At 47.6% G+C, this 858,965-nt stretch overlaps 307 protein-coding genes across 307 annotated transcripts; 154 read left to right on the top strand and 153 right to left on the bottom strand.

The window, feature by feature from the left end:
• Positions 1-17,357: 17,357 nt before the first annotated feature.
• Positions 17,358-17,790, top strand: N7457_003520 (uncharacterized protein). The gene is made up of 2 exons (XM_057174565.1): positions 17,358-17,527; positions 17,588-17,790. Exons 1-2 carry the CDS (start codon positions 17,373-17,375, stop codon positions 17,736-17,738), a joined length of 306 nt encoding a protein of 101 aa, XP_057034716.1. The 5' UTR covers positions 17,358-17,372; the 3' UTR covers positions 17,739-17,790.
• A 5,758-nt stretch (positions 17,791-23,548) lies between these two features.
• N7457_003519 (uncharacterized protein) lies at positions 23,549-25,228 on the top strand. The gene is made up of 5 exons (XM_057174564.1): positions 23,549-23,867; positions 23,915-24,264; positions 24,311-24,630; positions 24,693-24,861; positions 24,915-25,228. The coding sequence occupies exons 1-5, from the start codon at positions 23,614-23,616 to the stop codon at positions 25,106-25,108; spliced, it is 1,287 nt and encodes a 428-aa protein (XP_057034715.1). The 5' UTR covers positions 23,549-23,613; the 3' UTR covers positions 25,109-25,228.
• Positions 25,229-65,181: 39,953 nt separating this feature from the next.
• Positions 65,182-65,726, bottom strand: N7457_003518 (profilin; the record flags this gene model as incomplete). Its single annotated transcript, XM_057174563.1, has 3 exons — positions 65,182-65,316; positions 65,379-65,513; positions 65,616-65,726. The coding sequence occupies 3 exons, from the start codon at positions 65,724-65,726 to the stop codon at positions 65,182-65,184; spliced, it is 381 nt and encodes a 126-aa protein (XP_057034714.1).
• A 1,490-nt stretch (positions 65,727-67,216) lies between these two features.
• Positions 67,217-69,736, top strand: N7457_003517 (Multicopper oxidase type 2; the record flags this gene model as incomplete). Its single annotated transcript, XM_057174562.1, has 13 exons — positions 67,217-67,470; positions 67,519-67,629; positions 67,688-67,747; positions 67,810-67,980; positions 68,030-68,155; positions 68,213-68,400; positions 68,467-68,537; positions 68,605-69,126; positions 69,196-69,289; positions 69,346-69,405; positions 69,475-69,488; positions 69,543-69,592; positions 69,649-69,736. The coding sequence occupies 13 exons, from the start codon at positions 67,217-67,219 to the stop codon at positions 69,734-69,736; spliced, it is 1,809 nt and encodes a 602-aa protein (XP_057034713.1).
• A 994-nt stretch (positions 69,737-70,730) lies between these two features.
• On the top strand, positions 70,731-71,510 carry N7457_003516 (uncharacterized protein; the record flags this gene model as incomplete). The annotated part of the gene is made up of 1 exon (XM_057174561.1): positions 70,731-71,510. One exon carries the CDS (start codon positions 70,731-70,733, stop codon positions 71,508-71,510), a length of 780 nt encoding a protein of 259 aa, XP_057034712.1.
• Positions 71,511-71,865: 355 nt separating this feature from the next.
• Positions 71,866-72,894, bottom strand: N7457_003515 (nucleic acid/nucleotide deaminase domain-containing protein; the record flags this gene model as incomplete). The annotated part of the gene is made up of 1 exon (XM_057174560.1): positions 71,866-72,894. One exon carries the CDS (start codon positions 72,892-72,894, stop codon positions 71,866-71,868), a length of 1,029 nt encoding a protein of 342 aa, XP_057034711.1.
• Positions 72,895-73,541: 647 nt separating this feature from the next.
• Positions 73,542-75,599, top strand: N7457_003514 (uncharacterized protein; the record flags this gene model as incomplete). The annotated part of the gene is made up of 6 exons (XM_057174559.1): positions 73,542-73,716; positions 73,952-74,221; positions 74,276-74,391; positions 74,486-74,857; positions 74,923-75,066; positions 75,120-75,599. The coding sequence occupies 6 exons, from the start codon at positions 73,542-73,544 to the stop codon at positions 75,597-75,599; spliced, it is 1,557 nt and encodes a 518-aa protein (XP_057034710.1).
• An 842-nt stretch (positions 75,600-76,441) lies between these two features.
• On the bottom strand, positions 76,442-76,669 carry N7457_003513 (uncharacterized protein; the record flags this gene model as incomplete). The annotated part of the gene is made up of 1 exon (XM_057174558.1): positions 76,442-76,669. The coding sequence occupies one exon, from the start codon at positions 76,667-76,669 to the stop codon at positions 76,442-76,444; it is 228 nt and encodes a 75-aa protein (XP_057034709.1).
• An 870-nt stretch (positions 76,670-77,539) lies between these two features.
• Positions 77,540-78,799, bottom strand: N7457_003512 (Gfo/Idh/MocA family protein; the record flags this gene model as incomplete). The annotated part of the gene is made up of 3 exons (XM_057174557.1): positions 77,540-77,921; positions 77,975-78,700; positions 78,759-78,799. The coding sequence occupies 3 exons, from the start codon at positions 78,797-78,799 to the stop codon at positions 77,540-77,542; spliced, it is 1,149 nt and encodes a 382-aa protein (XP_057034708.1).
• A 625-nt stretch (positions 78,800-79,424) lies between these two features.
• Positions 79,425-80,544, bottom strand: N7457_003511 (nuclear transcription factor Y subunit beta; the record flags this gene model as incomplete). Its single annotated transcript, XM_057174556.1, has 3 exons — positions 79,425-79,915; positions 79,971-80,081; positions 80,391-80,544. The coding sequence occupies 3 exons, from the start codon at positions 80,542-80,544 to the stop codon at positions 79,425-79,427; spliced, it is 756 nt and encodes a 251-aa protein (XP_057034707.1).
• A 1,478-nt stretch (positions 80,545-82,022) lies between these two features.
• N7457_003510 (putative prefoldin subunit 2) lies at positions 82,023-82,665 on the bottom strand (the record flags this gene model as incomplete). The annotated part of the gene is made up of 4 exons (XM_057174555.1): positions 82,023-82,055; positions 82,148-82,340; positions 82,468-82,558; positions 82,626-82,665. 4 exons carry the CDS (start codon positions 82,663-82,665, stop codon positions 82,023-82,025), a joined length of 357 nt encoding a protein of 118 aa, XP_057034706.1.
• A 451-nt stretch (positions 82,666-83,116) lies between these two features.
• N7457_003509 (putative mRNA splicing factor RNA helicase (Prp16)) lies at positions 83,117-86,011 on the top strand (the record flags this gene model as incomplete). The annotated part of the gene is made up of 3 exons (XM_057174554.1): positions 83,117-83,972; positions 84,027-85,567; positions 85,622-86,011. The coding sequence occupies 3 exons, from the start codon at positions 83,117-83,119 to the stop codon at positions 86,009-86,011; spliced, it is 2,787 nt and encodes a 928-aa protein (XP_057034705.1).
• Positions 86,012-86,438: 427 nt separating this feature from the next.
• N7457_003508 (putative oligosaccharyl transferase subunit Dad1) lies at positions 86,439-87,181 on the bottom strand (the record flags this gene model as incomplete). The annotated part of the gene is made up of 3 exons (XM_057174553.1): positions 86,439-86,505; positions 86,587-86,771; positions 86,924-87,181. 3 exons carry the CDS (start codon positions 87,179-87,181, stop codon positions 86,439-86,441), a joined length of 510 nt encoding a protein of 169 aa, XP_057034704.1.
• Positions 87,182-87,711: 530 nt separating this feature from the next.
• Positions 87,712-90,236, bottom strand: N7457_003507 (putative C6 transcription factor; the record flags this gene model as incomplete). Its single annotated transcript, XM_057174552.1, has 2 exons — positions 87,712-89,574; positions 89,646-90,236. 2 exons carry the CDS (start codon positions 90,234-90,236, stop codon positions 87,712-87,714), a joined length of 2,454 nt encoding a protein of 817 aa, XP_057034703.1.
• Positions 90,237-90,990: 754 nt separating this feature from the next.
• On the bottom strand, positions 90,991-92,971 carry N7457_003506 (multicopper oxidase; the record flags this gene model as incomplete). The annotated part of the gene is made up of 5 exons (XM_057174551.1): positions 90,991-92,154; positions 92,311-92,387; positions 92,441-92,566; positions 92,614-92,716; positions 92,765-92,971. 5 exons carry the CDS (start codon positions 92,969-92,971, stop codon positions 90,991-90,993), a joined length of 1,677 nt encoding a protein of 558 aa, XP_057034702.1.
• Positions 92,972-94,502: 1,531 nt separating this feature from the next.
• On the bottom strand, positions 94,503-95,722 carry N7457_003505 (Copper-transporting ATPase; the record flags this gene model as incomplete). Its single annotated transcript, XM_057174550.1, has 2 exons — positions 94,503-94,509; positions 94,578-95,722. The coding sequence occupies 2 exons, from the start codon at positions 95,720-95,722 to the stop codon at positions 94,503-94,505; spliced, it is 1,152 nt and encodes a 383-aa protein (XP_057034701.1).
• Positions 95,723-97,572: 1,850 nt separating this feature from the next.
• On the bottom strand, positions 97,573-98,142 carry N7457_003504 (uncharacterized protein; the record flags this gene model as incomplete). The annotated part of the gene is made up of 1 exon (XM_057174549.1): positions 97,573-98,142. One exon carries the CDS (start codon positions 98,140-98,142, stop codon positions 97,573-97,575), a length of 570 nt encoding a protein of 189 aa, XP_057034700.1.
• A 758-nt stretch (positions 98,143-98,900) lies between these two features.
• Positions 98,901-100,114, bottom strand: N7457_003503 (uncharacterized protein; the record flags this gene model as incomplete). Its single annotated transcript, XM_057174548.1, has 6 exons — positions 98,901-98,946; positions 99,004-99,131; positions 99,185-99,496; positions 99,550-99,713; positions 99,743-99,766; positions 99,952-100,114. The coding sequence occupies 6 exons, from the start codon at positions 100,112-100,114 to the stop codon at positions 98,901-98,903; spliced, it is 837 nt and encodes a 278-aa protein (XP_057034699.1).
• Positions 100,115-100,802: 688 nt separating this feature from the next.
• N7457_003502 (uncharacterized protein) lies at positions 100,803-101,110 on the top strand (the record flags this gene model as incomplete). The annotated part of the gene is made up of 2 exons (XM_057174547.1): positions 100,803-100,863; positions 100,965-101,110. The coding sequence occupies 2 exons, from the start codon at positions 100,803-100,805 to the stop codon at positions 101,108-101,110; spliced, it is 207 nt and encodes a 68-aa protein (XP_057034698.1).
• Positions 101,111-102,806: 1,696 nt separating this feature from the next.
• Positions 102,807-105,220, top strand: N7457_003501 (uncharacterized protein; the record flags this gene model as incomplete). The annotated part of the gene is made up of 2 exons (XM_057174546.1): positions 102,807-104,157; positions 104,223-105,220. Coding segments are annotated over 2 exons (2,349 nt in total), but the record flags the coding sequence as incomplete, so codon positions are not given.
• A 1,043-nt stretch (positions 105,221-106,263) lies between these two features.
• On the bottom strand, positions 106,264-108,158 carry N7457_003500 (uncharacterized protein; the record flags this gene model as incomplete). The annotated part of the gene is made up of 2 exons (XM_057174545.1): positions 106,264-108,086; positions 108,149-108,158. The coding sequence occupies 2 exons, from the start codon at positions 108,156-108,158 to the stop codon at positions 106,264-106,266; spliced, it is 1,833 nt and encodes a 610-aa protein (XP_057034696.1).
• A 1,301-nt stretch (positions 108,159-109,459) lies between these two features.
• Positions 109,460-112,858, top strand: N7457_003499 (TMCO4 family protein; the record flags this gene model as incomplete). Its single annotated transcript, XM_057174544.1, has 2 exons — positions 109,460-111,526; positions 111,578-112,858. The coding sequence occupies 2 exons, from the start codon at positions 109,460-109,462 to the stop codon at positions 112,856-112,858; spliced, it is 3,348 nt and encodes a 1,115-aa protein (XP_057034695.1).
• Positions 112,859-113,635: 777 nt separating this feature from the next.
• N7457_003498 (RTC4 family protein) lies at positions 113,636-115,356 on the top strand (the record flags this gene model as incomplete). Its single annotated transcript, XM_057174543.1, has 2 exons — positions 113,636-114,996; positions 115,062-115,356. The coding sequence occupies 2 exons, from the start codon at positions 113,636-113,638 to the stop codon at positions 115,354-115,356; spliced, it is 1,656 nt and encodes a 551-aa protein (XP_057034694.1).
• Positions 115,357-115,771: 415 nt separating this feature from the next.
• N7457_003497 (M28 family metallopeptidase) lies at positions 115,772-118,213 on the top strand (the record flags this gene model as incomplete). Its single annotated transcript, XM_057174542.1, has 3 exons — positions 115,772-116,663; positions 116,714-118,089; positions 118,157-118,213. 3 exons carry the CDS (start codon positions 115,772-115,774, stop codon positions 118,211-118,213), a joined length of 2,325 nt encoding a protein of 774 aa, XP_057034693.1.
• Positions 118,214-118,543: 330 nt separating this feature from the next.
• Positions 118,544-119,000, top strand: N7457_003496 (TMEM14 family protein; the record flags this gene model as incomplete). Its single annotated transcript, XM_057174541.1, has 2 exons — positions 118,544-118,546; positions 118,683-119,000. The coding sequence occupies 2 exons, from the start codon at positions 118,544-118,546 to the stop codon at positions 118,998-119,000; spliced, it is 321 nt and encodes a 106-aa protein (XP_057034692.1).
• Positions 119,001-119,830: 830 nt separating this feature from the next.
• N7457_003495 (putative C2H2 finger domain protein) lies at positions 119,831-121,333 on the bottom strand (the record flags this gene model as incomplete). The annotated part of the gene is made up of 3 exons (XM_057174540.1): positions 119,831-120,562; positions 120,621-121,003; positions 121,063-121,333. 3 exons carry the CDS (start codon positions 121,331-121,333, stop codon positions 119,831-119,833), a joined length of 1,386 nt encoding a protein of 461 aa, XP_057034691.1.
• Positions 121,334-122,054: 721 nt separating this feature from the next.
• On the bottom strand, positions 122,055-124,385 carry N7457_003494 (uncharacterized protein; the record flags this gene model as incomplete). The annotated part of the gene is made up of 1 exon (XM_057174539.1): positions 122,055-124,385. The coding sequence occupies one exon, from the start codon at positions 124,383-124,385 to the stop codon at positions 122,055-122,057; it is 2,331 nt and encodes a 776-aa protein (XP_057034690.1).
• Positions 124,386-128,039: 3,654 nt separating this feature from the next.
• On the bottom strand, positions 128,040-128,603 carry N7457_003493 (carboxymuconolactone decarboxylase family protein; the record flags this gene model as incomplete). The annotated part of the gene is made up of 1 exon (XM_057174538.1): positions 128,040-128,603. One exon carries the CDS (start codon positions 128,601-128,603, stop codon positions 128,040-128,042), a length of 564 nt encoding a protein of 187 aa, XP_057034689.1.
• Positions 128,604-129,330: 727 nt separating this feature from the next.
• On the top strand, positions 129,331-130,911 carry N7457_003492 (DUF5427 domain-containing protein MTC1; the record flags this gene model as incomplete). The annotated part of the gene is made up of 2 exons (XM_057174537.1): positions 129,331-129,877; positions 129,938-130,911. 2 exons carry the CDS (start codon positions 129,331-129,333, stop codon positions 130,909-130,911), a joined length of 1,521 nt encoding a protein of 506 aa, XP_057034688.1.
• Positions 130,912-131,244: 333 nt separating this feature from the next.
• N7457_003491 (5'/3'-nucleotidase SurE) lies at positions 131,245-132,560 on the bottom strand (the record flags this gene model as incomplete). Its single annotated transcript, XM_057174536.1, has 3 exons — positions 131,245-131,314; positions 131,377-132,278; positions 132,549-132,560. 3 exons carry the CDS (start codon positions 132,558-132,560, stop codon positions 131,245-131,247), a joined length of 984 nt encoding a protein of 327 aa, XP_057034687.1.
• Positions 132,561-135,119: 2,559 nt separating this feature from the next.
• N7457_003490 (Zn(II)2Cys6 transcription factor domain-containing protein) lies at positions 135,120-137,735 on the top strand (the record flags this gene model as incomplete). The annotated part of the gene is made up of 5 exons (XM_057174535.1): positions 135,120-135,343; positions 135,414-136,542; positions 136,595-136,703; positions 136,761-137,086; positions 137,139-137,735. 5 exons carry the CDS (start codon positions 135,120-135,122, stop codon positions 137,733-137,735), a joined length of 2,385 nt encoding a protein of 794 aa, XP_057034686.1.
• Positions 137,736-138,196: 461 nt separating this feature from the next.
• N7457_003489 (DUF2462 domain-containing protein) lies at positions 138,197-138,671 on the bottom strand (the record flags this gene model as incomplete). Its single annotated transcript, XM_057174534.1, has 3 exons — positions 138,197-138,352; positions 138,445-138,526; positions 138,622-138,671. The coding sequence occupies 3 exons, from the start codon at positions 138,669-138,671 to the stop codon at positions 138,197-138,199; spliced, it is 288 nt and encodes a 95-aa protein (XP_057034685.1).
• Positions 138,672-139,625: 954 nt separating this feature from the next.
• Positions 139,626-141,389, bottom strand: N7457_003488 (uncharacterized protein; the record flags this gene model as incomplete). Its single annotated transcript, XM_057174533.1, has 6 exons — positions 139,626-139,893; positions 139,960-139,996; positions 140,050-140,560; positions 140,619-140,870; positions 140,932-141,103; positions 141,178-141,389. 6 exons carry the CDS (start codon positions 141,387-141,389, stop codon positions 139,626-139,628), a joined length of 1,452 nt encoding a protein of 483 aa, XP_057034684.1.
• An 846-nt stretch (positions 141,390-142,235) lies between these two features.
• Positions 142,236-143,099, bottom strand: N7457_003487 (uncharacterized protein; the record flags this gene model as incomplete). Its single annotated transcript, XM_057174532.1, has 1 exon — positions 142,236-143,099. One exon carries the CDS (start codon positions 143,097-143,099, stop codon positions 142,236-142,238), a length of 864 nt encoding a protein of 287 aa, XP_057034683.1.
• Positions 143,100-143,456: 357 nt separating this feature from the next.
• Positions 143,457-145,633, top strand: N7457_003486 (putative GTPase NOG2; the record flags this gene model as incomplete). Its single annotated transcript, XM_057174531.1, has 3 exons — positions 143,457-143,554; positions 143,619-144,366; positions 144,794-145,633. The coding sequence occupies 3 exons, from the start codon at positions 143,457-143,459 to the stop codon at positions 145,631-145,633; spliced, it is 1,686 nt and encodes a 561-aa protein (XP_057034682.1).
• A 618-nt stretch (positions 145,634-146,251) lies between these two features.
• On the bottom strand, positions 146,252-148,721 carry N7457_003485 (uncharacterized protein; the record flags this gene model as incomplete). Its single annotated transcript, XM_057174530.1, has 4 exons — positions 146,252-147,299; positions 147,356-147,922; positions 147,972-147,996; positions 148,049-148,721. The coding sequence occupies 4 exons, from the start codon at positions 148,719-148,721 to the stop codon at positions 146,252-146,254; spliced, it is 2,313 nt and encodes a 770-aa protein (XP_057034681.1).
• A 356-nt stretch (positions 148,722-149,077) lies between these two features.
• On the top strand, positions 149,078-151,187 carry N7457_003484 (protein kinase IKS1; the record flags this gene model as incomplete). The annotated part of the gene is made up of 2 exons (XM_057174529.1): positions 149,078-149,133; positions 149,180-151,187. 2 exons carry the CDS (start codon positions 149,078-149,080, stop codon positions 151,185-151,187), a joined length of 2,064 nt encoding a protein of 687 aa, XP_057034680.1.
• An 831-nt stretch (positions 151,188-152,018) lies between these two features.
• Positions 152,019-152,429, top strand: N7457_003483 (Short-chain dehydrogenase/reductase SDR; the record flags this gene model as incomplete). Its single annotated transcript, XM_057174528.1, has 2 exons — positions 152,019-152,159; positions 152,187-152,429. The coding sequence occupies 2 exons, from the start codon at positions 152,019-152,021 to the stop codon at positions 152,427-152,429; spliced, it is 384 nt and encodes a 127-aa protein (XP_057034679.1).
• An 816-nt stretch (positions 152,430-153,245) lies between these two features.
• On the bottom strand, positions 153,246-155,030 carry N7457_003482 (prefoldin-like protein; the record flags this gene model as incomplete). The annotated part of the gene is made up of 1 exon (XM_057174527.1): positions 153,246-155,030. The coding sequence occupies one exon, from the start codon at positions 155,028-155,030 to the stop codon at positions 153,246-153,248; it is 1,785 nt and encodes a 594-aa protein (XP_057034678.1).
• Positions 155,031-155,240: 210 nt separating this feature from the next.
• N7457_003481 (TFIIH/NER complex subunit TFB3) lies at positions 155,241-156,472 on the top strand (the record flags this gene model as incomplete). Its single annotated transcript, XM_057174526.1, has 3 exons — positions 155,241-155,277; positions 155,332-155,572; positions 155,635-156,472. The coding sequence occupies 3 exons, from the start codon at positions 155,241-155,243 to the stop codon at positions 156,470-156,472; spliced, it is 1,116 nt and encodes a 371-aa protein (XP_057034677.1).
• A 345-nt stretch (positions 156,473-156,817) lies between these two features.
• N7457_003480 (uncharacterized protein) lies at positions 156,818-159,715 on the bottom strand (the record flags this gene model as incomplete). Its single annotated transcript, XM_057174525.1, has 1 exon — positions 156,818-159,715. The coding sequence occupies one exon, from the start codon at positions 159,713-159,715 to the stop codon at positions 156,818-156,820; it is 2,898 nt and encodes a 965-aa protein (XP_057034676.1).
• A 1,396-nt stretch (positions 159,716-161,111) lies between these two features.
• N7457_003479 (histidine phosphatase family protein) lies at positions 161,112-162,710 on the top strand (the record flags this gene model as incomplete). The annotated part of the gene is made up of 1 exon (XM_057174524.1): positions 161,112-162,710. The coding sequence occupies one exon, from the start codon at positions 161,112-161,114 to the stop codon at positions 162,708-162,710; it is 1,599 nt and encodes a 532-aa protein (XP_057034675.1).
• A 330-nt stretch (positions 162,711-163,040) lies between these two features.
• On the bottom strand, positions 163,041-164,574 carry N7457_003478 (F-box domain protein; the record flags this gene model as incomplete). Its single annotated transcript, XM_057174523.1, has 2 exons — positions 163,041-164,185; positions 164,238-164,574. 2 exons carry the CDS (start codon positions 164,572-164,574, stop codon positions 163,041-163,043), a joined length of 1,482 nt encoding a protein of 493 aa, XP_057034674.1.
• A 652-nt stretch (positions 164,575-165,226) lies between these two features.
• Positions 165,227-166,441, bottom strand: N7457_003477 (putative pantetheine-phosphate adenylyltransferase; the record flags this gene model as incomplete). Its single annotated transcript, XM_057174522.1, has 1 exon — positions 165,227-166,441. One exon carries the CDS (start codon positions 166,439-166,441, stop codon positions 165,227-165,229), a length of 1,215 nt encoding a protein of 404 aa, XP_057034673.1.
• A 481-nt stretch (positions 166,442-166,922) lies between these two features.
• N7457_003476 (uncharacterized protein) lies at positions 166,923-168,934 on the top strand (the record flags this gene model as incomplete). Its single annotated transcript, XM_057174521.1, has 4 exons — positions 166,923-167,654; positions 167,706-168,309; positions 168,373-168,453; positions 168,510-168,934. 4 exons carry the CDS (start codon positions 166,923-166,925, stop codon positions 168,932-168,934), a joined length of 1,842 nt encoding a protein of 613 aa, XP_057034672.1.
• A 518-nt stretch (positions 168,935-169,452) lies between these two features.
• N7457_003475 (acyltransferase family protein) lies at positions 169,453-171,087 on the bottom strand (the record flags this gene model as incomplete). Its single annotated transcript, XM_057174520.1, has 1 exon — positions 169,453-171,087. The coding sequence occupies one exon, from the start codon at positions 171,085-171,087 to the stop codon at positions 169,453-169,455; it is 1,635 nt and encodes a 544-aa protein (XP_057034671.1).
• A 667-nt stretch (positions 171,088-171,754) lies between these two features.
• On the bottom strand, positions 171,755-171,973 carry N7457_003474 (uncharacterized protein; the record flags this gene model as incomplete). Its single annotated transcript, XM_057174519.1, has 1 exon — positions 171,755-171,973. One exon carries the CDS (start codon positions 171,971-171,973, stop codon positions 171,755-171,757), a length of 219 nt encoding a protein of 72 aa, XP_057034670.1.
• A 1,090-nt stretch (positions 171,974-173,063) lies between these two features.
• On the top strand, positions 173,064-175,532 carry triA (uncharacterized protein; the record flags this gene model as incomplete). The annotated part of the gene is made up of 3 exons (XM_057174518.1): positions 173,064-174,773; positions 174,843-175,298; positions 175,359-175,532. 3 exons carry the CDS (start codon positions 173,064-173,066, stop codon positions 175,530-175,532), a joined length of 2,340 nt encoding a protein of 779 aa, XP_057034669.1.
• A 2,671-nt stretch (positions 175,533-178,203) lies between these two features.
• N7457_003472 (putative MFS transporter) lies at positions 178,204-180,307 on the top strand (the record flags this gene model as incomplete). Its single annotated transcript, XM_057174517.1, has 8 exons — positions 178,204-178,279; positions 178,337-178,413; positions 178,468-178,538; positions 178,598-178,889; positions 178,941-179,012; positions 179,076-179,783; positions 179,859-179,963; positions 180,059-180,307. The coding sequence occupies 8 exons, from the start codon at positions 178,204-178,206 to the stop codon at positions 180,305-180,307; spliced, it is 1,650 nt and encodes a 549-aa protein (XP_057034668.1).
• A 660-nt stretch (positions 180,308-180,967) lies between these two features.
• Positions 180,968-182,560, bottom strand: N7457_003471 (NAD(P)/FAD-dependent oxidoreductase; the record flags this gene model as incomplete). Its single annotated transcript, XM_057174516.1, has 2 exons — positions 180,968-181,882; positions 181,937-182,560. The coding sequence occupies 2 exons, from the start codon at positions 182,558-182,560 to the stop codon at positions 180,968-180,970; spliced, it is 1,539 nt and encodes a 512-aa protein (XP_057034667.1).
• A 1,274-nt stretch (positions 182,561-183,834) lies between these two features.
• gmdB (general amidase GmdB) lies at positions 183,835-185,759 on the top strand (the record flags this gene model as incomplete). Its single annotated transcript, XM_057174515.1, has 5 exons — positions 183,835-184,137; positions 184,200-184,475; positions 184,534-185,415; positions 185,493-185,580; positions 185,632-185,759. 5 exons carry the CDS (start codon positions 183,835-183,837, stop codon positions 185,757-185,759), a joined length of 1,677 nt encoding a protein of 558 aa, XP_057034666.1.
• A 520-nt stretch (positions 185,760-186,279) lies between these two features.
• spt5 (transcription elongation factor spt5) lies at positions 186,280-189,595 on the bottom strand (the record flags this gene model as incomplete). The annotated part of the gene is made up of 6 exons (XM_057174514.1): positions 186,280-186,401; positions 186,457-186,855; positions 186,910-187,091; positions 187,144-189,194; positions 189,259-189,432; positions 189,494-189,595. The coding sequence occupies 6 exons, from the start codon at positions 189,593-189,595 to the stop codon at positions 186,280-186,282; spliced, it is 3,030 nt and encodes a 1,009-aa protein (XP_057034665.1).
• A 2,395-nt stretch (positions 189,596-191,990) lies between these two features.
• On the bottom strand, positions 191,991-193,816 carry N7457_003468 (putative acyl-CoA dehydrogenase; the record flags this gene model as incomplete). The annotated part of the gene is made up of 4 exons (XM_057174513.1): positions 191,991-193,226; positions 193,300-193,571; positions 193,627-193,638; positions 193,702-193,816. The coding sequence occupies 4 exons, from the start codon at positions 193,814-193,816 to the stop codon at positions 191,991-191,993; spliced, it is 1,635 nt and encodes a 544-aa protein (XP_057034664.1).
• Positions 193,817-194,689: 873 nt separating this feature from the next.
• N7457_003467 (proteasome regulatory particle base subunit RPN2) lies at positions 194,690-198,364 on the bottom strand (the record flags this gene model as incomplete). Its single annotated transcript, XM_057174512.1, has 5 exons — positions 194,690-195,007; positions 195,059-197,299; positions 197,365-197,888; positions 197,946-198,115; positions 198,225-198,364. 5 exons carry the CDS (start codon positions 198,362-198,364, stop codon positions 194,690-194,692), a joined length of 3,393 nt encoding a protein of 1,130 aa, XP_057034663.1.
• A 548-nt stretch (positions 198,365-198,912) lies between these two features.
• N7457_003466 (uncharacterized protein) lies at positions 198,913-200,298 on the top strand (the record flags this gene model as incomplete). The annotated part of the gene is made up of 1 exon (XM_057174511.1): positions 198,913-200,298. The coding sequence occupies one exon, from the start codon at positions 198,913-198,915 to the stop codon at positions 200,296-200,298; it is 1,386 nt and encodes a 461-aa protein (XP_057034662.1).
• Positions 200,299-200,612: 314 nt separating this feature from the next.
• On the top strand, positions 200,613-201,693 carry N7457_003465 (uncharacterized protein; the record flags this gene model as incomplete). The annotated part of the gene is made up of 2 exons (XM_057174510.1): positions 200,613-200,860; positions 200,931-201,693. The coding sequence occupies 2 exons, from the start codon at positions 200,613-200,615 to the stop codon at positions 201,691-201,693; spliced, it is 1,011 nt and encodes a 336-aa protein (XP_057034661.1).
• A 672-nt stretch (positions 201,694-202,365) lies between these two features.
• N7457_003464 (putative Patatin family phospholipase) lies at positions 202,366-204,834 on the top strand (the record flags this gene model as incomplete). Its single annotated transcript, XM_057174509.1, has 3 exons — positions 202,366-202,623; positions 202,696-203,540; positions 203,595-204,834. 3 exons carry the CDS (start codon positions 202,366-202,368, stop codon positions 204,832-204,834), a joined length of 2,343 nt encoding a protein of 780 aa, XP_057034660.1.
• Positions 204,835-206,995: 2,161 nt separating this feature from the next.
• Positions 206,996-207,700, top strand: N7457_003463 (uncharacterized protein; the record flags this gene model as incomplete). The annotated part of the gene is made up of 1 exon (XM_057174508.1): positions 206,996-207,700. One exon carries the CDS (start codon positions 206,996-206,998, stop codon positions 207,698-207,700), a length of 705 nt encoding a protein of 234 aa, XP_057034659.1.
• Positions 207,701-209,494: 1,794 nt separating this feature from the next.
• On the top strand, positions 209,495-209,972 carry N7457_003462 (uncharacterized protein; the record flags this gene model as incomplete). The annotated part of the gene is made up of 2 exons (XM_057174507.1): positions 209,495-209,635; positions 209,706-209,972. 2 exons carry the CDS (start codon positions 209,495-209,497, stop codon positions 209,970-209,972), a joined length of 408 nt encoding a protein of 135 aa, XP_057034658.1.
• A 738-nt stretch (positions 209,973-210,710) lies between these two features.
• N7457_003461 (uncharacterized protein) lies at positions 210,711-210,974 on the top strand (the record flags this gene model as incomplete). Its single annotated transcript, XM_057174506.1, has 2 exons — positions 210,711-210,775; positions 210,839-210,974. The coding sequence occupies 2 exons, from the start codon at positions 210,711-210,713 to the stop codon at positions 210,972-210,974; spliced, it is 201 nt and encodes a 66-aa protein (XP_057034657.1).
• A 475-nt stretch (positions 210,975-211,449) lies between these two features.
• On the top strand, positions 211,450-211,861 carry N7457_003460 (uncharacterized protein; the record flags this gene model as incomplete). The annotated part of the gene is made up of 2 exons (XM_057174505.1): positions 211,450-211,581; positions 211,652-211,861. 2 exons carry the CDS (start codon positions 211,450-211,452, stop codon positions 211,859-211,861), a joined length of 342 nt encoding a protein of 113 aa, XP_057034656.1.
• A 2,056-nt stretch (positions 211,862-213,917) lies between these two features.
• N7457_003459 (uncharacterized protein) lies at positions 213,918-214,766 on the top strand (the record flags this gene model as incomplete). Its single annotated transcript, XM_057174504.1, has 1 exon — positions 213,918-214,766. One exon carries the CDS (start codon positions 213,918-213,920, stop codon positions 214,764-214,766), a length of 849 nt encoding a protein of 282 aa, XP_057034655.1.
• A 579-nt stretch (positions 214,767-215,345) lies between these two features.
• On the top strand, positions 215,346-216,731 carry N7457_003458 (uncharacterized protein; the record flags this gene model as incomplete). The annotated part of the gene is made up of 4 exons (XM_057174503.1): positions 215,346-215,384; positions 215,444-215,545; positions 215,601-215,744; positions 215,805-216,731. 4 exons carry the CDS (start codon positions 215,346-215,348, stop codon positions 216,729-216,731), a joined length of 1,212 nt encoding a protein of 403 aa, XP_057034654.1.
• A 940-nt stretch (positions 216,732-217,671) lies between these two features.
• On the top strand, positions 217,672-218,449 carry N7457_003457 (uncharacterized protein; the record flags this gene model as incomplete). Its single annotated transcript, XM_057174502.1, has 2 exons — positions 217,672-217,777; positions 217,824-218,449. The coding sequence occupies 2 exons, from the start codon at positions 217,672-217,674 to the stop codon at positions 218,447-218,449; spliced, it is 732 nt and encodes a 243-aa protein (XP_057034653.1).
• A 1,661-nt stretch (positions 218,450-220,110) lies between these two features.
• On the top strand, positions 220,111-220,977 carry N7457_003456 (uncharacterized protein; the record flags this gene model as incomplete). Its single annotated transcript, XM_057174501.1, has 1 exon — positions 220,111-220,977. One exon carries the CDS (start codon positions 220,111-220,113, stop codon positions 220,975-220,977), a length of 867 nt encoding a protein of 288 aa, XP_057034652.1.
• Positions 220,978-222,006: 1,029 nt separating this feature from the next.
• N7457_003455 (uncharacterized protein) lies at positions 222,007-223,325 on the top strand (the record flags this gene model as incomplete). The annotated part of the gene is made up of 3 exons (XM_057174500.1): positions 222,007-222,304; positions 222,375-222,614; positions 222,721-223,325. 3 exons carry the CDS (start codon positions 222,007-222,009, stop codon positions 223,323-223,325), a joined length of 1,143 nt encoding a protein of 380 aa, XP_057034651.1.
• A 1,365-nt stretch (positions 223,326-224,690) lies between these two features.
• med8 (RNA polymerase II mediator complex subunit MED8) lies at positions 224,691-225,522 on the top strand (the record flags this gene model as incomplete). The annotated part of the gene is made up of 2 exons (XM_057174499.1): positions 224,691-224,815; positions 224,910-225,522. The coding sequence occupies 2 exons, from the start codon at positions 224,691-224,693 to the stop codon at positions 225,520-225,522; spliced, it is 738 nt and encodes a 245-aa protein (XP_057034650.1).
• A 197-nt stretch (positions 225,523-225,719) lies between these two features.
• N7457_003453 (putative monosaccharide-P-dolichol utilization protein) lies at positions 225,720-226,674 on the bottom strand (the record flags this gene model as incomplete). The annotated part of the gene is made up of 2 exons (XM_057174498.1): positions 225,720-225,986; positions 226,048-226,674. 2 exons carry the CDS (start codon positions 226,672-226,674, stop codon positions 225,720-225,722), a joined length of 894 nt encoding a protein of 297 aa, XP_057034649.1.
• Positions 226,675-226,845: 171 nt separating this feature from the next.
• On the top strand, positions 226,846-228,450 carry cox10 (protoheme IX farnesyltransferase; the record flags this gene model as incomplete). Its single annotated transcript, XM_057174497.1, has 1 exon — positions 226,846-228,450. The coding sequence occupies one exon, from the start codon at positions 226,846-226,848 to the stop codon at positions 228,448-228,450; it is 1,605 nt and encodes a 534-aa protein (XP_057034648.1).
• Positions 228,451-230,152: 1,702 nt separating this feature from the next.
• Positions 230,153-232,117, bottom strand: N7457_003451 (ESCRT-II subunit protein VPS36; the record flags this gene model as incomplete). The annotated part of the gene is made up of 3 exons (XM_057174496.1): positions 230,153-231,760; positions 231,829-231,964; positions 232,017-232,117. 3 exons carry the CDS (start codon positions 232,115-232,117, stop codon positions 230,153-230,155), a joined length of 1,845 nt encoding a protein of 614 aa, XP_057034647.1.
• A 444-nt stretch (positions 232,118-232,561) lies between these two features.
• N7457_003450 (uncharacterized protein) lies at positions 232,562-234,163 on the top strand (the record flags this gene model as incomplete). Its single annotated transcript, XM_057174495.1, has 3 exons — positions 232,562-232,586; positions 232,650-233,895; positions 233,950-234,163. 3 exons carry the CDS (start codon positions 232,562-232,564, stop codon positions 234,161-234,163), a joined length of 1,485 nt encoding a protein of 494 aa, XP_057034646.1.
• A 1,752-nt stretch (positions 234,164-235,915) lies between these two features.
• Positions 235,916-237,872, top strand: N7457_003449 (phosphatidylinositol-3-phosphate-binding protein BEM1; the record flags this gene model as incomplete). The annotated part of the gene is made up of 4 exons (XM_057174494.1): positions 235,916-235,921; positions 235,978-236,073; positions 236,172-236,906; positions 236,970-237,872. The coding sequence occupies 4 exons, from the start codon at positions 235,916-235,918 to the stop codon at positions 237,870-237,872; spliced, it is 1,740 nt and encodes a 579-aa protein (XP_057034645.1).
• An 896-nt stretch (positions 237,873-238,768) lies between these two features.
• Positions 238,769-240,624, top strand: N7457_003448 (AFG1/ZapE family ATPase; the record flags this gene model as incomplete). The annotated part of the gene is made up of 4 exons (XM_057174493.1): positions 238,769-239,111; positions 239,170-239,623; positions 239,693-240,209; positions 240,280-240,624. 4 exons carry the CDS (start codon positions 238,769-238,771, stop codon positions 240,622-240,624), a joined length of 1,659 nt encoding a protein of 552 aa, XP_057034644.1.
• Positions 240,625-241,485: 861 nt separating this feature from the next.
• catA (catalase catA) lies at positions 241,486-243,765 on the top strand (the record flags this gene model as incomplete). The annotated part of the gene is made up of 3 exons (XM_057174492.1): positions 241,486-241,683; positions 241,734-242,159; positions 242,212-243,765. 3 exons carry the CDS (start codon positions 241,486-241,488, stop codon positions 243,763-243,765), a joined length of 2,178 nt encoding a protein of 725 aa, XP_057034643.1.
• Positions 243,766-245,692: 1,927 nt separating this feature from the next.
• N7457_003446 (putative di-, tri-valent inorganic cation transporter) lies at positions 245,693-247,337 on the top strand (the record flags this gene model as incomplete). The annotated part of the gene is made up of 9 exons (XM_057174491.1): positions 245,693-245,774; positions 245,832-245,881; positions 245,936-245,980; positions 246,037-246,184; positions 246,249-246,329; positions 246,378-246,511; positions 246,569-246,836; positions 246,896-246,975; positions 247,053-247,337. The coding sequence occupies 9 exons, from the start codon at positions 245,693-245,695 to the stop codon at positions 247,335-247,337; spliced, it is 1,173 nt and encodes a 390-aa protein (XP_057034642.1).
• A 1,051-nt stretch (positions 247,338-248,388) lies between these two features.
• On the top strand, positions 248,389-250,359 carry N7457_003445 (putative glutamyl-tRNA(Gln) amidotransferase subunit A; the record flags this gene model as incomplete). The annotated part of the gene is made up of 7 exons (XM_057174490.1): positions 248,389-248,667; positions 248,718-248,816; positions 248,878-248,951; positions 249,007-249,106; positions 249,160-249,581; positions 249,639-249,762; positions 249,817-250,359. 7 exons carry the CDS (start codon positions 248,389-248,391, stop codon positions 250,357-250,359), a joined length of 1,641 nt encoding a protein of 546 aa, XP_057034641.1.
• An 82-nt stretch (positions 250,360-250,441) lies between these two features.
• Positions 250,442-251,389, bottom strand: tpcM (methyltransferase tpcM; the record flags this gene model as incomplete). Its single annotated transcript, XM_057174489.1, has 1 exon — positions 250,442-251,389. One exon carries the CDS (start codon positions 251,387-251,389, stop codon positions 250,442-250,444), a length of 948 nt encoding a protein of 315 aa, XP_057034640.1.
• Positions 251,390-252,090: 701 nt separating this feature from the next.
• Positions 252,091-252,813, bottom strand: N7457_003443 (GNAT family N-acetyltransferase; the record flags this gene model as incomplete). The annotated part of the gene is made up of 1 exon (XM_057174488.1): positions 252,091-252,813. The coding sequence occupies one exon, from the start codon at positions 252,811-252,813 to the stop codon at positions 252,091-252,093; it is 723 nt and encodes a 240-aa protein (XP_057034639.1).
• Positions 252,814-253,326: 513 nt separating this feature from the next.
• N7457_003442 (uncharacterized protein) lies at positions 253,327-254,676 on the bottom strand (the record flags this gene model as incomplete). Its single annotated transcript, XM_057174487.1, has 4 exons — positions 253,327-253,371; positions 253,460-253,509; positions 253,566-254,443; positions 254,501-254,676. 4 exons carry the CDS (start codon positions 254,674-254,676, stop codon positions 253,327-253,329), a joined length of 1,149 nt encoding a protein of 382 aa, XP_057034638.1.
• A 1,258-nt stretch (positions 254,677-255,934) lies between these two features.
• On the bottom strand, positions 255,935-256,823 carry N7457_003441 (ankyrin repeat domain-containing protein; the record flags this gene model as incomplete). The annotated part of the gene is made up of 2 exons (XM_057174486.1): positions 255,935-255,952; positions 256,005-256,823. The coding sequence occupies 2 exons, from the start codon at positions 256,821-256,823 to the stop codon at positions 255,935-255,937; spliced, it is 837 nt and encodes a 278-aa protein (XP_057034637.1).
• Positions 256,824-257,687: 864 nt separating this feature from the next.
• Positions 257,688-258,422, top strand: N7457_003440 (uncharacterized protein; the record flags this gene model as incomplete). Its single annotated transcript, XM_057174485.1, has 1 exon — positions 257,688-258,422. One exon carries the CDS (start codon positions 257,688-257,690, stop codon positions 258,420-258,422), a length of 735 nt encoding a protein of 244 aa, XP_057034636.1.
• Positions 258,423-259,240: 818 nt separating this feature from the next.
• N7457_003439 (uncharacterized protein) lies at positions 259,241-259,804 on the bottom strand (the record flags this gene model as incomplete). Its single annotated transcript, XM_057174484.1, has 1 exon — positions 259,241-259,804. One exon carries the CDS (start codon positions 259,802-259,804, stop codon positions 259,241-259,243), a length of 564 nt encoding a protein of 187 aa, XP_057034635.1.
• Positions 259,805-260,956: 1,152 nt separating this feature from the next.
• chsB (chitin synthase class II) lies at positions 260,957-264,627 on the bottom strand (the record flags this gene model as incomplete). Its single annotated transcript, XM_057174483.1, has 4 exons — positions 260,957-261,887; positions 261,942-262,108; positions 262,163-264,062; positions 264,404-264,627. 4 exons carry the CDS (start codon positions 264,625-264,627, stop codon positions 260,957-260,959), a joined length of 3,222 nt encoding a protein of 1,073 aa, XP_057034634.1.
• A 263-nt stretch (positions 264,628-264,890) lies between these two features.
• N7457_003437 (uncharacterized protein) lies at positions 264,891-265,085 on the top strand (the record flags this gene model as incomplete). Its single annotated transcript, XM_057174482.1, has 1 exon — positions 264,891-265,085. One exon carries the CDS (start codon positions 264,891-264,893, stop codon positions 265,083-265,085), a length of 195 nt encoding a protein of 64 aa, XP_057034633.1.
• A 405-nt stretch (positions 265,086-265,490) lies between these two features.
• Positions 265,491-266,530, bottom strand: N7457_003436 (DUF1774 domain-containing protein; the record flags this gene model as incomplete). The annotated part of the gene is made up of 3 exons (XM_057174481.1): positions 265,491-265,690; positions 265,781-266,220; positions 266,307-266,530. 3 exons carry the CDS (start codon positions 266,528-266,530, stop codon positions 265,491-265,493), a joined length of 864 nt encoding a protein of 287 aa, XP_057034632.1.
• Positions 266,531-267,527: 997 nt separating this feature from the next.
• Positions 267,528-268,589, bottom strand: N7457_003435 (inositol monophosphatase family protein; the record flags this gene model as incomplete). The annotated part of the gene is made up of 1 exon (XM_057174480.1): positions 267,528-268,589. The coding sequence occupies one exon, from the start codon at positions 268,587-268,589 to the stop codon at positions 267,528-267,530; it is 1,062 nt and encodes a 353-aa protein (XP_057034631.1).
• Positions 268,590-269,841: 1,252 nt separating this feature from the next.
• On the bottom strand, positions 269,842-271,055 carry lap1 (putative aminopeptidase; the record flags this gene model as incomplete). The annotated part of the gene is made up of 2 exons (XM_057174479.1): positions 269,842-270,822; positions 270,876-271,055. The coding sequence occupies 2 exons, from the start codon at positions 271,053-271,055 to the stop codon at positions 269,842-269,844; spliced, it is 1,161 nt and encodes a 386-aa protein (XP_057034630.1).
• A 2,072-nt stretch (positions 271,056-273,127) lies between these two features.
• On the bottom strand, positions 273,128-274,880 carry N7457_003433 (uncharacterized protein; the record flags this gene model as incomplete). The annotated part of the gene is made up of 2 exons (XM_057174478.1): positions 273,128-274,370; positions 274,420-274,880. 2 exons carry the CDS (start codon positions 274,878-274,880, stop codon positions 273,128-273,130), a joined length of 1,704 nt encoding a protein of 567 aa, XP_057034629.1.
• Positions 274,881-275,774: 894 nt separating this feature from the next.
• On the top strand, positions 275,775-277,010 carry N7457_003432 (uncharacterized protein; the record flags this gene model as incomplete). Its single annotated transcript, XM_057174477.1, has 3 exons — positions 275,775-276,138; positions 276,236-276,755; positions 276,806-277,010. The coding sequence occupies 3 exons, from the start codon at positions 275,775-275,777 to the stop codon at positions 277,008-277,010; spliced, it is 1,089 nt and encodes a 362-aa protein (XP_057034628.1).
• A 1,990-nt stretch (positions 277,011-279,000) lies between these two features.
• Positions 279,001-280,554, top strand: N7457_003431 (uncharacterized protein; the record flags this gene model as incomplete). The annotated part of the gene is made up of 3 exons (XM_057174476.1): positions 279,001-279,963; positions 279,999-280,135; positions 280,377-280,554. The coding sequence occupies 3 exons, from the start codon at positions 279,001-279,003 to the stop codon at positions 280,552-280,554; spliced, it is 1,278 nt and encodes a 425-aa protein (XP_057034627.1).
• A 2,779-nt stretch (positions 280,555-283,333) lies between these two features.
• On the top strand, positions 283,334-284,079 carry N7457_003430 (uncharacterized protein; the record flags this gene model as incomplete). Its single annotated transcript, XM_057174475.1, has 3 exons — positions 283,334-283,403; positions 283,487-283,626; positions 283,828-284,079. The coding sequence occupies 3 exons, from the start codon at positions 283,334-283,336 to the stop codon at positions 284,077-284,079; spliced, it is 462 nt and encodes a 153-aa protein (XP_057034626.1).
• Positions 284,080-287,349: 3,270 nt separating this feature from the next.
• Positions 287,350-289,227, bottom strand: N7457_003429 (uncharacterized protein; the record flags this gene model as incomplete). The annotated part of the gene is made up of 8 exons (XM_057174474.1): positions 287,350-287,676; positions 287,744-287,828; positions 287,883-288,052; positions 288,152-288,658; positions 288,725-288,806; positions 288,857-288,932; positions 288,982-289,114; positions 289,183-289,227. The coding sequence occupies 8 exons, from the start codon at positions 289,225-289,227 to the stop codon at positions 287,350-287,352; spliced, it is 1,425 nt and encodes a 474-aa protein (XP_057034625.1).
• A 670-nt stretch (positions 289,228-289,897) lies between these two features.
• On the top strand, positions 289,898-291,696 carry N7457_003428 (tRNA-ribosyltransferase family protein; the record flags this gene model as incomplete). Its single annotated transcript, XM_057174473.1, has 8 exons — positions 289,898-290,122; positions 290,193-290,443; positions 290,506-290,589; positions 290,652-290,972; positions 291,029-291,086; positions 291,137-291,214; positions 291,265-291,452; positions 291,504-291,696. 8 exons carry the CDS (start codon positions 289,898-289,900, stop codon positions 291,694-291,696), a joined length of 1,398 nt encoding a protein of 465 aa, XP_057034624.1.
• A 937-nt stretch (positions 291,697-292,633) lies between these two features.
• N7457_003427 (thymidylate synthase) lies at positions 292,634-293,644 on the top strand (the record flags this gene model as incomplete). The annotated part of the gene is made up of 1 exon (XM_057174472.1): positions 292,634-293,644. One exon carries the CDS (start codon positions 292,634-292,636, stop codon positions 293,642-293,644), a length of 1,011 nt encoding a protein of 336 aa, XP_057034623.1.
• A 277-nt stretch (positions 293,645-293,921) lies between these two features.
• On the bottom strand, positions 293,922-294,881 carry N7457_003426 (AN1-type zinc finger protein; the record flags this gene model as incomplete). The annotated part of the gene is made up of 1 exon (XM_057174471.1): positions 293,922-294,881. One exon carries the CDS (start codon positions 294,879-294,881, stop codon positions 293,922-293,924), a length of 960 nt encoding a protein of 319 aa, XP_057034622.1.
• Positions 294,882-297,717: 2,836 nt separating this feature from the next.
• N7457_003425 (uncharacterized protein) lies at positions 297,718-298,763 on the top strand (the record flags this gene model as incomplete). Its single annotated transcript, XM_057174470.1, has 2 exons — positions 297,718-297,860; positions 297,923-298,763. The coding sequence occupies 2 exons, from the start codon at positions 297,718-297,720 to the stop codon at positions 298,761-298,763; spliced, it is 984 nt and encodes a 327-aa protein (XP_057034621.1).
• A 2,572-nt stretch (positions 298,764-301,335) lies between these two features.
• On the bottom strand, positions 301,336-302,283 carry N7457_003424 (uncharacterized protein; the record flags this gene model as incomplete). Its single annotated transcript, XM_057174469.1, has 1 exon — positions 301,336-302,283. The coding sequence occupies one exon, from the start codon at positions 302,281-302,283 to the stop codon at positions 301,336-301,338; it is 948 nt and encodes a 315-aa protein (XP_057034620.1).
• Positions 302,284-302,848: 565 nt separating this feature from the next.
• N7457_003423 (Aldo/keto reductase) lies at positions 302,849-303,969 on the bottom strand (the record flags this gene model as incomplete). Its single annotated transcript, XM_057174468.1, has 3 exons — positions 302,849-302,888; positions 302,939-303,475; positions 303,530-303,969. 3 exons carry the CDS (start codon positions 303,967-303,969, stop codon positions 302,849-302,851), a joined length of 1,017 nt encoding a protein of 338 aa, XP_057034619.1.
• Positions 303,970-304,423: 454 nt separating this feature from the next.
• On the top strand, positions 304,424-306,253 carry N7457_003422 (Zn(II)2Cys6 transcription factor domain-containing protein; the record flags this gene model as incomplete). Its single annotated transcript, XM_057174467.1, has 2 exons — positions 304,424-304,488; positions 304,537-306,253. 2 exons carry the CDS (start codon positions 304,424-304,426, stop codon positions 306,251-306,253), a joined length of 1,782 nt encoding a protein of 593 aa, XP_057034618.1.
• A 321-nt stretch (positions 306,254-306,574) lies between these two features.
• N7457_003421 (TFIIH/NER complex subunit TFB2) lies at positions 306,575-308,128 on the bottom strand (the record flags this gene model as incomplete). Its single annotated transcript, XM_057174466.1, has 3 exons — positions 306,575-307,805; positions 307,864-307,951; positions 308,005-308,128. The coding sequence occupies 3 exons, from the start codon at positions 308,126-308,128 to the stop codon at positions 306,575-306,577; spliced, it is 1,443 nt and encodes a 480-aa protein (XP_057034617.1).
• A 197-nt stretch (positions 308,129-308,325) lies between these two features.
• N7457_003420 (PaaI family thioesterase) lies at positions 308,326-309,387 on the top strand (the record flags this gene model as incomplete). The annotated part of the gene is made up of 10 exons (XM_057174465.1): positions 308,326-308,352; positions 308,417-308,457; positions 308,533-308,545; positions 308,600-308,665; positions 308,770-308,812; positions 308,871-308,942; positions 309,004-309,050; positions 309,107-309,125; positions 309,191-309,269; positions 309,318-309,387. 10 exons carry the CDS (start codon positions 308,326-308,328, stop codon positions 309,385-309,387), a joined length of 477 nt encoding a protein of 158 aa, XP_057034616.1.
• Positions 309,388-310,092: 705 nt separating this feature from the next.
• On the bottom strand, positions 310,093-313,091 carry N7457_003419 (AP-2 complex subunit alpha; the record flags this gene model as incomplete). The annotated part of the gene is made up of 4 exons (XM_057174464.1): positions 310,093-310,206; positions 310,269-312,199; positions 312,252-312,586; positions 312,640-313,091. The coding sequence occupies 4 exons, from the start codon at positions 313,089-313,091 to the stop codon at positions 310,093-310,095; spliced, it is 2,832 nt and encodes a 943-aa protein (XP_057034615.1).
• Positions 313,092-314,110: 1,019 nt separating this feature from the next.
• Positions 314,111-314,561, bottom strand: N7457_003418 (putative copper resistance protein Crd2; the record flags this gene model as incomplete). The annotated part of the gene is made up of 3 exons (XM_057174463.1): positions 314,111-314,181; positions 314,247-314,342; positions 314,402-314,561. 3 exons carry the CDS (start codon positions 314,559-314,561, stop codon positions 314,111-314,113), a joined length of 327 nt encoding a protein of 108 aa, XP_057034614.1.
• A 1,195-nt stretch (positions 314,562-315,756) lies between these two features.
• On the bottom strand, positions 315,757-317,549 carry N7457_003417 (homeobox domain-containing protein; the record flags this gene model as incomplete). Its single annotated transcript, XM_057174462.1, has 4 exons — positions 315,757-315,995; positions 316,057-316,691; positions 316,750-316,887; positions 316,948-317,549. The coding sequence occupies 4 exons, from the start codon at positions 317,547-317,549 to the stop codon at positions 315,757-315,759; spliced, it is 1,614 nt and encodes a 537-aa protein (XP_057034613.1).
• A 5,401-nt stretch (positions 317,550-322,950) lies between these two features.
• Positions 322,951-325,242, bottom strand: N7457_003416 (THO complex subunit THO1/HPR1; the record flags this gene model as incomplete). Its single annotated transcript, XM_057174461.1, has 4 exons — positions 322,951-324,645; positions 324,699-324,817; positions 324,868-324,946; positions 325,003-325,242. 4 exons carry the CDS (start codon positions 325,240-325,242, stop codon positions 322,951-322,953), a joined length of 2,133 nt encoding a protein of 710 aa, XP_057034612.1.
• Positions 325,243-325,635: 393 nt separating this feature from the next.
• On the top strand, positions 325,636-329,983 carry N7457_003415 (RNA helicase aquarius; the record flags this gene model as incomplete). The annotated part of the gene is made up of 4 exons (XM_057174460.1): positions 325,636-325,844; positions 325,897-325,997; positions 326,047-329,502; positions 329,562-329,983. 4 exons carry the CDS (start codon positions 325,636-325,638, stop codon positions 329,981-329,983), a joined length of 4,188 nt encoding a protein of 1,395 aa, XP_057034611.1.
• Positions 329,984-333,165: 3,182 nt separating this feature from the next.
• On the bottom strand, positions 333,166-334,002 carry N7457_003414 (YggS family pyridoxal phosphate enzyme; the record flags this gene model as incomplete). The annotated part of the gene is made up of 1 exon (XM_057174459.1): positions 333,166-334,002. One exon carries the CDS (start codon positions 334,000-334,002, stop codon positions 333,166-333,168), a length of 837 nt encoding a protein of 278 aa, XP_057034610.1.
• Positions 334,003-336,600: 2,598 nt separating this feature from the next.
• On the top strand, positions 336,601-339,339 carry N7457_003413 (histone deacetylase hosB; the record flags this gene model as incomplete). Its single annotated transcript, XM_057174458.1, has 1 exon — positions 336,601-339,339. One exon carries the CDS (start codon positions 336,601-336,603, stop codon positions 339,337-339,339), a length of 2,739 nt encoding a protein of 912 aa, XP_057034609.1.
• Positions 339,340-341,260: 1,921 nt separating this feature from the next.
• Positions 341,261-342,819, bottom strand: N7457_003412 (tellurite-resistance/dicarboxylate transporter family protein; the record flags this gene model as incomplete). Its single annotated transcript, XM_057174457.1, has 3 exons — positions 341,261-341,618; positions 341,672-342,398; positions 342,447-342,819. 3 exons carry the CDS (start codon positions 342,817-342,819, stop codon positions 341,261-341,263), a joined length of 1,458 nt encoding a protein of 485 aa, XP_057034608.1.
• A 1,196-nt stretch (positions 342,820-344,015) lies between these two features.
• On the top strand, positions 344,016-345,191 carry N7457_003411 (SDR family oxidoreductase; the record flags this gene model as incomplete). The annotated part of the gene is made up of 6 exons (XM_057174456.1): positions 344,016-344,059; positions 344,114-344,338; positions 344,390-344,397; positions 344,459-344,610; positions 344,667-344,761; positions 344,822-345,191. The coding sequence occupies 6 exons, from the start codon at positions 344,016-344,018 to the stop codon at positions 345,189-345,191; spliced, it is 894 nt and encodes a 297-aa protein (XP_057034607.1).
• Positions 345,192-345,551: 360 nt separating this feature from the next.
• On the top strand, positions 345,552-347,337 carry N7457_003410 (succinate--CoA ligase (GDP-forming) subunit beta; the record flags this gene model as incomplete). The annotated part of the gene is made up of 8 exons (XM_057174455.1): positions 345,552-345,605; positions 345,683-345,766; positions 345,836-345,908; positions 345,968-346,067; positions 346,132-346,677; positions 346,734-346,780; positions 346,834-347,126; positions 347,203-347,337. The coding sequence occupies 8 exons, from the start codon at positions 345,552-345,554 to the stop codon at positions 347,335-347,337; spliced, it is 1,332 nt and encodes a 443-aa protein (XP_057034606.1).
• A 733-nt stretch (positions 347,338-348,070) lies between these two features.
• N7457_003409 (F-box domain protein) lies at positions 348,071-349,765 on the top strand (the record flags this gene model as incomplete). Its single annotated transcript, XM_057174454.1, has 4 exons — positions 348,071-348,141; positions 348,198-348,363; positions 348,417-348,811; positions 348,889-349,765. The coding sequence occupies 4 exons, from the start codon at positions 348,071-348,073 to the stop codon at positions 349,763-349,765; spliced, it is 1,509 nt and encodes a 502-aa protein (XP_057034605.1).
• Positions 349,766-351,102: 1,337 nt separating this feature from the next.
• N7457_003408 (heat shock factor family protein) lies at positions 351,103-353,067 on the top strand (the record flags this gene model as incomplete). Its single annotated transcript, XM_057174453.1, has 7 exons — positions 351,103-351,166; positions 351,208-351,406; positions 351,460-351,558; positions 351,606-351,694; positions 351,743-352,086; positions 352,142-352,211; positions 352,262-353,067. The coding sequence occupies 7 exons, from the start codon at positions 351,103-351,105 to the stop codon at positions 353,065-353,067; spliced, it is 1,671 nt and encodes a 556-aa protein (XP_057034604.1).
• An 842-nt stretch (positions 353,068-353,909) lies between these two features.
• On the bottom strand, positions 353,910-354,621 carry N7457_003407 (DUF3245 domain-containing protein; the record flags this gene model as incomplete). Its single annotated transcript, XM_057174452.1, has 2 exons — positions 353,910-354,342; positions 354,440-354,621. The coding sequence occupies 2 exons, from the start codon at positions 354,619-354,621 to the stop codon at positions 353,910-353,912; spliced, it is 615 nt and encodes a 204-aa protein (XP_057034603.1).
• Positions 354,622-355,142: 521 nt separating this feature from the next.
• Positions 355,143-356,876, bottom strand: N7457_003406 (cytochrome P450; the record flags this gene model as incomplete). The annotated part of the gene is made up of 4 exons (XM_057174451.1): positions 355,143-355,302; positions 355,383-355,549; positions 355,611-356,720; positions 356,787-356,876. 4 exons carry the CDS (start codon positions 356,874-356,876, stop codon positions 355,143-355,145), a joined length of 1,527 nt encoding a protein of 508 aa, XP_057034602.1.
• Positions 356,877-358,686: 1,810 nt separating this feature from the next.
• On the bottom strand, positions 358,687-359,502 carry N7457_003405 (oxidoreductase-like domain-containing protein; the record flags this gene model as incomplete). The annotated part of the gene is made up of 1 exon (XM_057174450.1): positions 358,687-359,502. One exon carries the CDS (start codon positions 359,500-359,502, stop codon positions 358,687-358,689), a length of 816 nt encoding a protein of 271 aa, XP_057034601.1.
• Positions 359,503-359,648: 146 nt separating this feature from the next.
• Positions 359,649-361,551, top strand: N7457_003404 (uncharacterized protein; the record flags this gene model as incomplete). The annotated part of the gene is made up of 2 exons (XM_057174449.1): positions 359,649-360,562; positions 360,612-361,551. 2 exons carry the CDS (start codon positions 359,649-359,651, stop codon positions 361,549-361,551), a joined length of 1,854 nt encoding a protein of 617 aa, XP_057034600.1.
• A 612-nt stretch (positions 361,552-362,163) lies between these two features.
• On the bottom strand, positions 362,164-363,368 carry N7457_003403 (60S ribosomal protein eL13; the record flags this gene model as incomplete). Its single annotated transcript, XM_057174448.1, has 4 exons — positions 362,164-362,598; positions 362,676-362,834; positions 362,962-363,008; positions 363,281-363,368. 4 exons carry the CDS (start codon positions 363,366-363,368, stop codon positions 362,164-362,166), a joined length of 729 nt encoding a protein of 242 aa, XP_057034599.1.
• Positions 363,369-364,016: 648 nt separating this feature from the next.
• Positions 364,017-365,261, bottom strand: N7457_003402 (uncharacterized protein; the record flags this gene model as incomplete). Its single annotated transcript, XM_057174447.1, has 1 exon — positions 364,017-365,261. One exon carries the CDS (start codon positions 365,259-365,261, stop codon positions 364,017-364,019), a length of 1,245 nt encoding a protein of 414 aa, XP_057034598.1.
• Positions 365,262-366,840: 1,579 nt separating this feature from the next.
• Positions 366,841-369,952, top strand: N7457_003401 (uncharacterized protein; the record flags this gene model as incomplete). The annotated part of the gene is made up of 2 exons (XM_057174446.1): positions 366,841-368,865; positions 368,933-369,952. 2 exons carry the CDS (start codon positions 366,841-366,843, stop codon positions 369,950-369,952), a joined length of 3,045 nt encoding a protein of 1,014 aa, XP_057034597.1.
• Positions 369,953-370,111: 159 nt separating this feature from the next.
• On the bottom strand, positions 370,112-371,215 carry N7457_003400 (uncharacterized protein; the record flags this gene model as incomplete). Its single annotated transcript, XM_057174445.1, has 1 exon — positions 370,112-371,215. The coding sequence occupies one exon, from the start codon at positions 371,213-371,215 to the stop codon at positions 370,112-370,114; it is 1,104 nt and encodes a 367-aa protein (XP_057034596.1).
• Positions 371,216-371,969: 754 nt separating this feature from the next.
• arp6 (actin family protein) lies at positions 371,970-373,559 on the top strand (the record flags this gene model as incomplete). Its single annotated transcript, XM_057174444.1, has 4 exons — positions 371,970-372,474; positions 372,537-373,236; positions 373,295-373,357; positions 373,421-373,559. The coding sequence occupies 4 exons, from the start codon at positions 371,970-371,972 to the stop codon at positions 373,557-373,559; spliced, it is 1,407 nt and encodes a 468-aa protein (XP_057034595.1).
• A 1,682-nt stretch (positions 373,560-375,241) lies between these two features.
• N7457_003398 (3-hydroxyacyl-CoA dehydrogenase family protein) lies at positions 375,242-376,318 on the bottom strand (the record flags this gene model as incomplete). Its single annotated transcript, XM_057174443.1, has 4 exons — positions 375,242-375,340; positions 375,423-375,973; positions 376,041-376,140; positions 376,190-376,318. The coding sequence occupies 4 exons, from the start codon at positions 376,316-376,318 to the stop codon at positions 375,242-375,244; spliced, it is 879 nt and encodes a 292-aa protein (XP_057034594.1).
• Positions 376,319-377,168: 850 nt separating this feature from the next.
• On the top strand, positions 377,169-380,800 carry tof1 (putative DNA repair protein (Tof1); the record flags this gene model as incomplete). Its single annotated transcript, XM_057174442.1, has 3 exons — positions 377,169-377,255; positions 377,324-379,694; positions 379,749-380,800. The coding sequence occupies 3 exons, from the start codon at positions 377,169-377,171 to the stop codon at positions 380,798-380,800; spliced, it is 3,510 nt and encodes a 1,169-aa protein (XP_057034593.1).
• A 1,742-nt stretch (positions 380,801-382,542) lies between these two features.
• On the top strand, positions 382,543-383,006 carry N7457_003396 (uncharacterized protein; the record flags this gene model as incomplete). The annotated part of the gene is made up of 2 exons (XM_057174441.1): positions 382,543-382,656; positions 382,695-383,006. 2 exons carry the CDS (start codon positions 382,543-382,545, stop codon positions 383,004-383,006), a joined length of 426 nt encoding a protein of 141 aa, XP_057034592.1.
• Positions 383,007-383,236: 230 nt separating this feature from the next.
• N7457_003395 (PhzF family phenazine biosynthesis protein) lies at positions 383,237-384,196 on the top strand (the record flags this gene model as incomplete). The annotated part of the gene is made up of 1 exon (XM_057174440.1): positions 383,237-384,196. The coding sequence occupies one exon, from the start codon at positions 383,237-383,239 to the stop codon at positions 384,194-384,196; it is 960 nt and encodes a 319-aa protein (XP_057034591.1).
• A 613-nt stretch (positions 384,197-384,809) lies between these two features.
• N7457_003394 (uncharacterized protein) lies at positions 384,810-385,673 on the top strand (the record flags this gene model as incomplete). Its single annotated transcript, XM_057174439.1, has 1 exon — positions 384,810-385,673. The coding sequence occupies one exon, from the start codon at positions 384,810-384,812 to the stop codon at positions 385,671-385,673; it is 864 nt and encodes a 287-aa protein (XP_057034590.1).
• A 27-nt stretch (positions 385,674-385,700) lies between these two features.
• N7457_003393 (SRPBCC family protein) lies at positions 385,701-386,186 on the bottom strand (the record flags this gene model as incomplete). Its single annotated transcript, XM_057174438.1, has 1 exon — positions 385,701-386,186. One exon carries the CDS (start codon positions 386,184-386,186, stop codon positions 385,701-385,703), a length of 486 nt encoding a protein of 161 aa, XP_057034589.1.
• A 608-nt stretch (positions 386,187-386,794) lies between these two features.
• On the bottom strand, positions 386,795-387,334 carry N7457_003392 (uncharacterized protein; the record flags this gene model as incomplete). The annotated part of the gene is made up of 1 exon (XM_057174437.1): positions 386,795-387,334. One exon carries the CDS (start codon positions 387,332-387,334, stop codon positions 386,795-386,797), a length of 540 nt encoding a protein of 179 aa, XP_057034588.1.
• A 1,244-nt stretch (positions 387,335-388,578) lies between these two features.
• N7457_003391 (PHD finger domain-containing protein) lies at positions 388,579-390,000 on the top strand (the record flags this gene model as incomplete). The annotated part of the gene is made up of 1 exon (XM_057174436.1): positions 388,579-390,000. The coding sequence occupies one exon, from the start codon at positions 388,579-388,581 to the stop codon at positions 389,998-390,000; it is 1,422 nt and encodes a 473-aa protein (XP_057034587.1).
• A 304-nt stretch (positions 390,001-390,304) lies between these two features.
• Positions 390,305-391,423, bottom strand: N7457_003390 (S-adenosyl-L-methionine-dependent methyltransferase; the record flags this gene model as incomplete). Its single annotated transcript, XM_057174435.1, has 2 exons — positions 390,305-391,070; positions 391,236-391,423. The coding sequence occupies 2 exons, from the start codon at positions 391,421-391,423 to the stop codon at positions 390,305-390,307; spliced, it is 954 nt and encodes a 317-aa protein (XP_057034586.1).
• Positions 391,424-392,127: 704 nt separating this feature from the next.
• On the bottom strand, positions 392,128-393,020 carry N7457_003389 (uncharacterized protein; the record flags this gene model as incomplete). Its single annotated transcript, XM_057174434.1, has 3 exons — positions 392,128-392,639; positions 392,692-392,940; positions 392,993-393,020. The coding sequence occupies 3 exons, from the start codon at positions 393,018-393,020 to the stop codon at positions 392,128-392,130; spliced, it is 789 nt and encodes a 262-aa protein (XP_057034585.1).
• A 221-nt stretch (positions 393,021-393,241) lies between these two features.
• Positions 393,242-394,260, top strand: N7457_003388 (SDR family oxidoreductase; the record flags this gene model as incomplete). The annotated part of the gene is made up of 2 exons (XM_057174433.1): positions 393,242-393,691; positions 393,745-394,260. 2 exons carry the CDS (start codon positions 393,242-393,244, stop codon positions 394,258-394,260), a joined length of 966 nt encoding a protein of 321 aa, XP_057034584.1.
• A 1,114-nt stretch (positions 394,261-395,374) lies between these two features.
• N7457_003387 (putative polyketide synthase) lies at positions 395,375-403,201 on the top strand (the record flags this gene model as incomplete). Its single annotated transcript, XM_057174432.1, has 3 exons — positions 395,375-396,010; positions 396,070-402,726; positions 402,782-403,201. The coding sequence occupies 3 exons, from the start codon at positions 395,375-395,377 to the stop codon at positions 403,199-403,201; spliced, it is 7,713 nt and encodes a 2,570-aa protein (XP_057034583.1).
• Positions 403,202-403,487: 286 nt separating this feature from the next.
• Positions 403,488-404,407, bottom strand: N7457_003386 (sucrase/ferredoxin-like domain-containing protein; the record flags this gene model as incomplete). Its single annotated transcript, XM_057174431.1, has 2 exons — positions 403,488-404,063; positions 404,120-404,407. The coding sequence occupies 2 exons, from the start codon at positions 404,405-404,407 to the stop codon at positions 403,488-403,490; spliced, it is 864 nt and encodes a 287-aa protein (XP_057034582.1).
• Positions 404,408-405,845: 1,438 nt separating this feature from the next.
• Positions 405,846-407,923, top strand: N7457_003385 (uncharacterized protein; the record flags this gene model as incomplete). The annotated part of the gene is made up of 5 exons (XM_057174430.1): positions 405,846-406,053; positions 406,106-406,553; positions 406,603-407,110; positions 407,176-407,658; positions 407,708-407,923. 5 exons carry the CDS (start codon positions 405,846-405,848, stop codon positions 407,921-407,923), a joined length of 1,863 nt encoding a protein of 620 aa, XP_057034581.1.
• Positions 407,924-408,533: 610 nt separating this feature from the next.
• Positions 408,534-409,021, top strand: N7457_003384 (uncharacterized protein; the record flags this gene model as incomplete). Its single annotated transcript, XM_057174429.1, has 2 exons — positions 408,534-408,628; positions 408,703-409,021. The coding sequence occupies 2 exons, from the start codon at positions 408,534-408,536 to the stop codon at positions 409,019-409,021; spliced, it is 414 nt and encodes a 137-aa protein (XP_057034580.1).
• Positions 409,022-410,419: 1,398 nt separating this feature from the next.
• On the top strand, positions 410,420-413,031 carry N7457_003383 (Mg2+ transporter protein CorA-like/Zinc transport protein ZntB; the record flags this gene model as incomplete). Its single annotated transcript, XM_057174428.1, has 2 exons — positions 410,420-411,317; positions 411,386-413,031. The coding sequence occupies 2 exons, from the start codon at positions 410,420-410,422 to the stop codon at positions 413,029-413,031; spliced, it is 2,544 nt and encodes an 847-aa protein (XP_057034579.1).
• A 1,069-nt stretch (positions 413,032-414,100) lies between these two features.
• N7457_003382 (Fig1 domain-containing protein) lies at positions 414,101-414,891 on the top strand (the record flags this gene model as incomplete). The annotated part of the gene is made up of 2 exons (XM_057174427.1): positions 414,101-414,447; positions 414,510-414,891. The coding sequence occupies 2 exons, from the start codon at positions 414,101-414,103 to the stop codon at positions 414,889-414,891; spliced, it is 729 nt and encodes a 242-aa protein (XP_057034578.1).
• A 1,215-nt stretch (positions 414,892-416,106) lies between these two features.
• N7457_003381 (FAD-dependent oxidoreductase) lies at positions 416,107-417,584 on the bottom strand (the record flags this gene model as incomplete). Its single annotated transcript, XM_057174426.1, has 2 exons — positions 416,107-417,011; positions 417,068-417,584. 2 exons carry the CDS (start codon positions 417,582-417,584, stop codon positions 416,107-416,109), a joined length of 1,422 nt encoding a protein of 473 aa, XP_057034577.1.
• A 694-nt stretch (positions 417,585-418,278) lies between these two features.
• Positions 418,279-418,915, bottom strand: N7457_003380 (uncharacterized protein; the record flags this gene model as incomplete). The annotated part of the gene is made up of 2 exons (XM_057174425.1): positions 418,279-418,304; positions 418,339-418,915. The coding sequence occupies 2 exons, from the start codon at positions 418,913-418,915 to the stop codon at positions 418,279-418,281; spliced, it is 603 nt and encodes a 200-aa protein (XP_057034576.1).
• Positions 418,916-420,088: 1,173 nt separating this feature from the next.
• N7457_003379 (uncharacterized protein) lies at positions 420,089-421,353 on the top strand (the record flags this gene model as incomplete). The annotated part of the gene is made up of 2 exons (XM_057174424.1): positions 420,089-420,160; positions 420,247-421,353. 2 exons carry the CDS (start codon positions 420,089-420,091, stop codon positions 421,351-421,353), a joined length of 1,179 nt encoding a protein of 392 aa, XP_057034575.1.
• Positions 421,354-421,633: 280 nt separating this feature from the next.
• Positions 421,634-421,963, bottom strand: N7457_003378 (uncharacterized protein; the record flags this gene model as incomplete). The annotated part of the gene is made up of 1 exon (XM_057174423.1): positions 421,634-421,963. One exon carries the CDS (start codon positions 421,961-421,963, stop codon positions 421,634-421,636), a length of 330 nt encoding a protein of 109 aa, XP_057034574.1.
• Positions 421,964-422,550: 587 nt separating this feature from the next.
• N7457_003377 (isopenicillin N synthase family dioxygenase) lies at positions 422,551-423,661 on the top strand (the record flags this gene model as incomplete). Its single annotated transcript, XM_057174422.1, has 3 exons — positions 422,551-422,860; positions 422,906-423,235; positions 423,294-423,661. The coding sequence occupies 3 exons, from the start codon at positions 422,551-422,553 to the stop codon at positions 423,659-423,661; spliced, it is 1,008 nt and encodes a 335-aa protein (XP_057034573.1).
• Positions 423,662-424,079: 418 nt separating this feature from the next.
• Positions 424,080-424,763, bottom strand: N7457_003376 (class I SAM-dependent methyltransferase; the record flags this gene model as incomplete). Its single annotated transcript, XM_057174421.1, has 1 exon — positions 424,080-424,763. The coding sequence occupies one exon, from the start codon at positions 424,761-424,763 to the stop codon at positions 424,080-424,082; it is 684 nt and encodes a 227-aa protein (XP_057034572.1).
• A 1,850-nt stretch (positions 424,764-426,613) lies between these two features.
• N7457_003375 (uncharacterized protein) lies at positions 426,614-428,674 on the bottom strand (the record flags this gene model as incomplete). Its single annotated transcript, XM_057174420.1, has 1 exon — positions 426,614-428,674. The coding sequence occupies one exon, from the start codon at positions 428,672-428,674 to the stop codon at positions 426,614-426,616; it is 2,061 nt and encodes a 686-aa protein (XP_057034571.1).
• Positions 428,675-429,302: 628 nt separating this feature from the next.
• N7457_003374 (choline dehydrogenase family protein) lies at positions 429,303-429,763 on the top strand (the record flags this gene model as incomplete). Its single annotated transcript, XM_057174419.1, has 2 exons — positions 429,303-429,438; positions 429,603-429,763. 2 exons carry the CDS (start codon positions 429,303-429,305, stop codon positions 429,761-429,763), a joined length of 297 nt encoding a protein of 98 aa, XP_057034570.1.
• Positions 429,764-430,734: 971 nt separating this feature from the next.
• On the bottom strand, positions 430,735-432,666 carry N7457_003373 (uncharacterized protein; the record flags this gene model as incomplete). Its single annotated transcript, XM_057174418.1, has 3 exons — positions 430,735-431,163; positions 431,216-431,676; positions 431,727-432,666. 3 exons carry the CDS (start codon positions 432,664-432,666, stop codon positions 430,735-430,737), a joined length of 1,830 nt encoding a protein of 609 aa, XP_057034569.1.
• A 1,460-nt stretch (positions 432,667-434,126) lies between these two features.
• On the top strand, positions 434,127-438,209 carry N7457_003372 (uncharacterized protein; the record flags this gene model as incomplete). The annotated part of the gene is made up of 1 exon (XM_057174417.1): positions 434,127-438,209. The coding sequence occupies one exon, from the start codon at positions 434,127-434,129 to the stop codon at positions 438,207-438,209; it is 4,083 nt and encodes a 1,360-aa protein (XP_057034568.1).
• Positions 438,210-438,314: 105 nt separating this feature from the next.
• N7457_003371 (uncharacterized protein) lies at positions 438,315-439,232 on the bottom strand (the record flags this gene model as incomplete). The annotated part of the gene is made up of 1 exon (XM_057174416.1): positions 438,315-439,232. One exon carries the CDS (start codon positions 439,230-439,232, stop codon positions 438,315-438,317), a length of 918 nt encoding a protein of 305 aa, XP_057034567.1.
• Positions 439,233-440,608: 1,376 nt separating this feature from the next.
• Positions 440,609-440,874, bottom strand: N7457_003370 (uncharacterized protein; the record flags this gene model as incomplete). Its single annotated transcript, XM_057174415.1, has 2 exons — positions 440,609-440,740; positions 440,791-440,874. 2 exons carry the CDS (start codon positions 440,872-440,874, stop codon positions 440,609-440,611), a joined length of 216 nt encoding a protein of 71 aa, XP_057034566.1.
• A 1,102-nt stretch (positions 440,875-441,976) lies between these two features.
• N7457_003369 (RNA polymerase II mediator complex subunit MED27 domain-containing protein) lies at positions 441,977-443,053 on the top strand (the record flags this gene model as incomplete). Its single annotated transcript, XM_057174414.1, has 3 exons — positions 441,977-442,117; positions 442,179-442,832; positions 442,883-443,053. The coding sequence occupies 3 exons, from the start codon at positions 441,977-441,979 to the stop codon at positions 443,051-443,053; spliced, it is 966 nt and encodes a 321-aa protein (XP_057034565.1).
• A 204-nt stretch (positions 443,054-443,257) lies between these two features.
• Positions 443,258-443,740, bottom strand: N7457_003368 (uncharacterized protein; the record flags this gene model as incomplete). Its single annotated transcript, XM_057174413.1, has 1 exon — positions 443,258-443,740. The coding sequence occupies one exon, from the start codon at positions 443,738-443,740 to the stop codon at positions 443,258-443,260; it is 483 nt and encodes a 160-aa protein (XP_057034564.1).
• Positions 443,741-444,570: 830 nt separating this feature from the next.
• N7457_003367 (uncharacterized protein) lies at positions 444,571-445,992 on the top strand (the record flags this gene model as incomplete). The annotated part of the gene is made up of 1 exon (XM_057174412.1): positions 444,571-445,992. One exon carries the CDS (start codon positions 444,571-444,573, stop codon positions 445,990-445,992), a length of 1,422 nt encoding a protein of 473 aa, XP_057034563.1.
• Positions 445,993-446,866: 874 nt separating this feature from the next.
• N7457_003366 (uncharacterized protein) lies at positions 446,867-447,943 on the bottom strand (the record flags this gene model as incomplete). Its single annotated transcript, XM_057174411.1, has 3 exons — positions 446,867-447,003; positions 447,057-447,755; positions 447,823-447,943. The coding sequence occupies 3 exons, from the start codon at positions 447,941-447,943 to the stop codon at positions 446,867-446,869; spliced, it is 957 nt and encodes a 318-aa protein (XP_057034562.1).
• Positions 447,944-449,615: 1,672 nt separating this feature from the next.
• Positions 449,616-450,292, bottom strand: N7457_003365 (uncharacterized protein; the record flags this gene model as incomplete). The annotated part of the gene is made up of 3 exons (XM_057174410.1): positions 449,616-449,749; positions 449,818-449,931; positions 450,004-450,292. The coding sequence occupies 3 exons, from the start codon at positions 450,290-450,292 to the stop codon at positions 449,616-449,618; spliced, it is 537 nt and encodes a 178-aa protein (XP_057034561.1).
• A 1,340-nt stretch (positions 450,293-451,632) lies between these two features.
• N7457_003364 (DNA-dependent ATPase RAD26) lies at positions 451,633-455,078 on the bottom strand (the record flags this gene model as incomplete). The annotated part of the gene is made up of 3 exons (XM_057174409.1): positions 451,633-454,804; positions 454,859-454,932; positions 454,989-455,078. The coding sequence occupies 3 exons, from the start codon at positions 455,076-455,078 to the stop codon at positions 451,633-451,635; spliced, it is 3,336 nt and encodes a 1,111-aa protein (XP_057034560.1).
• A 1,284-nt stretch (positions 455,079-456,362) lies between these two features.
• N7457_003363 (putative protein kinase Yak1) lies at positions 456,363-459,394 on the top strand (the record flags this gene model as incomplete). The annotated part of the gene is made up of 9 exons (XM_057174408.1): positions 456,363-456,912; positions 456,970-457,241; positions 457,297-457,496; positions 457,556-457,715; positions 457,769-458,028; positions 458,077-458,196; positions 458,246-458,604; positions 458,662-458,899; positions 458,956-459,394. 9 exons carry the CDS (start codon positions 456,363-456,365, stop codon positions 459,392-459,394), a joined length of 2,598 nt encoding a protein of 865 aa, XP_057034559.1.
• A 1,159-nt stretch (positions 459,395-460,553) lies between these two features.
• nip1 (translation initiation factor eIF3 core subunit c) lies at positions 460,554-463,221 on the top strand (the record flags this gene model as incomplete). The annotated part of the gene is made up of 2 exons (XM_057174407.1): positions 460,554-460,887; positions 460,976-463,221. The coding sequence occupies 2 exons, from the start codon at positions 460,554-460,556 to the stop codon at positions 463,219-463,221; spliced, it is 2,580 nt and encodes an 859-aa protein (XP_057034558.1).
• A 1,340-nt stretch (positions 463,222-464,561) lies between these two features.
• On the top strand, positions 464,562-466,116 carry N7457_003361 (uncharacterized protein; the record flags this gene model as incomplete). Its single annotated transcript, XM_057174406.1, has 3 exons — positions 464,562-465,299; positions 465,355-465,429; positions 465,496-466,116. 3 exons carry the CDS (start codon positions 464,562-464,564, stop codon positions 466,114-466,116), a joined length of 1,434 nt encoding a protein of 477 aa, XP_057034557.1.
• A 740-nt stretch (positions 466,117-466,856) lies between these two features.
• On the bottom strand, positions 466,857-467,081 carry N7457_003360 (uncharacterized protein; the record flags this gene model as incomplete). Its single annotated transcript, XM_057174405.1, has 2 exons — positions 466,857-466,996; positions 467,051-467,081. 2 exons carry the CDS (start codon positions 467,079-467,081, stop codon positions 466,857-466,859), a joined length of 171 nt encoding a protein of 56 aa, XP_057034556.1.
• A 6,929-nt stretch (positions 467,082-474,010) lies between these two features.
• On the top strand, positions 474,011-475,114 carry N7457_003359 (uncharacterized protein; the record flags this gene model as incomplete). Its single annotated transcript, XM_057174404.1, has 4 exons — positions 474,011-474,112; positions 474,173-474,405; positions 474,464-474,810; positions 474,876-475,114. The coding sequence occupies 4 exons, from the start codon at positions 474,011-474,013 to the stop codon at positions 475,112-475,114; spliced, it is 921 nt and encodes a 306-aa protein (XP_057034555.1).
• Positions 475,115-475,379: 265 nt separating this feature from the next.
• On the bottom strand, positions 475,380-475,723 carry N7457_003358 (LysM peptidoglycan-binding domain-containing protein; the record flags this gene model as incomplete). Its single annotated transcript, XM_057174403.1, has 2 exons — positions 475,380-475,582; positions 475,618-475,723. The coding sequence occupies 2 exons, from the start codon at positions 475,721-475,723 to the stop codon at positions 475,380-475,382; spliced, it is 309 nt and encodes a 102-aa protein (XP_057034554.1).
• Positions 475,724-478,702: 2,979 nt separating this feature from the next.
• N7457_003357 (CoA-transferase family III) lies at positions 478,703-480,518 on the bottom strand (the record flags this gene model as incomplete). The annotated part of the gene is made up of 2 exons (XM_057174402.1): positions 478,703-479,524; positions 479,583-480,518. 2 exons carry the CDS (start codon positions 480,516-480,518, stop codon positions 478,703-478,705), a joined length of 1,758 nt encoding a protein of 585 aa, XP_057034553.1.
• A 719-nt stretch (positions 480,519-481,237) lies between these two features.
• N7457_003356 (acyclic terpene utilization AtuA family protein) lies at positions 481,238-483,430 on the top strand (the record flags this gene model as incomplete). Its single annotated transcript, XM_057174401.1, has 7 exons — positions 481,238-481,304; positions 481,357-481,431; positions 481,480-481,658; positions 481,715-482,349; positions 482,407-482,610; positions 482,661-482,800; positions 482,856-483,430. 7 exons carry the CDS (start codon positions 481,238-481,240, stop codon positions 483,428-483,430), a joined length of 1,875 nt encoding a protein of 624 aa, XP_057034552.1.
• Positions 483,431-483,982: 552 nt separating this feature from the next.
• Positions 483,983-486,206, top strand: N7457_003355 (uncharacterized protein; the record flags this gene model as incomplete). The annotated part of the gene is made up of 5 exons (XM_057174400.1): positions 483,983-484,205; positions 484,320-484,455; positions 484,510-484,908; positions 484,965-485,049; positions 485,106-486,206. The coding sequence occupies 5 exons, from the start codon at positions 483,983-483,985 to the stop codon at positions 486,204-486,206; spliced, it is 1,944 nt and encodes a 647-aa protein (XP_057034551.1).
• Positions 486,207-486,518: 312 nt separating this feature from the next.
• On the top strand, positions 486,519-487,714 carry N7457_003354 (zinc-binding alcohol dehydrogenase family protein; the record flags this gene model as incomplete). Its single annotated transcript, XM_057174399.1, has 4 exons — positions 486,519-486,662; positions 486,721-486,834; positions 486,917-487,439; positions 487,503-487,714. 4 exons carry the CDS (start codon positions 486,519-486,521, stop codon positions 487,712-487,714), a joined length of 993 nt encoding a protein of 330 aa, XP_057034550.1.
• A 1,175-nt stretch (positions 487,715-488,889) lies between these two features.
• On the bottom strand, positions 488,890-490,487 carry erg12 (mevalonate kinase; the record flags this gene model as incomplete). The annotated part of the gene is made up of 2 exons (XM_057174398.1): positions 488,890-489,994; positions 490,030-490,487. 2 exons carry the CDS (start codon positions 490,485-490,487, stop codon positions 488,890-488,892), a joined length of 1,563 nt encoding a protein of 520 aa, XP_057034549.1.
• Positions 490,488-491,140: 653 nt separating this feature from the next.
• N7457_003352 (putative cation chloride cotransporter) lies at positions 491,141-495,129 on the bottom strand (the record flags this gene model as incomplete). Its single annotated transcript, XM_057174397.1, has 4 exons — positions 491,141-493,690; positions 493,742-493,907; positions 493,957-494,548; positions 494,601-495,129. 4 exons carry the CDS (start codon positions 495,127-495,129, stop codon positions 491,141-491,143), a joined length of 3,837 nt encoding a protein of 1,278 aa, XP_057034548.1.
• A 439-nt stretch (positions 495,130-495,568) lies between these two features.
• N7457_003351 (putative amino acid transporter) lies at positions 495,569-497,885 on the top strand (the record flags this gene model as incomplete). Its single annotated transcript, XM_057174396.1, has 2 exons — positions 495,569-497,650; positions 497,718-497,885. 2 exons carry the CDS (start codon positions 495,569-495,571, stop codon positions 497,883-497,885), a joined length of 2,250 nt encoding a protein of 749 aa, XP_057034547.1.
• A 701-nt stretch (positions 497,886-498,586) lies between these two features.
• Positions 498,587-499,362, bottom strand: N7457_003350 (pyruvate transporter MPC1; the record flags this gene model as incomplete). Its single annotated transcript, XM_057174395.1, has 4 exons — positions 498,587-498,662; positions 498,758-498,916; positions 499,022-499,094; positions 499,290-499,362. 4 exons carry the CDS (start codon positions 499,360-499,362, stop codon positions 498,587-498,589), a joined length of 381 nt encoding a protein of 126 aa, XP_057034546.1.
• A 778-nt stretch (positions 499,363-500,140) lies between these two features.
• Positions 500,141-501,143, bottom strand: N7457_003349 (small nuclear ribonucleoprotein-associated protein; the record flags this gene model as incomplete). The annotated part of the gene is made up of 6 exons (XM_057174394.1): positions 500,141-500,275; positions 500,336-500,380; positions 500,439-500,849; positions 500,914-500,985; positions 501,044-501,052; positions 501,126-501,143. 6 exons carry the CDS (start codon positions 501,141-501,143, stop codon positions 500,141-500,143), a joined length of 690 nt encoding a protein of 229 aa, XP_057034545.1.
• Positions 501,144-501,538: 395 nt separating this feature from the next.
• On the top strand, positions 501,539-502,326 carry N7457_003348 (60S ribosomal protein uL5; the record flags this gene model as incomplete). Its single annotated transcript, XM_057174393.1, has 3 exons — positions 501,539-501,541; positions 501,728-502,125; positions 502,200-502,326. The coding sequence occupies 3 exons, from the start codon at positions 501,539-501,541 to the stop codon at positions 502,324-502,326; spliced, it is 528 nt and encodes a 175-aa protein (XP_057034544.1).
• A 1,546-nt stretch (positions 502,327-503,872) lies between these two features.
• Positions 503,873-505,581, bottom strand: N7457_003347 (carboxylic acid transport protein; the record flags this gene model as incomplete). Its single annotated transcript, XM_057174392.1, has 5 exons — positions 503,873-504,544; positions 504,606-504,660; positions 504,733-504,784; positions 504,839-504,969; positions 505,025-505,581. The coding sequence occupies 5 exons, from the start codon at positions 505,579-505,581 to the stop codon at positions 503,873-503,875; spliced, it is 1,467 nt and encodes a 488-aa protein (XP_057034543.1).
• Positions 505,582-507,368: 1,787 nt separating this feature from the next.
• On the top strand, positions 507,369-512,780 carry N7457_003346 (uncharacterized protein; the record flags this gene model as incomplete). Its single annotated transcript, XM_057174391.1, has 6 exons — positions 507,369-507,407; positions 507,482-507,502; positions 507,632-507,658; positions 507,742-508,113; positions 508,179-512,399; positions 512,451-512,780. The coding sequence occupies 6 exons, from the start codon at positions 507,369-507,371 to the stop codon at positions 512,778-512,780; spliced, it is 5,010 nt and encodes a 1,669-aa protein (XP_057034542.1).
• A 3,334-nt stretch (positions 512,781-516,114) lies between these two features.
• On the top strand, positions 516,115-519,756 carry N7457_003345 (pyruvate carboxylase; the record flags this gene model as incomplete). The annotated part of the gene is made up of 2 exons (XM_057174390.1): positions 516,115-519,585; positions 519,649-519,756. 2 exons carry the CDS (start codon positions 516,115-516,117, stop codon positions 519,754-519,756), a joined length of 3,579 nt encoding a protein of 1,192 aa, XP_057034541.1.
• A 578-nt stretch (positions 519,757-520,334) lies between these two features.
• On the top strand, positions 520,335-522,059 carry N7457_003344 (putative carboxylesterase; the record flags this gene model as incomplete). Its single annotated transcript, XM_057174389.1, has 2 exons — positions 520,335-520,695; positions 520,792-522,059. The coding sequence occupies 2 exons, from the start codon at positions 520,335-520,337 to the stop codon at positions 522,057-522,059; spliced, it is 1,629 nt and encodes a 542-aa protein (XP_057034540.1).
• Positions 522,060-522,792: 733 nt separating this feature from the next.
• On the top strand, positions 522,793-523,377 carry N7457_003343 (uncharacterized protein; the record flags this gene model as incomplete). The annotated part of the gene is made up of 2 exons (XM_057174388.1): positions 522,793-522,939; positions 523,126-523,377. The coding sequence occupies 2 exons, from the start codon at positions 522,793-522,795 to the stop codon at positions 523,375-523,377; spliced, it is 399 nt and encodes a 132-aa protein (XP_057034539.1).
• Positions 523,378-523,973: 596 nt separating this feature from the next.
• Positions 523,974-524,881, bottom strand: N7457_003342 (uncharacterized protein; the record flags this gene model as incomplete). Its single annotated transcript, XM_057174387.1, has 2 exons — positions 523,974-524,678; positions 524,711-524,881. The coding sequence occupies 2 exons, from the start codon at positions 524,879-524,881 to the stop codon at positions 523,974-523,976; spliced, it is 876 nt and encodes a 291-aa protein (XP_057034538.1).
• A 576-nt stretch (positions 524,882-525,457) lies between these two features.
• Positions 525,458-527,732, bottom strand: N7457_003341 (Zn(II)2Cys6 transcription factor; the record flags this gene model as incomplete). Its single annotated transcript, XM_057174386.1, has 2 exons — positions 525,458-527,629; positions 527,679-527,732. The coding sequence occupies 2 exons, from the start codon at positions 527,730-527,732 to the stop codon at positions 525,458-525,460; spliced, it is 2,226 nt and encodes a 741-aa protein (XP_057034537.1).
• Positions 527,733-528,112: 380 nt separating this feature from the next.
• On the top strand, positions 528,113-529,189 carry N7457_003340 (DUF924 family protein; the record flags this gene model as incomplete). The annotated part of the gene is made up of 3 exons (XM_057174385.1): positions 528,113-528,136; positions 528,188-528,531; positions 528,592-529,189. 3 exons carry the CDS (start codon positions 528,113-528,115, stop codon positions 529,187-529,189), a joined length of 966 nt encoding a protein of 321 aa, XP_057034536.1.
• A 1,046-nt stretch (positions 529,190-530,235) lies between these two features.
• N7457_003339 (SGNH/GDSL hydrolase family protein) lies at positions 530,236-531,110 on the top strand (the record flags this gene model as incomplete). Its single annotated transcript, XM_057174384.1, has 2 exons — positions 530,236-530,383; positions 530,446-531,110. The coding sequence occupies 2 exons, from the start codon at positions 530,236-530,238 to the stop codon at positions 531,108-531,110; spliced, it is 813 nt and encodes a 270-aa protein (XP_057034535.1).
• A 1,661-nt stretch (positions 531,111-532,771) lies between these two features.
• On the top strand, positions 532,772-535,519 carry N7457_003338 (uncharacterized protein; the record flags this gene model as incomplete). The annotated part of the gene is made up of 4 exons (XM_057174383.1): positions 532,772-533,016; positions 533,089-534,534; positions 534,589-534,885; positions 534,952-535,519. 4 exons carry the CDS (start codon positions 532,772-532,774, stop codon positions 535,517-535,519), a joined length of 2,556 nt encoding a protein of 851 aa, XP_057034534.1.
• Positions 535,520-535,892: 373 nt separating this feature from the next.
• ramB (bifunctional protein farnesyltransferase/protein geranylgeranyltransferase) lies at positions 535,893-537,043 on the top strand (the record flags this gene model as incomplete). The annotated part of the gene is made up of 3 exons (XM_057174382.1): positions 535,893-536,122; positions 536,185-536,289; positions 536,374-537,043. The coding sequence occupies 3 exons, from the start codon at positions 535,893-535,895 to the stop codon at positions 537,041-537,043; spliced, it is 1,005 nt and encodes a 334-aa protein (XP_057034533.1).
• Positions 537,044-537,350: 307 nt separating this feature from the next.
• On the bottom strand, positions 537,351-538,661 carry N7457_003336 (putative L-serine dehydratase; the record flags this gene model as incomplete). The annotated part of the gene is made up of 1 exon (XM_057174381.1): positions 537,351-538,661. One exon carries the CDS (start codon positions 538,659-538,661, stop codon positions 537,351-537,353), a length of 1,311 nt encoding a protein of 436 aa, XP_057034532.1.
• A 613-nt stretch (positions 538,662-539,274) lies between these two features.
• On the bottom strand, positions 539,275-541,375 carry N7457_003335 (methionine--tRNA ligase MSM1; the record flags this gene model as incomplete). The annotated part of the gene is made up of 8 exons (XM_057174380.1): positions 539,275-539,544; positions 539,607-540,084; positions 540,139-540,506; positions 540,557-540,688; positions 540,738-540,824; positions 540,882-540,953; positions 541,010-541,128; positions 541,189-541,375. The coding sequence occupies 8 exons, from the start codon at positions 541,373-541,375 to the stop codon at positions 539,275-539,277; spliced, it is 1,713 nt and encodes a 570-aa protein (XP_057034531.1).
• A 268-nt stretch (positions 541,376-541,643) lies between these two features.
• N7457_003334 (putative nuclear transport factor 2 domain protein) lies at positions 541,644-542,226 on the top strand (the record flags this gene model as incomplete). The annotated part of the gene is made up of 2 exons (XM_057174379.1): positions 541,644-541,689; positions 541,787-542,226. 2 exons carry the CDS (start codon positions 541,644-541,646, stop codon positions 542,224-542,226), a joined length of 486 nt encoding a protein of 161 aa, XP_057034530.1.
• A 252-nt stretch (positions 542,227-542,478) lies between these two features.
• Positions 542,479-543,004, bottom strand: N7457_003333 (Ish1 domain-containing protein; the record flags this gene model as incomplete). Its single annotated transcript, XM_057174378.1, has 5 exons — positions 542,479-542,577; positions 542,659-542,705; positions 542,753-542,850; positions 542,895-542,914; positions 542,969-543,004. The coding sequence occupies 5 exons, from the start codon at positions 543,002-543,004 to the stop codon at positions 542,479-542,481; spliced, it is 300 nt and encodes a 99-aa protein (XP_057034529.1).
• Positions 543,005-543,696: 692 nt separating this feature from the next.
• N7457_003332 (uncharacterized protein) lies at positions 543,697-543,986 on the top strand (the record flags this gene model as incomplete). Its single annotated transcript, XM_057174377.1, has 2 exons — positions 543,697-543,733; positions 543,772-543,986. 2 exons carry the CDS (start codon positions 543,697-543,699, stop codon positions 543,984-543,986), a joined length of 252 nt encoding a protein of 83 aa, XP_057034528.1.
• An 85-nt stretch (positions 543,987-544,071) lies between these two features.
• N7457_003331 (60S ribosomal protein eL38) lies at positions 544,072-544,514 on the top strand (the record flags this gene model as incomplete). Its single annotated transcript, XM_057174376.1, has 3 exons — positions 544,072-544,135; positions 544,210-544,338; positions 544,468-544,514. 3 exons carry the CDS (start codon positions 544,072-544,074, stop codon positions 544,512-544,514), a joined length of 240 nt encoding a protein of 79 aa, XP_057034527.1.
• A 936-nt stretch (positions 544,515-545,450) lies between these two features.
• On the top strand, positions 545,451-546,293 carry N7457_003330 (uncharacterized protein; the record flags this gene model as incomplete). Its single annotated transcript, XM_057174375.1, has 1 exon — positions 545,451-546,293. One exon carries the CDS (start codon positions 545,451-545,453, stop codon positions 546,291-546,293), a length of 843 nt encoding a protein of 280 aa, XP_057034526.1.
• Positions 546,294-547,313: 1,020 nt separating this feature from the next.
• N7457_003329 (AA9 family lytic polysaccharide monooxygenase) lies at positions 547,314-548,113 on the top strand (the record flags this gene model as incomplete). The annotated part of the gene is made up of 2 exons (XM_057174374.1): positions 547,314-547,405; positions 547,468-548,113. 2 exons carry the CDS (start codon positions 547,314-547,316, stop codon positions 548,111-548,113), a joined length of 738 nt encoding a protein of 245 aa, XP_057034525.1.
• A 162-nt stretch (positions 548,114-548,275) lies between these two features.
• N7457_003328 (uncharacterized protein) lies at positions 548,276-548,890 on the bottom strand (the record flags this gene model as incomplete). Its single annotated transcript, XM_057174373.1, has 1 exon — positions 548,276-548,890. The coding sequence occupies one exon, from the start codon at positions 548,888-548,890 to the stop codon at positions 548,276-548,278; it is 615 nt and encodes a 204-aa protein (XP_057034524.1).
• Positions 548,891-549,514: 624 nt separating this feature from the next.
• On the bottom strand, positions 549,515-551,410 carry N7457_003327 (DNA-directed DNA polymerase delta subunit POL31; the record flags this gene model as incomplete). The annotated part of the gene is made up of 5 exons (XM_057174372.1): positions 549,515-549,810; positions 549,864-550,833; positions 550,884-551,015; positions 551,092-551,281; positions 551,367-551,410. 5 exons carry the CDS (start codon positions 551,408-551,410, stop codon positions 549,515-549,517), a joined length of 1,632 nt encoding a protein of 543 aa, XP_057034523.1.
• Positions 551,411-552,053: 643 nt separating this feature from the next.
• Positions 552,054-553,091, top strand: N7457_003326 (NAD(P)H-dependent flavin oxidoreductase; the record flags this gene model as incomplete). Its single annotated transcript, XM_057174371.1, has 1 exon — positions 552,054-553,091. One exon carries the CDS (start codon positions 552,054-552,056, stop codon positions 553,089-553,091), a length of 1,038 nt encoding a protein of 345 aa, XP_057034522.1.
• A 388-nt stretch (positions 553,092-553,479) lies between these two features.
• N7457_003325 (taxilin) lies at positions 553,480-555,098 on the bottom strand (the record flags this gene model as incomplete). Its single annotated transcript, XM_057174370.1, has 5 exons — positions 553,480-553,977; positions 554,038-554,281; positions 554,343-554,491; positions 554,568-554,842; positions 554,960-555,098. 5 exons carry the CDS (start codon positions 555,096-555,098, stop codon positions 553,480-553,482), a joined length of 1,305 nt encoding a protein of 434 aa, XP_057034521.1.
• A 576-nt stretch (positions 555,099-555,674) lies between these two features.
• Positions 555,675-558,866, top strand: cym1 (pitrilysin family metalloprotease cym1; the record flags this gene model as incomplete). The annotated part of the gene is made up of 2 exons (XM_057174369.1): positions 555,675-556,048; positions 556,112-558,866. The coding sequence occupies 2 exons, from the start codon at positions 555,675-555,677 to the stop codon at positions 558,864-558,866; spliced, it is 3,129 nt and encodes a 1,042-aa protein (XP_057034520.1).
• Positions 558,867-559,616: 750 nt separating this feature from the next.
• Positions 559,617-559,916, top strand: N7457_003323 (uncharacterized protein; the record flags this gene model as incomplete). The annotated part of the gene is made up of 2 exons (XM_057174368.1): positions 559,617-559,708; positions 559,736-559,916. The coding sequence occupies 2 exons, from the start codon at positions 559,617-559,619 to the stop codon at positions 559,914-559,916; spliced, it is 273 nt and encodes a 90-aa protein (XP_057034519.1).
• A 21-nt stretch (positions 559,917-559,937) lies between these two features.
• N7457_003322 (uncharacterized protein) lies at positions 559,938-561,871 on the top strand (the record flags this gene model as incomplete). Its single annotated transcript, XM_057174367.1, has 5 exons — positions 559,938-560,218; positions 560,271-560,709; positions 560,768-561,077; positions 561,128-561,342; positions 561,389-561,871. The coding sequence occupies 5 exons, from the start codon at positions 559,938-559,940 to the stop codon at positions 561,869-561,871; spliced, it is 1,728 nt and encodes a 575-aa protein (XP_057034518.1).
• A 102-nt stretch (positions 561,872-561,973) lies between these two features.
• Positions 561,974-563,109, bottom strand: N7457_003321 (uncharacterized protein; the record flags this gene model as incomplete). Its single annotated transcript, XM_057174366.1, has 3 exons — positions 561,974-562,492; positions 562,586-562,771; positions 562,939-563,109. 3 exons carry the CDS (start codon positions 563,107-563,109, stop codon positions 561,974-561,976), a joined length of 876 nt encoding a protein of 291 aa, XP_057034517.1.
• A 362-nt stretch (positions 563,110-563,471) lies between these two features.
• Positions 563,472-564,370, bottom strand: N7457_003320 (fungal specific transcription factor domain-containing protein; the record flags this gene model as incomplete). The annotated part of the gene is made up of 2 exons (XM_057174365.1): positions 563,472-563,703; positions 563,820-564,370. The coding sequence occupies 2 exons, from the start codon at positions 564,368-564,370 to the stop codon at positions 563,472-563,474; spliced, it is 783 nt and encodes a 260-aa protein (XP_057034516.1).
• Positions 564,371-567,124: 2,754 nt separating this feature from the next.
• N7457_003319 (uncharacterized protein) lies at positions 567,125-567,772 on the top strand (the record flags this gene model as incomplete). Its single annotated transcript, XM_057174364.1, has 2 exons — positions 567,125-567,154; positions 567,221-567,772. 2 exons carry the CDS (start codon positions 567,125-567,127, stop codon positions 567,770-567,772), a joined length of 582 nt encoding a protein of 193 aa, XP_057034515.1.
• A 431-nt stretch (positions 567,773-568,203) lies between these two features.
• Positions 568,204-569,578, bottom strand: N7457_003318 (uncharacterized protein; the record flags this gene model as incomplete). Its single annotated transcript, XM_057174363.1, has 2 exons — positions 568,204-568,443; positions 568,505-569,578. 2 exons carry the CDS (start codon positions 569,576-569,578, stop codon positions 568,204-568,206), a joined length of 1,314 nt encoding a protein of 437 aa, XP_057034514.1.
• A 281-nt stretch (positions 569,579-569,859) lies between these two features.
• On the top strand, positions 569,860-571,010 carry N7457_003317 (protein N-lysine methyltransferase family protein; the record flags this gene model as incomplete). Its single annotated transcript, XM_057174362.1, has 2 exons — positions 569,860-570,326; positions 570,389-571,010. 2 exons carry the CDS (start codon positions 569,860-569,862, stop codon positions 571,008-571,010), a joined length of 1,089 nt encoding a protein of 362 aa, XP_057034513.1.
• Positions 571,011-573,306: 2,296 nt separating this feature from the next.
• Positions 573,307-574,730, top strand: N7457_003316 (type III PLP-dependent enzyme; the record flags this gene model as incomplete). The annotated part of the gene is made up of 2 exons (XM_057174361.1): positions 573,307-573,610; positions 573,673-574,730. The coding sequence occupies 2 exons, from the start codon at positions 573,307-573,309 to the stop codon at positions 574,728-574,730; spliced, it is 1,362 nt and encodes a 453-aa protein (XP_057034512.1).
• A 407-nt stretch (positions 574,731-575,137) lies between these two features.
• On the bottom strand, positions 575,138-576,223 carry N7457_003315 (CobW-like GTP-binding protein; the record flags this gene model as incomplete). Its single annotated transcript, XM_057174360.1, has 1 exon — positions 575,138-576,223. One exon carries the CDS (start codon positions 576,221-576,223, stop codon positions 575,138-575,140), a length of 1,086 nt encoding a protein of 361 aa, XP_057034511.1.
• Positions 576,224-580,628: 4,405 nt separating this feature from the next.
• Positions 580,629-580,859, bottom strand: N7457_003314 (uncharacterized protein; the record flags this gene model as incomplete). The annotated part of the gene is made up of 1 exon (XM_057174359.1): positions 580,629-580,859. One exon carries the CDS (start codon positions 580,857-580,859, stop codon positions 580,629-580,631), a length of 231 nt encoding a protein of 76 aa, XP_057034510.1.
• A 639-nt stretch (positions 580,860-581,498) lies between these two features.
• Positions 581,499-582,386, top strand: N7457_003313 (putative 2-hydroxychromene-2-carboxylate isomerase; the record flags this gene model as incomplete). Its single annotated transcript, XM_057174358.1, has 4 exons — positions 581,499-581,573; positions 581,633-581,732; positions 581,803-582,086; positions 582,183-582,386. 4 exons carry the CDS (start codon positions 581,499-581,501, stop codon positions 582,384-582,386), a joined length of 663 nt encoding a protein of 220 aa, XP_057034509.1.
• A 249-nt stretch (positions 582,387-582,635) lies between these two features.
• On the bottom strand, positions 582,636-583,169 carry N7457_003312 (uncharacterized protein; the record flags this gene model as incomplete). The annotated part of the gene is made up of 1 exon (XM_057174357.1): positions 582,636-583,169. The coding sequence occupies one exon, from the start codon at positions 583,167-583,169 to the stop codon at positions 582,636-582,638; it is 534 nt and encodes a 177-aa protein (XP_057034508.1).
• A 669-nt stretch (positions 583,170-583,838) lies between these two features.
• N7457_003311 (uncharacterized protein) lies at positions 583,839-585,342 on the bottom strand (the record flags this gene model as incomplete). Its single annotated transcript, XM_057174356.1, is given in 7 exon segments — positions 583,839-584,082; positions 584,138-584,476; positions 584,490-584,581; positions 584,634-584,757; positions 584,814-584,982; positions 585,124-585,225; positions 585,288-585,342. The coding sequence occupies 7 exon segments, from the start codon at positions 585,340-585,342 to the stop codon at positions 583,839-583,841; spliced, it is 1,125 nt and encodes a 374-aa protein (XP_057034507.1).
• Positions 585,343-585,874: 532 nt separating this feature from the next.
• On the top strand, positions 585,875-587,874 carry N7457_003310 (uncharacterized protein; the record flags this gene model as incomplete). The annotated part of the gene is made up of 10 exons (XM_057174355.1): positions 585,875-585,999; positions 586,050-586,099; positions 586,156-586,173; positions 586,228-586,378; positions 586,436-586,587; positions 586,644-587,019; positions 587,074-587,316; positions 587,378-587,486; positions 587,555-587,724; positions 587,778-587,874. The coding sequence occupies 10 exons, from the start codon at positions 585,875-585,877 to the stop codon at positions 587,872-587,874; spliced, it is 1,491 nt and encodes a 496-aa protein (XP_057034506.1).
• Positions 587,875-588,192: 318 nt separating this feature from the next.
• On the bottom strand, positions 588,193-589,680 carry N7457_003309 (alpha/beta hydrolase; the record flags this gene model as incomplete). The annotated part of the gene is made up of 5 exons (XM_057174354.1): positions 588,193-588,257; positions 588,317-589,126; positions 589,188-589,388; positions 589,445-589,518; positions 589,571-589,680. The coding sequence occupies 5 exons, from the start codon at positions 589,678-589,680 to the stop codon at positions 588,193-588,195; spliced, it is 1,260 nt and encodes a 419-aa protein (XP_057034505.1).
• A 219-nt stretch (positions 589,681-589,899) lies between these two features.
• On the top strand, positions 589,900-592,212 carry N7457_003308 (uncharacterized protein; the record flags this gene model as incomplete). Its single annotated transcript, XM_057174353.1, has 2 exons — positions 589,900-590,138; positions 590,202-592,212. 2 exons carry the CDS (start codon positions 589,900-589,902, stop codon positions 592,210-592,212), a joined length of 2,250 nt encoding a protein of 749 aa, XP_057034504.1.
• Positions 592,213-592,712: 500 nt separating this feature from the next.
• N7457_003307 (uncharacterized protein) lies at positions 592,713-594,762 on the bottom strand (the record flags this gene model as incomplete). The annotated part of the gene is made up of 2 exons (XM_057174352.1): positions 592,713-594,568; positions 594,720-594,762. The coding sequence occupies 2 exons, from the start codon at positions 594,760-594,762 to the stop codon at positions 592,713-592,715; spliced, it is 1,899 nt and encodes a 632-aa protein (XP_057034503.1).
• A 426-nt stretch (positions 594,763-595,188) lies between these two features.
• Positions 595,189-596,911, bottom strand: N7457_003306 (glycylpeptide N-tetradecanoyltransferase swoF; the record flags this gene model as incomplete). Its single annotated transcript, XM_057174351.1, has 4 exons — positions 595,189-595,386; positions 595,464-596,247; positions 596,312-596,753; positions 596,830-596,911. The coding sequence occupies 4 exons, from the start codon at positions 596,909-596,911 to the stop codon at positions 595,189-595,191; spliced, it is 1,506 nt and encodes a 501-aa protein (XP_057034502.1).
• A 547-nt stretch (positions 596,912-597,458) lies between these two features.
• Positions 597,459-599,161, bottom strand: N7457_003305 (tetrahydrofolate synthase; the record flags this gene model as incomplete). The annotated part of the gene is made up of 3 exons (XM_057174350.1): positions 597,459-598,859; positions 598,928-599,065; positions 599,144-599,161. The coding sequence occupies 3 exons, from the start codon at positions 599,159-599,161 to the stop codon at positions 597,459-597,461; spliced, it is 1,557 nt and encodes a 518-aa protein (XP_057034501.1).
• Positions 599,162-600,349: 1,188 nt separating this feature from the next.
• On the top strand, positions 600,350-603,052 carry N7457_003304 (uncharacterized protein; the record flags this gene model as incomplete). Its single annotated transcript, XM_057174349.1, has 3 exons — positions 600,350-601,175; positions 601,366-601,598; positions 601,622-603,052. The coding sequence occupies 3 exons, from the start codon at positions 600,350-600,352 to the stop codon at positions 603,050-603,052; spliced, it is 2,490 nt and encodes an 829-aa protein (XP_057034500.1).
• Positions 603,053-615,551: 12,499 nt separating this feature from the next.
• On the top strand, positions 615,552-617,226 carry N7457_003303 (Aldehyde dehydrogenase N-terminal; the record flags this gene model as incomplete). Its single annotated transcript, XM_057174348.1, is given in 4 exon segments — positions 615,552-615,597; positions 615,615-616,122; positions 616,180-616,879; positions 616,933-617,226. 4 exon segments carry the CDS (start codon positions 615,552-615,554, stop codon positions 617,224-617,226), a joined length of 1,548 nt encoding a protein of 515 aa, XP_057034499.1.
• Positions 617,227-617,658: 432 nt separating this feature from the next.
• Positions 617,659-618,166, bottom strand: N7457_003302 (Ethanolamine utilization EutQ; the record flags this gene model as incomplete). The annotated part of the gene is made up of 3 exons (XM_057174347.1): positions 617,659-617,804; positions 617,883-618,014; positions 618,088-618,166. The coding sequence occupies 3 exons, from the start codon at positions 618,164-618,166 to the stop codon at positions 617,659-617,661; spliced, it is 357 nt and encodes a 118-aa protein (XP_057034498.1).
• Positions 618,167-619,683: 1,517 nt separating this feature from the next.
• On the top strand, positions 619,684-621,326 carry N7457_003301 (Amino acid/polyamine transporter I; the record flags this gene model as incomplete). The annotated part of the gene is made up of 3 exons (XM_057174346.1): positions 619,684-620,324; positions 620,400-620,485; positions 620,545-621,326. 3 exons carry the CDS (start codon positions 619,684-619,686, stop codon positions 621,324-621,326), a joined length of 1,509 nt encoding a protein of 502 aa, XP_057034497.1.
• A 669-nt stretch (positions 621,327-621,995) lies between these two features.
• Positions 621,996-623,472, top strand: N7457_003300 (FAD-dependent oxidoreductase; the record flags this gene model as incomplete). Its single annotated transcript, XM_057174345.1, has 2 exons — positions 621,996-622,702; positions 622,773-623,472. 2 exons carry the CDS (start codon positions 621,996-621,998, stop codon positions 623,470-623,472), a joined length of 1,407 nt encoding a protein of 468 aa, XP_057034496.1.
• Positions 623,473-624,264: 792 nt separating this feature from the next.
• Positions 624,265-625,912, bottom strand: N7457_003299 (cytochrome P450; the record flags this gene model as incomplete). The annotated part of the gene is made up of 3 exons (XM_057174344.1): positions 624,265-625,113; positions 625,171-625,533; positions 625,592-625,912. The coding sequence occupies 3 exons, from the start codon at positions 625,910-625,912 to the stop codon at positions 624,265-624,267; spliced, it is 1,533 nt and encodes a 510-aa protein (XP_057034495.1).
• Positions 625,913-628,761: 2,849 nt separating this feature from the next.
• Positions 628,762-629,987, top strand: N7457_003298 (uncharacterized protein; the record flags this gene model as incomplete). Its single annotated transcript, XM_057174343.1, has 2 exons — positions 628,762-628,863; positions 628,932-629,987. The coding sequence occupies 2 exons, from the start codon at positions 628,762-628,764 to the stop codon at positions 629,985-629,987; spliced, it is 1,158 nt and encodes a 385-aa protein (XP_057034494.1).
• Positions 629,988-630,888: 901 nt separating this feature from the next.
• On the top strand, positions 630,889-632,630 carry N7457_003297 (cytochrome P450; the record flags this gene model as incomplete). The annotated part of the gene is made up of 6 exons (XM_057174342.1): positions 630,889-630,986; positions 631,123-631,314; positions 631,370-631,521; positions 631,595-631,821; positions 631,880-632,151; positions 632,207-632,630. 6 exons carry the CDS (start codon positions 630,889-630,891, stop codon positions 632,628-632,630), a joined length of 1,365 nt encoding a protein of 454 aa, XP_057034493.1.
• Positions 632,631-633,525: 895 nt separating this feature from the next.
• On the bottom strand, positions 633,526-635,017 carry N7457_003296 (fungal specific transcription factor domain-containing protein; the record flags this gene model as incomplete). Its single annotated transcript, XM_057174341.1, has 4 exons — positions 633,526-634,125; positions 634,238-634,495; positions 634,587-634,855; positions 634,945-635,017. 4 exons carry the CDS (start codon positions 635,015-635,017, stop codon positions 633,526-633,528), a joined length of 1,200 nt encoding a protein of 399 aa, XP_057034492.1.
• Positions 635,018-635,803: 786 nt separating this feature from the next.
• Positions 635,804-637,797, bottom strand: N7457_003295 (transcription factor domain-containing protein; the record flags this gene model as incomplete). The annotated part of the gene is made up of 4 exons (XM_057174340.1): positions 635,804-636,550; positions 636,638-636,802; positions 636,874-637,493; positions 637,602-637,797. The coding sequence occupies 4 exons, from the start codon at positions 637,795-637,797 to the stop codon at positions 635,804-635,806; spliced, it is 1,728 nt and encodes a 575-aa protein (XP_057034491.1).
• Positions 637,798-638,666: 869 nt separating this feature from the next.
• On the top strand, positions 638,667-640,776 carry N7457_003294 (flavin monoamine oxidase family protein; the record flags this gene model as incomplete). The annotated part of the gene is made up of 5 exons (XM_057174339.1): positions 638,667-638,834; positions 638,971-639,172; positions 639,242-639,489; positions 639,564-640,394; positions 640,471-640,776. 5 exons carry the CDS (start codon positions 638,667-638,669, stop codon positions 640,774-640,776), a joined length of 1,755 nt encoding a protein of 584 aa, XP_057034490.1.
• A 609-nt stretch (positions 640,777-641,385) lies between these two features.
• On the bottom strand, positions 641,386-643,611 carry N7457_003293 (putative phosphoinositide phosphatase (Sac1); the record flags this gene model as incomplete). The annotated part of the gene is made up of 3 exons (XM_057174338.1): positions 641,386-641,562; positions 641,627-643,353; positions 643,404-643,611. 3 exons carry the CDS (start codon positions 643,609-643,611, stop codon positions 641,386-641,388), a joined length of 2,112 nt encoding a protein of 703 aa, XP_057034489.1.
• Positions 643,612-643,971: 360 nt separating this feature from the next.
• On the top strand, positions 643,972-644,906 carry N7457_003292 (Rab family GTPase; the record flags this gene model as incomplete). The annotated part of the gene is made up of 4 exons (XM_057174337.1): positions 643,972-644,041; positions 644,102-644,121; positions 644,290-644,481; positions 644,559-644,906. 4 exons carry the CDS (start codon positions 643,972-643,974, stop codon positions 644,904-644,906), a joined length of 630 nt encoding a protein of 209 aa, XP_057034488.1.
• A 1,031-nt stretch (positions 644,907-645,937) lies between these two features.
• N7457_003291 (MICOS complex subunit MIC60) lies at positions 645,938-647,991 on the top strand (the record flags this gene model as incomplete). The annotated part of the gene is made up of 4 exons (XM_057174336.1): positions 645,938-646,051; positions 646,112-646,220; positions 646,292-647,883; positions 647,947-647,991. 4 exons carry the CDS (start codon positions 645,938-645,940, stop codon positions 647,989-647,991), a joined length of 1,860 nt encoding a protein of 619 aa, XP_057034487.1.
• A 489-nt stretch (positions 647,992-648,480) lies between these two features.
• On the top strand, positions 648,481-652,110 carry N7457_003290 (uncharacterized protein; the record flags this gene model as incomplete). Its single annotated transcript, XM_057174335.1, has 1 exon — positions 648,481-652,110. The coding sequence occupies one exon, from the start codon at positions 648,481-648,483 to the stop codon at positions 652,108-652,110; it is 3,630 nt and encodes a 1,209-aa protein (XP_057034486.1).
• Positions 652,111-652,858: 748 nt separating this feature from the next.
• Positions 652,859-654,091, top strand: N7457_003289 (uncharacterized protein; the record flags this gene model as incomplete). The annotated part of the gene is made up of 1 exon (XM_057174334.1): positions 652,859-654,091. The coding sequence occupies one exon, from the start codon at positions 652,859-652,861 to the stop codon at positions 654,089-654,091; it is 1,233 nt and encodes a 410-aa protein (XP_057034485.1).
• A 668-nt stretch (positions 654,092-654,759) lies between these two features.
• On the bottom strand, positions 654,760-657,349 carry N7457_003288 (elongation factor G; the record flags this gene model as incomplete). Its single annotated transcript, XM_057174333.1, has 4 exons — positions 654,760-654,814; positions 654,876-656,905; positions 656,972-657,083; positions 657,147-657,349. 4 exons carry the CDS (start codon positions 657,347-657,349, stop codon positions 654,760-654,762), a joined length of 2,400 nt encoding a protein of 799 aa, XP_057034484.1.
• An 868-nt stretch (positions 657,350-658,217) lies between these two features.
• Positions 658,218-658,694, bottom strand: N7457_003287 (50S ribosomal protein L36; the record flags this gene model as incomplete). Its single annotated transcript, XM_057174332.1, has 3 exons — positions 658,218-658,257; positions 658,333-658,367; positions 658,446-658,694. 3 exons carry the CDS (start codon positions 658,692-658,694, stop codon positions 658,218-658,220), a joined length of 324 nt encoding a protein of 107 aa, XP_057034483.1.
• A 630-nt stretch (positions 658,695-659,324) lies between these two features.
• On the bottom strand, positions 659,325-661,149 carry N7457_003286 (threonine dehydratase, biosynthetic; the record flags this gene model as incomplete). Its single annotated transcript, XM_057174331.1, has 3 exons — positions 659,325-660,628; positions 660,687-660,903; positions 660,967-661,149. The coding sequence occupies 3 exons, from the start codon at positions 661,147-661,149 to the stop codon at positions 659,325-659,327; spliced, it is 1,704 nt and encodes a 567-aa protein (XP_057034482.1).
• Positions 661,150-661,929: 780 nt separating this feature from the next.
• Positions 661,930-662,647, top strand: rcf1 (respiratory supercomplex assembly factor RCF1; the record flags this gene model as incomplete). The annotated part of the gene is made up of 3 exons (XM_057174330.1): positions 661,930-661,970; positions 662,070-662,140; positions 662,220-662,647. The coding sequence occupies 3 exons, from the start codon at positions 661,930-661,932 to the stop codon at positions 662,645-662,647; spliced, it is 540 nt and encodes a 179-aa protein (XP_057034481.1).
• Positions 662,648-663,582: 935 nt separating this feature from the next.
• On the top strand, positions 663,583-664,210 carry N7457_003284 (MARVEL domain-containing protein; the record flags this gene model as incomplete). Its single annotated transcript, XM_057174329.1, has 3 exons — positions 663,583-663,658; positions 663,710-663,995; positions 664,048-664,210. 3 exons carry the CDS (start codon positions 663,583-663,585, stop codon positions 664,208-664,210), a joined length of 525 nt encoding a protein of 174 aa, XP_057034480.1.
• A 357-nt stretch (positions 664,211-664,567) lies between these two features.
• N7457_003283 (uncharacterized protein) lies at positions 664,568-666,181 on the bottom strand (the record flags this gene model as incomplete). The annotated part of the gene is made up of 8 exons (XM_057174328.1): positions 664,568-664,667; positions 664,722-664,905; positions 664,981-665,485; positions 665,539-665,638; positions 665,686-665,729; positions 665,780-665,909; positions 665,975-666,022; positions 666,081-666,181. The coding sequence occupies 8 exons, from the start codon at positions 666,179-666,181 to the stop codon at positions 664,568-664,570; spliced, it is 1,212 nt and encodes a 403-aa protein (XP_057034479.1).
• A 646-nt stretch (positions 666,182-666,827) lies between these two features.
• On the bottom strand, positions 666,828-667,340 carry N7457_003282 (bZIP transcription factor; the record flags this gene model as incomplete). Its single annotated transcript, XM_057174327.1, has 1 exon — positions 666,828-667,340. The coding sequence occupies one exon, from the start codon at positions 667,338-667,340 to the stop codon at positions 666,828-666,830; it is 513 nt and encodes a 170-aa protein (XP_057034478.1).
• A 795-nt stretch (positions 667,341-668,135) lies between these two features.
• On the bottom strand, positions 668,136-670,978 carry N7457_003281 (uncharacterized protein; the record flags this gene model as incomplete). Its single annotated transcript, XM_057174326.1, has 4 exons — positions 668,136-669,817; positions 669,883-670,453; positions 670,524-670,755; positions 670,818-670,978. 4 exons carry the CDS (start codon positions 670,976-670,978, stop codon positions 668,136-668,138), a joined length of 2,646 nt encoding a protein of 881 aa, XP_057034477.1.
• Positions 670,979-671,621: 643 nt separating this feature from the next.
• On the bottom strand, positions 671,622-672,165 carry N7457_003280 (LYR motif-containing protein 2; the record flags this gene model as incomplete). The annotated part of the gene is made up of 5 exons (XM_057174325.1): positions 671,622-671,681; positions 671,733-671,756; positions 671,822-671,904; positions 671,957-672,014; positions 672,082-672,165. 5 exons carry the CDS (start codon positions 672,163-672,165, stop codon positions 671,622-671,624), a joined length of 309 nt encoding a protein of 102 aa, XP_057034476.1.
• A 420-nt stretch (positions 672,166-672,585) lies between these two features.
• On the bottom strand, positions 672,586-674,347 carry N7457_003279 (NAD-dependent succinate-semialdehyde dehydrogenase; the record flags this gene model as incomplete). Its single annotated transcript, XM_057174324.1, has 4 exons — positions 672,586-672,703; positions 672,756-674,025; positions 674,085-674,172; positions 674,225-674,347. 4 exons carry the CDS (start codon positions 674,345-674,347, stop codon positions 672,586-672,588), a joined length of 1,599 nt encoding a protein of 532 aa, XP_057034475.1.
• Positions 674,348-676,044: 1,697 nt separating this feature from the next.
• N7457_003278 (uncharacterized protein) lies at positions 676,045-677,457 on the top strand (the record flags this gene model as incomplete). The annotated part of the gene is made up of 1 exon (XM_057174323.1): positions 676,045-677,457. One exon carries the CDS (start codon positions 676,045-676,047, stop codon positions 677,455-677,457), a length of 1,413 nt encoding a protein of 470 aa, XP_057034474.1.
• An 834-nt stretch (positions 677,458-678,291) lies between these two features.
• N7457_003277 (uncharacterized protein) lies at positions 678,292-680,256 on the bottom strand (the record flags this gene model as incomplete). Its single annotated transcript, XM_057174322.1, has 1 exon — positions 678,292-680,256. One exon carries the CDS (start codon positions 680,254-680,256, stop codon positions 678,292-678,294), a length of 1,965 nt encoding a protein of 654 aa, XP_057034473.1.
• A 777-nt stretch (positions 680,257-681,033) lies between these two features.
• On the bottom strand, positions 681,034-682,885 carry N7457_003276 (uncharacterized protein; the record flags this gene model as incomplete). Its single annotated transcript, XM_057174321.1, has 2 exons — positions 681,034-682,603; positions 682,662-682,885. 2 exons carry the CDS (start codon positions 682,883-682,885, stop codon positions 681,034-681,036), a joined length of 1,794 nt encoding a protein of 597 aa, XP_057034472.1.
• Positions 682,886-684,206: 1,321 nt separating this feature from the next.
• N7457_003275 (TolB family protein) lies at positions 684,207-686,243 on the bottom strand (the record flags this gene model as incomplete). The annotated part of the gene is made up of 1 exon (XM_057174320.1): positions 684,207-686,243. One exon carries the CDS (start codon positions 686,241-686,243, stop codon positions 684,207-684,209), a length of 2,037 nt encoding a protein of 678 aa, XP_057034471.1.
• Positions 686,244-687,995: 1,752 nt separating this feature from the next.
• On the bottom strand, positions 687,996-688,664 carry N7457_003274 (histidine phosphatase family protein; the record flags this gene model as incomplete). Its single annotated transcript, XM_057174319.1, has 1 exon — positions 687,996-688,664. The coding sequence occupies one exon, from the start codon at positions 688,662-688,664 to the stop codon at positions 687,996-687,998; it is 669 nt and encodes a 222-aa protein (XP_057034470.1).
• A 905-nt stretch (positions 688,665-689,569) lies between these two features.
• N7457_003273 (NAD(P)-dependent oxidoreductase) lies at positions 689,570-690,871 on the bottom strand (the record flags this gene model as incomplete). The annotated part of the gene is made up of 6 exons (XM_057174318.1): positions 689,570-689,832; positions 689,895-690,064; positions 690,120-690,288; positions 690,341-690,497; positions 690,597-690,781; positions 690,835-690,871. 6 exons carry the CDS (start codon positions 690,869-690,871, stop codon positions 689,570-689,572), a joined length of 981 nt encoding a protein of 326 aa, XP_057034469.1.
• Positions 690,872-691,172: 301 nt separating this feature from the next.
• Positions 691,173-691,415, bottom strand: N7457_003272 (uncharacterized protein; the record flags this gene model as incomplete). Its single annotated transcript, XM_057174317.1, has 1 exon — positions 691,173-691,415. The coding sequence occupies one exon, from the start codon at positions 691,413-691,415 to the stop codon at positions 691,173-691,175; it is 243 nt and encodes an 80-aa protein (XP_057034468.1).
• Positions 691,416-692,112: 697 nt separating this feature from the next.
• N7457_003271 (class I SAM-dependent methyltransferase) lies at positions 692,113-693,086 on the top strand (the record flags this gene model as incomplete). The annotated part of the gene is made up of 4 exons (XM_057174316.1): positions 692,113-692,185; positions 692,238-692,345; positions 692,417-692,848; positions 692,914-693,086. Coding segments are annotated over 4 exons (786 nt in total), but the record flags the coding sequence as incomplete, so codon positions are not given.
• Positions 693,087-693,703: 617 nt separating this feature from the next.
• Positions 693,704-695,841, bottom strand: nop7 (mRNA-binding ribosome synthesis protein NOP7; the record flags this gene model as incomplete). The annotated part of the gene is made up of 3 exons (XM_057174315.1): positions 693,704-695,604; positions 695,668-695,766; positions 695,820-695,841. 3 exons carry the CDS (start codon positions 695,839-695,841, stop codon positions 693,704-693,706), a joined length of 2,022 nt encoding a protein of 673 aa, XP_057034466.1.
• A 165-nt stretch (positions 695,842-696,006) lies between these two features.
• Positions 696,007-697,501, top strand: N7457_003269 (GPI-anchored transamidase subunit GAB1; the record flags this gene model as incomplete). The annotated part of the gene is made up of 5 exons (XM_057174314.1): positions 696,007-696,148; positions 696,204-696,268; positions 696,331-696,533; positions 696,585-697,204; positions 697,263-697,501. The coding sequence occupies 5 exons, from the start codon at positions 696,007-696,009 to the stop codon at positions 697,499-697,501; spliced, it is 1,269 nt and encodes a 422-aa protein (XP_057034465.1).
• Positions 697,502-697,596: 95 nt separating this feature from the next.
• On the bottom strand, positions 697,597-698,570 carry N7457_003268 (N-terminal L-serine N(alpha)-acetyltransferase NAT4; the record flags this gene model as incomplete). The annotated part of the gene is made up of 2 exons (XM_057174313.1): positions 697,597-698,372; positions 698,489-698,570. The coding sequence occupies 2 exons, from the start codon at positions 698,568-698,570 to the stop codon at positions 697,597-697,599; spliced, it is 858 nt and encodes a 285-aa protein (XP_057034464.1).
• Positions 698,571-699,641: 1,071 nt separating this feature from the next.
• On the bottom strand, positions 699,642-699,971 carry N7457_003267 (uncharacterized protein; the record flags this gene model as incomplete). Its single annotated transcript, XM_057174312.1, has 2 exons — positions 699,642-699,731; positions 699,795-699,971. The coding sequence occupies 2 exons, from the start codon at positions 699,969-699,971 to the stop codon at positions 699,642-699,644; spliced, it is 267 nt and encodes an 88-aa protein (XP_057034463.1).
• A 3,265-nt stretch (positions 699,972-703,236) lies between these two features.
• N7457_003266 (putative raffinose synthase protein Sip1) lies at positions 703,237-707,883 on the top strand (the record flags this gene model as incomplete). Its single annotated transcript, XM_057174311.1, has 5 exons — positions 703,237-703,398; positions 703,494-703,883; positions 703,946-704,392; positions 705,239-706,466; positions 706,538-707,883. The coding sequence occupies 5 exons, from the start codon at positions 703,237-703,239 to the stop codon at positions 707,881-707,883; spliced, it is 3,573 nt and encodes a 1,190-aa protein (XP_057034462.1).
• A 285-nt stretch (positions 707,884-708,168) lies between these two features.
• Positions 708,169-708,510, top strand: N7457_003265 (Tyrosyl-tRNA synthetase mitochondrial; the record flags this gene model as incomplete). Its single annotated transcript, XM_057174310.1, has 1 exon — positions 708,169-708,510. One exon carries the CDS (start codon positions 708,169-708,171, stop codon positions 708,508-708,510), a length of 342 nt encoding a protein of 113 aa, XP_057034461.1.
• Positions 708,511-708,652: 142 nt separating this feature from the next.
• Positions 708,653-710,207, top strand: N7457_003264 (uncharacterized protein; the record flags this gene model as incomplete). The annotated part of the gene is made up of 3 exons (XM_057174309.1): positions 708,653-708,727; positions 708,784-709,070; positions 709,130-710,207. 3 exons carry the CDS (start codon positions 708,653-708,655, stop codon positions 710,205-710,207), a joined length of 1,440 nt encoding a protein of 479 aa, XP_057034460.1.
• Positions 710,208-710,540: 333 nt separating this feature from the next.
• Positions 710,541-714,434, top strand: N7457_003263 (mismatch repair ATPase MSH6; the record flags this gene model as incomplete). The annotated part of the gene is made up of 5 exons (XM_057174308.1): positions 710,541-710,864; positions 710,930-710,977; positions 711,040-711,220; positions 711,276-713,686; positions 713,736-714,434. 5 exons carry the CDS (start codon positions 710,541-710,543, stop codon positions 714,432-714,434), a joined length of 3,663 nt encoding a protein of 1,220 aa, XP_057034459.1.
• Positions 714,435-714,881: 447 nt separating this feature from the next.
• On the bottom strand, positions 714,882-715,901 carry N7457_003262 (uncharacterized protein; the record flags this gene model as incomplete). The annotated part of the gene is made up of 1 exon (XM_057174307.1): positions 714,882-715,901. One exon carries the CDS (start codon positions 715,899-715,901, stop codon positions 714,882-714,884), a length of 1,020 nt encoding a protein of 339 aa, XP_057034458.1.
• A 601-nt stretch (positions 715,902-716,502) lies between these two features.
• Positions 716,503-717,092, bottom strand: N7457_003261 (uncharacterized protein; the record flags this gene model as incomplete). Its single annotated transcript, XM_057174306.1, has 2 exons — positions 716,503-716,931; positions 716,991-717,092. The coding sequence occupies 2 exons, from the start codon at positions 717,090-717,092 to the stop codon at positions 716,503-716,505; spliced, it is 531 nt and encodes a 176-aa protein (XP_057034457.1).
• Positions 717,093-718,886: 1,794 nt separating this feature from the next.
• N7457_003260 (putative histone h1.3.) lies at positions 718,887-719,716 on the bottom strand (the record flags this gene model as incomplete). Its single annotated transcript, XM_057174305.1, has 2 exons — positions 718,887-719,549; positions 719,612-719,716. 2 exons carry the CDS (start codon positions 719,714-719,716, stop codon positions 718,887-718,889), a joined length of 768 nt encoding a protein of 255 aa, XP_057034456.1.
• Positions 719,717-722,738: 3,022 nt separating this feature from the next.
• N7457_003259 (uncharacterized protein) lies at positions 722,739-723,640 on the bottom strand (the record flags this gene model as incomplete). Its single annotated transcript, XM_057174304.1, has 3 exons — positions 722,739-723,154; positions 723,210-723,368; positions 723,421-723,640. The coding sequence occupies 3 exons, from the start codon at positions 723,638-723,640 to the stop codon at positions 722,739-722,741; spliced, it is 795 nt and encodes a 264-aa protein (XP_057034455.1).
• Positions 723,641-723,911: 271 nt separating this feature from the next.
• On the top strand, positions 723,912-725,111 carry N7457_003258 (glutaminyl-peptide cyclotransferase family protein; the record flags this gene model as incomplete). Its single annotated transcript, XM_057174303.1, has 1 exon — positions 723,912-725,111. The coding sequence occupies one exon, from the start codon at positions 723,912-723,914 to the stop codon at positions 725,109-725,111; it is 1,200 nt and encodes a 399-aa protein (XP_057034454.1).
• A 290-nt stretch (positions 725,112-725,401) lies between these two features.
• Positions 725,402-726,452, bottom strand: N7457_003257 (YeeE/YedE family protein; the record flags this gene model as incomplete). Its single annotated transcript, XM_057174302.1, has 2 exons — positions 725,402-726,106; positions 726,165-726,452. The coding sequence occupies 2 exons, from the start codon at positions 726,450-726,452 to the stop codon at positions 725,402-725,404; spliced, it is 993 nt and encodes a 330-aa protein (XP_057034453.1).
• Positions 726,453-727,151: 699 nt separating this feature from the next.
• Positions 727,152-728,673, top strand: N7457_003256 (FAD-binding oxidoreductase; the record flags this gene model as incomplete). Its single annotated transcript, XM_057174301.1, has 2 exons — positions 727,152-727,410; positions 727,469-728,673. The coding sequence occupies 2 exons, from the start codon at positions 727,152-727,154 to the stop codon at positions 728,671-728,673; spliced, it is 1,464 nt and encodes a 487-aa protein (XP_057034452.1).
• Positions 728,674-729,278: 605 nt separating this feature from the next.
• N7457_003255 (uncharacterized protein) lies at positions 729,279-730,759 on the top strand (the record flags this gene model as incomplete). Its single annotated transcript, XM_057174300.1, has 3 exons — positions 729,279-729,836; positions 729,897-730,097; positions 730,160-730,759. 3 exons carry the CDS (start codon positions 729,279-729,281, stop codon positions 730,757-730,759), a joined length of 1,359 nt encoding a protein of 452 aa, XP_057034451.1.
• Positions 730,760-731,304: 545 nt separating this feature from the next.
• On the top strand, positions 731,305-736,207 carry N7457_003254 (putative ABC bile acid transporter; the record flags this gene model as incomplete). The annotated part of the gene is made up of 4 exons (XM_057174299.1): positions 731,305-731,634; positions 731,715-732,815; positions 732,838-734,337; positions 734,405-736,207. 4 exons carry the CDS (start codon positions 731,305-731,307, stop codon positions 736,205-736,207), a joined length of 4,734 nt encoding a protein of 1,577 aa, XP_057034450.1.
• Positions 736,208-736,927: 720 nt separating this feature from the next.
• N7457_003253 (aspartate--tRNA ligase MSD1) lies at positions 736,928-739,100 on the top strand (the record flags this gene model as incomplete). Its single annotated transcript, XM_057174298.1, has 3 exons — positions 736,928-737,138; positions 737,201-737,919; positions 737,982-739,100. 3 exons carry the CDS (start codon positions 736,928-736,930, stop codon positions 739,098-739,100), a joined length of 2,049 nt encoding a protein of 682 aa, XP_057034449.1.
• A 351-nt stretch (positions 739,101-739,451) lies between these two features.
• On the bottom strand, positions 739,452-747,749 carry N7457_003252 (uncharacterized protein; the record flags this gene model as incomplete). Its single annotated transcript, XM_057174297.1, has 3 exons — positions 739,452-744,484; positions 744,534-745,140; positions 745,197-747,749. The coding sequence occupies 3 exons, from the start codon at positions 747,747-747,749 to the stop codon at positions 739,452-739,454; spliced, it is 8,193 nt and encodes a 2,730-aa protein (XP_057034448.1).
• Positions 747,750-748,628: 879 nt separating this feature from the next.
• N7457_003251 (uncharacterized protein) lies at positions 748,629-748,808 on the bottom strand (the record flags this gene model as incomplete). The annotated part of the gene is made up of 1 exon (XM_057174296.1): positions 748,629-748,808. One exon carries the CDS (start codon positions 748,806-748,808, stop codon positions 748,629-748,631), a length of 180 nt encoding a protein of 59 aa, XP_057034447.1.
• A 1,084-nt stretch (positions 748,809-749,892) lies between these two features.
• N7457_003250 (40S ribosomal protein eS30) lies at positions 749,893-750,714 on the bottom strand. Its single transcript, XM_057174295.1, has 3 exons — positions 750,553-750,714; positions 750,353-750,457; positions 749,893-750,224 (listed from the first exon to the last, which is right to left on the bottom strand). The coding sequence occupies exons 1-3, from the start codon at positions 750,610-750,612 to the stop codon at positions 750,201-750,203; spliced, it is 189 nt and encodes a 62-aa protein (XP_057034446.1). The 5' UTR covers positions 750,613-750,714; the 3' UTR covers positions 749,893-750,200.
• Positions 750,715-751,142: 428 nt separating this feature from the next.
• N7457_003249 (splicing regulator NSRP1-like domain-containing protein) lies at positions 751,143-752,501 on the bottom strand (the record flags this gene model as incomplete). The annotated part of the gene is made up of 1 exon (XM_057174294.1): positions 751,143-752,501. One exon carries the CDS (start codon positions 752,499-752,501, stop codon positions 751,143-751,145), a length of 1,359 nt encoding a protein of 452 aa, XP_057034445.1.
• Positions 752,502-752,995: 494 nt separating this feature from the next.
• Positions 752,996-753,849, top strand: N7457_003248 (TRAPP subunit TRS20; the record flags this gene model as incomplete). Its single annotated transcript, XM_057174293.1, has 2 exons — positions 752,996-753,321; positions 753,483-753,849. Coding segments are annotated over 2 exons (693 nt in total), but the record flags the coding sequence as incomplete, so codon positions are not given.
• A 471-nt stretch (positions 753,850-754,320) lies between these two features.
• Positions 754,321-755,660, bottom strand: N7457_003247 (cysteine hydrolase family protein; the record flags this gene model as incomplete). Its single annotated transcript, XM_057174292.1, has 4 exons — positions 754,321-754,823; positions 754,877-755,008; positions 755,067-755,491; positions 755,551-755,660. The coding sequence occupies 4 exons, from the start codon at positions 755,658-755,660 to the stop codon at positions 754,321-754,323; spliced, it is 1,170 nt and encodes a 389-aa protein (XP_057034443.1).
• Positions 755,661-757,697: 2,037 nt separating this feature from the next.
• On the top strand, positions 757,698-759,526 carry nde1 (nuclear distribution protein NudE; the record flags this gene model as incomplete). The annotated part of the gene is made up of 2 exons (XM_057174291.1): positions 757,698-757,934; positions 757,994-759,526. The coding sequence occupies 2 exons, from the start codon at positions 757,698-757,700 to the stop codon at positions 759,524-759,526; spliced, it is 1,770 nt and encodes a 589-aa protein (XP_057034442.1).
• Positions 759,527-761,055: 1,529 nt separating this feature from the next.
• On the top strand, positions 761,056-768,012 carry N7457_003245 (acetyl-CoA carboxylase ACC1; the record flags this gene model as incomplete). Its single annotated transcript, XM_057174290.1, is given in 4 exon segments — positions 761,056-761,217; positions 761,294-761,559; positions 761,618-766,003; positions 766,020-768,012. 4 exon segments carry the CDS (start codon positions 761,056-761,058, stop codon positions 768,010-768,012), a joined length of 6,807 nt encoding a protein of 2,268 aa, XP_057034441.1.
• Positions 768,013-768,216: 204 nt separating this feature from the next.
• Positions 768,217-768,477, bottom strand: N7457_003244 (uncharacterized protein; the record flags this gene model as incomplete). Its single annotated transcript, XM_057174289.1, has 1 exon — positions 768,217-768,477. One exon carries the CDS (start codon positions 768,475-768,477, stop codon positions 768,217-768,219), a length of 261 nt encoding a protein of 86 aa, XP_057034440.1.
• Positions 768,478-768,893: 416 nt separating this feature from the next.
• N7457_003243 (uncharacterized protein) lies at positions 768,894-770,391 on the bottom strand (the record flags this gene model as incomplete). The annotated part of the gene is made up of 2 exons (XM_057174288.1): positions 768,894-770,126; positions 770,197-770,391. The coding sequence occupies 2 exons, from the start codon at positions 770,389-770,391 to the stop codon at positions 768,894-768,896; spliced, it is 1,428 nt and encodes a 475-aa protein (XP_057034439.1).
• A 1,257-nt stretch (positions 770,392-771,648) lies between these two features.
• Positions 771,649-773,296, top strand: N7457_003242 (uncharacterized protein; the record flags this gene model as incomplete). Its single annotated transcript, XM_057174287.1, has 7 exons — positions 771,649-771,822; positions 771,978-772,215; positions 772,406-772,438; positions 772,501-772,618; positions 772,674-772,742; positions 772,794-772,820; positions 772,882-773,296. 7 exons carry the CDS (start codon positions 771,649-771,651, stop codon positions 773,294-773,296), a joined length of 1,074 nt encoding a protein of 357 aa, XP_057034438.1.
• A 190-nt stretch (positions 773,297-773,486) lies between these two features.
• On the bottom strand, positions 773,487-775,395 carry mfs56 (uncharacterized protein; the record flags this gene model as incomplete). The annotated part of the gene is made up of 3 exons (XM_057174286.1): positions 773,487-774,076; positions 774,131-775,048; positions 775,104-775,395. 3 exons carry the CDS (start codon positions 775,393-775,395, stop codon positions 773,487-773,489), a joined length of 1,800 nt encoding a protein of 599 aa, XP_057034437.1.
• A 1,454-nt stretch (positions 775,396-776,849) lies between these two features.
• On the top strand, positions 776,850-777,325 carry N7457_003240 (uncharacterized protein; the record flags this gene model as incomplete). Its single annotated transcript, XM_057174285.1, has 2 exons — positions 776,850-776,930; positions 777,020-777,325. The coding sequence occupies 2 exons, from the start codon at positions 776,850-776,852 to the stop codon at positions 777,323-777,325; spliced, it is 387 nt and encodes a 128-aa protein (XP_057034436.1).
• A 1,040-nt stretch (positions 777,326-778,365) lies between these two features.
• Positions 778,366-779,379, bottom strand: N7457_003239 (uncharacterized protein; the record flags this gene model as incomplete). Its single annotated transcript, XM_057174284.1, has 1 exon — positions 778,366-779,379. The coding sequence occupies one exon, from the start codon at positions 779,377-779,379 to the stop codon at positions 778,366-778,368; it is 1,014 nt and encodes a 337-aa protein (XP_057034435.1).
• Positions 779,380-781,333: 1,954 nt separating this feature from the next.
• Positions 781,334-782,144, bottom strand: N7457_003238 (uncharacterized protein; the record flags this gene model as incomplete). The annotated part of the gene is made up of 2 exons (XM_057174283.1): positions 781,334-782,058; positions 782,117-782,144. The coding sequence occupies 2 exons, from the start codon at positions 782,142-782,144 to the stop codon at positions 781,334-781,336; spliced, it is 753 nt and encodes a 250-aa protein (XP_057034434.1).
• Positions 782,145-782,542: 398 nt separating this feature from the next.
• N7457_003237 (uncharacterized protein) lies at positions 782,543-783,169 on the top strand (the record flags this gene model as incomplete). Its single annotated transcript, XM_057174282.1, has 1 exon — positions 782,543-783,169. The coding sequence occupies one exon, from the start codon at positions 782,543-782,545 to the stop codon at positions 783,167-783,169; it is 627 nt and encodes a 208-aa protein (XP_057034433.1).
• A 137-nt stretch (positions 783,170-783,306) lies between these two features.
• On the top strand, positions 783,307-784,995 carry N7457_003236 (heterokaryon incompatibility protein; the record flags this gene model as incomplete). The annotated part of the gene is made up of 1 exon (XM_057174281.1): positions 783,307-784,995. The coding sequence occupies one exon, from the start codon at positions 783,307-783,309 to the stop codon at positions 784,993-784,995; it is 1,689 nt and encodes a 562-aa protein (XP_057034432.1).
• A 272-nt stretch (positions 784,996-785,267) lies between these two features.
• On the bottom strand, positions 785,268-787,304 carry N7457_003235 (GMC family oxidoreductase; the record flags this gene model as incomplete). Its single annotated transcript, XM_057174280.1, has 5 exons — positions 785,268-785,482; positions 785,537-786,202; positions 786,250-786,827; positions 786,908-787,184; positions 787,247-787,304. 5 exons carry the CDS (start codon positions 787,302-787,304, stop codon positions 785,268-785,270), a joined length of 1,794 nt encoding a protein of 597 aa, XP_057034431.1.
• A 369-nt stretch (positions 787,305-787,673) lies between these two features.
• Positions 787,674-789,056, top strand: N7457_003234 (uncharacterized protein; the record flags this gene model as incomplete). Its single annotated transcript, XM_057174279.1, has 1 exon — positions 787,674-789,056. One exon carries the CDS (start codon positions 787,674-787,676, stop codon positions 789,054-789,056), a length of 1,383 nt encoding a protein of 460 aa, XP_057034430.1.
• A 193-nt stretch (positions 789,057-789,249) lies between these two features.
• N7457_003233 (F-box protein) lies at positions 789,250-791,147 on the top strand (the record flags this gene model as incomplete). Its single annotated transcript, XM_057174278.1, has 2 exons — positions 789,250-790,713; positions 790,788-791,147. The coding sequence occupies 2 exons, from the start codon at positions 789,250-789,252 to the stop codon at positions 791,145-791,147; spliced, it is 1,824 nt and encodes a 607-aa protein (XP_057034429.1).
• Positions 791,148-791,920: 773 nt separating this feature from the next.
• On the top strand, positions 791,921-792,790 carry N7457_003232 (2EXR domain-containing protein; the record flags this gene model as incomplete). Its single annotated transcript, XM_057174277.1, has 1 exon — positions 791,921-792,790. One exon carries the CDS (start codon positions 791,921-791,923, stop codon positions 792,788-792,790), a length of 870 nt encoding a protein of 289 aa, XP_057034428.1.
• A 2,124-nt stretch (positions 792,791-794,914) lies between these two features.
• N7457_003231 (uncharacterized protein) lies at positions 794,915-798,974 on the bottom strand (the record flags this gene model as incomplete). The annotated part of the gene is made up of 2 exons (XM_057174276.1): positions 794,915-795,447; positions 795,641-798,974. The coding sequence occupies 2 exons, from the start codon at positions 798,972-798,974 to the stop codon at positions 794,915-794,917; spliced, it is 3,867 nt and encodes a 1,288-aa protein (XP_057034427.1).
• Positions 798,975-799,470: 496 nt separating this feature from the next.
• Positions 799,471-804,102, bottom strand: N7457_003230 (E3 ubiquitin-protein ligase SSM4; the record flags this gene model as incomplete). Its single annotated transcript, XM_057174275.1, has 2 exons — positions 799,471-801,032; positions 801,084-804,102. 2 exons carry the CDS (start codon positions 804,100-804,102, stop codon positions 799,471-799,473), a joined length of 4,581 nt encoding a protein of 1,526 aa, XP_057034426.1.
• Positions 804,103-804,811: 709 nt separating this feature from the next.
• Positions 804,812-808,937, top strand: N7457_003229 (uncharacterized protein; the record flags this gene model as incomplete). The annotated part of the gene is made up of 5 exons (XM_057174274.1): positions 804,812-804,819; positions 804,861-805,064; positions 805,130-805,846; positions 805,902-807,326; positions 807,404-808,937. The coding sequence occupies 5 exons, from the start codon at positions 804,812-804,814 to the stop codon at positions 808,935-808,937; spliced, it is 3,888 nt and encodes a 1,295-aa protein (XP_057034425.1).
• Positions 808,938-810,400: 1,463 nt separating this feature from the next.
• N7457_003228 (SND2/TMEM208 family protein) lies at positions 810,401-811,012 on the bottom strand (the record flags this gene model as incomplete). The annotated part of the gene is made up of 2 exons (XM_057174273.1): positions 810,401-810,907; positions 811,004-811,012. The coding sequence occupies 2 exons, from the start codon at positions 811,010-811,012 to the stop codon at positions 810,401-810,403; spliced, it is 516 nt and encodes a 171-aa protein (XP_057034424.1).
• A 745-nt stretch (positions 811,013-811,757) lies between these two features.
• Positions 811,758-814,345, top strand: N7457_003227 (anaphase promoting complex subunit bimA; the record flags this gene model as incomplete). The annotated part of the gene is given in 5 exon segments (XM_057174272.1): positions 811,758-812,094; positions 812,151-812,324; positions 812,374-813,650; positions 813,665-814,216; positions 814,274-814,345. The coding sequence occupies 5 exon segments, from the start codon at positions 811,758-811,760 to the stop codon at positions 814,343-814,345; spliced, it is 2,412 nt and encodes an 803-aa protein (XP_057034423.1).
• Positions 814,346-814,925: 580 nt separating this feature from the next.
• Positions 814,926-815,858, top strand: N7457_003226 (1-acylglycerol-3-phosphate O-acyltransferase SLC1; the record flags this gene model as incomplete). The annotated part of the gene is made up of 2 exons (XM_057174271.1): positions 814,926-815,637; positions 815,692-815,858. The coding sequence occupies 2 exons, from the start codon at positions 814,926-814,928 to the stop codon at positions 815,856-815,858; spliced, it is 879 nt and encodes a 292-aa protein (XP_057034422.1).
• Positions 815,859-816,992: 1,134 nt separating this feature from the next.
• On the top strand, positions 816,993-821,109 carry N7457_003225 (uncharacterized protein; the record flags this gene model as incomplete). Its single annotated transcript, XM_057174270.1, is given in 13 exon segments — positions 816,993-817,110; positions 817,323-817,415; positions 817,501-817,562; positions 817,840-817,891; positions 818,182-818,277; positions 818,655-818,713; positions 818,966-819,043; positions 819,578-819,598; positions 820,339-820,392; positions 820,507-820,596; positions 820,616-820,660; positions 820,713-820,737; positions 820,985-821,109. Coding segments are annotated over 13 exon segments (918 nt in total), but the record flags the coding sequence as incomplete, so codon positions are not given.
• Positions 821,110-823,271: 2,162 nt separating this feature from the next.
• Positions 823,272-824,653, bottom strand: N7457_003224 (4'-phosphopantetheinyl transferase family protein; the record flags this gene model as incomplete). The annotated part of the gene is made up of 2 exons (XM_057174269.1): positions 823,272-823,320; positions 823,416-824,653. The coding sequence occupies 2 exons, from the start codon at positions 824,651-824,653 to the stop codon at positions 823,272-823,274; spliced, it is 1,287 nt and encodes a 428-aa protein (XP_057034420.1).
• A 367-nt stretch (positions 824,654-825,020) lies between these two features.
• On the top strand, positions 825,021-825,880 carry N7457_003223 (pyridoxal 5'-phosphate synthase subunit PdxT; the record flags this gene model as incomplete). The annotated part of the gene is made up of 2 exons (XM_057174268.1): positions 825,021-825,253; positions 825,310-825,880. The coding sequence occupies 2 exons, from the start codon at positions 825,021-825,023 to the stop codon at positions 825,878-825,880; spliced, it is 804 nt and encodes a 267-aa protein (XP_057034419.1).
• Positions 825,881-826,032: 152 nt separating this feature from the next.
• N7457_003222 (nuclear cap-binding protein subunit CBC2) lies at positions 826,033-826,801 on the bottom strand (the record flags this gene model as incomplete). The annotated part of the gene is made up of 5 exons (XM_057174267.1): positions 826,033-826,162; positions 826,219-826,410; positions 826,463-826,507; positions 826,557-826,654; positions 826,736-826,801. The coding sequence occupies 5 exons, from the start codon at positions 826,799-826,801 to the stop codon at positions 826,033-826,035; spliced, it is 531 nt and encodes a 176-aa protein (XP_057034418.1).
• A 228-nt stretch (positions 826,802-827,029) lies between these two features.
• On the top strand, positions 827,030-829,850 carry N7457_003221 (uncharacterized protein; the record flags this gene model as incomplete). The annotated part of the gene is made up of 4 exons (XM_057174266.1): positions 827,030-827,335; positions 827,410-829,521; positions 829,575-829,738; positions 829,793-829,850. The coding sequence occupies 4 exons, from the start codon at positions 827,030-827,032 to the stop codon at positions 829,848-829,850; spliced, it is 2,640 nt and encodes an 879-aa protein (XP_057034417.1).
• A 432-nt stretch (positions 829,851-830,282) lies between these two features.
• On the bottom strand, positions 830,283-830,849 carry N7457_003220 (uncharacterized protein; the record flags this gene model as incomplete). The annotated part of the gene is made up of 1 exon (XM_057174265.1): positions 830,283-830,849. The coding sequence occupies one exon, from the start codon at positions 830,847-830,849 to the stop codon at positions 830,283-830,285; it is 567 nt and encodes a 188-aa protein (XP_057034416.1).
• Positions 830,850-831,733: 884 nt separating this feature from the next.
• Positions 831,734-832,468, bottom strand: N7457_003219 (uncharacterized protein; the record flags this gene model as incomplete). The annotated part of the gene is made up of 1 exon (XM_057174264.1): positions 831,734-832,468. One exon carries the CDS (start codon positions 832,466-832,468, stop codon positions 831,734-831,736), a length of 735 nt encoding a protein of 244 aa, XP_057034415.1.
• An 833-nt stretch (positions 832,469-833,301) lies between these two features.
• On the bottom strand, positions 833,302-834,003 carry pin1 (peptidylprolyl isomerase ESS1; the record flags this gene model as incomplete). Its single annotated transcript, XM_057174263.1, has 4 exons — positions 833,302-833,311; positions 833,372-833,488; positions 833,548-833,948; positions 834,001-834,003. The coding sequence occupies 4 exons, from the start codon at positions 834,001-834,003 to the stop codon at positions 833,302-833,304; spliced, it is 531 nt and encodes a 176-aa protein (XP_057034414.1).
• A 727-nt stretch (positions 834,004-834,730) lies between these two features.
• Positions 834,731-835,649, top strand: N7457_003217 (DNA-directed RNA polymerase II core subunit RPB9; the record flags this gene model as incomplete). Its single annotated transcript, XM_057174262.1, has 5 exons — positions 834,731-834,740; positions 834,827-834,971; positions 835,059-835,400; positions 835,468-835,528; positions 835,605-835,649. 5 exons carry the CDS (start codon positions 834,731-834,733, stop codon positions 835,647-835,649), a joined length of 603 nt encoding a protein of 200 aa, XP_057034413.1.
• A 236-nt stretch (positions 835,650-835,885) lies between these two features.
• Positions 835,886-836,482, bottom strand: N7457_003216 (mitochondrial 54S ribosomal protein uL14m; the record flags this gene model as incomplete). Its single annotated transcript, XM_057174261.1, has 4 exons — positions 835,886-835,956; positions 836,027-836,251; positions 836,330-836,414; positions 836,468-836,482. The coding sequence occupies 4 exons, from the start codon at positions 836,480-836,482 to the stop codon at positions 835,886-835,888; spliced, it is 396 nt and encodes a 131-aa protein (XP_057034412.1).
• Positions 836,483-837,754: 1,272 nt separating this feature from the next.
• Positions 837,755-839,788, top strand: N7457_003215 (SET domain-containing protein; the record flags this gene model as incomplete). Its single annotated transcript, XM_057174260.1, has 2 exons — positions 837,755-837,868; positions 837,929-839,788. The coding sequence occupies 2 exons, from the start codon at positions 837,755-837,757 to the stop codon at positions 839,786-839,788; spliced, it is 1,974 nt and encodes a 657-aa protein (XP_057034411.1).
• A 687-nt stretch (positions 839,789-840,475) lies between these two features.
• mrh4 (ATP-dependent RNA helicase MRH4) lies at positions 840,476-842,377 on the bottom strand (the record flags this gene model as incomplete). Its single annotated transcript, XM_057174259.1, has 1 exon — positions 840,476-842,377. One exon carries the CDS (start codon positions 842,375-842,377, stop codon positions 840,476-840,478), a length of 1,902 nt encoding a protein of 633 aa, XP_057034410.1.
• Between the last annotated feature and the right edge of the window lie 16,588 nt (positions 842,378-858,965).

Below are 858,965 nucleotides of genomic sequence, written 5' to 3'. Positions count from 1 at the left end.
TATAATTAATCGAGCCTATATTAGATTAGTACTATTTTACTATCTTACTTATAGCGGTAAATATCTCTTCCTTTATTAGGATAATAGATAAAGGGATTATAGGTCTTAAAGTTATAGTTTTTAAGAACCTTTTAATATATATCTTTTATAAAATTATTATTTTTCCTATCTTTCTATTATAGACTATTTTTATTAAAAGATAGTAAGATAACTCGCTAAAGTCTAATATAGACTATTTTATCGAGATAAGGTCCTTTATAGTTTTAATAAGATCCGCTATAGAGATTATAATTAAAAAGTCGTTAATATATATAAAAATATAGATAATTATATTAGCGCCCTTTTAATTATACTATATATAAAGATATAGGTTAGAAGTAGATCGTATAAAGTCTTTTATTAATAAATAGTCCCCTAGTATATTAAATTAGTTTACTACTAACTATTTTAGATTATAAAGACTTTTTTTTAAGAGGTAGACTTTATTTTAGATCTCTAAAAAATCGGTATTATCTTTAAAATCTTTAGGGTAGTATATTAAGAGTCTCTCTTTTAGCGTAGCGTTAAGATATATAACGTTTATATTAATATAGGTTATAAAAAGCTTCTTTTATATAATTATAGCGAGGAGGATCCGTAGCGTAATATAGCTATCTATACTAGTAAAGGTCTTAGTATAGTCTAGATCTTCCTATTATTAGAAGCTTCTCGCTATCTAGCGAGCCTTAAATCTTAGGGGGTTCCTATCTATATTAAGTTTTAGTTTATATACTTACTTACTAGTAAAGATACGTATATTCTTAGCGGGTATAGGGGTAGGGATTATCTCCTAAGCTTTAATTAAACTAAGCTATTTAAACTCGATTTTTATAGCGCGGTACTACTAAGGCTAAAGAGGTAAGTTATATACTTATCGGACTAATTTAGGGTCTTCTATCTATTTAGAGTCTATATTTTTTAGGGTTATTAATAGAGGTAAGGTTAGAAGATCCTTAAATAATAAGGCTAGTCTAGCTTATATATATAAGATAGTAGTATATTATACTAGATCCTATATATATTTTTTATCTACCTAAGATATAGTAGTATAAAAAACCTTATTTTAGATCTTATAAATTAAGTTAGCGAGTTCTTCGGTAGATAGTCTTAATAGGTTAGCTAATAGGACCGAGTCGTTACTAGAACTCTTATCGATAAGTCTAAGATCTCCTTTAGAGTCTAAAAAAAGAGTACTTTCTTTAGTAGAAGAAATTATAGGGTTTATATTATTTATATAGTCTATAGGGTTCTTAGGGTCTATAAGGTTCTTAGGGTCTAGGAATAGGAACCTAGACTATTTTACTAACTATAGGGTTTCTAGTAGGACTAGGAGATTAGGATTATTATATAGGGTCTAGTCGTCTCCTTTATCGAAAATAATATCTCTCCGAGTTATAATCTCTCTCTTATTTCTATCTACGTTTAGACGCTAGATACGGTATTATATACTATAGTAGCTACTATACCCGACGAGTCTACCTATCTAGGTATAAGGCTATAAATATCTACTTATTAATATACTAACTATAGCCCTAATCTCTTTAGGGCTTCTTATAACGTAAGCCTTATTACCGGGTATCCGTAGGAATAAGATATTAGGTTTTCTACTAAGTTATATTTTATATAGTATCTAGTTTAGGAGACTATCTCTTTTTCTACCGAAATAGATAGTAAGGTTACGTATTATTATTACTATTTTTATTAGCTTAGGCTATAGTATATTTAGGAGTCTAGTATTATCGAGAATAGCTTTAGTACGTTCTTATACTATTCGTATTATTCTTTCGACTTTACTATTTTACCTATATATATATAGTACTAAGAAATATAAGCGGGTATTAGTATCCTTAGCCTATTTTTATAGGCGGAAGTTATTAAACTCTTCTCTATAATCTAACTAGAAGGCTCTAATCTCTAGTCTACTAGGCGGTAGTATTTTACTTCCTAGTACTAGTAACGGGGGGAGATTAGGGGTTATAAAAGTCTTAATTATTATCTCCTTTTTAGTAGAATATAGTTTTACTATTTTAATTATAAGATCTAGAACGAAGTCTTTATAAGAGGTAAACTATATTTCTCCCTATCCGTTAAAGTCGTTAATACTAATTATCTAGTATTAGTAACTATATTAGGACCGGCGTACTAATAGGTCCTAGTAGGTAATATAGAACTAGAGTAAAGGAATAGTAGGGTACTAGTATATTTATAAACTAATCGCTAAAGAGCTAAGTTCCCCTAGTAGTCTCTATAGGGATAACCTCTAGCGGGTTACGGGACTAGGTCACCTAACCCGGTAGGACTTAGTCTTTATAATACGCTCTCTAGCGGGGGGTTATACTACCCCTACTAGATTACGGGTCCTAGGTCGTAGGACTAGGCGGGATCTAGCCTATAAAGCACTCTCCTAGTAGAGGGTCGTAATATTTTCCCCCTCCTTAAAGAGCTACGATCTCGTAGCTAAGGGTCGGGGGTCGAGGACCTCTTATAGTCGAGGTAGGGAGGGTTCGAAAATAGCACGTATATCTAGCTATCTAAAAGGGAGTAATTTGTCTTTATAGTAGAAGGTATAGATAGACTCGGAGCTTTAAGCATTATCTCTCTTCGTCGCGTATAGTATAAGTTCTTTATATATTTTTTATTTATCTCTCTTCGAGTTATAGCTTTCTTTTTTCTACACTTCTTCGTCCTTTCGCTTTTTCTTCTTATAGCTTTTCGTCGTTTCGCTTTTCTTACTATAAGTCCTCCCGAGTTATTATAGTAGCTCCCTTTCCTCCGGTCGCGAGTGCGATATATACCTCTATTAATAATTACGCCCCTCCGGCCGTTATCTCCCTTACTAACCCTACGAGTGTGTAGTATTAGCGTTATATAGACCGTCTTAGATATAACCCGGCGTATATATATATCCTTCTATCTAGCGGGATTAACGTTAATACTCCCTAGTATAACTATTATATAAGGAAGCGGTAGTCTTATATAATAATAAATATAGATCTCCGTTTATATTAGTAGTTATTAATATTCTTTAGGTCGATTCTAAGCTCGATACTTAAGCTAATACTTATATCTTAGCGCCCTATACTACCCCCGCGTAGAATATATTATTTCTTACGATTATATAGGGATTTTAAGGTACGCGGAATACTTTAACTCGGGATATCTATATAGGTATAGTTATACTTTTTAGTCCTCCTCGCGTTACGCCTTCTTTACCTCCCCTACCCCTTCCGCCCTCTTCGACGTAGGTTTTATTAATAAATTAGGTTATAGATTAGCTTTAGGCGCCTCCTTAGACTAAATTATATATATAGCGGTAAGGATATAGATATACCTTAGAGGTTTCTCGTCTAATATAGGTAGTTATTATATTATACCCTTAGAAAGTATTAGCTTCTTTTTTATAGATCTTCCTTAGTATATTATACACTCTAGCTATTCTTTTTTCTTATTATAGTAGTTCTCGAATACTAATATATCTTCTATATTTTCTCTTAGCTCTTAGGTATTTTCCTTATATCTATATCCTCTCTATTTAATAAGATATTTAGCGCTCTTATAGTTATCGGTAAAGATCTCCTTAATCTCTTATTTAGATTAGTTATCTACTAATATAGGATTAGGCTACTTCTAAGTTCTTAGCGGATCTCTATAGTATAGTTCTAATATTAAGGTATATTATATAAAATAGATCTTATAATATCTCGGTATAAGGATTAACTAGTATACCTATTATCCTACTATACCTACTATCGCGAAGAGTCTTATATAGCGGTTATCTAGCTTCTTATATAGTCGCCCCGAGTTAATATACTTATTTCTTAATATAACCTATTATCCGATTATAAAAGACTTCTCTATATATTTCCTATTATAGGCTCGCTTTATTATAACTTTTAACTCTTCTAAGCGCTTTCTTAGTATCTCTTATATCTTTAGTATCTTCTCTATACGGCTTTTAGCGTTATCGTAGGTTTCTATCTTCTTATCTAATACTAATATTCTTAGTTCTAGTCGGAATCCTAGTAATACTTTAGCTAGGAATATTTTTAATACGCTATAGATAGTAATATTATAGATAATCTATATAAGAGGGATCTATCTTATCTAGTTATTTTAGTACTAACTTATTATATTATATAGGTAATACTTAATATTTTAGTTTTATCTCTCTATCTACCTATTAGTTTATAGATAATAAGCTATTAATAGTCTATATCTCGTAGTAAAAAGATAGTAAAAGTACCTTTAGAATTTTAATATAAAGATAGTACCTCTATTACTAACGAGGTTTTCTAGTATTCCTTATAAGAGTATAACCTTTTTATAAAATAAGATTATAAATTCTAATAAATCTATATCCTTAGTATAGAAAATATAGAGGGAGTATTTTAAGAATAGATTAACTATAACTATAATTATATTATAAGCCTTCCTTTCCTATTTTAAAAGTAGTAGGCCTATAATAAAGTCTATACTTATCTACTAGTCTAGTCTCTCTAGAACTAATAGTAGTTCGAGTAGTCTATATAGCTTATAACGTTTAATAGTATTAGACTAGTATATTTAGTATATAAAGATATAGTCTTATATATCTTTAATAAGACTTTTCTACTAATATTTATATCTAATAGTATATAATATTCTTTTCCTTATATAATAGCCTACTTATAGATCGTTATAGTAGATTTTTATAATCTCCTAGTAGATTATAGATTCGCCTTTAGGAATATAGATATAGTTATTATATCTTAGTAGTCTATTCTAGCTTTTTATACTTTATTATATCTTTAGAGGTTATTTAAAATTATTAGTTTCCTATACCTTTTTAAATATATTCCTATAGAATTTATTCTTCACTTATATCTTAAGTATAAGTTCTACTATAGTTTCTAGCGGCTTATAGATATATATAGTTTCTCCTTTAGCTACTTTATATACCTCTTTTTAACTTAGTAGTCTATTTATTATAGATTTAATAGGGATCTCTATATATATTATAATTATTATAGCGCTTAAGTATATTATATTTTATAAGTTCTTTTAGTAAATAGCGCTTTTATTAATAGTCTTTTTAAGTCTCTATATAAAAATATTATAATTTATAGTATCCGGTAGCTTATCTACTATATAGTTAGGTTATCTACTAAGAGTATCTATAGGGTTTATTTTCCCTAAGCGGAATATAATAATAAAGTTAAAATCTATAAAATATTCTACTTAGCGTACTTAGCGTCTTATAAACTCTTTAGTTATTATAAATTAAATAAGATTAATATAATCCGTTATTATTACGATTAGGTACTTATTTTCTTTAAGGAAGTAGCGCTATTCCTTAAACCCTATAAAAATTATTAGTATTTCCTAGTTACTAATCTAATAATTTCTTTTTATTACTAATATCTTCTAAGAGTAGAAGATAATAGAGTACTAATATCTATTTTTATAGAGCTATAATATAATTATATAGATAGCGGCTCCTAATATATCTATTTCTATTATAGTTTTTAATATAATATCGAAGTATATAAGTATTAGTATAATCTAGAAAGTAATCTTAATCTTTTTAAAAGCTTCTCGCGCTTCTTCTATAAAGATAAACCCTTTTTAACGCTTATTTCTTCTCTTCTTTTATATATTTAGCCTTTTAATTAGATTATTAAGAGGGACGTTAATTATCGACTATTTCCTAATAAAATATTAGTAGAAGTTAGCGAAGTCTATAAACTATTATATATTAAAGATATAGATTAGCTTTAGCTACTAGCTTATTATCTCTACTTAGATAGAGTCTATAGTAACTCTATAGTAAGAGATAATAAAGCCTAAGAAATTAACCCTTTTTATATAAAACGCGTACTTACTTAGTTTAATAAATAATCTCTACTTAATTAAGCGTTCTAATATTTCTTAGATATAGTATATATAGGTCTCTTTATCCTTTAAGAAGATTAGTATATTATTAAGATATACTATTAAATAAATATTAATAAATCCTACTAAGGCTCTATTAATATATATCTAAAAAGTAATAGAAGTATTAGCGAGTCTAAATAATATTACTATATATTTAAAATATCTATAGTAGTATCTAAATACTATTTTCTACTTATCTTTTTATTTTATATAGATCCTATAATAGATATCTTATAAATTTAGTTTAGTATAGATCTAGGCTTCTAATAATCTTACTAAAGACTTATTAATTAGTAGTAAAGGATAACGGTTCTTAATAATAATTATATTTAACTCTCTATAGTCTATATAGAGTCTAAGCTTACTATCTTTCTTTAATATAAAAAGGATAGGTATACCCGATTAACTCTTTAAGTATTAGATCTAGCCTTTTTTAAGGTTCTTCTTAATATACTAATAAAGGACTTCTAACTTCTTAGTAGATAGCGCGTATATTAGCCTCTAAAAGAGTATCTTACCTAGTATTAGCTTAATTACGTAATTATACTTTATATAGGTTAGAAAGACTATAGTACTTTCTTTACTTATTATAATAGTTAGATCTTAGTATTCTAGTAGGAGTTTAGTTAAAGATTATACTAGATAAGAGATCTTATCTAAACTTTATATTACCCTTAGTATTACTATAAACTCCTTAATAATCTTATTAATATCTAAGTATAGTTCTTTAAATATATTTTATAGTCTTATTTCTTCTTTAAAGTCTTTTAATAGGAGGGTTTTAATCTTTAGTAGGGTTATATTTCTATATACCTACTTATTAGTTACTTAGTTAATATCTAGATTTATTAATCTAAGCTAATTTATTTCTAGAATTATATTATAGATTATTATATTTATAGCTTTATAGGTTATTTTAATAACTCTATAGATTCTATTTTAGTCTATTAGACTAAGCTATATTTCTTAGCTTCTATATAAAAGGATCTTACGTCTATTTACGGCTTCTACTAAATAAGTACTTATTATATATATCTCTTTTAGGTTCTCTTTTACCTATTTTTAGTTTATAAAGCTCTAGATTACGTTACTATCTATTAGCGTCTTAGCTACTCCTATTAAGGTTCTAATCTTAATATCTAATATTAATATATTATAGATAAGTATTTAATATACTCTCTTATATTCTCTAAAAAGAACTATCCTTAATACTATAGAAGTCTATAATATAGAGTTATCTATTTTTTTAACTCTTCTATAGCTATAGCGTTTATTATAGCTTTCTTATAGTAATCTTTTATATAATAGCCTAGCTTATTATAGAAGTTATAAAACTTACTATCTCTATTTTAGTCTTATTTAGACCCTATAATAGCTTTTCTATCCTCTATAGTAGTTATAGCTTACTATATAGGGAAAGCGCTATTTCCCTTAAAGGGTCTTCTACTAGATCTTTATAAGTCTATAGTATTTCTTAGTGTTATCTTCTTAGTCTTCCTAAGATATAATATTTTATCTAATATTACTTTCTTAATTTAGTTATAGAAAGCTACTTAGTCGTCCTATTAATCTATAGTAAGGGCTATAAACTTTCTTACTTTATTTTATATCTTTTTAATAATATCTATCTCTAAATAGTTAATTTTTATCTATCTAATTAGTATATCTTTTAGGCGGTTATAAAATTTAGTAAGCTTTAAAATATATTAGTATATATTTTAGTACTTAGCTTATATTATTTACTATTAGTTATATTTAGCTTCTTATTATATCTTAATAGAGTTAGTAATCTAAATAAGCGCCTATATTTTAAAGATTAACTAAATAAATATTATATTTAGATTATTTTTATAGTATTTTATTTATATTATATTAACCTTTAGTACTAAAAACTTAGTTATTTAGTCTACTTTATATACGTTATTAGTAAACTAATTAGGGTATCTATTCTAAAAGACTTCTTAGTTTAACTTAAAAAGATTATATTTACCTAAACTCTTAGCTTTATATATTATTATATTATAAGATTTATATAGTTCTCTTACTTTCTTCTAATAGGATAGGTAGCCTCTAGTACTTCCTTATAATATAATCGAGTTTATATAGATAATATTAGATAGTTAGTAAGTAGTTTAACTAATAGTATTACTTAGTAAACCTTAATAGATCTTAAATCCTTATATTCTCGCCTATAGGATTATTACGTTTTCTTCTTTATCTTATAGTTTCGCGCGGATCTTATTTTTCTCCTTTATCCTAGCTAGACGTCTTTTAAAAGTCTCTAACTCTTAGAGTTCCGCCTTCTTATCTACTTTAGTCGGGGTTATAGGATCTAGCGGGTTTCCTCCCTAAGGGTTATCGTCGACTCCTTATATCTCTACCTCTTCTAGTAGAGGTTATAGGGGTCCTAGGACGTCGTTCGTTTCCGCGATTAGGGCTAAGACTCCCCTTAGGCGGTCGCTTATATATCGAGTCGTCGATATTATATATTCTAATAGTCTAGTTTAATTAAGATTTAGCGATTAGAATATTAGGACCGGCGTACTAACGGGTCCTAGTAGGTAATATAGAACTAGAGTAAAGGAATAGTAGGGTGCTAGTATATTTATAAACTAATCGCTAAAGAGCTAAGTTCCCCTAGTAGTCTCTATAGGGATAACCTCTAGCGGGTTACGGGACTAGGTTACCTAACCCGGTAGGACTTAGTCTTTATAATACGCTCTCTAGCGGGGGGTTATACTACCCCTACTAGGTTACGGGTCCTAGGTTATAGGACTAGGCGGGATCTAGCCTATAAAGCACTCTCCTAGTAGAGGGTCGTAATAAACTATCTCCCTAATCTCTAGGTATTTTACCCCCGCCTTTTAGATCGAAGTATATAAGATCTCTTATTTTACTAGATCTATATAGAACTAGGGTTCTATAGGGTATAAGCTAAGTCTTTCCGATTTAGTAGTAACTATAGAGTCTTTTAGAGGTAGGTAGGCCTATAATATTAATACTTTCTATAATTTTTACTATTTCCTATAGAGGCTTAATCCCTATATAGTATAGTCTATAGTACTAGATATCTGTTATGGCAAGTGGGCCTGACACCACTGCAAAACGTAGGAAGTAATGGTAAGGTAGAGCGTTTACTAAAAGAGCCACTATGACGACCAACTAGTCGTCATATTAGGTTACTAACCTAAATACCCGATATATGCTATAAGATATACGCACCGTATTCGTACTCCGTACGTTAGGTTATAACATTATCTCCCCTCTTTCTAATGCCTTAACCCCGAGGCATAAGGAAAGCATAGAATATCTATAGGCAGCTTAAACGGTATGATTACTGTGCTAATAAGATATCGGTATGTGTATTTTAAGTTATAGACCCCTAAGTGTATATCTAGATCTAGCGCGGGGCTATTTCTATGATATTCCTTGCAAAGACCGTAGACTCGAATTTGATATTGATTTAACATCTATATATCTCGAACCTAGGGTCTCCGAAGTTAGTCGTTATATTGTTTTGGCAAGTGGGCCTAATACCACTATAAAACGTAGGAAGTAATAATAAGGTAGAGCGTTTACTAAAAGAGCCACTATGACGACTAACTGGTCGTCATGTTAGGTTACTAACCTAAATACCCGATATATGCTATAAGATATGCGTACCGTATTCGTACTCCGTACGTTAGGTTGTAACAATATCGATATTAACCCTATCCTTTTTAAGCTTAGTAGGTAGCTCGCTAGAAGGAGTCTTACTAAGAGAAGTTAAAGTAGTCTCTAAGGACTATTAATTTAAGCTACTAGATAAGCTTATCTTCTATATCTTTATTACTCTATAGGTAGCGAGTATTTCTACCTTTTCTATCTAAGAAAAGGGTCTCTTTTTCGGTAGAAAAGATATTATCTTTTTCGGCGGAATAGTGTCTTTTACTAGTTAGCTAGGTAAACTTACGGTATTTTCTAATTTTTATATACTTAGGCCCCCTAGCTAAGGATAGAGGTCTTTTAGGATAACCTCTATATTATTAGTCTAAGAAATTAGGTATCTATAGGTAGTTTTTTTAGTAGAAATAGGAGTATTAGCCTAAGTTCTTAGATATCTAACGCCCCCTATTTCCTATACTATCGTTAAAACTAACGTTTCTAGATCTAGAGTCTAGTATTAGTATACGTAGCGAACGTTTAGTATCTAACTTTTACCTTTTTATAGTCCTTTTATAAGAATATTACTATCTAGTTTCCGGAAGATAACCTTATCTCTATATATTACTATAATCCTATAGTTAGTAAGCCTAGGCTATAAGATAAGGTTACTACGGAGTTTAGGGAGATATATAGTCCTAATAAGAATAAGATCTCTCCCTTACTTAGTCCTATTATCGACTATAATTTTAATATCTCTAATTATACCTTAGACTAGCTAGTTTATTAAGGCTATTTTAATTATAGTAGTTAACGGTTTCGTAGTACTTAGTATAAAATAGTCTAGCGAGCTAATTATATATTTATTATAGGCTATATTATAGATCTAGTTATTAATCGAGATATTAGTTAAGAAGTTTTATATCTCGTAACTATATTCGACTTATATAATTAGGGTTTCTATAGTCCGTTTAGGTACTAAATTAGAGTTTTTTAACTAGTATTTCTTAGCGAAGTATCCCTTCTTTTTATAAAAGGTATATACTAATCCTAGGAGTCCTTATCGTATATAGGGTCCTCGCGATTTTAAAGGTTTATTAGTTTCTATAAATAAGGTCCTTATAGCTACCTTTTTACCGGCGGCGAGGTTATCTTCTTCTCTTTATAGTTCGCTATATAGGCGATTAAAGAGGTATTAGTCTAGCTAGTTAGTTAACCTACTAACTATTTTATCGTAGTTAAGCTTCTATAGGTACTATTCTAGGCTATTAAGGTATACTATAAGTTCTATATATTTTTCGAGTTTATCTATTTCTTATAGCTTAATTAGTAGACTCTCGATCGAGGGATATATAATAGTTTTATTAGTCTATATAGTCTTAAATACCTCGATTAGAGTTCCGATATTATAGATATAGGATATATATAGTACTTTTATTATAATAGCGCCTTATTTAGCGGTAAAAGTATCCTTTATATTATATTAATTTTATAATTCCTACTAGATACGCTCGGGTTTTAGAGGGCTTAGCGGTATAATATTTTTCGCTAAGTCTAGATATATAGTATTTAGGATAGTAAGCTAGGCTACTTCCTTCTATATATTTAGTATATAGTACTTCTCGTATAAAGAGGGTAATAATCCTATCTTACTATCGATAACTTATTCGAGAAGGCTTTAGTTTAGTACTTACTATATATTAGTAGCCTAGATATAGTAGTTATTTAATCCTATAAGTTTTAGTCTTTTATATTCTTCTTTTCTTTTAAATATTTTCCTAAGGTCCTTAGTAAAATTAAGGTATCGAAAGGCGTTTTCTTCCTCTTCTCGGGTATTATTCTTTAGGGTAGTGTAGCGGTTATATAGCGAGAACGTAGAGCTATCTCGATTAAATCGGTTTAGGTTATTAATCTATATTAATAAGACTTATATATTAGTCTCGATAGACTCGGAGACTTTAGCGGGGGGGTCTACCCGCTACGAGCTACCTAATTAATCCTTAGGGCTACTAGATATAGAGATACTTATTACGACCCTCTACTAAGAGAGCGCCTTATAGGCTAGATCCCGCCTAGTCCTATGACCTAGAACCCGTGACCTAGTAGGAGTAGTATAACCCCCCGCTAGAGACTACACTAGGAAGACTAAGTCCTACTAGGTTAGGTGACCTAGTCCTATAACCCGCTAAAGGTCGTCTATACAGAGACTACTAGGGGAACTTAGCTCTTTAGCGATTAGTTTATAAATATACTAGCACCCTACTATTTCTTCACTCTAGTTCTATATTGCCTGCTAGGACCCGCTAGTACGCCGGTCCTAATAATACTTAATTAACTCGAGTTCTCTAGCTAGTTAATCCGCGGGGTTTAGACGTTATAGACCCTAGCTAGGGTCTATATTTCTAGTGCTAGCGGGAGCTATAGGACTATTATTTCCTCCTTCGTTATTACTATCCTTATCTAAGGCGCTACTATAGTTATTATCGGACCCTAATTCGTCTAATCGGTCGGCGTCGGAATTAGAGGGTTCGTAGGGTATATAGGGTATACTAGGTACACTAGATACCCCCCTATCTCGCTAGGACCGTCGGATAATAGGGGTTATAATAAAATTAATAAAAAAATAGGTAGATCTACGAGAGATCGAGAGGTATAGGTATAAAAGGTAAGGTATAAAATAAGAGGTAAGATATATATAAGAAGGAGAGAGAGATCCTAGGGGTAAGGACCTATATATATAGGTCTAGGTAAAGATCAGATAAAAAGGTGTATAGGAGTAAGTAAATATTTACTAGTAAATATAGTAAATAGACTATACTACGCAATTTAGGTATTCCGGTTATTAGAGACAGCCGGGCCTATAACCTATTAAAGATATAGAGGTATAATATAGTATATAGGGTTCAACAATAGGTTTAAATGATACTAGGAATAGGATCTCTTATAGAAGTATTGAATTATCTAAAGATCTAGATAATATCTACCTTTTCCTACAATTTATGCCCTTTATATACCGAGGATCGGAGTCCTTAATTTGGCCCCTAAAGGTGGGCTTTTCGGCAGAAAAGACAAAAGAGGCATAGCGTTACTAATCCTACGGATAGGAGAATCCTGCCTTAGGCATGGTTCTTAATATATTTCACTTTATATTTAGATAAGGTTATATAATCTTATATATCTAATATATAACTAAAGATTTATTTATAATATAATATATTACTTAATTTGTTACAACCTAACGTACGGAGTACGAATACGGTGCGCATATCTTATAGCACATATCGGGTATTTAGGTTAGTAACCTGATATAACGACCAGTTAGTCGTTATAGTGGCTCTTTTAGTAAACGCTCTACCTTACCATTACTTCCTACGTTTTATATAGTGGTGTTAGGCCCACTTGCCTTAATAATATGACGACTAACTTCGGAGACCCTGGGTTCGAGACATATAGATGTTAAATCAATGTCAAATTCGAGTCTACGGTCTTTGTAAGGAATATCATAGAAATAGCCCCGCGCTAGATCTAGATATATACTTAGGGGTCTATAACTTAAAATACATACACCGATATCTTATTAGCACGGTAATCATACCGTTTAAGCTGCCTATAGATATTCTATGCTTTCCTTATGCCTCGGGGTTAAGGCATCAGAAAGAGGGGAGATAATGTTATAACCTAACGTACGGAGTACAAATACGGTGCGCATATCTTATAGCATATATCGGGTATTTAGGTTAGTAACCTGACATAACGACTAGTTGGTCGTCATAGTGGCTCTTTTGGTAAACGCTCTACCTTACCATTACTTCCTACGTTTTGTATAGTGGTGTTAGGCCCACTTACCTTAACATAATTAAAGTTCTTTTAGATATCTAATATATATTTTATATCCTATTATAGCCTTTATTATATCTTAGTACTATTACTATATACTATAATATACTACTATTTAATAAACTTTACTTTAGATATATTATTTATTATATTATAAAGGATAAACTACTTTCTCTAATTAACCGGCCCCTAAAATTTTATACTAAAATTACGGACCCTCATAAGCGAGGGTCCGCCACCTAAACCGTATATCCCACCTAAACCGTACATTTTTCCTACATTTTACCTTAACTACTATTTTCTATATAATAATATAGGAAATTAATAGTTTAAAAATCATAGATAAATTAATTCACTATTTAACTATTAGTATATAAGATTATATTAATTTCCCTTACGTTTTTATACTCGCCTATACTTCCTAATTTCGATTAATACCTTCTTCTACTTCCGCCTCGTTTTATCTTAATTAGCTTTCTTAGTTAATTTATACTCTTTTCGCTTTATCTCTTTAACTTAGGATAAGTTAATAATACTAGTTATCTAGGTATAGCGCCGAGAAGTATTATATCGGGCGTAGCGAGCACCTATAATAGTACTTATTAAGTTAAATTCCCGCCGTAGTTCGTAAGCTAGTATAGCTTATACTTTAGTATACTTTTAAAGCTTTTCTAGTGCCCTTTTAAACCTCTAACTCCCTAGATCTAACTAGTTAAGCTAGTCGCTTATCTTTCTTACTTTACTAGTAGCTTTTAGAGTACTAAACTTAGAGTTTTAGGAGGTAGTTAAGGGTATTCTCGACTAAAGGAGATTATTATTATATAGATTATAAGACTCTAACTTATCCGTAATAAACTTAGAATTAATAGGCTAAAAGCTAGTTAATTTAAACCTAAGCTTAATTATATTTAGCTAGAAGGTTTTTTATCTAATTTCTTTAATTAAGTATAAAAACTTATCCTTTAAGAATTTATAGTATCTAGTTATTATAGTAGCTTCTATAGCCTTACTATACTAATATTTATATATACTAAATACCTTAATATTAAGAGGCTATAGTATATAACTAGTATATAAGAGTAAGAAGAATAAAATAATATTATTCTTTTTATAAAATTTAATAAATTAGCGTATTAAATATAACCTAAAACGGTTATATAAAACGAGTCTTTTTCTTCTAATTATTTAACTAATTATCTATTTATAAAAGAGTTAGATCTATTAATATATTAGAGTATTATTAATATATCTAGTATTAGTTATAGAAATATACTTATTACCTTTAATAGTATTAAACTAGTATAATAAAGCCTACTAAGTATTTAGAATTATAAATAATAGATAGGTAAAACTATTAGTAGAAACTACCTCTAAAATAGTAATAGATTTACAATTAGTAATAGATCTATTAAATAGCTTCTTTTTTAGATACCTAGTAATAATAAATTAATTACGTCCGATACTAATTTAAAAGCTAGTTTCGTTAAAATTATAGATATCTTATTAGTATATACTATATTTAGATATAATACACTAATAATTATTAAACTATCTCTTAACTATAGTTTTATTAAGTATAGTAGCTCGCTTAATATTAAGAGCTCGCTATCGTCGTATATAGTACTTAGGATTACGTTTAAGGAAGCGTTATAGCTAGTAGTCACTAATTATTAGAGATACTATAGTTTTATTATAATAGTCTTCTTCGAGAATTAAATTAGCTACTATAGTAATTTAACAGCGGTTTATCGAGGCTCCGACCGTATTAAAGTAGTCGATATAGTCCTATAAAGCTTACTCCTATATAGGATTAAGCTTCCGACTATTAGGTTATCGTTAAAAAAGCGACTTTCCTCCTTTCTAGCGGTGTCGTAGTCGGTTTATAGGAATCGCGAATTCTCGCGTAGTTTTCGCGATATTAGGTTTGGACTACTTAGAGAGAGACTCGAGAGCTTTAAGAAGCTGATCCTCTATCTCCTTATTATTTTTAGGCATTTTTAGTAGTATAGTTTATGATCAAAGTGAGAGGGTAGGATATGGAAAGAATGTACGGTTTAGGTGGGATATACGGTTTAGGTGGCGGACCCTCGCTTGCGAGGGTCCGTAATTTTGGTATAAAATTTTAGGGGCCGGTTAGGGCTAATATATTTAAAGGAGTAATTAAGAATAGCCGGTTAAGTAAACTTAGACTCTATTAGTAAGATAGAAGTTTATTAGCTACTAAAGAGACTAGGATTAATATTTAGATTAAGATTAGGATTAAATATATCGATAATATAAAAGAGATCTAATTAGGAGCTTAGAGGAAGTAAAGAAAGTCTTATAATATAGATACTAGATTAGAATATAGTTAATATAATATAAGGAATAATATAATAACTATAGGAGAGTAAATAATCTAAATATATAATAAGTAACTTATAACTATATAAAATAGGGATTACTAGTAAAAAGGGTACTTTATATAGATCTAATAGATTATAAATTAAATATAGACTTACTATCTATTATAAGCTAATTAGCTATAAGTATCTTTATCTATAAATATACTTATAGGTACGCCTATAGGAATATATTTAAACGCCTATCTTAAGTTATAGTCGAAGGATTTAAAACTTCTAGAATAATAATATAAGTCTTTAAGTGATATAATTAATAGAATTTAGTAATATAAGCTTATAAAATAACAATTATACTAATAATCTTTTAATCTACCTATAAGAAATATAATAAAGTAAGAGATAAAGTAGAATCTATATATAGTATTTTACTTATAGAAAATACTAAGTATATACTACTAACTTAAATATATATCTTTAAGCTATTATAGTATAATTTAATAAGTTAATAAAAATACTATATAATATAATATATTTCGATTGAAATTTTATCCTAAGTCGTATTATATATATACTAGTTTCTTATATACTTAGATATTTTAGTAAAATTTATAGATATTATAGATTAAAACCGCTATTTTATATAGAGTTAGTAAAATAGGTATAAATAATAGTTATTTATTATATAAAGTCAGCGAGTTATACGTCTATTTTAGGTGACTTTACATAATAGTAGGTATCGTGGGCATACCCGGGATAGGTATGCCTATAGGCCTTAGGCGTTATAGACGGGCACTCGAAAATCCAAATAGCCCACCGCCCACCGTGGACGGGCCTTAGGCACCTCCTAGGTGCCTATGGACGGGCGATGTCGCAGTCTATAACCTATCAGAGAGATGATCCTATACGACTACTCATAATAAAGGAGTGGACTGGAAAATCTCGTATTGCGTGGAGAGAGAGAAAAGGAAGAAGAAGGAAAGCTAGCTAGACTACGACTAATATGCTAGGAGATCACGTGTCTTCGCAACACAGTGCTTCACTACCCTCAGCCAATCACGGAACCTATTGATAGGTGCCGCAGAGGCAGGAGCTATAAGGGACCGAGCCATTGTACAGCACTCGAACCCCTTTGGACGCGGTATTCACATCTCGTAGACAGGGTTCCCCACTCGACTTTCACATCGTTATTTTGGCCGGCGGCTATGTTGGTTGGCGACTCATCCCAAGTTGCAGCTCTGCTTGGTCCGGCTCTGGCCAGCCATATCAGCCTTTGTCCCCTAACGCAACTGAGAGCCAGTAGCCTAGCAGCGAGTAACTGCAGTGGCCCTTATCTAAAAATAACTGACGACTCAAAGTTGGAAGATCTTCATCTGTACTACGTAGATCAAACCAAATCATTGTTTAGTGCTTATGCTTAGTTGGCAACAAGCACTCCTCCAATTGTATTTCAGAGTTACGCGCTCAAATTACTTGGCTAGTCTATGGAAACACCGCAATACTTAAGGCTCAATGCAGCCCTGGAGACGACCAACTTATTTCTTATTATCCTTATATCTTGTCTCCATCTTACTCGCACGCTATCTTCGAGCTTCGCTAGCAATGTCATCGATACGTCGGAACTTCTCGACTACAGCTCGCGCTCTCCTTGAATTCATATGGAAGGGGACGGGCTCTAACTCCCAATACGAGGATCGTATTAAAGCGAAACTTGCCAAGAACCCGAAACTAGTCGATGCTGATAAGGTGGAAATTGCGTATGTCTCTCGGAGAGTGTCACAGCGTTACTAAATTCGCCGAGTACTAATGAATCTCAGTGGTGACGAACACACCTCGCCAGCAGACCCTAAGCCTCGCGTGTCGGGGCAAGTGTTCAACGACAACCGCCGACTTACATCTCTCCACGCATATCACGATGGAACGATCATATACTCCAAGGACAGTATCAACAAAGCCCAAGAGGACTAAGCTGCAAATACGAAGTGACAACAATCTGTATACCTCGGGATGATAGGGTGGTGATGCGGGCTTATATAGTGCTGCAGGGAATCAGGCCGACTGTGGACAGGGTCATTTGATGTATAATTTACCCAACCATAGAGTGAACATGGATCTCGAAGGAGGCAAAGAAGCCTTATCATAAACTGTGCTGTGACATCCTTATATAACAGATTGTTGATGTCCATAGATGTGGAAGAATGGATATGTAGCAGTTTCCCATTCGTCGTTGTCAATGGTAGTTCTCTTTCTGTGCAGAAATGTTGATGGTGAAATTAGGACCGAGTCAAAAAGAACACCGTACTATGCTGCTATCAGACATGCCCAACGGACTTTGTTCAAAGCATGGGCACTATGCCCCTATATGCTGAAGTGCTTCGTATTTTGACAGGGATGGTCATGGCGTTGTTTTTGTCTAGAGTTACTTGATGCTGGGACCTTTGCCGCGATTTTGACCTGAGCTCCCTAGAGATCGGAACCCGCATATTTTTTAGCGCTGCGCTAATGCACGAGACATAATGCGACATGTGACTAGCCAGCCAATCCTTAACCGTCCGCGTCCCACTGAGGTCGTAGGTCCCACCAACATCTGAATGGGTCCAGCGCTATACCTAATCTAGATATACGAATTTCGGCGATAATTATTAATAATGAATAAAGTATTATATTCTGTATAGCCTAGTTATATAATACTATACGATAATACCTACGCACGCACAGCCTTAGTAATAATCAATCCACATTGCTAACCTCTTATTCTATAATCTTACCTTCTAACTAAGGCACCACTATAATATGGCTGAGGGTATTCAGAAGTAAGGGGACGAGGTAAGTGGGAAAGCACTTAATAAGCGTATTTCAAGCGCTTAAGGACTATCTACTAAAGAGGATATCTATCTAGCTCCTACCGAGTACTACACTTCTCCCTACCCGACGAGCCCCTCTTTCTACCTAGTTTATCGAGTATCGGACTAAGCTCCTAGAGTACCTAAAGACCGATTTAAATAGGTATATATATATAGTTAAGCTTAAAGCGAAGGTAATAATATAGGTAGTTATAGATATATTATAAAGTGTACGATTTCGGGAAGTGCTTAGGAAGCGCTTACTAAGTGCTTAATAGGTTTAATATTTAAAGCGTAGTAAGAATACTCGACCCTATAAAGGAGAGTCGTTCTTTAGTCTAAATAGTTATATCCGTAACTCTATAAGATATAATAGTATAAAGATATATTAGTATATCTATCTAGAGCTTTAGGTAATATACTATTATTACGCTTCTAAGCTAATATAGAATCGGATATATATATATCGGTAGGAGATTCTAACGTCTCTAGAGGAAAATAGGAGTTATCGTATAGTATAGTAAGTGCTTCCTAAGCGCTTAGGAAGCGCTTCCTACTAATAGAAATTTAGGTTATTCTATACTATAGTAGATATCTTTAAATAGTAGAAAAGGTAGAAAGGTTCTATATATATAGAGTAAGATAGGTTATATAGGCCTTTACTCCGAAAAGCTAAGATTATAGTAAGTGCTTTAGGAGCGCTTAGTAAGCGCTTCCTAGTTTAACGATCTAATATATTTTAGGGTCCTACTAGTCACTAGCTATACTATATTTCGTATATTAATTAGGAATCTATAGGATATAGCTATTATAGTATAAGACTTCCGGAGCGATAAGGGGATATTAATATCCTACTACTATAAAGCCTTTTCGATAGTATAGTATACCTATAATTTATATATTATAGGATAATAGAGCCTATATAGTTAAGGCTCCCTTAGTATAGTAAGTACTTAATAAGTACCTCTTAAGTATTTATACCTACTAAAGAATAATAGGTATCTTATATCTATAAGGCTTTAGGAGCCTTAATATCCTTAATTATAGTATAAGGTTTAACTAGGTATTACCTCTAGACCTTAAGAAACTACCCTACTTCTCGTTTATATTAATTAGTATTTATATATACCCCCCTCTCTCGCTATCTAAGCTCCCTATTTAGATCCTCTAGAGCCTCCGAGATCTAGTAGCCTTTAGGATAGTTAATATACTTATATCGCCGGGTAAGTACTTATTAAGCGCTCCCTAAGCGCTTAACCTTTCTAACGATCTTTAGGAGCCTTTTTATAGAGTCCTAAGCTACGCGCTTTTTATTAAACGTAGGGAGCCCTTATAATTAAGGATATAGACGCTCGGTTTATACGTCTAAGCCCTATTTCGGTAATCCTTCTAAAGTAAAGGGCTCTTAACTATTCTAAGGGTTAATATATAAATAGGGTACTTTACGTATTAAAGGCGAAACCGGATCTTAAGGTAAGTACTTTCTAAGCGCTTTATAAGCGCTTAGATTAAGTTCGTTAAATACTAATATATATAGAACTATATCTAAAAGGTTTATATAATAGATAGTATATTTATTATATATTATTCTACCGAATAAGCTTAGCTCTTTTTAAAAAGTAAGAGCTTTAAGATTAATATAGTTTATAAGTATATCTATAATTCCGATATTAATAAGGTTATATTCGTACGTTTTATACCGGAGGCGTTAAAAGATAAGTAAAGTCTAAAGCGCTTTCTAAGCGTTTACTAAGCGCTTACGGCCTATCTAGTTATTACCCTTTATAGGGTTTATACCTTATTTAATATATAAGAAGGGTATTCCTTCCTCTTTTACTATATCTATTATACTATCTAATATCTTATAAATAGCGAATAGATCTTCTAGCTTTTTTATCTAAAGGGGATACTTAAGGCTATCGTAATAGATATAGATTCGAAGTAGTATAGAGATAAGTTTTTCCCCTAAGCGCTTAAGGAGCGCTTCCTAAGCGTTTATACCTCTTAGGTTTTACCGATTTCCTTACTACTATCGATCTAAGTCTAGTTAAGGTAGATCTAACTATCCTTATTTAATATATTATTACCTTTTATAAGATCTATTTTATAAGAGGTATCGATAGAGTACTAGATAAGATTAAGGATAGTAAGGATAGCTTATATATAAGAATAGAGGCTCTTCTCTATATAGACTCTTAATATTAGTCTATACTAATTTAGGATATAAAAGGTAAGTGCTTCCTAAGCACTCCTTAAGCGCTTACTAAGCGCCTACTAGTAAATAAGTACCCTACTATTAGCCGTTAGACTATATAAAAGGATTAACCTTAGATCTATATTAGACTTAATACCTCTTAGACGAAAATAGACCCCTTAGTATTTTAAGACCTACGAAAGTATATAAATACGGTCGAGTAGACCTATTATAAGTCTAATATCTAGGGTAGGCGGAGATTAATACTTTTATAAGTAGTTAAATCGTAAATAGTATAAGTACTTAGAAAGCACTTCCTAAGCGCTTAGTCTAATACTTTTCGGATAGAGTAACTTAATAAGCGTAATATACTTTAGCTTTATATCTTTAATTCTTTAGGGATTCGGCTATCTAACTATATAGTTAGTATCCTAGTAAATATCCGTAATTATATAGCGTAAGGTATATATAATCCTTTATATATATACCTATTTACTAATATATTTACTTTTTTAGCTACTATATATTAAAAGCTATACTATAAGGTAAGAAAGGCGCGAGAATAGAAATTTATTAAGGACACCCTTTTAAAGCTTTATCCTATAGATATATATAGAGTACCGAAACGGTAAAGGTATTTTTATTAAGCGCTTAATATACGCTTATAAAGTACTTACTAATAGAATTTACTATAGGACTAATATTAGTAAGCTTACCTCCTTAGAAAAGGAGATAGTAGCTAAAAGAGCGGAAATCGAAGTGCTTAATCTTCGTTTAAAAAAGCTAGAAATAAAGAGGAAGATAGATAAGCTAGAGAGAGAGTAAATAGAGAGTAAGAAGCGAAAGTTAAAGGCTATATAGGGTAGTATCGAGTGAAATATAAGTACTTAGTAAGCACTTAATAACTTCTAATTCTACTATATATTTATTATATATATATATTAATATTTTACTATTAGTAAGCGATATATTTACTATATCTTCTATTATATAACTATTATATTATTAATTATATATTATTATTAAGATAATACGACTAAATCTTATCTTCTAAAGCTCTTCTTAGTATCTATTTTATATATAGGTAATACTAGATATTAATAAATACTACTTAGGAACTCGAAGCGCTTAGGAAGCGCTTCCTAAGTACTTAGGGTATCTTATTATTTAGGATTATAATTTATTTTATATTACTAAGCTAGATAACTACTATAATAACTATTATAGGTTTACGTTAAAAAATAAAGACTTATACTAACCGATTAACCCTTTCCTAGTACTCTTAATACGCTAAAAGGTTAAGTATATAAAGGTAATAGTAAAAATACTAGTTTATAGGGTAATCTAGGAAAATATTAGTAAATAAGTAATAGGGAAGCGCTTAGGAAGTACTTACTCTAGGGGTTTAGGGCTACTTTATAACCGTCGTAGATTAGGAGATTATCTTTACCTTTATAGGGATCGATAACTAATACTATAATAAGGAGATAACGGGTGTTTATTTAAGAGACCTATTTACTATATTAGTAAAGAAGCGCTTAGGAAGTGCTTAGGAAGTACTTATATAGCTACGACGCGTTAGAGGAATAGGGGGGTTCGGCTCTATCTCTTCGTCTTCCTTAGAGGACTTAGCGGTAGCCGGCGTAAGAGTAGCGGGACCCGAGGTAGGGGGAGTAGGGGTAGTAGGGGGCGTAGTCTCGAAAAGAGAATTAAACTAGTCTATTCGATATTAGTATAAGTACTTTATAAGTAGTTAATAAGTACTTATCTATAGCTACCTCTTCCTCCGCCTTTATTAAGCGGCTAGTACGCTTAGTATAGATAGTAAATTACTAATTATCGTAACTACTTATATACTAGCGGAGATTACGAGTCTCTTAGGTACGCTAGAAATTATTAGTATAAGTAAGCACTTAATAAGTAGTTTAGAAGTACTTACTTTAACCTCCTTATATCTATACCTTAGATACCGGTAAAACGCCTCCCTAAGGTATATAATTATAGCTCTATTAGGGTCTATATTATAATTAGGTAAGGTTAACTAGCCCGACGTAGCCTTAGTAAGATACCTTTTATATATAGGATAGCTAGCTAAAAAACGATAAGGAGCTATAATAATAAGCGCTTAAAAAGTAGTTAAAAATTAAAAGAAACTAGGGAAAATAGGAAACTAAGTTCGATCTAAGGGGAAGAAGTACTTATAAATTACTTATCTATCTTATTAGTTCCTTTATTTCAATTTTCTTTATTTAAATAGAAGCAATTAGGCCAATTAGGAGCTAGCTAGCGATCAAATAAAGAAACTATTTCTTTGTCTATCTCTTTGTTTACCTGTTTGCCTACCTCTGATTGGTCTAGGTAGCGATCAAACAAAGAAACTGTTTCTTTGTCTGTTTCTTTATTTGATCGCTGCCTAGACGGAGCTAGACTAATTAGAGGTAGGCAAACAGGCAAACGCTTATTGAGGTGTGCGTGGAAACAATAGATCGTTTGTATTGATCAATACCATGAATGCAGAGTTTTCTCGCTACTAAGCCTAATTGGGAAAAGGCACTAACCCGATTAGGATAAAAACTATCCTTTTCATTTTCCAGACCCACTCAGATGTTGGTAGGACCTACGACCTCCGTCCCACTTGCGGCGCGAGCCTACGGGATCCCAACTAGCCAGATTCGAGGCTCGAAGTTCGGACTACACCGCCTACGGGATCCAAAACAAGCCATCTTCGCTCCAAGTTCATACTACACCCTTCTCTCTATAAAGGCCATATGAACCTGTGTCGGTCTTTTTGGCTTTGTGCAGAATAATGACGCGGAATCTTCCTAATATTCTCATACATCCCTTCAAGGCGTTTCGCCAGTCGCCCTGGGCATTTTCGTCCGCCCTTCCATCCCGAATTGACCCGTCCTTGCTGATTGAAGAGGAGAACTCTCCCTACTACGAACCGGCCTATTTTTATCCCGCGCGGATCGGTGAAATACTTAATGACCGGTATCAAATTGCGACCAAGCTTGGCCACGGAAGCAGATCGAGTGTGTGGCTTGCAAGGGACCTTCACCAGTTCGTATTGGCCTAATCACATTTTGAGGTACATACTGACAGTTTAGGTGGCGCTGGTCGAACGAGCGATATGTGGCTCTTAAAATTAACTCCAATAATTCCCACACACGGAAAACTGCTGGTGGCGTTGAGCTGGAGGTTCTGCGGCATATAACGAGAGCGAACCCTCAACATGAGGGTTGGCCTTTCGTTCGAAAATTACTCGACTCGTTTTCTGTCCAGGGAATCTCAGGGAATCATGTATGTCTCGTCTTCGAACCTTTACGTGAGTCACTGGGAAAATATTGCCAACGATGGCAAGATCGCGTGATGCCACCGGAGATTTTCAAAATAATCCTCCAAGAAATACTCCAAGCGCTTGATTATCTCCACACTGAATGTCATATCATTCATACCGGTAAGAATTCTTGTTTGTGATAGTTAACAATATGGTTCTCACTCAGAAGTAACAGACTTAAAGCCGGATAACATCATGGTACGACTGGAAGATCGTGAGCTCTTATCCCAGAATGCTCGAGATGAGTTTGAAAACCCACTACCTCAGAAGCATTGCAACGATGGACGCATTATCTATCTATCCCGTAAGGACTATGGACCGCTGAAGGACATCATCGGACTGATTGAAGTCGTCGACTTTGACCTAGCAGTCCAAGGTGATATTCTTCAGGATGGCTGTATCCAGGCGGAGGTATATCGTGCGCCAGAGGTCATCCTTGACAGAGGGTACACGTATAGTGCTGATATATGGAGTCTGGGAGTTATGGTACGCGGTGCTCCCCCCCCCCAAACACATACTAGCACAGACAAACTAACCATTGAATGAAGCTATGGGATTTTCTAGAAGGACGAACACTGTTTGAATCAGTTGATCCACGCACCGTTGAAGTCTATGATGATGAAACGCATATTTCGTATATAACGTCGCTTTTGGGTCCTGCCCCTAAAGACTTTGTTCGCCGCGGCAAGAGGACATCGATGTTCTATACGGCTGCTGGTAAGTGAGTCTTTCACTTAAATATCTTATATATAACTAACGCTACATTTCAGGAACACTCAAAAAGGAAGACCTTGTCCCTAGTAACTTTAGCTTTGAAAGCACTATTTCCAAGTTTGATGGGGAAGAAAAGAGGATGTTTATTAGCTTCGTCAACCGGATGATCAAATGGAAACCCGAAGAGCGAAGTACAGCGGCGGAGCTACTACAGGATCCATGGCTTCATAACGATTATCCGCAAATATGAGGCTGTCTTCCATCTTTGTTCAGCGATTATTACATCAAACCCGGCGATGGTAAGCTAATATCTGAGGGGCGTTGTTAGGGAATTGGCCGGGCGACGCATATATCTTATGTACATAGTTCCGAGTAATCAATCTACCATTCCTACACTTTCCAAATAGGGCTGGCACTCGTTATCATCTTGGGTGATTCTCACCCTGATTCTCACCCCGTTTATAGTGCACTCACCCTTGTCACCTCGGGTCGCGCGACCGTAAAGCGGCGCTCACCCATTTCTCACCTAGGCGACACCCACCTTGAAGGTACAAAGATAGCTCTGAAAGCATTTAGGCCAACGTGGAATTAGGGAAGGCATGCTGCACAGGATACTTAGGGGCCAATACAGTGTAAATAAGGATATAGTGGGCACACATTCTGAGCTTTACTTGGAAAGAGAAGAAAGCGGCCCGTTTCCAATTTGGGTGTCTCCAAAGTCTGATTTAAACACATCTTCTCCCTATACCACAACGTCTACTCTAATGTAGAGAAAGGAGTAACTGCGGGCCAATCACAAATAAGAAATGCTTAGATCCTAGAATTAAGAAACCGGCAATGTTCACCTATTTTATGCTTGAGCCGGTTCTAATTTACTCTTAAGCCACTCAATGGTTTTACTAACCAAGCGCAAAATTTCACATCCAAATATATAAAAGCGATCAAGGTGACCTTATACGGCCCGTCTATTGCAGTATTCAAGCTAGAAGATTTGCCTTCTCCAGGTCCTGATCTGTAATTAAAAATGGGGTCGGATAATATGAGCTCTGCAAAGTTTAGCCTTTAGTCATGTGAATCATGCCTGGCTGCATCCTAGTTGTGACCTAAGAAATCCCCCGGGTTCCAGCTCGGGTAGACTCCAAATTCTCTCGGGTAGACTCAAAAAAAAATATTATGTCACCACCTAGTTTGGAGTCTACTACAGATACCATATCTCAGGGGTGTGACGATCCACGTCATATGTCTTGTTTGCACCTTCCGATCTCCCAGATTGTTTGCTTGTTTCCTTTATCCAGATTGTTTGCTAGTTTTCCTTTGTTCTTCCAAATATTACTAAACCTATTTGGGATGTGCAGGTTTGATTGGTTTGCATGATGCAAGGGTTATAAAAGGCTCTCGTCGTCCTCTGCAGATCTCTCTCTCTTCTTTCCCTATCTTTGGTTTTCTCGTTTTTGTACTCGATTCTCTCGTAGGTCGACTAGCAGGTGACAAGGGGGACTCTAAACTAGGTCATTATATCAGCCATTTTAAACCAATCACATGGTATGAAACTCCTCTTAGCTAAAATCCGACCATATTAAACTATACCTACTATCTATACAATTCTCTATCACTATAAAAAAACCTTATATTTACCACTATATTTAAATATATACCTACTAGATAAATAATTTAAATGATTTAATATATATTCCCCTACTACTATAAATTAAATTTAAGTCGAAATATCTATTATATAGCTTTAAAATATATACTTAATATAATATATATTTACTCTTACCTAATATAGAATATTAGTGCTCCTTGCTTAATAATATTAGCTAAAATTTTATTTATTTATATTTTCTATATTAATATCTTCTTCTTCTTCTATTATTTCCCGTTACGTCTATTTCTTTTTTTATATATACTTAATATATAATTATTATATCTCTATTAATTAACTTAGACTAGGATTAACTTAATAGGACTTCGATAATCTAGAAGTTCTTTATACCCTAAATCTATACCCTATAACTAGCTAGGCCTATAGTACGTAAAAGCCTATATTCTAATTCTTACGTATATTATATATACTTAACTTATATAGGCCCTATATAAGATCCTAATCCTAGATAGAGACTTTATATCTAGTATAGAGCTATAGTAGTAGGTAATAAGCGATATAATATTAAAATAGGTAATATAGTTACTAATATATCCCTTAATATTATATATATTTTTAATAAAGAGAATATTAATATCTATAATATCGCTATTAATAGATAGTAGATATATAGGATAATCCTCTTAGAGGGTCCCGCGCTATACTATTACCTCTAATAAGAATATCCTAGGGCTAGTATATATCTATATAAGATATATATATAATATATACTAATAAACCTTTTATTATAGCTATTACGCTTACTCGTTACTAGAAGATAACGCTAGAAATTACCGCTAGAGAGAATATAACTAAGTGATAGATCCTAATAAAAGGATAATAATAAGCTAGGTATATATATAAGTCTAGCTATAGACCGGTAGATAGGAAAGTAGGCTATTAGTACGACGCCCTTAAGCGGATCGTATAAGTAAATATAATCTTAGATATATTAATTATATACTAATCTTATATAGGAGCTAAGATCCTAACTTTACCGTTAAATACGGTACCCGCTTCTATTATGACGATCGTGGACGATCGTGGACTAGAGACTGAGTCACGTGACTATAGCTGTCGTAGAGTGGGTCCGAGGTTTATAAGGTTTATAACTCGACGACTCTTCAAAACTCGGCGATAGCGAGTTTCCGTTCCTCTTTTCTTTTCTTTCTCTATCTTAGTATTCTAGTTAAATTGCACTCTTTCTTTAAAGACTTAGCTCGTAATATAATACTAAGACCACTCTTTAAACTTTATAAGACGGTATAGCTATATAGATTATTATTATAATTAATCCCGGCTCCGCCTTATCCCTACTTTTCGCCTCTTAGTACTAACCTTTAATCCTAATTAGATCCCGAAGCCCGACCGAAAACTAGATCTACCCGTTAAGATAGTAGGTACCTAACGATCCGAAGATCGCGGTAAGTAGCGAGCTACTATAAATAACTTTGATAAAGAACCTAAGGAAGAGAATATCCCTTAACTAACGACCCTAATTAACGATACAATTAGACTTAAAGACACTAAAGAAAAAGAGGGCGATATTAGAGAAGGTTCTTTTATATATATATATCTATAGAGGACTCCTACTAAGGATCGCTTTATAGAACTAGTAAGAGTATATGTTAAAGATATAGAGGTATGATATAGTATATAGGGTTTAATAATAGGTTCAAATGATACTAGGAATAGGATCTCTTATAGAAGTATTGAATTGTCTAAAGATCTAGATAATATCTGCCTTTTCCTACTATTTATGCCCCTTTGTGTGCCGAGGATCGGAGTCCTTAATTTGGCCCCTAAAGGTAAGCTTTTCGGCAGAAAAGACAAAAGAGGCGTAGCGTTACTAATCCTATAGATAAGAGAATCCTACCTTAGGTATAGTTCTTAACACGCCCCCTTAACGTGTAGCCGTTATATATCATAAGATTATATTATTAGGGACTAAGATAAATAAGGTTTCTTAGTCAAAAGGTGCGGTTTTAGACTATAGGAAGATATAGGGGTTTATTCTTCCGAAAGTCTATATATTTTAGGGTTAAGGTTTAAACCTACGATAAACTCTATAAATTTAGGAGCCCTAAGGGGCTTTATTAGTCTATCTATAATATTTTCGGTCCCTTTTATATATATAAGCTTGATTTTCCCCCTTTTAACTTACTCGCGGATCTAGTGCTAGTATATATCGATATATTTTAAACGTCCTAAAATAGTAGGATTCTTTATTATCGTAATCGTAGACTAGCTATCGCTATATAAAGGGATAGGGGGGAGGTCTATACTCCCTTAGTAAAAGTTAAGATCTTTTAGTAGTTTTTGTAGCTAAATTACCTCTCCACTAGTAATTAAGAGGGCTATATATTTAGCTTCGGCGCTTAATTTTACTATATTAGTCTACCTTTAAGATTTCTAGAATATTAGACCCCCTATAAGGAAGAAGATATATCTAGTCCTACTTTTACTTTCTAGGGCTAATCCGTATAAAGCGTTAATATACCTCTAGAGATCCTAATTAGGTCTAGATTAGTATATAATTACGTAATAGCTAGTAAGTCTTATATAAGTAATTACTCTTTATACTAGATCCTTATATTTAGCGTTTAGATTTATAGTAAACTATAAAAGTATACTTACTATAAGTAAGAAGTCTAGATATATAACTATATTAGTATAATTAATCGAGCCTATATTAGATTAGTACTATTTTACTACTTTACTTATAGTAGTAAGGGTCTCTTCCTTTATTAGGATAATAAATAAAGGGATTATAGGTCTCGAAGTTATAGTTTTTAAGAATCTTTTAATATATATTTTTTATAAAATTATTATTTTTCCTATTTTTCTATTATAGACTATTTTTATTAAAAGATAGTAGAGTAGCTTACTAAAGTCTAATATAGACTATTTTATTAAGATAAAGTTCTTTATAGTTTTAATAAGATCTACTATAAAAGCTATAATTAAAAGATTATTAATATATATAAAAATATAAATAATTATACTAACGCTTCTTTAATTATACTATATATAAAGATATAAATTAGAAGTAGATTATATAAAGTCTTTTATTAATAAGTAGTCCCCTAATATATTAAACTAGTTTACTACTAACTATTTTAGACTATAAAGGCTTTTTTTTAAAAGGTAGACTTTACCTTAGATCTCTAAAAAATTAGTATTATCTTTAAAATCTTCGGGGTAGTATATTAAGAGTCTCTCCTTTAGTATAGCGTTAAGGTATATAATATTTATATTAATATAGGCTATAAAAAGCTTCTTTTATATAATTATAGCGAGGAGGATCTATAGTATAACGTAGCTACCTATACTAATAAAGGTCTTAGTATAGTCTAAATCTTCCTATTATTAGAAACCTCTTACTATCTAGCGAGCTTTAAATTTAAGAGGGTTTCTATCTATATTAAGTTTTAGTTTATATACCTATTTATTAGTAAGGATATATATATTTTTAGCGGGTATAGGGGTAGGGATTATCTTCTAAGCTTTAATTAGACTAAGCTATTTAAACTCGATTTTTATAGCGCGGTACTACTAAGACTAAAGGGGTAAGTTACGTACTTATTAGACTAATTTAAGGTCTTCTATCTATTTAAGGTCTATATTTTTTAAGATTTTTAGTAAAGGTAAGGTTAGGAGATTCTTAGATAATAGGGTTAGTCTAGCTTATATATATAAGATAGTAGTATATTATATTAGATCCTATATATATTTTTTATCTACCTAAGATATAGTAGTATAGAAAACCTTATTTTAGATCTTATAGTTAAGGTTAGTGAGTTCTTTAGTAGATAGTCTTAGTAGGTTAGCTAATAAGACCGATTTATTACTAGAACTCTTATTAATAAGTCTAAGATCTCCCTTAGAGTCCGAAAAAGGGGTACTTTCCTCGGCGGAAGAAATTATAAGATTTATATTATTTATAGGGTCTATAGGGTTCTTAGGATCTATAAGATTCTTAGGGTCTAGAAATAGGAACTTAGACTATTTTATCGACTATAGGGTTTCTAGTAGGACTAAGAGATTAGGATTATTATATAAGGTCTAGTTATCTCCTTTATCGAAAATAATATCTCTCTAAGTTATAATCTCTCCCTTATTTCTATTTATATTTAGTCGCTAGATATAGTATTATATACTTTAGTAGCTACTATACCCGACGAGTCTACTTATCTAGACGCGGGGCTATAAATATCTACTTATTAATATACTAACTATAGCCCTAATCTCTTCGGGGCTTCTTATAATATAAGTCTTACTACCGGGTATCTATAGGAATAAGATATTAGATTTTCTACTAAATCGTATTTTATATAGTATCTAGTTTAGGAGACTATCTCTTTTTCTACCGAAATAGATAGTAAGGTTATAGGTTATTATCACTATTTTTATTAGCTTAGGCTATAGTATATCTAGAAGTCTAGTATCGTTAAGAATAGCTCTAATGCGTTCTTATACTATTTATATTATTCTTTTAACTTTACTATTTTACCTATATATATATAGTACTAAGAAATATAGATAGGTATTAGTATTCTTAGCCTATTTTTATAGGCGGAAGTTATTAAACTCTTCTCTATAATCTAACTAGAAGGCTCCGATCTCTAGTCTACTAGGCGGTAGTATTTTACTTCTTAGTACTAGTAGCGGGGGGAAATTAGGGGTTATAAAGGTCTTAATTATTATCTCCCTTTCGGTAGAATATAGTTTTACTATTTTAATTATAAGATCTAGGACGAAGTCTTTATAGGAGGTAAACTATATTTCCCTTATTCGTTAAAGTCGTTAATACTAATTATTTAGTATCGGTAGCTATCTCCCTAATCTTTAGGTATTTTACCCCCGCCCCTTAGATCGAGATATTTAAGATCCCCTATTTTACTAGATCTATATAGAACTAGGGTTCTATAGGGTACGAGCTAAGCCTTTCTAATTTAGTAATAGCTATAGAGTATTTTAGAGATAGATAGGCCTATAATATTAATACCTTTTATAATTTTTACCGTTTCCTATAGGAGCTTAATCCCTATATAATATAGTCTACGGTATTAGGTATTAATATTAACCCTATCCTTTTTAAGCTTAGTAGGTAGCTCGCTAAGAGAAGTTAAGGTAGTCTCTAAGGACTATTATTTTAAGCTACTAGATAAGTTTATCTTCTATATCTTTATTACTCTATAGGTAGCGAGTATTTCTATCTTTTCTATCTAAGAAAAGGGTTCTTTTTTCGGCGGAAGAGGTATTACTTTTTTTAGCGAGATAGCGTCTTTTATTAGTTAGCTACGTAAACTTATAGCGTTTTTCGTCTTTTACGTACTTAGGCCCTCTAGCTAGGGGTAGGGGTCTCTTAGGATAACCTTTATATTATTAGTCTAAGAAATTAGGTATCCGTAGGTAGTCTTTTTAGCGGAAATAGGAGTATCGGCCTAAGTTTTTAGGTATCCGATACCCCCTACTTCCTATACCGTTATTAAAACTAATATTTCTAGATCTAGAATCTAGTATTAGTATACGTAGCGAATATTTAGTATCTAATTTTTTACCCTTTCGTAGTCCTTTTATAAGAATACTACCGTTTAGTTTCCGGAGGATAACCTTATCTCTATATATTACTATAATCCTATAATTAGCGAGCCTAGGCTATAAGATAAGGTTACTATAGAGTTTAGGGAGATATATAGTCCTAATAAGAATAAGATCTCTCTCTTATCTAGTCCTATTATCGACTATAATTTTAATATCTCCGATTATACCTAGGACTAGCTAGTTTATTAGGGTTATCTTAATTATAGTAGCTAATAGTTTTATAGTACCTAGTATAAAATAGTCTAGCGAGCTAATTATATATTTATTATAAGCTATATTATAGATCTAGTTATTAATCGAGATACTAGTTAAGAAGTTTTATACCTTATAACTATATTTAATCTATATAATTAGGGTTTCTATAGTCTATTTAGGTACTAAATTAGGGCTTTTTAACTAGTATTTCTCGGTAGAGTATCCCTTTTTTTATAAAAGATATATACTAATCCTAAAAGTCCTTATTATATATAAGGTCCTTACGGTTTTATAGGTTTACTAGTTTCTATAGATAAAGTCCTTATAGCTATCTTTTTATTAGCGGTAAGATTATCTTCTTCTCTTTATAGTTTACTATATAGATAATCGAAGAGATATTAGTCTAGCTAGTTAGTTAACCTACTAACTATTTTATTATAGTTAAGCTTCTATAAGTATTATTCTAGACTATTAAGATACGCTATAAATTCTATATATTTTTTAAGTTTATCTATTTCTTATAGCTTAATTAGTAAACTCTTAATCGGGGGATATATAATATTCTTATTAGTCTATATAGTCTTAAATATCTCGATTAGAGTTCCGATATTACGGATATAGGATATATATAGTACTTTTATTATAATAGCGCCTTATTTAGTAGTAAAAGTATTCTTTATATTATATTAATTTTATAATTCCTACTAGATATACTTAGATTCTAAAGGGCTTAGCGATATAATATTTTTTATTAAGTCTAAATATATAGTATTTAGAATAGTAAGCTAGGCTACTCCTTTCTATATATTTAGTATATAGTACTTCTTATATAAAAAAGGTAATAATTCTATTTTACTATTAATAACTTAATTAAAAAGGTTTTAGTTTAATATTTACCGTATATTAGCGGCCTAAGTATAATAATTATTTAATCCTATAAGTTTTAGTCCTTTATATTCTTCTTTTCTTTTAAATATTTTTCTAAGGTCCTTAGTAAAATTAAGGTATTAAAGGGTATTTTCTTTCTCTTCTCGGGTATTATTCTTTAGGGTAGCGTAGCGGTTATATAGCGAGAACGTAGAGCTATCTCGATTAAATCGGTTTAGGTTATTAATCTATATTAATAAGACTTATATATTAGTCTCGATAGACTTAGAGACTTTAGCGGGGGGTCTACTTACTATAAGCTACCTAGTTAATCCTTAGGGCTACTAGATATAGAGATAGTTAGTTAACTTAAGTTCTTTAGCTAGTTAATCCGCGGGGTTTAGACGTTATAGATCCTAGCTAAGGTCTATATTACTAGTGCTAATAGGAGCTATAGGACTATTATTTCCTCCTTCGTTATCGCTACCCTCGCCTAAGGCGCTACTATAGTTATTATCGGACCCTAATTTGTTTAGTTAGTTAGCGTCGGAATCGGAGGGTTTATAGGGTATATAAGGTGCACTAGGTACACTAAATATCCCCCTATCTCGCTAGGACTATCGGGTAATAAGGGTTATAATAAAATTAATAAAAAAATAGGTAGATCTATAAAAGATTAAGAGATATAGGGATAAAAGATAAGGTATAAAATAAGAGGTAAGATATATATAAGAAGGAGAGAGGGATCCTAGGGGTAAAGACCTATATATATAGGTCTAGGCAAAGATTAGGTAAAAAGGTATATAGGGGTAAGTAAATAGACTATATTACGTAATTTAGGTATTCTAGCTATTAGAGATAGCCGGGCTTATAACCTATTAAAGATATAGAGGTATAATATAGTATATAGGGTTTAATAATAAGTTTAAATAATACTAGGAATAGGATCTCTTATAGAAGTATTAAATTATCTAAAGATCTAGATAATATCTACCTATTCCTACTCTTTATACCCCTTTATATACTAAGGATCGGAGTCCTTAATTTAGCCCCTAAAGGTAAGCTTTTTAGTAGAAAAGATAAAAGAGGCGTAGCGTTACTAATCCTACGGATAAGAGAATCCTACCTTAGGTATAGTTCTTAATAGTATATAAATAACTTAAAGAGAAAGTTTCTTTCCTCTAAGCTAATAAGATTAATCTAGAGCTCTACTTAGAATAAGTAGTATAAAAATAAGATAAAGCTATTATTTATAGAGATCTCGCTATCTATAAATAAGAAGATCTTATCTTCTATCTTATTAATATATAGTAGAGTGTACTAACTATAGAGGCTTCTACTTATAAGACTACTAAAATATCTAACGCTCTAATACTTAGTAATAGAAAAAAGGTCTAATTTTAGACTTAGAAAACTATTATCTATTAGAAACTAAAAGCTAACGCGGATTATTATCCCTTATTTATCTACTGTAAACTCTATATATAGAGTTATTATAAAGGAAAGGCTTAGCTATATATTACTCCGCGGATAAGCGCTAATTTTATAAACCCTTATATTAATATAAATAATATAATTAACTATCTATAAAGTATTTTTACGAACTTAAATTAATAAATAGAGGCGTATACTATATACTATAAGCTTAAGATAAAGCCTAAGAAGAGTTTTACTAATTTCCTTACGGAATTTATATAGTTAGTAGAGGAAGCTATTATTATAGTAGAGAATAGGAAATATAATTTATACTTAAAGCTTCCCTATCTTCTATAGAGATAAGTTATATAGATAGTTAACTTAGATAATATCTTATTTAAAACCTTTACTTAATATTATTAGAGTATATTATATAAGATTAATCTATAGTAAAAAGCTAAATTAAACTAAACTAGAATTTTAATTATTAAAAGTAGAAATACTATAGCTACTATAACTATTTAGTCTTAGGGAACCTATATTAAGTAAGAATTTAATATTATTATAACTAGATTATTATTTATTATTAAATAAGAGATATTAATAAAGGGAAAATAATATTTTTATTATAAAAAGTAGAGTTATATAACTTATAAATATCTAAAGAAAAAGATAAATCTAATTATAACTATTACTAAGATTATATCTATTACTAATAAAATTAAAACTCTTAAGTTAAATATTAATTAAGAAAAAGCTTATACTTAGAATAAATCTCTTTTTTAAGTAGTAATACTATATTACTTTATCTATTAAACTTATAGAAGTTAATTAGTAGCTTTAGGGATAGTTTAGTTTTTAATATATAATTAATATATAATAAACGATTTTTTTATATTTCTACTTTAAGTAATATAAAAGCTAATAATTATATATTTATAAATAAAGTAATAATCTTACTATTAGATAAGCGTTTTAGAATCTAAATTAAATAGTTATTAAAGGAATATCTAATAAAAGATTTTAATAGTAAACTTATAGCGCTTATTATATATATTATCTTTCTCTCTCTTATTATTAATAAAAAGGTTTTATATTAAGCCCTAATACTTATTACTAACTTTAGATAATATAATATAATTCTTAGAAGAATATAGTTTATTAAATATAATATCTTTCTAGATTATAAGTAATATTAGATAATCTAATCTAAAGAGAGATCTCTTTTTAATAAAATAGTAAATAAGATTATAATATTAATACTAAAAATTATCCTCTAATCTAATAAGAATCTTAACTAGGTTTATTAAATAGACGTAGATTAGAGAGATAGGTTATTTAATAAAGATATTAGAAAAAGAGCTATTTAGTAGTCTACTTTCTAATTAAAGAGAAGAAAGAAACTAGAACTATTAATATTAACTATTATTAATATTTATATAATTAGAAAGTCTATATTTAATAAATATAAAGTCTAATAATAAATAAATATAAAAGATATTAAAATCTTTCTAATCTCTTTTAATAATCTAGATTATACTCTTAATATAAGAAAGAAGCTTACTAAAATAAAAAAGAATAATAATCTTAAAATCTCTAAAATCCTCTAAAAACTCTTAAAGAAGTACTATAATCTAATATTTATATTTTTAAAAAAATAATCTAATAAGCTTTCTCTCTATTATTTAGATATAGATTATAATATAATCTTAAAAGAAAAAGCTAGATCTAAATACTATCTATTTTATAAACTTTTAATTAAAGAGTTATAAGTAGTAAAAAAGTATATTATAGAAAACTTTAATAAAGACTTTATTATATTTAGTTTATCTCTATATATATCTCTAATACTAATAGTAAAGAAGCCTAATAGAGATTTATATTTCTATATAGACTTTAGGAAACTAAATAGTATTATAAAAAAAGACTATTACTTATTATCTCTAATTGATAAGATATTATAGTAAACTAATAAGGCTAAGTTTTTTATAAAGCTTAATATCTAGTAGGGCTTTTATTAGATCTAACTAACTTAGACTATTAAGGAACTAACTACCTCCTAAACTTATTATAAATCTTTTAAATATAAGATAATACTATTTAGGTTAACTAATAGATTTATAACTTTTTAGAGCTTTATAAATAATATATTATATAAATATCTAGATAAGTATACTATAGTATTCGTTAATAATATTCTAATTTATAGTAAGAATCTTAAAGATTATTAGAAATATATATAGGAGGTATTAAACTACTTATAAAAAGTAGGACTTTAAATAGTACTATATAAATATAAGTTTAAAGTCTAGAAAACTAAGTTTTTAGACTTTATTATTAGTACTAAGAGGATTAAAGTAAACCTAGAAAAGATTAGTATTATAAAAGATTAGAAAATCCCTACTTTTATTAAAGAAGTTTAGTCTTTTCTTAGTTTCTTTAATTTTTACTAAAGATTTATTCTAAAATATAATAAGATTATAAAGTCTTTTTACTATCTAATAAAATAAGATATTTAGTTTAAATAGATACTATTATATAAAAAAGCTTTTAATAAGCTAAAAAAGCTATTAATAACTATTTTAATCTTATAATACTATAATCTAGTATTATCTACCTAAGTTAAGATTAATACTTTTAATAATATCTTTAGAGGTATCTTAATATAATATTATAAAAATAGTTTTTAGTATTCTATTACTTTCTTCTTAAAATTAATATAGTCCGCGGAATTTAACTATAAAATATATAATAAGAAGTTACTTATAATTATATAAACCTTATAGGATTAGTATATAAAGTTAGAAGGCCTTACTAAAGAAGATCGTTTTAGAATCCTTACTAACTATTAGTTCTTAGAGTATTTTATAATAGTAAGATATTTAAATTAATAATAGATTTAATAAAGTGAATTCTTTTTTTAATTCTATTTTATAATTAAATATTATCCTAAAAAGCGAAATATTATCGCTAACGCCCTTTTAAGAAAGGATATACTATATAAAAATATAAATAAGTTCGTTACTCTATTTCCTTATAATTATCTTAAGAAGGGTATCTACTCTACCTTATTAGTATTAATATAGATAGCTATAGAAGAGATTATTAACTATATAAAATAAATAAACTATATAGATATAGATCTCGAAAAGTTAAGTTAAAAGGTATAAAATAAAGAGGATCTTTATTAGTAGTTAAAAGAAGGACTCTTACTATTTAATAATAAGTTAGAGATACCTAATTAAAAGGATTTATATATTTAATTATTAGATAAAGTCTATTATTAGTCTTTAGTTATATATTTAGATATTAAAAAGATAAAGAAACTAATATCTATCTAATATTATTAGCTTATTTAAGCTAATAATATTATATATTATATAGATAACTATCTAATATATAAAAAGATAAAGTTATAAAAAGATAAGATATTTAGGCTTCTCTATCTTTTATCTATCCCTAATTAACCTTAGTAATATATTTTAATAGATTATAGATTATTTTTAAAGGATTAATATAACTTTAATATAGTATTCGTAATTATAGACTATCTAAATAAGTAATTAATCTTAATTTCTTTCTATAAAGATATAAATATATAGTAAATAGCCTAACTTTTTATAGATTATATTATTTATATTTTAGGAATACTAGAGACTATTATATTAAATTAAGGTAGATAGCTTATCTTTAAGTTCTAGATAAAGTTCTATTAAATATTAGGAATTAAGAAAACTCTATTAACTATATATTATCCTTAAACTAATAACTAAAGTAAGATTATAAATTAGTATATAAATTAGTATCTTTATCTATATATAGAACTAAATTAAGATAATTAGTTAGAGGTTTTACTTATAATTAATTTCGTAATATCTATTCTACTATAAGATACTATTAAGAAATCTCTTTTCTTTATAGAAAGAGAGTATAAGCTTATAATAATTTTAAACTAAAAAGATCCTAAGTATATATCTACTAATAAATAAGGTATAGTCGATATACTTTTATAACTATAAGATATATAGTCTAAGATAAAAGAGTAGATTAATAAATCTTAGAAACTCTAGATCTAATAAGTAAATAAATATTATTAGGAAGAGGATTTCGGAGTAAAAGATTAAGTCTTTATTATAATAAAGAATTAGTTACCTAATAGACTAACTTAGAAGTTATCTTACTCTATAAATAGACTATATATAATTATAAAGAAGGTTAGGAATTTATATAAGTTAGATCTTCTAGAATCGATAAAGATATACCTTATTTTCTATCCTAATAAACTACGTAAAGTATAGAAGACTAAGCTACTATAGGGGTAATATAAAGATCTAATACCGCCTATTATAATAAATAAAACTAATAAATAGGAAGTTAGTAAGATCCTAGATACTTATATATATTATAGGAAGCTTTAGTACTAGGTAGAGTAGGTAGGATATAATATAGACCTATAGTAGTATCCTATAGGTAATCTAAAAAATATACCGGAAAGGGTTAAGGAGTTCTATAAGAAGTATCTTATAAAGCCTAGACCCTTAGTATATATATAGTACTAGATTAACGCTATAAAAGGCGATAAGGTATTATAGGATTACGAAGATAACGATAAGCTAGCATTTAGGGACTAAATATAATTTAGATAGGGGAGTATATAACGATCGTAGACGATCGTAGACTAGAGACTAAGTCACGTGACTATAGCTATCGTAGAGTAGGTCTAAGGTTTATAAGGTTTATAACTCGACGACTCTTTAAAACTAGGCGATAGCGAGTTTCCTTTCCTCTTTTCTTTTCTTTCTCTATCTTAGTATTCTAGTTAAATTACATTCTTTCTTTAAAGACTTAGCTTGTAATATCTATCGCTATATATAGCCTAATACCCCTAGATCTAGCTATCGTAGCCGTCGAGTAAATTAATAACCCTAATATAACTATAATATATACTAAATATATATAGCGTAGCCCTAAACCCCCCTACAAATCCTATTCCTTCTATAGATTTAGTATAGTCGTCCTAACTACTAATAAGTTAAAGAGGCCTCTAAAGTTAGAGAGGAGGAATACGAGGAATATAAAGAATATAAGGGGTAGAAGGAAGATAAAGAATATAAGGAATATAAGGAAGAGTCCGAGGGAGAGGATAAGGAGTCTAAGCCCGAGTCTAATAGCGAGAACGACTTAGTCTAATCGATATATATATTACTATAGCCTTTACTTTAAGTCTTAAATATAATTTTAATATACTTAATATATAATAAAAAACGCCTAAAATACTAGAAAAAATCGAAATATATCTAATATCTAATATATTTAAACCTTATAGACCTAATAAATATAGTTTATATATATAATATACCGTAAATATATAGATTAAAGGCCTTTTATATATAAAGTTATAATAATACCCTTTTTTATATAGGTAATAATTGTTAAGAACCATGCCTAAGGCAGGATTCTCTTATCCGTAGGATTAGCAACGCTACGCCTCTTTTATCTTTTCTGCCGAAAAGCTCACCTTTAGGGGCCAAATTGAGGACTCCGATCCTTAGCACATAAAGGGGCATAAATAGTAGGAAAAGGCAGATATTATCTAGATCTTTAGACAATTCAATACTTCTATAAGAGATCCTATTCCTAGTATCATTTAAACCTATTATTAAACCCTATATACTATATTATACCTCTATAGCTTTAATAATAATAACACTCTTTTATATATAAAGTAATAGTAATACCCTTTTTTATATAGGTAATAATAATACCCTTTTATATATAAAGTAATAATAATACCCCTTTATATATAAAGTAAGAAGTATTAAGTATAATCCTAACTATAACTATATAAAAGGTCTATCCTATCCCTTTTAGATACTACTAAATACTATAGTTTAAATAACTATTCTATCTTACTATTATTACTATCCTACGATTATTATTAGAAAAATGGCTAATAACCCTAATATATATAGACTAACCTAAGGGTTATTTAATAATCCTTAAGTCGCTATAGCGGTAAACCCTTACCTAATATTTAGATATACTTATAGTAGGTTTATTCTATATTGAATATACTTTAAATATATACTAACTATATATAGGACTAATCCCCGATAATAATCTAGGCGAGAAGCTAGTAGTATATTATATTACAATAAGTGTATTATATTATAATAGCTATTAGTATCCTAAGATATAATATTAAAGTAGCGGATATCTAAGCTACCCCTCCCCTAAACTAAGCTATTATACTAAATAAAGAGAATATCGGTATATATAATATTACTTTAAATAGAAAGTAGATATATAGATTAATATTCCTAGATAGCCCGGCTATTATTACGGTATTTCTTTATTATACTATTTTGCCTTAGGCTCCCTTTCTCTTAGACGGAGGAGACCCCTCTAAATACCCTACGATGTCGGGATAGAACTAATATAATCTAGTTCCGAGAAGCGGGGAACCTAAATCATAAAAGGAAGACACCTAGAGGGATAGGGAAGGTAAGATTTAGTCTTATAACTAATATAGAATCGAATACCCCTTACTCTAACTACGTATCCCTCTCGTATTATTATTTATCTAGTTAATAAGTACTACTTTAATAAATAGTTACTTTAATAATTCTAAATCTTCTTCTTTAACTACCTAAAGAAATAATAACGAGATAGAGTTTACGATCCTAATAGGATAATAAGGAGATACCTTTATAAGAAAAACCTACTATCTATAAGATAAAAGAGGGAGAGACCTAATCTTTATTAGGACTCTTAGAAATACCTACTACTATTAGTAGAAATAACTAATAACCTTCCGAAACTACCCTAAATCCTTAGTGAAATAGGGATAATTCTTAAATAATCCTTAAGAAAGAAATCTTCTAAGCCCTTATAATAAGGATTAAATAGCTTAAAAGAGTAGCCGAAATACCTATATATTATAGCCGGATCCGTAGTAATTCCCTAAATCTATATAGTTAGGAAATCCGTTTTAAGAACTCTAACTTTATAGAAGAATTCTTAATCTAAGAAAGAGAAGACTAGTTACTTAGACTACGCCTAGAATTTAAAAGAGTAAATAAAAAATATAGTACTAAAAAATAAAAGATCTTTAATACCCTATCCTATATAAATAAGAATTACTAACGATTTTAGTATAACTACCTAGATAAAATATCTTTAACTTTAAGCTAAATTATATAAGATTTATAGGCTTACTTTAAAGAATAGATTTTATTCTTAATAAAAAATTCTATAAATATATAAACTACTATTACTAACTAAATATAGAGAATAATCTAGTAAAATAATTAAGACCTAAAAGACTTTTACTATAAGTTAAATCTTTTAAAAAAATATTTCCTAAAGTAAAGTAAGGAATAAAGAGCTTTTATTTTTTTCTTAAAATTTAATTATAAACTCTAGGCTTATATTTATAAATATAATCTAACCTTTCTAAAAACTTAAGAAGAGATAGTTTCTATTATATTAAAATTTTAAGAGCTTTAAAACTAAAAAACGAAATCTAAATAAAAAGCGACTAAATTAAAATAAGGAGATCTAAATATAAAGAAGAAAAAGAGAAAATTTAAAAAATATAATAAAAACGAAAACTTCTCTAAAAAAAGAAATCTAAAAGACTTAAGGTCGAAAAGATAAGGAAATCCTATTAATAAAAAGATAGAGAAGAAACTTACCTATTATACCTATTAAAGTAAAGATTACCTTTTAAATAAATATTTAAATAACTCCCTAATAAAGAAAATAAAAGTATAACTAATAAAAGTAAAAGGATCCTTAACGAAATAATAGGGAAATAAGAGCGGGTTAGAGTAGATTTCCCTATTCCGATCCTCTAGATCGGAATAACGATACGCTTCTATACTCCGATCTAAGTAGGAAAAATTAAAACCTATATAGACCTAGATAGTTATATAGAAGTCGACTTTATTAGTTACGAGTTTATAAAAACTTAAAAACTTTAAAAAGCGAAACTTATATCTCTTATTATTAAAGTAGTAGGACGTAAAGAAGTAACTATATATAGGGTATAGAATATCCTTATAACTATTATAGATAGTAAAGGAATTACTAGAATATTTATATAACCCTATATTACTATCGATAAAGATCTAAGAATTTTAGGTAGTTTAGTACTACTATTAATAATAACCTTAGTTAACTAAAAAATTAATCTCTCTTTACTAAACTAAAAATAGTAGTTTAATATCCTAAACTATAAAGTAATAACCCTATACCGGTTTATAAAAGAGTATAAGAACTATATATATATCTATATTATAGTAAAAATACCTAAAGAAGTATAGCTCCTATATAAAAAGAAAGGGGATATAGAAGAATCTCCTAATTTATCTTTAGAATTATAAAGATTCTATAATATCTTCTCTATAAAAAATATACGAACCCTTCTCTTAAATAAGGCTATAGACTATATTATCGATATATTACTAGAAGAAAATCCCTCTTACGGACTAATCTACTCTTTATTTTAGAAGAAACTAAAAGAACTTTAAGAATATATTAATAAAAATCTAGAAAATAGATAAATCTAACTATCTAAAAGTCCTATAAAAGTACTAATCCTCTTCGTTTTAAAAAAGGATAGCGGATTACGTCTCTATATAGACTACCGGGGGCTAAATAAAATCTTAGTTAAAAACCGGTATCTATTACTACTTATCTTAGAAATTCTAGACTAATTAGTAGAAGCTAAATAGTTTAGTAAAGTCGATATCTAAAATATATATTACTAAATTTATATTAAGAAAAGAGATAAATAGAAAACTATATTTTATACTTAATATAAGTATTATAAATATATAGTTATACTATTTAGACTAACTAATACCCCTACTATATTCTAAAGTTATATCTATAACGTACTAAAAGACTACTTTAATATAATCTATATAGTATATCTTAATAATATACTAATATTTTCTCCGATAAAGGAATCTTATATAAAATACCTCCGAAAAGTCTTTAAAAATCTTAGAAGAGCTAGTCTATATATAAAGGCTTTAAAGTATATATTCTATTAAGAAGAGATAGAGTTCTTAGAATTTATAGTAGATTTAAGGGGTATCTTTATAGACCCCCGAAGAGTAGAATCTATTAGGAACTAAGAACTCCCTAAAAACTATTATAATATCTAAGTATTTATTAGATTTTATAACTTTTACTATTAGTTTATACCGCGGTTTTCGTAGATTATACTCTTATTAACTTCCTTACTAAAAGGATTTAAAAATAAAAGAAAACCTAGATAAATCTAGCTTAACGTCTATAAAAGACTTATATTTTATTATCTAATTATAGTATTTTAGTTACTAATACTACTATACTATTTTAATCTAAAAAGGGATATATAATTAAAAACTAATATTTCTAATAAAGGTATAAAAGGGATTATATCTTAGAAGAATAAAGATAGAAAATAGTATTTTATAGTCTTTTAGTCCTAAAAGTTTAGTAGAGCTAAACTTAACTATTTTACCCTAGATTAAGAACTATTCGCTATCGTTTACTTATCTAAATATTAGTATTACTATTTAGAAGGAAGTATCCGATCTATAGAAGTTCTATCTAACTATATAAATTTATAGACTTTTATAAAGTAGCTAAAGCTAAATAGAAGATAAGTAAGATAGTATATATTCCTATCCTTATATAACTTTTTTATTAAATATAGACTAAAAAAAATAAATCCTATAGATATATTATTCTAAAAAGTAGATCTAAAACTAAGGGATATTTTAGTAGAAGATCTACTTAAACTATTATATAATAGAATTATTACTAGAATATTACTAAAATAGAGTATTACTATAGCTAAATTACTAAGTATTAGCGATTTATATACTAATAAATCCTAGTTTAATCTAAAATAAACTAGTATAAATAGTAATAAAGTTAATATAGAAGTAGCTAATTAGGCTATATAGGAAGAGTTAGATTATAACTAATAGATATCTTATAAAATAATTAAGTATATATACTAAAATTAATCTATATATATATAGGAAGTATAATTAGACCTATAAAATCTAATTAAAAAAATCTAAAATAACGATCCTAAGATACGCTATTAAAAACTTACTATTTCTTAGTCGAAACTAAATAATAAAAGTTAAGGTATCGATCTATATAGTATTATAAAGTATAAAGAAAGACTCTCTATCCTTATAGGGGAGAACTTAAGGAAAAAACTTCTTAGTCTTTATTATAATAATACTCTAGCGGGATATTTTAGTAAATATAAAATATTAATATTACTATAAAGATATTTCTATTAGTAAAATATATACTAAGATATCGTAGAATATATCTCTAAATATATAGTATATTAAAGGAATATAGCTCTAAGGTATTAGTCTTATTATTACGACCCTCTGCTAGGAGAGTGCCTTATAGGCTAGATCCCGCCTAGTCCTATAACCTAGAACCCGTGACCTAGTAGGGGTAGTATAACCCCCCGCTAGAGACCGTACTAAGGAGACTAAGTCCTACCGGGTTAGGTAACCTAGTCCCGTGACCCGCTAAAGGTTATCTATATAGAGACTACTAGGGGAACTTAGCTCTTTAGCGATTAGTTTATAAATATACTAGTACCCTACTATTCCTTTACTCTAGTTCTATACTACCTACTAGGACCCGCTAGTACGCCGGTCCTAATATTCTAATCGCTAAATCTTAATTAAACTAGACTATTAGAATATATAATATCGACGACTCGACGTACGAGTGACCGCCTAAGGGGAACCTTAGCCCTAATCGCGGAAACGAACGACGTCCTAGGACCCTTATAACCCCTACTAGAAGAGGTAGAGATATAGGGAGTCGATAATAACCCTTAGGGAGGAAACCCGCCGGATCCGATAACCCTAACCGAGGTAGATAAGAAGGCGGAACTCTAAGAGTTAGAAACCCTTAAAAGACGTCTAGCTCTAGTAAAGGAGAAAAATAGGATCCGCGCGGAGCTATAGGACGAAGAAGAAAACGTAGTAATCCTATAGGCGAGAATATAAGGATTTAGGATCTATCGGGGTTCGCTAGATAGTACTACTAACTAAACTATTTACTAATTACCTAATACTACTTATATAAACTTAATTATATCGTAAGGAAGTGCCGGAGGCTACCTATCTTATTAGAAGGAAGTAAGAGAACTATATATATCTTATAATATAATAACGTATAGAGCTAAGAGTTCGGGCGAATATAATCTTTTTAAGTCGAATTAGGAAGCCTTCTAGAATAGATACCCTAACTAGTTCGCTAGCGATATATATAAAGTAGACTAAGTAACTAAGTTCTTAGTACTAAAAGTTAATATAATATAGATAGAATACTATAGGAATAACCTAGGTACGACGTTTACTTAGTTAGTCTTTAAAATATAGGCGCTCGCTTAGGTTACTAACCCTATTAAGATATAGCGAGAAGCTAAATATAACTAATAGTAGATAACGTAAGCTAAGTATTAGGATATATACTAATATACTTTAAAGCTTACCGGACTCTATAACTACCTAAAAGATACGCTAACTAGATAGATAAGAATCGACTATTTAGAGATAGGTATTATTAAGAAGGTATAAGACGAAATAAGGAGATTTATAGCCCCCGCTATAGATTAATAGGATAACTAGGTAGCCTTCTATAACTAAATTAAGAAAGTAATACTAGATAGGATATTATATCTTAAGAAGGCTAGGAAGATAGCGCTAAGAAATACTATAGATTTATAAAGACCTAGTAGAAGACTCTTTAAGGGAAATAGCGCCTTCCCTATATAGTAAGCTATAACTACTATAGAGGATAGAAAAGCTACCGTAGGGTCTAAACGAGACTAGAGCGGAGATAGTAAATTCTATAACTTCTATAGTAAGCTAGGCTATTATATAAAGGACTACTATAAGAAAGCTATAGTAAATACTATAGCTACGGAAAAGTTAAAAAAATAGATAACCCTATACTATAGACTCCTATAGTATTAAGGATAGTCCTCTTCGGAGAACGTAAAAGAGTATACTAAGTACTTATCTATAACGTACTAATATTAGACGTTAAGACTAGAGCCCTAATAGGGATAGCTAAAATATTAATAGATAGTAATATAACCTAGAGCTTCGTAAGCTAGAAATAGGTAAAAAAGAACCTAAAAGAGATATATATAATAAGTACCTATTTAGTAGAAGCTATAGATAGACGTAAAATCCTTTTATATAGAAGCTAAGAAGTATAGCTTAGTCTAATAGACCGGAATAGAATCTATAAAGTTATTAAAATAACTTATAAAGCTATAGATATAACGATCTACGATATAATCCTAAGAATAGATTAGCTTAGGCTAGTAAATCCGGATATTAACTAAGTAACTAGTAAGTAGGCGTATAGAAATATAGCCCCGCTAGAGATTAAAACCCTCCCGTTAGAAGACTTTAAGGAAGAAGTAAGACTATAAGGTATACTTAGAGAGCTATACTTAGATATCGATAAGGTTACTAAGGAGTTTATAGTAATATTAAGGGTAATATAAAGCTCGGATAGGACCTCCTATCTAGTATAACCCCTAACTAAACTCCCGTTAAAATACTAAGATCTAGCTATTATAGCGAGTAAAGAAAGTACTATAGTCTTTCTAACCTATATAGAGTATAACTACGTAATCGAGCTAATACTAGGTAAAATACCCCTTTAGAGGCTAATATATATACTATCCGCTAAAGAGTTAGAAATCCTCTACTAGTATATTAAAGAGAACCTCGAAAAAGGCTAGATCCGATACTTAAAGAGTTAATTAGGTATACCTATTCTCTTTATACCGAAGAAAGATAGTAAGCTTAGACTCTACGTAGACTATAGAGGGTTAAACGCGATTACTATTAAGAATCGCTACCCTCTACTACTAATTAATAAGTCCCTAGTAAAATTATTAGAAGTATAGATCTATACTAAACTAAATCTATAAGATACCTACTATAGGATCTATATAAAATAGGGAGATAAGTAGAAAATAGTATTTAGATACTACTATAGATATTTTAAATATATAGTAATATCGTTTAGACTTACGAATACTCCCGCTACTTTCTAGGTATATATTAATAGAGCCTTAGTAAGACTTATTAACGTCTACTTAGTAGTATATCTTAATAATATACTAATCTTTTTAAAGGATAAGGAGACTTATATATATTATATCCGAGAAGTATTAGAACGCTTAATTAAGTAGAGGTTATTTATTAAACCTAGTAAGTATACGTTCTATATAGAGAGAGTTAACTTTTTAGGCTTTATTATCTCCTACTATAGAGTTACTATAGACTTTACCTAAGTAGAGATAATAAGCTAATAGCTAAAGCCGACCTATATCTTTAATATATAGTAGTTTATAAGCTTCGCTAACTTCTATCGATATTTTATTAGGAAATAATTAATAATTAGCGCCCCCCTTAACGATCTAATTAAGGGGCTAAACGTATAAAAGAAGGGAAGAAATAAATACTAAAAAGAGTTCGTCTTTATAGAAGAAGCGTAAGAAGCTTTTAAAAAGACTAAGACCGCTTTCTAGACTACGCTAATATTTATATATTTCGACGCTATATTAAAAACTATAATAGAAACGGATATATTAAGAGCCGCTATCTATATAATTATATTATAGCTCTATAAAGATAGATACTAATACCCTATTACCTTCTACTTCCGGAAGATACTAGTAATAGAGAGAAATTACTAAGTTAGTAACTAGAAAATACTAATAATCTTTATAGGGTTTAAAGAATAGCGTTACTTCCTTAAAGGAAATAAGTACCTAATCGTAGTAATAATAGATTATACTAATCTCGTCTAATTTATAATAACTAAGAAGTTTATAAGACGTTAGGTACGCTAGGTAGAATATCTTATAAGTTTTAACTTCGTTATTATATTCCGCCTAAGAAAAACGAACCCTATAGACGCTCCTAGTAGATAATCTAACTATATAGTAGATAAGTTACCGGATACTATAAGTTATAATATCTTTATATAGAGACTTAAGGAGACTATTAATAAAGGCGTTAGTTACTAAAGGGATCTACGAGATACGATATACTTAGACGCTATAATAACTATAGTACGCGTAGAGATCCCTATTAAGCCCGCGATAAATAGACTACCGAGTTAAAAGAAGATACGCGAAGTAGCTAAAGGAGAAACTATATATACCTACGAGCTGTTAGAAACTATAGTAGAATTTATACTTAAGATATAGGCGAAGAATAAGTTCTATAAGAATACGCTTAGAAAAGTATAGGAAACCGGCGACTTTAAATAACCCTTAAAGATATAATAGAGCGTAAGAAGCTAAGATAGACTACTAAGATATAATAACTACGTCTATATTCCTAAAGGCGAACCTATAATCTACTAGGAAATTATAAAGATTTACTACGACGATCTATAAGTAGGCTATTATATAAAGAAAAGAACGCTATAAGCTATTAGACGTAAATACTAATAGAAAACCTTTATTAAGGATATATAGAACTATATCCTTATATACTAGATTTACTAGTCTAATACTATTAAACACTATAAGCTATATAGACTACTTAAACTATTATTAGTACTAGAGAGACTAGGCTAGTAGATAAGTGTAGACTTTATTATAGGCTTACTACTTTTAAAATAGGAGGGGAAGGCTTACGATATAATTATAGTCGTAGTCGATCTATTCTTAAAATATTCTCTCTATATTTCCTATACTAAGGATATAGACTTACTAGAACTTATAACCTTATTTTACGAAAAGATTATACCCCTATAGGGAATACTAGAAAACCTTATTAGTAATAAAGGTACTATCTTTATATTAAAATTCTAAAGCTATTTCTACTACCTTCTCGTTATAAGACGTAGACTATTAATAGCCTATTATTTATAAACCGATAGGTAGATAGAGAAATAAAACTAGAGTATTAAATATTACCTATATAATATAGTAAGCTAGTACTAAGACGACTAAATAAGATAAATCCCCTTTATATAGATTGTCTATAATACTACTACCTATAGTATACTAAAAATATCCCCGGCCGAAATATTACTAGGATTCTAACCGGAACTAAGAACGTTAGTACTAAATAGAAAGATAGAAACCTATAACGATACTAAAAGCTATATAGAGAAAATACTAAAGATATAAGAAATACTAAAAAAGCGCCTAAAAGAGTTAAAAACTATAATAAAGCGAGCTTATAATAAGAAATATATAGAGAAGTCTTTTATAATTAGATAATAGGTTATACTAAGAAATAAATATATTAATTTAGGATAACTATATAAAAAGCTAGATAACTACTATATAGGACCTTTTATAATAGTAGGTATAGTAGGATAATAGATATACTAGCTAATCCTTATACCGAGATACCGTAAGATCTACTCTATATAATATACTTTAATACTAGAGCTATACTATAGAGATCCGCTAAAAGCTTAAAAGCGGCCCGATCCTATACTAATAGATAACTAACCTAAATAGGAGATTAAAGAGATCCTCGCCGATAACCGTAAAAGCGCCGAATATCTTATTAAATAGAGAGGATATAGGTATAAGGAAAATACTTAGGAGCCGAGAGAAAATATAGAAGATATACTAGTATTCGAGAGCTACTATAATAAGAAGAAAGAACGGCTAGAGTATATAATATACTAAGGAAGATCTATAAAGAAGAAGTTAATATAATCTAGGATCTACTACTAGATATATTCTAAGAAGATTAGAAAAACTAAAGTAGGCTTAAGAACGCCGAATCTAATAGCTAACTACTAAATAGACCCCTAGAAAATAATTAGCTATATTAGTATATACTATAGATAGGTTAAGGGAGGATCTAGAATACTAGTAAAGATAAGGAGCGGACGAAAAATATCCTAAAGAGATTATAGATATATAATAAGGATATATAGGAGTTTATCGTTAAAAAATAGGATAAAAAATAATATAGCTAATACTCTCTAAGAGTATAATATAATAACTACCTATATTAGATAAGTAACCTCTAAGATATATCTATATCCTTACCGCTATATACGTAATCTAATCTAAAAAGACGCCCGAAACTAACTTATAACCTAATTTATTAATAAAACCTATATTAAAAGGGGCGGAGGGGGTAAGAGAGATAAAGAGAGTATAACGTAAGGAAGACTAAAAGGCGTAACTATACCTATATAGATATCTTAAGTTAAAGTATTCTATATATCTCGAAACCCCTATATAATCGTAAGGAATAATATATTCTACGCGGGGGTAGTATAGGGCGCTAAAATATAAGTATTAGCTTAAGCGTCGAGCCTAGAATTAACCTAAGGAACGTTAATAACCGCTAATATAAGTAAAGGTCTATACTTACTATTATATAAGACTACCGCTTCCTCGTATAATAGTTATACTAAGGAGTATTAACGTTAATCCCGCTAAACGGAGGGATATATATATACCCTAGATTATATCTAAGACAGTCTATATAACGCCGATACTACGTACTTATAGGGTTAGTAGGGGAGACGATAGCCGGAGGGGCGTAATTATTAATAGAGGTATACGTCGCACTCGCGACCGGAGGAAAGGGAGCTACTATAATAAGTTAAAATAACCTATAGTAAGAAAAGCGAGACGACGAAAAGCTATAAGAAGAAAAGCGAAGCGACGAAAAGCTATAAGAAGAAAAAGCGAAAGGACGAGGAAGTATAGAAAGAAGAAAGCTATAACTCGAAGAGAGATAAGTAAAAAATATATAAAGAACTTAGATTATACGCGACGAAGAGAGATAACGCTTAAAGCTCCGAGTCTATCTACACCTTCTACTATAAAGACAAATTACCCTCTTTTAGATAGCTAGATATATATACTATTTTCGAACCCTCCCTATCTCGACTATAAGAGACCCTCGACCCCTAACCCTTAGCTATAAGGACGTAGCTCTTTAAGGAGGGGGAAAATATTACGACCCTCTACTAGGAGAGTGCCTTATAGGCTAGATCCCGCCTAGTCCTATAACCTAGAACCCGTGACCTAGTAGGGGTAGTATAACCCCCCGCTAGAGACCGCACTAGGGAGACTAAGTCCTACCGGGTTAGGTGACCTAGTCCCGTGACCCGCTAAAGGTTATCTATATAGAGACTACTAGGGGAACTTAGCTCTTTAGCGATTAGTTTATAAATATACTAGCATCCTACTATTCCTTCACTCTAGTTCTATACTACCTACTAGGACCCGCTAGCACGCCGGTCCTAACACTTATAGTATATTTAGAATACTACTAATTCCTACTTAACCCTTTACTAAATTATTAATAGATTTTATTATAAGACTACTTTTTATAATTTATAAAAATAATATAGTAGATAGTATTTTTATTATTATTAATAGGATAACGAAATAGGCTTTATTTTTTACTATTTCTATATTAATTAATACCCCTAAGCTTATAAAGCTTTTCTATATAGAAGTAGAACTTTACTATAAATCTCTATAAGATATTATATCCGATTAAGGCCCTATATTTATTAGTAAGTTTTAGTCTTAACTATATTATAAAAGTAAGATAAAACTATATTTTTCTACTATATTTTATCTTTAAATAGATAATTAAACTAAATATATAAATTAAATACTAGAATATTATTTTAGATATTATATTAATATAGAGTAACTTATATAGCCTAAACTATTACTAATAGTATAATATACTTATAATAATTTACTAAATATAACTATAAACTAATCTCTATTTATAGCTCTTATAAGCTATAAGCCTAATTTTCGTATATATTCTAAGAATAAAATATATAAAAAAAGGTCCTAGCTATAACTAAAAGAATTAAGATTCTAAAAAAGTTATAAGAAGATATAATAGAATAATAATAAAAAGCCTCTAAATTATTAGCGAAACGATTTAACTCTATTTATAAACCTATAGTATTTAAAAAAGACGATTTAGTAAAGTTATCGATAAGAAACCTAAAGTTTAAAGTCTATACTAAGAAATTAGCTTTAAAATATATTAAACCGTTAAAGATCCTAAACTCTATTAGATTATAAATATACTAATTAAGTCTCCTAAATTAATATAATAAGATATATAACGTATTCTATATCTCTCTCTTAGAACTATAAAAAGAAGAAAAATCCGAAATCTTATTAATATTAGAACTTAAAGAGTCTAACGAATAGGAAATTAAAAATATTAAAAATAAAAAGCTATTTAATAAGAAGAGATACTTCTTAGTAAAATAAAAAGGCTAGTCTACTAAATATAACTAGTAGATCCTAAAAGAAAATATAGGAAATATAAAAGAAGCTATTAAGTCCTTTAGAAAACTTAAAGAAAAGAAGAAGAAAACTTAAAATATATAGTTAAAATTAATACCCTATTAATAAAAAGAAAATAATAAATCTAGATTAAAATAAGTCTATTTTACTACTAAAATATTTTTAAGATATTATAGAAGAAATAACCTTTAAAAAGGAGAAAATAGAATAATCCTAGAAACTACGTTAAATATTTAATAAACTTATAGTATATCTAATATAATTAGAAAACTAGTCTAGATACTAAAGGAAAGTATAGGGCTTATATTAATATACTAACTACTTATAATAATTACTATTATTAAATCCTTAATAAATAAATATTTTATAGCGTTCTATAAAATATAACTTAAATCCCTATAGTAGATAAAGTAGTAAATAAAAATATTATAAATCTTCTACTTAGCTAATATAATTAGAAGACTAAAGTAAGATAAAAGGGTTAGACTATAAGAAAAGAGAAATCGTTTATAAGTATTAGTAATATTCTATTAATTCGTTAGAGAAATATACCTAAAAAAGAGAAAATAATACCTATAATAGAAGTCTTCTTTTAAGATAAAGGAAAACTATAAGTAGCTTAGTAACTATAGATTAATACTAAAGAGTTAGAGATTAATCTATAAATCTTATTTTTAATAGTAGTCTAAATAGTAGGCCTATAGAAAAATTAGGATCTATTAACTCTACCTTATTCTATATAGTTAGAATAATCCTTTAGCTTTTTAAAAAGTTAGGTAGACTATTTAATAATTAAGGTTAGATTTATAATATTACTAGTAATACTACTTAGAATCTATATAATTAGGGTCTAATATTAATAAGAAAGGTAAATAAATCTATACTAAGTTATATACTTATCGCTTCTCTATATAGTATTAGTAAGAGATAGATCTAATAGTCTTAGATTTATATTTAATCTTAAGGGGTTCGTTAGTAACCTACTTCTTCTTAACTATATATAAATAGATAACGTACTAATTTAGGCGATATCGGATAAGATAATTTCGTTTTAGGTATATAGAAGAACTAAAGTTTTAAATATAATAAATAGTCTTAATAGGACTTATATAAAGAGAAGTTAATAATAGATTAATATTAGAAAGGTTATAAATCTTAGATACTACTTTAGAAATAGTTAAAGAAGAAGAGAGTATAGACTAATCTATAAGTAGATCGTTAATAGGATTTATACTATAACCGCGACTATAACTATAACTATAACTATATCTATAATCTTATACTATAATAAAGAAAGGTTTATATAGAAATAAATAGAATTCGTAAAAGATAAAATAATAAGATAAAAAGAGATTATCTATAAAATATATAAGAAACTATATATAAATAATAATAAAATAATATAAAAAAAAAGAATTATAGTTAAAAAATTAAAATAACTCTTATTTTATTTTAAACTACTATTATTATAAAGAAAGAACTATATATATAATACCTTCCCCTTTATTAAGGAGAATAAGTTATAAACCTTATATACTTATTTATCCTAAAAGTATTAAGTAGGATCGTTCCTATAGCTTCCCTAAATATAGCTATAAAAGTATTAGAAACGGACTCTAAATATCTCTATTTTATAATAGTCTAATAAGTATATCCTATATCCTTAGGGAGTAGATTTAAAAGTCTACCCTAATCTAACTAAGTTAAACTATAACTATTAAATATAGTCTATATATCCGCCTAACGACTATTTATAAATTTATTATAACTTATCTTAAATAGCTAAACTATTATTAGAAAGCGAATCGTTAATAAAATAGCTATAAAATACTTATAGCTTATATTTTCTTCGTATCTACTAAATTCTAATATAAATAATAACTAATAACTATTATATTAAATATCTATACTAAATTATATAAACTTTTAGTAACTTCTATATATATCTACTTTAATAATTTTATATTATTATCTAAGAGAATCTTTAAAAATTTTAAAATAGTAAAAAAATCCTAAATATCCTTTATTATACTAATAGATATCTATATAGAATAAATATATATCTATTACGATTAAAGCCTAAAAATATATTATATTATAAGTCTTCTTATCTATATAATATTATTTATAAAGAATAGATATAATTGTATTATACTAATAGGAAATAGAGAAAACTTCTCCCTTAGTAGTATTAAAGGACTTTAAGTTAGAACGTAGATAGTCTAGATACTAGACTAGTTCTAGTTCTAGTACTTAATCGCTAATATCCCGCCTATTAGCTACTACTATAGCTATACTAATAAGGCTCTAAACGATAGAGAAAAGGATAAACTTAATAGGAACCCTTCTTACCTTATAACTTATACTTCCTTTTACTTAACCTAAAACCCTAGGACGGGTTTTATAGAGAAGGGGGATAGTTATTACGGTATTTCTTTATTATACTATTTTACCTTAGGCCCCTTTCTCTTAGACGGAGAAGACTCCTCCGAATACCCTATAATAACGGGATAGAACTAAGATAATCCGGTCCCGAGAAGCGGGGAAACTAAATTATAAAAGGAAGACGCCTATATAGATAGGGAAGGCAAGATTTAGTCTTATAATAAAGATAGAATCGAATACCCTTCGTTCTAACTACGTATCCCTCTTATATTATTATTTACCTAGTTAATAAGTACTACCTTAATAAATAGTTACCTTAATATTTAAACTAATAGCTAAAGTAAGATTATAAATTAGTATATAGCTTAGTGTCTTTATATTAGGACCGGCGTGCTAGCGGGTCCTAGTAGGTAGTATAGAACTAGAGTAAAGGAATAGTAGGGTGCTAGTATATTTATAAACTAATCGCTAAAGAGCTAAGTTCCCCTAGCAGTCTCTATATAGATGACCTTTAGCGGGTCACGGGACTAGGTTACCTAACCCGGTAGGACTTAGTCTCCCTAGTGCGGTCTCTAGCGGGGGGTTATACTACCCCTACTAGGTCACGGGTTCTAGGTTATAGGACTAGGCGGGATCTAGCCTATAAGGCACTCTCCTAGTAGAGGGTCGTAACATTTTCCCCCTCCTTAAAGAGCTACGTCCTCGTAGCTAAGGGTCGGGGGTCGAGGGTCTCTTATAGTCGAGATAGGGAGGGTTCGAAAATAGTATATATATCTAGCTATCTAAAAGAGGGTAATTTATCTTTATAGTGGAAGGTGTAGATAGACTCGGAGCTTTAAGCGTTATCTCTCTTCGTCGCGTATAATCTAAGTTCTTTATATATTTTTCACTTATCTCTCTTCGAGTTATAGCTTTCTTCTTTCTATATTTCCTCGTCCTTTCGCTTTTTCTTCTTATAGCTTTTCGTCGCTTCGCTTTTCTTACTATAGGTTATTTCGACTTATTATAGTAGCTCCCTTTCCTCCGGTCGCGAGTACGACGTATACCTCTATTAATAATTACGCCCCTCCGGCCGTTATCTCCCCTACTAACCCTACGAGTACGTGGTATCGGCGTTATATAGACCGTCTTAGATATAACCCGGGGTATATATATATCCCTCCGCCTAGCGGGATTAACGTTAATACTCCCTAGTATAACTATTATACGAGGAAGCGGTAGTCTTATATAATAGTAAGTATAGACCTCCGCTTATATTAGCGGTTATTAACGTTCCTTAGGTCGATTCTAGGCTCGACGCTTAAGCTAATACTTATATCCTAGCGCTCCGTACTACCCCCGCGTAGAATATATCGTTCCTTACGATTATATAAGGGTTTTAAGATACGCGGAATACTTTAACTTAAGATATCTATACGGGTATAGTTACGCCTTTTGGTCCTCCTCGCGCTATACCCCCTCTACCTCCTCTACCCCCTCCGCCCCCTTCGACGTAGGTTTTATTAATAAGTTAGGTTATAGGTTAGCTTTAGGCGCCTCCTTAGACTAGGTTACGTATATAGCGGTAAGAATATAGGCGTATCTTAGAGGTTACTCGTCTAGTATAGGTAGTTATTACGTTATACCCTTAGAGAGTATTAGCTATATTACTTTTCGTCTTATTTTTTAGCGATAAACTCCTATATATCCTTATTATACGTCTATAGTCTCTTTAGGATATTTTTCGTCCGCTCTTTATCTTTATTAGTATTCTAGATCCTCCCCCTAACCTATCTATAGTGTATACTAGCGTAGCTAGTTATTTTCTAAGGGTCCGTTTAGTAGTTAGCTATCGGGTTCGGCGTTCTTAAGCCTACTCCGGTCCTTCTAACCTTCCCGGAACGTATCTAGCGGTAGATCCTAGATTATATTAACTTCTTTTTTACGGATCTTCCTTAGCGTATTATACGCTTTAGCCGTTCTTTCTTCTTATTATAGTAGCTCTCGAATACTAGTATATCTTCTACGTTTTCTCTTAGCTCCTAAGTATTTTCCTTATACCTATATCCTCTCTATTTAATAAGGTATTCGGCGCTCTTACGGTTATCGGCGAGGATCTCCTCGATCTCCTATTTAGGTTAGTTATCTACTAGTATAGGATCGGGCCGCTCTTAAGCTTTTAGCGGATCTCCGTAGTATAGCTCTAGTATTAAAGTATATTATATAGGGTAGATCTTACAGTATCTCGGTATAAGGATTAGCTAGTATACCTATTATCCTACCGTACCTACTATCGCGAAGGGTCCTATATAGCGGTTATCTAGCTTTTTATACGGTCGTCCTAAGTTAATATACTTATTTCTTAGTATAACCTATTATCCGATTACGAAAGACTTCTCCGTATATTTCCTATCGTAGGCTCGCTTTATTATAGTTTTCGACTCTTCTAGGCGCTTTCTTAGTGTTTCTCGTATCTTTAGTATTTCCTCTATATAGCTTTCGGCGTCGTTATAGGTTTCTATCTTCCTATCTAGTACTAACGTTCTTAGTTTTAGTCGGAATCCTAGTAATACTTCGGCTAGGGATATTTTTAGTACGCTATAGGTAGTAGTATTATAGACGATCTATATAAGGGGGATCTATCTTATCTAGTCGTCTTAGTACTAGCTTACTATATTACGTAAGTAATACTTAATACTCTAGTTTTATCTCTCTATCTACCTATTAGTTTATAGGTAATAGGCTATTAATAGTCTACGTCTTATAGCGAGGAGGTAGTAGAAATAGCTCTAGAATTTTAATATAAAAACGGTACCTCTATTACTAACGAGGTTTTCTAGTATTCCCTATAGGGGTATAACCTTTTTATAAAATAAGATTACGAGTTCTAGCGAGTCTACGTCCTTAGTATAGGAAATATAGAGGGAATATTTTAAGAATAGATCGACTATAACTATAATTACGTCGTAGGCCTTCCCCTCCTATTTTAAAGGTAGTAGGCCTATAATAAAGTCTACGCTTATCCACTAGCCTAGTCTCTCTAGTACTAGTAGTAGTTTAAGTAGTCTATATAGCTTATAGCGTTTAATAGTATTAGACTAATAAATCTAAGATATAAGGACGTAGTCCTATATATCCTTAATAAGGGTTTTCTACTAGTATTTATATCTAATAGCCTATAGCGTTCTTTTCCTTATATAATAGCCTACCTATAGATTATTATAGTAGATCCTTATAATTTCCTAGTAGATTACGGGTTCGCCTTCGGGAATATAGATATAGTTATTATATCTTAGTAGTCTATCTTAGCTTCTTACGCTCTATCGTGTCTTTAGGGGTTATTTAAAGTCGCCGGTTTCCCGTACCTTTCTAAGTATATTCCTATAGAACTTATTCTTCGCCTATATCTTAAGTATAAGTTCTACTATAGTTTCTAGCGGCTTATAAGTATATACGGTTTCTTTTTTAGCTACTTCGTATACCTCCTTTTAACTCGGTAGTCTATTCGTCGCGGGCTTAGTAGGGATCTCTATACGTACTATAGTTATTATAGCGCCTAGGTATATTATATCCTATAGATCCCTTTAGTAATTAGCGCCTTTACCGATAGTCTCCTTAAGTCTCTATATAAAGATATTACGACTTATAGCGTCTAGTAGCTCGTCTACTATATAGTCGGGTCGTCTATTAGGAGCGTCTACGGGGTTCGTTTTCCCTAGGCGGAATATAATAACGAAGTTAAAACCTATAAGGTATTCTACTTAGCGTATCTAGCGTCTCGTAAGCTCCTTAGTCGTTATAAATTAGACGAGATTAGCGTAATCCGTTATTACTACGATCGGGTACTTATTTCCTTCGAGGAAGTAGCGCTATTCCTTAAACCTTATAAAGATTACTAATATTTCTTAGTCGCCGACCTAGTAATTTCTCTCTACTACTAGTATCTTCCGGGAGTAGAAGGCGATAAGGTACTAATATCTATCTTTATAGAGCTATAATATAATTACGTAGATAGCGGCTTCTAACGTATCCGTTTCTATTATAGTTTTTAATATAGCGTCGAAGTATACGAGTATCGGCGTAGTCTAGAAAGCGGTCTTAGTCCTTTTAAAAGCTTCTCGCGCTTCTTCCGTAAAGACGAACCCTTTTTAGCGCTTATTTCTTCCCTTCTTTTATACGTCTAGCCCCTTAATTAGATCGTTAAGGGGGGCGCTAATTATCGACTATTTCCTAATAAAACGTCGGTAGAAGTTAGCGAAGCCTATAAACTACTATACGTTAAAGATATAGGTCGGCTCTAGCTACTAGCTTATCGTCTCTACTTAGGTAGGGTCTATAATAACTCTATAGCGGGAGACGATAAAGCCTAAGAAGTTAACCCTCTCTACGTAGAACGTATACTTACTAGGTTTAATAAATAACCTCTATTTAATTAGACGTTCTAGTACTTCTCGGACGTAGTATATATAGGTCTCCTCGTCCTTCGAGAAGATTAGTATATTATTAAGATACACTACTAAGTAGACGTTAATAAGTCCTACTAAGGCTCTATTAACGTACGCCTAGAAAGTAGCGGGAGTATTCGCGAGTCTAAACGGTATTACTATATATTCGAAATATCCGTAGCGGTATCTAAACGCTATTTTCTACTTATCTCCCTATTTTATACGGATCCTATAGTAGGTATCTCGTAGATCTAATTTAGTATAGATCTATACTCCTAATAATCTTACTAAGGACTTATTAATTAGTAGTAGAGAGTAGCGGTTCTTAATAGTGATCGTATTTAACCCTCTATAGTCTACGTAGAGTCTAAACTTACCGTCTTTCTTTAGTATAAAGAGGATAGGTATACCTAATTAACTCTTTAAGTATTAGATCTAGCCTTTTTCGAGGTTCTCTTTAATATACTAGCGGAGGACTTCTAACTCCTTAGCGGATAGTACGTATACTAGCCTCTAAGGGGGTATCTTACCTAGTATTAGCTCGATTATATAGTTATACTCTACGTAGGTTAGAAGGGCTATAGTACCTTCTTTACTCGCTACGATAGCTAGATCTTAATATTCTAGCGGGAGTTTAGTTAGGGGTTATACCGGATAGGAGGTCCTATCCGAGCTTTATATTACCCCTAGTATTATTATAAACTCCCCGGTAACCTTATCGATATCTAAGCGTAGCTCTCCGAGTATACTTTATAGTTTTATTTCTTCCTTAAAGTCTTTTAGCGGGAGGGTTTTAACCTCTAGTAGGGTTATATTTCTATACGCCTACTTACTAGTTACCTAGTTAATATCCGGATTTACTAACCTAAGCTAATCTATTCCTAGGATTATATCGTAGATTATTATATCTATAGCTTCGTAGGTTATTTTAATAACTCTATAGGTTCTATTCCGGTCTATTAGACTAAGCTATACTTTATAGCTTCTATATAAAGGGATCTTACGCCCGTCTACGGCTTCTACTAGGCGGGTGCTTATTATATATATCTCTTCTAGGTTCTCTTTTATTTATTTCTAGCTTATAAAGCTCTAGGTTATATTACTATCTATTAGCGTCTTAGCTACCCCCGTCGGGGCTCTAGTCTTAACGTCTAATATTAGTACGTTATAGACGAGTGCTCGGTATACTCCCTTACGTTCTCCGAAGAGGACTATCCCTAATACTACGGGAGTCTATAGTATAGGGTTATCTATTTTTTTAACTCTTCCGCGGCTATAACGTTTACTATAGCTTTCTTATAGTAGTCCTTTATATAGTAGCCTAGCTTACTATAGAAGTTATAGAATTTACTATCTCCGCTTTAGTCTCGTTTAGACCCTACGGTAGCTTTTCTACCCTCTATAGTAGTTATAGCTTACTATACGGGGAAGGCGCTATTTCCCTTAAAAGGTCTTCTACTAGATCCTTATAAGTCTATAGTATTTCTTAGCGCTATCTTCCTAGCCTCCCTAAGATATAATATCCTACCTAGTATTACTTTCTTAATTTAGTTATAGAAGGCTACCTAGTTATCCTATTAATCTATAGTAGGGGCTATAAACCTCTTTATTTCGTCTCGTATCTCCTTAACGATACCCGTCTCTAAATAGTCGATTTTTATCTATCTAGTCGGCGTATCTTTTAGGCGGTTATAGAGTCCGGTAAGCTTTAAGGCGTATTAGTATATATCCTAATACTTAGCTTATATTATCTATTACTAGTTATATTTAGCTTCTTACTATATCTTAACGGGGTCGGTGACTTAAGCGAGCGCCTATATTTCGAAGACTAACTAGGTAAACGTTATACCTAGGTTATTCCTATAGTATTCTATCTATATTATATTAACCTTCGGCGCTAAGAACTTAGTTACTCGGTCTACCTTACGTACGTCGCTAGCGAACTAGTTAGGGTATCTATTCTAGAAGGCTTCCTAGTTTAACTTAAAGAGATTATATTCGCCCGAACTCTCGGCTCTATATATTATTATATTATAGGGTATATATAGTTCCCTCGCTTCCTTCTAATAGGATAGATAGTCTCCGGCACTTCCTTACGATATAATCGAGTTCGTATAGGTAGTATTAGGTAGTTAGTAGATAGTTTAGCTAGTAGTACTATCTAGCAAACCCCGATAGATCCTAGATCTTTATATTCTCGCCTATAGGATTACTACGTTTTCTTCTTCGTCCTATAGCTCCGCGCGGATCCTATTTTTCTCCTTTACTAGAGCTAGACGTCTTTTAAGGGTCTCTAACTCTCGGAGTTCCGCCTCCTTATCTACCTCGGTCGGGGTTATCGGATCCGGTAGGTTTCCTCCCTAAGGGTTATCGTCGACTCCTTATATCTCTACCTCTTCTAGTAGGGGTTATAGGGGTCCCGGGACGTCGTTCGTTTCCGCGATCGGGGCTAAGGTTCCCCTTAGGCGGTCGCTCGTATATTAAGTCGTCGACATTACGTATTCTAACGGTCTAGTTTAATTAAGATTTAGCGATTAGAATATTAGGACCGGCGTACTAGCGGGTCCTAGTAGGTAGTATAGAACTAGAGTAAAGGAATAGTAGGGTACTAGTATATTTATAAACTAATCGCTAAAGAGCTAAGTTCCCCTAGTAGTCTCTATATAGATAACCTTTAGCGGGTCACGGGACTAGGTCACCTAACCCGGTAGGACTCAGTCTCCCTAGTGCGGTCTCTAGCGGGGGGTCATGCTACCCCTGCTAGGTCATAGGTTCTGGGTCATAGGACCAGGCGGGATCCAGCCTATGAGGCACTCTCCTAGTAGAGGGTCGTAACACTTTATCTATATATAGAACTAAATTAAGATAATTAGTTAGAGGTTTTATCTATAATTAACTTTATAGTATCTATTTTACTATAAGATACTACTAAGAAATCTTTTTTTTATAGAAAAAAGATACGAGCCTATAATAATCTTAAACTAGAAAGATCCTAAGTATATCTCCGCTAATAAATATAATATAATAGATATACTTTTATAACTATAAGATATATAGTCTAAGACGAAGAAATAGATTAATAAATCCTAGAAACTCTAGATCTAATAAATAAATAAATATTATTAAGAAGAGGATTTTAGAGTAAAAGATCGAGTCTTTATTATAATAAAAGACTAATTACCTAATAGACTAAGTTAGAAGCTATCTTACTCTATAAGTAGACTATATATAATTATAGAGAAAGTTAAGAATTTATATAAGTTAGATCTCCTAGAGTCGATAAAGATATACCTTATTTTCTATCTTAGTAAACTACGTAAAGCGTCGAAGACTAAGCTATTATAGGGGTAATACGAAGATCTAATACCGCCTATTACGATAAATAAAACTAATAAATAGGAAGTTAGTAAGATCCTAGATACTCGTACGTATTATAAGAAGCTTTAGTACCGGGTAGAGTAGGTAGGATATAATATAGACCTATAATAGTATCCTATAGATAATCTAAAAAATATACTAGAAAAGGTTAAGAAGTTCTATAAGAGGTATCCTATAAAGCCTAGACCCCTAGTACGTCTATAATACTAGATTAAAGCTATAGAAGGCGATAAGGTATTATAGGATCACGAAGATAACGATAAGCTAGTATTTAGGGACTGAATATAATTTAGATAGGGGAGTATATAACGATCGTAGACTAGAGACCGAGTCACGTGACTATAGCTATCGCAGAGTAGGTCAGAGGTTTGTAAGGTTTGCAGCTCGCCGACTCTTCAAAACTCGACGATAGCGAGTTTCCTTTCCTCTTTTCTCTTCTTTCTCTGTCTTAGTATTTTAGTTGAATTGCACTCTTTTCTTTAAAAGACTTGGCTCGTAACAGCTAAGGGGGTGTGTCGGAGTAAGAGATCGGCATACCGGAAGTTTAGTTTATCCTATCTATGTAGTATTTTTAATATTAGTCAGAAAGTCATATTTCCTACTAGAATAGTGGATACAGAAATACAGAGATTTCAACCTCCTTGATTGGACCCCTATTATACTGAATACCATATCAGTTGACACCATCCGGGTGCCGGACCCCACAAACGGCCTCCGAGAGGCATTGATGAGACTTGAAGATATCCTGACCGATGAGTAAAAACGACAATACCAAGATAGTGCTACGAAACCAGATGCGGCAAGGGTCATCGAGTTCGTCGCAGAGATCGATGCTAATAGCACCAACACAACAAGGAGATATATGGCACCAAGATTGTGCACGTTTCTACATGCGACGTAGCAGTTCAGTGATGTCGTGGGTACATTTGCTAGCTCCAATCCTTAGATCCCCGCGCTAGTCAGGGGTGGTGTCAAGACGGCAATTTTAACGGCGAGCAATATCACTTCCTACTTCGCTAAGGTGAGCAATATAATTGCGACGATTAGGAAATCATGTCCAACCTATCAGCAATTTGGTCAACTATATCCCGGCTGTGTCGGTCTCCAGCGTAAACTATGCGATTACTATGCAATCATTGTCCAATTGTGTACCAAGATTACTAGGGTCTCAGGGCGTTCCCCCCTCGTACAAACCCTCTCTTCTGTTCTTAGCCCCTTTGAATATGAATTTCAAAGCTTTCTCGAAAGGCTTAGCCAAGCCACGAGTGATATAGACTGTCAGATCAGTCTTGCTTCCAAGCAGGCTGACGCGGAAGTAAAACAGTTGCTAGAGCACGACAGCAAAGATAAAGCAGCATGCCGAATGTTAGCTATGAGATTTCAGAAAGAGTCTAAAAAGGAAGATGCCGAGTCGCACCAGTGGAGAATTCGCAAGATGAAGAGGGAAGCTGCACGTTTGAGCTCCGATATTCGAAACAATCTTTTCACCATCGATCATAATAAACATTGGAAGCAAGCATTACGAGGACGGGTCTCCATAGCAGAGTGGCTACTGCAGGAATCCCTCTTTTATAAATGGCAATCTGATCCGTATACCGCAATCCTCTGGTGCCCCGGCATAATGGGAACAGCGCTCAGGGGACGGTTTCGATTAAACACGAATTTGCTGCTTAAACGTGCCCGAATTCAAGTTGGTAGAAAGCTAGAACACTAAAAATACGATGGCAGAGACCTTAATCAGTGCACACCTACGTAGATAATGTACCTAGTTCCAACCTTGAAAAGTAGCCAAGCAAAATGCAGCTTTTCATATAGTCCGCCACGTTTGCAGTGTATACATTATCGCCAACCCGTAGTGCGAAATTGGCTGCTCGCTGTTGGACAGGCAATTTTGCGTTCCAGTCGGATTGTTGCCTCCATCATTCTGGATAGTATCCATATTTACCTCTGCATCATACACGTAGCCGATATAGAAGCTCCTAATGTATCAAGGGAGCCTGCTGGTTTTGATTTTGCTAAGACTTAGAAACTGGATTATCAGAATAAAAAGAAGTATCCTAGTATTCTATGCTAACCAAATAGGCTGCCAGTTTCTCAACAATAGTTGCTGCATCATCTGAGTCTACCGTGTCTGGATAATGGGCAAGCACAATTGCAGTCTTCGTTTTAACTGCACAGTATCCTTCTCGGCCCTAGAGTTCTCATGTATCAGAAAAATAAACCCTCTGACGAGAAAACAAGAGGGGAGACGTACCTTCTTTGCGTAAATACTTCGTTCGTTTGCTTTGATCACTTGGAAGTTCTCTCCTCCGATGTGCAGCCCACCGGCATAAAGCGGGATAGTGTCGACATAGCCATGCATCAACCTTTGGACCTCCTCAAGAGTGACCTATACATCGCAGAATCTTTGTGAGTCATTCAAACCTCTACTGACAGATAGTTTCCCTAATATCATAATGAGGAAAGGGCAGCATAACCTCGGTATACATACCTTGAATCCTGGACTGGCTGCCCACACTGCGTCACTAGCTGCTGAGAATACAGCGGCTTTGTCGAACTTTCCAGACCCTACAAGGGTCTGATCGACGTATCCTAGGCGCATTTAATTAGTCTCAACCTCACAATAAATCGACGATTCACAAGATAGCGATACCTTTCCAGCTCATCTTCAGTCAAAAAGTGTTGATATGAATGTGGTACAGACAACTGTAAACAACTGAACGCCTTGAATCGACAATTCGAATGAAAGAAGTTCAAACTTGAAGAGAATATCTTGTATATAACTGCGCTGTAGGTAAGTAGCAGGTTCCTGAAACATCCACATCTTCGCTTAATGCCCCTTGCAGCAACGGTGACGGAAGATTATACGTTCCCCTTATAACCGCAGCTCGGTGGGCGAATGGGCACGTCTGCGACCCCTCCGTATTACTTTGAGGATTTTCTTTTTATGAGGGAATTATGAATCTCCATAAGCTTCAACCCAGATCAAGAAAGACCGTAGCGAAATTTAATTTCCGATAGTAAAGTTGCCTTTTAGAAATCTGACACACCGCCACACCTTTAACCGCCTATATCGGTCTATGTATGTGGCATTCTCCTACAGGTAATCTACTATACACTGTTATTTGGTAATATCCCATCGTTATCTTGACTGGTATATCTGAGCTAAATATGAGTTACCAAAATAACAAATGGCTGATTTTGTAGGACATCCAACTGGTCAGTTGTGTGTTGGACACCGATGAGGCAACATACATAACTCTGGAGAGACGAAAACTAGCAGTTTTGCGAGAAACATTAGAGACTGACACCGAGATGTCCTTATATTTATGGAAGAAAGATATAGTCACTTGGTAGTTAGATTGGCGGGTGAGAAGAATGTTCAAAAGATAACTTGAAAAAACAGTACAAATTACCTGTTGGACTTAGTACGATAACATGGGGTTGATAACAAGTCTTGAGACTATAGGAGAGAGGGAGAAGGAGAAGAAGCTATGATTCTCAAAAAATTGAGGAATTTATACCCCGAAGTTCAGGAAGAACTAGCAAACAAGCAGGGCGCATAAAGCTTTCGAGGTCCCAATGAAACTCCCTTGACTCAAGACGCCGGAACGCGGAATAAATCAATGAGTTTGTGGAGCATAAGCAGCAGATCAAAGCAAATCTACCGGGATCTACCTAGTATCTTGCTGTTTCGGACTATCGATTTGATATGAGCCCAAGCTATTCCCAAAAGGGGGGCCTTGAGGCTGACGGCCCCATCGGAGCTATTGACGTCTCGGAATCTGGGCGAATCACTGTTGGACAACACCCTAATGATCGGCGTCCGTGGATCCTTAAGAAAGCTGTAGACCCCCTATACGAGGTACTTCGAGGGCAATGTTGGGACTAAATTGTGCCCAGCTGGAGAAAAAGTGCGAATCATATCTCGCTGCGTTGTCCACCTCGCTACAATCCAAATACAAAATATAGCTGCCCCCGATCATTAAATGTATTCTCCCATACTCTATACCACTATAATACTACAAGGTTAGCTGAAACTAATTTTTGTACGTGTGCGCAGTTTCAAGGGTTCTCAATTCCCTCGCAGCCATGAAGCTGTCCATAATATTGTCTTTCATCGGACTCGGGGCCGCTTTAGATCTGGCCCAACCCTACCCAACGAAAAAGTTCGAGCTCAATTTGAGATGGAGCTCGAGCGCGCCTGACGGAGTTGAGCGCGAACATGCTCTGATCAATGGGCAATTTCCTGGACCTCCTCTCATCTTTGATCAAGGCGACAATATCGAGGTGACAGTGAACAATTACCTGCCATTCAACACAACGATGCATTGGCATGGCATTGAGTGAGTCACCGAGGAAGATAAGATGATCTAAAGCTAACACCAGAAAAGACAGCTAGGAACGTCGTGGTCAGATGGTGTGCCTGGAGTCTCCCAAAGGCTGATCCGCCCTGGTGGAAGATTTGTCGCGAAATTTACGGCGACACAATACGGGACATACTGGTTGGTTGATTGTTATTATCTGAGGCTCTACATACTTATATTGGCTAACACTGTGAAGGTATCATTCGCACGTCGCAGGACAGATAATGGATGGCCTGTTTGGACCTATCTATATCAGGTTCGTTCATACTGAGTCCTATTCTTCATGTTTATCCACGCAGAAAACTAAGTCTCCTCCAGACCGCGAGAGGTTCCTGCCAATCTGGCTAGTGTGATATCGGATGACACACAAGCACAATCTCAAATCAATCATGCCATTCAAAACCCCAAATTGCTCACGGTGTCCGACTGGTTTCACAACACCGCAGACGAGCTACGGGAAATCTCACACGCAGCAAATATTGATACACTGTAAGTTTGGTAAAGAAAGGATAAGAAAGAAAGCTCATAGTTTGTCTAGATGTGCAGACTCCGTCCTCCTCAATGGCAAAGGAAGAGTGCGCTGCGTCGACTCTGCCTATCTGACCAGCCAAGTTCCTCCTTCCTTGGCTTACCTCCTCCAGGGAATGAACTACACAGCAAAAGGGTATGAGATCAAGCTCAAGCTACTGGTCAAAAAGCTAATATCGAGTCTCATATGAAGATGTCTTCCACTTGAGAATACCTATGCTCAAACGACATTTGCTCATCACGATTACACCGCAGTTCCACCAACCTTGTTTGATCAATGCAAAGCCACCGAGTCATCAGAGGAAGTGATCAAGGTCAACCCTTCGAAAGGCTGGACAAGCCTCAATTTTATCAGCTCCTCATCCATTTCCACGCCAACGGGTATGTGTATCGTTGCACGTGTCTAGGCGGATTGCAAAGTTCAAGTTTATTAGCTGACGAACGCAGTTTCTATCAACAGTCATTCTCTTTGGATATATGAAGTTGACGGTCAATATATCGTACCACAAAAAGTCGATGTATGATAGCGTCAAGCGTTCTTTGCACAGCAACCCATGAAAATTGCACTAACCACCCTTTTCTTAGGCGCTGACATTGAGCAACGGTGCCCGCTACTCCGCTCTAGTCCAATTGAACAACAAGCCAGGTAAATACCAGATAACAGCAGCCAATGCAGGACTCAATCAAAAGATTGCCGGGTACGGCGTCTTCTCTTATGTGAATGGTGATCCTTCCGTCACGGGCGAGCCCTCAATCGACTACAGTGGCCAAAACACGAGTACTAATGTCATTGTGTTCGACGAAAATAAAATCAAGCCACTCATCCCGGATCAACCTAGTGAGGAGGTAGACAGAACCTACCTGCTCAGTATCGGCCGCATTCATAAAGCGTGGAAATGGTCTCTCAATGGAGATAACGCATACTCCCTGTCTCTAGAGTCGGAGAGACCTATACTGTGGGACCCTCAGGGACAGAAGAGTAGTGATTTAGTAATCGCCACAAAGAACAACACTTGGGTGGACCTCATCTTTGCGGTGTCTGGCGGCCCGGCTATCCTTCAACCTGGTCATCCGATTCACAAGCATTCAAATCTGGTCTATGTCATCGTGAGTTCCTCCAGGTCGTGGTTTTTGCATTCGCCGTCTATGAATTCAATGCTGACCTCCATAATCAAGGGCGCCGGGACCGGGCTGTTCAATTGGACTTCTGTTGCGGATGCCCAGAAAGAGATCCCAGAGATGTTCAACCTGGTCGATCCTCCAATGAGAGGTAGGAAACTCTGGAAATGGTTGCATCTTAGTTTTTCAATCTGATTGATGCGATAGATACGTTTACATCACCCGCTGCTCTCGATAATCCGAGCTGGATGGCAGTTCGCTATCATGGTAGGTTGTTCCACCATCTTTGCTTATTTCCCAAGAAGATTACAGCGCTAATACGTCTGAATTTGGCAGTGCAAAATCCCGGAGTAAGAGATAAATCGAAGTGAGAGACTTCAGAACAGTTTTCGCTAACCAGACAGGCATTCTTCCTCCACTGCCATATCGATCCGCACCTCACTGGTGGAATGGCGTAAGTTGCTTACATCCCCATACTGTTACCTGACTACATATTGACAAGGATTCCAGTCTTGCGATTCTAGACGGGGTCGATGCATGGCCTGAAATCCCTCCGCAGTATGGCCCGGGGGGTGATTGGGGAAGAGCCAAGCAGTAAACAATGTTACTGATTAGGGTTGGTAGTCTGTCCAGGCCAGTGTGGTACTTCAACTTATTCGCTATTCGCCGTTTAATTCTCACTCTAATTACACTCTTATACAAAGCCTCGGATCCATATAGGCATCAAACCTCTTCATTTAATCGAGTTCTTCAAGTCTGTTTTCCAACCCAGTGCGTGTGATGTTAGATTTAAGTATTAACAGCTACTGAGCCCTCGCCTCCGTCAATTATTAATGCAGCTGCCGAATTTCAATCTGATTTCCCAACCCAAATGATTCTCTCATATATTCCAGGGTATGTGGTCCTCCTATAGACTAGGAGCAAGAAAATCAATTGATCACGTCAAGGCCACAGCTGTTGAAAGGGCCCGCTATACTCCGTAGGGAGTTCCGAATTGACCCGATCAGCCCGATCACCGGTGTACCAAATAGTCAGTGGATTCAAGTCGGATATACTCACTCGATATACGAATTAACACCGACCGAAAAGAATGGAATGGTCACTAAGTTTTGCATGGGGTTCAGAGACAGAACCAATAGGGCTCGGGTCCTACCGGAGTTAAGCCTGAGATGCTGGATGCCGTCCGCGCTGGATGCCCGCGGAGCAGTTCTCCGCACTCCGTTGCATTCTATGTTGGACAGGGGTATATCACCCCTCGATCCTTCATGAGCTGAATCCCAGGAAATGGTGACAGGCTAGGTGATTTAGTTTGTTACTCGCACTTTATAACCTTGGGAGCCCCATTCTCCTGCTTCCCCATCCAGTTTTCAGCCATCTTGATATTCTGAACCTTCAACTCGCGTCTGAGAATTACAAAACTGGATGTGATTTTTCTTCGCCTATATTCTAAGCAATGATATAACAGAACCTGCTATCCCTTCACGAGTCAGAACAATCGAAAATTCATTATCCTACCTGGCGATCCCCGTGCCTTCGTGGGGAAAACACATCCTATACCGTCATTCTCATTTCAACCGTGCGATTTCTGCAAAATGGTCCGGGTCCTGATAACAGGCTCTACGGATGGCTTCGGCCTCGAAGCCGCCCGCCAGCTAGTCCAGCGCAACCACACCGTCTATCTTCATGCGCGCAGCCAAGAACGCGCAGACCACGCCAAGGCCAAATGCCCCGGAGCCGCTGGCGTGCTGATCGCAGACTTGACCAGCGCCGCAGAAACGCGCAGACTAGCCGAGGAAGCAAATGCGATTGGTGTCTTCGACGCTGTCATCCTAAATGCCGGATTGCTTTACGGCCCCTTCCGTAAGACACCCGATACTGGCGTGCCAGCCCTGGTCTTCGTCAACGTGATCGCGCCTTATATCCTGTCTTGTCTCCTTCAACAACCGAAGCGTCTTATATTTATCGCTTCTACCTTACACCGAGAAGCCAATCCCAGCGTGAAGGACATCTTCTGGATCGGGCGCGGGGAAAAGGAATTCCAGGATTTCCCGGCATACTGTGATTCGAAGTTGCACGTTATCCTTCTTGCTAATGCGGTGGCGAGGCGGTTTAAGGGTACTTCTGTGACTTCTGTGCATCCGGGATGGGTTGCTACTAAGCTTGGAGGTGATGGTGGTCCCGATAAACTGGAGGATGGCGTTCAGACATACGTTATGCTGGCTGAGGGTGATTACGATCAAAATCTCACTGGTGTTTATTTTGAACCCAAAAGGAAGCTCGGCATGCCTCTTGCGGTGACAGCGGATGAAGCCCTGCAGGAAGTTGTCGTTAAGGCTTGCGAGGATGTCACCGGTCTTAAGCTGGGAGCTTGAGCTTGGAATGCTGGCACCCATCCATCATTGGCGTATATCTTCTAGAACGCATATTTTAGTTTTCTAAAACCTGTTGAGTTTTCATAACCTATGTTCGAGTTAATCAGGCCATGGCCCGTAACTCATGGTAGAAAAGCTGCAATTGTATTTACATCGTGGGATTAGCGCATTACCATTGCGGCGACTTTTATCAGTAGGGCAAAGCTAACCTGTCTCACGACGCTCTAGACTTTGCTCACGGTTTTCACAATTTTCACAAACACAGTTTGAGTATTCAAACGTTCTCGGATATAAAGACTGTACAAAGAATAGAGCATATCATAAATCATCTCCACAAGAGGCTCTGCAAATCGAATCAAGGAAAAAGACACACGCCTCCATCTTCCGAATCAACATCCTGATCTACCCCCACCTCAGCCTCGCTTTCTGAAGTATTTAGGGAATTTGCCACGGATTTGCTGGATGAATCATCGCCGATATCCTGCTCTCCAAACGATTTGAAATGACCCAAAGAACGGGTCTCCGTAATGCAGGTTTTAGAATCTGGATGCCAGCGACTAGCTTGCGAGCGCCGCAAGACTTGATCAATTATCTGCCCACGAAGTTCTTGTATTATCTTGTTCATAATCTCTGTTTGCTCTCGAGCCACCATGTCATCCTTGGCAAATGTTTTCACCAGCGGAGGGCTCCATTTTGTCCAGACTTTACGGTGTGATGAAGGGACCACCATACGCGCTGGATGGTGCTTGAAGTATAGCTCGCAGCAAAGACAAGCGGGCTTACTGCAAGCAACGAATCGATCCCCATATGCAAAGGAAAGTTCTCCCTTGTGAAATAGCTCCAAGACTTGAACTTCAGCATGGACCAGAGGATGGGATTGCTCGTATTGATCCATGAAATGCTCGAAGATCATGAAATTAGAAGTTCTGTCCAGATACAGAAGACCGTCCTCGACAATTTTCCTTTCCTCTCCAGTTGTCCTGTACATACGATTCAGGATTCCGCGAAGGTTGGTTTGTGAGTCACGTACTGGTGCTGGTACACCGAGAAATGGATCAATGCCGCGAACTTCATATGTGTGTAATATATGTGCCAGATCGTAGGAGTCGACGACCAGCTCGGTTGGTGCCCGTATGTGATGGGCAAGTCTCAAAATATGATGTCTGACCAAGGCAAACGATGACCGCCGGCCTGCAGGGTCCAGTCCGTTCTCGTCCTGTGACGCAAGAGCCGCAAGTTGCTTAATATACACTGAATTGCGGTGGATATAAGCAAACTCGCAAAGCTCGATCTTGTCATTGTAGTTCACAGCTTCTTGCAGCCACTCGACCAATTCCTGGGCTAAAGGATATTCAGCTGGAGGCATTCTACATGGAACATCCATGCTCACCTGTTCTTGAGCTATCTTGTATGAGCTTTGCAATGCAAATGGCCGCCTCCTTTTGGACATTTTTGTGTTCTGCCTTGATGCGAGAATCTGCAAAATCTGCACAAGATCGAATGAATGCTGATACTGTTGCCGGTAGATCTGGAGTCGGTAGATCGCTTGCGCCGCGCAAGACCTCGAGAGCTTCGCTGAGAAACAGAACGATCTTTCTATTCCCCGCGTTTGAAGCAACCCAGAACTGGTAGCGTGTTGGACCATCTTCCAGGCCGATGGCGGTGCAAGAATCCCCGCCTTTCTTGAAATCACACACATAAGCCAGATTCTGTAAAAACCTTCGTCTCCTTTCCATAGAAGCATCAAAACTCGTGGGCTGGGGAGTATGTTCGCCTCGGGTCTGTCCCAGTGACTTCAGAAGAAATAAGGGCTCGTAAAATCGGGCAAGCAGTCGCCGGTATGGATCAAGTCTTGGGCGAACAACCCCGTTAGGGGTAATTTCCAAGGGGGCTTTGCCTCTCATATGGGCGGTTTGGTATTTTCAGTCAATTTAAGGAGACACGCTGTCGGAGGACAATGGGGGCGCAAGTTTTTCAAGTTGAAGGCAGGTGGTAGGGTCTGCGGGAGGCCCTCAATGCAGGAGGCCACCAATGCGGGAGGCCACTGATTTCTCTGCGTTGACTCAGAATTTCCGTGACGATCTGGCCACAGACGTGGTAGGAATGGAAACTGGCTCTGCAATATTGGGCAATCCCAGTAATATGATCCAGGAAGGAGATACAAGGGTTGTTGATACCCAACACCTTCGTACCATTTCTGGCCTGAGTAAGGTGTGCCCCACCGCTCTCTTTGATGCAACGAGACATACCAAACAATTCCAGGCAGTCAGGGTATATAAACAGTTAATCGTTTATCGAATTCTTCTAGACAAGAAGCCTCTTCAAAATGTCTAAGTCCATGTGTAAAACCCAAAGCGGTCCGTCCTTCTAACCCCTCGTACTTACTCTCTCCACGAACTGATCTTTACCTTTGACCTAACAAGTGCTAACCTCACATATAGATGCAAGATTGAAATACCATTTGAGCTTGCTGAAGCTCGACAGCCCGAACGATCAGAACGAGGATGCTAGTCTAGCACCCATCTTCACAGCACCGGTTCTTTACCAACCGGGACAGGGTCCATCACAATATGGCCTACTGGGAGGTGTCAAAAAGGTCAACGCATCCGGCTTCTCAAGCCCAGAGACTGAGATACTGGCAAAGGACCCCCGGCTGTTTTTCAACGTTGCTTCACCATCGAGCACGTTCATCTGTGGATCTCAGGGATCTGGTAAAAGTCATACTTTATCTTGCATACTCGAAGGCTGTTTGATTCCCTCTCAAGCAGGCAGGCTTCTTAGCCCCCTGACAGCTGTCGTCTTTCACTACGATACGTTTATCTGCGACAATGGTGGTTCGCCGTGTGAGGCGGCGTTCCTCGCGTCGCACTCTAACGTCAAAGTCAGAGTGCTTTGTGCGCCAACCAATCTTCGAACCATACAGGTGATCCAAGCATGTTCCTGAAGCTTTCCCTTATTCTAACGAGTCTTTTCAGGGGACGTACTCAAGATTCAACATCAAGGTAGAGCCGCTCCAAATAGACCAGGCCAACCTCAACACCAAGCGTATGATGGATCTCATGGCAGTGGGCCAAGATAAGGGCCCTGTGCCGCTGTACATGCACACTGTCCAGCGGATTCTACGAGAGATGCGGCTTTTACAACAAGCGTCGGGGTCACAATTCGACTATCGTGACTTCAAAAAAAGGATACTTGACTCTGGCCTTCTTCCAGGTCAGCTTGAGCCTCTGAAACAACGCCTCGATACCCTTGAAAGCTTTATGCCTCCCGGACAAGCAGATATCACCAAGAACAACAAGAAAAAGAAGAACAGTGCCCCAAGCCCAGGATCCAACTGGACTCCAAAGGTACGACGATCACCTCAGTTTGATAAATATAATAGTTACAACAAGAGACTGATCGCCCGGGCCAGCCATCGCAATTGACAATTGTTGATCTCTCCTGTCCTTGCATCTCTCCTGATACAGCCTGTTCCCTTTTCAATATTTGCTTCGGAATCTTCATGGAGCAGAACACAAAGGTTGGGAGGGTCGTGGCACTCGATGAAGCGCATAAGGTTAGTAGATCATGAGGATTCTGGCTCATTTACTGTTTTCTGATGATCACAAGTATATGAAAGACTCCGTCGAAGCACGAAGCTTTACGGACACCCTTCTTTCTACTGTTAGGTTGCAGCGACATCTCGGAGCTCGTATCCTGATTTCAACCCAAGAGCCGACAATCTCAAGTGACCTCTTGAGTCTGTGCTCGGTCACCATTGTTCACAGATTTTCCTCCCCGGCATGGTTGCGCGCGCTTCAAGGCCATGTTGCTGCTGCCGCGTTAGGTGCGCAATCAGATCAAAAAGCATCTGCCAACAACGAGGAGTACCCAGGGGATCTTGAGGTACCAGGTAAATTTGCATTGTTTCATCGGATCGTGAATCTTCGGGTAGGTGAGGCTTTGCTTCTTTCTCCTAGTGCGATGCTGGGCACTACGACAGAGACAACCCGCTCTCCGCAACTGAACAAGCTGGGCTCAGGTTACATGGTAATCAAGATAAGAGATAGGCTGACGGAGGATGGTGGCAAAAGCGTTGTGTCGTCTTGAACTTGGTATCGATGCGGAAAATAGGGGCTACTTGGTTTATTAGAATGACATGCGTGACTTGGTATCTTCGAGTGAAACTTATGACACACCTATGGGTATCGGCTTTGCATCATATCAGTTTAGCCCAAATATGACTCCGGTTTTGAGATGGTAAATGCCTCTAGCGCGGATATTGCTGGGATTCATATGGGTTGACCAAACTCGCAAGCCTTCCTAAAGCATATAGATCGAAAGATATGGGTTTACTAAGGACGGAATAGATATAGACAGTTTCCCTTTGACTCATGTCTAGCAGCTTGTACTAGACCAATGTTGCTTTTTCAGATGTTTCTGAACATTATCCTTGCGAGTAAACGACATCCCGCAGACTTCACATGTTGGCCGGTCCCTTTCCCCCCAAAGCTGCTTAGCAAATGTACTATGAGCAACCTCGACATGTCGACGGATATCCCTCTGCTCTGCTGCTCGATAAGAGCATTCAGAGCATTTGACAGGTTTGATATGCAATCGCATATGTTTCCTGATATCGATCAGTCGACTAACGGAAACGAGCATGGACGTGGAATTTACCTGAGCAAACAGATTTGAGAAAAGCCCATCCGACCTTGACATTTCTCGTCTCGGCAATGATACAGTCCCTCCGCTGGAGACGCGGTTATGGTTTCATCCAAAGGCATCTCAGCTTCTTCGAATCTCCAACCACACTTTGTAGTCCATTTTGGATGCGCTGAACCATGGGGGTCACTGGCCATCACTGAGCTGGTTCCGTCGGTAATACTCGGAGAGGATGTATTTTCAGAAACATCGTCAATGCTTGTCAAGAAATCTTCGCATATAGAACTCTATAGAGGCTGGTTTGCGTCGATGATTTCTTGAGGGACACTAAGCTGGGGGTCCGTCATATCCAAGTTTCCATTCATTTCGCCCGAGTATTCGTTGCCGAGCGCCGTAAAGATCGAATCGGTCGAAGGATACACTAAAGGTTCGTATGTCGATCTGATTATCGAATTGACGGCAGGATCCGCCATAGACGTTTCGTGTTCATGTTGGCCTGAGAACCGGGTTTCCATGGTTAGATGTCATTCGACACCAGATGAGAAGCTCAACGACCAGGGCGAGGCAGAGGATAAATAACTTGGGGAAGCTGCTAGGGCAGTTTTGGGGGGAGAAAACACAAACTAAGCAGCTAACTACATGAGATCATGGCGATTCCAAGATCGCACTACGCACTACTTGCCTAACTCCCTACTGCTATCAGATGTTAGGCAGCAGTGCATCTCTCCAGTTGGGGTTAACTGCGCCTTTCGCCAATCGCGTTGACCGCTTAGCCGCGGTGCATTATCTCAAGATATACGGAGTACTCCATATAAGTTCCAATGACGCATTCGCTTGCCAATTACTGGTAGAACCATCACTTTCGTTAGTCTATATAATTCTAAGTGAGGCCACGCACAATATTGCATACAAGATCTCATCTTTCGCTCAACTCACACTGACGCACCGCCGACAAGATACCAGATGCACCTGAATGAAAACGCGAGGGATCATATATATCACAATACCTACATACACACATGCATTACGGTGTACTAAGGGATCCATTTAAGCTTCACTCCGATCTTTCCAAGGCCAATAGTAAACATATCAGATCGTCCAAGCGTTCTACACAGGTTGAAAGGTCTCGGATATCTAACATCTCACCGCTCAGCTAGAAAATAAGGCACATAAAGGTGATTCCTAGCATAAATCGATTCAATTCTAACAGCTATATCTAGTCAGTCAGGTTAGAGTCCAACCTCTTCTCCCAATGCAGCCAGTCTATCAAAGTAACATCAGCCTTATTACTTTGAGCTTTTACGCGTAATAAGCGATTAGAAGCAAATTATATCCTCAACCCAAGTTATATGCACATCACAAATATTTCTAGTCTATATACGATACTAATTTGGTGTGATCTTGTTCAGTCTAGCTTGTCCTGCCAGACCCGCCTTCATAATCATACCAAAGATCTCAATATCTTTCCTAGCATCCTCCGCCGTGGTTTTAGCAGGCTTACCCTCAACGACGAAGGCATAAAGTTCCTTCATTTCCAGAGTATAAGCATCCTCATAGGTATTCCGAACCAGGGACTCCCGGAACGATCCATCCTCCAATTTCTCACGGATGTGCATGGTCGTAGGCAGCCCCTTAACATAAGGCGAGTCAAAGCAGACCTTGACCGTCTTATTCCCACCAAATACCTCAATGGACGCATCAAATCGGGGAACCTCATCAATACCAGACTCATAAGAGACAGCAAAAGACGGATATTGAAAGAGAGCACTAGAGCCATCAACACCAAACTCCCACAAACAGCAATCAAATCCACAACATACCTCCAAAATGGCGGACCCTGTGTACTGCACAAAGAAGCCCCAAGCACAGCACTCGGCATGCCCAAAGCCTCCCTCATCGCACTAAGATCATGCGACCCCAGACTGCCCAAATTCCTCCACTGACAAGCCGTCTCATCCGTAACCGGAATCCCCAACTCCATCGTCAAAGCCTGTTCCAAAAGCTCCCCAGTCCTCTGCCCCAACTCCGTCTTATCCTCCGCTCGGTAATCCGAGAACACCTTCGGAAATGTCCCCGACTGAGCCACGAAATCCGAATTCGGACCGACGATATCCCGCACGCGCGCATAGCGCACTTCATCAAGGCTACCTATTTCCTTGACTGCGTCGATGAAGCCGCTCGCGTACCGACGCATGTATCCGACCATCACCTTGCCGGAGGAGGTCTTCTCGAGCTCGATGATGCGATCTGCGTCTTGGAGGGAGAGGGCCATGGGCTTTTCGATGAAGACGACTTTATCGTGTTGGAGGGCTAACAGGGCGTGTGGGACGTGGAAGGCGTCGCTGTTGGCGATCATCACGATGTCGACATCTGGGGAGGCGCAGAGGTCTTCGGCCTTGCGGGTTGTCTTGGGGATGCCGCCGATGACCTTTTTGGCGCAGTGTGCCAGCGCATTGTTGGAGACATCGCAGAGATAGGTGATCTGGAAGTAGTCGGAGAGGAATCCGAGAGTTGGGATGTGGGCGACTTGGGTGATCTCGCCACATCTGGCTGGGTTGTTAGTATCGAGGTATGCTATATAGACTTTGAAAATGGGCTTTTTACCCGATCACTCCCACGCGGAGAATCTTGTTGCCCGCGGTCATCTTGGATGTTGCGGTCTCGGAGATAGCTTGTGCAATGACGTAGTTGGGGTATCTCCAAGGTTGGAAGTAGACTCTAGGAGGGTCTCGTATACAACTGATTTGTATAGAGGGAGAATAAGATGTGTCTTGACGACAATTATCTATTCTGTTAAATGATTGTCGAATGGATGGACGAAGGAGCGCTGATCTGACGCCCCGCGACGTGGCCCTGGAGCCCCGCGGCCCCAAGGTCTCCTATTAGTCCAGTATACAACAGACCTGCATGATATTTTGGCACTCAGCACCAATCACTCTTGAATCTGTAGTAGGGACAATGTTCCATTAACTCTAACATTGGAATGTACAGACGTAGATCCAGTCATCCTAACCTGCACCTCGCACTGTAGATACAGATATGTCCATATTCCGCCCATGAAACCCCACGAAACTCCGAATCATAAATAAAAACGCAAACAAGTAACCCAATGCAAAACACTATCTGACGGATCGAACATAATATCCGAGAGAGCGGTGTAGATGAGCATCGAAGCGCCAAAAAACTAGTTTCAAACCTCATACTCCTTCGGTTGGATCGACGATGGAATAGGTGAACGTTCCACCTTGTTCATTTCTCCCACAATATTTCCTAGTATGACTCGCCACCGGCGCCGTTGTGAGACTGGCCAACCATTGCGGGATAGCCGTAGGCGGATGCGTCTTGCTCGGATGGGTCAAGGTTGGGATTCATCATAGGGTTTGAAGCTTCGGTATCCGCGAATCCTGCCCGAGCGGGACCTGGTCCGCCAGGGCCACCGACAGGTCCTCCGGTTCCATAACCAGCGCTTGGGGGTCTCTGGTTCTCGCCACGGGCAGATTGGGTCTGGGGTCTAATCAGCATTCCGAAGCTAGACATCTCTGCGGCGCGTTCCTGGAATGGGTTGTGGGGTGCGGCGCGGGATGCGGTCTGAGGAAGATCATGGGCGCGGCGCTTGGATTGGGGGGAATTTACCTCGCGGTACTTGGAAAGGTAGATCTTGAGGGCTTCGGCGTAGTTCTCAAAACCAAGGGACGTCATAGCGAATAGGATATCTTCGCCATTAACGGTCTTGCGTTTCTCCTGTTGGCATTTCTCCGAGGCTGTCGGTGTGGACGATCAGTATGCATAGTAGGTTGAACCGAGAACTATACTCACCTTCACTGGTGATGAATGAGATGAACTCGCTCACACACTCCTGCATGCATTCCTTGGCTTCTTTGGCAATCTTTGCATTATCGGGCAGGGCCAGCTTCATGATACGAGCCACTACATAGGGTTAGTTGTGTGGACATTTTGCCAAAATCAGATGCTGGGTTGGATGCTATCGCCGAGGGGAAAGTTGCGGGCGAAAACGAGATGGGACGAATATATGAGACATGCGACGAAAAGGAGTTTCGTCCGAACCAGCACTCATGGGTGCAATAGACATAGGACGTAAAAAAGCAGAACGAGCTTCACCCCAACCATCAGACAGAAACAAAGGTTGCGACGAAAAGGAAATGCGGGGAAAACAAGGAGTGGCAGCAAGGGACGCGCAAATCGGAACAAAAGCACAACCTGCAAGACGCAACTTACCATTTGCAATCGGAAGCCACCGATCCTGCTCCTTCACCTCGAACTCGCCCTGATGCCCCTGCGCGTCGTGATGCTCCTTGTCCATATGCTCTTGTTCTTCACCCGATTGCGCCTCGGGGTCAAGTTCAGCGTCCTTAGAAGGAGAAGTCGCCATTATGAGTGGGCTGGATATGGCGGTGGATCCTCGGCTTGGGCGTCAATGCTTGTGTCTCGCGTGCTCTGTTGTCAGACCACGTCAGATCTCCAGGTGCGCGATCTCCGACAGCGCAGAATCGGCACCAAAAGGGGGGGCGCAGGGTTGTATTGGCTGGGTACGAACCAACTCTGCAGTAGCGTTGTGAAAATAGCGTCAGCCTCGGGGCAGATTGTCAATGCAGGAGCTCTGTACATGCGCACAATGGCACCCAATTAGCCTTCTCCCCCAAATAAAGACAGGCACGGAGTTCAGGGATTCGGTATACTCCATACCTTATCGCGCGCTGAATCAACAATAACGCGAGACGCGGGACTCCAAGCTGATGATGCAACGCGGCTGCAAAGGTGGGTCGATTGGGAGGAGCCCAACGGTCCAAGTTATTAAGCGTAAGCTCTTAAATGTTTGGTGCAATCAACCCGATTCGTCTGGACTTGGGATCAGAGCGCTAGAAACAGGGTGTTTTTTCAGGGAAAATCTGGGGAATTGGCGAACCAGAAACTCCCTGGGATCGACGCCTTCGGTTGGTCCGGCCACGTACCAATGTCAATACTTCGCATGGAGGTTGAGATCTGCTTACATGTAGGTACAGAGGGCATAGAACAGAGTGTAGATAGCATTTTTCTGCATCAAGGTCACTTATTACACGGATCCACAGTCCACAGTGTAAGGATTGCCCAGGTAGATGTCTAGATATGTTATTTACAAATATTGAGAACCTTGGTAGCTTTTGGCAATGTTTCTTTAATGAATCTGCAGTGTTCATTATACATGGATTCTGTACAGCCCAGCCAATTTAATAGCCATCGCAACAGCCTCGAAACACCTGTGGTATCACCTGGGCCACTAAATGACGTACGACTGCGCCTCGAATCCCCGATTGAGATCGTGTTCATCACCATCATAGGTCTAGCGAAGCTGAGATCAAAATACGTCCAAGATGAAACTTTGGTTGCGTCCTACATAGTCAATAAGTCGGGTCCTTCAGGGTCCTTTAGGGCCCAACGGTGTCGTGATCATTTGCCGTCCAGTCAGGCATCAAGGCTTGCATCTACACAGACCTAGGTCAACTGCACCAAACTCAAATTATTGACTACATACATCATGTATTGACAGGCGACTTCAGTCAGGCATGATTGCGGCTTCAAGTTAGCTTGGGCCGATCGATGTAAGCTCAAGCCTCGTCACCTCATGACGTCTGCTAAGGTCCGAGAGCCCAAAATCAACCCATCCATGATCCAACAGTTATGGGTATATTTGTTGTTATTATCAGTCAAGGAGCACGTTGTGCACATTCGACGTCAAAGCACAAATCAACGCTGCATTATGTCTAGCCTTTTGCCATTCCCAGTAACGCCGGTAGCCTCTTGCTCTCGCACTTGGATAGCATCCCCTGGGAACACGTAAATTGAAAGTATACAGAGGAAAAAGATGGTGACCTAAGGCTGCACAACTTGGATGTTGTTCTTTTTCTGCAAGGGGCAAACAGAGGTCAGCACTGCTTGTATCAAAAGCGTAGAAGGTGGTTCTAGGCCCGAAGCCATGGACCGGGAGACCATCTTACCTTCCAGTTATCCAACTCAGTCTGCTTTGCCTTGTATTGCTTCAGCATGTCGTCAATCACTTGCTTCAGCCCGTCCGAGTTGGTCTTGAGTGTGGGAAGCACATCCTGGACGGTGCGCTCAACGAGAACGCCATTCACCATGCGGAAACATTTTCGGTCTGCGGCCAGGGGTTCAAGGGTTTCGATCACAAGCCTGCAAAGAGACAGGTATTAGCTATGTATGTTCGTCATATCGTCGCCAGTTGGAGTGCTGAGATAGATGCCGGTTTGTCTCCACAGCAGGATTCCATAATAATGAGAATAGCATGGTAAGGACTCACTTGTGCTCTTCTGCTTCTTGTTCAATATCGCCAATCTTCTGTGCCAATTGCTGAAGGGTGTTCTTGAAGTTGGTGTATTGGCCCTGAAGCTCTGGATTGATGGTTCGTATTAGCTTGCGCGATTCTGGGGTTCCGGAGGAAAGGCGGGAAAGGCATACCCTGCTGCTTCTTCGGGTCAATCTGCTTCTGGCTAGACATGATGGCTGTTTGACACGGTGTGGTAATGCAGCACGGGGAAGCTCGAGAAATTGAGATGACGATGCGGGGCCGTTGCTTTTCGGTGTTGGGTGGAGGCCGCCACTATGCAACTTCATAAGGCGCTTGACAACATATATATATGTATATTGGGTCTATCAAATTGTCTCTATCTACTCTAGTATCTGAAACAGACCTCCAGGTTGCTAGTAAATCGTATGCTGACCCATTTTTCATGTGTCTTTCTGGAAACGAGAGACTGGACCCAAAGGGCGGTGGCTTTCCTCCGGCAATATGTAGGCGGTCAGCTACTGGCGCTAGTGATCAGATAGGAAACCCAGAGGTTCGAGGTCGGGGAATCGCTCGCATAAAGTCAACCTTCTGAACGCCAGACCGGGTCATATAACGCGACTAACTCAAGGCTTAATATTAGCTTCGGAGCCAGGCGAATGAAATGTCTCGCCCCGATATGGGCCCCCCGGCCAAAAGGCATAAAGGCACTGGACATCTCCCTCCAGGCCTACGCGACGCCAGACGGAAGGAAAGCGACACATGGGAGACCAATCGAATGCTCACCTCTGGTGTAGCTCAACGAAGAGACCATGAGGGCGATTTCATGCCCGACGACGAAGAGGCGACTCGAGTGCATTTGCTCGTTCACGACCTCCGGCCGCCTTTCCTCGATGGCCGCACGATCTTCACGAAGCAGCTGGAACCGATCTCCGCCGTTCGCGATCCCCAGAGTGACTTGGCAGTGTTCAGTCGGAAAGGAAGCAGAGTCGTTCGTGAGCGGCGACAGCAGCGTGAGCGAGAGAAGCAAGCGCAGCAGGCGACAAATATGGCCGGCACAGCCCTGGGGAACTTGATGGGTGTTAAAGAAGATGAGGGAGATAGCGCAGTTGCTATGCCTGTTGAGGAAACCTACAAAGCCGGAGGAAACAAGTTCGCCAAGCACATGAAGAAAGAGGGTGGTGGCGCTAGCGACTTCAGCAAAAGCAAGACCTTGCGCGAACAGAGAGAATACCTGCCCGCTTTCGCCGTGCGAGAAGATCTACTACGGGTCATCCGGGACAACCAGGTTGTGGTGGTTGTTGGAGAAACAGGATCTGGCAAAACCACCCAGTTGACTCAATTCTTGCACGAGGATGGCTACTCCAAATTTGGTATGATTGGATGCACGCAGCCTCGCCGTGTAGCTGCCATGAGTGTCGCAAAGCGTGTCAGCGAAGAGATGGATGTTGAACTTGGTGGAACCGTTGGATATGCTATCCGTTTCGAGGATTGCACGAGTGATGAAACAGTCATCAAATGTGAGTGTATATCTGTCTGTTTCCTGGTGGCTACATAGCTAACCTATCTACCAGACATGACGGATGGTGTTTTACTGCGAGAATCCCTGACCCAGACGGACCTTGATAAATACTCGTGCATCATCATGGACGAGGCGCACGAAAGAGCCCTCAACACCGACGTTTTGATGGGTCTTCTTAAGAAAGTCTTGGCCAGGCGCAGGGATCTGAAATTGATTGTGACCTCGGCAACTATGAACGCAGATCGGTTCTCGCGATTCTATGGCGGTGCGCCTGAATTTATCATTCCTGGCAGAACATTCCCCGTTGATCTTCACTTCTCACGGACACCCTGTGAGGATTATGTCGACAGCGCAGTCAAGCAGGTCTTGTCCATCCATGTTTCTCAGCCTGCTGGTGATATCCTTGTCTTCATGACTGGACAAGAAGATATTGAAGCGACTTGCGAGCTAGTCGAGGACCGGTTGAAGCTGCTGAATGACCCACCAAAACTTAGTATCTTACCTATCTACAGTCAAATGCCGGCTGAGCAACAAGCAAAGATCTTCGAGAAAGCCGCCCCGGGGGTGCGGAAAGTCATTGTTGCTACGAATATCGCTGAAACAAGTTTGACGGTCGACGGTATCATGTATGTCGTGGATGCAGGTTATTCGAAGCTGAAGGTGTATAACCCGCGTATGGGTATGGATACTCTCCAGATCACGCCAATTTCCCAGGCCAATGCAAATCAGCGATCTGGACGAGCTGGACGGACTGGGCCCGGTAAGGCCTATCGTCTATACACCGAAACAGCCTACAAAAACGAGCTGTATATTCAAACAATCCCCGAGATTCAGCGGACCAGTTTATCAAATACCGTGCTCTTGCTGAAATCCCTGGGAGTGAAGGATCTTCTGGACTTTGACTTTATGGACCCGCCCCCTCAGGAGACCATTTCCACCTCTCTTTTCGAGCTGTGGTCCCTAGGTGCTTTGGACAACCTGGGCGACCTCACATCCCTAGGACGTCGCATGACACCATTCCCCATGGATCCTCCACTAGCCAAGCTCGTGATCATGGCCTCCGAAGAATACGAGTGCAGCGAGGAGATGTTAACCATCGTCTCCATGCTTTCGGTACCAAATGTCTTCTATCGCCCCAAGGAACGAATGGAGGAATCCGACTCAGCTCGCGAGAAATTCTTCGTTCCCGAATCCGACCACCTCACACTTCTCCACGTTTACACCCAATGGAAGACCAATGGATTCTCGGATGCCTGGTGCAACAAGCATTTCTTGCATGCCAAAACTCTTCGCCGAGCCAAGGAAGTTCGCGACCAGCTCCAAGACATCATGACCCAGCAAAAAATGCCTCTCATCAGCTGCGGCACCGATTGGGACAACATCCGCAAATGCATCTGCTCAGGCTACTACCACCAAGCCGCCAAAGTGAAGGGCATCGGCGAGTTCATCAATCTCCGCACCGGCGTGACCATGTCACTCCACCCCACCAGTGCCCTCTACGGACTCGGATACGTGCCCGAATACGTCGTCTATCACGAGTTGATCCTAACGGCCAAGGAATACATGTCCACAGTCACAGCTGTTGACCCTCACGTAAGCCCCTCCCCTGCATACATTATCCCATAATCCAACTAACTTGTCCCCCAGTGGCTCGCCGAACTCGGCGGCGTATTCTACTCCGTCAAAGAAAAAGGCTACTCCAAACGCGACCGTCGCGTAACAGAAATCGAGTTCAACAAGCGCATGGAAATCGAGGCGCAAATGGCAGTTGATCGTGAACGTGCCGAAGCTGAAAAACAGCGCGAGGAGGAACGCAATGACCCCGCTCGCCGCAGGACGGAAATCGAAGTTGGCGGGAAGTCCGCTGTGCGTAGACCTGTTATCAAACCAGGACGGAAGATCGGTGGCTTGACTGCTTCTTCTTCCTCTTCGTCCCGGCCTGGTGCCAACGGTGGTGCGGCTCGTGGCGGCGGTGCTTCTGGAGGCAGTGTGGTCAAAAGGCCTTCTGTTCCTCGGAGACCAGGACGTGCTTTCTAGTCTGGGGATGAAGACTAACTTTACTGGGGTCTTGCCCTTGTACAACATCATGTCTTTAAAATTCATATTGTTAGATCTGCTCAAATCGATACCCGTTGTTGCGTTCACTTTTAGAGTATTCTCAACTCGAGGATTTTCTATACTTCCAAATTTAGGATCTCTCTAATCTCGGTCATATGCACAGTGGTTGCTCAACAAGTCATTGTTGTATAAGTGACTTAATCATATATGAACAGCCTCTCTCGTTTGAATCAAGATAAAACATAGAGTAGCAAGATAATGACCGGCTAAAAAAAAGGTCCCAACGAGGATGGATATCTAAACGGCATTTCCAATACATCTGGAGATCGAAACGAACCAACCCCAAGCAGAAGACAGAAATAGCCCAGTATGGTATTGAACAGAGGCATTGAGCGCCGAGCACAGCTCAGTTGATAAAGTTGATGCAGAAGAAGTGTAGAATCAAGCTTCCGAAGATGTAATCGGCGAAGGCCCTGTATGAGGTTAGCATGTTGTGTATCTTTATAGTAGCAACAGTCGTGATATTGATATGAGGCAGTGGACAGAAAACTCACCTCTCATGCGAATACCCCGTCCCCTGTTCTTCGGTATCATTATCATCTGCAAAGCGCGCATTCTTCCCCTTAGAGCTCGGCTTCGATCCAGAACTTCCGCTGTCACTAGTTTGCATGCGCAAACTTGCTGTCAAGACGAATTGGCCAACAGCAGCACCGAAGCCACTGAGGAAAGCATTGAAGGGCTATTACACGGAAATAAACCATTAGCTGATACATTCTAATTGGCGCAAATCGAACAGTATGGACAAAAATAACCCAATGCACCGGGACAAATGACAGAGGGAACAGAAGGCCAAACGCCAGAACAATGTTATTAAACAGAGCTTCGACTTACGTAGTTTCCAGCTAGAACACAGTACAAGAACTGCAATCCACCAACGAGAATCAGGAATACCATGAAGGCATCTAGGAGGAGAATCCGTTGCGGGGTTGAGGATGCATATTGCTGCCAGACATGCTGGGCGATTTCAAAGGCTGAAGCATTGGTCTTCAAAGTGGCCGGACCGGAGGACAGTTTTGGTGTTGTAGGAGCGGGCGTGGGTGTGGAGGGTTCCGCGGAGGTAGTTGAGGCCGCGTGGCGCTTGGGAGCCATGATTTCGGGGTTTTAGCGTGGGAGGATGGTAGGGGGATGTAAGTAAGATTTGGAGAATTGGAAACAGGACAGCTGTTAATCGCCTCGAAAGTAATGCGCGAGGACGGTGGGTTGGAGGACAATGGCGGAGTGGAGGGTGATGGTTGATGCCAGCTTGGAGCTTGAATCTCCGTTATCACATCGGTCACGTGGTGGATAATATCCCGATTTGGAAGTATACAAACGAGCGATAAGAGATATATTTTGGCTAACAGATTTTAATAAAAGAACATTGAAGTGATGTACTGAATTCAGAATAGAAAGTTGATTGATTTTATTCTTTCTATTAGCTGTGCAATATTGTCGCGACAAAAGTCGCCGACGTGGTGAATTCACAAGAGAGGAGAGGAGTATAGAAACAGTTGAGAGGAGAGGGATATCATCCAGTAATCAAACTCCGTGAATCGTTATATCATTAACAAACAAAGTCTGGGTCGGAACATCAATCGCTTTATATGGGACAAGGTGTTAGGTATTGCAATACCACCAGGTTAGGCAAACCATCCAGTGACATTGCTTCCATTGGCCGGCTGAGAACTGTCCTTAGCAACATCCGATTGGAAATCGCGCATCACTCGGTCCCATTCCTCCCAGCTGAGTTGTGTGAATTCAGGAAGGGGTAGCTGGTTCACAAAAGGATTGCTCGTAGGAGTATTGTAGGACGGGCCAGAGGAGAGCTCCGGCGCCAAGACACTATTCTGGGTTGGTGGAGCATCGAAAAGATTGTTAGTTGGTGCAAGGAAATTTGTACCTGGGAATAGTTCCTGGAGAGCACTCAAAGGCCCATTGCTGAGGTTGATATCGAAGTCTCCGTTAAATGTGACCGGTGCATTTGAGGTTGGTTCATTTGTCGAATGTGGGCTCGGGATCCCCATAGACATATGGATCCGGGGAAGGGTGTAGTTATTATTGGCAAGTAACGTGTTGATGGGATCTGGGGAAGGGGGCAATGGCCCAACTTTGGAAAGAGATTCCTGCTGTTGCTTGGACCGAATTGCAGTGGCTCTTCTCATCAGAGCAGCGAGGGGTCGCCACAACATCCCTCTTTTATGTGTATCATGAGCAGCAAATGCAGTGTAGATTGAATTGACGGCGTTCCAAGCTCTATCGGTGACAGCGCTCATTGGGCGAACGCATATTTCGGATAAAACAAATGCAACTCCGTGCCATTGCATGTTAGTTCGAAACATCCACCCCCAATGGGCGGTCTTGGGATCGACCTCGATCAAATGGACAAACTCGAGGACTTCAATTGCAGTTATGAACAAACTCTCTCTAGTTTCTTGTGTCACACTTCCGCGGTCTTTGCGGGTCATTGGATGATGCACGATCAACCATAACTTAGCAAGGATCAATCGCCCAATGGTGGCGGAACACCACTGAATGGGGATGCTCATATTGCAGTGTCTAATGTACCGCTGTTCGCATCGATCACTAATTATTTCAATCATCCGCTCAGCGTATTCCACCGGCGGTAAGTCATTAGGTGAACGAAACTGGGCCCCAGGGCACACGTAGTTTGCCCGCCGCAAGGCACTCGTGATCTCACAACGGATAAGACAGAAAGTGGCATCTGTGCAGCCCTCTTGCTCTTTTGGGGGCTCCTCCATATCGGGTGTTAGGTCGACATCGTTGATATTTAACGGCAGCCGCGTATCATACATCCTCTCATCAATGAGTGGATCTGTGCCATGGTCTTCGGACGAACGGACATCCAACAGCGAGATATGCCACCATACCCGGCGCCGCATCTCAGTTTCGAAGGGTTTCAGGCCAAAGTTTGTACCGTCCCGGTGCAAACCTAAGCTCTGAGCAAGGCGTAAGACAATCGAGGTCATAGACCACACAAACTTGCTGTCATCTTCTCGTCGCACGCAGACCAAAAATAAAACGGCGGCTTGTAGAAGGACTAAACTTTGTGTGTTCAAGAACCCAGCTTTCGCCAATGCTTGCTCTGTAGCAAATCGATATCGCTTGACAAGAGTGGCACGGTCTTCGCCTAAACGGAACATGCATTCATCTGGGTTCATGCTGATCACGCTGCAAAAATACATGGCAAACACCAGGGCTTCCGAATTTTTGTCCAGAGCATCTGGTTGCCGTGCTGCCTGAGTAAATAGCTCTTGGGCAGTAGGTCGGTGTACAACGGTGATCAAAGGAGCAACATTTTCGCGATATGCTTCCCAGAGTATTGAGATCTTAGACTCTGCGGGATGAAACTCTTGGAGAGAGTGTGAAATGGAGTAAAACCCAAAAAGGAACCCGTCTTGCGGGCCTGAATGGGCAGACTCTGGCGAAGCTGCATCATCTTCGTCAGACGATGAAAGATCAAGGATATCCTGTAGCTCCTCGATCTACAAGATATCAGTACAGGGTAGACCGGAGTAGCACAAGCAAAAAACAAAAGATAAAAGAAAGATAATACCTCGTCTCCAAGACTAGACCAAAGCCGATTGCTCACGTATCGACTCCGGCCTTCATCAATGACCAACCGCCCAAACTCATTTTCGAACTTATCGGGAGCATGCTTTTTGGGGTCTGACTGTTCAAAAGGGCAACTCTCTTGGGGCTGCAGCTCAGTCGGGATAGATGCGGGCGCAACAGTTTCGCCTTGAGCTCGTGAAGACCCAATTTTAGGAGACGGCGCCTTAGTCGATGTAGTCGTTGGAATTTCCACACCGGCACCCTTTCTGAGGTGGTCAATCACACCCTCCAAACGGCGCAATCGCGAAAGAAGTTCTGTATCAGGTGACGATTTTGATTTCCGCGGGGCACGACCAGGAGGAGGAAAGACGCAATCGGTTCCAGTCCTGGTACAATTGGAGCATGGAGCTCTTTTATTACATCGGACCTTCCTGCGGCGACATGTCATACAGCTGCGGGAGCTTGAACTTGGAGGCTCCGAAGATCTGTAGTGGGGGGCGGTGGCGGTGAAGTTGCCAGGCAGCGAGGTATTGGGGGAATCATTGTTGACAGCCGAGAGGGTTTGCTCTGGGGAAACTGAAGGGGGTGACATAGTGCTGATATGGTGTGCTCGGGGTTCATATCCCTCATTCTTCGACGCCCCCTTATAATCCTAGCAGGAAAGAGCTTCACAACGTCTAAAATAGAGGAATTAGGTAGTAACCAAACGCGTGTATCATCGCGGAACTTTGAGAATACGAACACGACTCTATGACTCAGCCCCGCTTGTCCCGTTCAGGCGAATGGCCGAGCTGATACTCCGAGGTGAACAGATCCTCTGGCATAGTCCCATGGCAGTTAGCAAAGCTTGGACGACTTCACCCCCTTAGTAGATCTTGCTTACGAGGTATCACCCCGTGGGACCAAATCATCTAGTTTGCGTCTAGAGTCTTTGTAGACCACGGAGTACTCGTATCTCTTCTTTATCTTATTTTTTTCCAGGTCATCTACCTATATCTCTTCAATCTGCTGCGTCCCCGGGCGCTATAGTTAATACGGGCTTGCAGACTGATGACGTACATTAGTACAACCTCACCTGGAACTATATAAGGTCCATAACGGTCTAACGCCAAGCCTTCTTCTTCGGAGCGATCTTTCATAAAACCTCTGAAACTACAAATGAAGCAAAGATTGACCAGGGACGAGTCAGCCGTATTATATTCGAAGTATTAATATCACACCAAAGCCATTATTAACATATAAAGCCCTCCAATATACAATCAAAATCCCGAAGTAGGGTTGTCAGATAATTTCCCAAAAAGCAGCTGAGGCAGCCTGTAGCCGACCTGATCTGTCGGCCATGTCCTCTAGAGGCCAGACTTGGAAACGTTCCAGGGTGCATGGGGGCTATATACATCGGTATACGGGTTATTACCTTCCGAGTAACGCCTCCAGTTCTTGCATGTTCGCTTCCATGCAGGACCGGGCGATGGTATCTTGTGCTTAGATTCGAGGAATTGTAAGCCCAGACCCTCGCTTACATGAACCGCAATGTGGCAGTGCAGAAGCCAAGCTCCTGGATTATCTTTCTTGAATGCAATGACCACCCAGCCTCCTGAAGGTAGCATGCCCACGTCACGACGAGGAGGATTCGTGAAATCCAGGATGTCGATGTCCTTGTTCTTGTCGAATATTGCGTTCTCCTTTTGGCCAAGGATATACATGTCATGGCCATGTAAATGAATGGGATGGGGAATGGGTGGGAAGGTGGCAGCGCCGTCGGCTTCTTGAATAACCCAGAAGCTCCAGTCACCCTCTCTGGGGAGTTCGATGAGGTTCTGTGCAGATGCGAAGTCGGTCTTTCCGTTCATGAGATCCATCAAGACCGGCTTCTCAAAGTCGACTCTCATGGATGACCCATTGACCCTCCAAAGGACAAGGCCTCCGTCATCTACATCTGTAGATGTCGTGTCACTGACTTCCAGATTGACGACAGATGACAGGAACTTCGACTTTGGGAGGGTTTCCGCATTCAGAGGCTGGAGTGGCCAAGGCTCCATACAGTCTGAAGGCATCGTATATGCTGTGGAATTTGGGGTGCTCAGCTCTACGCCTCCGTAGTTGAAAATAGAAAGTGCAGAATTGATGGAACTGCCGAAACAAGCAGTCTCAGCAAAAGCGCAGAACCAGTAGTTTCCGGGTTTCTGATTAGCGGTGAAAATAACATCATAACGCTGCCCAATGGCAAGGATGAGGTGATCGACAGCGAGAGGCTCAACAGGCACAAAATCATTCGCAATGATGGTCAGTGAGTGATTGTCCAGAGAAACGCGGAATGCTTGAACATCCGTTCCAGCACAGCGGCACAGGTCACAATGTCGATGCGCGTTGATCGGCCGCAACAGATACTTCTTGCCAGGAATGAGCCCAGGTGTTGTAGCCCAGGAGCCCGTCATGTTCTGTGCGTCCTTATTGGTGCCATTGATGAGAATTGTGTTGGTGATCAGATGCTCGGTCGGAACATCGATCCCCTGGTTGGCCATTACAGCGTACAAGTCCATATCATCCGCAGTATCATAGAACCAGTCACCAAGCATGTAAGTTCCCAGATCGTAGTCATAATTTGCCGATGCAGGGCCATTGATTTTAATGGCACCCAGCATACCATTGGCTTACTGCGCACCCACATGCGAATGGTACCAGGATGTGCCGTACTGAGTTGCCCGGAGCTTGTAGGTCATTGAATCACCAGGGGCAAGTGGGCCTGAATCTTGATTAGTCTCTGAATCATTCTTCGGCATATAGAAAATCACGTACATTCGGTGATACCGGGCACGCCGTCCTCCACGTTGGTCTGGTACTGACGAAGACCGTGCCAGTGAATGCCCGTACCATTCCACTGCAGAGAGTTCTTGAGATTGACAACAATGTTGTCGCCCCAATCTGCTTCCGTTAGACTAGATTCATCTTCTCGGGTGTAATCTACTTACTTGCTTCAATGGTAGGGCCTGGGAATTGGCCGTTGACAAGCATACAAGTCTGCACTTCAACGCCATCTGGGGCACAGGTGGTATTGGTGACTTCAAAGTTGTACTACCTTTGTCAGAACATTGATGAATTCAGAAAAGGCGAGCCACTTACTGTCACAGTCTTCCCAGTTTTCGGCCAGTCAACGTCCCAATTAGTATCGATGTCGTATCCGCGGGACCACCGACCCCTATGCTGAGCGTCATTTTTTACAGCCGGCTTACTGGGCCAGACAGGGCGAGGAACAGGTTTCTTGGGGTGCGCGGCGGAGAGCGAGGTGAGTGCCAAAAGGCATGCACCGATAGCGCGTGAGAGATGCATATCTGCCAAACCGTGATCTTCAATTTAGGAACACAGTGTCACCGAATTGAGTCTTTGGGCAAGCACCAGGAGAACCAAATGTGACTACACTTCATTTCGAACAGCAAGGGCATCGAGATATAAGTACTCAATAGATTTCTAGATGGATACGACGCCACGCTACTGCCTCAGATTATTCCAGCTCAAATGGGGCAATTTGATCATCTCCAAAGCATGACTTGGGCTATCTTTCCCGATTCTCATTTCCGGTGGCCCAGAGCGGTATGGTGTACCTCAAACGTTGCGTCTAATATTTTCGTGGCGTTCGAGAATATTGGGGTATACGGAGTATAGTGAGTGGAGCATAAGGCTCAAAAGCCTCGAGACAACGATCTTTAGGGTAAGTTGAAGCGATCGGTAACCTTCATACTCAATATAATCTCAACATGAAAAAAAATCATTCTGGTGGAAGTTCAAAGGTACAATGCTGGATTGGTAGAAAAGGATGACAGGCTTCTGGATCAAGAACCAGGTAACGACTATTCCCCTGGTAATAATTAGCGCAGCTAGTTCGGCTATTTGGGAGATTTTTTGATTGTTGTTTATAGCCCTAGATGATCAGAGAGGTGAAGATGGATGATATTCAGCTATCTGAGCTAACTGCTAAGAAGGAGAGGGAAGCCTGACTAACTAGGCACCCCATGGGTGTCGCAACACTAACTTACCCATAGGGAGCTCTCTAGCTAGATTCAGTAGAGTTTCCTATGGGTAATTTAATCTAACGCAACAACTGCCCCGTAATAAACTGGGTCTGCCTTGAATTCCGTGGCCATATATTCGAGCACCAAATTACCCTCAGCTTCTAAAACATACAATTGCATGCTAGATGCGTTCGCTTTGAGCTCAACACTTAGTAGTAAATACGCACTATCACCTTAAGCAGCTGCGATATCGATACACATAGTCCTCTGGATGGGAATGTCCGAACATTGTTATGCTCTGAACTTGCACTGGATAAACCATACAAGAACTCGCCGGAGTGCACGATGCGCGCGAGATAGCATAAAAGCGGGGTAACCCATTGGCCACTTGGCATTTCCTCCTTGAGGATTGAGATAGGGGGTTCTTTTTGGTTCACCTTCGGTCTCGCTTACTTTGGAAGGCGGGAGGACCTTCCAGTATACGTGATCCCCATGGGGAAGCGGGGAATCTAGACGAGGCATATGGCTCCCGGTACCCCAGACCCACCGGCTAGTGGAGCCGAACCGACTGGGCAGCGAGCGGGAAGCATATTAGCGTTTGGCATGTTTGCAAGCGTTAGGGCCTTTTCCCTGCGCGATATCACCTGGGAGTACGCTAGGGTGGCTGCGCCAAGTGCCGTACGAGTCTTGTGCAATATTCAATTTGCCTCGTACACATACGATGGGCCCTGGTTGATAGGTTCCTTTCTAGGGTCCGAGAACCATTGGCTGCCCAAAACGCCAAAATACACCAAGTAGTTTGAACGCCACAGAATATATTTGACGCAACAAATATGAAAAGGTATACCCCTCTAGGCTCTCGGAAAGGAGAATCGGGAAAGATTGCAAGAGCCATGCTTTTGAAAGGTCGGTATTGCCTAGTATACTGAATAAGTTCAACATTAGAGGCAGGCTCAACAACAGCAGAGATTCCCTTGCCGACGCATGTATCAAAATTTCCAATGCTGCCAGAAATCCCTTCCTCCCCAGAGTGAGCTGTTTCAGTCTTGGATTTAGACAGGATAGCACGGCCGATGGGATGCTCGCTACCCATTTCAGCAAGTCCAAATATCATCCACCATAACTGACGCCTCCAGCCATTTGTCGTCCAGTGCGGCTCAATCAAGACCTGATCCACGCTCATATGACCCGCCGTCAAAGTACCGGTCTTATCAAACACCACATGGTTGACCTTGGTGGCGGCTTCGAGGACGGCACCTCCCTTGATAAGAATCCCATGTTCTGCACCCACCCCGGTACCAACCATGACGGCAGTTGGTATACTGAGCCCCAGACCACAGGGACACGCGAAGACGATGACCGAAATACATAGTTTCAAACAGACCATGATACGACCACCGCTATCCTCGGACTGGAACACTAGGGGTGGATTGGACAAGACATGGCTCAGAATCATCCACCGAAGGAAGGTGGAGAGCCCAAGGCCAATAATGGTCTGAACAAAGTAGCCGGAGATTGTGTCAGCAGTACGCTGGATAGGGGCGGGACTAATCTGCGTATCCTGGACCAATCTCAAGATCTGGCTGAGCTGGGTATCTTTGCCGGCTCGAGTAACCTTGAAGTCAATTGCACCTGTACTATTGATAGTACCAGCAATGTTATGGCTACCCTCAGTCTTGAGAATTGGTAAAGCCTCCCCGGTGATCATGCTTTCATCGGCATAACTCTCGCCTCGGATCACTACTCCGTCCGCCGAGACCTTGTCGCCGGGACGGAGAATGATAATGTCACCGGCTTGTATCAATTCAGTGAGGATAATTTTCTGACTCATTGCAGTATTCTCCGACAATCCTGAGGTACCCTCAACTAATCTCTCGGCTGCGATAAGATCATCCCAAATAGTGGTCATAGATGGGGCTAGGGACATAAGGCGAGATAGAGCAGCAGACGTCTGTCCTTTGGCTCGATTTTCCAACCATCTTCCTAGCGTGACAAATGTGATGAGCATCGAACTGGTATCGAAAGCCGTACTGGGGCGCTTATGGTGATCTTCAAAGATAGCCACTATCATGGTAAAGCAACTGTAGAATAAAGCTGCAGATGTACCGTTAGATCAGTGCCAATGATTCCCTAGAACTTAGTGCTAGGATTAGGCTCATTAGACCACGAGCCCCCTACGGCATCTGTGGATGGCAATATATCATGATAATATGTACTCCGTACATAGACTGCGGAAAGGAAGAAGTTTCGTGAAAGCAAGAGACATGGAATAAACCGCAGTGACATGGTAGGTGCGGCCAACCGATGTGCGAAGTACGGCTCCTCACTCCGTACTCCCCAGACGAGTGTGGGTTAGCGAATCAGCCTCTGTCAAATGTAACTTTCTATATCACTCTCTCCACGCGGGTTTCGATGGAGAAGCGGGGAGGTTTGATTTACCTCAATTACCCCAGAGCCCAAGAGCCCCACCGGGGCTCTAGACTAAGTCGGCTTCGGCTTCGCTTTCGCATATTAAGACCGAAAGCAGGCCAGCCGTTTTTTATTTCATTTGCAGTGTTTGCTGTGGCTTTGGTTGACTTTGGGGGCTTGAAGCACCCTTTGTGATTGGTCGAGTCAGAAGTTTGCTTGACACGCAAAGACGATCTTAGTCAAGCTTATTCTTGCTTTGACTGCAGGGCTGCTAGTCCATAATTTCGATGATCCACAATCATTGTTGACGCCATTTTGGTATACAAGCTGGCTTTTGATATCACTAGGAAATTGAGTATAGCCTTCAGAATCATCAATGGGCGCACGCTCTTAACTTTTCTTAACTTTTCTCCTCAGTCTAGATCCTCTGGGAACATCCCGAAAAGATCGACTGACGCAGATACAATCCATCGATTTCACCTTCACCATAACAAGGGGTACTCAAAGTAAATTGCTGGGACAGAGCAGGATGGCAGTGGCGTATTGGTCCGCAATGAATCCCACGTGGGCAGAAAACAGAAGCACTTCCTTGTGATCAGCTCGATAGATTAAACGGGACGCGACTGGTCTAGAGTCTAGGGATTGCGAGCGTGTGATAGGCCAGCTCGTGATAGGCCGGATGGGGAAATTCCTTCTGATCGGGAGGTAGTTATGGACGACGAATCGCTTAACTGGAATGGGTTTGAAATCAATTTTCTTCCTTTTGACGGGTGGTAAATAACATCATTTCCGGGGCAGGCGATCACTAGTGCTCCTGGTGTGAGCTCAATCTCCGTGGATATCCTTGATAATAACCAAATTCAGTAAAGTATTCTCGTAGCAAATGTTCTTCTTTCTGGGGTCACAGAATGATTGGCTGCTGATGGAACTAGAGGACGCCACCGGCGACTGGATGACGCGTACGATGGCGGGGCCCCAGAAAGAAGCTTGGAACTGACAGTTACCAGGGGCTGGCCCATGCATACGAGGGGGCGTGTATCTTCTGTAGGGAACTGAATATCACGGAAAACATGTACGGCAGTTGAATCGAGAGCGGCTTTGGTATGGAGTATATGAAGCTAACATGGCGCACTATTTTGAACTGTGGAAGTCTATGAGATATTGGTTAGACATCGAGGTCAAGGGCCATCGCTGAATTGAACCATCAGTCAGCTTGAACTCTTCCACATCAATTATTGAGCATTGCTCCGTGCATTATACATCATGGATCAAAATCTCGATCCTGAGGCAGGATGCGCCCTTTCCATATATCGCCATACTCTATCCGCGTCGTTGCGGGCTAAGTAATTTGGCAAAAGGTATACTAACTTGAAACTGTTGCCTAGGCTGTTCGGGAGCTCGAGGCCGAGCTCCATACGGAGATTTACCCAGGAACGGAGATCATGACTGACACTGGAACCCATCATTTCGTCAAAGCATCAGGTGGAGGATATGCTGTGTTGGTGCCGCAGCCTAGCGATGATAAACATGATCCATGCGTGGCCCCGTGTCCTGGTGAAAAGATTGGTGTTTTTCACTAATTCTACCATCCAATTCCTCACTACCACACGAGCACCCAGGTAATTGAATGTCAAGTTCCCCAAGCCGCGGCGGCGGGTGTGAAGGAAACATGCGGCGCCAGGATGCATCTGGGCGCAAAATTGCCTCTCTTCTGTCCTCAAGCCAGTACCAGTCCTGCTGGAGCAAGTTTTCGATGCCGTTGGCGGAATGTGGAAGGCGCTGTACTAAACGTGTGCCGTGTTCATTGTCATCAACCTTGCCGTAGTCGAGAGTTATGAGGTTTCCCATGAACGGTGGGAATATCTCCAGCAGAAGCGGGTTGATCTCTACCGCTAGGTTCTCCTGTGACTGCGGACAGATGCGAGCTGGTGTGAAGAAGAGCTTGTTCTGTAAAGTCGGGGAGCTGAGAATGATGTCGTTCCATCGGCGACTGACTCTTTGGGCCAGGAGGAGTTCCCGCATGTCAAGATTTATAAGGATACGTTCCACCAGTTCTGGTAGGAAGAAAACGTAGCTGGTCATGATTGTTTTGATGAAACGAGATGGGCTTGAAATTTTTATTGCGTCTCTAGGGTGCGTTGATGCCTCCAATAATGCTGAATTATCTGAAGATTAAGAGGTCAGCCAGAGATATGGACGGAGGATGAATGCTGAAAAAGAAAAAAAAGAAAGGATTTCGTGCGCACGAAGGCTGGGGCTCGAGGTACAGCATCTGACGCTAAGCCTCAGGTACACACCCATCATATAGTCCGTCGCCCCCCAACCTCATATGAGTCATTATTTCAATGTTCGATTTGAGACACCACGGGCGCGTAGTATGGAAGATATAGAAGAAAGCAGTTTCAATATTTGCATATACCCGCCGAGCACAAAGACTGCAACGTGCTATGGACAAAGTCTCCATATCTGCGATCAACATTTCACACCCCGGATACACTATGATCAGCTTCAAAAGAGACTATCTAGTAGATCAACTGTGCCATTTCTTATTCAGTGATTTGAAGGAACTATTGTATAAGAGACCTGCCGCTCTATCTTATGGCTCTGTCGGGAATCTCCAGATCCCAATAGTAAACCGTGACACACACGCATGAGCCCAGTGGCCAATGCAACTATACGAACAGGAGGAATGTAATTAGACGTGTGACTAATGAATTCAGCGCTCTTTCGACTGAAGCACAGGACTTTGATCTATTTATATAAAGCACAGAGAATTGAATGACTCAAGTATAGTAAGCCCCCCATAATTCATAAGTATAACACTTATCCACGGATGGCTCTCACGTTTCAGGCTCCCAGATCTTGGTGTCTTCGTTGAAGTTATGACTAAAATCCAATTAGCTCACAGGTTTAACATGATGTAAGCCTATATGGGAGACTTACCCAGAAAAGTTCGTCTGAGAGAGTGCATTAGCCCCATACTCTTCTTCGAGAATGTATGTATAAGCGTATGGGACTTTGACTGGAACACCTTCAAACAGGCTATCACGCAGCGGGAAGAGGTCACTCTCCTATATTTGATCTGTTAGTGAGAATAAAAACACAGTCTTTGAAGATAACCTACCTCGTAACGATGCTTATCCTTACACATTAGAGCTCCAGGATGACCATTGCCCCGCATATTCTCATCCTTATAGACAGCAGTGATATCAATGAAAAAGCCCGATGACTTATCAATCCAGCGGGCATCAATCTTGTTCGCAGTATCTTTCTCCGATTTGACGACATAGTAGGGGTTGACCTCTAGCACATACGTGCGGCCGCCCTCAACGCCGGGAAGGTCAAAATGATGCTCAGTTACGTTATAGTAATCTGCCAAGAAATGGATCGTTGCTTCTGAGACCTGCACATCTAGATCGCTGTCCCATGGGAAAATCTAAACACCTGGTTAGTGGGGTGCTTTTCACCTGGGAGTTCGGCGTATTTCACCTTCTGGTTCCACCACCAAGCTAGGAGTGTTCCGTGCATGATCCACGTTTCTGCGCCGATGGCATTCATGGTCTTAAAGTAGGTCTGGACCAGAGGAGACAGATATTGGATGACTTCTGTGTTTGTGAGATTGGCATTGAAGTATCTAAGAAGGTTTAGTACATCTGGCTTGAATAATAGGGAAAGGACTTACCGGCTGTCGCGATGAGATTGAAATCTGATGTTGCGGGTTTGTGGTTAGCGTTGGACATCTCCGTTACCATTCAATTGATATTCGACATACTCTGACTCCTCTGTGGATATTCATGCTTGAATTAGTCAAGATTCCACAAAAAGCCTTAATAACCATACAGACAAAACTCTGAGATTGAACATCAACATTTGCGGAAGAATTTCACTCACGGAAATATTTGGTGGTTGGTATCTCGCGTACACTTTTATACTCTCTTGTTACATTTTTCCGCACGCTCATGAAATGGATGTCTGTGTGTCCGCAGACCCTAGAGATGGCCGTTGCCAACAGCAATCCATATAGCCATAGCATGGCCTGGGATGGAGAGCGCATCCTATGCCGAATATCCAAATTAAGCCTCAAGCCCCGAGTTATGAGAGGTACAACGTCAATGATCCGGGGATTGGTTCGACCGGTAATACACTTCCAAAAGAGAAAGAATTCCCGAATATCACGCAGAGGGTGGCAATCTACACTTCTTGAGAATGAATGGGGCCAGCTAAAGAGGAAGTGTGGGAAAAGCAATAGGAAAAGGACCCGGAGACTGGGGCAAAGACTGGGGAAGAATATGAAAAGCGGATGCTACCAGGAAACATTTATTACGGCTAGTGACCTATGTATATAGGCGAAAGGCTTGGTATTCGGAAGCCAACAAGCCCCGTCGAGCAGAGAGCAATGGCAGTTAGACCAGCCAAGGCCGGTGCATCCGTGAACCGGATCAGCAAAGTCTGCGCCGTTCCGCCACCAGTTTGCCCCACTTCACAAGCAGCTTGTCGAGACGCGTGGATCGGAGCTCATCAGGGAAGAAAGAGTTCGCGTCGGGACTCTGATTAACTCTTATATGACGCCTAACAGCATGGTGGCTGGTAGTGGCTGACCAGGCCGTGCACTCCTCGGATGCTAGATCTGTGGGCGTCCCTCACGAGACCACACTGAGATACTTAGCTTCTGTCACTATCAAGTGGCAGAGAGGATATCATCCGGTTATACGCGTCCTTCCCAATAATAGTATCCTTCTAGGATGGCTGGCCGCTGTTCAGCCCGCATCTTCAACCAGACGACCTTGGGAATTGAGGGAGCTGGTATGTACAAGGTTCGAGTGGACAGCCTGATGCTCCACCAAGGAACCGATATCACATTCGTCAGCCACAACATACATACCTCAGCCAACTAACAATTGAAGCTGTCTGGTCCGCCAGGGATTCTGAGGCTGAGCCCTTGTTCTGGAGCAAGCAGGTCTGGAGAAGCTCAGTTCAGACATCTCCCGACATCATTGACACTGTGGCTATGTCTCAGCGACATGCCAAAACTTCCCAATATGCATATTAACTAGAACAGCAAATACGGAGCAGAGAACAGGTAACAGAGAACAGAGAACGAAGCCTTCGGGAGTCAAACTGCATATCCGCAATAACCAGCACCGAGTACGGAGTAATCGTGGCTCATTCGGCAATAACCGGCGAGAGCCTGCACGGCATGATCCTCTGACGAATCAAGCCCGACTGCGCACCAAGTAAGCTTTTATAACAGTATGCAATGATTGCTCGATGCAGATTTCCCGAACCCGAGTTCCGATCCGAATCAGTACGTGGGACCACCACAGGACTTGGCAGAATGGTGTCTCGGAGTTCTTCACATCCTCACCCGAAGCCGCGAGTGGGTCGGATTTATTCTCCGAGAGTTGTGCGACCGGGAAGAACGCGAACTGGTCTTTTTCGCAACATCGAAAGATCATTCCCAAGGGCTCCTCCAGGATCGACGTCCTTTTGTTTCGAACGTTCCACCCGGCATACCGAGACGACCCAGCGCGTTCCAGTTCCAAGGGGCTAGCCGGCTCCTCTATCACATGCTGGGTTATCCACTTGCTGCCCAGTTGTGGGTATAGGTACGGAGTACGGAGGACGGAGTACCAGTTGTGCAGCTCGGTAATGCGCCATTGGGACGGACTCCGTGGTGGATCAGGAAAATTCGGATTGAGTTTTGCCAATATGTTTGAGAGACTTTGTGGCTCTTCTCTGTCCTGTCCATTGAAGTCAATGGTACATTAGGTATGAACTGGGATTTCTACTTGGGGGCTTATGCAGCATAAGTTTTCCGGCGTTCGGGGTATCCGGGCAATTGGCCGATGTGCCAGGGGTAGTTCACTTTGCCACACTCGACTTTCTATATCTTATATGCCAAAAGGACGATATTTGGATATTGGCTTCGGCCGATAGTCTTCTCGTATTATGGAGGCTCGTAGACTTACGGAGTAACAAGTACATAGTAACAAACACCATGAGCCGATTTGGGCAATCGGTCTTAAGTGTCCGAGAATAGGCCAAGTCCCCAATCTAGCAGTGGAGTGAGAGTTGGCGCAATGATTCGCTAGGTTTAGCTTTAGTCTTTCACTCTTCGTCCATCGCGGCCTCCTCATTCGATGTCGCAGTTGCTCGTGTAGTCCCCTCGGACACCCTCGTGCCTGGTTATCCCTAATCCAGCCACCGAGGCACACGGGGGAGTACAGAGGACGGAATACGGAGTACGGAGTACGGAGTACGGAGTACAAGACCCTTATATTAATTGTGCAGATACCTCATTAGATCTGCTGCCTAACTCCATGGAGGTTAGGAGTAATGTGGCACGGTGTCTAATAAGGGACCTAGGGGTGAGTCTACCCCATAGAATCACAAACCATCCTGACACTTGGCGTGGAGAGACAAGGATCTTGATCCCCTGGGCGATTTGGCTACAACACGTACCCAATATCTTTAAGCTTCGAATCATTTTCGTTTCTCACATGATTATGCCAAGCCAGTGCTGGATTTCTTGTTCATCTTAGGTTTGTGGTGTGCAGAGCAGCTGGGTGATTCTCCTGCCGGATATTTTTCGTCGTGATTGCTCTTTCATGTTGCCCCGGAGCCCATTGTCAAATTCCCATTCGAGACCATGAGTCCAGATACGCAATAATCTCTACTTCGGACATACCTTTTTATTAATCCTGGTCTCACCGCGCCTCAAGAGCGCCATTGCATAGTCTACAGGGAATAATTACCGTTCTCTGCGGGTTGGCATGTGTATGCATGTGAATATGACAGAGACTTCCTCCACACCTCAAGGGGATTCAGGCTCCCTACAGGCATCAGCGCAGCAGCTAAACCGGTCCTGCGAGTCGTGCCGAAGCCTTAAAGTCCGCTGTCTCCCGAGCCCAGCCACGCCGAATCAGTGCCAGCGATGCGCTAAGGGTAAACGGTCGTGTATCTTCGTGGCGCCGCAGAGACGTCGGCCCCGCAAGCGGACGGACTCGCGGGTCGCGCAGCTGGAGAAGGAGATGCGGGTGATGCGTTCGTTGTTGAAGAACCGCATCCCCGAAGAAGACGAGCCGGACTTTGACGATGAGAGCGAACGGGACGATCAGGATCATGATTCCACTGATGTGGACGTCAAGCCCAGCGTTGGCTTGCGGGAGCATTCGGCTCCCTCGTCTGATGATGTCCGCTATGTGGATTATTCCCCTGAACTGCTGAATACCACGAATTCCGGTGCGCCCGACGGCGGGACATTTCCAGCGCCGTCGGCATTCGCAGCTGAGAAGGAAAATCCCCCGGCGCCGGACGTGATTGATCGGGGGATTATCTCGCTCGAAGATGCAGAGCAGCTGGTCGCGTATTACATCCATGAATTGGTGTCTTTATTTCCGTTGGTTGTCCTGCCCTCAAACACCACGGCAGCGCAATTGCGACAGACAAAACCAGTACTCTTCCTCTCTGTGATCGCTGCCACAGCCATATGCGTCGATGCAGGAGTGGCAGCCGTGCTTAACCGAGAGATGGTCCGTCTGTACGCGGAACGGTTCTTCATCGAAGGCGAGAAGTCACTAGAGTTAGTACAAGCGTTGCTGCTCATGATCATATTTTATCTCCCTCCCGCTTCACCATTGAAGCTGCAACTTTATCAGTACACACATATCGCCTCGACAATGGCGCTGGAGATCGGGTTAGCCAACAAACGCCGTGTCTCGAATAAATCCGACCGGAAGGGCAACAAGCAAGATCCATACGATATGCTATTCGCCGAGCAGGCGAGAGCAGTTCTTGGTTGCTACCACCTTGGCTCGAGTGTGGCGATGAAAACCCGTCGACCAAATTTGCTGCAGTTCAATGACTGGACGGCAGAGTGTGTCAAACACCTAGAACGCTCGCCACACCGAACAGATCAGCGTCTGGCGATCTGGTTCGAGCTCCAGCGGATAACCGATGAAGCAATGTCTTCATTTGGTCTGGATGATATCAGCACCGGCTCACCTCTAACCGAGTCACGCGTGCAAGCCGTGTTGCGTTGGTTCGACAAGCGGATCGAGACATGGCGGAAGAACATCCCGTCAGAAATGCTGACCGGTAAGAACATGCAGTCCCGTTCGTTTTCGTTGTATCTCCAATACTAACCGTCCCTTTTCCACCAGTTTCCATGATTCTCGAATACCGCTTCACGACACTAGCCATGTACGAACTCGGCGTAGGAGAAGGCTATCGCGACCCCGACGCACTAAAACGCCGATTCTTCACGCTGCCTACTCTCGACGAAGAAAGCGGCAGCAAGCAAACTTCCCACGCCCCACTCAGCGCCCTCCGCATTGACATCAACGTAAAATGGATGAATGCCGCACATGAGCTCCTAGACGCCGTGCTGAACTGCAGCACAGACATGATGCGTAAACTCCCGAATCTCATATACACCCGATTCGGGACGGCAGTAACATCGCTGCTGAAGATACATTTCTCCGTGCGAACCAGTACGCTCGGGGAAGTAGTTACGCCGCAAACAGTGAACGTGGCGTACTACCTCGACGCCCTAGCAAACAAACTAGACGAGGCAAGCGGCGGGGGCAAATACAAGATCCCCGCGCGGTGGTACCTAGTCATTGCCGTTAAGGGCCGAGATTGGTATGACCGACTGGAAAGGCAACAGAGCGAGACAACCGACGCAAGCTCGCGCACAGGAGTCGGAGTTAAATCCGCAAGTTCGTCCACATGCACCGCAGAATCAATATCAGGAACAGCATCGGGCCCAGCATCCCTGCCCTCCCAGGGTCAAAGCCAGGACACACATATGGATCAAACGCCCACATCAACAATGGACTCATTCTCGGTCTCCATGGCCCCAATCCCACAGGGAATCGACAACATGCGTGACGGGTACGGAGCAATGAATGGAGCAAACATATGGCCCATGGATGGCGGCCACGGCCATGGTCATAGTCCGCATTTCTTCGCCATGGACGCAGCAAGGTATCAGTCTTCTCCGGTACATCCGTTGGCGACATTACCATCCCAATTTGCGTATGGGCCGCAGAGGATGCCAGCTGGTGGTGGACGACAGATGGCGGGTGCGGGCGTGGAGCTGGATGGGTGGCTCCCTAATGGGAGCATTTTTGGAATGCAGCAATTGCCTGAGTTCTGATATCAAGGCAGCGGTAATTAATGCTTGTTTATGTATAGCCACATATCATCTGTGTATAGTCTTAGCATGTTGACGTGTAACACGAAAGGATTCTAGCTGGAACAACGAGATCAGGATTCATACCCTCGGGCATTGTTGATCGTAATAGGAGAGATTGATAAGGTGAGCTAGAAGAAAATAAACCCCCTTAAGACGCCAAATTCAATAGACGCCAGTATGGAGCAAGGCTGTGACAAACTTGAGGAGGGAAGATGTATGCCAAACCCAGCACAAGTCGAACAAAAGGAAAGAATCAAGCAACAGAAGAAAAGAGAAACCAACCCCCAACAGTCGGAATAATATCTCAATCCAACGGAGATTATCGTATTTACCCCATTCAATCCAAAGGATCAAATGCCGACATTCACGCGGTCGGGGGCTCGGGAGAATCGGAAGTTCCGCGATTAAAGAGATCCGTGAGGCTTGGAGAGTAAGTCTTGGTAAATATTAGGGCTCGGACCGTTCATCCAGTCCGACTTGTTGGGGATGGGTCTGCTGTGGGCTCATTGGGGCTGTTTATTCCTGGGTCTTCGTATTGGCGTTGGGATGTTCGCCTTCTACCGTGCACCTGATCCGAACGCGAACCCGAACCCGAATTGAGTTATGAATTTCAACTTGAGCATCGCCTTGGGGGGCATGTACGTTACTGTAGAGAATCGGGAGGTTCAGTGCTCGGAGATAATATCTGCTATGGTATATATAGTGTACGGTCACCTCTATATCTCGCGACTTTAGCCTGTTTTATGCTCCTTTATTTGGACCGGATATCGGACTCGGGATTCAGATAGTCGCCAGTACTTAAGCAAATCATTATTCATTAAGGAAATAATCATAGTGGAAACATCAGATAAATCGGCCAGTAACATACATAGATCACCGGATATCAAAAGTCAGGAACCAGAACCAGAACCAAGGAAAATTGGCTTCTTCGACTCCAAGGGAACACCACAGGACCAATGTTCAGAACCCGACCCAAGGAGAAAGCGCAAAGAAAAGAAATGCCATCATAGAATTGAGAACGCCTCTAAGGCATCCATAAACCCAGCAATAGCCCCAATACCCGCCAGCCCCTTCCCGGCGTTGCGAGTCAATGTTTTATGTCTATCCCTGGTATCATCACGGGAGGAACGGTGTGAATACGACGACGGGGATCGTTGGCCCGAACGAGGCGGCGAGGCTCGGAAGCCCGACTCGGGGAATGAAGCAGAGATTGGGTAGGAGGATGGATGGGGGCGGGGTTGAAGCTTGTTGGGGTTTGTGTTATATGCTTGGGCTCGGGCCCAAGGATCCTCGAAGTGGACTTGGTTTGGCGACAGGCCTCTGGGAGAAGATCCGGTATGGGGGATCGGGATGGCTTGGTGCCTGGATTGATTCATGTTCATTGGAATGGATCGGGGAGCTGTGGGGTAGTCTTGATTTGGGTGGGATCTGTATGGTGGCTGGAGAGGACCATGAGTCGCACCCGTTTGAGGGTGTGATGGAAGCGGAGGACCGGGAAGAGTTTGTCCTGGGGGTGGAAAGCTGCCGCTAGGATATGTATAAGATCTGCTATCTGGATTGTTGTAGCTTGCAGAGCTCCTGGATGAGAGGCTGTTGGAGTGAACACGCCGGCCGTGCATTGAACTGCTATGAGAGGGCGGAAGAACATCAGATCTTTGCTCCTCCTCATCGCTAGAGTCTATGACCCTTGAGTCACTGCGGGGATTGCCCCGGTGCTTGATGTATTCATCGGACTCTGGTTCGCTTTCTACGTGAGCCTGGTAGCCGGAATATCTTCGGCGTAACTCTGCTGCATGCTGTCGGGCTGCTTGTGAATGAGGCTCTCTCCAATCCTTGGTCTTTCCTTCAAGGTAGTAGCCTCGAATTTCGTGACCGTCAAGGTCTAGCTCTTCGTTGTCATCTCCTTCGTTATCTGAGCAGATGTACACTCGGGCCTGGCCTAAATTGTTGGGTGTGTTCATGTCTTTGTTGGCGCGATGAAGTTTCAAAGTGTCTGCCAGAGGAACCCAAGCTGAAAGCAGCTGGTTCAGTGCACTCTCAGATAGCTGTACCATATCCTTCGGGGATCTCTCCATATCACTCAGCCCTAAGTCACTGTCACCCAAAGTAACGATGGGAAGCCTTGTCAGATCCGAGCCTCTAGTCGCAGTAACTAGTGGTTTGGATGCCGAGGCTGTGTTGAACGAGTAGTTGGAACTGATTTTCTGGTTTGTTAGGTCCTTGGCAGCATCGAGGTCTTCCTGTTCCACGAGATCCCACAGGCGATCGAGTCGCTTAACGGACCAGTACCTGACGATGATCATATTCTGAGACTCCGCTTTCTCCTGGGCAATGGTATCATCAATGGCAGATGACAGAGAGTCCGTATCAATCCCATCGTCCACGTTGGATTTGATGACGTTTCCAAGCTGCAGAATTCGCATCATCACAATCAGGCTGAGTTTGAGGGCTTCCAGCTGGGCTAAGAGATAAGTAACGTGCTGCTTCCGGAAACACCACTTGAGTCTTTCGTGGAGGGGTATTCTCATAAGATCAGGGTCTCTATCAGTTGCCTTGAGCTTGTCCAGCATGTGTTCGATTTCAATAAAGATCATTTGGCCCTGTCCAGCGATCTCCCAAGCCTTTTCTGTTGCCTCGGGGGACTGATCCACTTCGGTACCCTCGATAATCTGCCCGACAGTTTTGAGAATGAGAGCAAAGAGCGAGATTCCCTTGGCGATGCTATGGATTTCTATTCTGGACTGAGCCAGTTGACACGCAGCAGCGTTGAGAAGCAGTGACAGCCGGAACCCCGCGCCGGCAATCTTCACAATGGATGTCTGAGAACCTTTTGGAGACAACAAATGAACTCGTTAGTCTTGTCTCTTGACTTGTCTGGAGGAGGCATACCTTGTGCCATGATGAATGCTTTGGGAAGTTCAAGTCAAAGAGACATGAAACGAAAGACTTGGAACCCGCCCGTTGTCATTGATTAAAGCGTAGACTCGCACGCTAAAGGCCAGAGCCGCAACCTTCTCGGCAGATATCAAGTGACTCACGGTCTGACATGAACAAGTCTGAGCCACTCGTTTGTATCCCCGCGGCTCATGGCGTCATGGCTTCTACATTCTCCCTTCCTCGTTGGTTGATCGGGGCAGGCGGAGCTAATCTGCAGCTAGAAATAATCTAGCGTCTTGCCTTCCTTGATGCTATACAGCAAATGTGCGATCTTATACGCAGACCTGGGCAGAGGTGCCCGACCGCACTGCCCCGGGTCTTGCCACAATCGACGTTCCACGGCGTGTTCGGCCTCCTTTGTTTCGTTGTTTAAACAAGGACCAGCTTGCTCATGTCTTGTGATGGACTGTTGTTGCTCTACGAGAGGTCTTCGGATATGAGAGGCCCCGATGTTGTTCACCCGGGTTTTTCGGGCCATGCAGGGTGGCAAAGCGCTCGTATTCTGAAGGATTCAAGTACGTGACAGACACCCTTGAGAAACTAATATCAACAAGCTCCGATATATCCGGGTACTTTTGTCTTGAGGCTTTGGTGAGTCGGGAGGAAAAGCAAGTCACAAACCCGGGGACGTGCAGCTATTCCCAGGTGGATACCTCCAGCATTGACCTGTCGAATGTGAAACCGCTGCAGTGGCAGAAAGCACCCCGACTCTACGGGATATAGTACATAGAGAGTGTAGAGAGAGCGCATATGGTTTGGAGATAGTATTTAGAAGAATAGGTAGTATAGCTGTTTTCATTCAGACTGTGTTTATTTAAAAAATATCGGGTCTGACGCATTTCCGCTTTCGGGCCCTCAACAGTTCCTTGTTAACCTCCTGCCTACTTTATCTCTCCAGTCACCCGCACTCTAATTACATATTGCTTCAATTCGAACTATAGCGTTGTGTTCGTGTCGTCGCTGTGCCATCCAATTGACTTTCCCGCATTCTCGGCCCCTCCAGCTCCTTTTTCGCGTGGCCACTGATCGTCATCTGCGGAGATTGCCCCAGCCTGTCCGATGACCAGATAGTGGCCCACCATCGGGGTATCTCGCGATAAACCAAACGCACACAGATAATCGTGGAGAGAGCTCAACGCAATAATCGCGAGGCCGGATGGGTGAGCTCCCGAAGGTGTTGCGAAGGAACCCGAGGACGCAAGGGACAACTGGGATTCGATACACCACCCGTCTTGGGGCCAGGTGCCTCCAGTCCATGAGACCATGACCGCAACTCCAGGTGTCACCATAGACACCTCCGACCGTCCTATATCCTCCCCGCCGAAAGCCCGCAATTCCTCCGAACAGCCCCCCTCGACCAAGGGCGACTCCCCCACAAATCAGAATGCGCAAGAGACAGAGAGCTCAGCGTCGCAACCAGTCAAATCTGAACCAGCCGCAAACATTCCCGAACAAGAAACCCCGCACTTGGACGAACTAGATGACTTCGGATTGCCCATTCGACCACGCAGACCCCACCCCACCCCCAGCGAGTCTTCCGACAGGGCAGAGACCAGCCAAAATGCCCAGAAGAATGTGGCTGTGAGCCCAGCGGAATGTGTTGATACTGGGAAGCAGGCGAGGGAGCCAGAACTGCCACAGGAGGAGGCAGTGCCTGTGGCCTCTACCCCTGAGCCAGCTAATCTGAATAACAAAGAAGAGCAAGGCAAGATTCCAGAGGCGCAGGATGCTTCTCCTCCACCCCCACAATATTCACCAGCATCCGGTACTCTGGATAAGCCTCGGATTTCGACGTCGAAGCAACGACCTGCCCAAGTGTCAGAATGGTCGCACCAGCGCCTCGCGCAACCCGATGCACATCACCCCGACAGTGAAGAGTCGGAACAGGAGCCAGATGAATGGCAATCGATGCCTGCCCTTGGGGAGTTTGACTATTACGACGACTACGGGAGACTCATTGTTCGTGGCGCCAAAGTAGAAGACGACGAGGCTGTATATCAAGGATTAGGAGGCGCAGGGCGGGGCTATACTCGGGTGCAACTCGACGAAGATGCTCAGTCTGCTACAAGCATGGATGAGGATACAAGCTACCTCTTCCGAGATGCAACCGACAACTCTGCTGGCTTGGTTGGCGAGGAACTGCGAGACACCATCAGTCAGCTCCAGGCCACCAAGGACCTTCTCAATGAAACTCAAAAGATCGCGTATGTGGGAGTCGTCAGGTTGGCTATCCATAATATGAACCATGATCTGGCGTCAATTGCTACAACCAGGTCCACGCGTAAGACCATGCAGGATGCCTCGGATGCCATGAGAAAATGGGGACAGGCGATCATGGCGCGAATCTATGCCCATATGGATATCAATTCTGCGGAGCAGATTATGATCGAGCAGCTTGCCGAGCATGGGGTACAACCAGAAGATCTGGTGCGACCACTCATGCAGAATGCACGAGTCAAAAATCCTATGGCAGAGAGTGAGCCGAAGACTTCTATATCTAGTCGCAGAGTCAACTCTATATCTAGGCTCTCCACGGAGACGAATTTGTCTGAGCTGGACCCTCCTCCACCATATCAGGCTCATGAGAACGAGGACCCGCCTGAGGTTAAGACGCCTTCCCAGATGCCAACTTCTGATCGCATAGATATCGATCTCCGCTGGACTGTCCTCTGTGACTTGTTCCTCGTGCTCATCGCAAATTCAGCATACGATGCTCGGTCGCGAACCCTTTTGGAAAGAGTCGGCGCAGCCTTGGATGTAACATGGCTGCAGATCTCACGGTTTGAGAAGCGTGTTACAGACTCCCTTGAAATGCAAGAGCAAGCAGAGAAAGAGACTTGGGATGAGTCAGATCACATGGAAAAGCGCCGCAAAATGGCCCTGAAGAGAAAATATATGATTATGGGCTTAGCGACAGTCGGTGGCGGATTGGTTATTGGCCTTTCCGCTGGACTGTTGGCACCTGTCATTGGAGCTGGTCTTGCGGCTGGGTTTACCACAGTGGGTATCACTGGAACCAGTGCATTCCTGGGAGGCGCTGGCGGCACAGCTTTGATCGCTTCCGGTGCTACTCTTGGTGGCAGCACGATTGGATTGAGAGCCTCGCACCGGCGTACCGGTGCAGTCCAAACTTTTGAATATCGGCCTCTTCATAACAACAAGAAGGTCAATCTTATTGTGACTGTTTCCGGCTGGATGACTGGCAAGGTTGATGATGTCCGTCTTCCTTTTAGTACAGTCGATCCAATTATGGGCGATATCTATTCTGTACTTTGGGAACCCGAGATGCTTCGAAGCATGGGAGCTACTATCAATATCTTAGCAACAGAGGTGAGCTGCCAACATCCATGGCAACTGTTCATGAAACTGACTAGCTTTTAGGCGTTGACCCAAGGTCTTCAACAAGTGCTAGGTAGCACGGTGCTTATGGCACTGATGGCATCTTTGCAACTACCCCTTGTTCTCAGTAAACTCGCATACCTGATTGATAATCCCTGGACTGTTTCGCTAGCACGTGCTAACTCAGCCGGCCTCGTTCTGGCGGATTCCTTGCGAGATCGGAACCTTGGCAACCGACCCATCACGTTGCTCGGTTTCTCGCTCGGCGCGCGTGTCATCTTTTCTTGTTTGAAAGAGCTGGCAGAAAAGGGCGCCCATGGCCTTGTCCAAAATGTTTACCTATTTGGATCGCCCGTGGTTGCAAATAGAGACGAATATCTCAAGGCTCGGAGTGTGGTGGCTGGGCGATTTGTGAACGGTTACTCTACGAATGACTGGATTCTGGGCTATCTCTTCCGTGCCACGAGTGGTGGCATCATGAGAGTCGCCGGTCTAGCAGCTGTCGAGGATATACCGGGCATTGAGAACTTCGATGTCACCAGTCTTGTGAATGGTCATATGGATTACCGAACGGCCATGCCTCGGCTTTTGAGAGAAGTCGGGTGGGAGGTTCTTGACGACGAGTTTGCAGAAATCGAGGACCCAGACCCTGATAACCATGCTGAGCGACAGCGCGAGTTGATACGCGAGATTGATGAAGCTCGCCGGGAAGCAGAGGCCAAGCCAGAGAAGAGACGGTTCGGCCTGTTCAAGCGAGGCAAGATGGCTGAAAAGAAGAAATGGGAAACATATAACGTCGATCGAGACAACACTCCTCGGGATTCAAGCGAGACTGAGAGCAGCCCCGGCACTGTCCTTTTCGATATCGAGGCCATCCGAGCGGAGCTGCACTCAGAAGCGATTGAAATCAAAGAATTGGAGTCCACTATGCCTTTGATGAAGGTAGACCTGAACCCTCCTTCCGAACCACCACCCGCTCAGCCCTCTCCTCCTGCTTCTCGAAGGCCAAAGACGCCCGAGCTTCCACCATCTCGCACATCCTCGTTGCCTCCGCAACCATCGGGGCAGTATTCTCCCTATGGGTACAATGACTACTCTCCCCCGCCCAAGCACGAAGATATGGAAATGACTTTTGACACATCCTTCCATGAATCCCCACGATCAAAGGATGACGACCTTTACTCTCGTCCAGAGTTGCGAACTGCGTCTACAATGCCGACGATTGGTACCAGCGCTCTCGGAGCCATGGCCATGGAGCCCAATGCCTGGGCGGATCATGACCATGGCCACAAGGATAGCGAGATTTCAATGACCTTTGAGTAGTGTTGGTTCTGGCTTTATTGCTTTTGTTTTTCTTTTCTTCTTTCTATATACTTTTCTTCCATCGAGTTGGTTTTGAGAATTAATGAGGTGCATGGCTTGCAGAGGTGTGTTTGGCTTGATGATTTACTTGTGTATATGTCTTTCTGTCAATGTATAGAGGCAGTTCTAGCTTCTGCAAATTCTACGATACGATTTTCAGACCAACGAAAGCGGATTGGCCCTTCTCTGGGTTCTTTGTCTGCCTTCTCCTCGTACCTCGAATATGACTCCCGGAGAAAGAAATCCAAGAATCACACATCCACTGTACATAAATGTCCCACCGTAAGAGAGAGAGAGGGCGCAAGAGAGCGACGATAACAGCACTTGGATTAATTATTATTCTCATAAATGTATACAGCATTCTACAAATCGCAGTATCAAATCGCAGCCTGGGGCAGCGATCGCGTGTCACGCGTTTCCCCTCATTGTGGCGCCGGGGGTCCGCATGTCTCAGCTTCTCGAAACCCTAGCGTTCTTTGTCTCGAAGACCAAAAAGCCCCCCAGCCGATAAACAGTCGATATCTTGAAATTTCGTTTCGGACCGTATCTCAAATATCCTGCGCCCGCGACTTGAAATCGCGCAACGACGCGTCGCCCCATACCGAGTCCGAAATCCTCCCCGTCCTTATCAACGCGCTCCACATGAAGTCGGAGTAATTGTTTGTCTTTGACTCCAACCATTGAGACCCGCGATTGGCGCCAACAATTGGAAATCCACAACTCACGCCACCGCCTACCATGAGGGCTCGGCCTAAACGAGATTCCAGCTATGCGTCCAATCGCTTGACGAGAGACAATCCTCCGCCAGGGCATCTTTTGTCTACTTACAGAGACTCTGAGACCGGAGGGGCGAAAACCAGAGCTGCAAAATCGGTTGCAAAGGCCACGCAACTGGTTACCAAGACAAAGTGCGACGTTGATACGAATGATGAGCGTTTGAGCTCCGACAAGGCGGTAACCAAGGACACCAAAGCGAATATCGTTCAATCAAGCATTGAAACAGGACAGGATGTTGATATAGATGCTGAACCTCTAAGCTCTGACGAAGAGGAAACCGCAAACAAGGAAGCGGACATTGCTCAACCAAGCATTGAGAAAAAGACGGATGTTGATACAGATGCGGATCCTGTAAGCTCCGAGGAAGAAGATAGTGACGAGGATTCTTTGCCAGACCGTAAAGAGGTGAACTATACCACTAAGACATTGAAGGAAAAGCTGGCGGCAAAGAACAATGGGTCGCAAACTAGTCCTGAAGTTCGCAATGGGAATTTGCGCAAAAGCCATCCTGCGCGAAATTTCAGCAATATGATGGGTTCGGACGATGAGGACTCACTCGTCTTTTCGGGTTCCTCGCAGCCTTTCAAGCGGCGCAAGGAAAAAAAATATCCGTCGAGGTTCTCCAACAAATCATCTCTCCCTCCGCGGTCTCCTGCGACACGCAGAGAATCATCGCCAGCGGTTGAAGCCTCCAAAGAGCCCGATGCCGCCAAAGAACCAGAAGATTCTTTCATAGTCCCTAAGGACATTTGTTCATCGGGTTTGAGAGAGCCTCGTGGTGGGGAAGAGTCTAATTCTAGTTTCTCGCACGGTGCATTCTCCTTGGAGGATCTCAAAGCATTGGGTAGTGATGACTCACCTCTCTCATCCCCATCTTCATCTATATGTGGAAAACTATCACAGTCTGAGGAATTAGGAGACAAAGAGGACCGTCAACTAGCACCGGCCCCCAAAGCTTTATGTCCGCTGTGCCATAAGGAAGTAGATCCGATGCTACTCGAAATCTTCAGATCACAGAAAAAGCAACGCATTCGCGAACAGGTTCAGTTCTGTGAGTCGCACAAGATTCATAGCGCGGTTGAACAGTGGAATGAGAGAGGGTACCCTACAATGGACTGGGAGAACTTTGAAGAACGTGTTCAGAGCTATTTCCCCAAACTTGAGAAACTGCTCGTCCCCGGGACCTTCTCTTATTACCGAAACATTCTTGATGCCTCTTTCTCGTCTGGACAAGCGAAGAACTCCCGGCTGAGGGCGGAAGATGACAAGGGACTTGAGATGATGACCTGTGGATATTATGGTGCGCTGGGTGCAACGAAAATGTATGTGGTATACGGTATATATCTCCTGCGTTACTTGCCATTGCTAACGTCTGTCTTTGATCTAGGCTCGAGGTTGTCATTCGTCGCTTCTCTGTGCTAGTGCGTCGCCTGGCCATAACAGATTCCATGATCAAGGCCGTGGGCGTGGCTGGCTATACTCAGTCTGTCATTGTTCCTGAGCTGGCTGTGCTTATGGTCAAGGATGACATGGAAGTGAATGATGAAGATGCACGCCAGATCCTGAGGGAGAGTATGGATATTGGTGGACTACTCCACCCAGATCACAATGTCGTTCCGATACCAGAAGAAGAAGAGGGAGAAAAAGAACAGAGAGAAGACGAAGAAGAAGAGGAACTATGACCGACGGCTAACTTGTTTCCATTTTTGTTGTGGAGGGTATGTTTCTTTGCTTTTGTCGGACCCTGGCATCTGTTTTGTCTATTATTACCCCTTGGATCATGCAGCCTTATTGCCATGAGCGATTGTATATATGTAGGCATTATGATACCTCTCATGTTTCGTTTTATATTCACGAGAATACTACTTGCGTCTATCGTCATATGGTGATCGAATGCTAGACTTCCCTGTGATTGTTCTTATTCAATTGGAGAATTGGAGTAGATTCGTGTAAATATAAGGATTTTATAGATCGACAGTGCTATCGGCCGGTTTCGGACAAGCGGGGTAAGCTTTGTCAGCACCGATAAGGTGATCCCTTGCTCGATGATATAATGCGGAGAAGCTCGTCTCTTGACTCCTTCATCATTCACACAAGATGGGGGAGAAAGAAATGCCGTACTCAGAGACGACACCTCTCCTCGAGGTCAATGTCGCCCGTCGGCGGCATAGATATCCGCACCATGCTCTTCGTCGAGCGTGTACTATCTCCCTTGCAGCCTTGCTTTCCGTGGCGACCCTGCTATTCCTCTCTCCGGTCGCTATTCTACCTCGAGAACACGGCTCAGTTTGGTCGTATCTCCCATGGGCTCACCCAATCCCCCATGAAGCCTGGCCAGAGAGCTACGGCCTTCCTTACGATCAGCTCCAACAGATCCTCCTCGATGTGCCTTCTGCAGATAAGGCCCGAGAGTGGAGCAAATACTATACCGCCGGACCACACTTGGGAGGAAAGAATCTTTCCCAGGCACTTTGGACAATGGAAAAGTGGAAGGAATTCGGCGTCGAGGATACCGGCCTTGCAGCGTATGATATCTATATCAACTACCCGCTCGATCACCGCTTGGCTCTCCTAAAGACGACGGATGACAAGACGGAAGTGACCTTTGAGGCCACCTTGGAGGAGGATGTTCTTGAAGAGGATCCTACTTCCGGCTTGTCAGACCGTGTCCCGGTTTTCCATGGTTACTCCGCTACTGGTAATGTGACGGCCCAGTATGTGTATGTCAATTTCGGCACAGTTAAGGATTTCGAGGATCTTGTGAATGCCAACGTCACTTTGGAGGGCAAGATCGCGATTGCCAAGTACGGCAGGGTCTTCCGTGGATTGAAGGTGAAGCGTGCACAGGAACTCGGAATGGTCGGCGTGGTTATCTACAGTGATCCGCAGGAAGATGGTGAAATCACCGAGGAGAATGGTTATGAAGCTTATCCCAATGGACCGGCGCGAAACCCCAGTGCTATCCAGAGAGGAAGCACCCAATTCCTCAGTAAGTCTCTTCCTCAAAAGCAATGGCATGGTACAGCTAACACGAAGAAGGTATCCTTCCTGGTGACCCTACAACCCCGGGATACCCATCTAAGCCTGGATGTGAACGGCAAGATCCGCACAATTCTATCCCCTCGATTCCTTCTCTCCCAATTTCATACAAGGAAGTCCTGCCATTCCTGAAGGCGCTGAACGGCCACGGTCCCAAGGCGTCGGACTTCAATGAGTGGTGGCAGGGAGGCGGTCTCGGTTACAAGGGTGTGGAGTATAACATTGGACCTTCTCCTGAGGATGTGGTGATTAACCTCCACAATCACCAAGAGTACGTGATAACTCCTTTGTGGAACGTTATTGGTACTATCAAGGGACACATTCCCGATGAGGTTGTCATTCTCGGCAACCACCGTGATGCATGGATTGCTGGTGGCGCTGGAGATCCCAACAGCGGATCCGCTGCTATGAACGAAGTCGTCCGCAGCTTCGGTGAGGCTCTCAAGGCAGGATGGAAACCATTGCGCACGGTGGTCTTTGCCAGCTGGGATGGTGAAGAGTACGGCCTTCTTGGCTCTACTGAATGGGTGGAAGAATACCTCCCATGGCTTTCCAAGGCCAACATCGCCTATTTAAATGTCGATGTCGCTGCTGCGGGTACCAACTTCGAGCCCCGGGCCAGCCCTCTTCTGAACAAGGTCATCAACGATGTGACCGGTTTGGTGCAGTCCCCCAACCAGACTGTGCGCGGTCAGACCGTCCGCGACGTCTGGAACGGCAAAATCGCGACGATGGGAAGCGGCAGTGACTTCACTGCTTTCCAAGACTTTGCTGGCATCGCCAGTCTCGATTTCGGGTTTGGCCGTGGTAAGAATGATCCAGTCTACCACTACCACTCAAACTATGACAGCTTCGCATGGATGGAGAAGTACGGAGACAAAGACTTCCTCTACCACCTAGCCTGCACAAGGCTCTGGGCTCTGGCAGCCGCGCAGCTGGTGGAATCTCCCCTTCTAGCGCTCAATGCCACCGACTATGCCCGCGGACTCGGATCCTACCTGGACAACATCAAGCATTCAGCCGACAACCTTCCGAAGAAGACCCACTTCAACTTCGGATCTCTGGATAGGGCTATTCTCAACTTCCAGAAATCCGCAAAAGCCTTCGATGCCTATGCTGCGGACTTGAGCTCCAAGCTTGGTGATGATGTGCCTTGGTACCACTGGTGGAAGAAGGTGAGACTGTGGTTCCAGATCCGCGCCACCAATGCCAAATACAAGGGCATTGAACGGGCTTTCTTGTACCAACCTGGTCTGGATGGCCGTGACTGGTTCAAGCATGTTGTCTTCGCCCCTGGCATTTGGACTGGTTATGCGGGGGCCACCTACCCGGGACTCGTTGAGAGCCTTGAGGCTGGAGATGCGGAGAACGCCTGGGTACGTTTTTTTTCCCCTCGCACTTTTTATAATTTCTGCCTCGGTTGCTAACTCTTCATTCTACTAGAAATGGAGCACCATCATCGAGGAACGAATTTCTGCTGCGACCAAGTTACTGCTGTAAATGTCTGGCAAACTAGGACATCCCATGATCGAACATTGCATATACAGCACAATCGGCCTGACATACTCGTAAAAACTGGTGATATACAGAGAGAGATCAATACATACGATTCAAAATATTACGTGGCCCATTCACGTAGAACTACTCCCACTTAAGCTATGCGCCATGCCCAGATCTACCCCAGACTCCACCTGCACCTCGTCATCTGACTAATCAATTGCATGACCCGTTGGAGACCTCTAATCAACAAGCCGACAGCTCCCCTCACCTCCATTCTCTCGCTCATAACTCTCCATACCCCAAAAGCAAACCCACAACCAATTCTACAAGATGGTACGTCCACATCCTATACCCCTCACGAACCCCAACTCAACCCAACCGCAAACCCTCCAACCCCAAATCCGAATCACCATACATCTCCGATCCAATCGCATTCCCCCAATACCCAATACAGATCTAACAACCACAGGCCCCCACAACCTCCGCCCTAACCCTCTCCGTCCTCACCAGCCTGGGCGGAATAATCGGATACGCCCGAACAGGCTCCATCCCCTCCATCGCCGCCGGCGTCTCCGTCGGCCTCGTCTATCTTCTTTCCTTCCTCCGCCTGAACGCGGGCCAGCCCTACGGCGAGGAACTGGGTCTGCTGGCATCGGCAGTGCTCGGCGGCAGCTCTGTGCCGCGGGTGATCAAGACGGGTGGAAAGCCTGTGCCGGTGATGTTGTCTGTGTTGGCTACATACGGGCTTTTCGTGTTTGGGATTGCGTTTCGGGAGAAGAGGGCTTGAGAGATGATTGGGAGTAGGGAGTGATAGTGGTGCTGGGTATTGAGAGGAATGGATTTGAAGAAATATCAATACATGCATTCAATTGAGTACTGGGAATTACTTGAGTGTTCGTTCGATTGGTTTGGGGTGTTGTATAAGATTGCCGAGGATACGGTGAATGGCTATTAGTGCTTACATGTAGGATACTACGGGGACAGACACGATCATACAATCAAACATGTATTGGTAGATAAAGAAAAGCCTATCAGATTCCGGGCTCAGAGGCCCGGAACGGTTTTCCTACCTCCATTGAAATGCTAGACACTTACATCAACCGTACATGGCATCACTATGCCTGCTCGGCATCCACATGACACCGGCTCCTCCAGACCAGGGTTAAACCTCCAGGGGGATCAGGAGGGGAAAACAAAAGGGCAAGGCACGTACTGTACGTAGGCTCGTCAATGTGACTTCGCGAGCCATTAACTCAGGTCTGAGCCTCCCTTTCCCGAACGAGCGACCCAAAAATGGGCCTCTCGATTCGTGGTTTTTTGTTTTATCAACTTTTTTTTCGGGTTTTGCGATTTTCTCATGGGAGATTGTTCCGGTGTCTTGGGGATCTTGCAACAGGAACTCAAACAGCACCGACGTTTTCTGAGTTGTCGGGGAAAAGATTGTAGGATGGGGGAGGACTCGCCAAGACTAGTATCTCGAATCAGGGCCACTGATGACAACGAAGACCCGACCAGGAGAATGCTCATGTGTAACTAGAAGTTTTGATGTGTCGAACTTAGCTGAGGTCCGTAACTCCGTCACTTGCTAAATGCAATAGGAAAAAAACAAAGCAGAACTTAATGGGCCGGATCGATCACCGTGTCGGAATCCTGGATGCCGCCCACGATTGCGTTGCCGGGAACATCGGCAAGTGCGGTTTGGGCGCTCTTGTCTGGGACGAATGCATATCGGGGTAGCTGTGCCATCCGCTCCTCTGGGCTGAACGTGTCGTCGTTGTAAACAAGTCGGATCGCGGCCTTTGCCTTTTCTTTCTTTGGCTTGCTAGTACCCTCTGTCTTAGTGGCGGTGTCCTTGACTGCGCCTGAAATCTGATTGTCAACAGGTGTGGAGACGTTTTCGGTCGGTTGGGCGCTGTCTCCATTAGAGTAACCCGGAGCTGCGGGGGTAGGAGGAATGTGCCCGTGGTGCATCTGCTGCATCTGAAGAGCGTTGACGGGAGGCGCAGCAAAAGCAGGACGCTGTGGAAGGTTCGAAGCGGCCGGTAAGCCTGTGTATCTGTTTTCGGAAGGTGGGAGTTGTTGGGGGAAAGAAGGAGCTCCATAGGCGACTGGTAGCGGCGCAGGAAGACCGGCAGGAAGACCGGCGGGGAATTGTGGCGGATTGACGGTGGAGTATGACTGGGGATACATTGACTGGGTGTAAGGCGAGGCACCGGCAGCTGGTGAGTAATTTTGATAGACGGGGCTACCAGTTTGCGGGTAAGGAGACGCCACAGCGGCGGGGGGCCCACCATAAGGCTGAGGATAAGAAAACTGTTGAACGGGCGCAGTGGCGATCTGGGGCGACTGCTATTAAAGATTGTCAGCTATTGAATCGTTTCATGTTGAGAAAAAGGGAATGACTTACATATCCACCAGCTGTTGGGGTAGACTGGACAGCGCTAGACGGAGTCACGTCACCGCTACTGCCACCGGCGAGTGCCTCTGCACGCTTCGCCTTGTGTTCAGCCAATCGCTTCTTAAGATCTGAGATAGGCTCCAGCTTGGGCTTCTTTGCCGGTTGGCCGCCGTTGGAAGACACTCCGGAAGGAGGATTGCCTGTCGCTTGCTGGCGATCCAGCTCGGCTTGCTGGAACTGCGAAGCCACGCGTTGCTGATGGGATTTGATGATGTCTGCAGGGATACCCTCCATTCCGAAGATCTCAACATCGAGACCCATACGGTTTGGCAGCGCATTTTGGACCTGGGTGAGCTGTTCTTTGTGAACCTGACTCAAGTGCACCGAAAGACCTATGCGCAGAAGTTATAAATATGCATTCATCATATCTAGAGACAAAGACAAAACTCACCTCCAGCAGTATTCAGTCTGCGATTGCAGTTGTCACACTTGAAATGTTTTGCCTTCTGATGAGAGATGAGGATCTTCAAGTCGTCAAAGTCTCGCTCACAGTAGTAGCACCATGGGCGATCAAGGAGCTCCTCGAGGGAGGGGCCACGTCTTTTCTTGCCCATTGTGGCGTTGGGAGAGACAATACGCGATGGGGAAGACCGAGTAGGTGAGTGGGGTTGTGAGGGGGAAGTTTGCTCAGGAGGAGCCTCGCGGATGTAGAAGCTCGCCATGATAGAAGCAAGGCGCACGTGATCCCACGTGACCGGGAAGTTGAAGTATGAAAATTGGTTTAAAGAAAGTGGTGATAGAGAGGTTGAGGCGGTGACGTGGTTTGTGGGTTGTGATCTGGAGTCGGGTCTTCACAGCGCGTCAACTGTTTCCTATCGCGTCGCAGTACCTCCTGTTGGCACTCACACTACATGCACTTTCTCGTCTACACATTTCGACCTCACCTGAGACTCGAGAGGGTATGCCAAGTCACCTACCAACTAGGTACGAACTACCTACAACTACCAACTAGAGAATAAGAAACAGCTTTAATCATACAACAGTTAGATTTTGCCTAAAATACATGTGGTGCCCACGGCACCAGAATCTCCATAATGTACCTGATCATTCGCTATTCCCTAGACCACCCTCAGGGAACCGGGACTACAGGGAAACACCTCCACCCCGCTTGGACTGCAGGCAGTAGAAGACCGTGCACCAAGCAATCAAGATGAACCAGGGTGGAGATGAAAGCCCCGTAGTCCCCCTGCAACTCCCCTTTTTGATAGTATCTCAACCCCCGAGGAGGTCCAGGAAACAGCGAATGATCAGTTGGTGTCAAGGCAATCCTCGGCCCTCTCTCTCTCTCACCCGTTGGAAATGAAATGAAAACGACGTGAATATGACTGATAGCTCAGGTGAGAGGGAGAGAGCCAAGGATTGCCTCAACGGCCCGACCTACCCTCAATGGCGTCCCGCCGGGTTGTGACCCGGGAGGGGACCCATTCCGTACTGAACGTACGGGAATGGAGCGTACTGGGGAGGCATGGGTTGTCCCAGTTGCGCCATAGGCGCAACAGGCGCAGCAGTGGCATAAGGGTTCACTGGGCCAGGGCCGTAGTGAGTCACCACCCCCATAGGAGGGAGGGTGGGTGGCATGGGCTGCTGCTGCGCCTGTACGCTTGCCATTGAGGGCAGGCCGGGGGGCCCCTTGGGGGCGAGATTGCCAGCAATTGGCGCCAGCGAGGGCGATCGCTTGCGGCGGCCAGGGCCAGGGGGCTTGGGGACTTCGTCGCCGGCGCCATCTCCACCGACGGTACGGTCCTGCTCGATTTGGGCCTTGGATCGCTTTGGATTGCGGATCCGTCCTTCCCGGTTGAACCGGTCCCAGTGATCGAGCATCGCCTTGGTCCTCTTGGGGTTCTTCGAATTGGCGATCTTCTGCCTCCTGGCCTCCTCAATCGCCTCAGCAGAGAGCGCCTCCTTCTTGGCCACCGCCGGGCTGGGCTCAACGGGAGTGTCTGTGGCCACCGGTTCGATCACCGGGAAGGAGGACTCTGCTGCAGAGGGGATTGATGATGAGGAGGAGGAGGCCAGATTGCTAGCACCACGTCGACCCCGGCCCCGGGATGAGGATTGAATGGGGGCGGGGGTGACTTCGAAGGTAGCCCGAGAGGAGCCAAGGCGACCAAGCCCACGGCCACGGCCACGACCACGACCACGGCCAGAGCCTCTGCGAGAGTTTGCATCGGTAGGAATGGAGTCAGCAACAAAATTCTTGCCGCCACGGCCACGAGTGCGTCGCTTGGCGGGATGGTTGTCTTCTTCAGTTTCATCGCCATCTGCACTCTCATTCTGGGTCTCGTCCGTATCGATCGTTTTTGTTGGTGCCGCAACCTCTGCGGCCTTGCGCTTCCGAGTGACTTTGGGTGCAACTGGCTCGCGTCGAGGTTCGTACAGCTGTGGGTGATAGTCAAGCCCATGTTTCTTCATGGGTGTCCACCCATCAGGGTTGCGATCACCACTCTCAGTTTTCTTCGCAATCATCTTTCTGGCTTGCGCGGGAGTGGGAACAAATCCACCTTGAACAAATGGATCTTGCATTGAACGAATAGGCAAAGTTGGGAGATTGCTTGGGAAATAGTTGTGTTTGTAGCCATAAAGCATGGCCTCTTTCTTTTCCTCAAAATCAAGTTTGTCCTCGTTGACTTTAGCCAGAGGGCCTGCGCCCTTTTTCTTGTGACCTTGCATCTGATGTCGCTTCGTTTCATATGAGGGCTGATCCCGTTTGTGCCGATGTGCCCTGAGGTAAAGGTCATCCAGGGCCAAGTATTCGTCTTGGATTGTTTTCAAGGTAAACGCTCCGGTCTGGGTAAGCGCGTAGAGTTCTTCAGATGTGTATTTTTCGGGATTGCGGAGCATGTTCACAAGATTTTCGATTTCTTGCACTTGGATTTCAAGAAATTCACCCCTCTCAACTTTGGTTTTCTTGTACGGAAGCGGATGAGACGGTGGTTCAGGAGCATCACGTTTTCTGGGTTTGGAAAGGTCGTGGAAAGCATTGTCCCAAGTAGCTTCACACTTGGCAGCCTCATGGTCGTAGTCAGGCGAGAATTTGTTGGCATCATGTACATTCCAGAAGCGGGCAAGGCGCTGTTTGACGTCTGGTCGTTGCCACTCGCCAACTCGGAGGCGATATCCCTCTGGATATGAAGTACGTGGGTTAGAAAGCCATTCAAGTCGATCAAGTTTTGGTGGAGGAAGGTTGTTGATATTGACTGGGAGTACGGTTGGCTTGGTGCCATTGTTACCGTCAGCGGTCGCTTCCACTGCGATCTGTGCACTTCCTTCGAGCTGAGCTGAGCCATCTTCGGGCTTGACAGCTTGAGATGCGGGCTCATCTTGTTCAATAGCATCATCATCTTGGAGATCGCCGTTCTCATCATAAGCATCATCAGCGCCATATTCAGCGCCGTCTTCTGTGACATCATCGCCACCATCCTCAGTGCCGTCATATCCAGCAAATCTGATGGGTTTTGGATGAGCTTCATTAGTGTGATGCTTGAGGAGGTCTTCTTCCGAGATGCTGTTGTCATTTGGAAGCATCAAAAGCTTTCCGCACCAGTCACACTTGACTCGGCGGGGCATGGGCTCCGGGGACTGGGAGATCTGGGTTGAAGTAGATTGGGGACGGAAAGGTTCGGAAAACTGACGGCGCAGCGGAGAGTCCTGGCTACCACCAACATCCGAAGAAGGATTGTCCAGGTCCAAATCGGCCCTTGGGATGGGTGCCATTTTGGCGGAATTGGACGGGGAAAAACAACAACAAAAGGGGTATGAGATTTTTTCGAATAATTGCGAAATTTGCAAAAAGAGAAAACGCAATTAAAAAAAGAATGGACTTCAAATGGAGAATGAAGAATGTCCAGAAAGGATCTGTATAGATGGTCAGCGCGGTTCGCTTGCGGGTGCCAAGACGCCAGTAAATTGCAGCGTAATCCATGGTTCCCAAGGCCGAAGGCACAAGGGCATAGACCAGCGCAAACACAAACGAATCACCAAACATTGTACATCGAAGACACGCGACATGAGACAGATGACAAGGAAAGCATAAGATAGAAGACACGGTCGGGCAAAAATGAGTGGATCAAGATCCCGGAAGTACTGCAATGGGCATACAAGAAAAAAGCGGAAAAGACGCGACACTTACCATGAGATGTTTGGAGTCGAGTCGAATCCTTGTGGATAATAGACCCAAATCACAGCCAATGACTGTCAACTGTTAGTGATGAGTTCTGCAAAGAAGGGTGCAGGATGTGCGTGAGTGGCTGCCCAGGGATGTGTACTTACTTGGTATCCGACTGGAGAAGGTTGGATAGGTAACAGCCCACTTTTGAGACACAACACGAAGTGGGATGAGAGATGAAGAATGGAGGGGATAGGATAGAATGGAGAACACCTCAAGGGAAAATACACCGGAAACTCGTGGTGTTTGGCGCGCAGATCTTGCGTCGCCGGGTAGTATGAAGAAGAAAAAATGATCTTCGTCGACGCGACACCGCGCGATGAGGAAGATAGAAAAATGGATACAGTTGACGAAACCAGATTACAGTGGAGAATGAGTACAGGAGAAAAAAAGAAATGGGAAGGGCAGTGGGATAAAGATGATGAGGTTGCGAAGAGATTGAGGTTGAGAGAGAGATAGTTTTGTAGTTTCATAGGCAGTGGAAACCCCGTCCTGACCCGGCCAATCAGCGGCTGCCTATCTACTAGCCACATTGAACGACATTGAGGAAAGGGGGTTTTTATTCGATTGGATCTATTCATGGCGGATTCTATTGATGCTCTGCATTGTATTAATTGTCAATCTGCGATTGTTGAGATCCCTGATTTGGTCCTTATTGTCATCGGTATGGTCCTTTGACCGAAGACCTACTTTTTTCCTCCCGTGCAAGTTAGGACAGACGTCACATGATACGTACTTTGGAGTCGAATAATAAGCTGGCACCTCTGTATCCTGCCATTGAGATAGTCGATTGTCTGAAGAGGGACGCAGTTCCATGTAGATCTGTATACATGGATTCTAGGCGGTGGTTCCCTAGGGAACACAATCCCCTCAACTCGACCACATCGAGAATGACGAGAAAGTGACGGCCGACTAACGGGAATCTGGCGCCTAGCTATAATATGGTTCTGCAAATATTGTAATCATGTTGACTGTGGAGATAACGAATAGGTGTCGGCCATGTAACAGGAATTTCACACCTGCCAGAATGATTGTACTGGTATTAGGATGGTGTCTGGTGTGGAGATCACGGATGAGTGACGGACAAGTAGCGAGAGACTCATATGCCTTGTACATGCATCATCAAGATCCTATCGAGATGGTCTCCACTTGGTTATATACATGAAAATGAGCAAATGACGTCTAAGCAACGGGAACCCATCAGTGGGCATTATGGAATGCGTGCGTGTACATATAAAATATCTGTATGCCTGCATCTAGTGGCAAATAGAAACAGTAAATCGGCAAACCCGGCTATACATTCAAAATGAGCCATTGCACTTCAAACGGCATATTCAAGACAATATTACCCGCTATATCCCGGATGTGTGCGCGGGTATTGTCTTGTCCTCAGTAGAAAAGATATTCGAATATACCTTCACATCTGATATCATCTGAAATCCTCTTTTCGAACTCCTATCTTTGCTATCTACCTAATATGAGGAGAGTTAGTAATATACAGTTACATTGTCCTAGGCTCGCAGGCCATGAGGGGATTTCAGGGTACATTGTATAGTTTTGTATGTTTTTATCTAAGGGCTTATATTAGAGCTCTACACACTCATTATGCTATCTCGATATTGAAGTTCTTATTTTCCACAAACTTGGAAGCAAGATGACTGATATAAGATACGATGTATACTTGTGCAGTCCCACCTAGCGTTTATGTGGATCCCGAGCCCTGCCCGAGGCGGCCCCATTTGATGACTAAGGCGATTGAATTTTCTCCCAATTTTTAGAGAAGCTTCCTTAGATCCGTGAGATGCCGAGGTCGATTTTCTGGCTTTCGGTATCTGCGGGTTTGTGGAGTCACATAGAGGTGATCTTTATTGAGGACGATAAGACTATGACATATAAGAGCTTTACACCGTCAATCTTGCTCAAATAGAATGTTATATTCCGTACTTCTTTTTGAGATCATAGCTAACTTCCAGTTTACCTATGTAGGTAGGAAGCCTAATGTCTTTACGGAGTATATATGACCATTAAAATCGGAAATCTTAGGAAGCATTCAATATCCTATACAAAGGATGACAATAATCTCACTCTTGAAGATAGAAAGAGACAACCTGTCAAATACACACAAAAGCTCCTTGGTATCACCAGTGCCCAGGAATATACTGCAGGGACTATATCGTAGATGCACACGCTGTACACAAACAACTGCAACAAGGTCACACAAGAAAGAACATTTGACTGATCATTGATTTTTCAGTTTTAATTTCAACGTGACATTGTCCAATAGAATGCCTTGGGCGCCAATCGTATTTGACATGCATGATGTACGCGCTTAGCTGGCGCTTGCACATCACCTACATATACAAAGTACTTTTCATGCAGATCCACTATCTCTAATGATACATACAACCTTGGTGTTTGAAGCAAGGCTTTCTGTATTTCATCGATGATGCAGGTGTTTGGTCGGAAGTGGGAATGACATATTTGCTGTAGGGTATTCCGAGTGACTTCAGAATCTTTCCCATGGCTTCTACGTCCTAGCACCGGTATTATCATTTCCCCAGCGTACTAACAGAGCGACTTTCTGCACGTGAAATAGCTACAGAAGAGTGAAGTTATTGCAGAAGAGGGAAGAAAGAAACCATAGTCAGTTGGAGAAGAGAAAAGTAGTCACAGGAGAAGAAGAGAGGGCTTTGTATATAGAATGTTTTTAGTATAACGGTATAAGTCGTCGACGACGTTCATATCACCGGTGTTTAACCAAGGAGCACAGTAGGGTTCTAAGGTTCTTATTATGGGCAATAAGACTCATAAGTCTAGCTAGCCAAGTATCCTACTCTGCCTGAGGTGAAGTATAAATTAGAGTCTAGACCTACCTAGTAAAGAGGGAAATGCTCGAGGTACCACTGGCGTTAAACGGAAAGGGCGTAGAAAAAGTAACCAAGGAACTTTATATTCTTACACCATGGCTCGAAAATGATGAAGCTGGAGCAAAGGATCAAAGCCAATAGCTATATTTAGATGAAATACCTACATGTAGGTAGAGACAGACATGAAATGGTTCTGGATGGCACCAAGTCTCTTCGGGCAACTTTGTTATTCTACAATTATATTTAAGTTATAAACAAACATTGTTTTCTATAATCTATAACTGACGAAGTTCAAAGTCTATTTTCCCGGAGGGCTTCTAACATAAAATACATAACTCAGTGCAGGTGGTTCTTCTCACCAACATCCAAAGCCACCAAGAACCGACTAACGCAGTTATAAGCTGCAATAGTGGCCGTGATTTCCACAACCTCCCGTTCATCAAAGCAGCCCCTCACCTCCGCGAAGACCTCATCAGGCACCGTAACCGTCTTAGTCATAGCATCGGTATACTTCAGCACAGCTCTCTGATCAGCACTCAAGACCGATGACGCAGCCTCGCTCGAGAAGTCTGCCTGAGCATCTCCAATAAACTTCAATGCCTCCTCGCTCAATCCACCTTCTTTCAGAAGGGGGGCATGCTGTTCCCACTCGAACAAGGCGCCGTTGACCACCGCAACGCGGCAGATAGCCAGTTCGCGGACGACAGTTGAAAGAGTCGTCCGGGTGCGAATGGCTCCAATGAATGAGTTCCAACCCTCTGCCACGGGGAATGAGTGCAATAAGGCTAGGTCGAGAGGCAGAAGCGGGTTTGGGGCCCGGCGGGCTTGGACACTGGCGAGGATGCGGGCCTCGTCCGGTGTGCTGGTCGGTGTGGGGTCTGCAACGTACGGAAGACGCATGATGGATGATACAAAAGAATTTTCGGTGAATCCCGATGGATTGGGTGTTTTCAATTGCTGGATTGAGTGGAATCTGGGGGTTTGAAGTTAGTTGACGTGTGACTCATGACTCGATCCGCTGCGCATTTGAGTACGCAGCTGCCGAGTATGAAGACTGGGTAAGTACCTGATTCGAAGCTGCAAGATACTGAAGTTTAGTAAAGAGATCGAAACAAGTTATATACGGTGTAGCGGCGGGGGAGCAGCTATTTATTCTCGGTACATAACCCCGCGCGGGTCCGCTATATGGAGCGGGATGCCAAAGCCGCGGGAGTCGGGTTTGTGTTTCCGAACTGGAGCCGCAAAAAATCTGCTCGAAATTTGAGGCATTCTGAAACCAAGAAACTGTGGAAATGAGGATGTTATGGTAGTTGATATCTGGGGATTATATACTGGGATGTCATACTGCCTGTGCGGGGTGATTGGCACTTAGGCTTGGGTACAGTCCAGACTGGCCCAACGTCATGGATCTTCGTAAAGTTGGCTGACTTTTCTTTAAATGTCGAACTTGATGTGTGATTCAGAAAGCATTTGTCCTCAAGTTCCATCGAAGTTCAAAACTTGACCAACGCCCATTCCTCTCTATACGCATCTGCAGTGCTGTTTGTGGGTCTTGGCACATGATCTCCACAATTCAGAAGCTCCCAGGGTGTCGTCACTTCTCCTGAATACTGTTCCCTAAACAAACATGCCTCCCAAGGGCCCCAAACCTACCAGCGACGAGCTTTTAGCTCAGTTTGATGACCTCGGTCTCAATGAGTCGGGCAGCAAACCCTCCAAACCCATAGCTGCTTCTGAGGCTGCTCCGGGCGGACAGGAGGACATTCTGGCCGAGCTGGATCATCTAGCCACACAACGTCCAGCCAGTGGACCAGGTACTCCACGTCTATCTTCCGATAAGCCTAGAACATCCACACGGTCTCCCCGACCAAGCACCACCACCGATCGACCGACCGAGGACAAGGCGCCGGTCCGCCAGTCTGAGGAGACAACCCGGTCTTCGCGCGCAGAAGTCAAGCCCGAGCAGCCTAAGCCTGAGCCTCAAAGTGTCCCTGCACAGCAACCATCTGAGGAAGGCGGCGGCTGGTGGGGTGGATGGTCGGGAGGACTTTTTGCAACTGCCACTGCGGCTATGAAGCAGGCCGAGGCGGCAGTGAAGGAAATCCAGAACAATGAGGAGGCACAGAAATGGGCCCAGCAAGTCAAGGGCAATGTTGGAGCCCTCCGGGATCTTGGTATGAGTTTGCTACCAAAATATGCTCTCCGACATGCAGACAACTAACTGGCACGCGCAGGTGGCGAGCTTCGCGATAGGGCAATCCCGACATTTACCAACCTCATCCACACTCTTGCACCTCCTATTTCTTCGCATGAACGTCTTCAAATTCATGTGACTCACGATATGTCCGGCTACCCGGGCATCGACCCGCTGGTCTATGCGGTATTCTCGCGAGTGATGTCCCAGGTTGAGGGTGGTGACCTGCTAGTGATCCAGCGGGGCCAGGAATCATCACCAAAGCGTGGGATTGATGTCACCGGATATATGACTAGTGCCGGACGGAATGACGGGCCCTGGTGGCGGACAGTCACACCTGGACAACCGCGGAGCATCTCCGCCGTGCGGGGTACCGTGGAAGGCTCGAAGCTGGCTCGTGCTAGTGCGGAGTCTTATGCTACCGAGTACTTCTCATCTCGAGGAGGAGTCGAAGAAGCGGCGAAGCATGCTTCTGAGGTTCTGAATGAATCGAATCCAGTCCGCAGCAGCGATATCTTCTTGGCTATCCAAGCTATCAGCCAGACTACTTCTAAGGACCTTTTCCAGGCTGGTGCGACAGGCGAGAAGGCTGCTGATGGTGCAGTGGATCCTGATACCGAAGAAGAGGAGATCTCATTTGCTCTTTACCTTCACGACCCCATCCATGGCATTGCGTTCCATGCTATTTCCCAAAGCATCCCACAAACATGGATTGAATGGCTCGATGCCTCGGTTCCCGCTCCTGAGAACCCCGACGATGAGGATGCGCATGTCCAGCGCATTGTGGTTCCTGAAGCTATCGCCGAGATCATCGAGAGTGGCGGCGTTGATCCTCGCGAATGGGTTTCAGAGTGGATTGAGGAGACCCTTTCGCTCGCTGCTGGTGTCATTGCGCAGCGATATGTGGCCCGCCGAATGGGCGTCGGTGAGGGTGGTGTTGGCAAGGGCAAGATGCGAGCCGAGCAGGCCTCGACTGTGGATAGCGGCGCAGGAGAAGCTGCACGCGCTCTTTAAATCCACCGTTTCCTTCTCGGCAAGAACCGACGCTCTGTTTCCAGCATCTCCCATCTTTTATGTGATACACCCGCTCCGATTGCTTACACCCGAATCTTGCACTAGGTTTCCCTATTCTTATCTCTGTGTTATTCAGTGTCTACTGCAACCTTTCTGGTGGGAAAATGACAGTAAATGATCATTATTGGAAATCAGTTGCAACCAAAAGAGAGTCGTATGTGCAATTCCCGTATATGTACAAAACGGACCGGTCTTCATAAATAACTAAATTATGCATTCGGAAACCATTGTGGGTATCGTAGGATCATTCAAAACATTCAAAGTTCAAGAACTTCAAGAGTCAAGGACCAACGGCCCCTCAAGGCCAGGGACATGCCAGAAGTTGGCACGTAGAGCAGTCACACTAGACATACAATTAGCATTGTCCCTATCAAGCAGCGCAGCGCAAAGAAGACCATCTCTTACCTAGTCGATCCATTGAGCACAGTATGAGCATCCGTACCCTCCTCGCTCTCCTGCAACGTCTTCTTCATGTCCGACAAATCAGCAGACCACTTGAACTGGCGCTGTCTTGGCGCAGGTCCATGTCCATTGACAACGACTCCATTCGTCTCACCATTCATATCGCCATTGACATGAACACCGTTCACACCATTCATCTTGTGAACCCCATTAACTCCGTTAATCCCATTAATCTTCTTGCTCACCCCATCCTCAGCATACAAACAACCTCTAGACCAATAATACGGCAACGTGCGCGTATACAACACAGGCCGATCCTCCACATCCAGCCGCATCGGCACATTGATATTATAAAGCTCGACCCGCTCATCCCAATTCTCAAAAAGATGCCCGACAATCCTCACCGCCAGCCGCGCCGCAGCAGCAATAACATCCGCCGGCTGCGGATCCTTGCTACCGAAGGAGATGGCGATACCGCGTTGTCCGCAGAACACCGCCTCCAGCGCACCGCCTACCGTCCCCGAAGAGAGGTTGTAGATGGTAGAAGCATTGCGGCCGTGGTTCGGGCCCGAGATGACGAGGTCGATGGGCGGGCGATCTGTGAAGAGATTGTGGAGACCGAGTTGGGCACAGCTGGCTGGGGTGCCGTTGCGGACCACGACCCAGTCGTTTTCGGGGTCCTCGGATGCGTAGGACTCGTCCCAGGTGCCGTCTGGGTTGAAGGAGTCTGGGTGGACGTAGGTTGCTGTGAGAGAGGCTTCGATTATGTGCGCTTTGCCGATCCAGGAGCGTGAGGCTGCGGGGATGGCTACTGAGACTTGGTGACCGTTGGCTTGTAGGGTGTCGACCAGGGGTCTGAGGTATGGTGATAGGCGAGTGCTTGGTGGGCCATCATCGTTGACTACCTGTTGGAATTGGTTAGCTGCGTTTCGGTCTTGGTTTGTTTTTTTGTTTTTTTAAATTAAATTGCATGATCTTGCTTTGCACTGTGCTGTCAGGTGCGTAGAAATGAAACATAGAATGTAGATATCATATGATGGTTCATCCCGGAGGTAAAGGAACTAGGTATGATCTATAGAATCCCTGCAAGAATTGATTTTCTATGCTGTATACAACATAGGTATAGAAGAAAAAGGGAAAAAGGAAAAAAAAACCTCTCCGATGACCTCACTTACCAGGATGTGCATGACGAAACAAATTAACTAGCGCTAGGGCAATAGCTTCAAATGTTGATATTCGATCCGGATCGAGGTTCTCGGTCTTGACTTCCGTGTTCCGAGGCCGTGAATAGGTATCCTTCTCTTTTTTTTGGGTTCTTGTCTGAATTTTAAGGAAATAAGAAGCAAAAAAAAGGAAGGAATAAATATTCTGCACCCCGCGGAAATTATCGGGGTGCAGGACACTTATACCTGGGGAATATTAAGGGATTTGGCCACACCGAATCACACACTGGGGCAATGGGTTGAAGCCGTTCTGCGGGGACGGCCAGTGAAAGAGCCGAAAGCAGTGTGCGGTGAACCGATCCGTCGGTTTTCGCTCGGAGATATAGTTTCTATTATGTATTCAAGGGATCTATACGGAGTACGGAGTGTGGAGTGCGGAGTCACGAGTGTGGAGGGTCTATATCGAGGGGTTGTTGCATGAGGCGTTCTATCAGTCAGACATCTGATGTAGATCTCCCCGGGCCAAATTAAATTCATTTGTCAGTTAATATATGCATGTAGTGCCGGTACTTTCGGGAGGTTTGAGGTGATGAGTAGGCAGTTCAATATAGTGATCAGTTTAATCTAGTGTTCAGGCTAGCATGCAGTCCTATAACCTAACAATTCTGACGCCTTTAGATACTATCTAGGTTACTATATAGTTTTAATAGTGAAATGTAAGTTCAAATTCCAAGATCCCTGAACCTAAAAACGGTGGATGACTAATCTTCTGCTAGCCCCGGCCCGGGAGCCAAGCCAACCTCGGAGACCTGGAAAACTCTCCCGAGGTCCCTGGACCCTGGAGTGTCGTTGTGGTTCGATCCCCTTGATACCCTGCGCCACATCTTTCCATGATCGCTGAACTACTCCATATGTCGGGCCACCCATTTGCTAGCGCCGGTCCCTGGCATGAATACGGGGCCCTAGGGCAGAACCTCACTTTCTCGCCATACTAGACATGTTTTATCCAGCCTTGGAGATCTCGAAGTCGACAGGACGTTTATGGCTCAGAGGGGGCAACCATCCCCGTTCAGCGACACTACCATGACTGAGTTTGTGATCGGGATGGGTAAATTCAGGCAGAACACTGAGCTGCAACTTCAAGTGGGATTACAGGTTCGGCTTGGCCTACATAAGCAGTCTTGGACCCGTGGACCCTTAGTGAGACCAATGATCAAGAGAGGGCGATGCCTATACAAGATTGGGCCCTAATCTAGGAGGCAACCACCACTACAAACCCATCTAATGTGCTCTACGCAGTAAACCTTCACAACCAGGCTGGCATCTATCGGTTGGGTGCATACAGTGGTATATGTTACAGCGGGCAGCGGGTGCAGACCACGTTAGACTTGGGGGGGAACCGGGATATGTACGATGCATCGGGTACTTACTCTCAGCGAACAAGGTACTGTGGCTATAAACTTGGAGGAATGGGAGATTGAAAATAACCCTGTAGAATACTCATCGTTCTCTGTCCTGTTTCAACCAGTTCTTCAGACAACTAGTCGGCTCCGAAGTGACCAAATGTGCCCACTTTGAGTTCAAAGGCAAATCTCGTTGCGCGAATATAGCCAGAATAATGTAGAGCCTAGGACCCGTAGTTACCAGGAAATACTGAGATGAGAACTGTTTATGATATTGCCATCAGGTGACTCTATAGCTTGGAGATTGGACCCACGTGCCGTTGCGATGACTAAGATTTAACGTTGTAATGTACGGAGTACATGTAGTGGATATTGAATATTGGATAAAAGCATTCATCCGACAATCGACATTGTATAGACACGTGGTGTTATAGTTGTAGACATGCATTATCCCCCATATGCCTATATATACCTACCTAGTTATCCCGACCGTTCGAGTTAAGGCGAAAGAATCCAAGTGCTGCATCGTACACGGTATCTCGTAGAACGGGGTCTGGAACCGAGAAAAATTCTGTTGTTTAGCCGACTGTAATTTTGACTGGCCCCGTTCCTGGATGATAACTACTTGATGTGCTCTAAAATAGCGTACGGAGCACATAAATCTGACTAGGTACAGACCTAGTTTCTCTGACACCATACTCTCTCGTAAGGTCAGTCCACCCACGGAGATCATCACGCCGATATAGCTCGATTAAACCCCTATCTTTCTTTTTAGGTTGCATAGTTATTTCCAGAGCAGTCTCGTCTGTCGTAGTTCCTCTTACTCCGTACCTCGCTCGAACATCGTATTCTCAACTGGATCTATTTTTAAGTAAACATCAACGAAATCCTGAAGTGGTCTGTGCCAGCAACACGCTAGAGACGATCACAGAAAATCTTGAGGTGGGGAATCCCGTCAGCACTCAACATCTTTCAGCCCCTCAACTCTCATCGTCTCGAGCGACCACCATCGAATTCATCTCATCCTTTGAGATATATCGACTTGTTGACACCCGTGCACTATACAGCTCCAGTCTGTCCCGACCAAACCGTCCCTGCAAAGTCTCAAAAAGCTAGTCTTTTTGGGATCTTTGCTTAACTAGGTCGTCGCTGCCACCTCACCCTCGCCCTCCCACCCTGTATGGACCGTGGAAGTACTGGAACAGCTGCGGGGATCGACCCCAAAATCTTGGATAATTGGCAAACTGAGGCCGCCTTTTCTGTCGCATCGTGGGAACATCTGGGATATGACCAACCTCCCGAGTGGGACACCAGTCAGGAATCGAGCCAGTGCGATGCAGATATCGCGGACCTAGGCACGTTCCATGGCCCTATGAATGCCGAATACCGTCGTCTGGAGAACAGGTCCGGAAACTCCTCCCTGGCGCAACACGAGCTCTGATGGTGATGTGGCTAACGTTTGTTTTGGTTGCAGGAAGCACGATATAGCCCTCGAGAATCCGAGCTACTCCGAGGGCATTGTCGAGGGCACTGGTAGTGGCACTATCAGTCCCAAGACGATTCCATCGTCCGCTGACGAGAACTTCCAATCCGACGAGGGTTGGCCGCAATTCCAACTGTACAACTCCGTGGCCATGCCCTTGGATGCATCTCTTCTCTACCCCTATGCGAAGGGACCGAATCACTCGACTGGCGCTGTTATCGTTGACGATGTTGGAGAAATACCTCACGGCGGGTTTGCAGATGCCCCGGCGGATGGCATCATGTCGTTTCAGCAAATCCCACAGGTCTTCCCCATGATGCCCGAGCAGTGGGCCGAGATTCCACACGGTGTGCCCATGGATAACATGCCTCCGCCGCAAGAATCAATGTCGCTACCGGTCTCCGCACACCAGAGCCCCAAGGATCACTCTATGTGCGAGTTTCAGACTTCTATCAGATCGCTGGAATCGCGCTGGCTGAATAGTCTGGAATCTCAACTACCCACCCCACAGATAGCACAGGCCCCTCAGATTGTCGGCCAGAGAAGCACGCATGTGGGCCAGGAATTCCAATTCAAATCGGAGAATTCTTCGGTGTCGGGCGACTTGTCTGGTATATACGAATGCTCCTATTCGGCTACCAGCGACGACGCCCCAGCTTTTGCGGATCGCCAGCTGGAAGATGATGAAACCCAGTGGAAGACCTCACCGCATGGATCTGCTTCGCCAGAGGCTGCGCAATCTGTATTCAAGACCACTGCCTTCATGGTGAGTGAGAATCCTGCGGAGTCTCTGGTCTCTACCGTGCCTTCAAGGTCAAGGACCTCATCGACTGCTGGCCAACGTGCCGGTCGACCCGCACCACTTGCAATGCAATCCACGGCTACAATCCGAAAGCGCAAGACCAGAAACCCTGGCTCCTCAATCGACCATGGCATCCCGCGCCCATTGCAGATTGTCCAGGAGGATGGCCAAGGTGGCTCTATTGCGTCTGCAGATTTCGTCTCACCTCCACGAGGCGCTCGTCGCAAGGGCCCATTAAGCATGGTTGGAAGAGCCAATGCTGGCCTCCGTAGAAAGAACAAGGATACTTGTGTTCAGTGTCGACTGAACAAGCGCAAGGTCAGTATTTCCTTCTCTTTGCTGTATTCTCATGAGGCTAACGTATTTCCAGTGTGATGGAAGCTCACCTTGCGATGCTTGTCGTCCGACCCTTCACGAGCAACCCTGTGCTCGTGCTTGCTTCTCTAGTATCGTTGAGTTCGGAACCTGCAACTACATCTGTGAGTATAATCTGAAGCATCCTATATACCCTTCAACTGACTGACTGTTTGAATTAGCTCAACGAGCTGTCAATCACCCTACTATGGATGGTTCGAACCGAGTTCGAATGGAAATCCCATCTGAATTTGATCTCAGTCAACTGTTGTCTTTGCTTGCCGAGCGCCAGGGGCGGTTCAACATCCGCGCTAGCCAGGCATGGGGCTCTCTCTACGTTCTTGACCTTGGAGAAACCTACAAGTTCTTAAAGAACCTGAGCGAGTACAACGGCAACTCGAAGTCTACCTTCCTAGAGTTCATTGACCGACGAATCGTCGACTCGAAGGACAAGTCCAAGAACTGGCTGTCATGTGTCGCCGACTGCGACCCAATGAACCAAGCCTACGTAAGTTTCCACTTGTCTCGCCTCACGATTCATAAACGCTAACCATCCTCAGACCCTCCTCTCCCAGTGGAACAACATGCCCAGCCGCGCCAAATACAGCTTCGTCTCACTTGACCCAGCAGGCGAAGAACGAACAATGGACGTTAACAACCCAGAAGATCAACGCGAGATCCTCCTCGCAGCCCAACTCTCCCGAATCTTCTGCCGCATGCTCGAAGTCGAAGGCTTCCGCAAGCTCGAGCGCGACTTCTACAACATCAAATGGAAGCAAATCTCGCACGAGACCCACGTGCGCTTCCTTAGCGAACTCGGTCACATCCTGCTAACGCTACGCTGGCGTGTGAGCTGGTGGAAGCGCCTCGGCGACGGCGGCCAAACCCCCGATCCTACACAGCAGCACTACATCGACCGCGTCGAGCTGCTCTGCCGTATTCTTTACGTCTACTATACCTGCGTATTGGCGAAGCTGCCCTCCTGGTCAGCTGCCGATGTTCCCAAGGGAATCTGGTCGACGTATGCGGACTCGGAGAATGCCGTCTGGGATGACTTCCCTTCCGACTCGAGCGACGGCGGTTTCAATGGCTGGATGGAGCGCGGCCAGGATCTAATCGAGCAGGCCGGTGTTCCCAGCCGGATATCGAAGTTCTGAGCGAGCTCGTCTGCGCATATGCTTTGGATGGTTACGGCAATGGAGTTGGAACTATAGATACCCTTATTTCTTTTCTTGTTTCCTATGTTTTTCTCTTTTTTTTTCTCTTTTTTCTTTTGAAAATTTCGTTGTTCCTCTTGGAACCACATTATGATGTTTATATAACGGGGCTTTTTTATGATTTGATGATTTCGCGCATGTTCTATCAGGTTGATTTCTTTGTACATGAAATTATCCCTTGACATAACAGAACACACTCTACTTCACTATATCTCGGCATCTCATATTCCTAGACATCCCTAGATGTAGATTACATATTTCATCACATCCACTAGAAGAAAAAAACGACAAGAGAAAACTGGGTATCGATTTCATGCACTCATATAACGAGCTCTAGATAGACGAACTGCAAACACGATCGAAAAAAAAACAACAAAAAATAGTCCAATCCATCACATCCCTCACTTCTTAGCCGCAGGCTTGAGAGTGCCATCCTTGCGAGCAGCATTACGCTCCTTCTGCAGACGGTCCTTCTTACCGCCAGCCAACAGCTCAAGGTGACCCGCCTTTGTGGCGAGACTGCGTTCTGTCATTGAGACGAGGCCGGATGTGAGTTTCTAGGGAACCAGGTGTCAGCCTTTATTCTTGTCCACAGATTGTGTGGAATTGCATCAATGAAACAATGTCGTAAATTGTTATCCATACGTACCTTGGTGAGCTTCTTCTGCTTGATCAGACCGGCTTTCTTGGGTGCGACGGAACGCACACCGGGTCTTGTGGTCTTGGAGGGCCTGGAGTAGGACATAGGTTAGTCTCAAAATGATCTTAGATAGCTAGCACAGTCGACCACAAGTGGCTTTCGATGTCCATCTGGACTGGCACTTACTTTCTGCCAGGACCGCTGGGACCGGCCTTCTTCAATGATCCTTGCACCATGGTTGTGTCGGGGTTGGTTTTGTAGTATGGATTGGAGGTATTTAGATCGATAAGAAGGTCAAGAAGTCGAAAATTCCGTAAAAAAGCACCGCCAGCAGCACGAAAGTGGTTCTGGGCTTCTGTTTCTTTTTTTCTTGGGTGGGTTGCCGGAGGGAAATTTGCTTATCGCTCTTATCTGGTCATGTGATGTGTGGGCCTGGGGTGGGTTTTTCCGGATTCCGAAGTATAGCATGGGCCGGGAAATGAGGATGTGGATATTCTTTTTTTCTCATGAAAACCAGGTATTGAAAAGGCGAAAAAAATAAAAAAAGATAGGTATCCATTTCGAGATCGACCGGAGTCGAACCGGACAGCTGGGTGGTGGAAGATCTTCGGCACTTCCCTCGTGGTACACATACGGAGTATGTTACCACTAGGCCACCTGCTGTGAATTAACTGGTTGTTGTTATCTGTTTGTTTTAGCTCGCGCTTTCTAAGGATTTTGCTTTGTTTTGGTCTATGGGGCTATGATATTTGCCCTATTTACCTCACGGACTTGTGCTTATGCACTCGTAGACCAATGAAGCTAGTTTAAGCCATTTGATATGTCTCTAGTAGACCACTGAAGCTGCATGGTGGACAAATATGTAGTGGTTCTTGGTATAATATCGGATAGCCTCAGGCACTTTTCAAACCTGTTGCCTTTCTCAGTCACCTTGATCTCACATATCAGCATTAGACCTTGGAAGATTGGATCGTGGGTATCCATGGATGTGTATATATATAATTAAAGTCTAATTCGAAGCAGCAGGAGTTAAGCTCCAAAGTTTATCCCTGGTATCATGAGATATTCATGGATTGTCACGCGACTCGTCTAGATACAACCCAGATGCAGCCAATCTAACATGGCAAGATGTCTAAGTACCAACAGAAAACCCCTGGAGAGGACACACGTATAAAGCACCAAGTCATCTATCAGTATGTATACTTGAATCCAACCTGTCCCTCAATTGGCTTTCCACCGGCGTCGACCCGCTTGTTTGCTCGATAGAACTTCAGTGTCAGCAGGCCCACGATCACGACGATCAAAGCATTGGCCAGCATAGTACAGATCAGGCCCGGTCCATAATCTGGTGCATCCTGGGCACGGAATACCGTTGTTCCAATAATGCCACCGATGCTGCCTCCGCCGATCAGTGTCGCAGACGTGAAGGCTCGCTTCCATTGGCCACGAATGTTGTTGCTAAAACAAGGACATGTCAGAACCCATGATGGGATGGGAATAAATAAGGGAACGCTGGGTTCTTACCTTTGCCAAGATACCAGCGCTGGGCAGTTTGCGTTTGCTACAAGACACGTCAGTCGAGCCTTAGCCATGACAAGAGAACAGTTCACTCACCGGCAGCAGTAATTAAAAAGGCTCCGAAGTATCGGGGTGCTGGATTCTCAAGATACCCTAGTAGTGCTAGGCCAACAATGCCTACCAGTCCGTTTGCAGCAACGATGGGTCCCCGTATGCGCCATTTATCTGCGAAATATGCCTGAGTGAACATGACTATGGCTGCTGCAGCATATGGTGGCGCAACAAGACACTGCGCCTTTGCCACAGAAAAGCCCATGCTCTTCTCCAGAATGATTGGCAGGAAATATGCAATCGCATAGGTATTCGTGGTGCTAAGCATGAATAACACGGCGTATGCCCAGACCTTGCTATCTTTGCCGTTTGCGAGATAGCTCTTCAGGGAGAACGGCTCCACAGTGGCATCTGCTCTGTCATTTTCAATTCTGGCAATGACAAAAGAGGCCTCGGTTTGGTTGATGAATTTCCAGGATTTGGGGGCTTTTTCTGGGAAGTCGACTAGAAAGATGTAGGCAATGAGGCCCAGCACGCAGGTTAGGAGGCCTTCAATCTGGATTGCACATTTGATTAGCACACTTTCTCGTCACATGAGGGGTAGTTAGTCTTACAATGAAGATCCACTGCCAGCCCGCTTTCCCGGCTATTCCATCCATTTGCATTAAACCGTAGGCTAAGATACCGCCAAAGCCCGAAGCCATGCTTCCAATCAGATAGAAGGTAGCATTACGCTTCTGCAGCTCATAGCGCGGATACCAAGTACTGAGGAGGTAGACGCTACCGGGGAATAATCCAGCCTCTAGGGCGCCGAGGATTATTCGCAGGCCGGCCAAAGTTTCCCAGTTCGGGGCAAAACCAAATGCCTAAGGAATTGTTAGTGAAGGGCCTAAGTCTTGGCTTGTTTTGCTCGCCATGGAAGCTTACAATCATAACGCCTCCCCAGAGAACTCCGATACTCGAAAGGAAGAGTCGGGGTCCAATTTTGCGAATGACAACCGTGGCGGGGATCTGGAAGATTGTGTATGTGATGAAGAATACCAACGAGACAATGCTATAGCCATTGTTGGATTGGTTCATGTTCAAGTCTATTTGCATCCTGGGATAGATTCCAAGGTTAGCTGGACGAATGCGTGTACATGTCAATCGTCAGTCTCCTTCCATGTCACTTACCCTGCAACAGAAGCAGCCCCAAGATTCGTCCGATCTAACAGACTGATACAATACAGACATCCCAGTGTGAGAACCAGGCGAATATCAATCCGCCGGATGAGCTTCTTCTGCTCATCTGGACTGAAAGAGTCGATTATCTCCTGGTGATGGAGGGCCCCCTTTTCAGTGTTCTCGATCTGCTCGACATCGTCCTTATGGTGGGAGTCTTTCATGATCCTTGCTTTGTGAATTGGGCTCTCAAATGGCTCAATGAAACAATTGTCTTCTCCTCTGTGCCATGGTGAATATATACTTCTCCTCTTTGCGGGGTAAGTCTAGCTTCGGCACTAACGTCAAAATCCCACATTTCCCCCGCGAACTGGCGCATCTTGGCGATACATCCCAGCGTAGAATTATCCTGCGCTCATCCGAGGTTGTCTGATCCCGGCTGTTGATTGGGCTGCCAAGCTCCGGTGGGAGTTGTTTGGAGTCTATCACCATGGGTTGGATCTTCCACCGGGGCTTGTTGATCGGCAAACTACACAGCTTTTGACGGAGGCTTTTCGGTGGCAAAGACAGGTGCCGCCCTTGGGAAAGGTCCCAAGAGGCCTAGGCGTTATTCGGCATTCAAAGCTCCCGACGACAGCATAACGGCCCAAGGGCCAAGCTGGCTGCTGTGTTATGCATCACATGATATGACTCTCGTGCGATAGTTTAGCGAATGCCTCGTAGGGAGATACCTTAATATTGAGATTTTATGTGACAGGCTTATGGATATATGTTGGTTAGATCATTGTACGTCTCTGGGGAATCGATGTCATCAATGGGTTTCATAGACTTTGAATATTTATTGCAATTGGGTCTTGATATCAATATTTTCCGTGAGATTGCTACTTACTTTGATCTATTCTTGCTCCCTAGCTGTCTCCACACGAGCCTTGCGCGAGCTGATATTGTTTAAAGCATACTGGATACTAGCGAGAAGATGGAAGACGGAAGGGTCTCCAAAGGAACATTTGGTTTAAGTTGAAATATGACAGCTTAGAAGATATTGTACATGATGCCAAAAAAAATTACACTCAAAGCTTACCACCAGTGATTGCCTCGGCAAGCTTCTTAACACGTTCCTGACTAAGATCCCAGCGCATAGCCTCGTTGGCGCGAGTCTTGTTGGCAAGACTGTTGATAGTAGGGGGGTTACCCAGGTTCCAGATGTTCTCGCCGGGTTGGTGATCGTTGCGCCATGCCTCATTCTCGCCCTCGGGGAAGGCCCGGTCGATCTCAGCGGCGAGCTGCTCTTCCGTTGTAATGAAGGTGCGAGCATTCATATACAGAGCCTGGATGTGCTGCTTGCGCTCAGCTTCTTTTTGCGCCTGCTTGGATTCCAGGCGTGCCCGAGAGAGGGCAAGACGTGCCTCCCGGTTGGGGTCGGGCAAAACTGGCTGTTTCTGGGGCATCATCGCTTGGATGGTGGATGGCCGGGTGAGGCGTTCGTCCTCACGCTCAGCCTGCTGAAGAATGCGGTCCCGCCGATTCTGACTTTCAAGACTGCGGCTGACAATTAAACCATCTGCGGTCCTCTTGCGCGCGTACAGTTCCTTGAGACCCTCTCGCAGGTTCTGTCTCCGCAAATCCGCCATCTTGTATTTCCACGCCTGCTTTTCGGGATCCTTGCTGTCGGGGCTCACTGTGCGCTCTGACTGGGGGAGTGGTGTGGCTGCATCGATATATTGTTTCCGAGGCTTGTCCGCTCGACGGGCCGGGAAGAGTTCGCGAGGCACGGGTAGAGTACCTCTGACATGAGGTTTGCTGGGGTTGGTGGGCTGAACAATCTTTGGCACATTGATGAAATGAGGGGACTCAGGCCCGACTCGAAGCTTGGAGGAGGAAGCAAATCCACGGACCTGCACGGTGGCAGTCCGGCTGTTGCGGAGGGCAGACATGCGGCGCAATTCAATCCCGTCACTCCGTGGAGCGATCGAACTGACAAAGAATTATCGTAAAAGTAGGGGATGAGTGAAAGGCCAATGACACGACCCTCAATTAAACCGAGAGGTAGCCTGAGGTTGATAACCGTATAATAGGGAGGATACGCGGTCGAGCAAGTCGGAAGAAACAGAAGCGATTTTCCCTTGGCCCGTGCACCGAATGTCTTGGCGCCAAAAAAAAATAATTCCTTCGCCGCCTTTTCTTTTTCTTCTTCTTTTCTTTGCACTCTGCCACTCTCCGTGTTTGGTCTTGCCTTCGATTTATTTTTCATCCAGGCACATTTCTCCTTTGTCACTCCAACCTACTCTATCATGGGTACAGGAAAGAAGGAGGCCGCTCGTAAAGAGCGGCAGGGGAAGGTCGACGATGGCATGGCAAATGTCAAGTCCAAAGGTGAAAATTTCTACCGGTATGTAAACCTTCAGCCAACATTTCAGTCAACCTTGATCAGCCAATACTAACCTGTCTACCAGCGATGCCAAGAAGATCAAGACCTTGAACATGTTCAAGGATGGCAAGGCACGCCGCAACGCACGGGGTGAAATCACAGTCGCTGCGAGTTATCAATCCAGAGATGTGCCCACAGCCCGCATCGAGCCACACCGTAAATGGTTTGCCAACTCGCGAGTCATCTCGCAAGAGGCATTATCCTCGTTCCGTGATGCTGTTGCTGAGCGTGCTGCCGATCCCTACCAAGTTCTTCTGAAGACCAACAAGCTCCCCATGAGTTTGATTCGGGACAATGACACGGTCAACGGACTGAAGCAACATCAGGCTAAGATGGCTATTGAGACTTCTCCTTTCAATGATACCTTCGGCCCCAAAGCCCAGCGCAAGCGGGTCAAGCTTGGTGTCTCGTCTCTTGAAGACCTTGCTGGCGAGACTGCTAAGCTGCAAGACTCCTACATCGAAAAGAACGATGAGGGAACCTACGCAGATGGAAGTGCGATTGTCCGCGGCGATGACACTGCCGCCGTGGAAGACCTTGGTCTGCTCACTACATCTCGTGAATCTGTGTTCCTTAAGGGACAGAGTAAGCGTATCTGGAACGAGTTGTACAAGGTCATTGACTCTTCCGATGTCATTCTCCATGTCCTGGATTCTCGTGATCCTGAAGGTACCCGTTGCAGAAGTGTTGAAAAATACATTCGCGAGGAGGCTCCTCACAAACACTTGGTTTTCGTTCTGAACAAGTGTGATCTCGTCCCCACTGGCGTTGCTGTAAGTCTCACTATCCCCCCTTCACTTTGTTTACATCCTGCCCTACTCTTGCTTCTCTTGCTTTTCCTGTGTTTTTTTTTTTTTTTTTTGTTTCTCCCCCTGTTCCATCGCTAAGTCAAGGCTTCTTCCTGCGACTCATGTCGTGCATGACTTCGGTCGTGCTTTTTTTCAATGGAATTCCGTCTGTTACAGCTTTGGTATATTAACACTGGCCCGCACCGAATTTCGTTATGAACCTAGGTTGACTTGCTCTCGTCTTGAGAGCCTGTCGCAAGGGTCAGATGTGTTTTGTTTTTGAGTTGAACTCTTGCTTCTGCCTTTTTTTGGTGGCTTAGTGGCAGAGTTCTTAGTAACATCCCACACATTCCATTTTCACAATGTTCATTCATTGCTAGTGACTGATTGCTAACTTTGCATCTTTGACTAGGCCGCTTGGGTTCGCCATCTTTCTAAGGATTACCCTACTCTTGCATTCCATGCCAATATCAACAACTCTTTCGGCAAGGGTTCTCTGATCTCTCTGCTCCGTCAGTTCTCATCACTCCACTCGGACCGTAAACAGGTCTCGGTTGGTTTGATCGGCTACCCCAACTCGGGCAAGTCTTCCATCATCAACACTCTCCGCAACAAGAAGGTGTGCACAGTCGCTCCCATCCCGGGTGAAACCAAGGTGTGGCAGTACATCACTCTGATGAAGAGAATCTACCTCATCGATTGCCCCGGTGTCGTTCCTCCCAACCAAAATGATACCGCAGAGGATATTCTTCTCCGTGGTGTTTGCAGAGTTGAGAACGTTCACAACCCTGAACAATATATTCCTGCTGTCCTCAAGCGTGTCCTGCCCCGTCACCTTGAGCGTACCTATGGTATCAAGCACCAAGAGAACTACCTGGACTGGCTCGCCCTTCTTGCCCGCCAGGGTGGTCGTCTTCTCAAGGGAGGTGAAGCCGATCTGGACGGTGTCGCCAAGATGGTGATCAACGATTTCCTTCGAGGAAAGATCCCCTGGTACACACCCCCACCCAAGCCTCCGGGCAAGGACGAGAACAGCGAGAAGGGTGATGCGCCTGCCGAGGGCGTCGAGGGTCGTGAAGGCCGTCTTGGCGAGATGCCTCGCAAGCGCAAGTTGGATGAAAACAACGAGCCTGCTGCCAAGGAATCCAAGACTGAGTCCGCTCAGCAAGATGCCGCAGATCCCGATGACAGCGACAATGATTCCATCGCCAACATTGAGGTCAGCGATGTGGAGAGTGGCGAGGATGAGTGATTGATCCATCGATGTTTTCTCTAGCACTCGTGTTTCATCTCCATTCAGCCTTATGAAAACAGGCAATCTGCCCACATGAGATCAGCTAGGCATGCTCTTGAGATACCAGAGCTTCTGGCTGGCTCATTCCCCCAGTTCCGCAGCGAGCGGACTTGGCTCTCCACACAGCACCTCACGTATGCTTGTACGGCGCAGCAGTTTGAAGGTTGTCTTGCGACACGTCGCCCAGCCCTGAAGAGCGCCTGCTACCATATTGCTGCGTGATCTATCGTGAGCATCCCGGTACAAATCTTGTACAACACCTGGTGTTTTGGTGTCTCACCACCAGCTCCAACTCAGATACCCGATTCAATAGGAATCAAAATGAATGAAAATATTTCGCACCCTAATCTCTTCCTCGTTCTCAGTAGTCGTAAAATCACATCGTATTAGTCCCATGCACTGCTCCGTATAATCCAACCTCGCATGCTGAGATCCGTTCTGCGGTTCTCCACTCCAGAACCACGGGTTGAATCCGGGGAGAGAAGCGCGGCAGAAAATAGCGACTTCCCTGGTCAAATCCACCTGGCACTGGGTCATTTGCTTTCCATCAGAAAGCTACACCTGCTGGTCTGCATCTCATTTCTTCACTTGCTCTTTCCAAGGCGCCTGACGGGCCAAAATAGCTCGCAGACCATGATAATTCCGATGAGCGGTTGGTACCATTCTCAAAAGATCAAGCACATTAAACCCACTGCCCGGATCCCGAATGGAGGGATCGGCACCTGCATCCAACAGGATCTCCACAACCTCAAATTTGAAACGCAGACTGGCAATCCATACTGGTGTGGCTCCAATACGACCACCGGGAGCATTGACATCGATGTCTGGGTCCGACGCGAGAAGAGACTTTACGACAGGAACCATGCCAAAGGAGGCGGCGTAGTATAGAGGATGCGTTGTGTCAATGGCCATGATATCATTTTTGCATGTAGCGGTGGTCGTCTGAAACAATGTCTGTATCCAAGTGCCATAATTTCCTCGGCCAGCAAGGGTTCTCGTAGCAAAGAACTTGTGGACCATATACTGTTGTGGATCTCCAAACCCACAAGCAGCACCATGCTCTGGCCAAAAGTTTGCAGCGTAAACTATGAACGGATGATTATCTCTCAGCTTTGATGGATTGTCAGGATATGCTAAGTATCCCTGCGCGAAATTGTCGAGGGAGAGGTATGTGAGACAGCTGTGCATGGCTTTCAGGTCCGCACTTGCAGGATCCAGCGCAAAATATTGTACTCGAGATGAGCGGATCCAATCAGAGGTCAGGAAATCTTTGACAGATGAATGTGCCAGGCTGAGATAGCCGTCTTGGTCTTCAGTGATGAGCCCTTGGCATACTTGAAGAAGAATGTGGGGAGGAACAAGCATCATGTCCTCGTCAAGTGTCATGCATGTCTCATCTAGTACCACGATCTCGTTGAGACATTTCAAATTTAGCGGCTTCTTAGCGAAGCTTAGCCAGAAGAGGGCCTCGCGAGCAATCTTCCAATCGTCAGGGGCAATTCCTTCTAACATGCTTGCATAGGTCTCTCGCAAAGTCCCTGGGAGGTTCTTCAAGGCCTGTCGCATGGCCCTTACAGATCGCTGCGTGCTCAGGTTCTCCAAAGAGAGCTGAACCCAACGGAAACTAGAAGAGAGGAGTTAGGAATCAAAGAATAGGGCCTATTGATGGGTTCTACTAACGATCCATCGGCGCTGCGAAAGAGATTCCATTCAATCTCTGCTTTAAACTCCGACTCGAGGTTTCTGAGCGTATCATCGGTCTCAAGTCGATATTTGATGAAGGCATCAATGTCCCCCCGTGATTTCCAGCTTATATTCAGGATGGATGCACCTGGTTGCTTGGCGGAATTTGTGGTATTTGTAGTTGTTATAATCACACGAATATTCTTGCACAACCCGGCAAGCCTCAGAAGAGCTACCTCAAGAGGCTGCATATCATAGCTTTCGTTGATTGCATCAACTAAAAGGATAACCTGGATCTTTTCGGAAGCACACCTGGCAATGGCAGATTCAAGAACAGACATCTCAATAGGAAACCTAGTCGTTTGACTCCTCGGACCTTTGTTATAGATAGATCGGATTTCATCCAATATCGAAGGAACTGTACTCGAAAGCTGTGCTACCAGTGATCCTAGAACATTTCTTGCATTCTGAGATGCATTGTCTCCGATTGAGCAGTAAAAATAAGCAACGCACATAGTCTGGCTCTGAGAAGCCAGATACGTGAGTTCATTAGCAGTTTGCGCACTAAAGCATGTTAGATACAAAAGCAACCCTTTTCCCAAGGGAAACTTACAATAGTGTGCTTTTTCCAGTTCCAGCTTGATTTATTATGTCAGTGAGGAGGCTTTGAAGATAGCAGTAGCTACATACATTTTCCGAAAAGGAAGAGAGCTCGGTCTTCGTCTTGAATCAGGAACTTCTTCAGATGGCCGTCAATAAACCATCTACCAGTCCCAATATTGAGCCTTTTTGATGCCCGCAGGTGAGAATTTTCAGGGTTCATAGGAGCTATCCATTGAAATATCTTTCTGTTAGCAACTTGGTTTCGCTCTTGGGTTCGAATCTGCAAGTCCTCCTTAACTGCACTTGTCAGATCACGAATTTCATGTTGAATGTCCCGATCCGCTGAATTGTGGTCTGCCAGGAGGACCAATATCAACCACGATTTGACCCTTTCCAGACGAATCAGATGCTCATTGGCTTCCTTCTGGGTGAATGGCCATTTGAGGGTCTGCTTGAGACGCTTGAACTTGGTCTCAGAGGTTTCCAAGTCAGTGAGTAAGGATTGCAGGAATTCATTGGTTGTATGCAACACTCTTGCCAGAACCTCGCGATCAAATGGGCTTGTTTCCGAATGTTCCCATTCAAAAATAGCATCTGTCTGCACGGCAAGGTGTTCCAGGATTCCCTTGAGAGCAAATAGCTCTTCGCTAAGTTTGCGTACTTCAGACTTTGCAGTCTGTACCGTTTTGGCATATCGAATCAGACTCGATAGGACATGGCTGACCTCTATCACGAGGCCGGTGATTGAAATTGGGTCCATTGTGATTCCAATCAGGCTGAAATTGGGTTTCTGTGTATCCAAAGTCGAGAGCTGTGTGGGTTGTTGACTGGAGGTGGACCCCGCTTATAGATCATCCACGTTGGTCTGTTTCAGTTCTCACGCACACATTCAAATTCCATCCCCTTTTCAATTCAAGATCAGGCTGCATGGGAGTGCTGTGCAATCTAAATAAATATCCATCTCATCGTCAGTGAAGGAGGATAAACAAGCACGGGAAGAGAGATACATATTGCAGCAAAGATATTGACCAAAGTGTCGTTATCCGCTGCCGTCGCCTCACCGCCCCAACAATACATCGTCATCGATGAGCATTGTCATCCCATCACGTCTCCAAAATGCCCGCCGACATGTCTATGGTCCCCTACAATAGGGGGGATTCTGATGTGGTACTGTAAGTAATTTCAATTCCTGTGCTGGTGATTATCTAATTATCAAAGACGGCACAATGACTCGGTGGTTGTGTTCGACCATGACTCTCAGCAGCTCGTTCTCCGCAATACGTCAGACACGGACATTGGCGACATGGAGCTAGCCGACTGCCCATTCTGCCATCGCTCAATGCGCGAAAACAGCAGAGAAAGGAATTGTGTGAACGCCGAGGCCGAGGGAGAATTTATTAACCCGAATTACTTTCGCATGCTCAACAATAGCCTACCCGGCTCTGAAGCATCCTCGACTCCTCCGTCCCCACGCCATCGCTTTGTTCAGCCTGCACTCCCCGTTGGACCTACAAATGACACACGCGCTCAGTCTCCCTCGTCACCGCAAGGGATCTCCTCTGCGGCATTCAGCCCCGATTACTTCAAGAGATTCTTCGTGGAGGAACGAGTGCTGGGTAAAGGTGGAAAGGGAGTGGTGCTACTGGTGAAGCATGTCTTAGACAGCGTGTCACTTGGGCATTACGCATGCAAGCGTGTTCCTGTCGGTGATGATCATGAGTGGTTGGAAAAGGTACTGGGCGAAGTGCAGTTGTTACAGCATCTCTCCCACCAGAACCTTGTCTCATACCGTCATGTCTGGCTCGAAAATGCAAAGATAACCACCTTCGGCCCAAGTGTGCCTTGCGCATTTATATTGCAGCAATACTGCAATGCTGGCGATTTGCATGACTATATTTGCGGATCCATTGAAACCTCAACCACTGCACAGCAATTAAAGGACCGCCTCCGCCGCAAATCCAAGGGCGAACCCGAACCTCGAACTAAGCTGGCAGGGGCTCGCACCCTCCAGCTGGATGAGATCTACTCTTTCTTCCGTGATATAACCTCTGGGCTTCGCTATCTTCACGCCAGTGGATACATCCATCGTGATCTAAAGCCACACAATTGCCTGCTCCATGAGACCAGTGATGGCATTCGGGTTTTGGTCAGCGATTTCGGCGAGGTACAGTCCCAAGATGCAATGCGCAAATCAACCGGTGCGACTGGTACTCTTTCATACTGTGCTCCTGAAGTTCTTCGTCAGGAGTATCCTGACGGTCCATTTGGCAATTTCACCTTCAAATCCGATATTTTCTCCCTCGGCATGATCCTTTACTTTTTATGCTTCGCGGCACTTCCATACGCAAATGCCGATTTAATCAACGAGGAAAAAGAGGACTTGGATCAGCTCCGCGCCGAAATCACCAGTTGGGCTGGGTTTGACCATGCACGAGCTATCCGCTCCGATCTCCCAGAAAAGCTGTACAGGTTCCTAGAGCGCTTGCTCTCAGTCGATCCTGCTCGGAGACCCTCCGCCGAGGAGGTATTAAATGGCATCCAAGTTGGTGCCAACGCAAACGAAAACTTCCGCTTCAGAAAGGCTAGCTCGGGAAGTTCTGACCTGCCTACCGCTCGAATCCGCCCATTAGATAGCCCGCAGCCATCGTTGGAGCGGGCTCTATCCCCTACCAAAAAGCTACAACGAAACCCAACATCCTTCCGGCGTGACTCGATGTTTGACTCGAGCAAAGTTCGAAACGGTGCAGCACCAGTGGTTGACCGCAGTTCAGAGGAAAGCTCCTCTTATAGCCCGGATCGAGACATGGTGGTCCGGCGTCGCTATTCAACTACGCAACAAACGTCTCCCGCTCCACGCCCTCATGTACAATCGTCGCCCCTAAATTCTCAACCTCAATCAATGCCTCAACATCATCTTCTCCCACCCCCACCGAGCCGCTTTCCCGTCCTAAACTCCCTAGCATCTTTGGCCCCATCTTCACCCTCATCCATCTTACAACTCACACTCTTCCTCGCCAAAGTCACATCGCTCCTCCATCCATGCTCGCCATTAGCGGTCAATCCTTGGATTCTTTACCCCCTCCTTATCTCTGCAGCATTCACCTTGAGAACTCGCAATATTTGGGCTCAAGGCGTTGCCCTCTTTCTTCACATACTGGTTGTCGGGTTGGGTTTCCGTCTAGGTGCCCTGTGCATCTGGCACCAAAATTCAGAGATGCACTTGTAACTCCGTACTTTTCTCAGCATCCTCGGCATTCTGTTTGCAGCCTTTTGTTTCTTTGTGTACATCTACATGACCCGGCATGATAACCCCTGTTCAACGAATGAAAACGCGATGTTCTTTCCCAGGATGGAGATATGCAGCCACCCCATAAGATGTGTATTTCTATCGATTGTATTCTACATTGCTCAGAAGCAAAGTCAACGTCCACCCATCTACCCCCATCATCGCTGAGTAAGAAGGAACCAGAAGATTTTTCGCATCTCCTTGATATCCTCCGAAAGAAACATGTATTAATTAGCGTTTGCTTTGATCGTGTTGATCCGGTAGTCCACTAGGCATAGAATTTCCCGGGATGTTGTCGTCTGCATTCTGGTTCTCTTGGCCCGTTGGCTCGTAGGCTCGTAGCTAGCCCATTCTAGCGATCCAAGTTCGTGGGGACCGGGAAAACTCATACTTTCTTTGACAAAGTAGAGGCGCAACACATCAAGAATATAATGAACCCAAGCGCATCACATCCCTACTAGCAGGATTTGGCAGGATGATACCCTGATCAAAGAATAGCCTCGTCGGCAGTGGATCAGAGATTCTTGGACAGTGATCAGTGATCTTACAAACCAACCGAGCCCATAGCCAAGCTCTTGCATGCAGGAAGAGGTGATCCTTTCTTTCGAGTCTCTTTGTCGAGTTTGCTTATTTACTGACTCGTCGGTCTTTCTTCGAACCATCTCTTTTAACGTGGTGAACACATTCTTGCTCGATACCCTGCTAGTCCCCAAACTGCGAGAGTCAGCCTCCAAGTTCAATGTCACACCTCACATTGTCATCCGAAACACCATGTCTCAACATACAGCTCATGCGCCTCCTATCCACCGACTCGATACTCAGAACGAGGGTGGCATTTTCAAGTCGTTGGACAGCCATGATATGACCTCGGCGGATCGATATGTCCTGTCACAGATCTTGCTGACTTTTGGTGTAGGATTTGCAAAGTGACTCGCGCAGGGTGAAGTGCCGCTGGTTTTCATCAACTCGGTAGAACGCGCATTCGCTCCGATGGCGAGTTTGGAGAGGGTTGGTCCTTATAGCGGAGCAAATTTCGGGGATTTCGGGATGGCGTATGATAGTCGCGCTCTGGTTCATGCGATCATGGTCGATGAGAAGAGAAGCATGACCCAGGAAGCCTTCTTCGAGGAACTGGTAGCCGAGTTGGAGAAGATTGCACCTGGTGTAACCTCCTGGTGTTGAGTGTCCGTCTCTTTCAGTTTGCAGATTAAAATGGCTGTTGGCTCTGATGGATAGACTGGACCCTTCGACGTAATGCGAAAATCCACGCCAAGTGATCAAGGTCCATCAGGGTCAATAGTTAGGTGTGGGAGTGATGCAGGTTTAGGTAGAACCAAGTGGAGGACTCGACAGCCGAACTAGGACGCTACGGGACAGAAGGTGCTGGAGATGAGTGGGTGTAGATAGACAACTGAAGTCGAGATACAAGTTTATTCACACTGAGTCAAGCTACATATAAAGATATAGGATTGTAAGGGATGTCGAGAGAGATAAAATAAACCACATCTCCATTTATCGAAATCCCCAAGAAGCAGTCAATACTCGCGTAGTTGCTCTGAACCTTCCAAAGGAATGGAACGAGCATCATACACTTTCTTCCCTATGCTTAACAAGGGAACCCAAAGAAGTGCAGCCAGAGAAGCTCTCTTTTCGATCTTGGACTTCGGTTGGTGAGTGATACCACGGTTTCCTATCCCACGCAGAGCGAGGTCCACGAAGAGACAGGGGTATGCACCTTGTATGATCTTAAGGGTAGGTACCCGTTAAGAAATTTGAAGTCCTTTGGTCAGAGGGAAGAAGGAAAAAAAAAGGAAGAGAAGAAAGAGAGATTGAGGGGGACGGGACCTTTTATAGAAGGGACTAAGGGGTACTTCGTACAAACAAAGCAAACGTCACATGGTTGGCTAAGGAAAAAGCAAAGTTTACTTCCACACACGACTCTACTCATAGACACATGACATTGGATTTGGGTAGCAGTAGCCTGAATCTAATGCAAAACTACCCCATTCGGGAAGCTTTGAACTTACTCACCCGCTTAGGCGGCTCCTCTGGCTCGGGAGGGAGGACCTGCTGTTCCTCGTCTTGCGACACGCCATTCATGCGGTTTTGCATATGGAAGAACTCCGACGCAATCTGCTTTTGATGAAGCTCCTCGTCGTAGTGGTCCAATTCGGGGGCGACTGCAGCCCCTGGCTTGACCTGTCGCTCGAAGACTTTCTCGGCTAGAGTCCGGTCATGCGGGAACTGAGGCGGAGAGGGTTTCTCGGGCGTTTCGGTGATATCTGTGATCGGCATGGAAAAGGGTTTGGGTGCTTTTGGTGTTGCTGGGAACAGGGCAGGTGGTACTGCAGATGGAGCTACATTGGCTTGTTTGCGAAGACGAGCCTCGGTGGCTTGTGAGGGATTTGCGATTGTAGCCCCTGTAGTGACCTGCTCACTTGCAGTGGTACCGGAAGCAGCACTCCGGGCACTCTTGAACTTCGACGCCTTCTTGGGAACAGCTGGAACAGCGGGAGCGGTTGAGGGGGGTTCTGAGGACCGGCTAGTACGTTCAACAATGGAATCAGCGAGCACCTGAGGTTCAACTTGTGAAGCTGGAGCTTTCTCAATGGGGGCTGGAGGCGCAGGAGCTGGTGCGATGTCAAGATCATCGGCGAATGCGACCCGCTTCTTAGGCTTCTTCTCTTTACCGGAAGTCTCAACCACGGTAGGCTTCTCGATCTCTTTCTGCACTTCCTCGGGGAACGTCTCAGTATCCTTGCCCATGTTCATTAAGCCACGAGCATTGAGTTTGGCCTCCAGCTCCATCATCTGTTGATGATATTCCGGCGTGAGGCGAGTGTGAGAGCGGCCGTAATCGTCTTCATTCTCCTCTTCATCATAGTCATAGTCGTATTCCTCGTCGAAAGAAATATCGCTTGCGGACTCATCCATTTCCAGCTCTGCGACGATAGCACCGACCTCATTGATTCCGTAGTCGAGCATTTCACGGCGAAGCCTTGCTTCTTCCGCGGACTCATTGACATCGGTGACAGGGGGTTGCATGCGATCTTCGGCAGTCACGACAGACTGAGGTTGGGAGAAGTGCAGGGAGGGACCGCTTGGCTCCGCAGCTTCATTTTGGCCGCCGCTTGAGATATCATTATGCTGATCTGCGCTCTCTGAGACACTTGGCTCACCCAGCGCAGCTTCAGATGTAGCATCGGTGGGGTTGGCAGCAGTCTTCTCCGGCTGATTGGTCTCTGGAATATCCTTCACACCAGCCTTCTTCAGCACATCCAGCAATTCCGAAGCCTCATTCCCGGGAGTATTGATCTTGCTAGAGACAACGTTTCCATCTTCATCAAGCTCCTCCATGATCTCCTGCATCGGGAAGTCCGAGCCATCGCGGACTGGTGGTTGATCATCCAGGACCAGGGCGTGGAGTTCGTCCTCGGCTTTCTGCAGGCGCTTCTCCATGGTCGCGACATTCTGCTTCACATAATCGATTCGTCTTCCCAGAAGATCAATCACTTGCTCACGAGACCGTGCCACGCCTTGGGTACCAAGTATCGTATGCATTTCCTTCTGGTCCACCAGCGTGCCACCGAATTCCTCGGCGACGGCGATAAATTCGTCTGTGCTGGCATCATCTTCCAGATGAGTTATCTCCTCGCGGATTCCATCGTATTCAGCTTCCCAGGTTCGCCAGTGGTAAAGCGATTTCTGAAGTTGGAGGATGTTGTCTTCGAGCGCGAGACGCTGCTCCTCGAGAGCATCAAGATTAGGGTTCGGTACCCCCATGATAGATAATGTAGAAATTTGAGCAACAGCGTCGCACTGTTCCCGTCAAGTGGAAAAAAGAGAGGAAAGCGACGGTGTTCGGGGGCAACGGGGGAAAAAAAGAAAAGAAAAGTCCCAAAAAGTTGAGACGATATGGTCCGTGCGCCTGAATTGCTTATCGGCTTCAACTGAGTCCGCGGGCCATCCCTCACACGTCACTCCACTCTCACTATGGCTTCCGATGCGGCTTCCCGCCGCGATGAAGATGGTACGTTTGTATAGCTTTGTTGGTATGGGTTATTCTAACATCGGCTTGTTCCAGAGGTCTGCCCTGTCTGCAAATCGTCGCGGTACCTCAACCCGGACATGCGCTTTCTCATCAACCCTGAGTGTTACCACAAGATGTGCGAGTCATGTGTGGACCGCATCTTCTCATCTGGTCCTGCAAATTGTCCAGTAGCCGGATGTCGCAAGACGTTGCGCAAGGCCCGGTTCCGCAAGCAGACGTTTGAAGATATCGGGGTCGAACGAGAGGTAGATATTCGGCGGCGCGTGATGCATATGTAACGTCCCCTTTGCGAACCCTGCCCTACAATAGGAAGCTCTAACATTATCTTTTGATCAGCCTGAACCGCCGTGAAGAAGAATTCGACTCAAAACGTGCTTACGACGACTTCCTCGAACAAAGAGAAGACATAATCGCAAATCTAGTAAGCCGCATCGACGTGGCGAAAACAGAAGCTCAGTTGCAGAAATATGCAACAGAAAACATGCAATCGATCCGCGCAAACCAAGCTATTGAAGCCGAGGAAGCTTCCTCATTCCAGGCCCGCATAACCCTTGAACAAGAAGAAGCCCGACTCCGCCGCCAAGCAGCACGCCAGGAATACGAGACCGAGCGACGCGAGATGCAAGCAGGCCGCGAGGACTTCCTCTCCAGACTCGCCTCCGGCTCATCGACAGACGCCGCAGCCATCGCGCGCGAAGGCCACAGAGTGCTGCTTAAGAAGTCGTCCGCGCGTCGCAGTGAGGAAGAGCGTATTAGACAGAAACAAGCTGCGCTGCGTGGATCAGAGACCAAGCGCGGGACGACTCTGTCGACGGCGGAACTTGCTGGTGCGGGGGATACCGGGCTTGTCAAGGGTCTGCGTAAGATCAAGACGCCTGAGCCGGAGAAAGCGTACGATCCGTTTATGGGCTATGTGGCCGAAAAGCGCGACTACTACTCTCTCCAGTCCTATTATCCCTCTCAGTATCTTGATCCTATTCGCAATGATGCGCGAATGCTGGCTGGTGGGTATGACTTGCGTGAATACTACTCGCGCACACTGCTCGAGGCCTTTGCCGGGTTGAGCTGCTTCGTTGGGGAAGAAATCACTCAGCGAGATACCACTAATGTTACGAAGTCGACGGCTACCGAAGGTGCGGCTTTGGCTGCGGAGAGTGGCCATGGCTCTACCTAAATGATATTTCGACCTGACTTGCATGGTGATTGGGTTTTGTACAATGAGATATTGAGCATAGCGATGGCGTTTTTCTGTTGGCTTGGAATATCTATCTTATAAACTTTCAAGCGAAAGCGAGGTTGAAGGAAAGGTAATAGAATTTGTTTTGAAAGGCCACGCTACGGCCGCAATGACATTTGAGTATCAAGAACTACCTAACCAACAACCAATTACCCGATCCAGTAGACTTAAACATACAGATGGGACAGACTCCATAATTCAGCGCCAAAGTAGCAATCAGTGTACCAAGACAGCAGCGAGGCTGTCAGAATAATATCAACAAACGCAATGCAAGGAATATTTTCAGTGACCGGCCAAAGAAAGGTGGCCAGTCATCTCAGAAGAGCTTTCAATGCCTTCCCAAGGCAGGTCCTCCTCATCGTCCAGATCAGTTTGGTCGTGACGAGAAGACTTATCGGTAATACTGGTGATATCATGTGCTTGGGGCATGCCAACATCGATTCCAATAGACTCGAGGGTCATTTCCACCTCTTGTTCGGTGATTTCATGGCCGTCTTGCTTCTGGCCCTCCAGAACATCATATAGTGCATAAATTTGGTCAGACTTCATGTCAATATCTTTGAAAATTTTGTCGATCTTTTCCTGAAGCGCCTTGCGTGGGCGCTTGCCAAGTGATGCGTCAAGCTTGTTATAGGCACTTTGGTATGTAGCCAGTTGCATTTTCAAGTGAGAAAGCTCGTCCTCGAGGCCCTTCAGGACGGTAGCAAGAGCGACAGCCGGGGGTTGCGAGGGGCGCATAGTTGGTTCTTCGTTGTAGATGGATGGCTTGGGCATACGCTCCGAAACAGGAATGGGTTTGGTGACCTTCACGGACTCATGACTGCATGAACCGTCGGTGGAGCGGCCCTTGCAAACTGTGCAGTTCTGTCCATTGTGCCGAGAAATGCTATCCAATGCTTTTTGAGTAGCTTGGGGCAGCTTAGAGGGATCAGAGGCTACCAAATCCACGTGGTGAAGGGTGATGTCAGGAAGGATGAAAGCGGAGGTCATGTCAGCGGCAGGTCGCTGCTTCTTACGCTGGGATGTTGCAGGTAACGAATAGTCTGAGTGACGCCGAGGCCGCTCTGCAATCGGTGCTGTAAGACTGCGATCCTCATCAGTAGTTGCTTTTGAGGCGGCAGTAATGTCGCCAATAGCCGATGCTGGGCGAGGGATCTCTGCTCTTGGTTCGCGGAGTGATGACTTGCGAGGGGCGGAGGTCTTCAGAATGCTTTGTCTGGTTGAGTTGACAGTCTCTGTGGGAGAAGTTTCCTTAGGAGCATTCGAACGTCGTTTGCGCATCAATCTTTCTTCTTCCAAAGTCTTACGTAGACGAGAGATCTCATATTCATCGATAACACTCAACAAAGTGACATCTGTTTCAGATGCGGCCTTGATCTGCTCAGACACATCTGGCTCAGTGGTATCCTCAACTACAACACGCTTCACACGCTGTTTGCTCGTGCTGGACTGTTTCCGGGCGCTCTTCGAGTTAGAAGAGCGAGGGACAGGGGCCTTTGATGACTTGGAGCCAGATGTGCGTCTGGATGACGATGGCATCTCAATGGAAAAGAGAGCCTCATCGGCACGTTCCTTCTCGAGGCGAGAGATCTCCTTGTCTACTTGAGTCGACACCTTGGAGCGTGACTCATCCCGTCGTTTGGTCCTCGTGGTAGAGCGGTTGCTCTTCGATGTGACATCTCTTGTGCTTCGACTCAAATCTGCGCTGCGGTCACTGTAACTTTGGCTGTCATCAGCATCAGAGACATTCGAACTGACTTCGGACTCGGCTGTGTGCTGTTCGCGAGCCTTGCGGCTTGAAGATCGATTGAGCTGAGACTTGAGATCTGCGTTCTCCTGTCTCAATTCCTCATTCTCCGCCTTGAGTTCCCTGGTTTCGAGATAGGCAGCCCCGAGTTGCGAGATAGCCGACTCTCTATCATGATTCAAGCGCTTGATGGCGGATTCTTGAACCTGAGCCTTTCGATCTGCAATGTCCAACTGGTTTTGTAAAGCGAGATTGGCTGCATCCAACTTTTGGTTCTCATTTGCCAGGCGCTTGGATGCCTTTTTGTAGTCATTATCCTCCGAATCATACTTCGCTGATGACTGGCGGGATCTATTCGCCTTCAGAGATGAGTTCTCCTGGCGGTAGTTATCCAGCCTTCTTTCCGCCTCGGACTTGAACATCTCCAACTCTGCCACCTTATCCTGAAGCAGCCTCAGATGAACAAACAAGGCCTTCTCATCTTCAGGAACTGGCACCGCGTCCAGCGGCATGTGTTCATGGGGGAGAGACACATCTGTGATATCATGAAGCGGAGAAACAAATCGAGTAGATCGTACTTTGCCCTGTCGAGAGTAGACAGGTGTGCCATCCTCGTACACACCGGAAACGAGTTCAGAAATATTAGGGAGGTCGGGAAGAAGGAATGACTGGTGAGTCATAGTGTCACCAATGGTGTTAGTGTTGGCTGCATTGGCACTGCTTTTGCGAGGAGTGCCTGCTGTGTTGGAATTAGATTTGCGCAGTTCTTTCGCATAGGCATCGCGCGAAGCTCGCTCAATTGCGTCTGCAATTTCCTGCGAGGTGTTGGCGTTTCCAAAACGCGTCGAGCGCGTCTTCGCGGCAATAGGGGCAGGTCGTTCATCTCCCAAAAATGAACCTTCGTAGGTATCTCGTACTTTCGCGTGCATGTCGGATAATGTCCGACGCTGGTCACGTTGAGCCTTGGAAACTTGTGGGCTCATGTTCTCTTTCTGTGTCTGAGTTGCTCGTCGCACCTGAGCATTCTTTCGTAGATTTTCACTGGCGGCACGACGCGACGGGCGCGTGACAGGAGCGGGCTTTTGCGGCGTAGGATATTCAACGCGTATTGCCGGGGAGGATGAGCGGACACTGTTCTCGAAGCTCATGATCGAGCTTCGCGAATCGTCGCGTCCTGGTTTACCAGCACCGCGTCCCACCTCAACAGACATGTCGAGGTCGCTATGTGAAAGTTCGTCGTCCAATTCCTGTTCCTCTTCCTCGGAGGTCTGTATTTGCGAGAATTCGGGGAAAGCACGATCAAGGGTTGAAGTGTTGATATCATAGTCGAGCTCCTGGTCGACACGTCGTGTCGAGGTGCCCATGATTTCGTCGTCCAAATTGGTGAGCGAAAACGAATCGTCGTGTAGATCCGAATACTTCAATGGAGGCATTCTGAGGGTCAAATGGTATGGAGTGTAGATGGAGGGAGCTGGTTTGTTTTGGAGCAAAGTCGGAATGTTTGGGTCTGGCGCGTCTCGGCAACCCCGGGTGTCCTGATTGGCTGCTGTTCCCCACACTCGGACTAGTGGACTGATTGTTTATTCTACTTTAATGCTTTGATGCTTATTGTATGATAGTTCTTTGACGGTTATGTATGTCTTAGGATTTGTCTTTTATTATTGCCTAGGGACTACCATAGAGCTTGGACTATCGAGTACGGAGTAAGTGTTGATGAACTACTCTACCATGTCTGTACACACTGATCTTTGAAACGGATGATCGTGCCTTAATTTTATAGCTCCAACGAACGGAAATTTGGCCAAGGCTTCGATGATCGATGATGTCCTCTTGGTATACATATCTAGGCCTCTATCATGCCAGTTTCCTGGTTGTGTACCTGTATGTATCGTATGTATGAATCTGAAGGAGATCAAACGATCACCAGTTAAGATGGCTATATTGCTGGAACTATACTTAGGTTGTATGGAAATTTCAATAGGTCTATTCCATTAGGATTCTTATATACTTTCGAAGTGCCACGTATACCGAATATTGTCTTCTTCAACCTTGCGGCTTGCCGTGCAGGGTGATCCCTCTATAGATATATAATTTGTACAAGCATAGGTTGTCCTCACCGAAACATGTATGGAATGTACCGTGGTTATTAGTACGAGAACCTTCTTCCCCCTCCTAATGCTATTTATTCAAGACCACCAACTAGAGCTAGATAATATACCGGGATGTCAACGCTACCCTCGTTCTCGTATGGACAGGAATATACAAGGAGGGTCGAAAAAGCACACATCCTTGCTGCGTCTACGCCGAGTGAACGTAAGACCATCAAACCCAATGGTGTAAGAAATCAGCCGAGCAAAAGGTAAATCGGTCAATATGACCAATCTTACGTATACGGAGCATAAGCCAAGCAAATGCCCATGACTTGTCCAGAGGTTGATAATACCTCTCTGCCCGCAAAGGCAAGGAATCGGACGATCGCTGGACTTCAAACACACCGTTGTCTGAGGGATGCGAAATACCTCCAGTTACATCCATCTGCATACTAAGATGATACAAACCCTCGGTACTCGCAAGTACCTGGCCAAGTCACGGATCTTCCACGTGTCTTCGCTTCAGGCAAGAGCGACCAATCAACGTGACCCGAACACTCACGAGTCCAACGTCTGCAGGGTTAAGCCAAATGCCTTCAGATCGGGTCAACATTGAAGAATGGACTGATTTCCCCTTCTCTGCGACCTTTCTTATCCGTGCAGGGTTTCACGTACTTGTATTTGTACGGGCCGGTGACATTGTGACATCATTTCTACAAGCCCTAATGAGCCCGTCTCGATGGCAGGGTTCTACAATCAAATTCCTGGAGAAGAAGAGAGCCTGCTGGGAGGAAGAAGGAGCCCAAAGTGGAAGCAACAGAAGCAAAAATTACGATGTTGGACTACATTGACTATCATTGCTCTGCTGGGCATTTTGGTATTGACTGTGTACTTTGTGACGGGAACTGAGCACAAGATCTCGCATTCCACAACAGAGACGCCCGACACACAGCATGAACTACCTGCAACGTCATCTCAAGATTGGTCAAAGAGAACGTCTCAGCATGAACAGGCCTGCAATACCATCGAGGAAGGTTACCAATGCAATCCTGCGATCTCCCACCAGTGGGGCCAGTATTCGCCCTACTTCTCTCTTTCCGAGGAATCAGCCATCTCAGGTGATATACCTGGCAATTGTGACATTACCTTTGTCCAAGTAGTCTCCCGCCATGGCGCTCGATACCCGTCATCAACAAAAGGCAAGACTTATGCCGATCTCATCGAAGCGATTGAGGCGAATGCAACTGCATATAAGGGCAAACTGTCTTTTCTCCGTTCATACAGATACAAATTGGGCACTGATGATTTGACACCCTTTGGAGAGCACCAGATGGTGGCTTCTGGCATCAAGTTTTACCAGCGCTATGAGGCGTTGACCAGGCAAGCTGTGCCCTTCATTCGTTCATCTGACTCGGAGCGTGTTGTGGAATCAGGCAACAAATTCATCAAGGGCTTTCAGAAGGCAAAATCGCATGATAAAGATGCGAACCATGAGCAACCGCATCCCAAGATCAGCGTCATCATCTCCGAAGAAAGTGGTGCCAACAACACTCTGAATCATAACACCTGTACGAATTTTGAGACGAGTAGCCTGGGAGATGAAATCGCAGACAATTACACAGCCATTTTTGCACCGCCCATCCGAGCCCGGATTGAGGCTGATCTCCCAGGCGTTCAACTCGAAGACAATGATATCCCACGCTTGATGGACCTTTGTCCTTTCGAGACAGTTTCCCCAAGCTACAACGCAGCCGAACAATCCCCTTTCTGCGACTTGTTCACCGAAGCTGAATGGATTCAATATGATTATCTCCAATCACTGCATAAGTATTACGGCTATGGCGCAGGCAATCCACTCGGCCCAGCCCAAGGGATCGGTTTCGTCAATGAATTGATCGCTCGACTCACAAACACCCCAGTAAACGACCACACGACCACAAACTATACTCTTGACGCACCAGGTGCTGCAACATTCCCCCTCGATTACAATATATACGCAGACTTTACCCATGACAATGGAATGATTCCAATCTTCTTTGCCCTGGGGCTGTACAACGGCACCGCTCCACTGCCACTCACCCACACCCAGACTCCAGAGCAAGCGGATGGCTACTCAGCTGCGTGGACTGTACCTTTTGCCGGTCGCGCTTATATTGAGATGATGCAATGCCGTTCGGACCCAGATCCAGAGCCCTTCGTCCGGGTCCTTGTCAATGACCGTGTTGTTCCACTGCATGGTTGCCCGGTGGATTCACTTGGTCGATGCCGCCGGCGCGACTTCGTGAATGGACTCACTTTCGCACGCTCGGGAGGGAACTGGGACCAGTGCTATGATTAGATGATTCTGAAGAGATTGAATGGTTGGTAAAGAGATGGCTGTCTTCAACGCCCGCGTTGAGCGACTCGATACCCTTAAAACTTCATCATTACGTATTATTATGTGCTCTTTGGCGAATATTATTAGCAGGTGCAAATTATTCCTGAAAATGTCCGAGGAACAAAAATAACTGTAGCCAAATATATAATTGCAACGCTTTAAACAACGCACGCAGGCTATCAATAAGGTAATTCAAACAGCCCCCAACGCCAAAAGAAAAAAGCAACCCAAATCATTCACTAAGTTTTGAATCTCCCCACCAACCCCACAGCTTTCCGTCAACCTCACAGCTCAAATATTCCAATGTGACCGACCATTCCTCTTAGTCCGATGCGGAGCAGAAAGAACCCACGCCTCCCAAAAAGGCATTTGCTCGCGCGAGACATGCACACCGTCATCCCCCAATTCCTCACTGGACAATGTGCGCAACCTCTCAAGCGAGGTCCTCTTCAAGGGGAATTGCCTTCCTCCAATCCAGGCAGGTGGGCCATCTGGCACAAGCATGGTAACAGGAGACTGCACACCTGATGTACCAGCCGCAACAGTGAGCGAGGACGGCGCGGAGACAATAGGATAATCGTCGAAGACCTCGACACCATTCGAGACAGCGATGGAATCAAAATGAGCTGCATAGTCAATATCTCTCAAGACCAGCCGTTCTAGCTGCTCCATTTCATCATGCAGGACAGCAAGGACATCGCGCCACATTCCGCCTGGACGAAGGTAGACGCCGAGCAAGCGGAAATCGCGTAATTGGGAGCTATGGCGGCGGGCCAGGGCCATGATTTCGTCTGCGCTCAGACGCCAGCCTTGGATGCTGAGTTTGCGAAGTGTTTTCCAGCGGATGTGGTGGAAGAGCTGCTCGAGATCGAGGTCGAGAGGTGTTTTGCTGAGGAAGCCGATGTGGATCGCGATGAGGTTTTTGGCGGCTAAGAAGAAGTGATGGAAGACTTCCGTGAGGTCTCTCATTGTTGTGGTAATGTCTGCTGTTGAGTGGAAGTTGATGTCCAGGCTCGTGAGGCGCGCGCCCATGTCGGCGAGGGTTGCTGACGGGGCACGAAGGAGCTGCAGGGTTGCCTCGGGGCTGATTTGTGGCCCTGTGAAGCGGATTGAGCTGCATTTTGAGGCGAGCAGGGCGATACTCAGGTTTGTTATGGCTCGTGAGCAGGCGGTTTCCCAGTCGAAGCGCATGGTTGGTGCATTGCCGTTACCCAGGGAGTGGTCGCGGACGAGGTCAATCAGACGTTCGTCTGCTTCATCTTGGAGTCTGAGGAGCTTTATTTCTTGGAGGGCCGAGAAAGATGCGATTGCGCGTCGGAGGCGGGATTGATCGTTGTTCGTTTCGGTGAGATTTGTTTGCTCACGCAGTCGGCGGCTGTGTAGTTGGGATAGCTCATGATTCTCCGGTCCTAGGGTGCGCAGTATCCGAGCCCATCCTGTGTTGTTATTAGTTGGTTGGTTGCATATGAGAGACCGAAGAACTGGTACCGCTTCCTTGATAAAAGGGCCGCACCATGTATGTGATGGTCTTCACATAGCAAGCCAGATGCATGTCGACCAGTTCGTCTAGTCGACGGAACCCATGATCAGAGAATCGCAGCGTGAAGCGATTAAACCTGTGAGGGGTGCCGATGCGCATGAAACGCTTGCAAACGAGTCGAAAGCGATCGAGGTCAGACGTTTCGCCATGTCCGCGAGACCTGGATGTCTGTCCGTTTCCATTGACTTTACCGTTTAGGGCTCGGGGTGTGGGTTCGAGAAGGAAGGACAAGATCTCGCTCAATAGCTCATCAGCGAGATCATGAATATGACGGGGCTGATCCATGATCGTCGCGCGCAGCCGAACAATCGGCTGCTTGATGAAGTAGCAGCAACATGGAAAGAGGAATTGAGGGAAAGTCGATGTTCTTGACTTGTCCGCAAGACCGGAGAGACAAGTCACGGAGGGAATTGGGAGGGGAAAACGGGGTCAAAAAAATTAAAAAATTAATAAGATATCTACTCGACTCGTCGAGGCTGTCTGCTGCAATCACTACTAGGACAGTTGACTTGTCTCACCATGGCCGCATGGCGAAAGCTCTCGCCCTAACGATTGCTCTCGCGACCGGGGTGATCACCAACGCCCTAGTTTAGCGCCCTTTGCACTGACAAGCCGGGCTCTGTGACCCGATCCCCTTGGTTTCATTGGCGATGCTGCCACACAAGAATCACATGATTGATTGACTCTGCGGCCAGCCAGCAAGAACCTGCAGGAAAGACCATTCGAGGAGAGCGAGTGGTGTTGGAGGGGGCCAATGCAGACCCCGCCGGGAAGTCGTCACATCATGCAGAGTGACGGGACATACGTGCGGATTATGTGTCTGCCCAAGAGGATTGGGGGTTAATGGCCGAAATCAGAATGAGCTAATGTATGTACTGATGAGATTATCTACCGCTAGCTGCCGGATCTTCCATATGTATCTTTACGTCTGTGCCTATCAGACCTTTGCCAGATGCACTTGGCGACGTCTGATATCCGTGCTGCTGATCTTGGCCTCAAACCCTTGGACGTCAGTCCCCATAGCTTCTGCCTCTCCGGACTGGAGTACATCCACCTCGAATACGGCAAGGCCCTTCCAACCTTTCTTCACCCGCTCCTCGTTCACAGCTGCCCCTCCTGAGTGTGTCTCCTTGGAGACAACGATGGCGCCGAGGTTCTCCTCCGTGATTGTGGGCCCAAATGGATCAGAGATCTCCACAAATTCAAACGATAGGTTGGGTTGGATCTTGGTTAGAACAGTCTTGCCATTGGGACCTGGCGCAAAAGCGCGTTCAATGAGCGGTGGTTTCTCCTCCGGCGAGAAGTCCATGATAGCTGTCAGGAAACCTGCAGTATTCTGCCAACGCTCCTCCCAGCTTTCGAGGAATTCGGCATATTTCTTGTTGACCAATAGTGCATCCCCGGTCACCCCGATGGTCAGGCGGCCCTCCTGCTCCCGGCCGAGCGGTTCTAGGACCAGTGCAACTGCTGTGAGTAGAAGCTTGTGACCAACATGAAGGTGATCAAATGTGCCACCTACCACCACAGAAGAGTGTGGGATGGATGGTTCTTGATCATCAGGAATTAACAGGGGTTGCGGTATCGCCCAGTCAGCATTACTTGTGATGGCTTGCATGCTTGCCGCCGCGCCGTCCCGACCCTGGCTGCCAACACTGTTGGTGAAAGAATTGGCCAAATCCTTGCCGATGGTGTTGGACAAGTAGTAAATAGAATCCCAACGGCGTCCCGAATTTGCGAGTGACTGCAAGTGCAGGATGGGCCCAAACCGAGAGTTATCAGAGGTCTGAACGGCCGAGGTATTCTCGCCTGCATCGACAAATACCACCCGGGTATCAATGCCACCTGGAGAATCCAATTCAATGTTTTGTGTTGCACAGACAGCACCAACCAGGGTATAGACGCTTGTCAAGTAATGCTGGAGTTGTGCAAACACTCTGGCCCGAGGTTTGCAGCTTGGAGACAGTAGATCAGGAATGGCCAGGGCAATATCCAGCAGAGCTGTACGGTTGGATCCATCTAAGGCCTTTGAGAGCCTAGCATAGACATCCACTAAGGATGGCTCAAAGGCATCTTTGACTTGAGCAAACGAAAAGGCCGAAGGCGGGGGAAGAAGTAGTAAAGCCGAGGGTGAATTGGTATGATCGGAAGCCATGATGGAGAATATGAAAGCTACGAATTGAGTAACCGGAGTTACAGCTTATATCAACAAATCAATGCTCAACAACAGAACAGAAATCACAGAAACAAAAGCAAAATCAACCTCATCGCTGAAGAAGTGATCGGATCCAATCTCCATTGCAGGCTGGCCGGGGGTTACCCGGATGAGTCAGCCGCTCCCTGAGCCCCGGACGTGGGATGAGATGGCACCGCCCGCTTGTCCTCTCACTCTACTTCTCGACAGAGATGAGGATGCCATTGCGATCCAAGTGAGTTGTTAAGCTGGAACGATAACGGGTTGACACGGTCCTCTGATCGGAGCTCTCTTGAAGCCCACCGCACCCCCGATCTGCGACCCCTCCCCCAACCACCTTCACTGATCTCGATCGAGGGACAGTGGAGCTCAATTTCGAACTAAGAACCCTCGCATTTCCTCTGCATAGACGGCGCTTTTGATCTCCAGCACAGACCGCATTATGTCAAACCCTGCCTCTTACGACTCCCACCGGCGGTCAACTGTGTTCAGTCGCCAACCTGAGGAGCTCCATATTCCATCAACTGGGCTGATCAATCCAAACTTGTCCCGCCAATCATCCTCACAAGACTATCCCACCACACCGGACGCAGGTGCCCGGCTTCCCTCAATTAACGTGCAATCCAGCTCGCATTACGGCGGTGACGGGAACAGCAGCAGCAGCGCACTTCCCGGAGCCTTGCAGTCAGGGAACCAGAACCGCCCGGCAGCAGGATCAATAAGCACAGCTCCCTCGGTCGTCCCTACCATGCCTCAATCATCGTCGCAAACCAACCACCGTGCTAGCATGGTTAATTCACACGGACATTCCCGATCTAGCCCCGCCGGCTTTGACCAGTCGATGTACAAACAACACGGCGCGCCCGATGGCTCCAAATATCCCTCTTCTCCTGGGGCGTTTCCGCCTCACACCCCCCAAGGCTCCAAGTATTCTCCTCTTGGCCTAGCAGATATTAGGCCCTCTGGTGAACACTTGCTGAGCGAGGCGCTCCTAAACCCCGGGGTATCATCGTTGCCTTATAACAATGGAGACAATCAGGTCCCAACCAACAGCAATTACGTGGCGCCGTGGCCTATATATGCAGTGGATTGGTGCAAATGGCCCATTACAGGAAACTCAGGCTTTGGTGGGAAACTAGCAATAGGAAGCTATTTAGAAGACAGTCACAATTATGTATGTGCTTTCGTCACATGAACCCATGTGATTATGCTGACTATTTTTTAGATTCAAATCCTTGATGCACACTGGACACAGCCAGACCCCGACTCGCCAGATGCCGCTGCCGGAGAGATCAAACTGGATTATGTCAAGACAGCCGAGGCCACTCACTCCTACCCTGTCACCCGCATCCTCTGGGAACCTCCATCATCTCAGAAACAATCGACTGATTTGCTGGCCACATCAGGAGATCACCTTCGTCTATGGTCACTGCCAAATTCGCAGCCTCTACAAAGCTCGAACTCGATCACCCGTCCCATGAACCAAAGAGACACTGTTACCTCAAAGCTCTCTCCGTTGGCTTTGTTGTCCAACTCAAAATCACCCGAGCACACTGCTCCTATCACCTCTCTTGACTGGAACACCATTTCTCCAAGTCTGATCATCACTTCGAGCATTGATACGACTTGCACCATTTGGGATATTCCCACATTGACAGCGAAGACGCAACTGATTGCCCACGACAAAGAGGTGTATGATGTTCGATTCTGCGCCAATAGTGTCGATGTTTTCGTCAGCTGTGGCGCTGATGGTAGTGTGCGCATGTTTGACCTGAGAAGCCTCGAACACAGCACTATCATTTATGAGCCCACTGATAAGAACGATAAGCGTAAGTGTCCGTCAATTTACATGTCTACATAATCCGTGCTCTGAAAACTGACAACCGCTTCAGCAGTGATGAGTCCTGGGAGCTCCAGCCCACCTGGCCAATCGCAGACCGGTCTCTACCCTCCACCTTTGTTGAGAATCGCAGGTATGGATGGACTCACCACCGCAAAGAGTATATCAACGACTAACCCAAATACCCAGCCTCTCCCCATGATGCCCATCTCCTCGCAACATTCTCCCAGGACTCCAATGTTGTCCGCGTTCTCGACGTCCGGCAACCGGGACAAGCCCTCTTGGAGCTGAAGGGCCACTCCGCGGCCCTGAACTGCGTGGAATGGTCTCCAAGCCGCCGCGGTATCCTGGCATCCGGCGCTGACGACAGCATGGTCCTTCTCTGGGATCTGATCAACCAGCACAATGCCGCGCCGATCGCTTCTCCTCCTACTATCACACCGGGAGCAGCGCCATCCACTACCTCCGAGCGCGGTCCAGCCGCTGTCTGGCAGAGTGAATATGAAGTCTCCAACATCAGTTGGTCCCCGCAGGGCGGGCCCAACCACACAGGCCAGCCACGGGAATGGCTGGGAGTCTGTGGCGGACGAGGCTTGACTGGCGTCGCGTTATAAGGCAGGTAAAACGGAGATGATCTGGGGTACTTTGTTTGTATTGGTTGAGATCAATGGTGACTATACTTCTGACTTGTTTGGTACGAGTGAATGAATGAATGAATGACTATACGTTGGGTACTGACTCCTTTCTGCTGGGAATAGCCAATGTTGGCTATCACATTCTACGTAGACCATGGTATTCTGGTCAGCTTGGGCTTTTCAAGACCGTATTGAATTTGTAGTGGCCCTAGAGACGATACCTATTCTCGTTACATCCTGACTAAGAATCTCATGCAATATTGAGACGTGTTTGATTTCATTTTGTGAAAGAGAAGTGTATATGAGGTCTTTGAACGATGAGTCTATGTAACAGCAGCATGGAGAGAGACCGAATCTCCAATGCAGTAAAAATAACTAAAGCAGCTCGTCCAGCGAGGCAGGTATCATAGAGAATATAAAAGGTAGAGCAAAAGAGAGAAAGCACCCGCTAATCGAGCAAGTCTAATCGAGCCAAAACGATGCCAAACGAACACAATTCAATCGGCGTGGGTAGCCAGGCCGGAGGGACCGGACGTCGGGCCCTTGGAGATGAGACGGTCTTCGAGCGAGCGAGCAAACTTCACACTAGGAATGTCCACGGCACGCCAGAACACATCGCCTAGCCAGATGGCGACGGGGAGGCAGATCAGCCAGCCAATGAGAAAACCGAGGCAGTATTGGAAATCTGTCTCTTTGCCTGTGAGATTCCAGATGGTAGGCATGATAGAGTAGCCCAGGCAATGAAGGATGGGGCCGTGGACGACGTAGAATGCAAAAGAAATTTTGCCCAGGTATTGGGAAAAGGGGTTTGTGAAGAGTTTCTGGATGTCAGGGGAGTGATTGATGGCGAAAACGATGAGGACCGCGCCGATAGTTTGCGCGAAGCGATGTGGCTCTGGGTATGTCTTAGGAGTGATATGCCACATCCAACTGTAGAAAGGCGTCCATTTGAAGCCGATGTTGGGACATGAACCAAAGTAAAGACCGGCCACAAAGACTGAAATCCACAAACCGCGGCGGGAGACCTTGATGGTCGTTGTGCTGCTAGGACTGAGTCGAATAGTTGTTTTCTCGTTTTCTACTGCCGATCTTGCGGATGGCTCCCAGGTGCCGTTGATGAGATCCACTTCGGCCATTAGCATGCCAAATAGGAACAGGACGATCTCCCAGCGACCATAGCGCATGCAGAACCAGGTCAGACCAGAGACTACTGCCATACGCACTGGTGCCACCAAGCGTGATGTGCCCATGATGACAACGAACAGAATGAGCGAGGAGCGGAATTCGAGGGGAATTGTCCAGAGGTGCGGGTTGTAGTAATTGTAGTAGAGGGCATAGTCGAATGGATTCATCAAGGTGGCGAGCGTGAGCCACAAGTCACCGCTTTGCTTCGAGAAAGATTTATACACACGTGGATGTTGCTCATTAGTGCCCAGGATAGTATGTCCCTCCTTGATCACGCGGTGAGAATAATTATAGAGCCCGAGGCGAACAGCCACAAATACACAAAAAATCCCAGCAATCGCAGGAATATATAGACGAAATGCTCGACGGAAGGTCCCCGATGCGAGCGTGGTGAAAGTTTGATCGAAAGACCTGCTCCGGATCGTCTTTAGCGGTTTATATGACAGAACATAACCGGAAAGTACGAAGAAGATGGCCACCATGATATGGCCAGAAATCAACATATGCAATATGGGCAGCTGGTGAATCCCAAAGTTCTCTCCTCCGAATCCCCATCCTAGCGCGACCTTCCATGTGTATGTGAAAAGGAAGTGGAAGTTGAAGACCAGCAGACAGGCCCAGCCGCGCAGCCCGTCCAAAGCCGCGATGGCGTGCAGTTTTGCAGGCTGTGGTGGCGAGCTCCCCACCCAATGTTGTAAGAAACTGGGCGTGAGTGCGACTACCAGTCTATGCCATGTATCTTCAGAATATGCCAGCCAGTCTTCTTGGGACATCTTTGGCGCGAGTCCCCCGGGATGCGCGAGGATGTTCGACGGGTGAAATTGAGAAAAGCCATCCCAACGAGATGGTATGGACGAGCCGGGTTCAAAACCGGACGCAGATTCGAGATCTTTCAAAGGAATATCGGAGGCCGACGTCGTAGCCCGGTTTTCGAGATGGGGTGTCATTTCGTTATGAGCTGTAGGTCCCTCGGTCGCAGATGGGCATGTCCTGTGGGGCAAAAGCCTTCATTTACACGCGCTAACAGACAGAGAAAAGCATTGGAGCCAATATGGGGCGGGAAAAGACAGAAGAGAGCTGGACAATTCGAGATGCGATTCAGTTGGTGATACCGACTGAGGTCGGTGAATTCGGGCAAATACGTCAGCAGGCAGGGGCTTATCCACTTCACGCCACTTGCGAGGGAAAGAGGGTGGACTACGGAGAACAACTCGGAGATTAAGGGTCAAAAAGCGAAGATGAGCTTATCAGATGCATAATCATGGTCGATCGATTGCCGTTTTCGTTCGAATCGCATTCAGCAATTCCGCGTTGGTGCCTTATAAGTTATATTATATACAGTTCTATCTACGGGCTACGAATAAGGCTGCATTCTACCTACTCTGTAGGTATGAACGGTATGGATGTTTCATGACAAGTATCACAATCCTTGACAGATCCACAGATTAGTCTGCGGACGCGTCATGGTTGAACATTGAATGCTACTACTAGCCAAAACTTGGTCATCGGTCATCTACTGTTTTCTCAACCTAAGTATGCCGTCTTGGAACTTGAATGTGTCGTATCATTTCTAACTAATCCAAACCCGAAAGTCACCAGGAGAGAAAATCCCGTTTACTCGTCCATCTCTGCATCAACATCACCGGAATTAAGGTCAACAGAATCAACATTTAGAGAATCATCATCCTCAGAGTCAGGATCCTCAAATCTAGCCTCTGAAGCCAGATCTTTTGCTCCAACTTCTTCATTATCAGAATTGTAGAAAGCGTTAGGCTCATCATGCAGAACGGCCTCCTCAATTTCCTCATCCGAACCACCATCGCCAGCAAACATTAACAGCTTTTGGATGTCATATGCCACACGAGCACGAAGCTGACAAAGATCTTCACGAACAGCTAGAAGGGTCTTGAAGCTCTCCCCTAGATATCTATCATTCAAAGGAGATTCATACCATTCTGTGGGATACGTAGAACCGTGCTGTTTGGGTGAGTTTGAAGAAGACCTGCCGGTTTTGACAGGCTTAGAGATCTGCCTCTGATCTCCACCTCTGACAAACCAATAGCCTGTGTATATACAAACAAGATTATCGCAGTGACTGGACTATAATAGCTTGCTTAAGCCGGTGTGCCACCTCGGATGGCCCTAATATCAACATCTCAACCTGTTAGAGATGCTTTTGTAGATGTCGAAGCACTAGAAAGAGCACGTGTACTTGGATGGGTAAGACAATAATCAGCAAGACTATTCATTATCTTGAATAATCGAACTTGTTATCTTCTGCACCTGGGATCTGCAATTCCCCTGTCCACTGCACCGTCCTCCAGCATATAGTTCCCAAAACAGCATAGCTCCGGCTGCGTGGCCTCAGGTGTCCGTGCCAAGACATCGAGAGATCACAACCGTGGCCTTTTTGGCATTGCAGAGGACGATTGGAGACCATGGCTATATAGATTGAGACAAAGACAGTGTGATATCGGTTCTTGTCTGATTGGCGCATGTCATGGAGAGAATCAGACGGGTTTTATAGTTTGCGATGCTACCTAGCTCTTCTCCGAATGCATCATACTTCGAACAGCTCCAGTTTTCTAGGCCGTACTGGACGTTTTGGAGCTCCAAAACCTCCAACGTAGAAGTTAGACATATCTTTTCTTGATAGAAATCCACGCGCAATTCAGGACATTGGACCTTGATGTCGCCAGCTCCCTAAAGCGGCGACGATCCTCTCAGGACCCTGATTCGCGCGATTCCGCAGTTCGAGAACTTCTCCCTTCCTCTTTGTCCATCCACGCTCATTGTCCCGCCGCCTTCTTTCTGCTCCCCGACATTTCGCGATACGATCTGAATGTCGCGATCGCGTGTTGCGTGCATATTTCGATAAAAGTGCTCGCGTGGTTGAAGTGGTCCCGAAGTGGGTGCTGCCACGATGGATTTGCGCACGATCATGAACACCGACGGCGGCGCTTCCAATCCTCCTCCAAACTCGGCCAGTTCGCCCATATCCGACCAAACCCCCCAAAAGCGCGTGAAGAAGGCCGCTTCTTACTCTGAATCTTCTTCACGTCCCCCCCAAGCTCCCCCATTGCAATACCCACCGCACGCTTCCCTAGAGCAAAGCTCACCGTACGCCTCCCTTCAATCACCATACCAGCAGTTCAACTCCGGCACCGCGATTAATACTGCAGCTAGACCTCAGCGCAGTCAGACTCCTCCACAAGTCTCGACACCGTATGGTCCTGGCACGCGTGATACTTTTGGCGCGCCGGTATACGGGTCGCACCCTCAACACCCTGGCGGTCCTCTAGTCTCACCCTACACCCCACAACCCTTGAGTGCAGGACCACAGCATCCAGAACAGCAGTCCTACTTCGCTCAGCAGCGCTCTCAACAGCGTTCTCAATCACTTCAATCGTTGATGACAAACCCTCAAGCTCCAACCGAATCATTCCGCAGCCCTCCCGTCGCTCCACAACCTCTTCCATCACAGCAGTTCTCCCCCTCGGCCCATCGATCTGTTGCCGGTACTCCTTTAAGACCACCTCCCGCATTTGCATCCCGCCAGTCACCATCAACGGCCCGTCCGCCATCCTCCGGACACGACTCTCCGCGCAATCCCCTATCCAGCCCGAGGCCCACACAAGAAACTCAGATACGAGACCAGGTTCAAACGCAGTCGCCTGTAACTCAACGACCATTCTCTTCGCATAGTTCCCGACCCTCTGAGCCAACTCCTCATCCTTCTTCTGCGGGGTTGAAGCAAGAGTCAACGGATAGTGCTAGTCCCAAATCCGTCTCCCGTCACAATAGTATCGTCACAGCCTCCGAGTCAGCGACCGCTGGTCCATTCCGTTCCTCTGAAGACCGGATCTTGATTGAAAGTCCCACCACACAAAAGGCTTTCACCACGGGATCAGACTTTTTCACCTCTCCAATGGCGCCGGGCAGTCAAATGAACAGTTCACCCTCTGGCGCTCGTGGAGGCACTCACGCCCTAAAGATGGAGATTGACTACCAACCACGTACTGAGGCACAACAACCCAAGCAAAAGAGAAGGAGATATAACGAGCCTCCAATCTATGCTCGGCTGACACCTCGCAACACTAGCAAACGCCCCATTATTCCCAATCCCCGAGCCCCAATTCCTAAAGGCGCAAGACAGAGCCAGCAAGAGTTTTCTTGGGCTGCTCGTAGACGGTCCTCCTCGATCAAGACAGTGACCCCGGCGGCACGGGTCACCCGAGCACCCACTGTTCCTTCACCAAGAACTAGTGTACCTCCTGTAAAGGCTCCCCCAGCACCTCCCTCTTCCCTAATTCCCCCGTCGAGTAATTCGCAGGCGGTAGGCTCGTTGGGTCCTTGGGAGCCGTCGATTACTGGCTTCATTCCACATGAGGAGGTTACCAAAACTCTGTGCGATTTCTTATTCCAACATGTGGTCATGCGAAATGATGTCAATGCCGGACCGACAGGCTCTGCTGCAGCCGGCCAGGGGGCGATCATTGAGATTGAGGCGAAGCTGGGTCATATCATCGACTTGGACAGCAGAGACCGGATTAATCTCCCAATTTTGACGGAAAGCATCATCAATCGGGAACATACACGGCTTCGCACATCGTTCGAGAGCAAAATGACCGTGGTACGTAACCCTTTCTCTTTGCCTACTCCCTAGCTTCTTTGAATTTCACATACTGAGTTCGACATACAGGAACAACATCGAGCTATGAACAATTTCCTGAACGAGGCTGTCAAAGCCTCAATGCCGCAGCCCAATTCGACTCGGATCCCACTTGCATACGTGCACAAGAAAGAACGCGATACCTTCTACGAGATCCAAGCATCTGAACTACCCCCGGTGATCCGTCAGAATTTGAACCCGAGACACAAACCCAAAGTCCGAGTAACGACCGATGAACGAACCGGCGAGATCCTCGCCAAAATCGTCAAATGTCGAGTTGCTGATTTGGACGTGTGCAGTCCGCGGACCACCGTGGATTGGCGCGTCAGTATCAATCTGGAAATGGAGTACACAGGCGACGTCAGCACTCTGCCAATGATAGATACATCCGTCGCAAAAGGTGGACGAGGCGATCGCATCAAAGACCGCATGAGCTACAGCCACTTGGCCTACCAGGTGGACCTGACCCAGGTAGCTAAATCCGAAGTAAGTTCATATTCCGATGTCCTGGATCATCCTGAAAGCAGTCTTCTGACCATCTCACAGCAACAACCGGGCAAGCCTGAGTTCGAGCACGAGCTTGAAGTTGAAGTCTCGGGTGCTGAAGTCCGTCGCCAGGGCCAGCTTGCTATGTCAGGCGATCTGAAGAACCAGTACGAGGACCTTGTCAAAGGCTTCGTGGATAACATCCGTCTGCTGGCTCGAGCGGTGCCGCCTTGATGTTCTTCTGACACATTGTATTATTTATGTTCCTGATGTACCCTATGTTGGCTTTATTACTGGGGTTTCTTTTGTGGTTTTTTGTTGTTGATATGATTATATGCTTGTTTTGGGTTCAAAAGTACGCACAGCAATAGACAGCGTGCATGTGTTTCTTCGTCATTCCACAAGGGTGACATCGTTACCTAGACAAGGGCATGTCTCAAAATATCATTTTTCCTTCTTGGCCTCAGTCTGGCCGAACCTCTTTCACTATGATAGCCTTGCCACACAGATACATAATGCAATGCACATAAGAACAAGGAATCAACAACCACCCCGAGGCATTCGGCCGCCACAAGGGCGAGCTCCTCCAGTTCGTGGCGGTCTTGTTAACCAATCTTCGTACTCTTGCCAAGTGCTTCCTTTAGATAACATCTGTCAGGGTGTCCGGCCCACTGCATTCGGTTGGTCCATCAAGGCATTAGAGCTTCCAGCTGCCCCCCGGAGAACAGAAATCATTTCATCCCGTGCCTTTATCTGGTCGACTATAGAGACTCTCTCGATAGGAACTGGCGAGATGCCCGTGGCGCAAGGTCTTCATCTCCCATCGCTGGGTGGAAAATTGTATTGCCCTTAGCATTTAAGCGTTGATATCAGCATCATGGCGGAGTAGGGCCTTCACTGCCTCAACCTGTCGCAGGTGTCTAGCTATCAGGTGTAGAGCAGTCTCGCCGTCTTTGTCGGCGAGTTTGGGATTCGGATCGCGCGCTATCAAAAGCTCTAGGAGATTTGTATCGATAGGATCACCTCCCCAGCAACCAAAAGCCAACTTATGGAGAACGGTTTGACCATTGCGGGTCTTGCACGGCTGCATCAGCCCCTGCTCCTAGTAATAGCTTGAGTGTGGGCTCAAAGTGCCCGTGGTTGCTGTGAGAGGCAGACTAGCCAGTTTGTCGAGTCATAGTATTGAGAAATGCTTGATGTGTTTGCTGGGTTTAGTGCGGGTGACAGAGGGAATATAATCTTTACTATGCTATATGGATGGCTATCTAATGAATGACAAACAGTTCTTGCATGGAATGAATATTCAGAAACAAACATTATCAGCATCGAAAAAAAGAGCTAGGTAAGTATAAATAATTTGGGAATAGTCACAGTGATCTTTTGACAAGTACATAGAAGCACATAAGACAGAAGTGAAATCTCTAACTACTGGTGTACAGCAGACTTCATACAGAACAATTGACGGAGGATGATACATACAAAGCAATCCAACGTTCTATACCTACATAGAGGCAGGATGCATTATTAATTCTAGCTACAGACTTGCTTAGTTTCACCGTCAAGGTTACTTATCCCGAACACCACGTAAAGGTGCAAGTCTTGTTCAGGTATCAGAGGATTGTCTCTGACAAAGAGGGTTCAAAAAATTAGGTAGTATCTTGAACTGAAAGCCACACGGCTAGCTCGTGGATAGATCCCTGGAGAAAACAAGAACGGACAGTCTGTAAGCGCACGCCTTGTCAAACAAGACTGCTATCCGCAGCGGTCCCGTAGGCCAGTCGTGGAAACCTGGAACATGCTTCGTGCCCCAGCCGAACCTGAGCCGCAGCAAAGACCTATCCAATCCCCTCAGAAAATTCTTCACTGGGCAACAGAAACATGTTGGATGTGACCGGAGCTGGTGTTGAGGAGAGAAGAAAGGAAGAAGAGGAAAAGTGGGAAGAGGCAGATATTTATATCGCCGGGGGGTCGCTGAAGATCAATGGGGTCAATCAGGTAGTAGGGTGGGCGACGAGGACCTTCCTTAATGGGAAGGTACGTACTACCTTTCCAAACAGGGAGATATCCTATTACCCAGACACATATGACCTACTAGCCCATATATCATGTAGAACAGCATCTCTTCCTTGCCCCTCATGATCTCCCTATATGGATATATAACATGACCAGTAGGCCTCTAACTTGATGCTATAAAAAACCTATATATGCCGCAGAGCAAGGACGAAAGGAGGGTTTCATATCATGCAAAAGCTACCTCTGCCTTCCGAAATTCTATCAAAACAATGACGAGAGTCTTATTCAATTTTAAAGTCGCACTATTCCCATCCTGGAAGACTGTACCAGGGAAACATGAGAGAAGCCGACGTCGATCAAAGAGCCTATGTTGACTGCCGGAAACAAGACTTTCGATCTGAGGAGCGGTATCTCTCTTTACATCTTTGCGGTGCATACGAATCAGCTGTGCTCCATTCGGGATACAGAACACATGGCTTTTGTCGCTGTCTGGGCTCTCATACCAGTGGCATCGGTGGCAGCGGGGTAAGATATGGGTATCATGTGTAGCCTGTCGTCGACTTCCAAAGTAATCTCCGAGTTGGTTATATATTATCGGCTTGCGAACAGACTGCTCTGTGCTTTTTACCATCCTCTCGTTGGCCCGGAAGGTGGCCTTCAAGGTCTGGAAGTTCATGACACTTCTCCTTTTTACAATTATTCCAGTCCTACCTTGTTTCTCGTCTCTATTCACATTTCTAGTCTGAAGGTATTTCAGCTTCTCACCAATATCACATCTTCGCGGTCCACTCTGCTTCGGGTCATCTCTGACATAACTCCTCTGCCCTACGGCTCCTCAATCCTACAGCCCAGTGTCTTATGCCTTTGCTTCTATCCCTACGCAAAGTCAAAAATGCCTGAGTCTATTCCTAGGTTCTCTTTTGAGGCTGAGAACACTGATCCTCCGGGAACGTTTAAGTTAATTCGCGGCAAGTCTTCTCTTCCTGCCTAGTCTACGTTGTTTGATTGACGCCCTATCCTTCCAGACGACGAGACCGATATGCATGGGCAACGGACCGTTATGCTCGACCCGGTCCCTTCGTCTGATCCGAATGAACCACTGGTAGGATAGCCGTTAGGTTTTCCTTGGCTCAACTAAACGCTGAAACCTCAGCAGAATTGGAGCATGATTCGGAAATTGGTCAACTTTGGAATTGTCCTGGCTATGACAATCGTCATCTTCACAGCGTGAGTAAAGGATATCATGTCACATATACGAGCCATCGTCAAACCTTCATCTCATACAGACTGTCCATTCAAGCTATATTTTGGCAACAGATGGCTATTGATATGAAGTTGACTCTGAAAGATCTGAACAAAGCATGCTCAGTGAACTACGTTGGGCTTGCAATTGGCTGCATTCTATTTATCCCGATTTCAAAGAAATACGGCCGTCGCCCGGTCTATATTGTGTCAGCAGCGTTGATGTTAGCAACGTCATTCTGGATTTCGCGAATCGACTGTTTGGCAGAGCTTTATGTTGCCAACTTGGTACAGGGCTTGGCCGGTGCAACGAACGAATCAATTGCAGAGATAACAGTGAGCTATATCTTCTGAGTGATAGCGATATGTTCTGCTAATGTAGCACAGATTGCCGATTTGTTCTTCGTGCATCACAGAGGAAGTATGAATGGGCTATACATGACTTGTGTCATGATAGGTGTATGTCCTCCAACCCTATTGCATGGTCAGTTTATGCAGCACTGCTAATACAATCTTTGATAGAATTTCCTAACTCCCATGGCTGCAGGCGCCCAGGCTACTCGACATGGCTGGCGCTCGTCGTATCAAACTATGGGTATTTTCAATGCTTTTGTCTTCGTTGTCTTCCTTTTCTTCTACGAGGAAACGAAGTACATTCCGTTGTTCACTGGAAAAGCCGATACTGTCATCAAAGAGAATGATGTGGTGAACCAGGGCAAAAGCCATGAGCAGGTCAGGGTCGAGGCAGCATCTACTACCCCGGGCTCATCAATCACTGAACGGACTACATCGCACCATATGCTGGACCTAACCATTCCCCAGAGGCCATGGCACAAGCGATTTGCTTTTGTAACGCAGACTCCTGAGCCAATTTGGCCGCATTTCTATCGACCCTTCTGCGTCCTTGTCTTTCCTGCCGTCACATTTGCTGCTCTGCAGTATGCAGCTGGTATAGTATGGCTTACTGTCACCACAAGTGTTCTCTCGCTCAGATTTCCCGAAGCCCCGTATTTCTTCTCACCCGCACAGATTGGATATACAGGCACTGGACCCCTGATAGGAAACATAATCGGCGCTGTCTATGGCGGTCTGATCAGTGATTGGTCGATTCTGTACTATGCCAGACGTAATAGGGGGTATTACGAGCCAGAGATGCGGCTATACATCCTGCATTTACCGGCTGTCTTTATGGCCGGGGGCATTATCATGTTCGGTGTGACAGTCTCGCGGGTAAGGCAACAGCATTTATGTTCCATCTTTGCATTTATTTGGTATCTCGGTTGACTATGCTAACATGTCTCTCAGGGGATGCATTGGATTTGGCCCAACTTGGGGGGTGCTTTCTTCGCATTTGGTCTTGGAGCTATCAGCGATGCTGTTTTGGTGTTCGTCATGGACAGCTACAGAGAGGTAGGATGTGTTGCTTCCCAGTGAACCTCGTTTCGAGCGTCGAAATCTTTGGTCCTTTATACTTGCTTTTGTGGCTATCCTAACACTCATTCTAGATAACCGGTGAAGCCTTTACTGCTGTAACGTTTATGCGCAATGCTCTGAGTATCGGCATTCCGTTTGCAATTTCTCCATGGATTGAACGAAGTGGGATCCAAAATATGTTCATCGTGTGCGGGACAGTCAGTCTCGCCATTACCGCGTTGACCATTCCTATGATTCTCTGGGGCAAGTCTGCTAGGGTTGTGCTGGCATCCCAATACCATGATATTGAGGATGAGCACGGGCACGCCGGCGCCCAGTGAAATCCACAAGTTAGAGTGAGATGAAATCTATGTCCTTCATATTCTCTATTCACGTGTAGGCTGTGGTTACGGTCCTGCTTGCCTGTTTGGCCCTTGATTCCACGCTTCCCTTTGAATTTTGGTGTAATCTGGCTGCCTGGGATCAGATGCTAGTCTTGTACATGCGCCAGAGTGTTGACAACTCGGGTGATATTGAACTGTACACCGGCCGGGCTTCCTTCGAGATAAGGTATATTGGACACGAGAGCTTCCATTGAGCTGTAGATATGAGAAGTGGAACTGATAGCCATTTGCGATCAGGGAATTTTGTGATTGGATATCTCAGAGATTCTGCCTCAAGGTTGTACGAGATGATACAGTCGCTGTCATCCCTCGCTATGCAGGGGTACGTTTGAGGCCGTTATCATGTTTCACGCCCTTGGGCAAGCCTTGCGAAAAACATGGATGCCTGATGGGATGTATTTCCTGGGCGTTGCTCAGAATACCCTACTACTCCGTAGCCGGTCGAGCCTTGCCTATGATCCAAAGTTGAGATCCGTGTACAGCTAAGCATCCTGAGTTAATCATGAAGGATCTAGAGTAGTAAAAAAGTACACTTGATTAGACGCAACGGAGAAATCAGCAGAAAATACGTTTCCATGTCTTGTAAGCGCACGTAAATCAAGCAAAACCCAGAACATACGCCTTCTGTTCGTCATCCCAGACCTCTACCGGCAAAGAAGCCTCAGCCAGTCTCTCCTCAGATACAAGCAATTGCTCCGGAAACCAAGGAAGAGCCTCAGAGACCGTCTCACTCAGCGAGGCCTCCTGCGCAAGGAGCATAGTCGCCAGAGCCTTACCAGAAAGCCAAGCCTGGACCATTCCATCTCCACCAAACGCAGCACAGATCCATTCAGCCCCTTCAGAGCCATGATCGGGTCGACCAGTCGCAGCAGCAGGCAATCGTCCCACCCAGGGGAATCCATCCGTGCTAAATCCCATACTGCCGGTCCACATCGCCATCACCCGGTTGCGATTTTTGTAGCCCCAGTCTGGTCCGTAGATCTCACGCAGAGCCCCAGCTAGATGGATATCGATGGCCCGGCTGGTGTCGGCGTCTGACGGGACTCCCACGTCTCCTAGGCCGCCACCCTCGGATCGCGCGAAGCCGCCACCGAGCATCATCTCACCTGTCGGCAACTGGGTCATGTAGTCGAAGCCCCGAGCGTAGTTGAAGATCCAGGAATACTTGGCCGATTGATTGGGGAAGTTGTCGCCAGGGCATTGCGCGGACATCTGTCCCCGGACAGGGAAGACCCGGGCAATAAGACCAGGGACTAGGTGACTGACGTGGGCGTTGGTGCAGTGAATAACGTGCCGCGCGAGAATAGTGCCGTTCTCTGTCTCGACTTTATAGCGGGGACCGTCGGCAGAGGTATCATCGTAGACGGCAGTAACGGTGTTGTTTTTCTCGACACGGAAGTCATTTGGGAAGTCTGCAAGCAGACGAGTGAGGACACCAGTGACGAATTTGTACGGCCAAAGAGCCCCTGCTGGGCCGGTGATGACGCCTCGAGCGTAAATCAAACGAAATTCCTACAGAGGACATTAGTATAAGTCGTTCCCGGTGCCGATGAGATATAAACATACACTCGGGATCGTGTCTCCTTCGTAAGCAGTCCATTCGGCAGCTTCCTCCGGCATATCCGCCTTGAAACGGTGCATTCTCTCCAACGCCTTTTTCCAAGGCTCGTCGTTGAAGTAAACGCTCAAAAACTTGACCTTTCGTACTTGCGTCTCCTCGGTAATACCAAGTTCTTCGGCAACAGCGAGTATCTCATGCAGATGTGCCAGTCGGAAACGCATGAGCTTCCGCGCATCGTCCTTCCCATAGACATCGGCTAATTCGGCGTACCCATCACCGGTCTCTAGAATATGACCGCCATTACGGCCGGTTGCGCCGCTGCAAATTGCCCGGGCATCGATCATGACAACAGACGGATGGGAGGTAGAGAATTTCTCTGAGTTGCGGGTTTGAAGGAGGCTCCGTGCAATTGATGCACCAGTAATCCCAGAGCCAATGATTACCACGTCGGTCTCTTTGGGCAGAGGCTGTGCGGGTTCCTGGCTGAAGCTCTGTGGATCCAGGACCCAGAACGATGTGGTTGCGATGTCTGAGGGGTCTCCTGGGTCAGAGTAGATACGGTTCAGAGCATCAGCCCTAGCAGAGGCTGTGTATGAGGGATAATCCTCAATTTCAGTAGTAAAAGGCATGGTTGCTGAGGAGCTAGATCAGTGGTGCTGGATGAGATGGTGATTCGATAGAGAGGAAGAACCAGGAAGAGGGATCTCTTGTATGGAGCAAGCGAGAAAGATCAAGGGAAGAAGAACAAAGCATAAATGTTGACCTCTTCGTCAGATCAATAGTACCGGCAAGTGAGAGTCAAAAGCCGATAGCACAAATACCATGTTGCGGCTGGCATCACAGCTCTAACATCCTAAGTCTCGATCCGCCAACTGGACTCTTTTTATTCAAATCTTCTCTGATACCACACTACCCTATGACCTATCATTGATGTGCTGCATTGTTCGATACACTGCTCCATTGAATCCGTATGCGCCCTCCAGTTGCCTAGGAGGTAATAGGCCGGTCAGCCTTCCTGTTCGGGTCTTAGAGACAGCCGGGATGCTTGATGCTATTACCTCTGCTTAGATCTGCGCTGTGCATACACATATATGTACACATCATAAGCATTGGCCTTAGAGCCTTAAGTAACTCGTATTATGTACAGGATGGCCAGCATAGAGGCAATGCTAATCCCCCGGGGACCAAAGCAGTCTGCTCGGAGCGCAATGAGCGCAACAGCCGTGGACTCAACATACGCACAAACTTGTCGTTTTCTTCTTTTCTGACTCGATATTGAGTCCGCCTGATTAAACCGCCCCATATTCAGTGCAAGTAGATACATGCAGCACTATTCATCCGCAAATCACTACGTCCACGCCCCAGGGCCTGTACCACCAGGTTCCAGGAACAAGCCATGCAAAGTGCCTTGACAGTCTTCCTTGTCCGTGTCTGAATCAATGTCTTCCATACCAGTAACTGATCTATCCGGCTCGGGGATGTTGAAACCAGGAGGTCAAACATACGAGGTCGGAGAGGGGCTCTCCTCGGCGGCACTAGAAACCGATTTCCTTATATTGACAACGTCTAAATTCCCTCAAAAGCAAGAAGAGGACGAAAGTTGCAAGCGAATGTGTTCAGAATATGCAAGTACAACTGTTTGCAAACGTTTCAACAGTCCGACACACTGGATTACATCCTCAAAGTCCCCCCTCCCCCCAGGCCACCACCTGAGAGGCTGAGACACAACCTCGGGATGATCGTCGCCCGAAAGAGGATCGAGTAAGCAAAATGGAGGTCTGATCCATCTATATATAGCTATTGATAAGTGATAATCTCACCATAATCTCAGAATACTACACAGTGCAAGAGAAACCAAATACACACGAGGCCTCCCATATTTCTACTGTCTCTATATACCAAAATGGGATCCCTAACAGCACCAAGCAACTGGCAAGATATTGTTGCAGCCAAGCGACAGGAATGCCAGCAGAAGATCCCTCGCGAGTGGCTGCTGAGCGCTGACCAGTTGGCGCTCGCGCAGAACAACCCGCGCTTGTTAGAAGTTGATATCCCACGTCGCAGTGGTCTAATCTCCGAACTCGAACTAGAAATAACGGAGAAGTATTCTGCGGAGGAGCTGTTGGCGAAGTTGGCCTCTGGACAGCTCAGCTCGTTGGCGGTTACGACGGCGTTCTCTAAGAGGGCTGCTATTGCGCAGCAACTCGTGAGTGCAAAGTATCCCCTGTAAAGAGAAAGGAAGGCTCCGAGATTCTAATATCTGGGCAGACGTCGTGTCTCACAGAGACCCTCTTCCACCAGGCACTTGAGCGGGCTAAATATCTAGATGAGTATCTCGAACGAGAGGGAAAGCCGGTTGGACCTCTCCATGGTCTGCCCATCAGTATCAAAGACACCTTTTGTGTCGAAGGATTGCAGTCTACGATCGGCTATGTCGCTTTTCTTAAGAATCAACCGGCGAAGGCAAACTCGGCACTGGTGGAGATGCTACTGCACCTTGGAGCGGTGTTATACGTCAAGACCAACCTCCCACAAACCCTGATGGTAAAAAGCACTGCTGACTTTGTACATACCTCAAAGCCTCACACTGACAATCCCTCAGACAGGAGACTCCGATAACAACATTTTCGGCCGTACCCTAAACCCACACAACACGGCCCTAACAGCAGGCGGATCCAGCGGCGGCGAAGGCGCACTACTAGCATTCCGGGGATCGATTCTAGGAATAGGAACCGACATCGGCGGCTCGATTCGCATCCCCGCTCAATGCTGCGGAGTCTACGGCTTCAAGCCAACTGCCGACCGCATCCCCTTCGGCGGACAGGCCTCAGGCGCCGCGGAGGGAATCCCTGGACTCATTCCAGCCGCCGGTCCGATGGCACATAGCATTTCCGATCTCAGGCTGTTCATGAGTGCGGTTGTTGGCAATGGCCAGGCATGGCAGTATGACTCTGCTGCCATCGCAGCACCGTGGCGACAAATGGTCCCTGGGGTCACGCGTGCTGGGTCCTTGACCATTGGTGTTCTGGCTGCGGATGAGCATTATCCGCTGCATCCACCTGTGAAGAGGGCTCTGGATCGTGCTGTTGAGGCATTGACGCGGGATAAACATAACATCGTCCGAATCGATGGTGGTAGCGATGAAGCACACAGTGTGGCGTATGCGTCGCGTCTTGCGTTCCAGTATTTCATTTACGGTCCACGGGAAGACCATATTGCTGCCAGTGGGGAGCCTGCTGTGGCATCTGTTGCTAAGGGGGCGTCACCGTTGTTCTCTGGTCCTCTCCCCGTTGAGCAGGGACTGGAGCCGTTTCAGACAATCCAAGCATTACATGCAGCTCGGAAGCGAGTTCAGGATGTCTGGAGACAGACGTTCGTGGATCAAAAGCTTGATGTGATCCTGGCTCCGGCGGCTCAGGGTACAGCTGTAGCTCATGACACATATGGATGGCCTCCTTATACGCTTCTGTGGAACTTGTTGGATGTAAGTCGTTTCTGAGTAACGGCTCGTTGGCTTAATCTTGGCTGTTTGGTTGATACACACTGACTCTCAGCCTCCAGTATCCCGCATGTGTTATTCCATTCGGAAAAGCGTCGAAGGAGCTTGATCCTGATCCAATGACAACAGGTGATGCTGTGCAGCCGGACTGTATGTTAGCCCGTACCCCTTGTTGTCAAATGCGATGCTAACAAATCGTAGATCATCCTGATGAGGTGGACGGTGCCCCATGTTCTATTCAGATCATAACACCGCGCTTCCAAGATGAGAAATGTCTGTGGGCGACGGAGATCATTCAACGTGTATTGATGGACTATGTCAAAGAGTAACGTCGATGTCCCCTTCGGGTAAGTATTTCCTCACAGAACTGATAGTTCCTTCGCAAAGGCGCTTTCTGGATGTAATTAGTGCCTTACTGCGGTTTTTAAAGAACTAAACATTGGTTTTGTATCTGGCCTTTGTGTGATTACACGTTATGATACTTCATTGCATCTATCAAGTACAGCCCTAGTAGACGCCTGGCTCTTCGGTCAATGACTCATGGTATTTTCAATGCAAGAATTCAAATGGCAATATACCGGATTCCATGGTGGCCTAGCTGGAGTGAGCTACTTACGTTGACTATCATCATCATCAGGCCTAGGAGTATACAGTGACATTGGCCAATGAGCTATTCAAAAAAGTAGACACATGTTCATTAAAACATCAATTGACGCCGTCGGCTGTTCTGCAGGAAAATAGATTCAAAAAGTAGAATACATATGTGAAACCAGTCCTATCCCATTTGATATCTTAAGGGTGTGGGTGAGATGGACAAGCTTTTGGTGCTGGGAAACGAGAGAAAAAGGATTACGGGCTCGGACTATCGTCGTACCGGGGTCCGCCATCATTACCACCGTATCCAGCGCCAGGAGTAGCAGCTGTACCGCCCATTGCCGGAGTCGGCGCATCGAATGCTGCAGGAGTTGGGGCTTCATAGTCACGCTTTCCGGGGCCGCCGGGGTGTGGGCGCGCTGAAGGCCCCACCAGGTGTGGGCGCACTCTCGGGCCATCCGCCAGGGGTTGGTGCGCCAGGGGTTGGGGCAGTGTATGCGCCGGGAGTGGGAGCAGAGTAGTTTCCGCCAGGAGTGGGGGCGTCGTCGAAATCACGCTGGTCTCGGCTGCTGGACATGGCATTCCAGCCGGGAGTGCGGCTGCCTGTGTTAGCGGCACCTGCACCCCAGCCAGGGGTGCGGGACCCAGAGGCGAAGGCGTCAAAACCGGAGCTGGAGTCGTACGGGGTCTTGGAGCCCGAGGTCCAGGACGGTGTGCGGCTGCCAACTCCTCCATAGGCGGTGCGGTTGCCTTCATAGGGATTAGCGGTGCGAGAGCCGTCGGCCTTCCAGGCAGGAGTACGAGAACCACTCATGCCACCCCAAGCAGGAGCTGAATGATAATTAGCATCTTCGACAACAGATATTCTGAGAAGAGTGCACTTACTTCTTGCGGAGGCGCCACCCCAAGCAGGGGTCCTGGATGAATCAGCAGAGGCCATCGGTGTTCGACCACCCGACCAACCACCCTCTCTCCCAGGACCACTCGAAGAGCCGTAGGGAGTTCGCCCTCCAGGACCGCCTCCTCCTCTTCCACGGCCCATTGATAGGGGCTGTTTGGAAACAGGACTGCGAAAAGTTAGCGAATGGTCAAATTAAATATAAGCAAAGGAGAACATACTCTTTGGGTGTCAGGATGTCACGGGGAATGTGTACGGGTTTGTTAGATGTGTAAAGCTCAACCTGAGCAGAGCTGTCGTCTGCGTCGCGAACAATACCGACGAGACCCTTGTAACGACCCTTGCGGATGGTCACGGTTTTTCCGATGAGTTGATCACGGCCGCGGCGAGGAGGTGGCATCGCACCACCACCGCCAGGGTTTTGCATTGCCAAGGCAGGGTTCATCTTGGTGAGATCGGGCCCAGTCGTCCGACCACCTCGTGCGGATACAGTAACAACATTTGTTGTCCGCACCACGGAGATACCGGCGTTCTCGGCTTGCGCCTTATTATGCAAGAAGAGGAACGAACGGTGAATATGGCGGATTACTCCGCTACGCTGCTCCCCGTAAACCTCGCGAACGGTATCACCACCACGGATCTCAGCGCCGTTACGATCAGTAGCTACGGCATCGCGACGGGGGGTGATCTTGTTTGCGATCTGCGTAGGAAGGATGTTGCGGATAGAACCATTCTGGTCAACTACGCGGAGCGACTCTCGGTCCACTTTGATGACACAAGCAACGGTGGCAGCATCAAGTTGGACGAGGTCGTGAACATCGTAGATGCCGAGTTGGCCATCGGCGGCCATTTCAGCAGAGAGTCGAAGATCCTTGCTGAAAATTGTGATTTCTTGCATGCTCATATCACTGAGCAGAGTGACCGTGTCGTCCTTGACCTGGACAACCATACCAAGTTCATTTTGGTATCGGCTGCCACCGATGACCTTGACGTGATCACCTTCTCGGAATCGTTTGCGTAGAGTTCGAACAGGCGCGTCAATTGTCTGACCGGCCAGCTCGCCCTCGGTGACTTGCAATGAAACAATGTCACCTCGAGTTGACACTGTGCGACCGATAAGACCTTGCTGCTCACCCCGGTAAACCTCTACTGGGTCACCCGGTTGGTATGAGTCCTCAGCCGTGGAGTTCTTGAGGGTCTCGGCCAGTGACGCCAGATCCAAATTGGCAGTTCCGTCTTCTCCTCCACGGGCAAACATTGTAACCTCCTCTAGCCGGGGGTTAACGTTCTTGGCACTCAAGTGCTGGACACGCATGTCCTTGATGAGGAAACCATCCACGTAGTTGTCGTTCAGGTAATTCCATGACTTTCCACCTAAACCGGAAGTAGACGAAAGATACTTCGCATGCTTCTTCTTTGCCTCCGTCTCACTGAACAAGCGCTGAGGAGGACGGACCGTGTTCACCGCACCACGTTTGCGCTTGGCATCAGTAACAGGAGCACCGAAGGTATCATCATTCATGCCGTAGTCCAGTCGAGGAACAAGTCGTACGGTGACATTCAATCCATTAGTCTCTACCTCCTCGATCTGGGCCAGATCGCCCTGGTATTTGCCACGCTTGATGCGGATCCAGCCACCAGGCAAAAGCTCCTCTGACTTTTGGACACGAAGAAGATCTGGCATCTCCTTCACAGGGACCAGAGTCAACTTCTGAGATGGATAGTAGAAGTTAATGGCTTCCAAGCCTTCAGTAACATCCGCCTGTCTGCGAGCTTCACAATAGAACCAGCCTTGCATGATGTTTCCGCGCTCGAAAGCTGAGATAATCCGGATGGGGTTGCGGGAACCTGCTGGGCGCTCCTCGATTCGTTTCTGAATGGAATATACAACCTCCTTCTCTTTTCCAGGCTTGCAACGGCCACCCCAAATGCTAGGGTCTTCCACACTAGGGAGCAAGAGTCTTTTGGGGATCACGAGTGAATCTGTTGCGGCAGCACGGTTGCGCCCATAACGTTCCTTGAGCATCTGTGCCTGCTTCTCTGCATCCATGCTGGCGTCGATTTCGCGCTGCCGATCCAGCTGTCGATGCCGGCGGTCATCTGTCTCGGTGCCCTGAGGTAGCGCATCGAGATCATCAGGATGTGTTTCCATGCCATATTCGGCGAGCTCGTCCTCCTCATCCTCGGCTTCGTCCTCCTCTTCGTCGACGCCGGCCTCGTCTTCAATGAAGGGATTGGCCACGCGCTTCGCTCTTTTTTGTGGACGACTTGACTAAGTTAGAGACAAGGGGTTAGCAAATTTCCCTCACATCGCTAGATCTCTATGGGAAGCCTACCACTTCCTCTTCCTCATCTTCATCTTCGTCTTCGTCGTCGTCGTCATCGTCGACTTCATTCTCGAGCTCGTCGTCGTCATCTTCGACATGCTTGGCATCATCCTCTTCGTGCACATGGCGTTGGTACTTCAGATCATCATCCTCGTGGCCGCGTGATCTTTCTCTCTTAGTAGGCTGCATCCCACTCATTTGTTAGCGCCTTGTCCATGGAAAGTCGATATGTCTGTAGACCGACCTGGGCTCTCGAATCCTCGACATCGGACTCTTCTTGGGGAGCGGGGTTGAAATCATCCTCTTCGTCTTCGGAGCCGAAGTCGTGGTTAAGAAAGTTAGACATTTTGAGAGATGGTGTCCAGCGAGCTGTCGCAGGTAATCTAGTTGCACCGCTCTAGGGGATTCTTGAACGCGAGTCGAAAGATAGTGAGATTCCTAGCAATCCCAGGTATGGTCAGCATTGAAAAAGACGCGGTGAACATGTAAGAAGCAAGACGAACCCTATCCAAGGAAACCGCGCTCCAATGTAGACACCAGATCGCAACTTGTCCTGGTATTCTCCAATAGCTGGGAAATTCGAAGAACTACCAATTCAAAAGGATACTAGCCAAATCAGAGAGAAAGGCGAGTGCAGACAGGGAGCACGGCAGACAGTCGAGCTCTGCGGGCAATCACCGAGTTCCGTGACCGCCTACAAAGAACACGATCGGAATGGAGATGCCGGGTGTTGTGAAAAAGGGAAAATGCCACACCTGAAAGAAAGCGCCACCGATAGCCTTTCTCACGAGGGATGTTTAAAAAAGGGAAGTGAGAAATTGCAGCGTTGGAGCGAGGACATCGAGTTGCCCAGGTGAGGCATAATCTTTGCGCGGATGGTCGTTGTGGAGCGCCCTACCTCGCCTTCCTGGCGACTTTCACCTTCCCCCTTCTTCCTTCGCAAAGCACCTGGCAGTTGAAGGTTCGTTTTGAGCTCAAAGGGTACAGATGTACACATGAGGCTTATTGCAAATGGATTCCTGGACACACCCATCATATCATCTCTCAGTGGGGGTAACAATTATCTCCGATCAAGCCCTAGTAGAGTCGTCCCCGTAGTTCTCCAATCGGGGTGCTTGAACAATGATACTGATGCTTTTGAAATGAAATAACTCCTGTTTCCCCCATGGTTGTTCAATTTCTCCCTCTCGTACTTTCGATCTGGTTATCTCGCATCACTCTCAAGATGGCCGAATCATAAGAACCTTGGTAACTCGTGATCCGCAGAATGTAGCTATCTGGCCGAGCAGCTCATGGAAACCCTCAAAGAGCTCCGGCAAACGGGACCTAGAGCAGCTGGGACTCTACTTCTACTATCGATACGAGCAGTATGGTGTCGATGCTGTCTCGTATACGAAGTCCCCTTTTAAACCCCTCCATACTATGGCGTTCAGATTCTATTTGGCATCGCCATAAAAAGCCTTCTGGGACTTGCGTTGTTGCTGGGGGTTGTTGTGGCTATGGATGTAAATGCTGTGAGAAACGAGTTCTTACCTCGTAGCTAATTCTTCCACTGGCTATTGTACAATGAACTGTGGCTGCCGTGGTGCAGGAAACTATCACCGCACATGAAGTCAAGATGTATATGCTATTCTCCCAAGTCGATGTAATTTACACCTCAACAAAGGCTGGAGTCAATTCCAAGGTCATCTCCAGTGTGTTTTAAAGCAACCTGTTTCCAAAGTTGCAGGACCTCGTCGGTTTAAATGCTTTTGTGTCAATCTCAATATACCAGGTCGCCTTTGCCCTCCGAGCTTCGGACCCAACTATCACAAGGGGGCTCAGCCGTGATATAAAGAGAACAGCCTGTCTCTCTTTCTGGCCATTTGGCTAGAACATGAAATATCTGTGATTAGATTGATGTCATGAATATCTCGTTGTTTCGTTGCATCTCCTCGTTTTCGCCACGCATGCGAGCCTCGCCACCAGATGACTCCAACTGAACAATCAAACTCCACAACCATAAATATCAACGCTGGTGGTAGGGGAAATCCCATATTGCGCTTCTCCAGCCAGAGTACAGGAGATATCCAGGGGAAGTGGGCTGACACCACCAAACTCCACTCTCTTGACTTGGCCCCGTTTGCTTAGCGTCATCATCCGGTATCCCATCGCTGCTCTAAACTGATACTATCTAGATTGCATTCAGTGTCTCCGATTCTTCAAGGCGCTATATCTCGGTATAGCTGGTCAAGGTATACCCAAGCCATCGTCTATCTTCTGATATTTCTACTCAAGCAGCCTCCAATGAGATATTTAGGGCGAGAAATTGTTCATGGAAGCTGCAGCTGGGGGTGTGTAGAATCTCCATCTTCAGGCTGAAGTAAAAGTTCCACATGCTGCCGAACTTGAGAAATTGCCTGTTCCTGGAAGTGAGGCTTTCCATACCCACTATACTGTCATTATGCTGATCCTACATGTATAAAAGCCCCAGGGATGGTAGTTTAATCTGCAAAAATAGACTCTTAGATCATAAATCAAAACCATGGTATGTGCAACGAACATCACAAAAAGGTGGATTCATCCACCATAAGTTAGAAATGTACAAAAGAAGTCAATGTTATGGTACATAACAGATCATGGCCAAAAAGAAAAGAAATGCCGTCACAGACGCGAGGATATCTAGCCAAAAAAAATGAAGAATCAAAAGGAAGAATCAAAAATAGGCAACCTCTATCGCAGGTGCAACCAGAAAAATGCTTCTATAGCTTCATGCCGAACATGCCGTGAACACGCAAGCTCTGACGCATGCTCAAATCAAGCATGATTTCCTCGCTACCACCGGGAATAGCATAGGCACGCACATCACGGTACAATCTCTCGATCTTAGCACCCTGGCCACCGCGGCTGTAGCTCAGACCACCGAAGATCTGACTAGCCTCGCGAGCGCAGAACTCGAAGCATTGAGTGGACTGCGCCTTCAAGCCGGCGATAGCACCGCCCAGCTTGAGCATGGCCTCGGTGTCCTCCATGGACTGGCACTGGTAAATGATGTTCTCAAGCCAGTTGTAGGTAGCCTCGATCTGGCGGGCCATGTGGGCGAGTTTCATGCGGATGACTGGGTGGTCGATGAGGCGCTTGCCGAAGGTCTTGCGCTTGTGGGCGTACTTCATAGACTCCTCGTAGCAGACACGGGAGAAACGAACACACTGGATGACGATTCCAATACGCTCGTGGTTGAAGTTGGTCATGATGACCTTGAAGCCCTGGTTCTCCTTGCCGATGAGGTTCTCAACGGGGACCTTGACATCCTCGAAGGTGACGTAGGTAGTACCGCTAGACCACACACCTTGGCAGTCCATGCGACGGGTGCTGACACCACCAGCTTCGCGCTCGATGAGCAGCACGCTGAGACCGTTCATGCCGTCCTTTCCGGTGCGCACAGCGGTGGTGAAGTAATCAGAGTAAATACCGTTGGTGATCCACTTCTTCTCGCCGTTGACGATGTAGTGCTTTCCGTCCTCGGTGAGCTTAGCCTCGCAGCCCAAGTTTGCGACATCGCTGCCCGCATCGGGCTCGGTAATGGCGAGACAAATGCGCTTGTCGCCAGACAGGATACCAGGCAGAATTCGGTCGACGAGAGGCTTCTTGCCGAACTTCACCAGAGGTGGGCAGCCGATACCATAGCCACCGATCAGGTTCCAGACCAGACCACCGCTGCCAGCGCGCGACAGCTCGTCGGTCAGCAACATCTCGTGGAACAGATCCCATCGCTCTGGTGCCACGGACTTCACGCGGTGCTGGGTGTGGTTCACGGGATAGTGGACACCGAGGAGACCGGCCAGATAGCCGCGCTCGCCCATCTGCTTATAGATGGTTTCGGGGACTTGCTTGGTCTCCTCCCATTCATTCACATATGGCTCGATCTCGGACTCGACCCATTGGCGGACCTCATCTCGGAGAGCGGCATGAGTTTCGTTAAAGTAGGGGGAGGCATACTATACGCGCACAAACAAGTTAGCTTCTGCGGGTGGATCCATCTAATCTGCACATCCAGACGGCGGAACTTACACCTTGGTACCATGAAGGGTCGGCGAAGGGGATCAGGTCTCCGTAGGGATCCTGTGGTTCACCGGTGGCAGGCGCTGTCACGGAAGAGGGGGCAGGGGTCGGCTTGGGCGCAGCCTGTTTCGGTGTGGGCGCAGGTGCCGGGGGTGCGGGAGCGGCCTTCTTCGTATCCAACGAGCCGATCTGCAGCTGACCCTTGTACTTCTTCAAGATGCCCTCGTTGTGGTACTTCCAAAATTGTTTCGAGGCGTCCTTTCCGGCCACTCGCTGGAGAACTAGACAAAGTCAATAGGAAGTCATTCGAAAGAGCGGATGATCTCGGCAACGTACTCTTCTTTCCACCTAAGAAAAAAAAAAACTGTTAGCATGTGATTCCTATATCCGCGCATGACTTGGAATCCCTACCAGGGTGCTCGTCTTGGAACTTGGAAACATCATAGACATCCTCGTCAATGATAACCCAAGAGCTGCTGCCCTTGTTATGGGAGGCAACCTCCTCCTTGCTGAATGTCTTTGCCATCGTGGAGTGTGTAGAGAAGAGACACGAATAAATCGGGGGGGGGAAAGAGGGATAAAGACTTCAATTCGAGGTCTAAGAATAGGAGATAGGGAGAAGAAGAAAAACTCTAGTCCGGGGAATCTGGGGAGAAGTTATACGACTGATGGGGCAAGACACCATTCCAGGCTAATGTCGGGCGACGTTCCCATTCTGGACATCGAGATGCACCCAAAGGGGCCTCGGATTACAATAGCACCAGTTCACATGTTCACATGCGCCCAGCCAGAGCAGCAGACCCTAGGAATGTACATTGTAACGCTCGGTGCCTACTCTATTGGCTGATTACTTTCATTACTGTTGACCGTTGCTTCATTGGCGCGTGCGTCATAGTGAAAGTGCCGAGGCAGAGCAGACCCTTGCTGAGTCAGACTCGGGCATGTGAACGGGCAGAAATGCGTATTGGCCGTCTTGCCATTGGATTGTTCGGGCTTTTGCTGTTTCCATGTGCACATATAGGGGTTTCGATGCAGAGATGTATAACTATTTTTCAAAAAAAAATACCATGCACAATGCTTCCTGCGTGATAGCCCGGGCAGATCCCTTGAGACCCGGGGCCTACGAGTCTACACATCCAATATATGGGTTCATATCAGGTCACTCTGGGCTGTTTTGGCTGTTTTGACCGTTGAATTCAAGGCAATTTGCCAACCGTCCTGGTGACCGAGAATATACCATATTAGAATAATGCACGAAAATTTATAATATGCGAACAAAGGAACTCTCATATCAACCACACAGAAAGCTATACCAGCCCCCAACAGATAAGGTCGGCATAGACAGCCTGATTAGTCTAGTAATACATCCAGCATCAAGATTCTATGCCGTCTCGACACTCTACTCCTCCTCGCCATCAGACTCGTATGTGAAGTCGTTGGGAACAGGTGCGTCTTCGACGCCTTCCTCGTCCTCATCCACCGCCGTTAGAACACCGGCGCCAGCGGCAGCACCGCCTGTGGCAGCTGAAAGAGCAGCCCGCGCATCGGCCCGTTGAGGGGTCTGCAAAGCAGCGGTTCCAATGGCGGCTTGCAGGCGGTCCTGAAGGGTTTCGGTAGGAGGAGGCGCTTGGCGAACCTCCTTGCTGGCCTTCAGTTCGACCACCTCGCGAGGCTCGTCGGGCTGCTTATCGAGAACGACAACAACACCACCGGTGGGCTGTAGTCTAATTAGCATCGGGTGCATTGTAGGGAATGAGGATGGACTTACGCGCTTGACCGGCTCGTATCGTGGGTCGGGGAAAGTGAGATACTTGAGCTGAGCTGGAAGCACCCTTGATAAGTTGTCCAGCTCATATCCAACCTTCTCCCGCTCCGCCTTCTTCTTCAGTCCCTCTCCGGCACCCTTTTCGGTCTCCTTGCCTTCTTCTCCCTCCTCCTTGGGGCCCTCGTCTGTGTCCATTGCTTCCGGCAATTGATCGGTGGCCTTGGGTGTTGTGGGAGCTTGGTCAAGGTCCATGCTCTCGCGGCGTGCTTGCTTCTCCCGACGCTGCGCGCGACGCTTGGCCTGCGCAGTCGTAGAGAGGACAGCAGTCTTGACTTTCTCTGGAGCCTCCTCGGTCTTGACCTGTTGCTCAGGGGGGTAGTCGAAGAGACTAGGGCGGGTGTTGCTGTGGAACTTGAAGTGTGGTACTTCAAGCTTCTGGTCGACACCAATCACCGATGTGGGGGTGAAACTGAGTGACAAGAAGTGTGTGAGAGGGAACCAGTACCAGTACTGCACGAAGACAGCAGCACCAACGATACCGGGCATGTTGAGGTTACCCGTTTGTGTCTGCAAGCTGATGGTGCAGTTTCGGCCACCAGCATCGATGATTCCAAGGGCAATGGCACAACCAAACTTGGCCATAGCATCCTCGTGACGGTCACCAAGCATCTTCATCATAGCCTTCCGGAGGCTTGTGACACGAGGGTTCATGGCCTCGTTCTGCTGAACGAGAACCATGGCAAGGGAAATCAAAGCACCCTGGCGAACAAAGTCGGTGGAGTCTTTGAGCATGGGCTCGAGGAGGTCGATAGCCTCGTCCAACCCAGTGCCGGCACAGGAGATACCGAGCGCCATGGCAGCACCGTATCGCACGTGAGGGTTGTATGACTCGGAAAGCAACTCAACCATGCGAGGAACGCTCTGGTGCTTGCGGAACAAGATGAAGCCCAAGCTGAGCACAGCAACTCGGCGCACATCATCGTTCACATCACTAACCGCGACATGCAAAAGCTTGCGAACTGCCTTGTTGCTGCCAGTGCCACAGTAAGCCAGGGCAATGGTCATGATACCACCGTAGCGAAGAGTTGGATCGGGGTCGCCGAGGAGACCGTTGATTAGCTCGTCGGCAGCCTCCTGGCGTCCGAACATGATCAAAGCCATACCCATAGCCAGACCGCGAACGATCTTCTCGTGCTGCGTGTCGTGTGCGTACTGAATCATGTCCTCCAGAGCTTTCATGTTACCAGTGCCAAGCATGATAAGACCCATCGCAAGACCGACTGCCTCACCATTGAGGGCAGAATCAGTGTAAAGAACGGCGCGCAGGTCTTCGTAAATGCCCTCGTCGCCTGTTGCCATACCGGCAACACCGAGACCAAGAGCACCTCCATGCTGAACAACCTCTTCGGTCGCCTTCTTGAAGTGATCGCGAATGATATCAACTGCCATACCGCCGTGGTTGGCGTAAATGAGACCGAAGGCATAAAGAGAACCTCCCTGGCTGTAGACAGATCCAGAGCCTCCAACTCCAGCGATATGTTCCCGAGGCAGGTAAGGCTGGAGGAGCTTTTGACCCTGGCTAAGGTTTCCACGGTGAATACAGCCCAACGCAGCAGTGGCTGTAAACTTGGACCAGTTCACAGCCTTGCCAAGCCACTCGAGATTGTCGCGGAAGAACTTATCGTGGGTGGTTCCCGCATGCATGAAGGCATTTGAAAGTGTCACTGCGGTATGGAAGATAGAATTGCGTGCCTCGAGACTGTCACGAATCTTGTTCAGAATCGCAATGTCAGCCTTGTTGTTCCGGTATAAGAACTCCAAATTCAACTGGATCGTCTTGATTCCGTCTAGGATCGAAAGGATGTTCTTGAAAGCAGTGATCGCGTCTTCGGACAGATCTGAGTGTTTAGCCGAGCGATGAGAGCTGCCCTGGTCTTCCAGTAATGCGTCAGACTCTCTTGGCTCGATCTCGTTCTCCTTATTTTCCTTATCGTTTTCGTCCTCGGGAACCAGCTCGGCAATCTCTTGCCGAACCTTCTGAAGGAACTCTTGCGTGCTGTTATCGTATAGATCGAATGAAATTTGATAGGCAACTGCGAGAGATCGCGCATCACCTTTCTCGACCAGCTGGCGGAGGATATCAGAGGCCATCGAATGCTCATTAAGGTAGACAACGCATTTTGCGATTGAGAAGAAGTCAGGAGCCGGGATCTCATTCAGTAGTTCCAGAATGAGTTTGAGGATCTAAATATCCAAATCTTGGTTAGTCGTTTTAGGCAGGTGGTAGGAAAGCTGCTGGAGACACAAACCTCACTGCGGAAAGCCCGTTCTTGGACAATTCCCATGCAAATATCCAAGACATATTCCATCAGTTCCTCGCTACCGCGGGAATCGCCTTCCTGCTGTTTCTCGTCGCTGCTAGCCCGAAGGATGACCATGCGGAGGACATCCAAGCTCTTTGCTTCGATGGCAATTCCGATGACTTGACGATATCGCTTTTGTCGGAAGCATTCTTCAAAGAGGCGCTCAATGACGGTCTGCAATTGACGTTGTACACCACGTTTCAGTACAAGGTTTGTCTCCTCGTGCTGAACACTCGTGTCGTCGCCACCCGGGTGTGCTGCGTCCACGCCTGGAACTTCTGCGCGAGAAAGCAACGATTTCGAGGGCAATGCGGATTTGGAGAAAGGTGTGATGGGAGAGGTCAGGCTGGCGGATGTGCTGGTGGCGCCTTCGCCCGATGCTGGGAATGCAGTGTTCAGGTTGGCTGGCTGATCACCGGTGCTGGGCCGTTGGGCGGCAGATAGAGAAATGAAGGTATCGACGCACTTCGCTGCATTGAAAGACAAGTTAGCCTCCGACTAGAGGAAATCAATGCTGCTTATCATACCGATGATGGTCTCCTCGTATTCGCCGCCGTTCTCCAGCTTGAACAGCTTCCCAGCGCCCAGAGCAAGAACCATGCTCTCATTATATTCCTGCAGATGATAATATACCTTCGATGCGACTAGTGCTGCAAGGCCGCGTTCCGAAAAGGATTCATCTTCATAGAGAGCCTCGCTGGATGAATGGTCAGTAGGAATCCAGTAGCCGGTCGGACTGAGCAGGAATGACGCAACAATCGACATGAAGCTCATCCCCCCAAGTCTATCAAAACCTGAGGACTCACATTTCAGGGACAGCGTTAACAACCTCTGTCCACAGATGATCGATCTGAGAATCTAATGTCTTCAAAGCAAAGACCTTGAGCTCTGGGTCAGGCTCGGAGAGGAAGCCGACCAAGCCGGCGGCCGATACAAGTCCGACCATCTTTATTGAGTAATGACTTGCGTCACGGTCCGTTGGACGGATTTCGAAGAACGATAGGTATGTTGTTGCGGTTGTGATGGAGCAACGTCAATGAGAGGGAGCTTGAAACAACCTGAATCAGCCAAGCGTAGAGCAACCTGTCAAGGAGGAATTAGGTACCCAGATTATGAGAAGATCACAAGAAACACGGAATTTGATTAAATGAAAGAGACGAAATGGATAAACTGCACGTACAAATGGAAGCTGGAAGCAGTTGTCAGAAGCTTTGCTGGCGCGACCAACGTCAACGCCTGAGCGGAGCTGACTGTACATTGATGGTCACGTGAATGGCGCCCAGTCAGCTGCTAGCGGCCCCGGTCCGCGATAAACAGCTCGGTATCAGCTGGCGAATACTCCGTACACTATCTCGTTTTGGTCTGGTGATAATCTTGGGAGTCATTCGATTTTTGACCTAAAACTACTAAAGAGCCTGCTTAACCAACACGACCATCGTAAAGTTACAATCCACATCCGGTTCAAACCTAGCCGTCTACGCTCGTTTCTCCAGCATGTCAACACTGCTCCAACATTCCTTCCGTGATAAGAGGCTGCCACCGGTACCAGCTGGAGCTTCCATATACCATCACGATCCTCTTTTATATGTTGAACGTCAGACAAAGCACATACAGCGCAACCTCCAAGTCCTGATCGATGCCCAAAGCGAAGGCCTTCTCTCCGTTCTTGCTGAGCCTCCTGCGGATGATGCCTCGGCCGGAACCTTCACGCCGGCCCTATCTTCAAGGAGTGGATCGCATTCCCCTTCCATAGTGCCTGCTAGGCAGCCCGCGCCCAAAAAGATCGGGCTTCGAGCTGCCCGGGAGGGCATCTTTCAATCGATATACGACCTACTTAAGCTACGAGAAGAAGAACGAGAAATTCTCACGACACAGACCAACGAAAGAGAGAATGCGCTGCATGATATTCAAAGCTTCCTTTCGAGGAAAAGTGGCCTTCAAGAGACCATTGCCACTATACATGGAGATCAGGAAAGCCGACGGTCGAAACAACTAGAAGAAGAGGCCCGTAACCTCGAAACTGACATTCGTGAATTGGAGACCAGGTTGTATGAGATGAAAGCTAAACACCGACAACTTGTGAATGAGATATCACACATCGATAACTCGGTCGACGCCAAGCTTTCTTCTTACACCGAATCTCTGTCCTTGCTCGAGTCTGATATTCGAAACTACCTGCGTGACCCTCCCATCAAATCGTTAACACAATACTCAGGTGAACCTACGTTTCACGCCTTGAACCCTAAACGTCGGACACTTGAGATGGCCCAGGAGCACTGGAACAGCGAACAAAACACCTTGCACAATCGGCAACAGAGTGTGGATGCGGAAATATTGGCTTTGGAAGAAGGAGGTGGAGTGTGGAAACAAGCGGTGTCTGATATTACTGGCTTTGAAAAGCGTTTACAAGCCAATATGCGACATTATGTTGAGATGACCGACCCAGCAACAGACTTAGCAGGATCCGCCCCGACAGATCACAAAGACAGTCTGGTGAAGAGTATCTTGGATGACTTGGAGAGAACCACACAGCGGCTTGAATCACATCTGGAGCTCGCCGAGCGTAAGGATTGGAAGCTATTAGTTTGCTGCATTTCAGCCGAGCTAGAGGCCCTGCGAGAAGCGAGGGGGATGCTTCTTCCCGCGTTTGGTCTGCCGTCGCATCAAAAGGATACACTCCTGAATTCCCCAGGGCCCAAAGATTCTACTGCCATCAGGCATGTCGCGGAGGATGACCATGAGGACTTCCTCACGCATCCGCTAGAAAATGATGATCCAGAACCTCCAGCTGATCTTCTTAGAGATCCAGATACTCATCATTCGGATGCTGCATCCAGGTCGGATGAAGACGATGAGCCTGATCCGTCATGGCTGACCTGATCAGGATGGTTGATGGGTTAGCCAGCAGTAAATATCGCACGGCCTAAGTCAGTACATTCCGCACAAGTGATAATTTCATAGCATGATGATATATGTCGTGATATTGCTTCCACCTACATCTGCACTCAAATCGGTGTTGAAACCCTAGATAGCTTTGTAGGCGATGTCCAAATTGTGTCACGTAGTGGATTGTCCGAATTCGTGGGCGGACGGACCACCGAAACCTCGCCGCACCCTCGACCTCCTCTTACTAGCAGCGAACTCCGATCATTGCATTTCGAGGCGAATAAACTTGGGTTAAAATAGAAACAGCTATGGATCTTGCATTGGCGAGCTTCTCTTTCTCCATACCATCTATTTACGATGGCGGCAAGCTTGAGTGTCGCATATATCTCCCGCCCGCTTTCAAAAATATAGAATCAGCGACTAGCTGGCCTGTCCGCGGTGCGATAGTCGCACATCCTTATGCGACCTTAGGAGGATGCTACGATGATCCAGTCGTCAGTTTCATCGGCGATGAGTTATTACACGCCGACTACATTGTGGGAACATTCAATTTTCGGTATGATTACTCAGTCTTCGCGCTTTACCTTCCAAGGTTCGTAGCGAAGTTACTAACAGATGATACGTAGTGGAGCTGGGAGTTCCCAAGGACGCACAAGCTGGACTGCAAAGCCCGAGCTTGGAGATTATGTGTCGTTCTACGGGTTCATGTTGCAATACCTGCACTTATTGAAGCTTGCATTGGCCCGGAGAGATCAAACAGACTCTTCCAACCCTTGTATAGCCACCGACGGAGCAAAAACTCGCTCGGATGTGCACCTCATTCTTGGTGGCTATTCATATGGGTCTATGATCGCGTCGCATGTACCGGCCCTTGATACCATGCTTCACCTCTTCCAAACTGTGCCAACGGCAACTACAACCAATCAAACACCCATGACCAAGATCAAGGAGGCGGCAGAGCGGATAGCCGCATCTACCCTGGACAGACTCGAAATCCATTACACTTTGGCTCACACCTCAGACCTCACTGCATTGAATACATCCATTTCCTATCTCCTCGTGTCCCCCTTATTACCCCCGGTTAGCCAGCTGCTGACTATATTCTCGACCTTGTCGCTGAATGTGAAAACGGAGACCCCGCAAGGTCCCCTCATTCCCTGTCCGCGTCTGGCAGACCAGCAGAGCACACACCCCGTTTTAGCGCTCTTCGGGGACCAGGACACCTTTACCTCTGCTGGAAAGCTGCAGAGGTGGTCAGACGAGATGGCGCACATGCCGCGCAGTCAGTTCCGATTTCGGATGATTGATGGCGCGGGCCACTTCTGGCGTGAGCCTGGGGTTGAGATGCGAGCCAGACACGCTCTGAAGGAATGGCTCGGTCAGATCTGACCATTCATATAATTGCTCGACCGTCCGATTAGATTTGCCATGAACGCTTTATACATTGAGATATAATTTCCAATGATGACATATGACGAAGGCTTCGCCCTGGAAGGCCTATCTCCCTGCAGCTTGCATGTGAAGAATGACCGGGGCCAAGGGGTTGATGTGAGATTCGGGCGCCAAAGTAATCAATTCTTTGAGCCTAATATGATTAGTTCACCGAATGCCTGTACATATTAGGAAACGGGATGGAGGAAAATAAAAATCAAATCAAAAATAATAGCAAGATTGTTGAAGTATCTTTACGAAGTACCCCGTAGTCTTACTCCGCAAAATGGAGACATATCCCCAGAATATGTGTTCAGATGATCGTGGGGGCGAGATCATGGGGAAGCACAACATGACTTCTCGTGATCAACCTGAGAGTTGCAAGTCCATTGGAAGACACGAAGATGTAGATCGGAGGTGAAATCATCGGACAAAACCATGGGCCTTGGGAGGAAACAGGAATCGGGCGCATTACCATTGGCCCTCGTGACGTCTGTCTTCCTTACCGCCAAACTTGAACTTCTTCTTTTACAACATTAACCTATTCCCTCTTTATTTGTATACATTTCATCAGACTTTGTTGCATCTTAGAAGGCTGCATGGCTTGCTCCCCTGATGCACAGGCCTGCTATGTCGGTGTTGGGCGACCCCACAATAGTCCAGTGCCATGGGCGCAAACCCTCTGCAGAACACGTTTCATCACAATCACCCCCACGGTCCCTGCGCAAAGCAATCTCCATCCCTGCCGTCTCGACCCTCGTGAAAGACTCGTGGAATTGGGCCGGTGATACTCTTCACACCTACCGCGACGGCCTTTCCAAGGAGCAGCGCAAACAAAAGGCGGATACCGAGGATCGCAAACAGGTCCTGTATCTACGGATAAAGAATGTGAGTACATGCGGTGCACTTGAGACGGGAGATTGCATCTGCAGAGCAACCCTATCTAATATTTCGGTATAGGCTGTGTCGTACGAGGAATGGCGAAATTGCGCCAATGAACTAGATGAACTAGAAGGCAACAACGTCTGGAAGCAGACGTTTGAGTGCTCCGAATATGACCCTCAGTTGGTACAAGATCGCTTGCGACAGCTGGAAGAGGCTCGGATCAGCTGCGATGTAAGTCGCATGCTGTTTTTGGTGCGCACGGCGCTGAGTCGGGACCTGGCACACATGAGTAATGCCTCCCTTTATCGCCATTCGCATATTGGGACCAAGGACTTGATCGATAGATATATTACGACCGCATTGGACACCATCAATACCCTGGTGGATCTGTCGGTGCATGGTCGCTGCGATGGGCTGGAGCTGAAGTACATTCTGGACCAGCTGTTGGCGGCTCGACAGGCATTTGGCCGTAGTGCGCTTCTCTTCTCCGGCGGTGCCACTTTTGGAATGACTCATATTGGTGTCCTCAAGGCTCTTTATGAGGCGAATATGATTCCTCGGATCATCTCTGGAGCCTCTGCTGGCAGTATTGTGTGCGCGGTCTTCTGCACGCGTACAGATGAAGAGTTGCCGGAACTTTTGGAGACCTACGTTCATGGTGATTTTGCCGTATTCAACGGGAAGGGTCAAGAAGAGAACGTTTTGCAGAAGATGACTCGATTCTTAAAGTTTGGATCGTTTTATGACATAAACCACTTGGCGAATACGATCAGGGCCTGGCTCGGAGATATGACCTTTCAGGAAGCCTATAACCGCACTCGCAGAATTTTAAACATTTGTGTGTCAAGCGCCGGTATGTATGAGCTTCCAAGGTTGCTGAACTATATCTCGGCGCCTAATGTCTTGATTTGGTCTGCTGTGTGAGTCCCTCTTTCCCATCTTCGCGTTTTCATATCATTCCTAACATTACCAAGGGCTGTATCATGCTCTGTCCCCTTTGTCTTCAGGCCATACACGTTGATGGCCAAAGATCCCTTGACAGGCGAACCGGTCCCATGGAATGACCTCCACAAACAGTATATTGATGGCTCAGTCGATGGTGATTTGCCAATGACACGCTTATCAGAGATGTTCAACGTGAATCATTTCATTGTCTCTCAGGTGAACCCTCATGTGGTCCCATTTCTTCCAAAGGAAACAGGACCGCAGGGCGACTCAGACTATGGCCCATCCTTGATTCCTAGGTGGATGAACACGATGACACACCTGGCGAAAGATGAAGTTTTGCATCGTATGAATATACTCTCGGATCTTGGAGTCTTCCCGACGTCAATGACCAAGTTTGCGTCAATTGTGAACCAGAAATATCATGGAGACATCAACATATATCCGGAACTCATTTCTTCCAACTTTCCGCGGCTCCTGGAGAATCCGACAACGGAGTTTATGCTTTCATCATGTTTAAGCGGCGAGCGTGCGACATGGCCGAGACTCAGCCGAATTCGAAACCACTGCGCCATTGAGCTGGCACTCGATAGCGCCATTCAAAATATGCGAGCCCGAGTGGCCTTCAGTCCGAGCCAAGTTGACCTACGTATGCCGAACTTTAGTCGTTACTCGATTGACTCAGCAGACAGCAGCGGAAGGGGACGTTATCGCAACAGGCGAAGAGGATCCCACAGTCCCGAGCTGGAAAAGAGACAATCGAGTGGGAAAGGGCGACATCAAGCAGCTCGGGAACTGCGAAAGGCACGAAGCACTGTCTCCCTAGAGAACCCGTCCCCAAACGAGTCAAAACCCGTGTCGACCCAAACAAGATCTCACCGTCGCACATCCTCAGTATCTATTAGGAACGGACCAATATTCGATATTGGATCAAGTAGCGATGAGGAGATTGAACGGCTATACACTCTTCGTCCCAAACTTGCAGGTCATCGAACATCCTCAGACTTACCTGCATTTGGCGGAGCACCCGTGAGCCACGGACCCCGTAGCCCCGTCCGCTCCCGTCGATCCTCATTCTCTTCTGGCCCAACTTTCAACGATTCCTCTGTTACGGCACGTCGCAGCTCCCCGAAGAAGGCTCGTGCGTCTTCGGCTCGTGAGTTCTCAATGACCGTACCACCGTCGTCCCGTCATTTGCTCAGCATGACCCCAACGCCGACGGTCTATCCGGGTTCGCCTGACACCACCACGCGCAAACAGCGGCATTGACAAATACGCTGTATAAGGGCTTATCGAGACTTGTTTGCCTTTTTGGGAGTCGCACATCTAATTCCCTATCTCTTTGAAACATACAGGGTCACCCACCCACCAAATCAATTTAATCTTGACCCGCATGGTCCCGGCGTGGGCGCGATCCTTGTTCTTGTCGGAGCTGCCATTCTGCGAACTGTGGCATGAACTTCAGCATTTCCCATGATCAGTTATATTTTCCTAGTTTGTCTACAGATTGTCGGCATTCAGACAGGGGGCTTTGTCTATGCGATAGATTGTCCCTGTACTCCGTACTAGACTCCCCCCTTGGACATTCTGCAGTGGATTTCGGCTTTTGGCTCTTCGCCTATCGAATGCACTCGATTCGCGGGTCTCGCTTCTCTCATACTCGCATCAAGTTCGTTATTCACGACTTGCACATGGTGGACTTTTGCACATATACAGCAGGGAGATGTTATACACCCTAGACGCAATGGATTTAGACCATTTTTCGAGCTGATCAGTTGTTGTTTCAAGTTGAATATAAATTGATAGTTCCCGCTAATCTGAAGGCAGTTTTAAGTATAATCCTGAGGGCATGCCACTGAGCTTGAAAAGCCACCTGGGCATAAACAGATGCTTGGCAGCCTTGGCCTGCAGCCAACTCGGAAGAAGCTAGCGGGGGGTCCAGCAAATCAACATCAGGAACCCACCCGCAAGCTTCAACAACAGGCAAAGAACGACGGTAGGCCGGTAAATTATCGGGTACTGATGTCTCGGGCATTGATTCCAGAATCTTGTCCTTCAACACGAAACAGGTCCGGATTTTATGCCGTCTTTTCCGTGCGCGCGAGTCTTCAAAGGAACGTTGTAGAGTCCAACGTCGATCCTATGTCACGGGGATCCACTATGGGCCAAGAGGCGCCCCTTTTCTCCCCAGGGCTGACGACGACTCCAGGATGAGTATGATATGCGAGATCGAAGTCTGAATTCTAATATTCAAGGCTGGGGCTTAGATCTCGATGTTTTGCAGACTTCCTCAGGAGCAGGGAATATTCTCGACTGTGCCACAGCTTCGGAGACGACTATCATCGCTCAATATTTTCAACATAAGACCATTCTTGCGTCTTCAGTAGCCTATCACGCCGATCTCTGACGTTCCAACTCAGAAAACAATGGAGCCAGAGATTCCACCTCGCCGATCGGTCGGGGATTACTGGCCCCTACTTATCAATCAGTACTCCGTAGCTCTGCCAACCTTTCCCACTACCGCAAGTCCACTTGTTTCCGTGGACACTCTGACACAGGATGTGTCTCAGCCTTCTTGATAGACGTGGTGTGGCGAACACAATACATGTGAGACAAATTAACTGCACCTCTGAGACAGATAACTCCCGCTGGGGCTAGGAACAAGAGGGTTATTGTGTATATCTTCGAAAAAGGGGCTGATGGCGATATGCACCCTAATCACGCACGACTCAGCGGTTAACGATAAAGCTGACCGGAGTCCGGACTTCAGAACCGACAGCCCTGGTGCAACCCTGGAGAAAAATCTATATCAGGCAGGTATGAACAGCTCGTGGGAAAAGGATTGATACGGTCAGACCCTCACGGCTATCATCCAAGGATCCTATCCTATAGAAGGAAGATGATCGTCGTACTATTCTTTGGTACCTGGCTGTGGCGTCTGCAGCCTAACCGACCCGCCGATACCTGCCCCGTTGGACGAATTGAGAGCCACTTTTTACTTTTTTCTCGCGCGTTGGCTGGCCAGCAAAAGCGTCTCGGGAAAATACCTCAGCCCCAGGCCTTGTGCTTTTGCCCGTTCCTTGTGTCTAGTCCCTGACGACCCTAAGCTACTCCCTCAGGTCAAGATCGTCGAACCCACACCCAACATTCGAAGCATGGTGGTCCAGTCATTCCAACCATTCAGCACGTCTAGTCTCTAGGGACATTACAATATTGAATTTGGCCCGATCACGGCATCCACATCTAACTATGACCAAGCTTGCCGATCAAAAAGCCTGATAAACTGGCAGCTTTATAAAGACGTCCTTGGTTCTCCATGATATCCTTTTGCTTTTGACGCATCAATTCTACCTGTGATATATCACCCATATATCTCCACTCATTTGCATTTGCATTTGAATTATTGTCCAATAAATCTGAACCAGTCAAAATGAAATATACTGGTCTCGCCGTTATGGGCTTGATGGGCTGTGCCCTTGCCTTGCCCCAGGGTCCTCCTCCCCCGGGCCCCCCTCCCCCAGGCCCTCCCAGCGAGCTTCCGAGTGGTTTCCCAACTCCCAGTGGCTCTCCTTCGGGATTCCCGACACCAACCAGCACCCCCAGCGGCTTTGAGAAGCGCCAGGCCTTCGACCTGCCTTTCTCCATCCCCTCCGGGTTCCCTACTAGCTTCCCGTCTGGCTTCCCCACGCCTTCCTGCTCCGGCCTCCCTACTGGATTCCCCTCACCCACCGGCCTGCCTTTCGGCAAACGCCACTTCCCCCACGGGACCCCGCCTCAGGGTCCTCCTTTCCATGGTCCTCCTCCCTATGGCCCTCCTCCCCATGGTGTTCCCGAAGGCCCCATCCCCAGCGGGTTCCCGACCCCAACTGTCTCCCCTTCTAGCGGGTTCCCGACTCCAACCAGCACCCCCAGCAGTACCCCCAGCGGCTTCGTGAAGCGCCATGGGCTCCCCACTAGCTTCCCCATCCCCAGCGGCTTCCCTACCCCCACTGGATCCCCCACTGGATCCCCCACCCCATCCGGCACTCCTCCCCCCCTTCTTCCCTCTCCCCGCTTATTAGATACCGAGCGAGAGATAGAACGGATCTCTGATTCACTGCGTCGGGTACCATCTTGCAAGACTGCATCCATGTGATGCATGTACTGGTGTTGCATGCGGGATAGACGCCCACGCTTACATACATTACAGTGGAGACGGAGGTTTGACTTATTGGGATTGAGATACTCAAGTGCCCAGTACTGTATATTATACAGGATATATGGGGGTACTGGTATAGATATTTTGGACATGTCTTTCGTTTGTTAATCACGAGTCTGCGGAACGATTTTTACTATTTATGAATTATACGCAGGCTCCTTTGTTTGTGAATTTGAATATATCTTTCCAGATTGGAATGCACACACTCATTTGGCATATCAGTATCTTGGTGGTTTCTTTTAGAGGTAGATCTTTGGGCCTCTCATATTTGGGTACAGTTCCCGTTCTCAAGGATAGACGTCCATTGCGTGTTCTCCGGGTCTGTCGCGTCGTCTTTGGCGACATGGGAAGCCTGTTTAAGGGTTTTATAAAACATGGTTTCATCGGGATACCTGTGTGTTCGTATCTAGACCGGACTCGACATATATCACCTCAGCTGTCATGATTGTACCTCCTTTGGGGATCGTGTGAGATACTCCGGTCTCCATTATGGGTTGGAGGTCAGTAAATGGAAAATCCCTAGGAATTTAGTTGAATGCTGGCATCCTCAAAATGAGACAAAGCTGATGGAACAGGACCACAAAGTGTCTGAATCAATCGTGGTGCCTTCGTCTGTGAATCAAGTTTGATCTCGCCCCCAATTATATCATTGGACTGCGTATACATTTGCTATGCAGCAACCAGGAAATCCACAGCGTGTTTAATGGAAAATTTCCGATGATCGTTGCTATCAACAATGGTCATGTAAAACAAGGGTTGTGGTGTCTCCTAGGATGAATCTTTCGTTGAGAACCTGAGCAATGGGCAGAACCGGGGTCAGGATCCTGTATCGGGTCTTCTACCCCGTGAGTCAAGGAATAACGGCCATCAAGACGTGCAATTAATCACACAGAATGGGTGATAAGAGCGGTTGTAGTGGGTTGTTTGCATTTATGTTTTTATCACTGAATTGCAGTCGCGCAAATGATCTCATGTTATTGAAGAGATAACGCCACAGCAGGGTATATCTAAATCCAGCTGATCCAGCTGATCCAGCAGTTTTCAGGAACTGAAAGCTTTAAAATGCACAGTGCACTCACGGGCGAGATTAATTGTTTGACTCTTTGGAGGGGGGCAGACTACGTTCGGGATTTCAAGGGCATACTCTTGCGTTGTTCAGCTACATGCACGCTGCTGCAATAGCTTCCACAATATAGTCAGAGATCCTGGTTATTTGTTCTTCATGTTTAACATAGCGCTTGCAACTTACCTTTGGGGAAAATGACGAACGTTGATCAGCCAACACACGTTCTAAGGCTTGCAGGAATATAGAGGATCGATGGCGTGGTGATTCAACGGCTTTTCTATGTGAATGTTTCTCGCAGTTCAACACCCTAGCATTAAACATGCTCATTCTTTGTAGAGATTGTACTGTAGTAAGCGCAAGTAATCTGCGTAGTTCAATTTCTGAAAATCTAACTGATTAGGAGAAAATTCCCTTTTTGGTCAAGTATGCATCTTTGGCGACAGGAGATTACATCCTTCCGCATTGATCTTCCGCGTAACAAACTCAACAGATCTAGCTTAAGTAGCTCACTTTGCTTCTGAGCACCTTCTGTTTATTTGTTCCTCGATTCGATTCTTCACTTGTTTTCTTCTTCTCTCCACAAGTACCATCAGAGCCCCAATCCAACTCTTTTCCTCTACTGCACGACTCACAGCCACCATCCAAGAGCTTCATCAAATCTCGTAATGGCTCCAACTGAGAGAAAGGCGAAAGCCAAGGCTAGCGCTTCGGCGAAGGCCAAGGTTGACAAGAACCCTCAGCCAAACAATGGTCGCCCATCCACTGAGCAATACCTCATGGCTCTGATTCATACTGCAAAGCAGCCAGTAAGTCATCTATATGCTGACGCTGCCAATCCTAAATCCTTGATCATACTAATCAAATCTCACTGCATAGGTCCAGTTTGACTATGAGACTGCAGCCAACGTGCTCGGCATCCACAAAGTGACTTGTCAAACCCGATACCATCGGCTGAAGAAGACTTACTACCCGGAGGATGTGAAGCCCAGCCCTAAGAAAAGGGGAGAGGCCACTGTCACCCAGCGACCTGCCTCGGCCGAGCCCGATGTGACCGGTTCACCCGGTGAACACGACGAACACGAGGAGCACGAGGAGCACGAGGACCGCGATGAGGTTGTGAAGATGGAAGATACCTCTGACTAATCATTTGCCGCATTCTTTGCTGCCAAAGCCATATCAGATGGCACGTCTTCCACATTTGACCTTGCATGATGTCCATCTGGGGCCTGCAGTTGACCTACTGACTCGTCTTTTTCATTTCTTGCACTTTCACCCGTCAAAACCGTCTATCCGTTTTGAAACACCAGGGTTGAATATTCGCCGAGACCTAGCTAGCAAGATGCAACTTAATCTTGAACTTTGATAAATCGATTCTATCGTATGCTTGTCGCATCAAATAAACACAGTAGAATGTACGCCCTTCGAGTCACCATGGATGTCTCTCGCCATCGATGCCCAAATATCAGGCCGAGGACGGCTTTATATAGCAAGAAACCTTTGTTCCTGGGATATTGAATTCGTTTTCTTCCTGCGCTGTCTTTGAAATATCGACAGGGCCCCTAACAATTGGGAAAGATGGGCCGGCAGATGGCTCCTCGCGCTGTCTACGCTGCGTCCTCGGTTCTTTGATCAAGGACACAATCAAGAAGATTCCAGCAGGGCCAACATGTGTATTCTGAACAGGATCAAAAGAGCAAATCACACCATGCCCGCAGAGTCATATTTTGATGTACACCATGAGAAGCAACTGTATCGGATAATCCGCTGCTGATGTAGACAGGGATACCCAGGCCACGCCGATAAAAACAGTTGACTGGGTCGCTTTGGCCTTACAAAACTTGAGAGTCTGTAGACACATGACGATGGAGCAGATCCCCCGCTATGGTCGCAAATGATGGCTCGATTTGGAGGAGACCGACACGACATTTGACTACAAGGTCGTTCAGGTAAGGGGGATGTGTATATCAATCCCCTAATGATGGTGGTGATGATGACGGTGACCATGACAGTGGCCATGATGACCATGATGGGCATGACGGGGATCATCGCGGGGATCATGGCGGTGATGGTGATGGTGACGGTGACGGTGACGGTGATGGTGATGGTGACGGTGATGGTGATGGTGATGATGATACTGATAAATAATTCGATACATGTATGCAGCCATATAAGTACCCAATCCGGATAGGGCTGGCTTAGTGAAAGAATGCTAGTCAGTATAGACTTAGAGCTGCATAGATTCTGCAGGTCTATCGTTCAGTCTTTGTCTGATGAGGAAGGATCCTTGGATGATAGGTAGACGTGAGGCCGTCAATGCTCTTTTCGGTCAGGAATTGTCACATTTGTTCACGACGATGGGAGACTGGTGTGGGAGCCTGGCAATTCAGCGGAGATATGCCTCACGTGCCTAGTCGAATGAAGACGGCGAGAACGATTGCTTTGTGATGGCTCGACCGACATCGTTTGCTCGAAGCCTCTCACCTGCAGCGTCGACCATCCGTTCCGTTCCTCTCTCGTCTCGTTCCTCTCTTTTCTCCGTTCCATCATCCCATTTCAAGGCAGCATCCATCTTCCATCTCTATTTCATCGCCATAATACCTCACTATCTATCAACTTCATCATGGTTACTCCTACCAAGACCAAGAAGTCGACCGTCGACGGAGTCAAGAAGTCTCCGGCCAAGGTGACCGCAAAGACATTCACCAGAACTGAGATCTATCTTTACCATGCCATCAAGTACGGCGGTGCGACTGTTAGTACACTCCCACTTGATCTATGCTTGTCGCCTTGCTGAGTCTCGGCTGACATTCGATTGACTATAGTTCGATTATAAGGTCATCGCCAAGGAACTTGATGAGCGTCATGAGGCCACCCGCATGCGTATGTCTCGTTTCATGAAGGAAGTCGAGAAGTACCTGGCTGCCAAGAACGACCTGGCGCAGAGCACCTCTACCAACCCTGTCGACATGGCTGAAGAGGCCCCTGCCGACAAAGCTGAAGAGGCCCCCGCCACCAAAATGGACGAGGATTAGGTAAATGGTGAGGCAATAGCATGGTCTACACAAAGCGAGGACAGAGTCAATGAGAGAAACGGGGAGGAGTGACTTTCGTGTATCCTTGCTTTCCTGCTTTCCTACTTTCTTGCTTTCCTGCTTTCCTGCTTTCTTGATTTCTTGCTTTCTTGCGTTCTGCCTTTTTTCGTTCTGCCTTTTTTCGTTTCCGGGATATCAGTTCTCTCAAATCATACTCAAGCGTTAGTGATTCCGTGTGCATGTAGATGAGCTTCTTTCCCGAATGGCGTCACCGTAGAGTTACTGAGAATTTGTAAGCCCAGGGCAGCGCCAAGCGCAGATCACAGGGTAGAGTCCTACTAGTTCTTGCTTAGCACAGATTGAAAGACCACCTGGACACAGATCAGGATCTTACTGAGCTGCGGGTATTGCCTTAGCCAACAGCAGAGGCCCCCTCAAAGTGAAGGCACCCTCAAAGTGAAGGCATCACCACAATCTTAACACTTACGGACTAAGACTTGGTGTCCCCATCGGTCGAGCGCATGACTCCAATTCAATAGAACTTGTGTCTACAGCCATCTCATGTACAACAAGTTTGACTCAGGGAACTGTGAATGCGGAGTCATCGCGATTGCCATCAGTCCACTATACCAGTAGAATTCAGTAGATAGCCGAAAGCAGTAAGCATCAATTGATGATGGCCAGATGATACCCTGAGGCATTTTCCCAAAAGGCTTTCGAGTTCCTTGACAGCTTTGTTTCAAACCTTGCAAGTTCCTCTCGTTAGACAAGCGCACTAGACTTGACGGTGTATTTTCGGCGACACGCTTGTACTTGTGTGCTAGTGTGCGGATTACAATCGTTCTATGTTGTAGATAGCTCTGGAGATGTCGCGTCCCCGCATTAGCTTATACCAGCTTATACTAGCTCGGATTAACCTTTCTAAAAATATCATTAATTAGCTGCATTTGCCGATGGTGGGTTACATTCACTCTGTTCATGCAGCACGGAGTCTCGAGATTTGACTCCTCCGTGCCCCAACTGCAAACAGATGGCATATAAGTAGGTAGCCTTAGGGGAGTTCATTATGATATAATGGTCATTAGGAAAATGGCCATTGGGAACAATCTATTCTCTGACAATATGGGAATCGTACTTAGCAACATGCAAAGACCTTGTCCCATGCAATGTTTGAATAACATCTCAGCTGGAAATCAGAATAAGTTCTAGATTCACTAATGGATATGCACCATGTACCCTTGTACTCCGGAAGTTAAGACTGCAAATGGCAGCTAATTGACTTCTATTTTAAGACCCAAAGCGGCCGATATGCAAGCTAATTAAGGGAGATATGACCGTCTCGAGCGCAGACTGCAGATCTCCGCACATCTGCATCACCTCTCAGCGGTAACTGACCACCCCTATTGGCTGATGGAGTTAACAAGGTACAGCTCCTCCGTACAATGAGAACTCCAGGACAATGCACTGTTGACATCGAACGAAAGTGGCCCGGCGGTTCCAAAAACCAAGCTTTATATCCGGACGCCTTCCGCGGAGATGAGATGGGTCGTTTTTCTCTTTCGAAGAGGTCGACTTGATCGAAGTCCCCGGCGAAGTCGTATTTGTTCTGCTTGCTCTTATTGTTTTTCATTTTGCTGTTCATATTTCCAGCTTGACGGCCTCTTTGCAAGGGTATTTCAATTCGTTGGCGTGTGACCCCTCCATTGCCCCTCGAAACCCTTGTTCGTCGTGATCCTAGCCACCATCCAATCCGCAGTCTTTCCGACTGTTGGTTTCTGTATCATTGCAGAGAACGGGAGATTTGCATCCGTGAAGGGTTGCCAAAAAATCTTGTTGATCCCTCTATCGGCGTCCGGACCTAACGTCCAGTCGTCGTCATCGGCTGTTTGTTTGCTCTCGTTGAAACGTACCATTTAATATCAACCCTGGCCTGTCTTCCCCCGCTCGATCATTCTTCTCCTCCCCCCACCAGACGGATGTTACCTTTGGCTCCTATAAGAGGGAGAGCTCAGAGAAGTCCGAGTCGATATCACACACTCTCCTCCCCATAGACATCATGGCGGGAATTGTCAACGGACCTCTTTCCCTCTTCCGCAAGTCAGACTCTCCAAAGCCTCTCCATGCTCGATGGGGCGATGTTGCCATCTCCGTGCCAACAGACGGCTCATGGAACCAATACGACAACCCCCATCGACCCGTCAAGGGGAGATCCTCATACGGGCCAGGCTATGTACCCGACTGCTCCCCACAGGACCGAACCCCACGCCCAGTGAAGGAAGACGACCCCGACGAGGACGCCAGAAGCGTCTGCAGCGAGGCATCGACAGCCTCGCGACGCAGCTCATTATCCCTCGGAGGATTGCGACCGGGTCGGCTCTCGGTGCGCCTAGCGTCGCGCCCCAAACATCTGCGGGGCGAGTCGCAGGCAGAGAGAGAAGCCCGGCGCTCCGAGCAAAAGCGAACTGAATTCGCATACAGACCAATTCAACAAGACTACACCTCCGAAGTAGTGGAAAATTCAACCAACCCCCATAATCGCTTCAAGTACATCCCCACTGATGGGCGGTACCCCGAGGATTTGGGCCCGGAGACCCCGCGTAGCCAGTCCGTCCACTCGCCCCGCACTTCTCACTCGCGGGACTCGTTGCCTGAATCTATTGATCGCGGTCGCGATCGCGATTATCGAACTTCAGCTGTTCGAGTTAGTACATGCCATGAAGACGATCGTCAGAGTGTTTACTCGAGCATGGGTGATAGCTCGGATAGCTCCAGTTCGCGACGGAATTTTGGTTTGCCGCCTAGGCGGAGGACGTCGCCTTTTGTCGCGGCTGACCGTCGGAGGGCTTCTCTTTCAAGGCCGATGACCATGGCCATGGTCCCTGATCCTGATGAACTCTATGAGTGATAGATCTGTGAGGTTACGGGTTTGACGATCTGGTTTTATTGCTTATTTTTTTTTTTACTGAACCATTGCGTGGCGTTGGCGAGGCGTTTTTGGTGGTCGTCACCCTTCTAGCAATACCTCAGAATGAACCCATCCTATTTGCTTGTTTATCTGAGTAAATCATCCTTCACCAGTAACTTGAATATCAAAGTGATGTTGTTTAGAGTTTGGCTGAACGGCCTTAAGCGTATGATCGCCAAATACGAGCTACGTCATTGCCGGAGTATGCAACTCATAACATTGGCAAATACGCCAGTCTGAATCAGGGGTTTTCCTGAAGCCCCTCAGGAGACAAGAAACTTCTCGTTGCCATTCCAATTGGTCTACGGGTGGTCTGGCCGAGGCGCTGCCAGGTATTTTCATGCCTGGGGCGACAAGTTTGGAAGATATCACAATGACGGCATATCAACGTCGGTCGCCCCAGGGAATAGAGATCTGGGGCACCGAGCTAATCCAAGGATTTATATGTGAGTTGAATAAATGAACTTCCGTCACTAAACATACGGTATAGAAATTGCTCTTTGGATATTAATTTAGACGATGGCAGCCGCGGTAGTTCAACTCCGGTGTGGTGTCAAGGTCAGTCTATTCAAGCTTGGGACTGAATTGCATTAATACTAATTAACTTGGACTGATAGAATGACGATTGGGGAAAGAAAGGAAAAGACTCGGTTGTCGCTCAACTATGGTCTAAAACCCCAAATAATGCGCCGATTGACGACTCCAAACATTATTCTGAAGTAAGTTTCTGAGGATCAGTGACCCTATGGGTGCACCAATGCTAACTTCGAAAAGATGTGGATGGGTACATACCCGTCGAACCCTTCATATCTGCTTTCCACTGGTGAACATCTGGGGGAATATCTGAAAAAGAACCCCCAGCTAGTGGGCAAGTCCGTGCATGATCGTTGGGGTCCAGAGATCCCATTTCTGCCCAAGGCAAGTACAAAATCAAACATCTGATGGGATTTGGCAAATAGCTAACCGAGTTGGATGTAGATTCTCTCTTTTGAGAAAGCATTACCACTACAAATCCATCCAGACCTCAAGCTTGCCGAGCAGCTGCACAAAGAAGACCCAAAGAAATACGGCGACACAATGCACAAGCCAGAGATTGCAATCGCGCTTTCGAAATTCGAGCTCTTCGCAGGCTGGAAGCCCCTAAAAGACATCCAGGCTCTATTTGAGTTAAACCATCTGTCAAAATTCAGCCCTAAGCCAGGACAATGGAATGATGAAACCCTACGCCAAGTATGCAAGGCTTTGCTGAGCGCATCACCAAAAGAAGTCGAACAGACAGTCAAGGATCTACAGAGCATCCCGGAGTCCCAATTTGGTGCTCACTCCTACATCCCCACCCTGCTCGGCCGTCTGGCAAAACAATACGGCCAAGGCGACAATGGAAACCTCGTCGCCGCACTGTTGATGAACTTCATGACGCTGGGGCCCGGTGACTCAGTCTTCGTGCCAGCAGATAGCATCCATGCATACCTGGAAGGCGATATTGTGGAGTGCATGGCGCGGTCTGACAACGTCATCAACACCGGGTTCTGTCCGGCCGCTGATCGTGATAGCGTGGAGTTGTTCGGAGAGGCTCTGAGCTTCGTGCCACATAATTCACAGGATGCATTGCTCCCGCGCAAAAAGAGCGACAAGGGCATGCACGGTAAGACTGATGTCTATGCGCCCCCCATCAGTGAATTCTCGGTGTTATGCACCACCCTTGGCGCCGGAGAGAAGGAGACGCATAAGGCCATTCTAGGACCGAGTTTGATGATTGTCACCAAGGGATCTGGTCGTATGAACATTCCTGGTGACCAGGCCGTCGAGCTGAAGGAGGGATATGTATTCTTTGTTGGCCAGGGGGTTGCGCTCGACTTGGCCACTGACAAGGGCCTGGCTGTTTATCGGGCGTATGCGGAGTAGAGAGACTAAGGATTTTGCAGATCATATCAGAAGAAATGAAGGCAATGGCCCTATAGAATGTGTGATATTTCCCAACACTATTTATTCTGTTATTGTGACGATCAGAGTTTAGAACATTGAAGTAGATATCTGCATGGGGTCAGATTGGCCGGATGTCCATGCGGGCGTCGAAGCCCTAACTGCCAGCAGATCCGTTTCTAGCAGGAGACTCGTCAAACCACCTGCACCGAGTCGACAAATTGAAGAATCATACCCCGATACTTGACAACGCATATCCATCGACGTTATCATCATTCCGAACCAACAAGTGATGATCCTCTTTTCATTTATACGTGCTCTGGATACTCCGTACTCCGCACGCCGATGTTGGAACGGAGAATATTATTCGCTGATGGCGGGGCGCTTCCACCGAGCCAATGAATCAACAACAACACTGTTGGTGACGATTAACGCCCCAATGTGATTTGATCGCAGAGACAACAGGTTTTAATTTAGAAATTAAGGCGCATTTGCAATCGTCTGGCCCGCCCGATTAGCTCGGAGATGCAGGATAATCGAGCTAATGCTTGCTAATTGACTCGTTTATGGGTGAATCTATCTATAGCTAATTGATACTATCTTTATTTTTTTCCCGAGTCGCTCAAAATATCTCTGAAACAGGGACCGTGTGTCAGGATGCGACTAAGCTTCGTTGATCTGTTTCAGCGTCTTATATATCTATATCCTCGCAGTTTCATGGCATGGATTGTTCTTAGCATCAGGGTCGAAGCTCCAATTTAGAGACCTCCTGTTCGAGTTTGTGATACGAGTTCCATGAGGAGTTCAATGCTGGGTTGACTTTCTATTCTTTGTTTACTTTGGACATCTATACTCCATACCTCGGGTGCTTTGATTTCTCGCCTGGCCCTCATATCGCCATTGAATCAGTACATGTTGGGCTATGTCAAATAGTTCGTCGCTGGCCAATCGCTCTGACAAGAACTCCTCTTCTCGTACGCCCGTCATTGTCATTGGTGCTATAGCCGGCAGTCTCATCTTCTTAGCAAGTATGAAACCTGAGCCGCAATTGCCAATGCCAGACTAACAGACTAGTGGCTGGCCTACTATACCTCTTTTCCCGCAAAGAACGGGCCAGACGAAGGAACGCACACCAAACTGAGGACTTTTCTCCTCTCGAGCCACCACCAGCCTATAAAACCGATGAGCTCGGCACACCCAGAGGGCTCCACTCCCAACCCCGGCCATTGTCCTCCTTTGCTCCGGACTACTCTCGCCAGGCCCAGAATCAGTATCAATACCAGCAACATCTCGGTCGCACCTCGTGCGAACAACCCCCGGCATACCCCACACTGCCAACATATGACCCATCACGATATCAGCCTGTCCGGCCAACCTCCTTGGACATTAACGCCTTCCCCTATGCCCACCCCACCAACCCTGCCAATCCACACCCTCCTTCTTCCCGCCTCAGTGCAGTGCACTACAGTGATGCCAGACTAGCAAACCCCCAGCCGTCAATGGTCGACCACGGTCCTCCAATCGCACTGCCAGTTGCATCTAGACCACGGCGACAGACGGCTATGCCCCCTCCACCGCAACATAGCGCCAGGCAGCACAGGGAGACTAGAGAAAGGAGTGCATCGGAGCCAACGCCTTCGGCTCAGGCACCAAGACAACCTAAACCCGTTCTGTCGCGGCTGATCACCAATTTCCGTTGATTTTGTGATGGTGGCTTGGGCTTGTTTTTATGACTATCACGATGGCGTTTTGTCTTTCTTTTTTTCGGGGAAAGTTGGACTGGGATCTTTTCTCATTTGCTCTTTTTTTAATATTTTCGCCAAAATGCCGCTTAGCTCCAATTTCCCAGACTAGCACCTTTTCCCAATGGAGTTATGTGCTCGAACTATCCAAAATACCTGGCTCCTACAGTGCATGGCGTAGGTATACTCCGTACGTCAGTCGGAATTAACTCTTGTCCGATCGACTCGATCTCTTTTTCCCGGACAATCACCCGGTCCACCTTCACCAACTCCGTGCTCCATTCTGTGTACTTTGTTCTTGATTAAGTCTCAGTTCATGATCATCCCGATATTACCCTTTTGATTGCTCCAGCGCCTATCCAAGCTTCGGGATGGGGTACCTCAACGCCTCGCACCAGACCCAGTCAACAACCCTGGACTTTTCCAACAAATTCTTTGTTTTCAGAGCTTGGGATCACTCCTGATTTTGCGCACAATGGGAAGATTGATCCTTCAACTCCACTCCGTTGCAGGGGTTGAGGTGCTGCATCACAGTGAAACCGGGCTTTTCTCCTCTCGCGAGAGGGGGATACCCCCTCTTTTGATCCCTGTCGCTTTGCCTCATATTGACTTTTTTTTTCTTTTTCTATATTCGCTTTTCCGTGACTTTTTGTCTCGACAAAAAACGAGTCAGGTAGGAGCTCCTAACCCTGCATCTATCACGTCGTTGCATCGGGACCCCTGAAATTACGATAAACCTGCCAGTCATAATGGCCAACGCAGCGTCCAACGATCCATTTTATAACGGCTTGGTCATTATAAGTGTAGATCTCGAGACAACCGCCACGCCAAGATGACGAACGACGAGGGTGCATTGAGACACACTATGTACAACCCATGGCTGACCCGCGTCAACTCCATTAACGCAAGTTGACTGCGCCGCAGTTCATAGGTTAGTATCTAACAGCTGGAAATGAACAGGGGTCAGGAATTCCAAATCCATTTCGTCTACCCCTCCCACATGCACCTTCTACGCACGCACTATGGGAGCTTCTCGTTGAGAGCGACCCGTCTGGATTCCTGAGCCGGTCGACGGTTGCGTCTGCAGTCTACCCGTTGGTGCTTTTCACGAAGCGCTGTTGTGTTTTTTTTTTTTTTTTTTTTTTTTTCTCACGGGAAACACCGTCTGGATTCCCTGAATCCCGCCCCGGGGGCCACCAGCAGAGGGGTTGACCCAGACCATCGGACTCTGTCCCGGGTCTCTAATCGCTCGCTGGGTGATTTGCCTCCCAACACCGATCTGTCAAGCAATTTGTTCGGAAGATCTTCCCTCTTCTCGGTCAAACAAGCGGATATGCAGTGGGTGACTAGTGCGCCCTTCATGGACCTGTCGTTTTGATATAACTTCAACATAAGCGGGCGATCTGTCTGCCCTTGACACCTTCTCTCTGCCTTTCTTTGTTCACTTGCAGGCTTTGTGATTGACTTATCACCCTCAACAGAGACTTCGTGCTCTCTGTGGGGAGTTAGGCCGGCTCTGAGATGAGAAACGTATTAGGGAGTGATTTGTCCTCCCCTTTGTACATTTGAACCCCGAACGCGTCACGTCTCCAGTTCCGATGAGAAATCTATTGAAGGCCATGGCAACCTTCATGAAGAAGTTCAAACGAAAGCGCAGAGTCTCTACAGAGCTGCACTCTCGCTGGGGTGATGTGACCATCACCTATCCCACACAAGGATCCTGGAATCAGTGGAATCAAACCTCCGGGTGCGTCGCCACTACCCCAGCAAGAGCAAACAGTCAATCTGAGTCACCTCCACAATATACCCCGGCTGTCGCATTACGGCAGTCAAGCCCTAGCACCTCGAGCAGGCGATCCCACAGCACAGGCAGTCGAGAACACCAAGCAAGCCCCCCTCAATCCTTCCCCACGGGATATTTCGACCAAAACATTCGACGTCGCGTGGGGGAGAGGAGGAATAGCTTTACCGCGCCAACCAAAGGCATTGGAATCGGAGATCTTCGACGAGGAGCAAATCGGCGACCCTCAAGTTCGATCATCACCGACGAATGTTCTTCTGATGACACTTGCGACGAAGAAGAAGAACGCGATACCTTGGGCCCACGAGTTGATCTGAGCCCCCGCGACTTCGGCATGGGCGATATGTCACACACACCACGCGAAAATGCCGAAGATTTTGATGTCCCCGCCAAGTCCCCACCACTCTCGGTGACCTCGCGCATGCGCCGTTGCAGCGTTCAAAGTTGTACGACAGAGCCCACAGTGTCTGTCTCTGGTGGCACCAGTTCGAGACGAACAAGCTTTACCGCGGCCTCCTCTGTCTCTGCTCCATCAATGCCCCCTTCTACTCCTCAGTTTGGATATCATACACCGAAGCAGCCCCCCTTCCCTGAGAAGAGATATCCCTCCCGTACAAACCAACGGGAACCCGAGTCTACGCCTCGACATGAGATGGTACCGTCGTATGATGAGCTTTATGGTTGATATATCTTGAGCATACCGAGTACAATGTTCAATTCTAGGAGCTCTTCATATTGTAGTGGTTCTATTTGTTGAATTTTCCCTTTTGTGGCTGATCTCCCAAGCCAAGCAGTCCAGTTGGGAATCCCTGCAGTTGCCCGTTGGACTTCTCTTTTATTTAAGATTAATTTTTGCATTCGGCGGTTTTTGTCTGCAATTCAGTTATTTTCCTATACATTGAAGAGAATGTCAAGCGCTTTTACATCTATACGAGGGTACTAGAAGATCTTTTACTTCAAAACGTCGATAGTCCGCAATGTCCGCCTTCTCCCGGCCCTAACACGAGGGGTGCTTGCTTGGCAGACTCTTAGACCTCAGCTTTTTTTTTGTTTCCAATCCCCAGGGGTGATGATACCTATCTCAATCAAGTCCAGGATCTCGCTCGACTCAAATGAGGGGGCATAAGCCGGTCCGTGCATATCATGCAGACTGTATCACAGTCACAGCCGCTGATCACCAATCAAGCGTCAGACACCATCACACCGATCAGCCCTCCGACATGTTCACTGGGGGCAAATCGACGGGGCGATCACCCTATCCCCACCAGCCGTCTTCAACAATCTAGTCAGTGTGCAATCAACAACCAGCCTGTAGGCGGAGTTCTCTAAGCGCCGAGGACCAACACTGGGAGTGAGAGCGGTAGCTTGATTCGACCGGTGCATGGTTCATGTTTCTTCTCCCAAGCATTAGTAGCTCTGCAGGTGCATTGTTGGTGCAGCGTCTCCCTGTTCTGCGAGGGCCCGTCGACTCAATTACTCCACCTGGTCGTCACATCCATACAGAGCAGCCTCGGAGCTGCTGGCAATGAAAAAAAGAAGCTTTCCCGCCCCCGAACAGAATCCCACGAGATCCTGATTCACCATCTCCCGTCTCTCATGCGAACGTGAGATCGCTCTGTCCGGCACTCTGCCTACTCTCACCCCCCCACTCCCTTGGCGGTCGCTGTACGGAGTAAGAACAGAAGCTGTCAGGACTCTTTGTCCACATCGCATCATGCTCAGGCTGAGCGATAGCGGTGCAAGGTCCTTCAGGATGCTGGCTTTCTTCCTGGCTGCGATTTTGCTGAGTAGCCCAGCTCCACTGGTTTTTGGATTGAGAACCGCGCCGGGCTCGCCATGTGCAGATGTCTGCGGTACAACAGCCAACACGACATCCTCCGAGATCGAATGTGTGGACCATTCGTACAATGAAACATCCGTAGGCAAGGATTTCCAAAAATGCGTCTCCTGTCAGTTGGAGAGCGATTTCCACGATCCAAACACTGGAGACTCTGACGTCAACTGGGGACTCTGTATGTTGTACCACCTTTCAGAAAATCACAGGTTTTCAATTTCCCGCTCGGATCTAATTGATTGAATCAGATAATCTGCGCTACGCTTTTTCGACCTGTGTCTTCGGATATCCGGATTCGATCTCGCATGTCTCGTCGCCATGTCCAGTCACATGCGAAGGCGTGCGCTTAGCGGTCAAAACCAATATCGATGAGCCAGACACGTCCAATCTGGACTCATGGTGTAGGACTCCGTCATTTGCAGATAATGTGGTTGATGCCTGCGAGTTCTGCTACAACATGACAACCACTCAGGTCTACATGGCAAACTGTACGTATGCCTGGAGCCCCAATTCTGTATCTTCATGGAGATCAGCAAATCGCAATTCAAATGGTCAAAAAAAGAAATACCAACTGACCTTTTATCCCAATTCTAGTCCTCGAATCCATCCGGTACAACTGCCACTTCAAGACAGTAACGGGCCACACCTTCAAAATAGCCCCAACAAGAATTTTCAGCCAATCTCTTCTCCCATCAAGTCTTTCACTCGAAACATCGAAGCCAAAATCCTCAAACCTGAATCTAGGCGTGGTGATTGCCGTGCCAATTGTAGGATTCCTTGTTATTGTCTCAGCACTCACAGTATGCTGTTTCTTCTTCATCCGCCACCGACGCAAGAAGGTCCGTCGAAACCGCCATTCAAGCCATCTATATGGTGGCTGGAGCGATGGCTCCCCCATCAGCCCGCAGCAGCGGCAACAAGCCTGGGCCGAGCAGCAGATGTACAGCTCCGGTGCCTACGGGCACGGTGCAGGCTTCGGCTTTGTTGATAATGATGGTCGCGGGCAGGAGCTCGCCTATAGCCAAGGTCTAGACCAGCAGTATCAGAGTCAGCAGTACCAACAGCACTTCCAACAAGGAAAGGCAGGTTTCTCGCAGGATGTCAGTGAACAGCCTGCTCAGCCATATCAGCAGCAGCATGCTCAAGTTCCCGTTCACTCTCCCATCTTGGATCCGGATCAAAAGCAGCAGTGGCAGTGATGATGAACCAAAACTTTGTCTGACTTGTGTGTTTATCCTGTTGTAACGCAATGATGAAATGTCTGTGGAGAGGGTTAGTGGACTTAATGAGATCAGGAGTATCACCTTACATCATTCGGCGTTTGCGTTTTGGTTCTTTGCTTTAAGGAGTTCTTGTACTCCACGATCACGCCGATATATCCCCCGGACATCTGGTAATGTCTGCATGCTTTTTTGTCTGGAGTATAGTATAGTCACTGGTCCAATGAACCAAGGTGATAGTCAACCAAGTCCTCGTAAACCCACACTAGATCTAGTGCTTTGAAAAGTAGAGCGAAAGGCAGAACTGCTACCAACAGCAACATCCAACCCTCCTCCGTCTCCAGACGGCAAGAAAAAACCCCCCTTTATGTATCAATCCGCACCAACCCCCTCTACCAACCTATGTATAAACATACAACGCACACAGCGCACAAAACCCCGAAAATAGCATCAACAAGCCGCCGAGCCACGCCTTGAACGGGCCAAGCGAAACCTTCCCAAGCCCCAAATGCCAGAGAATACGAGGTGATCAGCTATCTAAATCTCTCGGCGATGTTTTCTCTGTGAGGGGAGGGCCGCAGATTGGCCAGCTGATCGGTCTACAAGCGTTTCAGCACGCACTGCCAAGAGCCCACGAGTCCAATTGCGGAGAGAGGGGTCGATCCGTCAGTTATTTTTGGATTTGGGGACTATGTTGTGCTTTGGGTTTTATGTGTTGGTTTTGGGACTTTGGGCGTTTCTTGCCTTGGTGCTTGGTGGGGAGATGGGTGGTTCATTTTGTCTTCTACAGAGTCGAGGTATGGTGGATTTTATGGGCTTTGAAATAAGGTCAAAATAGAATAGAATAAATACACAGATATGTCAACTGACGTGGTATTCAGTATAATAGGGGTCCAATCAATGATCCCGCTAGTACGCCGGTAACAAAAAGTAAGGGCCCCGATTCTATATCTCATAATAATACTCCGTAGTAGTTCCTCTTCGGATTCGAGTGACTCGGACTTGGATTCTTCCGCGATAGCTACTCATAAACCTCCGCTAGGCAAAGCAAGGAGGGGAAGTAGGCTACTAAGCGGAAGAAGTAATGTGTTATCTCGGAGGGAGAGAGTGCTATAATTAATAATATGGCGAACTAGAGGGTTTAGCTCTTGTACGTATTGTAATTGAATTTGATCAGTTTGACATTAAACACCAGCGCACAGTAGCGCGCGCCGGCAGTGTTCTTGTATATTGTAGTTAACGTAAACAACCAGATCCAGTGACAGCCTTTTATCTTATCCGCCCTCAAACCGCGCAATCCACACCCAGACCAGCTCTTCGACCTAACAATCCTCATTGGCCAACATGTCGAACCTCAATCAAGACCAAATCAAAGTCCTCGAGCAATCAAGGCAGCGTCTCGTCCAGCTGACCCGCTCCCTGGGCTCACTCATTGCAAGCCTAAACCAAAGCGACCCTCTTCCCCCGTGGTACGAGCTACCCCCTCAGTCCCCTCTAGTCAATCCCCCGAAAGAACCAGACGTAAAGCAATTAAACCGTAAAAGTACTAACCAATCAAACCAGGACCTCCCTCCAATCCCAAGCAAGCATCATCTCCAACAACCTCATCAGCGTCTCCGAACAACTCTCCGACCAACGCGACCTCCTCTCCACCCTAGTCGCCTACCCAGGCCCCGAATACCCAGGTCGCACACAAGCAAGCACGCTCGAACAACTCCTCCGCACAAAACTCGACCCCCGCGTCGAGGACTGGGTCGCGCGCGGCCGCACGGCAGGCACGGAATCCGCCGCCGCACCTACCTACCGCGCCGATGACGCGTACAAGCCGCTGAGCGAAGCGCAGCTGGCGCAGCTGTGGGAGTGGGCGCCGCTGGAAGCGAACCAGGAGGCGCGGCGGCGGAACTGGGGTGGGAATTATACGCTTGAGGAGCGCGAGGCTGGGATTGAGAATGTTGTTACGGGGTTGAAGAGGCAGTTGGAGGATGATGATGGGTCGGAGGAGGAGAGTGATGGGGAGGATGGGGATGGGGAGGAGATGGATGTTGTGGGTGTTCATCGGAGACCTGGGTCTGCGGGATTGGAGTTTGATATTGCGCCTCATGTTCAGCATCCGGTGCAGCCGTTTGTGCCGTTGGATCTTATTTTGAGGCATATGACTACTGGGCGCATGCCGTAGTTATGGTGCGTGGTGCTTGGGGTCTGTGGGGATTGGGATTGGTGGTTAGGGTTCTACTTCGTCTACGGTCTGGGATGAATACAAGTTCTCGTGGCTCGTGTCTGCAATTGCGTCGTTCTAAAAAAAGGGTGGCATTATTATCATTGTAACCGAATTGGAAAGAAAAAGAAGCAACAATTCGGCAGCTATCAAGCTATCTAGCCTCGGCGGCGGGTTGTGGGTGACTTCACGCCAGGCCGGGGAGAGGCTCCCGTGGCCTGGGCTGATGGCACCTCGACTGCCTTGGCTCGAGGGGCAGCAGCCTTCTGCTTGGGTGCAGGAGTGTTCCAGTACCAGAGCATCTGTGTTGCCAGGATAACGTTGAGGGAGAAGCCAGCGATGAATCCGTAGAGGATAAGCTTGTCATCGACTTCCTGGAGGGTGGTGAAGATTCGGGACAGCGACCCGGCAAGATAATTGAAGACCTATTGGAAGAGGATTATTAGTAATTAGATTTATGTGTGTAAACGATCGACGTCAACATACCGCGAATGCGCTGAGCTGTCCGGTTCCTCCTTCACGCCAGATGGTATAGATTTGAGGTGCCTTGCTAGCAACACCCAATGCACCAGCACCAGCCTGCAGGTAAGACATGGCCTGCGCATCGATAAGAGTCTGGTCGAACAGCAGCGCATAAACGCTGGCAGCTACAACGGCAACGAAAGCCGCGGCTGCGGCGGAGCGGCCGGCATAGTTCAGGACCAGAACACCAACAGCGATATCCTGGACAGCGATGAGAGCAGTCTCACCGTAGGTGCTGAAGGGGAACTGGTTGCGCACGCTGTACGAGAGGGTGATGAGCAGACTGGCAGTTTCAAGTGCGTAGGACACAAAAGAGACACCGGCCGACGAGCGGGAGTTGATCAGCTTCAGGATCTGGGGGATTTTGACAACGGCGCTGGCACCAACGATGGCAATGCCGAGGGCCTTCGAGATGGCCAGCGATGTGCAGGCAGGGTCCTTAGTGACATCGAGATCGAGCAATAATGCGCTGTGGCAGGACTTTCCGATCAAGGACACGACGGCATCGTGCACTGGCTCCGGGATGGCGGAGACAATAGGCGCCAGGTAGGGCTGGAGAGGTGTAATCACTGACTTCTGAAGAGTATCCATGGCGAATAGCGGATTGGTCTGCAGAAAAAAAAAAGGAACAGAGATGGATCAGGCAATGCCCAGAGAACAATTGTTGACATTCCACCAGAAGGAACGGATGTGGCCCGTGCGCCACCGGGGAAATTCAACTTCTCTCGTTCACTTTTCTTCTTTCTGCATGACCGACCCGCCATGATCCCTCTGCGGCCATCACTCCTACGGAGGCCTCGAGAGGCGCTTGTATGCTCACAATGCCTCATTGGGTCTCGTCCTGTGCGCCCCGACACCATTCGGGGGTTCCTATCGGCCTCAAAACGGAGGACCGGTATTGCGGATAACCAGTCCCCTTCGGTATTTCACAAGTCATACTTCTCGGCCAATCGATTATACGACGGATCAAACAGGAAGGGTGGCTTATTGTCTTCACTTGCACCCTCCGGGGCGAAAAGCAATTCCAAAGCTCCATCGTCCCCTAGTGATCCCGCCGCGGGTGAGCTCAATTCGTCTACAGCACCTCCCTCCGCGGCAGTTACGACAGAAGCGATCCCAGAGGAATTACCACATCGGCGGCGGAAACGCTTGAAGCAGGAAAGCAATGCAACCGGAGAACCAGATGGCAGCCTCCCGCTGGACGCCTCCGCGCAATTGTCGAACTTCTCCTCCGCCCTCCCCACCACCTCCATTCGCCGTAAATTGGCCGCGTATCTCGCCCTGACAAAACCTCGACTGTCCTTCCTGATTGTCCTCACCACTACATCTGCATACGGAATGTACCCAATCTCGTCCTTGCTCACCCTCGACCCGGCCATGACCCCACTCCCCACTCTTTCGACCTCGACCCTCACCTTTATATACCTGACGGCGGGCACATTCCTGTCCTGCTGCAGCGCCAATACACTGAACATGATGTTCGAACCGAAATTCGACGCGCTGATGTCGCGAACTCGCAATCGCCCTCTGGTCCGCGGTCTTGTCTCGCCTCGGGGAGCTCTGCTGTTCGCGATTGGTACTGCGGTTACGGGCCTCTCGCTCCTTTATATTGGAACCAACCCGACGACGACCGCCCTCTCTGCGACGAACATTTTCCTATATGCTTTTGTATACACACCCCTGAAGCGGATCTCCGTCATTAACACCTGGGTTGGGGCGGTGGTCGGCGGAATCCCACCCCTGATGGGCTGGATCGCTGCAGCAGGCCAGACCGCGACAATTGGTCACGACACTTGGCGCGATATGCTGTTCAGTGAGAATAGCATTGGCGGTTGGTTGCTAGGTGGAATCTTGTTCGCCTGGCAGTTCCCGCACTTCAACGCTCTATCCCACCTCATTCGCGACGAGTACAAAGCGGCCGGCTACAGAATGTTGTGCTGGGTTAACCCCGCTCGCAGTGCTCGGGTTGCTCTGCGGTACTCTATCCTGATGTTCCCCATCTCCATTGGACTGTGGTGGGTGGATGTTGTTGGAAGCGGTTTCCTCGTTGGCAGCACTGTCGCCAACGGCTGGCTGGTGCGGGAGGCGTATCGATTCTGGCAGCACCAGGGTGCAAACGGCACCGCACGTGGCCTCTTCTGGGCCAGTATCTGGCAGCTGCCTATCCTTCTGGTTGGCGGCCTCGTTACCAAGAAGGGTCTTTGGGATGGAGTTTGGAGGAACATCTTCGGACATCCTGACGAAGATGAGGATGAATTCTTGTACTATGATGATGAGGAAGAGCTTGAAGACGAGAAGTCTAAGGCCCAAGACCCTGCATCTACCCGTCCGTCGGCAAACCGGACAAGTGCTTTGTCCACTGTATGAGAGTATGGAACTCAACCATAGACTTTTTGTTGGATTTTATTCACTCTGATTGGCTCAGCGCATTGATTTGCCTCGGCCAGTCTGTTCCCACCCTTCTTTGTTCTTCGGAATTTGTCTTATACAGCGGTTTGGAGTGGCGTTTTCTGTCTTTGTATAACACCAGTCCTCTGTGGAACCTATACAGATCTATTTAGTCTTTCTTCCATTTCTTTCTTTGTAATTTGATTTCATATTATAATTCACCAGCGACTTCCCTTGGATACGAGTTTGTCACCATGTTCTCGAAACAATTGGGCAACGTTAATCCTAGAACATGATTCAACCTATTGATGTATCTATTGTGTCCTACCAATGCCTCACTGTAGGTCACAACTGTAAACCCGAAATTAATCCCTCAGATATGCGGACGGCATGACTCATAGATCCTTGATCTCGCCACATTAGCTGTCTAGTGATTCAGTACGACTTACAAGGTCCAAAGCAAAGCATAGATCTCACAGAGGAGAATAGCCTGGTGACCATGCACATAGGGTATAGCACTGCCTTGGATGGGAAAGGCCGAAGAAGTGAGAATCATTGAACAAGACACACACAAAGACGTAGAGTGTACGCGCGGTGAGTGAGATCGGTTGAAGTATGTTCAAGGAAGGGTTAAGTATAGGAGAACGAGTAGTTAATGAGATTTCAACTCCAAGTTGATAGGACAAGGTCTGTGGACGGATTGAGTAATGCAGTGTAGGATGAGCTGTCATGGTGAAGGGTAGGTTAAATATAAGAATCCAGATTGAAATCAGTAATCCTGGGAAGTTAGCCTAGTGTGTTTAGGTCCGGACGAATGTCTATGCAATGAAGACCATAAACCGAATGGCTTTAAATGCGACGATTGCCTGTGAGACGCGGCCATAAGGAGCATCCCAGTCAGGGGTGCGATTCCCCGACACTTTTTTTTTTTTAGCTTGTTTTCCTTGTTTGATTTTTCTCTTCCTAACTGACCCAACTAGCTAACTGGAGTTCTCACTGATCTGATATACATGGAGAGTCCGGAATCGGTAGCCGTCCATCCCAATAGCCCTGGGGAACACTCCAGGACATCCACTAGGCTCTTGGAGTCTGAGCTTGCTAGGGCTCCCTATAACCTAAATGAGAACTCTCTAATCCCAACAGCTCTGGCTTTAACTATTTCTTTTTTCATCTTTGCTTGGGTATAAAAAGAGAACTATCGATAGAGTTGAGATACTCTGTACCAAGACATGTGGTTGAAGCTAACCCTAAGGATACCAAATGAATCACAAGCCTTAAATTCGAGGCATTTACACTTCTTATGACCCGACTCAAGTGGTACGGTTGTAAGCAATGGCTAACGCGGTAATGAGCAAGGCCTATCAGCTGTTCATGTGAAGTCTAAGAAGCTCTTGGGAGTGGATCCGTTCGGCTCGGGAGGATCAGTGGGGTCACCCGCGCCGTTTATTCAACACGCGTAGATATCGTCATTGGAAGTAAAGCGTAGAGAGGAAGAGGGGAGCGAATGATGTGTTTTAGTTTTAGAAATTGACATAAAAGAGTTGTAAATTTATAGCTCTGTGGCTCGAGATATTTTCTATGCATCGTTCTATTATGCTTCATAGGTGCAAAGCCACTGCCTCTCGTGTTCATGGAGATTGCAGGTAACTTTGTCTGTACATTCATATAGTATCGCCTTACCTCAGATGACAAGGCGAGAGAGATCATCATACTCGGCGGGTGAGATATAATTGCGCCAGAAGCGTAGGCCTTCAATCCCTTCTTCTCGGCAAAGAATCCCCCGATCTTCGGCCATTTCCAGCTCTTCGGCAGCCACCCCGACGCTCCACTTGAACCGATGCGCAGCTTCCTGTGCAGTGACAGCCCGACCGAAAACAGACCAGTCCCATGGAACAGGATCATCAGGAGGAACTTGTCGGAGCTCTTCCATCCAGGCTTGGAGCTTACCGATTGTCTTCTCATCACTCCAGTCGTATCGTTGTACCACAAGAAGCCCGCTCTTGAATCGTCGTAGCCGCACTGGCAATTTGAGCTTTTCCCACAGCTCCGCTGCTTTTTGGAAATCCGACGGGCTGGCCAGCTCTACTCCATTACGGGAGCGGTTGAAGAGCGCCCAGAGATCGATGAGACTTATAATCCCACCTTCTCGCTGTAAGATGCCTTTCCTGTCATCTGTGAGGTATTCGGCCAGGTCGCGGGCGAGTTCTGATAGATAGAGGCTTTCAGATCCAGAAGTCAGCATATCTTTGGTCGTCACCATCCCCAATGCCGCGGCGGACTCGGATAGCACCGCGCTGGTATCTGAAGAGCCTTCCTTGGTGGTCATCCCCGACTCGTGCGCCAAGGTTTCAGCCAGAGCAACGATTTGCTTGGCAGAGGCCATCAAAGCCTCTAGGTCTTCAAAGGCGTTCCCTATGACAAATTCATTTTTCCTCCGTGCTTCTAATCCTCGGCGCTCTAATCCTGCAATGCCAACACCTGATGGTCGTGGTGCTGAGGGTAAAGGGCTTTCAATGATACCCGCAGCAGAAGACGAGCCCGGTGAGATACTCGCTTTGGACGGCGGAGGCACTGGAGGGGCATTTTGCAAAAGCCATTTTCTTTGAACTAAAGCCCCCTTGAGTCTTTCGTGGAACGTCTTATCTCCACCCGCACGAAAGGAAAACTTGATACACTCGCTGACCTCCGTGTTTGTGATATGTGATTGCTCAAATAAAGGCGCAGGTGAGTCCACTCGGTTTGTGTTGAGCGAATTAGCAGATAAGGGCGCTCCGCATATCTCACATTCGACGAGCGATGGATGGTTCACAAAGGTACATCGGGGACAAGAGACGGTTTTCCCTAAGCTAAGAGGAGCTGGAGGCGCATTGGCATTCGGTTGGCCGATACCCTGTGCAATGGCCGACGAGGCAACTGAGCTCGGCAAGGGTTCCCGGTTTGTAACAGCACTGATTGCTGCCTTTAGAACTGTTGTAAATGGAGGCTTGATTCCACAGGCTAGACAAGGAGGTAGATGTGTCGCTGCACTAGCCGTTGCAGGGTCGAAATTCGACGGAACGGGGTTGGAGAATGAGCATATAGGGCAGATCCAAGTGGCATTGATTGGTTTTGGAGATAATGGACTTTGAGGAAAGCTCGTTTGCGGAAGGTGAGAATGCGACTGCGTGGGATGAAGTGTCGGTTTCTGGGGTACAGCTGGGCTGGCCGTTGCGCTCCTTGACTTATCGGTCTTCTTCTTCTGCGGTTTAGGATAGATGGTAACCTTCGGAGAAGACTTCAGGAAGCCAGCCTGGATTCCAAGTTTGTTAGCGATGGTCCAAAACAAGATGATTGAATTGAAATGTACGCATGTCGCACCTGAGACTCTACTCGATCGAGTTCCTTCAGATCAATAGCAACTGAGTATTTTCGTGAATCCTCAGCTGCAACATAGCACACTCTGTGAGATGTGAGGTATGCGTGGCCATTTTGGTAGTTCTGGATTTTGTATTTCCTTTATTTCCCATTAGCACCCCGCATCAGGAGCATCATCATGAACTACTTACCCGTCATACAGACCCACTGCGTCTTGAACAAAAAGAAGGGTCTCGTCAGGCAATAGCAAGGGTCTGAGCGCAGTAGTCAGATCCAGCGCTTTGAAGAACATCTAGTAGGTTCAACCAGCTCCCAACATCTACGTTGTAGGGGGTCCCATGTGGAGAGTGATATAGAGGGTGCGCATCGTCATTTGCCCGACGCGATTGCGATAACGATAAGGCGGGATGTCCGGACTGGAACAACAAAGGCCCGGTGAGTAAGCGAGTATCTTCACCTGACCGTCACGAGTCCAAGTGTCTGTGCGGACTTCACCCTCATTCTCATCTTGCTTGCGACCATTCCATCTTGAAAATAAACGTCCATCATCTCTTGTCCCATCTGAAACGCATTCTAGCTGAGGTTTAGGCTTGACCCTTCATCACTCCAGCCCTTTCTCGAGTCTTGCCCTTCGTAGCTTTTTACTTCCTTTCATCCCGTTTCTTTGTTTTTTCCAATTTTTGCATCTACGATGAGTTCCAGCATACCACCTTGGCGTTCTACCGCCTCGGCCCCGATGCCTAGTGCGTTCCCTCCGGTTGGTAAGATAACAGATCCGACTCGAGTCAGGTTGGCCTCGTGTCATGAGGCTAACAGCCCGACAGCGGCTCCAGCATACACTCCAGTTCAAGCCCGTCGTAGCCTCGTCCACAATAGCAAGCCAACCAACGGGTCCATTCCCTCCCAGTCCACCCAGTCGGCATCGCCGGATACAGAAAATCGGGCAAGAGTGGAGTTCCCACCACCGGTCCGCTCCTACGTGCAACGCTGCTTTGCTCCCGAAAACCAGGTCCCCAGCGTGAGCATTCCTGAGATGCAAGAGAAGCTGAGACATGTTATCACGGATGCAGCCCAAAACCATAAGCTGGAGTTGATCGACTGGGAAAGACTACCTTTGCCACAGACTATGGTGCAAAATGAACGCAACAAGATCCTGGCAAACCCCAGTTCTTCCAACTGGGCATCCAGTCTGCCATCTTCTCCGGCAGACGCTACACGGAAGAGAAAGTCGACTGATGCCCATCAATCGGAAACTGGATCCCCTCCGTGGAGACAAGCTAACCGCAATCGTTTTGAAGACCGAGTTACTCACCCTACCACAGAGAAAAAACCACGCATAACACTGGACCAGTCTAGTAAGTCCAAAGCTAATTTGGAAATGAGGAAGAAGCGATTCGAGGGAGCAGGAGGCCACGCGACCTCTCCTTCCTCTCCTGCCAGATCGCCGACGGATACTCCCGATGCGGATCAAGGCCCTGTCATCGGTCGCTGCCAAACTTTGGAGAAGAACTATTTCCGATTGACCTCTGCCCCCAACCCGGACACTGTCCGTCCTTTGCCCGTCTTGCAAAAGGCCCTGGATTTATTGAAGAAAAAGTGGAAGAATGAGGGCAATTATGGTTACATCTGTGACCAGTTCAAATCGTTGCGTCAAGACCTAACGGTCCAGCACATCCGAACTGAATTCACCGTCGTCGTCTATGAGATTCATGCGCGCATCGCCTTGGAGAAAGGGGATCTTGGTGAGTACAACCAGTGCCAGACCCAGCTACGAGTGCTGTATGCGCAGCAGCTGGGAGGACATCCGACAGAATTCAAGGCCTATCGTATTCTCTATTTCATTTACACGCGGAATTGGACGGCCATGAACGACGCATTAGCCGACGTGACTGCAGAGGATAAAAAAGACCTGGCCGTGAAGCATGCCCTGGATGTTCGATCTGCCCTTGCGCTCGGGAACTACCATCGTTTCTTCCAGTTGTACCTTGATACGCCGAATATGGGAGCCTACCTCATGGACATGTTCGTCGATCGTGAGCGGTTGAGTGCTCTGGCGACAATGTGTAGAGCGTGAGTCCTTCTGGTCTATACTACGATACGGTTTTCGCTGACTTTTCCCCCTAGATACAAACCAGATGTCAATATCCGGTTCATCACTGAAGAGCTTGGGTTCGAGTCGGATGAACAGACCGCACGCTTCATTATTGACCACTCCTCTGCGGAGCTGCTGGAGGATAAGAGTGGGGCTGTGAGGCTGTTGACGGCCAAAGCAGGCTTGCTCTTTGACAAGGCCAAAGCCGACGCCAACCGTGTGGTTGACATTAAAGGCCAAATCTAACCAAGTTCACATATATCTTCCGCCAGGGGTCCACACCCCCTTGGATTTCTCGGTCAGGCCGGTCTTTTCTTTTTGCATCTTTTTTTTGGCGTATTCTCAAAAGCGGCAGGCGTTCACCCCCCAACGTCCACATTTGATTTAGCCTTTACCTTTGAGGCTTACCTTTTCGCGTCATTGCCTTTTCTCGTTTTCCCAGCTTCATCCCCCGGATTTCTCTCCACAGGATTCTCGCTACCGGAAATTCGATACTAATACCCCCGACGGCGTCTGGTTCTGGAGTTGGTTGGTTCTTTGGAGGGTCAGTGGGCAGCAGGCGTGCCTTTTCGATGAAGAGGAGAGAGGGTGTCCAGTAAATACCTACATTCAATTTACTTATCTATCTTGTACTTTTCTTTTTGTCGATGGCGTATTTGCCCTTCGCATCTTTAGAAACTCGCCACGTGGGGAACCCGAAGTCAGGGCTGGGTCACCCAAGCGAGGTGTCTCCAGCCATTCGCAGGAGCAGGTTCAACGGGGATCTGTGCGGGGGCTTGCCAAGCGTTCCCTTCATCGAGACCAAACGGCTTAACGGCTCTCTCATTTCACATGGTACAATCCTCCGTACAATATCCGTTATCTGTGATCGACATGGAATAGGCTTTCTTCAGGTTTACTTTTTTTTTTCTTTGGGGCAGCAAAGAATGGGTGGTCTAGATTGTGTTCCACCTCAGGTAATTTCCGGTGCATACGTCGAATCGGCAGATTGCAGCCGCGCGCATTCGCAGTCAGCCCCAGAATTTTAATTTGGGAAAAACCAGTAATTAAATTTCAAGCGCCCGATTTGGCCCCATTCTAGGCCCTATATTACATACATTGGTCTGTGTGTGGTCGAGGGCATCCAGGGCAATAGAATATCTAGTGTCTAGGGGGAAACGCCGATCGGAGCGTTGGGAAAGGGCCAACGTCACGATCCACGCATTGGGCGTTGCTAAACCAAGGTTCAAGGTGGAGAGGTGAGGGGGCAATTGTTCTTTTCTTCTTTTCTTCTTTCCTTTTCTTCTTCTGCCTTCGTTGAGAATCCTGACTGGTGACTGGGGACTGGGGAGTAGCTCCGAGGCCAAAAGTCGCCATTGGTGCTAGTCCCTATGTAGGGTGTGATCCCGTTGCACTAGCCGGTGGATTATCATTTGTCTGCCCAACGGGGCTCCATTGTATTACAAGCTGGTATATTTCGAGTCTGGGGTCGCCTGTCGCATGGGAGAGAATAGGAGAATGGAAGTTGGGGAGATAAGGGGAAATGGCGCAAGAATCCCCTTGTGTGGGCTTTGTTGTTCGCCTTTTACAACCCTTGTGTCCAAGCGAGGTGAGACATGGAGGTGTGTCGATGGAAGTATGTACACCTAGGGTTCGAAGGTTCACAACGAATACGGACTTTTCACATGACAATACAGTAGCAAGGTATACATAGTCGGTTCATTGTTGGCACGTACAGTAGGTAGGGGGCTTCTATATCTAGGTATGTATGGAGGGTCAAAGATAGCATACCAGCCTTGGAACGCCAGCCCTAGGGAGACCAGCCCTGGAGACACCAGCCTAGAAGAAAGAAACCCAACCTGAAAAAGCGGGCCCCCCTAGCCATCGCCATCTAAGCCGCGTGGTTGGAACCGCAATACGGATTACCTGGGCAAGGTATAGAGGACATTTGGCTCAAAAGAGCTGCTCCTCCTTTCTTTTCTCTCACCATTCTTGATCTTCTTCCTCAACGTACTAAGTATGAAGGTGAGACTCCCACGTGTCATGACATACCTGGTAGTTAAATTAACCCGGTTTCCCAGGCCTTTAGGCGATCCTTGAAGGGGGAGAAAGATCCCAAACATCATCACATCTCCATTACCCCCAAATCCGCCATCGCCATCTTACCCCCCAAGAAAGTGAGTGCTTCTGGCAGACTGAATTCGCCCTAAACCCCCTCGCCCCTCCTGGTGTCCCACTCCCGACACGTTCTTGGCAGTGGCTGACCGCATTCCAGGTAATTAAAGCCCTCTACGATTATCAACCTGAGGGAACCTCGCAGGAATTGGCCTTCAGCAAGGGTGATTTCTTTCACGTTATCAGCAGGGAGGACGATTTGGATTGGTACGAAGCGTGCAATCCGCTGATCCCTAGCGCCAGGGGGCTCGTGCCCGTCTCCTTTTTTGAGGTTATCGGCAAAAACGAGAGGGATAGTGGGGGCTCTGGAGACTTGTCTAAGAACCACCACGACTCAGGCTTCTCCGACCGCGGTCTTTCCCGATCAAATTCTTCCAACACGAAGAACGGCGCATTCAGGATGTCTGCACTCAAGGGCCAGGGCGCCATGGTTTATGGAATTGTCCAGTACGATTTTCAAGCGGAGCGACCCGATGAATTGGATGCGAAGGCGGGCGAGGCCATTATCGTCATCGCCCAATCCAACCCGGAATGGTTTGTCGCCAAACCCATCGGGCGTCTCGGCGGGCCAGGCCTGATTCCCGTTTCTTTTATCGAATTGCGTGATATGCAGAGCGGCCAGGCCGTCACCGACCCGTTGGATGCCGTGCGGCGCGCCGGCGTTCCCAAGGTCGAGGAGTGGAAGAAAATGACTGCCGAATATAAGAACAGCAGTATCACTCTGGGCAAAATTGACGCTGGCCAGGGCGGTGGCAACGTGACGGCGGTCACGTCCGGCATGGACAAGATGTCCATGGGCCAACAGACTCGGATGAGTCAAAATGGCAATGGCTATGTATGTCATCACTTGTGGACTTGCGATTCTCGATTTCATTTGACTGACCATGCGCTCGAACAGGATCACCAACGTACCGCTAGCAAGGGAACCTTGTCGCAAGTGTCCACGTCGCAACAGGCCTACCAAACCCTCATCCCTGTCTCCGCGTATATTCCCCGCTATTGTTTCGATAACGATAAATATTGGTACATCATCGAAGCGAAGATGGAGGACGGGCGCTGCTGGGAGCTGTCGCGTTATTACCACGATTTCTACGATTTCCAAATCGCCCTTCTGACTCAATTCGAAGAGGAAGCTGGCAACCGTGGCCGTTCGCGAATCCTCCCCTTCATGCCGGGTCCTGTCACCCATGTTACCGATGCCATTTCCAATGGCCGTCGTCAGAATTTGGATGAATACATCAAGAAGCTGCTGTCGATGCCCCCGCATATTTCGCGCTGTCAACTTGTGCGCGACCTCTTTGCGCCCCGCGAAGGAGATTTCGAAATCGATCCCAATGCGTTCGGCGAAGACGCCCGATACTCAGGTACATCTCAACATTCCGGCGGCATGGATCCCCAAGGAAGTGTCTCGCGCCAGTCTTCCCAGCAACAGATCAATGCAGCCTCGGATCGCACATCCCAGCAGCGTGCGTCCGCAGCGACGGCCTACACCAACGGTGGCCCACCACCCATGAACCGGCAAGCCAGCTCCATCACCCAAGCCTCTGCCGCCTCAGCCAATAGCGCGATGAAGGTGAAGGTGTTCTTCCAAGATGATTTGATTGCTATCCGTATCCCATCCGGTGTGAGCATGCAGCATCTCAAGGACAAGCTGTGTGACCGATTGAAGATCCAGGATGAAATACTTGTGCAGTACCGCGACGAATCCACCGGCTCCTACATCGATCTCCATACTGATCAGGATTTGGAGAACGCCATGCAGCGGAACACTAAGCTGACGCTCTTTGTCAGCGTCGGATAAAAAGCACTCATTTTCCTGGTGTTGTGGTCGATAGACTTGTCCTTGATTTGGTCGATGGGGTATTACTACCTACCTCATGTTAATGTTTGCAACGAGTATGGGTGCATTGGAGTTTTTGTCATAATGTGTGGCCATTTTTTTGGTCATTTTTTTCTTTTCTTTCTAACTGATCGTCAGTTGAGCGATTTCACATTGTCCATGAGGACGAGATCGCGATGTTACGAATCTGATGCGACATGTACGCCATGGTTTCTCTTTTTGTCTTTTTGCTCCCCTTCTTGATCTCCCTGTTTCTACGGTGTCGCCTTATGGGTCTGCCTTTTTTCTGCTTCTCTTTCGCCTCAGATCTACATCTTATCCTCTCCAGGATCATACCCCGGTCTGCCTGCTTTTCTGTACATATTTTCTTGTTCTCGTGCATATACCGGGCAGGCCTCTTGGCCTGCACTGATATACAACAATGGTATTTCACAGCTCTTATCAAATATCAAATTTACATGTAACTTGTTGAGCAAAAGCCGTTCCTGTGAGAAGACTATATAGAAACACCGACATATTACCAAGTCACATGACTCGGGTCCGAGATGGGTTCCGGGTGTTCTATTCTTAACAGGAACGGAACATAAGTGCCGAGATTCAGTTAGAGTTGTGACCTGAGTTTTGCGGACTCCAGTTGCTACATAGACATCCGCTGTGTCTTGTTGCAACACTTACAATCTATTTGCGTTGCCTCGTGAGCACCCACCCGCTGCCGCTCCCCGGAGAAAAACAAATCTTGCCTGAACAATACCTCGGTTAACGCCGTCGCATCGCAACGCTCTACAACGGTCAAACCTGACCTCGAGTCTACCGTTGCTGTTTCACCCACGAATTATTATTTTCAAAAGACAGTGCCAATGAGCCGCCCATCGGCAAAGCTATGCGCAGAGTGCTTCCCGAGCGCGCTTCGGGCGCCTCGGGGCCTTCGGCCAACAACGTTGCGGGGCACGACTCATAGATCCTATGCTACGGAGCGGAGAGCAGTCGATACTCTGCGGCGACCAACTCGGTCTCCGCTGGTATGTGTGTCTTCGAAGCGGATCCCTCAGCTGGCTGTGCGATCTCCGCAGAATGAGCGGGGACTGGCGACTGTTTCGGACAGCGAGAAAACCCCCGTCGCCGCTCCGCAGGATGGGCCTATGAGGGAATATGACTTGCGTGTGCAGTCTGGGCGGTTGAGAGATGATGAACACCAAAGGGGTAGGTTGCGGGCTCTAGCGATGCACAAGACCGAACTAACATGGGGATTCGTCAATAGGTATCATCCAGAGTCTACAGGACCTCTTCGAAGCGTTGAAAGATTACACCCCGCCTAAAGTCGTTCACCCCTCGCCCGAAACTCTAGATCTCAACCAACAAAAGACGTCCTTCTTCGGGTCTTTGTTCGGCGGCGCGAAGAAGCCTGCCACATCTGTTGTTCCGGATAACATGCCCAAGGGACTATATATGTATGGCGATGTGGGGTGCGGAAAGACCATGTTGATGGATTTGTTCTTTGATACACTGCCGCCGAATATTACACACAAGACGCGCATTCACTTCCACAACTTTATGCAGGACGTACATAAGCGCATGCACGTGGTGAAGATGAAGTATGGAAACGATTTCGATGCGCTTCCGATGGTTGCGGCGGATATCGCCGAGCTCTCGGGCGTGCTTTGCTTTGATGAGTTCCAGTGTACAGATGTAGCCGATGCGATGATTCTGCGACGGTATGTTTTCATCCCCAGCCCAAGGAATGGTTTCGGTGATCTGGATTCCAACTGACGGTTTCCAACCAGACTGCTCGAGATTCTCATGTCCCACGGCGTCGTTCTTGTCACCACCTCTAACCGTCACCCCGACGATCTGTACAAAAACGGCATTCAGCGCCAATCTTTCATCCCATGCATCAACCTCCTCAAGACCGATTTGAGCGTTATCAACCTTAATTCCCCAACTGACTATCGCAAAATTCCCCGACCCCCAGCTGCTGTCTATCACCACCCGCTGGGTGAAGAGGCACAACGCCACGCGGAGAAATGGTTCGAGTACCTGGGCGATCCTATCAATGATCCCCCTCACACAGCCACCCAGGTCGTCTGGGGCCGCGAAATCAATGTCCCCAGGGCCAGCGGCACGGCTGCATATTTCTCCTTCAACCAGCTTATCGGCGCGGCCACAGGTGCCGCCGACTACCTCGAACTCGTCCGGCATTACGACGCGTTCATTGTCACGGATGTGCCGAGCATGAACCACACCCAGCGTGACCTGGCTAGACGATTCATTACCTTTATCGATGCTGTGTATGAAGGCAGAGTAAGTGACTTTCTTCCGTATTATAGGAACCATGAGTCGTGTAAGCGTAGTCGACTAACATCCCACTCAGGCCAAACTTGTCCTCACAACCGCAGTCCCTCTCACAAACCTATTCATCTCCGAATCCGATATCAAGAGCACCCTCAAAGCTGGCGACCACTCCGATCTCTCCGATGCCATGCGCAACCTCATGGATGACCTCGGCATGTCCGTGCAAGCACTGAAGAACACTTCCATCTTCAGCGGTGATGAGGAGCGCTTCGCTTTCGCCCGTGCTCTTTCCCGTCTATCCGAGATGGGCAGCAAGGAGTGGGTCGAGCGCGGGTTGGGACATGGAACCGATGTTGCCCAGAACAAGGCGGAGCGCGAGGCTTGGCAAAAGACCAGGAGTCAATGGAGTGAAGATAAACTGTAGATTTGACTAACTTTTTTCCACCATCCGTTTGACTTTCCAGTTTCGTTGTTCACTACAACTGTGCTATAGAGAGATACCTGCTGCACATAGATCGACATGGGTGTATATAGCATGGCTTTTTCTTAGAATCAACATGGATTGAATCCATGAATCCATTTCAGCGACATCCTCAAACTGAATATATCCTAAGTTATTATACCTCGCAAATTGTTGCTTATGGAAATCAGCGGCCGTCATTTCCACCCTGATATCAGGTGACGTCACAACCCGAGAACAAGTTCTAGATAATCCAGACAGCAGAGACACGAATAAGAAGACCGAATCTAGGCATAATTTCACGTCATCGGAACTGAACTCGGCCTGGTCCACCTCCCAATTCCAATGCCGAAGCACAACTCTTAAGTAGTGGAACCTATGATCAACCACCCAGACAACGCAAAAGCTCCCTTCCCAAGCTCTCGTGGAGTCCAGGAAACCGCCCCACGAATGAAAAGCGCGGGATTCGCAATATTTCTTGTCTGCTTGAGTTTATTACAGGTTTTTGTTGGATCGCGGTATCGGGTTCGGGGGTCGGAGGATAGGTCATACTATGATCATTCTTGCAAAAGCTGAGCTTCGGTGTTTCCACCCTGCTCGCCGAGCTGTTCTGAGTAGTATCTGGATTTCATTTCATGGATTGCTGGTTGGGACAGTGTGTGTGTTAGAGAAATTACATCATTGACGCAATTGGGGGTTTTTCCTTGGTTGGACAGATTGAGAAGCTTGAATTTTATATATAAAGCGACTGGAGCCGAGCGGGCGAGAGCTCCTTTTTTCTGTTTCGATCTTCCCCAACTAGTATCAATCTACTGTCTATCAAATATGGCATCCAGTACAAACGCAAAGTCTGCAGACGGCAAGACCGCCGATCTACAGAAAGACATCGTCGACGTCCACACCCAACGGCATATGACAACCGACCATGGAGTCAAAATCTCCAACCCAGACCAATGGCTCCGCGTCATGGACGAAAAGAAAATCGGTCCATCACTGCTAGAAGACCAAATCGCCCGCGAGAAGGTATACACACACACGCCGCCGCAATCCCCTTCCGAACTAACGATCTATAGATCATGCGCTTCGACCACGAACGCATCCCCGAGCGAGTCGTGCACGCCCGCGGCACAGGCGCCTTCGGCACATTCAAACTCACCGAGAGCGCAGAGGACGTAACAACCGCCGGCGTCCTGACAGATACTAGTCGGGAGACGCCGCTATTTCTGCGCTTCTCGACTGTGCAGGGAAGCAAGGGCAGTGCGGATACAGTGCGAGACGTGCGCGGGTTCGCCATCAAGATGTACACGGCCGAAGGAAACTGGGATATTGTGGGGAATAATATTCCGGTTTTCTTTATTCAGGACGCGATTAAGTTTCCGGATGTGATTCATGCTGTCAAGCCCGAGCCGCATAATGAGGTGCCGCAGGGGCAGACGGCGCATAATAATTTTTGGGATTTTCAGTATTTGCATTCCGAGGTTACGCATATGAATCAGTGGGTGAGTATTTCTATTCTTTGGGGAAGTGGAATTGGGTTGCTGATGATGGTAGATTATGTCTGATCGAGCTATTCCGCGATCGTTCCGGATGATGCAAGGGTTTGGTGTCAATACTTATTCGCTGATTAACAAGGCTGGAAAGCGGCATTTTGTGAAATTCCATTTCACGCCGGAGCTGGGCGTGCATTCGCTAGTTTGGGATGAGGCGTTGAAGATCGCTGGACAGGATCCCGATTTCCATCGGAAGGATTTGATGGAAGCCATTGAGGCTGGCCAGTTCCCGCGCTGGAAATTCGGTATTCAGGTTATCCCTGAAGAGAAGGCTGATAACTTCGAGTTTGACCCCCTCGACGCCACCAAGGTCTGGCCCGAGGAGCTGGTGCCCATTCGTTACATCGGTCAATTGGAGCTCAACCGCAATATCGACGAGTTCTTCCCGCAGACCGAGCAGGTCGCGTTCTGTACCAGCCACATCGTGCCTGGTATCGACTTCTCTGACGATCCACTGCTGCAAGGCCGCAACTTCTCATACTTTGACACCCAGCTCTCGCGGCTCGGTCCGAACTGGCAGGAACTGCCTATCAACCGACCCGTGTGTCCGTACATGAGTCTGGTGAACCGTGATGGGCAGGGTAGACACCGCATTACCAAGGGTAAGGTGAACTACTGGCCGAACCGGTTCGATGCAAACCCCCCCGCGAAACAAGAGGAAGGCGGCTTCACCAGCTATCCCGAGAAGTCGCAGGGTGCCAAGAAGCGCGCGCTGTCTGATAAGTTCAAGGAACACTACAACCAAGCGCAGACATTCTACAACTCACTCTCACCAATCGAAAAGATGCATGTGGCGAAGGCATTCTCCTTCGAACTGGACCACTGCGACGACCCCGTCGTCTATAAGCGCATGAGCGAGCGTCTAGCCGCAATCGACCTAGACCTAGCCAAGACCGTTGCCAAAAACGTCGGCGGCGACACGCCCACCAAGGCCCTGAAGGAGAACAAGGGCAATAAGGCCAAAGGCCTGAGCCAAATGGACTTCATGCCCGAGAAACCCATCATCTCAACCCGCCGCATCGCCATCCTCCTCGCCGACGGCTTCGACTACAACCAGTACACCACAATGAAGGAAGTACTCACCTCGCACGACGCATTCGTCATCACAATCGGCTCCCAGCGCCAGGGCGTCACTGCCGAGTCCGGACAGAAGGTTATCCCCGACCATCACTTCCCCGGGGCGCGATCCACACTATTCGACGCTGTCTACGTGCCCGGCGGCAAACATATCGAGGCGCTGTCGAAGAACGGCGTTGCGAAGCATTGGATTGCTGAGGCATTCTCGCATCTCAAGGCTGTTGCTGGTACTAACGAGGCTGTGCCATTTATTCAGAGGCAGATTGGGCTTTCTGAGGTCGAGGTTGCGCAGAGTGGTTCGCCACTTAAGGAGTCGTATGGTGTTGTTACGGGTTATGGGGATGCGGTGTCGCTGTTGAAGGTTGGCACGGTGGGACCTGATTCGAAGGGTCTCGCGGAGCAGTTTATTTGGCATATCTCGAGACATAGGAACTGGGCTCGTGAGTTGGATGGACTTTCTGCTCAGATTGCTGCTTGATTTGTGGTTCTGCGGTAGTTCTGAGATTAAGTGGATATGTGACCATGAAATTGTATTTGGTTAATGAAAGTTGGGTCATTGTACACTCTCGTTACTCTATAATATTGTGTAGTTCATAGCGAGTTCTCAGACTTGAGGGCTTTGATTATCTGGAGCATGATGAATGCGTCCGGGCTTGAGTGGGGGTGGACTTGAAAAGACAGTTTGACTACAACTACCTGGCTGGTGCGGTGTTCCAAAGCCCGCACTAACATAACCATGCCAATTCTCATTCTAAACCGCTCAGGGCCGAATATCCCCGTGGACCTTAAGCCTCAGGGCCCGTAACTTGTAAGGCCGCGGTGTTCTAGCGATAGACCATGACCCGCTGGGGGAGAAGAAACCAGCTCTCTCTCTCTTTCGTTCTCTTTTTTCTTTTTTGTCGCTTCTCTTTCTGCATTTTAGATATTCCTGTTAGCTGATGCAGGCGAAGAAAAGTATGGTGTTGGACGTAGACAATCAACGAGGATCCGATTGTTGCCCTTGGTTTCGGGACGCTGATATTTCCCAACTTTGGAAGGTTTCCACCCCCAGGGCCGATCTTGAGCTTGGGTTAGCTCAGTCAGAGGTAATCGGCTCCTATGACCCTGATTAAATGGTCCCGCATAGTGGGAAAGGCTTATCGATCTTTGAATTTCGTGTTGAACTCGGCTGGTGCGGTAGTCCCCTGAACGTCAACGAAAAATCTCATGTCGCTCTCTAATTCACTAACAACAAACTCATTTCTCAATGCCTTGTCGAGTAAGAAACAAGTTGGGGTATATGGCTTGCTCGCAAGTCTTTGATTGATGCACAATCTAGGTTGTTCAAAAAGGAATTCGAATCACGCCAACGATGTTATGGCCGTTGCATTGGTGTCAAATCCCACGTTCCATGCCCAAACCAACATTGGCGCCCCGTGTCAAAAGCAGGGTAGAAAACTTAATGCGAGATAAATCCTGTTGATTCAGATTCCCACTGCACGGCTGTCGGAAGATGGTAAGCCTAAGCCCCTGGGAACGGTCTGGAGCTTATGTTCCAAAGCAGCATTGACCAGATAGTCTGACCGATCATCTTGGGCTGCATAATCATATGCAGTGGTTACCACCGCCTTTTCAATTTCATACTGTGTAATTCTAAAGGAGCTGGAGAGTTTAGCTGATGTTCTAGATATCATGGCTTTTTCAGGGGGTAGGGATATATATAATCGAGGAACAGGAAGAGGAAGACAACATATCAAACCGTATAAAAATGATCAACACCACAAATAGCCACTATATATTGCAATACTCCGTACTCCGTACTTGAATCCTAGTCCTTCCCACGGAGTACACCGCATGAAGGATTTAAAGTCATGGTGAGATCTCACATTCAGATGCTGTGATACACCGCATATGTGGCAAGTCAGCATTCTTCATCGACTGATCATCAAAATAATAAAACCTAATCCACAAGCTCCTGTAGGGCTGGGGGGAAATATGTTCCTGCGAAAATTCTCTCTCTCAAGGTCCCCGGAGTGGTATTCTTGGTCTCATGTACTCAGCCGTCAAGCGCTACACCAAGCCCTAAGTCTCTCTCACGAGACAACAACAACGTACTATTGGCAATTATGAGATAACACCGTTACAGAGAGAGCACCAACTCCGATGCTTCACTTATCAAGTTTTTTACAATACTCAGCCTTTCACATACCACGTCACCCCCACATATTTCTAAGCGGTCGGAGCTCTGCCACATTTCAAGGCGAATAGTTACACGGCGGGAATATCGGACCAGCCATTTCTTTCCCAACTGGGGACCGGAAGGCAGAAGTATTCACGATCTCGCACCGAAAACGGGGGTTCTTTTCTTTTTCCTAATCGGCAACCACGTTCCTATTCACTGGTCCTTCTCGATTCGATCTCCTACGATGGTCTTTCGCCTATCACGTTCGACACGCTTGAGCGTTGTGATTGGTATTTCGACATGTTTTTTTCTAGCTGAGATCTCGGGTAGGTGTTCTCTTCTTGGTGACGTTGGATGAATTGATGTGCTGATATTCGGGGTAGTGGGCTTTTATACCCATTCCATTGCTCTGATTGCGGACGCCTTCCACTATGTAGGCATTTTCTGAAGTGTAACTTGGCGATCTGTTGATTAACACATGTCACAGTTGAATGATTTGGTTGGGTTTATTATCGCTCTTGTGGCTTTGAAGGTATATCCTTGTTTCACTGTCCGGTTGTGTATAGCCCAAGCTGACATTTAGTTAAGAAATCAGAGCAAGCCGAGTCGCCTAAGGAACTTGCCTTTGGGTGGCAGCGCGCTCAGCTGCTCGGTGCATTCTTCAATGGTGTTCTCCTGCTTGGTTTGGGCATTAGTATATTCCTACAGTCCATTGAGCGGTTCATTGCTCTCGAATGTAAGTCTCGCATTGTACACTCCATGTTTGCAATTTGTCCGATCAGAACTAACATTGCCGTCAGATGTCAAAAATCCCAAGTTGATGTTTATCATTGGATGTATTGGATTGGCACTGAATATTATCAGCGTCCTTTTCCTTCATGGTAAGAATTCCAATGTTGGTGTCATTGTATCAAACTAACAATGATCAGAACATGGACATGATCATGGACATGATCACGGACATGGACACGGGCATGAGCATGATCACGAACATGGGCATGACCATGGCTCGCCTACATCGGTTTTACATATCGATGAACATTGCCACGATTCCGACACCAAGGTGAATATCGAGTGAATTCACAACTACATTGAAGGGAACTGACCAATCTTGGCTTAGCATGACGATCACAAGCATATTAACCTTGAAAAACATCACTGCGAAGACTTGGGTGGCCACAGCCATGGACATGGCGGCCACGACCACGGTGATCTGGGTATGATGGGTGTCATGATCCATGTCATTGGCGATGCAATCAATAATCTGGGTGTCATGGCTGCCGGTCTGGTCATCTGGCTGGCAGCACCCCACACTGGCCGATACTACGCCGATCCTGGTGTGAGCATGTTCATTGCTATCTTGATCATTTTATCATCGTTCCCTTTAAGTAAGTCAAGATCACTCCAAACGAGTGAGAGTGATAGCAAAGCTAATAATACGTTCCAGTGCGTCGAGCCGGGCTAATCCTGATGGAGAGCGTGCCTGCGGGTGTTGACATGGACGATGTCAAACACGACCTGGAAAAGGTAAGATCATATTGATTCACTTTTCATTTACCATTCTCTGGTTTTATCTCTCTCAGTTCAATACTGACAACCACCAGATCAAGGGCATTAACTCAATTCACGAGCTTCACATCTGGCGTCTGAACCAACGAAAAACCCTCGCTTCCGTGCATGTTGTTGTATCCGAGAACTCCGTCGAGAGCTTCATGAAGACAGCACGCGTGATCAAGGAATGTTTCCACGCCTATGGAATCCACTCGATTACCCTGCAGCCCGAACTCGCAGATGTGACGGACGGCGAACTGTCCCAGAGCTGTGACGAGCCTTCCCGGTGCCAGGTTATCTGCGGGACTCTTTGTGAGCCATTAACTTGCTGTGGGTGAATGACTTGGAGTCGGGGATTCCTATGTGGTGTTGTTAGACTTGGTGCGGGCAGAGAACACGACCACATCTACAGCTTCCATGTATCAATATTTTTATGGATATCGCATATACATATATAGATTTTGTTATCTGCCTATGAGGCTACAATTTGCATAATATTCCATCAACCAGCCAAGTGGCCGAGCAGTAACTCAGCCATCGCATCTTCCTTGGTCTAGTGGTGATGATTTCCGCTTGTCATTAACACCGATAAGCGCGGGAGACCGGGGTTCGATTCCCCGAGGGAGAGATTTCTTTTTGCTTTTGCATTTTACTTCTGATCTTATTCATTGCTTTGCAATACTTTTTTTTGTGGGAGGATCGCAAATTGCTGAGTTGGAAAGTTGGTGGTTGACAATAACCTCATGTATTGCAACTGCCAGACCAATAGGTATACCTGCAGCATCTACTAGTCGCGATAGATACCATCTTATATTCTTCTATTACTCGAGATATTTCGTCATGGTTCCTATGTGTATTTGTCTTTGCAGACTTGATACTCTATCTGCGAAATCGTTCGCTCTCTTTGATCGGTGTTTTTGTCGTCGATGACAAAAAATGGCTTCAGACATATACCAATGTCTAGTGGGAACACGAGCAAACGTGCCAGTCTATTAAAATCCAACAACATCATCAAACCATTACACATAGTGGGACCCAGACGGAACCCCTCCGCAGCGATGCATCTCTCAAGCAAGACCCCTCCGTCAGATACGAGCTGCAAGATGCTCCACCAAGACGCGGGGAGGCCGCCACAGCAGCCGTAGAGCGTATGGAGTGAACGTTGTGGACCACTGCCTACGTTATACGGTGCACATGTAGGTAGGAATGCGAGTTCCGATTCCGAGATAGCTGCAGATCGTAATAGATAGAGGCCGATCATGTGCGGGGAAGATTAGTAGTACGAGAAGGGCATAAAGTATCATTTCGGTCCTGCTACTTTCATCTTAATCTTCTCCAAGTATACCATTTTTGTATTGCACATCCCTCGTCAAATCACCCATATTGAAAATGGCCATCGAAGGCTGGGAAGCCCAAGCCCAAAGAGGTAAAGATATTCTTACCAACTCTATTCCGAAGCAATGGCTTCTTCCCGTTGAGAGACTACCTCCGGTCTCGCAGAAGAGCGTGGTGGATTTCCCCCGACAAAGCGGGCTGTTGAGTGAGCGCGAGCTCACTATCACTGATATGTCGGCCACGGCACTGGTAGCGGAAATGGGGAAAGGGAAGCTCAGCTCGGAAGAGGTTGTGGTGGCATTTTTGAAGAGAGCGGTCTTGGGCCATCAACTGGTAAGATGATGGGTCTGGTTGAAGATGTAGTTGCTAACCATAGTTCATAGCTCAATTTTGCTACCGAATTCATGGCTGAAGAGGCAGTTGCTCGTGCCAAAGAGCTTGATGAGTACTACCAACGCACGGGGAAACTGGTCGGGCCTCTGGTAGGTTCATCCATTTACTGCCCAATTTGATATCGGCGAGTTTCTAATCACGTACTTCCAGCATGGCGTTCCGATTAGTGTGAAAGAGCATATTTCCATGAAGAACCGAACATGCAATACTGGATATGTCGCATGGTAAGTACATATAGAAACTCACCGCAACAAGTCCTTCTCCTGATAATTGATGCAGGGTTGATAAGGTCACTACGGAGGATTCGCTCCTCCTACAATGCCTGTCCAAATCTGGCGCCATCTTTCATGTCCGGACTAACCAGCCGCAATCATTGATGGTAGGCTCACACATCTCCAATTGCTCTTTGGATTTTGACCAACGTTAATCTAGCACCTGTGCTGCAGCAACAACATCACCGGCACAACATTGAACCCATACAATCGCACTCTAACTCCAGGTGGATCCTCCGGTGGCGAGGGTGCTTCTATGGGCTTCCACTGTGCGCCGCTGGGCATTGGAACTGACATCGGCGGATCGATTCGCTGCCCAGCTGCCTTCTGCGGTGCATACGGTTTCCGACCTACAACTCTGCGGAACCCTCTAACGGGATTAAAGGCTGCTGCCTCGGGCCAAGACTCAATTCGTGGTGTGGTGGGTCCACTGGCCAGCTGCTCGATTGAGGATCTAGAACTGTTCCAGAAGGCTGTGTTGGAACAGGAACCTTGGGAGATTGAGACAGCGCTGGTGCCTGTGCCGTGGAGAACTGTTGCACCGACACGGGATATGACTGTGGCCATAATGTGGGATGACGGGTATGTTATGGCTTAGAGAAACATCGTTGTTTTTCAATGTGTTAATCATTGTTATAGTTGCGTTCGTCCTCATCCCCCCATAACTCGGGCCTTGAGACTCGCAAAGGAGAAATTGTCCGATGCGGGCATCAAAGTCGTGGACTGGGAGCCATATAAGCATCAGGATGCCTGGAATATTATCGTGAGTGCTGACCGTTTGATCCGATTATACTTAATCGACATTAACATCATCTAGGCCGCTCTATACTTCCCCGACGCCACTAGGAGGCAACGCGAAATTCTTGCCCAATCGGGCGAGCCAATGCGTCCGCTAACTGAATGGGCCTTTAGCTATAGCCAAAAAACGCCCATTTCCCATCCTGAGGCTTGGATTCTTCACGGCCAGCGCGATACCTACAGAGACGAGTACCACGCTCTCATGAAACAACGTGGTGTTGACTTTATCCTCTCTCCGGCTTATTCCGGGGTTGCTGCCGTGATGGGCGAGCCCCAGTATTGGAACTATACTGCGATTTGGAACATAGTTGATTTACCTTCTGCAGTGTTCCCATCTGGAATAGCCGTGGATTCCACGGCAGATGCGCTGACGGACGAGGATAAACAATACGTTCCGAGAGACGAAGTTGACGAGCGTGAGTGGCGTAAGTATCAGGGCCCAGAGAGGTATGAGGGTGCGCCGGTGGGACTGCAAATTGCCGGTAAACGATTCAAGGATGAAGAGACCCTAGCGGCGGCCAAGCTTGTTGAGCAGATCATCAAAGGCGAGAAGAAAGCATGAGGAATTAGGTGGAATATGAGTTGATTAACTTATTCTTAACATACTAGCAACAGAGAAATTAAGAAATCTGCTCATTCTACCCTCAGCCATTTCGCTTTGTAGCAAAGACCATAGCTAACGGTGTGGCTGTCTTCACCTTCTTCCCTCCAAAAGCCCGCTCCATCTCATCCCAAAGAGGATTGATCTCGGACTCCGCGACATCTGGCGTCGTCCAGGTAGAAGCATAGCCCTTGAACCATTCACAATCCTGTTCATCCATCCAATCCTCAACATCCTCCTCCCAGACAATCTCTTCCCCATCCTTAACTTGACTTTCCCCAACCCGATCATTAATCCTAAAAGCCTCAATCCTCCCCTGGGCATTGATATACAACCTCTTCACACCCTCCCAATCCCCCGTCGGGAACCCAAGAGCCTCCATCCCAGAATTCAAAATCCGCAACGCATGATCCAGCATCGGATCATTGACCTCCCCCGCATAGAACCCACAAACCGCCTCCCAAGCCCTCTGAGCCCGCTCATTCCCCTCAATGCGCGGGTAATTATAATGCGTAATAACCAGCGTCCCGCCGACGCGCAACTCCCTCGCAAATTCCTTAATTGCAATCTCCGGTCTCGTCCAGTGGATACATTCGCATGCCATGATGAGGTCGACGGAGCCGGACTCGACGGAGCTCTTCTCGGCACTTTCCTGCAGGAATCTGAACTTTGATTCTGGAAGTTGGGATTGCTCGACGAGGACTTTGCGCGCGAGCGCAGTGTAGCCTTCGTTAGGGTCTGAGACGATGACTTTGTTGAAGCGGGGGGCGAGGCTGGAGGAGACGATTCCGCACCCGGCGCCGATGTCTTGGGCGATGGACCAAGTGGCGTGGGACTTTTGGGCGTGGTAGGTGAAGACTTCTTCGAAGAATGAGGGTGGGTAGATGGGTCGGAAGGTGACGTAGTCAGACCAGTTCACGCCTTGTTTGGCGTTGAAGCCGTATTCTGGGGCGGGTGCGATCTCGCTGGTTGGCATGGTGGTTGTAGACATTTTGAGATATTTGGAGGGTGACTGATTTTTGATTTTGATATTTGAGAATTATGGGAAGTATTTATATAGCGCGTCCTCTTGCCCCAAGGGTCCTTGTGCAAGCAGAGACCCTGAATTTGTCATGATGGATCGGGTCATGGATGGACACAGGAACGATGCTTGTTGCGCTGGCTGTTTGGAATGGGGCCGAGGGAAAGTTCGGAGTATGAGATCCGACAATCAATCGGTATGGAGCGACTGAGTCCCGCTTATTGGTTGGTGATTCACTCGAATGCGAGTGCTTCTTCCAATCATCTTGCAATGGAGTCGACCGTATTTCGATTAGATTTCCGGGTTGATCGCGATCTCGGAGATCATCGGTCGTCTGGATCTCGCTAGATCTCGGGGCCTGGTCATATTCACTTAGCATATGATTACTTGACAGGCAGGTCGATAGTACGGAGTGCTGTGTATTGATCTTGTTGATCGCCTTCTTTCTGTTTTCGTCGGGGTTATACTCGAGTCCATCCTGACTTGAACTCCTTTGCTATGGATGGCGGGGCTAGTGGAGCCCTCTGCTGGTGATCATCAATAGCGTCAATGGTTATGCCCTGATTTTGGGAGAACCGAACATATGCAGAGCAAAAGATAAAGTCCCTTCATTATTCCGCCCTCTGCCCTCTTTCTCTATAATGGTCGCAATGATTCACGAACATCCCCTCTCAAGAACTCTGCTCAGCTCTGAAGCCCTGCAGGGTCTTAATTTGGCTACCATCCTCCCTAAAATTCTCAACATCGAGCCATTTCTCCATTGCGACCTTCAGATACGCATCCCACTCATCCTTCAAGATAGAATACCAGCTTGTATCCCTATTCCTCCCCTTAACAATCATATGCTGCCGAAAGATCCCCTCAAAGGTAAATCCCAAGCGCAGCGCAGCACGCCGCGAGGGCTCATTCAGTGAATGACATTTCCATTCGAATCGCCTGTACCCAAGGTCGTGGAATACATGTTGGGCGACAAGATAGATCGCCTCTGTCGCGCCAGTGGTGCGTTGCATGGCAGGCGAGTACATGATATTGCCGATCTCAATGCCCAAGTGATCAGGCGTCATGCGCATCAGAGATAAATAGCCAATTGCCTTTCCGAAAGTGGGTAGAGTGTCGCGCTGGTCGATAATGGCATAGAAGAATGGATCTGCTGACGTGGACTTTGTCGCGATGCTGGCCTTGAAGACTTCTGCATCCGAGTAAGGCCCGTCAAACATGTAGTCCCAGAGGGCTTCTCTGGATGGGTCAGCCCCACCAGTAAGGCTGAAAAGATCATTGGCGTGCTTTGGGTCGAGTTTCTCGAGCAGGATTGTTCGGCCTGGGATTGTTTTGCCTGACGGCAGGAGAGCCGCGGTGGCGGTGACAAGTGGGCCTTTTGGACGGAGCAATGCCATGTTTGAGAATCGATTGTGTGGATAGTGATGTTTGAGAGCTGAGAGCGATGGCAGATCTATATTGTTTTTTGTCTCTCCGAGTTCTGTTGATACCCCAGTACTATCAATGACTCAGGCGAATACCTATGGATGATTCGCTGCGAACCCCGAAATCCCGTGACATTAGGGCTTTCCCAGAGCGTGATAGGTCGCGTCTCCGAACTAATAATCCCTGTACGGACTTATGTAGTGGGTAACTAGATAGTAGAAAGCCATTTCTAAGCAATGTGCGTAACAGGAAGTCTAGACCCCCGAAACAGGGTATAACGAACCATTTATGGCGCTATTCACAACAGAAATCAGGAGTGATTCTAGACATGTATCATATTGACTATGAACAATTTTGTTTCTTCAAACGCTTTTAGAATAAACCCCTTTTGCCTCTTTTTGTATACAGCAAATACCATAGTAAAATGAGCTGCAACGCGCCAAAGCACATCACTATCCCACTGAACAACTGAATACCGAGATAGTTCAAGTCCGAGCTGCCCCCAGAGCCAATCGAGGCGAGTGCACCTGCTATAGGCGGACCTATAAGCGAGGCAAAGCTACTCAAGCTCTGCGCCATTCCTAGCCAAGTTCCCAAGCTTCTAGGATCGGGACATACATGGGCGAAAACGCTGGGTGGGAGCGGAATCAAAGCCCCGGAGATACCACCTATAGCGTAGGTCAGAATGAAGCACCGAAGATTAGGAGAAAGTGGGGTTACTTACCATAGAAGGCACCAAAAAGAATAAAACGCACAAGGCTGTCTGCACTGATCCAACAGATACACAGCATACCTGAGAGTACACCGCAAACAATCCACGAGATCATCGATCCATAGCGATTGGCGAACAGAGTCAAGACAACACGGCCAATAACCGAGGCAGCCTGTGAAATCATCAAGACATTTGACCCCATTGAGCGTGATGTCCCCAATTTTGTTTGCGCATAAGTTGGAATGTAATAAAACGGCGTGATGTAACCCAGGTAAAGGAAAAAGTTGCCAACAGCAAAACTCCAAAATGGCAAATCCTTGAAAGCACGCGTATCAATCAAGCTTCGGCGCTGGGTATTTTCAACCTTCGCCGTTCTTTTTCCAATCTCCGGTCCCAAAAGCAAGATAGCACCTGTAATAAAAAGTGCAAGCATCACGAATGCGATGACACGGGTTGTCCAGGGAAACCCAACTTTGGAGATGAGCTCATTGAATATAATTGTATAGATGATACCCCCAGCAGGTGCACCACTGGTTGCTGCACCTAGTGCAATAGCTCTTCGCTTGGTGAATGAACGACTGACTAATGCAATACCGGGTACATAAAGCAGTCCAAATCCGAGGCCCATGCAAACTCCTTGGCTGAGGAATATCGAGTAGTACTTATCTGCGAGACTGAGCATCATCATGCCGAGAACGCTCACCAAGCTACCAATAATGAGCATGCTTTGGTTATAGCCAAGATCGAAAAGTGGGCCGGATAGTAGGCCGCCGACGATTAGAAGCCAGGATTGAACTGTGCCAATCCAGGCGATGTCAGACGATGTTGATGATGGGATGTAAGTGAGTGCATAGTAACTTTGAAATGCCCCAAATGAGAAGTTCAATCCCCTTAGAGGAAGTTAGTTTCAATGTACAACTATTATTCAGAAGGCAGACTTGACTGACCAAACATTGAAGAATATAAAGAATGCACCGAGGACTTGCAGACAGCCACGCACGTTACTCTTCACGGCAAATTCAGAGGATGCTCCGCATGATTTTTCATTTTCTGCTGTGACAGGTGCTAGATCTATGACCTCCGGGTCATCAGGTATCGTCTTGGTGTCTTTTTCCGACAGCATCTTTAACACGGCCTCGAATAGACCCGAAAAGTGATTCAAGACTTAGATCAAAGCTGAAAAGAGTCAACAAAAAGAAAACGGAATCTTGGGGCCCCTTTAAGATATTAGTCAGTCACATATTAGCCCTGTTTTGTACGCGAGAAGCCGTGTTTGCCGATGCGGGGGTGGATGTCTCTGGAGTCTGGGGTAGTCCATCATACATGCTGAGGCATCACAAAATGGAGTCAACCTTCGCCAGATATATAATCATTACACTTGCAAAACACTGCCTATTCAGTAGAACGGTGGCATGTTATAATTTTCAGTATTGGCTTGCGCCAATGTGGGTGAAATTGGGTTATGAGGTTGCGGGATGGTTTGATAGTTACCTCGGCTAGAGCAATTTGCCATAGTAAGATGAGATGGCCGAATCACATCCCACTCCTACCAGATTTGGAGTTGGATAAATACTCCAATTGGGGTAGAGCCTAAAAGCTTCTAGACATTCAACAGAGCCATCGAGCACAAACTAGCAACCGGTTTTTCTGTGCTAGATCCCATCTGTAGCTGGTGACTGGCATACATAGCGGAAGGAATTCCGACCTTTAAGATGCCCAGCAATTGAACACGTTTAAAATACCAGTGAGCATACCTATGATACAATAACTTGTGGAGAATATAGCTCAAATTGGCAACCTGTGTTTAGTATTTCGCGCTTTTCAAGATCGTCACGACAATAACCCTTGCGCAGAAATGAGATATAAGGCAAAATACAGCCTATACTATTTGACCTTGGATTATCAATTAGAACAAATTAATACCGCACGGTGAATATAAAGCCTATAGACTAACTCTTACTGACATGGCCTTTAGTGTCGTTTCTCACCCGCTGACCGAAAGAATAGAATAGCACCTTCGGGCCTCAAGCAATCAAAGCAAAATTCCAAGAGTGACGATCCCAATGATGTCGCAGGCTTTCGCTATTTGTAATGATAGTATAGCCCCCCTTGTATGGAGTTAAAGAAGACACTCCGGATTTTGCTCAACCCCTGCCGAAGAAACAAATTTCAACTATCCAGAGTCCCTTGCACCCCGAGCCTTTCTCTTTGATTAAACTGCTCATGTAGTCATTAGACTCTTCCCCATAAAAGGGTTCTCACTCATCTGTAGTCCTTATCTTTCCTTTCCTTCTCCATGGGATATCACTATATCTATACAATTGAACTTGGTGCTTCATCTTTATGATTTTTAAGCTTCTTCTTCATCTAGTAAAAGCGCCTCAATACTGGTGCCCGATCTAACAGCGACAATATGATCTGCTTGTGTTGCCCATCTTCACAATAACGTACCCAATCTAATGGCGATTCCTCATCGCCATCGGTCAATGCCTCAGAATCAGCTCCATTCTCAAGTAATAATCGAACGGCGTCAGCAAAACCTAAGCGTACGGCATTGTGCAGAGGAGTTGCACCACAATAATCCTTCACAGTGACATCTGCCCCTCTCTCGATCAAAAGGACTCCTACTTCTCCACCTGAATGGCCCCAAATATTGATCGCTTGACATAGTAAGCTATCACCGTGGCAATCCTTAGACTCGATATCGGCTCCCTTGTCCAGCAAAAAGCGAACAATTTCGACTTGGTTCCTCGACACAGCCTCCGATATTGGACCAGAATAAGGAATGTCCTGCAGAGTTCCACAACGGCCAATCATTGTTTTGACCAAATAAGCCACAATTTCCAAGCGACCCCAGTATGCTGCAACTTCGAGTGGTGTCGTCTTGGGCGTGAAAAATTGGGTGTTGATGTTGGCACCGCTTTCTACCAAAAGCACGGTCACTGCGTAATGCCCGTGGAGTACAGCCATACCCAAAGGTGTCACATCCTCCATGAGCCTATCAAATGAGCTCCCCTTTCGGTTCTTTTTCGTCGTTTCAATATTGGCTCCGTTTGTAATCATGTTCCGGACTGTTTGTAGGTATCCTCCCGCCGCAACCCATGATAAAGCAGAGCTTTGTTCATGTTGGATATTATGCTCATAACGAAGAGGTCTGAAGAAGGCGTACAATAAGCGATTTGTTTTCATAAGGGCAGTCATTTCGCGAGGTGAATCCAGATAATTAGTTATTTGGTAGAGCAGTTCGCTTGGTAGGCGTGCAAAAGACATGTTGGGTAAAAGTACGCTTATCCATGCGAAAGTATCACCTATATTTGATGATGTACATGAGTGAATGCTGTTGGCTGTCAAAGGGAAGATCGTGTATGTTTGGGGTTTGTAGCGTTCAGTCTTGCGTCATGCTAGAAACCAGCGTCAGGCTAAATCAAACACGTTCGACATCAACTTTTGAAACTGAGGGAAGGGGCTCTTTGGGCTGGATTTAGAGCTAGCTTTATCTAGCAAACTGCTTACTTTGTGGTAAATAGCTCAAGATATATGAAGCTATCGCCTATTGTTGAGATGCCTCCTGATGCCTAAGGTATTCATGTCTTTTTTTGACAGACTCCGTTTCCACCCCAGGTAGTTTCTTACATGTAGTCTTCCAGGGGTTCTACCTTCTAAAATCAGAACTTCTTGTTGATGCATCATCATCCTGATGCCTGCCCTTTCAGGCAGTTTTGTTTGACAGACTGAGCTCTTTTGACAGATTGACTCTTTTAGTTTGCTAGTTTGCTAGTTTGCTAGTTTCTTAGTCTTCATGGACTATATAGTCCCCAGCTTTTGCTAGCTTCAGAGAATCATAGCTTCTTCTTTCTCCTTCTCTCCTTCTCTCAGTAGCCTCATTACTTCTTCTGCTATCCCTTCCAGTAATCATACCATCCGTGTATCTAGCAGATATCATCGGTTTCATCATCAGTTTTTCATCAAATACCACACGAACTGAGGCTTTCTAGCACACTATCTAGAGTTCTCATCGACTGAGGACCACATAGTTTCAGCACATCTCACTTGGCCCAGTGAAGTGAAGCTAAGATCTACCCTGAAAACACAGGCATTTTCTAGCTGAAAGATAGCCAAGGCTCTTCTTACATCATGGCTTCTGTTCTTGCAGACAGGCCGGATAACTCCGACTGGAAAGAGGTCATCCACGCACCAGTGGAGAACCAAGCAGTCAACCTGCCGGAGCTCGGTAGCTTCATCCTTGACAAAATCACACCACCTCTAAAAGAAAGGGAAGACGCCAACGAGTGGATCGACAAAGCGGAGAAGATACTAGACAGTCACAATTTACATCACCTCATCAACTGTGCGGTGCCTTGGCCAAAAAGGAACAACCCTGACGGAAAGAAATGGATGACACTATCGAAGCAAGTGAGGGCATGGTTATCTGCTAGCCTTGATAATGAGGTTATGCAGGAGATCCGGCTCAGAGGAAACGATATTCATTTTGCCGATGAGTTTATGGACGAGATCCATAAACATATGAAACGTGATAGTCACACAGCACAGAGGATGGCAGTCAAAGCCTTTCGAACCACCTCCCGCAGCCAGTTTTCGTCAAACTTGGAATTCATCAGGGCCGTCAAACGACGATACAGGGCTATTAATGATGCGAAGGGTGAGATCCCTGCATACTTTGCATTGGAAATCATACTTGAAGAGTTGGACAGTGTACCGGAAATGAAGACCTTTCTTGACATCAAGAGCAATGAACTCAATGCCCTCAAGAACCCAATGGTGGAGATCACCACTGTTGATCTTTACCAGTATGCAGCTTCGATTGAAGATTACATCAAGCTTAAAGGCATTGACTCCTACGGGGAGTAGCATGTGCAGTTACAAACCCCAGATCCCGCAGTTTTGGCAATTCGAACAGTGCTAGCTCCCCATACCAGTGGAGCCAGCAAAGGCAGTCAAGTTATCGGCACACCGATGGCCCTCCAAGGGGCATTCCAGCAGCTGTACACGCGGGAAAGTGGAGAGAGCATAAGCTAGAGAGAAATCATAGCTTCTCCTTCTCCCCATCTCTCTCCCTTCCAGTATTCAGATCATCTATTCCTAATATAAGCATTCTAAGTTTTGAAGATCGAAGGTCAAAACCAATGTCTGAAATTACTTCACCACATCCACATTGCGTTTCCTTTCTTTTCCATTGACTTCAGTATTCGATCTTCCTTTGCCCGTAAGTTTACTGCACTTAGCTGTACAGATTGTATTACCCCATTGGCACTAAGGCCTTCCGATGATTCTCATTGAGCATTATCAACGGGTTCATGTTCATGTTCACTTTTAATAATATAATTAGTTCTCCCTGGTATCAGCAATTCCTACAGCAACAGTAATAGTTTAGCTAACTTTTCACCAAGTGCTCTCTACAAATGTTAAAACTGGGACAAGGTTGCATGGAAGCGAAACAACCGACATGCAATGCAGTATTTCCCATGGTAATATTGCCAAATGAAACACTCAGCTAGTGCTCGATGAAAAGTCCAGTTGAGACTGCTTAGTCGAACGATATTCAGTAAAAAGGATGTTAATCCATGGTCGCCATATGTACAAAGTTCGTATAACACGCTAATATCCCAAGCAAAAATGCGCCGAAAAGTCCACCAAATAACCCTACTTATCTTATACAACGTATCCATTCATTTCTCATTGACTCGATTCCCCTCAACCTCATGAATCCGCGTATCTCGCGGCCCCAACTCGGCCGGAAACATCATCTTCTCCCGCTGCGGATAAACAGGATAAACCAAATGCTGCGTCGAGCTCGCAGCCGCAATCTCATCAATCATCGCCTCCTTTTGCCGCAGATTCTTCTTATAGATCCGTCGCTGCACAAGCATCGTAATCATTGCTATGAGAAGACACCCGCCCAGTCCAGCGCCCAGTCCAGCGCTGATCGCTGTCGTGTTCGATGCTGGGCAGGTAGAGCTATCGCCCGAGCCGGTGTTGCACAGCGACTTGTCGGTATCGGGTTGGGTATCTGTGGCGTTGGTCGATGAAGATGACGGGGAAGCTTTTGGAGAAGGAGAATTGGAGGACACGGATGAGGAGAGCGAGGATTCGGTCGAGCCTGATGAAGAGGATACCTCGGATGTGATTGAGGTCACGGATACGTTGATCATTTGGCCCATGTCCAGACGTACGGCGTCATCGCAGCAGTTTGTGCCGTTTACGCTGCAGCACCAGAAGCCACGGCCTTGCATTGGGCAGGGGATTACGTAGAGGGTTTTGTCGGAGGCTAGTACGGCGAAGACGATCGAATGTTAGTTATTGAGACCTTGCTGCAATGTGTGGATTAGAAAAGCTCTTACGTGTATCGCAAAGCTCAGGACACTGTCCGCTCTTCCATGTCTTGTCGGTGCAAGCGCCTTGTCGTAGCAAACCTCGGAAATTCGGATCCTGGATATAACATACGCCGCCCGAGAGACAGATGTCGTTCGGAGTCGTATTACTTTTTCCTAATGAGCAGCATGGGCTGTCCTCCTGGTCTGGAAAGCACGGTTGGAAAGTTGAGTCTGCTTTTTGTCCATTTGTGAGATAGCATTGGCGTGCTTGGACTGTAGTGGTTATAGCGAGGAATGCTATTTGGAAGATGAGGCGAAGCATTTTTCTTCCTTGTTAATTGAGAGCGTGAAGGAGAGGTGGAAAGGTTCAAACAAAGACCAAGAGAATCATATTTTAGACAGAACTTATTGCTACTCCGTACTGAGGCTCTCATTCTAGGTAATAATAGCAGTTGATCTCGGGGATTTCGAGGCGCTTAACTGATCGTTGAGATTGGTGGGGGAGAGTCCTCGGGGCCCCGTAGATCCCTGTGCCCTGGCCCCAAAGCCAAGTCCACTAAGCGCCAGGGTTTCACATTATGTTCTTTGAGCGCTAAAGGACTGAAAATATCCTTAAACAAAGATTTTGACGTTTAACCTACGCCGCACGGTGAGGGTCGGAGCCATATTGCCCCTTGCGAACACACACATTGTTTCTCGGTTGGTATAGAGACGTGGCTATTAAAGTACTTCTACTTCCTTCTATCGCTATAGAGCATACGCATGTTACAAAGAGCATACAATAAAGGCAATATTCCATGGATAGTCATCAAAAACATTGATTCAAATCCCCATAGGGAACGCATAAGTACATCCATCAATACACATATCAACGTAACTTCAACAAGCAACGAGCATTAAGACAAAACAAAAACTATCGTGACAATATTTCCATCATAGAAAGAAAAAAGAAACAACATAAGACACCTGATATCTCAAAGGAAAAAACTCCAAAGACGAACTCCGCGGGATAGACAAAAGAAACCCAATCCCATAAGAAAAGAAAAACGCAAAGAAATCATCTCATCATCTCTACTTACGCCAGAACATAGCTTTTCCAACGAGCCTTCCAGCAGACCAACGAGCCTCAGCAAACCTATCCTTCATGGTAGCACCGCCGCCGTAGCGGACAGGACGGGCGGATTTAGCGCCAGCCTCAGAGGGATTACCGGTGCTAGACCCACCGTGAGAACTAGGCGCGAAATTTGACATGTTACCGGCATCGAACTTCGTCTTTCCTTCGACGATCATTTGGACGACGTTCAGGATGGCGTAGGTAGTTGAGCCGATAGCACGGATACCAGCGAGAATGGCCACAGACCACAGGATGATGGCAAGGTACACGTTCGTGCCACCGGCATCGATGCCATAGACTTCTGATACGGCCATGCCGAGAATCACATTGGCGATCATCCAGATGCAAACCATGTAAGTACGGACAGCGCGGTAGTAATCCTCTTGCAACTGGGAGTCGGATGGTGGGGGCTCAGGAACCTCGAGGCGATCACGGAGATTGCGCAGCGCGGCGTCATAGCCAGAGTCAATGTCGAGTTGCTCGGAGGGCATCTCGATGACGACGGTTGAGCCGTTGATGGCCTTTGCGGCACCGAGATCAGTATGGATCACGTTGTCACCCTTGGTACCCCACGTAACGTCGTGGGTGTTGCAGAAGGCGTACACTTGCAGGATACAAATGTAGCTAGGCATGAGTAGGAAATATTGAACCGAAGAAGTGAACATGTGCCACGGGTCCAGGTAGAGGAACGAGGCGTAGAAGTAGAGACCCACGGTTGACAACATAGAAAGGACAATGTTCATCATGAGACCATCGCCAACTTCCATATCGTCGGTAACACCAGCACGTGCGAGTAACTCCTTGACCACCAAGTAGAGAGCACAGAAGACGGTGTAGAACATAATAATGGCATACACAATGATTCCAGTCAGGTACAAGTTTTTAGCACTAGAAAACCAGTTAGCCAAAACTTCAAGCATTGATAGCGTAATAGAGACTCACCCTTGCGGTCGATTACCCAACGAGATGATGAACTGCAAACACATAACCAGGATACAAGCATATTTCAAAACGATGAAAATGTATTTGCCCATGTTGTGACCAAAAGGATCAAGCTTTTTATCAGCCAAAGATCCAGCAATGAAGTAGAAAGCGAGATAGAAATTGGCCTGCTGAAAGTCAGTGATGTCCAGTCAACTAAAAAGACATTAGAAAAAACTCACAAGACCGAAGTAGGTAAACAGCAAGTTGAGGAATTGATAAAAGAACTCGATGTGAAGCAGGATCTTTCGAGCAAGAGTGTGATCCGTCTTCCAGATCTGCTTTGCGTTGAAAATCGAGTACACGGCGGCGAAGAAAGCACCGTTCAGCCATCTTCGACGCTGGGAGATGAATTCAGGGACAGTATCCGGCACATCAGTTTCTCCAACAGCGTTCTTGACAAACTTCAGCACCCATCGCTCTTCTCGTTTAGCAACCAACTCCCAGCAAAGAATACGATCTTCGGCCAGATACATGTTGGCAGTGAAAACGTCTGCATCCTGACCATGAAGTGTTTCACCCTTGAAATACTGGTTGAGTGGGCCATGGCCATCGGCATCGTTTTGCAGGGCAAAGAACCGGTAGGCACTGAGCGCACCGGGCAACACAGTAATGTAACCAAAGACTGATTCAAGCGGCTTGTCAAGAATGTTCGACATCTTGTATTCGAAGTTCTGACTGGCCACAAGGGGGTTGAGCAAACCGAGCATGTTCTTGCCCTTGGCAGCCTTAATCTCACCGGCAGCACCGGCAACATTTGAGTCCTGATCAAATGCCTTCCACAGGTGATATAGCGCTGTTGGCTCTGGGCGGGTTCCAACATCAAGCAAAATGCAAATGTTGGGTTGTAGAGCACGGCCGAAAGCATTGAAGAACCATCGGTGGGAGTTCAGTTTCTTCTTATTGTGTTCTTTCAAACAGAAGATGACCTGACATGGAACAATGCCCTTCTCGGCACCCTTGAACTTAAGGTCATCGTCGAGCGAAACTTGCGTGGTGTACTCGTACACGTGTGCTTGGACCTCTTTCTGGTTCACAATGTTCTTTGCGATACCCTCTTGGTAAACACCCAGGGCAGCCAATGCGTTGAGAGTACGCGGGTGAACTTTCTTACGACCATCAGAAACAATACAAACAACGATCTTCTTCCATCCATCACGGCCCCAAGTACGCGACTTGGTTCGCGAACAGAAGTGACTGATGTTGCGCATGACACCATGCATAGTACGGGTGAAGCCAATTTCATCTTCGTTGTACATGGTGATACAAATGAAGAGCTCTGTCTCGCGCGTAGTGGCACCAATTTGTTGTCGAAGCTTGTAACCGCGCTCCGCGTAATCATCTGGATCGGATGTGACAGCGGTATATCGCATGTGGGTAAACTCACGCTCGTCGCGGCGAGGCAAAAAGCTATGAAGAATGGTAGGGATCTTGCACTCCAAGATCAGCTCACCATTCACCAGCTGGACTTCTCTTTTGGCGACCTGCTTGGATCGGACACCCCGACGACCCTGCTTTTCAGGTGCGGGGCCGTAATGAAGGTTAGGATCCATCATATGTGATTCGTCGTCGTATTCCTCATCGAGGTCGATTTTCTCCAAGCCATCCTTCTCGTCTCCCAACATTGTTGATTCGCTCATGAATGATCGAACACTACCGCGCGAGGTGTGGTGAATTGTTCGTCCATCCCCGCCAAACGGATCTTCTCCGCCGTGGCCATCGCCAATGTCAATACTCGTATCCACTGTCGTTCTTGGCCCAGAGAACAAAGGAGCGGGAGGTAGTGGCCGACGAGGGCTACCCCCATACCTGGAGCTGGGTGTACCGGGTCGCGGACTGCCATTGATATCGGCGCGTTCATATCCAACACTTGAAAAGGATCCGGCTCGGATGTGCGATGGGCTCCACGGGCGAATTGGGGATCCTGTGCGTGGGGGAATAGACGGGTAGATAGACGAGTCTGCGAGGCTTGCTGTTGGAGGCGGGATATGGGGCCCACTGGCTAGGCTGGATGGCGGACGTGAGGGTGAAGACACACTGGGCACTTCGTAATAATGATCATAGCCTCTATGTTGTCCGTTCCTATAACTCCGCGATCTGAGGTTAGACCTTGGCCTTGGAGAATGATCCATTTTGCCTGAAATGCGGCGCAAAGAGGGCCGATTTGAGGTAAAACGACAAACAATGTGCTAGGGTAGAGAGTTTATGGGGAAGATGGTTGAGCCGCGATAGTAAGGAGTTGGCCCGCGCCCATCAGCAATGTCAATCAATAGACAATTCCTCAGAGCCTAGGTTACTCCCGACCTCTCCGTGATGTCAACGAAGGAGTCAGAGATGTGGGTGCACGTGGGCCCGTAGCAAGGGAAACCACTGGAATGTGGACACAAACAGGGCAGCATGGGGAACAATCAAGAAGTACATACGGAGTGTGGTCATAGTCCGGCTCATACTGAGAGGGCGAAGGAGCTCTATGGGTACTGGCTAAGTCACTGGCGCCATCACCGCTGGTTGGCAACAATCGTAGTGTGCCTCCATTGAGACGCGAGGCATTGATCGGCGACTCGGGGTCCGACAGAAAGGACGATGTTTCGTTATCGGGGTATGCGGGCGGCGCATCGCCGTAATTGGAGTGTGGATAGCGGTTCATGGTCGAACGTGGACTTGGGTATGTGTGTTTTTGTTTCTCGATTCACTCCCTCATAGTACGCTGTGTGGTACCTGCAGTGTGTACGGATGACACAACTTGCACACTGAGGAATTGAGCCACGTCACTCGGGGATATTGAGACCAAAAAAAGGTTGTGGTCCTGTCAGATTTGGCAGGTTAGTGAATAGTTCGGAGTTGAGGAATGCTCTCGAGGAATGTGAGTCGAACCTTAATGACGATGTTAATGCTCGACACACAATCAAGATGAATGAAGAGGAGAAACCTGACAGTGCGGAGACAACATTAAACGATAAAGTGGGCAAACAAAGTCCAGCCTTCGTCCGCAGCCTGCATCAACAGGGTGGAGAGGTGCAGGTGGTTGTCAGGGCAACGCTCAGGGCCAATTTAGAAGACGTGCCTCGCGCCGAATCAGCACGGGGGAAGTCTTGGAAACGGTGATCAGATCGCTCGTGAGATTGATTCCCTATGGATTCATAATAATTATCCGTTTTATTCCTTGCATCCTACAATATGAAGCCCGAAACTACTCGACCTAATTGGATATCGAGCATCAAGCCATCTCCAGTCCAAGTGGGTCGAAGCCTCTTCCCATTAGTGTGCAGCCCTGACTATATGTAAACAACGACAACGGTACTCCAGGTATCGCAATAAAACAGTGCATAACTATTCCAAAATCAGAATGGGGCTTGTGGATCCTCCCTATCCTCCACACATGATCTCGTTCCCATGGATTGGTTCTCGTTCTAGGCCTTCAGCCGGTCCAATCCCACAACTATGCCTTAACAACCCACAGGTACCACTGATTGTGGCAGTGGGTCCTTCGAGACTGCGTCACGACTAAGCTCACACCCCCTCGTTGAGCAACGGCTCACGTTCGCGTTCTGTCGATTCGGGATGCGCCACGCGACGGAAGAGGCTATCACGGCCAGTATACTTCACCGAGGAGATGTAGAGAGACACGACCAAAAAGACGCCAAAGACAACAAAGGCAAAGATCCACTGCAAAGCAATGATCTTGATGGCGATTTGTCGCAGGGCAAGTGCTGCAAGTATATGTATATATTAGCGATGCGCTCACAGAAAAAGAGAGTGAGAGTAATGATAAAAGGCGTAGAAAAAAAGGAATGACTTACACAACGTCAACCAACTCAAACAATATCCAAGAATATAATCCTCCCAGAGGACAATATCAAACAGTCCAACCACAAGGATGACCCAGATGAAGATATTAGCGACAATACGACCAGGCAGATTGTGGCTGTGGACGGCGACAGCGCCATTCCAGAACAGCGCCATCAGGGTCCAGGCATACGGGCCAGCGACAGCGGGCAGATGTACGAAAGCCGGAAGACCGCGGTGGCGCCAGTATGTAACTGATTGATTGATAAGGTGGGCGATCAGGATGATCTCTGCCCCCCAGAAGTGATTGCGGGTCCAGAGAAGGATCCAGGCGAAGAGGAAAAGGTTGTTCAGAATGAAGTGCGAAGCAACACTAGCAGCTGCTGCAACGAGGGCATCATTCTTGGAGAAGAGGTGCCAGACATAGCTGAGCTGGGACAGGAGCAGGAGAATCCTAGATGTCGGTTAGTTTGGGATATTCTTCCAGTGACCTGTTCGCGCATGGTTTAGACACAAAAGAAGAGCGCCGATTGAACTAACCAGAAAACGCCAGTCAAGGTAGTGTTCTGGCTGAATGGAGTGTTGTGCTTATCAGCTTGTCTCCAGAGCTTCTTGCCATTCTTAACATCGTCTGGCGAGTGGACGGAGTGGTAGATGCCGACCACCAGGACCAGCGCCCACGTGAGAGGTGCAAGAACGCGATAGGTATTCAGAGAGCCAGGGCTGTAGGTTTCGCGCCTAGCGAACGGGTTAAAGTTGGCCATGATTGTTAGACTCCTTTACTCAACCTGAAGCCGAGTACGTGTAACGGGATTCAAAAAGCGAAAGATTTTAGGAGAGGGGTCTGTCTTATAATAAGATTGACCAAAGGGACTTCCCGCATGGAGTCATCAGACTTGGACCCAATAGAATCAGACCATTCCAAGAACAGGTAATGATGCAGATGAGGTCAACTCCAGAACTGGTGATGACATCAACACCTTTATCTTATCGGGGTCTGCGGATATCTCCATCTACATCATTCTGGGTGTTAAGATAGCTCTATATTAAATTGCACGAGAATCTTTGATGAGATTCACTGAATAACAGTGATTCATGATCCAAAGCACCCTGTTGGAAGTACCTGTGTTCCTAACAACAGGGGACTGAGCGCCATCTCAAACTTTAGGTACTCATACTGAGACCGAACTATAACCTGGCGCAACCTTCTGCCAGACGTCGATCCCCGTGCACAATCCTAACACAAAGATCAGCCTGAGATGGCAAGAATACAAAGTCAATAATCGCCAAACTCAACTCAAAAATCCTGAAGTTATTTTCTAAGGCGTGGGGGTAAATGTTGGAAACGTCTTGAAAGGCATTGGAAACCAAAACAAAAGCCAAGACCCGCAATTGGGTCTAGGTTGGCGCCGGAGACTGTCCGAGCCTAAAAATAACGAGAAGAAGTATGAAATACACACAGTGCCTACTATTCCGCCAGCTTTGCTAGAATGCACGTCGTAAGACCGCTGAACGATGTGACCTCCCAAGGTTGCTTGGAAATGCGGGGCAAGGGGCCAGTGCTTTTCACGCCTCATGCCGGCACACGAGGACGATCAGTGCATCTGTGCCTTGACCGCCGATTCAAGAGTGTAGTAGAATATACGGAGTAGTAACCATGCCAATGATATGATTATGTAGGGTATCAAGAGTATCAAGACCAAGACCAAAATGCGAAAAGGACAAGACCGTATATGTAGAAAGTGCACCATATAGAGAACCTTACAACCCCCGTGCCTTCCTCACGGCCTCCAGAATCTTGCCATGAACGGAGACCGGCGCAACAACCATGCCATAACACCCGGCCAGAGTGCGGCCCTGCGCACAATCAACCGGCTTCCCCTCAAGGTCTGTAACGAGACATCCCAGCTCCTGCACAATAAGCATACCACCCGAATGATCCCAGATCTTCGAGCGATACTTATCGCTCAACGGCACCTTGATGAAGGCATTGCATCCGCCCTGCCTCGCAATAGCGACATAGCGCATCTGCGCAGACCACAAATCCACCGGATTCGGCCATGAGCAGCCGAGCTCAGCCGCAACACGACCATGGCACTCTAGATCTTGCGTCTTCGCTGCTCGCGTATCGATGAATTGCACGCCCGACTCTTCAACCTGCGGGATTTTTTCGAGTGGCCGTGCGGGCAGCAAAGCGCCAAGGCCCAGGGGTCTGATAATGGCGCCTTGCCCAGCTACTGCTGAGATCATCTGCCCGTGACCATCACGATCGACGCGATCTTCCGCAACAAGACCTGATTCCAGCAGGTTCGGGCAGCCTAGGACGCCGACTTTCTGGATTCCATTTTCGACTAGTGAGAGACAGACGACATATTGTTCGCCGCGAATGTATGTCGCTGTCCCATCTACGGGGTCCAGGGTCCATGTCCTGCTTGTTGGGGTGCATGCGCCCTTTGCGCCGAGATCAATTAGGTCGAGGAGTTCATCGCGAGTGCTCGGAGTGTGTAGAAGGGCTTCGCTTTCCGGATCGTTGAGATGAATGCTGGTCGCTAGCTCCCAGGTTCTTTCGAGGAGCTCCGGGTTGGAGCGGAGAGCTGTGGCATCTTCTTCGCCGACGATATCGTCGTCTGGGAAGACGTTGTGGATGGCTGCAATGATCGATGCTTGTGCTGCGAAATCGGCAATTGTGACGGGCGAGGCATCACTCTTGTCAAGGGCACCCTTGTCAACAGCCGAGAGGAGCTCTTTTGTCAGGAGAGCTGCTCGTTGCACAGCTAAGCTAGCGAGCTGCAGCTCTTTGGCGTAGGGAGTAGAGGAGCTCATGGCAGTTTTGGGGCTGGCGGATGGGGAGGGGTTGGGATGATATATCCCAGGGGGGAAGGTTTGCTCGAAACGAGCGTAGAAATAGCAATTAGTGGCAGTTGAGAGAAGGAAACGGTGAAGATTATTTTCGTAGAAGATCGAGGGGCATCACGTGCGGCGAATCGGTGAGCAACCCTACGTCATGGATGATCCATGGATGTGCCATGTTGTACCTGTTGAGGTTGTACCTCGATAGTATACATATATAAATGTAGAGTACCTGCAAGCTATCAGTATGTACCCGAGTACTATAAATTGCACAAGAACCTTGAGGAATTTGTTCAAAATTTACTGAACATCCTATTAAGAAGTTGCGGTTGTGTTGATGCTTAATTAAACTCTTGGCAGGGCTAGATGTATGTGAAGATCGACATTGAATTGCCTACAACTATTGCCCCTTTCATCCCCGTTCTTTGTGAAGAAGCTTGCTGGATGCTGTCTCTGAAATTAATTTGACTGAAGCAGTATCAGATCAACCCGCAGATAGTATGATAGTACTCCTTAAAATGAGGCGAGGATTGACTTCAGCCATAGCATCCGATGGTTATATACTAATGCCCCTACAAATCTGTTACAACACGCACAAGAAACGATGCACAAATACCAATATAACGAGTGTATACTAGAATATATATATATGAATGCAAGAATTAGTGCTTTTGATAATAATTCTCCCAGGCCACTCCATATTTGGACAGTTGTCTACTTGGCCTGTCCCTAATTATTCAAGTCGAATATCCAGGGATTCACGTGCAAAATAGGCTATTCTGATTATCCCGTGGTTGCATCTTAGGTGTGACATCTTATGCCTAGTAGATGGAGGTAGTCGTCTCATCCTCGGGCTGGAGAGATCGAAAATTGAAGAATATGAGTTCAATAGAACGAATGTTTATCTAAGTGAAGAACAAGGTAACTACAGTATCCCTTTGGCCATTCACGCATGAATTCAATTCTATAAGGATCAAATATGTAAAGGGAATAGCATTCTTTAATCATTGAGCCACAGAGGAAGAATCCTTTGCTATCATGATAGAAGAGAAATAACAAGTCATATCATTTGATTGAGGGAATTTAGGGTATAAGCCCTCGAAACCAACAAAAAATAGGGACATCAATGGATTGAACCTCAATGTATCTTAACGAGGGAACCCAGTTTGGTATATCGCACAAACGCCGAACTACAGTATCATGTAAACCAAGCACAGAGAGGAAATCAGAAGGGAGCAAAAGCCAGCTCGTAAGCGAAAGCTAAGCTCATCTTCGCGTGCTGCAGCATGTGATCGAAGCTCAAATATTCGATCTTGTCCTCTGTGGTGTGAATTTTCTTATCGGAGTTCTCGAACTTGGACTCGATGACGAATGCGGAAGGGTATCCGTACCGACTAGCGGAGGCGTGATCAGAGCATGCATAACCACACTTCGTCTCAACATATGGCACATCGCAATATGTAGTAATAACCTCCTTGATGAACGAAGTGAGGCCCTGGTCGACGTAGTCGATGATGACACCCACGGATTCCTGCTCACCAGCATCCAGAGTACCCTGGACATAGCCAGTCATGTCCTGCTGGAGCATAGCCTTGACATTTCGCGAATCCTTCTTATACTTGGAATAGACAGCCTGAGATCCGAGCAAACCACCCTCCTCGGCAGAATACCAGTGGAATTCGATGGTATTGCGGGCCTTGCCGTGGGCAATGGTCTCCGACCGCAGCAGAGCACGGAGAGCTTCAAGGATAGTAACGGTTCCACTGCCATCATCGTCTGCGCCCGGCGCAGCCAGGATAGAGGGCAGGAAAAGGTTGATGCTATCCTGGTGGGAGCCGAGAACAACGGTGTTGTCCGTCTGACCGGGGATGCGGGCGATGATGCTGAACTGACCCCAAGAATGCTCGAAGCGCTCGACGGTCGCGCCGTGGTCGCTCGCACCGGACTCGTGAATTGCGGCGGTCACTTGGTCGAACAACCAAGTTGCAGACTCAATGCCTGTTTGCGACTTGTAGTAGCGCGTGTAGAACGAGGTGAAGTGTTTGAGGTTGCTCCTCATGTTTTTCTTGTCGAGAGTTTCGGCCAAAGGCAAGATCTCATGCGAATGTTCCATCTCCTTCGGGTAGTGTACGACCCGTGATGCGTGAAGGGTGCCATAGGAGCCTGTTTGGTATTCCTCGGTGACATCGATAAAGTTTACTCCGTCCTGGTCCAGATTGTTAGCACTATGTCATGACCCAAGGAAAGATCGCCACTCACCAGCTTGAGGGACCATTTCTCTTCATCCGATACCCAGCGAGTTCGGTATGGGGCTAGCTCGATCAAAGACTTGGCCTGTGGGTTTTGCACAATTGACGGCGCTAGTGGTTGCTGCTCTGGGTTCACCATAGCCATGGCAGCTGCCGTTGCGCTCAACGCAAGAGGGGAGAGGAACTTCATGATGGATAGTATTAACAAGATGAAAATAAGGATAAATCAGTATGTAACACGAGGGTCCAGGATCTCTTTTAAACGCTGTCGGAAGGAGACACGGCTGAAGCACGGTATCACGCGCCCTGTGCCAAGCCATTTTCGGACCCCGCGCGCTAACCACCGAGGCTCTGTGTCATATTATTCTTAGCAATGGGCGTAGATCCGGTGTTTCCGGCTGATTCATTCAGCGATGCGAGATCTCTTCTTAGTTCTACTCCGTACTCCGAGCTGCCTCACAAATTCATGCTTAAAATCCAGCGTATACGCCGACCGGAGAGAATCCGAATGATTCAACCCCTTGGATCAATGGGTGCACGGTTTATTACCGAGAATGCTGATGAAGGAATACGCCTTATGCCAAGTGCAACTACTCCGTACTGGGGGCCAGCTAGGGATCGACGGAGCTATATCAGCCAATGTTCCCACACTCCAAGGCGAGGAGAACATGATGGGTCGTAAATTGGTGCGACCGAGCGCTTAAGGAACATATGGTCTAAAATAGGCTATCGGAGAGGTAGGTACGCCGTAGACCCAATATCTAATCCTTCTCCCTTTACGGAGTACTCCGTACGGAGTATTATAGCTACCTAGGCTTCTATTACGAAGGTCCTATTACGGAGGATAGATTCCATAAATGCGATTGGCCTACCATGACCACCTGCCTCTTAAGGACAAACGAAGGGGATACATTGAATCCACCTAATGCTTCTGACATGGAACATTGATGCGACATCTCCCGAACCCAAGAAAGTGTTACAGAAATTGTCACATTCATTACAGGGCTGGAACCGAAGGCCAAATGAAGGTTGTTTTGTTCCAGGAGGTCTCTAGCACAGCCTTGCAGCAAAGCCCCTTTGATAGGGTGGTACTATGCTGCGATACCTTTACTCCTTCGCCTAAAGAATTAGAGCTTTCTTCTGACACAACAATACGGCCTGTGAATGCTCATCTGGATTCCCTATCAATGAACCCTTTCTATCGACCGCGCCAAATTTCTATTGCCTCTTCTCTCCTTGGCACTATAGGTCGGGACTTGGGCGTAGTTGAGAAGATTGAGCAAGAGTTCAGAAGGAATCGTGATATAGATACTGACTCGAAACCAGGTAGGATGAAAGATATTGCAATCAACTGAACTGTATACAAAAAGTGTCTAAAGTCAAGGGAGCTGGAATGTGTCGGACGTTAGTGAACTTTCATGAGACATAGGGATCTACATTAGAGGGGGTCTGAGGGCAGCCTTGACTTGATTTAATACATAGTATCTCGAAAAGGCTTAACACTATATGTACGCTTTCAGTGGCGGAAGTAACCAGTGGGCGCTGTCCAATTAAAAGTTTCCCATGCAGAACACACATGCAAAAGTGCATGTTGTATAGCGCCCAGGGGTCAGTTTCAACCAAAAACCAATTAGCTGCCTGTATAGGTACCTAATGTATGCCTGTTTTAAAGCTGACAAAAAACCAGAATTCTCAAATTACTATGACGGAATTAATAACCCAGTCAAGATCCCAAGGTTTCACCTTGGGATGTCCCCTTTGCAAGCAGGCAGGCAAGATGACGCTTTTCATATGGTCAGAAAAGCGGCCTGGGGATGCCTTTTTAGTGGTTTTGTTGGTAGTCTTTTTAGCTGTGTTCTCAAAGGTCCCTTTAGATATCTATTGTAGAGATGTCGTTTTACTTCTCAAGATTTCTATGATAGGAATAGTTTAGATCAGGAATTTCGAGTTACAATAGAGCAATGAGTGGTGCCGAGGGCAGTCCCAAGCCAGGCATATTCAGACAGTTCGATTTTAATTGAAACCAACTCCTGAGCGCTATACACCTTCCCTTCCACGACCTGCACTCTATGTGCTTTCCCAGTTGGAACCATATCTACTGAGGAAATGGGCGCCCTCCGACCCGTAGCTTTGGACGTTCAGCCCCTTGAATAACCAGTGCCGTATAGCACCACGATTCTGCTCGCGTCCTGATGTTGACGCTCGAATTCAACAGTGGATAGTTGATTCTGAAACTCGGGGTGTTAAAAAAAAGCCGATGGATTAATCATATCTGTTCAAAATTCTTTCTAGCTGGAGTTCCTCTCGTTTGATGGTGGTCCACTGCAATACTAGACTTTCTAGCGTTACATCTGATGTCTCGTCATGGGATATGCACAAGGGTAGGCCTGGGAGCTCAGTATCAGGAGCCGATCGGGGACTGAAGCTTGCAAGCCGGATTGGACCAGATTCTCCGGACCAATCAAGGTCAATCTCATCTTTGTCTTGCGATAAATTAGACCGGACAGCAAAACCTGAGAGGCTCTCATTGGTATGAGTGTAAGAGCGACCTCGGACCACATCGTCATCAGAGGGGGATTTGGATCGCTTTCGTTTGAGTCCATGTTCTTTGTCTTTTTGTCTCTCATACAGGCCAGTGTCAGCAGCAGTAGCGAAGCCAGCACCCACGATTGGAACAATATGCCTGAGCCTGCTTGCGGACCTGCTTCGGGAGCGAGATCGAGTTTGACGGTCTTGATTGTTCATACAGCGCACAGCCGCAGCGCCAGCTAACATGGAACTAGCACTGGCACCACTCTTGAGCGGAGTGCTTACTGGCCAAGGAGAACAAGAGCGCATCCGGCCCCGGCTCAAAAGGTACTTATAGCTGTGAGGATGGGACTCGCCAGCCATTGCATCAAGAGCACTGAAATCAGCGGGTTTCCCGCTACGGCTCGAATCATGGTCGACTTCCCCATCAATCTTGCAGCCCCCAGGTTTGTCACTCTCTATTTTATGCTCAAATTTAAACCAATCAGAGGATTCTGCTCGAGTATCTCCACGTCTCGCAGCCTTATTTTTGCCAGAAGCGTGACAAAAATTGACTGGGCTAGTTACATATAGAGAAGGATCCCCAAATCTGAATAGAGGATCAGCAAAAATTTGGCTTGTCGCCTGACCATGAATGTGTTGAAAAAGAACAGCTTCGGCTGAATGCACATTCATGACACCATTTTGGATCCCGAGATAGCGACTATGCTCCAGGACATTTCGATATGTATTGATTTGACAGAGTAGGCCTCGAACCAGAGTGTAATATTCTCCCACTTCTTTCGAGAGAGTGGTTGGCTGTGGATCAATGCTCAAGGCATTCATTGACGGCTGAAACGAGCTATCATCTTTGGGCATAGAAACAGCTTGAATAGATTTGCTAAGATCACTGAATCTGGCATCATTTGTGATTTTCTCTTCTAAAAGCGTTTGGATGAGACCGCGTTGATCATTTAAAGTTGTTTTCATATTTGTCCTGCCAAAGTTAGAGCAAGAAACATGATAATAAATCTAAAAAATCTCACTTGCGAAGCTGTCCCGCATACATGATCACATGCAGCATCAACAGTGTCGTCGATTTCAGCCTCTCTAGGTTACCCTTAAGGACATCCAAGTTCGATCCAAGGAGTGCGATCGTGATTTTTCGGGCCTGTCGCATCAAGCGACTTTGCTCATTCTCTTGGCTATGCTTGTCGATTGCGCTTTCTATTTCTTCGAATACCGACTTGCATTCCTTTAAAACATCTTGTGCTGTCGAAAATGCCTGCTTGGAACAAAGCTTTGTCTGTTCATCGTTTCCGAGAGTCTTGCCGAGCTCTTTTAGAATGCTGCAGGTAAGTGACACATCGCTTGAAAGATCTTGCATGGACTTGTTTGCGACTTTGACTGTTTTGTAGAAAGCACAGAGCTTGACGGATAGTTTAGCGCCAATGTCTGCGATCTGGATGATGCTGGCGGCGATACCAACCACCTCGAAACCTGACATCACGATAAAATATACTTGAAGAGTGGAAGACAAATATTTGCTTGAATAGAAAGACAATTGGTGTGGGGGTAGGTGCTTCACCCGGGCTCAGCTCAGCTCCAGGCGGTGCATCCTTTTCAGGTGCATCTATTAGTCTGATGATCGACATAGTAATTTTTCGGTATAAGATAGAGCAACAGGAGGTTCCAGGTTCTTTCTAGCAACCATAGAAGACGGTATTATGAAACCCAGAGACAGGTCTGTACTAACAGACACGAAAGATAAATTAAGCCCGAGCTCAGATCGCCGTCTAGATGACCCCCAAGGGCGGCAAGTTATGCGCTGCTTTGTGGGCGTCTTTGGAAGGGGCTGATGATCTAAACTATGAGAGCATCGCCCGATGTATCTTGAGTCCCAAGAAACCCAAGGCACAAAGGCACTATAAGTATGACCCGACGAGTCTGGGGTCAAATCCGGTGGAGAATGCTCGAGTCAAGAAACTCCGGAGGTCCACTATAACTGCGTCGTGACTCACAGCTCTGCGGGGATAAGGCTTGCACCTACATATTCAGGGTGACAAAGGGTTGTAGATGCTATATTCGAGAGTTTTACGGAGTACTGCGTACAGCCTCTAAACTAGCCAGACAGCCTCGCGCTATAGCAACTGCGTCCACTCTCTTCACTCTGGTGTCAGCTGAGATCCTGTTCTTCTTCCCCAAATAGGAAACCAGGGCTAGGGCTATCCAGTGACCGTTTCCACCAATCAGCGACCAGCGAGTTATCCCGTGCAGCGACAACCCTGCGTATCATCTCCCCCAGTCCTTATCTCGTTCATTCTTATTCTTATCCTATCCTATCCTTATCCTTCTTTTCTATCTAGAACTACTGCGTTCATCAGATCGCATTGCGTATAATATGGCTATCCATCCGCGCATGCGCCCGGAGGGCTCACAAGGGCACTTATCACCTCAACAAGCCCTAGCAATCGCCGCATGGTCAGAGCAGCATGCAGCAATGGCTATGCAAGACTTGACCCTCTCAGATTCGTCCCCCGCAGCAAGGGCTCCATCCACACCGACCCCAACACGTTCAGGTCTGCGCGGAACCACCGTCTCGCTGTCGATCCCTCTTGATGACGAACCCACTCCTAAGGTCGAGTCGCGCCCCCCGACAGTCGCTTTTCGACGTCGAGCGCCACTGAGTCGCGATACTCTCAAGAGTAGGGAAGCTCTGCTGAAGGGCAAGGATGGGAGCCGTAGGAGACAGCGCTGGGAGAACGGTACGTTTGTCATTCACTAGATCAGTGGCGGTGAAGCCAACTCTATCCCTTTTGGCTTCGGCGCGGCTTGGGATGTAATTGCTGACCCAGCATTAAGATCGTCTGTTGCACAATCCCTGGGCGGAACCACCGTCGAAGCAGGACTGGGATGTCCAGCCGACCTATCCTCGGCATGACCCAATGCCGTATTACCTTGCGCCCCTATGGGACGTTCACTATTCTCATGTGGCAGATCAACAGTCGGCTCTGAAGGCAGCTGAGAGGGTTAATGAGAAGCACCATATTCCGAAGGAACTTCGGACGAAGCTTAAGCATGCGCGTGCTGCGCGGGGCATGCTTCAAGATCTGGAAGAGGAAGTCCGTTCCTTTATCCAGAAGTGGAATGAGAAGGAACTCCTGCTTGAAAAAGAGGGGCTAAAGGATGCACCAGAGCACTCAGGCAGTGATGATTCGGAAGATGAGATTGTCTTTGTTGGTCGTAATGGGCAGATGCATGATTCTCCCGAGCGGAAGGAGAGACTCCGCTTGCTCCGGGAGAATATCAGCTCGCACAGTGAGCGGGATGGGGAGAAGATGGTGCTCGAGACTTTGGTTAATGACCGCGCCGCTGGATTCGGGTATGTTCTGAGCTGGTTTCCTAATTGTTCAGCCCGCTAATATTCCTTAGTCGATGGCTGGTTCACTCCATCGCATCCTATTATGGACTACACACCTGGTCTGTCACAGTAGAAGACCGACGGGAAGCCTATGTGGGAGTCCGACCACCAGCCCCGGGAAGTCGTGCCGGTCTAGTTTCCCACCCGACCTGCCACTCAGAGACCTTGATCAAGCCTGGCGAGGAACTTCCTCGGCCTCTGTATGTGCAGATCTAACCTGCTGCCGTTCTGTCTTCATTCGTTCGCTTCTCTTTCAGATTGGACATATTTTCTTGTGGGTTCCATTCAGGGTAATGTTCACGGATATCCCGATCAACATCTCGGCATGAACCAGATTAGACGCAGTCTCTGGGCTATGGATGGTCATAGATAGATTTCATTGGACATATTCTCTCGGTTGCGGCCCACGCTGCCAAGGGATACTTTCTTGTACATCGTATGTTGATAAACTCCCTGATCTGTCGAATTGGCGGTCAGTTGGAGGATGCGTTCATTGTGCTTGCCTCTCACGATCGGATCGGAGTGAAGAATGTGAATGCGATCATAGAATCCCCCTTCCCTGGCTGTTGCGACGTTGACGATAGATCTAACCCCCACATGGTTCAGGCCACACCAGTCTGTGCACTGACTCTAGTCGATCCATGTCGTCATGTCAGGGCCCATACATAATGGCTCTGCATCAGACGAAAATCAGATAAGTGACGATCGGAGGAATGTCGCGAGCATGAAGTCTGAAGTTCCCGAACCCTCCGGGCAAGGATCATCCCAGTGACTGTTCAGGGACCGAGGATGAGGTCAGATGTCCTTCTCATAAAAGGCGTATTATAGCTATTGTATAGTCCTTTGTCATATAATCTCATGATCACTCCAGGAGTTCCTGTGTTCGCCCCCACCGCGAAAGAATGGATCGGATCGGACCGCGGGGGTCCCACGGTTTTCCCAAGTTTACCATGACGTCTATGCTGTTGATGCTCTACCTAGGTACGTGGTAAGGGATGCCTTTTACAATGCAACTAGAAGTTGTGTAGACGTACGGGGTACACGGAGGATTTTTAAGCGCTTGGGCCTTCAAGGGCCTGAACCCTGACATAATGGAAGAATCCCGTGCCAGTATCTGGAAGACAAGGTACGAGCAGGGAACATCGTGTCCAGGCCCTTTCGATGCAGGCCCTCCCGATCTGACTGGTTCTTCCTCGGAGAACCCAAAAGTCAAAGAGGGGGTCAAGCCACGAATGAACATGAGACACAGAGGCCATCGACTAGCTCGTCCTCAGTCTGGGGACACATCACACAGCACATAGCGCGCTAGAAGGGTGTTCTTCCCTCCCCCCATAGGTCGATTTACGCATAGCCCACGGTGCGAGGCTGGCTTGTTTCTGGTTTGGTCGTGGTGTAATTGGGCTATATCACAGCCTGAAATCTGAAATGGGACGCGACAGTGGCTGTGGCTCTCGTAAATAACTCTTGTGGATTTGGATCTACCTTTTTTTTTTATCTTGGAGGGGCTGTTTGGTGATAGTTAGGATGTAAAACAAAGGATGGGTACCCAAATATGACGAGTGGACATTCCCAATGATTCCAGGGTTTCTTCTGATGTTCTGGTTCTAAATACTTCGGATACTACACTGTGGCAGTCCGGTTTCCACATTCTCCTGGGTTACAGGTCTCTTTTTTTATTTTTCCTGCCTCCACTCTCACTTCCGAAACGAACTCTGCTCCTAATTTCCTTGAGTTTGTCTATGATTTCTTCTTAAACAGGCAATCCCCCACCCCTGCCTGTTCCCCGTCTTTTTGTCTTGGTGGCTCTCGGTCGTATGATTTTTGCCATCTACACTGTAGCAACACCGAGATCCTCCGACAGCAGTCCTCGTGGAGGTACATCGCTCGCATTTTCTCTGTCAGAGAGATTGCCATCGCTCTCAACCCCGCGTGGTGATTCGACCCACTCACCCCTCCTCGAACTGTTTGTGTAATTCGGAATCAACCGGACGATTCAAGTCATCCCCAAGCGCCGGGATAACTATTGTTCTGATATACCTTATTTTGTCACCACACCACCGGCTTGCTTACGGCCGATAAATTTTTTAAAAAAAATCTCACACCCCACATATACCCCGACCCAGTTCTTCCCTTCTTCGCCATTTCACCTTCACTGTAGATCAGTGGATCAACACATCTAAGCATCACACCCGAAAAGCTCATCATCATGAGCTCCTATAAATACTGCCAAGCCGGCAGCTGCAGTTCCACAGACAGCGCAACATCAAAAAGCACTGCAGCAACAATTCACAGCGAACGCCTCGCCCCTAAACCAAAAGACAGCGACTGGATCACAGAATCAAGTCAGAGGCATTCATATAGGACCGAGGTAGAGCCCGAGTACGAGTGCAGAGAGCCCCGACAGCCTCGACCCCGCTCCTCAACCTCAACCTATGCATCAACAACAAATTCCGCCGCAGACCTTGAAGCAGAGCAGCAAGCCGTGGCCGATGACCCCTACGATGGTCGCTACTGCGTTAACGAGCGGGAGGAATTCTTCCCAATGAACGCACTTCCCTCAACACCTTCTTCCTTCGCTCCTCTCTTCCCATCTTCACGCAGGCTGCTTATCCGCCACGACGACGCAACTATCGACGGCAATATGAATCTGCGCGTCGACACGCCCGTACATCTGCGCGACGGGTCCCAGCGCGATATCATCCTCTTCCATTTGCGCATGTATGATCTCCTCTCGCGGAAATTCTCGTTCCGTCGGTATTGCCGAGATTCCGGACGGGAGGTATGTCATTCTGCCCGCAAAGAACGTGTTCCCGCCCACGCGCGTAGGTCCTCAACGGGCAAGTCGTGGAGTAATGTGCTTGCTGGGTTAAGGCCCGGTTCTTCGAATGGGCATTGTGCGCATGCGGAGCTCCAGCGACAAAACTCCGGAACAGGGAGGATTGGACATTTGAGGACGGAGGGAGAGAATCAAAACCATGAAATTGACTCTGAAGAAGGGCAAAGTGCCTCCCCGATTCTGGGGGAGACAATTTTGCTGGAGTTTTCAAATTACGCGCATGTTGAGTTGCGTCGCAAGGGTCCGGGGACAACGAAGAAATACGAGTTCGAGTATTGGTCCACGAAGTATCAGTGGCGTCGTGAGATCCGCAAAGAGGGGGATCTGCAGGAAGTGTCTTATTTTTGGTTGACTCGCGCACGTCCAAGACCATTGCGCATTTGGTGCCAGATACGCTGGCGCCGTTGGAGGTTGTTGAGGAGGAAAGTAAGGGTGGTTGGGTGCCGCCTTGTTCGTTGTGGATTAGTGATCCTGACGTTTACAAGAACATGCATGATATTGCTGAGTAAGTTTTGAATCCCGGTGCTATCCCCGCGAACACCTGTCTAGTCTCGTTGGTTAGTTCTAGATCTGGACCGGCTCGCTTTGACTTTTTTACTTCCTACTTTTGTTTGTTACGCTCTGTTTTGATCCACGAGTTCGCATGAAGTGTGTGGTTCGTGTACAATGCACCACGCACGCACTGCATCCACTATGATACCCCTGCACAAGGCGATCATTAGACATGAGGCTGATTTGTTTTCTAGTGTGATTGTGGCAACGGGGCTAGTGGCGCTAGTTGACGACTGCATTCGTCGTCGCTGGCCTCATGAGCGGCGTCCGTCGTGGATCCTGCCTGCCCAGCATCAGCTGGCAAAGAGCCTGGAGCGCATGGGCCCTCGACGCCTGATCGGTCAGGTACTCCAGCGCAGAGGATCTGCTTAAGCTACCAGGGGTAAAAACCAGGGGACTGGCTCTCAGTTTCAAGGTTCCTGGCGCGAATGACAGTCTATGATGAGATGAATGCGTTGGTCCTGCATTAGTTTGGATATTTATGGTGCACATGGCTGAATGCACGTGGCCCTAATGATTTAATGATACGAATGACTCCGGATATGGTTATTTTTTTTTCTTGTTCTGGCTTAGTTTCTTCTCATTTGGGATGTTCTTGTGATGTTTTCTCTTCTGTTTCTCTTGTTGCTTTTTCTGACCTACCTTTTTTTGGATCATTTCCTTCTTTGTTGTTCATTGCCACGAATCATCTCGGCTGGACGGGAATCCCGGGACTTCTCGCAGCCCGGTTCTAGGCGATCCTTTAACGCGGATTCGACAGGGGACTCAGCAGGCTTGCAGATTGGGGCGTTTTCATTCTATATCACATTTGAAATGGGACAAGCTGTGGATAGCTTACAATTGCATATCGCACCGTTTCGTGTTTTGTGTGCTCATATCTTCTTGCATTGCTATGCTGGCAGTGCATATTAGGTCCTTGTATTGGAATATTGGAGTACATGTGAGGTTCTATTTTGAGCTGTAGCCCTCGATGCGAACCATGGTTCCAACCTAGCTAGTGCTTGAGTCAACTGCATGGACACCTTACAGGCTGCCTGAGGTTTCAGAACGGTCGATTAGACTAGTGATGTGAGTGAAGAATTGGCACTATTTAATGGGGCCATCAATCGATTGGCTCTGAATGAATCTTTTCCGTTTAGCGCGGGTCGCCCCGAAGAATCATCCCGGCCTTGCTGCCTTAAAAAATCAAGAATCAGCCAATGTGATGCCCAGCACTCATTATGCTATGATGGTCGACTACTGTAGGTACATTGTGTTCATGTAGTCTACTGCGCATCATACATGTAGCGATGTACTCCGTACTCCGTACTCCGTACCTCGATCCAGATTGGGTGCGGGGCAAAACCCCCTCTTCTACGTTTTAGACGCCATCCCATGTGCTGGCCTAGTGCCCGGTCGACCATCGGCTGTTTCTCTGCGGAGTACGTGTTGCTTGCATACTCGATGTAGCCGCATTGTTGAGAACCATGGTTGAGGATATTGTCGACTCTGCATGAATGCCCAACTCTCTCTGTCGAAGCGAAACCACCCCCTTCGCTCCGACTGGAACATTCAATTCCTTTGTAACGGACGATCTTCGAAATGATGGGCTGTCGATGCATTTCCTCATTCCCTTGTTCCATGGTTCTCTGCACCTCAGGCGGTTAAACCCAACGGAACTAGCCGACCTAAATGTCCAACCGGGTCTCTTGGCCGTATTTTTGTTTCTCTGCACACCCTGACGTTGACGTTTCCGGCGACAAGTGCCACATACCCGCCTCATTTCCTGACTCAAACTCACTTTCGTCTATGTTGATCCTGGGCCCGACAGCAGCTATTCATGCAGGGCGGCCCGGTCTGTGGCTCTGGAGATGCCCAGCAACACACATCCCCGAGTCAACAATGTGAAGGTCTTCATCACCAGAACATCATGATCTCATCCATCATGATGAGCTGGCAGCGCTCTTGTGTTCCAGCCCAACTTGGGGTTGAATCTACACTTCGGGCATCTTCCACATCCTTTACCTAAAGACCCGAAAAACATTTAGCCAAAAGCTATGACACTAACGCTGTGGCCACAGGCTCCGCTTTTTGGGCAGAGATCACCTACAGCTCTCTTCCCCTCATGCATTCTCTCTTGTTCCAGAAGGCCACCGTTCCGCCGATACGGTTCCAGTCCATGCGCAACTAATCTCTCTTGGGCGATTCTAAGGTCATACTGCTTCTTTCCTTTTTTTTTCTCCCTCCCTTCTGTCCAAAGTACGACTACCCTTGCAAGTGGATAAGAATGGGACAAAAAATAATATGAAAATGCAAATCGCATGCAAATTCCAGGCGAAAAAAAAGAAAGAAAAAAATCAACGTGGGGTTCTCTGAGTTGTTCGCTTTTCCATCCAATCCGCATCCCAACTCCGAAAAACGATGTCATTCTGCGAGAACTAGTCTCTTCCCTTGCCTCTTTGTGCCTGTCATATATGGGGCGGGAACTAACTTGGGAACTTCCGGTTTGCCCCTCTTCCTTCTATAACCCTTACGTGTTGTCTAGCGTTTCTTCAAGGGCTGTTTTTTGCTTAGTCGGCGTGCGCCGGGCCGTTCCAGGTTGCAGCCTCAAGATGATCCGCATGCTCTCTCCCACTACGGTCCTTGACTGGTGGATAAGGGAGGGGATTTGGCTGACGCTGATGTCCACATCGACATGCATGAGCCCCCCCTCCGTTAGGTTTGACAGTTAGGCCGCTGTTCGTTCCCAGGGGGGCGGATAAAATTGGAAAATAAAGTAATATTGCAATTAAAAAAATAAAAAAAAATAACACGGGAAACGAAAATTCCATATTTCCGAGAAGGGGATTTTCTCTGTTGAAGATATGGCCCACTGTTTATATGACTCCCCGCTCCCCATGTTGTCGTGGATATTGAAAAATATATTTATACGGACCTCTCGAGAGATTCCAAATAGGTCCAATTGAACTCATCGGATCTGAGCATTCTTTATATCTTCGGGTTCCTTGCAAGTTCTTGCCTTTTTTTTCCCCTCTTTCTTGATCTTCAACCCCCAATTGGGCTGCAAAAGACTATTGTGCACTGCTCCCCACCTTCTATCCCACTTCATACCACTTCAATTGCAAAGCTTAGCAGCAGCTTCCCCGCCATTCCCTTCTTCTACAGCGCAGCAATGTCATATTCTATTAGTGTACCCGGGAATGGTGTTGGCAACCGGCCCACCTGGCAAGATCAGCTTCTTGGTAAGCCATTGGAAAGCGTGGCCGAGGCTCAGCAGGCCTAAACTCCCCTCAGATGACAAGAGTATCTGGCTGACCATCGAAAGACCATTGCACACGCACCAAGCAGCCTCCTCCAGTCTTCAATATTGTCTCCGATCGGCGAGGTACTTACCCTGATTTCCGTCCTCTTCCTTCACCCCCTCCTCGATATCCATCATCCACAGTCTTTTCTTCCTACAGACCAGTTTGTTCTACATTTTGGTTTGATTCTGAGTGGGCAAGACATATACGGTCACCCGCACACTTTGTCCCTGCCTGCTGTGTGTCTCGTGTGTCTCGTGTGTCGGCAGTACAGGAAGGAGTGGAGTCTTGCAGAAAAAGAGAAATGAAAAATGCCCCCCTCTTTCAGTTGTACACCGACTTTTATTTCCTGACACTTTGACAGCGGATGGCTAATGATCCTTATCTCGGAATTGCAGGAGGTCGTACTGCCTGGTCCAGCACCGTTACCGTTCAAGGCCAAAGCATCGCCGCTCGCTACTGGTATGACGGCCAGTTTATCAACAATGCCAAGGAAGACGCCGCCGAGGTCGCCCTCAAGACACTAAATCAACAGCCTCGGGCTGCTACCGTCTATCCGGGCCAGCTGTTCCCGCAGGCGACGTCGAGCGGCTATGGTCGCGGAGGCGGGTATTGAGCGTATTCATTTCCCTCCCTCAAATATTTCTTACTAGTCTTGGGTGGCTTTCTCTTCCCTTCTTGTGTTTTTATCAAATTTCTTAGTTTGCTGTGACCTTGCTCTTCGTTTCCTGGTTGTGTGGTGCTTGTTTCTGGTTTGTGTCCAGTTGCTGTTGGAGGACAGTTGGGAATCCACTGTCTTGTCCACACAAAAGTCATACATTGGTGGCCTTGGCCTTGCTATCTCATCTGCGTCCTTGAACGCATGCAGGAAAAACAACTCCACATCCCCTTCACCGCATACCTCTCCCATCCTCTTTCCCGCGTCGACAACCCTTTGCTTCCCGAGGCCCGACGCTCCTGCATGCATTTGCCTTCGACAAACACAGTGTGTCCTGGACTTGGCAAGACCTATCCACCATGATCCTCTTGAATGTAAAATTCCTGTCATATACATATTGCGAAGATCACCAGCGGCTGGAAGACGGGACAAATGAAAAGGGGGAGGGAAGGACCATGCAGTATCCCTGGTCCGGATGGCCACTTCCAAATGCAGGTCACTACCTTGTTTCGCATTCGTGGAACCTCAGCTTCAGTCGTGACACACCACAACCTAATTCCCGACGGCTCAGGCGGGTACGGTGTCTGTACAGATATTGTCAAAATCGTTGTGTGATGCATCGCAAGTTGGGACATCTGTCTTGGCTCCTTTGAGACCCTCGCATACATCGCTTCTATGAACAGCAGATGTGTCCCTCTAGAAGCAGCTCACATATCCTTTTCACCGATAGACCCATGTTTCTGCCGGCCTGCGCTTGGGAATTCCACAGGTCGTCTTGGCTTTTGATTCGTTGCCGCTTGCTTTTGCGGTCTGCTTTGCAGCAAAGGGAACAATCGACAATTGAGACCGGATACATGCTGTGACTTAGACAAAGAGAGTTCTAGGCTCTTATGCATCGTGTCAAGTGACTGGTCTTGACCTTTGAGAACATATGACAAGTCATGCTTGAGCGGAAACAACCTCATCCTCGGATTGAATCCGAATCGCTGCTCCTGTTACAGCGGCTCGGGTAATAGCTTGACCTTGCGGCATCGTCTACATGTTTACATATTCGATGTGGGAGTGGGGCTCATGCGACTTGCCCCTCGAGTTATGAGTGTGCGAGTGTAAATGTCTGTACTACCACGGGTATGCAGCCACTCGCCCCAGTCTCAAGTGAAATGCAACATGCAGATTGGCAAAAAAAGCGATTTGGAACGAAAATCCACGAAGAGTCACAGAAATTATACGGGGCTAAAAGCTTTTCATTTTCCGGGAGTCTATTTTGCTTAGGACTTGGATTTGATTTACTTTCCCGGCTGGTTATTCGATATGTTTTGTTTTGTTTTGCTGTTTTTTCTTTGCTTCAGATCGGGTGTATATGCCTGTAAAGGGAGTTTTCTTTGGTCTGTTATCTGTGCTAGGTTTTGGTAATTTTGACATGGAACTGGACCGGGGTTATCTATTGTGTTGGCATCATGTATGGATGGTCCTGGACTTGGGACTGTAATTGTCGGGGGCTGGCATTTCAAATTGGTTTCTTTCTTTGTTTCTTATTATACTACAGAATCTCTATCGACAGGACCTTTTATCAGTTGTTTCTTCTTTCGGTCTTCTCTAACAATGTGGTATAAGACATGATACACAGCTGCTGACACCCAGAACAGAGCCAGACCAATCTAGAAGAGGGAGTTGTACATGCTACTCTTGTTTAAGGTACCGTTGATCATCGCGCGTTCTCGCCGCATTGGCCTCCTGTCCGAACTTACACATCCGCGGGTAGAACCCGGGCATCGTTGGCCATGTGTCTAGCCAAAATTAATTTCCGAGGCGTAGCGTCCAAGTTGGGCAGCATTTCACAGAGCTGGCATGGCTCCTGGTGAAAATAGATTAAATGTTAGATTCTGGATTCAACACAGATCATCAAATAACAGCCCTCACTTGGCGTTGGGAACTATATATTGTGCAAAAGTACATACGACGTCGGATATTGGTCGGTGAGTTTGGACTGAACCATGGAACGCTGAACTTTAATAACTAGCAACCCTAATTGTCTATTTCGACCAACTCATTCCTCTTGGACCTCGGGCTGAACCTGACTCGCGAAGCAAAACAACTAATAATAGGTCTTCTGAATCATGTAGTCCATTATTTTGTTCAGAATCTCGTTCCTAGAAAGATCCCAGGTTGCAAACCCTCGTCTGAAGAGTGATCGCCAAGACCCCGGCTTAATATGGCCCCGACCCAAATCAACTGCAGATCCCGCCCCCATATATTGTACAAATCCCGGCTGCTATGATGAAAATGATCATACTCAGCCCTGCTCGGGCGGGGGCTATGTGGTCCATTCTTTATACAAAACAGCGAGTGAGAACCAAGAAGCCCCCAAACTACTGATTTGAAAACCACCTGACAGAACCCAGGAGCTTATGTAGGATTGAGACTACATAAGTAACCGATTTGTTGCCTCCTTACAACGAGTGATCTTGATAGTATTGCCGTTTCTCTCAAGCCGATTATCTCAATCTTTGAATATCCAAGCGTTTCAAACACACAAAACTGCTACGTGCCCCACTTTCTAATCCAAGTCCCTTTCATCCGAAAATCTCCATAAACACCATGTGTTTGGGCTTGTCGAATAAAGAGAAAAACAATTCTCCTCCTCCACGGATGGTGTCCTTTGGCTTTGGTGGCTACAAACATGACCTCTATAGCCATTGCACATACAACACAGGCCGCGATGCAAACAAGAAAAACAAGCGTCGCAGGCCTGGGAATTCTGTAATGGCGGCGTGTGGAGGTGCCGGAGCGGCTAGCGGGTGTGGTGGCGGTGGGTGATAGATTCGGAGTGGAAGTATTGCTATTGAACGGAGGCGATAAGTATGAATCGCATAGATATAAACGGATCCGGAACGGGGGGTTTACCTTTGGGATGAATTTCGACAAGACATCAGAGATCCTAGATGACATGTACATTACAAATTCCACAACCTTGCATTTGCTTTGTATTTAGAATTCAGTTTAATTAATCGGTCTCCCGTACGGAGTTCTCCGAAGATTTTCTGAGAATGCATACTTTTCCATTAAAATTAAATTAAGTACTTCATATACCACATGTAGTCTATAGCTCAGATGCATGCAGGCTCGTCTTCGTACTCCGTGCGGAGTACATACATGGCATGCACATATTGCTGCTTGTAAACCGAGTGAAGCCGAGACTTGTCTCCACAAATCTCCCTTCTGGTTAATCTAATATGCGAAACTCTTTCCATCTCTTGCTCCATCTCCGCGGCGATTCCGCCATCCGTAGTAGAGTCTCAGTAGAATACAGCCGGCTGTCACGAATAGAAGCAATGCGGCATTTGTCCAATGGCCAGTGGGATATCCGGCCTTTGCCTCGTTGCTCTTGTAGATCCAGACGCCGACGATTTGGCCCGGTGCGCCGAATGATACGTTGAGAGCGATTGCGAGACCTGCGCCTGCTGTTGAGCGGATGTTGGAGGAGAGCCAGCCCAGTAGAGGGGGGATACAGGCGAAGGAGCCGCTGGCGGCAACTATAAGACATCCATAACGGCTCTGTGAGATTTGGTTAGTTTTGATAACATGCATCGACGTCGATTTTTGGAATGATTAGTTGACTTACTAAGTAGGCAGTAGGCGGGAGAACGGCGGATGCGAGGAAACCCATCGCTCCGATGAAAGAGAATATGGCGGAATGGAGACCGCGGCTGTGGATAGCTTGGTTAGTTATTGTTTATCCCTCCAGATACCAGATGTCTCACCTGTTGAAATGGTCTGCAGACCAGGCAGCGGCTACTGTTACTACATAGGCTACCGCGTATGGAGGCACAGTCATCAACTGGGCCTGCAGATTGGCGTATCCCAGACCAGCAGTGATGGCAGGCGTGAAAAGAGAAAGACTGGAGAATGGTGTCGAAATACCGAAATATACCTGTCATCCGATCAGAATGTCCAATCAAGCCAAGGAAATTTGCTCTCCCTTCCTTGTGCTTTGAGAAGAAAAAAGAAAGAAAAAAGAACAAAAACATACCGCGTAGTGAGCATACAATCTCCAATCCGTTAGTGTTTCCTTGGCATCTTTCCACGACATAGCGTTTGCAGAGCCCTTAGAGCCCTCCACGGCCAGTCTTTGCGCAGCGAGTTCTTTCTCCTCGGCAGTAAGCCACCTAGCAGTCTCTGGGTAATCCGGCAACAAGAACCAGACCAAGACAGCAGAGGCGCACGACGGAGCTCCCTCGATGATAAACAACCATCTCCAAGCGGAGAGACCGTTTGCGCCGTTCATGTGTCCTACAGCAAAGGCAATAGCACCACCAAATGCGCCAGCCAATGTTGCCGATGCAAGAATCAGGGCTACGCGAATCGATCGCTCCGAATTCCGGTACCAGAAGGTGAGGTAGTAGACGAAACCAGGGAACAGACCGGCTTCCATTACACCGAGAAGGAACCGAAGTCCTGTTACTTGGGCGTAGTTGTGGACACCTCCAAGGCCCATGGTTGTCGCGCCCCAGGAGATCATAAGGAAAGCGATCCAGCGCTGGTGTTGATATTAGTAAAATTGTAATATTCGGTCATGGGCGTGTTTGGTTCAGTATAGACGTACACTAGGGCGGAGCTTCTTCAAGAAGTAGTTTGATGGGACTTCGAATAGTGCATACGCAATCAGGAATACCATGAGTGCGATACTGGGGAATGTCAGCACTTTGGCTTTTCCTAATTAATGAATACGACTCACGTATATTGATATGAAGTCATATTGGTTTCCGTGAGAAGATCATTTTGCGTATCTGCATTCAAAATCTTGGCGTTTCCTAGAGAATTCAGCTTATGACTTATCCCATATGTGGGTTGGAAACATACCGATATTCGAGCGATCGAGGTAACAGAGCAAGTAAATGGCAGCGCACAAAGGAATGATGCGTAGATCTTGTTTCCAGATCAAGGCCTTTTCACGCGCATTCAAAGCCTCGTCGACGACATTAGGGCTTGCAAGCTGGACTATTGTCAGTGCGTTCTCCACAACATTAATTGACTTCATAGCAAAGGGAAGGAGAAACGTACCTCTGAGTCTTGTTCAACATCTTGCATGTACTTCTCGGTCGCCATATTGACCAGATACTGTCAAGCAAGCCCAATAAAGAGGTTTGCTACAAGGAAAGAAATTTTCAAAGGATTCAAGACTCCTTTTTTCGGGGCGAGTTCGCTTCCCCGGGGTATTGTCCCCCGCATGGAAGCGACTCGGGATAGTTCCGAGGCCGGCGTGGGGATATTATTGGGGCATTCACCTTCCGTATGGGTTAAATCCGAGTCTTGAATGTTTCTGTTTCAAAGAAATGCGCTATACCAATTACTTTGTATACATTTAATTGGCGTTTCGTTGGGTCCCTTGATTCCCCTGAATTGGGGTTTCCCCGGATCCCCACATCGAGATCTCAGGGTCCCTTGGGGTCCAAGCCAACCCCACGGCTTTTAATGGCTGTAATAAAGTCAACATCAAGCATCATATATCTTAATTTATATGGTAAATAGTCTGCCGAGGATGAGCTTGTCTCTTGGAGGGAAGCATAGTGTCTGCACGAATCTGTAAGAGGAACACTGGCTCCAGGGTAACCGAAGCAATCGGACAATCTACAGAGAAATTTGGAGATTGCTTATTCCAATCAGATAGCTTAACTGGAGCCCTCTAACATATCCAAACATCAAGACCCCAATTAGATTTACATTGACATTGACATTACTCCGTACAGACCGCGGAGATGAGCCCCAAAAGCCATCGATGCAAACACAACAAACAGCTTATCAGATAAACGTTCCTGATCGCATCGCAAACACTGCACAACCACCCCTCCTCATGCTATGCCACCGTGTTCTCGCCAGACGCCCTGCTAGAATTTTGTCTACGGCTCTGTCCGTATCAATTGCAACCATGTCGACCACCACCACCCCAGCCCACAAACCCATGCCCTCTGCATTAACTTTTGATCGACACGCCAAATGCTCGGTACGTCCTTGCGACACGGCCTTCAAGGCCCACCGTAACTTATATCTGACTTGCATCATAATATAAATAGACCACCAAGGCCCGTGCTAGTACCCTTCACCTGCCTCATGGCTCGGTCCCTTTGCCAATTTTCATGCCCGTCGCGACACAGGCATCTCTTAAGGGCTTGACGTACGACCAGTTGCGCGAAACAGGATGCATGCTCTGCTTGAATAATACATATCACCTGGGCCTGAAGCCTGGTCAGGCAGTACTAGATGCAGTGGGTGGAGCGCATAAGTTACAAGGCTGGGATCGCAATCTCTTGACCGATAGTGGGGGGTGAGATATACTACCCCCGCACATGTATAATCTTTGACTAACCGGGTATTGTGTCGCTAAAGTTTCCAAATGGTGTCACTTCTTCAGTTGGCCACTGTCACAGAGGAAGGAGTGCGATTCCTCAGCCCGCACGATGGTTCGCCAATGTGGGTGCATCCTCTCCAATTTAATGTGTCGCCGAACAGGTGAAAAAACTAACGTTTCCTAGGTTACTGACCCCCGAACATTCGATCTCCCTCCAAAACTCTATCGGATCTGATATTATCATGCAATTAGATGATGTGATTGCTACCACTTCGCCAGATCATGCTCGCATCAAGGAGGCTATGGAACGCTCTGTGCGATGGCTAGATCGCTGCATTGAAGAACACAAATATCCTGAGCGCCAAAATCTTTTTTGTATCATTCAAGGTGGTCTGGATCTAGAATTGCGAAAACAGTGCTGTGAGGAGATGGTAGCGCGTGATACCCCGGGAATCGCCATCGGAGGTTTATCCGGAGGTGAAGCGAAGGAAGAGTTCTGCAAAGTGTATGTGTCTATCATTTCTCGCAGAAGAGAAGCTGAATATACTGACCAAACTAAAGAGTGGATACGTGCACTGGAATCCTCCCGGAACACAAACCCCGATACGTCATGGGCGTGGTATGTCTCTTTGACTTCATTCCTCTGGCCTAGCTAATCACCTGGATTAGGGATATCCCGAAGATATCGTTGTCGCAGTGGCTCTCGGTGCAGATATGTTTGACTGTGTTTGGCCGACACGGACGGCGGTAAGGCTCAGTAGATCCTTGATCCCAGTTCTCGTGCTAACATCGACCAGCGATTCGGCGATGCCATCGTTTCTTCCGGTACTCTTAAGCTAAGCCACAAATCGTTTGTCGATGATTTCAGACCAGTTGAAGAAGGCTGCACATGTACTTGCTGCCGTCCAACTGACCAAGGTGGTCTTGGGCTCACACGAGCATACATGCACCATATCACAGCTAAAGAGACTGTTGGAGCTCACCTGTAAGTGTGAACTGGCCGCAACATCTTGGATCCCTGCTAACCCTTTTATAGACTGACCATTCATAATGTTCACTACATGTTGACCTTGATGGGGAGAATCCGACAGGCCATTCTCGATGATCAATATCCGGCTTTCATTCGCAAGTTCTTCTTTGATATCTACGGAGACGACAAATCGAAATTACCTAAGTGGGCAGTGGGTGCTCTGCGGGGAGTTGGAGTTGACTTGTTGGCAGATTCATGAGCACAGTATCACTGGTACTATGCAAGTGAGAAGCGCGTTGAAGAGAAAGTTGAAGAGATACTCATTTGATGCTATAGAAAAGCGCATGCATTGATTCCAGCGATTCTGAATGGACTGACCATAGATTGTATTGCATCAGCTATTTACGGGAAATGGTATTCTAGTCTCCGAGACCTAGGTGACTACTATGTAGCATCCTGTAATAACTCTCGCTCGATGTCTTTTCTTCGTTGATTCAAAGAACTCATTTCTAGTCAATTAGTCTTGCTTTTCGCAAAGCTACCAGTGAACAGGCCGATATGCTTTTCCCAGAGATATACTACTTGGAATTGAGACTATGGCTGCAGTGCCATGTAGCCGAAGCTTTTGGTCGAAATACTACCTGCGTTGGTTATTGTTATCATATCTTAGCTGAGTATTACGATCAATGTTGTTGTAGCTTTTGAGTAGTCCCTTCCAGCTCCCCCGGCCCAGTTCTACCCAACTTTCGCATACCCAGGCATTCAGATATGCTTAACTATGACGGGGATTTAAATAAATTGGCTTGGATGAGTTCTCTAAGTTTGTGGTCGACGCGGCCATCTTCAGAGAGATCGTAGCTTCTCCCCCAGGTGAATACATATCACCGGGTTCCCTCCCTCTCACGTCTCATCAGATTCGAGTTTATCCTCTGTTCTATCAAGCTGGATTCTATCAGGGACTTTTGTAGGGATTCATGCTACTTTGAATGCAGACTAGCAGTCTAGATCAGTTGATTGGAGTACCGATATTCCCACTATAAAACCAAGGGTATGCACGTGACCACGTGTCGCGTTGACGCGATCCACCGATTATCATCTTCCTCCCTCGAACGTGCATTTGACACTTTCAAGTGAAGTTGTATCCCTGATTTCTTTAGAACCTCCGACATTTAGTTTCTCGTTATCTGCTTTACATCATGACTCAAGATCAAGTAGCTGCCGCCCCCGTGGCATCCTCGCCACCACACGACCCCTCGCACGAAGAGCACCAATACCTCAATTTGATTCGCACAATCCTTTCCGAAGGTGAACACAGGCCTGACCGCACCGGCACTGGAACACGATCGATCTTCGCGCCACCTCAATTGCGCTTCTCTCTTTCAAAGCCCAACCCAGAAGGCGGCGAGCCAATTCCCGTCTTGCCCCTCCTCACCACGAAGCGAGTCTTCCTACGCGCCGTGCTCGCCGAACTACTCTGGTTTATCTCTGGTTGCACATCATCGCTACCTCTCTCCGAGGCTGGCATCAAGATCTGGGACGGAAATGGAAGTCGCGAATTCCTTGACAAATCCGGCCTCGGCCACCGCGAAGAAGGCGATCTCGGTCCCGTGTACGGATTCCAGTGGCGACACTTTGGCGCCGAGTATGTCGATGCCAAGACAGATTACACCGGCCAGGGTGTGGACCAGCTCAAGGACGTTGTGCACAAGCTGATCCACAATCCTTTTGATCGCCGTATTATCATGAGCGCGTGGAATCCCGCTGATCTGAAGAAGATGGCTTTGCCTCCATGCCATATGTTCGCCCAGTTTTATGTCTCATTCCCACCTAGCATGAAGCTTGATGAGAAGACTGGTCGCCCGTCGGAGAAGGGTACCTTGTCCTGCGTGCTCTACCAGCGCTCCTGTGATATGGGTCTTGGTGTGCCATTCAATATTGCGTCCTATGCTCTCCTCACTCATATTCTTGCGCACGCTGCGGATCTTCATCCTGGAACTCTTATTCACACTATGGGTGATGCTCATGTTTACCTTGACCATATCGATGCCCTCAATGAGCAGCTTGTTCGGGAGCCAACTGAGTTCCCTGAGTTACGCATCAAGCGGGATGATCGCGGCAGTGCGGTGATTGATGGCTGGAAGGAGGATGAGTTTGAGGTCATTGGATATAAGCCTCACAAGATCATCAAAATGAAGATGAGTGTCTGATTTATATAGATTTTTGATTTTCGGCTTGCAGCCACTATCTGAGTTACGACTTTTTTTGTATGATACCAATTGTTCTGCGGTATATGCTACAGGCTAGACTATTTTTTTTTGAGAAGAAAAAAGAATGGCAATGTATTGAAACGCCGAGTCTACATGTACAGCGACTCAAATCATGCTTTATTCAAGCAAAACATGCCTCCGGGTGTATCAGGCTGTATATAGTATGCTCCGAAATCAAGCAAAAAGAAATAACAGCAAAAAATGTAAAAGAAATGCCCTATGAATTCCCGAGAACAGCCCCAGCGCCGCGCAGCAACACAATTGTGTCGCCCTGCTTCACCTTCCCGGCACCAATAGCCTCCGAGAATTCAAGGAAAGCCCCAGACTCCACATGAAAGACCCGCAGCTTCGAATCTTCCCCATCAACCCGGTTATTCAGATTCTGAACGCGCAACTTCTTCGCCGCATCATCCAGCACCCGCCCAACCTTCCACCTCGAATCGAAAAAGAAATCCCCCGACGGCGGGTCGGCAGCCTGCGTCTCTGCCGTTCCAACAGTATGCAAATACAGCCTCTTATCCGCCGGAACCGACGCATCACCCTTAGCAGTGCGCTTAAGGCCATTAAGCGCAACAGCCCGCGCAGCGGGGCTATTCGGCTTAGGCTTCATCTTCGGCAGCGTCGGCAGCAGCGTCCCGCTAGTAGCAGCCTGGTGCTTATCGCGGCCCCAAGTGCGCACACGCGCAAACATAGATTTGATAGTATCATTCGGCGAAGCGGAATTACCCTGCCTCGCGCCCAGCGGGGTAATCTTGGCGCATTCGTGTTCCTCGCGCAAACGGTGTTTTAGACAATACTTCCTGTTGCACTGGGGGCATTGCACGGCTGGGTCTTTGAGCGTGTTGATTAGAGTTTTGCACTGGACGTGGGCGCATTGCTCGGAGTTGTAGATGGAGGGTTTTTCAGGTGCGCGACGGTTTTCTTGGTTGGTTGTGCCGTTGCGGCGACGGGCCCATTCGCCTTCGCGGGGACATTGGTGCGCGGTTTCGGTGCGGTGGTCGAGGCAGTATGTGCTGCGGCAGGATTCGCAGCGGAAGGGGAGGAAGTCGAGTTGGCCGCAGTATTCGTATTGACAGTGGCGGCCTAGTGATTCGAGGTCTGTGTCGGCCATCTGCGTGAAGGATTCGTTGGGTTCGTTTGAGGGGCTGCGGCCCTTGGACATGGTTATGGGAGGCATGGTTCTATGCTGTATTGTTTCGATTTAGGGGGTATCACAGGGGTTGGAAGAACGCAAGATTGACTAGAGGCTGAAGTGAACTACACCGCAGAACGCGCTGGCACAATCGCCATGTGACTAATGCGGAGAAGCTTCTGGGCTTATCTGAGGGCGGAGATATCGGAGTTAACTCTTTTGGGAAAATTGTTCACAATCCATAGATGTATCCATGGATTTGAGTACGAAAGGAGAAGTATGAGGTAAGAAATAGTCAAGGAATATTAAGAAAACAGAAGGATCTATCTATGGTGTAGGACTGCAGACCGAGGGAATTCAAGTTCACTACTATCGTGAGACATTGAGTACCTATCATGCATAAGAGAGGTCCGAGGTGGAAAGACTATTTCAACTTTGAGATAGAATACGAAAGAATCATTGGTTTAAATGGATCTAAAGGTATAATTAACCTCTAGAGCTAGGGATTTCAGGGTCAACTCTATCTCAAATGCATCAGATTTCACAATATGAGCTTAAAGCCGCCCACCAAACTGTTTTGACTCACAACTCACTGTATGCTAATCCGAATCTGCCAAAAGGACGTATTCTAGGTTCTCTGATAATGATCAGGTTGCAATGTTGGTGCAAATGATATTTCCATGCCAGGGGAACCTTCCATAGTGAGACTCCACTTCTCCTAGTCAATGAGATAATTGTAACAGACTTGACTACTGCTCTTTTTAATAGAGAACTCCAAGCAATCTTCCAACGAGCTTCATATCAGTGAAAGGTTTGATAGGAAATACAGTCTCTGAGGGTTTCTAACTCGAGTGTTGTATCTGAGCTTAGTGCCCTAATTGGGTCCGATGAACCCCATCTAACCCTATAGGGCTGAACAAAAACCAACCTTTTCATTTTACCTAGATCCTCAGCTACATTGTAGTCGCAAGAAGGGAATTACAACTTACGCTCCCGATACTTTGTACGTTGTGAATGAAGATATTCTTGCTCATGGCCAACCGAAACGGATCCACACGTACACAATTCCTCGCTAGTCTCGCCGTGCACCAATTTTATCGGTGAAACAGTACTCATTTTAGAGAGGTATATTTGGAAGAATACATTCTAAGATCTGACGGTCTCGTTGACTAACGCTGTTTTCCGTTGATTGACTTTGTCTGCGTCGTTGAACATGCTTATCAATACCACCTGATTGGCACTGAAGTCGTGTATTCTGGTATCCAGCAATATTACGAACAAAATAGATAAATTTTTATAGAGAGACGAATATAAAAGTTCTATTCAGTCGCTCACTATCTTCTATTCCAACACTCAAGTCCATCTTGACGTTATGCTTGGGTACACCGGTAGATCCATGACTAGCAACAGATGAATAATGCCGGAGCAACATCTTACTAACGGACGTCAATTTTGTGTGGTAAGCAGTATAACAAATCCAAATGTGTTGGTTATGACTCAGAGGCCAGTCCGGAATACAGCCTACGGAGTACACATCATCACCCCGACCCCCGCGGTGACGGTGTCCTAAAGTGGAACTGGCAAAGGATCCTCATTTGATCCACCTACCATTAGTGCCTAGCCATGACCATATGTACAACATACACAAATCTCACACTCGAGATGAACTGGCAATCCCCAAATATCCGGATTCCGGTCATGTGTGGGATTTGTACAGCATACAAGGCAGATACATTGACAATCTGAAACGAGTATACGGAGTCACCCGGGTAGGAATTGGGGACACTCGCTTGGATACTTATCAATCACAACCGGATGTGATAAATGGTGTCTAGAAAAAGGATCAGATAGGGAATGCATTTGATCTTGAAATTCCCCTAAATTCTCATCCCCGGGTCTTAAGCACGTCTATTGGAGAAAAAGGGGCGAAGCTTTTATTGAAACATAATACTCCGTATTAGGTACGGAGTAGTTAGCCCTACGTTTCTGCCTTGTAGATCAAGCGTTCGTGACGGCCCAGCGTAGTGTCCGTGCCTAATCTAGATAGTCATTCTCACTTGATTCAAAGTGAAACACCGATTGTTGTGTCTTAATTTTTTCATTCTGCTCATTGGATGCATTACTTTAGCGAAGGACAGATAGTAACGTGGAGGCAAATTCACTCGGCCTGATTGGGAAGACGAAGAACAACTCCGCACCAGGCGGTGAACAAGTAAATTACAACTCAACCGATAGATAAGGATGAACAAGTCACGGATCGGGGGAATGCGGGGGAAATGCTCTAAAGGTTCCCCTAGGGGAAATCGCAGCCGTCCCTAGATATCCTCGTATGCGCGTATACTCCCAAGTCAGACTTCTAGAATCGCGTCCCTGGATTTTAAGGTCAGATTGGTGCGGCGGTCGCACCAATCACCGGCCCGTCTGCAACACCGGCCGCCGGCCCGGTTGGCGCTGTGATTGGCTCGCTTGCCCGACGCGTTGTCGTTTTGAGCTGGCGATCTATAACTGTCGATGCTTGATTCTCGATAAGACGTTGGCATTACATTATTGAATGCACTCTAGGGTTATATCTACTGAGGGGGTTCCTTCTATCTTTCATTCATTTTCCCTCCCTTGGTTCATATCAAGTACACCCTAAAGTCTGGCAGCCCTAACTTGTCCCATCGATCAGCGTTGATCCACAGTAAGTTGTCTCACAATTCAATGGCCCCGCGTGCAATTTCTCTGATCTAACAGTAGCAGGTCTTCTATTCAACTTGCAACTGTGCCAACCTCATTCCTTCTATCTCCCGATACCCAAATCCAGACCTATTGCCAGGCGGTCACAAGCAGATGATGATAGCTTTACCCGCTTGAATCAGAACAATATACAGCATAAGACATGTCTCAGAGGGTCCAAGACCAGGCTCTGCCATTTGGTATTCACTATACCAAAAGCCGAATGGCAGAGCTTCTGGCAGCCGATGTAGTGATTGCTGCAGGTTCAGCAACACTGATTACGCCAGCCGTCATGATCTTTGACAGGTAAGGCAATCTTGCAAGTCCTTGTCCATCTCATAAACAGATACTAACCAAGCTATGTCCAGACTCGTCATCGAGAAATCTTTCTACAACCAGCCCCTCTTTCCAGCGTTTCGCAGACATCTTTGGTTCTCCATCACACAGCCCTCGACCTTTTTAACATCTCGACCAAGTCTCCTGGTCTGGTCCCTCTATACAGCGACATTCGCAACAGCCAATGCCTCAGAGACAATCCTGAGCAAGTGGTACCCCCAAATCGACCATGCCATTGCGGGCATGACCACCTTCGCTGCAACATTCATCGTCAACTCCTCCGTGGGAATCTGGAAGGATGTGAAGTTTGCCCAATTATTCGGCCACGGCAACACCTCCATGTCCTCTGCAACCACCCCAGCCACACCTACTCCTACACCTACTCCATCTCCATCTCCCGCATCCACTGCTAGTACCAGCGCCAATACCACAAACTCCAACCCAACCTCATCCTCCAAGACCGCCCGTTCAATCGGTCGTACCCGAATCCCAGTGGCAACCTACTCCGCGTTCCTGGTCCGGGACGCGCTCACAATCTTTGGCTCCTTCGGCCTTCCCGCAATGGTCTCAGCCTCCATCCCAGACTCCGTCACCTCCCAAGAATACCTCAAGATCCTGATCGCCCAGCTCGCCATCCCGGCCTCTATCCAACTGGTCAGCACACCCATCCACCTCCTCGGACTAGATCTCTACAACCGTCCCCAGGTGATGCCGACAAAAGACCGAATCAGCCGGGTTAGTCGGGACTGGATTGGCGCATCACTGCTACGCATGTGTCGCATTATCCCCGCTTTCGGAATCGGCGGGTTCGTGAACACTGAAGGCCGGCTTTACTTGCATGACCAGCTGGATGGCCGGCGCAAGGGTTCTTGAGAGTTTGCATTCCATAACTAAATTAAATATAGACTACACATAGAAGACATACATTATACCCATTTACCACTTTTCCGTTGTGTGCTTATCGTGCCCTATCGTTCCCCCCACTCCCGACACCACCGGCCCGGTTCTAGGCGCTTGGCCTCGGGATCGGCAGCCGGCAGCCACAGGCATGGAATTAGGAAGGGTTTTTCTCTGTCTTTTTTTCTCCCTTTTTGCCCCTCTTGGGGGTTTTCTCGCTCGCTTGACAATGACGCGACCCGGGCTGGGCGAATCTATCGCCGGGCTGGATCTCTCGTTACATATTACCTGTTTTGGAGGCGAAACAAGAGACCGACTAGCATCTCACTGGTGTTATAACATAGTTCGGCATCTCCGAGGGATAGATTATTCCCTGCAAGACTTTGAAATTCATGAAACTCATAGCATTATCCGATCGTATACCAGTGGACATCCCGAACCTAGAGCATCTGAGCAGGTCATACACCCAAATAGGCATATATTCAGAGTCCTATGCATCCCGATTTCCCGAACCTATTTCTTCCTGTTGAACTCACGGTTTTCGTGAGTATATCGCTGGATGCATGATTGTTGTAGCAAGGACGACTGCTCTTCCCCGCTCGAAAGCCACGCAGCAGCCATAGATTTCAAGTTGTACCGGTGACAATTCATGTAACAAGTGAAGATTTGGGGCTTGAAAACGCCCCAATGCGTCACGACTAATTGGGTAGAGCAGTAATCCTTGACAGCATGATCCTCATCCTGATCTTTCCGAAGGCACTTGTTCTGACTTTGTGATCGGTAGAGACACGCTCTGCTCTACCCTATAGAGCGTAACTATACATCCTAACGCTATGTCGAAGATATCATATAGAGAATCCGGACTTCCCCAGCGATTCACGGGTTTAAAGCTACAAGTATGTTCTAACTCCTTTTTGCTCCTTGGCCACACTCAACAGAGATGTATACATATAGGTACCCGATCCCCCTCCTCGCATATCCGATCTAGGAGACATGAGTACTCCCTACCTACCTACATGTAGGTAGTACGCCACTCATGACCCGATATGCCTAGGGAGAAAACACCACGCCCATCGAGAATTTACGGGATATCTTTCCGAATACGCAGAAGACTCATCAGATCCCTAGTCATGTCCAGCACACGAAGCGGTGCATCCCGATCCAATCAATAATCTCGTGTTAGGCGATGACGGGAGAAATTACTTAGAAACGTGAGACCAGTTATCAGAGTCTCAAAGCTGCCATTTACCTTATTGGGAAAGAGCTCGGTCTCGGCACATTCTCGGAAAACCGGTTCGTAGCCAAGTAGGTGGGGGACGAGACGAGATTAGCCTGAAATGTATATCCACCCGGGGCACAGCTCCTGGACCCTGGAAAATCGGCACTGAGACGGGCAAGCTACATACTATAAATAGTGTCCACCCCTTGTTCCAAGGGTGAAGTATAATGTAGATATTCAGCAGTAGAAGTATGGTCAGAGTTTATATCCAATAAATTGGAGTTGGGATCTAGAGGTCTTAGCATATCGGTATTGGATGAACAGATAGCTATAAAAATAAGTTAAGACTTCGAACAGTCTAGATTCAATGATCGCCAACATCAAAAACATGGCAAAAGAACGCCTACAGATATCCCAAAACTTGGATATGCCGGCTTGGTCACTATCTCCAGGTTGGAAACACAAAGCCTCAAAATTACCTCGGCGGGCTTGTTAGGCATGGATTTATGCCTCAAACATAGGCTGCAGCAAATGATCAAGCAGATACATGGCGGTTTCATTGTCAACGTGTCATCCGGAGGTGCTCGGAGACCTCAACCCATCGTGGAAATGAAGGCGTAGTTTTGCCATGCACCAATGGCATGGACAGATGGAATGACTACCATTGCAGCAAAGAAAATGTGTATGACAGAATGAGAACCATGGGTATTGTGATTTTGTAGCCTGGAGTTCCGCCACAACTAGGATGTTTATAGATTCCACAACCAGTCTGCTGGGAACCGACCAGAGATAGTATTATACTTATATCTCAGTCTGCAAGCGCAGAGGAACTCGTGGAGGTACTGTCGTAAGTTGGGTAGCTGGGGCTTCCGATGAAGCATCTATTGTCACGGGCACCGTGATGCCAATTGATGGTATATAAGCTATAGAAGAGAGAATATCTAATATGGATCTTTATCTCTATTTGATGAAGACAAATTTCGGTGTCTTCGAGGTTCGCTTTGGGAATAGGTCAGCATGCTCGAAGGCATACTTGCTTATTGCGGTCAAAGTACTCTCTTTCGATCCTTTGGAGCAATGTCTCAATGTAGGCTGAATCAACGAGAGACTGATCATAGCAATTGCGACCAGTGTATCTTCAGTTTGGGAGTCAAATCTTGAGTAACAGACATGGTGGGGACATGCGCTGTTCATCTTTGCGTATGGCGGATTGGCGGGATCATTTTTGTGATCGCTTCGCTCACAGAAGGCGCCATCGCGATACCAGAAGACAGTTCAGTGGTTTCTCTGACATGGAAAAGTTGAACGGAAATAGCGATATAGTGACGCTCATCGAATATCCATATCCATATCCATAGCTTCAGTGCCCGATGTATGACCCTTAGACGCCGAGCTCGTAGCCAAAGAGTCTGCGTGGTTGAAGTCATGCAAGGCAAGGCTCGGGTCAACAAAGGACGGGTAATGCCCGCCGGTAGTATTGAAAGATGAGGATCTCCACATATGCTGGTGCGCGATGTTGACCAGTTTTCCGAGGACAGCAATCTCGAGTTTCAGCTTGATACTGTACAACGTAGCCTTGAGGGTCGTTTGGTAGATATAGAAGTCCCTAAACTCGATAATCATCAACGCGATATCCATCAGGATACAAGAGACGTTGACGGCGAGCAACTGCAGAATCGTCTTGCGGCTCATATGGTCCTGATTCAAGCGCAGCATGCGGTTCGTTTCCCACATATACAAGCAGGAGATGATAACCTCCTGCACGCAGAATCCGGTCAACTGCAATTTTTCCATGACATCATAGCCTGAAATTGAGGCTTGCGTGTGGGAGAAATTGGCGACGTACGTGAGGACCGTTGTGGGTACGTGCAGGAAGAAAATGTTCATGATGATCATGGCTCGTACCATGCGCAGCACACGCTGGTTTTGGATCACCAGATGGAGACGCGAATATAGCACGAAGGACTGGCCGGTCACCATCGTCCACCAGCCAATTGTTATTAGCGTCACAGTTACCCAGGTTGGCGAGCTTTGCTCGAAGAACTTGAGCAGGTAGCCGACCGAGTAAGGCAGAACTCCCACACTGGCGATCAACATGCTCCAGAAATAAACGCCTTCATAGCGTTTGAAGGTCATGAAGATGAGCACAATTAGCTCTATCACATTGTACCACGCGACACCGATGAAGGTCGCGATCGTGATTCGAACGGCATCGCTGTCGCCCGTGTAGCTGCCGGTAATCCAGTTTCCTGGACTGGAGTCACTGACTGAGAACATGGCCTCATCGGGAGGACCTGCTATGTGGTGAAAAGAGAACACACGGACCGTGACGGTGTGTTATTTTTTTTCTTCCTTCTGGCGCGGGGTTGCTCTAATAACTGTAAGAGGCTGGTTCCGCCCTGTCCTGCCCCCCTTGGGGGGGGCCAAGTGGACCAGATGTAATAGTTGAATTGGTTTTACGCCTTTTGCACAAATGAGATCATCACATTGTACTTTGTTATGACCCACTTGCCGCGTTGTGTCGATGTTAGGGGTGACATATATGAGGGCTTCAGGGGTCAAACTTATATCGGGTACTCCCTATATCGCGGTCTTATCCAGTCTTTTGCGCTTAGTCAAGGTCGCGATCGACTCTTATATTTGATATTGAAGATTATGGGCTGTCAGATGGAACAGGCCCCTTGACTAGAGTTGGAATGTGCGGCCCCCATTAATATCTTGATTCTTACGTACTATTGGTTTTATTCTCGTATCCTGCATGCAGCTAGAGAATATGACATCAGACCATAGGATACTCTGAAAGATACTATGTATCAAGCTAAATTACAAGGTTCTGCAAGACCTACAATGGTGGAGTGTCACCGAAAATACTGTCCATCATCCTAAAATAGTATGAGTAACATATCAACCTGCCATAAGTGGAAGAACTTACATCGTGGGATACCGGGTGCCAGAGACTTCAGTCCGTGCGATCAATGCCCGAATCTCTTTCAGCTCCACATCGGGTAATTGCAGCGAGACAGAGCGGGTATTCTCATCAAGGTATTTGATCGACTTAGTTCCAGGAATAGGAATGATATCTGAACCTTGAGCAAGAAGCCATGCAATGGCGACTTGGGCAGCAGTGCTGCCATGATTATTGGCAATATCTTCGACTCCCCGAACCAATTCCTGAATCTTCGGGAAATTCTCATCTGCGTACTTGGGCAACGCACGGCGGAAATCAGTCTCGGGAATGTCGGAGAAGGATTTGATCTGTCCCGTTAGAATGCCTCGGCCGACGGGGCTGTATGCAATGATAGCGATGCCAAGTTCTCGGCAGGTAGCCAGAATATCAGTGGACGTTTCAACTTCCATAGCGAAGGCACTGTATTCCACCTGGTAGGCCGCGATGGGGTGGATGGCATGGGCACGGCGCAGGGTTGAAGCAGAGCATTCAGATAGTCCGAGATACTTGATCTTGCCTTGGCTAATCATGTATCAGCGACAAAGTCTCTTGATTACTCAAACGGGTATGACTTACTTCTTCAGCTCGACCATAGCTTCGATAGTCTTCTCAATAGGGGTCACACCATCGACGCGGTGACAGTAGTAAAGATCAATGGTCTCAACGGCGAGTTTCTTCAAACTCTTCTCACACGCAGCCTTGACATACTCGGGATCAGACCGGAGTGTTTGAACATGTCTAGCCGCGTCATATTGAATTCCAAATTTGCTAGCCAAGAAGATATCATTGCGGTTTCCGGATCTCTTGACCCATTCACCCACTGCATCTTCACTGTCAAAGTACAGGTCGGCAGTGTCCCAAAATCGGGCACCGATCGAATGGGCATGTTCGAGGAAGGCTACCTTATCTTCAAGGGAACCAGCATGTCCATAAATGCTGCCAAGGCTCATAAGTCCGAGGCCAACTGCGGGGACTTGCGGACCATTGCGGCCAAGGGATCGAGTTGGAAGAGACATCGTTATATAATGGTTTCGAGAGAATCCAAGAAGATATAAAAGTGTGATTGTGATTGAGATGAAGACAAAAATAAATGGGTTCCCACAGGATGTTATATATTTCTACGCGGATAGTCTCCTGGGTCTTAACTCCGACTGATCTGATAATATGGCAGTCCCAAGTCTCTCCAAGAACACGGCGCTATTCACATCAACTGCTCATCTTGGAAGTGGATATAACGGGTCCTCACAGGCTGTGATCAACCAATCAAAGCCCGTCAAATGCGAGCCCACCAATCAGCGCTCTTCGCAGTTAAACATTAACTCCGATGATCGTGTCCTGCACGTCTCCATCGTCATTCATAGATGTGCCTGGAAAGCAAAAGGCCTGGACTGTACTCTCCATGTCGATTTATCCAGGAGCTACGGATATTAGCGTTCCAAATATCCCTCAGCTATGCACGTAAGCAACAATATGCACATAGCACACGCCGCATCAGCTCGGAGAAAGAAAGTCAAAACAGGCTGCAAAACCTGCAAGTAGGTACGATAATCCATTGACATCAAGAGCCCACTAACTGAGCCAAGAATACGGCGGGTCAAATGTGACGAAGGCCGACCAGCTTGCCGAAAGTGTGTATCAACCAGTCGGGTCTGCGACGGCTATGGCATCTGGGGAGGAGGTGGAAGTCCCTATGATCAGCCGCAGTGCAACCGGGCTCTGTCCGTATATTGCACTCCAGTCCCTGTCGGTAACCTCAGCCAAGAGGAACAGGTCTGCTTCGACTGGTTAATCAAGCGGACTACGAAGAAGTTCTCTGGGTTGTTCCCCTCCGACTTCTGGCAGACTTTGGTTTTCCAAGCCAGTGCACAAGAACCTGCCGTGCGCCATGCTCTGATTGCAGTATCATCTGCACATAGATTCGATTACCAACATGGGCCAGATTCGCTCGCGGAGAACAAGCTTAAAGACGAGCGTTTCACTCTCCAACAATACAACAAAGCAATTCGACATCTACGTAGAAACACAACTGATAATAACCATTCTGTTCGAGTAGCGCTGATTACATGCCTGCTTTTTATTATCCTGGAATACATGCGCGGGCAGTACGAAGCAGGAAGTGAACATCTCCAATATGGCATCAAATTGCTCTGCAGCATATCCAAATCAAATCCTCCATCTCCCATGACCCCAACAATTCTGTGTCCTGGGAAAGACTTCGCCTACAACGCTCTGGTCGATGCATATGCACGATTAGGCACCCAATCAGCCATGTTCGGCCACTCGTCTTCACACATCTATCTCATAACCCAGGATCCGCAAGCTACCACGCTTCCAAATGTATTCTCCTCGCTCGAAGAAGCCAGACGCAGCTTAGACGACCTCCTGAACAGAGTACAATGTCTGACAAAACATTACTACGACTACCATACACCCAATCCACCAACCAGCAATCAAAAAACGATCCAAAATGAAATCCTTGCCGACCTATCCCTCTGGCGAAAGACATATACCCTATCAATTACACTCGAAGCCGACAAGACATTCGAGAAAGAAAGGTTCAGCTGTTCCCTGCTGCAAATGTACCACGAGATGGCCACAATAAAGGCCTCAGTCTGTCTACACCCAACAGGGGAAAACGAATCTGAAATGATTTTCGACGCCTACACCGAGAACTTCCTTGCAATAATGACCGATTTCCTGAACGGTTGGAAAAACTGGGCAGCGACAAGTCTCCGCGAAGAAGACATCCCGAAACTTATCTCGCAATCTGACGAGCTGAAAACCATCTTCCGAAACTTCAACACAATGTCCGACATGAATGAGATATTGGAAAATTCTCTCCTAGACATCCTCAAACAGCCATCTGCCTGCAGCTATCTTCTCCAGATGCCGGAGTGTGGCGGGAACGGTTTCACCGTTGAGGCCGGATATATTCCACCCATCTACTACACGGCGCTCAAGTGCCGTGTTCCGCGGATCCGGAGGCAGGCTGTGAAGGCGCTGAGGGCCGTGCCGCATCGGGAGGGGGCGTGGAACGGTCCAATTTTGGCAGATGTTTTGGAAGAGGTCATTGCTGTTGAAGAGGGGGAGTTCTATACTGGTGATGTCGGTGTTAATTCGTCCGTTGGATACGTTCTACCTAAGCCCGAGGAGTTGGTTGTGCCAAAAGTGCCGGCTGAGGCGAGAGTCTCGAATGTTAGGGTACTTCTACCGGATCATGTTGCCGGACATACTTATATCAGTTATCGGAAGAGGGTGCGAGGTGAATGGGTGGCTTTAAAGCGGAAGGTCGGTGGATAACCGCTGCGGTAGATCATGTCTACTTAGGTGCAATCAGGTACTGTGTGTATGCAGACATATGATTGCTTTTAGTCAACTTCAATATTGAAGGGATACCCAGGTCTTCGCTTTCCAGCGAAGTCAACTGGGTCCCTTCCTGACTTTTGATCGTAATCTTCTCTCATTGTATATTATTGTACAATTTTGTATCACAGCCTAAACGGCCATGGGTCGTGATTTCGTAACATGATTCCCGGGATCCAGAACGCCCCCAGAGATGTTTGCTCTGCTATTCCAAATTCATCATGGCCGATGCCTTAAGCCATACCTAGCCCCCATCACCTACTTACCTGCTGCCTTCTGACTCCGTAAAAAGGCAGCAACTTGCTCATGTCTTGTGACAAAGAACATTCGTTTCCGGTCCGATTTCCAGACAAGGACACCGATTTCCGCGGCATACTGGCAAGGAGCTTGGTATTCGGCCAAGCTGGTGAAATCCTTGAACAAAAAGCCTGCCGTGGCTCGGAGACGGTCTCGCTCCAGCTGCCACAGTCTGATTTGATCTGTCACGGTAGGTGGCAGTACAGATGCCGGGACACCCTTATTGCTGGGTTGGGCGGCACTGTGTTTCCGCAGCTGTGGATGCGCGTGTGATAATAGGTACGAGATGATTTGATCAGCCGTGATTCCCATCTCGATGGCACGGCGGACAGACTGTCTCGTAATTTTTCCGGTGACCAGATTCGGGAAGCGATATTTGAGATTTGTGAAGAGGGAGATGAGGGAAATTTGTAGCGGCGATGAAGTATATGCATAGAGCCGGTAGTTGGTTTCGATGATGATGAATCCGGAACCAGCACCACCAGACTGTCCGGCTGGCCCAGTAAGAGAGCCTGTGACAGGGTTACTCAAAGCGCTCGAGTCGGATGTGAGAGTTGTTGCGAGACGGGTGGGGTAGAAGCGCGTCGCGTCGGCATGTTCTTGGTAAACAATACCAAAGTCGGCCAGGTCCGTGAGAGTGCGAAGTTGGTTTGGCGTCATATGGCTTTTTTCATAAGACGACCCGAGCTCCAGACTGCTCAGAAGGAATAGGAATGAGAGAACCTCGACGCTGTCCATGCCGATGGCTTCGGCGCTCTCGACATAGAGAATCAAGATATGCCAGACCTGGGTGTTCACATCCTGCAGTACGAAGCCGAATCCGTCCTTGGTGATGTCGACGCGGTTGCCTCGGATCTCAACCAAATGTCCTGCTTGGAGAAGTTGTTTGACTCCCTTGCTCAAATTGACCGTATCGCGCTGGCCACTCAAAGCACTTGTTCCCACCATGTACCCCATAACACCTTCCCACTGTCGTCTGGCATATTCGTCTAAGTCGGCGATCGAGGTCATGCTATGTTCAGCAGCTTGTGAGAATACACCGAAGGACTGAGAGTCCTCGGCGCCCATCAGAGCTTGTCGGAGCGAAGCAGCGAATGGGTTGGTGACCATGTAGGCGCGAACATTGTCGCCTGTAAGCGTTGTAGATAATATATGTAGTCGACCCAATATTGAAAGCGCATTGTCTCGTTGTCTTGTGTGAACCCGGTCAGTTGTGTCTAGGGCAAGACCCGTCAGATAAAGCCACTCACTTCTTGCTGTCTGAGTTGACCCAGACTTCCAGATCAGCCGTTGGAAGAGGGTCTTTCAGGTAAAGCAATGCCATCACAAAGCATTTTGCTGTATTCACAGTTAGTGGAACGTTTCTATCCAGGTGAGTGAGCTCGATGTACCCAGATCGGGCAGCATGCGCCGGAAGATCGCAAGGGCCGTGGATGGCTGCTGGTATAGCTTATAAAAAGTCGTCCCGGGAAGACCTTCTAGGTATTCCAGGGGCCGGGATGTCGAGCTTGCCATATTGAGCTGTGAGAAGCCGAGTTCTCAAGCAACTGGAGAGAAAGATAAATTGCTCAAGTGGTTGGATGAATGACGATGGTACGGTGACCGGTGCGGCCAGAAAACGCAGTTCCGGGATATCGCCGAGCCCAGCAACGGTGTTGGACTTGTTAGCCCCCCATAGCATTGCGATTTCGATATTTTTGTCATTTGTAAAGATGGCTTCTCTCAAGTTTGTTCGCTCGGTAAGTACTAGAATCTACAGCATCCTAGATGTACTGCTTACTGACCTATAGCCACTATCTATAGGTATGGGAGTCCTTCCGAGCTACCTCGGGTCTGGAGCCTCGGTATGGAATGAATCCCAACTTGTGTCTACTGTTGAGATACAAGAGAAAAGCTGACAGTTACTGTTGTGAATGAAGGCTCTTGAACAATGCAAGTTTGGGTCAGTATCCAATCGAATGAACTTACCACTGACTTCTACTACAGCTCCGTATCACAGCCGCCAGGCCTGGCGTGGTCAACTTTGAGTTGGACATTGAGAAGCAACACACCGTATGTCTCTTTGTGCCGCAAAATCTCCAACAAGACATTCCTGGGAATCTATGCCAGGAGACCATCTTCCATACGGAAGATCGTGTCTAACATCTATCATGTAGAACCGCCTGAACATCCTCCACGGAGGCACCATTGCCAGCATGGGTAAGAGATCCTTCATTGTGAGGCAAATTCCATTATACTTTGCTAAACGATACAACAGTGGATCTCGGAGGCTCATTGGCTGTGGCATCCCGTGGCTTGTTCTCAACAGGTGTATCTACTGACTTGAATGGTTAGTCTATTGGATACTCACCAAACCTAGCTTCTCGGTTGCTAATGATCCCATGCTCCAGTCACATACCTGAACTCTGGTGGCAGAGTCGGTGATCGAATTCTAGCTGTATGTCTTTCTCCCTTCCTCGGGATTTCCAAACGTATACTAACTTTCCACATCAGGAGGTGACATGTGACAAGTGTATGCTTCAATCCATCACTTCTATCTCGATACCTGGGCAATAAAAGCTAACCATTGCCGCACAGTTGGCAAGACTCTTGCATTCACAAATATCGAATTCAAAAATCCCAACGGACACGTCGTTGCCCGCGGGAGCCACACCAAGTATATAACCCCGCCCATCACCGATATCTAGCAGCTAATGTTGTTTAGATACGTAACTCTGGCCTGGAAGGACCCCAACAACATCGTTGAGGAAATGAACAGGCTCAAGGACCTATAAATGCGGAATTGGAGCATTACAGTGGTTGCTTCGACACAATGAGAGCCAGCTGGGTAAGTTCCGCAGAAGCTTCAAACTAGTGACAGGAAGGCCCAGACATGATGAAGAATTATTAGAGGATTTCTGTCGTTTTTCAGGCTATTGATCCCTCCGGAGAACCCTATTGTCTGGTGAATGACCCATTGTTGCTGGAAATCCTTCTGTGGAGAGCCTTCCGAAAGCCATGTAGAAAAGCCATTTCACAAATATGACACGAGAGATTAGCTTAACCAGCTAGATAAAGACGTTATCTAGATAATGCATCAATCAATTGTTAGGCTATGCATTCGATGTACGGAATCATCTACATACACATATCTTAAACTTTTTCTCTGTCTTGCCCTGTTCCTTGTCTATAGAGCTTTCAAATCTCATGCAATAGGAAAATATGGATCTGGAAAAAGAAAATTTAGAACGACTACCACCTTTCATTCCATCTATGCCACTGTATAATGAGAAGGAAAAAGAATAAATCGCAAAAAGAATGGCGCCAACTGGGGCTAACACAGAACTGGAGCACAAATTACAATGCGTCGTATATCATGAACTACACCTATTGAAAGAATCACAAAGTATGGATCTATAAAATGCGAAAATGCTCGCTGGTATTTAATTTGGGAATACAATTAGAGATATACATGAATGCTTACAATCCAATGCAGTGGCCTACGAATCAAAGTCACTAACTGCTTTGATTCCCTGCGCCAGCCTCTGCTCCATCTGTCTGACCAATGACTGCGGGACCTCTTCCTGAGTGGCACGAATAGTGACGCGATACATCTGAGCGGAAGAATTAGCATAACAGAACCAGTATATGAACCAATGGGGACTTGAACACATACCTTCTTCTCGTAGTTGGGCTCCAGCCGCAGCAGACAGCCCGTCTTACCTCCCTCGAATTGGTACACGGCGCAACCGACAATGTTCTGTGAGTTCGGATCGACGCCTTCCAAAATCTTGAATGCGAAGCCCTCGACAATCCTCCGGGTAAAGCCGTCGTTGACGATCTTGTTCTTGCCCAGTAGGCCAAAGGTCTTCTGGGATTCCAGCGGTCCACCGCCGATCTGGCGCCAGCGCTTGAAGAATTCCTCGGCTGATAGCGAGGAGGATTCCATGTAGCGGTGCATCAACACAGGCAATTGAAGTGTATAGGCCTGGAGAGCACCGGCCAAGTATGAGATACGGATGGTAGGAGCGTCTGTGAATGGACCGTGGGCGGTACAGAACAGAGTCTGCTGTGTCTGACCGGCAGCTGGGATTGTTGGCTCGGGCAGGTTCTTGGTGTCGATCTTCAACTGGGGAGAGGCTGGGTTGTCGACGGTGGTGGTGAGAGACCCGATGGGGTATGTGGACTTGTTCGAGATGTAGATCTTCACGACACCCATAGGACCACGATATTCCGAGCGCAGTCCGACTTGGATTTGTGCGTCCTCGAAGAGCACACCCTCGCGGGTGAAGAATAGTCGGTTGTAGCCAATGTCCCAGTCGGGGGTCAGATGAGCGGCACTGGCCATGTTGGGAGCCGGTGCTGAAGGACCGCTGAGATCCAGCCCTGCCAAGTCGCCCGATGCGCTGACTGCATTAGCCGGACTAGCTGGGGTACCATTGGATCCGGTCCGTGTGTTCTGGACGATGGTCGTGAAGGTACGCTTGAGACCGGTGTTTTGTGCCAGAAGCATCTCCTGTTTGTCGGCATTCGCGTCCTTGCCACCAATAACCCAGGTCTTCTTTTCACTGGCACCGGCTGTTTTCTGGTGCAGTCGAGAAAGTAGAATGGAGGCTCGCTCCGAGAATGGTGGCATCTCATCACAGACCGTTCGCAGCAGATCGTCGGTCGGGAGAGTCGCCAGCGACAGGTACTCAAATGCTCGCTGCTGCAGTTCGGAATCGGGAGAATGGCTGTACAATCGGAATATTTGCAAGAGCTGAGGTTTGATTTCGGGGAACAGGTTCACGAACTTGACAAATGACGAGAGGATCATCGCTCGCGCATTGTCAGAGCTGGAGAACATCTTGCCCTGCAGGGCCAGGAATTGCTCAATAGGACTTGAGCCTGGGTTTTCGGCGATGAGGTGGCCGAATTCGCCCAGTACATAACAGCCGATTTTTACCAAGCTTTCATGACAATCATTCTTCATATAACCCAGAAGGGTATGTGCTGCATAGGCTTGTAACTCTTCGTTGTTTGTGACAATTTGAATGACACGTTGCCATACTTCGTCGTTAACATGTTCGCCTGCTAGCGAAAGCAACTTCAATGTCATATCAATGTACCACTGTGCATCAGCGGCATATTTCTCGGTCAGAATGGCGACTTTGAGCACCATTTCCTCTCGAATGGCATAGTCGGCCGTTTGGAGGTACCGCAGAAGCTCGTTAACAATGGGGCCGGCATTGCTGGTATCGCACATGCTGTATAACAGGTCCAATCCTTTGCGACGAACACTGATATCACGGTCCCGAAGCGAACCCAGAATGATGTTCTGGTGCTTTTTAATCGGATCAAGGGTTTCAGCTCGAGCGGCGAAATGGGTCAAGGCATCCAGACCAAGGTATCGAACGTTAGTTTCACGGGACTGGATGTATTTGCCTAGACGGGTGGAGATTTGCATCATGAGGTTGTGCTCAGAGTCGAGGTGAATAAGGAGGTTGATAGCTTCGAAGAGAATGGCGTTTTGAGCATTATTTTGCTGCACATTCTTGGGTGTTTCCATTGCTGCTTGCATCATCTGAGATAAAGACTCTCGAATGATCTCGCGAACGTGGCTATCCTCTGTAAATGTTGTGAGGAACTGAATCACAAATACCGACAACACTGGACATACCTGATGGGGGATAGTATTGCAACAAGCGCAGGAACTTGACTTGAATCCACGGACATGGCACGCGGTAGTAGAGGTAGTCCGGAGCAACATCGTTATCAACGACAATGCGCTTCAAGCGCTGCGCGGCCTTAACATAACAACCTTTGTATTCTTCAGGCAAGTCCTGAGCTAGCGCCATGACCAAAGAGGTGACAGAGAGAGTAACTCCCATGTCAGGATCATCCATGATCGATATAATTCGTTCAGCCCATTCATTTCGCACGATGCCGGGGTATTTGCGGTACAACCGAAGCAGCGTTAAGGCAGCCTTCTTCTTGACGAAAGCTTTAGACGTGCTATAATCTGTCAGAAACATATATATAAAGAAAAAGAAGCTCCCAAAACTCACGGTGAGATAAGCAACCTGTGAACCTCCGATCCCAGCGCTTCTCCAAGCTCTCTGCCACCAACATTAGCCACAGCATGCAAAGCCAAGCAGTTATTCAATTCTTGATGATCAAGCAGATCCTTCCGAATACTGTTAACAACCAAGTGAAGCAGCTCATGCTCTTCATGCAAGAACAACGTGACCGCCAAGTACCCAATCTGCTTCTCGGAGTACTTCGACGAAGAGATCAAGTTCACAGCCTCGAGATGGCCGAAATCCACATCATAGCCTTGAATATAGACGTAGAGCAATTTGCAAACATATTTCTTCTTCTGGTATCCGTTCAAACTACCAGACTTGAACTTCTGGCGAATATTGGCCAGCTCCTTGTTCACGCGCTTCTCCTCGAGTTCTCGGGCGCGAGCGTTCCGCAGATCCGCAATGAACTGCACAAGCCCTCGCATCGACGACATGGCGTGTGTTGGTTATCGCGAGGCCACGCGATAGTATCGGTTATGGTGTGGCGGGGTTCTCGATTCGAGGTGCGCCCTCGCATGCCACGCGGGATATCACCTCAGGGGGGTTCGCGATCGGACGCACAACGTCACACAATCATGTCCCGGTTATGCTATGGGGGCATTGGCCATGCAGTGTTTGGTGAGAAGCTTCAGGTGGATTCGTGAAAAGACCCTTGGAAAACAGGGGGTTAGGTGTAGAAGGGAATGAGGTAAATCCTGGGGAGCTTGTCAGCAGTTGGTGGGTGGGTGGGCCGGAGATATCCGATTGAACCGCGGGGATGCAACATACAATATAGCGCCCAGTTCAAAGATCCTAGGAGAAACAAGCCGAGCAACATGCGAAGTCGAGATGAGTCCATGCCCCGTAACTTGTCCGCTCCGTATTTCCTTTGGGTCACTTCCGCCGTCGATCAGCACGGGTTCCGCTGTGGCGGTGTGTGGCGGCGGAGAAATACTGATCCGATGTGGCTGGTTTCGGCAGAAGTATAGATGCGGCTTGATTTCCTAGCAAGGACAGAACTATATTCGGGTAGATCAATTCTGGTTGGGAAAGAGAAATACTGGACAAAAATCAATGCTTATTTTTAATTGCTTAACACCGCTATCTTCGGTCTGCATGCTCCCGTACCAAACAAGCTTTATGAGGCTCGAAATATTGTATGTACCAGGTCTATTTTAAGAAGTTTAAAAGCCACCCAGATCTATCTGAGAGCTTTCAATAGATTTTAAATAGATCTAGAATCTTATTTACGCATGTGACTCCGCCTCCTCTACTGTTCATTTTTATGCTCAGAGCAATTTGAATAAAATTAATTTCTCATTTCATCATAAAGTAGTATTAAACCACCGAAGCAAGCCCCAACCATAACCCTGGGGGAAATATGCCCAAGACCCTAACGCCACCGTCCCTCAAAAGCGGGGATTGGAAAAATGCAATTCAATAATAGAAAGCAAGCCATCAAAGTCAGAGACATCTAAGCACTGCCAGTGAAGTCAACCTCAAGGGCAGAATCGATAGCAGCGGCCTTCTCGCAGGTGCAGGAAGCTAAAATCAGAAAGTTAGCCAGATATCCTTATAGATCGCAAATGCTTAGTCGAAGAGAAACTCACCCTCAGGACGGCTGCCACAGGGACAGGTTGAACCAGAGACGGCCTGGTTCTCAGTAACAGCGCGCTCGCAGGTGCACTGGCCAGCGGGGCGGGAGCCTATTTCGAACACGTTAGTATACCATTCCTCTCAAACAGAGCAAAACGGAATCACTTACGGCATGAGCAGCGAGGACCCGAAGTGGTGTTCTCAGTGGAAGCCTTGTTGCAGCTGCAGTTGAGAGCACTCTGCTGGCCGCAGGAGCACTTGGCCTGGGCGGCGCAGACGCAGGAGCCATCCTGGGTGGTCTTGCAGCAAGTAGTAGTGGGGTGGACCATGTTGGCGGTTGATATGACGTAGATCTCGAGATGGAGAAGTTGGAAGTTGGAGAATGAGACGTTTGCGAGTTGCAAGGTTTTGAAGATTGGAGATGAGCTGGGATTGTCTTTTTGGAATCAAGATGAGATCTGATGAGAAAAGAAAATAATCTCTTGCTTCTATGAGTTGCTTTATACTCTTCTGCATGCGTCAGAAGGCGAGTGCTGATTATCAATTACTGAGCTCTGATTGGTTGTGGTGCGTTGTGTCACGTGATACATGTGTTCCTTTTGGGGGGCGCTGGTTGGCTCCTGGCGGCGAGGTGCAAATACATGCCACTTGAGTGGCCAGACAAGGTGGTCTGACTGTGGATGTGTTGAGACAAAGAGAATTGATTATTATTGTCTCGATCATGATTCGATGAGCATGATTTGGATGACCTATGTCGGGTGTACAATGGTGTCGGGAGCAGGGTTTACTAGGGCGAGCACGTGAGGGAACTATGATTTAGTTGCATCGGAAGCTCTGACCTTAATGAGTCGAAGTCCGATACCAGTAGCCGAGCCGACGACTGTAATGCGATGGTGCCATGAAAAGGGGGAGATGGAGGAATTCGAGCGTAATCTGGTTCATTTGGTCTATGTGGATTTTTGGACTTGATGATCTCTATGATCTATCCATAGGACAGCAGCATCTCTAGCTAGACTATGTTTTATCCTTTCACACCAATGTATCAAGGTCGAGAAACAAATTAATATTAGACAGATGTCTTCCAGGCAATGATCGCTAGATCCCAGACCAGACCAAAAGACAATTCGCAGCAAGGTGAATAACAGGGGTGGTATGAAATCAGAAATGAAATGAAGGGGGTGTAGAGTAGATGCAGGTAAGAAAAATTTTTAGAAAAAGATAGTGTAAAAGAGCACACAGAATAGAACAGTTGAACCCAAATGAAAGACCCAAACCAGTAACCAGAAACCAGGGATAGGAATAAAAAAACGCTATGAGGATGATTAATGATTAACAATCGCTGATATAGGTCGCGGACCCTTGGTTAACCCAGCTAACCAGTTAACCAAAAGGCGGGAGATATGAGATGAGATGGAGGGAGGTGAAGGTGAAGATGAGGAATTGAACAGAAAGCACGAGGGGCATCGTATAGCAATGAGGCTGATAGTCGTCTTTTTTTTTTCAGGCCCATTGCAGTGCTCTCCCTCACTGCTGGATATAGGTAGGGTAGTTGTAAGATGGCTCCGATGTTGGGAGGCTCATATTTGAGGGGTTGGCTTGTGTGTAGGGAATTGGTGCACCCATTGGGCCGGCGGTAGCGTCGTATGAATAGGCTCGATAATCCGGTGCTGCTGAGACTGGCAAGCTCTGCATGGGGTTCATGGCACGACTTTGATTTGGTAATTGAGATCCCATTCCAAGGCTATAGTTTTGTTGTTGTGGGCCTGTTTGAAATCACTAGTTAGAGGATGTGTTTGGTCGAGAAAAGAGTGTGTGAAAACCAACCTAGATTGTTCATGTCGTAGGTGATATGTGCGGCTTGGGTGTCTGTTGGTGACACGGAGCCTTCAAATGACTGACGTTGATCATATGGTCCCATGCTACCTGGATGCTGCGGAATAGCGTATTCCATGGGTCGTCTCATGTACGGAAGACCTGGCTGGTTCGGCTGGCCTGTGAAGCGATTGTGTATCGGATACCCCGCATACGCTGAAGGATGCGCCGATGCATCAGACAGGCTGCTGGACCGGGTGACTGGATAATCGTTGCGGATAGTTCTATGTAAATCGGACATAGAGGCGGATGCAGCAGGACGGAACATCATACTCGATTGGGGCAGGCTGTCATTTCGTCCTGTGGAAGACATGTAGGTTCCTGCCGTTGATGCAGAGCTGAGAGGAGAGACGAGATATTCGTCTTCACTTGATCGGGGATAGCAGTCGGTACGAAGTGTTCTCAAGGAGCTGTAATCTGGATTTGGGGCTGCGTAGCCTTGTGGAGATGCCACTGGCGTGATTCCTGATGCTTTGCCCTCAAAGGGTGTGCGAAGGACTTTTGTGGTATCGAAATCGTCAGGAAGGGCTCGAGATTTGAGCATTCTTTCCCGATCATTGGTAGTGAGACGCTTGAGCTTTGCCCGTCTGATGATTCATCCATGTCAGTCGCAGAACAGAAGATTCGAGCCATGAACACCCTTACCTGTTTTGGAACCAAACTTGAACTTGACGCGGGGTAAGTCCAGGGATTTCCCTTGACAGACGTTCGCGATGAGCAGCATCTGGGTGTGCCTGGCGAGTGAACTCGCTCATCAAAAAGCGAGTTTGGTTATGTGTTAAACTATACTCCCGTCAGCAACGATGCTCAACAACCCCCCACTTGACTTTGACAATCTCATACCGGAAGCGCTTCATCTTCTTCTTCTCCATCGAAGGCGATCTATTGTTGTCATCGCTTCCCATCATATCCTTATCGTCATCAGGACTGCTTGCGGAATCTCTGTCGTGATCGTCTCTGGGGTCATGCGGGGCTGAAAAGGATGAAACACCCGTCTCCTCATGATGACCACCGTGCCCGACCAGGGGCTGAATAGTTGAAAAGACGCGCTGGTTCAAACTCGGGATCTCCAACTTCACACGTGGGAGCATGTCTTGCTTCGCCGCCTCCAATCTGTGGTTGACTGTCTCCGGACCTGAAACATCTCTCCCCAAGTACGGTGCTGAGCCCATGCTGAGGGGCTGTGGCACCGGGTTATTCAAGGCGTTCTCAGCCTTAAAGCCAGCCGAGTGCATCTCCACAGGACGAGCAGGAACGTGCACAGGAACAGGAACGCCAGGCTCCTCTTTCTTCTGTGCAGATAGTCGTGGTGAAACAGTCCTGGGCCCTAACGAAAGTCTATCGCTGTTGCGGGCTGCGGAAAGATGAGATGAAACTGCAGATAGGGGCGAAGGAACTGGCGATGATAACGAAGGCAACCAAAGACAAGGGCCGCCGACTGACATGGTAAGGGTATAGTTTGGAGGTAGATGGTTGTGTGCAATGCCCTACCCCGTAATAGTTCTCAAAACCACCCAAGTCACGAGAAATTTTGGGTGAAAAGAAAAGAAGAAAATATAACCAAAAACGAAGGAACACACGACGAGACTCGACACTTAACGCGTCGAATTCAACAGAGCAAAAGGAGAACCCTCAAGCCAAAAAAGGAACTAAGCACGGTAGACTCCCCCGAGATGAGACGTTGGTGGGTCTGATCGAAGTGCCGGGGCGCTTGCGTAAAAGAATCAGGGTTTCTTCTGCAATTAAAGTAAAGGGTGAAGCTGCGTGTTCCAGACTTCCGAATTGTTCAGGGATATTTCAGAGAAATAGAAGGGAGAACTAGGCGCCGACTGGAATTGTGTCAGGTGAAGGGCCGGTGTGTGCTAGAAGAGGAGAAGGCGAGAGAAACGAAAACAAGGCCCAAACGAGGATAAGACGTCAAGCGGGACAACTGTCTCCAGTCCTTTTTTCTTTTTTTTTTCCTTTTTACTCCCTTTTTATTTCTTTTTTCTTTTTCCTGGATCTAAGATCGTTTCCGCTTGATGCTGATGATCCTTACGCAGGTGGGCAGTAGTTAGAAAGTATCAACCGACGAGAAGCATCCACCAAAGTGAAAGTGTGGTACCTGGGACACAATGCCGCTAGCCTAGGATCGACCGGAGATGTCCTAGACGTACGAGGGGGCAAATACTGCAAAAGGTCTCAATAGCCAAGCGAGGGAACAGGGCGGGAGTGGAAATAGGTCGCGGATATTAAACGGACGCCCGCGATGGCCCCAGGGTCCACAAGTATAGTCACAGGTTTGCCCACCCGAGAAATTCCATACGATACTCCATATGTTGTACGATGTATGGTGGATGGCTCTACGCTTCATTTTCGCAAGGGATGCCACTCTACAAGATACATAGGGGAACGATCAGTTCGGGGAAGATCGACTTCAACGGTCATAACGGTCAACGTGGATGAGAATGCTCAACTCAAAAAAAAAAAGGTTACCCCTCAAAATAAGGCAATAGCCCAGCCAACATACCGGGATACAGTGGGCAGTTCAAGCAATCACACATACTCCTCTCAGAGAAGGGGGTGGGCCTGAGAGGCGCACGACTGTACATGCGCAGTCCAAAGAAAAGACCACCGATCAGAGAGACTCAGTGCACGAGTCCACCGATCAACATCCGATCTATTTACTGACTGACGATCACCTACCGAACTGTCCATAGCGGCTGCCGTTGACCTCGTTGGTCAAACACCAGGTTACAGATGGTATAGGAGTGGTATAGATACCACCCTAGTATCAGTATCAGAAACTAAAAGGATCGTCTCGGAGAATAAACCATAGCCTCCGATCCAATGCCCATATCCGGTCTAAGGCGGGTTTTCTTTTTTTTTTCTCCCATGGAACATGACCCTGTGCACAATCCTTTAGGAAACAATAATCTAGAAGATTCGGATGGAATACGGGGTAGAGTCGACACTGAAACCGCTAGAGTTCTGCCGTGCTCAGAAGCGGTCCATCAAGTCCACCTAATGCCCACGACCGAGTCTTCGCCATGAAAGACGTATGGATCAGTGGCGAATGGTATGGTCTCTGCTTGTGCCGGAAGGACTTAGTGGGAACTTCCACGTCAACTCAGCTCAGAAGAGCTTGGACTGTCAAGGGGAGGGAGCGAAAGTATGGGTCCTGCGGGACTCGGGTCCGGAAGAGAAAGAACGGGAGAAGAACACGGAGGAAACTTCGAGAGGGTGAGAGAGCCCTACTTGTATGCCTTTCTCTTAAGGAGGGGTGGTTTCAGCTCTATATTGCCTTGAAGAATGTGGGATTTCCGTGGATCTCAGCCCAGATCTGTATGGGCCGCGAGATGAGAGGCAAAAAAAGCCATATGGTGATTTTTACCTGGACGCCCAGCCAACCGTTGCAAACGAAGAGTACCAGACCCTTGCTCACCGGAACGCGCATACCAGACCATGTGGGAAGGGCCAGTCGGCTGTGTGAGTGGCGTGCTGGGATCCATAAGCGGCACTCTAAGCCGCCGGACCCTCGGGGCTATCGATCAAGGACTAGACGAGCAGCCACTCAGCGGGCTGCCCGCCACACTCCATCGTGAATGGATGCTTCGGAAAGAAGCGAAGTGGTGTGTCGCGACCAGGTGGAGCGATCACCCACTGAAATCCGCTGGAAAAGCAAGAAAATGTAATGGAAAATAAAAAAATAGAAAATAGAAAAAGGAAAAAGGAAAAAGACCTCGCAATCTATTTTTTTTTTAATAAAGAAAATGCCGAATCGAATCCAATATCGAGGGCTCCATTGGCAAGGCCAGCTCTGAAACTTCGAATGGAGATAGCAGGGCTCCAGTTAACCGAAGCGATGGCCTTTGTAGAGCCTCGTCCTCCGACAGAAAATCGATAGTTCCATTGACCTGGAACGGGCGTTGCCTTCTTCAGGAAAGGCCACCAGGCGGGCCATGCGCTCGCAGCCAGACACACGAGCTCGGTAACGTTTCGGAAACCCAAAGGGGATAAGCGAAGAGAAGATGCCCATGGCTCGGTAGATGTCTGTAGCAAGCCTCCACCAGGACAGCTCCCCTGGAAATCTCCACAATCGATATGAAACAACTCGGGTCACAAGTGAAATGAGGCACCAACGCTACAAACAAGATCCGATGTGGGCCAATCGAAGGAGTCCAAGACTCTTGACGAAAACCATCGAGAACAGCCGTGTGGGAACAAGGAGGCGCAGGTTCCCGGATTGCGCAGTTCTACTCCGTACTCCGTACCCAGATCTCTCCTTTTTTTTCAATAGTACTATGAGATCCATCTATAGGATTTGGGAAGTGGACCTCATAGCCGGTATTGAATCGGGACTCATGGTTCCCCAAGGATGGAGTTTGAACGTGGGGCTTTTCGGAGGAGAAAACTCGGAGCCGTTGGTTTTCGATCCCGAATCACAACTCGCAGAGAGAGCCACCTCGCGGCCGAAAGCTGCGACGATCGCTACGTAGTTGGCCACGTTTTCTTTTGGTTTTTTTTTTTCTTTTCAGAGCCAAGACCCTGAAGAGACCATATTGTATGATGTATGGAGTCCTGGCCAAAAAGGAAAAATCACCGTAAAATTGCCACACGGCTGATCATTGCAACGTTGTATGTTGTATGTAAAGATCAGAGGTCCAATGTTGCAATCCTTTCTACGAAGTCATCGCTCACCAATATGTACTCCGTACCAATACACTAAATCTCATTCTGGAACGTGCTGTGCGGGGAAGAGATTCACGATCGCAGTCCTTAGCTTATTCTGCCCTACATGTACTCTACCAGGTACACTCCTATAGGTGCATGCAACATGGCTATATCTGTCAATAGCTAAATAGTTACGGACCCTAGAATATCTTCGTGATATATTACCTTCCAAAATACTCCGCACTCCCCAAAATACTCCCAATGATTATTACCTATCCCCGTTTACGATATACCCATACATCAGGAATATTAAGTGGGTGACGCAAGCCGATCTCTTGGCCCTCGAAATGGAGTGTCTCCCTTTAGTGCGAGAATTTTAGAACTAGAACCTCCCGGCAAAAAAAAACGCCATGCTGCAGGAGCAATCTACACGGAGCATAATTATAAGCCGGAGAGAACAGGTGTTCTCTTGGTGATTGACAGGTCCATTAAGGTGAACAAGAGCCGTCCGGAGTACGGAGTAGAGAGTACATACTCCGTCCAACATACCCAGATCTACACTCCGTAGTGTCCAACATACATCTACATTGCATCCAATGACTGCATCTTGATCCCGAGAACCGAAATACCAACTCCGAGGCGGGGCACAGAGATCCGGAATACCCTGGAATCGAAAAGCTCGCTTGGGATCTGACGTAAAGGGAACGGAATTTGACTACTCCGGACAATATAGTTCAGCTAGCACAGCAGACGATAAGTCCCACAGATGGCCAGTGCATTGCGAACAGATCGGACAAACCACATGGCTACCGTTATACCTCCTTCCATGTCTTGTATAGCGGGAGTCCACCAGTGGAGCCCCAGGCCGCTTGATAGGAGTTGCAGCTCCATGTGGTCTTTTTCGTCCTTTTTTTGCTTTTTGTTCCTTCTCTTTAGTGCGAGTGGATGTTTCCAGATTGAATAGTGTGCCTGATGCACCGAACCCCAGACGATCAGTGCGCGATTTATTTTTTTTCGTGACTGGCTTCGCTTGCCCTTCTCGAACCCTATTCTGGATATGGCACTATATCCTCACGAACTACTGAAAACGAATCAAAAGGATTCCCATCACTTACGCAAAAGGGGGGGCCGGAAGGGCCAAAAGGGCCAACACGGTTCCCACTTCTGCAACTACTGGTTCGAGAGAGAGGGGGTGGTTGGAGGGTTTTTTTTTTCCCTCTGGCCGTGATTCTCGTGTACACTCCCCTTTTTTTTAATTGAGTCGGACGCCAAAGCCACTTAATCTTACCCCTGGCTTCTAGAACTCGTGGTGATACACATAAAAAGGGAGATAGCGATAGGTGAAACATGGCTGTGACGGTTAGTCTCCAACCACGCCACTGGAGATAATTTAGCGAGATTTCTGGAGAACATCATGCAATGTTACTATGCAGGAACCCTTCCCAAGTCATTTGTATTAGAGTTGCCGATCAGCTAAAGAATCTTGGTCTCCACGTCGGTAGCTAATTCTCTACGAGGTTCCGCCTATTAGTCCGTGGCCCCAGGAAACAATTCATCGCTTCTACTAGTGGCCCGCTTCCCGTTAGCCGTAGAACTTTCGGATCGAAAGGAGAGTCTCAGGAGTCGTGCCGCCATGGGCCAATCGCTGAGGGGTTTTTTCTCTTTGTTTTTTCCTTTTTTTTTTCTGGTGCTTTCGGTTTGACCGGCATCTTTTTCCGAATTCTCGATCACCCCCTGGTTTGTTTAGGGAGGCGCTCCTGGGAGTCTTGGAAGAGGAGAACGAAAACAGAAAAATAAAAAAATAAAAAAAAGGGTCGTGAAATGACCCCGAATTGGGCCAAACAAAGGTTTCAGGTCCTGCCTGTGGGAATGATTCAGGACACAGTCTGATATTCGTATTCGAAGGAAAATATCGGCCATTGTTGATCGTTGCAACACGAACGAAACGGATGTCACAGATAATGCAGGTGCACAGATGTGGTAATCACCCTCTCCGACCATGATACCAAACGCCGTGGGTATCGTGAAATCGTGATATCGATGCATGGATACCTGCAAGTTGCCTGCGTACTCTGGGTGTGGCTAGTCGCGGCGTGACATCGCCAAACGAAACCCATTGGGGGATTTTCTCCGAACAAAGGGGTCAAAGCCATGATGTATCCAACAAAATATCTTCAAGCCACAATTCAGTCATTAGGTGGCAGAGTCGGTGGCCGGGTCCTCTTTCGAGGCGCTAGCCGCGGCATCTGTCTCTTCATTGTTGTCAACGGCGCTCGGGTCTTGTGTTTGTTCGCCGATGACGTCTTCATGTTCAACCTGCAGTTCCTGGTCACCACCTGTGTCCTGGGGTACATCGTGAGCGTGGAGGCCCTGGGCACTCTCGGATTGGTCAAAAGGAGCAGTCTTGTCGTTGTTCTCGACGGGCTCTTCGAGTTCAACGTGTTCGGTGGCTTCAGCGGACTCCTTGGTTCGAGCAGGCAGGTCGTGGGCTCCATCGAGGGACTGGGGAAGATCCTTGGCATCACCGGAGACGGTTTGCTCAGTATCCTCATTGGCTGTAGGGCTTTCGAACAAAACCTGTAGATTGTTTCCGTCGCCAATTTTATCGAACGCAGCGAGTTTTCCTTTCGCAGAAAGACGCAAGATCCGCCAAGACTTGCTGGCCTTCGCATTTTCGGCAATTGCCTTGTCCTCATCGGTCATCGCCATATCGATGTCCATTTCATCGTCCATAATGCCCTTCATGAATGTTTCTGCGGAAGGAACCCCGAATCGGTCGGATTCCTTGAGACGCTCGATATTGGCCAAAGCTTCACTGTCGGAGAGGAACTTCAAATCAAGAGAGCCCATTGGGGATGGACGCAGGCGTTTGTTGGCATAAGCCTTGGTGGCATGCTCGCGTGAAGTCGTATATTCTGCTGCAGAAATGGCCGGACGTTCGATCAATGGGCAGCCTTCAGCCTTCCATCGCACCCAGTTCTTGTCCCGGGACAAGACTGTATCCACCATGCGATAGTAGAACTTCCCCCCTGGCCCTTTTTGGAGATATTCCTCGATGCTTTTCCTCATGTCGAGCGCCCACGTAGTGTCCTCCTCGTTCAGGGTAAAGCCATAGAGAACGGACTTATTCGTCGTATTGACCAGGCGTGATTTGGACTTTGATGTGAGAGAAAGCACAAAGTCAAGGAGGATGAGAGCCTGTACAAGAACATGTCGCCTGAAAGCAGTGTCGCTGACTTCGAGATCAAACAGATCCCGGCTAGTCAAGTACTTCGGGTTGAAGCTGGTGGCGACTTCAGTGCCATCCGCGATGCGCCGGCGCTTGTTTGATTTCCGTGCATCTTCTGAGGCTCGAGCAGAGCCCTCGTTTTCCATCTCAGTGTTGATGTTTCTAAATGCAACAAGCGTAGCTTCCATTCCAGCCTTGAATGATGTAAACCGTTCAGCGTCGAACATCTTGCTCGGTGATGAGAAAAAGGCCTGGAGGCTCCAGAAGACCGGATAAAGCGCATTCAAGTCAACATCGTCTGGCTTCTTCTGATCACCCTTGGAAACAACAACTCGAGGCAATTTTGGTGTTTGGTTAGAAGGGGTCTCAGCCTGACCGGCCTCTGCTTCTCCAGGCGTCGCAGTTTCAGTCCCTTCGGTCATAGTTGTATCTTCCTCTTGCTTCTCAATAGTCTCCTTCGCGATCTCGTCGAAAGTGGTGACATTTTCCGAGTGAAACTCGCCCCGCAGGTTTACCGAACTCTTGTCTCCAAGGGGGAAGCTCTGGAAAAGGTAAATGAATACCCGGCCACAGAATACTGTATCTTCGGCGCGCGAGAGCCGCCGAAGGAGCTCGTTGCATGACCGTAGAATGACCAAGCTTTTCTGTTTGAAGTGTTTCTTTCGCGAAGTTAGTTTTGCGACAGATCAAAGAAATGAAGGCCCATACTAACCTTGGTGTTCCTCTCCCTTCGAGATTCCAAGTAGTCAAATACCTTGCGACAGCCATCAATGGTTTGGCTATCCAAGAGCTCTTCGATCAGCCAGAAAATTAGGCCGGGTTCGCATTGGTCTAATGGTTGTTAGAGCCATCTGGATTGAGGGTGCACCGTAGAGACTGACCATTATCGGAGAAGATCGAGACGATGTCAAGGAGATTCCAGATTTGGATAAAAGCGGGGTCGTCTATGGAAGTCGAGGCCTATTACGAGTGGGTTAACATTGGCCTGAAGAATTAGATCTCTCCGCGGGCCATACCAAGACGCGATAGAACTTCTCGCGAAACGCAATTTCCACAGCTGCAAGCCTGGTCTGCTGGCTCAGGTGTATCGTATCCTCCTTATTCTCTGGAGAGAGTTCCCAGATAGATTCGCCCAGGTGTGTTTCTGTCAAGGGGGGTTCGATCTGCTTGTCAGGCTTAGCCTGCGCGGCGCGATCCAGTAGGTTGTCCACTAGCTGTCTGTAGACTTGAACACCGGCAGCATCCTCGTTCGCCATTGTCCGAGACGTTCTCCCAGGCGCCTGCTTAGTTTCTTGTGGTTCGTCGTCCCAAAGTGTCGTCTCCAAGCGTCGTCTCAGGTGTGTTGGAGGGCGTTCCTTGAAAGTCTTTCGGTATTCGGTCTCGTTGGCCCTGTCTCGCGCTTTTATTTTCGTCGTTTTTTTCAGTCGTCTGCTCAACCCGGATTCAAGACGAAGAAAAGAGCTTGGTTGTTGCAGGAAAAAGAGAAACAGAGTGGTCGGGGTGATTGAGGCGGCTCGGCGGAACTCGAAGCCAAGACTTTTGAAAAAGCTCCCCCCAGCTTCACTAATTCAGATGTTCCCGACTCCGCCAATCAACCCCTCCTTGACCAACCCCAATTTATTAGGTTAAGGGACCTATTGACTCGTGCGATGGCACAGAGTCTTGAATCCAGGCCTACAGTGGTGGACTTTCGTGAAGAAAGCCCGTGGGTACAGCTAGCCAAGGCCCACTGGCTGAACGCGAAGGTCCGTAAGGCCAAACCAGATGTCATCAAAAAGCAATTGTGGGATCCTTTGGAAGCAGAGGCTTTCAATAGTCGCTCGCTCTTGATCCTCGAGAACCTGAATATTCTTGAGAAGTATGACCTCTTTACAACACATGCTACAGGGCAATGGCTAACTAGTCCTCAGGTTCCTTTGGCCAACCTACACCGAGGATGCATCGAATCACCATGTACTGCTGATCGCCTTGATTGTCAGCGTAAAGCATCGCGAGCACTTGCCGATATGGGGTGAGTGAATGCGACAGGATCTATAGGATAGCGAGACTAACAGATGCAGATATCTTCTCCGACCGTGCCGATGACTTCTCCAATCTCTTCCACCGCATTCTCTCAATGAGCATTGATCATTCACTCTCGACTCGTTCCCGGCTTTCTATCATATCGTTCATCATCAGCGCTTTCCAGTCACTCGAGAACGTACTGATTCGCAAAGAATGCGCGCCTCTCGTTTCTATCTCGGTCTGGCATAACCTCGCTAGCGAGGAGACAAGGGATCGCATCATCGCGAAGGTACCGACATTGAAGAAGGCATGGAGGGCCTCTGCGAAGCGCTATGATGCTGGAGATGATGCGTCCAAGGCAAAGATGCGCTTCGAACGTCTATGGCTGTATACAATGCTCCTGGATTTCCTTCAAAGATTGAATGGACCTGAAAAGGACCAGGCTGAAAACTTGCTATACTGTGAACGTTTCCTTGAGCTCTTGGTTGACCTCGAAAGTCAGCTTCCTACTAGGCGCTATGTGAACACACTGTTGAAAGACCTCAATCTTCTGTCAGTAATTCGCCTTTCGCAGCTGTATCGTGTGCCCGAGAATGCCCTCCTCCGTGATTTCCATGGCCTTCTCAAGCATTTTGTCGAATTTGCGATTGACGACTACACGGGCGAGGCTCTTTCGCCACAGGGAGTCTACGACCTGCATTGCCAAGAACTGGCCCAGTTGCAAAGAACATCGATGAAGCTCTTCAAGGAAAAGCTCATGATTCTTGCTTTATCTAATATGGGATCAATTGAGCAACGGGCAGATCTGGAGGGACAGTTGTCTTCTCTTGATGAGTCGGAACTTGAAAGCCTGTGCTCTCACCTAGGATTCCGCACAAGCTACCCAAAATCATCGCTCGTTACCCCAGACCGGCAGTTTTATTTGGAAGTTTTGGCATCTTTCTATGAACGCAAGATCCCTTTCCAAGAAGCAGTTGAGAAGTTGAGTCCCCTCCCGACGGAAGAAAGTCTCTACGATCCGGCCTTGTTGCGGAATGAGACATACGACGGATCGAGACCTCTGGCAATTCCAAAACTAAACCTCCAGTATCTGAGTCTTGGGGATTTCCTTTGGCGCTCGTTCCTCCTCTACCGCTCGGAGGCATTCTTCCAAATTCGCAAGGACATGGAATCCCTCGTGAAACGGATGCAGCCAAAGGCAACCCGCGATGGAAGCTTAAACTTCGAGGGATTCTCTCGAATGGCCATTCCAATTTCAAAGCCTGCTATCATTGACGTCGCACCGCCCAAGGTTGGGGCAACAAACCCAGCTTTTGTTCGGGCCGAGATTGCGATAGAAGTGGGAAGGCTTGCCGATAATGTCAGGAAAGAATGGGACTCACTTCGTCCTGATGACGTTGTTTATCTGTTAGCAGTCCAGTCCAACCCCTCACAGTTGGGCCAGAGTGCATCTGAGGCTCCTCGGATGACCCACCTCCGAACGGCCGAGATCGTACAGGTACTCGACGAGCAAGGTCGCGCACTGCGCCAATATCCCGGTCAAGCAAATGGCTCTCAGTCCAGAGCACGATTGAGGAGATTGATTGTCAACTTGGATGCAGCTGCCTTCAAGGCTGACAAGGACCGACAGGCCAATGGCAAACCGGACATTTACCCCATGATCAATGTGGTTGCACGGAGAAAGGGCAGGGAAAATAATTTCAAATCAATTTTGCAGACGATGCAAAAGCTTATTGTCTCTGATATGACACTTCCTTCATGGCTCCAGGATATTTTCCTGGGTTATGGAGATCCCGCGGGTGCTCAATACACACAACTGCCAAACAGACTTCGCACTGTTGACTTCCGAGACACGCTGTTAGATTGGTCTCATTTGATTGAAAGCTTCCCAGGAATCGAGCCTTCGGGGGCTGAAAACTCCAGCTTTGGACCACCATATGTCATTAATTACATTGATCAAGAACCTTTAGCAGAGCCTCCCACGTCGAAGAAGAGACGCCGGGAACAAGCTGCAGAGACAGTGTCTGCGCCTAGCAGTATGATGGTTTCCTCTTACAAGCCACCGAATCCCGGGCCATACCCTGTCGACACCCCTAAACTGAACAAAATTCGGTTTACTCCCGCTCAAATTGAAGCAATCGCATCTGGAACACAACCGGGACTCACCGTCATTGTGGGACCACCTGGTACTGGAAAAACAGATGTCACAACTCAAATCATTAACAACATCTACCACAATTTCCCCAATGAGCGAACACTGCTCATTGCACACAGCAATCAAGCCCTCAATCAACTCTTCCAGAAAATTATTGCTCTTGATATCGATGAACGGCACTTGCTGCGGCTAGGTCACGGCGAGGAAGAATTGGACACCGAGGCCAACTACAGCAAGTATGGGCGAGTTGAATCCTTCCTTGACAACCGCAATCACTATCTGTCAGAAGTGATGCGTTTGGCAGCGTCACTTGGAGTTGAGGGTGCCCATGGAAACTCATGCGAGACTGCAGGATACTTCAATACAGTTTACGTTCAGCCAACATGGGCCAAATTCTGGGATCATGCCAACTCCGAAGGAGCATCAAATGAAGATATTGTTGCGTCCTTCCCATTCCATACATACTTCGCAAATGCTCCCCAGCCCCTCTTCCAAGATGAAGCCGCGAAGGAAGCAATTATCGACGTTGCCACAGGTTGCCAACGTCATATTGCTCGAATCTTCTCTGAACTTGAAGACATCCGGCCTTTCGAGATCTTGAGACAACCTCGTGACAAAGCGAATTATCTTCTCGTGAAGGAGGCCCGAATTATCGCAATGACTTCGACTCATGCAGCTATGCGCCGGCAAGAAATTGCCGATCTGGGCTTCCACTACGACAACGTGGTCATGGAAGAAGCCGCGCAGATCACTGAAGTCGAGAGTTTCATCCCTAATGCTCTGCAAAATATGAAGAATGGCGAGCTCCCTCTCAAGCGCGTCGTTCTCTGTGGTGATCACTACCAGAACTCCCCCATCATCCAGAACATGGCTTTCCGTCAATATGCTCACTTCGAACAAAGTCTCTTCTTGCGACTGGCGCGATTGGGTGTCCCAGTGATCAATCTTGATAAGCAAGGTCGTGCACGTTCCAGCATTGCAGAGCTGTTCCGCTGGCGGTACAAGGAACTCGGAGACCTTCCAGTGGTTGAAACTGCCCCAGAGTACCAACAGGCCAATGCCGGCTTCCAGTTCGACTACCAGTTCATCAACGTTCCTGACTACCAAGGTTCCGGAGAGCGAGAGCCGACACCACATTTCATCCAGAACCTGGGTGAAGCGGAGTACGCAGTCGCCATGTATCAGTACATGCGACTTCTGGGTTACCCTGCTGCCAAAATCTCGATCTTAGCCACATATGCTGGGCAGACGGCCTTGATCCGGGATGTATTGAGTCACCGCTGTGGCAAGAATCCCATGTTCGGGATGCCCAAGATTGTGACTACGGTGGATCGTTACCAGGGAGAGCAGAATGATTGTGAGTCACATCCAGCACTTCCTTTCTCCAAAATATCGAATTTTCTAACCCTTCTCTAGATGTGATTCTTTCTCTCACCCGAACTCGCAGTGTCGGATACCTGCGCGACGTCCGCCGTCTTACTGTGGCTCTCTCTCGTGCTCGGCTGGGTCTATACATCCTCGGCCGTCGAGAAGTGTTCGAATCGTGCTATGAACTCAAGCCCGCATTTGACCTGCTCCTGCAGCGCCCCGATAAGCTCATGCTTGCGCCTGGCGAGATGTTCCCATCCTCGCGGGAAGCCAATGCAGCCATCGAGGGCACACCTATGGAGAGCGTTGAGCATCTTGGCCAGTATGTCTTTGAGATGACGCAGGCCAAGGTCAAAGCCATGGGCGATGGGGACATCACAATTGATGATGCGGCGCCGGCTGGTGAGGAGGGCTATGTGGATGAAGATGAAATCATGGGGGCTGATGATGAGGATGAAGATATTGTATGAATTTCTCTCCCACAATAAATGGTAAAAGCAGTACTCCATGCAAGAGTTTGATGGTACATGACTCCACGTTCTTCTTATAGAAATATAGTATCTGTGGCACAGTGTCCTCCGCCATATTCATTTGCCACCGCTAAGCTGTTCTTCGTCCTGATATACATATACGCACTTCAACAGTTATATGTGTAGAAGCTTAAGAGGCCAGGCCTTTAACTCCACTTGATATGACCACCAACAAAGCCATGGATTTATCCCACCATTTGTATGTGTTTATGATCTGTGCTGGGGCGTCTGGGCAGACGCAATTGCAAAGCGATTTGCGCAGCTCACCTATTCGATATGTAAGTAAACATAAACACCTAGGCGAAAATACGCCATTCATAGTAGGGGGCATACTGATGGCAGGGCACAGTGTGTTAATGCAAAAAGTTATCTGGCGTTCACTCAAATTGCTAGGATCATGTTCGGGGCTGGGAACGGGCAGAGCAGTTGCTATGTAGAATGTGTCGGCCTCATTTTCTTCTGTTGGGACAGAATCCCTGAGCCAAGGCCAAGGCTAGAGACATAGCTAGCTTCTCCTCGGCATTGGAGCAGCGTCCCACGAGTTGCAGTGGACAACTTACGACGAAAAACGAGCAAGTAGAAGCCAAAAATAGGAGATTCAACACCACTGGCAAACAATTGAGATGCATCATGATGTAGTGGGAGATTGTAAGATGAGCGAAGTTGTTGAAGTGTGTCAAGTTGCTACCTACATGGTTGAAACTGCATGTCTATACCCATTGGTCACTGTCACGTTACATGTTGACCCGCGCCTTCCTCAGTAGATATATCTCTTCCCTCCTTTACACCGCAGGCTGTAAACCCATAACTAGCGTTAATCTAGTTCTTAGAGAAGAAGACACTCTTATTGAACCATTCCCGCCAAATCAGCTCGATAGAATTGCTGCTCTACGGCTCAATCCTTAAAGTACAGAACGTTAGAGCCAAAACGACACAGCAGTTTGGACAAGTCCAAATTGCAAGAGGCTGGACGCGCTCCTCTGTATACTAATACAAATGAAACCGTATGTCTTCACACTAGCTCATGGGCTATAGACTCCAGACGGGCCAAGGGTGGGGGAGTCGCTTCATCACACTTTCATATGCTTTCTTTGTCAAAAGATGCAGGTTCTGAGTGGATGATTTCTCGAACGACATGTCGGAATAAGCTTCAAAGAGAAACCGAGGACTATGTTGCATGAGCTCACCACCCAGGAGTAGAGGAGCGTACTGTGATGCCAACGAATGAACCTTCCACTGAGGGTCGTTTGGGGTTAATCCAGGGCCAAGATTAATCCACCTGGTAATCATGAAAGCAAGATTATTGTTACCAAATTCACGGAGCTCGAGCTGATAGTCGGTGTTGCATTTGTCGCATGCCGTCCGTAGAAGTGGGAGCGTCCCCCTCGCTCTATAAGCCTTCATCCATTCCTGGTATGTACCTAACACTCTAGCGATGTCTGTGTGCATGCAAACTTGGAAAAGGTGATGAAAATCCGGTTCATCTCTGTCCGATAGTGGAGGTTCTGCTTTAAGGCCCAACGATATGATGTCTTGAATTCGCAAGCATAACACCGGCGAACCCGAGTAGTGGCATATCTCTGCTTCAAAAGAACATAGGAAAGTTAATCCCGTGTAGACACTCACTTTGGTGAAAGACAGGGCGGATGGACTGATGCCGTATCGAGGACCGTAGTAGTCCCGCCTCATTGCAAGTTGAAGATGAAGAAAGCAGAAGGTATGATGGGTGTCGTGATAGCCGTCCTTACTATTCATACACATCACCAAACTCCGATTGGGTCGCCAGAGTTCCAATTGCGCACAGGGGGGTTTGGACGGCGATATCTGTGGATTGGGCGGTTCTGATAATCCAAAGCTGTTTAACCCGCAATCATATTTGTGGAGAGCACAGCAAAGATAACACGTGAAATAGTCTCGATTGTCTCGCTCGAGTCGTCCTAAGAAGGATAGCCGGCTTTTGTTCTCAAGTTTCTCGCGTTTCCTCCAGCGCTCAAATATTATGAAAAATTGATGATTGCAAAGCGAAAGACAGTGGATATCTTCAGGTGGAAGAAAGTCCACTATTGATAGGAGTAACTCAACAATGAGTGCGCTAAGCGTATTCGGTCTCGGGACTTCAAGATGAGGAGATGTGGGACGAAGAGGAGATATGGGATGAAGAGTAGATGTGGGACGAAGAGGTTCAAAATGAGAGGTCTGGTCTCTCCCCCGGATACAGGAGAAATACTCAGTAACAAATTGCCGAAAACTTTTCATGATAACAGCATAAGTCAGCCAAGCTGAGATCAGGGTATAGTCGAGAAGGGTAAGTAAAAGTCCAGAAGAAATAGCCAGATGAATTCTGGCTCTAAATTGAAATTGGGAACAAAGATAGTGCAATGAACTAAAAATGCATCCAAATGTCTGTGGCCAAGGAAGGATGCCCTGTTAGATGTTAGACATAAGCAGCATTAGAATAGCCTTGAACTTGTGTCTTGAAGAGGCTTAACACTATACGCTTTCGGTGGCGGAAGTAACTGTCCAATTAAGGTTTCTGCGAAGGTGTACGGAGTATAGCATTTCAATTAAACTCAAATTTGCTACCTAGATGTGCCTAGATGTTAACAGAAAATACATGTACCTCGGTAGCGCCTAATTAAGGTACCTAGGTCTAACATTGGGAGACAAACCGAAGCTTTTCATATAGTCGGCCGCGGCCTTGCGAGGTCTTTTTAACTGTGTCCTTAAAGGTCTTTTTAACTGTCTTTTTAAAGGACTTTTTACAAGTCACTCTTACAAATATCTTCTTCCCTTCTCGGGATTTATATGGTAGAGATACCTAGGTAGCTTCAATCAAGGACTATGATTTACAATATAGTAATTAGCGGTATCGGAAGAGGTCCAAAACCAGGCATCTGCAGGTAGCGGATTCGATTTCACTCGAATCCGACCCCTGGGCGTTATAGACCTTATTACATATATGTAGTTGTCCCCTATTATTATGTGTTTATGACCTGTTTAGGAGTGGTTTCACAGCTCGAATTCAGTAAAACGGACAACAGGTCCAGAGAAGTCCTCTTGTCTACTATCCTAGTGTCTCATGTACGGATCCGCAGTTGAGATATACATCCCACTAGTCAAACTCAAACGACACTCGCCTCCGCCTTAGGCGGCCGATCACCAAAGATAGTAGTCCCAACCCTGACCTGATCACTACCGAGGGCGATAGCACCCTCGTAATCCGAGCTCATTCCCATACTAAGCTCCAGCTCAGCCTCATCTCCCGTCAATCCCAACTCCTTCACAACACGATCCCGCGTCTCACGCAAACAAATGAAATCCTCATTTTCATTCTCCGCTGTCGTCGCCCGCGACCTAGCGATGGCGCCAATAGTCATAACACCCTGCAACTTGAGCCGGGGGCACTGCTCCCGAACATAACGACAAAGCGCCGCTGCAGCGGCAGGCTCAACGCCAGCCTTGTTCTCCTCACCAGAGGTATTGACCTGGACATAGATGCGCAGCCTACCGTCCTCGGGATTCGTCGCCGCAGTATCGGCCTCTCGCTCCCCCCAGCCCTTGTCAAGCAGCTTCGCCTTCTTCTCTGAATCGACGCTCTCGACTGCCCACAGTCCGCGCACATCCCGCGCTAACGTCACACATTTGTTGCTCTGCAGTCCGCCGATGAAGTGCCATTTGATGGTTGGTGGGAGCAGACGTGATTTCTCGAGAAGCTCTTGTAGGTAGTTTTCGCCAAAGTGCATTTGCGACGCGGGTGCTTGGTGCAGCGCGAGGGCGTCCGATGCGGGCTTGAGTTTTGATACCGCCACTAGTCGGACCGGTTTGCTGGGGTTGGGCGCTTGCAGAACGGCTGTGCTGATCCGCGCGCTGACGGCTGTTATGTTGGCCAGTAGCGCGGAGGCACGGGCAGGTGTAGCGGCAGTCATTGAGGGAGGTTGAGTCGACGCGTTGCTTGTCATTGCAGATTAGGTGGGGTGGAGGTTGATGTGTTGATCGGTGGATTGATTGTTGAGGGAAGGTAGGGTGCCACTTTCGAGTATTTGGTTGAGTAAGCTGTGTGGTTTGATACGGTTCACACTTGGCTATAATGCATAAATTCCAATGACGTGCCCAAATCAATCGAATCAATTAAACCCAAGCTATAGAAGGCGGGCTTTCGATAGAGGCCTTAGGCGCCAATGCCTCGGGCAATTCCGATCCACGTGACTGTATTGCACCGCCACATATGTCCATGCGCCTCACCGTTCACCTCATGTTCCGTTTGCATCTTGGTCGACAATGAGATCATCCATTTCGATCTCCAGTTCCCATGCGACGCCCAAGTATGTCGAAGGACATGTGACCCCTTTTTTTTCCTATTTGGTGCAAGACCATGCAAATCACCCGGCATAGAATCCCGATGTAGGCTCCTGGCGGCAAGTCAGACTGGCCTCTCGTCCAATCACCGATCTGTGCACTCGGAAAAGGTACCCCTGCAGAGCGCCGGGTATGAGCGGATCCTCAGTTCGTCTCAACCCGTCAGGGCTAACTGGATTCCGGCTGGACTTGTCGATCAGATTGTCGCCGTTGAGTTTCAAACTACATCCTTTGATGCAAGATCTCTATTTTTAAGCAAGGCTGCAGTATTATCTCCGAGAACCCAAGACCGCAAGACCGCCTTTGTTGAACCTGTCGAAACAGAACAATAGCCGCCTTTCCCTTCTCACGGTCTTGGTTTCTGACAGCCAAGACTACTGTCATTTTCTTTCCCTGTCGCGGACCACCCCTGTCCCATCACGGCGCTTGCCAAGTATGGTACCCAAGTCTGTTTCATTTGAGCTACTACTAAATAGACCCACAACCCACTTGGCGAGAAGCAAAAATAGTGGCACCAAGTCAAAATCACGCCCTCGGCGAAAAGAAAAATACGACCTGGTTCGCTGTGTCAGATGTAACCTGCAGCCTCTCAAGCGACGGATGGGGTAAGATTCGGCTTCTGCAAGGTAATAGTCTACCCACTAGCACGATAATAGGATTAATTAGTAGTAAACCCATCAAAGGAGAAAAAAGAAAAGAGGGTTTCTTTGACGTCAGCACCAATCAATAGCCGTGGTTTCATTCACAGACCCAGTCAATGAGCAATTTTAACTCATCATTACACTAGGCCCCGGAGTAGTCTGGAAGAACTTAAAGAGCTTACGGCCTGTCATTGCGATTTGCATTTCCTTGTCGATCCCAACCTTTCTACCCCGTACTTTTCCAATATCTCGTCTTCGCCCTCGCGTTTCATCTCAGCTGGACTGAACACGAGGTTGTTGACACTCGGAGCATCTTAACATCGAAAAATCGACCTCCAAGATTTCCGGTCAAACTTGGTAGCTACACAGCTCTAGCATCGAGACAATCTGCACGCCACCTGCACACCATTTGGCATTTGGCATCTTCATTTCCATATCAGTCTACCATCAACTTTCATCTTTCAGTCTTCCCGGCATATTCCGGAACTTCCACAGTATCCACATCCTCAACCATCAACCATCAACCATCAAAAGGTTCAGTGCAAGAAACTGCAGAGCCTCTAGCGATAGTCGGAAAATCAGCCGCCATCTTTCTTCTTGTGATTTGAGAAATACGCATCAATCCACTGTTATCTAAACATCAACAATGTGCCGCCAATACTTCACACTCTACGAGTGGTGCCAATGCGAAGAAGATGCGGGCAACAGCGTCTGCGCCAGTCAGAGACGGAACAGCTGCCCTGGCGTCAGCGTCGAGACCGTGCATATGCATTGTTTCTGCAATTCCCATGCGACACGCGGCTTCAAGTCTGAGAAAAAACACGTAAGGAGGAAGATAAGGAGCGACGCCGATCTCAAGATTCTCTAGATGAGAAGAGCTCTATCGGGCGCCGTTGGTATCAATGGTATCAATGGCGGAATCTGCGTTCACGGTAGAGCCTCGACATTGTCTCTTTTTTCCTCTCTCTTTTGCACTTTCAGATTCTCTGTCTATCATTTTCAGCTTTGGTGTTTTGGGGAATTTCGGGTTGGGTCTGGGGGAGATGGAATTCTGCGGGTTTACAGCGTTTCATCACGGTGCAATGATCTAGATGATCTTTTTAAGATTCATTTCATGTCTTTATTGTTTTCTATTTTATATTCGAGGGGGTGTTACTGGTAGGGTGGATTTTGGATCTTGGGATCCTAATGGAGAGCACGAAGCATCGGTGTGGTATGTTTCAAAAGCTGTCGAAATCAATCCAGAGCTATGCAAGAACCAATATTATTGAACCTATTCAGGCAACAAAACACAAGACAAGCCAAACAAGCCAAATATCAGAAGGAAGAATGTGTCGTGTCGTTGTGCTATGGTATGGAGATCGGCCGAACTCCTGCCGCATAGGGCCTAACCCAAACATGTGAATGATCCCCACCTGTCTTTGTTTCTTTGTTGCTTTGTTCCCCTTCCCTATTCACCCCACGACCTATCATCGCTTTTCTTCTTTTCAGCAACAAATGAGAAGCAAGGATTCTTTCTGATTCAATAAAAGACTTTGTGGATGAGTCGGTATCTGCGAGATGGACCCACACAAGCTCCCCTCCACTCAGGAGGACCCGCCATTCGGGGACAATGAGGTCAACAACAATATTGATGAAGTGCATGATGGATTGACAGATGCCTTGGATCGCCTCAGTCTGGCAACAACAACTGTGTTGCCTCCATCGCCTCGTCTTTCTCCTCTTCCATCTGATCCTCCTCTCTCCAAACCTGGTCATGCCGTTCGACCTGTTTCTGCTATTCCTCAACCGCCCGGTCAAGCTGGTCGATCCGTTTCCTTGCAGTCAGGCCAAACTGCTCAGTTGCAAGCAAGCACCTCTGTTTCGGGTCGAGGCGAACGGCGCAAGTCAATTGTGCCCTTGCAAAAGCGCAAGTCTGCTGCATCTCTTCGTTCGGTCTCGCAACCTCAAAAGTCCCCTTCCCCAATCCCTGACTCTACACGCCGCGCATCTTTCACCGCCTCAGTGTCACCGATTACTGCGACTTCTCCTGCAATGCATCCTACACGCCTTGCGATCAGCCCGACCCCCGAAGCTCTGCTCCCGACTGCCTCGTTCGTTGCCGCCGAGCACTTTGTAAAGGAACTCGAGTTACACCAAACCAGTGATGTGGAGACGAAAATTGCTGTTATTCTTCATGATGACTGTTATGGACACCGGTACTCCCAGCTGGATGCAACAAAACGGGATCTAGAGAGAATTGTGGAAAGACCAGAGCGTATTCGTGCCTGCGCTGCGGGCATCTCTGCAGCTTATGTCCGTTTCAGTTCCCAATATGGAGATCTAACGCCACATCAGCTTCTGGCTTCGAAGAAAAACATTCCCTTCCGAGTTGTCAAGACTGATCGCAAGGTGAAACTGTCTGAAACTGCTGTTACAGATGTTCATGGAGCCCAATGGATGTCAGAATTGAAGTGGATGGGGGAATGTGCCGAGTCCCGCCTTATCATCGACGGAAACGAACTAGCCAGGCAGCGAATCCCAGCCAAAGATGGTCTTGGGGTGAGCGGGCCCCCTTTGGACAGTAACGATCTTTATCTGTGCTCCGAGTCAGTCAACGCCTTCCAGAGTGCCTTGGGTGGTGTCTGTGAGGGAGTTGACCTAGTTTTCAAGCCTGGTCCAATCCAACGCGCATTCGTTTGTATCCGCCCTCCGGGTCATCATTGTTCGGCAGACTTCCCCTCTGGTTTTTGCTGGATCAACAACGTTCATGTCGGAATCTCTCACGCTGCAACAACCCACGGACTGACCCACGCTGTGATCCTGGATTTTGATCTCCATCATGGTGATGGCTCTCAAGATATCACCTATAACCACAACTCCAAATTGTTGAACAAGATACAAAGGGCTGACTTAGCCAGAAATGATGCCAAGAAGTTTAAAGAGTATGAACACGCTTCTTCATACACCAAAGCAGCAATTGGATATTACAGTTTGCATGATGTGAACTCTTTCCCTTGCGAGAATGGTGAACGGGATAAGATCATGGGCGCCAGTCTCTGCCTCGAAGCGCATAACCAGTCCATCTGGAATGTTCACCTCGAAGACTGGGACTCCCTGGATACATTCTGGAGATTGTACGAGACAAAGTACAAGGCATTGCTCGTCAAAGCGCGTTCATTTTTACGCAAACGCACGATTGAGCTCCTCCAAGAGCGACAGCAGAATCCTAACTCTCCACCTCCCAATGCAGCAATTTTTATCTCTGCCGGGTTTGATGCCAGCGAGTGGGAAGGCAACGGGATGCAGCGCCACAGCGTGAAGGTGCCGACTGAATTCTACGCCAAGTTCACCGCGGATGTAGTCCGCATGTCGCAAGAAGAAGGGCTCGGCGTCAATGGACGCGTCATTAGCGTCCTTGAAGGCGGTTATAGTGACCGTGCTCTGACCTCTGGAGTTTTCAGTCATCTCTCGGGTCTGAACTCAGAGAGAGGGTACAGTGAAGAGTGGTGGTCTCAGAGCAATCTCGAAGAATTGGAAGCTGTGATGGCGCCTGTGCCCAGCAAAGGACGCAAAAAGGCTGCCTCCAGCTACCTGACGGCGACCAAGTCTTTCGCTGCGAAGGTTGTCTCTCCCGGGCGGGAACGTATCACTGAGGAGCCAAATGCCAACATTGCTGTCCCTCTTCCCGAGGTTAGCTGGGCGGTCGCTACCGGGGAGCTTACCAAGCTCATCATCCCCGGAGGGCGGCAGACAATGAGCTGTCGTCCTGCGGAGCTCAACCGTCAGCGTCGAGAGCAGGATGCTCAGAATGGTGGGCTCGAACTCAACATTCGAGGCGAGGAAAGACGCCAGCTACGCTCGCGCAAGCCAAAGGAGTCGACCACTGCACCCGCTACCCCTCGATCGTTCACACCCAGTCGCCAAACCCGACGAACTCCCAAGACAGTCATTGGGACCACTACCCTACCCGCTACCTCGCATGAGGCTTCGCCATCTGTGGGGGCCGCCCGCCGTACGAGCAGTTCGACTCGCGCTGTGACCCCACGCCGGGGCGCAAGCCCTCATGACCATCCGCCTGTCCCCCAACTCCCGGCATCCGCGGTTAACTATCCTCGCCTTATCTTGAGCATGCCTCGGGATCCTGCCCGCGGCCGCAAGTTATCTGGCGATGGTGCCGGCCGCGGTCGAGTTGCCAAGTCATCGACGTCACCAAAGAATGGGAAGAAGAAGACACGCGACTCTGGGGGAAGCTCCGGTACTTCTGTTGGTACTCCTCCGGCTGTGGAGGTGAAGGACAAGCCTATGGGGAGTTTCTAAGTTGCTTTTACTTCGCATGGTTCGGTGCTTTCTTTCTTTTTTGTCTACTTTTCTTCGATACCCATCGCTATACCCATTTCTCGTATTCTTATTTTGAATTAATTGGATTTTTTTCCAAGGGGCAATCACCTCAGTGCTCATTTGTATAGATAGATACTTTAGATTGATGGTGCTGCTTGCTACTAACAACTTTAGCAGCAAAAGCGACAAGTCAGTCTATATAATTCACCACATGCTACCATTTCTTGTGTAATGAGCAAAGGAGTTGGATTTCTGAGCTAGCTACTCCGTAACAAGGAGAATAAAAAGGGGGGCTAATCGGTCGGTTGTTTCACAACAATGCCCTTCTGAAAAAGCGGTCGTCGTCCTCGACGAGCATGAAATAACAAGCACGAGGCATTAAACTCGCATTCGTGTGTCTTTTTACGCGATTTCCGGCATTTGCACCTCCACTGCGTTGGCCGTTTGTTTTGCCCGTTTGCGAGTATCATCCGGGAGCATTTCTCAAGTTTCTCCACGTCATTGGTGGACAATCCACCTCTGTATGAGGTACAATGATTTCTGGTGTGTAGAAGGCAGAAACGACTTGTTTGAAAAGATTTCAGTGGGATGTTAGATCGAGAGATACAAAAGATATGTGGGAGGAAATTAAATATATAGAGAGTACTGGTGATATTTTCCTACTCGTGATGCCTTTGTGGATGAGAAAGACATCATGCTTAGTGTAGTATGCGAGAAATAGGCAAACAGAGCAGTCAAAGGGTAAGTTAAGCCTTGTGAAATAGGAGACGACTGGATGAACAGTAGGACTATGTATAAGGCGATCGACATCCATAGACACGTCTTCTCCCTATCCTATATGGGTTTAGATCTTGTTTGGCCTATATAACTTGGCAGGCCTATCATAGAAGCCAAGCTAGACTAGACTTTCAGATATAGTACTATCTTTCCGAGTCACTTTATCCTTATGGTTGTAACTCCAGCTATAGCCTATCACCATGAACGCTGTTGGCTTCGAGGTATGTACCTATGGAGTGAGTGGTTTGTTCTTTCACTTGTTTCATTTACCTCCTTCTGATTTACTAACGATAAATAGGTGGTTATTCTCATCAAGTCTATCATATAATTGAATATCATTTATTAAATTCATGAATGTTTTCCGACGTTTTTGGTTTGAATTGAATATCGGATGTAGCCTAGAAGCAGGCACATCATATTCCAAAGAACTAACACATCTTTCATCAAATGGGCCTGTGGTTTAGGGGTATAATACCCGCTTCGCACTACGGTGACTAGCTCACTAAGTGACTTGCGGGGGGTCCCGGGTTCAATTCCCGGCGGGTCCATTTCTTTTTGCTTTTTCTTTTTTCGGTCTTGGTTTCTGTCACTAGTTTTTTGGTCTTTGCGTCGACAATATATTATTCGTTTTTATTGTTAAAATATTTGCCGGTCATAAATTATCTATGTGTTGAATCGCAACAAGACTCTGGGGCTTAATACTGGTTGTTATATTCCATGCGAAATATATATATGCATGTCAGGCGCTTATAGCGTGAATACATAAGCCATATAGTCGCAAAAATGAAGTATCATGTCATGAAAATCGAGTGAAATCAATCTAAATTATAAGGATACAAAATATGTCATACCTAAGTAATTGCCATACTAATTAATCACATCCATTATGGTAGTCTCCACCCCAAGCGATCGATCATGACCACAAGTGGTGGAGTTGTTGATACATAGAGCAAGCTTGGAAGGCATATCAAGCCCTACCCGACCAATGAACACAATAAAACCAACTAGAGCCTATGAAAACCGGGAATATCAGACACCTTAGTACAAAGGCTGCAACGAAACAAACAGGGAGAAGAGTCGCCACAAAGAAATGCACTGCAGACACCGAAATGAGACCGTACAGCTATACAGGGCTAGGACTGTTGCGAGCCCCGGCCCCAGTGGGTTTTACCCGAATTATCTCAAATCCACCCTCGTCTCTGTCCTCACCCTTCTGAGGCCACAAGATCTGCCGAATCAGAATGGCCCGAACCATCATATAGCACACAAAAAAGTACATCAACAGCAGTGGCAAAATCGCCGCACACCCAACAATATTAATAGGCTTACAAGAGAACGCCTTACCAATAGCGAAAGTAGCAGTGATCAAGGCAGTGTTAGGAAAAATGAACGAAAACCAGGTCATCGAGAAGTCCATGCGCCCATGTCCAATCGCCGACCAGTGGGCAGCACTCGCGATAATAAAGAAGAAGATTGCCAACCTAGAGAAGAATTAGCAAAGTAGACAGAGAACACCAAGGAAATTTAAACATACCCCCATAGCCAAAGACACGAAAAATCAGCGACAATGTTCAACACCTCGGCAGCCAGCGGCCCATTGCCCATGAAATCCGCCGGAAATGACCTCTTCGCTCCGGCAGCCATGTTCACCAACCCCGCGACCGTGAAGCCGCTAGGTCCAACTGAGACGAACATACCGGGACGGAGATTTTCCTTCGGCAGTTTCTGCGTCATCAACCTGTAGATGAACGCCGAGTATACCATCAACGAAACCAAGAATCCAACTCCCTGGATAGTCATGCCGCCAATGATAACGGGCAGGGACTGTGACGGTTCTAGTTTTGCACTGAGAATACCAGCATAGGGACCAATAATGAGCATCGGATACGCAGGGAAGATCCAGATTGGAGTCATCTGCGCAATAGTGAATGTCTGCGTTGACCACAGAAGAAGGTAGATGCCCGCCGAGAACATCACAGCGAGAGCGGCATCGATCCAGAATAGAATGCAGACTGCCCGCATCAGCCACGGGCCGGTATTTTCAGGCCCATATTGCGATATGTTGATCAAGATTGTGCCGAAAGATACTATAGATGCGGGCACGAAGAGTGATTCCGTGGGATGCAAGAAAGATGCTTTGAATGTGTAAGGATAGTAATAGAATCGAACCAACAGAAGTGCCCAGATAATGAGGTATAGAGCAATATTTATCAGAAAAACGACGATTCCAATCGTATCCAAACCCCTGAACCGAAATGGAACTGTGTTCTGTTAACACCATTTACTTGTATAGATTTGACCACACATACCTTGATAGAAGACATTAGCCAATCCGCCCGTGGCCATCGTCAGCGTGAAATACGCCCAGGTAACATGTCGAATACGCTTTTTCCAGCTCAGCTCGCCAGACACCGTACGCTTGAGCCCAAACAGGCCCAGCCCGTTATGTCCTCGGCATGTACCGGCTTCCTTGTCCGGCTTCGTATTCTCGGTTGCCCGAGACGAGGCCCTCTGCAGTACGGCTTCCAGAGCAGATGAATGAGCCTCGAGCACCCCACCACTGGAACTCTCTTCTACACCGAGAACCGAGAGCGCCCGCTCGGCATCTTCGATGGTTGGCGTTCGATATCCATCTTCGCCGGGACTGCGCAAGTGCCGGGGTAACTCAAGTTCAGTGGCCATCGTCCGTCTCTGTGGGCCGACTCAAGCGCGGGCAAGACTTGATGTAATTGATATATACAAGCGTGGATAGCCCGGGCCTCCCCGTCTCATCCGGGTTTTGTTCAGCGCCTGCTTTCGGATGATGGCATGGGCGATAGTAGAGGCGATATCATGCAAAAGTTAGGATCCTAGCACAGAAATGATCAAGAATTTTCCCCTCTGGGATTTTGATCAAAGTCCTTCTATTGAATAGCAGCTGATGGAAATATCCTGCAGAGAATGATAGACGCGTCGTTGGGATCGAGGATCGACGGTCATTAGTGTGGAGACCGAAGGCGAGAGTCTACTTGCAGTGGCAGGCTCTTGGCCTGACGAGGGCAAATATAATGACCCACAATCCGATCTCTCATTAGATACAGATTTCGGGCTTCCATGCATGGATGGCGATAAAATCTCATCCGGGGCACGGAGACCCCGGGATTATGACTGTTCGGTACAGCGGGGGCGATGTCATTCGTCGAGTTTACTTTTCGGCAATCGGCACGCATCCGGCGCTTCCACTCGTCTCATTTTTATTTCAAGCTATCAATTTAGGATGACTGTTTGGATAGTGTTGTGCCCTTGGAATAGCTTCGTGGCTGGCGTTGTCTTTCGTCTTGTTCGGTTGTTATATCGGACCGGACCAACGGAACTTATATCATACGGCTACACGGGAGAAAAAGATTTTCACTGAGTATTACCGGGGAAAACAGCATATTATGGGTGATTAGGAAGATGAAGAGTCAATATTGAACGATCCAGAATTATATATATAGTGTTATGATGGTGATATCACGGAGCGGCATGGGTGTATACCGTGCAGCAGATGGACGACCTTCAACGTTGTTCCCACATTGCGAGCAGATCCACCAAGTGGATATGGGGGATATTAGATATCTCTTTATATTCTTGGCAGCCGTCAGTTCTGACTCTATCTTAAAGTCGATCCAAAGTTATATCACGTCTCCGAGCCACTATTGATACTATACGTCCCAAATAGGCAGTAGGGCTTAGGGCTAGGTACCTGTTCCTGTGAAACGGGAGAGCCGAGGCACGTATGTTTGGTGTCCACCTGATGTAGATGTACGTTATACATGACTACAATCTGACTACAACCCCTTATTCAATTAGAACGAAGTTCTTACTGACCCTGCAACTCGTTCATACTTACACTGGACATGTCGGGAGTGACAGACACTCGCAGATCGGTGCTCATCACGGGGTAAGTGTCGAGTAACTTGCGACAGATACAAACACGTGTTGACATGTCTTATAGATGCTCACCTGGTGGCATCGGCAACTCCCTCGCGCGCGAGTTCAACCGACAGGGACTACGGGTGCTGGCCACAGCTCGTGATGCAGCGACTATCTCTGATCTGGCCGAGCTCGGAATCGAAACACTGAGTTTGACTGTTGATGACCCGGAGAATGTGAAGCTGTGCTTTGCAGAGGTTGAAAAGAGACTTGGAGAGAGAGGTCTTGATTATCTCGTTAATAATGCGTGGGTACTCTCCAAGGCTTTATTTACCCACGTGTGGCTAATATAAAACAGTGGCCGCAGTACGTATCTTGATTCGCATGGCTTCGACAAAATATGGGAATCTGATACTGATCGTCGCAGATTACACTGTTCCTGCGATGGAAACAGAACTCGCCGAGGTTCGCCAAACGTTTGAAACCAATTTTTTCGCAGTTATCACCATGTGCCAGACTTTCCTTCCCTTGCTCATCAAGGCGAAGGGCACTATTGTGCAGATTGGTTCCATCGCCGGGGTAAGTTTGGGATAGCGGCATTTTTTGACATCCCGTCGAGAACTAATAACTATTAGATTATCCCATATGTGTTTGGTTCTGTCTACAATGCCTCCAAAGCAGCTCTGCACTCATTTAGTGATACGCTTCGGGTGGAGCTGGCTCCATTCGGGTATGTTTGACCCGCCCCGCACATTCCGAGTTTTTATATGTTTTTTCTGACGACGAGCAGCGTCCATGTCACGACTATTGTTACCGGGGGTGTTCAATCGCGCATTGCGCGTACCGATCGTACCCTGAAACCGGGTTCTCTGTATTCCCCGATTGAGGATGAGTATCTTCGCCGAGTGAAGCACAGCCAGCACAACGCGATGCCACATGCGACCTATGCCCGCAGTGTCGTTTCGCAGGTGCTGTACGGATCAGCTCCATGGCGCTGGTTGTGGCCATGGGCTCGTGGTCGCAAGGCTTGGATTTGGGAGGGCCATGCGAGCTGGTTGATTTGGGCCCTGTCGGGTGGCTGGGCATGGTCGGGGCTGTTTGGTCGGCTCATGACTAAAATGTTCAAACTATGGAAGATCAAAAATGCCTCGGCCAAATAAGGGGGGAAATCCCAGTCCTTTCAGCGCCTTTTGGAAGGCCAAATAATGTAGTCATAAATAGCAAAGAATCGGCAAAAAAGCCACACGAAATTAAGCCGAAAATCAAGAGCATAGCCCGGTGCTAAAACAAATGTCAAGTACCGACTTCAGCAGCCAGCTTCCGTGATATTTCGCGCTGGCCCCCGAAACCATGCTGAGTCAGGTCAGGGCCGGCAGCTGGTTGGCTACAGCACCCGATTCTACCTCCACGCAATGTTGTCCCCGAGAAAAAGAAAGCTGTTCTCCCCAAAACCATCCAAACGGGCTTCATACATCCGCCCTTCATACATCTCCTTCTTTCTTCCTACATCCTAATACATCATGTTCAAGCTTGCTCGCGGTAGACCCGTTGCGGCGGCTTTCAAGGCTGCGACAGTGTGTAATACCCGAAGTTCAATCGGGCCGCGGTTGATATGAATGGAATGAAGCTGACTTTGGATTTTGAAATATAGCAACCTGCTGTCCAGAGCCGACTCGCTGTGCAGAAGCGCAACCTTTCCATTCACGAATACCTCTCCGCAAGACTCCTCAAGTCGGTTCGTGCGCCCGGTTCCCCTTCAATGGCCCCCAAAACAGGGACTCAACATAGCTGATCAACAAAATAGTACGGTGTCGGTGTCCCCAAGGGCGAGGTCGCCAACAATGCCGAAGAGGCTGAGGCGATCGCCAAGTCCATCGGTAATTATATTCTACCAATTCTCCCCTTTTGAATGCGATTGCTGAACATTACATGCCAGGTGGTGGTGATCTTGTTATCAAGGCCCAGGTTCTCGCCGGTGGCCGTGGTAAGGGTCAGTTCGACAATGGTCTCAAGGGTGGTGTCCGCGTTATTTACTCGTGAGTTTCAACCACAAAATAGCTAAGCCATTGATGGCAGTGAAGCTAATTGGTATCTATACAGTCCTACCGAGGCCAAGATGTTCGCCGGCCAGATGATCGGCCACAAGCTCGTTACCAAGCAGACTGGCGCTGCCGGTCGTATCTGTAACTCAGTCTACATTTGCGAGCGCAAGTTCGCCCGTCGTGAATTCTATCTCGCTGTCCTTCTGGACCGTACCACTCGTGGCCCCGTCATTGTCTCATCCTCACAGGGTGGTATGGATATCGAGGCTGTTGCCAAGGAGAACCCCGAGGCCATCACCACCACCCCCATTGATATCCACGTCGGTGTGACTGACGAGATCGCCCGCACCATCGCCATTGACCTTGGCTTCTCCGAGCAGTGCATTGAGGAGGCCAAGTCCACCATCCAGAACCTCTACAAGTGCTTCATGGAGCGTGATGCTACCCAGCTCGAGATCAACCCCCTGTCTGAGACCTCCGACCACCAGGTCCTCGCCATGGATGCCAAGCTTGGCTTCGATGACAACGCCGAGTTCCGTCAGAAGGAGGCCTTCTCGTGGCGCGATGTTACCCAGGAGGATGCCGATGAGGTCAAGGCCGCTGAGTAAGTTGCCTTGCTGGAAACGAACAAAGGAAGGTGGTTACTGACTTATTTTCCAGGCACGGTCTTAACTTCATTAAGCTCGATGGTGACATTGGCTGCCTCGGTAAGAATATCTTTGATATTTCACCATACGACAATGCTAATCCCTGTTTTTAGTCAACGGTGCTGGTCTCGCCATGGCCACCATGGATATCATCAAGCTTAACGGCGGTTCCCCCGCTAACTTCCTCGATGTCGGCGGTGGTGCTACCCCCGCTGCCATCAAGAGCGCTTTCGAGCTCATCACCAGCGACCCCAAGGTTTCTGCCGTCTTCGTTAACATTTTCGGTGGTATCGTCCGCTGTGACGCCATCGCCCAGGGTTTGATCAACGTCGTCCAGGAGATGAACCTGCGCACTCCCATCATTGCCCGTCTCCAGGGTACCAACATGGAGCAGGCCCACAAGCTGGTATGATCTCATTCCCTCTTTCTTACATCCGATTCTTTTTTTTTTGGGTTGAAACTAATCCAACCCCGCTTTCTAGATCAACGATTCCGGTCTTAAGATCTTCTCCATTGAGGACCTCCAGACCGCCGCTGAGAAGTCCGTCCAGTTCTCCAAGGTCGTCAAGATGGCCCGCGAGATCGACGTCGGTGTCGAGTTCACCCTCGGTATCTAAAGGGTGTAATATGTAATAACCCTTGATTATAATGATAGAGAGAGAAGGGTGGGGAGCATTTTCATTTGCCTTTTTACGTGGGGCTAGCGAACCGAACTGAACCGCCGCAGTGACTTAGAGATAATCTCTGTAATGCTTTTGCGCCTGTTCCTGTGTCATTTATGTTTCTTTTGTCCCTGCATTCTTGCGTGTTTCTACGACCTAGATCAGTTTCCTAATCGGGGATGTGTGTGAGAGTGGACATATGAATTCTGAACTCTCGTTCTGTGTGTGGTTGTGGATATCTTCCATTTGTATGTAGTGTACTTGATTGCTTTCAAGCGGACATAATAGTGGGTTGGATCTGTGTGGTGTTTCTATATAGCCAGGAGGTATAGTACAACACAATTCACTGTGTATGAGTGGCTGTACGGAGTACGATAGTCCTGGTTGCGCATTTCAATTGACCTATTACCCCTCGGCGAAGAAGAATACAAGGAATTATTGCATGTTGAGACTAAGGAGTTGAGCCTCAAAAGTATTTGCCCCTCGTCTCATTCTCCCCCGCGCAGAAAGGGTCAAATACTTTTGCCCTCAACACTTGATTGACTACACTTAATTCTACGTGGACCTCGCTGCTCATCTCGCTGTTCGCCTCGTTTCGGAATTTCTCCATAACCCTTCACATCATCCAACGTTCTCCGACAACAATCGATTCCTCCATATCTCTTTCATCCAGATTGTCTGATCGAACATGGCCCTATCTCCGGAAGATCTCGTGAACGGCTTCCGGACGATCAACGACAATGGAAGCCGTCGAGCAGTGTATGTGTCCACGCCCCACAGTCAACACATATTGATTTAGGCCCTAATTTAGACAGTCTTCACGAAATTATGAGTAGTCTGAGTTTCGGCGAGAAAAGGGAAGTGAAAAGCTGGGCCAAATCGTTGAAATTCCAATGCGATGTGTTTGCCAAGTTGCCTGTCGAACTGGCAGCTCTGTTGGCGCAGTATTTTAACTTATCTGACATTTTTGTCCTTCGAAGAGTATGCTACCCTCTGTCTGCTCACTTATGATGTCTATTGATACGTCTGTAAAGGTCTCCAAACGGTGGCATGACTTGCTCACTTCCACAACTGTTCTGGGAGCTGCCATCAGAAATCGAGTTGGGAAGGATGTCGTCAAGTCCCCATCCTCCCTTGTCGTTCTTGAAGTGCTGATTAAAAAAATAATTCGAGCGGAAAGAGGGATGCCTGCCGTTGTGGCTCTGTTTCCTCAAGATTTGCCGCCGTACTTGTGGGAGGATATAAACAGAGATGCCATAAATTATTGCAAAGGAGTATGCGCATGGATTGAAGGATCCACCGAGAGAACGTCGATTTTTCTTGTGCATCTCAAAAACGGGAGCAGCTGCAAGTTCACAACAGAAAATCGAGAGAGATTGACCCATATCAACGTCTCGGACACCTTAGTCTCGGCGACTTCAATTCAAGGGTATGTATCCCGAAAAGAAAGGAAGAGAGAGAGAGAGAAAATCCCTTGTGTAATGCAATTCTAATTTGACACAAAAGGTACTGCCATGTCTGGAAAATTCTCACGGGGGAACACAAATGCTTCCGTATCCCGAGAGTGGATTTTCTCGAGTGTGTTTCCTGTGGACCTAAGGTTCTACTGAGCTATAGGGACACCATAGTGCACTTCAACTTTGACACCGGGATAACTCATTCGGTCAATACTGGGCCGACTATCATTTCCGTGTCAGCACATCCAGTGAAAGATGAATTTTCCGTTATTTGCATCCGCAGAAAACACCGGTCCGAGGGCTTTACCGATGGTCACTCGCTAGAGTGGGAGGAGCAAGACCTGCGAAGCAAAAGATATTCAATTCGCGACAACGAGTTTGTTTGTATCTGGGAGCAAACCCACGAGCTTCCTCTCAAGACCGACAACGGATGGTGGCTGGGCACAGGTCCATGGGGCGAGAGAGCGCACAGAGAGAGTCTGTATCCTGGCCAAAGTGCAGCTGTGATGAATGGTGGTGGCCCTGACAAACCTTCGCTTTCCCTCGTACTTGAGGACGATGGCCAGATCACTGTGCATTTCCTCCTCAGTGCGAAAGAACTCATGGGCCGTCTCACCAACTTGGATTATTCAGACCAGGGTTCGCGTTTGATCTATTGCGCCGCGACTGAAGACGCCAGCAGTGGATATAGATTATACATTGGCTCCGAACACTCGGATTCCTCACCTATCTGCCCCGATAACAAGGCGTTTCGTTTCCGAACCAATTTTGAGCTAGAGTTGCCGGACTGTCCCGACTGTATCGGAACTGTGGGGGATGAAGACTTTATCATATTTTACTCTGAGGTTGGCGAGACTGTGGTATGGAGTTTTGATGAGACATGGGTTCCTTCTGGGATCCCCGGTATCAGGGCTGTAAGTCGATGATCACATCTGGGTATACCAGGAGCTAAGCAGTCGAATTGGATCCATTGAGCATTGTGGAGACTGAGCGCGGTGTACTGCCCTTCTCATAGAACTCAATGAAAGCACATGCCCTCTCTGTCTTTGGATAAAGAGACTGACGACTGTAGTAAGACAACATCTCGAACAAGCCCTCTTATTTAGGAGGTGTGTAGTACTCGCATGTACATACCCGGGGGCTAGATCCTATATCGAACCTGCCATCTCCGGGCAGGATCTATAAAACAAGAGGGAAACGGCTAGGTACTTTCAAGCCCTCCCGATGTGTGGCCAACGGACTGTCACAATTCCCGAGTTGGAAAAATGGAGCGTTTCCGATGTTCCAGCAGGCGTGGATCAGGGATTTAGGCTCCGCAGTGGAAATCTCTTGCGCGAGATTAAATACTCGAAAGGTATGAGGTATTATTAGTTATTACCTAAGACTTCTGCAGCTGACGAGCGACATGGGTATAATGCATGCATGCGGCCAAGGGAGAATCAAGGTCAAAGGATCTCTCATCCATGTGGCTCCTCTGTATGGAGGACAGTATCCGGCGAAGCTACAAAGAACATACAGAACGTTCAGAACATACAGAGCATACAGAACATACAGAACATGTTGCAGTGGTTCGGGCTGTTTTTGGGCCGACTGTGAGCTAGTGGTTTTTTTGGAGTTAATGATCAGCTATTATTAGTGGTAATAGCCATTGTGCCATATCCATATACATGTAGCCCTCTAGAACACACATAGTGCGCCCTACTAAGTACACTAGCCTCATGTCCTGGTCCAGCACAATCTTCATAATTCTCGAATCCAAAGTAAAGGTCTCTACGATTTTGTTTTTTTTTGTTTTTTTCTGCTTTGGCGTCCATGGCTTTTAAATTGGCAGGATTCAGGCCAATAGGAAGCAGAAGTCCGATAGGCAATTAAAGGTGCTTTTATGGCCTATGCCCCCTATTCTCCACCAGATGATTTGATCTTTCATCCCTGTCGTGTATAACTTCAATGTTCCTCTTCTCACATTCTGCAGATCCGATTGTCACGCATTTCCGGCCCCCTTCCCCGCAGCCTCAACCTTCTTAACCTTCCAGGCACTTCGAGACTCTCATTTTTTTTCTTTCTTTTTTTCTCCCCCTTTGCTTCCAAAATAAACCTGAACCTCGCCCTTCGCGCGATGATAGAAGGATCAACTATTGGGTGTTGATCTCCGAACCCTTCCCACGTTCTTCGGCACGAGCGTCAACGGTCCATCGCGTCCACCCCTCACGATCCCGTCGCATCCACCCCATCGAATTTGCTGCCAATATACCCCTCCTGCGACATGAGCCGTCTCGCCGACCCTCCTTCTTCGAGAATCACTTTCGCCGGGGTCCCAGATGCCCCCGGTAGGACACGAAACATTCCTGTTCTTTCCTCGTCGGGTCAGCATTCGAGCGCGATGGATATCACCCTCCGCCCACGGGCGCACCCCGTGGAAGTCCTGACGGCGACCGAATGGCTGGAATCACCAATGGCGCTGAATCAGGAAACAATGCTTTGAATGCCCCCAACCCTGCTATTGGTGCCGCAGCCGCAGCCCAGCAGCCAAAAGTTGTTCAGACTGCTTTTATCCACAAACTTTACAAGTATGTGTGGCCCGCTGCCTTGCGTTTGCCTTAAGCTTACCCCGTTCGCACAGTATGCTCGAAGATCCCGGCATTCAGCACCTCATTTCTTGGTCTGGTACCAATGATAGCTTTGTTATGTCGCCTACATCAGAATTCTCCAAAGTCCTAGCGTGCGTGTCATTCTCTCTGCCAATGAGATCGCCTCTGACCTTCGCAGATCATATTTCAAGCACACAAATATTTCCTCGTTTGTCCGGCAGTTGAATATGTATGGGTTTCACAAAGGTAAGCGTTCTGTGTGCGAGTGTGAGTTTTTACTGTGCCATTTCTGACTTTTTTTTTTTTCGTGGCTAGTGAGCGACGTATTTCACACCGGATCCCCAGACTCTGCCCTGTGGGAGTTTAAACATGGCAATGGAAACTTCAAGAGAGGCGATCTAGCTGGTCTTAGAGAGATCAAGCGCCGTGCCTCACGACACGCTCTGATCCACCGCGACTCATTCCCTGGCCACAAGGCCCCTGTTTCGCAGCCTGGAACACCGGCCGAACCGGTACCCGATGCGACCGAAGCTAGGTTCATGAACATTGAGCACACCCTATTCGATATGCATGCTCGTCTATCTCGGGCGGAAGAGGGTAATATGGCATTGAGTTTGAGGTGCCAGGCCATGACCGAAGGCATGACAAAGTGCTACCAAGTATGTCCACCATCTAATACATGTGTGGGGTGTGCTGGTGCTAATTCTATTCCAGTGGACACATTCCATTTCGCGATTTCTTCAAGCTGTTGTACCCGATAGAGAGAGCCCTCTACATCGCGATGGTATGTCAATGCCTGCCGCTTCATCCATGGTCACACTGACAGCCCCCCAGTCTCGAACATGCAAAGAGAAGTTGAGAAACATATCGAAATGATTCGGACCCTTGAAACCCCCCAAGAGAGTCTCATGCCTCCACGGCAACCATACTTTGCCAACATGACTGAAGCCGGTCCACCTTTGTCTCCGCGCCAAATGCCACAGGACGATGGCCGTCGACAATCCATGATGGATCATACATCCAGACCTAACAGCATGATCCGGCCGCCCGTCCCTCCACACCTTTCAGTATCCCCTCGCCGTTACGGATCCATTGGTGGTGCCAATTCCGCCTCAGCATACGCTCGACCACAGCCTCCTGTTGCGCCGCCCCCACAGCAACCAATGCCGCACCCTCTCTCTATCTCCACCTCCCCGGGGCCTAGCCTAGCTCGCCGTCACACGTCTGCGGATATCCGACAACATGGCTGGTCCCCCTCGGCAGGCTCGCCTTACCCTCCTGGCAATCCCCCTAGTGGCCCTTGGCCTTCATCGCCAGGGCACCGAACTCCGGTTTCCAGTGACCAACAAGTGCGGGATGTCCTCGCCCAATACGAAATGGGTGCTCCCCGCCGCCTACAAGAACAATCCCGCCATGCCACTCCACCCACTGCCGAACCTTCACCATCCCTGCTTGGTGTCGATAACGGCTGGACGCTTGGGGGCTCAAGGTTCCCTCACGGATCTTCGTTGCCCGCCACTCGTCGCTCAAGCATGGCCAGCAATGTGCATTCACTACTCAATCCTGCTGATACCGCTGAAAGGCCCGATGAGGACCAGCAGGCGATGGTAGAAGATCGTAAGCGAAAACGATTGGAATAAATCACTTATATTGGAGATTTTGGGTGTGTATCTCTTTTATCTGTCACACTACATTTTTTTTTGTCTCATCATCATATCCTCATACCTCTGACAGGCAATACCCTTCTTCTTCTCGTTCCACTTCTTTCTTCCTCTCCTTCTATTTTGACCTGCATATGTACCATTGGCTAGGGCCAGTGGCATATCTTCAATGATCTGAAGAATGTCCACAGCCCTGATCACTTTTTAATCGCACCTGTAGATGTCCTCTCTCCCTTTTCCATCTTTTCCATCTTTGTTCCATCTCTTTTTTTTGGATATTTAATTCTGGCGAAGGGGCGCCAACACCGGTGTCTGGCCCGACAAGGCTCCGGATTTCATACTTCGTTCACACACAGCATATTATATATACCCTTGGGTTGGGCGGAGCAAAAAAAATCATTGAATCTTGTGGCACCTAGAGCAAGGGATTGGAATTGAATTGTATTTTATATTTGCAGTTTGATTATATCAATTGAAATGATGTTTTTCTCTGCAGACTGTTGGATCTTGGTCTCTTGAATGGAGTGAGACAGTATGGCAACCTGTCGGAGTTGCCTTTGGAGTGGTCTTCCCTGCTTGTGTCTGGCTATGGATTGCGCTGCTGTCTGCGAGATGACAGGAAGGGCGCAGCGGTCGAGCCCGCTCTGGCCGACAACGGGTTGATCCAACAGCCATTCGGATCGCATATGGCGCATCCAGAGCGACCAACCTCCAGACCACCATCCTTCCAAGAACACAGCCCAGAGCCTAGATCAAAGGCCCGCGCAAGGCTGGTATAGCGCACGAAGATTGAATCGAACCTAGCATATTCCCCAAGGGCTTCACCTCTTCTTTCTCTTCTTCGCACGCTCCGCCAGGAGTTCATCCAGATAGCTCGTCGCCTTCTTCCTCCCTTTAGATCGCGCCGCCGGAGCCGGCACATCCTCACTCTCCCCGCCCTTATCATCCCCAGCAGCGGCAGCAGCCGCCGCCGCCGCAGGATGCACAGCGCCACCCTTCCTCTTGTTCTTCTGTCGAGCAAGCATAGCCATCCGACCATCCTCTTCATCATCATCCTCGACATCCTTAGCATCATTCAAAGCAGGCGCAGCCCGAACAGCCGCCGCCGCCGCCTTCTCCTCAGCCTTAGCCTTCATAACGCGATCATAGTTCTTTCCAAGAAGCTGTTTGCGCAGTTTATCATTCGAGTCCAGCTCTGTGCGCTTCCAGCTTCCGTCGGGTTCTTTCTGGGGGAGGGGGGCTCCGATGCCGAGTCTGTGAGTATCCGGTTTAATTAGTGTAGTTCTTTTTGTTTCGTAGCAATATTTCCCCAAATAACGAGTATAGAGGGGTATAAAAACACCCGACTTACCTCTCTGGCACCGCGGTGAAAACCTCGTCTTCTTCTTTTTGGAGCTCTTCGTCGGTTTTGACGTTCGCTAGCTCATCGGCTGTCTGTTGCGGTAGCCATGAGGCTACGAGTCTTTGGCTGCGGGAGAGGGCGACGTTGGCTCGGTTGAGGATTACGTCGGACTCGGCTTTTGAGAGCGACATTTTGTTTTTCTGTCCTCGCGATTGAGGATTTGGGGGATCTGAGTCGATGGGTGAATGCTGATCTGCGGTGCCCTTTTTTTTCTGCCGATATGCTACAGGCGGTGAATGGGATCTATACAATGGGTTGGAGATTGATGTAAGGGTGTTCGTGTTGTTGTTGGGGATAGATGAGAAAGGATGTTGCTGTAAGTAGCTTGATTTAATATGAAATGGTGACTAGATACTTTTTAATCTTAATGGAATGGTTCAGATGTTAGGTTCACTTGTCCAATGCGCCAGATACTTGGAGGCATCAACACCGTTTATCGTGGGGGTTTTTTTCAGTAGTATTTTGCTAAGTCGACATGCTTCAATTGTTTCGTTTGTCCAATTTTGACAAAATAATGATAGACTTCAGGTTAAACAAAGCCGGTTCCCGATTTCTTGGTGGTTCGATGCGCTCGAAAGCCACTCGTATAGATTTCAATTTGATATCCTCAGTATAAAAATCCCATATCAACAAAGATAGTCACATCATGTCATTAAGAATGATTTCTCAACTCCAATCTCACCATCAATTCTGGTTTGTCCCATAGAACATAACAGTTGTGATCCATCCAGTCTAGTTCAGGCTGATCCAATTCCATGTCGAAGTTGTAGATCATGCGAGTGAGAATCATGCGCATCTCGACATATGCCAGGCTAGATTCATGATAGAGAGATATGTCAGTCATACTAACCTCGAATACATGATAGGAAATATAGACAGATTGAGAACTTACTTGCGTCCAATGCAGTTCCTAGGACCGAAGCTGAAAGGCTGCATTGCGGTCTTATTGTCATTCGCAAAGCGGGGATCATCCAGATGGCGCTCTGGGATAAACTGCTCTGGATCAGTGAAGTTGGTAGATGAGTGACTAGCAGCGTAGTGGGGGACGGAAACGACTGTCTAGAAAAAAAAGGATTAGTATATCGCTGGGCAGACCATTGAGAGTGAGCTCTACACATACTCCTCCCGGTACCCAGTGTCCAGCAATCATGTCACCTTGAGCATCTACAACGCGAGGAAGCCCTGCTGCAACGGGAGGGTACATCCGAAGGGTCTCTGTGAGAACGGCGAGACAATACTGCAGTTTATTGCAGGACTCCAAGTTGATCTCTTCTTCGCTTGTGAACATCGACCTGATCTCGTCCTGGAGTTTTCGCAGAACGCGCGGATTTCTCAGAAGATAATATGTTGCGCCAGAAAGCAGAGTGGCAGTCGTTTCCGAGCCGGCGATGATCAGTGTGCTACCGTTGGAATTCATCTCTGGGATGCTGAAGCCCTTCTCTGTATTTTGATGCTTCAAGATATTGCCAAAGAAATCCGGTCTTTCATTAGTCTTGCTAATTCGAGTTTCAACCTTTTGCCGAGTCAAGGCTAAGTGTCTGTTCACGCGGGCGGTGATATGCTTAGGCGTAATATATGGGAGGATGTATTCGGATCCTGGGAGGCGGCGAGACACATTTGCATAAACAGCCCATTTGAGAGCGCTGAAGATAATGGATACCCATTCATGGTAATCCGAGTTCTTGAGACAGTCGAATGGTTCACCGAAAGCCAAGTCACCGATGATATCAAAAGTCGTGAAGTTATACCAGGCGACCATGTTGAGGGCCTTTGAGCCATTTGCAATGTTTTCACGCAGCCGCTGCATTAGAAGATCAACATGCCTTTTGATGATGGGCTCTTGACCACGCAGTGAGTTATCGGAAAACGCGTGCGACAATAGACGTCGAAAACGGGAATGGTCGGCATCGTTGGAGAGAATGATACCGGGAGCTTGTCCAGGGAGTGGTGCGTAGAATATATTGTCTTTGGCCTTCTGGCCATGGCCGATACGAGTGCCATAGATTTTCTTCCAGGCTTCGCCGTCTATGAACGAGAGTTCATCGGGGGCAATGCGAACTACATCGCCGTACTGGTCATGCAGTAGTTTCGTCTTCTGTGGGAAGCGACCACCCAAGATCAGGCGCATATACGGTAGACGAGAAGCTGCCATGGATTTTGGGCCGGGGTATTTGGCAAGCGGATGGAAGTAAACATTATAGACTAGGTGGCCGATGAGGTAGAGAGGGATCTATATGAAGGCGTGACCTTAGTCGAAACCCTATTAACACAACCTGATGGAGAAGACTGTACTTACGAGCATTAAGCTCAGCTTCAACAAAGTAAGGGCTATATGAGCAAGGCCTTGCACGCTTTGAAGCGCTGTAAATACGGGAATAACGGCCATGATTGAGGCTATTCAGCATGAATACTGGGAAGGTTCGAAGCCCCAACTTCCCACATTTTGAGCTATATATACCTCTTTCCCCCGCCTGGTAGTCTCACAAGTGTGACATGAGAAATAATGCCTCGCAGACTGTTCATAAGAATGATTTATGAATCGAAATATCAACCTGCACGGCATCTTTCCGGGTCAAGGGGTCCTTGTGCTTGGTTCTTGTCCTACTGCCCAGTCTTGATCCGAATACAATATATATAGAAAGCGTTATTTGGCCTTTGACCGGGAGCAATTATCTTGCTTCCTATAGTGTAAGTACTGTATTCAAATCTAGATGTTTGTATAGACATGAACTGGACACTTTTCACGAGAACCAAGGCTCACAGATCAGGTACAAGACATGCTAGTGAACATTTGACATATAGATAATGGAGATGTAGATCCGCATGGAACTAGGAATAGAAATGGTTGGCTTCTGAGAAGTTACCCAACGTGTGGTATGGCATTGACTTGTAAAAAGTGTCCAATCTCTCTGATCACTGGGAACCAAGTCCAGAATTTCAGCTTTCAAAACTTACTGCTTTGAGTCCATAAATCCCTTGCGACTGTTAATGCCGTTCTCATACACCGTAAATGCAGCTTGAATTGGAATCTGGCGTCCAAAATGACCATACATAGTCCAGTTCTGCATACACAGCGTATACAGTGATCGTCCAATTTGCGGGAATCAGCGAGAACTACCAGCAAAGAGGAATTAATATTTCTATTGAATATACACACCTGTAGAACAAGGTCTTGTTCTCAATATGATCGGATGAGGATCAAGACTCGTGAGGATGCCCTAGTGATTTCCCTAGAAGCCGAAGGAGCCTTAACAGGGGATTTACAGCCAATGAACGGATTGATATGGAGTTGACGAGGGAACAATATACTCTCTGGCAAATAAGCGGCTTCCGTATCTGTGAATGAATAGGTACTCCTGCTTTCGAATTGAGATCAAAATCCGTCTGAGGACTCGCATATACTTTAGAGTATCAGCAACGGTTTACGAAGGTGTAACTCAGGGGCTAGTTTGAATTGAAATCGAATTGGTTGAATATGTCCAACCCTGGACGGCTCTTGACACTGCTCATTACTGCACTGTAGATCATGGTCTCGAATTGAAGCTATTCATACCATATACATCTCGAGAAGAGAAGAAGACATCTGTAAAATATGACTATTAAAAGGACATTGTAAGCCCGCAAACGCGGCCCACTATATGAAAGGCTTCATTTTGCCTCCTTTCCAAGGTTGGACCTAGGTACCTTGAATAGGCATTTATTAAGGTCTCAGTCATAGTAACTCAGGTATTCTAGTTTTTTGCCATCCCAAATTCTGGTATATTCAGCCAATAAATTCGATTTCAATTGTGACCGACTACGGAGCATTATACACCTTCGTAACGGTTGCTAGCTGATACATTTGGGGTTCCGAATAATTGCCAGCAATGACTGGACCCTGTTTTCATAACTTGGGATAGGATCCAAGGGGAACATGCATATGTTTCATCTTCGGATTACCTGCACGAGTGATCCATAGATAAGTCTACTTAGTGAATGCTTTCAGATAGACCACACCGATCGAAATTCCTTGAATGAGGAATTGGTCCTCTCTTAAACGATATGAAACATCGTCGTGGCATCGTTTGTAGTGCATATGTACAAGTCTATCTATATACCACATATGTCTGATGCTTTTTAGACACTACCTTCCCAATTTGTGCCAATGTAGTATAACACAGGGTATAAAAATCAACATGCGTGAGAAAATCCAAACCTCACGCTGTAGCCTCCTTCTGCTGCTTGACTCGCAACCTTTTCTCCGTTTTCATGAACTCGCGAATACCAACGGGAACATTGGCAAAGAGTTCATCGTCTTGGCTCGGCAGAGTCCAATTTGCCTCGCTGCCGCCGCCATCATCATCCATGCTTCCACTAGCCGAGCGGACTTCCGCTCGAGGCTCCGTGCGCATGTCCTTCGTTCCCTTCTCAGGACCACCCTTGGCTTTCGCCGTGGTGACCCGGGATGCCCATTCTTCCATCTCATCGCGGAAGTCATCCCAGACACAGTGTACACAGCCGCTCATGCAGCAATTGTCTGGTTCTTCGGGTTGCGGAGGGATGGGGACTCCGTTTATAGTCTTCCATGTTGACTCTGGAGGGGCTTCACCAGGGTTATACCTCGAAACTCGACCTGGGCCGGCAAGACGGGTGCCGAATACAATCGCCATTTTTTCTTGGGGTGATTGGGGTTCAACGGCAGATGCCGGCGTCACACTGGCCTCGGGCCGAACGGGTGTCGGTCGCGACGTCGGCGCACCATCTTGGTAGGGCGAGCTTGATTTCAGAATCAATGAATAGTATCCGGAGAGAGGGTGGGCTTGGAAATGGTCCGTAATTTCTTCCACAGAGACTGGGGCATCAGAGGCGTCGGATCGATCGGACTGGCTGTGTCCGTTCATGCGCCGGGGTGTCGGAACCAGTGCATATTGGCGATAAGAGGGAAATGAAGAATTTTTTGGAACGGTAAAAGTACGAAGTTGGGATCCAGACCTCCGCAGCGAGTGTCTTATACTCCCCGAGAGACACTCCATGATATGCGCTGGAGAAAGACGATCTTGGAAGCTCTGCAGAGGTTCTTCAATGACGAGGGGAGATTATGTCATAGTGCAAACTGAGCAAACGCGATTGTTTATCTTCATCATGTGCGCGCCAGATGCGATGAACAACCCACGCGACAATGGATTCCCCGGCAAAAAGACGAAAAACTAGCGAGGCTGCAGACCTCTCTGTGGTGCCAGAGCTTCCTCGAAATGACCAACATCGGCCAAGACGGCCCTCCTTCCAGTCTCCAACCAGGGCCAGTCTGGCACGATCACATCCCGACAAATTAGATCGCGCGCTCAGCCGATCTCCCGCCCGACGGCCAGCAAACAAAGGCAGTGAACAGCAAGATGCTCGAAAACTTGGACTTCGTGATCGCAAAGCGCTGCGACCATCGCTCAATGCCGCGGCCAGTCCTCTCATTCGACCTCGAGGCTCCGAGGGGCCAGGTAGTTCTCCCAACAGGCGCCCGAGTGGCATCCAAGCGTTCTCGAAACCACCGCGCAGGATTTCCAAAAGGATTCTCCCGGGAGACCTAGTCTTCGGGTCCCCAATGCCACAGCCACAGCAATCCGAATCGAATACCCCCGAGGGTCAATTGGCATTGGAATTGGGCAGCGCTACAAGAGAAACAGACATGGACATGGGACCTGACGCCAGTTTCATGGATGGGGATGTATTAGAGCCCGATCTTCCACCTACGCCGACACAATTGGGGTTAGAAAAGGCCCCAGATCGATCCAGAGCGATGCAGAGCAGTAGTCCGAGTATGCGACAGGAGAAACGAGCAAAACGACGAACTGCCAATGCATTGCTCGAAAGCCCACTGAAGGCAGTGAACTTCCAATCCCCGCCATCGGAAGATTTGGAGGTGCCTTCAAACCTGGGTGGACTTTCAGCGACCGTCCAACAGAAACGCCATGCGCGCGAGAAAAGTGCCGCGGATCTGCGACGGCTGAAAAAGGAAGTTGAAGAATTGGAAACATGGGCAAAGAAGATCGAGTCTAGCCCTGACTTGGAACCCGAAACCAAAGGACTCGATAAATTTTTGTAAGTCCAAGAATCCAATATTGGGTCGAACATGACTGACAGTCTCTAGATCTTTACTCACATCGGGAGAGGCAAATCGGACGAGTGTCTCAATCCCTCAAAAGGCAACTAAACCAATATCATCCCTCCTCGCCACTTTACTCCCATTCTCCGCCAATATTCCTCGTCCAAAGCGCCAGACATCATCGCTACCAACAAATCCATTCGCCCTGCAAGAATCGTCTCAGTCACTGCCATATCTGACAGCATTCGCACCATTGGCTCTCAAAACCCGTACAACACGATCCTCACGTAAAGAGGGACTATCAGAAACACATACGCTTACATTTTCCCCTCCATCCCCATTTCCAGCAAGTCTATATAATGTGACTGTTGTCTATGAGACAGACCCTGAAACCCAATCTTTGACCTCCCTATCAGTGCCCACTGGCATCGACAGCAAGAAAAGAAAAATCCCCGAGCCTCTCCGCCGATGGATCGATACTCGATTAGAGAACCCACTCCTCAAGCTCGACGTGGCTACACTTTGCTGGGGAATCAATCGATACTGGGAATCCGCGATCGCCCGCGCCCAATTGTGGGCTCACATCGACTACAAATACGGGCCTCGCGCTTCGCAGAGCGAAAAGGATCCCATGCCGGAAAGCAAGAACGGCACTATCACACTTTCTGAACTACGAAGCTTAGTCCCGCATCTGGATCGGAGCACGATGGTCATCAAACCCACGTCTTCAGGCTCCAGCCTTCGAGTGCTTTTGTCAAATACCCTGGTTATGGATGAATGGACTGGGGAGCCTCAATTGCGGCCTGAGGTTAGCGTGTCGATTCCTGGATCAGATAAGAAGGTTGATCAGGAGACGAAGAAGCTCTTCTATGCCTTGTTGCGTGAGGATGGCGCTTCGATCATGAGAGGCGTGGAGGGTGGGATTCATGTTGATGCGGTGGTAAGGGCGACTGAAGGTGCCCTTGGTGCCTTGTTTGGTGTTTGATGGTTGGATGCGAGTGTCAGCGTAGGTGGTGTAATTATTTTGCATTTGACGTAGATCTTTGAAGATACCCCAGCAGAGCCTCATACTGCAAGTTTAATGAATTTTCCCCTAAGGGGTGTTGCCCAGAGATATTGGTTTCCTGTGGTCCAGAACGACTTGGCTATCTATGAACCTTGCATGCTTATATGTGATTGAGAGAATTTCATTGTAAAGACTTTTTTGTCGATCCCATTTAACTAATACTCCTTGCGCAGAAATCTTCTTGCATCCAGATCCACAGCGGAGCTACAGAGTATTCAGTGAAATGAACTACTACGAAAAGGTTCCACCCAGCTTGTCTTGACTGGAAGCTTGGGACAGAGTATTCGGACTACCAGCTTGACAGCCGCAAGCACGGATTGTGCAGGCGTGAAGCCACGATTGAGAAGATTGAGCGGTTTTGAATTTCGAGAGATCTTCCGAGTTCTTTCTTTTAGAGACAAAAAGGAGTAAAAGTTTGGGAGGGAGAGAGGGAATCAAGGAAGAGGCGCAACGCCATGCCACAGTACACTAATCCCCGATTCGAAAACCGACCCGATCATCATCATCAGCACGAGCAGGGAATTAACACATTTATTTCTTGGCATTGGCCTCATCCTCAGCCTTGACACGGGCACGCTTCTCGCGCATGCCGCGGTAGCGGGCCTCAGCGCGGGCGTCACGGAGACGGCGGTAAGCAGCCTCCTCACCCTTGGGGAGGGAGTCGCGCTTGACCTCGGTAACGGCCTCGGCGGCGGTGGGGTTGGTGATGGGGAAGGTGGCCTCAACACGGGTGGCAATGCCGTCACGCTTGCCCTCAGCGACGGTGGCCTTGACGGCCTTGACTTCCTCAGCGGAGGAGTCGAGCTTCTTGAACTGACCGCTCTTGCGGGGGAAGAGGATCAGGCGGGCCTTGTAGTCCTGGAGACGGGCGACATTGGCAACCAGGGACTCCTTGGAGTAGTTGGTGCGACGGTGGTCAACGGAGATACCGACGGTAGGAGCAAGCTTCTTGGGGATACCAGCTTCCTGTAAGGCGAAAAGAAATCGAATCAGTACGTTGTTCTTCCACGGTGCCTCCACACTTCTTCTGCGGCTCAATTTACCTTCAGCTCAGCGAGGGTGAAACCACGACCGGCACGGACACGGCGGTTGTACTTGATGGTGGGGCATCGGACAACGGGACGCAGCTTGTCCACGGGACGAGGGGCAACAGCGGCCGCCTTGGCGATGCGGGCCTCACGACGACGGTGCTTCCGGCCGGGCTGTACAATTGATGTTAGTCGGCCAAATTCATATCCTGCGCAAAATTTTTCTCCCTCGATTTCAAGTCGGTTGCAATATCGTTCGGGATAAAACTTCGCTGGTCGGGGGGATGTTGGAAAGTCGTACCTGGTCGAAATGCACACGCACACGACGCTGCCAATCCTTGCGGAAGTCTAATCAAGAATTCGTCAATCACCAGTCCTTTAAATCTGATTCCCCAAATCTTCTGTCGTGTTGAGGCGATCACATAGAGGTGCAAAGCGACGGGTCACTCACGGTTCTTCTGAATCTGGTTGTTGTGCTTGATCGCCTATATATCCCACACACAATCGGTCAGTCAACCATTCTTTCGTTCTTTTCGAGGCGAATTTCGATCCGTCGATTTCTTTCAATCACACAAGTCGAATTCTCCATTGTATCTTCCTAGCAGGAATAGGGAACGCACCATGGTGACGGATGGGGATCGAGCCGGGTGGTGGTCGTCGAGGGTTGCTGGTCAGATCCTCCTTCACGGCAGAAAATGAAGTTCCCATTTTTCGTGTGGCCGCCCGCTGACTGGCACACCGCCTCGCTTAGCGAGCCCTAACTAAGCCGGATGCGGTAATCTGCCAGAGTTATTTTTTATTTTTTGTTCTTTTATTTTATGTTGGTCGGCTGTGATATCAAACATGGAAGTGCTTAATGAGTCCATATTAAAAATATCCGATGGATTCGATTGGTCCTACAAATACACTTCATATATTGCTTTCAATGTTGTATTTCGTTATTGGTCTGTGAAGACTCTATTCCTATTGTACATGATTGTACCCCCATCCCGATTTCATATCCCAGGCTGCCATCTATAGCTGCAAGATGGCCTGTTGGCTCCAAATCTGTGCTGATTTCAACCCAAGTCCAAAGGGACTGATAGGCGCAAAATAGACACTGAGCCATAATTCCCATATCGAGAAGTCAAGTCCGTAACGCCACATGTCAAAAGGCCATGGATCACTGTCGCATGGTCCCTTTATATCAAAACAAAAAAAGAGCAAAACAAAAACAAAAATCGCTAGGTTGAGAACACCACATTTGGCATGTATTCGTCATTCGTGAGGTTCCATAGTCGTAACAGCAAAGCAGCGCTTGGTCATGAATCAGATCAAAGCCTATGGCTCAAGTTCGTGAAGCTCCAGGAAGCGAACTTAAGCATTGATACCTAGGCCAATATCACCGGTAGTCCTGGACTTCTTTGTAGTGGTAGTCTCCACGTCACTGTCTGCCTTGCGCTTGTGAGAGCGGGGCCGCTCCACGCCGGGTTTCTGCACTTGGCCGAATAGCTTGGTCTGGAGCAATGTGCTGCTCTTGGGGACAACGGAGCGCATGTGGTGGGGAGTGCCAAACTGCTCTGCCGCGCCCTCAGAAGCTGAGAGGGATACGGTGCTGTCACTGTCATAATGTTCCTCTGTTGGGTGCCCAGTCGATGTGGGGTAATGGCTCTTGGAGTGGTTGGGTGTAACAGGGACGGAGGTTGAAGGGTGGGCGGCATAAGCATGTGTTTGGTTGGTGAGTTTGTCAGCATAGAGAAGAGCGGCGAGACCATCTGTGTGTTCGCCGTGGCAAATGTTATGGATCTCATGCTGAGTACCCGGCGACATGCTGCCGTATGTGAGAATCTGGGAAAAGTGCTTGCGGTTGTCCCCGATGCGCTGCTTGAGCATGAGATTCTGCTCCTCAAGATCCATGGACCGACTCATGGCTTCATCGATAGCGCGCTTCGCCCTCCTAAGTCTTCGATCTAGAACGGTGTTGAGCTCTTCCAGTTCTTGTGAACGCTGGACAGCCGATAGATAATCGGAATTCATGCCAGACTGGGACTGAATCGGCGAGATGGGGTCAGCAGGGCGCGAGCGACTGCGATACTCGGCGCTTTGGAGAATCTCAACTTCGCGCTTGGCGAGCTGGTGTTCCACTTCGGCGCGCTTGACGGCTTCATTGCTTGCGAAAGAGACCAGGCTATTTTGGAGTTTGAAGTGCAACGCAGACATACGCGACTCTCGGGCCACGGCTAGAAGATCCTTGGCAATAGTGCGCAGTTCAGCCTCACTGGCGTTATCGATTGCTTCAATAGTAGGCAGGTTCTCAGAGGCACCATAGGCATCACACAAGGTCTTTTCCAGATCAGACTGTTTGATCAATGGAGGGCTCAAGGACCGCGAGTGTGAGCGAGAACGAAGCGGGGCGCCTGGAATCTGAGTTGAGGGTGGAGGAGTCATCTCTGATGACAACGGCGGCGGTGAGAGGAACTTCTTATCCGACTGGAACGATGGGCGCTTGGTCATAGCGCTAAGCTCTGGTGATGGGGACAAAGTGGCTCTTCTAATTGGAGTTGAGGGCACTAGCTCTGTCGATGTTCCCAAAGAGCTTTGTGAGTTGATGTTTTGAGACATGATGGAGGTGTTGAGTGTGATGGTGTGATGTATACCAATTGGATCAGACCACGAGGGTACAATCAAGGTGGGGAACGGGTCCTCACGCTAATTCCATCTAATCAGTATTTTTGTTTCCATATTGGGGAATCCAAAAGCGCAAGGAATATACATACCGGAGACTGATAGTTGCTGGGGTTTAGACTAAGGCAATCGCACCGGTGCTCTCAGTATGTTGCCTTAGGAACCAAATCAGAAGATTGGAATGGATCAAGGGGAAGAGCTAGAGAAAACAAATGGCTTGGGGTAGGAGGCGGATGAAAGAAGGGAGAATAATGGTGTGCAGGGAGAGCTTAAGAGGAAGAGGTTACTCCAGCTTGCGTTATTGGGAGGGGCTGGGAGGCTGGGAACGGGGGAGTCTGAAGGTACCCGCTTTGGGTTAGCCCATATCCCAGCCCCGGTCAATTATCTAAGAATATGGGCCAATCAGCGGTCAGTATTCACTCTCGCTAAGCCTATCTGGGTTAGTCTGGCGATCACGGGACGCTCAGGGCAAGTAAACACCCGCGACCGGACAAGCGCTGGGGGGTTGGGCAGGCAACCGATAAGCGTGGTCACGATCTGGACGATCATAGCGTGGACGTGTTTGAATCCTGACGCTTTGTTGGGTCCCATTATTGACAAGAAACGTCGGGCTCCTGCATGACATGTCCGAAAATAATAATAAAGAAAACCTGTGGTCTTTAGACTGCAATTTCCATATATCGGCACATAGTAATGTTGCTTTACTGAATTGGCACCATGGATACCTAGACACTGACAATCTTGGAACCCACTACTCCATACAGCCAGAGCGTCAACCAGGAAGACTACACAAGGGAACATTGAGTGTTTACCACCTGAAAGACATATCTAGTTGGAGATAACTGGTTCCCCGGGTGATTCTAGCTAGCTCCAAGTGGCAACAAAAATCAAGTCCCTGAGATTCAACCGGTATTACACAATTTAATGTAGAATGTAAATTACCTCTTGAGAGAAAAACAAGAAAGGAAAGACAGACAGTTCGAATGAAAGAACATTGGAAGTTGCCCATGTACACATGTAAGGGATTCTCGGGATAATCGACTGCCACGTACGAGTGAGCCCATGTCCATGTATATATCCGACGGAAGAGACCATGGCTAACAAACCAACTAGCCACGAGCCTACGAGACTATTATCGCTATAAGAGAACCCAAGACATTTGGATTCATGTAGCAATAGATGACAAAAACACACAGCTCGGATGCGAGGTCTTTAGCCTATTTAGACGATATTTCAGGAATCGGAGCAAAACGAGTTGGTGCCTGAGGCTGCTATCGCGGGATTGTGAGACCTTCGAAATGTAAACATTCCGCTTCGTCCGGAACAGTTCTAGACCTCTGAGTCTTCATTCTTTTGCAAGGATAACCACAATTCTGACAGGAGGTCATCTGATACTGCGCCTATTCCCCGCCCTCCACATTCCTTGTCCCGCTCCCTATCGTTGGACATGCGCGTCCAGAGTCCTTGACGTGCGCCTCCCTAATCACACACCAACATCAATAATCGCAACGATAAGATGGAAGGAAAAACGAAGACATTGACTCGCCCTCCGAGTGGTATTCCACGACCCGCAAGCGGTATTCCGCGTCTTGCTTCAAGGTTGCCTTTACCCACGACGACCGCATCAAAATCGATCAAGCCTTCACCCTCTCGAGACAGACTGCGAGCCGATCCTGGTCTGGACGAAAAGAGGTTGCGAAGACCTTCCTACGACGCGCTTGTGAAGAAACCACTCTCACGTCATTTGTCTCCGCCCAAGCCACAAGATGATCCTATCCCGACACCCAAGCCAGACGAAGCCGAAGTCGTGGAAGATGACACACAAATTTCGGAGGAATTGAGCTCAATTGCTGGAGATGATGACACTGCATCTGTCATATCTACACAGGAAGCGCGTGGCCGTCCTGGAGTACGTCCATCTTTGTCCGAGCGTACACTTGAAACGTTAGCGCAAATCCCACCATCACCAGCTTCAATGAGCAGGAAATCTAGCTTTTTCAATAACGCCAGCCCCATACGATCCACATCTCGCGCCCCGTCCACTGTGTCAAGTGCGTCGAGACCGACATCAAGGGCATCCTCTTGCGCGCCAACTAGCAATGAGCTACATGTACAGCCTGTTTCCCAGTTGCGATTTCCTTCGAAGCCTCGCCAATCGACAGCTTCGTCTTTGTCTCTAGCTCGTGGCTCGGAGGAAAGCGTCAGTCCATCAAGACTGAAGCGGCCATCACCTAGATATAGTATCGTACCGGGAGATGGCGTCCATTCGGATACCAGCTCGCCGCCCAAGAAAATGATACCCGAAAGATCAATTGGGAACAAGGATACAGGAAAACCCTCGCTTGTCCGCCCATCACCTGGAAAGGCCCCTGCAAAGCTCGTGAAGTCAAACATGGGCCCCCCAGACAGGCCACTTCAGGTGAAAAAAACAAGAAAACCCCAAACGGGACAAGTTTCGACCCCACGCTCTCCCTCGACAGGATCAAGATATGTAACGGCTTCTTCCATGCCCGATGAGCTGTCTCCAGAGCAACAGGCAGAAAGTGAAGCTAGAAAAGTATCTAAATCCTCCAGTACGCTCCGCGAACAGATAGCAAAGGCAAAAGCTGCTCGCAAGGCGATGGTGTCTAAAGAGAACAAGGAAAGTCCGCAAGGGACAAATTTGCAAGCCCTGCCCGTCGATGCACCTCTTGAATCGTGGGCAGGTGGCGACGACGAGGACCCATTCAATCAACTGCCCAAGGGATCCAACTCTTTAGTCATGCGAAAGCGTGTGCAGACAGCACGTGCGACTGGTCAATTAAATATTGCGGCACTTTCTTTAGCAGAAATTCCTCAAGAAGTGCTGACAATGTACGACTACGATCCAGAAAACTGCGCAAACTGGTTCGAGAATGTCGATCTAGTCAAGTTCAATGCCGCCGACAATGAGCTGGAACAGATCTCAGATGCAACATTCCCCGATATCGACCCCGAGGAGTTTGATCCCGACAGCGATGACCGGGGGCTACAATTCGGGGGCATTGAAACCCTAGATCTTCATGGCAATGTCCTAAAGTCACTCCCTATGGGACTTCGACGTCTACAGAGCCTACGGACTCTTAACCTGTCCAATAATTCTTTGGATATGACCAAAATCGAAATTATCACAGAGATCAAATCTCTTACAGACCTGAAACTCGCGAATAATCAGTTGCAAGGGGAACTGACTTCTGTCATTGGTCGGCTTGGAAACTTGGAGGTTTTGGATCTTCGTGGGAATAATCTCACAAAGCTCCCAGATGAACTCGTTGAGTTAACTTCTCTGAGAACACTGGATGTCAGTGAAAACAAGTTCACTTCGTTATCATTCGAGGTACTCAGCAAATTGCCTCTAAAAACACTCAATGCACAGAAGAATAAACTGGAAGGTACTCTGATCCCGGCGTCAGTGAATGGCCTGGAGACATTGCAATCCCTGAATATTGCTAATAATGCCGTGGTGGTCTTCTCCGCAAATGACGCGCTCGAGCTTCCTAATTTACACACTCTGTTGATCGGCGTCAATCGCATCACGCATCTCCCATGTATGTCTTCTTGGCAATCATTATTAACGCTATCCGCGGAAGAAAACAAAAATTGCGGAGCTCCCGAAAGGATTTGTGGAGCTCCAGAGCATCAAGAACGCCGATTTCACTGGGAATGACCTCTCGTCTTTGGATGAAAAGATAGCATTCATGGAAAGCCTCACGTCTCTCCGTGTTGCCAACAACCCATTACGTGAGCGCAAGTTCCTGAGCATGGACACAGAAGACATCAAACGAGACTTGCGGAGCCGCTGTGACCCTGATCCGCAGGACACAGATGATGAGGGCTCGGTGGCCACCCAGTTCACTCTGGCACCCGAAAATCCCGCGCTCGATGGCAGCTGGCAGATCAAATCCGGTGGTACTCTTGACAAGTCGTATGCCGACTTGACCGACCTCAAAGTGGAGCAATTGGAGATGATTGCCTCGCAAGACATTCGATGCTTGTATTTGCAGCACAACGAGTTCACCTGCTTCCCAACCCCCGCGATTGAAATGCTTGCGCCGGGTCTGATTGAGCTTGATCTCTCACATAACCCTTTGAAGGGTGCTGAATTCCTGTCTTCTCGGCTTGAGCTGCCAAAGCTTCAGTCATTGACTTTGAATGCTGCCAGTTTGACATCATGGGAGCCTCTCTTGTCCAACTTGATAGCACCGTCTTTGACATTATTGGACGTATCGCATAATCGCTTAAAGGGACCGCTTCCCAATCTGAGACAGACCTACCCAGAGCTCAAGACGCTTGTAGCCTCCGACAACCAAATCGCTAGCCTGGACTTCGAAGCCGCGCAAGGCTTGCAAGTCTTGGAGCTAAGCAACAACGACCTTGATGCCCTTCCACCGAAGATTGGTCTCCTGGCAGCTGAACGCTCTCCTCAGAACTGGGGCACTGGATCAGCCTTGAGGCGCTTTGAGGTCGCTGGCAATCGATTCCGGGTACCTCGCTGGCAAGTAGTTGCCAAGGGAACTGATGCAATTTTGGAATTCTTGCGCGAGCGTATCCCCGATAGTGACCTGCCAGCGTGGGAGAAGGAACATGAAGTCTTGGAAGAGGAGTTCTAAGTCCGAGTAATCTAATTGAAGGCCATGATTTAAAGTGCCATGTATAATATCACCATCTTTGTTCTATGTACATATACATAATATCGCTGTCTATGCTTTTCTCGGGCTTTTGTCATCTCATCATCAGCTTCTTTATAGCTTTGTGACAGGGAATTCCGTTCAGTTTTTCTCAATTGGCTTGCTGACTTCGTCAATCACCTTGAGCCAAGTCTTCGACCACGTAGCAAACTTGTCTGCTGGTGCATCGTCCTTGGAATCCACAACCTCCCAGGGCGCCGCGACCAATTCCACCGCCTCTGTTGCGCTTTTCTTCGTCTTTCGCAGATACTGAGCGGATGTTTCAAAATTGGCCTCGTACAATGCGCCAGCTGCCTCATCGACATCATCCGGGATAGCTTGCAGGTTCAGCATCAACGACTCCAACCTCTTGACACCAGATGAAGAGGCCAAAGGCGCATTCCCAGCGTTCTTAAGTCGGCTGTTGATGATGGCCGGGTAGACTTGAGCGATGGGCTTGAGGAACCGAATGGCGGATTTCTTGTGTTCATGAAGAGCAGCAGTCTCTTCTTTGTCATCTTCGTCATCTTCCGAGTCATCATCGTTTGCAACCTTATCATCATCATCAAGAAGTTCATCGAAGAATTCATCGCCCTCTTCTTCAGGATCCCAATCCTCGATTTCCTCGACCGCATCACGAACCAGATCCCTCCACTGCTCAACGCGGCGCATAACGAATCCAACAACGCCCTTGTTCGCGACATCGGTGGCGCTATCACAAGCATCCCAGACACGGCCGGTAGCGAGCATAACAGCATCCTTCTCGGATTTCGTCACATTGCTCTCCTTGCCGGTATCCTTCTTCTCCTGATCTTTCTTGTCCCCAACACGCTTGACCTCCTGAATGAGCGCAGACAGTTCCGTCAGAGCGGTCTTGGCGAGGACTAAGACCTCGGAGTGAAACGCCTTCGTGTATTGCGCCGGTGTAACAAGTAGTGCGCCGGTGACGAGCGACGGCAGCACGGATTCATTGAGCTCGCGGAGCACGGTGCCGACTGCGGAATGCGTGAATGGCGAGCTAATAGCCAGCAGGGAGAGTTTCGTGGTATGGGCTTTGAGCGCGGTCGACGAGGCCGTCAGGAGGGGCAAAGCTTCGGCATCTTTTGCGGCTTCGGGTGCGGCGGGTGGGGGCGTGGTGAGAGCTGTTTGGAATTGGCCGATAAGGGTCAAGCTTGTGCCGAAGACGGCGGACAGCTCTTTCGACATTGTGAGGGTTGTCGGTTGGCCGGGGTTGGTATGGAGGGAAGAGCAGTAGAGAAAAAATTTGGACGGTTGGGCCTGATAATGATCGCGGGGCTGATTAGGGCTCTGCGGGGTCACCTGGAAATTTATCTTCAAGTCGAGGGCCGCTAAAGGAGGCTATTTTGATTAGCCTATTGTTTCAAGATGATTATGGTGATATAAATTGGTGATTTACAGGCTTATGTCAACTTTTAGTAAACCTGTCGCTTGTATCAATGCTTTTCCTGCCTGTTATACATACCACAGCTAATTGTTTTGATTATCATATGTAGAGAAAATGGAGCTAAAATGAAATTCTATACGCCAAACAACATACATACTGAGGTAAAAATCCTATATACATAGTAAGTTACTAACATAAATTTAGCTAATTGTGTATTCAAATCATCATATCATCAGAGACGCCATGTTGTATTCTTCCAACGCACCGAGTGCATAGGTATATCTTCATCTTGAATCCCGCCACAAAGAACCTATATCTAAGAGCCTTTATGCTCCAAAAAGTCCGATGCTATTGAACAAACCTGATTATAATCTGAATCATGAAAATCCTATGTAGCCCGGCATTATAAAGCCGCTCAGGTGCCAGGTCCAGGCCCGGGTGGTCCGTGCACCACCACCTTGCCCAAGTTTTCGATATCAAACAAGACAAACAGCTTCATCATTGCATCCCAGCTTCCTACAAGCTCTGAACTTTGGTTCATCAAAGCCAGTCACAATGGGAACAGCAAAGGCTCGTGCTACTCCAAGAACACCCGTGGCAACCACACAACCCTCGGAGACGTCGCGCTACCTGCCTGACACGACCTTCATCATCGACAATGGCGCGTATATGATCAAAGCTGGCTACGCCGGTCATGCTCCGGTTCCTGAAGATCCCATTTCTACCTGCTCCTCGATACCCAATGCTCTTGTCAGAACCCGCGACAACAAGATCGTCATCGGCGCTCAATTAGCGACTGTCACCGACTGGAATGAGGCGATGTTCCGGCGCCCGGTGGAGAAAGGATATGTTGTGAACTGGGAAGCTGAGAGGGAGATTTGGGATCAGTCTTTCTTTGATGGGAAGCCGACCCCTCGGAATAAACAACACCACATTGCGGATCCAGAGGATACTACTCTCGTGCTCACAGAGGCGCCGAATGCCTTGCCCATTCTACAACGGCACACGGATGAGATGGTCATGGAGGAATGGGGATTTGGAGGATATGCAAGATGCTTGGGTATGATGTTCTGATTCTTTGGCGCCGCATATGATATCGTACTGACTTGAATTCGTCTGCAGGTCCAACCCTAAATGCGTGGAACGAAATCCATTCTCTTTTCGGCGATCCTCTCTCCAATACATCCGATGCCTCTGTCCTGCCTGCAGATTGCTTGCTGGTCGTGGACTCTGGCTACTCTCATACCACAGTGACGCCGGTATACAAAGGCCAAGCTCTCCAACGTGGAGTCCGAAGACTCGATCTCGGAGGCAAGCATCTTACAAATTACTTGAAGGAGATCGTGTCAATGCGGCAATACAACATGGTGGATGAAAGCTACATCATGAACGAAGTCAAAGAGGCAGTCTGTTATGTCAGTAATGACTTCGCTAATGACTTGGAGAAAACGTGGAAAGTTGGTCGGAAGCGCCAGACTAGCCTTGAAGAGGGAGTTGTGGTGGATTATGTGCTCCCGAATGCCAACAATAAGGGCTTCACTCGACCTCACGACCCTCTTCTACACGCCAAAAAGAAGAAAGGAGCACTTTCAGGTCTCAGTGCTGAAGTGCTGTCAGAGGATGTCTTAGTACTGGGCAATGAGCGTTTTTCTGTCCCGGAGCTTCTGTTCACTCCGGGAGATATTGGTATGCAGTCTGCCGGGATACCTGATATGATACTTCAAAGTTTATCAGCTCTGCCTACAGGCCTGCATTCGGCGTTCTTGGCGAATGTTTTGGTCGTCGGAGGAAATGCGTTGATTTCGGGATTCATGGAAAGATTGTGGGTTCCTTGAAAGCCAGGTGATTTGAGTTTATACTGACCTACCATCTTCTCGCAGGGAAACCGAATTGCGGCAAATTGCCTCTTCCGAATGTGTCGTGAGAGTGCGTCGGGCTAAGGAGTAAGTGAACATCTGTGGATACGTTCCTTTAATCCGTCTTCAAAATGCTGATATCGATACTAGCCCTATTCATTCGACATGGCTAGGCGGTACTCGTCTTGCTAATAACAAAGAGGAACTCAGCAAGGTAGCCATCACGCGCCAAGAATATCAAGAATACGGGTCAGGATGGGCCGTTCGACGATTTGCTGGCCTTTCATAATGTTTCAGTCCCCTGGGCTATGTTCGTGGGACCAAGTATCGTGGGAGTTTACGGAGGCCAAAATCGACAGCATTTATAGCATTAGTGATACCCTTGTTTTCAGTGTCTGTGTTTGATTAATACAAGTGCGAAATGTTTCGAATATCCCGCTACATGCGTTTAGATACATGTATGAACATAATCGGGGCTAGAACACGACAGTCCTCATATGACGAGAGGATTATGCGCTCTCATTTTAGCTCACATGCGTTCTTCTTCAGGAAACTCTCAGAACCACGGATCTCCGTCTATGGTCTATTTTTATCTCTATATTCCACATCAGCTACGAGGTCCAAAGACTTGGAAGTCCACCATGGCATTGAAAATGCGAGACAATGAGAGAGAGCTCCTAGACTGCTCTATCTTTTGGAAGCCGGTTTGATACAGCGAAAACAAGAGACAACAGGATGTAGCCGTCATATCGAGATTAACCATGGGCCTTCTCAGGTACAAGAACGAGATAATGTTTGCTCACCCATGGCCAGACGACCAATCCATCTATGACCTGAACGGACATCTACTTAAGGGGGTCTTTCAGACCCTAGATCTTTGTTTTTGACGATGCATCTCCCCCCCCTCCTGAAGGGTCCAGTACTACCCCAGGCAAATCTGACCCAGATTGACGGCAACATGCCAGGCAGGCCTTCAACCATCCAGAAAATCCTAATCTATTTGGGGCGAGTGTTCAAGAAAGCCAACTCCGAACTAGGCGTGTCAGTATAGCCCAAATATAACCAACAGCCAGTGAACTACAGACATATTGACCGCAAACAGATGCACAGGATGTCTTGAAAAGATCCCGTCCAGCAAACTGCTGATTACTTCCTGCAACCATAAATACTGCTCCTCCTGCCTCCGCCGAATGGCGGCATCAGTATTGGACAACCCCGAATTCTTCCCAGCGAAATGTTGCAGCATAGAAATCCCCCGAAAAGCAATCGTGGCGGTGATAGATTCCCGCAGCAAAAAGCGCTATCTCGTTCAGTGGGAGGAGCAGAATCTCTCTCCGCTGGAGCGCTTGTATTGTCCCCGAGCATCATGTGGACGATGGATACCTCCACGCAGCTCTGGCTCACGGCTAGGATACGTTGTTTGTCCTCATTGCCGGACGAAGGTTTGCCCTACTTGTCGGGAGTTTTTCCATCTCGGTTGGTCGTGCTCGCATGATCCTGAGATGAAGACTGTTATGCAGATGGCGAAGGAGAATAATTGGCAGAGATGCTCCAATTGTCTTTATCTAGTTGAGAAGATCGATGGTTGTAACCATATGGTGTGCAGGTGTGGATATCAATTTTGGTATGTTGATGAGTGTGCTTGGCAAAGCTTCAATGCTAACCAGAAAACAAGTTACATTTGTGGCCAACGCGGACGATGTGTATGTGCCTCACGTGGGATGGGAGATGAGCTAGTTACAGATGAGGATATTGATGTCGACACACTGGTTGCTGTGATGGAGGAAGCGGAATTGGCGGGAGAACCATGTTTGTTGGTGGACAGGGCTGAGACTAATTGAACGTTTTATTGTTCTATGACAAGTAATCAACGTTTTTTTTTACTCAGAAATTCGCAATCTACAATAGTATGATGTAGGAAGGGTATCTTGATACAAATGCTTTTCCTTCATCATAGGGGAAGCATGGCGACTAGTAATCATAGAAGCCCTTGCCGCTCTTCTTACCAAGCCAGCCAGCATCGACCATGCGACGCAGAAGACCAGCAGGTCGGTACTTGCTGTCACCAGTCTCTTGGTGAAGAACGTTCATGATAGCAAGGCATGTGTCGAGACCAATGAAGTCAGCCAAGACAAGGGGGGCCCATAGGCACGTTGGTGCCAGTCTTCATAATGTTGTCAATGTCTTCACGACCACCAACGCCGGTCTCTAGGCAGATCACCGCCTCGTTGATGTAAGGCATCAAGATACGGTTGGCAAGGAAGCCGGGTGAATCAGCCGACACAGAGGCCACCTTACCCATTCGCTGGACGAAAGCAATGGCAGTGTCCATGGTTGCTTGGGATGTTTGAAGTCCCCGAATGATCTCCACACCCTTCTGAATTGGGACGGGGTTCATGAAGTGGGTCGAGATAACCCGGGAGGATGCCTGTAGGTCGGTGGGATCCGAGCTGGTGGCAGCGGCAATCTTGGTGATGGAGATGGAAGAGGTGTTGGTTGCGAGAATGGCATGCTTGGGAGCGATCTGGGCCAAGTCGGCGAAAATCTTTGTTTTCAAATCCGGGATCTCGGGGACAGCTTCGATGACGAAGTCTACTGATGAGAGGTCGTCCATCTTGACGCTTGTGGCCAGAAGGCTTCGGGCTTCATCAGCTGCCTCACGGGTGATACGCTGCTTGGTAACATCCTTTTCAAGGAGCTTCTCTATTATTCAATGGCATGTCAGATGTTTCGATGTGACCGGAATAGGCGGTCCGAGATCTCGGCGTACCGGCAAACTTGAGGCCCTTATCCAAAGAAGCCTGCGAGGTGTCGACAAGAGTAACAGGGACCTGAGCCTTCAGGGCAGCGACAAGGGCAATACCCAATCCCTAGAAAGTGTTAGACCTTCAGTGTGGCTGTCAATTCCACTTTACACACCATTTGTCCCGCACCGATAACGCCCAGCGACCTGACCTCGGCTGCGCGCATTGCCGAAGACGAGCAGAAGCTTCGGGCCACCGCAGGGCCCTTGCGAAGGGAAGCAAAGCGAAGAGAAGAGGCAAGCATGGCTGTGGTGAGTTTTAGAATGATGGAACACAAAGCGAAGGAAGTTGCGAAGGTGCGTGCGAGGAATCAGCTAGGTAGTATACTCCAACTTCACGTGCCCCCGGACGTCATTATCGTGCGGGTAGAACAGTGGCCACTCAGACATATACTTCACCGCCTTAGGCCTCGGCTTTAAGGAGGCCTCGGGATGCCTTTACTAATACCTAGGTTACTTTCATATTAGCTAGATATGATAGCTTCAAGACCGTATAACAGAGCAGAGGAAAATCAGGGATGAGTGGCTATTATATAGAGGAATATCAAGTATTGTATCTTGAAAAAACGATGAGCGGAATGTTGAAGTCTGCTCCTAGGGTATCTAAGAAAGCCTTTTATCAATAACTTTTGGGCAGAGCTTATCAGAATCCAAAGATTCTTGTCATGATTGATTGCCCAAGAAATGGATACCCTTCGTTGCGTTTCAAATTGGTAGTGAAAAGAGCTAGCATCATTTGAGCCAATGGGTACCGAGGATGAGATGCCGAGGATGACAAGCACGACTCGTTGATTCAATGATACAGCAATACATGTAAGTATAGTCAATGTTATTTGAAGTACTAGTTTAGTTGGAGAGAAGAGGTTGCGGAGTACGGAGTACAGACTTCGAAGTTGCTTTATTTGACTCCATAGATGTGATATTCTGCCAGATATTGCTGCAGCGGCCGCTGATCTGCGCTGTAAAGTCATCGGTTATCTTCGGCACTTTGGCGGCATCCAGTTTCTCCGAAACACCGAAGCCGAACACGCGTCGACGCGTCCCCATTCAACTCGATTCGGGAAGCAAATTGATGGGGTATCAAATCAGCACGTCATGGATGAAGAGGCTGTTCCTCTAGGACATGATGTCCAAGTTGTTGACCCAGACGTCCGCAACTATGTTTACGGTCTGGTCACCGCTGTGAGTTTATTGCTATTTCCACAAACTCTTTTTGGGTCTTTAATTTACTGACACACTTGTCTATCTAGCTCGGAGGCTTCAATGGCGAGAATGCCGACCAATACGTACTCGGAGACGATGCGCTGGCTTGTCTACGCGACATCAAGCGCTGGCTGAGGTTATATGATGAAAAGAACAACCGGATGGATGTTGCCCGATGTCTCGGAGAGGCCAACTTGATCAACGGCGACCTGCTTCCCATCCTTTCGCTGTGGTGGGCCACCGGACAGAACAGCAAACATATGACTAGGATCTCGCTGGCGTGTTTAGAACTCCTCGTCCCTTTGACATGGCCAGTCGAGTTCCACAGCCAGATGACAGTCAACCACCATCGCCATACCCCCTACATCCAACAAACACAAGTGCAGTACAAACGGGGCGTTCTCAGGTCCGGCGGATCGAATCTCCTTCGTGCAATAATCCGGATCGCCCTCCCGAGCATGGCAACCCCGCGGTCCGAGCGCGGAACCCGCGATGAAGGAATCCTCAAGCTGATGTTATACTTCCTGCGAAACATTGCGATAATATCCCCTAATGTTCGACTTGCGGCGGAAGGCGAAGAGGAGGAAACGTCTAGATCGGCAACGATCAACGCTTTCCACGACCAAGATGCATTTGCGCTTCTCTTGACCATGTGCTCCAATGTCGGCGATGACTTTAATCTCCAAGATATTCCTTTGATGGAGACAATTTTCCACATCGTCAAGGGTGTCAATGTCGAGAAGTTGTTTATGGACGATGACCAGAGGGCAGCGAAACGAAGCGATGAACTCAAAGATTTATTGCAAAAGGAAGCGCAAGTGCGAAGAGAATATGCGAAAACCGCGCCTTCACGCCATGGAAGATTTGGTACAATGATCTGGGTCAAGCGAGATGGCGCGAAGGTGTCCACCGTTTCTGGACAAAGTGTATTGCGCGACGATCAGACTACGTTTCAGAAGATGGACGAAAGCAAGAAATGGAATAAACCTCGTCCCCGCCGCAGGCAAGAGGATGTGGTCCAAAACAGCAACTTCAATATGCCCGCTCATTTGAACCCCGAGGCAACAAAGAACTTGAGAACCTTTGTGGAGGAGTTCCTCGATTCTGGCTTTAATCCTCTTTTCACTCATGTGCGGAAAGCAATCGAGCGCGAAGCCGAGCGGGTAGTGGGAATTAATATTCGCCAATTTTTCTACACAGTCAGTTGGTTCCTGGAAGCAGAGCGTGTACGACGCACTCGGCAGCTGCGCCAGCGCACTGCGCAGAATAAAGGAAGGACCAAGGAAATAGAACCCGATAGTTATGGTCTGGTTGCTGGAGTGCTGAACCAAGAGACATTCATTTCTCTCAATCGGGCTATGCAAAGTAGCCTGGACAATAAGGAATGGGATGATCTCAATGCTCAAATGCGCTGCTTCACGCAAATCCTGTTGACTGTCCAGGAAATGGCGGCCTCGCCGGTTGAGGAAGATCAAGAGATTGCGGAGAACATCCAGAACCGGATTTTCTACGAAGAGACAACGCATGATCGAATTCTCGCTATCTTCCGCGGATACAAAGACCAAGGATTTGGCTACCTGGATGCTTGCACGGAGTTAGCACATGTGTTCTTGCGGATGTTGGAACGCTATTCGAAAGAAAACGCCGATATGCAAATTCGCTCGCGCAGAAACGCCAGGCGAAAGCAGAAGAAGGCTACTCAAGTCGAGCAAGAAGGAGGAGATGACGAGGAGGAGCATGCCTCCGAAGACGAAGACATGGAGGAAGTCGCCCAGGTCACCAAAGAGCGCAGCTTTGACTTCAAACGATTTGCAGCTAAGTTCTGCACGCAGCAATGCGTGAACACCTTCGTTGCATTCACTGGATTCTATCGAGAGCTCAATCCTGACCAGCTCAAACGGGCCCACCGTTACTTCTACCGGATTGCTTTCAAGCAGGAGATGACTGTGTTGCTCTTCCGTGTTGATATTATTAGTCTTTTCTATCGAATGATCAAAGGACCAGGACCCATGGACTCAAGCAAGGCCGTGTTCAAAGAATGGGAAGAACTGGTTCGACAAATCATCCGGCGACTGATCAAGAAGCTCGAAAAGCGCCCTGCCTTGGTCACTGAATTGCTATTCAGCAAGATTAACTCCACTGCCCACTACCTTGAATACGGACACGAAAAGCAAACGATATCCTATAGTAATCGTCCCCCGGCTGATCTTATGATTACATCGACGGAAGCGGAGACAAGGGAAGCCAAGCTCAAAATCGTGATTGGTGCTCTTGTTCTCGACGGCAGAGCAGATCTAGTCAATTGGATCAAGGATATCATGAGCTCCGCAACTTCTGAAAGAGAAGCCTGGGAGGCCCAAGAGGAAGCCCGTCATGCCGAGGACCCGGAGACTGCCAGCATTCCCAGCCCACTAATAAGTATTGTTTCCCTGTCACACTTTGCCTTTTGATTGAAACTAACACAACAAACAGCCGTGAAAGGGAAGAATGAGTTCGTCCAGAACGCCATGTTCTCAAACGCAAAGCTGCGCCTGCTCATGGCCATCATCGGGTTTGAGCGACTCGGCGTCGAAGATGTGCGCGGTGCCGCCTGGGTTATTCCCGCATCACTGAAAGCCGACGACCTGCGTGAGATAGTTTCCGAGTTCCTGAAGATCCTCCAGAACCCAGTCTCTGGTATCACCGGCGATGACCCCCGCCAGCACCTCCAACCAAAGAACAAAGTATATGGTCGGGGTAGCACGGCCCAAGGCACGGTTGATGTTCTCTTCGGATCCGAGTCAGAAGGCGAGGACATCCCAGATGGACCTTTGTTCCCAGCGAACCCGCGGTCAAAGTCCAGCGCGTTAGATGAGCTCAAGAAGAAGCGTAAAAAGAAGAAGCATCCCGACACCGAGGCGGAACCGCTGGACGATGAAACCCTGGAAGCGCGGCGAAACGCTCGTCTATCAAATGCGCTGTCTCGACAGGCGAAGATTAAGAGCGACTTATTCATTCACGCTAGTGATGAAGAAACCGACGAAGAAGCCGACAAGGAGTTCTTCCGCCTTGAAGCAGAGAGGCGAGAGAAACAGGCCAAGGAAGTTAAGAAGGCCTTGCTCACTGGAACCGCCGAGAAATCAAGCAGGAGCAAAGGAAAGAAGCCTGCCGCCCGCAAGCGGGTTAGCGACGGAGGCACTTCTGCGGCAGCAAAATCAAAGCGACAGCGTCGTGATTCCGGGTCTCTTTCTAGCGATGCTGACAGTGATGACGACGGCGATATCCTCATGGGGGGACTTGACGCTCTGTCATCTCCGTCCCAGCAAGTTTCCACTAGCCACGACGCTGGAGAAGACGACATCCCTCTCATATCGGATCAGGAAAACCCTGATTCAGATGACGATTTCGCCTTCCTGCGTGAAAGCCCGAGGAAAGCTCCAGCCCTAGACCCCGAGTCTGGGAACGACGAAGAAGAGGATGCGCCTGTGGCTCCAGCCCGAAGACGTATGCGTGGTGGATTTGTGATCGAAAGTGACTCTGAATAGTGACTTCTGATCTCCGCGAGATGTTCAGATATGATGACCTGATGAGGCGTTTGATATTGGCATGGGATAGGAATTGTACAGCATAAGATACACCAGCTCAATGGAACATTTTAATGACAGCTTTTCTCTACTCAATCTACTCCGCAGCCAATACTGTTATAGCTGTGACAGTTCGTCGGGTTGAACAGTGTTTCTCTACCTAATCAGGACTAACCCCACGCAGATCACCCCCGCTTTACGAAGCTTGGCGGCCTTGAGAAACAGCTCATACTTTCAAGCTGCCCAGTTGTATCTTCGTCTATATGTCACTAGAGGTACCTGCTCGCAAGAATCATCATGACAATTCCTTCCAGACCGAGTGAGTTTGATGCCCGATTTCTCGGCCGCCTGGTAGGGACTAGGGTCACTACGTAGTCTACCTTTGATGACTTCGACCCCCTGCAACAGCTATCTGCTGTCTCTTCCTCCGCGTCTGCCGTCTCTCCCCCTCCGGCCTCGCTTGCTACGACCTCCCTTGCTACGGCATCCTCAACTACGGCCCCTAACCTTTCCTTCTCTGGTTCGCCCCCTCCTCCAGGGGCCGGCCGCTCGTGGATCATCACGACAAAGCTCTCGGAGAGGGCTGTTCATCTCACAAAGGAAGATGTGGATATGGGCGTTGGGTCTCCTATGACGGTTGGCAAATTTCTATGCCACCTAGAGGAGGACCCGGCCCAGATAGCGTTCATGCGAATATATTATCAGATTCCTATTACTGGGACGGAAGACGCTGATCTGACTATACTAGCCCAACAGATCCAATCTCCTGAGGTGTGTGGTGAACTGGAGGCGTCTAAGCTATTGATGAGCCAGGGCTGTAGCTCTGTTCCACGTTTCCTTGGTTACTGCGAAGAAACGCAAGGGGAACATGATCTCGTTCCTGGTGGCCATGTCAAATACCTCGTATGGGAAAAGGTGCCTGGGGAGCCTCTTACAGGGGAAATTTTCTGGAGCTTGGATCCCCTGGTACGAGAGGATATCCGTGCCAAGTTTCGTGTTGCCTTTGAGTCAGTTTATGCAAATGCAAAATGGCAGACAAAAAACGCTAGTATAATTAAATAGAGAGATGCTACGTTGCGGTGTCAAACCGCAGGAGTCTAGAATCTCGAAGATCATCTATGATCAGTCCACTGGCAATGTGTACGTGGAGGATTGTACATTGGGAATATTTACTAATGAGTCCAGTCGCATTTCGGGGTTCCGAAGGGGATGGCCAATCCGTGATCAACTTGAATGGTCAGACACCCGTTACATCGCGTACATGTTGGCTAAGGGACCCGACGAGAGGGACTGGCGTTCTCGCCTGGAGAAATGGCAGTTATGAAAGGTTCACAATGTTGCGGTTTGTGAGTATCAGATTAATTTTTAATTGCTGTTATGCAAGTCGAGGGTTTTATTTATTTTTGGGTGTTGTGGTTCCTACCTACAAATTGAGGGGGTCTCTACTGGATCTTTTGAGGTTTTATTGTACAGTTGGCTCACAACTTCAAGAGTAGCTAAATGTGACGATCTAGAAGTACATAGACTGATTCGACGATAGGAACAAACAGGGCCTGTTAGACGGGAAGTTGACCCACGACCCTTTGTGGCAAAGTGCCCTCTATAGACCTTACGGCTGGTCCCAGGGACTCCGTAGCACTGATCTGCTGAATTCTTGTAAAAACACTGATAGTAGACGAAGAAATTTCTTCATAAAAGAGACGATGTCAATGATTCCCGATGATATACAAATCCACCTGGAACCCTGTCCCACTAGGGCGGCCAACGCCGGTCAATCGACTCTGGCAGAGCCACGCGAGGGCCAGATGGAGCTTACAGTCAGCCCGCAAAAGTATTAAAATCCCTTCTTCTGCAGGGTGATCGGATCATTGGGTCTTCGAAAAGTTACAAGTCTAGTGAAGGTGTGCTACGTACATTCTGTGGGACGTGTGGTGCGACGGTGTTCTACACCTGTGCTGAGCGACCAGGGATAGTTGATGTGGCGGTTGGCATTTTGCGTGCGCCAGAGGGAGTAATGGCCGAGAATCGGGCGTTGTGGAGGACGGGCAGGATAGCTTCTGCCGATGATGGATTGAAGTATGAGCCTGGCTGTAGTCGAGCGTTGATCGAGGGAGTCAAGGCGCGGGGACGTCAGAGGGGTATGCCGGAAGATTTGGTCATTTCGTGAATGTAGAAGCTCATCACGGCGACGTCCGATGCATAACAAACCGTGACTCACCTCGTGTTCAGCCAAGTCGTCATGAACAACAAAAAATAGTCTAGGAATTGGTAATCATAAACTCACCCCAGTCCATAGGTCGGGACAAATCTGTGAGTCAAAGCGAAAAAGTGGGGAGAGTATATAAAGCCACTCGCTATCCTGTCGATATCTCCCCACCCAACTCAGAAGAAAACAGAATGTCTCAACTCAACTTCGTCACTCTCGATGTCTTCACATCAACACCCTATTCCGGCAACCCGCTAGCGGTGGTCTTCCTCCCGGAAGACGAGTCCAGCGCTCTAACCCAGAACCAGAAGCAAACCATCGCACTGGAATTCAACCTGTCCGAGACTATCTTCGTGCACCCAGTAGGCAGCGATAAAAGCAAGCGCACCATCGACATCTTCACCACAGACTGCGAGATCCCCTGGGCAGGCCACCCCACCATCGGTGCAGCCTCATGGTTCCTAAGCCTTTCAACCGACCCCGCAAGCGATACGAACGTCACCACCCTCACCACCAAGTCCGGGGATATCCCCATATCCTTGCAGGACCGCGCGACGAATCATGTTACCGCCCAGATTGCGCACAATACGCGTATCCATGCTGCCAAATTCAGCCTGAAGGAGCTGTTGCGACTGCACCCGACATTGGCTCCGTTCTTCCCGCAGCTGGATGTGACTTTCCCTCTCTTTTCGATTGTCAATGGAATGAGCCAGTTATTTGTTGAGCTTCCCTCGCTTGAGGCGTTGGCTGTTCTCACGCCCGCCACCGGCGGTGAGCTGATTTCTGCGGCGGAGACCGTTTACCTCGATGAGGGGTGGAGAGCGGGACTGGTCGTTGTGTATTTCATTGTCCGGGACATCGAGGACAGTGTCACGCAGCAGAAGGTGATTCGATCTAGGATGATGCTGGGGAATATCGAAGATGCCGCTACGGGCAGCGCAGCTAGTGGACTGGCGGCGTACCTGGCTCTTACGGAGGGAAAGCCTGGCCAGCATCTTCAGTATCATGTTGTGCAGGGTGTTGAGATGGGTCGTCGTAGTGATATTGGCGTTGGGGTGGAGTTGGATGGCGAGAAGAAGATCCAAAAGGTTGTGCTGACGGGCAGTGCTGTTAGCGTGTCGGAGGGTAAGGTGTTGGTCCCTCAAGCTTAGAGAACCGTTGTGATTGGAAGCTTGAAGAGTAATGAGTCAGGCTGGAATAAAATATGTGGAAATTAAATCTATATACAGCTGTACACTGTGGCGTGCGTCAGCCTCATCCTCTCGATCGAGTCCCCGCCAGGCTCCAGGGCTGACCCATTTCCTGAGTCATGAAGATCAAACCTACACTTCCAGCCTTGTTTTTGGCAATATATCAAACGATAAGTCTCATGTCTAATATTACAAATATTTTTGTTATCTTATTCTACAATCATGGCGAAAGCAACAGAACCTGGCCTAGAGCCTAAATGCTATCAGTATACTCGACGCCGCGAGTTACATCCTGTGCCAAAAGAGGTCCAACGTGCAAGATCAAAGGCACAGAAGAGACAACAACCAGAGCCAGGAGAATTCGGGGAGTCCAAAGCAACTCCCCTTTATAGAAGGTATGCGATCTTTCATCTCAGAGCTTCTAGTTCTAACCAAGACTAGATTCTTCTCCCTACCACAAGAAATAAGAAACATAATTTATCGCCAACTCCTGGTCCAGCCGTGCAAATTTGACATTATGCATTTAATCCCATGCAATATGCGACTCTGCCATATGAGACCAGGCCCAAGTCCAATGTATGACGGCCGCGATGGGCCCCAATGTGCAAATTGCCATCCATCCATGTGGAAGAAGCCACAAGTCACGATCTACACCTCCCCCGCACGAAGCCAGTGGGCAAGACCTCATTCTAACGCCTATCTCTGCGACAATTGCTACTGGGACCTAAACGGGGCCGCGGACGGAACTCCCTGCATGAGATATCTCCGGTGTCTATGCGCACGGCGCAAGAACCTAGCCATCCTGATGACCAGTAAGCGGTTTTGGAACGACGCCGCCCCGATCTTTTGGACAGAGAACTGGTTCGCTTTTGAGCTTCCTTGTCTGTTGATAGGGTTCCTGACTGCTCTTCGTCCACAAGTGAGATCGTGGCTGAGACGGATATCCTTCTTGCCCCTTCCTGCTTACGACCGCCTAGAATATTTCGATATCTTCCCTCAGCGGCGGGACCCGGTTTGGAATGGGTGGGATAGCATCGCCCGTTGCTGGAGTTTATTGCAACAATGCGAGGGACTGGTAGAGCTGGAGCTTGATGTGGTCGCTCTGACGCGAGTGAAATGGGCTCGGATTCTTCGACAAGTCCGTGTCAAGAAACGGGTTATTTTCAGTTATCAGCTGTCTGAAGAGGAGCAGGACTATGCTTTCTATGAGCGAGAAGATCCAGGGGCATGGGTATGGGGGCTTCATTCTCGTCGGAAACGATTCGATTCGTCTACTACTGCTTTGATTGCATCTAGCATGATGGACAAGGTTATCAGAACCAAAGACCTGGCAAGACATTATGCCCAGAGCACCCTATCCCAAAGGTGTGGTGTCTATGGGGCGCAGTTTGTCCAGGAAATAATCGAAGGCCGGGTACAGGTCCATGAGAACATGTGAAATACAGCTTTTCGGCTGCTATATGCATCACAGTTTCTTCTCCTCCACCAATTTTCTCAACGCCTTGATTGTCCCCTCAACGGCCATCTGGCTCATCTTCTTCTCTTTCTCGAACAGCGCTGCCAGCTCTTCCTTTGATGCATCGGGGTGCCGCCACTCAAAGATATATGTCATATAGAGCTCGCCGCCAGCTCCTTGGCTGATCACGTTACTGATCTTGCTCCCATCCACCTGCCCGAAGTCCACTCGGCAAGGCTCAAATGCCGTCACGGTTTCTCGTACTGTTTTCTGGGTTTCGCGGAATAGGACCTCGCGAACGGTGACAGGGTTCCCGGTCGATGGATCGACAGAGTCACTTATGACTTTGGTAGATTGGATTGCTCCAGCAACGAATGTCTCAGCAGAGCGGATCTTGAGGAGGAGACCGTTCCAAATTTGTTCGGGCGTGAGAACGGGTGTCGCGCCTGGTGGGTTGATCGGAGCGGTGAAGGCGATATTGTTGGTGGATGACATTTTGGGAAGTTTGTGTAAGGGAAAGGTATAAATATCTGAGGTCTTAGGTCTTGAGAGATGTTGCTTTATAACGGATTTCGTCTGCACTTCTCTTGTGTTCGGTCTGTTTGCAGCGAAGGGGAATGACGAAACTGATAAGCCGATAAGGCTCATCAGCTCTCGGCGCGCCCATGCCCCGGATTCCAAATATAGTATAGATGCCTTACACGGTAGGCCTTTCTAGGTAGATTTTCTCCTCTTATGAAGGGAAATGAAGCAAGAAAAACAAAGCAAGAAAAATAAAGCAGCGAATGCTGGGAAAGTATGTAATTTGTGGCAATTCAATGATGCACTTTCCTAGCTAGAGGGTTCGGGGACTGGATCAACCAGAGAAAATACTCTCAATAAGAATTACCACCAACTTTGAAAAATAAGGCAAAAGTAGGAGACAAATAACAGCGTAGAAACAAAGTCGGTCAAATGCAGCAGCAGCCTCTCCGATGAATCCCCGGATAAAAGCAGCCCGATTTCAAATCCATTGCTAGACATGATCTATTTCAACCACAACATCAATTCGCAAGCATGTAGCAAAACGTCTCACAATGATTCTCCCAGGGTGTCAGGCAGAATCAAAGAATTGCAGATTGCGCCGGGGGCTCATTGTGTTGTCTCATGTGGGTAAACACCCAGTCGATCATATTGTCATCGTACTCGATGTCGAAACTCGAGCGCTTGACGCCAGGTGGAGCCCAGAGTCGGAGCCTGTTCTCATTATCAAGGTAGTTGTGGTATTCATAGAACCGAAGTTGCATGTCCATAGCCAGAATTGCCCAGCACCGGCCCTTCTCAGGGCGGGATTTATCGAGTGCGGCCATGAGCTGCTCCAAGACTTGCTGTTGGGTATCCGTTGGGTTCTTGGCTAAGATCACTGTATGATCAACGAAACCACTCCAAACTCCCGGAGCGACAAACCGGAGACGAGAGATGGCAAATTGTGGATTGTTGTTCTCATTTTGCTTAGAAGAAACACCGAATCCTTGAGTGGCGGGAAAGCAATAAGTGAGAATGATAGACAGCATTGCTCCCATGTTGTCTAAATAGTTGGACCCGCCCTCCCTAAGGCGCATGACAAACTCCTCGATGATAGGGACGGACATGTAGTTGGCCATGGTTTTTTTTGGATTTGGAATCGTTAAAATTTCGATTCTTTCTACTCTTTGATCTCAATTGTTGGGAGACAAGGAGATGGAAGTTGGCGTTGGGAAGCGAGGTGGGGGTTGGGAGATGATGAGATGGTTAGAATTGAGAAAACCAGCACGTAGGCAAATCGGTTGGAGAAAACGCAGCAAGGAACCTCGGGAGTTAGGCATCATAATAGTCCCTTACATGGCCTTACCTACCTAGGTAGTATCCTAATGCTTTTTCGGAGGTTTACAATTCGAGGACTCACCAACCAGTGCGTTACGTGGAGGGGCCCATCTGTTCTAGGCCCCTAATGTCGCCTAGCACACACCTCTCGGGCTGAAAATAGTCAAAGTCCCCTGATCGCACCCAAACCTCAAGGATGGAATGCAGCCGATGAAGGTTGTAAATGCTGCTCCGCACAGGAAAATGCTCGGGCGCGTAACCTTAGCATACTGGGTCTGACATCGATGTATGTGATTCTCGCTTGGAAGGTTTATCGAGAGCTGAACGGTGGAGTCCAATGGAATAGCAACTGTGACTGACTCTCTTTGACATCCTCCAAGGATTACGAGAAGGAGAGAGGGTGTCGTGCTTGGAGTATGACCTATAAGGCGGTCCAGTGGATCCGTGATCTTCTTCTCACACTTTTGATACAAACTTGGCTGGGAGACAGATGGACCGTTGGGATTGTCAGGCTCAATATATGATAAAGGTATTATGACACAGCCAGAGTCACATCGAAATGCAAATGGGAATTGCGAAAAAGAGGAAGTATTGCGATGATTCTAGAGTCATGTGCCTCCGTTTGATATTGAGACTGAAGCTGTCTCCCCGTAAATAGTTTCTTCTTTCCTTTCCTCTCTTGCCCCCAACTCAAGATTTCCTCAGAGCCTCTCCTAGCGTCAAGCTCTGAGCCTTGCAACAAGATACTCTGTTCTCCAGTTTCTACTAGTGGCACGTCCTGCTCGCGAACCATCTCAACCAGATCTTGCCACATCTGCGAAATTTATCGCATCGTGTCATCGGTGTCCCATCGAAAATCATCTTCCCAGTTCCCTATCAGACAGTCTCCAAGATGGCCGTAGGATTTTGGCACGTGCGCGTGAACGGTAGGTGGAACGCATGAGGCTTCATTGCAAGGTACTAAAGAGGGCAACTAGGCTACTGGTACCGTTACTCTCCAGGACCAGATTTAGTTGACCCGCCCGAATCAGCCAAAACATTGGAGATGGTCAAACGAGTACGTGACATACGCTCTGATCTTGACAGGTGGAACCAAGTCCCTTTTCCAAACCCACTCTCTCAGTATCTGGAATACATCTATGCCGCTGATCAAGGCGCAGACACCTTCACTCTTGCAATGTGGTCAACCGTTGATGGCATCCGGACACCGGTCGTACTTGAAGCCAGCCTCTCCGAGATATGTGAATCTTGCCGCATTTCTGTTGAATCTTTGCGACAAAATGCTGCCCTCCGGATTCTTGATTCCACAGAAGATCCCAATCTAGAATTCGATTCGAAAACGCTGGAACCGTGGAATGAGCCGTCGAACTTGCCTACCGTCATGACGGAACTCCAACAACAGTTCTTCGTGGACTTTGTCCGTCAATGGCAGCCCTGGTTTGATGGGGTCAACACCTGGAGATGGGGAAGCTGTGCATTCAAGGCATTAACCATTGCGATCTTGCGTCTTGCCTCGTGGGACTTTGAGGTGTCCTCTTCCGTCATCGACATATTACTGTCGACGTCTCATTTCCCAGATCCTGTTTGGAAGTTCCCAAAAGAAGAACAGTATTGGTTTCATGGATTTTTTGTTATGCTGCAACCTGATCTTGAGTCCCCTCAAGCATTTCACGCGGCAGTCGCTGGAGTCAAAGTATTCATCGATAACTCTGGTGGCACACCTCGTGGAGTCAGGTCTATTCTCATCTCACCCCGTCATGTGGCTTTTGTACAGATTTCAGGGACCAATATTAAGTGCAGCGAGATCATGCCACTGCTAACAAACTCCTCGGGATCAGCAAGTTCCCCAGGGTTTCGCGTGTTAGCCCAAGTTCTGTCAACCGATTGCTGGAAACCGACATTGGCCCACAGAGAATCGTGGGGTTCCCCCTTGTCACTAGAAGCTCTGTCGCGTGTTTTCCATAGCGCGGAGCCGAGGGACAAAGTGGCACTAGCACAAGCTTCATTCCAAGCGGAACAAATCTACTATAACTCAATTCCCCAATTCGAGAAACTTTCCATGCAAAAACTGTTCCTTTCCATAACCTGCTGTGGGAAGCGTCCTGGGTTAGAGGAGTCGGGTGTACGCTGTATTAAATGTCGTGCATGGCAACATCGATACTGTGTTGGACTGGAATTTCCGCCGCCTGACAATTCGTTCATCTGTGCGATTTGCCGTGAGAACCCAGGTTTTACAGGCCTCGACCTCCTAGGGATTGACAGGCATTCTTTACATCACAGGAGGAAAGATTTCATTGTTCAGATTGACGGTTCTACCAAATGTCTTCGGAACCAGGCCTGGAAACCAGGCTATTTCCCTCGAAGGGCACGGAATGGCTTGAGTGAAGCTCTCAAGATTAATTTTTCTATTCGATTCAATGGGACTTTTACGGCACTAGCCTATGGCATTGAGGATGTTTCACATTGACTATGTCCCTTCTGATAAGATCATGAGTTCAATTGAAATGACAGATTTAGTATCAAACACAAGGACAGGAGCAAACTGTAGTCATGAAAGGTAGAGCTCTTAAATATGTGACAATTAGCAAGGCTAACTAGCTGAGCGATTCTGACACTCAAAAAAGGTATAGACATTCCTCGATACCTTCTGTATGGTATCGAACAACCAGAGTGTTTATCTTGAGACAGTTCGAACAAGATTCTGCCTACATGTTTTGCTATCATAACAAGAAATTAATTCCAATTAAGTAAATCGCACCTGTTTTCTGGAGCTAGATCCTTTGTAACTTCACGGAAAGATATCTGGACCCAATAGGACGAGTCCAGTCAATCCGAAGAAGCCGTCTGAACAAAGCTTCACTAAGTGTGTCCAAGAGCCGTTGATCTGTATCCTCTTCTTCTGTATTGTCGAGATTCCGGGCACGTCTTTCAAAGAGGCGGATTATATTGATAGTAGAGTTCGCCGCAATAGCGAGAGTCCAGTCACATAATGTCTTTGCGCAAGGAATAAGAACATCTTGATCAAAACTCGTACATGTATCTGAAATGAGTGACTGAGCTCGTGCCGAAGCGGGATGCACAACGTCTTGCTCAAATAGATCGACAATCTGCCAATCTGCCTCTAGCTCCTTGAGGATAGTATCTACATCCTCTCGCTTTCTGAAATATACCGGTTCCTGATATGCAGCAGCAGTGGGTCGACCGGCAACATCTTGTATAGCGCCACGGAGTGCTTGGATAGGAGAATCGAAGTTCAATTCCCCGTCGATAGGGAGGCACAAGAGTAGAGTTCCGCCGGGCCGCACTTCCACGTGCCGATGTTGAAGGAAGCACGTGAGATCTTTCATTGCCGCAGCGCAAACCTCTTCCGCGGGCAATGGGGTCTCGCGGGCGACTTGCAAGCATGGGAGCCAGTTTAGAGAGCTCGTAGAGACACCTATGTCTACCGAGCCCGCTGGAAGGACCTGCTCATAGTAGCTTTTTGGTGCCATCAGAGGTAAAACCCGGGGTCCCTCGAGAGTATTAGCTGTGAGCGAGCTAGAGGAGATAGCTGAACATAGACTGTTAAAGTCATTGGAACAGGTGTCATTGAAAATGATCGTTGCGGTTGAGTAGGATGACAAGCAAGCTACTAAACTTTCAAGGAAGATGATTCTAAATTCTCAGCAGATCGCAACAATCAATATCAATATTGAAACTTACGAATTGGAGCCCTCTGAACATCCGTAGTCGGCAATTGTGACATTGGAGCCAGTCTGGGATACCGTGACTGGTAGAAGTTTGAAACAAGTGCTCAAAGCACGACGTTGGAATTGTGAATTTTCATTGTAAACTCCGGCTCCTCTCATAGATACCGGAGTATTCATAGTCTTAAACGTTTCGTTTTCCATACTGCCTCTAGTGGGGGTGAAATGGGGTGAAATGGGTGGATCAGGCAAAATGCGCTTGTAATAGTCACTTTCTCAAGTCAATGAACAATGTGGCCTTTTATGGGAGTTTAGCCCTTCAAATACAGGACTTCTTCTCATTTGAGAAGTCCAAATGATTGGCCAGCGATGTGATTCCAAAATAAACACGAAGTACGACGCCCATGAATAACTATTTTAGGAAAGACAGCTGCCTATCGTGATATCATAAATGCCTCATGCAGGATTTTCATTTTCTATGAAGTTCCTCTGGTGATCGCCTCAAACCCTCAACCCCTCCACAACAAGTCGTAGCCATCCTGGTGTTAGACAGACTGAGCGTGTGTGCTAGTTCTTCCTGGACTATAAAGTCCCCAGTTTTTCTAGCTTCTGAGAATTATAGCTTCTGCTTCTTCTTCTTCTTCTTCTTCTTCTTCTTCTTCTTTCCCTCTCTCTCTTCCCCAATAGCCTCGAGAGAATGGCCTAGGATTAGAGTAGAAAATCGTCTCTTGAAAGGTACTCAAAGTGAAAAACTAGAATACTCCAGTTCGCTTCGATGCTGATTATACCAAAACTGATACTTGCTTTGCATCAACTTCTTCTCACTCTCCCGAATCCACTTCATACGTCGCTATTGAAAACATGCATCAAGAGCCGGACCATTTCAAAGCACTCTTTGAATCGCCCGATCACCATGGTTGGATTGGCGACAAATATTCTCGCACTACCTTCCCAACCTCTTCGTCCCGCTTGCCCTCCACAACTCGACGAATAGTCTCGCCCCCTATTTTGGGATCTTGCGCCCCCAACCTCTTCAATGTATCGGTGTTCCCCCCAAGAGAGGTCGCCATTAAGCCCGGAGAGACCGCCCACACTTTCACACCGTCGTTCTTTAACTTATTAGCCCACTCCACCATCAACATATTAAGCCCTGCTTTTGCTGATCGATAGGCAACAAACGGGAGCATCTTGGGTGATTCAGCTGACCGGGAGGGAATATTTGAATCATTGGGACCAGAAGCCTCATGCAGAGAGGACAGGCCACTCGTAATAAACAATAATCTCGGGTCTTGTGATTTGAGCAGGAGAGGAAGGAATCTGATTGTCATCATGTGTGCACCCGTGACATTAACATCCCAGGACCTGTTCCATGCCTGGCGGGTGGTCATGCCTCGATCAATACAGGAATCGAACAAAGCGCCTGCATCAGGTCAGTTTGGTTTGATTTAGTTGGGCAACTCCGTGGTACGAACCGACATTATTGATCAGACAGTCAATCCGATCGTACTTGCCTGCGATTTGTTTGAAAGCTGCATCGATGGATTCATCGCTCTCGACATCTACCACGAACGGCTCTACGGTATTCTGTAACGATAGGGTGGCAAGAGTCTGGCAGGCAAGCTGACCCTTTTCAGCATTGCGAGTGCCAAGCAGGATATGATATCTCCGATCAGAGTGGTAGAGCGCTTTGACAGTCTCCAGCCCAAGACCTGTGTTCGCGCCTAATAGACAGTCAGTGGTGCATTCGATATTGACTACATGAGCTGTATCTACCTGTGATAACGATGATTTTGCAGGGCATTTTTGAATCTGCTTGTGGGTTCAGTCTAGTTTGACAAGGAGAATTACTGCATACCGGCAGACTATATGACTGGTTGACGGATGCTGATGGGTAACTCGAACAGAAACGTATCTCCGAGAGCATGGAATTAATAACCCCGGATCAAATTATTTAAAGCCTCGTGATATATTACCCGAAGGGCTGTCACTGATTACCGTTTGAGTGATGCATACAGGGCCAATATGAGCGAAATTCTGGTCATCACTTGCCCCAGCGGCAAACAATCCAGTCGCTTGATTCCTCTCTTATACAAGCAAGGGAAATTTCGACTCCGACTCGCCGCACACTCTGCTACTTCGGCCAAGAAGCTGGAAATATCTTACCCCGAGGCGGAAATCGTGATAGCTGACCTCCAGTCGCTATCCGACTGTCGTGGGCTGCTACATGGTGCGGTGGCCGTCAATGCCATTCTGCCTAGCTTGCACTCTCGCGAAAAAGAGATTGGATTTAATCTCATCGATGCGGCTGTCGCAGAGTCGTGTCGCGAAGGAAATACCTTCAAGCACTTCGTTTTGTCCAGCGTTCTGGGAACTCAACATCGTGGTCTACTCCAGCATGACTCGAAGAGCTATGTCGAAGAGCGACTGTTGCTCAGTCCACTAGACTGTTGGACAATACTGAAGCCGGGAAATGTGAGAGTTCATGATGTTATTGATTCAATGTTTCTTACTAAGAAAACTGACAGTTTCTCGATGCCTACCCCGTTGCATCCCTCGCTTCGCAAGAGCAACCTATCCTGGAAAAATGGTGGAAGCCCGAGCAACCAAATAGCGTAATTGCTCTTGACGATCTTGCTGCTGCGTCGGCAAAGGTTCTCAATGAGCGTGAATCCCACTACCTAGCTGAGTATCCACTTGTATCGACTCTGCCCATCTCAGAGACAGATATCATCAAGATCATCGAGAAGCGAATTGGGAAGTCTATTGAATTGAAAACGCCTTCTTTTGATACAGGGGTCACTAAACTTATCAGCACCCTATATGGTGGACCTGAGAAGGGGGAAGGGGAAATTGGACTCGGTCGCTCAAGTCCTGGTGATCTACGTGGGGACCTCGTTCGAGATGCTGTTGAGCATTTGATTATGTTTTACAATCGGCGTGGGCTGAAGGGGAGCCCAAATGTGCTGAGATGGCTCTTGGGAAGAGAACCAATTACAGTAGAGACATGGGTGGACAATGTTGCGACGAAGGCTGGATGTTGAGATCCATTTCGTTCTTCTGCTTAAGTCTAGTATAGTTTGATTCAACAAACTTGTGGTCGTCAAATAGATAGCTCTATATCTGAGTACTTCTGATGTCATCCATCTTCAGTATAGGTGATCTCTCTGCTAAGAGCTAGGTATGAATGATGTTAGGTCCTACAATGGCAATTCCAACAACTTAACTTGAAGCAATTGCATATAGATGCTTATACGGGCGGTTATTTCCCGGGATTTCTCCATGTCAGCAATTAGGCCATAGAATGGGGGATATTGGAAGACCGTTTCTGGAGTATTAGAACTCCCCGACCCATGAAACTGCCGAAGCAAAGGTAAAGCTCCTCTCTCTCCCCGCATTGTTTAGGTCAGTTTCCCTCCGATATCATGTTTCATGCCCTAGCTAAAGCCTCGAAGATTGCAACCCCCCAGTAGACACTGCGGACCACTACCCGGGCCGAGGTATTGCCCACCTGTGCCCTACCTAAACAAAGCAAGCAACAGGCTCAACTTGCTTTTTACTAATACTAGTTTAGCTAATCGCCATTGATACATTCAACAATAGCACCTACCGTCAGTGAGAGCCGGAGTTTTGATTTCTCGCTTACACTCGTTTCTATGGCTGAACTCTCTCCAGTGCGTCACATCATTTGAGACAAACCCTTTGGGAGACTAATCATTAAATGATTAAACAGAAAGAATCAGCACCGGGAACACAAGAAGTATATATTTTGTACCATGACATTTATCGCGAAGACCATTGGTTAACATCATGGTCCGACCTAGGAGTGCGGCCGAGGAGCCAATCTTATGCGTCTGTCAGATCCTCCCTCACCAGTGAGTAAAATAGTATTTGGTGAGCGTCAGCCTAATCGGAGTTTTTAAAGCCCTTAGATGCGGATCGAGGAGGCACACACAGCTTCAAATCATTCTATTGTTCAGAGAGAAGTTGCCTAAAATGTTCATATATTTAGATGCTAGTCCCCAAATAGAGTACATGCAGAAGGTACAAAGAAAGGTACTACTTCAACATATTCCCGGACAGTATTCAACATTTCTCGTTTTGGATTCCTCCAGTTTTAACCAGTGATTTCATTCACCAAGCTATCAGTCCTCCAAAATGGCCGATCTGAAATCCACCACGCTTACCCTCATTTTTGGGCCCCAGGATCCAGATATCAGTGGCGAACAATTGGACGATCTTCGAACAGCCCTGCTCGAATCACCGCGTTTTCAATGGATGATAGATCTTCTGACAAACTTAAAACCAGAGTGGTCGACAATCGCTACTGCTCATCCTGAACTCCAGGCTTTCCAGGGTTCGAAGTACCTGCAGATACTGGGCGAATGGATGAGAAGGGGTGTATTGCCTCCGAACATATTTCCAATGCCCAATGTTTTGGTCACTCCGTTGGTCGTCATAACTCAATTGGTGCAATATACCAAGTTCGTCGAACAAATCAACCCAAAGATCATGCGAGAGGATGCTTTGAAGGGGGTATTGAAGATTCCCACCGAGACAGCGGGTTTGTGCACTGGGCTGTTGAGCAGTGCTGCTGTTGCTAGCTCGGGAAGTCTTGCAGAACTCGAAAAATATGGAGCGACTGCCATCCGAATGGCGATGGCGATCGGCGCCTTAGTCGATGCCGGAGACTCGGAAATTGAAGATGGCGATAAATGGCAGTCGCTTGCTGTTGGTTGGACGACCCAGACAGGGGAGATGGAGTTGACTAGTATTGTGGAGCATTTTCCCGGGGTATGTCGATTGCTAATGCCAAAAGCGAATGAATATTAATGGCTGACTTGATGATTCAGGCTTATATCTCTGTCATTTCCGAGGCCCGCCTGGCCACCCTCACTATTCTGAAGAAAGACACGGATAGAATTCAAGAGGCATTGAAGAATTCCGGTTTCATTTTCACAAAGACAACACTTCGTGGACCCTTCCACTGTGCGCGGCGCAAGGAACATGCGACAGCTCTTTTGAATTTATTTGACTCAGAGTCGACTTTCCATTTTCCGGCCAGCTCGCAGCTCGCCTTCAAGACACGAGAAGCCAATGGCTCTCGATTCTGCGACAACGATAGACTTCACCAGATGGCCACTTGTGCAATGCTGACAGAGCAGGCCAATTGGCACAAGCTATTCAACACACTGCATGATTCAACTTCCCTGGCTGTGACCTTTGGGAGCCAGCGTTTCGTACCGCAGTGGTTCCTCCGCAAGCTCGGTCCTAACTTGTCATCTGCAGCCGATCTCGACATACAGGCAAATATTTGCCCTGCCCCGATGTACGCTCTACTAGACCCTGTCCCAGACTACTCGATTGCTGTAGTCGGTATGGCTTGCCACTTCCCTGGCGGCAGAGATCTAGATGAGTTTTGGCAGACTATCTGCGCGGGAGAATCGCAGGCACGCGAGGTCTCCGTGGACAGAGTGAACTTCGAGCACGCGGCCTGGAGAGATAGCAAACCTGGGAAAAAGTGGTATGGAAACTTTGTCCAAGATTGTGATATGTTTGATCATAAATTCTTTCAAAATAGTCCGAGGGAGGTTGTATCGACAGACCCTCAACACCGGCTGATGCTGCAGGTTGCCTACCAGGCTGTGCAACAATCTGGATATTTCAACAAGCGGAGGGCAAGTCGAAATGTTGGATGCTACGTTGGAATTGGAGTCACAGACTATGAGAATAATGTCGCGTGCTATGAACCCACGGCATACACCGCGACAGGAAATCTCAAATCCTTCGCTGCCGGAAAAATCAGCCACTTCTTCGGTTGGAGTGGACCGGGCGTGACGATCGATACGGCCTGCTCTTCCTCCGCCCTGGCAGTCCACCACGCATGTACTGCAATTCTGAGCGGCGAGTGTGTTGCCTCCCTTGCCGGGGGCGTTAGTATCATGACGAGCCCCGAATGGTATCAGAACCTAGGCGGTGCATCCTTCCTCAGCCCCACCGGGCAATGCAAGCCATTTGATGCAGCCGCAGATGGCTATTGCAGAGGAGAAGGTGCGGGCGCCGTCTTCCTGAAAGAATTGTCAATTGCTCTTGAAGAGGGCGACCAGGTTTTGGGTGTTATCAGGGGATCTAGTGTGAACCAAAACGAAAATTGCTCTGCAATCACTGCTCCGAGTGTATTATCTCTCAGCAAAGTCTTCAGCAGTGTGCTCCGAAAGGCGAGGCTGGATCCAAAGCAAATCACAGTAGTCGAGGCGCATGGCACAGGGACACAAGTTGGCGATAAAGCGGAATATGATAGTATCCGCAAAACATTGGGTGGCCCTGGCCGAGCGCAACCGCTAAATTTGGGATCCGTTAAGGGTCTTATTGGCCACCTGGAGTGTGGCTCTGGCATCGCTGCACTGATAAAGGTGTTGTTGATGATTCAACACGGCTTTATTCCCCCACAACCTGGTTTCCGTACGCTGAATCCGAAATTGAAGGCTCTACCATCGGACAACATTGATATTTCCAAAAGTCTCAAGCCATGGCAAGTGGAATTTCGTGCAGCCCTTCTCAACAATTACGGCGCCTCAGGCTCAAATGCATCACTGATAATTACCCAGCCGAACCAAGCAACGTGCGAAGATGCAGATTTGGAAGCCTCTATCGCATACAAGCGGCCATTCTGGTTTTCAGGTTTCGACAATCAATCATTGCGATCATATGCAGGGAAGATGTCCCGATTCCTTCGATCCAGAAAGAAGAACGTCCCTTGCTTCTCGATCCCTAATGTATCCTTTCAACTATCTCGGCAGTCGAACCGCTCGCTGGGAGAGGCGCTTATATTTAGCTGTTCCTCAATTGATGACCTTGAAGCAAAACTTGGCGCTTTTGCAGACGGGCATGGTGAGTTGATATCGACGGCTAGGAGAATGGCATCAAGGCCAGTGATTCTCACATTTGGCGGCCAACGATCCAATTTTGTCGGTCTCGATCGAGAAGCATACGACTCTTTCCCACTGTTGCGCGGTCATCTTGACCGATGTCACCATATCTGCCTATCTTTAGGGCTGGGAGGAATGGTACCCGCAATCTTTGAACGGACCCCGAGAAAGAGTATTGTAGAACTGCAAACCATGAAATTTGCTCTACAGTACTCCTGCGCGAGAAGTTGGATTGATAGTGGCGTGCAGGTCTCAGCGCTAGTAGGTCACAGTCTCGGTGAGCTCACGGCAATGTGTGTCTCTGGCGTGCTTTCGCTCGAACATGCATTGAGGATAATCTCGGAGCGAGCGCGTGTCATTGAAGCGAAGTGGGGCACAGAGAAAGGACGCATGGTAGCCGTTGAAGGCAATTTGGAGGATGTGCAAGGGCTGTTGAAGTTGGCGAACGCTGCCTCGCCAGTCCCTGTCAATATCGCCTGCTACAACGGCCCTCGCAACTTCACCTTGTCTGGCACATCCTTTGCAATGGAGCGTATCAAACAGACAATAATTGCCACTCCCGCCTTTTCTAACATCAAGACAAAGGATCTTGAGACTACCCATGCTTTCCACTCCTCCCTAGTGGATGATCTGATTCCTGAACTTGAGAAGCTGGGAGAATATGTGATATTCCGGAAACCAGTTCTTCACCATGAGCGAGCAACTCAAGAGACTGCTAGCGGACCCCCAGTGTTCACAGCATTTGCTTCTCATATGCGAGACCCAGTCTACTTTGGAAACGCAGTAGAAAGGCTTGCTGAGAAATACCCTTCGAGCATCTGGCTCGAGGCAGGCTCGGGCTCAGGAGTAACAGCGCTTGCACACAAATCCATCAAGTCTAACGGCATGATCTTCCAGTCTATCAACATCACAAGCTCAGGGGCTGTTCAGAACATCACTGATGCGACAATCAACCTGTGGAAGGCGGGGCTCAATATCTCCTTCTGGGAGCATGTCGAACCTGCAGTCAACTACCCCATCCTTTTGCTTCCACCATATCAGTTTGTCAGGTCCAGACATTGGCTAGATCGTCGGAAACCGGAGGTAAAGCAAATCGAGTTGGTCATGCAGGCACCCGAGACACGCACCACTATGTGGTCGTTCATTGGCTTTCAAGACTCTGCCAAGATGCATGCGCGTTTCCAGATTTACACCGAATCAGAAGAATTCCAGACTCATGTTGGGGCCCATTTCATTGCACAAACAGCCGCAATTTGCCCCAGTATGGTTCAGCAGGTCATAGCCCGTGATGCGCTGGCAAGTCTGGTTGAGGACCTAAGTTTACTTCCTACTCTTGAAGGCATGGAGAGCGAGTCCCCCCTTTGTCTGGATGGGTCAAAACAGGTCTGGCTCGATGCAGAGAGGGGTGATAACAACCCGCTGACCTGGTATTTCCGTATTACCAGCACAGAGCGCGAGGCCCTGGAGACTATACAGCATGTCTCAGGCCGCATAACATTCCAGTCGTCTGAGGATATTAGTCGGATCTTTGATACCTATGAGCGGCTGGTTGATCACAAGCGGGCTCTCGGTTTGCTCGACGGGGAAGAGTCTGACCAAGTCATCAAGGGTAGTCGGAACATCTATAGGATGTTTGCCCCAGTGGTAGACTATAAAGCCAATAGCTACAAGGGGCTGCAGAAGCTTGTCTCCGCTGGAAACGAGTCTGCGGGACGCATACTGAAGCAAGATCCGCCACAAACCCTTCTCAGCGTTGGTCTGGGTGACAGCTTCTGTCAAGTGGCTGGAGTCTTCTTGAATTGCATGACGGACTGCGATGACGGCAAAATGTATCTGTCTAATCGGTCTGATATGTGGATGCGTTCACCCAGCTTCCCAATTGATGTAAGACCAGAGCGATGGGACGTATATGCGCGCCACCAGAGATCGCCAAAGGGGTATTTGAGCGATATATTTGCCTTCGATGCTGACAGCGGTAAACTAGTATGGGTAGTCTTGGGTCTTCAATTTGTTGAAGTATCGATTTCCGGCATGTCCCGACTCCTAACCAAATTGACTGAGGCTCAACCTGCGCAGCAGGCAGTCATCGCTGCAGCGGTCAGACCAGGCACGCCCTTAGCCGAACCCTTTGCCAAAAGGATCCCCCCAGCCCATGTTTTCATAACCACTCCGCCAACTAGCATCACTGAGCCCGACAGCCAGAAGGCCATCACAAAAAAAGAGGAAGACCCTGACATTCTCGGTGGTGTTCGGAGTTTGTTGATGAACTTGTTGGGGCTTGATGCGGATGAGATACAACTTCATTCCGACCTCGTCGAGCTGGGCATTGATTCTCTCCTAGCCATGGAGGTGGCTCGGGAAGTTGAGAAAAAGTTTGAAACCAAGTTTGAGCTCGAGGAGCTCATGGACATGACAGATGTTCGGAGTCTGGTTAATACTATTCGAACTAGCAAGGGAATAACAGCAAGCTCTGACTCCTCCCCGGGGATAGATGGAGACCGTAGTGATGAGCTTGTTATGACATCCTCGGTCAGTGACTCCATCGCTACCCCAGGAGGAGATGTTAATGGCGACATCCCTGGGATTTATAAGACAGGGGAAATTCAACTCTCGGCCCGCCGCATCACCGATATCTTCACAGAGACAAAATTACTCAGCGACCAATTCATCGAAGAGAATCAGCTCTCTGGATATTGCCACCACGTCCAGCCGAAACTAACGGAGTTGGTTGTTGTATATATCTTGGATGCCCTGGACCAAATGGGATGCTCGCTTCGCTCTGCGCTGCCCGGGGAGACAATCCCCCAAATCCCTCACCTCCCAAAACATGACAAGGTCATGGCTGTCTTTCGAGACTTGTTGGAAAAGGCCCGTCTTGTGAGTGTTCAATGCTCCACAATGACTCGGACAACTATTCCGGTCCCATCTAAACCCGCCTCCAAGTTGCTGCAAGAGCTCCTGCATGAATATCCCGAGCATTACTATGATCATATGCTCACCAGTCTGACGGGTACCAAGCTAGCAGATTGCTTGACCGGGAAGTTGGAGGGTATACATTTGCTGTTCGGCTCTCCTGAGGGACGAGAGCTGGCAGCGGGTATGTACGGGAAGTCCCCCATCAATATGGCTTGGCTGCGACAACTGCAGCTTTTCTGGGAGCAATTTATGGCTCAAGTCCCAGCGCACTGCGAGGAACCTCTCCATATCTTAGAATTGGGTGCAGGCACAGGCGGCACGACGGCGGCACTATTGCCGCTTCTTGCGCGGTCGGGTATCCCTGTGAGCTACACGGCCAGTGATATCTCACCTTCGCTAGTTGCTGGACTTCGGAAGCGCTTCAAAGAGTACCCATGGATGCGGTTTGAGGTGGTGGACATTGAAAAGGAAGCCCCTGGTAAACTTCTGGAAAGTCAGCATATTGTGCTAGCAACGAATTGTGTCCATGCCACGCACAATCTGGCAAAAACCACCAAAAATATTCATAAAATGCTTCGTCCAGACGGCTTCCTTACCCTACTGGAAATGACCGAGCCACTACCTTGGGTTGATTCGGTCTTTGGGCTGGTTGAAGGGTGGTGGCTATTCAATGATGGTCGTCATCACGCGCTTGTTCAGCCAGAGATTTGGGAAAAGACCCTACACGGCAGCGGATATGGGAAAGTTGAGTGGACCGATGGCGATTTGCCTGAAAATTCCATTCAACGGCTTATCATAGCCCTTGCCTCGCCTGAGAAACACAGCCGGGTATCCGAGTTTTCCCTTCCACCTTTGAAGACCCCGGCTGACTTCTCTGCCCGTCAAATAGTAATCGACTCGTTGGTTCACAAACACATCGATGGCTTTGTGGCCCCGAGTTTGCCTCCCATTGGTAAAAGTACGCGCCGTTGTGTACTAGTCACAGGTGCCACGGGGTGTTTGGGTTCTCACATCGTCGCCCACCTGGCCGAGCTGCCCGATGTGCGAAGAGTAATCTGCCTGAACAGGGGACGCGATTCAGACGCAGCCGCACGACAGCTTGAGGCTTTGGAATTGTGGGGTCTCCTCGATGAAAACATTTCGAAATTGGATGTCATAGAAACTGACTCGTCAGCGCCCACCCTTGGTCTCTGTCCCCAGAAATACCAGTATCTTGTCAAGAACGTAACTGATATTGTCCATAATGCGTGGGCTATGAGCATGACGCGTCCGGTGCGTGGATTTGAACCCAAATTTAAGGCCATGCGCAATCTGATTGATCTGTCTCGTGCCTGCGCGTCGGAGGGGCGAAAAGTCGGATTCCAGTTTATTTCCTCCGTCGCGGTCGTCGGATGTCACCCGTTCCTAAGTGGTCAGGCAAGAGTCCCGGAGCAAAGAGTCACCGTCGAGTCGGCGTTGCCGATGGGATATGCCGATGCCAAGCTTGTCTGTGAGCATATGCTCGACAAGTCTCTGCACCGGTATCCTGAGTCCTTTCGCACGAGTTCCGTGAGAGTAGGACAGATCTCGGGATCTAAAGTGAATGGCAACTGGAATCCCGTGGAGCACCTCGTGCATTTAATCAAGTCGTCTCACACGCTCGGGGTGTTCCCAGCTCTCGATGGAGTATGTCTATTCAACTCCTTCACTCCCCCTAAGCTTTAGTCTAACATTTCCTTAGGTTCTGTCCTGGTGTCCCGTTAATGATGTGGCTGCCACTTTACGAGATCTACTCCTAGGAGATCAGCCTGTGTACCCTATCTACCACATCGAGAATCCAGTGCGACAGCCGTGGCCCGAAATGGCCGTCATTATTTCAAAAGCACTGAATATCCCCCCGACTAGTATAATTCCATACGAAGAATGGCTTCATAGCGTGCGTCAATTCCCACCCAGCTTGATGGCCTCCGAAAATCCTGCGGCGAGGCTGGCGGACTTCTTCGAGATGGATTTTGTGCGCATGGCCTGCGGTGGCGTGATACTCGACACAGCCCATACCAAAGAGCATTCTGAGACATTTAGGGGATTGGGTTCGATTGATGAGTCCTTAGTTAGGAAGTATATTCAGGCGTGGAAGGAATCTGGGTTCTTGCATTCATAACTCTTCGAGGTAGCCTGTGTTCATTTACGTCGACGGCTAGTCTGATGTCATTTACACCAATACAAGAGACCTACGGAGTACCAGCTGCGCCAAGAAGAGCTTGATATTGAATGATCCCTGATAAGCTATGGCTGTGATGATAGCATCGCGACATAGGAGTAAAACGAGAAACTGAAAAAAAATGACCGCTCCGCATCAGGGGGTATTGTAAAGTACATTGAAACGCAAGCCATGAAACCCAGAGTCTAGAGACACCAGAGAAAGAAAGTCTCTGTTAGACTTGAAATCACCAGCTCGTCAATCGCTTAGCTCTGTCGAATCCACCTCGCAGCTGCCACTCCGGGTGAACAACCTTTCCTTCCAGGACGGTGTAGTTCACAATCCCTTCACAGTGCTCTGGCTTGACCCTCGCCAGCCAGATCATCTGCTGTTCTTTCTTGCGATAGACGAGCACGTTCGCAGAAAACTTGTGTCCTCCAACGTGAGAGACAAAGTAAATGCCCACGCCGCCAGGTCGGTCATCGTCCATATCCCGATAGAGGTTCCTCTTGCGCAAGTGACGCTCCATTTCCTTCTTGATCAAGGGAGCAGTGATTCCGCAGCGAGCATCGCGGCGCTTGTGGGAGCACAACAGAATGACATAGTCATGGGGACACGGGCGCGAAGTCAATCGCGAATCAGTAACGGGCTGGGATGGACTTCCCAGTGGCACATCAATGAATTTCTCGACGACATGCTTGACATCCGAGTAAGCAACCTCGTCCACGAAAGTGAAGGATGGCAGCAACAGAATTGTGGTCTTGGAGCCCCCAGGCACTTCTCCGTTGGGCCCATTGAGGTTTGAAGCCGAAATCATGATGCGCTTTTTACAAAATTAGCATGTTCTCACATCGCTGCTGCTAAGTCAAGTAAACAAACCCCGTGCTTGGACTTGCCCTCCGATTTAAAGGCTTCCATCAAGCTCCCTTCTTCCTGTTCGATCTTGGGAGCCCAATCCGTCTTTCCGGTTGCAACAAGGACGTGCGCGTGGAACTCCTTGATGAATCCATACATCGGAAGAGTAGTGTCGATTTTGACATTGTTAGGGCACTTCACAGTGCAGTCATTGCAGTCGTCTCGGCAGTTAGCCCCGTCAACTTTCGGATCGACTTCGGGAAAGATGTATTTCTTGCGCCCAGTAGCGATTGCTACCAGCGAGCGAAACATAGCGCAGTTGAGGATGGAAGAAGAGGTACGAAGAGAAGACACCTTTTGTAAGTAACCGGGGACTTGGGTGGGCCCTGAACTTATTTTGAGCCGCCGATCTACTCGGACTTAAGCCCCGTCGGACATCGGAGTTAAGGCCGAATGGGGTTAATTTCCCGAACCTCGTCCTCCCGACTTTGGGATCGACGAAGACGTCTGCTTAGCTCTTTCCCTGTGGGCGAACCGATACAGGATATCACGATCTTACATGTCTGTGCCTTTTATGAGAGGTGATCAAGACCCGAAATATGACAACGCAGACTATGTAGGTAACTTTCCCAAGTGGGTTCAATCATGCGTTTCTTTGTGGAGCCCGGTCATTGGATTATTGCACAGTCCTTCCGATGTGAATTGTGAAGCCAGGGCAATGACTAAACATATGTGTGCCTACCGGTAGCGCAAATTACATATGGTATATCTAGGGTGGCTGACAAAGGCTCTACCGGATGTGTCCCATTTGAATTCAGATGAATGAGCAGATGACCTCTCGAGAGCCCACCGGGTACAATTCCGTTCTCTCCTTTGGGTAACCTGAAAGTTGCTAAGACATTTGGATTTGACAGAAGGTTTGGGCTCCCAAATCTTCCTCCATGACCCATAAGCCTACCTACATATGGCGTTGTAAGGCCCTCGGCGCTTTGAACTGAAGATCTTCGCTATAGCATATCACAACTCGCCAAGAGTGTCTTTCTTAGCGAGGCGAACAAATCGAGAAGTATGCACCCGTGATAGGCCCTGAGCAAGTTCGTCCCAAGAGAACATTAAAAGGTTCGAGGGCTGAACACGAGTCTCTGGGAAAGTTCGAGACCGCGATACCCAAGAACTCATGTTAACCACTTTGGGACATTGATCGCCCAGAGGTACTTTGGTCGAGGTAAGCAGCGGTATTTCAATCCCCTAGGTGTGCCTAGAACTGGCGATATACGCCATTTGTCGTCGTTCCACGCACTATTCATAGTCCTATTTCAAGCTTACCAGCCAGTGACTGTGGGGGTCGGGCCAAGCGGTTGAATCAGATATCGTACCCGATTATTAGACTTTCAATCCATTATGAGGCCACAGAAATGCATTTTATAAGTATAGCAATATAGTAACAGATTTACGAGGTAGGGTACTACAGATGTAGTGAGCCTTAGTCAGTCTTACTCTGGCGAGGATGTGCCTCGTCTTCCGAACCTTAACGTGGTTAAGCGTCTGGACACCAATAGCTTATGTAGCTCAGGAGGTAGGGTATGAGACACTCCATAGGTTTCGATAAGTAGTGTGTACAAGGAAACATAGCTAGGTAAACTAGATATACTTCGAATTACCTGGCGCGGAAATTGATACAAACTCGAATTCGACAGGTGGCTAAGAACACTACCAGTGAGCAAACCTCTTGCGAGAATTACCACACTCAATGTCAGAAATTGAAATGGCAGCGAAGAGTCGTCGGCAACAGAATAGTCTCGCGTGCGAGGAATGCCGCTCACGGAAGCTCAAGTGTGATATGAGCGAACCCCAGTGTGGATCCTGTTGTAATCTCGGCCTTACGTGCATCGCCAATCCATTGCGACGGCCAAGAGGACCACGCAAAGGACACGTGAAGATCCTGAAATCCCGAATCGGTGGGATGCTTTCTCGCAGATTATCTAAACCCAGCCCTTGCTAACGAACCAGGGACAGCGACCCTTGAGCGGCAATTATACGGCAACGTCGAGGTCCACCCCGGCTCCCCTCCAGAGATTGGAGACAATCTGACATGCGATTCCTTGGAAGTGGATAGGGTTGTGGGAGCAAATATCGGGGATGCAGCCATCGACCATGTCGGAGTGACCTTACACGGTGGGTCAGATTGCATGGAGCGTCTGATGAGCGCACAACCGACGGAATTTCCTGAGTGGGCTGAAGCTATGCCCTTGTATTTCGAAAGCGAATCGAACCGGAAACAAGAAACCATTTCCAATCTTATGCTCCTGGCACCTTCATCGCCTTTAGCAATGACCCAGAGGCCCACATTGAAGCCAGCCCTGGATGCTAGTGTTGTCCTTTCAGACCTAGACTCTAGAATTGTGTCATTTACGCCTCCCGTTCCCGTCCAAATAACACAACTAGAGTGTGCAGATCTGTATGCTTCCCCCGCGCATTTAGATGTTACAACTACTTATTAGGACCAGGGATGACATGTTCTTCGATAGAGCTTACCTATTCGCCCCGATAATCAATCGGCAGCGCTACTTTGCCAGAGCCCCCGGAGATTTGGGGGAGAGCAAAGCGTTTTACTGTCTACAAAACGCCATGCGCTTGCTTGCAGGATCTCTGGGAAGCCAGTTCAAGCCCATGCTTCCCATATTGTACACACACACCAGTGCAATATTGGACTCTTGGCTTCAGGACGTATTGGACGAACCCATTCCAATAGAGATAATTCAGGCACAGCTGCTGCTAGCCTTGTATGAGATTCTGAAGGACAATCCGCAAAAAGGATGGACTAGTGCAGGAAAGTGTTTTCTCTTGATCCGTCGAGAAAAGTTGCATCAGATAGACAACCCCAGCATTAGTCGGTCATGTCGAATATCGTGGGTGGAAGATGAAGAGAGGCGACGCACTTTCTGGACAGCGTACGCGCTCGAGCGGTATGCCAACCTAGTGCACGGGCAACCTCTTGCATTGGATGATCAACTGGTAAGCTTCATGAGGTAGCGAAAAAAAGGAACTGTTCAATCGTACCTAATGGGTCTGCTCTCCAGATACTCACACGATTACCCGCCATCGAGACCGCATTTCTACGAAAGGAAGGAATCATGACCGAATTCCTACCCTCGGCGATGTCTCAAAATAGTAACCAGCCGCTCTCTGCATTTGCGAGATCAATGGTCGTAGTAACCATTCTTGCACGATGCCTGGCGCATCAAAACCAGTGCAATGTCGAACGCATCACGGATCCTACATCAAAGGAATATCTGGCACGGCACCGAGCGTTGGACAAGGCATTAACTCGGGAGATTGAAGGGACATCATGCCACGACTCGACTGATCTCGAGCTTCGTAATTCTACCAACTTGTTTATCGAGATGATCACAGAGGCCGCTGTCATAGTGCTATTTAATGCCCTTGGTCGCGTCTCTGAACGCCCTGGAGACCTGTATCGGGCATATGAGAAACGAGCCTGCAAGGCAGCAGAAGGTATCCGTAATCAGGCACAAAGCTTGAACCAACTGGGCTTTTTCAAAGTGAGTCCCGCTACCGTTTGAGGTATTGAAGTTGTTCTCACGCAGACAGATCCACCCGTTCACTCCAATTGCACTGTTCATCTGCGGCGGCTTCACTCGGTTGGGCGAGGCGTTGAATCCACAAGCCGACGAGCACTTAAAGGAGATTTTATGCTCGCTGCAGTACTTAGCAACTGCGAACAACCTTGCAGGGATACTGCATCTCGAGCTTAAGCACAAACCGAGGAAGGAGATCGATAATGAGGGGGTAGTAGGGTTTTGGTAACGTACATGACTGGTGGGAAACTTTGGAGCCGGCACGGCAAGCAGTGCATCTATATATTGTCTTCGGTCATATCTGCGGTGATAGCTCATCAAACACCAATAAATACCCAGAAGTGGGTCATTCTATAAGAGAGATCGTGCCTGGCAAAAAGTCGTTTTGGCTGAGCTCTAGACATACATTCTCAACCCTGATCTTCGACTAAGACTGGATCCGCAAGTTGACCTTGAAACATCATCGATTTTTAAAAAGATATCAATATGCAATGTGGCAAGCTATTGATTGGGAGATACCCCTGAAATAACACAATGGTCTTCGGTGTCAAGTCCATAGAAGGCAAGACGAAACCCCGAGGCCGATCGGATATTTCGCCCGTCGGAGATGCCAGATTGGGACATTTTCGGAGATATCGGATATACCCTTTTCGATCATTTCGCCGGTATACTCCATAGCTGGGGGATAAAGATATAAATAGTCATCTGATTCTAAGAACCCAAAGCTTGAACAACCAGCAATTCAAGACATACCTCCCCCAGAAACCACAAATTCCAATTTAAAACTCCGCTTTGCATCCACTCTCACATTACGTTGCAATCGTCCAAGCCCACACACAATGACCCAAATTAACACCGACGATGCTAAGGCCCCGGCCTACACCCCCCTCGACCCCGTCGAGTGCGACAAGCCTGAGAAGCAAGAGCCAGCACAGTAAGTTATAGCCCTTTTCGTTTCCCTTACAGCGCTATTCTAGACCTGGACCATGTCAACTAACATTCGCTTAGCACAAGCCCCAAGGCGGATTGCATCATCCACGGGCCCAGCCAAGTCCCTCTTGTGGACAACGAATTGCAGAAGTCGCAGGCAGCGGAGATCATCCGCACTGTGACAGCAGCACTGACTGACATCGCCGATGAGAACAAATGCACTAAGTGCACGGTGGAGAACATCTCGACTCTACTCACAGGCCTCGTCCGCGATCTCAGAACAGTGAAGCAGAGTGGTGCGTGGTCGAAGGAAGACAAGAAGGCTTTCAAGGCGGAGGTCAAGGCTTTGTTGAAGCCAGTCAAGAAGGATGTGAAGAGCCTTTGGAAAGCGAACTAATAGCTCCATTCGATGTTTTCTTTATGACCATGGCAAGCAGAGCAGTGTACACTAGGCTATGGTTTGCTTTCGGACGATTTTAGCGTTTATGTTTACAACAACAGCCAATTCTTAGAGAGAGATACGCGATGTCTCTTTCTAAGGATTGATGCTTAGGAATGGGAAATATTGTTATCTGAGAATCCATATGTTTATTTGAACTTCTGACTTTCTCCCATGCATAGATAGTGTTACATTATAAGTAAACCATACAGAAGCTGGCAATTGAGGACATCTGGTATCTAGAAAATCACATTGATGTACGTTCATGTAGTAGTAGAGGTACGTTGCCGGATCGAAAGCGGGAAGACGCAGAATTCAAGTGGGCTTCTCCACTATCGCAAATTGCACTGGATTATGGAAATTGCAAGACCACCGATAATATGGAATCTGACGTCAAATTAAGATTTCTGAGTCCCACGGTACTTGACACGCGCTAAGTCGGAAGCTTAAGTCAAGCATCACCTCCCGGCTCGAAAAGCACTGGGACCAATTAGCAAGATGCAACAACATGTCATCTTGCCCCTAAATTTGGCAAGTATCAATACGACTTTTATCATGTCCCTACGACTTCTCATCGAAAGTCGATGTCCGAGTTGTGACATCTAGACCTTCAAAACTGTGAAACTACTGTTGAAGCACAAACCACTAGATGCCTGACGTTATCGGTGATATTCAGGCTTTGAGTGGGTTTCCATAAATGATAACTGAGAGATCCAGGGCATAACATTATTATATCAGTAACCTTACATTTGGCGACTGATATCGGAAAATAATGAAGGTTCACACCTCGTAGGAATTTTCCCGGTGAGCATTCGTCAATATGTTGAGCTGTGATGGCAGATGGAAGCCATTCAAAGAGTATGAAGTACACGTAGTGCCAAGAAGAACTATACCTAGCCAGAGTTAGGAGAGACCCTGTTCACGCTAGAGTTAAAGCAGTATAGCAATGCTGACAGGCTTATCAGGTGACGAACCCCTCCCACTACACATTGGTTTGGTGTGTAACCAATGTCATTCCATTTCGGGTGCCAACTGCCTTGCTCGGTCTACATTTAAACTCAATTTTTGCTGAAATTCGGGTGCGCTTTGTTCATCTGGATTTCCATTTTGAATGTTTCATGGTTTCTAGGGGCAGTGCATCTAGTTCTCGAGGGCTCATAATATGGTGTCATGGCTGAAAAGCAACCAACTGATCGTCTTCTTGATTGGTTACAACAGCCAGATTATCCCGTTCCCCCTGACCCAGCCCCGGGCAGAGTTGACGCGGCTTCTATCCCTGGACAGCGCCGTGAAGGTTCAAGTGTAGCAAATCATCCACAAAACTCGTTGGAAGATATTTTGCAACATGATCCATCGATGCGCAATGGGCTTCCAGAGGCAATTAGCCTACCGGATTCCCATGCGTCTTCTTCCAATGCCGGCGAACATGGCCTCAATCAAAATTCGCCCAAAGATTCATTGGAAATCATTTTGAAATCAGGTCCGCCAGTGATACCATCTGCTATCCCATTGCCTGGTGTTCGAAGAAAGAAGAGAAAGTCTGGGTCTGCATATGACCAGACCCTTGAAAATGCCGGAAAGGTCTTGGAACATATCAGGGAAGGAAATGTTCGTAAACACTCTCGTCACCAGCGAACATCAATTGTCTGCTACGATTACTCGAACAGCGTCAGATCAGAACCAAAAACAATTCAAAAGGCTAAAGATATCGCATCTCTGGCATACACGGGACCAAATATACAACAGCGCCTGCTCATTGTCGAGGATTTGTCGAAACCGACAATAAATGCCCTGGGAGGAACTTTCGGCATCAATCCAGAATTCTTTGAAGAACATCTACTAAATTCTGGATATGCGGGTGCAGAATATGACATGTTGCCGGCTCGAATGTGGGCCACGGCATCACTGAAAAAGTCCTATGTGTCAATGCGGTGGATCCGGCCTGTTTACCGAGTCCCCATGTATTCTTCAAATCGTAGCATGAAGGATCTTGCTAAAATCAGCATATCTGGGAAGGAGAATCCAGTCGAAACTGTTGGTGACACGGGCAAGGTGCCCCCAAAGATGCAGGGCCACATTGAACACTTCACACGCCATGGGGTTGTTACAACGCGAGTTTCCACTAACATATTTCGATCGGAGTGGCGTCTGTGGACAGACCCCACAAAGGCATCGAGTACAAAAAGGGAATGTGGATTGGAAGAGAGGGTATCGGTCTGGAAAGGGCAGCTTACAGCCCGTGACTGCAAGATTGGTAAGTGCTCGAGCCTTTGAAGGTGAATAAAAAAGTATAACCATCGCTCGAGACTGATTGGTACGCAGTGATTATGCTATTGGATCCATTGCCAAAAGTGGAAGAAGAGCATCCAGCAACAGCTACTAAAACATATGACTGGGGTCTCTCCGAAGGAGATGAGGACTTGAATATCTCCGAGGCAGATACTGACTCGGCTGAAAAGGGAATTGCTCATATCTTATATGGGACAAGGTCTCCGTTCGCCAGAGATGGACCCCTCCCAATGAGATGGGTTCGAACTATCAAAAGACGGATGGATAGAGGACCTGTACGTTCCATGCAGTGGAAGAATAATTTGAAGCAGAACGAGCGATTATCGTCGATTAAAATCATCATCGAGCACATTGCTCCTCGTCACGAAGTCACTGTTGATCTAGACCATGTCTTTCAAACACAAGAATCTGCGGCTTATTTTGGAAAGAATCTGCAGTCCTCCACATCGACATCTGACGGGGTTTGTGGAGCGCTTGAGCGGCATGCTGGATCAGTTGGCTTGGGCGGGCCGTTATTCCAGATCATTAGACAAGACACCTTCACACTTCTTCGACAACTAGGCCATGTTCTTGATGAAGTGGAGCTCGGGGTTCTTGACGTCACTAAAATGGAAGATCGCTTATCTTCATGGCTCCAATTGATAGGTCGTGCACAACGAGAGCTTCCAGAGCTCGAAGCTTCCATAAAACCATTCATGGCCTGGCTTCATCTGAATGCAATCGAAGACAGCCCAGCTGGCGAATCGCAAGTTCTACAAGATATTTGCGATCTTTCGGAACACATTAAACAAATGTGCGATCGGCTCCAGCGGACTTCGGCCTTGTTGAACTCCAATATGGGCCTCCTGGGTAGCCGGCGTTCTATCGATGAGGTTCAAGCTGTGAACAGGTTGACTGAGCTCGCATTTGTTTTTATTCCCCTATCATTCACAACATCAGTCTTCGGTATGCAAGTGGAGCCCTTTGCTGATCCCGTTCCCCTACGATCATTCTTTATCCTTGCTGTGGGTATGGTGACATTTGCTTACTTGATGCGAATGACCATGCGGAGCCAGTGGGTCGCTTACCTCAAGATGGTTGTCAAATATGATATTCGAAGATACGCAGAAAACCACGGACTGCCTATTCCCACGCGATCAGTCCCAGTACTCCTAACCGTTCGTTGGATAGGGAGCTGGTTTGACCTCAGTGGTATAAAACGAACTTGGACGCGGGCAATGCGACCAATGAGGAGACTATGGGTGAGGATTTGGGACGTGTCTGGTTTTTTAATCCTCTCTGTCTTGTTGAATGGATCGATTTCAGGGATACCAATAGCTGTTCTCTGGACACGAGATCTGGATCCCAGTACTCAGGGGGCCGTCACTATCGCGATTGTCATTATGGTCATCGCCAGTGTGGGCATTCCATTTTGGCACTGGTGCGATCCAGACTTTCGGAATGCATTTCCAAAATTCCTGTCGGATAGGGTCCATCGCTGTCCATCTTGGGTTATGAAGCCACTCATCTTATTGATCCTCCCCGTGATCTTCATGATAGTCTCTCTGGCACTGATCTGGACTCGTCCACTCACTACAGGTATCAAGGCTGCCCTTACGGTTGGAATTCTCATGTTCGGGATTATTTTCATTGCGCCAGTCATTTTGAGACGAATCTTTTACCGATTGAGTTTCGTTTGAATGTGACGACGTTCTTAAAAAAAGTACGAAAATGAAAATGGAAAATTGCGATATGGAATTGCGCACAGCCAATGTCAGTATGCCAGCAGTAAAATAACCTAGCAGGTGTCTACGGAGGTGTACGCTCTTAGCCTACCTACCTATAACTATTGAGGAGGGGAGGAAATATATGTGAAGAGGACTGGTAGACGTACTATTAAGAATACAGCGAGGAACCTTGGGGTACTACTGAGAAGACATCATAAGCTTGCAAACGCAGCATGGAAACCTTCGCCTGACCTGGCTGCTTTGCACACTTATGACTCATGACGGTCTATTTCATAGGTAATTCAGGTATTCTAATTTTCTCCCTGCTTAAAAACAGCCACGTTCAGGCCGAAATTCAAGAAAGAAATTCCCGAGCGCCGTATGAAGTGAACCCTCACAGTTCTACACTACGACAGGTTGAGTAAGCGAGTCCAATCGGGGCCCAGAATCAGCTTGTCTAACTCGGAAGATCCAGAGGAGCTGAACCGGACCACAAACCCCGACTCGTGAGGCACATGGATATGAGGGTACAATCAAAGGTTGTGTGCCGCGATCGCTTGAACTAAGTCAAAAGCCAAAAAGATGTATCCCTATGTAGTAATTGTTAATATACCTTCATCAATCGAGGGTAGCACGTGATAGAGTCCATGGGGTTGGGCCTGGAGGACTTTTGTCAGCTGAGAGGGGCGTTCTGGAGATCAACTAACAAGGCCCCCACGTCGACTAAACAATTTCGCAGTCGGGCTTTGAAACCAAGGCAACAATGGGCGGATGTGCTTGTAAGTCTGTCCCTCAATCGTATGAAAATAGCGGATCTGTGAATATCAGTCGTGCTGACGCGAGGTCCGGGAACATAGCGACATGGTCGCGGTTCATACCGATGATTGGCTACCATCATGTTCTCATGATTATTCTGTTGATTCCAATTTCCTTCTTCTGTAAGAGTTTCAAGACCTTGCCAATACCTCCTCCTTTGGTTCTGCCGGAACTAATGTACCCCGTACATTCAGCCGTCTTGATAGCAAGCTGTACTTCTAGCAATATGAGCAATGTCTACTTGCTGTCGCTAGAGTATAAAACACCAAGCTCCCCAATAGCTACATCAACGGGACAGATAAACACAGCGATTGCACAGGCTATACACAATGTGTCGCAATTTGAAGTCGGAGGGGACTTCAAAGTACGCGCAGGGTACATGGGAATCTGCGTGGGCCAAAAGGATGAAGAGTTCATTTGTTCCAAAAACATCCGAATGCTGGCAAATATGGTCCGACTAGACAAGAAGACTGTCATTGACGGGAATACCACCATAGAAGTCATGCAAGACCCGCTCAATCTGATTATGATTGCGGAGACATTCAAGGAAAAGATCGTTTTTGATGGTTTGATGTAAGTGCAACTGAGGGCCCCTCTTTGTGACGTGGTGAAATATGCTCATGCAATGAACGAAGATATATTGCGATCCTGGCGTGCTTCATTTGTTTCATTATTTTGTCGACATTCCCAGGATGGCACGAGGAAATAGACGATGATGGCTCTGAACGTGAGGTCAAGCCATTTCCTTCGCGTCCATTATCCCATATTGTCATGTACCTTTCATTCCTTGGGGCTGGATTTGGGTTTATCTCTGTGTTGTGGCAGCATATCAATAGCAGCTCCACCGTATCGATGGCCGAGACTCTCACTTATGGCGGAGTCACGGGCCATGTTGGAGCCCTCGCGATGTCACTAGGTTGGATTGCAGTAGGCGCAACTGGTTTGGTTGGGATTGGGCTTCACGTGATGATCCTGAGTATCGAGCTTATTCGAGTACTGACCGACGACGAGGATTGAGGAGTAACGTGGGTATCGTGAACGGGTCCGTGAGAAAGCGTTTTTTGGTAAATCCGGCAGTTTCTTTTGCTTCTTTGCTATTTCTCCGGGCTTTTTCTTCCAGAGTTCTTCTAGTTCAACTCTTTGCCCCAAATATCATCTCCTTGGATGTATGTTGTCCCTGGGTTCCAGAGCTGTGATATTGGCAGCGGCGATTGCATTTTAGCCCGATTTGATAAATATTTGCTTAGGAGCGTTGCTCTTCTCCTCTGCCTGGCGCTCAATCTTTTCACAGCAGCACATGGTATTGGTTGATCTGTTCGGGTTGAATATGACCCGGGTGCCCTGGATCGACAATCCTTTGGCGTTGAGTTTTGCACGACTCCTTAGCACTGATCAGCCTTCAAATTGAACCAACCACAGTGGCTCTGACAGATCGTCCCGAAAGATCAAGAATGCACCATATATCCGCCTACCGCAGCATCAAATATACTCAGGGGGGACGGCCCATTGGTAGTCTTGTCGACGCAGGTGTTTCGGTAATACGACCTTCGCGCTGGATAAGGGAAGCGATTTGATTAGCAGAAGGTGAGGTGTGTATCGTGGAGTCTATCGCACATAGTAAAGGGATTTTCAGATCCAATGGAGAGGATAACTGTCGTGTCTGGAGTCCTTGTGTCAGGGCGATCAGACCCCCGAGCGGCCGATATGAAGTGCGCAAAGGGAAGGATGACCATTATCACAGGTAATGATAACAACATCGCTTCATGCAAGCTGTGACGTAGGCCCCGGCAAAATAGTGGTATCATCAAGCGAGGGAGGAAATATTGGATCTCTGGAAGCTGGGGAAGTGCCAAAGGAGGGAGCCGATGCCTGTGACTCGAAGGCGAAAACAAGCTTCCCGCGCCAGGACCCTGTTCAAAATAGCAACTCGGCCCAGTAGCCTTCTCAAACTAGTGACCATATGTGTCTCTGTGCATGTATCTAGGGATTCTTGTGATGCACTGAATGATTGCCAAAACCTTGCTCATATTCCTGCTTCATCAATACCGACCACCCCGCTCGTGAGAGAATTGCCAGTTGTCCATCGCCTTCATTTGGCTTTGTTTACCTTTGTCCTTCACTTTTCATGCTTAAAGGATTTAGATTTCTATGAGATCAAGAAAGTTACATGCAAAGTCCACAGAAGGATTCAAACTGGCGACAAAGGCATAGGAAATCACAAGGTTGTCCATCTCACGCCGAAAAGAGCCATTCAGGCTCCTGGGAAAGATTGATAGCCTTACCAGAGACTCCATTTGCCATCTTTGTCTTCCCAAGATATCCCATTCTTTGCTGGTAATCCCGAATAGTATCTTCCTGCATCTTCGTTGAGTCAAAATGCCAGATCTTAAATGACCGATCTTTAACTTCTTCCAAGCATGACTCGGCCTTCGCTATTTTGGCCGGATCCGCCCACTCAGGTTGTTGAAACAGATCGCAAACACGGCGGCTACTATTGACAAGCCACTGAGTACGGGTTCGTCGAATGTTATCATATGTCTCAAACGCGGCGCGCAAAGCATCGCCTGTAGACACGTTACGATCCCGGACTATCTGACTTGTTTGCTCGGGTATCATAGTGCACAGACAGAGCACATCCTCCACCCCGAACGATGCGCCGGCTCCATGGTGTGGGGTGGATGCGTGTGCTGCATCGCCGACAAGACAGACGCGACCTTTGTTATATTTTGGGAGCGGGTATTCAGCGAGGTCAAAGAGCGCCCATTGATCAAGCTCCTCAGGGAATAGCTCTACAAGATTCCGTACTGGCAGACTCCAGTCCGAGAGGGCGTGTGAGACAGCCTTTCTAGAGACCCAGGCGGTAGTGGGTTTGTCAAGTGGCCACTCGTCGGGGTCAGAGATGATCACCGTTGCACCGATGGTGTTTGTGTTGACTGGGTAGTGAATGAGGTGCGCCTTTGGCCCAAGGTGCATGTGTTGTCTGTGGGTCTTATATTCACCGATGGCAGTGCAGACTTTATCCATGGGAATAAGTGCCCGATACGCGACCTGGTGGCTATACTGCGGGTACGAAGCAGGATCGTCTGCACCAAGGAGAAGTCTTCGGACAGTGGATTTGATACCATCGGTCGCAATAACTTTTTCAAATTAGCAACAACCCGCAGGTAACATCGATGGAGAGGTCACAACATACCAGCATCGGCCTCAACGATGTTTCCATCAGTGAAGTACAGCACCACCTTATCTTTGTCCTCCTCGTCAACAATCATCTCCAGTCGCTTCTGGAGGTGAATCACACCCTCGGGGATTTCCTTGACCAAATCGTCCAGAAACTGATCTCGACGGACGGTCTCCCACCCGCCGATTCCCGCATCGAGCCTCAGCAACGGCTTCTGGTACATCGGATCGTCTTCACGCTGTACCCCATGCCCGTTGATATACCTCAGGTACGATTTCGGATCATTTTGATCCAGTGACACATTGACCGCACCGCCAGATCGAAGAGCGCGCACAATACCTGGGCAGATCTTCTCCATGCACTGGACGGTGTTACGTGTGAATCCGATGCCAGCACCAATCTCGCGAAAGTTGCGCGCCTGTTCAAAGAGTTTCACTTGCACTCCACGGCGAGTGAGACCGGCGGCTAGGACGAGTCCCACAATGCCACCTCCGATGATGGCAATTTCTGGGGTGTTTGGTAGACATGTCATCTTGGGTACCTGGTAGCTGCGGCGCGCGCAACCAGTTGGATTTGATTAGAGGTATTGGGTGAGAAATGAAGTTCCCTATGTGCCCTTTGTTTATATTGTACAAAACATCCAATTTTAAATTCTCCAGGTATTATGCTAGATGACGAGCTTTGTCTATGGTCCGACACAATCAGCATTATCAAAAGTTCCGAATCTTCTATACCCGGCGACTGAAAAGAAACTCCGAAAAGAATGCACTTCGATTTACAGGCAAGATTTTTTATCAAGGCCAAAGTACTCTACTTGAACGTATGCATGTATAGTGAGAATAATATTTCTCCAATAAAATGCAGCCCGTCCAGTGATAAGGTAACTCGTACTGATGGCCCGGGCGATCTCAAAATAACAGATCAAAGTCACAGATATATTCGTCTTGCAATTCCGTCTGATGCTCAGCTTATGCTCCAATTCGTTGAGGTCAAAGATTCGCCGATGTCATTGATTTATGAACAGCCACAAAATAAACAATACTCACATAAAGCACTAAGATTTCTAACAGGCAAGGACATTGTATCATATGTCCCGAGTCCACAATCTATCTCCGACCACGCCGGTGCGGTATGCCACGTTGAAGATCTCTCGTACCACAGGGATAACGTCTTTTGCTTTGATCGGCACGCGATGATCGCCCCCCATTCTACCAGCATTGTACTTCTCAAATCACAATGCTGATACAGTAATCTGCGGTGCAGCTCCAAATTCGGATCAAGCATACCGTGGACGTGAATTGTTGGAATCTTCACTCGGTATTCCATCGGGTCAACGCTGAATTCCTGGCCTGTAGTACACTGTGTCGCGTCGATGAATCCGGCAGGCCTAGAAACCTCTGGATTGAGCCAACGCAAAGGCCCTCGTCCAGCTAATAGGATAGCGAACCGGTAGACTGGGATTGTCTTGTTCTGGAATACTTGTTGGTTCGCCAGGATGCTAGCAGCCAAATGGGCACCTTGGCTGAATCCCAAGAGCCCGACCCATTCACCAGTCGCGCCGCGCTTGTCGTCAGCTTGTTGAGCGGCAAATAGAGAATCTTCAATCCCATTCACAATTTGATATTCATCAAGGATGGGATCCCTTGCATGTACACGAAACCACGCTTTGAAAGGCCCGTAGTCTTTGTAGGCGGCTGTCACATCAGATCCTGGCCGGGCGGGAAGAGGTGCCTCAGCGTACACAAGTCGAAAATGAGAGCTGAGCATTCGCTCTAGCACGCGGCATTGCATGCGGAAAATGCGAGCATTGGTGCCTCCGCCATGAAGACAAAGAATTCGTGGCAGAGCAAGGTTGGTCTGCATAGCAATGATATCTGGCTGGACGCGTTTTGGAACGGTTCCCTCGAGAAAGATGAACTTGTGATGACGGATTATCTTGATGTCACTCTCAAGCGCAGTAGAAGGAATTTATTACCGCCCAGTTTCCATCGGACAGAAGGAGTGATAAACAAATAATGCCCACGGAGTAAATATATTTGCTCTCAGATATGGATTAGGCAGTGGTCAGTAGATCAGGTCCGCCGAAGGTAAGTTATCAGGCTTTGTATCTGCGAGCCTGTAGATGACGCCATTTAGTATGACCATAAGACTTTCCACAGGAGGCAACATGCATTGTGAAAACAATTCGTATTCTGAATATGAAGCTATTGATGTAGACATAGAAGGTGTGATGATAGAGTTTAGAGCGTCAACTTACTTTCAAAATGTAGAGCAAAATCCGTGGCGTCAGAATTTCTATAGAAACATCGATTGGGGGATTTACCGCCTGTTTCTGCTGTGTTTGTATCAATATCACCCTTTGTTTAGCTTCTGTCTTCCTGCTATATTTCTGAGGCAATCTGTATCTGGTGGCCTCTTATCCGGTGAAACATATCCGGAATCCCCGTGGGCCTATTTATGGAATTGTATAGCCCTGATTTAAGTAACAGATGGCTGCGAGTTGGTCATGCGAGTTTGTAGCATCATTTTACATTAGTTGCGTGTAATAGGGATTCACGTTACTCGGTGACCTGCATGAAGGTATGTTATCTACTCCACTCATCTTCCCTTAGGGAGGGGCCGGATACCCGGCCAGTTAGTCCACGAGTTCATTCTGATGACTTTTGCGGAGTATTTTGGATCATTCCAAGGTTGGGGCTGAGAATGGTAAGCCCGAGCTGACATCCTAATATGGTTAATCTCCGATATCTAGGGATCGCGTCACTCGGCCCTTAACTCCGGTCATCTCCCAATGGTACCAAAGGCTTCGGACTTACCAAATGCAGCCAATCTCCGACAGTCCCAATCATTAAGCTTTGTGACCCCGTGAGTATAGCATTGTGAGGGTATGTTTTCTACGGTCAATAAAGCTCTTGGAGATTTCACTTTTGTTTATCTTCATCAATTTTCTCATCTCCTCTTCACCAACGTCTTCACGAATATCCACAATCAAATTTCAAAGATTATTATCCCAAGCATCTTCACCGGCTCGCCAGAATGGCAGACAAGACCGTCGAGCCGTCTGTGCCAGAGGAGAAGCCCCCGGCCCGGCACCTGCTCCAAACGGTGGTACATTGGCATGGCTGAATGTCCTGGGAAGCTTCATGCTTTACTTCAACACCTGGGGTATCCTGAACACTTTTGGGGCCTACCAGACATACTATGAGTCCGGCGCGCTGTTCCACGCCAATTCCTCCGAAATCTCGTGGGTCGGCTCCATTGCAGCATTCATGCTCCTGTTCGTTGGCATTTTCGTCGGCCCGATTTACGACCGCGGTTACCTACGCGCCCTTCTGATTGTTGGCTCGTTGATGGTAGTCATCGGACATATGATGTTGAGTCTGTGTCACGAGTTCTGGCAAGTTCTGCTAGCACAGGGCTTTGCCGTCGGCATCGGGACTGGCTGTCTCTTCGTTCCCTGCGTCGCAATCATTCCCCAATACTTCACAACCAAGATGGGAGCTGCAATGGGCGCCGCTGCTTCCGGTTCTGCACTTGGGGGTATCATCTATCCAATTGTTCTGTACCGACTGATCAATCAAATCGGCTTCCCCTGGGCTGTACGCGTGATCGGGTTCATCGCCCTGGGCACACTGCTTCTTCCGGTCGGTCTCATGCGCCTACGTGTCCAACCGCCCAAGGCGCGCGCTTTGGTTGATCCCACCGCTTTCAAAGACCTAGCCTATCTGGCTTTCATCTTTACTAGTCTTGTTGCGTACATGGGGCTATTCGTCATTCTGTTCTACTTGTCCTTCTATGCAGAGGCTAATCACCTCACGAGTAGCAGTTTGGCTTTCTACCTCGTTCCTATCTTCAATGCAGCGTCTGTCTTTGGCCGTACAATCCCGAATAAGCTGGCTGACCGGTTCGGACCGTTCAACCTTCTCATTCCTGCCACCATGTCCTCCGGTATCTTAATGCTTTGCATGATGGCGGTCCATTCAAAGGCCTCTGTGATTGTCATGGCTGCTCTGTCCGGTTTCATGAGCGGTGCATTGATCGGGCTGCCTCCAATGTGCCTGGCAATCTTGACCACGGACAAGTCAAAGCTCGGCACCCGCGTGGGCATGGGATATGCCATCATCGCACTCGGTGTGTTGGCCAGTGGTCCTAGCAGTGGGGCAATTCTCCGCAACAGTGGTGGGTCCCTGGATTGGCAAAGCCTGTGGATCTTCGGTGGCGTTCCAACCTGTGCTTCTGCTCTCGGATATGCCGCTATTCGGGTCGCCAAGTACGGCGTGAAGCTGAACATCAAGGCTTGAAGATCCGGCTTCTGATTTTTACGGTGATTAGGTTTGCTTTTTATGGACGTGAATAATGGTTTAATGGCTTTACTGGGAGTTGAGGCAGATGGCCCGGCGCTTTGAGCGAAAGTTCAGCACTTACGGGAGGATTGAGACTCTGCTCTGTGGCCCCGAATGGGGGCCCTTTGATACCTAGGCAGATAATTGAAATATTTTCAAAGCTTCAGATTTAAATGACACTTGTAATCGTATTTCCTAGTGTAATGATATTTCCCAGTTGAAAAGTCCAGGTGAACATTCACATGGCGGTCCTAACTCCACATTTGAACGGTGCGACAACAAGCTTCTCCATTTCCCACATGCCCGCATCGGCAAATGGATTGTTCCCTATAATTTCCCGAACTCGGGCCTCGGTGGTCGCATGGAACATCAATACGCTACTACGCGCCTCTATCGGATCATCGGCAGTTCTGGGATGCGCAGCGAGGGTTGGGCCGCCGAAAACGATGGTCCCATCGAGAATGTATGGCTTCAAGTGTGCCACGTGCGCATCATAATGCAAGGCCCAGTCTTTAAGCGCACCGGTCTTAATGGGGACTTGCACAAGGTAGTCGTGGTTATCGGACATTTTGCGGGACGAACTTGGACATGCGGTTGTGGACATTGCGGTACAGTCAGATCTCGGGTTGTCGCAGTGAAAGGCCTTCTCGATTAGGTATTCTCTTCGTCTTGGAATTATGCGGAGATTGAAAGTTCTCACTAGATTGCAACGGACTTCGCAAGCTGACTAGAGTCGGCAGAATGTTTGGAAGGTTATATCAATGGCATCTCGGAGTAAAGTATTTTCAGTTGCATTCCTACCGGCTTGCTAAAGGAAAGGCTAAATTTGATTTGTCCGAGACAGTCTCATTCTCTCGCCATGAAGGTTTCACTCCTTATTGTGAGATCCTCTTAGCTACCGACAGACTAGCCAGGAATGAGTCTGACCATAAGCCGGTGCTGCCGGCGTAAGGTTTGAAACGCTTGATTCGGAGTATCTATCCAGACTTGTGGCCCATATTGGATGCCTGCTAGATCCATAGGGCTATGATGCAAATGGACCGAGATATCTCGCGTGAAAATCAGATAAGTGTATTAGTAGAAACCAATTAAAATACTTAACCCAAGATACTCGGACTAACAAAGCCGAATCAATCTGGAGGAGAAACCACAATCATGGAAAATGCTGACAGCATCCCTCCAACTTCCATCCCCACTGTGGACATCAGCGCCTGGGTCGACGAACATGCCCCAGAGACCGCCAAAGACGAGGTCGTCAATGCTATGCGCGATGCATGTTCAACACTCGGCTTTTTCTATCTCGTCGGTCACGGGATTCCCGAGGAAGATCGCCACACCGTCCTCGAATGCACTCGTCGGTATTTCGCCCTTCCAACAGAAGAAAAGATGGATACTTGGATTGGCAAGGCCATGGGCAGGTCGTTCCGCGGCTATGAGCCATCTGCGCTGCAGGTACATCAGGAGGGTCTATTGCCAGATACCAAAGAGGCGAGATTCCAAAAATAACCAGTTCAAGCGTATTTGCTGACCTTGCGCAAAAAGGGGTTTATCATTGGGCGTGAGACACCGGCAGATGCCCCGGAGGCAGGGACCTTCCATACCGGTCCCAACCAGTGGCCTAGGACACTCCGCGAAGAGGACTTCCGTATCCCGCTGATGGAATACCATGGTAAGATGATCGAGATGGTGAAGGTTATTCTGAAGGTTCTGGCACGGGGGCTTCCTGCACAATGGAACTGTCCACCTGACGTATTTGATGGGTTGACGGTTGATCCCTCTGCGCCCTTGCGATTGCTGTATTATGCTCCTCAGCCGATCAAACGAGCGCATCAATTTGGAGGTGGGTACCTAGAAAGCCAAAAATGTCTGGATAGAGAGTGCTGACAATCTGTATTAAGTGGGTGAGCATACCGACTTTGGGAACGTTTCGGTCCTACTGCAAGAAGAAGGAACCGAGGGCCTGGAGGTTCTGTATCCCCCGACGCGGACTTGGGTGCCAGTGCCGGTAAAGGCTCACTCATATGTGATCAATATGGGCGACATGATGCAGAAGTGGACGGTGGGATATTATCGGAGTGCGACCCACCGGGTGGTCAATTCCAGTACCAAGGCACGGTACAGTGCTCCATTCTTTATGAATGGCAACCTGGATCTAAGATGCCATGCCTTAGATGGGTCTGGGGAAGTGACTGTCATTGGGGAACACATTCGGCGCAGGTTAATGGAGACGATTGAAGGTGAGGCGGGAAGGAAGTTGGCCCTTTGAGAACACATACGTTTTCCGGAGAACGTACTGAGGCAATGTTCAAACGAAAACAACAGCGCATTGTGATGGAATAGCTGGAAAATCTAAGGTCCTATAGGCATTCTTCTTCAACTCATTAGACCAGTAATTTGTAGGTCGGACCCTTTGTACCATGCTCAGCTGTCTCCCTCGTCTCTAGCACGAAAGCACTGCCGGACGCGACAATGACCACTATCATCTCAACTCTCACTATCAAATCCCTTGCGCATACTGAAAAGGTCATTTGGGTCTTCTTTCACCTTTATGGCAATAGGCTGAGCACCATTTGACCCTCAGAATGTTACTTGGGAATTTTGTCCATTGGAATCAGCCTCGTTCTGATATGCACCTCTCCTGCCTGGTTCAAATGAGTTGAGCAGCGACACTTCTTTCTAGATATTCATTTCTTGGCTAGGACCCAGTGAAAGGGCACATCGCGTGAGACTCCATTTTCTTCTTCAACATCCACAATAACCTCATCAATCTCTATCTCATAGCCAATCTCGATGAGAATTCTCATCAACTCTTCTCTGCCCCAGCTACTCCAATGCATCGTACCTTTGGTAGCGCCCAACCAAGATTCATTAGAAGCGCTCTCAAATGCAGCCTCGGAGAAATTTGCCAGAAACCGGCCCCCGGGTTTTAGCCAATTGAAAATGCCACTGAGGATAGTTGTTTGTTCGGTCCTTGGAAGGTGAATAATAGAATACATAGCCATCACAGCATCGAATTGCTCCGGGGCGAATTCCAACTGCATCATATCCCCTTGTATGAGCTGCACGGAGGGAGGAAGTCGTTTTCTGGCCAGGGCAATCTGGGTCTCGGATATGTCATTTGCAGTGACGCTAAGATGTTCACGCGATGCCAAGAGTTGGGTGCAGGGTACGCCGGCGCCACATCCTAATTCGAGAATGCGAGCTGGGTGGTTTGCCTTGACCGAATCAAGAGATTGAAGCATGCGATCGAGATAAGAAAGGCGCAGTTCATGCGTGGGTTGTGTCCAGCTTAGATAGACTTCAGCAGTTTCATCGTAGGCTTTCTTGATATCTTGCTTGATTTGATAGCTCTCGATGGCCTCGGGCATTATGGCGGAGTGCGCTTTGATTGAGCGTGGGGATGCCGTATAAGAATTCAGGTGGGAAATGCAGATGTGAAGGGGAGGAAGGCTATCAATATATATGCTCATGATATCCTTCGTTTTTGTACCATCATTCTGTGATCGGACCTCTTCTAATCTAATTACGAATGACTCATCTGAATATGGGTCTACTGTGCTTGTCTGTGATCCCGAATAGGACTAAAATGAGGAAGCCCGATACCTCATCTATATTCATAGGTATCATGCGATGGCCATAAGGGGAAACGGCGCTTCTCCACGGTTTTCCTCGGTAGTCATTTGCCATATCCAGAGTGTAAGGGGTACTAGATACGAGAGGGAGAAAAGGGTATACTGCGCCCACAGCGGATGTGGTGTCTAGACGCTTTATAGTTGACTTTCCATATTCTTTTGTCTTATTTGCTCATGGCCTTCCATTTCAGGTGGACGGTCCTTGATCCATCGAGCACATCGCGAGGACTCAGCTACCACTTTGAGAAATGGTTGGATGATTATATATCGCAGAATTATCAATCTTTTCTACGATAAATCAAGTACACATTCTGCATGTTGTTCCGATTGTAATTCTCATTGACCTCGTCATCCTACTGCTCGCAGCGCGACCTTGAAGGTCCTTGACCGGGTCACCAGGGCGCTTCCAGGGTTTTCAGGTCAAAATGGATCTCCAGCTATGGCCCGCTTTTGTGATCGTGTCTTCAACAGCCCGGCCGGGCTAGCTCAATCGGTAGAGCGTAAGACTCTTAATCTTAAGGCTGCGGTTTCGACCCCCGCGTTCGGCTATTCCTACAAACAAACCTCAAGATTTCTTTTTTGCCTTTCTTTTTTATTTCTTTTTCCATCGCTGAGCATGTCCCAACACCTCATAAGGAGCGTGGACGAAGTAATACGTGTACCCTACCGTTGAGACGTTCTTTTTGATACTTTCAGACTACTATTTTAGCTGGAAGAAGAAAAGAGTCCTGGGCTTGACTTGAGGGACTACAGTACCCCGTAATCGTTGCCTGAATAGACAGTGAAAAGGAAAATCGAATAACTACTGTTTCTGCTGCTCTCTATGATTTTGCAGTTGGAGCTCACTATACCTAAGTACACTTTGTGTTTGAGTAATCTAAGGAGGTCATAACTATATTTTCCTTTCTGAAGACGATAGCTTTCTAGGATAAAAGTTATTTTATCGATGGTTCCGAGTCCAATGGTCCACAGCATTGAGAATATATATCACCGGCATCAACGGCTCATCCGGTGGCGACAAAGCCCACAAACCGACAAAGACCAAAATCCAAAGACGAGAATTGTTCTTAACTTGGACATCCAAAGATTGACCAAAAAGAGAGTTGATACTGCTAAACATCGCTGTGAGTCTGACAGCATTCTTTCGCCAATCAGGAAGGGGTTTAAAGTCTCCGATATGTAACCTCCCTGGGCAGCTCACGCACGCGATACAGTTCTATTCGGGGGCCCAGACCAGGCTCTACGCTACTAAGAAGAGGGTGACTGGAAACCCCCTCCATTCGTCTGAGAGAGAGAAGTATTCCCACCGGGTTGTTTCTTCTGAGGCAATGTAGGTGTAGCGGAAAAGTGGGCATCGAAAATTGATAGAGGTCGAAGTCCTAGTTTATTTACGTGGATACGGGCAGGAAATTCTTCATACGTTGTCCTGCACAATTGAATCGCTAATCGAATAATTAAGCACAAATTTCATGTCATACGAAGACGTTTTGGATCTCCTGTCCCTGGCTGACGTAGCTGTCGTTTTACCGCTCGTGATCGCTGCAAAGTCGGTCGACATTTCAATGTGGAGCGGTGGAAATCGATGATCAACGCTCGGCCAAGTTCTTCATTCCAAAGAACATTGTCAGGCCGTAGATCTTCGTGAATGATTCCCAAGGCTTTGATTTCTTTGCTTGATCTGCGAATTTCCTGGCGGAGCCAAGGCGCCAGCTCCATCGATGCTGTACTTTCTCCCCCCAGCCCATCACGAGCATATGACGAATCTCCCCAGCTCCATGAAGAAAATAAATTTTCGCCAAGTCGATCGTACCCAGGAAAATAGGCACAGCAGACCCTTGGGCCTTGCGCAGGATTTGGTATACCTGCGCTTCGCGGGAGACTTCTTTCCATAGCCCCGACGTGGTTCCTTTTCCAACGACAGTGTAGCCATATACGAGACAAGTAAGTTTGAACGGCGCACCGTATGCCCCGCAATCTCCAAGGGGTGTGCATCGGTCAACGTTTTCGTCCAGTTGTCCTTTTAGTGAACGCACTAAATCTTCTGAGGTAATCGGATGTTGGAGATCGTCTTTGCTTCGACGATGGAGCATCACATTTGGACAGGAGTCGTCTAGAACACCGCCAGACTGCAATCCGAGTAAACATCGCTGCGTGCAAAATTGCGCATTGCGATATGGCGCCTGTTTGCCTTGGTTATCCCCTAGGTCCCGTTGACGACCTGCTCGTTGGGTAGATGGGGAGGATGTGACTTGGCTGAAGCCCCGTTTGCGACCTATTACTTCGTTCGAATCGGATCCCGATGAGTCTGGAGATTGCGAGCGACGCTGTAAGCCCGAAGGTGCACAGCTGGCTTGAGATCTTGTAGGCAATCGAGGAGCTGCTGTCGTTGGAGAATCCGGTGGAGATGACGAAGGCTCATAAGCCGAACCGGATTCCGGACTCGTATACTCTAGGGCTGTACTATCGGAGTGGGTAAGGGTCTGCTGCAGTTCTGCTTTGGGAATCTGAGAACGAGTGTGGTCAAAACCGGCCGTCCAAAGAGGGAGCTCTGATCGTGTGGAATTTCGCCATTCCTGGCCACGCGTAGGTGAGCGAAAAGCCATCAAACAAAGACATAGGATTCTTGCAACTGAAGTCTTCGTCTGTTGGAAACTATCCTCAGCATCTCCATCTATCTCGCTGTTAGGATCACATAAGAAATAATAAAGCGTGCTAGGATCATCATATGGAACACGGAGGAGGACACGAGCAATCCCGTTAGTCACGTAGGAGTACTCAAGCCCTTCCTGAATCATCACATGGTACTCCTGGACAAGAGCGGAGCAGACGAGGCGCTCTGCATTATACCTTAACTTCGCTTCCTTATTCGTAGGTATTTTATTCGATTTGACCATATCCTTCCATAAGTCCATTGGTCGAAGCCCTAGCCGAAGGGTAGCGACGGGAAGCTTATGAGGCGGCTTATACTCGACAGTCGCGAGGAGAGTTGTAGTGTTGCTGTCGACACGATGGATGCAGAACTGATCAGGTCTTGGGTTGGGTACAGTTGACGCTTGGCTTGTATCCGCTTTAGTGGTATCATTGTCATTTAGGGAATTAGTATGGTTGCTGAACTGGATACCATCCCCAAGGCAGAGCTCGTCGCGAGCAGCGGGTAGTTTGCATAACTCAGTGACTATATCGTGGACATGTTCTTCCACGGCCAATCGCTCATAGGCTTCGAGTTCTTGCTCACAGCTTACAGGCTTATGACAAAGTCGTCGGCCTAACTCTTGTAGCCCATGCAATGATAAGAACGAATGTGGCGGCCCCCCTGGTGCCAACTGAAGGTAGCTGTAGACGGACCTGTAGAGCTCCGACAGTTGTTCTGGGCAGTCGGTCCAGTGTTCTAACCGTGTTGGGCAATATTTCCCGGTGGGAATGGGTATTTTCCCTGTGGTCGAACGAGATGGTGTGTCGGCTCTCAATGGTCGAGAGAGCAGGTCGTGGGAATGGCACAAAAACTCCACGAAATTGGTCGGTCGGGTGCGCGCTTCAGCTTGTTCCCGTTTCTCTTTCTCCTGTCTGGCCTCATCTTCTGCCTGCTTCCGCCTCTCCTGTTCCTGTAGATAAAGAGATTTGTAATCTGGAGAGCTGTTGGCAGCCATCGACTTCGTTGGGAAAGGGAAACAATAGCTGGAGACAACCGCGGCAGGTCCCGACCGGACGATGCAGCAGGCTTTTGTCAGCTGACCATGGCTCACGGCAGAGGTATTTTCCCGGGAAATGGTATATGTCGACTCAATATCGTGCAATGAAATCACGGTACCTTTCGACTCAACTAATATCCGCGTCCCTCGTGGCTAAAATAAGGGCACGGTAGCCACTCGCTCCTGGACTGCGCGCAGAGATGTTTCCTGAATATCATTGGCTAAACAGTCTCCCCACACCAATCTTGCCCGTTCCTAATACCCCAGACACCCAGGTCTGCTGCAAGAATTATCCACCCTGCCCACCCAGATGATGGCCACTGTTAAATGAAAATTGAGCAATAGAAAATAAAACAATCAGTTTTTTTTCGACCAGACATCTTCGCCTAGAGGAACGAGATCTGAGGAATGGTCCTACAATTAAGCCAAGCGGTTAGGAGGGAAAGGAGGTACTTGGTTATCTCTTGACCATAACTTACCTTGACTTGCAAAGACAACGCCTTAACCTCACTTCGAGTTGGGATTCGCCGGCTTGTTCAGCACAGCATTCCAATGGCATTACCCTGTGCCCGAGAAGGGAAGCTACATGACTGTCATTGTGGATCTTCTGCGGCCTCTTTCCGAGGGCGAAGCGACTCTGAATAGCTCGGATGCACAGGTCCAGCCCAACATTAACCTCAACTTCTTTGGCAGTGACTTGGACATTGTCACTATGCGGAAAGGTATGCGCTGCGTTCAAGACATTGTTGTCGCGGAGTAGCCCTGGAAGGTGCCATTACATTCCAATGACGATGTGAACCGTGCTGTTCGGGATCGTAGCCAGACCGAACTCCGTGAGACAATCCCTACTAATGCCTTGAAAGGAGTCTAATAATTTGCTTTACAGATCCACGTGGCACGGCACGCTTCTCGAAGAGCATTCACCAGGGCGTCGTTGACTCGAAGTTGCGAGTCTATGGAATACGCAACCTCAGAATCGCAGATGCCTCTGCCATCCCTGCAACCCCCGATTGCCGTGTTCAAAACACGACCTACATGATTGGCTAAAAGGTAAGTAGGAAATCCGCGGCCTCTGAGCGATAATTTAACACATCATCTAGGGCGTGGACATCATCAAGCCTGAGCACAAAGATCTATATGAAGCCAAGAACATTCCCTACCTTGTCTCTAGCAAAGCTTGATCTGCTACAGATTTCTTAGGACTTGCGTGATGCTTTTTCTATATGCGAACATATATATTGCCTTGGTCAGCAATACTGCGTGTTCTTCCTTACTTGAAGATAGTTGGGTTGACTTTCTTTGACGATTTCTTTTGTCTTGTCTGCATTGCTGGTTTTGGCCTTATCGCTCGGGTGTAGAGTCCTCGAGGCTGCATGGAATTTTCATATGCACCGTGAGGACTGATATACATCCTGGATTTTTATACTTTGGATGCACCACCGTAAGTTGTTCGAGTTGGCGTTGGGACGATATTCTGCATTGTAGCACGTATGTAAAGCGAACAAAACTGAGCTAATGAATTGATCATCATAACTATCTGTATCATCATACCTCCCATATAAACTTTGAGAAACGAAGAACCTTGGAAGATATGTGTACCAAAAACTGCTAAAAAAAAGACTGCTAGAAAGACTGCTAGAAAGACTGCTAGAAAGACTGCTAGAAAGACTGCTAGAAAGACTGCTAGAAAGATTGCTGGAAAGAATACTGGAGGAACTACTGGAAAGACTATGGGAAAGACATCGCACGGCCATAAACGCGGCCGAGTATATGAGCCTCTTTACTTGGCCTACCTGCGGTCTAAGGTTGGACATGAGTATCTTGACTAAACATTTATTAAGGTCGCCGCCATAGTAACTTAGGTATCTACGTATGTTTTGCTGCCAGCTTGAAATCAGGCACTCCCAGTCAGGAAATTCTATTGTGATCTAATAGATTACTGCGCGCTACACAGCTTCGCATATGCGTGTATCACTGTATAAAGAACCCCCATTCCTTGAAGACAGACGGAACAAAGATCACGAAACTGGTACTGGGGCTATTCTGACTTCAACGGCACCGGTATTATCCTTAATATCCTCGAACACATCATTCATCCGACAGAAGTAGGTGGTACCTTGCCGCTCATCGCCTCCGGTCACTATACCGAAAACCTTGCCATCGACTCTGGTTATCCAAGCACCAGAGTCTCCAAGTCGTGCGAATGGAATGGAATCCTCAGGAGTCGCGGTCTTGGAGACCCAAGTGATGACGAGATCGTATCCAGGTCCCTTCTTGCTTTCAAGCCGATCAAGCCTGATAGATTCCAAGCCATGATGCACCGAACACGTCATGCCAGTAGATCGCCCGGACTTGTAAAGTCTTAGTCCATCGCAGACATCCAGGATTGAGCCACCATAATGCGTGAAGGTGATCGGCGTGTGGGTCAGTGGATTGCACTCGAACCCCTGAAAACTCATGAATTAGTCTGAAAAAAGAGACAGATAACATGCAACTCACATTTTTACCAGAGACGTAGTCTCTGTGCATTTGTCGGTGGATTCTATTCCTCGACATTTTAATCAGAGCCCAGTCAACGGCGACCCGATCATTGTTCTCATCAAGTCGGGTGCGGTTCATCCCACTTCCGGCAGCAACATGTCCGAGGTAATATGCTCCATTGTCCAGCATTTTTGCATATGCATCCCGCTCCTTCTCCAATTGTCGAATGCACCTCAGCGTAGCCTCATACCCAACCTTGGCAGAATCTGACAGTCTCCCATGTCTTCCCTTGTCGATCTCGACTTTTGAGTCATAGAAAGAAGCGTTCTTCAGCTTTCTAATGGACTCTTTCAGTGAGTCGATCGTGGTTCTCAGATCCTGGGGTGCTGGGTGGTCGATTCGGAGAATGCGCTTCGCGATATCAAGGAACAAAGCACTGTCGTGCATCGTCAGGGGGTGTCTTACCCATCTCTCAAGTCCTGAATGGCAATGTTAGCTAGGGCTCTGTACATGAAATATGGGTATTTACCCTGTTTAGCATCGGAAGTTCGAAGATAGCGATCTCGATGATACATTTCTGGCGGGTAGACGCAGTGAAAGCAGGTAAGAGCATATGTATCCCAACTCTCTTGGCCTTTGAATCGGAGTTGGACAAAGCCACCCAAGGTGGAAGAGCCTGCTGAGCTTCGATGTATTCCGATGCTAACCCCGGGGTACACCGATCCATTGGCAGCCTCAATTGGAACTATCTGGTTCCAGACAAAGGATTTGGTTGCATCTTTCATGAACAAAACATCTACTGCTGCTTCACCAAATGCCACAAGAATACCATGTACATATCGTGCAGCGGTAATGAATGGATTTTCGCACGTTTTGCGGACACGGATGATTACCGTCACTGGATTGGAGCTGCGAAGGGGGTTTGTTCCATACCGAAAACAGTCCAATCCAACCCAGTCATGGGTGTTAGGACAACGGGACACGATCTCCTGCGCGAGGTTCTTCCACTTAAGGAAGATTGAATGGCTTGACTCAACAGGCGAGCAATAGATGCCATTGAACAGGTCTGTTTCGATGATCTCAACCGAGATTCCATGATGACGGTGGTTTATTAGCGACTGGTCAATCTCCTTTGCAGCTCGGTACCATAATTCTGGCTGTGGTTGATTTGGCATTGTGACAAGCACGGTTGTGACTTGTTCAGGCTCCGGGTCAAACTTGGAGTATCTTCCCACGAGCCGAATGCCTTGATACTGCAGATGAAGGTCACCAAGGACTTCTGCCGCATATCCTTCGATCTCGTACACAGTGTCGGGGTCATAATGCGGACCAGTTATAATCGTACCAGCTGGCAGTGAGCATAAATAAGGGCCTCCCGCGCGGAATGCTGACTGTATAAAGCCCATTTTATCAATGATAACGGGGCCATCGAATGGCGAGGACGTGGATGATGCTGAGTAAAAGCCCATTGAATGAGCGCTCACTTGTGAGAAGGAAGATCTGGCGGCAGCTGATGAAGAGAACATGGCGAAATGTCAAATTTGAGGATAGAGAAATGGGCCCAGAGTAAAGAAGGGGAAATTGAGAGAGGATCGGATTAGCAGGTGGATAGCTGGGACAACAAATGCAGAGTTAAATGAGAAAATAGATGCAGGATGATAGTTGGCTCCGGGGATAGGTAAGGCTAAGTCCTGCGACTCAAAGGCTCCGATCCGAAACGAGGATGAATAAAGTATAATCCGTTTGGGAAGCGGTCCAAAGCTGCCTTATGTGGGAGTATAACGTAGGGCTATTTGGCTTCTCAAACCCATGGTTAAGACTCGGTGTGCCACCTACACAAGTGATGCTCGGTTTGAGATGGATTTAATAGAGTCTAGCATTGGCTGAGTTGTGTAAATCTCATCAGATCAATTTTAATTTATTCTATTAGATTGGGTTAACGTTATTCCCTCGACCCTATGGTTTAATGTACTCGAGATCCCCTTGTGGCCCATCTTCCTACACGCCTTATTCGTCCTCAAGTCAGCCAGATCCCCGATCGATGTCGCTTCAACGAAGTTCCCGGGATCTCCATGTTTGCTTTGATCTTTCCAGCAGCGCTCATAGCTGAATGAGCTGCTTCGCCTCGGGGGTGGGGAGATATCTATACCTTCGTCAGCTGCAGTCCCGTTATTACGTCTAGTATAAGATGCAGATTGTCGGCCATATTGAACTCGCTGCCGTTGAGTTTGCTTCCTTTTAGCTTCATGCAATCGAGCCTGAATCTGGCCTCTCTGCGCGGTTAGTATTTGCCACTTCTCCTCTTCCTTCGCGGCCTTAAAAGATTTGCCGATGAGAATGGGTAGTTGGAAGCAGTTAATGGAGGGAATATGCGAAGTGCAATTGCAGAGAGCGAGAGAAAAGCGAACTACTTCGATTGGGTTTGTCTTGTTTGCACTACCGGTTTGTGGCCTTATCTTTCAGGCGGAGAGTCCTCGAGATTGCATGGAAGCCTCATGGAAGCCTCATTTACACCGCGAGGACTGATCTACAGGGATAATGCTATCTACATGGATCGTCAGAATTAGCGCTCATCAAACCTCCACTATTACTGGGATCTTCCGGCCATTTACTCTTTTGTAGGTACTTCTGCGGAAGCGACTCAAGTTGATTCCCCCGTTGCAGCTGCGGCCTCTAACTACCTGCATATATCCACCTTGCCTAGATATCTTCATTGGCGATCGGCGCCACACAAGGCCGAAGAGGGAAAGGAATGACATCTTGAAACCAATTTCGTGACATTAGTAAGTTTCTGAGAAGAAATTGAGAGTTGTCCAGTTTGAGACTCCCTTGATGCAGCCTGCAATAATTTGACTTGCAAGGATAAACCTCCAGCGCCACACAACCAGCAGAGGATTGAATAAAAGGATACCTAGATATTCAGTTAAGAATGCAAGGCTCCCGCACAGATCAAGGCTTTCAGCTTGGTGTCGACGTTGGTGGCACATTCACAGACATTTACGTGTTTACCCCGCGTGGCAAAACAGTTCGTGCCAAAGTCCCAACCACCATCCCGGATCAAAGCATCGGCATCCAACGTGGTATTGCAAAAGCACGCCAATTGCTTAAAGACCAGTTTGGCTGGTCGGGCGCTTTCCAGTTTATCCATCATGGTACCACGACGGCCACCAATGCTGTGCTTGAAGGTAAAGGTGCCCGTACGGCGCTGGTCGTCACCTCTGGTCACAAGGATATACTAGCATTACGTCGCTCCCAAATCCCCGGGGGATTGGGAGCATGGCTGCATTGGACATCGCCAGATCCCATTGTGCCTCTCGAGCGCGTCGTGCAGTGTAAAGAACGGATGTCAGTGCATGGCGAGACAGTCAGGGCTGTCGATGTCGAGGATCTGCGACACAGCTTGCGGGAACTGTCCCGGCAAAAGCCAGAGGCAATTGCTATTTCGCTTCTGAACTCGCATAGCAATGATTCTCATGAGCGTGCAGTCGAGCAAGTAGTTCGCGAAGAGCTTGGTAATGATGTTGCCATCATTTGCTCGGCTGACGTGTTGCGTGAGGTTGGTGAGTACGAGCGGACAGTCACAACGTGCACAAACACACTGGTCAAACCGGTCGTCCAGAAATATCTACAGAATTTGTCTGAGGTTCTTGCTGCAGAAAGCGAGACCATTCGCGTTCTCAAGAGCGATGGTGGTCTGACCAGTCTAACACTCGCTTCTGAGTTGCCGGTCAACATTCTCATGTCTGGCCCTGCCGGTGGCGTCAAGGGGGTCGCTGATGTCGTGACTCGCAGCACCCCATACAAGAACCTGATCACGCTGGATATGGGAGGAACTTCGACAGATTGCGCGGTAATTTATAATGGGCAGCCCCAGTTACGGCGCGAAACTGTCGTGGGTAGCCTGTCTGTTCGCGCGCCGGCAATCGATATTAAGACCGTCGGAGCGGGAGGAGGTTCCATCACGACATATATGGAACTCACGGAGACCTTACGCGTAGGTCCTGAGAGCGCAGGTGCGACGCCCGGTCCAGCATGCTATGGAAAAGGCGGAAGGCAAGCGACGATCACCGATGCAAATTTAGTCCTCGGTTATCTACCCAAGACATTGCTAGGTGGTGAATTTGCACTCGATATTCAAGCTGCTGTGACGGCAGTTGAACATATTGCAAAGCAGATGAAGCTCCCTGTCATTCAGACAGCTGAAGATATAATCACAATGATCAATGAAACAATGTACGGAGCACTGCGTCTTGTCTCTGTGGAGCAGGGTTATGATCCTCGCGAATTTGCCTTGGTTGCCTTTGGCGGTGCCGGCCCTCTGCATGCTAACGCTGTGGGTGAGCTACTTGGAGCATGGCCTGTGATTATCCCACCTTCCCCTGGGATTCTGTGTGCACAGGGTGATGTGACTACCAAGCTCCGACATGAACAATCAGCTACCTTCATTCGTGTTGTCTCCACGACCACTGTCGCCGAGGCTCGAGAGCAGTACAATGTGCTGGAACGTGAATGTCATGAAACTTTGCAGAGAACATCGGGATCTTCATGGCCCGTGACTTGGAAGGCAACACACCATGCAGACCTGCGCTACAAGGGGCAAGCTTTGACGATCACGATTGAGCTTGGAGCAGAGCATCTATGTCTGAGTACGGAAGAATGGCATGGTATCTTGCGGCAAAGGTTCGAGAAACAGCACAAAAAAATGTTCACCTATTGCTTGCCAGACTTTGAACTCGAGTTGATGAGACTGGGAGTCGTGTTGGAAGACGCCTCCCCGAATATTCCTACCCCCAAAATCGAAAAAGTAACTTTCAATAGCAGTCCATCTTTGAATGCAAAGATTGGAGAACAGACAATCATCTTGCAAGGTAAAGAGCAGCGAGCAAGCTTGTGGGACCGTCAAAAGATTACCAAACAAGGAATCCAAGTGACAGGGCCCTGCATTATCTCTGAGATGGACAGCAATACACTCATTTTGCCAGGATATTATGGTGAGATTGACGACATCGGGAATATCTTGATCAATCCACTTGAAACAAAGCCTCAAGCTACTATCACCCACACTCGTGAATCAGCCAATGACCTTGTCAAAAACACGCCTTTGATCCCGACATTGATATCCTCGACTCTGGCTTCTATTCGTGGAGAGATGGATACAATGATGGTACGATGCAGCATGTCACCAGCTATCAGAGAGCAGCAGGACGAATTCAATGTAATTACGGATTCCAACGGGAAAATGCTAGTGGGTCAATTTGGAAGTTTCATCACCCAATTCCTCGATGTTTGGGATGGTACCATCGAAGAAGGCGATGTGTTTATTACCAACGATACCTATCAAGTGCAGGGTGCTATCAGCCATCTCAATGATATCATTGCATTCTTGCCCATATTTCACGACGGTCACATCATCGGCTACGCCTCCCAATTTGGTCACTTGACAGATGTGGGAGGCATCGTCCCTGGAAGCATGTCAATTAATGCCACCTCGGTCTTCGATGATGGCGTACAGATCCCCTGCATAAAACTGTACACGCGTGGCGTGATGAACTCTGATTTGGTAGACCTTCTATGTCGCAACTCTCGCCAGCCCGCATGGTATCGGTCTGATTTGACTGCCATTGTAGCATCATGCTCGATGGCGGCTACAAGAGTTCGCGAGTTGGCCACCCGCTTTGGCAGTGAGGTATACCTAGCCGCATGTTCGGAATTGCTATGTCGGAACCGCAATGGGTTTTCGAAGATTATCGAGCGCCAGTTCGATGACCTGGAAAGCAAATTTACAGACTTCGTCGATGACGATGGCCATGGCGTGGGGCCCTGGGCACTCACTTGTTCAATGAAAAAAGTGGACGAGAATCGACTCCGATTTGATTGGAGTGGCACTTCCCCTCAGAGCGAACATAGTATCAATTTCTATCTTTCGGAAACAATGTTCAGGATGTTCATCGGATACTATCTCATTGCAGCTGCTGCCCCGGGCACAGTTATCAACGACGGGTTCCATGATCTCATTGACGTCCATATCCCTGAAGGAACTGTGCTCAAACCAGTTCGCCCTGCACCTATCTCATGTCGAACCCATCTCATGGGACGGACATTGGACATCGTGCAGGCTCTGATCGGCCAGAAGAATGACTCCTATCAAGCTGCCGCTGGCTTCAGTGACTCCCCTCACTTCTTTTATTCCGGTTTCAAGCCTGACGGCGAGTGGTATCAGCTTTACCAGATTGGCTTCGGTGGTGTACCCGCACGTCAAGCCGGCGATGGTCCTGATTGTCACTGTCTTTTCCCTGCCATCAAATCCATTCCAACGGAAATTATCGAGCTAAACTACCCACTGCGCATTGAAGCTAACGAGAGTGTTGCCGACAGTGGTGGACCCGGGTTCTACCGTGGTGTCAATGCTCAACGTACTTTATATCGTTTCTTAGCTCGTGGAGAGTTCAGCCTTCATGATGACCGGTGGTTCACGAAGCCATGGGGACTGAAGGGTGGTAAGCCAGGCCAACGATCTCGGAAGATACTATACCGGTACTCGCAGTCTGAAGAGAGTCCCCCGACAAGGATTTTACCCTCCAAATGCGATCATATTCGTGTTGATCCGGGTGATCTTCTCGAGTGGATTACATGGGGTGGGGGTGGACTAGGTGATCCGTTGACCCGCCCAGCTGAGAAGGTTGCCCTAGAGGTACACAGAAAGCTTGTCACCATGGAGGGGGCTCGTTCGGGATATGGCGTTGTTGTCAACGCGGATTTCATGGTGAACGAGCCGGAGACTGAGGCTCTCCGGGCACAAATGCAGATGGAGCGTAGTCTGCTTAAGGAATCTTCGATATATGATCGCGGGGGAAGCATTGAAAGGTTGCAGGAAACATGTCTGCAGGAGACTGGACTCGAAGCCCCGCTTCCTCAATGGGAAACTGAGCTCTATGGCCCCCACGCCGGACTGCCTTACGTGAAAGACTGGTTCTCTAGCATGAAGGTACGCAAAGGATGGCAGCTGAGCTGAGCTCTGATAGCGGCGATAGAACTTGCTGTTAGGATGAGGGTTATATGTAGAGAAGGTTTAAGTACAGCAACTTTTATATCTCGACAGAAATGGGCGATTTCTCTTTTATTCTTTAGCAAACATCACATCCGTCCGTACAGTGTACTTAACACCTCGGAACACATCATCTCCGCCATGAAACAGATTTCTTTGCTGAAAGATAAGAATCGACCCCGTCTTCGGAAAGATGCGAACGGGATCTCTGGAGTCCATATCGGCCATGAATGAGGTTGCGCCTCCAAGTAGAGTCTCATCCTTCTCCGAAGGCTCTTTGGGAGAAACACGACGACTCTTCTCAGACCCCAGTTTACCAAAATCAACATCTCCCCACTTTGAAAACCACCAATTATCATTCTCAGCCTCTTGGATATGTGGCTCCAATTCCTCCATATTCTGCTCCCCATCTCCATTCAAGTACAAATGAACAGTATAAAGCGACTTCTCCTCCTGATCAGGGGTAACATAACACCCATCCCAATGAGGCCGGAAATAATCACCATTCTCATAACGCAAGAATCGCATGCGCTCATTCAACCGGCTGAGACGAAAGATCTCGCCTCGTTTTGCAGGCCCAAGACCCGTCACCAGAGGTTTATTCTGCATGCGGTCGATCCCACACTCGCGCATAAAAGGCATGAGTCGATCTAGTATTCTGCCCGCAATATCGGTCGAGTCCAATATAATCCGCCCGCTGTTTCGCGTGATAGTGGACATGACTTCTTTGCCGTTGCCGGCATTGACCTTCGCGCGCTCCCACGTTGGGGGCGAGAGCGTTGAGTCCGAGGACTGCGTTCTTGTTTGTTCTTCTGCTAAGCGGAGCAGTTCCTTGCATTCGGCTTCTGTCATGAAGTCGTCCACGACTGCAGCGAAGTATCCTTTGTAAGAGGGGATGGGTGGGGTTGTGTGCTCGAAGTCGAGCTTGTGCAGGGTTGCGTTTGGCGGTGGGCCCCGAAGGAACCCTTCTGGGATCTCTTGGGCTGTCATGGTGTCGCAGTTCTAGTGTCAAAAGGAGGAGGAAAGGTCGTAAATGTACGGTGTACTTTCCAGGGGGCGAGGCTTATGTATACCCCAGTCCCCACTTTTGGAGGCTCTGCGCGGGCCGCGCGGCTGCCTGTGTACAGCCCCCGTCAGGGATCGTAAGAGTCGTCCGCTTGGCAGCTGGGAACTGAACTGCAGATTTTATCTCTCCAAGCAACTCACGGTCCTATTGATCTGGTAATCTATTTTTGCACCCCAAGTTGTGGCTGACAATCATCTCTTAGCCGTCTAGTACCCGAATAGCCTCCCCCAGGTCTCAGTACCAACAATGCCACTAGAGACAACCTGACCATGCCGAGACATACAGCATCGATCAGACAACACGGTATGAAAGTGAGCCCAAAGAAATGACTCATCATGCCAAGCACACATATTGGTGAAGCTGAATAGGAGTGTAGTAAATATGTCCGGAGTAGTATGTAGGCACCATTGCATCGAAGAAGTGTGTACGAAGTAGGACCAGCCATATAGGCAAGTTTGAACCATAAAGTTTCTTTCAAGGATTACAACGGTCTCTATTGGCAATACATGTCTACTTCTCCAGTCATCCTGATGAACGGGTCGAAAAGATGTATCTTGTCATGTCGATGTATAAGAACCAATCTTGGAAGGGGCTAGACCTCCGCACCAGCCCACAAAGCCCAAAGCCCAAAGCCCAAGGCCCAAGGCCCAACCCGCCCCGAGCTAAAAATGGGCTGGGCTTTGGGCCCGGTCCCTAGGCCCATCGATAGGCTATGGGCCTAGGGTAGAAGCCCACTGGGCTTTTATGGGGGCCCAATGGGCCTCAAACAATACAAACATGCTAATTCTTGGCAGATACATAAGTAATGTATAATTTTTCTAGTATTTCTAGGTATTTAGATTACCCTCTAAGCCCTAAATTGACCAAGCTCTTCCGCGCTAAGCTCATAGACTTGAACATGTTACATGCGTGAAAAACAGACATTAATCAGCAGGTTTATGAGTGCTGAGACTGTGTTTATGCATACAAATGGGCTTTATGGGGGCCCATAAGGCCCCCAATAATGGGCCGTGGGCTTAGTTGGGCTTCGAAGCTAGGGCCCAACCAAGCCCATTGCGGAGGTCTAGAAGGGGCTAGCTATCCCAACTCTCCTTTTCGTTCATATCTATGGACTACCTAAGTACTATTGATATGCCTAGAGCAAAGGGCTAAATTCTCTAGATAGAATTGGGGGAATTCAAAAAGCTGCAAGCACGGCAGTTCTCTAAAATTAGCGATAATCAATTTCTGTCCAGAAAGCCACCCCTAGCACCATTCAAGATCTAGAACATCATTCGCGGTGTGTAGATGGCCCGTTAATTTAGTCATAGCCTCCCATTTCTATGATGAACATGTCACCAGTTTGAAAACGAATCCTACGAAGTGCTTCGTGAAGGTCCTCTCCCTCCAGCTCAAGTGCAGCTTCGACATCCGGCTTGAGCGCTTCCGGGATCTAAATCCAGTCAGCAGGTGCTCAAAACGCCTTCAACTAGTCTGTCATACCTTGAACCAAATCTCGTTGCTTTTGTTGCACTTTTCGCAGACAGACCCGGTGCTGCTCGTGTCCACAAGGTGGGTTGGACACATTTGTATGCATATGAAGGAGCTAAGGGGAATCTGGCCACACGTTCTTGTCACTTTGAGAGCGGCTGCTCTGATCATCTGTATCCTGATACGAGGAGAGCGCCTCAACTTTATAGGTGTTTCGATGGATGAGTCGGTCATGGTGAATTGACAATAGTGAAAATCACTTTGCTGGCTATTGCTGGTGGGATTTGCTGAACGCTGATGAGCTCCCGTGAATCTTTTACAGGGGGATTTGAGATTATCTCTGGTTCTCTTTATAAATTCAGGCAGATTAAGACATTGGCTCAGATGGTTCATTCTATACAGAAGCTTGCAAAAACGGAGGGCCTGTTACATCCAGTTTCTGAATCTCGGCAGTTCCATTGTATGAACAAAGTAATAAAACATGGACCTAGCAATATTCTGTCTTTTTATCATCAGAATAAGCCTCTAAGGATGACTATCCTTAGCCAAGGTCGGAATTGTATGAACAAAGACTTGTTCCGATTGCGACTCACCCAGAGCGACACTCTTTAACAATGGCCAGAGACAAAAGCAATAAGGTGAGACAGCGTAGCTATTGGGAATCAAAGACATAATATGCAGGATCTAAGTCATCAAAGATTTGAAGACATTAGGGTAAAGACATTAGGGTAAAGATCAAAAGCACCCACGAACATAGATCTATCTTCAGAGCCAAAATTCCTGATTATGTCAGCCTTTTCCAGCCACTGTGGCACACAGGAATGTGGCTGTGTGTTTCCTGATTGGCTCGCGGCTCATCTGGACTCTCTCATCCTCACCTCACATTGTTGGAGCATGATTGAGCAACAAAATATTATCGTCTATCGCTTCAGCCTGAAATAAAACTTTCTCATCTAGCTCTGCTATCTTTGGTCTGGATTTCTTTTCATATATAACATCCATCGCAGGGTAATCTGATCAAGAACAAAACGCAATCCCCGGGATCACCTCCTTGTCTAAGGCCTGGAAGTCCTGTCAATTTCAAAAACCAAGTGCAAATCTCTCCTTATATCCATCTCAATATTGTTGATTTGCCTCCAAATTCAGGCATTATTGGGTGTGAATCTGACCCCTTCAATCAATTCTCTTACCGCAAGCCATGTCAAATTTCCCATCAATGGCTGCCACCAATCAAACCCCCACCCAGGAGCCCGCAGCTAGCAACAGTGGGACCATAGGGTTGGACTCGGAAATTCAACTTGTCTCATCACTAGCAAAACTACAGGAACTTGAACGGAAGGTAGGTTGCGAATGAGCTATTACACCTCTATCGCAAAAAGCCAAGCTAACGCGATATTCAGATTCATGAATTGCGCGAGTTCATGCCCCAGCGCTTACTAGAGCCTCTAGTACCTATTTCAAATCCAGGCAAAGTGACGGCCGACAACCCAATCGCTGAAACACCGCAGATCCTCCGCACTCATCTTGACGAGGCTGCACGTGCACGCGTGGCGGATGTCCAGCAGTTCCAGGCTTTGTGGCGAGATCCAGAACTGCAATCTGTCTGGAGTCACGTTGAATCCCGCATCAATGAGTCTAATGGCCAACTCCTCCAGCCCAGTGGGAAGTGGGAGAGAGACTATGACGTTCTTCTGGAGGAGCTAGCGAGAAAGGAAAAATTAAAGGTTGATGAAAGCCAGCGAGAGGCGGAAGAAGCTGAACGAACCAAGGCGCAATCTACCGAAGGCGAATGGCAGAAAGTTCTGGAGCGATTTGTCGAGCGAAACGTGCCTAGTGTACGAGTTGTGAAGAGCCAGGATGAGTCTTCTTTGGCAGTGGCACTTGTTAGGGTGGGTATTGTCTTCCAGGTAAAGGGGGTATCTGAGCCTGGCTCCCCAGCCTTTGAATGGGAGGTCACAAGCAAAAGCACAAGTCGATCACCGACCAAACTTGAGAACGCTATTTTAGAGTGTTTGAGCTCGCGTCCCCGAAAATGGGACCTTGCTTTCTTGTTGGTATGTTTCAATATTCACTTTCAGGCAGGATTTCGCTAATTCCGGCATAGGATATGATATCTTCCTACGCAGATATTAAACAAACACCATGTGTGAAGTGCAACCGTCTGACCAACAACGGCGCCCAACTCCCGACTCTCCGCCACCCGCAGACGAACCAACAACCTGCCGAGGGGCCACCACGTATATACACTTTTGACGCATTGCATTCGGGCTGTTAACCGGGCAGCTATACACTTGTAATACAGGTGCGAAGTTAGAAAAACAGCATATTCGTTTTTGAATCAATGATTGGAATTATTTGAGCAATCTAGTCCAATCAACAGCATCAAAACAATGTATCCTTCCTTCGCAGTACACGATCTTCCCATTGCTCTTATCATAACCATTCAGAATGCACCTCATCCCATTCGCCCCCATTGTCTTCAATCCCTATGTCTACCATAGATACTGTCATGCCAAAACTCCGCCGGATATTCAACTCCATTCCGATCCCAATATCGCCGTGGTACACAGTGCACCTCCTCTTTCCCAAACCATTTCCCCTTCCGAGGCCTTCCCCCATTGCAATATTCAACACCGCTCCATGTGCCATGATCCGGGACATGGTACTTTCTCGTGCGGAAATCATAGCGCTCGCCAGCGGGTCGGCCCGCCCAGGGGAATGGACTGAAGTCCGAGTTCGGGTCGCGAGGGTCACTTTCCCACCGAGACCATTCTTCTTGTCTAGGGCCGGATGGGCGTGAGGGTTCGTCTGGGCTGTCGGACTTGGGCTGGTTGATTCGGCCCACGTAAATGTCAGGCCCCTTGTTTGTGAGGACGTCAAATAGACGCCAGCGCCGAGGCCAGTGTTGTGGATTCCCAGGCCGTGGATCTTTGGGCCAGATCCAACCGAGTTGAGATGGCATGGTTCTTTTTTTGCGAAGCTCGTCTTTGGTGAGGTAGTGTTTAGATCAGGATGAGGAATGTAAGATGGATCCAGTGGGTTCGAATGTATCTTCTAGGTCATAGCAGAAGTAAATGGGACAATAGACAAGATGGCCTTTTTTATATCCACCTGTGGACTGCTATACTTCCTTATCAATGAACGGCTTTCTGTTCAGAGACAATGAAGCCTTTGCGGCAGCTTCCCGCGAATTCTTTCGCTCTTTTTGAAACCATGTCTGACTTTTAGTACAAGGAGTGACATAGTGCTGCTTTGGCATGCTTCTGTTTTAAATTGCACAACAATTGCATAGGATATGAAACCAGGAGTCTAGGTCTTTGTAGGAAACTAACTGGAAAATGTAGTTTCTCGGGCCCTCCGCGCCAATCATTCTAGACCTCCTCGCCATGGGTAGTTCACAGAATGAGAGCATTACAATAGTGGTCTCATTGCCGCTGCTCATGGCAAGGGTACTCTCCGTAGACATACAGCACCTCGTGGAGATCGAGGGACCTCCGCGCCTGCGCAAATGACCTCGACGACATCATCGACCCGCCGGGGGGAGCGGCAAATCAGCTCGCTTGAGTATACAACGACTAAGCATCGTCGCGAACGACTAAGCGATCATTGTAGTCACGGCGACTGGAAGATAGAAAAGAACTCTCGGTCCCAGTAGACTTCGCTCTTCTTTCATTCCATCTGTATCCTCAATCTGCAAGATCATCCAAAGCTTCATCAAAGCATTCATCAAAGCATTCATCCAAGTAGCAGTTTTATCAAGTCACCAAGTCATCAGCCCAAATCGACACCAGAATGGATACTTCTGAGGGTGATACAGCCCTTCAAGGTGTTGTCGACCGTGTAGGCGATGTCCAGCAACCAACTGAGCTCGACCAGCAAGGTAATGTCTTCGCGCAAGGCCAATATTTCATCGAGGCTAACGCCCAGCAAGCCAACTTTCATCAGCCTGGCCAAGCTCTTCAGCGAGCCCAGGTGTTTCAGCAAGACCAGGTGCTTCAGCAAGACCAGGTGCTTCAGCAAGACCAGGTGCTCCAGCAAGACCAAGCTTCTCAGCAATATCTTCTAGCTCTTGAGCAATACCAAGCTCTTCAGCGATACCGAGCTATTCAACAAGCACCAGTTTCTCAGCAAGGCCAAGCATATCCCGAGACCAGCTTCGCCCAAGGCCATGGCAACCCAATGGCCTTCGGCAACCCCCAACATGATGACATCCTGCACATCAATACCACAAATCCCATGCATGGGGTAGTCGACAACGAGGATAACAATCTCGAACAGCAAGCTGCTGTTCCCAAAGAGCAAATTGATGCTCCCAAGCAGGGCAAGTCCAGTCCCACCATCGCAGCCACCAAGCGCAGGAAGACATCCAAGAAAGCGATGAAAGGATCCATGCCGCCCCGACGATCTACTCGAGTGGCCAAGGCCCAGCAATCGGCTCAACCCGAGACAACGAGCACAACCAAGAACAGCAACCAATCCGACATGACCAAAGCAGCAGAGGCTCCTGAGCAAGAGGATGATAATCAGCAAGGCAGCTCCAAGCAGGAAAATCCCTATCAGCAGCCTAGTTCATACCAACAAGCCAACGTTCCTCAGCCTCCCACTCTCCAGCAGACCAGTCCTCAACAGCAAACCTTTGTCTACCCCCAGACTGCTGGAGAGTCCGCGACGACGAACGTTGCAAGCTATCACCAAGTTGCTGACGGCGAGCAAAACACTGCTCAGGGTAATGCTTACCAGCTACCCATCTCCCTTCAACAGGGCATTGCTCCCTGGCCCAGCACCCCCCACACCGACAATCCCTTCCAGCCCCGTTCTCCTTGGCCCAATCCTGCGCAGACAAATGCATACCAGCAGGCTGCCACCCGGGCCAATTCCCCTCAGCACGGCACCCCCCAAGCTGACCCTGCTGCTGCAGATGCTGCCTCACGAGAGCAGCGCCGTGCTGAGCTACGGGAACTGGTCAACCTTGACCCTGTCAGGTTGATCAGGGCAAACGAGAGGCTGCTAGGGATTGCTGCCCGATACCAGGAGGCGGGACTGGCAACCCCCCTCTATGGGCAGAACTCGTTTCGGTGTTTGGAGGAGGACGGGATCCCAGATCCCGGATACGCTTGGGTCATGCGGACTCTGCATGCCAACCTGGCTTATCTCCAGACTCTGGATGAGGAGGAGATGGCCAGGTTGGCGGGGTTTTCAGGATGGCAATCCTGAATTTGGATTCTGGGAGCGGTTGTGGCGGCCGCCTGCCACCACGGGTGGGGCAGGCGGCCGTTAATAGTTCTTAATCAATGTGTTCTGTCTTGAGTTTCATTCAGTTTGTTCTTAGTAGGTTTCTTTGCGTAGTCTGATAGTCGGCGATATAGTGATCTCGAAGTGACTTACGATCAGTTGATATCCAAAGTAAGGTAGAATCACTTCCGAAAGCATACATAGGCGAAAGTCAGAGATATGGTCTCATATCTCAGAGGTAATTGAAGTTCAGTTAATAGTCATCTGATAGGGTTAGACCTTCAAAGTCTCTCACTTCTGAGGTTGATAACTTGACATCTCGTTTCTCTTCTTTTCTCCGTGCTGTGTAGCCTGTGAGCATCGCCATTAAGTCAGTATAGAGTCGATATATGAAAAGGCCTTTAAGACTTTGAACGTGCCGGCGATGATCTCGAGTCCACAAGATATCGAATATAGCAGTAGTTACCGTGCAGTGTTAACAAACTGTCGAAAGATAGTAGAACAACGGGCCACACATCGCTGCTCATAGTATGAATTCAAGAAGCACGACAGAAAAGACACGACCAGAATGAGAGAGCTTATGCCACAGGGGTTGTATTAATATAGAGCCGAAAATACAGATTTAAGAAATCAACAATTGTCCACCGCGGCTTCTTGAAGAATGAACAGTTTAAATAAAGATCAAGGATAAGATGCAAACAAGCCAGAATACATCTTCACCTATGTCAACACATCATGCAACGCCGTATTCTTGCTATTATCGTCAATCCAAATCGCTTCAAAATATGCAACGCCCCAAAATGGAAAAAGAAAATGTTCATGAGAAGTCAATGCAATGGCACTCAGCGAGTGCCTATCAGAGGGCGAAGAGACCAGCACTGCCTGCAAACCAGGTGAATGAAGCGAATGTGATCACGGCCATACCGAAGGTGAACTTAAGGGCTTGGCGACTCGTCTCGGACAAGGCGCTGTTGCAGGTGGCGCACATGAATTCTAGAAAATTTAGTATACTTTCTGAAAAAATAATAGTGGGCGTAGATACTTACCACCAAGTGGAGTGTAAGGCTGAGGAGTGTACATTCCGAAGGCGTAGCCGCCGTTCTGAGAGCTCAAGTGTCCTGCGGTGGCCGGGTCACCGATTTCCTTGCTGGCATCATAAATAATCAAAGTATACGACGCAGTAAGCAAGGGAATGGTGGCCGAGGATTGATACTTGTTGGTATCCCACACCACCCTTCCGGTTTGCTCCACGGTCATGTTGGAGGTAAGCGTGTATTTCATCGAATTGAGACTGCATGTAGCGATAACGTTCACCGCAGACGGTGTGACTGACAGCGAGGTATAGTTCCACACGAATGTCACATCCTGACCAATCTTATAGTAGGTGGTGGACGAGGAAGCGGGGGTGATCATGGACACACCTCCGGCAGCGGCAGCAGGGTCAATGGAAATCGAGGTGGTAGCAGTGGTCTTGGGTTTTCCCGTCTGTGTGCCAGTTGTCTTGCCGGTAGCCGTCTCGGAATCGGTCCCAGTGCCTGTTCTGGTGTCTGTGTTTGTGCCAGTCTCGGTTTCGGTAGCGGTTCCAGTAGCGGTTCCAGTAGCGGTTCCAGTGGCAGTCTCGGTGGCAGAGTCGGTGGCAGAGCCGGTATCAGTTTCGGAAGCAGTCTCGGAGCCAGTCTCGGAGGCAGTTTGGGCAGCTTTGGTAGCTTCCGATGTTTCGGCAGTCGCTGTCTCTTCGGCAGTTGCTGTATCAGTGGTGTCTGAAACACAAGTCAGCATTGCCCACAATGTTATGGAAACAGACCTGCCTACCTGCACGCTTATTCAAAGAGTCACCATCCAACAATGCCCCATAGGGCCGCCATGGCCAGGCCGATGATATCGTCCCCAGCAACAAGAGAGTGCAGAGCACACTCAGAAACACGAACCGCATATCGAGGGTTTGGTGAAAAGTTGATGAGATTCAAGGACCGGGCGACCGAGGTATCACTCCCTGGATCGAAAGATGGTCTGGACTGATCACACCCCTTACACGACCTGGAATGACTTGTCGAAAAACAGCGTTCTGAGACGAAAAGATGGCAGGCTTGCTGATTTGACGTCTGGACCCAGCAATTGCGGTTGCTATGGGATAACGATCCGAGGACGTGGAGCGCAGAAAATGTTATTAATCCCTTAGCCACTCTAGACCCTGAAACATGCAGATCACGGGGGGGGGTGTGGGTTATGGCGGAAGATTGACAGAGGATTGGCGAAGGGGAGAATTCTCGATCCAAATCAACGATCGTGAACAGCTTCAAGATGAAGAATAAACGAGTGTCTTCAGCCCGCAGGAAATTGAGGAACAACGAGAGGGAAACCCCCGTAGAGAAAGAGAGATGTTTGACCTGTATTGCGGAGCTAAACCCAAACGGGCCATAGTGGCTGTCAAGCATGTGAGACATCGGCTATTTATAGTGGCTGTCGACTATTTTGACCATCAACTGATCGATTGGCCTTGAAAGGCGTCAAGGTTTTCACCTGGGGAATCTCTCAGCTCCATGCCTGTACTTATTCGGGCTGGCTAACGCAAAATCTGGTCGTTTTACCTCAAAAACTGCCCTGGAGACAACATTGCCCCACAAACATACTTTAGTATTTACGATCGTTTTGATAACACTACAGAATCATCTTTCATTAAGCCCTAGGTCCTCCGTATATACGGAGTATAAACATCGTTAGTCGTATGTCCAATATTCTTGGTGGCTGGTTTGGCCGATATCAACACTTGTCGAGTCAAGATTTATGCCGTCAACGCCAACCCAGGACTGATATATATCCGTGTTTAAACCTCCACAGAACCTATCTAGACCTACATTTGATCATCTATAGAAACTACACAACGCAAGGTACCACGGCAAGCCTCAATACCACAGTTATGATTCCTCATACGGACAACACCCTAATGCCCTGGTACAGTACGTGTATACTTACAAAAGGAAAAGAATAGGCATATCAAAGCCATCAGCAATAGTGTGTTCAATTCTGACCGCCTATTGCTTCTATTACTTCAGGCCCTTTTCTCTCAAAGTTTGGCTGCAGGAACAAATATTGTTCATTTAGCAATGGCGTATATTGTTACACCCATGACCCCCGAAACCGATATATCTAAGCTACACTCGCCACTTCGACGTTTCAAGGATGGGCCTCTTTTGGTTCCGCTGGAGAAATTCTCCCGATGGTGGGGGTGGCGATCTAACGATGGCCAATGGGGAGCCGAGGGGGTTGGGGGATCGAAGGATGAAATGGAAAGTCGAAAGCTTATGGGGATCAATTGTGCTTTCTATCAATCTCGGTAGGAAGACGCTAGATTCATGAAACTGGATGTGGCGTTGTTGGTGACTCATGTCAGCCCGATTTGAGATCAGACTATCTACCTAAGCACTTGAGATGACCTAAAGTAAGATAGCCAAACAATCAAAACATCAGGGAGCAAATATCCTGGATACGTCAAATTGGGCTAAGTGGATTAAGGCAGAGGATTCGAAAGACAATAATAATACATTAATTAGAAGGTAATATCAAGATCCAACACTCGCTACAAGCTCAAAGATATCATAGCTCACTTAAGCAGACTTTGCGGGCACAGCGTGGAGCTCAATCTTATCACAGCCTTCAGGAACAGCAGGTTCCTGGACAGACTTGCTGAGGAAGTGGAGGTTGGGGAAGAACTGGCCAGCCTCGACGTTGGTAGGGCACCCTATACAAAAAACCGTCAGCTGGCTGCACATAATACAATTTTGTTATAAGGGGAAGATAAACACTTACACAACCAGCCATCCCAGGTCTCGCTCGGTCCCTTAATTCCCTCAGGGCTGTTAGAGAATCCCCTGGAGCCGTGAGTGGGCTTGATGCTGATCTGAGCGCGCTCCTTGCGGACACCTGTATGATGTCATTGTGGTTAGCAATCCGGCTTCAAGACAAGTACATTGACCAGATCAGGTCTAAGCTTACCCTCCACGTTGATTAGGTCCAATCTCCAGGGCTCGTTGGACCCCCGGGTCTTGACATCGAGAATGATGGAGCCGTTGGCGAAGGTAAAGACGGCGGCACGGTCAGCAGTAGCGCCAGCGAAGACGGCCTCATTGTTGAGGGGGTCATTGATGATGCCACGACCAACGGAGAGGTACAGATCGTTGTGAGAGCTGTTGCTGGCGCCAGAGGTCTTCAAGCTGAAGAGTCGCTCAGATGGGGCGGCGGCCACAGCGGTGGCGAGGAGGGCAATGGTAGCGAAGAACTTCATTTTGGGTGATGAATTGAACGAAGATTATAGTCTGAGGGGGTTTCGATTGAATTTATCAAAAAGAGGGGGTGTTATAGTGACGGGGATGTGGCGTACTTATATGCCATTGGATCCGTGGGACACAATTGATGAACTCATGGTCCACGGGGGTGGAGTATAGGGCCATCGGACTGTTTCGAGTAGCGCAGATCCAGCACTTCCTTGGGATCCAAATAGAAGTTCTGTCTTTGAGGGATCTGTCAACTTGGTCTCCAGCTTCGTTTGGATCTTTGATGCCGGTGCTCTTCTTTGTTTTTTTTGGCCCGTTGCATACATGTAGGCAAGGCACTTGCCTCAAACAGACACTATGCAAACTGCGCCTGCAGGATCTTGTTTTGATCCACGTCTTGTTCGAGGCTGTGTATGGGGTAAATGAAAGGGCTGATCCACCGGATCCTGAGACTGGTGATTACAATCGACATCCTGAAAAGGTCCTAAGTGGGTATCGACCTAGTTATACCATCCGAGCCAGTCATGATTGTGATCGAGTGCAGATCACATCCACAAGTGCCTCGTCTCTCTATTGATGGCACTGTCTACTCCGTACAACATACGACATCAATTCGTGATGTCAAAGACACATTTTACCTTTAGTATTGGCTTGTACAAGGAGATAACAGGATTCTTGTTTCACAGATGAGTTCATTAAGCAATCTGATCGGGATAAAGAGACTTGGGCTGAAGTAAACAAAGGAAAAGAAAATAAACGATGCCAAGATGCCGTGGAGCTGTTCCCCTGAATCCTGCCCGACTGACTCCATGAATATCCAGTCGTTGCGACACTGAAAATCTCTTGCCCCTTTGGCGCGCGCGAAACCCTCCCTTCTGATGTTGTCCGATTGCGAGATAATTTGTGGTCCTAACAGAAATAGAACATGGCCCACTGGGATTATTGAAGTTGAAGCCTGTTGGAAATATTAATAGCATTGCATTTCACCCCTTTCTTTTGCGAGGTATGGGGTACTATACAACACTCTTTGATACTTGGCGTACAGCAGTGGCTTGAGCAGTTTGTCGCTAAAGAATAACCGCGCTAAAGACCCTGGCTAGGGTTGGGGCGTTTTAAGCATGTGCCCTAGTGGATACATCCCCTGCACGCAGTACAAATAAGCAGCGTACGGAGTACGGAGAGTGACATTATGTATATTCATTGATGTCTGTTGTATGAAGATATTATGCAATTGGATAGAAGCAGGGTATCTGTATTGTTATTATCATTCCTCATCACATCGTGAAACCCACTATCTTACATAAATCTCCTATTATAGGAGAGACACACTCTGATCACATTTATGGTTCCCTCACTGTCCCCGAGTATTGGCATTTCGGGCAAATTCAGGCTTCAGAGTCCACCGGCCTCGACGATCGCGACCATGTTTCAATGTCGCAACCTTCTTCAATGACTCTTGAAACTCAGCAACTCGCTGGGGATTGGAGCAGTAAGGATTGAAATGTTCAACAATCGACTGCGAGAAAGTTGGCCCGCGCTGAGAGGCAAGGTAATTACAGATTAAAGGAACAAAGTCTTTGCCGCGTGGCATACGCGCTGATGAAGCGTTGGTGTCAGGAGTTCTCTGTCCGGCAGCAGCAGGGTTAAGCCTAGCTAACAGGTCTGAGGATGAAGGTCCTGCCCCAGCAGGTCGGGCGGAGCTGCCACCAGCCCGTGGATCTTCCCGACCCCCCATACCGAAACGACCCGTCCACGTAGGAAGTCCAATCGGGAGGGCTCGGGCAGTCTCTTCGGCTTTGCGAAGCTCTTCAGCGGCTTCGTTGGCGACGCGACGAGCTTCGGCTTCAATCATTTTGGGATCTGCACGAACGACCCGCTTGCCATTTACAATTTGGTCGTGTTCAAGTGCAGAGTGGACGCCAGAACGTGCAAAAATGCCGTGCATGATACGGTCTTCGGAGGTTTTGGCGTTTTTCTCCTCTTCTGTAATGTTTTGGAACTCTTCAACATTGGCAACACCATGGATATCATTGATACCATCTTCCTTCCTGGGAGTCGGGACAAGCTTATTCTTGCTGCCTCGGGGATCTTTGCCTTCTTCCTGATATGTGACTTCGGCGTTTTTGAACAATCTTGTCGTCTCTAGCTCGTTGTCATTTTCGTCTGTCAGAGTGAACAGATCATAAAGATCACTCAGCTCGAAACCTTCTCGCTGATGGGGATCACGGGTGATTTTATTTGTCATAAATTGTTTGAATATCTGACGGTGATAGATCTTCTCTTCGATAGTGCCTTTGGTCATAAGACGGAAGATAGTCACATCACGCTTTTGACCTAAACGCCATGCGCGCTCTCGCGCCTGCAGGTCGGTCGATGGATTCCAGTCGGGATCGTAAATAATGACACGGTCAGCACCTGTCAGATTGACACCGATCCCGCCCACACGCGTGGTGAGCAAGAAGACATGGATATCAGGGTCATTGTTGAATGTGTCAACCAGAGGCTGACGTTCCTTAATCGGGGTAGATCCGTCCATTCGGCGGTAGTTGAACCCGCCCAGAATGCCAAGGAATTTCTCGATGATGTCCAGCATCAGACGGCCCTGGGTGAAAAGCAGGGTTTTGTGGCCTGTGTCTCTCCAGACCTCAAGCAAGCCCTTCAGAACCTGCATCTTTCCAGACCGCTCTGCATCACCGTAGTCCGCGTCATGAGAGCGCAAAGTGTGGTCTGCTAGGTCTGGATGATTGCTGATTTTGCGCAAAATATCAATACCATACAGCGAATTCCTTTTCCCTCGTATGATGGACTTCATGTCATCCGAGCCGAGGAACCTCTGGTAGATGGTACGCTGCAATTGGGTCAGTTTGCAGAAAATCACCTGCTCGCTTTTCTGCGGCAGGTCAGATGTAACATCGGCTTTGAAGCGCTGGAGCAGATAGGGACTGATGGCATCTTTCAGAGTCTCTGCACATTTCGCAGCTGTCTGCACTTGAAGGTTTGATGCAGATGCGTAGCCACCCTGACGGATGGGAATCTCAAACTGATTTTTGAATGTAACGAGGTTTCCTAAGCGCATTGGAAACACGAAATCAAAAAGGGACCAAAGATCCACCAAGCTATTCTGCATTGGGGTTCCTGAGAGAATGATGCGATGAGGAGTGCGGAGTTCCTTGCAGCTGAACGTAATACCAGCATCTGGATTGCGAATTTTATGACCTTCATCAAGGATAGCGCAGCTCCATTCAACATCAACGAGGGCATCTGCATAGGACTGCAGTCCAGAGTAGGTGGTTACAAGGACATGTCCCTCCTCGGTGACTCGCTTGATGATTTTTTTAGCTGCTTTTTGACCGGCAGATAGGTGACGTGAACTACGACTGTCCATCATTTCTGACGAAAGCGCTTTTTCCCGGCTGCTTTCCTTCCCAAGATTGATCATACCACTACCCGATGAGTGTAGGATGGAAACACGAAAGGGCGGCCACCAGCGATGAAATTCATTGACCCATTGTTTCATAAGAGTTGCAGGGCAGACAATGATAGCAGGCTTGGTGAGCATGTTGCTATGATGCAGTGCCGCAAGATAGGAGATCGCCTGGATCGTTTTCCCCAGTCCCATCTCGTCTCCGATTATCCCACCAACGGTTTGCTGGTGTAATTCCCACAGCCATTGAACTCCCGTTTTCTGGTAGGGAAATAGAAAGCGGCTGATGTCTCCAGGGACTCGCAGGCCATTATCGAGTTCCATTGCTGGTTCAGTGGGATGTGGCTTGAGCCACTCTTCTTCATTCGGGTCATCTTCGATAGAAGGACTACCAGTTTGTCGTCGAGCAGAGCTTCTTCGACTGATCCATTCTCGGACACGTGTCTGATAGATTACCTCGTTTCCATCGTCGAGTCCACTCAGATCTTCGAGTTCATTTTTTGCTTTTCCTTGCTTTCGCTTGCGACTTGACTTGGTGTCAGGAAGGGTGTCGGGTATGAACTCCTCATCCTCAGATGTAACGTCAGCCTCTTCCGAGGCAACATAGCTTGCTGAGGATTCTGCCTCTGAAGAAACCTGCCGATCCGCCTTTCTACGTTTGGTCCTGCTAACTTCGTCAAAACCAAAGTCTGGGCGCGCAAGATCCCTGTGAGATGCGGCTGGCAGATGTTTGGCCTGTTCGCGCTCCTCCTCCTCCTTCTGTTGATCCTCAGTATCAACGAGTGCATCATGAAGATTGGCAAGTGGTCCATCTCTGGTACCCTCTTGCATTGATGCGAATGGAGTGATTTTGCCGGTTCGCAGGAGGTAGTCCCGGCGAGACTCATTCGCCAGCCGCCCTGAGCCATGCGCCACCGTCGCATTCCCTTGCGACTCGCGCCTTTCATCGATGCGCTGTTGTATATCTCTCAAGTCTTTCCCCAGATCTGTCTTACAGATCTGCAGCCTTTCCAGCTCATTCTCGAGCCGACGGCGAGTGGCGGCCCCGACAGGTTGTGTTAGGCGGTGGCGCGATTGGCGAATTTGAGAATCGACTCGTCTAGAAGGTTAATTAGCAATGCAGTAATAGCGCGGGAAGGTTGCTTGCTCTCACTCCCGGTCAACAAGGGCCTTCTCAAGCCGCTTGATGTCATTCTCCTCCGCCTTGTCGGCTAGAGCTTTATCGGCCTAAAAAGGGATAGTCGTGAGCCAAATTCCATGGCTAAATGAGAGTGTGATCATACTTGACGAGTGATATCTCTTTCGAGATCATCCTGGTTGCGGACATCCGCCTGGAGATCTCGCAGGCGGCTCGCCTCGTCGTTTGTGGTCATAGTGGCTGTTGTCCAAATAAAGATTGTATGAAGTGAGAAGAAGGAGTGAGAGACTAAAACAACCCACTCTAAGCAAGTGAAATCATGATGAATCCCCAAAGAGCAAAGATAATAGCACAATACCACAGGCAGCAATGAGTCCAGATGAATAGAATCCAATCCAATCTAGATCTTTATCGGAGGCAATGGCATAATTGCTCACCGCCTGGGACACCGCTCACGTGAATTGACAGGTGACTGGCGGGCGATTAAGTAATCTGTCTTACTCGCTCAGGCGCAGGTGAGAAGCTGGGCAGCTACCTGGAGATAGTTTTGTTATGATTATTGTATGATGGTGTTTACACTGTTGCTCCAAATTCACATGTGTACTACCCCTTATCTCATCACATAAAATCATGAATTTCACTCATTCGTTCTTCATGCTCTATGCTTCCCGACCTGCCCGCTGTGGAATCGATGACGTCGCAGCATCAGCCTCTATAAGACTCCATGACGATGCTGTTCGATTCTGATCAGGACATCGGGATAGATCTGTAGAGCCCTACGCAGTGGGAACTGACCAGTTAGCACCAGAGAGAGAGCCCTATTAGGCTCGGACAGTTGGGTATGCAATGAAGCGTCGATCATACGAAAGAGTCATGTCGCCAAGGAGACCACAATCCATTACGATGCCCAGGATGCGAAGAGGATCACCAGGTTGAATCGGTCTCTTGGTAGGGAATATATATTACAGTATGGCTCCTTAGTTGGAGATAGAATATCCCTTTATAGAGCCCACAATAAATGTTGAATTCCAAATTGGCGAGCAAGGTTTAACCTCCCCTTCTCTAGATGTCTTGTCTTTCCCCTCTTCCCGATCTCTTGTGTCTCCGTATATCTCTGTGCGCTGATGGACCGTTCATTCTAAGTTCTACTTGTTGATGCCATCCTTGTCCTCGTTGGTTCCCCGTTTTCACCGGGCCCCAACACAGTTCTCTTGACTTGGCTGAATACCCAGCCGCGCCTACGTCTACTGCGTCGCAACCAAATTGCGACCGCCCCCCTCTTCCCTTCGAACTTGTCTTCACCAACAATTCCTCAAATGATGAAGTATAGAACGATCTTATTTTAACGCCAATTCCCTACTGTTTATCTCCTGTTTCTCGAATTGCGTCCACACCCGCCACACACCTGCGGTCGCATTCCGAGTGCCGTCCCCGCTGGCATCCCACGGACCCTGATCGCAGTGCTTCTAACGACAGGGGCTTCGACTGTCGCCGGTCGTTTGCACAAGGAATTTGAAAAATGGATCCTGGGTGGCAGCCTTACCAAGATCCTTTGATGGGTCATCCTTCGCAGTTCAATACTGGGTTGGCGTCTCATCCTCAGCAACTGGGCTCGAAATACGGGCAGCCACCACAATCACAGCCGCCCGTCGGATATACGTACGAGACCTTCCAAACTCCTGGCACGACATCCAACCCCCCTTCAGCCGGCACAAACTCCAAAACCGTATCCATGGCTTCCTCCCCCACCGCCACGCCACGTACTCGGGATTATGTCACCGATGCGGATACCACCATGGAGGACGCCGACCCGTACAACCGGGCGAAGTACCCCTCGAGGCCAAACCACAATCGCGCATCGTCTCAATTCTTGAACCAAGCAGAGGAATCATCAGCTGCCCGAAGGTACTCCCCGGGGAATGTTCTTTCGCCGCCGATGTCGTACCCCACAAGTCCTGGCAAGTCCCAGGGCTCTTATGGATTCCCATCCGCACCCCAGAGTGCTTCCCGGCGGTCACCTGCGAAGCCTGAATATGCATCTCCACCACAAGCATATCAATCCCCTCCATGTGAGCTTGATTTCAGTCACTTACTGACTCTTTGAGTGTTTGCTAATAACTGGATAGCCAACCGTCCACCTAGACTACCTCCACTTCAATCCGGAGACCTTAGCCCAGACCAATACTACCCGCCATCAGCTTCCTCACACATGAGTCCAGGCTTTGGTCAAGGATCGCGATCACCGCGATCCGGTTCTTTGCCATCTCAAACCCCTCTAATACCCGGTCGAGGTCCTGTGCCCAAGTTCCAAAAGATCCAGTCTGTGCAAGAACTACATCCGCGCACGAATGTACAACCTGCATATCGGCGTGCCAACCCAGAGGGCGGATTCATCAGTGTAAGTGATCAGAAACCCCAACTGCCCTTGTAATCAAGCTAACCCATTCTGGCAGCCACTTCAATCATTGACAACCCACCTCCCGGCCACCTACCGCATATGCAACCCCGGATTCAACTATGAGTCTTCGAGAAACCCGCGGCGAGTATTAACCAAGCCCAGCAAAGGCGTCAAGAACGATGGATACGACAATGAGGATAGTGATTATATCCTCTATGTCAACGATATTCTTGGAAGCGAGGAAGCTGGCCACAAGTATGCCCTCATTCAATCCCGAATTGCTGACCATGGAACTGACAATCATTTCTGTTTAGGAACCGATACCTCATTCTTGATGTCCTAGGCCAAGGTACCTTCGGCCAAGTTGTGAAATGTCAAAATTTGAAGACCGGAGAAGTAGTAGCCGTCAAAGTGATCAAAAACAAGACTGCGTACTTCAATCAGAGCATGATGGAAGTTTCCGTGTTGGATCTGGTATGCTATATGCTTGCACCATCCACAATTAAACGCCTGCTAATTTCCCACAGCTCAACAGCAAATATGACAAGAATGACGACCATCACCTGCTTCGTCTCAAGGACACATTTATTCATCGCCAGCACTTGTGTCTTGCATTCGAATTGCTCAGTGTTAATCTATACGAATTGATCAAGCAAAATCAATTCCGTGGATTGAGCACTACTCTTGTCCGTGTGTTTGCCCAGCAATTGTTGAACGCCCTGAGCTTGCTAAACAAGGCGCACTTGATCCATTGTGATCTAAAGCCGGAAAACATCCTCCTTAAGAAGTCAGTATTTGTTACTTATCGTTAGGATCCACTTCTGACCATTCATAGCCTCGAGAGCCCGATCATCAAGGTCATTGATTTCGGCTCTGCCTGTGATGAACGCCAGACAGTCTACACTTACATTCAATCGCGGTTTTACCGTTCTCCTGAAGTATTGTTAGGTCTTCCGTATGTATATCAATCTCCTTCGTCCTGCACTTGCCTAATGTTTCCCTAGATATTCCTCTGCGATTGACATGTGGTCTCTTGGCTGTATCGTCGTGGAGCTCTTTTTAGGTCTCCCTCTGTTCCCTGGTTCATCGGAGTATAATCAAGTATGTCGGATTGTTGAGATGCTGGGTATCCCGCCAACGTGGATGCTGGAGATGGGCAAGCAGTCTGGAGAATTCTTTGAAAAGACACAAGATGAGTTCGGAAGAAAGACCTACCGCCTCAAAAGCTTAGAGCAGTATTCCCGGGAGCACAACACAAAGGAACAGCCAAGCAAGAAGTATTTCTCTGCGTCGACACTGGAAGAGATTATTCGCAGTTACCCGATGCCCCGGAAGAACATGAAGCAAGCAGAAATCGACCGAGGTGGGTTTTCTCCTTTGTTTTTCTTTGTCTTGCTCGAGACTTGACTAATAATCGCAGAACTGAACAATCGGATTGCTTTCATCGACTTCGTGCGGGGTCTCCTGTCAACCAACCCTCTCGAGCGGTGGTCTCCCCAACAAGCCAAGCTACATCCATTCATCACCCAGCAAAAGTTTACTGGTCCCTTTATGCCACCAATGAATCTCAAGTATTCAACGGCCACTAAGCCTGCTCCGGGTGTTCAGCAACAACAGCAGGCTGAGGCTGCTAGCAAACAGAGAGCAGCTCAGGCTGCGCATGCGCAAAATGCATATGCCGCGCAAATGAATCAATTCCACACGCCGCCTCAAGCCCCGCCTCCAGCCCCCCTATGTACAACGGGATGTACCAACAAGCGGCACCGCCTCCTCCATACCCTAGTCAGCAGCCACCAGGCTACGGTCATCAGATGGGAATGATGCCAAACAACCAGATGCCTCCCCAGAGTCTTTACGCACAAGCGACTACTCGAGCAGGCCGTCAACGAGCATCCACTATGGACCCTAATGGAGGAATCCCAACTACCATCCAACGAGTTGCTAGCCACCTGGATCCCAACGCGCCGATTCGATTGCAACCTAGCCCTGCATACTATCCACCTCCTCCTGATGGGTACGTCGATGCTAACGCCAATCAACGGCGCCGTGGGAGTCGAACAAGTGGTGGGAACCAACGCAATCGGGATTTCATCCGCACTCTCGAGGATGGTGTGCTGACCGAAGGATACATGGGTCAGAACCAATGGCACTAGGGCGGTAGGATAAAAGAGCCTCCGATGTGCACATTCTTCACTATCATTTGAGAGCTAGCAAACCCGATATATGATACTCTTTCTCCCCGGCCAAGTGTCAAATGAGCCCAGGGCGTTGTGTTTGGAAGGCTTGCTGCACTGACCCATTCCTCGCCAGCCAATCTGTTCTTATCTAGCCGACTCTTGTAAGTACGAGTCGCAAAAGACCCGTCAGCGGTTCCACGCGGTCTACGATGGTCTCGGACTGCTGATACACGATCTGCATTGCTAGCGGTAGATCGATCCGCACGCTCGCACACCGCGAGCTGTGCCCATCAGTGGCCAAATGCTTCGCTGCAAAGATCACTCCCCGCATTATGTCTGTTTCATTGCGTCTGATTACGTTTCTTGCTGTGTTACGATCCAAATTATGTTCTGCAATTTCTTTCTTCTTCTCTTAGGCAGGGCTTCGGCATATCTGGCTGCCTTTCTTGTGAAATTTTCTTTCTCAGCATAGCCTGGATGGAGCATGAACGAACGATCTCATCCATACTCTTTTCTCCACGTAACTCTGTCTTGATCAATTGACTTTTCCTGAGGATGTTGATTCCATTTCTTTTCTTTTCCTGGTCTTCGTCGGGCGTAAAACTTGCGGTCGTTTCTCGCGGTGTCTGCGGCATGTTGATTGTTTCACGGGATTCTCATCCTCGTTCTTCTTTGTACACATTCGAGACCGAGATGGGAATTGAACCACAAGCGCGTGGATCATCTGGGTCCATGAGTCGAGTCCTATGTCCTTGTCGCGCTTTCCATGGATGGACCTTGTTTGCCCCCTGGTTGCCTGATCGGTCAGGCCTTCGCTCTTCGTGGAGAGGAATCAGTCTCTCGTTTTTGTCCCATTCTCAGTCGCTCTGAATGTTTTCGTATCTGGCGTCAAATATCCGAGAGCTGATTCACAGTAGGAATAATAGTAACAAAGCCGATTGAGCAAAAGACGAAGTATAAAAACAGTGGTCGCTGTTTCTTTGTTCTGGGCTATGCCTGATTAGGTTTAGTCAGCCCCTCGCTTAAATTTCGTGTGTGGCTCTCAACTACGGGAACTTCAACTTTGTGTCGCCGACGACCTGATTTTTCAGCTTTCGGATCGCCATTTCAATCACAGAAACCGTAATCCGCAAACATGGCGTCGCGTTTCTTCTACGGCAGCGGCAGCGACAGCGACAGCTCGTCTGATGAGGAGGAGGAGGTCTACCAATCCGGCTCCGGCAGCGAAGATGAGTCTTCCGAGGAAGAGTCTGACTCCGGCTCTGGTACCGACAGCGATGAGGAGGAGGACACCCGCACCGGTGCCTCTAAGTTCTTGCACGATGATTCCGACAGCGAGGAGAGTGAGGAGGAGGAGAAGGTCACAATCGTCAAGTCAGCCAAGGACAAGCGTCTCGAGGGTCTCGAGAGCACCATCCGCCTGATTGACAACGCCGAGAAGATCAACGACTGGGCTGTTATCGCCACTGGTGAGTCTACATGCCACATACGGGGACTGAAGACTTAGGGGAAATGAGGAGTCTGGGAACGGCATCCACTGACATGATTCACACACAGAGTTCGATAACCTGAACCGCCAGATGCTGAAGATTACCGGTCCCACCCCCAAGGTCTACATTCAGGCCGTTGCCGAACTCGAAGATTTCACCAACGAGACCGCCACCAAGCAGAAGGCCTCTGGCAAGAAGATGAACGCTAGCAACAGCAAGGGTTTCAACGCCGTCAAGCAGAAGATCAAGAAGAACAACAAGGAGTACGCCACCCTGGTCGAGAAGTACCGTGCCAACAAGGATGCCTTCATGGCCGATGAAGTTGAGGAGAAGCCCGCCCCTGCTCCTGCCCCCAAGCCCACCAAGGTCGAGAAGATCGCGAACTTCGCCGCCGCCGCCGCCGCCGGTGCTGAGGATGATGGTTTCGCTACAGTTGGCCGTGGTGGCAAGACTCTTCAGTACACTCCCGAGAGCATCCTCAAGCACCTCCGTGTTATTGTTGAGTCCCGCGGAAAGAAGAACACCGACCGTGCCGACCAGATCCGCACCATGCAGAAGCTCCTCGAGGTTGCCACTACTCCCTACCAACGCATCCGCACCTACATGACCCTGATCTCCACCCGCTTCGATCTCACAGCCACATCCAACGCCACCTACATGTCAAGTGAGCAATGGCAGGCCGCCAACGAGGAATACTCCGCCCTCCTTTCAGTCCTGGAAGAGAACCGTCAATTCCTTGTCAGTGAGACCGCTGACGACTGGGAGGATGACGAGAAGCAACCCACTGTTGCTGAGGGTGAAACTTTCCTCATTCCGGGCTCTGTTGTATCACTCGTGGAGCACCTGGATGACAGCCTCACCAAGGGTCTCCGCGAGATCGATCCCCACACCTCAGAGTACATCGAGCGTCTTACCGACGAGCAGGCTCTCTACTCTTCGCTTGTTCGCTCGCAGCTTTACATCGAGAGCCTCAAGGGTGCCGATAAGAATGGTCAGGACAGCATGAACAGATTGGTCATCAGACGATTGGAGCACATCTACTTCAAGCCCTCTAATGTCATTGCCATTGTTGAGCAAGCCAAGGACAAGGCTGTTCCCACAACTATCGAGTCAGCCGTCACTGCCAGCTACAAGCCTGGAGATATTCAGAGTCTCGTTGCTTCCATCTGCAATTACATGTTCGCCAACAGCGACGGCATTCCCCGTGCCCGTGCTATGCTGTGCCAGATCTACTTCCTCGCCCTGCACGACCAATACTACAAGTCTCGCGACTTGATGCTCATGTCTCACCTGACTGAGAACATCTCCACTTTCGATGTCAGCACTCAGATCTTGTTCAACCGTACCCTTGTCCAGATCGGTCTTTGTGCCTTCCGCGGTGGTCTCATCTATGAGGCTCAGAACACTCTTGGTGAGATCTGCGGTACCGGCCGTCAAAAGGAGCTTCTTGCTCAGGGTATCATCATGCAACGATACTCCACCGTCTCCCCCGAGCAGGAGCGTCTGGAACGCCAGCGCCAGCTGCCCTTCCACATGCACATCAACCTCGAGTTGCTCGAGTGCGTTTACCTCACCAGCAGTGCTTTGCTTGAGGTGCCCTTGATGGCACAGACTTCTTCCACTCCCGAACTGCGCCGCCGCATGATCTCCAAGACCTTCCGCCGCATGTTGGACTACAACGAGCGCCAGATCTTCACCGGTCCCCCCGAGAACACTCGCGACGGTGTCATTGCTGGAGCCAAGGCTCTCGCCGCTGGTGACTGGAAGCTCTCCGCCGCCACCTTTGCCGCTATCAAGATCTGGGACCTCATGCCCCAGCCTGATAAGATCAAGGCTATGCTGTCCCGCCAGACCCAAGAGGAGGGTCTGCGCACTTACCTCTTCACCTACGCCCCCTACTACGACAGCCTCTCCATCTCTTCCCTGGCCACCATGTTCGAACTCGAGCCTAAGAAGATCGTCTCCATTATCTCCCGCATGATCTCGCACGAAGAGCTCGCCGCCGCTCTTGACCAGGTCAACGACGCCATCATCTTCCGCAAGGGCGTCGAGCTCTCCCGCCTCCAGTCCCAGATTGTCACCCTGGCCGACAAATCCACCAGCCTTCTCGAGTCCAACGAGAAGACCCTCGAGCAGCGCACCCAGGGTATGGCCAATGCCTTCCAGCGCGAACACGGTCCCGGTGCCCGTGGTGGCCGCGGTGGCCGCGGTCGTGGCGGTGGTCGTGGCGGTGCCCGCATTCCCCAGGGCGATCGCCGACCTGGTGGCCAGCAGTTCGGTGGTGGTGCATTGGGCGCAGCGATCAAGGCTTAGATTGTGATGTAATGGCATGTTCTTTTTTTTCTCACCCTTTCTTCATGGTTTCTTTTTTTACTCCTGTCATCCCCTCCCGTGTTAGTACGACCGTTCCTTGCTTTTTAGGTCGGAAAAATTGCCCCGTTCTTTCTGCGCTTTTTTTTTTGTGATTGATCAAGATGATATTCACGTATGGAAATGATCGAGAAAGAATAAAGGTGCATATGGTTAGAAATTGATGCCTTATGGAATAGTTCTTAATTCCTGTGTCTGTGTAGCTCCTAGAATTTGTGTATATAATGGTCATTTTGCAGCATCGAGGTCGTGGGATCCTAATTTACTCCGAGGCCATGACCAGATAGCCCAATGGAAACCTTCCCGGTGTCAAAGAAAACAACCACTTCCCACCTGGCCAGCATGGAGGTCCTCTTTCTTTCACCATCAGCACCGGCCTTATTACACTCCATCAACTAACTCAAAACTACAAGTGGGTTTTTGGCCGACTGAAATCAGAGGTCCAGCCTCTTTGTCGCCGGTTCTTTCACGGTCATCACCTTCCCATTTACTCCGTACAGCCTTACACCAAACAAAAGGTTGATCAACTGGATCCCTTGGCCCAAAGACATCTCGGCAGGCGCGAGTATGTGGATCTTTGCAAAGTTTTCGACTATGTACTTGCAGGTGCGTCATTGTCAGTGGATCAAATCTTCATTTTCCTCGTGTCATGACACTTCCTGCAGGAATACCCTTACTAGTCGAGCAGGCTTTGATACTAAAGTGGACTGCGCTTTGGCAGACAGACCATACCCGTCTCAGAGACTCCCCCCAGTCGACCATTGCGCTCTGTTTAAATGTACTCCCTGCTAGATTGACCTTGTCAAATACGCTCGGTTCATCTATATCTTCTTTGAACACAAGCCTTCCATCGGAGGAAGCATTTCCAGGGACCTAGAGATGAGACAAAGAACGTGAAAGCAACACAGGGCTGGATTCCAGACAGACCATATTCCAGCGCCGAGTCACTTCCATTCATGACTTGCGTACTCGAACCCCCAGATTTCCTTTGTTTTCGGGTTCATGAGCCTTTTGGAAATCCAAAAATAGCATCTCCCGAGATGGCTGTCTCGATGAGGTCTTTTTTCTCTACAGAAAAAAAGCCTGCCGCAAAATACATTCCTACCGGGTCATTCCAATTTGTTGTGTTTTCCTTTTCTTTGTCTCGATATAACTCAGTCTCCCAAGTTGCTTGACTACAAATATCTTCATATATGCCGCAATCTTAATGCATATTTCTCATTCTCAGCCGTCCGGCCTCACCCTTCCATACCACGCGCACAGTCACCTTCCTTTTTGAGAAAATGCCTACTACTCGCCGCCAAAGACGAGGGACCTCAGAGCCTGCGGAAGTTCAGGATCCTGAGGCTCCCGCGATTGAGAGTTCAGGTACGACGAGTCGCAGCACTGGACTCTTCTCTCATTCCGCTCAAATCCCAGCTCGCTGGCCTACCGACCCAGAGGAGCTCAAGAAATATGTGGATTACGCCATGTTCCATGAGTATTCAGCGCCGCCACCTCCCCCGCCTAAACTTCCTCCCAGACAAAAGCGTTGGAGACATGAGGGAGATGAGGCTATCACCGAAATGAAAGACGTGCCAGAAGGTTGGAATCCCAATGATCTTGATATCGATGAGGACGATGTCGACGGCCAGATTGAGAGATGCTTGGAGCGGATCGATGATGGAATCATGCCCCAAATCTTCGAAGTGAAATTGGAAATGTACCAGAAGAGAAAGAAAGCTTTCAAGGACATGATCAAATCCGAACCATCTGGGCTCAGCTGGGGCGTCGTTCAGCGCTTGGATACATTGAAAATTATCGAAGCTCATGTCGTTGAGGAAGGGGATCCGGATGATCAACTTCCCAATATCAGAGCCCTCATGGAATCTTACAGAAGTAAGAAATTGACGTTCAAGAGTGGCATGGTCAGCTATTGGTCGGAAGGCAGGCAGCTCAATTCGCCCGAGAAGTTCGACGAGAATGTCCACAAGAGAATGCTCAAAAGCCATGATACCACCAGATCTTGGTGGGTGGAAGGTGTAAGTCAACCATACTAGCCTACAAAAGATCCTTTCTGATTTATGTCTTGTTCAGCTTTCGGGTGTCAGTCCTGTCAACATGGGAATACTTTGGGCATTCCCACCACGGAACCTCCAACGCGGACATGAGGTACATCTGAATTAACCTCTGTACTCAATCCTTTGTTCTAACTTCGAACTTCTGTCTTTCTTATAGTATCTAGTTGATGTTTCACCTGATGTCCGGGGTGCCAATCCCCCAACGTTCTGCCTCAAGGTAGTTCATGATACCGGTGCTGACGTTATGGGAATGCCTAGACAATACATAGATTTGATCAGTTCAGGACATAAAAAGCTAGCATTACAGGGATATCAGGTCGCGCAAACTGCTGGTGGTCTGGTAACGTGCAGGATGTATGAGATTGATGTCACCATGGCTACTTGCCTAGGCGCACATCCACTCGCGGGAGGTCCCTGGATGAGGGTCCAGCTCATGGAAATTCAAAACCTCTCAAGCGGCCGTCCTGGGGCAATCCTTTCAGGGCCCTTCCTCCGGTTTATGTGCTATACTGCCACATGTCCAGATGACCAGGGCAATCTACATATCACTTGGAACAAGAGTGACCTGGGTTTTCTGACGGATTTAGCCCCGGGCTTTATGCCAGCACCACTACCTTTTGCACAGGTGATTCCTGCATCTCCCGGAGGTGGCCCGCCAGCAGTGTTAGGAACAGCGGCAGCATTGGCAACGCAACCGGCGCCATCACTAAAACGAGCCAAAACTCCCACTCCCACTCCGCCAGCACCACGAAAGAAGCAACGGCCCGCACGTCCTTGAACTTGAGATCGTGGTTTTGCATTCATTCTTTGATTTGATGCTCGCAGTTCCGGTCCCATTTTTGTTATATTGGGGGAAACCGTGGGTTCCATTTGCTTTCTCTCTTTCCACAAGCATGCTATATCACATCTCTCTGTGCATGTGGTCTGTCTTCCATTTGACTTACATATGGAATGTCTTGGCCTTCTGTTTTCTTATTTGTCTTGGATCGATCATTCGTTATACATCTGTTTCAATTGATAGTCATAGTACATACAGTAGACATAAGTATTTGCACCCCCGCCCCACACCCGTAGTATTACGTAATATTCTACCGGCATAAAAACAATCCCATATATCATAATTGTCTCTAATAACAAGATATAAATGCCGGGAATGGTGCCAGGAGGTAAAAAGATGATAATCTAGGCTATTTATCTCGAAAAAGCAGTTTTATCTACAGTTTGAGGGCTTTACTCATAAACACTATCCGTATCAAGAAGGCGGTGTAGGCGGTGAGCGATGTTGGGCCAAGGGGGGGGTGCAAATACTTATGTGCAGTCACTGTACATATCAACTCTCGATTACGCGTCCGAAATCCTTTCAAATGCCCAATTCGGTTATATAGTATATAGTTGAGATCCACCAGATTCTTCATAGCAATGAGCCCTTCATAATGTTTTCTTGATCTTTGGGGAAACATATAATGGCATTCAACCTTCCATTCCGCTTGGCTCTTAACAAATCACACAGCCATAGAGTCAATCGGCCTTGGCGGCCTTGGGAGGGTACTTCTTCCCATCCTTATCGACCTGAGGAGTGCAAGAGCACCACTCAGCCTCGGGGATCGAGTCCATCACCGAAGGGATGTGGCTTCCACAGCCCCACCAGGAGGCCTTGTCTATAGTAATCAGTCAGAGGTTGTCTACTCCCACGGAGAGATGGTACTACTCACTGCAGGTCGAGCAGGTAGCCTTCATACACATGATGAAAATGGATTCAGATATGGGACGTGAGAGGAGGATATGAGGAAGGTATGAGGAAGATCACTGAATCAGCTCTGGGGTAAAGAGGTGTCACTGTGGGAGATGTGCTTTTATAACCTCTTCCAATGGCTCCGGGATTAGTCATAGCCATGAGGAGTCGCCGATGTCTGGAGCCCGAATCCCCGATATACTGCCTATAGGGATTTAAATCGAGCCTGGGTATCGATCTGGCTGGATACTGGTTTACGTATTGAATCTTTGCATTGGATTATTCTGGTATGCAGAGGCATCGCGGCCTGTGTTATTTTCGGATGTAATGCAATGCATTGCGGCCTTAGTGCCTTAATTTGGCCTGATGTTGGCCGGATGTTGGCCTTAATTCTGACCGCTTATAGACCCTACCTACATAGGTATGTGTTGCGAAGACACGTGACCTCCTAGCACTTTAGTCTAGTCTAGCTAGCTTTCCTTCTTCTTCCTTTTCTCTTAGCACGCACAATAAAAAGATTTTCCAGTCCACTCCTTTTCATGAGTAGTCGTACAGGATTATCTCTCTATCAGGTTATGAGTCCTTTGCTGTCGAAGCCTCTATATAACTGCAAGCTTCGCATCTTCTGATTCCTCCGACGAGACCCTAGTGCTGCGTCGTACCGACCTACTGTGGGGTGTTTTTGCAGACTTTTCACTAGTCACCCCAACAACACCCTACCCCACCTACCCACCCAATATACCCTATATAGTCATCCCAATTTCTCTCTAGTATCCGAATACCTAGGTAGAAAACTAGATACTATTATCTGATTAGCCGTTCGACTTCTCTATTAACCGCTAAACAGACTTTATTAGCCGTTCGACTCTTCTATTAACCGCCGTATAACCTTATTAGCCGTTCGACTTCTATTAACCGCCGTATCTTATTAGCTATTCGACCTTCTTATTAACTACCGAACCCTATATAGACTACTAATATATCGGAGTCCTTTAATATTAGGGACTTCGCTATTAGTCGATATAAGATTAACTATATAGATTTAGTACCGAAACTAAAAGGATAGTCTAACTATAGAGATTAGAAGATAGCTATATATCTAGCCCTTCTTACTAATAATAGATACTATACTAGGATAATCTCTTATAGAATTCCCTCCCTAAACAAACCTAAGTACTTCGAAGTCTCTCGATAGGCTATAGAATAGGCTTTACTCGCGGAAGCACGGGAGGCGTAGGTATAACGCGACGATAATATTACGATTACTACTACGGATATCCGAGAAAGAATAAAGGAGATTAAGGAAATTAATAAGACACTTCGGAAAAAGTATAAAAATAAGCTTAACAATTAGTAATCTTATAATACCCGAACTCTTATTTATATCCGGAAAACTCTCGTACCCGAGCCCTTATTAGTTATTACTTAAATTGCGGATATACGTAAAGCTTTTAGTAAGCTTCGGAAGATATATACGATAAAGTCTTATTAATAAGCCTATACCTACTATTTAAAGTGGATTAACCTACGGTATAAGAATAGATCTCCCTCGGACTTTATAAGGAGGTTTTAAGAGGCCCTTCGTGACTTTATTACTATAGACGAAGAGCCCTCTTAAATAATTAAGCTATATTAGTTTAAAAAGGCTATTATAGAGAATCCTCGTTATCTTTCCTTTTTATAGAACCTACGAGTTAATAAAAAAGATAAGACTTTTATAGAAAGAGTATATATCGAGTTTATCGAGGTAGAGACTAATAATCGTTCCTTTAACGTTTCTTAATTAACCCTATCTACGAATACTATATTTACTAAAGATGCTTCTAATAAGGATAAGAAATCTAGTAGAAATAATAAAAAGGGTGTAAATACTACCTCTTCTTCTTCTTCTTCTAAAGATAAGTCTAAACCTAAGGGTAAGGATAAAAATAAGAAGAAAAAGAAGCCTTTTAAACGGGAGGAAAATATTATCTTTTATAAATATTATAACGTCCTAGGAAATCACTATTCTAGGAATTACCCTTTATAGAAAAATAGTATATCTTCTAATATAATCCTTTATTAATAACTATAGTAATAATATACTATTTAGTAAGTCCTAGTTCCCTAGCTAGGCTAAGTTATAGGTTAGGTAGATAGTTAGGGTCGTATTATCTCGCTAAACTACACTATTAATACTATTTTCCCTTAATAAGGAGCTTCTTCTAGAGATCTAGTTACGAAATATAATAATCTCTTTATAAATACTATTTTTAGTGTACTTATAGTATTAAAAGAAGGTCTATCTATAGGAGATAATAATATCTCTCGCTAGATAATTAATTTTAGTACTAGCACCTATATAACCCCTTATAGGTCTATCTTCGTTAATTTTAGGCCCTATATAGTCCTAGTTTCTACGGCTATAGGCGATACTTTTTATACTAAGGGCTATAGAGACGTTATTTTAAGAATATTAAATATATTAGACGAATATATTAGACCTTTTATCTTATATAAGGTCTAGCTTACCCTAGATCTTAAGGCTAGCCTAATCTCTATATCTACACTAGATAAGGAAGATATCGGTACCTTAGTTAAAAATAGTATTATAACCTTTAAAGCTTCTAGTTCTACTATTAAGTCTAGTTCTAATACTACTATTAGTTTTATAACTTATAAAGGAGAATACTACTAGCTTAACTACCTAGGAATTAATAAAATCGATACTATACTTTCTAATAATCTAAATATACTAACTAGATCTCTAAACTCTATTTTTACTACTAAAAATAGAAATAGGTCTTCTATAATTTCTATTAACCTAGCTTACTAACGTGCTTATTATACTAGAGAAAATAGAGTTCGTAAGATAGAAACCTATACCGAAGGTATTAAATTAAAAAAAGGTACTAGCGTTACTTTTCCCTATACTCTATATATTAAGGGTAAGGGTTATACTCTCCTATTTAGAAAGGAAAGGTCTATTAGGTCTAAACTAGGCGAATATTTATATATCAACGTCTAGGGTCTAATCTTAATTATATTATATAGTAGAGAAAAATACTTTATTACCTTTACTAACGACGCTACGCGCTTTTACTAGCTTTTTCTACTTAAATCTCGGTCTTAGGTAACCGAGACTTTTATTTAGCTAAAAAATTATCTTTAAACTTAATTTAGCTATTAAGTTAAAAGGGTTTATAGTAATAATACCTCGGAGTATCGGCCTTTAGGCGTATATCTTTCGTAAAATAGTATTATTTAGGACCCTACTCCTCCTTATACGAAGTAGCTAAATAGTGTTACCGAGATTAAAAATCGATACCTCGTTAAACCCCTTATTACTATTATATCTAAATACTAGCTTCCGAAATACCTTTAGGGTTATCTACTAGGGAGAATTAACTATACTATAAATCGACTCTTTACCTTAAAGATTAGTATATCCCTATATAAGGCCCTTTATAGGAAGAAGCCTAATCTTAGTAATTTACGTATACTTAGCTATTAATACTAGTTCTTAATTCTAAAGGAAAAACGCCTTATAAAGCTAGATCCGTATATATAGGAAGCGAGATTAATTATTTATAACGAAGGAGATAATTATATACTATATAATATACACACTAAGAAGATTAAACGCTCCCGAAATATTATTTTTAATAAAAATCCGATACTAGAGGCACTACCTATACTAGACTATAATCTATAGGTGCTATCTTAGGGTTAATCTTAATCTTAATCTAGATCTTAGTCTTAAAAGCGATACGTTCCGATCGACTTTATTTATAACGAATACGAAGATCTCTTAGATTTACTAGATACTAATCTTCCGGAAAATAAGTATAATACCCTATAATTTAATAATCCTTTTAAGATTCGCACTAGGTCTATACTACCCCCTCCGGTAGTTAAAGACTACCTAAAAGATATTATATATTCTCCGGCGAGTCCTCCGCTAGATACTACTAGTCCTATTATATTAGAGCCTAATATTTAATTTTACGATACCTCCCTTAATACCTCTCTCGACGATCTCCTTCTAAACCCTAATTCTTTCGAGTTACCTTTTAACGACGGAAATAATAAAATAGCGGGTAGTCTAGGTAGTAGTATAGAGGGATAATAGTAGGAAGATAGTCCCTACTTTAACGTAGGTAGGGTTAGGGCTCCCGTAAAGCTATAGACTACTTCCCGGTAGTTTATTATAGACTTCTCGTATTTAGGCATTCTTCTAGAACGTATAGATAATCCTAATTTCGTTATCCCGACTAGATCTCGATAGACTAAGTCTAGTTAAGATAGTATATAGCGTTTAACTAGACTTAGGAAGCCTAGTTAGGTATATATTAAAAGCTTAGCTAGTCGGTCATTCTTTAATATAAATATCCTATAATTTCTAGCTAATTCTCCCGATATCTTAATTAATCTTTTCACTACGGCGATAACTAAAGAATAATATACTCTATCTAAGCTAACGTCTAAGGACGTAGGTTTTAAACTAAATAGCTAGAAGGAAGCTATATCTTATATTAAAAAAGATAAATAGTTAGTAGTAGTATATAAAGAACTAGCTCGATAACTTAAAAACGGTATGTAGCGGCGTATTCCTCGATTATTAAAAAAAGGTCGACGACCCCTAATATTATAATAGGTATTTAAGATTAAATATAATAGAACCTATAAAGCTCGGCTAGTTACCCGTAGTTTTCGATAAATTAAGGATCTTAACTTCTATAAGGTCTATACTATTATTACGAAACCTATATCTTTTAAGATTTTTACTATAATTACTACTTCTAAGGGTTAGAAAATACACTATATTAATATTATAACCGCCTTCCTTTATACTAAACTAAAGGAGCCTATTAAGATAGAGCTACCTAAGGGACTAAAAGAATAGTATCCGGATAATATTAGTCTCCTAATAAAAATAATTTATAGACTAAAGTAGTCTCCTAGAGAGTAGTATAAATTACTCTATAACGTGCTTATATCTATAGGTTTCACTCGCACTTAGTTAGATCATTCTATCTTTATTAGGTATAGTAGTTCTTAATATAGTAGTTCTTAATATAGAAAGGCCCCCTTATACGTTATAATTTACGTCGACGATCTACTAGTTATATCCCCGTTAGATTAAAAGATTAAGGACTTTAAAGTTACTATTTCGAAACATTTTAACACTTCCGATAAAGGAGTCCTTAAAAGATATCTTATAATTAATATATACTATAATAATAGTTCTATCTATCTCTCTTAGAGTGACTATATTAATAAGATTCTTACCCGCTTTAGTCTTAAAAATTATAAAATAGTCGCTACCCTAATAGATAAAAAAATACCCTTTATTATTTTTAACGGTATTACGTTAAAAATTAAAATTAAGAAGTTTTAGATAAAAATTAGGACCCTAATCTAGCTAATAGTCTCTATAAGACTAGATATTACTTTCGTTATTATTAGGCTTACGAAATATACTAAAAACCTAGGTACTAGCCACTTTAAGGCGTTAAAACGAGTTTTTCGCTATCTTACTAGCACTAAGTATCTTATAATTTACTTTTATCCGGTTAAGAAATATAACTCTATTAATTATTATACTAGAATTAGAGACTATCTTCTTTTCGGTTTCTATAATATAGACTAGGTAGGTCTATATAGCGAAAAGGGTCTCTTAATATCTAGTTTTATATTTAAAATAGCGGGTAGAGCTATCTTATAGACTTCTAAAAAGTAAGCTTATATAGCATTATCTACTACTAAGTCTAAATATATTATAGAGGCTCTTACTACGTAGGAAGCTATCTAGCTAATTTAGTTATTAATAGAGATCGGTATTTTAGGACTTTTTTAGAAGCCTATTCCTATTTATACGGATAATAATAGTGCTATTGCACTAGCTTCTAACCCTAAATTTCATACCGCTACGAAATATATTACTATCAGATACTATCGACTTCGTAAGGAAGTTGCTATAGGAACTATAAACTTCATCAAGATTCCTACTACTAAGATAGCTGCTGATAGACTAACGAAACCCCTTAGGAAGATCATATTTAAAAGGTTTATTGCGCAGCTAGGATTGACTATCTACAACTGATTGAACGTTGATTTTCATACTGAAAATGGGGGGTTTAACTGAATACTGGTTTTTCAAAATGGAGAGAGATAGAAAGGATCAGACAGTTTACGACTATAGCACTAGTCGTGGGGGGTGTTGCGAAGACACGTGACCTCCTAGCACTTTAGTCTAGTCTAGCTAGCTTTCCTTCTTCTTCCTTTTCTCTTAGCACGCACAATAAAAAGATTTTCCAGTCCACTCCTTTTCATGAGTAGTCGTACAGGATTATCTCTCTATCAGTATGTAGGTACATGTAGGATATAGTGTATTGCAAAGCCGTCGGCACGGAATAACGAGTACGCCGCACTACTCCTTTGACTACATAGGTAACTCGACAACTTCTTTACTACCTCACTCCATCAAGATAAGCTTAATAGACTTGAGTTTTATTGTGTGAAATAGAGAATTAAGTTTGTATTAGTGGAGTAAAGTGATAAATTAGAGGTTCAAACCGCCTAAAAATTATGCTATGTATCGATTTGTATGGCAGAAATAGCTTTGCGTTAACAGGGCTGGATGTTGTGCAAGCCAGATACCTATTCAGGCACCTATAGGCCTCTGTAACTGTAATTCGGGTATCTTGGTTTTTCTGCCGATGCCAAATCAAGACATCAAGGCACTAATGTATGCATTAAATCCGAGAGTAACCGTGGCCGCTATGTCCCTGTGTATTCTCGATTGGTAGAAGTGGCGTAGAAGTACCTAGTGAAGCGTTTGGTGGAAATCCGCGTCGGTGGGGCTATCGCGGCAAACCCGACATCCACGTTGCCAAAATATCCTCCAGGGATATTTTGTTGCCACCACGCCGATATACCAATTATTCACGAGTAAATCATGACGGTCATTGCTGTGGCTGGGGGCTCTGGTGGAGTGGGGAAGACTATCGTGGAGAAATTACTTGAGTCTGAGTTCGATATCGTCATTTTATCCCGCAGTGTACGTAGAGAGACTCGAGAGATGCCTCTTCTCGAGAAGAAGTCCTAACAGCTCCTTAAGGCAAAACAGCACTATTCCTCGCAGAAAGTTCCAAATGTGCAGATTGACTATGATGACATCCCCTCAATGGCGCATGAGCTTGAGCGACACACCATTCACACGATCATATCTGCCATTGGTCTTGTTTCTGATGAGACCAGTCAGTCTCAGCTGAACTTGATCGAAGCTGCAGAGAGGTCAGCATCGACGAAACGGTTTATCCCCAGTGAATTCTCATTCGTCCAAACCACCGAGTAGGTCAGCTCCAGCTCCAGCTGTGTACTATTCGATCCTGATACTCAGCACCTAAAGGCTACTCCCGATTGACCCTAGCATTCAGTACTGGCTCGATGCCGCAGATCGTCTGAAGTCCAGTAGCTTGGAATACACCCGGGTAATTCCTGGTTTCTTTATGGACTATTGGGGAATGCCACACATCCAAACCCATCTCCAGCCGTTTACCTTCGGTATTGATATATCCAGTGGCACAGCTGCGATCCCAGGAGACGGTAACAACGTGATCTGTATGACATACACGTACGACATGGCCACCTACTTGGTCAAAGCACTTGACCTTGATGAATGGCCCGAGTTCAGTGTGATTGTTGGAGACGAAGTTACATACAACCAGGTTCTCAGCATGGCGGAAGAATTCACCGGTATGCATATATCGTACAACTTTGTCTGAAGTAGACTTACATACTAATACTCATTTCCCAAATAGGTAAAAAGTTCCAGGTTACCTACGACACCCTGGAGCAGATTGAGTCTGGTGATGTCACTGTCCCTCGTCAGCCAGATGGTATGAAATCTTCTGCAGAAGAACTCAAAGAGATGACTGCGTTGGTGAGCAGACTCACAGTCAATAACGTTTTCCGATTGCCGAATGATCGTCTCAATACTCGGTTCCCTGCCGTCAAGCCAATTGCCATGAGGGAATTCTTACAGAAGGCCTGGAATTGAAATAATGCAGAATCTCATTATTACTAGTCATTTTCTTATTGGCGAAGAATATCTCATTGCGATAGATTCATTGCCACGGCTTGGAATAAATGAATGGCTTTTCGCAACAACGGCACAAGGAAACTCAAACATCAAATATCAAGCAGCCTCTCATTACTTCCGCCTGACAGTCTCAATACTCAAAGACATAAGCAAAATATCGACAATATTAGGCGTTCCTTCTCTCAAAGTCAAATTTCTGCCGTTAGGTCATTAATGTGACCCTCTAGCAGATGGGTCCAGGGCGCTCAACTCCAATGCAGACCTGTCGGCCTGGGATCAAGTTGGAGCACCATGGGTTGATATCGGTGTTCCAGCATAAAAGCTGGGTCATTGTGAATCTATTCTGGTTATGGGCGATTATATCCCAACAGGTGTCTCCGTTATTGACAGTATAAAATTGGTTGCCTGCATTTGTGTTAGCCCAACCTGTGATTTTGGGGCATTATATCAGCCCAACTCACAATACTGGCTCAACTGCCATGCTTGGGTAGTATCAACGGCTGCAGCTGTGGCAAGGGAAGCAACTCCCAAGATGCACAGGAGAGATTGGACACAGAAGGCAACCATTTTGTGCTAGGAATGCAGGCTTGGGCTTTCTGGCTGTAGTGTAGGGGACTGGCGATAAATCTGAAAAGTCTTTGCTGGAAAAAGAAGAACTGCCGTGAGAAATTCATGTGGCCTCTTATATTCCACGCTCGCTAAAGCTTGAAGAGCTAAATTCTAAGTCATGGGGGGTGGTTTGACCCTATCAGACAAGTGCATATGACTTGGGAAACACCATACCTGAACATCACCCCGCTGGAGACATGTACCTCAGCCGCAGGTTGCATCTATGATATGTTATGGTAACCATGTCTACTACTTTACAATACGGCTTTTGAGACAATGTGGATGGCAACATCGCCGCGAGTTCGAGGTCAGCCAATCGTGCCAGCGAGCCCATGCTCACCACAACTTCATCTATGCCAATTGCTCAATATCTGTCTCGGCTTCACCGACAGAATTATTTTTTGTTTTACGGTTACATTGCTCTTGGATATAGTCCCTCGAGAGACAGTAACCTTGGTTAGGGAGGCCCAGTCTGTCATGCAGATAATAGTGCGACAATGGCCTGAACCACGACCATTCACCTGGGGTAAAGCAAAGGTAGTGCAAGCCGACATCCCAAGACATAGCTGGATCGTGTGACGAGGATGCATTGGATGTGGCGGTCAATGAGCTACAATTACTTTTCACTCTATAAGCGAGTGATTTGGGCTTTGTTATGGTTCGCGGCTATTTGCTACGACTAGATTGGGTTGTCATACAGAGTAACATCCGCAGTTGCATCGACGTGGCTCTAGATAAACAATGGTATAGGGTAGCTAGTTCGATGGAAGAGTTTAATGAGTGAGCCTTGAACTATGAAAATATCTCGCAGCTCGAACAGCCGCTGGTACTCCATTTTCACAGTACTTTGGCTGAACCAGTGTCACGCATGGGAGTACAATAATCGCCCAATTTGAATCCAATAGATCACGTCATGTAATTGATGAGCTGATGGGCAATCTGAGGCTATTACCAGGCTTGTCCGATCTAAGACGGTGATACCACGGGTTTTAGTTTATATATAGTGCATCTCTTGTTTATTTAGAACTGATATCCGAGACGTGGCAAAGGGTCTGCAAAGCGAGTGATCAGAAGAAGGTCTAGACTCATGTCCCAAAATTGGTATATGCCATATAGACTAATTGTTCCGAAAGTTCGAAAATAAGTCTTCCAGAATACCGAGATGATTATTCTGCGCCACTTCGGCAGGCCGTCGATCCTCCCCGATGGACTCTAACGGGGAGTACACATAATGAACATTCCTCATCACGCAATTTGAGAGATATCACAAGCCATGCTTTAGTGGATGCCCACCATCTATGTGAGTGATTTGAATCAGTTGATCGCCAACTGGGCAATATATAAAATTCACACCTGAGGCAGAAAATGATGAGACAGCATTTATGCCCGCCCGCGTCCAGGTGCATGCGGGATGAGCGTTTCTTCTCGGGAAGCCTCGTGTTGTTTGAGCCTGCAAGTCTTGATCAAACATCATCATTGAAATCACATATAGACTCACAACTCCGGACAAGCATCATAGCTCTAGTGAAACTCAACCATCCTTCTGCATGATGGGTGGGAACACCAACAGCGTTGTACGGCTTGCAAAGGTATCGAATGGTCGACCTTCTTGGTCCCCATACGCCGAGGATCTGACTACAATTGGACGCTGATATATACGCGCGCTACAAAGGTCTGCTGTGTCTGCGAGTGAAAGAAAGATCAAGTGTGATGGAAGGTGACTCCTTTGTGTCCCCTGTAGAAAATTCGACTTGCTCTACAAGTACTGATACAAAGACACCGTGCGACATAGCGGAAGGCCCAACCAGTATTTTCTGCTTTGTTTACTCAAACATTGGAAGGTGTGGATTTTTTGCAGTGAAATACATCAGCACAACCTGGGACAGCGCATCTAGTCTCTACAAGAAAGGTTGCGAATATTGAGGATCTGGGCGCAGGCCATGCCCGGCCATCTAGGGTATCCAATCCAAGGCTATTTTCTTCAAGCGATGCCATCGCTAAAGCGCCTTTGATAGTCGAAGCTGAGACCAGGTGAGGCGATGGTGACGGAGAGCCGTCTACTCTGAAGTCTCAAAGGGCGCTTGTTAGCGAGTATTGGCTCATCGACTAGCTTCTCAACGGTTGCACAAACGACCGTGCTGACTAGGCCTCGGTGCATCTACGCACTTTCGGTCGTTCTCCTGAGGGTTTGGGCTGGCGGGAAGCAAAATGGGTAATTATGTATGATGGCATGCTGCTCAGAGACGCGATATTCGAGGGTCGCTGGCTGATCGATAACCTCGGACTCTTCGAGAGGAACATCAAAGCAGATGCTCGCAGCCACCATCATTCTGGATCAATCTTGGGCTTGTACTTGAATGTTTTTGAAACGTTTAACGGGGCTCTGTCTCTTCTTAGGCCTGAAAGTTTCATGGTCAACAGGCGCTTTTCATGAAATCCAAACTTTCCCTCATAATATGCAATATTGCTGTCGTCTTTGCATATAAGAGACGGAAAGGGATCCCTGGCCCGAGCAGCTTCCCCTGGCAAAGATCCCTGGGTCATGTGAAAATCATAATCTCCTCGCTGTCCAGGCCCTCTCAGATCAGCAATCTTCTTCCGGCGCACGCCACCAAATCCCCAATGTCTATGAATGTCTACCGCCGCTGTACGTCTGTTGCAAAACATTGGGTTGCAGAAATCTAATTCATTTGGACGACCGGTAACCCAAGTCTACGAATAGAGAAGGGTGTTCTCGGTAAATATCAACAGAAGCAGCCAGAGGAGTGGTTCAGCTGATCAGTCAAGTCCTACAGGCGCGCCACTATTACCTACTCCTCTTTCTTGGAATTGTCAAAACATGTAAGCTGGTGGCCCCCGGCTTGTGTGCATGTGATGGGGCGGAAAGCACTGGAACTTTGTGGAATTGAACATCATCATGGAGCTCGTTATCGTATACTAATATGACAATTCGGGAACTCTGCCTACAAGATGGTCATGCCAGGTGATGCTTTGGTCATGATGGCAGTTCGGTACAGGAGCATTCTTCCAAGTGGGACTTGCTTCCTTGTCGTTCAGTCTGGCCACCGGCCTTAACATATCCATCCGGCCCCACGGGCTATTCTCAAATTTCATCATAAATGGCGAGCCTTGAGCAAGATATTGCGGGAACACCCTCTTCCATCCATCAATTACCTGGATCATAATCTCCGACACAAATTGGTCTGGAGACGGCCGCGCAAATTTGAACGTATTGAGTGTTTTCTGTACCACTTCAACTGGATAGAGGCCAACCTCAGCATCGACAAGAATGGCGTCTCCCGCCACAAGCGAGCTTACAACGTGATATGAGCCTCCTTTCTGGGCTCTATCCCGAATAGCTAACATTGTCGCCAGAGCACCGACAACCCCAGTAGTCATATCAGAGACCGGCAATGGTGGAAGGACGCTCATTCCTTCATCAAATCCCAATGAGCGACCCATCACATATGAAGCACCTGATGCAGCATCTCCAATCTGCTGCCAGCCAGGTCTCTCGGCAAAAGGTCCAGATGGACCATAGCAGTTCTCATCAACGTAGATTACCCCCTTGTTTCTTTTGGTTGCCATATTCAGCATGCTTTGTAGGCCGAGTCCCTTGCGATCTAGTGATCCATAGCGAAAACCCTGGACAAACACATCTGCCTCGCCAACAAGCTCCTTCAGTCGCGCCATATCCTCCTCTGTTCCAATATCGAGATCGATCGTGCGTTTTCCGGCGTTGAGTGTGAGTTGGAGAACCTATCAAGCAGGCATATCAGTATTTGGTGTGAAGGTAATAGTAATCTGATTTACTCACATTTAGATCTGCTAATCTACTACAGTTGACACGGATAACATCCGCACCGAAAGATGCAAGAATCACGCCGATAGTAGGACCAGCGATGATCCGCACCATTTCCACAACCTTGATCCCAGCCAAAGGCCGACGATCAGGCAGCTGAACCATAGGAACCGGAGGAGTCGGTTGCGCATATGACTCGCGCGTATAGTTGATGAGTGGATATTCAGCAAGTCGCTTTCCCATTTCGGTCTTCCTCCAGCCTTCAGGAGAGTAGCAGATACTTCCACACAGACCATGTCTCACATTATGCATCTCGAGCTCATCGGGACTCCATTTCTGCATATGTTCTCGAATATATTCATATCCCTCTGTGAGGGATTTCAATGGCACGTTCATATCGATGCCCATCGAACAAAGTGTCTTGCTTGCATCCAAAGATCCGTGAAGTTGATACCACACCCCAGAATTCTTTGTGGGATATAATGCAGTGGCTCGAGCAGCCAATGGCCCTACACCAAAACCTTGCTCGAAATCCCTGTCAAATATCTTGGAGAGTTCTTGGGCCCGTGCGAGAGTCGAAATATCTTTGCCATTCACATATGCGGTAAACGTCGATGCAAGCCATATCCCAGCATGGTCTGTGTCCACCGTCACGCTTGCTTCCTTGGCCAGGTTTCCATCCCGCAACTCCAGGAGTTCGTTTCCAACTACTCCACACATGGCATGCAGAGCGGCTGTCACGACGGGGGACTTCATCGGACCGGGAACCATGGGTTCCGGTCGGCCTTCAAACTTGACAGTGTTCCATAGAGCAGGATCCTTTGTGAAACCGGGTGTTCTCGACGCGAGGAGCTCGAAGATTCGACGGGCATCTTCCGGTACGGAAAGTACATACTTGTCGATATAGGTTCCGGGTCCGTAGACCTCATCTCCGGCAATCGTCTCGTGCATTTTGGGTCAATTGGGAGGAAGCAATGAAGAGAAACAAGGGTTTGAAACGGATGCCCATGGGTATTGACCCAGAAAACACCCCTATTGTCTCTTTACACTCGCACCAGAGGCAGTGTACTGGGAAATTTCTTTTGGAACAAGACCATTGTGTTCTTATCATCCATAGTCCAGCACGCCGTATTTTCGAAGCTCTCGGCATCATGCCAAGAACCCACACACACGAGCCCAAGATAATTGGTTCAAAGACTGTGACTATCACAGCCTTGCAGTCGGACATGTTCATTACGCGATCTGACCACACGCGGCGCTTTTAGAGAATACCAAGGAAGTAATGTGATCCCCAAACCAATTATTGACACGGCTGAGGCTGTGATTAAGGTCCATGCGCTCATACTATTGGCTCGATCAACACGGCGCCCATCGTGGCGATTGATACCTACTCCGCACAGATGGACCATTCCCCACAGCCGACGGGGTCTATGATTCGAAGGATCGGCAGTAATTGTTCGAGTGCTTAGGTAGGGGTTGGTGCTTTTGTGCCTCGGATGATCTTTCAATTGGGCCGAGCAATAGAGGGGTTACCACACAGAACACTTAGGCAAAGAAGATAAATACGAAGAGACCGGCGAATGTAAGTTGGTTTCATTTCAAGAATTTACTGCGCCAAGGGGCTGTTGCACTAATATTGACGTAAACTAACCGAACTAACTAGGTAGACCATGTCTGCAAGTCGAAGTGAAAATAGCCGACGGCCAGTCCGAGTCGCCAATTGCTCTGGCTATCATGGTATAGACGATGTTACCCTAATTTGGCTAACAATGCTAACGATACAATAAAGGCGATCCTGCATACGAGATGCATCGCCAAGCGACACTGGGGGATGTTGATTTCATTACAGGTGACTATCTGGCGGGTATGGTCCTTGGCATAATCACTAAGATGTGAGGCTAACTAAAAGAAGAGGTTAATATGGCGAATAACGCCCAGGCTTACCAACGCGGCGAGCACGCCGGATATGAGGAGACGGCCTGGGAGGGAATCCAGCAAACCATCGATGTCATTGCCAACAAGGGCATCAAAGTCGTGTTAAATGGAGGAGCTCTCAATCCGAAAGGGTTGGCTCTGAAAGTGCATGAATTGGTAAGTAGGGCAGTTGCCTCTATTAAAGAAGTTCAATTGCTAAATTTTATGAACAGATCCGCCAGAAAAGCCTTGCTTTGCGAGTGGCTTATCTCTCGGGGGACGACCTCTATGCAAGATTTGGCCCCAACATGCCGCAATCTGCGGAGGAGCTACAGCATTTCGATGCGGATAACAATTCAGTGAAACCTGGCCCCCTTACCTATGCATTCACCGTTGCTGACAAGCCCGTCCCCATGTTATCAGCGCACGCATACCTTGGCGCTCGAGGTATCGTGGACGGGCTCCGCCGCGGAGCTGATATTATCATATGCGGCCGTGTATCAGATGCTAGTCCCGTCATTGCGGCTGCCTGGTACTGGCATTCCTGGACGGAGACTGACTATGACCGTCTGGCTGGTTCGTTGGTAGCGGGACACCTTATTGAATGCTCGGCATATGTTACTGGAGGCAATTTCTCTGGGTTTGATCGGTACTCAATTGATACATTCGTCGAGCCGGGGTTTCCTATTGCGGAGATTGATAGTGATGGATCTTGTGTTGTTGCGAAACACCCTGGTACAGGTGGTATGGTAGATGTTGATACTGTTCGGTGTCAATTTCTATATGAGCTTCAGGGAAGTGTCTACTTGAATGGCGATGTCAGTGCTATTTTGGATGATATTGTTGTTGAACAAGCTGGAGAGGATAGGTAAGCGCTTTCGTTCAGTTGTCGTCATATTTTTCTATTCACTAATATTGCTTCCAGGGTTCGCGTTAGTGGAATACGAGGTTATGCGCCTCCTCCAACTACCAAGCTGGCTGTATTCTATCCCGGTGGCTTCGAGGCTCAACTTCTACTGAATGCTACTGGATATGGATCTAGTGAGAAATGGGACCTGATTGAAAAACAATTTCGTCATTTCCTGCCGCAGGAATCGGTTGCTAGCATCGATACGCTTGAATTTCAGAGGTAATTCAATACCTGCTATGGTTCAGAAGACCTCTAATCATTGAGAATAGAATCGGCGTCCCTGCTTCCAACCCTAAATCACAGCGACACAGCACAACATACCTCCGGGTTTTCGTTGCTGCAGTCGAGTTCAATGCCGTTCTTGCTGTCGCAAAAGCATTGAAAGAGATTTCTCTCAAGCATTTCTCCGGTACGACTGCTTTTTTTCTATAATGGTATACTCCCAGTTGACTATAAGAACCTAGGATTTCACACTTCTTTCGACATGCGCACAGCAATCCCTCGCCCATTCCTGGTCTATTATCCTGCTATAGTCAAACAAGAAGATCTCAACGAAGAAATCAACTTCATCGAGGGTCCCGATTTCATCACCTCGTTTCCAACAGGTCATCCACCAGCATATAGAGCTCTACAGCCACGCGCAAGCTACAACCACACTCCATCCAGCGAAGAAATTGCCCTGCTCCAATCTCCAACCCGGTCTATCCGACTGGGCGATATTGCTCTGGGCCGATCAGGCGATAAAGGAGCTAATCTTAACTTCGGCATCTTCGTTCCTGACATTAAGCACTGGCCTTGGTTGCGGTCTTACATGAGCATTGAGCGGATGCGAGAGATGCTCGTCGAAGATGACGATTGGGACGAGTCGTTCTTGGTTGAGAGGGTAGAATTCTCGCATATACATGCTGTGCATTTTGTGATTTATGGAATCCTTGGTCGAGGTGTCAGTAGTGCGAGTCGATTGGATGGGTTCGGTAAGGGATTTGCGGATTATGTGCGTGATAAGATTGTGGAGGTTCCGTTGCAGATTTTGGAATAAATTCTATTGGCCTATGTGAAAGTTTTATTGATTGATGAGAATGCAGAGGTCTGATGGCATATCAAGTGAAATACATATTGGATGTATTTAAACATCATCAGGTCGAGAAAGCAACGCATGATCAAGAACCTTATTCAAACGCTTCGATATGTACCGAGGCTGTTAGATGCTCGATATTATGAGTATATGGCCGCTGTGGTGGCAGTAGGTAGATACTATAATCTTGTTCAGGAGACTACTACAACAGTGACAGCTCCAGAATGCATGCTTATCGATCCATCGAATATCAAATGCCACTCGTTATCCTTGCGGTTTGTACGTGGTGTTGAATGAAGCCTTAGACTCCTGAATTTGGAATCCGTACTCTTGACGGTCAAGTTATGATATGATCGGCATATAGGAGTCGATACTACTGCGGATTTCGTCGATTGAATTTCTGCCTTGGATTCCAGGAGGGAAAACCCCCAAATTTACCTGATTTATATCAACATACGTAGACTGTCAGAATCTGTCGGCTTCCAGATTTCTGAAATTGAATCTCTCACTTCTGAGATGAATGCAATGATCAAAGAAGAGGAAGAAGAGACAATGTTTGACCAAGGCGGTAGTGAGAGCGGTGTCAGTTCTGCCCATCTCACATGTCAGATGTGCTTCCCAATCGGGATTAGCTTTCTTTTATATCTCCTGCCCATCACATGGTGCTTCGTCTTTGCTCATATTTCCCCTGGCTTTAGACCTCAAGGTACGAAGATGAAGTACATTGTGGTCACCGGAGGTGAGTTGAAGAGAGATCTACCCCAAGTCGCTCTCCCGTTGGTCTGTGGAGAAAAGCGGGGCAGTCTCCATATTTCCTATTTCGTGTCGCAAGTATGAACTGACCTATAGTTAGGCGTCATCTCTGGAGCGGGAAAGGGCATCGTCGCTTCCAGCACAGGTCTCTTGCTCCAGAGCAAGGGCTTCATCGTCACAACCATCAAGATAGATCCTTACATTAACATTGATGCGGGGACTTTGGGTCCACTTCAGTGAGTTCTGTCAATCAAATATAGCTCCTCTAGCCCCCATATTGATTGATCCAGGCATGGAGAAGTCTTTGTGACAGATGATGGAGGGGAGTTGAATTTCGATCTTGGGAATTATGAACGCTATCTTTCAATCACACTCCAATATGATCATAATCTCACAACGGGGAAGATCTATCGAAATATCATCACCGGGGAACGAGCCGGTGATTATTTAGGCAAAACTGTTCAGGTTGTGCCTCACGTCACAAATGCCATTCAGGAATATATCGAACGGACGGCAAAAATACCTGTTGACGAGTCCCAGGTCGAACCTGATGTGTGCATTGTTGAGCTTGGCGGTACCGTAGGGGATATCGAGAGCTCGCCCTTTATCTACGCACTGGCTCGCCTTCGAAAGAGAGTCGGCAAAGAAAATTTCGTCCAGATTCATGTAGCTTATGTCCCCATGGTACCGTAAGGGCTTCTCATCAATGCGCAGGGAAATAATATTCAAGCTAACCTTGGACTAGGCCGGGACCTTCTGGTGAGCAAAAGACAAAACCGACGCAGAGATCTATCTCTGACGTCCGTAGCGCCGGGTTAAGTCCACTTTTGGTATGCTATCTCTCTTGGTTCATATATATCATGCCGTTCAAACTAATCAATGTGAGATTGCCTGTCGTTGCGATGTGGCATTGGGTCCGGCTACCATTGAAAAGATTGCCACAATGTGCTCAATGGAGCCAGAACAGGTCATTTCCGTACACGACGGGCCAACAACATACTACGTACCTCTCCTGCTGGCGAAACAAAACCTTCTCAGCATCCTCAGCGAACATCTCGAACTCCCGTCAGATCGAACACCGACAAGGCGTATGGAACAAGGTAAGCGCATATGGACCGACTGGGTTAATCTTGTTCGAAGTCAAGAGACATTGACCGAAACGGTATCAATCGCCATCGTGGGCAAATACATCGCCAATAAAAACGCCTACCTGAGTGTCACCAAGGCGCTCGAACACGCAGCTATGTACTGCCGCAAAAAGGTCGATCTCATATGGATTGACGCCGCCCACCTCGAGGACCAGACCCGCGAAAATTGGCCAGCGAAATATCACAAGGCCTGGCATGATCTATGTGCCAGTCAAGGCGTTCTTGTGCCTGGCGGCTTTGGCAGTCGCGCTAACGAAGGAATAATGAAGGCAATCACCTGGGCAAGGATTAATAAAAAGCCATTCTTGGGCGTGTGTCTTGGCATGCAACTCGCAGTGGTCGAATATGCCCGCAATGTGATGCATATCGTGGGTGCTGGGAGCGAGGAATTCTGCCCAAAATCCGAGAGAAATGTGATCGTGCACATGCCTGAATCTAGTCAGAACAAACCGGATGGCTCTATGCGTCTGGGGAAGCACCCATGCATCTTCCAGAAGGGGACTGAGTGGTCGAAGCTGCGGTCCTTGTATGGGTCCGCAGTATCCCAAATTGAGGAGCGTCACCGGAACCAATATGAGATTAACCCGGAGAAGGGTGAGGATATTGAGAATGCCGGTCTTGCGTTCGTTGGCAAGGATTTTACTGGCAGACGCATCGAGGTCGTTGAGATTCGCGACCATCCCTTCTTCGTTGGTGTGCAGTTCCACCCTGAATATCTGAGTCGGGTGTTGCAGCCCAGCAGAGTGTTCGTTGGTTTATTTGCTGCCGCGGCTGGGTGTCTGACCGATGCCATAATGGCATTGCAAGGGGGCGAAAGAAGCGTTGTAGAAGGGTACTAGAGGACCTTGAAGCAATCCAAGGTGCTAATGTCTAGGGATCGTCCTCGCTGGACTATGCCATCCTTGTAATGACTTAGCACAAGCTTGCATAACTCTTGCTTATGACATCTCATCCAAAGCTTAGAAATCAATTCTCTCGAGTTGGAAATCAATTCATTCATTCTATCGATTTGCCGGTAGCGTCATATTCTATTATAAATCTATATGATCGCGCCTTCGTTGAAACTAAATAGATATATTTAATGCAATGCCGTCCCCCAACCTTATAGCTAATGCTCATACCGTTATCAATCAATCCGTCGAACCACCAAAATGGCATTTTCAAACGAGGCAGCATGGATCGTCACAGAAAAAGCAAGGCCCTTCAAAGTCGAAGCAGCTCCAGAACCACACCCCCTAGAAAACGAGGTTGTTATCAAAGTCGCCTACGCCGCCGTTAACCCTACAGATTGGAAGGTAATACCAGTCTCTAGTCAACGTCCCATCCATCCATTAAAAGCTCTCCATATTACAGATGCAAGAAGCTCCATACATGGAACTCCAATATCCCTACATTTTGGGAACAGACGTCAGCGGAACAATAGTCCAACTCGGGTCCAACGTCACCCGATTCCACCTCGGCCAGAGAGTGATAGGGCAAGTTGATCCTCTACGAAACGCGATACTACAAACTCCTCTAACCTCCCATCCACAGCCACTGTGACGGTCAGCTCACAATAGCCAGCCACTCGGGATACCAGCGGTACACGACCTGCAAGGAAATCCTTGTATCTGCAGTTCCCGATTCCCTGCCACTGGGGAACGCCGCTGTCCTCCCCTTGTCGATTTCCACGGCAGCCAGTGCGCTCTTCCATTATCTGGAGCTCCCATACCCAACGCTGAACCCCAAGCCCACCGGCAAGACACTTCTAGTGTGGGGCGGTAGCTCTTCCGTGGGCAGTTCGGCGATCCAGCTTGGTCTAGGAGCTGGTTTCGATGTGATCGCCACTGCTGGCAGCTCTAATCTTGAGTATGTCAAGAATCTGGGGGCCTCGGCCTTCGATCACCGAGATCCAGATGTCGAAGATAAGATCCTGCAGGTTCTGAAGCCCGGTGATGTTGTTTTCGATCCTATTAGCACGGAAAATACGCAGAGATCTTGCGGTAGGATTCTCGGCGCTATTGGGGGTGGGAAGCTTCCTTTGGTGCTGCCTTCTCAATCGGTTGTGCCTGCCAATGTTGATACGTTTTTTGGTATGTTTTTTTTTATCTACATGTACTTGCAGGGGTTTTATGGTTTCGCTAACGTGAGTACAGTTAATGGATTGGTGCCGGGTTTGACTAACTTGGACGTTGGGGATGCAGTGTGGCGTAACTATATCCCCCAGGCGTTGGCGAGTGGGAAGTTCCAGGCCAAGCCAGATCCCTTAGTCCTCGAGGGAGGTCTAGAGAGGGTTCAGGAGGGTGTTGATCTCCTGAAGAAAGGGGTTTCGGCGAAGAAGATTGTTATTGAGATAGAGAAAGAGTAGAGGGATATAGTATTGGATATGGGATGGAGGTTTGAAGCAAGTCTTTTTTTTAGTATAACTTCATTCCATACCAATTGAGCAGTGCTGGAAGCAGATTCCTCGATCTGGTTTATATACGTAGCTTTTACAGCGCCATGGAACCAAAATCCCACAACCAATCCGCGGCCAGACTAAGGCGCTAACTTGACGCATCAAGGTGAAGGTCAATGGCGCGAAGTCATCGAGTGAGTTGGATGCTGTCAATGAACGCATCAGTAGCTCAGTTGGTAGAGCGTGCGATTGCAATTACCAGCACTCATCGCAAGGTCACGCGTTCGAACCGCGTCTGGAGCTTAGCAACTTCTTTTTGATTTTTTTGCTCCATCTTTGTCGTCCCATTCCCTGTTTTTAACGTGATTTTCCTGTGATCACTTGGTTGTTCGTCATGTACGGAGTAGAATAGATGTGCTTGAGGATCAATGAAAGGACTGGGTTGGAGAAAGCGTGCCTACTTCTAAAACAGATTGACAGAGGCATTGTCATCCCTACGTGGGAAAACCGGCTGCTCAATGTGTCCTCAAAGGCTGCAACATTGGAAGGGTCATGGATACTGACAATCGGCAGACCAGGTCGAAGAATCTATACTCTTGGAAGTCTATAAGGAAAAGACAGAAGCAACTTTCGAGTGAAGCAACAGTATTATTTGATTGATGCAATTGAACCCCAACCCATTTAGAAGATAAGCAGTTCTTCCACAGTCATGCCGTCAACTGATTTCATGCAAAAAAAGGCCCCGAAAGCCCGACGATGCGGGGATTAAGTTGAAAAATCGAGATGCGAAGAAAAGGACATAATGAAAAGCAGAGAGGTATGGTGTGACGTTCACGACAAAACTCAACAAGATGGGTGATCAGCAATTGCCACCGAGAATGAAAATGAAGATGGAAAGAAGTGGGTGTATAATGCGTATGGTGGATAATGTGTACAGAGAATGGGAAATGAATGGGTAGAAGAACGGATAAGTGTCGCTCCAGGTCGAATCAAAAACCAGAATGGGAGAAAAAGTCTTGACCTGAATCGCTTGCGAGAAGAAGAGGCTTATGCAGAATCGAAATGGGTTGGCGAAGAGCCTGGAGAGGTAATGGCGGGATTGGTATCACATGTTTGTCAGGTGCACCGTGTCACGCTGAAACAGTTTAATCTGAATGCGTAGCACGCTTCCAGAACTTCCAGCCTTCTCTCTTTTCTTCCACTCCGACACCAACAAGGCGCTCGATGCCTTCGGGACCCTCAGCGTTCTCGAACTTCTGTTGATCGATTTCCTCGCCACCCTCTTCATCTGAGCCGTTACGGAGGACAGCTGGGTAGAGGACACCAATACCGTCACCGCCGAGTGTGACCTCGTATCTGGTGAAACCTTCTTCGTCGAACTTCTTTTCGAGCTCCTGCTTGACTTTCGGGTTCGCATTGGGCCGGAGGAGCGTGATGGCGCATCCACCGCCACCTGCGCCGGTCAGCTTTGTCCAACCAATGTCGGCGTAATCAACAAGTTCGCGGATACGCTCGAGACGGGGGTGGGAGACGCCCAAAGAGACGAGGAAGCCGTGGTTGATGCGAATCAGGGTGCCGAAGTGAGCAAGTGTGCTTTCGGACATTCCATCGAAGTCGGGGTCCTCGATCAAGCGTCGTGCGGAGCAGGTCACTTGATCGATGCCATTGAGAATGGACTCCGTCACAATAGAATGGGCCTCTCGCAAGGCTCCCACTTTGTCGACTTCCGTCTTTGTGGAACGCGCTTGTTGGGTGTTGACAAGGAGGAGGGGTAGTTCGGGGAAAGTAGGCAGTGACACGACGGTTGGAGGTTTGGAATAATCGTCGCGCCGGAAAATCACAGCCTTGCCGCCCGCGGCCACCGTGTTGTCCACCCCGCTGGGATTGCCATGGATACAGAGCTCTCCAACGAACGCCCAGCGGTTGATGCGCTCAATCTGTGTCTCTGCCTCCTCTGGCGGCTGGTCTGGGTGGGGTCCGGCGAGTGTTCGAATTTGAAGAAGGAGTGCAGCACTGAGACAGACGCAGACACTAGCACTGCTGCCCAGGCCGGCTCCAGTGGGGATGGTAGAACGGAGTGTGTAAATGGCACCTGCACTTTGCGGCGAACCCAGGGAGAGGAAGAGGTAGAGGAATGAGGAGGCGGAACGAATATGGATGTTGCGCTGCTCCTCCGGAAGGCCCGTGGAGACGCCCTGGAGGTGCGGTTCGATTGCTTCGACGAGTTCGGGGTCGAGCTCGGTGACTAGGCTGTAGTAAAACTTCTTTTTGAAGGTTCGTGGAACTTGTTCCAAGGTAGGGCATCAATGTCCCAAGTGTGACTGAGGCCCAAGTCGCGGAAGTTCAAGGTGATCGAGCGCTGTGATTTCGAGAGGGTGGTGACAAGGAGGTAAGAGCGAAGAGAGATGGCTGCGGCCATGGCAGCCTTACCGTGGACCACAGCATGCTCTCCAAATACAATGACCTTACCCGGCGCAGACACCATGAAGGTGGGCGCCATGGGTGACGAAGCCTTGCGAGCCATTATCGGCCGCTTGCGTTCTCTGGTACCGTTCGCCTCGTGTGATTCTGAGGAGACGGAGGCGCTGTCGGAGCTATCGTCGAGGACACCGTTTCCATTCACGCCCTGGGGATGCATCGGGAAGATTTTCACCGTATTTTCAGGAACGAAGTCGACTGTACGACGTGAAAGGGGAATCGCTCCCATATCGCCATTCAATGGGCGTGTGGCATTCTCGGTCATGACAGGCGGGTTTAGAATTCGAGGGGCGACAAAGGAGGCGGGTATGTATTAAAAGGGGTAACGGTGGTCAAAGAAGAAGACAATCAACCAACATAATCAAGCCAAGCAAAAGATGTAGTACTAGATCGGATAGGACCCTCTCTGAAGCAACTGGAGTAAATGTTGGGGGATTGACAGAGTGCTCGAGGCTACTGGGTATACCAGGGAACGAGGCGTTGTAGCCCAATCACAGCCACCACAATACCAATTGGTCATCGTGGTTTATATTACGGAGGACCGACTATATCGCGTGGTTCCTGCGATGCCCTCGATTTTCGTTCTTCTATCTTCTTTACCACATTGCCCGGTCTTCTTTTCGTCCTGCTATTGCGATTATCCTTGCCTTTTACCGAGCGCAGAGATTTTGTGGCGTGCAGTAGCGCCGGGATGATCATCTCTATGCCTTTGTTATGGTCGATTTACGCCGTACATCCACAGGTGGTTGGAGTCTAATAATAGATACTTGCTGAGAATCGCCAGGAATGTAACAAATATGTGCATGCGTACGCTGTCAAATAGGACGAATGCTGGGTCCAGTACAGAATCTAAGCCGAAAATGTCACAAAATTCTAGTGCTATGTACAACTTTGTATAAGCCGCGAATCATCAATTCGTCAGAGGTTCATCGTCACAGTCATGCTATTGCTGTGCACCAGCAGACACGGGGGCAGGTCTTGCCATAGGACTTCCAAGTCACTCAGGTAAGATGCACTGTCCTCCACGCTAAGCGATGTCCCCTCCACGGGAGACGGCAGAGTCGTGAAAATCACAGCCGTATCACCACTCTGCTGGGCCATCAACTCGTTCAGAATCAAATGCTGTGCACGGCTTGGAAGATCATTGAAAGACAGTGGAAGTGATGCAACACCAGGGTACCCTGTTGCATGTGGGCTGCCGTGGGCACCGGGAAAGGTGGAGGACACAGCGGATTGACGGCGAGCATAGATCGAATCGAGTTTACTTGCAAATCGCGGAGGTGAGCTGTGCGCTGCAAACATGATGGACGGTCCAATGCCCTCCTCGGCTTCAGTATTCACTCTGGCCTCGGGAATAGGCGCGGAGCTAAACCGATGACTGGAAGCGGACCGGCCCATTGGGGGCCGCGGGTCAGAAGATTTGCTTTTCGGCGACGCCTCGGGCTCAAGTATGGATGGAATTCTCTGGTTGGACAGGAGTTCCTCCAGTTGGCTCGGGGGCACGGGTGTGCATGGAGAGTCTGCACTAGGGCTGCAATCATCGGTCTTCGACCGGCCAAGGAGTCTTGAAGAGCCGGAAACAGGCATGGCCTCATTTCGAGCGCTGGCTATGTCCTCTCCGCCGTCTTCTGGGTCACTGTTATACAATTCCAGGTCACTATCTTCGCTCTCACTCGAGTTATCGAAACTGTCGTAGTCAACAAACGCATCTAGCAACCGATGCGTTTGCATGCCGAGGTTCACTCCTCCTAGAGCCCGGAAGCTAGAGACAGACCGTCTGCGACGAGTGGATTGAATCAGTTTCCTCAACCCAGTCACTCGTTGAGGCAAAGGCCGTGCTCCGCTATCTTGGCTTGATTGACTTTGGAAGCTAAATGCCTTGTCGAAATGTATACAGTCACTTGCTCTATCCGAGTCTTGGGGGTCTTGATCTTGGGCACGAGCTCTTAAAAGCCCTTGCCACCAGTCCTCGCCCTGTAAGGTGGAATGAACCTTCTCTCGGGCATCGGCTGTAACCGAAGTATCCCCATTGACAATGGTGCGATAAGCCTGGAGATCACCACAGGCAAGCCAGAAGACCAAAACTTCGGCCTCGATTCGTAATTTCTCAAGGAGAGCCTCAACCCTCCTTCTCTCGTCTTCTACATCCGTCTCGTACTCCACGAACACGGCAACTCGAACCTTATATGTCTTCTTCCACGATGGAACAGTATTGAGAATACAGCCCAGCTGAAGAATCAAAGTGTATGTGTCAAAGTTGGTGGTCAGCACATTTTGCTTGCTTGCACTATCCGCCCCAAGCTCGGCGGACATCTGAATAGGCCACAAATCGATGTATTTCTTAGTGTGGTGGCCATGAGGATCCGGTATCTCCAAATCCTCGAACCCCTTAGCCACGGCAACATTGATACGAAGCTTGAAAAGCAAGTCTTCGAGAATTGTTACATAGCTTTGTCCACTCATGGGAGGGTTTGCCGCCCTAGACTCGCTTGACTCATCGAGTCGCGGGCCCGAATTGATCGATTGACGCCTATTCTTGGAATCTCTGCGGCCGCTGTTGGTAGATAACGTTTCGACAAGGGACTGATCCGGTCGGAACTGGTCGATCACAACGATGTTGGGCCGCATGCCTCCTAGGCCAGAATTCAAGACAATATTCCGCATTCCCCACTCTGCAGCAGGCGAGACGGAAATATTGACAAAGGCTTTGATCTTAGAATTTTCCACAAACTTTGTCCATGCTGTATGTTTTCGGCGTGCTTCAGGGACAGCTGCTGAAAAGTCATCCGTCACAAGCACGTGGGCTAGTACAAACAAAGCGCCTTTCTTCAACGAGTTGCAGAAAGAAACCATTTTGTACTGCTTGTCAAGGTCGCTGACAAAGAGCAGGATCTGAGGACGCCAGAACTTGACGTGCTCTTGACGCAGGCGAAGCAAGTATTTCCGGACTTGATGATAGATCAAACTCTGACTAACATCACCCCAAGGTTTAGGCGGCGAGCTGTAATGAATCAAAAGGAAGAGAATCACCAATATGCCAACACAGCCTGTGGCGTAGAGACCATCCACGAAAAACATACTGACCCCACTGACTAGTGTCCCCGCCGCTGCGGTCTGCCAGTTGAAATAGTGGAATGATGGACGGAAGTTGGGAGCAGAGCCAATCTTCAACAGGAAACAGGCAAGATTGGTCACAAGGAAGGTCATCAAATAGGTCATTGTGACAAAAGATGCGATGCGATTGATGTCGAAGAGCATTGTGATCTGGGCGAATACATAGGTGACGATGATGGCATAGACTGGATCGTCAGTTTTCTGCGTTCCTTGGCCGAATATTCCTAGGCCAGGTAACAGGCAATCTCGCGCAATAGCTTGAAGAAGCTTCGCAGAGCCTATCACACCCATCAGAGCGGAGAAGAAACTAGTCGCGAATTCTCCAAGAAGAATCACGCTATCAGAGGCATTGACCTGGGATTAATTAGATCAAGCGTCGAGTGTTTCACCCAACTTGAAACTTACAATTTGTATAACATTGACGTTATTATAGAATGACTCGCGTGTTACTGAGGCTGCCATTGCAAGGATGACAAGACCGTAGGAGACAAAGGTCAAGGCTAATCCCGAGAGTGTACCCTTGGGAATAGCCTTACTCGGATGCTTCAAGTCGCCAGACATACTTGCACCCCTGATAACCAATCAGTAATTGATTCAAAAGAGTTGCATACTCTACTTACGCAAAAATGCCTCCCGTTGCAGGAAATAGAATGCCAAAGAGATCTTGGAAGTTCTCTCGTCCTTTGATTTGGCTTCCCGCAGCTCCTTTGGTTAGATGAGGTTTAAGATTCCCCATCAACGTCTTCAAACGAAGCCCCGTGAACTCCACGCCCTGACGAGGAACTGGGAAAGGCTTCATTAAAACCGCAGAGAGCGGAATACTGAAGGTGGCCACCAGTAGAATGACCAGCAGCCCATTGCTCGCCCTCGCAAAGATAGAGCTCCCTGCCAAGCAGATACTTGTGCAGAATAGCAGTATAATGGTTCCCCACAGATACTGCCACCAAAAACCTTCTGCGAGAAAGTTGGCCCAGTCGCCAGAGTGCATCCCAAAATTCTGGGTGAAACAGTCCACCAAGCCGACAGCATTCATGCCAGTATTGAACACAGAGCCAAGATAGAATACAATGCCAATGGAGCCACCGAATTCAGGGCCTAGAGATCTAGAAATCAGGTAGTATGCACCACCGCCTCGGACAGTCCCGTTTGTTGCAATTGCGGACAAAGACATCGTTGTCACAAGATTGATTGTATATGATACAAGTAGCAGCCCTTTCATGTATTAGATTTGTGGCAGCCAGGCCTTACGAGTAAATATGCTCACCTAAAATCCCCAATACACCAGCTTGTCCTAGAATGAACCCGAATCGAAGGAACATAAGAATGCTCAAGACATTCAACGTTGTTGGAACAAAAACACCGGAGAAGGTACCAAGCTTCTTCGGCTCATCAACCGATCGGGATCGATGCCCACTCTTCTCCTTCCTATCGGCGCGGGAGTCGCGGAGAGGACCCGCAGACAAGGCCGTATGGTGCGAAGCGGCATCTCCACTAGTATCCTGTTCTTGAACGTGATCTCCTCGTTTATGCCACCATCGAGAAAAGCCTCGGAAATAATCCGAGGCTGTTGACCGACGTCGCACATCTGCTAGCTCTGATGAATTCACAGGCTCATATGGACGGGCCCATGGAGTCGATGGCCAAGATAGCAAGCGAGTACGTTCGTCGGGAGCAGTTTGAGACGAGGCCCCTGGATCGAGGCGTGAGACATCTTCTTGGGCAGTTCGAGTCGCGAAGGTTGGGCGTCGGCGAGACAAGGAGTCGGAGGTTTCTCCGACTCGTTCGACCGCCATATCAGTTGCAAAATTTATGAAATGAACATGAGGAACTCAAGAGAAACTACAATGTCAGTACTGAGTACGGAGTAATGGTATCCAATAGTCCCACCCAGACTATTGAGTCTGCAGAGAGACAGCGCTAGTGAACACCACAACAAGAAAAACAAGCTCAATGGACATGTCCAATTCATGACGTTAGTGTGCAAACAATGCAAACCTCCCCAACCGCAACTGGAGCTGATCGGCCGTGGCCTCGCCGCTTGGCGCGCCATTAATCTGTGTCTCAAACACTCCTCTGTTACATCTGGGGCTTTTCACCCAAATATCCCTCCTCAAGCATTTAGATCACCCTTCCCTGTTGATTCAGCAACCCGGCGAATTTTCCATGCCCATTCATCAAGTCTAGATAAGGCATCCTGTCAGGAGCCAACTTGACCCCAAGGCCACTTTCGAAATGGCGGACAATGGAGAGGGCTCGTCTCTAAATCCCACCCGGTCTATGCCCATATCCTCGTCCTCGGTGCGCTCAAGGTCCCCCGCACCTGAATTTGGTAACAGGCAAGCTTCTATAGCAAGACTGGCATCACCTGTGCCCTCCCCTTCCTTGGGCACCTCTTTGTCGTCTCGACAGGGTATTCCATCCATCAGACCTATCACAACAACAGCCGCCGGCGAACAAGAGTTTTCCAAATCCTTCGCCAACCCTTCTTCACTTCCTGGTCCTGGTCATTCGATCATCGCCTCCCAACTCCAAGAAAGTCTCGGTCGTTCGCCGCCACGATTTGGAACTCCCCCACGACACAACGGGTCTCCTGCGCTGCAGGCAGCTCTGGATAATAGACCGTTAGCCTCTCAATATGGCTCTTTCGACACCAAGAATGGACTCGATTCTCCGGGAATGGCTCCGGTTGAGGACCCGGAGGTTGTCAAGCGGCATCTCGTCACGGAACACACAGACAATCAGTCGGAAATTGCGACCAGCTTTGGTGGCGAGGATAATTTCTCGAGTCTACAGCTTCAGGGCGGTGATATCACACGGCAAGTCTACCGTTGGGCGGAGGATGCCGAGGCCGAAGCTGCAGGGCGGTTCTTGCGCAGTAAGAGTTTCAGTGTGAGCAGACCAAGGCCAGAGGCTGAGACGGAAGACATCGACACAATCAGGGTCCCAGGAGGGTTCCGTAGAGACTATCTACGGAGAGCAGCTGGAAGTCCCCACCGTGGAAGCGTCCGGGGATCCACTTCAGGAGCGCCCCATGGAAATGGCGCGCCTCAACTACCAACTACTAGCTTTTTGGAATTCTTGACTCTCTATGGTCATTTCGCAGGAGAAGAACTGGAGGAGGATGATGAAGTTCTAGGACCGGATGAGTACTTCTCATCCGACACTTGGGATGAGCCAGAAGAGGGCAGAGAGTCTGGGGAAGACGCGGCGTTATTGCAGGGTGATACACCAGGTCGGAAGAAGAGAAAGCACAAGCAGCGCTCACCGGCAGGCACAACCACTACAACGGGTGCAGTACTTTTGCTGCTCAAGTCCTTCGTTGGTACTGGTATTTTGTTCTTGCCCCGGGCTTTTTTCAATGGTGGGATGCTCTTCAGTAGCTTGGTGCTACTGGGAGTCTCGATTCTGAGCTACTATGCCTTCATCCTTTTGGTGAATACACGCATGAAAATCGAAGGCTCTTTCGGTGACATCGGTGGGATTCTATACGGCAAGCACATGCGACGCATCATTCTCGGTTCAATTGTCCTGAGTCAATTAGGCTTTGTTTCAGCGTATATTGTCTTCGTTTCGCAAAATCTGCAGGCGTTTGTGCTGGCCGTGAGCAAGTGTGTGACACTTATCGACATCAAGTACTTGGTTTTGTTGCAGCTGATCATCTTCCTGCCTCTATCTTTGATTCGGGATATCAGCAAACTTGGATTCACAGCGCTGATTGCCGATGTCTTCATTCTCCTGGGTCTGCTATACATATATTACTACGACGTCAGCACTCTGGTTGACCAGGGCGGCATTTCCGACGTCATTTCCTTCAACCCAGCAACTTGGTCCATGTTCATTGGTACCGCCATCTTCACTTACGAAGGTATCGGTTTGATTATCCCGATTCAAGAATCAATGCAAAAGCCAAGCAGATTCCCTGGTGTTCTGGCTGGTGTCATGGTTGTGATCACCTTCATCTTCCTATCTGCCGGTGCCTTGAGTTACGCGGCTTACGGCTCGGCAACAAAGACGGTCATTCTTCTGAACCTGCCCCAGGATGATAAATTCGTCAATGTGGTCCAGTTCCTCTACTCGCTTGCCATTCTGCTGAGTACTCCGTTACAGCTCTTCCCCGCCATCCGCATCATGGAAAACGAGCTATTCACTCGCAGTGGCAAGTACAACCCATATATCAAATGGAAGAAGAATGGATTCCGCTTCTTCTTGGTCATGGTCTGCGCTGTTATCGCCTGGTATGGTGCGGCTGATCTAGACAAGTTTGTTTCGCTTGTCGGAAGCTTTGCTTGTGTTCCACTGATCTATGTATACCCGGTATGTCATTTTCCTTCATCCCCATAATCATCACAAACGGTATGACTGACTGATTATTTTGATATAGCCACTCTTGCACCTGCGCGCTTGTGCTCGGTCCAAACGCCAGGCGATTGCCGATGTAACGCTTGCTGTCTTTGGCGCTGTCTGTTGCGTCTACACGACATATTTAACTCTTGTGAGCTGGATGGGCCCCGAGGTTCCTCAAAGCCCAGGATACTGTGACTCTCATTGATGATTCCTTTCGTTTGCTTTCTTTTTCTTTTGCTTTCTTTCTTCTGGTTACTGTAGAGCGTGGCGAGTTGACCAGTTGGTCTTGTTGCATTTCTCGGTTTTATATCTACACTAAACTGGCATGTCTTTCATTGAGTTCTCACATGCTCCTTCAACACATGGCGGCCATCTGTGTGATGTTCAGTCACAATTTTGAGCAAATTGTCAGCATAGTTGGCGAATCTTGCGGGTCAAGCTATCCTTGTTGCACACATCTTTTCTTTGATTTGAAGGACTATCTACTTCAATCATTTAGCTGTGTAGCTTTCTATAGAACCTTGGAACTTTATCCAGGAATATATCAGCCAAGAAACCCAACTTTTTGATCGAGTCCTGAGGTTATTATGATAAAAACCAAGTCATTCCAACAAGGAATATTATTCATGTGTAATAAAGAGCCTATGTACAGTAACTATCAGGAGACTGAAACTGCCTAGGTGCATAGCAGCCAGCACTGATAACTAAGCGTCTTCCTCAAACCCGCGGGTGTCCCTCTATATACCTGCTTTTTATCATTGTCCAAGACTTATCTTCTAATCTTAAGGCAAAGACCAGTGGATCATATGGTGTTGGAGGTGCAATGCCGCGAAAACGAGATAAACATTTATATTAGCCCCAAATAAGAACGCAAAAGCAGAATCAGTTTCTTCTCGGAGACGAGATCTAAGCACCAGCCTCAGTGGCCGCACCGCCCTTGGCAGCAGCCTGCTCAGCGAGCTGCTTTTCCCGGCCGCCCCAGCTGTAAAGTAAAGACAGGTTAGAATCCAGCGGTTTGCGACAAGTATAGACCAAGACAAATTCGCTTGGGATTTGTCTAGAAGGGATGAAACGTACTTCCAGTAGTTCAGATAACGGTAGGCCTGGGTAGTCTGAGCGCCGAAGTTGGTCAAGTGGCACGCGAAGAGGAGGTAGTTCTTGGGGGTAACGGCGAGGGAGTAGCGCATGAAAGTGGCAGCGTAGATGACGAGGGCGCCAGTCATGGGGCCGGAGATACTGTGGAGACGGAACCATCAGTATAGCTGCTCAAACGTAATTGTAGATGGGAGAGCGCTTTCAACGGAAGCATCAGCGCTCAGCATTCATTAGATAACGACTCACATCTCAGCATCCTTCTGTGTGTCCATCACAGCGGCAATGGGGATACCGAAGTTGGAGACAGGGCCCCAGAAGTCTAGGAACCATCATTGACTGTTAGCAATCTGGTACTCTTTCGTGTGGTATTGCTTTGTATAGCTGTAGATTCAACCAAAGGCGCATTCCTCTCATCCTCGAGGTTACCTTCAATGCTTATTCTCCTCCGGTCTCATTCGCCGTTGGCCGATCTCGGGGCGGGAAGAGCTTCGGGAAACTTGGGGTTGATACGTACGAGTTGAGCAAACATAGTCCAGCACCGAGTTGGAGCGGATCTTAGCGTTGATAGCCTTAATAACAGCAGCCATTGCGAAATTGCTGGAAGGGATATCACACGGGATTGGGATTGGGGATGTGAGGTCGGTATCTGAAGGGTGCGGAACTGCTCGACTCACCGGCGTCGGCCGTGTCACGTGAAGTGCATTACTGCGGTATCATCTTGGCTGAAACTGATCTTTTATCATCCGCAATCATAATGCTGTATTATCTTGATCTGTAGAAGCCCGTAATGATCATTGGTCATGTTTCTTGCGGTGTTTGGAGGTGTGGTCCTTATGGATTGTATCTCTAAACCGCTATGATCTAAACAACTATGTATAAATATATCTTAGACTGATGCTCTTACGTATCACCCCAATTTTGAAAATCCATCCAATGCCATGGCCCGACAAGAGAATGATTAAAGCGAAGTAGTATCAATACTCTCTCTGGTGACATAAGGGTGAGGCTACTACATACCTATTAGCCTACCCAGACCTTTGTGGCATGGGAAGAAGGGTGGAAGGCCAGCAAGTGTATCGATCTAGCAAGGAAGCGCATATAGGATAAAGCATTGAGAAATTAAACGTTTTTGAATCAAAAGGCCGCGTTAAAAAGGTAGCATTATTTTTGACCTAATGCGAATTTCAAAAGGATTTTAGTCGTTTGGTCCCGTTCCTCGACACGACCTCTATCCATGCGCCGCAACGCCTTGCCCAGTAGAATATCGGGTAATCTAGCCTGTTCGCGTATCGTTGTCTCTTGCTGGAAGCGTGGACAGGGGTTCTTGTTATGTGTTTGAGCCGCCCTTTTCCTTTCCGGGTGAAATCAGATCGCCAATGACATGAAGCATAGAGTTTTCCGCTGTACACATTTGCAATTATCTGCCACCAAATCCAGGGGGCGGGTATCCGCGTCCCTGACCAGGAGGCTGGAAGCCGGGGGGAGGTTGGAAACCGGCAGCTATGAAAATGAGATATTAGTACAAAGGGATTGATTGGAAGGATCAAATTGCAAACTTACGGGGACCACCCTGGGGAGCGAATCCAGGAGGGGGCGCGAAACCAGCTAGAGCGAATCAGTCAACTTAAATCCCGGTCACTGTGAACAAATGGGAGTTACTTACGAGGACCACCACCGGGGGGCCTCCACGTCCAGCGAAGCCTGGAGGAGGGGCACCGGGGAAACCACCAGGAGGGAATCCGAAGCCACCAGGGGGTGGGGGTCCACCAACACCGGCTGCAGGGCCTCCGAGTCCGACAGGCAGGCCGCGACCAGCGGGCTTGCTGATACCAGGGCCCGCGGCAAGAGTAGCAGCGGCGCCGGGTCCTGCGGTGCCAAGTCGCGCAGAGGGTTCGGCAGAAGGAGGACCCTCAACAGAGCAAGAAACGACTTGAGCTCCACGAACAATAGTGAGGCCAAGGCTGCGCTTCTCTTCAGCTTCGACGAGCGGGGCGTTGGCGGGACCGCCTTGGGGCTTGGATTTGCGCTTGATGCGACGGAATTCTTCTGTGTCGGCGAGAACGAGGTTCATGTGCTATAAAACAGAAGTGTCAGTCCAGCGCATCATTCCCCTTTATATTTGAAAGACGGTGAAATACCTTATCGAACGCAAGCATGGAACCGGTCATTTGACGTCCATCGTTCAAGGTCACACGCATGCGGTAGTTAATCTGAGAAAGAGATTAGATACTTCAATCCAAAATGTCAGTTCATTTGAGTGGGACTCACAAGGTTTTGCTAGATTAAAGAGGTTAGCGACAGCCATTGACCGCAGGAGTTTCGGGGGTGCAAATGGGGACGAGAAACTTACCATCTTGTGGGAGGCCATGGTGGCTGAAGATTGCGCACGGATGCGACTTGGGAGATCAAAAAAATAGTGACCAGTAGATAGAGAAAGTCTCTCTACTGCGATGGATGAAGCAGAGATGCGAGATCCTATCGAAAGTGGGAAGCTTAAGCTCTGTCAAGGTGCTCCCAGTTCTTGATATCAGATTACCTAAGATATGAGTCAGCACTGGGTCCCAACCTTGATGCCTCAGGCGCAAAAGGGGAAATGCAGCCCAGGTCAGGTGACTGACATATCTGACTAATCAGGAATTAGGCTCATTACCTAATCTAGCATCAGGGCTTTCAAATCACGTGAAGTAACCCACAGTGCACACATTTCTTCCCGCGATCACTCCGTCTCTTCAGTCGACAACCACTTCACGCCCAACCGCCGTCATGGTATGTTTAGGTTCCTGCTATCCAAAATGCATATTCCCAATCGAATGCCCTCTTCCTTGTCACTGGATTTATTCTGGTCAACAACCTGAAGATCCCCATTCTGCGCGCATCCCATCTCCAATTTCCTCCAATATCTATATTTTTGACTAGATCCACCACCTGCAACTGGAAACTAACATGACACAGTCCGCCCAAGTCGCTAAGGCCGAGAACCCCAACCGCTCCCTTCGCTTGTCGAAGCTGGTTCTGAACATCTCCGTCGGAGAGTCCGGTGATAGACTCACTCGTGCCGCCAAGGTGCTCGAGCAGCTCTCCGGTCAGACCCCCGTCTACAGCAAGGCCCGTTACACCGTCCGTAGCTTCGGTATCCGTCGTAACGAGAAGATCTCCGTCCACGTCACCATCCGTGGCGCCAAGGCCGAGGAGATCCTCGAGCGTGGCCTCAAGGTCAAGGAGTACGAGCTCCGCAAGCGCAACTTCTCCGAGACCGGTAACTTCGGATTCGGTATCTCCGAGCACATCGATCTCGGCATCAAGTACGATCCCGGTATTGGTATCTACGGCATGGACTTCTTCGTCTGCATGTAAGTTTTGCACCGGCCCTTTTGATATCGAATCGCACGTTGTATGGACATTGGATATTAACAAACAATTACAGGGACCGCCCCGGTGCCCGTGTTGCCAAGCGCCGCCGTGCCCAGTCCAAGATCGGTGTCAACCACCGCATCACCACCACCGAGACCATGAAGTGGTACAAGACCAAGTACGATGGAATTATCCGTTAAGTTTGAGAAATCAGACATAATGGCTGGGTAGGGCCTGTGAAGTACGAGCTACTCGACAAGAACCAAAAAATGATCCCGAATACTCGAGGAAACAAAAATTGTGGACGGGCACCCCGTTGCCAGTCATCGGGCCCCAATGGTCTCTGCATCCAACATGGTCTTGATTTTGTACTTTGGCAACCAGGATAGGCGTGGGAGAGACATGAATTCATTATTACCCTTTTACTGCTGCTTTTCCCTTTTCACAATGAGGCTTCACGAGAGGTGATGTTTTCCGCATAACCATTGTTGAAAAGGATGGCGGACACTGGGTTTCAATCTGGTGTCCAGCCAAGACTCGCTTGAGAATGCCTCCAAGGCTTCGTCAAAGAGTCGGTCTCTTTCCACATGAGAATTTCCTCGTGATGGGCTGAGTACCTTGTTCTGGCCTATCTTGTCTGTCCTTCTTCCTATCCTCATAGGTGCCATTTGCCTGGCGTAGACCTAGACTGCTCGTAGTTGTAGAGCGATGGTATCGTCCTTCCCGAGGGCGCATGAGTTTATCAACCTGGGGAAAGCCGAATCCACTCTCCGTATGTCCCATTCAATTCCGCTTTGTCCTACAGGCGGACGACAGGGGGTGGGAGGCCTAGACGGCGGCCCAACCCTCCCCAACATGCAACCCCGAATCCTTCGTGCTTTTACCCGACAGTCTTCCCTCGGCGAAATTCGGTCACTCTCCACCCATCATGGAAAGTTACCGGTGCTTGGCAATCAAAACGAAATTATACCTGACACGCCTAGGTCACATAGTGCTCCATTTAGCCTGCGCAGAGCTTTCTGGAATCCGGTGGCAAGAGCCAATGCCGCACGAATTGACCCCGAGCACTTGAATCATCCCTCCGATTCCCCGCACGATCAATTAATCCACTGGTCTAGGCATTAGTTTTCATGCATATCGCTTGCCAGTGCGACCTCAATGGTACCCCTGTGATTTTTACTCGAACCCGAAGACATTCGCGTTGCATCCGTTGTTCTTTGCACTATAACCGGTGTGGCGTTCGAACATTCTCAAATGCCGTGAAGTCACTCCCCAAAGAGATGGTTCCAGATAACACAAAAACAATACTTGCGGAGTCTAGCACAACTTGCACAGAAAAGGCTTTTAGTCCAATTGAAATAATCCTTGGAGCTTGTAACGGTGTTGATCGAGTCGCTGGTTATGTTTCTCGGAGTCTGGATGTGAGCCTGCAAACTATACGCTGCAATGGCTCAAGGCGTGGAACACGGCGGCAAATCTACGCAGGTATGGGAAATATAGAAACCAGCATCTGAAAGCTGACATATCAGGATCAAAGGAGTGCGATACAAAATATTCGAATTGTCCAAAAATATATAACCATCGTCTCATATCCGCTCATTAACATATCCTTCACATGAATCATGATCCAACAAACTATAGAGAATTATGTTGAAGCCGCTATAATGCCCTTATTTGGATGGCAGAAGCAGAAGCATCAGAAATTACCCCCAATTCCAAAATCACCACCCTTCAGCAAACCCGAATTCACTTTTTCTCCTCCGCCATTTCGATAGTCTCTCCCTGTGACTTATCCTCCATAGTACCTGTTTCCAGATCCATGTTTTTGGCTTCGGCTGTCTCATCAACTGCAGCTACAACACTTTCGAAGCGGCGACCACGCTTCTCAGGGCCAATAGCAGTAGTGACCATGATACCGAGAGCAATGATGGCAGTGGCGATTCCCATCACAGGTCCGTAGGCATCCACACGATGGCCGGATTTGCTGGTGACGCTGTTGGATTCAGAGATCGCATTCACAATCTGCGCCGATGGCGAGGAGATCATGTTTCCAATTTGGTATGTCAGACCGGTGAAGGAAGAACGGAAGGCAGGGGGAGATAGCTCGTTCAGATGGACGGGAATCACACCCCATGCACCCTGAACGAAGAACTGCATGAAGAATCCTGATGCACTCAGAGATGCTTCGCCCTCGGGAAGAATCCATGCGGGGATGAGAATTCCGGAAACAAGGGCAGCGAAGATGATTGCTCGGCGACGACCGAAGAATTGGGACAAGTAACCGATAATGGTACCACCTACACAGGCTCCTGTCTTCATCAGAATGGAAGCCCGCGAGGCACCCGCGTTATCGAGCTCCTTCGCTGTGAGCATGAATGTGGTGTACGAGTCTTGGGATGTGTGGGAGTAGTAGTTGAACTATATCATGGAAGAGATTAGATAAATGTTGGAAAGGGATATAATATCAGGTGGAACATACCCAGGTCATGAGGATGATGCAGTAGATGCACATGCGCCACTCCTTACCCAACATGCTGATTGTTTCGCGCCAGAATTACCCAGCTTTCATTGTTCGCCTGCCAGCTTTCTTGGCTTCGACGAAAGACTTTGACTCGGGGAAGCAGATTCGAATTAGACCAACGCCAATTGAGAGACCGGCTGCGCAGCAAAAGTGTTAGTGGCAAGAAAATATTAGTCAATAAGGAGACATACCTGCGATCCAGAACACAGTCTTCCAACTCTCTGTCTCACCACCGATACCGAGATTGGCACACGCTGCAAACACGTATCCCATGGAATAACCTTGTTGAAGGATTCCAGACATGAGTCCTCTCGCATTGACCCTGATTTGAAACATTGTTAATGAGAGTCACCTAAGTATGTGAAGAGAATACTCACGGGCAATGTTCTAATGCCATCGCCATAGCATTTCCATAAACGCCACCCATGAAAAGACCAAACAGACTACGCACAGCCAGGAACTGCTGGAACGTCTGACTGTAAATGGTAGCGACTTGCAATAGACCTAAAACGATCATGTTGATCACCATGGGCCATTTACGACCGTACTTGTCACCGGCAAAACCGAAGAATGCAGCTCCGACACTCCTCAGCAGCAAGGTCAGAGTAATTGCTGTCGTAATGTCTGTTTTGCTTCTGTCATAGTATTTTGCCAGCTTGACTGTTTGGATGGAGAGGGCATGGAAATCGAAGGCATCGGCAGTCCACGCCAGGAGGCCCACCAGGAAGAATACCCAGTCTCGAGCTGAAAGTTGTGCCATCAAGCTGATAGGGTTCTTGATGGGCTCTGGAGTTTGCCACTCAGCGTAGGTCTCTCCATGCTCATTGGTGATCTCGACACGCTGTTTCCAGATGAAAAGATCCCCGAAGGCCTGGCGTGCTGTGGCAAGGGTGCCACTTGGAATAGAGTCTGCCCTCTCATTTGGAGTTTCCATAATGGGAGTATATGAAAGAGGAAGAGGAGGAGGAAGAGGAGGAGGAAGAGAGAGAAAGAAAGAGAGAGAGGAAAAGAGAATCAACGTTGGCCAACAAGGATATTTGCAGGATGGAGGAGCAGGCAAGCCAACTAAAAGAATGACCAGACTACTCTAAACAAAGCAGGCCAGAAAATTCAATAGCAGACACGTCGGGAACAGTCCGAGGAATCTTGTGTGAATTCCTCTCAAATCCGGCGTTTGCGCTCACCAATTTATAACCACCACCCCAGATTTATCCCCGCATCTCCATCCCGTCTTTTGCTCGTGGGGAAGGCCAAAAATATACCGCTGCACCCCAGGATATCCCGAGTTTTGCGGCGGTAGTATGCCACTCTGTCTATCAGCCAAGCACATGCCAAGGGCTTGGAAGCACCGTGCCTCCAATGCGAGGAGGTCAACCGAGCGACACCTCGAATCACATACTTTAAGGCTGGCTTGGCGTGGGGAGGGTCTTGTCCAGAGATCCTTCTTGGCTTGGCTCAGCCGACATAAACAAGCACCAACAAGCCGGATGGCGCTGTGCGCGTGGCCATTGATCCGTTACGCCGAAAACCTTTGCGCAAATATGGGCCGGTATGCACTCAGGTGGCTCCGGTTCGGTTTTGAAGGCGAGTTTACGGCTTAGACCGTCGGTTTAATTTCCTCCGGGGCATTAGCGGGCTCTCAGGAATCGGCTAGATTGACCTCGACCGGGGAAATGTCTTGGTTTGGGGTCGGGGAAGTTGGGGACGGCAAGTCTGTATTTAAAAACAAGTGTATGCCGAAAATCACCGAATGCGAGGTTTGGGCACCGCTGATCTGATGACGTCCAGAGGATTGAGGCGGATCTAGAAAAGCTCATGATGGTTGGGTGGTCTGATCCACTCCTAGAGTGGATCTGGGTAAGGGGCCAATTTCCAACTACGGAGTACCAATCTCCTGAATAGGGAGTCTTGGCTCTTTGAGCCACGAGGCATGCAGGGCTTACTTTTTATGCTGGCTTCCGTATGCTTACTCCGCACAACGCCCACAAACGCCTATGTACATGGCTATGGGCTGATATGCGGATTAGGTCTATACCCTACGACATTCTGATCTCACTTGCGAGGGTCAGCTTATATTCTTATCCGGGCGTCCAGGATTACGTCAAACATTAGCTCGGGTTGGCGGAGGAATCTCTTTTAAAGCATAGACCAAGTGAGATGTATCTTGAGAATCGTATTCACAATCCATTCGAAAAATCATGACCATGTCGAAAGAAAGACCGATACAAACTGGCCTAGGTGGATATGGGAAAGTTGGGAGCCAGTATAGTAAAGATCGGAGTATTTACTCTGAAGGCGGTCAGTTCCACCTGGGCCCAACTACACTGTTAGGTAGAGAGGTATGAGGATTGCGAGTTATCCCCGTTTTGTTCGAAAGTGATCTGACGATTGAATAGTTACTTGTTTGCTTCAATTCACTTTGAGCTCTTTCTCTTCCTCTTCTCTACAAACACATCTGAAAGAGACAATCTCAGAAGCCCCTGTATCACGTGACTGCCCATAAGCGACACCTCAGCAACGACAGCAGCGGCCTCCTGAGGTCACTTCCGCATCTACCAGATCTCAACCCCCCTCTTCTCTTCATACAGTTCCTTCTTTTCTTTTTCTTCCTCTTGACATTCGCTCCTCCCCCATCGCCCTTTTCATCATACTTCAATTCTTCTGCCTTCTTTGCGTGGCGTTTCATTCGGAGGACCAGGTCGTACTGCGGCCTACGTAAATATGGCACCTCTCCCTATCAAGTTCACAGAGCTGGTCAACGTACGTGGTTGCCCCTCATCTATCTCCCATCACAATCTAGAGCTTTGAAACTGACCTGCGCATCAATTCTACAGTTGACCTCTGTCGGCATTGCGGTATGTATAGTCCAACCGTGATTCTGGGCGATGCTTCGCGACCAGCTCCAGCTTCGAGGCGGATGCACCGGCCGAACGCCATAAGAAATTTAGATCACTTGGGCAGGTTACTAATGTTTTGAATCACAGCCGGTATCAATTGGCTTTACTTCATGTGTGAGTTGTTTCCTGTCGCCTTGCGACTACCCCTCAAAAATAGAACCTTGGACCCCGGCTGACTTGATAACTCTCATCCATAGACACTAGAATCTGATCACTACGTCTGTGTCCGCCAAAAGCTCGACGAAGATGGCAAGCCCGAAGTCATCATTATCGACCTCAAGAACAGCAATGACGTTCTACGACGCCCGATCAACGCGGACAGTGCAATCATGCACTGGAACAAGAACATTATCGCCCTGAAGGCCCAGGGACGCACCATTCAGATCTTCGATCTTAGCGCGAGGCAAAAGCTCAAGTCAGCGGTTATGAATGAAGATATTGTCTACTGGAAGTGGTTCAGCGATAAGTCTTTGGGACTGGTCACAGACTCCGCAGTTTACCACTGGGATGTCTACGATGCTACGCAGCAGAACCCCGTGAAGATGTTCGACCGACTGCCCAATCTTGCTGTATGTGATTTGAGATGCGGATGAAATGGTGTCAGGTTGGATGCTAATCTACGAGCGCTTTCTAGGGTTGCCAAATTATCAACTACCGCGTTAATACTGAGGAGAAGTGGATGGTGGTCGTTGGTATCAGCCAGCAGCAGGGCCGCGTTGTTGGATCAATGCAGCTCTACTCCAAGGAGCGCGGAATCTCCCAGTTCATCGAAGGCCATGCCGCCTCTTTCGCCACTATCAACGTTGAAGGCTCTCCCCTCCCTCACAGCCTCTTCACCTTCGCTGTCCGTACTCAAACCGGCGCCAAGCTTCAAATCGCCGAAATCGACCACCAAGAACCCAATCCCCGCTTCCAGAAGAAGGCCGTCGATGTGTACTTCCCTCAAGAGGCCGTCAACGATTTCCCCGTCGCGATGCAGGTGTCTAGCAAGTATGACATCGTGTATCTCGTTACGAAATATGGCTTCATCCACCTTTATGATCTCGAGACTGGCACTTGCATTTTCATGAACCGTATCTCCAGCGAGACAATCTTCACCACATCACCAGATTCCGAAGGTGCTGGTCTGGTCGGTGTCAACCGCAAGGGCCAGGTTCTGTCCGTCAGCGTGGACGAGACCACGATTATCCAGTACCTCATGGAGAACCCCGCCATGTCTGGTCTGGCTGTTAAACTTGCCTCGAAGGCCGGCCTTCCAGGTGCGGATCACTTGTACCAGCAGCAGTTTGACTCCCTTATGGCCTCTCAAGATTATACCGAAGCTGCCAAGATTGCCGCCAACTCTCCTCGCGGTTTCCTCCGCACTCTGGACACTATCAACCGTTTCAAGAGCGCTCCGCAGACTGGTCAGATGTCCGTTATCTTGCAATACTTTGGTATGCTGCTAGACAAGGGTTCGCTCAATAGATACGAAAGTGTCGAGCTTGTCCGACCTGTTTTGCAGCAGAACCGCAAGCACTTGCTTGAGAAGTGGATGCAGGAGAAGAAGCTGGAGGGCTCGGAGGAGCTGGGTGATATCATTCGGCCATACGACATGTCTCTTGCCCTGACCGTTTACCTCCAAGCTAATGTTCCCCACAAGGTTGTCGCTGGATTCGCCGAGACTGGTCAGTTCGACAAGATTCTTGCATACTCTAAGCAGGTTGGATACCAGCCCGACTACACTCAGCTGCTTCAGCACATCGTTCGCGTCAACCCCGAGAAGGGTGCCGAGTTCGCCACCCAGCTTGCTAATGAAGAGAGTGGCGCTTTGGTTGACCTTGACCGTGTTGTTGATGTGTTCCTCTCACAGAACATGATCCAGCAGGCCACTTCATTCCTCTTGGACGCTCTCAAGGACAACAAGCCTGAGCATGGCCACTTGCAAACTCGTCTTTTGGAGATGAACCTCGTCAACGCACCGCAGGTCGCTGATGCCATCCTCGGAAATGAGATCTTCACACACTTCGACCGTCCTCGTGTCGCTCAGCTTTGCGAGAACGCCGGCCTCATCCAGCGTGCCCTTGAGAACTCAGATGACCCTGCTGTGATCAAGCGCAACATTGTTCGCACTGACAAGCTGAGCCCCGAGTGGCTCATTAGCTACTTCGGCCGTCTGTCTGTGGAACAGTCTCTTGACTGCATGGACACTATGCTGGAATCGAACATCCGCCAGAACTTGCAATCTGTTGTTCAGATTGCCACCAAGTTCTCGGACCTTCTTGGTTCTAACCGTCTGATCGACCTTCTGGAGAAATACCGGACCGCTGAGGGTCTTTACTACTACTTGGGAAGCATTGTTAACCTCAGCGAGGACCCTGAAGTTCACTTCAAGTATATTGAGGCTGCCACTGCTATGAACCAGGTCACCGAGGTTGAGCGTATTTGCCGTGAGAGTAACTACTACAACCCCGAGAAGGTAAAGAACTTCCTGAAGGAAGCCCGCCTGACCGAGCAGCTGCCTTTGATCATCGTTTGTGATCGCTTCAATTTCATCCACGACCTGGTTCTGTACCTTTACCAGAACCAACAGTTCAAGTCCATCGAGGTCTATGTCCAGCGTGTCAACCCTAGTCGCGCTCCTTCTGTTGTTGGTGGCTTGCTCGACGTTGATTGTGAGGAGAGCATCATCAAGAACCTGCTTTCAACCGTTGACCCATCCGTCATCCCCATCGACGAGCTTGTTTCTGAGGTCGAGAGCCGAAACCGCCTTAAGTTGCTCCTGCCTTTCCTCGAGGCTACTCTTGCCACTGGCAACCAGCAGCAGGCTGTCTACAACGCACTCGCAAAGATCTACATCGACAGCAACAACGATCCCGAGAAGTTCCTCAAGGAGAACGACCAGTACGACACCCTCATTGTCGGAAAGTACTGCGAGAAGCGTGATCCCAACTTGGCCTACATTGCCTATAGCAAGGGTCAGAATGACTTGGAGCTCATCAGCATCACCAATGAAAACTCTATGTACCGTGCCCAGGCTCGTTACCTCGTTGAGCGTGCCGATCCCGAGATTTGGACCTTTGTCCTGAGCGAGAACAACGAGGGCCGCCGTTCCCTTGTTGACCAGGTCATCGCCACTGCGGTTCCCGAGTCCACGGAACCCGAGAAGGTGTCTGTTGCTGTCAAGTCGTTCCTCGAGGCTGATTTGCCCGGTGAGCTGATCGAGCTGCTTGAGAAGATCATTCTGGAGCCCTCGCCTTTCAGCGACAACACTAGCTTGCAGAACCTTCTGATGTTGACTGCCGCCAAGGCCGACAAGAGCCGCTTGATGGATTACATTCATCAGCTCAATGAATTCTCTGCCGATGAGATCGCTGAGATGTGTATTAACGTTGGTCTGTACGAGGAGGCCTTTGAGATCTACAAGAAGGTCAACAACCACTTGGCCGCCGTCAACGTGCTTGTGGAGAACATTGTCAGCATTGACCGTGCTCAAGAGTACGCCGAGCGCGTTGAGCTGTCTGAAGTTTGGAGCAAGGTTGCCAAGGCCCAGCTCGATGGTCTTCGCGTGACCGACTCAATTGAGTCTTACATTCGCGCAGAGGATCCCTCTAACTACCACGAGGTGATCGAGACCGCAACCCATGCTGGAAAGGACGAGGATCTCGTTAAATTCCTTCGCATGGCTCGCAAGACATTGCGTGAGCCTGCCATTGATACTGGTCTTGCTTTCTGCTTTGCCCGTTTGGATCAGCTCGCTGAACTCGAGGAGTTCCTCCGCAGCACCAACGTTGCTGACATCGAAGCTTCCGGTGACAAGGCTTACGCAGAAGGCTTCCACCACGCTGCTAAGATCTTCTTCACCAGCATCTCCAACTGGGCCAAGTTGGCCACTACCTTGGTTCACCTGGAAGACTACCAGGCTGCAGTTGAGTGTGCCCGCAAGGCCAACAGTGTGAAGGTCTGGAAACAGGTCAACGAGGCCTGTGTCAACAAGAAGGAATTCCGTCTTGCCCAGATTTGTGGTCTCAACCTCATTGTCCACGCAGAAGAACTGCAGAGCCTTGTTCGCCAGTACGAGCGTAATGGCTACTTCGATGAGCTGATTGCTGTCTTGGAGGCAGGCCTTGGTCTTGAGCGTGCTCACATGGGCATGTTCACTGAGCTTGGTATTGCTCTGTCCAAGTACCACCCCGATCAAGTTATGGAACACCTGAAGCTCTTCTGGTCCCGCATCAACATCCCCAAGATGATTCGGGCCTCTGAGGAGGCCAACCTCTGGCCTGAGCTGGTCTTCCTGTACTGCCACTATGATGAGTGGGACAACGCTGCTCTCGCCATGATGGAGCGCGCAGCCGATGCCTGGGAGCACCACTCGTTCAAGGATATTGTCGTCAAGGTTGCCAACTTGGAGATTTACTACCGGTCGCTGAACTTCTACCTCCAGGAGCAACCCCTCCTGCTCACTGACCTGCTCCAGGTCCTGACCCCTCGCATCGACGTCAACCGCGTTGTTCGCATTTTCCAGGGCTCTGATAACATCCCCTTGATCAAGCCTTTCCTGCTTAACGTTCAATCTCAAAACAAGCGTGCTGTCAATGACGCTATTAACGAGATTCTGATCGAGGAGGAGGACTACAAGCTGCTCAAGGACTCCGTTGATCAAAACGACAACTTCGATGCTGTGGCTCTCGCTCAGCGCCTCGAGAAGCACGACCTCATTTTCTTCCGCCAGATTGCGGCCAACATCTACCGCAACAACAAGCGCTGGGAGAAGTCCATTGCGCTCTCCAAGCAGGATAAGCTTTACAAGGATGCCATTGAAACCGCCGCCATCTCCGCCAAGCCTGAGGTTGTGGAGGAGCTTCTTCGTTACGTAAGTTTTCTACTTTCTGCTACCCATTGGATCGGTACTAATTGCAACTAGTTCGTCGATATTGGCAGCCGTGAGTGCTACGTCGGCATGCTCTACGCTTGCTACGATCTCATCCGCCCCGATGTCATTATGGAGATCTCATGGCGCAAGGGTCTTCACGACTTCACCATGCCATACATGATCAACTTCCTCTGCGAGCAGACTCGGTCGATTGAGATGCTCAAGAAGGACAACGAGGAGCGCAAGAAGCGCGAGCAGACGACCCGCACAGATGATGACAACACTCCCATCCTGCAGGGCTCGCGGCTCATGCTCACCCAGGGTCCCCAGTCTAACGGTGCCGGTCTCACTCCCCAGGCAACTGGATACCGCGGATTCTAGAACTGTGCACTGGTTGCGCTCTTGATTCTACGTTTCTAATTGCATTTGTAACATACAGCGGAGGTGATGGTTCGGGGTTGCAAAAGACACGATTTCATACGGGGGATAGGTACGCCGAGAGCGTACCACAGGAGGAACTCATGATAGCCCTTAATCTTGCTTTTTGATTTTTGTCCTTTTTCTTCGCCTGCATGTATTTGATAGGTTTGCGATTTTTTTTTATGCTTCTAACAGTCTGGCCATGGCCTGCTTTTCAGTAATAGCATTGCGATTTCCCCATTTTTCCACCTCGCAGTTACCTCGGCAATTCCTGTTTAAGAACCCTAGTGCCAAGGGTCCGCTTAGGGCCCAGGCAGATCCGCTTTGAGCATCCAAACATTTAAAGCCCTCGGTGAGGAAGGCAGCTTCGCCAAGCTGCCAAGGTAAATCATCTGCAACTATTTGTCTCCGTGGGATGGAGCATGACTCTTCCTGCAGATCGCTTATTGCCTCGCCAATTTTCATCTTTTCCCATGAGGTAGGATGGAAGGTTGGCATTGGACCGTGTCTTAGGCTATGACATGCTAGTGTAGCTCCCAGGGCCATCTCCCCCCACCTGCACTCACACAGAGCAAGTAAGCATAATTTACAGTTCTTTTTTTAGCCGTGTTACCTAACAGCTGACACCCATAGCTTGATTTTTTGATTTTTTTTTTGATTTTGGTCTTGCTTTATAGCGCCCACGAGCTCACGTTCCCGAAATCCCTTCTAGCCCGGCTAAGAAACAACGCTCAATCCGGGGGACACTTTAACCTGTGGAGATAGATCGAGCGCACGCAAGGGTTACTAGCGGGATGGTGGGGGCCTAGATATGTATTTCCGGGGGATTGTGATTGATGCAGAACGAAAACTAGACACACATCCACACATCCATGGACCAAAGGATGCAGAGCCTGACGCTGACGTGGTGATGTCAACGACCTCATGTTGGCAGATAAGCGCTCCGAGCGGTGATTGCCCAGTTTCACCTCTCTTGCATGGAGATACGGAGTACTCCGTAGACTCCCACCAAATAAAGCTTATCGGAGTAGAGCAAGGGAGTTCCAGGGTTGTCTCTGAGCACTGTAACACGTGTTGCATTCGCCAGTAGTCATGTCGCTCGTGTCAATCAGTGGAACAATACCGCTCGGAGTGTATAGATCAGCTTGGCATTTCCCCTGGGAATCCTAGTGGTCTCGGAATGCTGCACTCTTGGCTGCTTGGCTGCTTGTGCAAGGTTTTGCGACAAGACATTGAAGTTGTACCTGTCATACCGGGAGATTCGCTGGAGTACCATAGGGAGGAAAGGGTACAGAGTAGAGAATGGCAATTGGATTTTGCGGTGAGATCATGAGGGGCGCTTAACTGCTGAAGTGGGGGCAGAGATCATACTATGTTGTATGTGCTCTGTACGGAGTCCTCCGTACGGACACAAATGAGATAGCGTCATGGATTGCGACTATCGGCTAAGTATCGGAGTGAAGGCGAGATCAATTGCCAAGAGATGATCCTTTCCTCTAGAGAAATGGGACGCATGACCATCCTTTTCTAGTCTGCTTGCTGGACTACGGCAGCAGTCTGTGACCACCCCGCTAACCAGGATGTACCGCCTTCAGTTTCGGTTTCTGCCGTCAGAACCGAGGCAGAAAAATGGCAGAATATCTAAATCAGTTCAATGCACGAAACGATAGATCGTTAGGAAGCCTCTCTCGATGAATTAAATGCTGCTTTTTGATTGACCGAGCCATAATTGTGTAGCCAACCTATTCCCTAGGTGATTTCACTTTTAGATATCGTGGTATCTTCGAGACTTTACCTTTGTTATTGCTATACCCTACCTAACCCTACTCTGCTGAAGCACCTGCCTACTTTACGATTCACGCTCTTATTAAGGGAACATCTGTCGCTAGAGCTGATATCGTTACCGGATCTGGCCCCGTTACCACTACAGCTATTCTATCTCCTCCGCTTACCACTCCGGTTACCACTTACCTCTTGCCGCTTCCTTAGCGGAGGTAAGTAAAGCTCCGCGTGCTCTATCCTCATATCATTGAGAAGCCAAGCTCACATTCTCGTGATTCATCACTAAGAAGCATCAACTCTTGATACAGGCAGAGCATCTGGTCAAAGGCGGTGACCCAAAAAATAGGCGGTGAAAAAAAAAAGGCGGAACACGCTGGCGGGATGGTCGCAAATTACTGCCGTCGTTTTTGCCAATGAACTCGCAAGGCCAATTGATCATGTGAGTCAAATCGGGAATTTAGCCGCCTGGGTATCGGATAGGTGAGTGTTGCTCGGCCAAATCCTCTCCGAGGAAGTTCGAGCAGAGGGCTTGCATTTGTAGATGTCAATGGGAACTGACGATTGGCCCGATCCACTTCTTCCTGCACATGTCGAGAGTTCTCCGAGTCTCAGCCGTCGTGTTCCCTGCTTGTGCCCCTCAGGTTTCCCGTGAATATCCGCACAGTCGCGAATCAATTGTGGGTAGGCTGGATGTTGTTTTCTTCTGTTCACGTTTGTCCCGAGGGCCCGAGGTAGATCTCCGGAATGACTTACCTAAACTACCCGAGATTATCGTGGAGGATGAGGAGTTCTCGTGTCCGGGGAAAGGAAGAAAAGAGACTAAGTACCGTAGCGGTATGGAGTACGGAGGCCCTGAAGTCACCTGGGCATATCCGTGGGATGGGTATATGGCATCGCCAGGCCCCGCAGGTAAATACATGGATACCTGAAAACATGAATACATGATTCTTTAAATAATTCGATCACCAAATAATTGGATAATTGTATTAGTTGCTTATTCTGTTATTCCATTCGATTGGATCATTCTCGATTTTGGAAGACACTTTCCGGTGTACCGGTGAACCCGCTGTAAGTACCTGTTACCTCATTCCTGGAGTCAATCTGTGCCCCCGGAAATGTATCTGTGACAATGCAGATCACAGCTGGTGATTCCCCTCTTTATCTACCCCCCCTCCTCTCCCGTTCGACTTTTTTTTTTTCTTCTTTCTATTATGCTTGTCTTGTCTGTTTCTCTTTCTATTTAAACCTTTCACGATAACCTGCAATTTTGTGTTGCTGAGGTCCTTTTTATACAACTTTTACTTATACCTGCTCTATAGTGCAATTGCCCTGTGAAAACTGCCGAAACCGGACTGAAGTTGGAACCGGAGAGCTCCTCCAGCTTCCCTATAAGTGAGTCACCGCCCTCGCTTTCGATGATCCCGAGTAGGCTATTGAGGACTCCTACTGATCTCGTCCTCGCCAGAACACAAACTCCCTAACCCATCCCTCATTTCATATCACATCTATCATCATGGCTGCCCCGCACACCCAGCCGGAGAATGCCATTGATGAATCCGACTTCATCGAGGATCACAATGAGCACCACCAGGACTCAGTTCACCGTCGTCTGCGGGCCAACTCGACGATCATGCACTTCCAAAAGATTCTCGTTGCCAACCGTGGCGAAATCCCCATCCGTATCTTCCGTACCGCACACGAACTGTCCCTCCAGACGGTCGCAGTCTTCTCACACGAGGATCGCCTTTCAATGCATCGCCAGAAGGCTGATGAAGCCTACATGATCGGCCACCGCGGCCAATATACCCCCGTGGGTGCTTATCTGGCCGGTGATGAGATCATCAAGATTGCCCTGGAGCACGGTGTCCACCTAATCCACCCTGGTTACGGTTTCCTTTCGGAGAATGCCGAATTCGCACGCAATGTCGAGAAGGCTGGCATTGTCTTCGTTGGTCCTACTCCCGAAACTATCGATGCCCTCGGTGACAAGGTTTCCGCCCGTCGTGCTGCTATCAACTGCAATGTTCCCGTTGTCCCTGGTACCCCGGGTCCCGTTGAGCGCTACGAGGAGGTCAAGAGCTTCACTGATAAATATGGCTTCCCTATTATTATCAAGGCTGCCTTCGGTGGTGGTGGCCGTGGTATGCGTGTTGTGCGTAACCAGGCTGATCTGCGTGACTCCTTCGAGCGTGCTACCTCCGAGGCTCGCACCGCCTTCGGCAATGGTACCGTCTTCGTTGAGCGTTTCCTTGACCAACCTAAGCACATTGAAGTCCAGCTTCTGGGTGATAACCAGGGCAATGTCGTCCACCTCTTCGAGCGTGATTGCTCCGTCCAGCGTCGTCACCAGAAGGTCGTGGAGATTGCTCCTGCCAAGGATCTCCCCGTCGGAGTCCGTGATAAGATCTTGGCTGATGCCGTGAAATTGGCCAAGTCGGTTCGTTACCGCAACGCCGGTACTGCCGAGTTCCTGGTCTGTGGCAATGAGCACTACTTCATCGAGATCAACCCCAGAATCCAGGTCGAGCACACCATTACCGAGGAAATCACTGGTATCGATATCGTGGCTGCTCAGATCCAGATTGCTGCTGGTGCTACCCTTGAGCAGCTTGGCCTCACCCAGGACCGCATCTCTACTCGCGGTTTCGCCATTCAGTGCCGTATCACCACTGAGGACCCCGCCAAGGGCTTCTCCCCCGATACCGGCAAGATCGAGGTCTACCGTTCTGCTGGTGGCAATGGTGTTCGTCTGGACGGTGGTAACGGCTTTGCTGGTGCCATCATCACCCCTCACTACGACTCTATGCTGGTCAAGTGTACTTGCCGTGGCTCCACCTACGAGATCTCTCGTCGCAAGATGCTGCGTGCCCTTGTCGAGTTCCGTATTCGCGGTGTCAAGACCAACATTCCTTTCCTTGCCTCGCTGCTGAGCCACCCCACATTCATCGATGGCACTTGCTGGACTACTTTCATCGATGATACTCCCGAACTGTTCACCCTCGTCGGCAGCCAGAACCGTGCCCAGAAGCTTCTTGCCTACCTGGGTGACGTTGCTGTTAACGGCAGCAGCATTAAGGGACAGATTGGCGAGCCCAAGTTCAAGGGCGAGATCATTAAGCCCGTTCTTTACGATGCTGCAGGCAAGCCCCTTGATATCTCTTCTCCCTGCACTACTGGTTGGAAGCAGATCCTCGATAGCCAAGGTCCCGAAGCCTGGGCTCGCGCTGTGCGTGCTAACAAGGGCTGTTTGATTATGGACACCACCTGGCGTGATGCCCACCAGTCGCTGCTTGCCACCCGTGTGCGAACAATCGATATGCTGAACATCGCTGCCGAGACCAGCTACGCCTTGAGCAACGCTTACTCACTCGAGTGCTGGGGTGGAGCTACCTTCGATGTCGCTATGCGTTTCCTCTATGAGGATCCTTGGGACAGACTTCGTAAGATGCGCAAGGCTGTTCCTAACATTCCTTTCCAGATGCTGCTGCGTGGTGCCAACGGTGTTGCCTACTCTTCCCTCCCCGATAACGCTATCTACCACTTCTGTAAGCAGGCCAAGAAGTACGGTGTCGATATCTTCCGTGTTTTCGATGCTCTGAACGATCTTGACCAGCTCGAGGTTGGTATCAAGGCCGTCCACGAGGCCGGTGGTGTCGTTGAGGCCACCATGTGCTACAGTGGCGACATGTTGAACCCCAAGAAGAAGTACAGCTTGGAGTACTACATGGGCCTTGTGGACAAGATCGTGGAGATGCGTCCCCACGTTCTTGGAATCAAGGACATGGCTGGTGTTCTCAAGCCCCAGGCTGCTCGTCTGCTCGTCGGTTCCATCCGCAAGCGCTACCCCGACCTCCCCATCCACGTTCACACCCACGACTCCGCTGGAACCGGTGTTGCGTCCATGATTGCCTGTGCTGAGGCCGGTGCTGACGCTGTCGATGCCGCCACCGACAGTATGTCCGGTATGACCTCGCAGCCCAGCATTGGTGCTCTCCTTGCTTCGCTCCAGGGTACCGAGCTCGACCCCAAGCTGGACCTGGCACATGTTCGCGCCCTCGATAGCTACTGGGCTCAGCTTCGTCTGCTCTACTCTCCCTTCGAGGCTGGTCTGACCGGTCCCGATCCCGAGGTTTACGAGCACGAGATCCCCGGTGGCCAGCTGACCAACCTGATCTTCCAGGCCAGTCAACTGGGTCTCGGACAGCAGTGGGCCGAGACAAAGAAGGCATACGAGGTGGCCAACGAATTGCTGGGCGATATCGTCAAGGTCACTCCTTCCTCCAAGGTTTGTGGTGACTTCGCCTCCTGGATTGTCAGCAACAAGCTGTCCGCTCAGGATGTGCTCGACCGTGCCGATCAACTCGACTTCCCCGGATCAGTCTTGGAGTTCTTCGAAGGTTTGATGGGCCAGCCCTACGGTGGCTTCCCCGAGCCTTTGCGTACCAAGGCCCTGCGCGGTCGCCGCAAGCTCGATAAGCGCCCCGGTCTGTACCTCGAGCCCATGGACCTCATCAAGATCAAGAATGAGATCCGCGAGAAGTTCGGTGCTGCTACCGAGTGCGACGTTGCCAGTTACGCCATGTACCCCAAGGTGTTCGAGGATTACCGCAAGTTCGTGGCCAAGTTCGGTGATCTCTCCGTTCTGCCTACCCGCTACTTCCTGGCTAAGCCCGAGATCGGCGAGGAGTTCCACGTCGAGCTGGAGAAGGGTAAGGTCCTGATCCTGAAGTTGCTCGCCATCGGACCCCTCTCCGAGCAGACCGGCCAGCGTGAGGTCTTCTACGAGGTCAACGGTGAAGTCCGCCAGGTCAGCGTTGATGACCAGAATGCTTCCATCGATAACGTCGCCCGCCCCAAGGCCGATGCTGGGGACAGCAGCCAGGTCGGCGCTCCCATGAGCGGTGTCGTGGTTGAGATCCGCATCCACGACGGCCACGATGTCAAGAAGGGTGACCCCATTGCGGTGCTGAGCGCCATGAAGATGGTATGTTTTCTTTTTCTTTTGCTTTTTTCACCACCATGAATTGTCTTACTAACTTGATATTAGGAAATGGTGATCTCCGCCCCTCACAGTGGAAAGGTGTCCGGTCTCCAGGTCAAGGAGGGCGACTCCGTCGACGGTCAGGATCTGATCTGCAAGATCCACAAGGTGTAAAAGCATAGCAATTCTGTACTACTGAACCATGCACGACTCGTGATGCGTGATGTTGATTTGAACGTTTTTCTCAGCGTCTTTAGTTTCCTTCTCATGTTTTTCAATTCCATTTGAAATTTAGGGAATTCGCTATTCTAGCTTATTCGAGATGAATAAAAAGTGGTTCTTCTCAGCCAGGGTGTTCTATACTAACTAAAGTACCTAGCCCTAGAGGTAGAGTAGTGATCTGCTGTTCTTCGGCGCCCAGAAGTGGCCCCGATCGGACCCTTGCCGTCTTCCCCCGCAGAGCGTACTTTCTCTTCTCCAACTGCCCATGGAGAATTTGCCGATCTGCTGGATTTCTACCAATGAGACTCAATCGCCTCTTTATCTCGGCTACTTAGCGTCCGGAAATTGCGGAATGAAGCACCGAGACATACCATAAAGGGTGTGGCCATCCGATCTAGATTGAGTCTTGTTCGCCTTGAACACACGCACCGCCACCTAGCAATAGAAACCCCGTTTATCTTGGCCTACGACGTCAATCGGAAGTCATATCTCTAATACAAATACCTTGATTGAGAAAGAAACAAAGCAAGATGGAAACGATCCGCCGCAACCACATCAAATCCCTCGCCCATCGCGGCACAATTCAAGGCATAACGATATCAAATCCGTCTGAATCTAAAGACCTCTGCCATTACTTCGGCGGTGTCCGATACGGCCTCGCGCCTTCCCAGCGCTGGCGTCGCGCTCAGCCTCTGCCCGCGTCATTCACCTACGGCAGCGAGGAAGCACCTGGCCGCTGCGATGGCGGTGCGGGGCTATGTCCCCAGCCAGGGTTTCTGCATATCTCGCCTGAGAATCCGGATGCGTGGGATGAGGATTGTTTCCAGTGTAATATCTGGACGCCTGTTGGGGATGTGCCTGATGGGGGTTGGCCTGTTTTTGTTTTTATTCGTGAGTAACCTCTGATTTAGGTGGGATCTACAGATCCCACGGTCTGAACATGGGGGCATCTACTAATTAGTCGATGTGCTGATGTTGTCAGCGCAGATGGCGGATGGCTTCAATTCGGTACGCCCAATTCATTCAACGCCGCCGCGTTGATCGGCGAAGCCGATTTCAAGTGCGTGGTTGTGATGCCCGCGTACCGGGTCAACCTATTCGGATTTCTATATTCAGCAGAGCTGGAGCAGGATGCTGCGTCCGTTGGCGAGACTGTTGGGAACCACGGATTCTGGGACCAGAGACTGGCGCTGGAATGGACGAAGGAGAATATCCAGCTGTTTGGAGGTAATCCGAACCAAATTACCATCTCGGGGTACTCGGCAGGCGCAAACTCCGTCTTCCACCAACTAGCCTATGACCTCCGCCAACCAGACGAGAAATCTCTTATCCGCCAAGCTTGCATCTGGTCGAACAGTCCAGCTGTACAACCTAAACAACCTGCAGAAACCCAAGCCCAATTCAACCAACTACTAACGGCACTCCAAATCCCGCTCTCTCTCTCTGCAAGCGAGAAACTCGCCCATCTTCGCTCCCTACCGGCCAAGATCCTTCTCGACACAGCTAAGACTATCGAGATCCACCAATTCCGTCCAACGACAGATACATCTTTCATCTCCCCGTCGCTTTTCAAATCCCTTGACAGCGGCGCCTTCGCCCGCGCTCTGCTATCGCGCAATATCCGCCTCATCCTCGGCGAATGCAGCGACGAGCGTTTCCTCTACAGCACCTGGTTCCCGCCTGCAGCAGATAACCTCTCCGCATTGCGTACCCGGCTCATCGCCGATTATCCGGCGCACATAGTCGACGCTGTGATACAGTTGTACTACCCAGACGGCCGTCTCCCGGCGCATTGCAAGAACTGGATCGACGACGCGTGGGGTCGGGTGTATGCCGATATGCAGGTTCATCAAATGCAGCGGGGACTCTTGTATGCACTTACCGAGAATGAAGAGGGTGTTAATGCATCAGCGCTGCTGTATCGATATCGGATTGAGTGGCGGGCAAAGTGTGTGGATAATGCTTTGCCAGTTGAGTGGGGGGTTACGCATTCGTCGGATTATCCGGTTTGGTTCTTTGGGAATGGGGGGTCTTTGATTGGGAAGGAGAGGGAGGTTGTGAAAAGGGCTTTTGTTGAGCCTTTGGGGAGGTTCGTTAGTGGAGAAGGGGATTTTGGATGGGAGGTTTCTGGGTCTAAGGGTGTGAGGACGCTTAGAGGGGATGGGAGTGTTGAGATTTGTGAAGATGGGCAATTGGAGGAGGGAATTACGGTCTGGAAGAAGTTGCGGGAGGTGTATTTAGGAGGAAAGGAGTGAGACAGTGTATAGCGTCGAAGCTATCCCGTACGTACAAATATAGATGCCAAGCTTTCCCCGCATTTTCGACTACGTCAATGCCGATACTTCATATACATACGGACATCATATACATCATATTGGGATGAGATGGTGCAATAGAATGAGGCTACTCGAATGACAGTCTAGACTGACTTTAGTATAGCTATCTATAGCATGCACTCTGTCGATTTGGGCGTGATCTATTCGAAAGCACGGCGCTTCTATAAGAGATAGAGATACGATGTACGATATACACCAACGTACAGTATACAATATGCATGTAGCTGTAATCGCCAAATACGAGACGATGATTCACCAATTGAAGTGATCTGTAACCTAATGGCATCCCAATGCCACCAGACCCCGGTCATTTCTTCTGTTATAAGCCAGCTTCCCCTCTCTTCGTCTTCGCCATCTGAATCAATCTCCAACGTACTCCGTATTCCGGAGAAGCCCACGGTATGTATGCATCTATCTTCTAATTCCGTTTCCTTCTATCATCCCCCATCCCGTTTCCCTCCCAACAACCAACCCGAAACAATGACGTCGTCGACTCCCCCCTAGCATTATCTCATAACCATTCTCACCACTCTGCATCTGGACTCTTCTTTAATCCTCTCATCCTGATACCCACTGCACTAAAACCCCTTCCCAACGAACCCCCTTACTCACACCCACCACGGATTACTCCGCGTATCTAGACATCTCCAATATGTCTGACGACAACACCCGTCGCCACTGGCACGGAAGCCCCGGCGACCGTCACGAGCACTTGAACGTCTGGATGTCGGGCGGTGCCAAGGCGCCCACTTCTCGCGCTGCCTGGGCCATGATGCCAGGCATGGAGACTCCTCGGAGGGTATGTCATTTGCCTCTTTTCTTTTTCCTGTTTCTGTTTCTGTCTTCCCTTTATATACTCCACCCCTCTCCCTCCTCTCACTACCATCCTACTACAAACCATCTCAACCTACTACAAACCATCTATCAACTTGATCCCTGATCCCTGATCCCTGATCCCTCTACGTCCCACCTAACAACAATGAAGGACTCTACCAGCTCCACCTCCTCAAACGGCAAACAAGCCGAAGGCACATCCCCAACCCTCCCAACGGTGAGCGAACGCCGCCGATCCAGCACTACCTCTTCCACCGGCCTCTTCTCGAACCTGCATTCGCAGAAGCGCGACTCTACGGACCCGGATATGGCGACCCGTCGCGCGAGCTGGAACGAGCAGGCTGCGAAGGGCGGGTTCTTTTCGAAGTGGTGGGATGGTTACACGCGTGGTCCTAGCAAGTAAATTGTGATTTTGTGATTTGTGATTTTGGTTCTGGTTTCATGTTGGGAGGGCTTTGTATACGAGATTTTGGATATGGAGAGTGTGAATGTGGAAAGAAATAAAGAAAAGGGAATGCGGGTTGTGTTTGGACGCTGGGACTATGGGATTTTATGAGGTTAATGATATTCTCTCCAAAGTTCGTCTTCTCGAGATGTAGTATAGTCCTGGAAGGCTGGGGTTTCTGATAGAGGGCTTTAAGCTATAGTGCGAAGAGGGGGGGTTAGGCATGCTGACAAGGTACAGACCATAGGTCGATGGTTCCAGTTAATAGAGCTGAGCTAGAACTCGCCACTGCTTTTCAAATATAGAGCAATGTTCAATTAATTCACTTCCGGGGAGCGATTGCATCTTGCTATAGCTTGGTATGTGACATAGTCGGTACTGCGCATATACCGCTTTCTAAGAGAGGCGACAGAACATCGAATTCTCCCGGGGAAGGTGATCCTATTGATATTCTCTGGAAGACAGCCATTCTTTCCACTCCCCAATCTCCATTGACCCGGTCGAAACCCTTCAATTCCTCTCTTCAAAGTAATTGATCTCCTTAAGATCAGCAATCAAGAGAAATTGACTGCAGTGATGAAACGGAAGTCTTGTGCATCAAGCACAACATCTTGCATGTTAGGGGGTCGGACAGGAACATCGAATAGAGCACAATATGGGATTGTCAGTGGGGCACCATCAACTGTAGTTTCAGTCACATCCACTTCAGCACACATATATGGCTGCTGCATATTGAACGGCTGTTGGAGGAGGGGTGGCACGTTACCGGGATTCCGGCGGAGGCTGTCAATGTAGGCTCTGGTCAAGGGTCGAGGGGCATTGGGTGGAGCAAGCTGCCATTGTTCAAAATGTACAGCGGTCTTCTTGATAGATATGATAATCACCATGCGTACTTCTCCACCAGAGGCTCCGAACCACCATCTAGCATTTTGAAGTAGTCTTGGCAGGCTCTCAGATACACCAGTTTCAACAACCACGGTGGGCCATTGCAAGCTGGTGCGAGACGGCCAACGTGCAGAGGGGCTGAACACTTGGTCTCCCTCTTTGTCCCGCAATGGGGATTTATATCGCGTCGCTCCGCCCCAACGATATTGCTCATTTAGTCCCATCCTACCCAGTTGCAGAGTGACTGTCTGCGAGAGTCCCGTAGTGGTGTATTCATGGCGATACCCTGGTATCACGCGCAAAACACCTGTGCCACCTTCCAACTCATACCGGTAGTTCACGCCCTTCAGGCATCCATGGTCCTCGAAGAGTCGCTCGGAGATCGGGGGGTTATTTTGAGTAGTACAAGGAACTGGTTGCCGTTTTCTTCCTCGTCCTTTGCAAGTGTCTCTGCGATCTTCTCAGCTTCGAGTTGAACATATTTCAGGCCGCTGAATATGCGAGTTACGACACCAGATGGGAGCGCTGTCATAACGTCAGACATGCGGGCTACAGGCGAAAGAGCTTCGGGGGACATGGCATCAGGGGAAGAAATGAATTCAGGCGGAAAGAAAAACCAGGGTCAGTGTGAGGAAACAGTAAAGAATCGACAGCGGGTTGCCTATTTAAGAATCAGGATGACGTCAAATTTTGTACGATGGAGGTGTGGTAGAGAAGCTTGGAACTCTCTAGAGCTGACTTTTCCAACGGATCGATGCAATCTCCGAGAGACGAAAACACATCACTGAGATAATAGGTAGATCTGGGGGAAGTGGCCTGGGAAGGAACAGGGAAGGAATCGATGTCGACTGGAGAGAAATCGATGGGACATGATACAATAGCATCAGTTGCTGGAGACACGAAGGTGCGATGGACATATCATACTTCTGTCGACCCAAGATCCTGTTCGAGAACCACAAATTGGGACCCGGCTTAGAGCCATTGGGACTACCGGGGTGTACAGGAACGACCCCTTTGAACCGTCGGAATTCGGCTCAGATAGGATAATCGAATAGCTAGAAAATAAATATAGGAAATGACGGTACGGGGAAGTGTATTTCCAGCTGACAGACCAGTTATTAGGCTAGCCCTATTGCTACTAGGTACCATCACCTCACCCCATCGTCGTTTCCCACCCCTTCTCAATCATGACATCAACCCAGTACGCATCTTCCTCTCCGGCATCCAATCTCCTCCAGACTTCATTGACTAAGTTCAAACAGACATGAATCGGTTTCGGTGGTAGGACATGCAGAAAGGAAGTTAGACGACCGAGAATGAACTTGCGCGTGCGCGAGACTTCAATGGCCTCCATTGAGATCGTAGGAGTTGGATTTCGGTTGGCATTATTTGTATCATCGCCAGACATGTAGTCTTCCCCGTTCTGAGGTTGGCTGCCTGCATTCGTATTGGAGAGTCGCGGAAGACGGAGCTCCGAGCAGGATGCCACTAGGAGGAAAGGTTGGAGACAGCGGGTGCGTGATTCCAGGGGGATGGTCTTTAGACGAGAAAGGGTTGTTACGGCGAACTCGGTAAGCCAGTTGTTAGAGAGGGTTTCTAGGTCGGGGGTTGGTTGGGTGTCTGCTGGTGATTGTGGGGTTGGTTGATGCTGAGTAGAATGGCGGTAGAGATTGGGCGGAGAAGATGTTGTAGATGATGAATGAGCCGCGTTTTGAGTGGTATTTTGACCTGTCGCCGGGATGGGATCACCAAATCCAGTCGATAGGTTCATGCTATCGAGATCGATGGGGAAGAACGGATCGCGGGATACTGAGCCTGCGGTGGTAGAGTATTGAGGCGACGCGGAAGCTGGAGCAGGTAAACGGCTATGCAGTAGGTCTGGAAAAACACGATATAGCTGCATGAGACCAACACAACGGTACATTTCGGCCATCGTGAGAAGGTGCCAGACTGGGGTATCGTCGTCGCCAGGACTGACAATCTCGGCCTCGGAGGGATGGGCAAGACCCAAGAGGCGCTCTTCTAGCTGTCGAGCCTTCTCCATTGCCAATTGGGCACGGGTAATATCAGCCTGGGACGTGAACCTCCTCGAGTGGACGCGTTTCCGCTCATGACGGATGAGCTGCCCGACCTCATGTACGGTGAATTGTGTGTCGCGCGCGATGCCGGTCCACGGGTGTGGAACTCGCTGTAAAACTAGTGACTCGTCCATAGATGAAGTAGATCGACAATTGTCAGAGATGACCATGGTATCATTGTCTGCAACGAATGAGAGCAGCATCTCCCAGTAAATGAGAGCTTCTTCAAAGAAGCGATAGTTATTGCTGTCATTCTTAGAAAAGTCACCACCTGGGGGATGTGACGATGAAGAGATAGTGTTTAGCTGTTTGCGAAGCAGATTGAAAAATGATATACCTAGATCGGTTGGGTCGTGCCAACTAGCCGTCTGGCCAAGCATTAACAATGCCAGCAAAGACTTGTCATCTATTACTGCTTCACGCGTGATGATATTAACAGCCTCATCACGCATCTTCCGACCCATAGGCCCAAATTGAGGGAATTCACTGACAAGTGTTGCAGCTGCCATACTTTGCATTGTCCGGCACATCGCCAGTGAAGATCCCCAGAGACGGGATACCGTAGTCCGGAATGGGTTCATTTGACTGTCGTAGCTCGAGAACAGTGCAGCCACTTCCTTGAAATAGTACTCAATTAGAGTCCATGATGGATTATTCAGTGGACGGGAGATTGACATGAAGTTGTGCGATGCAGATCGCTGAGATGCGGGAGGATAACTGCGAACAATTGCCGAAGGTGAGAAGTCTCGGTACACATTGTCAACCGGTTCCTCAGTCGGCGTTGGTCCAATGAGTGACAGAAAATACGACAGGTCCATAGCCGCATCTCCATCATGGCCAAAATCATGGAAATTGTCTCTTTGGTGTGAGAAAGACGACGATGCCGCCACCGGGGATGGAGAGCATAGATCAGTCAGTTCAGGTAAAGATCCATGGCCCGGATGATCCCACAGGTTGTCACATAGAGCATTTGGCCCACTCAAGGGAAAGCTTGAAGGGCGAGATTCATGCGGCGGCTCAAAATTTGAGACATCCGGGACGACAGCATCGTCAATTGGGGGTTCCAATTGAACATTGGAGCCAGAAGCTGCCGGACTCGGGGTCCTCACTTCGGAGACCGACGCCGACACGGCAGGATTAGACTGCTCATACTTGGTGACCCAACGCAGGGATTGGGCATAGCCAGGGCACCGGACCCCCAAGCGGGTGCAACGACTACAGTCAGGTTTCTCTTCACCGCATTTGACCTGTGGGGATATGTTAGCGAGTATTCAAATTCTTCCGGAATCCACTCACCCGTTTACTCTTGCATCTTGCACAGCCATTTCTGGATTTCTTAACACGGCGCATTACTGACCAAGCATTGAAAAGATGATTCTTTCAAGATCCAGGGCATTGAAGATGCGGAGTACAGGCTGAGGGGAACATCGTGCGGGGGCGAATCGAGATAACGGGATTCTTTTGCCTCTTCGGGTCGAGAGGCTTGGCAGAGTCCAGTGACAGGCCAGTTTGCCTGCGTTATACGTTATACCTCACTGTGGTTGAGATCGAGCATACCAGCCTAGTGTCTACTATGAATTATCATCAACACAAATATCTACTTAGTAAATGAAAGGACTTCGATACAATCTGGATTGGAAATACACATGCTGACTCAGCCCCATGCCGGGCCTGGGCCCTGGAATGACTCGACTTCTAATTGACATCTACTCCAGAGCAAGGATCTAGTCATGCCGTACTTAGTGCGCAGCAAGGTGAGTAGCTACTCGGAAAAGCAATTACTCATCGTTCTAATATTTCCATAGCCAGTCTCCAAAGGGCTCTTTCGGACATTGAGAACCTCAATTATTAAGCCAGTGGTGATCCCGGCTAACGGACTGATATCAATTCCAACTCTCCGTACCAATTCTCTCGGGAGACCCTCATTGCGGAAACAGTCTGGTGGTGGTATCTCTTCTCATCGATTTTATTCAACTTCCACTGCAATGGCAAGCTCCGAACTCAAGCAGACTCTGACCCCAACCCTTCTCAATGACGTGCACAAGTTGTGGTTCGATCATCTAAGCAGCGAGGAGGCACTCATCCTGCCTGGATGGGGTGAGATGGGGAAGTGGTTTTCTCGTGACGACGATTTCGACAAGGCCTGCGGGTAAGAATGACTTATATCTGTGTTTCAACGGCAAGATGAAAGACTAATGAGCTCAAATAGCAAATTCTGCCCTGCCCTGGACAAAATCATTGAATCCGGGGCATCAGCTTCGGATATTCTATCAGCTGTCAACCCATCCTCCCCGTTGGACTGGCTCAATCTGATCATTCTACTTGACCAAATTTCCCGCAATTGCTACCGGGCAGCCGAGTCCAAGGTGGTGTTTGGGAAGTTCGACCCATTAGCCGAGGAAATTGCCCTCAAGGCGATTGAACAAGGGATACCGACCCAATCACCGTATTACAGGTATCGCATAGCTTACCGCACGTGGTTCCATATGCCTCTGATGCATTCGGAAAGTTTAGCTGTACATGAGCAAGCTATCAAGGTGCATGAGGATACGGCCAGGGATGTGAATGAGCTTCTAGCCAAGGACCCATTAACTCTAAGTGAAGAAGAAAAGATTTGTCACACTGTTTTATCCGGGAAAGCGGAGGCGCTCCAAGCACTCTTGAGCAGTACAATGGACTTTGAGAAGAGACACAAAGTCATCATTGAGCAGTTTGGACGATACCCGCATCGAAACCAGGCCTTGGGGAGAGTGTCTACTTCAGAGGAAATTGAGTACTTGGAAAATGGAGGGGAGACTTTTGGGTGAAGTCAACGCGAGCTTGTATCTACTCATCATGTTGTGTATAGCTACTAGACAGGTTGGTACCAAGTCATTTACAACGTGGAAATCAGGTCTATAGTTATAGGCAGCCGTCTTGCCCATTGCCTTTCGATTCCCTATGATATGATCGTTTTATGAGCCGACCGTTCATATGCTATATGAGGTGTACGCGACACTCTGCGGAGCTCCTAGCTCAATCCTGGATCGACGGTTTCTTCTTTGCGTTTGATTACTTTTTCGCTCACAGTTCATTTCCTAAGTTGGTTATGCTAGTGATATCGAGCACACTAAATGGACAGAACAACAAATCTGATTAGAACACCTTTGAAGAGGCATCATGTCGCTTGAGAGAGAGTTTAAAGTGACCGGGGATTGCATCGCTCAGGAATACTGCCGCCACATCGAAACAATGGAAGAGGCGTTGCTTATGCACACAAAATCGACAGCCGACCCCCTAGGGTTCCCTGAATATCCCACCATCTATCCAGCGGCGGTTCCTCAGCTTTCCCAAGGTATGGCACAAGGGGCGGTCTCAACGACAGGCGTTCTGGGGACCGATTTATCTCGGCGGCACCTCCTCCCCCAGCCTGCGCTTGATAGGGGATTTTTAGAGGATGCTGTTAGAGATACCTCGCAAGGATTCTATCGGCACGATCCTGGCTTCAGAAGTTGAATTCCGTGCCAGCATCTTATATCGGGCGCCTGTCAAGAATGGTCCCGTATGAAACTATCTGCGAGCGGACACGGACCCTCACTGTATAGCTTGATTTGTAGACCAATCCGCCACGTAGAATTCTCCCGCCATCAACTCATTCAGGCCCATGCACCTGTACTCTGTACTATTCAAAGAAACACCTTCACTTCATGATTCCGAGTCAACTGAGCGATATTACGGCGGGCTCGGCGTTTCGACATTCTGCCGAGCCCGGGATAGACGATGCCTCAACGTATTTCAACTTGCCTCTGCCACTTCTATTCTCTTGTTTGTAGTCTGTGAAATACGTATCCAGGTATTCCATCACCTTGATAACATGCGACGACCAATCCAGTTCGCTCCCTGGCCGAGAGTGACCGGCCGGTCACTCAGTTCCTACCTTTACTCCTTGCCGCTTCCCAGCACAAACCGTTACTTGTCTACCATTGAGCCGCCTCGATCGCCCTTTCAGTTTTCAGAAGATGGTCAGTCCGAATCAGCTGATGGCGGAGATCCCGAGCCGATGGCTAACTTCTGAATATCCCAGACCATTTCTCCGCATCCGCTTCCGAGGCTGCCTTGCGGTTAATGCCCCTAGGCGGATCAGCTACTCGCGGCGTTGGCTCCTCGGATGGGACCGGCTATAGGCAGCCGCTGTTGCAGATGCTCCGGCTCGATGGCATCAATGCTCGCATGGTGGGATCGCGAAAAGATGGATCCATGCCTAACAATAGCCACGAGGGCTGGCGCGGCTTCCGAATCGACCAAATCGAGCGCAAGGCTCGAAAATCCGCGGCCATGTTATCCCCAAATGTCTTCTTGGTTAACGCCGGCTCCAATGATTGCCTCCAGAAGTTCAATATTCCAGAGGCCGGTAACCGCGTGGGTGGTATGCTCGATTATCTGTGGCTGGCTTCCCCTCAGTGCACTATCCTCCTTTCTACTTTGATTCCTAGTGCGGATAAAGAGGTCGATTCGCTAGTGATGCGCGTTAACGACCAGTTCCGCGCTCTGGAGCAACAGAAGGCTACTGAGCAGAAAAAGATCGTTCTGGTGGATATGCATGCGTCGGATGGACCTGATGTTCAGGATTTTGCCGATGGTATACATCCCGATGACAAGGGTTATCATAGGATGGCGAGGTTATGGTTCCTTGGTGTACAGGAAGCCCTCCAGAAGGGGTTTATTGATGGGTCGAAATACATGTTGTGATAACAATATATGTCCATCAACGGACCTTTCTGTCCATGTACGCCCAACATTAGGAAACCAGAAATTATCCCATTAGTTTGTGATTGTGCCTATCTTAGTACTCATTAGTCATTTCGACGGCGAAGGCCACCATTGGCGGGAAGGATCGAGATTTGATTTCTAGGAGCTGCAAGCCTGCTTCTCGTGATCTTATGGTTCCTACAGACCCGCTCGCCCCAGAGAGAACTTTGAACGCCAGCAAAGCTGCGAATGTGGGTGATAGTGCACATGCAAGCGTGAAACATGTACGGAGTACGGAGTATACGCGGGAACGTCGGTGTCTCGTTATCGGCTTCGTTGCAAGATGCCGTGATTAGTCACATATTTTCCCTGGCCAATGAGACATATCCATATAGCCTTCTTAGCTTCTAACACTTCAAGCCGAATTTGGACGCTGCTTGTCTGGAAGATCATCAGTGATCAGGAACTGCTAAGCCTATCAGTGTCATCGGTGTGAAAAACACAGCAAATTACCAGGCCACAACAAAAACCAAGGTTCCTGTTTATAGCCTAGGCTTATACTGCGCTGACAAAGACAGTTTGCCTTGAATTTCAGGCCCCACTAGTGTGAACCGGGCTGGAGTGGCAGTGCTGGTTTCAGGATCAACCCACTTCCGGCAGGAATCAGCCAGCCCTCTTCGCTGTTGGGACTGATGACTGGGGAATGTCTCAGTCTGGCTGGATTTTCCTCGCAAAGGATAAGATTAGCCTGTACGATGGCTTCTCGACTCGACTTGGAGGGTGGGGACAGGCACCAAAAGGAGAACTCGGATACGAGGGCCAAGGGCTGAATTCTATGACAGGAGACGTGGAAATTGAGTATTTCATTTCAGTGTCTACAACATATTGAGCCAGCAGGTGCCAAGAAACCCTGAAAAAAGGGTCTGATGGAGCATCTTATTGCTAGGCTAGACGAGAAAGAAGGCCAGGTTTACAGACAGGGTGCCAGTTGGTCCTTTTGGTCAGTAGGAACGGGGAGGAACCACCGTCCAAGTCAATTGCAAGCACAGGACTCTATCCTATTCCGCATGTACTGCGTACTCCGTACTCGTCGTGAGTCGAGTGCAACATTCCGCATGGTGGAATGGCGCATCCCAAAGCGGTAAGTATGCACATGTCCCTTGGCCCCCTTACTCAAGCCCTGTTGCCCCCTTTTATTTTGGTTTGGCCAGCATTTTGGTCGAGATAGTTGACAATGTGTCTTGTACTGAAGGGCAAGTAGTAGTAAATCCAAGTGTAAAGAATAATGACAACCCGGTTCCAATCATATGACTTATCCTCAGACCTCATGCGTTGGACATGCACCCCGTACACGGGGGATCTGGACCAAGCGAATTAAGCCTTCCACTGGTTTCAGAAAATGCGCAACAATGAATAGGGGACACCGCATCTGCATCCAAGGAGTTTGCTAGCGACCGCGAACAAAGAATTTGATTGCTCCGATGTGGTCTCCAGTCGCGTGTCCAGTCTCCCTAAATCTGAGACACCCAACTCGATTTTGCAGTCGCACACTTACCAACATACACTGCCAATCTACTGTCCACGGCAGTTTTGGGATTCGAGAGAGTTGACCTCGAGGCAAACATGCGCATTCTGGCCTGGGCGGCCTTGTCTCGTTCATGATGATCGCCCCACGCCAATCCTCCATTCGCCCATTTATTGCTTCCCTACTGGCAGTCTCGGTGATATCATCCAAACTGCTCCATCTCTTCCAGCATGTCGCTTCTCTACCTCTCGGCCAGTTTCTCATTTACTTTCCGACATTTTTCATCCTCGAGACTCTCCTGTGCATAGGCGCGTGGGCTTTGCTGTTCAAGCTCACTGGCTTGAAATCCATTCTGGGCACTGTGGTGACAGTAACCATAACGTAAGTCCTTCTATCTACTAAGGCTGGGCTAAGTAAATTCCCCAAAATAGACCCTGGTTTTGACTGTTTTAGATCTCTGAGCTTCGTCTTGTCCGCGTCGCAGATTGGATTTTATTTCGTGACTGGCAGTGAGATCCGCTGGGATGCAGCCACCACTGTGGGCAATGACCCCGAAGGGAGAAAGTTAATGCTCAGCGGACTGAGATCATTTCTAGGAGCCGCAAGCTTGCTTCTTGTGCTCTCATGGTTCCTCAAATACTGGACGTACATTTTTATAAGCCATTGGATGTCTGCGCTATTTAGCTTACGATCGACCGGAACGGCAGACGAAGAAGTGCCTCTGGCGAAGATCCGAACAAAGTTGCGTGCAGAAAGACTCATTCGGTTTTGGACGGCGGGCGCTGTAGTAACTATTGGAGTTCTGCGTCTGGCTCGCCCTCAAGTCCCGTTCAATCATATGTCGGGAGCTATCCCGTTCAGCTTTTTCCAGGCGTTGGGGTCGCGGCCCGCTGAGCAGCATCAGACTGGAGACCAAGCATTTCCGCTCGCGAGCCTAGTTGACGAGCCATACTGGGAAGGCCCTCATGATCACTTCAAGGGCTGGGCCCCGGGAAACCCAGATCCGGACATCGAAGGCGATCGACCCGTATGGGCATCTGGAAATCTGCCAGCAGGGTTCGAGCGCTGGAATAAAACACATAATGGCAGAGAGAAGGACGGTAGCATTCCTCGGATTGGAAATGGAACTTCCCAAAAGACCTTTTACAGCCCGATCGACGACCCTCTGCGAATCACCAACCTCGAGCATGAAATGCTTGAGCCAGTGGCTCAGGCACTGAAGGACCACAAAGTCCCCATTACCCATGTCGTGCTTGTGTTGATGGAGAGTGCCCGGAAGGACATATTCCCTTTCAAGGCAGGTTCACATTTACACGAGGAGATCCTTTCGTCTTACAAGGCCCCACCCCCCGAAACACTTGAAAATGTCAACGCCAAGCTGTCACATTTGACACCAATTGCAGAGATGCTGACCGGTGAAGTGAGCGGATTTCCGACTGACATGAACAGTTCCGGCCTTCCCATTGCTGCATGGAACGATCTCACGGAACCAGGAATGGGTGGCATCAATGTGAACGGTATCCTGACTGGCAGCAGTCTATCTTTCAAAAGTGCGGTCATGAATTACTGTGGCGCAGGGCCACTACCAGTGAACTTCATGGATGAAGTCAATTCTCAATGCTATCAGCCATGTATCATGCAGATCTTCGAGTTATTCAATCAACTCAAGGAAAACTCGACTATAAAGAGTACTGGGGATTACAAGTCTGATGGGGGGCTTGAGCACATTCATGATCGGAACTGGACCTCTGTATTCATGCAGTCCATCACAGGACAGTATGATGACCAAGATAAGCTTAATGTGAAGATGGGCTTCCAAAATGCTATCTATCGCGAAGATATTAGCCCTGCAAGCTCTAAGCATCACCACGAGGGTATGGAGGAGATCAATTACTTTGGGTAAGATCAGTTCTCTCCAACATAAATGCTATGCAATGCTAATACTCTGTCTAGCTATCCGGAGAATGAGATTTACCCGTACCTACGAGATGTTGTCAACGATACAATCAAGAACAATGAACGACTGTTCCTGTCTCATTTCACCAGCACAACTCATCACCCATGGGGCACCCCTACCGCATACCAAAGAGAGCAATACTTTTCAAAAGACGGTATTGTGGCGAAGCACGAGGACATGAATAAATACCTCAACGCCGTCCGATACGTAGATACATGGCTTGGAGATATGATGAAGGTTCTCGACGAAGCCGGTATTGCAAACGAAACATTGGTTGTGTTCATAGGAGACCAGTAAGTTCCACCAGTTTCACAAACTCCGCAAAACAACCAGACGAACAGTGAACTAACTTCAACCAGTGGCCAGGCATTCTCCGAAGATACCCCAGTCTCCGGAACATATGAGAACGGACATATAAGCAATTTCCGCGTTCCACTCGTCTTCCGACACCCACTATTGCCCAGGCTTCAAGTGACAGCCAATGCAACATCGATGTCCGTTGTACCGACTATTCTCGACCTACTGGTGAACTCGGGCTCGTTGAACGAGATGGACTCCAGCGCAGCCCAAGACCTGATGAACGAATATGAAGGGCAGTCTTTGATACGCCCCTACCAAGCTACCCATAATGGCCGGCAAGCATGGAATTTTGGCATCATCAATCCCGGTGGCACAATGCTCAGCGTTGGCTCTGCAGCGGTCCCGTATAGACTCATATTGCCGCTCAGTCAGGACTTTGAATATGTGTTCTCCGATCTAGACACCGACCCAGACGAATTGAATCCATTACGGGGGTGGTCGCTCGAGGAGCTGACCGGGCGTGTTCAAACAAAGCATGGAGACAAAGCCGGAAAGTGGCTATCCGACGCCGAGAAGGTGGGGAAGTGGTGGATTAAAGAGCAAAAGAGGCTTTGGAATTACCAATAATAATACGAATGTCATTTTCCCTGTTCATTTCCAGACTCCCTCGTAAAAAAAGAAGAATACGAAGAAACACATTGCGTTGCTATTGTTCCGGTTTCTTTGTGTGTGCGCCTGAGGCCAACACGCGCCCCACCTCCACCTCATGTTTTATATCCGCCGCATCTCGCATTCGGTCTTTTGTTTTGGTCAATTCGCTTTTCAACTGGGATTTGATTGATTGTAACTGCCTAACTCCTCTCGACAGCGCAAATCCCAAGCGTGAGACGCAATCCCGAGTCATCCCGTGTATCTGACCCCTGTACCCCACCATTTGATTGCATCCCGACAATCATTCTTCCACTCTTAAGCTTCTCACTGCAATTTGCACCGCCCAATCATGGAGGGAACCTACTCTGCTGATCCCGAGTGGGCATCTGTCACTCCAATCGAGCTGGATGATGGCTCGGACTCGGGCGTCATGCCGCTGGCAACCATCGCCTATCCCCTCGAGTACCTTGAGGCGACCTCGTATCTTCGTGCCGTGATGGCCGCGAACGAGATGTCTGAACGAGCGTTGAAGTTGACTGAAGATGTTATCTCAATGAACCCAGCGCATTACACCGTATGGTAAGTTGGCTAGTAACAGCTTCCTCGCCGCATGCCACACCGATATCTAACATATTGTCCAGGATCTACCGTGCAAAGATTCTATTCGCATTGGAGAAGGATCTCAATGAAGAATTGGAGTGGCTGAACAACGTCTCATTGAAATACCTCAAAAACTATCAAATCTGGTACGTCTACAATGACCCGGCAAGCACCAACGAGTCATGAAAACAGAAAACACAAAACAAACCAAAACTAACAAAACCACCCAGGCACCATCGCCAAGTTCTGCTCTCATCAAAATCTCACTTCCCAACCTTCCCACCCAAAGAAGCAGATTTCTTAATGGAGATGTTCGCCCAAGACTCCAAGAACTACCACGTATGGACCTACCGCCACTGGCTCGTCCGCCACTTCCAACTCTGGGACCAACCGCGCGAGCTCGAGGACGTAGAATTCCTCCTGAAAGCCGACGTGCGTAACAACTCTGCCTGGAACCACCGGTACATGCTACGCTTCGGCCCGCGTGACACCTCCCTCCCAGACGCGGGGATGGTAAACGCCGGCAACCCTTCTACGGCGCCGACGGAGAAGGGCAAATTGCCTATTGTGGATGAGGACATGGTTGACGGTGAGCTGAAATTCGCGCAGGAGGCTATCTTGCGTGCGCCGGAGAACCGGAGTCCGTGGTGGTATGCGCGCGGTGTGCTGCGGGCTGCGGGGCGTGGGTTGGGTGAGTGGGAAGGGTTTGTTGGTGGATTTGTTGCGGAAGGTGCTGTTAAGAGTTCGCATGCTGTTGAGTGGTTGGCGGATGTTTTTGCGGAAGGTGGGAAGGAAGGGGAGGCTGTGAGGATGTTGACTATGCTTAAGGAGGAGTTTGATCCTATTCGAAAGAATTATTGGGATTATCGAATTCGGAAGCTGGATCAGGTTGTGGCTTGATTTCGGGTGGATTGGTACTGGGAATTGCGTGGTTGAGATGACTTCTAAGAGAATCAGATACATCTTTTTCTGCGGTATTGTGAATGAATGCGGATTTGTAAATAGAATTCTTTTTGCATTAAAGATTGTTGTATAGCTGTATGAACGACGTCGATGTCAAAGTCCAAGCCTCTATCTGTCCATCCCGAAAGCAAGGAAATATAAAAGAAACCAAAAAGACATAGTGCCGCAAATTAAACGTGAGAAGTTAAAAGAGAACAACAAAAAAAGGTATCAAAGTAGAGAGAAAACATAAGATCATCAATATTCATGCCCATCCCTCATCCAACATCTTGCGCCATTCAGAAGCCATATCAATAGTGACATAGCTACCACCACAGACAATAATCACAACCCTGCTCTGGGGAGTGAGACCAGAGACAAGCTGCTTAAGCTTAGAGCTTAGCTTATCGTCGACCTCCGGGTCAAGTTCTTGATCGGTGTCATTGTCCGTCGAACTCGACCGGTCATCCCCATAGCCCTCGTCACGGTATGAGATGATAGTCTCCTCAGACCCCCTCTTGCGCTTCTTGATACTCTGAGCGCTCGCGCCGGCAGTCGCCGATGCAGAGACTGCAGCAGCCGCATCACCAATGGCCGCCTCGATGCAAACACCACATGCGAGCTCGACGAGGAGTCGTTCGTCATTGGCAAGACGGAGCACGCCGCGGGCGGCGTCTGCATCTGAGAGGACGGTGCTGTGCACCTTAATACCCGGTGGCGGGGAAACAGCATACTGGAAGGTTGTTTCCGAGACACGGACAGCTCCGAGGGAGATAGCCTGGGATGTGATCTTTGGGAGGGAGACGAGGGAGTTCTTGGCGATAGCCGCGGCCAAGGAATCGGTACCGGCCGTTTCGATGGCGAGCAGGTGGATAGGGTTGAGTGTGGAAGTAGATTGTTTCTTCTGGCGACGTTTCTCGAGGCCCATGACGAGGCCGTTGAGGAGGCCTCCGCCGCCGACGCTGCAGAGGATGGCGTCTAGAGGGAGGGCTCGGTCATTGTAGGCGATTTTATCTTCGGGGGTGGTGATGGGGGGAAGCTGGGTTTCGAGTTCGTCGATGATTGTGCCGTTTCCTTCCCAGATGGGCTGGTTGTCGAAGGGATGGAGGGCGATCTTGATTATATCCCTGTCCTCATCGCCACTGTTCGTCTTCATGATGGTTTCCCGCATGTACTCTCCGGCCTCGGAGAATGTCTCGCCGTGGCGGATGACGTCTGCTGCTCCGGCTGCTCGGATCTTGTCAAGCATTAGAGGCTTGGTTCCCATGGGCACCACGACGGTGCATGGGTATCCCAGGCTTCGGGCTGCGCAGACGGCTGCCAGTCCGGCGTTTCCTCCGGACGAGGCGTAGAAGTGGACTCTGCGGCCTAGGTTTTCCGGGTTGCGAAGGTGGGAGAGGATCTGGTTGCCCATAGCACGGGACTTGAAGGAACCGCTGGGCTGGACGTTCTCCAGCTTCAGGAAGATTCTACATCCAGCTGCTCGGGAAAGACAGGCGGACTCGATCAGGGGTGTCTCGATCCATGGCGTTTTGAACTGCAATTTATCACAGGCAGAAACGTCGATGCTCCCCATTTCGGTATGTGTTGAACAAATGGAAGAGAAAGAAAAATGCTCTGTTGGTCACCGGAGGACTTTCAAGGTCAGAAGTATAAAGAGGCCGTTCCCAAAATAGTAATTTGTTTTCAGTCGAGTTGTTACACGGCGGTTGGGAGTGAAATCACTAAAATAGAGAGATATGAAGATGTCAGGAAGAAAGAGGAAAAAAGATAAATAGTAAAATATCCAAACTCCAGTATGCAGATATTAAGACATGTTTTGATATACAAAGTGAGCCTTCCAAGCTAGGGCAAATGTTTTCCGACGGGAAACTTGGTCGGTTTCCCGCCTCATCAAACTGGCCCGCGACATCCAACGATTCTGGCCCAGTCTTTCCCGTCGATAACCTTGTGGAAGACCGCTATCATAGTGGGTCGACCATGACATACTGCTGATGTTACAGTGGCCGGGCGTGCGAAATCTGGCGTCTCAGCTTTCGACTTGTGGAGGACCCGGGAAAAAAGCCTCATGGGATTTGGCGTGTCTGAGCGGAGATGATGCATATCTTTATTCAAGCGGATCTCTCGATCATTCATGATTGGCCATCGGCTGATTCCTCTTATCAAATCGAAAGCGCAAAACAGGGACATTACTCCTCAGTGAGCAAAGGAGGGAAAAGAATACCCTTCTTAACACCTTCGCCGTAATCTGAATCCGAACCGTACGCCGTGGCCGCAAAGGCCCGCTTGGAGGGGTCCGAGGTATCTACACGGAGCATTTCTAGAAGGTCATGAGACTTGCCGGGCATGAAGGGTTGCAGTAGAATGGCACTGATCCGCAGCGATTCCGCCACATTGTAGAGAACTCGTTGGGGGTTGGGAGTTTTCCACGGCTCCGCCGCGTGGAAGTATTTGTTAGTCTAGAAAAGGGAAAAATAGGTCAATACTCGCATCAAACCGTTCGGGAATGATCATCCCTTACCTTTTCGATGATGTTCATGGTTTCTTGCAGTGCGGCGCGGGGATTCAAGTTCTCCATATGCTCGGCAACCTTGGTCGGTGTCTGCTCCAAGATGTTTTGATGTTCAAGGTCCTCAGGGGTGGCTGCTGGAAGCTTATCCGAGACGGCATCCATAATGTATGAGCGCAAATTGCCACGCGCACATCCGATTGTGCGCTGGGCAAGGTTTCCGATGCCCCCCTGAAGCAATTTCTTGTAGTCTCGGATGATAAAGGAATTGTCGAAGTCCGCATCATCCGCAAGACCGCCACGGTAAGCTAGGAAAAATCTCATGCCATCAACTCCGAACCGCTCAATGGCGAAAAAGGGGTTCACAACATTGCCGGTGGATTTGGACATTTTTTCGCGATTCATCGTCCAGTGTCCGTGCACCAAGACGTTGCGAGGCAAAGGAAGATCAAGTGCCATGAGGAAAGCAGGCCAATAGACGCAGTGGAATCTGTGAAATGATTAACTTTCCACGGTTTTTTCCCGGGGAAACTAGCGAACTCACCGAACAATGTCTTTGCCAACGATGTGCAAATCCGCGGGCCATGCAGAATTATTCTCCTGTCCCGGGGGGAAAGGATATCCGGCTTTAGTCAAGTAGTTGACCAGAGCATCAAGCCACACGTAGATTGTCTGCGTATCATCACCGGGAACAGGGATGCCCCAGGTGAGACGTTCCGTGGGTCTAGAAATAGAGAGATCCTGCAGTCCCGTCTCAACAGAGTTGACCACAGCAGCTGTGTATGATGTAGGGGAAATGAATGGATCTTCTCTCTTGTACAATTCAAGTAGGCGATCCTTGAACGCTGAGAGACGGAAGTGATAATTGGTTTCTGATGACCACTCCACCTCTTTACCAGTTTCTATTGAGACCTAAATTCAATGAGTAGTTGCACTCATTGGAGAACTGCCATTTTACTTACCATGCGCTTCCTCCCTGTTGATGGGTCCAGGGAGTTTTGTACTTGCGTTTGCGGGTAGAATGTCTCATCACTGACCGAGTACCAACCCTCGTGTTTGGAGGTATAGATATACCCACGATGTTGCAACATTTCCTATTTCTGATCAGTCACGCACTGGCAGATATCAATTGTAGTCGCTTACCCAGAAATATTGGACAGCATCTCGATGCGCCGGGTCGGTAGTTCTGATGAAATGATCGTTGTCGAGGTTTGCAGCCTTTGCTAGTGCCTGTATCAACCGAATCCAGTCAGAAATGGGCCTAATTATGGCAAAAAGGGCTCATACCTCAAAAGTCCGGCAGTTCATGTCGCAAAATGCCTGGGTGTCCATGCCCGCTCGGTGCGCAGCCTGTTGAATCTGTGTTCATGTCAACTACCACTGTTCCCGAGTGTTACCAATTTGGGTATAGGTACCTTCATTCCATGCTCATCCGTTCCAGTCAATAGCTGAGCATCAGTGTTTCCGAGCAAGACCTGCCACCGTTTCATGATATCGGCGATGACCATTGTGTATAAATGACCGACATGAGGGGCTAAAGAGCGTATGTAATATTAGCAAAAAAGTTTGCATATGCATTCACTCCAATACTCACCAGCATTAACGTAGAAAATTGGCGTTGTCACATAATAAGGCTTGTCGGACTTTGGCGGCCCAGATGCAAGTCCGCGCCGGGGGATTGTCCATCCATGCCTGCGCGATGTACAGCTCCACGGCTGCCTCGGCCGCAAAAGCTGAGACGCTCTGAGTAACGAGCGAAGCGGCGTCCTTGCAGTAGCCATTGGATGAGTGATAAGGGTAAGGCAGGCTGCGGGCGTTGCATGTTATTCCGCGCGGCGATCTCGGGTGGTCCAAGCTTCTCCGCAACTCTCGGCCTTTTTTTGCGCCAGGCGCTTTGTCGCGATTACATCGTCCATTACATCGTCGACCAACCCAAGTCCTTATAAATACAGTTATTCCTCTCATTTGAACCTTCCCTTTCTTTCATCTCTCTTTGTATCAACCGCAGCCATCCTCTCAACTTCCCGGCCAATCTGCACATCTATCGCGATGGCTGCAGCAAGTGAGGATACGCTGACCAAAGTGTCAACCGAGGGTGAGTTTGATATGTTTAGAAGCTCTTTAATCTCATCTTCGAGTCAGAGTTTGGGGATATTGAGTATCAACTGACCTTTTGTCTCTGTCACTTTTAGCTGCGACAGAGTTCGTCAAGACCTTCTACCCGGCTCTGGGGCTGAATCGCCAGTCTCTCGGCTCCTATTACTCCCTGGAACCCACCACAATCATGTTCAACGGAAACGCCCTCGCAGATGGCGCTGCTGTTCAGGAAGTCTTTATGAACCAAATGTCGCCCGCACACTACGAGGTCCAGTCCTACGATTGCCAGATTATCAACAAAGCATACCCCACCGTTTTGCCGGGTGGTGGACTGAAGCCGCAGTCAGAGATGGGAGTCAAGGATATGTCGATACTTGTCGTGGTCAGTGGATTTGTGCGTTACGGAGAGGGTCGCGATCGCCCGCAGCGAGGGTTCAGTGAGACGTTTGTGCTGGTCCCCAATCCATCCGCGGAGCGGGCGAGAGGTCGCAAGGATTGGCTCATTCAAAGCCAAAATTTCCGCCTTGTCGTATGAGCAATCAACCACATGTCAGTTCGATCCTACGAATAATGAAAGATCTCTCACGACGATACGCCGCCATGAGACCTTATCTCATCTCACCACACGCAAGTGAAAGAGGCCCGGCCGAGGCCCCCATTTACGCATAATTGGCTACAGAATACGATGCAAATAAGAAATTTCAACCGTTGGAATTGCTTCGGAGGTGGAAAATCAGACGCCAAGAAGGGAAGGAAATTGTGGATGTCATGTCTCATGGATATGGGGTCAAGGCCCAGCCGATGTCTTGCGCGGTATGCGGAGATTTGCTTTGACCCTTTCCAGCAACTCCTCGCGTGTCGCCTTTTCGCTCGGTAAAAGGCCCCTCTGGTGAATTTGGTCAGTTTGTCATCAGAATAAGATTGTATGATTATCAATCATGTCCAAAACAAACCCATTCAGACGTACCGCACGAAGCCATCTTCTCGTCTCATCCATTGTCCAGTTTTCAGGGTCTAAGGTTCATCAGCCTGCGCTCTTCCATATGATGATCTCCTCTTACCTCCTGTAGGATCTGCTTGTGCGGGAAGAACATCGTTGCCCAAGATGGAATAGGCTGCCACCGCCGTCACCATTCCTGCGAATCCTATATGGGAATCCCTTGGTCAGAAACTTGCGGATCATCTTGACTGGGGTTCATCCACTCCGCACCAAGGAAGAGGTTCTAGCAAGCATTAGACATAGTTCATGAGGGTATAGATTAATATGTCAGTAGTACCTTGGAATTCAATGCCCGATCTAACGCGGTCGGCATGTTGAAGAACAATGTAATCAACTTTCTTGATGAGTTCCGTTCAAGGGGTACACAAAGGTCAAATATATAAAAAAAAGATCTGAAAGGACACGATGCAAAAGACAAGTCCCCAAGATCAGTAGACGTGAGCAGTTCGTCAAGACGGGCCCACCGCCACGCCAAGCCATCCCGTGCTGCTGCCTTCGAACTATACAACTGCAATTGCAACTTCCTCAACTCCATGGCACTTTCCATGGCACTTTCCATGGCACTTTCCATGAATTTGTATGTAAACACAAGTGACTATGTATGTAGGGATAAAATGCAATTCCTTGGAAGCCTGCAGTTAGATTTTTCACTCATTGATGCACCACTCTTTTGCATCGTACATCTATACTCAAGTCTATCATTACTGCCCTCTCCTCAAAGTACTTCAAACAGCCTGTCACAGTGGCAGATATGGAGGCAGTACTCGCTTTATCCGCAGTTACGTTCGTTGTTGCAATGGGGGTGGGCATCATACAAGGGTATACTTGCTCTTCATTGCAGCCTGGAACGGGTTACTCACCCTTTTTGCAGCGTGAACTTTTATAGGAGATATCGAGTCCGCCTGCAAATCCGATCAAAAGGCGTGTCTGAACAGAGTATGGATCTTGAGGCATTCAATCCTGAAGGAAACCCATCCACGCAGCCTCCGCCACGACTACATCGCCATGCACGGTTGGGAAGTAGAACTTCGCGATGGCCAGGGTATGCTGACCAGCGATGGCAATCGCGAACAATGCCAGACTATCATTTTTCGCCGTATCGCATCCCCGAGGAAGCAGAGACAGGATGCTCTATGCACCATGTTCCACGTCCACTGCAACCAAACATGGCAGCCACATTCCTGCCAGTTGCACCAGCCACACCCGCCCCACAAGCCACTGGGGCTGTTCATCCTGAGGCACCAATCCCGGCGCTGACTAAGCCAGGGCTTTCGCAGCTACAAGCCCTAACGTGATCCGCACACTCACCTGAGAGGCTCTAGTATCGACAGTGAGCCCTTCTCTTTTGCACCTTGCTTCAAAACACCCGCAACCGTCATTATGCCTGCCGAAGTCTCCGATATCAAGCAGTTCATTGAGATCTGCCGCCGGAAGGATGCCTCCTGTACGTTTCACCGAATTGAACGAACCCCGCGAGACTTCGAGATGATCATCGATGCTGACTGTTTACGCCTTTAGCCGCCCGGATCAAGAAGAACCGCAAGTCCCAGCAGACCAAGTTCAAGGTTCGCTGCCACACCAACCTCTACACCCTTGTCCTGAAGGACTCCGACAAGGCCGACAAGCTCAAGCAGAGCCTTCCCCCTGGTACGTTCCGATCGCTTCAACCCGCCATTTAAATTCCTGGGAACTTTTTTTTATGGAGGCTGTACACATTTTGGAAAATGGGAAATGAATGCGGCTTTGAACCTATGCTGACTGTTATTCTTTGAACAGCTCTCAAGGTTGTCGATGTCACCAAGGGCACCAAGAAGTCCAACTAAATCCGGTAACAATGGAATGAACGGATGATTGGAGTGCGGCGCGATTGGTTGTTATGCATGCAAGACCAACTGTTGGAGGGATACATGACATGGGCTTGGTCCCTCTGCGAGCTGACACGGGGAAACCTCCGTGGCGTGGAACATGACTTTTGCGTCGGGGGAGTTTCTTTGCGCTTTTCAAAACCGGCTGCTGTTATTCACCGGTCAGGCGACTCGCATTTTCTGGACGCACTCGAGGAACGCTTTTGTCGGAGCTTCCAGTCCCTACAACACAATGAAAAAAACAGTTGAAATACCATTACTAGGTTTCTCGTTCTCAGGTCGAGATCATCCTAATCTATTATCCTTATCATGGACGATTGTTCTTATGACTGGGTCTCCTCTGTGCAATCCATACGTAACCCCAGATAGACGCTAGTTGTGTCAGTCGATGATCCAATCGTCAAGTCTGCAACCATCCTATTTGTCTCGGTCGCCTTTCGCTTGACTCAAACTGGACTGTAGACTCGAGTCCGCTTGGATGAGAACCCTGATACAGTAGTAGACTAACACTTGTATATTGCGGTCATCTCGTTTCCTGATATAGCTTAATTGAACCCAAGAGAAAGGCTATTTTTACTTGGCGTTAATGTCTTTGATATCGACGTATCGGCATGCCGTGCCACACTCGATCTTTGTCTAGATCGAGTTCATACTTTGAATCGCGGCAATTGCATTGTCAGATATGGTTATTTTGAGAACAATAGCCTTCAAACGTCCTTGCCTTCGTTTCTTTCAATGAGAATCAAAGCAAAGAGGTCTCGATATCTTTCACCAAAGCTGTTTACATACATATATAATCTAGTGCGGAACCCGCCTAGATCTAGGAGAAACCACAACGCCGTGAACAATCGCAAAGTGATATCTTAACATTTACTCAAGAAAGAATAAAAAAATATGTCTCAAACAGCTTGCCCAGCCTCTGCCATGGGCAATTTTAGCCTACTTCCATCCGAAATTATATTCAAGATCCTGGACGACATTATGTGGAGTACCCCAACACTGGTACATGAAAACTTTTGCGCTATTAACCAGCTGATGAAAACTAACAAGCAATTCTATGCATTCATCAAAACAGGATGGTTGGGCAAAAAGTCATTTTCCTATCTCAAGGACAGTGTGAATGCGCTCGAATGGTACCAAGACGCCGAGCACGCATGGGAAACCCTACAAGCGCGTGGCATAGATTCCAGCAACGTGATGCCAATTGAAGGCCATCCCGACTGCGAGCTCGATCTCATCACCGGTATCATTTTCGACGACTGCCCAGAATGTTTCGAGTGGTTGGCCGAGAACCTTCCCCCAGCGTTGATGAGCTGCTGCAACGCAGGCGGTTGGTCCTTCCTTTCTCTAGCAATGCACGCCAAGTCCGAGAAGATACTTGATCGCTTGTTTCAGGCAGGCTACCCTCATGAGCCGAGTGACTTTATTTCCGGTAGAGCTAACGCTATGTTGGCGGACCCGTCGAATATTGGTGTTGCTGCCTCCTCCAAGGACCACCGGTCTTTCACTAAGCTTTTCTTGACATTGAGGGAATTATTGCATGGGCGTGGCTTTAACAGAACTATCAGGGATCGCCTCTCGAAATCAGAGAAAGTGGCTATTCGAAGTGTTGCTCCTCCAGAGCTCCAGAAGTTGCTTTACAATGCTGGAATGATGGTCCTGTACCCTTATCTTCGAAATGGCCCAAATTTCACTACCGAGGGCAACGAAACGACTGAATCTTCTCATGATTCGTAGAGTTATAGCTTTGTGCCTACGCTAAAGGTATAGTGTGTAAGATCTGCAGCATATTTCTGTGGGGGTAGCCTTTCTTTCCCAGCTTATTATACTAACTCATTCACTATATTAAATCACTTCGTCTTTGTTTTTGCATTCCCAGGAAACAATATCAATGTCATCACATAATCAATCATAATCTAACTTCCCTATTTAGAATGTAATCTCTACACCCCGCTACCAAGGCTCTGACAGAGTAGGCATCGTTCCGCGTGATGTTAACTACATACTCATAGTACGCTAGATGTCCCCCCGTAGATCATTACTCTTCAGGCCACGGCACTTCTTTCCTATACATCTTACCATTTACCCTGCTTGGCACGTCGCAGATTTCCTTGGCGTCAATCATCCTCCACAGATAGCCGAGGGTCTTATAGTGTCACAGAGCAATCCTATACTCCCGGCGGCCCGCTACCCCGGATCACCACGATCAATTACCGTTCTGAGCTGCAGAAATTATCCATGAAGGCAAGCGCCGGATGATTTTACTTCTGGCTTCTGCACTCCGCAAAGATGTGTACACTCGTGGAACTGATCTCCAAGCCCTTGGCTTGACTAGCTTTCTTCACAAGTATACAGCGGCCAATCCCATGACCCTAAGTGATATATCCTGGTAGAATTCTAGACGCCCAGGCCCTTTCCACTGATCCAATTAGCAATGCAAAGACTAGGCGCCGCTTTTCGTCTGTGATTTTCCACCAACAACTTCCCGCAAAAGGCTTCATATTTCACCCTCGATGTTACATTCCTGTGCGATTCTTGTTACCATTGGAGTAATTGTGTTTGACGCTATTCCAATATCAGAACGGACCTTTCTCAGAAGCATGATGCTCAAACAGATCAATAGTCCCGTAGACTTCTGGGAAACCAGAGCAGGAAGGACCCGGGACTACATATATAAAGACCAGGTGCCAGGGTCAAATTTATACACGACACAGACAGAATCATCCACCGCACTCTTCACCGAACTGTCAGACCAACATGACACTCTCAAAGCTATCTGCACTTCTAGCCTCCGCTTCCCTCGTTGCAGGCCATGCATATGTCTCTAGCATCGTAGCCGATGGCACAACGTGAGCCGGCCACACAACCAACCGTTTCATTCTCGTACTAAAGGCTAATCCCATTTCACCAGCTACACCGGCTACCTCGCCGACAGATACCCATACATGTCCGACCCCCCAGAGAGCGTCGGCTGGGCAACCACCGCAACCGACCTCGGTTTCGAAGACGGCACTGAATACCAACACCCGAACATCATCTGCCACCGGGACGGTGTCAATGCTGCTATAAGCGCTCCCGTCACCGCTGGTTCAGCCATTGACATCCAGTGGACAGACTGGCCGGAGTCGCATCACGGCCCTCTGATCACCTATCTTGCCTCGTGCAATGGAGACTGCAGCACGGTCGACAAGACCACCCTGGAGTTCTTCAAGATTGAAGAGGAGGGTCTAATTGATGGCTCGTCTCCTCCTGGTACATGGGCCAGCGATGACCTGATTGCTGCAGGGAATAAGTGGACCGTGAGGATTCCCTCGACCATCGCTTCGGGTAACTATGTTATGCGCCATGAGATTATTGGTCTTCACTCTGCCGGTCAGACCAATGGCGCTCAGAACTACCCGCAGTGCTTCAATTTGGAGATTACTGGCGGTGGAAGTGATACCCCTGCTGGCACACTGGGTGAGAAATTGTATACCAATACCGATCCGGGGATTTTGGTGGATATCTATTCTGGATTGACCGAATACATCATCCCCGGGCCTGCTTTGTATGCTTGATTCAACACCACAGAAAGGGAAAGGAGGGTGGGTTTGAGGATATGACGTCCCGAATGCTTGGTTCTAGTGCTTACTCAAGTTTTGCAATCCTATATACGTTTTCGATCTAAATACAACGAATTCCAAATAACAAATCCCAATGAAACCTCTATAACCCCAAACCTACTCCGTCCGCTCATAAGGCAAAGCAATAAACCCACACACCTTCGCCTCCTCAAGCTCCCGATCAACACCTGCAAGACTCAGATCCGACCTGCGCAACTCAAACTCCCCAAAGAAATTCGGCTCCTTCGAAACCTTCTCAAACCCAAGCCCCTCAAACAAAGCCAAACTCCTCACATTCGCCTGCCCAATCTTAACACTAAGACACTCAAACGCCAGCCCCTCCAGCGACCCCTCCGTCGCAACCCCCATCCTCAATTTCCGCACCGTCTCAACACCAACATCCCCACCCGCAACAAACTCATCCAGAATAGCCCCCTGGTTCTGGACGATATACCGCATGAACATAAGCAGCGCGGCACGGCCAAATCCACGGCGCTGGTTGACTTTCTCGGCAATCATGAGCTCGATCTCGCCGACTATCTGCGGCGGGCTGTCGCCTTCCTCGCCGTCATCGACGCGGAGGAAGAGATTGATATCGCCGACCATGGTGGAGGGGGAGTCACTTTCAGTTTGCAGTTGGGTTTGGGTGGGGATGTCGCCTTTGTCTGCTGTGATAGATCGGCAGACGATGAAGGTTAGTTTGTCGGCGTCTTGGCGCCAGCTGCGCTGCATTGAATATTCTTCTTCTAGAGTTAGGGGCTCTGAGGCTGTTGCTTCTTGGATTTCCTGTTTTCTTGGTAAGAATGGGGTCTGCTTGGGAGAGGGGTTGGTTATGGTTTGGATTGTAGTGGGCTTGGCTTACGGGGTCTTTCATCCATTCGTGATATCGGGGTACGTGCCATGATGAGTATGGGACTAGTAGAGCCTTTGAGGAGGAGAGGGCTGTTTGTTCCTCGGAGAGACGATTACATTAGGGTCTTCCATTTGGGTGATCGCTGGGCGACAGTATATATGTGGGTATGTGCATGGGAGTGGCGTACCGATGTTGGCATTGAGTAGCATGGTGATGTATGTTCAGGAAGCGATTCTTTTTTGTGCAGATGATCCAGAACGGGCAACGGGTGTATTTCTCCAGATCAAGACACGTTCGATGTCTATGAGGGCTCTTGATGGGAGCTATCGTCGAGGAAGTTGGTGGGATTGATTCTTCCCACTGTGGGTCTTGGCGCGTGGAGCCATTCGGGATGTATAGCTACGACGTGTCTTTGAGAATGGGTTTATACAACCACTAAAAGTAGTTGGGGAAGTTTGAGGTATTTCATTAGTGCCATATTTTGAATGGCATCTCTATTTGATTCATTTTTGTTCTTCCTGTCCCTTGAAAATCCCAAATCGGACAATCTCGACCTCTAGAGTCTCGGTATCAACCAAAATCAACTCTCCAGTCTCGTTAAATTTGGGAATAGCGAGTAGCCGAACACGAGCAGGTTCAGCACTATCGTCCGTATCCATCATTTCAGTGTCACCATCTAGGCGGAGAGGAACGTCGCCCTCGATGGTGGCAGTTTTGAATTGTGGTTGATTGCCGGCGAAGAAGATGTGAGGACAGGACTCAAGGATAAATGGATCTTCGGATTGGAATGGATACGACCCTGGAAGAAATTGTTAGCAAATATTCTTTGGGACAATTGGATGTCCAACATACAAATAGTATCCGGGGCGGTGGGAACGCCGCAGCGCCAGCGAAGCATGGCTTCCATGATTCGGATCCGGGCGTCGGAATCCACCTCGCTGTCTGGGCTACTATCGCCGCCTTCAATGGGGAGATATCGGAGAACATCGTCCACATTTTGGCCGCTGCATCCCCACAGTCTCCATCCCTCCACGTCCGCGTCCCACGGGTTTGTGACACTGTCGAACCAGCCCGCTTCGGGCTTCTCGTCCCCTTTAGGAGGCGGTGCGGAATATGCCCTTGCCTGGGGGAACATGGCACGGTGGATGCCCTGCTGAGGGAGGGAGAAGTTCGCTGGATCTTTCTCGCCCGACATGAGTGTGACCGGAATGCTAGGCAAGATCTCCGCTAGGAAGTTATCGAGTTGTGTGATAGGTGAGGCGTTGTATGCGGAGGCGTCATAGCCATACTTTTTCGGCTGGGCTTTTGCCGCAGTGTTGCCAGAGTTTGTTGATGCCACATCGGCAACTACACTGGCTCCAAGAGAGTTACCTGCGATGATCAAGCGGGTGATTTTGGAGGAGCTCGACGAAGGGCTGTTCTCGTCGTTGCCAGAGAATCCTGTGTACCCCAAAAGATAATCCGTCAATAGCTCCAAAGTGAGCGTGTCGCTTGAAGTTCCCGTGATTCCCAAACCACTGACGAAGGCGATCTTGCCGTGTTCCTTTCCGGCAAGTTCTACTCCGTTTTCCGGAGCTTTGCCCTCCCATCGTTGAGGTTGTGGCGCTAAATCCGGTAGTTTAATATCAATAACCTCAAAATCTCCGTCCGCATTTTCAGTTCCCAGAGCTGCGACAATGGCACCCGTCGCCAGTTGTGTAGATCGCAAGTAGTTTCCGGTGAGTCGTAAGCGGCCGGACTCATCTTCCATCATGATTTGTGTTGAAGAGGGATCGGACGGGTCGGTGTAGGTGCGGCGGGGAGGGGGCGCAGAAGTAAAGTTCTATGTATTGTTAATGAAAGTAAGAGCGAGAAAAAGACCACGACACTGACTTCTTTGCTAAGGTCGTCCAAAATATTGGGCTTCATTGGCAAGTCCATGTACACGGTGCCGGCGACCCAGCACAGCTCGCCTTGTCGGACGTCGAGGACTCGATCGACACGTCGCACTTTCTCTCCGGCAATCTAGATGTGAGAGCAGGTGTCAGGAGAGTCCATACGCTGGAATCCAAATCAATTCCCGTGTATCAATTGCCCTTACAATGAGTCCATCCCATGCATCTATGGCAACTTGTTCCACGGCTGGCTTCAATTTCGCGAGTCGCAAAAAGTACATGTCGCCATATTGCTGCTGGTAGTGCCGACCTGCGCCAGCCGGCAGATGGAATGTCAGGCGAGGATCATAATGAGAGGGTGTGCGGTAAACTGATTCCTGCTCTTGTTCCTCCTTGCTATCAAAACAGAGCACATTCAATGGTTAGCCAAAGCTCCGTGACAAGTGTCAGACTGGAACAAGGAAGAGTCTGAAGTTATTACCTAGGAGGACTCAAGAATGTGTAGTCTTCAGCATCCGGCGCCATGATTTCCGGAGCAATGCTGAGATATTGTGTTTGGGGATGGTTGGGGTGATGATGCAAAGAGATTTGACGCGCCCGCGCGTCAGTTAGCGCGTTCAATTACATTCCCGCTTTGGGATCTCGCACCAACTGGTTGACCGTTCAAGACATTTCGATGTTCAAGATATAACCGAATTGATTCGGCTATTTGTGGCATATGCATAAGATGGATACTGTGGACCTTTTTATAAATCCTAGCAAAGTTGTACAATATGCCCATAGAATCATGCCATATACAACATAGAAACGACCTTCGAGTCGACTCTACAGCTGATCACGTTCCGATCTATAGGAACGGTGGATCAAATTCAAGGGATTTATCTATATTTCATGCTGCAGTACTCCGTATATGAGGAATGTTTAGAGGATGCAGAAAGTACACAATATGCGGAGTACATAGTGTCCAAGTCGATTAGCCATCAGCTGCCTCGGTCCGCTTGAAGCTTCCCCGCATTCTTCATTCATCAAGACCGAAGCTCCAAATATATAATTCTCATAGCTCAGCTGGAGATACAGAGGACCATTGAGATACAGCCATCTATCAACTGCATTTGACTCTGAATTCTCATAAGCTACTATCCCCATCTGCACCAATAATCGAACAAACATGTCGCTACAAACACCGCTGACCTCCCTTCTCAAAATCCAGCACCCAGTGCTGCTAGCTGGCATGGCTCGAGCATCCAGCGCGCCGCTAGCAGCAGCAGTCTCCAACGCGGGAGGCCTGGGTACAATCGGAGGTCTTGGCTATTCACCAGAGCAATTATCAGAGATGCTCACAGAGCTCAAATCACTTCTCCGCGACCCCTCGCTCCCCTTTGGTGTGGACCTTGCACTACCCCAAGTCGGAGGTGGAGCGCGCGCAACAAATCACGACTACACCCACGGACATCTAGACGAGCTCATCGAAGTGACTATCTCCCACGGCGCAAAGCTCTTCGTCTCCGCTGTCGGTATTCCACCAGCGAAGACCATCAAGCGGCTCCATGAGGCCGGGATCCTGATTATGAATATGGTCGGTGCACCCAAGCACGCTGAGAAGGCTTTCAAGGCGGGCGTCGATATTGTCTGTGCGCAAGGCGGCGAGGGTGGCGGTCATACTGGTGATGTACCGTTCTCTGTGCTCGTGCCTGCTGTTGTGGATGTTGCGCGGAAGTATAAGAGCCCGTTGACAGGCCAGCCAGCGCTTGTTGTCGCGGCTGGTGGTGTCAATGATGGCCGCAGTTTGGCGGCGTCACTGATGTACGGTGCGGCGGGTGTTTGGGTGGGTACGCGGTTTGTCGCATCTGAAGAGAGTGGTGCCAGTCAGCTGCACAAGGAGGCGGTTGTTGGGGCGCAGTTTGGCGAGACCAAGCGCACCCTTGTTGTTAGTGGTCGACCTTTGCGCATGCTGCCCAATGACTATATCAAGGAGTGGGAGAAGCGGCCGATGGATATCGCCGATTTGACTTCCAAGGGTATTGTGCCTATGATGGATGATCTGGAGAAAGACAAGGATATTGATATGCCATTCCTCATGGGTGACGTCTCGGCCGGTATCAGTGAAATTAAACCGGCTGAGGTCATTGTGAAGGAGATGGTTCAGCAGGCCATTGATGTGCTCAGAGTCGGAGGTTCATACATCGGGCCTGCGAGTAAACTATAGATGTGATAGATTTTATACTTGCGATCGAAGGGTGGTAATTGACTGCTCCACTGGTATTTTCACATTTATCATATTCTTTCATTGTTGATAACACTTGACATGTACTTGTACAAAAACACATGGATACTCAGAAAGACTTGGAACCGACGAGGAAGATGTATTGCGCCTCAGTGACCACTGAGGACTATCGTGTGATAGACAAGTACAGATGGTGTGAACCCTCTACATTTTGTTATTCAACACGAACCCTCAAATTCACAGAAGCCACAAGAGACACCAAGGCAAATACTCCATTTACCGTGCGACTCAAACACAAACGTCATGATAAAGTCATCGAGGGTAGCCAAGTCATTTCAATCAAAATCGACATCAAATAAGTGGGAAGAATCTAGAAAACCAAGCCATTGACCCCTGCAGTGTTGCCATTGGCCCGAGCCTCCAAAAGATTTGGGGGCGGAGTTGGTCCGAAGACGGGCTTCTCTGAGGGTTGGTCAACCCGGGTTGGGGGTGGTTCGAGGTCTTCTTCGTCACTGATATCCTCCTCGTCATCTTCGTAGTCATCGTCGTACTCGCTTTCGGTACCTTCATCGTCACCCTCTAAATGATCATCGCCTTCAGCCAGGGCAAGGCCTTCGCCTCGGCCCTGAGCTTGCATGCGCCGGCAAAGGGCTTCTAGGTGGTGGCACTTTCGGCGCCACCTTTCAAGTTCTTCATGGTTCCGGGTCCGTTCCTCTGCCATTTCAAGGATATTGCGGTTAGTTTGCTCATGCTTTCGATTGAGAGTATGATTCTCCTTTTCTAGGCGTTTGGTCTTCTTGGACATTTCTTCCATCTCTTTGCGGAACGTAAGGAAAAGATCGTTGCTGTTGTTTAGAGTGTCCTCGACCTAAAGATCCTTGTCAGCGAGCGAGAATGGATGCGATGGGACCTGTAAGCCTTTCTGTACCTGCTTGAACTTTTCGACGTAGATGTTGAGCTGGCTGCGCAACTCGGCCTCGGTGTGGGAGAAAGTGGAAACTTGGGAAGTCAAAGCTCGGCTGCGGTTGGCCTCAACTTCACCTGCACGACGCTGGTCCTCAAACTTTGAGGCGAGACTTTGAATCTCGGAATCCTTGCCGCGCAGGAGGCCCCTATAATGCAGGTCGCGCGTGTCGAACTGCTCGCTGATGGTCTTGAGCTTGGCACGGAGCCTAAATCCCTCCAATCAGTATTTTAAAGGTCCCAAGAACGGAGAGAACATCGGAGTCGTACGCTTCATCCAAATCGAGATCCACCTTCTCGCTGCGAGGGTTTCCTTTCGCAGCCATGACATCTTGAATGTCATATAGGAGTGAGTCGAGACGTTCGTTGACAATCAAGCGCGCCCTCTTCTCCGTGTCCTCCAACTTCTTGTTCTCATCCTGCCAATTTGTTCAGTTTCCAGTTCCTCCCCGGTGTTTGGCGCACTCGTCTCGCGGCGCATGCTGAAGGACCCACCTTGACTTTCTTGTTCTCTTTCGTAAGTTCTCGACACAACTTTTCAAGTTTATCCTTCATCGTAATGGTTTTGCTGAGATCGGATTTGCCCTTGTCTTGGTCTTTCTGCAATTGATCGGCACGCTTCTTGCTCTTTGAATAATCACGATCCAACTTCTTCATATCCGCCAAGAGTTCGGTATACTTCTTATGGACGGTCTCGAGACGGGTCATAGGGGACTCAATGTTGTTCAAAAGCTGATTGAGGTCACGCGTTGCCTTTTTGACCTCGCGCTCTGTTCCAACATCCAAATTAGCGACCTTGAATTCCCAGGACTGACATCATGGTTCAGCGGCACCAAGCAAACAGGAATAATGCCATGACACCGCAAAAGACAGGGGGAGTCACGCACCAATTTCCGCCTCTTGGTCCTTCTCACCCGCGGCATCTTGCTCCAGCTGGGAGATTTTGGCGGCCAGCAGTTTAGATGTCTCGCTGGGGTCGGCCGCTTTCTTGCCCTTGTTCTTCTTTGCCATAGTGGTAGACGACATTTTAAAGGGTTGCTTTCGTAGACTATCGGAGTAACAACGTATTTGGCGATTCGATCCACGGGACGTTGGTAGACAGGTCGAAAGCCGAAAATTTGCGCAAAATAGGCGGGATACAGAGCAGGATGTAGACGGATCAATCACACGGAGGAAAGATCCCAGAGACAAGGCTCACGAGCGAGATCACTGACTCTGGGATGTAGGCGTCGTTCGTTTGTCGTAGCGTTCGGGAAAGAGCAAATGTTGGTCTCCGGAGCAGAACTTCGACGAGGGGACAATCTTAGTCATCGACCCAGAAGTGGAAGGCGCCTGGGAAACGGCGAGTACAAGAGCTGTTTCAGTAATCCAATCTGTATCGAGTAGGGTTTGACTGTCAATAAGGCGATTGGAAAAGTGACCAGAAGGGATGTCCACAAGTTCCTTCGGACATACTTCAACCCTATTGTGCCTCGGGGCCCGGGGCCATTCATGAGGCTTACGCTAGCAGAGATGATGTAAGCGGAATCTGGACTGTCGAGGTGGACATTTTCAACTCCGGGGTTGCGAGCTTGTTCTTGAAACCATCAATTCCCCAGAATCATGTTGCGCTCATCAATGCGCTTCGGTACGGCGCGGGTTGCCAACGCCCGCCCTTTTATCGGACGTTCATTAAAGCCGACCCAAACGATCCTTCCGCGCAATACCTCGAGAGCTGCATCGACAGTGACCAATTTGGATAACTTCCCCAAGGTCGGGGAAAAGCTCCATGGATTCACACTTAAAGAGAAGAAGCATGTTCCTGAGCTTCACTTGACTGCGGTCTGGCTGAAACACGACCAGACAGATGCAGACTACATGCATGTAGCAAGAGATGATAAGAATAATGTGTTTGGAATCGGGTTCAAGACAAACCCACCGGATGCTACTGGTGTGCCTCATATCTTGGAGCATACAACATTATGTGGCAGCGAGAAGTGAGCAAGAGTCCGATTATTCCCATCCCCTTGGTATCTCCGCTGACCTAGTAATCTCTCAAGATTTCCCATCCGAGACCCGTTCTTTAAGATGCTCCCTCGCTCCCTCTCAAATTTTATGAATGCTTTCACGGCTTCTGACCACACTACCTATCCATTTGCCACAACCAACAAGCAAGATTTCCAGAACCTCTTGTCCGTTTATCTCGATGCTACCCTGCATCCATTGCTCAAGGAATCCGACTTCAGACAAGAAGGTTGGCGCCTGGGTCCCGAGGATCCGCGTGCTGGAGAGTCAGTTCCCGGGCAAACCGAGACCAAGTTGTCATTGGAGGACATCGTGTTTAAGGGTGTTGTGTACAACGAGATGAAGGGCCAGATCTCCGATGCAAACTACCTCTACTACATTCGTTTTAAGGAGAGCATCTCCCCTTCGCTGAACAACTCGGGTGGAGACCCAGAGTATATCACAGATCTCACTCACAAACAGTTGACAGAATTCTCCAAACGCAACTACCACCCCAGCAACTCCAAGATCTTTACTTATGGTGATATGCCTCTGGCTGATCACTTGCAGCAGGTCGGTGCTGTCCTAGATGGTTTCCAAAAAGGACAAGCGGATACCGATATCAAGCTTCCTCTAGACCTCACCAAGGGACCTTTGAACGTAACGGTTCCTGGCCCCATCGACACATTTGCCGGCGAAGATAAGCAGCATAAGACGTCCACATCTTGGTATATGGGCGACACCACTGACATTGTGGAAACTTTCTCCGTTGGAATCGTTTCCTCGCTCCTCCTCGATGGCTACGGCTCACCAATGTACCGAGCTCTTGTTGAGAGCGGTCTTGGCTCTTCGTTCACGCCAAACACCGGTCTTGACTCGTCTGGCCGAACCCCCATTTTCTCGGTTGGACTTAACGGTGTGACAGAAGCAGATGCCCCAACTATCAAGGGCGTGATCCAGAATGTCTTCCGAGAATCGGTTGCGGCTGGTTTCAGCGAGGAGAAAGTTCGAGGTTTCCTCCATCAGCTGGAGCTCGCGCTACGCCACAAGACTGCGAACTTTGGAATTGGTGTGATGGAGAAAACCATCTCCACTTGGCTTAATGGCTCAAATCCCATGAAAGAGCTGGCATGGAATGATGTCATCAACGAGTTCAAGAGCCGATATGCGAAGCCTGGTTATCTGGAGTCCTTGGTGGAAAAATACCTCGTTAACGACCAGTGCATGACCTTTACCATGGTTGGTACTCCCACTTTTAACAAAGAATTGGACGAGAAGGAAGCGGTGCGCAAGGAGAAGAAACTTGCTCAGCTTATTGCCGAGCACGGATCGGTGGAGAAGGCTGTCACTAAGCTCGGAGAGGAGGAGTTGGAACTTCTCAAGATCCAAGAAGACGCCCATAATGCTGATCTGAGCTGCCTTCCATCTTTGAGAGTCAAGGATATCTCACGAGAGAAGGAACGCAAGCCTGTCCGTGAGTCCAAGGTCGAGGGCGCTGATGTTGTCTGGCGCGAGGCTCCCACCAATGGCTTGACTTACTTCCAGGCTTTGAACGACTTTGTGGATCTTCCCGATGATCTCAGGTTGCTCATGCCCTTGTTCAATGACTGCGTCATGCGTTTGGGAACTGCCAACCGGTCTATGGAACAGTGGGAAGATTTGATCAAACTGAAGACTGGAGGTATCTCGACATCGTCCTTCCTTGTATCGTCCCCAACGCACTTGGACCAATTTAAGGAGGGCATGCAGTTCTCCGGATTTGCAATTGACAAGAACATTCCCGAGATGCTGGAAATGCTCTCGGTTCTTGTTACAGAGACGGATTTCAATAGCCCTGCTGCGCCGGCGATGATCCAGGAACTCCTACGGATGACTACCAATGGAGCTTTGGATGCTATCGCAGGAACTGGTCACCGGTTCGCCGTCAACGCTGCGGCTGCTAGCCTGTCCCGAAGCTTTTGGGTCCAAGAGCAGCAGTCTGGTCTTGAGCAACTACAAGCCACTGCCAACCTGCTTCGGGACGCACAGTCCTCTCCCGAGCGCCTCCAGGAGCTGATTGAGAAGCTTCGCCTGATCCAGTCCTTCGCTATATCTTCTTCTAATCTCCGCGTTCGCATGGTCTGTGAAAAGGAGAGTGCCAGTGCCAACGAATCAATTCTGCAAAAGTGGATTTCCGGTCTGCCTCAAGCCCGTTCCCCAGCAGCTGACTTGGCCACCGCTTCCTTTAAGTCAGCTGACAAGGCATTCTATGATATGCCATACAAGGTCTATTACTCTGGCCAAGCTACTCAGACTGTGCCATTTGTCGACCCATCCAGCGCTCCTCTCAGCGTCTTGTCCCAGCTTCTTACTCACAACTACCTCCACCCTGAGATCCGCGAGAAGGGAGGTGCCTATGGTGCGGGTGCGAGCAACGGACCTATCAAGGGTATCTTCACCTTTATGAGCTACCGGGACCCGAACCCTCTGAACTCGCTCAAGGTCTTCAAGAACAGCGGTATCTTTGCTAGGGATCGTGCTTGGTCCGAACGCGAAATCGAGGAAGCCAAGCTTGGTATCTTCCAAGGCCTTGATGCCCCTATGAGCGTCGATGATGAAGGTTCCCGTTACTTCATGAGCGGTGTAACCCACGAAATGGATCAACGCTGGAGAGAGCAGGTCCTGGATGTCACCGCCAAGGACGTCAATGCAGCCGCCGAAAAATTCCTGGTGAATGGCACGCGGAAAACGACTTGCGTTCTCGGTGAGAAGAAGGACTGGGCTGATTCTGAATGGGAGCTGCGCAAGCTCTCCATGGATGCTACTGAGTAAGCAGCATCTTCAAAGAATCGCAAGTACTTGCTCTCATTGCCTTGCAAATATTCCCTTTAAACTCGGCATGATCCTTGTTTAGGGGAAGTGTACCACCACTTCATGTTCCCATGTTTTTCTATATGATTGCATTCCCCCGCATCACATCTTACGCTGTACATATATCCATGTATATCTAACCTGTATACATCTCCATTCTGCTCTTTCTTTGTTCTATCTCTCCTCCCTTTCCCTGACCATTTCCCAACCGCGCTGAAGATATTCACGTGCTTCGGCACAGAGCTCATCACATCTACAACCAGTCACTCCCTTTGGTTGCAAGGTGTCGCATTCATTTCCGTCATGGAGGATGCTCGCGCAAGAAAAAAGAGAATGTGAACCTCATGGTACACTTCTTTTCTCCGTTTTTCGGAACCGCCCTGGACCTATAAGTCTACACAGGACGGACTAAAAACGAGGGAACATTAATCTCACAAGATTCGTAGAAATTAGAAATATGCTCACAATCTACATCTTCGCACTTCCGAGGCAGTTGTCTGGTCTTTTTACGTTGCATAGATAGCACGTGAACCCCAAATGTAAACAAGGCAAACACTCGATCCCTTAGCTCTGATTGGAAGAACAGTAAAAAGCGGAGGAAGTGTAATCTCCCCGTGTTTGACGTTTGATAAGACACAACAGCTTCCGCTCACACCCCCTAACCTTTAATTTGCTACCCCAAAGTGTGATGAAGATCTACTCCGTGTAGCTATGAAACGTACTGCGGTGGGCCCTAGGCCGACCAAGGCTTGTGGTGAGTTGGGAGAGAGGGTATCCAATTGGCAAGAAGCTAACCCGGGAAAGTAAATTGCCGACGTCTGAAGGTATAGACATTGCACCTTCGCAATCTGCCTCTTGAAGCCAGGGGGAAATTTACATTATTTAGATGAAATGCGAAGTGTCCGGGCCACCTCCATGTCGCCGTTGTCGTCACACTCGAGCCGCTTGTATATTCAAACCGCGGGCCAATGTGAGCAGCATATCGAAATAATAACCCGAAAGAAGAGCTGATGTCCTAGCTAGGCTTCTGCAATGCATGACCTGCTGGAGATACAGCAAGATCATGTTGTTAATGCTGCCCCGGTGATCACAGATCACCAATCAATTCTGGATCGGCTGTCCAGGATCGAGGCTGCGCTAGGCATCGCCGAGGATCAAGTCACTTTGTCTCGTGAGGCAAGTCCCGAAGAAGATACAGAAGATGTCTCATTGCGGGGAGTATGGAAGGCACTTGCACATTTACGAGTCATTTCTCGTCCGCCCCCGGATGAAAGTGTCTGGTCCCGTCGCGTTGTGAAACAACTATGGACCTCGTATGTACTGTTCCAATAATGATGTTGCAATCGGTATCTGATGAGATGGCAGATTTATAAATGATCTTCCGCTTCTTCATTTTCTGAAGGATCATGGGGCGTTTACTTCCCCAACGCCTGTCCTCCTCGCTTCTGTGCTCTACATATCTGCTCTGCATCACCCACCAGCCGGGCTGAGTTCGTTAAACTCGGGCTATTTTACCGCTATCTGTTGTGCTATTGCGGAGCTTGCGACCCCACGTTTGCATCGACGCTCCCTGTATGCGGAAAAGAAGACAGATGAAGAGCAAAATGCTCCAACCCCACAATTAAAAAGAGAGGATGCATTTCACGACATCCTTGGCCTCATTATGGCTTGCCTGGGCTCTGAAGCTTATATTGAAACAACTGGATCGTGGATTGCAATGGCATATCGTATCTGGCTTGACTATCTTCCAACAGAAATGAATTCCACCACACTGGACTGGCGTGGGTTATTCTCTGGTCTCCAGGTAAGTGAGGTAATTGAGGCCCCAAGACAGAATATCTTGCTGAATCTGTTGATATAAGGTCATCGATATTGAACACGCCTCAATGCACATGTCATACCCACTACTTCCACGACACGCACCAGCCCCAGGTATACAAAGACTAGATAGTCACCAAGGACATGCCTTCCAGGGCCTCGCAGAAATGATGCATTTTGGATTGAGCCATTTTGTTGGCCGTGGACTTCCAAGCATCTGGTCTTCTATCAATGCTAGTGAGGCTGATACCGTGCCTGCGACTTGTTCTCCATTTACAGAGAATGATTCCCGTGTCATCCGACATTGGGCGCGTAAACTCGATGACTGGTTGGTACGATACAATGGCGCATCTCGTGAGTGTTTCTGATTCTCTAACGGAACTTCCAAATCTGACTGTAGCTAGAGCCAACACCGTCTGATCGAAAAGGTATCCTTATCCTACTACAGTATCATTTGCACAAACTATATGTCCTTTCAATTTATCACCCAGCTCGCGGGTTCGAGCTGAGTCCTGCGAACATCAGCACTTTTGAGCGACATGAGTTGCTAGTTTCAGCACGAGCGGTATTGAGACTCAGACAAGATGATGCGAGCATCTGGTCTAACTGGGACTTAGTAGTGAGTTCAATTCTACTTCCCATAGTATTTTTTCCTAACAAGATAGATGATCACCTGGGCGGCCGTGTTGCTACTGCAGGGCGTTGAAGACGGCATAACTCACCAACATGGTAAAGCAAATTCCAATCCCAAAGGGCAGCGCAATGAACTCCTTCTGATGTCAAATCTAGATCTGCATCTCATCCAAACCCATCTTCAGAGCCTAGAACGAAGAAGTCAATCTGCAACGAGCATTCACGCCGTTCTATCTCACCACCTCGAGTCCAACATGGAAGCCATGCACACTCCCCCAGATACAAGCCTGGCACTAGCCTTCCCAGGACCCCGCGCAGACGACTCATGGACTATATTCGACCAAGAAATTATGTCCCTTGCGAACCCGCCATGGCTATTCGAGGAATCGATGCAACTGCCACAGATCCAAAAATCATCCGCAGTGCACCAGTTACAGGCTGGACTCCCACCCGTCCAATACGATTCGGTCATGCTGGAACAGCCTTCGCAACACTTCGCAGCAAACACGCAGTAGGAATGTACACTCAGGATTGACAATTGATTGAACTAATTTGAGGACGAAAATAATATATAATCTAAACTCATGCTGTATTTAATCCACATCTAGGAACCTCCCCTATACTCTTCTCACACTAAATCTCAACTTGAAAGTATCCAATCCCTCATGATAATCCTTCATCACCTTATCATGTCCAGCCCACTTCTCCATCCAAGTCTCAACTTCCCACTGCGTCCCAGTTTCAGCACCTACTTGCTCCCAGAGCTTCTTCCACGTAGCGGGGTCATGGCGATAGTGCCCACCGGCAGCCTGTTCCTCTGGAGATGGAGGATCCACACGACCGACTTGCCGGCCGATAATAAGAGAATCAGGTTTGTCATGGAGAATCCCAACCAGCCGCTTGGCAACAAGAACCTGCTGGTCCCAGTTGAACAGATGGAAGAAGGAAGCGGCGTTGACAATATCGATTTTGTCCGTTAATTTCTTTACTAGATCAGAGTTATCGTCGAAGATATCTGCTACTATGAACTGGGCTTTGAGGGTGTCGTGATCATTGAAGAGATCGTAGCCAATATCGTAGAAGTCTTGACGTAGGTCCGAGGCATAGAGGTTCTCAGAGTGGACACCGTCAAAGACCTGGTATGATTTGTTAGTCTTTTTGTTCTATTAGTTAAGGCGATCCTAAGCCCAGGATTTGATGGCTTAGGTCGTGATGTATGTCTTGCTCACCAGTTGGCGCAGCTCTTGTCCGACTGCACACCCCACATCGAGCAGCTTTTGGCCGGACTTCAGTCTCTCCAGGATCTCCGGGTAGAGGGGAGATTGAGGGATGCTCAAGTCCAAGAATCGGAATGATCCAATGCATGGGTACGGGAACTGGAAGTTGGGGTTAGCAAAGGTACCGATTTCCCGACGCTGCGTCTTATATATTCGAAACCCTGAGTATTGAAAGCAAAGACATGGTTCTATCAATCCCGTTGCTGATATTGTACTTACTACGGCGAATGCACGGTCTCTCTGCGTGGTTCAATCATTATCAGTACTGTACTGTCTCACCACAGAACACGAGTAAGCAGACTCACCACTTTCTTCACATGTTCCACGACCTGATTAGGCGGTATTTTGCTATACTTCTCCAGCAGAGTCTTTGCCGGCTCAGGAGCCTCGGTCAATTCCGGCTCATACCAAGGGAACTGTTGGGGATCGAAGCCGCCATCGAGGATGGATTTGAGATCGGACTCGGCTTTGGCCATGATGACAGTTGCGGGTTGTTTGAACAGTACAATTGGACTATATTGGAGAGATTGCCACCGCTGCCTTTGAAATGAGTTGAATTCGCAAGACTCAGGGCAAGTCGGGAAATGAGGCGTGTGGGGCGTGTCCCCGCGATCGAGCACGCAATACGTCTTGTCTTCAGTGAAGACGGGTATTTAGCACAAGTTCAACGCTACCTAGCCAGGATCTGACATATAGTCTACAGTAGGTGTGTAAATACTTCTACCGTGCTCATATCTGAACTCGCCTTGATTTCCAGGCCACTGGTGGAGTGTGATGCTCCCTGAATTCATGGTGAGTGGAATAACGAATACTTTGGGAATACTATAAAGAAGAGAATCTAATTGCTATAAGGTGTATATGCTAACTGGGCAGGGCTTTCACGGCATGCCTTCTCAATCGCGCACTCCGCAAGTTGCTTCAGCTCCGACATCAATGCAGATGCCAATTTGAAGCGAATGACCTCACTCCTAGCAGTCCTGTGCGAAAGATTCTTCCCCATGATAGCCGTGATCACCTGTAGAAGATGTATATCGCTGCGCGTATGCAGGTCGAGGGGCGCTTGGAGGATACTGTAGAAAATAGCGAGCAGCGCAGACATAGGATAGAAAATGAGAGCCCTAAATGATTCTTGATTAACGGCCGACCTCGAAGCAGAGAAAAGAAACAAGAGACGAGGCACACATACCATAGGAAATCAGCTTTCAATACATGTTCTGCGGCTTCGAGATAGCAAAGTGTAGACCGACTTGCTTCAATGGATATCGCGAGACTGGAATTCACTCCGTCCACTAGCAAGCTCTCCCTGATCCATCTCTTGCAGCGAATGCTCGCCTGGTGAACGATGGACTTGCACAAGTAGTAATTTAGGCGTAGCATGACTGGGAACATGCAGACATTGGGATCCGAGGACTTATGTGTGAAGGAACTCGTCGGTCGCCATTCCAGTGGGATGGAAAGGCGCCACTCTTCTAGCTCGTCATCCAACTCTCGGATTGACTTGAGGATTTCCGCATCTGACTTTTTCCGAGAGGCCACTGAGTAAAGGGTGTCGTATGCTCGAGACTTAATGATGCTTAAACGGAGGTCAAATGGAAAGACCGGCCCTTTGAAAGTTAACTCCTTGCTCTCTGGATCAACGAATGCGCGATCTAAATAGCCGGGTGGAAGAGTCAGATCGCAATTGTCATCTGAAATCGTAGGTGGGAGGCCCGTCTGAAGAACAATGTCCTTATCCATCGAGTAGGTAAGCCAAAATAGATTGCGTAATGCCTGTTGTGTTTTTCGCGCACGACTGCCATGGGAGACTGTCTCATTATGATAAATGTTGGCACCGAGAAAGAACAATAAACGTGCGGCAATGGTACAAAAGTAATTGGCAGTCCATATGTTTCCGGATGCAAACTCATAAATAGTCTTTTCAGGGCGAGTTAGCTTTTCTAAATCCTCGAAAATCCTCATAGAATGCGAACGTCACTGACCAGCATGGTGACTGCCTGGGCACCCTCTATGTTGGCAAGTTGCGGCGATGTATGTGTAATAAGCAACTTGCATGTAAAGGCCAAGCCATGATAGTCCACAAACTCAGGTAGGGGATAGTTGTCAATGCCTTTGCTATGAAAGACGCATGACGAGAAGAGTAAAAATGCGATGACACATGCGCGAGAATTTAAATCTTCGAGACTGAACGTGGATCGTCCATGCCGATAGACTGATTTGATCGTATCTTCGAAGATTTATATGTCAATCACCGGAAATATTTGTTGTATAGCGAAATCGCTTTTGTAGGCTTCAAAGTAGCTGCGCACCACTTCAATTCCGGGTAAGGAAATCATGCTATGACTCGGTTCTGTATTCCAATCATCTTTCCCAGGACTTGACTGGTCCCATGAAATTACTCGTCCAGACCGAGCTTGGACCCATTGTCGACCCTCTGGTGAAAGGAACAGAGCAGACGTGAGTGAGTTGAACATGCCTAATTCCCGGCACGCAAACTGGCTATCCCCCATGGATAGAGCCGGAAGTAGATCCTCGCTGCTATTCCTTGCACCGGATGAGCCGCCTGTAGTTCTGCGACCATTCATAACGAATGGCTGAAGTGGCGATGCTACTTGAGTTTAGCTGCAACATTTCATTTCATGAGCCACTCGAAAGGAAGCTTACTGGAAGCGAGATGAGACGCGGGGATATTGGCAACCAAAGCCTGCTCAATATAGCTGATCCGTTCCGTTAAGCCTTGAACCCTTCGTTTGCTATTCTTATTGTCAGATACATACGGAATAGTAAACCTAAATTAATGATATGTAGATGTTACGTACCGGTAATCAACTCCACGTCTCTTTCTGCGCATCACACGCGTAAAGGTACAGGGCTGATCGTGATGATTGCACCAGTCACAACGAGGCTGTGCGGGGTCACATTTGATCTGAATTGTTAACTGGTGTCAGAAAAGCAGGGATGGGTACTGCGAACCTTGCGTTTGTGGCAGTTATCACAAGCGCGTGGGATGCCCTTGCGAGGGGCGTCGTTTGTAGCCATGGGAATCCGGAGAAATAGGGGGGATATGCTTCACCAGACCTCTGAGTGGCGTCTTAGCGGAGATCACCTGAAGAGCAATCATCTGGGCATGATGTCCAGGTGGCTTTACTCACTGAGCCCTCGAATACCCCCACAGAAGCTCACCCGACAGGAACAGAGCTTATATCACCCTAGGTCTTAAACAGGAACCGAGAGTTTTCGTTTTGTCGAGTGATACAGTACCTGTATCTTTCCCACATAGAATACTGCGCGAGCTGCTACGGGGCTGCTGAGCTACAGTGGTTTCTGCAGAATACTGAAAACTACCGCGATTGACTACGTCTCGGGTCACGGATCCAGCAATTTTCGAGAAGGTCTCGGTCATAGAACTTGAAAGCGACCTCGGAACTAAGAACGTTGGAAACTTCTTAGTACCTCACCTAGACCTGCCCAGGAGGGCACCGGCTTTAGGGCGCTAGGGCTAGCACATCCGCTTAGTCACGATTACTGGGCAGAGGTCAGGGGATCTTCAGCAGCCCTGGGCCCCTGGGGGGCAATCGTAGCTTGACTAAGCGGAGGTTCCAGCCCTGGAGTGGACCCGTCAAGCTCTAGAGATTGATTAAACTCATCTAATGACCTTCAAGCCAGGAGAGAGAAGTAGTGCACTGCCTCTTTTGATTTCATCACCCGGTCCTGGACATCAGCAACAGCGTCAGAAGGCAAACTCACAGTTCCAATAGGCAGTATTACATTCCCATCGGAGAGCCTTCTCTGGCGCTCTCTGCGGCTAGTTCCAACTATTAATGACTCGCTTGCTCTCCTTCTATTGCGGCAAATGCAGAAGGCTTATCCATCTGGAGTTCGACGATTAGTTTATGAGCATTACACTGACTCGCTAGAAAGAACCCTCTTGGCGGTCAAGAGCCAAATGCTCCAAGTGCTGTGAATCACTGTCTATAACGGTGGTAGGCCCAGGGAGCCCTGGTAATATTCCAGCTTTCTTAGGGAGGCAGTTAGGTGACGATTGGGGTGTCGTGGTAAATTGACCAAGGTTCGGTGTTCTATGAACGTATAGGCATGAGAAATATAGCCTGTAAACTCATCCGATTTGACATGTTCACCAGTTCCCTTCCTACCAGAGCAGCCCTTAATTACCTTTGTTTCACCGCGTTAAAGTATATACTTCGAGCCTCAATATCAAGGCTACCAGGTAGTTACGTTTGTCTTGATGCACAATAAATAAGATGTTAATATATTCATAGATGACTAGTGAACTATGTTCCAATTGTGATACCTGCATGTAGATACTATTGCCAGAGAACAAAGACATAGAAAGCACAGTTCTAAACAAGCACATATGAATCAAATTTTATAGGTTCATTCTATCTACAAAGCACATCTCCCTGTGTTGAATCCTCATCCAATAGGTAACTACATAAGTAGTGCATTGTGCATCAATAAAGATGAGCAGAAACCATGGCCACCAACTCTAGCAACAACAACGATGTCAGTGACATATAACGACATTCTCTTCCTTGCTCTGAGACACTCATCCAACACTTCGATATCTAGTACGCCCGAATCCCAACAATAATATGGCAAATCCGAACCCTCCGCAACAACCACGAGCTAGACGGCATCGCCATCTGGAACGCCATCCTCACCCTCCGATTCCCCCCAGCCCAAGGCTTCATCCACCCACAAATCCACAACATCTGGCACGGGGACCCTGACTCCTTCACTCTCGAACTCACCCACTTAAGATACGGCCAGCAGAACCCCGTTCTGGCACTGTACTACCGAAGCGTTAATCGGCGTGATGATAACCAATGGGACTACGCACAGCGCGCGCTGGAGATGTATCTTTCGGCTCGGTTTGGGGATCTCGCGGAATATGCGTTTCCGGTTTATGGGATCCTGGCGATTGGTGTGAAGGTGAAGGTTTTTACATACGATGGGCCGTCGAGGAGTATTGAGCCGTTTGTTCCGCCTTGGGATTTGGAGAGACATCACCAGCTGGTTTGGGATATGCTGGGCATGATTGCTGGGATTCATACCGGTGGTATTTCGGAGATGGGAGGTGGTGTGGATGTCTTGGGTGGGGAGGATAAGAAAGATGAGTGATGGAAATGGGGTTGGGATGGCTTGATGTTGGAAATCGATGGATCTGGATTGAGCTTCTGTTCATCAGGTGTATGCGGGTGCTACAGGTTCCGGGGTATGATGAGGATCATCATACTGTTCACGATTATGCTATGCCAGAAAAGAACACTACAATGAAGGGGTTAAATGACTACCAAGGCCAATTGGTGCATGGGGACCGAAAAAGCATAATAATTATTTTAAGGTCGTTGTGGGTGTTATCAAAATTTTCTTGTGCATTCAGATCTGATATGGGAATGCTTGGGGGATTGGTTACCTCGGAATTGTTGGATCAATGGGGGTATAGTGTAAGAAAGTCGCTCATGATATCATACAAAGTAGGCCAACGGGAAAGCTCCATAGTCATTGGCCCAAGGCAAATTACAGCAATATGCGTGGGGACCCTTCAGCGATCAATCGAGAGAGGTCGTATTGTCAGTCAGCTCATGGGGAGATACAGGCCTGGGCGAGGCTTTTGACAAGGCCTGAGAATCCATGGCGAATGACGAGGGTGACATGGAGAGAGGTGGGAAAGGCTCGGTTTGGTCGACGGAAAATCGGCGGCTTGATGACTCGCTGAGTGTCCTTTTAGGCGCATTGGGTTTATCCTCGTCCTTTATCATGACACTTGGATTAGTGGATGTTGTGGCAGCCTAAACCAGTACGGGTTAATTTTCTACTTTCAGTGTTCGCAGGAGGTGTCAAGTCACGTACCTTATCACTACCTCGCGGGTCAAGCCCTCGACTCAATGCCAGCTCGTGTGCAGCAAGCCTTTTTCTTGCAATCGCGGCCTCTTCAACCAATGCGGCCCGCTCCTCTTCTGTCTTCAAGTCTGCCATGGATGGAGTGCTAGCGCCCTGGGAGAATGCGGCGTTACTGTAAGAAGTGGATCGTCTTTGAGAGCGTTTCTTCTTCCGCTTTTTCTTGTCCACGGACGCGTCACCAACACTGGATGCAGATCCAGACTTGATAACCTCAGATTTGGCTCCGGATTGATCATCCGACTCTAAGCCCGTTCCACGGCGCCCGAAGGCAAGTGCGAATTCATCATCGAGAGGTACTGCATCTTCCTCTTCATCGCTAGGGAAAAGATCCCCGCGCGAGCTAAGAGAATTCTCCGTCGCACGAGATGACTGAGTCGCACTGCGATGCCTCCCGTTAATGTCGGGAGACAATCGGCCTGCGTCGTCATCCATAGCTTCCATTAGTGGTTCGTCTTCGTGCGCATAGCGCCGGGCTCCGGGATGTTCTTGAAGATCAGCAGCCGAAGGCCGGTACTTGACTCCTCTGGCACCAAATCTCCATGGAAAGCGCTCTAGAAAACCAAGCAATGAAGAGCTGGGGATCACAGTCGGGTCGGCGCGATTGTCCGGTATGTGTACGGTGCTTCTTCGCCTGGTATTGCGTGTCCCATAGCTCATCCTCCTAGGCCGGCGGGGTTGCTCTGCATTTCCGCGCGCCAGTCCGCTACCAGCGAGAAGACGGTCGAGTTCGCCGGACCCCCAACCTAGTAAGCCGTCGTCATCTTCTTCATTGTCCCAATCATCGTAGAAATCAAAGTTGGCCTCAGCTTGGCCGCGTCGTCGTCGCCTTAGGTGGTCTTCACGCCCTGGGAGGCAAGAGGCTGTACATGCAGCAATGCAGGTTCCAATGGATGTAAAACATGGTGAAATGTAATTGTGAGAGAAAGCGTAAATCCCTTCTTGCGCCGTCTCGTTGGCAGTCTCAAGGTTATACGAGATCTGGTTGATCCGCTGCCGGATGCGGGGGTCGCGCGATCGTATCATCTTGGGCAGCGACGAGAAGCGGCACGTCTGAATTTAGATCTTGGATGGTTCGCTCCACTGGCTGTCGCCGGCGACATTGGGAAAGTATTGGGGGAAATAGAGACAGGTGAAGTCGCAAGACGCATGCGATGATCCTAGATGCCTGCCCGAGCGCCCGTCATTGGTGGCTGAGTCAGCAGAACGGGTAGCCCTTTTGGGGGAAATTTGGTTGATGAAGATGCTGTGAAGACAAAGGCATAAAGGGAGTTGAGGCGAAAAGGGTATTCTCTTCGACCTTCAACATGGTCTACTATGTTCGGTTCTTGAAAACTCCCAGGACCCAGCAGCAGAAAGGCTCCCTCGTTATCTCAGCTCTTATCTGCATCACCACTGATTTGGGAGACTCTTTTCTCGCTGAAGATGCTGATTTGACGGTGACAGCCTATGGGCAATCTTCTGGGGCTACATTTGAAAAATCGACAAGATGGAATGCCAGTAATCGCGAGCTTGCCATCACCCTGGGTCCTCTCCCATCCCACCTGGCCCACCAGTCTATGGTGCTGACGGTGCAGGTACCACAGCTTCCAAGGCAAATTGAGCCTCGGTATCCGTCTATACCTTTAGTTGTTGGTGCGACAAGTGCACCGTTTGGGCCTCGTTCTACGCCAGCTGAGCAGTTGGTCCTACGCCGGATTAAGTACTCCAATACCGCGACCAGACCAATGGAGATTTGGGAAGAGACAGGAAATAGCATTGCTCGACACATATGGTAAGCCATTTTCTTTGTATCCGCGATAACCCTCTTGAGGTTCTAAACATAGACGTTTTCAGGGATGCTGGTCTCGCAACATGTACTTACATTCACATGACCCTCGAAAAATCAAGGACGGGGAGTAAACAGAGGAGCAAAACCACCGGATGCAAATTACCAGCTCTAGAACGGGCGCTATCCATCACCCGCGACCAGCCTCTCCAGGTGGTTGAGCTGGGGGCAGGATGTGGGATAGTGGGCATTGCCTTGGCACAGATGCTTCCCAACTGCTCGGTCTTGCTCACGGACCTCCCAGAGGTCGAGGAGATAATAACCCGAAATATTAATGCTGCCCAACCTGCCACCATGTCCACTCTTCACTATCAAAACCTCGATTGGGACGACCCGCCGGAGAACCTCTGCCCCCGGCCAATTGACCTAATTCTTGTCTCGGATTGCACCTACAATTCAGACAGTCTGCCAGCGCTAGTCGCTGCACTTGACCAATTGGTTCGGAGGTCCCCGGAGGCAATCATTTTGGTGGCCCTCAAAAGACGACATGACAGCGAAACCGTGTTCTTCGATTTGATGCGCTCTGCAGGCTTTACAGCGGTGCGGGATAGCATTCACATTCCCTCGCAATACGAGGAGGTGGATGAGATTGAGTTCTATTGCTACTGTCGATCAACTGAGCCAAATTAGCGTTAAAACCCGTGCAACATAGAAAAGAAAGGACAGAAGGAGACAAGCGGATTACGAGTCAACGGCCTTGAATGAAAGATGCACAGCAGCTTTGTTGCGACCACTCACTCTTACACCGAGGTAGGTAAATTCAGACCTAATACCTAGCAAAGTTCACATGCTCGACCGATCACTGATCTAGATCGGGAGCTTAACTCTAAACATACCGAGGATCCAGGTCAGCGAGCAAAATGTGAAGTTCGCTTTGTTTTTTTTTTTTTTTTTTTTTTTTTCTGCCGTCCAGCCCCTCGGTCTATTCTCTTTATACATATAAGCAGGTATTCCATAAGAGACAAGAAAGACAATCCTTGGACCCCACATCTAGTGTTCATGCCATCGATATCTTGTTAGAGGCTATGCATTGAGTCAGGTCGATCATTTTCGAGGATCAGGGTGTTGTAAGCCATATTCCCGCTGAGCATTCTGCTAATCCGCAGGCTGGGTTTCTAGTGCGCTGTCTTCCAGAATATTCATCGCAGATAAAATTTGCAGTTTGGGTCGACCCAGTGCATCCACTCTTCTTCGAGTGGAATCGTAGCCCCACCTGTAATTTGATTAATGAACATGTATAGAACAGAGCAAGTCAGAGTGCTAACACCAAGTGAAGATGAGACCGATAGGGCCTATATGAGGTATTTGCCGGAGTTGGCTGGAAGTATCGAGCGTAGCAATGGCACCGAACTGGAGAGTCTGCTCTGACGTTCATGACGAACGCATTTTTCTGACACTCATGGGGACCCACTATTTAAAGCTTTCGCCTAGATATTTTTGGCGAAGACCTTTTCTTTTCGTTTTGGTTCGAGGGCTCCTTGGTGCTTGTGGCTAGTGACTGGATCGAAAATGAGCTATTGCGAGCCGAGTGTTGGCCAGGACTAGGGCTCTGAAGCAGGAAAAACGAGTAAGCTGAGGTGGTCCGTGCGTGGGAGTGGACTCGGTGGGATCCCACGTCATATGCGTTCTCGGCCCAGGAGCTCAATGCCCCGACAACAGACACGGGCTCACGACTGCCGGTGAAAAACCTGCAAGGAAATCACTGCGATCTGGTTTATAGGTATGGAGTATACAGTTGTGCATGAAAAATACGCACAGGGGGCAGTATGTTGTACATCGACGATATGGCCACGTATCCACGCACTCAGAGGTACAGAGTACCTGGATTCTATTTAAATGTTGGATCGTCAAACAGGGATATACGCCCTCGCAGACAAATCAGAAGCAGCATATACCTATCGTACACCGCTGCAATCAAATCCAGCAATTCCGAGGGGCTGCACGGGATTTGACCTGCATCATGGAATACGTTGCAGAGATGCACCCTGGGCATGGACCTATGGTCCCCGAAATAAGAATGGATGCCTAAAAGCAAGCTCTAAGAAAAATAATCGCGCAAGCTTGTCTGGAATAGAACTAGACCTGATACAGAGTGAAAACACCGAAAGAAACAGACTTGGCCCGGTTGGGCGTCCAGGGCTCCCAGGGCTCCCAGGGCTTCCAGGAAGGTGAGTAAGCAACGCGGTTTTTTCCCCACGAAAGGGCCCCGTCATCTCCAGATTTCTCTCCCAACTCTCTCCCCTTTTTTTTTGGGTACAGCTGATTTACAAGGTGAGTCTTTTATTTCCAACCTGGTTTCGGATGTCCGTGTGTGACCTGTGCGGTGTTTGATGTCCCCAATCGTCGTGTGCCCTAAGCTCGCTCACTGCCCCCCTCCAAAAAATTTCTCAAATTTTCAAAATCTGGACTGTCCTCTCATCCGTCCTTTTTTTTCTCTCATAACTACCAGAGCACCTGGACCATCATAACCAGGCTTGCTAACTTTTTTTTCTTTTGGTTCTCAGACTTGTTGCTTCGGTCCTTTGGTCCACCTCTCACACTCCCAGCCTTTGGAATCCCCAAAGGCGATTCGGTCATCACGGCTCCAGTAGCCTCCCTTCTGGTTCTCAGCCAAATTGTCTCCACTCGACGTCTCCGCGACACTCTTAACAACATTCCACCTCCTGGTCTTCTCTGAATTCTCGTCCGGTGCGCCTCCTTTCGTCCCGTTGACGCCCCCGGAGATTATTCCCTCGTTCTCTGAGCTGCCGCATAGGACTTCTTCGAAGGTTCTTCCTCTTCAGGGGGAAGGGTCTAGGAGGCTTGGTCCAGTCAACTACGGTTGTGACACATTTCGTCCTCCCTAACGCGCAGTCGCCTGCCGATTTTTAAAAATCTTTTCTATTATCTCTCTCTTTCTGTGAAAATTGTGCTGAGTCGCAGCGGCATGGTTATGGCACCGACTGCGTGTGTATCGACTGCTGAAATATGCACTTTCAAAAAAAACTATATCAATAGTGCCGACCATCTCGGTCTGGTCAGCAGTCATGGCGGGGACAACAATTTGTTGCAATCGTCGTTGGCTGCCAAGGAATTGGTTCTGGATGTGTTGAGGAAGCGTGCGGCGGAGGTGGATGTGGAGCACTGTGGTGCTGGTGAGGAGGATGCTTTCTATGTGGCGGACATGGGGGAGGTCTACCGCCAGCATATGCGCTGGAAGATGAACTTGGGCCGTATCAAGCCCTTCTACGGTAGGTCTTTCACGATCACGGGATCTCACCCTCCAGAGCCTTGCTAACCAGTATCCGCACAGCTGTCAAGTGTAACCCTGACCCGGAAGTCCTCCGGCTCATGGCCCAGCTTGGCAACGGTTTCGACTGTGCCTCTAAGGCTGAGATTGAACTGGCTCTTCGGACTGGCATTGATCCCAGCCGCATTATTTATGCGCAGCCTTGCAAGACTAAGTCCTACTTGCGCTATGCCTCTGAGGTTGGCGTTAAGCAGATGACCTTTGACAATGCCGACGAGCTATACAAGATCAAGGCCACTTTCCCTGAGGCGGAGCTTTACCTCCGCATCCTGACCGATGATTCGACCAGTCTGTGCCGCCTGAGCATGAAGTTCGGTGCCTCCATGGACTTGGCTCGCCCATTGCTTGAATTGGCTTATAAATTGGACCTCAAGGTCGTCGGTGTGAGCTTCCACGTCGGATCTGGTGCTGAGGATCCCCGAGCTTTCCTGAAGGCTGTTCAAGATGCACGCTTGGTCTTCGATCATGCCGGAGAAATCGGCCACGAACTCCACACTCTGGATGTCGGCGGCGGTTTCTGCCAGGATACCTTCGAGAAGTTCGCGGGCATTCTAAGTGAAGCCGTGGATACTTACTTCCCACCGAACATCCGTGTCATCGCCGAGCCCGGTCGCTACTACGTAGCGACTGCCTACACTCTGGCCGCCAACGTCATTGCACGCCGTGACATCCCGGATCCCGTGGATCCCTCCCGTGACGCTTTCATGTTGTACCTCAACGATGGTGTCTATGGCAACTTCTCGAACATCATCTTCGATCACCAGCACCCGGTCGCTCAGGTTCTCACCTGCGCCTCGGACGACTCCCAGCCTGGTTCTCCGAACTCTGCGACTTCGGAAAACATTACTTATTCCATCTGGGGCCCGACTTGTGATGGCATCGATGTCATCACCCAGCGCATCGAGCTGCCTGCTCTGCTGAACACTGGTGACTGGCTCTTCTTCGAAGAGATGGGTGCCTACACCAAGTGCAGTGCTACTCGCTTCAACGGATTCTCCGACAATCACGAGGTGATCTACATCTCTAGCGAGAATGGTGCTTCTGCTTTGCTGAACTACTAGTTTAAAAAACTTTCTTCGTTCTATAACTGTCTGCTGTTTTGTGATTTTTTGGTTCGAAATACTTTCTGTTTGATGACCTCTGATTGTCTAATTGATTATATTTCTTGCGTTTTCGATGCATATTCCATTGCGTTTTTTCGCGCCCCTAGACGGTCAATTAGAATATAGAGCTCGCCTTGTGTTGCGTCGACATTTTTTTTTACATAGAAACCGCCTGTTAATTCTTGTGGTTGATATTCTGCGCCGTGGTTACGACTCATACTGCCTTCGAGCGCAACTAAAATGACTTGGTGTTTGAGTATCAGTTGTATCATGCTCTATCATCACATTTACAAGGTATCATCGTGAGAAATTAGTTACACCACAGCACAGCAACTATAAACAGATGGAGCCGGCTCCATCAAAATCTAGACCAAGCGCTCCACACTCAACTCCACACCGTCCCCTTCACTCGCCTGGACCAATCCTCCAGCCTCAAGCTTCTTCTTCCACTTAGCCGACTCATATCTGGCCAAGATCAACGTAATGCGTGCAATGACCGCCGGATCAGCAGATTCCGCAACCACCTCAGAAGGCGTACAAGTCCAGCGTCCAAACGCCCAATTCAGAATGTAATACTGAACTCCAGACGTCTCAATCTTCTTTCTCTCACCCAAATTGTCCGAGCTCTCAGCCGGAAGATCCTCGTTCGAGCACCGCACAATGCCCTTAATGCGATAAACCTCCTCACGAGGCGCGGACGCAAGCAACCGCTCCAAAGCGGCAACATCCACCGTCTTCCCCTGCCCCGCAGACTTCAACACAACAGAAAGAACCTCAACCTCGGACTGATGATCATGCTGATGATCATGCTGTTGACCATCATGACCATCCAAAGCCTCCTCAGACTTAAACAAAGCCCCATCAATCCCTAACAAAACATCCATATCCACCCTCCCCTTATTCGACTTCACCCAGGGCGTCTCAACCTCCAAATCACCCACCCGATCAAGACAAATATCAAACCGCTCCGGCAGATCCTCCCATTTATTGAAGACGATTAAATCCGTATACTTCGCCTGGATCTTCGCCGTGTACGACGTATCCTCATACCCCTCCCAATTCTCCACATCGATCACGCTGATGACGCCGTCGAGGACGAAATGCCCCTGTTCCCGCGCAAGCCGGTTTACCTCCATCGCGAGCGTTGCGGGGAATGCGCTGCCGCTGGTCTCGATGACGATGCGGTCGGGCTGCACTTCGGTGCGTAGCTGGTCCAGGGCATCGCTGAGTTGGCCGACAAGGTTGCAGCAGATGCAGCCGTTGAGGAGTTCGCGGACTCCGCTGATGGATTGCGTGGACGCGAGTTGGGAGTCGACTGCTACGTCGCCGAATTCGTTTTTGAGGAGCGCGAGCTTGTACGTTTTTGGGAGTTGCGGGATGAGGTTGAGGAGGATGGTTGTTTTGCCGGAGCCCAGGAAGCCGGTCACAATTGTTATAGGGATTGGTGCCATTTTTGAAACGGTTTGGGGCGTCTTTTGTATAGGTGTTTGTTGCGTTCCTGACGTTGGCGGGATGTCGATGGCCCGCCGATGACCCGCCGATGGAGGGGCTAGCCCTGGTTATGGAGCCCTAATTACCCGTTTGGGCTGGTATACTCACGATGACTCTTTTTTCAATGGATTTTTGTTTGTTGATGTAGGTATTTTGGATCGACCGATCCATTCATATTGTAGTCTTTTCTCCCATCTTCCGTGTATATGGATGAGATTTGCCTAGCTTCAGTCTGATCTGTTGGGATCAACGCTCCGCTATGATATCATCCAATATAGAGAGCTTGTCCATACCACAATCTAGGTGAAATTCCTGTTGAAAATAGCACGAAGTAACCATATCTATGGAGCTCCAAAGGGGCCGGTTGCAGTACAACCCCCATTGGAAACATAGAAGTACAGACTGAGGAGCACTGGCAGTCAAGCTCGCCAGAGATAGATTGTCAGTCTGTCTCACTTTACTACAGATATGTCGATATGATTCCAGGATATATAAACGTACGTTGGGATTGGGCCTCGTCTCTAATACCATACAAAAGGATGTGTTTTCTATCTAATCCAACATGAATGACAACTTGGTACTGAGTCCGTTGAAGTCGAGACCTCCTGAGAGACAGAGAACATCATTAATCGGCGAGAGCGTGCCCCCGATCAATGCCCAAAGACGAGAACGCCCGAATGATGGGGACACCGAGTCTAATTAGGCCACAAATGAATTCGCTTGTGTACACATGGCCAAGGATGATATCTCTTCCCTTCCCCGGGCCTCCATCGAGCGATGCCCCCGTCGCCTCGGGTGCTGTTAGCGATTGGGGGGATAGTAGGTGTGACTATTCCCACTGGCTGGTGATGAATTACTGACTGATTTCTCCATTGTTTCTAGCGTGAAGATGGACGCGATTTGTCAACCTTGGCTCTACCACGGTGACCTGTTTCGGAATCGGTCTCGCTTCCTGGTTGACTCCTTGCCGAAGATCGCCACACCCCCCATGCCCATCAAGTTATTGCCGTTTCTCCGGGGCACCATACCAGGTCCTGGATATACAGAAGAGGGTGATATGGCTCCAGATGCATGAAATAGTTCCCATGAATGACCACCGCGTCGGGGGTTCGCTCGACCAAGCTATCTGTGCCACTCTGTCCAATCGCAAAGGCTGCAATTGGGCCTTGTGTTATTTCCCGCGCGTTTAGGCCTTCCCGTGAATTTCGGTGGAGACTATAAACAGATTGTGGGCTGGATATGAGGGTTGGGTGTATATGAATGGCTATGCGCTGCATTGATGTCAACTGCAATATGATCGCATCGACAAGTCTGGTATGGGCCTCCACAACCGAATCGTGTTCGCCTGCTCATGCCCCTGTCATCGAATGCGTTCCGCCCGATATCCGTGTGCTGGAAAGAAGGGCCTATTGCCACATAAGTCCCGCGTCGACGAGCTGTTTTGTTGATGGATCGTTGCAGCTTCGTGTATGGTCGATATTTGAAGGGAATTTCTATGTCTGCGCTTGTAGATTCGTTGGAGAACATCCTTGCAAAGGTGACAGCTTACTTAGAGGTGCCTTTAGACGGATCGGAGAGATAGATTGAATGATGTATCTTACAGAATAGAGGAATTTGCAGTTACAGGTGTTGCATATGCTATATTCCAATTGCTTTCTCGTATCCTGTTCCGTCGCACATTTTATCATTTCCTGGAGACAGCCCGATCTGACTGGACAAAAGCTCCTTGAATCGTAGCGCTTAGCAGGAGACATCTAAAGTAGAGAATCAATCACAACCGGGAGACAGCGACAGCGCATCACTTATGGTGTATCTAGTCATAATGGCCGAAGCGCCAAATGCAAGATCATGCCGCTGCCAGAAGGCTTTGATTTGATCTCTAGAAACATGACATAGAAGGCCAAATCGGCCAGACCCACGGCCAGACCCACAACAATACTAGGATCATGTCTCGCCACCTCTACGTCAAGTCCTGGTGTGTGGACGACATACCTTTGAGCTTCGGGACGAAAGGCAGTGGCCTACTCGTCACGACGGGGATCAACGTAGGTGTCTACCAGTTCTATAGGGGCCGTAGGATACGTCTCCTGGACACACAAGGGTGCGACACCGGAGACAGGAAGCCTATATCCGTCCAAATGGGTCTGTTAGACGAGACAGATGGACTTATACTACAGTCATCTTCGGAGGAGTCACTTCTAACAAGTGATGAATGTCTATCTCAAGGGTGGAAGCTGTTTACCGAAGATCCCAAGTGGTCCTGTTCATTTCATGTCCTTGTTAGGTAGGCCCACACATACAAATGCAGGTCGTCTTCGGAACAAATACCATTGACTGTTGTATCATTTTCACCTCAATTGGAATGGTCTCTCTCATAGATTGTCCTCATGATCACCTAGGGCAATGTTTACTTTGCCCTCACTGTAGTAACTCTTTTCTTGAGGGTATAAATAGGGCCTCCTCCCCCATTCTTCTTTTTTTTTTCTTTCTCTCCTCCATCCTCTTCATCATTCCACTTCCATCCTTCCTGGATGACCTTCCTTCACTGGCCTCACGTGTCCACTCTACCAGTGTTTCATCTTTTATCCATCTCTCATCTTCAGTCAACACTGATCAGCCTCATCACTTGTTTACCTGATCACTTGTTTACCTCTTCACGTCTTCACGTCTTTACTTGATCATGTCCTTACTTGATCACTTGATCACTTGATCACTTGATCACTTCATCACTTGTTTACCTCTTCACGTCTTCACGTCTTTACTTGATCACTTCATTACTTGATCACTTCATTACTTGACCATGTCTTCATGTCTTTGCTTGATCATGTCCTTACTTGATCACTTGTTTACTTCTTCACTTTATGTTCACATGACTCCTCTATGCATACACACCCGAGTCACCTCACCTGACTTCCCTCAGCCCTAACATGACATGGGCTGTCACCATCCTACTTCATGCATGGTCTCTACCTACATCGACGTGAACACTCTACAGACGAGATGAGAACATGATGGGGAAAGGGATCTTGGTCTCGGTTTGTTTACAGTTTGGAACTCCACTCGCAACGCTGACTACCTACTAACAACCTTTGTATACAAAGGTCACGACGCGTCACCTCAACCATTTGTCGTGTCTGTTTATTCCGATGACCTCCTCCTCCCTTCCATCCCTTCCCTCCCTCAGCGAGCACCATGCACGCTTCGATCCTCCGGTCCTCCGAACTTTGGTGGTAAAAAAAGTGCTGGCGAGGGATGCAGGAAAGGGAAAACGGATTCTTCGAACTTTGGTGGTAAAAAAAGTGCTGGCGAGGGACGCAGGAAAGGGAAATTGGATTTTGTTCATCACAATATGGACCTGGCTACACATGCTGTAGCATCACAGTCTTTCTGGGCTCGGCAGCTGCTGCCATGGGACACACCTTGGCCCCCACACCAGCCCTTGTCTTGGACCATCGGTCACATCATCGAATGGAGTCATGGCCTCTGACCAACATTCCCCATCAAAGAAAAAAGAAAAAGAAAAAGAACAACAACAAAAGGAAAAGGAACATACTCGATCATTGGCACAAAGACTCAGCACACTGGTTTCAGCTGATGATACCACACACAAAAAAAAAAAAAAAGAAAGAAAGAAAAAAAAAGAAAGAAAAAGAGAAAAGGAAAAGGAGTTTGCTCTCTGGTTTCGGAAATCTTTGAAGCTTGGAACTTGGACAATCTTGTCTTATCATTGAGGAAAGAAAATGATCATATCACTGAATGGAAACATGAAATTGAAATGAAAGAAAGAAATGAAAGAAAGAAATGACTTGATACTTGGCTTTGATAAGGAAGAACAATACAAACATTGATGATACCTCATGATTCTAATTCGTTTCAAATCACTAAAATTGTGAACATTGTTGACTTTATCTATCCTGGTATTCTAAATCAAATGGCACATGTACCTAGAACCACAACCTTAGATCGAAGATACAGCCTCCCTGCCCTTGAAAGGCTCAATGCCTGTATATGACACTTTATGGTACCACGAAAGCTAGTGCGCATGTCCTTTGAGCTGCCAGTTCATTGGCCATGACGGTGTCAATTAACCAGTGAGACCAACTAGACTGGACAGAAAGACTCAACGTCCGAGAGCCAAGAGCTCTGATTAAACAACCATACACACACAGTCTTGTTTCAGGGCTCCACTTGTATATTGTAGTCTAAGATGTAATTTTGCCGGCACAGTGTTCCCTTCCACCAATATCTCGATAAGAGCTGGGCATAGAAAGCTGTAAAAACAAAATCCTTCACACAATCAGTCTCAGCATAAGAATCTCCATGGCCTAAAATGACTCACGTCTACAAACACCAGACTCATGACATTCAGTGCCTCGAAGTCGATCGATATTTCGACCCCGTCGTTCCCGTAGTCGGTCTATCGCTGGCTCTATTCCATGATCGATACTCGGATCGCTGGCGACGGGAGTGACGGGCTGGTGCACCGCGGTTCGTCACGACGGAGTGGTCTGTCGTATTCACGGACTGCTGGTTGTGGTCTCGGTTGGAACCGGCGTCGCTGCCTGAACGAGTAGAGCTTGTGGACCGGGAGCGCATTTTGATATTATGGATCTTGGAGAATACGAATTCTTAGAACGATAGTTATTGGATTCGGTGATATGTCAATGAACCCCAGAGGTATTGGCGCTCTCTTATACGAGGTGGCGGCGGTGGCACACTTGAGCCAGACCTTGGATATTTGACTTCATTGTGAACATATTTTGATGCAACCTGAGATCCAGACACTTAAGAACTGATTTTATCGAATCATAGGCGTTGGCCTATATTTTGCAGGTGGCTATGGAACCTGTAGACATTCAAGCATGTCCTATTGAGGCGGAGTATAACTAACTACCACCCTATGGAATGGGCGCGTCTCGTATCAATTTTGAGCCCTCCTATATATTCTACACCTCACAATATTTATCTAATCCATAAGACGGTAAACAATACTCTGTATGGGTGGTAGGCAACCAATACCCATTGACCTGAGCGCGGGCCCGGCAGAAGGAAACGTTGAGTTTAAAAATCCGATAAAAAGGCGGAGACGCCAAAAAGAATCCAACGTTGGGATTCTCGAAGATCTTTTGCTATACCACTCCGATCCTCTGAGACTTCATCAAAAGTCCCTTGGTACCCTCCGTCGGATCGGGTTAGTTGCCTACTTTAAATCCAACTACCTTCAGAGGTTCCACTATGCCGGGTCCCAAGATCACGTTCTATGTCGACCTCGTTAGCCCATTTTCATACCTTGGATACCACATCTTACGGGTATTATATGTCCTAAAAGCGCGGGAATCCTTTTTTTTATTAATGTGAGATGAATTTAGAACTCCTCGGCCTTCAAAAAATGCGAAATCACATACGTTCCAATTTTCTTAGGAGGGTTGATGCATGCATGTGGTAGCAGTCCGCCAATCACCATCAAGAGTAAGTAAAGCCCCTGTGCAGAAATCCCCGGACGGTGAGCACGTACTGACTATTTTTTCGCTATTATCAGACAAGAAGGAATATTTAGATATGCAGCGAGTCCGATGGGCCGGGTACTTCTCAGTCCCGATTGTTAAGGAATTCCCGAAAGGTTTCCCCTTCAGCACATTACCCGTGCAACGTGCGCTGTGTGCCGTCTCTCAGAAGACACCCGAGAAGCTCCCTGCCGTCCTTGACGCGCTGTTCCACGCTGTCTGGGTGCAAGGGAACACATCTGTCGGAGAGCCTGATGGCTTTGCGTCCCCCTTGGAGGGTGTACTTGGGAAGGAAGAGACGCAATGGGTTTTGTCTGCAGTAAGTCCATTATGATTGTGCTAGATATTCTATTACTCTTGTGCAGGAATGCGACCGCAAAGCCAAAAGCTAGCTCGGAGTTAACTCGTCCCGTAGATGAAACAACCGGACATCAAGGCCCTTCTGACCGCGAACACTGATCGTTCTTTTAGATCTGGGGCTTTTGGACTGCCATGGTTTGAGTGCACGAATTCCAAGGGCGAGACCGAAGGCTTCTGGGGTGTTGATCACTTGGGCCAGGTCGCTGACTTTTTGGGTTTGGATCGCGCCCTCGATAGGGGATTTAGAGCAGCTCTCTAAGAACCAGGCGAGATCGGGAATTGTAAAGTGAAGTGCTTGAGAATTTAACATTGAAGTAATATGCGTCTCTGCGAAATTTAATTTAATGTGTTGAGTGATGAACGAGGATCCTGTCCCCTACAGTGTAAAATGGAGAAGCGATCAGCACCATCTGCAATGCCCAACCAAACGCGCCGAAAAAGCAGACTGATTCCAATCTCCATTCAATAGAGATTGGACCCAAAAGCCCATAATTATATCCAAATCTATCTATTTCGGTAGTTGCAGATGCTTGTTGCTCATATGTTTGTCTCTCAGAAAGTCGCAAATTTGTTCGTCACTCATGTTGTCAATCCGTTCCTGTTCTTCGCGCGACGCAGCGGTAAGATCTAGAAGTACACCACCCTCGTCAATAACCATGACGAATAAACTCATCAAAAAGAACAAACCTTCGGATACTGTCTCTTCAGCCCCCTTGGCGCCACCTGAAAGAGCGCTTATCTGGTCTTGAACGGTATGTAATGCCCCCTGCGCAGCAGGGACCGCACTGTCCATAATAATCTCCTTCACGGCGCCAGCCTTTTCTTGAACGACGGACCCCACGGAATTCCCGATCTCCGAAAGTGAACTACCAGCAGTCATCGAGTCCAATTGGTGTTTTATGCCTGCAAGTACACCTTCCTGCCCCTCGTCATGGACGGGATTGTTCGCCTTCACCTCTGTCTCCGCCTGAGCTCGTTGTTCGCGCGCGACATCGGAATCCAAGTATAACGAGTCGGTGGAAGCGTTCGCGTTCGCGCTCATGATAATATGTTTCGGTGTTTTATAGAGGGGGTATTTTTCGCATTCTGGGAACGACACGGGCGCGTGAATCACGATTCGGAATGATAGGGATTATGCTGGGTCGTAGGGCTGAGGCCTGACGTAGGGCTGAATCCGGGTGTCTGGTCTTCTCCGATTGAATTCTGGGGTGGGGCGCTGGAGGGGCTATGACATTCGACAATGGAGTGATAGATGGTAATTCGTTCGCCGGAATAGGCAGCAGGCATTCAATTGGAGATTTGGCCTTGTTTCAGTGGTCTTTTGTACGTCGGCCAAGATGTCGGGGTCTGTCATTTGCCAATCGATCGTTCCTGGTAATGACGTCGTTGGGTTCCACCGTGGAGGGAGGTTGCAATTAATCTACGATACTGGGGATAGGCAGTTGTTCTGTTCTTGTTTGGAGAGGAGTTCCTTGTCTATTTGCATGGTCTTGGGGCTTTGACTCAGGGTTCGACAGATTTGAGTGCTTTGTGGGTGAGTCTCCTACGAGGAAGAATGTTGGCACCTAGGCTGAGATCGGGCCTAAGCTCCACTCTGATCGCCACGTCTTTATTGGAATTTGATATTAATTAAAGCAGTGGAGATTCCCTTCCGCTCTATCCTGGGCTATATTCTATACTAAGCCATGCGAGGTGACGCAAACGCAATACACTAGTTGTAGATCGCAGCCTGAAGACCAGGAATGATCTCGAGATCTTTTGGCTTGTATGTATACTTACCCTCAGTTGAAATCTTGACATCGCGATGTCTTCGTTGCTGTTGGGTTTGCCGCACTCTAACCCACTCTTCAGTTGTAAGGTGCTGCCCAAGTTCAGTGAACACATTAGTAGTCAAACCAAGTCGTTGAAGGACGGGGCTGTTCCGGATTGGGTCGAGGACAACATGGTTGTTGGGCCTTTATTCATCAGTCTCTTGATATACAGCCTTGTAGGATTATTGACAAGACTTACCGCGCGAAGTACAGCACACCCAAGCGGTCGATGTGGGCCTGGTCAGCAGGTGGTGCATGCACCCGATGAATGCTTGACTTGATTAATCCACCAGTAAGTGCTGTCAAAGCATCGCAGGTGTTGATAGTAATAGTACCGTCCTGCGGTTTCACCCATTTCCACTCGTTCTCTGAATTGAGAATTTGGAGTGCTGCCACTGGTTGCCGGAAAAGAAGGGTGACTGTTCCCAAGTCCGTGTGACCGGGGCTGTAAAGCTCGCCGACCTGTTTGTTGTCTTCGGTGCTGCGAGCTGCATAATGCATATAGTGCATAATGCATATAGCGCAGATGATCCTCGCCCTTCACATCGTACTGGTGATCGCGGACTAGTTGGTCCTCATCCGGCAGCTCGAGCAGGATTGCGAAGAGACGGAGCAGTTTCTCGACGACCTCGGTGTGACATTTCTACATTTCTCGTGAGTTGAAGGGTTCAATACGTCAAGAAAGTGGTATTTACCCGACTAAACTTTTCAATCTCCTTGATATTGTCTGCGAGAACCGAGGGCTGGGGTCGCTCGTGGTAACCATCGAACTTCGGAAGGTTGTACACCTGGACATTATCCTTGACACCATTTCCTAGGCTGAGATACCAGATGTCAGTTGATGTCCACGGCATCTTCAGGGACGGTCTTCTCACATTCGGTGTCCTGCAGGACGGTAAGAGTTGTACTCTCCTCTTTCAAGGTCACTGGCGCTGTGAAACTTGAGTTTCTCTTCAAGTGGCAAGGCATAAAATTCCCGCCCTAAAGCGAACTGGTTGTCAATCTCTTCTTGGCTGATGTTGAAGTTCTTCACATAGAAGAACCCTATTTTTAATAGCTAGTCAGCGCTAGAGCCAAGGAGTTTAGTTAAATTTTGATTTAGGGGAATTAGGTGGCGTTGGGACATGATAGTCTTGGTATCGATATCCGCCCTTGGCATGGAGATCACAGGGAGCTACGACTTACCAACATTTCTGACAGCATGATCGAGCTGCTTGACAAGGTCCTTCTTGCCACCTGGTTGTTCGTACTGGCTCAAGTCCAGTGTGATAAGCTCGGCCCAGTCAACTAGTTCACAGAGTCACATCAGCCTTATACACCCACTACTATATCAGGCGAACACTCCTCACGGTTTTCTTTGGTCACAGGGACTTGGTCATATTTCTCGATATACTGTGCCGGCATCTTACGAGATTTCTGATGTTCTGGTAGTGAATCCCAACGAGCTCGAAGGTCTCCTTGTCAGAATCAACACAACACCTCTGTGGGAGAACTACGACCTATATAATGCGCTTCGCACTTCATTCTGGCCATATACCCCGCATGACATACCCCAGCTGGCAAGAGCACGCAATCACATTGTGAGATGAGGCCTAAGATAACGGATAATATTCGGATGTTTTGCGGTAGGCCAAAATGTGCGCACGCCATCCTTTATCGGCATGTCGCCTCCACCGACGCATTAGAGTCAACCACACACAAGCTAATGCCAACTCGAGATGCATTCCCGTCTCCAAGACGGCTGGTATGGTGATCCAGATGTACTAGATCAGTGATTGTGCCAGCGGGCGGGGAAATTGATCAATATATCGCCGGGTCGGGTACACCTTCCAGGGTGCCGCGGAGCCATCATTAGCCTTGATACCTATAAATACCAATGACTATGGTCTTTTAGACGCTGAACTTTGCGTCTTACATTTTTGGTAGATAATATCGGATGTCTGAGAAGGCATTGACTCCCATGTCGGACCTGAAATCGAAAACTCGGAGATTGTCCTTGTTGGGACTTATCAAAGAGGTGTTCAATTGGTATCCGTCTTCCTATCCTAGCGAGGAAAGAAAGTAAGCAGAATTACGTATTTCTTTCACTGAGAAAACGCTGATGAAGTCAGACTATTGTTCAAATTGGACTTGTCAATTCTTATCTTCGCCTGTCTCTGTTGTAAGTATACGGGCCACACTAAGATTTGTACTTCAGCAACTAATGAAATTGTATAGACTTTGTCAAATACCTGGGTAAGCTTGCCACTGATATTCAATGCCTTTTCACTCGATACTAATATGCCACAGACCAGACAAACATCAGCAATGCATATGTCAGTGGTCTGAAAGAAGACTTTGGCCTATACGGCAATGAGCTTAACTACTTCAACATATGTTACTATACATCATATGTGCTATTTCAAATCCCGGGTTTACTACTTATGTCCCGTCCAAAATTGTGAGCTCAAGTGGTTGAAGATGCCCACATATAGCAACCATTGACCCGCATTACTAGGGCTCGTTGGCTATTACCTAGCCTCGAAATCCTCTGGGGTATCTGCACATTTGCCCAGAGCCGTGTGACAAATGTCAATCAGATCTATGCCCTTCGTTTCTTGGTTGGGATGCTGGAAGCACCTGTGTTCGCCGGAACCCATTTCATTCTTGGTGAGTCTGAGTTGCATGAGTATCTTCTTGGAACCATTTGACTAATGAGATATAAGGATCATGGTACACGGGCCCTGAACTATTCAAAAGAGCTGGTACATGGTTCATTTGTAACCCACTCGGTACTATGGTCAGTGGATACCTACAGGCGGCCGCTTATACCAACCTGTCGGGGGTTGGCGGTATGCCTGGTTGGAGGTGGTTATTTATTATTGACGGCATATTTACCATCCCCGTGGCATTGATTGGATACTTCATCTTTCCCGGTATTCCAGGCTCTCCGAAGCCATTCTTCCTGACGGACCATGATATTGCATTGGCCAAGGAGAGAACCAAGAGAGCTAAGATTCGCCAGCCTGGAAAACTGAATCTTGATGTGTTTAGGAGGGCCTTCAAGCGATGGCATATTTGGCTATTCGTTCCTCTTTACGTGTAAGCTCTATGTACTTCAAATCTGGAGTTGGATAATGCTAACAAATCTGTTAGATGCATGATCATCTGCTCTTATCCAAATAGCTATATGAGCCTGTGGCTCAAAGAAGAGGGATACTCCGTTACTCAAATCAATCAGCTCCCCACCGCCACTTATGCTATTAACATCGTTGTCTCCTGGCTTGGAACGACACTGGCTGAAATCTATCCCGAGTGGATCATTTATACCATCTCTTCGGCATGTTGTCTGTTTTCGACATTATGCATGATCATATGGGATATTCCTACGAGCCTGAAGTGAGTTCTCTTTTCAATCATCTTCCAAACACGGGTCCTAGGCTGATGATTATTTTCAAAGATTTGTTGCCTGGTACGTTTTTGGAGCAGCTGGGTGCTTGAGTCCAATCTTGTATTCCACCATCAATGTCATAGTCAGGGACGATGCCGAAGAGCGTGCTCTTATCATGGTAGGCCATCTTTCTACGATCTATAAATTGCGAAAGACTTACTGACTATCTTGTGTCTGGCGCTGCAGGGTTCCATGATGACATTTGGCTATTCGTTCAACATCTGGGTTCCTTTGCTGGCATACCCAACTGCCGGGCCCGACGGTGCACCGAGATGGCGAAAGGGATGGCCAATATCATTTGTCTTCTTCTTCCTTTTATGGGCAGGATTTATGGTCGCTATATTTATATGGAGAAGGTAAAAGTCGATTATCACATTTTGGTGGATATCCAGCTAACATATCATTCTAGGGAGCAAAAGAAGGAAGTCCTCCTGGCGTCCCAGGAGACTAGTGATGAGGAGAGGGACGCTATCTCAGTTGATGGAACCCCAGCGTTGAAAGAATGAATATAGATTCTAGCTACAATAACTAGAACTGTCGTCGATGGGAGGTGGCGAGCCCTGCTGTCATGCACTTTGAACGCTTTTGCGGTATATCCCCAGTGGATGTCTCTCTTGGCCCTACAAAATATATCTCATTTACAGTGATATCCTCTCCTTTGATTGCGCTAATCCCGAGGGCCTCGGGCTAAGTGAATAATAATCGCATGGCACAAATATATAACTTTCTCAGCTATCCAGTTTATTGGGGTATCTGCACCTGCTACAATATGAACATCCTCACCAAGCCTTTCTGGGCGGGAATATTATCTCAAAGCTAATCATTTAATTTCCAAAAGCTCTCATAACAGCAAGACCAGCCAGAGAGCCCGATGCAACCCGATTGTGACCTAAAAGATTGCTAGTCAGTTTGTCGAATCTATCACGCCGAAGGATGGGTTCAACATACCACCATATCGAATCCGTTCCCATCTGACCGTCTTCACAATCTCAGTGCCATCGCCGTTCTGGATATCATGCTTCCAGATCTTGATCTCACTTGGGCTGCCGTCCTCGGTCTTGTGATACGTCAAAGCCCCAGGGCCACCTTTAATGTTCTCGCCTGTGGCGGCCACCCAGACGCGGCGTCCCTCATACCAGGGAATTTCAGCATCATCAAAGGCGTGAACAATCGTCAGATCGAGGCTTTTGTCGGTATAATTCGTCTCCGAAACATCCACATCTGCTGGACTAACACCAGTGAGACGTGCCAGTCTCAGGCCAGTGTCCCAGCGGTCCACGATTTTACCGAGCAACCACTTCTGCACCCGAGGATATCCCATGAGAGGGGACAGCATGGGTGGTGTAATACCTTTCAGGCTGTATGATTGGATGAGGTTAGCCAAGCTGCTGAAGGATGCCAGCAGGATCACGCCGGCAAAAGGCTCAGCATTCTGGACAGCTGGCTGAATAGCTGTGGGGTCGGACGATCCGAATGCAAAACGCTCAGCGACTGCGGCTGTGACCGCAGTTCCAAGACTCTGGCCCATAATGACGATGCGAGAAGTGGGGATCTTGAACGCCCCTGCGGTCAGGAAGTTAACCAAGGATACACCATCTGTGATAAGTCCTTCTTCGGTGGGGGTTCCAGTGCTAACGCCGAAGCCACGGTAGTCAATTGCGAAGACGTGCACCGGGTTTGACGGCGTGGACAAACTGAGTAGCGTGTTGTAAGTCGCAGGGCGATTGGCAGAGCCCAGATGCGCCGCATTTCCATGGACTTGATTGCACCAATGTCAGCATATTTCAGTTTACAGAGATTCAGAAGATTCATCACCTACAGCTTACAACAACTCTTGCATTGGGGTCATTGGCGAGGAGCTTGTGGGCCACTGTTTTAGTGTAGTCCTCTGCTGGACCCGAAGCCGCATTGTCCATCAACTCTTGTTCATGTTCCAGGCAAAGATGTAAAGGCATCAAGTGCCAGCCATAGATTGTTTCATTGTCAGGGGTCACCAAATGGAAAGGTTGGACTTGGGTTCCTGCGAGGATCGGTTGAGCAAGATACATCGGCGTTCAACTGGGCAGATATACATACTTGAGAATCCAAATTGCTCGACCTGATTGACATCCTGCCACAGACTAGGATTGATTTTGTTGGCATAGAGGACACTGTGTTAAGTTAGCCTACTTTCGGCGCAATCCTGGGGTTCTAGATCCATACAAGCGTTGTACTTCAGGGAAGGTCAAAGAAAGGATAAAAAGCACATAGACCAGTCCACCAGCCGCGAGAGACCAGTAAGCCTTCCTGAAAATTGGCTTGAGTTCAACCATCTTTTACAGATTCAGGGGTGCTTGATGAGTGGGAATGGCCTCCTGCCCTCGAGAGCCCGACGGAGGTGAGCGGAGAAGCGACGGCGCTGATAAGCGGCGGTTTATCGCGTCTCTCATTTCTCCCTTCCACCCTCTCCACCCACCCCATCCACTCCGTCCGCTAGAGGATGGTTTCTATAATTTCATCGTGGATACCGTCGTTATCTCGTTGAATTCACCATGGCCGAAAAGCGCAAACTTCCAGCGCGTGAGCGACGCGAGCCCGCAGCCAAAAGACGTGTCTCCGAAGCCACGCCGCAGTCTCACAGGAAAAAGGCGCCAACGCCTCGCGCGCCGTCGCCCGAGCTAGTTGATTCCCCTTTACCAACCAAAGTTAAGGATGGGGATAGCTTGCCTGTTGTCCGTGTGCGACAGCCGGTCTCCTTATCAGACAAAGAGTACCAATCAATTGCCGAAAGGTTCGTCATTGCGCCCCCCATCGATATGACACACAACTGATTTTATCCGTGGCATCTTAATAGTGCTGTTCTTCTTGCCTCGTTGGAAAGATCGAAGAAAAAATGGCTAAGCGATGGAATCTTGGTTCGATACTATACCAAGCCGAAAAAGACGAAACGCGAACAAATCGAAAAGAACAACCCACCAAAGGATAGCATGGCGAAAGTTGGGCCTTGCGACGTCACAATCGGTCCTCATTTCTTCGATGCTATGATTTATATTGTTAAAGACCCCAGTGCGCCGCCGACACTTCAATACGCGCCCCCGCAACGACCGATGGTTCACTATGGCCACCCTAATAACTTCCAACAATACCGGCCGTACTCTACCCCGACCAACCAACAACGACCTGCGCAATATTCGCCCGCTCCTGGTCGTCCTGGGTACCCCGGAAGTCATGCGACGCCCCAGCAAGCTCGTGGCTCAAATCAAGGCAATGCGCCCTCTCCTCAAGGTGGATCAAGGCCAGCACAAGGGCAAAAGAGCCAGCCTGCCAAGCCCAGTCCGGATCCCGTCATTCAAATGCTGGCTACAAGGGCAGCGGCAGACCCTGAACTCAAGGCCTTGATGCGTGTTGTGGCCTCGAGTCAAGCATCGCAGGAACAGCTTCGCGCCTTCCAGGCACACATCGATGAGCTCAACGCCATCATAAAATCAAGAGAACAACAAGAACAACGTCAGCAAGCTTCTACTGGAACACCTGTACAACAACCAAGCACAACGCCACAATCTCAAACCCAGCAAAAGCAAGCTAACGACCCGAAGTCAACCCAAGCGCCACAGCAGTCCCAGACCCCATCAAAGCAGCCCCCCGCAAAGCCAGGAGTCCAGCCCCAGACCCCAGCGCAAGGATCATCAACTCAGCCTCAACCTCCCAAGAGCGCTAATGAGTCAGCTACCGTCAAGCCAGAGACATCATCCGCGGATACCAGCTCTCACCCGGTGGCACCTCCCTCGGTGCCAGCCCAACCTGCGACTCCTAGCTCTGTGAATACCCCAGGCCCAGCTACAACGGGCTCGCACCAGCAAACCCCCGTAGTGAATCCGACACCACCAGGTACTACTCAGCAGCTAGGAGCAAGACCAGGACCGCCGTTCACCCCTTATCAACAACCTTCGTATGGATCACAACCTCAACTGCAATCTCGTCCGCCGCAATACGGTTCTCCTGTTCCATTCCCCCGTCCACCTCCGATCCCATACGTATCCCCACTCATTCCTCCCCGGGTAAACTACAAGTCCGTGGTCTTCGAGTTCACGTCTCCTTTGACTCCATATGGAAGCAGCACATCAGGTCATGCTGGCTCAGGTGATCGTTATCTGTTCCCCGAATACACCATCTTGGAATGGCTCCCTGCCGAAAATACTGTGATTGCCTCCTTTTTGGTAGTACGGAAGGTTGCACCAAACACACCATTCCCCCTTGAAACCGCCACAGAGGCTGCCGGTTCGAAAGGCAAGGGCAAGGCGGCAGCCAAATCCAAGAAAGGTGATCCAAAGACTAAAATCGAGAACGGCAAAACTCCAACCGATACCCCTACCCCAAGCCAGCCAAGCACACCTGTCCCCGGAACACCACAAAAGCAAGAGCCATCAGACCAGAAGGGCGTCGTAACCCCGGGCCTCCCCGGTGCTACTCCCAACGAAGCCAATCTCAAGGAGTACTGGCAACCAGTCACGTTCCGAATCCACGCCCCTAATGCTAAAATCCTCGAGCCTCTAGCCCGCGTCGTCAAACCGGCTGACGAGGTCCGCAAATATATGAACGAGATTATGGACCGCGCCGAACGTGCGCCAGATGGCTACCTAGCCATGCGCCTCCCTCGCGAGGAGGCCCAGGAACCATTCGAAAAGGATGGAACGCCTGCCTCTTCTGGCAATGTTGGTTCTGGAACCCGTAGTCGCCTGTCCCGTGTTCAGCTCGCTGGCGATGAATCCGAGGTGGAAAATTCTGGGTTCGAGTTTGAGGAGGATGAAGATGATCTCAAGGATTTCTATGATGCTCCGAGTGGACTGCCGCCCTTGAAAGTGTAGGGTCTCGATATCCGGACAGAATGTATGAATAGAATCTGTCACTGGGAAGTCGGTTGTCAGTTCAATGCCGGTGAAAACAGCCCGGAGGTCGGTTGGGACTTCTGCAGTGAACACACATGTTTTAGATCGAACTTTGAATCCCGAACACGTCTCCATGTTGATACCTGTACAAGGAATCCGGATCTCCGTGTGCTAGTTGTCCAATGTAAGAAAATACAACAGTGAAGTTCTAAAGCTCTCGCATCTAGTAAACATGCATATCAACCAATTCTACAAGCAAGAACAAGCGGCTATACATCACTGAATCAATCATGACCAAGTAAAGCCAGCTTTCAGCAGCTAGCATTGTCTCAATTTGAGCAGGTATATGAGCCAGATGTACAATCTCGATCCAACTACCAAACACAAATAACATATGTAAGATTGACAGAGAACTCTTGATCCTCGAAACACCAAGCTTTTCCACCAAACCAGATCCCTCAAACATCTTCACATGCTTGCTACCTCCTGTCATTCCCAATAAGCCCCGCCGCCTCCAAAAGCCACCTCGCGCTCTCAGTCGCCGAATCACCAGCCCCAGCCTTGATGTTAATATTCCGACGACGTTCGGCCTCCGCGCCTTCGAACTCCCACTTCGCGCGCTGGATCTCCACCGCGCTCATGCTCGATTCTGTAGAGAGGGACTCATCACCCGGATCTGGGATGATACCCCAGATCTCAAGCGTGTATAGATCGAGTTTGATCTTTATGGGCGGGGCATCTAGTGAGGTATTCGCAGGGGGAAGGAAGACGCCGTCGTGGCCAACGGGGCAGGCGTGGAACTCGGCGGATTCGATGTTCGAGTCGATAATGAGACTGCCCGCTCCATGGGGTGTGGGGTGGGCTTGGTAAGTTCGGGACGGGGCAGGGATGTGGCAGCCGATTGCGATGCCGGTGTTTGTAGAGAAGTAGGCTGTTGGGGTGTTTGGTTTTCTAGCTGATATGGAAGGGTTGCCGGAGAGGAGGAGGTGTTTGGGGGATAGTTGGAAGAGGCAGGGAAGGAGGTCGGATGTTTTTGAGGTTCTTGGGGTTGATGTGGAGGTTTTCCAATTTTGGGGGATATAGGCGCCTAATGTTATTAGATCTTCGTTGGGGGAGTCTGCTAGAGATCCTTGGAGAAGGAGAAGGGTTGCTGATTGCCAGGTCAGGACGTGGTGGGAGAAGGAGGTCAGGGACGAGCCGTGGGCGCTTGTAGAAAAGACAGGGTGCAGTTTTACGCCACTGCGTAGGAAATTCAGATTCGGCGATGTGGAAGGAAGGAAAAACGAAAGATGAGCGTTCATTGTTGGGTTTAGTATGGCGGACTCAAAGCTCCCCGGGAGTGTTAGTCTAGCCGGTGATGGAAGAGGTTCTTCGCTCTCATCAGTATCCTCCGGTTCCGTCTCTGTGGCTGCGTCTTTTTGGCGATGCCGAGAAAGATCCAGATTCTTGCTAAACAGCATGTGCTCAAAAAGGGCAGTCAGCGGATCGAAAAGATACGGAAGTGACAATGATATCGTTCGAGCGAAAGCCTTATATGATATTCCCCCATCACTTTCTTCCGGTGAAAAAGCCGCAATGATACTGTCTGCTTCTGCTTGAACTTCTTCCATCCGCCGAGCATCCAGTCCAGATGTATATATCTTCAGAGTCTCCAAGGGCTTCAATGGTGCAATGACAAGTAGCAACATGAGCAGCCGGCGGAACGTGTCAATAGAAATCCGCGTCTGGTACATGGATTTATCAACTCGATGATCATGTTTGAACACCTCGATTGCATCGAGGGACTCGAGCGCTGCAAGTGCAAGATCATCGTCCTCATCCTCATCATAATCGTCGTTGGCGGGCTGATCTATTGAGAACCCAAGCGGATGTGAGTGCCCAGCCAAGGTTTCAGATTCGTCAGCCCCGGGTTCTCGGCTATCACCGGGGGTCCTTTTTCTCCCCACGTCTGCCAGACTGCCAAAGAGTAACTTGATTCGGTCCTTGCGCCCGCGCTTGAGCGCCTTCTCGTAGCGCTCAGTCAGGAGCACAACGACCTTAACCATGGCTTCGAAGGTCAATACACTTGGAGCCAGGGTGTTTTGGAATGGAAAAGCTCCTAAATAGGATACCATGCGGAATACCACAGGGCCTGCATCCAAGGGGTTCCCATGTGAAGCGGCGGTGTGGATGCCATCTGGGATACCGAGAAAGTCTGAGAGAGTCTTCTCATTCCAGTAGCGCAGGCCTCCCTGCTCCAAGGCCCGGGAGTAGAAGTTGTCTTTGAAATGCGTGAGCTCTAAAGGCGTAAAGCATTTTGTAGCGAAACGCTCGGCGAGTACCAAGCTCAACTCCTCTATTTATGGTCAGACATAGTTTCTTGATCAAATCGGACTTTCCTTGTTAAATCCAGGGCAATAGTTGGAGGTGGTTCATGGTAGATTAGAACTCGTAGATATCCATCGTCTTCATGTACTCGAACATAAACCTCAACTGGTAGGACTGACCTGCTGATGATGCAACACGCTCATTTGACTGGGCTGCACCCATTGTTCTGATGCGGGGACGACCCCACTGCTAGTTCACAGCTGCGTTCGGTCGAGGTGCTCGAGAGCTGAGTATTGAGCCAAAAGCTCAAAGAAGCAAGAGAAGCAAAAGAATAGGGGTGAATGTTCCAAAAAGGGGTCAAGTCGACATGGATCGCTACTATCAACAAACAGCATGCGGAGGTGGAGAGAGAAAATCAATGGGTCGACGTCAGATACTTGGATCTAGGCCTTGGAATTCTGCCTGAGGCCTCCAACGACCGGTATGATTGCGCGAATGCTATTAATAGCTGTTATTCGGACCAAAGTGTGTTTATATATCACACGAGTGTTTTTATTCTTTATTCTTCCGACCGCTAGCAAGATACAAGGCAAGGAAATTCGTTTTCGGGGTATCCGATCTTCAGATCTACTAGCCAAAACTTCAAGCTTAGAGCATGACAATACCAACGCCTCCCATTTTCGACTCATCGGGCAGGTTCTTTTCGTTAATTCCACCGGGAATAGGTGCAGCGCGGTAGTTGTACAAGTAGAAGTGGAGCTGACCATCACCAGCACCAAACTTGAGCTGCTCGAGGAAAAGGGGGTTATCGTGGGAGGTGAGAGCGTTGAAGACGTCGAAGCGGGCCTAAGCCAATGCAAGAAAAAGGCACAGTCAGCATATAGAACCTTATAAATCAAACGACAACAGTGTATGCAACATACCTGCTTGGCACAAATCAAAGCATCGTTCACCAGGACCTGCAAGCGTTCCTTGAAGGCCTGTTTGTCGTCAGAGAAAGCGGTCTCAGTCGCATAGTAGTACAGGTAGGCGGCGTGGACGGAGTCATGCTTAGGGTGATCGATCACTGTGGACTCGAGGTTGTAGAAGGAGACAAAGTCGGTGATCTTGTGTGTCTCTGGGTCCTCAGCAACATATGACCAGACGACCTGGTCCTTACCGGGCTGCTTCTTGTGCACCAGCCAGTGATCGATTTCCTCGCGGGTGAAGGCCTGGTTCATATCGAAGCGGCGCATGTAACGTTCCAACAGATCGAAGACGGCATCGATGTCCTTGGCTTCCATAGGCCGCAAACCGGGTGTGGATGTTTCGCTGGGGAGGTGGTTCTTCGTAATCATGCGAGCCTTGGTCGAGCCGTGGGGCAGGGGGGAGAATCCAACTTCGTAGAGCTTTAACCAATCCAGAGAACGGTGGTAGTAGCGGCAAGAGCTGACAGGTGTCGGTAGGATAACACCTCCAGTGTAAATGGCCTGGAAGATACCCTCGACATAGCAGCGACGGGTAATTTCCTTGATCAGAACGGGAGTCAAACGCTTAGAGCGGAGCTTCTTGTGAATGCACAGGAAGTTGATCTCGGTGACCTTGATGCGCTCGTCGCGAACGCGGAGCTCGGTGGGGACACCGCAGATAGAAGCGACCAGCTTACGCGACTTGGTGGCGCGTACGCCGACGTGCCATTCCTTCCTCCATCCGGGAGACATAAGGGCCCTATGTGCATATAGCATTAGCAAGATTATGATATAAGTACCAAAAGCTCCAAGGTCAACCGCACCAATGCAGGAAGGATTCCGAGTAACTGAAACGGAACATGGCGTTATCGTCCTCAACGTAGTGGTTATTAAGTAGCTCATAAAGCTCCTTCAGCTCCCCCTCGTTTGTAAGGTCAAGAGTGCACCACTCGAATCCATCAAGCAGCGCGTCGGGGGTCTTGGACACCCTCTCCGGGTCGATGACCTTGATAGGCCCCTGAACAATCTGCTTCTTGGCAGCATCATCAAAAGCAGGGACCGGCTGTGTCTGCCAAAACTTGTATGAGGCCATGTCCTTCTGGTTCTTTCCTCCCACTGCCAATCCAGTGAGCATCTGCGAAAGATCCATGTTGTGCAGTAGGGCGGCGGCCTGGTCCTTGTCCATTGCTGCGAGTTCTTTCTTCAGTGCGGGATTTTGGTCGAGGAGTAGAGAGGCAAAATTCGCGGGGAGCTTCTTTCCAGCTTCTGTTTGGATGTGAATAGCTGCGCATGAGATCGGGTGCCTGGTGCCTGGTGGGGGGAGGGGGACTTCAAGACCTACCTTTACCCGAGTCAGAGGGGGCCCCAGCCTCATCTTGGTTGCGGTTGGGGGCTTTGCCCTTCTTATCGCCTGAGTCGGACATAATGAGTGCAAGGTGTTGTGGAAGGAGGAATTGGATCGGGCCCCACGTTTCAGAGGCCGCGGATCACAGGTGGGGTCTGCGGGCAATTTGCCTTAATAATACATACTACGATGTCTAAACAGAGACATACCTGGATACTTATAACCCTCTACGGGTGCTGTAATTGTGTCAATGTTGATGGACTATTGCTTATGGATATGGTTCGGCTCAGGATATATTTGGCATTTGCAGCATAGTTGTGTGATGAAACCGGGACCCCTGTTCGCTGACGAAGTCTTAGTGGCCTCCAGGGCTGGCTGCAGCAGGAAGCTTGACAACACCTAGGTAGATAATAAAAATCCATGTAAAGGCGAGGCATCTACAGGAATTTGGAACAAAGTATTTCAAATGCATTGTATTTTGGGAATCTATTCTGGGAATCGAAGAATTGTTGAAATCCACACCAAAACACCTCTAGGTCCGCTCCATGCTAAGCCAAATCATATCTCGAGTGTTGATACAAGAATCAAAGAATCGTTGGAGCTCCAGGCTACCAGTTTTGGGGAAATTAGGCATCGCTAGGTGGCTTGGTTTCCACCACGTCAAGGAATCCACCAACCAGATGGATACTGCCTGTGACAAAAGTCATGACTGGGGCTTCATCCTTCTGCAGAGTCTTGCGTTCTTGGCCTGCGAGTTCCCGCGCGAAATCAACAGCCTCCTCAATGGTACCGAAGACATGTGTTTGAGCTTGGGGGTCAATAGCATTCCACTCGACGGCGAGGGACTTTTGCACTCGGAGAAGTTCAAGATCGTCAGCGTTGGTGTTCATGCTGACGAGATCGGGCCGGAAGCCTGCCTGTTTATATGTGATGTTGGTGCAGAATAGGGCATGTGTGAATGGGGTGTTATGTCCGAGGGCAGCGGCGAGGGTCTCGTGGAGAGCACGAGCAAGCGCTTTGCTATCACGAGTCTGCTGGTTGAAAATCAAGATTCGTGTCTTCTGAGCGGCAATATCTTCTGACGACGAATCGGCCAGAATGCGCGAGGCAAACCACTGGCCAGCCAAACGGATACTCTCCAAGGTATGTCCACCGTCGATGTACCATGAGACATTGTTCTCAAATCGGGTCTCGCACCGGCCCCCTAGGCGGGTTTCTTCAAGACCGGTCTTGAACTTCGCCGGGAGTGGTCCCTCCATGATATTCGCCGGAACATCAACACCAACTCGGTGCAAGAACTCTGCCGCGCTTGCTACTGCTACCGAGGCATTGGTGTACTGGAAATCTCCAGCCAGTCCAAGAGCAACCTTGCTGCTCTCGGGGTGAAGTTCAGAATGGCCACGCACAATGTCCAGCTGAGTTCCAGCCTCTTCAGCGCGTTTAAGCAAAACCTCCTCGGCGCTTGTAGGCTGCGGTGCCGCAAAGCCCTTCACGCCAGGCTTGATAATGCCACCCTTGTGCCAGGCAATCTGTTCAATCGTAGTTCCAAGCATTGCAGTGTGATCGATTCCAAGACTAGTGATCGCTGTCACCTTGGGCTGTGGGATGACGTTGGTACAATCATATTGACCACCGATTCCACATTCAATCACTGCGGCGTCCACAGCCTCGCTCAGGTAGGTGTGGAATGCCATCAGGGTCAAATAACGGAAATATTGTGGCTTAGTACCCGGTGCGGTGGGATCCTGGCCCGCCACCTTGGCGGACTGCTCAAGGCGATCCCATACTTCGAAGAAATAGCGCGCGAATTGTTCCTCGGACAATGGTTCGTTGTCAATCTTTATGCGCTCACGTGCGAATCGGAGATGGGGAGAGGTATAAAGGCCAATTTTGTGGAGTTTTGGTGCAGGTTGGTTGGGCTCTTCCTTGGTATATTGGGAGAGGATGGTGGAGATGAATGCGGAGGTTGAGCCTTTGCCTTTGCTGCCGGCAACGTGAACTGCATTCAAGCGATTGAGATCGGAAGGCTAGACGATTCAAAGATTTTGAGATTAGCTTGGATCATCATAATGCAAAAATCCTGCCATTGGCGCACCTTGTAACCAATGCGCTCTAACCACTCCACTGTCTCGGGGATGGAACGGGCGTTCATATCCTCCCTCGAGGTCGACTTCCGAAGCTCTTCCACGATCGCATAATTAGTTTGCAGTGAATTCAAAGAGGCAATTGCAGCCTGATGCAATCAATTGTCAGTAAATGCTCTATTTTGTGACGTTGTTGGCTCTCTGTCGCAAGGCCGATCTCGGCATACCTCATATGTTCGAGTCATGATGGGCGAACGGGTTGAAATTCGCCGTGCGCCAAATTGCCAGCGGATAGAGGACCAAATCCCTCTCATGGACAATACAAGTCCTTGTCTGTAGGTTCAAATGAGCAGACGGGGTAATTTAAAAAAAAACCCCCGGTAGCTCTAACGTTTATGGCTCTCTGGTTGATCCCACCTGCTCTCCTCGGGAAACCACTGGCCTTCTGGTCGGGAAGATCACGTGCCGTACACTACGACAACAGGTCAATCTGAAGTGGAAATATTGTTATGTCGCAAGTTCTATCAATCCTACCGAGAGGAATCAAATGCTTTACCAGACAAATATAATAATTGCCAGGTTTGTCAATGTCAAATGTGAATGGCTTCTGTGGGTGTCTCTAGGAGACCTACCTGTAGGTATGTATTGTAGTGGGGAGCCAGGTACTTAGACTTCCGCATGACCTAATATAACCCGGACCCAAACCGGACCCAACCTGGGTCCGGGGCCCTAACTTGGGTTATAAACGTAACATACGTGCCAAGGCCTGTCACTATATAAATTATGCATTTTCTGCCTATAATATTAAGTATTGCCTTTACGACTAACTCCAGTTGATCTTAATATCAGGGTAAATGTTATAACCTAACGTACGCGGAGTACGAATACGGTGCGCATATCTTGTAGCACATATCGGGTATTTAGGTTGGTAACCTGACACGACCAGTTGGTCGTCATAGTGGCTCTTTTGGTAAACGCTCTACCTTACCATTACTTCCTAGTTTTGCAAGTGGTGTCAGGCCCACTTGCCTTAACAATAGGGCTGGAAATTCATACGGAGATGGTAATTTCCCTGCAGAATAAAGAGTCGTGCTGATTGAGGAGTATATCATAATGGGGAAGACAGAGTAGACTCACAAAGGGGTTATGAGAGGAGATGATGGGGCGTTTGGATTCTAATATGGAGAGTTAGTCTTTGACTATAATTACTGGGGTACGGCAAGCAGGCAACCTTGTTCAGGCATAATCCCAATACCATGGTGAGGGACGACTAAAATAGTACAGTACATGTGTCATGCTTGTTCTGTTAATGTACATGAATAAACATTTGTACGCACACAACTCCTGACAGTGGCCAATATAAAAACTTGGTTGTCACTAGTTCCTTGGCCAAGACCAGCCTCTCCTTTGCTCTTCGCCCCCGGACGGACACAATGAGGTCGGGCTATATCAGTGTTGACTACAAGATCCAACGTTCCTACCTCTTTGTGGTGGTCGCCAATGTCGGCCCCGGCGGCGTCAGTCGCACCCTCTCCGTGGCCTACCGCCAGCACCCTGAGAAATACAACGCAAGAGGATCAGGGACACGAGTAGAGCACATGGTGGCCGACACCCTCGCGCTGATCGCGATTCTCTCAGATCCTGCCAACCGCGCCCCGCTTGAGGCGGAGAAGGCGATAGCGGAGGACTGGTATCGTCGCTCTCACGAGCCTCCTGTGAATGAACGACCCAGTGTGCCTGATCGCCCGCAGCCCCTTTATGTGCCCCCGAGCAAGCGTCGGCTGCGCGTGGAACCACTGCCAGAACTGCCATGGCAGGATGAGGCAGTCCGCACGTTTCCCTTCACTGCGACGTGCGTACTACTAGCGTTGCTACGGGGCGACCACAGATACTGGACCTGCATCGGCGACGTCAAGTTCCAGCCGCTGTCGACGGTATTCCGGGGCGACTGCAAAGAGTATGGTCTCATCGTGCTAGATATCTCTGATCTAAATAGCGGTGTTAAGTATGGCATTGCGGCGTTTAACATGCGCTACATGGCCCAGCTTTCGTGGCACAGCGACACGGGGGGCTGGGATCCTGTCGAAGACCCTCCACCAGCCCAGGAGCCGGATGTGGTCCTGGACCTTCCGCGGCCTCGAGAGCTGCTATCGATTGTTCAGTGGATAGGGGAGTATTACCACTGGTCGGATCTGAAGTCGCTACACATTGTCGAACAACTGGAGCTGAGGCCACTGGCGGATGCGACCTCCTTAGATTGTACGTTCCTCAAGGGAATTCGCACGATATTACCTGTGCTAACGGGGCAATGGTAGATATCTGGCCATCAGAATTAGTCCCGCCAGAGGTGGTTCCTCCTGGTCCGTCTCTTTCTAAACGGGTTCTCTCGAGCATCCGGAACTGTCAGTGACTCCGTCCCATCCATCGCATCTGCTAATCGCCCTAGCAGACATTCGACCTCCTAAGTCCACCGTCAAGCCGCCAGACTATATGGTCGGCTACTCTATAACAGACGACCGGCCGCCTGATACAAAAGAGGCGTCAACACCATCCTCCAGCAGGACCACACTGACTGAGCCACCACCACCAGTCCCAGCAGACATCGACCGTGCAATTCACGATCTGCTCGATCTCACCCAGGAACCCACCCCCGGACCCCTCCAGAAGAGAGAAAAGCCTGTGGTCAACATTAACTCATTTCCCAGTTCCGTTGGAGACTGCAGCAGAGACTTGAAGAGGAACCCTACAGGCTTGGTCCCTTTATGTTCTCCAGCCAGGTCCTGCGTGTTGCATATGCGGCGTGTCAGCACCTTAACTGGGTGGTATTTAACCTATCACCTCATATCATTACCGCCGCTATAAGATCAGATGAGCTTCGGGCTGCGTCTGCACTGAGTATCTGTGTTGACCAGCCCCGATTCGCAGAGTCGGGCCTCGGTGATCTTGCAGCAGCCCTGGCGCAGTCGACATCCCTTAAACAAGTCTGCCTTGTACATCGGCCGGACTATATGAACGACGATATATCAGCTCGTCTCCACTCATATATACTAAAACAATGGGAGAGTGACTCTAACCACACCATGAAGTCGAGAACCATCTATTCGACCTCAGCCTTCCTAACTGGTTTACGCAGTCGCGAATATCTTCCTTCGTCCCCGACGATTAGTTCTAGTCACACCTCCTTCTCTCCTACGGTCTTTCCTACGATACACCTCTTCATGTTTGACAGCACGAACGGTTCCAGCACTGGATATACGAGCTACTACTGTATGGAAAATACTATGTTAACCGCGGGGGACTTCGCCATCCGATTCCTCGGATACCTCCAAGCCCTGGGCCCAGAAATGCAACCTAACAAGGCGATCTTACGATTCGCCTATAACTGGGGGCTGTGGTTGTTCCCTCCCATCCGTGACGGGAGCCCCCACAGGCCACCCCGGTCCATTAAAACGGCATCATCAGCGGCAGATGAATTGGGCGTACGTCCCATTCCCCTAGGCTTCTTCGACCCCGAGCCGGATCTCAACAGCCCCTCCAGTGTCCGGCTGGGAGAGGTCCCACGCGGGGGTTGGGTGGTTCTTGTAGATCGACGAGATCCTAAAAGTGAACGGGGCGAGGACAAGCCCTTCCTACAATACTCTTTCGTGCGCATTCATGGCGCCCCCGTCGAGATGGCACCCGAGGAAGGGGAACAGCAACCCCATCAACAACATGCAGAACAACAACAGCAAAACCAACAAAAAGAAGAAGAAGAACCCCTAAACTCCCTTCAAGTAATTGGCGGGCTGACCGACTTCCTACGGATCACCGTGCCAGACACGGACATATCCACATGGGAGACACGGCTGGAGGTGGTCGAGAGCGAGGTATCTACCGCTTCAATCGAGACAACTCCGTCCAGCGTGTCGTCATCGACTCACGCGTCTGTGAATACGTGGGTCCGAAGGCTCATGGAACGGAGCCAACAGGGGGAGGAAACGGCCGAGCACGACGAGGTCGTGGAGCAACAGCGGCTAGAGCAGGAGCTCTTGGAGGCACAAATCGGGGTGGAAGAGGTCGAGACGGAAGAACCCTGCAGCAAGGTCCGCGCTATGGCGGAGAGCTTGGCTCTTACTTTGCTCGGCCGGTTACGGTGATTTAATGACCGACTATCCCTTTTAAGCTCCATCCTAATGTTGCCAAGTTGGAATCTTCTGGTTATTTCCCAAGAAAGCGTTGCGGACGTGTAAACTTGCAAGAACTGTAAAACTAAGTCCGGGGGGATGTCTTGATCTTTTATACTATACGTGCAGCTAGACCTCCGCAATGGGCCTGGTTGGGCCCTACCTTCGAAGCCCAACCAAGCCTATGGCCCATTATGGGGGCCCATGAGGCCCCCATTAAAGCCCATTTGTATGCATAAATATAGTCTTAGCGCTTATAAACCTACTGATTAATGTCCGTTCTTTATACATGCTTGAGTCTGTTGAGAACCATGCCTGAGGCAGGATTCTCTCATCCGCAGGATTAGCAACGCTACGCCTCTTTTGTCTTTTCTGCCGAAAAGCTCACCTTTGGGGGCCAAATTGAGGACTCCGATCCTCGGCACACAAAGGGGCATAAATAGCAGGAAAAGGCAGATATTATCTAGATCTTCAGACAATTCAATACTTCCACGAGATCTCCTGTTTTGCTGGATCTGTGCAGAACTGGGGTTCTGCGGGGTGCGAGCTGAGCCTTTCCGATTTGGCAGTGGCTGCAGGGTCTTTTGGGGGTAGGTAGGCCTGTGATGTTGATGCCTTCTGTGATTTTTGCCGTTTCCTGTAGGGGCTTGATCCCTATGTGGCATAGTCTGCGGTGCCAGGTGTCGATGTTGACCCTGTCCTTTTTTAGCTTGGTGGGTGGCTCGCTGGGAGAAGTCGAGGTGGTCTCCGAGGCCTGTTATTTTGAGCCACTGGATGAGTTTGTCTTCTATATCTTTATTGCTCTGCGGGTAGTGAGCATTTCTGGCTTTTCTACCTAAGAAAAGGCTCCTATTTCCGCCGAAAAAACTGCCTACGGATGCCTGATTTCTTAGGCTAATAACATAGAGGTCATCCTGAGAGACCCCTGCCCCTAGCTAGGGGACCTGAGCATGCAAAAATTGGAAAACGCCGCAAGTTCACCCAGCTAACTGGTGAAAGACGCTATTCCGCCGAAAAAGGCAATATCTCTTCTACCGAAAAAGGGACCCTTTTCTTAGGCAGAAAAGGCAGAAATGCTCGCTGCCCGTAGAGCAATAAAGATATAGAAGACAAACTCATCTAGTGGCTTAAAATAACAGTCCTCGGAGACCACCTCGACTTCTCCCAGCGAGCCACCCACCAAGCTAAAAAAGGACAGGGTCAACATCGACACCTGGCACCGCAGACTATGCTATATAGGGATCAAGCCCCTACAGGAAACGGCAAAAATCATAGAAGGCATTAACATTATAGGTCTACCTACCCCTAAAAGACCCTATAGCCACTACTAAATCGGAAAGGCTTAGCTCGCACCCTGTAGAACCCTAGTTCTGTATAGATCTAGTAAAATAGGAGATCTCGTATACCTCGATCTAGGGGGCGGGGGTAAAATACCTAGAGGTTAGGGAGGTAGCTACCGATACTAAATGATTAGTATCGACGACTTCGACGGATAGGGGGAAATATAGTTCACCTCCTATAAAGACTTCGTCCTAGACCTTATAATTAAAATAGTAAAACTATATTCTACTAAAAGAGAGACGATAATTAAGACCTTCGTAACCCCTAATCTCCCCCGCTACTAGTACTAGGAAGCAAAACACTACCGCCTAGTAGACTAAAGATCGGAGCCTTCTAGTTAGATCACGGAGGAGAGTTTAATAACTTCCGCCTATAAAAATAGGCTAAGGACACTAATACCTATCTATATTTCTTAGTATTATACGTATACGGATAAAATAGTAAAGTTAAAAGAATAATACGAATAGTGTAAGAACGTACTAGAGCTATCCTCGATAATACTAGACCCCTAGATATACTATAGCCTAAACTAATAAAAATAATAATAATAACCCGTAACCTTACCGTCTATTTCGGTAGAAAAAGAGAAGGTCTCCTAAACTAGACACTATATAAAATACGTTTCGGTAGAAAACCTAATATCTTATTCCTACGGATACCCGGTAGTAAGACTTACGTTATAAGAAGTCCTAAAGAGATTAGGGCTATAGTGTTACGACCCTCTGCTAGGAGAGTGCCTCATAGGCTAGATCCCGCCTGGTCCTATAACCTAGGACCTATGACCTAGCAGGGGTAGCATGACCCCCCGCTAGAGAGCGTATCATAAAGACTGAGTCCTGCCGGGTTAGGTAACCTAGTCCCGTGACCCGCTAGAGGTTATCCCTATAGAGACTACTAGGGGAACTTAGCTCTTTAGCGATTAGTTTATAAATATACTAGCACCCTACTATTCCTTTACTCTAGTTCTATATTACCTACTAGGACCCGCTAGTACGCCGGTCCTAATATTCTAATCGCTAAATCTTAATTAAACTAGACCGTTAGAATACGTAATATCGACGACTCGACGTACGAGCGACCGCCTAAGGGGAGCCTTAGCCCCGATCGCGGAAACGAACGACGTCCTAGGACCCCTATAACCCCTACTAGAAGAGGTAGAGATATAGGGAGTCGACGATAACCCTTAAGGAGGAAACCTACCGGATCCTATAATCCCGACTAAGGTAGATAAGGAGGCGGAACTCTAAGAGTTAGAGACCTTTAAAAGACGTTTAGCTAGGATAAAGGAGAAAAATAAGATCCGCGCGGAATTATAGGACGAAGAAGAAAATATAGTAATCTTATAGGCGAGAATATAAGGATCTAGAATCTATTAGGGTTCGCTAAGTAGTACTACTAGCTAAACTACCTACTAACTACCTAATATTATCTATATAAACTTAATTATATTATAAGGAAGTACCGGAGGCTACTTATCTTATTAGAAGAAAGTAAGAGAACCGTATATACCCTATAATATAATAATATATAGAGCTAAGAGTTTAGGTAAATATAATCTTTTTAAATTAAACTAGGAAGCCTTTTAGAATAGATACCCTAACTAGTTTACTAATAATATATATAAGATAGACTAAGTAACTAAGTTCTTAGCGCTAAAGGTTAATATAATATAGATAGAATATTATAGGAATAATCTAGGTATAATATTTATCTAGTTAGTCTTTAAAATATAGGCGCTTACTTAGATTACTAACCTTATTAAGATATAGCGAGAAGCTAAATATAATTAGTAATAGATAATATAAGCTAAATACTAAGATATATACTAATATATCTTAAAGCTTACCGGACTTTATAACCGCCTAAAAAATACGCTAACTAAATAAATAAGAATTAACTATTTAGAGATAGGTATTATTAAGAAGATATAAGACGAAATAAAGAAGTTTATAGCCCCTATTATAAATTAATAGGATAACTAAATAGCTTTCTATAACTAAATTAAAAAAGTAATACTAGATAGGATATTATATCTTAAAGAGGCTAAGAAGATAACGCTAAAAAATACTATAAACTTATAAAGATCTAATAGAAGATCTTTTAAAGGAAATAGCGCTTTCTCTATATAATAAGCTATAACTATTATAAAAGATAGAAAAGCTACTATAGGGTCTAAATAAGACTAAAGTAAAAATAATAAGTTTTATAACTTCTATAGTAAACTAGGCTACTATATAAAGGACTACTATAAGAAAGCTATAATAAACGCTATAGCCGCGGAAGAGTTAAAAAAATAAATAACTCTATACTATAGACTCTTATAATATTAGGGATAGTTCTTTTTAGAGAACGTAAAGGAGTATACTAAATACTTATCTATAATATACTAATATTAGATATTAAGACTAGAACCCTAATAGAGATAGCTAAAACGCTAATAGATAGTAGTATAATTTAGAGCTTTATAAGTTAGAAATAAGTAAAAGAGAACCTAAAAGAGATATATATAATAAATATCTACCTAATAGAAGCTATAGATAGATATAAAATCTTTTTATATAGAAGCTAAGAAGTATAGCTTAGCCTAATAGACCGGAATAGAATCTATAGAGTTATTAAGATAACTTATAAAGCTATAAATATAATAATCTATAATATAATCCTAGAAATAGATTAGCTTAGATTAGTAAATCCGGATATTAACTAAGTAATTAGTAAATAGGTATATAGAAATATAGCCCCGCTAGAGGTTAAAACCCTCCTATTAGAAGACTTTAAAGAAGAAGTAAGATTATAAAATATATTTAGAGAACTATACTTAGATATTAATAAGATTACTAAAAAGTTTATAGTAATACTAAAAGTAGTATAAAATTTAGATAGGACCCCCTATCTAATATAACTTTTAACTAAACTCCCGCTAGAATACTAAGATCTAGCTATTATAATAAGTAAAGAAGATACTATAGCCTTTCTAACCTATATAGAGTATAATTATATAATTAAATTAATACTAGATAAGATACCCTTTTAAAGACTAATATATATACTATCTACTAAGGAGTTAGAAATCCTCTACTAGTATATTAAGAAGAACTTTAAAAAAGGCTAGATCTAATACTTAAAAAGTTAATCGGATATACCTATTCTTTTTATACTAAAGAAAGATAGTAAGCTTAGACTTTATATAGACTATAGAGGGTTAAACGTAATTACTATTAAGAACCGCTACCCTCTACTACTAATTAATAAATCTCTAGTAAGATTATTAGAAGCCTAGATCTATATTAAACTAGATCTATAAGATACCTACTATAGGATCTATATAAAATAGGAAGATAAGTAGAAAATAGTATTTAAATATCGCTATAGATATTTTAAATATATAATAATACTATTTAGACTTACTAATATTCCTACTATCTTCTAAGTATACGTTAATAGAGCTTTAATAGGATTTATTAATATTTATTTAGTAATATATTTTAATAGTATACTAATCTTCTTAAAGGATAAAGAGACTTATATATACTATATCCGAAAAGTATTAGAACGCCTAATTAAATAAAGATTATTTATTAAACTAAATAAGTATATATTCTATATAGAGAGAGTTAACTTCTTAGGCTTTATTATCTTTTATTATAAAGTTATTATAGATTTTACTTAAGTAGAGATAATAAGCTAGTAGCTAGAGTTAATCTATATCTTTAATATATAGTAGTTCGTAAGTTTCGCTAACTTCTACTAATATTTTATTAGGAAATAGTCGATAATTAGCGCCCTTCTTAACGATCTAATTAAAGGGCTAGACGCCTAAAAGAAAGGAAGAAATAAGCGCTAGGAAAGATTTATCTTTATAGAAGAAGCGTAAGAAGCTTTTAAAAGGACTAAGACCGCTTTCTAGACTATACTAATACTTATATATTTTAACGTTATATCAAAAATTATAATAGAAATAGATACGTTAAAAGCCGCTATCTATATAATTATATTATAGTTCTATAAAGATAGATACTAGTACCCTATCGCCTTCTATTTCTAGAAGATATTAGTAGTAAAAAGAAATTATTAGATTAGTAACTAAAAAATACTAATAATCTTTATAGGGTTTAAGGAATAGCGCTACTTCTTTAAAAGAAATAAGTACCTAATTATAGTAATAACGGATTACGCTAATCTTATCTAATTTATAATAACTAAAGAGTTTATAAGACACTAAGTACGCTAAATAAAATACTTTATAGGTTTCGACTTTATTATTATATTCCGCTTAGGGAAAACGAACTCTATAGACGCTTTTAGTAGATAATCTAACTATATAGTAAATAAATTATTAAATACTATAAATTATAATATCTTTATATAAAGACTTAAAAAGATTATTAATAAAGATATTATTTACTAAAGGGACTTATAAAATATAATATATCTAGATATTATAATAACTATAATATATATAGCGATCCTTATTAAGCCTATAATAAATAAACTATTAAGTTAAAAGAAGATATATAAAATAGCTAAAGGAGAAACTATATATATCTATAAGCCGTTAGAAACTATAGTAGAACTTATACTTAAGATATAGGCGAAGAATAAGTTCTATAGGAATATACTTAAAAAGGTATAGGAAACTAGTGACTTTAAATAACCTCTAAAGATATAATAGAGTATAAGAAACTAGGATAGACTACTAAAATATAATAACTATATCTATATTTCTAAAGGTAAACCTATAATCTACTAAGAGATTATAAAGATCTACTATAACGATCTATAGATAGACTATTATATAAAAAAAAGAATATTATAAGCTATTAGATATAAATACTAATAGAAAAGCCTTATTAAAAATATATAAGATTATATTTTTATATACTAAGTATATTAGTCTAATACTATTAAACGCTATAAACTATATAAACTACTTAAATTACTATTAGTTCTAAAAAGACTAAGTTAGTAGATAAGTATAGACTTTATTATAGGCCTACTACCCTTAAAATAAGAAAGAAAGGCTTATAATATAATTATAGTTATAGTCGATCTATTCTTAAAATACTCTTTTTATATTTCCTATACTAAGGATATAGACTTACTAGAACTTATAACCTTATTTTATAAAAAGGTTATATCTCTATAAAGAATACTAGAAAACTTTATTAGTAATAAAGGTACTATCTTTATATTAAAATTCTAAAGCTATTTCTACTATCTTCTCGCTATAAGATATAAACTATTAATAGCCTATTACCTATAAACTAACGGGTAGATAGAGAGATAAAACTAGAATATTAAGTATTACTTACGTAATATAGTAAGCTAGTATTAGAACGACTAAATAAGATAGATCCTTTTTATATAGATTATTTATAATATTACTACTTATAGCGTACTAAAAATATCCTTAGCTAAAATATTATTAGAATTCTAACTAGAACTAAGAATATTAGTACTAGATAAGAAGATAGAAACCTACGATAATACTAAAAGCTATATAGAGAAGATACTAAAGATATAAGAGATACTAAGAAAGCGCCTAAAAGAGTTAAAAACTATAATAAAGTAAGCCTATAATAGGAAATATATAGAGAAGTCTTTTATAATTAAATAATAAGTTATACTAAGAAATAAGTATATTAATTTAAAATAACTATATAAAAAGCTAGATAACTACTATATAGGACTTTTTATAATAGTAGGTATAGTAAGATAATAAATATATTAACTAATCTCTATACTAAAATACTATAAGATCTACTCTATATAATATACTTTAATACTAAAACTATACTATAAAGATCCGCTAAGAACTTAGAAACGGCCTAATCCTATATTAGTAGATAATAAGCCTAAATAAGAGATTAAGAAGATCTTTACTAATAACTATAAGAGCGCTAAATACCTTATTAAATAGAGAGGATATAGATATAAGAAAAATACCTAAGAGCTAAAAGAAAACGTAGAAGATATATTAGTATTTAAGAACTACTATAATAAGAAAAAAGAATAGCTAAAGCGTATAATACGCTAAGGAAGATCTATAAAAAAGAAGTTAATATAATCTAAGATCTACCGCTAAATATATTCCGGAAAGAATAGAAGAACTAAGATAGGCTTAAGAACGCTAAATCTAATAGCTAACTATTAAACGGATTTTTAGAAAATAATTAGCTACGCTAGTATATACTATAAATAAATAGAGGGAGGATCTAAAATATTAATAAAGATAAAAAGTAGATAAAAAATATCCTAAAGAGACTATAGATATATAATAAAGATATATAAAAGTTTATTACCGAAAAATAGGATAAAAAGTAATATAGCTAATACTCTCTAAAGGTATAATATAATAACTACTTATACTAAATAAGAAACCTTTAAGATATATCTATATTCTTACTACTATATATATAATCTAGCCTAAGGAGGCGTTTAAAGCTAACCTATAACCTAATTTATTAATAAAATCTATATTAAAAGAGGTAAAAAGAGTAAGGAAGGTAGAGAAAATATAATATAAAGAGGACTAAAAGGTATAACTATATCTATATAGATATCCTAAGTTAAAGTATTCTACGTATTTTAAAATCCTTATATAATTATAAAGAATAATATATTCTATATAGAGGTAATATAAGATACTAAAATATAAGTATTAGTTTAAGTATTAAGCCTAGAATTAATTTAAAGAACGTTAATAACTACTAATATAAGCGGAGATCTATATTTACTATTATATAAGACTACCGTTTCCTTATATAATAGTCGTACTAAGGAGTATTAACGTTAATCCCGCTAAGGGGAGGGATATATATATATACCGGGTTATATCTAAAATAGTCTATATAACGCTAATACTACGTACTTATAGGGTTAGTAGGGGAGATAATAGCCGGAGGGGTATAATTATTAATAGAGGTATATATCGTACTCGTAACTAGAGGAAAGGGAGCTACTATAATAACTTAGGAGGACTTATAATAAGAAAAGCGAAACGACGAAAAGCTATAAGAAGAAAAAGTAAAAGGACGAAGAAGTATAGGAAAAAGAAAGCTATAACTCGAAGAGAGATAAGTGAAAAATATATAAAGAACTTATACTATACGCGACGAAGAGAGATAACGCTTAAAGCTCCGAGTCTATCTACACCTTCTACTATAAAGATAAATTACTCCCTTTTAGATAGCTAGATATACGTGCTATTTTCGAACCCTCCCTACGTCGACTATAAGAGGTCCTCGACCCCCGACCCTTAGCTACGAGATCGTAGCTCTTTAAGGAGGGGGAAAATATTACGACCCTCTACTAGGAGAGTGCCTTATAGGCTAGATCCCGCCTAGTCCTATAACCTAGGACCCGTAACCTAGTAGGGGTAGTATAACCCCCCGCTAGAGAGCGTATTATAAAGACTAAGTCCTACCGGGTTAGGTGACCTAGTCCCGTGACCCGCTAGAGGTTATCCCTATAGAGACTACTAGGGGAACTTAGCTCTTTAGCGATTAGTTTATAAATATACTAGTATCCTACTATTCCTTCACTCTAGTTCTATATTACCTACTAGGACCCGCTAGTACGCCGGTCCTAATATATAGTTAGTATATTAATAAGTAGATATTTATAGCCCCGCGCCTAGATAGGTAGACTTATCGGGTATAGTAGCTACTATAGTATATAATACTATATCTAGCGTCTAAATATAGATAGAAATAGAGAAGAGATTATAACTCGGAGAGACGTTATTTTTAATAAAGGAGACGACTAGACCCTATATAATAATCCTAATCTCCTAGTCCTATTAGAAACCCTACGGTTAGTAAAATAGTCTAGGTTCCTATTTCTAGACCCTAGGGACCTTATAGACCCTAAGAACCTTATAGACCCTAAGAACCTTATAGACCCTAAGAACCCTATAGACCCTATAAATAATATAAACCTTATAATTTCTTCCGCTAAAGAGACTCCTATAACTTCTTCCGCCGAAGAAAGTACCCCTTTTTTAGACTCTAAGGAAGATCTTAGACTTATCGATAAGAGTTCTAGTAACGAATCGGTCTTATTAGCTAACCTACCGAGACTATCTACCGAAGAACTCGCTAACCTTAACTATAAGATCTAAAGTAAGGTTTTCTATACTACTATACCTTAGGTAGATAAAAAACGTATATAGGATCTAGTATAATATACTACTATCCTATATACGTAAGCTAGACTAGTCTTATTATCTAAGGATCTCCTAACCTTACCTCTACTAATAACCCTAAAAAATATAGACTCTAAATAGATAGAAGACTCTAAATTAGTCCGATAAGTACGTAACTTACCCCTTTAGCCTTAGTAGTACCGCGCTATAAAAATCGAGTTTAAATAACTTAGTTTAATTAAAGCTTAGAAGATAATCCCTACCCTTATACCCGTTAAAAATATACGTATCCTTACCGGTAAGTAGGTATATAAACTAAAACTCGATATAGATAGAGACCCCCTAAAATTTAAGGCTCGTTAGATAGCGAGAGGTTTCTAATAATAGGAAGATCTAGACTATACCGAGATCTTTACTAGTATAGATAGCTATATTATACTATAGATTCTTCTCGCTATAATTATATAAAAAAAGTTTTTTATAGCTTATATTAATATAAACGTTATATATTTTAACGCTATACTAAAAGAGAGACTCTTAATATACTACCCTAAAGGTTTTAAAGATAATACCGATTTTTTAGAGATCTAAAGTAAAGTCTACCTCTTAAAAAAGAGTCTTTATAGTCTAAAATAGTTAGTAGTAAACTAATTTAATATATTAGGGGACTATTTATTAATAAAAGGCTTTATACGATCTATATTTAATCTATATCTTTATACGTAATATAATTAAAAAGGCGTTAGTATAATTATTTATATTTTTATATACGTTAATAATCTTTTAATTATAGTTTCTATAGTAGATTTTATTAAAACTATAAAAGACCTTATCTTAATAAAATAGTCTATATTAGATCTTAGTAAGCTATCCTACTATTTTTTAATAAAAATAGTCTATAATAGAGAGATAGGAAAAATAATAATTTTATAAAAAATATATATTAAAAGGTTCTTAAAAACTATAACTTTAAGACCTATAATCCCTTTATTTATTATCCTAATAAAGGAAGAGACTCTTACCGCTATAAGTAAGGTAGTAAAATAGTACTAATCTAATATAGGCTCGATTAACTATATTAGTATAGTTATATATCTAGACCTCTTACTTATAATAAGTATACTTTTATAGTTTACTATAAACCTAAACGCTAAATACGAGGATTTAGTATAAAGAGTAATTACTTATATAGGATATACTAGCTATTATATAATTATATACTAATCTAGACCTAATTAAGACCTCTAGGGGTATATTAACGCCTTATATAGATTAGCCTTAGAAAGTAAAAGTAGAACTAGGTATATCTTCTTTCTTATAGAGGGTCTAATATTATAGAAATCTTAAAAGTAGACTAGTATAGTAAAATTAAGCGCCGAAGCTAAATATATAGCCCTCTTAATTACTAGCGGAGAGGTAATTTAGCTACGAAAACTACTAAAAGATCTTAACTTTTACTAAGGGAGTATAGACCTCCCCCTTATCCCTTTATATAGCGATAGCTAGTCTACGATTACAATAATAAAGAACCCTACTATTTTAGGACGTTTAAAATATATCGATATATACTAGTATTAGATCCGCGAGTAAGTTAAAAGGGGAAAAATTAAGCTAGTATATATAAAAGGGACTAAAAATATTATAGATAGACTAATAAAGCCCCTTAGGGCTCCTAAATTTATAGAGTTTATCGTAGGTTTAAAACTTAACCCTAAAATATATAGACTTTCGGTAGAATAAACCCCTATATTTTTCGTAATATAAAACTACGTCTTTCGTAGTGTAAAACTACTAGTTTCACACCTTCCTATAGTCTAAAAGCTACACCTTTTGACTAAGAAACCTTATTTATCTTAGTCCCTAACAATATGATCTTATGATATACAACGGCTACACGTTGAGAGGGCGTGTTAAGAACTATGCCTAAGGCAGGATTCTCTCATCCGTAGGATTAGCAACGCTACGCCTCTTTTGTCTTTTCTGCCGAAAAGCTCACCTTTAGGGGCCAAATTGAGGACTCCGATCCTCGGCACACAAAGGGGCATAAATAGCAGGAAAAGGCAGATATTATCTAGATCTTCAGACAATTCAATACTTCCATGAGAGATCCTATTCCTAGTATCATTTGAACCCATTGTTGAACCCTACATGCTGTATCATACCTCTGTATCTTCAACAGCGTCTATATGCTTACCGCGGAAGATCTCGGCGCCGGCCCTGATCTAGCCTAATACGGGGGTTTAACAGGTGACAGAGAATTAACATATAAATATATATATTTCATATAGAGAGAAGTCTGTTGAAGATACAGAGGTATGATATAGCATGTAAGGTTTCAACAATAGGTTCAAATGATACTAGGAATAGGATCTCTCATGAAAGTGTAGAATTGTCTAAAGATCTAGATAATATCTGCCTTTTCCTGCTATTTATGCCCCTTTGTGTGCCGAGGATCGGAGTCCTCATTTTGGCCCCTAAAAGTGAGCTTTTCGGCGGAAAAGACAGCAGAGGCGTAGCGTTGCTAATCCTGCGGATGAGAGAATCCTGCCCCAGCCATGGTTCTCAACAAAGCTAAGGAGTGAAATAGAAAAACAATGACAATCATAGGTCTGCTGATAACTTCCAAGTTAAGAGAGATAGCAACTGCCAAACCGCAAGCGGCCTCGGCGCCGAGTCCTAGCACAGCTCCTCCAAGCAAGGCTACAGCAAGAATATATCTTGATAAACCTAAAGCTTGCCTAGATTTCCCTCTCACGGACCAGGGTAAATAGAGAAGGCAAGGTAGTCACAGCAGGAACATTATGCTATTGGCCTAAATGTTCCGGGAGTGGGTCAACGCCATTGCGAGCTCTATAGATGCAGAAGCTGGTATAATACAAGATCATGTGGGATCTACCTAGGAGCAGAAACTATTGTTGTTGTACCTGTGCTTTGTACATTTATGCAAGGATATTTACAATACTCTCATATTCATAATCCGTCAATATGAGCGAAATCACACTCGCCGGCTTCGAGGGACGGCCTGTCCACAGTATGTGCACCCCCTAGCGCTGCAACTGTGGCTTGCGCATGGTCAGCGGAGACTAATTAACAATTCGCTAGTCAACACGGGCCTGTTCATCAACAATGAATTCCAGCCTGCGACCGGAGGTGCTCAACTCGAGGTCGAGAATCCCACCACTGGAACCCACCTTGTAACCGTATCTGCCGCACAACGAGAGGATATCGATATCGCAGTCAGTGCGGCACAGGCAGCGCTAAAAGGTCCATGGGGAACAGTGACCCCAGCCCAACGGGGCCAGTTGCTCAATCGACTCGCAGACTTGGTCGAACGCGACGCGGATGACCTGGCCAGCCTTGAGGCCCTTGATGCAGGAGTGTTGTTCAGGGAGTCCAAGGCCCTTCACATCCCCCAGGCTACAGAGACACTCAGATACTTTGCTGGATGGGCAGACAAGATCGCTGGACAATTGTTGAGCATCCCACAGGGATATGCGTACACACGGAGAGAACCGCTCGGTGTCTGCGCTGCCGTTGTCCCATGGAACGCGCCCTTGTAAGTCCATGCCATGTCCAATCTTAATCGATAGCCTTGCTCATTGTGAAAACGCAGAATGATCACAATCTGGAAGCTCGCTCCTGCCATCGCAGCTGGTAATGCTTTGATCATCAAGACACCTGAGTTGGCGCCTCTGTATGCCCAGAAACTCGCCGCTCTCGTGAAAGAGGCCGGGTTCCCAGCCGGCGCCATCAGCATTATCTGTGGACTCGGCTCGGTTGCCGGACAGGCATTGGCTGAGCACGGCGGAATCAAAAAGATTGCTTTCACTGGAAGCGCGCCCGTCGGTCGGGAGATCCTGCGAGCCGCAGCGGGATCGAACCTCAAGAAAGTGACTCTGGAGCTTGGAGGCAAGGGCCCCTCAATTGTATTTGGGGATGCCAATTTGGAAAATGCCCTATTCTGGACGTCGCTTGGTATTACTGCCAACAACGGACAGGTCTGCGCAGCAGGTTCTCGCATCTATATCCATGCAAGCATTTATGATAAATTCCTCCTTGCCTTCGCTGAGAAGCTGGCAAACACAACTCCTGGCGATCCCTTGTCGAACGAGACGACTAAGGGTCCAGTTATCAGCAAGACACAGAGGGATAAGATTTCTGCGTATATTCGACATGCGAAGGAAACCGGTCTTCGTCTGTTGGCTGGAGGAGAGGATATTGCGAAGGATGGTCACTTTGTTCCGAATGCTGCGTTTGCCGATGTCCCTGATGATGCCCGCATTATGCAAGAGGAGATCTTCGGTCCTGTCGCTGTGAGTTTCACACAAGTCCATTGTGATTCACTGCATCTGCTTACTGTTTCTAGTCAATTGCCAAGTTTACCACCGAATCCGAGGTCATTGCGAAGGCCAATGCCACCGAGTTTGGACTCAGCGCCGCCGTGTTCACTAACGACGTCAACCGGGCGCAACGCGTTTCTGCGGCCATTGAGTGTGGTCAAGTCACGATTAACTGCTGGGGTATGTTGCACGCCAACACTCCCTTCGGTGGAGTGAAGCAGTCTGGGTTTGGTCGTGATATGGGCGAAGAAGCACTAGATGGGTGGTTAAGCACTAAGACTGTCAAGTACTTGACCCTGCCAACAGAAGGTGAGAACTAGTCATTTCTGTATTAGAAAAGATTATCATGAATTATGCTATAGAAAGCCATGCACTCTATATTTCAGGGAATTGTCCGCTGACCCATAATTCTATGTGACCAGATTATGAAGAAACACGGCTGGGAACGCAGGAGTCACGACCTCTGAAGTTGTAGACATATGATTCATTGCGATTCTGGACAAAGATATTTACCATTTCACTCAGGTTCATATCGACCAGTTGTCGTGCAATATTACATACAAACTACAAGGCAATTCTCGACGATATATCCGAGTTTGACACTGATATATGTACAATGGGACTCAGTCAAAATGCTCATATAGCCACATATGTATTCATCTATCCCTTTATTGATGTCCTCCCAAATGTTATCAACCGCTATGGCTAAAGCTAGCACGTCCGTCTATTTGAAACATACAACCATATCGCCTTTACATCTTGTGACGAGCACTAACTTTGTAGGCGACAGCGTAGCGAGGGGTCGTGAAGAGAATGGTGCTTCCACGGTGAATGAAGAAGGTGTCTCCAGGGAGCAGCTTAGCAGTCTTGCCATTCTCATCCTCGAGGTGCAGTTCGCCTACAACACAAAGGGGTACTGTGTCAGGATCTTCTGCATCTAGGTATAGGATGCGTCTGTGAATTTGTATTGACTTACCTCTCATCACAACTCCTGTCTCGTCACATTCGTACAGGGGCGCTGGCTCAGGCTTGTCGGTCTGCTCAAGGAGGAACATTGATCCAGTCAAGGGACTGGAGTCGGCCTTGGACAGGGTGGAGAAAACATCGCCTGTCAGGATGAACAAGACACATGTCAGTTCCGGAACTGAATAGATAAGGGAGCAGTGAATCAAGGTCCTTACCATAGTAAATGTTGGCGGGAGCGCCTTCCAGCTTGGGGACGCGGTGGAACTTGCCCTCGTCTAGCCACTCGAAACCCATGTTTGTGTCTCGGATAGATTGCTTAAGCGAGATGAATTCGAGATGGAATGGCGATTGCACTGTAAATAGTATATATGAAAGCCGGTCAAGCCTTTATATTGTCTCTCAAGACACCCAATGGAGCCAGAGCTTAGTGTCTCCATATCATGACCAATCGCATTTTGATCCTCGACTGGACTGCGCGATATTCGTTCGCTCCACTTCAATCCACTGGGCGCAGTATAGCTGGGGGAATACGTAAAAGAACACATGGGAAATTGCCACAGCCCCCCATAGAGGATTTGCTTTCCGGGAGATCCTACAGGTTCGCTGAAATTCCCTCGAGCAGAAAGTCTTGTGGGACCGGAACCGCAGCAATGAGATTCATGCACTTAACGACGGTGATCTCCCTTTCCTGACGTCCCCTTGATAATCTGAAGTTGGCTTTATGCAAGGGGTAAATGTTGTAGAGTCAGCCAAGGCGCCTTGGATCTTAGGCAGGCCTGAAAGGCAGAAGGATAAAGCCATTTGCTACCGCTGCCAGTACTATTATGAGGTGCGGTATGGAGTACTCCATCCAGCCACCTGCTAATTTGGACTTTTCCTGACTCCCTTTCGGCTCTATATGCGAATAATAGCCTTACGGGGGCTTTTGTGGCGATGCGGGGACTGATCCTTCGTCACAGCCATACGAGGACGGTCTCGATATTGGGCTTGGTAGGAGCTAGTGTTAGCACAGCTAGGGAACACCGGATAGAAAGTAATCTCCTAATCTCCATAATCGGGATCCAACTGCGTGCCTTGGTTAGGTGCCTACCTAGGTAGGTATCCACGCTATGAATGATAAGACACATAGACTTGAATACCTTGGCTGCATGCATATGCATTATTAGTGCCAGTAGCGTCAGATAATGACAGGGCCATCCCATTGCCATGATTTAGTGGCCAACAGTGTCTACAGTCTATCATGAGCCTCCTCATAAAGTGCATCTAGAAAGAACCGTATTGCCATGTGGGCCGCATGATTGCTATTGATAATATCCTTGCCAGTCTCCAATAGTACCGGCTCCGCTGTCTACCTATAACAGCATTGATCTGACTAAAACCCAGACCTAGCTCTGACCTAGGTCACTTGTTGAGACTAGTTCCATCGAAACAGCCAGGCCGAGACAATGGCAGATTAATCCGGTCCACTACTGTCTGCGGCTCCACTTCCCCAGACCAGGTTCCCCGCATAGTTGCTATCTTTTAGGCCGAATTCTATCTGCTGGATCTTCTTCTGATTGGACGGGTCGCCTAGATATTCGTGGACATGTGGCCTTGAAGCTTTTCTGATAACCGTCACTTTATGCCCTGCATATCAAGTGTTTGTGAAATCCTGCTGATAACCATTAATACATTAGAGATATCCAATCCATTGATCTGCTCTTTTATACTACCCTTCTAACCTATATGTACTGTCTATTATAATTTGTTGATCTCTTCCCTTCCTCTTTGATAAACTTAGTCGACTGCATTAGTCGAGTGGCATTGCCACCATGACCGAAACTTCTCTCAAGGTTGAAAAGCCAGTGTCCGACGATGAGGCCCGCCTCGCAGCTCTGGGTCAGGAGCAGGCCATGGGCCGCCACTTCAACGTGTGGTCCCTGATCTTCCTCGCCTTCTGCACAAGTGTCACCTGGGAGGCTCTGACCTCAACCATGGCTCAGTCCCTTCAATCGGGCGGTAGCTCAAGTCTGGTCTGGGGGTTCTTTGCCGCAGCGATCGGCGCTCTAAGCATCGCCCTCTGCCTCAGCGAGTTCGCCAGTATGGTGCCAACAGCCGGTGGTCAATACCACTACGTGGCAGCCCTGTCTCCGCTCAAGTACAGACGCCTGCTTTCGTGGATCGCCGGCTGGGCCACCATCTGGAGTTGGATCCTGTCTGCACTGATGGGCATCTTCTCCAATGCTATGCGGCTGCAGGCTTACATTATTTTGTTCAACCCGGGCTACACGGCCGAGCGATGGCACACCAGTATGCTGGTTATTGCCTTCACTACCTGCTTCCTCGGGATCAACGTCCTCGGCACACGATGGCTGCATCGATTGACATTCTTGGGTATCGTGCTGCACATTGCAGGTTACGTTACGATCATCGTCTATCTGCTGGTCAAGGTGTACCCGAAGAATTCGGCCACGTATGTCTTCACTGACTTGACCAACATGAGCGGTTGGAAGAGTGATGGATTGGCGTAGTCCATCGGTCTTATGAGCTCTGCCGTGGGCCTCATTAACTGGGACTCGGCCACGCACATGGCGGAGGAAATGCAAAATGCGTCGCGGGATCTTCCTCGTGTCCGTAAGTTCTAGCCGTTTCCACAGAATCCCAGATCTGGTTTGATACTAACCCTTCAATAGTCTGGGGCTGCGTTGCCCTCTCCGGAATCATCACCTTCCCCTGGGTTATCGCGCTGGCATTCTGCTTGACAGATATCGAAGGCCTCCTGAACGGACCTGTCGGCATGACCTGCCCCTTGGTACAGCTCGTATACAACGTCTCCGGTGGCGATCAAGCCATGACCATCGGAATCACATTCTTCTTCCTTTTCCTGGGCTTCTTCGTCGGTGGCCCCGGATGTCTTGCCGCCTCGTCCCGCGTCATCTGGTCCTTCGCGCGTGAAGGTGGCCTCCCGGAGGCCTTCTCACGCGTTCATAAGCGCCAGGAAGTCCCCGTCAACGCATTGATCCTGTCCTGGTTTTGCATCTCTGCCCTTTGCTTGATCTACATTGGCAATGAGACTGCGTATTACGGGATCGGCTCTGGCGTGACCGTCATCATGATCTTCTCCTACGCCATGCCTATCTTCCTCCGACTTATATACGGATTCAAGAACACCAACTTGGAGATGGGACCTTTCACCCTTGGCTCTTGGAGCTTGCCCATCAATATCTTCGCCGCTTGCTGGTCTACTTATCTGATCATCTTCCTGTGCTTCCCTACTCGCATGCCTGTGAATGAGGTGAACATGAACTACTCGCCTCTTATCTTCGGCGCGTGTCTGTTGATCACTGCTGTGACATGGATGGCGTATGGTCGCCGGGGTTATTTGGGGGTGTTGGCTGAGGAAGTCACCCCTGGGGCACCAGCACCGCAGGAGGAGAGCGTGGTAGATTACGTGGAAGCTAAGAAGCAGGGTTAAGTTTTGTGCGTATGTATGTTATAATCAATTCAGCTCTTTTAGTTGGTTCTTTCCTATTTAATGGATTTGCTCAATAATTACTTTCCGTTCTGTCATATCGTGTAGCGTGGTTCATGGGATCTTCTGGGAGCCACCAAGTGCAAAGTAGAGACCATCTGCAGTTCTATCAACCTGCTTGGCGACTTCAAGGTGGATACTGAGTTAGCACCTGATGCCTTTGCCTAATCTTCACTCGCTTTTGAGCGAATATCGGTAGGGCTTGCGAACGCTTAGACCGAGGTCGGATGAACCCAACGCAGTTACGGAGACAAGAGCCGAAGGACCCACGGACAGGCATTTGTATACTTGCAGGGATTAGAGAACGCCCTACCTCAACCTCGCGGCAAAGACACGATTGACGATTGATCCGGAAGTGGGATGGCAGAGAACCCACTCAACGATTAATTACCCCGCACCTCGCGATAAAATGCGGAAGATCTTTTGATTGGATTCGTGCATTGCCTGGTATATCACTTCAGGAAAAAAAGGAATGGAGGACATGTCCAGATGTCGAGCGAATTCATATAGCCTCGGGGTCGTGGGTGTATTCCGACGATACGAATCATCTATTTCGGACTTTCTCAACTTCTCCGAGTTTGGAAATACGTCAACATCTATCATACCGCAACCATGACCAAAGCCACTAGCAAGGACCTCCGCGTCGTCATTGTCGGTGGTGGCTTCTGTGGCCTCACCGCTGCCATTGAGTGCAAGCTGCGGGGCATGCATCCGATCCTCGTCGAGGCCTACCCCGGTGCCAGCTCGCACGGCGACTTGCTTGACTTTGTGCGCAATGCTGGTCGGGTTTTCGAGTCCTGGGATAACGGCAAGGTCGGTCACAGGCTGATGAAGGCCGGTGTCAATGCCGCCAAGTATCTCGAGTTCTACAACTCGAAGGATGTGCTGCTCCGCAAAGACCCTTGGCCCCAGGCCGAGGACAAGGACTGCGTCTACGCCGGGCACCGCGGTGAGATGCACAGAATCATCTACGAGTATGCCATTGAGGTGGGCGTCGAGATGCAGTTCAGTAAGCGGGTTGAGAAGTATCTCGATACAGACACTGAGCGGGGTGTCGTGGTGGTAGGAGGAGAGAAGATCCTCGGTGACGTGGTTCTGGCCTGTGATGGTCCTCGGTCCCTGGCTCGTTCTCAGCTCCTCAATCTGCCCGAGTCCAAGGTCAACAGTGGCTATGCCATTTTCCGAGCGTTCTTCAATATTACCGATGAGATGCGTGCACTTCCTGAGTTCGCCGATATGATCAAGGAGGGTGAGGATAGCGTGCGATTCTGGGTCGGCCCTGATATGCACGGTTTCATTTACATTTGGAAGAACGGAAGGTAAATACTTTGTCCCCAGAAAACAGTCCTCAGGGGTCGATGTGCTAACATACCCTGTTTCTGTCTCTAGGGACTGCGCCTGGGTCCTTACTCACCTCGACGACGCAAATATTGACGAGACATGGTCCTTCCCTGGAAAGAAGTCAGATGTCGAAAAATACCTGAACCAAGCCGGCTTCCCCAAAATCTGGCACCAAGCTCTGGCCGCCACCCCTGACGACCGCCTGATCGATTACAAGCTTGTCTGGCGTGACCCCATTCCCACATGGCTCTCCGGCAGCAAGAAGTGCGCAGTAATGGGCGATGCAGCACATTGCCATCTCCCCACCTCCGCCCAGGGCGCATGCCAAGCCGTCGAGGACGGCGTCACAGCTGCCATCTGTCTGCAGAAGTCTAACGGCGATGTAGCATCTGCCCTACAAGTATTCGAGCGTATCCGTTACAACCGCTCGCATGTCATCCACCAGGCATCTATCACAACACGAAATATTTATCATAAGAATGAATGGACGCCCGAGTTGGTGCGTGAATATCCCGACTCATTGATTATTCCGTTCTACCCCTGGGTCACCGATTTCGATGTCTTCGCCAATGCGGAGGAGCACTTTGATCATTTGCTGGAGGACGTTCGAAGTGGGAAGGCTGGTACTATTCAAGAGCTTGCTTTGCCGGCTGGCGGCAATTACGATGCAATGTTGCTGGAGAAGAGAATTCCGGAAGAAAAGCTGGATGATCTGGTATCTACTACTGAAGTTCAGGTCCAAGCTTAGTTTGGTGATTGCTTTCTGTTCAAATATCCATATCCTTTTCTAGACAATTTCAGCATTCTTGGAATCAAATCTTTATCATAGATCTGTGACAGTTGGGGTTCGCATCATGCCACATACATACGTACACACGACAGGGGGAGGAGACTTGGAAATGGGACTCTACTATGCGCCTGCGGGGCCTTCATGGGTAGAATTTCTTTGCACTTATATCTCTCTTGTGTGCACTGCCGGTTTGTGACCTTACCTTTCAGGTGGATAGCCCTCGAGCCTGAATGGGCGCTTCGTGGAAGCCTCATGTACGGCGCGAGAACTGACCTACAGGGTGGATTTGTGTACTATGCACTGAGTGGCATTACATGGGGCTGCACCCCACATTGCTGTGTAGAAGGTGAGGAAGACATCGGATTAGCCAACGGATTCCTGCCCACGTCTAAGGGGCATTGGAAGAAATAGAAGGGTTTCCCGACAGGCACAGATTTTGGTGGTGGCTTACAGTTCATCTGGGTGATTTGCAGAATGCGTCTATCCCTTTAACCATCATGCTTGGTGTTCGATCTCTGTTCTGGAGCTTTTCTGGAATCCCCATCAGCAGAAATGACCACTGACCGTTTCAGGAATCGCATGTGCTCGTGATACTGTGCAGACAGAGGACATGGTTGTCCAGTTGAGGAAAAAAAGATCCAAATTTCAAATACCAAGCCTGGATACTATGTACAATCTCTGGGCGGGAGTAGCGCATAAACCCCCAAATTCAATAACACATTGTCCAATTCTCGATAGCTACATAGCTATCTAAGCATGTCGCTTTGTCACTTTAACCATCAAACCAGTCTGAGGCGTAAACCAGCGACACTTGAACGACAACTTCGAATCCGGATTGACCAGCGCGAAGTCATACTGCACGAACAACGACGCAATCAATTTGGTGATTTCCATCAAACTGATATTCTTTCCAAGACAGGTATGCGAGCCAGCACTGAACGCAAAGATGGATCTCCGTCTCGCCGCAACCAAGTTGGCATCATCCGCCAACCAGCGCTCCGGCTGGAACTTCTCGGGCTCGGGGAACAGCTCTGTGTCGTAGTGCACCACCCAAGGGCTGATGCCAATCTCTGTGCCGCCGGGGATGAACTTGCCGCAAATCGTGGCGCCCTCGGCTGGCACGGTCCGGGCGTACATGATTCCGTTGGGTGGGTGGATGCGGAGAGCTTCCTTGATCACCGAATCGAGATATGGGAGGGCACTGGCGGCGGCGTAGGATACTGGGAGGCTCAATTTGGCTTGATCGCGGATCTCACTGGACAGTTTGCGGTAGACTTCCGGGTGTTTGATCACGTCGAACATGATTGTGCGCATGGCGATTGTTGTGGTGTCTGCTCCTGCGGTGACGTTGCCGAAAGCGTGGGTCTTGAGTTCGCGGTCCGTGATAGTTTCTGGGTTGGCTTTTTGTTGTTCCAGAAGTCGCTGCACGAAGCTGCAAGGTCCGGTTACTAGCTGGGCTGCCATCTTCTCGCGGAACTTGGCGACTTGCTTTTCGGCCAGGTCGAAGGTTGCACCGTCGAGAGAACTGTTTCCCAGCAGAATCTTGGAAACGAGGCTGTTTCCGAGCAGAAGTCTGTGAAGCCATGGCATTTGACCGACCTGGAGAGTTGAAGTTAGCAATTGCGCGGACAAAGTGTCAAGATAGGGATGATTTACGATAGCTGTATAGTCCCCGGCAAGATATTCAAGCATTGGCATCATGCCAATGGGATCGCCCTTTTCCATGAACTTCAGATCCTCGCCAAATGTGACGGAGAAAATGACATCGGTTGCGTAAAATCGTAGCCAGTTACCCAGATCACATGTTCGACTCGGGGTCTCAGCCACATCGCTGAGGATGTTGAAGAACCGTGTTGTGACTTCATTGACAAGGGGCTCTAACTGTAGCATAGCTCCCATTGAGTAGGCATTGTATGCGTTCTTCTTCATGCGTGTGTGTTGGGCCTTGTCTATCAAGACCAATGGATCCGGAATCAATCCTTCGTCATCATAAATCATAAATGGAGTATAAAATGCTGACTATATCACAGTTAGATCCAGTACACCCAATTTCATATGAATTGAGTCATTCCCTTACCTTCTTGAACTTATCATTCGCGTTGTAAATAACGTTGATAGCGGCTGGGTCGCCTACAGAGACGAGATCTGGTCCTGTCCTCACGATCTTGCCATACTTGCGGTGCAGATCGAGTTCCCATTCATGCGGCTTTCCTCTCAGCACAGCAAAGAACCGAGGGAGACGGGTCCATGATGCGAAGAACGGCCCCGGGACTTTCCTCAACGGCGTGAGATACCGCTGCGAAACAATCCATGTGACGAGTAGACCACCGACCACGACTGGCCAGTACTGGTTGGCCAGAGCGATGAGCGATGATGGCGTCCCTTGTGAAGCGAGCATCCTTTCTTGCCAAAAGAAAAAGATACAGAAAATACGAGTCCGAAAGAATAAACTAGAGACCCTGGGAGACTTATTTAGAAAGATGTCGAACCCATTATAGCATCTAGTGTCTGCCAATCAGATCGTTGATTAGCTACCAAGGCTTTTATCCGACTGGCAATGGGGCCACTCGCAGCCTGGGCATGAAGCTCTAACTGCCACTGCTATGCGGGGATCCTCTTGGCACTGCCGGGGGGAAGACCCGGAAAATCTCGCGATTGGGCCAGGAAAAACTCGATTGTCCTATCGACTTTGGTGCTGTAGATCCGTTGTGCTGAGTTTGGGGAAGGGTTGATAGCTTAGAACCGCTTGAATCTGCCTAGGTAGCGTATGTTTGTCACAAAGCTCTTCCAGGTTTTGGTCAACGTTGTTTGTTACGGGAAAATGGAGAGTGCATTTTGTTTTGGCCTCAGGCTAAAAGAGGTATCGAAGTTCTCCAAATTATATACTAAAGGAGAAATCCCCAGATAGTGGCTAGCTGTCCGAGCCAATTGGAAAATAACCATTCTCTGCCCCCGAGCCATCACAGCTCGTAGCATGGGGGATCCTATCGGATTATTGTGCTTCCGGGGCCCGAGTATTCGTATCTCGGGCTAGTCCCAATTAGGCTAGCGCGACCTTTGACATCGCACGTGTTATTGAATCTGCACGCTAATCCGCTTTCGGATGCGCACTCTATACACGTGGATACATGGCACATGCTTAGATGTGCATACATCGTAGGTAACCGGCCATAGATATTGAGCCAGCAGTGTATTGAACTGGTTTATGAATGCACAGCAAGCAACATACCATCTCGTATATCTTCAAAAGGTTCCAGTGAGTGGGCATTCCGCACAAAGCAAAGTCGACAGCACTGGTATAGTCTTTGGGTTTATCAAGGAATAGCCGATACATTTTTCAGATCTACGCAAAGGGAAAAGTGAAGGGAGAAAGATGTATATATATCAAGATCGTCTAATAGCATGCTTTGGTTGCCTGTGTTTCAAATGTTACTGGTTGTAGTGCCGAAACTTCCATCTCTTGACTATTGTAGTAGTAAATGGACATTACTAAGCTTAGTGTGATATTGTGGTCAGGTAGTGCTCAAGTGTCTAACTATGTAGTTAGATGCTATCACGCAATCAGTCAATTTGACTGTAAGATGGGTTCACGGACATGTACATATGCAGGTGATAGCCGCCTGACGGGAGCTTTGGCCTTGATGACAGCAGGAATAGACCGGCTAACTTCATGCAGCCTGGTGCATTAGTCCACCGATCATCTGCTCTCAGAACTGACAGATGTGATCGTGCAGCTATCCACGTACATAGAAACCTGGATAATGTTTGCCAGGTGGGGGTGGACTGTCTCGGCTACCGCCGCATTTATCGGGGCGTCCGGGGTTAGCCTCGGTTAATAGATGTTAGCACGGGCTCAGTGACCAATTGGGGCCGCTCGGCGATAACTCGGAACTACTCAATGATATTGGGGTCGCCCAGTGCTTACTCCGTACGGGGTAGTGAACCCTGAATTCTACACGTTGTACGGAGTACGGAGTATCAGCGTTTGTCTCCTAACATATCTCTATATCCCAAATGGGTATCGCCTGCAGTATTTTACTTTGGTGGCAATCTGTGTGCGTATTTCCCCTAGCCTTAGTCTCTCTTTAACAAGAGACTGCCTTAATTCTATCCACCGTATCACAACGGGAAATGAGCCATCTCCTTATTTGTAACGAGGAAGACACAGAAAGATGCAGTTAGAAGTGAATTTCAGGCTCCCAAAGACTCAATGATTATATCAAGAGCCTCTAGTGTTGTAGTTTTAGGCGGTTCCAGACTGCATCAAAATAGTCAACAGCAAGGCGGACTTTTCCCTGATTCCACAGTAGACCCATATAATGGATCCCAATACAATAAGCCCGTTCCAGGTTACATTTTTCAAAGTCACAATGTGATGAGATGATTCATCCGCTTATATGCGGACGCTACTATCGGCCGACTCAGCAATAGCGGCAAAGTAACTGTGAGAACAACTAGGGCGTGGGGGGACAGATTCCTTCGGTGGGTTCGCCGAGGTTACCGATATTGAGATCCCGAAACGGATCTAAAAGCAATACACAATGTGAAATCCCGTGTCCCAGTCTTTTGAAAGATATATGAACATGTTGTGGATATGTTGCAGCGGATAAACCCCATTGATGGTGAATAGCAAACTCGTGAATCTGGAAAAAGCAGAAATCCAACTTCCAAAAAGAGAACTTATTGAAAGTAACGTCTTCGATATTTTTGGCTTACCACATGCCAAATACGACCTAGTCTTTAATTTTACGTCTTCAAGGTGTAAAAGTCGTCAAGATCTTCTCCGGGGTTGAGGGATGTGGGGAAGCGGGGGAAGCGGTGATTTATCGGGCTTGCTACCTAAGGCAGTTCTGGTTTATGAATTTATCTCTGTCGTTTCTATTCGGAGGCTTTCTTGAGGCGTTTCTTCAGCGAAGCCATGCCGGGATATAAGCCTATCGGGCTTGAGCATCTCATCAGTCATGAGAATAAAGTGTCCACAGGTGAGCGCCTCGCCGGAAAATTGTCGGGTTGACGATGCATCAAGAGCGAATCAGACACCCTTTACCCCATAGCCAAGAAAGGACACAGCTTTAAAGCGCCCCTCGGGTAAAAGTATATGTCCGTTTTGATTCAGGATTAGCATCAATCATTTCTGTTCTGAGAAATGGTATATAAAGGGGAAATGTCGCTAACGGAAGACTTCGTGCAAGGGCTATCAGTTAGGTTGCTATTTGCTGCTCCGATCAAGATTTAAACCCAGCAATCATGAAACTCGCAAGGTTCACTGCCATTGCTGGCCTTGTCGCCTGGGCCAATGCGCATGGATATCTCACAATTCCATTCAGTCGAACCCGTCTGGGTTTTGAGGTATGGATCCCAATCGTCCCTGCGCTGAAACTTTCCAGCTAACGAACACTGTCCTTTCATGTTCATAGGCTGGAATTGACACTTGCCCTGAATGTTCGATCCTCGAGCCCGTCAGTCCCTGGCCGGATCTCGAAGGACCTCAAGTAGGCCGAAGTGGACCCTGTGGGTACAACGCCCGAGTCAGCGTCGACTATAACCAACCCGGAGAACACTGGGGCAACGAAGTCGTCGCAACTTATACTGCAGGCGACGTAGTAGAAGTCCAGTGGTGTGTCGATCACAATGGCGATCACGGTGGAATGTTCACTTACGGCATTTGCCAAGATCAAGCGCTTGTCGATCTCTTCCTAACACCTGGTTATCTTCCCACAAATGAAGAAAAGCAAGCCGCGGAGGACTGTTTCCTGAAGGGCGAGCTGAAGTGCACAGACGTGGATGGTCAAAATTGCGGGTATAGCCCGGACTGTTCCCCTGGACAGCCATGCTATCGCAATGACTGGTTCACTTGCAACGCATTCCAGGCCGACTCGAGACGTGGCTGCCAGGGAGTTGATGGTGCCGCGCTTGGATCTTGCAAGACAACCATTGCGGGTGGCTATACAGTCACTAAGAAGATCAAGATCCCCAACTACAACTCTGATCACACTTTGCTGCGATTCCGATGGAACTCTTACCAGACTGGTCAGGCGTATCTTCACTGCGCTGATATTCGCATTGGGGGTGGTTCGGGCCCTCCTTCTTCCAGCACCACGACTAGCAAAACAATGACAACTACCACCAAACCAACCACTACTGCAACATGTGCAGCGGCGACGAGTGTTGCGGTCGTCTTCAACGAGATTGTCACGACAACGACTGGAACAGACATCTACCTCGTCGGATCCATCAGCCAACTGGGCTCATGGGACACATCATCGGCAATTGCCCTGTCAGCCGGTTCGTATACAAATTCAAACCACCTGTGGACAGGAACGGTCACTCTTCCCGTCGGTACAACCTTCGAGTACAAATTTATCAAGAAGACAGGCGGAAGTGTGACTTGGGAGAGCGATCCTAACAGAAGTTACACCGTGCCCGCTGGATGCTCTGGCCAAGCTGTAACTGTCGATGCCAAATGGAAATAAAGGCATGTGTATATCGCTGTTTTGAAACAGCAACTTCAGAGCTATCGTTTTGAATGAGAGTCCTGGATGTTATTTTGTGCTTGTAACCAACTGCTATTCTAGCTTTACTAGTCATACGTACGCAGCTCATACACTACTCGCTCTTTCAACATGTACTGCTTTCTCTGTTCTCATAGTGAAATCGTTCTATGGACGCAATAGGTCTGGATGAATAATATTGTCTGTACAAGCACCATGCATTAGTAATAAGCAACGGCCAGGTCAGGATCCTGGCCCTCCCCAGACATGAAACTACAGTAAGTAGGATAGCGATGATATCCCAGTCTCTTGGAGAGAACATGGAGTTTTCAAAGAAGGAGAATCAAACTAGAGTATGCGTTGTGCCCAATTCTAAGCAAAAGCGGCGAGGGGGTGTGCACCAGAACGGAGCGACAACGCCACATATCATCCTCCCGAGGTCCACGGTTGCCCTCTTCCACGCTTATTCTCTCCTTCGATCGGCCCCAATCATTGTGGAATTCTCATTCCTGGTCCAACTCAAGGTGCCTAGATTATGATTGTGATAGGTGACATTGAATCTTTTATCTTCCCACGAATTCAAGCGTTTAGGGGAATATGGGTATCCTCGCTGCTATTGCAGTGGCTTTAGCCCGCTTCAAGGCTTTCTTACTTGGTAAAAGTTTCCCACCTCTACCTCCAGGACCATCTCTACCTCCAGGACCAAGAGGATTTCCCATAATAGGAAACTGGCTTGACCTGCCACCTGCTAGCTCGCAGCCATGGCAGCATTGGCTGAAGCACAAGGATCTCTATGGTAGGTGACACACCTGAACTGACCCCTGGCAATTCGATTTATATTGATCAAGGGCCTTTGAGTTCGACCACGGCCTTTGGAGTTACAATGGTCATCATCAATGACCACCGGCTGGCCTCTGAGATACTAGACAAGCACTCAGCGATAAACTCGTCTCGACCCCGGCGGGTGTTTGCGAACGAACTGTGAGCGCAACCTCCGTTCCAACATCTATGTCCACATGGAGCATGTTTGCCTCGGCAGAGCTCCACCATCCCATTTGAGCTATTTCAGTATCATCTTTCTTTTTTTGAAAGAAACAAACCCGTTAACATGTTTTAGAGCTGGCTTTGGGAAAGAGATCAGCACTCTGGATAATACCAGCCTACTTCAAGCCTATCATAGAGCGATGGCACGCACTTTAGGTTCGCGCGATGCAGTCTCCAAGTTCGATGGCATATTAGAAGTGGAATCACGACGATTTCTTTGGCGTCTACTTCATAGTCCACAAGACTTCGTAAATCACACCCAGAAGTCAGTATCTTCCGCCGGGTGAAACCTGGGGTACTGGCTGATCTGCCGTTCAAAGGTTTGCTAGGGCATTCATCTTGAAGAGCACATATGACTACACTATCGACCCGCATGAGGATGATCTTTTCGTCGACTTAGCCGATCGAGCTTTGCAGAACTTCTCCAAGGCCACTGCCCCTGGCGCCTGGTTGGTTGATTTGATACCAGCATGTAGGACTTCACCTCTAACACGCATTCAATCCCGCTGTTAATCAGTTTCCGAGTTTTCTCTAATAACGACTAGTGAAACCCGTACCAAAATGGGTCCCAGGAACCGGGTTCAAAAAGACAGCTCGTCACTACGCTGGAAGCATGCGCCAGTTTGCCCATGGCGGTTACTCATTCTTCCTGACACTAGTGCTCCAATATCGCTACCAGCATTCCTTCGCCTCCCAATTGCTCGCGGAACCCGAGGATAGAGAAATTTTAGAATGGGCATCAGCCGGATTATATTTGGCCGGTGTAGATCCTGTATGAGATATCCCGCAACCGTCTCGATTTCTACCTATCTGCTGCTAACATTTGCTAGACTGTGTCTGCTTTGCAAGCTTTCCATCTTGCCATGATTCTAAATCCCGAGGTTCAACAAAAGGCACAAGCTGAAATCGATCGCGTGCTTGGTGAAAGGGTTTTGCCTTCCGTAGCTGACCGAAGTAACTTGCCATATATCGATGCTATCGTTACTGAAATCCTTCGCTGGCACACAGTTGCACCGCTTAGTATCCCCCACAGAGCCGAGGAGGACCATGTTATCAATGGATATTTGATACCAAAGGATGCATTGCTGCTACCGAATATCTGGTATCACCCTGGACCAAGCCGTAATATTCCTACGTCCATACTAACAAGATGGTAGGGCTTATAACCACAATCCAGAAATCTACCCCGAGCCATCCGAATTCAAACCCGAAAGATTCATCCCCTCCGAAGGAATCGATGCCGCCCCCGACCCACGCAATGTCGCATTTGGATTTGGGCAGCGTAGATGTCCCGGACATCTCCTTGCAGATACAACACTTTTCATCACCATGGCCAGCATACTCGCTGTATTCGATCTGAGCAAACCGCGCGGCGCGGATGGGAAATTCATTGAACCACAGGTTGACTTTACGCCGGGTCTCATTAGCCATCCGCAGCCGTTTGAATGCGTGTTTACCCCGCGGACTCCGGGTCATAAGGATTTGGTTCTGGAATTTTTGCGGCAGAATCCGTTTGAGCAGAGCGACAGAGAAATCCTAGTTCAAGCTGACCTGCCATGGTGTTGCACATATCAAGTTTAGTGGGTTTAGATACCTGACGTGATGGAGAGACTCGGGGTTGGGGGCTTGTTAAAGAGAACTGGATGGAAGGACGCCGATATGTCCGAGAAAACGAATTATAGTCGCGAACGACGTGGCAGAAGGGCTTTGCGGGAATGCGTCGGAAGAGCAGGGATATATTATTAATTTCTATAGCTAAAAGAATATTACAATTAGGGAAAGTCGATGCGGAAGGTTAGAGAAGAGATGGTTCATAGGTGAATAGTTTCTGCAGTGAGAATATACATAAAGGAGGCGATTCAGGCGGCGCTGAAGACACCAAATCCCTTTTCCAATGATAGAGATTTCAAAATCTGGTTTCACGCCTTGGAAACTGATGGAAATTGCAATCTGTTAGTATACAAGCAACAAGGTCTCCATCCTCAAGAGTATTGCGAAAGTGAGCATTCATCAATCTGCTCGCTAATATCACATCAAGGGGATGCCTCCCCCAATACCGTGAGTTGCGTTCGTAGGAAGGTCTGCCAGCACTGAGCTGGGAAGGGAACCCACAATGGGGCTCACACTCTCCGATTGTGGAGCAGTATTCCATCAATGTGAGTGGGATCCGAGCTAGATGGGGCCCTACACTGGAGGCCTTTGTACCTATAGTTACATCATGTGATGGTTGACTATCTCGGGCGTATTGAATGATATTCCCACAAGCCCGCGTGATTTGATGTCGTCTGTGACCATGAGCAACCTTTGATAACGGGTGCTGAAGTCGGGGACCTTCGGAGCAGATTACATCCGAGCGGGGGTGGAGATGAGCTAGGTCTTTTCCAGCAGAGAGTCCGATTGCAATAGCGACAGTTCCACTCTATGATGGGCAGAGATATTCCCATCATCTTAGATCTCTGGAACGCGGACGTCAACATCAGACCAATATCTGCGACTGCCCGATCCGTTGCATAGTATCCTGCCACCTCTCAGGCACGGCCTGTCCGCGAGTAACGAGGTCTCGACGGGTCCAGACCTCATCGAGGATCTTCTGACCGTTCTTAGTGTTGTGAATACCGAGTAAATGTAAACCATCCAGCCTGGACTGGACGTAATCCCTTTGGTGAACGCGGTCCATCTCAGCACCGATGACAACAAGACACCAGCCGAGATTAGCGCCAGGGCCGAGCGCATCCGGGACCATGGTTAGGAGCTCCTGGGCGGTGTCAAGTGATGCCTGCATCTCCTTGTTGAGTGGCTCCTCGGGGCCATGGAGAATGCGGTGTACATAGATGTGGGATGAATGCCGGAATATTTCCGCTGTGGCGACCATTCTCCGTCGTAGCTCTTCTTGTCCCATTCCAACAGTGGCGAAGGGCTGGGTGGTAGTCCGACATGAAATGTTCACAAGAGGACTTGATTCGAGTATTATGGCAGTCGACCGGATCTGAGACTGTAGGATGTCGACCTGATTTTGTAATTGTTCTGGCATGAGTTGGTTGTCTTTGGAGGCTGCGTATAATCGGGAAGCCGCCCACTGGATTGTCCCTAAGGTCAGCTCGTGTCGCTTATATTATAGAGGAAAGAAAACACAAATGTTGATTAAAGTGAGAGATTCGAGATATCAAGCATACATGGAGATGACTGACCATAAGTTTGGGTAACCTGGATGAACAGCCAAAAAGAGCGTCCACGAATTCTTCTTGATCCCCTGGCGTGGCTGTCGTATCAAGCCAAGACTCCAACTCTGCCATCGCCGGCTGTCCTAGGTTGAGAGCTGTCTGAGTATCGAGCAAACAAACCCATGTCTTCAAAAATGGGTCGAGATCTGAACAGTCGCCTCGAGATCGGATCCAGCCGCGGATGGCATCATAGTGGCCCTTCCACCGACTAGAGCCTGAGAATACCTAGTTACAAGAAAATTCAGCAAATGAGGGGATCATTAGAGCGATGCAGGAGATGATATATGACTAAAAGGGGAACCGGGATCAAAGATACCTCGAATGAGACCAGTAGCAACATGGACGCCAGGGTAACTGGGTCGTGGATACGGTCCGGAGCCAAGAATCTTTCTCGGAGAGCCTTAGAGGCGGCCTTGAGATACTTGCGAGACATTGTATCGGCCTTGCGCTGCCAGCGGCTATGGTGGGAAGCGGCAACTGCGAGGGCGGCGTTTAACACCGCGGGCTCTTGCGCGGCCATAGGCAGCAACGAGCGATATCCGTTCCCAGTATAGTCGATAGCGAGAGCTATCCTCGCGATGTTCTCTAATGGAAAGAATTCATGTTAGCGACTGATCGGCATAAAGATAATGGAGATGAGGTGCAGAGGCCGTTAGTTTGGCTGGAGAACGTACGAATGTAATGTTGCATAAAAAAGCTCTCCTCCGCGGGTAACCCTAGCGCCGATATATTGCCAGGAAGAGTCATCTCTGGCGACTCCGGACTCGATGACGATCGGCCTCGGCGCATCCTCATTGACTTCTGTTTTTTCGCGCCGCCTGCGACTCCCGCTGGCCATTGCAACCGAACTCCATATCCGCGACATTTCACACCCCTTTGTCTGCATATCCCACAGCCTGGGCAGAAGATCGACGGTCAGCGATTTTCCAAATCTCGTTAATCACCTCAAGGGCCTAGGCAGTGGTTTGGGCCCAGGATCAACATACAAGGTAGTCCTCCGTCGCACTGTCTGTTCTTATCGAGGCAGGTCCAACATATTCCGTGATCATTCTGTCGCTCCGCACGAGGCAGACTTTGTTCCATTTTTGTGTGAGGATCTCAAGTCGTGGATGCTTCCAGAACATGTGTATTGCAAAGAGGAAGGTTGGCGGAAAGCGAGCGCGGGCGGAATTTGGAGGTTAGTTGATGGCTTATCAACGCGATTGTTTCCCCTCTTGTTGGCTAAAGACGCCATCACACTTTAGTCTTAGTGGCCCTGGTTTGCAGAACGCTTATCAAGATTCGTTTAGACTCGTTGTATAGCCGAAAGAAACTTCTAGTCCCAGAATGATCACTACCTAGGCCTTGCTTAAATACGTCCATTTGTGCCCAGCGGTTTCGGAGCTGGGGAAATTGCGGGGAACCTGGGGTACGAGGCAATAGCCGGTTACGGCGGCACGAGGACCGCACGGGACCTGTGCGAGGACAATACGAGGACAGTCAACAATACTGCCTTGGCAACTGGGATGGATGTAATTTTCTTATAATAAATTATCACTCGAACATGTTATTATGGAATATATCAGACCACATATCCGATTCTCCCACAACCGATTCCAGTCCTGGAAATATAGGTATTTCGGGTCCAAGTTCAGAAAAGTCTGCAAACGTAGGCATCTGGCTAAAGAGCCCAGGGAACTCAGTCTGATTGTCCATAGCCATGCACTGTTCATCATATTCCGTATGCACAAGTTGTTGATGGCGGTGCTCTTGTGCGTGCAAGGGGAAACTTGGCGCTCCCCCTGACATAGACGTGAGGATTGCGCCGGCCATATGAACCGGCAAGATTTCCGAGGTGCCTCCTCCCATGCCCATGTTCATTCGATCCTGACCCTCGCCAGGGTTGTCGAGTGGGACCATTTGAGTCATGGCGTTTGTTCCTTGCGTTGGTATTGGTCCGATATGGACTCCTGAGCTTCGTGGACTTTCATCGGGGCTCTCCTCATCATCTGATTCAATGTCTCCGGACAGATGACCCGCATAGGCTTGGAGCCATTCCGGGGCAGAATTTGCAGGCACGGTTTCGTCGGCTCTTTCCTCCTCCTCATTTTGCACATGTTTGGTTCGACCGTGTTCTCCGTCGCCCTCGTTATCTTCGGATGTAGTATCGCTGGTCTTTGGCTGTAGTGGCATGAAGGTCGGCTCCTCGATGTTGAGGAATCTACTGAAGTAGTTGTCAAATGAGTGATCGCTTATCTCAGATGCATAATTGGTGTCGTGGGCACGGAAAAGAAGATTCATCTATAGTTAATGGAACGTAAGTACGTCGCTTGTCAGCCAAGTTTGCGTAATATCTGGGGTAGGTTCAATCTTTGGAAAATAACATACCCATTCTTGCGCCGGGGTATAGAAGGGTTGGAGAGCCCCTAGTATAACGAATGCAAGCTTCAAGTTGTCCACAATTCGACCATCGTATGGCTTCGGTGAACGGTGTATGCGGTTGATAGATACCAGTGCACTCTGCGTGCAGGCATATCCGACGAACAATGCATGCTAGATATACTAAATTTAAGCCAGGTCCACAAGGCATCTATGAATGAGAGGAATTTCGAGCTAAGACGTACCGAGTAAAATCCGCCATTCCTGATTATGTCCTGTGAGATGTCGCATATTGCATCTGCGCTAGACTCGCAGCGATATATTCTTTCTTTGAGAAATAGTGGTGGTGCCTCGGGAAAGTCGAGAGAGCGAGCCGGTGGGTATAATGCTCCATCTGCAGCAGGATTGGGCCGTCTTTCGGGTATAGGAAGAAAGTTCCTGTTGAGTACGATGACACAGCAATGCCATATTATGGAGGAGATCGACGCGTCCAGGTCTCCCAACCTGGACGGCTGCGCCGAGGGAGAATTGGAGCCGAACCGGAATGTGCTGGGGTGGCGGAGGAGATATTCTTCAAGCTCATCCTGCAGAGCTCGAAATTCTGAATCGGGGGTCCAAGGTAGCGGATTCTGCTCCCTAAATGGAACCAGACACAGTTGGTGAATACAAGCAAGAACCTCTAACAATTCTACTAAGTGCGGACAGTCTTCGGGGCATGGTGCGCATTCAAGCCTTGGCCTTTTAGTTTGTCGACTGTGGGAAGGCTGCAAGTGGCGGTGGCCCAAGCAATGAGATGCTTGTGCAATGGTCAGATACCGCTCGGCGATGGTCAGCGCTTGGGTTTGTTCCATCTCAAGTTCACAGTCTGATTTCGCTAATTGCAGTAGGCTGCGACCCATTGCTTGAAATCGTCAGCTCTTTCGCGCGCACATGCACATTTTTAGATATGCATGAAGGATCTAACTTAACTTACCGATATCCATCCATGCTTGCCGCCCATGACCATAACTTGCCATATAGTCGACAAGAACACATAGCGTCTTGACATTGTTGACTTGATGCCACCCAACACTAGAAGTTTGAATACACTTCCGTGCCTCGCGTTCCATTGCCTCGGCAAATTCCCTAGCTTGCGGTCCCTTCGCAGCTCTATGCACAGTAAATCGCATGCTGGATGCGCATACTGCCAATACTAAGGCCCGAGACATTGTACCCTGAGATAATTGGTATTGTATCTGGGATGGTGACAATAAGGACCTTAGCTGTGCGTTTGCTCGGGTGCAGAAGGTGTGTATGAGATGGCACATCAGATCTATGTCCAATGCAGGCAATCTACAAGACTTTCTGTTAGTATCAATGCATTGAATGACACGCAGCCGGCGTTGTGTCTTAGCATACACTGTCGAAGTGGTATCATTATTGTAAAGTAAGGCTTCCAAACCAGGTTTCCATGCCGATGGATCTGGCGCAGGTTCATCTTCATCATCATCATTATTAATATCATCATTAACATCAGTGGTCTCTTCAGTGACACATCTCTCAATCGTTCCCGCATACTGTATCTCTTCTTGGGGGTGCCATACAGAGTCGGCTGTAAGCTGAAGTTGCGAAGAGAGAGGCGCTTTCTCACAGGATGGGATTCGAGCGGCTAATTGATGAATAACCCTTTGCGATTGTGCATTTCTTCGAGGTCTGGGGCCGCGTCGTGCCCTATTCTTACTATCGTATTCACACTCCCGCCCACTCTCCGAGCACAACGTGCATGGCTGGCTACCACTGCATTTCACCTTCAGATTTCGATGGCTACGTTAGCATCAGCAGTGCGAGCAAGGCCCCTGGGCTTACCACTCACCCTTCGCTTCCGACAAGAACCACACGCTAGAGTCACCTTCCTTCTGTATGGTCCATGAATCGCAGAATTGGCTTGAGACATTGAGTCTGGGGACGCCAACCTCCCTGATAGAACTCGATGTTGACTATCAGCTATCAAACAGAATGCACATCGAATTGAGCCGTATCGTACGACAGCTCCACCCTCATGAGAGGTCCAGGTCTTCTCGAAGTCGTCTCCGGAGAGCAGGGAGCAACTTCTGATTGGCGGTATTTTTCCGGCTTGGCATTCCCCATCGCTGCCCCGGATTCCAGCAAATCAACTTGCGACGCGGACATGCAGTCGCCTTCCAAGCGGATTGTACTGTGTACGGGGGTACGTGCTGTGATCTGCCTCCGAGGGGTTCGATTGCTCACGATTAGTGGTAATGGAAGAAACACATAAGACCCCGGCACCACCGCGCATGGGGTCGTCAATTCGCGGACATTCCTTCATACTTGAAGTCTACTAGCAAAACGCCGAGATGGCCTTCAACTACTCTACCGACGGATTCTCCTGGACACCTTCAGCTGGTCGCCGTGAAGGCCTTCCCACCATTGGTGTTGTCAAGCCAGCAACACACTCCATTCAGCCGGAAGGAGATATCCACGATGTGATTGTCATTGGTGCCGGATATGCTGGTCTCGTCGCCGCTCGAGATCTGGCCACACAAGGTAAGCTCCAAAATATGGCTGGTGCTTCTCTCCAAGCGTGTTATGAAGATAGCTGACAGTGCTCCTTAGGCAAGAAGACACTCCTCCTGGAAGCACGAGACAGACTCGGAGGTCGTACATGGCATGCAACCGTCAATGGTTTCAACTATGAGATGGGTGGAACCTGGATTCACTGGCACATGCCCCATATCTACCGCGAGGTGTCTTTGTACGGCCTGCACAATGACTGGATCGTTACCCAAAACCCCGGCAGCAAGGAAGATTACTTCACATTCACCAACGGCAGTGAGCAACGTAATCTCTCACACGAAGAGGAGGTGTGTAATCTGATGTCCTTCACATTTGTTCGTGAATTGAAAGCCCCAAAGCTGACCGAGATTTACCACTATAGATCGATGTTTGTGGCCGAGTCTTCCGCGTCTTCAGCAACCTTGACGGAGACGATCTCCGACAGTCATGGAAATATGCATTCGGCACCGATCAGTCCCCTGAGCTCATGGCTCAGTGGGACAAGATGTCCTGTCAAGATCGAGTGGACCAGATCCGTGACCAGCTCACGGCCGAGGAGCATGGCATTCTGGTGGCCCAGCTGATGCAGATGGGCGGCAACACCTTGGACAAGATGGGTCTTATCGGCGCACTCCGCTGGTGGGCACTGGGTAGCCACACCCCAACTGGGCTGAATGACATTGCCCTCCACACCCGCTTGCGTAGCGGGAACAGTGAGCTTCACCGTCGTATCTTCGAGCACGCCAAGTCTACGGGTAATCTTTCCCACGGGTTCCAAGCCCCCGTCCAGCGCATCGAGGATGAGGGAGGTATTGTCACTGTGACTACCCGGGACGGAAAGACCTGGAAGGCCAAATCTGTTATCAGCACTGTACCTCTCAACGTCCTGTCTTCAGTGGTATTCAACCCTCCACTGCCTGCAGACAAGGTCCAGGCTCTCCAGCACGAGTCGGTGAACCGATGCAACAAGGTCCATGTCGATATGAAAGGCCCCGACTACCTGTCATGGGGATCGATGGCCACTCCCGGAAAGGGATTGCTCTCAGCATTCGGAGATCACCTTACCCCCGCGAATGACACTCATCTTGTATGCTTTGGTCCTGACCCCGAAGCTGCGGTTGGAATTACTCTCGACAACCTCGATGTCGTCAAGGATGCCGTTCTCCACCTCCTCCCTGAAAACAAGCAAAGCGAGGCTGTCATCAAACGTATTGTATGTAACGCCCTGCCTTTACCTCCCCCAATTTCTCTTCCGTGTTAGCATGATATCCTAACCAAGCATGCACCAGGTGTCCCACGATTGGAACAAGGATGAGTTCTCAAATGGTACTTGGTGCTTCCCTCCACCAAACGCCACGACCAACTATATCCCCGTTCTCCAGCGGCCGCACGGCAACGTCTTCTTTGCCAGCGCAGATTGGTCAGACGGATGGTGTGGTTGGATCGACGGTGCCGTCCAGAGCGGTATGCAGACGGCGCACCAGGTCATTTTGGAGCAAAGCAAGGGCGCAGTTTCAGAGAGGGCTTCTTCCAACGCCCACTACCTGAATCTCTCCATTAACCTCGCCAAGGGGAAGATAAGATGTGTCATGTAAAGCTGTTCAGGCGCCTAGAAATTAGTTTCGAGGGTGAAGTTAAGCCTTGTGAGAAGCGAGATCGTGAAAATAGTTGCGTCTGTTTTTGTAGCTAGGGGTATTGAATTTGACTTGATTTCCATTCCGCCTCAAGAACAAGACGAATAAGAACGTATAACTCAGAACATGGAATCAAACCCTCGGAAGCTTGGGATGACAATTTGGAAAGTACAACCGCACCTTCGTTTTTAAGATATAACGCGCAACGATAACCGACATTCATACGGGTATTGATATTGATACATGGAGTTCTTGGGGTGTATGCTTATTGTCTAAACTCTGCAAAGCCATGGAGATCTCTGCCTCCGGGGAACCTGAGCTGCACGATAGAAAACATTTCGAAAAACATAACAGGAACACATGTTTCAAGGGTCCTGTGATACAAAGCAAAGGAAAGGTGTATCGATGAAAGAAACAAGAAATTAGAATTGACTGGGTAACGAACAGAAGGAGATGCCAGCAGGCCTAGAGAAAAGAACAGTGATAAAAGATATAGCCTTTGAAGTATACAGAGTATGACAGGAAAGGATAGGAAAAGATAGCCGAAGAACGCCTGACTGCCAGAAGGTTTTATTCGATCCTTGTCTTTCCTTCTTCCAGGAAAACAAGACGAGCATTGCTGATACCACGCTGGTGTCGTCTGGCAGGAAGCCATTTGCCAATTATGGGATCGGAGCGTGCTTTAATAAGAGCGTCCTGGTATCCCTCGGCGCCAGCAATTGGTGTGTTCAGCTTCGGCCAATTAACCTGGTAAAAAGATCAAGTCAGTGACAAATCACTCTAGAGCGGGTTCAAAAGAGAATCAACTTACATAGAGCATGCCATGCCCGTGGACAAAACGGAAGCAATAAGTAGCCACTAGCAACCAGAAAATCATGAACAAACGAAGGGGCCAGACAGTAGCGTCAGGCAGCCTTCTTGTGAAAAGTGCTACCAGAATCATGAATACACTAGCAGCGAGGACATATGGGATAGACTGGATAACCAGAGGGCGTTGGTCAAAGAAGAGCTGAATGTTGGCGAATGTCGAGTTCGATGGAAGATATGTGCCCAAAAACACGTCAAATCCGTCTTGACGAGGCCCGTCCATAAAGTTGTTGCGTACATATCGAGCGATAGAATTGTTCAAATCTTGCAGCATACCGGCACGTGTACGTTTGCCAGTCCGAGTGAAATCAGTCTTCAGCGCACCAGTGCCAGAATAGGTCTTGGAGACAACATCTGCATTGTCTGCCCAAATGTTCCGGAATAGGTCTTCAAACTCCCGGTCATCGTTGGCAGTTTCTCCGGTACGAAGAACGCCTGCATCTATGAGCTGTCGCGTGACCGCCCAACGCCCGAGCATGCTTTGTACCACGTTGGTACGATCTAAACAATCCATGCAATTTGTTCGGACGACACTCGTTTGTGTAGAACGAGTGTCCAGCTGCCCACCAGGGGCACCAGGACTCTCCACTCCACGGAAGTAACCGCCCTGGTTCAGTCCGTCGTTGAGACGGCCCATGAGTAACTCAGCACGATGCCACTTGAGGCCCTTAGTCTCGTTGTGGAAATCAAAATACACATAGTGCAGGCGATCCATCTCTTTCTGCCTAGATCCCGGCTCCAAGACATGCATCTTTTCCGAGGTATGTGCATCAGCCTCTGTTCTTTCGGACGAGGATGTGACTAATGTGCGGATCAGCTGCTCATATGCCCGTTTGACATTCTCCTCCCTACCCTTCTGGTTGACAAGATTGACCAAATAGTTCTCTCCATAGATGCGAATCTGTTCGCTGAAATGCTTCCGCGCAGCTTCAACAGAAGTTTCAACACCGCGAACCTGAAGTTTTGGTGTGTACTTCAAATCATTAACTTCGGCCCAGAACACGGGAACACTGCCTCGAGTCTGCACAAAAGAGTACACTTGAAGGTCTTGCCCGGCTTTGCCACTAGTCATTGATTGACCTCCGCCAAATCCAGATAGTCCACCAGTCGAGTCATTCAAGATCACTATCTGCTCAGTTTCATTGTAGTTTCCGACATGACCTTCCTCGTCGATTCCTCGGGAGAAGTATCTCGTTCCGGCTCTGTGTCTAGATCGCCGGGTGATGAGCGCGAAAGTGAACGAAGTCGACTTGACTCGGGCGGGAGTAATGCGCATCATGCCAAACATCACTGGCAAAATGTAAGGGTCGGCACCTGGCTGGGGACCATAACGAATTCCACTGGTGTCGTTGTGTCCCAAGCTGAAGTCGATCAAATCTGATTGAATGAAACGATTCCAGAAGAAGCGGTCGTCTGCACCCTTCCACATCGGAACATCGGGAGGATTTTGCGCCTGTCGTTGGAAGTTGTTCGTAATATCCAACGAGTACGAGAAGTACATAGGTCCCCTCCGAAGCAAGTCTTTGACCAGGGTAAGATAAGCATCTTCGTCGGTATCATGCAGCGGTCGTTCTCGCATAGGGAGGAATTCCGTTCCAGCAACCTTGTAAACCATATGACCGCGCAATCGTCCCATGGGCTGGGCTTTGGTGATAACAATAATGTATTTATCTGTACGTATTAGCGCAACCTCCTGAGTCTCGATTTGCGATCGCGATTACCAAGCTTCAATTTCAGAATTCCCAAAATGCCAGCAATACTGGAAATGCGCTTGGCCCCAGGAAGGGGGCCATCGCTCAAGCGCAAATCACCGGTTGGTCGGTCGACTACCAGAGTGGGTGCCTGTCGTGATGAGGGCGAAGTAAAGGCATAGTGGGAGGATGACGCATGTAAATTGATATCCCGAAACGGGAGAACAGGACGAGCCATAGCGTGGACAGGCCGTAATGAAGATTAAAGGAGTGTGGGAAAGGAAACTGGCAAAGAAAGAAAGCAAGCCCAAGTCCAAGTCCAACTCCCAGAACACATGATAAGGGAAGGTACAGCGGGCCACTCTGGTCAGTACGCAGCCACACCGCCCCGCTGCTCTTGTGGCTGGGCCTTCCGTCATCTATTCCTCGCTGCCTTAAACTACGGTCTTTGAATCTTTAAATACCCTTGAAATCTTTCATTTCTCTTGATTTGTCTATCTGGGTCATAAGACCTTGAAACAATACCCCAGTTCCTCGATATCTGACCTCCCTGCCTCGTTCGACCTTTTCCCCCCACAGACCCCATCCTCTCCTGATCATGGCTTCCAGGCAAGCAGCAGGAGCCCGCCCGGGCGCAAAGTTCGCCCAGTTCAAGCTCGTCCTTCTTGGTACGTTGTCTTCAGGATACTCTTCAGTTCACTTCAACCGCTGACATGCTGTGCTTCTAGGAGAGTCCGCCGTTGGAAAGGTTGGGATAACGCTTGCGATCTTCTTTATCAGCCGCTGACTTGACCGCTATCTTCTAGAGTTCGCTAGTTCTTAGATTCGTTAAAGTGGGTGCTCGAAAATTCCCATGCCGTTTCCCGCGGCGACCCGGGCGTATATCGAGTAACATAATGCTAACTGATCGATTTAGGACCAATTCGATGATTACCGCGAGTCCACCATCGGAGCCGCCTTCCTGACACAGACCATCTCCCTCGATGATAGCACCACAGTCAAGTTTGAAATTTGGGATACTGCTGGACAGGAGCGGTATAAGTCGTTGGCCCCGATGTACTATCGAAATGCCAACTGCGCTGTGGTTGTCTATGACATCACTCAAGCTGTATGATCCAGTCCTGCAACTTGTCTCCGATTTCATTCTCCGATATAGCAGCTAATATTGGTGGGACTACCATACAGTCATCGCTAGACAAAGCCAAGTCATGGGTGAAGGAACTCCAACGCCAAGCGAATGAAAACATTGTGATTGCCCTGGCAGGCAACAAGCTTGATCTTGTCACAGAGAGCCCCGATAAACGAGCGATCTCCGAGGCCGATGCAGAGGCCTATGCACGCGAAGCGGGTCTGCTCTTCTTCGAAACATCTGCCAAGTCATCGATTAATGTCAAAGAATTGTTTACCGCCATCGCCAAGAAACTGCCTCTGGATCAGGCCAATCCTCGGAACTTGCGGGCGACCCCTCGGCCCGGTGTCGATTTGCGACCAGAAGCCCCTGGTACTCAAGGTGCTGGTGCATGCAATTGCTAAGCAACTATCCGATCATATTCCCCCTTGGTTATTGCGTTGTCGCCTCACCCACCGTTTGAGATAAGGCGGAGCCTGTTCATCTTTGCGTGTTTCAACGGTGGTATAACTCTGTGACTTTCTATGATTTTGCCAACGTCATGCGATCGGATTCTGGCACTATTCATTCTTTACCCGCCATGGAGCCGAGGGATAGACTCTCGGTTCGTGATCAATCTAGCCCTCTCGGATTTCCTTTGATTCTTTCGTCTTTGCTCAGCCTACTCAACTAAGGCCTACCAAGTCCCTCACTGGCAGAAGGATTTGGCTTCCATGGACGCATGTGGAATTTGGCTTTAGACATGCTGCAGCTGGATCTGTCGGTGCTTAACAGTGCTGTTCCTCCTGTACTCCTTGTTCCTTCTCACCCGGCGTCTGCATCCGCTCTTCTTTTCTTTCGTCCTAAGTCTTGTGAGGCTGAATTTCTGCTCTTCTTGTTACCCTTGTCTCTCAAACTCTTAGTATGTTATGCTCAAATAATACATTTTCCGCACTTGTATGTACAGTGAAGTCCTACAATAATTTTACCCTATGTAGGTGTCATAATTTATGTCCTCTCCAGTATTTCAGTTCTAGCTTTAAAGACTGATCGAGGGTTTTGGATCTACCTATTGTAGGTATTGTCCAGTAATTAATTGTAAATGTCCCGATGTTGAAGATATGTTTAGCCCGCAACTATATATCTCCCCAAACATTTCACATTTGACCCCGGAAAGAGCTAGTCTGAGGCAAACTCTTACAACGTGGTGTGGCATTTTTATAAATTGACTATATTCTTGACAAATTACCATAAAATTTAATTCAAAACTAAGCTATAGCAAGTATATACCTCTGATATCAGTATGGACGAGGGCATGAAATGGTGCGCAAAGCCACCCTGACCGCCCGCAGGATTATCGGGGCGGATCGCAACCGAATACCCAGTTCCCGTTTTCCTACCCATTCATCTCTCTGATCACTTATAGTCATTCATTTTGGCGATTGTGTGGCTAGTCATGCTGCGCTCCTCGATTGCTCCGGGTCGGCAATTGCTGTCTAACCCTGTTCGCCAACGGATCCCGTCGCAATGGCTGTCTAGAGCCGGTGCGAGCAACCGGCTTGCAGGCCAGGTAAGAAGACGACATACATAAGCTTTGTATTTTCTTCATACTCACAGTCATAACGCGCAGCGATTCTTCGCCGATTCTAAGCCTCCTACCACCGGTGGTCCGACACCAGCTTCCCCTTCCTCTGAGTCCAGTGTCCCTCCCGAGACCATCTCCAAGGCCGCTGAACAAGGTATGAAGACCCCTCCTTCATCGATCAACATCGAGGCCATTTGCTCAATTTCTAATGTATTATTCTTGCAGAGTCCAAAATTCCCCCCTCGCCTTCGGTCCCTGCTCCCCGCAAATCCGGTCGTTTCCGCCGGTTCTTGATCTACCTGATCCTCACTTCCGGCCTAGCCTACGGTGGCAGCATCTTCCTGGCTCTGAAGTCTGACAACTTCCATGACTTCTTTACCGAATACATTCCATACGGTGAAGAGAGTGTGCTTTACTTCGAGGAGCGCGACTTCTATCGCCGCTTCCCCAATGCTTCGAGACACCAGAACCGTCTCCCAGTCACCCCCCGCGAGGAGGGAAAGCCCGTCACAATTCCTAGCAAGAGCGGACTGACTTGGAAGATCGCTGAAGAAGAGAAGGCCGAAAATGATGCCAAGAAGGCATCTGCCCAGGAGGCTCAAACCAAGTCCGAGGATCGGAACGCTGCAATCTTGAAGGCCAAGGAAGACAAGGCCGCGAAGCAGAGCCCTAAGGAAACTAAGCCTGAATCTGAGAAGAAGGTCGTCTCCTTGGATGAGCCTAGACAACCCGCTGTTTCTGCAAGCCCCATTCCATTGCTCCAGCTTCAGGATGGTGATGACTCCGTTGTCCAGCATCTGGTCAACACCTTCAATGACATTGTCACTGTCATCAGCGCTGATGAGAACGTCAGCAAATACTCCGCGCCTGTTGCCAAGGCCAAGGGCGAGCTGGAGAAGATTGCTGCAAAGATTGCTGCTATTCGTAGCGATGTTCAAACCACCGCCCAGGATGAGATCAATAAGCTCCATGCCACTTTTGATGAGTCGGCACGGGAATTGATGCGCCAGTTTGAGGAAGTGCGCTCTAATGATGTTACCTCGTTCCGCGAGGAGTTCGAAGCCGAGCGCGAGAAGCTCGCTCTTGCATACCAGCAGAAGCTCAGCAGTGAGCTCCGCCATGCTCAGGAGCTCGCTGAGCAGCGTCTCCAGAATGAACTTGTTGAGCAGGCTATTGAGCTGAACCGCAAGTATGTTCACCAGGTTCAGAGCCTGGTCGAGCGTGAGCGCGAGGGCCGCCTGAGCAAGTTGACCGAGCTCACTTCTGACGTCAAGGAGCTTGAGAAGCTGACTGCTGCATGGAGCGATGTCATTGACACCAACCTCAAGACCCAGCAGCTTCAGGTCGCCCTGGACGCCGTTCGCACCGTTGTCGAGCGTACTGAGATCCCTCAGCCGTTCATCCGTGAGCTTGTTGCCGTGAAGGAGCTTGCTGCCGGTGACGCTGTTGTCGAGGCTGCCATCGCTTCCATTAACCCCACCGCTTACCAGCGTGGAATCCCCTCTACCACCCAGATCTTTGAGCGTTTCCGCCGAGTTGCAAGTGAAGTCCGCAAGGCTAGCCTGCTGCCCGAGGATGCCGGTGTGGCTAGCCACGCCGCCAGCCTTGTCCTGAGCAAGGTCATGTTCAAGAAGGATGCTCTGTCCGAGGGTGATGACGTGGAGAGCGTTTTGGTGCGCACCGAGAACTTGTTGCAACAGGGTGATATTGACGCCGCTGCTCGGGAGATGAACACTCTCCAGGGCTGGGCCAAGATTCTCAGCAAGGATTGGTTGGGTGATGTCCGCAAGGTTCTTGAAGTTAGACAGGCTCTCGAGGTAAGTTCTGGTTCTACATTTAGGGTTGAAGATAACAGATCAGCTAACAATATTCCTCCACAGGTTATCGAGGCCGAGGCCCGCCTCCAGTGCTTGCGGGTTGAGTAAGTGCATACTTTGAGCGAAGCAGAATTCATTTTTCCCTGTATATCCTCGTCTTTTACAGGAACTGTACCTCTAGTTGTACTTGTGCTTTAGACCAAATGCTAGAATTTCCTCGTGTTCCCTTGCCTTTCTCGGACGTGAATTTAGTAGAGCTTGTACTCGAGACCTGAACCTATGTTACACATCTAGCTTGATTGAATCCATGATGTCTGATGCCCAAGCTTGCAAGTCTTCTCCGCTGGGTGCCTGTGCAGGGGTCTCGGGCCGAATAAAGCGCTTACGTAACCCTATTGGTCGGCCCCGGGGCGCGCATGCCGATCTACACGGGGGATGTTGGTCGACATTTGATTGATCGGGCACTCTTGTCTTTAATTTTACTTGTAATAGGCTTTTCGCCAGATTGGCTGACCGCGTTAATGCTTGCGCCTGCTCAAACTATGTCCGTCTCTTTGTCAAGCGTGCCTATCTAGCACTGTTGCACCTCCCGCGGCAATGTCGCAACGACCAAACGACCCCCCTGTACGACCTTTAATGCCCCCGGCAAATGGACAACCCCGCGATCGATCCACTGGACCCGAGTCGCCTTTTATCCGATCTGATAGAGGCTCATTTCGCCAGACCCCATCCCGAATGAACAACGGACGAACAAGCGGGGAGTTAGAGGGTAGTACATTGGGAGGCAGTTCCCGTGACGGAACTCGCAGGGCACCGGGCCAACGAAGGACCCAGAGCTCAAGTGGATTCTTGCTTGACTCTCTTCCTCGTTCGAGAAGTACGAGAGCTAGCCTGCATCAGCCTTTCCCGTCAGAACCACCCCAAGTAACGCGCAGCGTCCCCGAGCCGGACATCGTGGTCCCCAAGAAACGCTCGCGATTTACATGGGGCCGGCTTAAGCACCATACGTCTGATCTGGGACCGGACGATCCAAGTTCGAGCCCGATCAGTGCTCGACAATTCTCTACGCCTTCGGACAGCCAACCGCCTGGAGGCTCCTTGCAGCACGAGGTAAACGAAGATAACGAGGAACAGCCGCATTCGGGGCTTGATAGAGATTCAATTCAGATTGTGAATCTAGCTCTAAATCTTAACGAATCTCGGAGGAGAGCAGCTTCCGGGATACCCCCGGGCACTCAGAGCCAAAGGCCAATATCCGTCTCTCAGCCTGCTGTCCCAGTAGACAGCTATGCATACCACCCACGAGGAAGGAGTTTCCAGCGAGACTCGTCATATCGCAGTTTTACGCATATTTCTAGTAATCGATTGTCACAAGGGACACTACCGGGCTTAGAGCAGTCATCTGTTGTCAATTTGTTACCTAGATCCGCGGTTGAGGACCATCGGGCATACGAATTCTCAGAAAATACTCTGGCCCGAGCCGAAAAAGCACGCAACTATTTTGACCTCTTTCATGAATATATGCGGCTACTTCCCTCGCTACCACCCCTTCGAGATGCGGTCAAGGAAGGCGCTGAGTCCAAACCTCAGCAGCCTCACCGTGGATATAACCCACTTCAAATGATTCGCAACCGGAAAGTCAGATATCGTGAGAAATGCTCCATTGACGCAGATGCCGAGGGATGGCACGAAGTGGAAAGAGTGCACCAATGGATCAATCACATCGAGCAAAAATACAGCCAAAGAGAGCATGATCAACTAGATTGCTTGAAATTGCCACCATTTCACCAAGGTCGGCGCCATGCCTCCTCTATTGGAGGAAATGAGTATACGGACATTGTGCCTACCTCTCCTCCCTCAAGTTTGCGGCGTATTAGCCGAACTAGCAGCATGAAGGCTCGTCGGCCACGTATTGATTGGAAGATCTCGCCAGAAGAACTCTTGGCTGATGCCGCTTGGCTAGAAGATGGTATTAATAAGACGAAAGTAGTGGACAAGGAGGGTTATAAACTCTATCCTGACCCTACAAAGCTGGTCATCATGAAGACACAGGATGCATTCGTGACACCGCAGAAGCAACGCCGCTCGGCCGAAATGGGGGATATCGGCGAGACCCATTCGTCGCCCCGTACCTCTTACTCCAGTGCGCACCCTGCACTGGCACAGGAATTCAGGAGTGTGGGTCGTGGGCGACACAGGCACAAATTTCGAAGTCATTCACAAAGTTTACGCAGCCGGAGCGCCTCCAGCAAACGAAAGCCGTCACGGTGGGATAGAGTCAAAATGCGCTCGGGGAGCGTCTCGAGTACATCTAGCTCGGATTCTCTCCCTTCATTTGACGGAAAGCCTGGCACATCTCGCGAGCATCCCCGTGCGCATGCCCAAAGATTTGTCGACCATGCACAATCGGGATCTCGGATATCTCGCGCCAAATCCCCCGCCATTCACGACACTGATATTGATCGAGGAAGGACACCTCAACCAACGGAGCCGCAGTCTCGTGGACATAGAACAGGCTCTATCTCATCGACAGGCAGCCTTGACGATCAGCAAGATCCTCGGATGTCTTTGGAAGGAATGGATAGCACCGCACCTAGCTCTCCGGCCCATGTTGGCTACTTCCCGAGCATAGCAGTAAACCTGTCACCCCCGCCAAGCCGGTCTCCCTCGCCCGTGAAGAAAGGTCTTCGTCATAAGATTGCCTCACGCCACGAGCGTAGCAAGAGTAAGCAAGCAGATCGTGAGCGGGATCAGGACCGTGAACACGAGGATGAATTGCCAGAACATGATATCTCACACCAACGAAATGTGACGGCCCCGGCACGGACGGAGAGTGCGTCAAAACTTGAGCCAAGTCCTCTTCCTGATGTTGTATCATCATCTTATCGTGATGATCAAGATATACATGAAGGGAACCGGGCAGATACACACCGATCTCGTAAAGGACCACATCTTCCTGAATCAAAGCTACGAGGAATTTTCAAGGGACCAGGTCGGATAGCAGAAATCGTGGGTAATGAGGTCTCTAAGGTTGGAGATCTCATTCTGAAGAAAGACGCAGATCCCGAATCTCGGAAATCGTCGTCAGCCACTACTTTTGCGTCAGATGATAGCGATTCAGATGCAGAATCTAAAGGTGACAAGAAGTCTAGTTCCAAGGGACTTTTACGGCGCCTACCAGCGTTTGGAGATGAGCCTGGGCGATTGACCCGCAGAGATTTGGAGAAGACCTCATCTCGAACCTTCAAACCTTCACTGCCAACCTTCATATCACCCTTACGGCAAGATGAACGAAGCCAAGCATATGAAGCAACCGATCTTGGCAGCCCTCGTGAACGACTATTGGCTCCACGGAAAGATGATTCTCGTGAGTCCACTAAGAGACTTCCGCTGCCACGCAGCAAAACCATCGATTTCAGCACTTCTCTGCACCCTGGGCGGACAAAGCACCACGAGATTAAAGACCCTTCCATCCCTTTCAGCTTGACACGACCTCCTGTGACTGGACTCGCCAATGCTCGGGCATCTCCGGAGATTTCTCCAGATGGAAGACGCCCCGGGCTTTCGGGGGCCAGTCGTGCCTGGAGTATCTCGGGGCGCAGTCTGCAAACCTTGGTTGACACAGGTGTTCCTGGCAAACCAGAGGTCGAGCGCACACGAGCTCTTCTTTTGTCATCAGGGATTAAAGCTCGGGAAATTACTCGTCGAGCTCACACTGCCCGCGAGCCTGCTCCTCACTGGCTTCAAAGCTCCATAGGCCCTGGCGTATCTCTTCCCCGAGTAACTCGGATCAACGAATTTGATCTTGCCGCTCAGAATCTCCTCCAGCGCTTTGAGATGACTCAACAATCTTTCCAACAATCCATGCATCATTTCTCTACCACCACCTCTTCGCCGCTCCGCACCCAGCTGACGAACTTGGAGAATCTGGTTAATCAATCCTTGGCCCCCCGTGTCCGAGCCACGGCTAACGACGCGGAGGATATGTGTGTCCAGCTTAATACCACCAGCACTCTCGCTGTCAAACAGCTGAGCGATGCCCTTGACAAAGGCATTCGCAAGCGTCGCCGTCGGTTGCGGTGGATTCGCCGCACCGGGTTCATGGTCCTGGAATGGGCTCTTGTTGCTATGCTTTGGTGGGTGTGGTTGATTGTCATGGCTTTCAAGCTTGTGCGTGGTGTCTTCCGAGGTGCCTTCTCTGCTGTTCGATGGGTCTTGTGGCTTTAGTCGCCACATTTTTCTTTCTTTTTCTTTTTTCGAACTCCCTTCTTCTTTTATTTTTCCTGTCCGCATCTGTGGACTTTTTTTTATCCATACTGACTTTAACTGATCGCCTCTGTTGGCGTGCATATACCCTTCGGTGGGTGACCTCAAGCCCGCCGCCCTTTTTTTCTCATTCTCATTGACCATACATGATTTAATAGAGCGCTGCATTTGCCTTAATTGATTCCCATCATATCATCTTGTTCTTCGGTATACACAATCCAGTTGTATTATTTCTTTCCCAATACATGAGAATGCGATCTGTCATCATTCACCTCTTTGCGTAGAATTCGGATTATTCCTTGTCCACAGAATCACCGACAGGGGGTAGGACAAGCTGAGATATCCTTGCAAGCAACCGCTGTCGACAATGAGCGACTCGACATTTTTGGCACAAAGCTTTTCAGGCTTCTTTGTTCTATATACTCCCTCTTGCAGGTTATTTTGGACAATATCTTTGATCAAGGGACTTGACAATGGACAAGCATTTCCCTTGTTTCCTCCTTCTCATGCCCAACAATGGGAGCCTTCATTATACGACAATGCCCTAGGAAGATAAATACCCAGGCCATCGCTGACGTTGGATTCATTCGATATCCCATGCCTATAACCTTCAAGAAGCTTCACATTTCCTTTTCGCAGTGACTAAACAATCCTTTTTTCCTTAACTACGTTTTCATCTATAATATACCACTGATCCTCAACTGCAGATATGTCTGCCACAGGTAACAAGGTCTCCACTAAGGCCGCCAGGCCATTAGACCCCCGTGTGAGCCAGTGCTATCAAGAAGCCAGCACTAGCCGGTGGGACTTGCGACCTCTCTTCCAATCATTCCTTGAAGACAGACCGACCGATACCCTACTCGCCGTCCAAAATCGAGATCTTCTCATTTCCTGGGACATCAAAGCCATCCACTACCTGAGACAATGCCTGAGGGCGTGGGTCATAAATCGAGTCCCAGGCGATGCAATCGGCGCATTCCTGGTGATAGTCTTATACGAACAAGATTTCCACCTCGATTACCGGCTGACTGCGTTGGTAAGAGACGGACAGACACAACTGCACATCGCTCGTCGCATATTAGCATTTTACCAACTCCGCGATCTCCTCGGTGATCCCATCTGGGATAACATAGCAGTCTACCCGGAAGAATATGATCCCAAATCGCCCAGATTGGGCGTAAGCATTGCTGAAGATACCGCCGCTGTCACGGAGGGCTTCCAGTGTCTGATTTCCACACCGCAGCCTGCTGATCCCAGATGGCCGCACTTCCTGGGTTCGCTCAGCGACAAAGAATTCGAAGATCTCGTCAACCAATTGGGAGAAAGTCAGTATACCAATGGGAAAAGTTCGCCTCCCTTGTTCACTGGCGCAGATAAGCGAGATCTTCCCATCCTCCAAGCATTCCGGAGATTCACTATCCACAAGGACGACCTCTGGGCGGATCTTCCTCTGCTCCAATATGGGCCTGTTCAGGATAGACATACCCCGCAGACTGATAGGTCACAGAATAGCCCTCTTCCAGCCAAACCCCTGCTCCCGCTCCCTCCCAGCCCATCGCTGTCGCCTCGGGTTTCTTCATCTGCGCGTGTGTCGACCCGCAACGCAGAAAGAACGGCTAGGACCGAGTCAGTAGATAGGGTGCACAGTAAGATGGTTACTATCCGAAAGAGTAAGAGTAAGACTGACCTGAATTCCTCGTCTGGCGAAAAATCCCCTATTAATGTCGACAAGCCACTTCCGCATGTCCCATACTATGTGGTGACGGATGATGATATTCCTCCTGCTGTTCCTCGGCCTCTAAAGAAGACAGGATGGGAAGACTTGCGCAAAACTCGAAATCGTGAAGCTTCAATAATTGGAGCCAGTGGATCTGGAGGTGGTGGAAATCGTAAAGCTTCAATAATAGGTGGATCTGATGGTACATACTATACATTCTTCTGAATTTATATAACTTTTACCAATAATGAACATGGGACAGCCTGATAGATTATGTTTCGTTCACTCCAGCATATAAGATGTCTAAGGTTTGGCGTAGTTTGATTAATATGGACAGCTCTTTGCTTAAGTCGTTCTTTGAACGGAATCGTACAGTCTCAACATGCTTGCTCCTAGACTCTATGTCTCATAGTTACTGTTTTCGTTGGATGTTGATTGGATATTGATAGATAGAGTACCATTTGAAAGAACAAAAGATTCTCATTCCTCAGCAAGTTCGAGTACATCATCCGAGAAAAATGACTATGATTTCATATTCTTGTCTTATGTGAACTGAATCTGCCCTGAGACACACTGCACCATGAGCTAGACTTTCAGATTGTACACGACTTGACAGAATACCCGATAGGAGAAGAAAGCTAATAAAACAATGATCTATTTGTTCAGACAGGAGAGTAGAAAGTAGTATCTTGATCTTGAAATACAGGTCCCAGAAAGTCACAGCGTGATATAGTGTCATGCATAAATAGTACAGGGGGTTTTTTTGTGGAAGAAACAGCGGCATCGAAACCAAAATGCGCTGCTTCTTAGATCTGACAAGAGCCAAGGCCAGGCACTGCCTAACTTGGATTGCCAGTGTGGTCGGAGTGGGGAATTATTACATATTTTATCGTTTATTTCTTGTGTCTGTCGGCCTGGGCCTTCAGGTACTTGGCAATGAGTTCCTTCCTGTAAAGAGACGAATTGGTTAGCATGGACAAACAGACAGAAGATTAGGATTGGAACATACTGCATGTGAGGAGGAGCCTTCTCGTAGTGGCTGAACTCCATGGTGTATTCACCCTTGCCCTGGGTAGCGGCGCGCAGGTTAGTACTGAAGCCGAACATGCCGTTCAGACTGCAGTCAGCGTAGATAGTGAACTCATCAACACCGGTCTCAGTGTCGTTGATGGTGGCACCGCGCTTGTTGAGCAGGCCGATGACATCACCCTGGAATTCAGTCGGGGCGGTAACAACAGTCTTCATGAGAGGCTCCAGAACGGAAGGCTGGCTGTCCGCGAAAGCCTTGCGGAATGCCTGTTGGGTGGCATTCTTGAAGGACATTTCGGAAGAATCAGTCATGTGAGTGGCACCATCGTTGATGACCATGCGAGTTCCAAGAACCTTGTGGCCGATGAGAGGACCCTTTTCACAAGAGAGGTTGAAACCCTTCTCGCAAGCGTACAGGAACTTCTCTGAGATACTGCCTCCAACAACTTGTTGCTCGAACTTGTTGTCTTCGAGGACGCCAGTAGGCTCCATGTATCCCATGACACGGGCGTATTCACCAGGTCCACCGGACTGCTTCTTGAGCAAGTGGTCAAACTCGACACGGTTGCCGATGGTCTCACGGTAGGCGACCTGGGGCTGACCGGTCTCGCAGTCAACGCGGTACTCACGACGCATACGCTCCACGTAGATGTCAAGGTGAAGTTCACCCATACCGGAGATAATGGTCTGGTCGCTCTCGTTATCGTAGGTGACTCGGAAGGTCGGGTCCTCTCTCTGGAAACGGGCCATGGCCTTGGAGAAGTTGGCACCGTCCTTGCTCTGCTTGGGCTTGATAGAGAGCGAAATGACGGGCTCGGGGACGAACATGGATGTCATGCTGTAACCCAAAGTTCCATCGGTGAAGGTGTCACCAGAAGCACACTCAATACCGAACACAGCACAGATCTCACCAGCACCAATTTCGCTGACTTCCTCCATCTCGTTAGAGTGCATGCGGACAATACGGGGAACCTTGACCTTCTTGTTGTTGCGAGCGTTGAAGACGTTGGAACCCTTGCGGAGAGTACCCTGGTAGACACGGATGTAGGTCAATTGACCGAAGTTGCTCTCTTCCAGCTTGAAGGCGAGACCGACGAAAGGCAGAGAGTTATAGGGGACAAGCTTGACAGAGGCCTCGTCACGCTTCTGGTCGAGGGCCAAGTTCTCAACCTCAGCGGGGTTGGGAAGGAAGTCAATAACACCGTCCAGCATAGGCTGAACGGACTTGTTGGCCAAAGCAGATCCCATGAAGACAGGGGTGAACTTCAATCCAATGGTAGCACGGCGGATAGCGGCACGGATTTGATCCTCGCTGGGGGTGATCTCATCCAAGAACATTTCCGCGATCTCATCGTCGACATCGGCAAGAGTCTCAATGAGCATGGTGCGGCGTTCCTCGGCAATGGCCTTAACCTTCTCGGGGATCTCATCCTTCTCCACGATCTCATCACCGCTGGCGCCAACGTTGTAGAGAGCCTTCATGCGGATCAGATCAACGACACCCTCGAACTCGTCCTCGGCACCGATGGGGACCTGAACAGCAGCGGCAGGAATCTTGAGCTTAGTGTTAATCTGGTCAACCGCCTTGAAGGGATTGGCACCCATACGATCCATCTTGTTCACGAACGAGATACGGGGAACGTTGTAGCGGCGCATTTGACGATCGACGGTAATGGTTTGAGACTGAACACCGGAGACAGCACACAGAATCATGACAGCACCGTCCAGAACGCGCAGCGCTCTCTCGACCTCAATAGTGAAATCAATGTGGCCCGGGGTATCAATCAAGTTCAGGTGGTACTTTTGGTCAACACCGTCCTTATCCTTCTTAACCCAGTCACAGAAAGTGGCAGCGGACTGAATGGTGATACCCTTCTCACGTTCCAGATCCATGGAGTCCATCTTGGCACCGACGCTGTCACGCCCGCGGACCTCGTGGATAGCCTTGATACGACCAGTGTAGAAAAGAACTCGCTCGGTACAGGTGGTTTTACCACTGTCGATGTGGGCCTATGCAGAAACACATCGTTAGACAAGATCAACAAGTAGATAGGAGACAATTGGGATATTATGTACCGCAATACCGATGTTACGACACTTGTCAAGACGAGCGGCCTCTACCGGATCGAGGTTGTCGATAATTGCGGCCTGGGACAGGCCGTCGGGGTTGGCCTTAGCAGCCTCAAGACTAAACACAAGATTGGAATTAGTTTGAGAAACAAAGAGAGACCAATCCAATGATTAAACTTACACTGCGGAAGCAGCAGCGGATGCATTTCGACGCTGGTGCCAATGTCCCAACTTTGACTGATAAGCTGGCGCAACAGCGGCGGACCGGAACGCGGCCGTTGAAGCGCATCGCTGGCGCAGAAGAGTCTGGGGTTGGAAACGGGCTGATCTGGTCAAGCCAGACACCGCACTGGATTGTAACCGGGCAAGACAAGAAGACCGCATGGTGATGATCCACTCACACCAAAATTGATATGATCAACGCGGATTGAATGTTTAGTTGTCCCGAAAAAAAAGGTTCGGGGACGCCAGGAACGCGTCACGTGAGGATTTACTTCCGATTATATCGTCCGGGATGGCAAAATTGCCACACCGCCCGGGGATTATTTCCTATTTTGGATAATATCAGACAGCATAGTTTACTACTCCAAATTTGAACGTCCTGTAGTATCGCCAACTTGCATTATACTAAGCTGAACTATTTGAGCAATAGTCTGTGTTCAAAGCTGTTGGCACCAGTGGTCCACTAAAGGTGTTTAAGGACAAAAGTAATACACCCAAGTACTGTTGAATCACATACAATGTCCTCAAATCCCACCTAACCTAGCCCTTGTGACTGAACTAGGTCTTTTAGAATCATCTGAAGCCCACGGCTCATTTATTAAAGTTATTATCACGTTATACATATATGATTAAGACGTAGTACTGCTCTTTGAGAAGGTAGTCAGCCTCCCTCCTAACTCTGACACAGAAAATGATTTTATCATTTCTACTCAAAAGCTCAATCTACGTACTTGCGGGGAAAGTGTGAAAGAGGCAAAAGTTTATGATACATCCGCTATACAAGAAAAAGAAACAAGCGCCGTGGTATCCAACCACTGTCAGGTTTTGAAACAAGAATGCAAAAGTATGCCACCGATCCAGACTCCGCGACGGCAAATCGTGTATCCAACAATGCACGTCAGCATTGGTTATTGAGAGCGTATTCCCATATTTGAATGTCTTGCCCACTTCTCAAGTTGCTTGAAATAAGGCTGTTGCGGAAGGATGAAGCGATGCATGCTATCGAAGAAAATGACGAAAAGCGAGGAGTCTATTTTCCTTGCCGTTGCTTGTGCTTGGGGTTCTTCGAGCTGTAAGGAAATAAAAAATTAGAATCCAATGATTTCAAGCATGGCCTTCATTGACCCGGGGTAACCAGAACTCACCAAATAATGTAGACACGGCCCTTGCGGTGAACGGGCTATTCAGCAGTCAGCACCTCCAAATTCATAACTTCCACTTATTCCAATATATCCATATTGGCTATGCCATATCATACCTTGCAGCCATCACACAGTCTCTTGACAGAAGAGCGAGTCTTCATTCCCCGAACCTGCTCAACCTGTCTTGCGGACGCATTGACGATCGCAACAGCGTTGCCGGACTTTGCTTGTCCACGGAGTCTCGTCAAGCTGTTGCGAATCATGTGCGAGAAAGGTCGTAATGTGACCGCCCGGGTGTTCACAGAGGGGAGGAACTGGCGGAGAGCCCCGGAGGAGGCACCGAAGACGGCGCGGAGGGAGAACATGACGGCGGGTTTCGGTTTCGGGATATCTCCAAGGACGGTGATCGATTGAACGCTGTGCCTCAAGTTGTATCCTATTAAGAACAAGAGGTATCAAGGCGCGGGTGCGAGGCTGATGTTTGGCTCCGAAGGTTCTCTGGTGCAATCGCAAATGTTGGCCGGAGGTTCTGTATCGCCGATCGGCCGAGGGGTTGGCTGCCGTGATTGGTCGGCTTGGCAGTACAAGTATATCGAGGGCAGTGAAAACGAAGGATAATAGAAACACATCGATGGATGGATTGATTTGATGGCTATTTAAAGTGATGGATAATCACTTTTTACATCAAAGCAGGCCGGGAAACCTCTTATCTACATGCATCGGGTGGACTGCAAGGACTAGATCTGCGAGACAACAATGAAGATGAAGTGAGACTATGTGAATGCTGGACATCAAGTGGAGAAATATGTAAATGTTTGAAAATTTGCCACTAGTAGAAAATCCTAGACGCAGCTATGTGACCTAATGATACAGGAGGTCTATCAAGGTGAACCAAACGCCAAACTGAACACAAACCAGGCCTGGACCTTAAACCGCTTAAATCAATAAAGCTATGAATAATGCATCTTCTCGTTACCCATATCCTCAAATTAAGTTTATTCGGAACGCAAAAAGGTCTTGTAAGTGGGTGAATCAGTGTGCTCACTGAAAGGATAGCCCAAATCCTGAAGGAATGCCTCCAGATCCTCCTTCTCAGGCGATGGACACTGGATACCAGCGAGAACCTTGCCAACATCACCGCCGTAGTTACGGTAGTGGAACAGAGAAATATTTTGTTCAGGACGGAGGGTGGTGAGGAACTTGGCGAGAGCACCTGGACGCTCGGGGAACTCGAACATGAAGATGCGCTCATCGGCCACCTCGCAGCGGCCACCGACGAGGAAGCGCAGATGGCGCTTGGCGAGTTCATCATCACTCAAATCACGGCAGTCCATACCTCCCTGCTCCAGTTGTGTCATGATTTTGGCCAGATCTTCGCGACCGGTAGAGGCAGATAGCGAGATACCCATCAGCACATCAGCGGATTCTTCGCGGGCATAGCGGTAGTTGAAAGCAGTAACAGCGTGGGGAAGAACAATCTCAACGAGCTTGGCAAAGGCGCCGGGCTTCTCGGGAATCTTAACGCTCAGAAGAGCCTCCTTCTTCTCACCAAGAGCAGCGCGCTCAGCAACAAAGCGCAGACGGTCGAAATCCATGTTCGCACCGGAGGTAATGGCAATCAGCTCGCGATTGACGTCGGCGCTGGGGTTCCTGGCGATGTATTTCTTAAGACCGGCAAGAGCGAGAGCACCGGCGGGCTCGACGATGGAACGGGTATCCTCGAAGGCGTCCTTAATGGCTGCACAGGTCTCGTCGGTGCTCACCTGGATGATATCGTCGATCACCTCGCGGCTGAGACGCCAAGTCTCCTCGCCAACGGACTTGACTGCTGCACCATCTGCAAAGAGGCCGACCTCCTTGAGGAAGACTCGGTTACCAGTATCGAGGGACTGAGCCATGGCATTGGCATCGTAAGCCTCAACACCGATGACCTTCACCTGGGGTGCGATGCGCTTGAGGTAAACACCGATGCCGGCAATCAGACCACCTCCACCAACAGCACAGAATACTGCTTCCAGCTTGTCCAGGTTTGCTTGGCGCAAAAGCTCCATACCAATGGTACCTTGACCAGCAATGACATAGGGATCATCGAATGGAGGAATGTTGGTCAACCCATGCTGCTTCTCCAATTTGTGGGCTTCATCCTTAGCGGCATCGAAATCCATTCCGTGCAGAACAACACTTCCTCCCAACCGAGCAACATTCAGATGCTTAATGGCGGGGGTGCCAGAGGGCATAACGATAGTAGCGGGGATCTTCAGCTTGCGAGCAGAAAAGGCAACACCCTGCGCATGATTGCCTATAGTGAGTTAGAAAACAGCACTGTGCACTAGGTTAACTACCGGCGATGCGCTCACCCGCAGAGCAAGCAATGACACCCTTCCACCGCTGTTCATTGTTCAGATGAGCCATCTTGTTGTAGGCGCCACGGAGCTTGAAACTAAACACGGGCAGCAAGTCCTCGCGCTTGAGAAGAACTCGGGTCTCCAACCGGTTGCTCAGGTTGACCGCATGGGTCAGAGGACTCTCTTCAATAACATCGTAAACTCTTGAGGTCAAAATCAACCGGAGATACTAGAATGGCGGGGCAAAATGTTAGAATTTTAATCTCAGAGATGAATACAAGGATGGTATTACATCCGGATAGCCATTGGGAAGCAGGAAAGCTTCGGGAATGCCCCAATTAGGAGGCAAGCCAGGAGTACGTTGCTCGCGCTCAGAGGGCGGCGTCGGAGTGGCGGTATACTCAGTCAACGCGAACCCACTGATCTTCGAGGTGACGGGCGTCACCACGCCGTTGGTTGGAGTTTCGTCGGACATCGTGACCTCGAGATAAGATCAATCACAATGATGATCAATACAATCTGAAAGCTGATGGGAAATTATCGACTATGACTCTTTTTTTCTTGCGGAGGCGGGACCGATGATCGGAGGGCCTTATGTCATCAACCCTCAGTGCGAGCCCTAAACAGAGCCTAATCTGGAAACCAGCGTGGGAAAATAGTGTAAAAGATAAATGAGATCAGATGAAAGTATCAGAGAAATCTTTCCTGGGCAAATATCAAGCTTTCTAATTGTCTGATCGTTCGAGGGCAGCCTCGTGGATGAAAGAAGGGAACGTGGGGAACGATCTAAACGAGGTTAAATACAATCTTGTAGATAGCGGTCAGTCGTGGAGCGTTGATTATACAGGTCCTTGCTTGTTGCTACGTTTGTAGTCTCACACAGCCAGTTATGGAGTAGCAATAGTCCAAGCTACATTAGATTCGACCAGAAACCCCCATAACAGTGTGTTGGCGTAAGTAGTAGTTAGATGCAGGACCCCCCCCCGCTTCAAGGCCGGGCCAGATAGTTACATAATGCTTGAAAACTTGGCGTCATACCACAGCCTTCGAGCTTGACCCTGTGCAATCTTGGGAGTCTAATTCAACCTCGAAATCACCAACTCTCCACGCTTCACTTGATCGTGATAATTCACACCGCCAATCTCAAGGGTTGACCAAATATCCTCGACCTCGAAAACTCCGCATCCCGTGAACGCGATTGAACTCCGCACGACCAAAGCTAAACCAAAGTCGATATACCCCAACCATCTTCATCATGGAGCGCGAACCTGTCCCATCGTCTTTTGACGACAACCCGTATGTGGAATAATATCCGCGCACTCCGCAAGCCGCACACACAAATGTCACGGAGAAGTGAAGGGAGAGGACCGCCTGCTAACACTCGGCCTCCGATAGTCAATTCACAGAAGAGACCGGAACTCAAAAATTCACCCGACGTCTGAAGGAAGAGCCGCTTGTTCCCCTCGGTATGGACTTCTCCCCAGCACAGGCCACACCATCTACCAGCTTTCCCTCCCCTTCGACTGAAACTAATACATAACCCAGGATGCGCCGCAACATGTTACGCCCTCTACCGCGCCTACCGGTCAATGAAATCCGGCGACTCAGTCGAAATGAACCGAATGTTCCGAGCCCGTATCTACGCACAAGCCTTCACACTCGTCGCCCTCGTTGCCGGTGGAATGTACTTCAAGACAGAGCGACAGCAGCGCCGGGAATTCGACCAGGCTGTGGAGATTCGCAAGAAGCAAGAAAAGCGTGACGCTTGGTTGCGCGAGCTGGAGATTCGTGACAAGGAAGATCGCGAATGGAGGGAGCGTCACGCTGCTATTGAAGCTGCTGCCAAGGAGGTCGGCAACAAGCCCGCGCCACCGCGCAGTGAGCCTGGTGCGGCACAGTCGGCGATTGAGTCGGCTGATGAGAAGTCTATTGGCGTTATGGATGCTGTGAAGGCGCTTATGTCACGAAACTGATCGAAACTGATTGGAATGGGATCTGTAAGATAGGATAGATTATATTTTTCTTCTCTTGTTTTTTTCTTGTACATATGCATCGAAATTCTCCAATCGTTTGTGCATCTTCAACTGATGGATTTGGCTTATACTCATAGAATGCATAAGACGGAAGTCCAACGTACGATGTGCTCACCCGGGTGTTATATCTATGCTGTGGTGTATACGTCCGATCCGAGGATCGCCATGCCGAGGTAGCAACTTGCCACAATTGATCCACGCCAGACAAGCTTGACCAAGGGTACTAGCAAACAAGGTATGTACATCACCATCCTTGGCAGTATCCTGGACCGATTCCCGAACAAGCAGCCGAAGGTACTTCCTTGGCCGAGGCATTCATGTGAGATCGACAAGGCCAGCGCTGTGAGGTACCCTGACATCTGATGCTTCATTCCGGAAAAAGAATGGCGTGTAGTGAGTTTGGCTTCATTCTGGCACCTTTTAGTCTCCAAGAGTAAGGAGTAGATACATTTGTTCAACATTGAACACCGATGTTGTCAAGTGTATATCCGAAAAGATGTCTCGTAGCGGGGAAGTCGGACTACAACAAACACCAAAACCCTAATTCGGAAAGCCTCAAGGTCTATCACAAAGATACTGCGTCAAATATTTCAGTCTCTACTCCTAAACTCTGTCCCTAGTCTCCGCCCATCCTCGGGTCTAACTCTTGCCAATCTGCATATCTCTTTCCGAATCATAATATCATGACGTGTAGGGCAGAAGATGGGCGCTTCTCAAGAGTATAAAGTCCCATAGCAATATCTTATGGCTCTAATTCTTCTGGTTTTCTAATACTTTCCTCCATCCACCTTTCAAAAGCACTCAATACCCACTTCCATACCCCAGACTATACCCCGTATCCCAGACTATACCAAGAGAACGAAAGTCCACACACCATGCTCTCCTGGATCTACCCCCTGCGCGTCTTGCAGGCCATCCTGGCCCTGGCCACAATCGGTCTAGCGGCATATGGCATGTCTCCCATACTCAATCCAGAAACGCAAAAGTACTAACCGAATGTAGAAGTTGCATCTCTGTACGACGAATGGTCCTACTCCAATGTCATCTACTACATGCTCTTCAACGGCTGCTGGACAACAGCCATTGCAGTCCCCTACCTCGGCCTAGCACCACTAGCCTTCCCCCGATTCTCCCATGAAGTCGCCATCCCCCTCGTGGAACTCCTCACCTGCGGCCTCTGGTTCACCGGCTGGATTGCACTAGCTGCCATGATCCCCTCGCCCAGTGCATGTAGCTACGCCAGCTGCCATGCTCTCCAGGCATTGATTGTTGTCAGTGCCGTGCAATGGTAAGCATCCCGAGACATGAATATAGTACTCGGTTTCTGACCATGACAACAGGGCTACCTTCGTTGTCACAAACTACTTTGCCCTGACGGATTTGAAGAACTCTCGTCGCAACTCAAAGAGAAACCTCACTGACGATACCTCGGAGATGGCTACTGCCGACAATAATGCCAACAATAATGCCAACACCACTACCAACCCTGAGTCCGCTGTCTAAACGGTGATCCATGCCTGTGGATATATGTTTATGAACCAACGATGCTTGCAAGCATACCTGCAAGCCATGATATGTTGAGCCTGGATGAATGCGATACACCTCCCACCCTTCCGGGTCTATTTGATGAAACATATACGCCCTACCATTGTTTATACGCAAAGCATGCGCATGCCGGAAATTCATCTCCGTCGCAAAATCCGTCTAATGCTAATACGATAATCCCTTATTCTCTTATAAGTCCAATTCCAAAAGCAACAATACCAAACTCAAACAAAATCATTAAATAGAGATGTAATCTAGTAATAAAATGGGTTCATAGATATCCAAATACAAATCCAGACAAAGTAAAACAGCACTTTATCCCAGATCCATTCCATCCACCTGATGTACCGATTTCATCGGTCCTATCAGACCACCCTGCTGCGCTTGTTCGTGGAACCGGAGGACCTCGCCGTACCTATGCATTTTGATTGGAACAATGGTCGCAGACATGGATGCCGTTAGCACTTACATGATTGTCTTCCACATGTCAGCTGGGAGGTTTGCTTCGAGGAAGGCCCAATCGAATGTTTCTGCTGCGACTGGTTCGTCGGTGGGGTCGTGGTATGGGGCGAGGTAGGGTGATGAGAGGGTTTCTGTTGCGGTGAGGCGGACTTGGGGGTCGAATTCGAGCATCTTGTCGATTAGGTTCGTTGCTGGTGGTGTCAATATTCTATTCTCCCTCTTTTGAGAGATATGTTACTGGATTGGAATGGTGGAACAGAACATACCATCTGCATTTGCTCTGGGGATCACTTGGGACATGGGCTTGCGGTCCCGTTTTGGGAGGGATTTGATGAAATTCAATGTCTTGAATGAATCAGCATCGAAGTTCCACGAGAAATGGACATTGAAATCAGCGTATTCTGAGATACTCACGTTTTCACTCGTGATATTCGAAATCACTTCTTCCGGAGGATTCCCCAATAAATCGGCAATCACACAGAACTGGTTGATATGGTTCTTCCCTGGGAACAAAGGCTCACCGAGAAGTAATTCCGCAAAGATACACCCCGCACTCCAGATATCGACTTTCTCGGTATATTTTCGCCAAGTGAGCATGATCTCCGGGGCACGGTAGTACCTCGTCGAGACATAGCCCGTCATATGTAATTCCTGGACCCGGGCAAGCCCAAAGTCGCATATTTTCAAATCGCAATTCTCATTGACGAGGATATTGCTCGGTTTCAGATCTCGGTGTATAACACCGGCCGAATGCAGATATTTCAGGCCACGCTGATGTGCATTAGAAGATCGTGTTTTGTTGCGCTGGTATGTACGGCACGAACCATTATTTGGTACATGAAGTATTGGGCGAACTGGTCTTCGACCTTTTTCGCTTTGAGGATTGTGTTTAGGTCGGTGGCCATCAGTTCGGTCACGAGGTATCTGAGGGTGTTAGTATGTTTCTTGGAGTGAGAGTCGAGTTTGTGTACATGTCTTCGGAGGGAGAGATGAATATGTCGGTTAGGTTGATGATCTGGGGGCTTGTTAGACTGTTCCTTTGGGCTTGTTTCTTGCGATACGCACATTTTCGTGTCGCAGTTGTCGTAGCAATTTGATTTCTCGGAACATGTGTCTTGCAATGGTCTCTGTCTTGAATGGGTCGGCAAGCTTCTTCACGGCAACGGTCTGATGGCAAAGCTGGTCCCTGGCGGAGCTGTATGGAGGGTGAGAGATGTTAGTTTCCACTTCGTGTGGATTGCGCACGACAGGGAGCAATACCAGACGAGTCCTGATACTCCTAGGCCCACAGGCCGCCAATCAGTATACCTGGAATGGTATAGTCTTAGCATACTAGCACGGATGGGTGATTACAGGCTGTTCTAACCGGTCCGTGGTCTCGAAGATAGTGCCCATTACTGATTTCTGAGAGAAGTTCGCCAGTTGCTCCCCGTAGGGTGGCGTACGTAGCTGCGAGGCCGGCATCATCGAGACAATAGGATTCAAGTAAATAACGGAATGCTATAATACAAAGTACAATCAGCTTTTAGATTCCAACTTGAGTTCAACAAAATTCAGGCAATATTCACAAGAACAGAAGAGAAGGAACAGCGCGACGCTCAGGTATACACTCCACGCGTGGGGTGCTTGGCGGGTTGACGGTGACATCAGAGGCTTTGTGGATCGAAACACGGCCGTTTTACGTGTACAGTGTCCGCAGTGGACATGGCAATAAGCCGATGAGCTGATCCTTTTTTTGCCCCTCGATCAAGTGTGAAATGTCCCTTTGCCTGTCAAGTCCTGCAGGGCTGTTTCGAGGCTTGCAGGCTTTCGCAGCATTCGAGCCTCTAGCTACTTGTCACATTAGTGGCACACGCCTCGGCGTCATGGGAATATTCCTCCGATCCCTGAGATCATGTCCTGGGATGGGTTGACTCAACTGCGCCGTGCGCAGGTGGAAAAGGATATCGGCAAGTGATGGTTTGATTCATAGATTCGTATATATTCGTCAACGAGCAGATCGATCCACAGATCGGGTTTTGGTGAAAGAGCCTCTCTGAAGCTAAAAAAAAAATAATTATTATACATATGCCCAGCGCTAATGAACGTCAAAAACAGCCTTTCTCACGGATACTCAAGGATACAGATTGTCGGCGATGTAGTTCTCAAAGAGCGACTCGGTAAATCCAGTTGGCTCGTAAGGAACGAGATCATTCGCGGCCTTGGGCAACACCGTCCAATCACTGCCAGTGTTTGCGCCCGGTCCGATTATATTGGTCTCGTCTGCGACCGACTCATCCGACCACGTCCCACTCGAGAATGTCGGCGACGAGCCCGTGTTCAGGTCGGGTTGGCAATCCAGGACGGTTTGGGTCATTTTGGCGAGTTGGAGGTTGATTTGGTGGTCCTCACACTCGGCGTGCTGGAAGATGATGTTCTTCAGATCCCAGACTTCTTCGCGGAGACAGTTCAACTGGGCGAGCAGGAGGTCTTTCTTTTCGGCTTCATCGCTCAGGCGACGCTCGATTTGCTTGTGTTCGCGCTTCTTTCGCTCGCGGCATTTGTTGGCGGCGATGCGGTTGCGTTCGAGGTGCTTGGCCCGCTTGGGGCTGATGGGGTGGGAGGATTGGTGGGATCCGGATTTCATCTTTATTGGATCTTTTTTGGTTCACGCTATCCTAGTGTGGAGGCCGAGGTGGAGGTGGTGGAGGAGAGGATGTGGAAGGCTTTCGGATACAACGAGAATGGGATTATTTTAACTAAAACGCCCAAACATCTAGAATGTTTCCAAACAATTCCTCCCCCGCAATGCCCTATATAAACGCGAGTCTGGACCCAAATCCATGACGTGTTGTCTCAAAGGAACCTTGGCCAGGATGAAAGCAAGCTTGCAAGCTTCGAGACTGCAACCTGGCAGCCGCTTCCGGTTTGTGCCATCCAATCATCACCAAACAAGGAACCTTCACCCACAAGGGGATTCAACGAAGTGCCAAACAGAAAACAGGAATCAAACGCGGAATTTAAAGTCAGACAAGAAATGTACAGTGGCGAACGCTAGTGCGATGGGCCCAGTTGTTCGGGATTTCAGGATCCTGCAGGCTATTTGAACCTGGAGTTGGAGTCAGTGACATCATATTATTCTTCGATCGAATACAAGTAAAGAATGATCTGGATCTTTCGCATTTGGGCGATCGGGGCCATCGGGCATCTGCGAAGAATGGAAAAGAATTACAGTAAGTAGTAAGTATAGTGGAAAGTAAACATGTATAATACTCCGTACAAATCGATCAAACATCGGAGCCACTCTTGTCACTCTTCTGCTCATAAACCATCAGAGATTCAGACAGGCTTCTGAGTGCATGTCTTGACATGGAGAGGCTCGAGTAATCCTAAGAAGTTGCTCCTCCACCCCCACCACTCGTTCAAGGAGCTCGACGTCCCCCTAGCCCCCGCTAATGGAGTTCGCTTCGAAGACCATGAAAGCGAGTTTATCCCTAGCAAGGAATTCGACTGTCGATGGTATATTCTGCTCGAGCACATTCGCCGCTGTGACAGCCTGTCCATCAGCATCCCTAGATTGCTTTGGCAATACCCGTTGACGATTGTCATGGTCTTTGTGAGGTTTCACATTCACAGACAAGATATCCTCTAATGGCGCAGTTGCGGCCCGTCGAAAAAGGCATCTTCCCTCCGTAGGATCGTCTGGTGTGTTGTGATGATGCTGGGTATGCTGAACAGCTCGACAACTTGGTAATCTCAGACATATGCGCCCATGCGCACCGCCTAGGTCAGATTCTCCATCTAGTCGGAAAATATAGCCTTTCGCGCGAGATGTGCTTTCATAGGCTTCACGCAACCAGCTAATGGCTTCCTGCAGTCTGCCGTCGAGGTAGAGACACCTCGCAGCTCGAATCAGCAAAAAGTATCTGGTTCGCACATCTAGCACTGACTCCGCTTGTGCGAGCTTGAAGACGTGAGGGAGATATTCCCTCCAAACCAATCTATTGTCCCAGGTTTCAGATGGAAACATCCGATTCAGATGACCGAGGACTCTTCGCTCTGTTCGTTCTAGCTCATCTTCCCCGAGCCACATCCTGATCGCCAAGTGCACAAGGTGGTGTAAATCAAATGTCATTCCATCGCGCTGGGTGACAAAATCGTAAGCCCGAAGGATGTTTATCGCGTAGTCCATCTCCTCCTCGCAACCAAGATGGGGCAGAAGCGAACGAGGTATCGCTTTTGGCTCAATACAAGCCATGAACTTGAGAATGCTGGCCGCATGTTGGTTTTGCCTTTGAATTTCACAAAATGAGACGAACCATGTGCGTCCTATGGAGTTTTCGGCGTTGTCATATCGTGCGTTGGTATCAAAGCCCCTTCCGAGAAGGCTGATTGCATCCTGGTCAGAGCGACGCAATAGTTGAAGATATCGTGTCACGGATGTTTTGTTTGTGATAATATACGCTGCTGCTTGGACGATCGCCAAAGGAAGATACGCCAACTCGCTTAGCAACTCCGACAGGCCTTCCTGTACCCGAGGTAGAAATCGCCGAAAAAGGACCACGGCTTCTTCTGGTAACATTTGTTTTAACTCAATTACATTGCTGTCCGCAAGCCGCACTCCATTTCCTTGAGATCGTGTGGTGAAGAGAGTCAGGCCGTTTTCGCTCTTCGGGAGGAAGTTAACAATACCAGGAGACTGTTGACTGGGACAGCCGAAGATGAGATCGTGGTCATCGGCATTATCGATAATCAAAAGCCATTTCCCAGCCCTTTCGTCGCTGAGATATTGCTTCAATAGAAGTTTCGCATCCTCCCCACCTTTAGATTGACCAAGATGCAGCTTCGCCGCAATCTCCACACAGGCCTGCTCATAAGTTGGAAGACTTACCGCAGGCAGCCAGACAACTGAGTACTCCGGGTAGGCCTCCTTCAACATATGAGCGAACTGCAAAACAACCTGTGTTTTCCCGACACCACCAAGACCAACTAGTGCGAGCTGATCACAGGTATTGTCAACAAAGAGGCTCTGCTCGATCGCGGCCAGTTCCTCGCTCCGACCTGTGAACCGCTTATTCTTCAAAAACGGAATGTGGTAAAAGACCTTGGACAGAGACCGCAATCCTAGCAAATTATCAGCATCAAAATCACATATCTAAGACGATGAGTTGGAATGGAGGTTGACTGACTGTGCATTTCAGATGGACCATCTCTACACCGTTGCATCTGCTCTACCACATTTTGGCTTGCAACATATACCCGCGTAGCTTGAGCGATCGTATTGACACTTTGAACCTCTGTCAGGCCAATAGCGCCAAGTCCCTGCATGACATTAAACCTGAAATAGCGACCGCTCTGATGGAGATCTGTCTTGTCGCGCCGGAACTGCTCCGCCGAATCCTCTGTTTCCATCGCGATCGCCAGCAATGTTCTGCCGTGTTGCAAGGGAGAGCTACCAAATCCCTGAAGCGAGGGCATGCCTGTCCCGATAGAGACTAAACATGCAATCTGCTCTTGAATTGGCTCAGGTCCCCATATACTTTGGGCTTCTTCCCACAGCGCCCAAATAGGGTTGTTCGAACCAGTTCCCCCTCCAACGAACTCTTCTCGAAAAAGTCCGATGGTGATAGGGCTGAAACAGGATGGTGCTGCCGACGTTGCCCGGCAGGCCTCCCATATCTTGGTGGTGTCAAGGAGATCTCTGCCACCGCGGGGCGACCGGTAACTTGTGAATCGCACACCTTTGCCAGTATTTTTCCCCTGTAGCGCAGACAAATCTATGTAATGCGTCAGTCCATAGACTCGTCGCAAAGCTCGCCGCTGCCTACACTTTGCAATTTGTATAAGGAGTATCCCGGAGCAATTCATGCGAACAATATCCTTGGTCCTTAATTATCTTCTGCACAGCAGCCTCCAGTGCTGCCGAGTCAAATCTGCCTTGGACTTTGCCTAAGAGATTTAATCGCCGTTTCTTTCGAAAGATAGAATCAATCAAAGAGATATATGTGATTATGCATTCCTCGACGGTCATTTGGAGTCGTCCTAACATGATCGCAATGATTCTGATTTGTTAGCGCATGTCCGACAACTATACCACGCTACATAGATCGATATCAACACATACCCGCCCATACCCGTTCCCCCGATCATATTGAAATAGTCACAGGGCTTTGGCGGTGACTCAGGATTGACCGTCTGCATTAACTGTTCCAATATCATGAGGGATGACAGCCCGCGGATTCCTCCACCATCCAGGGCAAGGAGTCGCAGACTTTGTTCAGGCATTGTGGTAATTCAGTATCAGTTGAATCGCAAAGTACAGTTGTAATGGCACTTTGTTCTCCCGTCATTATTCTCTGCCGAATGGGTCTGTTAAGACCAAGGACTAGATACATAAGAGAACGATGCGCTGGACGCACGTATGAGGGGCGCCCTGGGAATAGGCGCCGTCGCTGGCAGAGTGGCTTGGTATATGCACAGCGGTGGGGAAAAGACAGCACCAAGAACGGGATTGGGGCTAGATATGAAGCCTCGGGCTATCTTAGCAGTCTGAGCCCGATCCATTTAGCGCGCGCGATTTGCGTCGATGTTTTAGTATCCTGCCAAGACATAAACTAGGTCGTCATCCTAATTGTAACCAAAATTAGCCTTGTCTGCACATGTGTAGTAACTCCATCAATCATGATAACCGGTAGCAGCCAGTAAATTATACCAGGCAACTCACTAGCGTTACGACTTTACGTGAAACTGGGGGCGCAGTAGTTCAGCCACTCAACGGGGAGTTCGATTCGCCTTCTGACATTTCCGTCAACTGCGAGCTTTCCCAATCCTATAGTACACATCGCTTTGCTTGGAAATGACTCGAGTTCCGGTTATACAATTTTAGAGATACAACCAATATTTACAAAATGCAGCCTACCAACGCAGATCAACCAGCGATCTGTTCGTCGATATAGCGTCTCATAGTCTCAAATTCTGCTTTGCCGGTCTATAAGCTCGTTAGCAACCGGTACCACACTTAAATAACAGGGATTCATACCGAAAGCAAGTATCTTATGTGTTGCTGCGGAAAAAAGGTCAGCCAAACAGGTTAAATCATAACCAATAGAACCCCCAACGTCAACCTACCAAATCTGATACCCCGCGCTGGCGCTCAAACTCATCGCGCGCGTATCTGTGCAGCTCAGTCCTCGTTGATGACGGAGGAATTTCTATATTCATTAATCTCATACAAGGATCAGAAATCGGGAATGGCGAGCATACTTATTAATGCTCGTACGATCTCCCGCCATAATGATAACACCCGCTGTCTTTGGATAAACTGCACTTTCTATTAGCATATATACTCGAAACCAAGCGTCACTGAACATGTGTTTTGTTATACTAACATGGTCTAGACCGATGGCAGGCTTCTTCAGCTTGGAAGGCTGGCTGCGGGCGACCGCGGCTAGGAAATGGGGTGAGGGCCGCATTGTATCACAGAAGGTCAACGGTCTATATGAAGAGCCTTAATAGGAGATTCCAGATAACCTTTCGTCTGATGATACGTCAAGGCGTCGCTTCTCGTTGTAGGAGAAGGGATATAGAAGGCGGTGAGGTATTGGATATTTCTGCCAGAGTTGTAGTATTTTCTATGGTCAGGTGATCGCCCAAAATGGTAGGTCTACAGTATGTGCTGAACAGGATGAGGCAAAGACGCGATTGAATTGCATTCAATTCGTGCTATCTGCAATGTGATAAGACTCGAGAGCAACGTAAGGGACGGTTAGCAGTGAAAACTACTATACTATGGAACCCGAGAGGTGCAAGAAGACCATGCCAATGTAACTGTGATAAATTTGTCTAGTAAAAATGATATATCGCTTCCCAAAATGTTTTTAAATGCCCAATTTCTACTCCTGAAGAGGCTCGCCCATGCCACCGAAAGTCACACTCTTGATAGTCATGAACTCGTCAATACCATACTTGCTGCCCTCGCGACCGAAGCCACTCTGCTTGACACCACCGAATCTATGGAAAAGTTAGTGCTAAGTATGTAAATGATGGGAGCTGATGAACTTACGGAGAGGCAACATCACTGATCAAACCAGTGTTGACACCAACCATACCGACCTCCAGGGCCTCAGCAACGCGGAAGATGCGACGAACATTTCCACTGAAGAAGTAACCGGCGAGACCAACCTCAGCATGGTTAGCCAAGTCAACGACCTCCTTCTCGGTCTTAAAGGGGAAAAGACCAGCCACGGGGCCGAAAGTCTCCTCCGAAGCGAGAAGCATATCCTTGGTCATGCCAGTAAGAACAGTGGGGTGGTAGAAGTTGGGACCGAGAGCAGTAGCCTTCTGACCACCAATGACAATCTTAGCGCCCTTGGCGGCTGCGTCCTGCACATGCTGGTGGGCCTTGTTGACGGCGCGCTCGTGAATGACGGGACCGTGGGTGATGCCTTCGCCGAATCCAGCGCCCAACTTGAAGTCCTTGACCTTCTGGACAAAGCGCTTGGAGAACTCCTCATACACGCCTTCCTGGACGTAGATACGGTTGGCGCATACGCAAGTCTGGCCAGAGCTGCGGAACTTGGAGGCAATGGCACCGGCCACAGCGGCGTCGAGGTCCTCGACATCATCGAAAACAATGAACGGCGCGTTACCGCCAAGCTCCCAGGAGACCTTCTTGATTGTCGAGGCACACTGCTTTCCAAGAATGCGGCCGACATTGGTTGAGCCGGTGAATGACACCTTGCGAACCTCTGGGTGGCTAGTAAGGAGCTCGCCTACTGCAGGAGTGTTCTCGGAGGAGGTAACAAAGTTGACAACACCCTTAGGAATACCAGCGCGGTGTGCAAGCTCAGCGATAGCATTGGCTGTGAAGGGGGTCTCCTGGGGAGACTTGGCCACGACTGTGCAGCCAGCAGCAAGGGCAGGGCCAATCTTTCGCGTGATCATGGCGGCGGGGAAGTTCCATGGTGTAATCAGGCCGCACACACCAACGGGCTGCTTGAGGGTAATGACCCGGTTTCCGGGAACAGTGGAAGGGATTGTGTCACCGTATGTGCGAGGTGCCTCCTCGCTGAACCACTCGAAGAAGCTCGCGGCATAGTTCACCTCGCCCTTGGCATCGGCGAGGGGCTTTCCATTCTCCCAGGTAATCAACTTAGCCAAGTCATCTGCGTTGTCGACCATCAACTGGTACCACCGGCGAAGCATGCGTGCGCGCTCGCGTCCGAGGGTTGTGCGGAATTTGGGGAAGGCTTCGGAGGCGGCCTGGATCGCCTTCTCGACATCGGATGTATCGAGCTCGGGACATGTTCCGATCAGTTTGCCAGTGGCAGGGTCTGCAAGAGAACGCAAATTAGTAACGCTTCATACACATATCAATCGGTTTACCATTTACCGTGGACTTCAAAGGTCTTGCCGGACTGTGCGTCGACCCACTCGCCGTTAATGTATGCCTTCTCAATGAAGAGCGACTGGTCTTTTAACTGGATGTGGGGTATTAGTATAGACAGACTATCAATAGACCGTCGATCTTACCTGTGGTGCGCTGTGTGTCATACTGTAGAGTCTTTGCGCGCGAGCAGTTGGGGGAATAGAAAAGGGATATCTCTGGCGGGGTCTCAACAATTGGCGGGCAACAGGACGGATGATGCGGTCCATTATAAAGGTAGACTCGCTGAGAGGAGAGGGGTAGCAGGACAAGAAGGAAATTGAGCGGCGAATGTCGGTCTAAAATTGCGGGGAGTTGGAGAGTTGGAGACGCCCTTTATACAGGGAGCGGCAATCACAGCTAGTGGGGTATGGCGGATGTCTCGAGTTGCGGTGTCTCAATGGTGATTGCTCTTTGCGTCCGAGGAGCACCGAGGATGGAGTAGCCGATGAAGATGTGAGTAATGGTAATAGTAATAACCTTGGAAATCCGCCAGATCGAGCTCAGAAGGGAAGCTTCATGCTTAAGCGGGGAACTGCGGAGTTGATGTCATTCTTAACCAGAGCCCCCAGAGCTCACGATCGGGATACCATACCTGCTTTTTTTCTCTATTTGATCACTTCCAGGGACAAAGAGAGTATCACTCTTGAATTATTGCCCAAATAGATCGATTGAAATAAAGATTGCCTTTGTACTGGACTGCATCATTTCCACAGAATCGTAATTTTGGTAACATTGTGACAGATATTATTGTATTCGGCGTTGCTGGCCAATAGGACACCTGTTTGTTTACATTTCGGTAATTTCAATCAATCGGCATAAACATCCAACATTCAGCCCCAAGATAGCGTATTTGTAATACGCCGATTCTTTCCACGATGTATTGGTTTCCAATTCAACCTCACATCATTGACATCTAAAAGAGTGGTAAGCCGATCAACTGAGTCAACCCATACAATAGTCTGAAGAATAACGATTGGAATATGAAAAGCAAGAGAGATATCCAACTGGAAGCTAGCGTTACCTAGGATCACTGTATCAAGTCTGCTAAACATAACAGCACATTAGTACCATGGAGGTACCCAGGAGCTTTGCTAGACCCTATGACGATCTAACTGCAATTTAGAATAGCAATCCCTTGCGACTCAGTATTATGAGTTTATAGATATCATATCACTAGGTAACACTGGTGCCAGTGAAGCTCCTGTTTAGACTTATCTGCTATGATTCAACCAAGAAAGGGACCTATAGATCTATGTAAAGTTGCACGGGCATCACAGGATTCCCTCTAGAGAATGACCGCCAGTTCGTTTGATACGATAGAAGGTCTTACAATCTCAAATGTGGGGAACTATCTGCCTTGCTGAAAAGAGAATCTGGCTATCGCCATGCCGACTCAAAACGTAGTCGGTCAAATCCGAATGTTCATTCTGCTGTTGTCTCACGGAGACAGACATCAACAATCAAATTGGCGACGATCAATTGAGACACACGCCGCTTTCGTGTATCTAACACCTGTTATGGGGACCCTCCTCCTGCCTCATTCTAACCGCCAATTCCCTTGCTCTTTCAACTATCACGAACCTGGATTCCATCATGCCCCCATGCACTCACAGGGACCATTCCGAGTTGACCATCAGCTTCTCTTCTCCATAACTTGACTCTGACGCGTCAGACTCATCCTAGAAAGTTACATGCTGGCGGATAAACAGGGAATCTCACACCTCATTTAACGAAACCCTGAGGCTCAGTCTGTTTGCTTCAAGATCGGGCATCTCTCACTCTACACCCGAGAGTACGTGCACCAGTAAGTCTCATCAAACTCTCCCCATATTGTCTCTATATTGCCCAGGCCTGGGAAGCCAGATTGGTGGAGCATCCGGTCACTGACGTGCAATACAAGGGAAGTCCCTAGCAATCGATCTCCATGGATTCCCTTCTTCAGCAGGTAGCATCGTCTCTTCCTGATGCGTTCCAACACGTCTTGGCGTGTTTGAAAGAAGACAATGCATTCACTCGTCGTCTTGGGTCTCTCCCCTCGGATGCAGACTTGTCCCTGACTCTCACTCTGCAACGCAGATTAACCGATCCATTCGAATCTCTTCCCTGGCTGGCCCTTGAAGCAATCCTTATCAATCTGCATAATCTGCCCACGCTACATCAATTGTATCAAGCTTCGCCAGCAGTCGCAAGCTATCTCCAGAGCTCCCCTGCATTCTTCGCAAAGATTGTGGAAGCAATCATGACACATCGGGACCGGAAGCAAGACACAGGACTTGACCGCGATATCCAAGTTCAGCTTCGAGCACTGGTATATCTATGGTGGAGTGACGAGACTGCTAGAATAGGGGTTTCGTCGGAGGGAAACCCATTACAACAATCTTATTTTGATGTTATGATTTGCTGGATGCACGTGCCTGAACACGTTATCCCTCTCATCCCGCCGTTGATAGGCAATGTTCCATTCCCTCAAACAACACCCCCAAGACTTCTTTACCGTCTCCTTGTAGTTGTGAGCGCGATTCGGGGTGATGCACATGCCTTCTTCCATGGCTGTATCAAACTTTGCTTGTCTACCAAAATAGAGCGCCCCAAGAATCGACAGAGACCTTGGCGAAAGAATGAACCCAGGCCCCCAGGAGTCCGACTCTACAGCTACCTAGAGGAGGACTGTGCTCCGTCTTGGATGGAGGAACAGCGCCTGATGCAAGCTTTCTTGAAACCATGGCTATTCGTTGCACTACGACAGGCTGTGTGTGAAAGGCGAACCCTAAGCGACTATGTCATTCGCAACAACTTCTTGAGACGTGCAGTGGCAGCGACTCTGCTTGATCTGAAGAAAGGCGCATTGGAGAACTTCTGGGGATCTCGCTTTGGTGGAGGGCCAGTATATGAGAACGAGCAATTCCAGGCAGCACTGGCCTGGAAGGCGCTAGACAAACCACTACACGGAGCAAAGCCAAGAAACTTTCAAACATGTTGTAAAGACTTGACTCCTTTGAATTGTGTGCAACTCACCCAGCACGATCAGATTCGACGTGTCCATGCTCCAGGATGCCTTTGGGCACAAAAATGCTACGTCCTATCCCATTCTGGCATCTCGCAGGCTGGCAGAAGAGGGGACTTTCGGCATTTCGGTGTCGGCTTCTTTGATGAATACAGAATGATTGCATTGGGGCTCATGCTTCCACAAATTGAGCGCTATACGGACCGCAGGGACATTGCCTATCGGTGGTGTTCCCTTCTGCTACCGACACCAGATGCAAATGACGAGACCAATACCGATGCAACTAAGGCCCGTGGACACATTCGCCCAGAGGAATTCACAAATATTTACTAACCTCCTTTCAGGACGAGGAAACAATCTCTTCCACCGAAGAAGACCTTGAACCCAGCTAGGCTGTTGACCTCGGTATACCCATCAATTCATATTGTTCTCTTCATTTCGACATCATGCAGGCACTGGAGCTTGTGCGTGCCCGCTTGAAACCGTGGAAACCAGGAAGTTTCATCTATGCCCAATAATCTCTGAGCCAGCTAAAGAATTCATGGTTGATTGAGAGATGCCGCCAGCTTATCGAAAGAGAAAGGGGAAACTATCCTCGAGAATGTCATCTATGGACCATAGTGTTCCTGAGACTCCTTTAAGGCATTGGTTTCAGTTCATTCTTTTTAATTTATGAAAATGAACCTAACAAACAGAAAGGAAAACCCCCAAGATTGCCTTCACGGTCTGGCGTAGGTCACAGATATCTGGAAATGAGTTTTGTATGTTCTACACTTTGGGGCTTTCGTACTGTTCCCTTGTAGATATGAATAGAGCACCTAAAAGCTCATGCTTGGTTTGTACCGCACCAGTGACAAGGGGTTGTTGTTGTTGTTTTAGAACGCCCAGCTCGAGCCATGCCTGAGTTCGTATGATGTACAGGGAGCAGGCATTTGAGCGCAAGTAATGCCAGGCCGAGCCCTGTAAACAATCCGCTGGATACACGTAAAGCGGACACGCTTCAGATTCCTGAATATGGAGTGTATTATGCACATGGAAGGGGCATTCGTTGCGAGTGAACCGCCTCGGATTAGTATTTGATTACATCTATGTAGTGACTGAGCCAGAGCCAATTGAAAGGACACAGCCTATTAAAGTACAATGGCCCTACTAGCCCCAGCCCGCTCATCAGGGGGCTTCATTTTGAATTCCGTGAGTGTTTTTCAAATGTTGATTGAGGTTCCACTTCCGGGAGAACCCGTCCTCATGTCGACTGCAACTCCTGATGGGGCACACAATATCCACTTTGCGATGAGGGCCTTTTCCAACGCCCAACTTCACTGGTCTGGTCTCCTCAGTAGGTTGTTCTATGTTCTCAGCGGCGGATTCGGCGAATTCCGGTGGCCCTTCCGGGGATGGAGACGGAGAATCCGAAGGAGGCACGATTGCGGGGGTCATTTTGGACTTTGAGCGTCGCGAACCTGATGTTTTCGTCCTGGACTTGGGCTGAACGGTAGGGTTGACAATGCGTTGAGGAACTGGCATAGATATTGGCGGCACAATCGGAAGATCGGGGTCACTGAGGAAGTCGCTTTCGCTTTCGCTTTCGCTTTCGCTCCCACTTTCACTTTCACCCTCACTTTCGGTGTAGGCATATTCTTCTTGGCCAGTTATGTGGCGCTTCTTTCGTACCCGTCCCTCAGGCATCGTCCGGAACTCAATGTCTTCTCCGAAAAGATCAGCGCATCGCTTTGAGGCGCGCATCACCGCCGGGGCGGGGAGACCCATCATTGATGCTAGTCCCATGACTTCGCTCCAATCGCGCAATTTGAGTCTGCTTCTGAAATGTCGGTTGCCCTGACGGCTTGCGGAGGGATTGCGGGATTGGTCTCGGCTTTCAGATACATCTCGCAGGCTTTCCTCGTCTGTTTCCGCTCCACTAGACGTGTGTGCGCTGCTAGAACGGACTGATGTTTGTCGTTCGTATGAGTCATGCCGATCGTGTTGTCGACCACGCGATCGACTTCGGCTTCGGCTTTCCCGATCATCGTCAGTCGGATATTCCTCGTCCTCTTCACTCGACTGCTCGCCATCAGAGTCGTCTTCATATTGGCGACTCTTCATAGCACAGTGCAGCCCGTGTAGCAGCCGATCTACTTGAGAAATGACATTTCGTACCAACGGACGCACTTGATGAGAAGCCTCCTCATCATCCAGTTGTACGATCGGCTCGAGGATTCTTGTATCAACAGGCTCCTCGTCTTCATCCTCTTCATTTTTCTTCAATTCATCTTCCATCAGCTGATCACAATCGTCCGTGATCCGTGGAGGATCTTCTACGATTTCTTCGAAATCCCACTCTCGCGCCTGGAATCTTTCTTTCGAAGCCTTCAGCATGACTGCTGTGATGCATTGTTCCAATTGAGCGCTCGGTCGCGGATCCGGTGCCATTTGTAATATCTCTGTAGCCTCCGGTCTGTTCCGGAGCATCTCATCAACGCGAGGAACTTTCGCAGCATGAACAGGCCATGCCGTCCACCGTCTAGGTACAAGGGGTGGGGCCTTCTTGTCATTTTCGAGTATCTTCCGAGAAATACCACGCGTTCGCCTGCGAAGTGCGTGGGCATTGTAAAGATGAGCCGATAGATCTCGACTGCGGTGAGTAATAATGGCATTATGAGCTCCGATATCGTCGGAGTTGTAGTGTCTCCATGCGTTGGCAAACCCAGTAAACAGATTGGGCCGCTCAACGCCTGGTGGCAGGTCAAGGCCTCGGTCAACTACGTAGTGGATTGGCTCCGTTTGAGGCTGAACTGGCTTTGTCCGGCGTCTGAGAGATCTGCCACGGTTCTCCTCTTGAAAATCGTCGATGAAGTCATCTTGGGATACGATGGACTGGTCTCGCATGATCATGTCGGCCTCATTTTCGCCTTGATCTGGTGCCTCGTCCATGGGGTCTGCTTCGGACACAGGATCTAGATTTCCATATTGAGAGAAGGGGCCACCGAAAATTGAGCTCCTCGGCGGCTCTGGCTGAGAAGAAGGCAAACCAACATCACTGCTGGGTCCACCGAACAGCGATGGACGTGGCTGTGCTGACTGCGGTGGGAATTGCCAAGACTCCTCTATCTGGCTCTGAGGGAAAGACGACATGTCTCAAGGACACGCTGGTCACTTATCGCTTGTATGCGCGAAGGGTTTGGACCTGTAGGGTCTAATTGTGGCATAAATGCTAGTTTTCATTGGCTGCCACTCGGCCTCATGCATCAATAAAGCATCCAGTGGCAGAGACCTCTGTCTCCTGTATATTGGCCAGATCCTTTCAACTTTTTAGTCGCACACTTTGATTGTTCCTGGATGTTAAAGATGTCAAAAATTCCAGGCGGGTGGATCACTGACGCGGTCACGTGGCGGATATACACTGTTAATGCCAAGATTATGCACGCTAATCCATAACAGGAAAGTTATAGTTGCATAAAGTTTTAGATAGGCCTTTCTTCTACTTCAATCAAACCCCAAGATGATAATCTAAATTCTGGCTTCTCTGTCTAACTAATCTTCATTTCAGGTCTCAAAGATTCCAGAATTCTTGGTCATAGGCTATCTCACCTTGACTCTATTGTCGTATGATAATAATATGTCTTAGGCAGGCCTCTTCAGGGACCTATTTGTCCGTTGATAAGAAGATCTCCCCTAGTGTCGAATTTGAAAAATCAATTTTGTTTCTCAATTTTCCCTTCGCTGTTCTCTATTCAAGAAATCTATTCGCAGTATTACTCGACTTTGAGACATTACTAACAGGTCCTATTCAAACACATATTCATATCATAGTTGCTTCAGATGTTGTACGAACAAGCCATTGATCGCGGACATATATACTAAGGAAACTTGATACTCTATATAGGCGCCTCTTACTCGTGGAACTATGGACTAAAAGTACACAGGGCGAACACTGCTCGGTCGAGGCTGGGGCTGTGCCGAGGAAGATCCTGTTGGAGCAGGAGGACAGACAGTTGCGAGGATGGGTTGTGTCACAAAAATAGTGGAGAAAACAATCTGCGTTCTGGTGACTTCAGGCCCCAATCCAGGAAGGTTCACAGCCCCATCCGCAGGCACCTGTCCACCAACATCCGAGCCGGTTGAAACTGAACTGATCTGGGTGGCTTTTGGAGGAGATCTATAGAAGCCGTTGTTGTCAACAAAGATAGGTTCTCTGTTAGCGGTTGGTACTGGAGCAAGGTATACAGTTGTGGACACCAATACGGTCTCCGTCACAAGCTGGGTGCTTCTGTGGGGCAGTGCGCAATACTGCTGATGATCCACGCAGGATGTGACAGTTGCAATGCGGGTGCTGAAGATGCTGGATGTTGTCTGCGTCGCTTGGATTGGTTGTTCAGTTTTGGTAACTGGGCAGACCGTTGTATATGCTACCACTGTCTCGGTGGTCACGGAGGTGGTTTTGGATGCAGCGGGACAATGTATGACAGTTGATGGGCAGGCTGTAATTGTAAAAGTGCGGGTAGTCAACACAGTAGATGTTGTGAGAGGTACATTGGGTGTCGACGCCGGAATCCCAGGGCCGTTGGTCAATGAGGGACCTCCAGTAACGGGACCAGGGCCACCACTAGGTATAGTCTGGCTGGGCACGAAGGGACCCGAGCCAGACGGCGATCCAGGCTGGTGGGGGTTTACTGACGGGCTCGCAGTTTGGCTGGTCGCAAGAGATTGAGATGAAGATACCGATGAAGGGACTTGACCAGGTAAAGAAACGACGGAAGATGATTGAATGGAGGGAGGAACAATCGACGAAGGGTGAATGGTAATCGAAGCAGATGCAGATGTACTGATCAATGATGGTGGGACTGCGACAGAAGACGGCGATGGTACCGATGCTGCAGAGGAAGATAGATGCACCGATTGAGAAACAGTGATCTCAACTGGAGACGAGGTAGGTACCACGATCAAGGTGGAAGACTGTCCTGGCAAGCTCGTAGAGGAAGATGGAGACGTCTCGGCTGGCGAACTGGCAGGAGCCTGAGAGACACTTACACTTGAGGTAGTGACAGACTCCGAGGTTGGTGCAGCTGATGTAGGCAAAGCAGAAGTGATGGTACTTGAAGCTGAGGGTGGGATTGATGTAGTGCAAACAGATTTGCTTCCAATGGGCAGTTGAAAGTTGTCCAAGTCAATCGTCACTCCAGGGTGTGTGCAAGCAAACACAAGATAAAGATCTTGAATAGAAGAAGTAGGTTGCCATTGGATTGAAAGGGATTTCCATTGAGCATCGGTAGAAGCAAGAGAAATCGTAGTCCGTGGAACCACCCATGAAGACCAAGTATCCTTAGACCACCCCAGGTAGCAAATTTGTGCTGGGTTGGACGGTCGGACGGGCTGGGTGGTCTGGATTCTGTAATCCAAAGAGAGATCGTACGGCTTGGTGGTATCAAGGTCTGACAGGGTTTGTTTCAGATAGGTATAAATGGAGGTTGCCTGAATCGTGCTGTATATTGTTGTTAGATTGTTCCCTGTCTTTGAGTGGGTTCTGAAGTAGGACTCACAAGCGATAGTCGCCGTCAAAAGCGTCACCAGCTACAACATTACCCAGCGATGGACCTCCTGAAGCCAACATCGATTTCCAACCAGTCAAATCCCCGGTCTCGAACGATGGGTTGGCCAAGGCGTGAACTGTCTCCTCATTGCACGTCACCTCTGCTTCAGTCAATGCGAGGAGACCACTAGCCAGGAACCATGCCCTCAAAAGGGATTTTTGGAAGTTAAGCATAGTGAATAGGGTCAACTTGTCGCCAGATTAACCACCGTGATTAAATATGCCAGCAAAAAGTTCGGTATATAAATGAGTGTGTGGTAAACGAGTGGCTCACATGAAATACATGTGCAAAAATACAACGAGTAATGCAGGAGAACGGCCAAAGGAATGAAACGACCAGATGCGATCTCCAAAAAGTAGGAACAAGCTCAGATTTTCAAATGCTGGCTCATATATGTATCCGCAGTCATTGAGTACCATCGCTTGCGTGCCCCAAATTTGGTTTCCTTGATACGAGGAAGCTAACACTTTGCCTGCACTAGGCGCTAAGACATTATCATTAGCGTATAGTTAACTTCGGCCTAGCCGATGCAAGCCTTTACAGGCGAGCTTTGACCAGAACCCTGATTGGTCTCAGGTAGACCATGAATCAGTTCGTCACGATGTGGTGGCGGAATCGGAGATATTAGGCGAGAGAGTGGAGAGCTCCATCCGCGCTATTTGATTGATCCTGGTCATACCATTGAATTGAGGCTCAGTCATAGCGTTGAATCCAGCCACATAAGTCAAAAATAGGCGAGTTGAGCTGGTGAGTTGATCTAAAGCTTTCGTGGCCATGGCATGGAATGGCATTGTATCACGATGTACGGAGTAGTGGAATTGACTCAGCCGGCGGTTCTTCCGAGGCTGCCTTGATAGGGGCTCCCTTGATATAAAAGTGATGGGGAAACAGACTGTGTATGGAAGTCTTAGGGTGAAGGAGAACAAAAGTCTGTGGCCCGATATTTTGGCAGATTTTAGCCTAACATGCCAGCCAGGATGTGTGAATGCCGGTTGAAAATACAAATATGAGGACCTTCACCATGGAATTTTCAGCATTCATACTAAAATGGAAAATCTAGATATGCCCGTATCTAAGGGCGCTTTGTATGCAAAGTTGGATTCGTTTGGTCTGCACACATGGGAGCCGTCGGGCCTAGTTGCTCAAAACGACTTAGCGTCTCCACAACCCTAACCTTATGAAGAGCAACTTTCGAGATTGACGGCTTTGTATACAAGATGGTGCTTCAAGTCAGAGAATGGGATGGAACGTCATGTCGAACCTTCAAGTTATTTCGGATTATCGTGCTCTAAGATTCGCAATAGAAGAAACCCACAATGTCACGAAAAGTTGGTGAGATAAAGATGTCTTTGCAAGTAGGATATAATGATGCCATTCGCATAAAAATATATAACAACAGCTCTATCTAACCATCCAAAGCGAAAGAAAGTGACAGAATCAACTGCGAGAGGGAAGAGCAAAACCACCTTTTTTTTCTATACTTTCGATCGCAGATTAAAACCCGTCGTTAGGAAGGAAAAGGGGCATCGAATCCTCCCAAATAGAGTTGGTTAAAGCACGCTTGTTGGATCCATCGGGATCCATAATCATGATTTGTCCATAGGGTTGGAAGGTTTCATCATACAGAGCACACTCGTATTGAAACCCGTACATGCCCGATGACCAAAGGATTTTTCCATCCTGGCGCCAAACAGCGTGGGCATCGTTGGAACCACTGTGAGTCAAAGTGCGAAGATCACTGCCATCAGGGCGGATGGTGCAGATGTCGTAATCTGCCGTGCTAACCTTGCGGGTGAAAATGATTAGCTCTCCATCAGGCGAGAAGGAGGGCAGGTTGTCCCAGTTGCTAGTGAGCTGCATGATCTCCTTGGTCTCCAAGTCAATGATGCGTAAACCAATATCCGACTTGTCGCCATATTTGGCAGTGTCAAAGCCCCACACACGATACACAAGCTTTTTGCCGTCGGGAGAGAAACTGGGAAATCCGTTGTTGAGCGCATTGTTACTTGTAAGATTCAACTTGCTGGCGGCAATGACCTCGGTGTGACTCCCGTTCGCGGCGGAGAGCACAATCCAGCCCCCGTGGAAATCGCGCGATTCAAACCAACCTCCGACTCCGAAAGCAAGCCATTCGCCGTCCGGGGACCACGTGGGATTAAATGCCCCGGCCAAGCCTTGTTGAATCAAGGTACCGTCGACGAGACCGGTATCGGTGGGACTGTAAACTATGGAAATCTCCTCGCCGTCTGTGTCAAAGGTGACAATGGAAGAGTTGCCAAGCTGTTTTTCGGTCACAGCTATGCGGTCGTTCGATGAGAGTTGAGGAAATACATCGGTGAAGCGGTAGTCCCACTCGTTATCCCAGCTATAAAGCTCTTTATAGAGAGGTCGAATAGACCAATCAACCTTTTCATAGACCACATACTTTCCATCGGACGACCATGAAGGGGATCGCATCTTTGTATTAGAGTAGCTACCGTCTGTGAGATATAAACCTTCCTTGTCACCACCCTTCAGATGGTATCCAATGGTGTTATTTGTCAAATATTGAGGGAAGGTCTTGACGTTGGGACCGCTGACCTCTGTGCGACGGTTGTTGCCATCGATTCCAATAGACACAATGGTGGAGTTTGCGGATGATATGCTTTCAGGTCGATGTGCGTCCCATGTTTGCTCGCGAGTCATCTCATAGAATATCAGGCGCTTCCCATCAGATGACCATTTGGGGGATCCTAGACAGTGACCAGTATGGTTGACGACACGCCGCAGATCTGAACCATCAGGACGAATGACGTAGATGGAAAGCTCTTGAGTGTGTTCCCAACCAGCACGTCCCAGGTATGTCGGCGGTCCGTGACCATCCCATGGAGTGTTGCGATCCGAGGAGAACGCAAGCCACTCTCCATCTGGCGACCAAGCTGGACGGAAATGACCATGCATCATGTACTGGTCCGGCCTGTTGACCGGGGTATCCGTGATATTCCACTCGGCCCCAGTCTGCAGATCCTTGATCCAAATGTTGGCCTTGTAGTTGTTGGCCGTCGAGACATATGCTGCCAATGTTCCATTAGGCGAGAGCACAACACTATCTTCGGCTGCTGGAGATGTTACAATGGGCTGTAGATCTGAGCCATCTGGGCGTACGCGCCAGATGTCGGAGTTTCCATCACCGTTGCGCTCACTAGTGAAAGCGATCCATTCGCCATCGGGAGAAAAGTCGGCGTGATATTCGTAAACCGCATCCTCTAATAGAGGACGCTCATCGGTCCCGTTTGCATTGGCAATATATAGTTTTGAAGCCCCAGGTGAAATTCGATTCATCAGCATCACACCCTTCTTCCCAGTCGCCGAAGAGGGAATGGTAGAAGAAGCACTTGCCGCGGGTTTACTCGGATCGGTGTCGCAAGCCGAATGATTGTGGACATTCAGCCTGTTATGGGGCTCAATGCTTGCATCTCGAGCATAAGGACAGCCCCCGAACGCAGGGGTGGTAATAGCAAGGCTCACAACAAAAGCAATACAAAGCCGCATTTTAAATATCGTGAGAAGAAGAGAAGGAACCGTTCGAGAGACTTTGGCCTACAAGGAATTGTTCAATTTTGTCATCAGCAGTACAAAATATGGAAGCAGTAGCAAAGTGGAAGGTGCTATTTGTATCTCATTTTCAAGGTTTATACTTGTTGATTATTGCCTCAAATCTAGTCCTAACCGTCAAATGTCCGACCATTTCCGGAATCTAGATATCCTAGCACTGTTCATCCAATTCGGAAGCTTGTTGATCTAAAGTGCTCCCGTGTAGTAGACGAGGAGAACATTATAGCCACGGTATTCTGTATGGAGCGCCATATCCTATATGAGACAAACAAATCAATCATGGTTTATCTCATAATCTTCTCAATTACATGGGTGGAACTTGTAGACTCAACGCTATATGATAGCAGGTCTAAAATACTGGGATAGCAAGTTAGTCTGATCTACTCACGGTGTTGATTGAATAGCGAGAGCTGTATTTGATGATTTACTTCCTCTGAAAATCCTATAAATGCTATAATAGGTTATGGTTACATCCAGATATAACTATCTCCTGGGTAATGGGGTAGTATTGAAGTATAGGCCGTGCTATATCATATTGTGCGAGGCTAGGAGCTACGAGAAGAAAGATCTGAGTGGCCAAGGAAGGCTGGTTGCAACTAAATGTAATTATTATGAGCTATTGTACAACCGTACAACCTGGCAGCTGAAGTGCTGATCTGCGGGCAAGGGTGAACCTCCCAACTTTCTACCTGTAGGTTGGAACGAGGAGCTTTTACTTTCGGGCAAAGCGTAGCCAAATTGCTTGTTCACAGTTTCCCAGGGGATAATACGAGATTGGGGCTTAGGTAGCGCTCAAACAAAGGGAGATCTTGCTATTATTGCTGTGTCACCCGAGTGGCCTGTTAATTTGACAAGACTACCAATGAGATGGAGGTTGTTGGACTGAGGACGACTTGCATGAAACAATGAGCCTTGGGTTTGGCTTATCGAAAAGGGCGTTCAGCAAGCAATCCCGTTATAGAAAATCTGAGTATGTGGTGCAGATGGCGCGACGTTAGCATTGAGACCGGACTATATCGAATTGAAGCACGATGCTTTAAAAGATGAGATTGCCGATTCCTAGCTAGTGGCCTTTTCTACACAACTAGTAGTGTCACTGGACATAATGCATGATGACTACAGTAGGCAACAGGAAATATGTCCAATCGGAGTGTAATCCTGGCATCCATGGATGCCTAGGTGGGATTAAGTAACGACATATAGAGAGGTCCGTTCAACACTTACCAGGTCTGGAATTTCATGGTAAGCGCTGTTGTTATGGTTCTTGGTGAGCTTGTGAGGGAATTATTGGCAACATGAAGTGTTCGTAGCACGCCCGGGGGCTCAGTCGATAGTTCGACACTGCGTACCGTAGCGGCTGAAACCGTGATATGTCTTCTCAATACCCTTTGAGCTCACCATGCTGCCTTTCGCGGACAAGTCTAAATCCGCGCATGATTTGGGAACCGGTGAGATGCCGAGGCAAGCCTTGGGAGATAATTGTGTGGTTGCAGATCCCTAGTCTTTGAGGCTCTAAGACTCGGATGTAGCTCACTATGTATCCTATCAGTTTTGTTCCTGGTCATTATGAAAATGACGAATGATTGTAGCTGACCATCAAACAAAAGCGAGAACAAGAAAATGACAAACAAAGTGACTAGTGCAGCGATATCATATTTGCGTGCCGCCAATACCCCGGGAAAGGGCAAATCACAGCAGTGAGCATCCTTCATCCGAAGATTTCACCACAAGTTTGGAATCACGATCAAAGTTGACGAGTAGGGTCTTCCATTCTGCCTGGCCCACTGTCGTTTCCTCCTGGCCACTGACAAAGCTCAAAAACCCGCCATGGGTAACAACGACTATGTCTGGTCGTTCAGTATCCTTCAACTTTTCAAAATTATATTGCAGATGACGCTGAACTCGTGTTCCGCGCAACTTCAGTGCCTCGATATCACTCGCGTAAAGTCCCTCCTTTGCTGGGAAGACAGGGTTCAGCTCAATGATTTCCCATGGCAGATCATAGAATTCCGAGCGCAAAACTGATGGATCTGAGCCAGTATCACATGGACGGGAAGAGTGTGCTTGTAGATCTGGCTCTAACGAAAGGCGTGCGCCATTTTGGACTCCAACTCTGGAGCCTTGAGCGTAAAACCTCTCATCAATGGATTGTTGGAAGCCTAATCGGGCAGTTTGAAGGGTGCGTCGGAGAGGAGATGCCATCACCAGGCCGACAGTTTCCTTGAAAGGGAACTCACGGCAAAGCTTGTGACACTGTTGGATTCCCCTTTCTGTCAATGGTGGGTCAAGAATGGTGATATCGTGGCCGGGATTATGCGTGGCTTCCGCATGTCGAACAAGATGTAACCGGAAGGACATTATGATTTGGGCTTGTCGTATCTGGCCTGAAAATGTGATAGAATAGGGAAACTAAAAGCTGAATTCCCTTCCTTTAGCCATTGTAGATAGAGGCTTAAGGCTTATAGCCGACCGGTCATCGGCCCGCATTTCTATATCGGGTAATGTGAGCCGCAACCCCGAGCAGGTTTGTCGCTCGTCGAAAGGTAGGCGGCTTGAGTAATATTCAGATCAATGACATCTGATGTGACAAAAGCTTGATGACCAAACGCCGAAGTTAATCGTGAAGTTTTCAACTGTCGAACTGGTCGATCACTGATCAATCACATGTTGCGATCGTCTGGCAGTCCAAAGACAGAGGTGAGCGTTACTTCTCAATAAACGGCTGGATCAATCCCTTTGTAGTCGGAAACACAAAGAGCCACCAGAGAAGGTCGCTCGAACGTTAATCGCCTCTCTGCACATTGGTTGGCTAAACAGGCGATGACGTTTCCCCGGGGTCAGTTTCTCTCCGTTGCACCTTGTGCGCATAAGCGTGGTTAGGTAGCCAGCGAGCCCCCCAACTATGGCTGGAGCTTTTGCTATCCGACAATTTTCTGCTGTTTGTTTTCTATATTCTATTCTTTTCCATTCAAGGTCTTTATTGGGCCCTTTTGCGGGTTACTCTTGCTCTTGTCTTCTCCTGGATACCCTGGTAATGACATCTCGGACTTCGATCATCCCACTGAATAACTTACACATGACCAGCACACAAGTCTCAAAAAGTGCGACTGTTGTTCTTGAATCTTTGAAGGACATAGACACTGTGCTCGGATTGGGAGAAGGAGCAGTTGTGACTCTGAGCTGGCGTACAGCTTCCCATGTTCAAAAGAGTGTGCAATCATCCCCACAATATGTGCACTTCTTGCCAGTTTGAGCAGCAACAATTAGAGCTTTTCTTCTTTGGGGGAGTCCCGTTCCTTGACAAAAGCATTCTCAAAGTCAAGACCTGCGTCTTGTCTTATGATGCCGTATCCAGATGATGAATCCAAAGGTCGGCTCCCATGCGCATCTGAAAAGCCCTTCGCTCGCAACATATTTTCCACGGCAACCTCGGCAACTTTCAATCTCATCCCGGCATCTTCGGCGGCAGTGATGCCATGTTGAACATCTTTGATGCCAAGGTTCAAGCTGGACCAAGGAGATTCGCCTAAATCATATCATTAGCCAATGAGAAGCGGTAAGATGTGATATTTGATGCTATATACATACCCTGAGCTGGTAGATAGACACCCTGTGTCATGCGAGTAGAGGTGGAGTGCATCAGACTCCCGAAATTCAGCTCAAGCAACTTTTCAAGCGTTCCTGTACCGAGGTCGCTTTTCTCAGCTAATACCTGAGCTTCGCCAATGATTTCCATTGTTCCCGCAACGATGAAATTGCTACTTGGTGTCAGCATAATGAACCAAACACAAAGAATCTCCGATGCAATCTCACCCCAGGGTCTTGAGAAGACTGGCTTTCTCGGGCGCTGGAACAATCATCACCTCTCGAGCAAGCACTCCTTTGACCAAAGGTAGAGCCACATCAATCGCTGCAGGTGCGCCACCCATCGCTATCAAGAGCGTACCACTCTCTGCAGCTGGCGTAGCTCCAAATACCGGTGCTGTGACAGTGTGTGAGAAGCTATGAATCACGATCAAGGGCGATTGGCCTACCAGCAATGTAGCTTGCACCGCGTGCTTTCAATTTCTCATCTATCTCTTTGGTCGTATTTGAATACACGGTGGTAGTATCGACAATTACCTTGCCATTGATATCATTGACAGCCAAGATTTGGTCAATGATTGCATTCAATGCAGCATCATCACTTGTCTTGTTGCTCGATGTCAGTCAACAAGATCCATCCCGACCCCCAATGGAAGCAAAAACAATCATTTGCTATATTTGAGGGCCCTTTTCTTACGTACTCACAGAAATGAAGAACAAGTCACACTCGCCTACAAGCTGAGCAATAGACTCGCATCCAATACCGCCAAGGGATTCAAGTGGTGCTCCACGAGACGCTGTACGGTTCCAAAATCTCAATGGTGTTTTTCCTTCGTTTTGGAGAAAGCCTTGGACATTTCGAGCCATAGCAAGACCCATACTTCCGAGTCCTGGGGAGTATTAGTGCTCGCTTACTCCAAATTGTGGTTGTTCTTTGCCGTACCTATCCATCCCACAACTTGTTGTTTGTTTGATGTCATCTTGTGGGTGTAGTTTATCTATACTCTGTAGAATGTAACAAGATCCAGCTTGGTATAGGAGTCGGAGTCACAAAGTGTTCAAAAACATCGCGAGAAAATATAGTGAGATTTCGGATCTGACCCGAAGGATGACTCACCAATCAGATGCTCCCGCGCGGGGAAGCATCCGGTTCGATTTGTATGCGGAATGTGTTTTGCTACTCCGTACAGAACATACAAATTGTTCGCTATCTAAGGCCACGCTCACGATATATCCTATGTGATACGGTCTAACAAACAGGATTTATCTCCTTGTCGAACTTCACGGAGGAGCTGCGACAATTACTGCCGCCGCACCCTCCAAGGCCACACCAGAATTGGCAGTCATCCGGGGTAGACCACCGGTGCTGGTAGGCGAGGTCGCGACCGAAGAAGCTGCATCATCAGTAGAGGTACTCGAGGCGTCTGTGGCCGTCATCGAGCGGCCAGCGGTGATGGTGACCGGCACGAATTGAATGTCATCTCCAGTCAAAGTAATGCTTTGATCGCCTTTGGGAGGTGTCATGGAGGACTAGAGACCGCTGACTACCACCCCATGCACAAGATAGTCGTGTTAACTTCCAAAGAGCAGGGGGCACAGTCCTTGATGCCGAGTTAAGTCTCAAACTTGATACACCTTGGGCTCAAAAATGGCTCTTCGCAAGAAATATACCTATCATCGTTGTTTTGCACTACCCACTGTACCTTCCTCGGGCCTGCAGTGTATAGGATGCCTGGGGCGAAACCGCAGTCTTCCAAATCAGTTCCTGGAGGGCAGTTGATGGGTCAGGGCACCGGGGTGGGCGCCAGGGGGCACTCCGATTTGCTTACTCAGCTGCAGCTGGGGCCACGGAGTGGAGCCCTGGAGCCCAAGTGGGTCTAGTGCGTGTTTAGAGGGAAATCATGTCTTAGCGCCTGATTATGGCCTCATTTCAGGCCAACAGTCGTATACTTGTGCAGTGCTAGCTCAATGAATCCCGATACGCTAGCTTCACATGTGACATTCGAATACAAGAGCATCTGTAATCAAGGCTTCTCAGGGTGAGCGCCATACACCGTCTTACATGTACATATATTGTCTCCACTACGGAACGTGACATCGCTTCAACTCGGGCTCACCCTTCTGTTTTCTTTCCACAAATTGCATCTTTGCAAATATCAGCATCATTTTTCTTATTGTTTCGAAAGAAAACTCTGGTCATCTATGACCTGTACCTAGGTAGAGCATCATGCCCAAACCTGGCCGTCTCGCTTCCATCCTACGGCCATTCGGCCTGATCTGGTTCTCCATCTGCTGTAAGACTTTCCCACCCAAAACTTCACCAACTCTACTAATTATATCATTCAGTACACTGGGAGGCCTTGACACAAGCCATTCGTCGAGATGGGCTCGCTGCACTTGGTCACCCACAACAAATTCGAGATGCCGCTTCAGCAAAGTTGCTCAGTATAACCTGTAATCCACCCCGCTCCTCATATATACCCTGGCCGAAATGATGTACTGAGTCAACTGACCATCATGAACAGCGAGTGGCTTTATCGCTTACGAAGATACAACCATTGTTCCCTCCCTCGTGCAAGCTGCTAGCGGCGTTGTTCTGGAACTCGGCCCGGGGCCAGGAAATCAGATTCATCGTTTTGATGTCTCTCGTGTCAACCATATCTATGGGGTTGAACCCAATCCCCAGTTCAAAGATACCATCGATGCTCTCTTGGACAAACATGGTCTGCAGAATGAATATAAGCTCATAGCTTGTGGCATTGAAGATAGCGACGTTTTGAGAGAAGAGGGAATCACAGAGGGCAGCTTAGATACTGTGTTATGTATTCAGGTCTTGTGTGCCGTCAAGGATCCGAAGAACGTCATGAAGGAGGTGTGGAAACTCCTCAAACCAGGAGGCAAGTTTATATTCTGGGAACATGGGCGGAGTCGAAACCGCGTGACAACTGTAGCGCAAGGTATGCTTGTCTCGAGTGGAATAACGGATCCGATATGCGAACCGGCTAACATGAGAAAACCCTAGCTTGCTGGAATCCTCCCTGGAGCACATTCGTCGGTTGTGATTTGACTCGGAATGTGCTGACGGACATTCTTAACTGCGGCGAATGGGAAAATCCACATGAGATTGAAGAACCTCATGAACCATTTAGTTTGTTGCCTAGGGTTCAGGGCGTGCTTATCAAGAAGAAAGCATAATTGAACCCGATGAGAGCAAATCCAGCCACTCTTGATTGGATTAGGTATATATGCGGTATAGATCTCGATGTATTTACAGAGATCGAAGTTGAAGTGGCAAAGGTCGTGATGGTGAATAGACCATTGTAAACAACATGATCCGAATAGGGCGAGTCTGAAGTTTTGAAGTTTTAGATCAATCACCCTGGAAAATATCATGACAGACCACGAATAACGTGCGACCAAATGACCGAAAGAAGGACGTTGTATACTTTCAAAGTTCAGCTTCCACGTGCTTTCCACGTGCTGTCGACCAAGAGATGACACTTTGGGAAGGTGCACGTTCAGTTCCCAACCTTATTGCCACTTAAAATCCCGTAGGCTTTAGGTCTACAAAGGCTAAGACTTAGAGGATACAATTGACATGAGTTCTTAGTAATTCATTGTTTCTCGACAGAAAAGTAAACTACAAAGCATCTTGACGTGGTATAGGGCAAAAGCTATACATATGATTGGGATTTCACACCCATAAATAGCATTAAAACTTCACAAATTTTTGAGGGGCCTATACATGGGACATATCCAAACCACAAACGCCCGGAAACGCACTATCTAACATGCACAATTCAACCCGAGCTTTAGTTCTTCTCGCCCTTCTGGGCCTTCTCAAACTTGCGTCGCTTGGAGCGAAGCTTGGCGGACTCGTCAGCGGTCTTCTTGTTAGAGTAGATCATCTTCTCAAGCAGCTTGCGCTTCTTCCGGCTCATCATCATCTTCTGTCTCTCGAGCTCCTCATCCTCGCTGCGCTTCTTGGCGGCCAGCTTCTTGGACTTGGAAGACTTCTTCTTGGCAGCTTCCTCGGCGGCGGCGTTGGATGTGAATGGCAAACCAGCGGCTTCGGCCTCGAGCTCCTTCTGGTGCTGAGTGCGGGCGGCCTCGTCATCATCTTCGGACTCGGATGCGGCTTCCGACTCGAATCCACCAAAGTCTTCGACCTCCTCGTCGGACTCCTCTTCGCTCTCGTCATCGTCGGTGCCGGCGACATCCATGCCACCGTCGACAGACTCCTCATCGGACTCCTCGGCAGAAGCATCCTTGGCATCGGCCGCGGGCTCATCTGCCATCTCCTCATCACTGTCAGAGGCCTCGGCGGCAATCTCGGCCTCATCCTCCTCCTCCTGCTCGGCAAGGGTGGCGCGTGGGTCGTAAGCGCCACGAGAAGCCTTGACCCAAGGGCTCAAGTGGGGTGGGAGGGTGGTGCCAGGTGCGTAGAGATCAGCGCGGAGGAGCTTTCCATCGTTGATGCAGTCCCAAACCCACTGGGGCTGGATGTAAGTACGGCCAGGGATGCGGGTTCCAGGCTGGACCTTCTGAACGGCGTTCTCGTCGGCAGCGGGGATGGCGGGAAGAGATTCCTGAGGAAGTTGGGGACGATCGACAATTTGGTGAGTGATGCGGGGGTCGGTCTCATCGTGAGTGAAGGCTCCATCGCCGAGCACGGAGGCCCAGCCAACGCGCTTGCAGCCGAATGCGCGCAGAATGAACTCCAGAGGAGCCTTGGGGGCTTCACGGGAAATGTAGAACACGAAGGGGGCGAAGAGTGCACCAGCCTCGTTGCCGCTCATTGCGGGTTGAGGGAGAGTATCGGCTTCGGGAGCGGCGGGCTCAAAGCGGTCGATGGCATCGGTGGCCTCGTCGGCGGCCTCAGTCATCTCCTCATCCTCCTCGCCCATACCAGCCTTCTTGATCACCTTATCGACCTTGGCTTGGAGTTCCTTGGAAACTTCCTTGTTGGAGTTGCCGTTGCTCTGGCCCTTGCTGGCCTCGATGGCCTTGGGAACCTCACCAACTGCACGGCCCTCAAGGGTGAAAGCGGCCAATTCGGCACCGTTCTCGTCACTGCGGGTATCAAACTTAGGGGGGTATCTCAATCCAATTGATGAGTACAGGCGGAAGTTAACGAAGCCGAGGAGGGTGGTGTAAAACTCGACAAAGGTAGCCATGATACGGTAATCGACGTCTCCATTGACACGCTGGACGAAACGGTAAGGCACAAGCCACATGATATCCTGTCCCTGAATGGTAGCCTGGTAGTAGATACCCTTGATGGAAAGGAAGGATCTGCGCAGGGAGTTGGTCATGATCAGGTAGTGCTGGAACTCGTGGCAAAGGCGCTGGCAGAGCGCAACAGTCTTGGAAGGAACATGGTCGGTGGAGGGGAGAGTGGCGAAAAGGAAAAGAAGAGAGAGAGCGTCGTCAAGGTCACGGAGGGCATCGATAAAGGTCGGGTAGCGCTCTTTAATGACATGATCCAAAGTGAGTCTCGGGGCGTGGTTCTTTTCTAAACGGGAGGCATCGCTGACTTCTCCACGGCCGAGGGAGCGAGCAATCTTCTTTGCAACGGCCTTCTGGTCACGGAACTTGTTAAGCAACGGCTCGTGCAGCAGATACTGGATGTCCTTGGTGTAATAGAAGGTAGTGTTGGGCGTAGATGTCTTGGAGGCCTTCTTCTTATTACGGGGCTCGCGAGGGTAGATACCTAAGATCGGAGATCTTGTTAGACTTGCGATTCAGATAGAATGCCTTGGAGAAGGACAATTACCCTTGAAGATGCATAGTCGACGGAAATCCGGCAAAGAGATCTGAAGTTTGCGCACGGCCTGTGTTCTGGTAATGTAGTTCTTGGCCGCGCCAGAGGAACCTAAAAGAGGTGTCAGTCAAGTCAATTGAAATCCCGGATTCGTTTCCGCATACCCTTCTTCTTTATTTTGCCCATGGTGAAAAGTGGTTGTCAAAAGATCTAAACGGCTGCTGATAAGAAGAAGAAAATTTCTCGATAACTTTTTTTTCTTACCGCAACAAAGTGGTCCGTGCCCCGAAGGCGGAGAGAGGGCTGGTCCCAAGGGCCAAGCTGGAGTCAACAACTAGACCTCACCCCGTCATGGCTGTAGACCGGCGGAAGATTGCTGTATTTGGCGCAGCCTTTGTGCTGCGTCTGCTTCTCGCATGTCTCTTCCCTTCATTGCCTGATTTGTTAACCGGGAGGGTTGAAGTCTCTACACCCGTCAATAGCTTCAAGCGCCGTACGTGTCTCCAAACCATTGACTCCGCATTCTATAAACTAATTCCAATGTATAGTGCAGGAAGGCCTATTTTTGTACACAAGAAATGTGTCGCCCTATGATGGAGGTGTCTTCCATCAGGTTCGTGAATCTAATTTCCTCTCATTTCAAGCCGTGTATTGACAATTGATCTGATGATCTAGGCACCCCTCCTATTACCTCTGTTCGCCCTACTCCCGGATGCGAAGAGCTCACCTCTACCAACCGCCATTTTCTACTTCCTTGTGGATCTTTTGAATGCGCATGCATTGATCGCAATTTCTGCGTCGGGTCAATCGGTTAAATCGAGATTGCACTCAGCGGTCCGAAAACATGTCCGGTGGGATGGGGTGTCAGTTGCAGCATGGTAGGCTTTCTGGTTCGTCTGTCATGAGTCTACATGCTTACGCAGAAATAGGTTCTTGTTCAACCCTCTTACTATTGCGACATGTCTAGCGCGGTCAACAAGCGTGTTCACCACATCAGGAGTCCTCTTCGCTGTCTCCAATGCAGTCGGGGGAAACAGTATTAATGCAATGCTAGCCCTCGGGTTTGCTTCCTACTTATCGCTTTACCCTGCACTACTATTTTTTCCGTTGGTTCTACTATGCTATGACTGCCGCTTGCAGGGACTAAACCCACCCAATGTTGGATCTTTCGTTGTCCAACACGCTGCCCTGCTGCTGGCCAGTGTGGCAGGACTGCTTGGTCTCTCCTGCCTGATTACAGGCAACTTTTGGGAATTCATCTCGGCAACATACGGTTTCCATCTTCTGGTCCCAGACTTGACCCCCAACGTGGGGCTGTGGTGGTACTTTTTCATCGAGATGTTTGACTCCTTCCGGGAGTTCTTCCTCGGTGTGTTCTGGCTTCACTTGGCTAGTTATGTCGGGGGCCTCACAGCTCGTTTCCGCAGTCAGCCTCTATTCGTTATTGCCTCCCTTTTAGGTGTTTTCGCCATCTTCAAGCCGTACCCTAGCATTTCGGATGCATCGTTGTTCTTTGCATTGCTGCCATTGTATCGGCACCTTTTCCCATGTAAGTATTTACAACGCTTTAGTAACTCTTTGAGACTACCGTGGCTAACTCAGCACAGTGATGCGATATACCTTCTTTGCGGTATCGGCAATCCTATACTCCAGCCTCCTCGGTCCGGCTTTCTACCACCTTTGGATTTACGCCGGGTCTGGAAATGCGAACTTCTTTTACGCCATCACGCTGGTCTGGAGTTTGGGTCTCTCTATCCTGCTTGCGGACACAGTCTTCGCCGCCCTCAGAGACGAATGGGAGCAAGAGCATCCAGAACAAGAGGGCACAGAGGTGCGGCAAGTGTAATGTACATTAAATTGTTGCATATTGCATATTCATTGCTATTTCCATATCAATCACCAGGATACAAAACATTAATAAAAAAAGAGAATATCCACCGATCATTCATCCAACCGCTTGGACAAAATCAAGTACTCAACATCCTTAATTGTGCCATTGCGCAATTTACGCGGCCGCGGCGAGTACTCATCAACTTCATACCCAAGCCGCTCATAGAACCGTCGAGCACTTTCATTCGACTTGAAAACTGTCAACATAGCCTTTTCCAAGTCGACAGCCCGGCCGATGCTCTCCATCCGATTCATGAGCAAGTTCCCAACACCCCGTCCCCGGGCCGTCGGCGACAAGTGGATCTCGTAGCAATAAACCACCTCCTTCCCATCTTCGTAGGTGACCATAAACGACAAGAAGCCGAGTACATCTTTAGAAGGAGTCTCAGATGGGTGCTCACTTGTCTTAGACGGAGATGAAGCAGCTTTGTCGGCATCTTCGCTGTGCTTCTCTACTCCAGCGTGTTCCCCGCTAGAATCACCAAAATCATTCGGTATTTTTCGCAGGATCAGATACTTCATGTCGGGCAATCTCATCTCTTTTCGTTTCTTGGTACGCGACCAGCCTCCGCTAGATGCAGCATAGGCTTCACCCGATGTTTGCTCAATTAGATTCAGACATGCTTCCAGATCAGCTGCGGAGATTGTCGCTGCGGAGTAAATCTCCACGGGCGTGGCGATCAACTCTCGGGTTGTGTGATCTTGGGATGGATGCGCTTGATCAATGGCATTCTCCTTGGCTAGATCTCCTGTCTGCGTGGTTGGAGTCACATATTGAGAGATGAAGTCTTCAATAGACAAAGCGTTGGTTTTTTCGACCAGTGGGACTAAAGGACTGTCAGTACGCGTCATAAATTCATTTCATTCGATATCATAAAGCGATCAATTATCAGGTTGAAGCTTTCTTCGGGTAGTGCTTGAACGTGGCGAGGGAGTTACTCACGTTTGTTGGAGACGCGTCGGATTGGGGACCGCGGTCTTTTGGCCTTTGGTTTTGTGACTCGGCTTTCTTTTACGGATGGCATGGTGGGGGATTTCAACGGTAATTGATATGAGTGTTTGATAAGTCCGAGATGAGATGATCAAGTGCGCAGATATTGGGTGGAAAAACTGAAGAGGTTCATAGATACTGAGCAATGTTGTTCGGAGGCGATGGCCCGGCGACCCCGGATTTTGGCTGTTGACGGGAAGTATAACGCGCAGTTTGATTTAAACCTCCTATTTCGTCGCCTATTGATTTCAGATGATTGAAAAATCTACAGTGCTCCTATGCGCAACTGAATCGGGGTTCTTAGTGGACTTGACATGCTCTACGAACTTCTTCTCCAAACTTGAGGCTGATATATATTTTCCCCAACTGTGAGTCACATAGTTACTACTGCCCCTCCAATCATCATTTCGCATTTCAACAATAAGTACCTACCTAGGTAGCTCTTTGGGTTGTGACATAATCTTCAAGCAGGTCCTAATACCTGAAGCTATATGAATATGGCCAGAAAGGGTGGACATACTGTGTGATTTTGGCTAGCTCAAGAGCCACCATTTTGCAATACTACCGAGGACTGCCAGTTAGTCCACGGGTTAAATACCTGTGCGGAGCCATTGCTCAGTCATTTTATGTTCTTTGATAAATCGTGGCAGATCAGAGGCACCATTCGACATACGTAGTCCCATACATACAACCGACCGAGCTGAACCGTAGACATATACTCCTTTACCACTATTCAATAGAGACTAGTCTGGAGAAAGGCCAACGATATGTATAGGACAGCGAGGAAGAGGTCTTGGGAACCACATGTAGTGTATACCTGGGTCACGACCCGAATCTCGATGGAAGCAAGCCATCTCGATATCTACTTCTGCTCATCGTGCTCTACCATGATAACATGTTTTAGGGTGGGTCCCAACGCCGTGGTCAAGTAGAGAGCAAGCAGTACTCTCAGAGTATATGAATTGGCCAAGAACAAGGAGCGACGAGTAACATATTGCTTCGAACTGGGAGTGAACTGAGCTTCACAAATTGCCAGCAAAGTGACCCAATGGCCCCAATGGAAGATTGGACCGAAAACATAGACCCCCCAGAAGCTGTTCCCAGTTTAACACACGGCTCCTCCCTGGTTGCCACCGCGGCATGAGCTGCGGCCACAATCCTGAATCTCCGTCCATGTACCACCGCGGCACTCGACCTTTTCATCGCAATACAGGTTAGCAAGATTGACTGATGTTTCAGAATGGATATCTCAACATACCACACCGGTTCGGTCACAGCCGCAGAAGTTTCTATCTCCGTTTCCGGATTTGCAAGGGCTATTGGTACGTCTTTGGTCGGCACCAGCATTGCCACCACAGAGATCTCGTACAGCAAGCGTGGAAGCACTCACGGCGGTGGCAGCCATAAGGGTAAAGAGGAGAGCTGTAATCTTCATTGTGAAGGGGGCGTTTGGATTGAAGTTGTGGATTGTTCAAGAAGGGTTGACTTCCAAGAGTACGAGTTTGGGGAGGGTATCTCGATGCTTTTATACTTCGCGACAATGCTCCAGTCGTCTCTTAGTCAACGGAGTCATTACCCAAGACTCAATATTGGTATGACAGGACGAAGTACAGAGCGTAGTGAACAAACAATAGCCATTCCAAGCACAATACCTCGGATCTGACGAGTCACATAGGGGATAGGCCGCATTATTGGGTAAGATGAATTTAAAAGAGCGCCAACGTCAGGCCTCCCGCAGCCACGGGCGCCTTCTCAGCCTCATGTCCCCGCACCCGACGCCCCCTGGCCCCACGCTCTCGTACCTGCTCGTGCAAATAAGGATCATGTCACTCTATATGCCCATACAGAGAAACTTTGCGTACAGGTACACAGCAGTTGTCGAAATAGTCTCTACTATCCGACCAAAGCAAGGCCTGGCTCGAGGGTTCACCTAGGCACCTGAGCAGTTTCCAATATGTTGGTCAGATATCGACTATTTACCTATTCAGGTGCATGTACGGAGTACGGGCTAGGCAAGTTCCCCCATGGATCAAGAACAACTAATCATCTGGGCAAGATGTACGGAGTGCGGAGTACAAAAGAACATCCATCAATTTGACACATACCTCGTAGCCTCGTATCCTGTGTGATCTGTTGATTCTGGCAAATCACCTACTCTTTCGGAACACTCCATGCACAGCTTGTTGATCTTCGCCAACCGTGGACTTTCCTATGCAGAACTGTTTCACCCCAAATTTCTACCCCGTATTCGGTGAAGATGGCCTTATCTGACTGATATAGTCTTGATAGCTCGAGCTAAGTACTCCGTACGGAGTACCCCCATCTCGGCTTCCTATCCGCTGGGGTTGCATTGATTAGAGATATTGTAAAGGAAGTGGTTTCTTAGTGCGCAAACTCCGGGAATCTTTAGAATAATGAAAATCAGAGTTTGCTATTAGGCATATCCGATGTGGATTGGTATTTGATTATAATATAATAGTGGAAGAATATGCAGGCTGAGTATCTTCTGCCATCAATCGGAAATCTCCCAGAACAGGCCGGAAGCACCATTCGTGAGTGAATGTGGATTAGACGGGTTATGAGCCCGCTTCCAGCGTTATTTCCCCTCAGTGAGTTCTAGCCCTACAAGCAATATCCTTCATCCGCCATGGATACATGCAAGGTAGTGAAGAAACCTTCAACTACACGTTTGTTGGGTCTTCAAATGCACGTTTGTTGGGTCTGAGGTCAAACTACCTGCGTAATTGAGCAAGTGCCTCCTGCAGAAATGCATAGAAACAGCCAATCTAGGCCTAATTTACTACGTGTACGGAGTACTCCGAGCCGACTCGCGAGTTAGCGCGAATGTTGACATGTCAACGAGTTGCATTTGACACTGTACGTGCCAAGATTGTGTAGCTTGGCAAAATATGTACATTGATTGAGAAATGGCCTGGCAAACTCGGTACAAAACTATAGAATACCTCTAAGCTTACTCCGTGCTCCATACCGAGAAGGTCGAAAGGAATGGCACAGCAAACATGCATAGGATAGACACACTTTTCAACTTTGGCAATAAAGTGCTGGCAATAAGGTCATACTTATCGAAACCTTCCTCATCGTTGCCTTGATCAAGTGCTGCAGAAGTAATTCGTATCCGGGCACCAATAATAGTCACTCTCTGAAATGTTGATTAAATGATCGCCGTTGTTTTTGCTTCTTTGTCTGCAACATACGCACACCGCTCCTTCTCAATCGACGGGTACAAGGTAGCAATCAAAAGAACGCAAATGGGAGGGTTGTGTAACCAGATATGGATGTACATAAAGCTCTGGCTTACAATGTTGCACCGGGGGAAGTTTATAGGCACGCTGGTCATGTAGCTAGTCGTACTCGGTTCATTCGACGAGAGAATATGATTGTTACATGAGTCATTGCTGCTTTTATACAAATAATTCCCGCTATCAGGAAATCGTGGTAGTCCATGCTTTGATCGTGTAGTGGCTGACTTGGCTCTGTCTTGTTAGGCTGCCTATTCACCTTGGATCAGAGTCCTTGGTTTCAGCCCGGAGAGAAATCTTAGGGAAATAGCGGACATAGCTCCTGGTCCTCTAGTACTTCTTACTGTTTATTGCAGAGAATTGAATCCCAAATTATCCCCAGCGGTCTAGGAGGAGACTGGGGCAAAGCGCTAATGGCGTCTTCACTAAGTTCAGAACAAGCCGTAGAGATGTCTTGTAATCTGGAAGCTCGTAGGCATGAATAAAAGCCAGCAGCTTGAGAATATAGTAGCGAATAATGTTTTAAGTCTTTGCAATGGATGACTTACTCTTGGTTTATCTAGGGTTGTCTTTGAATATGCAATCTATACGGAGTAGTTGAGGCTGACTTAGTTCATGCAGCTAACAAGGAACCCACTTCAAATACTGCAGCCACGGCATTTTAGCATTGCGCCTCCTTCAAATCTTGAACGACGTGATTATATAGTCGATGCCCCTTTTGAGGTCGATTTTGATCCTTTGTAGACGTAAAATACTGTTCCTCATTCAAGAACCTAACAATGGATGCCTTTTTCCTACTAGTCTGCATTCTCGGCCTGTCTTTGAGTGGCTTATTTTGCCTTATTATTACAAAACTTCCAGTCAATGAGCAAACTGTGTACAAATCACAAGCATATATATGATTCGCATTCAGGTAACTGCAGTGGCTTCAAACCCGGTAGCCCAGCACAAAGCAAGCCGAACCCGAGTTATTCCCGAGTGCCGACATGCATGATTTGCAGGACTATATAATGTTTGATATCACGACGGGCTCTTATACGATTCGTAAACTCTTCATTCGCAATCGATAGGGCTAAATGCCTAAATTACTAGCATAAAATATGTTTTGTGCTAAATATTTTCGATCCAAATCCCCCGAACGAAAAGATTAGCGAAAATCTTGCAACTTGGTATGTCAGTGACACGATATGAGTATCTAGGTACTTCTAGCTCGATGGAAATTGGGCCTCCAGAATGCCTGATGAAGGATTCGACGAATGAGCGGGTTTGTTTTTGTCCTGGGCAGGTTTGTTCTCTTAATAATCTTTCCGTCATGAAAGTGGAACCAAAAACAGGCCGCACACGTCAGTGCCGTCCCTGATATAAGCCCCTCCATACCACGTCATCTTGTCACCATTCGAACATATTGGGTGTGTACCATTGTATATACGACGTACCGAAATGTCTCCCTCCACTATGAAGCAATGGGTCATTCAAGATAAGGAACACGACCTCGACGGCCTTGTTTACCAGGATGCCGCTGTTCCGAAAGTCGGTGAGAACGAAGTGCTAGTGAGGCTTGAAGCTGCATCGCTGAATTATCGCGATCTGATTATCCCCAAGGTATGGTGTTGTGGGGATATTAAACATTCTCCCGCGTAGACTCTGTCTCCTTGAGACTGCTGTCCCCTTGGCACATCATTTTCTAACTTTGACAGGGCCAATATCCATTCGCTCTGGATCTGCCTGTAGTGCCAGGCTCTGATGGTGCTGGTGAGGTTGTAGAGGTTGGATGCAAGGTTGCTCAGTTCAAGAAGGGCGATCGCGTCGCGACTCTCTTCAACCAGGGCCACCAATATGGCGAGATTGACTCATATGCCGCTGGAACGGGCCTTGGAGGTGTAATTGATGGCACCCTTCGCGAGTATGGTGTGTTCAATGAGCAGGGTCTGGTTAAGGCACCTAGCAATCTCACTGCCCTTGAGGCCAGCACCCTCCCATGTGCCGCACTCACCAGTTGGAATGCGCTATATGGCCTGAAGCCTTTGAAGCCTGGCCAGGTCGTTCTCGTTCAAGGAACCGGTGGTGTCAGCATATTTGGCTTGCAGGTGAGTCAATATTTTATCTAGCCCGAGTCCGATTTCACTGAACTGACTCCATTGTTTGATAGTTCGCCAAGGCTGCTGGCGCAACAGTCATTGCGACAACGTCTTCCGCCGAGAAGGCTGAGAAACTCAAGAAGCTCGGTGCTGATCATGTCATTAACTATAAGAATGACCCAAACTGGGGCGAGACTGCTCGCAAGCTGACACCCGATGCAGCTGGCGTTGACCACATTATTGAAGTGGGCGGCAGTGGAACTCTCCAGCAGAGCTTCAAGTGCGTGAAGTTTGAAGGTATCATTAGCGTCATTGGCTTCCTTGGAGGCGTGGACCCAAAGACTCAGCCGACTGTCTTGGAAACATTGAGTAACATCTGTACTGTTCGTGGTGTTTATGTCGGTAGCAAGGCCCTCATGAAGGATATGATTCGAGCCATCGAGGCCAATGATATCCATCCTGTGGTTGACGACAAGGTATTCACCCTTGATCAGGCACGTGAGGCCTATGATTACATGGTGAGTAGTCTTTCATTTCGTAGAAGTGATTGCATACTAACGGGTTGGATTGCAGTTCGCCCAGAAGCATTTTGGCAAATTGACCATCAAAATCAACTGATCGGCATAGAAGTAGAACGTGTTCCAATATATAGACGACATGATCAGCATACTGTCTTCAAATCAAGAATGATTTCAATCGGGCAAATTATTGAGATATCTTCTCTGCATGTTGTGATTTCCCTAGCAGTAAAAGGAGATCTTGACATAAGAACAAGCTCAGTCTCAGGCGCCAACAAAATGGTGACTCTAGAACTCGGCTGAGGAATAAGTTGAGATCAAAGCCTGGATTCGAGGGCCGATGTCCAGGGCAACTGGCATCTGATAGGTCCCCCGCCACTTTCATCATCACCTTCATCTGCAGGCAACCCCAACAACGACCTTCAACCTCGTTACACTTAATCATACACCCTCTCTATATGAGCTATTTCATCTTCAGTATCACACACATAACGAACATCTTTTGTCCTTGATTTCTGTTGCTGGACCAGAGAGCTGCTTTGACGGTCTACCCCTCTCCAATGCAGGTCAACACTCAAGATACCCCCTCAACCCTCCCAATCCGGGGTGCGAGCCAAATCACTCGGACGCAAACACCATTTATTCGTCCAGCGCAAATGGCCATGTTTGCCCGGATAACATCGTATCCCCCGTTGGGTCAAATCACTTGTCTGCGAAGGGCGCAAAAGGCATTGCGATCCGAAGAAGACGATGCGGTGAGTCTTCCGAATATGCCGTTCAGTTGATGTTATCCACTGCCGGGTTCCTTCTATAACCAGGGTGCAATTATACTGATATCACCAACAGCTACGGTTCACAGTGACAATCGAGTCCAGCAGCTCGTTCCCTACGCAATCGTGGGAAGCGCAGATTTGGCATAATATTACTGGATCCGAATGGACATCCTTGTCACTGCGGGAAGGCCGTCTTGATCATACACCTTTATTAACTGGGGATGATAGCGAATACAACTATCATCGCCATGTATTCTCGGGCGAGTTACTCCTGCCAGCAGCAGGTGGTCATGCCCGGTTTACTGTGCGGTTTCGCACTGGCCCAGACACAGATTGGCAATGGGCAAACCAGAAACATCCTGTGAGCGACGGTGAAATTGTATATAGCCCACGCCATTCCGACCTCGACAAGCGTGGGTCCACCGATCCAACTACACAAGCTCCCGGAGGTGATCTAGGAAGGTACATTGATAATCTTAATCACGAATTGCAGATTAAGTCGCGTTTGAGTGAAGCTCCAGGGTCAGTACTTTGGACGCTTTCTGGTGATATCGATGCCGTTCAAGATGGTGCATCCACAATCAAGCGACTTTCAATTGGCACCCCTTCGTCGGTGGTGAGGTATTTCTCACTGGTGCGTGTGTGGAGTCCATGGCTAGGTCCCAGGCATGGAAAAGATAAATTCCGACTGACCGAAGACGCGATATTGTGTTCTTTCTTGCGCGAAGATGGTAGACATCTTGTTATGCTGGCTGTGTCGGGTGTCAATGATGTCTTGACGGTGTTTCGGTCAAATGAAAAGGGTGAGGTTGTAGTCACAGCAAAGAGTGACAATTCAGAGCCATCGAGGTTTCATGTGCTGGTCAGTGCCGCAGAAGACTTTGAAGTCGCCATCTCCGCACTGATCTACGAAGCTCGGAAAGTGGTCAGGCCGTTCGCAAACCAGACTAATATTGATTTGGAAGAGCAAGTTCCATTGTCTCCACCGGGTGACGATATGGTTATTGTGGAGAAAGACCCAACTGCACAGTGGCTGTCTGAGTGGTTCGATGGTCTGACGTATTGTACCTGGAATGGACTGGGACAGGATCTTACGGAAGAGAGGATTTTGCACGCCTTGGATACATTAAAGTCCAATGGAATCAATATTGTCAATCTTATTATCGATGATGGTTGGCAGACTAACGACAATGAAGGAAACTCTCAATTCCAGCAAAGGTGGAAACAGTTCGAGGCACACCCAAAAGGATTCCCCAAGGGACTGAAGCACACAGTGGAAGCTATTCATCGCGTGCATCCTGGTATCGAACATATTGCCGTCTGGCATGCCTTTTTGGATATTGGGGAGGTATCTCACCAGATAGCGACCTAGCTCAAAGATTCAAAACAAAGCAAGTGAAGATCAAGGACCCTTCCACCAACGGCCCCATCGCGAAAAATCTGCCAGATGGTAAAATCCTTGCTATCGATCCTGATGATGTTCAACGATTCTACGACGAATTCTATGGCTACCTTAGCTCGGTCGGCATAGACTCCGTGAAGACCGATGCACAATTCTTTATCGATCTTCTTGAAGATCCAGAAGACCGCCAGAGATTCATGACTTCTTATCAAGATGCGTGGTCTATAGCATCACTGAAGCATTTCAGCACTCGGGCAATCTCATGCGGCTCAATGACCCCTCAAATAATCTTCCATTCACAAATGCCCACCAACAAACCCACAATTCCATTGCGAAACTCCGATGACTTTTTCCCGGATGTTCCTGCCTCTCACCCGTGGCATGTGTTCTGCAACGCTCATAACTCCTTGCTCACCCGCTTCTTGAATGTATTGCCCGACTGGGATATGTTCCAAACAAGTCATCCGTACGCATCATTCCATGCTGCAGCACGATGTGTGTCGGGAGGACCCATCTATATCACCGATGAGCCGGGCAAGCATGACTTGACTGTGTTGGACCAAATAGCTGCACCCACAGTCAAAGGAACTACGGTAATCCTACGCCCTAGTGTCATTGGACGCACAATCGACATGTACCACGGCTACAATGAAGGACATCTCCTGCGTGTGGGAAGCTACACTGGCTGGGCCAAGACTGGAAGTGGAATATTGGGCCTGTTCAATATTAATTCCGCGCAGGCTTCAAGTATAGTCTCCTTGATGGATTTCCCAGGGATCCATGAGGACTCCCACGGCCACTACATTGTACGTGCACATAGCAGCGGTAAGATCTCCACTCGCATGCGGCCCTTGACACAGAACTCCCTGGTTGCGGTTGTCCTGGAGCCAGAGGGCTGGGAGATTCTCACTGCGTACCCGACTTGCTCATTCACGCTGAAGGGAAGCCATGGATGTAACCCATCTGGTGATGGTCTGACACATGTGGCTGTCCTTGGTCTTCTAGGCAAGATGACCGGTGCAGCGGCTGTGGTGACTTCTGATATATCTCTTGTTGAGAACGGCCGTTTGCGATTTGACATTAGCTTGAAGGCGCTGGGAACCCTGGGGATTTATTTCTCCGATCTTCAAGACAGGACTATTGCGCGGAACTTTATGGTCATGATCTTGGGACGCGCAGTTCCGGAGGAGACGGTCTGGATAGAAGGTGGAGAGACTGCTAATGTGCTAGCAATTGATGTGTTGGCGGCTTGGAAGGCTATGAAGTTGGACAGTGGGTGGAGCAATGAGGCCTTTGTACAAGTGTTTGTGGGTTAAGAAGGGGCGAGTTTCTATATAGACTTGGACATTATCATCTGGTCTTCTTGATAGAGACAAACTATTTCAACGGAGTATCTCTGCTATATCTCTCTAGATGTCCGAGATAGTTCAAGTAGCCCTGAGCCCTAATCTGCACCCAAATCAGGGACATGATCAACAGGCCAGAGATAAGGACCGCATCATCAATGTTCCGGACTTATCGAAAGAATCTCGGAGCTTTCTCTACAGCCGTGAGCCCATTGGAAGCCGTGTCAATAATATTCGCATTCCAAAACCGGTCCAATGCGACCACAGTCGGCATCGCTCAGTCGGGCGCCATGCCGGAGCCTTCTCAACCGCCGTCACATCCCGTGCGGAGCGCGCAGCTTTGCCACAACAACAGCACTTCCGTTGCGCGGTGATAGCAATCGGCCGGTATTGTCTGCTTCGCAGTCCGGGACATGCTTTCAACAGCAGCGATGGATCACACAAAAGCATATCCAGCGTATGAAGGATGGAGAGAAGGAATGGGCTGGATTTGCCCAGGAAATCAAGGCAGGGACCCGGAAGAACTTCGCGCAACACTTGGAGGAGCGTGGTTTGATCCATGATGTTGTCGGGTATGGAGCACCTATTTCCACTTGATCCGGTTAATTTAGATTCGGGGTTATGTTTGAATGGCATGCTGATAGTTTCTTTCGATTGCAGAGAACGTGACTTGTTGCACAAGGTGTTAACGGAGAAGCGGGCTGGTATATACGTTGGAATTGATCCGACTGCTCCTTCAATGCACGTCGGACACATGCTGCCCTTCATGGTATTGGCTTGGGGATACGTCTGGGGTTTACCCGTAACTTTCTTGGTTAGTTTTCTTCGGCTCCTCGGCTCGATCGAAATCCCGCAGCTGACGTTGTATAGCTCGGCGGTGCTACATCTAGAGTCGGTGACCCTAGCGGGCGTCTTAAGGGCCGTGACGCAGTCCATTCCTCGATCCGAAAAGCAAATATGGCTAGCATGCACATGCAGCTGAAGAAGTTGGGATCGAGTATTGAGCACTATGGCAGAAGACATGGACACGAGAGGCACCCAATGTGGAAGCGGGCATTGACAAATAACAACACTTGGTGGAACTCGATGCCTTTCCTTGAGGTGTTGCGAGACCTCGGCGCTTTCATGCGACTTGGTCCTATGCTGGGCAGAGATACGTGAGTTGAGCCGGTTCCTATGGTACTGGGAACATGGGGTTGCTGATGTTTTCTACTAGTGTCAAGACTCGACTGACTCAAGGTGACGGCATGTCGTTTGCTGAGTTTTCTTATCCCCTCCTCCAGGCCTGGGATTGGTGGACCTTGTTCCAAAAGGGCACACAAATTCAAGTCGGAGGTGCCGATCAGTATGGAAACATCTTGTTTGGCATGGAAGCTGTCAAGTCTATCAGCCGGAATACCGCCGATGAGCAAGTCCGAAACCCATTAGAGTCTGAACTAGACCGGCCTATTGGCTTTACCACACCACTTCTGACGGCTCCATCCGGCGAGAAGTTCGGCAAGTCTGCAGGAAACGCTATCTGGCTCGATAAAGACCTCACTTCTACATTTGAACTTTACCAGTTCTTCGTGCGCACACCGGATGATACCGTTGAGCGTTACCTCAAGCTGTTCACTTTCATTCCCCTGCCCGAAATCGCTACCATTATGGAGGAGCAGAACAAGGACCCCTCCAAGCGTGTTGCGCAGCATAAGCTCGCCCTCGAGTTTGTCGAGCTTGTTCACGGCAAGGCCGAAGCTGATGCAGTAGCTCTTCAACACCGCCAGCTCTTCCGCCCCCGATCCTCCACGGCCGAGCCAACTCCTCTCCTTAAATCATCTACCCCTCCCTCGAGCCATGCGCAATCTCCCACTGCTGGCTTTGATAATCCTCAATCTGGTAACCCTTATGCTCCTCAAACAAACTGGTCCAACATGGGTGATATCAAGGTTACTCTCCCCGAATCTCTTGTTTTCAACCAGCCCTTCAACAAAATCCTTTGGTCAGCCGGCCTTGTTTCGTCCAAGAGCGAAGGTCACCGAGTCATCGTTAACAACGGCGCCAAAGTTGGAAGCCGTCCTGGCGATAGCGGTCCCATGACGGACCAACTGTCTTTCACGCCCATTCGACCATGGGATGCCGAGAAGACACGAGAGTTTGTCTTGAATGACAATCTCTTGATGCTCAAGCTCGGCAAGTGGAAGTTCAAGGCTGTCCACATTATCAGCGATGAAGAATTCCGCGCGCAAGGCCTCACAGCTCCTGGATGGGAGACCGAACCAGTTGAGCCGACTGAGCCGGCCAAGTCGGACTAAGTGTGTTCTGTGAACCTCCACTAGATCTGTAATTCTACAATATCCAATCTGTACAATATTATACATACTCTTTGAAGTCATCTGTGAAGTAATAACCAATCATAATAATCCGTGTAGCGAGAGAAAAAAAAGCCCGACACGGGTGAGGATGATCAATGGACAGGTCGAGTCCGGGCAAAGTGCTTTACGCGTCGACGCGATTCGCGCCCTGGGTCTTATCTCCTCCCCATCCCCAGTTCCCTCACAACTCCCTTAATTGCCATGCATTGAATTGGGAATATAGTGGTTTCATTTTGATCCGATATCTCACTTCCAACATATATAACAAAAAGCATGGCTAAACCATCGGCCTCCTCTCCGTCGGCGGCGTCCTCCCCGGCGCTGAAGCGCGCGACACCAAGCACCCAGAATATGCGAAGCCAGAAATCAATTCTGGGATTCTTCCAAAAATCATCACCAGCAACTCCTTCCAATAATCGCGTTCGAGAGCCGGCTTCTTCTCCCGCACAAAGAGCCGCGGAGCAGCGTAGCACTGTCAAGCCCACACCCAAGGAGCAAAAACGAAGCTTTTCAAGCTTTGCGCAGGACTTGAGTCCTGTACCGAGCAGCGATCTCCCGATACCAGAGGAAGTAGAGGAGAATGGAAAAATTTTGAAGGTATATCGGTCTTGAGCCTGCTTTTTGTTTGTTCCTTCGCGCTGACTGAACTCTTCGCTCGTCAGACTACCAAAGAGGCACAACAGGAGTCCGCCATGTCGCCTTCGCGTCGGGTACGTGGGAATTTGTGTTTCGATCCTTTACTTAATCCGCCCTGCTAACTTACTTCATGTAGGGTCAAAAGAAGGTCAGCTACAAGGAGTCTGACTCCGAGGGCGAAGATGACGATGAGGTTATTTTCCGTCCTAATCGCCAGGACCGTGTCTCTGGCCGGGCAGTGAAGAGAAGACGAAGCGAGCCAGAGAGCGAGGATGAGTTTAAAGCGGCCGGCGATGATATTGGATACTCGGACGATGGTATGTAGTTCCGGCGCTAGTACTTTTGCCTGGTACACGATTGACATTGGTATAGACATGGACGATTTTGTCGTCGCAGATGACTCTGAGGAAGAAGCTATCGCATCATCCACCAAACGGAAGAGACCCTCCACGCAATCTGCACGCAAGTCCGCCTCCAAATCCTCCTCCGTCCCCGCTCCTCCCCCACCTGTCGACGACATCGATATTGATATTCCCGAGGGAGAGGGTCCATCTGGCACCGCGAAGAAATGGACGTTTGATCCGGAAAACAGGGAACCTCGGAAGGAGCGGGCTGCTGTGGTTCCCTCCAAGGCACCGGCCAGTGCCAAAAAAGAGAAAGCCCACATTAAAGAGCCGGAGCAACGTTATTCATGGCTCGCGACGCTCAAGGATATCGATGGCAATCCAAAGGGCCACCCTGACTACGATCCCCGCACCATCTACATTCCTCCTCTTGCATGGTCCAGATTCTCGCCTTTCGAAAAACAATACTGGGAGATTAAACAGAAGTTTTGGGATACCGTTGTCTTCTTCAAGAAGGGCAAGTTCTATGAACTTTACGAGAACGACGCCACTATTGGTCACCAGCTTTTCGATCTCAAGCTCACTGACAGAGTCAATATGCGCATGGTCGGTGTTCCTGAGATGAGTTTAGATCACTGGGCAAACCAGTTTGTGGCCAAGGGCTTCAAGATTGCCCGTGTGGACCAGTCCGAATCTGCTCTCGGCAAAGAGATGCGTGAGAGGGAGGGCAAGAAGCCCACAAAAGAAGACAAGATCATCAAGCGAGAGCTCGCCTGCGTTCTCACTGCGGGAACGCTGGTTGAAGGGTCCATGCTCCAAGATGATATGTCTACCTACTGTGTTGCAATCAAGGAAGCAATTGTGGACGAACATCCTGCGTTCGGAATCTCTTTTGTTGATACCGCTACAGGTCAATTCTTTTTGTCTGAGTTTGTTGACGATGTGGACATGACCAAATTCGAGACTTTCGTCGCACAAACACGCCCTCGAGAGTTGTTGCTGGAGAAGTCTTGTGTTTCGCAGAAGGCCATGCGTATCCTCAAAAACAATACTGGCCCAACCACAATCTGGAACTTCATGAAACCAGGCAAAGAGTTCTGGGAATCAGATATCACAATTCGCGAGCTTGAGGCAAGCGAGTACTTCGTCTCCGCGGATGACGATAACCTCACAGCATGGCCTGAGGTTCTGCGTCAAGCCCGCGAAAAGGAGCTGCTGATGTGTGCATTTGGTGCTATGGTTCAATATCTGCGAGTGCTGAAGATTGAGCGTGACTTGATCACCATTGGCAACTTCACGTGGTATGACCCAATCAAGAAGGCTACCAGCCTTGTCTTGGATGGTCAGACTCTGATCAACATGGAAATCTTCGCCAACTCCTTTGATGGCGGCTCCGAAGGCACTTTGTTCCAATTGCTCAACCGCTGCATCACACCTTTCGGCAAGCGCATGTTCAAGCAATGGGTGTGCCACCCACTTGTGGATTCAAAGAAGATCAATGCAAGACTTGACGCCGTCGATGCCCTCAATGGTGACCCTAGTGTCCGCGATCAGTTCTCGTCCCAGTTAACAAAGATGCCGGATCTCGAGCGACTGATCTCTCGTATCCACGCTGGCAACTGCAAGGCTCAGGACTTTGTACGAGTCCTAGAAGGCTTTGAACAGATTGACTATACTATGGGTCTCTTGAAGGAAAGTGATATCGGTTCAAGCGAAAGCATTATTGGTGAACTGATAACCGCAATGCCTGATCTGGCCTCTCTGCTTGGCTACTGGAAGACCGCATTTGATCGGCCCAAGGCTAGGGAAAACGGAATTCTCGTTCCCGAGGCTGGCGTTGAAGAGGACTTTGATCATTCCCAAGAAATCATCGAACAACTCCACAAAGACCTCGATACACTACTCAAAAAGGCACGCCGAGACTTGGGCTCTTCTGCTATCTGCTACCGGGACAATGGCAAGGAGATTTACCAGCTCGAGGTCCCTATCAAGGTAAAGAACGTTCCCAAGGATTGGAACCAGATGTCTGCGACCAAACAGGTCAAGCGATACTACTTCCCTGAGCTACGAAGCCTCATTCGCAAGTTGCAAGAGGCCCAAGAAACCCATAGTCAAATTGTCAAGGAGGTTGCTCGACGGTTCCATGCCCGATTCGATGAGCACTACAGCACATGGCTTGCTGCTGTGAGAATCGTTTCGCAGCTTGACTGTCTAATCAGTTTAGCGAAGGCTTCTGGCGCTATTGGTCACCCCAGTTGCCGGCCAGTTTTCGTGGACGACGAACGAAGTGTCCTAGAGTTTGAGGAGCTCCGTCACCCTTGTCTTCTTTCCTCTGTCGAGGACTTTATTCCCAACGATATCCAGCTTGGAGGAGAGCATGCCAATATTGATTTGCTCACCGGTGCCAATGCTGCCGGAAAGTCCACTGTTCTTCGAATGGTATGTCAACACCTTTCCTCCATTTGTCTCATCTTGCTAACGAATCCAGACCTGTGTTGCGGTCATCATGGCTCAGATCGGTTGCTATCTTCCCTGTCAGTCAGCCCGATTGACCCCGGTCGACCGAATCATGTCCCGTCTGGGCGCAAACGACAACATCTTCGCAGCTCAGTCAACCTTCTTCGTCGAGTTGTCCGAGACAAAGAAAATTCTCTCCGAGGCTACTCCGCGATCACTAGTTATTCTTGATGAACTCGGTCGTGGAACTAGCTCTTATGATGGTGTCGCCGTGGCCCAGGCCGTGCTACATCACATTGCTACCCACATCGGCGCACTGGGCTTCTTTGCCACTCACTACCACTCGCTCGCTGCCGAGTTCGAAAACCACCCTGAAATCGCACCCAAGCGCATGGCTATCCACGTCGATGATGTCGAGCGCCGTGTCGCATTCCTATACAAGCTTGAGAAGGGCGTTGCGGAGGGCAGCTTCGGTATGCATTGTGCTTCTATGTGCGGTATCCCAAGCAAAGTCATCGAATGTGCCGAAAATGCTGCCAAGCAGTGGGAGCATACCAGCCGTCTCAAGGAAAGCCTCGAGCGTCGTAAGGGCGGTGGCTTCGTTGGTCTGGGGTGGTGGAGCGATGTAGCTTGGGCCCTGCGTGAAACTGTCACAGAGGAAGATTCAAACTCAGGGGATGTCTCCGATCGTGGCCTGGATGTCTTGATGAAGGCAATCGAGGCCCTCTAGTCATCGAGATATCTTTTTTTCAAGTGGCTTCTTATTTCTTTTGATCATCTTTGTAATGAACATTGTGCCTGTCTTTCCCTTCTACAGACGCTTCCTATCAGCTATCTTCTTGTCCTTTATGTGTGGGTTCAAAAGGCGCCCCGGGATTGTTCGGTTAACTTTCAGGCTTGATGGATCTTGTCTGCTAGTTTAAAAATTTGTATCTCCATAGCGAAGCAAGTGTTATTCAATTCATCATAATTTTTTCAATCAAGTCCGCGAGATAGGTCACTGTCATCATTGTTTTTTTGGGTTTTCGGATTATCTCTCTTCTCCATGCTTTCATTGAGCACAACAAGTGGTTCACAAATCCATCACACAAAGGTTTAGATCAATCATAGCAGGTAGTCATCCGTCTCACGTGCCTGCAAATGCCCTACTCAAACAAACACAGTATCAATCCACCAATCAGTCAACCCCTGAATTGCAAGACTCATATGCGCTGGCTTCCTCAGAGTCAGATCCCCCATGCATGTAACTATCCTCCCGATGCCGATGCTTTGTAACCTTCATATCACGGCCGGCTTTCTTCACTGGATCACCTTCCAGAGCAAGCCCAGCCATGGCATCTCCAATAAGGTCTTTAACCGGATCAGTCTGTATGTTCATCTTGGCCATCTTGTTGCGATGGTCCTTGTGAGGCTGCATCTTAACTGACCCAGGTTCGGTGTGAGCGCCGGAAGATTGCCGTCCACTTTCATCCATCTCACTCTGCTCGTTTGTGCTATCGGTCGCACCACCCGAGGTCGCAACTCGCTTGCGCTTGGCGCTACCATGGCTATTGCGGTGAGAGGAGGTTTTGATGTCTTCAGTCAATGAAATATTGGAGCTTTCGTCGGTAGGGCTATTCTCAGAGAAGTATGTATCTCTGAGGCGCTTTTTAATCGGCTTGACTCTGTCCCGGCCTACATGAGCGCTTGAGATTCCGGTACGTCCACGAGACAGATATCGGTTGTGATTTATAGCATTGCCTGTAGTGTCTTTTGTGTGACCATCGTCCTTTGTAGCCTTTTCCTTGGTGTTCCGGCGATCAGCGCAGCGTGGAAATTCGATGTTCATCCCAGAAATGCCATCGTTCTCAATTTCATTTCCCTCTCCATCACTGTCTGGGACGGTCTTTCTCTGGCGTGTCCCTTGCTGGTGATGGCTCTTCGGGGATAGATGGTCGGTGTCTGATTCTGATGTCTCTTCGTATCCTTCGTCAGAATTGAAAAGATATTTTGGCTTTTTGATCTTTTGCTTCCGTTTCCGACGCAGGAAGCGTCGGGCGTAGGGGGAGTTGTTCAGGATATCGCCATCAGAAGTCTCCTCTGCGCTATCTGCATGTGCTCCGAAATCTAGCTTGCCTGACTGGTTATCACACAGGGCTTGTAAGTTTTTCAGAGCTTCGCGGAAGCACCTGATGCTGGTGTGGAGTTCTACATGCATCATCTGCGATAGGCGTTTGAAATCGAGTTCCTAGGCACATATTAGTTGGGCCAAATAAAGGTAAGCATATGTGAACAACTGTGCTATTGTAGCAGAGGTTTGCAAGAAGCAAGAACTTCACGTCGATCCCTTTGAGACCCATCCACGGAGGGTACTTGGTATGTTTCTGGGAGAACATGGTCCCTTGGTTGGCGGGAATTATCCTGGTTGTGGGTATGTGGATAGTAATCACAGAATCGTGGAATCAGCAAAGGGGGTAACCTTGGAACGAGCGAGGAAGGGAGTTTATACTGCACATTCATGTACAGCCCAAAACCTACATACAATTTACGGGCTATGTGATTTTACTGAGCAATGCTTGTTTTGCTTTGGCAAATATCTGGTTATCTGGCCATTCCTATGAGGGAGGGCAAACTAGATACATTAAGAAAAAATGCCTCGATTGGTATTTCACAGGATTCATTTCCTTTTCCACTGGGAAGGTTCCGTGCAACAGCTGCATACAACTCCTTTGTAGAATAAAGGAAGACTCGACTCAAGATTCCATCCATAGCTCTCTCTCATTGCACGTCCTGCAAGTTCGAATGTGATGCACCAGCACTTAATCAGTGGGCTCGACCTTGATAGTGCAGGAATCCTCGGGGTTGCTATCCAAGTCATTGGTGTTCGCCTTGAGGGGAGTATCGACCTTGGGATCAGCACCTTCGGTGGAGTAAAAGTAGCTGGTGTAGTAGTCCTCCGAATGGTCATCATCAACTGGCTCCTGCTTAATTTCCTTGGCAGGGGACTTTACTTTCAGCTCAGATGCAGCCTCAGTCTTGAGATCAGGCTCTATGTCGTTCAGAAAATCGAAATCGAGCTGGATCTTGCGGCGCTTGACAGGAGGCTTGCCTTTGATCAAAGACTCATCCTCGAACTTGTCGAGCTGGTCCTCGAACATCTTGTGCAGCTTACGCCTGACAGCTGGGTAGCGGGTGCTGGCTGACTTCTTCTTCATTCCAGCGAGAAAACCGAGCTTATCGTAGTCAAGCTAGTACAGATGTATCATCAGCACAAGCCATTCGTCTGAATTTGGTTGGGGAAGCTTACTTTGCCGCCAGCAGTAGAGCAGAAGGTGCTGGCCAGCATGAGGTTCAATTCGGCAGCACTAAGGTCGCCAAAGCCAGGCTTCTTAGGAGACTGGCTGGACATTGCGTAATGGTAATTGAGATGGTTACAGGATTGGATGAAAGCCAACTGCTTTGTTCTGTGTGAGATGAATGAAGTGGAAGAGTGGAAGAGCGAAGAAGGTTCGTCGGCGGCAGAGGGTTAATAAATCGACGGCACACGTACGTGTCGTCAGGGCGATACCAAAAGTATTACATCGCTTTGCTTCACCTGAGACGAGAATACGTGAGTCTGGATCTACTCGAGGACGTGTAACCGTCGCGATGCGTGAGGACTAGTACGAAAGACTCGGTAAACTCCGTCGCCGAGCCATGCCGCATGGGTACTATTCTGTCCACTGTTTAGGGTGGTTATTACGATGCCTGATACGACGAGACGAATAATACGAGTATCTCAGCAGTAGCAGTGTAATATCACAAAACCCAGATCGCGAGAAAGTCCAATTGGCAGCGAAGCGTGTGGGTGGAGGCCATTAAAACGGGGGATTGGAAAAACGAATATTGAAGATGACTATTGGGGGGACTGATACGACTCGATATGGAAGTATAGACTGCGAGTTGGCTTTTTCGAACCGAATATCTACATGGCCGTTATGCATTGAGTTAGATCATAACAGATTTATCGAAGTTGGTTCATAGATCGCAAGTTCCAGCCCAGATCTAGAATATGTAGGTTCATGGCATGGGCCTGTTTCCGCTATGCATTCAGCCAGAACTTGAGACGAAACGAGTGCTTATTGTAACATCATAGGAAGCAGAGCCGCTGGTCCTCTTGACGCTACTAAAGTGAGAAAGGCCGCCTATTCTCATACTGATGGGGGTTGTGTAGCTGTGGCGGGTGCAGCAGATGCACCCACTGTAGTAGAACTGCGGTCGAATGGAGCCCCGTTGTTCAACTGTATCTATATTTTTGCTACGGCATGTATTCTGGCTATTTCCCTCGAAACGGCTGGTTCTAGCAGAGTCTATGATGATCCTATGGAGTCCGCTGTTAACTTTTCGCTTAGATGTATGAAATTGAACGGGTTGTTGGCGCATCGCTTGGTTCCTTGCATATGAACACCCCCAGGAGATAGTAAAACTCACAATCGGTGTGACTGGCGTCTTCAGCCAATATTTTCTGATGTTTTTTCAGGGAGGTGGTGGAAGTCATAGAGCCTCAGTGGGTAGAAAAGAATTCGAGGGTGAAAAATCCCAGTTTTTATGCTACGGAAAGGACACTCCATATAGATCAAAATGTCGGACTTTGACAGTGTCAGAAAGGAGAACCCGACAAGGTCTAAGGAAGACCACTGCTGCGGTGGTGCATAGCGGCCTCAATTAGAATGCAAACGTCGGTCTGTTTCCTGCCTTGGTGCCTTGATTTAAAACCAGGCGAAAGCTAACATACCTGGATTGCCAGGGGGGGATGACCAAAGGAGGGCAACTATAGCACTAACTTAAAAATATGGTAAAGACGATATGAGTGCTACGGCATATGGTTCCCATAGCTGCGATCTGCACTTCAACAATGAGCCTACACTTCATCTTTGTTTGATCATCGATCCAACAAACAACATCTAAATCCGTATAGCATGCGAGATGGCAAGAGAATTCCATTTAAGTACCTTGAGACATAAATAATAAGAATCTCAAAGTCGCGCAAAAGGATGAAATTCAAGTTGACCTCCGCAAGCTTCCCTCAAAACCACGGCTTTCTCATCATCAAATTACCACCAAGCCTCCTCCTCCCATGCTCCTCCTAAAAACCATTAAGTGCCAATTAGATCTTTGTCAATTTGTGTCCTTCTCTCGTGCTTAGGATTCAAAGTGCTGGAATCTATGCATCCTCGCCTGCGGGCGAGGGAGAAATCGAGGGTGAAGAAGGGCGTTTCTGCTTGACAGCCCAGTCAAGGGCAGCCTCAGTGGCCTGGACATCGAGCTCGCCGGTAAAATGGCCTTTCTTGCCTTCGCCATGGTCCTCGATTCTGGCCTTGTCCATCAGCTCGGTGGTTTCAACTGCAGTGGGAGATGCCTCAACCATGGAATTCTCTGTCTCCTCTTCCTCGGAATTGTTGACCTCGGGCTTGATAATCACCCCTGCATCATCGGATGTCGCAGCGGCGTCACTGGCAGAGCCTTCAACAGAGGACTTGATAGCAGCCTTGGCAGTACGCTTGTTGACCGGCTTGGGGGCAGAGTTGTGGAGGGCCTCATCCTCGCTTGTCTCAGTTTCGGTAGCAGTTTTGGCAGATTTCACTTTCTTGGCAGACTTCGAGGCCTTAGGAGCTGCGGCTTTGGGTTTATTGGGGGTACGAGGCTTCTTCGCCTTGACAGCAGACTTTCTCCTCTTGGCAGGAGTCTCACCCTGGCCCTCGTTACCTTCAGCTGCATCGTTGCCGCTCGCAATCATTTTGTCAATCTTGCGCTTCGCATTTCGAAACAATGTCTGAGCAGACGACATCTTGACTCCGACATAGGCAGCAAGTTGTTGGTAGTCAACCTTCATGATTGATTGTGTTAGCAAATCCATTGGATCTGGAATATTAGGGCTGGATGGTATACCTTGCCATTTTTGATGCAGACATTTGCCATCACGAGCAGGTTGGTTTCAGTTCTGGATAGCCCAGCAAACAAGCTGCTTTCTTTGCCAGATCCACGATTAGCCATTGTGGACGTTCCTTGTTGGTAACAGGAGCAGGGGTATTGTACTCGGTAGTCGATCCTTTGGTTCGGACTCGGATTCGAGGCTGCACGTACGCACAGAGGGATGGGTTTGTTGCAGGTAAAAGTGAAGTGCGAGTTAAGTAACGTGAATGTAAAGTAGGGGCAAGGAAACAGCGTGGTTGAGAACGGGAAATCGCAGAAAGCGACGGAGGGTGCAAATGTAGAATACTGGAAGGCAACGAGGTGGTGTGGTTGAAAAGAAAAAGAAGAATATCAAGGAATCAGAACTCCCAGTGGCTGGAAAGAGAGCAAAAGGCAGATGTCAATTAGAAAAGAAGGTACTCGATGGTTGTTGAGGAGAAGAGAACTGGGTTCGGTGCAGACAACTCGTTTTATACTCTTGAAAATGCATATTGGGACGAGGGAAATGATGAAAACAATCGTATTCGGCGCTCTCCAAACGTTTCAGGTTCAGAATCCCAGAGATGAGAGGAATCTGAGAGATAAATGCGAGTAAAATGCGCGATTTTCGACTTACGTACCTACGCCTACATAGAAATCTGCTTCAGTTTTCATTTGGAATAACAGAATGAGCACCAACAGACATGCCTATTCTGCCAGAGGAGAATCTCGTATAAGTTCCTAGTGAGAGGGAATTCTGAATCTACTGCACTTTCAGGATTATAGAGATTCTAGGCATCATGGAACAAATATTGATGCAATCAGTTTTAATCGCCAGCAAGCCTGAGCCAATCCAGATGCTCAATCAAGACTTCAATGTCCAGGCCCTCGAAATGTGTGGTAACATCCGCAAATAAACAGCTTGTCCTTCACGAATCTATTGCTTGATTCCGATGCTGTATGGCAGTCTCTGTTCAGTTTCAATTAACATCCCAATCTTCTTTTATTTCTACCTCCATACTGCGAAGGGACATGACGTCCAGTGTCCCAATAGACCTTTTGGCCTATTTGATGTCTGAATCATGCCTGATTCTAGATCGCTTGTTTGACCGCTTTATACAGTCACTGTAAATGAAGCTACTCCTATCATCGTTTTCATCATTATCATCGCCCCAAAGCTATTGCCACCTCCAACCACCGTCATGACGCACGAAATGCTAGCCTACATTGATACTGAGCCTCACAAAGCCGAGATACTCGATCTTCTCCAGCAAAAGCCACCCATGAAGCTATACGCACCATTCTTGAGCTGGACGGACGACGGAAGACAGAGGACGGAAGTTTACCTTGAGCTAGGTGTGAAGCGGGGACGCAGGTAGTAGTGAGGGTAGAGATTGAGAGATAGAAGAGAAGGGAGTATCATCAAATAAAAATGCATTCATGGCCAGGCTCGGGGGGTCTATAATATTTTGTATGGTGGGAATAGCTTCATTTTATTGGACTTGGGCACTTTGGATATTTTAATTTCTGCCTGTTCAAAATAAGGCACCAATAAGGGATTTCAGGGTATCAAATAGGCCAAAAGGTCTATTGGGATATTTACCGTTATGCCTCTTCGCAGTATGGAGGTAGAAATAAAAGAGAAATTGGGATTTCATTGAAATCGAACAGAGGCTGCTATACTCCGTACTCCGTACACCTTCGCACATTGATCAATCAATTCACACTGTACAATCTTACAATTGGTTCTATCTAAATCCTCCGCCTTCGCTGTCCTGACTAGATCACACTGTGGAGATGAGATTTCAAATTCAAGAGCAGATATCTGTATGAATATGGCATTCTAAAGATCATATATAACGGCTTGGCTTCTATCCTGTACTATCCAAGTGCAAGCAATCTCCAGCCACTTTCTGCGTGTCTTTCGAGACGTCTTTCGAGTTGCTCTTCAAGGCCTTTTTGGGGGTCTTTCGAAACGTCTTTCACGACCGTTCTCGATGTATACCTGAAGATATCATTTGCGTGGTCTCCCGCAATGGCCTTCGGGGTGTCATTCGCGACCTCTTTGGGAATGCCCTCATAATATCATCCTTCATATTGTTCTTAATCTCTTCCAAAACCTTGGTCCCTACTTTCTCTTTCATAACATGAGGATATCATTCATGATATCTTCCGCTATGTCCTCTGAGATAGTATCAAGCACCTCTTTCCCGAAGCTGTTGGAAACGCTGATTGAGAGACTATACAGAGCTTTTTTTAAAAATGTCTGCTGTGCTAACATACAGGATGTCATTTGCATGAAAGATATAGCCATCGTTATAACGTTGATCTAAATGTGATATAAGGTCAGCGAAGTAGCCACACAGACCTACCTAGAAAGCATAGATCCGATTTGTATTGTCCTGATTTCAAGCAACCTAGTACCTACCAGACTTCGCATCGCGTGCATACATGTACTTTTTCGTTTAAGCATTCCAAAATCGCCTGAGGGTCACTATCTCTGCTTAATTCAGCATTATGGAGACCGTGACGCTTCTGGAATTCCATCGAGCATGTCTCTATATATACGTTTTATAGGGCTTTTTAAGGATGTCTTCCAGGATATCTTCTGAAATATCGTTCATCATAGCTTTCGTGATACCATTTAGGATACCATCCGAAAGGTTATTTGTGATGGCTGTTATAATGTATTACAGCGCTTGGTATGACATCTTCTCACAAGATTCTGCTTTTGCGCTGTCATTGGGATGTCTTTGGGAATCTAACAAGGGAGAGGTGACAACACACCCACGGTAAGAGAGCCGATCCACTCTAAGAGCCTCGGCATAGGCAAAACTGCATTGATCTGACGCTCTTAGAATATCATTATGTTGTAGACCTTTCATCGACTCATAGTATCTACTCATGTAACACAATATTACTACGATGCTACGTATACCAAGCGTCATGGCCTTGATCCATGCAAACTGAAACACACATTTCCTATGAATGTTCATATAAGGGATATAATGGATTTATATATTGATCGATGGACTAGGTGGATATAATAAAAGACCAAGTATATGCAATAGCATCACAGTTTGAATGAATGCAACCAGTGGCTAACTCAAAGCTGTACGATTGATTAGCGTGGCTGCGGCTTGGCTTTCTGGATCTGCTGGTAAATCGAATTCCATAATTCAGGGAAGAAGGCTGAGGTCTGTCGGCCCGGTTTGCTATGCGCTCCAGTATAAAACTGAACAGGAGCTTTCCCCTGCCACCATCGTTGCGGCGAAGGGTTTAAGTTCTGGAATGTGACAGGCCGCAAGGCATCCTTAACTGGGACAAGGTCTCCCACACGCACAGCGGTCTGCCGAGGAATTGTGTTGAACCGCATGCTAGTGAGATACAGCACGGCTGTCGGAGGCAGTTCCTTTGCATACTGAGCAGCAGCTTCACGTGACTTTCTCGCGAAGGCGGGCAGGGCCAGGTGGATGAAATTCACGTACGGCGCGGCAGTATACGAGACAAATAGCATTGGCAGGGCACCAGCGGCAATCACTAATAGTGGAATCAGTATTGACGCTCGGGGGATACGACGTGGAATGTAGCTTACCCGCGGGTGTGCTGTACCAAGGGTAATCAGCGACGGAGCATGCCGGTGCAACGATCAGACATGCTGCTCCAAAGAGAAGCACTGTGGTGATCCGGAGTGTTCCCAGAAAGATAGCTCTGCCAGTGCCTCCATAGTAGACCAGGATCCGTTCGGGTGGACCTGCAACTCTAGCTCAGCACACGCATTTTATAACCGCTGGTGTTTGTGTTACCTGTCCTAATGCTTGTTCTTGGCTGTGTGGTGGTCCTTGTGACTGGAGAGCGCGCAATAGGAACCGATTCCTTTGATTTAGGTAGTGGTGAAAGGTGCTTCTGAGATGGCCGAGGGATTTGCGACTTGTACCGGACCCAGACACTCCTTCGAAGGCTTTGCTGGGCACATTGCGGCAGCTTCGTGCGCAAGTGAGGGTGAAGCAAAATCTGCAGGCGCATTTTAGCTGTGGGTTGGGCGTTAAGTCGGGATCTGGACGTTGATCGACTCCGATAAATCAGCGCCGATCATCCGGCAAAAGGTGACCGCCTTGCCTTCCGCTCGGTCTGTTTAGGTTGCGCGACGCTGACCCCTGCCAGCTTGGACGCAGTCTTGTTTGATCCCTTACCCTATCAGTATTGCTGAGTGCCTGGCTCGACTAGGCTTCAATCCTTTCCGACTGTCGCTTTGATGCAAGTCATGAGCCGTTAGCGTGTGCTTCTCTTCAACGCCATGTCTCCGGCTTATCGCAGCCCACCGGGCGTTGTGTCACTTTGGCTAGGCCTCCTTATTATCCTACTGTCATGCGTAAATGCGTATGAGAAAATATCAGATGAGACTCTGACCGCTCTATCACGGCCGCAGAACGACTTTGACATTCACAATGGCGCACTGTTGTCACCTATACTAAGGACCCGCGTTCCTGGCACCCCCGGCTCCACCGCAGTGCTCAATCACTTTGCTGATTTCTTTCGAACCACATTGCCTAAATGGAAAATTGAGATCCATAACTCTACATCCAAAACACCACTTTCAAAGGGGAAGGAGGTGCCTTTTCGAAACTTCATCGCTACTCGCGATCCTCCTTGGGCTTCGGTTGGAGACGTCAACCGGTTGACTCTTGTCGCCCATTATGACAGCAAGGTGGCGCCCGAAGGCTTCATCGGAGGGATTGATAGTGCAGCGCCATGTGCCATGATTATGCATGCTATGCGCAGTATCGATGGCGCGCTGGAGAAGAAATGGTCTGCATTGAAGGAGCAGGGACTATATGAGTTCCTCGACGAGGCACAGGGTCTCCAGGTCATTTTTCTGGATGGCGAAGAAGCTTTCAAAGAGTGGACTGCCACGGATTCTCTTTACGGGGCTCGCGCGCTGGCTACACATTGGGATGACCAATTCTACCCTGCGATGTCGGAATTCAAGACTCCTTTGTCCTCAATCTCTCTTTTCGTTCTTTTGGATCTACTAGGTTCAAAATCTCCGACAATTCACTCTTATTACCCGACCACTCACTGGGCTTACCAAAACCTGGGTGCTCTTGAAAAGCGATTCAAGTCACTAAAGCAATTCAAAACAGCCGCGGCCGATCCTTGGTTTGTGGATACTGAAAAGGATGGACACAAAATTTTGGCTTTGGGGGGTATTCAAGATGACCACCTTCCCTTCCTCGCAAAGGGGGTTGAGATCCTCCATCTCATCGACTATAGTCCCTTCAAAGGATTTCCATCTGTTTGGCATACAATCGACGACGATGGCGAACATCTTGATTTAGATACTGTCGAAGACTGGAGCATGCTGGTTACTGCTTTTGCTGCTGAGTGGATGGGGCTAGAAGGTTACTTCGACCACTCATCTACCCCTAACGCACGCAGTGACGAAGACTCTACTGAGTTGGAGGCGATTCGCTTGGATAGGAAGACTGAGTTGTAAGCCATTCCTCCTTTACTGACCTCGTCGATGTTTTTTGTCTTCTGTCTCGCATTTCCCCACTGTTATATACCCAATCCATTTATTCAACGGCCAATATCATCTATTCTCTTTCGAACCAACTACGTACATATTACATGGCATTATTTCCCTCGCTAATCAAATCTCGGATGCAGCTTTTGAGACACCTCATATTGCGTTCGCCCCATCGAGTCTGATACGTTCAAGTCAAAGCTTGAATAAGTCAACGAAGAATTGAATTTCTATGTCCATAATGTACAGATAACATCCCCTTAGAAAAGGTTACCCAACATGTATCCAGCCATTGTCACCAATCCCCAGGTTGGTTGCAGGACTGTACGCAGAATTGCAGGACCTGGGCAAACTCCTTTCAGTCCCCAAGCTAGCCCGAACGACGCAGCACCAGCAACAAATCGCCAGTCAATATCGGCCACTGTTGCTGTTGGAAGTCGCCATTTCTCAGCGAGGGTAGGCTTTGCAAGAGGCTTTCCTTTTTCACGTTCTTGACCTGGTTTCCCAGTCAAGAAGGTGAAAAGTGAAGGTCCAATCCCAAACAAAATGATCAACGCCAACGACGGATCAAATCGAGATGGGTCAGTCAAAAAGGCAAAGAATCCGAGCACTTTGGCCGAATTTGCCATACCGGAGATCAACAGACCTAGGCCAAACTCCAACCCTGCCACATAGGAAAAGGCGACTCGGGACTCCTCCGACCGACGGGCGTTTCGCGGGACAATAATGAAGTTGGTGATAGCCGCCAGCAGGACTGCCCCGGTCATGAACCCTAACTCTGATCCCGATGGATAAACGGGTGTATAGCACGGTGTTGAGCCACAAGATGGCATGTTAGCTCCTCCCTCGACAAAGTTGGCCGTGAGCAAGGCAGTTGTGAAGAAGACAGCGGTTGCAATCAGCGAGCGGGGCGAGAGACGGGAAAGACCACACAGCATGTGTCCGGAGGTACAGCCTCGGCCGTTCTGTATTCACATAGTCAGCTTGGGTTTTGCCTTACAAATCATATCCGATGCTCCCTACCTTTGTGCCCCATCCCAATAAGAAGCCCACTCCCAAGGTGGCAACAGCAGAACCCCAGGACTGCGGAGGTGCCGGATAGTTTGGAATCAGTGATGGCGCCAGCAGATATACTGGGATGATGCTGGATACCAATCCAGCGATGATTGGCACATTGTCACGGCTCGGGTTGAAGGCGCATCCGGATAGGAGAGAAGAGATACCGAAGACAGCGCCGTTGTGTACAAGCAGGCCCGAGGAGCCTTGGAATAGCAACAGTGCGCCTAGCGTGGTGTGAATTGGGGTGAACATGATGTTGAATGCTCCTTTAGTCGTCGAGTCCGCTTTATTAAAGTTTGCTCCCTGATGTCATTAGCGTCCGGGGTTTAGTGGAGATCCAGCAACGACAGCAGAAGCAAAGAATGACGGTGAAAAATAGAACTGATTTCTCGTAGAGATTGAACTGAACCAGATGTAAAGGAATGAAGCATCTAGATATAGGGGGCAAGGTAGGGTTTTGCACATTCTTCCAGCGGATTGCCGGATCGGGGACCATTAACGTCTGATGGCGAATGGTGGTCCCCGAGGCCTTTCTGTCGGCCTTTCTCTCGGCCTCTTGGTATTGGTCCTTCAAGTTGATTGGCTCACTCTTTCATGCTTAATTTTGACACACTTCATGTATATGCATCTCATGCCCTAATTACTCCGGTTACACCAGTCCCTGCGTGCACCTGCAGGACAGGACATTTTGAGACATGCTAATCAGATCAGGAGATCTCCGGAATAGTATCACCAACAGTCTGAATGTAACAAATGTGCAACCGACGAGATCAAAATATGAACAGCAGACCTGAGCACCATTCTGGCTCGTGAAGAAGTCGCGATCAAGGTCCTTCCATATGTTGGACAGCCCATTAGTTGGGTCCCTTACATGAAGTCCAACTCTTCCAACTTCCTTCTACTTGTCCATATTGGAACATCAAACTTGAATCACTGCTGTTTTTCTTTGAAATGGGTAACACAGCTAGTGTCGCGGGCCGTGACTGCTTCATGGCTGCTGTGGGAGGGGATCCTAATCTGGCTGCGTTTCGTGGCGATCTGTTGTATGAATTTCGGGCCTTGCCGTCCTACAACCTCGCGATTCCTGTCATTCCTGAGGTCATCACCTATCCCAAGAATACGACGCAGGTTGCTGAGATTGTGCGCTGTGCCGTGGAGGAGAAATATCGGGTGCAAGCTTACAGTGGCGGTCATAGCTATGGCAACTATGGTACAACCCCGTTCAAGTCTAAAACCCTCCGATTACTAAAGCAAATATGCGATTGTAGGTCTGGGGGGTACTGATGGCCATGTTGTCATCGACCTGAAAAACTTCCAGCAATTCTCCATGGATCCGGATACCCACATTGCCACGGTTGGAGCAGGTACAAACTTGGGTGACCTCCAGAACCGTCTTTTGCATGCGGGTGGTAGAGCGATGGCACATGGATCTTGTCCACAAGTCGGCGTGGGTGGTCATTTCACTATCGGTGGATTGGGTCTCATGTCACGACAATGGGGAACGTCGCTGGATCATGTGGTGGAGGCTGAAGTAGTCCTGGCCAATTCCAGCGTTGTGACGGCCTCGGACACCCAAAACCAAGATATCTTCTGGGCTATCAAGGGTGCAGCTGCCAGTTTTGGAATCGTCACTCAATTCAAAGTTCGCACACATGAAGTTCCTAAGGCTGCTATCCAATACACATATACATTCAGCCAAGGAGACATATTGGACAAAGTGAAATTGTTCCAAGCCTGGCAGTCTCTGGTCGCAAAGCCTAATATTACGCGCAACTTTTCCACCGAACTCACCATCTTCCAAGACGGTATCGTGATCATGGGTAGTTTCCTCGGTACCCGAGAGGAGTTCCAAGAATTCCAGCATGAGAACGGTCTCCCAATTGAAAGTATGGGCAATGTGGCATACATCACGAACTGGCTAGCCTTAGTGGCTAATTCCGCTGAGAACTACCTGATCTCACTCGCTGGCGGCCTACTCACATCGTTCTATTCCAAGTCATTGTCGTTTACCGCTGATCAGATGTTTACCGAGCGGGATCTTGTCACTTTCTTCACTTATCTCGACACCGCACCAAAGGGAACTCAGACCTGGTGGGTCATTTTTGACATGGAGGGTGGTGCGATCAACGATGTTCCCATGAATGCCACATCCTTCGTGCACCGCGATGCTGTCATGTGGATGCAATCCTATTCCGTCGTCGGGTTCGAACCTCCTGGATTCATCGCACGGAGGTTCCTCAATCGCTTGCATCAAGTCGTGTTAGAAAACCGTCCAGCGGGTCCTATGCGTGCCTATCCGGGATATGTTGATCCTTATCTCAAGAATGGCCAGATGGCGTACTGGGGCTCCAATCTTGAACGTCTTCAAAGTATCAAAACGCTTGTCGATCCGAGAGATATTTTCCACAACCCGCAGAGTGTGCCTGTGAATCCAATCACCAATCGGCGTGACTTGCAGCTTCAAGATGTCTAGTCATTCCCAGACGATCATCACAGTTACTATTGCTGGGAGATTACTATTGCTGGGAGAGAAGATCAGGTGGCAGATTGACATGCTTTAGTGGCACCATCGCAGGACCATATCCATACTTTTGTTGGTATCAATTCTGCTATATTCCATATAACTAGTTTGAAATTCACATCAAGTTTGACATTACATCACGCTTGTGAGCGTTCATATTATATGGAAGGTCTATGTTGTAGGGAGGAAATATATAACGTGCAAGGACGAAGAGAGTTGATGGCTTGCTTCAGAATTTGTTTTACGGTCTTCTCAGAATTCACTCCCACAGCATCCTTCTCGTCCCCCTCCACATACCTAGGTGCATTATTGCTATATTATGTATCGCAGGCCTTTTCTATACAGTTCAACGTCGTCTTTTACCCGACGTCATTGGCCTCAACTTCGATGCCTTCATTAGTAAGCTATCTGCGACCGATCCCGAGACGACATCAACAGCTGCTCGGCTTGCCTCACAGAAACATTTGAAACCAATAAGCCGAATGATTGAAGTGATAGATGTGCCTATCATCTGCTCCTATCCGTGAGATAGACCCACTCCGGTTAGCTTGGAGATCATGAAACGCTCCTACAGCCCGGAGAGTAGACCAGAGCACGATCTGGAAGAACACATTCCGCAGAATGAACAGCGGCCAATACTCCTTAGCCTAATTGAACCTGTTTCTCCTCCACCTACAAGAATATGCATTGAACAGGCCAATGGTGGAGACAGAGGAGACAGAGGAGACACGGACACACTTCCGTCGAACGCACCACAACCAGATTCTTCAGCCAGTCTTGCTGCTATTGAGGCAGGACAAGTGGAAGTGATCGACCATCTGGGCACGATCTCCGCAAGGCTGAAAGCATTCATTCGCTCATTTCCGAATCAACCAACAATACAGCTACCCATCACGGAATGGATGGATCTATACAAACGGAACGAGCACCCAGAAGGCCGTCATTTTGTCATCCATCAACATGATCACCCCATCGCGGGGCCTCACTATGACCTTCGATTACAATTCTCGGAGACAAGCTCCGTTAGTTGGTCAGTTATGTATGGGATGCCCGGGGATCCCAATAGCCAGCGATTGAACCGCAATGCGACCGAGACTCGCATCCATTGTTTATGGGTAGGTCGTTTTATTGGCTGCGACAGACGGGTGTGATTGCAAGCGCTAAATTCTTTGCAGAATCATCTGATTGAGACAGCCTCGCACAAAACTGGGAGTCTGATTATCTGGGATACAGGAGAATATGAAATCCTACCTTACCAGATGGGTCCATCTGGACCTGAGACCGATGACTCGCGATCAGAGATCTCTCAAGATAGCCATGTTACCGCGGAAGAGCGGATCTCAGATAGTGCGAAGTTGCGAGAAGCTTTTCAGAATGTAGGTACATCCCTGTCGAACATGAAACCAAGGGCCTCATTCTCTGACACTGAGCCCATAAGCGCAAAATACGACTTCGACTGCATGGAACCCGCCTGCCAAAGAATTACACTATTATAATGCGGATGGATAAAACAACTGATTTCGCGAGGCCAATCCGTGAAGGTCCCAAGCGACGCCGTCGACACCCATATAAACGGACGGTGCCACGAGCATCGTCTACATCAGACTCGGAATCCCCCTCGCCGTCACCGAAAGAAAGAGGATCAACGCCACCCAATCGATCTCGATATGGAATTCAATCCGAGGCTAAACATGCAGACAATACTTATACCGCCGACCTCGAGATCCAACGAAACAACGCCTACCCCGGGTCAAGCAATACAATAGGCTCAATCCATCAACGGCGGTGGTATCTCAGTCTTGACCGGGAATCCTCCGGGTTTGAACGTACAACATCACCAAGTAATGAGACTGGATCGAAAAGAAAGAAAAAAGCATGGACTCGGAGACCCGTCGGACATGGATTCGAGCCTTTCTACGTGCACGGGCCGGAGGTTGAGCGGAGCGTGGTAACGGCGCGCTTGGGGCGCGATGTCTTGGAGGACGAGGGCGTCGAGGAGTTTGTGCCGAGACGCGGGTGGAGGCCGGTCCTGCATTAGATGAACACAAGCTATACAACTAAGAACTAGACGTGCCTTTTGGGAAGAGTGTGGAAAGTGTATCTATCGATCTATGGCCGTCGCTAGGAGCGTTGCTACTCGTCGCCATTCCTCGCCCCGTGCTTTTCAGCTTCTATCGGCACCGTGATCAACTGATCTCGGACTTCGGAGTTGGCTTCCACATGGGTTTACAGGTCGCCATGCACATGTTCCCCATTGGGGCTGTCGATTCTGGCCTATTTCGGTGCCCGCCTTTCCGATACGAGCAGGGAATGGCTGCATTGCATAAGATGTGACTCAGGTCAATTTCCGGGTAAAATTAATCTGACAGTTAGGATACAGGTATTCCGTATTTTCTCTGAGTCACTTGGATTCTAAGAACTGTTCCCCGCTCGTTACGTGCATCGGGGCTTGCGCTAGGGTTTCTATGGAGTAAGCGCATTCGTGATAGTCCGAGTCGATAGCGCATACGGAGTACTTCGTCTTTCTTTCTTTCTTTCTTTCTTTCCTTTTTTTTTCCTTTTTTCTGTCTGTCGATATGAAGGATGGCTTTCTTCTCGCCATTCATGACAAGCTCTATAGCCTTGTCGCTGGCTGCGTTGGATAGTATTCCTGCTATTCAGAGCATCGTCAACCGCATCACCCGAGCTCGTGACTACGAGCCGATCGAGTTGGCCAGAGATGTCTATCGCGACGAAGATGGCGAGGCGACCGAGGAATCCCTCCGAGCATTCTCGGACAAATGGCAAAGAATCGCCATTGCCCTATTCTCTCTAACTGGGTTATTATTGACTCTCGCATTGGCTGTTCTTTCAACATTGAAAACTGGAGTCACCGATGCTACACCGTTGGCGTGGTTACAGTTCGGGGTCTGGGTGCGTAGAAATCCCGACAAAGGATGCATAACCGTATGATCTGGAATAAGCTGATTGTCAATTTTTATTCCCATTTCTAGGTTTTGCTTGCTATTCAGGCCGTTGCGTTCTTTACTGAACCCCGACCGACAAGCCGATATACTCTCGGCCTATTCGCTTTCTGGGGGAGTACCATCGCCATCGTGGTTCCGGGCATCGAACTAGGTACTCTGGTGTTTTCTCGGCTCTCCCATCCTCGTGGAAGAGTTTCAGTTGCTCTGCAGGTGGCTCAGATTGCCAGTACTGCGCTTCGTGGCTTGTTCTGTGTCCTGTTACCGCGTCGCCCAGATGTTTACCACGAAGGTAAGCTGGTTGAACAGGAATTTTCAGTTTCTCTACTCAGCCGCTTCACTTTTAGCTGGGCCAGTGAGTTGTTGAATCATGCAAAGAAATACAATGCCATGGAACTGGACGACATTCCCAAGCTCACGGCATCGAAGCGTGCTGGGTTTCTCCGCCAAAAGTTCGAAAGTGCTAAAAAGGGTCGAAAGATGTGGAAGGCGGTTATCGCAGCGCATTTTGGGGACCTGGTCCTTCAAATATCGCTTTGTGTGCTGGTTTGCTTCCTAAGCTTTGGTCCTCAAATTGCATTGTTCCAAATCTTGAAGACCCTTGAACTGCGCGATACCCCATATTGGAATGCCGCAGCATCGTATCTCTGGGTTCTGGCCCTGGGTGGGCTGATGTTCCTTGGATCAAGTATAGAAGCCCAGCTATATTGGCTAGTCTACTCTAGACTTGCAGTGCCAATCTACGCAGAGCTTTCAGCTGTCGTCTTTGCCAAGGCCATGCGTCGGAAGGATGTGAAGCATACAAAGAAGTCCACCACGGCTGATGGCTCTGATGCTTCCAGCAAAGGGTCCACGTCAGCCGAAACTGAGGTCGATGAAGATGATGAGAATGCGTTGAAGAAGAGTCGGCAGAGTATCATCAACCATGCGGCCGTAGACGCTCGTCGCATAACCGACTTTACTGCTCTAAACTACATTATTCCACAGGCAGTACTCAGAATTATCATCGGCGCCACCTTTTTGGTTCAGATTCTTGGCTGGCGTAGTGCCTTTGCTGGCCTTTCTATCGCTGTTCTTGTCACGCCATTGAACATCTACGCCGCGAAAAAAATATTCAAACGCCCAAGACCGGTTGATGAAATTCCGTGATCAGAAGCTGGCAATCGTGACAGAAGTGCTGCAAGGCATCCGGCAAATCAAGTTCTCAGCCTTGGAGGAGCAATGGGAGCAGCGTGTCCGGCAAACACGAGAGACAGAGCTTGGCGCGTTGTGGGCTTCTTTCATTGCTGATCTTGGCCTGCTTGCGATTTGGATTCTGGGCCCTGTCGGATTGTCAGCTGTTTCCTTGACCACATATGCCATTATCCACGGGGGATTATCGCCTTCTGTGGCTTTCACGGCCATGTCAGTGTTCTCTTCTCTCGAGATGGCGCTCGCTGTTATACCAGAACTCATGTCAATGGGTCTAGAAGCAAAAGTTAGCGCAGAGCGTATCGATAAATTCCTTGCTACACCCGAAAAGATCGTCAATACCGTTCCCGCTGATCATATCGCCTTTGAGGAAGTGTCTGTTGCATGGCCCACAGAAGAAGGAGAGCCTCAAGATTCCGATGAGACTTTCGCCCTGCGCGAGCTGACCTTGAAGTTCCCTCCAAAGTGCTTGAGCGTAGTATCGGGTCGAACTGGCTCTGGAAAGAGCCTGCTTTTGTCGGCTATCTTGGGCGAATGTGATATCCTCGCGGGTACACTCAAAGTACCCGTTCCACCTCCTATTACAGACCGTTATGACCACCTTGCAACGAAGGCAAATTGGATCATTGACTCAGCCATTGCCTATGTTGCTCAGATCCCATGGATAGAAAATGCGACTATCAAAGCGAACATCCTATTTGGACTCCCAGATGATCCAGAGCGCTATAAAAAGGTCCTCTTTGCTTGTTCTTTGGAGAAAGACTTTGAGATGATGCCAGACGGCGACTTGACCGATATTGGTGCAAATGGCGTCAACATGAGCGGTGGTCAACGTTGGCGCGTCTCCTTTGCCCGAGCATTGTACTCTAGGGCGGGTATACTGATCATGGATGACATCTTCAGCGCTCTTGATGCTCACACAGGTCGTCACGTCTTCGAGCACGCTCTTACCGGGGAACTTGGCCAGAACCGAACTCGTATCTTGGTCACTCACCATGTTGCCTTGTGTCTTCCTCGGACGGATTACTCCGTGCTATTAGAAAACGGTCGCATCAAATACGCCGGTACCATTGATGAACTGAAGGCATCACGTCACTTGGAAGATATCCTTCGCGAGGAACAAGCCGCCGAAGAGGCGGATCATCTAGTTGATGGAGATGATAATGAATTCCTCAATGACGAAGAGACAACTCTTCAAAAGGTCATCTCGAATACCCCCCGCCGGAGAGCCAGCGCGGCTGCCAACGGGCACAATCATAACGGAAATGGAACTACTCCTGCACAATCGGGGACTGCGCAGCAGGGATCTACGCCGAAGAAGTTCGTTGAAGACGAAAAGAGGGAAACTGGTTCGGTGCGGCTGTCAGTGTACCTTGCTTTCTTGAACAAAGGTGGTTCGGTAGCCTTCTGGCTACTGACGATCTCTGTCTTCTTGCTATTTTCATGTCTCATGATCGGACGTGTAAGTTTATGGACCTTCAGTTCCTTCCTATGGGTTTGCGGTTAGTTCTAATGGTTATTTCCGACAGGCATGGTGGATGAATATCTGGACAGGTTCATCTTCCAATACACGAGCGCACCCCGAGCAATACGATGTGTTGTTTCAGCATACCATGCAACCGACTGCACCAGTTCCACAAGATGACGACCTCTTCATGTATCTTGGAGTCTATATTGCCATCTCGGTCACAGCATGCATAATCGGGACAGTTCGCTATTACTTCACTCTTTTAGCAGCAGTTCGGGCGTCGAGGAACCTGTTCAATGGCTTGATTTATAGTATTCTTCGCGCACCACTCCGATGGCTGGACACAGTTCCATTGGGAAGAATCCTCAACCGCTTCACAGCTGATTTCCATGCTATTGATTCACGAATTGGATACGATATCGGGTTCTTCGTGAACAAGATGCTAGAGGTTTTCGCAGTCATGATTGCGGGAATGCTTGTCGACTGGATGGTCATTATGTTTGCCCTGATCCTGCTGGCCATATGTTTGAAACTGGCCGTAGTCTATCTAGCGGGTGCCCGTCAAATCAAACGTCTTGAGAGCACCGCAAAAAGTCCCGTGTTTGAGCAGTTCGGTTCCAGCCTCGCTGGCCTGATTACGATTCGCGCTTTCAGCAAACCAGACACCTATATTGAGATCATATACCACAAGGTCAATCGCCATGCACAGGCATGGTGGAATTTATGGGTGTTCAATCGCTGGCTCGCGTTCCGAATGAATGTCGTCGGCGCTATCTTCTCAACTGTCACTGCCGCTCTTGTGATCTATCTCCCAGGCATCAGCGCTTCCCTTGCCGGCTTTGCTCTGAGCTTTGCGTTGCAGTATAATTCAGCAATCACGATGGCACTGCGGCAATATGCTAACATCGAATTGAACATGAACGCCACAGAGCGTGTTCTCGAGTATTCCAATATTGAGATCGAGAACCAAGGAGGGGCCGATGCACCCGCGGCTTGGCCTACAGAAGGCAATCTCGAGGTCCACGATCTTGTAGTAGGCTACGCACCAGATCTACCACCTGTCTTAAACGGACTCAGCTTCACGGTCGAGAAAAACCAGCGCGTGGGCGTCGTCGGACGCACCGGTGCAGGCAAGTCTTCGTTGACACTTGCACTTTTCCGATTCCTGGAAGCACGCTCAGGCCAAATCTTCATCGACGGACTTGATATCTCCAAGATCAAACTCCACGACCTCCGCAGCCGACTTGCTATCATCCCACAAGACCCGGTTCTATTCTCTGGTACTGTGCGGTCAAATCTAGACCCGTTCGATGAATACAGCGACAAGGAGCTTTACGATGCGCTGGCACGCGTGCGACTCATTTCTGAGGCCGATGACGACCAGCTCACCCTGACGTCGCAGACTACCGCGCCTCATCAGATCAGCGAAACGGGAACCACGACACCAAATACAGTCCAGAAAACCAACTCTAATGTCTTCACCTCTCTTTCCGCGACAATCTCCGAGGGCGGCCTCAACTTCTCTCAAGGACAGCGCCAGCTTCTTTGTCTCGCACGTGCTATTGTTTCGCGGCCCAAAATTATGGTTCTGGATGAGGCGACGTCCGCTGTTGATATGGAGACCGATGCGTTGATTCAGCAGTCTATTCGCGCGGAATTCGGTCGTAATGCTACTACGCTACTAGTCATTGCTCACCGGCTCAGTACAATCGCGGACTTTGATCGCATTCTTGTTATGGATGCTGGAAAGGCAGCTGAGTTTGGATCGCCGAGGGATCTTATGGGGATTGAGGGCGGCGTGTTTAAGAATCTTGTTGAGAACAGTGGGGAGAAGGATGTGCTGGAAAAAATGATCTTTGAGTAGAAAGTGAAGCAATGCATATATAGCGCGAGATTGGGAGAGTTACGTTGAGGTTGTTTTTGTATAGATTACTTTCAAGCTGGATGATATGCTTATTTCAAAATATATCAATTCGATTCGGAATTTGATCGAGTCATATGGAGGTAGCTAGATAGATTCGGATATAAGAGCCAGAACAGAGGACATTAGTCATAGAGGCGTCGTTCCCAACACCCGTCTAACATCCATCTCTTCCCGCTTTGAGGATAACCCTCAACCCCATTGCGCAAAGCCAATGGGGACACCTTCAAGTCTTGTAAATTGGATCAGAGATGCCTTCATCGCGTCCGTTGTGTAAACAAGGTTGGTATGCCGAACGCATATATCACAAACCCTCCCCTCGAGTCGTACAGCCCTTAAGCTCTCCGAAGAAAGAGAGCCGCACGTCTCAGAGGGAAGCGACTGTCTCATATATAACACACTAGGCTTTCATCATTCTGGAAAACAGTCAGTACAAACGATCAAAAAACGTGACGCCCATAGGGCTGGAAACAGTGATACTCACAAGTATAAAACTTGGAAGGATGAAGAAGAAAGGAAAAGTGAAAATCCCGCGGCTTTTATTTCTGCGGCCGCTAGTCCGCTTCCAGGGCGGAGTCGCTTTCTGCCGGTTTTTCCATCGTCAGATCATTCGGACTGACTCGCTTGCTCTGGGACTTCAATTGCACTCTTTACAATTGAAATATGCCGATGGCTGCGATGCAGCTCCGCGCTTTGCGGCTGAGGTCTAGCTACATCGAGATATCAAATATACTTCGAGGCCGATCGGTGGCTTGGCACGGACAATGCTATAACCCCGTTCAGACGCCGCGGCATTTCCATGCTCGGGCGTGTCTGCGACAGGAGGAGCCTCCTAAACAGCTTCCTGCTTTTTTGGAGGCTTATAAGCGGGCTGGTATGCGGGTCACTTTTGTTGGATCCTTGGGGGAAACCTGGCTAATATATAATGTCTTATAGTGGACTTCCCTCCTGCCACACATGACTTCGAAACGTTCTTCGCACAGGCTGAGCCAAACACGCAAGTAGTTCTACACGGATACCTTGGGAACCGCGCAGATCTATCAAAGAAACTATCTTTCGTGCGGTTATCTGATCCCACCCTGCAACACAGCCTGCAAGTCGTCGCATTCGCCAAGAACGATGCCTTCGAGCAATTGAAGACTGTGAATGCGAACAGCCCCGTCGCTGTCCGCGGAACAGTCCAAAAGAAGAAGGTCAAACCATCAGAGGCAGAGACCACACCAGCCTCGGACCTATGGGAGCTCGCACTGGAAGAGATCCATCCTCTCAACGACTTCCCCAAGGAAATAATTATGACACCCGAAACGGTGTTCCCACCCGAGCAGCGATATCTGCAACTGCGTTCGGATGAAGAGTTGCGCGAAGCATTACGGTTCCGCGCACGCGCGCATAATCTCTGCAAGAAGGAATTGGAGGAGCAGTCCCGACCGCCGTTTGTGGAGATTGAGACTCCGCTCTTGTTCAAGTCTACACCGGAAGGCGCAAGGGAGTTTATTGTGCCTACTCGGAGGGAGGGATTGGCTTATGCTTTGCCGCAGAGTCCCCAGCAGTACAAGCAGATTCTCATGGCTAGTGGTTTGCCGAGGTATTATCAGTTTGCGCGCTGCTTCCGGGATGAGGATTTGCGGGCTGATCGACAGCCTGAATTTACTCAGGTATGAATTACCCTCTTAGTGGGGGAGTTGATAGTTGATAATTGCTGACCCAATATGTCTAGCTTGATATGGAAATGTCTTTCGCGACGGGCGACGATGTTATGCGCACCGTGGAAGGAGTCATTCGCCGACTTTGGTCGACATTGATGAAAGACCCTGCTCCAGAGGGCCCATTCCGCAAGGTTCCGTATCAGGAAGTCATGGCCAAATATGGCTCTGACAAGCCAGACACAAGATATGGAATGGAAATCATCCGACTTGATCATGCTCTTCCAGTGGATCTGATCGACAAGATCTCTGACCTTGACGATCCTATTGTGGAGGCTTTCAAGTTTGAAGGCAATGACAACGATCCCGCTGAAACTCACAAGTTCATCACCCAGTTCCTCGACTCTCCCGCAGGTGCTCCATTCATCAACAACCCAGATGGCGGCCCAGGCGTCTTCATCTATAATGGCAAGCAGCCCCTTTGCGGACTCCAGCCCTTCGGTTTCGAAGCTGCCGAGCAACTCGAGGACCGGTTGGACCCAGACCACGGTGACCTGATCATTCTGCAAGCACGTCCCCGTGCTCCATTCTCAGGGGGCTCAACCCCCATGGGCGATCTCCGCCGTGCATTGCACGCTGCCTCCGTCTCAACGGGTTTCAAGCCTGCCCCTACAGGATTTGACTTCCTCTGGGTCGTCGACTTCCCTCTTTTCTCCCCCTCTTCAGACTCAGAGCCCGGCCAGGGCGGCGCAGCAGGCTTCTCCTCCACACACCATCCCTTCACCGCACCCAAGACCCCCGCTGATGTCGATCTTCTCCTGACAGACCCCACCCAGGCGGTGGCCGATCACTACGATTTGGTCGTGAACGGCGTTGAGCTGGGTGGCGGCAGTCGCCGTATCCACGATGCAGCAGTACAGGAATTCATTTTCCGGGATATTCTTCAGATGCCAGCTGAGCGGTTGGCCGACTTCTCGCATCTGCTCGATGCCCTCCGCTCTGGCTGTCCGCCCCATGCGGGACTCGCGCTGGGCTTTGACAGACTTGTTGCTGTCATGCTAGGCAAAGAATCCGTGCGTGATGTGATTGCGTTCCCGAAGACTGGCAAGGGTGGTGACGATGCCATGGTTGGCGCCCCGAGCCCTATGACCGAGGAGGCTTTGCAGACCTACCACCTCAAATTGAGGAAGTAAGCTGTAGCTGGTGCCGGAGCTAACGATTGTATATCACATTGTCCTCGCTGAGGATCTATTCTGTACTATACCGATGTACTATACCCAAGTTCTCATATGCATTTGCCTATGACCTTATGACATTATTCTCTCCTCTACATTAAACCGATCGAACTGTAGGTAACATAGAACAATGCGATCCGATTCAATCTAAAACATCTACCAGATTACAAGTTCTTTTCATACTGAAAGCAGATAACAAATGTATTTTTAGTGTGGACAAGTTGTACAATTTCGGTCCACATAATTTAAATGGCAGTTAAAGCACAACCCCAAACGCCTCACGTTCCCTCAGCTTCAACTTATATATACTCACAGGGCTTGCACGGAGATCCGACGAGGAGCGCTACCGTACAATCCCGCACCACTAGATTCCCGCAGGTGGTTGTGGTGTGTCTGACCGTCTTCCTCCATATCCTCAACGTCAATACTGAACCGTCTGGGCTTCGACCAGACACCAAACTGCGCACCGCCATTGGCCTCTCCAACATTCTTGATCTGCTCGGACTGCACACCGAACCGATCCGTCAACGACTGCAATAGTTCCGCATGTGTAGACGCACGGCTCGAGGTCTGTTCGTCACCAAGACGGGCTTGGGCACGGCGCAGCAGCTCCATATGTTGCGACGCGGTGTCAGCAACGTGGGCGTGGTCCTTTGCCCCGGAGTCAGCGAGAAGATCGTATAGAACTCCCTCGTGCAGCGTAGCTGCGGACTGGTGGTTATCCGAGGCTGTGAACAATCCGGACAGGAGCTTCGTCATCTCCAATGTGACGGGGTCGCAGCTGCCCCAGACCTGTCGGAGGTTGTAGCAGATGTCGCGACATAGCTGGATGGAGGAGTCGACGTTTCCGCGGCAGAAGCGAGTCTCGACGAGGCGTCGTCCGATCCATACCACCACGTCTGGGGTCCAGGTGCGCTGCACGATTCGGGATGTCCAGAGTTGCGTCAGGATGCCTTCTAGGTCGTCGAACATCTCGTACTCGCCCAGGAGGGTGATTATGTCGTTGAGGTCGTTGAAGGGGAGGTCGACCATGTCGATGCCCATGGATTTCGAGGCTGCCATGATCTCTTGCAGGAGGAGCTTGGACTTGATGGACATGCTGTGGTAGATTGTTTCGTCGGTGCATTTCTGTGCTTTGTGTCCGCTCAGGTAGAGGCAGAGCTGTGTGGCAATCTTGATATTGTCGTAGTTGTTGAGACCGTCGGTCAAATGCATGAAGGAGTGAAGAACGCCCGTCAGAATGCTAGCCTCCTGGAAGCGGGAGGAGTTGCACAGGTCTCGAACCATCTCGGTGGTTATTGTTAGAATGTTCATGTTGTAGTTCTCAAGGTGGACCTCGCGCAGACAGATCTGGTAGAATTGCTGTACCACTTCCTTGTCTGCAACACTGGTGGCAGAGAGGTTGGAGCAGAAGTAGCCATACAACTTGTCTTTGGTGTCATTGGCGGCACGGATCCGCTTCTGATCGTGCTGAAGAGTGTAGAGCAGGTGACCAGAAACCAAAGTAGGAATAAAGTCGTGGCCAGAAAGACTCTTAGAGAAGGTCTGGTAAGTCTCCATCTCGCGAGCCATCTCCCTCATGATTTGATCATAAGTGGCACGTCTGCCGAAGACTTCCTCAAAGGCAGCAACAAACATGGCATCGTGGCGGTCACCCAAAATCGTAGCCGAGGTTTCGGAGCTGTACACCACGCGGTAACGGAGCTCGTCAAGGAGGCTGTTGCCACCCTCGATGAAGCCGCACTCGAGGTAGATACTTGCGATACGGCGGGCCCAGTCAGTGATCTTGTCAGGATCTCCGCCTGCGTGCAACACATCAGTAGAGTAGGTGTGGAGGATGGCATTGCCCTGCTGGATGGAGGAGGGTGTCCCCTGTCGTGAATGAGCGAGAGCGAGCTCACGGAGCCAAGAGAGAGTCGTGGTGGAAAAGTAACCTTGAGTCTTCTTGGCCAGCTGGAACTCTTCGGTGTAGATTGAACGGGCTTCACTGGTCGAATCATGCTTGCGGACAAACAGCTGCGCTAGCTTGTGCTTGAGCGTGATGGGTAGGGGCGCAGTCATCTGCTCGAGACCCTTCGATGATTGGGAAGTGGGCACCCACTCGTTGGTTTCCAAAGGCAGCTTGTACAACGCAATAGCTTGATCAAGATATGATTCGCTAGACTCGCATAGCTCGGCAAAGAGCAAAGTAGCATTGAGCGTCTTCTGACTCGTTGCGCCGTGGACGTGCTGACAGGTCATGACGTACTCAGAGGCAACTTGGTACCGCTCAGAGAAGTCAGAGCCCTTGTGAGTTGTCAGAATTGACATATAACCCATGTAGGTCTTCTCCAGCATCTGGTCAACCAGTTTGTGGTCATAGGTCTGCCCCTTGATGTCTTGAACCACTAGAGTCGGCCAGAGAGATCGGTAGATATGCAATGCAGAATCCCACTCCATTCCTTTCTCGTACAGGGCGATGAGAGCATTTGCAGCTTCGATACCCTCCGGAGCGATGCCGTTGTCGCGCGAGGTAGCGTTGTAGATCCGCTGGTAGGTGCTTTTGGCCTCACCGGTCATCTCCAGGCGCATTGCCAAGGCAGCCTCGAGATACATGTTGTCAATAGTGTGTTTATGACTCTCTCCGAGGCGGGAGGCCAAGAAGTTGCTCACGGTATGAAGCAAAGTGAGGGCCTTCGTGAACTGGTATGAGGTCTCGTGGAACTCGACAACCGCTTTGGCAACGGCGAGCACAGAAGGTACAGGCACTCTGTCAGAGCTGACCAAAGAGCCAAAGGCATTTTCATACACCACTGTGGCCTGTTCCAGGTGCAGTCTGCGGAAATGACAATAGGCCAAGATCAAAGCGAGATCCGCCACTGGAGGCGCCAGGTCGTGCGAGAATTTCTGGTGGGATTTGGCCTGTTCAACGGTCGGCCAAATATGTTTCAGCACAGCCATTGAGCAATCGCTAGCCTGAATCCAATCCCCCTCGTTCACATAGATGCTAGCGAGGTTGTGGCACATAATCAGCGTGGTGACGGTCATGTTGTCTGCACTGGCTGAGATCACGTCCAGCAGCTCAACCAGCAATTTGCGGTCACGGGTAGACAGAGATGATGCCTCCTCGATCGACACTGCGTTTGCCATACTCTGCGCAATTGAGAGCGCTAGAGCAGTTGACTCCTCGGAATATTCTTGATGAGTCTCCTTGTAGTAGCGCCACATGAGAACCGACAAAGAACGATCCAAACTGTACATCAGCATCTCCCGGGTCTCAGCACGAAGAAGCTGCACACGCTCCAGCATCTCTGCGGAGTGAATGCCTGTGACCTCGAGGTCTGCAACCAGTTCACGGATGATGACCTCAGCTTCGTCATTTCTGCCCCGACGACGAAGGAACTGATAGTACACAAGGGCAACGTTTGCCTTTTTGTCCATCATGTCAACCGAATCAATGTCGTGCGAATTGAGACCAGCCCACAGGCTTGACAGAATTGACTGAGCATGGACGTAGTCTCCTTGATCCTCGTACATCTGTGCCATGTACAAAGTGTACTTGATCCGGCGCTCATCAGTGACATCCATGGTGTGAACCATATTGTCATACTTGGTTCGAGCAATGTCGCGGCTCAACTCGTCGTTTCCAGATGTCGAGAAATGAGTAGTCAGGAAGTCGGCAGTCTCGGATGACTGGCGCGAGTTGGTACCGTATTTCTGGAGGATTTGCTGGTAGAAGTGCTTCGAGATAAGCAACGCAGACTGGTTATCACCGCGAGTTTTATACATGCTGACAATTACACCAAGGTACCTGAGTCGTTGATTAAACTCAACGCCAGTGACCTCGGAGTCAGTCAAAATCAAGTACTTCATGATGTCCTCCTGCTGGGATGTCATCGTGCCTCGGTCGGAGAATGACTGCGCCATCATGTCAGAGCATGTCAAAGTGATCGAGTGTGACTGTCCAAGAACTTCTTGGCTCAGCTTCCAGGCTTCGTAGCAGGTCTCATCTGCATGGCTGGCATGCGCCAACTTGGATACGCGTGCGCTGAGTAGTAAACTCTGCAGCAGGGCGATAGACTTCTCGCCGAGAACCAGGCAGCGGATGTCACTCGCAAGTCTGTAGAGCTCAACAACACTGGACCGAGTGAACTGCGACTCGCGGCAAGTCAATTCGAGGCGCGCGAAGAGGACTGTCGCGGGCATGAGCTTCGTGAAAGTCGAATTGAATTGGAACTCTCCGCGATCGGTGACCAAAGGTGAAGACAGAAGATGCGATAGCCAGTAACGCGCCGTGTATTCCAAGACGACATACTTGTCGAAGAGATGGTTGCGCTCTTCAATGTTCAGCTTATCCATGGAAACGTCCACCTCTTCGCGCACGCTCAATTGGATGCAAGAAAGACACCTCACAAGCAAGTCGTAGTGAGCGTCCTTCATGTTGAGCTGAGAGGGTCCAATAGCAGACATGGCCTGCTTGATGACATGGTCACGAATGCAGGTGTGCGCAAAGGATACCACACCATCACGGGTCATGACCAGCGGGCTCAACGCATTGAGTGTATCATAGCTTCCAGTGAGTTGCTTGGAGGAGTAGCTAGGGCCCTTGGGGTCCACATTCAGCAAGTGCTCAATCTCCTCGACCAGCAATGGTCTCTCAGATGCTGCGAGCCAGGAGACGATGTTGATGGTACCCGGTTGGCTAAGGTCCAAGCTCTTGGTGTGGAAGTCAAGCAGCTCCGGCATTGACTGTGGCAAGCCCTGCACTGCTGCAACAGCTTGGCTTAGTGTCTTTTGCTGTTTGGCGTAAGCAACTGACATTTCAGCCCAACTGAAAGAGCCCTGAGAGCGGGCGACGATTGCGGATACAGCGGCTTGGAGCTCGTGGCCCTTGTGGATGTCAAAGTTAGCTCCAGATGCAAGCATCTTGTTGACATATGCCGTGAGATCGGACTTGGTCTGGGAAGTCTGCATATTGAAGTGTTGGATCTCCCTAGAAGTGATCTTCGAGCTCAGAGGTCGAGTGAAAGCGATCATTTTAGATCCTGAGTTCTGCTCGGAGAGAAGCGAACAGAATTTGTCCAGACAGGCAACGGCATTGGCATTGCCCCCCTTGATCTGGTCGATACCGTCAATCACAAACATATACTGTATGTTTGTAGAAAGACCAGCACGGATACCCCGCCAAAGACTCTCTTCAACTGCCAGGTCTCCAGCGCCATCAATCGCCCCTTGGGCAGCCTGGGCAGCTTCAACCAGGATCGCCTCTTGGGTGCGCTTGTCACTGACAGAGTGATCCAACATCTGGTGCAGAACGCCCTTCAAGATACGTAGGGGTAAAGTGGCGACAGGAATATCGGCACCTTCAACAATTAGCAAGCATATCAACAGAAACAGCTCGGGGAAACTCACGAATCGAGTATGGGATAACGTTCCAACTATCGTGTTCGGCTGACTCTTGCAGTCTTTCGACAGTCCACTGAGCAAGCGCACTCTTTCCGGAGCCAGGGCCTCCCGTAATTAGCATCACAGGGGAGCTTGCAGTGGTGAAGTCGTAGAGCGTGTTGTTGAACCACTCAAACGATCCCTCAGCAAGCGAATGAGCGCGGGAATCAAGGATAAATTGGAGAGGACGGTCCTGAACTCCTAGGAATTGGCGCAAACTACCCAGCTCAGGGGAGGAATAGATCAAAGAGCTACCCTCTACCAGCTTTGAGGTATGATCGTCAACAACGCAGTTCCAGTGATTGGAGAAGCGTTTAGCATATGTCACAAAGGCCGCATCCACATTGCGTCCGATGACCTGGTCGGACTCCTTGCTCTTGAATCCCTCGACACAGCTAGTAGTCGTGCTACAGACCATCTCGAGCAAGTCAGCAAAGACCGCGGCAACCTCTGGCTGAAGCTCAGGAGAGGATTTGTACGCAGTCTCATACTGCAGAAGCAAGTAGATTCCGACGGCAACACGACCATACCGGCCAAAGACGCTTTCGAAAACATCCGTGTTGTCGATATCAGACTATGCAGATAGTTAGTATCTATGTTCCAGTTTTTCCTCGAACTTCCTGAGCTCACCTCCAAGAGAAGGATACAGAATCCCCAAACAAGCATTGCAGCCTCATTTGCAGCAGGTGCAAAAGCTCCGACAGACTCCCGAAGAGCATCTACCGCATACGCCAATCTGGAAGCCCATCTGAGGCTGCAGTCGAGCCTGCTGCCATCACGAGGCATCCAGCGGAGACGTTCGGCCGCAACAGCATCGAAGAAAGCATCGACATTGGGGCTACGCTGGCCTATCTCACTAGAAGACAGGCCAAGTTGAGTCTTACACTTCTGAGACACAGCCTGGACCTTCTCCTGGAGAACGCTGAGCTTGTAGCCGCTGCCACTTAGCGGCCGGACAATCCGCCTCGTGACCACGCCATTTCCGACGCTGCTCTTGCTGCCGGAGCTAACACCGGTGACTCCATTGTTGAAAGCATTGTTGCTAGAGGCATCATAGATGCCTCCATGTTGACTTCCGCTACCAACAATGTTTGTTTGGTTCATCCCAACACTGCTGGTATCGGGAATACCATGATTATCATCTTTCTGAAGTCCGCGAATTCCTCCGCCGACAAGTGTTCCTTGGTTAGATCCAATAATGCCGGTGCTGGAGAGGTCATTCTTTGTCCGGTCTACGGTGGCAGACCGTGAAACACTTGGCTGGTTGATTCCGCTTGTGGTTGCTGTGCTTATCGGAGTCTCGGACTTTGAGCCTTGACTGTCAATTGCACCGACATAGGCATGACTCATGTTGTTTGTCAGATTTGGGGTAGTCAGATCATGTCCGCTTGCATAGTCATAACCTCCCGCAGTGGAAGCAATCTTGCTTTTCGGACTTGTGGAGGCAAGATCATCGGCTCTAGCGGCGCTGGCTCCAAGCCCGGAATCATTATGGCCTGTCATGTTTCTGGTATTAGAGCTCTGGCCGCTAACACCTTTGCGCATTCCATGGCCACCACCGACAGCAGCGACAGCAGCGGCAGCTGCTGCTGCTTCAGCTGCTTCTTCTTTCTGGGAAGGCTTGGAGCCTTGCATGTCCAGGTCCTCTTTGTCCATCCGGTATTTTCCGGAAGCCTCTTGAGCGGCAGCCTTCTTGGAAAGGTTTGTGGCGCTACTTCCATCATCGAAGACCTCTGAGCTGATGTTGTCTTGTTCATGGAGCTCTTTTTCAATGAAGTCATTGCTAGATCCGTCTCCGGTGTCGGCTTTCATGGCGTTTCCTTGGCTTGGGGTGTTCTGGTTGTCGCCTGCTGCGCCTGCAAAGGCGATATGGGAGGGAATTGACTTTTGGGTGCTCGAGGCATCGGCATCGGCACCAGCGTTGGCGTTGTCTTCCTTCACCTTTTTGGAAAGTCCCTCGCTACTGGTTCCTCTCTGAACAATAGTCTCCTTGCCGCTATCGGTGTGGAAATTCTTCTCTTGGAAAGTGCCCGGCATAGTGATGGGACCTTTTCGAATGTCATAATTCGGTTCGAGGACTCCGGCCGCCACACTACCTTTGCGATCACCAACGCTTTTGTAGTCAGACTCCTGAGAGCCAATGCTCGAAATTTCATTGCTGGTGTCTTGCGTTTGCTGGCTGGTTTCCCGCTTCTTGCTGCGAATGTCGCGTTGCTCCGCGCTGATGTCGCCAGTGGAAGATTTGCCGGTATTTCCTTGCTCAATGCCTCCTATGCTGGCTTGCTTTGCGGTATTTTGGAGGCTTTCGTTGTTGAGATCACCAGTGTTCATCCCAGCAGCGCTGTTGGATACTGCGCTAGTGTCTCCCTTGCTGAGTTGCTTTGCAGTGTTCTGGAGATTGTCCTTGTTGAGATCACCAGTGTTCATCCCGGCAGCGCTGTTAGATACTGCGCTAGTGTCTCCCTTGCTGACTTGCTCTGCAGTGTTCTGGAGATTGTCCTTGGTGAGGTCTCCTGTGTTTACCCCAGCAGCGCTATTGGATACTCCACTAGTATCTCCTTTGCTGACTTTGTTTGCGGTGTTCTGGACGCTCTTCCGGTTGATATTTCGGGTGTTCATTCCAGCAGCGCTGTTGGATACTGCACTGGTGTCTCCTTTGCTGGCTTGCTTTGCGGTTTTTTGGAGGTTTTGTTCGTTAAGGTCCCCCATGTTCATTCCAACAGCACCGCTCGATGCTCCACCGACATCTTGATTGCTGATTTGCTTTGCGGTCTTCTGAACACTCTCTTGATCGAGACCCTTGTTCGCTCCACCCATGCCACTTGATACCGCACCGGCATCTCCTTGGCTGGTTTGTTTTGTGGCGTCGGATACATTCTCGTTGTTGAAGTGTTCTTGGTTCATTCCAGCCGCGCTACCCGATGCTCCACCAGCGTCTCCTTGGCTTCTCGATTCTTTGGTGGTTTGGCCTTGAGTGATGATCTCCTTGGCGCCATTGAAGTTGCCATGTTTGACTTCGTCGCGGATGGATGAGCTCCTATCGAGAATGTCGCTGGCCTTGCCTTCATGGCCGTCTGTGTTTCCGTGACCCAAAGAGAATTTCTTGCTGAGTCTCTTGGCAAACCCAAGCCCAATGTTTTCCGCCTGTTCGGCATTGGGGACCATTGTTTCTTTGGCGGACATGATGGTTGAGGAATTGATGCGTAAAGATATTGACAATAGGTTAATCGTAAGTATACAAATTAAAAATCAAATAAAAGTGTCATACGGTCGTGTTTGTTAGGAAATTCAGAAGTAGTAGATAAAGAAAAATATAGTAATGATTCAGGGAATGGAGATACCTAAATAATATCAGCAATCCTCGTGTCCATTGCATCATCAACTTATTTCGGTGGTTTCTAAACCACATGTCTATATCCAGTAGTGGATGCACAAGCACAAGTGGGCGTAGGAGGGAAGAGCTGCCGGTGTATGTAACTGAACCATGTCATGCTTTTGCTTGGATTCCAAGGCCCGTAGCCCGATCCAAGAGAGCAACTAGAACCGCGATGTCATAGCAAGTCTAAGGTTCAAAGTCGATGATGCTCAACCGAAAGCAGGCACGAGGTGAGTGGATCTTCAGGCAGCTGGTGTCCACTCCAGGTTTTGAAGTACATCAAGGTCTCAGATTAAACGGTTTTTTTTTCTCCAGCTCAGATACTTCGGTTTAGCAGCTTGCGACCTTTTTGTTGAGTTCTAGCTCTGGCGACGTGTCAAGTCACTTGGGATTATGGACGCTGCTCCCCGTGTTGTGTCTCGTTTCCCAAGTCCAACCTTCCTAGGAATTGAGTTCGATCGATGTCATTGCCATGCGTGGGGTAAAGATCTGGAGTTTGGGACGATTGGCTCCCGTTGAACTCAATGGCCTAAGCGATGTAGATAGTTCTCCACTCTCTGACGTTAAGACATTTGAGCGCCCAGCTTGTCCCACATTTCTCGGTTGATGTAGGTAGTATTCCAGATTGCAGTGATTGACCAATGCATCGTCGATCACGGGAGGTCACTGAGCTCGATAACCTTAAATTACCTCGCCGATCCGTGGACGTCTTGGGTTAGGCCTTCGATCATTTGGCGATGAACGACAGTTGAGGAAGTCCGGATGGCCCGGCAGTTGATGAAGTCATGTTGCTTGATTTGATGCCAATCCACTGCGGGAATATCCGCCATTTCTGTCACGTTATCGATTGGGTGAATCTCGGACATCCTCTGCATTTCCTTGAAATTGCGGTAACATCTACATCAAGAGAACCCGATCATGATAAGTTGTTTTAAAAGTGCAAGTTACTATCCCAGAACCATACGCTCATGTGCTCATGCTAGTTGTGCCAAATCTCCCTATGTAGCTTCCCGAACGCCAGTTGTGGGAAATGTGCGAGACGGTACAACGTCATTCGTGAACTACGCACACCGGTTCCGGACGAAAGCCATCTTCTAGACTTGCAAGATAAAAACACTCTACTCGCTTTAGTCCATGATATTGACACACTACCTAGTTGACGACATTCTTGGGTCTATCGGAAATTACTGCAACACCAAAGACGAATAGAAGTAAGATACATAGTTCCGACTGCCCTGAGTTCTGGACCTTTCTCTATATTTTCGAGGTCTAAGGTGTAGTTCATTTCAGTCTATTTTCGGTCTACGCCTTTTAATAGGTGTAAGTATAATAGATTGCTGGAACATATGAGTAATGAGCTACTATATGCCTGCCATTCAAGGATCTTGGGGACGCTTCGAATTTCAATTCGGTAAGACCAAAGACAAAGTTGGCGGTTGGGGTCAAATCAGTCTCAGGTTGCCCAACATGCTTTCGAGGGGTCCTATGATTGAGCTACATAGTCCGCATACCTCGTACCTGGGGAGTGCCCGTGGTCTTAGCCAAAGCTTGCGTGGAAGGACGAGCCCATTTTCTACGAGCCCCCACTATCAGACGACGCGGGGCCCCATGATGCGACAGAAAGTTGAAATGTCGAAGTGTTGAACACCAAGCTCCAGGCATATGAATCACGATAAACAGGGAGCATTTGAACTACATGGTCGCAGTGGGATAGAACAGATCGCATAGGACCAGCCTAGATCCCACCATGGAAAGGCCCGCTTGATCCATTCTACAACTTAAAAATCCACAGGCAGATAAGCGGCTAAGAAGAGCAAGCCTATTGTGTCCAGGCCCAGGCACAGCATCAGACTCAGATCGGAATCCGTAAAGGATGGAAAAAGAGGCAGAGTCCATTTCTGGATCGGAAATGCAATTCATGGAGCCTATAAAACGAGTCGAAAAGTGACTCTGAGGTCCAGTCTGCGAGGACTGCCCGTAGACAGCTCACATCCAGCCACAGCTTCCCATCCTCAGACCACCATGGGTATTAATCCATTTCCGCGAATCAACCTCCAAAAAAACCCATCCGTTTGCCAGCAAAAAAAAAATTCAAGTGAAGACGAAGAAGCGTGATATCATCCGTACAAGTACCAGCCGTATCTGGTGTGCTTTCGTTCGTTTGGGCCGTGGTCGTGCCGTGGTCATGCGAAGATTTTCATCGTAGAACTCGACTAGCCGATCGCGGCTCAGATGGTTGTTTTAACGACTTGAATAATCTATTGGCCGGGGTTGGGGTTCATCTGCATTTCGCGACTTGTCAGCCTTCCTGTCCTTCATTCTCGTATTCGTGGTGTGTGGTCGGAGAGGTTTCGCGGGATTTGGATTGTGTTCGGTTGTGCTTTGTGGGTGTGAGTCATTCGATATGTACCTTGCGCTTGCCACCGGTCATGGTAACGTTGACGAAACGGCGGGTGTAGAGAACACGCTTGTAGGCGCGACCCTTGGGGTTCTTCTTCTTCTCCTGGGGCTCGACCTGGTTGCAAAATTGTCGTTAAAAACTCTGGTCGGAGAGATGGCCACTGCGATCGTGTGTCGAGTGGCGTTCGCGGGAAATCGAAGATAACTCACCTTAGGAGTGGCAGCCTTGACCTTACCGGCACGGGCGAGAGAGCCGTGAACCTTACCCATGTTGGATGATTGACGTTGATGAACGGGAAATGGAAGTGGTTTGGTGATGAAGCGGTTCTTGAATCTCGATTGGGAGTGCAAAATTGGGAGTGCGACCTGTGTGGGGCGGCTTAGCGAGTGCTTTCGGTCCGGATTAACTCAGCCCGTGTGGGGTCATGTGATGTGAGATAAGTTGGTGAGGTAAGCCGGGGTTAAGGGTCTTGGCAATATAGTTTTTCCGATCTAAATGGGGGGGTAGAACGGTCGATATAACTCACCAAGTGCTGTAGTGGTAAAGACTGATGTGTGAAAGAAAGAAAAAGGGACGCTTATGAGGGCACACAGGGATTACTGATAGCCCCAATCATTGTTTACGGGTGTTTGCCCGTTGGTGGTAAGCCCTGTGACTCAAAGTCGGGGTCTCTTTTAGGTATCATGTGTAATATACAAGTCTCTTCCATGGATTCCAGGGTTGTTCCAGTGCGATGTAATACATGGTATTGTTCCAAGGTTCGTTAGATACAACGCCCAAGATGCCCTCAAGCATACACCTAAGCTCCCTTTGCTTTCTCTTTGGCAGCAGCCTCTTCCCGTTCCCTCTTTCTTGCGAGGTACCGCTCTTTGGCGCTGGACACCTCTCCCTCGGTCTTGCGGCTGCGACTCTTTTCGGCAACTTCTTTTTGCCTTGCGGCCTCGGCCTCCTCTTCTTGTCGCGCACGCTCCTCGTATTGGCTTGCGACCATGTCTGTTTGCCGAGCCCGCTGGGCGGCACGAGCACCCTGGTAGCCAGCACCGGCACCTGGTCGTCCAGCAGAAGGCCGTGGAACTCCTGGTTTGGGACCAGATGGTTGAGCTTTTGGTTTCGGTGCCACGTTAAGTCCTGCAGACAATAGCTGGCGCTTGTCGACGACTTGGCCCTCATCATTAACAACAATTCGAGCACCATGAGAATTAAGCTCTGCTGCCTTTTGCCCATCGGTCTTCTCCTCCTCTTCTTTCTTGTCAGTATCTTCTGATACCTCTCCTGCCTTAACGCGACGCGCTTTTTCTTCCGCGGCTTTGACGACTTCCTCGTGTCGCTCCTCTCCTCGCGAAAGGACATCTCGGTAGAACCCAATCATACCAGAGCCGCCACTCCGCTTCCTTCGTTCTTCTTCCTCTTTTTCACGGCGCGCCTCCTCTTCCTCTGCCTTACGCAATTCCTCTTGTTGCGCCTTGTAGGCAGAAGTGACGAATTTCTCCTTGTCTTCAAACTCATCGCCTTCGGCTTCACGCTCTCTGGCAAGCTGGCGATCTTTAGCGCGCAGCTGGTCGCGTTTCCGGAGTTCTGCACTCTGCAACAAATTTTTCATGTATTTCGGTGTGTCGCTCTTGGTTTCCACCGAGGCCTTGGCGGGTTTGGCATGCAGGGTGTCATAGACTGCATCATATGAGTAGATTGACGGGTCGAGTTCCTCGGCTTGCTTTGCATGCATCTTGCTGCTACGTATTGACGAGAGGTTTGTGAAGTCTTCGGTAGAAGCGGATGACTTCTTTGATTTTGTTGGGTTCAGTCCGAGTCTCACTCCGGCTTGTTGCTCTTTCTCCCTTTCCTCATCTTCGTCCTCATCATCTGCGAATATAGAGTTTTTGCTGAGCGGTTTAGCGGTTAGTTTGGGACCGCTTCCGAACTGCATCTTGCGTTTCGGCGGTGGCCCTGCGATTGACGGGGCCTTCGTTTTTCTAGCAGGCTCTTCTAGCCCTCCGATTGTCGAAACTTCAACTGCGCCATTGCCAATTTGTTGATCTTCATCCCCAGAATCATCATCAAAGATATTCTTCTTTCTCTTCTGTCCGAGAGCATTCCCCGGTTTCGTTGCCGATGTATTTTTGTTTGGGAGGTTCAATCCGTAAGGAATGTTCGTCGGCATATTTAATTGGCTTTTCTTGGAAGCTCCAGAGCTGTATAGATCTTGCTGAATAACAACAAGGGCAGGTGTATTGGGTAGTAGGTGCTTGTCGAAGTCGAAAAGTTGCGCCAGCAATCGATTACGATAAAGCCATGGCTGTTATCAGAGGATCACGTGCTGGTACCTTTTGCGGGGAGATCGGAGCATTTGCCTTCGGCCGCAAGTATACTAAACACAAGCTAATGCCAAGTTATCTACTAGATCTTCTTAATAATGTCTTGTAGAATAATGTCATGCGTTGGTTGGTTTGCTAGGTTCAAAGAATATCACAAGCGTTATTGTGAAATCCCAGTTTCAGATCTATAGATGCGAAGGTATATAATAGTTGAGCACTCATTCCTGCTCTGACAGTTAATCTAGAATTATTTGAACCACTATTTGAATGGCCCTAATAGCATCTAAAGATCAGAATCCCCAGTAGACACAAGCTTTTGATATCAATCATATAAAAAAGCATTTACACCACTGTCAACCAAACCAAACCGAGAAGCTCACCTCTTATCAGCCACGTGATGGCGGCCGCTAGTGAAGCCACGATCCCCAGCTCCTCGACCGTCTATTTCAATCTGAATACTCACAACCGGCACAAAATGTCTTACTACTTCACTATTCTGTCGCCAACTGACACTCCCTTATTCAACATCGCCTTCGGGACATCGAAGGGGGGTGGTGATGGCATTGCCCGCTTCCGCTTCCCAGAGACAGCACAGTACATGAACCAGTTCATCATTCACTCAAGTCTGGACATATTGGAAGAAGCACAATGGACAAATAGTGGAATGTGAGTCGTTAAAAGTCATTACTGTTTCAACCAATTCTGCCATCCTATCCTGAAGGCCCCCGGGAGCTTGTTCCTGGGACAAACACCAAAATATCCCAAGCTCAATGGCCCGCGGCTTCGTACCCCACACTGTCCAGTCTCAAAGCTAATTGTCGCGATAGGTACCTGAAGCACATTGACACCTATCCGCCGGCGGCAGCCTACATTACCGCTTTCCTCACTCCAAGCGGCGCACGATTCCTTCTCCTCCACCAACCTCCGCATCTCCCCTCTTCATCCAGCACAGGCGGCGGCCTTGGGTCTTCGTCACTGCTAGGCACAGCAGGATCTACCACACGAGCCTCATCGAGCTCCATTGCTGCAAACCCGACTTCTCCTCAGACCGAAGAGGCTGTGCGCCAGTTCATGAATGAGGTATTCGAGAATTATGTCAAGACGGCGATGAGCCCGTTCTACAAGCAGGGAATGGAGATAAAGAGCCCTGTTTTCAGGGCGCGGGTTACGGCTGCAGGGAAAAAGTGGCTGTGATATGGTAATATGACTCTCTCTCTCGGTCATTTTGATTCATGAGCGTGGCGTTTTAGGGCATGTATTTTATGAGGCGTTAATGCTCTGTATGGTTACATTGCTGCAACTTGCCTCACCTAATAAGAAAAATGAAAGTCTCCAAGTCTTTGATGGCGTCGAGTACCTAATAGCCCTGTAGTATACATACAAACACAACTCTACTTGTTCGCAATGTATTATGAACAGGAAGTGGTGATGACTATTTGGAGCCTAAACTGGTTGGCGAAAATCAAAAAATGTGGTATCATACCTATAATGATTCCACGGTCCGCTAATCCTGATATGACATGAAAAAATGGACGAAAAAGAAAAAGACGTATGCGCGCTTGCAGCATCTCGTAAGAAAAGAGACAAACTCCATTCCCAAACGCCGGGAATATCCCCTCCAGTACCAGCGTCGAAAGTGACTGCGCTAAAACAACGAGTAAAGACTCAGACGGCCATTTGAGGGGCCAGCTTTTTCATGGTGACAGCTTTGAAATTATCGACTGCATGGATGACATCTTCAAGTTTGGCAACAGATCCGAAGATACCGCCTTCCATTTTCACAGACTCGATTGTTCCCAGGTGCAGCGATGGCTCAGCCGCTGCAGTACCATCCTCCAAGACGACACAGTCAAAGCCACGGTCGTTAGCTTCGCGCATGGTTGTCGAGACGCAGACGTCGGTGGTGACACCAGCGATAACTAAGTTCTTCACACCTTTGTTGCGCAGGAGAAGCTCGAAATCGGTGTGTGCAAAGGCACTTCGACCGGGCTTGTCAATGATCGGCTCACCGAGGCGTGGATAGAGTTCGTCCACGATGTCGTGGCCCAGTTCTCCACGGATGAGCAGGCGACCCATGGGCCCAGGGGCACCGATGCCCAAGCCGGATGTATTGTTGCGGGATCGGTATGCCTCCCGGCTTGAAAGAGTTGACAAATCAGGTCGATGTCCTGATATATGTTAGCGTGTATGTATTGGAATAGAGGCGTGAGGGACTATGTACCCTCACGAGTATGATACACTGGGAAGCCCCCAGAACGGAAAGCCTCAAGCAGCCTTTGCAATTGGGGAATCAAAGCTTGCGCGCCAGAGACATCATAGCCCTGATAACCCATGTAGCCCTCGGGTAAACAGACTAGAGAAAAATTAGCCAAATGATCATATGATCATGCCAATGGAGCTAGAATACTTACAGTCCTTTTGCATGTCAATGATCACAAGCGCAGTGGTGTATGGGGTGAATGAGGCATCATGAGGCCAGTCATATGGAATGGCTGGGAGCTGGCCCTTGCGGACCTTATGGTGAGGCACCTGTCGCGGCTTCTCGATAATAGGACCATGATTATGTGTCGCGTTCAGCACTGTCAAGGTCCAAATACCTGGAGAGCCTGCGGCGACGAGCATAAAAGGACAATCCATCAATCGCGAGGTCCTGCGACGCTTGCGCGTCTCCTCAGTCAGGCCGTTTCGTGGCCGGTAATGGCCCCCACGATCACAGCGCAGCCATACCTTAGCAGTGCGACCAGGTTTCTTTTCTGTGGGCGTGCTAGATGACTTGACAACCACGTTGTAGCCATGCTCTTTGCCATGTTCCTGGACTGCGGCTAGAAGAGTTGCTCTGTAGAGAGTTGGTGAGTTTAGTGTTATCACATAAGGGATGATGTGATTGATACTTACTTATCAGGATATGTCCCCTCCGGAGGAGGGACCAATTGCATCGCCAGATCTGGAATATCTTGAAGGTCACTGGGAGCATCGTCCAGGTTAAGATCAGTGGAGTCTGCCATGATGATAGATGGGAGACGGCCTTAGCCTCACTTAAGGGGATCTATCGAGGCGAAGGAATTGTCAGTGCCAATGTCATACTCCCATATAACTTCCAGTCGATGCTTCTCAGCACTGGGATAGATGAAGCTTGCGAATAATCGGGGGTAAACAGGTGCGTGGAAGCAAACAGGGTGGTCAGCGATCTTAAAAACAACGTGCGTGGGCATAGCATTCAGGGTGGTGCCTGGAGACAACAAACACATGGTTCCAGAGTCTGGAAGCACGCATAGAAAGTCATAGTAAATATTAGAATGCAAACAAATCTACTTACCTCTCTAGCTTCGAATGCTTTAAAAGACCCAGGGACTGGGGACTGGGGACTGCTGAGTCCAGATCACGGGCTGAGGTCGATCTCTTGGGTCCACTAGCGTACCTACGACGTAGCTATAAAACATTTCTGTCGTGTTCTGGGATAGAGACAAACGCATCAAACTGGTCACGTGATGTATATCTGGATTGGAATATCCAACGCAGCTCATCATAGGCGAGACACATTTAGGAGATAAGGCAACCTCTTATGTAATTATCGATACATCACTCGCATTGAGACTACCGCTATGAAGTACACGCATAGCACTCGCCCAGGGCGATGTCCACTAGGTATATAACGTTTTCTAACGCCATCAAGACAACCTCTATATGTAAGCTACTGACTGAGTCGTAAGTACTTCACGAAGAGTACTCTCCCGACCCTTTGGATATATTGTTGATACGAGCTTGCAAAGGGTCCAAAAGTGTATTAGAAACGACACTAAAAAAGTATAATTGCCAATAATCGGCCAGTTCTCGTGGCTTAATCGTCTACATATATATTGAGTATCATGCAACACATTCCCTCCAATCGTGAACAGGGAAAATAGATTATTTATGGCCGTGATTATCCTGAAAGGACCATGATGCTTTTTCTATCGAGTCTTTGTTGGAAGGGCCACTTATAAGCATTCAAGAGCACTATGGTTTTACCTAGGAACACTCCTGGACATAGTGGTAACTGTTCAGGATTAATAGGCTCAATAGTGAGACTAGTCAAACTATTAGATGTTCACCTTAGAACTAGTCAAGACATATATTATGCCTGGGCTTCGGCATGCAAAATCAACATCTGCTTGATTATATGCCTCGAGAAATCCTGCTTGTTGCGATGATCCTTGACTCCGTGGGTAAAAGCTAAACTGGCTTCATCCATTATAAAGCCCGTAGCCGAGGGATGACACGAGCCCGAATAACCTTAGAAGAGAGCGGAGTTTATGCCTCTTCTTTGAAGAACTGCAGGGGCAGCAAAGTTTAGCCGAGTCTAGGCTTGTGACATGTATACAGATCACCTTCGTTGTATTCTTATTTTTACGCACTCCATGATCGACTCAGCTTTGTCGAAGTCACTGGAATGTGAAGTGCAAGGCATACTTTTGCTTGGAGTGATTGTCCTAATTGCTGTATTGACATAGGTATCCTCGTGCGTTGACACTACTTACATCATGTACCTGTGGACTCAATCGACATACATGGCTGAACGCCTGAGGCAGAGATCCTTGTCTTCAGGCATCAAAAGAGCGGTGGGTGGCTGAACCAAGATCTGCCCAATGCAGACTAGCGCACCTCCCGGCCCCCCTGACGACCGAAACAACAACATCGGTTTCTCCCAGCCCGATCTAATCGAACCCGCGTTGCGACACGAGGCGGGTCGAACGCAACCCAGCTTTGCACATCTCAGATCGTGGCATTCCTCGATAATTTCTTCTTCTCTCGGTGGACCGATACAACTCCGACTACGGCAATCAATCCCTTGCGTCACCGCCTCGGCGAGGGGCTCTTATCAAACGCACGGTTGTCGACGTCGGGTCACTACACGACATATGAGTTTTTGAGAGGGGCTGGCGTGATCTGCAGGGCAAGACAGCCTGGTCTTCGGTCTCTCGTGACTTTCGCGAAATTTGGACGACATCGGTCGTCCGGACGTCTTCTTTGCGACCGGGTTTGTGGGTATCCAACGCGGGAAGATGCCGGCCGTCGACGAACCAGCTTCCGAACGGAAGCACACGAGCAGCTCTTACAGAGATGAATTGGCTCATTACAAAGCCCAGTATGAGCAACTTGAGGCGGAGCTTGCGGACTTTCAGTCCTCCAGCCGGGAGCTGGAGACTGAGCTAGAGAAAGACATTGAAGCCTCGGAAAAGCGGGAGCGGCAGTTGAAAGAAAAGCTCGATACAATGCGATACGAAGTTGACGAGTGGAAGGTAGGGGATCTTTCTCAATGTTCACAGTCGTGTATGATGCTGACATTGTTTACCAATAGTCCAAGTACAAACAGTCGAAGACCGAAGGAAACTCTGCACAGAACAATCTGCAAAAAGAAATCACGACCCTGCGAGATGCGAACCGCACCTTGCAACTGAAGCTTCGAGACATTGAAGTTGCCAATGATGATTATGAGCGCCAAGCCCGAAATACGACGTCGTCCCTGGAGGACATGGAGTCTAAGTACAACATCGGCATTGAGCGTGGGGTCTTGCTAGAGGAGGAAATCAGGACCGGGGAGCAAGAGCGCGAACAACTGCGCATTGACAACCAACGCCTCCGCGATGAGCTGGCCGACCTGAAGATTGAGGCTGAGATCATCCAAGAGAAGCTTCGAAACACCGAAGGCCATGGCTTCCGCCGCCGCAAGCCCACCCCTCTCTATCATCGCAGCCCAGCAACTCCGCAAAGCTTGGAGATCTTCGACCGTTCGCCTGCCACCGCTACCCCGTCACCAGTCTTCGCTACGCCCCCCACTAAACCATCCCTTGCGTCGTCGACCGCTACCCCTCCTTCGCCTCCTATCTCCGAGTCGTCGGTGAACATGCGCAAGTCGATTAGCGCATATTCCAATGCGACGCCTACGTTCCCCCGACAGAGAGCTGCTGGTGCAGAGCCAGTGAACTCTAGAACCCTTCATGCTCGAACTCAACCGCGCGCGACTCATTCCCGAACTACTTCCCTTGCTTACAGCAATGGTGCTTACAGCAATAGCAATGGGCGGTCCACTCCATCCATGTCGCTCTCGTCTCGCAGCACATTGTCGAGAGTGAACACCTCGCGGCCGCCAGCCATTCCCAAGTCTGGATCCCTGTTCCAGATCCGCGGCCTGATCGGCAAGATGCAGAAGCTTGAAGAGCGCGTCCAATCGGCCAAATCACGACTTCCCGCCCCATCCGATACGTCCTCTCGTGGATCCCCTCGCTCCGGGTCTGTGGCTAGCGAAAGTCCGGTCCCCACGTCGATCACCGTTCGTAGAAATTCGCACAAGCGCCAGAGTAACAGTAGCTTGGGCTCCTCTGTGCGGGATAGCGAAGGTACTCCGTCGCACGTTCCACCGGGTCGTCAGTCGTTAGGAAAACCCGGTGAGAGTCGCCCGAGTAGCCGAACCAGCTTTTCCAGCCGCAGTTCCTTCAGCCAAAGCGTGCATTCCGGTGTTCCGGTGAATGGCCGGCCTGAAAGTCGTTCCAGTCGTCCTGGAGCCAAAACCCCCTTGGGTCACTACTCCACGAACCCTATGACGGAAGGACGGCGGCCTCGATCTTCTCTCAGCAACCACGCCGGCCAACTCCCTAACATCGCTGGCATGTCGCTTATTGATGAGGATAAAGATATTCCCACGCCCACGACCTCCCGCCCCCCTCAGGATATTCGGCGACCATCGGTCTCGACCACCCCCACTCCTGGATTGAAGAAGCGCACCCCCAGTGGCATCCCAGCTCCGCGAAGTTTCAAGACGAGTATCGGACCTGGTTCGATGCCACCGCCCAGCCGCAAACCCCAAGTCAGCGACCTGGGGGAGACCTTTTGATCTGCGTTCTGAGATTCGCATGGGAGGGTTCAGTGAACCGATTGGTTCTTCGCGTAGGGGGTCCCTTTTCAACGGTTTTTACTTTTACATGCCTTGACCTTGATCGACTGCCTCTACCAGGGTTGTCCTGCAAGGCTTAGTTCTTGTACAGTCTTTTATTTGCCTGTTGATTTGTCTCGGACCAGCCAGGCCTGGCTCGATTGTGTGTGAATGTGGCCCCCGGTGGATTCCGGGGGCGTCCTAAGCTGTGTCTCAGCGGTTGTCATTTCAATATTCAATAATACCCACGATGTTATGCTCCAATTATAAGTTGCCTGTTTAAATTGACGTAGGGTTGGGTGTGGCGTAGATCTCGGGAATGGGTTGAGGACGACGCGGCCTCTGATTGGCGATCCATTTTTTTCGCATCTACGGGGATCGTGTTGAATCCTGCAGACCAGTCGAATGGGAATAGCGTGAGCGCCATCGTCGCGCTTGGCGGTGACGTGGAGCATCCATATTAATTTGATCCTCGACTGCATATGGCCTGAAGATTGGTAGTTTAACCCTGTTTACCTACGACCTATCTCGGTAGCAATTTAGTAGGAATCGAAGCACGGGTATATATGGACCCATCCTCCCTGTGTATCTATTTCTTACATCGCAAAAGAGAAGAAAAACCAAAAAAAAATAACCAAAAAAATAACAGACAGCCCTAGGCTGATTGATGTACAGCGCTAACGTTCGGGACCCGAATATGCTGTGTCTATTAACTAATCGCCGAGAAAAACCCTCCGAGTTGGCTGCCGAAGGGCCCGGGACTCGTGGGAACATAGATGCTTATGTGGTCTGATGGACGTTAGATGTGGTACGGGAGTAGTTGATCCTCGACTTTCTGTAATTGTCCTAGTGAGACTGATTTGGGCATCGTATAGAAAAGAACTCGAATGACCAGAATATAGCCCCAAACCCCCAAAGACGATGGAACGCGGCAGAAGTGGTGGGCGCAGACTGCAGTGGAACCGGCCCAACAAAGCCAGGGAGTTGGGGGAGCCCGTTCCTGGGAAGTACCTCGCCATACTATTTACTATGGAGGGGTACATCCGGCACAGTCCCCTGAAGGGCAACCATCAGTTGGGATCCTCCTTGGTGGGACTCCCGAAAATCATCTCAGCAATTTTCTCCCCTGGACTTCATTAATTGACCGTTCGGAATCTCTTCAATCTCTTGTATTAGACTCTTATTTTTTTTGGGGTGGTTCCCGGTAAGTTGGCTGTTTGCGAAGGAGGAATACCGCATTTGGCGTTATCTGTTGCGACTAATTTCTCATTGCTGACGCCCTATTTTTTCCTCTCAGAGCTCATTCCTGACACATCTCTTTCGCTCCGGCTTTCTCTTCCCTCTTTACCTGATTCCCTTTTTTTCTGCCACTCGGGCTCCGCCACTCCCAACATTGTACATTACCGACTTTTAATCAGCGCTATTGCATTTGCATTTGCGATTCAGAACTTCAATTCTTACAACGGAGTCGGACCTGTGATCACTACATCATGGGCGCCACAAATGGAAACGCGCCGGTCACCGGCAGCTCGACCATCAGCAAACAGGACCTTCCTTCACATTTCATCGGTGGCAACGCCCTCGAATCAGCACCTCCTAGCGCTGTGAAGGATTTCGTGGCCGCTCACGATGGTCACTCAGTCATTACCTCGGTAAGCCAAACCGATTGACTGCAATTTGTGCGCAATTGAGAACTGGGACTGATTCTTTCTGCTATTCTCCAAATAGGTGCTTATTGCCAACAACGGTATCGCCGCTGTCAAAGAGATCCGTTCAGTGCGGAAATGGGCTTACGAGACCTTTGGCAACGAGCGGGCCATCCAATTCACGGTGATGGCCACGCCCGAGGATCTACACGCCAACGCCGACTATATTCGCATGGCCGACCAGTATGTCGAGGTTCCCGGTGGAACCAATAATAATAATTATGCCAACGTCGAGTTGATTGTCGATGTTGCGGAGCGTATGGATGTTCACGCCGTGTGGGCAGGATGGTAAGTGATTTTGGGGGGTTAGATCGTGAGAAATGGAATACTGATGCTCCTTGTGTAGGGGTCACGCTTCCGAAAACCCTCGGTTACCCGAATCTCTCGCTGCGTCACCAAAGAAGATTATCTTCATTGGACCCCCGGCTTCGGCTATGCGCTCACTCGGTGACAAGATTTCTTCTACCATTGTTGCACAGCATGCCGGTGTTCCTTGCATTCCCTGGTCTGGAACCGGTGTTGACGAAGTCAAGGTTGATGACAACGGTATCGTGACAGTCGAGGACGAGATCTATAACAAGGGCTGCACTTTCTCCCCAGAGGAGGGTTTGGCCAAGGCGAAGGAAATTGGGTTCCCCGTCATGGTCAAGGCTTCCGAAGGTGGTGGTGGTAAGGGTATTCGCAAGGTCGAGAACGAGGAGGAGTTCTTTGCTCTGTACAACGCCGCCGCTAACGAGATTCCTGGATCACCTATCTTCATCATGAAGTTGGCCGGTAATGCTCGCCACTTGGAGGTGCAATTGCTGGCTGATCAGTACGGCAACAACATCTCTCTCTTCGGTCGTGATTGTTCCGTTCAGCGTCGCCACCAGAAGATTATCGAGGAGGCTCCTGTGACCATTGCTAAGCAGCCCACTTTCCAGGCTATGGAGCGTGCCGCTGTCAGCCTCGGTCGCCTGGTGGGATACGTTTCGGCCGGTACCGTCGAGTACCTCTACTCGCACTCCGATGACAAGTTCTACTTCCTCGAGTTGAACCCCCGTCTGCAGGTCGAGCATCCCACCACCGAGATGGTTTCCGGTGTCAACCTGCCCGCTGCCCAGCTCCAGATTGCCATGGGTATCCCTCTGCACCGCATTCGTGACATTCGTCTCCTCTACGGTGTTGATCCCAACACTGCTGCTGAGATTGACTTCGACTTCTCCAAGGAGGAGAGCTTCCAGACTCAGCGCCGTCCTCAGCCCAAGGGCCACACCACTGCTTGTCGTATCACTTCCGAGGATCCTGGCGAGGGTTTCAAGCCTTCCAGCGGTACCATGCACGAGCTGAACTTCCGTAGTTCTTCTAACGTCTGGGGTTACTTCTCTGTCGGTACTGCTGGTGGTATCCACAGTTTCTCCGACAGTCAGTTCGGTCACATTTTCGCCTACGGCGAGAACCGATCCGCTTCCCGCAAACACATGGTTGTTGCTCTTAAGGAGTTGAGCATTCGTGGTGATTTCCGTACCACCGTCGAGTACCTCATCAAGCTTCTGGAGACCCCCGCTTTCGAGGACAACACCATCACCACTGGATGGCTCGACCAGCTTATTTCCAACAAGTTGACTGCTGAGCGCCCCGATCAGAACGTCGCCATCATCTGTGGTGCCGTCACCAAGGCTCACCTCGCTAGCGAGGCCGGTATTGAGGAGTACCGTAACAGTCTCGGAAAGGGCCAGGTCCCTTCCAAGGATATCTTGAAGACTGTCTTCCCCGTTGACTTCATCTACGAGGGCGAGCGCTACAAGTTCACCGCCACTCGTGCCAGCTTGGACAGCTACCACCTCTTCATCAACGGCTCCAAGTGCTCTGTTGGTGTTCGTGCCTTAGCCGATGGTGGTCTTCTTGTTCTGCTCAGCGGTCGCAGTCACAACGTCTACTGGAAGGAGGAGGCTGCTGCCACCCGTCTCAGCGTTGATGGCAAAACTTGCCTGTTGGAGCAGGAGAACGATCCTACCCAGCTTCGTTCTCCCTCTCCCGGTAAGCTTGTCAAGTTCACCGTTGAGAACGGCGAGCACGTCCGTGCTGGTCAATCTTACGCTGAGGTTGAGGTCATGAAGATGTACATGCCCCTCATTGCCAACGAGGATGGTATTGTGCAGCTCATCAAGCAGCCCGGTGCTACCCTTGAGGCCGGTGACATCCTCGGTATCCTTGCCTTGGATGACCCCTCCCGTGTCAAGCACGCGCAGCCCTTCACTGGCCAGCTGCCTGAGCTTGGGTCGCCCACGGTTCTCGGCAACAAACCCTCCCAGCGGTTCTTCTTGCTCCACGGCATTTTGGAGAATATCCTTCGGGGTTTCGACAACCAGGTCATCATGAGCACCACCTTGAAGGATCTTGTTGAGGTTCTGCGCAATCCCGACCTTCCTTACGGAGAATGGAACTCGCAATCCTCCGCCCTGCACTCTCGCATTCCCCAGAGACTGGACGCTCAGCTGGAGAACGTGGTTGATCGTGCCAAGGCTCGTAAGGCTGAGTTCCCTGCCAAGCAGCTTCAGAAGGCCATCTCTCGCTTCATCGAGGAGAACATCGGCCCTGCTGATGCTGAGATTCTCAAGGCTACCCTCCTGCCTTTGGTCCAGGTCATCAACAAGTACATTGATGGCTTGAAGACCAACGAGTACAATGTCTTCATTGGTCTGCTTGAGCAGTACTACAACGTCGAGAAGCTGTTCTCCACCCACAACTTCCGCGACGAGGATGTCATTCTTAAGCTCCGTGAGGAGAACAAGGACGATATCACCAGCATTGTCCACACCGTCCTCTCGCACAGCCGTATCGGCTCCAAGAACAACCTGGTTTTGGCCATTTTGGACATGTACCGTCCCAACCAGCCTCACCTCGAGAATGTTGGCGCCCACTTCAAGCCTATCCTCAAGAAACTGACTGAGCTCGAGGCTCGTTCTTCCGCCAAGGTCACCCTCAAGGCCCGTGAGGTTCTCATCCAGTGCGCTATGCCCTCCCTGGACGAGCGCCTGTCCCAGATGGAGCACATCCTGCGCTCTTCCGTTGTTGAGTCTCGCTACGGTGAGACCGGCTGGGAGCACCGTGAGCCTTCCTTCGATGTCCTGAAGGAGGTCGTGGACTCTAAGTACACTGTCTTCGATGTTCTTCCTCGCTTCTTCGTTCACAACGACCCCTGGGTTACCCTTGCCTCTCTGGAGGTCTACGTGCGCCGTGCCTACCGCGCCTACACTCTCAAGGGTATCAAGTACCACGCCTCCTCGGAGCAGCCTTTCCTGACTTGGGACTTCACCCTTGGCAAGCTCGGCCAGTCTGAGTTCGGTGTTCTCTCCTCCACTCAGCCTTCCGCCCCTGGCACCCCGATTTCCGAGATCAACCCCTTCAAGCGGATCAACTCCATTAGCGATATGTCTGCTTTCGGCAACGACAGTGATCCCATCCGCAAGGGTGTTATCATCCCCGTTCAATACTTGGAAGATGCCGAGGAGATACTCTCCAAGGCTCTTGAGGCCTTCCCTCTCGGCGGCTCCAACGCCAAGCGTTCCGGCGAGCACGGCCTCATTGCCAGCCTCGAGGGCAAGCGTCGCCCCACTCCCAAGCCCGAGAGCGATAACGAGCTCACCGGTGTTTGCAACATCGCCATCCGCGACATTGAGGACATGGACGACAACGAGCTTGTTGGACAGATGAAGCAGTTGCTCGCTGACAACAAGGAGGACCTCGTTGCCCGCCGTATCCGTCGTGTTACCTTCATTTGCGGCAAGCAAGGAGTCTACCCCGGTTACTTCACCTTCCGTGGTCCCAACTACGAGGAGGATCTGAGTATCCGTCACAGCGAGCCTGCTCTTGCCTTCCAGCTGGAGCTCAGCCGTCTGTCCAAGTTCAACATCAAGCCCGTATTCACCGAGAACCGTAACATTCATGTTTACGAGGCTATGGGCAAGGGACCTGAGAACGACAAGGCTATCGATAAGCGCTACTTCATCCGTGCCGTGGTTCGCCCCGGCCGCCTGCGTGACGACATCCCCACCGCTGAGTACCTGATCTCGGAGGCTGACCGTCTCATGAACGACATCCTGGATGCCCTGGAGATTATCGGAAACAACAACTCCGATCTGAACCACATCTTCATTAACTTCTCCCCCGTCTTCAACCTCCAGCCCGATGATGTCGAACAGGCTCTTGCTGGCTTCCTCGACCGTTTCGGTCGCCGTCTGTGGCGCCTCCGTGTCACTGGCGCCGAGATCCGCATCCTCTGCACCGACCCCACGACCGGCATGCCCTACCCTCTGCGTGTGATCATCAGCAACACCTACGGTTTCATTATCAACGTTGAGCTGTACATTGAGCGCAAGTCCGAGAAGGGCGAGTGGATCTTCCAGAGCATTGGTGGTACTACCAAGCTGGGCTCTATGCACATGCGCCCTGTGGCCACCCCCTACCCGACCAAGGAGTGGCTGCAGCCCAAGCGCTACAAGGCTCACTTGATGGGAACTCAGTACGTCTACGATTTCCCCGAGCTCTTCCGCCAGGCCTTCCAGAACAGCTGGACCAAGGTTGCCGAGACCATTCCTTCCTTGTACGAGAAGCGCCCTCCTGTTGGAGAGTGCATTGACTACAACGAGCTCGTTCTCGATGACACCGACAGCCTCGTCGAGGTGTCTCGCGAGCCCGGTACCAACACCCACGGTATGGTTGGCTGGATCGTCACTGCCCGTACTCCTGAGTACCCCCCGCGGCAGACGTTTCATCATTGTCGCCAATGACATCACCTTCCAGATTGGTTCCTTCGGTCCTCAGGAAGATAAGTTCTTCCACAAGTGCACTGAGCTCGCCCGCAAGCTGGGTATCCCCCGTATCTACTTGTCTGCTAACTCCGGTGCTCGCATCGGTATGGCCGACGAGCTGATTCCCTACTTCTCGGTTGCCTGGAACAACCCCGAGAAGCCCGAGGCCGGCTTCAAGTACCTTTACCTCACCCCTGAGGTCAAGGAGCGCTTCGATGCCAGCAAGAAGAAGGAGGTCATCACTGAGCTCATCACCGATGAGGGTGAGGAGCGCCACAAGATCACCACTGTCATCGGTGCCAAGGATGGTCTCGGTGTCGAGTGTCTGAAGGGCTCCGGTCTCATTGCCGGGGCTACCTCCAAGGCTTACGAGGACATCTTCACCATCACCCTCGTCACCTGCCGCTCCGTCGGTATCGGTGCCTACCTTGTCCGTCTCGGTCAGCGTGCCATCCAGGTTGAGGGCCAGCCCATCATCCTCACCGGTGCCCCTGCCATCAACAAGCTGCTCGGTCGCGAGGTCTACACCTCCAACCTCCAGCTTGGTGGCACCCAGATCATGTACAAGAACGGTGTTTCTCACATGACTGCCACCGATGACTTCGAGGGTGTTCAGAAGATTGTTGAGTGGATGTCTTTCGTCCCCGACAAGAAGAACGCCGCCATCCCCATTCGTCCCTGGTCCGATAACTGGGACCGTGACGTTGGCTACTTCCCTCCCCCCAAGCAGCCCTATGATGTGAGATGGGCCATCGCCGGTAAGGAGGACGTCGACGGCTTCCTCCCCGGTCTGTTCGACAAGGACTCCTTCGAGGAGGCTCTTGGTGGCTGGGCTCGCACCGTTGTTGTCGGTCGTGCCCGTCTCGGCGGTATCCCCATGGGTGTCATCGCTGTCGAGACTCGCTCAGTCGAGAACGTTACTCCTGCCGATCCCGCCAACCCCGACTCTATTGAGATGATCACCAACGAGGCTGGTGGTGTTTGGTACCCCAACTCTGCCTACAAGACCGCCCAGGCTCTGCGCGACTTCAACAACGGTGAACAACTGCCCGTCATGATCCTGGCTAACTGGAGAGGTTTCTCCGGTGGTCAGCGTGATATGTACAACGAGGTCCTCAAGTACGGTTCGTACATCGTCGACGCCCTCGTTAAGTACGAGCAGCCCATCTTCGTGTACATTCCTCCCCACGGCGAGCTCCGCGGTGGATCCTGGGTCGTCGTCGACCCCACCATCAACCCCGACCAGATGGAGATGTACGCCGACGAGGAGTCCCGCGGTGGTGTCCTCGAGCCCGAAGGTATCGTTGGCATTAAGTACCGCCGCGACAAGCAGCTCGACACCATGGCCCGTCTGGACGCCACCTACGGCAACCTCCGCCGCTCCCTCAACGACACCTCCCTCACCAAGGAGCAGCTCGCCGAGGTCAAGGCACAGATGGCCGCCCGCGAGGAGCAGCTTCTGCCCGTGTACATGCAGATTGCACTGCAATTCGCCGATCTGCACGATCGCGCCGGCCGCATGCAGGCCAAGAACACCATTCGCCGCCCTCTGCAATGGATCAACTCTCGTCGCTTCTTCTACTGGCGTCTGCGCCGCCGTTTGAGCGAGGACATGATCGTCAAGCGCATGGTCGCTGCCTCCGCTTCCGCCGGTGTCCAGGCCGACTCCGAGTCCCGCGCCGATCACCTGCGCACTCTCCACGCCTGGACTGGCATGCTGGATGAGGAGCTCGAGCACGACGACCAGAAGGTCGCTTCCTGGTACGAGGAGAACAAGAAGCTCGTCCAGAGCAAGGTTGAGTCGCTGCGCACTGAGGGCGTTGCGTCCGAAGTCGCCCAGCTGCTCATCGGTAACAAGGAGGGTGGTCTGCGCGGTGTGCAGCAAGTTCTTTCCATGCTCCCTGTTGAGGAGCGCGAGAGTGTCCTCAAGTACCTGGCTTCTGCTTAGGCTTGAAGTATTTATGACTTGATGTTTATTGTCCTTCTCTATATTTTAAATTCTCTTTTTCCCCACAAGATTCACATGGTGTTTTCTGTTTTGGTTTCGGATTTTATACAGGACTATGTCTTTCAACAATATTAAGATTCATTTCCTCCCGAATCACAGAACTGTAGAATTGTATGTCCGTAGCAGACTTTAGAATTCGAAATATCAACAGACACCGCCGACTACATAGCCTCCTTTGCTAGAGACCTTCTTCCACCCGCCCTTCTGGCCTGTCCATTCCCGTCGCAGATCGCGTTCGCGTTCGCGGACTCGCTTGCTATGTGCTCGGCTGTACGATTTCTTGTGTTTCGGCTGAGTTGTTTCAGAGGGTTCTGAGGGCGCTGGCTCTGGTTTCGAGCCGATGAGGCCTTTTAGCCAGGTAAACATGTCGTCGGGGGCTGGATTTGATATCTGGCAAGGGAACATTGTTAGCTGCTGGTGTTGTAGTTGCGGTTTATAATTCCAAAGAGCTTGAAAGGGCGAGATAGCTGGGGTAATAGCGTATACAGGAACGTGAATACCATACCCGGGAATCATTCATGCGAAACGCGTAGTTGCTAGAACATCGATCTTGATGTCATAGCAATGGGGGTTGAGGGGGGCCGTCTTGGCTGTGTATATCGGGGGCCAGAAGGTGGATATCGTGAGGTGTTCAGCCGTGTGAAGATCACTTGGGTACCGTGGTCTTCTTACTGTCCTATCGATTTCGTTTGAATAGATGTTACAGAAAATATACTTGAAAGGGCAATATTTGCCAACTGAAATTCTTATACATACAGCAGTCCGAAAGCGAACTGCGGAATCAAAGGTATCTACAATTCTAATGAACGCGACATCCTTGTTCACAGACCCTCGAGAATCTTGGGGATGAGACCCTCGTCGAACTCCCAGAGCTGGGTCTGGAAGTTCGCGGCGAAGGCACCGCCAGTCCACCAGGTGGAGCGGGCTCCCTGCAGCTTGTACAGATCCTGGAAGAAGCCGCCCTTGAGCTGGTCATTGGTGACACGGGCGTGCATGGCGCCGTGGACGGAGAACGCAGCCCAGTTCAGCTCCTCGACCGTGGACTCATCCAGCTGGCCGGATTTCAGGAGGGTGTTGAAGTTCTCCTGGGCAAGGGCCTTGGCTTCGTCGGCGGTGGTGGTGGTGTTACCGATGACCATGACGCGGAAGAGGTGCTCGAGACCGGTGTACTCGAAGCTAGAGACCATGGGCTCGTCCTGGAAGACGAGGGTGTTGTCGGGGGCAGCAGCGGAGGGGAGGTTGGAGTAAGTGAAGCTAGTGTTGAAGCCGGAGTTGGAGACCAGGCCGGTGAACTCGTTGGAGTAGGTGAACTTGGCCAGAGTCTTCTTCTCGAAGGCGCTGAGGTCAAGGGGCTTGACGTTGTCGTCGGTGGGCTCGATGGCGACGAGAAGACGGCGAGCAATGATCAGGGTGATCTTGCCGGTCTTGTGGTTGCGGACGGTGAGGAAGACGCCGAATTCGGTGCGGTGGCTGTCGATCACAGTGCTTGTGTAGAGGACGTCGTCGCCGAGGTCTTCGGCGACGGCGTCGTAGAGAGCCTGGTTGCCGCCGGAGGTAGGGGCGAACATGCCCATTTGGCCGGTCAGAGCGCGGGCCATATCCCAGCCGAAGCTCTGAAGCACCCAGATGGTTTCGACTTCGGCCATGTTGCCGACGCCGAGACCGGTGGAGGCGTACATGATAGGAGTGGCATCCTCGAGACCGTGCTTGGTCAGGAATTCTCCGAAGGGAATGAGCAGGTCCTCGGGAATATCGCTGGGCTCGGGGAAGTTCCAGTAGCCAGGGCTCAGCATCGATTCCCAGGGCTCGATGATTTCAAAGAACTTGGCAATAGCCGCAATCTGCTTGCCGATAGCAGGAGGCGTGAAGTCAACGGACGCTCCGGTGTTGAAGTCGATGTAGTCAGTGGTCAGAGAAAGACTGCTTGAGCCAGAGCCAACGGGGACGTTGAAGCGAGCAAAGAAATCGGCGGCCTTGCTCTTGTTCAGGAAGGTCTGGACACCATAGTCAAAGGTAGCGCCAGACTCGCCAACGTAGGTGTTCACCATACCACCCTGCATTACAAGCATTAGCCCTGTTCTCTGCGCTTGAAGCTTGGCGTTCACAGAGGGGACGGTAACATACCAGGTTTTCTTCCTTCTCGATCAAAGCGATGCTCTTGCCGAAGTCATCACGCATGCGCACAGCAGCGTAGGCACCAGAAGCACCTCCGCCAATCACGACGACATCGCGGTAGATGATGTCTGGCAAAGTGGTGGCCGAGACCAATGGCAAGACAGAGCATAGGCCCAGGGCCATAGATGCCAGAGAAGGCACCATGATGAAGAAAAAGCAAGGATTATTACTGGAGAATAAAAGTGATATTGTTCCAGAAGACGAGTAGCTTTTGGACAGGGATCAGTAATTAAAGTGCTTGAAGGATTGCCCCCTATTCAACATCCTTCGGCAAATGAATGCGAAGGAAAGCAAAAGAAGCGCCTAAAGCCACCGGCAGTTCAACGACTCGGCAGATATTCCGAATCACTGCATCCGACTCCGTATTCCGTTCATACTCTGTATTGTTCATATCGTTAGCATCAAGAGACAGTGGGGCTCAAGGCGGCGGAAACGAGCATCCGGACATCCAGCAAACGAGAGGCCAGCATTCAGCCCAAACGAAATGAGAACAATATAATTGTTCATACTGATTGGTGTACGTTTCAGGGCTCGATATGCTTCTGAAACAATGGCCAATAGTTCGCCTCTGACCAAGAGCATTGCCCAGACGATATGAGATCTGGACGCTCGTGGAACAGCATGGCACGATAGTATATCCACTGCTGTAAAATGAGTATGGAGTTCAGATGCAAAGGTTCAAATGAAACTTTTTTCCTCTTGACAGGCTAATCCCAGACTAAATTAGCGAAAAACGCCTCTGAGCATCCTAGTCGTTGTGGCTGCAGCTAGTAACTTACCCGTTGGGGGCCGAAGCCGAGGCCCAGCGTGACCCAGCGATCAGTTCTACAGGGTTTAACCTGGAGAATATAGGTTGATTTATGTAACTGGGGTATCTTCCTGAGACAAAGAGACTGGGTAAACCAGACCCCAGTTCCTCCCGATCCGAAGGGACAAGTGGTCCTAAATATACCACGCCGCAACCATAGTGGCACCTAAAAACAACCTGCCAATCAGCCCAAATGCCGCTAATGCAGCAAGGATTTTGCCTAAAATTCCGAAGAATCCAGAATCCTTCGAAGCACAATTCTGGATAAAACCTGGAATCTTGCATACCATGCCACATGGCGCCACCAGAGCCTCGGGAATAACTTATCCACTACGGAACACTCCGTACGGAGGATCTTGTACGGAGTACGGAGTAGAGGGGTCAAATTAATAGAAAAATACGGGAAAAATAGGGAAAAATGAGGGAAAAAAAGTAAAGAACAAAAAAAGACCAGCTATGATTTACTCCATATTCACAGACCACACGTGGATAGGAGCATGTACTCCGTAATCGATCTGTGTTAAATCGCTGTCGATCGCAGTTCCTGTTTGAGCTTCCCCACGTTGTGAGTGGGTTGAGCACGCGAACAGACCATGGCCGAGAATGCAGTCACAGAACTGAACTGGCAGAACCATCTGCCTCGAATTCTGGCCGTGCAGACTGTGCTCACAGTTCTGGCTCTCACGGCTGTGGCACTGCGTCTCTATGTCCGGATCAAATTGATCAATAATACTGCTGCCGATGACTGGACCATGTTGATTGCCGCGGTATGTCTCTTGTTCCCGGACTCTTCTTGCCTCGGGGTTGGGGATGCTTGTGTCAAGTGTGGATGGTGTATCAAACTAGCGCACAAGACTAAGATCGCGCGACCCATGGGCCACGAGGTAGCTTAAGTTGACATGCTAACGTACGGATTGAATAGTTGTGCACTTTGGCCGGTTGGATCCTTTGGATCTTTCGGGGTGTTCACGGGCTGGGACATACTGATGCGTGGTTCGCCGCAGGAAACGGCGATTCAACAAAAGTGGCACAGGGCTCCTTCTGGCAGGTCATCATCGACTCCGCATTGGGGATGGCGATGCTCAAAGTTTCAATCGCCTTGAACTTGTTAAGACTGAGCCCGGCCCGGTGGTATGTGTGGTGTCTTTGGGCAAGCATCGGTAGGTGACAGAAGTTCCTGAGGACCCGAATATACCACAGCGCATTTTAAACTGCAGTTCGCTGACAGATCGGGTTGTCAAGTGATTGTCATCGCCTATTGCTTCATGGGCGCCATGGCCTTTTTCCTTTATTGCACACCAATGTCTGGCTATTGGACTCATTCTCCAGATGCTCGTTGCTATTCAATAGACCTGTTTGTCACTTTCGGCCTTGTCAATACTGGTATGACCTCCCTCGCCATGGGTAGATGGAATAACGGACTGACATTGGTCTCTTCTTTACAGGCTTCAATATCTTCACCGACGTTCTTTTCTCGTCGATTCCTATACCAATTATCTGGACGCTCAAGATGGCACCCAAAGTGCGTTTATATCTCATCGGCATTCTTAGCCTGGGTTATGTGTTAGTGGCCCTTCCAATCGCTATATGTTACAAGCAAACTAATCTCATCTCATAGGGCTGTCATCTTTGGTGTCGTGAAATCCGTCTATCAGATCGCATATGCGGCGAGCAAAGACACTTACCTGTATGTTTATCCGTCAAGCCCAACTCTTTGCCAACGCTTACATCTAATTAGGAACGACTGGATTCTATTCTGGGCATTGTGAGAACCCCCATCCCTTCCACTGTCTACATGTGCCAGTAACTAATTCTTATCCAAACAGGACACAATTCAACACCGGAATCCTAGCCGCTTGCATCCCCTCCCTCAAGCCTCTCGCAAGCAAGATACTAAGCCTTTCCGAATACGCAAGCTCCACCCGAGCCCGGGGTCGCTTCGGCAGTCGCTATGACAGTCGCATGCGATCTCTTCGCACGAAAACTGCGAAAGGGACCAGCGTGCCAACCACGACAGGCAACAGTAACCACATCTGGTCTATCCATCGGGGCGATCAATATGCACTCCAGGAGCTGGGGAGTCGAGAGTCGATAAACGATCGCGAGGACGAGTTTGCGTCGGATTGTGATATCACAACGACACGTCATAAGAAATGGTTTTCGACGGATAATTCACGGCAGATGCAGGAATGCGAGGAAAAGGATGGGATTGTCAAAACCACTGAGGTTATTGTGACTTGAAAAAGTGTTTTTGGTGTTCTGGGGTTCTTCTTTCCATTCATTACTTCTCTTTTACTACCGAGATGAGAGATCGTACCTTTGCAAAAGTCTTTAATATATAGAATTACAACCTGAACTTGGAATCTTCAGATGAACGTGCTCAAGGTTTGCCATTGCTTGTATATGAATCTAAAGTAGCGTATCAGGCCGGCTATCGGCTACCTCCCTCAGGTGTTGCCTCGACGTCCCTTGTCCTCCCAGAATCATCCACCTGTTCCCCACGATCCCTCTTCTCCCTCAAATTGTCTCTTCGAAATATCAAACACCAGAAATATGGCTTATTTACAACCTCATGGCCTCCGTCCTTCAAAATCCACACATTACCAAGGAAAGTCGTAATCACCACAGAAAACCACATGAACGGCATCATGGCAATAAATGCCCACATGATACCATCCTGAGCATCACGCTGGTCAACACCGCTCTTATTGGTAAACACTGTCGACATAATCGTTAACCCGAGCAAACCTCCAAATGGAACAGCAAACGAAGCAAGACACGAGATTTGCGCCGTCATCGCGGGAAAATACGCTAGTCCATGCATTGAAGCTGGATTCATACGCATGCCGACTCCGTGTCCGACGAGCGCCATCATACCGTAGATCACATTCGTTCTGCCCGCGTGTACACCCCACGCAAGCACCGTCATTCCCGTTGCGGTTGTGATACTGCCCAAGAGCAGAGCCGGGAAGGTTTGGCGGGGCCAGACGTTCGAGGAGAACATGGCCATGTACAGACCCGCTGTTGAGTTCGGATTAGCTGAGATCGAGCCATGAGTTAGAAAGGTAAACTTACCACCCAAGCCAGGGAGGAAATACAGCAGCGCTAGCCCGGCATCACTAGAAGGCTTTCCTTCCACCAACGCGAAGTATAGATCCATGAAATACATCACAGCAAACATGGATACTCCAACCGAGAAATTCACCAAAAAGAGCAAGCATATATCGCGCTGTTTCAGCAATTCCCATGGCACCATTGCCTTCTGGCGTGGAAAGATTCGTGACATCGCCAATCCCGGCTCCATGCAGCGCTCATAGATCATCCAAACAATAGCCAGGATCCCACCGATCACCATCGGCGCCAGAACAGCGGCAGACTTCCAAGAGTAGATACCACCAGCCCAGGTAAAAGCAAGGATAAGCAGACCAAATCCCCAGAGAAAAAGCATCTGGCCACCGTAATCGATGGTCGAGATTCTGGCAAGCAACCGACCAGAGCGAGTCGTTATACTTTCGCCCTCTAGTTCGGGAACAGGTTGCGGACCCTGTAACTCATTTCTCAAGACAAGAGCCACGACCGGCATGGCTGCAACCGCGATGGGCAGGTTAATTGCGAAACACCACCGCCACGACGTCTGGGTCAGATATCCACCAACAACGGGGCCTATACTGTATCCGATGCCCGATATGAGTGCGAAGATTGTCCAGTTGAGGGTGTACTCGGAGAGGGAGACGCGGTCAGCGAGGATTGTGCGGATGGAGATATTCACCCCTGCGGCACCGATACCTTGGAGGGCGCGGCCGAGGAGGAGAACGCTGAATGCTGATGTTGGGGCGCCGGTGCAAATTGCCGAGCCGATCATCATGATGAAGATTGCGGATTGTAGAACGATGTGGCGGCCGAAGAGATCGGTTAGCTGGGCCCAGAAGAACAGGAAGGCCGCAGATGTGAGGTTGAATACGGAGATGATCCAGTTTAATTGTTTGAGTTGGTCTGGTTGTCGTTAGTTGGTTATTGTCATGGATGAAAAAAGAAGTATGCCACATACTGAAGTCCTCTGCGATGAATGGCAATGCTGAAGCCACAATCGTTGTATCTAGGGCTTGCAAGCAGTAGGGAACGAACAATCCTAGGATTATCTTCCAGCGGTATATAGTCCTTCGTCGCTTCTCAGCAGCTTTCTCTGGCGAAAGAGTTTTCTTCTTTTTATTCCGTTCGTCAAGCTCTAAGCTCTCAATCGTTGTATACCCTTGGATCGCATTGTTATTGGGTGTGGTTGATATTGCATGCTCTTGGCGTTTTCCGTCATTGCGTCTCTTGATTTTCTTGTAGATGAACATAGTTCCGACAAACAAGGCGACTCAACGGCAATATTTCGCAGGGAAAGCCCCCCAGTGGAGTGGGAGATACCATCTTTATAGCCTAACTACTCTGCTATGGCATAAACAACCGAACGAAGTGAAAAAGGACAACCAAGTGGCTCAGTGGAGTAGAGATCTGATCGAATTAGGTTTAGCGCGACTCTGAGCCTCAATCCTTTCCCGATTGGGATACCTGTGCGATACCCACCTCTGGGCATTTCGATGTTGTAGGTAACCATTGCGAGAAGATAGGGCTCATCTTCGGACTGAAATACTGTCTATCCCAAGGTTGATAGGAAATATCTCAGCCCTCGCACTCCTTTCCAAAGACGTACCGGGACAGCTGAGCAATCGTGGACCCAGTCCTTACAGCGCTGGGCATCATTTATATTAGTCTACTATATAAAATTTGGAAGAAGAATGAGATAAAGCCTGGGTGCTCTGTTAGTCTTATTGATCAAGGTCAAGAGTCGTGATTCGATGGTCGTTCCCTCGCTAGAGTAGTTGTGGCTTGTCCGTTCGCCCTCAGAGGGCTTTGAGCATGTCGTAGTATCTGTATGTAGCTATTGTCAATGTACAATACCAGTCTGGCCAATTCGGTTGAGTCTTGGAACAATTTGTAGCTATTGCACTCCCGGTATCCTGGAAACCCGTGAAAATGCACTTGAGTGTCTCTTTCCTCCGCATTTTCTCTACCATCTAGCACCCCGTCAGTCTACACTATGTATCTAGATATATCTTGGGTTGTCGAGGTAGACATCGTAGTTCGTGTCCGACTATAAGCAAATCGTGTCATCACAAAGTTGAAATTTGCCAACTGAGATTGAATTGAGGTGTGATAGTCGGGCTTATGGCTCTGGCAAATCTTGGGTCTACATGGCAACCTCAACTACTCCGTAGAGATCCCTATTCTATGAAATATTGATCGCATATGTATCCTTTCTGGCTTGGCTGAACTAGACACACTTACCCTTTCCCTAACCCCCGCAGCACCAAGAGGGAAGTATAGCGGTGATATCTTACATGAAAGCAAAGTGGTTGGGCGGGAAGAAACCATCGCCCTGGAAGATCTGGTGTGATTTGAGATAGACAGGAGGCCACCTGGGCAAAACGATACCAACCATGTACAATCATCTACAGTCCGCAGCCTTTGTAAAAGTAAGTGCTACAAGCAGTACATCTTGTATACAACCGTGTACTGCTTACTTCCTAGACTAGAGACACTAGGCTATTTTAGGACAGATCGAGGGTGAGCAGCGAATGAGAACCGTCAAACCGGCGATTTGGCGTATCTGATGTACGAGGTTGTTGCCTAGCGCCCCATTGCATACATAATATACATATACGGAGTACTCTGACATATCACATCACCATCGATCGTCAGATCTGCCCATCTCCTTTCACCAACACAACCCACGCCTGTATCATCAACCATGGGCAACTCAAACCCCACAGAGCCAGCCCCGGCCTACGAGGAACTGTTCCATGCACCTGGTGCAAGCTCACGGAATGGCGTAAGTAGAATCCGCCAATAAAGAACTGAGTCTAGGGATGAAGTCGTCCCAGTCAGTCTATCAAGATACTAACCAATGTGGACGGTTAGTACGCCATAGTCAATCAAACCGACGCTGCCGATGAGCACAGAGACGTGGAGCAGGGCCATCGCCATCACAATGGGCCCATCCCCTTCGAGAGAGCCGTTGTGGGCACTGAGCCAAATCAACACATCCACTGCTCAGAATGTGACCGCCAGCGGGAACGCAAAGAAAGGCAGGAGAATGAACGGAAAACATGCGCCATCGTTGCGAGAACATTTATCCTGATCATCCTTTTCTTGGTGTTCTTGGGGGTTGTGGCCCTTCAAGCCTGGAAGGAGGTTCGTATGAAGAAGTTGAAATCGCATGACTAGGCCCTGTGATTTATTGTTTCGGAAATGTCGTATGTTTAGCTTTGTCGAAGTGAAATGGAAGGAGTTTTTATCTGTGCTCGCTGTAGTTGAATCATTGAGTTTACATACCCAGCTCGTACTACGGCTGGCGTAGGTGTATGTTGTACAACGGGCTGGAGTAAAAATATGTTGTTGATGGGCGGATTCATCTGCTGGGGTGGCTCCCATATTAGCCCCATCAAATTCAAGGTATAATTAGCCCAAGTTTGTAATGAAACATCGATGTCGCGGACCTGGATGCCTCATTGGACAAGTGCGTGCGTACAATGTGATGCGTGCACATAAATGCGAAATAAGTGCGTGTCGATAGTTCCACATATGTCCACGTGACAGCCGAAATGACGTCACCTATACAACCTTCTGCTATGTACGGAGTACGGAGTACTGTGCGAAGAATTGGGAAGTACCCAGTGCTTCGAGTGCGGCAGTGAGAAATGCGGATCAGATAATAATCACAGAAGGAGATTTCAGAGAGGCGATGGGGGAGCTGAGGAGATGGAGGACTGAGACAGGTGCGATTGGAAGTTACGAAGTCCTTCTGACTCGGCATCATCTTGCTCTGGATTGGAGTGTTACTTTGAAGTTGATAACGTCTCCGTCTCAGATACAGAGAAGAGCGGTGGTTAGAACCCCTAAATTGGCGAAGAAGCTCATGAAGGCTGGAACCCAAGGGGAAAAGACTTCCATAAGACTGAAAGAAATAGTTGGTCCAACAGTCGCGCCAACGAGACTGGCGACTGCCGTAGCGGAAAATGCAGACGCTCTGTTTGTACGTGTTAGATTTTAATGTGTTGAGGCTACCGAGAAAGGGAGATCCAGAAGGGAGGAAGGAAGGAGAGAACACCTATGATTCTCAGAGCTAGGAAAAACTGGGACTTTATGGTCCTCACTGACTCAAAGCTAGCAAACGAAAGAGTCTGTCAAAGGGAAGTCTCTACCTGAAGGGTCAGGCATCAGGAAGCATTTCAACAAGTATTCTTCCGGTGTCTAAATAACAACATTCATTCTCCTCGCTTGAGAAACTCTTCTGTATAGAGCTTCTTCACCTCGGAGTATGTTTCCCACCAGGCAACGTTAGACCTTTGTGGTAGCAAACTCCACAAGAGCATAGTAGCCTCTTCACTCTCGCTCAATTGCATCTTTAAATATGCCGTCATCCTGGAATCTCGATCTCCACTTGTCTCGCTAAAGATCATCAATCCGGAGCCAATGAAGCGCTCGTCATCGCCAATCCCCCTCACCGTCACCGTGGAGGCTACGATGAGAACCACAACGGAGTAAGGCTGGCACAGTAGACTGGCCATCCCAAGAGAGATCACAAGGCCTCCAAATGCAGCCCAGCCGATGTACCGAGCTATCAGATAGATACGGGGATAGGCGGGACGGGGAGTGGTAAGAAGAGGCCCCTGGATAATACGCCTGGGGGCATAGATAGTGACCGCCTTGCCATTTGGGATTGTCACAAACAGTTTGCAAATCTCGTCAGGCTCATTTCTAGTCATCGCCACAGCCCGATCTATCGCCCATCGGTTCTGGCCCAGAATGATCTGGCGAACAACCACAGAGACCCCCATAGATAACCCGGCAACCAGTGCCCACCAGTCTTCTATTAAAATAGATAGGATGATCAGTGCTGAGACTATAAGGATCCCGATAGTAAACGGGAGGATCCATCTCCTCGATGGGCGATGGTGATTGGGGGGGCTAGTGGTAACCAGGGTGAGTGTTGTGGTTGCAAAGGCGAGATCCTGGGTCAGCATCCAGCGCGTGAACCAGCCCGTTAGATCAGCGGCGAGGATCGCATCTGTGATGTTATATAAAGTAAAGCCGGGAGTGGGCTCTACCACCTGGTCACTGGCGATAGTATATGCACCCATAAGGGGCAACCAGTCGGTGAAGGGGTTTTGAACGAGACGCCCAACGGCACGATCGACAGCCTCTACACCTAGTAAAGTGACAAGACCCAAAGCGTCGATTTTGAAGGCGGACCAATGTTTCAAGACGTCTAGATACATTTTACAAGTGACACCAGAGAACATACACTATGAGCTAATATGACCCAAGTGGATGTTTGTGTGGTTTGCTAACTTGAAACTGTACTGGAAGATGACCAAATATTTTGAGGTCAGCTCACAGATATAAAGTCTCGCACGTTCCTTCAGGGTGCAGGATAATGTGACGTGACAGGGCCCCATACAAATGTTTCACCTGGGCCCAGGCCTGATGATTCCAACTAATCTTCACCCAGCACAGCCACCGACAGTGGATATTAACCCTGGAGGCCATGTAGGGGCTGGGTTCGTCATCGTTTTCCCTTCTCCCAACACGGAGTGAATTCACGGGTTGTTTCCGGCGTTGAATGAAGCCCAGGCAGAGGTTGGAGTGTTACAACTTACACGATCCCAACATGTAATTATGCTTCAAGAGTAGGCTAATGAAGCACTCCGGGATGTGCCTCCTACCAGTTGTATGGGGGATTGAGAGGGGGCGGGGTTCCCAGTCAGTTGAGAGCACCAAGGCGCCTGCTGCTGTTAGTCTGACAAGATCGCTGTGAGCCTCGCACACATGCGCACTTCGAAATTATGGGTTATGTCCTCGGGATATCGCAATACGAGCACTAGCACTTGAACTAGTCCAAGTGGTGCTAGTGGCGATGCTATAGACAATTCGAGTCCTACCAATTCCGCAAATGTCTGCCACGGCCCTCCTACTCTGTAGATAAGAACCAATTGATCGAGAACACGTGGCAAACGCCAGTGTGAACTGCCCAGGTGTACTTGCATGAGGAAGCGTGTTCAAATGCAATAGCCCGTATGTACTTCAGAGGTGGGGGGCGGGGGGATATCGATTATCTCCGATCAGAGCGCTTCGTGCTTATTCACGTTTAGGATTGACACCAAGTCATCACGTCACGCTAATCTTGCCAGTAATAACAAACTCTAGACCGTCAATTTGAGTGAAATGGAATAACGTCAAAATTACACCGATAGATACGGAACGCAGATTCCAACTGCACATGTATGCCCAGGTGAACACCTGGGCGTAGTACCTGGGTACATATGAACTTGAAGATCCTCAATCAGACCACAACAGTAAATCATTACCTGGCCTATCCAACCCGCCAGCTTGCACGGCGGCGTATTCCTCTGTCAGTCTGAAGAAGTAACCTTCCATATGGGCTCGATCAGAGGATGTCAAGTTTGAGCTATCAAGAACTTTCTTCGCATGTCTCAGCTTATCTCTGAGCATTACCGACGCTAACTCGTGCTCTTCTTGATACTTTAAGCTTAAGTATAAGTTCCAGCTTGCCTCGAAAGTTAGCGGGTGATCTGCTCCCAGAGTCCTTGCAAGTCCTGTAGTAGCACGACGACACAGGGTCTCTGCTGTTGTGGCATCCTTTGCCCTAAGGTATATATCTGCAACATTGCAGGTGGCCTTTAGAGTATCTTCATCGTCCGCTCCAAAGGCTATTAGAAACCTGGAGTAGACAAACTCTTGTATCTTTCGTGCTTCGTGTAATTTGTGCTGTATCTGCAAGGAATTGGCAAGATCATTCAGACAGCAAAGTGTTTTGCGATCATCTAGCCCTAAGGTTCGCTGAAAGGCTTCGGCTGCAATCCAGTAAAACTGCTCTGCCACTCGAACTTTGCCCCTTTTGCTGAACTGACCGGCAAGCCGAGCGGCATGTTCCGGGATTAAACTCGGTCCTCTTTCAGTTGCTTTGCGCTTTCCTTGCTCAAGCCGATTGTAAAAAGTCTCGGCTTCCAATGTTCGTCCCTGATTTTCCAGCAATTTGGAAAGATAATAAACGCATACACGAGTTTCTGGGTGATCGAAACCAAGGGCGGCCTCGGATAATCGCAGAGTGTGTTTGTATTCTTTTTCCGCTTCTTCAAACGACCCATGTTCCTGAAGAATGACAGCCAATTGCCGGCGACTAAGAAGAATGTGATAATGAGATGCCCCGTATCATTTTTCATATCGGGAGAGCGTCTCCCGAAGGCAACTTCTGGCGGGATCCAGTCTTCCCTGTGCGAGTAGGAGAGCTTCGAGGTTTCGGCGAGCTCTTAACTCAATCATATCATCATCTTCCATTTCTGGATATCTTTGAAACATCCAAAGTACTCTCCTGTACTTTCTCTCGGCTTCCGCGTATTTGCTTGCTCCTTGAAGTAATTCCGCCAGTGATAGAAGGGCCCCAAGAGTATAAAGGCTTTCATATCCTAGTGACAGCTCTGCTTTCCCCAGGACTCGCGTATACAGACTCGCGGCCTCTCCCGCCTTGCCCTTTTTGTGAAACACCCGGGCGAGCTCTGAAAAGGTCTCTATTCCCTGCACAACGTCGGTTCCAAAGGACCCCAGTTTACTCATGATTTCTTCTTCCTCTTCCTCCAGTTCTAATCCCCGGGTTAGAATTTCAGTAGGAGAGTGGGCATTTTCAATGAGAGCTGGAAATAGTTCCCAAAAATCAAACCCAGCGGATTCCGCAGTCTTTACTGAGGTCTGTTGAGGAGAGAGATGAGTTGTGACCTCATCGGAAACGTCGAAAAATTGGGTATGCGATGTCGACACTGCGTGTGCTTCCGCCGCCCACCTTCCACACACTCTAGCCCGGCATATTTCGCACTCCAAAGAGGGTCCTTCTTTCCCAAAGGTCTCGAGGAGCTGGCAACTGGAGTTTGCTGGCTTGGGGTCTATGAGACACTGCGGTGAGATATTTTTGAACGAGCCATAATTTAACAGTGAATTTACCTTGTTGGATCTGTGCTGCAGAAGCCATCATAATCGAAAAGAAATCCTGAGTCCTGACCATAACACCCTGACTCGGGACACCGGCTTTATCTGGAACCCTCGAAGTTTGCCTCACTCTGCAAGATGAACTTGACCAGGATAGTCTGCCCAACGTTGGGCATTCTTACAGATCTAAATCTCCAAGGAGTCTCCGATTGGTGACTGGGAAGGTGGGGGAACTGTGGCTGTGATGAACAGCTGCTTTTCTCGCAAGAGGCAACCAAGAAGTGCGGCGAATGATCGACATGGCTAATACAAGGAGATACGGCCTGTTTGAAAGCAAATCCTCGTTGAAAGATTCACGCAATGAAAGGATTCACGCAATGAAAGGATAAAAAAGCGTACCATATTGCCTCGTCAACCATCAACAGACAGGAATTCTTCATCATGGACTTTTTACACCTACCGTTGAACCCCCTCCTCCCTCTCCCACGCATTGAGATCCCCGACCCAACAGAATACAAATATGATGGAGACAAATTTTTACAGTATCCGGATAGTCAGGGCTGGGGTACACGCCGGCGTGAAGAATGGATCAAGTTATTCGATAATCCTCCTCGGTCTTTCGTGGTCTTCCTGGAGCGCTGGTTTCTGTTTGGCATGCTACATGGACTCTTTGGCAGCGAAGCCAGGATTGAAAAATTTATTCGTCATGACGGAGAGTCATCAGTCCCAGTCCTGACCATGGAGCATCTCCCCGGCCTGTTCGATAGCCTAAATAAAGAGAGTGGGCCGTTGAGATTAGTGGAAGCTTTCTCAAACGCTCCGTTGCTGCATCTGCAACTCAGTTTGCGGGTAAAGAATGCCAGCGATGCCAATGATCCAGACCTACGATATACGAAGATTTCATTAATCGACGGCCTTACCAACTTGAATATTCAGGATCCCCGGTCACCAATGATAGTCCTGGTCACTACTATCCTTTTCGAAATGATGTTCAATTGGCTTCATTATCAAGGATCGCAGCCCGTCGAAGACAAAGGCGGCTCCGCTCACCTTTTTTACCACCCGTGAAGAGCCCGTTGTGGGCTCAGATGCGCTGGAATGGCTGGTGTGCATCTGACTTGTCTGCTATCTTCCGTCGCTTCTCGACTCCGAGCATTTTCTTCCTTGCCAACATACGTCGCCCGCGATCGGAGGAGAATCACCAAATGATCCAAATTCGCAAAAGAGGAGAGCTCAGACAGGAGAATAATGACCAATGTACCAACTTGAAACATGCATCTAAGCCACTGAACGACGAGAACTATCGTACCAAGCATACAGACCAATGTTCCGGATGCACAGAGGTCCAGGCAAATTCAGAGCAACTTGGTGATATTCTCGCCAGAAGGAAACTACCTCTGATCCTTTCCATTGATGAACATGACCAGAACGATGAAATCGTTTTTCAGGAGGCAGATGTTGATGATGGAACAGAGCTAAATGTTCCCTATGTAGCTATCTCACATGTATGGTCTGATGGCTTGGGAAACCCCCAACGAAATGCTCTTCCTCGCTGTCAGTTACTCCGATTAAGCCATTTGATTCGTGGCTTAAATGATGGTAAATGCTCTAAATGTGTTTATTTCTGGCTTGATACTATATGTGTACCACCCGACGCGCTGAAAATGACTGAGCCCCAAAATATTGCCATGGATCTGATGAGGTCGACTTATGAAAAGGCAACTGCGGTGCTTGTTCTTGATAGCTGGTTATGCAACACCGATGGATCCAAAATCTCTGTGCTAGAGAGATTCACCCAAACCTTGTCATGTGGTTGGACCCGGAGACTTTGGACTTTCCAGGAAGGCGTCCTACCCCGGTTCTTATACATTCAATTCGCGAACCGGGCCTATGATTTCGATGCCGAGATGGCTGAACTTCAGAAATCAGCGGATACTGTGACCCGTTTAACGATGTTACCAACCCTTGTCCAACTTTACCATCAACTCCCCTTTCCCGTTTTCCAAGGACTTAGTCTGAAGGCTCGACTACTAGCAGTGGCCCATGCTCTGGCAGATCGAGAGACTAGCGTAATGTCCGATGAACCGCTGTGTCTTGGAGCTCTTCTCAATCTAAATGTTGGTGTTCTGGCCAGAACTAAGCCAGAGGCCCGCATGGAAAAATTCTGGACTATGCTTCACAAGGTGCCTCTCAATTTATTAACCCTCAAAAGCCAGAGGATGGACACTGAAGGCCTTCGATGGGCTCCTCGATCCTTCTTACGGTCTACAAGCTCCAGCCTGGGCGGTGCAGGCCCTTCCGAATCTATGGCTGACTCGAGTGATGTAGAACAGCTTGACGGTTGTGTCACAGAGCAAGGACTGGTGATCACAAGTCCCGAGCTGGTTGTCTGCTCAGGCGGAGAGCTGTTTGGACCATGCACATACGTCAGGTCCAATACCGAAGAAACGTGGTATAGTGTACATGTTGCGACCGCCGAGGGAGTTTACTCCAGATTGGCGATTGCAACAGACTTCGATGAAGCAGGTGATGTGAGAAACTATGCCTTTGGGCCGGGAGAGGGAACAGGGCCCAAAGAACTGGCAATTATTGCAAGTAACTTTGATGCGCCAAGATGTCCAGCGGATATTTTTGTTCCGCTGAGGGGAGGATATCTGGGTGTGGTGAAGCCCGAGGAGCGAGATGACATAATCTATTGCGAATTGATCTGTACTGTGCTTGTTCAAAGGTTGGAACCCACACACCGGAATATCAGGGCATTGGAGTTGCTTTTCCCTTTTCGGAACTTGAGTGAAGGAGAAGAATATCCACAGAGGGGACGGGGGAGAGAGTCCTCTCTTGATGCCGCAATTGGCGATCGGAGATCTTCCAGTCAACTTTGGTGCCTAGGTTGAGACACTTCCAAGGTCCTATGGGAACTTTGGTTAAAGGGTATTGTCAGAGAAAGTGGAGGTTCATTTTTACTAGCGTCTGTGCATTTTGATTCAACACTGCACTATCATCATTCCTTAGCCCTGGAGCCCTGCATCATTTCCTGAATCAGCACGGTAATTTGGATATAGGGAATGGACGCAATGCCGTAAAAGCTGCTTCTTCCTCTTGACACATGACTACTAGAAAATGGACTGACATGACCATTGAGCTGCGTCATTGTTTCTCAAGTGATTCAAAGATGATCCAATAGGTCACAGTCATCTAATATCATTGCTGCCCCCTTTTCGGCAATCGCATATACAGTGGCTTGGATATGCGCACCAACCTGCAATGGCATGATACTAGCATCTGCAACCCGCAGGGACCGGACCCCATGAACCTGTAGTCTCTCATTGACGACCCCAGCGTGAGTGCCATCGGCATTCCCCATAGCACAGGTCCCAACGGCTGTATATGTCTTAGTTGTTTGCCGAAAGCATGGGTCTTGAAGGGGAAACGTACGGTGCCAGTCGGTGACAGTATAGTTTGAGACAAATTCTTCCCATATCCTTTCTTCCGAGTCTTGTCCCGTAGCAGATGGAGGAAAGACACGACTGTGAATCAGGCTTGCCAAAGGCTCGGTTTGGCAGATGCGATTTCCCCACTTGAGTGCTTTGGCTATGACCTTCTTGTCAATCTCGCCTGGCCCGAGAAGGTACTGCGGATCGATCACGGGCTTTTCATCAATCGTAGCCTTTCCATGGCCTTCATGGCTTCTAGGAGGTATATGGATAGACCCGCGCGAGAAAGGGTACTGCAGCATTTGCAACATCGTGGCGTATTTCTTTCCAGGCTCAGAAACGAAGTGCGGGCTCCAGTTGCCAAGATCGAAGAGATATTCTATCTGACCACACGCATGGCCTGACTCAAACTGACTAGCTAAAATAGCATCATGCGGGCGCCCTATCATTTGCGCTATCTCCTTGGCTTGTGTGTGTAGTTCGGTACATTCCTCGGGCGAGAGGATTTGCGAAAGAGGACAATATGCCACAGAACAGGGCATCACAGTCCAAGGCCCGGTCTGAGAGGCATAATAAGCATGATCGGCAGCTTCCCGCTGGACTGGGTCATTGAGAATATCATCACGGGTGGGAAGTCTAGAGGGGATCTCAAAAATGGTGGCAGTCACTAGGAGCATCAGCCAAGATTCAAGGAGCACTGGGTACCTTCCATACTCATGTGATCCTGCAAATTCTCTCCTACATTGGCGCTGTGGACTTTCAACTCAATTCCCGCAGCTTTCAACACGTCCCGATTGCCAATACCCGATAGTTCTAAGAGTTGCGGCGACTGCACGCTACCGGCACATAAAATTACCTCTTTCTGTGCCTTGATGCTGGCTTCCATTCCACGCCAGCGTACTCGAGCCCCTCTTGCATGCCATTCTTCCTGTTTTGATTCTAACAGGATCTCCATAGCAGTTGCTTCAGTAAGTACATGCAAGTTGGGGCGTTCTGCAATAGGTGAATAGTACGCAGACGCAGAGTAGCTGCGCTCCTGGTGATCAGGATCAATGCTGCAGAGCATGTTCCAAACGCCTGTATTATCGCCAGCCAAACTATCGCGTCTGGACGGCACCCCTAGAGCATTGAGTGTGTCGTGCCAATATTGATGTGCGATACCATACTGCTTGACATGAGTTGTATGCACAGGGCCATCCCTTCCATTGGCTTGGGAATCGTATGAAGATCGATAATGTCTCTGATGGGTGGCACTCGGTGGATGGAACCTCTCGCTACGGTGGAAAAAAGGCCTGCACGGTATAGTTCAGCACCGTACTCACCAGGGCCATTCAAGATAGATCCATGATCCTGTAGGGCTGATCACTCATACAGTAAGTCATCCCATCCCCATCCGATGTTTCCCAGTTCCGCCCATGCATCATAGTCTTTGCGATGACCCCGATTCCAGGCCATGAAATTAAGTGCACTTGTGCCCCCTAATACCCGACCCCGTGGCCATGGCAGCGATCTTCCTCCCAGGCCTGGCTGTGGGGTTGTTTCAAATTTCCAATCGTACTGGGAGCCAATGGTTTCGCCATACCGGCCAGGGATATTAATCGCCCCGTTATCATCGTCGTTTAGGACCGAGGGGCCAGCCTCGATGACTCCTACGTGAATCCGGGGGTTTCGGACAGACGTGCAGCAACAGCTAGCCCGGCTGTGCCTCCACCTATAATTAAGTAGTGGAGGTCGAGCGCGGCGAACTTTTTGAGGACGTCGTTCTCCATGGCTTATGAGCGGGGTGTGTTCATGGGGAAAACGCGAAACAGTTCTTGCAATCGGGTCACTTAACATAAGGGGGTGAATGAAATCTCCTGCCGATCTAGCCATACGGAAAGAACCATGAATTAGGAAGACTCGTGGACTTGTGGTCTGTTTTGGCCCAAAGGCCACGCTACAGCGCTAGTCGGTGGCTGAGGCTGCTGACATGCTCATCACAGCCCAGAGCTGCCCAGGTGTGACGGGGAACCTCATCAAGTACGTATGACTATCCTGATCAGACTTGAGTTCGAATAGATACCTGAAGAATCAAAACGTTGAAGTGGTTTCACCAAGTGCAGTTTCAGATCCTCGGTCCCTTCTTTGCAACACATGCGATGATTCGCAAAACTGTACTGTTGTCGTTGCTTTTCATATCCACAACATGCGCACTTGCACTTCAAACAATAAGAGATCTTTCATTGCCAAATCCAACACCAATTATCGAGTCTAGCGAGGTCACTAGTGCCCTAGCCACCGATGTGACCGTGTCTACTGACAAGACAAGCGCCTCACCCGAGGCAGCCCGCTCATCTAGTACGGAAGCATCCGATGACAGTTCTTTCGTTTATTTATCCGTCACAACTGGGCCCCCTGATGTCCTCGGTATCGGAAACGTGAGCGGATTTTATGGACCAGGAAGCTGGGCAGCATGGTTCCTTTCCATCGTAGCCTCGTGGGTCCGGTTTATTCGAGGCTCAGAAGAGAGATTTGATCCAAACACATGGCTCTTTTTGCTCGGCACGAACTGGGCCGCTGTCGGACTTTTACGTGGGATCCGCTTGGCTCAAGGTATTCCACAAGACTCTCCGACCTACGATGCAGATTTGAACAGCATGCAAGGATCGATTGCTGCAGCATTCACCATCACGTTCTGGGGAACCTTTCATGCCTCGATACAATATCTCGTGACGATGAGATATTGTATCACTATGAAGACTCAACGCCATCGTTTATGGACACTCCTACTCGGAATGATATTGCCCTCCATCGCATTACTGAGTTCCTCGGGGCTTATCAGAACCATGAATGTGCCTGAACTATACTGGCAAGGAATGCACGGCGGCGCCCGGGACTTCAACTTGCGAGTTGCTGCTGGAACTCCGTATTTTATTGTGCCATTCTCCGTGTGGCTGCTCGACTATTTGAACATACCAATGATGCCCACAATGATCATCGACCTGAGGAAGCGAACAGTGAAGAAAATGAGAGCATCGAGGGTGATAGCAAGCCTCTTCCGTGGAATTGCTTACGTGTCAGTTGTTATGCTCATACTCTCGATGATGATGCTCGAGGCCACCAGGAATGAAAAGTGGTTATTGGGACTGCTACCCCTCGCCCCAATGTATATCTATCTACTTGTGCTCGTTGCTCCAATCTTTTGGAGCATAATGCTCACCTGTGCGAGTGCTTGGTATGTTGTTATGACTTATGTGGCTCGCAGTGTTAAGGCATCTCAATCGTGTTTCTTTATGCCGTGTGCCCCACAGTCGATCAACGAAGAAGATCAACTATTTGCTCTATTTGCAGGCCTCTTGATGTTCCTTGGATGGGAAATTATCCCGGTTCTTGTAAAGGGATTCAGAAAACGGTACAGAGATCGGCAAGAGTCCATTGAGCACATGGAAGAGCGAATGAGACAGCTTGAGATGAGGCGGATACTGCGCAGGTTCGGTTGGGAGACGTCCACTGGCAGGACAACTAGAGACCCAGAGGACTGAGACCTGAGCATATAACAACAATTTAAGCTTAAATTTAGCAGGGAACACCTTCCAGGGCTGTCCGCCGTGCGCATCCACGGATAGTTTGACGATGGCTACGTCATCGTATACCCAGTGGAGAACGACAAAATACTCACCCCCACCGCTCCAATTCACTTCCTGTAACAATCTTCAATTGCTTCTATTCGAGAACATGGCCGTCAGCTTGCACATGGCGGATCCTCTCACCGTCCTGCCCCCAGAGATCGTCCTCCAAATCTTACAATTTAGCCCCGTCTCCACTCTTGCTTCCCTGACCGCGACTTCTAAAGCCTGGCACCGATTTATCGACGTTACCCACCAAGACGCTATTTATACATCTGAGAGCAAGACTGCTCAGCCACTTGGAGGTGTCCGCGATTTCTCCTTCCTCTCCGATACCCACAGCTTCGCCAAATTATTTGAAGGCACCGCATCATGGAAAGATCTGTGCAAACGCCAGACACTGTTAGCCCGTAACTGGGCCGCGCAGCGTCCAGTCAGCCATGAGTCCGTGGTGCAGGTCGGGAATGACCCGGTTTGGCGATTCCGGGCCGACTTTAAGCGTCGCTTTTTCATTTCCACCTCCCATGCTGGCGGGTTGAACGTCACTGATATGGACACGGGCCGTATTCTTTGGCGACTTCCCTCGGTAGATAGCGGGGGAGAAGGAGTTTGTCGACACGCACATTTAGAGTATCAGGATGGAATGGCCGTGTTCAACGATGAAGGAGATTCCGTTGAGGTCTGGCAGACAGACCATGAAGGTGCGAAGCGTGGGGAGTTCCGGCGCATCGCTACATTGACCCATGATTGCCAAACTAGAGGGTTCCAGTTATCCCACTGGACTCTCTGTGTTGTTTCTAACGAGGGTCAGGGCTTTGTCTACGATATGACACAGCGGCCTCCTAAGCGGAAGACGCACCTAAAAATTGAAAGAGGGGGCATTGGTCATCTTGACCAAAGCGCGGACATTGTGATCTATTCAATGGGAGCGAAAGGCTATTTTGCCTACAATAAAGAATCGGGTGCGTTTCTAGGCACATTGAAGCCGTCTCAAGTGACAGAGAAATATCACATCCCCCCTCCCCCGGCATCTACTGCTTCTGGGGCTGCAGCTTTAGCTGGAGCCGCGCGACTTGGTCCAATGCCACAATCATTTGCTCCTGGACCTTCCGGAAAGGATTCTTTGATACCAATTCAAATCGCTAGAGGTCCACTGCCACCACCGGATGAGGCAGATCACGTTCGGCATGGGGAGGACGAATGGGGAGCGGGAATGTTGCATGGCGACCTCTTTGTTGGCTTTTCCCGTGCGGGCCGTGTCTTCATTTGCTCAGACTTCCGCAAGGCTCTCCGCGATGAAGCTAGCCTCGCGGCGAATAGTTCCATTATAGAATGCGACTCAGACGGGTTGAGCTTTGACCTCGGGGGCTGGTTATCAGTCCGCAATCACCGTGTGATGTTCGAGATTCAAGATCGGATCTATGTCGTTGCACTGGATGATGACAATAGGGTTCAGAACGTGGATAATCCCACTCGTGCTTCGTACGCCTTGCTCACTAGTTCCGCTCCGCAGCTTGCTGTGCCAATCAGTTATATGGCGTTGGCGGATGATGCTATTATGTCTACTTACACAGTAAGTACAAGTTTCTTACCTGTCAACTCCCGAAAAAAAAGTCTGAATGGGAGGGCTAACATGAGGTATTACAGACTCTTGGCTGGCGTGATTCTAACAGTGCTGGTGGGGTACTTCCACCGCATGGTGGAGGTATCCCCAGAGTCTTCCCTACAAAAGTCATACGTATAGTCAGCCTGGCTCCTAATCTCTCTGACGAGGCTTCTGGATCCGATGACACAACAGGCGAAGGACAAGCTAGCTCCGGCCCGAATCTGCCAACTGAAGATACATGGCGCACACAAGCCGGGTTATTACAACTACTCAGCATGCTTGGAGACGATGCAGACGTTGATCAGAGCGATGGTGAAGACGAGTGGGAGAGTATGAATGAAGATGAGGATGACTATGACGAGCATGAGCATCAGCAACCACATACGCAAGAGGGGGCTTGATCATGGCGTCAACAAACTCTCGTTTACAACGGTATCTTCCTAATGGGTGGGCTCTCTGGTTCTTTTGTTTCAGCACCTCATCGCCTTTGACATATAGCCCCATGCCCTCCACAGGTAATTCGCTATAGCCTTGTCATACCGTTGGTGATGCTGCCTCCATGGTGCATAGGTTGCAGTATGCCCAAGCTTCGAACACCAGAATTGGTGGAATTTTCCATAAAACGTCATCGCAGGGTGTAGGTGATAGACAACTGAACAACCGCTTGAAGCTCAATGCAACGACCCAGGAACAGGTTTCTTGTCTCGCTTTGGAGGCCATAGGCAACACCAGGCGCAGGACTCAACACGGTAGATTATAGTAAAGATTCCAGGGTGTGTTTCCGATTGTCATCAGGTCTGATATGATTGCGAAGTAGAAAGACTAGAGCCTAATTCCCTAAACCTCACAAAATGGATATCACTACATCCCTGCCTTTTGATTCAATTCCATTATTCAATCTCTTTGAGCCCTAAGGAGGCTTCTGTCTACGATGTACCCATCTAGCTCCATATATCCCAAGAAATATGACACAAAGAATAGAGAACAAAGCACTAAATAGGAATTGACAATGTTCCGGAAGGTCAGAGAGTAGCTCAATACGTTGATGACCATCACGACGGCCTCAGGCATGGCACCGGGGTAGATGCCTATCAACTGAAACAATCACTGTTTCTTTGTACTCTTCTTCTCTTATTACCCTCTGCTCTGGAATTTCACACTGGCATCTTCAACCATGAGTATCTCAATGATGATCGCGCCGGCGACCAGCTCCTCAAATTTCCATCAATTCCCTGTCCTTCCTGCCGAATTGCGCCTTGAGATATGGCGTTGCTGCTTGCCTGAGACAGACCCGCCGGCACTGACTCCATACCGAGCCGGCTGTTGGCGTCCAGTTGCCACGCCCGAAAACGAAGATGAGAATAACCACCATCAACAGACGGTCGTGGAGATGGAGTTCCGTCCCGACTTGCTTGATTACATTACAGTCAAGATCCCCCTCACCGCCGTGAACCATGAAGCCCGTGCCATTGCAATTGAATGGGCTCGCACGCAGGGTATCAAGATTCTGTTCCATCAAGAGAGACAGTGCGCGGTTTTCCTGCGCCCATTTGACCCCATGCGCGACGTGTTATGGATCGGTCCGGACGAGGTCGACACCTTTCAGCGGGATATTTGGTCTGCCCATGAGGATCTCAATCCTCCAGATAGGGTGTCCGTACCCATCAACCTCACACGCTTTGCTGTGTCTGAGAGGTGGCTGAATAAAGGTGTCGATTCCTTACACGTCTACAACACAATGACCTGCTTTTACTATGATACAGTCCTCTATGTCATTCTCCATGAAGCTCCAAAGTTTGACAAGGGGGACCGGAACAGCCTCAGGGTAAATCCGAGGTGGGAGCTTGAGGGCGCCCAGGAAAACATAAGCCTCGTCTGGAATATACAGCGCGGGTGTTGGGATCTGCTGGATGGCAAACAGATCGCCGATTGCGATTTTGACCTGATATCCAGAGCTGGCATAATGATAGGCGATGCTCTTGGATCCCGCGATGATTACCCCATCAATTTCGAGGTACGGCCTGTGGTTGCTGTCAGAATATGAGGACGAAGACAAGTTTGTGTGCCAAATCGCCTCGCATGGTCTGGATTAGAATACAGGTTCTCAACAGCGAGCAAACTTTGCTCGGAGTGATGGATCAGATTCTAGGGGTTATCACAGGAGCCGCAGTCTCATTCAAAATCCATTTATCTCTAGCATGGAGCTGTCATTGGACCATCATTATCTCAGGCTCATAGCACAACAATCTATTTGTCCCATCATGGTGTCTTCAAATTATCCTGTCATAGTGATACTCCCGAGCCTACAATATAGTCTTACCCTAGGATTATAGCAGGAGAGCTAATCAGGACATTGGTTCCTTTTAACCGTCTCTTGAGCTGGAGGAAAGGCCTTTTGCTAGAGGCATTCGTCACACGGCAACCTAACAAGGAAACTCCATTCAACGACCATAAGCTCATATTGTCTCCGATTTCCATCTCATACTCTCACTGGAACCACCATCCCAGGAAATGCCGACATACTATCGAGTACACTCTCCAGGGATCCATTCCAAACACTAGAATACTCAACCACACAAAAGTAAAGACAGTGCGTTTGCTGGTACACCAGTACAGACATATATCTCAACTTCACTCAGATGACGGCGATGTACGCCCACAATCTCTCAAGTGCTGACAGACCAAATGAATCATATCCTGGACCTCTTGGTGGGCTTGATTGAGAGTTTCAGTACGCTCATGCGCTGAAACATTGATGAGATGATGTCTGCTTCTCGAGGCCCTATATCTTCCCCCTGACCATTCATGAATATGGTCTAAGAGGGGCTGTACGTGCTCATCTGCGATCGTTCCCTTACGACTAGTATGTGCTGGATGGCCTCCAAGACCCTGTTCGTACCATACCGTATAGACGACTCTTTCTCCGAGGACATCGGTGGCTAGTAGGATTAGCCCGAGTACAAGAATCAAGAGATATTTGGATAGCGCCATGGAGCTATGTGGGAGTGGTATTTCTATTCCATATGAGCACTGAGCACAGCAGAAAGATAGTTGCTTATTCGATCATTGAAATATGCAAGTTTGGGAAAGGCTTGCCTTTTGAGTTAAATTGCTTAAACCTCACAGCAATGCCATTGAATGAGAGTTAGTCGATAGTCCTGTGGGAAGGAAGATCCAGGACTTCTACACTCCGTGCTACACTATATATATTGCATCGAGGTATAAAATCCTTCGGCAAATTAATGGACCCCTGAAGTGACTGTCGTTCAATGGCGTTTCAGAATTACACAAGAGTTGAACGGACTACAGTCGCTAACCATAGTATCGCAAAACCTGATACCTCTCGAGACTCAAAGAGTCTATTTATTCATACATCCGAGTGAAATTGCGATTTCAAAAGCCGTGGTGGATTTAGGAGCTCAAATGTAGGGTCATGGAGGCGTGGGGATTATATCTCAGCCTCCAGGGAGACCTCACGATCTATTTGGCTTAATTCAGAAGTCCAGTGGCATTTGAGCAACTCTACTTATCGCACAAAGGCATGTGGGTTGTACATCAGGGCTGGGTTGGTGGTACTCGGCATATAAAGCCTCTAGATCTGCAGGTGCGACCTTAGGGTTGAGACTGTTTAAATGATATCTCGATCATCCGAACCTGGAATATCGAAAGTCTTCATACCCGATGATAAATGGAGATCTTAATTGATTAATTGGTAAATATACAGTAGAAATCTGGTGTACAAGATATACAAAGAACGATAGTAGATGATGAGACAATAGACCGATGACGTAGCGATCTTTACTACCTTGGTCGATGATCTAGTCTTAGAACAGGCTATAATCCTCCAAGATTCAGTCTTAATCGTCATGTATGTTATAGCTCTATGAAATGAAGAACGTGTGCTCCTCGGCTTTATAGCAAGCCCAAGTAAGGTGTATACATCTTTCGTGAAGCCCGGTCGAATCGCCCCCGCGAGAGAATTTATACAACGAAGATGCACAACGGCGAACAAAAAGACCAAAAACAAAAAGCGCTCCAGCCTGGGTATCCTCGGTGACCGTAAACATTGATATAATGAAGAAAGAAAAAGAAAAGTACTGCGGTATACCAAGACCATTATGCCATGAACCATCAGAAAATTGTGCCCGTGTCATAGATCCCCGAAGGATCAAGCGAGTTGTCGCTCAACGTTGCGTGGACCGGTAAGGAGAGAGGGTGGGATCGGAGGCACAGGTCCTCGATAGACCGGGCCATGGGCTTCTCGGGAGCCAGGAGGGGGTGGAGGAGGAGGTGGGGGACGACCGTAACCCGGGTGGTGAGGATGAGGGTGAGGGTGAGGGTGAGGGTGAGGGTGAGGATGAGGATGAGGATGAGGATGAGGGTGAAGATAATGATGAGGATGGGGTGGTACAGGTGGGCCAGGCGAGCCCCCAGCACCAAGAGCCAGGCGGCCAAAGTCCCCTGGGAGCCGTTGTGCTTGGTAACGGTATTGAGGGGAGGTAGGATTCATGTAACCCATCGAGCGGCTCGGATCGCCAGGAAGGGAGACAAGGGAGGCGCCGAGGGTCCGGGCAATGTCCTCGAACGTCACCTCCATCGGGGAGATGTAGGTGGTATTGCTTTTTGCAGACCAGGCGAGAACGTGGCCGCAGACACGGCCGGTGGGACGGTCAAAAACCCATGCACCAGAGTCGCCGGGGGCTATCGGATCAGGAGAAATTAGCTTCATGAAACATTTACTCGATACGAGTCGGTGTCTTAAGATCCAAACGCTGTTTGTTTACCAGCTAAGAAGGATAACAAATGATGGGTATACATGACAAAAAAAAAAAAAGGGTATCTAATTAAGGATCGTATAGACATGAACATGGATCTGCCGAGGTGCAATTCTTACCTCCAAAGTTCCCATTGACGCAAAAGCTGGTTGAAAAAGAATGTCGTCCGTGAAGTTTGACCAATGTCATGGCCTTGGATATTTGCCCTGTCTGTAGTCCACTTGTACGACCGCAACAATGAACTTGCAAACCACCTAGCTCCTCCATCCGAGCTACTTGATTCAGGAAAATAGGTTGTGGTGGTATGGGACGTCCTGGGCGCGCGCTACTGGATCTGGTAGTATCGAGAATGATATTGCGAGGGTCCATACGGGCATCGTCAACTTTGATGAGCGCCCAGTCGATTTCGTGTTTCAGCCCATTTCGGGTCCAGCGCCTTATTCCAGAGGATGCATGAACAAAACCCAAGGAGTGTGAGGCTAAGTGCTCGTCGTCACGATCTTCCGGGGAGGGAAAAAAGTCTTCATGTACGTCGTCAATAGCTGGTTGTGTGACAAGCAGCCGAGGTTCTTCGCCCGGTTCAACACCAGCAGTATCGCCAATAGACGCAGCATCATCATCGACCTCATCAGGACCGAGAGATTCGTCATCTGATGAATCTTCATCGGAAAGCCAGAACTCATCATATCCAGACTCGAGGCCATGTGATGGATCATCGCCATCCTCCAGATCCGAAATTTCGAAATCATAGTTCTCCTCAGACGACTCATCCTCTGGATAGTCGTACATTAACCCAGGATGAGGGATATTTGGTGGATCAGGAGGCCAGTTACTAGAGGATCTCGAAGGGGCGTCTTGGTTGAAATCTGCAGGATCATTGTCTTGGCCCTCATCGTCGCTTGGAGCCTCCAACATATGGTGAACAGTTAGGCCATAAGGTAAGCCATCGACGAAGACGGCTCCTCCGTATGAGACGGGGGGTAGATGCTCCTCGTTTTGAAACGCACCAATGGATGCCCCGCACAGAGGTCGCTGTTGGTGACATGGGTTGAGCTCTCGCTGGCGAAAGGGCGTATCATTGGATGCATTTGGGCGAGCCTTGGCTGGCCTCCGGCGTCTATTCCGGGGAACCTTGGAGCGTTCAATATCCCCACGGAGGACAATCAAATCCCAATCGTCTCTACCAAGAGCGAAGTGCTTCTTGAGAGCCATTCTGACTTTCTTCACACTAGCGCAGGTGACACAGATTGTCGTTTTAGCACTTTCAGGCGACTCGCCAGTCATTATGAGATTTACGCCGCACGACTCGGAAGACCCTTTCAAGATCTTCTGAAGAAGACGACTCACTCGTGGCATGATTTGAAAATTCCATTCTTGTAGGTGTTCGTCGGGTATTTCCAAGTTCGGAAGCCTCTTCACGGTACGTTTCTTTTGTGGCTTTTCGAAGCTCCTGTCTTCATTGATGATACCCCATGTATCACCCGGGATTGTGGAGAGCTTAGTGTCTAGATTGGACATCTCACGCTTCGATGACTTGTATGCGTTCACTTTGTCCCGAATGGTCACTGGCTCTGGAGTAGGCACAAGGGCGAGTGGAAGGCAGTCATCCAGTTCCTCCGCCGAGGGTGCCGAGAAGATATCGATCCGGCAACATGACCACAGAATTTTGCAAATTGTGTACATGAAATTCATTGAGAAAGAGAAGGTACCATCAGGATCTGACAAGTCAAGCACCGGGTAATGGTAGATTTGGGGCACACGAAGGCCAAGATCGGTCATCGGTTGTGTCGACAAATGGAAGTTTGGGGCATCAAGGCATAGCTGAACTGCTTGCTGATAAGCACCACCGCACTTTGGGCCAAGCTTCTTGACATAGAGGTCTTCCACGCGATGCTTGAACCACGAGCGGTCGTACTTCGGCTTCCAAAGCCGTCCAACTGGTGCCCATAACCCTATCTCCAATAAGATGAGGCCTAGTGAGTAAAGATCATAGGCCCAGGCACCATCATCTTCGACTGACCGCTTATCCTCTGGATGACGATACATTGCAGAAGATAACGGCTCGGGAGTCGGTCCATCTCCGGAGAACCGCGCCGGAGAAGTGAGATAAGGACGACGAAGATCCGGTGCAAGACCGCTCTCATCGTCACTAGCATCACTTCTGCCAGGGAAAAAGATCACGTTGCTGCTGTTTACGTTTCCATGAACCGCATTCTGGCTTCTCAAATGGAGAGCCGACATCAAAAGGTCGTACGCTAACCGAAAACGAGTGTCGAGATTCGGAACTCGGTTCTCCCGGTATTCCTCTGCTGAAGGAAGAAGAGCTACCAACGGCTTAGGTTTCAACTCTTTCAACAGATCACTTGGATTCTGTAGGAATGGGAAATAGTCAACCGGCATTTGATAAAGAAAAGCATAACGAGCATTCGAGTTATCAATGCAGTAACCCAAAAACCGCATCAACCCCAAATGGGAGATTCTGGCATTCTGCAGCAATTGCTCAAGGGACTTCTGAAGCTTTTCCAATCGAGAGCTCCTATTCTCCATGTTTGACTCAGCTAAGATAGGCATGAACTCAACGAGCACTGAGACATGGGACTCTTTTGTAGAGGCAAGAAGAGGTGATGCCGAGGACTTCAAGCGTCCGACAGCACGCGAATTGGAAGACGCGGCGACAGGTTCATATGGTGGTGGGCTGTTATCGTGGGCCGCTCCATATAATTGTAGAGCCGATCGATCTATAAGGAGTTGGTCCGATGGCAGGAAGGGGTTACGCGAATCACGGTGCGGTGTCGCTGGGGAGTAGGTGAATGGGCCAAACATTTGCTTCGGGCTCTGTACTTTCTCCTTCGATTCAGAAAATGAGCCATGCGAGGAATCGTAGGGCGAGGTTGGGTTCGGTCGTGGGCGGCGGGCACTGTTCCTGGTGGATGACATGCTGGAAGCCATTGTTCGTCGGGAGCGTGAAAGGTCATAAAGAGTATCGATGCAACCAGTGAGTTCGTTCAAAATCGTCTTCGATCGAGTTATGTCTTGCTCCGTCCATTGCGTTTTAAGTGGTCTGCTACCAAGGGTATCCTTTGATGGTAGATCGAGTTTTCTGTCCTTGGGAGGCAGCATAGGTGCATCCAAATGCTGGACTTGTTCGGCATCATTGAGGAGTTCTTGGATGGATGACATGACACTCTCGACAACATCGCTAAATCCTGCGGCAGTCAAAGATTCATCGATATCATTGGGCTGCGCGGCGCTCGCGTCGCTCCAATCTAGACCCCATGCCAGCAAGCGGTCCCTCTGTTTCTGGAAACTCCCGTGGAGAGCAACAAGCTCAGGGTCATCGAGAGCCTTTGATGCGGTTGTAACACTTTCGCATGAGGTTTTCGTATCGGTATATAGCTTTGTGAGGCGGCGCTGAAGGAAGCCCCCGCCTCCTCCATGTCGGAGGACTGACATCTTGGCGATTGCGGAGGGATCGATAAGGATCACAGATATAGTTCGGACATTCGAGGGAAGGCGCTGCAGTTGGGAATGTTCAAGAACACATAGTGAGAGTCGCTGAGGGGCAAATTATCCATCAGAAATAAGAAAGGGAGTCGACAAAGACTTGCAGAGCAGTTTCAATGGGTGCCTTGAGCACGGCGATGAAGGCCGATAACCACACGGCGCATCGAGGGAATCCTGTTGCCTAACCAATGAGCGATCACAAGAGAGGCTAGAAGTGGGTCACGTGGCAGGCAGCAGGCAATTGGGGGGGTTATATTACGGTATTACCGTTACCAATTACGTATAGGAATGGATGCCTCAGGAAGGAAGCGGCCAGATGTAGTAGTCAAATTCTGCATTCTATTGATTTGGGTTAATTGTACATACAAGAAAGCTAAGATGCTATTGAGTCGCCGGAGCAACCAGGCCATCGAGGCCAAACCAGAAAATCCACATGTCCGTTTCGTCATCCTGTCATCATTCGCGACACACCGACATCCCGTGCTCGTTTTTCGCTGAAATTGTGCAGTCGTTCGCCGATGAGATAGACTTCATCGCGAATATTGGTACGCCAGACCGCCACTCGTTTGATAAGTAGATGCACTGTAAATGCAAACAACACAATCAAAAGTGTGGTGGGATATGCATAGCGATAGATATTAGGCTGCACCTCGACATGCGAGTAGAACATTGTCCAGCGCACAATGAATCCAAATGACAGGGGCAATGCGATCGCAACCGAGGCGAAGAGAATGATTGGAAGGACGAGGGCACGAGTGGCAATACTCACGTTTGGTTTCAGCCAACCATCATGGAAAACACTGTTGACCGCAGCTGCCACCCAAGAATGGGGTTGCCAAAAAGTCAACTTGACAGCCATTTGGACATATAATACCCCTAGTGCCCAGTCTTGAACAACGTGAACAACATGTGACTCACCGTCACCGATGATTGTGTGCGCTGGAATGAGTACATATAGTTCAGTGAGAAGTGCGAAGAGTGACGGGAGAACAATAACGGCAACGATAAATACGTAAAGAAGCCGAGCTGCGTGTAGCATAAGGTCAAGACTGGTCTGGGCTGCCTGGCGGGGGGAACGAATGTATCCGCCTGAATGCTCTCGCACAAAATCAAGTGCGGTGCCGGAGTAGTATGCCAAGTAGGCAAATGCACCAACCACACAGAGACCACTTGAAAATGCGTAAACGTCGTTCACTGGTGCCTGGGTGGACGAGTAGGACATGATGATCTTCCGACCAATGATTAGAGGAATAATAGTGATGCCTACTCCGGTGGTAGCAGCAAATAACCAAATGAGAAGGATGAAGGCAGCGATGCGGGTCCGGAAGGACGGGGGGACATAAACTTTGGTAAACATGCTGCTGGATCGGCCATGTAGACCGTCTGCAGGATCATGCTTCATATCAATTCGATCATTGTTCTCGGTAACCTCAAGGAAAACGTTGGTGCCTTTTGGAATGCGAACTTGATCAGAGCCAGGGGCACGCACGTATCGGCCATCTCGCAAAAAGTAGACCTCGCGATTTTCCCGTTCAGCTGCAGCCAGCTGATCATTTCCAACAACCGGGTGTTGCCAATCACCCTTGCTTCTTGAGAGAACGGCCCACCAAGTCTTCCGGACGTGGTAGCCTTCTTCTTCTGGATGTCTTTCCGGGAAGAAAAAGTTGCTGAGACGAAGGAAATGGGCACACTTGTGGAACCACCAATTGTAGATATCGTGAAACCCATCCGAGGGCTTGAACGATTGAATGATTACCGGCAATACAAAGTTGTAGAATAAAAGATCAACCGGAAATTCAAGCATGGGGGCACTGGCTGACCAGTGGATGGGGAGAACTCCATCGAGTGCAAAATGCAAGCCCCAGACAACGCCTCCTAAGCAAACGATAACCAGCGCCCCGTATACAAGGGCACTGAAACCAATCTTCCGGAGCTGGGTAGTGATAGTGCGTTCGAGGACATCACGTATCGGGTGGAAAGTTGGGTCGTCGGGATCACGGATGAAATCTATACTCGAGCATTAGCGAGAACATTAAACCAGGGGATAATGACACTTACAAAGAACACCGCTCCTGAGAATCTTTCTGCACATAGAAACAAAGAGGGCGAAATGGAACATGTAACAAGTTCCAACAAACCAATGCACGAAAAGCGATGTGAGCGGGGATGCAGCTGTGAATGCGATGCGGGAGGTCACTGTAGCTTCAGAGAAGAGCGGAAGCAAAGCAAGATCAAGAAGGCTACCACAGTACAAAGGGAAAACGATCATCTCGATCCCGATGATTAGAATAACCTTCATCACTCCTCCGGCTTGGATTAAGACCTCAGCAAGCATTCCCTCGATCCGTTGTCCCCGGTTGGCACCAGATAGCAGCCCTGTGATTCGCAGATAGAGAAGCCCGATCATGGACGCAAGCAGATAGCCCATAAAGATAGCAATGACTCGGTCCTTGGAATCCCACACGGCAAGTTCGTAATCGACTGGCACTGTGGCAGAGGCTGCTTTTGCCGCGCTTGCATTCATAAATCTTGTCCCTGGCATGGAGAAGACTGACGATTTGGCAATATTGGTGAGTTGTTGCTGTATTTGGCTAGTAAGAATCTTGGCCTGTGAGAAATCTAGGTCGAATGACAGAGCGCCTGGAACACCGAGTGTCACAATCCGAAGTGGGAAGTCATGCAATATAAACTTAAAGGTGACAAAGACCCAGTGGAAAACGACGTTGAGGCGGGCCTGGTGTAGCTTAAGCGCCTGGTGTGATAGCACGGAAAACATAGGAATATCGGATTCATGGAACACCAAAAACGCCTTTATCACTTTGTTCAAGCGGTGGCTGCTCGCGTCGATGAGGGAAAGCGATGCACTGGTGACAGACTTGTCCCGAGGAATCCATTCCGCAATGGGAATAAAAGCACTGAAAGGACTCAGTATGATCTTGAAAACAAAGCTGAACCAGTACATAAGATATCCCACGACACCAATCAGAGTATCAAGGGCGATATCTGCGACCACTTCGACAGCCGTAATAGGAACACCAATGACAAGTTCAAGAGGGTTGGCCAGCAGAACAAGGGCAATTTTACCCCACAAGTAAGGGAGCCAGATCCCAATAGCTACCGTAAAGGCAATCAGAAGGGCACAAAAGACACCGTTCTGGAAGAGCCCGAAGATGGGGCCTTGCATGCCAATGAGGTCCATAATCCCTTCGAAGTCATCCCCTTCGACTGCTTCCACGTCGTTAGGGTCTAGCCCAGCGCGACCAGCGGCGGCATTTGCGTTAGCATTTGCTTGGATGTCTTCCATGCGATTTGGCAGAGGCACAAATGGATCTTCCAGAGCCGGGTCCTGGACAATATGCTCCTCGTCCGCGAGAACTGGCTCTTCTGCATTGCGCTCTATGGGTGTGATGTCTCCCCAAAACCAGTCAATTATCCGCTCCCCGATGGCTTGCGGAGGTCTTTCTTCCGGTTGTATATCAACGATAGGGGAGGCGTTATCTCTAGCCTGTGACTCATTGACCGGACTTTGAACAGAGGGTCCGGCGTGCGCATCAAGCAAGATGTCATTGGTGCCTCCATCCACAGAATTGACAGCATCAGAGCCATCCAGATTTTCTGGGTTATCGTTATCACCTGGACGAGAAGAGGGCCCTGCCGATGCATCTCGGTTGACGGTCGCCCCAGTGATTGCATTAACAATCCAATCAAAATCATCCCCATGAGCCTCTTCTCGGAGTATACGCAGCATTTCTTCGTGATTGCCATGAGTCCGGGCCACTAGGTCTCGGAAGGCCTGAGCACGAGCTGTGAGAGGAGGACCTTCTGGTTCATAGTCTGGGTCATTTTCATCCAATCCTCGGAGCTCCGCTTCGTATCCAGGAAGATCGTAGTCAGAACCATTCGAGGAAGGAGCTGGAGAGTGAGGAGCGAAACGAGGGAGGATCTCATTATCCAACTCATTGGCTTCAGCGCGTGGGTTGTTGAGCTCGTTTCCTGGCTGGGCAGGAGCGGCTTCTCGTTGCCCAAATCCACCTTCTTCGTTGAATCGATCGTTGATCCGATTATTGGCATTGGCAATCAATTGAAGAGCAGCCTCACGCTCCCCTTCTGCAATATTGGCCATTGGCTGCTGTTGAACAACCCATTCACGAATTAAGAAGAGTAGTATGAACGCAACGACCACAAGGAGGGTGATGAGTTGCCCTTCCAATGTATCCATGATCATATTATTGATTGTTGGATACGGTGTCAGGGAGTTCAAAAATTTCACATCTGAGAGCCATGATGGATACCGAGGTTTGGTTGAAGTAATTGTGGAGTTGTTTTGCACGTTGCCTTGACCAACAGTCGAGGTGAATGCGGGCATGAACAGATTAGGCATCACTTTCTTGATCAAAGTGAGCATGAGCGGCTCATGAGTCGCAAAATCCAGCATCGATGATGGTGCAGATGGCACAGCAGTCGCAGAGATAGCGGCATTGGAAATCGTTGAAGTTACCGAGTTAGCCACACCAGCATTCGCGACACTGCCATTTGCGAACAATTGCCCGAGCCCTTCCTGGGCATTTTTTGCGGCCTGGGTCCGAACGTTGTCGCTAGCAGACCACCGACCATCAGCAAGCCAAAACAGTGCCCTCCAGATCGCACGCATTGACCATGGTAACCACCCAAGCCAGACAAACGCGACAAGAACAAATCTTAGCCACGTCACCAGTGTTCGGAAGCACTGAATTAAAGCTTGCTTTAGAAATAAAGGTGCTGGGAGGCTCTGGGGCATGTTCGGGTCGTATAGTTTAGTAAAGCGAAACGGCGTTTTGCAGAGCTCACAGTGTTTCTTCTGCGAATGCGACAGCCATTCAACCAGGCATATTTGGTGGACAAATTTGATACTACCGCTGCATTTGCACGGGTAGAACAGCGGTTCCTCCTCCGTTGCCTCCCCATGACATATCCGACAAGTATCCAGGTCGTCAAATCCCTTTTCCCTTTCGTCATAAGCCGGGTCGTTCATTAGATCAGGAAACGGTGTAGCAGCAGAACCCGCAATATCGCGGAATCGGTTGTCCGCGGGCTCCATTATTGTTGAATTTCGCCCAATCGACGGTTGGTGGTTGATCAGATATTCACCATGTTCCTAATCAAGCGGAAATGAGAGAGCATCCAGGTATCAACATGCGGAAGACTCGTGTCGGTAGGTTATCCGAGTTGGACTGGTTGAGATTATGAGTACAATGTTCACACGCACTCGATACTAGGCCGCCTTACCTCACAGACGTGACCTAGAGATTGTCCGTGTTTGATAGTAACAAAGCAATTCGGCCCAGATGCTTTGCTGCCCCCCAGGCGGACGATCCAGTTGATGACTCAGCGGTGTGTGCTGGCAATACGGTAAATACAATTCTTTTCAAAGTTCCAAGGGCTGAGGGCCACGTATTAGCGTATTTGTAATACGAATAGCCACCGATGACCTCACTGAGCGCTGACTAGAAGCAAATTCCTGATTATTGTGTCATATGCGCAGGGTCCCATTGTCGCTTTAATAAGAATATCACGCCTACGCCTACTTCATTAGACTTGAAATAAATGTACTCAACGCTTTCCTCCTCGGAATCAACAGCCTTGGAAATCGCCTAGGTACCTGACTGCGGCCCGTGAAAGTTGGTAGTGCCAAGACCGACGCGAGCATTCCGCCTACAGTAGCTAATAATTTGCTTTCACTAGTCAGCCTCGAGCTCCAATCTTGAGGAAAGCCGCCTATTCGACCGGGCTGTTACATTTTTCTTCCGATGCAGCGGTAATCCTCTGCTGAGTCGACTCGATCTAAGTGTGTGGAAGGGAAGCCCTCCGAAAATTACGGCGGCCGACCTCACATCTCACAAAGAAATCGCGCGATCTCGACAAGGCCAACGTCAGTTGCGAGATGGCAGTGACAGAGAATGGGCAAGTGGCAGAGGCCACAGGCAAGACGAGTGGGCAGCCAGATGTTGAAAAGCCACGGAAAAAAGGATTCGTGCGATGGACAATTGGGCTTGTCGTGAGGTAAGTAATGGTACCACCGCGCTTATAAACCGCCAGAGTCTCCTTTTAACATCTCTATCTCGCAGACTTTTTATTTGGTATGCGCTTGTGACGTCGTTCTTGCGATGTCCATCCAATGTCGCAGATCTTACAGCGACATCACCGCGAGTTTGCAAACCGTACCTGATTGCTTGTTCGCACGTGGAACCTTATGTCACGCCATATTATGAAATCTATGCAGCGCCTTACGTCGACCAAGCCCGGCCATATGTGAAGGTTTTCAATCAGCGTGTCTATACTCCAGCGTCAAAGGTCGCCAAATCAGGATATGAAAAGTATGGGGCGCCAGCATTGGAGCGAGCCCAGGCCTATGGGGTTGAGCAATGGCAGCTTCAAGTCACACCAAGACTCGAGGCTTCTCAGGGCAAGCTGCATCAGCTATATCTGGCCAAAATAGACCCTTATGTTCAGCACAGCGTTGCTGTTGTCTCTCCGTTCTATCGGAAGATCAACAAGGCTGTGTCCACCATCCATCAGGGCCACCTTGTACCTTTTTACACTCGTTCCATGCCTTTCATCGGCAAAGCCTACTCAACAAGCCAAGGAGTTCTGGTAACCCATGTCATGCCGGGTGCACGGTATACCTGGTCATCTGCGGTCTACTTTGCTAACAGCTCGTTGTGGCCCCACATTACTGGTCTTTACTCTGAGCAGGTCGAGCCTCAGCTGGTGAAGATTGGCCAGCGGCTGGCGAGCTACAGGGAAGGCAAGCAACTCCGCGCTGTCGTAGAGGATGTGGATAGGTACTCGCAATTCCTTGCTTTTCCAGACCACGACTTTGCTAACTATTGTCACTAGCACCGCAACAGTGCAACCCGTTATTTCGGCGGCTACCAGATCTCAGGGACAGACTCAGACTACAAGCACTGTAACATCTACATCTACATCTACGACCCAAGCTCCTGTCCAACCTACCCTATCCCCTACAGAGCAAGCTCAACAAGCCCGCCAGAGGATTGATTCGGATCTTGAGCGGTGGCAGGGTAAATTTGCTCTAGCGGCTGATAAGGGTATTGAAGACCTAGAGGAACGCATTGCTGAGATTGTCTCTGCTCTGGTTACAAGTAGTGCGAACAGTCATGGTGAAAGCCTTTCTATCGCCCTTCAGTCGGTCTCTGCCGAACAGATTTCTTCAATCAAGCAACGAATTAATGAACTCGCGGAGTCTATGCCAGATGAGGACGCTCCCGAGATTGAGGAGTCAACTGGAGACTTGCTCGTGCGGGACATCCGGGCTTCTGCTATCTCCGTGAGAGATCGGGCCCATGCACTCCGAGAATGGTCGATTTCGTTCGAGGATGAGCTTGTGCGTCGGGTCACGGCTGCCATCGATTCCACCCTAGATGTTCTCGACAGCATTCGCGATCTAGGCCTACAAGAAATTGGCATGCGCTGGGTGTGGATGGATAGCGTCACATACAAGGATTGGGCGAAGTATCATGCTCTCAAAGCCCAACTCGAGGAATGGCGTGACGAGATTCGGACTATTGGCATGAACCATCAGTCGATTTCAGACGCCAGAGCCATTGCGAGTGGCATTTTGGATCAGGGCATGCATGAAGCCGAGCAAGCTGCAAGAGAACTTGTTCGGTTGAAGGATGTTGGGATCTGGAAGCTCGCTGCTCGTGAAGTCAGTGATAACTTCGAATCTCGCACAGAGCCCCCGCCAGCGAGACCCAGGCCCCAGGCGGAGACCCAAGAGTCTGACGAAGAGCCCACCAGCCTGAACCTTGATCACGATGAGTCCACCGATGCGGTACTAGAATCAGACTCGGTGGATTACACTTCCGAAGAACCCTTCCCTGCCGATGAGTCTTTCGCGACAGTCGATGTCGAGGCGGATTTTGATGCCGATAGCGAATCTTCCATGGCCGATGATATAGTGTTAGAACAACAGCCTTCCACAGGAAGCATCTTTGGTGTTGCAGCTGCCGATGCAAATTCACATCAAGCACCCATTCTAGATGAAGAGGACCAAGATGTGCTGGACAGTCTAGCGAGTCAGGCTAGTAACTCTTACGCCGAGGTAAGCAACGCTGTCAGTGAGGCTATCTACGGCACATCGGTCACCCCCGGAGTCGGTGAGAAAGCAGCATCATTGGCTAGCGACCAGTATTCCCATGCTTGGGCCGCTGCCTCCACCGCTATCTATGGCACTCCTCTGGGCCCTGGGGAGAAAGTCTCTAGTGCCGCCTCTGAAAAATATAGCGAGGCTGTAGCCGCGTAAGTAGTATAGAATATACCAGTGTCTTAGAATCACATAAAAATTGAATTCTCGCTAACGCGAACTTCTGCCACAGTGCATCATCGCTCATATACGGCACACCAACACCGGTCGTCCAATCTCTTGTCAACGAAGCCAGCTCAGCACTTGCTGATTCCACGGATCAGGCTAAAATTCTTTATGAGATTGCGAAGTCCCAAATCCTTGGCCAAATGGCTCAATCTAGCGCTCCTATACATTCCCAGCTCCTAGCTTCCGTTGAATCGGCTTATTCTGGGTCTCTGAAGTATGCCACGGACGGGCTAGAATCGAAGCTTCATGCTGTTCGAGCCACTCCAACATCATCCAGCTCTGGACCCCTGTCCCACATCTCGTATATCGCATCATCCCGCTTGGACCGAGGGCTCAGCTTGGCGTCGGAACACCTAGCCCAGGTGCAACCGACACTAGCCAGCCCCTCTGGTCTCGAGCCATTTGTCCTCGATGCGCAGCGCCGCTACTATGAAGCAGTCGGGTTGGCCCATGAGCATTACACTGCTTTTATCTCCACGGCGTCCGGTGCGGTCTACGGCTCACCGACCCCCACAGCAGCTCCTGGAAGTTTCAAGGGAATGATTGAAGAAGCAGGGTCTCAGTACGAGCGCGTGTCCTCGTTAGCTTCTGCAAGTCTGGCCGCTGTCGTCGCATCGGCAAGCTCTGTCGTTTCTTCTGCAGATAATGGCAAAGCACAAGGTATCATCGACGATGCGTCATCCAAATACAATGCTGCCCTCTCTGCGGCTTCGGCGACCCTTTCCCTGGCTTCTATGTCAGCCAGCTCGGCCATATATGGAACTTCCACCGGCCGTTTAGAGTCCGTTTCTAGTAAAGCATCTGAAAACTGGGAGAATCTCATTTCTATGGCCAGCGAGCAAGTTTACAATTCACCGACTCCATTGATGCAGGAAGTGGTGAATAATGGGCGTCTGCAATTTGAGGCAGTCCAGGAGCTTGTCTCCGAACTGCTTGTGGGCAAGCAGCCTTCATTCACCGAGAGCGTTCTGAGCAAGCTATATGCCGCATATGAGACGCCATACCCGGTCACCGTTGTTGCCTCCGCCTCTAGCTACATCAACGAGGCTTATGGATCTGCGTCCTCAGTTGCTGCTTCTATCATTTCAGAAGCCCCCCGTATAGAAGATATTGTGCAACACGCGAATGACCAACTTCATGCTGCTGTCGAGGCCGCCAGTGTTGGTATCTACGGAACCCCTAAAGGCTCCTTCGAGCAGGCTACCGATGCCGCAGCCGATGCATACTCTACGGCTTTCTCTCAGATTAGCAGCGCCGTCTACGGCAAGGAATCCAGTTATATCGATATGGCCAAAGAAGCCATCGATGACATCCAATCCAAAGCCAGTGCTGCCATGTATGGCGAGGAGCCCAATGCAATGGAGAGCGCCAGTGTCCGTCTCACCGCAGCCGTTGAAAGCGCCAAGTCTCAGTTGGCTGATCTAGCCGCCAGTGCCAACAGTGTTGCATCCGAGGCAGCTGAGACTGCCGCATCCCATGTTGACGATGTGACAAGCAGCATCAAGAGTGCTGCAGCTGCAGTCAAGGACGAACTGTGATTTTCCAATCACAGCATGTATAACGTTTATCTCTTGTTTCTTTTCCCTTTCCTTCTTTGTCCATTTTGATTTCGGCTCGAACAATCTACTCTCAACGAATTTCATGCCTCGAGAATGCCATGCGCGGTTTCTAGCGCATTATTCCCCATATAGTTTGTCACGACGGCCATATGCTGATGATCTGTAACATGCACAATCTTTTTGTTATTTTCGGATTATCTTCTGATTTTGTGTTCCCCTCTTCTTCCTTTCTGATTGAAACACGGGCTCGGTTTCGAAGTGAAATATTTTCAGTACATAGTGAGTGAATGAGTTCTCAACCATCGTAATTGATTTCTCGGTCTTGTCGGTAGGTAGATGCTACCTAGGTCAATGTATCTATCTATATATAAAGAGGGATTTTCGTGCTCGTCCCCCTTCTAACCGACGTTCTCTTGTCAAGCAAGCAGACAAATATACCCAGCAAGGATTGTTGGAAGATCCTATCTAGTTTCAACTTGAATAGCTCAGTGATCTGCAAGCACTAGATCTTAGGTCCTGGATAGCTGTGATCCATGGGCCCTCCTTGGGATTGCAGCAGGACTGTTACGGTTGCAACTGCTTGATAGGATCTTATTTTGAACTGCATTCAGCCGTATAAATCCTATTTCCGGGTAATTTAGCGTATGAATATGTCTCGCAAAGCACATTTGTGGCACTATTCATCACTGAGTGAGCTTATAAGCCGTCCTCCCCAAGACACCACGGCCCTACAATTTTTTGGGATCGCTATGACAATGCAATCTTAGTTTTCTTTTAGTTCCTTGGGAAGTTTTTCCTTTTTGCTATATAAGTTTTGTTGTGTGCCTTTATCCGGTTATAGCCTCAAAAAGATGCCACCAATCGAAATATATATACCTCCACAAAAACACCTTGTAACTGCATCTACAAAACACGATTAGAGAGGGTAATCCAATGGTCATTCATGGATAGACAGTTTTAAAGGTTATTATGTCTCATTATATTGATCTACCTAGATAGTAAATACCTGGCATGTTCCTACGAATTAACCATCCAGACCTTCAACATTCAGTAGTCTATCCCCTATTACACTGAGATATAGGTCGACCTCTGTGAAGAGCAAATGTTGCATTGTCCAAATGGCTCGCCTTCAGTTCTCTTGTCCATAGTAACAGCTGCACTGAATTCATATTACTTCACCTATAGCGCTTAGTGGCTAGTATTGGCACGGATCTTCTGATTCGGGGCGATGTTGTCTGTTTACTGTCCAGGGTCACTGAGAGTGTCTTACTACATGTAGTGGATACTGGTTAACTCTCATATGTGGTGTAATCGCTGTAGTCTACCAAATATAGTGGCTCTAATAGGAACAACTAAGGATGTTGAAGCAAAGATGAAGCTGAGTCTGTAGCCACATTTTACAATATTATATTGTGTACATATCTTTCACAACCCCCACGCGATCACCTGTATTTCATGTGTGACCCTCTCTTTTCTCTCTTCAATTGCGTCTTGCTCTTCGGGGCGTCAGCCTCTTGTCCGGCATCACTGCCACTCATCCCAGCAAATCCCTTCTTCACACCCATGATTGTGGTATAGGCAGCATAGACAGAGTATATGGGGATCACCGCCCACAGCCACCAAGCCCGGTCATTGAAGAGGCAGGCAGCAACAATACATCCCTGGGTCCAATAAAGCACATCCCACATATACTCCGTCAGGCCTGTTGCATTGAGATCCTCGCCGGCAGAGCGCAGGGAGCCATCTTCATGATAGCGGGGCCGGCCCATCCGGTCCAAATAGTATTCAATGGCAAGAGTTGGAACAGCCAGGAAAAAGTATGGCTTCAGTGAGCGCGGCCGTCCGAAGGTGAAGTGCAGCAGGAGGAAGAGTAAGTGCAATGCGGCAGAGATGAGGTGAGTGCGACTGAGCACAGCGCCATTGCGAGTCGCCAAAGATTTGGCAGCTTTCTGTTATACAATCAGAAGGGTTCTCATTCCATACCATTCAATACTTGAAGCCAGTTTGGAGGTTTGCGGCAGCAAGAAAGCACTCTCATTACATACCTGGGCCATGGTTGAATGCGATCACTACGTGATCGGCAATGCAGTGCTGATTGAGGTTCCGTCGAATTTGAGAAGCTCAAGATCAATTGACCTCTGCTCTTCGGAATGACAAGCAAATGACCGAATTTCGAGGCTGGGTGGAGTCAAGAGGACAGAGGGGACATGACAGCTGCAGCCCATCGGGTGATTGTTGCCCTCCACGACCCTCACCGCCCTCTCAAAACGGCAGATTCGACAAAGGCCGCTTGAGACCAAAATAACAGAAAGAACGGCTAAAGCTGAACTTATCTGGGCCTCTTTTGCAATTCTTTGCTTCTTTGGAAATGTCCCTGGTACTCTGAAAGAGCCATTCTGCGCCTGCAGATGACGTAATCAGAGGGACCTCTATTCGCTTCCTCCGATCATTTATCCTCTTACATTTCCGACTTCGCCTTACATTCCTCATTGTTACGTATTGAGGTCTATCAACAGTTCCTGCATCTAGACAAGTTATAACGAAGGCATCGGACTTGACGCTGTCCATGTCTTGCGGGTGTTGATGGACCAGTCGCTCGCGCTACAACAACCCACTCGATCGCGTCGTTGTTTCCTCCCCGCGTCTCGGAGGACACCACAAAGGCGCCGGACATTGATGCCACAGTAGCGCCGAAAAGACCGACTCTTGCAATCGCATCATTGTGTCAAAATTCAACTTAACCCCCACGATATTCACCTTGCCTTGTGCTGTCGCATAAAGTACCTCCGACCCCTCACCATGGCCTTGTCCACCGGGCATGTTGTTAGCCAGTTACGGCATCTCATTTACTACCAACTCGACAATAACCTAATTCGCAATGCGCTCTTCCTTGCTGCGCGACTCCTTGCCTACGAACCACGATCACATGAGGCCCAATATCTACTCGCCCTTTGCCATTTACACAACGGAGAAGTGAAGGCGGCCTTTGAATGCAGCCAAGTTACAGGTTCGCGCGGTCTGCACGCTGGCTGTGCCTATGTCTTTGCCCAGGCATGCTTGGATTTGGGCAAATACCTGGACGGTGTCACGGCTTTGGAGCGCAGCAAAAACCTTTGGGCCTCCAAGAACCACTGGAGTAAGCATCGCCAAACTTTCATTCAGCTTAGACCCCAAGTACTGACCGCATTACAGACAAACATAGTGAAACCCAGCGCCAACACCTCCCTGATGCTGCAGCTGTGTATTCTCTCCAGGCAAAGCTTTGGCATGCCCATAAAGATTTGACCAAAGCAGTTGACTGTTACGTGGAAGCCCTGAAGCTGAACCCCTTCATGTGGGATGCTTTCTTAGGGCTTTGTGAAACGGGTAGGTCCAGTCTTGTCTCTCCAAGTGGGGCTTTCTAACGCAAAATCAGGTGTCAATATTCGAGTCCCGAACATCTTTCAGCTCAGCCCAGAACTTCTTGCAATCATATCCTCATCACCAGAGGAAATAGCTAATAGGTCAGATAATCTGGCTTACGGGGAGGGAAATCTTCCCGTGCAGCCTCCCGGAAATCCTGAATCTGACCCTTTTATGGTCTCTGCCTCCCGCGGCGAGACGGACGCCACGTTTGGCAGCTCTGCCCTTTGGGAGAAGTTCAATGGAAGCTCTGCCAATTTCGCCTCGATGGCACAGCCTGTTTTTCACGACGGAATGGAGACTCCAGGCGCACAGAGCAGTGGTTCTGAAGACTTCCGCATCGCGAATGGAGTCACTGACCCAGAAGGTGGATGGGAAGCACCCCTGGCCCCGGCCCGTAAGACACGGACAATTCAGACAATGAGCCTTGACCATACCGGACAGCCTCCACCACGGATGCGCACAACAGGCATTAGACCTCGACACAAAACAAGAACTGAACCGGAAGGTCCGCCGACTGCCGCAGTCGACAGAGACACCTCCCTTATATCGAGATTTGGTGACCGCAAGCGCACAGTTTCTGGTCAAGTCGCACACCCTCTTCCTCCATCACAACCAACTGAACCAGGGGCTCCACAACGCCGGAGCGTTCGTTTGTTCAATCAAATAAAACCTACTACCAGCAAGCTTTCAAATAGCACGCTAACTGGCAAAGACGGCCGCGAAATGAAGAAGCTAAGAGGCGGCCCCACGAAAGGACGAATTGGAAGTGTGCCCACTGTCGGACGTGTCGTGAGTGGCAATCGGAAACCCATGGAGGCACCCGAACATGATGGTAAAGACAATCGTGCTGGCCTTTCGCAACCCAATTCTCACATTCCCCCCTTACCCAAAAATGCTGAAAAAACGAAAGAGCTCGAGGCCTTGGATTGGCTTTTGGGGCTCTTCAACAAACTTGCCTCTGGATATTTCTCATTGAGTCGTTACAAGTGCGCCGATGCCATTAGCTCTTTCAATTCTCTCTCTCAGGGGCAGCGTGAAACCCCTTGGGTTCTTTCTCAGCTTGGACGGGCCCATTTCGAACAAGCAAGCTACGCAGAAGCTGCCAAGTACTTTTCTAGGGTTCAAAAATTAGCTCCCTCTCGCTTAGAGGACATGGAGATCTATTCGACTGTCTTATGGCATCTGAAAAGCGATGTTGAATTGGCTTATCTGGCGCACCAGCTGCTCGAAGCCGATCGCCTTTCCCCCAGGCGTGGTGTGCCATTGGAAACTCTTTCTCTCACCAACGTGATCACGACCAGGCACTCAAGTGCTTCAAACGTGCCACTATGATAGACCCTGAGTTCGCATATGCTTTCACGCTACAGGGACATGAATATGTTGCCAATGAAGAATACGACAAGGCATTGGAAGCCTACCGCCACGGCATCAATGCGGACAACCGACACTACAATGCATGGTACGGACTGGGGACCGTATATGATAAAATGGGCAAACTTGACTTCGCTGAGCAACATTTCCGTAATGCAGCCAGCATCAACCCGACGAATGCGGTACTTATTTGCTGCATCGGTCTGGTTTTGGAGAAAATGAACAATCCCCAGGATGCCTTGATCCATTATAGCCGAGCCTCCTCATTGGCCCCCAACTCGGTGCTGGCCAAGTTCCGCAAGGCACGTGTCCTGATGAAGCTGCGTGAATACAAGTTTGCTTTAGCCGAATTGAAGGTTTTGAAGGATATGGCGCCAGACGAGGCAAACGTGCACTATCTTCTGGGAAAGCTGTACAAAATGCTCCACGACAAGGCCAATGCTATCAAGCATTTCACAGCGGCCTTGAACTTAGACCCTAAGGTATGTCTCAAATACCAATTTTTCCACTTTTCTTTTACTAACTTCGGTCCCACGCAGGCTGCACAATACATCAAGGACGCGATGGAGTCGTTGGACGACGATGATATGGACGATGAGGACATAGCTTAGACCTGTGATGTTCCAGGTCTTTTGGGCTCTTGCGTGGCCCTATCTTATGAGCACGGCGTTTAAGGGCCTCTTTGCACAGCATCACTGTGGAGTTTTCTTTTCCAGGTTTAGACATCTGGCATATGATGGTGTTCTGTACATTAGTTCAATGATTTTCCCATGCATCATGAGGGTGGTGCGTGCATAATTCCATATTTTTCTCCAAAAAAAACAATCTCCACTGGCTGTAAATTCTTCAACATTCAAGTTTTTACATTCTGCGATGTCGGCGTCTACCTGTCGCCCGCGAGTGCCCCGGTGACCTCCGTCATATGCGTCTGTCAGGCGGTGAATCAGCCTCGGGGCAGAAAAACGATTCAACGTTTCTACTCCAAGTCGCCCTTCCCCACAAGTCATGGTTCACTCTTGGATTTGATCGACTGTTCCTCTTTTTCTTTATTCATTGACCTATTCATCGCATTACAGTCCTGGGCAGGGCCTGTTCGCACGCCGGTGACCAATGTAAGTCCCGTCTCAGTCCATAATTACTATTTTCTGACTGCATTTACCTAGCTCTTTTACTTCACCAACAATCGTCATCATGTCGTTCGGCTCTTATATCGTTTCAGGTGTTACCTCCTTTGTGGTGGTGACCGTCTCCCTCTTTGCAGTCGGCCAGAAAGTGCCTCGCGCTGCTTTCGCTGCACGGTGTCTTGCATCCTACGGATCTCTCCTCGTTTGTGCCGCATACGGCGTGGTCGCCTCGATTTGTCTGCGCTTAGCTGGATATGGCCGCATTTCGCAATGGGCAACAGGTCGCAGCTTCAAGTGGATGATGCAGTTGACGACTGGTGTCAAGTTTGAGGTTGTCGAAGGCGCAGAATACCTCACCACTCGCCCGGCCGTCTTCATTGGCAACCACCAGACCGAGCTGGATGTCTTGATGCTTGGCTCTGTCTTCCCTCCATACTGCAGCGTCACTGCCAAGAAATCCTTGCGAAACATTCCCTTCCTGGGCTGGTTCATGTCTCTGTCTCGCACTGTCTTCATTGACCGTGCCAACCGGGAGACAGCCCTCAAGGCTTTCGATGGTGCCGCCGCCGAGATGCGCGACCATCGCCAGAGTGTCTTCATCTTCGCCGAGGGCACGCGGAGCTACTCCGATGAACCTACTCTTCTGCCTTTCAAGAAGGGTGCTTTCCATCTCGCTGTCAAGGCCGGTGTGCCCATTGTGCCCATTGTGACGGAGAACTATTCGCACGTGATGTCGCCTCGTGCCTTGCGATTCAACGCTGGTACAATCAAAATTAAAGGTTGGTAGTAGTTCAAATTACGGAAGTAGAGTATGGCTAACGATTGTGAAACAGTTCTGCCTCCCATCCAGACTCAGGATTTGACATCGACCGATGTAGACCAGTTGACCCAATCTACACGGGATTCCATGCTCAAGACTCTTGCGACAATGTCCCACACACAGAAGAATGAGGCTGACGCTTCTTGCACTAACGGTGTCTCTAGCGCCGTCGAGATCTAAGTGCGAGAATAAAAAAGTTTGATCTGTCACATGCTCTCTATCACGCTCGGAACTCACCGGTTTTTATCTCGCTGATTTGAGCCCTATATCGGATATTCGAAAAGGAAGCCCACTACAGCAGAGTGCAAATTCGAACGCCACAGCCTAACAAGAGAGCCAACCTGGCCCTTCGAATTCACTGCGGTAAATTCGTGTTTCTTTCTTTCAGTACATACTCCCCTGTCCATGTGCCCCAAATTTAGGATACGGGAACCTCAGCTGTTCAAACCTATCCCGCTGATTAGCCTTGAATTTTCAGGGGATCAGCAATACCCTAGACATTGGCGCTGCCTTTCTACACCCTTTTCACTCTTGATCCACCTCCCCGTTTGCAATTGGAAATGTATATATTTTAGCACGAACGCATGACATGACCTGGTTAATGTTGAATGTTTGCTTTTCTGTCCTTATATACACGTTGGCCCTTCTCAGACTCCTGGATAGAAGTTACTTGGCTTATAAATTTCCAAGTCTCTTTTTATATACTTCGAACGTTCTTCTCGTGGATACAAATTGGGTCCAAAAATCCGATTAATCCAAGATTGGTTTTCAAGACAGTGTTCATTCAAAGCTAAAGCACTCAGTCTGACAAGCTAAGTCTCGGGATGTTCAAAGACACGCCATCAGGTTTTATAGCCTGTCCGCGACGAAGTTTGGGGTGGATCCTAGTATCATCCTACATCTACGTAGCAGGAAGGAACTACCTAGGTACCTATGTAGGTAACACATCTTACGAAAGAGCTTAGCCGTCAGATTTGAAAACACGGATATGAGATGAAAGCAGAGACTTCACTGTCATTGCTGTCTAAGGGACAAGGTTCGCTAATCATAACTAGAAAGTGCACAGAAATATGCCCGAGGGGGAATCATCGCGGTAAAAAGCACCTTTATAACAATCTCTGATTTTGGGGTACCTTTCAAATAGGGCCCTAGGAGCTTTAAAAACCCATTAGCACACCCTATCTCCTACGACCTCTTACCTCCCGGCTCTTACTAACGCGTAACCTACGTATAGCCTAAGTTATGGACCCCTCGACGCCCGACCGTCCTATCTCTAACTTAGACGACGACGTAGACTTCACCCGCCTATAAGCACCGGAGTCCCCTATAAACTTCCGCACTACGAAAAGAATTAAGAGCACCTACGCTAACGTGCCTCCCCCGGTTCTAAAAGGTCCTAGTACGCTAATCACCGCCGTATCGGCCGCTATCCGTAGCTAGCTCGACTAGGCTAACTATAAACTTACCGTCCGGAAAGAGGTATACTAGTCTTTAGCTAATACTATCGACCTCTTTATCCTAAATAATAGATAGCCGGATAAGAAGGCTATTACCTAAGATATTTATACTAGATTCGCCTACTTTATCTCTATAACGAGCTATACCGATATTAACGGGGCTACCTTTATCCTAGTACGGGTATAGAGTCTACCTATAATAAATATTACCTCCGGAAAAGCTATCTCCTACGCGGATATAGCCTAGACCCTAAAAAACTCGGGCGCGGATATACTCCCCGTTAAGACTTAGCGGTTAGCCGGATCGGGATAGGAAGAAAAATCTATATATAGCGGATCTACTACGTTAACTAATTAATATAAAGACCGCCGAGTCCTAATTACCCTTAAGCTATCTCGGCTCCTTAAACGCCTAAAACTATACTTAGTTCGCTAGACTCTTACTAAGCTTATAAGCTACCTTACCTCGATAACCGAAATCCTATAGATAGAGCCTATATATATAGGCTAGGCTATTATCTTAGTCGATATAGCTATATAAGATAAGCTAATTAAACCTAAGAACGCTAATACTATCTACTAAGTACTCGGAGTAATAGAAGTTATAATCTCTTAAAAGTAGTATAACTACGTAGTCTAAGGTATATCTATTACCGTTATAGTCTTTAATTATACTTAGCTTAATACTAATAAGCTTATTAAAGATAAGGCTACCGCCTAAGCGGGCGCTAGACCTATTAATTACTACCTATCTAGGTATAGACCGAATCTAAATACTAGCCTTACTATATAGATTATCTTATTCCTATACCTAGTTAGGTCCTTTACGCTATTTAATACTATTAAAACCTCCCGCCTAATCGATAAGAAACTACCTATTATATAATATAACCTAGGCTACTAAGGCTACTACTTTCTACTAAAGTACTCTAAAGTCCTATATTATATAAGATATAGCTAGTATACTAACGAGTATAATAGACTCTAAGGCCCTAGCTATACTAACGAACTATAATATATAAACTACTATAGACCCTTCTTAGTAGGATACGAACTCTACCTAGTAGCCCCTAAGTATAAAGGCGGGATCCTAGTATACCTAACTAAGAGGGAGCTTAATAGCCTCTATAGGTATAAGGACCGTTATTATAAAGATATCTATATATAATAAACCTATACCTAGACCTAAGTATAACCTATAATAAACCTACCTCTAGGTACTACCGCTATTCTAGAAATATAGATAGCCTTAGGAAGGACTATAGAGGGCGATAACTAATAATAGACTATCGCTAAAAACTAATAGCGCCGAAGTATAGCGTATAACGGTAGCTTTAATAAGATCTTACTACGAAACCGGGCCTCCTAAGGCTCTAAACCCTTACCTACCTTTATAACGATAGATAAGATAGCTAATACCTATAATACCTAATATTAAGATATCTAACCTAGGGATACTACGGCTAAGGCTATAATAGGACGCCTAAAATAGACCTTATAGTCTACTAGATAAATATAGGGAAGTTACCTCCCTACTATACCGTACTACTATATCTAGTCTTTAAGGTAGAATATAACGTAATATATATCTAAGAACCCTTTACGTACTCTAGTATTAAGACCTCTAACTACCTTAGCTATAACTACTATACCCTAATAGACTCTTAGGACTCCTTAGACCCTTAGTAGAGGGAGGCCGAACGCCTAAGAGTTATAACCTATATATAGAGAAAGAATAATCTTTTAGCCTAATAGTACTAACCGATTACGAGCCGCGACCTCCTCTAGGTTAGTATTAATAGCTACCGGATCCTTAATATATACTAATAGCCTACTATACCTAAAGTTATCGAGTATATTACTAACCTTAAGTTAGGTCCTAACTACCTAGCTAGAGGCGACTTTAACGTCTAGTATAATACGTTCGAACCGGGCGTTATAAATAACTATTAAAGAAGCGATCTTACTTATTAGGCGGCGACCTTAGGTATAGACTATATAGGGGAGCTAGGTACCCTAATATATATTACCGGCTATATCTTTAACCTTACCTTCTTAAATATATAGGCTACCTATATAAAGATCTAAGAGGACTTATACTATAGCTTAGACTATAAGATATAGATTATTACTATATCTAATATTAATAGGTATATTATAGATATAACCTACCGAAGGGTCCTAGATAAGGACCTCCCCTAATTTACCGGTCTTATACGCTTAGATATTATATATATACCCGATATCTAGACCCTCTCTAAACCCTATTAGCTTAACTAAGCCGCGGAACTCCTTATTATTATCTTTATAGAGGCCGTAGAGGTAGTAAGCCGCGAGCCTCCTAGCCCTAAGATAGCCCCGTAGTAGACCCTAGAGTATAAAGCTATATATACTACCTAGAAGGCTATTAGACGCTCTAACCCTAGGGCTACTACCTAATAGAGGGAAGCCTTTAAGAACTTAGTACGCTATATAAAATAAAAGTACTAGAAAAGTATTATCGATAAGGTCTAGACTAATAAGGACCTCTATAATATTATAGCCTAGTATAGACTAACCCCGAACCTAAAGGTACTACCCCTTATAATCGATAGACGCTTAGTAGAGGATACGATAGCTAAGGCTAAAACCCTATAGGAAGTAGTACTAGGCCGTTTTATTAAGGACGACGACCTTAAAGCTAACCCTATTAAATACTAGATTAGGGATAATATTACGACCCTCTGCTAGGAGAGTGCCTTATAGGCTAGATCCCGCCTAGTCCAGTGACCTAGAACCCGTGACCCAGTAGGGGTAGCATGACCCCCCGCCAGAGACCGCACCAGGGAGACTGAGTCCTGCCGGGTCAGGTGACCTAGTCCCGTGACCCGCCAAAGGTTATCTATATAGAGACTGCCAGGGGAACTTAGCTCTTTAGCGATTAGTTTATGAATATACTAGCACCCTACTATTCCTTCACTCTAGTTCTATATTACCTACTAGGACCCGCTAGCACGCCGGTCCTAATAGATAAGTACCTCCCCTAAGATACTACTATCTCTATAGAAGAGCTTAAGATTAATACTATTAGAGTTATTAGTACCTCCTTTAGAGTAGATAGTATTACTATTAGACTCCTAAAGGCCTACTAGGTAGATATCTAACTTACTATATATACCCTCTTTAGCCGCTATCTAACCGCTAGGTATTACCCTACCCTATAGAAGTTAGCGGAAGTAGCTATACTACCGAAAGTTAGACGAAAGGATAAGTCCTTAGTCTACTTTTAGAGACCGATCGCCCTACTATTATATATCGCTAAAAGTCTAGAACGGATAGTTATAAAGAGAATTGTATAGACTATACTTACGTACTATATACTTAGCCCTTAGTATAAGGGGGTACTCCCTAAAAGATCTACTATAGATCTAGTAACCGCCTTTACTTATAACGTAGAGGCTACTTTTATTAGCGGTAAGATAGTTACTATAGTTACTATAGACGTCTAAGGCGCTTTCGATACCCTACTTAGGAAGCGTCTACTCCGTTAGATAGTATAGTAAGGCTAGCTACGACCCTTTATATAGCTAGTCGATAGCTTCCTTACCGGAAAGAGGGCCTAAGTACGACTAGAAAAGGCTATTACGCCTAACTATATAGTCTTATATAGTACCTCTTAGGGCTCCCTCCTATTACCTATACTCTTCTTACTATATCTTATAGAGCTACTTCTCTAAGATATATACCTACGCTTCGGCTACGCTAATAATCTAGCCCTCTACTAGGCTACTAACTCCTTAGAATAGAACTATTAGCTCCTCGCTAATAATATCTAGTTTATCCTAGACTAAGAGGTAACTAATAAGGTAGTATTCGCCCTTAAGAAGCTCGAAATAATATATATTACGCGTAAATATATAGATAATACCCCTAGGATTAGAGTTAACGATAACCTTACTATTACCCCTATTACTACCGCCGAGAAAGCTAGATAGTAACTAATACTTAGATAGCTAAGGGTCTTCTTCGATAAGCGCCTTACCTAGCGATAGTATATAGCGGTATACGCCACTAAGACCTAAGCCCTTACCTAATATATCTACTCGCTAGCCTATATAGTAGATAGGCCGCCTATCTCTTTATTAAGAAAGGCTATCGCTACTTATATTATCTTATCGCTACTATATAGTACTAAGGCGTAATATAAAGGCCGTACGAAACCGGCTAGATATACTAGCTAGGGCGAAGTTAGCTCCCGCCTTAGATAGTATATTAACCTAGTAGATAGTACCTTTATACTTATCTTACGCGGAGTCCTCCCTATATAAAGGATTACCCCGGCCGCGACCTTTTACTAGGACGTAAAGCTTCTATCCGCGATAGCCGCCCTTAAAGACGCTAAACTCCGCTTTACGCTATATCTATATATAATAGATAAAGACTACCCTCTTATATAACGGATTAACCCCCCGCTTATTATATAGGGGAGAGGTATTAGTACTATATAGGCCCTAAAAACGAAAGTATAACGCCTAGAATACCTCCTTCTATAGATCCTATAGCTAGTCTTATATAGCCTCTATTATATACCTAGGTACCGAGATAACCCTACTAAAGGCCTTAATAAAGACGTAGTATTATCTAACTTTAAGTTATAATAGGTAGGACTCCTAACGATAGATATTATAGTCTTTATAGATAGCTTAGAATAATAAATAGAAGATACTCGCTATATAGGCTATAGCTATATAATCTATACTAATAACGTATATATTATAGATAGCTTTAGAGTGTTATATAACTAATTATATATCTTTAACGTAGAGGTAGTAGGGGCCTAACGTAGCCTATAGAAAGCCCTTAAAGTCTACCCCCTAGGTATAATAATCTAGCTCTACCTCGATAGTACCTTAATAATATAGGGTATATATAATAATATACCCTTTATAATATAGTAGGTATTTATTAAGTATTATAAGACTATAGTATAGCGTAATATTAGAGTCTACTAGTCCTTAGGCTATATAGGGATAGAAGATAACGAAACGGCTAACGAACTAGCGAACTAGAGAGCCCTCTATAGGTCCTAAAGTAATAGCCCGTAAGCTAAGTCTACTATTAGTAGTATTCGGTCTATATACTAAAGTCTATAGAACGAAGTACGATTCGAGTAATAGTAGAGGGCCTTCTTAAAGCTCTTTACTTAGTACTAGCGGTAGGAAGGGGTATATAAGGTTAAGGACCTCCTAGAACTTAACTTATAACGCCTAGTACTATACCGCTAGCTCGCCCTCCGGTCCTTATATAGGGACTTTAGCTAGTATTACCGTAAATTCCGCTATAAAGATACTAATCTTACCTACTCCTATAGTAGGCCGAAGACCCCGGAATACCTCGTACTCTACCGGAAAGCGAGGCGTAGTTTTAGGGACTAGCCCGAAAGGCTATACTACCCTCCTTAGAGTAGGGAGGAAGCGATAGCCTACCTTAAGAAGCTAGGCCCGAAGGACTTTAGCGAGCTACTTCGGGTCACCTACTTCTACTCGGTAATCTATACTAGGTAACCTACGCTAAAGTATAGTCTACCTAAGGGATCTACCCCCCCCCCCCCCCGAACGCTCCCTATACTACGTTTCCTATATCTATACCTATATATCCTAACTAAATACCCTCCTTAACCCCCTTTTCCCCTACCTAACTAGCTACCTAGGTATAAAAACCCCGCGAAGAGAGGACCCTATAGCCCCCTCTTACCCTATACCGAAGCGGGCGATAGCCCGCCTAAGACCCGAGTACTAGCACCTCGCGAACTATAGGTAGGACTATCCCTACCACTAAAACACACTATATCTATCTCAATCGGCGGAGAAGGACGGGCAGCTAACTAGAAGCCGTTAGGGCTCATCATATAAGAAGGAGTTGCTTTCTATAGGTGCACAAACATATATATAATTCCATAGCTTAGCACGTCCTAATACCCTAAGGGAGGTAGCAGGAGCACGGGCTACGCCCATGCTCCGTCGGACGTTAATTAATACAACAATAACAACAATCGCGGTAAAAAGCTCGCTCGGAAATGCCACGAAGAGATGCAACATGCAAGTATATCCAAAAGATGATCCCTTGGTCATATTTTAGGCCAAAAGGACTTCGAAACCTAGAGGTTCAAGTCCGGAAGTGGGGAAGTCGAAAAGTTGGACTGGCTGCTACGAGGATCAAGGATTAGTAATTGAGTGTGACTATGGATGACTTTTGGAGGAAAAGTGCCATTATGTTAGATAGATTCGGGGAAGGGGCGTACCTGGAGCTAGGATGGGGGTCAGATGAGTGCAGGCAGCGGCCTTCGGCACAAGGCCGGATATCGAGATCGATATCAACCTCCTGAATGGGCAGCCAGGGGTCGGAAATCGCCGAATGTACACGCCAAGGATCCCGTTCGCCGATTTCACGGATTGCAATGGGGGCAATGCGGACTTGCTGAGCTTCGTGTTGAGGGTCGAGGATAGTGATGTACCCAGGTAGATGGTGATTGCTGTCATTCATAATCTTCCGGGAAACCGTACTGATATTGGGACCGGAGGCAGCTGTAGCGACGATGTAGTCCCGCTCGAAACCAACAAGTTGGACGCGTGCAGAATTGACGGGAATGCCGTTCAAGGAGATATTGACATCACTGTAGGGCGGGCCCCATTTTTGGACGGACGACGCAATTGTCGAGGTAGGATGATGGGCATTTGCGAGCCCTTCGACGGGTTCGGGAGGGACGACGTTAGTAAATTCTAAATCCTTTATCCAAGTGGCTAGAAGGCCATCTCCAGTCATTTTCAAGTAAGCTTCTTTGAGAGCCCAGATTGAGTAGAACAACCGGACACCGTAGGCAGCGAGGAACTCTTCATTGTCTTTGCTCGGTTCACTATTACTCAGACCAAGCTTGCGAGCTAATTGAAGAGTCGTGCTGGGGTTCTTGATGGTTGTAAGTTCACGGAAGGAGAGGACGTCAGTGAAGACATCGACAAAAGTTGCGAGGCCGGCGAGTGTTTTGGGGGGACGATCAGCACGCCGACGAGCAGGCTCATCGACACAGGCAACGTCAATGCCCACGCGAGGCGAGGTTCGTGGTTCACCTGTGGAAGGGTCGGCCTTTACCGCACGTGTGCCTGTCAACACAGTGATACCAGCCTGGTGACTGACGTTGAACTCAAGAGTAGAGTCATAAAACGGGCGATTTTCAGGTATGGGAGTACGCTGAACCTCGATCTTATTCCATGGAACACCAGTGACTTGGTGGATATAGTAATATTTCAACAGCTGGGAAGCCAAAGACATGCGCTTATCCGCAGTTTGATAGTACTTCTTGATGGCTGTCTGATCAGACGGAGTTAAGGTCTCGATCAATGGTAGATTGGTCGATTTTTCGTCCCAAGTTCGCACATCGATATACCATCTGACCAACGTGGGTTGTCCGATCATGGAATGATCAACGTTCTCCAAATTGGGTTCCCTCGAGCTATCATCAGGCTTGATCTCATTAGGATCCATTTTGGCCTGAATTTGGTTAGTTTATACATTTTTAAAGAAGTTCAAGGGAACTATAGTTGCTCACAAGACCAGACACACCGACTACCACCATTGTATTATTATTGCGGGGTCTCATGTATTCACACCAGCCGCATCCCCGATAGAAGCCATCTTCGATTCTTATCGGACTCTATCAGCACGTGGATGATAAGATAAGTACATGTGGAAATAGGTAGAACGGCACGTGATATCTTCATTGCTTCAAATAACCACTCACGTGAAGATAAGTTCCCCGCCGGAAAGTCTAAGTCACGTGCTACCAAACGAGTCATCAGTATCAAGATCAAGCCGAACTCGGAGATTCCTCAATTCTTTTTCCTTAGAGGCAATGGCTATCACCGTTGGAGTTCTGGCCCTACAGGGTGCGTTCTTTGAGCATGTTCAGTTATTGAAAAAAGCCACCGAGCAAGCCCCATCGTCCGAATGGAACTTCATTGAAGTACGAACGCCACAGGAACTGGCAACATGCGATGCTCTGGTCTTACCTGGTGGCGAGAGTACTACCATGTCTTTGGTTGCAGCAAGGTCAAACCTTCTCGAGCCATTGCGGGAGTTTGTAAAGTAAGTGACTGGTCTCAGGTCATCCCAATCCGATCTAATATAACGGGCGTTCGCAGAGTGGATCGCAAACCAACGTGGGGTACATGTGCCGGGCTCATCCTGCTTGCGGAGTCTGCCAACAAGACAAAGAAGGGCGGGCAAGAGCTCATCGGTGGTCTTGATGTTCGGGTGAACAGGAATCACTTTGGTCGACAGACAGAAAGCTTCCAAGGCCCATTGGATCTCCCGTTCCTAGGTCAAGATGCGCCTCCCTTCCCAGCAGTATTCATTCGAGCTCCAATTGTGGAACGAATTCTGCCGCATCACGAAGGCATCCAGACCGAAGAGACTCAACACGACGATGTTGTCGTAGCGCCATCCAGACAAGTGCGTGATTCGGTGGCGGAAGCAGCGACCGCGGAACATGTTGAGGTACTCGCCACATTAGAGGGAAGGGCAGCTCAAAACGCCACAGAGGGCCGAGATATCAATCCAGACAGGGAAGTTGGCGATATTGTCGCAGTGCGACAAGGAAACGTATTCGGTACCAGCTTCCATCCGGAGTTAACAGGCGATGCAAGAATCCACAGTTGGTGGCTGCGCCAGGTCCAAGCAGCCGTGCTGAAACGAAACGAATTGAAGCAGTAAATAAGAAGCAGCATTAGAAGTGGACGGGAAAAAGACACTTGTATATAGGGTATTCGGTGAATAGACATTTCCTGTTTCTGCTAATTGGATTCACTCGCCACGAAGTAACGCCGTTGCTTTGCCAAGCCAGTACTTTTCCATTATGTCCTGACCTACCTTCCGGCACCGTATTCATCTTCCTCACGCTGGCGCTGCTCATCATAAGCGCGGCCATACCCACCACGGCCCGGATCGTATTCTTCGCGGTATTCATCACGCACTTGACCGCCAGATTTGCCTCGTCTGCAAGAAAAGTTAGCCATAACAAGCCCGTAATCCTCACGGCCGAAGACACAAACCCGAATTGTCGCCCTTCTTCAAATCCGGGGTCAAGATCTGTCCGGATGATCCGCTCATCGAGCTTTGTTCCTCCAATGTACTTCAAGCAATCTAGCGCATCCTGGTGGGTATAATACTCGACGAAGCAGAAACCGCAGGGTGTTTTATTGAATCGGTCGAGACCCATGACTAGTCGCTTGATTTCACCGCACCTAGGGCTCAAAGTCAGTCGTAGTCTAGAATGAACCGAATGTGCATTCTCACTTGGCGAAAAGCTCGTGAATTTGTTCTTCGGTGGTATAGAAGGAACTTGAGTCGGTCAGTAACGGTCTTGCATATAGGTGACATGTTTGCATACAGATTTCCCACATAGAGGGTCGTCGCGTTTTTCAACTTGTCGTCGGGTTTCTCCTGCTGTTCCTCTTCCTCGCGATCATTAAATCTGCGTCGCTTGTTCTGGGGTGGTTCAGCCTCTATGTTCCATTCGGTCGGATTTGAACGCAGCTTGGTGAAGCGCATTCAAAGGAAAGTTCTTACCTTGCCCGCATAGTATGCGCTGGGTCGATCGAGGCGATCAACTGTGTTCACAGACAGCAAGCTCATGGTGAAAGATTGGAGCAAAGGGTGAAATTGGAGGGTGTGGTTGATGGACGGCAGGGAAGCAAAGCAGCTCGGAGCTGGAAGATCTTGGCACCCATTTCCATTCCGCATCAACAACTTTGCTTTTGCCTGTTTCACAGCGCCAACTTGTCTACTATCTCTTACCGCCCCAGGATGGTCTGAAAATCTTAACAAGTGCTGGTTGTACAATTTTCTTACGATTTATCCCTCATGCCGAAGGTCAACAGTTATGCGCCTGCCTGGCTTTGCCGGCCGTCGCCTGGCGCAAAGTTCTTGTCTAGCTCATCACAAAGTCCAGCGGAAGACTTGCAAGCTGGATCTAAACCTGCGAGTAATGGCGCTACGCGAACAATCGCCAAGAGGGGGAATGAAGTCTTTGCTGTTGTGGACAATGAAATCCGGTGGTCAAACCTTGCCAGACTCAAAGACCAATGGCAACAACAGACTAAGCAGAAAAAGGGATCTGCTGGTCAAGCTGAAGACGAAATCGACCACACTCAGCTTCCTCCCTACAGGGTATGAATACCTAGCATGAATAGCGGTGAAATCCGAACCAGGTTCAATTGGATTGTGGCTAACATGTTGTGCAGGTTTTAGCAGTGCCTGTGTACGGACTGATCAGACAAATCATTCCCTCCCCGAACGGCGCCTTCCTTGCGATAGTCACTGAACACACTGTTCACATCTCTGTCCTCCCCGATTCTTCACACCTTTCATCCTCTGACTCCGATTCCATCCGGCTGAAGACATACCAGTTAGGACCTACGACCCATGTTATTCCCGAGGCTCCGGTGGTGTCGGCGCTATGGCATCCACTCGGGCTGCATAGCAATCTAGGGGGTTGTATTGTCACTGTCACAGCCGACGCTGCCGTACGTGTGTGGGAGTTGGACAGAAACAACCACTGGTCTTTCGACCAGCCAAGCCTGGCGATCGATCTGAAGAAGCTTGTCGATGGTACCTCATCTGATCAGGACTTTGCGCCTTCTGGATTCGGCAAGAACAAGGGATTCTCTGCCGATGCCATTGATATGGAGGTTGCATCGGCCTGTTTCGCCGGCAGCGGGAACGAGAAAGAAGATGCATGGGCACCTATGACCTTGTGGGTGGCGATGAGACCTGGTGATCTCTATGCGTTATGTCCTCTTCTGCCCTCCAAGTGGCAAGCCCCCTCCACAACCATTCCATCACTTTCTGCGGCGATCATTCCGAAGCTTGGTGCTCTGGAAAACGAAGCCGAGGAATCGGAGGAGGAACTTATTGCTTGCCGGCAACAGTACGACTGGCTATCAGAGCTTGATGAACAAGAGCCTCTGGATGCGCCTTCTAGATCCGAAACAATCCAAGGTGCAGATGTGTTCACTCGCCCGGCCAACCCCAGCGCCATCCCGAGATTGCAAGGGCCTTTCCGCTTCGATAATGGTGATGAGCTCGATGATCTTGACCTCTGTGATCTTCTTGTCATTGCTTCTAGTTTGAACGTTGAAGACCTCATGATGGGCGAGGAGGAAGAATTAGCTGTGGAAGCTGGAAACCAAGATAAGCTATCCGCAACGGTTCTCTCTCTGACTAGTGGGAACGGCCGTGTTCACATTTGTCTAGAGCTTGATGGTGTTGAAGGGCAGTGGCTACCGAAAGCTAGAAAGAACGCATTCCAAACTCCCTTGTCAGAGCCATCTGATTTGATCTTGGTCGAATCGCTGGATACTATTAAGAACGGCCATGAATCAACTTCATGGCCCACATTCACTAAGGATGTCCATTCTAGATACTCATTCTTTGTCACAACAGCCACTAACGTGGTGTCCTTGTCTCTGTCCGATTGGATACAGAGACTGGAAGCTGAATTACAGGCTGAAGACACCGCAGGCTCCGCTTTCCGACTTCAAGTCCTATGTGACGGAAATGTGACCAAGCGAGAGAAAATCCTGCAGGTTTCGGATGCCGATATTACAAGCCAAACCGAGCATCTTGCTGCATCTCTTGTCTTCTATGACTTTGATCTTGGCTATTTGCTTCTCACTTACCATCCTTCCAATACCTATTCAGCTGTCATGGATGCACCGGAAGATTCCCTGTCTGCGGCACTGGACAAGTCACTATACGAGCCGAAGGCACCAGTGCCAGCCTTGCCGATTCTGCCCCCGAGCCGGGCCCCTTATCAAGTCCCCGCCATTTTCTACGCCAATTCTCCCCTGGATTCGTTTGTCGAGAAGCATGTCCCACACCGGCAACGCCATACACTCAAAGAACAAGTGCGCCTGTCACCTGCGACGTTGGACCTTGTGGCCACGGCGCATCGTGTGCTGTCTGCTCATACAAATGCTCTTGAGCGCGCTGCCTCTGATCTTTTCCGCCGCTGTGAGCGACTTCAAGGCGAGATGCAAGACCAATTGAAGCAGCTCGCAGATGTCGCAGAACGTGTCAAGGGTGTCACAAGTGAGATTGGGGAAGATGGATGCCGCAAGGAGGGAGTTCGAAATGGAGAAGCGCTGGATAAGAGATTACAAGCTGCCCAGGATAAGCAAAATGAGCTCAATCGACGATATGAGGCATTGCGTACGAAGGTTTTGAACTCGGGAGGTCGACCTCTCAGTGAAAGGGAAATGACTTGGGTGACCGAAGTAAAAACTTTGTCTGCATCCTTGCGGCAGGATGGAGACCAAGAGGAGGAACAGCCACTGATCTCACGATTGGACACTGTAAGCATCTCATTTTCCGGTTTTCCGTTGGTCAAGAACTCACATTTATCTAGGTCAAACGTCTTGCTCTGGACCTTATCTCCCAAACCAAGTCCATCGCGGGCAAAATGCCTTCTCCAGAAATTGGAAGTCCTTCCACTCCTGGAAGTCTGACTAAGGTGCCGCAACGACTACAACGCGCCAAGGTTGCAGACGCGATGAGGATGGTCGAACGAGAGTGAGTGTATTCTTCCATCCATCTATCGTTGAATGAATGGCTAATTTCTTCTAGGTCTGCTGTCATTGATGCAATTACCTCGCGCTTGGAACGACTGAACACAAGTCTGTGAGCTGTCTGCTTTGCATGTTGTTGGAAGATCTACTTTGGTAGTTTTCCGCTTGTATGTTATTACGTATCAATTCGCGATGATTGTGAGAAGAGACATTGGATGATTTTAGAACCATGATCCTCGAGGTCACCACCCATTGTTGAAAAATATCATTTCTGCTCTGTCTCTAATCTTGTGCCTACTTCCAGCTGGTATATGGATCCTCGGATATTTGTTCTCTTTGTGGATTCAGAACTAGTTCATTCTGCTTTCTTTCCTGTTTACCATATGACTATTCATCGTAGTAATTCTAAACTGTTCTTCGAATAGTATCAAAGCGATTATGAATGAATCACGACTTGAACTGAAAGTTTTCCATGCCAAAGGTGTGGTCTATCAGTATGTCAAGCTACCTCGTACATGCTCCAATCCACCTCTTGTATCTATTCCATTCTATTCTGTTGGGTAGTACTCTTGCGCTAAGTCATAGAACAGCAGTGATTGGTCCTCCAAGCTCTTGATCGGACTTTTAGGCCTAACATGAGGGCCCACCATACTCTGGTAGACATCATTGTTCTCAGTATCTCCACGGTCGAGCTGTTCCTCCTCCGGGGTTTCTTCGTTGATATATTCTTCACAAGAAGCAAAAGAGTCGGCGCCATCAGACTCGCCATCTGATAAACATTCGGATGATGTCATCTTGTTTCGCCTTGCTCGATAGTCCCTCCCCATTGATCCAAGTTGCACCGGGTCACAGGCCCTGGTCAAATCGAAATCATTGTCCTCTATTACAGGACACAAAGCCGAATGAATCTCATAGTACAATTGTGGTGTTGAGGGCCGGGAGCATAGGAATACTTCGGCCTTGAGATAGCCATCTTCATCGTCTGAGCTTATAGCATTCCTGTCTGTGTCGCTTTCGCAATCTGGGTCGACATTGACCCACTCCTCGCTTATGCGCCTGTCTCCCCTTGCCCAACAGTCTTCGCATGTCGCAGTGTGTGACTCGAGTGTAATCATTCTTTGACCATAGCAAAGCTCCTTGTCGGCGCATTTCTCTGAGTCTATATCCCAAATGCAACCACACATAGTATACCTGCATGTCCGGAATACGCACATCGTGATGGATCAAAGAGGTTTGAACTCTGGTAGATTGACTTCTTAGAGAGCAGCAGCACTTAGTATGTTGGTAGGAGATTATAAGCTTTGAATTCCGTATTATTTGTAGTTTAAGACTGAAGGGAGCGTCCATGTTGTTGGGTTTTAACTCCGGATTGAACAAAGAGCATGCGGTCATTGCGACTAGTTTGCTGTTTGCTTTGTCGTCTCTTTATCCGCCTTCGTTTGAATTATTAATTGGGCTTTCATTTCCTGACTTCTTTGTCTTTTCTTGCACTGTAAAGACAATGACCCTGGGTCTTAGCTCTTGATTCTCCCTCGGGGTTACTGTCACAATATAGGGCTCATATATGCACGTGACCATGCGTCCAATGTTTACCTTTTCCTATAGGAAATTAGATACCAAAGTCTTAGTCCTGATGCTCTGAATAGCTTCTTATCATGATTGGAAGTAGTGGAGGGCTAGGGATTAGTGTGTCGTGGTGGAATCAAGTTAAGTTCGGCGCAGATCATTTGGGTTAAATTGCGACTAGATACAGTGCAACGGCCCTAGACTGCCATAATCCATAAGAAAGTACATGTTTTTTTTTGTAATTTGTGCGTATTTCGAAGAAAAAAGTAAAGAAAACCGAAGAAACAACCGCAACTCCCAGGTATCTCCATTCATTATCATTCCCGCCTTGCAGATTGCTTCTCAAACCCGAAACCCAAGTCATATTGCAGTATTTGTTCGCTCAATCACAGTCGTGGAAGATCCAATTGAAGGTATTGGACTGGAAGACAAATCAGTTGGGCGAAACTGAAGCTGAAGACGGACCGCTGATGTGGAACGAGCGGGCCAGCCCCTCGGGCTCTTCGACGCGGTCTTTGATCATGAGGTAAACATCGTCAACGACTTCTTCCCAGAGAGGAAGAACCAGGCCTTCAAGACAGGAATCCCATTCCCACATGTCATTAGCAAATTTGCCATCCCACCAGGTACGCCACTCCTCATACTCGTGTTTCTTGTGGCCCATAAGACGGAAGGCAAGGTGTTCGACTTCGATGCGCATCTGACGCCAATGTTGATAAGGACCGCTCATGAATAAGTCAATTCTTGTGGTATATTCAGAAATGTATCTGCCATAGGCGATTGAGTCGACACAGAACCGCAAGGACTCACGGGGGATCTTGGCTGAAGTTGCGAGGGTTGGATCAAGTATGTCCCAGTCTTCCTTCCATTCAAGAAGGCGTTGCATGGAGGCTTTATGCATCTTGTAGCTTGCTGAGTCCTTATCACTGGGGCACATCTCGAAATAGCGGCTGTCCCGCATCACCATGAGGGATTTCATGCTAAAAATAGCTACCGTAGCTCTGTACTCCAGATGAAGCATAGCATCGCGCACTTCTGGGGGGACAAGAATCCATCCGGGAATAACAAAAGCTTTTGAGTCCCCCGTGTAGTCGAAGATCGAGCGGCGTGGGTTGAGAAGGCGCGTCATGGACAGCTTCTGTCGAAGTTGATGGGTGGCGTTGCTCATTTTGAGTGAGTGTGAGCGAGGAAGTTGAGGAGGAACACAAAGTTATAGAGAGCGATTGTGATAAAGGAAAGGGTTTGAGATGAGATGTCGCAAAGTAAAGTAGAGGGATGTGTTGTTGTCTGTAAGAGAACTGGTGTTTTATACAGATATTATGCCCCTTAGGATCCTACTTTGACTTCGATGGCTATAGCTAATGTTATTTTCCCGTTTTTCTTCCCATGTTCTATTGTCATTTGAAGCCTTGAATTGTCCTGTTATTGGCTCTCCTAGGCATCTTCGATTTTAGAGTTCGTGTTTACTTCGACGCTTCCACAGATTTGATATCAGGCATATCTCCGGTGTCCTTTGTAGTAACAGAATAGTAACTAAAAGTAACTAAACCGAAACAAACCAGAAGTACAACATGGTTCGCCTTGGTTTTAATTCTCGTGGCTTGTTTCCAAGGTTGCTGCTGAGTCCAAACGAACGGCGAGTTTCAAGTCCTATGATGATATACTCAAATTTTTCTTTACAAACTACCTCCTAGGTACGTGTATCCTGAAACTCCGTGTCTAGATAAAAGTTGAGTGTCTTTCGAGACATCCTACATTTAGCTTTATATGCGCATGAAAGACTTTCACAGCCTAGGTAGTCTGGCTATACAATTGTTCCTGTCTGAGACGAGACAAGACCATCTAACATCAAAGAACACAAAGGCAAAATCTCATTCTTTGTACTTTATTTTTGGAAAAGATCATTTTAAAGACGTAAGACCAGGATTTCAAAAGCATTTATGCGATCAGAAAATATTACCCGCCGTTGGAATCGGTTGAGACATGCGTAAGAGCAAGCAATTATTGGACGCTGTAGACCAGGGTCAGTCACTGATTTTCTTCCATACCCCACAAATAAGGAAATACATACCGTTCAATCAGGTGGACTCCAGAGGCTGTCTCGATGATACCGCTAACCTGGCCAGGCTGTAGGGCAAAAGCGGCATCTTCAAACTCCTTCTGCATCTCACCACGGCCAAAGAAGCCCCTTCGGATAATTAGCAACATGTCAGGTACAGAGAAGATAGAGCATGGGTAGAATCTCACAAGTCACCCTTCTTTCGGGCACTGCTGCAGTCGGACTCAGCAACTGCCAGATCGCCGAGGCTGATCTCTCCAGATTGAATGCGCTGTTCGTGTCCCTTCAAGATCTCTATGGCCTCCTCCTTCGTACGAGTGATATCGGCTTCTCTCCAACTGCTGGGACGGCGGCTATCACGGTGCTTGACGAGCAGGTGGCTGCAACGAATCTTGCCCTCGCCTTCGCCAGAGGCGTCAGGGCGAGCAGCAGGGGTGTGGTTTTGCGCCATGTAGACTTTGAGTTTCTCGGTATCAGTTTCCGCAGGGGGTTCCCAGCGAGACTCCTTCGTAGATGGGTTGAAGTAATATGGAAGATTCTTAGAGTTCGAATGGCGAACTTCCCAGCCAGCGGGGAGACCTGTGTCGGCCTAGGTCTATGTCAGCTAGGCAAACGTCTAACAAAGGATGATTTCACAATACCATTGTTCCAAATTATACCAAGAGGTTTCGAGTATTTGTGGGTAGAATTATGCTGTACAGATTAATCTGACTCCCAGTGAATGTCAAGTGAATGATAAACGATCTAATCTTAACGCGGAAACTGCGGGGGAAGGTAAATACATGCAAACCACGCAAACACAGTCAAGCTCTAGCTCCCCGCCCTCCTTCGTAGCCTTCCGAATCGATACCATGTACTCCGTGCCTGGGATTAATATACCTACATGCAGGTCTTAGGTACCTACTGCCATGTGGAGATATAGCCGTGTATAATGACATAACTGGGCACCTAAGTACATGGAGAGGCTCGGTTAAAGTGACTCGATACAAGTTATACCTAGGCTACCTCGATATCTATTGACAGGAAAATGCATAAATGAAAAAAAGTAAGCCATTACATTCTCTCATCTAAATGGGAATCATGCCTGTTTCAATCAGTACATGTAGAGAACCAATGAGAATGCTTATGTCGAGCTGAGCCAATGACCATTGTTCTTGCCTAGTTGGGATTCTGTCAATACACAATACACCCTGATCAATAAGGCTCGAGTCAGGTGCCTTGGAAGATAAAAGCAGTGCCCCTCCCACGTGATTCCCGGGCTTTTATTTTTCCCTTCCACACTACCCTCGGATCTTCATTGTTCCTTTGCCAATCCCTACACGTGACTGTCAAATCCGCGCTAGTACTGTTTGAGACCGCCGCTCATACAATATGCAAGTGAGTACTCCGCACAGAGGGCCCGATATCTCTTCCCCTCCACGCAAGAGATCCTTTAAAACCCCCGAGATCCCTCAAATTCCTGCAAAGCTTGTCTCAATTCGCCTCTCTGCGACGCTTGTTCTACGATCCCACGAAAATCACGTGCCGCAATGTCTGATCATCCTTCGCCCTCCGCTGCTGGTGCTGAGACCAAGCAGTCCGGCCAGATACACTTCAAGTTCTGTCGCGAATGGTGAGCTCTCGATAGATTTCTAATGCAGTTTCAGTGCTGTGGCATTTACTGCTCTCTCGCCACAATCCCACGCTAACCATACAGTAGCTCCAACCTTCTTTATCCGAAAGAAGACCGCGTCAACAATCAGTTGATGTACACGTGCCGTACCTGTCATGTCAGCGAGCCAGCTTCTTCCCACTGTGTCTATCAAAACAATCTGCACAGTCAGGTCGGCGATACTGCTGGTGTCACCCAGGATGTCACGTCTGACCCCACGGTTCGTCCTCCTGGTTTTTGTCTCCTATGCGGTGACATTATCACTTGTGTTTTTTGCGTTCCCCTCGAAGAGGATGATCTTGAGCCTGTGCTGCCTGCGAGTGCTTGCCTGGATTCTTCGGAGGTTGAGTCCAAGGCCTCTGCCTCCGAACTCTCCACTGCCACCTCTGAGTGTTAAGCATCCACAGGCTAACCCCCTGTGATCGCAGCTTCCACGGGCGAACAAGCTCTGTCCAAGCTGCGGCGAAACCGAAGCCGTCTTTTTCCAATCACAGCAACGATCTGCCGAAACCGGCATGGTGAGACCTGATCCTCGATCCCCTGACCCTAATATAATTGGACTTCATGCGCTGACCTACGCTTTGATTTGCTTAGAAACTTTACTACGTCTGCTGTGCATGCGGCCATGTCTACATGTGACCTCTCGGTGCTCCTACGACACGGTCTCCATTTTCCGATACCCCTGAGTTCTTGTTTTTTTCCCTTTTTGCGATATCATCGGAGTTTGGCGAATATTTCGGAGTAGGAGCAGAGAAACTTGCATGCAGATTTCGGTGGGGGTGCATATGATGCTAGGAATCTTCTAGGAAAATATGAAACGAAATTCTGCCAATGAAAAAAAGAGCGCTTTCCAACAAATCTAGAAACTTGATATATTACACATGGATTGGGGCCAACGACAAGATTTTTGACCACTTCTTGTTCCGGAGCTCTTGTCCAACCACTCCTGTAAAGATATCATCAGTATTCAAATCGTTAAAAGGGGTTGATCCCCATTCCTCCCAAGGGTCACTCACCGTTCATTCTTGTCCCAATGGGATCTCCGGACTTGTTGACCAAGACACAGGCATTATCGCCGAACCGAACAAGAGAACCATCAGGCCGCTGCAGCTCCTTCTTCACTCGAACAACAACAGCATGGCGGATATCACCACGACGGACCTTACTCGCGAGCGCGGCCGCGGTTGTGGCTTCGGAGCCTGCAGATCGCTGCTTCTGGACGACGACGACTATCCGGTCACCTATATTCCGAACCACAATATTAGCTCAAATTCCTCTCTTGCTGCGCCTAGGCAGGATTGAGTGCCGCGGAGACTGACCGATTGTCGCAGGGCGCTTCTTCTTCAGAACGTTCACGCACTCGACAATGGAGGCGCCGGAGTTGTCGATACAACTTAATAGTGTCTGTTGGAGCGAAGGTCAGTATTTTCAAAATCGGTAATAGGAGTCTTGCTCACCTTTAATTGAATCATCGTGATGTTGTGGTGGTCTGTAGATAGTGCCTGTCCGCAATTTGTTCTCGGAGCCGTAGGAAGGTTTCCCGGAAAGTAGGTTTATCCGGACCCATATGCCTCTATACAATGCTCGACGAGACTTCAAGCTTGTTTTGGGAGGACAAGGGGCTTGCTGCTGCTCAATTATTATGTGACTGTAAATCACTTTCTTCCACGGCTACAAGGGGCTGCCTTTTGATAATGCAACTGGCCAATTCAACCAAGCCCTCTCAAACCAAGCCTGAGATCCACTGCATCTCGGGGATATACCCTGGCCTACTTGACCGTTTAGATGTTGTTTTCTGAGTGTTCCTCTCTTGGCAGTTACTTGATACGTATATATTAACTACACTGATATCATTTCTATGTTGTATGCTGTGTTCGGGGAACATATCAGAGAACGGAAGCTCCCCAATGATCCGGTCCAACAACTTCCCCGGGGCCCAGATTCGGGCTTATATGCGACCTCACTCTTTCTTTGCTTTCCGACAGAAGGAGTGCATATGACACCTGAGATACACAGAAACCTACAATCGACCCAAAAAAATCACATTCTAGTTGCAAGAAAGTCGGGAAAAAAAACAGCCTTCATACTGGGCTCCTTCACATCCTATAGCGATTTGGCTACGAAGATCCAAAGATCCACAAAGAGATATGGTATATTTTACGCGTAAGAAAGCAAATCAATAATCGGTTGGTCTTAAAAATGACTTGATTGGATGCATCACAGTGGTTCCACTCTAACAAACTGTTGTGATACGGCATAGGAAGATTGAATGTTTTGACGCACGGTGCATACTGCTGTATGCGAGATGGGCGCGTAGAATAAGGTCAGAAGCACACCGTATACTCCGTAGAGAACGAAACAATACCGATCACCGCCTCTGGTCCGATCATTGGCTAGGGAAACGCGACTGATGTGCATGGGAAAGCGGAAGAGTAGAGTAGAGAGAGACGGCAAGGTCTCCCGAGTGTCCGTTCCGCCCCTAAAAACATCTGCGAAGGAGCATAGTCTCCCTCTCTCCTTGGAACAGCCTCAATGGTGACAATCACTTCACAATGTTCCTCGGGTTGATCGTCAGTCACTCTTTTTAATTTCCGTCTTGCACTTCAGATCATTTTCCGATCTTCCCACGGATCCCCGGGTTCTTTTGGCTCCAACCACCTTTGCACCCACTCTGCATTCCATGAGATCAAGTCTTCTCTTCCACTCCAATCTCTAGTGCTCTTCGGCTTTCTGTTACACCCACCATGCCTCCAAAGAGAGTGCGAAAGAGTTCGCCCACCGTTGAACGTCGCGAGCGCTTGACCCTGGCCAAACTGGCCAGCTATGACGATGTCGCAACCGATGCGCTGGTGGATCACGTATGTTGTTTGCCTACATAACAATACAGATATCTGTTTACTGATCTTCAGTGCTATTAGGCTTATTTTTGGACCACCACGCGCAAAAACCGCACCAAATACAGCCCTGCCCGCGGAATCCACGATGACGATGTTGCGCGCATTCTCCTCCACGATGTTGTTGTTGCCAAGGATGTCCCGACTGCAGAACGCAAACTACTGGATATATCAGGCTTGAAGAAATACATGGCAAATCTCCGCAGCTCTCGAGAGCAGGAGTGGTTCCGACGACATCTCCGCAAGTACATTCATATGTATCTTCCGGACTGTCCGTTCGAGGTCACCACGACCAATCGATATATCATCACGCAACATGAGGCTGCAATCTGCGCTCGTAGGTTTATTAAGAAGGGAGAGGAGATCAAGCACTTGAGTGGAACCCTCGTGTCCATGACCCACGAAGAGGAGTTGGATCTCGGCTTGACGCGCAAAGACTTCAGTATTGTGATGTCGAGTCGCCGCAAAGCCCCATCATTTTTCTTGGGCCCTGCTCGTTTTGCCAACCATGACTGCGATGCAAATGGCAGTTTGACCACCAGGGGCAACGAGGGCATGTCTGTTTTGGCTATGCGTGACATCCACGAAGGAGAAGAGATCACCGTTTCCTACGGAGAGGACTACTTTGGCGTTGATAATTGCGAGTGTCTGTGTCTCACTTGTGAGAGAGCTGTGCGGAATGGCTGGTCTATGGATGTTGACACAGAAGAAAACAGTAAAGAGTCTAGCCCCGTGTCTGAAACTACCCCGGGTGAGGATAGCAATGTTTCCAGGAAGCGCAGACGCAGCTCAGACGCGGATGAGTCTGACAGCTCTTCTATTGTGTCATGTTCCACCCCGCGCAAGCGAACGAAGTTTCAACGACAAGTTTCCAAATTACGAGAAGAAATCTCGGCCTCTGAACTTGCTGGGGATACGTGCAAATCAGCAAATACACCTGTCCCAGACACTGTGCTTGTTCCCACTGCCATTTTGACGGACGCTATACCTCAGGCATCCGACCTGAGGAAACAAATTACAGAGCTGACCGCCGAGGCATCGCCAACTGATTCGCCGACCCCACTTCCAATTCCTGCAGATGCGGAACAGCCAAAGGAAGCTGTCTCGAGCGATCGAAATGAGGCAGGTGATATCCATAATAGTATCCCTGCGGATTGCGAATCTCCAGATTCCACCGATGAATCACACCGGTCATCAGCATCAACTACCCCCACCACTGTGGATGATGTTGGAATCAAGATCAATACAGAAGAACATTCGTTGGAACCGACAGAGTCACCACTGCTCAATGGGGATGATCACCCCGATGCGGCTTCTGAAGGTCAGCCCGCCATTACCCATTCTGTGGACAACAACCCTGGATTAGACGACGCCCATGAGACCGCTGCCGACAAACCCAAGAAGCGAAAGCCTCGCACCAAGCGCCGATTTATCGTAGACTCTGTCGAGACCGAGTCACAAGTCGCCCGAGTCCCCGGAGACTACACTAAGACATCGCGATTGCTTGCACAGAAGTATGACCGCTGGGTGGAGTGCCAGACCTGTGATACATGGTTCCTCCAGTCAAACTCGTACCTCACACGGCGTGAATGTCCTCGCTGCGAACGGCATTCCAAGCTGTATGGATACCAATGGCCATACACAGACAAAAGCCCGGACGGCGAGGACCGAGTCATGGACCACCGCACTATTCATCGGTTCCTATCTCCAGACGCACAATCACGCATTTCCCGTCGAGACCGTGGCGTCAGTTTCGGGATCACCCCAACCCCCGAGCTATCTGATACACATACCCCGGAAACGGAGACCAGCGATGCCACTGAGTCTTGCCGTGATGCTCGGGCAAGCCGGCGTCGCGCTAGAGAACTCCGCATGACTATGTAAACAATACGAATTTTGATCTATCACAAGAGCGAGTACGGAGTTTTGGTTTAGGAGAATGCGCATATGTGACAGTCTTTGTTTCATTTGGCATCATATTGCATGGAAGTTGGATTTGGAGTTTGAATGAGGTTTCTTATAAGGATGCATTTTCAGGTTGGATGTTGGAAGTGGACAGTGTTGGGATTTATTCGCAGAGGATCTCCCTTGGCCCTTCTTGACACATTGATTCAGGATATGACGTTGGATATAGTGGATAATTATAACCGGGTATTCTGAGTTGGATCTCCTCGAATACTCCATCCCTTGGGTTTTGTCTGCTGTTGGAACTAGAACAAGTGCTGTTTTGTAGGCCTATCTGTCATTTATGAACGCTATGCAGAAGCTTTCGCATATTTCTTCCAGACAGAAGACTGTGAGAGGCCGGGTTCATATTGTTGTGACTACAGTTACAATGGATGTGATTGGAGTCAAGCACCAAGATTAATATAAGAGGAGAATTAAGTTCGTCATATATGATTGCATATCGTACATACTTCCAAAAATCCAATGACTATCACAAAGACAATGGGTATAGTCGTTTCCCAGTTCCCAAGAAATCACAACCTCAAATCAACGCCATATATGTTACAAGATTTATACAAAGTGATAAATTCACGCATGCACGTATGTGTGGATCTGGATCTGGATCTAGATCAGAGCCTGGCCACGGAACATGCCCTCACGAACCTCGCGGACAACATCCTTGCGGTCCTTCTTGCCCACCAACACAACACCACGACCACGCTTGCCCATACGGCCGAGACGGCCCAGTCTGTGGATGAAATCGATGGTAGTGTGCGGCACGTGGTAGAGGATGACGGTCTTCACTGCCAGGGTATCAATACCACGGGAGGCGATATCGGTAGTGACAAGGACCTTGGTATCGGCAAGGCGGCGGATGTTCTCTTCGCGCTCAGGAAGTTCAAATGGAATACTTCCAGCAGCGCGGTTCTTCTTTTTATTAATCATAATTTCCTCTGCAGTCGGAGGGAGTTTGACCTCTGTGAACTGCGAGAGAGTCTCTTCCTGTTTCCGGGAATCGGTGTCACGGGACAGCGAGACGGCGTCAATGCCCTTTGATCGCAGGAAACTGGTGACCTCATTGGCTTCCTCGCGCTCATTGACGAACACGATGATCTTCTTGGTCTTCGGCTCCATGTATGCGTTGAGGGGTCCCCATGTTTCAGTGTGCTCGTGTCTATCTCCTGCCTTTCCGATCGACCAGATGACGTCCGCGCAGGCAAGGTTTCGGTTTCCACGGTATGGCTCCTTTTCAATGTCTACGACACCCAACTGAACGCGACGGGGAATGGCGTGGAGGTTCGGAGTCGTCAGTCGTTGAAGATCGGGGAAGCGCTTGCGTAGCTGGTTGTCAAGACTGCGGGGAATTGTGGCCGAGCAAAGAACCAGTTTCTTGAGTGACGGAGAGACCTTGGCGATGATTTCGGTTGTTGTCGGGATGAAGGATCGATCCATAAGAGAATCGGCCTCATCCAGGACAAGGTGGGTGACTCGGCTAAGGATATTGGGGTTTGACTTCGCAACAGATCCCAAAAGATGAGGGGTTGAAACGAGGATATCGATGCCGGCGGGGTGGAAAAGTGTGTTTTTGATCCGGCGGGGGGTGAAGGTTGATGAGATCTCGCCTGAGCGGTACTTGACGGTGTGAGCCAACTCTTTGAGCTTGGAACCAACTTGTGAGACCAATTCGGAGGTGGGAACGAGAATAATGGCCCGGGGGCGAGCGGCATTTGTCATTGGAGGCTCCTCAGGCTCCAGACTAAACGCCTTAGTCTTCATCCTCTCTTCTCGATCTTTTGCCTTCTGCTCCTCGATAACTTTATCTTCTTCCTTCTCGCGAGCTTCAGCACGCTTGACAGCATCGACGATTGGAAGCAAGTAGGCGAGGGTCTTGCCCGAACCGGTCTCTGCAGCCAGGAGATACTGGTCAAAATTGTAAACTTCTTCATCCTCACCCGCCTTCCTCAATTTCTTCTTCTTAGGTTCTTCGAGCAACAATTCGGGGATCGCAAGTCTCTGAATAGGCGTGGGGGTGACATCACTAAGGCCGGGTAGAGCCTGGACGAAGATCGATTGCCGAACTGCAGGAAGGAGAGGGAAATGGTCAAAGCTGGTGATATCGGCAAGTCTAGCTTTGATAGCGGAGCGTCGACCATAGGGCACAGGTGTCAATGTTGTCTGCATCTTCAGTGCTTTGTACAACGGGCTCTCCTTCTTCTCTGTCTTGCCCTCTTCCCCTGAACGCTTGAGGGCCGCCTGTGATCGTGAACGCGGTACGTCTCGAATCCGTGCCCGAGTCTGATTCATTGAGGCAAAGGGACCCGCCCGTTCCCTTCGTGGCTTGTTCGAAGATGGGAGAGATGGGTTGGATACAGTAGGTGACAGTGCCATCCGAGCGGCCTTACGGCGCAATCGAACAGTAGCCATGCCTCGAGCGGTCTGCCATGAAGTCGGGAGAATTGATGGAGCGATCAAGGTCGCCTTGGTTTGGCACAGAAGGCATATCGAGGAGCGTACGGGCAGAGGCATCCTGCCTATATGAATGCGATAAAATGCACGAAAATGAAAATATGAAATGGTCGCGGAGAAGAGGCCAGAACCGGTTCAGATGTTTTTTTCGCGATGATTGTAATACGCTATTCCTCTCTCGGACTAGCGCAGATCACTGACTGACGTAAGATCATGTGATCATGACTTTTACAAAGCCGTCTCGGCCTCAGGCACAACATGTCCTCCAACCAATAATCAACTGCCTTCATTAGTCTTTATCATTCGCAATGTAAAACGAACCCCACTCAGGATATACTCCTAGGTGCTTGGTGTGGAATGGGATATTTAGGACAGTCATTTCTTCTGCCATAGTTTACTAGGGCAACTCCCATTTGTGTTAAAGATCAGAGGTATGATACAGCATGTAGGGTTCAACAATGGGTTCAAATGATACTAGGAATAGGATCTCTCATGGAAGTATTGAATTGTCTGGAGATCTAGATAATATCTGCCTTTTCCTGCTATTTATGCCCCTTTGTGTGCCGAGGATCGGAGTCCTTAATTTGGCCCCCAAAGGTGAGCTTTTCGGTAGAAAAGACAAAAAGGGCGTAGCGTTAATAATCCTGCGGATGAGAGAATCCTGCCTTAGGCATGGTTCTTAACACGCCCCCTCAACGTGCAGCCGTTATATATCGTAAGATCATGTTATTAGGGACTGAGATGAATGAGGTTTCTTAGTCAAAAGGTATAGCTTTTGGACTATAGGAAGGTGTAAAACTAGTAGTTTTATACTACGAAAGACGTAGGGGTTTATTCTACCGAAAGTCTATATATTTTAGGGTCGAGGTTTAAACCTACGATAAACTCTATAAATTTAGGAGCCCCGAGGGGCTTTGTTAGTCTATCTATAATATTTTTAGTCCCTTTTATATATATAAGCTTAATTTTTCCCCTTTTAACTTACTCGCGGATCTAGTGTTAGTATATATCGATATATTTTAAACGTCCTAAAATAGTAGGGTTCTTCGTTATTATAATCGTAGACTAGCTATCGCTATATAAAGGGATAGGGGGGAGGTCTATACTTCCTTAGTAAAAGTTAAGATCTTTTAGTAGTTTTCGTAGCTAAATTACCTCTCCGCTAGTAATTAAGAGGGCTATATATTTAGCTTCGGCGCTTAATTTTACTATACTAGTCTACTTTTAAGATTTCTATAATATTAGACCTCTTACGAGGAAGAAGATATACCTAGTCCTACTTTTACTTTCTAGGGCTAATCCGTATAAGGCGTCGATATACCCTTAGAGGTCCTAATTAGGTCTAGATTAGTATATAATTATATAATAGCTAGTACGTTCTATATAAGTAATTACTCTTTATACTAGATCCTTATATTTAACGTTTAGGTTTATAGTAAACTACGAAAGTATACTTACTATAAGTAAGAGATCTAGACGTATAACTATACTAGTATAGTTAATCGAGTCTATATTAGATTAGTACTATTTTACTACCTTACTTATAACGGTAAGAGTCTCTTCCTTTATTAGGATAATAGATAAAGGGATTATAGGTCTTAAAGTTACGGTTTTTAAAAACCTTTTAACGTATATTTTTTACGAAATTATTATTTTTCCCGCCTCTCTATCGTATACTATTTTTATCGAAAAATAGTAGGATAGCTCGCTAAGGTCCGATATAAACTATTTTATTAAAATAAGGTCTTTTATAGTTTTAACGAGATCCGCTATAAAAGCTATAATTAAAAGATCGTCGACGTATATAAAAATATAGATAATTATACCGGCGCCCTCTTAATTATACTATATATAAAGATATAGATCGGAAGTAGATCGTATAAAGCCTTTCGTTAATAAGTAGTCCTCTAATATATTAAACTAGTTTACTACTAACTATTTTAGACTATAAAGACTCTTTTTTAGAGGTAGACTTTACCTTAGATCTCTAAAAAATTAGTATTATCTTCGAAACCTTTAGAGTAGTATATTAAGAGTCTCTCCTTTAGCGTAGCGTTAAGATATATAACGTTTATATTAATATAGGCGGTAAAAAGCTTCTTTTACGTAATTATAGCGAGGAGGATCCGTAGCGTAACGTAGCTACCTATACTAGTAAAGGTCTTAGTATAGTTTAGATCTTCCTATTATTAGAAACCTCTTACTACCTAGCGAGTCTTAAATTTTAGGGGGTTTCTATCCGCGTCGAGTTTTAGTTTATATATCTACTTACCGGTAAGGATATATATATTCTTAGCGGGTATAGGGGTAGGGATTATCTCCTAAGCTTTAATTAAACTAAGCTATTTAAACTTAATTTTTATAGCGCGGTACTACTAAGGCTAAAGGGGTAAGTTACGTACTTATCGGACTAATTTAGGGTCTTCTATCTATTTAGGGTCTATATTTTTTAGGGTTATTAGTAGGGGTAAGATTAGGAGATCCTTAGATAATAGGGTTAGTCTAGCTTACGTATATAGGATAGTAGTATATTATACTAGATCCTATATACGTTTTTTATCTACCTATAGTATAGTAGTATAGAAAACCTTATTTTAGATCTTATAATTAAGGTTAGTAAGTTCTTTAGTAGATAGTCTCGGTAGGTTAGCTAATAGGGCTAATTCGTTACTAGAACTCTTATCGATAAGTCTAAGATCTCCTTTAGAGTCCGAAAAGGGGTACTTTCTTCGGCGGAAGAAGTTATAGGGGTCTTTTTAGCGGAAGAAATTACGAAGTTTATATTATTTATAGGGTTCTTAGGGTCTATAAGGTTCTTAGGGTCTATAAAGTCCCTAGAGTCTAGAAATAGGAACCTAGACTATTTTACTAACTATAGGGTTTCTAATAAGACTAGAAGATTAGGATTATTATATAGGGTTTAGTCGTCTCCTTTATTAAAAATAACGTCTCTCCGGGTTATAATCTCTCCTCTATTTCTATCTATATTTAGATACTAGATACGGTATTATATACTATAGTAGCTACTATACCCGATAAGTCTACTTATTTAGGCGCGGGGCTATAAATATCTACTTATTAATATACTAACTATAGCCCTAATCTCTTTAAGGCTTCTTATAACGTAAGCCTTACTACTAGGTATCTATAGGAATAAGATATTAGATTTTCTACCGAATTGTATTTTATATAGTATCTAGTTTAGGAGACTATCTCTTTTTCTACCGAAATAGATAATAAGGTTATAGGTTATTATTACTATTTTTATTAGTTCGGGCTATAGTATATCTAGGAGTCTAGTATCGTCGAGAATAGCTCTAGTACGTTCTTATACTATTCGTATTATTCTTTTAACTTTACTATTTTACCTATATACGTATAGTACTAAGAAATATAGACAGGTATTAGTGTCCTTAGTCTATTTTTATAGGCGGAAGTTATTAAACTCTCCTCTATAATCTAATTAGAAGGCTCCGATCTCTAGTCTATTAGGCGGTAGTATTTTACTTTCTATTACTAGTAATAAGGGGAGATCGGGGGTTATAAAGGTCTTAATTATTATCTCTCTTTTAGCGGAATATAGTTTTACTATTTTAATTATAAGATCTAGGATAAAGTCTTTATAGGAGGTAAACTATATTTCTCCCTATCTATCGAAGTTATCGATACTAATTATTTAGTATTAGTAGCTATCTCCTTAACCTCTAAGTATTTTACCCCCGCCTCTTAGATCGAGGTATATAAGATCTCCTATTTTACTAGATCTATATAAAACTAGGGTTCTATAAGGTATAAGCTAGGTCTTTCCGATTTAGTAATAGCTATAGGGTCTTTTAGGGGTAGGTAGGCCTATAATATTAATACCTTCTATAATTTTTACTATTTCCTATAGGGGTTTAATCCCTATATAGTATAGTCTATAGTACTAGGTATCGATATTAACCCTATCCTTTTTAAGCTTAGTAGGTAGCTCGCTAGGAGAAGTTAAGGTAGTCTCTAAGGATTATTATTTTAAGCTACTAGATAAGTTTATCCTCTATATCTTTATTACTCTATAGGTAGCGAGTATTTCTACCTTTTCTACCTAAGAAAAGGGTCCTTTTTTCGGTAGAAGAGATATTACCTTTTTTAGTAGAATAGCGTCTTTCACTAGTTAGCTAGGTAAACTTACGGCGTTTTCTAATTTTTACGTACTTAGGTCCCTTAGCTAGGGGTAGGGGTCTCTTAGGATAACCTCTATATTATTAGCCTAAGAAATTAGGTATCCGTAGGTAGTTTTTTCGGCGGAAATAGGAGTATTAGCCTAAATTTTTAGGTATCCGACGCCCCCTACTTCCTATACTATCGTTAAAACTAACGTTTCTAGATCTAGGGTCTAATATTAGTATACGTAGCGAACGTTTAGTATCTAATTTTTACCTTTTTATAATCCTTTTATAAGAATACTACTATCTAGTTTCCGGAAAATAACCTTATCTCCGTATATCGCTATAATCCTATAGTTAGCGAGCCTAGGCTATAAAATAAGGTTACTACGGAGTTTAGGTGTTACAACCCTCTACTAGGAGAGTGCCTCATAGGCTAGATCCCGCCTGGTCCTATGACCTAGAACCCGTGACCTAGTAGGGGTAGCATGACCCCCCGCTAGAGACCGTACTAGGGAGACTAAGTCCTACCGGGTTAGGTGACCTAGTCCCGTGACCCGCTAAAGGTTATCTATATAGAGACTACTAGGGGAACTTAGCTCTTTAGCGATTAGTTTATAAATATACTAGTACCCTACTATTCCTTTACTCTAGTTCTATATTACCTACTAGGACCCGCTAGCACGCCGGTCCTAATATTCTAATCGCTAAATCTTAATTAAACTAGACCGTTAGAATACGTAATATCGATAACTCGACGTATAAGCGACCGCCTAAGAGGAACCTTAGCCCTAATCGCGGAAACGAACGACGTCCTAGGACCCCTATAACCCCTACTAGAAGAGGTAGAGATATAGGGAGTCGACGATAACCCTTAGGGAGGAAACCCGCCGGATCTAATAACCCCGACCGAGGTAGATAAGAAGGTAGAACTCCGAGAGTTAGAGACCCTTAAAAGATATCTAGCTCTAATAAAGGAGAAAAATAGGATCCGCGCGGAGCTATAGGATAAAGAGGAAAATGTAGTAATCCTATAGGCGAGAATATAAGGATCTAGGATCCGTTAGATTCGCTAGGTAGTACTATTAGCTAAATTACCTACTAACTACCTAATACTACCTATACGAACTTAATTATATTATAAGAAAGTACCGGAGGCTACCTATTAGGACCGGCGTGCTAGCGGGTCCTAGCAGGTAATATAGAACTAGAGTGAAGGAATAGTAGGGTGCTAATATATTTATAAACTAATCGCTAAAGAGCTAAGTTCCCCTAGTAGTCTCTATATAGCTAACCTTTAGCGGGTCACGGGACTAGGTCACCTAACCCGGCAGGACTTAGTCTCCCTAGTACGGTCTCTAGCGGGGGGTCATACTACCCCTACTAGGTCACGGGTTCTAGGTCACTAGACTAGGCGGGATCTAGCCTATAAGACACTCTCCTAGCAGAGGGTCGTAACATTTTCCCCCTCCTTAAAGAGCTACGTCCTCGTAGCTAAAGGTCGGGGTCGAGGGTCTCTTATAGTCGAGATAGGGAGGGTTCGAAAATAGTATATATATCTAGCTATCTAAAAGAGGGTAATTTATCTTTGTAGTAGAAGGTATAGATAGACTCGGAGCTTTAAGCGTTATCTCTCTTTATCGCGTATAATCTAAGTTCTTTATATATTTTTCACTTATCTCTCTTTAAGTTATAGCTTTCTTCTTTCTATATTTCCTCGTCCTTTCGCTTTTTCTTCTCGTAGCTCTTCGTCGCTTTGCTTTTCTTCTTATAGCTTTTCGTCGTCTCGCTTTTCTTACTATAGGTCATTTCGACTTATTATAGTAGCTCCCTTTCCTCCGGTCGCGAGTGCGATATATACCTCTATTAATAATTACGCCCCTCCGGCCGTCGTCTCCCCTACTAACCCTATAAGTACATAGTATCGGCGTTATATAGACCGTCTTAGATATAACCTAGGGTATATATATATCCCTCCGTCTAGCGGGATTAACGTTAATACTCCCCGGTATAACTATTATATAAGGAAGCGGTAGTCTTATATAATAGTAAGTATAGGCCTCCGCTCGTATTAGCGGTTATTAACGTTCTTTAGGTCGATTCTAGGCTCGACGCTTAAGCTAATATTTATATCTTAGCGCCCTATACTACCCCCGTATAGAATATATCGTTCCTTACGATTATATAGGGGTTTTGAGGTACGCGGAATACTTTAACTCGAGATATCTATATAGGTATAGTTACGTCTTTCGGTCCTCCTCGCGCTACGCCCCCTCTATCTCCCCTACCCCCTCCGCCCCTTTCGGCGTAGGTTTTATTAATAAGTCGGGTTATAGGTTAGCTTTAGGCGCCTCTTTAGGCTAGGTTACGTATATAGCGGTAAGAATATAGGCGTATCTCGGAGATTACTCGTCTAGTATAGATAGTTATTATGTTATACCCTTAGAGAGTATTAGCTATATTACTTTTCGTTCTATTTTTTAGTAATAAACTTCTATATATCCTTATTATACGTCTATAGTCTTTTTAGGATATTTTTCGTCCGCTCCTTATCTTTACTAGTATTCTAGATCCTCCCCTAATCTATCTATAGCGTATATTTATATAGCTAGTTATTTTCTAGGGGTCTATTCGGTAGTTAGCTATCGGGTTCGGCGTTCTTAAGCCTACTCCGGTCCTTCTAACCTTTCTAGAACGTATCTAGTAGTAGATCCTAGATTATATTAACTTCTTTTTTACGGATCTTCCTTAGCGTATTATACGCTCTAGCCGTTCTTTCTTCTTATTATAGTAGCTCTCGAATATTAGTGTATCTTCTACGTTTTCTCTCGGCTCTTAAGTATTTTCCTTATACCCGTATCCTCTCTATTTAATAAGGTATTCGGCGCCCTTACGGTTATCGGTAAGGATCTCCTCGATCTCTTATTTAGGTTAGTTATCTACTAGTATAGGATCGGGCCGCTCTTAAGCTTTTAGCGGATCTCTATAGTATAGCTCTAGTATTAAAGTATATTATATAGGGTAGATCTTACGGTATCTTAGCGTAAGGATTAGCTAGTATACCTATTATCTTACTATATCTACTATCGTAAAGGGTCCTATATAGCGGTTATCTAGCTTTTTATATAGTCGTCCTAAGTTAATATACTTATTTCTTAGTATAACCTATTATCTAATTATAAAAGACTTCTCTATATATTTCCTATCGTAGGCTCGCTTTATTATAGTTTTTAACTCTTCTAGGCGCTTCCTTAGTATTTCTCGTATCTTTAGTATTTTCTTTATACGGCTTTCGGCGTTATTATAGGTTTCTATCTTCCTATCTAGTATTAACGTTCTTAGTTCCGGTCGGAATCCTAGTAATACTTCGGCCGGGGATATTTTTAGTACGCTATAGGTAGTAGTATTATAGACGATCTATATAAGGGGGATCTATCTTATCTAGTTATCCTAGTACTAGCTTACTATATTACGTAGGTAATACTTAATACTCTAGTTTTATCTCTCTATCTACCTATCGGTTTATAGGTAATAGGCTATTAATAGTCTACGTCTTATAGCGAGGAGGTAGTAGAAATAGCTCTAGAATTTTAATATAAAGATAGTACCTCTATTACTAACAAGGTTTTCTAGTATTCCCTATAGGGGTATAACCTTTTTATAAAATAAGGTTATAAGTTCTAGCGAGTCTACGTCCTTAGTATAGGAAATATAAAGGGAATATTTTAAAAATAAATCGACTATAACTATAATTATATCGTAGGCCTTCCCCTCCTATTTTAAGGGTAGTAGGCCTATAATAAAGTCTACGCTTATCTACTAGCCTAGTCTCTCTAGTACTAGTAGTAGTTTAAGTAGTCTATATAGTTTATAGCGTTTAATAGTATTAGACTAATAAATCTAGTATATAAAGACGTAGTCCTATATATCCTTAATAAGGGTTTTCTATTAGTATTTACGTCTAATAGCCTATAGCGTTCTCTTCCTTATATAATAGCCTACCTATAGATCGTCGTAGTAGATCCTTATAATTTCCTAGTAGATTACGGGTTCGCCTTCGGGAATATAGACGTAGTTATTATATCTTAGTAGTCTATCCTAGCTCCTTACGCTCTATCGTATCTTCGGGGGTTATTTAAAGTCGCCGGTTTCCTATACTCTTCTAAGTATATTCCTATAAAACTTATTCTTCGCCTATATCTTAAGTATAAGTTCTACTATAGTTTCTAGCGGCTTATAGATATATACGGTTTCTTCTTTAGCTACTTCGCGTACCTTCTTTCGACTTAGTAGTCTATTCGTCGCGGGCTTAGTAAGGATCTCTACGTATACTATAGTTATTATAGCGCCTAGGTATATTGTATCTTATAGATCCCTTTAGTAACTAGCGCCTTTACTAATAGTCTCCTTAAGTCTCTATATAAAGATATTATAACTTATAGCGTCTAATAGCTTATCTATTATATAGTCGGGTTATCTATTAGGAGTGTCTATAGGGTTCGTTTTCCCTAGGCGGAATATAATAACGAAGTTAAAACCTACGAGGTATTCTACCTAGCGTATCTAGCGTCTTATAAGCTCCTTAGTCGTTATAAATTAGACGAGATTAGCGTAATCCGTTATCACTATAATCGGGTATTTATTTCCTTTAAGGAAGTAGCGCTATTCCTTAAACCCCGTAAAGATTACTAGTATTTTTTAGTCGCTAACCTAGTAATTTCTCTTTACTATTAGTATCTTCCGGGAGTAGAAGGCGATAGGGTACTAATATCTATCTTTATTGAGCTATAATATAATTACGTAGATAGCGGCTCCTAACGTATCCGTTTCTATTATAGTTTTTAGCGTAGCGTCGAAGTATATAAGTATCGGCGTAGTCTAGAAAGCGGTCTTAGTCCTTTTAAAAGCTTCTCGCGCTTCTTCTATAAAGACGAACCCTTCTTAGCGCTTATTTCTTCCCTTCTTTTATACGTTTAGCCCCTTAATTAGATCGTTAAGGGGGGCGCTAATTATCGACTATTTCCTAATAAAACGTCGGTAAAAGTTAGCGAAGCCTATAAACTACTATATATCGAAGATATAGGTCGGCTCTAGCTACTAGCTTATCGTTTCTACTCGGGTAGGGTCTATAGTAACTCCGTAGCGGGAGACGATAAAGCCTAAGAAGTCGACCCTCTTTATATAGAACGTATACTTATTAGGTTTAATAAATAACCTCTACTTAATTAGGCGTTCTAGCACTTCTTAGATATAGTATATATAGGTCTCCTTATCCTTCGAGAAGATTAGTATATTATTAAGATATATTACTAGGTAGACGTTAATAAGTCCTACTAAGGCTCTATTAACGTACGCCTAGAAGGTAGCGGGAGTATTCGCGAGTCTAAACGGTATTACTATATATTCGAAATATCTATAGCGGTATCTAAACGCTATTTTCTACTTATCTCCCTATTTTATACGGATCCTATAGTAGGTATCTCGTAGATCTAGTTTAGTATAGATCTATACTCCTAATAATCTTACTAGGGACTTATTAATTAGTAGTAGAGGGTAGCGGTTCTTAATAGTAATCGCGTTTAACCCTCTATAGTCTACGTAGAGTCTAAGCTTACCGTCTTTCTTCGGTATAAAGAGGATAGGTATACCCGATTAACTCTTTAAGTGTTAGATCTAGCCTTTTTCGAGGTTCTCCTTAATATACTAGCGGAGGACTTCTAACTCTTTAGCGGATAGTATATATACTAGCCTCTAAGGGGGTATCTTACCTAGTATTAGCTCGATTACGTAATTATACTCTACGTAGGTTAGAAGGGCTATAGTACCTTCTTTACTCGCTACGATAGCTAGATCTTAGTATTCTAGCGGGAGTTTAGTTAGGGGTTATACCGGATAGGGGGTCCTATCCGAGCTTTATATTACCTTTAGTATTACTATAAACTCCCCGGTAACCTTATCGACGTTTAAGTGTAGCTCTCCGAGTATACCTTATAGTCTTACTTCTTCCTCGAAGTCTTCTAGCGGGAGGGTTTTAACCTCTAGCGGGGCTATATTTCTATACGCCTACTTACTAGTTACCTAGTTAATATCCGGATTTACTAGTCTAAGCTAATCTATTCCTAGGATTATATCGTAGATCGTTATATCTACGGCTTCGTAGGTTATTTTAATAACTCTATAGGTTCTATTCCGGTCTATTAGACTAAGCTATACTTCTCGGCTTCTATATAAAGGGATCTTACGCCTATCTACGGCTTCTACTAGGCGGGTGCTTATTATATACGTCTCTTCTAGGTTCTCTTTTACCTATTTCTAGCTTACGAAGCTCTAGGTTACGCTACTATCTATTAGCGTCTTAGCTACCCCCGTCGGGGCTCTAGTCTTAACGTCTAATATTAGTATATTATAGATAAGTGCTCGGTATACTCCCTTACGTTCTCTAAAGAGAACTATCCCTAATACTACGGGAGTCTATAGTATAGGGTTATCTATTTTTTTAAACTCTTCCGCGGCTATAGCGTTTACTATAGCTTTCTTACGGTAGTCCTTCGTATAGTAGCCCGGCTTACTATAGAAGTTATAGAATTTACTATCTCCACTCTAGTCTTATTTAGACCCTATAGTAGCTTTTCTACCCTCTGTAGTAGTCGTAGCTTATTATATAGGGAAGGCGCTATTTCCCTTAAAGGGTCTTCTACTAGATCTTTACGAGTCTATAGTATTTCTTAGCGCTATCTTCCTAGCCTTCCTAAGATATAATATCCTACCTAGTATTACTTTCTTAATTTAGTTATAGAAGGCTACTTAGTCGTCCTATTAATCTATAGCGGGGGCTATAAACCTCCTTACTTCGTCTCGTACCTCCTTAACGATACCCGTCTCTAAACGGTTAATTCTTATCTATCTAGTCGGCGTATCTTTTAGGCGGTTATAGAGTCCGGTAAGCTTTAAGGTATATTAGTATATATCCTAATACTTAGCTTATATTATCTACTACTAGTTATATTTAGCTTCTCGCTATATCTCGACGGGGTCGGTAACCTAAGCGAGCGCCTATATTTCGAAGACCGACTAGGTAAACGTTGTACCTAGGTTATTCCTACGGTATTCTATCTATATTATATTAACCTTCGGCGCTAGGAACTCGGTTACTCGGTCTACCTTACGTATATTACTAGCGAACTAGTCGGGGTATCTATTCTAGAAGGCTTCCTAGTTCGACTTAAAGAGATTATATTCGCCCGAACTCTCGGCTCTATACGTTATTATATTATAGGGTATATATAGTTCTCTCGCTTCCTTCTAATAGGATAAGTAGCCTCCGGCACTTCCTTATAATATAATCGAGTTCGTATAGGTAGTATCGGGTAGTTAGTAGGTAGTTTAGCTAGTAGTGCTACCTAGCGAACCCTAACGGATCCTAGATCCTTATATTCTCGCCTATAGGATTACTATATTTTCTTCTTTATCTTATAGCTCCGTATAGATCCTATTTTTCTCCTTTACTAAAGCTAGACGTCTTTTAAGGGTCTCTAACTCTCGGAGTTCCGCCTCCTCGTCTACCTCGGTTAGGGTTATCGGATCCGGCGGGTTTCCTCCCTAAGGGTTATCGTCGACTCCCTATATCTCTACCTCTTCTAGTAGGGGTTATAAGGGTCCCGGGATATCGTTCGTTTCCGCGATTAGGGCTAAGGTTCCCTTTAGGCGGTCGCTTATATATCGAGTTATCGATATTACGTATTCTAATAGTCTAGTTTAATTAAGATTTAGCGATTAGAATATTAGGACCGGCGTGCTAGCGGGTCCTAGTAGGTAATATAGAACTAGAGTGAAGGAATAGTAGGGTGCTAATATATTTATAAACTAATCGCTAAAGAGCTAAGTTCCCTTAGTAGTCTCTATATAGCTAACCTTTAGCGGGTCACGGGACTAGGTCACCTAACCCGGTAGGACTTAGTCTCTTTAGTGCGGTCTCTAGCGGGGGGTTATGCTACCCCTACTAGGTCACGGGTTCTAGGTCACTAGACCAGGCGGGATCTAGCCTATAAGGCACTCTCCTAGTAGAGGGTCGTAACACTACCTATCCTACTAGAAGGAAGCGAGGGAACTATATATACCCTATAATATAATAACGTATAGAGCCGAGAGTTCGGGTAAATATAATCTCTTTAAGTTAAACTAAGAAGCCTTCTAGAATAGATACCCTAACTAGTTTATTAGCGACGTATATAAAGTAGACCGAGTGACTAAGTTCCTAGCGCCGAAGGTTAATATAATATAGATAGAATACTATAGGAATAACCTAGGTATAACGTTTACCTAGTTAGTCTTCGAAATATAGGCGCTCGCTTAGGTTACTAACCCTATTAAGATATAGTAAGAAGCTAAATACAACTAGTAGTAGATAATATAAGCTAAGTATTAGGATATATACTAATACGCTTTAAAGCTTACCGGACTCTATAACCGCCTAAAAGATATACCGACTAAATAGATAAGAATCGACTATTTAGAGACGGGTATTATTAAGGAGGTACGAGATAAAGTAAGAAGGTTTATAGCCCCCGCTATAGATTAATAGGATAACTAGGTAGCTTTCTATAATTAAATTAAGAAAGTAATACTAGGTAGGATATTATATCTTAGGAAGGCTAAGAAGATAGCGCTAAGAAATACTATAGACTCGTAAGGATCTAGTAGAAGACCCTTTAAGGGAAATAGCGCCTTCCCCGTATAGTAAGCTACGACTATTATAAAGGGTAGAAAAGCTACTATAGGGTCTAAACGAGACTAGAGCGGAGATAGTAAATTCTATAACTTCTATAATAAGCCGGGCTATTATATAAAGGACTACTATAAGAAAGCTATAGTAAACGCTATAGCCGCGGAAAAGTTAAAAAAATAGATAACCCTATACTATAGACTTCTATAGTATTAGGAATAGTTCTCTTCGGAGAACGTAAGGGAGTATACCGAGCACTTATCTATAACGTACTAATATTAGACGTTAAGACTAGAGCCCTAATAGGAGTAGCTAAGACGCTAATAGATAGTAACGTAATCTAGAGCTTTATAAGCTAGAAATAGGTAAAAGAGAACCTAGAAGAGATATATATAATAAGTACCTACTTAGTAGAAGCTATAGATAGGTATAAGATCCTTTTATATAGAAGCCGAGAAGTATAGCTTAGTCTAATAGACTAGAATAGAACCTATAGAGTTATTAAAATAACCTATAAAGCCGTAGATATAATAATCTACGATATAATCCTAGGAATAGATTAGCTTAGACTAATAAATCCGGATATTAACTAAGTAACTAGTAAATAGGTATATAGAAATATAATCCCGCTAGAGATTAAAACCCTCCCGCTAGAAGACTTCGAGGAAGAAGTAAGACTATAAGATATACTCGGAGAGCTACGCTTAGATATCGATAAGATTACTAGGGAGTTTATAGTGATACTAGGGGTAATATAAAGCTTAGATAGGACCTCCTATCTGTTAGGACCGGCGTGCTGGCGGGTCCTGGCAGGTAATATAGAACTAGAGTGAAGGAATAGCAGGGTGCTGGTATATTCATAAACTAATCGCTAAAGAGCTAAGTTCCCCTGGCAGTCTCTGTATAGATGACCTTTGGCGGGTCACGGGACTAGGTCACCTGACCCGGCAGGACTCAGTCTCCCTGGTGCGGTCTCTGGCGGGGGGTCATGCTACCCCTGCTAGGTCACGGGTTCTAGGTCACTGGACCAGGCGGGATCCAGCCTGTGAGGCACTCTCCTAGCAGAGGGTCGTAACATTTTCCCCCTCCTTGAAGAGTTGCGTCCTCGCAGCTAAGGGTCGGGGTCGAGGGTCTCTTACAGTCGAGATGGGGAGGGTTCGAAAATAGCATATGTGTCTGGCTGTCTGAAAGAGGGTAATTTGTCTTTGTGGTAGAAGGTGCAGATGGACTCGGAGCTTTAAGCGTTGTCTCTCTTCGTCGCGCATGATCTGAGTTCTTTGTGCATTTTTCACTTATCTCTCTTCGAGTTGCAGCTTTCTTCTTTCTGCACTTCCTCGTCCTTTCGCTTTTTCTTCTCGCAGCTTCTCGCGCTTCTTCCGTGAAGACGAACCCTTCTTAGCGCTTGTTTCTTCCCTTCTTTTGTGCGTCTAGCCCCTTGATCAGATCGTTGAGGGGGGCGCTGATTATCGACCATTTCCTAATGAAACGTCGGTAGAAGTTGGCGAAGCCTACGAACTGCTATACGTCGAAGATATAGGTCGGCTCTAGCTACTGGCTTATCGTTTCTACTCGGGTAGGGTCTATAGTGACTCCGTAGCGGGAGACGATAAAGCCTAAGAAGTCGACCCTCTTTACGTAGAACGCACACTTACTAGGTTTAATAAACAACCTCTACTTAATTAGGCGTTCTAGCACTTCTCGGACGTAGTGTATATAGGTCTCCTCGTCCTTCGAGAAGATTAGTATATTATTAAGATATACTACTAGGTAGACGTTAATAAGTCCTACTAAGGCTCTATTAACGTACGCCTAGAAGGTAGCGGGAGTATTCGCGAGTCTAAACGGTATTACCGTATATTCGAAATATCCGTAGCGGTATCTAAACGCTATTTTCTACTTATCTCCCTATTTTATACGGATCCTATAGTAGGCATTTTATAGATCTAGTTTAGTGTAGATCTATACTCCTAACAATCTTACTAGGGACTTATTAATTAGTGGTAGAGAGTAGCGGTTCTTAATAGTGATCGCGTTTAACCCTCTATAGTCTATGTAGAGTCTAAGCTTACTATCTTTCTTCGGTATAAAGAGGATAGGTATACCCGATTAACTCTTTAAGTGTTAGATCTAGCCTTTTTCGAGGTTCTCCTTAATATACTAGCGGAGGACTTCTAACTCTTTAGCGGATAGTACGTATACTAGCCTCTAAGGGGGTGTCTTGCCTAGTATTAGCTCGATTACGTAATTATACTCTACGTAGGTTAGAAGGGCTATAGCACCTTCTTTACTCGCTACGATAGCTAGATCTTAGTATTCTAGCGGGAGTTTAGTTAGGGGTTATACCGGATAGGGGGTCCTATCCGAGCTTTATATTACCCCTAGTATTACTATAAACTCCCCGGTAACCTTATCGACGTCTAAGTGTAGCTCTCCGAGTATACCTTATAGTCTTACTTCTTCCTCGAAGTCTTCTAGCGGGAGGGTTTTAACCTCTAGCGGGGCTATATTTCTATACGCCTACTTACTAGTTACCTAGTTAATATCCGGATTCACTAGTCTAAGCTAATCTATTCCTAGGATTATATCGTAGATCGTTATATCTACGGCTTTATAGGTTATTTTAATAACTCTACGGGTTCTATTCTAGTCTATTAGACTAAGCTATACTTCTCGGCTTCTATATAAAGGGATCTTACGCCTATCTACGGCTTCTACTAGGCGGGTGCTTATTATATACGTCTCTTCTAGGTTCTCTTTTACCTATTTCTAGCTTACGAAGCTCTAGGTTACGCCACTATCTATTAGCGTCTTAGCTACCCCCGTCGGGGCTCTAGTCTTAACGTCTAATATTAGTGCGTTATAGACGAGTGCTCGGTATACTCCCTTACGTTCTCCGAAGAGAACTATCCCTAATACTACGGGAGTCTATAGTATAGGGTCGTCTATTTTTTTAACTCTTCCGCGGCTATAGCGTTTACTATAGCTTTCTTACGGTAGTCCTTCGTATAGTGGCCCGGCTTACTATAGAAGTTATAGAATTTACTATCTCCGCTCTAGTCTCGTTTAGACCTTATAGTAGCTTTTCTACCCTCCGTAGTAGTCGTAGCTTACTATATAGGGAAGGCGCTATTTCCCTTAAAGGGTCTTCTACTAGATCCTTATAAGTCTATAGTATTTCTTAGCGCTATCTTTCTAGCCTCCCTAAGATATAATATCTTATCTAGTATTACTTTCTTAATTTAGTTATAGAAGGCTACCTAGTCGTCCTATTAATCTATAGCGGGGGCTATAAACCTTCTTACTTCGTCTCGTACCTCCTTAACGATACCCGTCTCTAAACGGTCGATTCTTATCTATTTAGTTAGCGTATCTTTTAGGCGGTTATAGAGTCCGGTAAGCTTTAAGGCGTATTAGTATATATCCTAATACTTAGCTTACGTTATCTACTACTAGTCGTATTTAGCTTCTCGCTATATCTCGACGGGGTCGGTAACCTAAGCGAGCGCCTATATTTCGAAGACCGACTAGGTGAACGTCGTGCCTAGGTTATTCCTACGGTATTCTATCTATATTATATTAACCTTCGGCGCTAGGAACTCGGTCACTCGGTCTACTTTACGTACGTCGCTAGCGAACTAGTTAGGGTATCTATTCTAAAAGGCTTCCTAGTTCGACTTAAAGAGATTATATTCGCCCGAACTCTCGGCTCTATACGTTATTATATTATAGGGTATACGTAGTTCCCTCGCTTCCTTCTAATAGGATAGGTAGCCTCTAGCAC

Source organism: Penicillium paradoxum, assembly GCF_028828445.1.
Source record: "Penicillium paradoxum strain IBT 22861 chromosome Unknown utg000003l_segment0_segment0, whole genome shotgun sequence".
In the NCBI taxonomy this organism is placed as follows: domain Eukaryota; kingdom Fungi; phylum Ascomycota; class Eurotiomycetes; order Eurotiales; family Aspergillaceae; genus Penicillium; species Penicillium paradoxum.
This window is presented reverse-complemented; position numbering and strand designations above follow the sequence as displayed.

Excerpts from the sequence above, each read along its gene's own strand:
- N7457_003520 (XM_057174565.1), top strand. The coding sequence starts at position 17,373 with ATGTCATCGATACGTCGGAACTTCTCGACTACAGCTCGCGCTCTCCTT. Across the intron at positions 17,528-17,587 it reads GCTGATAAGGTGGAAATTGC|TGGTGACGAACACACCTCGC; the intron begins GTATGTCTCTCG and ends AATGAATCTCAG.
- N7457_003250 (XM_057174295.1), bottom strand. The coding sequence starts at position 750,612 with ATGGGTAAGGTTCACGGCTCTCTCGCCCGTGCCGGTAAGGTCAAGGCT. Across the intron at positions 750,458-750,552 it reads TCAAGGCTGCCACTCCTAAG|GTCGAGCCCCAGGAGAAGAA; the intron begins GTGAGTTATCTT and ends TTTTGCAACCAG. Across the intron at positions 750,225-750,352 it reads TGACCGGTGGCAAGCGCAAG|ATGAACCCCAACCCCGGCCA; the intron begins GTACATATCGAA and ends CGCGAAATGCAG.
- N7457_003519 (XM_057174564.1), top strand. The coding sequence starts at position 23,614 with ATGACGCGGAATCTTCCTAATATTCTCATACATCCCTTCAAGGCGTTT. Across the intron at positions 24,265-24,310 it reads ATGTCATATCATTCATACCG|AAGTAACAGACTTAAAGCCG; the intron begins GTAAGAATTCTT and ends GTTCTCACTCAG. Across the intron at positions 24,631-24,692 it reads TATGGAGTCTGGGAGTTATG|CTATGGGATTTTCTAGAAGG; the intron begins GTACGCGGTGCT and ends CATTGAATGAAG.